The 1153433-nt window shown below is 39.7% G+C and overlaps 12 protein-coding genes and 2 non-coding genes across 38 annotated transcripts; 8 read left to right on the top strand and 6 right to left on the bottom strand.

Annotated features, from left to right (window-relative positions):
* Window positions 1-435: 435 nt before the first annotated feature.
* Trnar-ccu lies at window positions 436-508 on the bottom strand. Its single transcript has one exon. It is a non-coding gene; the product is annotated as a tRNA-Arg (tRNA).
* Window positions 509-11740: 11232 nt separating this feature from the next.
* Window positions 11741-11813, top strand: Trnak-cuu. The gene has a single exon. It is a non-coding gene; the product is annotated as a tRNA-Lys (tRNA).
* A 340843-nt stretch (window positions 11814-352656) lies between these two features.
* Window positions 352657-884483, top strand: LOC124166372 (transducin-like enhancer protein 4). 6 transcript variants are annotated; one of them, XM_046543868.1, is made up of 19 exons: window positions 352657-355022; window positions 665330-665427; window positions 686535-686598; window positions 704778-704822; window positions 775531-775593; window positions 777225-777299; window positions 801535-801817; window positions 817684-817728; window positions 848290-848315; window positions 872779-872874; window positions 873128-873181; window positions 873630-873721; window positions 874275-874462; window positions 874912-875027; window positions 875918-876009; window positions 877286-877535; window positions 878030-878209; window positions 881018-881461; window positions 882035-884483. In XM_046543868.1, exons 1-19 carry the CDS (start codon window positions 354963-354965, stop codon window positions 882140-882142), a joined length of 2379 nt encoding a protein of 792 aa, XP_046399824.1. In that variant the 5' UTR covers window positions 352657-354962; the 3' UTR covers window positions 882143-884483. The 6 variants fall into 6 exon arrangements, with proteins under 6 accessions (XP_046399824.1, XP_046399823.1, XP_046399827.1 ...); XM_046543867.1 differs by lacking the exon at window positions 686535-686598 and adding an exon at window positions 677292-677355; XM_046543870.1 differs by lacking the exon at window positions 686535-686598 and adding an exon at window positions 677292-677355 and having other exon boundaries at window positions 352658-355022; window positions 875936-876009.
* A 4674-nt stretch (window positions 884484-889157) lies between these two features.
* Window positions 889158-908362, top strand: LOC124166937 (centrosomal protein of 120 kDa-like). Of its 2 annotated transcripts, none has more exons than XM_046544650.1 (12): window positions 889158-889423; window positions 889516-889669; window positions 889764-889890; window positions 890184-890297; window positions 892051-892209; window positions 896892-897438; window positions 898691-898797; window positions 901252-901434; window positions 901523-901621; window positions 905231-905398; window positions 905485-905645; window positions 907977-908362. In XM_046544650.1, exons 1-12 carry the CDS (start codon window positions 889384-889386, stop codon window positions 908293-908295), a joined length of 2178 nt encoding a protein of 725 aa, XP_046400606.1. In that variant the 5' UTR covers window positions 889158-889383; the 3' UTR covers window positions 908296-908362. The 2 variants fall into 2 exon arrangements, with proteins under 2 accessions (XP_046400606.1, XP_046400607.1); XM_046544651.1 differs by having other exon boundaries at window positions 889159-889413.
* Window positions 908363-914340: 5978 nt separating this feature from the next.
* LOC124167004 lies at window positions 914341-918566 on the top strand. Its single transcript, XM_046544763.1, has 3 exons — window positions 914341-914716; window positions 915715-915910; window positions 917397-918566. The coding sequence occupies exons 2-3, from the start codon at window positions 915752-915754 to the stop codon at window positions 918411-918413; spliced, it is 1176 nt and encodes a 391-aa protein (XP_046400719.1). The 5' UTR covers window positions 914341-914716; window positions 915715-915751; the 3' UTR covers window positions 918414-918566.
* Window positions 918567-923455: 4889 nt separating this feature from the next.
* On the bottom strand, window positions 923456-924373 carry LOC124167022 (microsomal glutathione S-transferase 1-like). The gene is made up of 3 exons (XM_046544788.1): window positions 924087-924373; window positions 923925-924007; window positions 923456-923739 (listed from the first exon to the last, which is right to left on the bottom strand). Exons 1-3 carry the CDS (start codon window positions 924204-924206, stop codon window positions 923496-923498), a joined length of 447 nt encoding a protein of 148 aa, XP_046400744.1. The 5' UTR covers window positions 924207-924373; the 3' UTR covers window positions 923456-923495.
* A 36050-nt stretch (window positions 924374-960423) lies between these two features.
* On the bottom strand, window positions 960424-966372 carry LOC124166656 (microsomal glutathione S-transferase 1-like). The gene is made up of 3 exons (XM_046544279.1): window positions 966095-966372; window positions 965928-966010; window positions 960424-960768 (listed from the first exon to the last, which is right to left on the bottom strand). The coding sequence occupies exons 1-3, from the start codon at window positions 966212-966214 to the stop codon at window positions 960525-960527; spliced, it is 447 nt and encodes a 148-aa protein (XP_046400235.1). The 5' UTR covers window positions 966215-966372; the 3' UTR covers window positions 960424-960524.
* Window positions 966373-976602: 10230 nt separating this feature from the next.
* LOC124166617 (transcription termination factor 5, mitochondrial) lies at window positions 976603-983990 on the bottom strand. 2 transcript variants are annotated; one of them, XM_046544225.1, is made up of 5 exons: window positions 983725-983990; window positions 983553-983650; window positions 983331-983464; window positions 982656-982995; window positions 976603-977717 (listed from the first exon to the last, which is right to left on the bottom strand). In XM_046544225.1, the coding sequence occupies exons 1-5, from the start codon at window positions 983867-983869 to the stop codon at window positions 976743-976745; spliced, it is 1692 nt and encodes a 563-aa protein (XP_046400181.1). In that variant the 5' UTR covers window positions 983870-983990; the 3' UTR covers window positions 976603-976742. The 2 variants fall into 2 exon arrangements, with proteins under 2 accessions (XP_046400181.1, XP_046400182.1); XM_046544226.1 differs by having other exon boundaries at window positions 982926-982995.
* A 100-nt stretch (window positions 983991-984090) lies between these two features.
* Window positions 984091-1005396, top strand: LOC124166618 (interleukin-1 receptor-associated kinase 4-like). Of its 2 annotated transcripts, XR_006866467.1 has the most exons (11): window positions 984091-984430; window positions 987529-987698; window positions 988948-989076; window positions 990083-990252; window positions 992342-992529; window positions 993452-993566; window positions 998679-998834; window positions 1000852-1001046; window positions 1001903-1001965; window positions 1004635-1004707; window positions 1004854-1004885. XR_006866467.1 is itself a non-coding variant. In XM_046544227.1 (10 exons), the coding sequence occupies exons 1-10, from the start codon at window positions 984276-984278 to the stop codon at window positions 1005064-1005066; spliced, it is 1554 nt and encodes a 517-aa protein (XP_046400183.1). In that variant the 5' UTR covers window positions 984091-984275; the 3' UTR covers window positions 1005067-1005396. The 2 variants fall into 2 exon arrangements, 1 of the variants encoding a protein (XP_046400183.1); XM_046544227.1 differs by lacking the exon at window positions 1004635-1004707 and having other exon boundaries at window positions 1004854-1005396.
* Window positions 1005397-1007593: 2197 nt separating this feature from the next.
* LOC124167365 (very-long-chain (3R)-3-hydroxyacyl-CoA dehydratase) lies at window positions 1007594-1030495 on the top strand. Its single transcript, XM_046545373.1, has 11 exons — window positions 1007594-1007709; window positions 1007875-1007967; window positions 1008087-1008203; window positions 1013373-1013483; window positions 1017186-1017309; window positions 1025048-1025152; window positions 1025801-1025928; window positions 1026010-1026122; window positions 1026503-1026625; window positions 1029561-1029679; window positions 1029782-1030495. Exons 2-11 carry the CDS (start codon window positions 1007893-1007895, stop codon window positions 1029862-1029864), a joined length of 1098 nt encoding a protein of 365 aa, XP_046401329.1. The 5' UTR covers window positions 1007594-1007709; window positions 1007875-1007892; the 3' UTR covers window positions 1029865-1030495.
* Window positions 1029911-1042075, bottom strand: LOC124167368. Of its 6 annotated transcripts, XR_006866673.1 has the most exons (7): window positions 1040944-1041228; window positions 1040699-1040798; window positions 1040440-1040568; window positions 1040195-1040311; window positions 1037618-1037759; window positions 1035557-1035809; window positions 1029911-1035412 (listed from the first exon to the last, which is right to left on the bottom strand). XR_006866673.1 is itself a non-coding variant. In XM_046545381.1 (6 exons), the coding sequence occupies exons 1-5, from the start codon at window positions 1041970-1041972 to the stop codon at window positions 1035606-1035608; spliced, it is 942 nt and encodes a 313-aa protein (XP_046401337.1). In that variant the 5' UTR covers window positions 1041973-1042075; the 3' UTR covers window positions 1029911-1035412; window positions 1035557-1035605. The 6 variants fall into 6 exon arrangements, 3 of the variants coding, with proteins under 3 accessions (XP_046401337.1, XP_046401336.1, XP_046401338.1); XR_006866672.1 differs by having other exon boundaries at window positions 1040155-1040311; window positions 1040440-1040798; XR_006866671.1 differs by having other exon boundaries at window positions 1040440-1040798.
* LOC124167366 (transcriptional activator protein Pur-beta) lies at window positions 1041491-1111304 on the top strand. Of its 6 annotated transcripts, none has more exons than XM_046545375.1 (7): window positions 1041491-1041591; window positions 1042715-1042768; window positions 1092408-1092526; window positions 1096716-1096818; window positions 1098039-1098157; window positions 1103875-1104102; window positions 1104788-1111304. In XM_046545375.1, exons 1-7 carry the CDS (start codon window positions 1041492-1041494, stop codon window positions 1105097-1105099), a joined length of 1035 nt encoding a protein of 344 aa, XP_046401331.1. In that variant the 5' UTR covers window position 1041491; the 3' UTR covers window positions 1105100-1111304. The 6 variants fall into 6 exon arrangements, with proteins under 6 accessions (XP_046401331.1, XP_046401330.1, XP_046401334.1 ...); XM_046545374.1 differs by having other exon boundaries at window positions 1103866-1104102; XM_046545378.1 differs by lacking the exon at window positions 1041491-1041591 and adding an exon at window positions 1041697-1041876 and having other exon boundaries at window positions 1103866-1104102.
* Window positions 1111305-1114285: 2981 nt separating this feature from the next.
* Window positions 1114286-1120054, bottom strand: LOC124166659. Of its 7 annotated transcripts, none has more exons than XM_046544283.1 (4): window positions 1119972-1120054; window positions 1119616-1119720; window positions 1118703-1119537; window positions 1114286-1114628 (listed from the first exon to the last, which is right to left on the bottom strand). In XM_046544283.1, the coding sequence occupies exons 1-4, from the start codon at window positions 1120041-1120043 to the stop codon at window positions 1114354-1114356; spliced, it is 1287 nt and encodes a 428-aa protein (XP_046400239.1). In that variant the 5' UTR covers window positions 1120044-1120054; the 3' UTR covers window positions 1114286-1114353. The 7 variants fall into 7 exon arrangements, with proteins under 7 accessions (XP_046400239.1, XP_046400242.1, XP_046400243.1 ...); XM_046544286.1 differs by having other exon boundaries at window positions 1119801-1119998; XM_046544287.1 differs by having other exon boundaries at window positions 1119616-1119717; window positions 1119801-1119998.
* A 171-nt stretch (window positions 1120055-1120225) lies between these two features.
* LOC124166658 (tRNA pseudouridine(38/39) synthase) lies at window positions 1120226-1150892 on the top strand. Its single transcript, XM_046544281.1, has 8 exons — window positions 1120226-1120307; window positions 1120411-1120538; window positions 1125302-1125503; window positions 1125599-1125862; window positions 1127810-1128309; window positions 1141126-1141272; window positions 1145923-1146059; window positions 1149732-1150892. The coding sequence occupies exons 1-8, from the start codon at window positions 1120245-1120247 to the stop codon at window positions 1149785-1149787; spliced, it is 1497 nt and encodes a 498-aa protein (XP_046400237.1). The 5' UTR covers window positions 1120226-1120244; the 3' UTR covers window positions 1149788-1150892.
* Window positions 1150893-1153433: the final 2541 nt, after the last annotated feature.

The raw sequence follows: 1153433 nt of genomic DNA, 5'->3' as shown, positions 1-1153433 counted from the left end.
AACCAACTGCAAATGGTGATAATCCAAATTCATATTTATTGCAAACATTAAATGTAACCTTAAACGTTTTTTCGTCTTGGTCGTAATGATTGTCATAAGGTATGTCACCATTTGAGTGACAATTCATATCGAGACTTAGATATGGACAGAGAAATTTATTTTCTTCTTTTTAGTTGGCAAGAAAAACGTTGTTTTTAAATTTTTAAACTTATAATATTATATTATTTTGTAGTCATCAACCGTTCTTTATTCACAGTATTGAATCCTACGATTGGTGTACTGCCGCCCTCCATTGTACCTTGCCGTTCTATCCAGGTACTTTAGTGTCCTTCTTTACCTGTCTCAGGAATATCTTTAGGTAAGAAACATTGCCATAAAATTGAAGGTTAGATAAACTCACGCGCATCAGAGGCGGCTGGGAGTATAAAAAATTTTTACCCCTGGGGGGACTCGAACCCCCAATCCCCGGTTTAGGAGACCGATGCCTTATCCATTAGGCCACAGGGGCGCTGATGTCGGTTCTCGATTGTATAAAAACTCGTTTCGTTGGTCTTCCTCAGTGGTTCGTTTCGTGGCGTGGAGTGCCAGGAACTCTCCTCCCACGCCGTCCACCTTGGATAGAAGTTCGCGGTTGTTATCCTGCATAACCGACTTTTGCTTCGAATACGCGTGACGCCGCATATTTAGCCAATGCGAGCAGTGCTTGGCTTATTTTGTGACCGCCTACGGCGAGCGAGCGATGGTTCTCAGAAATTGCTCACTTCCACGGTAACGGTTCATTTCCATCGTGCCATCAGTCATGCCTCGAGCCATGAATGACTCATTGAACGATTCAGTTGAAGATCCAACAGCTCTCCGAATATACACACTTTCATTCGGAAAAAAACATTACAACCCCCAGTATACTTTAAGCCTCCTGTGTGGATCATCATGTATCAATTTAACAGTTCACCATATGCTTGACTTACTCAGTGCTTATGATTCTCAATTACTATTGAAAACGTTCGTCCAACTTTCCTTATCATTTATTCATCAAATGTTAATAGTGTAAATTACTTTTTACATATATTCATCCCGCGATCTTTGTCATCCTGGCTTCTCGATTTTTCATCGGTAAATATATCAATCAAACAAAAATAATCCGTATTTACTTCTTTCCTTCCCACACTACATCAATAACGCTCTCAAATCGTCACGTTTGGGTGACTGCTCAGGTCTACATCTTCATAATTCCCTGCGAACCACCTCTTGAGTGTTTGGTAGGGGGTGATCAATCACCAGCATGCAGTACGCAATAGGATTCCTTCATGCTCACCACACGGTCCAAAAAACGTTACGCATACTAACAAATTATACTACCACATACATGCAAAGGCAAAACTTGCGAACTACTCATTGAGAGACCATGCTTATGAGGGTAGAATATAAAAAACATGCTGTTAGAAATAATAAGAAAATTCAGAAACATGCATTGAGGAATACATAAGTTAGTAGGCTACACTACAAGCCATCTAATACATTTGTGAGTTCTAAAGCTGCCGTTATAGTTTCTGATTGATCGTGGAAAAAGCGACATTCTGATCCATCACTTTACAGTCTATCTCTCTCATTTTATTTATATTATCTGATCTACCATAGAATGTTTGCGTTCGTAGTCTAATTTCCACTGAGAGGTAATTGTAAAATCTCTTCTGCTAAATGGTAATTTTTTTCTTCCTAAGTTTTAATCAAGTGGTGTAAGCACATTAGCTAACTCCGGCCCGTTGTCTACCATTTTATTCGTACTAAACGCGCTGGATTAATAAGGGCGACGGACATCCGGCGGTAAAGCATTCATCGTTCTTTTTATCTGTCCCTGCTATCCTGCTTAATTTGCATGCCCTAATAAAAACCGTGCTGTGCCTACCTTTATGCCGCTTCAAGTTAAGGCTCCCAGTTGGAAGAGGGGGCTGGGAGGGAGTTGACGTATTTCATACTCAGAGATTATTTTCGCATGACGGGGAATGGCTGAGGAAGGGGGGGTGGGGCTCTAGTTTTCTTGATAAACATGGAAATTATGCACCTGGTACCCACGCGCTTGGAGGGTTGACGGAAGCATTTTCGCATGGGAAGAAGAAATTACCTCCTTAGAAACTTAATCTCACCGCAGAGGGAGTTCTTTATTAAGCAGTCTAGAATTTTATCTCGAATCCAGCAATTTTAGCACGTAGTGTAGTCTTGAGGCGTAGACTCAAATAAATTTTAGATGGTGTCTCCTGGGTAATGTTCCATCTACTACGTGAGGTTCGTTGGATGTAGAGACGTCTTTAATTTTAATCATCTCTCAACCGTCATCCGTGCTCCATTTTCAACTTGATATTGACTCATCGAACTTTTCAAGATATCATCTCATTTTGCAGTTCATGTCAAATGCTTGAGATAAATTACTTCCTTTATGTAAAATTTTTCACCCCCGCAAGCTGATTCATATGAATCGTATGGTAAGAAAATTCAGGCATTTAAAAATAGCCCATTGACTACCTCAAAGGAAAGCTGTATATAGGAATGATTCGCCGTAATGGAATCCAGAAGTTTTCCTAAATCCCAGCTATCATCTTTGAAGAATCCTAACCTATTGAAAACATTTTTATAATATTTTTTAGGCGAGGGCGTCGTTTCTCGTAAATTCCGTGACTAAATTGAAGAGCGACCCAGGAGTTGAATTATCCCATTGTTTTACTTACTCTATTCTTCCAATTCGTACTTTTTTCTGTTGCTTCATTACCTTGCATTAAGAAGAACTAATATAGTTGCATAGGAGTGATTTCCTCGTTTATATATTTAATTATTTTCATCTTTTGTTTTTGGTCATAGCCTATTTCAAAAGATTGATTGTAATTTAGGCAAAATACACTTTTTTGAGGGTTGCGTTAACGCAGAAATTGCTTCCATAGAGTAAATTTGTGTGTACTGTGTATCAGCGTCGAAAAAGACCTCACATCGATAAACTTACAATTAGAGTTAGCTATTTACTAATTATCTAATAAATTTACTTTCCCTAGGGACAAATTAAATATTTTTTCATGAAATGGAAGGCTATGACAAAGGTTAAGGTTTATTTGAATCTTTTTTAATTCAAACTGTCATTATTTTTTAAATATTTCATTTGAGGTTTTATATAAATTTTACGTAGCTGATTTCTTTGGCATGGGCAAAAATATGTTTTTTAAGCCAACCCGTAATAGTTTGCGTCGATTATAATAATTAAGTCACGATTTATCAAGCGATATAAGGACTAAGATATGCTCTCATACATTTAACTCTTGGACATACAAGTATTTTTCCAAACCGTGGGTGATGTAAAACCCACCAATACGAACTCGAGACCTCAGGATTAGAAGGCGGAGACTTTGTCCCACTGCAGTTAAGGTAGGGAGTAACACATAACATGTTAGATGTTCATTAAAATCGATCATATATATTGCTTGTCAAATTTTGCCATGATACGGTTTCATCGTATTACTTCATCCTCAAAGGAATGAGTTTTTACGGAGACATTTTTCAATGCCAAAATTTTCGCGGAAGTTGGTTCATCTTTGGTTTTTTTTTTAGAACTGCAAGTTTATATAGGCTAAAATTATGATAACGTAGGAGCGCCAATCATTTTACGACCGGTTTTTTAAACACTGGTCCCCCAGTCGTAGAGAATGGAGCTATTTTCCCTTGATATAGGCCTATACAAGAGTTGGGATATCTATCACCTAACTCCCTGGTGTTTCCTACGACAATTAAGTCCATAAAATGCAATGTAATTAATCTCTTCGATTCAATTTTAAAGTGAAAGGATACTTCGATGAAAATAAACAATTGATGTGCTAATTAACCCGCCGTTGGTGTGGAAAGGGACTGGAAATAGAAATGTGACGAGATAAGATAGGATGGGAGGTGAAGAGCGAAGATAAGTGGTCTTAATTGAGACGCCGAAGAGTTTTGGCTGAGAAGATATCTTTAGGGGATGAAATGGCGAGCGAATACGGAAGAGGGAGAAGAATGGGAATTAGCTAAAACTGATTTCTTCCTCCTGCCGGAAATAGTCTCGGTTGGCTCAATAGAAAATCATCCTAGGACAAAGTATGAGAATTTATGTTTTTAATAACGAAAGTCGAGGCGCTAGTAAAAGGCCGCGGAACAATGGATATTAATTCACTATGGTAGTATTTTTTGGAAAAGGGCTAACTATATGATGACTTGGAAAGGGTATGTATCGTATGTAGAGGATTAAGGTAGATGTGGGCTATCGATAGGTGTGGAGTTGGGTAGGACGGTTAGCGGTTTTCACCATTCCGTGAAGTTTAGAGAGACTTGTAGGAGGGGGGAAAATTCTTTCAAAAAGGATGTCATTGAGTAATTGACATTTTCCCATATTCTTCCTTATTTTCAGTTCTTATTTTTTATCCATCTCTCTTCCTTTTGTTTCGAAGTGCAGTACCTCCGGTATGAAGTCACATTCGTGTTTCTCTTCCCAGAGATGATTGCCGAAGTCGGACTACGATATATTGCAGTTCCGGTAACATCGTTTGCGTACTTCGATTCTTTTCTAGAATGCGCATCCTATCCAACATATGCAGCACCACAGTCGTTGCACTTTAGTTTATAAATACCACTTCTTTCAAAAGGCTGCACTTGGTCTTTAGTATTAACTAGGAATTTTTTAAAGGTTAACTCCATTATAAAAAGATTATGAGTACAATTTGCTAATAGTTTTTTATTAATTAAGTGATTGATTAATTAATGTTAATTTTAAACACTTAAGCCAGAACGATTCATTTGGTGGTTTTAATAGTCATCGTCAAAATAATGACTTTGTACCACCCTTGTGAAGGAGGTTATGTGAGTGTAAGGGTTGAGGTTGGATGCACCTCGAGAAAGAAAGATGGCTGTGAGATTACGGTCGTGGGGGCGGTATATGGAGAGAGTGAGAGAAGGAGAGGTAGAAGTTCTTAGAGCCGTCGGAGTTTGGCTTAAGGAGGGAGGGAGAGACGTAGCTTGTGGGAGGAGGTTTTCGGTGTAAGGCGGAAAAGACTCAAGTCTCTGGCTTGTATATGGTGGCGTGATATTGTTGAAGGTTTCCACGGAGGCGATAAAATGGAAGAGCCACTGGGAGTTAGTTGCGAAGGAAATGTGATGGTGTCTTGGGGGAAGGCGAGGTGGGGTGGAAAAGCACTTCCCACCCCTTCGTCTTGGAGTATAAGGGGGGGTTTATAAGGCTGTCTGATGAGGGAAGGTTTTTAAATGGAGGGGTTAAGAGGAGGGAGAGATACGTGTGGAAATTCTTGCGGAAGGGAACAGCGAGCACTCAAAATGGGGAAGATTGGGCCGTGAGAGGAAGTGTTAGTCTGCTATAGTAAGAGAAGAGTATGAGGAGGCTGTACAGGAGGGGTGAGGGATGCAAAAACTCGAGGAAACAGTGGAAAAGACTTAAAGGAGAGATTGGTGGAACTCGGCAGCGTCGCTAAGCAACCCTCCTTCGCGAAATTAAACGGTCCATCGTGCCCCACCCCCAGTTTGCAGCGTAACTCAACCCCTTTCTTTTTGGTATCTCCCTGCGTGGTGGTCTGTGTGCGGGTCGTCGTCTTCTTCTTCCTCTATTCGTCCCAAAACAACTCCCTCAGAAAGACCAAGTATCTCCCAGCCCCGGAGGAGAGTAACGTGAGGAAATGGTCCGTGAAGTAGTGAGGGGGGGTAGGCTTCGAAACGACTCGAGTCTAATGTGAGCGGGTGAGTGTTCCACCGGTGGTGTGTTTCAGTCTCGCTAAAGTAGTCCGCGGGAGGGTGGGTTAGTGGCGCCTCCTCGAAGCCGAGGGCCCTCATAAACCAGGCACTATACTACTCCACAGGCAATGGGGAACACACGCGCGTCACAAAACTCACACGGTCGATCAGGGCACTATGTCTTCCCTCTCTATCCACACCATGTCTCCTTCAATGTGAGGGATGCGTTCATAAACCTCTGTGAGAGAATCCATCTCCCACCAGTGCTGTTCCCTCTTCTTTTCAAGGGAAGGTGTAGATTAAAAAGGGGAGATGTGGTGAGCACCCTCGCGAATGACCTCAATACTTTTTGCGTCATCATAATTAAAATATATGGCTGATTTCAAAATAAACTTTTGCTCACGATTTTCACTAAAATTTATCTTTTCATAGATGACCGTTTTCGTCCGTCGTCAGGCATCAACAGGAATAATCCACAGTGGTATTTTGCCGGTCATCCGTTAATGAAAAATTATTTTGAAAATATTGAGTTTTTTTCTCTTGACCTCTTGTGTTTAACGTTGATTATTGTCTTGGAATACAGGTATTGAAGGATTTAAATGCAAAATTTTCCAACGTTTCGGTAAGTGTTTGTACAAATACATTCATCAGGGCTTTTCTCGCAATGATTTGGCTTTGTTTTTGGCAGAAGTTTATTCAATAGAGCTCCGGTTTGAAGGAATACCTACACAACCAAATAGAAGGAAATAAAAATAAAATTAAAGATGAAATACCATAAGTTTTCCAAAAACCGTACAAAATACAGTACAAAGCTATAATTGCAAACAAAATTGCAAGCCAAAATTGCAAACAAAAAGCCCTGATGATGGGAGTGTATTTGTGTATACATTTACCGTAGTATAAAATCGTTTCCGGCTTAATTTTGTGGAATGATGATACATCCATGATTAAAGCACAAATGGTAATATCCACACTATTTTATTATCAATTAACCGACCGTGGTTTCGACACCTGCTCACCTTGAAAATGACACCAAGTGTCGAAACCATGGTCGGTTAAGTGATAATAAAATAGTGTGGATATTACCATTTGTCCTTAAATCATGGATTTACCGTAGCGTTGGCAAAAATTTGTATTTAAATTATTAAAGTCGTTCTCTCCAAGGCATTGTTCAACGTTGAAAAATTGCTATAACGTTTATTTTTTAAATCAACCCTTCGCATTCTCGATGGAACAAGAAGTAAGTCGGCAGTTGAAGGGGAGGTGAACGCTAGTTCTACTCTTTCACTGTTTTATATCCTGTAGACACCGAACAAAAGCGAAGTTATCTATGCATTTTTTTAAACGAGTATTAAAATAAGATTACATTTATGCATCAAATGATTGAGGACTGGGCAAGGAAAAGCGCAATTGTGCCGAAAGGATCAAGCCGCAGATAACATAAACTATGTCACATTACCACAATTAAGTAAATATCAGAAATTATATATTTTATTATAATTTAAGACAGAAATTATAGATTTTCGTGGAAGGACAAAAAGGGACTTAACGCTGTTTATACTTACGATTGCTAATTTGTTAATAATTCTAAGAGTATTATCGTGATGCAATTATAGTAAAGATTTTCACCGTAATATGAAGGATATTTGGTGACAATCCGCATTGATGATGTTTTATGCATCATATCCTATGGAAAATATAAATTACCTCCTAATAAGTCAAAGTATTTTCCATGTCAGCTTTAAAGTGAATCAATCATTATTACAGATCTCGGAAAAAAATTAAATCACCTTTGATGAAGTACCGAACTGAGTTTCTTACGGTTAATATACCTCACACATGCTCCCAAGGAGTCTTGAGGCCCCCCTCTTTGAGGCTAGGATCTTAATCTGCCCATGTCTGAGGTCCCTCTTATGGAGGACTCGTGAAATGATGCTGGAATGTCTTGACGTCTCATATTTCCGCTGTTCCCGACTCAAGCGCCGCATTACCCCTACTGATAAATTGTTGTGATTCTAAGAGTATTTTTTAATGTAACTATAGAAAAAAAATATCCCGTAATATGAAAGATATTTGTTGACGCTTCATGCGCAGTGGCAATGCTTCATGCATAACATTCAATGGAAAATGTAATATTCTCGAAATCATGCGCACTATTTTCCGTGTCAGCTATGTAGTGAATCAAATCTCTAAAGCAGCGCTAGAAAAAAAATGTAATCGCCTTTCATGAGGTATCAAACTGAGTTCCAAGCGGTTCATATACTCACATATGCGCTCAAGAAGTATTGAGGACGCCCTCTTTGAGGCCATGGTCTTAATCCGCCACTGTTTGAGGTCCCTCTTACGGAGAACTCATGAAATGACGCTGGAATGTCTTAACCGTCTCACATTTCCGCAGTTCCCTGCTTGAGCGCCTACATTACCCCCTTACCCCTTTTGCCTCAAGGAGAAGTTGGTCCTCTTTTCTTAATTGTTACTCCTCTCTTGCGTTTATAAGGGGAGAATTTATGCCCAAGGCCCTCTCCCAAAATGCTGAATGCTCAACCGCGGTGGTGTATGTGTAACACCAAAAAAAAGGACTGTGTCGCCGCGGTGCGCTGTGCTTTTATTTTCCTCGACTTCGACTCTCTTCCCGCTGGAATAAGGCGGCGCGTTTATAATTGAAAAGGGTTTTTCAGGAGAGAAGGTAAAGTTGCGAGCGGCAAGGGTGTGGAAATGAGTTTCACGGAACCAAATGTTTCCCTCGCGCTGTTTCTAGGTTCTGGCGGGATTGTCGTCTGGGGACACTTGCGAGACGCTGAAATTTTCCTTTGCCGTTTTAATCCCCGGCGGGAATTATGGCTCTGCAAAATTTATAGTTAAACTTTCATGTTTTCGGGGGGTTTCCTCGGTGGTAGAGTGTTTTTAATCTGTCTTTTAAGTAAAACATAGGTCATTACTTACAATAAGCTTCCGGAAGCTGTCGGGAAGGTTGAGGAAATGATTCCCCACTTGGTGGATTGAAGAAAAGTAAAATGTCCCCTTTTCCGTAAAGTAGGAATAACTTTTATTGAATAATATATTATTCCATAATATTCATATTTCCCTGTACCTATTATCAGCCTAGAATGCAGCAGTGGAATGGTGTTTTTTCTCAGTTAGATATTTTATCGTTTCGAATTTTCCTTTCAGGCACAGTTGGAAACTTATTTGCACGTCGTTAAATACACAGAAATCGCAGGTGTGCCCATTGAAAAGATTCAGCGTCCTACCCAATTTTCTCGTAAAAACTGTGTGTATATTCTGAAAAAATATCGGTAATTACATCTTAAAGCCAAGTCCTACTTACCAATTGGCATTGTGTTTATCCGTCTAATTCCATATTATTTTTGAAGTTATAACTTCTTATGGCGCGTTGAGTACTTTTGTAGATGGGTAAAAGACATTAGAATCGCGTCACCGTCACCGCTACTACATGTACCTATGTATAATTGTGTATATTCTACCGAGGATTCTCCTCTCTGATTCTACATGTACACAGTATACTCGCTATATACAGAGTACTTGTGGAGGGATACAAACCATGAGACCTACTCGTGAGTCCATACTCGTGCAGGAGAGTGTACTCGAGACAAGAATAGTGAAGGTTAGTACAATATAACTCAATTTCTCTTTATATGTTCAATTTGAGCAGCTTATTCGAAAGTCGTGCCATAAAATTAATTTATAAATGTGAAGTGTTTACAATTATGCATCGTAGAAATATAAAAAAGGAAACACGTGGAGAAAAAATTTTGAAGTGAAAACTTCTTAGGTACTTAACGGTTAGGCACTTTTTTCAGATTGGTAAAAAAAAACTCAGAACTCGCGTGACCGTCACCTCAAAATCGTCACCGCCTCGCTGTTAACGAAGGAGAAGGAAAGAGTGACAGAGGAAAGAGTTTTGAATTTGCTCGTTCCTCCTGTATGAAAGTATATTCTGAAGCAGAAAGGATCGCTACGTTTAGTGTTGGCAATAGTTAGTCGATTTTGTTCAAAGCAGTAGATATAAAAATTATTTATTGAATTTCGGCAAGTAACTTGGCTTTTCCGAGTTTATATTCCTACTCCAGTTGGTAGCATAGGCTTCTTGTACATTTTTTTAACATCAATCAACGTCCAAAACTTTTGAAATAAAAAGTTTTCCCTTCCCAAGGCAGTCCCACGACTGCCATGTTTTTTTTATCCCATAAATCTTCTTGTAATTTTTAACTTTGCCTTCTTTTGACCTCCTTCATGATTTCACAAAGTGAACTCTCGAACCATTGATTTCATTCGATCTTGATACACATTCTACACCTATTTATTTCTCGGCCTTCCTCTTCCATTTTTATGCTGGCGTCCTTTTACAGACCTTATCTGTTACCCTTTATGCCATCAATATTTAGTTTCCAAAGTTGTTTTTTGTGCATTCTTTAAATTCATTTTTGGTGTTAAAATATTTCAGAGACGCTATTGTTTGTTTCATATTCCTGAAGGGTTATTTGCAGCATCATCCCCAGGACGACATATCATGTAATGTATATCTCCGACACATATTCTGGTCTGTTACCTATTTCTCTATTCCTACGATTCTCATTTAATTTTCTTAAAATAAGTCTTTGTGCTTGGACTTAAATAACTAAATCTACTTTGTATGCAATCAGAAACATTGTTATTGGGTTAATAAAAACGTCTTTGAAACCACGGTCAGTGTTGAGTAAATATCAGTGGATTGTAAAAATATGTACATATTCAATATGACATATTTTCAGCAAGTGTCGCCTGGATTCTTTTAAGGCCTGAATACACAATGCATTAACACGTACAATTTAATGTCTAAATATATGAACGTGTGAATGAACACGAAAATGCACGGTGTAACTACCCAACTTTTGCGAACGCATGAACGCTAAGTAGAACCTGTTCTAATCTGGTTCCTGCAATCGTACATGTTCCGTTCCGGTCCACAAAAGTCATCCATGCACACAAACATTAATTCTTGCATGTTAAGTACCGTAAAACCAGGCCTCTACATTCAGAAGGAGATTGATTACTGTTGAGGAAAAAACGTGCTTGTTAATGTTCTGTGTAACCAGGCTTATACAATCCGAAGGAGTTTAGAGTTAAGAAAAAAAACTACTGATTCTCCTGAAAACTGCCAATGAGGCATCTGTTTCCATGCGTATGAAAAATATGGGACCGGATTCCGTCGTTGCCTAATATTCGCATACTAAACCTACATTAGATTGACTCGCGTAACGGAATAGTGGGCTACTTATCACTTTTACTTCCATTGTGTCCACATGCTGTTCTTAAAATAGTTCGATGGAGCCAGCTTATTCCCATTAATTATTAAGCGAATTGATTCACTTGGCTCTACCATGTATACCAGAATAATATCCGCTCCTGCTGCGGAGACTTCATTGTTCCTCCGCGATCATCACAATCGTCTTCATCTTTCACTTCTACATACACGTAAGCATACATGATCCCATTATTTCATTGAATTTCATTCAATTCAGTTACTTCATGAATTGTTTAAAGTAATATTGATGGAACGGAAATTGTTATCTTCATGCTAGTATAAAGTAGGAATTGATATTATTTTCGTAGAACAAAAGTGTGTTGCTCACTTAGGGGACGCAACGTACTTCATCTTTCATAGAATAGTATCTAACACACACCAACAACAATTGTTGCATCGTTTGTACTCAAGACTGGGATAACACACCGTAGTTGTTGTGATTTAAAAAAGGCAAATAACAGCTTCGTTATTGTCGATTTCCAGGTTTAGTGTTCATTTCAAGTTGAAGGAAGTGGGAATGCAACTGTATGCTTGAATATCAATGGCTGCATATTGTAAGTAGAAGCTTATTTCTTATGTTTTTCTAAAAAACCTTAATTTACCGTGTGACTACGAACATTCTCTTGTACGGAGAAAGTTACGTAATAGATACTTATACGTAATTTTTCGCCGTCCTCCTCAACCGCCCGGCTAGCTCAGTCGGTAGAGCATGAGACTCTTAATCTCAGGGTCGTGGGTTCGAGCCCCACGTTGGGCGAACTTTTTTTCATCTTCCTTGCTAAGGTTTTTTTATGTGTTTTTCAAAATGCATATTGTAAATTTTCCCCAGCGATCGTTTTTTTTTTTTAATTAAATAATAACCTTGTTGCTTTCCCTCCGTCTCCCTTTTTTCATACTTGTGTGGAATGCCTTTTGAGTTATTTTCAGCGCGAGTATGTGAATCATGCGTGTTGTAACCCAAACGTTCGGTGACTTTTAAGAGCATTTAGAATCATAGTTATCGATAAAACAGGAAAAAGAAACTAAATTTATATTCGCTTTGAATATTAAGGCATATGTTAAAATGTTAGTATAAATTAAAGTTATCATATTGTTCTGTTAAGCATAACAATGCGTATGCACTCTAAGATTGCCGCACGGAATATGGGAAAATACTTGCCAATTTATATACTGAACCTCTTGGTGGATCCATCTATCCGACCTGAAATATTATCAATAATTGCTGATATAGGTATTAAAAATTACTACTAGAAACATCTTCAATACCGTCAGATGAAACGTGATAGAACTCCTTCTTGATAGCATACCTCTTGTTAGCAGACCTATATCTGGAGAACAGCGGATAAACATGGCAACATGGGCGGATTTAGGGGGGGGGGGCACAGGGGCACGTGCCCCCCCAGACGCTTTAAAAATAGATAAGAATTTGAATATGGTTATTCATGACGTTCGTTTTGTTGTGTATTGCGGTGCATCAATCATTAAATTTCATATTAAGTCATACATTTCATATTAAAACAAAGACAATATTTCGTACTTACACTAATTGTTGTATGCCATTTTTAACCTCAATGAGAATACCATTTGCGTGTCAGACCCTTGTTCCTCCTTCAGAAAAAAATCTTGGAGCCACCCCTGGTGGGCAACCCATTAATTTTTTAATTCAACCATTTTTTGATGTAAAACAGCATTTAAAATAATTAACAGTAGCGGGCGTAACTTGGTGGAAATCCATAATCGCAGGAATAGAAGGAACAACAACTTTGCTATTTCCACATGGTAATTTATTGAGACCGGCCATGGTTTCGTTACAGCGTAGCATTCGTAACAGGCCAGATAAATTACCACGTGGATAGAGCAAAGTTGTTGTTCCTTCTATTCCAGTATTTAAAATAATTTTTTGAACCGTTTTCGTTATTAGCCCACAGAGCGGCCCTTGGCGGTCAACAGATGCATAGCTACCGTAATCAGAAGATATACCGCGTGTTTTAAATTAGCCATAAAATTATTCCTGGAATGGCGGCGACAGTAGGTAATTTAGTTTCAACCGAATAATCCATCGTGTGCGTAGCCGGCTAAACCAATTTCCATTAGACCAATCCAGGCCAATAGAGGGTGTGCAATCGGAACGAATTTTAAATATGTAGTTTGATTTTGAAATTACAAAATTCTTCTCAAATGTGTTTTTGTAGAAAAATACGAAATACTTTTGAAAACCGTAATTTCGACTCAAATTAAAAATTATTAAATTATCGAAAATACAGCATTCCGATACATTTGGGTGCATGCGATAAGAATGTAATTGGGGATAACTGTTACTTCGGTATGATGTCTTTGATCTTATCTCCTCTTCAAGTTCATTGAAAGGGAAAAATCTTATTCACTAAGCTCAGGATCAATAGGCTATACCTTCCGGCCGTCTCGTCATAACCAGACTCCAATTCAAGTTATTACGGCGAGATTCGATACGCTTTGTGGTGACTTGAAGAGACCTCTTTCCCTGTCACAAGCAACGTCGTCTCGTGCCAGCTCTTAGTCACATGAGTCAATTAACTTGTAATTGAATTCCACCAGAAAAAATTGAAAACAATTAGGTACTAATTATGGATACCAGGTTTTCATGAGCATCTGAATTATTATGATAAATCTAGCAGGCTGGGAGTGTTAGATATCATCATATTAATATTGTGATACATTGGAGATATTTTTTTTTCATTGAATCCTAGAATTACAATCCGAAAATGAAATTCAGAGGGATCTCAGTGTTATCAAGACATTTTAACAATTTCTGCTTGAAGTTATTGCCCTATAGAATCTATATCCATTTATTCATACCCTGGGCACTTTATACTAGGTTAGTGTAGTTATGCCAAAAATCGCAATTTTTAACGAATTGTTTAACATCCTGTTGTCATATCCCTTTCAGGTGGCGGTTTGTAACAGTTAATATCAGTCTTTTTGTAAGTTGTACATTCTTGTTTAAAGCATGTATAAAATTTCTGACCCTTGCAATAGGGAAAAAGTAAAGCCAATGGTAATCATTATCAGATTTTCGGAATTCTGAGCTCTGAACTGGTAGGCAGGTAGGTGACTGCTGGAATAAGAAAACAGTTTTGTCTTCTATGTTACACACGCACGTTTAGAGTACTATATGGTTTCAATCATGTTTTACTTCACATGTTATGCAATAATACGTGAAAGCAACGTGATGATGACCAGACAATCCTTCAACACTCTGCCACCAGTTATCTCACAGCTCGTATTGGAAAATGCGAATTTGGCTACTGCGCTTGTGGGTATAATAAAAAAAAACATCCTTGTTTCTAACTTTACCTGACCTTAATGTTACATCTTTATCTTCTAGATTGATTCTGTAATTTATATTATTTTCAATGCAGGACGTTTGTTAATTTCAAGTGAAGATATTATTGACGTGAAATGCCGGTTTTTATGAATTGGTTTGGCGGCTTTAAAATGAAGTATTTTTTGAGGTTTTTATTTTCAATATGTTGTGTTTTCTTTCGTGTATCAACATTTTACACTTTTCATGGTGCATAATTGCAGCACTGTCCCAAAGTCACGTGTTTGCCTCTGCTTGTGGTTAAAGAGCAGCAGCATCTTATGTTTATATTGTTCCTCTGACATAAAAGAAACCAAAAGGACGAAATTCGTCTTTTTGGTAGAGTGCATTGCCACGGGAAGAATTTCGTCTTCTTGTTTTATTTTATGTCAGAGGCACAATATAAACATTTTCTTACATGAAAAGTTTAGAAATATTTTTCTTACATATGGCAGGCGTAACTGCGATATTCATTTTCTTTTCTACACCTCGGAAATTGAAATCTTCCTTTCGTCCATTTAAAAAAATCAAAGAATGGGTAAAATGTAATTCTGAAAAGCTATTTTTAATTCGAAAAGCTATTTTTAATTCATCGTTCTCTCTATAAAAAATACAATAAAATGCACTAATTAAATATTTTGCCCGTGACGAGATGAAGAAAACGACCGTTTCGCCGTTCTCGTAGTTTTTCGCGTGTTCTTCTCCACTCTTTCGACCGTAGAAGAAAAAAAAATTACCTTTAAACAATTTTTGATGATCCATTGCTGTAGTCGAATAAGCATTAAGTAAAACGATATATGACACGACCCTAAGGAGCTTCGGCAGGATTTTATACAAATGCTTTAAGTCCAGCGTTCTACCTTTTTTTCGCCAATAGTAAGCAGTTTTTTCTGCTACTCAAATGCTCACTTTGAGTGTTTTTCGAACGAACAAAGTGAAATGAAAAATTTAGGATCTATTTCGATTGTTGTAGAAAATTCGATCTTTTCATTTCGATTAAAAAATCGATTGCTGGAAAAATCAACATGGATATTTTTCCATCATCATATCGTTAAACCCGTATGCCGTTTCATCACGTATCGAGGCGGCTGACACGGTATCACTTCAGCTGGTTTCATTGCTGGGTTGAAAATGCTCCCGTCGTGTTTGCCTGCCGGCGCCGCCGTCTTTAGACTCGCTCTAGGAGCGGTGGTAGGATTTCACGGATCCGGAGCGGGTGACGAGTTAATGCATTGATATTTAGAGCAGCCAAGTGTGTCTGGGCTGGATGAGGGGAAATACGGGCTGTGGAGTCTCAGATAGCGCGGAACCTTCCGTAGACAAAGAGGGTGAGATAGTGGGAGGAAAACTAGATGGAGTTTTAAAAGGGGCTCTTTTTATTTTTTGTTAGAACAAAATCATTGGTCTTCTTTTTGCTGCTAAAAATATTAGAAGAAGTATAAATGTAATAAATGAAACGTTTCATCATAATTACTGGTCAATAATCCTAAAATTTGTTTTACGTAGCTCTCCACTCATTTCCCCTATCAGCTAATCTTTTCACACCGAAGTATTTCTTCTCCTTCACATCTTTCTTTACCTGTTCCCCATATATTTTGTTCCAGGTCTTCCTTTTCCGCTCTTGCTACCTACTTGTCCCTCAACAATAGGGTGGTTTCCTATTAATTTTTTATTGCCTATATCGAAAGATTATTACTCCTGGAGTAAATATTTCGCGCTTTTGGATTTTTAAATGACGATATATATTTTTTACGATTAAATGAAAAGTGAAAATGTTCAAGCGCGCGAAAACGCGACGGTTAAATATGAATGCTGGGAAAAGTCCGTGTGACGTCTGGCTGCTGCTGTGTGAGGCCACTTAGGTGCGAGGCTATGAACGCCGCTGCGATGTAGGCTGCTTGCTGCCGAGCATGGCGGTAGCGTAGAGTACCCTGCTAGCAGATAGCGATTGGCGTAAATAAGGATAATACCCTATCAAACGAAGGAAACTTTCCTACCATAAGCAATTTTTGTCCGTTAATAGGTGATTATTTAGAAATGTTTCCCTGAGCTCTGTGCCTCATGCATGCATTGGTAATCTCAGACGATTTAAAACTCCTGATTACTCGTATTGCATCTAGGTCCCTGAGACGTCACGTGGAGTGGCATCGCATGGGCGCCAATCTGACCTTTTTCAAATGAGGTTAAAATTGACCATTAACATTCTAAACTGGGATTTCTAAAACCAAATAATTTGTATATTATGAATACTCTTTTGGTGGGTAAAGAATCGCCATCAATGCCTTTCGTTTTCTTTGATGAAGGAAACTACCCTATTGTCTTCATTGTGTAGTAATTGCTGTTTAGGGTAGTAGTATGAAAACTTGGTCAAAACTGCAAAATATCCTCTAAGTAGATAAAATGGTGTAGTTTTTTTCTACTTGGTATTTTTTCTTGCACGACGCGTCCTCTGGCATCGTCAGTTAATTATTAGGTTACTATCAAGTCAACTGCTGGTCGTAATCAGGTTATATCAGCTTTTGAGATATTCACCCAGTCATGTATACTTTACTTTATTGGAAATGGGACAGTGTCTAGATAAAGATGAAGGTGTCTTTCTGGGGTGAGAAAGAAAAGCAGTCGGACGCTTGGGGCTGTTTTATAAAAGATCTGTCGCTAAGTCTGTGTAAACAATTCCACTGCATGCTGACATTTTGTTTGATTTCGTGTCACTAAGAAAACTAGTTTGTCCCCATGCAGTTTTATTAGATTTTTCGCAAATTATGTAGTATTTAATATTTTATGTAGCTTAGTGGTCGCGGTGGAGGGTGAGGATGGGATTGAGTGATGGAGGATCGTGGGGTGATTTGTGCTTGAGGGTCTTGTCATGAGATCTAAACTGTGGATAAGACTGCAAAACACGTTAAGTATTCATTAAATTTTGTTTCATTCTTAGTATAATAATTGATATTTTTATTTTCTGCTTTATTTTTTTATGCTTTCACGACGTGTTTCACCATCGTCTTGCACTCTCAGGTTACTTCAGGTCAATTTCCGGTCGCTGTCAGGTGTCTTGAGGTTAAGGTTATTAACCTTATGTTCAATTATTTTTTACGAGTTGTTTCCGGAAAGGGAAAGAGTTGTTGAATGGAAACGTGAATCTTTCCGGATTAAATAATTGAAGGCAGTCATTCGTTTGTGGATTTATTTGGCGTGAAGGAAGATGAGGATTTGACTGAGTTGGGAGGTCGCAGGATGATTGTGATTGAGGGTCATGGGTTGAGAGTTGAAGAGCACGTACCTGCGAAAGACCTTAGATTTTCTCGTACACGTAGCTTATTTAATTGGTATATTTATTTTATGTTCTAATTTTTATGCTTGCCCGACGCGTTTTGCTGTCTTCTTGCCCCCTCGGGTTACTTTCAGGTTATCATCAGGTCAACTTCAGGTTATTGTCCGGTGTTTTCAGGTTCCGATTTTTATCCAGTGAGCCTTATTGTGAATTGAAGAGTAAAACCCAGGAAGAATGCCGGAATACTTCTTAAATATTTCATAGATACCTAACATAATCGGTCGAATACTTAAATGAATGTTCAATTACTTTTCTCTCGAGCGTCCTGAAAGAGATGGAGGAGTTGGATGAAGACGTCAATCTTTCCGGGTTAAGGAACTGAAAGCAGTCAGTCGTTTTGGGTCTTTCTTGGCGTGGAGGAAGATGAGGATGTGACTGAGGGTCGTGAGGAAGGAGAAGGGGTTGTCAAGGGGTGAGAAATAGGAACGGTGGGAAGTTTGGGGAGGGTATTATGAGGACGGGAGGAGATGATTCCGCGGATGCATGGAGCCGTCTTCGCTCCGTCGCCGCGAGCTTAGCAACGACTGCGAGGCGGAGATAACAGGGGATGGAATGGGTTGGGAGGTGTGGGAGTTGAGGGATGCTGGGCGGAGTGGGAGGAGGTTGATTCAAGCGAGAGAGATGAGGAGGAGTTGTCTTGGGGGTGGTGGAGAATTAAGGACGCCCGAATCAGTGGGGTGAGAGGGAAGGGTTGGCTTTATAAATGGGAGTGTTTGAAAGGGGTTGAATCTCTTGAGGAGCTGATTAAGGGGTAAGGGTAGCGAGGCACGGAGGATGAGGATGTACAGACTTGAGCCCCGTTTACGACAACTTAACTTACCGTAACTTGAATATTTCATTACCCAGGCCTATCAATGAAATATTCTACCAGTCTAGGTTCAGGCTATTAATCGCGATTAAAATCCGAAGAATTAAGTATGGTGGAGTAGAATTTGTTTTCCATATTGAAATATTCTTAAAATGAACTTGAGTGTAGTGCCATGGAAGTTAGTTTTGTCTATAGAGGCATAAAATCTATCGTATGTTCTTTAAAATCGATTTCTCGGTGTAAGCAATAGTTGAATGAATATGACTCCATTTCACCTTAGTTTCACCGTGTCCGAAGTAATATCGCGGCAGTTTCAGACTCACTCGACTTGAAGACGCTGCTTGCGAAACCTGCGGAACTGTTGTCGCGAAATAAATTTAGGCTTGTACAAAAAGTTATATAGTATAAGACACGATGAAGCTTAGAAGAATTGGAGTCATCTCAACTACGCCGCGAAAAACTATGGTTGAGTGAATATGTCATTAACTGGTCTGCTTCACATAATGGAATATTACGCCGAGCTACGTTGTAGAGAACGGTGCTTCAACATTATAGTTACTTTATTTATTCAGTACACTATCGAAAGCAGCATTGTATTGTCATTTTACTCCGGGATTTTTTAACAAGCTAACAATTAAACATATACGAATATCCTTGCCCTAGATACGGGCAAAGAACCCAGGCGGGACACAAACCCACCACTTTTTGCTTGACAGCTGAGGACTTACATCTTCATGCATCTACATAATACTCTGCGAGCCACCTCTAGGGTGTTTGGCAGGGGGTGATCCATCACCAGCATGCAATTGGACTCCCACATGCACACCACACGGTCCAAAAAGCGTCACGTATACTAACAAATTATACTACCCTATGCTGTTAGAAATAATAATAAAATTAAGAAACATGCATTAAGTTTTACATAGGTTAGTAGGCTACACTGCAAGTCATGCAATCTATTTATGAGTTCTATCGCTGCCGTTATAATCTCTTATTGATCGTGGAGAAAAAGACATTCTGAATCTGTCTGTTCTACAGTCTATCTCTCTTATTTTATTTATATGATCTGATCTTCCGTAGTATGTTGGCGTCCGTGGAGGACTTAGGCGACCTCGGTGCGTAAACACAGAGGTCGGCTAAGTTATGCGACGTTAAGTCATGTTAAGTTGTTATAAACCTATGGTTAAGTTAAGTTGTCGTGAAGGAAGATTTGGATGGAAGGGATTGGAGAATTGATGCGATGGGGTTTCCCGCAGTGCGAGGAGACAGTGGATGAGTGGGAAGAAGGAGAAGAGGGTAAGCTAAATTTACTTTATTCATCCGCCCGACGTTTTGAACCAGATTATTTCACCATCCTGTTTGACGAGAGCGAAATCGGAGGAAACGGCGTTTCAAAGGGTTTTAAAACCAGTTAGCGTTCGTTAGGATACCGTTTCAGTGCGGAAGGAAGTCATTCCTGTTCTTAAAGGAGATGAAATAAGTAAAGAGTCTGCGTTGGAGCAAATTTTATTCCTTTGATTTTATAGCAAAAAACGCGTAAAATGTGAAAATATTGCAGGCTTTTAGATGAATATTTTTAGGTACACTGCTGAATATTTTGCAATTTTATCCTCAATTGTTGCATCCATTTCTCTTATTTTTCATCATTACCTCTGTAATTAATTAACTGATCATCTTACCTTTTGATTCATTCTGTTTCTATATCGAAAAAAATACTTGCAGTTTTCCTAGATTATAATTTTTCCATAGTCGAGGAAAATTTAAATTATTTCAATATGGAAAATTTCCACTGCATCTCGCTTGAATCATCGGTTTTCGTTCGATCCATTTCAATTTTTACCGAAGTAAGGAGTTTTTGGCAGGAATACTTAGCCAGCCATTTCTATAGAGGAGTGAGTAGGGAAACTTTACAGCGATTTCTTATGTTTATTTACTATCGGTAATTACAGTTCTTTATGAATCAGGTGAATTGCTTAATCATTTGTTTGGATTTTTGCGTTCCCTATTTTCTAGCTTTCCTCATGTTAATTTATTTTTATTTTATCTCCCTAACAAACCCACTAGTTGTAATGAGCATTCTAGCTAAGCCACTACTAACAGGTAATTATTACCAAACGGCGGCATGCGACGATTCTCGCTTGTCGACGATCTTCATCTTTTTAAGGGTACAGACGACTTTATTTTTCACATTAGATTTTTCGGTGCCCGCAGCCAATCGTGGAAGGAAATCTTTCCACAATGCAAGTCACTTTATACGCATAAAGGTGCATATATGTGTGTATTTGCTGCTAACGATTTAATACCACTGTAAAAGTCATTTGAAATACGTGACGGTGGTTGGTAAAGTCGTGGTATTATATTTTACTTGAATTTTGGGTTTTGATTACCGGTTCGGGTAAGGCTTTTCACGCGGTGTCCATGAATTATTTATTTAACCTGAAAATAGCCATCGAAAACCAAACGAACCTTTACGCTTCTATGGAAGCGTTTACACAAAAAAAGGCCAATATATTTCCCCTTTCTAGTTATTTTATCTTATTTGTGACGGAGTGGCAAAATAAATTATGCCAAATCCTCTCCTTAATTTTCCCTTGTTATGTACGTTCTTATGAAGTGAAGAATGATCTCAGCATCGAACCCAAAAAAATGATAGCGTTCCTCTTTAATTTCAAATCAACGCATTGTCTGCCGAGGAATGCCATATTTTACTGTAGGGTGTGGTGAGAACTTCACGTAATTATCATCATACCATTTTAGCTAAGTATTAAAATTAGATTTTAGTACCGAATCCGACCTCTGGATTGCCTTTAATAAGAATGTTCTTATGAAGTAGACAGTGGCCCCAATACTATATTGATCCAGAGCAGGTAATAACGTCCCTCTATGAATCCAAGGCAACGTGGTGTTTGCCGATTCTTATTGTGATAGTTGATCAGAAATTAACTTCATCGTTCATTTAATTTTCCCTCCATAGCATATTATTGCCCTTTTTTCGAAATGACGAAATAGTTTTCGCCAAATCCCCTCTCAGATTTCTCCTTCTTATGAAGCATACAATGGTCTGAGTATCGACTCCGAACAAGCAATAGCGCTCCTTTATAAACGCAAATGAAAGCGTTGATTGTCAACGTAATGTTTACTGATTCATGTATACCGGGACAAGCCACGGATATAACATTACGGAGTTACCCTCAATGCACATATGTGCCAAATTTCACAGAGTAATAATCATTCGTCTTGAACGGGATACGAACTCACATTCTTCGATTTCCGGTGGAGTGCTTCAGCCAGTTCAGCTATCGAGGCGTCAATGTCCTTTGTGGAAATTAGTGGACTTTACCGGCCTTGGCGAAGGATTTTTCCTCGGAGGAATTGCTCACAGTAATACTTACTATTAAAATCCATTTTTATTTTTGTGTGTGGTCAGAAAAATTGTCATCATCATTATCATGCCCTTTTAACTGAGAGGCAAAATATACAAAGAGTTCAGGGCGAAACCTTCTAGAATACAACGCACCGGGGCCGGGAACCAAGCCAGTGGCTCATACGCCCGATCACCCGGGGAGGGGCTGGAGAGGAAGGGAAAAGGAAAGAGGCGCCGCCGCGATAGGAGCCCGACGACGCCTCTGGGAAAGGATAGGAGCGGAAGGAACGGGACGGGGAAAACACCTCAGCGCTATAGAAGCGAAGAGGGCCCTACTAAAAAGCGAAACCTAGCAAAGCTATTAATGTTCTAACGACTTTGGAGAATCATTCTATGTGGAAGAATGATCCAACGATCAAATCGTTAGATAGGCAAAATATACAATGGTATATATGGCAGTGTACTATACAACAAGTAATAATATTCCTGTATAAACTCAAGGCAAAACTTGGTGTTTTAGGTGAAATGCCATATTTATTGTTATATTTGATCCGAAATTAACATCATTATCCGTTTGATTTACCCTCTCTATAATTTCCTCTCCATTCTTGATTGAGTGGCAAATCATTTCCCCTGGATCCGCTCCGTAATTTTCCCTCCAGCGCCATAAATTTCCTTCTCTCCATCTCCGTATTCCTTGCCCGTTTTGACCTTCCTGCCGACACGGAGACCTCGAGGATAGTTAAGATGCGTAGCTTCTCCCTCAAGTCGGATTTCGTTCGTGGGGAGACGAGGAGAAGGGGTGCGGAGAAGGGTTTCTGAGGGGGGTGCAGGGGGGGTTGTAAGGGGGTTGGAAAGCGGTAGAGGAGCGGAGAAGGTGGGCCTGCTAGTGGATAGGTGCGGTGAAGCGTGCGGCTCTTGCGAGAGGAGAGAAGTGGAAGCCGAAGGAAAAGGGGTTTTGGGGATGCCGGCGGAAAGGCTTTCTGAGACGCTGCCATGGGAGTGAGAGAGTGTTACACAGTTAAGGGAGGAAATGGCAACTTCAAAGAGGAAGGAAAGGGAACGGAGTGGGGAGGGAGGAATCTTATAAGGAGAAATGGGCGGGGTAGGCTTGGGGTGGGAGGTACTGGGATTTCTCGGGGGGATATCTTTTGAAGGTCCTTAGGATGTGAAGGAATTGACTCGTGTGGCAGCTTTTATAAGGGATACCGAGGAGGAGAGAGGTATTGCCGAGTTTAGGGGGGTTCGGGAGGGGAGGATGGCTTCGAGGGACCGTATCTGCACGTCCCCCTTCCACCCCCCCAGAAACTTTGGGTGTGAGCTAGATTTCCATTTGCTCGGCATTCCTTTTATGTTTCCTTATTACGCATTCCGGATTCCTTCCACCGCTTCCCTCTTATATTCCGTACAGAAGAAGATTTCCTTTCCAACCCCACTACCCTCTCCCAAAAAACCTTTCCCTCCTCGAGTGGTGGTGCCTCTTGTTTGTTTATCTTCCGTCTTGTATTTTTTTTCGCTTTTTTATGTATCCATCCCCCTTCCTCTACCTTCTCTCTTCTCCATCCATAGCCTTCCTTTCCAATTCCTCCTCCTGATTTCACATCGCTGCCTCCTTTTGCTCGATAAGGGATTTAAGGCAGTGGGGCTTTTTGAGGCATCTAGTCGAGTTTTTCCTTTTTGAGCTAAAGCGATTTAGTGCGGAATGGTTCCTTTCGGCTCTGATCCTCGGAATCTTTTCCTTTCAGGGATTCATTTAATATGAATTTTCTTCGCCCCGCGGTCACTTATCATTTCTTCGTGAATCTTGGTCTCAAGTGATTCGTTTGTTGGTGAATAATTCGGGTGGGAAATGACTTGGTAAGATGAATTCATGTTTGACTGAAGGTATATTTTAAGGTCATTTTACACGGGGCACGTACTTGCACAATCTGATGTACGCACGAAGGCGCAATCAAAATTGCGTCGTGTAAAGCGGTGAATTGCCGGAACACATGCGAGAATGCGTGGACGCGTGAGATGGCAAAATAATCCCTGAAGTAAAATCCTATACTCTTCCGGCGAATATATTAGAAAAAGGTTATAAGGCTATTCAGAATGGAGGGAGACCACCCAGCTGGAAGCCCGAATAGCCTTTTTCGAAAATAGTCCCTGTTCTAATTTCCTTCATGCATTTGCGCAATTCCACGCCATTTTAGAAATTAATGCAGTTCTTACCTGCGCAATGCCGTGCCCCGTGTAAAACGGCCTTTACGGTATATCTGATAACAGTATTGCGATGAACGTGAAGAAATTCGCAGTTTTCCTCTCTGTTTAAAATATATTACACCAGAAGTTTCGTCCTACTACATCTTCATCTAAGTCGACATCCAATGTTAAAGGCGAATATTTTTGCGAATTGGATTGGGTTTGGTCAATTTAGGAGTGATAAATTGAAGTTTTCTAAGCAGTATTTTACTGTTAAATAAAAAGTTAATAATTGACTTTTATGTAATCAATCCAAATTTATTTGTGGAAAACTGCAAGCCATTACTCCTATACGTCGTTAAATAATTGAATCACTTAACATTGCATTGTGTAACCATTCCTCCACCTGATTTCACATAGCTGCCTCCTTTTTTTCGATAAGTGATGCTTTTTGAGGCATCTGGTCTTTCCTTTTTGAGCTAAAGCGATTTAGTTCGGAATGGTTTCCTTCAGCTGTGTTCCTCAGAATCTCTCTCTCTCTCTCTCTCTCTCTCTCTGTTCCTCTCTCCCTATCAATTGAGGGATTCATTTACGAATTTTCCTCGCCCCGCGGTCAGTTATCATTTCTTCGTGAACCTTGGTATCAACTGATTCGTTTGTTGGTGAATGATTTGGGAGAAAAATGACTCGCGAAGTTGAATTTATATTTGACTCAAGCCTTGTGACTCAAGGTATATTTGTCGATTTATATGACAAAAACATAACTATTACAGTGGAAAACGTAATACTCAATGTTTTTGTATTACTTGTTCATCTAAATCATCACCTATTGTAAAAGCTGAGGTTTTTCGCGAATTGCAGTGGAATTTTTCCATTTTCGAATAATGAAGCGCAGTTTTCTAAAAAAAAAAAAAAACTTTTTTCAGTTGAATTCAAGTGAATAATGAACTTTTAGTAACTAAATTAAATTAAATTTTTGGAGTCAGTCTTTCCTCTAATGCTTCGTCAAATAATTTAAATGTAAAAAATTGTACGGTGTACCTATTCATCCACCTGATTTCACATAACGGACTACTCTTGATAAGGTATGAGGGCGGAGGGATTAAACACAGTGGGGCTTTTTGAGGCATCTAGGCGAAGTTTTTCCTTTTTGAGCTGAAGGAATTTAGTGCGGAATGGTTCCTTACGGCTCTGTTCCTCGGAATCTTTCTTTCTCTCCCTCCCATTTCAGGGATTCATTTAAAATAAATATCCTTCGCCCAGGATCACTTACCCTTGCTTTGTGAACGTTGGAATGAAGAGATTCGCTTTTTGGCGAATGATATGGGATGATCAAATAGAAAAATGACTTTCTAAGGTGAAATTATATTTGACTCAAGGTATATTTGTCGGTATATTTGACGAATAATATTCCTGTGAAACTGAAAAATTTCGCCCTCTTCCCCCCCGGTCTTTGGTACTCCAGGCCTCGTCATACCTCATCTTCATCGAATGTAAAAGCCGAGGATTTTTGCGAATTGAAGCGGATTTTTTCCATTTTGAAGTGATGAAGTGTAGGTTTCTAAAAATAATAACCTTTAATTATTGAACTGATAGTTAATAATTAATGTTTAGTAACTTATTTAAATTGGATTTGTGGAAAAATTGCATGTCATTGCTCCGATGCATTGTCTAATAATTGATTTTTTTAAATAGCATACTGTACCCATTTCTACACCTGATTTAACATAATTGCCTCTTCTGATTCAACAATGGACGGGGATGGGATGATTATGGACTGAGGTCTTTTCGAGGAATCTCTTCAAGTTTTCCTTTTTATTCTGAAGCCAAGGGCGCACCCAGGTTCATAATTAGGGGGGGGGGGCAAGCCATGATCTATGAGGGCAAGCCATGGTTTAGAGGGGAGGGCAAGGCAAGTTGTGAGATTTTTGCATGGAAAAGGTGAATGAAACCAACATTTTAAGAAAATTATGACAGCGCTTTATTAGTTAACGAGATTATTTCATTCGAGAAATAGTTTGTTTTAGTTACATATCTTATACTAATGCATATATTTTTCGTGGGTTTAAAGAAAGTTTGTCGGTTTACATGACAAAAACATAACTATTAATGTGAAAAACGTAATACTCAATGTTTTTTATTTTACTTGTTCATCTAAATCATCACCTATTGTAAAAAGCTTAGGTTTATCGCCAATTGCAGTGGAATTTTTAACACTTTTCTTTTTTGGAATACTTTTGGTTTCAATTCAATTCTGATTTTGCTGAAAGAGTTATTTTTGCTTCTGGGGGGGGGGGGGATTCCTTCCCCTCGCTGGGAACGCCCATGTCTGAAGCTATTAATTCGAAGTGGCTCTTTCCGGCTGTTTTTCTCGGAATCTCTTTCATTCTCCAACACAAGGGATCACTACAATATTAATTTCCTTAGTATCAGTTAGAATGAATGAATGAAATTATAATGAATTCGAATTCCTATTATCCTCATTATTATTATTTGTCCTTGACCTTCTTAAATATGATCGCATCTCCCGTCACCTCCACAATTTGTCATGCCTTAGAATCTCTTCACATAGAAAATATTTCTTTGGTTCATTTCTATTTACCCCTATTAAGAATGACTATCCAAAATATATTTTTTCCACGTTTAAATCAAAATCAGCCTCTCATTCTACAACCACTAGAATCGACCCTTATCACCTCCTAAGTCCTATTCCTTGGACAAACACTCATTTTCTCAAATATTTTTTCCTATCTAGGCAACATCGCTGGAATTTCATGCCGCCATGAATAAATATTCCTCTCCTCTCTCCATTTTTAAGAAAAAGATTTTTCATTATTACCTCCGCGGGAACTTGCGTCGGTAAATTATAATTTTTGTGGTGTGCTGTCGGAAGTTATCTGAAAGTTTTTATTTTCTGATATTTCTCTTCCTCTTGCTCGTTAAGGCTTGTTCTCATCGTTTAATTGGGGTGACTTTTGTTTCAGAGAATATTTTTTTTTGCTTTTTGTTGAAAATAGAACTGTAACGGGTTTATTTTTATTTTTTATCTGAAATTGATGTATGTATTTCTATTAATTCTTATGGGGAAATCTAGAGCATTAATAAACTTTCATTTGTTTTGTTCAAATGAAGAAGAATATCAAGGAACTGAATAGACTAGCTAGGGGAAATGAAACATGAAGGGCTGCGGTATACCCATCTAACGATTGTTTTAATGTAAATGAGAGCTTCGAAAAATGAGCATCGCTCTGCATCTCACCACACTGACGTCTCTGACCTCGTAACTGGAGTTCTCGAGTGCGTGCCCACTAGATCTGATACAATACATAAGCAGCGCTACCCTGCGGGGTGGATTTTGAGGATTGGTTCGCGGGAAGTCCGGGTGAAGGCGACCGACTGGCTTTTCGGGGGCACGAAATTGCGAACACAAAACCCCTCTTCCCTGACTCCCACCCACCGGAAAGGCTCGAGAAATTGACCCTTCGCCTTTCCTCTGTTCCGTAGGATCTCCCCCACCTTAACAATCCTTCCCGTTTTGGCGAGGGTAGGAGTAAGGCGGGTAAGTCTTGTCCGCCTCCCCTCTAATTACTGCAAGTGGATGAGGTCAGGAAGATCTCTCCCCAACACCCAAGCGAAGCATCCTTTTCCCTATCCCACGCCCACTTCCTTCGCTCCTGGATGTTCTCCACCCTCTAATCTCCTTCAGATTCCTCTTCCTTTCCCTCTCCTGTTTTCGATCTCGAACTCTTTGCCCGAGGGCGAAACCAGGAATATCATTTGTGGGGCCCTTGGCTTGAAGGGAGCTATTTAATAATATAGACCTTTATTTGGTATCACTTCATTAATTTCTCTTAATAAGATCAAATTCGATGCGCGATGTAGGCAATTCTTAGGTTTAAAAGAATAATTTTTATATCTCCTGAAACCAGGAATATATTTTGTAGGGTCCTTAGCTTGAAGGAAGCTATTTCGTAGTATAGACTTTTATTTGTTATCACTTCATTTATTTTTCTCGTCAAGATCAAATTCGATGCGCAATGCAGGCAATTCTTAGGTTTAAAATTGGGTTTCAGGAGATATAAAAAATTTCAATATCTCCTTAAACCCGGAATATCTTTTGTGGGGTTCATGCCTTGAAGGAAGCTATTCATTGTGTTATTTCATTATATAGACTTCACCTCATTTACTCATCTGACAAATCACATTTTAGGTGCGATATGGGTAATTCATAGCTTAAAAAATGCTATTCACATCTGCTTTTTCTCCTCAAACCTAGGGTTGGTGAGCATCCGAATTTCTTATCTCCATAGTCAGTCTCTTTGCATCATTTTCGATTATAATAGTTCAAAGATAATAAATTCGTGGACCTTATTTCTCCGTTCCTCGATTCGTTATCACAGTTTTGTTTATAAGTCCCTAAAGTTGAAGTTGGAACTTGTAATATACTTAGATGCTATGCTCTCAATGTGCCACATGTTGTATTGAATAAGTGGAACCTTCTGACAAGCCATATGGCTTAGAAGTACCAAGTTTGTACATGCAAATAAAGGCAATTATTAAAAAAAACTATTTCCCGAGCTATTTGACACGAAAAATCGACGGTCTAAACCTTTCGTAGATACGTTGATGGCGACACAAGCTCTAGATCATCGATTCCGGTCTTGAAGGAACGACCCGATTGTAATAACACATAAATAATGTGCAAGTTTTTGGCTTACTTATGCTAGTAGACATAAGCGTTGGTATACATTTATAGCCGTAGTGTAAAAGGACACCGATGGAGAGGTTACCTCTCTGGCTCAGGGAATCCACCAAGAAAATCCCCGCCCTCTATCGGTAAAGACTCGCATCTTCCTGCTCCTCAGTCGCTTCATCCGTCCTTCCTTAAAGGGGATTATGGAAAGCAGGCGACAGGGTGCAGTGGAGTCTACCAGAATCCCTCATTTGCCGCCGAAACCCCATCCCAGAGCATTTCCCCACCCTTAACACAACTTCCCTCTGAACAATCCACTGGGACTAAATGCTGTCTCTTCCCTGTGTGTATAACGGTGGGCTGGAAACGTTGGAGTGAGAAGGCCCGGAAGTGGGGCGGGGCAGGGGAGCACGTGCCCCGGGCGGGAGATTTTAGGGGGCCGGCAAAATTGAAAAGTTTTTTTAAAAATATTGCTTTAATTTTTCAAAATAGGGTAGTTACCTTCATCAAAGAAAACGAAATGCAATGATTGCGATTCCTCACCCACCATTAGTGTATTCATAATATACAAATTATTTGGTTTTAGAAATACCGGTTTAGACGAATGGCTATAATCAATTTTTATCCTCATTTGAATAAGGCCAGATTGGCGCCCATGCAATGCCACTCCACGTGACGTCACAGGGACCTAGTTTCTACACGAGTAGATAGGAGTATTACATCCTCTGAGATTACTAATGCATGCATGAGGCACAGAGCTCAGGGAAACATCTCATAATAATCACACATTAAAAATACCTAAGTTCACAGTGTTTCCTTCGTTTGATAGGGGAATAATAATCCTTACTTAAGCCCAGCGCTACCAGCTAGCAGGGTACTCAGCTACCTGCTAGCAGCCTGCGTCGTATCAGCGCTCAAGCCTCGCCCCAAGATCACCTCACAAGGCGGCAGGGGGAACCAGAAATACGTCACAAGGACTTTTTCCCATCATTCCTACTTAGCCGTCGCGTTTTCGCGCGCTTGAAATTTTTCTCTTTTCGTTTAATCGCGAAAAATAGATATCGTCATTTAAAAATCTGAAAGTGTGAAATTCGTACTTCAGGAGTAATAATCTTTTGATTTCGGCAATAAAAAAATTATAGGAAACCACCCTATTATAATGCCACAATCAATATTGAAGAATTATCGCAGGCTTCCCCGGGCTATTGCATCGGGGAAGGTTACGCGGAATTTCCACTGGATCAGGCTCTCCATCACGGCCGACGTTTCGATGAACGATTCATCCATCGTCATCAGGGCATGACTACTCGTTCGTTCAGGGACGACAGACTCGTGCGAAATGTTTCATTCATTTTCGCGTCGAAAAAATATTTCGGTCGTTAAATCCAATAGCTTGAATGCAATTAGAGAAATGCACGAAATGAACCACGGATTTTGCGTAAATATTCGCGTGAGTGTAATTTCAACTTGATTAGCTGGTTATTTTATCATATAAAGTTGTATAATTAAGAAAAAATACCGGAATATATCACCTTTTTCCTCTCTCTAAACATTACATTCCACCAAAGTGTCAATATACTACATCCTTTGTAGCTGCTAACGGTATAGTGCATTAATGATGTTAATAATCATAACGGGGATGAAATACACCAACAGATAATACTGTCTTAATCTTCCGCTGCTATAAATACCAAATCGAAGTTCATTTTGCTTAAATTCGAAGAATATCATGTATGATAATTATCTTTTAAATTATTAGCTCTTCTGTGATTTTACGCATCAGTTTCCCGCACCGAATTTCTTCTTGGATATGCAGGTACTATGTACTTTTCTGGTCAATAATTGGATATTAAATCCTCAAGCCAGGTTTTCACTTGAATTTTACCTAGGAAGGTGGAAAATGTTTTCACGTTCAGGAGCATACACCACACCAATAAGAAAAATGATTTTAAGGTGACTACCAGCCGCCTCTTAGAGCTTTCGTAGTAGGTACCTCCTATCCATGTACTGGAACTATCGAAATACATTTTTACTTTTAATTTTAAATATAAATGGCCATGGTGAGCCCTTAATTACACAACCGTTAACCTTATATCCATCCTCCCTTTGATGTTACCCATGTACGCTACAAGTCCTATTCAAATGTCGAGCCTAATTTACATCCACATTTACATATTACCCTGTAAACCACCTACAGTGGCGTTTGATAGGGGATTAACCATTATTAGCATGCGCCAGGGGATTTAAGTTTACCTCCACTAACATGCACCACGCAATATTTAAGCTATACTATTATTATGTAATATGACAAATGGACTATGGGATTCTCCTTCCCATGAAGCTGTTGCATTCAAACAATGCTGTTATAAATATTATGAAAGTTGAGAAACATGGATAAGTTAATTTTTGCTGTTACATTTATGTTGAATGCTGCGTGTAGACAATGTCTTCCTTTTTGCCCTTAAAGCCGAAGGACGTATTTAAGTGTTTCGCAGTATGCGGGAGTATCAGAGCAAAGTTTTAAAAAATCGTTTGATGCTGAAGCTTTCTAACGGGCGGGGCAAAGGTGGGGCTGTTAGAGAGAGGAGGACTTAGGCAGGAAGCTAGTGCCCTCCGGTGGGTGCTCGAAGAAGCTGTCTAGCTTTGTGGGGAAGCATTACCGCAGAGTTAGAACGTTTCCAGAAAGCTCACGGGAGGTCGGGATCGGCGGAACAGGGTGGGAGGAGTTGGGTATTCAAGAATCCTGACAAGTGAGCCGCCAACTATCGACCGAATTCGGAAGTAAAGCCTCGAGGTTACTCAGCAATTACCTTAGGAAACCACGCTGACAAATCATTGGCATTGTTGGGTATTTTCTGTTTTCTCTTTGTATTTACTTACTATCTTAAGGTCGTACGGAAAGAAGATATGGATGGTGGGAGTACGCTTGGTTAATTTTCCCAGGACTCTGGACGAGACAAAAAAAAAACAGATTTTTAAGATCACACGCCTAATTCCTCGAGTGTTGCAGGCTATCGAACACCTTGAAAAAAATCTTCAGAGTGGGTAGATTACCTCCAATTCTATAAAAATTCGAAGAAAATCAACTCGCAAAAGGAACGGATTACGGAGAACAAAAAACAGGGAAGGGAACTCAGTGGTAAGTGGCGGAAATGAAAGTCAGCCGCGACTAAGGGCATATGGGGAGCATATTAGCAACTTACTCCAGTAAATTAACGAACGCGTGCATTTTACGAGTCACCCTAGGCTAGACACCTCTAATAATGTCACAAAATGGGTCTCAGATTTCAATCAAACTTTGTAGTGATGTAGTCCATCGGAGCTGTCCACGAATCACTCCCCATATGGGGTTTTATGATGAATAGTTTAAACAAAAAATGTAGTTAAACATTTACAGGTCTATTATTTTTCCTTAGAAAAATATTTTCACAATTGGGAGCGGTAGACCGGTGGTTACGGTTCTATTATTACTCCCTGGAGATTGTAGGTTCGATACTTGGATGCGGAGTTTTTTTCATTACTTGTTTCTACCTTTCATTTTACAAAAGCCTGCTGTTCCTCGTTATTTCCATGATTTTCAATAGCAATATTATTTTTCTGTGTCTTATATCTTCTTCTGCAATCCGGAAGCGTCAGATTTTTTCTCATTTTTTTCACACGGAAACCAAGCACAGCCATACATGTTGCTTAATGAGGTAAGTTTATGGTATTCATTGAATTTATGCCGTTTTCTGTGGGCATTTATAAGGTATTCTCAAAGAGGCCTTTTTATAGTTCCAAAAGACTGCATAAAGGAGGTCCAATTCCATCCATCGAAGGCTGATTTCTGTTGCCACTTCGATCGTATTTTAATCTGTTTTCAAAAATGTCCGCGACGCGGTGATGAGTGCAATTCGATCCACCTTTTTCAATATTTTGTTGAGTAATGTTTTTAAATGCGAGAAATAGCATTGAAAAGTTATGCATATGATAGATCACATCAGCAGCACCCTCAAAATTTTCCCGGTTTAAATACCCGGAGATGGGACAGCTACCGGTGAATATCAGCATGTTCATAAATTTCGGTTAATACTCGTCATTATAGCTTATTTAATATAATAACATATAATAATATAATTTTATTCCACTCATATTCAAATACATTACATCGAGAAAAAAAAAACCTGTAATAATTGTGGAATATATAGGTACCCCTTTGTGGAAAAGTTTTGGGGCTACCATCATACACTATTTAGAACATGACTGGTGCTAACATGCGTAAAAAATACATTTATTTCGTTTAATTGGGTGATTTGTTTTTTGACAATTGCATTCGATTGTGAATTTACAGTCATTTACACTTGGATAACTTTTTTTAAAACACACACACTTTCATAACACACTTTCTCTCATAACGCATAAGAATTACATACAATATACCTTTACTTCCCGGTGAAACTCGGATCACTTTGTCCTTCAGCAACACGAGTGATGTCTTCTGTTACTCATTTAAATGCGCGGTGGGTGACAACACATTTAGAGGCCGACTTGAGGATCCTCTTTTGTAATATTTGTGATCACAACACTATCCTCGATGCGTCAGCCATGCTGGCAAATTACGTCAGCGCTTTCAGCGCCGCCATCGGCGATTCCTGAGTCTCGAATACGTTTTCAAGGATGCTTATCATAAGTCCTCTGCCCACAATGCTTGCTTCCTTTCCATGTCTATTCCCCAAGCTCCCATTTCCGCATTTAAACCTTCCAAAAACCACCCCTCATTTTATTACCTCCCTACCCTTCGTCATCCACTCCTCCAATGCTGTTCTCTTTCTCTTCTCTCGGAGAGCAAGTTGCTTTAAGTGTCCCATTAGGGTTGGCCTAATTTCTCGCCACGTAATTTTCTCCGGAGACTCAAGAACGAGAGGATAGCATCGCTCCCTCCCCTCCATCGCTCCCTTCCTGAAATCCTCAGTGGAAGAGGCATCGAAGAACTTGAAACGCAATTACTGTAAACAGTGATCATTTGCACCAACGGAAAATGCTTTTTTCCCTCCAGACTGTGACTTTTTGAGAAAAGAAGTTCTTTTTCCGAAAGAAAACATCAAGGTAATTTGAATTAGAGTTTTAGAAAATGGATTTAACGTGTTTTAGGTGTAGTCGAGAACGCTCCTAAGTTCTTATTGTTAGCGATAACGGTTAGGATATTGGTGTAGCCTGGGAGGTTTAGGTGAGGGAACGTAATGGGTTTTCATTCTCGATATTATGAAACTGAGGTTATAAAGCAGTAATTATGATAATATCAACAAACATTATTCTCAAAAAAAAAAATTTTTGTGAATATTTATCGTTCATTACTTGATGTTCTACATCATAGCTGACGAAAATAAGCTCCTAAAGAAGTTCAGTGATCATTAAAAATTAATTCTTTCAGATCCTTTCCTTATTATTTACTGCACTATTTTCTCTAATCTCTTCTCGAAATCCCCTAAGGAAGAGACATAGAAAAACTAGAAATCAATGACTGTACTCGGTGATATTTGACGCCAAGAGGAAATTTTTTTCCTGGTAGATTTTGTTTTTAAGAAAATAAATAGTCTCTCTGGAAGCCATCATTGGATAGAAATTCTTATAAATGGATTAAATGAAGGTGGGGTGTAACCAGTAACTAACGAAGTACTCTGCGAAAGGTACTGTGCACTTGGTGTAATCAGTGTGAAGTGAGCACGGCTTTATGTAAGTAGAATGCCTCCCAATAAAGTGTATAATTTTTCAATGGTAACATTTCATGGCATGGTATTCATTTGTCTAACTAAGCAATGTTTTGCTGTCCCCAAATTTATTTTCATTAAATATAAGGTATCGAATTTTTATGGATAGCCTTCATGTTTTTCGATGCTGTTTTCTATTGTGAAATAATGCACGGTCTATCATACGGATACGGATATTAGGGGTGTTGATGAAGGATGCATTTTCATATTCAAGTCTTGTTTTAAGACGATGATAGATGTGAAAATAATAGCTGATTGGAGAGCCATTTGACACCTTTTTAAGGATACGTGATCGATGATGATGGTAGAAACATTGATGTATACAAATTAGTACATGCAAGTGAAAATCCGCTCCCTGCTGAACATCCTCCTTCGCCTGCGTCAACCGCCGCGCCATCGCGGTTTGTTTGTTTGTTACCGTGTAGATGTGGATACGAGACCATTTTTGGCGCTAGTTCTTAATTTTTTATTTAACTCTGCGTTATGGCAAAGTATTAATCTTATTTTCTCAACCACAGTGACGTTAGGCACTGGGTGATCATTATTGACGCACCACCTATATTATGTTCATAAACGGTTATCTCCATGTCAGCCGTCGAAGCATATTTATCTTATGAAAAAATACGATATGACTACGATTGGAACGACTTTTGGCAGTTTTTATTTATAAATGTTTATGTTTTGAACATTTTACCTTTCATTTCATGTATACATTGCATATCATCAATATTATCACTTTGCAATAATTAGAATGCTTGGAAGATATCATTCCCTCCAAATCAAGGATGATTATTTTCAAGCATTTATGTTAATGAAAGGCTTATAAATAGCTTATGTAATTTGGATTAAGATATCATCGCACGATTGTGGGTGATAGTCTACTAACCCGGTGAGCTGTTAGACTTTCGCACTGCTTCAGTAGAGTTAGTGACTTTTAATTCCAATTAAAATATTTGATTTGCGCCTTTCTTTTGTTTTCTTTGCGGAATTAATAGCTTATCGACCCGGTGCCGTCGCCTTAGGGTTAAATTCGATAAATTTTACATACTTGGCTTAATTAAGTCCACTTAACTTTATCGCCGCCCATCATCTGAGACCAACCCCGCGCTCAAGCAAAACGATCCTCTCGAGTTTTCGAAAACAGAATTCCGATCTTCATTTGTCTACGATGATGATGATTGATGACGCGCGATCTCCATGGTGATAACCCTTCTTTCACAACTTCCGTAACCCTCTCCTTTTTAAGACCCTCAACACTTCCCCCGTCTTTAAATATTCCCTTCCATTTTCCCCACTCGAGACTATTCACCTGCTCCTTTATAAAGTGTTCCTTAAACCCCCCTTCCCCCAAATACATCCGTTACCTCTTCTCCTACCCCCCCCCCCTCGAAACTCTCCGTTTTCTTATGGATGCCGGCACACTCCATCTACACTGACTAGCCATAAACTCACCCGTAAACGCATTTATGTATTTACGTATATATATATACATATATATACGAAGAAGCCTGAAGTGCTTCGATAGCTTCGAGTTTATTTATTCAATGTGAGTGTTTCTTTTGTGTGTCTCTGTGTTTATCGATATTGACTTGAACTATTTATATATATATAATATATATAGGACATATATATGTCCTCGTACTTTTTCCATTATATGTTCCTATCCCTTTCTTTCGTTACCTCTGAATTTATTTGTATGCTTGCGCTTAAGGCGCCGTGTGAAGGAATGAATTAGTATATACATACACATACATAAATGTATGTATGTGTGTGTTGTATCCACGATCTTTACACCTTTTATGTGTGTAGAAGGTAACTCCCCTTTACCACCCTCTTTAAAAAATCCAAACAGCCCCTCTATCTTTTCCCATTCTTCCTTATGCCCGCCCCCAAGGCCCTACCTCCCCCTCAACCTGCTTGGCCTCTTATGTATGTAATTTCCTCCTCTCCGAAGCCGTCTCTCCCTTTCCCCAGTAGGTGGGGTAGGTACTCTCCGAGACTTGATAACACAAAAGCCCCGCTTCCAACTTCGGTGTTCGGTTTTACACCTGCCCCTTTTCTCACCCCAAACTGGATCCACTTCAAACATCTCCAGTCCCCCCATAGTCCTTACCTCACACTCCCGTTCCAGCCGAAGAATAGGGGTCGGAGAAGTTTCTAGAGAAGTGTAGGGGTGTGGGGGTTTTGATGGTGTAGGAAGGGTCTGGGAGGGTCTCTAAAAGGCCCTAACCTCTCCCTCCATTTCTCTCACACTCAGCGCAGCGATTATTTATGTCCCTCCGAAGCACTCTGTGGAGGTTCTTCGCGCCGTTCTTCCTCTCAAAAAAAGACTAGAAAATTATGCGCTCGATATGTTTCATTTCTTCCCTTCGCCTTTCCATCGTTCTTTTCTCCTACGTTGCTCTTCAATTTTAGATCTCTTTCGCCTTCAAAGTTGGCGTCTTGGCCTTCCCAATTCATTTCCCTACAGTTCAATGGCGGAGGGTGTTATTTGGAATGCCGATCGACTATGCGGGAGGTAAAATGTCGTCGCCTAGAAGACTAGACCATTTTCCAAGTACCACCTTTTTTACGAGGTTATAAAAGGCTCCACCTTTATTATCCTCATTTTAACAAATCATGGAAATAAGAAAAGTGAGGCTACCGTGAACGTTCTCTATCCATTCGTGTCATTTAGAAGAATATCTTTGATTGTTCAGACAGCATTATTTTTGTCTTTTATTACGTAATAAATTCCTTTCGATGTATTCATTATACCATTGTTTTTTATCCTATTGGGTGAAAAAAGCGAAGGCTGAAGACATTCCTGGGTAAAATTTTACCCCTCAACGGATTCCTGTGCACATATTCTGGGTATTATTAAGGGTCACTAACTCACTAGCGAAGAACTTTGCGTCCCTAGTTCTACTAGTTATAGCTCTAGTTGTTACATTATATTCTTAGGGCTGGCTGAAATTAGGTGTTCCTATGCGAACATAATTTTCCTCTGAGGTAATGGGAGGGTATTACTGCTTCATTTTTATGCATCGCTTTTTTTTTTAGCTCCGTTCATGGGCGGAAATAGATATTAGAAGGAATCAAGATAAAACAGAAGTCTAGTAAAACAGAAGTGAGTATACCTGAGTAAGATAGAGGAGAGTGTTAGATTTAATAATGCAATGAAGATTTTCATGACTCTGAAGTAAGAAGCTTAGGTAATAATAAAGGGGGTAAATAACAGGGTTAAGAGGGAGATATCGGAATAAAGAAATAGAAATGCAAAACATGGGCTTGAAGCCTTTGAGAAGCCTAAACCGATGGATTAGTTGCTATGATTTATTTCTTAGCGCTTTGGAAATATCCATTAGGCTTGGCGGAATAAATTATTATGTTCTAACCAGAAACTTTTATGAATCGTTAATTAACGAAAGATACAAATGATAGCAACAGAAATATCACAGAAAATTTTTTAAATTACGGAAATCATATAAACACTTAACCACAAACGAGATTTTAACGATAAATGAAATATTTCACAAGCGTAGAAGCGACACTTCAAATAGTGATATCATTTTCCATTGGACCTTATCAGGATGATGGTAATGATGACTTGATATTTGACGGTAAGGAATGCATTAATTAATTCAAGTGCTGGTAATTAGAATGAGTTGAAATTTATGTTTTGCGGGAATTAAGGAATTAGAATAGGAACGGGTGGACTTCAAGATAAGTAATTCACTTTTTTCGGGATGAATAGATCGCGCAGGTATGTAAGAGTCTGGTTTCCAAAGATGAATAAAGGATAGGACCCAAGGAAATATCAATTCCCTTCGGGAATAAATAGGTTACAGGTTGATATCAACATAATATGCGATTATCATAAAATAACGGTGCTGTTTTGAGCAGTGGCGGATACAGAAAACACTCAAGGGGGAGGCGCAAAAGATATATTGAGTTGCCTTTACTTTTATCGTGATAAAAAATAATCAAGTCACAGGCAGAGTAAAATAAAATTTTTATTTAACAAGTAATTATGCACATATATAAGACAATGCCATCTTATGATGTAAAAAAAGTCACAATTCTGGTTCTTCAATGTTTGGCAATACGGCCGGACCCGCAAGGGAGGGGCTCGCGCCCCCCATCTGTATCCGCCACTGGTTTTGAGCATGGTTTACGTGAAAACTAAATACACAATTTTCAGATTTTTTTGTTTTTTTTTCGAATTTGTTGCCTTAAGCATTTTTTGCATGCTTGATAAATTTCAATATGTGCGCCCTTGTCCCTATGCAGGAGAGAAATCCAGCGTCGATATTAACCGGCAGGGTTATCCTATGAGAATGGTGCTATTTCAGTAATTCATAGAAAGATAGTAGGGATAGAGTGACAGAAATTTTTTTTATCGGCTGCCTGATCCTAGGTTGAGTGGGGTACTTCAAGGGGAGCACTCCGTCCGTCAGATGAGACGTTAAGCCGTGGTCCCATTGGCACATTTCGAAAGGAGTAGGCTTATGTCGTGTTTCTCTGTTGCTGAGCGGCAGAGGGCGCACGTATTGAAATTTATAAATTATAAAGAGGAACTGTTGGGAAGAACCCTGTGTTTACGATCGGTTATTATTATCATCAAATATAGTTGGCCGAATTTGATTCCGGGGTGTCAATGCACAGGTAAGAAATTTTTGATCTCTTATTGACTATCTGTACCAAATTTAGTGGAATATTGTATCACTAATTACTCGTTAAATTATCCATCTCGAGGGATGTTTTAGTTGAAATCTTTTTTGTATTAATATTTTAATTTTTTCTTTAGGAATTATACTATACGAAGGCTATTTATATAAAAATCTGTGTATGTTGCGAATGCTACCCATAATGCATAAACCATGATCAAAACAGCACCATTATTTTACGTTAACCCTCGTTGTTGGACAAATTTTCATACCTTTATCAGAATTCAAATTCGAATAATAAAAATAGCATAAACTGTAAATAATTTTGTTTACATTTAAACCATGTTCAAAACCGCACCATACTTTTCTGTACTTTGACAAATGTTCATATCGGCCCAATTCAAAATGAGGAATGTAGAAGCAGGAGATGTCGTGTGATAAGGGAGGCGCAAGAGAGAAATTAAGGGTGGAAATCAAATAAGAAGACGGAACAACCTTATAGGACACTTCTTGAGACATGATGGTCTTACGAATACAATCGTCGAGGGACTATTGGATGGCAGTAACGGAAAAAGTTGACCTCGAACAAAATATATGGAACAGGTAAAGAAGGATGTGAAAGGGAAGAAATACGTAGGTGTGGAAAGATAAGCTGATGGGAGAATTAAGTGGAGAACTACTTCAAACCAATCTTAGGATTGTTGGCTGGTGATGATGAAATACAAAAACTGTTGGAGACGAAAAATTCGAAAAATGAAAAAAATATAAACTGTAAGTAATTCTGGGTACCTTTATACCATCGTTAAAATCGCACCATTCCTTAATGATAATCTTTTACTTGTTCGTAACCGCTCAAGTCATAAAGTATGTGGAGAAGCATGCGATAAAGTGTTATAAAGGAAGCGTAGGAGGAAAATCAGGAGAAAAATGAGAGGAAGCAGTCCTTTTCGAAAGAGGAAATGGGTAAAAATATCGGGGGTAGTTTGAGGAAGTGTGAGGGAGAACCTCTGAGACTAAATAAAATAAAGAAATGAAAATGTTATTGATAGGGCCCCGAACCAATTAATCTGATGATGTTCCAATTGAAATAACTCATTTTTGATTACGCTGATTGGGACTTCGGGGACGCCTTCTGACACTTAATTAAATCTGAACCTCCACAGGGATTCCGTGCAAAATACAAAAAAAATATTTATCGAGCACACCAATTTTTATGGCGGAGACTTGTTTGCGCCCGATACATCATTTTTCCTTGTTTGACGACTTGATTACCAGATTTTTAATTAAAATATCCGAGCACTCAAATATTTTGTCGAGGATGATATTCATATTTCACAAAGAGCGTAAAAGTATACCGGCCATGAATTTGGTGGAATTAAAAAAATTATACATACGAGGCTCGAGTGTTTGATTGAGGTGAATATATGGAATTTTTTGTGTCACATTTGGTTTATCGTCTCAATGCAAATTGGGAAAAATAACTGGCTTCAAAATTAAATTTCGATATTATCATGAAATTCATTGAACATCGATTTTAATCAACGAGTGTATTGCATATTTCTACCTAGACAGGCGAATAAAAAGATCTGTGGGAATATGCGGGGGAAATAAGCTGGTCCTAACAGATTGGCTTTCATGCCAACTTTTTCAAAGGGAATGCAAATGAAAGATATGAATCTACTTAATATACCGAGAGTGCATGAAATCGTGTGAGGTGCTCTTACATATTCCCGGAGTAATGAGTTAAGCTCTAAAATAATTATCTAAGCTCTTCACCACTTATATTTATCACGGATTCTCAAATGCCTTCATTTCTTCTGTTTCGTCCTTGCTACGCTGTAAATTACTTATGCTGTGCTTGCTTTCGCCGTAAATAGGCTTAAATGGTTGAAGCATGTCAAAGGTCCTTAAGTATGTAAAACAACGTGCAAATTTCACTCCATTAAGTAGGAAAAAATATGCACAATAGGAAACACTACTTGTTATTCATCAGTACCTCAAATTTTGAAATAATTCTGTGAATAAGTAAGTTCAGTTATAACTGTCATCGAGAATAGTTGGCCGAATTTAATGTTGAGAAGTGAATTATAGAACGCTAATTGACCATCTGTGCTACATTGTCTGGAAACTGGTATAATAAACCGCTTCAGAAATTATCCATCTGCAAGGATGTTTTTTAGCTGAAATATTTTTTGCATTTAACTGTTAATTTTATGTTTACAAAGTATCCTATGCGAGGGTTGTAGAGCTATGTATGTTGCTTATTAAGAAAACTTTATGGCAATCATTGACTTATTGCATTTTTTCTGTGGGCCTTCATAAGGTATTCTCAAAGAGGCCGTATTATAGCTCCAAGGGAACTGCATGGAAAAGGCCAATTATCAATTATTATACCCCCTAGAAGGCTGATTTTTTGTGCCACTTTGGTCGCATTTTAATCAGTTTTCAAAAATGTCCCGGGCGCGGTGATTATTGCCATGCGGTCCAATTTTTTCCAATATTTTGCCGTATAATATTAGTTAATTCGAGGAATAGCATTGAAAGGTATGCATTTGATAGATCACATCGTCATGTGTATAAATTTCGGTTAACACCCCTAATTATAAATTCCCCGTAAAACTCGGATCGCTTCACTCCACCGTACGCCCGTCTTAAAATAATCAGCGAGTGCTTTGTTGGTACGTTATAAAAGAGAAGTTATACCAGCGGTGTAGCCAGGAATTTCGTTCGGGGGGGGGATGCGGGGGAGTCCAAAATTAGGGAGGAATTTTTTTGAAAAACAAGGTACTAAGCAATGTATTTTAAACCTATTTTACCAATTTTCTTAATCGAAAAAAAAAACATCTTTTCTCAAAGAAATATTTTGTGAATTCATGTTCTTTCAATATTTTTTTTTCTTTCATGAGGGAAAATAATTGTGTTTTTATTTCGGGCGGGGGGGGGGGGGGGTCCGGACCCCCCCTGGCTACGCCACTGTTATATACCGTATTTTTGTGAAACCTTATCCCTCGGCGGTGTTTCAACCACAAGGAACTAACAAGCCGCATTGCATCCTCAAAGACCTGTTCTCGAAAATCTTCTCCTCACTCAACCCCCTTGAGAGAGACAAAACGCTTTCCGACCTCTCTCACTCACAAGATTTCGAAGAATGATTACCCTGGCTTCCCCCCGTGTACCTGTGCTACGCCTCTTGTCTGCTCCCATCCTTTGCACATGCCGTCCGATAATTTGTATCCACCTCTCTTTGACATCCTTTGCTGATGCTAGTATATGTCCCCTCCTCCGTCCACCCCTTCCTTTGAGGTACAATCGCGACTGAAAAACTAAAAGGGAAAACTTTTCACTACTTATTACTATAATAAAAGAATTTGATTTGGAGTGCAGCGCTTTACGGCGCGGAAACGAGGACACTAAGGAAGGAGGACGAGAGAAGACTGGAGGCTTTCGATATGTGGGTGTGCAGAAGAATGGAGAAGGTGAAGTGGACGAAGAGGATGAGGAACGACGAAGTGCTGGACATGGTGGGTGAGGAGACTATATTTGATAGAAGAATCTTCTTACCTCTGAGAATACAAGCATAAAAGTAAGGAAACAATTCATCAGATGCTACATATGGAGTATGTTTCTTTGTGGAAGCGAGGCTTGGACGTGGACAGCAGCAAAGAAGTCAAGAGTGGAAGCATTCGAAATGTGGTGCTACCGAAGGATGATGAAGATAAAATGGATTGACCGTGTAAGAAACAAGGAAGTTTTAAGAAGAGTGGGAGAGAAGAGAAGCCTCCTAACCTTAAGCAGAAGACGGGACAGCTTAGTTGACTACATTTTGAGGCACGTTGGCACGTTGGTAAAGACTATCGTTGAAGGACAGGTGGAAGGGAAAAAGGGCAAGGGACGGCCGCGAATGAGTTACATAGGACAGGTTATAAAGGATGTGAAAGGGAATAAATACGTCGCTATGAAAAGGCTAGCGGGTAGGAGAGAGAAATGGAGAGCTGCGTCAAACCAATCTTAGGATTGTTGACTAATGATGATGATGATTTCATAATACAGACTTCACTTCATTTATTCATCTCACCAATCAAATTTGAGGCATAATGTAGGTAATTCTTGGCTTTAAAAAAATACTATCCACATCTCTTTCTTTTTCTCCTCAAACTTAGGGTTGGTGGGCATCCGAATTTCTTCTTTCCATAGTCAGTCAGTTGACTAATTATGATGGTGATATTTGATAGTTCCGAAAACTTGATTCCCTAGTTTCGTTTCCGCTACACTTTTCCCCATTTTCAATCGCCACCCGAGCGTCTACGATGTCCTATATCACCCTCGCAACTTCCTGCTGCTTTTCCCTCTTTCTGCAACCACTCCTCTTTTAAGACCAACCCTTAGCGCGGTGTTCCCCCTTTGGCTACGCGTTCAATTTCTCTCCAGATCCGTCTTACCAAGAGGTCCTCTTCCCCCTCTATTTGTGATGGGTGCCATCTCTTCTCTGTGTTCTGCACCCCACACTTCCTTCCCCCAGAAATTTTGGCGGCTTGACCCCCTCCCCCGGAATTCTGCCGGCAGCTCAAAGCTCCCTTGCATCCCTCTACCCTCCGAAATCACTTTCTTATTCGGGGTTGTCTTCCATGGGAGAGACGGCTCTTTGAGACCAACCCCTCCGTTGCTGGTGCCCAGGCAACCAGACCCTGTCCTCCACCTTTCTCGTAACTGCCCCTCTTAGCTCTACCCCAAGTCTGTCTCTCCTCCACGCTCAAACCAGGCAGAACCACAGGGGTCCTCCAGTTTCCTTACATCCATCCTAACCACCTCTATACTCCCCCTATTCTATTCCTTCTAAGCTCCCCTTATGCCTTTTGTCCGCGCTTAACATTCCAGCTGCGTGTATTCCCTTCCCAGCATACCTAATTCTTAGTGGCTTAAGTTCCCAGAAAAGCTTCTGACGGAAGATCGGTTTTGTATTTCTCTGTTGAAGTGCTCATACAAAACATTCCTTGCCTCGGTACCGGAATACAAACAATGTCTGACTATGAGTAGAGTATCCGATTCAGTGAGGATAATTGGATTTAAAACTCGATTTCGCTTAATTTTAGCGGAAGCGTAGTTGGAGGTTGAATCTTCCATTAGTCCCGGTGATAGAGCGCATTAAATAAACGAGTGTACGTATAACCACGCTCGACAAATTAAAATCAAACAATTATTTAATATAAAGAATATCAATTAAAATGATAAGTAATTCCTGAATTAGTTTTGCGATTGCAGTAACTTACGAAATATTGATTTTAAAGTTGACGATGGGGTCACGTTTCGTCCTTCCAACCACCATGGTATCCAGGACGTGGATTTGCGAAAAGTTCGGCGGCATGGTCGAGTCTCTGTCATGGCCGAAGCCCCAAGATATTGGTCGCATCCTTTTGAATTCGATTCCAATGATTTCAAAACCAACCAAGCACCACATTTTACTCGGTGAGCATTGCCACTTGAGAAAATGTGGCATGTGTCGAATTCGCTGCAGGTCAAAAACGGATATTCGGATTTTCCGTGGTGAGATTACACCTCAGAGTCAGATTACCAATACATACCGTCCAAGTGAGGCCTTGCGTTCCCTGGACGGAATAGGGAGGTCAAGTATGGGAGGAATAAGGGAAAAGAATGGACTGTAAATAAATATAGCATGGAAAGCAAAATTACCAATTTTGAACTGGACTTCAGAGTATTGCAGTACGTACAATAAACTCGTGATTGAGATTATGGAGCATTTTCCTGGCTAATTCTTTCTCGATGTCTCTCCGCAGGTTACACTGGTCCCTTTACACTTGAATTGTCATTTTTGTCCCGATTACGCACTTTGCGTAAATTCATCACCGCTGAAGAGGTGGTATATATACTCACCGGCAGCTGGATCTGTGGGTATCTGTGGGTATATAAGCCCGTTGATTTTTGAGGTGGGCGGCGGCGGCCAGCTCTGTCAAGAGCAGGAAAACGCCAATTAATGGAAGCAATGGTGTAACCTGTACTTAGCTTTGTGGAGGGATAGATCAGATTGAATAGCACTCTTCACTGGGTTAAAATACTCAAATATTTTATACATATAGGGTATATTGCGTAAAAAAATCTATGAGGATTCGTTGGTTATGCAATTAAAATAAAGATTATAATAAAATACATTTGTCAAATTGAAACTAAAACATATAATTACTGTATTTAAAACAAGTAGGATTATTGTGATCGAATGTTTTTTTTTCTTGAGGTTCTGGAGAGAGAAAGTTCTGGTGGGGGCTACATCCCCCTTTTCGCCCCATATTTGCGCCATTGCATTGAAGGCAGATCGTAAATTTCACAATTGGCTTCAAAATTGCAACATTAACCCGCCTTTGCTACCTATCCAACAGTTACTTCTAAATATTAGAAATTACTTTTCCAATTCCAAAATCGTTTACTGCCTATCGCCAAAAGCATTCGCGGGACAGTCGACTTGGAAAACACTCTTTGAAACCAGTCGTAAACCTGCTTCACACCCATACCATTAGGTGGTCTAGGATTACCTAAGGTGGTCGGGGGTAGTTTCCATGTTATTTTATAAAATTCACGACCGAATATTTTCACAATTGGCAATCAAAATCGTAGGACTATCTCGCGTGTGCTACCTAAACAACTGTTACTAATAGATAAATTTTAGAAAATACTCTTCCAGTACCAAAATCATTTACTGCTCAACTCCATAAGTTTTCGGGTGGACAGTCCTTTAGGAACCAGTTGTAAACCGGCTTCACACCCCCACTACTAGATTCCAAGTTGGTCGGGGGATCGGTTGGCATTTTATTCCATAAAGTTTAAAGAATACCGGGACTAGCCGCGGTAATAACTTTTACGGGAGTCACCCGCAATGCACAATCGTGCGAAAGATCCACAGAGAAAAAATCATTCGCCTTGACCGGGATTCGAACCCGGATCCCCATCTTGTCCGGTAGTGTGCGAAAATATTCACAGGGAAGTATGACGCCTCGGTATCTTAACTGGCTAAAGCACTCGACCGGAAATCGGGGGGTCCCAGGTTCGAATCCCGGTCAAGGCGAATGATTTTTTTCTCTGTGGATCTTTATTCCATAAATTTCGCGATGGCAAATTTCAAAATTGGCAACCACAATCGTAGGCATTATCCCGCTTTTGCTACCTAACGAACAGTGACTACTAGATAAATTTTAGAAAATAATCTTCCAGTACCAAAATGGTTTACTGCCCAACGCCGTTACCTTTCGCGAGGACAGCTGACTTTGAATCACTCTTTGAAACCAGTCGTAAACCGGCTTTACACCCCTACCACTAGATTCCAAGGTGGTCGGGAAGGTCGTTTTCCATTTTATTCCATAAAATTCGCGACGGTATGGGCCACCGTCATGGCTTAAAAGTTTCTCGCGAGCCTTCACGCTCGGCACGTATAGAACGAAGGGATCGTTTAGGTCCCTCCAATTTCCCCGCCTGCCACACGAGGGTCGGAGGCTTTAGCGAGAAGAGAGAGTGGTTTTGGAGAATGCCGACCGAATGTTTCAGTGCCTCACATGCGCGAGCGATGCGTGGCGAATGGATTTTCCGGGCCGGAATGAACGTGGTTGCGGCTTCGACTCTTCACTTACACACACACACACAGTCCGCTCTCACAAAGACACCGCTCGGCCCGGTCGGCCGCGGTGGTCGAGTGGTGATGGCGCCACGCTAGGAGCGAGCAAACAAAGGATCGTGATCGGGTAAACAGCATGCTAATTGCTGCCGACGACGAAACGTCGTCAGACGGATTTCTCGTTGATCTAGCCGCGGCCGGGGGAAATGCGTGGAATAATTATCGCCATACATCGGCGTGATTTGTACCTCGTTCTGCTCCCCGAAGTGAACACAAGCACATTTCTAGTAGGTTCATCTAGGCGTTGTACTTACGCTGGGGCAAGTCTCTAGTCCTCTTTCGCTGGATAAAACCTTTACCTACCTTGACGATGGACGTTGTATCATAGAGCTTCCAACTACTCTTGTATGTACATACAGGGTGTCCCATTTATCTTGACTACCCGAAGTAACTTTATGTCCAGATGCAAATTCAAAAATGTGTCAAACAAATGTTCATTAGCCGTCAGGGGGATATTAATCAGCATGACTTCCTTCCTTGCAGCTTTGTTATTTACAAAGATATGAACAGCGGTATGTCTTTTTTAAATGGAGGAAATGAATTGCCGAATAAAAAATAAATGGTGCCATTTACGAAAGAAATATCGCTGTTCATATCTTCGTAAATAACAAAGCTACAAGGAAGGATATCATGCTAGTTAATGTCCCCCTGACGGCTAATGGATATTTGCTTGACACATTTTTGAATTTACATCTGGACAAAAAGTTATTTCGGGTGGCCAAGATAAATGGGACACCCTGTATACTCATTACTCCAGCCGCCTCATTGGGGTCGTAGTCTATTTTTTTAGACTTGTTGATTTTGATAAAGTTGGAAAAGTAAATAAACATGTAGTTTCCCGTTTGTGTAGTCCGTTAACCAATTTTTGGAGAGATTCACGGCTAAAAATTAAAATTGATGTGATACCATGATCTTCCGGTTTGCTAATTCCTACCTTCAATTTCCGGTTTGTTTAATGGTGTTCTCTGATTTCCTTACACTGATTCGATCATTGGTCACCCCTCAATTCTTAGTTGAGCCGCACCAACACAATTAGTTGCATAACACTTGGCTGTTCGTCATGCCTTTAGAACCGTGGTAAGAATGAAAGTCGATTACTTTTTGAGTTACGAGCGGATAAATGGTGAAATTGGATTTAAATCACTTTCATTATCATTTTCAGCAGTCAGCAATCCTAGGATTGGTTTGACGCAGTTCTCCATTCCGCTGTCCTATCCGCTAGCCCTTCCCTTGTTCTTCATCGATACATATTTTTTTCTCTTTCATATTCTTTATAACCAGTTACATATGGCCATCATGCGTCATAATGTGGCTAACAAAGTTGTCCCCTCTTCTTCTCAAACTGAGGAAAACTTCTCATTAGTTTCATAAAAATGGAGCCACTGCCGGCTCAAAGACTAGTAATAGTAAATAATAGTAATAACTAGTAAAGGCTCCATAATAGCTATATCGAAGAACAGGAGCCAGATTATACGTATTCCACGAGGTGGTGTCAGTTAGAAAACACTTTTGGAATGGATGTGATAAACTCTACCAACAATCTTATCCCTGAAAACATAGAGCAATTGCAATAAGTGTCTATTTTAAATCGCTGGAACCTACTTCCTCTTAGGGATTCAAGGGTATTGTATGGGCTGACTACTTTCACTTGTAGTGTCGTTTTCCGAATTTTGCTTTGTTTTTACTTTTTTGCTTTGAATAAGTTTCGGACTCAGTTGTTTGTCGTCTCTGATCGATGTATACATTCTTTAAGCCACTTTCTCCGACTGTATTTCCATTCATACTGCTAACCATGCACCTGTTCACGTTATTTGCATGCCGTACTTTCTACCTTGAATTTCCGGTTTGTTTAATGCTGTTCTCTGATTTTCGTAATCTGATTCGATCATTGGTAACCCCTCAATTCTTAGTTGAGCCGCGCCAACACAATTTGTTACATAACACTTGGATGAAATGGCTGGATAAATATTTACATAATATTTAAAATGTTTTTCACCTAGTTCTCTCACCTGTGCTCCCAATCCGATGGATTCTCTACAGTGGTCTGAATCATAACAATTGTTTATTTCTCAGACCAACACCATATGACGAACCTGTTTTCGTGATGTTTTTACTGGAAAATGGCAAAAGAGAAACGACGTCTTTTTCCCAATGCTTTGGACGATATATTTGGACGAACCTTTTTATAAGTTTCATGGGTTCCTGAATTTATTATTAACGCCTATGAGGAAATTATGCATTATTCCTTCGCAATCTAATGAAATGAGATTAAAATGCATACGTGTCTCACATGCTTACAGTCAGCAACGGGAGCAAAATATCTGGTTAAAATTGTAATTGCTTTTTTTGTGTGATTTTCCTACTTGAGAAAGAATTTCTATTCAGAAAAGGAGGATAGCCTTAAGAGTAGAGAATGCATTAGGTACTTTGAGTAGAATAAAATTTAATGTGTAGTTCATGCTCGTTCATGTGCGGATATCAATCCGTTAAGTACACGCCTTAATGACTGAAAAGAATCCAACGGCGATGCAATTCAATGCCCTCGGCCGCTCCACTCGTTCCAAAAATACCACCGCCGAACCGAAATCAGGTCATTCCATTTTCGCGGAGAGCCCTCCGGTATTTGCGCGAAGGATTTTCGCAAGCAACGAAATTAGCGCCGTGCCGGCTGAAAAAGTGACGGAAAGAATCGGAATCTGTAAATGGTTATTCGGGCCGCGTTCGAAATCTGGATTTTGACGGTGCGGTGAGTCGTGTTTTAATTACCACTCCCGCACCCGGCAGGAATATCAACCAGGTCCACTGACTCGGTGAAATAGTAGTCTCTCCAATTGAGCGCGAGCGGTGTTTGATTCCCGAACAAAAGCATTTGATTTCTCGCCGACTCCATTATTGCCCACCCCCCTTCACTCTTCCATGCCCACGGTTTATGCAGAATGGAACGGGAATGCGATAATCATCTGGCTCCATGGTTATCATTACGAATGCGCTCCTCTCGACGAATCTAATCACGGTAGAACTCGTTGTTTCGCCGTTGTGGGAATCTTTTTTTATGTATTCTCCACTCAAGATAAAATTTATTGGCAAGACAGCGTCCATGAAAATAACTGTCGTTAGAGATTTTCATGGTAGCCACCGAATATCTTGTATAATGTTAGGCACGATGTGGTGGAAGTTCGTAATATTGTTGAAATGACACATTGCAATATTTCCACTTATAGATTTATTTTACACTACGCGTTTCGTCGTTACAACGACATTTTCAAGTGTGACACAAGTCTTATTCAAGTACCAAGATATATAAGGAAAATCTTTAAGACTTGTGTCACACTTGAAAATGTCGTTGTAACGACGAAACGCGTAGTGTAAAATAAATCTAGAAGTGGAAATATTGCATTGTGTCATTTCTACAAAGTAGCCACCGAAAATTATTAGGTAGCTAATATTAGGTTTTATTCGAAACAAACTGAACAAATGATGAGTTAAGAGTTATGATTCCATCGTTTCAGACTAATTCTTTCGGAAAACACTTTCCTGAGCCTGCTTGCTTTCTATAATAGCATTAATTTTATTTAAATAATACATAGTTATTACTGAATAACCGTTGTTCAAAAGTATAAAAGGCTTTTACTAATTTTTTATCCGACTCCTTAAGCCTTATGAAGGAATAACACCTTATACAAATGAAAACGTTTCAGGTTTGACGTGGTGGAAATGCGATATGTCCAAGGTAAAATATAAACAAAAAATGGTTAATTTCCACAAATTAATGTATCTTTCCACTACCGACCATGGTTTTCACATTCAACACAAAGTCAATTTCAATTTTATATGCTTACAGTTAGCAACGGGTATATCATCATCACTGGTCAACAATCCTAGGATTGGTTTGACGCAGCTCTCCACTCAGTTCTCCTATCAGCAAATCTTTTCACACCTACGTATTTCTTCTCTTTCACATCTCTCTTTACTTGTTCCATATATTTTGTTCGAGGTCTTCCTTTTCCATTCTTGCCTTCCACTTGCCCTTCGACGATTGTCTTCATCAGGCCATCATGTCTCAAGATGTGGCCTATAAGGTTGTTCCGTCTTCTTATTAAGGTTTTCATGAGGCTTCTCTTCTCTCCTACCCTTCTTAGGACTTCGTCGTTACTAACTCGGTCGATCCATTTGATTTTCGTCATTCTTTTGTAGCACCACATTTCAAAGGCCTCTATCCTTGCTTTCTCCGCTGCGGTCATTGTCCATGCCTCACTTCCGTATAGGAGCATACTCCAGATGTAGGTTCTTAAACGGGTATATATAAATTGCAATTGACATAGAGTGTCAAAGCCATGGTCGGTAGCGGAGTTATATATTGAAGTGTGTAAATTACCATTTGATGTTTATATGTTATCATGGATATATCGCATTTTCACCGCTCTAGTCTGAAGCGATTCCATGAGAAATTTTTCTCGTAAGGTTTTGGGGGTTGGATGGAAAATGCGCAATAGATTTTTTTTTCGAATAATTATTATTCAATAATAACAATGTATAATTTAAATGAAAAAATTCGAAGGAAGAAAGCAAATTGGCTCAGGAAAGTGTTTTCCGAAGGAATAAGCCTGAAATTACGGTGGAATAACAGCTCATAAGTCATCGTTTTTTTTTCAGTTTTTTTTCGAATAAATCCTTAAGTTATTTAATATTTCTCCGTGGCTACCATGAAAATCTCTTTCGACAGTCATTTTTATGAATGCTGTACTATCAATAAATACATGGAAGTTTTTCGCTTCTACTTTCCGAGTTTCCATCAAAAAAGCAGGCCTTTTTTCTCGCTGTATTGTATTAATAATAATACGTTCTTCTCACGAAGCATCCGAAGCTAGTTACTAGGTAGATATTTAATACATGGATATACACACACTACCAATCCTACTTAATTTTATAATAAAATAAGAGAGATATACTGTCGAACAGATGGATTCAGAATTTTTTTTCGATCAATAAGAGACTATAACGGCAGCGCTGGGACTCAAAAATAGATTCGATGGCTTGTAGTGAGGTCTACTGCCATATGAATTCCTTAATACATGTTTCTAAATTTTCTTATTATTTCTAGCAGCATGTTTTGTGAGTTCTAGCTTTATTGGCGAAGTATTTGGCAAGTTTTGCCTTTGAATGAATGCTGTGGTATAATTTCTTAGTATGCGTAACATTTTATGACCTTGTGGTGTGCATGTGGGAATCCTATTGCAGGCTGGTATTTGATCACCCCCTGCCAACGCCCAAAAGATATCTCCCTGGGTATTTTGTAGATGTATAAGAAATCCCTCTTTAACACTATTAATTCCTGCCAGGAGTGGAAGGAGACTTTTATCAAAGCATCAGATCCACGATCACTTATCGTATTACGCCCCTCACAAATATCCGAACCCCATAAACGTACCTTTTTTTTCATATTCTTATACCCTTCTGTCCGTCCGGAGGGGGGGGGTGTCTCTCCCCCTTCCCTTGTCCCCTGATTTATGTGTACACTTGTCACTTTGTTTCTCTGTCCACCCCTTTTTTTCTTAATATCCAGCCGACCCGCCCCTTTTTTCATCTCAGAGGCGCTCTTATTTAGAATTCTTCCCTCGAAGCGCTCTTCTTCCCTTTGAAAGGACCGGGGTGATGCCTTATTTTTTGCTCTAATGTGTCTCCCCCCCTCTAAACACGTATTTTCTCGCTTTTGTCTCTCCTGCTCCTTTTGGTAGCGAGCATGTATATTTAAGCGGCGGGAAAAAACACATTTTTACTCTGCTTTCTCTTCTTTATTTACCAGGTTTCCTCGTTAACTACCTCCTTTCCTCCAAGCATTATTCCCTACGGCATTATCAAAGCTGACCTGAACTCGGCATTTTTTCCCTTCTTTTCTTTCTTCATTATCTCTTTCCCTTCCTTCTTTTATCCATTTACGCCCCATTGTGTTTTTTCAACTGTTCCTTTCTCTCCATTATTCTCAGTTTTCTTGTCTAGTCACCGGCATTTTTTAACTATTAATCCACTTGACTTCTGTATTATGACTTCCCCACACTTATCACCCACAAGCAGGGGAGCAGCTAGGAATTAAGGCTGGGGGGGTTTTAGGCGCTAAAAATTCTGGGGGGTTGTGGGGCTAAGAGTAAGGTAAGACTAAGGTAAGCAGAAGGTGCGGGGGCCCACCCCCAGAAATTTTTTACGATAAATGGTTCAAAATGGTGAGTTTTACCGCTTTGTAAGGGATATTTTATTAATCATTACAGTATGCTATTGAGTTCTGGGGGGGGAAGGTTTATCCCTCAAAACGCTTCCCTCCCTGCGCCACTGCCCTCAGGCATCTAGCCAATGGCGATGGATGCTACTGATTAAAACATCACCTGCATGAAAATGAATATCACGTTTGTCTTCATTATAGGAGACAATGGGATAGATGTCATTACAAGTGAGCAGGAATTGCTTCAAGTTTCCTCGTCACACTTGCTATGGATATGATCGCATACACCGAGCTCATTCTATCTTGTCAATATATATTTTGGGTGCGAGTACCTTAAATATTTTCCTTAAGCTCCACTCCCTGAAAAGTGAGCTTAAATCTTGGATAAAGTTTATGGTCCATTCAATTGGTAGTTAAGCCTCTATCAGCTGTAATTATGTCCACGTTTTCATTTAGCGCTGTACATAACATTTGGGCGTATGTGTTCAAAATGCATCACCTCCTACCGTACTTCGGTGACATGGTACACTTCTTAGTACATTTATTATGAAAATCGTCGTCTTATATCCTCTTTAGTACATAATTTACGACACAAGTCCTTGTCGTTAATTCATTTTGGACGGCGCCTACTTTGAAAATCTGTTTTTTTCCTAGTTATTCTCACCATTTCTACTTTCATCTTAAGTGAATTTGCTTGAAAAAGTTGGTCTTATGATGAAATAAGAGCAATTTTGCAATAAACTCTAAAAACCAGGAGCTATATCAATAAATACAGTGTTCATTGCAGCTTTTTAATTACTTCCAATAGCTAGCCACCTAACTAGCTGATACGAAGGTAATATTTTTGTACCTTCGTCGACTTGACCTATTTATTTGGCTAGTGTTCTTCCACTTCCACTTTTTTACATCTTTTTCATTATTTCTATCATATTTTTTTGTCTTTGCTTTCTTCCATTTCTTCGTCTTATTCCATGGATGTGATATTAGCTGTTTTTATGCACCCTAATTTTTTCTGGCTTTATTAAAAATCCAAGTCTTTTCTGGTCACTTTTTCGCTAAATTTTAAAATTTCGCCCATTAAAAATTTTATTATTTTATTCCAGTACTTTTTATATTTTTTTCAAGTCTTGATTTTCATTCTCAAGCCACTTCTAGTTGTGCGCTTACATACCAGCACGTCTTTGATTGTAGCTTGCCTACCCTGTTGATATTATTCAGCACAAAAATTCTCCGCATCTTTAAAAAAGATCTTACGCGTATTTAATCTGGCTCTAGAATTCTTATTCATTACTCCACGACCTCAAGAATGCTTTCTCGTAAGCACTCCTTCATCTCCCATAAAATATTTATTTTTTCTTAATTTGTGTCCCGAATGTGACATTTAGTATCGCATTTTTAAATTCTAATGGATTTCTTCTTTTATGGACGTTTACCATGCTCCTATGCTTAACGCTATGCAGCTTTCCATATAATTGAGGAATTCCTCTTCGTTCAGTGCCATGTGTCTATGAAGTACGTATTCTCTTAAGAATAGTAGGATTTTAGTTTTATTTCACCACATTTTTGACAAGGAAAATGAAACTATTATTGAATCAGATAATTTTCTCTTACAATTAGCCAAAATTTTCATGCTTTTCGTTACGGTATCCTTTTTTATCCTCAAATTTCTCGTCGTTTCTCTATTTTCGTTCATTTTCTGGTTTCACCGCCTTTCTTCCATTTATATTTACTCGAGTAAGCGTCTTAAATTCGTCACTGACCTCCCGCAGCGCTGGTTTTAGATGTGAAGTATTCCTGAAGTGCTAAAATTCTTGCCTTAATATCGCTTTTCCACTCCAAAAGAAGAAAAAAATCCGATTTCGTTTCCTTTTTGCATTGCGCTTCGGCGCCATGTTCTCCATCGTTAGGATTTTTTTCCTTGCCCGATAACCTTCGAGATATATTTCTCTCACTCCATATCTCTCCGCCCTCTGTCTCCTTAAAGCACCATTCTCGCATCAACTCCCCCTTCCTCACTCTCGCCTCTTTTCCGCCGATATTAAAAATTCCTCGACCTGGCCTTTCCTCACACACTTTTTCACTATCCCGCGTATCTCTATAGCGATTTCCATTTTTTTTAATGACGGAACTCCACAAACTTCCTCCCATCCCTATCTCTCTTCCTTGTCTTTATTTCGTCAGTTTTTCTCCAATCCCATCGTCGCTAGAAGGTTTTTCCAGTTAACTGTGGCTCCATTTTACCCTCTCCTGCGGTTGGTGAGAATTCCGCTTCCTTGAACTGTAAGCTCGGCGTCGTGTCTGTGTAAAATATCCATTTGCGCATTGAATTTCATCACGTTTCTCTTCCTCATTGCTAAAACTACATCGTCTGCGTGTTTTCTCTTGCGTGAGTAGCTAAGGATTTCCTTTGCCAAACGAATGATAGGTATTTCATTTTTTCTGGCTGTATGAAAACAGATATAAAGAAAGAGTCATCGCACTATGATTTTCTTAAGCCTTTTATGGGTTGATTTATATTTATTTGCATACTTAGAATCTTTTTCCACCTTTTGGTTCCTTATTAACGTAAAAATTATCGGTATTTTCGGTGCTTAAATTAGGTGCTATCTTTGTAAACGAAAACTTTACTTAGGTGTGTAGGTTTCCCTAGACTCTGTATTGGCGTAGGTTCTTTACAGTGGGCTTTATACGTTATTTGTTCTTCCACATCATTATTCAGTTTCTTTTTTCATTGCCTTTTATGCGGATTTACCACACGCCTTTCCAGTAATACATAAAATTGGTTATATTCAGTGAATGCTTCGATTAGCTTACGTGTTACGGTTTTAGGAATACGGATTACAAATTTTAAGCACAATAAAATTATTTGAATGTCTTAAGAATTATTCACCGAATTCCTCAAATACGACGGAAAATCTAGAATAAGGGTGGCCTGGTGTGATTTTATTTTGTGTAGGCGTGTTTCTACGTTTTTTTATTTTATTTATTTTTCGATTTCAACCATCATAGAATCAATTTCCTTAATATATTAATGGGAATTCAGTTTCCTCTAACATTGGGATTTTGTCTTCGTATTTTCTTGATGAAACCTTTCTAAGGATAAAAAGAAATTGTTCCCAGTATTTTTTGATGTGTGGAATTGTTTTTAAGTAGAATAAGCCGAGTTTTATACGAAAGAATTGAATTTTGAATAGCGTGAACGATATTTAAGCCTATCTAATTTTTTCTAATGGGAATCAGGGACTGCTTCATGATTTTTAGATAAAGAGTACCGACTACCTATTCTTAGAAGAGGCTCTTTTCCCCAATTATCTTTTCTTTTCACTTTTCCCGGGTTTATGCGTACCAAAAGCGAAAACTGGGTTCTGATTCTTCCTCCCTCAACCCTATGATTTGATCTCAACTTTTTAATGGCCCGGCACCTGAACCCTTTTCACGCCTAGGCTCCAGAATATATTTACCTTTCCACTCTTGATTGCTCTGAATAGTCTGGTGGGTTTTCTTGGAACTATCTCCGCGCATTATTATCTGCGGCGTATCTCTTCGAGTGCCTATCTCCCCTTCAGTCTAACAATGCTAAGGGGTTTATTTCATTTTTATTCTCGCCTATTTCCTCTCTAAATAAAATATAAAAAGAAAATCCTTTTTTTGTAATGCTTTTACACACTCACTTTGTTGTTTGTCATCTTTTGACTGTCAATGATGGATTCATAACAACAAATGTGTTTACATCAACGTCAATTAAAATGTAATTTATTTTATTTTATTCTCAAACCACTGGATACAGTTATTTTTGGCCATTTTATACTGGGGTATTCAACATATGTAACTAGTAAATGTACACGAACAATCCTGCCCTGGACCAGGGAAACCTACCCAGGCAGGACTCGAACCCGCGACCTCTTGTATTGCAGGCGAGGACGTTACCCCGCCGCCACCGAGACCGGTAAACTGTAGCTGTAATTAATTGTAGTTCACTGTATTTAGTAGACTCGTCATGTTATCATGGTAAGTATAAATTGAGTGTTATAGTGGAATATGAGCCCAACTCTTTTCATTATTTACTCTTGCCACTCAATTTTAACCCCGTTTCCGATTACATATATCAAGCTGAAAGTTTGAGGATAACTCGGAACCATATCACAATGAAATATTTTAATATTTTTATTATGAATTTAACTGTATCTCAATTGTTATTCAGATCCTAAAAGTAAATGTGGAGATTAGTTCAAACTATGGCCACCAAAATCCTATTGCAGCGCTGCGATCTTTTAAAGGAACGATGGTGATAAAGCCATGACAGCAAATTTGTTTACATCAACGTCAATTAAAATGCAATTAATTGTAGTTCACTGTATTTTGTAGAGTCTTTATTTTATCGTGTTAAGTGTACATTGAGTGATATAGCGGAACATGAGCCCTGTATATGAAGGAGTTTATTTAAACTCTCTGTCAGGCTCATAGAAAATGTATTGTATTCTTTTTAGTTCGCGACAAAAACGTTACATTATATAGAAATTTATTTTCATTTCAATTAAAATGTAATTAATTGCAGTTCACTAATTTGCCTGGAGTCTTTATTTTACCATGTTAAGTATAAATTTGGTGTTGTAAGTGGAACATAAGCCCAACGTATTTCGTTTTATATGAAGCAATTTATTTATACACACCGTCAGGATCATACACACAAACAGTCAATTTATACTTACCATGATAACATGACGAGTCTACTAAGTACAGTGAACTACAGTTAATTACATTTTAAGTGACGGTGATGTAAACACATTTGTTGTTATGAATCCATCATTGACAGTCAAAAGATGAAAATGTATTGTATTATTTTTTTGATCGCGATAATAACTTTATTTCTCATAAGAATTTATTTTTATTTCTACCCTTTCCATCCCGTGGGAGGAGTAGTAGCAGAGAGACTACACCCTTACTCTACCACAGTTGAACTCCCTTGATTTTTCCTCACCCCTCTATTTCTTTTTGAAACCCAAAAGGAGGGTGAAATGGAGGAATTTCACAATTCTTTCCTGGATTCTTTCTGGATCGATCTTTTTGGCGCACTTATTTTTTTACGTTTCAACCTCCCCCTCTCCCCATCTCCCTAAGGCCTTTTTTCGCCACTATTTCTTTCGCCTTCTCTCTCTTTTTCTCTTTAGCGAGGGAAGAGCATTTCCATTGTTTGCAGCGGAGAGCACTCTTAAAAAACTCCAACCCCCCTTTCCATTCTTGCAACTCCCTGCGTCTTCTCCGCCTTAATCTCTTCTCATCCTCTTCTGCATGGACTCATTCCAATTCTAACTTTTCCATTGCCTCTTTCTGCAGAGACGTGCCATATATATCGATATATTGGTGTAAAATATCTGTGAGCGTTAATTTAAGTAATAGAGAGTGAATATTGCCAGCTAGTCTGAGCCAAATATAACTCAAAAAGCATTATTTTTTAGCACTCTATAACTCAGTCATATATCAACTTTTCCAGGGTTCCTTTTTTGCAGAGACGTGCTGTATACATCGATACAGTAGAATTTTCTGTGTGCGTTGGTTGAAATAATAGACAGTGAATATGTCTTGATATTTTAAGCCAAGTATTACTAAAAAAAAGTTCTTTTTTGCATTTTATTTCTGTTAATATTTTTCGCTTGTTAGTAAATTAAAAGTTACTTAAGTCTTTTCCACAAAAACTTTGACCAGTAACAGTAACTTCCAATTTTGTAATATCTTAGAATTTCACCAGATTTAACCTGAAACAGTTATCAGAGTTCTCCCAAGTATTGTCCTGCGACTAAATTGCAACGTACGACGATGCTTAACGGAATATTGTTGAGATTAATTAGATGGGTTTTTCAATTGTGATTTTTGCGTTACGAAATTCTCGTAAAATTTTACTAAAAATTAGTAAAATGTCCCCTGACAGGTAGCTCCTGAATTTAAGTATACCGGGACTACACACGTTTAAAATTACACCATATTGTCTTGTATAGCCCATAAATTTACGCCTCGGTAGCTTACCAGGCTAAAGCACCCGACCTGAAATTGGGGAATCCGAGTTCGAATCCTAGTCAAGGCAAATGTTTTTTTCTCTGTAGAATTTTTGCACTCCTGAATTGTTGTCTCCCCTAACCCTGTCTCATTCCCATTCTAGAATCTCCGCCCACTGCTTCCCTCTCCCTCTTAATCCCATCTCGTCTTCTCCTCTTCTGCATGGATTCATTCCACTTTCCTCCCCACTTCCTCCAATCTCTCTCCTTCGTATCTCCCCCACCCACTTCGCACCTCCCCTCCTCTCTTCCTCGCCATCATCTCCATCATCTTTCTTCGCATTTTTTATTTTTCATTCTGAGCATCTTCTCCCTTCGAATTTGCTCTCCTTCCCGATAAAAATATCTTGCCATTATCTCGCGTGGCCTACCATCATATAGGTGTTTTCCATCTCTTCTTACATTCAGGTGTAATGTACTACCGTACGGGCAAGACCTCGGGTCCTAGTAAATACAAAATCGTCGGTGAGCAGTAAGTAAAGCAAATGTTTTCGTTTTCTTTTTCCAAGGTACCAAGATGGCGCTGTAGTGGAAATTAATGGATTTCATGGGAGTAGTTTTGCTGTCAAAGGTGTGAGATATTTTGTGTGCGATTTTTGCTATCAATTTTTCGGCAAGTATCTATCGATGGACTCGAATTCATTATGACTATCACAAATATAAAATGCAGAAATAGAGGCCATTATAGATTGTTGTTGGCCTTCGATTGTTACAGATTCACGTTCGCTGTGAATCAACAGTCATATTTAATTATCGGTTAATTATGATTATGGGGGATTGCATATTTTTGGTGATTGTTGGCAAAAATTCATGGTTGATAGTTATTATTTTCAAAGAAAACCAAGTACCACGGAAAGAACCGCTTCAAATTTTATTTGTTTAGATGTCAGGAAAATTACTCCTTAATGAGGATGAAAACGGCTGTTCATGCGTTTGGGCCCTAAAACTTATCAAATTGTGGACTTTTCTGGCGTATTATTTGAAATGATCTCTTCTGACTAAAGTTATTCCATTCCTGTGTCTCATTTTGGATACTTTTACCAACCCTGTAAAATTATCGGTTTTTCTAGATGGCGTTTGTGTAAAAACAACCAATACTTTGCTCTACCTTTTCAGATCATCTAGCAATACCACGTGTAATGAGATAGCATTTTTAGTAGTCATCGCATTATAATTTAGTTTATTCGTGTCAACTATCTTTGACTTAGATAGTGTTGTAGTTTTGATGCAATCCATGTATAATTATGTTTCGAGAAATTTAAATCATAACATAACACATTTATAACTGATAATTTCAGGTTTAATTTTGTGAAATCTGTCCATGATGGAAAATGAAAAAATAAACTATGTAAGGTTCATGGGTGTACCCAGTCGGGGCTACCCCCCGCTCCCCACCCAGAAAATAAAGTAAATTTATATCAAAACGTACTTTTGGATCAGATTATCTTTAAATGCAAAACTATTGATATTGGTAGAAAACATGCGATTAAAATAAAATATTTTTTCCGAGCAAATTATTTTCAAAACAAATGAAGCGCTGCTGTTATTTTCTTGAAATTTTGGTTTCATAACCTTTACTGTGTTACAACTTGAACGACCACGGCTGCCCCCCTCTAGTACGCCCTTGGTAAGGTTTACTAATATATATATATAAAAGCATGAGCTTCATGGCATAGGCACATCTAAGGTTCGCTAATATATTATTAAAAGGCAGGACACGAGTTTTATAGATCCACATCCATTACATTCACTGGTACCTGAAGATGTAACCTTGTCATGAAACCCGTGTCGTGCCTATTTGAATATATTAGTGAACCTTAGAAATTTTATTCTTTTATCTCCCATCTTGACCCATTAATTGGACATGGGAAACCCAATAAAATGCATAAATTGATGCGTACAATCTAAACGGAGCATGTCATGGATCTGATTCTGATGTAGGTATTTTTTAATTAAAGCTATTTACTCGGCGTCTCCCTTATATCTCATTCTATCAGCTGACCCCCCCCCCTCTTCAATATAGCTCCCTGAAGCACCCCGTTCCACCTTCCGGCTCCTTATCCACGTCCTCAATACTCCTCGGCAAATTCCCAGTCGGCGACGTCGAATTCTTTTTCCATCTCCTCCAGTACGTCTTACTATCTCGATCCCTTCGAGACGGAGAAAAGGAAGGAGCTCACCAACTCACTCACGTCTAATAAAAAAATGTACGATTTTCTCATTCCTTTTTTTCTTCACTTTGTTTCCTTTTTTGCCTCTCAACTCAAGATCTTTACCCAGGAAAGGCTCTCCCGCCTCTTCATGTAAGAGAGCACCGAGGTTTATGCATCGCTACTCGACCCACCCTCCGTCTTTAATTAGTCTCAAAAATTTCATCCCTCCGCTCCGAAGCACGGGGTTCTTGCAGGAGGAAAAAATAATTTTTTCGGCATAATGAAATAGCATGGGCAGGAAATGTTACCAAAGGGTTGCCGTATTCTCAGGCTACCGAACCCATTAGTTGGAATCATTTCCTCTCGTGAGTAGAGGCGATCCTATTTTTTTCCTAATAAATCTCTTGCAAATTTATTGCTCAAGTTTACCAGCTCGCAAATGATAGATTTTATTCTCTCTGCTTGGACGTTCTTTGAGGATCACCACGTGGAGGTCTTATGAAAACGACTCGTTGCGTGTTTTGATAAATTAAACTTAAGTATGTAAGATAGAAAGTAAAAAATCACACCTTAGGGTTCAATAAAGATGAGTGATGGTACTAATGCTTTATTCATTGAATTTTAAAAATCTTCAAACATTTAATATTTGATTGGTTATTTTTTTGCTGTAATATACTTTGCGCTCTTTAGATTAATTCACTATCACGTTGAAATATGTTTCTGGTGTCACTCTTTTTCAAGAGAATTGGAGCATCTCATGCGCTGTCTTGGCTTTGTGGTTAACTTTGCAGTAAAAACAAAAATTAGATATAAGTTGTTTGGTGATCATAGACTCTATTTTTACTGCTTGATTTTCCGTGATATTAATTTTAGGTTTTCTCAAATTGAATTACGTATTTAAATCCTTTTATAATTACCTTTCCGCAGTAAAAGGTATTTTTCAGCTGCGTAAATTGATAAGGACTGTTATTTTCACGATCAATGCCAACTCGATAAAATTTTATTTTTTTTATTTGAAACTTTCCTATTTGTTTTGAGTAAATATTATCACCCAATCGATTTACACGGAAAAAAATCCAGCTTGTAAAACTAGGATCATAGGTACATATTTCACTGCACAATGTAGTAAAATATGAACCAACTACATTCATGTTCATAATTACTATACCTTGCCGTAGAAAGTTAATCTGGTTAGATTTCCTACGCTTTCTGGTTGTTGATAATGGATAAATGTGCTTAAAAAGTGGATTCAGGACATTGGTTTTGCGTAATAAATGAATTAACCCTTAGCCATTGTTTGCTAAATTGAACCATGCAGCCGCTACTCAACTTATGACCCATAATACTGGACTGTGTTTGAACCACACAAGCTATGATTCTGGTAATATTTTACCATAATTCACGTCATTCTATGAAAAAAGTTTTCAATCACTATCATAATGGCAGTTTTAATTCCACTTTCTTCTCCGTGTTTGGGATATTCTCCAAGCGGGTGGACATTATTTTATTTTTGCCTACAAATATTGGCACATGTTCGTATTAGGATAATGAGTACTGTCTCTTCATTTCTCTCATCAAGAAAAAAAAGTAGCTTCCTATTTTTAGCCATGGAAAAGGCATAATATTGAAACAATTAATCAGTCATTAGATGGCGACGGGGTAAAGTCCTTGCCTGCCACGCGAGCGTTTACGGGTTCGAATCCCGTTGGAAGAGGTTGATTCTATCCATGGCGTTGATATTCGTGTACAATTAGTTGTTAAGTCAAGAAACGCGATGTGAAAGGCCAATTGTGCTGTTTCCGGAGTTACAGGAATAAATAAATAATAAAAATATAATTTAAGCAAAAAAATCATCTTCAACCCTAGGATTTTTTTGTTTCTGATTATAAATTATAATATCTTTTCCCTCTCATCCATCAAAATTCTGCCCTTCCGATTCCTTTGAAATTTAATCGCGGTTAGAGAGAAAAAAATGCATAACTTTTCGCAAACATATTTTTTTTTTAATCCACCCTCGCTGTTAGTATCAAGAAATTTTTTTCCGTCACCTCTCCCCATCCCACGCTCCCGCCTCGAGGACACTTTTGTTTCTCATTTACTTCCCCTAACTTTTTTCTCCCAACATCCTCAAGCATCCTTATACGTCGTCTTAACACTTTTCCGTCCTTCTCCGGCTCCGCGACCTTAAAAATTTTCTCTCTTCCCGCCAGCTACCGCGCCCCTCTAAGTCAGACCTCCTTTCGGCGTCAACTGTAACCTCCCCCCTCTCTTTTCTTACTCTCACAGGCTACCTCTCCGTCCCTTCCCCACCCTTCACCTCCTTTAGCACACTTCGTCTTCATTTTTCCTTATCAAGCACACTTACCCCACCCCCTTATACCAGCCGCCTCCCATCTCGGCCACGCACACATACACACAGGTAGACAACTCATCCAATCCTTTTTCCCCCCAACTCCTCCTCCACGGGCTCTTATTATAAAATTCTCTCCCCTTTCCATCAGACCCAACCTCCCACCGTCCCTGGTGGAGAGAGCTCGCCTGCTCCGGAATTTTTTATCTAATTTTCTTTAAAACCCTTAACTCTTTATGCCTCCACCCACTCCTATTCCTTCTCCTCACACTCCTCTTGCCTCCAGCATCCTTCTTCCCCCGAAAGAGGGAGCTCTTCTTCCACCTGCGCCCCCAACCCCTTCCCCCCACAACGCTCTCTCAATCTTCTCCCCCCCCCCCCCCCGAAAAAACCTTTTTCCTCACTTCCTTCTTCACGGAGAGCGACCGGCTCCCTCCCCTTCATCTCCAGGGGTCCATAAGACTCTCCCGAACGTAATTCCACCTCTCTCCTTCCTCTCCATCTTCTTCTTCTTCTCTTCTTCTTTCTTCTCCCACTCTCTTTTTTCAGGAAAGAACTCCGCCACCACTCCAACGTTCTCGCTAGAGGGAGAGAGAAGAAGGGAAAAAAGGAAAAGATAGTGGAGCCCACCACACCAGATCCAACTCACTTTCTTATACCTCACTCCCTTCCTCTCCTTACAACATAGCCCGACCTTCCTTCTCCATCTCCTCCTGCTCCAAGGAGTGAAGGAAGAAAAAAAGAATAAAAACACCCACCTCTCCGCCTCCTTATACTCTCCTGCTCAACCATTCTTTATCTCAAGCCCCTCTAACCCCTGGCTCTGCCTCCTTATTTCCCTCCTTCCCTTCTCCCGGGCAAGTCCGCCCCCCCATATCCCCTTAGTATCCGCGTCCTTACCCCACTCACCCTCCTCACTCCCCATCCAACCTTGTGACGACGACCGCCGAACCTTTTCGAGGCCATCCTTTCTTCCCATTGGCCCGCAAAACCAGGCCTGGCTGACGTGAAGACATCCGCTCCACGTGGACTGGTGGGTGCCTTGGTGTGGGAAGACCTTTTCACTCTCCCCCTCCCCGCCTCGCTCCCATACAATCTTCAAGACTCCACCAACCTATCTCCCTCCCTTCCCTCCCCAAGACTCCTCAGCGTTTTCTTCCATCTTATCCTCACCCCGACCCCTTCCATCTTCTCTCCCGCCCATATAACAGTCCTCGAGAACCATACTTCTCTTCTCCCTCCCCCCATACCTACGTTCCCCACACCCCAGCTAGGACCCTGAGGCGTTCGGTAAGAACCACCCCCTGCCACCCACCCTTTCCTCCTCCTCCCCGGGACCTTATTTCTTCACCCTCCCCCACTAGGTCTTCCTCTTCCCCCAATGCTTCCAGACACCACTCCCCATTTTTTTTCAGCCCGCGACACGAAACATAACCCCTTCCATCCTACACACCATCAAGGTTCCCCATCCCCCTCTGCGATGCCGGCGCGCTCACAAACTCCCCTCTAGTTTGCCGCTTATACCACCCTCCTCCCAGCCCCTCTAGTAGGTCTCCGCACGCACCACCAAGGCGAAGCCACCCGCCTACACGTTTCCCCCTTTTCAGGCCGTCAGTACTTCTTTCACGCCACCTCTTCTTCTATCTTATTTTTCGTCCTCTTTCCCATCCCAGCCGAGCCTCACAACACCCCTCCCATGTACTCAACATCGATGTATCGGACAACTCGATGTTATTTTGTCGGTCTCACAAAAAATCGAGATGCTTTCCGTATACTCCAAATCAACATCGATGTATCGGACTACTCGATGTTATTTTGTCCATGCACGCAAAAAATCGAGATTTTTTCCATGCAAACGATTTTTGTTCATGTTCCAATGATAATCAGAAAGTCGTGTACCGCACATCATGTACGTGACTCTGATGTTCAACATACGTAATAAGAGCATTTGTGTATTTCCACACTAGTGACGTCATGGAAAAATTAGCAGTGCCGGAACGCACTCTCCTTAACTTTTTTTAGAAATGAAATATTAATCTGTCTCTTTTTTATTACATGTTTTAATTTACATTTTATTTCATCTTTTTGTTTTGGTTACGAATGTGTATATTAGAAATGTGGAGGCAACAGAATTAATAAAAGTGTTATTTGACATTTATGTCTTTTGTTAACCACTGCCGGAACGGCGTTCGGGCGCGTTCCAGCACCATGACATGTATGTGCTGGCCTCGGTGGCGGCGGGGAGAGCCATCGCCCGCCAAACATAAGGTCGCGGGTTCGAGTAACGCCTAGATATTTTGCACCTATCCAGTGAATGGTTGTTCGTGCACATGTATTTGTTAACTTCTTGAAAAACTCCGATTTAAAATGTGCTGTGCTCGGTGGTATGAAAATGAATTTTTAAATCATGAAATTCGCTGGAGCACGAAGTTTTTGAAAAGCTCCACGTCTCTCTTGTGTTTTTAACAGAAACTGGGGGAAATAAATTACCTTTTCAGGTATAAATTCCCTTTTTTAGGGCTTCTTCAGTCTTTCTCTTCAACTTTTATTCCGTCTTAGTTTACACCCTTCTTCGCATCCCAGATCTCAAAGTAGTCTTCTCTCCTTCTCAAACTTCAAAATTGTTGTATCGAACTAATCGAATTTTTTGACCGATATATTCCCTTTTTCAAAAAAAAAAAAACCTTTCGCATGTATGCTTAGAAATAACGTCGATGATCACAAGTGTGGTTATGAATTCCGTTTGTTTTCTTTTCTTAAAAATATATTTAATTGAAAAATATTCGTGTTTTATGAACCAAATGAATTCTTTTTAGTCCCTCAGTACTTCTTCGCCTCAGCATCAATATATCGGACTTCCTACAGTTTTTCTGCGGGATACATCGAAAGCATCAATTGGCGGAGAAATAGATGGAACATCTCTATTCAATTCTTATATAGGCTTCCTCGGTAAATGGCTGATGCGATCATGTATTCTAGCCTTTCATCACTTTTTCTTCAGTCTGAGAACAACAGTTTTCAGGGCAATCCCGCCAATATCTTCAGATAAGAATTTTCTTTTGATTTTTCTGAAGAAAAAAAGGTATTAAAAGACAAAGCGATGAATGCCCGGGAAACATTATCTCATCTCTATTCAAAGATTTTTTAAAAACTCAGCACCGCCTTAAAGGGTTGAAATAAGATAAAGAAATGAGAAAACATGTGATCAAGACTTTTAACAATTCAGGCATAAAACTAAGCTGTAGATTATAAGTTTTATATTCAATTTATGGGCCATATCGGATGTCTTTGAATAATCAAATAACTAAATAAAGTTGGGAAGTTACAAATCATTACATGTATCGAAACATCGATGTTTTTGCCTATTTATATATTTACGTGCAGAAATACTGCCATGTTACACCTATGAATTGAGTTGTGAGTGAGTTAATATTTTTGTGATCATCGACAACTCGACGGTGTCCACACGAATGATTCGAACGTAACAGTGTACTAATATAGGCCTCAACTCATACGTGGAAAGCATGGCTTCTCAACAATTCAGACATGAAAGCAACGCGAGAAGTAAAAAATCATTCTATGTATCGAAACATGCATCGATTTTTTCTGCCCATTTATTTATTTGTTTACAGAAATAACGCCATTTAATCAGCAACTAAGAAAACAATCAATAATTAAAGAATTTTAATACAAAATGAAAGCACACTATAACTTTATTGTGAGTTAGTATTTTTATGTCGAAAACTGGATATTTTAACCGATATCCTATTTTTTTATTTGCATGCAGATATTTTACGGTGAGTTATTAAAGGATTAATAAAGAAAAATTTTTAAAAATGCAAACACAATAAGAGCACACATTGAATTTAATTTTGAGTGAGTTTGTATTTTTATAAAAATCGAACACTCGATATTTTTAACCTATATAGCACCCCTACTTCCCCTCATCCAATCTACCCTCCTAACTCTTGCCTTTTTTTTCATCCCCTTTTCCTAGAAAGTCCGATTCCTCGGCACCTTCCAGAATATTTTTTATTCTCTTTCTTCTTTTTTTTTTTCGTTCCATTCCCTCAGGCAGCCTTCCCTTATTTTATTTCTTTTCTCTCTTTCTACCCCGCCTCCTCCTTCCACATTTCTCTCTCCCCCTCCTTCTCGCCTGCCACCACTACGTCTACCACTACTTCTTCTTCTCCCTTTCAAAGTTTCCCACACTCCACCCCTACCCCCCCAACTCTCTTTGTAAGTCTCCTTCCCTTCCATCCACCCACACGTACAACTTCCATCCAATCCACTCTTCTCTCGGCCGGCCCCGTTCGGTTTTGTAAGTGTAAGTGTGGCTACCCGAGTCTTCTTGCGGTCGTGCGTGTATACGTATGTACCCCACACGCGAAGAGAGAGAGAGTGGGGAGGAGTTGTGATGTATAAATACATATAAATGTGTGTTCTTGCGTAACGTCAGCGTTTGCGTGTATGTGAGTGTCCGTGAATCTCTCCTCTCTTTTTCGGTGCGCCGCAGTCCGCGGTGGCCGTGGTTCGAACCCCTCTCGTCCCATCTAGAACGGGGGTCTTCAATCAGTGGTCCTCGAGCCGTATGCGGCCCGCCGACTTATATCTTGCTGCCCCGAGAGGCCAAAGAAAATTTTGTATTGCGCCACACCAGGGGCGGTCTGGGAAGATTGGGGGCCCTCCTTTGGGGGTCCTCCCCCGAAAATTTTGGAAATTATATTCCCGGAAATGGATTTTGACGCTATTCTGGGTCTTATAAACGATATAAAAGTTAATAAAAGTATCAGTTTCGCAAGAAAAAATACTTGGAAAAGTATGAATTTCAAAGCTTAAAATTATAATTCTGTATTATGGCTCTATTCTCTGTGTAGTGAATTTGTTACTTTGACTACTCTGAAATCTATAAGACTTCTAAAATAAACTGTTCGAATAACCATTTCTAAAAAGCATTAATAGGTTCTCTTTTAGCTTCTGAGAACTTTATTTGATTTATTTTTATAGGTATATATTTTTTTAAATTTATTATGTAGTAAAGAAAGCAACTAATGAAAGCTTCTCCTCACCTTTTTAATTTTTAACTATTTGTTGAAGTTTGCAAAGTTTTTATTTCTATCTGGTTCAACACGATTAATTGCTAATTTTTTGGCATTTTATTAATTCTGTGTACTTATCTTGGGCGATGCTTCAAGTGATTGAGGTTACTTATCTTAGTGAAAAGTGCTGTAAATAAGTACTGCTATTGTGGGCTCACGTCATGATTTAAATTTACAGATATTTAAAGTTAAATTATTGGTACGAACCAGACAAGTCCTCATTATTCTTATTTTCAAAAATAGATTAATTTTTGAGAAATTTCAGCCATGTTACTTGAATCTCCCCTTTTTTTCGGTGCGCCGCAGTTCGTGGTGGTCGTGGTTCGTACCCCCTCTCCTTCTCTTTTTTTTCTCTGTTATCTTTCACCCCCCTTGACCGCTCGCTTCACCGACTTCTTCTTCATCCACTTCGCACGGCTGCTATTCCAGAGAGAAACCGCCGCAGATCTCTTGCGGGGTGTCTGGCCTAGTAAGCTACAGGGAGGTCTTCTTGATGGAGGCGTTGCTCTTTTCTTCCTTTTTTCGCCTTCCTTTAAGGTCGGGAATGCACCAAAAAAGAGGGGCGAGTGGTAAGGTAGAAAAAAAAGAGAAAAGATTCACTCCCACGCCCCTTTACGCGCATGCTCGCTTGTTTTGAGGTCCTTCCTCTTCCCCTCCCCTTATCTATCTATTCCAGTTACTCTCTTTCTCTCTGACCTTCTTTTCTTGCCTCCATCACTATTTATTTCTCTCTAGGCCTGTTTACAAGGTACATTAACCCGTACGAGTTCATGTCTGAATTTATGAACGCGTGTATGAACGCAGAAATGCATCATGTAGCTCACAAGTTGTGCCAATTTACGTACAGAAAATTGAACAACAATAACAATAAGACTTAAGCAACCGCAAACAAACAAAACAACATTAAGCCCTGAGGATGAGCTCCAAGTCGGAGCTTGAAACGTTGGTCATTATGGAAAAAATAACCCGGTGGGAATCCCGAGAATAGAACCTGTTCTAATTTGGTTCGTGCATTCGTACATGTTCTGCTCCGGTCAACAAAAATCGTACATGTTAATGCATCATTTAAACAGGCCTTCTGTCATGGTTTGGTATGTTTTTCGGAGGAGGCGATCGATAATTAAGGTCATTTGCGTCATGCGGGAAGGTTAGGGTACGAAGGGTGGAGAGAAACCCGGCGTCAGCATTAGCCTACCTTTGTCGAAGTACGACAAGGGGACCACGGCTTTACGTTTCATCCGATGGACGTTGTATTGCGTTTGGTTGACTTTCTACCATTGAAATAACTGATGTACATTATTGATACAATAGCTGCACAATATCGATACTTTTCATCGATACTTGAAGTTTGTCGCATATTTAAGCAATCAAAAGTCAACGATTAATATCACCTGTCGTACCTTCATACGTTACGTTGTCCTATCCTCTCATAACTGTATTTATCGTTGCCTCATTCTTATTTCTTTATTCTCTCTTGTAATGCTTACTTACCAGTTTCGACTTTTTTTCATTTCCGTGAACGTACATACAATAACGGGCATATTCTCAGAGCCCGTTTATTTACATCTTTTATTTGTTGCTTTTTTGGGGGGGAAGTCGATTATTAGGCATCTGCATACCTCCACGAGTGTTTGCTGAGGACTTGGAGGGACTGTGAGAACGGTGGGGGATTTTCGCCTTGTTCGAGTTGGGAGTGGAAGGTAGGTAGACCCCTCGCAGTGACACCACACAAATTACTCTCTCTCTTCGATGGGGCTGATATTGCTTCGGCTGGATGCGTTATTGAAACGTAATCGGCTTTCTCCAGCTGCCGTCTGTCATTATCCCTTTCAGGGTTTATGGTCTCTCGATCAACGGCGACGAAAGATGAGTGGATTAGGTATGCTTCCAATTCTTTGATAGTTTGTCCGGTTATATCTATGTGATCATGCTTGTATGATGGACTCATTGTTAAAACAAATAAGGTGGTACGTGGCGTCACATTGTCTATAATTTGTGTGCGTTATGACAGTATGTGTGTTAAGAAAAGTTATCCATGTGTAAATTACCGTGAATTCACAATCGAATGCAATTGTCAAGTAAAAACATATCACTAAATTAAACGAAATAAATGTATTTTTATGTATGTTAGCTTCAGTCATGTTCTCAATAGTGTATGATGGTAGCCAAAACCTTTCCACAAAGGCGTACCTATATATTCCACAATTATAACAGGTTTTTTTTTCTCGAGGTAATGTATCGAATATGAGTGGAATAAATTATATTATTATTATTGTTATATTATCATTATTAATTTAAGTTGGATCAACAAGAAAAAACTTTGAAAAGTTCAACAGGATGATGGTTTTACACGCTTTAAACTAATAGCGTCAACTCTTCCAGGAAAAAAATTGCTCTAAATCGTCCGACACTTTTTTTTGATAATTTTCAAGAATTTGTGGAATTTTACAGAGTTTTTTCTTGGTGATTCAACATGACTCATTGCTAAATGGGTATTTTTATTAAATCTTTGTCTCTAGAGCGATGCTTCCATTAATTTAGGTTTCTTCTCTCACAATCAGTGAAAACTGCTGTGAATAAGTAGTAGTCGATTCCTCCACTCCACAAACGCTCAACAATTGCCCACCTAGTCAAATCAGTCAAAATCCGCTCATCTAGTAGCCCTGGTAGACTAGATCCGCCCATTTCGAGAGCGGATTTCATTCGGTGGGCGATTGTTTAGCGTTTGTGCGGTGGAGGTATCGCATTATTCTGGGTTCACGTCATGATATAAATTTAGAGGCATTTTAAATTAAATATACCATTAGTGGCGCATCCAGGATAGGGACAACGGGAGACATGGTGGGGAGTCTGGGGGGTAACATCCCAGCAGTAGTAGGGGTTCTAGAGGTTACGAAAATTTTGACAATCTCGAGGCTTGTGAGAACGATTTGAAGTTGTCTCATTACTAATTTTCCAAATAATTAAAATTTTTTAAAATAATTTCGTACTTTTTTTGTAATTTTACCTAATGTCAAGTTTCTGTAATGCATTACGTTTTTATTCCTTCGTGTGAAAGGTCCAAAGTTTTGAAATGCTTATGTCAGTTCTAGTTCATTTACTTTAGCCTACCTGGGTTTTAGGGGCTCTCCTTTCCTGTATATATTCGAAAACTGGGCAAAATTATTATTTTATCTATTTTAAATTGGGCACTCCACGGGGGTTCCCTCTAGCCCATCTCTCACTGTGTATCATGCAAGTCCTCATAATTTTTATTTTAAAAATATGTAGATGAATTTTTGAGAATTTTTCAAACATAGTACATGCCGTCATACCTTTGATATTCTTGGTTATTTTTTTAGGGAAGTAAAAGTAATGAACATATTATGGCAATGTGAAGTCATTGAGTGATGAATGATTGCAATCAGAACTTATTTATTATTATCCAACGTATTTTCAAAAGGTTTAATTAACTTAAGTAATGTTGTAAGCGGACGCTTCATTGTTTTCCTTTTGGGTAATTTCGGAACATAAACTTCCATTTGAAAATGACTGCAGCATTGCTCTCCGTCAACGAATATTGTCGATTTAAATTCATCTTTGAATATAGTTGTTCTGATTTTCGGTGAAATTAGGTAAATATAAAGCTAATAAAAGCTATTTGAACTTAGGTTAGTAGAAAGTGCTGTTTTACACCTTATTTTTCTCTATTTCCTCCTTATTTTGTAATTTTCCTGTCTCTTTTTATAGTTTTATCCTCTGTTTGGTTAAGACTATTTATGATGTTTTTCCACCTTCGGTGGCTTCCTTTACACCTTTGACTATTCAAAGCTACCTTTTCGCCTTTAAAATAAGGCGATAAAAATTCTTCCTTCTACGGTTTCAGCTCGTTTTTTCATAAATTAGGAATTCATTTCCTTTTGAACTTTACGTCAATAAAAATTCTGAAGATAGTATCATATGCGAATGAAATTTCCATGGGTTTTCTACCAGGTGAATGCGCTGATGAGAACTGACGCTTTGAGGGCACAGCGTACCATTTTAGTTATTTTGAATTCCCGTGAAGTTTCAGAGTAACGTTAGTGACATGGTGATGTTTTTTATGATATTTTGGTAACATGGCGATGAAAGTTTTTAGGTTGCCTCATACTGGTAATGCTTTAATATAAATGGCGCTGTAATTTGTTTTTTTTAATGTTTTTTGCGGTTTAATGTGAGCCAGAGAGGGATATTATTCGTACCAACTAATTAATGTGGTTCTGTATTTGCGTAAGGATTTTGTGGTCGTACTTCATATTTATATGGAGACATAGAAAATGTTAAACTATGCTGTTATGGTTTTCAAGTTTCCACCGCGATGATTCATGTTTGATGAGGTCAATATCATCGAAAATCTTGCCAGTATCTTCACTTCAGACGTTATGGAAGGATGATTCTGTCGATATTGCCAGCGAAACTGTCGTCGTCAAACATGAAACAAAGCGTGGGAACCCGGAAACCATGAGAGACTCTACTGCTCATCCTGGAAGCCTTCGCATATTAATCTTAAATATTTGAATTATACTTTCTTTAAGATTCAGGGTAATAGCAGTATTTATATGAACTGAAAACTCACTGCATTACCTAGGGCTTCAGAGAGAAGCCCCAGATAGTGTAGTGATTAATTTCAACCGCGGAAGCCTGTATTTTTGAAAATATAGCTGTCCTCGCCTATGACGATTTTCAGACGCATTCATTTTTTATTAAAATATTCTTCATTCTAATTTGTTTGGTCCTTTATGTGATGCTAAACTGACAGTATATATATTTTGAGCTGAAATCCATGCGTAATTTTTTCATATTTGCATTGGGAGTTCTTTTCCTAGTCATTGCATATGGTGCTTTTACGACCGTGCGGAGCTCAATCACTCTCACTCACCCGCATAGACTCATTTTATTTCTCATTGTTATTAAGTGTGATTATTTGTACTCAGCAATCTTCTCTGTTAATTGTATCTATTGTCGGTAAAAATCACCCCTTTTGCAAACATCTTTAAGTTGACGGAGAGGTTAATGTGTAAACGTGGTTACTTTTTGAAAATCCTCCTGATAAACATGACAGACCCTCCCGATAAGTTCTGCAATACAGCTCAGATCTCACCTGTCCAAAAATCCTAAATGCGAAGTTTCCTATACCACATGTTTTAGGGTTTGTGTTTCTCTTTTCTGATACTTTATTGTGAAAAAAATAATGTGGCCAATTGAAAATGTGGAGGGAAGGCTTTAAGTTGGCTGTAAGGAGGGAATTTTAAGGGTTGTGTGGGGGAGGGGGGTAGATTTAGATCCGTGTAAAATTTCTTCTTCCGGTTTCCGTGTCGGAAAAAAGCCTTCGGACGTCGGACGTGTTCATGGTAGTATCTGATGCTTCGGATTATAAGGGAGTGGGAACATTAAAACCTTCCTAGCCGAGCGATTAGACACCTGCTCCTTGTCGACTTGTGGTTCCGGCCCTATGGATTGGAATATTTCATTCTCTCATTTGTGAGTCTCGTCTTGGTCAGAAAAAACCCTGTTTGACCTATACTAGTTGCTGGGAAGCGTTTGCTTGCGTTCGAGGAAAATTCATCTTTTCTTTTCATTTACTCCTTACATTTTTTACCGCTTTTTTATAATTTTTGTGACGAGAAGGTTATTCATAATTATGCTGAGTAAAATTTTAGGCAGGTGATTAAATTTGATTCGATTTTAACTACCTACCTATCTAATTAAGGATAAATTTACGTCCATAGATATGTATCTTAAGCGTTCTCTTCACAGTGCCAATTTGGGTCGATTTTGGATAGATGAAAGCCTAGCTTTTTTTGTTGTTTTTTTTGCACGATAGATTTAAATCGAATAACAATGCAGATAAAATGGATCGACCGTATAAGTAACGAGGAAGTGCTAAGAAAAGTGGGAGAAAGGAGCAGTCTTTTAAAAACCTTTAGCAGAAGGTTGAAGCAGACTTAGTTGGCCGCATTGTGGGACATGATGGCCTGATGAAAACAATCGTTGAAGGGTAGGAAGAAGGGCAAGGGATGGCCCCGAATGATGGTTATGGTTATGGTATTTGGAGGAAGCGACCGACAGCTGAGGTCATTTGCGCCATGAGGGAAGGGTGGAGAGAAACCCGGCGTCGGCATTAGCCTGCTCTTGACGAAAGGCGCCAAGGGGACCACGGCTTAACGTCCCATCCGACGGACGGAGTGTTGCGCTTGAAATTTCCTCCACACAACACTCAAGCAGGGATCGGGTAGTCTCTGAAAATTCTCTGCCACTGCCGGGATTTGAACCCGAGCCCGCTGAGTGGGAAGCCAACACTCTAGCTGGCCCCGAATGATTTACATAGGACAGGTTATAAAGGATGTTGAAGAGAAGAAATACGTCGCTATGAAAAGGTTAGCGGATAGGAGAGATAAATGGAGAGCTGCGTCAAACCAATCCTAGGATTGTTGACTAATGATGATGAGTATTAAATGTGGAAGCAGCTAATGAAAAATTTGCCTTAAAGTGAGTTATTGTTATATTTTGTGAAACAAATATTTGGGAAAAACATTCATAGTGTGACGAGGATAGATATGTATGTAATTTATATTTTGTAAGCTTCTCAGTTCAATCGATTTCATTTGGTATGAATGTATATGACCTTATTTTCTGGTGTAGGATTTCCCGTGATTAAGTTCGGGCAATACATCACCAAAGAAGTCTTTTTCAACTGCTTATCTTATTGGTTTTCATCAAAAATTTTCCCGTCCTCCTTCTAGAGAACGTGTCGCAAAAAGTCAAAATGGTATTGCTGAAACATTTTTATAATGCTCGAGTCAATTTGGCTATCTTCCTAATTAAATATTTATAGCAATGAGTAAAGAATAGTGATGGGTCGGTTCGATTCCTCGATTCTCCGATTCCTCGATTCTCGACCAAGAACCGGAATCGAAAACGAGTACTTGCCAAGGTGAAAAATCGATTCCGATTCCAGTAGTACTTCAAACAACAAAATATACGACCGCGTTTCCAACAGTCATTCGAATTTTCGCGCCACGTAATCTTAATAACAAAACACATATCTTGGGATGTGCGAGTACACCTAAATTCGAATCGAGTCGAGTAGTTGGTACTCAACTCGAGCGTTTCGAGTAGCATTACGAATGTCGAGTCGAGCAGTTAAGGTTACAGAGCTTTCGAGGCTAGTGGGTCCAACAGTCTGGCGACAGGAAGAGCTATTATGAAACTCATGTAATAATGCTATTTTAAAAGCCGATAAGTCATTCTAATGCCTTGGCCTGGTAGTTTCAGCTTGCCGAATACACTATAGTTGTCGACATGGGCGCCTTTACGCCAGCCGCGGCGGCCGATCGTCTTCCTACCCGGCGCACACTGGTCCGAAATCGGAAAAAGCTGCATAAAGTCCAAAATGACCTTTTCGGGGATAGAGACATGAAACTTAGCGTAAATACTCATAAATCATTACCAGATATAGACTTATATGCTATTTTACATAAATACGACCCTTTAGTGAGATACAGTGGCCCAAACATGACCAATTTTTCAATGCCACGCGAGGTATCGTTTTTCCTCAAAAAATATTTGAATTTATCCAGGTGATTTTGCGTTGGTATGAGTTTTATGGCATAAAAACGCAATATTCCTTTGACCTGGTGCTTTGTCTATACTTTCAATGACTTTTTAAGATTTTGGCTCTCATCTGTCTGGTTTTACAACACAAAATGGCCGACCCGTTTTTCACGTGATATTTGACATAAAGTAGACATTATTTTTCGTTTACGAAAAATATAACTCGGAAAATTTGAATTACAATATAAAGTAGAGATTTCTAAAGAGTACTAATTAGAAATTTCGGAAAAAAAGTTTGCGACGAAGGAAATAAGAGCGATTTTTCAATCGCACGTCAAGGCTGAGCTACATGCCGCGGAACTCTGAGGCTCGGTAACTGAGGCCGAATTTTCAAGTTTTTTAAAACATTAGTCTTGAAAATCGTCATTTAAAAAACGGATAATCGTCTTCATTGACTTAAAACTCTAAACTGAGGATGATAAAAAGGATTATGTATAGATCGACTAGACCATTTAGCGCATTAGGTACTCCAGTGAAAATACTAAGGATTGGATATTTTTCGGAACCAACCCACGCATAAGAAATATGGCTCGGGTATTGAAGTAAAGTGAAGAGATTAAGTCAGCATGCTTAAAGAGAGAGAAAAATGAACAGTTTTCGTGAAGGGCAACAACCGATACCCTTTTTCGCCTTCCACCTTCACCGAGGTGAGACGCGCGGAAGGGGGAGTTTTCACACCACAAGGCTCTTTTAGCCTTTTTTATTACTGCGTCCGTCCGATGTGATATTCATTTGTAGCGTTTAGTTTCTTTCTTGAACTTAAAAAAAGCAAGAAATTTTAAGGTTGATTTAATGAAGTGAGAAGTATAGAATTTTTTTAGCTCTACAAAACTAAAGTTTAGTTCTATAGTTTGTTCGCTTCGTCCACTTAAATTCCAGGAAGATCCAAGATTTTTAAAAAATCGTTGATATATTTTTTAATAAAAATTCCAAAGTCTCCGAAGTCTTGCAATTTTGGTAGAAGTGTACTTGCCCAGTCACACAAGTGTGTAGCAAAAGGCAATTTTCTGCAGGCAGCAATACTGTAACATGGAGACGTCAAAACCTGCTGGCTGAGCATGTAGAATAATTGGTTTTTCTGCTTGAGAACTTGAAAGGGCCAAATTTTACATGATTCATATACGTAGTATGTAATCTTTATTATATCTGTGAAAATTACTAGACTACGGGCTCTCCCTTGTAGTTTTGATACATACATGACTTAAATGGTCGACATATTACTTGGGGTTAATTTCAACTGTGCCTATGGAACTATTGGAGGCACATTAATTTTCATTCATCTCCTACTTCTGACAATAACCATCAACCATCCTCACTATATTTTCCTTCTTACATTAGGATAGGCATTCATCATAGAAAATTGGAGTAGAATATATTGTAGTATGCATTGCTGTATATGCCTGGTTCAGAAATTATCATACTCGACTCGACTCGACTCCATACTCGCGAGTAATTTTCAACTCGACTCGAGATCAAAAAGTGCTACTTGGAAATCCCTATTATATTCCGAAGGAGCAAATGCAGACCAGGGAGCCTGTGACAGGTATATGGTTAAGATAGAGTGATGCATTTGGAAAAGTACCTAAAGTCACCATAGCAAACACTGTTGAAGCTGAAGTGGAAGCTTATTTATCAGAGATGAATGCACCACCAAATTCCTTCCCTGGGAATTACTGGAAGACTTGTATCTCCTACCCAAGGCTGAAAGTATTAGCGAAGAGGTTTCTTGCCATACCGCCATCCACTGTGTTCAGTGAAAGATATTTAGTTCTGCAGGAAAAATATGTGATGTAAAATGGAACAGGCTTTATCCTGACAGAGTGAAGATGCTTTGCTTTCTGAGCAAAAATTTAAAGTCTGTAAAAGGAGACTAAATTTGTGAGACATTATAAGTCATGTAACCATCTAAATATAAATCATATAAGTCATGGTTGAGCTTCCACGCGAGACAGACGTGGGCTGGTGCTTCGCTCGAGACAGGCAGGTGCCTCAGTGATGTGTTCAGTTGCGTCCAGAGTATAAGTGCATTCAATTACGAGGATAACTTCCTACTCAATTTAGAAGCTCGAGTTACTAATATTAAGTGGAAACCGCAGTTTAAAATGGCTAATTGCAGTGTATGTAATGTGAATGTTCTTAAGCGCCAGCTGAGGATTACCTGCAGTGAATGTCAAACTCAGTGTCACGCTACTTGTGTTCACTTGTCCAAAGAGGATATCGAGTATATTGGCGCTGAAAAGCAAAGTTGGCGTTGTCCTACCTGTGCTGCGGAAAAACGTAAGAGCATGTCAGTAGTTCCACTGGCGGATACGGACACTGCTAGTATCTCTCATATTATAAACCTTCTAGAAGAAGCTAAAGAGGACAGGAAACGCATGGAATTGGACTTGAACAAGGCTATTGAGTTTGTGCACAATAGATTAGATGAAAATACTAAAGTGCTTCAAGAAAACTCAGCGCAGATTGCTGAATATTTAGCGACAATAGACTTGCTTAGGCAAGAAAATGTTGGCTTAAAATCTCGAGTGAGTGAATTAGAAAAGAGGTTAGACGACCAAGAGCAATATTCTCGCGTTAATGACCTTGAAATACACGGCATTCCCCAGCAACCAAATGAAAATACCTTAGAAATCGTGAAAAGTGTGGGGGACGCCCTTGGTGTTAAAATAACCGACGATATGGTGAACACATGCCACCGATTGGGAAAGAAGGGACACGAAGGCGGAACGAGAGGTATCATAGTCAAATTCGTCCGTAGGTATACAAAAGAAGAAATTCTTCAAAAGAGGCGAGTGAAAAGGACCTTCTCCACACGGCACCTGGGCTTGGCGACCGATACTCCGGTGTACATAAACGAGAGCCTGAGTCCAGGTCGGAGGAGACTCTTCGCTGCTGCGCGTCTTGCGAAGAAAGAAAAGGGATACAAATATTTATGGCTAAGGCATGGGACAATACTCATGAGGAAGAAGGAGAATGATCAAGTAATCACTCTGAAATCCTCTGATGACCTGGAGAAACTGTAAGCATTCTGTGAGTGAGTTATGTATGTCTTCAACCTATCTTTACTAACAAAATGCAGAGTACTGTTAATGATAGTGGATTTAATGGTGGCAGGTTCCTTGTCTTGCATCAAAATATAAGAAGTCTAAGAGCTAATTTTGATAAATTTGTATTTCAACTAATTAATCTCGATATAAAACCCGCTGTAATTGTTTTGACAGAAATTTGGGTCAATGACACTGAAGTATCTATGTATCAAATAACTGGCTATCGGAGTTTTGATGTGTGTAATAATAACTATAGGGCTGGAGGAGTTATTGCATATGTAGCAGATACTTATGAGTGTTCTTCTATTGATCTGGGTGAATTGAAAACTGCTGATATGGTTAAAATATCAGTAGGGATAAATGATTCTTCTTGGATTAGCATTATTGGTGTATATAGACTTAATTTTAATCCTGTTGAACATTTTTTGAGTGAATTGGAGAATGTATTAACCATCTCTCGTGAGAGGAATTTAATTGTAATTGGTGATATTAATTTATGTATATTACAACCCAACGATATTTCCTTTGAATATCAAACCCTTATGGCTAGTCATGGACTGGAACAGCTTATTCGAGTACCAACTAGAATTAGCAAAACGGGTAGTACATGTATAGATCACATTTTTTGCAGAAGTAGAGATAACTATAAGTATGAGGGAAGAGCGGACGATTGGGGTTTAACAGACCATCATGCTGTATCATGTTCTTTAAATATTAATGTACCCATTAATATATACGAACGAGTTTATCGAAGCCATTGCCGGATAAACTTTAACCATCTAAATAATAGTTTGCTAAGATGTGACTGGAATGATGTTTATTCACAACAAAATGTCAATGAAGCCTATGAAATATTTATAAATAAATTGAAACGCTGCATTGAAAAAGCTGAATACGTGTCAGACAGTAACAGATCGGGAGGAATGAAGAGGCCATGGATGACTTACGGTTTGTGCGGGAGAATTTCTAGGCGAAATTTTCTGTATAAAAAAATGAGGAAACACCCTGAAAATGAAAAGCTAAATAGGTACTACGTATCGTACACGCAAAGATTAGAATATGATATTAAAAAGCGCAAAGAAAAGTATTACAGGGACCTATTTGATAGTAATGTCAATAATACCGCTGCTCAATGGCGCATTTTAGATTCACTCACGGGAGGAAAGCAAGGAAATGAGAATTGTGTAAAAATTAGAACTAGTAATGGTATCGTTGTCACTAAGTGCCAGGACATTGTAAACGAATTTAGTTCACATTATGGTAAAGTAATTAAAGAATTGACCCAGAACAATTATTTTGAAAGTAATACGAATAAATACAAAGAAATATTCCCAACCTCCAATTCAATTGACTCACTGTTTTTTGTTCCTACTGATGCGAAAGAAATTAGCAGCATTATTAAGGAATTAAAGTCTAAAAAATCTAAAGGTGTTGATAATATTTCCACACAAGTTATAAAAGAAGTAAATGCAAATATTTCGGAGGTCCTTGCCCATATTGCTAATCTAAGTATGTATACTGGAATATTTCCTAAACAATTAAAAACTGCAATAGTGATACCAATTTTTAAAAAAGGTGATAAAATGAACGTAAATAATTACAGACCAATATCCCTATTATCTGTATTTGCTAAAATAATAGAAAAAGTTGTTAAAGTCAGACTTCTTAAATTTCTAAATCAGCATAGTTTCTTCAATAAAAACCAATTTGGATTTATGAGTGGTAAGAGTACAGAGGATGCATTATTAAAATTCTGTTCAGAGCTGAACGACGGACTGAATAAGAACTGTAGAGTTGCTGGCTTATTTGTAGACATTACCAAAGCCTTCGACTCCATTAATCATAACATACTAATGAATCGATTATGGGAAGCGGGTATACGTGGAACCGCATATGATTGGTTTCAAAGTTATCTTTGTGATCGAGATCAATGTGTGCGTCTCAAAAATTGCTACAGTGAAAAGATTCGACTCACCTGTGGTGTCCCACAGGGTTCTGTGTTGGGACCCATACTGTTTTTAATATATGTAAACAATTTATGTGCTGGCAGGTTTAAAGGTCAATTAACGTCATTCGCAGATGACACTGCACTAAGTTACTCTGTTAATAGTGTTGATGATCTATATGAACACATACAAAGTGATCTATTAACACTCAATATGTGGTTTTCGGCTAATTATATGTTGTTAAGTGAAAAAACGAAATATATTATGTTTAGCATGAGTAAATCTACCTCAAACAAAAGTAAACTATACTATCAATGTGCAAATTGTATAAAAGATAATGTTACTTCCTGTGATAAATGTATTTTGATCGAACAGGTTAGTCACATAAAATATTTAGGTATATATTTTGACCAAAATTGTAAATGGAAGTCTCACATAAATAAATTAAAATCAGAAATGATTACTATTGTAAGAAAATTCTACTTCCTCAGATACATATGCCCTGAATCAGTGTTAAAAATGGTATATTATGCTCTCGTTAATTCAAGATTGCAATACGGAATAGCCTGCTGGGGTGGAGCATATTTTATCAACATTAAACCATTGATAGTGGCGCAAAAAAGGGTTATCAGGGTTATAACACGATCGTATAGGAAAAGCCACTCATTTCCTCTATTCAAAAAATTAGATGTCCTCCCACTAAGGCATTTATTCATTTATAAAGTCCTTAGAATATTCTATAACCGTAGTGGTGAAAAGGCCCGACCACAAAACTATGACATTAGAGCTTGGAGAAACTTCCATATACCTAGGCCGACGACCGAAATTTATCGACAGTCATACAATTACTTAGGGCCTAAATTGTTTAGCATGTTGCCGAGTAATGTAGCAAACTCGGAAAAAAGATGGGGATTTAAATCCGCAGTTAAAAAATGGCTTATGATGTGTGAGGAAGTAGAGTTTCTACTAAGAAAGGTGGGTTAAAAAGTTTACAATAAAAGGTATATTGTATATTCTATGTATGTAATTATGCGTTTATATAAGAAAAATAAGAAAAATAGTTATCCTTGTCCAAATATTTGAAATACGTTTTGTAATAATGAATGCAATCGGCAATAGAACAAATAACTGAATACAAAGAAATTTTACTTCTCATGTGTGCTAGCACCAGACCTATGTAAAAAGTTTAAGATGGTAGCCCCAAAACTACTCAAAGGGGTACCTATATATTCCAAAATATTTAAGTATGTTCTAAAATGTAATATTTGATTGTAAATGGAATAAATTATATATTATATATTATATTATATTATTGATAATGTTAAGATATTATCAATAAAAGATACATATTAAATGAGATACTTTTATTTTAAATTTAAACATGAGTGCTAATATTCTAAAGTAATATCTATCATGTAACAACACTTTTCAGGTATGTTCCGTTTTGAAATTCAGCTATTATTTTTTTAATTACATAGTGATGATATGAAAGATGCTTTTGTCAACTGACTCTTTCACATAGTAATATTTTTTAAAGTGGTTTTCATGTTGCCTGGAATTAAGTGATATTTTTCTTGGAGACTATGGCATCAGAATCGATGGAATCGGTATCGGTAGAATCGGAATCGAAATGTCAGAATCGGAATCGGGATCGGAATCGATAAAATTTTGGTATCGACCGATCACTAGTAAAGAAGCATTTATTTTATTCAAAGATTATTCAACAAATTCAGCAATGAAACGTACACTAACAACCTTTCCCTGGATAAGGGTAATTTACCCAGGCGGGATTCGAACCCGCGACCTCATGTTTGGCAGGCGAGGAATTCACCTCGCCGCCATAGAGGCCGGTAACGTATGAGCGATAATATGAAGTAAATGCATGGAACCGTAGTTCATGTAAAATAATACTTTAATATTCTGTTGTGTTGCTGATTTTATAATATTATTAACATAGCCATTGCTGATGTGATAAATCGTAGCGGGCGTAACTTGATGGAAATCCATAATCGCAGAAATAGAAGTATCAACAACTTTGCTTTTTCCACATAGTAATTTATTAACTCCGACCATGGTTTCGTTACAGAGTAACATTATCAAGGTGGCATTATCATTAACATTATCACCTTGATAATGTTACTCTATAACGAAACCATGGTCGGTGTTAATAAATTACTATGTGGAAAAAGCAAAGTTGTTGATCCTTCTATTTCTGCCATTGCTGATGTGATTTCTAAAATTGTTTCAAACAGGTAAATAATCAGGAGCTCATTCCGTCACGGCCAATTAAGTAATGATAGGTAGGTTCTCGCGTCGTGTCGCGGATATGATATCTGCCCATGCATTAATGAAGTGCGTTGGTCATCTGTTAAGCTCGAGAAAAGGCGGAGACAGAAAAGGCCGATCGTTGATGAGGTGTGGCGGATCACGTGGTTTAGAGCCATGATAAATCGTTAACCGAAGAATCGCCAGTGGTTATTTTTAGCCGACTGGAATAAAAGGAAATTCATGCATAGTCAAACCTCTCGACTTCCACCTGCTTGGGATGTAAATATTAGCGGTCATTATAAACCTCTTCCCATTCCCTTCGCGCACATAAATTACATCCACACACCTCCGCTGACGACGATGCCTCGTAAAAATTCGTATTCGATCGTCGACCGTCTGAAACTAATTCCCTTCGGTAACCTGAGTGAGCGTGAAAGTTTATTTCCCCGAATAGCTAGCATTACCTCGATCGTGGATGAAACGGATAGTGTGCTTTAACTGGGGGCATAGTAGTCCTAATCCTTATGCATGGAATTAGGAAACGTTAAGCAAGAAGTAGTTGAAAATGAATAACGTCTCGTAATATAGGTCTGAATATGAAGTGCAATTTTTTATCGATATATTTCTTATATGTATCTTCTTCAGGGCTTTGAATTATAGTGGTTACATGAAGACATGAAAGATTGTTACGAGTTTTTTTACCGTAATTAAATTAAAAAATATGAAAAGAATTCAATTCTACATAAATGAAAAAGAAGAGACTAGAATTTTGACATGCGTAAATTTGTCTACCGATTGTATTTAAGTAAGTAAAGATAATAGTTACCATCAATTTTGATTTATTAAATAAAAATAAATTTTGTCAATTTCTGATATTTTATTGCAGCTATTTTTTTATAGATATGAAACATTTCATTCATCATTATGATTCATAGCCCTGGAAAAGATGTAAAACATATATCGAAACGTTGGTAATTTAGCTTTTCATTCCCTGGCCTATACTCCAAGATGTTATTCATTAATACTAGGGATGGTTGTATTCATTACTACTAGGCCTTTTAGGCAGTGGAGTAGCCAGGAATTGATTGCAGAGCCCTGCAAAGAAATTAGGATTCGTCAAGCGTATTGTGGGAAGATTTTCGGATGAGAAAGTGAAAAAAGGTACCTACTATTTCGCACTCGTCCGACCACACCTTGAATATGCAGCGAGCATATGGGATCCGGTGCAGTAGGACTTAATAAAATGCTAAGGAAAGTTGCCAGATTTATCAGAAACAGCTACGGACGTTACCCAGATGTTAAGCAAATTAGGCTGAGAGCCGCTAGAGACTCGGAGGCTGCGCGTTAGGCTTTTATTGCTTAAACAATTGAGAATAGATATCTTTAGGAGCGACACGGATAACATCATCTAAAAGCCCCCATATGTCTAGGTCCGACAGAAGTGATAAATTAAGAGAGATATTTTGCCGAATGGTTTGATATGGGAATTCGTTTTTTTTCCTCGAATCATAAAGGACTTTCATGAATGCTAGTCGTAATTTTGTTTGAGATTTTGCTTTTCATGTGTAAACGGCTGGTGTCCTAACATCCCCTGCCACTCGCCTTTTAAGGCGTCTTTCGGGTTAGTATATAGATGTAGATAGGTATATCCTGGTGCAGCTCTCGATTAGTGTCGTAGGTTGGCCAGAAGTGCTGAAGGCATCTGTTAAATTTGAGAGAATACGGAGACCGAAATATCAGATAGCTGATGAGGGAGCTGATGGCGGATTGCGTGGTTTAGAGCCATGATATCACTAAATGAAAAATTGGCGGTGAATTTTCCATCAAAGCTCGCCATTTTTCTGTCGCTCAATCCTTATGTGTCGGCCTAATCTCTTCAGATACCCAGGCCTAATTGCATAGAGGGCCATTTCATCTCAAATCAGGCAGATAGTGCAAAATCATGTCAGGTGACCATCACCGATTTCTCTGAAATTTATATATGTGAAAGCAGTATCCTTATGATGAATAATGGTGCCTTTATCTCAGCTCAGAACCGAACCGTCATAAAGTTACCGTCCTTTGAGCATTGCAGTGTCAGGCCTCAGAGTAAAAAATGAAAAATCACATAAATGGTGATTACTAAGGAACCATGGCCTGTAATGCAGTGGTTATTCATGGTTAAATAAAAAACACAGTACTATTCCACAACTTTATAATTTTGGAGTCTACTAGTTTCAACGTTACAACGTCATTATCAAGACTAACTCTTGGAGTTAGTCTTGATAATGACGTTGTAACGTTGAAACTAGTAGACTCCAAAATTATAAAGTTGTGGAATAGTACTGTGTTTTTTATTTAACCATGAATATTTCATCGTTCCACCAAGTAACGCCTAAATCTGTTGATTTTATTCGCAGTGGTTATTGTTTCATTTTGAAGATAATTTATTTATCCACATCATGGCATAACTTGCAAGTCATTTGAAGCAATAATAAACAAATAGGACTTGTTTAAACAATAAAAATTAGTCATTATTTAACAATTTATTACTAAAAAAGGCCACCTTTTATTTTCTTTAAAATTTCTCAGGGGGTAGTTTAAATGTTCTACTTTCAATTATAAAAATAAGGGAAATAGAGAGAAACGTTGCCAGCTGACGGACGTCCGCCATTCTTCTTGATATGGGCCTCGCATCCATCTATCTCTTTGTTCCGTACAGCAAAGTCCTTTCCCTTTCATTGCTTTCCATTATGTTTTTTGGAAACTTTCCGGTCTTCGCATTGTGTGTCCTATCCATCTCACTTCGACGTCTTTCTCTTGCTTTCTGTCTCTTTTTCATTCTTCCCGAGCGTATTTTGTTCGATTTATGGCGATTCTTCTTTCTCTTAGACACCAAACTTCCCGTCGATCTCCACTCTTACATGAGCTCTAGTTAACAGAGTTCTTCGGAATTTTTTTTATTATAAAAAGTTTATTTGTTATAGTATTCTACCGATTAAGGTAGGTTTTCATGGAGTATTCAAGAAGTGAGCTGGGAGCCTCCCTTTCCTTCCATCACTTCCTTCTTTAATTCTCTGTAAGGTCTACTCTCTTTCAATCTATCTAAAAATCCTATTCCTTTCCTTCCCCTCCCTCGTTTCCCTAACATTCTACCCTCTAACACCATTTTCAACATCCCTTCACCGCTAAGCACTAACTCCATCCATACCTTCTGTCTCCTCCGTAACTCATCTAAAAGCTGCCTCTCCTCGCCAACCATATCCAGCACTTCGTCGTTCCTTTTCCTCTCCGTCCATTTCACCCTCTCCATTCTTCTCACCAGCGCTAAAATGAGGAAAAAAATGAAGATGGAAAGAGAAAGAAAATTATCAATGCAAGGCATAGTCTAAGTTGAATTGTACATTGCTGACTCTTTACTTTGTTGTGCACTTTTAAGTTTCCATTATGTCAGAGAATTCATCCCATCCCCGACCATCTTTCGTCCCCATCACGTCAACCAAATGCCTTTTCCGTCCCCGACCAGCACAGCTTTTATCACCTCCTCCGTGGCATTTTCTCCGTACCCTATTTTCGTCACACCCTCGCAACCCTAAACTCTTCCGCTGCACGTGAGTAGACTTCGAATCCGTCTTGTCGCCACAATTCCCAAAGTTATCCCCAAAACAACGGAACCTCTCTCTGACTTCCATTGCCTCCCTCAAATTATGGACCCCGTGCGCAGCGAGCGATGAAAGGGTTGGCACGAAAGCGAAATGCGGGGAGAGAGAAGAATGGACCGAGAAATTTCACGCGCAGAACGAATTTTTAGGAAAGAAGAAAAAGAAGTGTTTTTCCTTTCTCTCTCTCTCAATTCAGGAGGCAATGCATTGAGGAGTGGTCTCTCCCAGGATTGGGACACGCTCGCACTGAAATGGATCATTGCCATAAACCTGATGCAGTGTACCCAATCGTCCATCTTCATTCCCTTCGTCACACGCGTGTGGACACTTCCAATGATGACACTATGATAAATAAATAAGTGTATTCTAAAACGTAGAGACACAGAAAAAGGGACTCTCACCAAATATTTTGCCAGACGTATGAGTGGGATAACAAACTATACTCGATGTTGTCGTATGCATAAAAATAGTAAGTGTAATAAAATGGATAGTTAAGGCATGAATTCGTGAAATTGCTTAATATTGAATCGAAAAAACTTTCATTTAAAATTTTTAGATTTAAACTTTCTAGAAAAAACTTTGTAGATTTAAAAACTCTTCAGGGGTTGAATCATACAGTTAGCTATTTTTTTAAACTATGAGATAAGAATAAGTTCAACAGATTCAGGCTTCAATTGGTGGAAGTAAGACATATTTAAATAAATAACAGATCGTAGCACTTTTACACAAGAATTGTGGAAAAGTGCTACGACCATTGTGGAAAAGTGCTATACATTCTTGTGGAAAAGTGCTACGATCTTTTATTTATTTAAATATGAGATAAGATTTTATAAACTGATATCGCATTTTATTATGCCCCATTCTTTATCATTGAACTAATTTTATATTGAATAATTGAAGCCCTAAAGACGATGGCGGACTTACTCATCGAAACGTTGGGACCTGTGACTCAAATCTACACCCGATGGGAAACCCCGGAACTATTCCTGCAGAACATTGTCAGGCGTCGAAGATTTCGCACAGCGACGAACCTGGTTGGGATTAAAGCTATCTATGTGACATCTACCATGTTTCTTTTAGATTCAACAGTAAGTGTAATCATTTCGTCGTGAAGAAGGTTAACTTTACAATTACTCTACAGGTTTTCTCTACAATTTCTCCTTGGTTTTAGTTTGATCATTTTTTCAAAAATCATTTCACAGTTTTCTATATTTTTTTAAACTATGAGATAAGCTTTTATTTACTGATATCGCATTTTAGACACCCCATTATTTATCCTCACACTCATTTTATATTTATATTTACATAATTTTTACATTTTTTAAACAATAGAGTAGTCTATTACTCAAGAATAGCATTGTGCCTTGATACTTATACTTGTACTGTTATGTATAACTAAAATGAGCAAAAGAAAGAAATGGTTCAATGCTCAATTTTACTTAGCCCTTAGGTTCATACTATTCATCACTCATTTATGTTAACATCGTATGACCTAAACGCACTCACGAGAAAGGTGCGATTGGTTATCCCGAAAAATTAACTATGCGAAGTTGGCATAGAAATAAAACAAAACCCAAATTTTACGGAATATTTTTATTGCTCTTGAATTCTCCGATTGAGAAAAACAACATACAATCGAAACGTCACTTTATTTCACTCGGTGCCTCTTATTTTTACATAGTAAGAGTTAATAAGTACCTGTGAATGATATATCCACCCCTATCTCCTTTCTCCCCAATTGTGACGGTTGATTTCTCTATGAGGCAAATGCAAATCATTATTTATCCCTACCGCTGAATTAAGAGTTCGAAACCATGGTCGTCGTGACAAGTAAATAGTGAGGTAAAGAACCGAAGTATTTGAACTTTTAACGGATGCAAAGACAGTATTACCTTACGTCTGGAACACACAAGGTAGATCGTAAAGCGTGGTGAAGCACCACTGAGACGAGGGCGACGTTCGTCTGTTTTTTGTTCCGCGTAAATATTTAAATTACTAGGACCGCCGTCTGCTGTCACCGCAGCTTCTCCCATTTCGTCGGCGTGGATCTAAGGTAACCGTCGTCGAGTCTAATGGAACATGCCTAATTCCTAATGCCTTAAAGGAATTCGGACGCGGCTCGTACGGGGTTCCGTTTAATGACTGCTTTGATGAAGGAGGAGACGGGAAGGGGTGGTGCATCCCTCCATCACTGCTCGCGCCCTCTTCGAGTGGGATTAGTAAGCAACTGTGCCGCCCGCAACACGGCCTCCTTCCCCCTCCACCCCAAATAACCCCAACCCCACCCCCGTACCCTCCCCTCCGGCGGCGCCAAATGCTATTTCCTCCCGTGATGGATCGAGTAGTTGGTTAATGAGGAGGAGGGCAATCTGTGGTAATAGAGCAGTTTCTCTCTCCTCTCGCCACCCTCCTCCCCAAAACCACTCAGTGTTCGCAACTACCCCACGGGCCCAAACCCTCTCTATATCTCTCACACATTCACACGTACTGTGTTTCATTTCTCTCTCCCCTTCTCTTCATCTCTCTTTTAAACTACTTTGTCTTGATGATTCCCGTCCTTTATAATTTCTATGACATATAAGTATATTATAGATGTGCTAAAATTCCACAGAGAAAAAATAATTATTCACCTTGACCGGATGAAAGATCTAAGGTTTTCCCGGCGAATTGACTGGAGGAAGAGTTCTTGGGTTTCCAGCCGGGTCCAAGGGTTTTTCAGCACCGACGTTTCGAAGGCGAAGTCTGCCATCGTCTTCAGGGTGAAAAGACGTTCACCCTGAAGACGGTGGCAGACTTCGCCCTCGAAACGTCGGTGCTGAAAAACCCTTGGACCCGGCTGGAAACCCGAGAACTCTTCCTCCAGACCTTGACCGGGATTCGAACCCGGATACCCGGATTTCCGGTCGAGAACTATAGCCAGTTAAGTTACCTAGGCGTCATTTTCCTTGGTTCGAATTCCGGTCAAGGCGAATGATTTTTTTCTTCATGGAATTTTGCGCACAATTTGGTCATTATGAGTGACTCCCTAAAATGAATTAATATGATTTTACGAATATTACATAAATGAAAATTAAAAGCAGGTGCAATAATAATCAGGCATTAACAATATAAGTCAAATTTATTTTTATGCAATACATCCAAATGTTGTACTTGCGTAGTTACAATAAGTAAACTCACCTTTGCAAAAAAGGTAAGTATGTCAAAATTCTTTCTCTTCTTTTTTATGTACAGTTGAATTCTTTTTATTTATTTTTTATTTTTAAAAACCCTGAAATAATCGTCCGTACCTTCACGTATCAATTTAATATAATCACTTTCGTTCATAGCTCTGAATAAGATATAAAAAATATATCTAAACGCTAGAAAATAATTTTTCAAATAGTCACTTTAAATGTAAAACCTGATGAATCAAAATGTCATATGAATTACATTTCTATGCAATTAGTCGTAAAACCTCGTATTTCGTAAAATGCAACTGAATTAAATTAATAACCAAAATTAATTTAATAACCAAAACAGTTATTTAAATTTAGTATTACCAGAAAAATAAAGTTTTTTGATCATACCGTAAATTTTCATATTTTTGATTCACGAGGTGTTTTAAGGTGACGGTATCATTCTTAGACATATACTTCGAGGCGTTAATCAACATTGAAGCGTTTTTAAAATTATTTTCCCGTCTCTCTCTCTCTCTCTCTCACTCACTATGCCGCCAAAGTCTTCATTTCCTCTCCTCTTTGCTGATTAAAAGTCAGGGCCGCCCCTGCCTTAATCTCCGCTTTCCTCCTCTTTGCGTCGAGGGCTCCGCGTTCGAATAAGACCGTAGAAGCGTCTCCACCGAGGCACTTCGGCACTTCTCCAAAGGGGAAGAGGGAAAAGAGGGTTTTACGACTCGTCGAAGGAGGGCGCTGAGCTGCTGCTGCTGCTGGTGTGTAGAGGGAGAGGACGCGTGAGTGTGCGCGAGTCATTAAATGCATTAGCGGAGGGAGTGGGGAGGAGGATCGGGGGGAAATTGTCAGACGCGCCCGACTCTGCCGAACGGGGTTAAATTCCTGGGCGGGAGTCGAAAGATTCCCGTATAAGGTGTTTGGTTTTCCGGTCCATATAGCTGGATTACTACTTCTCCCTTTCCTACTCAAAATCGTTTTACGGTATAGCTTTCGTGGAACTGGATGAGGGCGTCGTAAATTTTAAGGTTGGGAATACGAATAGATGTATTTGACAAAGGCTTTTACACACAACCCGGAGTGTAAATACGTATTGATTCTGAAAAATAAATAAAGTGGTGCGTTTATTCAGTGTCTTGGAGTATAGGTCTATAAGAACAAAATTTTTGATCGAAGTTTCGGTATATTTTACACCTCCGTCAGGGAATAGTAATTTTACAATGAGCATTATTTGTAAATAATATTCATTGTAATAAAATAAAAATACATTCATTGTTATCGACTTTTGCCGGTCGGGCGAATAATGCGGCGGGCCGATATATCGGCTCTTACGTAGTACATTACTTAATTTGCTATAATTTATTACATCGATACATTTTATTTCAGTAAACGTAAAAATATTTTGTCAATATTAACCAATTTAACCTCAATAATTAAAAAACCGCCTATGGATATACAATAAAACAGCTTTGCATTGCTTTTTTTCCTAGTTGCTACATTTTAAGAAAATGCTCTCCGTATTTCTCGCCAGTACCCCAGGAAGATGGTTAAATAATATTATTTTTGTTACAATAAAATAATCATTAACATTGCAATAAAGCTCTGATGAAGGTATGAAAATATACCGAAACGTTGGCCAAAAATTTTGCATGTAATTATTTAAGACCAACACTCCGTTACACTAATCAACGTTAAAAATTGAGGAAGAGAAAGAAAAAAAAACAATGAAGGGATAGAAAAAATAGATGTGCTGAGGGGATGTTAGTATTGGGCCACTTAAAATTTCAAGGAACTTAATAATGCGATGCATTCATCTACATCTATATAATACCCCGCAAGCCGCCTAAAATGCGGGGGTTTTAGGACACCAGCCGTTTACAGCTATAAAAAAATGAAGTACTCTAACGAGGTTGGTACTAGAGTTTATTATAGTCCTTTATGGTTCGGGGGAAAAACGAATGCCCATATCTATCCGTTCGGCAAAAAATCTCTCTTAATTTATCGCTTCTATCGGACCTGGAAATATAGTGTGGCTCTAATATTATGTTCTCTGTGTCGCTCTTAAAGATATCCATTCTCAATTGTTCAAGCAATCTAAGCCTAGCGCGCAGCCTCCGAGTCTCCAATGGCTCCCAGCCTAATTCGCTTAACATCTGGGTTACGCTGTCTGTACGCCCGTAGCAGTTTTTGACGAAACGCGCAGCCAACCGCGCATTATGGTGGTTTTGCCGTGAACTGAACCTATCATTGCAAATATTTTTGTTGACTATTCTAGAAATGTTTTTTTTCATACATGGCTTCTATCGATGACAATTAGGATACACAGAATGTGGAAAACTCAACAGTCATATTTTTGAACTGATACAATCGAGCTATACGAGCCGACCGTGGCGCCTTTTCTTCGTTTCAAACCTTGTAATTTTACTTTGTTACTAGTTACGACCCTTCGCAAGATGTCATTTGCTCTCATGAAATTAAGTGACTCAAATTAAATATAAGCTTTTTCTTCCTAATATTTATTTTCCATGTACGACATGTTTCGACATGTCTATACGAGCCGACCGTGGCGCCTTTTCTTCGTTTCAAACCTTGTAATTTTACTTTGTTACGAGTTACGAGCGTTTGTGGACTTAGAGAAAGCATTTGACAACGTGGATTGGAGCACAATGCTTGGAATCCTAAAGGAAATCGGGGTTCTTTATAATGACAGAAGAATCATCCACAGTTTATACAAAAACCGGTGATAAAATCAGGGCCCAGCTGTGAAGAAGCAAGAATTAGGAAAGGAGTGCGACAAGGCTGTACATTGTCACCCGTAATTTTCAACGTTTACATTGAGAAAGCCATTAATGAAATCAAAGAAAAGGCATTGGGAGTGAATATCCATGGAGAAAAAATTAGCATGCTAAGATTTGCCTATGACATAGCCGTTATAGCAGAAACAGAGACGGATTTGAAAAATATTCTGGTTAGTATGGGTAGGGTAATGGGTAGATATCAACTGAAAATAAGCACAAAGAAAACCAAGATCTTAGTATGCAGCGGAAGAGAAGAAGTCAAGACTAACATTAAAATAGGGAAGCAAAAACTGATAGATGTGGATGAATTCTGTTATTTGGGAAGCAAGATAACTAGTGACGGGAGAAGTAAGAAAGAAATTATCAGCAGAATAGCCCAGGCGAAGAGAGCATTCCACCAAAAGAGAGACCTGCTTACAGCAGGAAACTTAAGTATGGAATTAAACAATTTATAAGAACCTACATCTGGAGTATGCTCCTATACGGAAGTGAGGCATGGACAATGACCGCAGCGGAGAAAGCAAGGATAGAGGCCTTCAAAATGTGGTGCTACAGAAGAATGATGAAAATCAAATGGATCGACAGAGTTAGTAACAAAGAAGTCCTAAGAAGAGTAGGAGAGAAGAGAAGCCTCATGAAAACCTTAATAAGAAGACGGAACAACCTTATAGGCCACATCCTGAGACATGACGGCCTGATGAAGACAATCGTCGAAGGACAAGTGGAAGGTAAGAATGGAAAAGGAAGACCTCGAACAAAATATATGGAACAAGTGAAGAGAGATGTGAAAGAGAAGAAATACGTAGGTGTGAAAAGATTAGCTGATCGGAGAATAGAGTGGAGAGCTGCGTCAAACCTATCCTAGGATTGTTGACCAATGATGATGATGATGATGACGAGTTACGACCCTTCGCAAGATGTCATTTGCTCTCATGAAATTAAGTGACTCAAATTGAATATAAGCTTTTTCTTCCTAATATTTATTTTCCATGTACGACATGTTTCGACATGTCTAAAAAGAAGAATCATATCGTAAGGCTGCTGCGGAAAATTACTCAAAAATTGTCGCGCCCATAGAATACATTTTAGGAATTTGTAGTTTCTGTTTGATTTTTGAAATTCAACTTCCACATAGATGAGCGTGATTGAATGCCTTGAATGCAATTGGCGTTGGAGGGAATGGGACTGGTATTATACGTTGCAATATCCTTGTAATGCTTCCGTGTTGAGTACCGTAAGAGCTCAGCTGGGGACACAACATCTCAAGAAGGACAGTGATATGTATGGCAATACTCCGAAATCTTTTCTGCGTCTCCATTTGAATTGTCCATTCGGAATCCCTTTTCAAACTCCCTCGAGTTGTCGATAAGCTGATTTCTTTGACAGACGTTCTCCGAAAGGGCACGGTGGAAAATTCCGAATTAGACCCGACCGATAAGCAAGATTGGCATTCCCAGGTTGTGACGGTAGCTGTCACACCGTGTCCGAGGGATGACTGAGCTTTTTTTTCGAATCCGAACACTCGCTTTAAATTAATGTTCGGGGAAACATCAAAAGAGGTAAACCGCTTCGATATTTTTCTCCTGTCATTCTTATCGGTTAGAGACAAGCCCTGTGATGTGAGTGGGAAATAAAAAAATATTGCTGCAAAAGAGGAACTTTGGAAAATATTTGGGAAAACGTCATTGGCAATTTTATATACATGACAGTTCTTGGGAATACGTTTATCTTTCGGCGTAGAATGTCTCTCCAGTCCTTTCGTATTCACGCCCCCAACGCCCTGCAGAAATAGTTCAAATTTCACCTCTCCGTCCAGCCTTTTGATATCAAGTACGCATTTAATATGAATTTAGTGTATCCACGTTTACACAGTCTTTATCTGCCTTGTGTCCTGCGAGTTATCTTAATGACTTTACCGGCAAAATTTGGTAAATGATACCGGGCCATAATTTGAATCTAAATATTTCGTTTGATTTACTTGTTCGGATTTTCAATTGTATGATTATGAAGTTATTTTTTGACTTCATTCGGTGCTTTTATCTATCTCACATTTTTCATTTCCGTGTTTCACCATTTACGATTTAAATACCAACGAAAATCGAAATTAATTTCCCAAGTATACTATCCACAACGACGTTTTATCATCACATCTTAGCGTCAATGGTAAAAAGTGTCGAATTTGATTCCAATTCAAGGAATTGCTGTACGACATATGTATATGAAACGGTGACTCTGTTTCCTTTCACATTTATTTATGTTCTTGGCACGATATGTGACGACACATCGGTGCCATCATCAGGTACAAATATTTCCAGGTATTATCCATGTATTTACGAGAGGAGTTCTACAAGTAATGCAACACTTTTTTCACGGCCAATTTTGGTTAATAAAACTTGGCATTTCTTGTGGAACATTTTCAAACATTCCCGCTTCGTTTCGTATAGTTGCATGACTTGCGATACGCGATCGCGCTATACTGAGCTGTGAAAATGGCGTCTCTAACGAAGGTGATTGAGTTTCTTTTGGTGGACAACCGGAGTGAAAAGTAGGCGCTTGCAGAATGTCTGCAGTGATCTGGTATCGGATAAAATCACGGTAAGTTAGTAAGCCAATTAGGCTGGGAGCCGCTGGAGACTCGGAGGCTGCGCGACAGGCTTAGATTTCTTGAAAAATTGAGAGTGGATATCTTTAAGAGCGACACGGAGAACGTAATATTAGAGCCGCACTATATTTCCAGGTCCGACAGAAGCGATAAATTAAGAGAGATGTTTGACCGAACGGATAGATGTGGGAATTCGTTTTTCCCCTGAACCAAAAAGGACTTTGATAAATGCTAGTCGTGATTTTGTTTGGGCTTTTGCTTTTCATATGTAAACGGCTCGTATCCTTACATCCCCTGCTATTAAGGTAATCTGCCAATGAACCAAGACATGACTTAGTCTGTCACTGTTGACGATACTATTGAACAAGCCTAACGTACGTTCCAAACAAGTCGAGTACTCTGGAATATCTTCTAGAATTGGTGAATCCTATCTCTGTTTCCTCCGGACGATTGATTTCATCTTTCCTGCTGTTCTTAACGCGCTTCTCATCTGACCGGCTTTTATTGTCTGCTCAGCCTTCACGCCTTTATCACAACCGAAACCACTCACCCCGACCCTCCCTCGTCAAACATGCTAAATCCTACCCCATACCCTGGCCTTCGTAAATCTCTCCCCACCCTTCACATGACCTGTCAATGTCTAAACTCCCCCCTCTTTACCCGCCGCTACATGGAATATCCCAACCCTTTCCACCTCTCTCGATGAAACAGCCGTCACAGCGACTGACGGCATAAGGGGTGGAAAAAGGGGAGCAGTATCAACCCCCACATCTGCACTCGTCAACCCCCTGGGCTATTTTCCAACCCCCTCCCGCGATAGCATGAACCACCCCCTCTCTACATCTTGCTCTCCGTCCATCATTCCTCCTTTTGGTCGTTTCACATCAACGGTGGCTTCCCCCAGCGTTCCGAAAACTGTCGGAGATTTCCTCTGTTTCGGAAGAACAACCTTCCATTCGCGCTCATTGACATCCAGAGCACTGGCCTCGCCAACATTCGCGTCTCCATCCGGTACACGTTTCAACACTTCGTCCCCCTTAGACCTTCCTCCCTTATTTTCTCTCCCCAGTTCTCATCACCCTTGTCTTTTAGCTAAATCTGGACCTGCGCCGAGGCTATACTTCTACTAACAGGGTATTATCTATATCCCTCAGAGAAAATAATTAACTACTTAACTATTAAATAATTATTACTATCAGATTCTGTGGGGTATCCAGGATAGGGACAAGTTTTCAGCACCCTTGTATTTTAGCTAAATCTGGCCCTGCGGCGAGACTGTACTTAACCCTTTCTAACCCAGAGCTGTTGCTGGGAGAAATGAAGTTTCAAGATTTTTCATTCTGAAAACTTGAAAATTTTACACTCAACTCAATGATAATTATCCTGGCAGCTAAATATTTCGTCATTACAATTCACACAACAAAATAACATTTAGTTTAGATATCTCCTAAATAGAGCTCAAAGTTTAAACATTTTTGATGTTGCTTAGAAGCAAAATTGGGTTATAAAGGGTTTAACTAACAGGATGTTATCTAAATATCTCAGGGAAAATAATTAACAATTATTACTATCGGATTCTATGGCGTATTCAGGAAAGGGAAACCGGGTGGCTTTACCTTTTTAAAATTAAAATTTTATCTAGTTTAAATTGGATAACCAAGGGGGGGGGGATTATAGCCTCAATAGCCTCTCTGGATCCGCTACTGATCGGGTTATTAATGACGTCTTTGATCATGACTCGAGGTGGAATTACTCCTTAAATATAGCTGCGATAAAAATTGCTATATGGTTTGTATAAATGAAGATAGGACTAATTGGGGGTCCTAGAACGAGGGAAGGGGATGGAAGAAAGGGTGAAGAGAAACCCGGCGTCGGCATTAGCCTGCTCTTGACGAAAGGCGCCTAGGGGACCTAGGCTAAACGTACCATCCGACGGATGAAGTGTTGCACTTGAAATATCCTCTACACAGCATTCAAGAAGGAATCGGGCAGTCTCTGAAAATTCTCAACCACCGCATGTATTTGAACCCGAGCCTACGGGGAGGGAAGCCGACACCTTAGACACCACACCAACCCGATCCCCTGTTAGCGTATTTCTTGCTTCTTCCGTCTCTAGTATTCTGCTTTCCAAATAACCAATTTCATTCCCCTCAACTTGGTATGGTATGGTATTTTGGTGGAGGCGACCGATAGCTGAGGTCATTTGCGCCATGAGGGAAGGGTATGGAATGAAGGGTGGAGAGAAACCCGGCGTCGGCATTAGCGTGCTCTTAACGAAAGGCGCAAAGGGGATCACGGCTTTACGCCCCATCCGACGGACAGAGTGCTGCGCTTGAAATGTCCTACACACAACATTCAAGCAGGGATCGGGCAGTCTCTGAAAATTCTCTGCCGCTTCCGGGATTTGAACCCGGGCCCGCCGGGTGGGAAGCCAACACTCTAGCCACCACACCAACCCGATCCCCCCCCCCCCCCTCAACTTATGCGTGATAATGTGTTGAGTGATAAGACCTCAAGACATCGGCCAAAATGCGACCATATCGTGGATGCGCGTATGTCGGGCCTCCCCTCGCCCCATTGGCCCTCCCGCGATCGCATCACTGCCAGAGGCCCGAGGCATTCAATCTTCCAAATAGGACCGAATCAGATTATACTCCCCGGGTGAGGCAGACATCAATTGGGGTGGGATCGAACGGGGGTGTAGTCGAAGACAGAATGGATCGGAGATGTGTCGTCTGAGGGGCTTGATCCGTTTGCGGGGGTGGAATTCGAGGGTGGAAGAGGGGCGAAAATCTCATTGGGACCTAGAAGAGGGTTATGTATGGTTTTGGAATAGGATGGATGAGTCCATTTGTGCTCAGGGGGTTGTAGGAAATGAAGGAAAGAAGGGAGCAAAGTAGTAAAAGCAGTATCATGGGAGTGGGGAGAAGGAATTGCAATTCCGTGGATGGGGAATTAGTCTGAGGATGGAAGGAGGATGACGAGGAGAAATGGGATTTGGAAGTGGGGAGGTAGGAGAGTTATTTATCGCATTCGCTGGGGAACAACGACATTTGTGGGCGTTGGGGTTCCTGAGACGTTTCCTGTGAAGGGACAAAAGATCGAGGAAAAATAAAACATTCAGATATTCAATCAAAGAAATGCATCTCTAGGTTCTACGAAAATCTAAAATGGGCAGATATATTCAGGATCTATTGTGTTTTACCTTTCCATTATAGGTGAACTCAATGGCGTAACTATGGCAGTGGATGAGGGGATAGACACCCCCCAAAGCCTCTGAGAAATAAAAATGTTATTTGAAACTAAGTTGTCTTGGATATTTTACTATTACTTATACCACTACTTTTTACATAATGCGACCTGGGTTTCGATGAGTTATCATCATCTTCAGGCGTACATTTGGATGTATTTATCTGATTATTGTTACCTAGTTGCCTAACGGAGGAAGGGATGAATTTTATAACGGACGCCAGAATAGGGGAAAAGGATGGGTAGAGATATTTGTTTATCAGAGTGTTGTTTTTTTAATTCATCTCTTCCTCCGTTAGGTAACTAGGTAATAATAATAAGATAAACACATCATAACTTACGCCTGAAGATGATGATAACACATTGAAACCCGGGTTGCGTTATGTAAAAAATTAGTTGTAAGTATAAGTAATTGTGAAATATCCAAGAAAATTTATGATGGAATACCACAAAGTTAATAATGAGTTAGTGATTTTGTTAAACTTGTTATTGTCTATTTTTGAACTTTAATAACTGCATCTGCTTAAAGTTAAATTTTTAGTGCCAAAATGATGTAAAATGTATATCTAGGCATGTCATTATTCAACATTTTTCCCGTAAAAGTTTCTTGGGGGGAGGTGACCACCCCAGTCCATCCCATACCCCCAAAGCATATTCATAGTTACGCCCCTGGGTAAAATAATAATAATTGACTAAATAATAAGTAAACTGATTCCTTTGTGATGGTACCATAACACCGATCCGTAGGCATTTCATGTTTAGGTATTTCAAGAAGCAACCGATATTTTTACCCCTAAAGATCATGGGGAAAGAGGAGAGTAGGAAAATAATGTACGAAAATATAAGAACCACACTTCATGAGGGTCAATTGCGATATAGCAAGTGAACGTTAAAAAAATAATTCGTATATTTTCTAACATGAGTATCTTTTACTAACTCTACTTTTCTTGCCGGTTGTGTTTTGTAGCTTCCTGCTAGCGAAGTATTTTAAGATATTGGAAGTATTTGCATAGGCTGAAGGTGGCAGTAAATTAATTATTTGAGTTGGTGAGGTTTTGAATCACAGATTTCCAATTTGTCATCGCTGCCAGTCAGGTGATCAATCAAAGATAATCACCTTTGGGTTCCTCACAAGATGGAATTAATATCCAGCGTGAAAATATGCATGAGTGTTCCTTAAATGTATCTACCACTGTCTTGCAAGATTATCCGACTGGCATTCATATGCAGGTTGCGCTAATATAAATACTCTGCTAGTAGTTGCGTATTAGATGCTGATGTTTGTTACTAGGGTGGGCGAGGTAATGAATAAACTGATGTCTGTAATGGTACCAAAAATACCGATAAGTTGTTAACTTCATGGTTAGATATTTCAAGAAGGCAGCTGATACCTCAACTCCTAAAGGTGCGTTTACACTGTGTAACATCTAATATAAACAAGTTGCATATAACATGTTTTACGAAAAAGTTACAAATCCGTGTGACAAGTTGCATGTAACATTATGTTACATCACAAAATCGTGTTATATAACAAGTTTTTTTTAGTTTCTCGCACGAAGTGGGAAAATGTGTAACATGTTAAGGCCTGTTGACATGATACATTAACACGTACGAGTTAATGTCTGTTTGCATGAATGATTTTTGTGGGCCGAAACGGGACATGTACGAATGCATGAACCAAATTAGATCAGGTTCTATTTTCTGTGCATGCATTCGCACAAGTTAGGTGGTTACATGGTGCATTTTGGCGTTTATTCTTGCGTTTATACATTTAGACATAAACTCGTACGTGTTAATGTACCGTGTAAACTGGCCTTTACAGAAAAGAGGTGAGGCGCATAGTGGAGACAGCCAGTTGACAGGTAGGCTAGGACTGAATCTGTAACATGTTATTTATGCATTTTAGCCTCCGCTGGCTCTTGTTTTAAAACAAATGTTACAAGTAACTTGTTACATATAACATGTTTATATAACATGCTACACAGTGTAAACGCACCTTAATGATCATAAGGAAGGAGTGGGGTAGGAACTGAGAAGAGAAACCCGGCGTTAGCCAGCTCTGTACAAAAGGCAGCTCGGAAACCACAGCGTATCATCTGATAGATTATATGGTCCACTCGATGTGCCATCAATTCAACACCGAACTAGGTTTCGAATTTTTCTTAAAATACCCACCCTACTCGGGATTTGAACCCGGCTCCTTGAAACAGGAAGCTTGTACACCAGCTACCATACCAACCCCATCCTAAATTCGTTCGTAGTTACCTTTCTGTAGTCCTAACGTCCCTTACATAGCGAGATCTTTCCACCACACACGCCTTCAATGGCACCCTTTATGATGGAAGAATGGAATTAGCAACTTAGAGGGTGGAATGACAAGGAGGAAAGTTAGCGTCGACAAAATGGATTTTTCATAGCCAACCTTGCATGACCAGCTCCGGTAATAATCCCTATTGGGGTTGGCTTATATGGGATCTGAAGAAGACGCCGGAGATTGAGGATTTTCGAATCAGACATGGCAGCATCCTTTTTCCTCCCTTGCGACCCCCGAAGATTCTATTGAATTTGCCCGTGGGCTATTGGGTAAGATCATAAGCCGTCCCCTTCCGAAACAGAGGGATGAGTGTAGCCATGGGGAAAGTATACATCAGCGGTCTGTTTCATTTCATATTGGAGCCCTCTGTGGGGCGGAGGAGAACTGAATTTTATTTCCGCGAACCGACCACCCTGATTTGTTTAGTCTCCTGCCTGTGAGTACCGCAAGGGGCTAGCCTTCAGAGTTTTATCTCCTAATGTTTTCCCAACACAACCGTTCGGCGGTGTACGCAATTTTGGTCTCTCTTTACATTCCTGTCTTATGTGTACACTATAGAAGGGTAGAAAATGAAGTGGCAAAGATGTTTAGAAAGATGGCTACTCAATGGGGTATTTTCCGACGTAGTCTCAGGCAAAGCTGCGCAGTGTGTATGCGTTTTGTTATCAGACTACCTCGCAGAATCCCTTGTATATAGAGATTTCCACCTCAAATGCCTTCAATGGCACCATTTATGATGGAAGAATGGAATTAGCAATGTAATAAGGGGAAAGATAGCGTCGAAAAAATTGATTTTTCATGACCAAGCTTGCATGACCAGTTATACTATAAGCTATCAATGTGTAGTAATAGAGGTAGGGGTATAGTATATTATGCTATAAACTAACTCTCAGAATCCCTAATTTATCAATTCTGTTTTAGATCAATTTCATCCGCGTTTGAATCATTGCTCGGCTACAATGCGTTCATAAAATCTCGAGCATGCCATAGTTTACATTAGTATCTGAGGTTTACTACTCTACTCTGGTAGAGGGAGTCCTCCTTTGCAAGGAACCGGAGCTTTTAATTTAATTATATTCCGAAGTAAAACATTTTATACTCTGTAGAAAATTTATAGTACAGTTTATCACATTGTGTCAAATATTTTTTTTAAGATCAACGGATCAAATTTTCATATACGAAGCCTCACAAGGTACCTAATTGATGCAAGGAACTGATTCTCGTCATACGTTGCGTAACTAAGTCATCATAGAGTAGAATGGCAGTTGATTGATTTCCGTTCTTAATTTCGAAGTGACCGTAAAATATAAGTTGCCGTGAAACATCGTGCAAAATAGGTATTTTATTGTAATGAAAGCTTTGCCCAATATGATCAACTTTAAGCTATATTGTTTATAAAATGCTACGTACTAGTAGATACTTTTAACTATGGTCAGCTCCCTCTAATCATTCAGTGCACATTTGCCACAAACCAAATCGAACTATTGAATTAGCTTATTTTTCATCATTCCAGATGTGCGATGATTATTCGTGAATCACCCCATTAGTACTGCTCAGCATGTTTATTGGTAATCAATGGAGATATTAACAGCTAAGCAGCTGCTCGGCTTGACCAAGGATATTTTGAAACATTGGTATTTTCTGTGTTCATTTAGCGTTCGGGGGATAAATTAATTATCAGATATAATTGCCCAAATAGTTGCGTTATTCTCCTAATGGTAATTATTATTTTTATAATAAAGTCGCAATGTTATATGTACAATTCAATTAGTGATGTAGACCTGTTTTTCTTCGATAATACGTCTCCTTTGCGGAGCCGGGGAGCCATGCATTTAAGCGAACAATCGTGACAATCTTTAGCGCTATTAGTTGCTCTTCTTTGCACACGCTTGGGCGTCAGACGGAGGTTGGCTTAATTAGTGATCGAATGATTATGCTTACCTCGTAAACGCCCCAAATATTGATAGGGCAATCCAAATGAGGGCTAACGAGGGAAAAGCTGTTTATATCTCGAATTTTTATCTTCACAACTTTTTTTTTCAGTGACACTCCCCATATAATCGGGGTCTTCACGCTTGTGTTGGTATATTCCTACCCTCTCACACAGGTTTAAATACGCTGATTAAGGCTGCATCGGGCCGCTATGTGAAGTGCCTTGTGCACAAAACGGCGTTAATTATGGGGTCGTCTGGAGGGGGGGGGGGTCGATATTTCATCTTCACTCTACCGAGTCCCCTCACCTCTCACTTCCTCTCACTCCCCGTACCCCCTCCATTGCCCCCCCCCCCCCCACCCCCCGATTTTCCGATGCGTCGACCCGTTTTACGTGATCTCCGTTCCGTTTGATAGATTGATGATTTGTAGGCCGCGCACGGAAAGCGGTCCATAAAATCAAAGCTTCAGGGCGGTAATGAGCGGGCACCGTCGCCGCAAAACCCGTTATTTATCGAGGAAGGGGGAGGGATCTGCCCGCAAAATATATTGCCCGTATTTTCGCGGGTGAATTATTATTTCAAAATTTTCACCTGTCCCCAGTTATCCAAAGGCTCTCTCCGCACATCATCGCCATCAGTTATCATTGGCGTGACTGGTTTCCTTTCGTTTCTCGGTCTCATGCGCTCTTTTTTTTTCGCTTATTTTCTCTGTCCCTAGCCTTTGCCTCTTTATTCCGTGCCCGTAACACAGTAGGCATGTTTTTAGTGTTCATATTAACAAGTCATATCGTCCACCCTATTCCTCTTCGTTCTGCTATTACCAATTTTTATTAATTATCACATCCTCGCTTTTCTACTAGGCATGTTTTTCTAGCCTTATCAACAGTTATCATTAGTATAACTCGTTTCCATTTGGTCTTCGGTCAAATCTGTTCTTTTTTGGGTTATTTCCACTGTCCGTAACCATTTCCTCTCTTTCTTTCTTGCTGTAAACACGGTGGGTATGCTTTGTAGTCTATATTTACAAGGCAAATCGTCCATCCAAATCCTTCTACTTCTGCTATAATCAATTTTTATTAATTATTACCTTCTCTTATTCCTAGAGGGTGTGTTTTCCCAGCCTTATCAACTAGAAGTATTCAAAGTTTAGCAATTGATAATAGACATAGGCGCATTGGGTATGGTTTTTGTGACCATATATACAAGTCTTACCGTTCATTCAATTCCTTGTCGTTCCGCTATTACCTATTTTATTAATTAGGTAATACATCCTCGTATTTTTAGTAGATATCTGTATGTTTTTTTAGCCTTAGAAACTAGAATTATTCACAGTTTATCAATTGATAAAGGCATAGGTGCTCTTAACACTTTGGGTATGTTTTTTGTGACCATATTTAAAGGTCTCATCGTCCATTCAATTCCTCTTCGTTCTGCTATTACCAACTCATATTAATTATTTTTATCCTTGTATACCTATTAGATATGTTTTCCTAGCCTTGGCAAAAGTTATCATTGGTGTGTCTGGTTTCGTTGCGGTTCTCGTTCTCATGCGTTATTTTTTTGGGTTCTTTTCACTGTCCCTAATCTTAGCCTCTTTTTTCGGTTCCCCTAACGCGGTAGGTATGTTATTTGTGTCCATATATACAGGACTCATCGTCCATTCTATTCCTTTTCGTACTGTTATTACCAATTTTTATTTATTATTACTTACTCCTATTTCTTATGGGTATGTTTTCTTAGCCTTAGCAATTGGAAGTATTAAAATTCCTTTTCGTTGTGCTATCACCAATTTCTATGAATTATTATATTCTCCTATTTCTAGTAGATATGTTTTCCTAGCCTTGACAACTGGAAGTATTCAAATTGTGGTGATTATACATTTATGCGCCTAATATATTACTCTTGTATTCATTTATATTCATTGGAAAAGAGTACGATTTAAAAGGCGTCGGAGCGCGCCCAATTTGAATGTAAGGTGGCTTATTTATTTTCCTTCGTAAAATTCAAAATTTCACCACAGAAGGTAATTGAATATCTTAGGTACCGAATAAAGATATAAGATCAGTCTATTTGTGTTAGTTCGATATTCTCCGTGCGAATGTGCTAGTGATATTGCTTCACATTTCATGCGAATAGCTACTTTACTTCCCAGAGGCATATTAATTGGCAATATATAAATAAACCTCTACGTACTGGAATAAATGCACAATTAAAAATTAACCTTCCATTTTATTGTTTAATTATAGTACTCTTGAGATACTTTCCACGCCGTGAGACAGTATATTACTATGTCTAATTTACTTAAAAACCATCTTTTCAAAAAAGTTCAAAAAGTGTTTCTCAAAGTGGACTTATATAAGGTTATCAGCCTATTTATATCAATCAACTAGTATTACTTTTCAAATAACTTATGTGGGACTTAGCAGCACGGGAATTTTAAGGGGACAAGTCGAAAAATTTCTGCTGATAATTCTTCTGTTTGATTGCTAATATGATGAAAGCTATTCAGAAAAGCTACGCAGTTGTGCATGTACTCTGAGAAAATGAGATTTGATAGGCGTTTCCTGCTCGATAGTTATCTATCTCCTCCTCTTTTTTATCTGATTGTATGAGCGGAGGCAAAATTCGCCCCTCGTCCCACTTTAATCGTTTTTGCACTCCACGGAGTATATACCTATCACTTTAGAAACCTTGGAAACCCTCTTATTTATTCGTCGCATGATTATTTTTCCACACCGTTGCGTATGAAATTTTGGCATCATGACCGAAAGAACTCTTAATATTCACTCGCATTGGCGTGTAATGAGACTCATTAATATCGCTATCTTTCCCACCTTTCCAATTATCGATGTCTCGAGGCACTGGGCATAATTGCGTTATTCACGTCATCGCAGAAATCCGATAAAAAATAACCTCTCGTGGAAAATCAAGTGGGTTCTGTCTCGGAACGTTGGCTGAAGATGCCAACACTTTGCTCGATTAAAATTAAATGCTTTGAAATTCAATGTAATTGCTTACTTCATGTAATCGTATGAAATCATTGCTTTTATTGTTTTTATAAACGGAGGTAACCAATCGACCACGGTAATTTGCAGGTGGAATAAATTTTCAATTCATGTTTGATGTCATAATGTTTTGCTTATTTTTTAAGCTGTGATACCTACGGCTGATTTACGTTTACATTGAGGGTAAAATTGGTGTTTTCTGGAGAGAATAGCTTTGCTTGCACCGTAAAATAGTCAATAATGCTGGTTTCATTTACGTATTTGGTAGATGGCGATTTCCATTATATTACATATTCATTTTATATTCTCTTCATGTATTTAGCGTGCATTCATTAATTTAGGCAGCAACCTAAAATTCTCGCTAGGAATGCGGGGTGAATATTTCAAACATCTTTTGGAATTCAAAGAGATGTTACTGTAGATCTCGTAGCATAAAACCATTGAATGACCCAGTTTTCAAACGAGAATAGAGAGTAAGTCATGTAAAATTATGTATTACCCACCGGACGTCAATATATTACTACCAACGCTTTTTTAATCGTGACAAGGCAAATGAGTTATAATCTCAAATATCAAAACATGTGGTGACGTGTGGTATTTTAGTGACTAAGCAATAATGATAAACTGGTATAAAATTATATGGGAGTCCTAGGGAGTTAACTCACCTTAATCCGATGTATTATTGATTTATATGGTTTTAAAACTAACTAATTTGACTTTTGTTCCGAGGTGACAATCCTTAAGTTTTTATTATCCACTTAAGTGGTAGGGTTAAAAACAACACCTCAGCCTCCTTGCCGGAAAAATTGGATTCTAATTGGATGCTAATAGTTTACTAGGAGGTACTTACCGTTGGGTTATCGGCTGAGGAATAAAAAATCAGAGCATTACATTTTTCGAGGTCTTTGCGTGAGCAAAATATTGCCCTACCTCGCGAATGAATTTTTACCACGCAAAAGTGACGTTCGTGATTTTTCCTGTTGGATGTTTCATCAGCCTCGAGCGTTATTTTTATTGAATGTCTTCCTGTTCGTCCCGGCTGGACAACATGACAGCGTACATTCATTAGCAGGCGTCATTCTTCTTTCGCGCAAAAGCAAGGCTGCCGGAGGAGAGGTGCATAGTCTATACCGTCAGCCGAGATGTAAATTTATTCAAAGGGGCCAATCCATGCAAGCATGTCGGTCTTAATTTTTGCATACACCTGTTGGGTGCTACACGAATTTCAGCTGTCTTTCTTCCTTTGCCTCCAGAATCTTTCTAGCATGTATCTTGTTGCGGTTGTATAGCAGGAAAGTATCAAAATATTCTCGTCGGACTCATTAACGAGTTATTTGCTTGTGTATTCAATGATTCTATTTTTAGACCTATACTTCGAGACTTTATTCATCATTAAATAATTGAGGCCAAGAAAAAGTAATCAACTTATCAAATGCCGAAGAGAGCCGAATCTCCTTATAATGATAATAATAGTTTACAACCTTTACTGTATTAGAGTCGTTAATCTGAAGTATGTAAGTACCTCATTCCAAAGGGTAAGTTTCTGAATCTTGGCTGTGTAATTTTCATTTTTCTATCCATAAATTTACTTCTCCATATTGCTATTAAATGATACTTAGATTTTAATAACTCGTATAATATACTTTATGTTCATGATATTTTTACTAATCTATTGCATTTTACTGCGTAAAAACCGTTTCACCGCATAGTGCCATATTCAGCTGCAATGCTATGCAATATGCATGGAATTTATTTTCTCTTCTTTGCTGCCTTAGTTACAGAGATTGATGTTGAAGATTTTGATTTTATAAAGCGATTTAAAAATATAAAATGAAACAAAAATTGAATTTAAAAATGAAATAAGATAATTTTTTAAAATATTTAATATGGTAGAAAAAAAGGATCTTATAAGTTGGGAAAGCCGAATTTGAGACTTGTGTTTAATTTTGTTTTTTTTTTTGCAGAAACTTAGATTGTAAAGGGCTGTCGAAAATTTGTTCCTTTATGACCAGAACAAAGGGCGGATCAAACTCTGCTCCAAGAAATTGGAGTGTGAAATTTGCACATCAAATCGTGGTAAGAGATCATTTTTCAGAACCACTTGCAATATTTAGCCTTGTTTTGGACGCCAGAAAGCCGTTTCACAAGAATTTAAAATACTAAAATGGACGTCTTCAAAGGCTTTCTCAAACTTTTCCACGCACTTTTCTGTCCATGAACAATCATTTTGTCACATCTTACGTACTCCCCAGGATAGTTGAAGAACATAAGCATATATTATTGCATATTTGTATGCATATATTTTCTCTTGATCTTATTAACTGCGATGACATTTTTTGGGCACCAAATGCAGCTGTGTTTATCATCACGAGTTTTTGTTTACATTTTGTTTGATAATTTCTTCACAAATTCAGCCTTCTCAACCTCCACTCTGGATTTCTTTCGTGAATCCTTTTTTTCCCAGCTCATTTGGAATTCAAAACAGCTGCGAAATAGTAAAAATCATCATAGCATTTGAGACTTGCGACTACTTCGTCCATTCTCCCGTATTTTGCGGCATTGTATAAGTTTTTTTGAGCAAATATGTACGTCTTCCGTGGGAATATAACGCGCCATGAGGTTGGACATGAAGCCTGGTGGGTGTTTAATCGTAAAAAGGCGTTTTTTCCATCACACACATGTATGTACTCGCCACCGCAGGAAAAGGTGACACCGAGAGAAAAGAGAATTTATTGCGCGAGAGCGTGAGTCCTTCATTAAGCAGCGAGCTCACGTCCACTTGCATGTGAGAACACGTCATCGAGTATGCAAAAGAGCAGTTGCACCGTCACAAAACACTGAACAGCTCCCTTTTTCACGGCTACTCCCGGTCGTAATTCAAAACGTTCTGACTTCAGGCTCCGCTCCCCAGCGAGCTCCTGTTTATTAATCAAAAGCATAAATTCACGTTTCAAAAAAATGATATTTTAGTGCATCTGCAAATGTTCTCTCAATGGAGGGTGATTTTTGTAAGTGAGCCTAAACCAAAGTTATCAGCACACACCAACCACCATGCTTGCGTTGCGCCCTATTCAGCATGGTTCTCGAATATACATCGGAAAAGAGTCAAAGAGAGGTTTTGTGTGCAACAACCTGCCTTCTTCGTTTCTCTGAAGCAAAATTTGGTTTGCTATCAAGATATTATGCATAGAGGTTGAACGAGTTAAATCATACTGCTTGGTCTTTTCCATGCACCTTTTTACTAACCCCAATCAAAAACAACAATGATGTTTTATTTTCAAGATCCAACGAACAAAAAGGATTTATTATATCCATGAGGACTGACGGAATTCTCAAAGCCGAGAGGGACAAAGCATTCAGGATAGTATCGAGGGAGTTGACGAGATGTAAAGCCCGTGTGACACTTTCCAATTTATTTGCCAATAAATCGGCGTGCGATATTGTATAAAATATTGGGCGTTACGTGACGTAGTACAACACGTATCAATATTTGCACCAATATTGGCCGAAATTGATTTGTCAGTCAGCGACGGGACTGCAGGCTCTAGTGGATGCATTAGACGAGCGGTGCGAGGAGTATGGGATGAGATTTAATCACAAAGAACTAAGGTAATGCGGTTTTGTAAAGCATCGCGAGCGAGGAATGTGAGACTGAAGATAAAAGTAGGTGGGGAAAAACTTGAGCAGGTAGAGCAATTCAACTATTTGGGCAGTACGTTAGAGGAAAACGGGCACAGTATTAAGGACATCAGTAAGCGAATTGTACTAGCAAAGGAGGCGTTCATGAACAGGAAGGAGCTTCCGAGAGGATCGTTATGTAAGAGTTATAAGAAAATTTTAGTGAGGTGTTTGATCTGGAGTGTAGCTCTCTACGGTGCGGAAACGTGGACACTGGGGAAAGGAGACGAGAGAAGATTGGAGGCATTCGAGATGTGGGTATGAAGAAGAATGGAGAAGTTAAAATGGACGGAGAGGAAAAGGAACAACGAAGTGCTGGATATGGTTGGCGAGGAGAGGCAGCTTTTAGATGAGATACGGAGGAGACAGAAGGTATGGATGGGAGGATTACTTAGCCGGGAGGGGATGTTGAAAGCGGTGTTAGAGGGTAGGATGTTAGGGAAACGAGGGAGGGGAAGGAAAGGAATAGGATTTTTAGATAAATTGAAAGGGATTAGGCCTTACAGTGAATTGAAGAAGGCAGTGCTGGCTGGAAATGGAGGCTCCCAGATCACTCCTTTAGTACTCCATGGAAACGTATGTTGATCGGTAGAATACTATAATATTAATTGGCCGAAATAGTGTTCTACTCTCCCGCTAGAGAACGCCATTGTATTTCGATGATTTTACGTTGCATAAGCATTCGTGTGATTTAACTCACGCTTCGATTAAAAGTGAAACAACTTCTTTCGTCCACATTTTAGAAACCTAAGCGAATTTTCGAAAAAAAATATTTTACAGCCTAACTGGATGTTTTGCAAAGACGTTCTTGTTTTGGCCACTAGGAGTCAACATAACTGACTTCTGATTGGAGATTGGCCACAAGAAAATAAAACCTGTTCTAAATTCCAAATTGGGCAAGAAATTGTGTCCAATATTGTGAAAAGGAAATTGGACTAGAAATTGGTGTGTGTCATTTGGACCACAGTCCAATATACAATAGATTGTCCAATAAATTCGGAAGTGTCTTAAGGGCTTAAGAATTGAGGAAGGGCAGGAGTTGTTTCCTTCGTGGACAGGAGTTCGGGCACAGTTGGAATTATGATACAAGTCAGATTTTTTTAAACAGTTAATAAAACTTTTGGTTGGAAAGTAGTTTCATTTAACATACGGCTGTTCCAGGAAGTGTTACCTCCTTGTGTTTACGTAACATTATACATGCAGGTTGAATCCATTAAAAATTAAAATTTAGGGTCAATGGCAGTTATCTTGGGCCCAGTAGAATACGACCCGAGTTATTAGTAGAGCTGCCAGTATGATGTCCCCCTCGCTGATACGGCAAGATGTAGTAGGTACAATTTTTAGATAAGTTATTCCAACTCTTAGCGGAAAATTAGGAGAAATATTCTGCTCTTAACAGAGGGAAGGTGAACCTCATTTCTTAATTGAAGTTCTGCGATGACAAGTAATGATTTTTGAAAACTTTTTAAATATTGGCCAATGGCTTCCAGAAAATTTGCCATTACCATGATCAATGAGAGTCCTTTCCATCACGAAATTAGTAATTAATGGGCCAAAATTAAGCTATTTAAAGAAATTTTGTGGCTAAAAGCAGTTTCTCGAAAGTTGTTTATTTTTAAATAAGCTCTCACAAGAAGTGCAGTAATCATGATTGAACAACGTTTTAACAACTTTTCTCCTCACCAACCCATCATAGGGTGAAGGAACTTCTTAACGCAAGTAAAATAAAAAAAATAAAAGCAAAAAAATTCCTTTTTCCAGTTTCCGAATAGAGTCATTCTGACTGCTACCTCGTCATTGTTTATTTATGCAGTTTAATATCTGCTTTTATTGAAACTTTGCTTAAGTTTACCATTTTTGCTCATAACTTCAATATTTCAGTCGTTGTTTCAACAAAAAATGATATTTTTTTAAATGCGATGTTCGAGAGTATTGCTTTGAAATTCTTTTTTCTTGCATGTTATATTGTTTTAATGGGATTATCAATGAGGAATTTGATGTAACAGTAAACATTAACTTTTCACTATGTTTTATTATCGTGTTTATATGATGAAAAATATTACGTAGGCAAAATAGAAAGTGGGGAAATAATTTAATAAAATAATAAATATTTTTATTACAGTTGGTACCTCCTCTCTTTGGTAGTTAACGGTAAATTATGAAAAATGTGTACTATTTTTTTCTTAAAGTATTTTAATCGCAAATCCTTATTATATGTCCAAAATGAATATAGGTCGCTGAATTTCAGGGCGAAATTCGTAAAATAATAGTCAGAGAAGGGAAATAAAATCTTAAGGAGTCAAAATGACTCCATCGGTAGTTCTAGTGCTAAATTTGGGAGGTGCAGGATTAAAATAGCTCCTTGTCTTCCAGATGCACGCATAATCTCCATTTTTTATAGAGTTATCTTATCCTAAAGCGCTTCCTTTCCCAGCGTGGTCTTCTAATCGGCTTTGGTCTCCCTGCGTTCCCCGAAGCAGCAATTAACGAAGCGAGCGACTTTCATTGGGTCTCGTTTATTTTGTGCGCGAGCCGCTAAACCTTTTCATGCAGGGACCCAGGCGCTTGTGGAGAATGCGAAGTACAGTCTCACCACCAGATAGGAATATTTCTTCTAATCTTTTTTCCGGTGAGAGCCTTCTGAAATAATAATAATAATAATAATAATATCGTTTATTTTCGTAGGCACTGGGGCCCATAAGAAAATATAAGTACTTACATCTTTCTACATTTCACATTGAGATAGATAAATAAAAGAAAAAGTAAATAAATATATATACATATGCAGTCAAATGTGAACAGTGCATATCGCCTAGTACATGAAAGAAACAATACAATATTTTCGACAATTTTTTCGAAATAGGCTCACTTTGGCCTTAATATTGTGGAGCCTTTGTGGTTTTTGTGCTCAAAATTTGAGATAAAACTGCTAATGGTATAGTATTTGGAAGAGGCGACTGTCAGCTTAGGTCATTTGCGCCATGAGGGAAGGGTAGGTGAGGAAGGGTGGAGAGAAACCCGGCGTCGGCATTAGCCTGCTCCCAGGGGCGCCGACTTATAAAAAATATTGGGGGGGCCCATATCGGGGGTCTTACCCCGGGAAGAGGTTGAATTCAAAGTGTGTCTCAGCACCGTAACTCTATCATAATTCACACCACTTTTTTCAGTTAATCTGCTTACTACCTTAAAATTATTTGTTTTAACACATTATTGAATGCATTTTAAAAGGTATCTATCGTCAAACATGGGAAAATACCAATATATTTTTGTGATTTCCCAAAGCATAATATAAGTTAATTATTTTCTTGAATTATTGAGGGGGCTCCGCCCCCCCTAACGAATCTTTGAGGGGGCTCGGGCCCCCTCAGGCCCCATGGAGTCGGCGCCACTGCCTGCTCCTAACGAAAGGCGCCAAGGGGACCACGGCTTTACGTCCCATCTGACGGACGGAGTGTTGCGCTTGAAATGCCCTCCACACAACACTCAAGCAGGGATCAGGCAGTCTCTGAAAATTCTCTGCCGCTGCCGGGATTTGAACCCGGGCCCACGGTGTGAGAAGCCAACATTCTAGCCACCACACCAACCCGATCCCCAATTGCTAATAGCGTGAATTTAATTCAGATAGCAAGATCACTCATCTAATTCTACATGCTAAACCGCAAGCCGCCCAAGCAAGTGATAGGCGGGTGGTGCCGGTGCTTTGACCCCAGCCATCAACCTGTAAATAAATAAATAAATAAACATATGCGTTGGGATTTGAAAGCCTAAGGGTAGCCTTAAATTTAATAATTCACTACTTCTCGAGGAAAAAACTAACTCCCATACATCGTTTTTTTGGTACTGGAATTATGGTGTGGTTCTAATCGCTACATTTCTCCGAGTAACTCAGTAAAAAAATTAGTTTTTAGCTTAAAGAATTTTCTTTAGTGTTTTTTCGCGTGTATATCCGTTCCTAATTACTCAAGCAGTCTAAGCCCATAAGGTAGCCTCGAAATGTCCAGCGGCTCCCGGCCTAATTTTTATAAAATCCGTTCAACCCATTCTGTTAGCTTTTAGCAGTTGATAACTCTTACCTTTTTGTTTTGTATTTTATTTAGCTCGCAGATTAAAGTTTTCTGTGACGGATTTTGTTCGCATGTCACGCCTTAGATATGCGACCTTTACATTGTGAAGCATCACTTCTCTCTTACTTTTACGCCCGATGAATTTTCCTTGGTACGCTTAACGAATAGTTTCTTAAGTTGTCTGCCGCAAATATTTCTTATTTCTATTCCCCACGTTAGGTTGGTCAACTCCATAGTAAGACGTAATGCGCATGAAATATTCTGCCGTACACTCACTTATATTTAGTTCTAGTACCTTCTCAGTGCTGGTCTTTTAAGGTTCCTTGGCGACTCGGTATGCTTTCATGTTTTTGGGCAGAGGCATCGCCTTGTCCTGTCAGTCGCTTGCGCTCGGGAAAACCCTCGTCAGCCACCTTCATCCCATTTGCAGCACTTCACGGATAATTCAGTCTGGCCTTCCACATATTCCCTTTCCCTCACCTTCTGCACCTGCAAACTTTCACGATCCCTTATTACTCCCCACACACTGCTTCGTGTTTCACAGCCTTAAATCTCTCGAGTCAAAATGTATTCATTTCACGTTTGTACTCACGTGTACAGGTAGAAACTTGAAATATATAGTGTACCATTTTAAGCACGACGCAAACCAGTTGAATTGATCTTCTACTTTATGGAAGAAATCCCGTTACGAAGGGACGCTGAATGGGCGTTAAATATCGATATAAGTTTGTTTTTTACCGCGCAATTTTTCTTTCGCCCCACCAAAAGTCGAAAATCGACTCGAATAACGCTTGAATTCTTCAAGTGGTTGTGTAATTGGTGAAGAGGGATGTTTTTGTCACGTATGTTCGATTATTGTATCCAAAAGCTGTTTAAATAGTGAAAAAGTCAGTGGAAGTTTTTTTTTATGGAAGGAATAGACACAGAGAGTACGTTCATTCGCCGTGGACAATAATTTTATGTAGCGTCAGTAACCGCTTCGAATACAATGATAGAAACGTCGAAAGATCACATTCCCGAAATCGATTGATTCGGCTTTCACTTATTCTGAATGTAGATACACAAATAATCTTTGTAAATTTTCACATATTCATTTATTTCATAAGACCCGTTTCGACTCTAGGGCGTACTCGGAAATGACGCCTTAACATAGGAGCGCGCCGTGCCAAATAAATAAATATGTGAAACTTTATCAAGGTGTATATCTTCATTCATCACTGGTCCGGTTTAGTGTGTATCTCGTCCTGAGAAAGGAGCCATATAAAGGAGGTCCCAGTCCTTCTCATAGAAGTTTGATTTATGCTTCCGCTTTGCACGATTTTCAATTAGTTAACAAAAAGGTTCACACAGCGGCGATGAGCGAAGAGCGACACATTTATTTCCTCTTTTTTGCGTTCGAGAAGTTTTCGCTCGCGATAAAAAGGGATGAAGGTTTGCGTTCGATGAATTACACCATCGCATGTGAAAACTTTGGTTAAAACTATAATTATAGATCAATTCTCGGTGAAATTCGCTGGATCGTTGCAGTGACAAAGGCGTATGGCAAAGGTGTCCTGAAGACTGGGATGGCAATCGAAACCAAACGAAAGGCAAAACCGGTAAGTTTAAACATTTTCCTTCCCGGGAGCGAAATGAATAAAGAAAACGAAATGGATTTAAACCCAAGAACCTAAACTTAGGGTCGAAACGAAATCGGAGTCAAATCTACTTCGGATCGAAACAAAACTAAAACTCAGGGACGAATCGAAACGCAGATGATGCTTCGCACCGGAGGGGCCACGTGCTTTACCTTCGAACAGATTAGTTTCGACCCACACACTGAGTACGAAGTATGGTTGAATGAAGTACAGGTTCGGCCTACCGTCATTAGATGCATGGGGTACTCATATTTTGACCATAAACGGGAGACGGTGAATGCAAACAGGCCATTCGATTTTTAATCTCAATGTTTTAACCTCTCCACACGTATGTCAAGGGCAATGGGTCGAAACTATTCCCTTTCATACCCCCTCCCTCAACTTCTGGCATCAAAACTTAGCTATGAGTAGCGGTATTTCGAATAATTTAGTTTCGTTCCCGGGAATAAAGTTTCGTCCCGGGCCGAAACTAAACTCCTTGGTGATTTTAATTTCGTGCGCGAACGAAACCAAACCCAGGCCTCGTATTTTTTATAATTAATCGTAGAGGGCGTAACTTGGTGGAAATCCATAATACTTAGCACGAATACAAGGATCAAGAACTTTGCTATTTCCACATAATATTTTATTAGCACCGACCATGGTTTCGTTACAGAGTAATATTATCAAGGTGGTCCACCTTGATAATGATACACCATCACCTTGATAATGTTACTCTGTAACGAAACCATGGTCGGTGCTAATAAAATATTATGTGGAAATAGCAAAGTTCTTGATCCTTGTATTCGTGCTCGTATTTTTGCTTCCCTCCCGGTTGAAACGAAACATTTTCGTTTCGTTTCACTTGCCATGCCTGCCTGAATATGCATCACGTCTAATCGCCACAAGAGAAAAAAATTCGGGGTTGGGGGTTGGGGATGAAATCCTGAAATAGATACGTGTCTGAGATAGATTTTGAATTACACCACGAGGAAGATCATCAAAGAAATGATCGAATTAGCTTGGATAAGAGAGAAATGGAGGGATTAGGAGTCTATGGAAGCGAGGCTTGGACGTTGACAGCAGCAGAGAAGTCAAGAGTGGAAGCATTCGAAATGTGGTGCTACCGAAGAATGATGAAGATAAAATGGATTGACCGTGTGAGTAACCAGGAAGTGCTAAGGAGAGTAGGAGAAAAGAGAAGCCTCCTAAAAACATTAAGCAGAAGAAGGGACAACTTAGTTGGCCACATTTTGAGGCACGATGGTCTGATGAAGACAATCGTTGAAGGACAAGTGGAAGGGAAAAAGGGCAAGGGACGGCCCCGAATGAGTTATATAGGACAGGTTATGAAGGATGTAAAAGAGAATAAATATGTAGCTATGAAGAGATTAGCGGATAGGAGAGAGAAATGGAGAGCTGCGTCAAACCAATCTTAGGATTGTTGACTAATGATGATGAGGAGTAAATCAATCTTTGAATTGCAGCACTATGAGCAGCGACTATGAACGAAAATCCTTGGTAGTTCTCGAGGAGAACGGCTCATATGTATCCCGTTCATCGTTCTACATGAACTCGCATTCATTCATAAAGGATTTGAGCACCAAAGTAAGTCCAAAGGCTATCCATTAGCTTGCTAACTTTACGTGTTAATTCAAAAACTGTACTCTTTGATAGTTATTAATTCATCTCAAAATTTCATATCGTGTTGAAATCTAATTAAGCATTTCGGTCGTTCGCAGACATGGCAGAATTAATATACATCAAAGTCCAGCAGTAATTGCATCCGTGAGATGTGGGGACAATTAAGTCAACGTAATTGTATTTCCAGTCTTGCATGAAAATTTCTGCTGAAAGCCAATGGAATAGTCATATTTGATTGCTGTTTCTCATTCGCCAAAAATATGCCACGGATGCAAGAGATTGGTTTAATTTATTGCTTTCTGTTTGTGTTTCGTAAATAGAATAAGTAGTACGCATACTATAGTAAAATATGATTTGAGCATGAGGAGGGGTAATTTGAGGGTGTATCAGGAGAGCAAGTGGATTGTAGTTTCTAGGTAATCAGGGAAACATTTTATCACTGAAATTATTTTTCCTCCCATTGTTTGAGGTCACCTGCATCAATCAAATACATCATACCAAAATGTTTTCATTCATTTCAATGTAGTATTGAAATTTTGTGTTTCACACTCGTTGTCACCTTAACTAGATTAGTAGTCCTGTCGACTCTCAGCTATTGTATAAATATATATAAATATTGTATAAATGTTTTACGTTATTCTCCGATTTTGTCCACTAATTCCAAAAATAAAACTTTTTAAAAGATGAATAGGTGCCATTTTCGTTTCTCTAAAGGGTGATGTGCCTGAAGATTAAGGTGTGTTATTTTTAGAAGTTGATATACTCGTTTATTTACTAATACCTTCCCAGCATTTCTTGCGATTTAAAACAATGTTGTGCAGATTACAATATAATGATGGCAACTTAAACACAGGTCAGCCTTCTAGGCTACGTCTGGGTCTAATATTTTGTTTACCTCTTTTTTGTAAATAATATGGAATATTAAACATTATTATTAATTATTATTTCCTAAGAATTTTGATTTAAAATATCCTCCAAAACCCGATGAATTATTCTCCAATTTCCGTGTATTCAAGCGTTACAGTGTTGAAGGTGAATAGTAACATCGCGTCGTTGGTGTAGCTGTATAACTACAGGGACTAGCAATATTGTATGTACATGTTCGTTTTCCGAATATAAAAATGATCACATGCCCATTACCTTGCCTGTGATTTTGATCTTTGGAAAAATGTATTTCCTGCGAAACGCCTTCCTCAAGCAAGCACATTCTAAAAACCTTTCCGCTTCAAAGCCACTAGGATTTGTATATACGTGATGGGAAGTTTCAGAAAAAACTTCTCTCCAATGTAGCAATTTATAATGAAAAATAATAGGCAAAAATTAGCCATTATCACTCGCTGAGAATCATACAGATGGTTAAGGGTGATTCACGTGAATGCCTCCTTTGCCACCCATATTTTTGGGTAAGGTTGTTGCGCATGACCGCCTTTCCAAATATGCCCATTTTCATTGATATTTACTATTATATTCATATTTTTTACCTGAAAGAAATATTGAGTCAAGACTACGGTTTTCAGTATAGAAGATATTTTTAATGCTTGACGATATAATATTTTTTTGGGTCCTTAAAGCATAGAGTTCACCAATTTTAAGATAATAATGCAATAATGTGTGAAATATCATTTTTATGAATTCCTCTTTTATTCTCAGGCAATTTAACTGGCCATCGGACTGCTGCCTCTCCAATGGAAGTTGTGTGAAGAGGTTCCCATGAAGAGCACGCTGAAGAGATGATGTCTTCGCCGGGATATGAGTCCTTACCTGCCTGGTCCATTGGCCTGTCAAGATGGATCAACAGGTAAATTTAAGCTATGATTATAAAGCTACCTTTTTGTCACCCCTCTGGATATGACGTGGACTGTTATTTGGCCACTAGGTGGGCCAAAGGTAAAGGCCCGGTACAGAATTTGCTTGAAATTAATATAACACGCTGCACAAACCATATGATACCACGCTAAGCTTTCATATACTCTAAACGCCCGATAAACAGTATTTTCTACCTGGATGACCCTGACTGTACACCAGGAACAGATATTTTGAACTGTTCTTTTTATTGAACAGGTTTAAAGTGAACGGTTCATCAAAATGAACTGTTTAACCCACCTGTCTTTCATATACTCCGAAAAGCAGTATTTTCTAGCTGAGTAACTCTTACTGTTCGCCAGGATCAGATATTTTTAACTGTTCTTTACTGAATGGGATCAAAGTGAACGGTTTAGCAAAATGAACTGTTTAACCCACCTTTAGTCTTCAGGCTTGAAGTGTCGCATGCAAGTTTTTTTCCCGTCTTCACCTTGGTTTTGGGCAGGTGCCTCCTGATTGGTCGGCTAAATTTATTTGGATTTTTTCGTGTTTTTTTCTATTTTCATTTAAAATCGCTACTGAAATTGCTTAGATATATTATAATTCTTCTTCATTTATAGACACTTTATTTCATATTTTAGCATTGAAAACAATACCATTACTAATTTCAAACCTATGATTAGAGGGAGTTAAAGCGTACCAAATACTCATAGAAGAGTAACTTATTGAGGAAGCGTATATGTTGTTGGGATAATTGGATCGTAATCCTAAATTTCTGAAAGAAATGAGTGATTGTTTTATTTCTCTTAATTAAGGGGGGAATTTGGAGCATGTCGCCGCCTGTTTCTTGGGTAACTACTTCGCCTCCGTGTAATAGGAATACATTTTCCTCGCGGACGACATTGTTATTATAGTATTCTACCGATTAAGGTAGGTTTCAATGGAGTATTCAAGAAGTGAGCTGGGAGCCTCCCTTTCCTTCCAGCACTGCCTTCTTTAATTCACTGTTAGGCCTACTCTCTTTCAATCTATCTAAATATCCTATTCTTTTCTTTCCCCTCCCTCGTTTCCCTAACATTCTACCCTCTAACACCATTTTCAACATCCCCTCCCCGCTAAGTACTCGCTCCATCCATACCTTCTGTCTCCTCCGTATCTCATCTAAAAGCTGCCTCTCCTCGCCAACCATATCCAGCACGTCGTTCCTTTTACTCTCCGTCCATTTCACCCTCTCCATTCTTCTCCATACCCACATCTCGAATGCCACCAACCTTCTTTCGTCTTCTTTCCTCAGTGCCCACGTTTCCGCACCGTAGAGAGCTACACTCCAGATCACTCTTACAAGGCGCGGACGGCATAAGACTTCGAAAACTATTAGGTTATAATCAAATCACTCACAACGCAGCTACATCCTGTACCTAAATCTGTCTGCCAGATTAACAACTAGCGTCCTAAAACCCCTTCCCCGCCACACGCTTTATTTGGCAACTTGCGGAGCTGTGTGTAGATACAGATGGATGCAGTTTTTCCCTGTGATTCATCTGCATTAATTTCTTTCCACATGTCTCCCATACTATCCCATTACCAACATAGCCCTCGGTTGTGAAAGGAGAGAAAAATGTATCTCGCATTAAATACTTCCTGTGATTGATGGCAGAGAACACGGCGGTCCATTGAGAGCATTGCGCGAATATCCCAGCAACTACGGGGGAAGCATTTAATTGGAATTCTGGACTGGCGACCTCTTTATCTTTTTCAACGAACGCACTATAATTCACGTTCACATCATGCGTAACTGTCAATTATACGGAGGCTTTTTTTGCAAAACGTGCGTTCATTTTATATCGCAATGGTAATTAAATAGGTGGAGATAGACCTTGGAAGGAGCAAAACGAGACACGGGTAAAAATGATACATATCTATTCAGTGAATCGGCAGTTTGTGGAAAAAAAAGGTCTCTCAAACTGCTTTCTACTACAACACCGCTAAAACCTGCTTGAGCTGAGAGCCTACTCTTTTTCCTCAGATCGCAATCTTAAAAATTTATGGGGCGACAAGGAGTTTCTTTTAAAAGGAGAGCGGGACGTCGATAAAAATATTTCTTGCTCTCTCGAATGAATTAACACGCTTGATAATGAAAACGGGACGACGAATCACTTAGGAGATACAAGAGAAATAAAGCCAATGGTTTGCGAGGAGGAGAAAGATGTCCTCTATGAACGGAACAAGGCAGGACTTGCCAGCAAGCTTGCCTGATCGTTTCATTTGTCGAAGCTCTCAAAGGGAGTTCTGAAAATGTTAATAACACTCCAACCTAAATAATGTAAACAGTTTACTGTAATGTGCGTCACATAAAACCGTCTTTCAAACTAATTTACTTATTTAATTCAACACAAGGGAATAATTTTCCGAATAAGTGGCCCCTCATATTCCTTAATAATCCCCTCTTCTCATTTAACAACCCCTTAGTTACCCAATGTACAGAAGTAGCAGTCAGACGATACAACAACTTTTTCATGAGGAGAAGCATGGACCACTATCGCCACATGCTCATGAGTAGGTTTGCGCATGTGCAACACAATACAAATGTGCTGACGGAGGCTTCCACAGAGTGGTTCAGTAGACGGAAGGACCACCGCACAAGGTGGACTCCGAGAATGCTACAATCATCGCTAGAGAGAAGTATTACTATCCACGACTCAATCGAGAATCTATCGAAAAAGCCATCTCACCTAATTTCAACTAGGAGTACGACTATTCGCTCTCTAATTTGTTCACATTACGATTGTCCGAGCGATCGTCGTAACGATAGTTGGCCGAATTAGCCGTGTGAATGCATGTCTCTCTTCGCTCTATTTTTTTCATGGATTTGTCCTCGGAAGGAAGAATATGGGCGGATGAAAACTTGTTCGGTAAGTACACGTTGAGCACAGTAATATGGGGATCGGGTTGGTGCGGTGGCTAGAGTGTTGGCTTCCCACCCGGCGGGCTCGGATTCAAATCCCGGCAGTGGCAGAGAATTTTCAGAGACTGCCCGATTCCTGCTTGAGTGTTGTTTGGAGGACATTTCAAGCGCAACACTTCGTCCGTCGGATGGGACGTTAAGCCGTGGTCCCCTTGGCGCCTTTCGTTAAGAGCAGGCTAATGCCGATGCCGGGTTTCTCTCCACCCTTCCTTCCATACCCTTCCTTCATGGCGCGAATGACCTCAGCTGTCGGTCGCCTCATCCAAATACCATACCACAATAATGTCCTGACCCTGCATACCTCAACGTCAACAGCCTTGCTAACCGTCAATTTCTCGTTCACTTTAGATGTCAACACTAGAGGGCAGCACAGGTTTTAACCATCGTTGTGTGAATGCACGATAGTTCCTACGATTGCTGGAACAATCGTAATCTGAACGAGACATAACGCCTGGAAGAAATTCCTCCACCAACCAACTGAGTCTTGGACTCAACGGAAGAGCATCCTGAAACGCGCCTTTGCACAGTGGTCCGAAATCGGAAAAACCGGGCTGAAGTCCAAAATAGCGTTTTATGAGGTAGAGTCTTGAAACTTAACGTATATATTAACGTATCACAGCGATTAAAATCAATGTAAATATCACTTGACACTGTTTTATTCTCATTCCTATTTTACATCCACTTCAATATGGCTCTCTCCTTAACAATTCATTATATATCTTTTATCACTATAGCATCGTCTCAAACAAAGAAATAAAAGAAATCAAAATAAAAACAAAGATGCTCACAAATAAACAAAACAAACAGCAAATGAACTTAAAAACAGAAAATAAACTAAACATATACAAAAGTGATATTGGTCATAAAGACACATGCATCAGTACTCAAAAAATAATTGAAGATCATGAAACAATAAGTCATTTTTCATAGATCTCATCCATTGCTAATATACAGAGGATCAAACACGACCAAATTTCCAAAAACAAGACCGATGTAAATAAAGTGTCATATTACTGTAATATAATGTTTTTACTTAATTAAAATCCTTCCAAAACTCTCCCAGCAGCTTAACTCCTAAGTTTTTCGAAGAAAAACGAGATCGGGTGTGTTTTTGGAAGGTTGGTCGTGTTTGTTCGTCGGTATCTTAGCAACGGGCGAGATCTATGAAAAATTACTCATTGTTTCATGATCATCAGTTATTTTTGAGCATATACGTCAAGCTTCATGTCTCTACCCAAATAAAACGCTATTTTGGACTTTTATCCGGCTTTTTCCGATTTCTGTGCTTCGGAGTGAACATTGAAGAGAGAACAGAACAATTATCAACGTGAGTGCTTCGTAAGGATTCAAGCTAAACAGTTCATTATAATATTTTTTGGCAAAAGTGTTTTCGGGCCTTTTATTCGGCGTGTCCACAATTTTTTCCTTGTCCACCTACTTCATAGCCAACATGTAAAATTTCTTAAAATATTTCTGAAACAAGTATAGGTATAGACAACTCCGAAGAGAGTGTGTTGATTTTGTAAGCACAATTGCATTTTGCAGGTACAAACACTGGGACTTATCAGGCCCGGGGGCTCTGGCAGGTGTTACCGCCCGTCCACCCTGGCCAGTGCCCCTATTATATCCCTACGTGTGGCTAATTGCCAGAAGATTTCCCATTCATTTCCACTTCTCACACCTTGTCGATTTTCATTATTCATTTCAAGTTTTTTTTTTAGTTTATATTAGAGAGTTGGTCTTTAAGAACTAAATGCAAAAATTTTGGCCAACGTTCCGGTACATTTTCATACCTTCATCATGGCTTTTTTACAATTAATATGATTTGTAATTATAAAAAAAATCATGATCATTGAAAAAAGCCCTAATAAAGGTATATAAATGCATCGTAACGTTGACCAAAATGTTTGCAATTAATTCTTAAAGACCAAGTCTCCAAGATTCTAATCAACACTGCACTTATTCACACAACCATCCCATTCGCACCTCTCCACTACTGTCAAACGACAACTCGTCATAAGGACCATTTTTCATTGGAACAGTTGTTGCTTGCTACAGTTTTCACAGTACTAATTGTAAGCACTAATTCTACGTACCTAAAATTTCTTTGAAATAAAAGTTTCATTCGTTTATTTTCAATATGGAGAGGTTTCACAGAGTCAAGCCTGAAGTTATCAGTTATATTTCTTTGAAAGTCAGTTTCATGGTCAAGTCTTAGAAGAAACTTAAGTTCCTATCCTTTTAGGAATGCCGACCACTGTGCGTCGGGGGCGAAGATGAAGGTTGGAAAATGAGTGGTTGTCGTAAGTCAGGGGTGAATGAGGGTGGTTTTCAGGAAGGGAAGGGGCGTGGGCGCATTCAAACAACCCCCCAGGGGTCGCTACGGAGGCGGATCTGTCGGGGAAGAGGGGCTAAGGGTGAAAGCCGCTGACACCGGAGGGGTTGATGGAAGACCTCGGTGTTAAACATAACACGTTCTCCTCCTCTCTTGCTCCCTAACTTGCCCCTTCCTCAGCCCCTGTCGTGCCCCTGCCAGGGGGAGTGACTGAAAGTCACGCCAATCCCCTCAATTACCCTCTAGGGTACCTTGTGACATCACTTTTTCACGGATAGAATTGGCTCGTTCACCAGTTTTTCTTTATTGCAGATTATGTTAATAATTATAGTATTCTATCGATTAAGGCAGGTTTCTATGGAGACTCTACTAGGTTTCCTGGCAGTCTCCCCTTCCTACACGGACTTCCCTCTTCAATTCGCATTAAGGCCTACTCCTTTTCATTCTAACTAAAAATTCTATTCTCTTCCTTCCTTTCCCTCGTTTACCTAACATTCTACCCTCTAACAATTTTTCTAACTTCACCTCCTCGCTTAGTACTCGCTCCAACCATGCCTATTGTCTCCTCCGTATCTCATCAAGAAGCTGCCTCTCTTCGTTCACCATGTTCAGCACTTAGTCGTTTCTCCTCCTCCACGTTCTCTTAATGTTTTCCATTTTTTCCACACCCACATCTCGAACATCTCCAGTCTTCTCTCGTCCTTCCTAAGTGTCTACGTTTCCACTCTGTGCTACATTCCTGGTTAGACTCTTCATTAACCTTTTCTTTAAACTCATACATAACGATCCTACCATAATCTCCTTTATATTCATGAACGCTTTCTCTGCAAACGATATTTTTTAATGGTGCCCTTACTGCTGCATACGTTTTTCTCTAATGGACTGCCCAAATAGTTGAATTGCTCTAGCTGCTCAAGTTTTTCCCCGCTTACTTTTTATGCGAGACTCACTTATGAGTCTCGCATCCCGAGATCAGACTCTACACTAGCCTATTCTTTAAACTCTTACATAACGATCCCCACATTTAGAGTTTGAAAAATAATTTTATCCTTAAATTTTCATCAATCGATCCGTTGCATACTTTTCAAGTTACTCGCGACGAAAAATCCGACGGCAATAACCCTTTCGCCGACGTCAAAAACTTTTGCCATTCAGCGCCCCGCTTCTCCGCTAGACCTCGACCTCACGCATCCACCTCACGTACTTCGTTGTTAATAACACTCTAGTGAGCGATTATTTCCGTCAAGGATCGGATCTTTCTGTTTATGCGCCAAAATTCCAATGATATCACTAACTTATCGAGTACAGCGCAGGGCGGCCAGATTTGTGGTGAGTTGTTACGACAAATAGTGCAGAGCTTCAAGTATGTTACACGAGTTAAGATGGGAATTTTTACAGGAGCGTAGATCGAAGTATAGGCTTAACTTACTTAGGTAATTTGAAGAAGATATTTTCTCAGACGACGTGAATCATATCCTTCGTTTACCATCGTACTATAGTTGACGCGATCATGAGAATAAAATAAAATAAATAGACTGAAAAACAGAGAGCTTTAAATTGTCATTCTTCCCTCGTACTATTAAGGATAGCAACGTTGTCTCAATTGATAGGATGGAGTCGCTCGCTAGGATCACTCATAGCATGTTTTTTTCATAGTTCTAACCTTGCATGTATTTGCTCTATGAATTACTAACCATTAGCAATTTTTTTATGAATAAGCAAGTCTATTTTGCTAGTGTGCGTAATATTTCTATGACCGTGCGATGTGCATGTGGCGGTCCTCTTGCATGCTGCATGTTGGTGATTTGTCACCCCCTGCCAAACACCCTAGAGGTGGCTCGCAGGGTATTATGTAGATGTAGATGAAACTCTCTAAAAATGGGTTGCTACTTTGGAAGCAATTCAATTTAAAGCTGCGTGGAAATAGCTTGATGAGGGAAAACTTTTCTTGGGTCCTGGTCACAAACTCTACTTCTGCTGACGTTTCCAACTCCGACTCGGTGTTCATCCTCATGGCTGCTGAATGTTGTTTCATTTGTGACAAAAATGTTTAAAAAAACAAATGAAACGGCATTCCGCAGCCCTGAAGAAGAGGAGAATTTTACCTGCATAATTCGCCGGGAAAGCAGCAACTCTTATTTAAGCTTAATTTCGGAATTTTTTTTCGTCGCCGCTTATATGTCCCTACCAAGATCCAAATTATTAGTATGAATCTACTTAAGGTTATTGCGAATCACCAGACCTATGGTGTAATCTCGCATTTTATCTTTTCAGCTGCATGGGTAGAAGCCGACTCCTATAGCTTATAGTTAATATGATAAGTCTTGAATTTGCCGTAATCTTTTTTGACCTTATAGCTACCTTATACCGCTACTACGTACCTTTTTGAACGAATATTCATTCACTGAAAAGCTTTAGCTTGGAGGAATGATTTGTTTGAGTACGTAATCTCATAGGAATTTATGTATTTACTTTCTGAGTTCTCTAAGGTGACCTAACCGGCCCGTAATTTGCTAGTCAAGTATCAATTAATTATCTGAATTCCCTTTAGGTAGTGCTGACGATTCATGTTTGCGCGCTCCTTTCATTCTGTGTCATCTTGACTCTTATTCACCGACTTCCGTAAAACTTCACCGACCCCTGATGATGAGCTTCTCGTTACACTCAAAATATAATGCCTCTAAATATGGGACAGATAAGAACCGATGGGACTCCTCTTTATTTTCTCCGTGTCTTCAAAATTTTTTCTTCATTTTTTATAATTGATTTCCTTTGTACTCATTTATACATTATTCCGATTTTTTCTAATAATACGATGGATCGTCCCAATATGTTCAATTTTGTCTCATATTCGCGTCAGCAGTAAAATCCTAACATGCCCACGTTTTCAGAACTCTACTTGCCGAATGCAATGGGTACTTTCGAGTTACTTCAAAAGAAATTCTCCAAGAAACTATAAGATCGGCTTCTTTTCGCAGAATATTTCGTGCCTTATCTCATCCGAGCCTGAAGTTAGCTCCTATTCATGTTTTTGTTTTTTACCAGCTATGGTTTTGGTATTTTTGGTCTCAGTTCTCACTGTAAGTCAAACCATCCGTCTCTAATTTAAATTCGCTCTCGAAAATGAAAAGTATACTTCGTTGATTTCCACTGATTCATTTCGTCCGTATGACATGTTTCGAGCCATAGATGTCATTATCAAGTACTTGAGATGTAAAAGTCTGAAGAGAACGAATTTATTCGTTCAATTGTATTAGGCTCAACCAGAGGCGCAGCCAGGAATTATGGCTGGGGGGGTTTTAGGTGCAACTAATACCGGGGTGTGTGGGGGTATGGAATACCCCCCAGGATAAGCGGTAGGTGCGAGATTAATCAATAAATTGCGAAATTTTAAGATAAATGGTTCAAAATGGTGAGTTTTACGGCTTTCCGAGGGATATCTTATTAATCCTTACGCTATTCTATTAGTAATATCAATCCAATTAAGTAAAATGGATTAAGCTTAAAAATTTCTCTGAGCTCTGGGGGGGGGGGGAGTTTATCCCCAAACCCCCCCGCCCCCTCGCTGCGCCACTGGGCTCAACTATGTGGAATTTAATGCTCGAAAATGAAAAGGAGACTTCGTTGATTTCCACTGATTTATTTCATCCGTACGACATGTTTCGAACCATAGAGATCATTATCAAGTACTTGATAGTGACCTCTATGGTTCGAAACATGTCGTACGGACTAAATAAATCAGTGGAAATCAACGAAGTCTCCTTTTCATTTTCGAGCATTAAATTCCACATAGTTGAGCCTAATACAATTGAACGAATAAATTCGCTCTCTTTAGACTTTTACATCTCAAGTATCATACCATTTTTATTTCCTCTTATGAAATTTCTGTGTTCAATGACTCCCTACTCGCAATTACGCACTCATTATTCATCCCATTGAGTCTCCAAATATGCTGTGACTACAGGGATGAGGGAGCTTGTTAGCGGTTAGAGTTCTTAGCTTCTCAATTCAATAACTCTTGCTTTACTTTGTGGTATTCCATTATGAGTTTCCTGGATATCAGACAATTACTTAAACCACTTATTTTTATCAGAGCGCGACCCGGGTTCCAAATAACTATCATCATCTTCAGGCGCAAATTAAAATAATCATAATTTGCGCCTGAAGATGATGATAATTCATTGAAACCCGGGTCGCGCTCTGATAAAAATAAGTGGTTTAATTAATTGTTTGACATCCAGGAAACTTCTTAGCTTCTGATTGAGGGGTCTGGGGTTCGGAGCCCAGGGGAGCCATTCAACTCCCAAAAAATAAATGCTCTAAGAGCGATGTGGCACAGGATAAGAAAAGGGTTAGCTGTACCCTCATCAACCTTCGGGTGGAATTACTGGGTGAGTACAGATTCGATTACATGTTTATTTAAACCTGCTCTAACTGGCTTACTCAACTGTTCTTTCATTTGCTATTGGTCACAAGGGCTCGAATCAAAATGAATTTCCAAATATTTCATGACAAATACGAGATTAGATCAGACGTTGCATTTGAATTCGAGTTGAGAATAAGTAAATACCCATTGATAGGTCATTATCACACGCGAAAAAGTGAATTATTCAAGAAAAATCCGAAGTTTTCCCGGTTTAAGATGTTGATCAATTTCAGTCAGTTTTGCAGCCGGGTATGGCTTTCCATTGTTAGGCAACAATGGAGAGCCTAACTCGGCTGAAAACCCAACAGCAATTTATCAAGTGCAAAATAGTGTTTGCATGCATGTTCACGTGAGGGTGAGTGAAAATCCCTGATCATTATCAAATCGGTTTATTTTATTTCAAAAAAGTAAATACCTTCAATTAAGTATTTGGCAAATGCCGCCAATGTGTGACTCTCTTGTATGATGTTGGGCACGATATGGTGGAAGTTCTTAATATTATTAAAATGAGACATTACAATATTTCCACTGGGTTTTTTTATTACAAAACGCGTTTCGTCGTTACAAAAAACATTATCAAGTTGACAACATAAACAAACACTTGATAATGTTGTTTGTAACGACGAAACGCGTTGTGTAATAATAAAACCCAGTGGAAATATTGCAATGTCTCATTTTAATAATGCGTGACTCATTTAAACGGCTTCCTGGTGCGGTAAACTGGAAATAAGTAAGCATTTTATTCATCATCTGTTCTTGGAGAATTTTTCCGCATAATCGCCCACCCTGATTATCTAGTTGCACAAGTAACGGGAAGAATGTACTGAAATTTGGGGTCAGTACGGATATCCGAGCTCGTAGTTTATTTCCGCCTCGTGATAGTGTATCAATGGTGGACGTCACATCGATATTTATCCGACCCTACTCCCAGATAAAAAAAGGAGCGATCCCTGCTTCAATAATGTTGCATTGGCTTCTTCTTTGGGAGAATGCTCTTCAGCCAATGGTCATCCATCCTACCAGTGCCGCCCCTACTCGTCGCAAACTCGACCCAAGTGGAGTTCCCCCTTAGTGTGTGCTGCCCTCTCGTCCATAAAATCGGTCTCCGGCCTTCTTCCCTCTCTCTTTCCGCTAGAAAACTCTCAAAAGGAACCTTTCGTGGACCTCATTCTCTCCCCTCCAACTCCAACCGTTCCACCCACGCTACGCCAAGATTGGCGGATCTGGATACGCTACTTCAGCGGGATATCGTCATCTTTAATAATAAAAATAATATTATGATTTATTGTTCTTTAACATTGTCCATTAAGAACATTGTGGTTATAACGTACAAAAGAGCTCATAATTCACGAATTACAAATTTTATAATTGGAAAAAATATAAATTTATAAAGTAGGTATATGTAATGTATGTCCTATGATGTCTACCTGATCATGCTTGTGTGCTAATAATAATATTAATAATATGATTTATTGTATTGGACATTGTCCATTTAGAACATGTTATGGGTATAACAAACAGAAGAGCTCTTTAATGCACGAAACAAAAATTTAATAATTAAAAAATATAGGCAAAGGCGGATACATTATAGTGAAAAATGAAATAATAATATAAGGAGTAGTATCATAAGAAGTTAGGTATATACTTTCAAGGGTTTGAATAAATGCAAAACCTCTTTGCTTGAAAACAGACAGGGAGACAGAATCTTTCACATTCTTTGGAACACCGTTCCATAACCGGGCACCGACAACAGAGAAGGATTTTTCATTAGTGGTAGTTTTGTGTTGGAGGGACTTCTTTGACTTTTGTTGGATAGATTCAATCGATTGATTCCATTTTCAATTTCAGGAGCTAGAAATAATGTATATTATTGGACAGAATGCTTACCTAGGATAACTTTAGATACTTACCTGAGCAATTCCACGTAAATGTCATACTGCCTGGTTAAATAAAAAAAAGTGGTTAGAGGATCGGATCAAAATTTGTGCTATGAAGTCAAGACTTTCGTTATTAAGTCCTGACACTAGCATGAGTTACGTGTCTCTCTGATAAGAGAATTTTTTTTATGTGCTCACCACAGTTTTTAGCCACATACTAAATTTAATGAGTCATCTACGCGCAAAAAACATCTGTTTTGCTAATTGATTTTTATGGCCACTGTATTTATAACTTTTTTCTATTTTGAGGTTCGTTCATTATTTTGAATGATTTTTGTTTACTTTGAATTAAAGAGGTTATTTTGTAATTTTTTTGGCAGTGAATAAATTTATACCAGAAGGGAATCGCAAAAGTCAGTCCGTGACATTTTTGGTCAGTCCGTGACAATGCTTTTCAAGAGGAATTACTCCTCTGTCAAATCAGTTATTGTAATGGGCTTAGCAGCATTATGAAATTTGCATTTGGTGTTCTGAGATATATTTTACTGAAACTCTGATCACTCTTTGTTTCAGAGCGAACCTTAGAGGTTTTACTCTGAGCTGAAAGTTTGTTTCATTTTTGTCAGTCCGTGACAGTGAATTTTAAGTCACGTAAGTCCTGTATTTTTCAAGACAAAGTAGTGTATCAACCAAAGTTAAACTTCACACCATTTTGCAGCAATTGGGAAGTTGAAAAAGTTTTGTATGTCAGTCCGTTCGCGTTACGTGTGTTCTTAAAAGTTCAAAAACGCAATGTGACGGTCAGTCCGTGACGCGTGGAATCGCCCACCTAGGATTTCTTTAGCTATACCTAAGTCTACGATGCATTAAGCTTTTATTTTTAGTAAATTCATTAGTAACGTGAAAAAAGTGAGTTAATGAGTATCGCATATCTATTATTCATAGCACAGAACTCCTTGCAGCGGATGGGCGATAACCTTACTCTTGACGAAGAAAAAAAATAATACATGACGAAGCTATATGACGAAGTATGTATAATATTCTTTGGTTCATAATTTTTTATGTGCCTCAGTTTCTTAACATTATCGGTAGCCGTCTATTGTCTTTGACCACCAATCATCGATAGTCATCGATTGCTTATAATTTTTACTATATCATTCTGGTATACTGTCAATTTCCATGCATCGTAATTGAACGTCATTTGGTAGTGATCGTAGCGGTGAATTCCAGTGGAGATCCAGTAGGTATAGTACGCTCCACATTTAGTTAATGGTACGGGTCTTATGGAGAACAACAGCAGTTGTCATTGCCTGCCATCAACTTTGAGAGTCACTGTCGCATTGTTAAGGGTTTTTCAATTGATTGAAAAATGGAACAAGACAAGATGAACATGTACCGAACAACAATTAATTGTCAACAACCGGTGCTCTGTCGAACATCTATTGGTCATCGCCCATTGTTGACAGGTATTGGATTACTTGAACAGTATGCTCTGTGTTTTTTTACCGGATAATAGTTCAATTGATAGAAATTTCAGAAAATAATAGACCCAAGTGCACAAGCCAGCAGGCACTCAGGTGTACGAAAAATGCTCCATGGCTCCGAATCCCTCCGGATTTCACGTACTTTCTTTTGCACAATTCACCTGACCCAAAAAGGACCCGGACAAAAGAAGAACGGAGGAAAAAAAATCCCCGAACGTCTTCCATTCAACTGTCCCTCTTCATCCCTCTCCTGTGGCACCTGTCCCAACCCCGTTATCGTCCCCTTTTCTTCCTCTTTTCCTTGTCCTTTCCTCTTCTTATCTCGCTCGACCATCTTACCCACTCCTCCTTACATGCTGCTCATGCCGACCTCACCCGCCCAACAGATTCATCGTCGTTTGTTCAAAAAGTCATGGCGGTTCCTCTGCCGCGCTCTATGCAGTTGTTTCATCTGTGAAGTTAGGTTCGCAATAGGGTGATTTCCCATTTTTTATTGCCTACATCGAACGATTATTACCCATGGAGTACGCTTTTAGATTTTGAAATGACGATATCTATATTTCGCGATTAAATGAAAAGTGACAAATTTCCAGCGCGAAAACGCGACGGCTAAGTATGAATGCTGGGAAATTCCCGTGTGACGTCATTCTGGTTCAGGCTGCCGCCGTGTGAGGCCACCTTGGTGCGAGGATATGAGCACCACTACGATGTAGGCTGCTAGCAGGTAGCAGAATACTCTGCTAGCAGGTAGCGCTTGGCCTAAATAAGGATTATTAATACCCTATCAAACGAAGGAAACTTTCCGACCTTAGGCAATTATAATAATTGATTATTAAGAGACGTTTCCCTGAGCTATGTGCCACATGTATACAGTGGTAATCTCAGACGATGTAAAACTCCTGACTACTCGCGTAGCATCTAGGTCACTGTGACGTCACGTAGACTGGAATCGCATGGGCGCCAATCTGACCTTTTTCGAATGAGGTTATAATTGACCACTAACATTCGTCTAAACTATATAATCAACCAAATATGTAGTTTGTATATGATGAATGCACTAATGGTGGGTAACGAATCGCAATCAATGCCTTTCGTTTACTTTGATGATGGAAACTACCCTCTTGTTGCAGCTGTGAAGTTAGATTCTCGATCGTTCGCTCAAAGCTTCAACTTCTCGCGAATTTAGTTGAAAAAAGGTTTTACCAGAGAAGATGAAAGCAATGAATACAAAATAAATTGAAAAAATACAAAATAACAAACCGTACCACTGACGCCACAATGTCTATATTTCCACCAGATGAGCCCGTTTTGAAAATGATTTTTAGCTTTTTCAGTTTGTTGGCTCGGGTTGTGCGTGTACAATACAAAACAAGAGGCGAGTGACCCATAGTGATATTTCGAAAGCTCCTCAATATTACACATTATGCTAGAACCAACATTAAGACAAATCAACGAATCTTATTTTGTGTAATAGATGGTCTACTCTATGTACCGTGTATATTTCAAGATAATTGGCTCAGTGTTAACGAATCACATTCGCTGTTAGTGATCCATCCTCTAAACGACACTAGATTACTGTAGATAGGCTAAACACAAGATAAAACATAATTCGACGGTTGAACTAATCACGACAGCTTTTCTGACTGGAACAGAAGCAATTAACAAAGTCGCTTGGCAATTTTTAAAGAAAAGAACGTGGTAAAGAGGCAAACACGATTGCGGGATTTCTGTTTCTTCGCCTCCCGGAGAAAAAACTCTCCATCACGTACTCCTTGCGAGCGTTTCAAACGAAAAGAGTGAGTTTTTATAGGCACGCGATGAGGGGGCGTGATTGCACGGCATTTAAGCGTCTCATTCTCCGGAGCCGAGACGAACGGTGCGAGTTCTCCGCCTTGGCCAACATGGCGGCATCGCGTGACCAGTTTCAGCTTCAAGAGCGCGCCTGTCCTTTTTTTTATTTTTCTCTTGCTTATTTATGCCCTTGGCGGAAAGGATCGCACTCCCTTTTTACGGTCTCTCTCCCACTGTGCCTATACACGAGTCAGGCGTCCCTTTTTTCCGCGAGCATCGTGCGATATTACGATAAATCTACCGCGTTTTAGCGATGCTCGCCAGATATACGATTCTGATACGATTCCCCGAAGAATAAGATCGTGCCTTGAATAGAATATGATAAGATGCCTTTGTTACCGTAAGGTATACTTCTGCATTTACATCTGCATCATTGCCTGCGATTCACTTCTAAGGTGTTTGGCAGGGGTTGAGTGTTTCTCCTCACACGTACTGAGCTTTTTACAGTTGCTGCTATATGACACGTGCACATGTTTGGACAAAGTTATTTCCCATCACGTGTGCACTACATTATGTTATGGTAGCATTTAGACTCAAATCTGTTTGCGTCAAATCTTATGTACCTAATGCAAAAGAATCTACCTACACGTTTACCGCATTAATACTGCCATGAATACAATTCATGAGTACTGATTAAGAAATTATCTGAATAGAGAGGTCACTGTGGTAACTAGCGTGTTGGATTCCCAACCCGTGGGCCTGGGTTCTAATCTTGGTGGTGGCAGAAATTTTCCAGACTGCACGATCCCTGCTTGAGTGCTATATAGAGGGCGCTGTCCAAGTACATCACTCCGTCCGTCAGTGGGGACGTTAAGCCGTGGTCCCCTTGACGCCTCTCGTCAACAGCAAGCTAATGCCGACGCCGGGTTTCTCTCCACCCTTCCTTACATACCTTTCCCTATGCCGCAAATGACCGTATCTGTCGGTCGCCTCCTTAAAAGACCATAATATTCCATCAACTGAATAACTAAACTTTCTAGCGGAAAAGTAGGTTGAAGTCGCGGCGTAATCTGTTGTGGTATTTTAAAATGAGAAAAAAGCTATAATGTAAATATGCCATACTGCTAATAAATCTAGTTTTATTATCGCATAAAACTATTTATTAGTTAGAAATATTTTCTCATGGTCGTATTTTAATTTATGAAGATTAGAAAAAGTATTCTTGATCACATTAGTTGTATAAAATCAGTTTAACCGATTCCTGCGCGTTATAGTGGAAGTTTGGCGTATTTTAATGAAAGTTAGTTGTACCTTTTTTAGTTGTCAGCAGTTTTAAGCAGTTATGCGTTAAATAATTGTGGAAAAGTTCAACTACCTTTTATTTCAATAAATATAAAACCAGTCAATAGAACTGAGAACGAAAAGCAATAAATAAACTATCAATTTCAGTAAGTATACTTCGAGCCAATTGCTTCATCATTTTTTTTAATTAAAAATCGTGTTAAAGATATCAAAATAAGAAATCGTAACTAATGTCGCAGTTGCTTCTACTCAGATGCTCAATATCACTGGCAGCACTAATTAATAAAAAATAAAAGGCTATAATTAAGAATTATAAAGCAATCGCGGCACCGTTGTTGATGACATGAAATGGACGTGTGGAGCGGTGAGTCAATTAATAGCTTCGCGATAGGACGCGATCCGACCGAAATCGTTTCCGTTTACAAAAGAAATCAATTTTGTCATCGGTTTGGAATCGAGAAGCCGAACAAGTTGGTGGGAATTGAAAACGAAAAAAAAGAAGTGTTGGTATAATATTACGGAAGAAGGATTGATGAGGAGGAAAACACACGTTAACGTAATCGACGTGTTCGTAAGCCATGGAAAAAGGGTAACCGATAACCTCATGAGGTCACTAAGCTCAGACTCCCATCATGATATAAACCCCTCACCAATTTTCTCTCCCTGTTTCTTGGGAACAAATAATAAAAAATACAGCTGAAGGATAAAAATAAGGTTAAATTCACGAAAGAAAGCGGAAGGAATCAATAAAACGAAAAGGGAAAAAGGTTCCGAACATCTAATCCCTTTCATCCGAAAACTCAGTTAAGTTTCGTGATTGCCAACAACCGTAGTAACACGCGAGGGAGAGGAAGTTAAAACAGCCGAGTGAAAAGAATATTGAGCAGGGTTAAATACCGCGGAAGAGGTTTGGGTAAAATAGATATCATCATAATTTATATTGTCCTGTTTTCAGAGGATACGCCTTCAATCCCCTATGACTCAAAATTGACGGTAAGGCATCCAAGTAATGGGTGAAATACGGTGACGTCGTGGCAAAATTAGCAGTGTCGGATCGCAGTTTCCTTAATTTTTTTAGAAATAAAATAGTACTCTGCGTGTTCTTTTTGTTACAAGTTGTTATTTACATTTTATTACATAATTTTGTTTTTGGTTACAAACGTATATATTAGAAATTTTGAGGCAGCAAAATTGATTTGACTATTATGCCTTTTGTTAACCAGTGACGAAACGGCATTCCGGCGCGTTCCGGCGCCATGACACCACTAAAAGAGATATTGAAATGAAAAATATCATTTAACTCTTCTGAACTGATCTTGTGGTGGTTTTCGCATATCAATATTTTTAATACAATTCTTTTGATGAATTCTTAAAATTATTTTCCTCCTAAGTTTTTGTGTCACGATCCATAAAAGCTTATTGATTATAATAAAAGGTTATTAGAAAAAATGTTAAATGAAAATTACTATTCTTCATTAGGTGCTCTGCTGTTTGGTATACCACTGTGGTAAGGGTATATTGACCGTGCTATCAAAGATGCAGGAGTATATATAATAAAATTCCACATGGTCAAGTGTTTCATTCATGATAGCAAAAATATATCCATTTTGTAGCAAGTTATTGCTGACTAAAATAGACTTTAATACACCGAACCATGAGACACCGTAAAATACACAAAACTATAGTAAAAATTATATTTGTTAAAATTAATGTCTTCGTCAGACAGCGCTAGTTATCTCCTCAATGAGTATGTCAATTTGCCCACTCTTTCCACCAGAACCTTTTTTCAATTATTTCTATCATTTTTTTACTTTATGCATGCGTTTATTTTGCATCGTTTATCTAATTTTCTCGCAAAAACATTGCCAGTTGATTTGTGAGAGCTTGACTCATTCATTTATTAGCATATCTACTTTTAAGCTATACTACCACGCTTTATAGCCCTTTCATAAAACAATAAGGTAAAAAACAATTACCAATAGTATAGTGCTCGCTTAGAGGAAATACTCATACTGAGCACCTAGGAGCATATTTTTCTAGCAAACCCATATTAATCCTCTTCAGCATACCGGAAAATCATCGAAGGACCATCTGGTTACAAAAGAGAATGACCGATTCCGTGTAGAATAGGTAGAACTTTTCATGCTATTATTTCAATCCAATTTCCCCGATATACCTATACCTAAAACTAAGGTTCCTTTTATGTTGGATTGTAAAACTTTTCAACAAAATGCCGTTAATATTGCGGCTCCAGGGGCTAAATAGATCCCATTTTTCCATGGAGCTTGGAAGTTTCTCAGACCATTTGGGTGAGGAATATTGAAAAGGAATAATTTATCAATGTTACTCGTCACGGTAAGCCGGAAGGTTTCGAATGAGGAGTTGGGAGAGGTGTTAGAGGTTAAAAAGCGGATAAAAGGTTTCGGCGAGGCGGAGAGCGTGGAGAGGAGTTTTCTTTTTATAAATTGGTGAGGTCCACTTCTTCATTCCCTTAAAAAGTGTAATTTTCGTCCATTCCGGCCGTCACTTCTCTCCTCTTGCAAGCAGAAAAGGAGTTGGTCTTGAAATGCTCTCTTTGCATCCCACTTGTCCCTCAAGGGTAAAAAACGAGTTGCCTCCAATCTAACCAAAAATATTTTATCTACATAAATACATCGCTATGAAAAGGCCTAGCGGATAGGAGAGAGGAATGGAGAGCTGCGTCAAACCAATCTTAGGACTGATGACTATGATGATAATGATATACTTGCCCAAAATGCATTTCAAATGGCGTGTGGCAGTAGGTGCAAGGACACCAACCGTTTAAAAGAATACAATAGAATTTAGATGTGTATCGTGATTTGACTGCCTGAGTTCGACCTAGTGTCTATTGAGGTTCAATACTTTTTTTGGGAGACTCTATTTCCTATATCCATCCATTCGGCGAATATCTCTCTAATTTTGTTTGCCTTTATTTGCATATACAAACTTGGTCCGTTTAAGCCATATGGCTTGTCAGAAGGTTCCAGTTATTCAATACAGCGTGTGGCACATTGAAAGGATAGCATTAATATTACAAGTTTCAACTTCAACTTTAGGGGCTTTTAAACAAAACTATGATAATTTAATATATTTTGAACATTTCAGATTAAAATAAAGAAATTACAAGTTTACAATCTCACTTATTAACCAATCTTTCACTTTTGTTTTAATGTCGGCCAAAGATTTGAGATTACATAAAGCCTTTGGCATACAATTAAAGGTATGAGGTACAGCATACTTCAGCAACCTTTTACCGTACATGTTATTATAAAGATAAGTTTTCAACAAAGGACTGTTGCGTTTGCCCATAGAATGTGTATTATTACATTTAATTTTGCATTATTATTTATATTATTTATATCGTTTATATTGGACTAGAAATCCAGTGTGTTTATGAGATGATGTTTTTCGTGTCACTCCGGAGATAGCTGCACGTAATTGCTCGAGCGATCTGAGCCCAGCAGGTAGCCTCCAGGTCTCAAGAAGTCCCCAGCCTAGCTCGTGTAAAAGGTGTGTTGCTCTCATTGTTCGCTATACAGAAGCAGTATTGACCGTCCTAAAAAATATCTATACTGACTCCAGTATCGAATATCGCGGTCACATTTAAAATATATATTTTTAAATTAAAATAAAATTATTAGCCACATGTTTTTGTTTTAATTCTTCTGCTGACCATCAATAACTTTTTATGCTAATTTTTTCAAGTTTACATTCCTTCATATTTTTTATGCAGGTTTTTAGTTTTTAACCTCACAATTACCTATAAACCTATAACTATGATGCAGGCCACTTTTCATGAGAAATTCCTTTATGAAAGCCATGCTTCGTATGGCGATAAAACAGTTTCTCATTCATCAGTTTTTAATACGTGTTAAAGTGCTTTTATAACTTTTTTCATGACTATTGGTAAAGCATATTTAGTAATGCCCCCGAGGATTGATGAGACAGGTAAAAACTCATAGCAAGTATTATTTATTTTTTTCCAATGATCTCAATATTTTCTCAATAATTGTATCACATTCCGTTGGCACAATGCAATATAATAAGGAATTCGTTGTTTGACAAGGTTATAAAAGTGCAGAAAGCTAATAGGGCTGCACTTAATCAATGCATTTGCGACGAAGTACATCGAAACCTTGGTTGTACAGTATTAAATTTACGTGGCATTACAAAGAGTTTTTTTTACATTTCATCACTTAAATTTATAATATTTTATCGAAGTTTTTAATAAATCGCCTGTATCGTCCCCGTGAAATCGACGCTTCGGTACTCCCAATCATCGTAGGTAACCCATATTTCCACTCAACCCACCAATTGAAGCCTGAATCTGTTGAAATTATTGATGAATATGATGGTAATGATATAGGTGGCAGTAGGTGTAAGGACACCAGCCCTTAACGACAGCCGTTTAAAAGAATAAAATAGAATTTATATGTTTGTCGTGATTTGACTGCCTGAGTTCGACCTAGTGTCTATTGAGGTTCTATACTTTTTTGGGAGACTCTATTTCCTATATCCACCCGCTCGACGAATATCTCTCTAATTTTATCGTATATATTGGACTAGAAAGCTAATAGGGCTGCACTTAATCAATGCATTTGCGACGAAGTACATCAAAACCTAGGTTGTACAGTATTAAATTTATGTGGCATTACAAAGAGTTTTTTTACATTTCATCACTCAAATTTATAATATTTTATCGAAGTTTTTAATAAATCGCCGGTATCGTCCCCGTGAAATCGACGCTTCGGTACTCCCAATTAACGTAGGTCACCCATATTTCCACTCAACCCATTTTACATTTCCCCTTCCACCCCCACAAGCGCAGCCCCCATAATCGCGAAGCCGTTCCCCAACACCGCCAGCCACCACCGCCCTTCCAGGAAAACTCCCAACCCCAACTCCCTTCACCCCTGTACCCCCGCATTACTCTTGATACACTTAATTGGTTCGTATTTATCCGGGATTTTCGTCCGCCGTCACGCGATCCAAAGCGGGTGAGTTTGTCGGAGGTAGGGGTGAGTTAAAAGGGAATGTGTAGAGAACTAACTCCCTCACCCTCCACCCTCAATCACCGCGTTCCTTTGTGAGAGCAAATATTGCCCTTTCCTTCGCCTTCGTTCCCATTGAGATTAATGAGATATGGGTCGGGACGGGGCCGTAAAGAAAAGGAATTGGACGGTTGGAGATCAACTTTATTTTTTCCCCTCTTTGCTTGATGTGAATTTGAAGTTCTTCATACGTGTGTAATCAGTAAATTAGCCCCTACGCCAATACTAGCCACAACTGGTGTATTTGAAATGGAGATTTCTCACTACTATTGTCAATAGAAGTGAACTGTATTTTTCTATATCTACCATTTTTTCTAAAAATGCGATCTTGTGCTTGCAGTATTCTTCTATTGAAAATATTTCTGTGAAGCGGAACTAATTTTTCAATTCCGCAAAAATGAATCCCATTCAAAAGGTAAATCGAGTAAGTTTTTTCCGAAAAAAATGTATAAATTTAAGTTCCTTGAATCCTATTCTACTTAATACTATTAATCACCAGTTATTACCAATACTCTACCACCAATTGTAATATAACCATGGCTTTTCCCTTTTTGAAGGTAGGCATTTGTATATGACAATTACTATACATTAAACGGATTGAAATGGACGTAATCCGTGCGTATTATAGCTTTTGAAAGTATCGTAAAATTACTTATCTTTAACGCTGGATGAAATTTTTCAAATAGTTACCGATTTGTAAAATGAAATTCAGTACTCTCAGTAACCTGCTCGTTGATTAGCCTTAAAATGGCAACTTACACTACAGTAATGGCGTACAATTAACATTAAAAGATGATTTGGCGATAGATCAGACCACAGGAACAGCTCTTTTATTTGTTGTATTTTGTGATTATAAATTCAAGTAAATTCAATTTGTTTAGCAAGGAATTTGGGACAAAGTAGAATAATGGAGGCGTGGGAAAGTGTGCTTAAGGTAGGAGACATTAACGGAGGAGTGGGGATGGGACCGGCGATTTGTGCGGGAGTCGAGAATTTTCGAAATGGTTGTGTCTCACGGAGTCGAGTCACTTAAGGTCGAGGATAACGTCCGAATGGCTTCCTTGGGAGCAGTTTGGGATGAACAGCCGGGCCTCTTCACGACACGTGATCCGCGCCGCCATGCTTTCTGCTTCTTTTATGCCTCTTTCGTGACCCCTTTATATCCCATCCGCACGTGAACTATACCTGCAGGCATCTCATGGGTCATTATTGGCCTTTTTGTTGGATTGAGTGAATTTAAAAAAAATGAGAGCTCTTATATATATTTTATTGGTTTCTCCGCTGGAAAAATACGAATATTGATTGAAGTAAATAGCTGTACATCGAAATAATAAACAACGCATATTCATTCACTAAAGTATTTGAATTTTCAATAAAACCTAACGTAATAGAAATAATAATAATAAATAATTTTATTACTCCACACACAAATTACATGACAATAGCAAAATTGAGTAATTTTAGGTAACCACGAAGGATAACCTGTTTGAGGCTACCATCCAAAATAATAATACATTATGCTTTACATATAGTGTAGCTCATTTTGTGTTACCTTGATAATCTATACTAACAAAGCTTAAGTGCGTACATGAAGAAAAACAACTTAAGTAGTGTTTATAATTCATTTACATCAATATTTTATAACAATATTTGTTCTACACTTTTTTTAGTGATAAGCCAACAATGTGCATTTTGCGAAAACTTTTTCAAAAACTTTGAAATAATGCATGACTGGGGTAACAAATTATAAACCTTTGGCCCTACGTACAAAAAACATCTTTTAAACAAAGTCAAATTTGGTTGTGGTAAGGGCACACTTATTTTACGCAGGGTAAAGGGAGAAGGCAGGGACTGAAATATTTCAGAGTTACCACTTCTAGCATAAACACATCGTAGGTCTTTATATAGATGCCTCAACGGAAGCAAACGCAAATGAAGAAAAAGTGGGAAGGATCTTTCAAATCAGTCCTTTTTCAATATAATACGTAAAATTTAAAAAAAAACGGCAGGTTTCAAGGAGTTCAAGTATGCGCCACCCCAACAAAAAATTCCATAAAAAATGACATATAAAAAGTATGTATTTTAGGGAAATGGGGTCCCAGAAGTTTAAACATATTCGAAATTTACAATATAATATTTTCTATGTCCCATCCATACGTGAACTATTCCAAAAGGCATCATGGGTCATTGTTGGCCTTTCCGTTGGATGCACACCCTTGTCTCACCCCTTTTCTTATTCTTGCTTCTGCACCTTTGGGTCCACATTTGATCACAACTACTTCGTTTTTAATCAAACTATGAACAATTCTACGATAGTTGTAGAGCACTCCGATCTCTTTCAGAATTCTAAGGATTGAATTCCATTCCACGTTATCAAATTTCTTCTCTAAATCGGCAAATGTCGGTCGGTTTGTTTTTCTCCAATCCCTTCTCTACGAGTAGCCTAAGAGCAAAAATTGCTTCTCTTGTGCCCCTGCTTGTCAGTCTTCGCACTTCCCTGCTCTCTTCTTTTAGTGTATGGGAATGATGCTGTTCTCCTCGAAGTTACTAGGTGAATCTCCTGTTGAGTTCATATCGCAGATAGTTTTATACAGTTGAGTTAAGACCTTTTCTCATGCATATTTTATTAGCTCTGTTGAAATGTCATCTATTCCTGGGGCCTTATTTTTTCGCAGGTCACTTATTGCAGCGTCAAATTCCTATCTTAAGTTGCTCGATCCAGTGTCATCCTTTTCAACTTCACTTTCCTCTTCGGTAATTTTTTAGCGAAGTTTGCTTCCGTTGTATAATTCTTCCAGGCATTCCTTCCATCTCTCAGCTTTGTCTTCGTTTTCAATTAGAATATTTCCCTTCTTGTCCCTTATGGTATTACATCTTGTGCTTCGTTCCTTGAAATGGTTCCTCACTATTCTATAGGCTGCTTCCACTTTCCCTAGCACGAAGTTATTTTGCACGTCCTCGCATATGTTCCTTATCCACGCTTCTCTGGCTTTCCTCGCTTTGCGGCAAATCTCGTTCTTTATTCTCTTGTAGCCAGACTGTCCTTCTTCAGTATTAGTATTCTTACACTTTCTCCGTTCTTCAATGAGGTCTTTGACTTCATTCGTGATCCATGGCTTTTTCTTAACACACTTTCTTCTCCCTAGAACTTCTCCAGCGGCCTCCTGAAGCCTACTTTTAATATTTGTCCAGCAATTCTCCACTGATTTTTCAGTCTGATCTAATCCTATCTTGCTTTCCACTACTTCTTGAAAGAACTGTTGATTTCTTAGCTCCTTCAGTTTCTCTAATTTCCATGCGTTCGTCGCTGATTTCTTTCATTTCTTGAATTTTAGATGGCATTTCATCATCACTAGATTATGATCACTGTCGATATCTGCCCTCGGGTAGCTTTAACAGTCCTTCATCTGGTTCCTAAACCTCTGCTTCACTAAAATATAGTCTAGTTGAAATCTTCTTTTGTCTCCTGGTATTTTCCATTTATATCTTCTTCGCATGTGCTTCTTAAATAGCGTGTTAGCAACCACTAATTTCTATTCTGTGCACAATTCCAGGAGTCTTTCTCATCTTTCATTTCGATTTCCTAAACCATATTTTCCGGTTATTCTTCCATCCTGACCTTCGCCGACGACAGCGTTCCAATCACCTAAAACAATAAGGTTTTATTCACCCCTTACCTGTTTGATTACTTCCCTGATATCATCGTAGACGTCTTTAACTTCTTCATCCTCGTAGTCTGTCGTAGGCATGTAAACCTGTACCACTACGGCATCTACCGGCTTAGTCTCTATCTTTACCATAACTATCCTTTCATCGTATAGTAGGAAGCTTTTCACACGCATTCCGGCGCTCTTTCTTAGCATTATCTAAACCCCAGCATTACCGTTTAGGGATCCTGTGTGTATAATCCTATAGCTTCCACTCCAAAAGTCTCCCTCCTCAGGCCACTTCATTTTGCTGATTCCTAGCACGTCGATATTCAGTGTTTCCATTTCCACTTTAAGGTCTTCTAGCTTACCGCAAGTCTTAAGTGGTCTCACGATCCACGTACATGGAGCCCGGAGATCCAAATGGGGGACAAGTTTACCTTCGGAAATTTTTACCTGAGAGAATTCAATCATGTCAGATAATTTAAAGTTGGAGTAGCTGCCACTCCTCGGGATAATAATGTGGTGGTTTCCCCTTGCCTTCCACATCGCAGTACTCGAACCGTAAAAGTAGATGTGCCTAAAGTGAAATAAATGTCGCTGTACTAACCACCGTGGTCCCCACCTTCACTCATATGAAGAAGAGCTGCAGCCCTCTCCTCCGGGTGATGTGAGGCATTATTGTTGGCGGCCTCCCATCGCCGAGTCACGGCATCTTCACAGGTTTAATGTATCATTTAGATGGGCTATCTTACCCAGGGATAGACCCATACCAACTCAGAATGCCGCCGCTTTTTGTCCACGACTGCTTATTCGACAAGTAAACTCGCTTATATCGCAGCTAACCTCTATATCTAGAGGTGGACCCACTCGGTGGCTTAAAGCTCAGCCGCGAGGACATACTGTTAGTAATTCTTCATCAGCATTATTTCATCCCCGTGGGATTTGAATCCGAGACCCTTTCATCAGTAGTTTAGTGCTTTTCCCGCCAGGCAACCCCACTTTTCTACTAACTGCTGCATCTAATGCAATAAAGCAGCACGTATCAGTGGTATTTATTTGCACCTAGCGTTTGAGCATGACACCAAAAATACGTTTTCCTGATTGACCTAATTCCTCTACCTAAAGTGGAGCGTATTTATTGGTATATTTTTTGACACTAGTAAATGAGAATGTAAATTAAAGTTTTTTGTGTGCATTCTCCATACATCAATTACCGTTTATTAAATTTTCTTTCTTCTCCGACTGGCAAAAATGGCCTGACATTGGGTCTTTGAAAGTTTACATTCACTGTGCCCAGTTTCGTTTTAGGTTTTCCTCTGTTTCGCTTCGTCTTGTTATAGGACAGTCCCTTTCCGAGACTTTCAGCTTGCATCTTATGCTCTGAGATGATGAGGCTCCTTAAGCTTCCAAGCTAACCAAAACAATGGAGCTGTGCTGAAAAATCCCAGAAATTGCCTTTACGTATTTATTATGCCTCTTTTGATGCGATTCATAAACTCCTATAAATCGGTTTTGAACCGGGTCATCTGTTCATGAATCGTGGAGAAGGAAGTTATCTTTATTGAAATGGTGTCCACTTGGGTATTTTTTATCGATTTCTCTGAGCAAAACGGGGATAGAAAATTGATCTTTGAATTTACATTCAATAAAATCTTCTATCCTAAGATCATTATGAGGCTCAGTGGTATTTTTGACCCGTGTTACCTTTATTCACCTCCAAAGAGACCAGAAGAAAGTCTATTCATTGAATGAAATCCATTTTCATCCACAATAGAGCAATGGATATTCGTGATCACAATCTGTTACTCAAGGGAACCTGAATACCCATAAATGGTTGCATACTTAAGAAATACGAATAAAGGGTTCAGAGAAAAATCCTCTGGGGTACTATAGGGGAAAAGATAATTCCCTTTTCGTACGCGAGAATATATTTTTTTCTCCTTCCTTTGTCTGATCGACGTTTGACTCCATTTTTGCAAGATCTCCGCCTTCTGTGAAAGAGTTTTAGTCTGATGTTTGTCGGAGAACTACGCAGAAACACGCGATGTGGCCATTTCTCTTAATCTCTGCTCGAAAACGCCAGGATTCTTTAATCTTTTCCCTTTATCCCCGCTCTAAGCTCATCAATCCTTTCCCACAGTGGCCATTCCCTTCTCCTCCGTTTCTCTCTCTCTCTCTTACCTACCCATTTTTATACCCTACCTTTTAATTTCCTGGTTTTCCCCTTTAGTTGCCATTAGTAGCCCTTACTGAAGGGGGCAGCAACTTATGGCCCTATTTGGATAAAATGCTCTTCGTTCGTTCATTCAATCCTATATCACTTTAGCAAGATGGATCTCTTCCATTGTAGCGTTTACGAGCATGAATCCGTTGGAGCAGTCTCTAAACATTATAGGGAGGCATATATCATGCGTTGTTCCATAGTTTTCTAAATACTTTTAAGGAAAAAGTTAATTTTGCCAAAAAAATGCAATAGAAGAATAAAATGATTTGCGCGTCAATGAACCTGAGGGAACTGAGGAATAAGTGACCGCAGGTAGAGACCTGTAATATAATAATTAAAACTGATGTAATAAATTGTCGAATTACTCATCTCCAAGCTTGGGTTAGCTCCTTGAATTTCATTGTTGTTTTACAGTTTTTGGCCTCCATCGTAAGTGGCTGACGTAAAAGCATATTCGGCATTTTTGAAGTGTTTTGCGTGTTGTAATCCATTAAGGTATTCATTTTCTTGATAGGAAGACTAATATTTTCCATGAAATTAATAATTGTTTTAATTTTCCTGGTTGTCCCATTAATTACATTTCAAGGGTTTTTTGTCATACTATTGCTTGTTTCTAGCAAAAGGAAGATAGAAGAGAAGCCTTGTGAAAACCTTAATATTAAAACATTTTTATTATATAGTGAAAAATCTAGCATTGAGGTAGCACTTACTTGTAGCATTATGGTTACGAAAAAATGCGCATGTATGGAAAAGGAAAGAAAGATTCAAGTGCTTGAAAAATCAAAGACCGCCGGGTCCAATAAAAAACAAACCCAGAAAATGAAGAGGTTATTATTTCATTTCTTACGTTGTACCTCGCCAAGCATGAGGAACATCATATTCGGTTGCTTCGGACAAGAGTAACACCACCACCCACCAAGGGCATTTGCAGTGAATGTGAAGAGCTCCGAAGGCGAAGGAAAAAATATGAGACGGCATTGAGAGGAAGAAGAAAAAAAGGACGAACCTTATCTTCGGGTCTCACAAGTTGGAACGAATTCTGTCGGCCCTGAGGGCGCCGCGCCGCTGTACGAGAAAGTCGATTAGAAGACCGGCTACTCCACGCGAATAATAGCCATGAGACACACGAAAGTGTGGGTGGGTGGGCACACACTGCCTTTCCTCAACCACTACTACCGCTCCGAAGAATCTCCGGAAAAAAAAGAAAAAAAAATAAGTAAGTACCGACCCATAATGGAGGGAGGTTAAGAAATAAAAAAGGAGCATGAGCATTAAAAACCGGGGAGAAGGCAGAAGGGCACCACGTTGGTAGTGTGGGGGAAAGGGATGTGTTTTTGGAGGACGTTCATTATGGATGGGTTTAACGATTCTCATATTTTTTATGGTTGGAAGCATTACGAGCATGAATAGGTTTTTCTTTTTCCTCCCTCACCGAAGGCAGGAGGCGTGTATTAAGAGGAAGGAGGGCGATGAGGGAGAGGTCAATCGATGATGAATTGAAGTGAGAAGGGATGAGCGGGAGGCGACGGTGAAAAGGAGATGGTTTCTTTGAGTGGAATAGCTTGAAAGGATATATTGTTAGCAGAAATTATGTAAAGGCCGTTTTACACGGTACACGGAATTGCGCAATCTGATGTACGTGCGAAGGCACAATCAAAATTGCGTTGTGTAAAGCGGTGAATTGCTAGAACACATGCGAGAATGCGTGGATGCGAGACGGCAAAATAGCCCCTGTTCTAATTTCGTTCATGCATTCGCGCAATTCCACGCCATTTTAGAAATCAATGCAGCTCTAACCTGCGCAATTCCGTGCCCCGTGTAAAACGGCCTTAATAAAGTGTGCACGTTACATTTTGGGGGCACAATATATGAGTGATAAGCGAAGGGGTACAAATGATTTCTTTTTTTCTACACACAGTTATGTGCAGAAATTAGCTATAGAAAACAAACGAGATCAATTAGATTCTTAGTAGTGCATCTGATTTTCCACTGGATGTCAGCATAGAACAGAGACTCAGTGGTATCTATTGGAAACCTATTTTATATTTCTTCAAACAATTAACTTTGACTAACTCTGTCGAGAAAATAATCGCTTTTATCCCTTGACCTCACAACCCCTCGTATGTATTTAGAATAGAATAGAATGTTTTTATTATGCTCTAGGTAAAACATATAAGAGGAAAAAATAGAAAATACAGGAAATGTTCAACTCTTAATAAAAGGCATTTTGACAAAAATAAGGCATTATGGAGATTATTGTTCGGCTAACAAGTAGTAGATATTTCTACAAAAAATGTAAAATATTCAATACTAATAACACAAAAATATAAGTTTTAACTTAGACAGTAATGAACACACATACATATACACATTTATGTAGAGAGTTTTGATAACATAACAACTTTAAGATGATAACTCTAATGTGTTGACATTTATGTACATATAGATGGATAGGGGAGGAAAACAAGGCTGGGAGCCCCTGCTGTAGAATGCCTAAGGGGCACTCTGTGAAGATAAGAAAATGAGGGAATTTAACATCCCTTCTCAACACGATTAAGCGGGAGGAGGAGGAGTGAGGAGTCTTAGGGAGGCAGGAGAGAGGTCAGGGAGCTAGGTTGTGCGCCGCCTGGTGAATGTGACGGCAGGGTTGGTGGTTAGAGTGTCAGCGGTGATTTCTAGGGTTAGGGCGGCGCGAGGTGAAGCATACATGGGCTCCAGTCTGGCTCACCCTTCCCCCTGCCACCCCTAGGATGTCGAGATAAGGAGTGTTTAAGGGGGCAGGTATGTGTACGGAAGGCCCTCGGGATACTTCTGTTGATGGTAGGAAAGGAAGGGAAGATTCAAGGAAGGGTTTGTGAGGTAGACTGGGCGGCAAGATATTTCACGCCTAACACTAACCCAACTCATTGGACACCAGCTCATGCGCGACAACTTCCTAGAGGATATTCGTCTTCACAATCGCCACTGGTCAGCAATCCTAAGACTGGTTTGACGCAGCTCTCCACTCAATTCTCCGGTCGGCTAATCTTTCCTCATAAACGTATTTATTCTCTTTCTCCCCCCCCCCTTTGTAAAGATATTGGGTGACCATCATCATGGGTGGGCTAGGGAACAAAAACAAAGTCCAACTGCCCTAAAAGTGTGAAATTCACTCGCCAAGACCTTTTCAAGGGCAACCTATAACCTCGACTATCAATCCAGTGGGAGGAATGGAATGTCGAGGCAAAGAAAAAAGCGATGATATTGTGAAACAATTACCTTGAAATTAGCTGTAATTTACCAGGTTCAGGAGTACTAATAGTTCTCTAGTAGTTTCTTATTTAGTTAGAGCCCGTATCAGCAATATGGCCTCTTATACTAACGGAACTAACCATTTGCAACATCTTTCTCAAGCTTAGCCCTCGAGGAAGATTGCCGTTTAATTTATGGAAATTTTACGGATCATACATAAACACGTAATTTGTTGAGAATTCGTAACTTGTCTCAATAGTAATTACTGTGTCATTAAGTAGAAAAAGAAGCCTTGGTAAAGTATTTAGATAGGAGCTCTTTATTGCTATTTAACACGCTATATGTCAATGCGGACCTATTCTCCCTCCAATGAGAATAAACTCTTTTGATAATGAGACTAAGAGGAGTACTTTAGAATTATAGGGTCATCAAAAACTATCTTAACAAAGAATAGCAAAAATAGTGACATTAAATAAAATCTTTTGATAAATATCTTCTGATTCGGAAACTTATCTTAAAGAGTACTTTTTCTAGTGGTAGGTAAAAAAAAACAAATTTGGTGTGCCGGAGCAAAACACAAAAATGAAGAATTCTGGTCTTTGAGTGTAAGTTAGAATAAAATATAAACCTTAGGTGTTTTGGTGTCAATAGTTAAGGGTCTCTTCAATATTCATGAGTACGGGGTTCAATAACGAAATAGGAAATCGAATCAGCAACACAAATGGCACAATTGCCAGATTAAACTAACATTCAGTGGTATCAGGCACGAAAGAAAAAAAATATTATCTGAGGGAGCTCCAAGAGGATTCTAGAGATAATAGCACTCCCATTACCAACGCGCATTCGTGAATCATGAAGCAATTAATTACAGACCTCTTCTTATTAATGCTCTTAGACTTCTCACCTCCTTTTTTTTTCAAAGTTATTTACAACGCGTCACGCGAAGCATCTTTCATTATTTCCAGGCTATTTAACACGCAATAACTCAATGTGTACCTGTCCCTTCTCCTAAGAGAACAGACTCTTTTCATTATGAGAGAATGAGGAATCACATTGGAATTCTAGAGTCTTTATCTATCATAAGAACTAAGAAGAGTAATAAAGATGGCATTAGGTAAAATCGGAAGATGATTAAACTCTAATTGAGAGAACATAAGACACTGGATACAAGGGCGATTCAAATGGAAGAAAATTACTCCGACATTTGTTTCTACGGGAATCAATTAGTTTTCAGTACACCGGGATTAGCCACGGTGATTACTTTATGGGAGTCACCCGCAATACATAAATAGGGTATTGTCCTTCATCAAAGAAAACGAAAGGCATTGATTGCGATTCGTTACCCACCATTAGTGTATTCATAATATACAAATTATTTGGCTATAGAAATCCCAGTTTAGACGAATGTTAATGGTCAATTTTAACCGCATTTGAAACAGGCCAGATTGGCGCCCATGCGATGCCACTCCACGTGACGTCACAGGGACCTAGTTTCTATACGAGTAGATAGGAGTTTTACATCGTCTGAGATTACCAATGCATGGATGAGGCATAGAGCTCAGGGTAACATGTCTTTATAATCACCTATTAAAACTGGCTAAGGTCGGAAAGTTTTCTTCGTTTGATAAGGTATTAATAATCCTTATTTAAGCCAAGCGCTACCTGCTAGCAGGGCGCTCTGCTACTTGCTAGAAGCCTGCATCGCAGCGGCGCACATGTCCTAGCCCCAAGGTCACCTCACTTTGCGACAGCGGGAACCAGGTTGACGTCACACGGGCTTTTCCCAGCATTCATACTTACCCGTCGCGTTTTCGCGCGCTTGAAAATTTTCACTTTTCATTTAATCGCGAAAAATAGATATCGTCATTTAAAAATCTAAAAGCGTGAAAAACGTACTCCAGGAGTAATAATCTGTCGATTTAGGCAATAAAAAATAATAGGAAACCACCCTATTGTGCGAAAGATCCACAGAGAAAAAAATCATCCATCTTGACCAAGATAGGAACCTGGATTCCCCGATTTCCGGTCGTTACCAATGCTACCGAGACCTAAACCACACTGTCCACAGTAGTGTCCACGGATATTCACAGGGAGGAATGACGCCTTGTTAGCTTAACTGGCTAAATCACTCGACGGGAAATCGGGGGATCCGTGTTTGAATCCTTGTCGAGGTGAATGTTTTTTTCTGTGAATTTTTCGGACAGCTTCGGGAATATGTCTATGCCGATGATAATAATGCGCAGTCACTTCAGGACAGTTTTCTTGACATTTTGTGCTCTAATTTTAATTAAATGTGATATTCAATGGATTTGTTTAGAATTTTTTTTCAATCGGTTCTTATAAATAATAAAAAGGCATAAGCACCTAGCCTTTACTTAATGTAAGCCAGAAATACTATACGTATGTCCCAAGCTGCAACATAACTTGATATATCTCTCTTTTACTGCTAGAGGCTTTGATGACCTGAAAAACCCTGATATATATGAATCGCTAACTTCAGTGCCATGCTAATATCACCGAGCCGATGTTTCCTTTTTATCAGGAAACGTTGAGTCTTGCACCGAGCAAAAACTTAAAGGAATAAAAGAAAAATCGTCCAACTTGGACATGATACCTTTCTGCAGTTAGTGATATATTTCTGGGAGAGGTAGGTGGGCTACCTCTCCTTTTAGGGCTGGAAATTTTTAGGGCTAGATACATTGAGGGCCAGAAATTTGAGTTAAGGCACGGGACTCATTTTAGTGGAGGTGGTTTAACGTTAAAGGGGATGGGGGAAGAGAATCTCAAAAAGTTGTGTTCGTGGTCGGCAGAATCTCACTATCCAGATTTTCTCCTTGCAAAATTAATACACAACTATATCAAAATTTTCTATAAAATCGGGTTCGGTACCTTTGCCGAATACATGTAAATTATCAAAGTTAAAATCAAGCCCGCTAGAATAGTAACTTAATGTAATTTTCTTAGTTGATCGAAAGATAAGGAATCAAATAAATAGATACACATGTTAATGAAAACCACCTTAGCTGCGTTCACTTCTGCGGTCTATTATTGCAGGCAATTATTTTCAATATTATGTTATTACAATGCATTTCCTCAATTTTGCGATATCTCTCAGGTTAGCCTGTTTTACTGAGGAGGTAATCGTTGATGGGCTAAAAGAATATATGTAGCAGAATAGAGTTAAAATGTATTTTTCTAATTCAGTATTTCCCTCAGAATATACAATTGATTGCAGACAAAGAACTCTGTGGCTCCTACATCAAGGACCTCATTGGCCTTGTTCACAAAAAATGAAGAAAGTAACTAATCACGGGATGAAAAATATACTAAATATATTAAGAATAGGAACGGAAATTCATGTTTCGAGCAAACTAATATTAAGAGATTCTTACACCTCTGTGTGGAATTTTAGCGTACAAAACGGCAATTCTTATTTGATTATAATTTTATTAGTATGCATGTGTTTCTCTATGGGAGCGAAGCTTGGACGTTGAGAGCAGCAGAGAAGTCAAGAGTAGCATTCGAAATATGGTGCTACTGAAGAATGATGAAGATAAAATGGACCGACCGTGTAAATAACGAGGTATAGGAAAGTGCTAAGAGTGAGAGAAAAAAGAGGTCTTCTAAAAACCTTAAGCAGAAGACGGGACAACTTAGTTGGCCACATTATGAGACATGATGGCCTACTGAAAACAATCGTTGAAGGACAAGTGGAAGGGAAGGTATAGGGATAGCCCCGAATGAGTTACATGAGGTTATAAAGGATGTGAAAGAGAAGATATACTTCGCTATAAAAAGGTTAGCGGGCAGGAGAGTGAAATGGGGAGCTGCGTCAAACCAATCTTAGCATTTTCGACTATTGATGATGAGTGTGTATTATTATTATAGTATTCTACCGATTAAGGTAGGTTTCCCTGGAGTACTAAAGAGGTGATCTGGGAGCCTCCCTTTCCTTCCAGCACTGCCTTCTTTAATTCACTGTAAGGCCTACTCTCTTTCAATATATCTAAAAATCCTATTCTTTTCCTTCCCCTCCCTCGTTTCCCCAACATTCTACCCTCCAACACCATTTTCAACATCCCCTCACCGCTAAGCACTAACTCCATCCAAACCTTGTCTCCTGCGTATCTCATCTAAAAGCTGCCTCTCCTCACCAACCATATCCAGCACTTTGTCTTTCCTTTTCCTCTCCGTCCATTTCACCCTCTCCATTCTTCTCCATACCCACATCTCGAATGCCTCCAATCTTCTCTCGTCTTCTTTCCTCAGTGTCCACGTTTCCGCGCCGTAGAGAGCTACACTCCAAATCAAACTCTTCACTAACCTTTTCTTTAAACTCTTACACAACGATCCTCTCAGAAGCTCCTTCCTGTTCATGAACGCCTCCTTCGCTAATGCTATTCTCTTCCTGATATCCTTACTGCTGTATCCGTTTTCCTCTAACGTACTGCCTAAATAGTTGAAATGTTCGATAAAATATTAAAAATGAATGCTAACTTATAAAGGCCTGTTTACATGATACATTAACACGAAGGAATTAATGTCTGTTTGCATGAATGATTTTTGTGCAGCGGAACGGAACATGTACGAATGCATGAAACAAATTAGAACAGGTTCTATTTTCTGTGCATGCATTCGCACAAGTTGGGTGGTTACACGGTGCATTTTGGCGTTCATTCTCGCGTTCATACATTTAGACGTTAACCCGTACGTGTTAATGTATCGTGAAACCAGGCCTTAATGTTCGAGTGGGACTAGAAAAATGAAAAATATTGGCACAGATGAGAGAAATCAAGGTACCTACTTCTAAGTTTTTGTTACCGCACCCAACTTCCTCGGAGGAGTAGGAGGTGTGAATTAAATGAATACTTTGATCTTAAAATCGAGGTAGCTCATTCGGCATAAGGTAATTAGTTTCATCGTAATTGGTCAATAGTCCTAATATTGGTTTGACGCAGTTCTCTACTCATTTCTCATATCAGCTAATATTTTCACGCCTACGTATTTCTTCTCTTTCACATTCATCTATAACTGTTTTATATATTCCATTCGAGGTCTTCCTATTTCCATTCTTGCCATTTACTTGTCCCTCAACAATTTTCTTCATCAGGCCATCATGACTCAAGATATGGCCTATAAGGTTGTTCCGTCTCTTGTAAAAGTTTTCATGAGGCTTATCTTCTTTCGTACGCTTCATAGGACTTCCTCATTACTTAGTCGGTCAATCCATTTGATCCTCATCATTCGTCTGTGGCACCACATTTCGAAGGCCTCTACCCTTGATTCATCCGCGGCTGCCATTGTCCATGCCTCACATCCGTAGAGAAGCATACTCCAGATGCAAGTTCTGATAAACTGTTTCCTTACTCCTATATTTGAATTTCCCGCAGTAAGTCGGTTTTTCTTTTGTCAATATTCTCACGGTAATTAGTGTGTGTTAATTAGTTTGTAATTATTAATGGTAATTAGTTTATTTTTAATGACTAGAAACAAGGGATTTTGAAATAGTTTACTGCTCTTTAATTGTTTTGCATGTTGCAAGTTATTTGATTCCAGATTAGTGTTTTATGGTGAGGTAAAGGCTTTTGCCTTGATGGAATATGTTCTAGGGAAGGTAGCTGCTCCTTCTCACCCCACACCCCTTACCTTCCTACTTCCCCTTTCCTTTAGCATGTTCTCAGTCAGCCCAACCGGCTGTGAGGGGCTTTCTGGTCCATGAAAGAAGAGTATTTTGTGTGAAAGGGGGGGTGAGATTTTTTAAGGTGCCTCCATTCTTCCTCGCTTTGTGTCATGGGAGAGTGGGGGAGACTTTGTGAAGGAGGGTTGTAGGGCTGTGGGGCCTTTTCGGGGTTGGGCCTTGTCGAAGGGAATCGCTTTCTGGCCAGACAAGATTCCAAGACTTGATAGGATGAAGTAAGCGAGTAACAAGGGTGGGGGAGAATGAAGGTAAGGAGGATGGGGTTGATGTGGGAAAACGGGAGGCTGCGGAATGGCCGAGGGAGGAAGGGGTTTGAGGTGGACTTTGTGTGCTCGTGCGTTGAGGTGACGGGAGTGGGGGTTGGGGGGGAGGGGTAAGAGGCTCTCTTTTGGTAGCGTGCGTGAGATCAGCTGGTGCGTGCGTAAGGCGACACACGCACACTAAAGCATACGAAATATTTGATGGCCCAGGCCTCAGTGTTAGGACAGCCTATTTTTATGTACCGGGAGCGACATTTATACTCTTTTCAGCTGAACGTTATGGTTTAAAATATTTATATTTTTAGGAATTTTGTGTGATTTACTTTGCGTACATGGAGTAACTACGGTAATTGATTTACTTTGTACATGTGGTAACTATGGAGCGTGATTTACTTTGTGCACATGTGGTAACTACGGAGCGTTAATTACCTTGTGTACATGTGGTAACTATGGAACGTTATTTACTTTGTGTACATGTGGCAACTATGGTGATTTACTTTGTCTACCTGTGGCGACTATGGTAACTTCTAAAAGGTATGTGCCGGATGTGACATAAACAAAATCCATTTCCTGGAACGTCGATACACCTGTATGAATGCTACTTAATTGAGTTAAGTGAAGCGTGTAAAAAATTACAGTAAACTCCTACGATGATATCATATTTGTCCAAATTTCGCGGCAATTTTCCCGTTGATCGAAGACCAAACCCCATCACTAGTCCTAATTTTTTCAGGTGAATTTTATCAATTTTTTTCATGAACTTCACGCCTTTACAGTAATGGTGATAAAATCTTACGCTTGCAAGTTGTCCCAAAGGACAATTTATTGCTAATTTCTGGTATAAACCCTGATATCCGTGCAGGTGGAGGTAAAAGGAGCAATTTTGTCGGAACGGTGGCGAAGATTCGGTGTGACTGTTTTGTGGGAGCGGTGTCCCGGCGTGGCAGGCGGCAGTGAAACCCAGCAGGCTGTTTGTACACGAAACTGTCAGCTCGGCTTAAATCGGTTGCGAGTGATCTTCCTAGCGAGTTGGGCTCAAAGGATCGGTATTTAAGTTCCCTTCCTCTCACCTCCTAACCTGTCATGCCGTGTCGCCACCGTACCGTAATCAAATAACCGTTTACGTCCTAGCATGCTATCCTGGTAATCTACCTATATTGACATTTTTCTATCATTCATTTATATTTAGATATAGTATCATTTATAGCCGTTCATGAATAGAAAGGAGCTTATCTTTGAGAGGATTGTTATGCTAGAGATTAAAGTAAAGGTTATTGAAGAGGCTGATCAGGAGTGTAGCGCTTTACGGTGAGGAAACGTGGACACTTAGGAAAGTGGACGATAGAAGACTGGAGGCGTTATAGGTGTGGAGAGGAATGGAGAAGGTGAAGTGGACGGATAGGATGAGGAACGATGAAGTGCGGGACATGGCGAGTGAGGAGAGGCATCTTCAAGATGAGATACGGAGGAGACAGAAGATATGGATGAAGTGCCGAGATGCCGAGTGCTGAGCGGAAGGGGATGTTGAAAAAAGTGTTAGAGGGTAGAATGTTAGGTAAACGAGGGAGAGAAAGGAGGGGAATAGAATTTTAGATTGAATGGAAAGAAGTAGGCCTAATTCTGAATTCAAGAGGCAAGTACACTATGGAAGGGGATGCTGCAAGAGGGCCTCTGAAGTACTCCATGGAAACCTACTATAATCAGCGTAATACTTTAATAATTTATTATTTTACCGGCTTAGTTAGGTTTACATGGAGCGTTTTTTTAGTTATCCTATCGCGTTTCATCTTCCAGATCAGACCTCTCTATTCAATATACAATAAGGCCAATATACTATAGGCTGGGAGCCGCTGGAGACTCGGAGGCTGAGCGCTAGGCTTAGATTGCTTGAACAATTAAGAATAGATATCTTTAAGAGCGACACAGAGAACATAATATTAGAGCCACACTATATTTCCAGGTCCGATAGAAGCGATAAATTTAGAGAGACGTTTTGTCGAACGGTTAGATATGGGTATTCGTTTTTCCCATGAACCATAAAGGACTTTAATAAACGCTAGTCCCAACTTCGTTAGAGCACTTCATTTTTGGCTTGCGGGGTATTATGTAGATGTAGATGAAGGCCTATTCCCTTGCATTATAGCAGTAGACCCTATTCTCCTCCTACCCCTTCCCAGCTTACATCTACAGGGTAACGAGCAAACCACCACTATAGTCTGTTCACTCTATGTCTGCGGGTGAGCTTTCGTGAGAGCCCGAACACTCTCGGATGGCTTCGCTGATAGGGGAGGGGCAGTACCGAGAGGGGGTACCGAGAGAGAGAGAGAGGAGGAGCGAACGCAGCGTTGCCAAATGTATATAGCCGCGCTACTTTGTCACGGAAAACGTGTGAGTCATGGGTGGCCATAGGTCTTTTGTCTCTGGCGCCGAGACAATGTACCTACTCATTTGGAAGGCATTGGGGATTATCCTTTCTCAGAAGCCCATGACATTGTCAGCTGCCGCACTGCATGAGGCACCGTTGGTGGAAGGCATACTTAGTCACATACGTCACATACAAGGAGAACGTGTGAGGTTTGGCAACACTGCTCCACGATGTTCACTCGGCGGAGGTCTGAGAGCGACTCACTGAGGCCACGCCTACTGGTTGCTGATTGGCAAAGGCAAAGTCACATGTAGAGAAACTTTTTCTCCCCTCATTTCCACTGACTTTGGCCAAACCAGCTCACCCGCAGAGATAAAATGAACAGAGTATAGGGTTTGTGGCACGGGATGATTCCACACAGGTATGCAGTAATGTCCTAGCCTTAATCAGAAACAAGCTCGTTCCCCGGACTCAGGGTTAGGACACAGGGCACCTCCACGCGGTATTACCAGAAACCAGGAGAGTGCCTAGGACACGAACATGCTACCTTGCGAATAAAACTACTTGACGTTCTGCCTTCCTACTCGCATTTTACCATCCCATCACCGCTCAATAATACCTCCATCTTAACAATCTGTATTCGATATAATATCTTCTCTCCAACTTTCCTCTTCTCTCGCACCGCGTCTAGTTATACGTTATTCCCTTTCCTATTCGTCCATTTCACCTCTTCCAATACCCTCAAAACCCCTGTCTCTAAGGCCTTCAGTCTTTCCTCGTCCTTTTCTCTAGTATATCTAATTAATTAAATGCTTTTTATCGTGATTTACTATTTATATTAGGTTTAGATGAAAAAAAGCACCCCGATTTTACTTATCACCCACTTTTTACTTGTCCCAATATCATGCTAATTTTTTCCTTTCAGATAGGTATATGTCTCATTGTCCATGATTCTAATTTAAAATTTAGAAGCCCTGAATTCTTCCACTTCTTTTCCCGATTTACAAACATTTTCTCTCTGTCGCAGTTTTCATCAGAATTCCATATAGTATTTCATTAGCATTTGCTCCATTCACGCTTTCTCTCTCCTATCTAACTCCAGTTGAAGTTCCTTCTTACCATCCTCATTTTCACTCCCTCATTTTACCACTTACTAGTTATTTTTCTATTGGCTATATATTTTATTACTGGTAGAAATCAGTGGAAATTTGTTTGAACAAAAATTATATTATTATTTTTTTCGTAGCATTTTTGCTGGTTTTAGGAGAGGCACGGGCATCAAGCACTCTCGTCTTTTTACTCTGTGATGAAAATGTTTCTGACAGTCCGAAATGTATTTAAAATTGCTGCTTTTTGTATTGTAATGAACAAGTTTTCCGCCAATAACGAAAATAATTGACATTCTAGATTCTGGCCATTTAACTAAGGATAAAATCTAAACCACTCTTAGCCATGTGGAGCAGTAATTTTAAAGGTTTCTCATGTCGTATGTCCTCGACCGGAGGAAAATTTATTCTGCACGGGTCAGGTTGCGTTAGAATGGAAATGTTTTGGGTTGTAGACCATGTTCAGCATGGAGCAATGTATGTATACGTTGCCGGTTGGATACATCACGCAGGGGCAGCCCGTTGTCTCAGTGAATGAGTAACATCAACCGGTGATGTTTGTGAAAGAAGGGCGTATCCAGGTGTTCATGAACCGGGTCTTTGCGGTACCAGCTCCTCTTGTTGTCAAAGTCTCGCTGAAAGAGAAGTTACAAGGGCTGGTGCATTCTTTCAATGTGGTCCCTATTCGCGTGGGTACAGCGAAGGTACGGTAGATGTTTCGACTTACATTGTTTCGGGAGGTGGGGATATTCAAACTCCCAGCTTCGTTCTCTCTCCTACTCACACTTGGACGGAAAACAATAATAAAAAAATCCACGCCCATTTATTTTCGTTATTCTTCTTTTTTTATATCGTGCTCTTCGTCGAAGTTTTCCTTCCATTAGTTTTTTTTTCTTTGCCGCAAGGTTCAGTTCGCGAACACTTCATTATTATTATTTTTTTCGTTCCGCGAAGAAGTTTACTCCAGGGGATGGATAATGGATAGGGATTTAATTCGTTTACTTGCCGTCGCGGAGGTATAAGGCGCTGCTCTCTTTTTTTCTTGCGGGGATGTTCGGAAGAGTGTAATGGATGGATCTGCCTGGGTTGTTATTTTTAGAGCCTCGCCTTCGTATATTCCTCGCTTGCTTTTTACGTCCATAAGTCATGATTGTTTTCCTACGAAACATCCATGCGTCCTCTGAGATGATTGATTCTCTCCTAAATTGATGAACGGCGATAAAAGTTTTTCTGTGGTCTAAGCCTAGTGTCTAGGTAAGTTAAGAATAAAATGGATATGATCTGTCCTTGTTGTGATCTAGAGCCAAGCCATGGTACCAGCCTCTGCGTCTTTCATTTTTTAACATTGATTATTTACGAGATCATTGGCTCTTACTTAAGTCACAAAGCTATTTTTTTACCTAGCCTGACCTAGGAATCTCGTCTTGATTATAGAATGTGTACGCTGTTTTTTGTTTTATATAATCTAAGTAGCTCACGGAAAGTATTTTTGGTATGTATACTCAAATCAGTGGTAATATTATTGGACTTAATACCTACTACTGAAGAACTTGAAACTTGAAATTAACTACACGATAACAGATTTACAGCCGCGATATGCGATCCGTTTTCCGATGCCATTTACATGATACAAATAAGTATGAAAGGTTATAATTATGTTTTACAACAATAAATTAAAAAATATTCCGCATTAAATTGATAAAAAATAAGATACTAGAATTTTGACATGACTGAATCCTGCCTGAAAGTGTAACTAAAATTTAATGCATGCCTGAAAGGGTAACTGAAATTTAATTTTTCCCAAAATTCTAGTATCTTAATTTTGATTAATTTACAAACTAGTTATTTTTTATTTTACTATTGTAACAAACATTGTTACAATCTTTAATCCTCTTCATGTGTGAAAATTATCTACTCATCTTCATTCAAAACCCTGATGAAGGTGAATAAATATACCTAAACTTTGGCAAAATTTTGCATTAAAAAAATATAATATTTCATCACCTATGCTCCAAGATACTGAATTAGCATTAAATATAGAGGTCAGGAGAAAGGAAAAAAAGTAGCCATTCCAATGGTCACGCAAGAAGTGTAGATTCCACGAAATCTTTCGTGCAAATTACCCAAAATTACCATTTTCGCAATATCATCCGCAATTCAGCATTATCATTCTGGCTCTGATAATTCTCCATAACTGCCGGGAATTGAACCCGTGCCCGCGGGTTTTAAAGGCTACTTATGCTACCACACCAGCCCAATTCCCTTTTTATTATATCCAGTTATTTCCGCCGCTTCTTCCCTGCTGTCCGTGCCAGCATCATCCTCCTTGTCATTCGTTACCGCGAGTCGAAACGAATGTAATTTGCTTGTTATCCGCGTCGTAGATTGCTGTATGACCCTCTTGTGTAATGAAGTCGTCTCCTTTTATCTCACCTCGCTGTTTCCGTGGCTCGTGATCGTCCCTTCTCACCCTCGTATAACTCGGACCTTATCAACCACTTTTCATCTTTCCGCTCCGATGATGCCCTATCCTCTGCTCTCCTCAAGCTTTTTTTTCCTTTCTTCGTTTCTTCTCATATGTCTCTCTTTCTCATAGAACTTGCTTTCCCTTTTCCATCGCACTCACTCTGTTAGTTTTCCCTGCATGCCATGGTGCAGCTAAAAAAATAATAATAACCAAATTATGTGCATCGATATGAATTTTGTTAGAATTTGAAATTTGGATAAAATAAACAGTTTCCGCCGTTATTTTGTCGAAATCGTTGATATTCATCATGAGTGCCGGAATTTCTTGTCTATTTCTACTCGTTTTTATTAATACCGACCCAGGTTTCGGCTCATGATATCATTTTAAAGGAAATGAAAAAAATCATTTTCTTGTGAATGGCATGTTTAATTTGAAATGTAAGTTGTGGAATCGTCGTCAGGGTAAAAATTGAGAGATTTGTTTAATGCATTTCTTTTATCAACTCTCCATTTTGAACGTAATGTTTTCATATTTTGGTAGGTTGGTACTTTTTATGTGCTACATACTACGTACTTGAATACTTTGCAAATACCTTGAATACTTCCTGGAATAAATTGCATGCTAATTAGTTTTTGTTACTTGCCAAAAACCAATGTTCACATATAATTTAAATAGTTTGACCATTGGAAGCTGTAGGTAGTCGTGAGGAAAATCCGTAGAGTTGCTGACTTCCCTGAATTCATAGCTGCTTATTTTTATGAGAACAACAAAGTAATATTTTTAAAAGTCATTTTGCGATAATCAAATGAAAAATACTTTGTTTTATTCCCCCAATTTGCAGTTTTACAATGAATTAGAACTCTTTGCGATAAATGAAAAAAATCTTCTTAAAATAACATTAAAAAATTATCTAAACTTGGATGAGTTTGTTGCTATTCCGCAGTCAATTGGAGAAATTTATTTTTAACATTCTATTCACATGATTTTTAATATTAAAATATTCACATACAATCAACACGTGAGCCTAATACCATGAGGATAATATTGTTAGGAATTTCGAAGGCAACCCTTTTTCATTCAATAAAATTCCATTATTTTTACGGTGGTTGGCCAGGGTAACGGATCATTAATCACCGGTATAATTCCATTAGCTATACTAAATATTTATTGACCTATGCGATGTGTTTATGTAAGTATATTTATTGAATTTTTATTTTTTATGTACACTGCTTTCATATCTTCTTTTACCTTCACTATTTTGAAAAACTTCTAGTATCCCTATAATTAGTTCATCTATTTGCGGATCTCGGTGGCGACGGGGTAACGTGCTCGCCTGACATACAAGAGGTCGCGGGTTCGAGTCGCGCCTCGGTATGTTTCCCCTGTCCAGGGCATGGTTGTTCGTGCACGTTTACTGGTTAAATTTGTTGAATACCCCGATGTAAAATGGCCAATGTGAGATGTATTCGGTGGTTTTCGGAATTTCTCAAATCATCCGAACCTTTCTCATGCGAATTAATGCACTAGCTTTCATATATTTTTAAGCATTTTTTTGAAATCTCAGTACATATCTACATTCATCTTATGTTCTTCTGTTATTTGTTGCTTTGAAACGGAAGCTTTGGCTTTATGACTTCTATTGAGAGTATCGATTAACCTTACGTAACGATGCATATTTTCGATATGCGTATCGTTAACCTGCCCTCATTTCATTCCAAACAGCTCTTCCTCAAAGCTTCCTCTCTCACTCTATCCATTTTCCACAGTCCCTTTGCGCGCACATCCATTCATCACGGCGCTAACAATCTTTTGTTTCCTGGCATCCATCGAGTGTTCCCTTTCCCTCTCAGAGCCAGGCGAAAAATCCCCTCCCCCAAACTAACACGTACACGATCACATCCCCCGCCCCAAACTCTCTGCTCCCTCCTCTTGCCCCTTTGCCTCACCCTGCCCCCACGGACGTCGTTTTCCCACCCCCAGATACGAATATCCGCCCCCTCAGTCCTCCAAACTCTTCCTTTAAGACGAATAGGATTCGCTCCCGTTCCTGACATGAGAAATATGCTATCCCGGGAACAAGGCAGGCCCCCAAAACTACTCATAGTACCCCCTCCTGCCTCATCCCTCCCGGCTGCCAGCGTCTAGGATTGTTCGATGAGCCGATTAATGGTAACCGTGGTCGCTCTCTTTTATCATCGAGGATCTGCGGTGGTTATTCCGATGTCGATGGAGGTTATCGACCACCTTGATTTCGATTTTTTCCGTGGTTGTCGTCTGTCAAGATTCGTGGGTATAAAAATGTTTATGTTGGTGAACTGCTCGTGTTTTACACCGGGTCAGAGGGGAATGTACACAGAGATAAGTGTTCCACTGATCATCAGGGGGATGTAGAATTATTTTGATCCTCATTCTAGCCGTAGATGAAATGTTTCAGCCTTTCCGGACGGATTACTTGTGATAAGTCCTCTCGGGTTTAACAGTGGTTTTCAATAGGAAAGAAGAGAGGATGAAAAAGGAATCTGAGAGGAATTTATCCAAGCTATTACGTGGGAAATCCAGAGGTATTTCATGAAAGGCTAGTTTTTAATGCAATGCAATGAATGCAATGTGATCATACGTTCTGATGATCGTGAACACTAGTAACTTACTAAGGGTCCGTGACAGCTAAGTAAAACAACAAATTATCATCCTAAATAGTAGGTAATCGACGTCTCTTAAATTTTAAATGTTCGTTATGTTTCACATCTCTCGGGAATTGGTGTTTATCTACTACTGATTTAACTATGTCACTCCTACACAGGTATGCGCAATTGAAGATTATCCTCCATCAAAATCATCAAGAATAAACAAGATCGGAAACTAAGAAGCTTCAAAAATCGATATTCATCTACAACTGCCAGTTAATTTTGTATAAAAAAATATTAAATGATAATTAATAATAATAATAATAAATAAATGATAATAATGATAAATTTATTACTCCAAATTTCTAAAATTTAACTTTGGTAACAAACATAAAGGAAGTTCAGGTAGCATCAGTCAGTGGTTAAAACACCAGCTTGGAAGCTACCATCCCTAAATTTAATGCATTTTGGATCAATATCAAATTTAATTGACTGTCGATGACACAATTCGTTCGTGAAACTAGCCGACTGCCTCCGTTTCCCATCGCCTATTTCTTTCCAAAGAACTTTTTTCTATTTGTCTTGTCTCCGCTTGCAAAACATACGGAGTACCTCGGTTGTTGGGTGATGTTGGTTGTCTCTGCTCACTCTGTACTTACCCTTTCATCCTTTCCGTCAATTTCCCCCTACACTTCCTCCCCCCGGCCTCAAGGAACGGATACATCTCGGCCACTTGGCGTCAACTCCTCCCACTTGCCTCTCGAGAACCGGCTCCACAAGAGAGCTGACTTCTCCCTCAGCCCATCTTTCATATATCTACACCTTCTTCTCCCCCTATTAGTCGCCGAGTCTTTTTATTGCCCTCCGAGGATAATTTATTTGTTCTTTTTTCGCCATTGCCCGAAGTCCTCGTATTTTATCCGTGCTCAGTTTGAAGAAGTCGCCGTCAATTGACCGCACCATCCGCTAATCCCACTTATTAATTTGAGTCGGATATTGGACCCCTTTTTTTAACGTTTTGAAGGTCTAGAAACGCCGCGCTAGAATTTCAGAAAACACCTAATTATCCTTTGACCTGAATGTAATTCTGATAGTTTCAGAATTGCTAATGGAAGTGGTTTCACTGAAATCTTTGTTGGATATAATGCAATTATAACCTTATTATGAAGTAAAGTAGCTCGAATTTTCCATTGTAAAGTTTTATATCGAAACAATTACCGACCAATGGAATGAGTTAACTTTTCGTGTCATTGAGATCGTTTATTTTTTTGATGACCTATTGACTACCTCACGTCAAATTAAATTAAATTTTGTAAATTTATATTTTTATTTTATTTATTTTTTGTTCCTGTTCCTCCAAAAACAGCACCACTAGCCTTTTTCTTCGGCGTATTTAATTGAAAAATTAAATTTACACTAACATCCATGCTCTCCATTCCAGGGTGGAGCTGCATTACAGATATTTGTTGTCAAACAGCGATTCTAAACTATGTATTCACCTCAAAGTTGTTTATTTCAATGCCTATTTACTCCAACTTTATTCAGTATTATGGTTGTTGGAAAGGGTTAAAGTCACTGAAATTTGTTTTTTTTTATTTAATGTTCTATTAGGTCTAAGCTGAGGCCAAGTTTGAAACCAAAATCTTCTTTTTCTGGCTAATCCAAAAATAAAGTGAATTATGGAATTCTCTTTTTCACCCAAATGCTCGACAGCTTAATGGCATTCGCTTCTCGGAGTCAATTTTCAGGGTGATAACGCTCTTAATTACTTTCACTCCGAAGGCAAGAAAAGCATGGAGTACTCCTCGCGAAGATCCAAGCGCGACGAGAGATATGCGGATAACTCAAATCCATAACGACTTAATTACCATAATTAACACCGTAGAATATATTAAAAGCGATCTGTAAATTATTATTTTTTCACCCCCAACTTTCACCCCTTTTGTTGAGGGAACTCGAGGCAAAAATTCAATGCCTGGTCACTTGTGAGAGTGAGGAAAAGTCCATGCATAATTACGTGCTGGTATTAAGGAAGCATTAGCGGTTACCACGAACGAGAGAGAGAGAATTTATATTTTTATTTTTTTCATTTTTTATTAGCCTTTCCTTCCTCCTGAGGCGTGATCGTCGACGTGTTCCTCACTCCCTTCACGACTGGCTCAAAGCCTTCTCATAACTTCCTACCCCTTTCTCTCCCGACCTTATCTCACTCTCGTGGCCGTCTCGGGAACCACTCCACCCTTTTCACCTACGGTACACTTTATATCTATCCATCTCCCTTCCTCCCTCCTATCGAAAAACACCGGGGAGAACTATTAATAAATTGAAGCTTTTTTTATTTTTTTACAATATTCCCGATTTTTATCGCCCTCACCCCTTTTGTTCCCCCAGTACACTTTTTTTATGTCGTAATATGGATGAGGAAGGGTGGAAGGTGGGCGTGTTGTTTCTTCTCACCGACGTAATGATTTATTTCACCCGACCTCTCTCCCTTCTACCCATGCCTACTATTTTATCTCCTCTTCCCCTCCATTTTTAAAACCCCTACTCTTTCCTGCCTACTGTCCCCCTCCTTCCATTATATAAAAAAAAATTCAATCTGATTCCCGAGCATTTTCGTCGTAATTCCAACAGCGGAGAAACTTTATTATTATTTTTTTTTTTAATTTGACGCTCTCGCACCATCTCCCTAACCTATCTGGCTGCTCTTATATTTTCCCCGTTCCCTCTGTCCTTCATCGTATTCCTCTTCCCTCTGTCGATCAATTATTCTTCGTTCCTCCCCTTTTTTTCCTCCTCGTCCCCCGAAGCAGCGGTAGTAGTAGTGGGTCGTCACTCTTTCCCTTCGCTTCCTCTCCTCCCCTCCCCCCATTTGACGCCTTATCCTCCCACTTCTCCTCCCCCTCTTCGTGTGTTGGATTTTGCGTTGATGTACGCCCATAACCTTTTCATCCTTTCCAGAGGAAATTCGCTTGATTCTGCTCCATCATATTTCTTTCTCTCTCTTCCATCCTTCCGATTTTTTCGTCTTCTCGTTCCCTTTTCCAACCTCTTCTTCCAATCCCTTTAAATTCTTTCTTCTCTTCGTCTTCCTTCCAGGATTAGGCTACTAAGCCTGTTCCGGCTCCACATTATCATCTCTTTCTTGGACTTCCTATACTTCTCTTGCCAAGTGGTTGATATTCCTTTGCTTGTTTCAAAATTCTTTCTTTTGGCATTCGAAGTATATGCTCCTTCCATCTATGTTTATAGCCTTTTAGTTTGTCAGTGACTGCCTGGACACCCAATATTGCATGGTCACCCAGCATATATTAAATAAATATATTCTGGGTGACCACACAATGAAAATAAATATAAATAAAACATTTCACCCAGCATTTATTTAGTCAATATAATGCCGTGATAGCCGGCCTAGGTTGCAGCGGGGTAGTCCTCGCCTGCCAAACAGGAGGTTGCAGGTTCGAGTTCCACCTGGGTAAGTTACCCATATCCAGGGCATGGTTGTTTATGTACGGTAAATTATTAATATGGTAATAACCCCGATGTAAAAGGCTGTATACAACTGTTTTGGTGGTAAGGAAATAATGATCATAAATAAAATTACATTAGGAAGAGGTTGAATATTTACAGTCAGAATATATAAATATATATAGACATTCAAGTCTACTTTACCTCGGCAAAAATTGCTCTTCCCACAGGAATTATTGCTGAGGTCCATTAAGTTGGCTTACACATTACGGTAGCCCATAATTATGATGAGAATTAGGATTTGCATTTTTATTTTCTATAGTAGGTTCAGCTTGAATAGTTTTATCACAACCATCAATCGGAATTATAGTACTTTGAACTTACTTTCATCCTCTTATCATACTTAGAAAGTAAATTCGCTTTATTTTCTGTGTCCTCTTTTTCTCTCTTTTAACCTTTCGATTTTTCTACCTTCTATTCTTCTCATTTTCTCCCTTTTCCAATAAGTTTTCCTTCTTATTTGATATTCCTTTTCCATACTACTTTTGGATCTGCATTTATTTTGATTTTACGGTCACCCAGAAGTGTTATATGCTAATGGAATAGAAATAAAAAGATAATTGTAGCAGTGAGGCTCGGCAATGTCTCCTGTATGCCGGCTTCCATGTGAAGCATGCTATGTTTAATAAGTATAAATTTAATGGCGCACTAAGTAGTTTTGCCATATTTTATCAGAGTAAGTAAAGGGCACAGTCCCAAGCTAGTAATTATCATCTGCCATGTCATAACTTTTGGGTACTCCCCATCTTTCTTCTTACCCCTCTTGTCTTTACTTCTGTTATCATCTGAAATTTCATCTTTTCTTTCCACGTCCTTATTTTCTTTCATTAATTGCATTTCGACCTTTTTTCCGAAGCTGGCCGCTTTACCTTTGCTCTTTTCTAGCCAGTTCCGAAATGTCTTCACGAGGTCTTTTTCAAGTAATCGGTAGTCATAATCCTTTCAAGCCCTCGTTATGAATGCAAGTTTTTTTAGATAAGTTACCCTGGAAGTTACCGACATTAGATTGAGTTAAGGTTGGTTTCGTGTTTGGGATCATAAATATCGGTCCGCTCTTGTGTTTCATTTGTATATTAAAGTGTCCTTTGCGAAATTGTCATATTTTTCGGAAAAAATATGCATATTGGTATATCCGTTTGTATTCGCGCAGTGGCGTATGCGTTCTATTTTTTCGTTTTGTTTGTATGTATAGTATCCGGGGAGACCGGGGAGATCAGGGGGCTATTAATTGGCCCTGACAAGTCGTATCCAAAGTGTCTCTCTTCTCGTAACAGGCTCTAGCTTGAGTGCTTTAATTGGAAGCTTGCGTCGAATTAAATCTATCGAACATCGTATACATCAATTACCTCCCTAACACCAGTTTCAGTGTTCATTAGGTACAATCGTTTAGATATAATCGACTGTTTTTTATTTTGAGGTGAAAGGGTAAACGTGAGACACATAATTTAAGTATACCGGGACTATTCACGGTGAAAACTTTACGCATTAGTAATACTCACGGGATACTTAATCGATACAAAAAACTTGTACCTACCCCATGGGGGTAAGGATCTCTGCCAATCTATGATACCATAGAAAACAGTGATATCAAAAACAGTGATGCTTAGAGAAATCTATTAATTGCCCTATATATTGATTTCCGTTTTATGTATCTTGCAATAGCAATTATAGAATTAAAGTAGCAGTGAAATGTCCCGTAAAATATATAATTATACGATCATGGCTCAGGGAAGAAATTTTTTTTCCAAATAACTTATCTTTACCATCCTTCCTTTCAAACGATTGGGATATCGAGTCTGTGTGACGGGCCCCGATCTCGATAAAATCTTCTGTGATGAGAATATTCTTCCCTCTTTTCCCTATTGATACCATGAAATAATGGGGAAGACATTTTGCTCGTGCAGCCAATACGTCCTGTCCTACGTGTCTGAGATTGGTGTGAGATAGTGGCGCAAAATTATTACAGCAATGTGGAATCGCCGCCTCACGTTGATGCCGTAGAATACGTTTCATTGTGTGGAAATCATATGTCACTGCGTTAAATAATCGGCCACTGAGTGCCAAGAGTTGAGAAAACAATAGAAATCTCTTTGAGGAATACGAACGAAAGCAACCGTGTTGATCTTGTGGCGGACAGGAGCATGATTGTACACGGATGTCATATTAAGTAGCCCGTTTGAGAATAGCTAAGTGATGGAAAGGTCAAAGTAATGGAATGGTTTGGAATGAAGTCATGTCTGACGTTCCTATAATTACTGTCATAGAGCACGAGTAACGAGGAATTTTCTCTTCCGCACTCTATTCATTAGGCCGTCGCAAAGGTCTGTCGGAGGCAGTAATGCATGGCCAGCAGTAAGGTACTAAATGAGTTAAAAGATACCTCTGATATTTTATCGCCGTGCCTGCCTGAGTAATAAACTTAAATGAGACTATATTTCATTAAACTCTCATCAAGGTTACGATCGTTTCCAGTGGTTGATATTTTATCAAATCATGAAAAATATGACCTAAATGCTTGTAAAAATTATGGTATTGATAACTCTTTCATAAAATTGGCCACGAATATTTGTAAAAAAGGACCCATCATTCACTATTTTGAACAATTTTGTAATGAGTTTTCTCGGATATTACACTATTACTTATAAGTATGGAATACCACAAAGTTAGTAATGAGTTAGTGAATTTTATTTTATTTTGTAATAATCAATAGGGTGGAGTAGGCTTCTGAGCAATACGTTTATTTATTCTCAGAATAAGTTTATGGAGTGGTTTTCTGAGGAATGAAATAGAATAACCGCATTATCCCCTCTAATTCTGCAACGTTTTTTCATTTACTGCAAAAATTCATTTACTTTAAACTTTATTTTCGAGCACCGATTTCCACGAATGTGAGAGTAAATAATGAGTTGATAAACGATTTACCTTTCTAATAAATATGGCCTTTTTAAACAATTTTTTGCACTTTCTGCGTTGAGTTTACTGGTGAAAATCATAAAAGAGCAAACATTTCACGATCTGCGAAAGAGTAAAATTAATGATGCTGTAATATTACATTTAAAAATCCGAAGATAAATGATATTACCTGTCGGCAGCAATTTGATTGTTAACTTTATCCAAAATTGTTGGCCGCGCTTGAAATTGTGAAATAATGGAGAAAACATTTTGCTTGTGTAGCCAATACGTCCTATCAAGTAAAAATTTCGTGTTGCATAAAATATTATTATGGCCAAAATAACTCCAACAGTGTGAAATTACCATAAAAAACAAAGGGAATTAAATGCGACCTCAGGAAAAGGAAAAAATATACCGATTAGAAACGAGATGTAATTGAAATTATAATAACTTCAAAATGCTTCACTCAACTTTTTATTGGCCGGAACGATTTGGCATTTAGTGCATCATTATTATGGGCATATTTTCGATATTAATCTAGCTCCTAAAACAACTACGGTAATATCTATCGCAGTGTCTCTTTTGGGCGCGATTCCATTAAGACTAAATTCACTATCCAGTATCCTTCACCTATACCTACCAATAAAAAATATTCTCCTCGGGTCAACGGGGAATGAAACCCCAGTCTCCCGCTTGAAATGCGAGAATACGGACCTCTATACTACGTTTTAATTATGATTAATTCTAAGAAAATTTTAACATGGTTATTTCAAATGGCTTATATCGTAATTTCATGGATAAGATCACCACATTATTAAGCTAAATCAAAATGAAAGAGATATCAAAGCATTACATTTTCATCAGAGCATGTAAAAGAAAGCTGATACATTAGGGTGGTCTGTTGGAAAATCTCCTAAGTACGTCGAGCCGTCACTCGTCCTCATCACGAGCGAGTCAAGCAGTCTCTCCGAGGAATCGGAAGCGGTGGAGAAATTTAGCAGAATGAAAGAAGAAATTGCTTAAATATCAGGAAATCTAGTTTTAAGTATACCGGGACAGGCCACGGTGATAACTTATGCGGGAGTCACCCGCAATGCACAATCGTGCGAAATATCCGCAGAGAAAAAAATCATCCGCCTTGACCGGGATTCGAACCCGGATCCCGGTCCCGGTATACTTAAAACTAGTCGGAGAGAACACCTCTATGTGTTCTATGTCTGGCTCTGCTCTCCGGCTGTGGCGCTGTGCGCACAATTTGGACTGCTTGTGGCATCATATGCTCAGCAGTCCAACAACACCTTGTGCGGTAGTGTCCAAAAATATTCACAGGGAATAATGACCCCTCGGTAGCTTAACTGACTAAAGCACTCGACCGGAAATCGAGGGATCCGGGTTCGAATCCCGGTCAAGGCGAATGATTTTTTTCTCTGTGGATATTTCGCACAATATTAGGAAATCGATCAGTTAGACGATCGTTTAGACGTAGTATATAGATGAAATACACCGAAATCGATCAACTATGACGCAAAGAAGAGGTGTACGGGAAACGCTTAGCGTGAGTCCATCTTCTTAGACGACAGATAAAAAGGTGAGCTCTGCGGCCTCAAGGTCAAGTGGGAAATGAAAAAACTCCTATGGCCGTAATAGGGGACCTCGTCGCAGGTATAAACAAAACACTGTGTTGGTATGCTGTAACGGGAAGATTCGCAGGAGTGACCAACCCCTCTACCTCTCTACCGGAAACCCTTCACAAACACTCGTTCAACTATGAAGAAACCTTCGCCAGGGTTTTGCGGGGCCTCGCTAAGGCTGCTTCAGTTAAGAAATCACACTTATACACAATCAATCACAGACACACAATACTTACTCTGTGGGTTATACTCCGAGAGAATTTGCTCGAAAACGAGCGATAGAACTGCCACCTGGACGGGAGAAGCGTACCGGTTTCGGAATCCAAGATTCCCTTCTCGACGCAACTGAGAATTTCAAGCTTCACTCCAACAAAGTTGAGTGATGTGGCATTCTAGTGTGTGATAGTTCTTAGACGACAGTTTCGCCGGCATTGTTGCTGGGTTCTTCAGGTCGGCAATAAGACAACTTATCGACCTGAAGAAGTCGGCGAAACTGTCATATACGAAAATGAACACACGAAGTGCACATCCCGTAAAAATCGGCGCTGAAACTCCACCACGCCGCAAAAGCCTATACAAGGAACTATGATACAAAATAAGTATAATAATGGCATGTTTATGTACTTATTTCCAAATCTCGTGTAATTTTCGGCTTTGGTGGTGATGGGGATAAGCCCTCGCCTACCCTACCATTCCATATCGAAGGTCGCGGGTTCGAGTACCGCCTGGGAAGGTTACCCCTTCCAGGACACGGGTGTGTGTGATCGCCTGTTGTTGATAATTTAAACTCCCGATTTTAATGCGTCATATCGCTGTTTGCGGGTTAATTGAAATAAATAAATAAGAAAAGAAATAATTTTGCCATATGTATATGATAAGTAGTAATACGAAATAAAAGGGACAAATAAAATAAGTGGAAAGAATAGGAGGGATGAAGTCCCTTGCCGGTAGGAGAAACGTGTCTAAAAAGGCAGGCGGTATGGGTGGATGGTGGCAGAGATCGCAGATAGAGGAAGAAGGAATACTAAAAAAAATATATGCAGAGGGTGGCGCGAGACAGGAGTGTGGGGAGAAACAAATGAATGCACAGATAACAGTTTTTTTATTAGCTTACCCATGTCCACCCTTTCACCCCCCCCCCCCCATGACATTCTCTCATACTTCCGCACCCTCCTCCTTCAACCCTTCCCTCGTTCCCACTTACTACCGGTTTATAGAAACTATTTGCAGTAAATTATCCATAGGGAGGGCTTATCGTGAGGTTTCATGACGCACGTGTCAATGGCAACCCTCCATGGCGCATATTAGCGTATAGTTTAGCCGATTTGGTATGGGGTAGTTTCCTTCATCAAAGAAAACTGGCAATTTTCCATTAATACTTTAATATTGTTAGCTCAACCGGTTTCAATATAAATTTATATGCTTGACGATAAGGCAAAATGCATTGAAACCAGTGATGTAAAGAAAATTAAAATACATGCGGAAAATTGCCAGTAAGTTTCAATTTAGAACACGAGAAGACATCTATGCGACAATTACCCAACTCAACTTCAACATCTTGAGTATAACAGTCTGCTGTTGTATTTATACAATGGAATGATGGACTCCTTCGGATATTCTTTAATTTTTTTCTCAAGAGGCTTCAAAGTTGTTAAGCTAATTTTTCGTCAATTGCTTTATTCAAAGATATTGCTATTCTTTTCTACGAACCGGCCATTACCGCCACGGCCTCACGCTTTTCCACACCTCCACGACACGACTCCCTGGCGAGCGCTGCCAAGGCCCTGACACCTCCGGGAGCGCATGCATATTCAACGAGGACCGCTATGCGTGAAAAAAGGCTGGGGGAAATAAAGAGAAGGGGGAGAGGAAATATAAAAAAAAAACTCAAACACTGTCGGTTGAGGGGCAGTGTGCGGTTAAAGGATTAAAAAATCAGTAGGGTGTGCGAGCGAAGGAAAGAAGAGGAATACATCTACATCTACATAATACCCTGCGAGCCACATCTAGGGTGTTTGGCAGGGGGTGATCAATCACCAGCATGCAGCATGCAATTGGACTCCAACATGCATACCACACAGTACAAAAAACGTCACGCATACTAACAAATTATACTGTTATATATGCTGCTAGAAATAATAATAAAGTTAAGAAACATGCATTAAGTTTTACATAGGTTAGTTGGCTACACCAAAAGTCATGCATTCTATTTATGAGTTCTATCGCTGCCGTTATTACCTGTTATCGATCGTGGAAAAAATCACATTCTGAATCTGTCTGTTCTACAATCTATCTCTCCTATTTTATTTATATGATCTGATCTTCCGTAGTATGTTGGCGTCCGTAAGATATGGTTAACTTCGTCAGAAAAGACACTGCTCTTGAATTTATCTAAAAGGTTTAGTCTATTTTTCAATCTACGGTACGACAGAGATTCCCATCCGAGTTTATCTAAGAGGTCAGTTACACTAACAAGACTATCGTAACGACCTTTCACATACCTGGCAGCTCTTCTTTGCACGCGTTCTAACTCTGTTATTAAGCCTTTTTCATGAGGGTCCCAAACACTGGCAGCGTATAAGATAGAGAGAGAGACGCAAGGAGGCGGGGGACGTAATGAGTTCGTGTTTTGCGTAGAGTTGACTTTCCTTTTATGGTGTGGTATCGTACGTTCAGTGATTAAACCCAGAGGTTAGTCTGAATAGGTGACGATAGAGTTCGCCACAGATTAAGCTTCAATGGGATCGGAATTGTGTGATACAGTGTTATTATTTTGGCTTCCCATCCAGTGGGTCCTGGTTCAAATCTCAGTGTTAGAAGAGATTTTTCAGGTACTCATGCAGAAAAGTAACGTAGAAACTGGTGAACATAGCACGAATATTAGCGTACAGTTTGGTCGATTTGGAATAGGGTAGTTTCATTCATCAAAGAAAACGAAAGGCATTGATTGCGATTCGTTAGATAACATAGAAAAGGCAGTAGTCCGTCCGTCGGACGGGACGTTAAGCCGTTGTCCTCTTGGCGCCTTTCGTTAAGAGCAGGCTAATGCCGACGCCGGGTTTCTCTCCGCCCTTCCTTTCGCTAAGTTTTCTAATGCCTACCTTCCTACCTCTGGTGCAATGCAGAATTGGAGAATTTATTTGGATTTTAATCAAAATTTTTGAAAAGGAAAGCGATTAGGTGGAATTTTTAAATTGTAGCTGCAGAAAAATGTTTTCCAATTTCGTCTCATCAGACGAAAGGAGTGCCCTGTCTCTCCGGATAAACTTTGATTTTAAACTTTCCCACCAATCCTGTTTAGTAGCTTCTCTTCTGCCACACGTTTTGGGCATCACAACGTTTTACATTTCCTTCCTAACTTAAAATTTCACTTTATTATTCAGTCCTGTGTGTTTTACTACACGATGTAGGGTGTGAAAAATATATTCTAGTCGAACGTCGGATTTTTGTGTAAAATGTATCTTTCTGCCCTTTAAGTTTGTTTGCTTAGTAAAATAATTCAATGAACATCAATAGGGTGGTTTCCTATTATTTTTTTATTGCCTAAATCGAAAGATTATTACTCCTGGAGTACGTATTTCACGCTTTTAGATTTTTAAATGACGATATCTATTTTTCGCGATCAAATGAAAAGTGAAAAATTTCAAGCGCGCGAAAACGCGACGCGTAAGTAGGAATGAAGGGAAAAAGTCCGTACGACGCATTTCTGGTACCCCCTCCCGCCTGGTAGGTGACCTTGATCGAGGCTCTGAGCGCTGATAGGACGCAGGATGCTAACAGGTAGCTGAGTACCTTCCTGTCTGGTAGCGCATGGCTTAAAAAAGGTTTATTAATACCTTATCAATCGAAGAAAACTTTCCGACCTTAGCCAGTTTTAATAGGTGATTATTAAGACATGTTTCCCTGAGCTCTGTGACTCATGCATGCATTGGTAGCCTCTGACGGTGCATAACTCCTAACCTCTCGTGTAGAAACTAGGTCCCTGTGACGTCACGTGGAGTGGAATCGCATGGGCGCCAATCTGGCCTTTTTCAAATGAGGATAAAATTTGACCCTTGCCATTCGTCTAAACCGGTATTTCAAAAACCAAATAATTTGTTTATTATGAATACACTAATGGTGGGTAACGAATCGCCATCAATGCCTTTGGTTTCTTTGATGAAGGAAACTACCCTATTTGGACGAAATTGGAGTAGCACCGTTGATTTGAAGTTCGTTACAAAATATTAGGGTCCTGTAACACAATTGTAGAACATTATACGTCAACGGGGGAAGATAATATCAATAAGTCCTTTACCTTTCAATAATACCTTTGCGTAAGGTGAGCAATGAATTTAAAGTACCTGATTATATGTAATAAGGTCATGAGTTAGGTAATCTTATCGCATTTTTATGTTTATTTATTCCTTCTATTTTAATGCTAAATACGGCAAAATGTTATCTTCGTTTTTACGATCTTGATAACGTATCGCGAAGTTCATAACTTCATTGCAATTCTTTGCTCCTTTATTGCCTTTCATTATGCCTGTTCCTTTATACGACCAGGACTTCCGTGAAACGTGACCTCGTCTGCATTATATAATTAAACCCAAGTATTGAGACGAAGTCCGAATAATGACTTCCTGAGCAGCACAAATAAGGATAATAAATATTCTTTAGAGATATCTATTTCCCCGAAGCTCGGATATTTATGCCATAAATCTTCCTTGTCGGCACATCGCTTTGTTGATCTTTTTGTGAGAAAACTGCGCACTCCTGAAAAACTTCGTCTCAGAATTTGAATAATTCGGAGGTGTATCATGTTTATCGCTTAGTTACACCAGTGTCATTTTATTCACAGGCATGTGATGGATTAAAAATAAATTTAGATCTTTCAGCTTACAAGAGCAAAAAATCTCGTGACACTTTTCATAGCATTTAACCAGAATGCAGAGACCAATATATTCGTGTGCGGCGTGGTAAGAATGGCCTACAGAGTTTTTAAAAATCTGTTAAAGAGGTATATTTCTGTAGTTTCGTAAAATGTTTTAAATTCTGTTTTGATGTATATTCGTATGTTGATGTTCCCACCAGGTCAATGCCCTACTTATTACGATTTAATAATTATGATAATAATAATTACGTAGAGTTTTCTCATATTGCAAGTTTAAAATGCTCCCAGTGAGCTTCTGCACCTCTAAATTTAATTATCTCTGTGAACAATAAAGTATATTGATAATAATTATTTCAATTAGCTCTCTTGAGAACTTTTATCGTACGAAACATTTCAACATAATTCTGCCCTCTCAAATTACAAATATACTGCTAACCTTAAATGGATTTTTAGAGATTAGCGGTAGATTTCCCGGGGTTTGAAAGACAAGGGAATAATGCGCGTGATACAGCTACTCCTTTGATAAGAAAGAAAATCGCTGCCATTGATGAATATATTAGAACCGGATGATAAGAAATACAGGCTTGAATTGGGGTTAATGGTGTGTTACCATTTTATGGGGCCATTAAGAGGCTTTTGAGGGAAAAGAATACTTAGGTCAACAACACTCCTTGTCTGAGATAAAACATTGATTTTCTTTGTCTCAGGTTTTTATTTTCTTCGGTCAATATAGCCCATACTTCAGTCAAAAGAATATCATACACTGTTAACACTTGTGTCCGATTACATTATCAGTTTTGGAGTAATGAGTATAGTTCATCTTTACTTTTCTTGATATTTTCCTTTGTACTAGGATTTAAATGGAGTTAAGTAGTTTATTAAGCTGTTGTTTGTGCGACATCATTATTCTTATGATTTCATTCCTTGAGGGACCGACAGATGAAATAGCAATTGTAACTGCATTATCTATTTTGCAGATTTTATCATAATATCTTGAATGAGAATTTATAAGAATTTTATCCTCAATGAAAGCCTTTTTTGCTTGCGATTTTCTACTTGTAACTTCCACTGAGAAGTAGCGGATACAGAAAAAACTCTAGGGGTAGGCGCAAAAGATATCTTGAGTTACCTTTACTCTTATCGAAATAAAAAATAATTAAGGCGCATGAAAAGTTTATGAAAGTTTTAATGAAAGTAATTATACACGTATACAAGACAATACGTCTTATGAAATAAAAAGTGAAAATTGTGGTTCTGCAATGTTTGGCATTTGCGGTCGGCCCCCCATATGTATCCGCCACTGCCGCAGAGTACCTATCATCATATTTCACACTGCTAGTCATGTATTTAAATGCCGTGTATTATGAAAGTTATTAGCACTATTTGACTTAATTACACACAGGCTTCCTCTAGTCCCTCTTTGACGAATAAAATTTCTTTAAGTTTTATTTATGTTAATTTTCAAGCCCCGATTATTTTTAAAATTTGGTCTATTTCGTGCGATTTCTCTCTCACCGTGCAACTATTTTTCGTACCGGTTAACGGCTGGTACCCCAACAGATCCCACCTATCGAGGGGGCTTGCTGAGATTTGTAGAAATGTGGGTGTGGGGTGTTTGACAGGGAGGTAGTTTTCCATGCTTACTACCGAATTCTATTTACAAATAGCATACATGTTGATTAAGTTCGTTTTCAATAAACTTTTCCTATTCATACCAATAACAGAGTGGTCGAGCTGTGGAATTTGGATGTAAAGATTTCAAAACTGATTAAATGCAGCTGTTTCAAGTAATTAATGGTGTTGGCGGTGCTGATTACGCATTCATAGTAATAGAAAATCAATGGTTAATAAATGAGACGATTTGAAACCTAAATATGCTTTTATTCTGCGCTATGGTTATATCATCGTCTTTCATCACATCGCGCGAAAAAAAACTCGTAAGACATCCTTTCTGGAATTAATGCCCCTTATATTTTGAAAATGAATGAGTTATGTCTTTAGACACGTGCCATGTAGGCCTATGTTGAGTTGTTGGTTGTTGTAAATTAAACGTGTGAGTCACACTTCGCCTGTACAACCGATGATAATGATGTAAATGAAGTGGCCTACAGAAATGATGGCGAGTTGAAGGTAGTTAGCTGGAGTAGTACAGCTCCGAGACATAAAACAATGGAAATTTCATGACTTTAGATGGAAATGAAGGTGCCAAGGACGTTATGAGCGTCTGAAAATTATTCCATCGCGACACGCGAGCAGTCTCTTGTTTTAGCTGGTTAGCCAAGGGGAGAGAGAAGAGTGATATTGTGGAAAAACTCCTGACGTGCGTACGATCCTCAGGTTCGGTTAGCGGCCTCATTCTCCAGTCTATCGTGCATTCTGCCTCTTCCGCTGTCTTTATATCCTACCTATATTCCTTTCAATTTTTTTCATAATGCTTGCGTATGTAAGGGAAATATGTTCGTAGATATTGCGGGGTGATGTGTGCGATTTTGACCTCGTGTTTTTATTTATCCCGAGAGGCGATACAAATCCTTTTTGGCGAGAATTTATGCTCTCCGACCGAGCGTTTTCCAGCAATATTACTCCAGAAGTTTCGTCTTTTTTTGCCTTCGCGTCATGATTTATTGGAGGGATAATTTGCGGAATTCGATCGCCTTTTGTTCTTCTGACGTTAGTGCTTTGTTCCTTATTATGCAGTCATGGCCAGATGCATCGTGGAGGGCAATGCCCCAAAATGCGTCCGTCCCCATTTTGGTGAAGGAAAATGTATATTCCGTTCCTGAAATAAAAATAACGGTGGAAAAATATTCGCGCTACAGTCCTGGTGATGATTGTCTAGTATCATTGAATGTGACCATGGCAAATAGATTTTTAAATGGATGGTTCGCATTGAAGTACTTACTCTTTGAGATTCACTGAGCCATAGTGGCGTTTAATTATCGAATTTAAGTATACCGGGACTAGCCACGGTGATAACTTTTACGGGAGTCACCCGCAATGCACAATTGTGCGAAAAATTTTCTCTGTGGATTTTTCGCATGCGTTTAATTATATTCCATGTGTAAATAATAATACTTTAGGCAAAGGTGAGTTAGTTTGGAAATCATTAACCTACTGCTTTATAGCTTTCCTCGCGAAAATCCCCAGTGCTTATATTTTACGTATTTACGGCCGGTAACAATACATTTTTCTATTCCACGGCTTGGGCGCATCTAAACCATGTATCTAGTTAACTCTCCATTTTCCCAGTTTTTCGAGAAAAATTATGCATCATGTAAAACATTAGTCTTAGAAATTTCATTTTGTCGTTCCTACCACTATTTTGTTGTTAATTGAGATTCTTTGTGACTTTTAGTGAATCAAGCTGCTGAATCTTTCTTTGTAATTGGCTTACTCTTAACATTTTTTGATTCCCTCTTGAAACCAAAGGTGCACACTTTTAATGTGCTGAGTTTTACAATATTGCCCTCTTAGAATTCTAATGGGTTCCTTTGTAACTTTTCTTAAATTTATCAACAAAATTGGACGATTACAGCTCGGTTAAAAATAGTAATAAGCGTGATTCAAAACTTGGCCATTCGTCGGACATCATAAGTATCGAACTCTCTAATTTACTGATTACCCTAATAAAATTGAGTGGCCAACCGGCTGAATTTAAATTTCAACCTTAACCTGTCCGAGGACGTGGTTAGAGTGTTTCCGTGATGGTGAGTGAGTTAATCAGGCTTGAACGAATTTAGTCGAAAATAGAACCTTTAGTGAGGGATAAACCCAAAAATGTAATTTCTTCCACTATCACAGGAGCAGTACCTGAAGAATTGAATAGATAGCTTCATGCATTTTGGGGTAAACACCCCATACCAAGATTACCACAGATAACTTGGAGGTTATAAACACCAGTATAACTATGAATGAGTGGCTGTGTAAAATATTTTTATTTTCCCTCTTACCCCCCCAGTGAATGTTTATTACTTAGCCATTTGATAAAGTAACTTAAATAACAATAAATTGATCTTTCCTTTGTTCGGGAAAAATTATGACACCACAGTCTCCTCTTCCATTTCAGCGGAAGTATATTAAAAAAGACAGAACAAGTTGCACGGTTGGACTCTCTTCCGAGAAGTGTAAACTTCCCAGGACAACTTTAACCCACTGATGTCTTAAGAGATAGGACCTAACTTCACGGATAAAAATGTATGGAATATGCCAAAATCGCCCTACGTGAGAAAAATAGGCGAGAAATGATGAGTACTTGATAGCATTGTTGGCTTGGCTGTTAAGGAAAGGCTACCGTGAGATTGTTTCGAGGAAATTATCAATTATGGTGGAGACAATGCTACCTTCCATTCAGGAATTGGCTGGAAAATCTAGAAATAAATGGGTTATGGGAGGAAGTCAAAAATTCCCACTTCCCTTCCCCTTGGCGCTCTCATGAATTATGAGGCAAGGGTTACAATACAGCCACCATCACTAAAACTGGGAACTAAGTTTTATCTCCGCTATAAGTCTCATCTAGCCCTCATTTCACACCTTCTTGGAGCTGTAAAAATAAATGAAAAAAAAACATTTTTTTCTCACACTTAACGCCTGGCCGAAAAAATTGAGCCGTTGACCTTCTGCGGGTCTTATCTGCCGCTTTTTAAGGGAAAATACTTTAAGGAAAATATAATTATTAAATTTATGAAATATCCACGCTGCTGTTTACACTTTTAGCGCTGAGAATTTTTTTTAAGAAAGAAGAGCATTTTGCGTTTATGATATAAATCTGCTCTTTTATCGGCAAAGAAAGAAACAAGATATACAGCTCTGATAAAATACTGCCCATTGTTTCTTTTTACAAGTTTAATGATGAATAATAACACATTTGCTCGTTCTCATAGTTATTTTTTTTTAATTAGAAGACTAATTCATGCATATTCTTTTCCCATGTTCCCAACTTTTTCTCGTTCCTGCATATATTTTTCATTTCATTTCAATTCCTCTATTATTATATATAATAATATTTCATTAATTAATGTAGGGTATTTTGGTATAACAATGGATCATCTTCTAAAATTATTACAGTAATTAATAATTTATCACATGAATTCAGTTTCCATGTTTAAATTTACTGTGTACTTAAGTGGAGAAAACTTACTATTATTATTAGAAATGATGGCGCATTTGAGATATGTTTTAATAGAAGCAATGTGTCTTTTCGCACCATCCAGTTTTTTTGTTTATCACACGCACTCTTGCTTGTCAACCTATCTTTAAGCCCATTTTTTCTCCCTTTTCCCGTCTTCTTAGTGGTCGATCACAATGTTCTTCTTAATTCCACCGACATCTCTTTCTCCACTAACTTTGTCTCCTCCTAATCTTTACGTTCACTTGAATCGAACCGTTTACCCGTCTATTCATCAATTGCATGTACTCTCCGTACTTCTTGTATTTATATACATTATTCAGTAAAGAGCCGGCATAAAATTCTTTTCTTCAAGTACGCTGGCACAGTGAATATAGTTTGAGTGTATATTTTGCTTGTTTGCGTCTTCAAATCATTGAATATCAACTATGCAGGAAACATTTCTTATTCTTTAGCGACAATTGAAGAGGATTAAACTGTCATGGGACGTCAATCTGGTGACTAGTGCGTGATAAGCAACGTTTCAAAGCCAAACCCCCTCTTCATGATAAAGGTGAACTTCGAAGAGTTGGTGATAAGGGCAACGTAACGAGGTTGACTATCCGAGAGAGAGCTATCTAATTTTTTAAAGTAATGAATTGCATGCATATGCACATATATTTTTTGGTGTTTAGAAACTAAACACCAAAAAATATATATACATAAATCGAGTGAAATCTTGTGCACAGCAAAAATATTAGGGAAAATACAAAAGTAATCATTGGCACTACAATTGCCCATGACCATTATCATATTGATCAAATAAAATGTTAACATAAAGTAGCATTGGATTAAAAATATTTTTGGATTAATGTGACAAAATTCATTGTCAATTATAGTGCCAACGATTAATTTCCTATTTCTTCAAAAGCCTTTTATACAGTGTATTTTGACACATAACCTTTTTTCTCGTTTATAAATTTAGGCTTCCAACGCAGCAAATGAAAACATTCTATCCTTACGCAAGGATTCCAAGAGAATACAGGGGTTAAGAAAAATCCTTAAATCGTTATTGGATGTCTACATGATGAATCATTTCCCTGCCAAAGACTCTTGCATGCATACACGGAGACGTTTTGGCGTCCCTAAAACTGGAGACCATTTCCTTTCCCTAACATAATTTTCAGCCCTAAAAGGTCGAAATCATTCCACCTCTGCGTTGCGTGACGATGGTATTTTTTTACGACAAATTAATGAGGGTGCTTTTTTTCCCTTCTACCGCAACATTTACCCAAGGTAGCGTGACTCTCTTACCACATTCTGCGGAGCGGAAAATAATACTCATTTCTAAACAGTTGTTTGTCTTTCCTTTATGTTTATTTAAATCTATAAGCACAGAAGAATGTGAGTTTTGATTAATGCCCCATCCAGATAGCCATTACTTGAAATGAAAGCCTTGGTTCTCTCGGCTGGAGGAAACTTAAAAAGGGCTGAAATTTTTCCGCTGAATAAATTCATCACTTATCCCAGTATCTTGTTTCCATCTTGAAGGCACGGAACGCAAATCGGGTGAAAAACCTTTGTCTCTGCTGTACAAAAAAAAGAAAACAGCAACTCGGCGTTTGGAAATGAGTGGCGAAGGAAATAATATAAAAATGCTTTTGCGCCACTTTGAGGGTACGGAAAATTATGGCCGTTAATGCATGCTGGCGCCATCATGACCCGCTCGTTTCCAAGCACGCAGTCATCCGGGCTATCGAGGTAACAATTGACGTGTGCCTCGCGATTCTTCGATTCTTTTTCGCGCAACGCGACGGATATTAATCTTAAGAATGACAAGCATGGAAAACACGTAAGTACATATTATTTCGACGACCTCTTTTTTTGCCTTTCTTCTCGTTTCGAAATGAAAATCTCAAGCACACAAAGGAGGGGGTTTTTTGTGGTGTTTATTGCCTTCATTTCGCTATCGGCCGACCGTGTCATTTTCAGAACATGCGAGAGTCGGCATTTATTTCGTGTTTGCTGAATTTCGTTCTATATTGCGAAATGGTTTAATATTGAGCGATGTACACGAGATATTTCGTGGAATCTTCGCTTCTTGCGTGAGCGTTGAAATAATTATGACGTCATAAATGAAATAAATTAAATTATTGTTAGAATTATGCTTCCATTGCTAAACCATAGAAACAGAATTCAAAGAGAATCGCATTGATGTAGTGCCTAGTATTTTGGCTTTACACCCCGTAGACCGGGTTTCAAAACCCAGCGGCCGCAGAGATTTTTCAGAAACTGCCCGATCCCTGCTTTAATGTTATGTGGAGGTCACTTCAAGCGCAAAACTCCGTCCGCCAGATGGGATGTTAAGCCGTGGTCCCTTTGGTGCCTTTCTTTAAGAGCAGGCTAATCCCGACGCCGAGATTCTCTATACCTTTCCTTCTTAACCCTTCTTAACCCTTTCATAATGTGGGATTTATTTTTCTCGGCGACCTCCGAAGCCGGATACGAGAAATTTTCGTGCATTTTCAAAACTTAACATGACTCCGTTACTCCCTCAACTTAAATTGACCAACATATTCCCATTACTTTGTCTGATGTGCTATACGTTATCTACAAGTGGTAATTCAGACTCAATAGTTGTTACATTTTAATGGCTTCGATTTCAAGTATGTCATTTCTACTCATTTTGCCACCTGCTCAAAGATTCAGAGGAAATCTTCCTTTCAGGAGCGGATCCAGGGTTTTTTCTGGGGGGGGGGTCAAAAGGGTTTGATAGGTCTTCTCATATTTGAGATTAAAAAAGAAATATAACTATTGCTGTATAAAATATTCTCTTTGTTTTGATGTGAGAGTTAATAATATTAAATTAAGTTATTGAGGCTTCGTAATAGACAAAATAAAACGAAATTAATGATAACCGTTTTTTGCCCCTGTGCCCCCCCCCTAAAGTGGAGTTAAGTGGAGCCGAATGGTTCCTGGAGGCATTCCCAAAAATTTACATTGCGTGTATTTTCAAGTTTTTACTACTAATAATTAATTAATCAAATGTATTCTAAGTAGATTTTTTGGTATTTTTATGCACCACAATGTGTATTTTGAGTGTTTTTCCTCTAATAAATAATTTTTGTACCAACTGTATTTTAAAAAGGACCCTTCGATTTTTTCGAATAATCGATCTTTCGGTTCAGTTTTCGATTTTTGTCGAAAAGGCTAGTGCCCCGTTTACACCACGATCGTACCGACGTTGATCGCGACTACTGCACGTTTACACGTCTAAAAGTTACCATCGTAACTCAGTGCTGCCCTCGTTGTGGAATTGTGTCAGATAACAACTGACGACGACACTGCGTGAGAAAATTGAAATCCTGGAAATTAAGAAGCAAAAGAATATTAATGTTTTCATGTGCTAAAACTGAAGCTAGACCGAACTGTCGGTAAAACGTTAAAGAATGTAGGTTTCTTTATGGGAATCTGTCCAAAGTTTAGCAATATTCATGCGGTTAAGACAGTAGATATGTCTCCTTGCTACGTTCCAAATTGTAATATTTTGCTAACTGGTCACTTTATTATAATATCGACTCAATCCGGATTTAACGTGTCCAAAATAATTTTTTCAAATTAAATAATTACGATTTATTAATCTCTTTGTCTGATTACAACACTTCATATATTCTTTCCCTAGTTAATTTGAAAATTCTTGCACGACCAAGGATCCTCCAACAAAGGCATATTCCTCTACAAAATTATCAATTAATATTTAGATTGTTCCTATCTCTTTATAAGTAACTTTTAATGGATCCCGTCATAGCTATATAAATCCCCACCTGCTTGTTTTTAATTACCATAGAGCAAATTATGCCTTCAACTCCCAGCTATGATGAGATAAAACTAAAACTAGTCAAAACAGTCCGTGAAGTCTTTAAGAAACTAGATTCTTCGAGAGAATATGTCAAAACATTCAAGAATATTCACGCATTAAAGACAGTACATATTTCTGTTATAATTTAACTAGAAAAGGCTTAGATTTCGGCTTGATTCGGCACAAGTATTGATATCTCCACGTCCTCATCTAAATGTTATGGTTATTTCTGGCGAATTTTATTGTGAAATCCTTTATATAATCATTTGATTGGTTAACATTTTGTGCATGTTTGTTATTTTCCATCATCTGTGAAGTTTAATGTAAGGATACATGGGTATGGGTTAACCTGTAAATAAAGAAATACATAAAACTGGTATAGTATAGAATATCCGATATCATTTGGTAAATAGAACATCAGAAAAAACTTTCCCATCACGTCCTTCCATTACCTGCTCAATAATGTCTTCATTCGTTGCCATATATCTTTGATATATTAGAGTTATTTATGAAATATCAATTACTGTATCAAGATTGCAACGGCGCGAAAGAATCGTATATGCATCGATCTTCATTTCGATCTCTTTTTTCTTGGCACACTAGCGCTAACCATCGTAAGTTCGGCAGTGTTAGGTACTAAGGCCTACGATGGTAACTCTGCGCGTCTACACGACGTTTTGAGGTTACGATCGTACGGATCAACGTCCCGACGATCGTTGTGTAAACGGGGCTTTTAATTTCGATTAAAAATTGCTCGAAAATCGATTAAAAATTGATTGCTAAAAAAATCGATTTTTCCCGACATTTTTTCATCGTTTCGCCCTCCTTGGCCAGTCCACCCTTGCCTTTCGGTATCGAGTCGTTGCGATTCCATCGCAAATATAATTGAATTATATCCAGGAAAAGTCTGCAGTAGCGGAGCATAGCATCAGTGAGGACCATGCCATACAATAGGGCGGATCGGAAAATTCGATTTTTTTCAAATCCATCTGGCCCAATGAAAAAAAGTTGTGGGACCGATCAAAAATAAGGCCTGAAAAATTTGAGACCTCTAGGTGAACCCCTGACCCTCGCTCAAATGCGATTTAGGGGGGGAAGGTCGAAATTCAAAAAATATAATATTTTATGGTCATTCACTATTGATTTAGCCGAGTTACTGCCCTTCTTGGGCAAGTATTTCGTGCATTTTGACGTATCTGCCACCGCTTAGCCACAAAATGCCTATTTTGAGTCCGCGTCCGCGAAGAAAATATTCCAACGCCCACGCAGCGTCGCGGAAACAAGAGCGGCTGGCCGATCCCTTCCCCTCCCCGCTCGCTTCTCCCCCTCCCACGCCTCGAGTGCAGCAACATTCATCCCGCGTGTGCTTCTCGCAGGGCGTTCATCTTGGATAATGTAAATCGGAAGATGGTGGAAAATAAAAAAGGATGCGTCGTGAGACGACTTGTTCCTTATTTGGCGCCTTTTGGAAGGAGACGAAACTGCTATGCCGGGCACATGGCTACTGGGACCGCCTTGTCCAGGAAGCCATTCAGATCCGCATCAACCGCAACAACTTCAACAGGGACACGGGCTTCCAAATCAGCAATGTTTGGAGACCAATATTGAAGTCCATTATATAAAAAAATGGCGGTAAAACCACAACACGCCTGAACCAATCAGGTTACACCTGACCTCGGATGGAGTGTGTATATACTGAAAAAAAATATTTTCGTAGAACGGCATTCGGAATATCCCCTGAGGATGATCAGCAAGTCGCGGATCGAAACGTCGGGAGACATGGACGACATCAACCGGTGGAAAACCCGAGAAACTTTTCTGCAACTGATACGCCGGGAAAACCTAAGATCATGCATAATTGAATTATGCGTGATTCGAGTTGAGTTGGTGCTCATTCATGCCAATCAAAGTACTCTTTTTCGGTCGTTCAAACCTTTTAAATGAGATCATGGAAGCCTATTGGGTAGAGAACTTGGCTGCTGATCGAGAGTACCCGGGTTAATATTCCGTGGGAAGCCTTCAGAAAACTCAAATCAAAATCCACGAAGTGCGAGGTGGCCCAGGGAAAGGAGCTGTTCCCCCTACCATGGATGTGTGTAGTACACAATCCTGTGACCTAGTCCGGGGTGAGTTCTACCCTAGCCTAACCAAACCAACTTCCGGGTTGAATCACTGAATGATATCTTTTAAATATTCTCCAATCAAGATATTAAAGGATCCATCAAACCATATAATTGAGTGTAATAGCTTCGCAGTGTGTGTGAAAGTGTTTCAAAATGATGCCGAGATCAAATATTCTCTTGAAGCAACGAAGTTCATCCCGACAAAAGGTGTCCGTGTAGTAATAACAGCTACTTCGAATAGATTTGTGAGATAAATATATCGCGAGCACATTCTCGCAAATTCCTAGGAATCCGTGTCTCCCATTCTTCAGTGATAGGAGACGGTCGCCGCAAAGTTTATGAAAACTTCAATACCATACATTTGTGCTTGAATCAAAACGCTTCAAGCGAAAGTCTTTGCTATTTCGTATGATACCTGGAGAATATTTCTAGTTTTTTTTCACATACGAGAGAAATTAAAACTAGCCTTTTTAACTACATGCTACAGTTCACTTCCCATGCAGTCAGAAGTCTGACTGCGAACATGATGCAATGGGTTGGTCAAATGAAATAATTCTATAGAATATGTAGGATTAAAATTCGTTCCATTTGGAATTTCTGGAAGTAATTTCCTAGTGCGTTATGAAAAATTGTTGTAACTCTTGTTTTGATCGTTTATCTTATTAAATTTTTTATTATTGTGAACTAATTACTCTTCAAGAATTTCGAATATACGATAATAAAATCGGTATAGTTATTGATATCTCACCAGAAGTTCTCCAACTTATCCCCATCCATTTTCATCCTCTTCATCGTGCCATCTCATTCACCCGTTGATCATCTCCCATCCGCTTTTCCTCATTCACAAGAAAGTCTAACGACTGAGATTTGCTGTGTCTAATGATTGAGAATGAAAGAGGCCGTGACGGGACCTAGTTGAGTGGGCTTAGAGTAGATGAGGGAAGATGCTCGGAGTGTTAAGAGTGGGTATCTACGGGGTGGGAAGGGTGGATGGTGCACGAAAAGGTTTTGGAGGATGGATAGCACGGGGTTGGTGGACTGGAAAAAAAAAGCCCATTGCATCCCTCGTGCGACCTAATTAGCTCCTACGACTTTGGCAAGTTTCCCCTACCCTCTTAAGTGGAGTGGGGGTCCTTGTGCATACCTGCCTCGTGCTGCCGCCTACGGTCCCTCCCAGCAAACTCCACTCCCCCACCCCTCCAAACTCTTCACTCACTCCTCTCGTCCCTCTCACAAGGATTTTCTCCATCATCTTCAAAAACTTCGCCTACAATGTGAATCCTACTCTCACCTTCTCCAGACTGCCTACTGCTCTTCAACGTGTCAAGCCTGTCTGAAAACAGAGATTTTATCGATTTCGATTCGCCAAAGAACTCGCGATACATGCAATGTCGTGTCCCTCTACGTTGATGATACCGTATAAGTGTTGGAAATGAAAAAAAATTGGATATTATTTTTTTTATTTTACTTTTAACTCAATGCTCATTAATATTACGTAGATTCACATGTGTCTATTCTTAGCCTCAGGATCGAATTTTGGATAATTTGAGCAGAAAAAAATGGCAGTAATAGTTAGTATTATGATCAACATTATGAAATAAAATACGCAAGGTCTCTCATTTGTACAATTAAATAGTTTCAAACGATAACACCTGATGATTCGTACATATGAAGATATAGCAACAGTAGTTATGGTTGTCTTGATTTTTTCGGTATCGATACGTCACATATTTACATTGGTAACGGCTTTTGGGTGTCCACGTATTTTTGTCGAAAGGTGAAGACAGTTTCTCCAGCCATTCTGCTGTCGTCTTCATGTCCGAAGTCTTGCCTTGTATTGTTTATTGTTTAACCTGGGAGTGTCGATGCGTTGAAATTGGTTGACTCCCTAGTGGCTAATTTCCTGAAAAAAAACTTTTTTAATTGCTTATTGCTACCGAAATGTGCGGAGTAATAGCAAGCAGGGGAGTAAATAATTTTATGGTTCGTAAAAATTTTGTTACAAAAATTTATAAATATTTATTTTTGGCCTTTTGAGTTACATTGCTAGCTGCAAACGTATCATATGTATTTGCTTATGTATGAAAATCGAGTTCCTTATTATACCCTGCGGAATCAGCGCCTATATTGTGAATGATGATATGAAAGCAAATGTTCTCATTCCTGTTTTCTTTATTATCACAGCCCATTTTAGTGAGCATTCTGGTTGAATATCGAAGTACTTATGAGGAATGCATATTATATCACCAATGGATTTCTTCAAAACGGAATTCTTAGGGTTTATCCACTAAGTCTACTGGTATTAGCCACGGTGATAACTTTACGGAGTCACCCGCAATGCACAAATTGTACGAAAGATCCACAGATAAAAAAATCATTCGCCTTGACTGAGATTCGAACTCCCGGATCCTCCGATTTCCGATCGATTACTTTAGCCAGTTAAGCCACCGAGGTGTTATTCTCCTCTGTGGAAATGTTAATTGCGTGAGGCAATTAACATTTCCACAGTGGCAAAAAAGGTAGGGGGTGAAGATGATTCTCCACCAATATCACATGGGGGATGGGAGGGGTCCTGGCAAGTACCACGTAATTTTTTGTCCGCAAGAAGCAGTTTAAAATGCGATGTTAGTAGTCTTAAATACTAGTGTAGTATCCAGCAGCCATTGCTACGCGTGAGCCGTCACGTAGGCATGCTAGTCCAAAGTGCAAGTCTATGAGATGACCCGCTCGTGATCGGCGGATGTCGGTCCAGGGGTAGATAAGAGGGTTTTTTGGACCTTCCCTGGGGGAAGATTAAAAGGGTATGCCTAGCTTGGCTCGTGGCTGAGTTGTGGCGTGGCGACTGGCTGAGCTGGATCGGCCCAGAGCTGGAGACATATTTGTTCATTCGTAAAGGGAAAAAAGTCACTGCTTTTTTTATTCAGAGTGACTCCTTTTATTTCCGGCACCAGATCCTTCCATTCGAGAGACGTTCGTATTGTCACTAATATCTCGTTCGAAGACGAGCGGGATACGACACTAGTCTTCATTAATTTTAAATTAAATTTAATAAAATTATTTGTTCTTTTATAAATCCAACGTAATGAAGGTTAGATTAACTCAGGGGAAGGTTGCCTAAATCACACCAATTTTGGGAAAAAAAAATTAACTCAAAAATAAGGAACGCATTTTAAGTTTTTAATGCTGCTTATTTTGAGGAGGAATGTCTACTTCCCTCACCCTTTTTGGTGCAATCAGTTCCAAGTTGAACAGATGTATAAAAATTCAATTCCAAACCTCAGCGATCAGTGCGATTTAGGCAACCGGTTTCACAAATCGCACCACTGGAGGCCAAAATTAGGAAATGATGTTTCAACGACAATGAGAGGCTGAGAGGGAAGTTATTTGAGGTAAATTTTTATATCCCTTAACAGAGCAAACATGTGCATCAAAATACCCTTAACACAAGGCACAATAAAAATTAAAATAATTCATATATTTGACATTAATAATAGATGTAGTTTTTTTGCTCGAAAAAAAAATCTGCAATAATGAAAATTAAATTTAAGAGTCTTTTGTAGAAGTTTTTATGCTTTGGAATAGTCTTTTCAAGGCATTTATTTTAAGGCTTCTTTCAATGCACAGGTATAGAGACGCGGTGCGATTTTGGAGCGACCCCCATTTTATATGAAATCATTTCCACTGCCTAAACATTTTATCATACCACGCTGTTGATAGCACTAAATGAAATACAATAGACTTCAAAAATGTGATATGTGGCTAAAATTATGTGAATACAACTTTCTTTTTCAATTTTCTTGTAAAAAGACGAAATAAATGGCAGAAGAGACACTAAATGTCTTAATTCCTACGCACCTGATTTGTCACTACACTGGTGGCCACAATAGGGTAATTTCCTTCATCAAAGAAAATGAAAGACATTGATTGCGATTCGTTACCCGCCATTAGTGTATTCATAATAAACAAATTATTTGGTTTCAGAAATGCCGGTTTAGGCGAATGGCAATGGACAATTTTATCCTCATTTGAAAAAGGCCAGATTGGCGCCCATGCGATGTCACTCCACGTGACGTCACAGGGATCTAGTTTCTTTACGAGTAGATAGGAGTTTTACATCGTCTGAGGTTACCAATGCATGCATGAGGCACAGAGCTCAGGGAAACATGCCTTAATAATCACCTATTAAAACTGGCTAAGATCGGAAAGTTTTCTTCGTTTGATAAGGTATTAATAATCCTTATTTAAGCCAAGCGCTACCAGCTAGCAGGGTACTCTGCTACCTGCTAGCATCCTGCGTCGTATCAGCGCTCAGAGCCTCGCCCCAAGGTCACCTCACTTGCGGCAGCGGGAACCAGAACGACGTCACAAGGAGTTTTCCCGACATTCCTACTTACGCGTCGCGTTTTCGCGCGCTTGAAAATTTTCACTTTTCATTTAATCGCGAAAAATAGATATCGTCATTTAAAAATCCAAAAGCGTGGAATACGCACTCCAGGAGTAATAACCTTTCGATTTAGGCAATAAAAAAACAGTAGGAGACCACCCTATTGAAGCGTGTTTTGGTTGGGGATGCAGGAAGTTCCAAATGTAGCCATTAAAATGTATATATTTACTATACATTGTTTTCTAGGATGATGGTGCGATTCGGGAAGCTGTGCGATTTAGGCAACTCTCCCCTGTTCAACTGAAAATACACATTTTGAACAATCTTACGTGAAAATAGGGAGAGGCATATAGGGTCGAGCTAAATCTCATGATGTCTCACCAAGGGAGGAAAGGGAGAGTCGAACAGACGCCAAAATCACTTCAGGTAATTAATAGGCGCCCCCTTTCTTTAGCCTCTACGCAATCAATATTTCGGGAAACCAAGTCTATTCCTTTCCATTATTGCCACAGCCCCGAAGGACTATATTTCTCATTTTTCTTCCGTCCCCTCCACCTCGCAGCATCTTATGATGGTCCACCTCCGTTTTTCTTTCCTACTTTCCTCCTCGTATCGAAACCACCCTTCCTTCGGTCCAACTCATGGGGAAATCTCTTCCTCCCCTATCCAGCATCCACCCATCACCATTAATCCTCCCTTCAGACGAAGACCAATTCCTTCCTCCAACTTCTCAAGAATCTATTTAACGTAATGAAAAGTTAAATTTGCATGATCACCAGATAATGACGTGCCACGTCTAAACCTAGGTTGTCCTTAAATTGAATAAATTTTTCAATTCATTCATAAAATTCAATAAAATTATGTGTAACTAGTCGGCCACCCGGCGTTGCCCGAGAAGGATAGTACCCGGAGAAGTGGGAAATTTGGAACTTGGAATTCATGGCCACATGGCAGGATTTTTAGGCAAAGGAATAAAGCAGGTATAATGATGGTAAAGATATGTAACAGGAAAGAATAAGTTATGTTTACTCATTGAGCGTGTCAAGAGGTGTGCTTAACCGTCAGGATGTCCAACCACAGGAGCTGTATGGCGTGATATAACTAACTGTAATGAGAAAACGACGCAAAGAACGCATTGGACACAACCAGAAGCAGCACTGCCGTCTTAAGGAGCATGAGATGCACACACGTACTAACTTTGTTCGCAATTCCTGCTGCCGTATGGAAACGCATAGCGGACAAACAAACAGACAGCCTCTTTTAGATATATTAGTAGATTACAAATTTTTAAATTTCACAAAGCATTTTCTTGTTGAATATCGAAGTATCATAAAGTATCTATATATTTCATCAAGGGATGTCATCAAAACGGAGTTCTTCTTTAGCCTCTACTGAATAAACATATTAAGAAACCAGGTCTACCCCTCTCCATTATTATCTTAGCCCCGCAAGACTATATTTCTCTCTTCACCCGTCTCCAAAATCTGGCAGAATCTTATCATCGTCCACCTCAGCTTCTTGTGTTCCTTTCCTACTTTTCTCATCGTATCGAACCCAACTCATCGGGAAATCTCTTCCTCCCCTATTCCTCTCCAGCGCCCATAATCCTCCCTTCAGACGAAGACCAACTCCTTCCTCCACCTCCTCAAGTCACACTACCCCTTCCTACTCCTCATCATCAAAATCCTCCCGATTCTCCGCAAGCGTCGCGGGGTCTTTTGAAAGACGCCTCCCCAATTAAGTGCGCTCCGGCGAGCAGCCGAAGGGGGAGGAGTGGTCATTAAGCGAAGCAGAGACGTGGAATAGGGTGGGTAGGGCGGCATTTGACTGAGGTGGAGATGGAGGGAATTGGGAGGCAGTACTCACATACATCCGTGCGAAAGGATGAAGAAAAAAATATTTGGGAGGAGGTGGAGATTTGAGAAATCGCTCTTTGGAATGAGTAGGGGGAATGAAAAATTGAATGAGAAAGAGGGAGGAGTAATGAATGAATGACTGGCTCTTTTCGGTGACGGGGGATGAGAATTCAAAAGATTAGAACTGCAAGGGAGATAACGGATTTATCGTAGATGGAATTTAGACCACGGTCGGGACTTTCACTGCTGCTGGAATAAAATCTGGTAGACAGTTGATCAGAGCGTTCTGAACAAATTCTCTTGAAGACGGTATCCATCACACAAGAAAACACTTTTTCAGATAGAGGTGTTGTGTTTTAGATTTCCGTTGTAACATGAACGGAGAAGAAGATTAAGTGCAAAGTTTTATTTTGTGAGCGAGGACGCGAAACTTCTGTCTTTAGAGAAGAGTTAGTATATACAGTAAGAAAAGTTACTGTATATATAACCAAATATACTGTCGGGGTGATTCGCGAAATGGTTAATTTAAGCCTACTTAAACCGAAAGGATCCTTCTAACAATATTAATGACATGTTTGCAGTTGGTAAAGATATATTGACCATTATACACATAGGTGAACTATGATAAAAATTACCAGGAATTTCCTGTATAAAAATTTACGTCACTGCGTATTTTTCAATGTACTTTGTATAAGATCATTGTCGAGCATTTTCAATGTTTTTGTCAAATGTCACTGTCAAATTTCTTTGTTCTTTTTTCCCCCTTTATTTAACGTTATATCTGCGTCTCTGGAGTATAGGTCTAATAATGATATGCAAAATTGTTTCCTAACGTATCGATATATTTTTTATATCTTCTTCAGGGTTATGAATGGGTATGATTGCATTCAACTGATACATAAAGCCATGAAATATTATTAATTTTTTTACAATTATAAAATTAATAATAAACAGAGCAAAATAACAAAGCAAAGCAAATCAATAATAAAAAATAAATAGGATTCAATTTTAGATAAAAAGAAGAAGATATTAAAAATATATCGAAACTTTGGAACAAAAATTTTGTATATCATTCTTAGACCTATACTCCAAGACGTTAATACAACATTTTCAATGAATGTATAATATATATGTGTTCACTGGCCTAATGTGAGCGGTTTGCAAAGTTTTACATGAAATTTTGCATTATTTATTTTGCGACTTGGTTGATGATAATAACAAGTGACTTAAATATCATCCCAGCATGTTAGAATTCTATAGTAATGTGATAAACGCGTTGTGTAATAACTGTGTGCCATGCAATCTCTCTTTGAAATTTTATACAACTATGAAATGTGGAAAATCGGTTAAATTTACGCTTTAGGAGTTCAGAGAGCTGTATTAATTAATCTGTCGTTGCATGGAATCCATTGTAGATATTAGCAGGTGTGGAATATTACAGGTTTTTGCGCGTGATCTCAATCTCTCGATTTATGTTGTGCTTAATATTTGCTCGTCGTTCTACCATTCATAAACCCTTGAAATGAATCTTCTGCGGTCATTAATTTTTCATTTATTTCCAATTTACAATAACTTCTACGTTCCCTGATAGTCAGTTCATATTTTTCAACATTTTCTTCATTTAGAGATCGTTTGCTTGTCGCCCTCTTTAGAGCTAATGCAACCTTCTGAGTTTTCAAGGCTCTCATTTAATTAATGTTGCTAATTTAGCATTAATGCCTCGTTTTCCGCTCGATTTCACAAAATTACTGTGATACCGTCGTATTTACACCCTTTCCAAGTTTTCTAGACTATTTCATTTCTTTTTCGCTTGATTAGCCGCTTTTAATATTCTTCTACCAAGTATTATCTTTGATAAAATACTATTTATTTTATATTTTTCCACGAAAATAGGTTTCGCTCTATTTATTATTTTATGCCTTTGTAATGATTTTTAAAGTTAAATTACGCAGAAATTGTTTATTAATCCTTTTATCATCACCTTAATTAAACACTATTTATTTTATATTTTTCATCAGTATAGTTATTGTTGTGATTATTTTATGCTTTTGGCTTATTGGCTATATGCTTATTGGAATGGCTTTTCAAGTTAAATTTTCCAGAAAATCTTTAGTAATCATTTTATCATCATTACATGGCATATCTTCTCTTGGCAGCCATGACCAGGCATTACACTTATAGCTCGGTAACTTAGAACCACTTAACTTATCACTTGTTAGTGGTTTTCCATTTCGATTATGCAGCTTTTATAAACTAAAAGAAAACTAATAAAAAATCACTCGACCCGGTGTAAATACTCAGCATCGTCATCAGTTGATCAAAGACACCAAACACTTGGAAAGCGAAGCAGGAGTAAATTAAAAAGGGGAATAAAGGATTGTTGTGATATGGGTGACGTTTTAATAAACGATTGCCGAGAGAATTGGGCTTAGAGGGAAACAGACATTCATGTGAGAGGTTTACTCTGGTATCGCGATTTATTTTTAAAATATTCAGATCCTCCAAAACGTTAACTTCACATCGATAATCAGTAAAATGCTACACTTTCATATAAAAATGCCTGTTGTGGTTACAATTTAGCAATAAGTTATGCTAAGCTGCTCTGTTCTTAAAAATTATACCCAAGTGCACTCGAATATTTCTTTTCCAGGACTTTAGAGAGTTCTGGAAGCTTAAAAAGCAATTTTAAACATTCTCAGTTTAATTATTTTTTGGGCTTCTTAGTTTTACCGAGTTTTTTTATTATTTCATCAAATTTGTCTTCCTCGTCATTAGTATATTTTAAAATATTCTTCGGCATGTTCACATTTGCGTGATTTCTTCCATTAATGATTCATATCTTGCCCACTTCTCTTTCCTTCATAGTCCAATATTGCATTCCGCGCAGAAATATGATAATGCGTAGTAATAAACAACCTAATAACAACCTTTAGACTAAGATCTAATGACCCTGAGGCATTTTTTCATTTGTGAATGCGATTTATTTTTATTTCGAGATACACAAAAACATCAACATCATGTCGATCACTAGTAAATTGCTATACATTCCCATTAAAATAATTACTTTGGTAACAATTTAGCTAAGAGTAAAATAGCTGTGCATTTTGCATTACATGTGGAAAAAAGAGTTGTTTTTAATTGTTAACGTAATATTTCATTTTTTTAAAGGTCCTGTTGGCCTGATCTTTTCTTGCTTTTATCTCAATAAAACTGTCGTCAAAATAGTCCAAATATTCCTATTTCTGGACCTGTTTAACTATCTCTTTACCGATTACAAGATGTACTTTTGACACAAACTTTCATATGACACCATAAACTTAGTCCTGCTCACAATTAGAGTCCACACCTCTTCACTTTTTTCCACCGCCATATTTAGAAGCTGTAAGTAAGTCTACAAAATATATCGGGTAAGAGTGCGGTTTCACAAGCAAAACTAGAATTATTCGCGGTCTATCGAATTTAATTTTACATTTTTACGTAAATACTAGCTCTTTTATCTGATGCGTCTTACGCAATTGTGCCAGAGAGTCCATTTTTATAAATGAAATGGAAAGAACGAGGGTTAAGATACGGCAATTCCGACAAGAAAAGCTATACCACACTCTTCTTCATTAATGAGGTTTTTTTATTTTCTTGAGGAATCATGGTCTATTCTGGAACTTGGAATGTCTGTCAAAACTGCCTTAAGAGCTGGCTGGACCTTTTTCTGAAGGAGAGGCGAATAACAATAGACCGGAGCCTTTGAACGACTTTTTTCTGGCTGCCATGGTGCAGACTGCCGCGGCGCGACTTTTAGAATCATTCTTAATGACCGTGGTAATATCCGTTCCACTCTTGACTCTTGTCGGCTCTGTGGAAGGAAAGGGACGGAGAGTGGTGTTGTAAATGAAATTTTAGATCCTCCAGAGAGGGAAGGAGAGAAGGGAAAAAGATACACATGTGTGCACACAGGAATGAGTGAGTCGAGACCTAGAGGAAAAAAAAATAAATATGGCATCCGTAATGGGAACTGGGGTTTCGGATTGAAAAAAATTGTGTCCCGTTCTAAAAAAAAAATTCACAAGGACGAAAAACAGAAGGAAAAGGAGGAATGGGCGCTAATTACCGTGGCAAGAACAATTGGAACAAAAGCGTGGCGAAGAAGTTATACTCGGCTGCCGGTAGGGGGTGGAGAAGTGTCAAAGAGGTTGCCATGGAGGATCTTATGAAGCAGAGGAAGGAAGGAGGAAATTATATGGTGGAAAGAGGGATGAGTTGTTGAAAAAAAAGGGTGAAAATCCGAGATAACTCATGTCTTATGAGTGTTTAAATTAGCTAAAATGCAAATCTATTTTGCTTGGAGCTTTCTCGTTTCGTGATTATTTTAATAAGAACAGGGCTGCACCGTCACTTCTCACATCTCCTCAAGACCGTTTTAATTTAGATTCTAGCCTTCACTATCTTTCCGTTGCTTAGAGCTAATAATGCAATGGGAACATGTGGTCACTAATAAATAGATAGAAAAATATTTATTATTCAGGAAAAATCCATAAGGACAAAAATAATAATGAAGTACATAAATAAATGAGTTTTCTAGCGCATTAAATACAAGATAGATGATTTCAATTATGATAAACTGAAATTTTTTAAATTTCTATGTATAATGTTATTCCATTTCCTGACATAATCATACATTGTAAATGCATGTAATCTAAGTAAAAAACGGCAAATGGAGGTATGCACCCAACTGGACTCCATAAAAACACAAGCAAAAGTCACGTATTCTTAACTAAACAAGTAAAAAAATGCTAAATAAAAAAATGAACCCTTTAGAACCAGAACATAAATTTGAAAAAAATAAGAGGAAATTATACTATTGCCGAGAGAGAGAATGATCATAAGATTTTAGTTATAAAGTTTTAACAAATATGAAAATTTTAACATCAGTTTATTCCAAATACGAAGCAGTAACAAGAAAAGATTTACTATTAACAGTAGTGCGATGCTAACTAATAGCTCATTGGTTAATGAAACTACATGGGAGGCAGTCGACAAATTTAATTATTTTTTTGGATACCATGTGTACTATTGGTTTTAAGGTTAATGAAAGTATACTAATTATCCCGTGATTGATTTTAGGTTTAAAATATCCTTTCGAAGTGTCAAGTACTTAAGCCTTGAAAATTGGTTTCATAGCAACGTTTTCTCTTGCGCTGCCTAAGCCTTCCATATCTTTAGCATTATCTCATTTTCTTTTCCATTTCAGCGTAGTCACATTATCTATTACGGTGAAGTATCTACTGAGTTGTCCCTAACGGTAATTATGGGTGGGATGAGGGCATAGATCCCCCCCTCCCAGAGCCTCAGAGAAATTTTTAAAAAAATATTTAAAACTACTGTCTAGTTTTACGTGTACAACTGCAACTGCCTCAAGTTAAATTTATGTGCAAAAATTATGTAAAATGTATTTCCAAGTACCTATGTCATTTTTCAAAATTTTTCCTGGGCCCCCGTTACCAGGGGATTTGGGGGGGGGGTCGCCCCTTAGGCCTCCCCCAGAGCATATTCCTAGTTACGCCACTGGTCCCTGATATGTATCACGAAAAATATTTTTTTTATTTTCTTGGAAACCTAGTTTCAACTAGTCAAAATACTTCGAATTCAAAATTATGAGGAGCATTCTCAATAGGTGCATCGTAAAAATGCTTGAAAATGTATTTTATTTGGTGCGAGAAGCAAGAATCTTTCCTTGCGGACTGTACCAAGGATAGTATCCCGTGTTATGGGTCCGTTTGAAGAATCAATGGAACCCAGCATTTTGGCTGCCGACTCATACACCGTTATCTGGTAATGAATACGCTTTCTTTCGCTTTTAGTCTTTCGGTCTAATTGGAAATATTCTTAGTGCAGAATTACTACAGGGGCGCTAAATGTGGCTGCACGGTAACCGAACGCCAACGTTGAAACCCCAACTTCATCTACATCTACATAATACCCCAAGAGCCGCCTAAAAGGCTTTTGGCCGGGGGTGTTGCGACACCAGCCGTTTTTACATATAAAGGAAGTGCTCTTAGGAAATTACGACTCGCATTTATTAAAGTCCTATATGGTTCGGGGAAAAACGAATTCCCATATCTATCCGTTCGGCAAAACATCTCTCTTAATTTATCGCTTCTGTCGGATCTGGAAATATAGTGCGGCTCTAATATTACGTTCTCCATGTCGCTCTTAAGGATATCCATTCTCAATTGTTCAAGCAATCTAAGCCTAACTTCAGAGTTATTATTATCAATTGAAAAAATCTATCAACTGAAAGACTTCAGAGTAGATTTAGTATGATTCCCTCTTCTTCAGTCTTAAATTTAGTGGAAATAAAACTTCCAACCGAGAAAAGGTAAATTTAAATAAATGCTAGTTTCGTAGTCAGGCAATCAAACCTATCGCGTGAACTCGGAATTTACCATTTACGTCTTAGATGCACGCGTTGGAAATATCTCTTGTTTGTATTAACTTTGCAGGAATTACTGCAGGATTTCATTAACTAGTATTTAATATTTGCGTGAAAGTAAAGTTTTTCACGACACATATGGTATGATGTAGAGACTATTCTCGATAATCTAGCTCTTAGTTCAATTGTAATTTTCTTCGTGACGAGACGTCGAGGGAACACATCACTTAGCTGATGATTAAGCAGCCACAGAGCTCTAAATCCATAAAATATCGGAGTAACTACGTATGCCATATAACTAGGGGGACTCCAATGATTGCAGAATAATTACATACCAGCATAGTGCTCATAAGGTCTGGAAAATAATTTAATGCTAATGGTTGGTATATGTGTCGTGGCTGCCCATTTAGATGGTGACTGATGCTTTGGCTGTTGGCTTTTCGCCGACAACTTTTTTTGTTAGCCGGGAGATTCCCTGCGTTATTAATCGTAACGAGCAAATACGCCTCCTATGTTCCGAGTGAAAACAGAAGCAATAAGCATCGGCATTAACGCATGCGTCCATCAGACCGCTGCGGTAATCAGCGGTTTTACGACCGAGCCAGCGTCCCCTTGTCTTCCTACGTAGCCGATTAAAGCCAATCAAGTAGATGCCTTGCCAGGGGTGCAAGGGATGGCAAAAAATGGCATATATTGTAATAGGCGTCAATAATCATAAAGTCCTAGGAAATTGACACCTAAATTAATAAAATCGTTTGCATGCTAATAGTTTTTACATCTACATCGTTGTGTGCCATTAGATGAAAAACCAATATTTTTATCGCAAGACGAATGAAATTCTTTGAGAAAAGTTATGTCTCTTTACATCCACTAGGGTGAATGGTTTATTCACCTATCACGAAGAAAATATATTCAACACTTGTTTCGATCATCAATAATTCATTTTCGGTTGAAGCAACCAATGCGGTTAACTGGTCTCATAGTTATTAATACCAACTATCCTGGGATTTGTGTGAAGCAGCTCTGAACTCAATTTTCTTTTAATCGACAATCTTTTCGCAGTTGGTAAGAACTGGAAAATTAACACTTATTACTCCAAAAACAAAGTTTGGGGTTATTTTGAAGCATGAAATGTCTGCATTCCTCTACTTACCGCAGTATAAATTACTCTTGATAAAATCTGTTCGTTAGAATATCTCCCTTTTCTTTCGGGTATAGAGTTAAAGCTCTATTCATGAATTATATTATTTTTGAAAAAAATTAAATACATCCCATTTCTAAGACCTCAAGTATGGTAAACCTTGCGCGTTGCGAGCTAGTTCCGATCCAGCTCCGCTACGCATAGTTTCTAGTTTCTTCCAATAGTCCAATTTGTGTGACACATTTTATTTGTGTTTAGCGAATCGCGCTACCAGGCTTGGTTTTTCAATTATTATGTGAAGAGTTTGATCTGGAGTGTAGCTGTCTACGGTGCGGAAATGTGGCCATTAAGGAAGGAGGACGAGAGAAGATTGGAGGTATTCGAGATGTGGGTGTGGAGAAGAATGGAGAAGGTGAAATGGACAGAGAGGAGGAACGACGACGTGCTGAACATGGTGGGTGAGGAGAGGCAACTTTTAGATGAGATACGGAGGAGACAGAAGGTTTGGATGGAGCGAGTACTTAGCGGAGAGGGGATGTTGAAATCGGTGTTAGAGGGTAGAAAGGTAGGTAAACGAGGGAGGGGAAGGAAGAGAATAGGATTTTTAGATAGATTGGAAGGGAGTAAGCCTTACAGTGAATTGAAGAAGGCAGTGCTGGAAGGAAAGGGAGGCTCTCAGATTACTTATTTAGTACTCCATGGAAACCTACCTTGATCGTTAGAATACTATAATAATAATGTGTTATTATGGACTAAATCTTTCTTCGAGAGACTCAAAGCTTATTAAAGGTATGGTCTAGTAAGCGTAAAGTAGTATTTTACAATTAATTTTTAATCCATAGACCTTTATTAAGGTAGCATCATGGGCAGATGGCCTTTATAAGTAAGATATAAATTAATCCCATAGATAAATGACATATATATATTTTATATATATCGTATATTTTGCATAGTGCATGTTCGTGGAGGTGAAGCAATTCTCTGGTGCATGGTAGTGATGGTTCACCCCTGCCAAACACCTCTCCAGGTATCTTGCAGGGTAATATGAAAATGAAGGACTGGAATGTGTTTTTGTGAGGCGAGTAGCGACGAGCATAATATGCAGTATCTGAGCGGAGGTACTGCATTGTTAGGAGGTGGGGGAAAATAGTGTTGGAAACTTTAATGACCGCAAGATGATGAGGCAATGAAATACTATATTTCTCCCGTGCGCGCGCGAGAGTAGGGGACGTTAAAAATGATGGTTTAGCCTTAATGCGTTAAAAGACTCGAGTCTCCAGAAGGTATGAGGGGGGTTTGTTCTTTTCCACCCTCTGTTTTTACTGCCGACTCTTTGCCTCCGAGGGCCTAACACGCTCAACAACGGTCATACTTAATGTCGTCCCGGCTCCCTGAGCGTCGGAGAACCATCACGGAACCCATTTAAACGGCAGTTTCGACTCTCCAAGAACCTATCGCCAACCCCTGCCGTTTTCCCGTCCCGCAAAAACCCCTCTCCCCTCCTCTTCCCCCTCCCAAATGTATCGTCCTCCAGCTTATAGTGATGGCTTCCCGTCGATGAGTGGTAATAATTCCATCCGCTCGCCTCTCTCAAAACGAGCTCGCGAAACACGTTTACCGCCTTTATCGTTCTCGAGATCTCAACTCCCGGAGGAGGTGGCCATTTGCTCCTTCGCGGCTACCTGCAGCCGGTGGCGAGGTTGATATGAGGAGGGGTTCGGGGTGGTTGGAGGATGTCGAGACTTGTCCCATGCGAGCTCTCCCAGTTTACAATTCAAATTCTTCCTTTCAGAGTACGGTGGCGTGAATGCGGCAAGTTTATTAGTGCCACTTTGTTGGTAATTCGTTTTTCCCGGAAAATTTGGCGGTGCAAATAGGTTATGCGCTGCGTTTAAGAATGTTAAATTCACGCGCACGATTATTATAATAGAGGATTCTTCATTTGGCTTCTGGATGTACTACAGCGATGACGATCCTCAATTTTTGCCCCTGCTTATATATAGCCGGGAACATCAACCTCGCCACCGGCTGCGTACTATTAAGGGTAGCAACGTTGTCTCAATTGATAGAGTTAATGGCGTCGCTCGCTAGGATCACTCATTGCATGTTTTCTTTTTTCATAGTTCTAACCTTGCATGTGTTTTCTCTAGGAATTACTAACCATTAGCAAGTTCTTTTTATGAATAAGCATGTATATTTTGCTAGTATGCGTAAGATTCTATGACCGTGAAGTGCGCATCTGGCGGTCCTCTTGCATGCTGCATGTTGGTGATTTTTCACCCCCTGCCAAGCACCCTAAAGGTGACTCACAGGGTATTATGTAGATGTAGAACAGAGCCAGCTGCCCGTGTGTATTTCACCCACCTCTTCAGCGTGATTTACTGTGCCACTAAAACGCATGAAGGGGACATATTGCACAAGTGTAAAGGGACCCAGGGGTGCAGCTAGGAATTAATACTAGGAGGGGTTTTAGGCTCAACTAATGCTGGGATGTCTGGGTGTATGGAATACCCGCCAGGGTAATAGGGAGGTGCGAGAGGTGCGGAGCTAATCGCTATACCCAGTAAATTAAGATTCAAACGAGTGAATTGTTCAAGTGACATACTTTATGCATGCATTCTCCGACACTTTATGAAAACTGAAAGGTATAAAGTTGATATTAAACTCACAGTTGACCACGATAACATGGTCTGCAAAAGCCGATTTTTACGGTGTATAGAAAAGCCTTATTTAACTTGGTTTGAATGAAATTTTAATTTAATTTTATTTTATTTTAATAAAGAGATACACATACAGCAATACTGCCAATTTAAAGTGCACTTATAACAACAAATATTAAACAATTAAAGAATAATTATTGGTTACAAATTTAAATAGAATAAAAAAGAAAAACAAACATTTATCCGGCTATCTAGTCATTTATGCGATAAATATGTTAATGCCCGATGAGTGAAATTTTCAAAAAAGTGTCAGACCAAACGGATCAATATCACCGGGTAGAGTATTTATTAAAAGGGAAAGCCTATGGAAAAGTGAGCGCTTAATTACAGATAGCCTGGGTGTAGGAATGCGGAGTAAAGAAGTAGATCGGGTGTTGCGGGAAGGTACTCTAATGTTGAGGAAGGAAACAAATGTCAGGACTGTCGAAGTGGGAGTTAAGGGTATTATAAATGAATTTGATGTCTGATTGAAGTCGGAGAAGGGATAGACTAGGGACGGATAAAGAGGATAAAACTGCACTAGTAGGTGATTCGCGAAGATTTGGGTTTCTAAATTTTACAATTTTTGCAAAAAAAGTTGTAACACTGTTAAGGGTGGCAAAATGAAAACTGAAACTGAATGATACAACCATAGTTTCCTTTAATGATCTACGTTTTATATGCGATCCTTTCTTAGCTTCACTTATATCTACTTTACTTTTTGCATTATCTTTTGCGGAAATACGAGTCAGTTTTGCTACATTTACGAAACGCATCATCATTGCAATAATTACTATTCTCCTTCATTGCATTTTCCATTTCATTTATTCTTTCAGCATTTATTGAAATAATCTAATTCTGATAGAACGATGTTTATTCTTAACTTCAACATAACAGGAAAGCTTAATGAGTTATCGTTCAGCTTGAATATTCATGGCGTTAACGCGGAAATTTAAGGCGTGAAACGTTCTCCTGAAAGATCATAATTACTTAAACATTATTTCACACGCATACGCCTGTTTTTTTAGTCCATAATATGCGACTTTCACCGCCTCAGGCACATGTGTTCGTCTCGCTCAGTTAAGCCTAGCAACGCACCGTTTTTCATACTTTGACTACTTACCGTGAAAAAGTGTGTGCATCAACTAATTTAAAAAAGTCGAAGTGAGCTGGATTTACACACATTTTGTCCATTGAATCCAGGAAGCTATGAGACAAATTGACGAAAAACTCATGACAGCAATCCCAAAGTGGACGAGAATAGAACGTTTCTGAGAAGAAATTTTCATTGTGTACGGCGTTTATTCGATTATTCGCTTCGTATCGTGGCCTATCTGCATCTCCGAAAATCATTAACGGTCGTTTTTCGCTTTTCCGACAGCCAGTCTTTATTGCGCGTCATTTGTTTTCGTTCTTTTTTTTTATACATCTAGCGGGATTAGCATATTGCGGCGCATGATTTGATGCTTCCGCTGTTGTAGCATACGCACCCCGGATTTTGAACGAGCGTATAAATGCAGCCTCAAATCCGGTACACCCGTTACTACTAGTATCCGCGAAATTAATATTGCGTCCATTACTCATTGCATTACTCACTCGATAATAAGTAATTGCCATCGATTGCGACGAATTTCGACCGTGAGTCTGGGCTGGGATGAATAAAAGAATGGGGGGGAATGAAGCAACGCGATGGGGAAAACGCGCGATGTAAATTCATTTGTTTTTGTTTTTTTTTAAACTCCATCTCTCTCGCTTGGTCCAAAAGTTCTCCCACCCCCCTGGTCCTGTCCTACCTCTCATCCCACACTCCCCTTTCTCAGTAGTCGTCACCCCCAACCCTAGTCTTTCCCCGCCCAAAAAGCATGGCGAAATTAGATTAACTCTGTCCGAAAAATAGCCGGACTCCGCGCCGAGTAGGTGTTACATAACAATCCGCCCCGGGGACGTGAGGGGGTGGGGGTTAAAAAAGAAAGGGTAAAAAAATAATATTGCTTGCGAGGAGAGAGAGAGAGGTTGGGATGTGTGTAGCAAATAAAAAAGGCGTAACATTCCCACATTTCGCCATCCCCCACCACGTACATTTATTTATATCTTCGGTGTTTTTTTCTGTAATTTCTATCGTTTTTTTTTCCCTTTTTTTCGGTCACCTCATTGCATATCTCTCTTTTACCATCGCGTATTTTTTTTCTCAACCCTCTCCATCTCTCTCCCCTCTAAAAACCGACCTGCCACCCCAACCCCCCCCAGTTTTGATTACAAATTTTTATTCCACCCCTTCTCCCGACTCAACGTTTTTTTTTATCTTGTTCTTTTTTTTATTTTTTGCTTTGCTTCCTCCCTTTTGCGAAAGAGGGCTGGCTGGCTCCCTCCTAAAAATTGGGTTAAACTTGTTTTTCGGAGCGTAAATGGGGTTCGCCTTCCTCTCCCCCTCTCTTCCTTCCCCCACCACCCCCCCCTGAACGTATCCCAGCCCCACGTTCCCCCGCAAGCCCGAGGCAATGCTAATGGGTGTAATATTATGGGCCGCCATGCTCCCGAAAAAAGCGTTGCTTTTTATATTTATACTCCCTCCCCTCCCCGTCTGACTACCTACCACTCATCTTCCTCCACCATGGGGTTTTCCCTTACACGCCCCTCACACTGCCCGTGTCTTTCTGTTCCTCATCCCTCTTTAAAAAAATGAAACGAATTATAAAAAAAGATATAGTCTCCCACCCCTCTATATATCCTTCCTCTCCCCACCTACCTCCCTAACAGGGCGGAAGCGACTGATGAGCGAACTGGGTAAAGATATTGGGTGGGAGGTTACCTTTTTTATTCATTTAATTTTTGCAGAGAACATGGGAGGACTATTTTATTTCCTCTCTGGCACATACACACACAGGCGACGCCGGGAGTGAAGTTGAAAGGATGGAAAGAGAGCGATTTTCAAATGGAATATTAAATGCTTTCCTTGGTTCCTTCCCACCCTTCGTGTATTCCAGCACGCTACCCCTCCTCCCCGCCTGTAATTCACTCTAACTTCATCATCTAATAATTGAAACGACGGCAAATCCCGCCTACGGGGGACCACCCTCGACTACTTTTTTTTCCATTAGGATAAAAAAGAGTAACGTATACGTATGGGATGTGTTCCTGTTTGTATGTATCCTGCCGCCCTCGTTTTCGTCTGAATATGCAAGTTTGTGTGTTTGCGCCGTAGATGTGTGTTCAAGCTCCTTGTGAAACTTCGTAAATATGTTATCCGCTGGAAAAAATCCGAATCCTAACAGATATGCATCCGTGGTTAATACAAGAGGGAGTCTACAGCATACTGTATGTTTGTATTCGCATATTCTTACTACCAATGACATTAGCATTCATATCTGGAGGCCCCTGATCTCTGGTAGACTTTCTGTATGCATTATCATTCACCATTTAGTTTTCTTCATCCTATCTTTCAACACTGATCTCTTGGTACCGTACGAGGTGCATTCAAGTTCTAAAGTCGCCAATTTTTTTTCTCCAGACTGGAAACAAATAGAAACATGTCTATTGTTTTTCTAAGGAGTGCGCACTTTTTGTCAATACCTGAAAGAGATGGCTGAACTGTAAGACAGATAGAATTCTTTCGGCAGCATCTAGAATGAAAACTGTTTTAGATACTGGAAATGACGACGTTTTTCTCACACGAACTGCGTGCAATCATTCTTTTCTGCGCTCGGGTGGTGTGACATCAATTGAAGTTCATAGACAACTGAAGGATGTGTGATGATACGGTAATGGATACGTCAAAATAGCGTCAATGGGTGCTATAATTTCATAAAGGTAGAACATCGAGTGACAACAAACCAGAACAATGAAGGCAATTTTTTAGTGGTCAAAACAGACTGCTAAAGAAGCCTTCGCCACGGCCATGGAACCTCGGTGTCGACATTGTAAAAAACGTGTAGGAATATTACGTCGTCAGGAATATTACGTCGAGATTTAAAACCAGTTTTATAGTTTTCGGGTGATTAGCAGGTTAGAAAAAAATCGGAGGCCTTAGAACTAGAATACACCTCGTACTTGCTTAACTTTTCCTCTGTTGTAGATGTCAAGATTATTTCTTTCTACACGCCTACTATTTTGGCCATATCCTTCTCTTCACTCTTCTAAAGAGCCATCTTTTCTTACTTACTATTAGTCCATATTTCTTTCCTTTTTTCCTTCTTTCTTAACAGGGAATCGGTCGTTATAGTGACTCAAGGACTGTTTTGACGTAAGCGTTAATGCTTGGCCGATTTTGGTGGAACGGAACATGTACGAATCCATTAACCAAATTAGAACAGGTTCTAATTGTAACAACCCTAATTTAATTTCAGCCACAGTTTTCTGTTCAAGCCTTGTCACAAGTTGGGTGGTTACACGGTGCATTGTTATGTTCATTCACGCGTTCATAAATTTATACATTTACTCGTGCGGGTTAATGTACCGTGTAACCCGGCTTTAAGAGAGTTGATTTCCTACCTTGTGGGTACCGGTTCAAATTCCGGTGAAGTAGATTTTCCACAGATTGTCCGATGTCTGCTTGAGTGCTTTATCGAGGGTACTATAAGCGCAGCACTCCATCCCCCTGGTCACTATATTCCGACTATATCGCAAAATATTGGTAAAATGTGGATCACACTGTACTCTTCGCCGCGATGCAGACACAATTGAAAACCCATTAAAATACGAGAGAGGTGGCAGCAGCAAATAATCTTCTATGGAATCGAATAGGACTTACTCTATTAATTCTCATTTTTCGAAATTAATTATTACGAAAGAATTAGATGGAATAGATTTTTTGGTTTTCCGGCTTAATTTTGTGGAACCACGATATAGAGAGATAAAATTCACTTTTACATTCCAGACGAACATAAATTAAAAACGATCATAAAATTCACCACTGTTAAATCAATATCAAGACATTGATATAAAAGTATCGACATCATAAGACCTTGATAATGATGTAACACTATCGATTGCATGGTCGGTGTTAACTAACATTCAGCGTGGAACTTAAAAAATGAATTTTATTTTCCTAGAATGGATTGATCGCGCGAATATTGTGGAAGTTTTACACAAGTATGTGAGAAAAAAAGTCTTTTGAAAAACTGAACGTAAAGAAAGAATAACCCAATCGGCCACTTCATTAGACTTCATGGTTTAAGAAAAACAATCATTGAAGGAGAAGTGAAAGAGAAAACAACTAAAGAAGGCCTAGGATAAGATATATGATGTATTTGGTGAATCATGTAAAATAGAAGAATTATGGGTATAAGTTTCCTGGATATCAGACAATTACTTATGCCACTTATCTTTTATCAGAGCGCGACCCGGGTTTCAATGAATTATCATCATCTTCAGGAGCAAATTATGATTTGTTAACAAATTCCCGTGTCGCGCTCCGATAAAAAATAAGTAGCATAAGTGACCGTCTCATATCCAGGAAACTAATGATGGAATACCACAAAGTAAAGCAAGAGTTAGTGAAGTTTCAAATAACTATGAAATAGGAGAATTGGCAGAGCTGCGTCAAATCCATCTTCAGATTGTACACTATTGATGTACCCTAATTTCCCAGTATGGAATACTCGTTTCATTCATTCGATTTCAGAGGAGTTCGTACATCCGGGCGCAAAGTTACCTGTGTCCCTACAATGTAGCTTAAATGAACTCCCCTGGTTTTAGAGCACTCGTAGGTGTCCTTCACAGCCCGAGTGCTGAGACCACGCTCCTTCGAATCGCATTACTTACTCGGAAGTTACTTGGTTGTTTTAGACCGCTCACCTGCTTTAAAGACGGAGCCTGTAGTTGCCGGAGAATTTGTTGAGAGGGGCAAACTTTTACAATTAGAAGTGAACCGCAGCTTCATGAGGAAGCTCCATTAGTGTCTTCCCAGCAACGAACCAATGTCAAGGGACACTTTGGACTCTCTCTCGAACGAAGCAAATCTTTGCAATTCTCTCGCCCAATATGACCATCGTTAATTGTCTCTAAATTTAACTCGCTTGATTGTTTATCCCTATCAAAATAACTGAAATAATCTTTTTTTACTGTAGTCTCTGTGTTTCGTACGACTCAACGTAATATCGCACGATAACAATACTCATATCGAATTCAGAATTTTAATTGTGAAAATTGTATTAATTTTTTTTTTTCACTGAATTTGTTTCAAATTGTCGTTTTTTCTATTTATGTTGCTGAAAAATGTATATTTTTATTTGTTCTGAAGGGATCCCCAGGACATTTAATAAATTATTCATTCATGCCATACCATCCGTACGAGATTGTTATTGCTAATCACTCATAGGTTCCTAAACCTTTCAATATTTTCATTGACATAGACACATATACCTCATTTCTTTTCCTGTCTTGCCCTCTATCTTTTAAATTTATTTTATTTTCGATTTCTCTAAATTTTCATCTTAATGCTTACATATATATTTCTTAAACATGAGATATTCCACACTGTTCCACTGTGTCCATCGAAACACTTTTTATACCCTTTTATCTCGCGAAGGGGACTTCACATTACTTTAAGTATTAAAGAGCAGAGTCCTCTGAAAGGCAGTTCTCTACACTACTCCCCCATAGGGTCATAACTATGTAGTGTATTATCAACAATACAGAGTACTCTGTTATAGAGGGACTTTAAGAGCCATCTATAGCCTTTTCTATATCCTACACTTTGATTGGCTCATCCTGTAATTCTAATAAATGTTCTAAATTAAATAAATTTTATAAATTAAATGAAATAAATTCTTTTAAATTATTTCTAACCCGGATATAATGTGATAAAATGATCGGTGGCCTAACACCACTCATGGATTTCTCATGCAAATTCGTGTCTTCTATTCACCGGTAACAGACAACGGCTGACATACTGGGTGAGTAGCTCTCGTACATATATCTATGATTACATTTATCTAATTTTCTATTTTACTAACGACGTTTACATTGGGGGAAGTGAAAATAAACACGAAAAAAAAATATTTTTTTCTAGGCGGCTGGCTACTTCTTGAGGCCATGATGCTAAAAAGAGGTTTTTTCAAACACTTTAGGTCATTGATACTTTCAATTTACTTATAGTAAGTAATCAAAATTGTAACTTTTTACTTATATATCAATTGATCAGTTTAGTAATCAGATCAGTAATACTCGTGAATTCCTCATATAAATTCCTGCCTTACATCCAACGGTTGGACCAAAGGTTGACTAGCCAGCTCACGTACATATAACTATGATTACATTTATATAATGGGCTATTTTAATAATGACGTTTACATTGAGAGAGGAGGGGAAAATAAAGACGAAAAGAAATATTTTTTGTGTGGCGGCCTCCTACTTCTTGAGCCCTAGATGCTCGAAAGGGATTCGGTGCGGTGCCCTAGGAAGAAGATGGATTAAAACCGTTTCGTCTGGCCACCGCGGAGGAAAAAAGATGATCTCCATCCTTTCGCTCGGAAGAATACGCCCCCGACATTTCCCGGCAGTCTTCCCAACCCATCCCATCATGCTTTGCGCTCAAAAGAGCCCCACTCACACACTCCGCGCGCAAACCACTCACGCCGAAAAGGGTCTTCTCGACGCCACCTTGAGACGCGCAGCTACCTCAAGGCACTCCTCATCATCATCCTTGGGAAGTATAAGGGCGAGGAGCAGGCAAGGAAGTTTCTCTCCCACAAGAGGAGCTGCAAGAGGGAAAGAGACGCACCTTCTTCCTTTGGTCGAACAGAAGAGGTGGCTTACCTGCGGCCCCCCTTGAGCATTTTTCCCTTAGACTCAACGCAGTTTTGTAAAATGTGTTGACGTCTAATTTAATTTTTTCCCGTCGTATGATCTACAGGGATAGTTCTCGGGTTTCCAAACAGGTATTGTACCCGGTGTAAACCCGAAAAATATTCCTGAAAAATATAATAATAATAACGATAATAATAATAATAAGGAAACAGAGGGGACAATAGTAGCTATTCAGGACAGAGTAATTGGTACGAAGAATTATAGGAAATATGTAATCAAAGACGGAAGCATATTAAATGACCTATGCCGTAAATGTAATGCAAAGAGTGAGACGATAAAACACATAAGTAGCGAATTTGCGAATTTAGTTGGTAATGAATACACCAAAAGACACAATAATATATGCAAAATTATTTATTTAGAAATAGCCTATGTTACCGGATTAAAAATGGATCATGAACCATATTACCTGTTCACCCCTGCTACAGTGCTGGAAAATGAAAATTACAAATTATACTGCGACAACACAATTTACACAGACAAACCTGTTCAGCATAACAGATCGGACATAATCTGGATTTTAAAAAAAGAAAAGCAGGCCTTTATAATTGAAATAGCAATAGTTCCGGCTGACCACAACCTTAAGAAGAAATACGAGGAAAAGAAACAAAAATATCAAGACCTCGCAAGGCAAATAAAAACTATCTGGAAACAGGACGTGATCACCATCATCCCCATAGTAATATCATCAACAGGAATAATACATTCATCACTTAATTTTGGAATTGAACAATTAAAAATTAAAAGAAACACAATATATAACATTCAAAAATCTTTAATACTGGATACATGTAGAACAGTTAGACTGTTTTTAAATGAATTGTAACTTGAGGCAGCGTCTTGGCAAGGCCCGACACTGGCAGACCTCCAAGTAAATCTTGTGGAAAAATAAATAATAATAATAATATCTTTATTAATAATCTTTATTGGGCGAGATTGGTAGTAGAGAGTCCCATCTTCCATCTAACCCCTATATTTTTTTAACCCATTATGACCCAATGTTGCTTCAAAGCAACATCAAAAACGTATAAATTTTCTGCTCTATTTAGGAAATATCTAAACTACGTATTATTTTGTGGTGTAAATTTTGATGACGAAATATTTATCTACCTCGATAATTATGATTGAGTGCAAAATTTTCATCTTTTCAGAATGGAAAATCTTGAAATTTGATTTCTCCCTTAAGCAGCTCTGGGTTATGAAGGGTTAAGACGCAGCCCGCTTTGAACATTTCCCCTGCCCGTCAGATTCAACACAGTTTTACAAAAAATATGTGTACGTAGAATTTAAGTTTTTTCCTTCGTATGATCTGGTATTGTACCTGGTAGGAAATCCGAGAACTATTCCTGCAAAATATGTTTAGTTTGTGAACTGAAGAGGAAGGAAATCGATGAGGTACACGGGGCAGGTGATGTGACCAAACTCTTTATTCAAACCTGAAGATGATTATTTCCTCGAAACTCACGAGGTCGGTAAATAAACTCTTTTAGTAAAGTTTATCGTACCACCATGAAACAATTCCTCAATTCCCATAGTTTTCATTTTATTGTTGAAATAAATAGAACAATTGTCTATATTTTGATGTATGCTCGTCTCGATGGTGGTGAGATTGACGCAAATTTTAAGCCAATTAAAATTTGAGGCAATTATTGGGAAAGGTAATTTTTATCACCAGAAGTTCATTATGTTGATGATAACCTTAATCCCTGCCGTAGTACCGGTAAAAAGATTAGTATCCCTATTGGAATCGAGACATCTTCTTCCGCTGGGAAGCGTTAAAAGATGCCTGATTAAAAAAAAAAGTCTTGGTGCTATAAGTGGTGGAACACTCGATACGGATTAGGGAGATTTGAGTTCGAGTCCCAAACAAGGCAAAAGATTTTTTTCTCTGTGGAATCCTTAACCCTTTATAACCCAATTTTGCTTCTAAGCAACATTTAAAATGTTTAAAATTTCACCTCTATTTAGGAGATATCTAAAAAATATCATTTTGTAGTGTAAATTTTAATGACAAAATATTAAGCTGCCAGGATAATTATCATTGAGTGTAAAATTTTCAACTCTTCAAAATGAAAAATCTTGAAATTTGATTTCTCCCAGGAACAGCTCTTGGTTGGAAAGGGTTAAAGGAACATTTTCGGGTAACCTCTTAAAGGTTCATCGATTTCTAGCCCGCGGTTAATTACTTGAATTAGGTTGATGGTTATTGCGGCCCTAGGGCTGAAAATTTTGGAGACCCCTCCTCTATGGGAAGGATAAAGGTCCAAAGAACTCAAGGTACAGTCCTTCAATCTAGCAATGTATCTATCTCTTGTGTGAGATCTTCCATACGTTTCTCCTTACCGGGGAAACCAACCACCTTCATCTTTTGAAGGAATCTCTCCTTTCCTTGGCCAGGGAACCACTCTCTTGCCACCTTCTTAGGCCTTCGTAATCGCACGAACCAAGCCCTTTATTTTTACCTGAAGATGGCATTATTTAGCGAAAACCGGATCGTTGATAAATCTTAAGTGAAACTGAATTTTCAGAAATGAATCAATTCTATCTTTATGAGTTAGTACAAAATAACCCCTAATTTCATTCGTTTTTGTAAATTAACAATCAAAAACTCATATGTTTTGATAATTTGTCTCTTGGACCTCAAGTACTTGGTTGGCCCTTGGAGTTTAAATTTGGAGACCCCTAGTCTAACAAAACGGATGAGGGGACAGTCCGACGTGAAGGGGGAAAATAAACCTTTTCTTACCACCCCTAACTACCCCCCTAAATCTCACCCCTTAATTTTGGGCAATATTCTGTGATCGAACTCTTTATCCGAAACTGACGATGAATTTTTTCTCGAAACTCTCGTAGTCGATATTTTTATAGTAAAATGTATCGTATCATCATGAAATAATTCCTCCGTTTCCTTTATGTTCAAATGCGATGGTGGGTGGCGTAACATGGTGGAACTCCTTAATGGTGCACAAAGGGTAAGAAAAAAAGACTGCTGTTCCACAAAATAAAAAATATATTTGCGACCGGTTTCGATACAGCGTATCATCATCTGGCAATTTCACTTACCATCTTCTTAGGCCTTCGTAATCGCACCAAACAAGCCCTTTATTTTTACCTGAAGATGGCATTATTTAGCGAAAACCGGATCGTTAATAAATCTTAAGTGAAACGGAGTTTTCAGAAATGTATCAATCTCCAACATACATACATTTTGTACATAAAATTTAAACCCTGGAAGAAGTTAGAGGGTCGGTGGAGTGGAGGTGGGGAAAGGGGGGGGGAGAGAGTGGGTGAAGGGAGTTTTTTTAAGAGGGCAGTGGGCAGAGGGTGGGAAGAAGGGAAGGTCGGTTTGGAAAGTACGTCGCTGATGGGTCACTGCACGGGGTAGCCGAGGGTTGGTGTGGGATGACGAAACTAGGGTGGGGCCTAACCTCACCCAACATCACATTAGTTATTGAGCAATTGTATTCTCACCATACACCACTGTTCAATGTATTTTCCGCGAAACTAATACGGATACCACTCACCACTCCTTAACACCCCTCCCTCTACCCTCTTCTTTCCACCCTCTGCCCACTACCCTCTCCAAATAACCCCTCCAACCACTCCCTCCCTTTCCCCACCTCCACTCTTCCGCCCCTCTAACTTTCTTTAGGGTATAATAATTCTATGCACAAATATGTGAAATTTCCGGATGATGATACGCCGTTAAGAAACCGGTCGCAAATATATATTTTATTATGTGGAATAGCAAAGTCTTTTTTTCTTACCCTTTGTGCATCCCTAATGGTCATTCGTTTTTTTTTAAATAAATAGTACAAAAGTCAATATTTTGATGCCTACTTGTCTCAAATGTGTAGTTGGCTTCCAAAATTTGATATCTAATGCGGGCCCTTTGAGCTCGAAATTTTGGAGACCCATGATCCAAGGGAAGGGTACCAAAGTACCCAAAGGTGCAGTCCCACACTCTAGAATTCTATCTCTCCCCCTTGCGTGAGATCTTCCGACCCTTTCTCCTTACCGGGGCAACCAACCACCGTCATCTTTTGAAGGAATCTCTCTCTTCCTCTCTTTGGCCCTCTCTTCTCCGCTCGGGCCCTCGAAAACCGCCTCGCAGCTCCTCTGACCTCTTGTGCGTGGAGAGGAGATAGTTGGAGGAATTCCTCGAGCACCTGTGGTGGTGCTTTGGTGCTCCTTAAAGGAGGAGAAGAGGTCGAAGGTGGTGTTGGTGGTGGTGTGTGCGGGGATGAAAGGAAATTCTGGTTGAGTGGACGGCCAGCATGAGAGATGAAGGGAAGTAAGGCTTTCGGCCGGGAAGCTAGCAAGGGTCTTCCTCCTTGCCATTCTGCTCTCGACCCTTCAAGATGGAGAAGGGTTTTTGTGAGGGTACGGGAGAGGAAAGAAGTTCCCCGGGAGGCTGCGGTGTTTGACGTGGGGGGCGAGGAGATGGAAATCTGCTTAATCATACGATTTTGGCATCCGTCGGTTGAAGGAGGCGGCCTCCTTCATGCGGTAGCGTGCAACACGAAAGGTGATGTTTAAAAAAAACCACTAGGCATCCATGCTTTGTATACGTTAAATTGAATTTAAATTCTAGGATTGCATGTCACCAGATTTGAATGTGATAATTTGTAGGTTTGTTAAAATCTTTTAACGGCTAAGGTAGGTTAATCTATATTCTGATTAAATTCTGTTTAGTATAACGGGACTGACTATCCATGGGGATAACTTTGCTAAGTCAACCGCAATGCGCAATAGGGTGGTTTCCTATTATTTTTTTATTGTCTAAATCGAAAGATTATTACTCCTGGAGTACGTATTTCACGCTTTTAGATTTTTAAATGACGATATTTATTTTTCGCGATTAAATGAAAAGTGAAAATTTTCAAGCGCGCGAAAACGCGACGGGTAAGTATGAATGCCGGGAAAAACTCCGTGTGACGTCGTTCTGGTTCCCGCTACTGCAACTGAGGTGACCTTGGGGCGAGGGTTGAGCGCTGATACGACGCAGGCTGCGAGTAGGTAGCAGAGTACCCTGCTAGCAGATAGCGCTTGGCTTAAATAAGGATTATTAATACCTTTATTGTGTATTTATTAATAATTGCATATTTCTGTTTTAAAATTAAAATTTATATTTATTGATAGAAGCATGTTCTGAAGATCATGTCAAAACGTCAGCATCCTATTTCAAGAAATAAATTTGCAACACTATATTTTAAAAAATGAAAGATCTGGATTGAGATACCTTGTAGTGAATGTGGAAATTGCCGAGAGAGCGAAAGGATTAATCATATAATTTAGAATAGTATTTACATCAAGACCCCAGTATAACTTGACTTAGCCTTCAGAACATTATTCTGTTTAAATAAGTATAAATTTGAATTTTAACACTATGAAGCAGGTATGCTGCGGCTCTACACTCTTTCATACTGGAGCTAGATTAACTCTGACGGGTTAAGCAAAGCCCGTGTTTGAAAGTCCAATTTCCTTGAAGATGGGAGACAATAGGGTGGTTGCCTATTGTTTTTTTATCACCTAAATCGAAAGATTATTACTCCTGGAGTACGCATTTCACGCTCTTAGATTTTCGAATGACGATATCTATTTCTCGCAATTAAATGAAAAGTGTAAAATCTGCAGCGCGAAAACGCGATGGATATGTATGAATGCTGGGAAAAGTCCGTGTGACGTATTTCTGTTTCCCGCTGCCGCCCTGTGAGGTGACCTTGAGGTGAGGCTTGAGCGCTGATACGACGCAGGCTGCTAGCAGGTAGCAGAGTACCCTGCTAGCAGGTAGCGCTTGGCTCAAATATGGATTATTACTACCTTATCAAACGAAGGAAACTTTACGACCTTAGGAAGTTTTAATTGGTGATAATTAAGGCATGTTTCCCTGAGCTCTGTGCCTCATACATGCATTGGTAATCTCAGACGATGTAAAACTCCTATCTACTCGTGTAGAAACTAGGTCCCTGTGACGTCACGTGGAGTGGAATCGCATGGGCGCCAATCTGGCCTTTTTCAAATGAGGAACACGTTCCGTGCTGATGACGTAGCGTCTACGTCATGGCAGCCACTACCCAGTGACTGATGACGTAGACGCTACGTCATGATTCCCTTTTGCGTTATATTCCGCCCTGAGCGCCAGCCACCGCTGTTAGGGTATGGGAGAGGGTCAGTCACCACTCTTCGCCTTATTGCCGTGCGGAAAGATCCGAAAAAAAATTTTTTTCGATTTTTTCTGTGTTTTTCTATTTTACCCGGTTTTGCTCTGCAAGGACGTCTTTGCGGGTGGCTTTTTACAATGTATTTTTTATTACTTTCATTTTATAATGCAGAAAACAGTTATATATTCTCACAATTTTTCTTATACCTTAAAAAAAAAAAACTTTTACAAATATTCAAAGCAAATTAATAAAAAGATACTTTTACATTTGACGAGGATAGGTAATTACTTTATTACAAGGTATTTTATCCTTCTTTATGACTTTTAACGCAATGATTAGATTGTGTTTATTTAATTGGTTTTTACAAGAAGGAATACAGTTATTTTTCCCTTGTTGTTATTTTCATTTTTAACGTCAATTAACGCTATCGTAGAAAATTGCTTAGCTGGTTGCCTAATTTCGGACATACTCAAGGTATGTGTATTTTTATCCTTACGATAACAATAAATGCTTCCGTTCCTATACTTTTAAAGTTTCAGAGTGAATTTTATTTGCTATGATTTCATCATGGCAAAATTTGTTGTTATCCCTATGTTTATTTGCTGCTATGCATGAAATAATACATTTGCATAAATTTTACAATAACTTCAGTAAATTCCTGGTTCCACATTGCAATTTATTTTTACTATTTACATTTCATGCACAATAGCTAGACTTCCCCATCCTTATGTTCACTAGCATTTGAATTAGAGACTCATTACTTGATTTTTTCCATAATATCCGAAATACTTACAAGCATTCTATTTGGCATCCTCCCCAACAAAAAAATGCCTAAGAGAACAATTTCCACTAACCCAGTCACATGCCGCCGAACTCGGAGAAACTGATCCGGCCCGAGGATATATACATTGAGGATATAAAACGGGCAATACGTGTCCTGAAGGAAATTTACTTGATGGAAATACTTAATCATAGAAGAATTTACCCACTTTTTGGCCTTATTTTTCGTGCTAGAATTATCCAAATCTCCCGTATCTCCAATAATTGAAAAGCTTGATCTTTATATGACTTGCATTGTTTCAGGAGAGAGAAGTCGCTTGATCAATTCATGTCGATTCTCCAAGCCCTTCAAATCAACAAGAACCTATCTACGTTCTCTGACTCTAACACTCCTCTGGCCCACTGATTATTCAAAATTAGCCCTATATAGACGCATTCAAGGAAACAATGGAAAAAGTAGTGACCCGCTCACGTGACCTAAGTTTGGAAGAGTCTATGATTCCATGGAGAGCTAGGCTGGGATATAGTGAATATATGAGGGGAAAGCGCTACAGGTACGCAGTAAAGTTGTACATGTTGACGGAAGCAAAGGGTTTGGCGCTGCAGGTCCTCCAACTCAGAAGTGTCTGGAAAAGGGCATTCGGAGAAGATGGTAAAGAAATGATGGAGGATCATTTAGACTGAGGCTAATCCTTTTATATTGATAACTTTTATAACAGTGTAGCCAGTTCTAGATTCCATCCAAATGGGAAACCTAACTTGACGGGGACACTGAGGAGAGGCAAGAAAGTTATTCCTCTTTTGGTGCTCTGCTACGAATTAAAGAAAGGTGAGGTGATTGAGGCCTTTCATGAGTATAAAATCGGTATCCTAAGGTGGACGGATAAGAGGGAAGTGCGGATGATCATCGCGGAATTCAGTGCAAAAAATGAACGAATCTACGAAAAGGCGAGGGTGCACGCCAAGAAAGCCACAGGCGGTGGTTGAATACAGCAATTAAAATTGTGGCATCGATCATTGGGATCAAATGATGTCTGACTTTCCCATTGAAAGAAAATTCATCAAATGGTACTAAAAATTGGGAATCCACCTACTGAAATCACTGTTTCTGAAACGTATTTTTTATGCAAAGAAAATTTTTGAAAAATTCCTCTCATCGACTTTCTAATTTCAGTTATAGAATCTCTTATGACAATATCTATACCTTCGATCCCTTTGAGGAGAAAGTCATCCTAGTCATCCTCAACCAAAACCAAGGGCTTGTCAGGACATTTCCCCGATTATATGAAAAACACGATAGACAGAAAAGACGAAAACAGAAGAGATGTAGGCAGTGCTTCAAGAAGAATGTCCACCAGGATACATCATATTATAGCCCCACCTGCCCATCTGATCCTCGATTGTGTCTTGACTGTTTCCAGAAGTATCACAAGAATTTGTGATGCAGAAAATTATTTATCCAGCGGGAAAAAATTATTTTTTAATGTTTACCTTTTATATTTTCTATTTTAATATTTATTTAAAAAGGTATTATTTTATGCGAAGTATTTAGTAACTGAAAAATTATTCTAAAAATGCTGGTCAATTTTTAATTTGTAAAACAATATGTTTCATTGCAACAATTCTTCGTTTATACACATTTTCCCTTTCTTTTATAAACCAATGTATATCATTATAAAATCTTATCCAGAGGATATCATATCGTTCATATTAATTTTTCCACCATAGGGAGCAAGACTTTTGCTGGAAATATTGGTAATACTCGCTATATTTTCTTTTGAGCTGTAAAACATTTAAAATCGCATTTGTATGTATCATTTCCAGATTATAAAAATAATGTTTGCTGCATTACTATTTCCATTAGTTTTTTTCCAGAAAGTGATAAAGTATGAACGGGTTTTCGCTACAGTACTGACAAAGAGCAAAGAAATGTGGGAAACATGTAGGTGTGTTGCGGGAAGGTATCAAAAGTTTGACAGGATACTTAGAAAATTTAAATTTCAACTTTTTAACAAATGAAGGGTTATTTTTTAAAAAAAAAGTGTGAAAACATGTAGCAGGCATCACAAATTATAAGATCACGTCATTAAAATAATTATAATAAAATACAAATTTTTGCCAAAAAGTCAGCCACAGGGCATTTTCTTCAAAAAACGGTCAGCACGGAATGTGTTAAAATTCACCATTACCATTCGTCTAGACTGGGATTTCTAAAACCAAATAATTTGTATATTATGAAAACCCTAATGGTGGGTAACGTATAGAAATCAATGCATTTCGTTTTCTTTGGTGAAGGAAACTACCCAATTCCTCTCTCGAAACGTCGACTTATACGAAAGAATTACCTGGCTGAGAACCCGAGAAGAATTCATCAATAGTATTAACGAGGAGAAATTAAAAACTTGAGTTATGTTTCATGTTCATAATTTTCTCCTGTTCTTTTCGTTCCCAGCGTCACTCTTTAGCCCCACACACCATTCCCTGATTGTCATTTTATAACGCCCGCCCATCGATTGTTAGATTCCCGCTTTCTGGCACCGCAGGTAAAATCCAATTGGCCCTTCGGATTCTCTCAAAAGCCAATTACGCGGAGCGCGGTGCCCCCCAGCCAACGCTGTTCGCAATGGTTTCCCAGGTAGGTACATCGAGATAGGCAAATGAATTTTGCATTTTGTTTCCCGCTGTTATTTTTACCAATTTTTTCCGATAGCTTTTTTTATGCCTTGTTCCTCCCATTTTATTATTCTTTTGTTTCCGAAAATATTGCGCTCCACACAGCTTCCACACGATTTGCCTCTTTATTTCCTCATTCTAACGATCCGCGTAGTCTCTTTTTTTTTCGCGGAAAAACGTCCGATAAACTCATCGCGATTGGTTGATTCGAAAAATCGAACCAAATTGAACTGCAGGGGTCATTATTGTTGGTTGAATACATGGCGGATAGCCCGAGAGATATTTTTTTACGCCTCGCTCAGTTTAAAAATTAAAAAAAAAATGCATAAACTTTGGCAGTTTGTTTTCAAGAAGCAAAGGGTCCCTCGCTTGGAATAGCCTCGCCATTTACGCAACCGCTCAACAAAGCTGATTATCCCGAGATGCACGAATTTCCCGTCGAACGAGAGGTTTTGGGCACGGCAATTTTGTTTCCGCCGTGGGAAGAGTTATTTTATTCGTCAATTTTCATCCGAAGGGCTCGGTTAATATTCTCGCTCGCAGCCTCACTCTGCACAAAAAGGATTTTACGGCAATCATCGGCTTTATCCCCGCGTTACTGTAATCTTCAAGCCATTCCCTCTGTCACCTCGTTGTTCATTTAAATGGTTGTCCTCAACCTCACTATATCCCAACTCGTTTATCGGGCGAAAAAATCGCACTATAAACGATATTTGTCCTCATTTGTTTGGCAAATTATTCTTTGACCATATCGTGGGGACTTTTGCATTGGAAACTGACCAATTTATTGTGCCCTTGCTGATAGCGGACCTTTGTATGTGCAGAAAGTTACCAACAGAAGTCGTCACCCGCGGTATCTCCGTTACCTATTCGTCAATTCAACCTCAATGGTTAATACTCAGTAAGCGACACCATTGTTGCCACCATGTCTGCCCTTGTTATCAAAAATTATGAAATTTTTTTCCAATCCCCGATCATATCGTAATTTCAAGGTATCGGTTCTAAATGTTTCAGGGATGCTTAAGACACCACCGATGCTTTTACTTTCTTGTTAAATTTTGAATATTTTTTGAAGCGATGATTATGCAGGAGAGTTCGCTATACCATTTTTCCGAGCTGATGGCGGCTGGGTGGAAAATAGCAAGTAGCCAATCAGAAGCACTGCCCCTTCCACCTCTCCGTTCCCCTCCATCCCCTTCCCTTTTCTCCTCCGCTCCCCTCCATCCGGCTGACCGGCGTTGCCAGCCTTGGTAATAACGGTACTTTCGGGGGCGGCGGAAGATTCTCGGATGAACGCTGAGCGATTCGATTTGGCAACACTGCTAGCTGGAGAGCGATCTGCACTGCACGGAGGTCGGAGAGAGACTGCGGGCTCCTACACACTTTCTCCTTTCGCTCTTCTGTGATTGGCTAGAAGAGTGGGTGAGTTTCGAACACGCTCAAGGTCAGCCGCCATCAGTTCAGAAAAATGGTATAGGAGGTTGAGATAATGAAAAACACTCGTCAAACTCGCTCTTAGCACATGGTTAAATGGTTTCGGTATACTACACCATCTTGTGTTACATGTCCTATATGTGCCTATGCATCATGAAGTGGGTTTTGGGAATCAGGGACGTAGAAATATAATTCAATTGAATTTCAGCTTTGTATATTGTTGTCTATTAAACTTATATTCCAACTTATGATTACTAATATTTTTTGAGCTTTTCAATTCACTGTCAGTTCCTTCCTCAATACCTATCTCCCCAATTCAAATCAAGTTGGAAAGTTCATGTGGGCATAAATTGTTACAGAGATGATCTATATTGGTTCAAGTTTTCACACAATTTGATTGCCTATTACAAATCGAGGTGCATTTATGGAATGGAATGCTAGGGCTTAGCCTAGCTAAGAGTACAAATACCGAATATATTACAATAAAGGCTTAAAAAAGCAGAGCTCATCGGAGCCAATCAGATTACACCTGACCCATAGACCTATAGATAGTATTTGTATCGGACCACCTTTAGAAACGGCAGTCAGAAGATCCCCTGAGTATGAAAAGCTAGTAATTCTTCAAAACGTCGAGAGATGTGAAGCCAATTACTCGGTAGAGAACCCGAAAATCCATAATGTAAATGCTCCGATTTTGTAATAGAAAGAATGAATGAATGTATTTCTTTGGTGAGACTCCCTGCTTATGTGAACTGTGGTAGAACATTCAAGTATGTGCATTAAATTTGGTGAATATTATTCTGTAAATTGTGTGTTGCATCGATGACTCTGCTTTAACTAACGATATAGGCTCTCTCCAAAAAATAGATTAACCACTTCTCTCAGGCTACAATCACATGATTGGTTGGTAGTAATCTTCCAACTTGTTTATTCTGTTTAGAATATTGTTAGCTAATAAAAGTCTGCCACCCAAAAATTCCAAATTTTTATCGTATCGATGACGTTTTTATGATAAACAATATGCTGATTCAGTCCCTTGTATCATGGGTCTTAAAGAATTTTAAATCCAATTATTTTCCAACCTTTCGGTATATTTATAGAATAATACAATAACAGAATTGACAAGTTGGAAGATTACTACCAACAAATCCTGTAATTGTAACCTGAGAGAAGTGGTTTATATATTCGGATAACTTTTTTGGAGAGCCCATATTGTTAGTCATAGCAGCGTCATCGATACAATTAACAATTTACAGAACATACAACTACAACATACATACAACCTCATCTGGGCAATTTTTTTTTAATGAATTGGATTTGTTTTGATTGGAATGAAGACAAATCCAATTCATTGCAAAAGAAGCCTTGATGAATACCTATAAATAAACAAAAACATTTTTAAAAATTTCGTTTAAAATTCTTCAAGACCTTCAATACTCCAAAGACACTGAATCAGCATTTAGCATAGAGTTAAAGAGGAAGAAAAAACTCTGCTAACAATATGGGATTCCAAAAAAAGTAGCTGGCAAAATAGGTATACCACCTCTTCTGTGCTTACAGTCGCATGATTGGTTCGTTGTAGTCTTCCAAGTTGTCCATTCTGCTGAGAACCTTGTCTGCTAAGAAAAGTTTGCGATTCAAAAATTCCAAATTTGCATTTTTATGAACACCCTAGTGGCGGTTCGTACTTCACACATCCCTTCCTTCTAAAATCTAATTAAGTATTCCTCCATAAAACCACAACGGATATTTTGCTACCTACCGCAAGCATTGAGAAATCGGCAGGGACATTCGGGGAACACAGTGCCACACATTGCGATTGGATTCTGAGGAAATCCAGCGATTGTAAAGCGTCGGCGGTTCGCCTTGGCGGAATTCCACCGGCACGTTGAGCATGCATGCCGCTCCTCGGAGCGTAAACCTGTTCGGAATGATTGGTCTCGAAAAAAAGTTCTCGCAATCCCATCACGGCGGATGAACCACCATTATTGAATATTTCACAAGTTCGCGCGGCGCATTAAGAGCCGGGGGACGCCAGCGGAAAGAGGGAGGGGGAGGGTGGGATTATTATCGGACAAAGGGATCTGCTTGTCGTTTCCGATCGTGGCGCCACGCCGCGGCACTCTATGACCCTCCTCATCTTGTGTCTCGCCAGCAGGAACCTCCCCCGCGGGTGGAATGCTGAAAAGAGTGGCGATGACCATCTCCACGCGACCTTTGGAATGCAATACGAAGAAAGGAGCTCCCAGAGAAATAAAATCCGCTGCGTAGGTTTCATTGTTATTTATGTATTCTACTTACTGAGGTAAGTTTCCATAGAATACTTAGAAGCATTTTGGCAGCCTCCCCTTCCTTCATTTACTTCCCTCTTCAATTCGCAATAAGGTCGTTCGTGAAAGGTCGTTACGATAGTCTTGTTAGTGTAACTGACCTCTTAGATAAACTCGGATGGGAATCTCTGTCGGGCCGTAGATTGAAAAATAGACTAAACCTTTTAGATAAATTCAAGAGCAGCGTCTTTTCTAACGAAGTTAACCATATCTTACGGACGCCAACATACTACGGAAGATCAGATCATATAAATAAAATAAGAGAGATAGATTGTAGAACAGACAGGTTCAGAATGCCTTTTTTTCCACGATCAATAAGAGGTTGTAACGGCAGCGATAGAACTCATAAATAGATTGCATGACTTGTAGTGTAGCCTACTAACCCATGTAAAACTTAATGCATGCTTTTTAATTTTATTATTATTTCTAACAGCATATGGTCGTATAATTTGTTAGTATACGTGACGCTTCTTGGACTGTGTGGTGTGCATGTGGGAGCCCAATTGCATCATGCTGGTGATTGATCACCCCCTGCCAAACACCCTAGAGGAGCTCGCAGGGTATTATATAGATGTAGATGTAAAGCCTAATTTTTATACAGTCAATAATTAAAATATTTGGAAGATTCTGGAAAGAGGCATTTTTAATTGCATCCTGGGGTGCCTTTGACTCGCTTTTGCTAACGATATTTTTCCAATCAAAGTGAATTTTCACTTGCTTGGTTTTAAAATGGTGATTGATGTAACTATTTCATACGTAGGACTACTATCTCTTAAAAAAACTAAGACACCCAGGTTTGAGGAGCTCTATTATCTAAACGAAACATTCAATTTCAATGCAACAAAAAAAATACGAAAGAGAATTTATTTCTACGCTGGATCATTTACTTTAAAAAAGTTTGGCACTACATTTTTTCCTGCACATCATTTTTTCTGATAAAAGTACCGGTTTTTCTGCGCGTAAAATCAAGTTGCCCAACTTTGAGCGCTTCGTATTCCCGTAGTTTTCGTTCCAATAACTTGGAATTTTGACATATGAAAGCCAGATCTAATGCAAGCAGTTTGAAGAGAACAAATTTTTTGTGCCACGAAAATTAATGGATTTGTTGTAAATAAAGCAAATATCTGCTAATTTCGAAACCAATGGATCAATTGAAAATTGTTTTTTTTAGCCATTAAAGAACCTATCGTAATGTACAGTGTCCGTTGAACACTAAATATGGAGTTGAAGTTGTTTCGGGTTTCCCAACGGGTGAGTTTCCCCATCTGTGCCAACGTTTCGATGGCAGTGTCGTCCATCGTCATCAGGGCATCGCCATGACTTAGCCCTGGTGGCGATGGATGACACGGCCATCGAATCGTCGGCACAGATGGAGAACCTCACCCGTTGGGAAACCCGAAACAACTTCAACATCATCATACGCCGGGAAAACCTAAGATCTTTCTTCACTAAATATGGAGTTAACCTAATTACTTTCCTAACCAAAAATTAAGGGTGGATCGTACGATGAGACGATTTTACCCCCTGCTTTAATACCATTAGACTTATTAAATATATAAAAATTTAATTGTAAATAGAATTTTTTTGCTACATATCTTGCGATGGAAAATTATGTTAAATATAAGAGAATATAATTTAATGCTTGTTTGAGTATGTTTTTGTATGATTACATCCAAAATGTAGGCAAAGTAAACCCAGTTGACGGTATGGAAACTATCGACGGTGCTAAAAAATATTCATTGTGAAACATAATGAGCCAATTTAATTTCCCCACATCGTGGATGCGCACAATTATGCCGAAAACGTTGACCAGTGTCAGTCGCCCATCACGTCGACACGATGCGTGAGATGACTGTAAAGAAAATGAATTTGAATAGATGATAATTTTCGTTGTTAACGGCTTTCGGGAGCAGTTGCGTGTTACGCTTTGTCGTGTGAGCTTTCGCGTCCATTTCATCATCAGGCGATGAAAGGCGATGATGCTGATGATGAATACTGACGGAAAAATGCAGGATAAATCCCGAGGGTATCTTTAACTGAAACACCCGTATTATTCCGCCAGAATGGAAACGAAAGTAAAGAGGTATTTTCCACTGAACTTTGCTCCTATGGGTTAAGGTTTTATATGTTATCATTTTTCTAAGTCAATGGAGAAACTAACTGAGGGAAAAATAAGAATCTTGAAATGAGTGTCAGCACAACACAGCGTAACTGACGCACAAAGGTTAAGAAAAGACTTCGCTGTTTCACAAAATAAAATATATTTGCGACCGGTTTCGATACAGCGTATCATCATCTGGCCAGGTGATGATACGCTGTATCGAAACTGGTCGCAAATATATTTTATTTTGTGAAACAGCGAAGTCTTTTCTTAACCTATGTGCATCATGAAGGAGTTTCACCATGTTACGCCAACCACCATCGCACAGCGTAACTGTATTTTACTAGTACCGCAAAGACGTTTATTACGATACTTTTTCGCATACAAATATTAGTTTGGATAATATTTCGCGTACTAGAAACCTATCTCTGTATTTAAATAAATAAAAGACCGTAGCACTTTTCCACAAGAATTTTTAAGAATTTTTAAACGCGTTGTACGCATTAAAATTCTTCTAGAAAGTGCTACGATCTTTTATTTATTTAAATATGTCTAACTTCCACCAATTGAAGCCTGAATCTGTTGAACTTATACGCATCTCTGTAGTTATAACTTAACTAATTTTCGTTATCGCCATTCAATGTGACATTTTAAATTCAATTTTGTGGCTTAAGCGCGCTGTTTAGCACATTGTTCTTCGAGGCATGTGCTGGTATGTCTCTATCATTCAATCTATCCCTCAGGGAGGGCTGCAACCTCACTGCTTTTTATAGATGACAATCCTGTGTGAGAGAATGCCTCTCCCTCGGCATCCCCATGAAGACGTTGTTTTTCGTTCACCGAGCTCAAACCCTTCTCTACTCCTCAATCGTCTCCCTAATCTATATTCTTTGAAAATCCGAGCGGCGACGATAGTTCCGACATCATCACCAGGTGGGATTATCATACCAACCGGGATGGATCCGCCAACAGTGCGACACGCTGAAACCAAGGAGGTTGTAAATATCTGGAGGGTGCAGCACTGATTTCGAGCGTGGAGGGAAGTGTGGCCGGAATAGGTGCTTGGGTAGGACAAGCCACGCCCACTTCGACCAAAACATTGACAATCCTATAAGGGTCAATGCTTTCTATTTGGTGAAATGTTTGGTCAAACTCGTTAATACATTAAAATAACCTATGGGACGCGCAATGTAAACCTTTTTTTTCTAACTTCATTGGTAGGCTCCACGAAGTTATGACTCTAACATCTTTTCCCAGGGAAAAATTATTATCAATCACCATGGTTACGTTCTTCAACCAGCTCGGCTGAAAATAAAATTTACGAGAGTGAACTAGTCTTTTACCTGCACTTATGGTGGTATTAAGTTTTATTATAGCCTACGGAAATCTAACTACAGTAATAAAGTATATTTTCAAGGATATTCCCAATAGTAAAGTGGCTAACGGACAGTGTTTTTACGGAAGAAGTGTTAATACAGTGTCAAGATGTATCACGAATGATGGGAAAAATCAAGTAACAATTACCGGCGAAATACTTATGATTATGGTAGCATTTTTCACTTACTGTAGTTCATTTTCAAAACACAACTTACAACCACGAAACTTGGTCCGCCTTTTTCATTGCCGTATTTTTTATGGCCTTCGGAATGGTGAACACATCCCTGAACTAGTAGTGGTTCCGTTGAATGGGCCTTAGTTTGGCTGTAATTAATTGATTTACATGAGGTCCTTTTCACAAGCCGCGTATAGTTTCATAATATCGCCACATTCAGCAGATGGGTCAGGTGGGGTATTAGTAGCGTTCAAGGCTGCCATCCAGGGGACCAGGGTACGGGGCTTGGTGATGGCTATTCATTTTGTTGTATTCATTGTGATCATACTGCGTCAACTTTTTCGTTAATTTTAATTGGGACAAGCATAGACATGAGACTATTTTTTTGTCATCATAATGGCGTTTATTGTTAGCCACATCAAAATATCAGTATGGGAGAAGTCCAAAAATTGTCCAACCAAGATGGCGGAACTTTGACCACGTTAAAAACTCGGAAACAGCCCCCCCCCCCCAGATATTTACAACCTCCTTGGCTGTAACCAACTCCGCCTCTATACATTGTTCCCTCATCCTATACCCGCATCGTACCTTCCTTAAGCATTCAGACGGAGAACATGAGCAAGGCGACTCCGCCTACTCCTTCCCAACCCACCGGATAGACATGCAGCCGGCCAATCTCCCCTCCCGCGGCGCTCCGAGTTCATACTTATTCCCGACATGCACCGGGGGTGAAAGTAGTGGGTGGGGGTCTTTGAAGAGAGGTGGGCGTCTCGCGACCTCATCCCTAGGCCCATGCAAGGACTCTGCGACGTCCGGAGCATCCAGGGGGAATCGGAGAAACCGGATTCCGGAAGGAGAGGGGGAGAAGGAGGCATAAAATACTCTTGTGTGTGCAGGAGAGTCGTGTACTGGATGTTGGCCTTTCGATACATTTCAGTGATTCAATTCATGCGATTTGCTTCATTCCGTGAATCGTTCTTTCACCATCATCATCTGAAGATGAGTTTGCCGCAGCTCTCCAATTCGCTGTTATATTCCAGGTCCGACAGAAGCGATAAATTAAGAGAGATACTCGAATGCCGAATGGAGAGAATGGAGATTCGTTTTCCCAGCGAACCATAAAGGACTTAAATAAATGTTAATCACAATTTTGCTTGAGCATTTTCTTTTTAAATAAAACGGCTGGTGTCTTAACATCCCCTGTCACACGCCTTTGTAGGCGGCTTACGGGGCAGTACGTAAATATATATCTACTTACCATTTCATATTTAATTATTAATTCTGTTTACCATCCTTAACAACCTGCCCAATGTAGCTTCATTCCCCCCTCAATGGTGCATTATGTTCTCCGTCTTCATGCTATCCCGCAAGCCGTCTCAACAGGCGTGTGGCGGGGGGTGTTAGAACACCAGCCATTCACAAATAGAAAATAAATGTTCCAACGAAATTATGACTAGTATTTGTTTAAGTAATTTATTGTTAGGGGTATCACGAATTCCCATACATTCCTTTTGGAAAAATATATCTCCAATTGTATCGTTGTGTACATTTCTACATTACCAGTGAAAGTGTAATGTGGTAAGCCAGTATTTTTTTCTTGTAGCTCTGAGAAAGCAGGGCATGAATCTGATGAAAAATTCTCATCCTCTTGTTTTAAACTCACAGCGAGAAGTGTATAAGAAAAGCTCGGCTTGTCATGGGGAGAATTGTGCAGAATCTTCAAAAGGCGGATAGCGTAATATTACGATGATAGCGCGGAAAGTGGTAATATATTATTTGAAACGAATTATGTGATTCATCGTCATCGTCATTCATACGTCATTCGGTTCATGAAAATGATTCGTTCATACTGAACGACTCGCTCATAGTGAACCACAAAGCCCTCATTGTGCAGGTTCTTTCTGAAGGAGGGGAAAGTCTGAAGAGTTTTCCTCTCGGGGAGGGTGAGAGGTGGGGGGGTATTCCAAAGGTCGGACGGGGGGGTGAGTTAAATCGCAAGGATTGAATGGAGGGGGCCAGAGGGTAGTGGTGTACAGGGGAGAGGGAAGTTATACGAGCAGGTGTGTGTAGTAAATTGTTGGATGTGGTGGTCATGAGGAGGTTTTCGGTGTCGTCGGCCAATGTTGGAAGCGTGGAGGAATTAGTAGCGACTGCTACCACTCAAGGCCTCCCCCTTCCACCCTTCCATACCCTTCCATACATCGTAAGCATCCCATCCCCTTACATCATCACCCTCCCACGCATAAGTTCTCTCTCCCGTTTATACAGGTGTGGCAACTTTGAGTCCAAGACCGACATTCATTCACCGCCCACGAATGCTCATTGCTATTCTCCGTCAAACCACTCCATACAATCCTCCTTCCTCTTGTGTTGTCCGCATTGAATCTTTATTTCTCCTCCTTACATTTCATCTTCGACGAGAATTCCTCCGGAAGAATTTTTCTTTTATAGGCTTCATTATAAATTGATTTCGTGATTGTAATCATTGATGGGTGGTAATACTAACCAATGATTGATTTTCTCCAGTTTTACGCTCTGCCCACTATGCTCTCATGCCAATTCCTCTCCCTCCTTACGGTTCTTTTACTTCAAACACTTTTCCCCTCGTTCTTAGTAGGTGATTACCTCGCTATTACCTTGGAGAACTTAGGGGGCATCGATTAATTACGTGAGGAGTTTGGTGGGTGGGAGGCGGTCAAGGCGATTCTCACCCAACCTCACGTGGGAGAGACGGGGGTTCCTGGCGAGTAGGTGTCACGTAATTTTTTTCCGCAAGAAACAGTATAAAATTAAGAGTAAACCGGGTTTAATTGAACAAAACGTGTTTCTTTGTAATCTAAAATACTAGTCTTAAATAACTAAGCTTTGGTAAAAATAATTAAACTTTTTTTCTATATAATAGGGAAGTGCACTAATTGAATAACTAAGTGAATACATACTGTGGCATCCCACCCCCGACTCGCCCGGATACCACAATAGAACCGGGGGGAGACGTCGCACAAAAATAAAAAAAATACAAATCCGCGAAGATCCCTCCCGCATGGGACCTACGGGACAAAACTATGCCACTCACTTCTCGTAATTCACATAAAATAAAAAAATATTCCCCTTCTGTGAAGATGATTGCGGGTGTGGGGTTCCCGATTCAAACTGATGGGTGACGTTCGGGCGCTGATGCACTCGTCCAACACGCATTTACGGGAAGGAAATCAGACGGGGCGAAAGGAAGGACGAAGGATATTTTCAATGGGGTGACCCGTGGAGGAATCAGAACAAAAACACTCTCTCAAACACTTTCAATTAAACAAAATATAATTCACACAAATAAGGTTGCATATGACAAAAAAAAACAAAAGGAACCCTCTTATACGCTAATGAAATATGAATTGGTGAAAGCCACTTATGAAACATCGATGATAAATTAAAATAAAAAACAACAATATAACTTGGTTTCTAGGTGAAAATCAATATAGAAAATGATGATAACAAAGTAAAGTTCGGTGGTGAACACGTAAATATGATACAAATTCAATGATTTCTTGACTGGGGAGGTAAATGATAGTCCATCCCGTCGAATGTAGATTTCGGGTGCGAACGTTAATTGTACTTGGTGACTGATTTCACTTTCACTAATGTAACGGGTGCGTTCCGTGACTGTTTGTCTTAACTTGGCTTGGCAGGAGACACAAGGGGGCTTTGGGGGGGGATAGCTGCAATCTTACTTTGTCGTAGTCCGAGTCTCGACCAGGTTCGATCCAACACTCTCTCGTTCCAATTTACTGCACTCCTTTCTCCCTTGTTGGAGGAAGCTGCATCCGGAACGGAGATAATGCGTCCTCTTCAGCTGGTCCTTTACTCCTTCGGACGGGGGGGGGGGATTCTTCTTCCAGATCAATCTTTCTGAAAATACTTGGGCCCCTTGTCTCCTCCTGCCGTGCGTCGCACTGATTTTGGGCTCCGCCCGACAGTCACTTAGGAATTCTCTTGGTTCTCTTACGCGCACCACCTTTTATCATACCTCAACTTGGGGTGGGGGGTAATGCACAATGAAGGGAGGGAGGAGTAATACGCCACTCACTCAGGGAAAACCCGAGCTCCCCTCCTCCCGCACACACACACTCACACACAACCATACAAAAATCGGCGAAAACACATTCATCCCCTGTTACTCATCCACGCCTTCCTCCACGGGCCATGGTTTGGGGGTGGGGTTTTGGGAAAGGTCGTGGAACGAGCAGGTAAACTGGTAGGGAAGAAATGCGCCGACTAGAAATGCACTGTAATGGGGCTTGAACCATTACAATACGCAACAAATAATTCTTGCAGCAAACGTCTGAAATAGGTTTATTAGTTTGACTCAGTTCTTACAAAAAAAGTTTTGGCATGATAAACGGATTTGTGCCAAAATATACCCAGCGAAAAATAAATACCATCATCAATTTATTAAAGATTCAATGTGCTATTCGCACTACTCTTTCCAAACTTGAAGTTGACACGTAAATGAATATTAATGTATTACGTAATGTTGAAGTCATTTACTCAAAAGAGAAGCAGCCACATATATATTCTGAATATATTTTATGACAGCAAAAAACAGATACCCTCAAATTCAGTTATTTTTCTATGCAATAATAGTGGTAGAACTAAACGGCGTAGAAGCTGCCTTCTGCTATTGCCTTGTGACGTCACGGCCAATATTCAACATGGACACCCGTTTTAGCGGCCTTTGAATTTTTCCAATTTCGGACGGTCATCTCGAATCAAGTATTCACTATTGGGATTTTAACTGTGGTTTTACGACACTATGTTATTCTGAACTCTAATTTTAAAAATGTGTTTGGTTCATTTGAAACACTAGTGTACTTCCCTATTCCAACGAAATGAAGCATAGATTACCGTATGGACAATGAAAATACGCATTTTGAACAATCTCCCGTGAGATTAAAGGGAAGGGGGTCGATTCAAATCTCACGATATCTTTTTAAAATAGGTGGGGGGGTCCAAAAATCGCCATAGTCACCTCAAGTAATTAATGGGTGCACCCTAATATCTTCGTCTTCAATAATATTCTCAGTATGAAATATTTTTCCTTGTTACCTTCGTCATCAGTAGTTTCTAGCCCTAATTAACGTTGGATATTGTAAACATAGACACCTTATTTACTGCCCACGATTGCTATTTGCTAATCTATATCAAACTACTCTATATATTAAGTCTGAATTGAAATTGTTATATTGAATATTTTGACAACTAACTTCATAGGTTTGACTGGTAATCAGTTATGAAATACATATAAAATGATGAAAATATTAGATAAATAAGAGTGCGACAGTCATAAAATAAAAAACTGGAACAATGGGAGTGGGAATTCAAGGGTAATTTTTCAAGAAACTTCAAATATGCATAGGAATAAGGATTGTGCCCGAATTAAAATTTATTCAGTGATTTTTTAACCGATATCAACCATTTATCGACATCTATTTCCCACATTTTATTCACTTTTATGCTCTAGTTTTTTCTCTGCGCCGTAGGTGAATATGATCGCATTTATCTGGATCGAGCATGCGTCACAGGAGGCATCATTGCATTTCCATTGGCTGATATAAAGCTTCTCCGACTGATGACGCAGGAGACCCTCCCTCCTATCGTATTGTCTGCATTTAATCTTTATTTCTTCTCTTAACATTTCATCTTCGGTTTCAATTCCTCCGTAAACATTTTTCTCGTTTTTATTTCATTATAAATTGCTTTCATGACTAATTTTTAACGGGTGGGTATCCAAACCGATATTTGATTTAGTCCATTGCCCATCGGAGCGAAATAGCAATGAATTAGCCAAGTTAAAAAAATGTTTTCCTTGTGTAGGCTTTCGCGGTGTGGTGAGGATTCAGCAGACTGTTTTTCGGGATTACTACCGCGTAGATTCATCTCTGCAGACGACAGTTTCGCCGGCATTGCAGCAGGCTTCTTCAAGTCAATGAAGTTCATTGACTTCTGCAGTGCCGGCGAAACTGTCGTCTGCAGAGATGACTCTACGCGGTAGTAACCCCGAAAACCAGTCTGCTGAAGCAAAAAAATGTTTTATTTATCTTGATGCTGTTGAGTTTTGAGTAGTATGATTCTAACCTATAACAGCATTTTCAAAATTTAACTACCTAACCTTCGCGAAGGATGGTCTGGATAGGTGAAGCTAGATCTCAGCCCAGACTTAGCCACAGTCGAGTGAAATTTTCAGTCTGGTTAGGGAGAGTTGTTTCTTTCCGTGGACCTCTTCACATTTTAGGGATTTTTTGGAGTGCCAGAAAACTTCACCCGCAAATTGAACTGGAAGCCCTTGGCTCAGTCGCCCAACGCTCTGACCAATATGCTCTCATGCTAATTCTTTTACTTCCCTACGGTAATTTTTCTCTGTATACTTCTTCACTCGTTCGTAGTACTTACCACGTTGTGGCCTCGGAGGTCTAACCGTTAATGTCCTACGTTCTCACTCTGAAAAATCGGGTGTTATCATTCGGTCACTCTTTATCTTTCACAAAAATACGAGCGTCTGTCGCATAAATTGCCATGAGAAAAATTACCTGGACCGGCAATCGAACTACGAACGTTTTACTTTCCGGGACTCTGCGCAGACGCTGTCCTATTTCCATATTTCTAATGGCAATTGTACCGGGGGAAATAGGATCCTGGAAAACCAAAGGTCGATGGTTCGATTCCCGGTCCAGGGGCATTTTTTTACCATGGAAACATATGCTAATTTCACCGCCGTTTGCGAGGCAGAATGGAAAAATACACGATTGTCTCTGTCTTCAACTAAGAGTAACTCATCCAAATGTTGACTTTAGTGACAGTTGTAGTTTGGATGTCATAAACACCTGTCTAGTAAAGTTATACTTCGTTTTTCCTGGGTTCCATGTTGGAAAGGAATATCAAGGGGGTTGAAATAAAACGAAATTTGACGAATTTCGTCGCTGCTTTTTTGCACGGTTCTTCTAAGTGAAGAACTAAACTTTTGAGCACTTCATTTTCGGTGCGACACACTTGCCGTTCGAGGCAAATCGGCCATTTTTCGAGATAAATTTTTGCTTCCTGTCGATGATTAACCGTTAGCACCAATGTGGGCCTACTAAATGCTTTCACGGGAAAACAATGATTTCAGAAAACTGGTTTCGGGAGCATTTCAATTTTGGGGTAGCAATAAAAAAGAAAGAAAGAGCGTGAGGGGAGAAAGAGGACGAGAAACGTTATATCGGGCAAAAAAAAACAAAAGAAATGAACGACGCGCTCCCTGGTCGAATAACTTGTTCCGCGGAAGCGGAATCAACTCCTCCGTCACGGGGTTCTAGTATTTTTGCGTTCTCCGAGCTGTTAATTATTTCGCGCGTACACCTACCTGCCTACCACTGCGACTACCGGTTCGTCGGCCGTGTGCCTCCAATTTTCTTTCCATCCCCAATAACAACAACCCCGACACCATTTCCCCCCGTAACTGAACATTTCAGACCGCATTCAGGGAGTCCCTTGCGAGTACAGCTACATCGAACTTCATCTGTTCCTCACGCAGTACTAACTCCCCCTCTTTAGTTTTCACTCAGCAGGTTTTTCGCAGGTTTTTCACGCCCCCCCCCCTCTTGTGTGGGCATTCTCCTGCAGTGGGTTTGATTCGCTGAAAGACATCACGCCCTTGTCCTCATGTTTTTTCCCCCAGAAACTTTCTTTCTTCTCTTTTTATTCTTCTTACACCATTTGTTTCACACAAAATTTCAACATATGCTTTTTTATCTCATTTGACATTTCACTAATATTGTATATTTTTATGTCATTTTATATGTATTGTAAATGCTTATTTACCTTCAATATATGTTTGCATTGACGCTAACGAGGTGTTGGGTGGAAGAGGGTACTTTTTAATGTCAACCTCGCCCGTGTTAAAGTATCTATTGCTTTTATTATCTCCACCCTTCACTCCACACATTGGTCATCTACCCACACCTTTTGATGAGTCAGACTAAAAACGGAAAAATCGATTTCGATTAAAATCGAAAATCGAGTTTTAATAGTCATAGATTCTTGAAAAATATGATGGTATCAGCCATTTACTGCGGAAGCATTCACAAGAATTGAACAGAGATGTTTCATCGATTTCTCCATCATTCAATTTTTTCGATGTATCAACAGGAAAATCATGAGTAATCCGATACATCGATGTTGAGTTGAAGAAGTACAGACGGATTGAAAAGGGATCATTTGATTCATAATAAACGAATATTTTTATATAATATATTTTTAAGAAAAGAAAAAAAAAGAATCTATAACGTCACTTGTTTTCCTCGACGCTATCTTACTGCGAAAGGTTTGTTTGAAATCGGGAACTTATCGATAAAAAAATTTGATTAGTTCAATGCATCCAAGTCGAGGTTTTAGAGGAGGAGTATATTGTTTTGAGTCCCGTCTTGGATGTGAAGAAGGATGAAAATTAAGGCGGTGTAAGAGCTGACGCAGAAGACAAAGACTTAAATAGTGAGTGAAAGAAAGTAATTTATTGCTCCTGTTAAAAACATCAGAGATTTTGGTGGAAGTCGTTGAGTTTCAATCCAAATTCGAATTTTCAATTTCGATCTTTTTCCATTTTGTTTCATCTCAATAGAGTCACTACCGGCCTACGATAGCACGATAGCGTTATCCGCCCCGAGTGAAAGAATTTTATCTAAGCCCGGTAAATTTGAAATGCACGCCCTCGTTTATGTAAAAAGTATCTCAGTCATTTCATCTTTCTTAAAAAAATTTTAGAGCCGAAAGCTTCCAAGCGGTGATCCTAGAACTTTAATTTGCGTGAATTTATAAATGTTTGCTACTCATAATTCAATCGTGTTTTATTTGTAGGTTCTCACAATTTTTCGTTCCTCACTCGCCTCGTATTTTGCCCATTTTTTAATTTAAATATAACGTAATATACTCAAATATCTGTCTTTTATTGAAAAATTTACAAATTTGAGATAATGACTATGACTGAACGCCATAGTTTCCAGCTTCTAATATATTCGGAGAAAGACCAATCGCAGTTTATTCCCTCGTTGATACTTCTTTATATTGACTTTACCCTATTGCAGTGGGGTTGCCAGGTATTTGGATCGGGGGGGAGCTCCAGAACCAGGAGTGAAAATTTTTTAAAACTTCATTTTTCAAAGAAGTCTTTTGTAAACGCATTATTTGTCAGTGTTTCGTTCTCTTTCATGAAGAAAAGTAATTACGTTTTCATATTTCGGGGAGGTGGGTCCCCTCGGACCTCCCTCCTCGCTACGCCACTGCCTTATTATTTTATTTCATTTTCACGACTTTATCCTTAATTTCATTTAACTCACATTTATTTACTCTTCATTCAATGACCCTTATTAACTGTTGATGTCGTATGCGCATCGGCCACTGTACCATTGTTTTACTCAGATAATTGAAATGAAGAGTAATTTAAAAATACTTGCTTAGTTGTGGTTATTAATAAAATACTGAGACTCCTCGTTAGTATGTGATAGTTAAATCCTCTTTTACAAATTCTATGTTAGATTTTTTTGTGGAAAGAGAGTAATAAACGCACATTAGGCATGAGAATGTAGAGTGTATTAAATCAACTTTTTCGTACTCCTTCAGTACTTTCGTGCTTGCATCGCGGCCATGACAGGTTCCCCATAGGTTTTTATATCCTCCTCTACGAGATTCAGAGAGAGAGAATGAGTACCATCACCTTCCGGAACGACACAGAACGGAGAGAAAAAAAACTAAACAACGCAAAGGCTGTGACGAAGTTGGGTGAGTGGGCGAAAAATAAAAAAAATAAAAACAAACAAGTGAAACGAGAAATTCGCGCGCGGAAGGGAAAAGAATTAGGTGGCGACACAAAGGGGGGAGAGGGAGAGAGTTTTGCATTGGATGGTTGTTTGGCTGGACTGCGGGGAAGGAGAAGAGGTTGGCACAAATTGGTGCGCCAGGAAATCGCGCACCATGGCAACGGGAGTAAACAACGGCGAGGGAGATGGAGGGAGGCTTTACTGGGAAACTGGGGGAGAATGTAGAGATGCGAGGCTGCAGAGGGTAGTTATAGAAGAGCGGTCAGACAGTTCGTACATCCGCGACCGGCCGAGTTGACAATTTGATGGAATGAGAGAGGTTGGACGAACACTTCGGGGGGAATTCCCTGGGAAACAGTGCCGGGATTTTAGGGGAGCGAAATACCAAACCCCCCTTTTCCCAGGGGTACGAGGAGAGTGGTATTTTTTTTCCTTTTGCGAGAAGGAAAGCCTAGTGGGAGTGGAAAGAACTGACGCGCTCAAAGGTGCAGATGGACAAATGACGAACGCCGCGGGCACCTATGACGGACGAAAAAAAATGGCCGTCGACTCTTGCTCTAATTGTATATGTGTGCGAGCTTGTGTACGTATTCGGTTTGACTTTTTGTGCGGACGCGTGTGGACACAAGGCAGTGGAAAAAGAGCTGGTTGGAGGGGTACGCACCGTTGAGGACCGAATAAAGAGCCAGATACATATGCACGGACTCACATTCCCGTTTCGTCGTGATGAAGGAGTCGAAAAAAATGAGGGAACTCGAAAAAAGATTTCCCATGCAGGTTCGAGAAATAATTGGACTTTTGAAAATGGGGATGGCTGAAATAAATAATATGGCTCTGCGGATAGGCGGATAGCACGGCGCGAGTTTTAAAAAATGTTTACGTCCGAGTTTCAAGCACGATCGTTGCCGGGAAGATGCAACGCGACAGGTATGATCATTTTTGAAGAATTTTTTAAATTGGAACCGGTACTCTGTGGGTCAAAATCCAAAATAAAATTGGAAAAAAGGCGAATGGTGAAGCTAACTCAAACCAAACAAAAACAGCTGATTAATAAAAGTATAGTATTAAGATATTCCACACGCGTGGCAACTGCAATAGGATTTGACTACCTACATTGCAGGATTTTAGGTGCTTCTTTGGAGAAACTCCATGTTGGCGTCAATAATTTGTTCTCATACGGATACATTCTTCTTGTGTGTCGCAACACAACCAAACAACAATTTTAGCCCTGGCTGAGCCACAAAAAAAACTTACATTTTCTGGGAAACAAACCAATGCCGACTCCTATATTCATAAAAAATGACTGTAAAGCTTATGAACTATAAGATAGGGTGCCATTCAAGGCATATAATTCACCAGGATAATTAATACAGCTGGTAAAATTAGTACCTGTTTGGGTAATTTTGCCGAATGAAATTTTACATGAATAATAGGGTATCATACAGCATTTTTTTAAACTTTTATTCAAATTTTTGATTTCTAGTATTTTAATCCGAAAAATTTGTCCCTATTGCACATATGAGAAAAATATGTGCACCACCTAACATTTTATATTTATCTATTCTTTTCAGTAGTTCTTGTGTTAAATTTCATGAAATTCGTCGTAGCCGAAAATTAGTAGAATGAATGAAATGAAATAATTTTGAACGTATTTTCTATGTATTAGAATTCGCTTGGAAAATTTCCTAAGGATATTTTTCCTGGAGTTATTTTCCTACTAGTGTTATTATATAGCAGAATGTTTGGGAAATTTACACCTAAACTAGACAGCACGGCCATCTAAAGCCTTTTAGTATATTTAAAAATTGTATGCAAAAAAATTGTATAAAATTGTATGCGGTAAAAATATGAGATATGTTTTAAAGTTAATAATGATATCGCATTTATCATCCCAAAATACCTAAGAGATGCACCTTGTGTTGAATATGGTCAAGATATTATAGAGGTTAATGAGCCTTTTTTCAGTTTGTAAGATTGTACAGCGAGCTACGTGTTCACTTGATTTCCAAGCCACATTGGTAAAATTTTCATGCAACCCCTAGTGACAGATCGTGACTTTTTGCCTCTTGTCCACTTGAAACTCGAGTTATCCGAAAAAAATACGCTGCATCGCAACGGGATTTCGTGTGATAGGAAAATAACAAAAATGAAATGAATGGAGCAACACCTCGGTGAAATTTGGAGCGACGGAACTTGAGCGTCGATAAGTGGAGGTATCGCACTGAGTTTCGTGTGCGTATCAATATTTTCCCGAAGAGAGGCGCCGATGCTTTCGGTAAATTAATTTTGTGATATTCATTCTCCCATGTCGATATATCCTCCTCAGTCCCGGGATATATCCTCCTCAGTGCCGTTATTTTTCGTCTGAATTTAATTTTTGTGGTTAATTAGATGTTTGCAAACAACATTAGTGCTTTATGTACAAGGAAAATCATTGAGCTTTTATGAATTTTTATAGATCATATCATCATGTATATAAATTTTGGGTAAAACCGCTGATTATACCTTATTTCCCCGTGAAACCCGGATCTATTTGTCCGTCAGCGACGCGAGAGGCGACATTAGCCCTTAACCGGTGACGTGCGGTCTGAGAGACCTCTGTGTTTTTAAAATTATGAATATTTTCAAATTGGCTGTTTATAAGTATCTAAATACATCGTTAGCTTCAAATTTTTGTATAATAAGGATATAACACTATTAAAATTAAACGATTTTATTATTTAATTCTGTAAATTTACAAAATAATTAAATTGGCGACCTCACTTCACGCCTGTAGAATGCGTCAAGAAAAGGAATAAATACGATAAATTCAATTGTTTCCTTATTATTTACCCATTTTTATTTGACATTTAAGACGTTATTTTGAATAATGGCGAGTTATTGACGCTTAAAAACGATAAAAATAATTCAAGAGTGTTTGATAGCAGTTGTTGGATGCTGTTTTAAATTGCTTTCTTTACTGAAAAATTAGGTTCTAATTGGGAATGCATAATATTAAATATAAGTTTTATCATAGTTTAGGAGATAAAGAAATAAACTAAAAGCAATAAAAATGTCGTCGCAACATTTTATGATTATTTGATTTATTGCGGTCTCACAGACCGCACGCCACGGGTTGTGTAACAAATATTTCACGTCACTGATTAAGGGCTAGAACGCCCATTTAAATACGCGGTGGGTGACAATACGTTTCGTGGCCGACTTGACGATCCTCTTTTGTAATGGACATATTTGCCGTTATTTTTGGCCTGAATTTCATGTTTTCCGGTTAATTATATCCTGACTAACAACATTAGTGATTTCTGTGAACCATGCTTCTGTATGATGCTGTCATCTGTAAGGAAGTATTGAACAATATGCAATAACGGCATTTCACTCAGCCTAGCGGTAAAAAAAAATTAAACGTCGTTGTATTTTATAAAATACTCCAGGACCGAGAAGGTTATTCATTTCGTCATTTCTTTCGCCATGCATTGAGCTATTTATACGAAAGATTTATTTGGAAAATAAATATTCATTTCATACGCACTAGAAATCACAATTTTGACATTCATATCCCCCACCATAGAACACTCACCTCAATAAATCACTCATGGTTATAGAAGCCAGAATATGGAACTCACATGGATATGGATGCCGATAGAAATAAGAAAGTTGCCATTAATTCAGACTAAATTGATTTAAGACTATTGTATTTAAGACTAAAGTATATAAGTTATTTCATGATATTTCATGGCAATTCTCAGTGTAACTAACCATGATGACGTGATTGAGTACTGATGTGATGAGGGTAGAGTACTTTTTATTCATGATATATTTTTCTATTGGTCCTACGTTTGTTGCGTGGCTATATACCCGGGTATCCACGTTCAAGATGCAATCGCATGAATATGCTTGTATAGGTATATTTTATTTTTTCCTTTTTTCTCCATTTTTTGCATTTACTGAGTCTTGCTGTAGTAGTGTTTTTTTATTTGTACCTCTGTCAAATGAATTTTACTGAATTGTTAGGCACTTGTAAATTGGACATTGAAACATGGATCAAATGGCCCACGATAATAAGTTAATTGAATCAATTCATTGAATTTGACAGGAAGTAGCTATCACAGATCAGTTTCATACCGAGATTTTTCTACATTACTACATATTCCTGACGTTAAAAACGTACCTAATAGAAGTAATTGCATATTCTGTCATATTTACGGGATTCATTAATGAATAAAATTCGTTAAAATAATTCTCTTAAAGCATATTCCGTTTTCCTTAATTATAAGGGGTATTTTAATGTGAAAATTTTATAGTTTAAGTAGTTGGTATATGTGGAAGGATTCATAGGATTCAAAGATTTGAAGGAAAAAATAAAAATGTTTACCGATCTCATACACCTTGAAGATATTGGATAACGTTGATATGTAGTTGCGCTTAAAGCATTTGGTATAACTTGTCTGCGAGTCTATTTTGTTGAAGTTTGCCATGATTCACGTGTCATATTCTACATATATGTAGTAAAAAATGCCATTTTTCAGCTTCTTCAGGTAATTTTCAGGAGAAAAGTTTTGTTCTCTTGTTTTCTTTTATTTGGCTTTAAAATATGATGAATTTTTCTCTTGATTCTTCATGGAAAATAACAATGATATGTTTATTGAAATCATTTCTTTTCAGGTTTATTTTCTTTCAAAAAATATGTTTTCAAATTTAAATCGAAATTTGTGTTGGATAAAACTACCAACTTCGACTCAAATTCATTTTGCAATTATCTGACAACTAATATATTTATAAGTAGATATTTTCTACGAACTTTGCAAAAATGAAAGTTCCAATGAATATCATATACAATGCCTACTTTACTAATTTCATCAAAACTTTAAATGATCTATGAAATATGCCATTGACATCGAGATTTATGCAAAGGAATTGAATTTATCGCCCAAATTCCCTCTCAATGACTTTATTCGCATTATATGACTTGAGTTATTTTTTTCTTCCAAAACATGCGGTTTGGTAGAAAAAGTTGAATGTTTAAAGCTTCAAATCTGTTTCGCCAACATTAAATATTGAAAATATAGTTTAGAAGCAAAATAAAAGAACAAATTCCCATGCATGAAAACAGTCACATCACCAAAAATTTATAATATTTAGTTATTGAAATAAATGGTACTATTTGTACTTTTTCATCCTTATTTTAATGCGTCATCTGGTACAAGACGACTTGTACGAAGAACCATCTTCTGGTACAAGATCTCTTGTACCTTGGCTCAGGGAGCCAAAGTTCGCTGGACGTATTTAAATAATTGTGGAAAATTGCGACTACATTTTGTTTCGATATGCCCAAACTTTTCTATTCCTTAAAGTATACGATTTTCACATAAAGTTACATTTATGAATAAAGAAAGAAGTTAAAAGTATAAGCTGACATTTCAAAATATTTTCTTTCTTAATGTGGAACTTCCATTGTATCACGCCCGAATCGGTTGATTTTATAATATTTAGTTATCTTTTGCGTACTCCTCGGCTAAAAGCTGTAGCAAAGCTAATAGCTGTAGCACCCTTCACCACCGGAGCTCGCTGATGTGTTTTCGTCTGGTAGGGCCGTGAGGATAGTGGTAGCGTTGCATTGTTGAGTGACGACCGTGTCGCTAGCTCGGAGAGGTCCTCAGTGCGTTGCAAACAAGGTGTGCAAGCATTGCCCACGCTGGGGAAACGATCGCGTGCGAAATGATTGGGCTATAATTTTGGGGCGGTTATAGGATTTTGGAGGGCGCTTCTGAGCAGCGGGAACGGTGGCAGAGGGCGTTCTCGAGTGCGGAGACGAGAGAACAGGGGTCTGATGTTAACACGGTCGGCGCCAGGAGTGGCCAGGTCCGGGAGATGGGTGTTTAGCATGCGTGTTCGACACAAGTGGCCACTTCCTCTCGGACTGATGGCCCGTGTCCGTTGCTCCAAAACGACAGATCTCACTCATACCGGGAGTGAATGCGTTTCTCACTTTAGGGGCTTTCGTGGTGACTCATTTGTTTCAGAATAAGGCGCGGTATGGTATTAAGAGGAGGCGATCTACAGCTAAGGTCATATGCGCTATGTGGGAATAAAGTCAACTTGTTGCGCAGAGATAACGTGGAAGAACATCTAAAATGAAAAAAAATGATTGCCCTGCCCACTTATTTATGAAAAACAGTCACATCACCAAAAAGTTATATTTAGTTATTGAAATAAATGGTACTACTTGTACTTTTTCACAACTTTTTTAATGCGTCTTCTGGTACTAGACGACTTGTACGAATAACCATCTTCTTGTACAAGACCTCTCGTACCATGGCTCAGTGAGCCAAAGTTCGCCGTACGTATTTAAATAATTGTGAAAAATTGCACCTACATTTTGTTTCGATATGCCCCAAAAATTTGATATTTCGAAAAAAAAGAAAGAACTGCCCGCTTATTTTATTTTAACAGCTTAAAACCCGTGTTTCAATTGCTACACAATCATCATCAGGTATCATACGATCACGTAAAAAAATCAATGATGCATATAGATTTTTTCCTCATCATCATCATCATTATCAAACAATCCTAAGATTACTCTGACGTAGCTCTCCATTCCTATCTCCTATCCGCTAGCCTTTTCATACGATATCTGATTATGATGTTGAAGAATAGAATCTACATGTATCATTGCTTTGCCCGTCAAGTAAGGCGTAAATCAGAGACATTCGCTTAAGGTTAAAAAAGAAACAGATTAAATATTTACATTAGAGGCTGCTAATGAGGTAGTATGAAGGTGTATATTTATTTATTTATTTAAGTAATTTTCACATACAGCCGTGACGCCAATTTACAGTGAAATTTTTAACAATGACAAGAATTAGACATAATACAATAACAAAATAAAAACAAACAAAGAATTAACCAGCAGGGAAAGTATAACATTCAATTGGCTGACATATGGGAAAAAGCTTGTGCGGTGAATTCTTTGCATGATAGGTAAAAAGGATGTATGGAAGGAGGGAGCGAATTTAGAAGGTAGGAGAGGCGATATAAAGGCGAGCGCTTGGTCAGGGAGATTCTGGGAATAGGAAGGTGGAGTAGGGAGAGCGTGCGGGTGGAACGAGTCGGTATTCTAAAATTCAAAAGAGAGAGGAGTTCAGGGCAGTCAAAAATCTAGTTTAAGATAATGTGTAGAAAGTTGAAGTCCGTTTTAAGTCCGAGATTCTGCATATGAAACTTTCTACATTTGTAATGCATGAAATCGGTAGTTTTAAAACTGATTTAGATCGTCTTACACGCTGATTACCAATGTCAATAGCTCCACAGACACCAAATCCAAAAAAAAAATTCTTGATTGGGGGATCCTTGAAGTTTAGGTGTTTCTCCTTTATAAAGCTAGAGAATTTTAAGGTGATACTGTACGAGTAATGAGTCACGACGGAAGACCGTCCGAGCGGATTTGATGAGTCCTCAATTACGATTCAATGATAATTAGAGCGCGATAAATAAAATACATATGTGAATAGCGCCGTTTTTCGGCTATTCATTGAATTCTTCCACTATAATTTTTAGCAGTTGACCATTTTCAGCATTATGTATATATTTAATCTGTTTTGCCGAGGGGTGTTTTTGAAGTAAGGGCCGATTTTTTATAAAATAAAGAAAAATTATTTTTTTCAAAATTCATTAATTTTCAGAATTTTAGTAATTTTATTTATTTTTACATAGTCTCCTTGTTTGTTTTGGCGCTTACCATACCTTAAAACTAAGTTTTGAAACCCCTCTTCAAAGAAGTTTGCCATCTGACCACGGCCGTCTTCACGTCTTCGTCGTCAATGCAGCGCTTCCCGCGGCGGGAATCCCGCCAAGATGATTTTTAAAGTACCGAAAAAGGTGGAAATCGAATAAGCGAATGTCTCTGGGTTGCGCCTTACTTGACGGACAAAGCAATAGTATATGTAGATTCTGTTCCTCATTAAGTATACCAGGACCAGCCACGGTGATAGCTTTTACGGAGTCACTCGCAATGCACAAATTGTGTGAACAATCCACAGTGGAAAAATCATTCGCCGTAACCGGGACCGTAACCGTGACCGACCGTAACCGGGACAAGGCGAATGATTTTTCCTTTGTGAATTTTTCGCACAATTTGTTCCTCATCATCACCGTCATCATCACAAGTCAGAAATCGTAAGATTATTTTGACGCAGCTCTCCATTTATCTCACCTATCCGCTAGCCTTTTCACAGCGACGTATTTCTTCTCTTCAACATCCTTTATAACCTCTCCTATGTAACTCATTCGGGGGCCGTCCCTTGCCCATATTACCTTCCACCTATCTTTCGACGATTATTTTCCTGAGGCCATCATGTCCCACAATGCGGCCAGCTAAGTCTGCTTCAACCTTCTGCTAAAGGATTTTAAAAGACTGATCCTTTTTCCCATTTTTCTTAGCACTTCCTCGTTACTTATACGGTCGATTCATTTTATCTTTATTGTTATTCGATTTAAATCTATCGTGCAAAAAAAAACTAGGCTTTCATCTATCCAAAATAGACCCAAATTGGCACTGTGAAGAGAACGCTTAAGACACATATCTAGGGACATCTACATAATACCCCGCAAGCCGCCTAAAAGGCGTGTGGCAGGGGGTGTTAGGACACCAGCCGTTTACAGCTATTAAAAAAAAAAAAAAGAAGTGCTCTAACGAGGTTGGGACAAGCGTTTATTAAAGTCCTTTATTGTTCGGGGGAAAAACGAATTCGCATATCTATCCGTTCGGCAAAAAATCTCTCTTAATTTATCGCTTCTATCGGACCTGGAAATATAGTGTGGCTCTAATATTATGTTCTCTGTGTCGCTCTTAAAGATATCCATTCTTAATTGTTCAAGCAATCTAAGCCTAGCGCGCAGCCTCCGAATCTCCGACGGCTCCCAGCCTAATTCGCTTAACATGTGGGTAACATTGTCTGTACGCCCGTAGCGGTTTTTGACGAAACGCGCAGCCTAACTAAAGGACGGCCTAACTAACAGGACGTGGCCAACTAAGTTGTTCCGTCTTCTACTTAAGGTTTTCAGAAGACTTTTCTTTTCTCCCACTCTTCTTAGCTCTTCCTCGTCACTTACACGGTCGATCACGTTAGCACCACACCGCGAATGCTTCCACTCATGACTTCTCTGCAGCTGTCAGCGTCCTAGCCTCGCTTCCATAGAGAAACATGATCCATATGTAGCATCTGATGATTGTTCTATTGCTATGAAACATAATATAAATACCCTGCTACGTCCTTATGCCTTTTTTATAATTTTTTTCGTGCTATGTTTTGCCAGAATTTACCTTTTTTGTTTTTACCTTGTACATTTCTATTTTTCTTCTTCTAGATTTCTTATTTTTTCTTCCTAGTAATTTAAGTGCTTTCCTCTCTCAAATCAGTTCTTTCCTCCCTAAAACCTTGCTCTAGTTCTCTTTTCCTTTTTGCAATGAACCTGAATAATTTTAGCATTATTTCAAACCTGAATTTTTGGTAACTTTTATCTCTTAAAAATTTGAGGAGCTGCTGAATATGCTATTTGGTTGTCTTCTCGTTCAATCTCCAATCCGAATTATTCAGCTTATTTTTCCACGCCTAATTGAAAGCTAAAAAAAGAAGGATGGTCATTCTGCTCTTCGAAGCTTGAATGAGTGAAAGCCGAAGTTAGCGGTGATTGGTGGAGCCATTTGCGCTCTCGACGCTTGATTCGCTACCGCGCCATCTTACTCATCTTCGAGTCCGTCCAAATCCGTCCGGGTGAGTGCGACCAATCCAATTTCGTAGCGGTTGCACGTACGCGAAATTTCGTATCGCCATACATTTTTCTCAACAATCACAGTTGTTTACACCCGAATGTGACGACTTTTGTTTCGTCAGCACAATATGTCTGAGTGTCGACGGAAATGATTATACGAGGGCCGTATTTTTTTTCAATCTCCGAAGGGTTATGACCACAAGGCGAAGCGAAATTATTTCTATGCTAAATGTTGAGCTCACTTGTGAAGTCCTTTCTGCATAATCGCCTCAGCGACTGAGGAATTGGTCGTGTCGGTGGACGAACTTCACTATATCTTCTTCATTGAATGACTTCCAATGAATTATGCTTTTGTCCTGAAGCTGATCGCCCGTTTGAAAACGCTTGCCATCTAGCCACATCTTCAAATTGGAAGTCCCCCGACACTAGGTCGGTATTGCGCGGAGTATATTATTGTAGATATTTGGAGTGATTTCTTCCCTAAGTGACAGGTTTGAACGAATAAATGAACCATAAATCTAAGAAGCATCACAAAATGATTATGATGGTCGAAATTTTCCGCGATTTTAAATGTAAATATGGCAGCATGGAGAATTTATTTTCGCCTTAACTTAGAGTTTTCCTTTCCATCTATTGATTTCTGAATTGAGGTATGGGTTCGAAGTCAACGACCCCATTTTCTGGACAGCGGGTTCTTTAAATAGCGAACACCTCTCATAAGCGAACTCCTCTCATTAGCGAATGCTTCACATTAGCGGGAGTCTCTCATTAACGGACAAATTTTTCCGGTCACATGCATGTCTGCGACATGTAGGTTTGACTACAATAATGGGCGATTTTTCGTTAAACGTCTGCATTTCCCTCCCTCTCCTGCTTTCTTTTTTTTAGCCCCTATCACCGAATCCCTCGGAATGGTTAGCGATTGTTACTCATGTAATGGCGGAGCATCGCAAAAAAAATTGTGCGCCAGGAATAAAGAAAGGAAAGGCAGAGGAAAAAAACAAACGAATCGACTTTTCCGTCGACTTTATTTATCTTTCCGCGAGACAAAGAGATGGCTCTGGTCAGCGCAGTACAAAAGGGCTCCAAATGATAAAAAAAAGAGACGATCGTGCATTTTTTCCTCCCCTTCTCCTCTTGCGCGCTCTGACGTCGGCAGATTTAGAGCACGTTTAATTTGTGTCCCGTGTTTTCTTTCCCTTTGCCGGAAAAAGAAGCCGGTCGTGCCAGCATGATGGAAAAAAATATAATTCAGAGGAGTACAGTAGCTGTGTACACACTCACAAACACAGACACACACATATGCTCCAGAATTTCGTCATTTCGAACGACAAATATTGACCTATGCGCTCCTGACTCTCCGGCGAGCAGATTTCAAATTCACGTACTACACAGCATGGTCGGGAAAAGGAAATTAAAAACGAGGGAATGCAATGGAGAAAAATAAAATCTCTCTCTCTTTCTCACTCGCGCCGAGGATAAGATAACATGAAATGTGCTTGGGAGAGGAAAATTTTGTTTTTTTTTTAGGGTTAAGCTAAATAGAGAAAATTGCCGCGTTTCCATTATTGAATGTAAATATGACGGGACGTTGGAAAATTATCCGACAGCGGCGTAGCAGTCACCAGTTGGGGTCTCACTTCTTCCGAAATCAAGTTAATTGTCATCTTTGCCCCCCCCCCTACTATTCCAGTCGCGTTCACAATTGGATGGGGAGAATGTCATGTTTATATCGTGCTCGGCAGTTCTTTTATTTTTGCGAATGCTGGCGTTGAATTCTCAAGCTAGATATTCGGAGTCGCACAATTCAGCACAAAGTCCAGCGGTAGCTCAAACAATGTGAAAACTCCGGAATAAAATTGCTGGCCCGCAGGCCATGTGAACCGATGGCAGTCCAATATGTAACGTCATAAAATTGCTTGCCTGTATTGATACATGCTCAATAATCTAACAGGTCCATGCTGGAGACTTACACAGAATAACTGCCCTCATTTTTTGCGCTTTGGTACTTCTAAACCTTCTAGCTGAGCTCATGTCATCATATGGAATATCTTATTCTCCATCGTACCTTATGTTTACTGGTTAAATCCCATGATAATAATAATAGTAATAATAATAATGTCGTATTTATTTCACAAGCGAATTTAGGACTATATAGTCCTCTCTTACAATTGACTTGTTTGACAATCACATACATCCATGCCCCTGGATGGTGATCAAGCCACCCAGGCGGGATTCGAACCCGCGACCTCTAGGTTAGCAGTCGGGCGCCGGCACCGAGGCCGGCGCCACATGATATGGATATTCTAAAACGGTAGCGTAAGTATTTATACTTAATTGCATAAATTATTTTGTAAAAATATAATGAATAATATAAAAAAATCTTATTTTAAATATTTTTATTTGGGGGTTGTTTATATTGTAGCAGTTAAAAACAACATAAACATTTATGACCCCAACGGTCAATCAATTGTGAAATTTAAATGTAATGAGGCAAATGATCTGGCATTTGGCCTAGCCTCTGGCCATCTGGGCTTTTTAAAAATTGAGTAAAGAGGAGTGTAAGTTCAAGTTAGTTTCTCTGATAACATTTTCTTTATTCCTAGGGTCAACTCAGCGTTGCAATGTCGATCAGAAAATCTACAATCAATGCTGCCGCACAGTTTTTTCTTACGCTATACTTAAGATGGTGTGAGAGAGATGAAAGTCATATCTCAAAGAATTCCCGCGGTGATGGTGAGTGGTGATTATTTTGTGATATAATGATTACGTTTTCAATGCAAGCAAATCGAACGAATTAAAAATTCTATTGTGTTTTGTGTCGAATTTTTTCTCATTACTGTTCCAAGAATCATGAAGGAGTATTGTTTTAATTACACTCAAAAAGAAATAATCCAATGGAGCCATAAATTAGCGTTACTTTGTCTTTCCTTGGCAAAGTTCAGAGTGGGTGTTATTGTATCCTAGTTCTTCCAATAATTTTTGAGGAACACTGGTATGGCTAGATTGAACACTTAAGCCTTATGAATCATGCAGCATAATCGTACTCTAAAATCACTAAAATCGTTTACAGAACAGGGTGGACAGTCAAGGAGACGATTACAGGTTTCAGGTTTTCTGTCAATATTTATTCCATCGTATTAAGAATAGAACTTTGTGGAAGTTGTATCTCACGTTCGTCATTTTATTGCAGATTGGTATCCTCTTTTTAATGACAGCCAAATGCGGCGAAACAACCGATTTGCATAAATATTTCTCTTTGCTGATACTTAATTATTTAAATAACTGATCGTGACTATATCCCTGGGCTACAATGTCCCAGACCCCCAATCCAATTTGTCTCTCTTCTCCCACTCCTCATAGCTTTGCCAGTGGGAAAACGAGAACGAAAAATAGAATCTGATCTACAAACCTAATATCCTTTTAATTGCATGATTGCTGTTGTGAGAGAGTCACGCTCCTTGATGGAAGTCTTTCGCTCTCTGAACGTTTTGAATCGCATTATATGCGCCTCAGCTTTCCACCGCATTAATCGTCACAAGCACGTCATCATCCCCGACAGAGAGATTGAGAAAGTCGGAAATGGTACGAGTCACGCGGGGTGAATACACATGTTTTTTTGCCAATTCCAGGAGCCAGCTTGAATTAATTAATGCCTGACAGCTTCCGAGAAGGGAAGTCATTCCCCAACCCTCTCTCCCATTGTTGCGGTCGCGAGGCGAGAATAACATCATTCTCTCGAGATGGCGATACGTTCTCTTCTCGTCGTAGGAAAGAAAAGAAAAAGATCGCGATGAGATCCTTCGCTGTGAATGCGTAGGTTTTTCCGTGATTCCAACGCTGCAGATCTCATCATCCAGCCATCGTTTAACTTCGTCTACTGGACGGTTCGCATACTAGATTGAGATGGTTGATTAATGGCCTACAGACGCGCAGACTGGTGGGAGATAAGAAATCATATGGGTTTGCGACCCAATAGCTCCCACAGCTCTGAATACCAGACGTCTGTAATTTCCAAGGGAAGAGAGGACACGTTATATTAATATTGATTGTAGTGATCTACCGATTTGTAGGGTTTCGACGTAAACCATAATACCTCCCCCATCTGGAAGCCTTCATGGTATGATACTTGGAGGAGGCGACTGACAGCTGAGGTCACTTGCTCCATGAGGGAAGGGTGTCGAAGGAGGAGTGGAGGGAAACCCGGCGTCGGCGTCGGCGTCGGCGTTAGCCTGCAAGGCGCCAAGGTGACCACGGCTCAACGTCCCATCCGACGGACGGAGTGTTGCGATTGAAATGTCCTCCACACAACATTCAAGCAGGGATCGGGCAGTCTCTGAAAATTCTCTGCCACTGCCGGGATTTGAACCCGAGCCCGCCGGGTGGGAAGCCAACACTCTATCCACCACACCAACCCGATCCCCCGGAAGCGTTCATCTTTGAACAGTATTTGATTCTACAGTTGGGATAGTTTTCTTTTGTATCGCCTCCGTTACGCTGAGGTAAGTTCACGATCGTAATAAAGCCCTTCCTCGATAGTCGTGTGTTATATTCATTCCATTTTTAATGTATTAGGCCCTTTCATTGGTCCTTGATAGACAGATTTGGAAGGAAGTATCAAAGTCAATGCCATCCTCATCATCACTGGTAAACAATCCAAATATTGGTTTGGCGCAGCTCTCCACTCAATAGGGTAGTTTCCTTCATCAAAGAAAACGAAAGGCATTGATTGCGATTCGTTACCCACCATTAGTGTATTCATAATATACAAATAATTTCGTTTTAGAAATACCGGTTTAGACGAATGGCAATGGTCCATTTTTATCCTCATTTGAAAAGGGCCAGATTGGCGCCCATGCGATGCCACTCCACGTGACGTCACAGGGACCTAGTTTCTATAGGAGAAGATAGGAGTTATACATCGTCTGAGGTTACCAATGGATGCATGAGGCGCAGAGCTCAGGGAAACATGTAGTCAACATGTAACATCAATAATCACTTATTAAAACTGGCTAAGGTCGTAAAGTTTTCTTCGTTTGATAAGGTATTAATAATCCTTATTTAAGCCAAGCGCTACCAGTCAGCAGGGTACTCAACTACCCGCTAGCAGCCTGCGTCGTATCAGCGCTAAGCCTCGCCTCAAGGTCACCTCACAGGGCGGCAGCGGGAACCAGAAATACGTCGTACGGAGAGATTTCCCGGCATTCATATTTACGCGTCGCGTTTTCGCGCGCTTGAAAATTTTCACTTTTCATTTAATCGCGAAAAATTGATATCGTCATTTAAAAATCTAAAAGCGTGAAATACGTACTCCAGGAGTAATAATTTTTCGATTTAGGCAATAAAAAAATAAAAGGAAACCACCCTATTCTCCGACCAGCTAATCTTTTCACACCTACGTACTTCTTCTCTTACACATCCTTCTTTACCTGTTCCAATATTTTGCTTGAAGTCTTTCTTTTCCGTTCTTGCCATCTATTTGTCCCTCAACGATTGTTTTCACCAGGCCATTATGTCTCAAGATGTGCCCTTTAAGGTTGTTCCGCCTTCTTATGATAGTTATCTTGAGACTTCTCTTATCTCCTACTCTTCTTACGACTTCCTCATTACTTACTCGGTCGATCCGTTTGATCCTCATCATTATTTTCATGTTGCACCACATTTCGAAGTACAATACCTCTAGCCTTTTTCTCATAACCTTCATAGACCAAACTAACTTACCAACTGGTTGTTATTATTTTTTGCGTATCCTATTTATTTAACAACTAATTATAGACATATCATGAAAGAAGACCCGAACAAAAATTTTTAAATGCGTTTTCAAGCATGTTCCCAAATCGGAACACGCCACAAAATTTTGCCTTTGCTTGAATAATAAATGTACACTTGACGAAAAAGTTAATTTTAACAATGTACACATATATATAATACATATTGATCTTCTGAATAAAAGAGAATTCGTTACTGGAGAGCAAGTGTAGGGAAAAAAACGAATAAACTGCATACTCACTACAGAGGTGATGAAAATAACCAATTTTTAAAAGGTATAATTAACGACCAGTGTTTACGCAAGACATTTTATTCGCCTCAAGGGATGCCTCCATACTATATTTACCTAACAAAAGCTATAAAAGTAATCACAGATACGAAATACAATTTTCATGAATTTTATAAGGCTGTTCCCAAATGGAAAAATTGGACTGCAAGATGTCAAAATCAAAATCGTCACCATAATGAGTCAAGAATCCAAAGATTGGTTTGACACTACTCCCTATTCCTCTCCCCTATCTGCTATACTTTTCATAGTGGCGTATTTCTTCTCTTTTACTTCCTTTATAACCTCTCCTATGTAACTAATTCGAGGCCATCTCCTGCCCTTCTTCCCATTCACCTGTCCTACAACGATTATTTTCATCTGCCCATCATGTCTCATAATGTGGCCAATAAAGTTGTCCCGTCGTCTGCTTTAGGTTTTTACAAGACTTTTATTTTCTCCCACTCATGTTAGCACTCCGTCATCACTTTCTCGGTATCTCCCTTTTATCTCCAACATTTTTCGGTAGCACCACATTTTGAATGCTTCCACTCTTGACTTGTGGGCATATATTAACGTCGAAGCTTACCTTTCTGACAGAAACATGTTCCATGTGTATGATCTGATGCATTTTTTCCTTACTTCCATGCTTGTATTCATAGGTATAATATTCCTCCCTTTCTTCAGAATGTTCTCATATGTACTTGTTCCAAATGCTTGCACAAATTCCATTACATGAAGAATACTTCATTTGATAAGATATTAAAATATTGGCAATTCTTTGCGAAGGAGTAGAATATCTGTCAGTGAGTAACGTATAGTTCATCGATTCCTTTGCTCCATGTTAAGTTTTTTGGGGTTGACAACGATTTTTTTGATGAAGAATATTTGATCCACATCGGTAGACCATAAGTCGAAACTTACACTCAGTGAAATCGAAAATTTTGAAGGCATCTACTTCATACAAATGTTAAGTCATACTTAACAGCAAATTTACCTTCTATAAATAATATAAAATCATATAAGTTTTGAACTTAAAATTAGCTGCGATTTCTCACGCTTTTAAAAAGAATTACATTAAATTTTAATCAATTTCTGTCACATATCGTTATTTAATGCTGTAAACTTATTTTCAAAGCTATTTTTTCCTTTGTGCTATTAAGTTACCATTTATTTTCACACTTAAAATATCTCTTATTAATCCTGCAAAAATATTTTCAAAGCTATTTTATTGAAGTCTCTCTCGGTGATTTTCTCAGTTGGTCGCTGCCCAAGAAATCCGATAAATTGAGTATTCTGGCCTTCGTCACTTGCTCCTCACATTTCATTTCTGTATTGCACATCTGTACATCTATACTTGGTTTAGCATCGCCATGAGCAGTGCCCTTGTTATAAATTACTGCCACATTATTAGAAGTCTATATGGAAAATTGAAAATTAATAGCAAATCAATCACTGAGAAAAAATTACTTAAAATATTTAAACTTTTCTCGGAATTCCGCGCGGGTAAGATTTTTGAAGAGCGCCGAAGTTTCGGGTTCCGACTCGTCACCCATTCTCACGGCTACTGAATGAATACTTGTAGTGACCGTCAAAGCTCACCATCAGGAGGGAAAAATCTCTCTTAAAGTAGCTATGAATATAAGTGTTCACTAATAGGTGCTGTGTGGAGCGAAAATAAATAGAAAATCAATGGTACTGAGAAAAGCTTTGTTAAAATTGCTTTGAAAATAATTTATACAATGTAAAGAAGATTTGTTTTGCAGAAATTGATGACAAATTAAGGTTAATATTTTATTACAACTTTCTACTTAAATGGTGCTTTTTCGCACCTCGGCAGTGAATGGGTTAAATGAGCCGTGTCACACCTCGTTGATTGCAGGTAAATGCCAGCATTGCACGCGCGTCTAATATAATAAGAAATTGCGGCGGCGATGATAATGATGAACGACACAGGAGGGTGTTGGTCTATTTGGACTTGTTCGCGTGTGTGTTTGTGAGTAGCGTATCCTCGAACACAGCGGACAAAGAGAGAGAGAGATGACATAGCGGCTAAAGGGAGTTGGGCGACTCGTGGTCTCCCATTAATTACTGCCATACTTCTCGGCTGTCTGCACACCCCACCCCACCCTGTGTGGACAAGTCTTTCCTCCCCCAACTTCTACCTCCCCTTCTCTTAACTCTTCGACACGCAACACCCTGGCCGAGTCGTGTGGGAGGAGGGAGATGACTCTGAGTCCGGGGCGGCAAGGGAGCCGAAGCCGCGCGCACAACAAGAAAACACGCCACTGCACCCAGAGTCTAGTATCCGCTAATTACTTCTAGACGGGAGCCGCCACCGCCTCCGCGACGTTGTGTGTATGTTCCCACATGCGCACAGCACACGTAACACGCCCGCTCGCTATACGGTGCTTCCGATTCGGAGCTACTTTCTTCGTCTCTACTACAAGTCTGGACACACGTGCCTTTGTCCTCGCCATATAGGTGTCGGCTCAAGAAAGTATGCTCACGACTGCGCAATAGAAACGGAATATTTGGAAGATTTAATTGAGAAAAAAACTTTTGCCGTTGTAAACGACATCCATCGGGATTGAAAAGATCACAATAAGGGCACAAAGATTGTGAATAATTCACTTATTGTATTTTTGCCACAATGTTAAAATCTTAGTGTTATGTTAGTGAATAATGTTTTAGTGTTAATACCAAAGAGTAAAAAAATATTTATTTATTGTGTTTGGTTATTGCTATTTACGGTTTTTTGCCGATATTATCATTTAACTAACGTGATGTGATTAAAGTATTCATTAACTCATGCATCTCATGGTAAAGCGGACATAATAACAGTACCCTCTAGTTATGAACTTCTAGACGGTAGCCGCTACCGCTGCGACGTTTTGTGAATGTTCCCACATGCGCCCAGCACACGTAGCACGCCCGATCGCTATACGGTGCTTCCGTATCAGAGCTGCTTTCTTCGTCTGTGCTACAAATCTGGACACACGTGCATTCTTCCTCGCCTCTTCACGCAGGCGTGGGCTTAAGCAAGTAGTCTTGTATGATATGCGGCACAATGTGGTGGAAGTTCTTAATATTAGTTAAATCAGGCATTTCAATATTTCCACAGCACTGGAAAGATTTCAATGTCTCATCTAACTATTATTAAGAAAGTAGATTTGCGACTCCGCGATACAAATGGAATAAGTGGAGGATAAGAGGAGGAACAACGTCCATCGATGTTGAAAAGATCATAATAAGGACAAAAAGAATGTGAATAATTCATTCCTTATTTTTTACGTAAATAACAAAGGGGATAAAACTTTTTCCTTATTTATTTTTGGCAAAACCTTTTTCGCCGACCGTAGCGTCATTATCACGTAACTAACGTGATACAGGGGTGCCGACTTACAAAAAATATTGGGGGGGGCCCAAACCGGGGATCTTGCCCCGGGAAATTTTATAAGTAGTGAGTTTTAAGATTTTTAAGCATTTTAGAAGAGTCATATGATCAACATTAGAACCCTGATAACTCGAATCTCGACATCTGGACACTCCGGGGAAAATCGACAAGCCTGACACATTTTTTCCTCACATCCATAAATAATTTTTGAGGGGGCTCGGGCCCCCTCAGGCCCCATGGAGTCGGCGCCACTGACGTGATATGAGTGCAAATTAGGTATTCATTAAATCGTGATTCTTTTAGCAAAATAGACATAACATCAGTACCCTCAAGTAATGAGATTCCAGGCGGTAGACTCTCCCTAGATGTTGTGTATGTACCCACATGTGTCACGTACCCCGCCTGCTTGCTATTCGGTGTTTTCGATTCGTAGCTACTTTCTTCATCTCTGCTACAAGTCCGTGGACACACGTTCTCTTAGCCTTTGTCCTCGTTACGTAGGTGTCGGCTCAAGAAAATAGCATCGAGACTACGCGATACAAAAGGCATATTTTTGGTGTTTTTTATAGATTTATTAAGATAGATTTTTTGGTAATTTATCTTAATTATTGGCAAAATCATTCTAGATTATCAATTCAAAATAGAAACACATGGATTGGGGATAATTCTATCCGTATACAGGGTGTCCCATTTATCTTGACCACCCGAAATAACTTTTTGTCTAGATGCAAATTCCAAAATGTTTCAAGCAAATGTTTATTAGCCGTCAGGGGGACACTAATCAGCATGACTGCCTTCCTTGTAGCTTTGTTATGTACAAAGATATTAATAGCGGTATGTCTTTTTTAAATGGCACCCTATAGTTTTTATTCGGCAATTCAAACGGACGATGGTTGACTGAATGACTGCTGTGCATATTACTGTTTTCATTTGTTCACTGTCAACGTCAGCAAGTCGAGTAGTTCCAATACCCGCGTACCTGCACTAAGCACTAGTGAGTCAGTCATTTTTCATAACACTGTCTTTATGTTAACGGTCCACTGTGCTACATTTTTGAATAAGTCTTTAAGTGGTCAAGATAAATGGGACACCCTGTATGTGTGATCAAATGCTCTAATGAAGAAGTGCAAGGAACGGCCCTGAATGAATTAAACAGGACAGGTTATTCCTGACATAAGAGAAATGAAATGCCATACTATGAAAAGCCTAGAAAATAGGAGAGTGGAATGGAGGGCTACGTCGAACCAATTTCATGATTTTTGACTTATGATGATGATGCAACATTTCTTGCTGAAAGTCCTGCACTGGAGTCCGCTGGACTCTTGTTATAAAACAAATGTTATATAAAACAAATGTTACAAGTAATTTTTTACATATAACATGTTTATATAACATGTTAAGCACTTTAAACGCACCTTTATACCGCAAGTATGGGACAATACTGCTGATAAAAGACGCATTTTAATATTCCCCCGAAGCTTTCGCGTACCTACTCGTATTCGATGCGGGAAAAAGACGAGGAAGGGTGGATAGGCCCTACATAGCTAGTGATCTCACAGGATTGCGGGCAGGTATGAGAGACGGTGGTCATAAATGGTGGTTTCCCGTGCGTAGGATCGTGACTGCACACGCTGCAAGGAAAATAATGCCCGCGAATTTCAAGCGGGAAGGGGGAAACGATTTAAGACATCGAGATCTCATAGTCAACCAGGAACAGGTACCGTGATTTGTCAGTCGTCCTTTACTTTTCCTCCCTTCTATTGTTTTTACACGATTTTTTTAACTTGCGTCGTCTGTTTGTTTCATCGATGGAATTTTGTAATCCATTTTTAACTTAAGTTCCACCGTCGGACCTGCTTGAAATTTTTCGCAATTTCTTGCTTACGATAAAAATACAACATTTAGTAAAATCAGACATTTGAAATATTTTTCCATTGTGTTATAATTTATTAACATTTCCATGTGGAAAAAATAGGTACATTTTTCTCAATAGATGGCGTTTAGTTCTTAATTTTTGTATAAATGTATTTAACAGCTCTGGTTTAATCGATTGCATGATTCATCGCTTTAAAGTATGAAATAAAAATTAAATTATAAATATTTAAAAAAACGCGCGTTTTCCAAAACCAGTAAAATAAAAATGCTCTAAAAAGTAAAAGAAAATAGCTTTTCATCACTCGAAGAATATATCATGTGTGCCAACACTTAGTCACCAAAATTACCAATGTGTTCGAGTTTAAAAAATAATCAAAATCCAACCATCTTATCTCGACCTTTTTTTAACATACAATTAGTCTCAAACAGTGTACTTATATAATAAAGTATTCTAATCCTTCTATCGCCTCTGATTTACAAAATGAAAATGCAACAATTACTTCATTGTCGTCGGAGTTTTCCGATCGTTCGTCATACTACTGTGTATATTGAACTGCCCACATAGTCATATCGTGGTGATGCTTAATACATCGTCTTGAACATACTTTCGTACTATTATTGCGACCGGTCCGCTATCGTGAGATTACCATTGGCTGTAATCTTATTAATTATCGGTAGAAGTCCATGGGAATGGATATTTTACACTTTTAAAATGTTATTTTCGGCTAAGCTACTTGCGCAGCGAAACCGTGATGATTGACAATAATTTTTCCTTGGGGAAAGTTATTCAAGGCATATTTTCACGAAGCTTTCCCATAGTGATCGAAAAAAGGTTTACTGTGTTCGTGTGCGATAGTTTATTTTAGCGTAACAACGATCATGACCGAATATTTCACCAAATAGTTAGCATTGAATCTTATGGGATTATCAATGTTTTGGTCAAAGTAGGTAAGTAGGCGTGGCTATCCTACTCAAGCACCCCCATTCCTGCCACACTGCGCTCAACGCTCGGAACCAGTGGTGCCCCCTCCAGTATATTTACAGCCTACTTAGGTACAAGTGATTACTTTTTTCTGTATTCTGTTAGGCACAGAAATTAGGTATAGAAAACAAACTAGATGAATTCGATATTTGATATAGTGCATTTGATTTTCCACTCGACGTTTGCAAAGAACAGAGACTCTCTCGTATCCCTTGGCAACCAATTTTTGTGTATTTCTTCAAACTATTTCGGGATTCAGCAGCTGCTGAATCCCGAGCGATGTTTACCCTCATAATTTGCCAGGAAAAAATTAGATTCTCGTAGGTTTAATATTTCATTCTGTAATCATAGGGACACTTGCTTTATAGTTATTGATAAGAGACTAAATTTATCGGAGTAAACGTTCTTCAGCACTCCTTAAACTCGCGAGAAAAAATCTGCAACACTTGTACCTATTATTTCGGGAAAAAAGTGTGTCCCTAAGGAACATACATGATTTTACATATCTTAGACTGAACAAGTAGTAGTTACAATTGGAGGATTTACATGAATCATCAATATCACAGAATCCCACATATAATTTAGCAAAATATTTAACAGTAAGGCAAATTTATGATACACAATACATAAATACACAATAGGATTTTTAGGTAGAACGAAAAAGGGTAGACCTCATTGTGAATTGAAGCGGAAAGTACATGAAGGAAGGGTAGGCTGCCGGAATGCTTCTTAAGTACTCCATCATCTGATTTTGTACATTGTAGCACAATATTTAGTCACTTCTAATGTTTAGATTACTTGTAGTAATAATTCATGGTATTTTTTGGATTGGATTGCATTTTCAGGTTTTTTTTACTTCGCCTGACGATTCCATACTTTTGGTCATGGAGGTGGGAGGAATGTTGAGTATGAGCAGCAACATTTCGCCTTCAAGCCAAATAGTGTTTTTTCTTCCATTCCCCTCCAACCCTCTCCTCTCGACCCACTCCTCCCTTGGAGTCCTACGTAAGCAAGTGGAGTTGGCCACGTATGTTATTGTTCGCGGCCCTTGGGAAAGGGAAACAGAGGAGGGCTGCAGGAGCTGCTGGTAATTAGTTTGCGCGGCGGGCCACGCCATCAGCGAGGCGAATTCTGCGGCCTAAGCATCTGTCGACGCGCGGAGGCACACTACGAGTAAATAATGACTCGGAATGTCTCATTTGAACGTCCGCACAGGGATTCATTCGCGGTGGAGAACAATTTTCTGTTTTCGAGTCGACCCGAGAGGAAAAAAAAAATATAAATCAGTGGATAGGTCGAATGTTTTCTCTCGCTTAATCATGGAGTGCTGACGGCTGTCCCAATCATTCGGGGGAAACAGTGATGTGGGTGCATTTAAAAATGTCAAAATTCAGTGTATGGGCGATGTGCAATATGAATTACACAGGCCAACAAAAACATTTTGTTTGAAAACTTTTTTATTTTAGTAGCTGATCTTTATAGATTTTGATGTGCCGAATCCAAACCTGGCCTTAGTTTTTTTTTGTATCACCCATAGTTTCCAAGCAATATGTATTTTAATATTTAGTCTAATACCCCTATAAGGTATTAAGGGAAATCAATGAAACACTGTGTTACATCATAAAATTGTTTGTATTTACTACAGCGTGATAATACAGGGTTCACTTGTCAACTTGAATAGGGAAATTGCATAATTTTTATAAACAGAATGCTCATATACTAAAGTAAACACTTAGTACCGCAATATACTTTTTTCCGTTTAATATTCAGTTTTTACCCTGGAAAATGACTCCCAAAAGTCTCCCGAGTTTCGTGGGCTAAAAAATACCGCCCCCACTAATCTTTGGCCGTGACGTCATAGTTCAGTAGGAGTCCAATATCCAAGCCCAGTAACTGCAGGTTTGGAAGAGCCACGTTGCATTTAAAGGAGAACATGGCTGAAATAAGGAAAAATTACAAGTGGTGCATTGTTCCTCTGTGCAATAACACCCCAGAAAAAATTTTCGTCTGCATTCCCACGTAGGAAATAAGAAGAAAAGCCTCGATGCATGCCGTCTGTCGGGATGAGCGTTACGGAAAAATAAGAGTATAATAAACGGAATGATAAACCCGTGTTCTATGTGAGCGAAGATAACTTTAATATAAATAATATTTCCATATTTCATCGACTGAATAACTTGAAACTGAGATTTTTCGATAATTCAATATGAAAATATAGAGTAACGTTGATCCTCATGCATTCGAGTGCCACCCAAGAAGACAGCGTTTTCTTCTACTGTCGGCGTAAAAATGTTGTGCCGCTGTACTTTGCAAATTTATATCCTGGCTTCACTGCATGCTATAATAATGAACTATACGTCATTTTAAAGGAAATTTTATCCTAAATTCTGATTTATTTTATTACAAAAAAATTCAAAAATGTAGACACGGCCAGTGCAATAAATGACTCCGCGCACCGAAAAATTAGCCGTTTTGTCAACTTCATGAACTTTGCAACTCAACCTAGGGAAAACTACTACGTCTACAGCATTCATCTTCCACATTAATTTACACTCATCAGTGCGGATTAATAAAATGGCTTTTTGGTATTTTTAGAACTTATATTTTGTTATAAATTAATGAAAATATTTAAACATTATTTTGTCCCATAGTTTACCCCCAAAGATAAAGGAAGTTGTAGATGGAAAAAGAATGGAATCCAGAGGTGATCACAAAAAATGAATCGCAGCATTCTTTGATTTTATTCTACGCCGGCTTGCTTTTCAGAAAAAGTTGAGTTACAAATGAGGAATGTTCCGCGGCCCTTGATTTGGAAACTGTGGAGATAGAGGAATACGTGTGGATCAGCAATTTCCATTTAGTTGGTTGTCAAGATAAACCAAGGATCCATTTAAAGGTTGTCAGGCCATCGTATAAAGATAGGACTGATGTGCACCACAGGGGAAATGGGATGTTTGAGGGAAAGTCAAACCCAAGGTTGCCCAAAGAATGTGCAGTTCTATGTTGCTCTTTCCCAGTTAAAACCAAATAGAAATTGGATTGATATTTTCACCACGGGTTCCAGTGATAGTGAGAGTGCAGGTGATCATGGTCATCGTCGAAGGTCATCCCTCTAGGATTTCCGATACGGAATTTTAAGTGACAACCGATCGCAATGAGAATGAGCTCGCCTTAGGAATAGGTTTCAGATATATCGTGAGAAAAGCTCCCAAAATGTATTAAAGACTCTGGTTGGAAAATATTCAAATTTTAATGTTACTTTAGGAAGGCCTTCTAATTACAAAAGTAACTTATTAACACCTGAAGACGTTGTATTTATTATATTAATCGAAATGCGATTGACCAATTCTTTCTGCAGAATAGGAAGTGGTTTCGGGGTTTTGAGTTACAAGATGGTAGATTGTGTTGGAAGTTCGTCTATATTATCGCTACTAAATTGAAACATTAATAGTCTGGCTTCCGCTCAGAGCCTCCTGTCGCCCTCCAGGCAAGTTCACCATAAGACTCTACCGGACTGCCAAAAGAATACACACATCACATGAGTATACGCTTTCGCCAATATTATACGCAAGTCTCACTTTGTTATGAACTATAAAACATTTCAGATGCACATCAGCTACCTTTCCATTTCTCGGCATCGACTTTCCGCGCCGACGAAGTCTACAGTTTCACTAAAATACCCTGTTATCATGATGGAATCAGGAACAGGAAGCTTGCTTGTATCGGCCTAAGAATAACCATATTCCTTCATCTTTACGCAATCTATCGCTTTCAATGGAGGAGAAATAGATCAAATAATAACCCTGAAGTCACAATGAACAACTCCGATACGTCTGCACTTCAATAAATGAATCATAACCACGCCGTCGCATGTATTCAAGTATGCAACCTCTACTATGGCCGTGCCGCCGTCCGCCGTGCCTCCTCGTACTGAACTATGACGTCACTTTTCTGCCAGCCAATCATCGGGCGTTTTCGCTTCTCACTTGCATTTGAAAATTCTCGTGAACTTTGATGCATTAAATATCGCAAACCACGTCATAAAATAATAAAAAAAACTTTCACCGAGGTATGCAAACATATATTTTTATATAATTTTGGGGCTATTGATTATATCTGAAATATATGCAAGTTCCCTATTGGTATACATTTTCTCTCCTTTTTTTCCTTGAAGCTTCTTGTGTACCTTGTTCTGCGAATAAGCGCTTGCTGAACTTCTTGGTGAATAACCAACAGTAATCCCCGATTATCTTCGTTCATTAGACCTACTTTTTCAATTTTATTATAACTACAAAAAAGCTATTAAATTATAAAAATATTGCTTGATTTCATAAATTTAACTGTAAAATGTGAATAAATGGTGGGTGATACAACTTTAAAACCATCATATTTGGATTCAGCAACTTAAAAAACATAAGAATAAGGTATTTTCAGTAAAATAGTTATTTCATTGTTGGCCTGTGTTATTCGTCCAAGAGTGGGCTAGTGTTGTGGTTTTCCTAAACATGCGCTGCAATAGAGGAAAATACCAAAAATAAGGTCTTTTTTATATTAAGAAGTATGAATATCCGATTTTCATTGAAAAATTTGCTAATCATTCCTTTTTTATTTCTGAAATGATGAGAGATGAAATTTTTGAATTCATTAAAAAACAAATGGAAAATATTGGTGGGAGACTTTGCATATTTTTTATTCTAAGCATAAGCGTATATAAGTAGGTAAGGATTCTAATTAATTGTCACGGTGACTGCTTTAGTTTTCATTTTTGGTCATTATTATTGGTGAAGATATGTTCAAATTTTGTTATAACTCTCAATTACTAAGTTAAACAATTAGGTATTGTCCATGGGAATCAATTTCATTTCACCATTTCGTCCTAATCGACGGAACATGAAGCTAATGGAAATCATAATCATAATTCTACAAATCGATAAATTATCTCTTGAGGTTGGTTAATGTGGAAGCACGTAACAAAATTATTACCAATGATCATCTTTCATTCATTGCATCACTTTAACTAATCCTCCCGCTCCCGCTTATATAGCAATGGTTTATGCTCACCCAGTGGTTTGTAAGAAATGTCATTCATCCTGAGTTCAGCATTCTTTCGGGCTGCATCCGCGTCCGTTGAACCTGCAGCCCGAAAGAATGCTGAACTCAAGTAATCACCGCGGAAACCTACGTACGAACATGTCATTCATCCTCTTCGTCTTTACCGGCCGTGTATGAAGCTAACGAAAATTGTCATAATAATTCTACTAATCGATAAATTATCTCTTTGGATATGTTAACGTGGAAGCAGATTTTACAATTTTTATTATTACAATTGTTCATCACTTTGCCTAATTTTCCATTTCATGAATATCCTTTATCAATATTTAATTATACCCAGTGGTTTAGCGTGGTTTTGAAATTATACCTGAGTAATGAAAGAGTAAAGCCTCGTTGCCTATTATTCTTTGACTTTATTTTTGGTTGAATTAAAAAAAAACTTGGCACCCCATCAAGCCAAGGATAAGGTACGTGGGTGTGAATCTGAGTAGAATGGGATTTGAGATGAGAAAAAAAATTCACGCTCCATGCCTCTGAGGTGGGGATGGATGAAGTTGGAAGCTAAAAGGTGGGGATGAGAGTGAAGGCAATCCGATTACGTAGAGATGAGATACGCCCCTCCGCTTCCTGCCCGGGTTTCTCCTCTTCACATGACTGGAAGAACACCCACCACTCTTTATCCTTCCTCCTCCTTCTTCATCTCACTCCCTTTTACCCCTACGTTCACTCCGGTCTGACTACTTTTTTCCCGACCTAATTCTTCCTTCATTCGCAGAAATACTGAATTCATAGGGTTTTTAGACCTTCATTGTCTCGGGAATTCAGTTTTGTAGGCAGTACATAAGAGGAAAATGGATACAGTATTAAGGATATCAGGAGAAGAATTGTATTAGCAAAGTAGGCGTTAATGAACAGGAAGGAGCTTGTGAGAGGATCGCTATGTAAGAGTTTAAAGAAAAGGCTAGTGAAAAGTTTGATCTGCAGTGTAGCTCTCTAGAGTGCGGAAACGTGGACACTTAGGAAGGAGGACGGGAGAAGACTGGAGGCATTCGAAATGTGGGTGTGGCGGAGAATGGAGAAGGTGAAGTGGACGGAGAGAAGAAGGAACAACGAAGTGCTGGACATGGAGGGTGAGGAGAGGCAGCTTTTAGATGAGAAACGGAGTAAATCAGAAAGTATGGATGGAGCAAGTACTTAGCGGGGAGGGTATGTTGAAAACTGTGTTAAAGGGTAGAATGTTAGGTAAACGAGGGAGGGGAAGGAAGAGAATAAGATTTTTGATAGAGTGAAAGACAGTTATTCTTATTGTGAATTGATGGGAGTGCTTGAAGGAAGGGGAGGCTCCCAGAATGCTTTTTAAGTACTTCATGGAAACCCAACCTAAACCGTAGAATATTATAATAATAATTGTCTCGGGCGTGGCTTCATTGAATTGACTTAACATAATGGAATGTAAAAAGCTTTATAATTCCACGTACATTCAATACTTTACGTTTCACGTCGAAACCTAGGTCGTACAGTATTAAAATTATGTGGAATAATATAGTTTTGTACATTTCACTATTTGGGCCTTCCAAAGAATCTCAGGATTTCAAGATAAGTTTGCGATGTCCGAGCACAGCTTCGAGTTGGTACATAAACTCTCAAGAGACGGCCATTCGCTGGAAAGGGAAAAATTACCGGCATCGAGTAGTGAAAGTAGTCGTGGAAAACACTTTGTAAGTCGTAAGCCTCGACAGAGACACGGGTTTTCAACTGATCACCACCTGGCAACCAACATGGAATCAAAAAACTCGTTGGGAAGAGAAAATGAACCTCCGAACAAGTTCAACAGATTCAGGCTTCGATTGGTGGAAGTAAGACATATTTAAATAAATAAATGATCGTAGCACTTTTCCACAAAAATGTTTACTGCGTACAACGCGTTTCGGCTCACTGAGTCATCATCTGGTACAAGAACATCTGGTCTTGTACCAGATGTTTTATTATTATGGCGCGTTGTACGCAGTAAAAATTTTGTGGAAAAGTGCTACGATCTTTTCTTTATTTAAATTAAAAATGAACCTGCTTGAAAACTAATCAATCAGAGCCCCGTGATAATGGATCATCTCTGTAATACCCGGAGAATTTTCTAGCCGCTCCATCACCCTGAAAACGATGGCAAACTACGTCTTCGAAACGTGGGAAGTTATCATCCATGGATCCTTTAGCGGGAAACCCGAGAAGAAGTCAAGAACCGTGAGTGAAAGCGTAAAAGTAGATGGACACTAACTTCAGCAGGGAGGACATTATTAAGAATGAATAACTAAACAGACTGTATGAGCAATTTCTGCATTGCATGCATAGAACCAGTGGCGCCGACTCCATGGGGCTTGAGGGGGCCCGAGCCCCCTCAATAATTCGTTATGGATGTGAGGAAAAAAGTGTCAGGCTTGTCGATTTTCCCCGGAGAGTCCAGATATCGAGATTAGAGTTCTCAGTGTTCTAATGTTGATCATATGACTCTTCGAAAATGCTTAAAAAACTTAAAATTCACTACTTATAAAATTTCCCGGGGAAAGATCCCCGGTTTGGGCCCCCCCAATATTTTTTGTAAGTCGGCGTCCCTGCATAGAACAGTCATGTAGCCGCAGTCAACAAGGCTAGGTGGCATTCCATGCACAGGTGCGCTTGTGCTGTAAGCTCTGCTTACTGGACAATGTGAATGGGTGAGGAGTTGTGCTCGATGTTGCTGTGGTAGTTTGCGAAGTTTCTCGATTGGTCGTCGCCTGGGGTCACCCGTTGCCGGCGCAGAACTCAACGAGGAACATCTGCCGAGTTTCGTGTGATGAGCTTTGTCTTCAGAGAATGACACCCTCTGCCAACTTCCTCCCGTCATCCCCTGGATGGAATCCCCCAACAGTGTCCCCTTACAGCAGTGGCGTGTATGGATGCTCAATTCGTGGGAGGTGGCACATATCGGGTCACTTCAGGAATGTTCGTCTAATTCAGTTCGGTAGTTTCAACTTTTTGGGATTACCTCACTCAATTCCTCGATTTTACCCTGCTTAAGATGATTGATCTATCATAGGAGAGTGAAAGTTCAGTTTAAGTTTAAGTTAGCTCATTTTAAAACAGGGAATTGCATGATGTGTAATATTAAAATATATAAGGGTCATTCTACCTCAATTCAACAAACTTTTGTAACTTAAGGTCTCAGATTTCGAGGAGAATTTTTTATGGTTCAATATCCATCTTAAAGTACATACTCCAAGACTGTTATGTACATAAAGTACATACTCCAAATCTAAGACTATGAGTAAGACAATTAATAATTATAAAATTTCCTTTTCTATTGTTGTTCTATCTAAATTTTCAAAAGATTTCTACTTATTATTATCTAATACTCCCAATGAGAACTGATCCAAACTGTATTTTACAATCTAAATATATCTATCGTAGCATTTCAATAATAAAATTTAGTGGAAACTCAAATGGATTTTTAGGAAATATTTAAACATTTACATTTGTCTTCCGCGTGGCGTTCCTGCTCCTGTATTGGAAATACATACCATAATGTTATAATTCAACTCTCTTGATATGATAACTGCTTCAGAATATACTAATATGACCTCCAAATTTTAATAAAATACAGCTTCAGTAATAAAGAATCAACGCCGCTAATGGTCGTTATCTAAATAAGTAACAAATGCTTTTGACGAACCTTATGCGAGAGCTGTACTAAAGATCATTGATCATCATCATAAAGAATTGTATCATAAAGAAGCCAGTACGACTTCGTTTTCAATTTTATTAATGCCATTATGGTTAAGTAAGCTTTTATGAATTGTTTTTAATGATGACAAATTATTCAAACAATTTTTTTGCATCTTAAAATACTCATTTTATCTCTACATATGAACGGATTTGTTTCAATGAGAATTTTACTTTTTTCCAACGGTATAAATCCTTCTTTTGTTAAATTCCATTTAAAATAAGCCATATATAATTTGTAATAAACAATATGACATTGAAGGTTATGTTTTCCCCTGCTCTGTAGTCATAAAACTCTTTTTCCTCTACCCTTTAAATGGTTCCAATATCAATTTTAGGTCAGGTTAATTCATTTTAGACGGTGGAACCCTATGATATTTTTTATTAAAATATGTTTTAACGAGCGTGATGCGCCCGCTCCCAGCGGGCTTCCCCCGCTCTTTTCAATGCAGGTCCACAGAGGGATAGGCGAGTTTCTAATTTTAAAATGTAGAAAAAAAGGCAGTGTCTCATGTACAAATTTAATTGTAATATTCATGTACAAATTGAGGTCAGAGGACCTCTTTAAACAAAACATTGGAAGTAATTACACTATCCTCTGTTAAACGCACATGATGACTCATACTTACGTATCAACAGGAGACTTGAATGTGGAATCAGCCGCATTTTAATAAAAGTTATTTAAAGAATGCGAGATATTATTGCAAATGAAGAAATGTATCAGTTTGTGCGCCGTTAACGTCAGGAATATTTACCGGTTTTTGTTTTTTTATTTTTTTATTATTATTTAAAAACCAATTTTAGGAAACAATAGCAATATTTAGGAAGTAAGGTATGCCGTCGCGTGTTCTCTGATAAATTCTGTGCATTTTGGTACCTCATTTGTAGAGTTTGGTTGCGTATAAGTTGAGAAAAAGGTATCTATACAGTAGAAATAATATAGAAGATAAAGCACACTGGCTCGTCATATGAGTCAGACGAAAGTGCTAAAACTTTTTTATTTACTTTTTTTCAATTTCAGGGGGGGGGGGCGGACCCCCTCGCCCCAACCCCTTACTTATGCCCCTGCCTTGCAGTCCAGTCTTCTCACCCCTTTTACCCCTACCCTATTACACGGCCGCTAACTTGCTCACGTGACGGCAGGCAATTATGACGACTACTCCCCGAGATAGCCTCCCCTGGGTGTGCAAGGGGGGAAGGAGGAAGACACGACCGTGTCACGGAACAGGTCACGAAAGCGCTTGTCCGTGTGTTCTTTCCCTCCCCTAACGTGGCTCTCTGTCTCAGTATGCATGTGTGCGTGTGCGGAAGGGAAAGATAAATGTAGTCTTGCGGAGTTGGAGACCTCGCATGCGGTAAAGGGTCGGTCGGTGTTGGAAGGAAGGACGCGATAACATAGCGGGTGGGAAGTTGGTCGGTTAGTTTGGCCGCGGGAATCCATTGCGAGAGACAGAGGGGTTGATGGAAGACATACATATCTGCCACCACCGCAAGGGGCCCGCGATGTTCTCGGCGTCATGCCTCGCATCCCTTGATATCGTGTCGTATCGCGTATGAATGAATATCGTTGGGAACTGCATCATACTGCGTTTTAGATAGAATGTGATAATGTCGAAGTAGGTACATATTATTTATTTTAATAATTGAATAAACCTCTTTAATAATTGAATAGATTTAATTGATTAAATAAACCTCATGGGTCACCTAGAGCTTCAAAATTTGTTTTGTATCTATGATATTTAATTGTTCAAATTTTTTAAGGAGCAATATTATGTATTAAAGTATATTCAAATTTATGACATGATGTATTTTAAAATTTTTATTCTGGAAAGAATGTTCAAGATAACAGAGGGTAAAATTTTAAAATCTCACGAATAATGCATAGGGCAAACAAATATTACAATGCCTGGGCTTGGTCCGAAGCCTATTGCGTTTTATCGCGATGACCAAACTAATAACGATTTAAAATTATGCCCCAACTGATTTGTCCCAGCTGCTAGCAATATTGACTTGTCGGCCTCGGTGGCGGGGGGGTTAAATCTTCGCCTGCAAAACCGAAGGTCGCGTATACGAGTTCAGCCTGGGTAGGTTGCCTCTATCTAGGACATTGGTGTTCCTAAATATCGGCCAATCTGAAGTATGAGTAAATTGCCTAAAGTAACATCCTCTGGTAAGTACCTACAATAACCAAATACGGAAAATCCGTTTGTATCTTTACATGAAGTAGATACCCACTAATTTTCCTCCGATGCCCCTTTTTCCATTTATTTTGGCGGCAAATTTGAAATTTCTATTATATTTCCATCAAAGCAACTCTTTATGGTTGAATAACTTTTTCTTGCTCAAAGAAAATTTTAAAAAATGTAGCCGTATGTTTGACGGTGCTAAATATTTAAATTTTATACCAATAAATTGATCAACAAAATGTCACTTTACCAAGTATACATTGTGAACTGAGGACTCTAGAGGCCTATGGGTATAAGCGCAATTTTTGATAAATGCAGATATAAGATAGATATGAAGTGAAACACGTTGCACTCATAATGGATCTCCACAAAGTATCTGCCTCACTCATCTAACTCAACAGGTATAAGATACTCGTACATTTATATACAAAGTTATTAAATTTTATCCCTTTGGCATAAGAATATTGTGTACCACACCAAAAATAATCTAAACTTATCCCCAAAAATTATAAAAGTTGCACTTTTACCCCTTTCCTTCTAGGGTTCTCAAATCGTGTCGTCGGAAAGCGGCGTTCCGTAAGCAGACACCATGGTTACACAGCACTAGGGAAGGTTATATGTATACGCTTGGAGTGGAGTGGTTCAGAAGCGTTAATAGGGAAAGTTTAAAAATGGAAGGGAAGGAGGAGGAAGGCTATGACGATGTGGGGAAGGAGAGTGGATAGTGAGCATTAAAGGGTTTTTAGCACGCGAGCCGGAGGGTGTGAGGTGTTCACTCGCTGCTCTGTGTCCCGCAGCGCTTGGCTGTTGGTTGAGCGTTGCAACCCCGCATATGCATATATGTATTCGTCTCCCCCTTAACATCTCCGTGAGACGGTTCCTTTCCGGTGGAATAAGGCCTTGTGGTGTTTTGCATGTTGACAGGAAGCGAATTGAGGGAACAAAAGAAAGGGGAACATTAGGGAAAAACTTGAAAGTGAATATATCATTACCATACATTTCACTCGGGTTTAGCGACTTCGTTTCTCGTGCAGTTGCACACTTGGAATTAATTGTCTGGTTTCTTTTTTGGTCTCAGGTATTAATTTAATCAGCTGTTCTTAAATTTCTTCGCATTTATATTTTTAAGACGTAAAAAAATATTTAATTTCCAAGAATTTTTTGTTAAAATATTGTCTCTGAAAAGTAATTGACACATTCAGGTCTCTATTATTAAAAGATAATGAGCAAAACGGTTTTGTGTCCAGTGTGATTCCATCGCACTCTAATTCCGAATTACAAATAAACTCAGGGTTGAGTGGATAATGAACTGGGGTTTGTACATTTTTTAAAGTTTTATATACCTTCTATTGCGACTTATAGTAGCACTAATACAGCTAACAATAAGTAATAATAATATCATTTATTTTCGTAGGCACTGGGGCCCATGAGAAAATATAAGTACAGCTTTCTACATTTCACATTGAGATAGATAAATAAAAGACAAAAAGTAAGTAAATAGTAGATAGTACTAGTATAGCGATACGCTTCATTGCTGGATGTCCACAGCTAACTCCGACGAATGTGTATTCTCTGTAAAATCCCATCTCAGAGAGAAAATACACAATGAAGCAGTAGAGTCCTGAACAAATGTATGCAGACTCAAGTCAGATGTAAGTTGACGCAGTTTGCCTCCAAATTAGAATTTTTCTATGCTTTCATATTCCAAATATTGAATTGCAAGATTCGTGTTTTCGCGATCAATCGACTAGAAAGAGTCAAGGTTGTATGTACGAAGGATTTTGGTGGACCGGAACGAACATATACGAATGCATGAAAGAAATTTAAACAGGTTCTATATTCTGTGCATCCACTCGTACAATTTGAGTGTTACTAGAGAGATTATTCAACGATGTATACGGCAATGTTGTATCAACGATATTCAGCAATGAGTCTTTTCAATTATTTCATCTATCAAATATATATTTCCTCTCCCTATCAAACATATTTTTTACTTCTTACTCTTTCCTTTCTAAACATCCCCATCGGCAAGAGGGCATTGAGTATGCAAAAGATGTGAGGTATTTGGAAGTGATTTTTCACTCCTCAAAAGCATCCCCTCCCCTTTGACCTTAATGTGAAACTGATGATTGGAATCGGACCGGTATGTTTATCCAGAAAAATTAGATCAAAATTCCTCCCTTTTTCGATAAATAAGCAGCTGCCTCATTTGATATTTGAACACGCGGAACTTTGTTGACCGATGTATCCAATCTAAATGAAGAGCAAATATCACGATTTTGATTTTCTCGGATAAAACCCATTCCGAAGATTGCATCTGTTCCGGCGTAAATAACTTCTGGTCTTTTATTTTCTGAAATTCGTGTCATTTTTTAACTTCGATTATATTGCAAATTAAGTCCCGTGTACTTAGTACGGATCATTAGCGCACGTGCGTGTCATGGAAAATTAATTTACCCTTCATTGATTCCGGATGGACGCATTCAGCCGTGAAATCTCTTCGATAGGCTTCATTTTTAATGTTTCCAATGTTTGATTTAATATCTGCATATTTAAATGCGGCGTTTTGTCCATAATTATTATGGTGAGGTACAGGAAGCAGCTGAATGTGCTAGGTAGATAGTTCTACTAACTGGCTAACCAATGGTAACGTAATGATATCTCTACTTACGAAGTACAAAAAAATTATATCTCCACTCTTTCAATCATCAGTATAGAAATAACTTGATCGAGGATAGTAAATACGGGCAGAGCAGTCGGTAAAGATAGTAGCGATGCGAGAGAAAGTCTACGGCGTTTAATATACCCCCAAAATCGGAATAGGTTTTCTCACGAGGTCTCCTAACTTTAAGGTTTGCGTTTAAATATGCCTTAAGCGGCCACCATATAGACAACTTTGAAATCTTAGAACGTGCAAGGATGTGCACGCATAAACCATTTTGTGTTACTGGGTATCTTATTCGGTTGTACCCACAAAAAATAGTGAAGTTACTAAACTGTCAAACGGAAGAGCATTTTCATTTCGCGGCGGATTCTTTTATGATATCAAATCAATGGTTCGCGAGTTTTCTTCCTGGAAATGTGACTTGATAGATTCAAAACTAAACTTTGTTATGTTCCGCATAGTATTTATTAAAAACTCTACCGGTTTCGAACTTTTCAGTTCGTTATCAAGACGTAACAGAAAATTTACACGATGTGCTTTATGATACCTCATGATAATGATCTGAAAAGGTCGAAACCGGTAGAGTTAAAAAAATGCTCTGTGGAATATAACAAAGTATATTTTTGAATGTATATTTTATGGTATTTTATCATTCTTAGAAAGGTTAGTGAAGAGTCTGATCTGAAGTGTAGCGCTTTACGTTGAAGAAACATGGGAACTGAGGAAGGAGGACGAGAGAAGACTTGAGGCGCTCGAGATGTGGGTGTGGAGAAGAATGGAAAAGGTGAAGTTGACGGTTGAGGAACGACAAAGTGATGGATATGGTGGGTGAGGATAGGCAGCTTTTAGATGTTATACGGAGGAGATAGTATAGATGGAGGGAATACTTAGCGGGGAGGGGATGTTGAAAACAGCGTTAGAGGGTAGAATGTTATGTAAACGAGGGAGAGGAAGGAAGAGAATAGGATTTTTAGATAGAATGAAGGGGATGGGCCTTATAGTGATACGAAGAGGCAAGCACTTAAAGGGGAGGCTCCCAGAAATCTTCTTAGGTACTCCATGGAAACCTATCTTAATCGATAGACCTACTTTAATAATAATATATGGTGGTATTTTATCATTCTCGGGTAAAATGCTGTTTTCTGGCTACGCTAGAGGTAGAAAGATTTTTTTAAAACGTTAGCTTCGTCGACAGCACATTGTCTCCAAGTTTTTTTTTTTTCTTTCGGAAGAGTATCCAACCAATCCTTTACCACCATTACATCAGGCTTGACCGTTGCTACCAACGGATTTAACTTTACACAATCATCCGAGCGGGTGAACTGCCACCTTGAATGCAAATTAACCACGGGCAAACCACCGGAAAGATTAGGTCCATGGACGAAGGGGAAAGAAAGAAAGAAAGTAATGTCCCGTCGTGGGATGAGGGAGCTTGGATGCCACTCCTGCAGCCCATTGGTGGCGAAAACTTGTACCCATGTCTGCACACTCGGACACTGAATTGAAAAAGGATGGGGTGGGTTGAGTAGTTGTGGCTGGTCCTTGAAAACAGGTATTGTTGGAGGGAGGTTTTGGAGGGAGGGATGTTGAGTTTCTGTAGCGGCATGTGCATCACGCACACGGGTGGAGAATGTTCGGGTCCAAGAACTGCATTCAATCGACAAGGAGAAGCAAAAAGACTATAAGTAGCACGAAGGAAGGATGCAACACTTGCTGGGCGTCGCTACCCCTATACCGTTTGGGATACTATTATTATTTTAGTATCCTAACAGGCAACGTATATTTACATGGAGCATTTTTAAGATAATCCCGTCCTGTCTCCCCTCCCAGCTTGAACTCCCCTCTTCAATTCTCAAGGAGGCTTAATCCCTTTGGATGGATAAAGAGTGCCATATCAACTATATGCCATATGACTTGTAGTGTAGCTTACTAACTTATGTAAAACTTTATGCATACTACTGAATTTTATTATTATTTCTTGCAGCGTGTGCTAGTATAATTTGTTAGTATGCGTGACGTTTTTTGGACCGTGTGGTGTGAATGTGGGAGTCCAATTGCATGCTGCATGCTGGTGATTGATCATCCCCTGTCAAACACCCTAGAGGTGGCTCGCAGGGTATTTTGTAGATGTAGATGAACTACATCTTGTTACAAACAGCTTCGCTAGCTCGAAAAAACCGTATTCATCTGTAAGAACCCATGTTGAATTATCCGTATCAGAATAATGCCATCAAATATCTCAAAAATGGTACATGGGAACCCCTTTTCCTTAGGATCATTTAAAATGCGTCTTTTTTTTTTTAAAAAGTGACTAAATTTTATCAAAATTCTTGCTACTTTTACCGAGGCGTTCTAACTACCTTATGTGGCTAATTTTCCCTCGAATTGTGGAAGAAAGGTTTCACTGTAAGCTTGAATGTAAAAACACCTTTTTTGGCTCTTGGGGCGGCTATAATGCGTTAGCCTTCCCCCTCGTTTCACAACTAACTTTACCTATGGCTTTGGCTGCATTGACTATCCTTATGACCTAATTTTAAGATATATTATTGGTAAAATATACTAAATTCCTCCCGGTAAGTAACGTCGACAAGCTAACCCATTTCCGCTCACCGTAGCCATACGACTAAATTCTACCATTTTATATGAGGCTCTTGAAGAAAACCCGCACTCCTTTTTGCTGTCACATTGTCTCAAATATGCTGTTGAAGCTTGCAATAACTTAATCCACATATTAGTTTACTTTTGAAGGCGGTCGGGATAAGACCAATGATGGAAAGGGACAGGTGCGAATGGGAAATTCAATATGCACGCTTGCTATCTGTATGGACGCTTACAGTGTCTAAAATACATGCGAGTGTCACAAAAGTAAACAGGAAATAGCATTATGTAGATTATTTTAACTTTGCTTCGTTCAAAATTTTGCTTCCCCTGAAGACTCATCCTTTCTTTCACGGTCAGCCGTGGAAATTGATCAACATTACATTCTGACCTCATTAACACCCAGTGTAGTTATATGTATTGCTACGGCTCAGTCTGAAGAAACAAGTTGATATATCAACAAAATATATCACTAGATAGCCAAAGGCGATCACAGGAGCAAGGTTCATAACTATCTTGAATGTCGCAAGCATTAAGTAAATGGGTGAAGCTCTTTGATAGATAACAAAATGCTTCAAGTATGCACATCTGCCGTAAATAATTTCTGCGTCGTTTCTTTTTGTCAAAATTACAGCTCTGAAGATAACGGGAAATGGCAAAGGAAACATTCTGCACTGCACATCCCTTAAGCAGCTGCAAATTTAAGCAAATCCTTTGGGGTATTTTTTCGATTGACATGTTTAGTAAATTGAAGTGTTGCTTTGTATGGTGAGCTGGATCGGAAAGCTGTTAAGAAAGGAAACATGCCGGTACTGGCAGTTTTATTCCCCTATCCGGCGGTGAGATGGGTATCGATGGCGAAATTTCATCGCGAACGTGAAACCCAGCGAGGCTTGAATGATGACTTACGACACGGGCTCGCTTAATTATCAGCGCTCGGGACGAGTGAAGCGTACTCAATGGCCGTTTAAGGCCCACACTGGGCAAGGTGAGCTTCCTTCAGCAGTTCACCTGCCATGTCGATTTTATATTTCTTTTTTTTCCCATATTCCGTTCGCACTGTCCTTGATTCTTTGTCATTCTTTCTTCATTATTGTAAACCATATCTACACAATACCCTGCGACCTACCCCTAGGGCAGTGCTTCCCAAACTTTTTGGAGCCACCGCCCCCTTAGATCCGTAAGCCTATACTCAACCGGTATTAATTAATCGGTATCTTTAAAATAATAATCATAATCATATACTAATTAACCAAATGAGGAACATTGTAATAATTAAATAAAAAACAATGACTAATAAATAATTAAGTTCTCTGTGTCGTGAAGTTGTACCAACGATTGACCAAATGAGACTAAACCCCTTCAAACGTTTCCCTTGCGCAAGAAAGACTTGGAAATATTTTTCAACCGTTCTTACTTTAAAATGTAAGAAAACACATGGTTTAAGTTACTTCTATTTGCGGGAAATAAAGTAAACTTTAGAAACGAACCTTCGCATTTCACACATTGTCAGGACCCACCGGCGCCCCCTGCCGCACCCTTGGCACTTTTCGTACCCACAGGCTACAGCAGCGCCCCGCAGGGGGCGGTAGCGCCCACTTTGGGAACCACTGATCTACATTATCAAATTATCTATACCTACATACGACCTCGAAAGCAGCCTCAATAGGAGTGTGGCAGGGAGTGTCAGAAAAAGCGTTAATAAAATAAATCCCTTGTATGATGTTAGGCACGATGTGGTGGAAGTTCGTAATATTGTTGAAATGACACATTGCAATATTTCCACTTATAGATTTATTTTACACTACGCGTTTCGTCGTTACAGCGACATTTTCAAGTGTGAAAAAAGTCTTAAAGATTTTCCTTATATATCATAGTGCTTGAGGGGAGGGTGGGAGTAAGATGGAGAATGGGGTTTGGGTGACGAGAAGCGAGCATATTGAAGGCTGTGGGGGGGGGGGGTTGGAGGGTCGTTTTAGGGTCTCGAACTGAGGCAGGGTGAGGGGGAGCCCCTCACCCTGCCTCAGTTCGAGACCCTAAAACGACCCTCCAACCCCCCCCCCCCCCCCACAGCCTTCAATATGCTCGCTTCTCGTCACCCAAACCCCATTCTCCATCTTACTCCCACCCTCCCCTCAAGCACTATGATATATAAGGAAAATCTTTAAGACTTTTTTCACACTTGAAAATGTCGCTGTAACGACGAAACGCGTAGTGTAAAATAAATCTATAAGTGGAAATATTGCAATGTGTCATTTCAACAAAATAAATCCCGTTGTAGTGATGTGATAGCTGACTTAGAATTCATCCTAGAAATTATTAAAATCCTTTCGCGAGAAATCCGAATACCATACCGTCTCAGATTCGAATTCATGCAAGATGCAAATCCAAATGTAGAGTGTCGAAATTGTATTAAATCACCTGGAAAGCATTAAATATTTCTGTTAAAATATTATAGTAAGCTATCTACATCCACGCACTACCCCGCAAGCAGCCTTAATTGGAATGTGGCAGTGATCGTCAGAAAACCAACCCAAACGAAATAAATCCACTACATGGAATGGCCGTAAGTAGATACAGATAATTTGATAATGTAGATCAGTGGTTCCCAAAGTGGGCGCTACCGCCCCTGGGGGACGCTGCTGTAGCCTATGTAGCAAACTCCACGGTATGGAATTCAGTTTTATCGCGAATGTATTTTAATAATTTCTGAATGAATTCTTAGTCAGCCATCAAATCACTCCAACTGTTTTTATATTGTCAACGGTTGGTTTTCTGACACTCCCTGCCACACTTCCACTGAGGCTCCTTGCGGGATAGCATGTAGATGTAGACGATGATGCTCTGGCCCCTCTCTCTTATCTTCCCCCGTCCGACTAACACACTAGTCCGCGTTCTACCTGCCCACATCGCACGACCTGCGCTATCCTCATTTTTTACATGCAGCATACTCGAGTCCCTCACCCGCATTTCTGCTTATCTCCATTTTTCAACCCCCTTTCCTTTCCACGCCTCCCCTTCCTCTCCTCTCCAAGTGGGCTCATCCACTTCGGTCCCGAACCAACACCTCCCGAGTCCTCCACATCCAGCTGCAATGCTTCTCATTCCCAAATGTGCCCCACACTCTCGCGTCGCACTCACCATCTCTTGGAAAGGGGAACATCTTGCAAGTCCTCATCACTCCAATGAATTGGCTGGCATCAAGAATTTTCAACTCAAACAATAGAGAAAGGATAGGCAGTGAAGAAGGTGTGGAAAAGGAGAGTCATGATAAAAAAGATCGTATGCTTTCCCGGCGTATGCTGGTAGTGAAGGCTATTCGAGTTCTCCACCGGGTTATCTCCTTCATGGCTGCCGACGTTTCGGGTTACAAGTCATGCTCCATCTTCAGGGCTGAGTGTCAGTTCTCGGAAGGTGTTCGCCTTATATAGCGTGCCGGGATATCAAATCATCAATCAGAGGGAACCTGATATCCCGGCACGCTATGTAAGGTGAACACCTTCCGAGAAATGACACTCAGCCCTGAAGATGGAGTATGACTTGTAACCCGAAACGTCGGGAGCCATGATGGAGATTACCCGGTGGAGAACTCGAATAGCCTTCACTAAGAGTCATGATAAATAACTATTTCGGGAGCAGTGGTGTCATGGTGCCGTAAGGTGCCGGAACGCCGTTCGGGCACTGGCCAAGAAGAGACAAAATGGTTAAGTGACACTTATCGAATTTTGGTGCCTCAAAATTTCTATTATATACATTCGTAACCAAAACAAAATTTATTTAAAAATATGCAGACGTAACTTATAATAAAAAGCATACAGAGTAATATTTCACTAGTAAATAAAGTTAAGGAAAGTGCGTTCCGGCACTGCTAATTTTGTCATAACACCACTGTTCATGCTTATTTTTAATATGAAAGTTTGCAATCATGAAGTTTAAATAATCATGTTGATAGAGGCTGCAGATGGGAGGTGCAGAAGGCGCAGCTAGGTTTCCGAGTTGTCCGCATCGATTCATCTTAACGAGGCAGTCTGTAGATGTTCACGATACCCTATGAGCCACCTTTTTTAGGATATAAGGCAGGGGGATGAAAACAATTCTCTCCAACATACACTCAGCTACAGGTAGGTGTTATCACAATTGCACGTGGAAATCGTGGCAGTGGTTAGCTCTCAGCGTTTATACACCAATCATTTCTCTACCTACGACAGCACTTTGGCCCATATAGGCATACACTAACCCATGTTATACGGTATACGAGAAAAGCTACATGTTTATTGCCCATTTTGTAATATTGGGCATATTTTTCAGTACTAGTTAGTAAAAAAACAAATAACCAAGAACTGAAATGTTGTGTGTTGGTGTGTAATCACCCCCTGCGAAACATACTTGAGGGGGCTCGTAGGGTATGGTGTAGATGTAGATTCCAATTGGAATTTTACATGTGTCCACGGAAGCGTGGTCCGAGAAGTCGAAGATCCGTTATTCGATTCCGGGTCCAGGAGATTCTTTTTCCCATAGCAAATAATACGTAACTAAGGTAGTCAATTAATGCCATACATATCAAAAGTCGCCATTGCATTGTCGGTTGTCATTGAATAAAACATCGGAGAAGACATCGACGAAAACATCTATGAAGACATCGACCGATCGAATAAGCTTCGTGCACCGTCGGTAGTCATCGACGAGAGCATCGGAGAAAATATCGATGAAGTCATCTTTGAAGATATCGACCTATCGAGTTGTCGGGAAAGTTGAAGATCCATGTTTCGATTCCGAGTCCAGGAGATTTTTTTGCCTCGTATGAATCAATGTGTTACGATGGTTATGAATGCCAACCATAAATTCCGAAAGTCACCTTCGCATTGTCGGTTGTCATCGACGAAAACATCGGAGAAAATATCGATAAAACATTTATGAAGATATCGATCAATCGAACAATTTACTTGCACCATCAGTTGTCATCGACAGAAACATCAAAGAAAATATCGACAAAAACATCAAAGAAAATATCGATAAAAACATCAATGGAGATGTCGACGTATAGAACAAGCTTCGTGCACCATTTGTAGTCATCGACGAGAACATCGGAGGGACAATCGATAAAAACATCTATGAAGATATCGACCTATCGAACAACCTTCGTACACCGTTCCCTCTCTTTTTCTCTACCCCTTTCTTTCGTTCTTTTTCTCACTCAAACCCCTCCACTACCTCCCTTATCTCATTCAACTCGGAAAAATAAAGAAGGTGCACATATGTATTGCATGAGCACAGGGATCCCATCTGCGCCTACCAGCAGTCTTCTGTCTCCCGCTATCTTTAAAAAAAAATATTTTTTTTCAAACTTAACACTCTCCCGCATGGCGTCGCTGGCGTCCATCTGATCCACTCCACTCCGCCCGACGCGCTGCTGTCTGCCTCTTTTTCCCTCGCTCTTTTTTTTCAATTTGAGAGCTTGTGATCCACTCATGCCTCTCTCCTCGCCTGCTTCTCTCTTTATCCCACCTCTCCACATCCATCCCTCGCGAGAAAGTTCTCCTTCTGCCGACACTCTTCGCTCTCTTTCCCACGACTCTTGTTCCACCCTACCCATGCTTACTCTCCTCTCCTGCCTGCATATCCATATTGTACATTTCTCCAAAGCAAATATACTGTGTCGTTTTTTCCACGATCAATAACATCGGCATCGTTAGAACTCACATATAGATTAGATGACTTGTAGTGTAGCCTAATGACTTTTGATTTCCTTAGTGTATGATTCTGAATTTTCTTATTATTCCTAGTCAGTTGCGCAGCTAGGAATTAAGGGTAGGGGGTGTTTTAGGCGCACTTGATACTGGGGGGGCTTAGAATGTGGAATACCCACCAGGGTAAATGGGAGGTGCGGGGGCCCTCCCCCAGAAAATTTTTAAGATAAATGGTTCAAAATGGTGAGTTTTACGGCTTTCTCAGGGCTATTTTATTAATCCTTTCTCTATTCTATAAGTACTATTAATCCAATTAAGTGAAATGGAATAGACTTAAAAATTTTCTGATCTCTGGGGAGGGTTTTATCCTGCAAAACCCCCTTGGTTCCTCACTGTTCCTAACGGCATGTTTTGTATGTACTAGCTTCATAGGCAAATTGATTTCATGAGTAGTTAGCAAGTTTTATCTTTGCATGAATGTGGTAGTATTTTATATGGTGGTAGTATATTTGTGGTAGGTAGTAATTTGGTAATATGCGAAACGTTTGTTCGACCGTGTGCATGTGGGAAGCCTAGTGCATGTTGCATGCTGGTGATTGATCACCCCCTCCCAAACACCCTGGAGGTGGCTCGCAGGGTATTATGTAAATGTAGATATTGAAACAGATAATTACTCTGTAAAGTCGACGCTAATGCAATTCCAAAGATATTTGTTGGTGTTGCGGAAAAATTATATTCAAATAATGTTAGAAACATTGTGGTCTAATTTTACATAATACTCTACGATCCACCTCTAAGGTGTTTGGCATGGGTTAACAAATCACCAGCATGCAGTTTATGTTTTTTTTCGAATTCGTCGTCTAAAACAGTTTTTACACAATTAATACATGTCAATAAGTGCGCCCTTAGTCGCTCAACTCAAGAAATAAGTCGTCGACCTACAGAATGCTAGCTACATGATAGCCGCATGCATACCTGCATGAAGTCCTATTTGTACCCAATAATTGTTTAATAAGAGGAACAAAAAATATGACTGGGCGAACGCTTAAATTGCAGACTATTTTTGTCCTCTTCGGTTTTTATAGCAATAAAAATCTTGCAGATATTATATTTTTCCCCACTGTTTAGCTTCAACGGTTAGCCATATTTCCGAGGATCTCAGCTCAAGCCGAATTTTCTGCAGGGACCGATGAAAAGATAGCATACTAAAAAGGGAGTGTATTTATCTTGGCGTCCGAAATAATCCTCATACCCGCCTAGCTTTCCCATGAAAGAGATTTGGCAACCCTGGAGCAATTTTCCTCATTTCCCATTTTTTCCGCTCTTCCCGCTGAAATCTCTTTCCCCCCTCCCTCCTCGCCTGTACACCTCTCTTCTCGCAACCTTCTTATCTTCCCCCCTCACACCAAACCGCACAGTACCCCACACAAGTTCGCAGAATGGACTTAGCTCAACGCCAGGGCATTTAATCCTTCTTTCCCCAGCCCGCCCAAAACCACCAACCCACCCCCAGGCACATTTCCACGACCCTCTTAACCAATTCCAGCGCTTCAAGACCCTCTCCTCCCTCCACGGCTAACTCCACCGAGATCCCCCGGTCCCTTTTTGCGCTAATCCTCCCCAGGATCTCGCGCCCCTGTTCCCCTCTCTGCCCCGGCCCTGTCGACTTATCCCTTCCCTTCCTAGCCGCAAGCTCTACACCAAATCCGATGGGCCGCAGTAGAGCCCACTGGAGGTCTTCGACTGCAGACCAGACTGTGGTGAGAGGTTCTCCTTGTATCACCCTTCGCCCTATCCTTCCTCGCTTCCACTAAAGGTCCAGTGTAGCCCTCGAGTCCTTTTGCCCTTCATCGTGCACCTCGCCTTCCCCTCGCCTCACGGCTCTTGTTCCGAACGAATTCACAGAACTGGATTTTTTCCAGCATAAGCTGCTCACTGTGAGTTTCCAAAAGAATGCGCGAAGTGCAGGGGTCTCCAAACTTTTCAACGTATGGGTCACATTATATATTTCCCACATTTATGCGAGCCGAAGGAATTATTAATTAAGTATTCTACCGATTAAGGTAGGCTTCTATGGAGTACTTAAGAAGCGTTCTGGAATCCCCCTCCCCATCAACAACACCTCCAAACAGAGACATTTTTAGATTATTATTATTATAAAAGTATTCTACCGATTAAGGTAGGTTTCCATAGAGTGCTTAAGGAGTGTTTCGGGAGCCTACCCTTCCATCATGCACTTCCCTCTTCAATTCTCGATAAGGCGTACTCCCTTTCATTCTATCTGAAATTCAATTCTTTTCCTAACTCTCCCTCGTTTACCTAACATTCTATCCTCTGAACTATTTGATTTTCACGGAGCGGTGAAAAACTTTTCATTGACATGAACTTAAGTTGATCATTTATTTTATTTTATTTTATTCTCAAACCACCGGATACAGCTGTTATTGGCCATTTTATACCAGGGTATTCAACAAATGTAACAATAAACGTACACGAACAACCATGCCCTGGACCAGGAAAACCTACCCAGGCGGGACTCGAACCCGCGACCTCTTGTTTAGTAGGCGAGGACGCTCGTTACCCCACCGCCGCCGAGTTAGATGAAACTCAAAAATTTTGGCAGTATCTCTTTTGTCGAATATAATTGCTAAAATATTTGTAAGAGAATTTTTTAGATTATTATTATTATTAAAGTATTCTACCGATTAAGGTGGGTTTCCATGGAGTACTTAGGAAGATTTCTGTGAGCCTCCCCATCTATCAAGCACTTCCCTCTTCAATTCACAATACGGTCTACTCCCTTTCATTCTATCTAAAAATCCTATTTGTTTCCTTCCTCTCCCTCGTTTACCTAAAATTCTACCCTCTAACACTGTTTTCATCATCGCCTCCCCGTTAAGCACTCGCTCCATCCATACCTTCTGTCTCCTCCGTATATCATCTAAAAGCTGCCTCTCTCACTTCGTCGTTCCTCCTCCTCTCCGTCCACTTCACCTCCTCCATTCTTCGTCACACCTACATCTCGAATGCCTCTAGTCTTTTCTCGTCCTCCTTCCTAAGTGTACTCGTTTCTGCACCGCAAATCGCTACACTCTAGATCAGACTCTTCACTTACCTTTACTTAAAATTCTTATATACTTAGCGAATATCTCAGAAGCTGCTTCCTGTTCATGATCGAAAAAATAAAAGGCTAATCACTTTCAGTAATTTAATTTCATCAAAAATTAGATTGTAAGCATGGAAAAATTAAAAATTATCTTGTTGGAAAAAACAGGGTAGAGCAAATAGATTCCGGCCTTTAGTTTTATGTAACAAAATCAGTACGACGAATGATACCGTCTTTTTCACTTCAAAATTTCACTAAAATCAGGGACCAGATTAGATGAGCCAACTTTAAGAATTGTAAGAAATCATAGGGCAATAATGAAGTCAAAACGATAAAAACTAAACTATATACATAATTTTCTGGAGGCAGCGTTCATCTTCCGGGCATACGTCGCGTCGATTGACTTTTTGGGACAACGAATTAGGACGCCATACTTCTGTCAGAATGTTCCTCTCCGTTGACTCCTATGTAAGGTGTACCTATCCCTTCCAGCGGTCTCAACCCGGAGATGTGGTTTAGGGAATCGTCTTCCAAAATTATAATACTATATCTCCTTGAAGTTTTAAAAATAAAACTTAAAAAAAAATTTCTGGAGGCAGCGTTCATCCTCCGGGTATACATCTCGTCGGTTGACTTTTCGTGACAATTTTTTCGTTTCCTGCCTTAAGGCCGCTTTACACGGGGCACGTACTTGCATATACTGACGTGTTAACGAAGGCGCAGTCAAAATAGCGTCGTGCAAAGCGGTGAATTGCTAGAACACATGCGAGAATGCGTGGACGTGAGGTGGCAAAAAAGCCCGTTCTAATTTCATTCATGCATGCGCGCAATTCACGCCATTTTAGAAATTAATGCAGTTCTAACCTGCGCCTTTCCGTGCCCCGCGTAAAATGGCCTTTACAGTCCTCCTCAGGTCGAGTCGATCGTCATTGCATTCTGGCCGATGTATATACTGGTGCCTGCCCTTGCTTCTGATTGTTGCTGGTGGCTTCAGCGCACGTTTCCACACTGAAAGAAGGATACATACGTCTTCCATATTGAAGTTATGGGGATTCTTGGTTATCTCGATTGCTTCTCTTATCAATATCGGGAAGTAGCGCTTCTCTTTAGCCAACACTTCTACGTCATCAAAGAGTATCTTATGGCTTGGCTCTGACAATGCATGTTCTGCAATGGGCGATTGTGGGAATTGCTTGGATTTTCGGAATTGATCTGGATTTTCTGAATCCCGGAAGATGAACGCTGATACTAGACGTTGCAGAAGGCGGCAGTATTATTTTCTGGAGGCTCCACCATTTGAACTACAGTCCTTTTGAGTAGGGATTCAAGCAAGCTAGATCCTTTTCACCCGCAGATTTTTTCCACAAGTGCTCGAGTAGAGGTGAGGAGCTTAGAACTTCACGGTTCCCATGATGAGGTTCCACGGTTTCCGATAGTCAGAATTGCTCGCATTGTCGGAATTTCTCTGGATTGTTGGCATCCCGGAAGATGAACGCTGATACTAGGTGTCGCGGAGGACTGCAGTATAATTTTCTGGAAGCTCCAGGATTTGAACTGCAGTCCTTTTGAGTAGGGATTCAAGCACGCTAGACCCTTTTCACCCGCAGATTTTTTTCCACTAGTGCTCCAGTAGAGATGAGGAGCTGAGAACTTCACGGCTTCAACGATGAGCATTGCGAGGTGGGTGATGGTGAATAGTGGTGTCGGAGAGGGGTTGGGAAAGCGAGGGAGGGTGGGGTGTAGGAGAGGCTGCATGCTTCCCCAATTATCCGCCGCGGAGGCCTTAACCTCTTCCCTACGCAGGGCGTGATTTCACGGCCTGTATTTTTCGAAGCAAATGGCCAAAGGCCGTGTTTTCACGGTTTCGCGGTCAAGAATGCCAAGTGGGTCCCAACCGTCATTAGGGTCCCTCGGCGCGAGAGGTCCGACCCTCTCCTATTGTCCGTGTGGGGATTACCTCGGCCCATTTCGGCTCTCAGTGTCCCACTCAAGGAAGGTGCTCATGGTCACTTATTTGTTAATAAGGTGGAATAACTAAAAACGTTCATGTTGCATTTATTGAAAATCAATGCGAGGAATAACATTCTGTATGTTCTGCTGATTGGTTCCAAATTTTAAACGGAATTCTAGCGTTCATATTAACGGAGTTTATCATCACCTAGAACAATTTTTGGAGATGCTAAGGTTAGATGTTTAATTGTTATTTTTATAACTTACCAGCAAGTTTATAGGAGCGATATTGTAATGATTTACATCTAAAAATATACGTTACTCTTTAATTACATTCTAAGTGTACATTTGTGGTGAAATTCGACAGAATATCCTATTTAACTTCTATGAAAAAAAGCCCTCGTAATGTAATAAAATTTGATTCTCTCAGTTCTTTGTCGTGAGCCAAAATTACAGCGGCTATTTTTAATAACCTCTTACCAACCTTTAAATACAAAGGTATTATAAACGAATTTTGCTATAAATACTGATTAATGAATATCCTAAAAATTCGTAAATTTAATGTGCCAATAGGGAATGTTATACGTAGACACATGTTGTGAGAAGCATTCCATACCATTGCAGGAATAAGAACTGCTCTACCCAGGTAATTACTCTCATATTGTAAGTACTCTCATTGGTGTAAGTATTGTCCTACTTAAATATGTACGTGGAAGATGATAACCTCACTCTTCTTGGAAAAGCTCATTTGGCAATGATATAGTGCCGTTTTGCTGAAAACCCTAAAAATAACCGTAGAACTTCGTTTAAAAGTTCTACAGGCATTGCAAAATGAAAGGAATACATTGATGAACTGACATATAATGCAACAGTAACAATTAAAAAAATTAAAATTGCACTGGCAATAATAAACTGACAGCAAAAGTACGCCGGGATTAACTGCCTTCGGGGAAAAGGGTCGAGGATTATATTTGCCCAGTTGCCGAGGAAAGGGTACCTGGTCAGTCCCAAGCCGAAAAAAAACTCCGTACAGGGCGAAAGCAACTTCCCGCGAAAGAGCTCGGCGCGAAAAGGTTAAAAGTGTTTCTGAGTGGGAGGGAGAGATTGTTGAGGGATGGTACGTGGTGTTGAGTGGCTGCGCAGGGGGGTGAAAAGCGACGCAAGTGGAGATTTTCGGAGTGCGCACTCTAAGGGCGCACTTGAAGTGGCCGAGGTGGCGAGATGGACGCGCGAGAGTTGGTCGGAATGATTCCATCGCGTACAAGTGCATTGCCAGTCCTGAATAATTCGCGGTTTCATGCGGAGCAGCCCTTGCACACTTCAGTACATTCTCGCTCCCTGCTAGTAGGAGGCAGCGGCTGTCTCTGCTGTTTCTTGTGCATACGCAGCAATGCCTCGTTCAGATTACGATTGTCAGAGCGATCGCCCTAACGATAGTTGTCCGAACTGGCAGTGTGAATTCATGTCCTGACAATAGTTACTGTAGTTCCGAACGTTGCACTTTACGATAGTTAGGCGCTGGGAGACAGGAAAAAGGAAGCGACAAGAGAAAGACGAAAAGTTCACAAAGCTCCCTTCGCTCTGTTTTTTCATGAATTTGTCCAAGCAAGAAAGAATATGGGCGGAAGAAGAATAAATCGTAAAATACACGTTGAACACAGTAATACCTTGACCCTGCATAACTCAACAGCTTTACTAACCGTCAATTTCTTGTTCACCTTTGATGTCAGCACTATAGGGCAGCACAGATTTTAACAATCGTTGTGTGAATGCACGATAGTTCCAACGATTGCTGGAACAATAGTTATCTGAACGATGTACAACCACTAAGTCGATCAAGTTCGGTAAAGGTACAATATATTTTAGGATCTCCGTGTTCATTGTAAAAAATTCATTTCAAGGCCTAAATACATATCTTGTATGGTGTTAGGTACGATATGGTGGAAGTTCGTAATATTATTAAAATGAGACATTGCAATATTTCCACCTATAGTCAGAAAAAGGGTTGCAATGATGTCTGCTAATTGATGCTTATAAAAGGGACTATAAGTGGAAATATTGCAATGTCTCATTTTTATAACACTTATTAAATACATAGGTACGAGCTTATGGGACAGTATTACGCCACGCCTCGCCTCGCTGGAATATCTTGTGTATTTACTGCACTAGGCCCAGCCGTCTTGGCTGTCTCCAGTGCATTTCATGAAGATTTGTTGCAGTTATTTTGTTGATATATGTGTACACAGTATGACAGGAGATTTGCATTATAAGGGCAAGGGCTTGGGACGAATGCGGAATTGGGGGTTCTGTGTTTTGCTGTTGGATCGGGATTGTAATTCCAGAGGTCGATGAAATCGATATTTTCTGTTCGGAGGAGTGATTTTCTGAAGATGTTGAGGTATGCTTTTAGTTATTGCAGTATCGGGGTGATGCGCCGGTCTAAGCGGATGTCTTTATTTCTCGTGAACGAGGGTGCGGCTGCTATCTTCCTGATGAGTATGTTTTCGGCTGTTTGAATTTCCAGGGGATGCGAATTGGAAGCCATAAGCCTAACAGGTGAGGCGTAGCTGAGTAGCGGTTTTAGCATTGTTTCATATAGGATTATTTTAGTTTTGAGGGACAGCTTTGATCGTTTCTACAGCGGTGGTGCAAGGGCAGCGGCTGCGGCTTGGCTTTTGCTGCGGAGCTGGTGATATGGTGGTTCCAAATTAATTTCTTGTCCATAACTAAGGTATCACGTCAACCTACTTCTTCACAAAACCCTGTGAGACACCTTTAGGGTGTTTGTGTCAATACGTAAACGGCTCTTTCGTAACCAACGTCTCTTAACCGGACAGTTTGTAAACGCAACATTTGGTAACCATACAATTCGTAACTGACTATTTCGTAAAAATGAAAGTTGATATAAAGACTTTCCGTAACTGGAAGTGATGACATCAACTCAAGGAGGGTGTGAGAAATATTAATACTTAAACTACCAAGAATGTTTTCCATTCTCTCAGCACGTTTACATGGTGCTTTAAGTTTATCCTTTTCAGAAATGTTTGTTTATGATGTTTATTTGATCCGTTAAAGCCGAATACGCAATTATTTTTTCATTATCTTTGACAACTACTTTAATGATATTAATTATTTAAACAATTTAATGGGAAATAAGCAGTCCCGCAGTGAAACGAAATAGGTCCACTTCTATAGTATTTTCTGTCATTTTCCCGGCAAATAATATCTTGGAAGGCTATTCGGGTTTCCCGCCGGGGATTCGTTAACATGGCTGCAGACTTTTTGGAAACCGAGTAACTTATATAATATTTATCGCCCATTGTAGCTGTAGCGGGTTTAGAGTAGCTCTCCTTTTCTCGGAAAAAAATTGTATTATCTGATTTATTTCAAATCTGTTGTGTAAGTAGGTAGGTACCTATCATCCTTCTCCAAATGTGATCAGTAAATTCAACTTGCACAAAGGAAGTTAAACTTTGCAAAAATCTACAGCTCCTGATTTCAACCATTTCAAATTGTGCTTGAAAATTACCTCACGGTCGAAGCGCGTCTTGGAATATTAAGTAAATTTGTGGAAAATATCCATCTCTCTTTTTCATTAAATCAAGATGCCATTCCACTACATCTCACATGCCTCAGTTACTTCTACTGTTCTTTCTCCCATTAACTCGAACTTGTATGTCTTAATCAGCCTTCATTGTTCTCTTGTAGAGATCGCCTGGCTGCAAACTTTAAAAATTAGATAACGCCGGATGCAGAGACGTAACTAGGAATATGCTTTGGGGGCGGGTAGGATGGCCTGGGATGGCTACCCTCCCCCCCCCCCCCTCCCAGGTAACAGTGGTTCCGTGAAAAATTTTGAAAAACGACATACCTTAAAATACATTTTACATCATTTTGGCGCTTAATATTTAACTTTAAGCAGATGCAGTTATTATACGTCAAAAGTAGACAATAGATGCGAATATTGTTTAATTTGTCTGAGGGTTTGGGTGGGGATCTATCCCCTTATCCCCCCCATAGTTACGCCATTGGCCGGATGAAGAGCTTTTCGGCGGGAATGTAAATGAGAAATATAAACGCCTCGTGATAAAATTAATGACCGCTGCTGGCGTCATCCTTTCGCTTCCTGAGTCATGGGTGGAGCTGATAAAGAAATACACCCAATTAGTCAATTTCTAAGCGTCCGGAGGTACGTGAAACGAGTTTTCCGTCGGGCAGATGTTGCCAAAATTTGGACGTGGCGACGCATTCATGGAAGAGAGGGAAGGCGCTGACTTACAGAAATCGTTGGTTGGCGTGTTTACTGGTTTCGTGACACATTCCACCGGTTGTTTGCCTCCGGGTTTAGGCTATTAAAAATTGGAAAAGCTTCGGTTAAATCAACACACAATTGCGAAAACCTTTACAGAAGAAGAAAGCTACCGTTTCAAAGAGAGGTTCCCTCGGTTTATTTTACGCACATGCTCCCTCTGCGGGATTTCTAAACAAACATTGAGACGAGTGGGTCTGGCCGCGGTAAAGGAATCTCTCTAGCCGCTGAGTTTGTATCTGATCTCTTCTTTGTAGCCACTTGTTCTCTTGTCCACTTTTGACGATTACTGTGCGTCATTACTTTCCCGGATTTTTTCTATATCTGGCATAGTCCGGGGGATGGAAGGAGAGGTTTTTGAGCGTTAAAATTCCTGGATAATTCCTTTATGATTCGGTTTAGGATACATATTGAAATTTTTCATAAAATTCTTTTTTTAAATAATTAAATCGCCGTTCCTCAACTGATCTAATTGGTTGGCTTTCGTCTTGGCGCTAGCCTCAGATTGCTTGAGCAAATGAGAATAGATATCTTTAAGAGCTACACGGAGAACATCGTATCAGAGCCCCACACTATTTCCAGATACGACGGAGGCGATAAATCAAGAGAGATACTTTGCCGAACCGATTGGTATAGGATTTCGTTTTCCCCCGAAGTCTTAATGACTTTAATGACTTCTAGTTGTAATTTCGTTAGAGCATTAGCTTTTTACACGTAAATGGCTGGTGTCCTGAATCCCCCCGCTAAACGCCTTTTTAAGCGGCTAGCAGAATAGTATGTAGATATAAATTTTTAGGTACAATATGTGAATAAGAGTTATATCAGCCATTCCTAATAATATCCTAGCCTCACAGTCTTTTTCTGGCTATACACTTGCTTCCTCGTCAATTGATGCTTTTTTCTTATGTAGAAATAAAATTTCTCTAAAATTATTTTTCTAACTAAGTATACTAAGCGTCATTATAGAAAGCGGCGAAAGTAGGGTAGCGTGACAAAAGCTGTTATTGCAACAGGACCCTCGATTCTGCCGTGCAGCTCGTAGAGAACTCAACTTGTCTGCAGAATCCCGTAGCAGATGAAAGAAAAAGTGGAAAAATTGCAGGATTAGATTTATCTGTGCAACATATTAAGGGATGAGAATAGAGTGGAAACTGCGGCAATGGTAACCGATAATGATTATAATTGATGAACTGTAATACTAGCCATGTTAAATGTGTTCAATTTATCAGTGAAAATTAAGCTTGCTGTGTACCAATACGTTTACGACGATAGATACAATGATTCCGGAAATAGTTAAGTTGACCGTAGGGCCTAATTGCTAAAAAGGTGTAAGTTACACACTGCATATTTTAAAAACAATTTAAGGGGTCAAAAGCGTTTGGTATGATGCTTATATCGAACGGATAGCAAAAGTTGTAAAGAGCCATATACAGATATTTTATGTGCAAAATATCAAGGCATGGGAATAGAGTGGGTAGCTGTACCAATCATAAACCCTAATGATGCTAAATAATGAACTATGTTACTTTCGGTGTCGAATACGCATCCGCTAACATTGATACTCAGTGAACCTAGTGCCTGATTTACTGTAACAGCTGTCACATGACTTGCATATTCATGAATCATAGGCCTTGTAGTCATAGGTATTTTCCTTCAAATGTTTTTTTTTGCTTGAAAACCAATGGATTAAAATACGGAGCCGTAACTGAGGAGGGGAAAAGCATGCACGGTGAGATAAAAGTTAAAATTGTACCAAGACTGTCAACTCGAGCGAAGCTCCGAGAGAACTCAATTTGTTTGCGGAATCCCCTTGCAGAGAGTAGCAAAGATGGTAAAATTGCAGAAATAGATTTACGTGTGCTATCTATTAAGGGTGTAAACGGTGTCTAACATAACCAATGATGAGGGTGATTTAGACTACTAACGATCTAACCGTACTACTAACGATGTTTACTTTACCATCGATACACCTTAAACTTATTGCTCTATCATGTCGTTCACTATGTATCAATAGGTTTGAGGAACCAGTTATAATGGCGACGAAAATGTATCAACGATATTGAGGCATTTTTTTTAGAGTGCATACCGCAAATTTAGGAAAAAGTGACAATTTATTAAAAAGACCTCGTGTGGCAATTTATCGAACAGCTGAAAGGCAGCTTTAGTGTTAGTATCGAATGAATATTAACTGTCACAAAAATGCATAAATAGGTTTTTATATGCTATATTGGGATGAGGAAATAGCGTAAAGCTGTATCATGCTCACTTCATGATTATAGCTGTTGGACTTCTTTTCTTACAATGTTAAATGTGTATATTTTCCACCTCCAAAAAACCTATATCGGTGGTGGGAGGGTTATATGTGCATTTAAATATTTTTTTCATTGAGACACCATCCATCCTGCGGGTTGAATAAAGTAACAGCAATCACTTACCTTCTGTTTGCATGAGTAATAGGCGTTGCATTCATGGATAGTTTCCTCCAATGTTTCCTGTTAATTTATCAAATGAAAAGTAATGATCGTAAAAATGCATAAATAGGTTTTTATATGCAATAATGGGATTAAAAAATTCTGCGTCGTGATTACCTCATGATTATTGCTGATGAACTGATGTTCCGATAATGTTAAATGCGTATATTTTATCTTTGATACACCATGCACCCGACGCATTAATTAAAGCAACGCCTATCACATGCCTTCTATTTTCACGAGTCATAGGCGTTGCATTCATAGACAGTTTCCTCTCAATGTTTTTTTTATATTACGATATGAGGAAAATAAGGAAGCCTTATTTGAAGACGACCAAAGCATGCGTGGCGAGATAAAAGTTAAAATTGCGCCTGCACTCGCAATTCAGTCGTGCTCTGCTCAGAGAGAGAGAACTCGAGTTGTTTGCGGAATCCCCTTGCGGAGATGCGAAGTGAGGAGGGAAGAGGGGGGTTGCTTACCGGATAGTGCTAGCGGCTAATAAACTTTCCTTGTGGCAACACGGCTTTACCGAGTGCCTAATGCGCTGAAAAGCAACGCACCCAGAGGGGGAGATATCTACCTACGTACCCTACTACATCGGTGTACACTCCGTCGAAATGCTAACGTGAAAACCGAGTCTGGCCGGCGTTTGTGAGTGCGTGAGCGAAATCACTTACTCCTCTTATTGTAAAAACATGAGCCGTCTGTTCCTTAATTTGAACGGGGAACTTTGTAGGTGGGTGTTTCCTATTTTTTTCTGTTATATCATCCCCGCCGGAGCGGCTACGACGAGCTCTCTGTGTGCGGTGAGCAAAGTAGGTCAGTGTTGTACCGCATCGGCTTGCGGCAAGGTAGGAAAATGATACTGGATGCAGAAAAAAAAGAAGGCGAGAAGGAGACATTAAATGATGCAGGAGGCTTTAAAAAAAAGAAAGAAAAGAGGAGCGTTCAAAATGAGTTTCGGAGGAGGGATATGGAAATGTATGAAATGGCGAAACCATTTCTCGGTGGTGAATATTTCTTTTCAATTTTGTGGTGAATATAAAATGTTTGCTTAAGAAGACATGGTGAATGGTTATTGCGGCTCCTCCATTGAGTACTCCCATCATATTAGCGTATATTTTAATGTTTAACAGTTAATATATATCCTACTGTCTCGCTAGCTGTTTCAATATGGTGAAATTTATTACAAGTTGTGCTTTCTATCATGACATTTCTGCTACATCTGTAGTCCCTTGACCATTGATTCCAACCGTAAGCTGCTATATTATATGGTGAGGGCGTGGTTCCCAAGAATTTATCACGGGCGTGTGAAAGCCACATTCGTTTCTCAGCGAGGACTCTCGTCATGTACACGTATATTTCATTTCTTCAGCTCAATGTCCCCTGTCTCGCTAGGCTTTTCAATATAGAAAATTTTTTGCAAGTTGTGATTTCTTCTACGACATTTCTGCTGCATCTGTAGTCCCTTGGCAGCAGCAGAGAAGTCAAGAGTAGAAGCAATCGAAATGTGGTGTTACCGAAGAATCATGAAGATAAAACGGATCGACCGTGTGAGTACCGAGGGAGTTCTGAGGAGAGTGGGAGAAAAGAGAAGTCTTCTAAAAACCTTAAGCAGAATACTGTACAATTTAGTTGGCCACATTATGAGACCTTACGGCCTGATGAAAAGAATATTAGAAGGGCAGGTGGAAGGGAAGAAGGGCAAGGGACGACCCCGAATTGAGATTTTTCTGTATCCGCCTCTGACCCTCTGTCTCCTCAGTATCTTATTTTCAAGCTGCCCTGCTTTACCCACCATGTCCAGCACTTCGTCGTTCCTTCTCCTCTCCGTTCACTTCACCTTCTCCATTCATCTCCATACCCACATCTCTAATACCTCCAATCTTCTCTCGCCCTCCTTCCTTAGTGTCCACGTTTCTGCACCGTAAAGCGTTATATTCCAGGTAAGACTCTTCACTAACCTTTTCTTTAAACTCCTACATAGCTAGCCCCTCAATAGATCCTTCCTGTTCATGAACACCACCTTTGATAATTCTATTCTTTTCCTGATGTTCTTTCTACTGTATACGTTCTCTACTAACGTGCTGCCTTAATAGTTGAACTGCTCAGCCTGCTCAAGTTTTTCCCCACCAACTTCTTCAGTTTTCTTCAGTCTCACATTCCTCGCTCTCGATGATTTACAGAACCGCATAAGCGCCTTCCTGTTCGTGAACTGAGTATCGGAAAATATAGCCAAACTTTCAGGGGGGTACCGAGTCGGTGAGGTGGCTAGAGTAGGGATTTATTGGTAAAATCTGTTCGATTACTTATTTGTACTAATGATGACGTTTTAAAATCATAACTTTAAGAAAAAAGACTAGTGAAAAATATAGAGCGTTGGTCTTAAAATATTGTCGAATATTCATGCTAAAATATTTCTTGGAGTGTAGGTCAACGTATGTTACGCAAATAAGTTATTGCCAAGGTTTCTGTTTATTTTAAATTATCATCAGGGCTATGAAATAAAAACATAAGAACAATATAAAATAAAAAATAACAAAGATATACAATATATTCACATAAATAAATGTTACGATTGCGTTTTTTTACAATAATATAATTTAAAAAATATATATTTTTTTTAATTAAATTTTTTAAATATTTATATTTTTTAATCATATTATTGTATAACTTATTTGCATAACATACGTTGACCTACACTCCAAGAAATATTTTAACATGAATTATACGAGTTCAAGATATGGGGAAAAAATAATTGTCGAATATTGAAATAAATTTTTTTACCATCTCCTCGTTCAACCCGAAGGAAGGTGGGAAAAGTATGTACATGCAAGGGCGAGGCCCACCAACCCACGGGTTGAGAACAGAAAAAAAAGGGAGTGTAAACTTGATGGAAAGGGCGGAGGAAGGAATAAAGATGGGTGTTTGAATCGTGGGTGGCGGAGGCGGTGAATATGGCATGGAGAGAGGGGTGTAAATAAAGGGGTGGGCGAAGTGGGGAGACGAGGGAAGTGCGAGAAAGAAACGGCTATCCAGTATTTATAAGCTAGCGGAATGCCAGAGGGAGGCAAAGAAAGGCTGCTTTGAAGTATTCACGAGAGGTGGCTCCGGAGTCGGGTAGGCGGGCGGAGGAGGAGGGGTGGGTCGGGCACGCGTGGGTGGGGGTCAGAGAGGTTACGCAGGGAAGGAGGATGATATATCATGACGTAGAGGTTTAACCCAAAAGATACGGAAGCCTTCACGTCTAGCGGAAAAAAAATTATATGCATAAAAAATATATGAGCATGAAAACCGAAAAATATGCAACGTATTCATATTTTTAAACCTTTCTCATTGTTTAGCACACCCATCACTCCCGCTCGAACTCTCGAATTTCATTTGTTTAATCTAATTATATTCATCACATCAATGGCTCGCGAGTTCCTTTCGTGGAATGGTGACGTGATAGATTCAAAAATACACTTAGTTATACTCCACACAGTCAATTATTATTAAAGTATTCTACCAATTAATGTAGGTTTCCATGGAGTGCTTAAGAAGGATTCCGGGGGCCTCCCCTTCTATCATGCACTTCGCTCTTCAATTCACAACAAGACCTGCTCCCTTTCATTCTGTCAAAAATCCTATTCTTTTCCTTCCTCTCCCTCGCTTACCTAACATTCTTCCCTCTAACACTGTTTTCAACATCCCCTCCACGCTAAGTAATCGCTCCATCCATTACTTCTGTATCCTCCGCATCTCATCTAAAAGCTACCTCTCCTCACCCACCATGTCCAGCACTTCGTTGTTCCTCGTCCTCTCCGTCCACTTCACCTTCTCCACTCTATACACACCTACATCTCGAATGCCTCCAGTTTTTTCTCGTCCTCCTTCCTAAGTGTCCACGTTTCTGCCCTGTAAAGCGCTACTCTCCAAATCAGACTCTTCGCTAACCTTTTCTTTAAAATCTTGTATACTTATTAAAAAAACTACCGGTTTCTGTATTTTCAGGTCATGAAGAGGTAACATAATCAAAAGTTTATTTCAATCATATACATCCATGCCCTGGATGGTGGTCAAACCAACCAGGCGGGATTGGAACCCACGACCTCTAGGTTAACAGTCGGGGACTTTACCCCGGCGCCACCGAGGCCGGCAGGGTAGATATTGGAGGGCTGTAGTATACCATTCTTATCATGGAAATAGGCACTATGTATTCATGGTAAGAGTGTGCACTTCGTCTGAATAGGGGATTTTAAAATTTACACCAGAGAAAATCCTTATGTTCACATCTAAATTTCAGATATTGGAAAACATTTAAACCGGTCTATTATACAGGATGAAAAAAACGTGTTACGAAATTTTAATCATGGATAGGTGATACCAATAGGAACCAAAATTACCAATGATGTTGAGGCCGAAAATGCAACATTTTTAAATTTCGAGCCAAGCGCTCTGATTGGCCACGAGTTTGCCCTGTTGCCGGATGCTTCAGATACATCGCGATTTCCGGTAGTCAAAGCATTAACAGTCATGAGTTGCACAGAGTTTCTGTTGTTTAAAAATGATCGTTTTTGACATAAGCATCATTAGTAATTTCGGTTCCTATTGGCATCCAGGGTTAGAATTCCGCTACGCAATTTTTCTCCATCCTGTAGATATACACCTTGAAAATTTCAAGACGATAGCACGAAGAGCTTCGATCAAGATAAATCAAGTAGTACGTCACAAATATGGCCAGTCAAGTGGGAGTAATGTGTCCTCTTAAGATTTATTTATTCATTACCAACTTCCCCGTAAAAGCACATAACAGCCTTTTACAACGAGGGTTTCCAGCATTAACAAAGTCCAACACATAGACCCATGCCCTGGATAGCGATCGACTACCCAGGCGGGATTCGAACCCACGACCTACGGTTTGGCAGGCGAGGACTTAACCCCACCGCCAACGAGGCCGACTGAAGATAATGAAAAAGAAACCAGGGCATGGCGAATAACGGCTATTTTGATTTGAGTAATTCAGGGAAAGGGCGAATGGAAGGGTAGACGGAAACTCAGCTCAGTTTGAATCTGCTACAAACAAAAAGAGGCACAAGGTCATCAGTGTACTAATGCCTTATTTTCGTTACGAATATCTACGTAGGTTGAAGGTGGTTGGTAAATATTCCAGCCTTCCAAGGATTTTCAAGCTGGTGATGATTTAGCCGATGTTTCTAGGTTCAAAATATTCCTCTCCATATATTTTACCTTTGATCATCAAATGATTTTATATTGTGACATGGAGAAAACATTGATATGAAATATGACAATAATTAAACAACATCTTTGCCATAGTGGCCACTAAGCCAAAGGCTAAGTGGCCACCTTCTTAGGTGCTACTACAGTACAGTAAAGTATAAAGTTAGTTAAAATTCAGGATAGAGCAACGAAAGCAAGTTGGAACTGCTACGCTAATGCTTCGTTTGAAACAGCAATAACTACTATCATATAATAAAGACATTGCAATATTCCCCCTGAATTTATTTAGCACAATGCTTTTTCGTAGTTACAACAACAGATATCATACATGATAACAATGATTACAATTAAAAATAGGAATTAAAATAAGAAGAAGGTATCCATTTTTACATTTGTGACTCTGAGTGCCCTCAAATTATCCCTCTTACAATACGTATCCCAGTTCTCTCTTGAGATTCCTTCCTGACTCGTTTGCCGCTTCCACTCCTTCCGCTTCCATCTCTTTTCCTCCAGCGAGTCCCAGCCGCTCCCACGGCGCGTACCACCACCTACCTACTCCTCGACGAAACTCAATCTTACCCTCCGCCCCGGATCTCATCCTTTCCGCTCCATATTAAATTAACCAGGCCAGACTGGAATAAGGAGTCGGAGATGGTAAAAGGAGAAAAAAAAATGAAAGGCTGCAAGCGTGTCGTGCAGGGAGGAAATGGAAGGGGTTGGGTTGGGAATGGAGAAATGAGGCAAAGTGGAAAATGCCTGGACCCATTTTGTTTACTTATTTATCGTCCTCCCTCAAGGATTTCAAATTGCCCGAGCTCATCTACCCTCGCCCTCGCCTTCTCCGTCTCGACTCTAATTTTATTTTTTCTCCTCCTCCCGTCCCAACTCCTTCATTTCAGCATCCCCCACCCATTTCGCTTTCTTCATTTAAGTTCGCATGCTCTGCTAATCAGATTTGACGCAATTTCTTCTGATTTCGTCTTAAATTCCATCTTGCGAGCCCTCATGCAGTTAGTGGGGTTTTTGGGCTTCAATCACGTTTATCAACTGTCGTTGAAAGAAAGATTATTCTATTAGCATTGTAGCGTGATGTGTTTTACTTTGCATATGCGATAGTTTCCTATACCACCGAAGGAAGAACCGGGGGTTGATTTTACATAAGGGTTTTTAACATGTCAATCAAACGTGCAAGAACATTCATGTCCTGGATCGGGGAAACCCTCCCCGGCGGGACTCGAACCCGCGACCACTTGCGTGGCAGGGAAGTACTTCACAACGACACCACCGAGGCCGATTTTGTTTAAAAATAAAATGCATTTTCGCTAAAAGTTAATCCCTTCAAATACCTCAAGGGTAGCTGGCATGTATAACGTCAATTTTGATGTAGTTTTTTTCTAAATAATCAGTTAAAAAATACACACATACGGTTTTGGTCAGCGGATTTGGTTGGACAATAAATAACCCATTATAGTATTCAAAATAACATAGACTCATAGGTGGATTCAGAGGGGGCACGGGGGCGCGTGCCCCCAAGACGCTTAAAAAATAGACAAGATTTTAAATTTGTTTATCATTACGTTCGTTTTGTTTTGTATATTACGGATTTTTTATATACGGATATATTACGGATAATCATTTAATTTAATATAAATAACTTTCAATCAAAATTAATAGAATATTTTCTACAGTAACTGCTGTAATTTGTTTTTAATCTCAAATATGAGAAGACATGTCAGACCCTTTTGCCCCCCGGGAAAAAAAATCCTGGATCCGCCCCTGCATGGACGGCCTGGATCCAGTCGTTTAAAGTTGCCTATGTTGATAGCGTAAACGACTAGTCCGCAGGGGTGTATTCAGCATCAAATTTGTGTGGGTGGGATCATGACATGGGTCCGGGGAGTATGCAATAACCCCCCCATACAGAGGGGCGTTTATACAGTAGGGAAAGCTACGCTCTCTGATAAATACAACTAAAATTTCTTTCACGTTTGGGACTTAAAGCCATGCATTTGCATATTAATCCCTTTACTCCTTTACAAGGATGCAAAAACCATTAAATTAATAAAACTTTGCAAAATTCTGGGGGCACACGACCCCTTTCCCCACCCCTAAATCCTCCCCTACAGTAGTCCCTTAATTTTAACAATTGCTTTGAGGAAAGCTGAATGTTTTCTTTGCATGCGATCAACATACACTCCTTCATTCCGCTTCAAGGAATTGGACCGGTATTTTATCAAGTATCTTATGACTTCCTGACTCACAACAATTGCTCCAATCCCAGTATTCTCACCAGTTCTGTCATGTGCGAAATAACAAGTTTTGTCAAACAGTCAGCCGCCTTGAATTATTACCCTTTTCTTACCCAAAGCTGCTTCTGGAAGGGATTAAAATTCAAGACTTCTGATTTTTAAAATGTGAAAATTTTTTACTCAATCACAATTATTTTGGAAGCTACATATTTCACCATTAAACTTTACAGCACAAAAGGACACGTGGTTTAAACCTTTCCTGAATGGAGCAGAATATGTATACATTTTTTATGTTACTTATAGAAGCAACAATGGGTTGTAATTGGTTAATAGAGTTATCGAAGAGATTTGTGTGCATTGAAGTTGTAAACGTTCTACCGTTCAAATAAGCTAAGAATTTAATCAAATAAATACACTTTCAAATGTTGTAGTCGCTGACGTTTATCATACGTACAAACAGTTGCGGTCTTCGGTGATTGGGTCAATTGGCTGAGGATCATAATAGGGCCCCCCATTACCAGGGATTTCGGTGCATACAATATCACTGAAAGGCAGGCATGGCAACGATGCATATTTAGAATACAACAGGTTTAGTTATACTTCAACAAGATATTCATTTTCAGCATGACAGAGAAACAAAACAGCAAGTAAATTTATGAAAAATTGAATGCACTCGGTTATTCCAGGGCAAAGGTAATTTTCGAAAAAATCGTTACAAGGAATATCTCCGGAGCACATTACACAATTAAAATTTATGGGGGTAATAACTAAAATGATATGCATAGTAATAAAAATTAATAAAATCTCTAAGCATGTGTGGGGTGATTTAGCTCATCAGTCCTGGAATTGGTTGGAAGCAACTCTGCATACAGTTTTCCTCTCTATATTTATTTATTTTTATTTCACAACCTTCATAACCTCAGCTTTGTGTCTCTTACGTCTCTCTTTTGTCACTTCATCCTCTGTCGTTATTGATGCCCAGCAGTGGCTGATATTCAAAATCTTGTCCAATTAAGAATTACACCAGATGACACAGTTGAAGGCATTGAGTTCTTTAAGTTTCTTGAGAGCCGTGTTCCCAATATTATTGCCACTTCAGTCAAGAAAAACAGATTGTGATGGTAGCCCTGAATCAAGTTTATCAGGTTTTCTAAGGAGATCGAAAAAGGTCGTGCATTTTAAACATTTTCCGAAAAAGATGTTAATGAAAGTGTATCTTGGTTGTCGCTATCCAACTCATACAGTAGACGAGTAAATAATTTTAAACGACATACGTGTTATAAGGGTATTAAAAGAATGATTACTGATCGATATTTTGAATGCTTAAGTGGTGATTTAGGAGATTATGATAATCCTAATTATGCTGTAATTGTACAACTTAGATATAGAAAAATTGTATGTACACGTTGCTCTTTAAGTGGTATTATATGGAATAATCCTGTTCCTGTAAAACCTTCAGGTGCAAATTAAATAATTCGAGGTTAAATGTTGCACGTAATTTGTCAGTGTGTGATCATCCCGTCATTTTCAAAAGGTGTTTAAACCACTTTCTTTTTTCTCTCTATTCCAAAGAATTCTCCGCCACTCACCTGGTCAATGTATTTATCCTATCATATCTTCTAATATACTATGTTACTCTGTCCAATCTACATGATAAACTTGTCTCACACCCGAATTTCATTTTTTTCACAGATCTATTTGTATCAATTCTTATATCCGCGGTGACTCGGCGACATTAAGCGAAAATTCACTGCTCGCTTCAATTCTTCCTTCCTTTCAATTCAATCCTTCCTTTGTCAAATAAAGAAATAATTTTAATCAAGAAATTAATAACAGGAAATGCTTCAAATGGTTGGATGTGTGCCAGACTATTGTTCCATCTTTAGCAAAAAATTTGAATTGACTCGGCGTAAACAATGGACAAGAAAATACCATGACTAGTGAAGAATTTTACGGGCAGCTTCATAAGTAATTTAACCGGCTCTCCTCTCTTGGAACACGAAAAAAAAGAAGGAACCTTCGCAAAGTCAACATGATAGCGAGCAAGCACTGAACTTCCCCGGTGGGGAACATTCGTTTTGCAATGTCATATATTCTTCCTCTATTTCCACTCTGGGAAAATGTGATCATCGCGCATTTATTGTCTCTGCAAACACGACTTTCTCCTCAACTATTCATTTCCTTCTCGACCCTTAGAGTCCACCACTCTTAGCTGGAAGGCATACAGTACATTCCTCCCCCCACCCTAAAGCTTTCTTGCGAACAAATTGCTTCAAATATTCATCGAGGAAATATTATGTCCGACGACACAATCATGTGTGCCTTTCTCTTGCTGAGAAACGGCGCGGTGGTAGCAGGTCGTCAGGGGCGGAAGTTGATTTAAACGACTTCAGGGTCGATATGTGGCCGATATATTCATTATTTCGTGAGCGCCCTTTTAAACCCATAATCTTACTCAACAGCATTATAGTTATGGCTAACAATGTTGTCATTATTATTATTTGCGCAGTTTCCAAATTGTATTCACCGAGAAACAAATTCTCCTACGTAGAGAGTGTGTTAAGAATAAAATTTTTGCGTTTTGATGAAAGTCGTTGAGACCATTTTTTCTGTGCTAAAGCAAAATATATTCTTCTATACATATATAACTGAAGTCAACTGCGTTATAGTTATGGCTAAGAATGTCGATATTATTTGCGCAGAGTTTCCAATTCATATTCACAGAGAGACAAATTCTCCTATGTAGACTGTGTGTTAAGAATAAAATTTTTGCGTTTTGATGAAAGTCGTTAAGACCGTTTTTCCTGTGCGAATGCAAACTATAAACTTCTATACTGAAGTTTATGTTGTTGGACGGGCTCTTATTGTTAATAAGGAAAGAAAAATTTTCACATCCAATGCCTGTTGCTTTTGATATTTTTTCTGTTAAAACACATTCATAAAAATAACGTGAACATTTTTATTTATTTCTGGTAAAATTTCTTACTTGCATTTGAAATAAAATATTTTTTAACGCTTGGCTTACATTAAGAGCAACTTATATAGTGGAGAAAACTGGGCTTATCCAACCTATTACTGAGATTTTATGATATAGCTCAGGCCAACGAAAAGGCATCGGTTTATTTTGGAATGACGTCTACCCTTCATAATTGATTGCAAATGGCGCATAGTTTACTGAATTGATAGGTTTTAGTCCGAGAGGGGGTGTGCTATTCATGGATGGGTTGTGCCCAATGCTTTTCGAGATGCTTGTCACCCCACCGATTCCCTTCTCCGACCGGATGACACATTCTGACCTCTTGACTCGGAATGTTTCATTCATTCCCAGCGGAAACCAACTCCTCTTCCCACTTCATCACCATTATAACCTCCCGTCTCCATCAGATCCGTGGACGCTCCTTAAGGGTAAAGAAAAAAGCATGATGTGAGGAAGCAGAATAAAAAAATAGAATCCAACCAAATGCACCTCTTACTTCTTTTTTTTCAACCCTCGTGTTATCCCCACCCTACCGCTCGTCTTCACCCCACAACCACCCCCTCTATACGACCACCCGTCAACCCTCTCCAGACTTTTCCCACCCCACCGCAACTCCCAGGACCAATCTCTATATAATAACATCCCCTAATAACTGGAATGAGGGATGACTTCTGGGTTTGGGGGAAGCTGAAGAGGGTGGGTTTCCCGTGGGGAGCGAAGGGTTTGCATTAAGAATTTTTCGTGTGGGATACGGCCGGATAGGGGGGTCTAGTGGGGGGAGGAAGGGGTTTTTAAGGGATGGGGGAGGGGAGTGATGGGTAAGGAGGGGAGAAAGAAGGGAGAAGGTTTTCAAAAATGCACACCGGGCATCATATATTCGTGTGTCCCCCTCCTACTCATTTCTGCCAGACTCCCACCCCTCTTGTTACATCGGCAGTAGTATTTTCCATTCCCTTTTATATATACATGTGTGGGTTGAGGATTTCTGAGATTGGGGATGGATTTTTTTTATATTTTTGGAAAGCTTAACCCCGCTCACAATATTTGAATCGTCCTAACTTGGATTTTTATGACCGAGAACTAGGAATGAAATAAATACCCATTACATTTATCATCTATCTTTGCGAATGTTCGGTCGAGTATTTAATTCTAATTTTCGAGTATAGTCAACGTTTCTAAAATTTATTTTCCATCTGTAAGGTTAGCAATTCAGACACCATGGGATAATAAAAGAAAAAGTGATGATGCAACCGAATTATATCATGGATAAATTCAAAATAAACACAACTACTTACCCACTTTTTATTAATGCAGCTGAAAATATAAACAATTACCCTTAAATTACTCCAAACAATTAGTCTGTTATCAATTTAGTTTTCAAACTAAATTGATAACTGCCTCTCAATTTAATAGCACTTTGTACAATTAGGAGGTCATATTGGAAGCATTTCATTGCCTTAAGACAGACAAACATAAATTAAAATACTTAAAATATACATAAAATTCGCTACTAGAGGCAAGCACATAAATAGTAGGTAGTATTATCCTGCCAAACCTAATCAGGTTTTTCGGCAGTTTCCATATTTAATGCTTTAATTTAAGATTAAATATAAAAACTTCCATTAAATTCAGATAACATAGTATGTACGTAGATCACATCACATTTAGTATGTTCCTTCACTACCTACATTAGAAAAGAATTTCCATTAAATTTTTTCTATAAACACTACCATTGACGTATTAGTATTGGAGGCTCCCTCTGAGTACTCCGTCCGGATAATTTATTGCTAATTTTACCGTCAACTGACCTTAAGTTACACCAAGTTAAGTCACTTTGAACAATGCGGAAGGGAATGTGGACAGCTTCGGTGGCTGAATGAGGAGAAGGGGGTAGGGGAATGGGGGTTTGACGTTTGAGTGGTGGCCAGGGTGGAATAGTGGGGGTGGAAAAGAGTGGATATTCAACCCCTCTCGACCGGGGGAAATTCTCCGCAGACTCCAGGAAAAAAAGGGTGGGTGGAGGGAACTGTTATGGGTCCCTCCTCCCTCATTTATTCATTTGCTCTTTTTTTTTGTTTCATTTTTATCCGCCTCCCTATTTCTCACCCTCTCGCACTCCTGGTCCTCGCTTTTCGATTCTTTCCAGAGGACTCGCGGTGGAATTCAGGGAGGCTTGGTGCGAGGGACAGAGAGAATAGGAAGAGGGGTGATATCGCCAACTCTCTATGTGAACAGGAAGGGTGGCTAAGAGGAGCGAACAGTCAAAAAGATACCTCTTTTTATTCGACCCATTCGCGTGGTACTCATTACTATCTCATCTTCTGGGGCCCTGTAGCGTTTTTTTCTCATCCCTACGATTCCATCTCCCCCTTCATGTCTGCTTCTTTCGTGCCAATTTTTTTACATTTGCAGTAGTAATGGTATTTGATGTTATATTGGTATTTCATGCCTTATTTTTTTAAAATTCAATCTCATATAAAATTTGATTACATCCAAAGTCGTGCTACGCTTACGCGTGTCAATGGCTGTTATTTTTATATAGTGCATCATAAAAAATTATTTCAACCTTGAATGACACCATTGATTTCACTTCCGTGAAAAATTTCCTTTGAGATCACCACCTGCCATACGCTAATGAGGTGGCTCGTATGGTATGGTATTTGAAGGAGTTGACCGACATCTTAGCTCATTTGAGTCATGAGGGAAGGGCAGGAAGGTCCGGCTGGGGGGAGCAATTAGGTTATTAAGATAGGATAACCCTATTAATGGTATGCCTATAAAACGTGGATATATACCAACCCGGAATTTAATACTAACACTCGAAGACCTCGGCCTCGTCTCCTCCCATTAAATGACGGTCAATTCATTCGAAAAGGCGATTTTGGGGAAATTTATTGTTTCCAATTTTAATTTAAATCAATTTTCCTATCCTAGGACATTTTCATTTGAGGAAATCTTTATCTAAACCTAATTAATCTGACACAGACGTTACCACAGTAAGAAGCCGCTCAATAAATTTGCACTTCATATCGACCAATTGATTACATCCACTAATAGTACATTTATCAAAATATTAATTATTTATTTCATAGAAGTATTCTGCATTTTAGGTCTAATCAATTTTGTATAGGATGGCTGTCAGTCCATGATAGGTTCCCTCCTCTGATGATATTTAGAGATGTTGCTTTTATGTCTACCGGAAATTGATATCTATCCAATTTAAACTTACTTGTTTGCAAATGGTTACGCATGAGATTTAAGTATTCATATCACGTGTATTAAACAATAAGTTTTAATACTTCCCAAAAAAATTAATTTTCGTAGATACTTTTCCTTTGGAAGCTTCTAAGAAAAATCTGTGGAAATGCTTCCCTGTGTATTCCCTGAATTCGTAATCACTTTTCCTTTACATGAGAGCGGTACATAAAATATAAATAAAAATACATATAATAAAAAGTTTACAACAGATCTGCTGTAAGGTCACTTCAGTTACAGCACAATAATAGAACTTGGATCAAACGGTAGATGTCTTCTATTAACAAATCAGGTCTGCCAAAAAATATTTTTAGTACTTAAAGTTTAGGTAAAATATTTTATTACTATTTTTAATAATAATAAATTAATATTTTTCGCACAAAAATACAATAATTATAACTAACGATATAATTTTTCATCACATCTGCAGGTAGGTGACTTCGGTTTGAGTCAATTATTATTGATCTTGGATGAAGCGGTAGGCCTAGTAATAACGCAGGTCTACCACAAAAAATATTTAGTGCCCTTTAGATTTAGCATTACGATATTTAATAATAATAATAATTTATTTCACCGATTGGCAAGAGTACAATTACATGGCTACGTCATAAAAAAGCTAATACAAATATCAAATAAAAATACAATGATGATGTGTCATCAAGATTTACAATTTACATGGAAACAATAAAAATAATTTTTCTAAATACATAAGAATTGATGAAAATAATAAGTACAATACAATAGTATGGACAAAATAAGATGTCACAACTAGCATCGTGGAGATTATCATATTTACAAATTATCTTCCATATATTCGGAAATGCTGTAATAGCACTTTTTAGAGAGAAGGAGTTTCAGCTTGTTCTTAAATACATAAATTGAGGTGCAATCTTTTATTTCGTCAGGGATTTTGTTAAATATAGCAGAGGCTGAATGCCTGGGACCCTTTAAACAGAGGGAGCTGGAGTACTGCTTGTGGTGTATATTATTACTTGATCTTGTGTGGTGATGGTGGAAGGTGGCATTAGAAGGAAATTTATCAAGGTTTGCTTTAATAAAGTTGGCACATGTCAGGATATAGAGAGAAGGGAGGCGGAGGTTCTTCATATTAAACCCTTTAAAGACCGAACTAATTTACCAACTGGTTTTTATTATTTTTTTGCGTATCCTATTTATTTTACAATTAATTAAGAAATATTATGAAAGAAAACCCGAACAAAAAATTTTAAATGCTTTTTCAAGAATGTTCCCAATAGGGCAGTTTCCTCCATCAAAGAAACCGAAAGGCATTGATTGCGATTCGTTACCCACCATTACTGTATTCATAATATACAAATTATTTCGTTTTAGAAATACCGGTTTAGACGAATGGCAATGGTCCATTTTTATCCTCATTTGAAAAGGGCCAGATTGGCGCCCATGCGATGCCACTCCACGTGACGTCACAGGGACCTAGTTTCTATACGAGAAGATAGGAGTTATACATCGTCTGAGATTACCAATGCATGCATGAGGCGCAGAGCTCAGGGAAACATGTCTTAATAATCACCTATTAAAACTGGCTAAGGTCGGAAAGTTTCCTTCGTTTGATAAGGTATTAATAAACCTTTTTTAAGCCAGGCGCTACCAGCCAGCAAGGTACTCAGCTACCCTCTAGCATCCTGCGTCCTATCAGCGCTCAGAGCCTCGATCAAGGTCACCTCACAAGGCGAAAGGGGGAAGCAGAAATACGTCACACGGAGAGATTTCCTTACCCGTCGCGTTTTCGCGCGCTTGAAAATTTTCACTTTTCATTTAATCGCGAAAAATAGATATCGTCATTTAAAAATCTAAAAGCGTGAAATACGTACTCCAGGAGTAATAATCTTCCGATATAGGCAATAAAAAAATAATAGGAAACCACCCTATTGGGGACACGCCACAAAATTTTGCTATTGCTTGAAAAATAAATATACACTTAGCCAAAATAATAACGTGAGCAACATAATATATATATTGATCTTTTTGAATAAATGAACATATGTTGCTGAAGAGTGAGTGAAGGGAAAAATATCGGATAAACCATTGTCACTTTGTAGGTGGTGAAAGTAACCAATTTAAAAAAAGCATAATTAACGACAAATCTATACACAAGTCATGCGATTCACTTAAAGGATACTTCCATACTTTATTTACATGAAAAAGCTATAAATATAATCACATATACTAAATATTATTTTTCGTGATTTTTTTTTTATTTTATTTTTTTTATTTTAAAGAAATATAACCACATACAGCATATGCCATTTTATAGTGGACAGGTAACAATACATAAATTAGAGGACGAAGACGCAATATAACATGTAGAAAACAATAATTTCATTTACAAAAACAAAAGGACAACAAGAAACTGCAGTAACAGACTACTTCGGTGACAGATAGGATAGGGAAAGGCTTATGAAGGATTTCAATGGAAGTGCAAAGGGGTCGATGTGTGGAGGGAGTGAGTTCAACACAGAAGTAATGCGGTAGAAAAACGAACGTTTAGTGAGTGAAAGTCTAGGAATGGGCATGTAGATTAGGGGATGAGAACGGGTAGGGCGGGGTGGAACTCTAAAATTGATAAAAGAGAGCAATGCTGGGCAGTCGATGGTGGAATTGAGAATCTTATAAATAAGTTTTAAATCAGCTGTGAGCCTATGGGTAGTGAGATTAGGGATGAAGAGGGAGGAGAGAATAGCATTAGTGGACATGTTGCGTAAATGCGGTATTCTATTTTTTACTATATTGGCAAAGAAATTGCTGACACAGTCCAGGGATGAGAGGTTGGTTTGTGAAGAGATAGACCAAATGGGACAAGAGTAGGTAAGAATTGGAAGAATGATAGATGAAAAAAAAGTTCGAAGTGCCTGGGGGTCTTTAATTTCAGTGAAACGGAACAGGAGTCCTAAGAGGGACATTGCTTTAGACTTGATGGATTGTATGTGTGGAGAAAAATTTAATTTATCATCAGTGATAATGCCTAGGTCCTTAGATGTTGATACACGTTTCAGCGAGTGATTAAAAATACTGTAGTCAAATTGATGAGTTATCTTCTTTAGGGAAATGGACATCACACTACATTTATCTGGGTTTAATGCAAGATTCCAGACATTACACCAATTCGATGTCTGACGTAAGGCATCTTGTTGGTCTTGGCAATCAGATGGTTTTTGAATTTCCTTGAACAATTTACAATCGTCAGCATAAAGGAGAGTTTGAGCTTGGGAAGAAGGTAGCAAAGAGGCAAGATCATCAATATACAAGTTAAACAGATAAGGACCAAGGACACTCCCCTGAGGAACCTCTCCTCTCCTTATCTGTTGCCAAATGCGAAAATTGGACTTTAAACGGTTAATCAGACTACTTTTTTTTAATAAATAGCATCTTCATCCCTCAATTATGGACTTTATGGATATTAAGGTATTGATAGCATGCACGCTCACAACACAATATCGATGGCTAAGGTCTAACAACACGTATCTCAAAATTTGGCCGGTCTGAGTTAATACTGCTACAAAACAGTATTATTGCTACAAAACTATAAAATTCAAGCAGAAAACAACTCTTTGTTTGGAAATGTTTGCTTTTTTCAGTTTTATGTATCTTTTGTTTTATACTAGCTGACCCGGCGAACTTCGTACCGCCTAACAATCAATGAACTTACAGTTTACTTACACCATTTATAAATCAAGAGCGGCTGTATCGTTTTTAATCATGTTTATTATAATAAAATAAGGATACAAATTCAATAAAACTACGTAAATGAGTACCAAAATTGCTTGTCAGAAAGACATTTTCTTTATTGAATCTACATAGGGTGGATCGGAGCACGTTTACGCGGATTTTTTTCAACAAATTTTCTTACATTTTAGGTTAAGAAATTTTGGGCATTGTGGTTTAATAAAGCAGTTCATGAAATAAAAATTATACGCATTCAGTTGTTGGCTATTATTAGCTGTGGTTGGTTATTAGCTGTAAAAAAATGTTTTTAGGTCCAAGTCTGTTGCATACACTTGGCCCATTCAGGGGGGAGGTTGACACAACCCCAGACCGACGCTTGACTGATGCTCAATATCGTGCAAAAAAAGCCCCTATGAGGCAGCATTCGCATTAAATGACCTAAGGCGCGCCAGTTTCAGTATCTCTGTTTGGAAAAAATGCTCTGCTTAAACGTACTGCATGCGTAAACGCATCACGGTGAGCCCTACACATTCGGGTTTAATATCTTGCGTCAAACACCTTCTGATAAACAACAGTTTTTGTTTTGTTATCAGGCGCAAGATGAAGCTAAATAAATATAGCGAAGCAAAGCAGTGGCGCAGCGAGGGGAGGTTTTGGGAGATAAACTCCCCCCCACCCCAAGAGCTTAGAGAATTTTTTTATGAAAGATTTTGTCATTAATATTAGGGGGACGGATGACTAACAAATAAAACATATTTAACTATTCACACAGTCGCAAAACCCACTATTTTGAACCATTTATCTTAAAAAATGTCTGAAGGAAGTGCCCCCACACTTCCCGCTTACCTTAGCGAGTTTTCTATGCCCTACAGACCCGTGGTATTAGCTGCGCCCAAAACCCCCTATCCTAGCTACGCACTTGAAGCGAAGGAAGAAATACAGAGGATGGTTTATCGACTCGTGAACATGCACGTTAAATTGACCATGAGAAAATCATGGGTTTTCATTAGTACATGAGCACAAACAACACAAAAACTGAAAGACTGACCATGCGATTTTTTAATCGTTATCACGAATGCAACACGAATTGGAAATTTAATACGTTTAAGCTCAAAAGGGCATATGAGTTGAGATCATGGAATCTACGGAATAAGGACTTCCTCACCTTTGAATTTTCCTTTGAGTAAAGTTGCGTGAATCACATTCATTAGCAATTATTTTAATCACCAAACACGTTCCGTTGGATAGTTATGGTTGGTTTAGGCTTCGAAAGATCATGAACTCAGAAATTATACTTTGCTGTAAACCGTGCCTTGGTAAGCCGGGTACGTCCAAGGACTTAAAATATTCAGATAGATAGATGGTGATTTCGTCTTCGTTTGTTACACATTTAAAAGATTCGAATTCATGCAGAGTACGAACTATTTGAATTTACCTCGTTTTGGTCATCCACATCTTCGTTCTTGCTCGCTAAATCAACCATCTTTGATTCTTTTGGTGATCAATCATATTCTGGAACTCTTTGTTAATGAGCTCACCTTTCGCTGAAACTAATTTGTATTCATTCCTAGGAAATGAGTTAAAACTACTCGATTCCTCGACAGGAACACGGACATTACGTTTGTAAACAATTGCTTGGAGATTTGTTTACAAACACGGTAGTGAAGTGTCAACTCGAGCTGGGCCACGGCTGGGCTTACAATTAGCTCGAATTAAATTTTTTAAATGTAATTTCAATTTAATTAATATTTTGAATATATTTAGTAATTAAAATGTTATATTGTTACTAAATTCAGTTATTAAAGTGGTAAAAACAAAACAAATTATTTAATTTGTAGTTTTGACCGACTTATCAATTGTTGTGTTACTATAACTCCTAAAAGCATGTCCATAGGAAAGAGATGAATTTTTTTTGTGAAATTACCCTTTTTGTAATAGCCTATATGTTAACCCCGCCTGAGGCGAATCTAAAGAACCAAATCTCATTGAAATCGGTGCAGCCGTTCTCGAGTTATAAGTGTTCTAACTAACACGATTTTCGACTTTCTTTTATATATATAGATTTCAATTAAAGTTATATATAATTTAAAAAAATTAATCTTTTTTTTTCTCTCCTGAAAAGTTGCTATTTTTGAGATACGTGTTGCTAGAACTTAGTCATCGATATATTTGTAATATTTTAGCATCGATTAATAAGCATTTAGCATTGTATTGACTCGGACGCTCGATCTATTCTGTCGTCGTAATCCACCTTCCCCCACTGTCATTTCCTACTCTTCCAGATCTTTTCCCTCTTGGTCCCTCTCTCTCTTTTTCCCTCTATTTCATTATTCTCTGTCGTCCTCCTCTCATCCGAAACCAACTCCGCTCCCTCTCCTCCTCACCCTCGCCATCCATTTTATTTTTTCCTCTTGCCTCCATCTCAGTCTCTGCACCCCCGCGCTTTCAGCGCCGCACCCCACCTTCAGCCCACATTTTTCCCCTACCCTCATCCCACGGCGGATAAACTCCCTTCGCCTCTTTTTCTCTTCTTTCCGTCATCCAATCTTCCCTTTCCCTCACTCCTCCTTCCCCTCCTCCGCCACCAGACCATCCTTGTCCCCATTCTCTCCCCCCATCCCTCCTACGTACCTCCCCCCCTCCTGTCCCCCACCCTCTTTTTCCTTTTCAGCAGAATGGAAGACAATTTTTTTTCCTCCCTTTCCTCTGCTCTGTGTCTCTCTCATTTCGACCACCTCGCCCGTCCAAAACCATCTTCTTCCCCTTTTTCATTCTCCTCTCTCCACATTCCCTTCCTATTTCGTTTTACTTCTTTCTGGGGGAGGTTTTTCGCTGGACATGCATGATTATTGGCCATATGGAGAGCTGATTCGCGCTTTATCTGGTGGAAGTGTATAAATTATTGTAAATTTAAACATACCAGCAAGTTTCCGAAAAGAATCAGGGTGAACTTACTTGCAATTTTCTGCAAACTTTAGGGTGGATAAAAATTTTTGAGGAAATTTGAGTTTTAATTTACAATTATTTCTTCACAAAAGAAATGTTTACCAAAACATTAGTGTCATGCTAATGCATAGGAACTTTAGGTAGCATCTAAGAAAAAACTGTGGTGAGACTACGTTCCCTAAATTCATGCATACTTATCTTTTTTGCGCGAAAAATATAATAAATATAACTCTTTTTCTTTTTCAATTCCTTTCTCTCTTCTTCTTTCTGAGGGAGGTTTTCCGCTGGACATTGGCCATGTGGAGGTTTGATTCCAGCTTTATTTGATGGAATTTTCTAAATTAAAACTTATAATTTTTCGCAAACATTAGTGTGAATAAAAATAGTGTAGGAAAGTTGCTAGCAAGTTTTAATTTACAATTATTGCTTCCCAAAGAAATTTTTGCGAAAAAATTATAGTTTCGTACTAATCTATGGGAAGCTTAAGGTAGCCTCTATTATGACTAGACCCAGATGACTATTCACCATATAGAGTTGATTCAGGCTTGTAAGTGTGACATATTGTGAGTTAAAATTTATAAGCAATTTTCCGCAAACATTATGGTGTAAAAAGCATGAGGAAATTTGGTACCTAGTAAGTTTTAATTTACAATTATTACTTCCTAAAAAAATATTATTACAGTTTCGTCAAATCTATGGGTAACTTAAGGTACCTCTTCAAAAAATCTTCTCCGAATTCATAGCTTTTTGATACGAAAAATACATTAAATATAGCAAAATATCCCATAAACAGTCACATCCTCCATTTTCCCGTATTCTCTTTCGTTTTTCTTTCGTTTTATCTCCTTTCATTCTGTTTATGACTGTTATTATTTGAAGATATTTATATCCGTTATATTTTTCATTTTGTTTCGTTTGATTTAATAGCTGCTACTTTATCGTCAAACACCCCATCTTTTTAGATTGCCTCCTTTCTTTTACCATATTCGCTTTTATTCTTCTTTCCTGTTCTCTCCTTTTTAATTTTCTTTTATAGTGTTATCATTTATCATAATAATAAATGGTAGCGTGGTAGACCAGTGAGTAGGGCGCTTGGTTCCTGATAAAGAGAAAAGATATTCAAATCCCGGTTGAATTCTTCGGTCATTCCGGCACAAAAAAATCCTAGAAATCCAAGTTGGCGTGGGGATAGGAACTAGCCTAACTATCTTAGTTGTGTGAAAAGCACACGCATGTTGCTTATCCATTTAAACCAACATACGAATTGAATCACCGAATGAGTTGATATCACTATTATATTGACCATTCACTATAACTGTTATATTGACCATTCATTATTACAATCATATTTAATAATCATTATTGTTATTCTATTCACTATCATTTATATGCGTAGTTTTATTCATATAATATTTACCATTAATTATACCTGTTATATTTACCATCCATTATCATCATCACTGGTCAACAATCCTAGGATTGGTTTGACGCAGCTCTCCACTCAGTTCTCCTATCAGCTAATCTTTTCACACCTACGTATTTCTTCTCTTTCACATCTTTCTTTACTTGTTCCATGTATTTTTTTCGAGACCATACATCATATCTGTTATATTTAAATTCATTATTACTATTTTATTTTTCCATTCGTCATTATTATTTTATTTACTATTATTTATCTGCGTATTTTTATTCATTCCTTACGTAACTCCCTCTCTATCATCCCCTATATCGTTCTACCGCTGTGTTCTATTGTCAGTTCATCCTCTCTCTTTTCCCATATTCTCTTTCTTTTTATCTTTCATCCGCCGTTACCTTCTCTCCTCCACACTCTCGTGTCCCTCGTTGTCATGTCGGAGAGTGGAGTGCAGGTAATACGTAGGTGTGAAAAGATTAGCCGAAAGTAGAATTGAGTGGAGAGTTGCGTCAAACCAATCTTAGGATTGTTGTTGACCAGTGATGATAATTATTATGCGGTATTAATATCGTTTATCTCCGTATTTTTATTCTATTCGCACGTACCTACGCAATGTTATTATTAATATTCTTTATCTCGGAATTTTAATTCATTTCGTGCATACTTCCCTAGCATTAATTCATTATTAATATTCTTAATATCCGTGTATTTATTCATTCACGGTATGGATGGGAGGAGTACTTAGCGGGGAGGGGATGTTGAAAGTGGTGTTAGAGGGTAGAATATTAGGGAAACGAGGGAGGGGAAGGAAAGGAATAGGATTTTTAGATAGAATGAAAGAGAGTAGGCCTTACAGTGAATTGAAATGGTAGTGCTGGAAGAAAAAGGGAGGCTCCCAGATCACTTCTTTAGTACTCCATGGAAACCAATCTTAATCGGTAGAATACAATAATAATAATAATAATTTATTCATTCCATACATATCTCCATCTCTGCTTTCCCCTTTATCGTACCATTGCTTCGTTCTCTTTCGTTCATCGTCTCTGTGTTCTAATTTTCTCTTCCTTTTTGTCTTTCATCCTCCGTTACCTTCTCTCCTTCCCACCCTCGTCTCCCTCGTTGTCATGTCGGAGAGAGGAGAGTAGGAGAGCGGGGGAGGAGAGGGGGGAGGAGAGGGGGAGTTGCCATAGGTACACTCAGTGTGTGTGTATGTGAGTGGGTGGGTGGGCCCGTTGGTTTTTTTCATCCTCCCACATCCATTCCATTTTCCTTCCCTCTCTCTCCCTTTTTACCCTCTTTCTCTCTCACTTCCATTCCTCTTCATCCTTCCCTCCCTCCCCCCCCCCCCACGCCCATCATCTCCTGTTTCCCCTCCTCCTTATTCACACCCCTCTGTCCCTTATACGCGTTTCGTAAACCCTACCTTCCCTTCTCTTTACCTTGTCCTGAACCTCATCGACTAAAGTTGCCCTTTCTCATGGCCTGCTTTTTTCTTTCTACTTTTCTCTATCTCTAGTCTTCTTCTATCTACGAATATGTAATACCACTCTTCTCTTCATATTTTCTTACAACTGGTTTTGCTTGATTTAGGCGTTTACACAGCTATTAATAATAATAATTCGTCTTTATTGGGCGAGATTGGGACTAGAAAGTCCAATCTCCCATTCAACCCCTCGACATGCATACATATTCCAGGTCCGATGGAAGCGATAAATTAAGATTGATGCTTTACCGAACGGATAGATATGGCAATTCGTTTATCCCCCGAACCGTAAAGGACTTTAATAAATACTAGCCGTAATTTTGTCAGAGCATTTCCTTTTTATGTGTAAATGGCTGGTGTCCTAACATCCCCAGCCACACGCCTTTTAGGTTGCTTGCGGGGTAGTACGTAGATGTAGATTTAAGGGTTCATACAATTATTCATGCATGACAATCAACGGTGCAAGTGGAAAATAAATCAATTCATCCAGAAACAAAGGGATTAAAGACACAATAATGAGGTTTTACCTCAATTTCAATTGATTCAGGCGCGATATTGAGGAAGTTCGACGAATTAACAGGTAGTTGCGCTTTTACGCAATTATTTTTATGCGTACGACGCGTTTCGGTACATAGAGTCATCATCTGGTTCAGTATCGTTCGCATTAAAATAATTGTGTAAAAGTACCGCTAATTTTTATTTCAATAAGTTTTCCTTTATTGCAGAGATGAATTAATAATTGGGAAAAAATGCTGAAACAATTTGTCTTCACCGAGTATTGGAGTCGGTCCGGTTCGTGTCCTAATCTAAAGGTATTGTAAGGCTCCATTGGCCAAGTATTAATCCATTGAAAACCAAGCTGTTAAGTTCCTTTTTTATGAATCTTACTCATCTATTTGCTTCTCCTCCTGAGCGAAAATATTTGTTTAAATAGCGGAAAATTTTTCAACGTGTATGTATTTGATGTATGCTCTCATTAATGAAAGATGATTATCCGCCAAAATTAAAAATTTGTAATATAAACGCCCTCTTTGCAGCTAAGAATTATTTAATTTTCTCAAACACGGTCAAAAACCTGTGCCCTCAAAGATCATTCCGCTGTAAAAAGTATTTAAATTCGTCAAAACGACTGCAATGCTCTTCAAACAGAGCACAATTAGCGGAAGAATTTCTGGAATAACAACTTTTCCCTGTATGAAATGATTTTGTTCTTGGTATCCAAACTCAAGTAATCGATTTCATATAATTTTCTCAAACACCGTCAAAAATTAGCCCATTTTACGTTCGCAAGATAAATGAGTGAAAAAATTGGATTTCTCTTAAAAGAGAGCAGAATCAGCTAGATAAACTCTTGAATCACAAAATTTCCCTGCATGTTGTCATTTAGCTCTTGGTACCCAAATTCAAGTAATCGAGTTCGCATTATTTTCTCAAACCTCGTCAAAAATATGCACCTTTTTACGTTCATAATAAAAATCATTTAAATCCGTGAAAACAATTGCAATAGGAGGGAACACTCAAAATTAAAAATTGGTTTTCGTTATTTAAAACCAAAAAGATATGAATGAAAAACACACACGCCAAATTTTAGAGCTCAAATTCGATTTTTAACTGAGATAAGTAGCTTTGAAAGTCCGCTAGGAGCTTCGGCCACGCCCACGGCGCGAAACGTATTTCCATTGGCTGACGCCGCGTGACGTATGAACCTCATGAATCTCGCGAGAGTAATGCTTGTAGAAGCCGTAAACACACTGCGTTCGTGGAAATAGTGGCCAAAATTTTATCGTCATGGCGAAACACAATGTTAATTTTGTTCTGGAAGATACCGGAAGTGTACTGACATTATTAACACGGACTCTGAACAATTTTTTGTCTCAAGGATAATCATTTCATTGAAATGAAACTTCTTAAGATGAAATGTTTACACTTTTGAAAGAGACAGTAATCACGGAAATTATCGTGGATGTTTTAATTTGTGGACTCACCATCATAAAATCCTTTACTTATTACTGGTTTTTAGTTTCTGGATGTAAATTGTGAAATAAATGAACAAATATAAGTACTATAGTTATAGCTGTTTTCTTGCCCTCTGAAGGGAGGAAATTCGGGGTTCTCTCCCTTTCTTTTATGATTAGCATTCAGATTTCGTTGGAACAACATTTTTTTTAAATAAGAGGTCTCGCTTTGGTCCACCTATGTTCCTGATAAATGTTCCAGTCAGTTTTGTACTATGAAAAATGGTAAACAATTGTCATCAAAATGAAAGAGTAACTCAGAGATGGGGATTTTTACATGAAAATATCCGTAAGTTCACTTATATTTACTTCAGAGTCACACGTACAGTCGCTTTCAAAAGTTTTAGGACAAAGTTTGTTGCACCACTTCTGCATCTCAAGGAAATTTAGTATCATATACTCCTTTCGTAGTTATCTGCTGCACTCCGCTGACATTCCGCTTGTGATTATATCCATGCACACAAAGGGACAAATTATTTTATACTGCAAATTTATCATTCCGCTTCTTTTTATGTAGGGTGTAATTATTATTTCGTGAGCACTTGCTGCATACTTGCACCGGCTTTTACCCTTAGCGGTTAAATTAATTATTATATGATTTTGTCATACGACGGGTAGACGCGGCGGTGACCCAGTGAGCAACGCTTTGAGCTCGGGTAGTAAAGATTGAGGGGTCGGGACTGTCTCTCATAATTTATTCAGCTACTTTTCCTACTTATTAACAGGTTTTTTATAATCGTTATTTCGCTGTATTTGATATTATGCTTTTATTATTGCCGATACGAATTTTTAAAATTAAGAGAAAATTGGTGGATAAAATCCTGGCGTTGGCATTAACGTGCAGTTTGAAGTCTGGCGAAAGGAGTCACACATTATAATTTATTATTTGTCAATTATACTTTTTCAATTAATGATAGTTCAAACTATTTGCTAGTATTCATTCAATAAGTATTTGCCTCCGGTTTCTCTGTTTTGTTGTAAGATTTGCAAAGTTATCCGTGTTTATTATTTACTATTTGACAGGGACGCCGACTTACAAAAAATATTGGGGGGGCCCAAACCGGGGATCTTGCCTTGGGAAATTTTATAAGTAACGAGTTCTAAGTTCTTTAAGCATTTTAGAAGAGTCATATGATCAACATTAGAACCCTGATAACTCGAATCTCGAAATCTGTACACTCCAGGGAAAATCGACAAGCCTGACACATTTTTCCCCACACCCACAACGAATTTTTTAGGGGGCTCGGGCCCCCTCAGTCCCCATGGAGTCGGCGCCACTGCTATTTGTTCTTCTATTTATAGCCCTGGCGGCACCTGGAGTCAAATGTGCTTATTTATGTTTATCGTGAGTAATTCGATATCATAGTGTTCCTGTAGTACAAATTTGAGATAATCAAAAATTATTTTTTACTATTTGACACATAATCAGGTTAGCGTCGAAGAACTTTTCCGTTGCAGTGGTTGGCTTTTAATGCGCAAGATAGAAACAAAGAGTGAAAACATGCAGTAAATGAACACGAAATAATCATTATATCCAACATAAATTGAAGCAGAATGATATATTTGTGATTAAAAAGTAAAATTTCCCGTTGAGTGCGTATATCTTTAAGCACCTACGAAATTTTTGCGTGTGTGGTCAAAGACAACAAAAGGAGCAATGGAAACTAAATCTCTTTGAGAAGCAGAAGAGATTTACATTAAAATGGCTCTCACACATTCTATAACAGCCTATTTCTGAAGGAATATGCAGTCTCATTGCAGCGTCGCTCCTCCGCCTTCCCCGGCCTGGGTCGTTTGGCACCACAAAAAATACTTTTCTGGCGTTTAACGAGAGGTAAATTCACATCTCGGCACATAACAATATACATAAGGTTTCCTACCGCTCATTGAAAATTCTCCGTTCTATCTAGTATTTGCTTATACTCGAAATAACGTATACGACAATGCACTCCTTATGCAAGCGATGCGGACATCATGAGGTTCTCACGTCATCAACATGGCGTCGACCGAGAAATACGTTTTTGGCGCGGAATTCAAGTAGAAACTTCAAACTGCTCTAGGGGCGAAATTATTCTGCGCTCAATGGTAAAATTTGGTGAGAGCCTTTCTTACACCCATAGCTTTATAAATCAGACAAAATATTTGGTAGTGTAATCCCTTCTATTCTCATATAACAGAGCAGAATTAGCTAAAGGAACTCTAGAATCACAATATTTTCCTGTATGATATCATTTAGTTCTTGGTAACCAAACTCAAGTATTCGAGTCCACATAATTTTCTCAAACACTGTCAAAAATCAGTGCCTTTTACGTTCACAATAAAAATAATTGAAATGCGTGAAAACAATAGAATTAGCAAGAGAAACTCTTTGAATCACAACATTTTCATGAATTATGTGATTTAGTTCTCAGTATCCAAACTCTCAAGCAATCGAGTGCACATAATTTCTACGTCAACAGTGTTGAAGTTGCTCTCACTATCTCTTCTCCGTCCTGCTCAGCCATTATCATTCTTTCCTTCACTTTCTCCCTCTCTCTACCCATGTTTATATTTTGCTCTCTTTCTTCTGTCTCTCCTTTGTCAGAGGATCGCGTTTGTTTTTTCCGTGGTTCACCGTTTCTTTTAATAGCTTGCCTCTCCGTATCTACCCTTTTGTTGGTACATCCGTCTCCTTTTTCTTGCTCCTTTTCTTCCTTTCCTTCAAAGCCTCAAATTTGGGGAGAGCCACGCTCTGAGTCCGAGGGGTATGGAATACCCCCCTCAAGATAGGGGCGTTCTCTTATGTAACATTTTTTAAATACTTACACATTTTTATGCATTTTAGGAGCCTAATTTTTTTATTCTTAAAAATATATGAAATAGGGTGGTTTCCTATTATTTTTTTAATTGCCTAAATCGAAAGATTATTATTCCTGGAGTACGTATTTCACGCTTTTGGATTTTTAAATGACGATATCTATTTTTCGCGATTAAATGAAAAGTGAAAATTTTCAAGCGCGCGAAAACGCGACGCATAAGTATGAATGCCGGGAAAACTCCGTGTGACGTCGTTCTGGTTCCCGCTGCCGCCCTGTGAGGTGACCTTGGGGCGAGGCTTTGAGCGCTGATACGACGCAGGATGCTAGCAGGTAGCAGAGTACCCTGCTAGCTGGTAGCGCTTGGCTTAAATAAGGATTATTAATACCTTATCAAACTAAGGAAACTTTCCGACCATAGGCATTTTAATGTGTGATTATTAAGAGATGTTTCCCTGAGCTCTGTGCCTCATGCATGCATTGGTCTCAGACGATGTAAAACTCCTATCTACTCGTATAGAAACTAGGTCCCTGTGACGTCACGTGGAGTGGCATCGCATGGGCGCCTATCTGGCCTTTTTCAAATGAGGATAAAATTGACCATTGCCATTCGTCTAAACCGGTATTTCTAAAACCAAATAATTTGCATATTATGAATTATGAAACTAATGGTGGGTAAAGAATCGCAATCAAAGCCTTTCGTTTTCTTTGATGAAGGAAACTACCCTATTGGACAATTTTAGACATTCAAGTATACAAAATCTATTAAAATTAAAGGTTAAAACTTAAAAGTTAAACATTTTTGATAAATTTAGGGTAGGTCATTACCCCTGTGACCTACACACAGAATGCGTCACTGGTTCTCTTCCTCCTCTTTCTTGCATTCCTCCTGCTTGCTATGGCAAAAATGTAATTTTTGTGATTATGTTGTAATTTTATTGACCATCAAGTTTCGTTTTTCGTAGGTGCCTTCGATGTCATCTTTGTGAGTCGTCCATTGAGGAAATAATCCATGCATCCTTTTTGGGAGAGAATCCTCCTGGGCCATTAAAAATCAAGGTATTGTTTCTTTTCCAATCTTCAAGGCTAAAATTAATCTTTGGACTTACGTGTTAACAGTGGGCGTTACTGCTAAAAATATTAAATCAATAATCGTTCCATGAATTCGTCTGCACCGCGGATTTTATCACACGGCAATCATAGCGTCTTCCACCACCACTCACATGGCATGATTGGATTAAAGAATAGAAAGTATTATTGGGTTTTCCACCGGGTAATTGGTTGCATGTCTCCCGACGTTACGAAGAGCAAGAGGAGCAAGAAGGAGCAAGTCATTCTTCAGAAAATACCCTGAGTTTGAGAGCAAGTCCTTCTTCGAATCGTCGAGAAACATATAGCCATTTACGCGGTAGAAAACACTCGAGAATCCTTTCTGCATTTGATAGGCTGGGAAAATCTAAGATCTTACATGGAATAAAGCACGTTTACCGTCTATTAATTTCTTATTATCTCTCCCTCTACCCAGGTTTAACTTTTACTCTTTTTTCTCTGCGTCTTCTTTCTGTCGGGTTCGCGTTTCTACATCTACATAATACCATGCAAGCCAACGCTAGGGTGTTTGGCAGGGGGTGGTCAATCATCAGCATGCAATAGAATTTCCACATACACACCAGACGGGCATAAACATATGCATACTTACGTTCAAATTATACCCCCACATCCATGCAAAACTCGCCTACTATTCATGAAGGAAATCTGCCAATTAATTTAGAACACACAAAAAATGCTGTTAGAAATACTATGAAAATTGAAAAACATGCATTTGGAAGTAAGTAGGTAGGTAGGTAGTACATAAGTAAGTAGGCAAACTACTATTCAACTAACCTATTTGTAAGTTCTGACGCTGCCGTTATAGTCTCTTATTCATCGTGGAAAAAACGACATTGTGAAACTATCCTTCCTACAGTCTATCTCTCTTATTTTATTTATATGACCCGATCTACTGCATTATGTTGACATTCATGGGATATGGTTTACTTCGTCGGAAAATACACTGCTCTTGAATTTACATTGTAGTTTTAGTTTATTTTTCAATCTACGGTCTGAAAGAGATTCCCATCCGAGTTTATCTAAGAAATCAGTGATACTAACTAGACTATCGTGATGACTTTTCACGTTACTGGCAGCTCTTCTCTTCTCTAAGGCAGCTTTATTCTAACTCTGTTTTTGAGCCTATTTCATGAGTACCCTAAACACTGACAGCTTATTCTAAATAGGATCTAACGAGGAAGAAATAGCTAATTTCTCTACGTGCTTCCCTACGACCCTTCTTTCATGTTGGTGGGGCGGCTAGTATATTGGCCACACACTTCATGGGCCCGGGTTCAAAGGCAATGTTCTAACGCTGCCGTTATAGTCTCTTATTGATCGTGGAAAAAACGGCATTCTGAATTCGTTTTTTTCCGTTCAACTGTTTCTTTTCATTCTCCTCTTTACCTCCCCTCTGTCCTTACTTGTTTCCCTTCCCACGTCACTACCCTTTTACTCGCTCCTCCGTCTCCCCTTTCTTCTTGTCTTTTTTCACCTCTCTTCCATCCCCCTTCTCTCACGCATATCCACCACCCCCTCTATCCTTCTTCCACCCCATCGGTACATCCGTACGCGAGTATGTATAACATGCAGAGCACCGTCTGTCTCCCCGTAACTCACACACACCTCCCTTTGTCATCAACATCGTCTCTTCCCTTTTCTCTTTTAATTCTGTCGTCTTCTTTCCTCTCTGATGGTTCCACATTTTCCGCTTCTCCGACCTCTCTTTAATTTTTTTCCTCACTCTACCTCCTGCTTCTCCACATGAAAAATGTTATTTGTTGTTGTTGTGTTTCAAGCTTTTTGGACTAGGCCTGTTTATTGGATCGATACGTCTAGTATACAGTGGCACAGCCGGGGGTTTGGGGGATAAAACTCCACCCCAGAGCTCAGAGAAATTATTAAGTTTAATCCATTTTACTGAATGGATTAGTATTACTTATAGAATAGTGTTAGGATTAATCAAATATCTCTCATAAAGCGGTAAAACTAGTCATCTTGAACCATTAGTCTTAAAATTTTCTGGAGGAGGGCCCCCGCAACTCCCACTTACCCTGGTGGGTATGCAATACCCCCACACCCTTAAGTATTAGTTGCGCCTAAACCCCCCCCCCCCCCAGCCTTGATTCCTAGCTGCGCCCCTGCTAGTATGCTTAGTACATGTCATGCGCTTTGTTTGTCGAATTCAGGTATGTTTTTCCTACCATTTGCGTGGAATTTTGTTTCATATATTGTTATAGTTCCTGTTAAACGGTATATTATTCCTTATTATGTTGAGCATCAAAAGTGCAATATTATAATGAAGGAATCCTAAAAAGCACTTTAAAAAATCATTGTTTTAGCCGAAAATTACACTTTTTTGCCGATGTTTTACGCGTGGTTGGCGTTCACCTCAATTTTCAATCACTCATTTTTAATCTATAAATTCTATAGAATCGTGTGCTGGAGAATAAATTTACGGGAGATTGGAGTGTAGTGCTCGTGTATTGGTTGCCCGTTTCATGGATTCATTACGTGAATATAATCAATTACTTTATTCTGCGGTGAGTTTGGGCGAATTAGATTATTAGAAAGGTAATTAAATGGAGTAATGCAATATGGAAAATGAAGATGCAGACTGAAAATTAAACGGCCGTTCCATTCTTGTGGCTTATCAACTTATCCTGGATATATTAAACCTTTATAAGCGGAAAATCGCTAAATTTGGTGTTAATGCATGGAGCTGAGGCGGCACTCTCGATTTATACCTATCATGGAATATTCGCATAATCCATAAATTGTACCTACCATCACTGGCAGGAAGAGCCAAAAAGTATGCGTCGATTTATACTCTAATCTTTGAAAATCGGGCTAGAGTTCATGTACACGAATTAGGATGGACAGTGGCGTTACCAGGAATATGCTTTGAGGGGAGATGTGATGGCCTGCATTGGCGACCCCCCCCCCTCAGGCAACGGGGGTCTGGGAAAATTTTTGAAAAATGACATGCCTGGAAATACCTACATTTTACATGATTTTGATACTGTAAATTTAACTTAAGGCAGTTGCAGTTATTATGCATCAAAACTAGACAATAATTTAAATATTTTTTTATTTCTCTGAGGCTTTTGGGGGATCTATCCCCTCATTTCCCCCCATAGTTACGCCACTTAGTATGGAAGTAGCTATGATGAGAAGGAGAAGAAACGATCGTGTTATTCTCGCCTATAGATGTGCCTTAAGCTAACCTTTTCTCCATGATTGGTCCTATTAACATTTTTCGCTTCGAGAGGGCACAAGATTTCTTCCATTATGACCAACTCATTCCTTAAAGGACTTTTTGTGAAAACTATTGTTATACTCGAAGCATATCTGTTGATTTCATACTAAACTGTGTGAAATCTTTCTATTATGGGAAAAGAAAGAATATACTTTGTTAGGATCACTAATATATTTGAGTAAGCACGACCCGGGTTTCACAACGCAGTAGAGGTTCCATAACATAGTCAATTTTCACCTAACGATGAATTTCTCGAATAATTGATTGATAACTGAATAATTTCTCGTACGTTATGAAACCCGGGTCGTGCTTTTTTTAAATAAATTAGTGAACTTAACAAAGCTTATTCTTTCATTCTCTATATACTCGAAGTGTTTAATAATAAATTAAATTATTCAAATTAAAAACTGTTATTATAAAAATACTGCTTCAATATTTTTCTTTCCAAATTTACCGATTGGGCAATACACCGGTTAATATCGTGGATGAGTAATTATTACCGTAGATTGTCTACTGATAGGTTAAGAAGAAATAAGATTTATCATTGCAATCTCGGTGGCATACTTTAGGGAGGGAGATTTTTTATAAACCCTCTGGTATTTGTATTGATTAGGTTTCTTTAACTCTATAATTAACAAATATTTGTAAACGATAAATATATATATATGTGTATATATTTGTAAAAAATATTTTTTACGGTTGTTCCTGGCCACGTCACCCGCCAGGGGCGGAATAAAGTCGTTGTTTTTGGGGTAGATGGCGATATATTACGTCGTCTTTGAAAAATCTCTAAGTAATACTTCTTCAGAGTTCTGATATGTATGGACTGGCTCATACATATTCATCAATTAGTTTCCAAATCCGTTCGTTGGGTTGGTGAAATGAAAAGTTTCATTGATGGCCCACCTAAAAGAGAAACTTTTTTTCCCATTTTTTAATCCTACTAAATTGGCATCTATTTGTTTATCAAACACTTAGAAGTGAAAATGCCGTATCTTTAAGTTATCCTTCCAGATTCAAAAAAGAATTCTATATTTCTTCGCCAAAGAACGAAGCATCCCGTGGGTCATATAGATATTTGGGACTTAAATTGTTTCATTTGCTACCTACCGAATGAAGTGGATTGAATAAAAAAATTCCTTCACGAGAGCCGTTAAAAAAAATCGCTTTCTTGCTGCATGTGTACAATTTTCTTTAAAATATAATAAAAAATAAAAATGTAATATGGAAAGTACACTCCATCTCTCTCATGATAAATGATGATGGTAGCACAAAACAAATTATCCTCTTGGGAACCTATATTCCCATTTATATCCTGTAAATTAAATATAATCAAGGCTTATGCAGGAATAAAAATATTAATATTTACTGTTATTTTTCCAGAAATTACAGGAGGGGCGCTTCGCCCCTTTTTTCCTCCCATAATCGCACCTTCACTGGCATTGTATTGATATTTCCCATTGATATCTCTTTGTTATTTCAATAATCTCTCCCTCAGCCACCAGCAAGCAGCGTGACTAACCGTTCCTTCGTCGCGCTCATGAATGAGAGGGCTTTCAGGCTCTCTCTCGTCTTCATACTCGACGCAATACCATCTTGAGCACAATATTGGGTATCGCAGCGGAGGTTTCCGTCCAATGTGACGCCTCTCCACCATTCATATATATTGCTCTCCCCCGCCCGTCCCTGTTTTCTAACTCCATGTTTCTCTTCTTTTTTTATTCCTCCCGGGAGCGAAGGAAAACTCGTTCTTTTGTGCACGCTTGTTTCGCCATAGTCGTTCCCCAGGGGACTTTATTGCTCAGAGGAGGCCCAATTCTATCTCATAGAAGGCTGATTTCGGTCGCATTTTAATCGGTTTTCAAAAATGTCCGCGGCCTGGTGAAGAGTTCACAGTGGCGCAGACTCCATGGGGCTTGAGGGGGCCCGAGCCTCCTCACAAATTCGTTATGGGTGTGAGGAAAAAATGTGTCAGGGTAGTCGATTTTCCCCCAGTGTGTCCAGATATCGAGGTTCGAGTTCTAATGTTGGTTCTATTGATGATCGTATGACTCTTCTAAAATGCTTTCAAAAAATTAAAACTCACTTCTCATACAATTTCCCGGGGCAAGATCCCCGGTTTGGGCCCCCCAATATTTTTTGTAAGTTGGCATCCCTGAGAGTGCAATGTGATCCACTTTATTCCAATATTTTGCAGTATAATGTTTGTAATTGCGAGGAATAGCATTGAATGGTAAAGAATTTGATAGGTCACAGCATTATATATATTTCGGCTAACAAGCCTCTTATATCTTATTTCCCCGTGAAACTCGGATCAATTTGTCCGTTAGCGACACGAGTGGCGACTTTTGCAAACCCATTTAAATGCGCGGTGGGTGACAACACATATGGAGGCCGACTTGAGGATCCTCTTTTGTAATATTCGTGGTCGTTCCAACCGGTACGTCCCTTTTTCCGTCGCCGTATCCATCGTTTACCATCGATAGCACCGTCCTGCCAATCAGAATGTACGGCCGCTAACAGCGATTAAAACGCCACGCTTGGTATTTCGTTGAATGAAAGTTGTAAGTAGGGAAAGAAACGGAATGAGATATGGAAAAAGGTACTGTGGGAATGACTGTGTGATTCAGAAAATTATGTGTCAACGAGCGATCATTCCTTTGGTCGCTGAAAACCTATCGCTGAAGCTATCATTCTGACCAGTGGCGTAACTATAGGGGGGGGGGCTGAAGGGATATTTGCCCCCCCTCAAAGTATCAGAGAAATAAACAAGTTATTTAAAACCATTGTCTAGTTATGAACTTTAAATAATAACTGCATCTGTTTAAAGTCAAATTTTTAGTTCTAAAAAATGGTTCTTGGTGTAAAATGCATATTCATGCATGTCATTTTTCAAAAATTTTCGCGGTCATCCGTTACCTGGGGGCGGGGTCGCCACTCCAGACCATCCCATCCCCCCAAAGCAGATTCCAGTTACGCCACTGAATCTGTGGGACGGAAAGAAATGATGTGTGATTCTGGCTGTAAAAAGGTACTTAAGGCTAATATTTTCCCCATGATTGGTCCTATTAACATTTTTCGCCACAAAAATTTTCGTAGTGCCTAAAAATACGAATTAATTGAAGTAATATTTATCTCTTTTTAAAGGTATTCTCAATCTCTCTGCAAAAGATTTACAGATGACCCGGGAGAAGTTCTAGAACTGGGAAAGCAAAGGGTCATATTTGACAATGCAGTATGAGTAGAGTAGACTACAGTATGAGTAGTTTGCAAGTTTTGCCTTTGCATGAATGTAGTAGTATATTTTTTAGAATGCGTAACGTTTTTTGGACCGTGTGGTGTGCATGTGGGAATCCAATTTCATGCTGCATGCTGGTGATTGATCACCCCCTGCCAAACACCCTACAGGTGGCTCCCAGGGTGTTATGTAGATGAATGCTATATTTCCGCGTGATCACATTAGCACGATTACTATTCTAATAGATATAAGTGTTCTTCTCCCAATCTTCTTCTTGTCTCATTCTTACAATTGCCCAATTGTAAGAATGAGACAAGAAAGAACTTCTTTCGTTCTGTAAAAATTATCGTGTTCACCAACATAAATCGATTATATTCTATTTTCTTTAAGCTGTGTTTCGTTTGGCTACCACGTATGCTATTTTCATATTATTTTACATAAACATATAGGAATCTACCTTTTGGGTCTAGTTTCATGTTAGTTTCCATTGATAATAAAAAGTGAAAATGAAATGAAAAATAAACAACCTTGGTGACGTTTCACTTGAAATCATTTATTGGTACAAGGCGTTTTAAACTGGGTAGGTAAATGTTTTCCAAGTTAATGAGGTATAAACATTGCTCATAACTCATACATTTTTAATTTTCGTTGACATATTCCCAATAATTTTTCGTGTTCATTGGTTCACAATAGTATTTTCCTCTACTCAAGTTGTCATTTCGTGATAGGCAAACGCTTTAAACCTAAAATACAACACAATTTAATAATATTGGCGCTAAAATAATTCTGAAAGCTTCAATCATGTTTTCCTCCAGTCAGTCCTAACCCTACGCCGTATATTGAACTTGACTTTCGCTCTAGAGAAAGGTTGGTGGGCACTATCATCATTAATTAAGTATTCAAATTTATTTATGTTACTTCACGTTTGAGTACACCATATTATTGTAATTATGTAGGAAACTTGTTATATCTACTCAGTGTTAATGTCCATAAATAATTGTAAACCAACGTGTAGATAGTTGTTCATAATAATTTCAATGGCTGTGTTTATTAGTAATATAATCTTCTTCATTTATTTGTAATTAAATGTCAATGAAGAAGTTTATGCTCGCCTTGGGATGAAAATATTCTCTTTATTAATCAGTGGAAGACGATATATATTTACAGATTACTTCCCTTTGATGTCCTTTCATCGTTTAACAAAAAAATTTTATATCATTATCTGTTACAAGCTTGAAAGGAGGAACTAGTATTATAACCTGCAAACACGAAATATTACCGGAAAGTTATGGACGCAAATCAAAAATCTATGAGTTACAAGCTCTGTCTATATCGCATTAAGTAATTCGGAAAATATTTGCGTCCCCACTTGAATGCTAACTTCTGACATAAGATAATATTTTTAATCATTTATATACTTAATGCCTCAATTATGATACGAGCAGGCAAATTATTATACTTATAATAATTGTAATATTTGTTGATTTTTAATTCTTATGAGTTAAAGTTATTATTAATTATTAAGTATAATAATTGTAAATGAATTCAATCGGAAATCCTTCAGACAAGTTATTTTCATTACCGATAAAGATTTCAATGCCAACCTCAGTGCAGGCCCTTGCCTGCCTAACCGGAGGTCATGGGTTCGTGTCCCTCCTCGATTAGTTTCTCCTTTGCAAGGCATGGATAATGGTGAACGTTGTTGTTAACAATTACAAAACTCCGATGGAAAAGGCTAATCTGGTCATTTTTTCGAAGGTAGGAAAATAAATAAAAAGGAAAATAAATAAAATAGGTAAATTAATCTTTACAAATTATAATTCATTATCAAGATGATAATATCTTACCATCAACCGTACTCATTATGATATTAGGCTTAGTATGCACAATGGAAGGTCGCGGGTTCGAGTCCCGCCTCGGTTAAGTTGTGCCTATGCAGGGCATTGATAGTCATGAACTTTGTAATTATTAACTTGTGATGAAATTCCGATGTAAATGGCTAACATGGAACTGTTTTTGGAGGTATGAAAATAAAGAAAAAATAATATAAATAAAGAATTATTTACAAATTAGAAGTCATTATCAAGATGATAATTTGTCACTCAGACCCGTACTCATTATTATATTACCGGCTATCATTCATTTGCCTTTCCTCAATCCACTGCTGCCCTCTTTCCCCGGCTCCTTCAAGAACTTCCTTATCCCTCAGCCTCAACTCTTTTCCTAGCCTTCCTAACAACCGAGCGAGATCCTCCTTACCTCCCCTCCAGTCCCCCACCCCCCTTCCGTCGTTTTCCCACCTCCCCTCCTCCGCCTCGTGGTGTAGTAGTTCTCTGTCTCCTTTTTCCTTTCCTCTTCGCCAACACTCAAAACCTCCTTCCCCCAGCCAACAGCTCCTACGTCCTCTCTCTCTCTGTCTCGCTATCCCTCTAGCCTCTTTAGAAAACCTCCTCCCACTCCTTTGCTCTTCGGGGGTCTGTTCTTCTCGCTCTCTTCCCCCCCCCCCCACACTCCCCCTTCCCGGCATGCCCCACGGTCTCTCTCTCCACCCCACCCCCTTCCCCCATTTCCTCCTCTCCGCTTGGAAGGCTTTCCACTCCGACAAGCATTTCCACCCTTCCCTCATACTTCCCCATTTACCCTCCTAACACCACCACTTCTTCTTTTTTCCCCATCCCCTTTTTACCCGTCCTCCCTCACACCACAGTCCCCTCACCCCACTCTAACCAGCCCACCCCACCCCACTCCCAACCTTCCATCCTTTTACCACTCTCCAAGCCCTCATTCTCCTTCAGCCTCTCCCTTCCTACCAAATACCCCAACCTCCTACTCCTCCACCTCCTCCCCAAGCCTTGAACACATAGGCAGACACACTACTTCCCTTTCCTCTCCTTCCTCCCCCCACAATCCTCCTCCTCTTCACAAACCGAGTCGCCTCCACCTCCTCCTTCCCATACAACTTCCACCACCCCACCCTCTCCCCCCTGGTTCAATCCCGCATAGCACCTTCATTCGTACCCCACGTGGAGTCGACGTCCTCCCGTCTCCCGCGCCCGTTACCAAGGCAACCGCGGGAGGGGAAGCGGCCGCGGGATTGGCCGAGACCCGCTTTGATTGGCATTCCTCCCCTCGGACCCCGCCCACAATCGACGAAATGATTACACGGAGGCGTGTCCCGGACCCTCGACGCTCTCCCATTGGCTAAGTGGTGCCGGATGCGCCTCGCCATTGGCCGAGGGGATCTCTCCGGAGCCCTCCGTCGACCGGGGACTCCACGTGGAGTGCTTGTCTACAGCTTGTGCGCCGCGCAGAAAACGTTGTAGGGTTGATACTGGCAATCAGACCCCCGACTCCGGGAGGAGAACCCGAAGATGTGCCCTTGCCAACCATATTCGGGTGGGGGTGAGAGGGTGGAGGTTTGGGTGAAATGTTTGGGGGGGGGGACAGGGGAGCAGAGAGGAAATGTTGGGTGCGTAGTGAGACAGACATCGGGATAGATATAGAGAGAGGAATAGTGTGTGTACGAATGCGGCTGTGGAGGTCGACATCGGCGTTGAAGAGGACTGAGAGGAAAGGGGAAGAGAGGGCGCTGACGTTGAGAAAGAGAGGAAAGATCTACTAGACGCCTTTTCTCTCTCTCTCTCAGAAGACTGCGGGAAGGCGGTGGAAGAAAAGAGAATGCCACACAGATATAGAGATGTGGCGGGGGATTAATAAGTTGGGACGGAGCTTTAATTTCTCCCTCATAGCTTGGCGAGGCGAAATACCTATACCCACACGTTTATATACATACAGTCGTCCCTCGCTTTACGATATTAAATAGTTCCGAAGAAATGAACGTTAGGTGAATTCCATCGTATGTTGATTCGGCTCCATTTCTGGACGTGGTATCAGTATAATTAGGATTACCGCCTATCCATACAATGTAGGCAACACAGCTAATACTTATGATTTGTTATTTTCTAATTTTAATCATTTGATAATGCCAACGTACACAATGTTGCCTACTTAGGATGGCCTGATAACAACAAATCGTGAATAATAATTTATATATTGTGCGGCGGCTTTAAGTCCTTGGCTGCCACGCAAGAGTTAGCGGGCTCGAGTCCCGCCTAGGTAGGTTGATCATATCCAGGGCATGAATGTTCATGTACGCTTAATTTTAAATTTTCAAAAACCCGATGTAAAAGGCCAATGGTGCTTTTTTCGGTGGTACAGGATCAAATATTTTTAAAAATATTTATCTTTAGCGAAAAAAGCTTAGATTTGCGAAGTTATTTTACTACACAGTGGACGAAAAATCGGGAGAATTATTAAAAAAAGGGAGCTGACTCAGCTCAGTTCGTATGCCGATTCGATCGTAAGTCTAATTCTTCCTTAAGCAAGGGTCTACCGTGTATGAAAGACGAAGAAATTCATCGAGCCAGGTTGGAGTCATGGGAAAAGGAAATATCTCGCATTGCACGGTGGTTGCGTTCCACTTGAAGAGCGGCGAGTTAGGGGAGGTGGCAGAGTCAGGTGGGAGGGGGGAATCGACGCAAATCGAGATCTAATTTTCGCAAAGGCGTTGCGGTATGCGGAGAGAGAGGGAAGGGTAAAGGGATACACACCCACACACAGTGGGGAAAGACGGTGGTTCTGCCAATGGGAACGGTTTTGACGGATTAAATCGTCTCGCGAGACTCTGTAGAGGGTAAACAATCTCGTTATGACCGCGCGATCAATAGAGTAATCGCCGGGCTTCTAGAACTAAAACAAGAGTAGGAAATCATTGAAAAAATACCTGAGCATGTATTCCTATCGACGATATAGGACTAATTGATCTTAATTTCTCGGAAATATTGTTTTCTTACAAATATACTCATCTCCATTCTTTTTTTATGCCTTTTAGTTGATTATTGGCAAAAAAAGGGTTGAAATTTGCTACTACTTGTCAGACGCCATTTCATTTGTCTTTTTTTGGATGTGAAAGAAAAATTATAAATGCAGTGCACTGCATTGAGATTAAAGACATGATATCACGACATTCAGTGTAGTCATTTAGCTCTGATCGTATGCCCTAAAACTCAGTGTATATTAAACATAATGGAAGATGATTACTATGAGGTTTGTTAAGTCGTTTCACTGCGGTACCCAACCTAATTATGACTGCTAGCCAAGAGCCAATCCCAATCACAGAGATTTCCCTTGTAAGTGTACGACTATTTTTACAAATTCTGTAAACACCCCAGTGAATGTTGGTGTAAGTTCAGCTTCTGCAAATGCTAGTTAGATGGCTGGCAGCACGATACTAATGTACTATCAGATAGTACTATTAAGTAGTATATATTTATATAATTACACTCTTTATAAATAGGTTATGAGTGGATACGAACGTGTAGAAGCCAATGCCTTCAGGGTGCCATGAAAATGAACCACCACGATCGGCACGTGGGAATTTCAACCACGCAGGTATGTGTCCTCGTGGAAGCCATTCAATCGTTTCCGCGTGTCGTGCTTCATTTTTTTTCCTCCCGGCAGCGTTTCCCACACACGGCCCCGTCTTCCCTGCATACTCTTCGGGATATCCGCCCCGCCACTTTGAACGCGAGAAAAGCTCTGGGCCCCATTGCAAGCGAGCCCAAAGCTATTTCTCCTCCTCCTTCATCTCGCGCCCGTTTTTCGCGCGCGCCCGAGATAATTCTCCACTTCCCCGCCAGTGACCGCTGCCGTCTTTTTCTCCCCTAGCCTTTTCATGTGTCGAGGCGGCGGAGGCCGGATAGTTTGGCCAGCTTGCGCGCGCTGTTTAGAGGCAGGGGGACGTGGGTAGGGGTGGGTAAGAGGAAGCTTGAGGTGAGGGGGAAAGGGAGGCGAGTCTGCTGGCCTTGTGTATGTGAGCGAGCGAGGGGTTAAAACTGCTATAAGGTTCGGTGGTGGTGTGGGCTGGAGAGTGTCTGTGTGTGCTGGTTAAGAAGGTATGGTCTAGCGGGATACCGGAGGCTCTGGGGTTTTCCTGGCGTCCAGCGGTGCCGAGGTTTGCGCTTTGCGGGCTCGAATCTCCCCTCTTTAGCCTCTCTCTCTCTCACACCCGCCACCACAGGCCAAACTGCTCAACACACGCTCACAAATCCAACGCCACACCTCTTCTCTCGCTACTTGTCGTTCGCTCTCACTCTAGCCCATTTTCCCGCCATACACACGCTGGCCGTCCTACCTCAAGGAGTTGCCACCGCAGGGCAAAATAAAGGCTTATCTTTTTTATCCCATGCAGCTATCTAGGAATTAAAGTTTTTCATCCTTTGGTGTTGGTGAAAAATCTCCCCTACTTTGAAATTCAGTAACCCCACTGGAAAAACCAGGAAAAATAATTATAATCGAATATATATTATTCATTATATCTGATCGGCATTTATTACAGAGATTTGTGATGCCTAGACATATACTTGCAATCTCTACAACAATTTAAATTGAAGTCATTTAAGGCAAGAAGAAATCTTTTTTAATGAGCCTTATATTTTCCCGCTTGCAATGCATTCCCGTAGAGTAATTTCATCAATATTCGCTTCCATTTTTCCTTGATATAATTATTTTTCACTTCTAATTTCCCGCCGTTATCTTTCGCATTGAAGACGTCCGACCTAAAGGCGTTGAAGATGCAAGATGACGTAAATGCAATATTTTTTCCCATTACAACAACTGGTTGGGATAGGAATGAAATATATTTTTTTTAGTATTTAATGCTCAAGGGTCGATGAAAAATTCAGCGTTGCTCAAAATATTAACACCGCCTTCACGATAAATATTTGACCATGGAAATCAGGAAAAAGGAAAATTCTCAACTCTATGAATGCTTAATGTCAGTTATAGACATAAATACCTGATCGACATGTTAATTTTTAGTATTTTATGCTGCAAAATAATGTTTATCAGGCCTTTTTTTAGTTTATTTGTGTGGAAAGGTTGATTTTTTTTTCAGTTTAGAGAATGAAAGCTGGTGGATGTTGAAAGGATTCCAAGTATTTCTTCCCACCTTTTACCCAAGGACCCATTGTGGATGACCTTCAGATTTGTGGGCTTCGAAAATAACTTGATTTTGTCTTCAGTTCCGCGAAATTTTCAAATTAAAGCACTGACGAGCTTGTGATCTGTCGAAGGTTATATGTGCCCCAATTCCAGGATCCGAGAGATTCAGAGGAATGTCGAGTTTTCTTCCCATTAAGATAAATTTTCTTAAGTATTCATTTGTTTTATATCGTTCCACTAATAAGTCAATGTCTCCTTGCTTGTGTATGGCCAATGGCTTTGAGTGACTTTGCTCTTATTTTATTGGTCAAGTTTCGTGTTTTATTAGTGCCTTCGAAGTCGTCCTAGTGAGTTGTCCATTGAGGGAATCATACATTTAGGTATCCCTGTTGGGATAGACTCTTCATTGGCCATTAAAATCAAGATATTGTTTTTTTCCGAAGTTTCATGGTTGAAATTAATCATTGGTCTCTCATGTAAATATTGGGCATCATTGTCTAAAACATTAAATCAATGGCGATGTCGCCTCTATCAGCCCTGAGGATGTTGGGTAAGTCTCTCAACGGAACGTCGGCCTACACCAAGCAGACCCTTACCCGGGTGAAAACCCGATAAGCTTTCTTCAATGATATTCACCGGGGAAAGCTCAGATTCTTCATCAAATCAATAATGTTCCTTGGACTTGCGTAAATTCCCGTGTTCCGCGAGCTTTATATCAACGCAATTAGGGGGAATTACACCACTGTTCTAATGGCGTGACTGGAATAAAGCACGTATATCGTCATTTAAGTTCGATTTTTACGGATTTTTGAGAATCCGTGATTGTAATTACTTACCGTCAATTTTCAGTCTAGGGTAGTTTTTATTGTTGCTCGTTACTAAGCCAAAGGACCTCATGTTAATATAATCTGTGGGTAGCCTTTTGGTCTCAACGATTACCTACTGTGTCCACGACCAAGGAGGATCGATTGTACTGCAGCAATCGAAAACAGAGCCGTCGATGACTGCTATCTACGTCGAATGTCTGCGTGGCATCGTCGATGGACGAGGTGTAAAAAAAACCAGGTGATTTTATGTTTGGTTGTTCCGTGAGTCGAGCGTGTCAGAGGTGTAAAAAGGCTTTTCACGAGGGAAGGTGGAAGCAGGTTGATGGTAGCTGCGTTCAGTGCGATGTATGGCAAACACAGACTTAGCGAGTACCCAGCGCATGCTCGTTAGCCGTGTATACATATATTGTTGCACAGCACATCGTGAGGGATCCACTGGTAGCGGAGATATTGTGAGATAACCCGCGGTTGTTCCTCGAACCTTCTCTTTGTTTATTTTTTCGTGAAGCCTAGCGAGTGGTTGGGTTCAATAGTTTTTTTATTTAGGACCCGTTAACTTTTTTATTTCCATTTTTTTACCACATGGGAGAGGGTGCGAAAAAGTGGGACTCTAAAAAGAAACACCACCGTGGCCGACTGATGATTTTACTCCAATAAAAAATGTTTGCCAATCCTGAGTGAACCTCAGGTACACGGGCTATACATCTACCCCTCTTTCAGTGCTGGGCAGGAATGTTGGTCCTCTACGACACGAAAATTTCGCAAAAAGTCTTTCACACGTGCATTATGTACATACACATCTACATATATGCCTGATAGCCACGTACAGAGGTGTTTGGTGGCAGAGGGTGAACCATCACAAACATGCAACCATTACGAGTACCACCATGCAAAACACCATCCATGGGGATTAAAGTTTATTTCCACGAACATGCATAGTTGCACATGCACAATATGCACGTTACATTGGACAGGTAAGCTTTGGGATAAATCTGTATCCTACTTATGAAGGCAAACCTATGAAGCTATAACATGTTGTTAGAAATACTAGCAAATTAAGAAACATGCATTAAAGAACAGCGGCGTAACTAGGAATAAGCTTTTGGGGGGTTAGATGGCTTGGGGAGGCGACCACGACAATTTTTCCGAGAAAATTTTTGAAAAATGACATGCCTGTAAACATATTTTACGTAATTTTGGCACCAAAGATTTAACTTTAAGCATATGCCGCTATTACATGACAAAAGTATATAATAGTTTTAAATAATTTTTAAATTTCTCTGAGGCTTTGGAGGGGGGGACATATCCCTTCATCCCTCCATAGAAATGCCATAGGAATACTTAAGTTAGTAAGCTACACTGCCAGTCAACTAAGTTATTTCTGAGTCCTAACCCATGTATACAGAATGTTAAAGAGGTGTGTAGGTGTGCCTTTCGTAGGTATGCAGTAGGCGTCCTAATGGAAAAGGCGAAGGGATTAAATACATGTATGAAATGACGGAAATATTATGCATTAAAATACCGAAAAATGCCGAACGGAAATATTATGTATGAAAGTATAAAAAATATAAAAAATAAATATAAAAATGTATAAAAAACACATAACATTTCCGTCCGGCAGTTGAACGATAAAAAGAAAGACTATCATGCCGACCTGTGATATTACTCCCAAAAAAATTAGACAATCCTGAGTGAACCTCAGATACATGTGCCGTACTTCCACCCCTCTATTTTGCTCAGTGCTGGTCAGGTAGGTCGGTTCCGTACGGCGCACAAAGCTCGCAAAAATTTGCTTTGTTACTCTGCATTTTGCTCGCCATGTTTTATCCTCTTTATAGTTTTTTATAGTCTCTATTTGTTAAGGCCGCTATACACGGTGAAAAATCATGCTGAATGATCATGCGAATTATTTATTTTAATTTTATTTATTTCACACACCACCGAAAACAGCACTGTTCGGCCTTTACATCGGGGTTGATAACATTTAACAATCACAAACATTCATGCTCTGGATAAGGGTAACTTACCCAGGCGGGACTTGAACCCGCGACCTTCGGTTTGGAAGGCGAGGACTTAACTCCGCCGCCACCGAGGCCGGCCAATGAAATCATTCGCCGTGTATGACGGAAAAAATCGCGAATGCATTGTCATGCGCATGATCATTCACTGAAAATTAGAACATGTTCCATTTTGCTCGCATGATTCCGTGAATGATGGCATGATCATTCGCATAGTCATTCACCGTATATAGCGGCCTTTAAAGCTTCAGGTTATATGTTTTCTATTCAATGTAATAGCCGTATCGGCTTTTGTTGAATTATTAAATAAAAATCATAATAATAAACATAGTCTTGCATGTGGACAGAATGCATATAGAATGTTAAGGAGGGTAGTTGTGGCTTTGGAAGGCAGGCACCAGGCGTCCTAATGGAGAAGTCGAAGGGATTAATGCATGAAAATATAATTTTACCGTTCGGCAGTTTTTCAAGGGTTTTTTTTTGCCGGGAGGAAAAGGGGTTGAAAACGGACTGGAGCTGTATGTGTACGGTGCGTGGAATATCTTCCCTTTTGCCTTGCATCCATCGAGGCCTCGGGGAGTGTGTGGGATATGGGGGAGAGGGGAATAGCCATTTGCCGCGGAATGAGGAGCCGGAATGAAATAGCGACTTGGACGATTGTGGGGGAGAAGACGGAGAGAGGCATGAGGGTTAGACTGGTTGGTTAGAGCGGGGTTGGTTGGAGAGGCAAAGTCGTGGGATGAGCCCTGGGATGTTATAAAAAGGGGGAGGGTTACGGAGACGTAGGGAGAGGGAGGTCCCGAAACCCTACCTCCCCTGTAACGTCAGGGTTCTGGAGGGTGTGTTTTGTGTGCGTGTGTAGGGATTGAGAGTCTAGGGTTTGAGGGTACAGGGGGAGGGTAAAGTGGTGATGTTATGGGAGGGGTGGGAAAGAAGGGAAAGCGGCAATGGGGGTAAAAATCCTCTCCCCTCCTTTTATTTTCGGTTTGGCTTGTATTTACGGGAGGGATGTGAGTTGCGTTGGTAGCGGTACGGGGAAAGGCAAAGCTGGAGGGCTGTGTTGGGTGGCAGGACTTCCCCCTACCACCCCTGCCGTACCTCAGACGACGACCGTCATAAGAGCCCTAGCAGGGGAGAGGGAATGCAAGTATTAGTTAGGGACCCCTCCGGGACGGTTTTGTGAGGCTGGAAGAGACGACGGAGGAGGAACAGCAGAATATATTTTTTTTCCAAGGGTCGCCGTGTAAATGTGCTGGGGCTTGGTTCTGTGCCACGGTCGAGCCGGATCCTGGTCTGGATTTTCTGACCGCGCGGTTTACCCTATGGGGTGGGGGCTAGGGGTATGGGGGAAGCTTGTAGGCTCTGGAGGTTTTTGGGGAAGACTAAAGGCTGTTAAAGGAGGCTGTTTTGTGTGCGCTCTGAGCTTGGGGTGACAAAGGGTGAGGTGGTCTCGGAAGAGGGAGGTTCCCTATCCTTGGCTACCCAGGCGTGGCTGAGCATGGGGTGGTTGTTGAGGGCGTTATATGTATGTGTGGTGGAGGATTTGTAGAGGCAAGTGCGGCGGCGGAGAGGTTGATATTAGAACTCGAAAGAGCTTGCCTCCTCTGGGTGTGGGGTGCAGGTTGAGACGTGAAGAGGCCGGGTCGTGGTGTGGGTGCGGAATTCTCGCCATTGACGAGACTCTTGCGGGGAGGAATTTGCGTGGCGTGTGAAGAGTGTTGAAAGAAGCGCTACCGTTCTGCCGTAAACTCGGGTGAGTTTGCAGGACCCAGAAACGAAAACAGCTCGAGCGATGGAAATTATTCAGTGGTCACTCAGGTTTCTATAAGGGATGTATGATGTATGAAAAGCTAGCTCATATGTGCTTAACTGTTCATCCGATGATAATAACTGCCACACGAAATGGAAAGCAATCGACTTCTATAGACAGAAGAATATCATCAAAGGTTCAATTATGTTGGCAATTATAACCGTCAGCAGTCGACAACCATTGATAATGGAAAGTTTGTCTTCGCCTGTCGATTTCCTACGTCTATCATTGACCTCTGTTAATAATCCACTATTGATTCAGTCTTTTGTCGATTTTCGATGCTCATCATCGACTTGGGATAATTGTTTTTGTTAGTTTTTTCAAGTCGTTCCTGGGGCTCCAGTGAGTATGAAGTTGTGGGTAGCATAGGCATCAACTTAACAGAGAGTGCAAAGATGATATTGAAATATTCTCTTGTGTCCTTCCGACGTCTAGCGTCGTGGAAGGCTATTGGTGTTTTACTCCAGGTCAAACAAGACATGGCTTCCAACGCGGCGTTTCAGAAACCAAATCGTACTCCTTCAACAGGGTTAAGACATCAGTCCGAAACGAATATTCGGGATTTTCACCGAGTTATTGACGACATGAGGCTTCCGACGCTTCGAAAACCGAGTTTCCATTCGAAGGAGTTTTATACCTATCCCAGCACGAGATACTGTTTTTCAACTAGGTATTCGAAACGCCCGCAGCCATGTCACCGTTCAGACTTGCTATTGAAATATTTTCTCGTGTTTTCTCAACGTCTAGCGTTTAGGACGGTTATTCGGGTTGTCCACCGAGATGATGAGATGACTTCCGAAGAGGCGTTTCGAAAAGCGAGTCGTTGCCAATCATCAGAGATGCGAGATAGTGCTGATAAAACAGCCCCAGACCTCAGTTTTCGAAATTTCGTCTGCCATGTCGTTGTTAACCAGGTGGAATACCCCATCATCCCTCAAATATAGACATGCTCATGTATGCGGCGTCCGGATAAGTGGCATTGAGGGATTATGGTTTATAGATTATGGTTTAGTTGGAAGGGTGGGATGGGAGCATAACAAGGAATCGTGAGGACAAGGAGGATTACAGGTAAAGGATTGGGCGAAACGAGATCACCATTCACCATTCACTTGAGTGAGTCAATCGCGAATAGTCAATTATCGTTCACTACTTACCTGAATCACGACCGATGTCGGTCACTTTCTATTTCAATAATGACCAATGTCAATGGCAACCGATATCATTCGAGGTTTTCCACCGAGTTGATGGCAACACGACTGTCGACGCGACGTTTCGAAAAGCGGGTCGGTTTCCATCATAAATGTTGATAGTGCTGCTAAACCGCCCGAGACGTCAGTTTTCGACTCGCTTTCCGAAACTTCTGCAACCACGTCATCGTTCACCCGGTGGAAAACCCGCCCGATTATCCCTCTAATATAAATAAAATACGAAGATCCAAGCTCGATGGAGTGGAATTTTTCGATGTTGAAACAAACACTTGCAAAATTCCACGATTATAAATTTTATTCCGACCTTGGTTTCGAAACTCGATGTAGTAATATCGAAACTTAGGTCGGAATAAATTATATAATCGTGGAAAATTACAAGTTTTTATTTCAATACGCTCGAATATCGACACGTTCATGTTTGCGGCATCCGGATAAGGAGCATTGAGGGATTTCGGCTTAGTTGGAAGGGTGGGATTGGACCATAACAAGGAGTCGTGAGGACAAGGAGGATTAAAGATAAAGGATTGAGCGAAAGGAAGAGAAGGGGGTGGCGTGCTTATAAAACCGGGAGCCCTCTCCGGACGACAGGGGGTGGGAGGGGAAGGAAACACTCCAACCCCTCTGGTGTATGGAGGGGGGTGCGTTCGTTATAGAGCTTTAATCGGCATAATCGAGTGGCAAGGTTATTAAATTCGCGAGGGCAATGGGAGCCGGGGCTCGCTTTAAGTTATAGCCGAGGACGGGAGAAGAACGGGGAGTCGCGAATAAGCACTGGATGCTGCTTCGTTAAGGGAGAGGAGGAATGTGCCTTATAAACGCTGCTCAAGGGGGTAGTCAGACGAAGAAAAAAAATCAGGCACAAAATTAACGTTCGGATAAGGAAGTCCCTTTTAGAGGATAACATATTTTTCTTTCGACTCAATTTAAAATGTTGAATATAGGGCGGGCGGAAAAATAAATTGGGCCGGCTTTTAAAGTAGTATTAATAGAAATATCATGATCTTCTAAATTGAGATTATCATTTATGCTCACCATGATAGATATGCGATTTAATGAAAAATAGAAATCCTTAGTTATTGAATTGTGGTAATATTTTTTATTTTGATTAAACCTCATTTTTAAAAGGCCTAAAGCGCCAATGTATTACCTATATTTTTTTAGTGCTATGATTTTCAAAAGGCCTAAAATCTATCAGTGTCACTGCCATTGGTTGACTCAAAGCGAATGAGAAATATAAGCGAAGCGATATAATAAAGCGAAGAAGAAATATTAAACCCTCTAGCATTGTACAGTTATAGGTTCTGCAAAGAAAAATTAGAGGGTAGGACTTTGGTGTTGTTCACTTCAAAATTTAATAGTAGGTGGAGTCCAATTTTAACACTTTCAAAGAAACAAACAGAAAATTATGATCAGTGAATTCAAACGAAGCAAAAATATTTCTCCGTGAAAATTTATAATTTACTTAATTAAAATCTATTTTGGTTTTTATATGGCTCATTTCCGGGATCGAGAGTCATGAGGTAATTATTTAGCTAAATGGAATTATATTTAATCTAATAGATTTTGATTGTTTGAGGCGTAACTTGGTGAAAGGGATTCATAATTAAATTAAAAAGAAGAACTTTGTGCTTTCACATTAATATTTATTCACAGTGAATAAATATTAATGTGAAAACACAAAGTTCTTCTTTTTAATTTTACTAATAGATTTTCTTAGAGTACACTCTTTGATCACTCGTTACTCAGTAGCATTCCCGGGTTCCCGCGTTGCTAGCTGATCAATATTTAAGCATATATTCGTCGTTATTGCGCGGTACTATTTGTCTTAGTAGCCTTGTGATGAAATAATTCCACTACTTAGGGATAAGAAAAATGTTCCACTACAAATAAGGCTTTGATGGAAGAAAATTTAGGATAAACAGCTACAAAAAAAAGCTGTCTCTAAAAATTATTGCGAAGAAAGAGGAAGATAACGCAGGGGTTGGGAAGGAGCATAAGAGGCACGAGGAAAAAAAGTGGGGCATTATTCAAACAGGATTTTGGTTATCAATCTTTCCTTCGCACCCCACAGCGAAATGATGGATGAAAACGGGAGTATGAAAATATAAACGGCACGGCGCGTCAAAATAAAAAAAGAGCAAGGAAAAAGAGAGCGCGGAGAAGGCTGGGAATAAGCATAAAAAAACGCATGACTCGCGAAAATAAGTTTGGGGGTGATAAGCGTGAATGGCGGACGTGTATATATATATAAAAATATAAAAAGGAAGGGAACTCAGACTAATAAAAAAATAAATACTGCGTAGTACGACTGTAGTGATTCGAGTGGTGACTGTCGAGGTAGGAGGAGTAGGAGAAGACTAAAATAAAAAAAAACAATATTACGTAAGAGAGGGTTATGGTGGGAAAATATCGCGTAAGTGAAGTCGAGAGGACAGGAAGGGTAGGATGAGGGATGTGTATAAATGTACGTGGTATGCAGAGAGATGAAAAAATGGCTCTCTCGAACAGAAATAATGATTTTTAAAAACCCTTCCGAAAAAGGGGACACCACAAATCCTCCGTGGAAAACGAAGGAACTGGAAAGAGAGTTGGGTCGAATGAAAAAAACAAATGAGAGACGAACAGAATGGTATCGAATGTAGAATAGAGATTTATTCTTCTAGGATGGCATGTCCTGTATAACATGAAATTAATCACAGAAAAATACCTCATTGGTTTTATACAACATGGAACAAATGAATATTCTAAGTCAGTGGCGTAACTATGGGGGGAATGAGGGGATGTATCCCCCCCTAAAGCCTCAGAGAAATCAAAAACGTATATTAAAATCTTGTCTGAATTTGATATATGATAACTGCGTCTGCTTAAAGTTGAATCTTTAGGGCCAAAATTATGTAAAATGCACTTTCAGGCATGTTATTTTCCAAAAATGTTCATGAAATTCCATCTGGGGGGGTAGCCCGCATCAACTCTTTAATCCATCACGAAGCCCCCTCTTCCCCCCCAAAGCATATTCATAGTCACGCCCCTGTTCTAAGTCATTGTTTCAAAGCAGAAATAATAGTGTCAAAGAAATATTATTTTAGTGGCTGATCTGACCAAGTGAATTTTGAAGTTTTATTGTAAGATATAATTGTTAAAATATGCACTGAAATTTTAAATAAATTTGAATTGCATTGTTTAAGAAAAATGTAGAGGTAAAAAAAATAACAAAGCCATTTTTCAGCATTTGATCTTAGTAGATCAACTGGCATGGGATTTGAGGCTCAATCGGAAGGTTCTGAGTTCAAGTCCAGGTCACAATGTTACACTCTGATTTATTGCTTCTACCATCGTCCTCCTCACTGACATCTATGTTCATTTTGTGTAATTGGCTCTTGTCCCTTTCTTTCGTCTTATGTGACTTTATGTCTATTTGATTATGTGCCTTAGGAGTTGCGTGTATCGGTAAATGATATCTTTTAAGAGAATTTTACGTAGCTGGTAATTTATTTTTTATTCCGAAGTTACGTCCTAAAACAAAAGTGAGCAAAGCTCAATGTGTGTATGGGGCAAAATACATATTTTTTTGCATTTTATTTTTTAAATATAAATTTATTGTATAAAATGCTGAATAGGGTAGTTTCCTTCATCAAAGAAAACGAAAGGCATTGATTGCGATTCGTTACCCACCATTAGTGTATTCATAATACACAAATTATTTGGTTTTTGAAATACCGGTTTAGACGAATGGCAAGGGTCAAATTTTATCCTCATTTGAAAAAGGCCAGATTGGCGCCCATGCGATTCCACTCCACGTGACGTCACAGGGACCTAGTTTCTACACGAGAGGATAGGAGTTATGCATCGTCTGAGGTTACCAATGCAAGCATGAGGCACAGAGCTCAGGGAAACATGTCTTAATAATCACCTATTAAAACTGGCTAATGTCGGAAAGTTTTCTTCGTTTGATAAGGTATTAATAAACCTTTTTTAAGCCAAGCGCTACCGTTCAGGAAGGTACTCAGCTATCCGCTAGCATCCTGCGACGTATCAGAGCTAAGCCTCGCCTCAAGGTCACCTCACCGGGCGGGAGGGGGAACCAGAAATACGACGTACGGAGATATTTCCCGACATTCATACTTAAGCGTCTCGTTTTCGCGCGCTTGAAAATTTTCACTTTTCATTTAATCGCGAAAAATAGATGTTGTCATTTAAAAATCTAAAAGCGCGAAATACGTACTCCAGGAGTAATAATCTTTCGATTAAGGCAATAAAAAAATAATAGGAAACCACCCTATTTTATTGTACAAGAACTAGTGTCCTATGGAACAGGATTACAGTTTTATTCTTTAGGATTTGGTGCGACATGACAACAATGTTTAAAATATTTGAATTACATAGATGCATATTAGTTGCCAATAGTGACATGCGTAGGTATTCGTACAAGAGTATACATATCTAAACATAGACATAATATAAATAATGCGAATATTTTGAAACTATACAAGTATGCACACGTGAAAAAAATATTTATATAAATAAAGAGTAGGTAGGCATGTAAACATAGATGTGTAAATTATACACATATTCTGAATCTACGTAAAAAATATGTATAAAAAATATATTTAGATTATATAAAGATAAATAAAGAGTGGGTAGACATGGATGGATATAGGAGAGTGGGATAGCGGGAGAGGAGAAAAAGATGGATGACTGGGTATTCTGGAGGGAAGAAAAAAATAATAAAAAAAGTAAAATAGGAGCGCGTGAGAATTCCGAAGCGAACGGGTAGCGAGCGACCCTCCTTTTCGCGAGGAATCGGGAGACGGAGAACGATATATAGATGGGCAAAAATATAAAAAAAAGAGGGAGAGAAAAATGATCAATAAACGTTGGGACAGACACAGACATCATGGAGGAACTCATCGCGATATATGGCCCGGAGGGTGGAAGGCGGAGGAGGGGGGGGGGGAGTGGGGAGGAAGAGAATAAATGAAAAAGGGAAGAGAGAGAAAAGAATTCCTTGCAAAAGGTACCAAGCAAAAGGGGGGGGGGATGGGTTGGGGATGAGATGGAAGGGAGGAGCCTTTTGTCTCGAATACCAAGTCACCGCCAAAAAGTGAGCCGAGATGAGAACAATGGGAATGCGTGCAGTGAGAGATGGTGCAAAAAATATAGGCAAGAGGAGAGAGTTGGAAGAGAGTCATGGGGATGAACGAAAGAGGATATGGGAGCAGAACAAAAGTGGAGGACCGACGTTTGGGGACCACATATGTAGTAGCATTGAGGAAAGAATACGAATGGAGGAAACGAGGTCGCAATGCTTATCAAAATGTTAACAACAATCAACAAAATAATATTAAACAGTATCATAAAACAAAACAAATAATATTAAACAGTAACATATCAAATAAAAAACAGAGAATGGTATTACTAATGGTAATGCTCGCAAATGCTGAAATAGATATTTCATTGATATATTCCCAGAATCAAAGACTTGTTTATCTATTTGTTTCATGAAGTCCAAAAAAAAGCTCAAGACCAATAACAAAGGGCTCGTAATTGGGAAAAGGAAATGAGTAGGTAAAGGAAATGAGGTCGCAATCCTTATCAACAAAAATTTCAACCCAAAGCAAATGCACTATACTAGATATAATTCGTTGTCTTTGGCGTGACTTCATGGAATCGACTTAAAAGTAATGAGTTGAAATAAAAATTATATTACTTATTATAATTCCACATACTTAATATAATTTATGTGGAATTATATAGTTTTATTTTTATACTTAAGTATAAGGTACACGTTTCATTATCCAGTATCTACTAGATATTTAATTGAAATACTCCCAGGAACGGAGTCTCCTCAGGAACTACGCTTTGTGTTCAAAATTTTCTAGAAAACTCTTTGCAAGATCCCTAAGACCGATTTCGCAAACTATATTCTAATGCGTATCAAACTTTTTGTTAATATACTTACTTAAAGTATAATTTTATACATTCAAATACATTTGCTATCGGAATCCTTAGGAAATAAGTTTAATACCCAGTAAAACAGTGCTTATATTATTTATAATATTACTTCATACATTCACACGACGCCTTAAGCGCAAGCATAGGTACATATAAATGCACTGGCAAGGAAAGAAAGGGATTATCATCATTACTGGTCGACAATCCTAAGATTGGTTTAACGCAGCTCTCCATTCAGTTCTCTTATCAGCTAATCATTTCACGCTTACTTCTTCTCTTTCACATCCTTCTTTATTTGTTCCAAATATATTTTTCGAGGTCTTCCTTTTCCGTTCTTGCCTTCCGCTTGTCCCTCGACGATTGTCTTCATCAGGCCATCATGTCTAGTAACACATAATAGAAAATATTTATAATATTTGCTCGTTCATTATCATTGAATGTGTCCTTATAGCCTAATAGATTTCTGGGATAACTAACTGTCGATTTAAAAAAATGAATTATTGCACTCATGTGGTTTCCATGGTAGAATATTTTATCATTATTCATCATTTAAAATATACTGTTGGGAATACAGGCGTGGCGAGTCGGGAGCGAAAAATGTTCGAGATAGGAAAAAAAGGAGAGGAAGAGAATGGGATATCGGAGCAATTACGTCCACCGAGGGAAGAGTATATAGGAAGAGGAACGAAGTGGAAGAGCTGTGGGTGGGAAAAAAGGAATTACGCCGAGCGGGAGGATAAAAAAAAAGAAGGGAGGAACACGCAAGACACATAAACGAGAGAAGGAAGAGGGAGCCCCCCCGATAGCAGCCGAGCAAGCTGTATGAGCTTAGATGTGAGGGCCACATCCACAGCGCCACCCCTGTACTTCCCGCCCCCCACACCCCCTTGCGGCACCTCTCATCCCGCTCCCCCCGCCTCAAGGCACACACCAATCCTTTAACACCCCTCGCCAACCCCCACCCCACCCCCCAACTGCGAATACCCTCTTTTTCTCCCTCGCCGTAGCAGGCAGCCATGCTCCTCCTAACCGGTGGTGGGAGTTTCGGTTCATTTTTGAGGATCCGGTTCGTGTGATTCGATTCATGGCGATGATTCGAACCTTCAAATCGTTCTCCATGAGCAATATCATTGATATAGCATTTTTTTATTGAATACAGTCCAAAAATGGCATAATGCGTCATAATTGTTAAATAAAATAATTAACAAATAATAAAAAACCGTGGATAGCAATGAACAAAACATTAATCAACTGTGTTTTCAAATACTGGTAGTATTTATAAGTTGAAGATAGAAGTAAAGGGTTAGTTACGATGAAGATGGTTGTTAAATGTAAAAAATAGTTGAGGGATGAAAAAGATCAGAATTGGGAATACGTAGGAGTTAATAGAAGAAGGGAATGTGATTGGAAAAGAATGTTTTGAGACATAAAGGCGTGGAGTGAAAAATATCGTAAAGAGTTGATTCACGCTTAATCTGGTGGAATTCTAATACATTGTTGAATAAAACTTTCTATCAATTTTCCACAGGTAATGTTGTTCTCAGAAAATTGCTTGTATTTTTAACTTTCAGAAATCATGGGAATACATAATTCTTTCGATTGAACTAAACACACGAATCCATGCAGCAATGTTAGCGGATCCAAGCAAGGGTGGAAAAATTTTATTTTCGGCGGGGATTTTATATTCCATCACGGATGAAATATTGAGAAAATTGGTACATTTTATTTCTATCAAAGTCGAATATGTATCGAAACTAATAACAGTTCACGGCGATTGGTTCAATTGATTCCTCTCGGCAACCAACCTGCATTTCCAATATACAACCCGCCTTCCAAAGATGGCTCGCAAAGAAAAATCTCCAGTAATTACTTGTTCAAGGTTTGTTCAAAATCCAAATCTGCTATCATTTGCATATATGCATATTGTTCATTAAGAACGATTCATGCGCGGCGATTTTGTCAAGCTTCTGTAGTGCTCCATTCTATAGCAACGCAACCAAACAACAACCAACTCCAGTGTGTTTGGACTCGTCGTTTTTTGTGAACATCTTCACTAGAGAATCAAGTTTCAACTCATACCATACAATCAAACGAACCGTTCATTTTGCACGATGCGTTCATGAACGACAAAGCTCTAGCAAGCAGCCATACTCCCCACCAACACCACTGCTTCCCTCGTTTCTTCAACACCATCCCATTCCTTTTTTCCTTCCCCCAAAGAATATATAAAAAAAAAATCTTCTTTCCCCCATACCATACCCTCTCTCTCTGACGCCCATTTAGGGTGGAGGTGGGGGAGACCTCACAACACCCCACCCTTCCGAGCATGCCTCACACACACACACATTCCCCTTCGGACCTCCTTCTCCCCCACCCCTTCCCGCCACTTTCCTGCGGCCGCAGGGAACTAACTGTCGAGAGGAGGCGGAGGAGAGAGTAGTACGAGGAGGGGTAGGGTTTATAGAAGGGTGTCATGGGGTGGGTGGAGAGGTGAAAAAGAGATTGGAAGCTTTTTTGAAGGGGCGCGCACGGCGTAGAAAGGAGTGGGTGGCGAGCGGGAAGTTGGATTGTACGTGAGGAGTAGGTGGGGGAAGAGCAGGAGGATTTTTTATTCACGTGAGGGGTGTGGGGGAGATGTTTTTTTCTCTCTACTCTCGTGTGTCTGTGTGTGTTGGGTTAGAGGGTGGTATGGGGGTTTATAGGGAAAAGAAGGAGGACTTTTTATTTCTTTTTATATAACATCCCGTTTTTTTTCGCTCCGGGGTGAGGTTGGCGGCACTGAAAATGGTATGGGGGGGGTGTGTGGGGGCGGAGAGGGGTGGGGGGCTTAGGCGAGCGCGAAGCACAATGCACCGCGCGCTCTGGCTCGTAAGAGCGGGAACTTTGGCTGTGTGGGGTGAGGAAGGTGGTGTGGGTAATGTTAAGGTTTGGGGGAAAGAGGGAGGAGCGGTTTGAGAAGATATGGCGGGTTAGATGGGACCGAGAGAGGAGGTGGGGGAGAGCGGTTTGGGGAAGGGGGGCGATGGGATGAGGAAGCAGAGTAGGGGAGAGGAAACGGCGGAGGGGAATGGAAGTGTTCAGGCGGCGCTGACTCTCTCTCTCTCTCTCTCTACCTCGCTATCTGTCGCACCCTCCCCTACCTTCCCCTCCCTTCGCGGCGAACTTCCCCTCCATTCAGTGGCAGAAAGAGCGGCGAGGAAGCAGGACGTGGCGTTTGCGTGCCTCCCGTCGAATTGGTCTCAAACTCGGTGTGTGTTCCGTCTTCTTCTTTTTCGCACAGCCCTTCGTGGCACAGTGGTAGTGGGGGAGTTTTACACAAGAAAAAACAGGATAGCCTCGTCGACCAGACAACGTGAACCCATAATAATATTATATACTTGCGTGTGTCCATTGTTTTCTGTTTCGGAGTGTATTTGAACTACGAGGGCGAGTAACCGTTGGAATAACTAGCCCCGTTGGTTTGAAGAGAAACTCCAGACTGTTCGGATACTTGCACAGTTCGTTCCTTGAGGATATTGTGAGTGTGTTTCGCCAACCCTTGTGTGGATTGAGAATCGAAAACTTCTACGAGATTGGTCTGGATTTGTGCTTTTCGCCGCGTTCATTTTGGATTGTTCGCCCTGTGAAAGCCTTGAAGGATATTACGCCGGTCAAACGGAGCAGCGCTGTCTGAAAGAGAGATTTATCTACAACAGAGTGGGTGGACGTGGAAAAGTCTCCTGCTTTAACCCGGCGTGGAAGTTATTGTTTCGTCGCCTCATTGCTTTCCAGAGCTCTCCCGCAGTGATTCGGTTTAACGGACTGACCTTAAAGGACCCAAGAGGGAAGTGTGAGAAAAAAAAGTGTGCGGGCAGATCCAGGCAGGAAGCTTCCCTCAAAGTTCTTTTCTTTTCCTGCGGCGTCTTAGGTTCTGCGGTCCACTCCGACCGTCTACTTCATTTTTTCCACTCCGGCTTTCCTTCCCCGTCCTTGTGTGTTGAGGGAAGTCTTCCCCCCTTCTGGTCGGTAGAAAAAAGTGCGCCATTTTCTCTAGCATAACCAGAAATTCGTCGCCTCTTCGAAGTGTTCACCCAGTCCCGACATCATATATATTGACCGTTTCGTCTCAGCACGAGTCCGGTGAAACTTGACCGCTTTCTCGACGACGCCACGTGGATTATTTCTCGAAAGGCGTTTCGGAATAAAAAAAACCGTGAGTTGTGGGGAGACAGAAATTGGATTTCGTCAGCGAGTGTGTTTGGTTTCATCGAAAAGTTGCCGGTTTTCCCGAGGATTTACGATATATGTTACCGGCCCATCGAACCCAAGGATATATAACTGCCTTTGGATTCCATTTCAGCAGCCAAAATAAGTTGAAAAAACACCCTCACCCCGTGTAAACTAACCCGTGACCCATTGTTGCTATTACTTTTGATATAGGAAAGCCATTTACCGTCTCGGCACCGATATCGTTGTGCATGACCGCAGTGGTGAAGTTCTGATGCTTCCGGTTTCGTCGGAAGGGCGGAGGAAGTGACGCGTCGACAAGGATAGCCCCTCTTCGGTGCAATTCGAGGTGGAAACCGGCGGCGCGTGGTAAAGTGAAGTTGGCCCTCTTCCCAAGTGTCTGTCTCATCGCTCCAGTCATTTTTTTTATTCACGTACGATCTGGTGACATCCTGCTCACACATTCTAAAACCCCATATTTATTCTTGGGCGAGCTTCACATGAAGTGTTCTCTCACCACCCTCTCAAGAGGATCTCCCTCATTGTGATTATACGTGCGAATGTATCGGTGTTGATTTGTTTTCTCGTGTGCGCCTGGGATTTCTCTGGATTATTTAGAGAGGCAGTGAAAGAGTTGGTTGGTTGGTGTCAGGTCGTACTTTATAGAGAGAGGAATCTTGCTTCGTTTTACATGAGTGGATTATTATCATATTTGTACAGGCAGTAAGTATTTCTTGGTGTCCCTGCCTTTATACATTTTTTGCGAGGCACCTTTATTATCTGGATTCTTCGAGATCCAGTAGCTTTCTTCGTCACCCGTTTTATATCCCCATAAACCCGTGGATTAAAACCGCCCCCTAAGGTTTAACCGGCCGCTACTGAGCTGGAGGAAGATCCACAGAGCGCTTGGAGGAGGTGGTGGTGGCAGAGGCTCCATTGGTTGACCGGCGGGAGTGACCAACAACAGCCCGGAGCGGCGGATCTCCAGCAGCAAGCGTCGTCGAGCGGTGTCGGCGAGAACCCGCCGGCGGTGAGCTCGGGGGGCGAAGGCCGCGGAAGCGTCGGACCGGCAGGCCGGTCGAACCCGCCGTCGGGCGTCGGTGGTGCGGCGTCGCGTCGTCGGCGGAGGAGGCGACGCCACAGCAGCGGTGGGACGGACGCTTCTTCTGAGGGTTCCTCTTCGCTTGGAATCGGATCTGAGGGTGCTCCGGAGTGGCGGCGAGGGCAACCGGGCGGAGGCTGTGTCGGTAGAATGCGCTGCTGACATAAGATGTACCCTACTGGAATGAACGCAGCAGCGGCAGCTGCGGCCGCGGCGGCTAGGCATCCCGTAAGTCTTCAGTTTACTTTCATGGAATCGGCAAGCATTTCGTGTCTGCGAACTGCACGCTCGCCTTGATGCGGCTTCGTGTTATTAATTATATGGGGAGGAGCATGTGGAAGAGTTAAACAAGCATCATCACAAAACGTTTTGAATTTTCACCGTTAGTTTTACTAAAACCTCGGATTCAGTAAATTGTAGCCTATGCAGAATCCTCTTAGATTTCACAGGGCTTTTAAATTTTTACACAAATATGTAATGAACTGCCCTTAATGTTTAAGAAAGCCTTAATAATGGCTATGATTCATCGAAATCTCGGTCACTTTTATTTTATTTTCGGTAGAAATTTTCTAGCTGTATTGTGATACTTTTATGACCGCCTGTGACCGACTCTCCATTATTTAGACAGTGTTCTCTTAAGAGTACGTTATTCATTCTCTAATAATTATAAACTCATTTCCTTCCTAAGAACAGTCACATTTTGAAGTACTGAAACAAGAAATTGCTAATGGTATTATGCATGCCAGCCGGGTTAGCCGATCCTTTTCATATGAGGTGTTAAATGTTTGTTACCTATTAAGTTCTCTTGCGATGAAAGAGTCAAGCCATAGGTTCACAAAACGTTTGTGATTAGGCTTCATGCTTCTAGAGTTTGTATGTAAAAAATGTGTTTATTAGGCTGTGCTTGATAGTACAATTCCCAGGCGTTGCGGTGGGTGATTAGACATTCTTGGTTGATGATGGAATGGTTTGATGTAATCATTTAATTTTTCTTTATTCCATTCTGAAATGTTTCTTAAACTTACAACCGAACATCCGTTATTGTTTGGCCGTGTTTTGTCTCCTCAAAGTGGTCTGCATAATCATTGACATAGATGTTGTTTACTCCTCTCTGCTTAGTATAAATGTAGCCTCCTTGCTATGTGCATGCGGAAGTTGTTTTGTTTGCATATTTCTGCTCTTTTAGAGTATGTAACAATCATGCTGGATTCCAAGCGCACTACCTTGATGAACGGATGAAGGCGTCTTGTTGACATATGGCTCTTAAAAATTTTCTGATACCCACTTCATATTGTACTCGCGGTAGAAATGTTTTCCAGTCGCCATGCAATACTCATTGCCGACTAGACTGTACCTATATTATTTCTTCTCATATTGTAAATTCTCCCTTTGTTAGTGTCAATTTTATAAAATTTCATAACCTCATGTGGTTCAAATGGACACTGTTGGGCATAATTAGTTCCTTTATGAGAACTTGCAGCGAGGATCCAATTTGTTAGAGCTAGTCTGAATCTTAAAAAGTTGTCTCAATAATTCGGTATTTGGTATTCAACTGAGTATAAGGATTGTTGGTTGAGAAAAACCTTAATTCTTACATTCAAGTTTCGGGGGAAGGAATGAATGCGTTCAATAAGAAGGCCAGGACTTTTGTGACTAATTTGTATGTTTACGTTGCAAGTTCGGGTGGATCATATGTGTGCTATGCTACCACATATTCGTTGACGAATGTTTTATTTTTACGGTGAGCATTGTAGCAGTTTTTAGTTCATTTTTGTGAACATTTCTGCTGTCACTATCTTTTATACACCATAGTGTTTACTGTGAGCTTTGCGTATTGTTTTGTTGTGTTGCTTTATTTGGTGGTCGTGTTTTTCATAGTCATAGTCACACACCTAATGCTAGGTTTTTTTCCGTGGTACTTCTCCATTGCCATCAATACCTTGTAATCTGTGTGTATAAGGTGGAAGGTAAAAATTCAGTCTCTTCTTAATAGTGCCTACCGCGTTCGGTCTACTTCCTCGTTCGGGTGATGGTACCGCGGGGTCCCGAACCACTAGGGGCAGCGCTGCACAGTCTAGCTCTGTCGACCCGTGCGAAGAATGGATACCATTTACTCTACCGTCTCACGTAGCATATATTCGTGGATTTTTTGAAAGATAAAATACCCGACAACGGTGGAAAGGTTTGCTCTTTTTTGCCTTTTACTTTCGTGTCCTATCATTATTATTTTTTCGTGGCGTTTCTGTGTCGAATACCAAATTGACATGTTCGGCTCTCGAGAAAAGCTAGTCTTTACCTAATCTCTCGAAGATATCATTCGCGTGTCCCAGAACCTCCCTCACCACCTTCTTTCTTATTCTTTTGAGTCCTTCACGAACACGCCTAGTTCCTTTTTGGCCAGTTCTTGCTGCCGCCTCAGGGTGAGGCAGGGGTTGGGCGAATTTTGAAACCGACTGCGGTATCTTTGGTTTGACTTCTACCAATATTTGACGTATGAGGTCTGGGGTGGTGTGCATTTTTGTTGGACAATTTATTGCAATCCCCTGCGTCAGAAATATAACGAAAGTGGTTGAAATCCGGTTAAATAATTGAAAACTGCCTTCTTCGTCATTTAGGCATCTGAAGATTATTCTTAGTTTATGTTCGCAATGTTGTGTGGCGTAAGATTGATTGTCCGTTCAAGCGAGAGAGGTAATAACTTTTACCCAGGGATTGATTGTTGATCTTCGCTTGCGGGTACGGGTGCCAAATATTAGGATAGCCTCTTGAAATATGCAATGGTTATGCATCAATTGCGAGCATTTCATGATTTGACTAAGATCTGCGAAACTGTTTTTTTTCTAATGAGACCCAATTTCTCATTTGTGGTTTCTCTCAATTTAGTGTTTGAAGGTAATGCTGTTAGTCGGCAGAATAAATTATTTTCCAAAATGTTGTATGTTAGTATCTATTATAATGCGTCTGACATCCATAATGCTAAGGAAAGATAAAAAAGAATTCTCTAATGTGTAATTGAATCCGTAATGTTTCTGCCTGTGCTCAAATGTGAGTTGTAATTGCCTTTATTATCGTGATAGTGATGTTTGTACTGCGTTAAATCAGTGGCTAGTATAGAGTACAGGAAACTTTGAACCATATTTGTATATTTTCTTTCTATTTTTGATAATTGAAAAAAGTAACTAAAGCAGATCGGATTAAAAGCTAAAAACCTCTCTTTAACTTGGTAAAAATCTATAAACTTGGAGGTGAAGAGTGGTTTCTGTACTTCAGGTGAGAAAACGAAAAGCTTTCACGTGTTCATGCATAATGATGGTAAATTTATTTTCGTTTATTATAAGGCGTGAGCTGGAGCTGCAGTTCAGTCGTGTCATAGTGTGGTATAAGTTAGGAAGGTGGTTCCTTGGAGGGGGAGAGAGATATTGCGTGAACTTGCATCGTTTTCGTCCGTAACGGTTCTCCTTTCCGCGCGGCCGGACGCCGGCAGGTTGCCTTCCCGGCCCTCCCCTGCCCGCCCTCCGCGCAAATTGCCTCTATCCCTCCGGGCGAACAGATTCGTGCCCAAGATATTTCGTGCTGGGGGGAAGGGTGTTTATGGGGTGCCTTTTGTGGATTATCAAGAGGTCGAGGGGGCGTGCAATTGAGCGAAGAAGATGGGTTGTTCATGTCTGCTTCGCCGCTGCCCTCACAGCGTGCTCGTCAGGGAGCTTGAGGTGATAGTTATCGTGCTGCAGCTATACTTATTATTGCCACCACCGAAGTGTGCTATTGGATCTGTTATAATTTTTTTTAGTTTAGTTTATGAGAGCTAGGCTTTGTTCCGTCTCTTCATGTTGCTCGTGATCTATCATACACGAAAAAGATATAGCTTTTACTATTAACAAAAAGTGTATTCTTATGATATTTGAGACGTTGTGGGTCCTGGTCTATTTGGTCGCGGATCTACGATTAAGATGTTTATCTGTTTTTCTTTGACATGTTTTCTTCGTACATGGTCGCTCTCGTGTTGGGTAAATTACTCTAAGGGATTTTATCTACAGGGCACTCATAATTTTCCGGAACACAAACTGAAAGTGTATATTTCTTACGATAGGATATTGGCCTAATTATTTTAAGGGATTTGGTTTTTCAATAATTCTATCAGTGTGAATCATAATGTATAATAAGGTCAAAATATTCCACACACTGCCCTAATGCAAAAAGTGCATCATTCTCTAATGTGACGCGTTTGCTTAGCAGCTTATTTAATGTATTTCAACCTCACGAAGGGTTTATGATTTTCTATTTTACTAGTTATAGCATTATGAGTTACCTTGGAGTCTGAAATCGCGCCTATTCATCTTAGATCATAAGTGGGTACTAGCTGTGAATACCAATTATATAGTGTAAATTTTCGCTGGGAAAAATTATTAAATCCATTTACGATGGACAGGTGGTTCCTGCCTTCAGATTTCATGCGTTAAAAAGTATGAGAGGGCCGCGCGCCAATTGTTGGGTTGTGTCGTATTGTCATGTTGGTTGTCGAACTAGTACTAACATGGTCAATGGTTACGTCGACAGGCGGGTGACAAGCCCGGGCCAAGGACCTAACTCACTGGCCAATTTGGTGGATTAGAGCGAAGATGTCACTTTGGTATAGTATAAGGGGGGGGGGGGTGAAATCCGGCGTGCTCTAAGCAGGTGCTCAATGGAAGCTAAGGATAAGATGTATCCGCCGGTGTTTATGCCTCTGGGAGTGTGTTTACCCCCGCAAGGAGCGGCTCGCGGATATGTACACAGTGGATTTCCTGCGGGCTCACACGACGTGATCACCCGCAGCGGCGCCACTGTCCACTGGCGCATGGCGCCGCCTTAGTCTTCGCCCGGCGGGAAGGCTTAGTGGCCCCCGCGGGTAACAGACTGGGTTATATATACTCGATAATTGCTGGGGATTAATTTTCATACTGCAGTTTGTGTGACAGTCGGGGAATCGGGTGGTTGTCATTGGTTGATTTGGCTTCCTACGAATTGGGCCCGGGTTCAAGTCCCGGCATTGGCGGAGATTTTTGTAGGACTGCCTGGTCCCATCGTTTTTTGGGCGTATTATGCAAACCTTTGTCAACGTTTTCTTCATCTAAAGCGCATATCTTTTACGGATTTAGAAATTCTGTCGGAAAAATTAACAAATTTCAGATGTTGACACGTTTCTACTCCATACAGCTTGGAGGTTTCAATTCCGTGGTGAACTTTTAATGGACAAAATACGTGACTATAAAATGTTCGTTTGAGTGGCGTAGATTTATTCTATCAAGTTCTATAGTATGTGAAGGATTTGAAGCTTATAAGATAAAATGTTGTTGGATGGATTTTTGCTCAAAATTATTTCTATTGGATGTTCCAAGACTCGGGAAACGTTTATTGTTCTTTAGCGAAGGCAAATCATTTTTCCAAGCATTTATTGCACCATGCACTTTCATATTTATGTCCTATCTCATGATAGAGTTAAGTGTAACAAAATAAAAGCTGATCTCTTGGCCATTTTCGTTTTTTCCCTTTGAATGTGTTGGTTTGCGGTGCTAATATTGTGTATGTACCAGCTAAAAATTATCGCATCAAGATTATCATTGTTTTTTTTAGTAATTGAGCTATTGTCTCCATCTATCCTTCAGATAATGCATCTCCCGATTCTTGTTGCCGAGTTAAGACCTGTAAGCTTTCTATTACTGTAGAAGTAATCATCCATGCCACACAGGAAAACCTGTTCGGAATCAATTCTTGCAATCCTAAGGTAACAAAGAGCTCGAAGGGACCTGTGTTACGATGTCAGTCGTATTATACTTCTTGCTGTTTGAATTAGAATTGACGTTTCTTATAATTTTTATCAACTCGTTAAGTAGTTCAGTGAACATATAGTTAGGTGTGGGCACCTGCGAAGAAAACGTTTTATAGTCAGCATCATATGAAAAATATGGAACAATGATTTTATTTATTTGGCAATCGATATGACCGAGATGCTTCGTCAAGTGTCGTTGGCTAAACTTGTTGTCGATAAGATTTCATCGTTTGATAGCGTTATCAAAGGTCTTTGAATGAGGCATGTAATATCAACTCAGGCATTGCTTGCTTCATATCTAGCGGCACTTAACTCTTTCCGCCTGGTATGAGAGCGCTATTATAAATTTTCTGCGATGATAGCGTGAGCAATTGATGCCACGCTGAATGATTTTCGAAGTCAATCGTTCCACCCCATTCTTTGAGGTAAACTTGCATCTTCCAGGCCTTGGATTTAAAGTATGTTTATTGTTCAAGGTATTCTTCCGATTTTGTATGTTTTTATGGGGTATTTTGCAAATTACTCTCCTGAAATCCCTGCCCAAGTTTAACATTCCGCGTTATTTCCAATCTAGGCTTTATCCTCTCATCTTACTCCTTACTTGCTTGCTTAACATTCTTCCCTGTGGCATGGTTAGTTGCGTCCATCTACCCACGTACAGCTTGCAACATCCATTGAAGTCCTGTAGGAAAAGATTGCGCATGACAAAAATGTTGGCACATTTATCCTCTATATAGGAAGAAGGTTTCATGTCCATTGGGAAATTTTAATACAAATAATGCGTGACTAAATAAAAGACCGTTTGAGTGGTCGTGATGCATTCTATCAAGTTATACAGGCTATGAATAATTTGAAGTTTTAGTTAAAAATGTCATTGGACGGAATTTTCGCTCAAAATAAAAACTTTTTATTAATAAAACAAAGTTGATCTATGAAAACCGAGGTTTTGGAAGGTAATCGTTGACGAGTCATCTATAAATCATGGTATATCATTTATGGGTATGCCGTTGCATAAGATTAAATCATAGCCTCATTTCCAGGTAGTTTGAGAACAATGTTGCTTGGTATGAGAGCGTTTTATTTATAAGTAATGTCGGTGTTCTTTTGTCAAGAAAATAAGGTTGGTTTGAGAAGATCCGACTTCCGTTTATTTATTTGTAATTAATGCCTCTTAATTTCTCAAGGAGTCAGCCTCTTGAGACGGAACGAGTGGGTAATTAAATGAAATGTGCTTTCGTGCGTTAATTTATTTTTTTCCTCGGGTTTCGTTAGGGCCTTCCCTGTAGCCACTACGCAGACCAGGCCACTATTCCGTTTTTTGTCGTCTGCCATTAAGAGGAGTTGGATATCTCCAGTGAAAACGCTCTTCATAATAATGGTCTTTTTCTACGGAGCATGAAAAGCTTGAACGTCTAATGCAATTTTTCAGCCCTACGGGTTTGTGACCATCCAAATGTCACCAAAGTATTTAATTGTCCTTAACCATGGAACCACTCAGTACAGCACATTCTTCCTAGTTGTAGGGGCAAGTAAATGGAATTGTAATCCAGATTTTATTGAAACATTTTAATCCGAGATGGCTATAAAAACCAATTTTTTAAATGGAATGCATGGAATATGCTTGTTTTCTTCTGTCTTCTTTTTCTTATTTTATGACGCTTAATACATGTACTTCCTTTGTTATTTAATATTTTTTCTTACTATGCGAGCTCTCATTTTAAGTTTTTTTATTTTGAGTATGCTCTGTGTATCAAGCAATTTAGAACGATAAACTTCCTGTGATGCTGTTTTATTTTTATGAAGTTTTTTTTTACTTTTGGGATGAGATAGTTGTAATTATTTATGATTTAATTTTATAATTGAATCTCCAGGAAAATTGTATAACATAGCATTTCATATTTAAGTATGGAGATGATTTTAGGTGGCCAAATATTTGATGTCCCTAAAAGAACTCTCAGGTACTTGGCGGTTGTGCTGATGTTAGTGTGGTATTGACGCAAAGAAAAACGATGGTAGAAGTGCGTGACTTAGCACTTAGAGATGATTGGTAAACGGAATCTGTGGTCGTAAAAGTTACTGAGAAGCGTGGGGATATTGAGATGTACAATAAGGGTTGGATGAAGTATTTCAGGAAAGAGAGGCGGGAAGAGAATTCATTCGATGAATGTAACGAAGTTATTTAGCCTTTAGTGGCGATGATGTTTTCAAGGGAAATTTAATGCCAGAAAACCCATTGTAGCAAATATGTAAAGATTTTTGGCTTGTTCCACCTAATTTTGTACACCATAGACTCAAACGGTTTCATCAATATATGGTTTTCTCTTTGGTCTCTAATACTAATTTAATAAATAAAAATATTGTTTGTACATTGCCCCAGGTTTCCTCATGATCATGGAGATCATGAATAGTTTGCATAAGGAATAAAAAATTGTGTTACTATTTTTGTGTTGTGCTTCTGTCCATCTGCACATGTATTTTGATCAGTCAAAATAGACGGTAGGCCTTGGTACGGAAGTGCAGCTACATTTGCCATTTTTGTGGTAATAATAATGGTTGAATATTCTCTCTCCCAAGAAGGGAGTAAATTAGTGATTTACTCATTTAACTCTCCCCTTTATAGTGTGGTGGTCGAGTCTGTGGAGTTCTAATTTTAGGCTCCCTCTAACTTTCCACCGCACCGCGTCGTGCTTTTGTTTTTAGCGCTCTTCTCCCCGCTCCCTTCTCCTCCACTCCCTCATCCGTCCTTCACCGGCCCCCAACCTTTTCGTCCAGCAGCGTTAAATGTTTCCAGTGACACGTTTCAAACACGCGCGTACCAGCCGGATGATCATCCGTGGTACGAGGGGCCTAATTACCCATGCCCGACCACCGCTCATGTGCTCGCGTACTGTTCCTGTCTTAAAATACGAGGGTTGGTTTGTTCGACGACTCGATTAATCGAAATAACTATCAACATTGTCGTCTGTCGTACGCGCTAAGGGGGTTTTGATGTGTATAGTGAATCCATCGAGGAAAATTGTGAATCGACTATCGAGAATTGTATACATATTTTGAATCGAAATGTATCGACCATGTAATTCAATCCCCTTACCTACCATTTTTGGTTCTGTGATAAAATCTCTCGGAGTCATTTACCTGCATTATGTATTCCTCTTTTTTCAATTCTTGATATCAACTTAATGCGGGGTGGAAAGATAAGGTCGAAAATGCACCATTTTTAAGCTACCTACTGAAATTTTTAGCCGAGCGCTCCGATTAGCCGTGAGTTTGCCCTGTTGCGGGATGCCTTTGATACCTCGCAATACTTTTGCAGGCAAAGCAGTCGAAGTAATGACATGTCCAGAGCACCTGGCAAACTCGCGACCAGTCTGAGCGTCACAGTTTCTGTAGTTTAAAAATGGTGTTTTTTCTACTTAAACAGCATTCGTAACGTTGGTTCTTGCCGCCATCAGCTATTCAGGGTTTAGAGTTAGAGACACAGTTGAAGGGCTCGGGTTAAAAGGTGCCGGCCGTCATTTTTGGCCCAATTAGATTGGCAAATAAAATTCAGTAGCCATATCAGTTTAGCTAACAATAAGATTAAACTTATTATGTGATATCACGTGTAAATATGTATATGGACTTAACACTAATGTGATGAATTTGGCTGTTAAATAATTATAAGGATTCATTGATTTAACCGAACTTTAACATGTGAAGTTCTCAAAACGCTAGAAATTATGGTTGGCACTCTTTTAACCATACCCCTTAAATTTTTTATCCGCCTTGCATAATCGGAATCGCTCCAGCATTCCAGCTTAGCGAAGCCCCATAGTGTATCGTAAGGGCTTCTAACGATTTTATCGTTGGATCATTCTTCCACATAGAATGATTCTCCAAAGTCGTTCGAACATTAATAGATTTGCTTGCTTTCGCTTTTTAGTAGGGCCCTCTACGCTTCTATAGCGTTGAGGTGTTTTTCCCTGTCCCGTTCCTTCCGCTCCTATCCTTTCCCAGAGGCGTCGACGGGCTCCTATCGCGGCGGCGCCTCTACCCTTTTCCCTTTTCTCTCCTATCCCTCCCCCGGTGATCGGGCGTATAAGCCACTGGCTTGGTTCCCGGCACCGGTGCGTTGTATCCTCGACAGGCTCCCCTGAGCCCTCATTGGTTCGTATCGTAAGGGCCGTTTCCGGACGTAGGAAGGAAAGAGAAGTTGTGGGCTGGTGGAAACGCAAGAAATAGCGGAAACAACGCCTCATCCCCTCTCTTTTGACCTGCGGACTCATCCCATTCCTCCTCTCCGCGGAGGGAGGCCGCGCACCGCTTTGTGCAATATCGCGGCGTCAATTAACCCTCTGCTGTTTTCCTACGCCCCGCGTTAATTGGCGCAGAAATTTTCGGTCACACAACGCCCGCGCCTATTACAGTCTTCCACGCGAGGGCCTGTGTGCCTACGCTATGTGTTTGTATTGTGCGTGCGGGGGTGCTTCACGTGTATGTTTTCGTGGGTGGTAGGTTGAGCTTTTTGAGCTTAGGCCGCCCAGTACGGTGCTAGTAGGGTTAGGCTCTAATGATTGTGTGCAGCGTTAGTAATCAAGTGTTGGTAAGAAATCGAGTAAAAGTTATCAGATTATTTCTAATGGTTACTTTTGCAGTAAGTTTTAATTGTAACGGTCACATTTACCAAATATAATTTTTACAAGTAATTATTTCTTTACGGTTTAAGAGGAGTCATTACCTTCGTTGTAATCTTTACTAGTTCGTGATCGACTATTGCTTTACTGATAACACTGATTTACCTTTTCCTACAGATAACTTCGAGTAGCATAATTTGCTCATTTAGGTTCAGCCACTTGTTCAAAATATGTCACCCCTTGTGCTGTTATACCAGTTATAATTTAAGCAGTCTGCTGAAAACCTATCACTCTGAATTAGGGGCGGTCTTAGCTGGTCGACAATCGCCTAGGGCTCCTAGCTCAAGGGGTCACCAACGCTCGCGTGTATCGTAAGGCATATCGTGAACTCGATGCTTTTTTGAAAGGTTTTTTCGAAAAGGTCATTGTAGAGGTTCTAAACATTTCAGTGCAGTTTCGAGGAGCGAGTTCGCTAAATATATCGTAGAACCATGATACATCATAACATCTTATAATCTGCGAAATTCTCACTTTTCATAGCATTATTTTACCAAATTGTTATTTTTTATTAAATTTTGTCTAGTTTTTAAGGGCCAGAATTGCGTCAAAATACACCATAAAGTAATATATCATTAAATTTTATAATATTCGAAATTCTCACTTTTTAAAGTAGATATTTTTTCAAATCAAATTGCTATTTTTTATTAACTTTTGTCTAAGTAGTTTTTAAGAGCTAGAATAGTGTCAAAATCCATTTCCGGGTATGCAATTTCCCAAAATTTTCCGGTGAAGGACCCCCGAATCCCCCCGTATGATGGGCCCCGGCTGAGGGGCCCTTGGGACTGCTCTGAAGGATGGAAAATATGATCGTGTGATTCAGGCTTAGGGCTCAAATAATTGTGAGGGTGTAGTGGTGAGCAAGGCATAAGTGGGTAGTGTATGTATGTGTGTGTGTTTGTGAGCTGGCCAGAGAGTGAGTGTGGAGGTGAGGCTACTCCGTTGCCATTCAGTGTCTGCGGTTGAGCTTAATGAGCCGAGCGGTCAATTAATGACGTCATGCAGGTGGGGAAGTGTGGAGGGTGGGTGGGAAGGGGGTGGAGCGGCGGTCGGTGGTGTTAGTATGAGGGGGGAATCTCCGCCAATTGCCCCGCTACGCCAATCCACCCCTCTTCAACTCCCACTCCACTTCCCTCTCCTATGTCTCCTCAATAGAGGAGCGTGTAGAATCAACGTTGACGCTTAAGGTCGCTCCGCTGCGAATACGCGGTTCGCTACAATCATGTCAAATTTTCGCATGTACCCCTCGATTATCGACCCTCTAAGGAAATATATATTATAAAATCCGAGTGCAATGGATATGGGGTGTAAAGGAGCAGGTGTATGAATATTTATCAAAGTGCAAAAATGATAAGATTATACTAAAATATTACGTTCAATCACAATAAAAACATCGAAATGAAATCCCATTCCCATGGCCGGTGTCTGCAGAAGATTGGGATGTGTGAAAGGAGTATGGATAGGCTGCGCAAGGCTGCTCTGAAATTCAGTGAATGTATCAACAAAATATAAACCAAACCTTTCCTCATTCTTAGTAAGTCAATGGAAATTTATCAGTGTTATCCTTATATTTGGGAATAGTTCCGTGCTTGAAGAAAGCGGATAACGCTTCTAATTTTAGTTGATTAAGTTGGTATTGACTCACTATATGCTTCTAATCAGTTCAAACTTACTAAGGGTCTCTGTTTCTAATTGTTTTCTATCTTATCTTTCCGATCCATGTACCCCGTGCTTAATTTCGCTCCCACCGAAAACTTTAAATTAAAAAAAAACTTTTAATAAAAGTTACAATGAGGAGGCATGTTAACCAAATTTTAAAAAACCGTGAAATATATTAGCAATTATGCCTGAGAGGTTCTGGCCAAAATTCAATTTCTATCGTAGTATGAAATTCACGTTTACCAGAAACTGTCGTTTTTAAGAGTTAGCCGTTAGTCCTACGTAAATCCAGCGAATAACATATTCAATTATGGACCCGTTAGAACGGAAAATGCTCTTCTTGTTTGTAATTTTCAAATGTGCTACGTGATATGCGGTGAATTGTACCGCAATTTATTTTTTGTAATATTATCGCACTGATTTTCACCTATTTTTGAGTGTGAATCATTTACGCTATCTATTACTGATTAAATGATTCCTGGAGTATAGGTCGTGTAATGCAAAAAGTTATTTGATAACTTTCAGTTTATTTTAAAACCTTCATCCGGGCTATGAATGAAAAAAATGAGAGTACAATGAAGAACAATAATATACAATATTGATACATAAATAAAGGTTACAAATCAGTTTTTTACAATAGTATAAATTAATAAATGAAAAGATTAAAAAATGATAAAATAAACCGAAACGTTGGCAAACAGCTTTTTGCATTATATGATCTGTACTCCAGGAATTATTTAATCATAAATTAAAAGAGGTCAAGACAAGAGAAAAAAGAAAATCTTTAATTACCTGTGGGGGGCTCTTCAGGTTATTGAATGGGTATTTACTACTTCATCTACCAGATTATTTTGCTAAATTGCGATACAGGGTCTACCCCATTCTAAAGGCTGAGTGCGAGCTTTTTCTCTCCTCTTCCTCCTCTCGTTCGTAAATTCCTCGCGAGTCTCCGCTTGTGTTCGTCCTGCCCGCCAACGTGGCTGCCTTGAGGCCTTGGAACAAGAGACGGCGTCTAGTTGGCCGATAAGATCTCGTCTCGCACTTTCCGAAGTGTGGAGTGGGCGGAAGGCTTCTCCTCTCTCTTATACCGAATATAAGCGCGCGGTGTGAAAATCTCGGCGCTCGCATTAGTAGGTCCGGGGCTTGTTTCTTTCACAGCCGGATCTTTCCGTTGTTAGGAAAGCATTTAATGTCGCTTATCCCGCGAAGATCGACGCCGCCACCTTGTTGTTATTAATAGTGATGAGGTGTTTTCCTCTCGTGGATTAACTGTCGATGCCAGGAGGACCGCAGTGGGACGATTCTTGGAATACGAACCTTTTCTGAATGGGGCGACCTTTTCTATCTGATTGTGTGTTTTCTGAAGCGGCATTTCTTTTCGATTCATTTTTATCGAGCTTTTTTATGTTGGCATTCCACCCAAACAATGTTGGTGACTCAGGCGTCAACGTTTCAGTGGTTCGTGAGTTCACTTCGTGGAATGGTGATGTGATGGAGTCAAGAATAAACTTTGTTGTATCCCACACGGTATTTACTAAAAACTCCACCGGTTACGATCTTTTCAGATGTTTATCAAGAAGTAACAGAGCAGAAGAGGTAACAGATAAAATATTATAATCTGAGGTTTCAGGTGAAATGGAGTGGAAACGGAACATAACTAAGAAACAGGAGCAATATCCACAATTTTTTATTTATTATACTGTATTATAATACATACTATATATTTATTATACTATATGTACGGCATACTAAAGATAAATGGTTATTATACCTCTTGTTAATGACCTAAAATTGATTCAATCGTTCAGAAAGGTGCCTCATATACCTTCCATTTGGCGGCTTCAAGTCTATGTTGGTGTTATGGATTTCCCTATTACGAATTTTTTTTACGATTTGGGATTGTTTATACGATTTTACACGAATTTTGTATCGCAAATAACAATTCATAATTTCATCAACAAGGGATTCCATGAGAATTTTGTTATCCAATAATATTTGGGAATCGCTCCGTGCTCGTAGGAAACAAATGCCACTTCTAATTTTAGTTAATCAAGATGGTAATTTCTCACCTTGTGTTTAGCTTTAGTTAAACTTTATTAATGGTTGGAGTTTCTAATTTTTTTTCAAAGACAAATCAGAATGATCTACCTTTTACATTTTTGCGATGGGTTCCACGTGTGTTTATGTCAGATATTTGATATTTTTCAATTTGTATCGTGTTATGAAATTCACATTTACCACAAACAGTGTTTTTTGAATAGTAAGCCGTTAGTACAACGAATATCAAACGAATAATATATTCAGTGATGGTCCTTTAGGAACGGAGAATGCTTTTACTGTTGGGAATTCTCAAGTGTGCTACGTTATACACGGTGAAATGACCGCAATATATACCTGGGTCTTCCTTTTTTGAAATATCATCGTCCTGATTTCCGCCTATATTCAAGTATGAACCATTTACGCTATCTTTAATTACCCGTGGGACTCTCCACGCGATTCAATAGGGATTAATCCCGCCGTACGCGATTTGATTGCTTTGGTGGCTCATCGAAAATGCGAAACGCTCAAATCTACACGTTCCGCTTGCGGCCCGGAGTTGTGACGTCGTAATGGGCTACTCTGGGTGGAGGCAAACATGTAATCAAGAGCTAATTTCTATCCGTATTTGTCTCTATATATTCTGGGCGACCGTCCAGGTAGAATTGAGGCAAATATATCTATCACTTGAATGAGATTCGGAAATTATTCTGCTCCCGTGCGGGGCCGTATCTTTCTGTTGATATCATATAGGGAATCAGTTGCATTTAACAGTATCATAAATTATTACATCTAAAAGTTTGGGACTGAGCAGCAGTTGAAATCGTTTTCGTGTGTTGGCAGTTCGTTTTTCTGACTTCATATTTGTTATTGCTTGGTCACCGGTTCCTTGGAAAATTAGTCTAGCAACCTATTTGTTATCTTATAATTAGGGATGGCGACAATTGGGGATAGCATGAAAGGAAACTCCCCTAAAATCTAGGCTACGGGTTCCTCGCTTTTCAAAATTTACATACGTTCCTTGTCATGCACTGGCTGAATGAAAAGGCTATGGTAATACGAGGATATTTTCATTTTGCCACTGTGCTTTAGAAATTTGCAATAAAAATATAAGATTTATTGGACGTGCGAATCTACTTTGTATTAGCACTTTTTTGGCAACCAGTTTACTCGTGACGTGTAGATCCGCTCTTGAATTCCTCTTCAGCGGCTGTTATCAGTCGCGAAAATTTCCAGTTGCTATGCACCTACTTTTGAAGTATTCGGTTCCTCCTGTCCGTCGTGTTTGGTCCTCTATCGAGTCACGCACGATCCAGTTTGTTCCTTGTCTTTTCTGCCTAAAGTTTGCCCTCGTTGCAATTGCAGTAATACGCCGTGCCCAAACGTGTGTACACCCGAGTGTAGCGGGATTACCTCTCCCGTGTTTACTCTCTTGTGAGCGTCGTCTCCCAGGTTCGTCTGTTCCCGGAAGGATCCCTCGGCTGTTTGCCCAGCGATAAAGGAGAGACTGCGAAATCAACATTGCCCAAAGATGCCTGTGTAGTTTGAAGAGTCGGCTATGCCCGTTCGCCAATAAATATGTACTTGCTTTCAGGAATGTGGTTTGAATCGGGATATGTGTGCGTTTGCGTCGACGTCCCACGTTTGTAATTGCCCGAATGTAGGGAGGGATCCCATTGCGTTCTATTTGCGTCCGTGACGATGTGTATGTATTCCCTGTCAAACCCAACTGAGGGGGAAGGGGAGAGTGTTGTTATAAGAGACCTTCTATCGTTTTTAGTCCGTGGTGTTTGGTCCGAGCTGTGTCGAAATTTTCGACTCGCCCCATATCGTTGTGTGGGCATTCGTTTTGATTTCATAGCGAAAGCTTTTGGACGCGATTGTGACCGTTTTTGGACATTTCCTGTTTTCTTTTCCGAATCTATCGCTCTCTGATATCTTTGGGATTCCAACCCCAATTCATTCTTTTTCGCCTCGTCCATTGTGCGTGCTGCTGGAAATTCCTCCGCCTGTTGATCTAGCTAGTTTGCCCAGTTTAGATAACGCTTAGTTGCCTATATTCCAATGCACTGAAAACATCAGAAACTTAATTGTGGTATAGGGCCCGTCGATCTCTTTGTATTGGATTTTGTAAGAATACATTTGTGCTTCAATATTTTGCTTATCAGCGCCGTTGTACCGAGTGGTCGTAGTTGATATGCTCCGGATAGTAAGCGTTGTGAAGATACGATGCGACTCCTCCAATGCATTTCTTCTGCATAGTTCTTCAATTGTTTTTATGCCTTTATCTCGTGAGAAATGTTCAAGTCCTCCTCCTCTCGTATCCATCGTCGTCTCTTTCACAACCCTATCATGACCTACCATGTCTAGATGTTATTCATCTTTCTCTGTGCTTCTCTAGAATATTTGCGTTCTAGCTGCAACCTATACGTACTATTAAGCAGAAAATATAATTTTCATTAGTGTTAACTTATGCTACGATAAGAATTTTGTAAAATCTCATTAGTTTTATTTATCGTTCGCAATCTGATATGTTTATCGCAATTTGATATGTTATTGAAATTTTTGAAAAATAACACGCCTTAAAATGGATCTTACATCATTTTCATTTGACTTTTAGAAGATGCAGTTATTATGTATCGAGTTTTTGATTTCTTTGAGGCTTTGGGGGGGATGCATCACCCCACCCCTTAGTTATGCCACTGCTTTCCATTGATATCGTTTGCTTCACTTTCTCGAAGAAAGCTTGCTTTGAATCGCAGCTATCTTCTTATTGAGATGTTAGCTCGTCTCGCTTACTCTGCTGTCTGGTTTAATCTTTTGCTGACACTGTGCTTCGCTTTTCGCCTGCGTCATGATTCCGGCATTAACGCCTAATTGTAAGAACAGCATGCTGTGATGGCGTTGTCATTATAAACCACGTGCCACCACCGCAATGGTGTTCAGATAAGAAAAAGACCTTCCCTCGCACGTGGAGAATGATTATGTTGGGTAACAGTGACGTAACAATGGGAGGATGATGGGATATATTCCCCACCAAAGCCTCAGAGGAATCAAAAAAATTTAAAATCTTGTCTGGATTTGATACATAATAACTGCATCTGCCTTGAGTTAAATTTTAAGTGCTAAAAAGGAATTTTCAGGCGTTATTTTTTTTTCAAATTTTTTCCTGAACCTTATAACCCTGTATCTTGGGGGGGGGGGGTTAGCCTCCACTAACCCCCTTATCCACTACAAAGCCCCTCATACCCCCAAAGCATATTCCTAGTTACGCCACTGGTATTCCTGGGGCCTGAGTGCGGCTGACCTCGATATTCAGTCTCAGTTCATATTGATTGCTAAAAAAAACTCTAGAAACAGCCTGCAAGCGTCATTGGCAGTTTATTGAAGTCGTGCCAGTAAATGACCAAGCTTTTACCGTCTCATACTAGTATTTTTTCCATTGATTAGGGTGATGTTTTGCCGCTTTTAGTCACTGCGATTTCCTCCGTTGCGTGATGATATTCCATTCCCGATTCGTGTCACGCGTGTTAGGTAATTGGTTAAACATGATTGTCGGGTTGAAGAGAAGTTGTGACAGGTTGTTCATGCAATCGAAAATTTCCGATTCCGTCGAATCTATATGAGTAAGATGGATGGCTTCCCTCATATTCCTGTGATCAAGATGCGAAGGGTAGATAAAATTTTATTACGTGTTGTAACTCCCTTAACCGTCTGGCTGTGGCTAGGGCTGCCTCTCTTTTTAGAGTGGTATAATCTCATCCGGTAGCTGGTAATAAGTTCACGATTGTTATATTGGCTTAGGAGGGCATTTAAATGGTTTCTCCGAGTGCCCTTAACGATGGATCTGGATGTCTGTTCATCGACGGCCATTGGACTAGATTTAAGTGTTCACCGTTCAGATAAGTCGTGTAATCCTATCCTCATGGATTGAAAAAGCTTATGCTCCAAAAAATCGAAAACCTTTATTTTGCAGTCGGTTATATCTCTCCATCTAAGCCCAAATTACTCTTGTGACGAGGTATCGCAAAGAAATGTGACAAAAGGTGTTCGAGTCTTATTATTGGTGTTCGTGCAATACCTCTTGAGAAATTAAACATATACGCTACTGTAGTTGTTTACGCTACTGAAAGTTTTGATCAGTATAAATATACATGCCGAGGCACCCACAAGAAATATCCATATTTTTACACCCTATACCTTTAGTTTACCAACATATTTTGTCGATCTCCCACCCCTGGCCACCATGGGGTCAAATCCTGGCGGTGGCAGAGTTTTTTCGAAGATTGCACGATACTTGAATGAGTGCTTTGCGGAGGGTAATTCAAGTACATTACTCCGTCCGTCCGATGGGCCGTTAAGTCGTTGTCCCCTTGGTGCCATTATATAGAACATTATGGTAGTTTAGTTGTTGAGAGATGAGAATTAAGACTTGCCTTTCGTTAAGAGAAGGCTTATATTGACGCCGGGTTTCTCTCCGTCTTCCTTCCATAGTCTTCCCTCATACCGAAAATGAAGTTATCTGTCGGTCGCCTCCATCAATTTCCAATTAATTAACCCATGAGGTAACCAGGGGAGGTGAGGGAACAATGTTGGAGTCGGTGGATATCAAGGCAAGAGGGGGTAGCGGTATTTTTATTCTCAGACCAGCGGCGAGTCGAAATGGGATTGAAGATGGGATAATCGGTGATGAGGGGTGTTTGGGATGCGCGTTGGGAAAAAAATAAAAGAGATCGAAGCGGGCCCCGTCTTCCTGCGGTCTGTGTGCATCCGTACAAATTCAACCCCACTCTCCCCCTTTACACCCTGACAATACCCTTTCACATTCGAGCCCTCTTCCCTCTCTCAGTGCATACCGGCCCCTCATACCCCTCTACCCCTTTTTCTCCCCACCCCTGAACCGAAATATACCCCCGCTAAGTTGCTTCAATTTGGACCCGCGTTCATGCGCTTCATTATTCCTCCAAAGCTCGGATTTTTATCACCTATCCACCCCTCCTCCCCTTTCCCTCGGCCCCTTACCCTTATTTTCCCCCGACCTTATCCCTCCCCATATCCTGCGTGCCCATTATTTCTTCTCCAACCCCTCCCCCGAACACCAAAGCGAGGCTCCTAACTCTCTCCGCGGGACGCCAGACCCTCCTCCTCATCCTTCAGCTTCCAGTGGCTTTGTTCCATACCCCCCTTCTCTCTTCCAGGCAGCAGTGAGCGACGCCTCATTCTTTGGGTCCCTGGAAAAAATCCAGTTATCCCCCATGTATATACCACCATCCTTCCCCCCCCCCCCCCTGCTCTTTCCCGCCGCGGTCTTCTGTTGCAGAAGGGCGAGTTGGAGAGGTGGCTCTATGGAGAGAGGAGGATAGGTGGGTAGTTTTCGGTGTAGGGGGCTGGGGAAATGGGATGGAATTTTTTTCTTTCTTCGCCGGAGACGGTCGGTGGATTGAGTTTTGTGTGTGCTCCAGTGATGGGAGATTTGTGGATGGTTTTTGCAGGTGTTGGTGGGGAGAGAATGTGGCGGCAGATGTGTACCACAGCGTCTATGAAAGGTTCATAGACGCTTCTGCATTCATAGACAGTATGGGCTTTTCGCCCTATTGTTGCGTGGGAGGGTATGTTTGGAGACAAATCAAGTAGATGAGAGAGGGAGCTGATAAATTCGAAGTGTGTCTCAGGAGTATCTTTGGTGGAATTGAAAGAAATTTATGTGCACTTACTTTTTCGACGATCAAATGAATTTATCTGAAACTTCTGTTTTGAATTGTTCTGGAAATCAATGTATGTTATATAGTCTTCTATATCTGGAGCAGCTACTAGGCTAATCACTCCAAAAAAACTTTGTGTTGACGTAAGTTCTATCGTTTGTTCTCCGTGGTAAAGAGTCATAATCAGCTTAATTTTCCTCTGCCAAATGCCCTAGAGGTGATTCGTAGGGTATTGTATTGATGTAGATGAGAATGAAGGGAAAAATTTAGCGAGTAAGAGATGAATTTGAAAGATTCAATGTAACCTTTTGAAGGAAATTCTGCATCAGTGTGGGATGTTTTGGAGTCAGGCTGATGCAGAACACGAGGCTTTTTCTGTAAAATTTAAAATATATAATGATTTTTTAAAAGTGTCAGTCAAGTGGCAGTGCCGTGTTTTCATTAAGAAACGAACACCTTGACGTTAGAAGATGGTTATCTTGATTATATACGACTCTTATGTTCGAGGTGACGGTTCTGAGATGATGAAATAATAATAACGCCTTTAATTATCACAGGTTACCCCAATTACAATCATTTCACACATTTAAAAACTCCCTAGCCCAGGCAGGACTCGAACCTGCGAACATCAGTTTGGTAGACGAGGACCCTGCGTCACCGAGGCCGGCAAATTATAGGAAGAAGACCTATGAAGTATGTCTTTTCGAATGTTGGTCTTCAGATATTTATGCTTGGATTGGAATTGTTACTTCTTCTGACTATCTCAGATGATTAGACCGCTCAGCTAATGCCCTTTCCTTATCCAGTACTTATCATTATGTGCCTCTTGTGTTCGGTAATAGCCAAATTACTTTATCCCGAGTGTAGGTAAGGCGGTTACGCCGATTTAATGAACTCAATTCAGTAACCTTGCGTCTCAATTTGCCCCTTGAACCGTATCTGTGCACGCACCTCACAGCTATATCATCTCAACCCTAATTCCGTTTTGACCGTATCGTCAGAGTAGATCTTCCGAAAACGTGGGGCAGGAGAGTATGTCGGCTTATCCGTGAGTACCCTGGTTTTTGTTGAGGTCAGAGCGTTAATGAACGTGGGTCAATTAATGGAAGAAATGTCGCCGATAAGATCCAATGTAAATAACGAAATTTGTTTCATTTTTTTACGTTTTGAAGTTGTGAGCATTATCTATAAGTAGTATGAGGCGGAATATTTTTGAATTAGTTTAACATTTTGCGTGCTATATATATATATGCTATATAACCGTCTTTTGAAAAACGTAGCTTGCCATTGTATAAAAAAGAGGTACCAACCTCTAAATAAACAAATGCTAAAAACAAAAGCAAAGGTTAATAAGGTTGTCTATTGAATTATAAATGTTGCTATGTTTTGCGTGTTGAATATGCATATGCTGTGTGTATACTACGGCTTTAAAATTAATGTTAGGCCCGAGGCATAAATGGAGTCCTCTCCAAATTTCTAGATACTGAAGTGATTTTCCGTTTTGAAGGGGAATGGTCAAAAATTGCCGACCGTCCATCGGGGAAATTTTGCGCCCGCGATGGAGCTCCAGCTCGCCGGCGAAGAGGTACGCGAACGGTCGGGCATATTTTCTCAAGAAGCGTGAAACATATTAGTAACACAATTATAATTGGTAGTTCATTTTTGCTTAAATGGGTTTTATGTGCAATATATGACTCGCCAATGAATCAAAAATATATTCTGAATTATCTCCGCTGTTAGTAGCTGTTTGTGTGCCTAACATATCCTTTGTAGCTTTAGTGTATGAAATCGGTAAGATGTTGTCCTGCTTCATATACGCGTCCAAAGGTTCCTTCGTCGAGGTTTAGCTGAGTTTTCTCAGTTCGGTCATGTTATATTTATTGCTGTGAAAATATGCGACATTGTAGTCAGAAGTCTGCAGTGCAGTGACCAAGATTTTGGCTTTGGGGGGATGGACAAGATTGAATAGAACACCTCAATGTGCAATGTGCAAAATATGAAAGTATTTTTTTAAATAATCATAGATATATTTAATGTACGTTGCAGAAAGTTACTAGTCTTTTAGTATTTTTCGATAAAATGAAGGCGGACTATCATAATAGGTAGATAAGCGAGACGAGAATTTTGGGGGAGGAGATTTTATCCCCCTATAGGTAGGCTACTGGTAGTCAAAATACATAGGATTCGTGGAGTCGTTAGCTTGGATAGAAATGCGAAATTCTCTGCAATTCTGTGCGGGAACTGAGAAATAATTCGTCCCATTTTGGCCGGGTCCAACAATTGGCTCTTGATCGGGTTGCCAACGGAACAATTTAGCCCTCTATCCTTATTTAATATTTCCTTGTCAGCCTTGAAACCAATGCGGAAGTGTTGCCCGACCTTACTGACACTCAGTATGCAGAGCTTTGAAAACATGGTAATGGGGTAAGGAATTTCCGGTGTCATGCATATTCCCGTGCCCTAAATGAGGGACTCGTTGAAAGGGTGAAGTGCCTGAGGGGTTATCAGCCCTTGGAAGTCGTTCCATCCAACCCTTCGTGCCAAACATTATGCTTTTCGCAGCGGAAGACAATGACTTTGGGAATTCCTGTGCTTATCATGGAAGGGGAGAAACTCAGGAGCTGATAACTCCGAAGTAAATGCGTATAGCACACATTTATCTTCAATTTCAGTTACATATTTATCGCATTTTATTCTTTTAGCTTAAGATTTTATGGTATTTGCGCCTATAATTCCTCTATGTTTCATTATATTATTATTATCTAGTTAATATATTCATCTTATGGATTGCCTATGTTATTTTGTACCGATTTCTAAGAAGCATTACAACATTAATGAAATTTAATCGTCATCGGTAATTCTTTGGTCAATTTTTAATGCGTGGCTGTTCTGAGGCTCGCATAAATTTATTTCAAAATTTATTTATTTCAAAAAGCCCACATACAGCAATTATTGCCAATTTACAGTGGCGCAATAATAAGATAATAAATAATATGATTAGTGTAATTCCTTGGTTAGTGTAATTAAATTAATTTGGCAATTCTTATTCTATGGATAAATAGATATGCTAATTGATAACTATCCAACTATTTTTATTTTATCAGTTTCAATTCTTGTACGTTTCTAAATGTGTGATGAATATCCCGTCGTTTGCAGTGCAGGTATCAGTTTGGGAAATGGGGTTGACTCAGTTAAAATTTAGAATATGCAATGTTGAAAGCATTGAATTGAATTCTTTGGACGTGATTCGTTATTTTTTTCTTCGCATCAGTCGTTTCTGAAGGTGTTATGAGTAAATAATCTGTTGAAGTGGCCTCATTCTGAACTCATCAATAAGATGAGAGTCATTGTGGTTCCTGAAATGAGAAATTCCAAGTAAAAAAGTGCGTGGAGTTCATTTTGTTGTCCTAGGCATCTGACCCACTTGTCTCATCCTTGGTACGGTGTATAGGGGCATTAGTTGCTGCTTGATGTTGTCAGTTGAATAAAAGGTGACTTTATTAAGTCAGATTTAATCCTTATAAAAAGCATGTTGGTCCTTAAAATCCTTAACCGAACTTATTACCGCATTCAGGCTTTAAGCATTGTCTCGTGTATCCATCGCAGGCAATATCATAATTTTCTTGGTTTATATTATCTTCAATTCAATCCCTTACCGAAAATAATTTTAATGTTCCTTGGTTATATTTATTGACTAGAATACAACTGCCTACTTAAATTGGCGTCAGGTGTAACCCTGATGCTTGACGCCTTCCATGTGAGCATGAAGAAAGTTTTTATTCCACCATTTTTATTATTTTAAAATTTAAAGAATGATGTTTACGACGTTTTGCTAACTTTAAGTTATTTAAAGAATTCAAATACCCTTCGGTCAGGTAAGTCAGTTGAAATCATTGCTGAAATTTCTAATTTATTTTGTATGCCTGTTTTTTATTAAGTTATCACTGAATAATTGGTACTTGATGATAATTTTCGATTTTTTTGTTCGAGGACTTGTAGTTGTTATAGTAATTATTCTTTCTCCGAAGTCGATCTGGTCTTCGCAATGCCTAGCAACCAATTGGATAGCCTTTTCCAATCCATATCTTTCGTCCCAAGCAGTGCCATCGTTATGGCAACAAGAAGTGTTGTTGAGCCTCCCACTTGAATGCGTGGGCTATATGGGCCCATGAGAAATCATTGCGAACCACTCATTTCTCCGTCTTTTATCTCTTTCATTGAGAAGCAAGGCTGCAAACTCGTCCGGAAAAGACACTATACTAAGCTTCGCTGCAAAATGTGGGTGTTCGGTCATGTGTGTGGGTCGCAAGAGACACTTGGTCTCGCTTCCCTGAATCCCTGCGGGAAAAGTTGTGGGGATGAGTTTTTGGTGTGGTCCCGGACCATCTTGTACGTGTGTGTAGGTAGCCTTATCTTCTTCGTCTTATTTTATTTTTTGTAAGACCTTCCACCATTATGTGGTTAGCGTGGGCATTGAGCCACTTTCGTGTCAAACTTGCCGGGCTCGAAAAGTGAAGTAAAAAGAGATAGAAGTCCTCCATTCATATTCGTATAATCCCGACCACATTTTTATTCTGTCTTATTCCCCCCATCTCCTCGCTCGCTAGCCGCTTAATGACTGCTTCCGGTGTCTTCGTTTTTTTTTACAAGTCCACTCTTTCGGGAAGGATCAGTATATTTTTTTTCTACAAACCATCCTTCTTTCCCCCACCTCCCTACCTTTACGCCATCCTACCTCATTCTCGCGGAGGATGAAAAAAAATTGAATGCGGGCAAGCGGAAAACTCGACGAAGGGGACGAAGTCACCTTAGCTTCGCTAGAACTTCTCGGTCTTTTGTGGGGAACGTTAATTTTATTATTTTTTTCTATTTTTTCTTCCCTTTCTGGCTTCCTTGATGTCTCACCGTTCTTTCCTCTCCAAAAAGGCTCTTACCACCCTGAGAGTAAGTCTCGTTGTTTTCTCGCGTCCGGAAAGAATACTGCCGATTCTTTATAAACCCCCGAGAGTAGCATGGGATTTTATGCTCTAGTAACCATGATCAATAAATCTTTGGTGAAATCTAAATGACGAATGGTAATTTCTGCATGTTAATGTATAACTCTACTACCGACCATGGTTTCAACACTAGGTATGTCATTTTCAAAGTGACATAAAGTGTCGAAACCATGGTTGATAGTGGAGTTATATATTAAAATGCAGAAATTACCATTCGTCATTTGAATTTTACCATAGATTTATTGATGATGGTTTCTAGAGCATAAAATCTAGAGCTAATCTCGGTGGTTTATAAAGAATCAGCAGCAGTTACTGTTTTTTGTTTATTTTTTATCATATGTATATCGAATTTCCACCTCGTCAAACCTAAAGCGATTTCATATGATCAATAATTTAACATATAGGATTGATAATATACAACAAATAAGAAAAATCAACGATTCTGGACGAAGGGCGATAGTTGAAGAATAACGAAAAATTTTAATTGGAATAACCATCGACAGTCGCTGATTCAGAAGTATTCTTCGAAGTCCATCTTCAAGAGAAATGTATAAACCTCTATCGCATGAGAAAAAAAGATAATATTGTTTAGGTTTTCTACTCAAATGCTCCCTCGAGCTTGGGTTGAGTCGTTACACTTCGGTGGTCCTCAATGGAAAAAAATTTCACCTTTCAGAGTGAAAATGTTTTTTTTTTCAAACTCTCTCCTCTTCCTCCCTCTTGCCCCACGTTAATGGCAGAGATGCTCGTATCCGATACGTAATTACGTGGCGGTTTCGCTGCTACTAGACCCGTGAAACACGTCCTTCGACTTAGGTATGTGTTTTCTTCGCCTTAGGAATTGGCATCAAGATATCACTTGGAACCAAAAACGTTGGTGGGAACCGTCCGCGCACTTATCTGAAGCTTTATATCTTCAGCGGCGTGAGGTAAAATATGTCGTAACTTCGCTTCTCCGGGGCTTAATTCGATTTCTCTGCCCTCGAGGAAAGCGGCGTTTAAACGAAATTGAGGAAGTCGCTGATGAGCTTAGGTACGTGTGTGAATACACACAGTCAATTGATTAATTCGACGATGATGGAAGGCTTTGTCGCGGTGGGGGTATTAATTTGATGTGATGGAATTAGCGACAGGGGGTGGATGATGGCAGAGGGTGTTAAACGCGCGGAATGCTCGAGGCAATTGTTTAAGTGTATTGTCCCAGGGGTCGGTACGTTGGGAAAAGGGATTTTGCAACTAGTCTTAGGAAGGTAAAAAGTGTTTGTCGGTATATTTAGCCTTATGAGCCTTTCCATATCAGGGTCGATGGACTTTATAATCCGACATAAATTCTGATTGGTCAGGTAATTATAATGTTTTGCCTCAGCTCGTATGCAGTGGTTGCGCTTTACTTTCTACATAATTTTTCAGTCAAGCGATGGACATCTATGTCGAAGGTGGGATCTTAGTAATTGAAGTTCCAAGTTCCAAGAAAATTCCTTGTCGGAATTTCAACCGAATCGTACGAGCTGAGAAAAACATTTTCAATTTGTTTGATATCCCTTGTCCCGAAATGGAGTCCATTTTTAAGAGGTTCTTATCAAGATGGCCAGATGCGCAATTTTTTCGCTTCGCCTGGGGAGGTGATGTCAGAACTCCATTATTTAGAGCTCAGTGCCCGATGCTTGTCATCGACAATATGATTGCCGGCTATGTCGAGTTATTATTTAGTATTTTAGCGTCAGTGGCCTAACTCATCGATGATAATTTCGATTAATCGAACCATCGAACAGTGCGTCAGCCAATGTGCTTGTGGCTGTCCGTATCTATCTATCGAGCCCCGTGTGTTGCGTCGCAATCGCTTGGCTGGCAAGCGACAAGCGCTTGATCGTAGTCGATCACTCATGGTCGGTTCAATCCTGTGGACACAATGAAGCCAGAGAGGCGTAGATTGGCGTGGTTGACGTGGAATCGTTCTATTGGGGTGGGGAATAGGTAGGGTGCGGTTGAACGGAAAGTACGGTGCGTTTGACGAGCGGTCGATTTTTTAAGTGGACTAGGTGTATTTGTGGAGGGGCTGTGAAAGAAAAGCGTGCTTAGGCCCTAATGAAGGGCCCCCGTCCCAAGGGGAGGAGGCGGCTTTAGAGTGTGTGAGGAATTAACGTGGAGTAGGGCGACACGTGCAGTCTCGTTCCCCCATAATGAGGTTTCACATCTGCGCATCGAGTCTTGAGGTTTTGTTTTCCTCCTTTTGTTAAGAATCCGTACTTATTTTTCATCGCCTGGACACTTCTCTACTTGCATGTGAAGAAAGTTTAGTTCATGAAGGAATGATTTCAACAGCTCAAGAGCCTTAACCAAGGGGGCTACATAGAGGAGGCCCAAACCAATCCCATATAAGGCTGATTTCTGTTGCTCCATCGGGCGCATTTTAATCGGTTTTCAAAAATGTCCGCGGCCCGGTGAAGAGTGCACAGTGCACTCCATAGGGCCCGAGGCCCCCACAAAATAGTTATGGGTATAATAGTTTCCTCTTTCATAACATAACAAATGCAGGCACAAAGTAAAAAAAGGCAAATAGCGTTATACACCCAGCCGGATTCGATACTACACAAAAAAATCTTGTGTTCTTTACTTAAAAAACAACATAATGGTACAGTAAAAATGGAACCGTTATTAAAAGAATACAAATTTAAAAAATAAGAGTAACTTTTGGTATTGGCGAGAAGTTTAATGGTCATAATATTTTTATTTTAATATAAATGCAATTTTTACCTTCAGTTAGGGTCTTATTCCATCGATGACAAGCTGTTATGAGAAATGATTTACTTTGAACAGTGGTGCGATGCTTTGGGAGATGCAATAGATTAGGATCAGACCTAGAGTTTTTTTTTTTACTCTCAAACCACCGAATATAGCTCATATTGGCCATTTTACATTGGGGTATTTAAAAATTTTTAACAAGTAAACGTGCACGAACAACCATGCCCTAGATAGGGGAAACCTACCCAGGCGGGACTCGAACCCGCGACCTCTTGTTTGGCAGGGGAGGACGTTACCCCGCCGCCACCAAGTCCGGCTGTGTAGAAAAGGCGAAAAGAGAGCACGGTGGGCGTGAAGACTGCACCTGTACACGGTCAGGAACGTAGGAATGGATGCCGCTGGATGGCTGAAAGGCTCTTTTTTTCGGGAGAAGTCTTACGACCCGATCGTGTGGGAGAAATTCATCTTTTTTATCATTCTTTTCTTACTTCCTTTTTAATGCGCTGGGGAGTAGGGAGGTAAGTTCCGGCTGACGAGTGGATCGGGTTAGTGAGCGTGTGTGGAGAAGAAGAGGAAGGAGGAGAAGAACCGTTGAGGGTTTGAATGAGTGTTATTTTAAGAGTTCGATCGTGCCGGCGCGGTTTAGGATCGGGAGAAGCGGAGGGTGTGACCTCATTGAAAGATCTTTTCAGCCGAGCGGGCGGTCTTCCCCACCTTCCACCAACCTCTCCCGCTTGAAGTGCTCCGTCTTTCGTTTTATCATCATTACTTTTATTATTTTTTTTTTCCTCCTCCGCCGAGTCTCATCCCTCCGGCCACTTTAGGTTCCCCGGTATAGCGGCGGAGAGAGGTGGGAAATAAGAAGAAATGAAGAGCTTTAGCCCCACCCACTCACATACAAACTCACGTGCTGTTTTAACCTCCTCTTCCCCATCGGCGATATCTCTTTCCTTGCATCGTCCTCTCTTTCTCTCTGCAGCGGTCTCATTATTTCCCTGCCGTGCTCTTTTATTTTCTTCGTCGTCTTTTGTTTCGTTTTTTTTTTAACTCCTTCAGTTCCTCCTCCCCTATCATCCCTTTCCCCTCCCCTTAGCCTCGTCTCTCATTCGCGAGTCATCGAGTCTTCCCCGCGCTGGTCCATTACCCATTGTTCTTTCCTCTTTCACGAGATCCTTTCTCTCCCTCTAATTTCCACGGTGTCACTCGGGGAAGGTGCGAGTTCTTGCAAGAGTGCCTTAATAAAAAAGGTGATCTAAGGTTTTCAGCGCCCGAGTATGTGTGCATGTTACTTCTACTCCATATATCTGACCCACGTGTTCTCAAATCTCGAACGACTGTTTTTTTTATTTGATACGTTTCTGTGAGTGTAATGAGTCGTGCCTGCCTTAATAATATGTATGGTTTTTAGCGTTTGGGATGTGTGTGTTACTTCTACTATATCATCTCTACCAGTGGCGTTACTATGGGGGGATAAGGGGATAGATCCCCCCCCCCAAAGCCTGAGAAAAGTTTATATTAAACATGCTAATGTTTTCCCTGCTGTGATTATTTACCGCAGAATTACTAGTGAAACGAAAATTTCAAGTGCCAAAATGATGTAAAATGGTTTTCCTGGCATACATCTCCTCATCCCCCCCCCCCCCCATAGTTACGCCACTGGTTTTTAGCTCAGTATTCCTAATATTTTGTCCTCCTCATGGAGAATTAAACGTTGAAATATATTTACTATTATAGCATTTCCTTTGAAGAACTTGGGGAAGGCTTTTACTTTACTGCAAATGTCTCCGTAGTTTGTAGCTATCGATTGAGATGTATTGGCAAAACACGCTTCCAGCTGAAGTCTTGATTATTTCTGCAATTTACACCGGATAACACTTTCAGAATATAACTAGCTCGAAAAAGTTGTAGGGGAAGCCTTTGCACCTATGATGATTTTTTTTTAAGATCACGATACCCTTCCAAATTTCCATGGTAGAGTAAACCTTTTTAGCAGCATCCTAATTATATCGATTCTTTTGTATCGATATCTTATTCGTGTAAATCGGTCAGCATCGATGCTCCCTTCCGCAGAGCCCTTTTTCAACACCATTTCAAGGCGTCGTTTTTTATAATCCTCTCTCTCTCTCTTCTCGCCTCTCCCACCCCCTCTGGACCGCCCTCTCAGCATCCCATCTCACAAGAGCGCGCTATCTCCCTCTGCCGAGTGCTCTTTAGCCTTCTCTCTTCTCTCGCCTCTCTCCTATCTGTCCGCCCACCACTCCCCAAACCCCATCCGCACTCGAGACGCCTGACGCCAAAAGGGGTTCTCTATGCCTCCATCTCAACAGCCTTTGCAATCTGGTCCACTCCCTTGATAAAAAAAACTCCCTTTCTCTCCCTCCCTTTCCTGCTATCTACCGGAACCATTTATTTTTTTGTTTTACCTCGTATGTATATTACGTATATCAGTGGCGTAACTATGGAGGGGATGAGGGGATGTATACCCCCCCCCCCCCCCAATGCGTCAGAGAAATCAAAAAAATATTTAAAAATCTTATCTGGATTTGATGTATAATAACTGTATCTGTTTAAAGTTAAATTTTTAGTGCCAAAATGATATAAAATGAATTTCAGGCATGATGCTTTTCAAAATTTGTCCTGAAGTCCCCGTTTTCTGGGGGGGGGGGGGGGAAATGGCCCCCCAAAGCATATTCCTAGTTACACCACTGACGTATATGTTCAATTTTTTTTGCGGGCTTACCCTGTGGTATGTATAGTATCTATATTTTGAATTGTTTGCGATCAAACTTAGTGGACATTGCTCAAGGTAAAACATATATAATGATAACTTTGCCTATTTCACTCAGCTTTATTTGGTGCAGCTTCAGCAGAGGTTGTACCGAATGAAGCTGTGTGGAATAGACAGAGTCATCATTGTATGTATTATATACATTTTTGTGCGTACATTATTCATGCAAGATTTCGGAGAAGGGCGTATTCCCTGGTGGCCACCCATCCCCCTTGTAGAGTCACTGTATTTGTTGTGATACATATCTTATTATTTTCTTTGGTGATTGTCGATTTTTTGTGTGATTTTTCTATTAAGATGCATTGAGGGACACCCAAGAGCTTTATTTCATGCCTGTATTTTGTTTATATTGTTGGAGAGTTAATTTATTTATTTTTAACCCCCTAGCTTTATCACATCGCAGTGAATTCTGTGTAGAGCCTGTGAAATGTTTGGTGACAACTCTCCATTCGATAGGTAATCTCCTCGTATTTGATTCAGTTTGTTACACGTAACTTGGTCAAACCTATGGATGCATAGGGTCATACGAGGAAGTGTTAGGACGCCAGCTGAAACATAAGAAGGAAGAATGTGATGGGCATTTGGGAAATCGAAGGGTATTTTGGGTTTTGTATTGTATGTAGTCGAATATCGTATGCGAAAGGAAATAAGCCTTGTAGTATACATTTGAGAACTATTCTTGTTCGGTCATGTAGTCCCCTTTATCGTTTCTCTGAAACCAGTTATTTATTGCTTCGTCGAACTAAAGTCTTCTCGTATATCACCTTAGAAAGCCATCGGGATTATTGTAATATTTCAAGTGTATTGCATAGTCCTCTTGCTTCATAACGGCTCCAATCCAACGCTATGATCGTCCCCGTCTCAAATTCATGGTCATTTTCAACGAAATCATTCTCATCCCTCGCTTTCTCTCTCCGAAGAGTCCTTTCATTCCCACCACTCGCATCGGTTCCGATTTTCGTGGGCGCATTATTGTTTTTTTTCGTGTTCATTTTTAATGTTATGTAAGTTTCGTTGTCCTGCTGGCGGTTCTTTGACGTGTGATCCTTCCCTTCATCTTTTTATTTTTATTTCGTTTCTCGTTGCTCGCTGTCTCCCCTTTCAATCTCTCGGGGAAGGAGACCTCCGTATCTTAATCTCGCCTCCTTCCTCCTCGCGTCCTTTCTCCTTCATCTCCACCCGTGCCCTTCACCAACTCCTCCTTATCATCGTCTTCTCCCAACCTTCTCATTTTTTTCCTCTTTTTTTTTTATTGCGCCTCTGGCTAAAGGCCGCTCTCTCACACCCTCCGCCATTACGCCCTGTTCTTTTTTTCTCTTTCTTTCGCCAGACCCCTTCTTTCTGATCATCCTTCCTCACAACACACTCCTCATTCCCTATCTCTCTCTCTCTTCTTTGGAGGCCTCTCCTCCAAAAGACATTTCTCTCTCCAGCCCTTCATTTCATTCCTCCCAACCTTTCTTCTCTAGCTATCACCGCCCACCCACGTACACCCGCCTCCCTATCTTGGCTATTCAACTTACCGTCTGAAACACTGGTGCTGGGCTGATTCAGACGGTCAATTCAGCGACGCCGATCACCGTTCAACATTCGTTATGGTGAGTCGATCGCAAATGTACGACCGTCGATCGCGACCGATGTCGGTCTCGACGATATCTATCACCACTGGAATTTATGTAGAGATATCGGTGTTGAATTTTTTAATTCCAGATCATTAGATATTCGGGCTTTTATTCAGTCATTAAGTAGCTATTGTTGACTATTTAAAATGTCTTAAACCATCGCTAGAAGAACATCGGCCGTTGTTGACAATAGATTCGATTGCTCGATTTCCGTCATCGGGTCGTAATATATCGATTATTTTATTTTCGTCTTGATCGAAATTATTCAACAAGAGAATTCATGCATAGATATCAGTATCGATGTTTTACTTCCACCTGATTAGATATTCCGACCTTTTTTTATTTATTCGGTAATATTCGGTGGGATGGGATAAAGATCTGGAAAAGTCTGCGACCATAAGATCGGGTTGGGAAGAATAGCCTGGGGTGTATGTAAGTGGTGGGGAGGTGGGCTGGATGAAATGTCTCGAGAAGATGAGAACAGATGGAGATCTGTGAGCTGCGCTGCTGCCCCCAGGTGGTGGTAGGGGGAAGGAAGGGGGGCGGAACGAGCGGTAATCTGGGGGATGGGAGGCGTGAAGATCAACACGGGGGTGGGGGAGAGTGGTATGAGGGATAAGGGTAGGGGGAGGTACGCAGAAAGGAGCAGCAGAAAGCGAAGGAGGGAAATTATCTGTATGAGTGAGAGAGGGAATCGAAAGAAAGAGGCAAAAGCTGTGATGGGAAACTATCTAAATAGTTATTAATATATCCATTGTTATACATGGTAAAAAATATACAACAAATAGTAATTCCCGCACTTTGATTTATAATTCCACTACCGATCATGGTTTCGACACACGATGGTACCGATTTTGGTTTCGTCATTTTCAAGGTCGGCTTTGAAAATATCATTGAGTGTCGAAATCTTGGTCGGTAGTGGAGTTGTACAAAGTATGTTAAAGTTTGGAAATTACCATTTATTCTTTATATTTTTATAATGCAGCGGCGTAACTAGGAATATGCTTTGGGGGAGGAGGGGGGGACGGGGAAGGGCAATCTCCAACCCCTCATCTCCCTCCCCCCCCCCCTGTTTGGGAAAGCCATGTTTATATTTGTCCATCTCAAAGACGATCATCGGCTGAATCCATTTTTCCCCTCGTTTTCTCTTTTTCCTTTTATTATTGATTATTTCCTCCCCCTTGGGACTTCCTTTTTTTACTCTTTCTCTTCCTTCCATTTGCCTTCCGTTCCCGTCCAAAACCATCCGTTTTCCTAATGACGCGTTTTTTGCCTCGCTTGTTCGACGCATAGTTAGTTCGTGTTTCTTTGTTTTTTTTTTGTTTTTTTTTACCTTCCTGGCTCTCCTTCTCTTTTTCCCCTCCACGCCTCACCTTGTAACTACTTGCGTTCCTACTCTTTCGTGTAGCGGAGGAGTTGCTTTCGTGGTGCTGACGGCCAACTTCTTATTTTTATTTTTCCTACCTCACCTTAACCCTTTCCCTTCGTCCTATGTTTTGTGTTGCTGTGGTTACCTTCTCCATGTTGGAGTTTCCGGCTCGGGTCGTGTTTTAAGGTCCCCGGTCGTTTGTACGAGGATTCCTATGATTAATTGACTTGTTTTCCACCTAGACCTCCCGCTGGACTTTTCGTTTGATGATTTTTCCTTCCTTTGTTTTTCCAATTAAGCTGTGAAGGTGTCCCCTTGGCGAAAAGTTTCCTTTTTGTTAGCGTTTAGACAAGTCCCATCCCATCTCCCTCCATCCCTAGCGTATCTGGCTAATAAAAATTCTCTAAACGAGCTTTTGGCTTCAACGGCATTCTTACGTATATTCTCTTTCCCCTGCATGGCTTTGTAATGGTTTGATTATGCCCTTATTCATAAATTGAGTGGATGCCAAATACATACATTTGGCATCCACTTCCTATTTTGTATATTTCATGGCTACACTAATGCGTAGTGGATAACTTAATAGGAATTTGGTACCTAATATTCGGATAGCAAGAAGTTATTTAGCTGCATCTGTCCTTTCTATTCCACTCTTGAAGTCAATTTAATAGTATAAGTGAATGTTTCTGGGTAATAGAAGGATTTTATGAATGTTTGTGCCTTAGAGTAGTTATTGTTGGCTGTAATAATTTACATTTTATGTATGCCTTGACTAAATCAAGATTTTTTTCAGCAACAAGGGAGTGTATTCTTTGGATTTTAGATTTTTCTTTGCAGATCAGCGTCTGTGTGTATTCATGTTCTCCATAAATCTTTTTTAATGCCCTCTGCTACATCCCTTCGCTAATTGGTTCTTTCTGTTACGGATTTCTGCGTCCCTGCTCCCCCCCAACTCCTTTCGCATGCATACGAATGTATTCATTACTACTCCTTTTCATTTATTTTCTCGTATGGGCCTATCATCTTTTGCTTGTGACTATCTTTTTTTATTAAACGTGTCGAAAAAAATGAAATAAACTTACTACCCTACAATTTAATTCGTCCGCCGCGTGTGCTAGGGCTCTCTGTGTCCAAAATCTTTCACTGTCCGTCCTTAATAAAGGGATGAACATGACTCGTATTTTTTTTTTATTATTTTCGAAAATATTTTCCATCTGGTTGCCCCATTAATGCCATCAGTAGCTCCCTCGTTTCGTGTTTTAAAAATTTGCCTTGGTTATATCGAGCGTGTGGACTGACCAGTGGCCGGAGCGTGTAGCTTATATCCCCCCCTCCTGCTACTACCCTCGTCTCATCTTCCTCCCGGCTTTGGCGGGCGAAATTGAGGAGCCAGCCGAGCAGTGGAAATTGTCTGTGGCGTCCTGCTGGATATATGCCGGCCCATTGCTTTCATTCGTTGCGACAGCTTGAATTGGGAATGACAGTTCTTCCGCGTGCTGTTTTTTTTGTTGGAGTGTTTCACAGTGGACTGGGATGTGTTTTTTTTTCCTTTACTTGAAGGGTCGACAGGAAGGGAAGGGGGAATTTGGGATGGTGTAGTCAGTCGGAAGGGTTGTGAGTCAGGGGAATTCTCGGAGGGTGGTGAAGCCCACAGAAAAGCGGCTTGTTTGATAGTTTTATTGCTAGAATGCATCATTTTTGTTTTGAGTGTCGTGGGTGGTGACTGTCTATGAGTATTTCTCCCATCGACTGTTTTATTTTTGGTCTGCGAGTAGTTTTAGATTGTTGAGGTCGAATTCTTCAAGGGCTCGTCTCAGTAATGGCGGATTAGTCGTATTTGTGATTCGGAACAATGAAAATTGGCGAGAAAGAGCAAAAATCACCTGGCAGCAACAATATAAAACGATTTCAAATCGACGTTTCTCATCAATCGGCGATCTTAAATGGTTGACCCATATCGACCAAAGTCAATTAATTGTAACCATCGGAATCGATGAAATGAACCTTATTGATATAAAATTTTCATTTTTTTTCTACGGAGTGAGTAAAATTTACCTTGACTTAGACTCAAAACAGGATCTTCTGATCTTGTGAGACGATTTTATCCAGTTCTATACTACTTCAGCCTATGAAGCCACCAAAATTTCCCGGAGGAATATGGCAATGAGGCAGCCCAATAGGTGAACACTTTGCGTGCTATGGGCGTAGTATTACAACACGTGCAATCCTTAGATTTTTGCTACGGGCGTAATATTGCGTATTCCGTCTTTAAAAAAAATGTAGTTTGTCATTTTTAAGAAAATAGTACCAACATATTTTAGCAAAATGGTACCTACCACAAATAAAAAAAACAAAAGCAAAATTAATTTTTTTAAATGGTACCACGCACCTATTCCTCGCAACAAATGTTGGTTGTTAAGAAATGTACGATATTTTCTATTTTATTAAGAAATAGTGTTGAAAATTGTCAGCTGGTCAGCACTGGGGTACAGATCTACAGTGCTAAGGTCAGCACGGGAAGTGTTAAAGCTCTCGATGCGTATTGGGGGGATCCTTGTTCGAGCTCAGGTGAAGGCGAATTATTTCCGCCATGTGGAACATTCGCAGAGGCAGCTGTGGGAGTGTCTAGTCTTGTGTGCCGGATGTAGAACCGGCTTTCCCTGTCACCCAACCTCCCATCTCCACCTCGCCTCTCCCAGACCTCTCCTCCCTGATGTGATTTTTCGGATTCCAATTCCTTTTCCTCTCTTTTCAAAACGCACCGTGGCATATACCGTGTTCCACCATGGCAATCCTCACTCGCCGACAAACTCGCCCGTTAGAAAAAATAAAAACAAACCTTGTCTCTTTCTCTCTTTGTCATCTGCCGCTGCTCCCTGGATATAATTCCCACCCCCGCGCTACTGCCCCGACCTCTGCCACCCGCTTTGGTACACAGTGTTCTCGCCTTTTCGCCAACCCTCTCCTCTATAACACACCTTGTAGGCTGTACCGCTCCCTCTGGCCCCGTTTCAGCGTTCTTTAGCCGCTAAAAAAATAAACCTGGCGAAAGAGTGGGTGAGAGGGTGGTGCTGGTTGTGCGGAAAAGGTGTGTTTTGTAGACCTACGCGCCGTCAAAAAAAAATAAATAAAAATAAAACTTGGGCGTGAGGGAGTGCCGAAAAGAATGTGAAAAACGACTCGAGAGGTCGTTGGTCGGCAGTCTTTGACGCGCGCGCTCCGGTTGCGAAATAGGTTGAAGTTTTTTTTCCTAATTCATATTGCTCTTTGCACGCTAGCAGTGGTTAAGCCGGATTTTAGGATTAATTAGGTTTAGGAAAGAGAACTCTTTTCTGTACATGTCATTTCCTCGTAACGTCTCTGAGATGGGAATATTTCGCCTTGTGTTGACACTTTTGAAAGGCGTTTTCTGTTTATTTTTTGTTGTTCAATCAGGGCCTTGCTTCATCCCCGTCGTTTATTTTTCGCGTTGGTCAATGTGTCTTACGAATTGCTTTCGGCCCATTTATCCGCTTTACTTTTTTTAAATTGTCTCTCCGTGTTAGAGTTATCTGGGGTTAGAATGAATCAAATCTCTCAACAGTGGGAGTTTTTTTGAGATGGTTAGAGGTAACGTAGACTTTTAAAATAATGCAGAGACTTCGTGTAGCTCACATTCCTAACGTAGTTATAGACCCTAGTCTTGACTATTCTTCTTAAGGTATTTTTCAGTGAGTAAATTCAACTAAGTGCAGTTCTTGGTTCTTTGAAAAAATGATTTAATTCACTGAAGATAATATTTTTTGTCAAGCTTCCCACTTTGGGAAGATTTCTCTAGCTTTCAGCCTAGTGATTAGCTCGATTTCCGACGTGTTGGGAGCTCGATGGAAGATCGTATTCAGACGTGTGAAGGTAGTCTCTTCACACCGGAATGATGGCACTAGGGTAAGCAACGGACGTGGAGTATGCCACCCGGTTTTAAACTTAAGAGGGCTTTCAACCAGGGGTATTGTGTGGAAATCTGACATTTTATGTCTATCGTATCAGGTAGGCAAATAGGTTTTCGCGCTCCGTACATTTTTTTGACACATCTGTCTACCTATGGATGGACTTCCTGCTGTCTTCTCACATTATGTGTAATTCACCTTTTTCCCATGCATTCTGAAAATCTCTATGTTTTCCTGCGGGCCATTTCGCGGAAATTTGTGGCGGTATATATGGTAGCCGAGCGATTGGGGTCCTGCATATTTTCTAGCTCCCCTATTGTGAATGCTGTTGTGGGCCGCGGTCGTAGCTTCTGCCCTGGGGTACATACATACATCCTAGGGTCGTCATGGTCCCCAAAATGGTCAGGAGGACCCAGGGAGTGATCTTTGTCACTTCTACCATACTTTATCGACGCCTCCCATCCTTGAGGTGAAGCTACTGTTGGCTAGAATGGATTTTGTGAGCGCTATATCAGGAAAAAGAATCTCCCCCCAGTAATCTCAGTTCTTTTCGCCTCGTGACCCTGCCCCCCGCCGTGTTTCCGGCCACTTCTCCCCCATGTAAATGCTTGATGCCGGGGCGTTCTTGACTGTGCTCGCGTCCGGACTGAGCCGGGGTCGGAAAATCTTTCCCTATCTGTTGCCGATCTATCCCGCCCCTTTATATCTTTCCGCGCCCATCTCCCTTCCCGCCGTTGCCACACGTGCACGTTTCATCGTCAGAATCGACGCATGAAAAAGCGCTCAGAGTGGCTGCGCAGTGACCTAAAGACGAGGCCATCATTTGAAACCCCAACTTCAGCCCTAATATGAGAGATGGACCAAGATTTTATTAAAATTGTAATACTCTCCTTCTCTGAGTGTTTTAAGTTTAATGGAGCTAAATTTCCATTGGAAATTATCACCTAGAAAATAAAGGCTATCGTCTTTGTCACCCAATCAGATCCATCGCTTAATCTGGGATTTTGCCCCTTCAACTCGAGCGCATGCGCAGTGGCTGGAAAGTGCTGTTATGAGTATTTATATAAGATCGGTCGCTCATGTAACGTCTCAGCACACCTTGACGTGGCGTCATGTTGACGTCACCTGATGTTCTCGGCGCGGATATTAAACCAAGAGAATACTGTTTTTAGCATTAAAGTTTCGCTTCATTAATTTTACTTACCATGGATACACATTCTTTTATAGTGAACTAAATTGCTGCTACTTTTATTTTACTGGACATTCAACGTGCAAAACTTATGAACCGAGTGACCGGCGGCCATGTTGGTTTTTGAGTTGTGTAGTGTTCAGCCGCTTCAACCATAATAAGCACCAGTTAACGTGCAATGACCTAACTTATGTACTAATGTTATGCCAACATTCTTCAGAGGTTTTAGCGCCATTAGCTCTATACTTGCCTTATCCATCCCCCACATATTTACTTCCGCAGGAATCGCTTGCCCATTTTATTTACTCCTCAATCACGCGTGGTATTTTTGTAAGGTCGTGAGTGATTGATCGTTTTAAATTGCTTATCATTTTTATGGTATTTTTTTATTCTTAATATTTTACATGCATTAAATTGTTACTAAGCAGCTTCGTGATTTCTAGGGCACTAGGATACATACATATTGGCAAATGGATTAGGAATGCAAAAATTAGGTTGAAGTGACTGGGAACTTCACATTTTCCGAGAACTGTCGCTGACATTTGCCGAGAACCATAGCAGTGTGTAGGAGTGAAATATTCCGTTACAACTTCTCCACCCCACGTATTAATGCATTGGTACGAACTTCGACACTCTATTAGCCTCCCTTCTCCATGTTTCGTGTGTTCCCGGATGTCATTTGTAAGTTTATAGGGTTATTATCCGTTAATTTTTTCTCCTTTCAACCCTTCCTCTCTTTCTCTCCCTCTCTCTGATTGTGAGATGTGTGGTTTTCCCCCCATGTGAGTTGCAACTCCCCTTGAGTTGCGCTCCCGCTACACCACCCTTCCCTTGAGCTCCTATGTCCTTGTTTTATCCCCGTCCGTAATGTATAGCGAATGAAAAGGATGGCTCTTCAAGTCACGTCCTCCAGTCCGTACGCGCATAACCCGTGCTTTTTAATTTTTTGCTACCCGTACCTCCTCATTTTTCCCGCTCTCGCCCCCATCCTCCCCTTAACGTGGTGAGCTTTCTTCTCTCCCATTTTCCCTCGACGCGTTATAAAAAAAGTATGAATGCTGTTTAATCAAGCTGCTCTTTTTCCAAGCTCGCTGCTACTCGCTGCCCCTGCGATTTGTCTTCTGTTTCATTTGTTTTTTATCCTCCTACCCTATCGCTTCCTCCTCTCCTTCTTTCTCTGCGTGGATATCACTCTAAACGTATCTTTCCCTTCTCTCTCTCTGTCTCCCTCAAGGTTTGCTTCTTCAACGGTGGCTTTCAAGTCTATTATTTTCTTTCTTTTTCTACTCTCGGCTCCTGTGTTGTGTGCAGTAAAAGCTCCTCCTCCCTTGATGGAAGAGATAGTATCTTTTTGCGCCAGGCCTCATCTTGGAAATGCAGTTGTGGCGCGCGGTGATTTTTTTTATATTGTGGCAATGCGTGAAATTATCAGTGTCACGTCACGTGGGCCTTTAGGAAGGATGGATGAGGATAGATGACTTCTACATGCTGGTGTTTGGGTTGATGGAGAAAGGCAGATGCGACTCAATCCAAATTTATGTACCATATCGAGATTTCTTTCAAACTCATACCTTTACGTTTTCTTTGTTTTACTCCTCTGTAAAGTATAGAATGTAAGAATCGCCGTGGAATCCGATAGATATAAACGGAGTCCGTTGGGTAGATGAACTTGTGTATCGGGGCGCGGCTGCAAGTTGGATAAATAGCAGTTGTATATAAGAGGAATAAATGTTTTGTATGGGTACTGCAAGGTATATGGAGAAGATCAATGGACCAAACCTGGACTTGGCTGATTCTTATGGATTTCTTATGGATATTCTTATGGCATATACGTGTATTTGGGAGGGAGGAGTACGGTTTGGTTGCGGTAAGATGGTGAAAAGTTTGATAGAGCTTCCTTAGGAAGTTTTCTTTTGTAATAATAGTAATCTGATGTATGGGTTGTGGTGGAAATTAGATTCTTAATGTAAAACTCATTCATATATTGTGGCTTTCAGCTGAGGTGAAGTCGCTTGGGGAAGGAAATTCGAACTATTTTTCGAGCCAGGTGCTTCCACTCTTTCAACGTCATTTTTTCCATCATGCCTTTAGCGGACCAACCGGAATATTGTGCGTTCGTCTTATTACATCCCTTCCCTCGCTACCCCTTCTCGATAGAAGCCTGATTGTGTTACTCCTTGCCGCGGCCACCCGGAGGTTAATCGATTCCAATGGGCGATTATGTCTGCTCTGGGAAGGACAGCCGGTCGGCAGCGTACAGGAATTGTCAGCGGGGTTCCTGGCCAAAGGTCGGGCTGTTTTTTATTATCATCATCATCGATACGGGCGGAGTATTTCAGTGCCCGGTGGCGGAGTGGGAGGGGGGGTTGTAAGGGGGGACACACGCCCCCGGGGTTTGAGGCCTCTTAAATCGTCCCGCTGAATACCACGTACAACGAACGGTCTATTAAATTGGCAACAGCGCGCGCGCCGCACATCCAAGCCCGTAGCGTAACATCGTGTGTCGCCTACCCTTCCTGTATCGCCTCGGGACTCATAAATGTGCCTCCCCATCTGTTACGCGAACACCTCAAGGGGTGGTGAAACCTATTTCCGTCCATCTTGTATACCCCCTCCTGGCTACCTACTACCCTTAGTCGATCATGGGTTTCCCTCGCCTTTTCACGTACACACCAATGTGACCTCTATATTGTGGACCCACCCTATATAACCGTAGGACCCCTCAACTTTTCCATCAACGGCTCACCCTCTCATTCGATACCTTTGAATTCGACTTCTGTCGTAGGGTGGCCGTGAGCAATAGACACGAAAAGGTTGAATTCAAAACTTATTTCTATGAGTCGCACCCCTACGGCTTGAGGCGGGTACACGATCCGTGGCTTTTAGCGCCTTATCTTTTTTCTGCGGGATGAAAGGGTGAATAGAAGTATGCTAACTCAAGTATCCAGTCATTGATGCGGGTCAAGCTTCATCATGTTTATACTTTCTGGCTAATCGATTCAGGTTAGATATGCCTGCTTAGTGGCCGAAAAGACTATTTGCTGTCATATATAGTTTAGATTGAGTAAAATTACATTTTCATGGGTAATTCCATTAGTTTTTTGCATTCACTCCGCTCTATGATGAGAATGAACATTAATTCAATCGATTCTTGTGCACGAAATTTGACTTAAAAATCGTTAATTACGGAACCGAAATTAACAATCAAGGACAATAATTGACGACCATGCTCTGTAAGACTGTAAGAATCATCATTTGCGAATTTTGATATCGTCGATAGTTATTAAATCTCTGTATCTACGTCAATCGATAGCTGTCGACAATCGATTAATGTCGGCAATCGATAAATTTCGACAATCGATAACGGTCGAAAATCGAATTCCATCGAATAGTGATCACTTACAAGGATTGACGGCCACCGTTCCTGTTCTTATGCTCGATGTTTATCTTCCACAGAGGTCATATCGAATGAGTCCACCACGGAAAGCCGATGGCAAAATTCTATCGTCACACAGAAGCTTCCCTCATCTCTTCACGCACTTATGCGCTTACAGGGGGCGATGCTTACCCCTCCCCATCCCCTTAAACCTCCTTCCTCCCCTTCCCCCAGTGGTCGTTATGGGGTATTATTCGGTCCCCTCCCTGGTTCGTGACCCTCCCTCACACCCCTCTGCGCTCATGTCATGCCCCAATCCTCAAGCCATCTGCTCTATCCCTCTCTCTCTCTCTCTCTCTCCCTCGCACACACGAACGCATAACATGCGCCCCCGTCTCACCCCACACCCGGTTAAGTTTTCCACCCTTTTTCCGTTGACTGCATCCACACAACCAGCACATCACATTCACCTCATCCCCCAAAGCCTCCTCTCTGGCTACCCCTCCTAGTTCAACCCGTCTCGCCCATCAGGCACTCTCCCTCGTGTATTCCTGTCTTTTCTGCATGGTTGCAACGTTCCAGGGTTGATAAAAATCATGATTTAAAAAAATCATTTTTGTTGATTTTTTTTATTTAAATCGGATTTTATTGATTTAAATCGGATTTTATTGATTTAAACGAGATTTTTATGATTCTCCATTCATCAAAAATTCAGTTATTTGCAAAACTAACTATTTGGGCGGCATATTGGAGAATGATCGTTTGCAGAAACAATAAGAGGCAACAAACTCTAAACTCAATACAGCATTTAGTCAATCCGGGGAGAGAACTATGGAAATGCCAATGGTATCAAATGTACTGCATTATGCGGTTCTAAAGCATATGAAGTTTAGAAAAATTCTGTAATTGCAACTTTGTATGGTGCTTACGCTTAGAAGTTAAATCAGAAAATAATTATTTTTCAACGGATACACTAGTATTCTAACCAAAGCCATTTTTTTTTTTTCATGTTACATGCATTCCTACAGTATCATTTCTATTTAAGAGCCACCATTGTGCTGATAACTGTCGATTCATTGTATTAATTAAGAAATAAAAATCAAAATTATACACTTACAGCTTCCTTTTCTTGACTCTTTAAAAATCAAACATATAGATTAAATTGTGATGTAAATCACCTGATTTTTTAAAATAAAAATCAATCAACCCTGCAACGTTCGTTTGGGTATGTCGACGATGAGCATCGAAATAAACATATCTGGGTTAAAAAAAGGAAAGAGATCGCTGTGATAGTGGCTGAAGGACGATATCTCGCCCTATTATCTACTACATTCTAACTCGGACTGCGTCAGCCTCGATGATAGATCGAATCACCTTCGATTCGTGGTCTCTTCGCTGTGCATCGCATTCACTGCCTACGCTTCCAATTCGATTCTAACAGACGATTGCTGAAGCAGGCAATTTCGTAATTTCATTTCAATAGCCTGTTTGCGACCACCTGTTAGCTGTTAATGGTTTTTGATTGTCATAATTTTTATATCGTGTTGATCTTCATCGATTGTAAGGAAGGTTCGTGAGTCCTTAATATTCATCCATTGTTGTTAGTTGTCAATTTTCAACTTAAGTAGATTTTTGGTGACTGTGGTTAGACTTTTTGATTGTTGGAGATCTTGGATTGTTGTTCGTTGTCAATTTTCGATAATGGGTTGTCATTATGGCTCTATTTAACTAGAAAATAAGGGCGGATGCTGTGTGCAACTTAGCTTGTCTCAAAAACTTTTCTTACCCGACCATTTCACTAACGAAATTACGTGGTGTAAGCTTGCTGTAAATGTGCGTGAATAGTCACCATCTCCTTGACCGATGGTAAAAACTGACATGGTTCTCATGATCTCGAGCCAACAAGCTACACTCCGTAGTGTCCGCATGCTTGTACTCTTTTCTAAAAAAAAACGAACCTCCGCCTTCTTCCGGCCCTCTTAGCATAAGAATCCGCAAACAGACGCATGTATCTCCTCTACCCGTGCAGTACCTCCCTACGGGGACTATTGTGGTTAGGACCCCCTCGCGTGGCAATCCTGTCCGTCTGCCTTCCAAGGATCCACGAGCCTGCCTTTTTTGTGGCCATTTTGGTTGCATGCGGTATCCGGCAGCTGGCGGTGGAAAATACTGTGTGCCATATGCGATTTGGACCGGTATCGCATCGCGATGGTCACCCGTTCTATTGTTGCATAGCGATGTTGTGCTTCCTCATTCGACGTTACCGTGCCTAAGCATTGCGATGTTACGGGTCCATTCCTAAGTGTGGATTTTTTATTGATTAGGCATTTCTATTTTGTGTGCGGTTTAAACTATGTGAATTTTCCCAATTTATTCCGTATTAAAATTTTTGAGACATGTGAAAATGTTTTTATGATTTGGGATATTAATTATATCCTGCGATTGTGATTTTGGAAGTGTTGATGGAGTTTGAATCCAGTTTTTTTCTACTTAGTTTGTGAATAGTTACTGTTTGCGGTGTTTAAATTTATTGAGAACTAAAATATGAAAAAATATAATATTTCTCAGAACGGAAATTGGTGTTACTTTCTACTTATTTGTTTTAGATCCCCTATTGAAATCGGTTAGAAACATCAAAATGATCTCCTTGATCCCCTGGTACATATTATGCTTCTCGCAAATAGCGTAATTCAACGAGTTACCAGCCTAGCAAGGCTTGGGGAATTCTGTATCAGAATGCTGGAGAGTAAATGTCTGAAATTCACCTCAGTGTTTCAGCTGATAAAATGTCTTAAGCATGAGAAGAATTTTTATTGCTTTCGTTTACATTAAAGGCTTGATTTTTCCGAGTAATAACTTTCTCTTCAGACCATTTCGTGACTCTTCGTCTTTGAAATCGATCTTCGCCCGATCTCTCAAAGAGTCGACCTTTTGCCCTCTGCTGGACCGAGTAGTCATATCATGTCCATTAATAAAAGACACCCGACCCCTCTTTTTGCCGAGTTATTGAAACCGCCATAAAACTTATCTTCACTCTCCCCCTTTCTCGTCCTCGATAAGGAAACAGCCCATCGTTTCTGGGGCGAGGCGCGTAAGATGCAACAGAAGCAACATCTCCCGCTTATATTGGTTCTCTACGCCTTCCTGTCCTTTGAATGGTTTGAATACTCCTCTGATTCAGTTTACTTTCGCCTCTTAAGGGGTCTCATTACGTCGGCGAGTCGCTATAGACAATTAAGATTCCCCATTTCGTCTCATGATATTGGCCAAGGATCACTTTGAGATAGTTTTTCCAAAATTGCATCGGAATATGACCCAAACTGGTCATTATTTCTTAAAACCATATACTTGTACAGTTCCAGCACACACAGGCCTAAAAATCATCGAAGTAATGATGATGCCCAAGTACGGGAAGCCAACGTATAAAGATGAACATTGAACAGCTTATACACACTCAGACACCAGCAGTCAACCAAGGATAGCTTTTTCCGAATTTTGTTTGGCGAGGATACGTTTTTTCAGGCATCACGAAATATTGTTCATTTTGGCGTTGGAGTTGAGGAAAAATTTGGCTTTAAAATAACGTTTTCCCTAGTTTTCCCTGCATTCATGAAGTTTCGACTTCAAAAATGAAGATATCACATCGTATTTGCTGCAAAAATTAGTCCCTTATCCGACTATGTAAACCTCATCCATTAATTAATTTATGAATGGACAGCAGGATACTTAAGTCTTCATTACAATGTTTTCATACAAAAAGGGAGGACAATCGCTGCTTTTATTTTTCGAGGTAGTGTGCCCCCTAGACCTCGCGATGGCGGTAAGAATCGCCCGCGGATGCGTCCACAGATATTTTTTGACATAATTGTCTGTAAATAATGTTCTTATCATAACTGTAACGCTTATCATCGCATTTCCGTGTCGTTAACTTACGTTTTCGTTTAAATTTTCCTTGTAATTCATTTTTGGACAACCGTAATTCCCACTCAATGAAGATAAATAAATTAATTGTCGTTGTTTATTTTTTAACAATTGCGATGTTTAAAACTGTCTTTAAGCTTAATTAACCTATGTATGGGAAAGAGTGAGGACTTATATTTTTAAACGTGAGAATGTTGCTAATTTTATGACGGAGGTAACGTGGTAGTCGCACATTGGTTTCAAATAAAAAAAAGGGGCTAGAAGGAATTTTATCGCGTTTTTGCAAGAATCTTTTGAATCACGTACTCGGATTCTACTCCGTATGGTATAAACTTCAGGCACTACGTTGTTATTACGTCGATCAGTGCAGTCACTGAAGCCCATCTAGTGTATGCAACGTTACAGTCAATATAAAACATGTTAATACTTGCTAATCGGCGCGCCAATGAGAAGACACGCCGGCGCCAAAAAAAGTCGGCATGGCGGCGCACAGTTCAACTCTCAACGCGATCTTGTCCCGAAAGAGGGCGTCCGATCTTTTTTTTCGCAACCTTCCCCTACTTTTTAAATATTCCCTCTTCCCCTATCACCCCTCCTCTTTCTTCTTTTATCCTCCCCCTTCCTTCTTTTCACGGGTTGATGGGAAAATTATGCTCAAGTCTCCTTATCCAGCCTTCGAAGACGATGACGGTTAAGACGTCGTCGCCGGGGTCGCCCTCATTCGGGGTCAGACGTTAGCGATCCCGATGCGTTGACCTTAAAGTCTCTTTCATAAATTGAAATCATCATCTTCGAGTCGTCTGCTTCTATAGCTTCTCCTTTTTTTCTTCTTCGTTTTATATCTCCCCCCCTCCTTTCCATGTCCCAGTCATCGTGACCGGGGGCGCCTTTAATAGCTGCGTTTTATCTCCGCGTCCTCGAAGCATGTTAAGGACACGCACATGCAAATATGATGGATCGCATTTTTTTTTATTATTCGCTTCGGGCGCTTATTGCTTTGGTGGAAATCTGTTTTATTCACGCGCCGTTTGTGAGATAATCGCCGTTTTTCTTGCTGATGTTGGCCGTGTCTGTGGGTGTGTATAAATGCTCTTCATTCTCTTTCCGTTGGCTTCCCGTATTCGGGCTTCGTCTTTGCTTTGATGGCCTTTTACGCCTGTCTTCTGGAACTGTTAATGGTTATGAGGGATAATGACCCGTTAAGGTCATATTCCGATCATAGTTTTGGAAAGATTGGTCCAAAGGCAAGGTCTCCTACAGTAAAATTTATATTTGCTGTTATTCGGTCGCTTTATTTGTCCTGCTATCGGAATCCCTTTTGAGAAGAGTAATGATGCGTAGGAAAATTTTTATTCTCATATATATTTTAAAGACCCTGCCCCTTAATGAGTACCTATTTCTTCTAACTTTATAATAGTTTCTTTAGAGCTTTCAGGGTTGAAGGAATTGTAGCATCTAAAAAATAAATAGGTGGAATACAGGGATGAATCAAATGTGAACGTAGAGGTCATTTTCTCTTGGGGTTTGGTGATTAAGAAAATTTTTATTATATTTCGTCCTTTAACCTAATGATTTGCGAGTGATTTTAGACGGAGAAAATCGTCATCATTTATTATGAGTATTATGGTATGTAATGCGTATGATTTTCCATCTTTGTGATTGGTGAATGTATTTATATTTATTATGTATTTTGGCAAAGGCTCGAAATTATTAATTGTGAAGCTTTTTTCCCGAATATCCCAGAGAATGAACGCTTCTTAGGTAGGAATATAAGTGTAGCCTAGAATAATTCGATAAAATTCCATTTTTTTATCCGATCGGTGATCTTCCCTCTAAATGATTTTTTCTCTGTTCTTATTATTAAAAAAATCCGGTGCAGTCTCGAGTCCCCATCTCATCACAAGCTACGTAATAAAAAGGGAAGGACTTGGATCTCTTTCCTCTCGGACGGTTCTCGCGGCTTTTGGCTGGATATCCTCCCCTTTTTATCGTTGCTCTTTTGTTACTCTGCTCTCTACCGTTCCGCCTTTACGATTTGCAGCCTCGGAGCGAAAGAGAGAGAGAGAGAGAGAGAGGAAAAAAGAAGTCAAACCCGGGCGAATATGAATGACCCAGGCGAGTGTATGGGTGGAAAGAGTGGGAGGGGTGGTATATAAGAATGTCTATATCACAATCTCCCCCTCTTTCCCCCCTCCTTTTCCCTTCCTCCCCTCCCCACCCACCCTTTCCCATCGTCCTCCTCCCCATTTCTCGATGTCTTATATGCCCTCCTCCCCCTTAAGAGTCGACGACCCTTGACTGAAAAACCTCATCGACCGTGAAGACAGAGGCCTTTCGCCGACCCGAGGAGGAAGTGGGGAGGGGGTGGAGATATGGTCGTCATCACATTCTCCTCCCCCCTCCCGTTTCTCCTCCTCCCATCCCCATAGCGATCTGCCACCCCCACCCACTGGTCCTCAACAATCTCTACATTTTTTCACCGTTCACTCCATCCCATCTCTTTTGCAATAGACCACACCATGATATTTTTTTCTCAGTGAGGAGGAAAAGTATTTTTTATTTTCCGAGGAATTATTGCCGGGTGACCGAGCTTCTGCGTGTTTCTTAGAAAGAGTTGAGCTAATCCACTCATCTTGCAGTGATCTCTGATCATTGTCCCCAAATTGTGTTATGTGAGAGATTTTTCCAATAAGCAGGCAGGATAATTGTTTTTAGCCTGGACTTCATTGGTTTACTGGTCGTCCATTAAGTTATTCAGAGGCATTATGAAGATTAAGAAACACATTCATGCTAATTATTATGGATATTTTCAACGCAGTTATCTGTACTCTCCAATTCCTCTCCCAATGGTTATCAACATTTTCCTCTATTCAACTCTTCCCCTCTTTGTTGCATTAGACCGCCATGTTTTTTTCTGATTGGTGAGTGTTTTTTTGGATAAAATATTTTTATGGATAATAAACACTCAAGTAATAATGGTGTAAGTGTGTGACAAAATTTCTCGTCTTCATTTCTTTAAAATTATTACTCTCTGGTCGCTATTTGGTATCCTAGGATCTCTTTTAATTTTACTCAATATATTAAGTCGAAATTGGAAACTGTGCCGTGGTGGATGGGCTCCATAATAGCAATTAATTCACTAATTGTAAGTCTCTTCATTGCTATTAAACTCGAGACATTTCCGTCTATAGTTCGTTGTTAAAATCTGGTTAATTTTGGCTGTTAGTATGTTGCCATACGTTATTTAGTCACTTAAATACGACTCAAACTATGATGGTGAATTATTATTTCATGGAAATATTCCTCATCAGATCGTGAAATTACAGTAGAAAGAATTAACCTGGCTGACTGAGCTTCGCTCATTATGTCACACGACGTTGAAAAAAAAGACTGATGAAGAGACTCGCCTAGAATAGTCATTTTTCTCAACATTGGATGGGTGAAACAGGTCTGAATAAGGTAGGTAAATTACTTTAAACCTCGAATTTTAGACATTTATTTCCTTCCGTTTGGCAGGTTATTCATGATAAACATTTAGAGGTGTTGTAAAAGCGAGGAAAAAATATCTAGATGCTTATTGATATTTTCAATTAATCTAGAGTTCAGCTCAGTTATTTGAATAAGTCTGAAAAGAATCAATCTTTATTTTTTCAATCGAAATTGTTTAGCATAAAATTGAATTATGAAGACCTCGTCGCATAATGTAAATTCTACGTCATTCCCTGGGACAAGCCGCCTATCATGCATAAATATAAAAAAGGTACTGTTTTTTAAAATGAGAGACAATCGGTTGTTATAGATTTTTGGAACGTATAAAAAAAGGATGTAAATTAAGAGAGTAATATTAAAATTCACTAACTCTAGCTTTACTTTGTGGTATTCCATTATAAGTTTCCCGGATATCAGAAAATTACTTATACCACATATTAAAAAAAAGTGGTATAAGTAATTTTCTGATATACCTCTTATTTTTTTAAAAATAAGTGGTAAAAAATTAGAGGTATAAGTAATTGTCTTTAAAAAAATAAGTGGTATAAGTAATTGTCTGATATCCAGGAAACTTATAGTAATATTAATTTGCGAATTAAAAAAAAATGTCAGTTCTCTCGTTACACAGACATTTTTAAAATCTAATTTCACGCAAATAAATAATGTGATAGAGATCTTCCAATCTTCTTTCGTTTTGCCTGTGTTTGCTTGGTCCATCACCTAGACCTCAAGACACATTTCGCTACTTTCATCCTTTGGTAACGGATATCCTCGTTGTCGACGAGTGAAAGGTGGAGTTTTCCGTATAAAATCTTTGAGAAGGATGTTGGCTCTTTAAGTAGGCACCTAAAGGTCGCGTCCGGAGGCTTGTTTCCTTCCCTGGAAGAGAGTCCGGCCGGAATTTTTCGTGGCTCATTAAGCTCGGTTTGGTCCAGATTTTAATTCACTTATCTCGCTACGAGGAGTGGCCCGTCTGGATAATTTTTTTTACACAGTCTCCCCCCCCCCCCCCATATTTCACTTTAGTAAAAGAAAGCTCTCTCTGGCGCAGTGCCATTTCTTTTTGTTGTTAGCTCAGAGCGAGAGATCTTTTTATCCTGCGAACTCGCGTTCGTGAGCAGTGTTTCGGCTTCCGTCCAAAAGAGGGAACCGCATTATCGTCTTCGGTGATGTTGGCGAAGGGGGAGGCGGAGAAAAAAAATGAAGGGAATTCTCGGGAGTGATCAAATGATTTCGAAGGAAGAAGGGTAGGGGTAAAAAAAAGCGCTCTTTATCCCCCTAATTACGGTAATTGCATCGCTCGCTGGATGGATCCACGGATCTCTCTAAAAACCCCCTCCACTACCTCGGTGTTTGAAATGCGTGTCTTGACGCCTTCCTCCGCATCCTCTTCCAGTCTTACCTTTCCTTTTTCTCAGGCCGTGACGTGCTTCCTTTCAACGCTATTCACCTCCCCTGTCTCGCGATGCTCATTCAATTCTTTCCCCCACGCTATTATAAAACAAAAACTCAACCATCCGTTGGTTGGAGTTCGTCATCGTCACCTTCAATTTATTTTTGCATCAATTTGGGCCGTATTGAGTCGGGAATTTTCGAGAGGAAGGCTCGAACTTATGGTGAGGGTGAATTATCAATTTCGTCGATTCTCAGGTCGTTGGTTAATACGGTTAAAATTTTTCAGGGTTTTGGAGCGGAAATAGATCCACTTTATAGCTCAAAAATGTTGAGACCCTTCTGAGTAAGCTACAGGAGTTGCTATAAGCATGCACTGAAGAACGTGAGAAAACAAAATTATGCATAATGAACACTTGGATAAGGTGTTGAGAAAAATTGGCTTGCTTTTTCATTGCTAGTAAACGACTTTAACGATTGTCTCGATCATTTGAACATGATACGGCGACTAATCGAAACGCTTTCTCATTTCGGTCAATCAAAATTTTCCCGCGATTCGAAGCAGTAATTAAGCTCGGACTAAATGATGAATATTCAATCAACTGCAGCGTTTTTTCTATCAATCGATACAAATAAGTCGATTAATCGAAACACATTCTTCCTTCGACCAATCTAAGTTATCCTTCGGATCGAAACTGTGAGTTAGCTCGGACAAAATAATCTATAAAAAATCAACTTTAACGATTTTTTGTAATAATCGAACAAAATACGTCGACTAATCGAATCACTTTTTTATTTCGATGAATTTAAGTTTTCCCATGAGTCTAAGCAGTGAGTTAGCTCGGACAAAATGATGCATTAAAAATCAACTTCAACGATTTTTATTACAAGAATTTAACCAAATGCGTCGATTAATCGAATCATTTTCTTTTTTCAATAAATCTAACCACTTTCATCTTCCGATTAATCGCATCACTTTCTTCTTTCTATTTATCTAAGTTTTCCTTCGTTTCGAAACAATGATTCAGCTCCTGGATTTCATTTTACCATCATTTTTTTTTCACATCGGCTCCATCAGCTAGGTTACCACCCCCCACTCCATCCATTTCCCGTCTCCAGTCCTTCCTCACCCCTTTCCAAGACTCGCTTCCTCCAACCTCGTCTCCTCCCCCAATTCACTAACAGAAGAACCTCTTCCCCTCACAGCCTCATCCCCGAGGCCCGAAACCGCACGGCCTCCCTCATACCCCCTCCATCTCTCTACACGTTAATGGTTCCCACAGCCTCGCTCTCCCGACACCGTGTAATTTGAATTAGTCCAAAGGGAGGTGCTGTGGGGGAAGAGGGGTGGGGGATGCAGTTGGAAGGGTATGGGGTGGAAGTTGGGGAAGGAGAGGCAAAAAAAGCCGACGAAATGAGAAGGCTCCGAGATGGTCGGAGCAAAAAAAAAAAAGAATACATACATATATGTCTTCTCTTCCACGACACGCCCCGTGATCTTGCTTAACCCACTCCAAGTCCCTTCAGTTCTCGCTTTTATTTTTCTTTTACCATCCTCGCTCCACCTCTTTATTTTTTTATTCCTATTCTTCCCTCCTTCCTTTCTTATGCCCACATATCTCGTATCTGCTTCAGTGAGAGCCTTGGTGTGAGTGTGTGACAAAATTTCGCGTCTTCATTTCTTTAAAATTATTACTCTCTGTTCACTATTTGGTATCCTAGGATCTCTTTCAAGTTAACTCAATATATTAAGTCGAAATTGGAAAGTATGCCGTGGTGGATGGGCTCCGTAATAGCAATTAATTCACTAAGTCTCTTCATTGCTATTAAACTCGAGACATTTCCGTCTATAGTTCGTTGTTGCAATCTTGTTGATTTTGGCTGTTAGTATGTTGCCATACGTTATTTAGTCACTTAAATGTGACTCAAACTATGATGGTGAATTATTATTTCATGGAAAAATTCCTCATCAGATCGTGAAATTTACAGTAGAAAGAATAATCCTCCTCTCGTTCTTTCGACTTTTTCTACTTGGTCTCTTTTGACTGTTTGTCTCTGTGTGGTGTGAATCTTGACACTTAAAATCGGCGCCTCAGCCCTAGTTTATGAGTGTTATGATAGTTGTCGAAGATCAGACAGAAGGCAAGCGAAGGGTGTTTGGGGAACGCATTGCTCAATGTCTCAATTACCGGTTTGGGTACTGTACTGAGTGCTCTCCTGGACCAACCTTTTCTTTTAATCCCTATTATTCTGTCCATCCTTTCTTATGTCTACCTCTCTCCTGCAATTTTCAGTGAAAGGATAACTTTCCTCTCGTTCCTCTAACTTTTCTGTTCCGCATTTTCTCGCTGTAAGACTGAACTTGCTTTGCTTTGACTGTTTGTCTCAATGTTATTTTTATCCTTCCACTTAAGAATCAGCGTCTCAGCCCTAGTTTACAAGTGTTACGATAGGTGTAGAAGGCCACAAAGAAGACCCCGTTTGCGGCTTGGAGGAAATAGCTTAACGTCCCATCCACCGGTCTGGGTACTGTACTCAAGTGCTCTATGGAGCCCACCCTAGCAGGGTTCGGCTATTCCTGGGAACATTTTATATGCAATTTTATCTAAGGCAGACTGAGAGTTGGAGCATATTGTGCCTAAGAGAAAAAAGACTCACTTAACGCATACACTAAGAAATAGTTCTGATGTATTTCATAAAGGAAATTTAGTCCATGCTATTCTATAATTGTGCACCGAGAACTCAATGCCATTTTCTAGGTGCTTCCTTATTTTTGCCATTTGCTATTACTACCGAGGTTATGCTTTTGTTTTGGTTACTCAAGTGAGAGTTTCCTTCTGTATTACTTACGGAAAGTTAGATAGTAACGTTATATTGTTTGAACTAAAACTACTCAATCACTCATTAAAGCTCCCAGTATCCCAGCCTTTTTTATTCAGTGATAAAGTAAATGAAGTCTAAGTCGATAGATAATTTTTTACCTAGTCTCTCCAAGTATTATAATTTTTTGGGGGGGATTTAGTTTCACCTGGTGAAACGTGAGAATATACTATGTGTTCGTGAGGCTATATTTTTTTATATCTTCGAAAGGCCTTGTACTTTCAGCTTAGGAATGTAGATTGTCATAATCTGAATGATAGATTTATGGCCTCGCGTAAAAACAGAGCCGCACGTTAATTTTTATGACGCGTATTTTCCTTTCCTCCTGTTTTTATTTCGTGTTAGTTTTTCTGTAGCCTAGCGTCGAGCCCCGCGAGCAAGACATGTTCCGCTCGCTCTTCCTCTCGGCAGCGTCGCTCTAGTTAGTGGCTGTCGCCGTAAGAGCAGCAGCTGCCACTTCTCGTCAAGAGGATGGGTGTACCCCAAGGGTTGAGCCTGGGCCCACTCCACTTTTCCCGCTGTTCGGTGCGCGCGGATGTTTGCTCAATGGGGCGTCGAGACGGATGGCCAGATTTTTTAAGAGGACGTGTTAAGCCATCCAAGACCTTTATGGAATGGAGTCATAACCACGAGAGGGTCCTCCTCTCGTAATCGCAGAATAAATATCTCTTTGGAAAAGGGTTGGAGACGGTGGGAAGGAAAGAGTAGCCCCCTTTCTCGCTGGAAAGGAGTGGAGGATTTTCACGAGGTGAATAGCCACTCGTCAGTACCCCGGTCCTTCTCTCTTGTCCATTCTTTTCGTGTCTTTTGCGAGAAGAGGGGGGACTTACTGGTCCGGTTTACGTCCCAGAAAAAAATTAGGATACTCAAGCGTCACTGATACTCATCGCTGGTGCCGAAACATACCATGCAAGCTTCCGTGGAAGTATTGTCAACAAAAATACTGGCGTGTAATTTTTGTTTTGCATGGTATCTTGGATGAGGCTGGTTTAGTAAGAGTATTATCTATGATAATAGTTTTAAGTTATTTTATTTTTTATCTCACTTAATTGTTTTTCTAGTTTTACTAGATGTTTTTATTCTTATAATAATTTTCGCACTAAAGGAATATGATCAATGTTGTTGTAGATGAATTCGTAAGTAATGACTTGTTATTGAGTTAGTCAGTAATTTGATGAATATTGTTTTAAAATTCCATTTTTATACAGTTTGATCTTAGAACTTGGGTTTCAACCCTTAGACATTTATGTTTCCTGTTCCTGAATTGTTCTTGCAATGCTGCAAGTACTTCTAAGAATTGTTGTTGTGTTTTAACTATAACTGATAGCTTACCCAGTTGATATAATCAATTAATTACGACGTAGGAATAAATATGTTGGGAATTTTTTTCGCATAATTTGCATGTTTTTTCTGAAAATATTTTGTTGTGATGCTTTTTCTCGACATTAATTAGTGTTTCTTTCTCTTTTTAGGTAAGTATCCTGATGTACTTCTCAGACTTTCCCTCTTTGATTAGATCTTCACAGCACCATATTAGTGGCAGCATTAGTGAGTACATTTTAATTTCTAGCATTATTTTATTTTCATAATTTTGTAACCCGTGATGGATGGAACCGAGTTAAATAGGTTGGGTAATGTTTGTTAAATGAATGGGATTCCTATCGAACTGGAAAAGAGTAGAATTCATGAAAGTTTAGGGTCGAATAGGAAGCCTATTTATAAACCATTGCCGATTATTTTCTTACACGGCACAAACTACTTAATAGATCCATGGCTTACTAGTAGTACTAGTAAGTACTACTCATGGCAAACTACTAGTAAGTACTAGTACTTACTAGTAGTTTGCCATGAGTTTGTGAAGATGGTACGGATTGGACGCGAAAGGTCAAACGCTTACATTTTGTGGCGAAGAAGATATCTCTGAATGTACCTCATTGCCGCAGGTTCAACTTGGTGGGAGTTTGCTGTCATTGGTAGAGAGTAATTTGAAGCATTCACTGTAATTATTTTATTCATGTCCTATTTCATCGCCGGATCAAGGTATTTATAGTCTATCGCATTCCATCGCTTTCACAGAGTGCAGAAGACGTACTTGCTGCTTGCGTGGGTTAATGCTTTTGTACGATCCCAGGACGAATTGGGAATGCTACATTATCTCTAAAGGTAGCTTTACACGGGGCACGTACTAGCACAATCTGAAGTGTGTACAAAGGCGCAGTCAAAATTGCGTCGTTTAAAGCGGTGAATTGCTAGAACACATGCGAGAATGCGTGGACGTGAGATGGCAAAATAGCCCTTGTTCTAATCTTGTTCATGCATTCGCGCAATTCCACGCCATTTTAGAAATTAATGCAGTTCTTACCTGCGCAATTCCGTGCCCCGTGTAAAACGGCCTTAATATCACCTTATTCGCTCTCCCCTCCATCCATATCACCTCCTTTTATATGCATATACGTTTGTGAATTCGCAGTCTCTCTGAAGTAGACTCTTTTTGTTTATGCAGTATTTTGTTATGCAGTTCTAACCTGCGCAATTCCGTGCCCCGTGTAAAACGGTCTTAATGACATAAGTTCTGTTGTCGAAAGTAAATTCTGCATCTTAGCCGACGACAGGTGAAGGTTATCTGCAGTGGTGTTGAATGGTCGAGGTTCCTCCGGGATAGCATGTCGGAGATCAAAGGAAATGTAAGCGAACAATTAGGTGCGTTCATCGTTATTAATGTTGCTATAAGTGTGTCGCTGTGACATCTTTATTAATGTTGATAGTCATGCGATGTTGTCCCAGGAAAACTTGTGTTCCGCGCCGGGAAGAAAAATCACTGGGAGACGGTCCGAGTCACCGCGTCCCATTCTTCGTTGCCGGGGGAACACAAAGGCAGCGGATGGCCCTGTCAAGGGACTCGGTGTGTTCTCTCAGCCTCCAACATTCTTTTTTTCCTTCTTCTCATTTTATATATCTTTCATATACATATATATTCTTTCGTTCTTCTTCCCGCTCCACCCGAATTCACATTTTCCCGCCTTCCATTTACCTGTCCTTTTACAACTTCGTGGGTCCCAGCTACCGCCCAGAGAGCCGAAAAAAATGAAAGAAAAATCCGATAACACGGGAAGGTGCGAGATTTTATTGTGTTTGGAATAAAATAATAATAAAATCATCGCTATCATCGTTTTTTCTACCTGACAAGTCCTCTTTGCCGTACACTCCCAGCTCCATCCAGACTTGTCCTGCCAGAAAAATTGAGTGGGTCCTTCCATGTATTTTTTCTTTTACATTTTTTTACTTTCTGTTTCTATCTTACGAGATGTTAAGACTGAATATTTTTTCCTTCTCCCTTTTTCCCTCTCTCTCTCAAGAGTGGAACGAGATGTCCGATATTTTTATCTTGTGCGAGTAGTAGGAAGGAGGAGGAGAGAGTGTTTAGGTTATGATGCTTGGGGGGCCGTTGTAAAGATGGGTTGGTCCAGGAGACGACTTTTATATTCTTTATTTTTTTCCGTTACAGGAGAAATAATATTTTATTTCCCTCTGCGACCAGGCGGGTGGGCCCCAAGGGAGGGGACCCACACACGAGGTAGTGGGAGGAGGAATGGGGATGTAACATGGAGAAAATGAAAAAATAAAATGGCTTTGCGAGGGCGGTCGAAAGGTATAGAAAGGGTTATAAAAAATACGTGTGTGTCTTGTCGTTTTGGGTGTGGGGCGGTACGGGGAATGTTAGTGGAAGTGTGCGTGTTGGAAGGAGAAGGCTGGGAGCAGTTTTCCGAGAAGTATCAGGGTGTGGGGAAGGTCGAGAGTGGGTGGGGGAAGACCTTTTTTTATTTTATCCATGTCGCTCATTTATTTATTATTTTTCCCTCTCGAAGCCGGGCGCAGGTTAGGCGAGGTGGCTTACAAGGTGATAGGAATGGAAAGGGTGGGTCGAGACTCGTGGCGAGGATCTGGGTGGACATGATTAAGCACATATTTACATTCATATGTGTTTCTCGTATGTAATGATGTAATGGCCTAGTTCGCCAAATATTTTACTGTGGATGGTGATATAGATTTTGAAAAATGATGAGACGAGTGTTGTTCATTCTTTTCAATATGTTGCCTGCTTCTCGCTGTGAAAAATCGACGACACATTCGCAGATAATGAGTTAGGTGAGGTTCACGAGCTCCTTCCTCCCATTATTCGGAAAATAAAGAATAAGTTAATCCTGTACCAAAGTCTAAAGTAGTAATAGGAATCATCCCCTAAGGTATCGCTATGGCATGCATACTTAACGTATTATTCGCGGCGAAAAATTGACGGCCGTTACCCATCCGAAAATAAGTTGGTGACGTTACGAGATAATTCGGAAACTAGAGAAAAGTTTGAAGTAGATCAAGGAATCATGCCTAAGGGCATCGCCGTGACATAGATACGCCTTCATGAGTAATGCTATTCAATGGATTGAAAAATGAAATACCAGGGTGTGTTAATAAGAGAGGGGTCCTAGAGGGCTCAGACTCCCTTCAAGTGAGCATCTAAATCCGCCACTGCTATATTATATTTGATCAATATGGTGAACGAGCTGGATATTCCATTGTCTGGAAAGTCTTGGGGATTCAAGTAATTTTAATTTTACATTTGAGCGGCGACCCGAATTTACAAGTAAATAAATATATATGCGAGTGAGTTACGGTGGCTTCGTACGAAAAAGATGGAGCGCGTGTTGGGAGTTGAACGGTGAGAATGTAATGGGATAGGGATTTGGGGGTGGAAAAGAAAAAAGGCCCCCGTGGCGGAGAGTTCGTTATTTTTTCTCCTCTTTTCGGGTCGAGAGTGTGGTCTGCCTTGTGAGAGGGATCGTTGTTGTATATGGCGCTAGAGAGGGAGGCAGTGGATTGGAGGTATACCTTTAACAACGCCGGCCAGTCCTCTCTTCTTCGGAGATAAGTAAAAACAACAAGGACTTCTCCTCTTACCAGCCCCCCGCCGCCTCTTGTCCCCTCCTGCAGTCTAAACATGGTCCTCCCGACCTATCTCTTCTTCTAGCCCCCAAAAAGGTTTATTTTTTGTTTCTCCTTACTCTATCTGGTGAGCAGACGGGTTCGTTTCCTTCCGTCATCGTTTCTTGCTGGGGAAGACTCCCCTTACCCTTGAGAAACACGTCGCCAGACTCTCTACGTTGTGTCTGGATGAGCTTGCTTCTTCTAGATCCTTCATCTCTTACCTTTTTGTTTTGGTTGCGCTTTCTAATTCAGTTGTATTTATGCGTGGATTGGTCGCAAGATATCCTTGTCAGAATCGCGCGAAAAATTGCTGTCGAGGTTCGATTTGCGCAAATTCTTCAGGAAGAAGATGAAAGGCTTCAGTGGGAGATTTTCTCAGAAAAAAATCTCTTCAATCTAGTGCTTGTATACTGACTAGTGTTGGAATAAAATATAACTGATTAATTTTTATTCTTTCTTTAACCTCTTCTACTGACTTTTGCACATTTCTCCTAAAGCGAAGACTAACCTTTTTCACTGCCAGTTGTATGAATATTAGTTAGTTATAAAAGCTTTATTATAAATTCTCAGATCCTGTGGATGAAAATAATCTACAAGTGGGAGGTAGACGTTAGCCTTACTACCTCATAATGTCATTTCCAGCGAAAAAAATTATTTTCCGGCGTGCAATGTGCTGAATATTGTCGGCAAGTCCTGGGCAAAGACAATTTTCTTAGGAAACTTTGGAAAGTAGTTTTGAGAAAGTTCGGTTTGTGGAATTCTGCTGTTTCTTACGGAAAAGGGGAAAATAATAGAGTATTCTGAATGCATCGGACTTTAAGGCTGGAGTGGCATTCCAATTCTTTATGGCTTCAAATAATCTTCAGACGTTGTCGAGTTTCGTTCATCACATCTTCCTTGTCGAGGAAAGTATAATGTTTTCTTGAATCGAATAATAAATAAGCGTGTAAACTTGTGAGTTATGGTCGTTTTCTTTCCTCGGGAGATGTTTAGTCTTCCGCCACTGGTGGTAGAACATCTTTACAGCTTGCTCAGCCTTACTTTGATCATCTTATAATTTTAGGCAACTTTTTATTTCACGAAGTTTTTCATTTCGATTTTTATCTTCAATCCTGCCCAGTCCCCTCGTTCCTGTATCGTCTCTCTAGCTATATGTGTGTATTTCCCCTTCGCATTCCCTACCGAACTTTCCACTTAGTTTATTTTCCTCTTTCAACATCTCCATCTCAATTCCTACGCCGTAGTTGTTCCTTTTCTTTTTTTATTTCAGCATTTCCATCTTAAACATCAGCTTCATTATTTGACTATATTTTTCTCAGCTCACTAAACGTATACGGACGATTCTCCGCTCAGTATTTCTATTTCCTACCAGCCAATCTAGACTCTAAGGCTCAAGAGAACACGCAAATAAATGTCAATATTGTTAGTTTTCATCCCACGTAATGTTTTTTTTCCAAATTAAGACTCATCTTTGGATTTTAAAGCTATCGTTATAGATATTGACTCTAAAGAATTCTTTATACGAACCTTTGAATTGTGCACCTATTTTCCAAATACCACTCAAATTGTGTTTTATCCTATTTCCCACACTTATTCATGCGATGCATTAGTTTGAGATCGATTCAAATGATCAAAATATCTATTTTCTCATTTAGTTTTTGTTGAATCTGATACAAAGTCAGGCTTCTGTTTTTGTTGCATATTGACATAATATAACCTATATTTTTTTAGGTGTTTGCAGTCCTCAACTCCTCTGTGGTTTTATGCGTCTTGGGTTTACCCTCATCATTTCTACTTGCTCTAATTCTGAATTCTTATTAAGTATAATAGTAGGTAAATAATGTTGCTCGGTTAAAAATAGGGAAAGAAATTGGTTATTGAGGGTGGAGTGTAATGTGGTGGGTGACGGTAATATAACATCGGTCATGGGATTACACTTTCTCTCTGCGCTCTCTGATTTATGAAACGTGTTTTCCCCCCCTGAAGAAGTAAGTGGTGGCGTTAAATTCTCCTCTCCGCCGTCAGCTCCTTTCCTCAGCTGCTTTATTTTCCTCGTCCCCTCAACTTTTCACCGTTTCCCAGCGCAGTTGTTCTTGTTCCGTTTGTTTTGACAGCATCTTTCTCCCTCTTCTCTCCCGCTTTTCTTTCTTTTATTTTTTCGAGAAGTCTTCGCCCCTTATCCCTCCCCCCTTGTCTATGATGTTCCCCCACAATCCCTCCTCTTTGCCCACGAAAAATCGCCCCAGTCTCCACTTTGGTTGTTTTCCCACACCCGGCCTAATTCCGTCTCGCACCGCACTTCAAAAACTATCCTTCTCCATTTGTGCGCCTGCCGCCGTTCTATTTTATCTCCCGCGTGGGATTGCTCTCGCGTCGGGGAATTCGAGTTTGGTTTCGCTCGAAAAATCCCTGGTCCCGATTTCTCTTCGAGTTCATGCTCCTCTCGAGGCTTCTCATCTTTACTAGAGAGTACTGTAGCGATTACTCGATTTGAAAGAAGACATACTTATGAAATCAAACTGATTTCTTATGTATATATGATATTGTTGATTTGTGTCATTTCATTTTATTGTGAAAATTTCTTAGATCGCCACGATTATTTTCGCAAATTTTGATGAAGAGATATAGCTTGAAAACTAAAGGCACGGCTGTGGAAATCAAATATGTGCAAACAGCCGTAACTCAGGTTATAATCATTTTTTCACAATTGATTGGGAATCGTTGCTTAGGAACTAATGGTAGTATAGCTCCTGTATTTATCTTCTTAGGCAGGTTTTCCTCGTGAAATGACTCAAAGGCATTCTAATTGATAAATATTTCTTATGTATGTTCTTCGACCCTTGTGGAGGGTAAATCTTCAACAAATATGTGTTTTGCACTGGAAAGCACGGAAAGAATGTGTACTGTAAATATAGAAACTCATTCATAACGACGCAAGTCTCAATAGTTTTCGTTATTTTCAGGTGGCATTGAAACCTGCTTCATTAATAAACAACTTGTTCAGTATAATTTGCATATTTTTTTCTCCATGGTGAGGTAATTACACGTCGTTAGTCCGAAAATTTGACAAATTATGAAAGTTAGTGTAAAAAAAATGCGGATAACTCAGGGAATTTTTTAAATTTAGAATTTGTTCAGTGTCTCGAGTGGCCCTTTTGGTCAGTATTTTGTCAAAATATTTGTTTATTTCGTAGAATTCTGTCAAGACGGACAAACTATTATTAACTGTAAATGTGTAAATAATAAAAAGCGTGGGCAATACCTAGATAGTGTCCAATAAGATAGAGTGGGTCTAAAAACTTTTTTCTTTCATATTACGACCCGCTTTTCTGATTTAGAAGTTGGCTCGTCGCAATATGCCTCCGGTCGTGAATTTCGGGGAAAGTTAGATCGCTTAACGCGTTTCCCAGCTCGGAATGAAATAACGCTTAAGCATCGATAACATCGTGATAAAGCTACGAATCCGCCTCGTAAATAAAACGAGAAGTGGAGAGACGGAAAAAGAAGTATGGAAGGAAGGCGGCTCGGCGTGTCAAAATGTTCCTCCTCGCTAATACCCTGCGAAATAGATCCTTTGGATCTTTCTCGCCGAGGGACAAGGTGGGGGGGGGGGTGGTAAGGAGGAGACGGGGGCTCTCCTGTCAAGTATTAATTAGGATCATTATGTATTCTCCCGAGAGGAAAGTTTTTGGAGCCCCGCAGTTAATTACATTTCTGCCCCTTCCTACTACAACCCACCCCTTCTTCCATTCCTTTTTTTTTCACGTTTTTTTCTTTGATATTTCCTCGTCGCAAGGCCTTCATCTACTCCTTCCATCTTTCTCCCTCGCCCTCACGCCTTTCAAAACATGTATTTTTCTTCGGAATCTTCTTTTTTTACAAAAAATAATAATAAAAGAAGTCTCCCCTCTCTCTATTCTCGTCCTTATGTGAGTTTCTTAGTTTTTTTTAAAGTTTTTTTTTACCCTTCTCCCCTTTGCCGTGTTCCCAAGTCGTGCGCTCATCCACTCCCACTACCCCCTCTTTCGCGTTCCCGGCATTCCACGGGTCCAAACAGATTCCCTCTTGGAATTCCTTCGGAAACCTTTCCCCCTTCTCCTTCTCTCCAGTCTTCCCCCTTCCCTTCACCTTCCCATCTTCCCCCTCTTTCCTTCGTCTTGTCTCTCACTCATCCACAATCCTCTTCGTCTCTGGTTTTTCTCCCTTTTCTTTTCCTATTTATCGTCCTACGCGCCATTGTTTGCCCACTTCCTTTTATCACTTTGTCTGTGGTTTGTGCGCCCCAGTGTTGTAAGCAATCTACGCCCCACTAGGCACGGTTGGGGAGTCTAATTTCATTTCCACGGTTGCTGTAAAATATGTACATTCCTCCAGTAATATATTGAGCTTTTATGTGTAAAAATATGCGGCTCTTTTTTTCCTATAGTCACACATTTATAATACGGACTTAAAATTTAATGTGTCTTCGGAAAAATATGTCTCTCATTTCAGGAGACTTAAAAATAGTCACACTTAAATATACGACTCACCACGTAATTCATGTATTTCATAATAGGTATGCAGTGCGAATATTTTTGTTCCGGTACCTCGATATCCTCATTTACTTTTATAGTAATTTTACATTTACTAATGTTCTCCTATCATATTTAGCATATTCTTGTGTATTTACTGTTACCTCTGTTTATTCATGAATTATTTTTAGTTTGCAAATTAGAAACACTTTCCTGCGTTGTTTTGAATCATCTCGCTTATCGTTCGGTTAGGACAAACTTTCTGTTAAGTCAAAGTTATATGGTTAACTGGAAACTCAAAGCCACTAAGTTACTGATCATTCATTTTTGATTTATTATATTATTGCAACCTTAATACAGTATAATACTAGGTTATCAGTAATAAAGCCACACTTTATTAATTTTAATACGTTTATGAATGAGAAACAAATAGCCTTCAACGACCCATTACTAATCACATCGTTCTGTGTGTATGGCATTAGTCTATTTCCTACGAAATCGCGGTGGATCCTTAAGACCTGAACCGGTTCAGCTACCTCATCCCTCTTAGGATATTTTATTGAGTAGTAGCCCCATTGTAGTGTGTTATGTTTTAAAGACCATTCAGAGTTTTGAAAGCTTCCCGTGTAACGTGAGCCTCTTATCCGATGTTCTCGCTGGATGAAGAGTGCTTAATATGTTTCTTTCTTCCTTTCCTGTCATGGACTTGGCTCACGATTCTCAGTCCACCAACCGTAATGTGTTTTCCTTTCTTCTTTTTTTACACACACGCACACACACGGCTATTCACTCGCCGGCGAGAGAGTACATGTGGCTGCGATAATTTCCCTCGATGAGTTTAATTCACGTTGAATAAAATACATAACGATAATGGTCTCCCCAACCATTTTATCTCCCATCGCCTCCGGAGATAATTATCTTCTCCTTGGCTGCTCACATTTCCTGCCACTTCCCCCATCCCCAGCGCCTTCTTTTTTAATTTCTCCCGTCTACCCCACCCCCCAATTCAAACCCCCTTCCCTCTCCCCCCTCCATCACCCACCCCGTTCACACAACGTCGATCCTTACGGGCGGGAGGAAAAATAGTTGTTTGAACGCAATAGTTTAGATGGGCACATTATGTTAAGCTTCTTCCCATGTGTCTTGGAGTGGCTGTGAATGTCTCACGGGCTTTCCACCGGGTTACGCACTCCATTTCTGCCGAGGTTTCGATGATCCGTGGCGGCGGTGATAAGTCCTCGCCTACCATACTGAAGGTCGCGGGTTCGAGCCCCGCCTGGGTAGGTTGCCCCTTCCAGGACTTGGTTGGTTGTGTGTTTAATCGTCTGTTGTTTATTGTTAAGACTCCCAGTATAAAAGGCCTCACTGTGCTCTTTTCGGGGTAATTGAGATGCATAAAAAATTATAAAAAATTTTCCATGGTCCTCAGGGCTGGTTGATACCGGGTGCTAAGGTCGCGGGCTTATATTATACCCATCTTGTCTTGGAGTAATCACAAGTCTTCAGGCTACGATGCACGTAATCCCTATGTATTTAGGGGTTAGGTGATTGCCACTTCACGCTGTGTGCCTTCCTTCAAATCCTGAGAATACAAACACTTTGTATTCTTCTTAGCCTTCTAGGTTTGTTTGAGGTGAATATAAAAGTTAAGAAACCAAGTTAAGTGGATGGTGTCCTAAATCGCTCATCTCAAAGTCAATTTGGATACTAAACCATTTTATATACTTTTTTCTTTCTACTGAAGTTGATATTGGCCACCTGACATCGCAACCCTCGCTTGTGGGACTCACTGCATCACGCACCTAGTTCAGAGGTTGATCAAATGCTCCTAGGAGCGATGTGCGCGTGACTATATGAGGTATCCATCTTTAGTACCCTTTCCCTTACAAGTTTTCTTAGCAATGGCGTAACTAGGAATAAGCTTTGGGGGGGAATGAGGGGGATGGAAAGGTGACCCCCTATAGGTAACGGGGGATCCGGGGAAATTTTTGAAAGATTTCTTACCTGGAATTACATTTTACTTCATTGATAAATGATCTTTAACTTTAAGCAGACGCAGATAAAATATGTCAGAATTATACAATAGTATCAAACAATTTTGTTATATTTTTCTGAGGCTTTGGGGGGGATGAGGTTCCATCCCTTCATCCCCCCCATAGTTACGCCTCTGTATCTTATTATTATAAATGCATGAACTTTTACAAATGTATATTTTTCTTTCAACTGGAGTTGCTATTCGCCATGTGTCTTCGTAACTTCTCCGTTGGTGACAGTACTTCTTACTGCGGACGACGTCTGGACGGTACGTGCGTAACTACCATCGTTGTCTAAACGGGGCATCCCTCTTATCTTCCCCCCTCCAGCCATTTCACCCCTCCCCTCCCCTTCCCCCTCGCCTCAACACTCCGGTTCCACTTTTGGTTCCATGCCAGAGGCTCTGCCGGATGAGTGGTTTGTCACGGGTTTGGGAGCGAGTAATGGGAGATGAAGTAATCAGGCTGGGAGAGAGAGAAGTGGGTGGGGTGGGGGGTTGGAGACCCCGCCTAGGGAAGATGGCCAAGGAGGTGATCGCTCGGGAAGGGGTGGGGGAGCTGAGTGGGGTTCCTTTTTTAAGGGGAAGGGAAGTTTCGCCAACCGCTTCGCAGTGTGGAAAGGCGAGATCTGCTTGCGGTATGGGCGTTCTTGCATCGAATTTCGATAGCTGCAATTAATCGATTGGCTCGACTGCTCATGGGTTACTGTTAATGGAATTGTTTGGTGGTCGATGTTCATCGTTATTTGGATGTCCACCGAAGTAATTGTAACGGAGAGACTTTGTGACTTCCACAGTTTATTTAACACAAGAACGTCCGGTTTCGGCTGTCAAGCCAGAAAAAACCATATTTAACATAGAACAGATCATATGCAACGTATTATAATTAAAGTTATTATTATCTCCTCCTAAGTCTTCTCCTGCTTTATCCAACATTTCCCGCCCCTCCCTTCCAATCTCTTCATCTTCACCCGTCGTTTTTCTTTCTCTCTCCTTATTTCTCTTCCGTCTCCCTTGCTTCTCCCCCTCCTATCCACCACGTTCCATCCTCTCCTCTATCATCTTAATGCCTCATCTTCTCCTGCATGATTATTATGATAGCATTATACCGATGGTGGTATGCTTCCATGGAGTGCTTAAGAAGAATTCCGTGAGCCTCAACTTCCATCATGCACTTCCCTCTTCAATTCACAATAAGGCCTACTCCATTAACAGAACATATTTTAGATAAAACAGAATATACATAACAAAGAACAGTAGAAAACGGTTTTTCTTTGTTATATAAAATGTGGAAGTCACTAGGTATCTTCTATGCTATTATGGAGCCCTTACACCACGATTTTATTTAGGGCCACCAATTGTAGATGTTAATAAATTATTGGTAAAATTTATCACACTCTATATGCCTTGTTGTATAAGTGGTGCAAATATCTCGAGGTAACTCGGTGATCCTTTTTTTAATATCCTACATGAACACAAAATTTCGACGAAAAACAGGGTCCGCCATTTTGTATTGTATTGGCCACAAATACTACAACTTATTGTTAGTCGTAAAAGTTGACAAAAATTAACAATAATAAACCGCTTAACAATATTGTAAATTTTAGTTTCTATTGAATGACCACAGAAGGTGTAGTACTTGACTCACAACATGCTGATACAATACATTACTTTTAACATGCTGAATTACGAAAAAAAAATCGATGCGGGTAATTTTTACGAAATTTGTTCAACTTTGAGGCCAAGTTTTTTGTTTAAAAAGTAACCTATTGTACTTACAATATGCTGATACAATACATTACTTTTAACATGCTGAATTACGAAAAAAAATCGATGCGGGTAATTTTTACGAAATTTGTTCAACTTTGAGGCCAAGTTTTTTGTTTAAAAAGGTAACCTAAGAAAAACGGTTTGCGTCAAAAAATGCACTAATGTATTGACAACAACTGTGCAAAGTTTCAAAAAATCGTTTTTGGGGTTTTGTCCAGCTTTTTTCGATTTCAGCCCACTGTGCGTCGGAGGGAAAGAGAGCTATGAATTGGAGCGTGTGGGCTCTTTTAATTTATTCTGTTTGTTTATTAAGGATTTACGTCCGCTCGGCGAAGGCGTGGGCATAATCGGCCGACGACGGGTTGGGGGCTGGACAACCGGTTTCCAGACGCTCGCTTGATGTATGTCACGGGGGTGGCGTTGTCGGGAGGGAAGCTCCGATGAATCGATTAAGTTACGGTGTCGATATAGACGAGTGTGGAAATCAATCTTTACCGTGGGTACGATTTGTTTTCCGATAAAATTTCCCATGCTTAATTCATTCGCATTAATTTTCTTCTTCGTCGTCCTTTTCACGAACCCACAGTTTTTTTTACGCTGTCGAAGATACGTCTCGAGTAGCTGGTTTAAGTGATGCAGTGTTTCTTTAAAAAAAAATAGAAGTGGGGATCCAAGTTAATTTTTCTTAACTTGATCTGCAAATCTCAATCTGACGGTAGCACTTTGTCTGTCTACAGCACCACTTAGTTTCTCGACTGTGCTGCAAAAATATTGCTTGCCATGTTGAGGGTTTTTTTACTTTTTCGTTGGAGGTAAAGATGAAGTTTTCCGTCGCTGGTTCTCTGGACTTGGTATAAAACATTCTATCGGGCAGTACCACTCAGTGTATCGGCAGTAGCACATAGTTTGTTAACGGTAGTAGCTGTGAAAAAAGTAGCGTTGCGAGCTTGCTTGAGGAAAATTGAATGCTGTGTTTAAAGACAGGAGTTTTCTTCAAGAAACTTAAAGGATGTAACCGGCTTCTGTGATGAATTGGGCTGGCTTAAAATGGAGCTTATAATTCATCTGGCGTTTGATTCTAAATCTCTGAAAAGTATTTACCAGGTAGGCAGTTGTTTTCTTCCTCTGTGAATTTTCTATTCGCTAATGAGGAGTTAGACGCCTTTATAAGGTATCTTTCATCTAATCCCAAATAGTGACTACCCACATTAGAAGGCAAAGCTCCTCTGACCATATGAGGCCGAAAATGCTTTACTGTATGATTCTTGACTTATTAAATAAAAAAAGGTTAAGTTAACTTCCAAGTTACCAACCTCGAAAAAATAAGACACTATGTCTAATTAGATAAAATCTTTTTTTTATGTACGAGACCAGTATCTCACAGTCTCCGCTGTCAAAATTAATGAACGGGCATAATTGGCATTATTTCATTATCGAAATGAGTCGGCAGTTAATTCTCCAACTGGAGTGATATACTTAACCGAGCCTTTCACATTTCACTTCTCACGTACACATGGAAGGATTTACCCCCGTTCTCATTCGGCGTTTCACGGCACGAATATCTCGAATAGGCACGCGTGTCGCGGATCAAAACCCACCGGCTCCCTCCTTCGTCTTTGAAATGGAAATCCAGGGAATTTCGAACGAGCTATCTTCATGTAACCCAAGCCCTCAGAGTGCCAGCCTTTCGGCCACGGGGTGCGAACATTTTTGCGAAGCCATGTTGTACGGTTTTGTCCGATGGATGGGGCTGCAGCTGGAGATTAATGCGCAGGAATATACGTATATCCCGATACAGAGGCGTGGATAAGGGTCTGCCCACCGTGGTCTGTGCGGTCGTCCTTGGATCGCGAGACGAGGTTCATAATTGTCTTGGGTTGAAAGTGCACTCGTAAAGGGTCCATGTATGGAGGTGCGGTGGTGAAGGAAGCTGTTGGGAGTGGGAAGCTGGCATAACGCTCCTCGCGGCCTTCTATCTCCCTGGGGTAAATTCCAAGGTGGTAGCATCTTTACTTCTTTTCCGGAGCTATTTGTGAAACTTGGTGGTCAATTGGGAGTGAGCAGGTTAGTTAAAAAGAGCTCTCTAAATTTTTTGTAAAAGACTGCATTCATAGAGTTAAAACAACAATCACAAAGTCAATGCTGTTAACAACCCGTTGCCATATGACTTGTGGGCGACATTTCTACACAATCCAATGGTGGTGAGTGAAATTTTAACCCTCAAATTAAAACCAATTATTTGATTTAATCAATAGGTTTTGGTTCTTTCCAAATGGGAAATGAATTCGCTAAAAAACCCGAAGCATACTTCGGTGGTGGCGGGGTGAAGTCCTCGCCCGCTAAACAGGAGGTCGCGGGTTCGAGTCCCGTCTGGCTAAGTTACCCCTATCCAGGGCATGGTTGTTTGTGTACGTAAAATTGTTAACATGTTAATAACCCCGATGTAAAAGGCCGCATAGAGCTGTTTTCGGTGGTATGGAAATAAATAAATAAATAAATTAAATATTTTATGGAAACCTATCTTAATGGGTAGAATACTTTCATGATAATAGTGATTCTTGTGTTGTGGACGCGAGGATCCAGAATCGCTTGAGGGTCTTAAGAAAAGGACGGGAGATGATGATGAAAAGTAGGAGGAGGAGAAGGTGGGAAAGGCGTTGAGGCTTTTGGTCTGCTGTGAGTGTGTAAGTCTGTCTGTCTGTCTGTGTGTTGGTGCGGCGAGGAAGAGAGCCTCGGTTTCAGTAAGCCGTGTGCTCCGCTGGGAAAGGGGGAAGACTCGGATGAGAGGCTGGTTGGTGTGTGTATGCATTCGCGTGGGTCTGATGGAGAAATTTCCCTGCGGTCGGCGATGCGAGGCTGTTTTCGAAGGCTTTTCCAGGGCGCGGGAAAGAGGGTAGGGTTTATTTATTTTTTTGGGTTGGAATGAGGATGGAGATGTGCCTGTGGTTGGGGGTTTGGAGGAGGAGAGGTAGTAGTTGGAGGAAGAAGGGGGTTTCAAACGCGGTGCATGAACCCCTAGAGAGAGAGAGAAAAAGAGCGCGGTCTCCAGCTTCCCTTGCCGCCGTTATTACACATATAAAAGGGAGGTGGTGGTGGTGGAGGGAAATATCATGGAGAGCGGAATGCCGCTTGCGTTTGTACATGCGGTGGAGATGAGTTGTTTTTAGATGAACGCATAATTTTGAGCGAATGATAGAGGCAAATGACTCATTCTATAGTTGACGTCATTGAAGATTTGTTCGTTTCAACCTCATCGGTTAGCCTTTGGCCCAATCCGTGGCCAAAATGTAAGTTTGTGGGTGAACGAATATTTTGTAAAGGCCGTTTTACACGGTACACGGAATTACGCAATCTGACGTACATGCGAAGGCGCAATCAAAATTGCGTCGTGTAAAGCGGTAAATTGCTAGAACACATGCGAGAATGCGTGGATGCGAGACAGCAAAATAGCCCCTGTTCTAATTTCGTTCATGCGTTCGCGCAATTCCACGCCATTTTAGAAATTAATGCAGCTCTAACCTGCGCCATTCCGTGCCCCGTGTAAAACGGCCTTGGCGATAACTTCAGGCTTGACTATGTGAAACCTCTCTATATTGGAAATAAAACAATAAAACTTTGTAAGGTTCACTTGTGGATTTAATTAGGCACGACCCAGGTCTCGTACATCTTCTCTAACTACGTTACTACGCCCGGGTCGTGCCTATTTAAATACACAAGTGAACCTTACAAAGTTTTATTCTTTTATTTCCAATTTTGTAAAGAGTTATTGAGTTGACTATCTCCAGCGATGAAAGGTACCAACTATCCGCCAAATGTAACTGTTCGTCAAAAATTCATGATGATTGACGATAATTGGCCATTAAATATTATCGATATGCGACAAAGATAGGTCGAATGACTCTCCCAATAGTTTATGTAAATTAAAATTTGTTTATTTTAACCTCATTGATAAATCTTTGGCCAAAGCAGCTTTCCAACAGAAATTCCGAGAGGGATTGTAGTTCGAAGAGAGGGTACTTTTCTTAAGAGTTTGAACCCCACGTCTCCCACAGTCACCATGGCCTTTGGCTACTAATATTCTCCTGAAGTTCATATGTTGAGTTTTTTGGCGTAAAGTTAGCATTTGAAAGAAATTTGATTGGAATGTGGACTACTCTTTATCATCACTCTATGGGAGGGTTTTACCAACCAAAATGAAGTTTTGGGACGATGAGGAACGTTGATTGATAATTTTCTCAGAGTTATGAGATGAATGAAAATTGATGCGTCTTGAGCTGTTCTTATAGGATAATTGAAATGTATAAACAAAAGTAATTTGTCGACAATATAATTTAATTATGTGTCCAACTCTTTAAAATTATATCGATTGGGAAATGAATTTTTTTTATTAAAATACTGATACTTCTCTTTCATCGTGAGATGTAAATTTTGTTACAATTAAATTTGCAATCGAAATGAAATACGTTTAAGCAAACTATATCGTCGTGGTCACCCTACTAGGTGCATCACGTTGCCTAGGTGTTTGCATTTTCAATCTTGGTCCTATGCGCATATAATCGCTCTTTTTTATGCATACTTTGAGATTTTGTCAGTCTATTCACATTGTTTTTCTCCTCAGCCTATAATTAAGGCAGCGTTAGCTATTAAAATAGGTCTGTATGTTTCAAAGGCAATAATGATCGTACAATCAAATGTACTATTAATTTTTGTCATCTATCGATTATATTATATTGCTAAGTGCCATCGTTCATCTGGAATTTTCGACGAACGGTTACTTTTGACGGATAGCACTACCTTTCATCGCAGGAGATTGTCCGTATGTTTGTCATTAATTGATTGTTTTTATCAGCGTGGAAAGATCGTATATATATGCTACACGATTTTCAAAGATCCTCAATATGTTATTGACGGTTGTCGCCTGTTTTATATTCCCTCTGCGATCCTTCCTCGTGTTATCTTCCTCTTTTTTTCTTCCACTGACCATCCCATCTTTTTCACGTCCATCCCGAAACTATTCCTCTCTTTCATATGTGCTTTCGTGGTTTATTTTTTCCTGTTCAATCTTCCCTCTCACACCATCATCCACATGGAATGCCACGCCCTGTTTTCTTCACCTTCCTCCCTACACCTCCCCCGTACGAAATCCTCACACCCTCTTATCTCGGTCGAAAGAATTTTTTATTTCGTCTCGTTTTTTTTACGCCTTTGGAGCGGTCGTGTTTTATTTTTTTCCCTCTTTCAGCCTGTGTGTCTATAGGTGTGCTTTGCCTCTATGTCCCTTCGCACGGGCCTTTGATCATCGTCCCTCGAGAGTGTAAGAACTCTCACTACCTCTTTTTCTTTCACGCCGTTCCCATGGCTGCCGGGGCATCTTTTTATCTTCCGAATTTATACTGAATGCTCATATATATCCCACTCGATATTACCGAGCACTCAAACTCTCCAATTTTTCTTTCTTCCTTTTTTTAAGAGCCAACGTACGCCGAAGCCTCTTCAGTGATATCGCCGTACCCCTCCACTTTCTATACCGTGGCACCTTAGTAAGGATCACCCATCCATTTTTGAGGCTTTTTTTACTACAACCTGGGATTTTCCCTGCCTGCTATGGCTCAATCTTGATGTATGGCTCCTGATCTTTCCAAATCCTCTTTCGAGATCACGGTATTGATCGTTTAGGGTCTGGAACGTCCTCTTAGAGTTAAGGTTCGTCTCCCTCGATCAATCTTGTAGCGGTGAAGATATGAAAAATAAAACTAATTTCGAGTCTCAAAACGGAAGTTACATGCTCATTGCGTGTTCAGTCGTATGCTGAGGGGTGAAGTCTTCTTTTTAGAAGACCAAAGCTGATTAAATCATTAAATTAATGTCGCATCTCGAATCGTGATCCTTCTAAATATATTTTTATTATTTTCCGTCACACCACTCATCACGAAAATCCATTTTGTCCGTCGAAACTATAGGTCTATGGGCGATGGAATTGTGATGTCCCTTAATATTTTAAGATGAGTTATTTAAATAATAATTAAGTTAATCTTCGTCGTGCTTGGTCATAGGCAAGTTGTCACACTCCTTGAGGTTGATGACATTCGTTCCTATCAAAATCACGGAAATAACACGATAATTTCATCACTATTGTTTTGAAAAATTTCTTTCTGATGTAGTTAGATGTCTTTCCAGGACGAACAGTTCATAGGCAGAGCCTGGTGATTCTTGTGAAGGTCATTACTTTGTTTTTTTACGGAAATTCGGTTGATGCATTAGAATTTTGTTTATTGCAGCATATCTATCGTTATAGTAATAGAAAAAATCGTAAAAACAGCAGTGATTGAGTTTTAGGGGAAATAATCCCTTTTTTTACACTAATGGCTGTGATACAATTACAGAATTTCTTTTCAACGTGGAAAGAATTAGATGGATATCTATGTCAGTTTTTCTCGTATTATTAAATTTATATATTTATTTACGATAACGCTTCGATTTGGAGTAAATAGAAAGTATTATATTAAGGGCAAAGATCGATGTTTGTTTGCTCCTTAATGTCACCTCAGGTGTGGTACAATTACATAATTTCATTTAATTGCTTTTTAATTTTGAAATCAGTGGCGTGGCGAGGGGGGAGGTCCGGGGAGTCCGGACCCCCCCGAATTATAAGGACACAATTACTTTTATTCATGAGGGAAAACAAAATATTGAGAAATCATGGATTTCCGAAAGATTTCTTTTACAATGAAGTTTTTCCGAGTATTAATAGGGGTATAATTAAATTAGTTAAAAAACCCTATACTTAGACCCCATTTTTAAAAAAAATTCTCCCTGGTTTTGCACCCCCCCTGAACGATATTCCTGACTACCCCACTGTTTGAAATAGTTGAATTAGTTGGTACGTCAGTTTAATCCGTATTAGCCGTCCAAGGTGTTCCTTACGGACTGCTGAGGTCCAGGAATTCGAGGTGGTATGACGTGGATTAGACTTGGCACGGAGCCTCCGCCACCGAATATTAGTGTTTAGAGGCTTTGCTCTCCGTGCAGTTTATACGTCTGCTTCCCCTCCTCTTAATCCCTTGGCGAGAGCCTCTCTTATCCGCCCGAGGATATAGTTCACGTGGTTTTCTTCCTGTCACTCAAAACGTCTCCACCACCTCTTTAAAGCTCTCCCCGTCTCTTTCTCAATGGGTTTATTTTCGGTTCTCAAGGAGCGTGTTTTCAGCGCTCAGGCGTGAGTGTGCGATCCGCGGTTGTTTTCCAAAGCTTTCTAAAATTGGAGCACCCCGCGAGATATACTCAAGTTAAACCGTCCTGTGAGGGGTTTGTGCTATCGGGAAAGCAGGGAAATTGGGAATATTTCGAGGCTTTGTACAAAAACCGGGAATGAACCACGGAATGAGGCGAAAATTTGCTGGAAAATTATTTATTTTGGTGAGAATTTCTAAAATCGTCTAAACAATAAAAAAATACTTTAAAAATCTTTTTTTTTGTGCTGGGCTGCTGTCTGTCTGGGCTGCAGTCTTTATAGGTTTTGTGTGCTTTATGACAATTTTGGAAAATAGGTAAAGTTTCTAGGCTAGGCAAAATTCGGGAAAATATTGCATAAAAATTGGGGAATATGATGGAAAATATCTTGAATTCTGAATAAAACGGAAGATGAAATTTTGAATTTTTTAAGGCTTGATATTTACCTACGTTAGAGGGATGAGAAAGTTCGGTTATGACTAAAAATATTCTTCAGTATGTAGCTATTTTCTCATTTCTTTAAAGTGAAAAAGTTGCCTCCCATTTTTCGCCAGTTAGTGACGTCATTAAAGTTGTGGTTCATTAACTGGTTGTTAGAGATCCGATCGTGAACGTAAATAATCACTCACTAGATTGTTAAAAAAAACGAACCGATCGAAACGGATTATCCTGGCCGAGGAGTAGCGACGAAGTGGTGATCCGCTGGGAAATAGTCGGTGACGTCACGAATCTTTTCAGCGAAAGGGGTGAGTCGATTTTTAGTCTCGAATTTCTCGAGAATTTTGCGGCGGATCGAAAGACGGAAAAATACGTAAAAAATTTGTATTTTGTAAACTATCATAAGCGACAACGGTAAAAAAAAAGGTGATAGCCCACCGTACCTAATGAAGGCATAAAACACTCTCCTTATCAATGATTTGCGCTTTTGGACCGGAAGTTGAATTCATATCTTTCAGTAATCTTGCGTTTGTTGGGTGGCGAAATACTTTTCCACGTGCGTTGGTGGACACCGCACGTGTTGCTCGACGATTTGGCCGCGGAGTCGTGCACACGGTCGTTTTCTCCGGCGTCCACTCCGCGTGACAGATTCCTTTCACACCGCGCTTCTTCGTGCTCACTGTCCCGTTGAAAATTTCATGCCATCCGTTGCGTGTCTAATGGCCCCCTCGTGTGGGCGATCAAAGGCCCGAGCACCGTGCCATCTCCCGCCATAGTGCCTAATTAATATACAAATATATATTCGCTTCCGTCCCCGCAGGTACGTATATAGTACCCTCCCAATCCGTTTAAAAGCGGGCAGTTTGGGGTAAATGCGTCCGTTTTTACGTTTTAATTTGGGATGAGTCGATTCCACTTTTATCGATTCCGATTGTAATTCCGATTCTTTCAAATCGGATCCCGGTTCCGATTGTAATTCCGATTATTTCAAATCCATTCGCGATTCCGATGCTATCGATTCTAGTTCAAACTAAAAGACGGGATATTGATTTGTCGGTAGCATTTCTGTCATTGAATTTTAAAATTGAATGGAATCGAACATTTAATGGCAAATAAAGTATGTTTATTAAAAATAGTGAAGTAGTATTATAGTAGTACATACTCAGCTTTAATAAAATAATAAACACTGAAATTGTTTCAGACACAATGTTTAACTTAATAATGTTCATTGCACATTATTAAGTTAAACTTTGTGCATGATTCAGGTGCGTGGCGGCCTTTATGCCCCGTCTATTTAAAAAATATTTCTTCCTGGATTAGATGGAATCGGAATCGACTTTATACGATCCGATTCCGTGTCCGACAATCGATGAAATCGAGAATCGACTCATCCCTAGTTTTAATGCGAAAACGCGGACCCGTATAACATTTATTTTTGAGTCATTTTAAATGGGCCGTATCGCTCTTGCCTGCTCTGTTCAGCCTCTGTGAGTGAGGGACTTGTCGCTCGCTTTTCTTAGACTTTTTGCAGTTTTCGTCGTCTCGGTTCGTAAATTATTCTTCCCCTGAATTAGCCATGGCGTCGGACCCGCATCGTGTGGCTGTCTTCCGAGCGTGATTTAAGAATTCAAGCTCCTGCATTTAATTTGATGCTCAAGCGACCTAGATAGAGTTCGCCTGTCGTGCTGCGTAGGTACAGTTGCCAGGGCTATCTCAATGTTAAGCGATATCTGCTTCGGTCTCCACGCAGTCTGTGTACATCTCTCCGGAGCGATATCGCCTGCGAATGGTACATTGCTCGTGTGGCATATAGTACTGCTTGCCTCCACATATTTAGTATGAAATCAGTTTCTTCTTCTATTTGCTCCTCCTCTATCTCTATGTTTATACTTTTATTCATAGTCAAATTAAATTATCACTGTGGCATCCTCACTTCAGATAAGTACTTAACTTACTCTTCATATATCTCGTTTGCCCAATAATTTGCCCTTCCTATCTCTTCTGGAAGCTTTGTGTTCTTTGGTGTGACGGAAGAATCGTCTATTTCTCTAGTTCTATAAGTTCTGTTTATCATATTTTTTCTCGGTGTTATGTAAGAGATCATTCCGTAGCTCCTACAGTTCATTTTAATGGAGTTTTACTGGCTATCAAATGGAGAGTGAAATATTCTTAGTTATTTGTCCCATTATTTACTAATGTAAAATTTTGGAGAAAGTATGCGCGTATGTGTTCCACTATGGAACCGCATTGCATTTCACTGAGTTTTTCTTACTCAATTCTATTTGCTATTTAATATTAAAGTGGGGGATCAGGTTGGTGTGCCGCAACTTCTTCCGTATCTTACGTAGAAGCTACCTTTCCTTACCCACCATGTTCAGCACTTCGTCATTTCTCCTACTCCACTTCACGTTCTCCATTCTTCTCCATCTCCTACATCTCGAATGCCTCCAGTCTTCTCTCTTCCTCCTTCCTAAATGCCCACGTTTCCGTTCCGTGAAGTGTTACGCTTCAAATCAGACTCTTCGCCATCCTTTTTTACAGAACGATCCTCTCATAAGATCCTTCCTGTTCATGAACGCCTCCTTTGCAAAATATATAAATAAACTTGATACAAAAGATATGCTGGTTTAAGGTGAATATATTTATAGATGTTTTTTTTGCGACTTTTCAACGAGAGTTAAAAGCTGATAGGTAGAATATGCAGAGCAGTGGTAGACATGTGTTGCATAGTGGTGTAATTTTTGCGTTGTACCTGCTGATGAGATTAAAGAGTTCGAATCTTTGGCTGTCAGATTAGGTACGAAACGAATTTTGAAATGTAAATCGATATTTGATTACTTGAAAATAACTTTACCATTTTAGTAGAAAGGAAAAGGTTATTTTTTAAATTTTTTTGGAAAGTACACAATCCGTTGTTGTGTGAGTTTTGCCCCTATTTTTTGCCTATATATTTTGCAATTCTCTTCATGATGCAAATGCTGCTGTATCCGTTTTTTTCTAATGTGCTGTTCAAATAGTTGAGTCGCTACCTGCTCAAGGTTTTCCCAACCAACTTTTGCCTTGTGTCTCATAGGGAATATCATATCATAGCAGTATTATAATAAGGAAGATAGAATTCCCTCCCTTCGTTGGTGTCTTTGTGAACAAATCTGTGTTCGGTGGGTGATGACGCCACAATATTGGAGAGCGCTTTGCACCCCTCTTGAAAGTTCAGCCGCAAACTAATGACTGTTTGGGTTCATGAGTCTACTCGGCGTGGGGATCATTTTTCACTCCACGCTCTTACCTTCCACAAATGCGACTCCGAAGTCAATTTCCTTCCATCTGTATTTTCTTTCCCCCTTCTCATTGGAGTGGTCTTCTCTTTCGGCCAAGTGCGTTCGTCACCCCGTCCTCACGCTCCCGTTGCGGTTTCTCTCTCGAGGAAGGAAAATCCCTTTCTCCGGAAGAAGCTTCACACTCACTTGTTTTGCTTTCTCCAGACAGAGACCGCCATCCTCTCATTTCGGGGATGATGCTTTTTGTGTCATCTTCCTCTACTGCTCTTCTCTCCCAAGCCTTTTGAGAGATTAGTTCGCCCTCTACCTCTTTGGGGTCGCTAGTGGGTTGAGGGGGGGTTTTGGAAGTGGGCAACTTATGGCTTTTTTGGCTGATGGTCTTGTACATATTCTTCTTCTCTAGTCTACACCCTCCTTCTTTTCTTTTAGAAGGATGAAAGATGGAGTTGTCTTCGTCTAGGATCAGCGGGTAGGAAATCAGGGGGACTCTTGGTTTCAGTTTTTGATCATTTTTCTCTCCCAGATGTTTACTTTGTTTCTTCTCTCAACACTGTTTGTTTAACGGGGGAGCGGAAGTCATTATGGTGCTCTTTGATGAAGGGTTGACGGTCCTTACCTCTTCCCTGGATCTCACCAGAAATAAAAGCGTATTTTTCACTCCGCTTCTTTCCTCCACTCTCCCTGAGTAACCACTGATGTTTTTATTGCATCCTTACTACCTATTTTGGCTTCTTTTAGTGGAGCATATCGACGCAATTGTTTTTGTCTGTATTTTGTACAACGGCGTTTTTTCAACGCCTTTCTTGTATTTTTATAGAAAAAATACTTGTTAATTAATTTGTTGAAAAAGTTTATTCAAAAGTTCGTCTTACCGATAACCTTATTTTTGAAGAAAATGAATATTCAAATAATTGGTGTCCATTTCTTCTGAAGCCGTTAATCCGGTTCCGAAACCCGAAAATCTGAATTAAATCCTAAATTTATTTTTTTTATCGCAAATTTGTGATCGGAGGAATATATCTTTCCAACGCTTTTTGAGTGTAGGGTGTCTGAATAATCGTAATATTTTTTTCTGATTTTTTACGGAAGAGATAAGCAAATACTTACTAAATGCAAGTTTCCTCATCGGTATGAGTTCCTCCTTCCGTGGAGTCGTTCAGAAAATTCTTTGTATATACTTCACTCGCTAGTCTCTCTGGAGTAATAATGGTCGCCTCAGTAGCACTAAGTCGCCACTGGGGGAACTGTTGGTCTACGCTTCGTTGCCAAGGGAGGCGTTTTTAGTTTTCTTCTTCTTCGAAGAGGACTGCGAAGTTTGTGAAGAAGCGGTGTCGACACCGTTGCTAATTGCATCGCTCGTCTAATAACTACTCCGCGTGAAGTTCCAACTTGGCGTTCATTCCTATCTATTATCTTGTCATATTTCTCACACAATCATGTGTGTGTGTTTTTTCTCTTCCGAGAGTCCGTGAGACACGTAAACGCTGTTTTTCCCGCTGTATCTCCACTAAGAATCCTACGTCTCATCTCCTTTACCTCTCTGTAACTACAGAATTTATATTTCGGAACCATGCTGTTGCGCATTGTTTAGTGTTAGAATTGTATCATTTTAACAAGTTTTTCGGAATGTGCTTGTTCTTGTGCAACGAAGATATTGTTTTCGAGATATCGTTCGAATATTTTTGGCATTATACCGTACTCATAATTATTATCGGAGCTATTTGAGTTCGCTATCAAATTAAATAACTTTATTTAATTTATTCACTTTGAGTAAACGGAGTCAATAGGAATGAAAGGCTACGTTTTAGGATTAACACGCTCTCAATCTCATTTCAAGGCAAAGTTATGGACTTCCTGCAGAATTCTGTTCTTCAAGAAGATTATACATGAGAACTGCATCCTAATCTTCGCTTTTAATTTTTTTCCTAATTGGCAGTCTCGTTCCCCTTTCTATGCCGTAGAGTAGAAATTTACATGCCATCTATCACAGTTTATGACCAATGGCCATGAATTTATGTCGGTTAGGTGATCTAATGGTAAACGAACAGACTCCCTTGGTGCATCATTAGTGCATGTCAGCATCAGCTAAATGAATGGGTATGAGTCGCCAGTGATGGGAATCTCTGTCATTATGGTTTGAAAGGAAAAGTGAACGATGTGGAAGAAGAAATAAAGGTCAGTTATAGCTACTGCGATGTAGTCACACTTAATGGTATAAAGCTCAATTTCAGATGATTATAAAGGGTGCTGTCTTAAATGCCAATGTAACCCCTTCTTTCTACGCAACTTTCTTTTCGTTGGTTTTCTTATTTTTTTAATTCTTGGAGTTATTTGTTTCAAAACGTGCGTAATATATTCCATGTGCTGCGAAAGAATCAATTTGTCCTCGGAAACACTTTCTACAAACGTCACATTCCTCGGGGACAGAGTAATGACTAATGATTTTTGCGCGCGCTGCAAACTCGGCGGAGCTATTCATCTTTTATGTGGCCGGTCAAGATTATTGCCCCGTCCCCACTTGGCTCTGGTAAGGTGGCGTCGGGAATCAGGTTTTTAATCCTCTTAAAAAACCGGTTCGTTGTCGCGCACAAATCCACTTTCATTTCTTCAGCTCATAAACGTATCGGTGAAATCCTGTTTTGCATCCTTGGGGAGCTATCAACTTTACTGTGGCAGTAATTGCTCCTCCACTTCCACCATTGGTACCATTCATTCCTTTTCGAAACAACCCGTGTCGGGTAAGCCGTCATCGTCTGAGGCGTGTGTGTATGTTTATTTCCTTCTATTTTTTTATTTGTTGGGGCGGGTAATTAAATTGGACGCTCGGCGTATCAGGCCGCATTACCACCCCTTGTAAGTTTGTTCACGGAGCCCTAAATAGTTTTAGAACACTTGTCGTTGCCGGTTGCTTTACTACTTCCTTGAGGGAGCTCGTTGAGGAGGCTGGGAGTGGTCGTGTAGGTACATTCATCGCTTCTTGTCCATTGTCCAGCGTGACATGATGTGGGGAACATATACCCGCCTTCGTTGACCAAGCGGGATGCTAAGCGATACAAATATTATTTCAGTGAAAGCAAGGGCGTACCCAGGATCATAACTAGGGGAGGGGGGGGACAAGCCATTGTCTAGGGGAGGGCAAGCAATGGTCTAGGGGGGGCAAACCAAGTTGTGACATTAGTTTATGAGATTATTTCCTAGAAAAAATAGTTATAATTTAGTTACATGTCTTATACTAATACATATCATCTGTCGTGGGTTTAAAGAATATTCGTTGAATGCTTTCGTTTCAATTCAGTACTGATTTTGCTTTAAGACTTTTGCGATTTTTCTTCTGGGGAGGCAGCTGCCCCCCCCCCCCCCCCCGCCCCTCGCTGGGTACGCCCATGAGTGAAAGTCTGTTAAGTGGGCACTGTTACCTCTATCGAACCCTTCATATTGATGCTCAAATTATATCCGTCTTCGTTGACCGAGCGAATTACTAGGCGATACAAGTATTCGTAGAATGGAGTATTATTTCAGTGAACGTCTACTTATTGGGGGATCACGATAGGGTATAAAGAGAGTAAGATTTTTCGATTAATGGGAGTAGGCCATATTGTGAATTGAAGAGGAAGGTCCAAGAAGGGATGAGATACTGCCAGCATTCTTCTTAAGCATCCCATGGAAGCCTACCTTAATCGTTTGTATACTTTAAATTAAAATGTCTATTTAAATTTATTTCATGTAAAATTCTTCAAATTAAACTTCCTATCTATAACATGCTTCGCTGTCTTTTTCGATGAAGATGCAAGAAAGCGCCTGCAGTATACACTTCGCCCGTGCGATTTTCCCCAGCTATTCCTCCATCCAGGTAGCGTTGATTGGGCACTTCCCCCTCTCCTCCATTACGCTTGGTGAGATTCGCTCCTCCGTTCTATTTTCGTGATCGGGAATTCCCTTTGAGGAGAGAGAGAGGAGTAAGAATAGCATCGCGGTGCGCTGCGCTTCACCCTCCCCCTTCCCCGTGGGAGGATGGAGGGTGTGTTTGGTGATGGATGCCCTCAGACGCATGCCGGCCTGATACACGGTGCTGCCCCCCTTTCTCGTCGCGGCATCCGACAGCACTTCACACCTCTAAATCTCCCCTCTTTCCGCCCAATCTGCAAACGCCGTTGGCTCGACTCCCCTTCTGCCTCACTGCCCTGATTAATACATTCTCACCCTCCTTCTTCTGGCGGTGGATCGCGAAGAAAAAATATCATATACACCTCTCCTTTTCTACTTTCGCCTTCCTTGGCCCCTCTCCCGTTACTTTGTACGTTTTACCGCCCGTTCCGGTTGGGTCTCTTTTATCCTGTCTTTCCTTTTCGTAGTTTCCTATTTCTTTTGATATGATTGTTGCTTTTCATAAGTGAGCCATATGGAATTTCTTGAGTTTTTCCATCTTAAAGAAACAACGTATCCAATATGAAAGAACGCTAAAGGTAATTTCCATACATTCATTTTTTATTTTATTCATTTTATTATATTCTCAAACCACCGGATACAGCTCTTATTGGCCATTTTATACCGGGGTATTCAGCAAATGTAACAAACAAGTAAACGTAAACAAACAACAATGCCCTGGACCGGGGAACCCTACCCACGCGGGACTGGAACCCGCGACCTCTTCTTTTGCAGGCGAGAACGTTACCCCGCCGCCACCGAGGCCGGCATATTTAAAACTTTACAACCGATCCAGGTTTCAATACAATGTGCCATTTTCAAGGTGTAAATGACACAGTGAAACATAGGCCGGTTTTCAAGTTTTGAAATTGAAAAAAATGGAAATTACATCTTGTATTCTTTCTTCTTGGATTTATCGAACTTCCACCACATCAAGTCTGCAACTATTTTAAACAACGTATTGTTTTCCGTGAAGTAAAATTTGTTTTTGACTGGAGTTTCAGTGGTGACAAATCGTCAGTAAGTTCGCTTAATTTGTATAACCATTAATTCATACTGTATCCGTTTTTTGCTTTGTGGTTTGTGGTTTTCGCGGTTTTGTTTTACTTTTTTTTTAGCAATAACATTCTTGAAATATTTTTAGGATGATAAATAAAAACTGCGTGTAATTTACAGAGCTAATCTGCGTCGGAATCACATTATAACGGTAAACAGAGTTTACCACAACCAGTTAAGAATAAAATAATAATTTTCCGCATAAGTTCGTGTGTTAATGGTAGTGTGTTGTTTGTTTTAGCCGCAACTTAATTTCAAAATTATATTTTTTTAAATATATTAATACTTAGAATTACTTAGTAAAATTCCAATTTATCCTTTTTCATTTAAAGTAATTTTTGAAGTTATTTTCTATGCAATAAGCAAATAACATTTCAGAAATACATTAATACATAGAATAAGTAAATTTATTGTAATATTTCCTTTTTTCATTTCAAGTATTTTAAAAATTATTTCTATTGCAATAAGCAAGTAACATTGTATGTATACATTAATGCATAGAATAAGCAAAATTATTGCAAGTTGTCCTTTTTTCATTTCAAATATTTTTTTTATTTTTTTCTTACGCAACTTAATTTTTTCTTAACATCGTTTTGTAATATCAGTCGCCTCAAAACCATTTTATCCTAGATTTTGGACTGTAGTTGATTTGTCACATGTACATTAATGCCATTCCCGCCTTACGAACAAGTATTCGGGAAAGTTTACGGTTCGTTATTCAGGGAGTATTCGTATTTGAAAAGGACTGTAGTAGGCTCTGTTTGTGGTGCTGCTTCACCATCCAATTCGGTGCGTCCCAAGGTTTCAGCGAGACTCCTTGGTTTCGCCAGCGTCGCAAGGTCCTCCCACCCACCTCCCCCCCCCCAAGTCAGTCAGACGCGCGTTCTCGTTTTCGTCCGTTAAATGAAGGCAATTATCTCTCCCTCCATCCACTCACCGCCTTCTCCTTTGCTCTTCTTCCCCTCATTCCTCGTCCTCTTTCCAAACAGCCGCGCCCTCTTCTGCAGCCGGCCAAATAATCTTCCCTCTCTCCTTCTCGCCTCTTGAATTTCTCGCCTTCTCAGATCCTTTGTCTCCTCTCTCCGCCCGTCTCCTCCTCTCACAATTCCTCCTGTTCCATTCCGACGGGCGTGTTGCGGTGTCTCTTGGCCGGGGATCAAGCGGACAAAGTGCGGTAGCTGGCTGCGTCCACTCAGCTTCCGTCGAAGCCAGATGTTACATCGTACATTCCGTGATTGCCGAATATCTCGAAAAATAGTATTCTTAAATCATTCATTCCTGAACATTCGGGTTGCTGACTCAAATAAGATAAAGATAAGCCGTTTAAAGTAGCGATTCACTTCAATATTTAGGATAAAACGGCATGTTATTGATTTCCTTTCATCTTTGACGCAATCTGGAGTATTTCACTTCTTGTCGAAATTCGATCTGGCAATAGGTATATTCGTCGACTTAAGTACCTTAGGAAAACTCATGTTTCTTTCTTGTTTGAAATACTTCTTGAATCACGTTTTTCCGTAATGTATCCCAGATCACTCAAGATGGGGCTACTGTACGATGAGGAGTGGAAAAGAATGGATTTGCAAGCGTGGTGCTCGGAAGTCCACTGCTGGCTTGCCCGTTGGACGAAATATATCATCCTCTGCGATTGTAAACTTTAAGCGGGTAATCATAGGTAATGAGCATTCAAATAATTGAAAATAAGACGATTTTCATGTATTGCTGTCGATTGTTCTCGATTGTTGACGATCCTGATCCTCGATTGTCGTAGACTTTTGATAATTTAGGATATTATATTGTTTAAAGTCGTTGACATTCGTCCTTAGTTCTCTATGTTTTCTCGGTGATGGCGGACGTGACGTATGGCAAGTGCAGATTCTCAAGTTATAGTTTTTACAGAGTCTTTCTGAACTCGCTTTTTTGTTCGTTTGTCATCTTGTCAGAGTCAAATCTCTATGTTCAATTTTAACCTACTTTCCAATTAGCTGTCAAGCTGAAATATTCAGGATAACTCAAAAAGAGTTGACAATGCAATATTCTAACACTTAAATTATGTTTGGAACTTCATCTAATTTTTTTTATTGCATACAATATGGTCTCGTTCGAGTATCTTGTTTTCTTTCTGGGTAATCAGCAAAAATCGACAATCGAAAATAAAGTTGACGATGAGTTCTCGTGAAATGTACTACACTAGTGTATACTGTAGTGAGTGGTGGAAAAATTCTGGGCTAGAGTGTAGGGCATGGATGCGAAGTGGAGGTCTTTGGGCTAGGAGTGAGTTGGGAAACGGGATTTTCGTAGTCCAAGAGCCGTCGTCAGCCCTCGTTTCCTTGCCCCAACCCCCACCTCTAGTACTCCGCCCCTCTTTCATCTCCTCCATCTTCGATTCCCACGCGCGCGGCTTTGCCGCCACCCACCTCCCCCGTCAACTTAGCCAACGTCTGCTACTACTTCCCACCAACCAGATATTTATCGCCTCCCCGTCCACCGTTTTACCACCTCCCACATTTTATGAAGGAATGGTATGCGCTGCGATTATTTTAACCTGAACTTTTCTTAATCGTGTCAACCGCCTATTTTTTCCCAACCAGTATGGTTATATATCTAAATAAATAAAAGATCGTAGCACTTTTCCACACATTTTTTTTACTGCGTACAACGCGTTTCGGCTCACTGAGCCATCCTTTGGTACAAGTCTGGTACGCAGAAAAAAAAAATTGTGGAAAACTGCTACTAACTTTTATTTATTTAAATATGTCTAACTTCCAGCAATTGAAGCCTGCATCAGTTGAACATATTCAGTATAGTTAGTATTATCTACCTGTGGGGCTCATATTTAACCAATAATTAAGCTTTAATCGTTCTTTGTAATCTTGATGTTCCCTACAGTAATGAATTTTGACGAATAATCTGAGAAGTAACTTGATATGAAATTTTCACTTTCATGGCTCTAGTTTTGAGCAGGTGTTTTGACATGGATGATAATTTGGTCACGCTTTGTTTTTTTGATAATGTGCATGGCAATTAACAGGGCGCGCACCATTAGGGCATGTTTTATAATTTTTGTCAGTGATCCATACACGGTAAAAGCAAAGATAATGTTAATACCACGGATGATATGTTTTATGGTGTCACAAATGAGTAACCAAGAGAAAACACTCCTGTTAAGAGTATCAACATCTGCTAGTAGTACTTCCAATGGCCTACGGCGCTGTTGCTATATTTTACCGCATGCTTTTCTCTTTTAAGACGAGCCTAACTTGAGAGTAATAACCTAAATTGTCACTTAGAAAAAAATCTTCAGGTCAAATGAACTTAGCTTGTATTAAGATTCGATTTGTTTAATTTCACCAAACTCGAGAAACTTCTAGGAATGTAGTACAGTAGTGTCTTAGCGATACCTATGCATCAGATAGTTTACATTTTTCAATTATTTGATCATTAAAGGTCGTTGTTCCTATGGAACATATGTAAAAGGAGACCTTTCTTGTTTCAGGAATGAGCTTTTCTGGATTGTAACTTGGGCATGACTCTAATGATAATTATTATTTTTCCTCAGTAATTATGCGAATAAGTTCTATTTCTGTGCTATTGAAAGTCACTCAACAAACTTAAACAGATCAAAATCCTGCTCTGCTGTCTAAGTTTCCTGATTCGCTAGCTCTGTCATCGTTTCCTTCGCTCAGCTTTCCTTTATATTTTCTCGCACCGCTGACAATTTTCCTTTCCGTCGTCACCGTCTTTGCTTATAATCTCCGTCGGTCTCGCTCTCTAAAGACTTTGGCTCCTCTTCCCTAGTGGTGTGACGAAGGATGGAAGTGGGAGAGGGGAGCTTTTGAGATACAACCCTTGATGTGAAGGCTCCTTGCATCCGAGCCAATCCAAGCTTAGCTCGTGCAAATTATATCGACAAAATCAGTCGGCGGTCTGCTTGGCTCTTTGTAGGTGAGAGTTGGTGTGGCCGAGAAAGCATTTGGCAGCGGTCCCTGGGGGGGAAGGAGTTGATTGTATAATTTGTTTCACTCTTCCCGTGTGGTAGTCTTTCCCCATCGGTAGCGGATACAGAGAAAACTCAAGGGGGGCGCAAAAGATATCTTGAGTTACCTTTACTTTTATCGTAATAAAAAATAATCAAGTCATATGCAGAGCTTCAGAAATTTTGAATGAAAGTGATTACACACATAGTCAAGACAATGCCATCTTATAATATAAAAAGGTTACATTTGTGGTTATGCTATGTTTGGCAATACGGGTGGCCCCGCAAAAGGGGGGCGCGCGGCCCCTGCGCCTCCATCTGTATCTGCCACTGTTCCCCATGGAGGTTCACTTGGATATTTGTGACGTATTTCTCTGTCTTGTGAGTTTGATGAAAATAGTTTATTTTTTACCGTACTCAAGCAATGCTTCGTGAAGCTCCATTTAAACCTACCTTAATCGGTAGATTACTTAAATAAATAAATAAGAGATCTTTTCATTGGTCTTTTTCTATATATTCACTCGTGGCGGTTTGTCTTGTAAATATTTTAAATCAATCATCTCTACATTTCTAATCGTAAATTGTGCTTTCATGTGGATTTTAGCGATGGACGTATGTTTAGTAAAATAGATTTTTTGACAAATCCTAATATATTTTCTCAGTTCTATTATTATACGTATTCTTTGTAACGTTTTTTGTGAAAATTTGATATGAAGCCATACTTAAACTCGGTGAAAGGAAGGGGTCCTTAATATATTTTCCCGTTAGAGGACGACTACCATTAGCAGCTCTAAAAATTTGTATGGCCTCATTGCACGGCGTAACCTCGGTAACCTAAGTGAGGTCATGCCTAATCGTCAAATTCTTAGAGAGTATATAAACGGGTAAGATCACCCCTATTCGCCCTGGGGGGATTTGCGAGACTCAGAACGGAATTATTGTGATTGGTTTTCATTCCGAACGATTGATTCCGATTGGTTGATATGCGTTCAGAATTACTTGCTCGAAAATTTTGCTTTGAGCTCTCACTACAAACGATCATATCGTGTTCGGAATAAGCACTTCAAAACACAACAAATTCCGATAAGGTTTTTAGCCAATCAAAATCAACCCAAAGGAATAATTTCTATAATGTGTCAAACGCAACCCCTGGTTGAAATGGGGTTTTGACGATCCTAAGTTCATTTGTTTTTTATTGTCCATATCATGACCGCGCATGACATTTTTCTCATTAAATTTGTTGTTTCACTACGAGATAGGTTAAATATCCAATCAGTTTCTTTTTCCCAAAAGGTTTTTCATGGTGATTGGGTCACCGGGAGCTGGCACGTAGACATGTTATTCCTTGAAATAAAAATCGCTCGGGTGATGCGCTCGTCGGCTTCCCACCGAAATTGATTTCCATAACTTGAAATTAATGATATGGCGAATCTCGATCGAGAGCCCACAACATCCTGGTCGTGTTATTCTACCGACGATAAATTGAATTTGTCGTTGTAATTAATCTTGTCCAGATGTTGGTGCTTCCCAGACGGAAAATATTCTCGTAAATTGGGGTGCACTGGGTCCGTCATATGATAATATAGTTGCATTTTTTCCGTGTGAATGATTTGAGGCTTTCTATTGTAATAAACCATCTCACGAACTCTTACTTTTGCGCGATCTTTTCAGTCATCTTAAATTGTGAGGAGTTAGCTGTTTATTTATATCTGGATTATCCTGGCAGCTCAGCATAGCTATAATTTCTGGAAATTTTATTTAGTTCAAGTGTTTGGCTTCGTTAATTTGTTGATTATTTATCTCCGTTACTGATATGGGAATCAAGCTAACCGAGAAAACAATTGCATTATTGAATCGGTGGGTAGTATGTGAAATGATGACTGCATATAATTATGACGAATCTGCCTTAATTATTCCTAGAAGCAGAAAATTTTCGCGAGCAGAAATTGTAAGTACAGTTCATTTCAACGATGCCCGTATCCATTGTTGTTATAAAACGCAAAAACTAAGTCTATTTAGTATGTATTATACCCCTATATATTTAGTCTATATCACGTTCATTGAAGGAAAATTCGTTTAATTGAGCTCGGATATGCTTATTCGCGAAAATTGAGTGCCTCGTGAAAAGTGCCTCTCAGTATTGATTGTTTGTATTATCTGTTGATGATGTAAAAGCTATGCTAAGCAACGCTCTAAATTTCGGCCATGGCAGTTTTTTGACGCATATTGAATCTTTTCCTTGTACTTTTGATAATGATAATAATTTCCTTTAATTGCATATAGAACTAGGTCCTTCTGAGCCAAAAAGCTTGTCAGAAGGTTCCATTTATTTTACATAGTGACATATTGCAAGCATAACATTTGTATTACATTTAAAAATTTTATTTCATGATAAATTTCAACAACAATAATAATAGGATATAGGTTGTTATTGAATGAATGAATGAATGATATGATAACAAATGGTAAACTTTATTCGGTGAAAAAAATGATTCGACTTTACTGGAGGGACGTGTTCGTGCTCTTTCTCTCCATCGCACGCACGCGGTGAAAATAGTGTGATAGAGATAGGTGGATAGAGCGAGGGAGAGGTGAGCGTTGGTAGAACGTGTACACGTAGGTCGGCCGCCGCCGACTGCACACTCTCGCGCCGTTGCCTGGGAATTCATGTTGCGGTCTGGCCCGTCTGGCCATCACTCGACACCCGACCGCGGAAACAGGCCGACCGCTGTCTCCGGTTGTCGCCTGCGGGTGGGAGACTGGGCCGCTTGAGGTCGCTGGACCCGCCGAGATACCCACTCGCCTCCTCCATTCTCGTTCGCTCTCTCGCTGCCCCTCTCTTATCCACTACACCCTCCCGCAACAGGGCTGCCATGACCGTCTCCAGTCCTGCTGTGCTCTCGCGTGCGTCGTTATGTCATGAATTTGCGTTTACATTATATTTTTAATTGTATCTTATTATTTTTTGGAGAATGATAATCCTATTCAAAAAATAATAATATAAATAAAAAAGAATAAAAATAATTTCAATTCACTGTATTGTAGATATTATATCTGTTGTCAATGTTCCAATTAGTTTTTAAGTTTCTTCTTCACACAAACAACACTTCATACAACAACAGTACATATACGCACGACACCGTTTTTTATTGTAAATCTGTCTGACTGGTTGTGGTGAGGTTGGCTCACCGGTACAGTTTTTACTGACGCGACCAATTCATGTGGACGTCATTCCTCGACAGTCTTCTCTTATTTCTCTCAAAGATGAAAGTCATTTCTAATAACCCAGAGGTCGCGGGTTCGAATCCCGCTTGGGTGGATTGACCACCATCCAGGGCATGGATGTGTGCATTAATCAATTAAGTTAATTCTCAAAGAGGACTATCTAGTCCTAAATCGATTGAGAAATAAATACGACATTTCTGATTCTCCACTTCACTCTATAGGTTCCCGATTTTTGCATCGGATGTCCAAGTGGACAGCACAGGGTTCAGGAAACATTTTGAAAAATAACAAGCCTGAAAATGCTTTCTATATAATTTTGGCACTTAAAATTCAACTTTAAGCAGATGCCGTTATTATATATCAGACAAGATTTTTAAATATATTTATGATTTCTCTGAGGCTTTGCGGAGGGGATACATCCCCTCACCTCCCCCCCATAGTTACGCCACTGGTAGTTACCTCTTGACAAATTGTTAACGGAATCTTTTATATTCACCACAAAATGTTTTCTTTCCTAGTACGCCTATTTTCTTGCCCCTTATCCTGCTCCTTGTAATCTTTGAGATTTCGCTTTGCGTTTTTCTTTTGTTTTCCCTGCCAAAAGCGGTCGTTGATCATGCTCCCATCGGGACCGACCCCTTCACCGCCACCCTGCGTTGTTTATCGCCCGCTCCGGCGATGTGTGAGTCCATGTAATTGAGTCGTTATTCGTTTTCAATTAATTCGATGGAATTAATTGGCTATCATTTGCCGCATTTCGTGAATTTGATTTGATTGGTTAGCACATTTGATTTCGCGTATTCCGTAATTATTCGGGCGTGCACGCACGGTCGCTGGGGTGCTGGAGGGAGAGAGGGTAGGGGGAATGGATATGGATGTATGAGGCAAGGGGGCGAGGGGGGGGGGGGTTAGTAGAAAGATAAGGAGAATAGTTTGCAAGAGGGAAAAATAGTATCAGCGTGTTATCATTTTACATTTGAAGTATGCTCCAGTACGGAGGTAAGGCATGGAACATGACAGCAGCGGAGAAGCAAGGATAGAGGCCTACAGAAGAATGAGGAGGATAAAATGGATCGACCGAGTTGGTTATGAGGGAGTCCTAAGTTCAGATTACGATTGTCCGAGCGATCGTCCCAACGATAGTTGGCAGAACTAGCTGTGTGAATGCATGTCCAGACAATAGTTCACGTAGTTCCTAACATTGCCACTTTACGATGGTTAGCCGCTAGGATGCCGGAAGAGGAAGGGACAAGTGAAAGATGAAAAGTTCATGAAGCTCCCTTCGCTCTATTTTTTTTCCATGGATTTTCCAACCAAGGAAGAATATGGGCGGAAGAAAAATATCTTGACCCTGCGTACCTCAACAGCTTCGCTAACCGTCAATTTCTCGTTCACTTTAGATGTCAGCATTGGAGGGCAGCACAGGTTTTAACCATCGTTGTGTGAATGCACGATAGTTCCAACGATTGCTGGAACAATCGTATTCTAAATGAGGCATAGGAAGAGTAGGAGAGAAGAGAATGGAAACAATAAGAAGAAGCAACGACCTTATAGGCCACATCTTGAGACATGATAGCCTGATGAAAACAATCGTCGAGGGACAAGTGGACGGCAAGAACGGAAAAAGGCAGACCTCGAACAAAATATATGTAACAGGTAAAGAAGGATGTGAAAGAGAAGAAACACGTAAGGTTGAAAGGATTAGCTGATGGCAGAATTGAGTGGAGAGCCACCATTGTTGATGATAATGATGATCATTTTACATCCCATAAAATCAAAAGAACCGAACCATTTTGTACCTTGAAGGTGATGTAGTGACATCGAAACCTCGGTCGGAATAAAAGTTTAAAGTCGTGGAAAATGCGAATGTTTATTTCAATGTTATGCATCCTCATTCCGTATCTCTCCCTTCCAATATTCCCGAATCCCCTTTTTGTCCGATGCAAAAGGGTCCCTCTCCCAATTATCAACGTCAATACTGCGATATGCGTGGTGGGATGGGTAGGGCGAATTATTTATCTATGTCGTCGCTGGAAAAACCTTCACAAATAATGAATTTATAATGTTTGATCAGGCGGCTGGCTTCCCGTTTGCTCCTCCCACCCCGTTTGCATCGGCGATGGTGTTGGAGGGAGGGGGGGGGGAGAATGGATCGTTCGGCGATCCGCGTGTTTACAGAGATGTGTGTACGTCGATAAACATGTGTTGTATTTTAATCTGGGAAGCGGGCGTCCCTGCAATCAATAGTTTATCGCCATTCATCAGCGGGACTAAATAAACCATAAATCGGCTGCGTACGTTGTGTTTCGTGCTTTGGCATTGTCTCTCTATCTATCTATCTACCCCCACTCTTGTTTTTTCCCTAAATTTATTCCCGCGACGAAAAGTGCTCGATTGTAATTTCTGTTGAATTTTAGCTTCCCCTCCTCTCACGACGGAAGAGGTATAATGATCTGTCGGCCGCTTTTCCGCCTTCTTTTTTTTTATACTGTAATTGTGTCGACGAGAACTAGCAAGCTCTATTTCGGAGTGTATCGCTACCGCGTTGTTACGCTGCGCAATTTGCTTGTGTTTGTGTATTTTTGTGCTTTCCTAAACTAGATGGTTTGACGGTGTGTAACAAGTTTAAATTAAACTTGGTCGGGGTTCTTTCGTTGTGCTCCGTGCGTGTTGAGGCAATATCTTTTTTTTTCAATGCGGTTTGTCGGGACGGGCGCTTATAATTGGCGTTGCATTAGCAAGATTTTAGGCGTACATGTGTAATATTTAGTCCGCTTCTCGTTTCGCTGCCCGCATCAATTAGCTGCCCGAATTAAATAGTTAGGAGTTTCGTTTGTCGCCCGCATCTCGGTGGCCGGTTTAACAGTTCGGTAGGCCGTTGCGTCTACGAATTATGTCGATTTTGTGACTGACCGAAATTTTAGGATTGCCGCAAATTGTGATTTTCCGTGTTCAATATTAAGTGAATGGGCCGGCGTTCTTCCCAGAGTTAAGAGATGGGGCTGTTAACAGAAAACTGCTCACAATACCTTTCCAGACTTTTTTGTCCAAGCGCATTTACGATTCTATGTTAGTGCCTAAGATTGAAAAATTCATAGATCGTGCTGTGTGGCAAAGCAGTTTTAAATTATGGTTTATAAGAATAAGTGAAGTTTTTCGGAGTTAAGTTTTTATTATATTGGGTTTCTTTAGCATCGTGTCATCTGTTTGCTCCTTTTCATCGTGGAGTAATAGAAGTCCTAGATCAATTGACTGAATCTAGTGTTTGAAACAATTCGTTATTCTCCCTTTTTTATTTAGTTTCAACGAGGGCCGCAACCTTAGTGCCATAGCTGTAAACTAGATTATTCATGCTTGGAACACATATACGCAAAATTATTTTGTGAAATATAGTGTCAAGATTCTATAACAATGGTAGTGTATTGGTTTTGAAAAATATAGTATAATAGTAAAAATATTTTTGACGTATCTAATTTTTTCATCGTATCTTGTTGATATGGGTGGAGGTCAAACTTGAAAATGACAGATGAAATCGGCGAAAGAATCTTCTGAATGGAAAATATTTTCACTTTTCTGGAAATATCGTTTTATCGCTACCAAGATTGAATTCGTATACCGTCGGGCGTCGTTATAAATTTCTACATGGAATACCGCGTTTTCTTACATTTTCTCTTGAGATACTTATGGTGAAAGAGCTACCATTTTTGGTCGGTTGCAACACCTGAATGATGCTGTCTTAGTAATTCACCTTCTTCTGAGGATAGATCATTGGGACGCAACTTCTATTGTACCACTGATGTTGGCTGGGTGACTCCTGAGCAGCCACTGTGAATGTGGGCCCAAGACCCGCGACTATGAGCTTTCGCTTTTGCTTTCAATTCGTTGCGAGTCAGCCCAGGAGTCGTTTGTATCTTTGACTTGAGCAGCCTAGTGGCCAGTTAGAGTTGCGTTTCTCCATCCGAGCTCAATGCGCCCCTATCTGAAGTCATCTGACGGCCTCGAGTCAGGAGGACTGCTTTATCGTTGCCATTCATCGAATCCACTTCTCTCCTCTTCCGTGCCATCTTATACATCTCTTTTCCGGCGCATTGTGCCCCTCGTGTTAAAAGGTGTAACCGGATTATATTTGGGTAAAGCGGCTATCGACTTTTTAAGCTCTCACGCGTATAGGGATGTAGGAATCATTTTGACTTACTCTTCCTCTCTGAAAACACAGCCTTGTGTGAAAAGGGGAAAGGTTATCGATGAAAAGAAAGTGGAAGAATGAGGAGATCATGTAATCATCAAGAGTTGAGAATACTTGTTGATGTGGGTCAAAGTCAGACTTGGAACATAATTGACATCGGAGAAAGAATTTTCCAAATGGCAACGGTTTTTCTCTTTGTTGAAAAATCGTTTAATTGAAACTTGCCTTAGTATTGGTATTTATTAAGAACCTGTAATAAATTAATTTATTCCTACACGCAATTCGAAGTTTTTTCAATTTTTTTCCCTGAAAGAGATAAGCATGATGGATGAGTTTCCGTTTTTGGTCGGTTGCATCACCTGAAATATGTTGTCCTTTGGTTTTAGAAGTATAAAATATGTATAATATATTTGGTTGAATACGTGTTTTAAATGTTTCTATGTTATATTATGAATTAATATTCCGCGCACAATTGGTATCATACGCATTAACTTTAGTTCGGTAGCCTTTTAGCCCTTCGGGAGTTCGTGAATATTTAGAATTTGTTTCCAAATAAAGCTGCCTTGTTTAATTTCTGGGCTATTTTCTTTGAAGTATGAGTAACTGTGGTTTCCTCTTTTGTGCCAAAAAGCCTACTTTAACTGCCTGTAGTTACAACGAATGTCATTCATCGACCCACCTTGTGATATACTCCTTTCTATAAACTTCATTTCGTGCAAATATTGGTGATTCGGGCGTTTCTTGCGTTTCTTCTAACCATTCTTCAGTCTCGTGTATGCGGAAACATAGTGAAAAAAAATTTGACCATAGGTCTCTCCAGACGCGCAGAAAAATGAATGTCGGGAAAACCTGAGGGTGGACGTAGGCAAATTCGAATTTTCTGGAGGAATAAGCGTATGGGTGAAGAAAATGAATGACGTGGGGCGGAGAAGTTGGTAAGTGAGTGGAGTGGAAGGAGGGGGGAGAGGAGGTTGAGGATTTTTTTGAGCCATCTGCCGAGAATGGTATCGGCGAGCAATGTATAGTTCGCTGAGGAGTCGGCCGCGTGGGAAGTTAGGGTGTGGACAGACGGAGGTAAATAGCAAGGCCAGGGCTTACGAGGTGGAGAAGGAAGGCGTTGCCATAAGACGACAATGAAGGGAAGCCTCAGGGGTGGTGGTAGGAGGAGGACCAAGGAATACCAAGTAAGTCTTCCTCATTATGCACCAACGTTGGCGCGTGGGTTTTTAAGCTCTTTCCTACCCCCCACTATTGGATCTAATTATTTGCTACAATTAATCGCTTTACTGGCCTAACTTAATGGGATTTATTTATGAAAATTATATCGTGCCATTTTAGGGCCATACTATTACAATCCTGTGCTCCCACGTGCTAGCAGTCCTAAAATTTTCATTTTTGTTTCGAAGAAATAATTGGACATGCAAATAACATGCACCATCAAATGGAGGCATATGACTTCTTTTCTTCAACACGTGGTGGTATTTTCGGGTTTTAAGTAGTTATAATATGTGAATTTGAAGGAGCTCCTTCGTAGAATTGACACGCATGCTATGAAATGTTTCCATTTATATGTTTAGCACCTTCATTTTTTCAGATATTGTTGTTTTGAGTCCCCTTCGTCTATAATTACTGGTATCACAAGTGTAACAGTTTTACACTTCAGGATATTACAAAGTTTAAGATTTCCAACTTCAATTCTTCATACTTGGACCGTGTACGGCATCTTTTTGGCATTGCATTGGAGGTTTCTTCACGAGAAAGGTTTAATGTCCAATCTGTTGCAATTCGTGAAAGGGTGTTAATGGTGATCGAGTCACAAGGAGGCAACAAGTAGTCAGAAAATTCCAATTAATTCGTTCGCTTGATGTACTCTTCGGCTTCCTGCTGAAATAACTCCGATCAATGTCAAGCCCTTACGTAAATGTAGAAAATAATCTACCCTATATAACCTAGAAATTTAAAGGCGACAGCGTAAGATTTAATCGAAATTTGTCCGTCTCGGCGGTGGCGGGATAGATTCTTCGCCTGTCAAACAAGAAGTCGTGGGTTAGAGTCCCGCCTGGATAGATTTCCCCTATCGAAGGCATGGACGTTCGTGTAAGTGTGATTGTTAAGTTGTGTTGTTCATGTACTTCGTAATTAACATTGCCGGGGTTGCATTTGCAATGCTATCACAAATATCATTAGTGTTCGAGGGCATCCGTGGATGTTCTTGTACGTACAATTGTTAACCCAGGAGAGGGCGCGCGGAGAAATGCAACATTAGAAGACGCGTGGGGTGTCATCGACACCCCAAAGAATTTTTTTCTTTTTCCTTGGAATAATATGGTTATGCTGTGCTCTTTTTTGAATAGGGCCACCTAATTAAATTGATACTAATAATTATTATTATTAAATAAAGAAGAACCATGGTGTGATGTATACCCCGCGTGCCCTTTCCCGAAGTAAAAAGGCTAATGGTGATGCTTTCGGTGATGTAGGGATAAAAAAATATAATGTGCGAAAAAAATATGTCGATCCGGACTGATGCGTCGTATTGGGTCAAGTTGAACGGGGTATTTTAATACGCTTACTGTCGTGGAAGAGGAATAAGGGAAGGAGACTCAGTGGGAAGGAAAGGACGACAGTGAGTGTGTGTGTGTGTGTGTGTGTGTTGGTGTAATGGCATCGTCGTAGTGGGCGGGCGGAAGGAAGGAAGGCGTTGTCCCTAGTTTTCCCCGCTCTTCTCTCCGCGCTGCACTGCTTATTTGCCCCTCCAATGTTTGCCCCGTGAGTGAGTGTGTGTGCCGACTGTCTCGCATCCTCCTCCCCCCCCCCTCCTCTCGGACTCTACACCCAGCAATGCCGGAGTCGCAGTGTCAATATGTGGTTAGATAGCATTTTCGGGGGTGGGCGGTTTTTAGAGTGCGGTGCGGTTGGAATGGTCGGAACGGGGGAAAGGAAGAGCGATGGCCGCGGACGGACGGTTGGCTCCCGTGCTGAGTGAGATGTGTATGCACTATTTGGGCGATTTTGTTTTTGACGTGGGCGATGCGAAAACGTGGAGAAATATCGATGCCAAAGCGAAAGGCGAACGAGGTTACGTAATCGTGCTAGGCCGTACTATTATGAATGAGGAAATTTAAAATTATTGTCTAATACAAGGAGTTTATAAACTATTCCGCAGTGGCACGAATACCACGTTGCCCATACTAGATGCATCTTTTAATGCCTCGAAATTAGTTTTGACGTGCTTGAAACCTACGCATCTGAATGAAAAGCACATGTCAATTCTAAGATTATTTCAGCACATAAAGGCATTTTCGAGATATATTATGCCACTTAGTGCAATGGACTAAGATGTTGAATTAAAGGATGCTTTTTTCTAATAATTTTTTTGTGGTTAACTACCTTATTCATGCTAAATGAACGAAAAATACTGTAATATAATACCATATCTTGTACGTTTTCAGCTTATACAGTGCTCGGTCTTCTGCCATGTTGATTTGTCACGTATTATAGGATTTTTTCTCTTGTCTTCATTTTATCCTTTTAAGCCTGCACGTTGAATTAGATTAACCACGCAAAAGTTACTTTGGAATTGAAATACATGACTGGGATGTAGGAGATATCTAGTTTTCTTGGCGATTTTGTATGCATAACTGTTCTCTGATTTATACCTTTGTTTAATAACAAAACTTAAACGACTTTTCAAAAACGCATTCTTTTAATATCATCCTAAATATTGTGGTTTAATCTGCTATCGAAACTTTGATATGCAAAGGTGCTTTTCAATTATAATATCCGGTTGAAGACCTGAGATTTGCACCATTTTTTTCCCTCGTAATCGCCGTTGATGCTGTGATGGGGAGCTGTTGGTAAGGCCTTGGGGAAGTATAGCTTTTCCGCAGATTCATCGCAAAGAGACGAAGTAATATCAATAGAAAATCTGATTTATTTCGGCGATACACAGTTGAGAGATATGGGGTACGTAGGTACTTCCGTCATGCGGCAGCGTTAAATCTTTCGTCGAATGTTTGCCATCGCGCGATGCGGTACTCTTTTGTCGCGTTCCTTTTCAGAAAAGAGCAACGCAACGTATTGGTTACGTGATGCAATTACCCCGTCTCATTTTTTTCCGCTCCGTAATGGTGTTTATCGTGCTCCTTCCTCTCGCGGTGGAGCCCCGACGCATGTGGGTACGCTAAGTTTCATGATGTTTGCTCGCGCGCCGGTTTGGCCGATGATGGAAAAGTTTGTTGACGCTAGGAACCTGCAGCCTCTAGTTGAAGTCACCGTTATGAACGTTGGCACGCGATGACGTGATGGAAAAAAAGTTGAAAGAGTTTTGTTTGTCGATATTTTCGTCGCTCTTTCAAGTTCTTCCGGCAGAGTAGAAAATCCGCGACAACTTTAATCTTTCGCATCACATTTCAATCGAATAATCTTGACTTTTCCTAAATATTCCTTTTTTACTTTCCTATTTGGAACTAATTTAGAGGCATTAAAATAAATATTTAGGATGGACAATGTAGTGTTCGTACAGTTGAGGAATAGTTGATTTTCAACTCCTTGTGTTTGTTAATAGTTTTACACTTATTTTATTCAAAATTTTAATGTGTGTTTTACTCTTGGTGAATGTTTACTGACGTATTCCTTTCTTTTTTTCTAGGTAAGTACCAGTTTGGGGTTATGTGCTTCCCAATTTTGCTACCTCAGTCTAGGGAGTAACAATTCGTGAGTATTCAAGTATGTATGTACTACATCCACTTTCAGTGCAAGTATGTATCGATGATCCTTTCAATTGTTGCGATTACATGCCAAGAATCTTCTCTTGCTAATTGCCTCAAGTCATTATTATCTTGTGTCACTATAATTGGAGTAGTAAGTAATGTCTTGAGTTGCATTGAGTTATTAGTGAATATCTATCGGATTACCCTCCGGGTGAGGTTTTCCATAATCTCCTTCCTCAAACGATTCGGCAAGAGACACGCTCATCGTATTCATGAGTCCAAAAATCCAAGGTGTTATTTTTATCTTAATCTTGGATTCTTGAATTCCTGAAGAGCGTGTCTCTCGTCGATACTTTGGAGGAAAAAGAGAGATAAAAGTCACCTAGTATGAAAACCCGAAAGATCGTCACTAATATTATTCGCTGGGATTGTTTCAGGCATTACTTCGGCATTAAATTAGCTTGTCGTCTTGTCACGCTAAGGTCATTCTCAAAATCATTTCCATTGCCCACAGTGATTCATAATTTATGTGGACGTCTGTTCGTTAGCTTCCTCAATAAGGTTTTACTCTGCCTGTGCATCAGAATTCTAAGGTTAAAATCTGGATACGAATGCCGTCGATGTTTGCTTGCAGCGAAACAAATGGTATCGTCGTGGAAGCCAAAGCTGCTGTAAGGAAATTAGTGGTGTACCTTTTTAAGCCTGGAATGAAAATACGAAGACAATTAGCCTAGAAGGAACTTCTTGTTTCCACTCGTCCCTCGAAAACAAAAACATAATCCCCTCAATTGAGAGATGTTTCCCATTAATTCCTCTTGCAGGTCACACCCATCTCGCGATCATCAATCGTGGGCTTGTGTACAGATCCATTAAGTATGTTTACATTCAATTTTATGCCTCTCGAGCGATTTAGGGTGGCTGTTGGGAACGGTACTATGTGTAAGTGCGTACAACCCGACGTCGGAATCTAGAGTTCAATTTTTTTCTTTTTTTTTAAACTCTCAGATTTCATCAGGGGTGAAGTTCCACGGCGAGAATCGTGCTCGTGAAAATGTAACACTGTGTCGCAGAACCCCTTCTCACTCGTGTTGGATTCTTATTTGTCTTCTCGGGAAGTAAGATGCATGTTTGAAGTCTAAGGTACGAATTTCTCCACATTTAAATTAGACTTGAATGAAATTAGTTGTCGGACATGTTAGAGAATGTAATTATTTACCATTAACATTATACTTCAGTTTTACGGTATAGTGACCTAGTTCTGACGGATTTTCTAGTGCGTTTCAATTTTATGAGTTTTTAGCAATTATAAGAAATGGTATGAATGTGCTAGGTAATTTGAGCATGAATTGTGCCGTGGAATTGTGGAATTATTAAACTAGAATGCGCTTCAATAAGCGCTTTATGTGGGTATGAATATTTTTCTATTATCCTATTTTAGTGGCACGGATGGCTACTTGGAAAGTGACACATTATTACATTCCCTGATATATGAACGATATTAATTTTTAATAAATCTGTCTTATTTTGATCTATAAGTGTGAGTATTATGGTATGTTACAGCTTATTGTGACGAATGACCGTTGTGAACGTTACCATTTTACGAGTTTTAAGCGTTGATAAAAGTAATGCCTATTTGCTGATCGGTTTGAATATTAAATCATTATTAGGCTAGAAGGAGTCCCAGTGAAATCTCCGTTAAGTAATGCATTTGGTCCAGTAATTTTGAGGTTATATTTATTAAGCTATTATAGTAGACAAGCTAGATATTATGCATATATTTGACCAAATGGTAGCATATTTAACTCGTATTTTTGCTGCCGGGGCGGATGTTTTAAAACTGAAGCATTTCAAATTATTTGAGAATTTTCTTTGATGAATTCGTTCCCGTTGTTTAGAATGTTCTTCTTTGATGCATAATTTATTAGTGTCAATCAAGTTAAATGGGTAATAAATGAGTCATTTCTACATCCGATTATTACGTGTGCTCTCTGTTGAAGTTGTGCGTGCCCGTGTTGCGTACCTGTTATGTTTCGTGCTCCCTGAATTTCCCGGAGGGGTTTAGGGTGCAGTACTATTGAGGGTGAGAGAGGGGTGAATTTTTCGGTTAGGGTGTTCACCCAAGCGGAACTGGTTTCTCTCTCCCTCCCCCTTGGCCGGTTAGGGTTCGTGTTTTGTAGGCTTGGTGTGGGGCGCGGGGGGATTTGGGTGTTATTTTTTTGTATGCCAAGCACACCCCCTGCCATGCATAGGTGGCTGATGATCGTAGGCGAAAGGACTGCATATAGGAGACCCATTTCCTTCCCATAGGAGGCTGATATCTGATGCCATTTTAATCGGTTTTCAAAAATGCCCACGGCGCGGCGATGCATGCAATGCGATCCACTTTTTTTATTTTCAAATATTTTGCGGTAAAGTGTTCGTAATTGCTAGGAATTACAGTGAAAAGTAATGAATTTGATAGATTACACCATCGTGAGGATAAATTTCGGTTAATGCCCCTAATTATACCTTATTTACCCGTGAAACTCGGATCACATTGTCCGCCGGCGACACAAGTGGCGATTTTTGCAAACCCATTTAAATGCGTGGTGGGTGACAACTCATTCAGAGGTGTACTAGAGGATCCTCTTTTGTAATTTTTTGGTCGGAGGAAAAAAGTGGAGGAGTTTTGCCGGCACATATGGGAGTCATCGGTTTTCAGGGCCTCGCGTTAGGTTGGGAAGAAGAAGAGCGTCCGTGTTATCCCTTTTTTTCTCTTTACAGCACCCTAGCAAAAATCCTTCTGACTCCTGTTTCCCTCTTCCTCCCTGTGCTGTATGGGAGCATACTGCTCCCCTTATGTTGGCAGTATAATGGGGTCTGAGTAAGCGGGGGAGCTTCTGCAAGTCGTGAGGGGAAGGGTCAGTGAGTGCTTTCACCTCATTTTCCACCCTTCTTCTGCAAGCCTTGCTCATGCATTGGTGCATGGCTTGGTGAGGAAGGGTGGAGGGTGCATTAGCTGCATGCAGTGATGGAGACGGTGTGATATTGCGACAACCTCATTCGTTGAGCTGCAAGATGCCTTATTAAGACACTTACTGTGTCCTGATTTTTTTATTTAAATCTGTTATTCCGTAAAGCCTTGCAAACAATGCGTTACATCGGGGAAAAATATGCGTTTACTGCTCAAAACTATTATTTCACATATTATTATAGTTTAATTAATTTAATATTTTTGTCTCAGTTTTATGAACTATTTTTTACTAATTAGTTCTCGCGGAATTTTGATTTTTATTTGACTTTTTATGATTGAGAAGTTATTTGAAATCCATCTCACCCTTTAAAGTCATATTTTTTGTTTCTAATGGTGGTTTTTACCAGGCTGGCTGTGGGGTGTCCTGGAACAATTGCCGATGTGAGTATTAACGAAAATTTAAATTAACTTTTTTCTTGCTAATATAATGGAGAATATAAAAAATATTATAATTTTACGCCTTCATATGTTTCGTCTTGGTTAAATCCCATTATTTAGTGCTGCAAGGGTGCCTATTAGTTATCCCCATACCGCTTTGGAGAAAGATTTGATGAAATTATCCCTGCGTCCGTCAACTATATTTATCGAATGGAGCAAAATGGGATTAAGCACTGGCACTTTAATTCGTGTTCTGCGTTTGAAGGCAAGTGCATACCTCATCCGTGGCGACCTCATGCCATTCTCTGATAGGGGCGGCCCCTTCTGGACGCAAGTAGAACTGTCGACGCGAGGGGTAAACTGGGGGAAATTTGAGCTTTTGCCTTTCGATCAGTCTTCCCCCAACCCTTAGCGGAACTCCTTCCTCGCCCCTTCTGTTCAATTCAGGATCCTCCCCTAATTTCTGCAGCGAGTCTTTCCCCTCGTTATTCCGGCAGGACTTTACCAGCGACCGCTGTCGGCCCCTACTCTCGTTCGCTGCCATCTGATTCCTCGCATTATGCCCTCCTTCCCGTCATCGGCCACGCCGCAACGCTGTCCACTTATACCCTCAGGACCCCACGCATGTCGACCCGAAAGTAGCATGCAGAAAAAAATAGCTTCTCCTCTCTTCACTTGCTGTTATTTCTCGTGACTTCTCTCAGGGTTCCCCCTCAACCGTGAAAACCTTGAATAAGCCGTGAATTTCGTCTACCGTGAAAAAAACTGGAAATAGCCGTGAATTTCGTCATAAAACCTTAGAAATCTCTCAAACTTGATTGTAGAACTACGATAGACGGATTTAAAGAAAAAAAGGATATTTCGATCATGTTTCAAGGCCGAGTCACGTGCAGATACTGTCCACGCATTTACCTGCACACGTGTATTCGAAAGCGCAACTATTAATTGGTCCGTGTGTGCCATGACAGCACATTGACCTTAAGCCTGCGATTGGAAGACGTTAACCCTGGCAAAAAATCAGGCACTTCTTCACTTCCCTGCCACCCTGCTCTCTCCATTTTCCTACTCTCTCCATTTTCCCACTCACACCCTTTTAGCCGGACATGAATTTTGCTTACGATAGGTGACGTCATTGCAGCGTTTGCATTCAAGGCATCTGTTGCGTTTGTTACATTTTTAGTTAACGTGCGGCCGATGATAGTCACGTGATCAATATTTCTGCCTAAAATGCCTTATCTACAAACCGTGAATTTTATGACATTTAGACCGTGAAAACCTGGAAAAAAAACCGTGAATTTTATAATGTAGTAAGAGTGGGAACCCTGTCTCTAGCTCCACCCTCCTCTGGACCACTCTCGCTGTCTAGGGGTTGCAAACTTATCAGGCGCGCTCCTCTTATCTCCTCCACCAATTTTCCTTTCAATCGTATCTATCCATTGCCCCCTGTCGTCCACTTCCAGCCTACGTCTATTACGCCTATGCCATCTAGTGTTTATGGTACATACTTTCACGCCTCTGTTATTTTTTCCATTCGCTCTAGTCACCCAAGTTCCCTTAAGCCTCGTTTTACCCCAGCGTGGTGTCAAATTTTCGTTCGTCGAAAGGTTTTTTTTTCTGCCTTCTTGTACCACTTAAATTTTATATTGTTAACCGCAGCAAAATATCTGATGCACTTCGTGAGTAGGAGATAAATGAGCAGACAAAAGAAATAAATAAATTGTTGATAATGGTAAATAACTAATAGGTATAACTAAGAATGATGTGCAACAATAATATCATTTTACAATTAATTATCTGGAGTGGGCGTATGTTATATTATCATGATAGCATCCGTAGTTTTTATTCAAGAAAAAAAAACTTCGTACGATTTTCCCTTGCGAATTAATGTATGCTAAGTTTCCACTCATGTTGCATGTTACTCCTTTTCTATTAATAATTGATCCCTGCCTTCTTGATTATTTTTGCTAATGCGATTAAAAATCCGTCGAAAGGTATTTTCAATATTTATGCTATATAAAGTAGAGCACAGCTCCATGTGGTTTGCGTGACCTTTGAAGATAAATAGTCTTTCCAACCAGAAGGTAGAGATATCACTCTACACTGCTGTGTTGTGTCCCGCCGCCTCATCCCGACTCACATTACTTGGAGTCAGTCCCTTTTTTTTCAATAGGTCACGTTCCTTTGGAATGCATAATTCCTCCTCATATTTTTCCACGCGTCTTTCGCGTCACTTTTTTTTGCTTCCAGCGCAGTCGAGCCGTATCCTCCTGGACTTCACATCCCGCTTGCTCATCAGACCCCACAAGCGTTGCCCCCACACCCTTCGTCGGCCTCCCTAATTCATTGCACTCCACCCCTCAAGAAGAAAAAAGTATCCCTTCCAACCCCTTGTCATACCTCCCTCCCGGCGTTCCCATTACCCAGCATCCACTAAATATCTTCCCTTGCCATTCCGAGTGCCACCCTCAAAATGCTCTCTCACTCTAAAATGTAGTGGTTTTTGGGGGGGGGGAGAGGGGTGGAGTCCCCCCTGCCTTGCCTCGCCTTATGTTCCCCCAGACGTGCTAGTCCCCCCTCTCTGCTACTGCCTGTAGAAAAAAGCAAGAAACCCGAGACTTAGAGGAGTTCTATCGGTTAAATGAAACAATCAATTTCAATGCAACGAAAAGCATACTGAAGAGAGTTTATGTCTACGTTGGATCATTTACTTTACAAAATCTTCGGCCTCGTAGTATTTCCTGTACTCATTTTTTTATCAATAAAAGTACCCGTTTTTTTGCGCGTAAAACTTTCCGCTGTCTTCGAATTCATCCACTAATTGAGGACCTGAGAAGCCAAGGGTGGGCTAGGTGAAATTTCTTTATTATGAGATCAGTGTAGATAATGGTTGGTGGGGTACACAATATTGTTGTAACAAAGAGATACATGTAAATTACTGAATCTATAAGTATATATATTCTTATCAGTGATTCACTTGTTTCCCTTTGCCACAACAGTATTGTATATCCCACCTATCATTATCTGTGCTTATCTCCAAAAATTAATACTTTCACTTATCCCTCTTGTCTTCTAAGGTCCTTAATTGGTCTTATTATCCCAATACTTTTCCTCGATCCTTCGCACGTATTCCACATATTTTGACCCAAGCTCTGGTTTTTTCACTGATTTTAAAGCTTTCAAACACAATTGATGGGCGAAGTTCACACTATTCTCCTTCTCTCCCATTTCAGTAGTTTTCCATTCCGGAATACAGATCGCCCCCATGTTGTGCTGCCTCTACCCTCACCCTAGCCATTCTTCCCCTGCTCCCACCCCTAGAACCCTCTCACACCCTATATCCCCTCACCCTAGCTCGGATCACACCCTCAGCCGACTGCTCCGCTTTTAAAGCCTGTATGGTTGCCGAGGGTCTCTCTCTGAGACCGGAGGCTATGGGTGTGGAAGCCCCCTTTCCCTCCCTCGTGCCCTCTTTGAAACCAATTTCCGGTCCGCCAGTCCTCCCCCCACGTACTTCACCCCTCCTGTGACCGCCTCCCCCTCTTCTCCGCTCAAGTTCAAAACTCGAAACCGTCGTCAACAACTGTGGTAGCACAGGCCCCCGTCTGGGGTTCCAGGGAAACGAAGCGGTGAAATTTATTTTCAATCATGACCATCGTCTCGTAATTTGAATACTGATAAGTCTCTCGATTCACGGCCCTGTTCATTATTTTGTGACCCACAAATCCGTGAATGCCTACAAAGTCCATGGTTGAAATAAATATTGAGTACAAAAATGGATACTTGGCTGAAGTAATCCTCCTTAAAATGAAGAAGTAACCTGTAGCAAACTTCTATGAAAAAAATTATGTTAAAATATGTTGATTTCTGATGTTGTGTTCACTTCGTTATGGTACAGACGCACACACCATTCTTGCATTGGGAATGGTGAGGTAACATTGAAACGTAGGTCGTAATACATTTTATAATCGTGGTAACGAATTGAATGAGTATTTATTTCGATATGGAAAGATTCTACTCCATTCGGATTTTATACTTACCCTTCTTCCCTTCAGTGAATCCCAAGGATCTTCTACTTCCTCATCTCAGCTTCTACATCGTTATTCAATCTTCCCCATATCATCCCTGGCTGTCTCGGATTATGGAGAAAAACCCTCGAAAAAAAACTCCTCCCATCTACTGTGCCCCTTCCCCTATAGCCCATTTCCCTCACACCCTTGAGGCTTGAGGGTGCGCTGGTTCGAATTGGGTGGCCACCCCTACGGGCCATCCCTACTCCTGTCTATTAGCTCGCGTCCTTTTATGCATTTACTTTTTTCCCCGACAGAGGGCAGTAGCTGCGCGGTCGAGCCCTAAAGGGCACAACTCACCCCCAGTTCGCTTTCCCCCCCAGTGGCCTCTTCACCCCATTTCCTTTACCATCTCTCATTTTACTCAACCCCTAGTCGATGGGGTGGGTTGTTGGCCATGTCGTTCGGTTCCTCCCCCTTCTCATCAACCCCTACACCCCTGTTCACTTCCCGAACCAACTTCAAATCCACCCTCGACCCTTCTACCCCCCCTCACAGCCCTAGCCGTACCCAGTGAGCTTGATCAGCTAAACCAACCCTCATTTTTTTAACCTCCTTTCCCCGCTCAATGAAGGATACAATTTTTTTATTATGTATCCTTGTGAACCAGTTGAGTGATTTTTTTAATGTATATCGCTCAAACCCTCCAGCCACCCCCGATCAGTTAAGACCCTGGAGCAAAACGTGGCCGGAAGCGACGCGCGTGCTCTGCATAACGTGGCTATTGTCGAGGCGGGCGGCTTCTCTGTTGTTTATGTCGGTTGCAGGGGAGACCATTTTGTGGGAGGGGTCGTGGAAAGGGATTATTAGGATTGGTTACCATGGCTGATTTGGGATGGCTTTTCTTTATTCTTTCATCTATAGAGCCAGTTGAAAACATACTTTGAATAAGTGAGTAGGAGGAATGCATGTAACAATGTTAAAATGTAAACAACTTCTATTACATTTATCAGGGTCATAAAAATGCTCATAAAACAGCAATGAAAATATCCCTTCATTCGAATATCGATACGTATAAAAATAAAGTGACACCAGGCCCAACCTACCGTGATCAATTTTCATCGATCATATGTCCATCATTTATTATTATTATATACAAATAGCCGATCTCATGTCTAGTAAGAATGAGATCGCTCTACCAACTTCTTGGAAAAAACAATTGACGTTAAATCTTTCGGACATTGGAACGAATTTTCCATGCTAGTAAAGATTTTCTATCCGTCCTTGTTGATTATTTTTTGAGGAATATATTAGAGGTAAGTAGTTGGTTATGCATACATTTACGTACAGGTAAAATTACTGGGAAAACAATTACGGATATTTTAAGTTTCACTTCAAAAATTGTGTATGTTTCTTCCCTTTAATTGAAGCAATTTTCTAATCTTTTTCCAATCCTCTGCTTTTGAAGTGCAACATCGTTTTCATATACGTTCATTCCTTCATATTTATCAGTTTGAATCTTGGACTCTCACATCCGCCAGGGTTCCCTGGTGTTTCAAATAAGTGGAGTTGTTCGCTATATTTATCTTTGATTAAACGGCAGCAAATAATTTTCGAGGCTTAATTTGTGGGAATTAAAAAATGTGCGCAAATACTCGAAACGGTAATTACCCACTCTCCCTCCATACTTTCACGATTGGGAAACCAGATGAAGTGATAATTTCATAATGTTTCTTTAATGAGCGTCTTGTAACTGGCATATTTCCCCTTCATACATTTCCTCTTCATATATATTTTGCTATCAGCTTCTGTGGAATAATATATTTGGTTAAATCAAGTAAGGAAAATGATTAAACTATAATTGTAAGTCTTGAATAAACATTTAACACTCACTCACATAACTATAAAATGGTATTGATGTGATTGAATAACGCAAACAAAAGCACAGATTACAGCATTTTTCTTCTATTTCGATTCTCAATTTTGTTGGAAAATCGTTCTTAGTGGACCGCTTACTCGGCATACAATCGAATGGACGAGACATTCTAAATGTTTCGGAAAAAAAGAAGAAAGCTTACGTGAACGTATACTGATGCTTTTCCCCATTGTTATTTCTCCAGCACGTAAAGAAGGGTTCACGGTCACATCTTGTCTTCTAAAAGAGCCTCCTTTTCACTCAAGCCGTTTGAGCAAACGATAAGGATGGTACTACGAGCGCGGCCGGAGATGGCCAGGCACACGGGCAGTATCTGCAGTGAATAAATGCGAATTTGCATGTACGAGTTGAGTGGTTGAATTCTTCCGAGGCATGTCCGTCGGTATTCCCGCCCTTAGAGCTTTGGGTGGATGCATGTTCGATGCGGCCGCGAGATAAAAAAAAGACGGCGTCGAGGCGTGAGTGAAATGTGCTCGTCCGCGAGTTGTGTGAGCCTCTAGCAGGGCTCAAACAAGATTCTAGAGAGGCATGCAGTTCCACCCAACCTCCCGTGGCGCTTTGAAGGTGGGGAGTGTGTTTCCTCTTTACAACTTTTATCCCGTGGGGGAGTTGAAATCGTAGAGACGGAAAAGGGCTTTAGGAGAATGAATGTGCGAGTCACCAATATTACAAAAGAGAAAATTCAAAACTGACGAAGACTAAAATTTGATATGTCGCTAAGCAACCTCTAGTTCTGCCCAAATCAAAGCCAATTTGCAAATTTCGGTTGAGATTTCCGGTATAATTCTCTGTGGTTGTTTACAAAAATATTTTTATCGTGGAGTGCAGCTTAGTATTAAAATCGTTCGTCTTAATTTTCTTAAGTGTTCACTCTTAAATCAAAACTTAACTTGCGAACTGTTATTCTTCTTTTATTTTTCCACCTCAGGACGAAAGAATGCATTGATTACTTATGTCGGCTGGATGCAGTCATTCGCGTTGTGGAAATTTTCATTGCAAACAACTCAAGAGGAAAGACACGAATATCACAAAAGAGGAGGATTTTCTAGTCGGCCTCTAAATGTGCTGCCACGACACGCGATTAAATATGTTTACAAAAGTCGCCACTCGCGTCGCTGACGGACTAAGTGATCCGAGTTTCACGGAGAAATTAGGTATAATTAAGGGTTTTTAGCCATATTTTTACTCATGATTATTTGATCTATAAAATGCAGAAGTTTTCAGTGCAATTCCTCGCAATTACAAACACTTGCTGCAAAATATTGGAAAAAAAGTGGATCGCATTGGACTCATCACTGCGCTGCGGATATTTTTGGAAACCGATTAAAATGCGACCGAAGTGGCAACAGAAAACAGCCTTCTGTGGGATGGAATGGGACCTCCTCCATGCAGTCCCCAGGGGCGCGAGTGCAGGAAGAAATGTCGAGATATGAAGCATTTCGTTGATGGAGGAGGGAGGGAAAGCCTGATGGGAGAGGCCGAAAAAAAGTTGGAGAATAGGGTAAAGGAGGTAGAGATATCCAAGGTTCCATGCATACTAGGAGCGAGTCAAGAAAATAAAGTTCGTATAAAAAAAAGAGGCTGTCGGTTGGAGGTATAAATCGAGTGAGTGGTTTCTCATGTCTCCAGACCTGGTGTGTTAAATAAAGAGAAAAAGAGGAATTTTCATATCGTCACTCGCTCATAGTCTGTGGAGGTTTTATTTTTTTTATTGCCCTTTGTTTGAAAAGATAAAAAAGTGATAAATGGCCGGGCCCACGCACGCTGCCTTGGGGTACCCACTACCATAAGCCCGGAGCCATTAAAAAAAAAAATAAATAAAGCCGCCGGCCGACGAGCGGCTTCGCCTTGTAGTTCTCCTCCGTCTTCTGGTAGCATGTGCTTCTTGCTTCCCGTGTAAGTTTCCCCAGGGGTTGTGTCGTAGTCTGCCGCGGCTGCCGGCAAAAGGGCTCCCTCCTCTCCGCCAGCCGTGGATTTAATTGCCGCGATTAGCTCACGAAACCGCAAGAGGCATCGCTCCTTCCCCTCAAGCCAACCTGGCGTCTCCTTGCTGGGAAATCGTTATTTTTCGGATTAATTGAATGCATCAACCACCTGCTACCCGTAGACACGTCTGCGTTCCGTCTCGCACGTGCTATAGTTGCATACTGGATGGCTGGCGGTGAACATGTATATATATTTCATGAGCGACCCGATCTTGCACTTTCAGAGGAGTGCTGAAACGTTTTGATGGCTGGAGAGGAAGTCGTTAAAAAGTTTTCGTTCTTCCCGCGGTGGTGGGTGAATAAACTCCCACTAGAGTGGTAGGGACGTACTTCTGCTTCATCACCTGCCGCCGACTTATTCTTGCGGTTTTAGCCTCGCGCCATACACCGTCCTGTTGTTTTTTTAATGGCTCGATAATTCTTGGTGATTATCTCACGAAGTTTAATATCGTGCGGTTGAGTATGGAAGGCTGGGGAAGATCTTGAGGGGATGTTGAAGTCAGTAATGAAAGGAAGGATGTTGCACAGTCTCAATGGGAGAGATGGGCAATGTGGTTGGCTTATGGAGGGTTGAACGTATGGAACGTATGAAAAACGTAATTATGTGCCATTAGTGTCATCGTAGTGTGTGCGACTTTCTTTCAAACAACACTAAAAAAATTATTTCATTGATATGCGAGTAGCTGATTTAAATGAATCTTTAGAGTTCAATGTATTCGTTACGCTCACCATCATGACTTCGTTACCTCGGGAATTTTCTCCTACTAACAAAGTTGTGTATTTGCTTAATTTATTTCTGCTTTTATTCATTCACTTGCTTAGTGCTACAAACTGATCCTTTAGGTGAAGGAAGAGCTCACTCTAGACTACACCACGTTGTGATTTGAAATATTTAGGGTGACCAAGGGTCCAGTTCCTTTAAGATTTTTCGTTTTTCCTCTTGATAAGAGGCAGAATTTTTTTTGCACGCTGATTTCATTCTGGTACGTTGATAATTGCGTACCTACTCACGAACCTTGCGGTACCATACAAGTTTTACTAACTTTTCGTTTTCTCTAACTATCGTATTTACTCGTGTAAGGCGCGCACTCGAGTATACCGCGCACCCCCATTTTTGTGCCGGCTCGTGAGGAAAAAAATACTTCATTGTGCTTTTTGGGTGCGGTCTTGAATAGGAATTCGTGATTCGTTGCTAAATCGATGAATTTACGTTACCATGTTTAGTAAGGCTAAACAATGTTAGAAATGTAATTCATGCGAAGTTTTCCTAGTCTCAATGGTAAACTCTGGAGAAATAAACGTTAAAGGCCGTTTTACACGGGGCACGGAATTGCGCAGGTTAGAGCTGCATTAATTTCTAAAATGGCGTGGAATTGCGCGAATGCATGAACAAAATTAGAACAGGGGCTATTTTGCCGTCTTGCATCCGCGCATTCTCGCATATGTTCTAGCAATTCACCGATTTACACGACGCAATTTTGATTGCGCCTTCGCACGTACGTCAGATTGCGCAATTCCGTGTACCGTGTAGAACGGCCTTAAGAATTTGAGGGAAAATGGTACGCGGCTTAATTAAAAATTTGGAGGATTCGTGTAAACCGCGCACCCCCCTTTTTCACGAAAAATAAAATAATAATAAAAATAAATAATAACAATAATGAAAACACAAAATAGTAGTTTTATTTGCATGGTGGCATGTTCGTTCCCTTAATACTCTCTTAGTTAATGGTTTGACCTCATGTCGCTGTCCTATGTGCTTGGCCATTGTCCGGTTAGCGGAACGCGTTCCTGATTAACCGTGCCACACCCCCTGGTGGTAACTTGCACGGTACCTCATAGGTGTAGATGTACAGGTTCAGGTTGGGCGTGATGGTCCACACACAAGTCCTCTCTCTATCTGTTTCTGCATCGATATCGATTTTATTTCTTTTGCGTCATTTCTTGGTGTTAGGCGGGAACAGAGTAGAGAGGCGGACCGTGTAACGTCGTTGTTTGGCTATGGAAGGTTGAGTGGGCGGATGATGTTTGACTGCGAACGTTGGAGGCTGAGTTGTTGGGTGGTTGAGTTTGCACCGGGCGAGGAGAGGAAGAGATTAAGGAAAGCTAGATCAAGGAACTCCGAGCGTTATCATGTTAAGTCCATCCTATCCCTGGTTATATCGACCTGAATGAGTGTTGCGCTACATCAATGGTTGAGAGCCATAAAATAAAAACTGGATTGAAAATGCTGTCTAAATGATGGATTCAAATATTATAATTTTGGGAAATCAGTGAAGTTTTATGTATGCTTAATTTATAATTACAATAAGAAGCTCAGAGCGTATTTTTCTTTACCAAACGCATTACCAGTTTTGATGAATAAGATTGGAAAGCAAAACAAAAGGAGAAGTTCTTTGGGAAATCCATATTATTTGTACGTGGTGCAGATTATGAAATTCGAAGATATTGAAAGCAGGCAAATATAAATATAATATGAAGATCAGAGCGTATTTTTCTTTACCAAACGCGTTACCAGTTTTGATGAACAATTGATGCTTCAAGATTTATGCTGCAATTGCCCATTGTAGTGAATTGAAAAGCATATAGCCCTTTAAAGATGAAATTATGTTTTATTGAGAAATCCATTTTGTGTGTACGTGGTGTTAGATTATGGAATTCGAAGATATTAAAAGCAGGCTCAGAGGAAGATGATAGAGGCTATCCAAAGAAGCGTTGTGTGGTACCCACTTCATTAGTTTTATGCGTCACAGAAGGCGTGTCTTATTTTTTAGTGAATTTATTTTTGGGCATCTGTGCACTGCATGTATATCCGCCAAGTGGAATGATTGAAAAGGAAATAAAATTTGAAATGTAATCAATTGGGAAAGTATTTTTCGCGTACCTGGTAGAGGTTAGCAGAAGAACGACCGCAGAGATACTCATTGTCAGTTTCTGAGTATCTAGGCCTCAGGTACTCAGTATCTAGGTGGTCGTGGCATGAGACGATTGGACATGACGTGGTTGTTGGGAAACATGATAGAGTCAACTGCAAGAAGCGTTACGTCGTCCCTCCCCCATTAGTATTACGAATCGGAGAAAACGTGTCTTTTCTTTCTGCGCTCGTGGGTGGTTCGTTTTTTATATAGGTGCACACTCTCCTCTCCTCTTTATCCAATTTTTTACCCTTCGTTCCTCGGTCGTTTTTCCATTTAGGCCCGAGAGATGGAGACAGACGCACTTCCTTCTCCCTCTCTTTCTGGCACCCCCTGCCATTTCCCCGCCCTCTTCACTCCTTCCCTCAATCCACCCCCTCCTCTTCATTTCACAAGGCCCCTCGACACCTCCACCCCCCGCCCCCTTGTGTCCCCCTTCCCTTTTTTTCGCAGCTATGTCATTGACTCCCCGTGTGACGAGTACAAAGAAATCCACTCAAGGGCCCCGCCCATTCCCTTTCCTCCTCCTCCTAAGTCTTCTCCTGCTTTATCCAACATTTCCCGCCCCTCCCTTCCAATCTCTTCATCTCCACCCGTCGTTTTTCTTTCTCTCTCCTTATTTCTCTTCCGTCTCCCTTGCTTCTTCCCCTCCTATCCACCGCGTTCCATCCCCTCCTCTATCATCTGAATGCCTCATCTTCTCCTGCATGATTATTATGATAGCATTATACCGATATAGGTAGGTTTCCTTGATGTACTTTAGAAGAATTCTGGCAGCCTCTCCTTCCTTCATGCACTTCTCTCTTCAATCCACAGTAAGGCCAACTCACTTTCATTCTATCTAAAAATCCTATTCACCTTCCTTCCTCTCCCTCGTTTACATTACATTCTACCCTTTAACGCAGTTTTCAACAACCCCTTTCCGATAAGTACTCCCTCTATCCCTATCTTCTGTCGCCTCCGTATATCATCTAAAAGCTGCCTCTCCTCACCCATCATGTCCGGCACTTAGTCGTTTCTCCTCCTCTCCGTCCACTTCACCTTCTCCATTCTTCGGTACACCCACATCTCGAACGCCTCCATGTATTGTAAAACGGAATTGGTGTCTGAAAATGGGATTTTGAAATACCCTGAATGAATAGAAATCCTAGAAAGATATTTTTTCCTATTTGTAATGCCATCTGCGAAAGCATCTATGAATTACTGTATAATAATTTAAATACGAAGAAAATTAGTAACCCAGCCTCTTAATAATCGCAGCATACTGCTTTGAATTATACCCCATTGCAATAACTTTTATCGGCACTCCGCTCAATATGCTTTTTATTACGGTGTTCTTTGCAGTCGATTTGAACTCAGTTCGATTTTTTTGCTCATCGTATTCGTGCTAACTGTGATTTCCTATCACCATTCCCCTCCCCTGATTTTGCAGTGTCACCATTCATTCCGCTGATTATTATCGGGTGCTACTAAAGTGGAGAAGTGGATTTCATTCATGCGAGCGCGGGCGAGATAAGAATGTGCTTCGTTGGTTGGTTTGCGGGCAAGGCTTTCAGTTTTCATGCCAATGACTGATATACGAATGTTTGACGTTTGCTCTTCCCGAATCGTGCTGCTGCGTGTCTGCCTTGAATGATAACATTGCATAATTTCTGCATGGGATTGAAAAAATGTGATAATTCACTTCCGCCAAATTCTGTTGCGTTTCAGTTATTAGTTGGATGTATTGAGTTAATCGTGGTTCTCTGGAATTTATTTGTCTTCAATAGCGAGAGCATGCGGATCTAACAGGTATCGTGTCGTTCATTACTTCAACCAAATGCAGTGATATGGTGTTATTTATTTAATTTTAGAGTAACCGCCGAAAACGGCACATTATGGCCTTTACATCTGGGGTTAAAGCAAAGAACACGTCACAGTTTGTAGCATTTAACTTGGCGTAACTATGGAGTTGAAAACTCAAATAGATCGTATATTGGACCATGTTCCCTTAAAATTAAATTACTCATCTAGAAAAGCCCAAAACTCTATAAAATATCCAGCGGCAAGGAAGATAGATTTTTCCATCGAGAGTCATAGAAACTATCCTAACTTATCAAAAATCAATTTCTTTTTCTTTTATGTATCTGTTTCAGGTAATTAATCGTTTTCCGATCGCTTTCGGAATAAAATTTACCTCGGATATTTTTTCTTTGTGTAGGTATATCTTATTCCCAGTTTGTATTCATTGTTTTGTGGTGAAAATCACACATGAGGCAGAGAGGAACTTACAGGTTAGTAAGTCTTCCTCGCGTGCGAGATAATTTGTGAATGCATTTTCTGGTTGTCCTTTATGCTCTATCCTTTTTGTCGCATCTTTTTGTGGCGGGAAACATGTATGTGTGTATAATTCTTCCTCCCTCCTCTTTTGTGTAAGGCGTCGAAAGCTTTGAAAGGCATCATCCCGAAAGGTTGGAAGTCGTCATCGTGCTCATCTGGTTCGCGCTTGTCGAGTCCCTATTGCATCAGTGTAAAGAGGAATCCTTGCAGTTGGGTGCGAAGCCCGTCCGTACAACGCTGCATATTGGGATCGCAATCTCATTTATCTCCACCCCCTTTGGATTTTTTTTATTTTCTTATTTTTACCTCTTTCGTCATTTATGAGCGAACACTCGTAATTCACTTGCCTCTTATCCTTAAGTGAAACCTTCTTCGTTTCCCAACTCCATGTAAAGCTTACTGTGAAATGCCGGGTATAGATATTAAATTTTTTACGCAGCGGTTTTTTTTTCTTCGGTATTATTGGCCGTAATGAGAGTAACTTCCAAACAAAATGTATCTATGTGTGTGTCCTTATTGAAGCCTTAATGGCAGAGATTGTTGTGTTATTGGCGGGAAATCTGCGTCATATTTTATCAAATGAACCACGCTTTAACGATGCTTCTACGTTATTTTTATGTTGTGTTCTCTGTTCATATGGGATTTAATTTTATTCCTTTCGAGAAATTGAGTGATTATGTCTGCTCGGTTTCATTTGGGCTGTCTATTTTTGTGGCCTGTTAAATAATTCATTTTTTGCTACACATCTGGATTATCTCATAACCGATTCTTCGCGCTGCGCTGTGACATAGAAGTGTCCTTACACATCGCCTCTACTATTGTATGTTTTCTTTATTCCTCAGCTTATCTGCAGTCTGACATTTTTATCACTCCGATAGAAGCTCGTTTAGACCGGAAAACGCTTTACGACAAACGTGTTCGAGGATTTTTGCAGGAGAAGAAATGAATAAGCTTTAGATGGGATCATGAAAGGTTGGGCTTTCCCTGGAATGAGTATTGCTCATATATTGTTTTGAACATGTGCGTTCCGAATTTGGTGTATATGTATTTTTACGTTAATTCGTAAAAATCTAGAAGTAATGAGGGTTTTCTTTTCAAACAGCAAAGAAATTCTCGTATATTATCAAAAGAATTGAATACCCCAGACTGATAAACCACACCATCATTTTCTGTCATTCTGAAGTTCGCTCGGTTCCCATTTATCCCAACACTGTTATCGAGTTAAAAAAAAACCTTGACCTTCGTTGCATTCCAATCAAATTACAAATAAAGTTAGGGAAACTGTCGAGCTTAGTGGTGTGTCTTTCTCCGTTTTGGTTTACGGTTCAGGTATTTTTTCTCTTTGTAATTAGCTTATTACCGAGAAGAAACTGCTCCATTTGCTCTTAGTTAGTACCTACCAAAATCGCAAAAGTTAATAAACAAATAAAAATATATGCTTGCTGTTCACGTTATTAAAATACGTCTCGGGTATAATTACAGAGGTATTATTCCGTGAGTATTTAAGCCGAAACGCCTGTAAATTTCTTTCAAGTGATAAAGAGCCCCCTTGATCAGCGGCAGGGTGATAAAGTGTGTATTTTTTTATTGTTAGGAAAATGCCCCTGCGGTTTCGAGCGTCCAGTTGTATGGATTTCCGCCGTAACTATCTTTGGTTAGAGACTTGCTTGCGGGAAGTGTTGAGTGATAACACCACACCAAACATAATCCCAACGCCATGCTCACGATAAATCCCTCATACCCTTAACACCGCCGTGGAAGGTTCAGACACCCTTTCCATTTTTCTATACCCCTCAGCTTTCACCCCTCCCCCCCCAATTTTTCTCTCTTAATTCCCGCGGCAACCCTCACCTGACAACCCCAACTCGAACTTATTTCTTTTTTTTATATTCCCTTAAGCTGTTCTTATCTTATCAACCTGCTATCCCGTAAGCTCGCTCGCTTTTTAAGAGTTCTTCTCGCCAAACTACACGCCCGTGTATTTTTTTTATCGTTATTAATATTGATTGTCTCCTAAATTCTCACTCACCCTCTCACCGGCCTTAAGCCTGTAGATCATTCGGTTTATCTCGGCAAGATCTGGAATCGGGCTCTTGTGTTTTTTTGATGGCCTCCAAAGGACTGTCGCCAGAGATAAGCGAAGAATGGAGCTTGGTTGGTTCGGTTTGTGAGCCTGTGTAAGCTTTTTCTTGTTTCACTCGATAAATATTTTTTCCAAGCGAGGAGATCGTGTTCCTTTTTTTATACCGTTCCCCGAATTTTTTCTCACTCCGCTATTTATTTTAACATATTCATGTCTCGCGACGTTTTTTTATGGTCACTCCTTCCTTTTCCTCCCAGCTCCCTGCTTTTATCTGCTAATGACGACGCTTGGCCAACGCTGAATTCAGAAAATTGTGCTCACACTTGAGTCTTATCTTTCTCGTAACCTGTAGCCTAAGCGTTATCTACTTATCTTTTCCTCGCCTATTCTTTCTCCTGTTCTTTTATGTTCTTGCGTGCGTTCCGGTCGCTTATTAACCCTTATCATTCGCGGCCTCTTGCATTTGTAATCCTTTGCTCTAAACTGATTGTGGGTTCTTTTATTTTCTGGTCGGTACTTTTTTCCTCGGGTTCTGTTATTTTGGGTTGGTAGGTGCGATCTCAGCGAACATTGAATTCGTGTCCTAAGTGAGGAGTTGGAGCGAAAGATTTTTTTTTAACATTAGGAAATTGGGTAAATATTGGGCTGAGTACGTATGGTGATTAGAATGTTGGCTTCACCTGCCGTAATCCGAACGTAATCATCGTCATTGCTCATTCACAATCAGCTAATCCGAAGGAGTACGACTAGAAAAAGTCGTGCGACAGGTATTCTATTGTGTCGTACCAAATCCGGTCACATAAGGAGTCCAACCCCTTTGATTTGTTACTGTTATGAAGACATCAAGTACATTATTCCAAAAATTGCACATGACGGATTATCGTTGAATTTTGTTGAGAGCAGGATAATATTAATAATGTTGGATTTCTCCTTAGAATTTTTTCCTTATTTTGATCCATTATGACCCAAATAACTTAAGCCATCGGTCGCCGCCTGTTAATATCATTGAGAAACTAGATGAAAAGATGCATAAGAAATGAAGAATATCACTCACTCATACCTTAAATTTGCTTGAAGATGATAGGTACCAAACAAAGAATAAAAACCAATGTAATGGCTGTGTATTATATTGTGTATTTATTTTTTTGTGATGTGTACGACGAAGGGTCAGATTTGCATGGTATGTTATTGTCCCAAGGTGTGAGACGATCCTTTGAGCACATTTCTGTCGTCTTGTCACCATATTTGTCGAAGGCAAGGATTCCCGCTCATAAATTTGGCCCATCGGTCGTCGAGGCATATGTGGTCAGCGTCTCCTCGACCAGTCGTAAACGTCTAAATTTTCTGGACAAATGGTCATTGTCTCGCTGACGAAGATAAGTTGCTCACTTCATAGGATGGGCCGAGTCAAGCCACCCTTTCCCTGGAGGTGTTGACCTGTGCCCTGACGGCACGAGCGCGGGAATTTGGGGCACGCTTTGGGTATACACGAGAACGACGAGGTGTGCCTGCCCGTCGCAGTTACTTTTATGAAAGCATCACCAACCTCAGTCAATCACACTTCTCTGAGATCTAATTTACGTGGATTGCTATTCTTTGGTGCCCTAAACCCGATTCCGGGAGACGCAGCCACTCGAGTCTCCCTCCTTGATGGTGTCGATCACGACACCAATACGAATAAAGACAGTGAGACAGACTTTATTGGTAGTACACAAAGCACCTGAATCGCATATGAAAAATGTGTTGTATTTTTAAGATTTTTAATTTTGTATAATTCAGGAGAGAAACAGCCATCGTAGATTAACCCGTATCAAAAGGCTTGGCAATTGAAACTTGCTCTAATGCGTAGTTTCTTCTCTCCGCGATTTCTAAGATTGCGGTAAAAGATCTGACGCTTGTCTCGCTGAAGAATTAAAGAGATAGGTGCTCCTATCGGAAACCACTTGAGCGCATACGTTCACTTATCTTATCGCAATGAGAAGATGTTGCAAGTGCCTCTTGTCGCGTCATTATGTCCATTGCTTGCTGAAATTGGGAACCACTCTAGGTGGAGGCAGTTTTTGCGCAACTTTTTTTTATCTTAACTCCTCGGATTAATTCTTCCTATAAGAATGCAGCTGTTGGTGAAGTTTTGAGTACAATGTATTCGAAACATGTACGTCTTAAGATTTTCTTTGTGACAAGCGAATGTTTTCGAAACTCACGCTTCAAACCAGGAATCCAAATCAATCAATACTCATTTCATTAACCTCAAAAATCAAACGAAAGTTATTACATAGCTTGCGTTAGAGTATATGTGATGACTGATAGACGTTGCAGCCTTGTAAAATATGTTGGTAACGACAAACCGTATATGACAGTCTCACTTTTTTTCAGCGACTTGAGAATGAGCTCCGATTTTGGCTACATTCACGCATTATGCGAACTAGCAAAATGACTCAATTTAATTACCCCGAAAATGGCTCTAATTTGAGCCGGGATACTAAATTGTGTATGAGTTTTCAGAAAGAGTATTAAATTATGGAGCTTCTCTTCTAAAAGGCTTCCTCAATAGTCGTCAATTCCGTAAATTAATTGATGAAGCGAGAAATTTAATCATAGGATTTATGTAGTGGTATTACATTCTAGATGTTTTTATTCATGTAATTGGCGAGTCTAGCTTTCGCTGATGAATTTCGTGGAAATTGAATTTATATCTCATTACATGTTGGTGAAGCCCTTTTGGAAAAATCAGTTTGCATAAGTGCAGATTGTGACAGTATATCACTTTCCGTTAGATGAATAAATATTTTGTTTCGGAATAAATAAACATGCATGAGATAACTTCTTATCGAATCGGTGCACCCCTATGCGTTAAATAGTTTATCGTGGCCTTTGATTAGGAAATAAATGGAAATATTCTCAAACAACTTCAAAACCGGCTGATGAATGTTTCTTCCATGGCATCATCTTTTTTACATCAGCCCATTTTGGGTGAAAAAAATGTTGTGGTTTCAGCGAAACAAGCATTGCGTCGTCGAAATCATTCTCCGCTACTTTTCAATGAGGCATTCGTATCGACGAATCTTCCGCACAGATTACGTGCGCTTATACGTTTTTCTTATCTAAATGGGATCTCTGTTCGTGTATTTTTTGCTTCTTAATTTGTGCCAATTGCTAGCTTTCCCCCTTCGGCAGGTATCGATAGCATCGCACGGCATTTTAGGTAAAAGCTGTCCAACTTGAACATTCATCGTCCAAGTGTTTTTTTACGCGAAATTTCTTTTATTTATTTAAATGAAAATGTTCGATATCACATATGCCCTATCTCTCGCGTTGTCATGCTGATACGGTGATCGATGACCCTTTGTTTAGTGGAACCAAATTGTAACCGGGAAATTTCAGCAAGTTTACCCGTCTTCGATTGCTATCTGTCTTGAATGACTTGGAGAGTCGAGGTTATGTGAATGGAAAGTAGCAGCACAATAGTGGCATGGAAAAAGGGGGAATTTTATTTGATATTGCGTTTATGATACTGACAAATATTTTTGGTTGATGAATATAATCGTAATTTCCTTCCAGTATAATGAAAGCGAAATAATATTGTAATGGCTTGCTGTGCCTTACGATACCGAATTGCCGAGTTATGTCCCTAGGTCTGGGGGTGTGCGTAATGAGTGGCACCAATTTTTGACTTGTTTCTATTCAAAATTCATAAAGAAGAACATGAAAAAGATTATTATCATCAAAGAACTGATGGAGTTAGCACGGGCAATGGAGAGATCGAGGGTTGGAGGATATTTATCTTTGAATTGTATCACTATGAATAAAGTCATAATTATTGCCATTCAGAACAGAATATGTTTTTGCTCTTAACATGTTTTGTTCTGATTACCTCTGGATGGAACTGTAATATTTGTCTTTCGTTGATAGCTTGAAATGGTTTCTCATGATTACCTGTCAGTATTGTCGAAGATACAATTTGTTTACCTTAATACGATTCTGAGCGTTTAATCCCGAATTGCGAGTTTTTATCTGATTTTTGATTCACGAAAACGAATTTATGGAATGTAGGCCTTGTCATACCACATTGATTATGTGAGAAAAATTATATTTGAACAAAAAAAGGAAAATTCATCCTAGGAAGACACAAAAAAGGAGCTGAAACGGACGAAGAATTGTAAAAATGTGAATGAATCGTGAAATCTATGTAAATTTATCTATTTAAAATGTACTTTTCACAAGTAGGCGCTATGCTTAGTTTCCCTGGCGGGTGCTACTGCGTGTTCTATTATCTAACAGATTTTTCCAGCTTTTCCATTTACTATTCAATATCCATGGGGCAGGGAAAAGGTCATATTTTGCGATTCAAAGGGTTAAAACTGCACAGCGAGGACATGTACCTACGACGGAAATCCAACGTGCAGTGTGCGAGAGAGACATGCAGTCTCCCACGACGCGACGGTAGTGCAGAGGGTAAACCCCTTTCCTCAGCGTCAACCCCTGAATGCGAAAAAGAAAGGGCCAATCTCCCTCCTCATGCATGCAAGCCAATGTCTCCGTCACTTCCGGTCGAGCTGGAGAACGCCCCGCGCGCATTACGGACCCCTCTTCCCAACCAACATTCCCTCCTCCTCTTCCCGCCAATTCGTTCACAGGGTCGTCAACGCCCTCTCTGGCCAGATAGGGGGAGCCAGCGAAGCACGCGACCCGGTTGAACAAAAGACGGGGCTCAGCGCGTCGCGACGGAAGGAAGGGTGAGGTTTTTATTCGGAAGAGGGCGATGCTCAAGTGTCAGAAAGCGGGCACTGGAGGTCAGGGTGCAAGGCTAGGGACACGTGGTGTAAAGCGAATATATAGGATGACTGGGAGCCAATTCGTCGTTGAAAGCCTAATATTTTTTTTATTGCTGAAGGGATCAGCGGAAACTAGGAAGTTAAGTAACTCTCTAAAAAAAAACTAAAAAGTCAGCCATCGCAGAGCATTGGATGAAATGCAAAAATACGATTAAGTTTGACGGCACCAAGATGCTCTGCTGATCCAATGGCTTTTGGGATCGACTCATTGAAGAGTCTATTGAAATTAGACTTTCTAAGAATACCATCAATAGAGACTCCGGATATACTCTGAGCAGCACCTGGAAACCTGTGCTCAAGACTATACAAAAGGCTAGGCAAAACCACCAATCAGAGCATGCCGCTGACGACAGCCAATCAGCAGTCACCTGACCACCAGAGTGACTATATAACCAAGTCAAATTCTCACTCGACATTCACAGCCCTGAGGACGATGACCGAGTCGGACATCGAAACGTCGGCAGCTATGGAGTTCCTGACCCGGTGGCGATCCCCAGAACTCTTCACCAAGTCCGTTCGCCGGGAAAGCACGAAATCTTTCTTAACTCTTTGGTGTTAGAAATCGTCTTTGGTGCCGTGCCTTAAATTTATTTATTTAATTGCTCAAATACACCATTGCTGCCAATGACGTAGTGACAAACATGAAATATTACCGTAAACTATCAAAACAAAGAGTACAGGCAAAAAAGAAGTAAAGAACACAATAACAAGACCCTCGGAAAGGGAGGTAGAGAAAGAGGTTCATTTATTCGCTGGGGAATGGGACATGGCGAGATTGACAAATAGGTTTAAGAGTTCATCGCGTTGTTAAGGGTATGGAATTGAGAGACACGCACTTTAAAAAGAAAAGAGTACACTGCTCTATCAATGGGGTATTGAATGTAGTCCTCTTGTTAATTTAATATTAATTCTCTTGGTTGATTTATTGATAAATCTAGTTTTCATTCAACTTGTTAGAATAGAATTACATAGAGCCTTTTGTGAATCACCCCTCCCAAATCGTATTTCAATTTCCATTTATAGTAAGGTCCAGTTTCTGTCATTTTATGCATACAAATCTTATTTCTTCTTCCCCTTTTCCCGCTCAGACGCATTTTTACCTCTAACGCAGTACGAGTGTTCGTACCACTCAAAATGCGTTCATTGAAATCTATTTTATTATATATTGTTTGTTTACATTTACTGTAGAATCTTTTATTTTAATCCTAATTTAACTCCTTTTATTGCCTTAAATCTTTATTCCACTCCTTTTTTATTTTCTTCTTTTATTCTTGATTTTTTAAATAATTGCTTACTGGGTTTGCTATCTATTCGCAGACAATGTTCTTGTCGTCGTTTGATATTTTGCGTCTGATGCATTGCATTGTGAGAATTATAGACGAGTGTCAGTCATAATGTCTATTGTTCTTCCTAATTTAGACCTATTTAACTCAAAACTGGAATCTGGCTCATTTATGGTAGTATTTCCACTTCAAATATGTTTCCCTTATGCATAGTCATGTGTTCAGGTCTATGAATTATTCGTGAGCTTATGTTTCTTTGTTGTTTGCTGATTAGTTTTTTTAAGCATGGCAATTAATTTTTTGTCTCTCAAGGTGCGAGAACAGATAAGCATAATAGCTTTGTGTTGTCGTAGAAGTATGTATAGAGTATTACGCGATAAAATTAAAATCCCTTTTGTGGCTAAAACTCTTTATTTATCTACTTAGCTATAAGCTCAGCCATTAGTTTACATAGTACTGGATTATCTCCGTCCTTATGAGAAAGCGGACGCCTCGGTAAGTATGAACTTGGCATGTGGTGGAGGTATTTAAGTGAAAGTAGTTTTTTTTATTCTTTCTGATGTCGGGCTGTTTCGTAACCACGTTAGCGTGTGGCATTAGCGAGCGAAGCAGAGCTTATCGCTCCCAAGCACCGGGCGACCCCAATAGTCTTGAGGAACAAGTTTAAAAAGAATCCATTTCGCCAGTTCCAATTTTTGTGCTCGCCATACCATGTCCGCCTTATTTTTTTCCTGCTAGAAGAGGCAAGTAAGTGTATACTCGGTCGTTTACTAGAATTTCAAAGCGATTCGTCCAACAAAAGGTCGTTAAAAGGGGGCGTGTATTTTCCCACTCACCGAGTCTTCTCTTTCGAGGCTGTGAGGAAGTCGTTTTTAGTGTTCTCCGCTGGGAAATTCTGGGCTGTGGAGGCAGTCCCTGTGGGGGTAATCCGGCGCATTACTCGATTCGTTAGTGGTCAAAGCTATTTCAGCATGGTAATTGAACGTCGGGATTAAATGTGTGATTATCAACGCTTGTTTGAGCAAGGTAGGAATAATATTAATCGCCCTGTCATCAAATGCTCACGTCGCATTTCTCATGGTTTCTGGAAACACGTCAATATCGGTCGATAATCACTGGTATAGCGGATTGATTATGCTTTCAGCCCAGCGCTTGATCCCCTTCTCCTCACGCTTCATGTATTTTCCCGCTCGTTGAATTAATGTGACATGTTTTTATCGTATTTTAATACAAAAGTCTTGGTTTTATCGCGTTTTTATTAGTAAATATTTTTCGGTGCATGGTATGCCTTAAGTTTACTCGTACTTAATACCTTGTTAAAAACGAAATTGATATTTCCTAGTGTCTAAGATGAAGCGTTATAGATGGATATACTTATCAGTACCATTGACATTTACGAACGTGGTTGTCGAAAGGTATTAAGTAAATAATGAAAAAAACTGATTTTATGGAATGGTCGATACCTTTGATAGCGTAATAACTTCTCTGTTGATGACTCGGCGCTACTTGTTGTCCCAGATCGCCTTCTTCGGAACCAAGGAAATTTTCCGTCGTATTCTCAAGCATTGATTTTGTTGCTCAAACATAAGTTATGCTTGTAAGCACCTCTATTTATCAAACACAAAACCCAGAGTTTTTAACTGCGTATTTTATTTCGATTGCAAGGAATTTTCACTTCGTTGCGCCTGATTCTTATTACCAAGATGTTATCAAAACCTCTAATATTATGATAACTTTGCTTTTTCTTTTATAGATTCCTAGTTTTAGATTTTTTCATGGCTAGAAAACCGAGAATGTTTGTTTCACACTACCGTTGTGACAGGATTGGACTTATTGTTGCAGCGAATTATTTGTCCGTTATGAAACAGAACTGACCATACAGACGAATGAAAGCTCGCTTTTTATTATGCTTGGATATAAAATATTTCGTTGCTCATGCAGGTATCCACGGAGTGGTGCAGTTTTACGACTACAACGCCGGCGAAACTGTCGTCACGAAGATGAATCGACGTGAAGGACAACCCGGAAACCTAGCTTCACCTAAATATCTCGGATAACTTATGTTTGAGCAACAAAATTAATGTTTGAGAAACACAACTTAATGTTAGCGACTAAAAATGGCGCTATACCAATTCTTCAAAATTATTGAGAATACGACTGAAAATTTCCTTGGTTCATTGCCCATTACGTGTGTATGAGAGATCGCGGGCCAAGGGGTGATTTTTGAAAAAAATATAAAGAACCGCCCTCGTTGGGTATGGTAATTGTGGTGACAGCATTGATTTAACGGGATGAATCAATTCGCGAAGTGGGCGGCAATTTAAACTTGCAGCTCGCCGCGGGCGATTTTCCGTTTTTGGCGTCGTGCCAACGTGTTTCGAACCCCTCATGCGTGCGTCACTCAATTCGTGAGCCTCCTCTGTGGAGCGCCCTCGCCGTGGGAAGCGTGACTCAACGGTGATTACACCCGGCGGGGAGTTCTCATCGCCCTCTATGGAGTCGACGAATCTCGCGAACTTTCGACGCTTGGCCAACAGATGACAGGCTGCCGCTGCGTTTGTGAGCTCTATAGATTGCTTCTCGAGTCTAAATCAATCTAAACCGGGGGGCGGCAACGTTTCCTAGCTTTCGGATCCTATGTTTACGTAACCGTGGCTATTTTGGGCTTGTTTACCTTCATTTTCACTATTAATAATGGAATGCTGAATTTAGTTTACCGTTTAATTAATCATCGGCGGATAAAGTGGTGACTTCTGTTGTCATTGATAGATATTCAGTATGTTATTCCAAATTATTTGGATTGTCAATCGATTGAAAAACGGCATTTACTTCTTACTGTCGAAAAATTAGCGCAAAAACTCGCAATAAACGAGAATCCACGGTGTTAATCATCTATCGCGATTCGGCATTCAGTTGTTTGCATTTTAGTCAGTCGTAGCAGTTCATTGTTGTTGGCGAAAAAAAAACACCTCAAACTAGCGCATAAACCCGGGATCTTCCGGGTCACCGATAATATATAGTATGGACTACATGGCTCAAGGTGGCTGCGGAGTAGTAAACATAAAAGTGGCCAAATTTTTAATCCCAACTTCAAAATTATTTTCGGAAACCGGAAAGGTTAGCGAATGAAAATGTTTAAAAATATTTTTCAGTAAAATCCTGATACATATCCCTCTTTGTGAGTGTTAAATTTAGCGGGAGATTTCTAAAGAAATAAAAAACACGCAGACAAACGCTATCGTGAGAATCAACCAATCAAATCAATCAAATCCATCACACCCATCACGTGATTTCGGATTTTGGAATGTCAATCTCAGCCGAATGCGCAGTAGCTGAAAATCGTCTTGAATCCGCTGACTTGCCAATCTCGATCGTTCGAGGTTAGCACGCCGTCTCTATGCACGAGAACAGTTTTCGGATGGGCTGGGCGGCGATAGTGGACTATGGCTCGCACTGAGGTTTATAGAGGAAGTACGCGTTGGGTTGGAGAGGAGGGTTGCGAATACAAGAGAAGTGGCTGGGAGGAGAGGGGTGGATAAAGAGAAAGAGGATGGCTAAGTAGATGGGGGAGCGGTCAGCTGCCCTCTTTTTCCGAAGCTGCACGTGTGCCGCTGCTAACTCCAGCCATGCCCGCCTGTTGCCCCGGTCCCCAATCGCCAGCTCTGTTCTCTCGGTCTGTGTGTATCCCCATTCATTCCGACTCGCAGCGCGTCCTCGTGCTATCTCCCTCGCCGAGTCCCGCGTGTCGAACTAGCCGCCCTCTGACTACGCAGCCATTCATACCATACCCTCGTCATGCAAGACTGTTGGTGGTCCATTTTCGAGGACACTCTTATCACATAGCAGTGAGAGGATATGTGGAGAAGGGCTGGAAGGGAGGTGGGATCAAGTGGGCGCTCTTGTTTCGAGGCCACCTTGAAGTTAGGGGTAAAGTCTACTAACAGTTGCGTAACTAAGGGGATAGATCCCCCCCCCCCAAGGCCTCACAAAAATTTAAAAATATTATCTAGTTTTGTCATGCAATAACTGCGTCTGCTTAAAGTTAAGTATTAAGTGCCAAAATGATGTAAAATGTATTTCCAGGCATGTAATTTTTTTTTAATTTTCCCGGACCCCGTTGCCTGGGGGTGGGGTTTCGCCACCCCCGGCCATCCCATCCCCCCCCCCCCCAGAGCCTATCCCTAGTTACGTTACTGTATACTCATACTAACCTAAAAGGCGTACGTAGATTCTGAGAGTAAACCATGGGATAGTATTATTATTTTCCTGTTAATTATCATAAAATACGAATATTGAAAGTTCTTCGGCAGCGGCGGTATCATTTTATTTAACGGGATCCCAGTGCGGAATGTAGAATTTTCGTTGTTTTATTTGCACTTGCGGGTTGCTTCGCATTTGAACGTCGTAAGCTAATCCGCGTTAATTTTTTTGAATGATAAAATAACGTTAAAATTAAACATTAAGTTTAAATTTCATTAGGTGAATTTACCCAGAAATGGAAGGTGCTCCGTATTCGATTGTTTTCTATTTCTATCATCTAATGGATTTTATCAGACCCATGAATTCCTTGCTCAGCTGAAATTTCACTTTCTCTGAAAGAAAATGTTGTTTTTTTCAACCTTACCTAAATTGTGGTTCCAGCTGTGGTAATCGGTTTTATTAATTTTCTCTGTTATTGTTTACACAACTGACCATTGATGACAAAAAAAGCTTTGAAGCCGATCGGGAAAATATAAAAATTGGCAAATATTCAATCTGCAATCAATTTCGTCTACGAATTTGAATCAAGTGTTTTTTCTTCTTATTTATTTTTCGGTTTAACATTCTGAAATGAATGAATGAAAACAACATTTTATTCTCGGATGCGTGCCTATCACTTTATCCTGGCATTTGGTTCCCTTCAACTTTATTTATTTAATTATTCATAAACAGCCGATATGGCCTTTGGGGTCAATATCGACCTTATAATCTGCAGCTTTAACTAATATAAACTGTGAAAAAATTATAAAATATTAAAATTAGGGGAGAATATGGCTTTTCGATGCTGTCTTTAAAATTATCCGAATGGCGTTGAGTGGTTAAGGGAAGGGTAGTTAGACGAAATGGTAAACTTCTAAACTCGCAACTGCCCTTCAGCCTCTTTCCTGCCCCAGTTCTCCCCCACGGTTTGGTCAGGCCAAGCGGTCAACCCTCCGTCCAACCCCGTCCACCTATGATGCCGCAGCGCTTCACTCTCCCCCTCGTGTCCGACCAACCGCTCCCATTCCACGCTTAGACCCCTTTTCCGGCTCCGACTCACGCGTTTGCGAACCCTTCCAACCTTCCCCCGGTCATGTGTTCGCCTACGACCTCTAACCCCCTCCCCCATCTTCCTTCCTCCCACTCCCTCTACCCTTCAGCGTTCGATAGCGCTCTTGTGTCTTCTCAGCCATGAAGTAATTAACTCGATCTCCGCCGCTCTCCACGCTCTATCGTCCGCGCCCCCTTTTCATGCCCCTCCCCACCCCCTCTCAACCCTTTTACCCCCCGCTACCCACCCGCCTCCCTCGCCGTTCCGCCCCACACTCTCCCGCCTTGTCTAATTTGCGGCTTTCTTCCTACGGAGCGGAGGTGTGGGGGGAAGAAATTTTCGGTGGAGTGAACTGTATGGTTTTTTTAGTGGAGGATTTTTTAAAAATTAATTCCTTACGCGTATTAAGATTTTAATGCGTTTGTAGGGTTGAATTAACCCTATCAAGAAGTTAGGATTTCATTCATTGTGTGCTCAAATTTCGTTTGGTCCCGAGTTTAAAATTCAAAATGTAATTTTGTTGATCAAACGCGCTCAAGCAATGCTCGAAAATATAAATAGTTGCCAGTTAGTTCAACTATTATTACCTTGGGCCTAACGTTACTAACAAATAGAGGAGAGAGGTCTACGGGAGATTTATACCCACGGCCAGTGGCGGATCTATGGGTGTATAGCCCACCCTTGAATATCCAATTTACATTAGATAGATTGGTACTTTTGTTCAGATCCGCATTACTGCTGGGAGGTTACCCCCTACTTAGGTCTCCCCTTGTCCCTATCTTGGATCCGCCACTGCCCACGGCGAAATTCTACCCAGAGATTATTATATGAAATTTTAATGGCGATGGAATGTCAGAAGGTGACCGAGAGTAAGCTTATTCAGATAGAATTTTGGGAATGAATTGTGTGATTGATTGACAGGGAAGAAATTTTAGAACGCTTGATGTTTGGCGAATAAAGTCTATGTAGGCATGTTGGGCGATATGACAAAAATGACGGACAAAACCATCATATTTCTCTGTCTGTTTTATTTTACATTCAAACTAGCATTTCAATCCTTCTAAATCTTTTGCCCACTTCATTCTGCCGACACCGCAATGTGTCCTCTGAACCGATGACACTAGAGAACATGAAGCCTATATGGCCACTTGCGTTTCAGGATCTTGATTTTTTTCTCTTCCACGCGTAGCTTATTTTGACGTCCGAAAGTGGGAATCGGAAACCGTTCGAGCGAGAAGGAAGAATGTTTAAGAAAACCCATTGTGCCGCTACCCCCGCTTAGCGTGTTACTCTGGCAGATTGTATTCATGAGCTGTGATTATACCACGCTTCATTCCTGCATTCCCCCCCATACATCCAGTATTTCTACCCTCGCCCCATGTTCCCTTTTCTCTTCTTTTATTTGTCGTCCACTCGGGGGGGTTGAAAATCCATTTCACTCCCACCGGCCTGCACACAAACCCTTAACTCCGCGTCGAATGATAATCCTAGGGTCCTGATCGCACCCTGACTGCCGTGCAAGGAACTTCCTACCCTCTTTCGCTTTCATTTTTCGTTGCAGCTGTTTTCAAATTCACCCCTCATCCCCTCATACTTCCCTTGAACCCCAGAATAAGCCGCCTTGCTATTGTGGCCCCTCCCCTCTCTACCATTCACAGCCTGTTTTGTTATAACCCCCCTGAATTTCACTCCCCTGTTGGTTGGGGGGTGGTACGCGCCCTTCCAAGGTGGTGTTTATCTCCGTACGTGAAAGTGGGACGCCTAAAATACGTTACGATTCGTGCGAGAGTGCTCTTCCCATGCTCCTCTTTCGCGTCCCTCGGTGGTACGAAAAAATCGTCCCATATGTGTGTGTGGGCCACCTTCCTCCACCGAGTGAACCAATTCAAGTCGCTTGGCCTGCTGCGTTAGAGGGGGAGGTGGGGTGTAAATAAGCTAGTGCAGGGCTTTTAGCGTTCATTCGGCGAGATTCTCTATCTATATCTCCTGTGAAAATGGAGTTATTTCGCAAAATCGATTTATCCACCAACATTTTTTTTTATCGTTCCCGTGTGCTGAAAAAGAGAAGAAAAAAGCGCCTATACGAAATGAATAGCATAGTAAGCTTTGGTACACTTTTTTATTGTGAAAATCGTCAAATTTACACGCTTAGTATGGTTGTAGATGTTGCCATTTACCGAGCCATGAATAGTAATGATGGTAATGTAGCTATTACTGAAATAATAGAATTTCTTGCAAATTTAGGGTATTTCGTAGTGTATTTCTTCTCTACCACGTAATCATCGATACTTTCTTCAGTATACTTATCAAAATGCCAATATTTCAATTCAATAGACTCGTCATGATGATGCCAAGGGTGTGGGGCATCTTTTTTTGATTGAACATTGATCATTGGTTCTGATTAATCAGCTCATTGAAATGATAATAATAGAAAACTGAAAAGGGAACTTTTGAAACATTTTATTTTTAAAAAATTGTAATGATTGTGAAAGAAAGTATTCCTTTCGAGCGTGTAATAATAAGGCGGCGGTTCTCTTGTTTTCATTATTTTGCGTTTAAGAAAGTAAAATAAGTAATGCACGATTTGGAAGCTGCGAATTATCAGGTACTTATATTATCCCATCCCCTGGAAGATTTATTTCCCTCTCCCCTAATTTCCACCGTATGTGATTCGATTCGGGGAAGCTGTATCGCCTCTGCCATTGTTATTATTGCTTATGTATTTTTTCATTGAATCTCGCCATCGCCGAATCCTGTTGCTAATTCGGCGATCGGTTCATTTCACGCGTGATGTCGTCCCCTGCACATTCAATCCATCATGACTCGATTAGTAGTCGAAATGGGGTTGGGGTGGGGCCAACTTCCCTCGTCTGCCCACACCCCAACTCCCAACTCCTGTCGCAAGAATCAATAATTCGATGGGGGGAAGTTTCCGGATGGATCGGTTCCATTTGAGGCTCATCAGCGATGAGTCCGCTGATGTGAAAATTTCCAACTCGGCCACAGCCACAGCTACCATCTGTCGGACGAGAAAACCTTCGCCAACCGAGGGAGAGTGTATTTGCACCAGGCAGAGTGATGAATTAATATCAGGGCTGCTCCCTTCAGTTTTGTTATTTTAGGAACGGGTGTCGGAATTAACCTTTCATGCTAGAGGGCCTCAAAGGAGTCCTTATGGTATTTTGGTTTGATCCTGTAAAACTATTTGTTAATATTTTCAAACTTTGTATCTAATCTTGAATGAGTGAAACGATATAAAATTTTCAAATGCTTCAGTTATAAAATTGTGTGAGTGCATTGTTTTTTTGTCTACAAGCTGTTCACCTGGAAGTTTTCTGAAGCTAATGAGTTATGTATGATTTAAGCCTGTCGTAAAGTTTCTTACCCTTGCGCGTACCCGAGAGAAAATGATGGTTTGTTTAATCATCGGAATTTGAGGTACATGACCTGGGATAGTGTTTAAAACCCAATAATATCTTAGTTCATAGTCAGGACTAGATTGATTGGGACAAAATATTTCTAGTGAAATGTGTTAATGCAGTTATCCAACAACTGGCCGCCATAGTTTGTGCAAGTACCATTTTTTTGTCGTTAATTTTTGCCCCAATATGATATCTCAGTTTTTTCATTCGAGAAGCTCTCCATTGAATTGCACGGTGACCATTGATATGACCGACGATTAATCTATAACAGATCGGTTTATTTATGCCAAAGAAGTAGAGTATCAATTTGTCGATATGTCCATTCCCCAGTAGAATTTAGTGTCGTAATTCACTGATTGTGAGAATGAACACGTGCCTACGCAGTTTTTCTGTTTTCATTTCGGCCTTGTTAATTCAGGGTTCCCACTCACCCGTGAAAACCTTAAAACCGTGAATTTCGTCTACCGTAAAAAAACTGGAAATAGCCGTGAATTTCGCCATAAAACCTTAGAAATCTCTCAAACTTGATTGTAGAACTACGATAGACGGAATCAAAGAAAAATCGATATTTCGATCATGTTTCAATGCCGATTCGCGTGCACATACGATACTATCCACGCATTTACCTGCTCACGTGTATTCGAAAGCGCAACTCTTAATTGGTCCGTGTGCCATGACAGCACCTTGACCTTAAGCCTGCGATTGGAAGACGTTAACCCTGGCAAAAAATCAAGCACTTCTTTACTTCCCTGCTCTCTTCATTTTCCCACTCAAACCCTTTTAGCCAGACATGAATTTTGCTAACGATAGGTGACGTCATGATAGATAGCACTGTCATTGCTGCGTTTGCATTCGAGGCATCTGTTGTGTTTGTTACATTTGTAGTTAACGTACGGTCGATGATAGTCACCTGATCAATATTTTTACCTAAAAAGCCTTATCTACAAACCGTGAATTTGATGACATTTAGACCGTGAAAACCTGAAAAAAACGTGAAATTTATAGGGTAGTTGAAGTGGGAACCCTGTAATTCGAAAATTACTCATTTTGTGTGTTTCTGTTCCCCATAACATACATCTCCATTCGCACGTAGTACGTATCCGTCTTCTTCACCCTCGCAGCTTGTCCATTCGGTGTGCTCATCTCTCAGTCTGACGACGAACTAACCGACTCAGTCAGTCGTGTGTTCCTACTTACAACGGAGCATCCGCCAGCGGGGAGCAGCCAGTCCCTTATTCATTGCACAGGGACCTCCGCCGCCGGCTTATGTCGATCATCATCTCTGGACCTTTGTCCCCTCCTCCCCAGGACATCATCCAAACCCCCCTAACCCCTCTTTCACCACCCCTCCAACCGCGTCACCTCCATCATCAACCCTCCACCCAAGCAACCCTCTAGAGACGCAAACGATTGCACATCCACTGTTTAGGCTCAACCGCTCCGCCCGCATGGAGTGTACTCGACTATGTATACATACTTATGTAGGTGCAAGCGAGGATAGGGCGAACTCGGCGACCGCCCATTTACCCCGATGTAGAGGGAGAGTAGCTCGTCACAGATCGGAGCGGGAAGGGATCTCCGATTTGCATAGCTCGTGCGTGGAGTTTGGCAGAGGGTGTCGGAGCAACAACCACGCTCAGGAGGCAGGCACTGCATCAACACGGGGTGAATGTAGTGGAGAAGGAAGGATGAGTCGATATACCGTTGTCTTCTACAATTTTTTTCCAGTGCTCATCAGCATTGCGTTGGGGGAGGTAGGTAATACTTGGCAAAATTATCCTTTTGTCTCTCTCATCTCTTTCCCGCGAATTTTCATTTTGCAAACAGTACGTGGTATGCCACCTAGGCAAATATACGATTTTTTTACCCTGTTAAGCTGCTATTAGTGTGGTAATTTTCGTGGATATAATAATATTATTGATATAATTATATTTCCGTCGTTACAATTAATGAAACTTGTACCTAGTTAAACAGCGAACAAAATGAAACTTAATAATCTGATCATATTTTCATGTATGCATTTGATGGAGCATCAGTTGCGGATAAGTGGGGTTTGAATGAAAATGAAAAAAAAACTGTGGACAATTTATTTTTCTACAAAATATCGTTTTGTCTCCAGGAATTTTTGCTTCTCCGTAATCGCCAGCAACAATTGTGGCAATGCGGACACTCAGGTTTGTGAAAATAAAATTTTTGTGTAATCTTTAAGTTGATTTTGTTTCATTTTAGTTATCAATGTCTAAATCCCATGAAGTTGGTGAAAAAAATCACCTGTTCACAAGGATCGGTTTTAGAGTTAAGAGTATTTTTAAGCAGTTATTTTTACCATACGCGTTCATTTGAGATGAAGGATGGACTTCAGAGAGAGTTTAATTAAGCCCCTTAGAAGAGTTAGCGCTCAGTCTTTTTGGCGTCATTGCCTCTTGCTTTTAATGTCGTTTTTAGTATGTCTCGCGCGCGGCGGGTAAACTCCGTGGCGGCTGGCGACCGTGTCCTATCAATAGCCGTGTTCCACTCCCCCCTGGCGGGAATGTGTTGAGTTGGGGGTGTCGTTCAATGATGGGAGGGGGTGAGGCAGGCCGCCAGCCTCTCCCCACCCCCCAACCCCACTCTTGTGGTCGGTCACACTTCCCCCTAATTGGATTATTACGGCCATCGTTTGCCACAGCGCCGTCCAGAGGCGCTCCGGTCGCGCGCCCTCTCTCCGTCGGCGATCAGAGGCTACTTCCAATGCATCCACTCACACACACACCGACTCACTTGCATACGGTGTGCGACCCTACCAAGCCCATCGCATACTACATGCGTACATATATTCTCGCATGCATAGACTCCCCCCCCCCTCCAGGTTCGGGCATGCGCCTCGCTTCCTCCCCCTCTCTTCAAACGTGGTGCGTATTGGAGCTGTGTCCTTCATGAGTGAATCGTTCATATTAGTATTTTGTGATAGGGTGTCTCGACAACTAAGGTTTTCATTTTATTGTATTTTATTTTATTTACCCACGTTCATTTATTTCCCAACCAACGGTACTTCCAAGAAAGTCAATAATTTAATCGTGTGCATATTATAAGGAGATGAACCAACCATTCCTATAGCTGATGTGCAATTTATAGTGATAGAGTAATAACATCAATAGTATCAGGCATATGTGAACAAGTCGAATGAAACCTTAAAAAAAGTGGCCCCTTTGTTAAATAAATGCTTGAATTAGTCCTTAGTAAAATACATCTGGTTTTCCCATGACTTCATCAATTGAACAACTTCAGTAGCCCTAAGAGTGGCTGTAAAATAATAAGAAGATATACCATAATACTTTAAACAAATGTTTTCCATTTGTACACTTAAGCTAATCATAATTCAATACGAGTAGTGGTTTTAATTTTTCATTGAATGTATTTCCTAATCCGACGTGAATCGTAATTATAAGACCGATATTCTCTTTAGGCTTAAAAGTATTTGTGTTTGTATTTTAATGGTACATTTTTGGATGAACACCATTGAATAAGTGTGTACGACCTAAGTATTGTTGCTTTTCTTTTGCAAAACCGTGGATGTTCAAAATACAGTTTTTGGCCATATTTCGACTGATGTCTCCGCAAATTCGTAATAAATTTTCGATTCCATTGGGAATATAGGAATGATTTTTTTTTCGTGCGGATGCGCCTCATTTTTCGTTTTCCATTTATTTTTTATGGGTTGAGGGATTATTAGGCCATGTCCAAAACTGAGTATCGTACGGTGTTGAGATAAAACGCCGACCACCATCGATATTATTTACGTTGTTTTTGTTGTAGGTACTTCGTTAGTTTCATTTGTTTCCATTGTTCTGGTTACAATCTATTTTTCAGCTTGTTTGCGGTATTCTTCGCCCGTTGAGGGATTTTAGGTTTTTTATTCGGAATTCGTCTTTTTTGCACGTGTGTTTGGGGATTCTGTCCAATATTCGGTGATTTGTTTTCCGCGGAAATTAAATTCGTTGCATAATTGTATTCAAATTGGTCTGATGTTAATTATTTTCGCCGATTGGGAAAATGAGTTCCGGTGAGTTTATTTCCGCCGTATACATATTTCTCCGTAATTCGGTGCCATCAGGGATTTGTGTAAGCTTTATGTGCATGCATACGCATTAGAATTTTTCGTACACTTATTTGTTTTGTGTAGTCATTACCCATTTTAAATACGTGGTTACGAGAAGTAGTTTGCCCTTGGATTCATAACGATATTTAAATCAAACCGCGCTCTTGTGCATGAGTTTATTATTTAAATGAAGCGGACGTGTTTAAGCAAAATGGAATTATTGGTGATGATGGTTCAATTGGAAGCTTAGGAATTGTTTTATCATCGGAAATTTTTATTTAGAAGCAAGATAATTACAAGTTTTTTAATTCGCCTGTTTTGCTAGACCTTTTGGGGAATAGTTCGTTCTAGTGATGAAATTAAGCCTCTTTCTCGGCCTTATTTAATTGGATTTTATTTTGCTACCCTCGGGGGCAACCGAGGGGATAATGTGATTTAAAAAAAACTCTGAAAGATCTGGTAATTGATCAAATTGTTAGCTCATGAATCGTTTCGCTTCCCTGCTGAAGTCTTCCCTTTCCCGTCTGTTCTCGATGAGGGGTTATTTTACGGCAATTCCTTGACAATGCAGGAGCAAAGTGGCCGAAATTAGTGCGAGGGTTGGCGATGCCAGAAGCGGTAGCCGTATCATCGTGAAAATTCCTCGCTCTCTCATCCGTGAAATCCGAAGTACGGTTGGCGTAAGCGGTGAACTGACTCACTGACTGTGCTCTACCCTTGGTCAGCCGTGTGGAGAATTCTGCTGCAGCGTATTTTACTGTGCCCGCTTCTTTAATGCCTCGTAAAAGCTAAGCTGTGCGCTTCATTGTAAGTTTCTATGCCTAGCTATGTAAGTTTAAAAGGCGCTATCCTTTTGATAAAATGTTTCTGAAATGTTGTTGATCATATGGTATGACTTTCTTTTGGCCCCCTGCAGAGATTGAAATTTTTGTTGTTTCGACGTAATTTTCTCTCTTATTTTCAAATTATTTTATCATATTTTTCTTGGTAGAGCTAGGTTTGAATATCTGTGATCCTTCGGAACTTTAAAGTGTGTCTTTCCTTGTCCTTTTTTTTGGAAATTTTTGTTTCTGGAAATTACGTTTCTTGCTCATCCGCTATTGTCGCTTGAGATCAATTCAACCCTCAAAATGCTTGGCACTAACCTCAGTAATTCCTATGAATTTTTAAGACTGATTTGATGATTTAAAGTGGTTCCTTGATATTCGTCAGCCTCATTAGGTTCTTTGAGAATGGTATGTGTTTATGTTAGGCCTAGTACTTTTGAGTCCCGAGAATTACGTATTTTTTAACCTAATTTTTCTTTTTTGTTCGGTAATATTTTTAATTTTCGCACATTTACGTATATTTCTGGAATGCTGTTGTTCATGGCGGTTGTGGTATTATTTTTCATGAACGTTGTATGTGCTGTAAATTTATTTAGACGAGGGTTGCTGATTTCCTGTTTATCTTGAGTAACTGCTAATAATAATTGGAATAAACACCAGGGTTTTTATGCCACCGAACTCCGTGCCTTTTGGCTGAAAGGCTGCACGGCAATTTTAAGGGGGATTTTCATGGTGGACCCTGGGACGGCTCGGATAATTGAGCGGGAGGAGTCGGAGCCAGTGTTTGCGAGGTCAGTCATCAGGAGTTTGGCGAGGGATGCACGGGAGGCGGGGGTTGACCCCGTTTGCATTACGCCTGTACCGACGAAGGTGTCAACCAACACACACCGTCGTGACTCGGTACTTTCCTCAGCATCCCGATTGTATACAAATGAGAGGCTAGATATTGGATAGAGAGATGGTAGATATTTGCTTCCGTCGTAATTACTGCTGTAGCCGATTTAAGTAATTTTAATTTTGATATTTATTCGCGTATTTTACGAAATAACATATGTGATATTACGCAATTATGTTATTACGATTCTTAAGTTCTTTGTTGCTAGGGGAAAAACGAATTCTTTCGGTAAAATATCTCTCTTTCACCATTTCTATCAGACCAAGAAACATATTGATATTCTAAGATCATGTTCTCCGTGTTTTTCTAAAAGATATCTGTTCTGGATTGCACGAGCAATCCAAGCCTAGCTCGTTCACTCTCAGGGGATCGGGTTGGGGTGGTATCTTGAGTTTTGACTTCGCACGCTGAGGGCCCGGGTTCATCTCCGGGCAGTGAACTGAATACTACTCGATCCCATCTGGAGTGCTTTGTGGAGTGCTCTTCAAGCACAGCACACCGTCCGTCGGGTAGGAAGTTAAGCCGTGGGTCCCTATGGTGCCTTTCGTTGAGAGCAGGCTTACGCCGACACCGGGTTTCTTTCCGCTGGGCTGAATTTACTCCCCCATTCCCTCCTACTCTGCGGAAGGGGTTGGGGGCGCCCTTACTTCCCTAAACTTACCTACTTAAAAGTATTAGATATTGATACGTTAATACTATTGTTTAGAAATGGTGCTACCTCAGCTGTAGGTCGCTTCCTATAAATATCATAGCTTACCATCAAGGGGGGTCCGGAATTTTTTTCTTGGGGGGGGTGTCTGACTGGCAAACGGTCTTCTCATATTTGAAATTAATAACAGCATGCAACAATTTATTTACGAAATATTCCCATTATTTTAATTTTAAAGTTATTAATATGAAATTAAATGATTGAGGATCCGTAATACAGAAAACAAAATGAAGGTAATGATAAGAGTATTAAAAATCTTGTCCATTTTTTGAGCGCCTAGGGGGGGGGGGGACCCGTGCGCCTACCATAAATCCGAATATGAATTGAGTCTCTATTTGGGCCTAGCCTAATCATTGTAACATCAAACCTTTGGTGCAGTCCTCTTCGTAGGGACATTCGTAATGTAAGCGGGGTGTATAGGTGTTGGAATGGAGTGAATTTACTCTCCCATTCCCTCGCACTCTGCCGAAGAGGGGCGCGGTTTGGAGCGCGGAGGGAAAGGGAGACAAGCCGGGAGTGATTGATGTCGGAACACTTTCCGGAGTGTTTGGCGCCCGAGGCCTCCCTCTCTGTGTTTGTGGGAGAGGGTTGGCGAAGGGGGCGGTGGATTTTGAGCCCGCGGCCGCCGCCGGACCCGACTCCGGTGTGCGGTCGAGAAAGCTCCCCAATTCGACTCCCCCATCCCATATCCAGGGGAATTTTTGTCTCCTCATCTCCCCCCCCCTCCCCCTTGCTACAAAGCGCGAGTTGGCCCGGAGGCGCTGAGGCTTCGTGTAGTGTGACATGTCCAACACGCCGCTGCCTGTTTACATGGGACCGCCTCCTCCTCCACTCTGCCTGCTCTCATGCCCAGTGGTGTAGGGTGCGGTAGGTGAGGAGGAGGAGGGATGGTTTTCGGGACACACTCTCTCATGTGCCCTCGACACGACCCTGTGTCCCTCCACCCCCATGCGTCATCCGTTCCCCCATCTCCCGGCATCTTTTGAACTCATCCTCCGAACCCAGTCTCCTGGGCAGTTATTCCGGTAATTCTTAGCAGTCGCAAATTATGAATCGAAAAAATAGTGGATATCGCTGCTATTGTTGTATTATATTCTTGTGGCTAGCTAATGTTAGCACTTAGACTGTTAGTATCGAAATCCCCCCCCCTTTTTTCACTCTTCTCAACCCCCCCCCCCCCTCCCGTTTTTCAATGGTTCTTCCCCACGTGTCGTCATTTTACAGTTATGACTATAGTCCTCCTTCCAACGTGGGTTCCCCACATCCCGTAGTTGTATCTTTTCCCACTGTCTCTACTCTGTGCGCCCGTTCCCACCCCCTTCCTCAAAGATGTCAACTCCTCCCCTACCTCCCTCCTTTCTCAAGGGTATGAAAGGGATTTTCAAATGTTTTGAAGTGTCTTGTACCGGATGATGGCTCAGTGAGCCGAAACGCGTTGTACGCATTGAAAAATCTTGTGGAAAAGTGCTACGATCTTTTATTTATTTAAATCGAAATATCTATTATTAGTCCAATTTCTCCATCGTCTGGCTACCACGAAGTCCGGTAGGGAATTCGGTTACTACTATGTGACAACGTAGGTTTCCGCGTTGATGAGATTATTATTTTTTCACACTCCAGCCACTACTGCTTCGGTTGCTATGTGACGACAATAGTTTCGTTGGCACTACTGCCAGCGTGGTCCACGATCTTAGCCCTCCGCCTTGGCCGCATATAAGGAGGGCCAAGATCGTGGACTGGCATCTTAGACCTGAACACGCTAGCGGTAGTGCCAACGAAACTGTTGTCGTCACATAGCAACCAACGCGGCAGTAACTGGGAAATGGAGAAACTGGAATCTCAACACAGCGGAAATCTTCGTCGTCATATCTACTGTAAGTGGTATTTTTTAGTTATGCGTTATTCAGTCGTGCGATCTCCCGCCTTAGCTCGTACAACTCTTATAGTTATTAACGGAACATAGTTTTATGTACAAGGGATGATACGAGAAATTGTTCAAAAACATTTATCAAGCAAAATGTCATTTCGTGTCTCCGTCCGAAAGGAGGATATATAGTTACAATTTTCGGCTTCCTAAATGGCTGGGAAGAGGTGGATAAATATGTTGTGGAGTCGCGTTGTAACCTTGATGCTTTGGAGCGTGGAATTAAGGCCTTTTACACGGGGCACGGAATTGCGCAGGTTAGAGCTGCATTAATTTCTAAAATGGCGTGGAATTGCGCGAATGCATGAACGAAATTAGAACAGGGGCTATTTTGCCGTCTCGCATCCACGCATTCTCGCATGTGTTTTAGCAATTCACCGCTTTACACGACGCAATTTTGATTGCGCCTTCGCACGTACGTCAGAATTCGCAATTCCGTATACCGTGTAAAACGGCCTTTAGAATTTTCCGATATGTTGTTTTATTTACCAGTAATGAAATAGCAGTACCTATACACGGAGACGTCATGTAAGAAATCGGTCGTAAACTGTCCTCTTTTTTTATTTAAAAAAATCACTAACTCATTCCTCATTCAAATTCATGAATAACTTTCTATCCTTCTCTACGTTTTCCCGTTGGTGTACTCAACGGTGTCAATAACCGTGTGATCACAATTTTCCGCAAAAAGCGCCCCGTTTTGGAGCGGGTGGTTTTGGAGGGAGCATGATATAGCTGTCGCTCCCCCCCCCCCTCACTCCCTTACACACCCCCTGGCGACCGCCACGCGAATCAACTTCCACCTCCATGTAGCGTGTGCATGTTTAGGTTGGTGAGGTCGGACGGAAGAGAGAGCAGCATGAGAGTGGAGGTTAGGGGTGGGGAGCGGAGATGCTGCTGTATTCGAGCGAATCCGCTCGGATGCCGCAAGAGCAATGGGAGGGGGACTGTCCGCTCCCGCGTTTGTGTTCTGTTTTGTTGTGTGTATGTGAGTGTACAACGCGAGAGCCGGCCTATAAGGGAATGTGGTTTTTGGCGGGAAGGGTCTGGCGGGAAACTCGTTTCGTATAGAGGGCGTAAAATTGCGCTGCGATTCCTGAGCATTGTTTGGACCCGACGGTATTTGTTTATTTAATGTATGTACGAATCCACCTCCTTTACCGCACTCTCCCTCTCTCTCTCTCTCTCTTACTGCACGGCTGGTATGCTTGCATTTACCGTTGGGAGCGATGTTTAATTTGCTACCTCTCTCTTCTTCCTCTCGCTATTATTACCCACCGTCCGTAAGATTGTTCCGTCCTGGGAAGGGATTTCAGGGGCAGAGAGCTAAGCCACAACTTTCGAATTCATCGGTGGCTTGAATTCTGCCGTTTCGAATCGTGTTACGGAGTTCCTGCACTCATATCCCCAGATACCTCGATGTTTGATCCCGACCTTGCGGCCAAATTCTCTACCAATCCGCGTTAAGTCAATAGATGGCGATCAATTAATCCGCGATTCTCATGAGCATGTGCTCAAAAGTGGCAAAACATTACTTGGACTTCCAGATTTAAAAATAAAATTTAATTTTCCTGATACCATGATAAGGGATAGTGGAGATAGGTTTGCTTTCCTCTTATTTTTACCGTTGACTACATGCAAGCGGGAAGTCCATGATTATTTACTCAATTAAATTGTGATGACATTGCAATGTGCTTGAAATTTCCTGGTGTGGCGTGGTAATTGTTCTTTATATATAAGAACTTTTCTGTTTACACGTTCCCTCTCGGAATAGCATGAGAAAATGAATGTCTGCTCCGTGGAACATTGCTGACATAACGGATTCACTTGGAATTATGTGCTCTCCTGTGATGTTCAACGCTGCTTGAATCTGCATGAATCTTCCCTTCTCTCGAATCAACTCGAGAGCGTTTAGCCGATGCGCGGAGTAAATGACAGCATGTATGGATTACCGCCTTTAGCCCGTGAGAAAATATAACACGAGCTTCAAGAGCTTTTGTAATATGCAAACGTTGGGTATTCTGTTTTTGCGATGAGATTGCATTTTTTCATCCCAAAAAACTCATCCTCGTATATTAAAGTTTTGATAGTTTCTAGCGGAGCTGTACAACAGGATTTGATACATTACGCGAGGTTTTTCGTAGCGCCAAAGGGAGGGGCAAAGTTTCTCTAAATTTATTTTTAAAATTAATTTATTGCTCTCTGGAGAAGCTGCTGGTATGGCAGTCAATTTTTTTAATATACTTATGAATATATATTAGAGCATCGGTAGGAAAAAAGTTAACGTGGAAAGTTACCCATTTTATTATCTCTGACTACCAGAAAGTTGAATTTTTCGCCTTGATAAAAGTTTATAAAATATTAGATGACATTGATTTCCAAGAGGTTTGGAGAGGTCTCTTAGAAATCAATGTCATCTAATATTTTATAAATTCCTTTTCCTCGTCTGTTTTGCTATGACTGAATCTGTTGGCAGCTAGACAGGGATAAAAGAATGGAGAACGTATAGATGTTACAGCCGTTATCCAATGTTGTGGAGCTCCATTGTTTCGGTAGCTGCAGGTATCTCAGGTAATAATTACTAATCTAAAGCATAAGCGGTTTAAATTTCCAATCGCTTCAATTATTAAATGTGGTCAAGTTTAATTGGTGTCGTACTAATGACGTTTTACCTCCCACTTCCGTTTGGAGCAGCGGTCAAATCCGCCGCCCCCGTGTTCGTAATTAATTCACATTTGAATACTTCACACGAATCGTTCGTCAGGAGGCGCTCACCTCGATATATACTCGTGTGCGGTGGCCTATACCACGTTCAAACTTCCGTCCATCTCTGTCCCATTCGACAATCTCGTCGCGGTGGATTTGGGGACGCGTTCGACCGTATTTCTTCGCTTAGCGGATCCGCGCGAAAACCCTAGCCGCGTCGCTGATTGGGCCGTTGCAAGGGCAGGAGTCGATTCCGAATCAGTTGATCGCCTCTCCGACCAGTTTATCATTTGGCCCGGTGGGAGGGCACACTTGACCGCTTAGTCGGGTAAGGTGAGGAAGAGAGTTGTGTCGGGTCTCGGTGCATCTTCATTTGTTTATCGCCTCGCAGTCAGCTCCGAATGTGCGTGAATGAGGAGGTGAACGAATTTGCCTCCAGATTAGGTTGTTGATGTCGGTGTCAACGGGGCGACGTAAAATTCGCGAATCCGTGCTTGCAAGCGCTAAAGCAGAATCACTTCCAATTCACCTCACTAGGAAGGTTTCTCCTCTCCTTTGGTTTGGTTATTCCTCGTCAAATCAGTATATAAAATGCGAAATCGAATGCATCAATTAATGTTTGTGTTTTTTTCTCTGAATGGATTAATTTGAAATTGTTAATTAAAATATCCACCTATTGAGGTATCTTGCATTCACTTCTGGGGACATTTTCATATGGTTTGATTAAAAGTGACCGTAGCTTTGACATCCTAGTAGCCCTCATTTAATTTTCATTGCTCCATTTGTAAGTCGCAACTCATCAAGAATGCGAAGAAGCATGTGTCACTAAGCTCATTTTATTTTCTTGTAGTACTTCAACCTTGAAAATTATCACTGTAGGTATCAAGTATCATCAATCTACTAATAACACATGATCATCGTATTCCTCTAGGGACACAGGTGTGTTTACCGATGGTCAAATAGGATTCGGATTGCAGCAAATATTATTGCCTACTCTCGGGATGGGCGCAATCGCATTTATATCCGCGGCTTCAAAGCGGGTACAAATCCCCTTTGGCTCTCCAGACTCGAAACTTATATTAATTATTTAATTATTATTGCCAGTTATTTTAAATCCCCGCACGATCCCCGTTTCAAATCCCAGCTGCATCTGTCCACTTGCGTAGGTCTGGAGGACGCTGTATTCGACGAGTTGCGGTTGAGTCTCGAAAGAGTTGAATTTCGGGAATGGAAACGTGTTAATTTCCTCTTACGTTGGTTCACGCCAAATAATTTCCAGTATCCGTCGTCGGCTGAGCTCAGGGATTTCATGATTAATGGCCGTGTGCGCATTTGATGTGGATTGTAGCCGTGAAATTATTAAGATAAGGGAGATGATGATTTTGGTATGAAATAGGGATTAATTTCGTGCGCATAAAATATATATTCCCACGGCTAATTTAGAATAGAGATGTATTTACATTACAGTTAATTGTGATGAATAAATAATATTTCTTATTTTGGTCTATTTTTTTGTCTAAATAGCACTTTGTGTTTCGCTTTGTTTTTTTTTCGCGAACTTCAGCGTTCTGAAGCACATCTTGTAATATATTTAACGTATTCATGGTTAAATAAAAACACAGTACTATTCCACAACTTTATATTTTTGCAGTCTACTAGTTTCAACGTTACAACGTCATTATCAAGACATATAAAGTTGTGGAATAGTACTGTGTTTTTATTTAACCATGAATATCTCATCGTTCCACCAAGTAACGCCTAAATCTGTTGATTTTATATTTAACGTATTGCCGGCTTTAATGAAGATTCATAGCAAAAATATATTAGATACTCTTTTAATTTTCTATATTGTGTTAATAGGGATGGAGAAATTTCAGCAGTTTATTGTATGAAGTTCTAATGCTAGAAACGCTATCCAATTATTTAAAAACAAATTTTAGTGGAGTATCTATTGTCTTGAAATGCAACGATCCTTATTTTCTGGACTAAAGAAATTTTTCTCTTATTTAGCAATTTCTAGGAAATTGCTATATAAGAGAATTTTTTTTATTGTACTGTAATTTTGTATGAAATTTTTACTTAATTATAATGTTAATTAATAATAATGTTAATAAAATTTTTTGCATCAAAGCAGGTTACGTAAACTTAATGCATCAGGCGCATAATTTTCAGTCTTTTTTTGTCCTTATTTTATCAGTGTGATTTGCCTTAGAATTGCCAGTTACAGTTTTTGTCCTCTGATATTGTCGGGAATGGGTTGTGTGGGTGTTATCGCTTTCATCCTAAGGGTAATTAGTCTTCAACCCTCAAAAAAATTCAGCTACTTTCGAAATAAAAAGTATGGGTTGATTTCCATGGGAACTTCAATGGGAATATCTTTCCCAATACTGCCCCTGTACTTTTGAGGAAGGAAAAGTCACGTTGCCTCAAATTCCACTTTAGGAGGCAACCCCGAATGCGAGCCGATGAAACGTGGGCGGCGCGGTTAGTCGCGGAAAGCCGTTGGATTCGCTGTTCACTCCGCGCCGATGTCATTACGGGCCCGGATTTAAACGTAGAAGTCAGTTCGGATCACGAGGGTCCACGCTATTCAGTTGTTCTTTAACCCCTTCACCCCGAAGGCTCTATGTGTGAGCACGAGCTGTGTCGTTTGCTTCCACGTGTCAGCATGTTCCACGATTCGGTCAGTCGAAACCACTCTAGAACTTTTTGATTGGCTATTTACTATTTGTTGGCGAAGTTACACGTCTTTGGCTAGCTTTGGCTCTTCTATTTTCTGTAGTGGATAATGGATGGTCGTGTAAGTCAAAATCGAAAGAATTTTTCGATAACCGCAGTATGGAGTGGCGTTTGCTCTTGTGGCTTTTATCATTAATAATGATAAATATCCTATGATTGAGCTGGAAAAATATATTTGGGGGCCTGTGGCAGTATCTTGTTATTGTTCTTTCTTCCATTACTCCACAATCCTATAAGACAACTGAAAAAGCTTTCTCTAAAAATACAGCGAAAGTGTTCTTGAATATTCTTGATCAAAAATTGAATGCACAAATAATAGTGACCTTCGATAGTAGGTGTTCTAGGGAATGAAAAACTTTGCCCACTATTTAATGCCGTCAGCAATAGAAGAGCATCGATAATATATGATAATCGAATATTGATATTCATCGATCATAATTGTCGAAAATCGATTGCAATATACAATAATCAATTGAGTCTTCGATGGCAATGGCAGGAATATATATGTACGTATATTTTATTCTTTTAGGATGCGAAAGTCGATTACTAATGTCCCCATTCAGGGACACAACCTCGTTTGTGGTTGGTACTTGTGTTTTTATTGTGTTCCCGCTCAAGACTCGTGCTCTTACATGCACAAGTATATATTTTTGTTTACTCTTTCCCCCACACTCCCTTGTTACTCTCACTGGGAAGCTTTTGTTCTGGGAAATATCCAGGGACGTGTTTGTTTCAGCCGGGCGGGCCCTTTCGCGTGGATATATATCCAGCTTGTGTGCTCGTGTGTGAGAGTCTGCGAATGTGTGTGTTTTGGCCGGATTGTAGGCGAGCCGGTACATACACATGCGAACATGCAGTGTCTGAGTGGGAAGTGGCGGTCTGGCGTATATAAAGGTGGGCTTTCGGTCGAGGCTCCACACTGCCTGGGGGAGGAGTGAGTTCCGTCCAACGGGCTTTGCGGTGTGTGTGCCCTCGTGGGGAAGCCTCACCCCCCCCCCCCCATGGCGGGAGAGTTTTGCATCGCTGAGGGTGGGGATGGTTCGTTTCAACCCCTTAGCAATGTACCCGTTTCTCTTTTCGTGGTCCGCGTTTCTATTTCCCATCCCAACGTCCCACCGCGGAACTCATTCTCTCTAGTATGTTGGTATGTTTTCTGCATCCCAACACTGCTCTCTCGTGTAGATTCTTTTAGCTTCTCTTTCTCTGGATGGTTTTGCCGCGAATATTACAATGGATGATCTTCCAGTCGGCCTTAGGGTGAGTTTCCACCTTCCGTGCATTTAAATGGGTTTACAGTGGTCGTAACTTTCGTCGCTGATGGGTAGGGTGATCTGAATTTCATGGAGAAGTGAGAAATAATTACAGCTGTTTACCGAAATCTATATTTGAGATGATGTGATGTATCAAATGCATAACTTTTTACTGTTATTCCTCGCAATTTCAAATGCTATCCTGCAAAATATTGGAAAAAATGGATCGTTCTGCACCCATCGCCTAGCTGCGGACATTTTTGAAAACCGAATAAGAAGCCAGACAGATTTCAAGTATCAATTAGACCGACTAAGGGTCCTGTATGTATTCTTCTTGCGTTACACATTCTTTTCGTCCGTTTTTTATCATTTCTATCTAATGCCTTCCTTCCGTTCTCACCCTCGCTGTTTTTCGAAAAAAGTTTTTTTTAGCGAAATTAGTGTCACCCTTCAATCGTCTACTCTGCATTTATTTTGTTACCCTCATAGTTTTAAAAATTTCTTTCATAATATTCACCCGATCATTTTTATAAGTTTTTTCCCCAACTTTGTTTCAATCAGTTTTCAGCTCCCTTTACGGCAGTGTAAAGCCCAAACACAACAGTGACTGCGTTGCTAGGGTCAAAGAAGCTGGTGTGAATCAAGGTCCACGGAAGGAATTTCCAACAACCTTTTGTCGGCGCTTTTTGGACGTGCTTAGATGCGCGCTTGTAATGTGCTCTTCTTTTCTCTCCATTTCTCTTTAACCTCTGCTACACAAGTTTGCCAATCCCGCGTTGATGAAACGAAATGGTTTATAGTCCTACGAAATTTATCCGTGAGAGATGGAGTTACCTAATGAATAGGATGCAGGTCGCCTACTTAATTGAAGCCCTCCGTTTTGATGACCCGCTGAAGTACCTTCCGCGCTGGCGATTCACTCCCAGTCTTATTGGCTATCGTACGCACGCGTCGTTTGGGAAACCCTCTACATTTCCTCAGCCAATCATTTTTCGCATAATTTAACATTTCTCGCTTTGAAGTCTGGTGTTATTTCGATGTAGACTATGTGTTATCTGCTCGAATCGCATTGTATTTCGTATCCTACTATCGTGACAGAATTTCATTTCATCAGATTTGTTCCTTGCTTTGCTTACTATTTCTTAACCTATCCGATTCTTTGATTTTCGGTATAATTCTTCGCCTTCAGTTCTCAACGGATTCATTTGTTTTGTGACCATTGGTAAGATAAAATTACTGGTCATTGGAAAGCTTGCAGCAAATACGGTAGCAAATATTTATAGAGGCCATTAAGTAGTTCCTAATGGTTGGTTGGCACTAAATTCCTCTCTACTCGTTATTTTTATTTATGGAGGTAACTAAACCCGCGACGCTCTGCACCTGATCTTAAGTGATCTGCTGAATACCTCCAATTCCTCCAATTCTATGCATACGTTATGTTCGTCATCTTCCTGTCTCTTCGCCTCTCCACTGTAAGCTCTTACCTTCCCATTCCTTTCACATAAAACGAGCGCTCCTTCCTATTCAGAAAGCTTCCATTCCCTCAAACCTCCTCCTGTGTCTTTCGCACCAAGCGTTTAACACCTGTTTTCTAAGTGCATATTTTCCCACCGTGTGTTATGCTCCGGTCGCCAGAAACAGCGGCCATAATCTCCTACCGCAGCCGAGGAAACAATGTATTCATGGACTGACTGCCCGCCGCAGCGCCGCGCCGTGGCGTGCGCGCGAAGTTATTTTCACAAGACCTGCTTCCATGAATCGCACCGCGTTGAGGAAAGAGACGGGATATTTCGTTTGCTCATTTTTTTACCCGCGCAAAGAGCACGAGGCAAACACTGATGTCAGCATCCTTTTCAGACATGTACCCACGAGAGGAAAACCGTAACCGTGAAGGTTCGAGAGGAAAAAAATTCCTTTGTTTTTGGTGGCGCCACTGTCCGCGCTCGCGGTCTCGTTGGTTTAGTTACGCGTCGTCGTAATTTTGTGCTCGAACACTTGGTGAGTTTTCATGTTTATGAACGCCGGATTTCCCTTCATTTGTTTCCCGAGTGTTTTGCTTTGTGCGTTCTTCCGAGTATTTTTGCTATTTTTTTGTTGTGAGAAATTCCTATTATTGTTTACGTCAATGATTGTGATCTTGTCTATGCTATACTTATTAGGTAAGGACGGACTTGAAACGTACGTTTTTGTCAAAGAAATTATACATTGAAATTAACATAATTGATCTATTACAGAACGTTGGAAACAAAACAATAAATTTCATCAAGAATGATTCGATGACAAATAGATTTTGTGTTTTTGGTAAGATAATCCTATTGGCGATCGATTTTCAACTTGGGAGCTGCAAATATAAGTAATGATATAGTTATTAGTAGGATTTGGTTTATTTTAGGTTTATTTTCCCGTTTATTCTTGTGATAAGAGCAAATTTAGTAAATGTATAATATAAATGATTCCAAAAATTGTACTGTATCTCCTGAATATTTTCAAATTTTATGTGTAATTCTGCTTATGATGCTGAATAAAAAAGTTCCCTAATTTTCGCTGGTATGAGAACAAGGTTTTGGAATGATTATCTCTGATTAAATTTTGCGCTTGAAGAAAAGCTAGCCAACTGTGAAAATGAGCTCCACATGCATTTCTCAAGGGAACTGTTAGACTTCTCAACGGATATGGAAATTTATGTGGGGATATTCATTGGCATATAGAACGGAGCGCCAAATTTTCTGTGGAAATATATTTTATATGAATTGAAATTTGAATTATATGTTACCGTTGTTGTTCATGTCGAATGACTAGGCAGCTAAATATTCGTCCTTTCTCGTTAGCTTTTGTAGGCTCTTGTACAGAAGAGGGGAGACCAAGCTAATCGGGATTTTATTTATTTGCGAAATATTTTCATAGTTGAGAGTACCCTTAAAATTGCATATTTGCAAAGTAACGAATTTGCATTCCAAGAAAATACCCGGAACATTTGACCTTAAATTTGGTGAAAGGAATGCCACGCAAATATTGCATTCCCTGATAGGCGATTTTTGTGAAATCATTTCTCTTATCACTGTAGTAGAGAAAGGTCGTGGAAGACATAGTTTCGACGGTAGAAGGCACGTCATACAGAAAAAGGACTCTTTTCGTTGGAAGATTAAATTCTATTTTTAAGTTAAATTCACTTAATTACTTAAATATATCTATCCCTTCTAATCAGCAGCGTAACATTAGTATTGAATACCCATCCTTGTTATATATGCTACAAAATGTAATTTATCGTGAAAAAATCGATGTGTTAATGCTTGCATAATGAGAAGAATTTCCTTTTCTTGAAAATAGGGCCAAAAAATTGCTGACAAGAAAGCCCGTTTTTCTCATCAACTCCTTTGACATAAAGTGAGGTTCCCAGAATTCATGATAGTGTAATTGTGTGCTCGCAGTATTAGTTAAATTCTCTCCATATACCAGTTCCTTCACTAACGCTTTTCCGCGGAGATTGTTCAAGAGTGAAGGAGGGCTCGTGGTAACAGCTGGCAAGGCCTCTAGCCTGGCGAGCGGACTTGACACCTTGGAAGGGCAGAAAGATCATCAACTCTCGAACTGGTGGTGTTCTTGGAGTCCGGCGTGGACGGATTGCGTGAGTGTGGTTAGTTTAGGTCGGCCTCAACCGCGATACATATGTGTATATGCAGCCATGTGTCGGGTGACTGAATTGCTTAAGGGCGTGCGGGAGACTTAAGCGGTGACGTGGGGAGGGAAAGGTTTCATATGACGGTTGCCCCGTGTTCGCTCAACGTAGCATGCACGTTTATTTCCCTGCAGACTTTTTTTATTTTTTACATTTTTTTTGGAGGCTCAGACCGTGAAGGTATTTACGAAGGAAGCCGCTTGAAGTTTACTTTAAATTTAATTGCGTGCCCGCAGGATGTATGGTGTCACATTGTGGAACGAATGCTTTATATATACTGTAGTAAGGGGGAGTCCTCCGTTCGCCAGCTCAAGGCTTGTGTGATATCAGGCAACTGATGAACTTTGCTATCCAAAATACGTTCTGTAGAAAACAAAATGATTGGCTGAGGGTTTGTACCCATTCCTAAAACCTACCTTTTGTGAATTTTTACTGTCTGTCGATGCTGCCAAAATTTTTCTGTGAGGTTCTGCACCAGTAATTACTTTAATTATTTTCATTTTATCTTGCCCTAGTCTATAATTTACTGAGGCCTGCTCTCTGATTTTACTTATCCACCAGCTTAATAAATTGAAATACGAATGCCGGTTAAATCACTCGCGAATAATTCGTATTTTTACCCCATGTTGCCCATTTGTCGAGTCGATCTTGTAGCATCAATTTCCAATTTTTTTAAATTCTTCTACTCCATCATAAAAGAAGTTTCCCCGCCCCTTGCTAAATTGTCGTTTTTTTTACTAGTGAAAGGTTATTTAAATCCCTTTTTATGCTTGGAGAGGACTATTTTACATTGTGATATGCAATGAATCTTTTTTTTGGGATGAGCAGATTCAAATTTGTAAGCAATTTAAACATAATTATTTTTTCGATCAAAGCTGGTGGGGAACTAGGAATACTATTTATTGAATGGAACATTTATTTTTCCACTTACCCTAATTGTTAACTTATAAAACTTCATGATCAATTGGATAGGTGGGTAACAATTCATTCTTTTCCACCTCGGTTTTTTCTTAGCAAATATTTATGGTTGCCTTTCGCATTTATGTGGTCGTTAGCAACGCGATGAGCCCGTTTGATAAACATTTTCCCTGATTAATTGCGAATGGGGTCACATGTTATGATGGCTGCGCAGACAATGGTCGTTGCACGTGCGTTTTCGATAATCTGCGCGCAATCGGTCACGGACTTTCGCGCGTGTAATGCACGCGCGGTCGCCCGAGGGAAACTCGTTAGTTAGACCCTCCTTCCCATCCTCTGATATTAGCCGTCCACTCCGCTGCTTAGCGGGGATGAAAATCCTGCGGTATACACCCTCATCCCTTCCACCAACCCTTACACACAAAATGCGGGCACGCCGGGGCTATTGACGCAATTAGTTTTCCGCAAAAGTAACGATGGAAACAGATTCCGGCACCGCAAGCCTTCCCGCTGTTGCCAACTCATCGTTCCCATATTACCTCTGTTCCGCATCTCTTCATGCACGTTGAAGAGGACAATTTCGCATTTTCTCGTCTCATATCAGCGTTCAGTTATTTCTGTGATTACTCTTATAAACGCTATAAATTAGAACGAACAAACAGTTTATCCAAATGTGGAATACAAATGCAAGTGAAATGTTTCCTGAAAGTTTCGTATAGGTTAAGCTGTAAAAAAAATTAAGGTGAGTGAAATCGTATGGCCTCCATAAAATAATAGGGTGAAATAGGATTTAGTTTTTTTTAGAGAGATCACAGTTCTTAAGGGGATCATTGTGAAAATTCCCCTCATCAGAAAGTAACTAAAGTAAATTTGCCTTGGTTACTTTGGTTTTAGCTTCGATATAAATTCAACACACTATCATTTGTGGTCTCACTACTAATTCATATGACATATTATGTGACTGAGTTGGATTGGAAACTATATTTTACTTTTTATACAGCTCCTATAATTTTGATCACATCATTATTTGATGGAATCTGGATATGTTATGCGTAGCTAATAAGATCTGTTCGTTAATCAAACAATCGTGTGTAGATTTGCTAGGAGTTTTTCCCATTTATTCGACGCCTACAATTTCGTGTGTAGCAATATTTGAAAATATTTGGGTGTTTAACTTAGTTTGAGAGTTTTTCAAAACGATCTTGAATCAAGTATATTTTACGATGGACAGGTACTCATCTAGTTTATCATATTATCCGCCCTGCTTCCTGTCCTCCCGGCACGCCAGATGGAATATTCGAAATCGTCCAGACACTATTCGTGCCTCTACGTCGCGAAATTTTCTCCCGTCTTTCCTCTTCTATTCCTCTTCTCTATTCTCTCACCCCCTATCTTTCTCTCTCCTCCCTTTAACATCCTTCCAGTCCCCGTAGTACGCGCGAATTCCCCACTCCCCACCGATCCGACCTTACCCCCTGAGGGCAGGCAGGCAGGCGCTCACATGACGCGGTGTTCCATCGGGTGACCATGGCAGTTTCGGTTCGCGGTTTTCGCTAGGGGGCGGGGCTCTCGGTCGGCCTCCCCGCCCACCCACCCCCGTTCCGAAACTTCCTCTCTGTTCTCCCCCCATCCCCTCGCCAACCTCCGGGTGGGATGGGTGAGGAAAAGGCTAGAGGAGCGGTGAAAGAGAGAGAGAATGCTGAATATTGTGGCTTGCGGTTTAAAAGCTGGGGGGGTGGGGTGAGGGGGTTGTTGTGGGAGGGGGGAGGGGGTGCGGTGAGCTCGTAGTCGGTGTGGTGAAAGGACGGGGGAAGGGGTGGACTGGTCGGTTTCGGATATGGTGGGTGGAGGGGGGGGGTGGTTTGGTCACCGCTGACCCCTCGCAACTTGTATCCCCCAACTCTCCCATCAAACTTTACTACTCCCGTATCACAACGTTCCACCCCCTACCCATGTACCCTCATGTGTCCCTCTTTCGGATCGCGTTGCGATGTGTTCAAAGTTTAATATCGACACTTGACGTTGAAATTCGTATCGAGATTGACGCCGTGTGTCGTTCACCGCTTGATGCTTTGCTCCTTTTTTATTATTTTTTCCCCTAGATGTTTAAATAAGTATCGTCGCGATTTCTCACGAGGATATACCCTCGTGTCATTCTGGGATCGCTTTTCGTTGTGTATTTTAATTTTCTTGCCATAGTGCGGGTTTAAAATTGATTTGCGCTTACATAAATGTCGATGTGTACTCGTCGAATGGTGTTGCGCGTGTTTTTATTTTTAATTATTGTTATTGCATTGCCTCATATGTCGTTACGTTGATGTGTGTAAATTCGCTCGTAACCTAATGTGACTACATTAAAAGAACTGTTTGCACTGCATCCTGGTCTGTACATGATTTTTCTACGTATATCCAGTTCCTCGTATTTGCGTAAATATTCACATTTGATTCATCGATAAGATAAAAATATTCTTAATCGCCAGATAATTAATATTCTGCAAATCTTTGGGTATATTATGTTAACAAAATGTGTACAGGTGCTGTCATACCATTTTGGAGGTCTAAAATGCTGTAATATGTGCTTAAAAAGAATTTTATTTTTCCTGCACGTTTACGATAATGTGGTGGAATAGGTAAGAAAAAATGTATGTGAAGCATGGATCATATAAGGATTCATCGGCCAACTATCATTTGAAACTAATATTTATTATTGTTTTTATAACATTTGATTAAAAATTTGTATCTTGTTGGATTTTTAGTCGTTTTGTGCATGTCTGTTTTATTCGGCGCTAGATAATAATTTTGTTTTCTCGTCAATTCTCTCGGGAAAATTGGTATATAGTTAAGATGATTGTAAGACTTACAGTAAGTTCACATAAGTTCACAATATATAAATCGTATTGTGGAACTTGAAGGATTCGTTTTGTTGGATGATCTGATAGGCATATATCATATTCGAGCGATTCACTTCAGTGTTGTGAAGCAGGGCTCCACCTCCGCATTTACCTCGCTTCCTCTGTCAAAACCCTCGCGGCGTCATCCCGCAGAGCCATCATCGCTCCCGCATAATGTCCTTGGTTCGAACAGGCCAATGTTCCGTCGACATATATCCCTTTCGGATTACCGAAGGTGTTTGCACGGTTTTGCGTTCACTTTGGCGAGGGTGGGGAGGGTGTATTTTCGTTCGTACGGTTCCCTCGCGCCTGTTATCGTGAGGAGGGGGTGGGCTTCCCGCGGGTGGAATAAGGTTTTCTCGCGCGTTGTGGGTGGCTGCGGCGTAGTTTTTAGTTCGGTTGTTGTGCTGCAGAGGGGAGGAGCGTGTGAGTGTCTGTGTGTTTGCGAGGCTTGGTTTCCAGGAGTGGGATGGAATGGAGATTGGCCGGGCGAGATTTCTGGATTTGCCTCCCAACACGGATCCGGACGCCAATAAATGGGGTTTTCGCTAGGTGAGGATTGGGAAGCGGAGAAAAGCCCGTCGGCTGTTTTCCTTTCCGCGATATTTGCCCGTGTTTGCATTCGCTGTATCCCGTGGCTCGCGCGGTAACGGTCAACCGATGTTAATCTCCGCTTTCCATGCTCTCTGCCTGCACCCCGCACAACTCCTTCCTTTTCATCCGCGCCACATCCTGCTGCAAAACGCCCCCCACCCGCCACTCGAAAAAGCAGCCCACTTTTACCGCCGGTGCCCTATTCGACCACTCTCTTCCTGCCCCATTCTACCACCACCCCACGATTCCCATTCTACCACTCCCAACCTGCCCCATTCCAACGCCATAATCTGATCGTTCCTTTATTTTCCCGCACGTTCCGGCGTTCCGCTATCCTGTTCCCCTTGTTTTTGGATCCCGGGTGTCCATCCCATTCCGACCGCATTTCTCCCACTCTCTCTATCACTCTCGCACGCGTTAGCATCGAAATGTAATGGCTTCATGTGCCCGGGCGCCATATTATTATCGTTATCCGTCCCTCCCGCGGTATAGTGCAATCTCCTCGCTTTATGCCTATCGCAAATGTTTGCGGGATTTTGTTGGCTCTCACACGCGCCCGAGACCCATTTTGCCGCTGCGAGAGTGCCCATCGGAGCGGAAATCGATGTTTATTTGTTTCTTGTTTTTGTTTTCTGGAGGGAAGTTTCTTTTTTTTTTTTTTTTTTTTTTTTTTTTAGTGGGCAGGCGAATGGGAGAAATGGCGAAGGGAGTTAGCGAGAACAGGGGGATGCGTTTGCTCTCCGTCGCGTGTTCGTGTGTCGACATATTTTTGTAATTGTTTTTTATTTTTATCTTCATCCCCAATGTCAATTCCACGTGTGTCATTTTTTTGCTTCAGGGTTTAAGACGTGTTTGTGACATCTGCGGCTGTCGGGTTTCTCTCTACTTATTTCGAATTTGTGACCCGGCTGCGTACATGATGCGGAAATCGTATCTCTTTTTTTTATTGCGATCGCGTGCCATTTTTTAAAAGTAATGTATCAGCTCCTGGCCTCGAAAGTGTTTTGTTGCGTTGCGCGGTTGAAATATGATAAATTTCGTTTCTTTTCCTGTTGCGTTGCATTACTTTCCTTCGTGGCACTTCAAAGGTGTGAAGAAGGTGGATCATGGATAATTTCGGGTTTATTTGTAGGAACTTCCTTCTACCGTTAAATTACGCTTTCATTTCTTCCTTTCTCCGTTGTTACAAAAAATATGTCTGTGAAGGATTCCCTGTGGATATGTCTTCCAATTCAGGTGTTGCATACCATATTATGAAGCTCCTAATTAGCATTTTCAAAGGTTTCCCATATGAATCTAGAGCGAGAGCGTCTATGGCTGCCTTTTATTTTATGTTATTTGAACCATAGTGACTTACTCAATCTGAGTGCGGCTATTTAACTGTAAATTTACTTATAAAAAAGTTTCTGGCTTTATTTGGTAGAAGCTCGAAATATCCATGATGAGAGAACACAAATGGTAATTTCCACACTCGTTAATCCTTAAACTCAACAACCGACCATGGTTTCAAAACAGTGTTTTGACCATGGTTTGTGAAGGCCGTTTTACACGGTACACGGTATTGCGCAATCTGACGCACGTGTTAAGGCGCAATCAAAATTGCGTCGTGTAAAGCGGTGAATTGCTAGAACACATGCGAGAATGCGTGGATGCGAGACTGCAAAATAGCCCCTGTTCTAATTTCGTTCATGCATTCGCGCAATTCCACACCATTTTAGAAATTAATGCAGCTCTAACCTGCGCAATTCCGTGCTCCGTGTAAAAGGGTCTTAACACCTTGTGTTGGCCTTGAAACTGACTAAGTGTGTTGAAACCATGGTCTGTTGTTGAGTTTTGGAATTAAAAAGTGTGGAAATTATCATTTGTGTTCTTTCATCATGTAAATTTACAATTTATGTTTTCAATTTTGAAGTTGATACACGTCTAGTTTGTATGCGCACGCTACCAAGAATTGCCATTTCTCTTTTGTTGCCGAGTAAACTTGTCGTTTATCAGGTGGCGGTGGGGAGTCTTCTCCTGCCAAACCGTAGGTCGCGGGATGGAATCCCGCCATTGTAAGTTGCCCATGTCCAGGGAATGGATGCTTGTGTCGTGCTTTGGTAATTCTCCATTGTTAAGGCCCCAATGTGCTGTTTACGGGGAAGTTGGAAATAAATTAATAAATAAAATAGTGTAAATGCATTTTCGGATTTTCGCTCCAGAGTTGTCCTGTTGTGGTTATCCATTTATTTTTGTTTTTTGTTTTTTGTCTTTTATGGCTGACGAAAGTTTATGAAATGCTTCTAAAACTCAAGCTGGCCGAATATCAATCAACCAAGTGTGATATGGGTCTTAGCGCAAATTGACAATTTATTCTGCACAAAATACATTTTTGCGTTGACATTATCTATATATTATAGTAAAACCTTAATAAATTGATTGCAACGAAAATATCGGTGATATTTTTCCTCGATATTTCCAAGCAGTTGACCACCGGAGATAAATTAGGTAAACACAGGGTGCATGGTTTACTAGTAGGTATTGAAGAAGACGAATAAATTATTTATTAGCAGCATTAATTTATTGATATAAATGTATTACCTACATACAGAATTATATTAGAATATGTATTCATACTTTAAAATTCAATGTAAGCGCCTGTGGCATCTGAAGCGGCCAGATATAAATGTATATTTTATAATTCCTAGTTATATACCCACCCGGTATTACTGATGAACTTTTTTTAGTTTTCATGCTTTCGAGCGAATGTATTTTTTTTAGTCTCTAGTTATTCGTGTTCACTTGTTTTTTTCGGCACTCCCGATGTCGTTACCGATAGAGCCGATGTGCGAGTCAATTTAGGGGGTGAGCGAAGGGTCAAGAGTCGGGGGGAGGGTGGGAGGTGACACGCTGCACGATCTGTGCTCTCTGCTCGGCGTGAGTGTGTGTTTTCACCGAAAACGTGCAACTGTTACGTTCGCAGGAATTTGCGGGTTTGTGGGCTGGGCCGGGAGAGGTGGAAAGGGTATATATGAGTAGTATGGCGCGTGCTGTCCAATCCATTAGCCAGGGTCGAACCGTCAGATTCTGGTGTATGGTGGTGGGGTGGGAGAGGAATGGAAATCTGTACCCTCTCCCCCCCCCCCCTAGTCCCCTTGGAAAGTCCTGGGGTTGTCAAAAGCGGGGCCGTATCCCCCTGGATAATCCCTACCCTTCCCCTATCCATCCTATCCGGTGTCCACTCTATCCAACCTATCACTCCCTCGTATGCAGAAGTGGTACCCCCCTACTCCGTGTCGGTTGGATTGCCTGCATGCCTGGGGAAAGTGGGGGTGAGTTTTGGTAGGGTGCTATATATGTATATACGTATGTATGGATGGGCGGGAATTGAATAAGTGACCGAAGAGTGTTGTTGTTGTGTTTTCGAGAGGGACAGGGTAATTAATTCCTACGTCACACGCCCACTTTAACTCCCCCCCACAACCACCCTCACCCTCTCACCCCCGATTTTCCCCCCGTGGGAATCCGCGATTTAGCGATGATGAGGACGAGATACGTTGTCGAGAAAGAAATTTGTGAATTAATGCGGTCAAATCATGTGGTGGGTCGAACTCGATATTAAAAAGCGAGGCTCGAAAAGCGTGTGTGTCCGTTCTTATCAGGCTCGGTGAAATTCGTGTGAAAGTGTTTGGTTTTCGTGTGGAGTGGGATAGGGTGGTGGTTGGAGGGGGAAGGAATATACGGTTGTGCGGTCTGTTGGATAAATAATTCATTGAATCCAGCGCGGTGTGGTCTCACCCCACTATCGAAGCTTATTATCATACAGCGCGATTGGAATTATCATCATCATCATCGTCATTATTATTATGGTTGCGTTATTTTTTATATTTTGAAAGCCAAGCGCCACCGAGGAGTGAGTTATAAATGTAAAGGGAGAATGAATTTATGAATGCTTTTGAGTGATATAAAAGCGTGTTGGGCTACTTTGTTGCCTTGATAGACCTGTTCGCATTGATCGAAAGTAAATCCAATGGATAGGTGTATCTGCCGATGATGGCGCTTGTATATGAGTATATCAGTGGCTGTATAAATTAAACATTGTATTGGGAACTGCAATATTTTTCTCCATTCAAAACGTTATATTTCATAACCCGTCCTTAAGTGCATGCATGAATTTTCTATATAACATAGAATGACATTTCTTAGCTGAGGTAGTCATGAATTAAAGAGTTAAAATAATTCCGATAAGGAAAGTGTTAAAATACTGTAACAAAGGAAGAAAATACATTTTATAGTTGCGAATTAAACGGGATCAACTCATTTTAAAAAGTGGTTGTTTATATTTTTTACACAAATATTCCTCTCCAAAATATTCCCTCTTAAATTCCTTAATCTCATTGGGTATTCAAGCATTTAATTTGATTCCAGTCGTATCCATAAGTGGGAGCAAATAGCAATTTGACTTGCGGGCATTGGAGTGTAAATGACTGATTCACGAAAAAAATTGGATTTCCAAAAGAATAAAAGGTAAAGATGCAAATCATCTGCTCTCTGTTCAGGCTATCGCCGAATTTATAGCCTGATTCTTTTAATGCAGCGAAAAGAGGGAAAGCCATTGGCGCTGTGTGATTGTGTTTTTTTTCCTCGATGTGCATTGGTGCCCGGAATCGTTTGCCGGTTAGATTCTCATCACCTGACTATCAATCGATGCCCTGACTGCTTTCTGTAAACGTTTAATCATTGCGCTTTGCATTATTTTATCTTCAGGCCATTCCACCGTTCTACATGCATACTTTCCCGTGAGTCGCGTCAAGGGTGTGTGGGATGATAATAGGTGTCTGTGAAACAATGAATACATTCGTGAAAGAATAGCATCTTGATACCTACACTCAATATAATGGTAGATCATGGGCAAATGTTACTTAAAGTGTTTTTAAATGAGAAATATTGAAATAAATTTTAATACATATTTTAAAAACATGTTTTTTTCGAACTAAGAAGTAGAAAAGGACTAAATGAACCGTCCCTTGACCCAAGATCCCACGCTTAATTTTAAAGAAAAAAGACTAAATTTTTAAAACCAAAAACTCTATTTGAAAAATCAATTTCAGTTGAGTGACATTTTACATTTCACAATGGCTTATGAATTCATCATCACATATTTGAGGCTTTAGTTGTAGCGTTGTAATGAATTATATAGAGAATGAATTTGAAATTGATGACTGGGAGATTGTGTATTGAGAGATATTTATAGGTATAAATTATTAGTTGAAAATTTATTAAATAAATTTAATATAAATTGTTATTAAAAATTAGGTAAAAGTTATTTATAGGTAAAAATATTAAATTTATTTATTATATGTTCTAATTATTAATGAATTTTATTTCTTTCTTTTTAGGTAAGTTTCCTGATCTACCTATAATGTTTTTAATGATGATTTCGGCCTACCCTCTTCTCCCTTAAAAATGGCGCCGTCTGTGAGTATTTTGGTATGTCCTTCTTGTTCTGTTTGTTATAGAGTCAAGATTGTTATCGGAAGTGTAGGTACTTCTTAATGTGTCTTTAGAACTTAATATTTACTGCATCGACCGAGTCACTTCCTTGCAAGTGATAATAATGGCGATATATGGTGAGTGGTGAGATGAACTCGCTGGAATAGATCAGAATGAGTGAATTGGAAGGCCTAAAGCGAAATAGGCCAGCTTTATTGCAGTGGTATCGTTATTGCTAAGAACTCTTCTCAGGTGTGACTGATACGCTTAATGAATCGGCGGTGGAAATTTTGAATTTGGCCGAGGTGAAACTTTTTCAGTGTATATACATTGCCGTATGACATTATTATCTACGGTTATTCATCAGTCATCATTGGCTGAATTCCAACTCCATTAGGGGATGTCTGATTATCTGAAAATATTATGAATCTTTGATTTTATTCGGAAAGAAAAGCATTAAGACGGTTGAACGATAAATTAGCACTTAGGTGTTAATGGTTTGAATGCGTGGACGACATTTGTGGACGGAAACCGAAATAGCACGAATCCTTTAGCATAATTAGAGCAGATAATATTTTATGTTCATCCATTCGCACTATTTTGGTGATTATAAGGTGAATTTTTGAGTTCATTCCCATGCATATCTAGTATGCATAGCGCAAGATAAATTAACTTGCACGTGTTTATGTTTCGCGTTACCAGTCCTTAAGTATCTACTGATTCATATATTTTGATGAAAAATTGGCATTTTTTTGTGCATGATATGCTTTCCCGATGTCCGATTAGTAGCTCGCTTGGGGTTATTCGGATATCATCTCATTTAGTTAGTTGCTTTATCCAGTGACTGAGTAGGGTATGTTTACTGGACATTTAAAATCTTTATGATAAGCCCGTCCCATTACAATTTTGGTGCGATACCAGGGATTATTTTTGTAAATATCTATGTATATTTCTTGATTAAATCAATCCTTTAGCATAATTGAGTTAATTTATATCACCAATGGCTGTAAATATCTCTCACTGGATATTCGCTATTCATATCGTGGCTTAAGACTGGAATAACCAGCATTCATTCAAATTCTAAACATTTCATTCGATACCTATTGTGTGTATTTTTTCTCAAAACAATCGCCTTCGCGGAATTGTTCCTGATCCGTTGGCGGCGAATGAGTTTGGCTTCGGGCGACGTTTGGCTATTTTCGTTCCAACACTTGTGTTGTGATTATCCATCGCCTTGCTTTGATTTTGTCTTTTTCTCTTCGGAACGGGATAACTCCACCGCACGTGTGATTTCGGTGGGAAACTGGAATGTAACTCGTTCCCGTGAGGCTAAACTGTGGTTTTGTCTCCTCGATTTATAACCTCCCTCACAATCGGATTCTTCGGTCTTCGCGTCCCTGTTGGAGTTATTTTTGGCTCTACGAGTGGTTTGCTCTCACACCTATGGCTCCCGAATATCATTCTTTGGAGTTTCCAATCTATGCATTGGTCCAAAAGCCCTCAATGTTTATCTTTTTTTTCTATTCTTTTCTTGGTATTATAGAGAACGATGTGTTATTATTAGCATACCATTTTATCTTCGCAAGTTTTATTCCCTGCATTTTCAAATTAATTTATTTTTTCCAGAAATCCTCCATGTTTCTCTTTATTCCATCGTGTTCTTTGCATTGTATACAATGATGTACTGTTATTAGCGTGCTTTTTTCCTCGAAGATAGTATTCACCGTGATCAATTTCAGAAAAAAATGATAGTCGTATTAAATGGGCCTCCAATTTTGTTTGAACGATGAAAATAATATTGTAAATATCTTGTATGATGTTGGGCACGATATGGTGGAAGTTCTTAATATTATTATTAAAATTAGACATTGCAATATTCCCACTTAGTTCTCAGTGGAAACTCGGTGGAAATATTGCGATGTCTAATTATAATAATAAAATATTATTATAAGTTTATTTGGGTAAGCCATGGTTGAATTAGGTGGATGAGTGTTTATATTTAAATGGAGAAGGTAATATTCAAACAAAATTTCCCGGCGAAATTTTTTCGTGCTAATGAAATTATAGCGTATGTGTGTTCCCTCGCAAAAGATATGGAGATAATTTGGATGTGATGAGATGATTGTGGACAGAGGGCATCCAACGATTTGATCGCTGGGTTTTTCTCTTTAATAGGAAAATCCTCCAAAATCGTTTGGCACATTAATGGCTGATGCCGGGTGCCCCCCTAAACGCCTCAAGTAACACAGGCCAACAATGAAAAAACTTTTTTTACTGAAAATACCTTATTCTTATGATTTTTAAGTTGCTGAATCCAAATATGATGGTTTTAAAGTTGTATCACCCACCATTTATTCGCATTTTACAGTTAAATGTATGAAATCAAGCAATATTTTTAGAATTTAGCAGCTTTTTATAGTTATAATAAAATTGAAAAAGTGGGTCTAATGAACGAAGATAATGGGGGAATACTGTTGGTACTTCACCTAGAAGTCAGCAAGCGATTCATCGCAGAAAAAGCTACACAAGAAGCTTTAAGGAAAAGGAAAGAAAATGTAGACCAATTCCAGTTGAAAAGTGAACCCTGTATTGTCACGCTGTAGTAAATACAAACAATTGTATCACGATGTAGTGAACAGCAGATACAAACAATTTTATGATGTAACACAGTGTTTCATTGATTTCCATATGTACGTAATAGGGGTATTAGACTAAACATTAATATACATATTGCTTGGAAATTTTGGGAGATACAAAAAAACTAAGGCCAGGTTTGGATTCGGCACATAAAAATCTATAAAGATCAGCTATTATAATAAAAAAGTTTTCCAGCAAAATTTTTTTTTGGCCTGTGTAATTAATGGAGTCCCCCTTATCTGTTAGCTAGTCGTTCTCTCTCTTCCTCGACATCCGTGTCTTTTCTATCCTTTCTCATCCTTCTGTACTCATCCTTCTCTTTCCACGTTCCTTCTCATTCGTCGCCGTGATGACGTAGCGGAAGGCCTTAATCCCGTGAGCAGGCGAGGTGGCTCAATCCCTCGGGAGCGCAGAGCAAACAAGAATCGCAATGAGCACATAGAGGCGAAATCAGCGCGAGGGAATCGGGGCATTATCACGTTTGGAGTGGCGAGAGGAGCCAGCTAGCATTGCCCACACTTTACCCACTCGCTCACTCAAACACACCAACACACACACGCGCTCTCTCTCTCTCTCTTGGCGGGGCGAGTCACATGCAACGTGTAGGCAACGCCGACAGAAACGCAGGGATTGCTCGCGCCAGCTCTCTTCGTAATCTTTCCTCTCCTCGCGGCCAGCTGCGATGTCAGCAATCTCCTTTCCTGCTCGCCGTTCATTCATTCGTTTGGTCGATCCTGCGTTCTGGGAAGGAGTGACCGCCGTACTTGCTGCCATATCTTCAAAGCTGAATGCAGCATTTTTATTCCCGAGTAAATCAAAACATTGGGTGCTTTTTTTTAAATGAGATGCTCGAATAATCAGCATTAAACCTCTTGGACGTATATTTAACTAATTAAATTGGAAATAATGGTGTAACACTTTGTCAGGGTCACTATAATATCAATATGGGCACGACCCGGGTTTCGTAAAGGCCACTAAACACGGCTAATGATTTCATTCGCATGATTATGCTGATTCACGTGTGGTTCATTAGGAAAAAATTGAAATTACTCCGAACCATTTGTGTAAATTTAGCGATGTAAATTTAGCGAAGTAAATGTGGTACAAAGCCCATAATTGAAGGTGATTATGTTAAGTGGTGAGGCTTTCGAAAGTGTGTCCTCTGGGCCAAAACAATTCCCCACCCTATTACGGATGAAATGGTCAGTACGCATTGCTTCGCCGGATGCAGTTTTGTCTCTTTTAGACTTTTTTTTGGGGAACACTTAAATAGTAATCGAGACTCAAAAAAGTCATGAAAAGTTGGTGATAGCAAGAATTTTATTGTGATGGAACTAGTGTCAGCATGAGGATATTTCTGATTGTTGACGTTATGGAGAATACTACGTACTTCTAAAAAATATGTTCAAATACACGAACACGAATATTTTTTAAAAGGATCCTCAAGTCGTCCTCTAAATGTGTTGTCACCCACCGCGCAGTTAAGTGAGTTTACAAAAGTCGCCACTCGCGTCGCTGACGAACAAATGTATCCGAGTTTCACGGGGAAATAAGGTATAATTTGCGGTTTTGACTGAAATTTATGTACTTTATTACGTGGTCTATATAATTCATAACTTTTGTATGCTATTCATCGTATTGGAATCATTAGAATGTAAGATACTGGAAAAAAGTGGATCGCATTGCTCTCATCACCGTGCCGCGGACATTTAAAAAATCCGATTACATGCGACCGAAGTGACAACAGAAATAACCTTCTGTGGGATAGGAATTGGGCCTCCTCTATGCAGTCCCCTTGCGCATGAATTCCACCTCGTGAAACGAATTCGATGTGTGAATCTTACGGATCGCAGTCTTCAATTGTTTTCCTGCGTGACTCGTTCCCTGTCTCCGAGCACTGTATCCTTCCTCTCTCTCTCTCCACTGGCAACAGTCCTCCCGCCGCGCCGCTGCTGATACTTCAACCGAGAAGTTGCCTCCCTAGCCCAGAATCCGCATTATGTGCGACGAGAGGCCGAATTTGCGCGCCCCCCGTCTCCTCTCCCTCTCGCTCTATATGCCTCGTGCTGGGTTAGGCGTGCCGGAATCGGCGAGAGAAATTTCTGCCTCAAGCCCTGCGCTCTCTGTTCCCTTGTGTTCATCCGCCCGTGGCATTGTGTGTACGTTCCCATCTCTCTCTCCCCCCGTTCACCTTTGCCGCCGCCGTGGAGTTGTAAATATCGCGGTTTTCGTAGTGCTGGCGGGGGATTTGCACACGGTCGTGATTCGTGCTGCTCGCCGCACACACGCATTATCGTCTCGTCGTCGTTTTTTTTGTGTCCTCTGCGTGCACGTGTCGAGTCACGTCGATGATGGTCGCGTCGGATTGAGGGTTTTTAATCCCTCGAGGTGCGATAATCCTTGATCTGTGATTTTGAAATGCCCCCGTGATTGTCCGTATGTCATTGCTTAATTCAGCTCTAGGCAGCCCGAATATTCCGTTCCTTTGTTTCCGTTTCACTTCTGTTTAGAACTCAGGAAAGCGGAGAGGATTTTCTGCTGGGCTGCTATTAAAGCTGTTTATGTTTACAGAGGTATGTGGGTAAATTAAGTCTTGGGGACTCTCTTGTACACCTTGGCAGACTTTAAGGAATTCCTTGGAAAGTTTTTTTTCACGTTCAATGTATTCTCTGCGTTGATCATAAAGAAATAACCATGCCAGATTGTCAGATCCAATTCTTTGTATAACTGGTGATTATTATTATTATTATTATCATCATCATCGTCATCGATTTAAAAAGATAATGAGAATGCAAGTAAAAGTATTGCTTAGGAGCATTGAACGAATAACTTAGTCCTTCAATTTGAAATTTTTTCTTTTGTAATGGCTATTATTCTCATATGCTTTGTTTTTTATTTTTAACTTATTTCAGTTTCCATATTATAATGATTGTCGTTCTTTTAATGAGAGAGAGAGTCTGAATTAATATTTCGGAATTTTTAGCAATGCTATCGTCATTCAGACGATTGGATTTGCTCTCTTCAATTCTCTGTTAGTGATCTGGATTTTGATTTTCGCACGCACAGTGTCTCGATTCTTAAGTTCTCTCAATGATCCACTTCTTCGCTGAACGTCTAACAGGCACGTCTTCTCACCGTCTATTTTTTTTCATCCTTTAATTCCATCCTCTGGGATGAAGATAAAAGTCGCATCTATCTCTCTTCAACCACGACTGCCGCCTGCGGTGTTGGTGGTGGGTCTTAAAAACTCCGATCGTCTAACTAAGTCAATTACTGCCATTTCGCTCCTTCCTCTTTTCTTGCCACTCTTGCTGGGTAAAAATATATATAGATCTCTCTCTCTGCCGTGCCTTCTGCTTTCCGAGCTCCGATGAAAGGGACCGCAGTCAGGCATCGACCGCTAAATTCGTAATCCGCGAGGAGGCTTTTCGAAGCGGAGTGGAGACGCAGACGGATGGCTGTACGATCCGGCGTGTTATAGTCTGGCGTGAATTTTGATGTGATGTGTGGCGGTTTATGGTGCAAATCTTGTGGATGGAAACGAAATACATTCTTTATTAGGGAATTTGATGGATTTTAACTAAAATTGGTCATAAAAATATGAAATTAAAATTCTTGCGTACTTTTTGGAACTTATTTAATAATGTTTGTTAGCACTTGTGTAAGCTCAATAGATTCAGGCTTCAATTGGTGGAAGTTAGACATATTTAAATAAATAAAAGATCGTAGCACTTTTCCACAAGAATTTGTAATGCGTACAACGCGTTTCCGCTCACTGAGCCATCATTTGTTACAAGATGATGGCTCTGGTACAAGACGGTGGTCTTGTACCAAGTGAGCCGAAACGCGTTGTACGCATTACAAATTCTTGTGGAAAAGTGCTACGATCTTTTATTTATTGATTGTCCGTATGTCATTGCTTAATTCAGCTCTAGGCAGCCCGAATATTCCGTTCCTTTGTTTCCGTTTCACTTCTGTTTAGAACTCAGGAAAGCGGAGAGGATTTTCTGCTGGGCTGCTATTAAAGCTGTTTATGTTTACAGAGGTATGTGGGTAAATTAAGTCTTGGGGACTCTCTTGTACACCTTGGCAGACTTTAAGGAATTCCTTGGAAAGTTTTTTTTCACGTTCAATGTATTCTCTGCGTTGATCATAAAGAAATAACCATGCCAGATTGTCAGATCCAATTCTTTGTATAACTGGTGATTATTATTATTATTATTATCATCATCATCGTCATCGATTTAAAAAGATAATGAGAATGCAAGTAAAAGTATTGCTTAGGAGCATTGAACGAATAACTTAGTCCTTCAATTTGAAATTTTTTCTTTTGTAATGGCTATTATTCTCATATGCTTTGTTTTTTATTTTTAACTTATTTCAGTTTCCATATTATAATGATTGTCGTTCTTTTAATGAGAGAGAGAGTCTGAATTAATATTTCGGAATTTTTAGCAATGCTATCGTCATTCAGACGATTGGATTTGCTCTCTTCAATTCTCTGTTAGTGATCTGGATTTTGATTTTCGCACGCACAGTGTCTCGATTCTTAAGTTCTCTCAATGATCCACTTCTTCGCTGAACGTCTAACAGGCACGTCTTCTCACCGTCTATTTTTTTTCATCCTTTAATTCCATCCTCTGGGATGAAGATAAAAGTCGCATCTATCTCTCTTCAACCACGACTGCCGCCTGCGGTGTTGGTGGTGGGTCTTAAAAACTCCGATCGTCTAACTAAGTCAATTACTGCCATTTCGCTCCTTCCTCTTTTCTTGCCACTCTTGCTGGGTAAAAATATATATAGATCTCTCTCTCTGCCGTGCCTTCTGCTTTCCGAGCTCCGATGAAAGGGACCGCAGTCAGGCATCGACCGCTAAATTCGTAATCCGCGAGGAGGCTTTTCGAAGCGGAGTGGAGACGCAGACGGATGGCTGTACGATCCGGCGTGTTATAGTCTGGCGTGAATTTTGATGTGATGTGTGGCGGTTTATGGTGCAAATCTTGTGGATGGAAACGAAATACATTCTTTATTAGGGAATTTGATGGATTTTAACTAAAATTGGTCATAAAAATATGAAATTAAAATTCTTGCGTACTTTTTGGAACTTATTTAATAATGTTTGTTAGCACTTGTGTAAGCTCAATAGATTCAGGCTTCAATTGGTGGAAGTTAGACATATTTAAATAAATAAAAGATCGTAGCACTTTTCCACAAGAATTTGTAATGCGTACAACGCGTTTCGGCTCACTTGGTACAAGACCACCGTCTTGTACCAGAGCCATCATCTTGTAACAAATGATGGCTCAGTGAGCGGAAACGCGTTGTACGCATTACAAATTCTTGTGGAAAAGTGCTACGATCTTTTATTTATTTAAATAGCACTTGAGTGGTACTTTATCCAAAAGGCTTGATTTTAATGAAAATTTTAGAAAAAAATGCAAAGCTCACGCTCATTTTTGTTTAATGAGATTTTCCCCTGAGATTTTCGTCCCTCTCAAGTTCATTTAATGTTTATTTCATCCCGAATCGTCACTGGCCACTAGTCCACGTTTTTTTTTTCAATATTATAAAGGGTATTTATTTTAATATCATACAGTGTTTTTGGCTCAATAAGTGGGCAAAGTAGCCCGTGATTAGAGCCTGCCTCTGCCATACGGAAATTATTAAATGAACGAACTTGGTATGAATCTCTTTTATCTCTACAAATGAAAAGATATTCGCCTGAAATTAAATAGGTTGACGTGGTACTAATATTTTACCCATGGCTCTATCATAATTTATCATAAATCGCAAATCTATAGGTCATCTCAAGATATGAGTGCACTTGCAATGAGATTCGTTAAGTTTTCTGCTCCTCAAGCTTCGAACACTTATCCGTTGTTCAAGGCGCATTCTGCTACGCTAATACTTTGTACCTACATTCAGAATTCTTATAAATCTTTTTGAGGCAATAAATTAACGAACCTCAAATAAATAAAGCATTTTCACCATATGGGGACATATGTATGCTACCTTAAATCGAAGGGTCGATTTTGCCAGTGTACTTGACAATTATTGGGATTCGTTGAGTTTCCTATCTTTGATCCATTGTACGACATTCTGGTATACACTCCACTATGCCAATACTTGGTAAATTAAGAATTCTCGTGCTTCTTTTCGATTGAAAAGTTTTGAATGAAAATTAATGGTTAAATGTAGACACATCAAAACATTTATGCAGATATATAACGTAGGGTAACTTAAATTTCGCGTCGAAAGATAGGTACCTTTCGAGTTCACTCAGTGCGGTGGTATGAAAAGTTTTCTATCGCGCCCCCTAATGCCGACATGTGAGCATCGAGATGGCCTTGCAGAGCAAACTTCCACAAAACCGCCCCCCCACCCTCCTCCACTCCCATCAACACACCCCCACCACTATTAACCCCCCTTCCTCCCCCCACCCTCCCTCATTCCCTCCACACACTCGTGTCATTATCCTCCAGCCTTAATGCTGGGATTAATGAGCGTGAGGGAGGCGGCCGTTAGCGGAAAACCGTGGGGGCGCCACCGTATGTGGTTTACCTCGTCTCTCTCTCTCTCTCCTCCCATGGCTTTGCTTTCCCCCTTCCACCGCGCGCCGCCGCCACCTCATCCGGCACCGTTTCGACATTTTCGCGTGTACACTCGCGCCCCTCCCACTCCGTAAGTCTTCCGCCCCCAACCCCACACCCCCACCACACCTCAGCCCTCCTCTCCGGGTCGTCGTTTTCTGTTCTCTCCAGCACACAGTTCTACTCGGTGGCGTGAGGTTTGATGCTCTTCTCTTTGCGTCTCCGTACCATCGTCTCGTCAAGATTCTGTTCCAACATTTTGGGTTTTCACTCGCTCGTTCGATGGGTCTTCTCTTCAGCGTTGTGTTTCAATTTTTTGTACTGTTTTTCTCGGTCGAATTTAGATGATTTATGTTATTAGATTGGTTTATGTATAACGTGTACATATCCCTGCCTTTACCGTTTCATTATGTCCTCTTCAGCTAGTTTTTTCGCCGTTAGGGATTCGTTTTATGCGACGGTTGTTGTTCTTCGTCGAATTGAAATGGATTGAATTGATAGAAATTTTTGTATTAGGTATTAAATTAACTCGATGGTGCGAAAATTTCTCAGAGAAAAAATCATTCGCCTTGACCAGGATGATTTTTTCCTTCAGTAAAAATTATCACCGTGGCTAGTAATAAATAGTATACAATAGTATAAATGGTAAATAAATCGGTAGTATTTAGTGTATTATGTTTACTGTACTTGAGAAAATGTTATAACTATTTATTTGTAGCATTAATATTTAAATATAGTATCTGTGCTAGTTATTTCCATCACTCAGGGACTTTCGTGAATGCTTTAAACTAGCGGTTCCCAACCAGTGGTATGAGTACCCCTTGTGAGTAAGAGACGAACCAGTCGGGGATACGCCGAAAATAATCGGTATTGGCGGAAGCTACGTTCTCTCTATTTATACAACTATTTATAGATAAAAGTATCGCCAGCCCTTAGGGAAATCATGTAATGAAATGTGCAAGTTACATTTTTGGGGGTGCAATATTATTTATATACATACATGGGGTTGCGGGAGGAAAGAAAGGTTGGGAACCGCTGCTTTAGACTAATCGGAAAATCATTCATGCATCTTCGTTAGTGGAGAAAAGGAAAGCCCTCCCTTCCTATAACATCTCTCTTCGCCTCGTGCACTCTATTTCGCCTTTTGCTCTTCAACTATTCCAACGCGCCGAGTTCGGTCCTAAATCCTGCTTCCCCACATCCTCCCACACTCACTCTTCGCACAAAAGCTCATTCTGCGCTCCCTGAAATCTTCCCTTCGGAAACCGCATCCTAAACCCTTTCTCGCTTCGCTCCTATCAACCCGCGCGCAGACTTTTCAGCGTGGGAGGGAACCCCTTCCGTTGTGTGCGCGCAACGTGGAAGATGGTGACGTTTGTCCTCGATTTTCGACGACAATTACTTCTCCCATCTGGCCCTCAGTCACCTTCTCTCGTTCTCCATCTCTTCTTTGCTTCAGCATTTTGCTTCCGCTTTTATTTTGACATCTCCTCTTATCTCCGGGAAATCTTTATGAACAGATCAGTAACCACCCATTTGTCATCTCGCAAAAATGACTGTTTATGTTATCCTACTCCACGTACCTATCTATATCTACCAGAAATCATTTCTGGTAACGGAATCAAAATTTTGGAATTCTCTCCCTGAGGATCTTAGACAGAAGGGCTCCATCCATGCTTTTAAAATTAAATTATACATGGATTTACTCAGTGGAGAGCTAAAATAAACTCCCACGAAAAATACAGCCTACATATTCTGTCTGTCTATGATGTCAAATTTCAATCCTTGTTACGTGTTATTTCTTTTTTGCATGTGTGTATCAAACAACTTCACTTGACATTTTTCATGAACTTTTTGCTTTGATGAGCCATTTTATTGTAAATTGTGTTTTTGCTCCAAGGGTTTTTTTCCAGAGCATAATAAATATCTATTCTATTCTATCTCCTCCACCTCACCGTCGTTGATAAGAACGTGACATTATTAGAGTTCAGTGTGCTTTTATTATTTCCGCTGTGATTGCTTTTTTATAATGCGTGGTTTTGGTTAATGGATGGACTAGATTAACCTGTTTTATGGCACCAACATCTAATGCTGTGAAATCTGTAGGCCGAAGTATTAATTGATACTATTCTGGCGTGTAATTGAGTTTACCTTCCGCAGATATTATTATAATCAATCGACTTGTTAAACAGTAACTTCATCTTTTAAGAAAGTTCCGTATGATTTGCATTGAATCAAAGCGATGAAAACTAGGGACACAATTTTTGATAGTATTTTTTATTCATCACTCCTGCGTGATGATCAAGTTTATATATAATCACACCAGCATTATTTTTCATTTTTTTACCATCTGTTTTTCACTGATGCAGTTTCTGATTGCGTTAAGTGTCTGTGTGAGCCTAATTTAACGATGAAGGCGTTCAAAAAATTGAAAGATTATAATTCTTGTTTTAATTACTCACTTCGGAGTGAATAAAATGGTCTTTCGAGTAAGAACGTATGGTATTCTAATTATTACCATGAATTCGTATTCGTAAGTTAAAGTAGCCAATAAGGAAATACCCTATAATCTACGGAACGTTAATTATTCCATGTGTAACTTCCTGTTGTTGTCCAGGAGGTGCTAAGGAGAAGTTTTGAAATCAATGAGCGAGGAATTCAACCCAGATTCTGAATGGATTTCCTCCAAAAATTGGATCAATTTACTTGAAAACCCGGTGGGCCACATCCATGCCAGCCAGGCTCCCTCATTTCAACCCCTTTGCGCCTGCTTTACCTCCCAATTTCCTTCTTCACTCCCGTACTCACTTTGGTCGCGGGAAATGTTTGCGAAACAATCACGTTGATGACACAGCAGTCCTTACGACCGTTTTCTACCTCTGCTCCTGTTCTCCTGTCTCCTTCCTTCCTGTTCATCTCACCCTCAGCAATCTCCCTATGTCCTTCCGCGCTCGTATGACATTTTTATATTCAATCTAGAAAGGCTTCGACTGTCCCTTAGTGGTTTAAATAAATTCAGATCATTAATAGTATTCGAAATCGTTCTCGTTCGTAACATTTTACATGCTGTGTAACATTTTTATCGAAAAAGTTACAATTTTAAGATGAATTTTGTTCTACGCTATTTTATTTGCAGTAATAAGAAGCCATACTTCACAATAGAAAATCATTGCTTCTCCATATGTCCTCATTGTTTACAACTAGACGTGCTTTTTAAGCAATATTATTTTGAGTTACGACGGGATTTTTCATTTTTTGTTGGCATGACGAACTGTTTTCAGTAGTTCATTTTATGCAAAAAAAAACTTAAGGTTGCAGCGTTATTTGCAGATAGAAGGACAGGTTGTGAGGGGTGTTAGGAAGAAGAAATACGTCGCTATTAGAAGGCTAGCGGATAGGAGAGAGAAATGGAGAGCTGCACAAAACCAATCTTAGGATTGTTGAATAATGATGACGATGATGATGATGGTATGTCCGAAAAAAATTCAGAAAATTCATGTTTGGGTGGTGCCTTACATGACATGAGGGAGTATTCTAAAAATATTCTCTATTACTTGATTTTAGTACCTCGTATATTTTCGTTCGATTGGTCCTAGTTTCATTGAAAAGTCAGCCGAAGGCCTTCGCCACTTATTGTGTTACGCTCTCATCGCATTACGTCCCTCTGAATTCAACGGCAGTGTTTCACATACCTATCATCAGTTTTATCATTTGCTTCCTTTAGAGCTCTATCCCTACGTAAGCATATCGCACCACCTGTTCTGGGAATCAGTTCTTGATTCCCATTAATGAAACTGTTTTTGAATACACAAGCGTTTTATCGACAATGCTGTCAAAGCATCAGCGAGTTACCCGTTAACTTCTATCCTTCTTCAAGTGTTCTGTTAACTTGGCCGACTTTTAATGAATGAAATCGGCAAATTCTTTATCAGAATTCTGTCTTACCGGTTTACTTCTCTACTTATTGTCTCTTTTTTCTGTTCACTCGTATTTTCGGTAGCTCATTTTCGTTCCATACTTCCCCATTCGTACCAACATCAATTTTTTCCTCCCTCCCTTTTCGAGCACACATTTTCGCCTTGCGCTCTCCGTTCTTCCCTTGTTTCCCGTTGCTATGACCACCACCGTTGGTTGTCTGCATTGATCCCACCTCGTTTTCAAGTTTGACGCGCGGAACGTGTGTTTGTTTCTCTTCTCGGTTGGACCCACCTTTCCCATGTGTTTGTGAGGGATTTAATGGACTTAAAAGCAAGGATGTGCAACGTAACCGAACTTCCACTGTGGTGTGGCTACTTGTAACCAAAGGTTGTACCTGAACCAGTTTTACCAATCTTAGTCTTTTTGAGACAATTTTTCTGGTCAGAACATCTATACTGATGGCAGAAAAAGAGCACCTCCATAACTCAGTTTCGCGTTAACAAATGAAAGGCGAAAAGCTTCGGCGCATAGAGCTAGTAATGAAGGATTTGAAGCAGAAGAATAATTTAGGCGACAGAAGATCAGCCATTTAGGAGAATTGAGTGAAACCAATCGATGATGATGAGCCTCTATGCCATAGAAATTACTTTAAAGTCACTAATGTTTCTACATCATCATCAGGTTACAAAAACCTGAATTAGTGTTTTGCCACTTAGTCATCTTCCTCTACGGAGTTTTGTTCGTACCGTGAGTGAATGAAATTTATTTGAATAACCTAAAAGTGTTACTGTTGTTACGCGGTTATGAATGTGAAGTCATTTCAGATTTTTTCGATAATAAATATGAAATACTCATAAATAATTAATAAATCATATTTTTGGGAAGCATACAACATCTTATACCGATAGAATAACTTCATAATTATAGAATCAAACTCCAAGTAAGTCGCTCAATAACTAAATGTGTCAAAAACATTTCATCTCCAGGTTAAGTGTTCCCCATTTATGCACATTTTTGGGAAAACTAGGGGAAATTAGGGGTGAGAGTAAGTTAAGGGTAAAAGCAAAGGGAGTTTGAGGTGAGGACAGCGTTATGGATTTGCGGGGTAACATTGCCGCCACGTTTTGGGTGGAAATTGAATGTATGTGTGCGCGTTGAGTAGGAGAGGGGGTTGGAAATTAGCGACATCGGAATTTCATCTCACCTAACATACTCATCTCTCCACCCCTGCCTCTCACGCCTCGCCTCCCTCCTCCTCCCCCCGTGGACTCCTCTTTATTCCTCTCTTTTCATCCCTTGCCTTTTAATTTGCGAACTAGTCGCTGAACCTCTCGCTCCCGTCAGCGGAGCGCTCTCCTCGCCTTTGCATGTCTGCTGGCTCCCCGCTGAATTGTCGACGGTTTTGAACGGGAGCGTCGGCGGCTCCGCGAGTTCTCGTTTGCAAGAGTGTGCGGAGATGTGTTTTATTTTATTTTTTTACATTTTTGTTATTTTTACCCCAAAACTCGTGGGCGCCGGAAATTCTTTTCCCTCTTATTTTGTTTTTTTTCCTCCTTTTTTTTCAATTCGCTTTTATTACTCATTATTTTTTCAGAGCCACCTCCCGTTCGTTCCTCTTGCATCGCGTGTACGGTTTCGTCGACGTTGCTGCTGTTTTGTTTTTTTTTTCGCTTTTTTAATTTTTTTGTTTTCTTTTTTCTTTTTTTGACTCATACGCGGCGGCGAATGGAAGCTTTATTTTTCGGGTTAGGGAGGAGTGCTGGTTGGTGTCTGCATGGTGGTGTAGTTGCGGATTTGTTTTTTTTGTTTTATTTTTACATCTGCCGGCGATAGGAATTTAATCTTTCTACGACGGAGGCAATCGTAATATCCATGTTCATTCGATATTTATAGGGAGTTCGGGTGAGGGAGGTAGAGGGGGTATTGGTAGGTGGAGAACGGTAGGAATTTATTGGGGCGTTTTGCCCGGCGCTGGATTGCATTTCTTTTGTTTTTTTCCTCGTTGTTGTTATTTTTTTCGCGCGCGTGATGGCGCGGTTGTGCTAAAGGTTCTTTCCGTACCGCGCCGCCATTGCCTACCCCAACCCCCAATAGGACCTCCCTTCCCTCCGTTTCGCCGCTGTCGTTTCGTGCTCGTCTATCTATTTTCATAAGCCGTCGGGAGGACGAAGTATTCACGTTTTTTTTTTTCATCGTTCCTCTAGTATTGAAATGTTTGGGGAAGCCTCGCATCGCGATTTTACCCCGAATAATTTTCTCCTTTCCGTTAAAAAGTGCCTGCACGCCCTCGTTTTGAATTTCTGCCAGCAGAGAGGGAGAGATGATTGAATTTTGATCCAATACCGTGAAATCCTCGTGTATGTTTTGGAATTCCACCGTATTTGATTTTCAAATTGCTTCAGATTGCTCATTTGGAACGTTAACAAAATGGGTTGGGTAAAAGAGGCCCGTTTACTCTAGTTACGTTTACTTTTTCCATGCCGTCCTTTGCTCGGATGCTTCATATTAGTGAAAAAAATGCGTATGATATCTTTTGGGCGAATATTCCGTGCTTATATTGCCGTCGGTTTTGTGTGTATTTGTTTTTTTTTTGTGGCTTTTGAGGATCAGAAATGCATTTCGATGTATTTATGAATTTCGGAGAGGATTTGGTGCCTATTAAATTCGTTTGGCATTCCGAAAAAAATACGAAATGCCTGCCTTCGAATTTGTGTAAAATCGGATTCTGAAATAATTGCCCGAAAATCTTCACCAATATTGAAATGCACGTTATCATATTGGTCCGGCCGTTTTTCACTACTTCTACCCTTGTTTTCCCATAATATTTAGCCATGTGAAACTTAATGTGTGCAAAATTGATCACGAACATTCGTACAAAACATAATATTCCCGGGAAATCTTAGATTGAAAGCGCATATCCAGTGGCGGCCTCTAAATATAACCTTATACCAGAGATACTTAAATTTCAGGAAATTTATTTCTTCCGCTGACAATGAGTAATTACGAAGAATGACTAATGAGCCTTTCGACTACGACTCGGAAGCCCGAGCTGTGATAATATTATTGTCTCTATGTCGTATTTTTTTCGGGTGTTTAATGCAGTTTTTTGCTGGCAACAATGTCTAAAATGTAAGCCGCTGCGTCTAGAAAGTAGGCGATGGGAATGTGAACGGTAGAACGCGATGGCATCCTGTTTGAGTGCTGCACTCGTGGCTAATTTTGCTCGAATTAGCTTCAGGGCGCGTCAAACGGTGGGGGCGTGTTGATTCATTTGTTCTTGCGTCATGTTTAAGTCATTCCGTGCGACCTGAGGCTCCTCTGTGGCATATTTTTTCCCAGCAAACATCGTCAGCGGCGTTTCTCCCAGTTAGAATTTGCATGCAATTCGCCCGGAATGCTTTTGGGCGGAACTTGCCCGCAGGCGTAGACTTCGACTAAAACGAAGATTAGGACGAAAATCTTCCCGCAAGAGACAATTCGAGGCGTGCCTTAGAATCCGGCTGTGTCGGGAGGAATTTCTGAACTCTAGTTCCGGCTTCCGTTTGTTTTTTCCTAATTTCGTCCCTTGCTATGGCGCTTAGTCTGCGTTATTGTTAGTGAAGTTTTGCGATAAGTAATGGCGTATAGGGCCTTGTCTTAGTAATGGCTATTACTTTGTTGAGCTATTGATTTTATTTCTTTATTTTGGAAACCCCGCATGGTTTCGCTGTGTATTTTGCATCTTATTGTTATTTTTTTATGCAAAAGCTTGATGGTCCAATTTTTCCCACTCAGGATTCGTAATTTTCAATTAGGTGAGATACGGTTCTGTCTGTAGAAGTATTAAACTCTTTCGTTTTGCTACTACGATTGGATTAACTGTAGTTTCTTGTATGGATATTGATGTTTCCGTTTCGTCGTCTTTGACGTTATTCTTACGATGCGTTTCTCGCTTTCTTATGATTTTTCCTTTTTCTGGCTAATCATGAAACGTTTTTGTGAATTATTATTTGTAATTTACAGCACTATTTTAAGGTACTGAAATTTTCCTCCATATGGAAATTTTATTTCCTTTCCATGAAGTGATTATCGCATCGTTCCTGGACAGATAACATAGGCGAGGAAATTACTTCGTCTTTTCAAGCAACATCTCCAATTTTGGGTGACCCCTCTCCCTATCAGTATCAAAAGCACCCATCGAGTCATCATTATCTTTTTCTTTTCTCTTTAGAATGACCACCATTGCGGCTGTGCATCTGCATATTCTTTTGATTAAGAGGAGAGAGGGGTTGGTAAACCATATCAGAGGCTCGTGATTTGAATTAAAGTGTGCAGGGAATCTGATGAGATACATTTGAGTCCAGTTGCTGACACTAGAGTTGGGGAGCAATGCTTGGAAATGATGAAAAAGGAAAAGTACTGGTAGTGTTATTCCAATTCACTTCCCCATTTTCTTCCTCCTTCCCTGAATTCCAACCCCCCCTCGCTCTTCCCGCCTTGCTTGTGAATTATTCAAGGGGTTGAAGGAGTGCTGGAGTGCCTTCGGTGGGGCCTGGGGAATTTTACTTTTTCATCGCGAAGTCACAAGGCGATCGGCGTTTCTTTACGGGTGGGGTGGTAAGGCTTTCGGAGGGTTAAAAGTGGTGTGTGGATGCATAGTAACTTCTCTACCAGGATTTATAGGGATAGTAAGAATTGAAGAGAGAAAATTTTTCTTAAAAAGGTTGGGCCTTGGGCGTCTCGAGGGTCAAAGGAAACTGGAAACTGAAACTGTTGCGTTTAATAAGTGCTGCTGTCTATGGTTTCCTAGATCTGGCTATTGAAATAGCTTCTCTATACGCAATTGTCGAGTTGTTTGCTTAATTTTAACAAGTAATTTAAGTATCTGAGGTAGATATAGTTGGGCATGGGACTTGCAAGTTGTCTTTTATGGTATTTGAATAATTTTTTCGCCTGCAAATACTGGAATAAATTTTTAACCAAGTGGTTAATGAAACTGTGTATCATCTATTTTTTATGAGCTTAAGCCCTGAAGAAGTATTTGGGCAAAGTGAGTCTAAAGTAAATTAAGAAACTAGCACGGGATGGCAAGAATGAAGAGACGTTATGATCATTAAGAATCTCAATAATGTTTAAGGTCCATAAAATAAACGCGTATGGTAAGACAAGGCAGGAATAAACCTTCGGTGTTTCGGAAGTTTGCCGTATGCAAGTATCCAGGCAATGGCCGTACGAGTGCCTCTGGATATAACTTTTGTGGGGGTAAATTTGATTTTAAACCCTCTTCAATTTTTCAACCCTTCAGGGACCGATACTCATCCACATCTCCCCTCTATACATTCTCGTTTCGCTTTGTGCTTGATTCCATTCCCTTCGGGTTTTTTTTCGCCTCTTTCCTTCGACTTCCAATACCCTTGGCGTTTACGTATCCTCTTCCATTTCCTTCTCTCCATCTCCGAACAGGCTGCGTGGCGCTGCTTCCGTTAATCTGCCCCTTTATGTCGGAGCTCCGTTAATGCAATGGCTGGCTGCATTAATTATGACTCCGTCCCTCACCCCCGGCCCCCGTGCTACCGCATGCAAGGCTTCGCTACCTGTCTGTTACATATCCCCCCACTCTGTGTGCCCCCTACTCAAGGATCCTCGAGTTAAAGCCTTTTGTGTCCTCCCTACATTCTACCGACTCCTTTCTCTAATCCCATTCTTCACTCCTGCCTTGTTTTCCCTTCGTACGCTTGGTAGATCTTCTTTTTTCCTCCACCACCTTCTCCTTGTTGCCTTCCAAGTCCTTCTACGTGCGGGAATCATTCTGACTGGCGGAAATGATGGCCGGGAGTAGTTACTAACTATCATAACCGCCAATAAAATTTGTACAAATAAATGATATTTTGTGATCGGTATACAAAAAAAATAAACCTGCCATATGATTGTAATTTTTACGTTTTCCTGACCATTTTGTAGCCAAGTGCATACGAGAAGGTGATTCAATCAGAAAAGGTGAAGCATTTGTAAAGAAGAGATAATTAACTGCTAGTAACGCCAGGAAAATTCATTTAATGTAGACAAATAACAGATCAAAACTCTATTTCATTTAACCCTTTTATAAACTTGCTACTTCGTCAGAGTTCTTACGTTTTTCGTGTCGAATGTTAAATCTTATTGTTAGTGTTACATGCTATATTTCCTTTTTAAAAGTTATTGAGTTAAGAGTACCTTAGGGAAATCAGTAAAAATTCCAGTTATCGAGCAACCTTTGCAACTGAGTCGTTGCTCTGTTGCTGCATGATAAGATAGGGTAGTTTTCTTTTTATTTCGATCCGATTTTGTTTTTAATATCTTTTTGCTTTCATATTAGTTTTCTGCTCTTTTAATTTCTTCATATTTTTCTATCCCATTTCTTATTTTTTTATCTCCGTGGCGAGTAGGCGGTGAAGGTTAAGCGTGGATATATTCAGTATGTAATTAACATACTCTTAGTTGATGGTTGAGTCTACGTATACTCGTGGCGTGCTCTAATATTTGCCTGCTATTTGGGGAAATTGACAGGTAGTCCGCGTAGTTTTCGCTTCCACCAGTCTCTGGAGCTCTTCTGTACACGTTCTTTAGTGAGTACGGTTGGAGAGATATCACTGGAGTTACTCGAACCCGTGAGCATGCTTTCAGACTCTAGTTTTCCTTGCTTGTATCAAGGATGCAGCGTGAGGGGGGGGGGTTGAATCCCGCATGGAAGCGTTTTCGCGCGATCTGCCGCTGGGGGCGGTGGGAGTTGGTGTTTTGTCTAGCATCGCCCGACTCTTTACCCATGTACTTACGCTTCCAAACCTCCCCCACCTTTCCTTTTAGTATCTTGCCCGTGCGCGTTGTTATTTTCGTATCTTCGCATCTTAATTATCTGGATCCCAGATCGCGGCTTGTTCCTTCTGTGGGGGGCTTGGAGCATCTGTGGGTGGAGGTGATTAACCATCCGTTCGTCGTATTCACTTCCTGTGAAAGGAATCCCAAAAACTTGGGTACATGGAGAAGAAATGCTCTTTGACCTTACATACAGTCACCCTTCTTTTCGAGAAAATAAATTAATGCGTACACGAAAATTCCAATCATAGAATTTAGTTATTGCATCTTCCGATTTTCGTGGACCCTGATGAAAGCGGTAGAGGTGAGGGTGTTTGTGAAACCTCAGAGCCAATTTGAGTTTTCGATCGAGATCTTAACGAATTAAGGTTCATTAAAGGTAGCAGGTTATCATTAATGATTTTATAGCAAACGATTTTCAATATATTATACCTAATATTTTTTATATTACAGTTTTAGTCTGTACACATTGTAGTATGTATTAATCAGCATTCTTCGGACTGATGTTATTATCACAACAGTAGTTTTTTTTAACATTCCTCTTTTTATTCTTCAGCTTCATCGTCACTCGTATGTTCACCTTCTACGAGGAAGAATACTTTCAATGAAAGATTGGCGTTTTTGTTTTTACTATCTTATTAGCATATTATACGGCTTGCTATGAGATTGAGACATAGGTCGATATTTTTTAAGGGTCGTTAGAATTATAATTAGCTCAGTCTCGCAATCCTATGCCACACGGGGATACGGTTTTAATGCGATCGTTTCCTCAACCTCGAAAACGATCTTCCGTCTCTCTCAGGAGATGATGCTTTTAACCGGGGTCTCTCGCTCGTGATAGCGGAACCTCTTTCGTCGCCTCTATCCGTCTTCATCCTCCGTTTCCACACGGTGCATTCTGCAGCTTGATCATATTCCCACTCCCGCTATCTGCCGAACAACACTTCATATAGCCTCCCCCCCTGCTGGCAGCACGTCTCCTGCCACGAGGCACCTCTCATATTCCATTCATCGGTGAATTTCTCGATGAATGCCCTCTTCTCCACCTTGGCCTCATGAAGTTCCCCCAGCACCTCGCATCCCAATCTCCCCGACCCTCCATTTCTTCCCCCATCCAACTCTCTACCCCTCACTCCACCGTAAGACGTATCGCCTTCAGCCAGACAACACTTCCTGTCGGAACACGGCGTCCGCCTCCCCCATATTGTCTGTGCAGTGTGCTCCTTCCGTTCTTACCTCCAACTAACCTCCTTCTCCCCCTTACGACTGTCTCCCACGCTACAATACACCGACGCCCTCTCCTTTGCCAACGCCATGAAAGCGTCTTATATTCTCTCCTCCGCCTCCTCACATTGTGCCGGTCCCATTATCATCCTACCAATTGCAAATCCGAAGGTTTTTCAGCGTGCCAAAGCGCTCGTCTTGTAACGAACCATCGCACAAAAGCGTTTTGGTATTATTATTTTTTATTAATAAAAAGGGCGTGGCGAGGTGTTAATTCTTATTAGGAGGTGAAAGAATAAAAACTTTGCTTTTTCCAAATGGTGATTTTTATTTTGCCCGACCATGGTTTTTTTACAGCGCAGCATTTTCAAGGGTTTTAGAATCAATTATGGAGTGGATTATTTTTATGAGTTTTCTGAGAAAACTTTTTGCTGTTTATAAAATTTCTCTCCTCATCCAAAACCTTAAAACGGGGAAGGGTCGGGGCGCGAAGGTGTTTGTGAAAGGTATGACATTATCTTACCGGTTGCCACCCCGAAGATTTTAGAGGGTGCCAAAGCGTTACGAACAAAAAACGAACCGTCGTATGAAAGCATTTTGGTGTAAATGATGGAGTGGATTTTTTTTTAGTTTACAGAGTTTTTATAAATTTTGTTTCTATTTATGAAATTCCTCCGCTTATCCAAAATCTTAAGTCTGGGCTTAAAGAGGTTAGTGAATTGTGTGACGTATAATATGGGCCCTATATTGAATTAATCGAAAGGAAATATATTTAGTGTGGAAGGGGGGAAAGGGCGGGGAGATATGTGTGCATGTAATTCTACTTTAAAATGTATGTCAGTGGTGGTAATTTGGAGTTATTGAAACCCTCTAGTGGGTGGAAAGCCGTATTACCAGTATTGAAGAGGTATTATCTGCTATTTGACTAAACTTATCCTGTGGTTGCTCTATAAAAACTTCACTGCATTACGCGTTGTGTTAGAAAGACCTTTAGGACGAAGTAAAATCATAATAATTCTCTAAACTATTCCTTCCTTCCACGCAAGATTTCTTTCTTTTAAAATCATGATGAATCTTTATAAATGTTTTGGCCCTGAAGTCAACATTACGTAATTTTTAAACTCCAGAACTGACTGAGTGTGGTCCTTGGTGGACGTCACGCGGAAATTACGTCGAATCAGTTGGTCTAAGGAATCAGGAAATCCCCTGATCCTTCAATTCCAACGACCCCTTTTTGGACGTTCCCCCACCCTTCCTGCCTCCCCCTCTTCAAGGGGTACACGCCCTCTCTCGACATGACTCCACGAATGCATCCCAGCGTCTTAGATTCTCTCCGCTCGGCGCTTCCTCCCGTGCCAGGGCCCTCATTCCTCCGCCCACCCCCTGGTTCGCTTTCCTCCCAATCCTTCACCCCTATGGATTCTCCTATCTCTGGCCTCCCAGCTGGGTGCTTTGGGAAGCTTTTATCATCCCCTACCTTGTACTCCTCCAACTACTCTCTCTGGCATAGTATATATATGCATCCTTCTCTGGCCCATTATACCGAGGAAACCCTTCGCTGTCTTCCCCATCGTTTCACGCTGTGTTCAATCCTGCCATCGCGATACTGCCGCCCCCTCCCTTTTCCTTAACGTGCCTGCTCGGTTATATATCTCTCTTTCGCTCCAACCATCGTCTCTTTTGTGCCTTGCGTTTCATGAACGCCTAGCTCTGACACATCCTCTCCTTCAAAGGGTGCTGCTCTTCTTCGGAACACCAGCGGGTGGGCCCCCTTGGTGCGTGCTTGAGTGTCTTCCTCGCGACTTTGATTGGGTGCTTTCGATGTTGACCCCTTCCTCCTCCGTTTGTCACCCTGTCCATAGGCGGTGGCTTGGAAGTGGTGAGCTCCAGAAATGATCGTTGTTAAGGTCTTTTATTTTTATCGAGGTTCGATAAGCACCTGCCTCGCCTCCTTTTCCATCGTGAGGTGCATTTTGGAGTATCCTAATGGCGGTTGTTATATGATTGGCATCTTTTTTATGTTAATTGTTTCCATGAATGAATGAAGGAAGTGGTTTATATCGTGACTAGGAAATTTCATGCATTAATTCTTGCTATGGCTGAGCTATATATTTTTAATAGAATGTAAAATAAAACGGAAGTAATGCTTGCAGATGGTGAACTTGGGAGGGAAATTCCAAAATAAGTGATTGACTAAAGTCTTTTTGGCCGACATATTGCTCGCAACTTTGATGTGGTCTTTCGATGTTGATCCGTTCCTTAAAAAAATGCTCCCTAAGCGCAGTTTGGCAATTTAGCTGTTTATATTGTAAAATATATATTAGTTAAAGAGAATTAATGATTTCATGCAGCAATATGCATGGTTAAAAAATAATATAAATTATTTCGGTAATGAACTGTGAAAGATGAGATACGGTGGGGGAATAAGCTACAGATTGGCTCAGCTCTCAATGACGAGAAAATTCTGGGAAGAAAGAGTTTTTTTGTGGAAATGGAAGGAAGAGAACAGGCATTATGAAGGCTGTTTGTCGATTGCATGAGATAAGTGAAACTAGATGTAGTAACTTGTATCTATGACGAATCAATCGTCTGTTTAAAGATTCTCTTTTACATTAGATATAATTGAAAATGTTGCAGTTATTTAGGTTATGGTGGAGTAAACGATGGAGCTTTGGAATCTTTCTAGTCGTGGAGAATTGCATATAAGCTTACACTAATGTGGGGTCTCAGGTTTTCTCGGTTATTGTTTAGGATCGGTCAATTTTACTACCATGTTGTTAAGCATGGTAAGTAGCGTTATCATGGTTAACTATAGTGTAGTATAAATTTATCAGATATCCTTTTTTGCTGCTAACAATGGATGTTTGGTAAAAGGTGACTCTAGAGGTAGAAATTTAGTGGCAGTAATTTTTTTTCTTAGGAAATCAGTCTCTCAGAATTTAAATCGGAAGATTTACGGACTACTGGAGGTCTTCTACATTTTTCCGAGAAAAGCGGTGAAACCGTGAAATATTTGTCGACGCTAAGGACTGTGAATTATGGCCCGTTCTTCGGATATTTTTCGCTTCCAATTTGAAGTCATTCCCTTGACATGAACGGGCACGATTTCCTAGTTCTCAGGAATACCTTCCATTTTTATTAGCTCCCGTCTTTTTTTTTACTGCCCTACTTCATCGTTATTTACCTTTACGGCCCCAGCTCACCTCGTCTCCTGCAACTCCTAGTGGTAATTTAACTTCTCCTCGCCTCAAAGTCTCCCGGCTTCCGTCAGCGAGAGACTTGCCATTGTAACGCTTTCCGTTTAATGGATCGCCTTGCGAAATGCGAAAAACAATGACACCATCTTAGCGCCGAGGTTCCAGGTAGCATGTCAGTCCGACGCGTACGGAAGGGCAGTTGTGCCGCTGTAATTGGTAATCCCACGCTTGGAGTGCGGGGACCACCCAGTTGAATCCCTGCACTGATGTTCTAACTGGGAATTTCTAGCCCTGCGACGTAATTATCTTGAACTTACCGTAATTTTCGACGGCGGAAACGCTCATTTGAGAACTCATCGCGAAATTATCCATGGTGACGTTATTCTTCGAACTGCTTTAGGATTAGGGATGTCAAGTCAGTTGAATTAAGAGACGAGAGCGGTGTTTGCTATGCATCAGATGGAGAGGGGTGTTTTTTTGGCAAACGGAAGAAATAGTTCACAAAAAATTGGGCGTAAGGCTGAGAACTCAGTGCCGGATTCGATGCTTATCGTAATTATTTCAATGGTATTAGGCTCAACTATGTGGAATTTAATGCACAAAAGTGAAAAGGAGACTTCGTTGATTTCCACTGATTTATTTCGTCCGTATGACATGTTTCGAACCATAGAGGTCACTGTTGTACTTGATAATGACCTCTTTGGTTCTAAACATGTCGTACGGACGAAATAAATAAGTGGAAATCAACGAAGTCTCCTTTTCATTTTCGCTTTTCGTCGTGTAGAATGCCTCGAGCAGGAAAATAGTTTTTGACAGTGAAATAGTTTGTAGCTCTACGGCACCGTAATCAGTATTATAGTTATTAGCAGCTTATGAGGCCTCTTTGTTTGTCAATAACGTTCATGAGATGCGTTCTTGTATCCGATCAAAATTTACCGAGACACACCGTCATTATCATTTATTTGTTGCGTAATGAGTAGTGTTAATTGTTCATAGGGATAATACTATATAGTTTTGCTTAACTTAGTCAGGAATGCTTCACCATCGAAGTGCTTAAATACTGCTCATAATCATTTAAATTGTAAATTAAGACTGTTTTGAAAACTTTCTAGGTGATGAGGATGAAATATTACGGCATATTTTGTTGGGATATGAAATCGTTTCAGGCTTGAAGTGGTACAAATGCGTTATATCCATTATAAAATATGAACAACTTTCCACACTGTAATGTATTACTTCATTACCGACTGTGGTTCTGACACTTCGTCATGGATATATCTTGGATAACGCTTTCAATTTTTCAATGATTTTTGCTATCGTCTCTGACTTTTCGTTTGTACGCCATTATCTTCATGCCGTGATCTAAGCGATTTATATGGCTTGCAGCTTCAACAATTCAGTGTCATTGTGTCATCCCTTTGTTATAATGTTGCTTGGTTATCTTTTTATTTTCCCCCGTGCCGTAGAGAAGCAGGCGCTTGGTTGCGGCAGAGAGTCGCTTCTCAAGTTTTATCCTTTTCCGTTTTCCTCTCCCTCAGAAGTTTTTATTTTTTTATTTTATGCCTTCCCACCGCCACGGCTGCTTCCATTTCGCCGCAATCTTCCTTCGTGACTCCCCACGCTCCCTCCACGCACGCTTCCCGCATTCTTTTGCGGTCGAGCAAGATCACAAGACTCCTCTCCATCAGCTCTCTCTCCTTTCCCATCTCTCCCCTTTCTTTCCTGTTCGCTCTTTCTCCACCCACCCCAAGCTCTCCTCCCTCTCCCCTCGAGTAACCACATGTTGTTCGCCTCAATCCTTTCCTTCGTCATTCCCGTCTCTCTTGGCTTTCGTACACTTTGGGAATGCGGTTTTGGGAAACTCTGTCACCTTTTTACTCATCGGTTCTTTGCAAAGATATCAAAGTACTAAGTACGAAATATGGAGAAGAATGGAGAAGGTGAAATGGACGGAGAGGAAAAGGAACGACGAAGTGGTGGATGTGGTTGGCGAGGAGAGGCAGCTTTTAGATGAGATACAGAGGAGACAGAAGGTATGGATGGAGGGAGTAGTTAGAGGGGAGGGGATGTTGAAAATGGTGTTAGAGGGTAGAATGTTAGGGAAACGAGGGAGGGGAAGGAGAAGAATAGGATTTTTAGATAGATTGAAAGGGAGTAAGCCTTACAGTGAATTGAAGGAGGCAGTGCTGGAAGGAAAGGGAGGCTCCCATATCACTTCTTTTGTACTCCATGGAAACCTACCTTAATCGGTAGAATACTATAATAAGTAAAGTACGAAGCTTCCCAAACGCTTTAAATGAATAATTCAACCGATTCAGGCGTGGTAACGAGGAAGTTCAACATCTTAAAATAAAAGGTAGTTGCACTTTTCAACTGTGATATTGTTATGAAAACATATGTCATATAATAGTTCTGTTAACCGAAACGCGTCGTACGCATTAAATTTATCGTGAGCAAATGCTTGCTACCTTTTATTTCATACTGTAAATGGACTTGAACCTAAAGTTGTCGCAAATATCAAAGATTCAAGTTGGTAGGTACGTTACATCAAGTCACAAAATTCTGGGTATACTCATAACAGGGATACCAAAAATTTGTATGAATTATCTGCTGGTTTTCGGATAGGTATTGAAAGAAACTCCTTCATCGTTAATGTGGTCATATTATTGAGAAAATAGATTTTCTCTATATCTCAATCTCCTTCGGTCATTTTCAATTGTCTAAGTACGAATTTTCCTAACGCCGTAAACGAACTTAAACCTAAAGTTGTCATAAATATGAAAGATATAGGTACGAAACATTAAATCACAATCATGGGCATTATCCTAAAGGAGATACCAAAAATACGTAGCATATACCTGCCGGGTTTAGTATAGGTTGTGGAAGAAACTCCATTGTGATGGCTAAGTGGTCATATTATTGAGAAGATAGATTTTCTCTCTCTCTCACTTTCTCGTTCGCTCTTTCTCCCCCCATTACAGCTCCTCAACTCCCCCTCTGGTAACCGCATGTTGTTTTCCACAATCCTTTTCCTTCCCGACTTTTCTCGGGAGAGCAGTCTGTAATCTCGTCCCATTCCGTCCCGTCGTGTCTTCTGTCTCTACCCCGTATTCTACGAGCGAGAACTTCCCACCAACTGCGAGGATGCTCGATGATGAGTGGCTGATGTGGGTTCCCTAACCGTGATAGATTTCGAGAAACGACGTTGTCACGCTGATGGCGCCTGTTTTTAAGTTTACAGTTGCGTTGTTCCTTGCCTTTTGACTTATTGCTTGCGATGCCACGTATTGTCGCGTTTCGGTGGAGTTCGTTTAGGTGGCTAGTTTCAAAAATATTTTACTAAATTCTTACCTGATTTGTTTTATGAGGGATCAGCCATTATTGTCGACGAAAATGACTGTTATCCTGATTTTTATTGCTTTCATAAGTCGTATTGATTCATGATATTTCTCCAGAAATGACCAACCTCTCGATTTTTTAATGTGTCTGTTATTTTTTTAAATTATGAAGTATTATTATGTTTTCTTAAATATTATAACTAGAGAAATAGAGGCAGTGTGTACATAGTCAGTACAGAGGCCTGAAGGAGCGCTTATAAGTAAAATCCTTGTAAGAGGGATGGATGTTGAATGAGAGAGTAAGAGATCAAGGTTCATGGGTATAATAAAGAGTATTAAGCTGAATGATGGAGGAAGGAAATGACATTGAAGAAATTCCAATATTGAGGTAAATAAAAAAAACGCTCTGAAAGTAGTCAAAAGATAAATGTGTTGTTGTCAAATATAATGGGTAAGAAAACGTTGACTCTAGTGCAGGCAAAAACATTATCCTTTCGTGATATGTTTGAAAAACTCCTTTTTCAGCCAGCGCATTTTGGCGTGTAGCAGACTGTGACTAAGCGTTCAGGAGAGGAAGCCACGAGATCCTCTTGAAGCGTAACCTTAAGTTGGAGGGGTTTCTAAGGGGGGGGGGGGGTTATTAGATCACCCGTGACGCCATTCCTACGAAGGAGAATCCAATCAGGCACTGAGAAATCAGTGATATATTGCTAAGAGGTCCGTCTCAATCGAAAGAAAAACTTAAATTAGTTTCCGGGATTGAGCTTCATTATTGAAGATGTAAGTGTTTCCATGTTTATTCATTTCATTTGGAGAATGTGGTGGTGTGATTTACTCTCGCCCTGTGGATCCGGCCTCGAATTCTAGCGTTGGCGAAATGTTTCAGAGATCCATGACTGAGTGCTCCTTGACGGAATGCACTTCAAGCATAGCACTCCGTCCGTCGGATGGGTAAAGGAAGTCATGGGCCCTTAGACAACTCTCGTTAAGAGGCGACTACCCCAGGTTTCTCTCCTTCCTCCCTTTCCTACCCTTTTATCTTGGCGAAAATGACCTCAGCTGTCGGTCGCCTCCTCCAAATACCATTTACTCATTTGCAGTACCTGTTCATCAACGTTGCTGTGTTAATTGAAGCATTGTAATATCTCCCCTGGGAATATAGCAATTTTTCACTTTCACTCCGTATGTACTTGTATTAGATTCATGATAGCTATATTGATAGGAGGAGTATGTGACGTTCAGATGTGATACCAGCGTAGGTGAAGAGGGCAGATCATTTCTCTGAGTTAACTTGAACTTATAAGTAAGGTGTTGGTCGGTGTGTCCGAAAATGGCCCTGAGAAACTCAAAAAATAGTTTTGCTGGTCGTATACAGTCTTATGAACTCTTATTTTTGTTCTATTAGGGCAAGGGGACAGCATGGATGGGGCCAAATTCCATCCCATAGAAGGCTGATTTCTGTTGCCACTTCGGTCGCATTTTAATCGGTTTTCAACAATATCCGCGGCGCTGTGTTGAGTGCTGTGCGATCCACCTTTTTCCATTATTTTGCCATAAAATGTTTGCAATTTTGAGGAATAGCGTAGAGCTTTCGCGAGTTTTTGTAGATCACACCGTCATGTTATAAATTTCGGTTAACACCCCTAATTATACCTTATTTCCCCGTTAAAATCGGATCACTTTGTCCGTCAGCGACGTGAGTGGCGACTTTTGCAAACACATTTTAATGCGCGGTGGGTGACAACACATTTAGAGGCCGACTTGAGGATCCTCTCTCGTAATATTCGTGGTCGGTCTTATTCAGTCGCGTGAATTCCATTTTTGTTCCATGAGGGTGTCGAATTCGGCGCGAGTGTAGTATGGCACGAGTTCCATTTTCCAACATTACTCGGCGCGATCGAGGCATAACTTGGAAAGAAATGGTCGAAAGAAATGTTATCCAGATTGCGGTGGGAGTGGAGTTAACCACCGCAAAACTACGTGGCGGAAGTTTCATGGGGAAATGGGCTACGGTTGACTTGAGCGGGGCATTAACCGCTTTAAAACGCCGGCCATCTGTGAAAAATAAGTGGATTCCTGCCATGAAACGGGGCTGAAATTCGAAGAAATCCAGAAACGAGGCTGTTTTTCTCGCCGCATACAGTCTTCGCAAGCTATGACGAGTTTAAGGGATGACAATGAATAAATCATTAGTTAATTGAATGATCGTAACTCTGCAATGCCCTGGAGCTTATAAAGACTCTTGAGAAATATTATTTTTTACAGAATGTCATTAGCTTTAAAGTTCTGCGATTATGACTGTCAATTTTACTTATTGACCATCCATTGTTGATTGCCTCGTTTTTCTCTTTCATTGAGTAGTTTAAATGGAATTCACCTTCATGTTTTCATGTTTGTTCTTTTCTCCGGGTTATTATCTAAATGTATACTGAAATTAGCTGTTGAGCCTTATGTGTGTAATAGGGTGGTTTCCTATTATTTTTTTATTGCCTAAATCGAAATATTATTACTCCTGGAGTACGGATTTCACGCTTTTAGATTTTTAAATGACGATATCCTTTTTTCGCGATTAAATGAAGAGTGAAAAATTTCAAGCGCGCGAAAACGCGACGCGTAAGTAGGAATGATGGGAAAAAGTCCGTGCGACGCATTTCTGGTTCCCCCTCCTGCCTTGGGAGGTGACCTTGATCGAGGCTCTGAGCGCTGATAGGACGCAGGATGCTAGCGGGTAGCTGAGTACCTTGCTGGCTGGTAGCGTTTGGCTTAAAAAAGGTTTATTAATACCTTATCAAACGAAGAAAACTTTCCGACCTTAGCCAGTTTTAATAGGTGATTAGTAAGACATGTTTCCCTGAGCTCTGTGCCTCATGCATGCATTGGTAACCTCAGACGATGTATAACTCCTATCCTCTCGTGTAGAAACTAGGTCCCTGTGACGTCACGTGGAGTGGAATCGCATGGGCGCCAATCTGGCCTTTTTCAAATGAGGATAAAATTTGACCCTTGCCATTCGTCTAAACCGGTATTTCAAAAACCAAATAATTTGTGTATTATGAATACACTAATGGTGGGTAACGAATCGCAATCAATTCCGTTCGTTTTCTTTGATGAAGGAAACTACCCTATTATTCGGACTGAAAACGGCATTGCCGTAAGATATGTCATTCGAGTATGTTTGGCTTCAATTTATCTGGAGTAATTTGGTGAAATCGGCCGGTATCCTATAAATTTTTTCTCAAAAATACGTAAACCAAGGACTGGTGACTGATTTCCTATGCTGCTGCTAGCGTTTGGCGATAATGCTAATGATAATGGCATTTGGCGATTACTCCATTGAAAGCAGTCTTTTCTAAAGTAGTATTTTGATATTAAAGCATAAACTTTTGCTAGATGAATTTAAGAAAAATCCTCAGTCTTTATTACACCCCTGAGATAGCTGTCTGGGTGCCAAAAAGGTCTGTAACAATGATTTTTTCTCGTCCGCTAATAAAAGTGATTTAATGTCTGGTCAACTCGATTCAAGAAGCTGACGTTCTTTGTGTGTCGCGAACGTGTGAAGTAGATGAAGAATGTGAAAGGTGGAGCTGGGGTTCCTTTTAAATGATTTTTAGTGTGAATATGATTATACCGAGTCTCTCTTCTTTGGGGAGGCAACTATAAGAACATTATCCGTATTCGATCAAGCCATATTTTTTTTATCGTCAAGAGGTTGTTTATAATAAATAATATTAATGTAATAAACCGAATTAATCTTAGAAAATATTATATACATACAGTTGATATACTCGTAAATTCATAGGAGTTATGCAAATTATAATTCCTATGTGTATATGAGTGGATTCTCAACTGTATTTACTAGCGAAGGAATGGAAATTTTACTTACAGTTCACTTAACTAAGTGGGGAATGTGGTTAAATCATAACTGCTTCCTGTGAAGGTGCTGTGCAAGGAAAATTCTGTCGCCTTTTATTTCCCATGCCGAACAGGAAAAGAGATAGCTGCTTGAAAAGTTACATCTTTATGGAGATAATTCCTTGGAAACGGCGTTATAATTGCGGTTTAGTGAAGATATATTCCCAGGAAGCTCAACTATCTTGTTAGGATAAATAGCAAAGTCTCGCGGAAAAATGTAGCTGTTGAAGCTTTTTCTTGCTTGGAGAACTGAGAAGTCCATAATCATTTTTAAAGAAGCAAAGAGGTTTTGGTGAACATAAATCTACATGATAATACGCAACGGTCTCAAAAGAGGTGTGGCAGATAGTGTTCGACCATCACAGATATGGCACATGCGTATGTGATGGCACCAGTACTTCTTAAGTTACAAGAAATAGTTGGAGTTGTTTGGAATAGGTAAGTCAAGACAATAGGAAGGATATTTCGTGACTGTCAGAGTTTTTTCTGCGTCGTAAAAGCAGCTTGAAGGCCTTATACTATTTTTCATTTGCTGATGTGTAAAAATCGCTTTATTCTGACGCGGCATTTTATGGGCGAGAATCGTTTTTTTACATTGACTGCCCATTAAAAATTCGGCTTTCCTCCCTTTTTCCTTGGCCGTATCTTTTGCTCCGAATGAGTAGAAAAAGAATTGCACTTAGGTATGGTGTGCTGAATTTCTTTAAGCCTTATTACCTGTTTTTCATCACAAAGAGACATCTATTGGTGTGAAGACTCCTTTACTTTTCGATATTTGATGAAAACCGTATCATTACGGAGTGGTGCTCATATTTCCTTTGTCGAGAGGTTCGGAATGGTCAACCCTGAAAAAATTATTTATAGGGAGTTGTGTCACCTACCAACGGCGCCGTCGTTTAAGGTGGAAAGATATATGGATGGGTTGGAGAGCTGATGGAACTTTTCCTTTGTCTTGGCTGGGATTACGTGGGAAGCGGATGAAATGCATTGGTCATGCAACCATCGCGTTTCTCTGCGTCGCCACTGTGTTTACCATCGCATTTCCCTTTTAAATGCTCTCCGTCGTTTTCCGCGGTCAAACTGGGTTGCTTGGGACATCCGTCCACGTATGCAAAGTACCTTACCTTCAGGGTAATCAGTAAAGGAGCTCCCTGCTGATGCAATTTATTATATATTTGTCAGAGGTGTAGCATGGTTGTATGGGCAGAGCGTTTTGCTTTTAACCGAAAGCTCTGCTTCAAATACCGGGCGTCGCTCGAATGAAATCTTGAGCTGGGAGGTGGCTAAGTTAATTGATATGCCCCCTTCCTTGGATATATGATACACGACCGTGTAAGGGTGTCTGGGTCGAGCGCAAACTTAAACCAACTTTGAAGCACTCATTGACTAATTTTGATAGATTGCATCGAATGTGTTTAGGTCCTTAAGAGCTTCCCTTGAATAGTTCGATATTTGCAGCAGAGTTCTATGGAAAAAATGAGAACAGTTGGAGACGTTAATAGGATCTCTTCGGGACATGATTGTGAAATAGCTTAAAATACTTTTAAGACGTTTTTTAAGACAATAAAGAAATAATTTTGTGCGATATTCATATATATTTAAAAAAAATTATTGTGTGCGATGGAGCTGTACAAAGGCATTAAAGTATGTATAAAATTTCAGGTTATGATTATCTATCTGCAGAACGAAAACGTACGTACAGGCCTGTATGTGGCCGTCGTATCCAGCACGCATTTCCTGATAAACCTCCTCATTGCTTCGGTTTTCGGATTGTTTTGTACAAAATGTAACTTCACCTAAGATTCTTTTTGATTCCTCGAAAATAGCGTGGAGGTACATTCTTGAGTTGCCCCAATATCTTTTTGAAACTCACTTTATAAGGTTTGCTATTGTGTTGTTATAGGGGACCAACGCATGCGGTAGTCAATTCGGAAGAAATATCGAAAACCATCGTATTTCACGTTGGGTTGATAATGTTTGCGCAGATGTAGACCCGAATTTACATAGGCCACATTTCACACGTCTTGAGTCGTTGGATTGCGGAAAATTTGAAGCTATTTGTATATAAATCTACGCCAAATTTGTTTTTCCTTACATAATGCATTTAGGAGGCTGGCAATAATTGTATTTTGCCGTCATGAGGTGGAAGAGACACGACTGCCGTGCTTCCGAGGAATTCATTTTTCGGCCAAGGGAAAATTCTCTCGAATTAGCGCTAAGTGGCTAAAATAGGTGGATAACCCTGCGCGTAGCGAAAGAAAAGAAGGCAAACAGGTCGGATCTGTGAGGGAGACTGTGTTCTCTCTCTGCGCCTGTACCATTGTGTCGAATTGCTTAAGCAAACGACCCGGGGGAACGCTTCATAGGAACCAAGAATGTTGTGTGTTTAAGGAGAGTGTAAATAGTTTTTCTCCCCCGCCCTCTCTCATTTTCCTGTCCTGGTCAAACGTGTGGCTTTTCGGAGGACGCCCTTTGATTTGGAATGTTATTTTTAGCCCACCATGGCCTCCTCACCCGCTGCGAGATTTCCAGTTACTGGAACAGCTGGAAAAGGGACAGTAGTTAAACAAGTTTCGTTGTGACTGTATTTAATTGTGATGTAAACTAAAAATCGCCCAAATTTTACGTTGATTATCTAATATTTTGTTTTGTATAAGGTTGAAGCCATTATTGTGTATAGCGCTTATGTCAAGATACTCCATGATTATCATACCTTTATTCATCACAGTATGCATCAAGCCATGTGTTTTCCTGCAATACGTACCTTGAAGAATTTTGTTAAAGGTCATTATATCATTGTTTCCAACTGGAAGTAGGTGTGACACTTGAGGTTTGGTTGAGTTTAATTTTAGTTCTACCTTTATCTATAAAAGATGTTAATAATTTGACATTTCAATGTCGTATTGATTAATTTTATGGATTTTACCTAGAGTTGAAACGTTCATGGTATTGGCTGTTGGTCTTAATCCTTCCTAAATCATTAGCACTCAAATTTAAAGTTTTTCGGATAATAATGTACCTATTTACCTTTTTGATTATATAGAAATTTGCATGGGTAACAGGCATCTAAGGTCGAGTTCTGTAGTTTGCACCATCTTGATAGTGATGGTAGCATACTAATTGTTTTTCACGGATAAGTTTTCGCTAATGTCCGTCGGCTCTTTTTACATTGTGTATGTAGTTATGTTGCATTTATTTATTTTAAGTTTTGTCATATCTTAGCAATTATAAAGAATTACTCATTTAGTTCCTGAATCACATATTTTTTTCTTTGATGTAAACTCCACCGGATCTTGGCCGTGTTAGAAGACAGCTACTTGTCACGTTCTTTTAGCGAAGTGTGTTTGCTAATTCACTGTGTGTCTAAATTATAACTTGAATGTTTAGTTTCCCTTAGTAAACTCCCGTTTCCTTGCCCTGTAACCATGTGAATAAAAAAACGCCCTATTTGCGAGGAAATAATTTAGAATAGGGACATCTTCTTGTTCCAAAGAGTGTTCCCTTAAATTAAGTTACTTTGGGGAGTAAACATTCGCCGACGAAAAATTAGCGACGGCAAATGTAAGCGAGGAATTCAGTGCTGTTCTCGTCTCCCTCATCCGCTGACGTCATGCTAACAAAGGAAGCAAGCTCCCCGCAAGGAAAATAACTCTCGGGGGAAATAAAACAATAAAAGAATAGGGAGGAGGAAAACGGTTTGGGGCGGATGGGAACGTGTCTAAACATTAAGGTCTTAATTTTTGAGCTCGCTTTTATAAAGAGATTTCCGCTCCCTTTTACAAAATGGAAAAAAGAAGAATAACGCAAGCCGGATATCATGCGGCGACCTGGTTATTCACGGGAAGAAGTGTGTGGCATTGTGGGTAAGGGGTAAGTTAAGAATGAAAATAACTGGTGGTAGGCAGTTAAAAAAATTGTTTCAGGAAAGAGGGGAGCAGAAAATGTTTGAAGGAATCCAAAATAGAACAATGAATTCGCACAGTTGCCCTTTATTTATTCACAGCGGACTCCAACTCGTGTACTTCCCCGTAGTAATATTTCCCTAATCCAACATGACTTGCCCCAAGCACTTTTCTCTGGGTCATTGGGAATTGCCTTTATATTTCCCTCAATCATTTTCCCCGCGCAATTTCCGTCTAATAATGAGGCCAAGCCATCGGAAACAAAGTTTCATTCTTACTCCTTTTTTTTATCCTTCCTTTTGTCTCATCGTCTTTCAATTTAGATTTCAGTATTCTTCAACAGCACCAGGTTTTTATGGCCTCTCGTATTTCTTCTAATAATCTTTTCCACTTTTCTACATAGTCGAGTGACACAGACCACAGGAACGTTTTGGTATCATGTTTCCTTTTCCTTCATTCCTGTGTCATTTGCTTAAATTAGCGTATTTTTTCTCATGGATGCCGTCTTAACTTTGACTTTTCTTCGCATTTGAATGTTTTCCGTCTTCTGTCCTGATAACTTGGGACGTAAGTAAAACAATATGCACTGGAAGTTCTCTTTGTGGTTTAGATCTTGGGATAATAAAGTGAATACTTTCGGCCTCAACCTTTTAAAAATTCGTCACTGATTTATAAATAAACATTTTACAAAACTTAGAACTCAGTCGTTCGATCCATTATACCTTCATCTTTTTCGATAGCACCACATCTCGAATGCCTCCACTCTGGACTTCTCCGATGCTGTGTGCGAAATAAAATCTCCCCGCGAGGAAAAAAGTTGGACGAAAAATATTTTATGCCCCACGTGCAAGTTTATGCGTTTTAGGTGGCCTCACTTCATCCTCGTCTGCGGCCTCGGTGGGTAAGAACAGAGTTTTGGTGTAAAAGGGTGAAGTTGTTGCAGGTCCCGGGGGCGGGTGGGTGGAAAAGCGGTGGCTTTTTTCTACGGAGACTAAGCCATGAGACCTGTGTCGAGATGAAGGAGAGGGGATGGAATTGTGGAAAGTGGTTTGGAAAGAGCTCGCCCTCTTTTTATCTGCTCGTATACGTTTGTGTGCGGAGGTATTTTTTTGTATCCTTAGGGTGGCTTTGCGGTCCGCGGTTTCCGAAGCTCGCAGCTAAATCTCGACGAAGTTTTCATGCCTCGGGAGTCGCTCTTCCTTCCTTTGTCTATTTTCTTTCCGTTATCATCCTTTAGAGGTTTCTGCCTTATTCCCACAGTTAATATAGCATGACTCTCTCATAGTCAGTCGTCTACTTTGTTCTTTTTATTTTCTCTGGTGAGAAAATGGCATATTAGGTAGGGGGTGCCAAGTAGGGGCTGACAAATATGTGGTCCTGGGACTAATTCTTGTCATCCGCGGAACTATCTGCTGTACATACATAATTGGATGATATATGCAAGCCATAATTTGGATAAATGTTGTTGCATAACTTGAGTGCAAAAAATATTTTTGTAAATATGTTACCCAAGAAAATATATTCACGCGAAAGAAATATTTGCGAATTTGGCATTTTTTAAGTAGTACTTCACCATATCCTTGCTTATTTCTCGTATTGTACTTTGAAAGGTAATTATTTAGTGAATACATTACTTGATTGTCGTATTTCTGTATCGAAAGGCAATTTTCTTCCGCAAAAAACTTGTTGATTTATAATGTAAGAAGATTTCTTCGCTAACGGAAACCTCAATTCATATTCAATCTTCAACAAAAAAATGCGTCAGTTTGTATCAATATGGTTATTAATTGACAGCACCAAGATGTACACGAGTTTTACTCCCTGATAATTTTAATGGTTTATTGGTAGTTTAAACTCTCATTTTAGGCGAATATGTTAAGGTTTCCCTGGTTAAGTTTAAATAGTATTAATTTAGTATTATACTCTATTAACTCTCCTTGCACACTTTCTTTAGGTGATTTCTCACACGAAATAATTAATATCTTCGCAAATTCATGAAAGCAACGTGGGCAAGTGGAAGTAACGGTGTGCCCCCATGTTAAAAAATTGGCCTCCGACTTAGCTTTCAGCTGCCGCACTTAAAGCATTTAAAATCGAGGCCAATTTGTTTTTTTTGCCCTGGTCGTTTCGTATGTACGCCTTGAGGTTGTTGTGTGGTCTTAATTACCCAGCATGAGGCACTTGTTATCCACATCGTGTAATCCCCTCATAATTACTCGTTTTGCTTTGAGAGCGCTGGGAAGTCTTTAACCCTTTCACTGCTGTTCAATCTCCGGAAACCTTCTCCTCACATGCGGCGAAAATGTTAAAATGCGTTTCCTGGGCCCATGGAGCAGGTACTTCCAGGATGGGTGTGGTACACCCTCCGAAGGGTCGCTAATCCCTGACCCTATCCTCGACGAACTCACCCACGCAGGACCGTCTCATCGGCCCTACCAGCGGGGGCCCTACCTCCGGAAAAGTGACCGCTCTGACTGCAATTTGAAAATCAATCAATCAATCCGATCATCACAATATGATTGTTTTCATCGCACTCCTGCCAATCAAGCAATCAAGTACGTCTTTGAACCGTGTCTCTGCGATAAAAAATAACGATTTTGTTAACTTTGCAACAAAACGTGGCTGCGGACCACCGGAAAACGGCCATTATATCAAAGTTAACAAAATCATTATTTTTCATCGCAGAAACACGTTTCAAAGACGTACTTGATTGCTTGATTGGCAGGAGTGCGATGAAAACGATCATATTGTGATGATCGGATTGATTGATTGATTTTCAAATTGCAGTCAGAGCGGTCACTTTTCCGGAGGTAGGGCCCCCGCTGGTAGGGCCGATGAGACGGTCCTGCGTGGGTGAGTTCGTCGAGGAAAGGGTCCTTGATTAGTGGGTCCCTTCGAAGTGCTTCGGCGAAAGTGCTGACCGCATGGCGAGGAGGAAGAAAAAGTACGTCCACCGCAGTCTGCCGTGCGGACGTACTAGGTACGTCCACAGCAGTGAAAGGGTTAATGTGCGGATTGCGCCGAATTAAAGTCAATCCAATGCTTGCCTCCAAGGCTCAGGCCAAAATCCCTTTCCTAAACGACGATGTAGAAATAAGTCTGAAGTACCGTGAGGCAGTAACGACAAAAGTAACCTCCGGAAAGAAGTGTCTCAAACGGGCCTATTTGTTGCCTTTTTATTTGAAGAAAAGAATTCAAGCGTTGTCAAATAAAAAAAATGTAATCTTTACAAAGCTAATGCGCCATATTTTTTCGCATAATTGCTTCTTCGTTTGGGGTACAGTAGGTATGTTTAATTTTTAGTTTTTCGACCTTTAAAAGGATTGGTGGAGGAGATCAAATCATTTCCTTCCCCATTAACAATTTACACGTAGGTAGTCTTTTTTTTTTACTCGCCCTCTTTGTTTTTTTAGTTTATTTCCGCCCCACAAATCTCATTATTTTTTCTTCTTTTTATCCGTCTTCTGTTCTTATGTAACTGCCTGCTGGGACACCTGTGCCCGCTGCCCTTAATTCGTGGAAGCGGTTAAGGAAGGTCGGAAAGCGTACTCCCCACTCCTCTACTCAACTATTTTTCCACCTATATTCTCATTAAAGCATACTTCTTATCCGCCAAGGATAAAAAAAAAGTGTCGGTACTAATTATAATTTCAAGTTTATAGAGTGGATGCTGGAGTGAATTTTTCCCCATTTCTTAAGCAAAATAAGTACGAGGGTTTATTTCTTAGACTTCTTCCTCATCAGTGCGGATTTTTATCAGGGTAATTCATGGAAGATGAGAGTGTCATATTTAGGTTTTTGATACTTCTCGGACTAAATTATAATACTCTATGTTATGTGAAGAAACAGGCTACTTCTAGTTGAGTTGTATTCGTTAGGTTCTCAAGGAATTGTTTTGTTTGAGGCACTCCTTGGAATGGAAGTACTGCGTACGGAATACATTATCGTAAAACCTTCCTTTGCACTACAACTTGTGGTTACCAAATCGAAGGATTTTTTTCTTGAGGACTATATAATTACCTTATAAAATAGAAATACCTTATTTCTATCTCGGGGCACTTTAACTGTTATCATTGGAGCATGTGAGTCGTAAATTTAGGTGCTAATTCATTTTATTTTTCTTCCTTTTTCGACGCGGAACTGGGGAAGTCGGTATTTTCCTGGAATCCGATTCGAGACCCAATTCAATCCATTGTTTTCTGCGGCTTCCTCCTCCGTGCCGTATTAATTCACCATTTCCTTTTCTTCCCTTTTTCTCGCGAGTAGGTACTTCCCAATCTTTATAGTGCACCTTTTACCCCTCCATTCAGGGTACATATTCACCTCCCCCCCTTCCCCCCACAGAAGACCATTAACCCAACTTACCGTTTCCGTACCTCGGAAGCGGCGCGAGTACATACATATACGTACATATATAAATAAATGCAAGCCTTCTCCCACCGCTTTATAGCTTGCGCTCCGCGTGAACGTATTTTACAGGTTTCCCTGGGCACCATTTTTACTGCCTTCGCGGTCTCGGTCGGATAGCTACAGTAGCAGGAGCAGTAACGGCGAGGGGGCCATAATCTAGGGGGGAGTTGTGGCGTTACAGGGAGGGAGAAATGGTTATGGTTTGGGGTGGATAAAGATAGGGGGGAGTGAATGGAAGATACAGGAATAGGTGGGTGGAAAAAGAAAGTCATAATTTGAAGGATGGAAGTATTTAAAGGAGTTTAAAAAATTTAGTTTTTCTTTGAGAGGAATATCCATGGAATCATGTCCTTATCACCATTACTTTAAGTAGCATTATTAAATTTCACTATTTAGGTTCTTGGCTGTTATCTATCAGTCTCCTTTACACAGACCTCTTATTTATAAAAAAATAGAAAAAAATCTAATGCTTTCTCGGCGAATATAGTCCAAGAAGGCTATTCTCGACTCGGCTAGAGTTCCGAAGCGTCGCGACGCCGGGTGATTAATTACCCTACATTAAACGCGTCGGCAGAATGGAGAGAGATCACCCGGCTGGAAGCCCGAATAGCCTTCTTGGAATATATTTAAAAAAACTTTGACTAATTTGGCGGCGCGAAATGGTTTTAAGAGGAGGCGATCGACAGCTTGGGTCATTTGCGCCATGGGGATGGCTATTCCATCGGCTGGTAAAAACAAATCCATCGAAAGCCCTCTTGTACTTGTTGGTTTGTTTTCATTATTTTCTGTGTTTATTTGAAATATGCAGTTTGAAGTTCTTTTCATTGTGTCATTTCCACATGGGGACAAAATATTTTAATTTTGGAAAACAGGACTATAATTTGCCATACCTTGAGAAATGCTTAGCCTAAGGTCGATTTTCTGTTAACTTAACGTTGTCATTAGCTCTGGCTATGAGTAATGTTTCTGTCTGTAAATTCCTTATTCTTCTCAATGCCGAAGCTTTATTTATACTATGGACGAACTATTTTAGCATCATCGACGTTCGGGTGTCCTTTTTATATCTGACGCGTATAGATATATGTTCGGAGAGATGGAAATTTAGGTTGGTGATGGCTGAAAAAAAGAAAAAGGCGTCTTGGAAGAAAATGTATTCATCAATCCGCGGGCAAAGGAAGTCGAGAAACAGGTGTTGACGGTTTGCTTCTTCTTGCTTTGACGTCGAAACTTATTCAGATCTCTTGGCCAGTATTATTTCTCCCTTTCCCGCCCTATCCCATGTGCCTGAATGTTTCACGTCGTAAATGTACCATCGTGATACATCGCATACAACTGTAAAGAGTCAATAGGTGTATGTAAATATCTGGTACCTATATTTTTTTAAATTAACCGGAAAGGAAAAAGTTATTATATACGACCTGCACATCGGTTTCAAGCTGATATATAGCTAGCGAGCGGCAGAAAATTTCGCAAATTACTAGATTTTTTACAAAACACTTCATATACATTTGCTTCACGACGTTCGATAACGGAAAAAGAGAAGACGAAAACTACACTAAACCCTTGCGCAGAAAACTACGAAAAAGGCTGCAGAGAGAGCACTCGTTTTAGAGCTCAAATAAAAATAAAAATGTTTCATTAAAACGGTGGCTATAGGAGGGATTATGTGTATTTTTACGAAATGGATTGCTCGTTATCGACGATATCTTAGAAAGGGGGGCGGAATGACATTAGAAATAAGGGAACTCTTCATTCGCGGGGCAGCTAAGGACCCAAGATTGTGGTAACCAGCCGCTTTGGCGGGTCCATTCCTGCTTTTAAAAAAAATTGACAGATTGAAATGAAGTCTTAAAAGTGAACTAAGTGGGAAGAGGACCTTCCTTGAAGATTCAATAACCGCCCAAATAATAGCAACATTTACCATTCATTCAATCCCTATTCTCCTCTTTCTCATCCCTGTATGACTTGTAGGATGACGAAGGGACATTTGTAGGAGTAAACGGTATTTCCATTCTTCGCAGAACCATCTTCTTCTGTTATATAAGCGGCGCGATGGGATAATCGAGGCCCTCAGCCATTCCCCCTTTGCTTTCTCGTTCCTCTTTTGTTTTTTTTAAATAAATTTATTCCCGCACCTTTGTGTGTATGCGCTCCTTCTTGCAATTTTGTTTTTTTTTCTAATCTGTGAATCAAATCGCCAATAAAGCTTTCTCAAGTGTTTTTTTCTTCTTTCATTGTCTAGTCTTGGCACGATCTCTACTGTCTGTGTGTAAGCGGCGGCGCTGAGGAAAGAATAGAACAAGTGTGATTGTCGTGGGTTGCTTTTATTGCGGAAACCATGAATGTCGTGGGAGAATTTTATTGCACGGATTCCAGGAAAAGAGACTTCACACGTCTTTGGAATGAGTTCTTAGTTTCTCGTACTTTTTACATGATGCTGATTAAATGAGCCACTCAGATTGACCGTGATGAAGGTGAATATTATGTCCTTATCAGAATGATTTTTTTTGTCCCTACAATTGAACGTAAACTTTCAATTTCCTTTGGAGAGATTCCAGAGTGAAGAAGGAAAAGTTGTATTGATGTATTTTTTTATTTAGAGGGAAATTAAATGAAAATAATCGTATTGATGTTAAATGCACTATAATGTAGTTCATCGGTTTAGCTAATATCTTCGGTCATACTTTTCTTTTAAATTGGTTATATCAGGCGTTTGGCAGCTGGATCGACTTGGCCGTCATAATAATGGCATGCAGCAAAGACATCGTAGTAGGAGTCATCATTTTGTAATGCGCCCTTAACCTCTTGGTAATTCCCTTATTGCTGTCGTATCTCTGCCTGAATATTACGTTTTTTTCACTAATTGAATAGCTCTTTGCTAGGATATGCTATTCCAATTTGCATAATTTTTCAATTCCAATGCTAATGGCTCTTTCAATACTGGTTCTTTTACAACCCAGTCAGCGTTTCCCGTTTTTTGTTCGATCAAACACTCGTTGCTGTGGAAGGTGACCTAACCAGCGGATCTGAAAGAGCGTTTAGACGAACACAGTAGCGTTAGCCTGTAAATGATTCGTGGCGCAGGCAGAATCTTTGAGCGGCCCGAGACGGTTGTGAGACTTTATATGGAGTGCCCGTACAGTTCGTCGAACACTTAAGCATGGCGGTGCGCATTCGTCTACTCCTTTGTTTTCTTATTCGTGTGTTACGCACCTTGAATTTAATGCGGACCTGGGGTTTGCTCATGTTCCATACCAGTGTACCCTCCACAGGTGCGGCCCCGTCGTACCTAGCATCTCAACGAACACTTTCCTCTTCGTATTTTTTCATTCGCCTCATCGTTACTCTCCGTCCATCCCTTCCATTTTATTATTTTATTCAATACGAGCAAAACTCAGCTGGCGTAGTCCTACCTGTGAGGACCTCTTTAACTCAATATAAATGTTAAAAAAAACAATATAAGGCAGAGTAATGGAAGCTATTTATACACATTTCTGGGACGCAACGTATGGAACTTGCATAAGAATAGAATTGGCATTATATTTCACTCATTCAATAAATACTAATTGAAGTCACAATCTCTATTTATGGTAGAATTAGTTATTTTCTTGATGTGTATTTATAAATGTAGACTATTTCTTAGAGTTCGGGTCACTGTGTTATAAATTGAGTTCAAAGTTTCGGTTAGTAATTTTTCTGTTATCATGGTTTACATGCTATAAGTTTTTTTGTGGTTACGATTTACTTTATCATCGTCTGGTTGTCTTGGAAATCTGATATTTTTTGTAGAAAATATGATATTTAAACATGAAGTCTTTCTTTCGTGAAGGAAACTACCATATTGCTGATAAAAATTCTTGATGATGGGGATCAATGATTCCTTTTAGATATCAATCCCATAGTCACTGAACGCTGGAAGAAGAGTTGAGCTTTACGGGTGCGATGGCAAGCAATGTGAGCGATGGCCAGCGATAGTTCTTTTGGTTTTTCTACCGTGAGTTTGTGAGTAAAATCTTTAATTGGCTGTCGAGGGGCCTCACTGCCTCTGCCAGCAGTTTCCCCCTGTCTTCCATTCCCCTCCCCAACCCCTCCAACGCGTCTGTTACTCCGCGTATCGTGAAATATTTACGTGGTGGCTCCGGACTCGAGAACAATGGGCAAGGTTTGGAACGGCTCACGAAATAGGTGTCAGCGTATTGCAGTACTATATGCGCGTGGTGATGGGTTATGCATATGCGCTGTGGTGGCTTTTGCGGGGGAAGAACAAGGTGGTGGTTAACTCACTGCGGTGCAAGGGGCAATAAAACGTTTCAGAAGTCGTTGCCTTGGCCTTTTCCATCCTGGAAGAGGTATCACAATTGCCGCGTTGAATACAACGGCACCGGGTATTATTTTTTTGCACCGGGTTGTCAATTTCTTTTTGGCTCAATCTTGTCTTTTTGGGAGAAAAGTGAAGTGCTAAGTAATTTAGCGGTTCTTTTGTTTTACCTAATAATTGTGAATGCTCTCATTGAAATTCGAGATGTATCCGTTTTAAATGTTGAATTGTGGTATCCATGCCATATATTCCAAGAGAGTTAATAAAAAAAGAATATTCAATTTCTGTATGGTACTTTATAGTGTCATCTGCGATGCGGATGCATTTAAATTAACTTTATTATTAATTTATATGAAGAAACTAACAGTAATTGTGTCGAAAATAAAACTTGGCGGTGGTTGACATGATCTTAATTTTGATGACATTGTCATAGTAGAAAATGTCACTGCCAAGCCAAGCGTAGAAATACAAGTATATTGTGGTCATTTGCTGCCGCATTTTAATCCTCATAGTCACGTCATAGTTCTCTCCAACTGATGGGGCCATTATTTATGCGGTGTAGTGTCATTTATTTATGACCTTCGGGAGTTATTGCATTTTTTATATGATAGTAAAATAAAATGATTTTTCCCCATATCCTACGCAAGGTGCAGTGACCTGCAGTTTCATTACGAGGTCTCCATGTATTCTGTCGAAGTTTCTCTGCTCTCCTAATAGAAAATGACAGTGCGAAGCCAATCGTAGGAATTCTACGGAGCTCGTTTGATGTCGCGAATTAATCCTAATAGTCGCGTCATTGTGCTTCCCTGGCAGTAGGAAATTCAGAGTTAATCTTTTCGGTCGTTATTTGCGCGATGCCCCTACCCGTGTCATTTCTTCATGCCCGTCGGGAGTTGTTGATGGCGATACAAACACATCCGCCGATCGCCGCAAAACGTAACGAGGCTTTTGAAACACGGCCAAGTCGCCTCTGCTAATTCGCCGTGTCAATGAGTTATGGTCGCCTCCGAGATAATTTCATCACAACAACGAGTGCGGGTCGCGAATGTGTGTACGAGAGGCTCGTATCTGCGAGTGCTTTTAGCCGGCCGCATCGACACGAGGACCCTTTACCCGCGGCCTTTTTTGCGGTCTCCACTTTCCCGCCGCCAACGCCAAGGGGCGTGGCCACACATTACCTCGGCGCTAGGGGTTTTTGAGTCCGGAGTGGTGTACCTGACTGTTCGATTGTGCTATTTTAGTGCGAAAAGGTTGTTACGTACGGCATTGTTAGGCTTGTTAAATTATTCGATTAATCGAAAATGGCATCGATTGTTCAATTAATTGAAGCCTTAATCGATATTTCTATTGATCGAAACCGTGACCGATTATTATTGTTTTCGATACTTAGTGATTGTGACGTACCATGTTAGTTACCAGTGTATTAACTATTGCATTGGGGAAAAGGTGGTACGTATGGCTTTGTTAGGCTTTTTGGTGATTCGATTAGCGAAGATGTTATATCGATCGTTCGATTAATTGAAACCTTAATCGATATTTCTATAGATCGAATCCGTGACCTATAATTAATATCATCAATTCCTGGTGATTGTGACGTTCGATTTTAGTTGGCAGTGTATTAACTATTTTTTCCTAAGTAGACGCAATGAACGCGTATTTCTGGGACGATACATTAGGTTTAAAATCAGATAGTTGCGGAAAGTGCGGAAAATAGTAAGTGCCTACCCAGTTCCGAAATTTTTTTACTGAGTAGTAGTTTAGTCTATATCCAAACAGTTGCCAATAACTGCGGACATCAGCTTTAGCTGACTATGGCGGTTATCGATACCTCTGCTATCTATTACCGTCAAGGATCAGTTGCTGATTGTCGTTTCTCAAAAATATTTACCGTCGGTAATATTTTTTATAGTGATAACAGTCAACGATATTCGCATGGTGGTATTCGATTTTCGGTACTCTACATCGTTATAGGAGCGAATCGATTAATTTTTAGCCGCCGGCATTTAAAAAAAAACTATCATCGAACTAGCCGCTGAGCGTGGGAGGGGCCCTTCCAACAGTCCTCTTCGCCACAATTAGGTGCCGCGGGCGTAGGCCACCGTGCGCGATTTCATTTGATACCCTTCACCCTCGCTCCTCTTTCGCCCCCACTCACCACCCTCTCCCCACTACCCCCTCCCCAATACCCTCTTCCCACCCCACGCACCGTTCTCGTACATGTCCATCGTGCACCATCGCTCATTCAATCACTCCACACTCCGCATCAAGCTTTTAACAGTCGGGCGTCGGCGGCGCTGGTGTAGCGCGTGAGGGGGTGGGAGTATTGGGTTTTGTGCAAGTATGACTGGGGAGGGAGTAGTTAGCCCACCCCCCGTCAGGGCGCGGAGTGGGCGCCAGTTTTGTTATACGCGTTTGAATTCCAATTTGCCGGCTATCGCCCTCGAAAATACACATGCCTCTCTTTCTCCGTCTGCCTGTATGCATGTATGTCTCCGCCTCTCTCACCAATATCCCCTTTAATAATTTTTTCCATTGCCATCATCAATTCTTGCCCCCTCTATTGCCCTCTCTTTGACACTTCCAACTCTACCGCTTCCTCCTCTCTCTCTTTTACTTCTCTCTTCGTTTTCATCATCCGTTGTCGATTGTTGTTTGTGTTCTTGTGATGGTGTAGGTGTGTATGACCTCTCGGCCAAACCACCACTTGTTTCGTCTCTCAAAAGGTTCCAATTCCTCCCCTACAGCGTGCGTGTCAATGTTTTACTGCCGTCCGCGTTCCGGTCTTAATCGAGACTGATTGTCGAGTGATGATTGGCCGTTAACGCTGTTTAGCAAACGTTTTCCGTCCATGGAATCCACGGATGCACGCCCTGGGTTTTTTTTTTATTTCATTTCACTCCTTTATTTTGCGAAAGGGAAAGAGGGATTGTGTGTATGAAAGGGCCGCGGGCGCAGTATCCTTTTACTCTTCCCTCCTGTGATGTTGTCCGCGTGTTTTGAAGGGATAACGAACATATTTGGTCGTTTCTGTTGCAACTTCAGAGCCCCAAAAGGTTTGCACTGTTCAATTGTACCCGTCTTCGTTAGGCATTCGTTAATAGTTATTTCGGGCGGGATTTTTTAAATCGCCTTTTCCACGTAATCAATGTTTGATGACCCGTGTGGAGGAATTTAGTGAGTGTTTGGATAGAGGGATAGGGTGATTAGACTTATCCTCTCTCTCTCTCTGGTATTCATCTATGTTCCCTCAGTATATTTTTTCTCTTCATTTCCAATCAGCTATTGTGAAATACTAAGCATATTCTGAAAATTATGCCTAGCGATCTCTGGGATATTGCTCGGAATATGTACCTACCGTTTAGTGGCAGATATTGTACCAGAAGATGCATCAGTGAGGTGAAACTGGAAGAAAATGTTTGTGGAAAGGTATAGAATGTAAGAATGGATATTAATGTTGGCGAATAGTTTCATTAGATAACAGGCTGGTGGATACAATTTATTCCCAAGTGACAATTCTAGATTTAAGTCGCCTGATAGAAATATGTAGTTTTTCCTTTTCTATATATGCTCTGAAGTTTTTTATTTGCATACGTGTACACAAGTGAGGGAGTTACTCTTTGTAGAAGTCGGGAATGATTTTAATTTTAAGCCTTATTTAATTCTCTAGCTTTATTAAGGTTGGAAGGAAAATAAATGAATTTGAGAAGTTTTCCTTAGTGTTTTTCCTTTTGAATATGGTCAATGCGTTTTATATATCCTTAGTTTCGATTGAAGACCCGAGCGTAAATTACTATTAAGCATAATTGACCATTTTTGTGCTTTTTTTGCTTTTTTTGGTACCCGTTAACCGTATATTTCCTCATGAAATGGGGTGTTAATTTCCCATGAATAAATAGTGAACCATCCCCCATAATTTTATCTCGCTTTTGTTTCGATTTGCTTTTGTCTTCCTTCCATTTCTCCGCTACCATATAATGTTATTTTTTTTACTTCTAACCGCTTGCGTTTCTGCGGTCGAGTCTTCTCTCATACATCATGAGGGATGATACGCCATTTTGCGGTCGCATGGATACGGTGGTCGCCACAAGGGAGCAGAGGAAAAAAAAATGTGTGCCCTCAAAAATAGAATAAAAAATTAAGAATCGAGTTTCCCCCGCCTTTTTTTTTCTCTCTCCCTACAATGAATCTTTTATAGCTTCTCATCTGATTTCCACTTCATGGTGTTCTATCGAAAGCTTGAATTCTTCGTGGCAACCGGATGGTTTCTTTCAAACAACGCTTGCGTCTAGGATGATAGCCGAGCGTTCATAAAAAAGTAACCTTTCTTCCGTAGAATATTTTCTATTCAGAATTTACGATTTCTTTTTAATGACTTGAAGTCTGCGAACATCTCGGTTCATCTATGCCTCCCTCACTCCGTTGCCCTAACACCAAGAATCGAACCACCTGCTGGGTAATAACACCGCTGGCTTTCCTACTCTCTCGCTAGGTTTATGAGTCTAATTTCGCGGAACCGTTGGGTTTTGGCGCTGTATCGGTCTTTCAGTTCGAACTTCCTCCTAAAATTCTTCCTCTTCCGTTAAACCCGTAACATTAAAGTCGATTGTGAATAATGTAAGAGCCGACAGTTGCTCTCAGGGTGAGCTGATCAATGCGGAATTTTCGGACATAAACGCAGCTCTTTCTCATGAAACTATGTTTGCCAAGTGTTTTCCTTAAATTTGAGTGTGGAATTAAAAGTTGTAAGTGGTATCTAGAAGTTTCAAACTAAAGTTTTCACAAATTTTAATATTTAAACATACCAGTGTTGTAGCGGAAATCCTTAAGCGATCGATTAGTCGATTGTTATGTTTTTTTACAGGGTCAAATATTTGTGGGAACTGTCTCCATATTATTTTTCTAATGACAATTATAATTTTTCATTCATCCCGCGCTCTTTAATAAATGTATTTTAGTGATGAGATAGGACCTGAGTAAGAATTTATGTAACATGGGCAGGGTGTGTAAAATTCTTCAAATAGTTTTCCCTCAACCGTGTTAGTGTTATTGAACTCACATATTTTCGTTCGTTAGCAGATTCTAATCCTTTAAGTATTTTTGTTTCCCTATTAGCGTGCCTCACTCCGTTGTCCTCATTGCTATTTTTTCATGCTCAACTTTTTTATGCAGTTGCAATAATTTTTATTTCTCTTCCTCGTGTTGGTCGTGTTTTGTGTTCGATAAACATTTTAAAAAAACTGCGAAATGCATGTTCGAAAATACGGCGTTGACAAAGCTAAGAGCTCTTGGATTGCATTTCAGTACACTTGCTGCTCAAAAAAATAAAAGATTAACTACCGTTGGTAACAACCCAGAGTTCTATCTGAATGCTCTCGATTTCATGCCCTATCAGAACCAAATTAGAGTCTCATCTGGTCGCACACTTTTTTCGAGAATGCTCGAGGTGGAAGGCGGGTAATCTATTCCGGGACTTGCGGGGTCATTAATAAAAAAATATAAAGATCCGGCCTCGGGGTGCGCAGCTGGTGCGGGCATAAAAAACTCTCAACTCCCATCTTGTTCCGTTTGTCTTCCTTCATTTTTTTTCCGTTTCCCCCATCTACCGTTCAACACTCTTGGCGACCCCTGTTTATCAACCATTATTTCCTCCCCGATTGTTGCGTGGGAGGACGCGACTACAAATGAAGGCTTCCGTCCTCGCTCGTGGTAATTTTTTTGTGCTTCTCTTCAAATTCCCTCGCGATTAGCGCGCCGCTGGAAGTGCCCTCAAAGCGGTCTTCTTCTTGCCATTCCTCATACCCCTCCTTGTCTTTGTCCTATCGTGTTTCCCGCGAGCAAGGTGGACGGGAAGCCTTAGAGAGATAATAAGTGGACGCCCAACACCTTCTTCCTTCCTGCTGGAAATCCTGCTGAAGCCTGCGTTTTTTCTCTCTCAGTGCTGTGAGTTTTGCCTTTTCCATGCGTCGTTTTTTTCCTCGAAAGGCTACTGTGTAAAAATAGTCATTATTATTCTTCCTGCACTCTTGGGGCAATGATAATGCAATACTTGATCACTTGAGGAGTTAACAGCCATTTTTGGCCTAGATATGACGCTAATCACGGTTTTTGTGACCGCATAAGCATAGTGTTCACTCTTTTACGTAAGTATCGTCGCGTTCAAGTCGAGAACTTTCCTTGTGAGCTTCATTTGTTGTTCCTCTGGCATTATTTAATGTACAGATGATAGAATAATTTACGCTTAAGTTTTTTTAAATAAACAAATCAAATTCATAGCAGAAAATCCCTGATGAAGACGCAAAAATATACCGAAACGTTGGCAAAAATTTGCATTTAAAATTCTTCAAGACCTCTACTCCTAGACCTGAATCAGCATTAAGCAAAGAGGTCAAGAGGAGGAAAAAACGATCGGTTAATATTTTCCTGCCAACGCCCTAAGCAGGAAGATTTTTTTGGTCAAATTTTGGAAATTTGGGAATTTTTTTTGTAGTTACCGAATTTATATTTACTGTTAATCTATTCTTTAAACTGGCTGTTACTCACCTAGTCCCTTCTTAATCTAGAGCGGTGGTCAGGAGGGGAGGAAACCCAGGTCTCGAAGCCCGCCGCGCCGAGGAAACCGAATAGCCACGCGGTCGAGCAGTGGAGGCGTCACGTTCAATTATCCTCGCGTCTCCCGCAAGACGTGACCAGGGTGTCGCTGCATGCAAACTCGTTCCATAACCCTTCGCCATTCCACACACAACCGTATAACTCTGCCGATGGTTCGTTTTCACTAGGGATGGGTCGTTTCCACTTTTTTTTCGATTCCGATTCTTTCAAATCAATTCTCTAACCCGATTCCATCGATTCTCATTCATACTAACAGGTGGGTAGTGATTTGTCAGTAGCATTGCTGTCATTTAAATGTAAGAATCGAAAGGAATAAAATAACAAAGACGATTAATTGGCCCATAAATCTTACTTGTTAAAAATAGCGATTTAGTATTATATTGATATATACTTAACTTTAATAAAATAATAAACACTTTAATTGTTTCAAGCATAAATTGTTAACTTAATAATGTACATTGTACAATGGCTCAGTCGTGTGTGGCGGGCTTCATTCCCCAAGCTAATACTCTATTTTCAAAATATTTATCTTCCTGGAATCGATGGGAACGGAATCGACTTTAGGAGATCGATTCTCGATTTCGATTCCGTGCCCGAGAATCGGTAGAATAGGGAATTGACATTTGGAATCGACTCATCCCTAGTTTTCACTCAGTATTCCCACACGGGATTTTTCGTGTCGTAGTTTTTCCAGAAACGTAATTGCTCCCTGGACCGAACTTTTGCGGTCGGATTGCCATCCTCGTCCAAGGCCAGTTTTCGATATCAGTCGGGTGTTGGCCTCGTTCATTTTTTTCCCGTAACGTGTCTATGGTTATTTATTTATCAATCTTTTTTTCGTTCCATTCGGGCGTGAAAAGTTTCAGATTCCAAGTGGAGGTGTTTTCCGGAGGCTTTTCCAAGCGTTGTGGAATTGGATATCGGGATCGTTTTGTTGGTTTGATTTTTTTTTATAAAATAATTCTCTCGCCCGGTATTAACATTTTCACGAGGTTGTCGATGATAGGGAAAAGAATTAAGTTGGAAATTGAATGTTTTCCGCGGGGAAAGTTCGGGAGGAATTTTTGTGGCCACTTTGCAAAAAAAGTTTGTTCGTGAAGGCATGTAAACGCGTAATTACGGTGCGGTCCGGTTAAGGCTATTTTCCATCGCTACTTGGCCATTTGTGGGATTTTTTTTGGTGGTATGCCTTGTTGGAAGTCGACATTAGTATTCGCCAGCAGATGTTTACCGTGTGAAACCGTGCAGGTTTTTTTTCACTTGGAATGCTTGGGAATATTATCTAATGAAAAATTGAAGTAGCTAAGATAACTTACCATTTTTTTACATGCTGCCCTTTAGGCTTCCTTACTCACTCTTAAGGTATTCTGTTGAGCTACGAGGATGGTCGTAATTTTCATGTAAGCTTCAAAATTTACCCTTCTTAACATTTATTTAATTTTTCTGTTTCTAAAACATTTTCGTATTCCATTTTATCGGATTTTGGAAATTGCATTTCATAATTCGCATATTTAAGTCTCCTAATGCGTCTCACATGGTAAAAATAAAAGGTTGGCAACTTACCACACTAATTGACGTCTGTTCGTTGTGGAAGTGATAATATGCTTGCAATATGAAAAGACCGTTACACTTTCACACAGTTGGAAGATAGGTTGATGCAAGTATGTATTTATTTTTCTCAACCGTCACGCAATGAAAATGCTTTAAATTTTCCTATTTGTGCCTAGGGATGTGTTTTATGATATGCTTTTTTTATTCTAGGGTTTATTCCATTAGTACGAATGAAGTATTTCTTTTGAATCAAGTAGTCATTGCGGGACCCTCTTAACCAGTTCCACTGACATGACCACATTCCTGTCGCGGACATCATCGTCCGATAAACACGCTCAATACATACGCATAATCCTTTTCCTCCACACCTCTCCTCTTCCCCTCCACCACTCCTGGAATCCTCCAGGCCAGCAATCCTCCAGCGGAGACCCTTTTGCTTCCTTCCTATCCCACCCCCTTTCCCTCTGTGTGGCTATTGTATGCTAAGTCCTGAGGATACGGCGGTAGTCGCGCCCGTGGGAGAAGGCATGATATGAGTGGTGGGGGAGGAAGTGGTGGTGGATTGTGGGTAGGGAATGGGGAGGGGGACCATAGGAAGGACTTCCCCTCCTTAATATCGCGCTTCCCGCGCCCTCAAACCACAAGGAAAACTCTCGAGAGGAGGAGGCATGGAAACAGATGGTAACAATGCCAGTGTGGTCGTCACGGTTTCTCCTTCTGTCTCATCTTTTGGAAATTTTTATGGAGAATTTCCTATCAGAAAGATTTTCCTTAGGTTTCTTATGGTAATAGGATACTTTTTAATTGGAAAATTTCGTATCAGCGGTTGGCTTTTTTAATTTTCGGAAATAATCGTGCTTTTCGAAATCAAGTCAATAGGGTGAAAATTTCAAGTCATTGTTATTACTTCCGTCAATGTATTTCATTGGTATTTTTACCAGCATATCGTCATTCTACGTGATAACGTGGAAGGATTCAATATGAAGGAAAAATAGCTCACCCCACATTGAGCCAAAAGCTTGTAAATTTCTCTCATTTCTCACCTATTCCAGTGCCACCTCTAACTTCGATAATTTTTATCGGAAGGCCGTAGTGAGGAAGAAACTCCCTTTAAATTTTAGAGCGATATGATACATATATGATATTTGAGGAGGATTGAACTTCTAGGGGAAGAAACTGTCGTCACGAGAAATCAACAGACGCGGCGTATAACCGGAAGATGGTACTAGACTTCGGGGAAAACTTCAGTATACTTCCTAAAGCCTTTCTTCATCTTTTTTCCCCTCACGTAGCCACTCAGTATGCGGTCAACCTAAACTCGCTCCATGTTTGTCGTTAAGTCGGTGGGATATCGATCGCATAAATTTCCCTGTAAATTGGCGTCACGGCTGCATGAGAAATTTCTTAAATAAATAAATATGATGCTGAAAAGAAATCTCCTAAAGGAAAATACGTGAACATGACTTGCCTCAAAATGAAAACCCATGAATAGCTTCTCTTACCTAAAGGGACTCCATAAGTCTGTCCCCATAATCACTCGCAACGTGCCTTAACTTTGAAAGAAAATTGTTCGGATGCACGGTGACCTCATTTCGCCGTTTGATCCTCTTGTTCAGCGACCGTCGAGCGGATGTAATCTTACCTTCGATTCATGTGCGAGTCCAGTTGAGTGCCCGCGGTATGTGAAGGGCGGGCTTTATTTGACAAGCCTGGCCCGCTCCCGCTTCCCGCGCAATGACGTCAGGTCATATCATCCGCGTGCTGTTAATATATTTCCTCCCCTTCTTTTTGTTTCCCCTCTCTCGCCCTCCCTCCCCCCCCCCCATGCGACCGTCTGAGAGGATCTCCGGCCTAGCGAGTGAAAGACAAACACCGCCTCTTTTGTTTGATAATCTTCATCTGGACGTGTTTGTGGAAGCACCTATAGCTTTGAGCGGTAGGAGTGGATGATGTCATACTTGTTCTTTTCATCTTTTTCCGTTTCGTGTTTTCCCGGATCAAGATCGTATCGGGCGTTTTCTTCCCAGTCGAAAACGTGTTCGTAATCGGTTCGAAGCTGAAAAGGAATGCCTTTTCGGCAAATAAGTCGTGCTATCCATATCAGAATGAGTTTAATTTATGTTTGTTTTTAATTAACTATGAATAAACTTTAATTTAAAAGTTACTTTAACTTTGATCTATGAACTATTCAGAAGAGCAACTTTTAACTTCAATCCAGTTAAATAACAATTTTAACTTTAATCAGTTTATTGTTTATGGTAACTTTCCCAGCCTACGTTTTTATTTTGTCAGTCGTTCAACTCATCTAAAGGAATCTTATATTATTATAAGTACTCATAAATCCTGCTATACTTTTTATTGTTACACTATACGTTTTAAACTCGTGCCATTAACCTTTTTTTAAGATTTATTGATTTTATGGATTTATTAATTCGACCTATGTCACTAGTTTCACTCAATGGCTTCAAAAATCCCTTCCCTGGACCTCTGCCAATGTTCACAAATCCCCCTTAAAAATGCCATATGAACAATTCACCGCTGTCTAATCCATAATGATCCTTCTTATTTAAAAACAGTTGTTTTCTGTTAGTTTTTTTATTTATTGTGTTATCTTTTAGCTATTTTTTATGTACGTAAACAGCCAATTGAAAAGCGTTTGTGCCGTTTTTGGTGGTGATATAAATAAAAAATTAAAAAAATAGTTGCCTGTGCACGAAATTTGTGAATTTTACCTCTTTTTCTTTTGTCTAACTTCGTTTTATTTCGAAAACTGGAAAATGTCGAAAAATGTATACACTACATACCCTTAAGAGTTCAAGGTGAAAACGTTAGTCTTGGAATTTTATTACGTCATTAAGTAAAGACAATAAGACTGTACGACGTTATAACTTTTTGGACATCGGAGTCATTTTCCAACGTGAAATTGTGGGATGAATTGGTTTTAACATCCTTGGAATTTTTTCAAACTGTATTCATTGTTTTTACTCAAATCGTTTTATTCCTCTCTGTGCTTCGATATATCACCGCTCTTTGCATTCCCATTTTCTCTGCAGCGGTATCGGAGCCGTTAATGATTATCTACCTAATCGTTTGCGATTCTTTAACAGGAAAATGTATTTCTATGAAGTGCATCGCAAGTACTTCCAAGCTTGCGCCGCTGGATGTTCTTTTCGCTCTTGTTTGCACACTACACCGCTGGCAGCTGCCAAAGGTTTGCTTTCCCTGTTGATTTGCCAACGCATCACATCACCACTTCTCCATAATTTTTTTCACCTCTCTCCAGCATGCGGTGCATTGTCGATATCGATAAAAGTGTAAGTGGGGGACGAGGTGAGACCTTATCTCTCCATCCACTCAAATGATTAACGAATAACATACTATTTCGAGAGATTCCCCAACCCACTTCCCGTCGTCGTATCTTTCGTGCGTCAAAAAGGAGTGGCAGATGCCGTTCACTAGATTTTTGTGGTGGGAGTTTTTAAGTGTCAGATGTTACTCAAGTGTTTTTTTTTTACCCTCCCCTCTCTTTCTCTCTGAGAAAACACAGATAAAGTGAATCGTGAGGAAAAGAGAGAGTGGGGAAAATGAGGGAGGGGACACTTATCGGTGTTTTTATCGCCTTTAGCGGGGGTGGGAGATATCGCTTCCCTTTTTGACCCTCCCCCTCTCTCTCTCCCTTTGACTGTGTATGAGGGGATGAGGAGGAAAGCAAACAGTGGGAACGGTTGGAAATCTCTCTCTTTGGTTTTTGACCACATCCTGCTTCCTATAATCCCCACCTCCCCATATCAAGGCTATTTAAGGAGGTTGGCTTTGTATGGTGGTTCCCCTCTCGTGGACGCCTTTTTATAGAAAAAATTAGCAGGGCATTATACTAATTCAGAACTTCACGTTAAATTCCAGTGCTCATACGTCATTTGCGGCTCATGGAAAAAAATTAGCGTGGACTATTGTGAAATTAACGCGGAAATTTACTTTGTAGGTCGCTTTTGAACTGCCGGAAAATTAGCGTGAAATTTTTAAAACCACGAATATATATTTCATTAGAGGATTCTTAAGTCCGCCGCTACAAATGTTGTCGCTCCGCGCACATTAAAATCATATTTCAAAATCGCCTCTCGCGGAGCTGTCAAACATCTATCTACATTTACTTTTCACCAGGAAATGCACCACAGTAATACTAACTGAGCCAATTAATCTTGTAAACCACGCATTCAACGCACGCGAGACCTGTAATAAATCATCCAATGTAGGGTAAATAGATTATTTGTATTAAAGTAGATGCTTAATATTTAATTATTATTGTCAGCATTTAACATTAATTTTACTATGATATTTAATAAATACCTCAATTTTTTCTATATCGAATCGCGTTCAATATTGATCACATTGGCTAGGAGGAATGCGACAGTTACAAAACCAAATATTCCCATTGCATTTCTGGGAAACACCAAGGAATTGTGGTTATTTGTCTTCCAGTGTCATCAGCTCGAAGAAGAAGGGCTTAGCGGCTAAGTTTATTCTTCTTAGTTTTAATGGATATATGTAGCTTTGTTTACTTGGTGATATTGATCGACCCGATTTTTTTGTATTTTTCTCATCAATGGAGTCACATAACCCTACAAGTGATCATCGATACACTTTCTTTCCTTCTTCTTATCTTTTTAAGATGAAGGCGGAAGAGATGAAGAGATTCTGTTGATTATTTTGTGGTCGTTTGTTTTCTGGGCACTCTTAAGCCCTTTATCTCCGTAAGCTTTCCGCTTTATTTACGAAGGTGACTCAGGTGTCAAAGATTGAATTTTTCTCTCGTAGGTACTCACAAAATTTGAAAACAATAATCTTCTCTCTGGAGTTATTCTCTGCAATTCACTGTGTTATATCTTTTTTCTACAATGACGACTTTCTCATTGCTACTAAATGTCTGTTGTACATAGGTTTAAGGTCTCAATGTGTATTTGGCAATAATCAGAACAATTAGGTCATTACTTTCCTTTTCGTAGGCTTGTGAGGCACTCTCACAGATATTAATTCTTTGCTGCTCTTTCACCAAAATTCAAACTTTATTTTCGGTAGCTTTTTTATCAGGCATTTGTGGTGGAAGTCTCACATATTGATAAAAAACAGTTTGGAAATTTTCAACTGAATAATTAAGTTACACTTATTCAAATTTTCACCTAAAGGTTTTGATGTAGTTTTGCCATTACGATGATACAAAATTTAGTGAAACCGGTAGTGCTATTTAACTTATTGTGAAATATTGCCATTTTTTATCAATTAATTAAATATTGCTTAACTCATTTAGCTTATTGTTGTTTTTAATTTAATCTCCCTATCCATTTGGCGTTAAATATTTCTCACACTATTGCTACGCTACTCTCCAAACTTGTCGAGGAAATATGGTATTTTTAATCGATGTCACTACCCAGTATTCTGTTTATTCTATCTGTTTGTTCTAATTATTTATCGGATTGTTAACCTTTTACTCTCGACGGTTGAGCCTGTGAAATACTTTTTAAGGTTAGGTTAAAACTTATTATTAAAGGTTATTAAAACTTCTGTGGAACATACTAAAGTGTATCTTTATTATGTTTCCCGTGAAATGCGCTTAAATTCGCCTGACAAGTGCTGATAAAATATAATGTAGTTGGCCAAAATAAACCTTTATATTGAATTTTTTTCTTGTTTCAATTTCAATTATTTCTGAAAATTAATGCATATTTTTTTCTCTTTTTAGGTAAGTTTCCTGATCTACCTATAAGGTTTACCGCTTTGCTGAGATTGGCTCCCCTCTGTAAAAAATGGCGCCGTCAGTGAGTACATTCGGATGTCGGATTATGTGCAACCTTGTTGTCGTAGAATGGAATGCTGAAAGTAAACTTTGTTGTGAGAGTATTCGAAACCTGTAGTTGTTCATGTATTATTTTATATCTCTAGTGACGTTTAGTCACCTTCGTTATTTCCTCGGATAAACGAGGTCGTAAAAACGAATAGTTTAGTAAATGTCGGCTACGTATATGACGTAAATTGATGGTGGGGTTGCAAATGTAGAATATAATATGAAAAAATAAGCCGATAGTTATCTGTAAGCATAGTTAAGGTAGTTTTTCTTTCATGGTTTGTCTAATCATTAATAGTACGTATGCCGAAACTTTTAGTGAACTTCAATTTTTGTCGAATCATACTTCCAAGACAATGGTGCTTATTCTTAGTATAATAATGTTCTCTTTTGTATGTGTCTGACTTATGTAAGTAGTCCTAGGACACTAATATTTTCTCTTCAGTTGTACCAGCAGAATGTGGGAATAATTTGGCGTCATTAGGCTCATGAGGATTGGATTATTCCACTTCATTTCAAGCTTGTCGGTTTTCTTCATCAAGTCATTTATTTTGAAATCAAATCTAACTTTTTTATTTATATCCTGAGATTACCTCCTCATTGGAATTCAAGTAGTGGTTATTACAATTCATTTGAAGTATAAAAATTGCGGAGTATTTGTTGAGAATTTTATTACAATTCCTTAGCTATTTTCGTCATATGAACCATTCCTTTAGACGCATAAAGTTTTGAATGTGGTATATCTCTTATATTGCCTATTCACATAAAGAGATCCGAATATTTCGAGAGGTGCGACATTAGTCCTTTTCGGGAAATAATTGCCTCCAATATTAAATTTCTCGTTCTCTTTTTTCTGCATGAAGGTAGGCTTATATACCTCGAATTCAATTATCTCGCTATTTGAAATTCTGGAGATAACATTTGATGCGCTTTCCGATTTAAGTGGAGGAAATGTTTTTATCCCGCAAAAGTGAAGTAACCACTCTTATCTCTCAATGTGATATTTTGCCTCTCAACCGAAATTGATTCTTAACTTTTCGATATCTTCATACAGAACTTGTCATATGTGTAATGATTTGGCGATTATATAATTAAAAGATTGGGCATCGATGAGGAGATAATAGGATTCACGCTATCAGATCTATCAGAAATCTACTGATTATTTTTTTATCTGTTCGGACATTATTTTGGACATAAGGCTGCTGTTATTTGTTTCATCGGTAGTTCTCGAATGCCACTTCATCGTTTAAGATCGTCGAGGTATTGCAATCTCCTAAAAGCTGATAAGTATCATTGTTTGATGAGGTCGTGCATCAGCTGTCCGCTTGACTTTTGGTATCGTTTTTATGGATAAACTAATCCTACGTCCGTACTGCTGCATGAAAAAATAATCGTGTGGATAAGAATCTCAATATAACTTGGTTTCATGATATGGTTTTCAGGTCTATAACGTTGATTTTCAATCTTCGAGAGTAGGCTTATGTTTCCAAGAAAGATCTTTGGAGTTCATGCTTGCGGTCGCAGATAGATCTGACGATATGTAGGTTTTTCTTTGAGAAATCGACCTTGGGTAAACTACTTTTTATCGTAGCATCGCGGAAGCTGGTCTTGGGATTAAATCTCGTGCCCACAGAATGATTCACGATAGGCATGTTATTTTCAAATGAATGCTTTACTCGCTGCCAATGTCACGCTTTGTCAATCGTGAGTGACGAAACAATTGGGTAAACTACCTCCTACTTCACCCAGGCGGAGCGAACCTACTTCCTTTTGTATAACACTTTCCAACTCACTCAACTTACTTTGGTCTTATTTCATCAATTGCCATGATTCCCGTTCAAGCTCGAGTGATGTTTCGGCTGTTGGTATATTTGGATCTTCCTGCTTTCTCGAATTAAATATGTACATATCTTACAATTTTATGAGTTAAAGGACATATCGTTTGTATTGAAACCAATGTGTTGCCGATCTAAATCGGAACTATCGTTTCTAATTTCATCCTTTTCTGGCATTTATCTTCGGGTCAAACAAGGTAAACATAGTAATAAGTTAGGTTCATATAATTTTCAAACATAATGTCAGTAGGAAATGAGATGGAAATATCCTTCATGAAACAATAGACGATATATTGTATGTAGTCTAAATGTGTTGTTGGTGACCATTGAACGCCTGCCTACATTTGAGTATGTGGCTTGAACTGTAGTTTTTGCCGTTGGTGGTAGTGAACATTTTTGTGTCCATTTTTTGTTGTTCAATTCCAAATATGCAAAAAGTCACGTGAGAAATCATTTATCTCCCCTTTTCTTTGGGATTACTGTGCATGTTTATGGGATGACGTAGTTGTTTATGTTGGAAATTCATCCCGTTACTAGTATTTTATGTTAAAGTATGATGGTAGAAATATTTTTTACCCCCCGAAGATGTACAGTAAAAATACAAAAGAGAAAATATTATGTAAGATTAAAATATTATGCCAATAAGTCAACCCTGTGTTGAGGTTATAAAAATTAAATGGATTTGTCGAGAAATATTTAAGCTCAGACTGTCAGAGCCGAATAAGCGTGGCATTTCTCAGTGTAACCGAAAGAGAAAATATTCGTTTAAAACGTAACCGTCGAAAAATCTGCATTTTTTATCATAATTCCTTCATTCAGCGTCTTAGCCATAACAATGGTGAAAGCGATATAGTTAAGATAACGTAATAAATGCTTGAACTCTGCTCTTGAATTGATTACTGCCCTGTAAAACCTTCTTAAGCAGATGCAACAACCCCGCTCGACTGGCGCATTTTTCTTAGCATATTATAATTATTATAATTTTATACTATAAAAATGAAAATTTTCAGGATATGTTGAGTAGGTCTTTTTCAACATTTACATGTTTGTCACATTGTAATTTTTTTCCTCTGCGAAAATAGGGGGGTAAATTTTGATGATTGTCGGCTACATGTGCCCTGATAATTACCAAATGATATCTGAATATAATGTGAGACTATTTTAGAGGCAAGCGAAGCGTGACTTCACTTGAACGGTTTCGACTTTTTCTCGTGGCGGTGCTGTAAAAGCGAAACTGGTACTATTCAGTAATTATGAGTGGAAGTTGCAAAAAATTTTCACTTGCTTTCACAATGGCTTTTTCTAGTTCTAGGTAAATTAAAAAGTTGGAAATGAGTAGCCGATCGAGAATTGTGCGTTCTATAGTGGGCGACATTTGGTTCCGTACCTTGAGTGTACTTAACATCACTTGGCAACGGTGATTAGGTTAGCTGGGACATTTTTAATGAAATGAGTAGGCTGGTTGGTCTGTGGGCCATCAATGCTTTTCATCCCTTCAATTCTCTCTCTTGTGTCCTCCGTTCGCGAGTGCGTGCATGCACACACACTTACACACGATTCTATTTTCCCGTAGCAATTGCCCGCATCCTCTTTACATTCCCTCACTCTGTCTTCATCCGATCGCATTATCTGTCGTGCACTTATTAAATCGACCTCGTTTCGCATTCCACTCTTCGAATGTGTGTTGCACTGCTGCGCGCAAGGAGTTGACAGTGGAGACCGAACTATGTAGTATGTAAATCAAGAGGATATTTGACTTATTGCTTCACCTTTAAGGGGTCGAGATCTCCGTCAGACAAGGTGGCACTTCTTCAATTTTCTCAACCTATCCCGTAAGACTACACCAAAATCTTAATATTCAGGAGGCAAATCCCTGTCACTAGCGAGAATTCCGGCGCATACTTTCCTGACTGCATCTTCTGTTACATTCGACGTGACAGTGACGGAATATTTTTCCAAATTTATAGAACTGGAAAAAATGTTATATTTTGGGGCTTTTCCCTTGCGTTTCCTACGCTGCTGACTTAAAATAGCATGCCTATTTTCGTAAACCTACACATAAAATTTTGATACCGGCCTCCTAAAATTGATCAAGCAATACACCTGGATAATTGTGATAGTTTTACATTAAGTGGGTTGCAAAACTAGCAAGTTGTATTAGGTAAAATGCTCAAAAAAATTATATCCATTCATGAGTTATGTAGTCCAGGTGCTAGAAAAAATACCTTTTGAGCATGCAATAAGTTTCATAGTTGATCGTGAAAGATTGCAAGTTTTCGAATAATTAGTTCTTTTAAACTAGGAATTGGATATCGTACATATTTACATTTCATGTCGTTACGCGGCATGATATTGTGGTCATTTCGCGGTATTCATCCAAGCCCGTAACTCTTTGATTAAAATCTGAAGGACCAATATGGCCGCAAGCGAAGACGGCGCATATAAGTGTGGCGGGAGGGCTGTGGTCTGTTAAACGTCTTGCATTTGCCGCCAACTCTTTCTTACGGAGTCTCTTCCTTTTTCACATCAAAGGGCGCTTTCGTCTTTGTTGTGTTTCTCATGCATTGCGGCCGTTGACGTCGGCCGAGCAGAAAGGCAGAAATGCTCGTGGAATGTTGGCAAAGAGACGAGGACAAGAGCGTTGGAAACCGAATTCAACAGATATCTTCCTACCGTTGTCGTGGCTATAGCTTCTGTACAACGAGACCCATTGTTCTATCGCCCTTGGAAATAAAATACGCAACTTTGTGCCTAAAGTTGGTGTTCGAATTTTATAGAGTAAGTGTCGGGACTAAGTTTCTTATCTGGCTAAACGGAGGAAATCTGGTCTTATGATATATGAAAGGTTAATATATTTGAATATATAAGTAATATTAGAGAATGTTTAGGCACCTTTAGATTATAGAAATAATTCGAAAATCTTGTCAAGCTCTCACAATCATTCAATTTCCCAAAAAAATGCGTCAACAGCGGGAAACTTAAATATGGAAGTTAGGAAACAATTTATGAGAGCCTACGTTACGAGTATGCTCCTATATAGAAGTGAGACATGAGCAATGGCAGCAGCGGAGAAAGCAAGGATAGAGGCCTTCGAAATGTGGTGTTACAGAAGAATGATGAGGATCAAATGGATTGGCCGAGTTAGTAATGAGGAACTCCTAAGAAGATAGGAGAGAAGAGAAGCCTCATGAATACATGGAGACAATTTGGCATCCTCTATGCAGTCCTCTGGAGTAAAGACTCTCGTGGTACAAGTGGCATCCCGCAACCTTCCGCTCGCGATAAAGCTGTGTGCACTCCCTTTCACCTTTATAACGGCCTTGGGGCCAAGTTCAGGGCGTCGACCTTACCGTATGTTAATGAGCGGTGCGCTGGTAGTGACGCAACTCCGCAAATGGCAGCGGCTCTGCCGGGAGCGTTCGCCGGGTGATGGTCGAATATCGCGCGCATTTCCTATGCGCCGACTCGCCGTGTATTGTTTCCTCAGTGATCTAATGGGGGGCCTCTTATGCCAGTCGGCCTTATTTCCGGCTACGACGACAGAGTATGCCGCCCTTAACACTGCAGAGCACAATGGGGAATACCTTTGCGCGCTCAGTTTTTACGGCTTGTACCGCGACATTAAAATAGAGGTAAGGAACAGAAAGGAAACGGTGGCTGATGAAGAAGAGAAAACGTCTAAGGTAACACGGCTCCATTCTTTCTTAATTCCAACGGAAGAAACAGTAGCAAATCTTAACTTCAACTCATTCAGGCTTGATGTGGTGGAAGGTCGAAATGTTGAAATAAATCGTAATTGCACTTTTTCACAACAATTTCAATGCGCATGACGCGTTTCGGCAAATAGAGCATTTACCTGGCCTTGTACCAGCTTGTGGCTCTGTGAGCGGAAACGCGTCGTATGTAAATGTGCTATTACCTTTTGTTTCAAGTGTCAAGTCTTACGGAATTGGTAATTGAGTATCCAATCGCCTTAATTCTATACAAACGCAATTATTCATCTATTTATGATGGATAGTTATATGCGGAACCATATCAGCCGAAATATTGATGCTCGTTAAGACATTCCTCTCAAGAAATCTTGTTTACGAACATAAGTTTAATTAGGCAAATAATTTTCTATTTTAGCTATTTCAAGCTTTATGATCCAAATCAAATTCATATTTTATCGGCTCGGACAATTCTGATTGCCAAGGAACCCATGAAATGCAGATATGGCTCTGGCTTCCCATGTAAAGTCTACTTCGCTTTGTAAACTGGGTTTAGCTACGCTGTACTCCTCGCGAAGAAAAAATTGAATCTCGACTTCTCTGTAAGAGAATCGCCGACACAGTCTGCTGGCACATTCTCCCACGCGCCGCTGGCTGCCCCATCCTTCGGAAGCGGCGCTTCCTGCCGAAACAGCCGCTGCCTTCTGCTCCCTCGAGCCGCTTGGTTGGCTGCCAAATAGCCCGAGTCCAGACCCACACACGCCCCACGGCAATTCTCGCCAGCTTCCCATGAACAGCACTTCTCTGCCTCTCCCAGCCGAATCTCTCCCCACATCTGCAATATCAGACGTCCCCCATATCCTCCCGAGTCCCAGGAAATATGTATCTACCGTTATTTTTGGCCTGAATTCCATGTTTTCTGGTTATTTAGATGTTGACAAACAACATTAGTGATTTCTGTGCATTTGTATGATTCTGTTATCTCACGGAAGTACGTACTGAACTAGTTGTAATAACGACATTTTAGTTAGCCATGCGGTAAAAATTCAAATGTCGATGTATTGTATACAATACGCCAGAAGGTAGTAGGTCATGTCGTTCCGTCTCCTCTCCTCCGCTGAAAGGTTAATGAAATAAGGACACTATTAATTCATCCGAAACGAATGTTGTTTAGTTTTGTATTCATTAATTTTCTATTGGATGGAGTGATATCTTTGGGCTGTTATGAATTAAAAAATATTTTGTTAAATTTGATTCATTAAGTGTTATATGGCTAAGGTAAATTATTTTTTATTCGCTCTAAGTTTATTAATTTGTTTCCTAAATCTCTTGTGTCCGTATTTCATGTACGTAGAATGGAAGCCCAGCGAGTAGAACCTTAGGATGACGATCGTTGGGCACTCAAACGAAAATCCTTGGGGAAACGAGCTGCCCCCCATTACCTTGAATGCGTAGCAAACACACTCCGTGGCTTAGCCCATAACGAGCTCTTCCCTCGCCTACCATTTTTTGGGTTGAAAATCTGAGTGTGTCAGTATCATATTGATTGTTGGGGTACGCTTGAATTGTCTCTCTTAGTGACGGATATAAGGTTGTATGAATAATGTGCAAATATATCCCATCAATATTTTTATGTGGACTGAGGGAGCGTTACCACTAAAAGTCCTTGCTTATGGTTGGAGATGGTGAGAAAATATACATCATTCAAGTTTTAAAGTTCGTACCTCTTGCTCATGTGCAGTTAGCTGCCTGAGAACTCGCAGTGTTTTGAATTGCCACCCGAAAATTTCCACCGTGTACGTAAGTTCTTTGTGAAGGGTTGCAATCTTTTTCATGGCCAAAACAATGCAGCCTTTTGAGTGGGGAAGGGGTGAGGGCAGTTTTCAATGTCGTGATCTCCCACACCCATTCTCCTTTCTTCTCGTCGCTTCTTCCTCGAATTGGGGTGAAGGAACTCTGTGCGCGGTCCGTGCCCGCCAATCAAACTGGCAAGGTGTGGGTGGGGGGGCTACGGCTGGGATAACTTCACTCCCACCTATCTACCTCTCCTATTCTTCCATCTCTACTACCACCTCCCTTCTCGCACCCATACCTGAGATGTCCAGAAAAAAGATATCATTCCAGTGCTTGACTCTGGGATGCAGCCTACATTTCATTATACAGTAAAACTAACTTGTAACGAACTCAGGGGATCATCGTTCAATGTCTTCATAAACGTGATTTCGTTTATTAAATTATTTAAAAGATGAAAGATGATTTTAAGTTGGCACATACACTAAAGCTTCAACCACAGACACCCTTCGTTCGTCCTCTATTTTGATTTTCTTGATTCCATCGGGTAATCTGATCATCTCGTGCCGGTTTTCAATCCTTTAACTGTGTCCTCATCATCAGCGAAAAATTAAATTTCGTTGTGACCCGCTACCATTAATACTATATTATGATTAGTAAGTTAGCATGTTTGCATGAGTAATGCAAAGGATAGAAAAAAATCAGCTTGGTAATCTATAATTTCGCTCTTTTTATCTTGATCGCAATCGCAGTCGGCTAATCTGATCATCCCGGGCCCGTTTTCAATTATTTAATTCTCTCCTCATCTTCAGCGATAAATAAATTTCATTGTGACTCGCTACCAAAATCCGATCCCATCAAATATAAGCGATTATGAGGCCTGAAAATCGGAGAGATATCACCACGAGTGACTTCGCAAGATATAGGCTATTCCCCCACTAATAGAACAAGCATTTATCTTAAACATGCCATTAAATACTCCTCATTAGCATTATATTGTATGTGAAATTGGGTTAGCAAGTGGAATTCTGATACTTAAATTTAATCCAAATTCGGAAAAAAAATTTTCTTGGGTCATTCAATTTTGCTATTTTTTGCCGTGGCCTCAAAGTTAAAATAGCGTGACCAATTATAAGGGATAAGGTGAAAAAGTCAGGATCCAAATTTTGAGTCGTGTAACATTGTAAATAATGTAAGTATTAATTCTTGTTAAATAATTCTTATCTGCTTGTGCTTGCAAAAGGAGAGAGTTAAAAGGGAAGTGGTTAAATTATTTTTTTAATAAGGGTTTTTCCTTGAATAAGTAGTGGGAAAAGATTCTCATGCGGGTCGGAACGAGGAAATGGAGGCGGAGAGGTTACTCATCTGTGGGCGTGGGAGGCGCGAGGGATTTTCGTCTCTAATTGGAGTGTCAAATAGATTTCGTGGTCGTAAATCAAACCGCCGTTGGTGAAATATTCACCGCGTTATCGGGCGTGTGTAGTTCTGATCAGAGAGGATTGGTTCGCGTCTTTGCTAGTCCCTCTGTCTGAGTGATCGCGTTTCGCTAAGGCTACGGAGAAGGCAGGTGCCCGTCTTAGTTACATTTCAACGATTATAATACGTTAAAGTTATTATTAGGGGCATCCATCTGGTACACATTATTTCTCCACGAAGGGAACTCAAAATTTAATTGCTCAAATCATTGAATTATTTGACCGGTTTTTATTTTTATTTCGTAATACTTCTCTATAACATTCTGAAATTTTGTGTGCCCAATGATTATTATTATCTTTAGGTTCGTTAGGAATCCGGCCTCGGGTTAAATTGTTATTGCATTCATTACGTTGCATTTGATTTTCAAAGTTAATTTGTTCTCGTATTTTTAGGCTTAAGACCTTGCTCTTTTCTTTACATCTATCAATCCTTTTCATTTCAACCCCCTTTCCTATTTTATCTCCTACGCTTTTAACATTTCTAGCCTAGTTTCAGTCAAGTAATGTATTAAGGCTTCATTTCCAGCGATACTTTACGTATAACTCGGGAGCAGTGTACTGAGATGTCATATCACCTTTTAATCGTGAATTTAAATTATGGCTTACCTTGAATAAGGTTTATATCGAAATGACATTTCATGTTCTAGTTGCAGTGAATATTTTTTTGTTTTCACGAGAGGTAATCGCCGTTATAGACTCTAAAAACAGGTTTGTATAACTTGGTTCGAGAAAAGCGGCGAGGAAAGCCTAATTTTTTAAACCATTGCCATAATAATTATATAAGTACGCATATGCTTGTAAATTATGCCGGAATTTGTATAGCCTTTTTACGCGGTAGAAGTCCATGGAAGTATTTTATTATTTTTGTATATTACACGATTGAATTAGAAATCAACTTTTGAAACGTAAACATGCCTATAGATGTCAAAGTTGTGTTGGTACCGAATAAAACCTGTCATGGACCGAAGATAATAAATTTATAACCCTTTGACTTATGGACAATTGGTCGGTTCAAAACCACGATAACAATCAGTTCTTTCGCCTCAGATTGTCGGCTTTTAAAACAAAGACGTTGCAGCTGCAGTGTTGATGCCCCGTAGCGAAGGCGTGTTCGGCGAAAGGAAGATACTTTACGATTCGGCGCATTGTTTAGCGATTTTACGACTCTTAATATCACGTCATTACGCCCAGGTTTTAATTGGTTACCTCAAAAGCACACGCATCCCTTCATCTATTCGCATTTCAGTTATAAATAGTCGCTTTTGCGCCGCCAAATGGTGAATGCAACTCCACGATGACTTACTAGTGTGTCTTCATTGTTTTTGAACCGGTGTTTCGAAATCGTTGAATAATTTGCGTCCGCGTGGGTCGTGAACACGGCGAAGCCATCCAAGCTGGGTGAAAAATCACGCGAGACTAATTTTTTTTCTCCGCACGCTGAGGTGGTAGCTGAACCCGAAATAAGGTCAGCCTGAGTCATCGCAATGTCTTCGAATCTCTCAGGTGGCTTTTTTATTCAAAACTCCTTTCAAATCGGATTCTTTATTACCTTTTTATCTTTCAGAAGATGCTTCGTATGCTCTTCTCAAGTCGCATTTGTAAGTTGATGATGTTCCTTTATTGGTGTCAAGAATAATTTTGCGTTTGTATTTTTCATCGGTAATATTTTCCAAAAAACTGCAACTAAGAGGAAATCTTTTGACTTTTTTTATCTGCAAAAAGTTGATTTAATTAGTTGGTTCCCAAAAATCTGCTCTCCAAGAAGTTTTGACAGCAGTTTCCATTGGAATAACTAATTTTAATATCCCTTCATTCATATTATTTTGTAAATGAAGGAAATAAAGCTCGTTTGTAGATGTCGACAATTTATTCTACTTACAATGCTAGCAATGAAAACTTAATGGCAAACGTGAAAGTAACTTATTAGGCAGATAAATACCCAATTAGATGTTTTACTTTTGTATCTAAATTGTAATTTTAGTGCAGTTTTTTTGCTTTTAATCTAGAAAAATTTCATCGATATTGTCGCTTATGTCTCGTGTTCATATGCAGTTAGGAATGAATTTATCAAAATTAAAATATCAATCGATTTAAATGAAATGTTTTGAATATTCAAATGGATCGACCGAGTTAGTAACGAGGAAGTCCTAAGAAGAGTAGGAGAGAAGAGAAGCCTCATGAAAACCTTAACAAGAAGACGGAACAACCTTATAGGCCACATCTTGAGACATGATGGCCTGATGAAGACAATCGTCGAGGGACAAGTGGAAGGCAAGAACGGAAAAGGAAGACTTCGAACAAAATATATGGAACAAGTAAAGAAGGATGTGAAAGAGAAGAAATATGTAGGTGTGAAAAGATTAGCTGATAGGAGAACTGAGTGGAGAGCTGCGTCAAACCAATCCTAGGATTGTTGACCAGTGATGATGATATTTTTTTCCCAGTCAGAGGTGCTGGATACCGATACCCACGCAATGCGTTCTTAAATGCTGATGAATTTCTTTAATTTGCGGCAGTATCGTATCGGAATGGAATCTGTGAAATGAAATGGAGTCGGCCCTTTCCGGGAGTGGGGATATTAAGCATCGCGCGTGTGGGAAGTTGGTCGGGTCGCTGCGGTCCCCATAAGGAGATCCATCCGTGAGGAGGCGGTTGGGAAAAGGTGGACGTTTCTGCTCTCGCGCCATCTGTAATGGTCCCTCGTTTTTGCCTCTTCATTATTCTCTGCCTCCCTCCTCAATTCCCTCCCACTTCTCTCTCTATCGTGGTGAAATACTTGTTTGGGCCATTCCCCGAATCCGTCTCTGTCATCATTCCCACTCATTCGCCTTCCACCACATTTTTCAGCCTTTTGTTTTGTATATTTTCCGAGCACACTGTGTCATTTCCAGGTTATAAAAGAGGTGGAACGTGTAGAATTGACCATAAATGTCAATGTCGCCTCGAACTCGTTGTAAATTATAATTATCTCACCTTGTACCATAACTAAGAAACGACAAAGACGTATCCTTGCGAAAGTTAATGGGAGCAATAACTTCTTTATAATTTTTCTCTCAAGATAGGAGTGGATGAAATAAAAAAATTGCTATTTCCACATGGTAATGTATTGTAACCGACCACACAATACCCATACTCGGTCGTTCGGTCACAATAAACGTGGAAATAGCCAAGTCTTTATTTCTATATTTCCTACGATAGGTTTCCGCAAAGTTTCACCCGTAACTATTAATTTTCTCTCAACGTTTATTTAGCCTGTAGTGTAGTGCTCTGGAGAATTATGTTGTAAGGGTCGAAATCGTTTGTGTTAAATAATTTTTTATGGAAAACTACTCAGTATTTAAGACTCCAAATACATTACGATATACCTCAAAGTTAATTTTTCGACGATTGAATACTTTTCTTGCGAAACATCCGTGGTAAATCATTGACGCGGACGAGGTTTCTGGGCTTCCGCCGTGTCGTTTGTTAAGTGACTTCTAACTTGAAGATTCTGGCGGGAATTCCGGTGAAACTGTCGTCATGAGACAACACGCAGCGTTGTGGATGCCCGGGAAACATGATCGCGTCAACGATGTCAGAAATTTATTGTTTTACTGTGGAAAATATTTGTTCTCTGAAACTCGAGTTGGTCGTTGGACGACATTTTCAGTTATAAGCAAATGCTTGCTTAACATAAAAGCAAAATCGTATAAGTTACATGAAAATGGCGCGACGGTCAGCTAAAATAATTATGACTCCCCGGCTTCGGTGCGGGTGGTTGAAACCCTAACCTTTCAAACCGAAGGTCATAGGTTCGTGTCTCGTCTCGGACGATCACCTCTATCCAGGGCATGGATGCATATGCTGTATGTTGTTGGTTGTTTTTCCGGGTGACTTTAAGGATATAATGCTGTTTTCATGGTTGACTGTGAAAAAATGATGAAATTGTCCTCCTAGAAAATATAAATATTGAATAAATCCACATTTTCTGTACCATTATCTCGCTCTTTAACCTATATTGATTGAACCTTGTAGATATTGACATCGTCGTTGAGAAATAAACATTTTTTTGATGAAATATACGAAGAGCATTTGCTTTGAATGTAGCAGTCGCGAGCCATTCCTCTTTACTCACTTTTCTCTTCTTAAAGCCGCTGGAGGTCGTATCTCATTCGCCTGTCGCGCCTCCGTGTAGACATTCTCCCCACCCCCTCACTCATCCACCGTCCCTCATTCCCCCACCCCCTCTCCTCACAGAAACCGCCGGAACTTCTCCCACACGCCAAGGAAAACTTCTCGCGTATCCACTCACGCAACATCCATTCACGCTATGTTACGGCAACTCTTCCCCCTCCATTCCTCTCTCTTCACGTCTTGAAGCACCTACCTCCCCCATCTCTGACCACCCCCATTGTCACCATCGCCGGAACCGCTGACTCAACATTCTAAGTGACAGCATATGTTCCGAAAAATTTCCGAAGGTCACTGCATGTTCACGAGCTGTATTATCTTTTGCAAGACCTCCCAGGAAAAGGATGGTTATATCGTTAAATCATCTATGATGATAGTTAGGTAATCAGGGATGGGGGGAATGAGAATAGTATTTATAGATAGAATAAGTAAAATCATTAATTTAATGATGAAAGGTAGTCAGTCTTACTGTGAGTTAAAGAGATAGATCCAGTTTAGGGAGGGGGACTGGAGTGATGATTCGCGAATTGTTGCATTTCTTGGACCATAACAGGTAACTTCAATGAAATTTTTCACCATAGCCGCTTAACGAATGCACCGATTTTTATTCAAAATGTCTCGTTGGCTTTACTTCTGATCACAGTCTGCATACGTGTATAATTTTCCTGCCTGTTCTCACAGGAGGTGACAAAAGATTTAGTCCTCCTCAGTTACTTGAAGACTCACGAATTTTCGTTAAAAACTCTCTTATGAATATGTATGTTTTCACGATTTTTATGGGCTTTATGAAAATGTATTTTTCTTCCAATTCTGACTAGATGTATTTCTGCTGACTCTTGGTTCCGTCGGATCAACCGGTCATTCGAATTATTAAACGCGACTTATCGTTGCATTTATTACTTTCCCTCTAGTTTATCATACCATACCTAAATGGGGATTAGGGTGTTTATAAATCTTTTAAGAATTTTTAAATTTTTTTACAAAGCCTCAATTTTAATCAAATCGTTCCCTCGAGTATCAAATTTCATACCTGTGTATAAAATCAACTGATTTGGGCGTAACTTGGTGGAACGATGAAATGTTCATGGTGAAACAAAAACCAAGTACAGTTCCACAAACTTCTTTTTATAATTTACTGTCAGCTAGTTTTAACGTTTATACCGTCATTATAGAGACAAACTGTCTGTCTTGATAATGACGGTATAGACGTTGAAACTAGTTGAGAGTAAATTTAAAAAAGAAGTTAGTGGAACAGTACTTGGTTTTTGCTTCACCATGAATACCTGTGAATAGGTCAACCTCTTGAGTGAATCACTCTGTCACCTTTTAGTTCACGATTCTACAACCTCACCATTATGCGTGTGTATATATGTATACGTGTCTATGCATGAATTAGCACAGTTGCATATAGCGGGTAGTATCTCGTCCGGTAGCTCACACCACTTGACCCGTCCTACAACCCCGTCTTCCAAGCTTTGGCACGCACCCTCAATCACCCCCTACCCACTCCGCGACCCTCTGGCGTGACATCTGCGAGCTTTCGAAAAAAAAACACTCGCGCTCCCCGCCCACGCGATGAACAAGCGTGAAAGTTGCTACTTGAGTCTCTCGTGCCCAGCCCTCTTCCTCCGTTCGAGGAAGAACGCATTCCTTCGGCGACCTCCTGCACAGTCCTCTTCAAGCTCTCTCTCCTCCTCCACTTGTTCTACCCACTCGTCTCTTCTCTCTGCACTCGAGTCGTTTTCCTTGCATCTCCTCACTCCATCCCATCGTTCTTCTGGCCAAAAGCATCTCAACTTATAACCCCGCCCGTGTAACCCATTCCTCTCATCTTCATTCGTCATATTTCCTTCACAACTCCTCCCCGTTATTCATTTTCGCCTGCTCATTCTTTCTTTCACCAGGAACCGCAGCCTAATCTAGGCTTTTAGCATAATGAAAGCGCTTGTCTATCTCCACGCCTCTTTATTTCTACTTACCCAGGTTTTGGTGCATAATTATGAGCCGAAGCCAGGATCGGTAGAAGTGTAAAGAAGTGTGGAAATGTACAAGTGCTTTCACTACGTTAAATGTCAAAGTTTTCCACCGAATTACGGCAGAACCTTAATACTTTAATCTAAGCGTATTCAACTCATTATTTTCCCTAGCTTCGATTCCCTATCGCTGAATTTAATCGCGGGGATTTCATTTCGATGTTGAGCATAGAAACCGTACGAAAATACTGCGTACACATAATGCGCTAATGGCCAATCCTAGTGTTTTCGAACCAGGGTAGTTTTATGCATTATTTTGAAGGCTGCTATTGTATTTTAACGCTTTTATAAGCCAATGTCCTTAACAAAAAAGACATACCAGCAGATGATTCTAAAAGAGCGTTTGAAAAAAAATTGATAGCTTAAATTAGGTTGAGCTGATGTTTAGCATTCTGAGAGAAGCAGGGCCGATGAATGCGAGAAAAAAGAGACCAATAACAAGGTTACTTAGGTTACTGCGGAATTATTAACCAAATACGACCAAGCTATTTGACATTCATGGACAAGAGGCTATGTGCAACCTTAAGACATCGAAAATCGGAGACTAATGGCAAATCAAAGCCATAAAACTACAAACACAGCCTTGCATCATGCAAGTCATGCATGTTTACCACCGTAACTCACTATTCCACTGAAAAACATTCTGGCATTGGCCAGAAGATCATCATGTGTGCGCAGAATTTTTGTGTTTCCATGCTCAGGATCAACATCGATTTTATTTAAGTATGTAGAGCTGATATTTGACATTCTGAGAAAATCAGGGCCAATGACTGCGAGAAAAACAAGAATGAAGTCAAATTAATGCCATTATTATCCCGTCTTACCCTTTTCGGCTGGCACTTAGTTTTTCCTACCTCCGCGCCGACATTTCGCTGAGCTCGCCTCTCGTTGCTCCGCTGTTTTTCCACTCCTTTCCACCTCTCGTCTCCCGTCCTTAACCAGCCACTCCGGGATTCCAGAAAAGTCATTTTTTCTCGCCCCTCCTCCGGCGTCCGTTTGCATGCTCAACGGGAGAGTGGATAGGTGTTTTATTTATGGCTTCGCAGTGCAGCGTTTGAAGGTTTGTTGTTTTTATTTGCTAAATCTCTCCAGTCCCTCTCTCACTCTACCCAGTGAATTATGGATCGGATCCTTGAGCTCTCGCAGCTTCGTGTACTGCGGCCATAACCAGATGGTAATCTGCACGTTTCCTGTGTGCTTTTGAAAATAGTAAAAAAAAAAAATCCCAGCCGCGGGAGTTTATGTCGCGGCCGTACTTACAGAGGAGAAAAAAATAAGTATATATACTCATCCACAAGAGTGGAGGGAACGTGTTTGTAAGAGTCCCCTTTTCCGTGGAAGGCAGATAAATTAGCGTGCCCGATTGATCGGGTGCTGCTGTAATTTTTTTTCTCTCCCTCAAAGCGATGATTATACGTGCGTGCTTTTTGCAGTCGTTTAAGGGAGCATTAAGGAAAAAATTTATTTCGCCTCGCTCTGCCCTCGGCCTTTCGCGTATGAGTTGCGCCATTATTGATGGGGTAGTCGTGTCAAACGCTCAACAATGGACGATCATAGAGAGGAAAGGGAGAAAGACTTAGTGAGAATGCTGCGGTTGCGGGGAGCCTTTAAGACGCGTTGCCTGGTCACGCGTGATCTCGTCTTATCTCTTTCTGACGGAGAAAGGCCACTTAATCCGTTTGCCGCCTTTGTGCTCCCAGTCGTCTTATTTTTTTTTCTCGCACACTCCAACCGAGCGTAATTAAGCTCAATTAAAACTTGGTCGCGGGTACCGCTCGTTGGGGTGTATAAAGCTCTCATCCCCTTCCTTTCCATCGCTTTACCAGCACCTTTACCGCGTTCGTTTAACAAGGCTCCATTTTCCTCATTAGTCGCAGCAACTTATTCAGCGATTAGTGTCACCGCCTCGGCAGTTTACCCGGCGGAAATCATTTTCAATTTCCCCATCTCACTTTTCCCTTGCCCCGACCTCAAATACCTCTCCCCCAGCTCATTCCAATAAAAGGTTACATGGCAGTCGGCACCTATCCTAGCAACGGTGAATCGTCAGTTCATTACAATCGTTTGATCGGTATGTCTCTGTGAGATTTACATAATTATTTATTCATACATGATGTTCATCTTCCTATTTGAATACGTCCTTCCTCTTATCATCAACCCTGTTCAAACACTCCCCCTTCCACGCTTACCCAAGATCATTCACTCAATAACAGATTCTCATATCCCTTCGCCCTGTTACCTCCTCTAGCCACCCATTCTGTCACCTGATCTTTTGCAGTTTCCATCCAGTTGATGATGATGTGTCTACATCCTTTTCCCTCACATATCTCTGAGGACAGATACTTATACTCAACCTTCTTCATTATGGTCCACGCAATGCGTTCGATGCCCTTTTGGGCCATTTTATTCACATTTAGACGCGTCTCAAGCAGAGCCTCTTTCTTTATCACGCATCTTCCTGATTCCATCTTGCCCCCGAAAGCGTTTTTTCCCAGCATTTTACCCAAATAATGAAATTTTTACACTATAGGTATTATTTACTGTCCAAAATCATTTTCAATATTGTAAAAGAGTGAAATTATGTTGCAGTAATAACAAATTATTGAGCATTATCAAACCAAACCAAGAAAGGACGGTCTTTGGAGGACTGGTGCTCTATACATTCATTCTATGTTTAATAACTTCAAATTCCTTCATTTCTCGACTAGATTTTGTCCTAACTTCCATCTGTGCGTTTTTTCTTTACCGACGCACCAAAATTTTAATACGTTCTTCATAGTTCATCATTTGTACTAGGTAAATCCTAATTACTTAAGAGTCCAACGTTTTCATGCTTCGTGTTCGGCAACTCCTAATATCTTAAATATTATTCACGCCATTTCCTCCATCCTTCTCCATGACTCCCAGCTTAATTAAATTGATATCCACCTGCTCCCAATTTATTTCCCCCTTTCTATCTAAAGTTTAATCTCGGTCCGTTATTATACATAATAACGCCTCACCCTCATTCTGCTCGGAGCTCTTATCTCCTTTTATACATCTCCCGCTGCCCCACCCCAGTCACCGCTTAAATTCCTTCCCTCCCCACCCCCTCGTCTACAAGCCCTGACCACGCCCACCTACCACTTACTCGTCTCCCCCATTCCTCACCCCACACCACCCACCCGCCCTCCCAATCTCCTTTCGCTCCCTCCCCGAACGGGCATGACACTCGACCCGTGTTCATTGATGGTAATTAACATATTGTCGGCTCGCTTGAGGCTCCGATATAGGCTTCGGTTGCCGAAGGGAGATGTTATCTGCAGGCAGTCCGGTGTGGGAAGGGCTGAGCGATTAACACCACACACACTACACACTGGCTCTGTGCTTTAGTCGTTCGCACTCCATCCGCGCGGGCTGGTCTCCTGCTTCTCTCATGGTCTTTATTCCTTCCTCCTACACGCCTCGTCCCTTTATCCTCATTCCTCCATTTCCTTCCTCCTCTACCCCTGCCTTCCTCCCACTCAATTTCTACTCACACTCTCCGCAAGCCCTATCGCCCACACTTTACCGCTTTATTGCCCTCCACGCCCCTTTTCGTCCGGATAGTTTGATGATGAACATGATAATGATACCAAGTTCCCAGCAACTCCCTCGCGGGCCGTTCATCCGCCGCAAGCCATCCAGGGGAAAGCATCGATGGAGGTGATGAGGTATCGATGCTGTATCGGTGATTTTTTTCTTCAAGTTGACGAGATACTTTTGTGTGCGATAGTGGTTAGGTATTTCAATTTCAACGTTCGCAGTATTATATTGATTACCTATGATTCTGATTTTTTTCTCAAATCATTGAGGAGTAACCTTCGTGTGGGAAAGTGTGTAGGTATTTAAAGTTAAGCGTACATTTTATTGTATTCAATGCCCATTACTAAAGGCAAGTAATAGTCTTTTGGGCAACCTTTTGTCTGAAAAAGGATAGATAATTAATAATGTTAACGCCTAAGATTGTAAAAGTAGCTATGAAATGAGTTAATTGCTTAATATTTCTACCTTTACTCAATAATGAAAATATCAAGAGAAAATAATATCAAATACATTCCACCTAATTACAGCTATTTGAATATCTTATATAGTGTAATATATTTGAGGGACGGCCTCTCCTGATAAAGAGGAAATCTTTGACCACTCTAGATTACTCTCAGATATATCCTTATGAGCAATGATAACACTTCGTTAATACCACAGTGTTGTTTATGTACTTGATAATGGCATGATTGCCGAAATTGGTCGTATTTTTCAAATGAATTGTGGAAGTCACGAGGTGTTATCGTTGCTAATATAGACCTCTTTCTCCACGTTCAAGGTCCTAGTTTTGATTTAATCAGTTAGATCCATCAATAGATCATAGAAACTATTGATGTAGGCTCATGGGCTTTACTCACTCTTAATTTATCGATGGCGTAGGAATGGTGAGCTATTTCCTACGCAATCATGTGTCATTGTGAGCCTATTAAAAGATCATCGTTCGTCTCTTTGCCTCGTAGAGTCGTGTTCACTTCGCCTTGGGTGAATTTTTCCTCTCAATTTTATCTCCACCTCGTTCCTCGTCGCCGCTTTCGTCAACTTCCTTCTACGTCGGTCTCCGCGCCTGCTCTGCCACCTACCGGAGATTTGCCCCCACTCACGCGGCGCTAATTGGCAGGCTACGTGGTGGGAGGCGAGAGTGAGCCCTATTCCAAGGGGTGAAAGCTCGTATCTCCCTCAAGAGAAATTAACCCGTTCGTTTCGCGTATTTGTTTTAATGTTCTCGTTTCCTATCACGCCCAACAGTCGTCTTGAATCGGCTTATCTTCGTTTAATGATGAGGTATGCACGGTACATAAAAATATAAAGTTTGAAATATTGATAAGATAAATATAATCGATAAAATAAATATGTTATATTTATTTTAAGATGTCGACTTAACAGCAGATCATGCCACTAAACTTGCTTTATCATTCGTCCATTGTAGTTTTGTGTGCATCTATATTTTAGTCGATAACTTATTGACTTCCAGTTGTACCTAACCTTGTGGACACTAGAAACGTAATTAAGCGGTGCAAATTCTACCCTTAACCATGAAATAACAATTTTTTCAATGCATAGAAGTGTATGGTTTCCAGGGAGAACATATTGTCCAGCGATTGATTGCTTGTGTTTCATTCGTATTTTGTTGAGATTGGTATTACATGGCTAAACTTTAATGTGTGTTCACTTCGGTAGGCAATTGAGGGTAGTAAAAATCACTTTGCTCGTTGTATACTGAATATTTGAAGCACCGACCACTGACACTGTCATATCATTATCGAGGTGCCTATCTTCATATTCTTTATAAAACAGAATCTAGACCATGACCTACCCTGTAGTAGAAGAGTGAATGTTAGGTTAGCGAGGGAGGCAATTGAGGTTAGTAAGAATCACTTTTCACGTTGGATACTGAATATTTGAAACACCGACCACTGACACTGTCATATCAATATCACGTTGCCTGACTATCTTCATATTCTTCATAAAACAATATCTAAACCATGGCCTAGACAGTATGAGAAAAGTGAATGTTAGGTTAGCTAGGGAGGGGAAGGAAGAGAATGGGATTTATAGATTGAATGAAATGGAGTAGGCCTAATTGTTAATTGAATTGGGAAGTCCATGTTGAGAGGGGATATAGTCCGGGGTAATATTCGAATCTCTCCATGTAAACCGGTAGAATTCTTTAATAATCGTGAGAGGCGTGCTACTCTACTTTCATTAAACCTCCCACGGTCTTTATTGCCTTGACTTTTCCACCAACCTCGACGGGCACTTCACTTCTCTCGCTACGGTGACGAAGGCGCACTCGAGTACAAGGTCTCTCCGGGGCTCCCTCAGCTCGTGGAAGATGTGGAGCGTGCCGTCATCCAGTGTCACATTTGTGGGATTGACGACTCGACTAGGGTGTGACACGAAGCGGTGGAAGACATTCGATATCACATTACAATGACTCCATCCATTTGTCACCTTTGATTCTTTGTTTCCGTCGTAAAAGTGCCGCATAGGTTTTATGGGATCACTGAAGCGATAACTTCTGTTTTCATCTATGCACGCACTGATGATTGATCCAGTACCTTTATTGAATCAATGTCGTGGTATTCAAACACCATATTCAACTTTATAATGTGTCGTCGGAATTGACTGTTTGTCAAGAGTGATTGATTGGATCGATTCTTGTTTACATAATCCATCTAGGGTGTGTATATAATTTTCCAAGAATTCATTCAGTAAATGAGGTCGCGTCTATGTTTCTAGTCTTCGATCTGATGAAGGGCAGTTTGGCTAGGTAAAGGTATTTTTGGCTTGCTTCTTCGGCTGCAATGGTTCAATGAATTCCGTTAAAGTACTGTAGCTGTATTTGCCTCTACCTAGCAGTTTTTTGTAATGTAGGTCTATACATATATCAGCCTTCGAGGGGTGAAATATTTAAGAATCTTCTCCCTGTTGAGTGCATTTTTATGAATCGCTTGTTTTTTTTTAACTGCGCGAATTTTATCCATTTCATATTTATTTGAAAGTATTGTAAGGTTTCCCTTGCTCACACAATTTTTACCTTCGCGTCGCTCAATTGTGATAGCTTCTCCTGTTTTTGTTATAGAGTTGAAACTGTGACTGTTGCAGAGAGGAATTAGTGTATGTGTGAGGATGATTGGCGTGAATCATGATATTGAGTGTGCTTGTTGTGTTGTATTTCGTGAATTTTTTTCTACATTCTATCTCCATTGCATTTCCTGTGATATTGTAACACATTTAGAGATTGAGTTTTAATAAGGTAGATATTATTTAAATATGCTTTTCGTTAATGGTAGCTGCAAAGCATTCCTCAAGAACTCCGAAGTATTTCTCAAGAATGGTAGCCCATAGTCAATTAATCGTTACTTCTGTGATGTAATATATCACCCATTTGCTTTCTTATCGTGTATATTTATATCGGGTGAAATTCAATTTTACTCTACGCATTATTTTGCAAGCCTTGAACTAAAGTGGCGCTTAGTATAGAGTTCTGTTATGAATATCAGTCTTTCCGGTTTCATTTTTGCAATTAGAAAAATTACAGAGTTCAAATTTGACTTTCCCTGGATCTCTATACAAATACGGCATAAATGCTTGGTGTCATTAAATTACGCCTCCTGTGTTTTATTTCTTAAACATCCATCGCGACGCTCACTGCCTTTCTTGAATCCAATGCTTTCCGTTTGATTAAACGGTCTCACCTTGAACGGTTATTGTCTGGATCTTCTTATGGTCGACCGACGCGGTCATTTCTGTCGGAGAAAATTAACAGCAGTCTGTTGCGTTCGAAACGACGAGGCGGACATTTTCTGTATTAATCTCTCCATCACTTCACTCTTTCTTTTGCGTCAGCTTCCTCGACGTTCTCTCTATCATGAGTATGCGATGCTCATCGATACGTATTTCGTAGATACATCGTTTAATGGTTTGGAATCTAGGATTTGGTATGATTGGGTGTCATTTACCCAGCATCAATACCTGATATATTTCTCAAAACGGAAATTGTAGTGTCCGAGGTATGTGATGAGTTGTCTGTAAACAATAAGACAATTCCCTATCCGCCAAGAAATGTTTCGTGATTTTTATCGCTTCTATTTCAAATTTTCACCAGATATGATTGAATCAATCCTTGCATCTCAACGAATAGGAAGACAAGATAACAGATTTTTATTGCGGGTTAATTTTCCAGCAAGCAAATACTTTATTAACATCTCCTTCAGTAGATTACTGACTACTTGTAATTTTTCATAGTTAAGTCGTTAATATATTCTAGTATAAACTATTTCGGAAAATTGAATAGATATATCGAGCAGACCGTGGGTATACGCGCACTTGCTATCAGTGCAAACTCAATAAATATAAATATTATATTTGAATTTGCATAATTGAAAATATCGCTAGATATATTGGGTTAGTATTTTTTGGGATTTCTGTCACATTGGTGTTGAGATATATTTTTTATTTAATTCCAGCAGATTTTTGTAGTGTCATTTTTGTTCAGCAATTCCATTCTTTGTGCAATTCTGTCCCTGATTCTCTTCTACTTTCATCTAAAGTTTCGCACCTTTATCTCTTCCCACTCTTTCTGTTCCTCCAGCCACTTTCGTTCTCCTTGCTTATTCCCTCTTCCCCCTCTCTCGTCAACGTTTACGCCTGTTTCCGTCGCCAACTTAGGTGAGCGGCCGTCCCACTGCATTTCACCCCCTCAAAGCAAGTGCGCCAATTAGGACCAACTTCTGCCCCGTGTTTTATGCAACCGCGCACATCAGGTCTCGCCCCTTGTTGTCCTCCATCTCTTCTGTCGGAAACCATCACTGCGGTCTAACCTCGTCTTCTCGAAATAATCTTTCTTTAGCTCTTTACCGTGGTTATAGCGAGTCGTTTCTCTCTGTTAGTATATCTAGGGTGAGGCTGATAGAAGATAGAGGCTGCCGGGCTTCGGATTAGACGGTCCCATGTCCACTCGTCGTGATGATTATTCTCTCGAGTGATACACAGCATGCATCGAATTTAGAGAGCATAATTAGACACGGTCTCAGTTGTTACTTTGTGGAATTGCTTCATGTTAAATGAAATAAAATCACTATGTTTTATTCCACACTTTATTCCACACCTGATGATAACACTAGATGTTGAAACCCGGGTCGTACGATTTAAAATAAAGTGTGGAATAAAACATAGTGATTTTATTTCATTTAGCATAATTAGAGTACAGAGAATTTAGCTAACTCAATCCTCTCTCAATGAAACTAAGCACTCTTCCCAGATATTTGAGTCTACTACGGTGTCATTTTCATCTAAATAATGTCATTGAGGTTCAAGTGCAGCATTCTTTTCCGAAAAATTCAAAACGTCCAGTGTCGAGCCAAATTTTATTTTAACCATTTATGTTAAGGTATAACGAACATTATATCAGTTTAGAGTCAAAATGACGCTTATCTCTAACATTCATGATCCTTCTACATGCCGAGACACCTATCGCGGGAATAATCTGTGTGAACATGCGGATTAACAACTTATTTACGTAAAAATTTGGCTCGGAAAGCCTATTTTTGTGGCTAGCAGTCTGTGAGGTACAATAACAGGTGTAAGGTTGGAAATTTTCATAAAAATGCACAGTAATTTGTGTCTTGGGCTAGCCTCCTCCTAGGCTTAAACTTATAATGCATCGTGAAGTATGACCATTTGAATTCAGGGAGTACTGTGTCGTCTTAACGTTCCGCAGCGATCTTCCAGGCGAGGAGAAAAATGGCAACGTCGCAGCATACACCACCTCCTCAAACCACTTGCTCTTCGTGTTTCTCTTTTCTTCGCGCACGCTCTCGGCTTCTTGCCCCCTCCCACTTCGGGGGGGGGGGATAAGTTGTGCCCCACCATCCACGACCCACCACTTCAGACCTCCCCCCAACGTGTCCTTATATCACTCACTAAGTCACTCACTCTCCGCTCTCCTTCCTCCTCGGCGGTGGTAGACGTGGCGCAAAGCGTCTGTCATTTGTTTTCAGTTTCTCTCCCCCCCCCCCACCTCTTCGCGTTCGCAGCCTCAAAAGGTTGCGGGGTGGGCTTGGGAGTGGGTGGTGTGGGTTAACGTAATAAAGAGGTGCCGTTCTCCTCTAGCAGAGTAAATAGAATTGATCCGTGCCCGCGGCTCTTGTAAGCTCGTTGTGTTGCCGTTAGTGCTTCCTTCGCGCTCCTTATGAATTATACTTTCACTCCACACCCTCGCGGCTGTCGATACTAACAAATCATGCGTTGCCGTAGAATCTCGTTCTCTTCAATTTTTTAAATATGGTTTTAATAATATTACCAAAAAAATTCATTTTTACACTCAAAATGTTTTTTATGGCAACACTTTCTCCGCTTGTTAATTCACCTTCAGGTGTGTAGGTGGATTTTCTATTTTACTAGTAGGCCACCCGGCGCTGCTCGGTAAGGATAGTACCCAGAGAAGTGGGAAATTTTGAACTTTGAGTTCATGATCACATTGCAGAATTTTTGTTTTCTCTATGAGCTTGCCAAGAGGTGTGCCTGTTCGGCAGGATGTCCAACTGCAGAGACTGTATGACGTGACGTAACAAACAATAATGAGAAAACGACGCAAAGGACGCATCAGATGCAAGTAGCACTACGGGGTTCGATAGCATGATATGTACCACCTATGTACTAACTTTGGACAAAATCCGTGCAGCCGTTTGTAAATGCATAGCAGATAGGCAAACAGACATCCTCTTTTATATCCTCTTCATATATAGATATCATCCTAGCATTATCATAGGATTTGTTCAGGTATTCAGGAACATCTTGTGAAGAAAGAAGACAGTGAAGGCGTGCGTTGTTCCCTCACCTTAGAATGTTTATCCACCCCCAACTCCTCTCCCGGAAACCCTTAAGTAGTTTCTGAACATTATTCTCCGGAAAAGCCTCAAGTTGTATTTTATAGTTCAGGTACTTACTTAGATTTGCTCAACATATGATGCAACTGTGCTGGAAAATCCCTATTACCTATCTGATAATTGTTTTGGAACTGTGCAGAGGCCTTATTTCATTGGAAATTGCTACCAAGTCACGTCTAAGCCTCCTACATCTTTTAAGGTCATGTTTTTTTTCCTGGTTTTGTCTTGGATCAACTTCGTGTATATTTTTTCGCGACCCGATCTCCATCCATATTTAAAAAAATAATATATCCATTTTTAACATTTAACGAAAACTTGTTGAATACCATACTATTATTATTGTCGACTTGCGGTGCTGTGATATTCTGTAGTTTGGCAATGCTTCTGGTAATTCATTCCAATGTAATAATATATATATTTATTACATTTAAAACACGCTTACAAAAATATATTATAATTAGTATTGACTTGCAGTGTGGTGAAATTCTTTTTGTTAGGAGATACTTGAGAAGATTCATTCCATTAGTATAATTAGGCTTAATCCATGCTCGTTTCCCTTTCATTGGACGGCTTAATGGTAATTATTGCATAATCATTGGTAATTTTAATTTTGAGAACTTTTATTCCCTCTAGTTTCGTATTCATCTCGCATTTGCAAGTCAAACTGTTTTAGCCTTAGCCTTTTATGACCGTATTTTTTATTCGTCTGCGTTCACGCTATCGGTAATAACGTATCGCGTCCGCTATAATACGTTCGAGAACAATTGATGTCGGGGCGAAGAATCGAAAGCGGTGGAGTTCATTGTTTCGGCTCGATTTCTGTCTGCTTTGAAAATGTTGTCTTGTCATTTCCTCGGAGCCGACTCATTTCCTTTAGGTCGGCATAGCGATACCCACTCTGCCGAGCGTTAAAACGTCTTGATCCGTGATCTTTTTATTTTGGGGTCGCGGCGTCACCTCGTGTCGAGTCGGAATCTGAAAGCGAGGCGTTAATTCATGCGGTCGCCCTCCCAGGTTAACATGCAGGGCACAGGTGAAGGCGAGAAAGCCGTGTAATATAGGCAAAGAAGCCATGCTGGATCAGGGCGTGAAATGGAAAATCTCTGTCGGGATAAAATAAAGCTATTTCGTCATGCATGGTATTTTTTTTCTGCATAGATTGTAACCTTTTCGATTTATTCTTTATAATGTCATGAAGAAGTTCGACATGTTAGCTAGGCAAAGCCTTTTTTCTTCAAACACTTGGATCTGTTACAGAAAACCTATAGTTAATATTATAGAGGGCTTGAAGTGAGTACAAATTATTATATTTTCATCCTATTTTCGAAGCAATTTGACCAAATTCTCGTGCGTAATTCATAAGCTATAAATGTGGGAATCTTCCTGGAATTATTAATTAGTGTGATATTAGCGATCTTACATCTATAATGAAGTGAAAACATGGGTTTTATTCATGACATTGTTGCTTCAGTAGCTTCATCTGGCAGTTTTGTATCCCCAGAGTGAACAAAAATATCGAAAAATGTTCCTATTTTAAATCTATAGGTGTATTTAGGCTGTGAAGTTTCGTAACTTCCTCTTGAGGCGTCTTAAGCCTTTGCTTATTCTAGTGTAGGCATAATTTAAAAAATCAATTCCTGCGGAGATATTTTATTATTACACCCCAACCACCGCAGATTGACATTAGACATCAAATTTCTTTACCGCATCTTAAATGGGTCCTTCAGATCCAGTGATCTCCTATCCTTCTTTTCACTACGCATTCCTGCTCGCAAAACCCGCAATACTGAACTTCTACACCAGCCCAACTTCCGTCTGGCAATATCTCAACGATCCCTCTTTTCCCGCCTACCTTCTATTTTCAATTCAGTCTCCAATACTTCTTCCTCTCTTGACATCTTCGCCTCCCGCTCTAATTTTAATAACCAAGTGAAAAGGCTATCTTTCTGACACTGACCTTTTGTATCTGTTGTATAAGCTGAAAATGATTGTTACTTATGATATTAATTTTTTACATGTTCATTATTATATTTATATAATTTATTTTGTTTAGAAGCCCAATGTAAAGGCCTTAGTGCTGTTTTTGGTGTGACATAAATAAATAAATAAATATATTTGGGTATTACTTATGTTGTGTTGGCATTGGTATAAGTATCATCTACCAGTTGGGGATGCAGTCAAATAAAAATGAGCCAGAAATGATAGCTGAATTGATTGTGAGTGGGATTGGAGAAAGAAATCGTGAAACAGTGAGTGAGAACTGAGAATGTGTGTTGAAAAACGTCTCGACTCGATTGTGCTGTTTTAAGCCGCAGGCGAGGAGTAACAGTTGGTGATTTCCCTCGTGCTTTACAAAACCACGGGCCGTGGTTTCCTTCGAGGGAGGCTGGCGAGGAAAGAGCTTCAGATGATTCAGGAGGTGTGTGTGTGGCTCAGAGAGAGCAGGAGGAGTACGTGGTGGTCGCATTGAAGGGGAGTTGGAGTATAAAGGAGGCCGGAGGAGGAAGATTGTTGATTAATCGCGTTGGAGGGAGTTGAAAGATTTATGGACTGCTCACTGTGGATGTGAAAAGGAAGAGAAGGTTAAGATGAACTTAAAAGGCGAGCGTGGAATTATCCTCGTGCGTGGAAACTTGAGTGTGAAAAGTTTTGGATGGGAAAAAAACAAAAAATGACTATCTGTCTTAACGACGATCTAATCACGACTCCTTTGCCATTGTAGACTCATCGTCTGCTTACTTTGCTCTGCGTAAACAATGGTGTAATGTGCTGTAATGAAATAAATGCCGTTATTGAATAGAACAAATAACCTTTATCTTTTGCATTAGAGGTATAAAAACATGGTGAATAATTATCCACTGGGCCGTTTTCTTCAAACATTGATATTATGCAGTAGCCATCTTGAAATTTTCAATTTGATTTACCAAAAGTCAACAGCAGCCACTATGTAAATTTTAGTACTCGTAAAAAAATTGATAAAAATATTCTTATTAACCCTTTTACGCATGCGTGACGCAGTTGCCAATTTAATTTGCTATGGTTGAGACACACCGGAGATGGGCTTAGATTAGTTTTTATCCTCGGAGAGTCAATGCATGTAGGTGTCTTAGTTGTATGAGTAATTTATTTGCCCTTGTCGCTCATGATGGTATGATGGGATATGCCTACTGTTTTCCGTTTACAACGCCTTTCCTGTTCCTCTGTTTCTTGCCCTCTGCATTCACAGATTGCGCCAGCTGCCTCATTCCGTGTGAGACGACATTATCACCCCCACCTCCTCCTCATATGCCCGTGCTCATACTCCCACCCCCTATGAAATCCACCCCACTTGTTTATTCCTCGTCCTGTAACCCACTTTTCGTCTTCTGTCACATCTTGAAGACCTTAGCTGTCCTCTCTTCCTTTTTTCCCGTCACCTCACGAGATTATTAATTCGATATATGCCATCTTGATATCGCATCGATATCACATCTCGATATCGATATTTGGAATGGAGAAATTATCGAAGCGACATTGTCGTTGCAGTCACAGTGTTTGCCTCTAAAACCGTCTGGTCACAAATATTCACGTTAAAACCCTCTTCCGTCACCTTACGAAATCATTCATGCGATATTTACTACCTCGATATTGATGATGTATCGAATCGTTTGCCGCGAAATTTGGAGTCGAGAGATTGTCATAGCACTATATCGTTGCAGCAACAATATTTGCCCAAGATTATATGTGGAAACAATTATAAACCGGTTTTCAAGCTCATTATCTACAACTTATCGTAAAATCAGCATCGATAACTTCGAGATATCGAGAAAGGTACATTTACCGTATAGTTTCGAAGAACTCGGTCCAAAATTGTATCGTATTGCAAATGAATTTGTTTTTTCGTGCTTATTGCGTTGCATAATTACCTTAATTCATTCACATTTTTTTCCAATATTACTTTCTGAAATTAATGATTAATAAGCATGTTCAAATAGATGAGCTCAAAAGTTGATATCCTCGCAGTGGTCTTATTCCCCAAGGTATTTATTTCAGCCCAAGGTATCTCCTCTGAAGAAAATAAATTGTTTTTTCCTAGTTTTTTTCTGAGCACGGGTTCCAGTCTGCTACTGAGATTGTCGTGATAGAGAATTTATGGCTTTGGCATGCCGACTAAACATGCGTCTGCAACCCCACGCCTTTTCACCGGGTAATTATTTCTGTGCTTAGGTGCACTGACTGCTAGGTGGTTCAGAGAAACCGTTACAAATGGGCAATAAAACTCAACGTGTACACGAAAAGTTACTCACTCAAGGCTGTTATCGCAACGTCGACCTTCAGGTTGTCTGGTCAGAATGCCTTGGTCGCGAATATGGGTGACCTCACGGTAAGAGATGGAAGGAAATGAAAGGGAAAAACCAATGAAAATAAATCAGTGAACTCAGCCGTGCGTATTTATGGCATTGGCCTAGGTTTTCGTAGGTTATTGCCCTTGAAAATGATGTTTACTTGTCCATACTTCTTTATAACTGCTACTTTACGAAGTTTTTCTTTGATAAAAAAAATTATTCAGTTCCTCAAACGTGTGCTTTAAACCATGGACGCACTATTTTAAGTCACCTTATTGTTGTTGATCTGAAACATTTTCTTTACTTCACAGATCTCTGGTTGCTTCAATCGTAATAATCCCTTCGCTAACAGGATTATTGCAACATTCCATTTTGAAAAAAAAATGAAAAACTCTACAATACATAACATTAGAATGTTAAAGTTATTTTGAAGAAAAATGTTCTCACACTATTGTTATGCCTTGAGGTGACTAAAGATGAATGGTTGTAACTGTAATACCTCCTGTGTAATTATAATGGTCTAAATAAAGTCAATATACGTTATGTTTGATTTAATTTGAATTATAATGACGATATTGCCGGCGTAAATGCCAGGCAAAAAAGTTAGTGCAATGATCGATCAATATATTTTTTCTATTCTGGATGGATTTTAAAGTATTTTGCTCATGATAATGGCATTAGATTTGCCTTGTCCTGGGCCGGAAAAATAGTAAGTTTTTGGATATTCACCAAAGTTTTTTTACATTAAAATGAACTTCTTTATGTTAAAACGGAAGGATGTAAACAATAAAAAAAGGTTAATTTTTTCTCGTCACATAACAAAAGCTGGACCCAAGCAACTGTTTAGAATGATGTAGTGGTTCTGGTGCTTAACTGCTATGCGTGGTGTTATCATTCCCCTCAAGAGTAAACCGTCTCAAACTCTCCGTCTGCCCACTCTTGCGAGCTCTTCATTCATTCATGTGCGTGTGCGGTCCATTATTGGCGATTCCACTTCTCGCTCCTCCGTGGGCTTTTCCGGGTGGGTGGCGTGCTCCACCGTTGGCTTAGCGTGTAGTCGTGTCCGCAATTTCGCGACTCTTTTGAGAGCTTGAAGGTTGCCCATCCGTCCGCGTCCTTTCCGTGGCTATAGCTCTCGCCTAGATCACATTATACCTTACCCCTTATAAACTTCTCTCTTCTTTCCGCACCACCTGCCCAACCCCTGCCTTTCAGACGAGTAATGTTTCTCCGAGGCCCGTTTATATTAGTGTGCCCGGCGTGAGATTTTATCGGACAATGCTTTTAGCTTCCCTCCCACATATCTTGCGCGCCCATCCAGAACCGACTCCTCTTACCATTCTCCTTCTCACTTTCCTTCCATCCCTTGCCACATCTTCCTCAATTTTCCCTTCACCCTCTGCCGTTTTCTCCTTTAGTCCCTTCTCCATTTTAAGGGTTTACCTTCCTTACTCTCCTTTTCGTTTCCTTTTCCGATATTCAACCGCTTTCCCTTAACACCTATTCAGAGTTTCTGAGGTGGTGTAAGTTGGCTCGTCCGGTGGCTTATGTAATCGAAATCATTTTAGATGTTTGTGTTTGATGTATGCTTTTGTATCGGGAGCGGTAGTGGGATATGGGCTGGGCGCTGGGCTCCTAAGTGAAGGGTTATGAGTTCGAATGCGGGTGAAGTATTTGGATTGTTGGAAAGCCTCAAACAATATTACCTGAACTTTTTTTTAAAATGATAGATTTTTGATTCAGAAGTCGTGTTTAGAGTTAAAAATACTAATACACCTTTTGAGTTATCAGCATTTTACCCCTAAATTAGCATTTTGGTTCACTTTAGTTTTGATTTTCGGGCATTCATAATTACCCACGATTTGAATTTCAAGCATACACACGCAAAAATGTACATTTCTTCTCTCATCGTCGACGCACAAGTCCATCGAATGATAATTTTTACATCGAAAGGTCATGGCGAACATTGCATATCGAATCGATCTTATCGATAAAGCATATCTACCGGTGAATCACATCCCTTGATCATGAATTATTATTCTCTACTCCTCCTCTCCGTCACTGAATTCCTCTGTTCCCACGTTTGCACTCCGTTGACGTGGGCGAGCAGACGCATGTTCCTACGTCTAGCTTTCAATTCTTCCGTGGACAGACTGGCTGGCTATCGTGATGAAACACCCGAGTTCAACGCGACGCTGAAACGGAGATACTTGAAGTGCCTTAATGAGAAGATTCAACCACTATTTCTTCTGCTTTATATTCTGGTGTGCGTTATTTATTGCTTCGAAGGCACATTCGTGGATTGTTGCCTCAGGAAACGCGTGTCAGTGCTGATGGCAGACGTAAAAAAATTGCCAGGAAACACGATATTAATGATCAAAGAAATAAAACTTATTCCTCTATTAGAAACCTCAGGTAATGTAGTGTTGTCTGTCGTTTAATATTTTTTTAAAGTTTGCTGCTGATTGAAGGTATGATTTTTTAGAGTTTAAAGAGTTTAAAAGCCATTTTATCACGACCATCAACAGCTTCATCCTTACCCGCAAGCCGACTCAATAGCCGTGTGGCCGAAGGTGTTTATACACTATCCGTTAATCTGTACGAGAATGCTGAAATATTTAATCGTAATGTTTTGGTAAAATTAGCTTGTCACTAGACTCCAAAAGGAATTTTTCATAGAAACTACTGCATATGATGAAAATGAGTAGTTGAAATTTAAAAATTGATTTTTAACAAATTTATGTTTAAATCCCATTTGTATCAGGAAATGAGCATTTTTCTTTATCGAAAGTGGCTTGGTGCTCTTACAAGGAACTCCCACCTGCCCTAGGTACCGGTAAATCTACCTTATATGCCGTCCACATCATCGCCTAGCGCTGCCAAATGTGTACCGGCTTGTCAAGCGCTCTCTCGCGATTTTTTTAAAAGGCCTTTCCGTCACCCTCTGTCCCCCTGTAATCGGAATCCTGTTCCTGTTCTCGGTTCGTAAACGATGTCGCAGTAATTTCGCTCGACTTCGCCATCGTAATGGCTTGTACCGCCTCTCCCTCTCTCACTCTCTCTCATTGGTATGTGTGCTCCGTTGCATCCACTCCCAACTCTCGTGTCGACTTATATGCATGAGCGTTTGTCTTGTCTTGTCTTCGTGGCAGCGAGGAAGAGCCAGAGATCTCGACACCACCGGCCATGCCATCCGGGCCCTCCGCGAACTTGTCCTTACGTGTTATGTCCCCTGCCCTAACAGCTATCAAACTAGTTTGGCTCGCCAACACTGGCTGGAACACTCCGTTGATAGGGGGCAGCTCATATCATGGCAAGAATGCCGCTCGAGTACATATACATGGGTATATGAAATCGCCCTCGTTTCTCTCTTGCGTGAATGCGATGAAACTGGTTTTTATAACTATTTAATGAGACACGTACTGCCTGGATCACGCGACAGATTTCCGATTCTATGCTTCCCCTCAGGGAAAAATTTTTCCTGAATCGCAAGAATGGAATGAATAGATTGTCGCGCGGAAGGAGTAATTTTTTTATCATTCTGTCTTCTCGTTTGTCGTCGTGTTATTCACTGTGCCATTAGAGAACATGGATCGTTTCGTAAGCGATGAATGCCATTGGTTGGATATTCTATGCCCTACGTGTTTTATTGAGCTATTCCCTAATGGAAGTGGTGGTGAGCGTCAAAGGAATTTCTCATGTATGTAATGGCAGCCGTAAGAAGCGCCTTTTGGTACTTATTTCCTTTTGTCGGTTTTATTATGGATTATGTTCGTGTTCTCCTGGAGAATAGCCAATTTTATCCCTAAGTGTTATTAACTATAGTGTTGCATTTTTCTTATTATCATCATTTATTATCGTTGCAAGAGTTAGTATGTAATGTTATCTTTCTATAGGTGATAGGTCTGGGAAGCTTGCCAGATAAGTTTTATCTTGTTGGATAATTTGATTTTTTCTTTAAAAACCATTCGTTAAGATTTTTAATGTGAAGCCACAAAATTCGTGTTTCATGTTTCCGTCATCCTACTGTAAATTCCACTCCTACGTGATCCAACTTGTAGGCATGTCTTTAGTGAGTACCGTGGTATTATGTATATTACCCTAAAAATATAGTTTTATGTATTAAATTTAACCCTAAAAATCCAAGATAAGGAGTAAGCTATAGATTCACAGCTAGTTAAGTCACACACCGTTACTGCCTGCAAGTATTGCGTATTAATCACGGGGAATTTTGTTTGAATTCTTTTTAAACTTTTATTCATTACGAATAATGATGAATCTAATATGGATCGACCGAGAAAGCAATGCGGAAGTGCTAAGCAGAGTGGTAGAAAAGATAAGTCTTCTAAAAACCTTACAAAGGGACAATTTAGTTTAGCACATTATGAGACATGATGTCCTTGATGAAAGCAATCGTTGAAGGACAGGTGGAAGGGAAGAAGGGCAAGGGACGGCCCCTAATGAGTTACATAGGACAGTTAATGAAGGACTTATAAGAGAAGAAATATGTCGCCACGAAAATTACAAAAGAGGATCCTCAAGTCTGCCTCAGAATGTGTTGTCAACCCCCCGCGCATTTAAATCGGTTTACAAAAGTCCCCACTCGCGTCGCTAACGGACAAAATGATCCGAGTTTCACGGGGAAATTAGTTGAAATTAAAGGTATCTACCGAGATGTACATTCATGATGGTGTTATTTATCAAATTCGTTACTTAATAATGCTATTCCTCGCAGTTACAAACATTATTCTGCAAAATGTTAGAAAAAAGTGGATCGCGCTGTACTCATCACCGCGCCGCGGACAGTTTTGGAAACCGATTAAAATGCGACCGAAGTGTCAACAGAAATCTGCATTCTAGGGGATGGAATTGGGCCTCCGCTATGCATTCCCCTAGTACGTCTCTATGAAAAGGATAGCGGATAGGAGAGAGGAAGTGATAGCTGCATCAAACCAATTTTAGGATTTAGGATGATGGTTCATTAGGGCACTTGGTTCACAATCTTCCATATAATAGTTTAAATTTAGTTGAGGAAAAATGGAATACATTGGCGAATAAATTCTAAACACGCCTAGGCCAACGGATCGTTCCTTCTTCGGTGTTCTATTGCTGTCGGGTGGATTACGGTATCGTGTGGGTGTTGAGGAGGTAGCCGAGGTCGTGGTGTTCGGAGGGAAGTTGTTGGCGTGTGCTGAGGGGAGAAGCTGCAACTGACTCTCTCTTACTCGTGCTGTTGCCTTGGAGAGATTTTATCTGTGCGCATAAGTCCTCCCGCTCTCCATCTTCGCTAAGGGTCTCGACCGCCCTCCGCCCCTGTTATCTCCCACCCCTATCTGCCATTCGGGGCCGGGGGCAATTCTTCCCTTCCCCTCCCTTCGAAATTCCTGTCTCGCTCGTCCGATACCGAACTCGAACTACCCTTCACTTATTTTTTCCCCCTGCAGTCACTCAACTCTCCGTACCGTTAGCGCATCTCTCCCAATCGAACGGTCTTGTTTCCCGACCCATAACTTTATCTTTTAAACTAAACACGTGCAACTTGAAATTTTAAGGAATTGTTGGGTTGTTCTTGTGTTTATTTTGTATTTTCGAATGAAAATGACCTTATTGGGAGAGGTGTTGGGTATTCAAATGAATATTTTGTTGAGTCATTCATTGCTCGAGGCAAACAATACTTTACTGCGTAGTGAACTGCCGACGCGTCGCGACGTTACGGGGTACGTGTCGTCCTCCATCATCAGGGTTAAATGAGATTTCCGGTGCCGATTTATCTTATACAATTTTTCCTGTATTACAAATATGCAAGTTATGCCTCATTATTCGAGTTAAAATATTTCACGATTGAGGAGTCGGCTAATGTTAACTATACTCTATGTCCTGAAAAATTCAAGGTGATTCTATCCGTAGCAAACACTACTTTCTCTTGGTATAGCATTTACCAGCCTAAGAATTTTCGAAACTCTGACCAAAGGTATCAGCTTATTAAGACCACTTGTCTGTTTCCACAAGTGGTTTTAATAAGCTGAATATCAGAGATTTCCACCGTATCACGCCGGACACTGTATCTTTTATTCAAAGGTATCACTATGTAGGAGTAAAACCTAGTAGATAAATTTAGCAGCTATAATTAAGAATTATAGTGTGTGTTTGAAACCCCTTCGATTTTTTTCCCCGCAGTCACTCAACTCTCCGTACCGTTACCTCGGGTAACCAAGCGTACCAATCGAACGGCGATGAGATCTTTTCTGAAACACTTCCCATGGTTACTCCCTCACCGAGTGCTGGTTCTCCATCTCTTGCCTTTCGGTTTATTCCCTAGACTGGTTTTCCTTTTCGATCGATCACTTTTTTTTACCTTTTCTCGTCTTTCTATCCCTTCCAAAAGTGTCTTGCATTCGTGATGCCTCCCTAATTTATTGCCTCTTGTATTCTCTTCGCCGTGCTTCCCCTGAGCGAATTGTGGCCTTATTTTTTGCACACCAAGGCCCTTACCAAACCCCGCCCAGGAGTAACCTTATATTCGCCCGTCTAATTGTTGAAGCCTGGCGAGCTCTGAGGTAGGAATATCTAAAATTAGAATTTCTATGTTTCAGGGGCCATAAATGGCGAAATATAAAATTCCTATGGTTTTTTTCTCCGATAGTGGTAGCCTGGTTTCTGTAGGTATACATTCTCTTTTAGATTCGTTTAGCTACTAAAAATATTAAATTCCAAAGATTAAAGGGTGATGGAGTGGGATTTATCCATTTTGAAACAAATACTTACAATTCATATGTTTGTAAAATTTATTACTGTAAGCTATTTAAAAGAAATTATTTAATGTTATATACTAAAAATAATTTTGAATCAAAATATTTTGTTCAAATATTTTACAAATGGTATTATCATTATAATGAATTTATATATCCTTTCAAATTGGTAAAAGGTTGAACTCGCAAATTAAATATAAAAATAAAATTAACATTGCAAATAACCTCATTTTTAAATCAATTCCGTATCTTTCCATGCGGTAACTACAGTTTTTGGCCACTTTAAATTTAATAAAGTAGGTCTCAATAGGCGGCATAGCGTCGCATGTCTGGCAGAAGCGGAATTAGTTCTCTTCTGAAGCGAATTTCCCCTCATACGTCAACTTGCATTCCCCCTCGGATTTTTATGGAAAGGAACCAAGAATAGATGGGATTGAAGGGTGGTTTTGTGAAGCGTCACACGAGGCGATTCTGATACGTCATTCGTACAAGTATTCCGAAAACGTCGAGTGGAACAACAATAAAAAAGAGGAAACCTGAGTTTGGAATTTCAACGTGCCCGCGACGCACAATTACCGCGTTTGACGGATGGCATGGTCAGCCAAGTGCAACCGTCTCGCTGTCGGGCGGCGAGGAGCGGGCATGACAAAAAGCGTGACGTCGGAGAGCATGCGCAGATGAGCACGTAACTGAACGCCTCGACTCTTCCCGGCCGTTAAACGTTTAAGCGCTTATAATAAGACGCTACCGTCTCGCGGGCTGAGTCGAGACGACCGAGAAATCCAGTGGGCGTGCCGTAATCCAATAATATGGCGGTTAAATTCAGTGCGAGGGTATCGCATTACGGAAAACAAATGAAACTGTTATAGGCAGAACTAATCTTCCGCTTAAAGAAAAACAACTCTCTCTTTGTAACTTGTAAGCGCTCCATATTTTCACCATATTTAAAGGGAAAGCAATTAGCAATAGAGAAGAGAAAGAAAGCAATAGTTTTAACATTAGTACACCTAAAATATCAAATTAAATTTGGTTTTCATCGTTCGATTGCCCTTATTTGGTGTTTTTAAATTAATACATTTTAGCGAAAATCTTCTTTCTGACCCTAAGAAGAGATGGTTATTTTCTTTCCTAACTTCTTCAAATTAATGCAGGCATGTCGCAGAAGTGCAGAAAGAAATGCAGAAGTCGCATAATTTGAAAAGGAAATATATTTCTAGCTAAGACATTTATTTAGCTAGCATAGTAAAAATTAGTTATTTTTTTAATTCAATAGTTTGTACCATCGCGTATTAATCTTTCTTTGTTATGTCTGGGAGACTACTTGCCTACTTTATTAACACCATGATTATATCTTTATTAATGTCACCATTTTTTCATATGTCTACCACTAGTCATATGCTTTTTCCTACGTATCTTTGAACTTGATTCGCCCCAAAAGTTACTCAGAAGTATTTTCTTCTACATTATCTGCCCAGAATTACCGCAAAGCTGGAGCCGTAATTCTTTTACTGCTATGTAACAATATCATGACTTCTGTCCAAGCTGGTACTTCTTTGAAACTATCAGACGAAACATTTGGTAGATAACTCCATTTTTTTCTTCATCCAGCATATTAAGTGAAATAATTAAAGTTTGGTGGCCATAAATGTGTTTCCTTTTTTAGTTGTGCTAATTTGGCTCATGTACACGTTTAAATTAGTTGTGGGATAATATCATGTTTCCCCCAACTTTGCTATCGTGACATTCCGTTAAGTATCGGTCGAAAGAATGCATTCGAAGGCACTTTCGGACTCGTGGCTATATCAGTCTAGCAGCTGATACCATTCCGTAGTGATCCTACCGAGTCTAGGCTCCCACCCTTGCTGGACAGACTTAAAAATAAAGCATCTACGAGGATGATACTAGGATGGAAATAGTTTGAGGAGGGTGTGGATGGAATTTCTTGAATGGCGGAGGGAAATTGCCGTATAAGGAGGGTTCGGAATAAATGGAAGTCGAGAGGAGGAAGAGATCGTGTGCGGAAAATATGGTGGGGTTGCGTGCCTCCTGTGTTGGTGCGGTGAATGGAGAGGGGTGGGCGTGGAGGGGAAAGAAGGGGTGGGTGGTATATTCCGCCCCCTCTCGCGCTCGGAGATTGAACTTATCATCGCGGAGTCGAAGCACGTGCGAGGTCTCTTCCGAGACTGGTCTGTTTTTTTTTTCTTCTTCCATCCCATCTCCTCACTCTCTTTCTCCTTCCCTTTCCATCGGAGGAGTGACGGCCTATGCGTGTGAGGTTGAGGGTGGTGTACTCCTTCGCTTGGATTGGCAAAGGTTCCTGTGATGTAGATTGGCAGTGTCGAGTGGGTATTCATGTATCGTAATCTCCTGGTTAGGAATAGTTTCCAAGAAATCCGTGCAGTTCTATCATTCGCATCAAAGGATGATAGATAATGTTGGTACAGAGGTTTCCGCGGTGATTATGTGGATAAATATTATCCGGGTTAAGATCTCGTTAATAATAAGTATTAATGACTTGATAATAAATATTATCAATGGGCGAGAAGATTATATGTATTTGGCTAGATCTCTCGTATCATTTCACAAATTATGCATCCATCTAGCATATATGTATTGATTACTAAAAATCTATAACGTTGACATGGAATTACTCATTGGTGATCCACCGACCTACCATTGATTTTCGTTTTTATATTATTAATATTGTAAACTCAAGCTTGGTAGATCAAAAGGATACATCATGTTTGTAATGCGGAAGTTCCAAGGTGGGTAGGAGATAAGGGAAATATTTTGAAAACAAAACTTTGGGTGGAAGACGATACAATTAACTCATGAGACGCGAGGATCTTATGAAAATTATCGTCGAAGGGCAGGGGAAAGCGTAGAAAGGCAGTGGTTGACCTCGGATGAGATACATCGAGCTAGTAATGAAGGATGTAACGAAGAAAAATTATGCAAGTGTTAATGGGGTAGTTTCCTTCACCAAAGAAAACGTAAGGCATTGATTGCGATTCGTTACCCACCATTAGTGTACTCATAATATACAAATTATTTGGTTTTGGAAATCCCAGTTTAGACGAATGGCAATGGTCAATTTTAACCGCATTTGAAAAAATTTGCGCCCATACGATGCCACTCCACGTGACGTCACAGGGACCTAGTTTCTATACGAGTACTCAGGAGTTTTACATCGTCTGAGATTACCAATGCATGCATGAGGCACAGAGCTCAAGGAAACATGTCTTAATAATCACCTATTAAAGCTGCCTAAGGTCGGAAAGTTTTCTTCCTTTGATAGGGTATTAATAATCCTTATTTAAGCCAGGCGCTAACTGCTAGCATGGTACTCTGCTACCTGCTAGCAGCCTGCATTGGGTATCAGCGCTCAAAGCCTCGCCCTAAGGTCACCTCACACGGCGACAGCGGGAACCAGAATGACGTCACACAGTCTTTTCCCATCATTCATACTTAGCCGACGCGTTTTCGCGCGCTTGAAAATTTTAATTTTTCATTTCATCGCGAAAAATAGATAAATCGTGAAATACGTACTCCAGGAGTAATAAACTTTCGATTTGGGCAATAAAAAATTATAGGAAACCACCCCATTCATTGGGAGGAGAATGGTGTGGAGTGATGCTTCAAACCTATGTCAGGACTCGCTTTCGCGCCGTTGGGGGACTCTGCCCTCCCAGACCCTCCAGGAAATGGCCTGCGGCTTTTTGTGGTCACTCTACGACGCTCTCTGTGATGCAATACCGTACCTCCCTTCATTTTTGAGATATGCACAATTCACGATGTAGTGAAATTTCTCGATTTGGCTAAAATTTAAAGTTCGCCGACCGGTAACAATGATTCACGAAATTTCTCGATTTGGCTGAAATTAAAAGTTCGCCTATCGGTCGTAGAATCGGTTTCTCGGCGTATCACGTGGTGTGGATTCGAAAAATGACATTTTTGAAGAATTGATATTTTTGAACCCTATTTTGTTCACCCCCAATTCCTCCAAAAAGTAGAGGTATCAAGGCAGTTGGCAACTTGTCAGAGATAGAAAATAGAAAATACAGTTTTTCGACAAAATTTCACAGGGTTTCGGAATATTTAAGAGGGGATCGATTCTATGACTTTTTGTCTTATCTCGCCCCGTTCACCTCAAATATTTGTATGAGTCAGTGAGTGGTCAGAAGTGGGTTTTATAGTGTAGAGAAGGGTTAGTGTTAGTGATGATGAGCTTGGCTATGCGTGGGGATACTAGTTGGTTTGGTATCTCACAATCAGTTCGATGCATTTTAAAATTATTTTTATCTGAAATTGTTGCTTTGCTATGCGCTCGTTGTTTTTTGTCATCCATGGTCAATACTTCTTTTTTCGTATACATCGCATCTGGTGCTCTATCGCGGAGGCATTGCCGGTGGTCGTAGAGGATTGTGGGAAGACCCTATTGAGACGGTGGAAGAAAAAATACCGGGGTAGGAAATGGAATTGACTCTCCTCGGAGAGTTTGAAGATTGATGGTCCTCTTCATTTCTCTTTTTTTTCTTGAAGCATTCGCGCACCCTTATTCTCCCGTCCTGTTATCCAGAGCATTGCGGCTATTAATAAGACTGATTTACGTGCGGAGAATGTGAGTGGAGTTGAATGGAGAGGACGTGGGTGTTCTTAAGTAAGTCCGTCGTACTTTCCTGTTTCCGCTCTGGATGCTCGAGACGACTTAACCCTCCTCCACCGGCAGTGTTGAGGGGGTGAGTTGGGAATGCGCGTTGTGAGTTACGCGCTCCTTAAAGGGACTGTCGTCGGGGATTATGAAGGTCGATTAATTGTTGCCAGCGAAGAGAATAAAAGGGTAACAATACGTGTAGTTATTTAAGAGGACTCATCACTCTTAATCGACCATGATGATATCCTACGTATTACTTGTTAGGAACATTGGCTTTCAACTTAAAATTTTTATGCGAAAAACCCACAGAGAAAAAAATTATTGATGATATTTTCTCTGTGGATCTTTCGCACGATTGTGCATTGACTGCCGTAAAAGTCATCACCGTGGCTAGTCCCGGTATACTTTAAACTTAAACTTTTCACTATATAATTAGATTATTTTGTCAAAAATCACATTCATCGCATAGGAAACTTTAATGGATGTGTTAAATGCATGCTAAATTTGAATGGCCACAAAAATAAATAAAAAGGTGATGCAAGTGACCTTTTACACAGGTCTACCCTTAAATATTGGAAATTTTAAGGTGATGGCGTAATTATGAAGTAAGTCGTATGTCAGGAAATCGGGGCAACACGATCTATCGAACGGGAGTGATGTGTCATCTTAAGTTTCCCTGCTGTTATCAGTACCTATAAGCAATGCTTTGACCTAATAATGATTTACCTCTTACTTGTATAAAATGCGGTTGAAAAAAACTTCCCGAAGGAAACGTATGCATTTAATTTTAATAGTGTCCTGATCTTACTTGATATTAATGTTTTTTTCTTTTCTTTTCAGGTAAGTGTCCTGATCTACGCATAAGATAGCACTGATTTGCTGAAATTTGTACCTTTGCCTTCTTAAAATGGCAACGTCAGTGAGTATTTTTGTATGCAATTCGTATCTCTGAAGTTTCCCTTGAAATACTGGTGTAACAGTGATGGTAGGTGTGCGGTAGCTCTACCATTTCAAGCCTACACGAATATTCTGTTGCTTTAATGTGGCATGAGACATATACTCGTCCATACCAGTGACGTTTGTAATCTTGTCAGTAGCATTGTACTTATATTTTTCAGCAAAGGCGATGAGTAATTATGTGATATTATGAGTCAGTGTAATTCTATGTTGGCACCTTGTAATCAATTAAGGTGCTGGTTTAAAATCTTTCCAAGAGTTCTAAATTTATTTAAAAAAGCGAAAATCTTGCCGATGAGGGATTATTAGCCACTAAAATTCACTTCGTAAGTTTAGAAATCAACCTAAAGAAAATTTTTAACAACATATATATGTTTTCGTTCGCGTTAATTTCAAATGATTAGGCAAAATGTTTCCGCGAAAAGCCGAGGAATTTATGAAGCCCTGATTATTTATCAGTCCTTCCGAGACGGATGGATCGGAAAAGTGTGGAGGCGTGGGGGAGAAATAAAATTAGTGGCAGGAGAGTGGGAGGGAATCAGGGCCCGAGGAATTTTCTCGGCGGTGGCGGGACGAGTGTGGAGAGGCCGAAGGGTTGTGGAAGGAAACGGAGGATCTGGGAGGGTGGTTATGGAATGGATTGGGAGGCCGAAAGAGAGGGATGAGCGCGCGAGGCATGGAAAGGAATTGCCCCGAAGAACGCGGGGAAGAAGTTGGCAATTTGTAAGGGCCGCACGTCGCTTCCATCTTCGAGTTACGGCGGAGGTGGAATTTTCCATTTTTTCCACCCTTCCCTCCTTTCCCATTTCTCATCCTCTTTGGTTTTCATCTCGACCCTCTCCACGTCTCACTCACTCCTCCTTCCTTTTCTCCTCCGATCCATTCCCTCAGGTGGATGTTATGGACTTGGACATCTCCTTCCGACCTAATCCCAGGATAGTTCGATGAATCGATTGATCGAATAGTCATCTCCGGTTTCGATATATCGAATATTTCCACGTCCCTCAATCCATTCCGTCACGTGGATGTTATTGAGTTGAACGTCTCCTTCGACATAATCCAGGGATATTTCAATGAATCGATTGATCGAATAGTCATCTCCGTTTTCGATTTCTCCCTCAATGCATTTCCTTAAGTGGATGTTATGGAGTTGGACGCCTCCTTCCGACCTAATCCTAGGATATTTCGATGGCTCAATTGATCGAATCGTCATATCTGGATTCGAATATTGTTGACTAAGATTCGTATTTATAGATAGTTATGGATATATCGAAAGTGACAAGTGCTGATTTGTATATGCAGCAAATAATATGATTACAGTGATTTTATCAATCGATGATCAATTTATCGCTCGTTAGAGATCAATGGTTGATAGGCTGAAAAGTAATTTAATTTTCTTACAAAGAGAAGGGTTGAAATTATTTCTCCTTTACAACTGCCACTTCTTTTATTTTTATATGTATGCCATCACGAAGCGCATCGGTATTCTTGTAATACTTCTACCTTGATAATAGTGGCGAAACATCGTGTTGGAGCCACTGCTACAGCAGTTGACTTCGGCTTTAATCTTCATCGATATTGATTGGTCGATTTTTTAAATCGAAAGTCGATAGTTATAAAATAATCGCTCGTCGAGCAAACCTTGTCAAGCTCTCCTACAGTCTCTCCACACGAGCACTTCGACTCCTAAAGACGGGGCCTGCTCAATGTATTCCAGAAAGCTTCCATTCAGCTTCCAGCCTTCCACTCCTCCTTCCGCCATTCTCCCTTCGAGCTCTCCTCCGTGAATTTTCCTTCTTTTATTTTCTCTTTTCACTCTTTCCCCTTCGCCATCATTCAGTTTCCTCTCCCCATCACTTCCCAACATCCCCACTTCCTCGTTCAAACCGCGCACGCACGCCCTGAAATGATCGAATCGACTGATTGATTGCGCGTCCTTAAGTCTTCCAAGAGTTTTAGTGCTTTTTTCTCGTTTTGTTGTCTTTTTTTTTAACTTTCCCTTTTTCCTCTCATACAGCGAGCGGAAGAATTTCAGGAACTCGATAAATATATTTTTTTCCACGAGTGGATGTAAAAGGAAACGGGAAACTTGTCATGAGGATTTATGAATGGTCTTCGAGGAATTCCATTTCAGCTGCTTATTCTTTGAAAAATATGGCTGTCACTAATTACTCCTTGAAATAATTATTGCAAAACGTGTCACCGTCAAGATTTATGTTAAATGTCACTTTTGGTAAAAATGTAATTGCTTAAGAATCATGATTTCTCTGTGCTGATGTCAAATGAACTGGATCAATATCTAGGATTGTGCTCGTTTCTCATCTTTGAGCGTTAAAATTCAATGTGTAAGTCTATCTTCGCCGTGGTCTACTAGGAAAATTATTAAACATCAATTTTCGCTTGTATTATCATCTCACCTCCTCGTAAACTTACCTTTCAAATACATTTATCGCGTGAAAGGGTTTTCCAAAATAAATAAGCGACAGTAAACCATTCGTCATTTCAATCTTAGCTAGTTTGTGCTTAAACCTTTAGCTGTTCAAGTTAATATGTATTATAACTTTTAGTACTTTGCCGCACCGACTGATAGTGGAAGAAATGTATTTCTCACAATAACATTTTTTCACCGATTTGAGGATTGTATTTCACGGCGAAAATAGTGAAATCTGTCGAGAAATATTTGTAGAACTTAGAATTTCTATGTGAATCTAAGGGAAAGCACGAAGTTAATATTTTGTAATGAGGAAGGTGAAAAGGAATGAGGAGGTTAAAAGGAAAAGTGGAAAGAATTTTCATATTGACTATGAAACAAGAAGACATTAATGTTCCATAATGCTGTGGGAAAATGCCTGTCATGTTTAATTGTCACTAAATATATAAAAATTATGCATGTAAATCATTTATTTTGATCTAATAAATTGTGTTAGCGACACCTTACAGGCATCTTAGAGTCGATTGTTGTTCATTCAGTTGTGGCGAAGTGTTATCTTGGACTTGTTGTTAGCTGTGGTTGATATTGTGATCCTATTTCATTCATTGGCAACGTGTATTGGAAATGAATTTATTTCTCCGTCATCACGCGACGGGTGTCTGATGACATCCTGATATTGTCTTTTAAAGTAATCTTCATCCTCCCTTCCATTTTGTTTTTCCTCTCTTGGTTTCTTCAATTTCTTTCCTCTCATATTCGTTTCCGTCGCTCGTGGTCTCTTTACTTTTTTCGCTTTTCATTTGTTCCCTTTAAAAAAAAAAACTCCCCCCGCGAATCATATCCCGCAGGCGACGCGAACCACCAGACGGCGCTCTTGAATCTGCATCTGAATGGGCTTCTTCGTAACGAGGTTTTTGTGTCGCCGATGTTTTTTTGCCGAGCCGTTATCCGCAGATGGAAGTGAAGGAAAGGGAATAGGAAAGAAAGCAAGGGAGAGGAAATGACGAAGAGCATAGTGAAGAGGTGAAGCGAGGGAAAGAGGGTAAAATTTCCTGCCCCCTCCCCTGCGGCTATGAACGTGGTTCGAGCGTTAAATTTAAAGTAGATGGCAGCAGGATTGGTTCTTATTTAAGTGCGAAGACGGGTAGAAAGTCCATATTTAGAAGAATTGTGGTGGTGTGCTGTCATTGTTTTTCGGAATTGTGCTCAAATATTAATATATTATTTAAAATATTTGATGAAGTGAGTGTTACGATAAATCCGTAAATTATGCCTTCACGTAGGATTAGCGTTGTAGCGTTGGTGGGGAAAGTAAGAGATTATTTCCTTCCTTAACTGTTTGTGTTCAAAGGAGTCCGGAACGGGGAAAGTCATATAGATGGATGAGAAACAATGAATATGATTAAAAGAAGGGTTTACGTTAGGAGTTTTTTGTGAAAGATATAAATAATACTCACAGGGGTAAATGTAGCGGTTGTGGGTTTACTTATACCTAAGTAAGAATTGCGCTTCTTTCTTTGAATATTTGCGTTCAGAGGAGAACCGAGAAAGTGGGATTAAGGAATAGGAAGAAATAAGGTTCTATATAACGTGCAAAAGGAGATAAAGTAATGATGAAGTAGTGGTGTAACCACGAAGGGGTTTTCCGGTTTACACCCCGGATTTATATTTTATATATATTGCATACTTAATTTTAATAAATACTCATACAAAGTTACTGTTTTTGAGTCCAATAACTCACGTTTTCAATATCAAAAATCCCAATATTTTCCGGACCCCCCCTTGCCCTGGGGTGTTTGCAATACACCCGGGAAGGGAGACACGAAATCTTCGGCAACTATCCCCCCCCCCCCCCACCCATTTCAAAATCCTTGCTACGCTACTGTGGTGAAGATGAAGAGGAACCAAAGGGTGTGAATGGCCAAAGTAGTGACGGTAAAAGGGATTCCAAAATTTTTAAAAGAGATAGAAGAGTTGATGAACGCGGAATAGGACGGAAAAAGAATCACTGGATTAAGATAGGAAGCTTATGCGCTGGGTTTAGAATAGCTGGGCATAGATGCATTAGTTCCGGACAATTATTGACTTGCCAGCATTCATGTAAAACTATCCAAAGTGATAAATTACCTATACTTAAAATAAAATGGAAAAAAACTGGCTGAAAATAATGTCGGCATGTTATTACCGGGATCGTGATATGGTATACGAACCTTCAATTGCCACCGTACCTTCGCCACGCCCATGATAAATCTTGATTTACTCATTTCCTTCCAAAGGCGTGATAGATGTAAGCGATTATTATTGAGCGTATTTAATTTTAATTGGCATGCCTTCTGTAACCTTTAATGGTACACAATTTGTGAGGCTTACATACCCGTTAAAGAATGTAATTTTTATCCTGTCGCATGAAATACTTCCGCCTTTCAAAGCTTGTTTAATCTCTGGTCTTTTAATCGAACTTCAGCCGTTCCATCTAACGAATGTTATCTATCGATTAATTATTTAAATAATTTTTACTACCATGGCTACTATTTTTACTACCATTTTTAGGCCATGAATACATTAAGGCTCTCCTCTCAGGACCACAGATTTTCTTGCAAATCAAGTAAAGGTCATCTGGCTTAGAATAGGGTAAAGCGATAGAAGCTCCTCAATTGAAACAATATATTTCGTTAACACTCTCTAGATATAAATTCTTTGGTAAAGTTAGCCGTTACATTAGTCTCACCGAGAGAGCAAGGTGGACATCCTGTAGGAAATATATAAGGGTTTATCTTGTCGTTTTATCTGTCTCTCTGAGGATTACAATTCAGTTTTATACCGTAATGTATTCTTCATCTTTCCGCCCGTTTTATGAGGTTCATTTATTGTCCAAGCTCATCCATAACATGGGTGTAAGCTTTCTTCCTAAGGCTTCCACCTTCGTGTTACTAAATCCTTTTAGTTCTCTGGGCCTCTGGTAACATTCATGGGAAAACATCGTCTTAAGTGGTACCAGTCCTTTGTTAAAGCCTTATTCCTGTTAATTTTCAATTTCAATCGGTATTCCTTATATTTTTTCCCGTGATATACGCACCTAAGTGGTCTTCACTGTAAGTTAATTTGTGCCCCAGAGTTTAAATCATCGTTTTAAACATGACGATCTTGTCACATGCGTGTGAAGAATTGTCATTTTTATGTCTAGTGGACTTGTTTTTACCTATTCAGGCGATTATCCTTACAAACTTGCGTGTCCAGCCCAGGATGCTTGGGAAATGGAAAAAAAATCTTAATTCGTCACCAAGGATACTTGATCTGTATGCGGAGCGACAGTCTATGTGGTGAAACAGGTTTTACTCGCGAAGAAATCGTTAATATTGCGATAAAATATAGGAAAGTTCAGATTCACATTTCATGTTCGGTATTCTCATACGTCATTTCGTGATGTCGCCAGGCGTAGTCTACCTCACCCTCCCAAGTATCTACCTACCGGTTGATGTGTAATAGCTCCTGGTAATGAGCCATGCAGTTTCTTCCAACTTGTGTATGTACCTAGCGGACTACTAATCCTGTCATTTTTTATCGCGAGTGCTTTTTTCCTGATGTCCTGAGTTGACTCGTTTCGTTTTTCAACTCTTCCAATCACTTCCTTGTGGCACTAGATGGCAGTGCGCGTCGTTGAGTTAGCGCTTTAAAAAAGATAATTTAATCTCCCCGACTCGAAGATTTCAATTTCACGTCGTTAAATGCGAGACAGGCGTTAAAACTTCTAGAGAAGTTTCTCGGCTCCACCAAGGCTCTCATTTACGCCGGCGCGGTCAAGCGTTTCAACGCCAATTAAAAGCGATTACATAAAAATACTACCACGGTTGCGTAAGAATGATTTTATCGCTCTACTGAAATCCTCTGAGGAGATGCCTTGGCGAGACTAATTATGATAACTAGTGGCATTTATCTTCCCCTCCCCCCTCCTCATGCTTTTTGCTCCGTCTCGTCTTATCTCCGACATGTGAGGAATAACATACGCGTTTTCTTAATTCACTCTTGACACATTAGAAGACTTTCTAAGTTCGGCATGGCGTAACCGTCCTTGGATTTCTGTCCTCTGCTTGCTTTTCAGAACTTTTAAGCTACTCCATTGATGGTTGTATTAAAATGTAAATTAATGGGCAAAAATCTACGTATTCGTAGAGATGTTTTTATTTTCTCGTACCTCAATCGCACCCAAGTAGATCTGCGTATACAAAAACTTGGCGAATTTCGCACCGTAAAATCAACATATCCCAGTGTATGCGGTGATCAAAGTTAATTTACGGCAATCTCTCTTTTTTGTATGGCTTATAAATCATCTTCTTGTTTTCAAGGATGCACAAAATGTTCGCGACATATTTTACATTGTACTCGAAATTTTTTTCATATCCAAATCAGCATAAAAGGAAGATTGAAAAATTGGGAGAGAATTCCTTACGTGATAAGTAAATCAATTTACACCAATGTCTGTAACGTTAAAATCTTACGTCTGCGTATCACCTTTGCATTGCATAGTTACCCATGTTTGAAATAATTTGTTTAAATTCTTTTGCCGTGAGATGTCAGACGTTCGCCAAAAAATATCTTGTTCCTTACAGCACGTCATCTATATTCCAGTTTTTTTAATCGTTTCTTTGAGGCCCTGTGGAACTTTGTTTGATGGGCTCTGTCCGAGATCCTCTCTTCATAACCTTTGCGGGTTTTGACTGTCCTGCAGTCATGTCGAGCTGGCTTTTCTCAGAATAATTCTTTGTCTCGGACGTGACTTCATGGAGTCGACTTAACATAATGAAATATTTTAACATGATAATACATTTTAACGTAATTAGACTTTTTGCATTTCGCTGTCTCGGAAGTTAGTACCAGATCTATATTAAAGTGCACACAAGGTGAGGACTGTTCTACAAAAAAATCTCTCTTCATTTCGCTTGCATTTCGTGGTATTGATGCTTATCGTAACAACTGGCCGAGGCCTAGCAAATTCAAAGCTCTCAGTTTATTCATATGTACATATGTGCCTGTGTTTGCAGTTTTTTTTCCTCCGTGGGGATAACCCGACCGAAAGGCATTAGCATAACGCGTACCCGTTTTTAGTTTCCCTCACACACTACCTCTCCGCCCGCTTGTGTTTTCTTTCGCGCTTTAACATGAATTTTTTTGTGCAAACATCCTCCCTCTCCGCATCCCTGCTTTCGCGGACTCTCTACCCTTTCCTTAGCTTCCCTCCCTCTCCTCGCCCTACCATTACCTCGCTCACACGCTCAATCTCAAACTCACGCAATTTTCTGCCTCGCTCCGCCGCCGCGGCTGTAAATTCGCTCTCTCCCCTTCATCTTTTTTTCCCCCAATCGCCTCGTTCCCTCTCTCCACCTCCTCGCCTCCTTTCTCTTTCGTCTTTCTCCGCTTTTTCCCTCCATTTCCGCGCAGGGCAGCCACCTATCGTCACCTCTGCTTCTTCGCCTCCTTCTACCCAGTTTTTCTCCTTCTCCGCGCGAGTGTATAAGGGGAAACTCGCTCGTGGATTTGTGTACGCCGTTGTGTTGCTATGGGGAAACAAAACTGTTGCCAAAAGGATATAGTAACTCATTGTAAATGCAAATTGTCCCCGTATCAATATGGGGAATGGACACAGTAGAATAAACATTTATAAAGAGATTTTATTTAATTTATTGAAAATAAAACTTAAATGCGAAATAAATTATGAAAATAAGCTTTGTCATCGTAGTCAGTCTATCAGAATCATCAAATCCAACAAGTGATCTTGGTTTTTGTCATATAAATCTTGGTCCTGAGCGCAGAAGACGATGCAAGGTTTTGTATGCATTTCCCATCGGCTCTGTTGGATATTTCGCTCTTTGAGGGATGAAAATGTTCTTTCACATCTGTGCATTTCCGTATGCATTAAAATCAGCGTGAAGGTTTGGATTAATTTGACATTGTTATTCTGTACTTGACTCTCTTGAATTCGAATGCCGCATGGTGCAGATAAACAGACCAATTCGTGTCGATTTAGATTACAAATATAATAAAAGAAAAATAAATAAGACCAAAATCATGCGCTGAAAACTTTTGTGCGAGCAGTTGTTGAAGGTTTCTTAATGGTAAACGAATAAGTTCTAGCTCCTAACTTCCTTTTAGCCTCAAGTCATAGGTGTTGACAAATGAGTAACTTCCGGAGTTAGGTTCTTCTCTCACAGCTCTGAGCACAAGTCATCAATATACTACCTATGTGGGCATTTTATAAGGATTCTTTTGGCTATGATCGGTATAAACTAAATTATTATTTGGCAGAGGATCACAGCGACTGTGAACAAACTATCTTTATCTAATTTTTCTCGCATAACTTTTTGGTTTACATAAGTTATGTGTAGACGCTACCTTCGTGGGGCATAAATAGAGATAATATGTAAAAATCTCGCGGCCCTGGCCCGAGCTTAATTATTTGAATTAAAGAATATGTGACATTTTCTGTGCCCGTTAATCATGCCACTCAAAATGGGGTAGGTAAGCATTATAAACTTCTACAAGATGCACGAAGGTCATATAGTGTCGTGAGGCTGACCAAGGTATGCATTGCAACTCCTTGAGAGCGGACGCATCCAAGGCTTCTTTTTTTTACGTCCCATCTTTCCTCTCACTCTCCGCGACCGCAGCACAAGCGGAGGAGTGTCTGCATGAAGTATGGAAACAAATTTCTCTTCCTATCCCCGGTAATATTAACCCTCCGAGCGTCCGTGCGTTTTTGATGGATAATATCCGAGGAATCTCCGACCGCACGCGGCTGTGGCGCCTCTTGCGGTCGTGGGCAGCAACGGACGAGAACACCAACTCCTCGGTATCACCTCCGTCGACAATCCCAGCGGCCTCGGGTCTGCTTTCTTTCCAAGTGCCCTCCGCACTAAGCATTTCCTTTTTCCGAGCCTTTTCCTTCTACGTAGCGCTCCGCGGCCTGTCATTACGAGGCATTCCTCATCCCTTTCCCATCATAGGCTCGGATCCTCCCACATTTCTCGGGTTCCTTCCGTGTTGGAGGAGGTACCTTTCCGTTCTTCCTCTTACGGTGCTGAAATTGGAAGGTTCACTCTCCCGTTGAAGTCTCTTGCCTACCCCATCAGAGCCATCTACATGCAGCCGCAACAATTATCAAAGCAGTTGGTGTGGTGGTATGTAGATGGCGCTGACCCCGGCCGGCACCCGACCGGCAGCGGAAAATGGTTTTTCGACTCCAGAAGAAAGTAAAGCTGGAACAGGAGTTTATAGCCACGGGAATGAGTTGATAACAGGATCACCGTGCGAGATTCTTTAGATGAAAATGACAAGGGTTTGAAAGATTACATGGTGTAGCTGCATGGAACTCGAGAAAGGAATTTATTCAACAATTTTGATTGCAATGTCAAAATGACTTTGTTTCACTCTGCAACTTTGCATCATTCTGCTTAGTTCTTCGTAATTGAAATTGTTCCTGATTTCGATGATGATGTCTCCTATGTGCTGAAACCTGGGTCTATTTCTATTAATAACTTCGTAGTATTTTTAATCGTTAGCATAGGTGACCTCCACGAAGTCGTTTTTTAATCAGCAGTATTTTTTATGTTGATAATTAGACATGAAACCATGACCACATAAGGTACTCACCGCGGAAGTCTTTGAAGTATCTTTCTTGAATTCTCATTATTTCTGCCACTGTCGCCTCTGCCTTGACAGAAAGTGAATGCACGGCAGTGAATTTTCTTTAAATTTGAATGCATTCCATAATTCGTGCCGGTTTTCGTTCTTGTCTTGAAATCCTTTCCTTGAAATCTCTCTGCAGCCTTCTTGAAGTCAGAATTCACGTGTCATAGTCGACATAACAGGGGTTTCATTCGGTAAGCTTGATACGTAATATTCTTGTCCCTTCTTATGGCTTTAAGAGACTCGCATTCAAGAGCTCGGTTAGATTCACTAGCGGCGCTCATCAAAACAATTTCTTCGTGCAGTTTCCTCTGAAAATGCCGAACCTGGGTTGTTTTAACGTAGCAGAAATCGACCGTATCGCGTCCTAATCTTTGGCCGTGCCTCAATCTCACTTGCGTCCGCGGACGTTGAGAGAATAATTCCGTCCGTTATTACAGAATTTTTCTTGCGGTCTTGTTGGGCAAATCATTTTAATTCCTTCAACCCGCTCTCTCTTTCCGCACGCTCGGAAAATACCGCAGCTGTGTAATCCTAATAGTTGTCAAGCCTCTCGCGACCTTCTTTGGTAATGAAATGATTTTGCGCTTTTAAATTACCCGCTTGCTGACGTGGGCATTAAAATTTTATAGTTTATGCGCGTATGTCTACCTTTACCGCGTGTTTTTTTCTTGTCGCTCACGAATATCATTGCAATTACCTTCAGGGAAAGCTAATACGGGAAACAAATGGGTGGAAACTCATTTGCTCCATTGCCTCTTTTTCTTAGCGGCCTCTCCGCACCTCCTACCCCTCCATTCCCTTCTTGTTCTTCGCTTTCGCAACATCTCGCGGCAATTGTTTTTTTCTACTCCTTCCTTACCCCTCCTCCTTGCGCTTGTCTTACAAATCTCCCGGCATTCCCTCCACCACCGCCGCCACGGCCAGTATTTTCTCCCATTTCCGACCTACCGTCGTCAGCCAACACTTAAGGTCAGTCGGGGAAACCTGTTTGAGCCCGAGAGATATCTTTTGAAACGTTCCTTTTCCACCGTCTCTCTTTCTCTACCATCACCACTCTCTTCTCTCCAGCAGTATAAATAAGCGGGCATGTTGAGGTTTTTCTCCGCGCCGCCACCAGGAGGCGGAGTTTTCTCCCCATTCCCCCACCCGTCCTTGTCCACACGGCTTCTGCAGCCGCTGCAATTCCTCCTCCTCGCGAGCGGCGCGCTTCTTTTGTTTTTTCTCCTCGTTATTTTCTTTTTTTGTTCCTTCTGTAACCGATTTCCCCTTTCCTCCTTGTGTACATCCCCTCGTATCTTAGTCGTTGGACGTCTAGCCCCTTTCACTCGTGACTCTCTTGAATGCTTCTTCCAGTAATCACCCCTGCAAACATTTTTGCGTTTTTTTTTCTTCTGAAATCCTTTTTCTTTTTCTCCCTTTCCTTTGATGCTTAACCCGTGAATCACTGCCTTGCGTCCTGCATCTCCATTATTTTATTTTCATCCCCTCTTTTCCCCATCTCTTCTGTAGTCGATTGGAGGATTTTATATGAAATTTTATCAATTTTCTTTTTCATAATTGGCGTTACAACTCCGGGAGTGGGCCTGGATTATTGTCTATTGATGATTCCTTCTATTTAGGAGGTTCGTTGTCAATGGCGCTGTGCATTCGAAACCATTTTTCAGTGGGCGTTAAATAGATTCCCTCCTCTATGGCTATTCACGGAACGTTTAATTAACCTTCAATGCTTTCAATTATAATTATCTTCAAACTTAGAAGAAATCAGAGAGTGAGTACGTGAGTACAATTTTCCAGTGATGGGTGATCTTTCGGTAATGCATCTGTCCATGGGTGGATCCAGTATATTTACTGGGAGGGGGGACACAAGGGTCTGACAGGCAAACAATCTTCTCATACTTGAGATAAAAAACAAGAACCAACAATTACTGTACTAAATTTTCTCTTTATTTTAATATGAAAGTCATTAGTATGAAATTAAATGATTGATGTCCTGTAGTACACAAAACAAAACGAACGTATTGATAACCGTATTCAAAATATTGTCTAGTATTTAAGCGTCTGGGGGGCAGGGTACTCCCTCCCATCCGCTTATTTATTTTCATCCTCTCTTTGCCCCATCCCTTTTGTAGTCGATTGGAGGATTTTACATGAAATTTTATCAATTTTCTTTTTTTAAATTGGTGCTACAACTCCGGGAGTGGATTAATGCATCTCCAAGTTTCTCCCCTCCCTATACCAATAGTTTCATTTCTTATGATCCATTGCGCCAGGATCATTGCCTATTTTTGCGAGTTTTATTTGCTCATCTTTGCAAAATTTTAGCTTTTTTGTAGGTGCCCCTTTTTTTTGCAGGTGCCCCTCCCTCCCATCCGCTTATGCATCTGCCCTTGAAAGTAGTAAATCCTTCCGGGATGTAAGTTCAAGTTTGATGATCGATGGCCATCTTGTTTTAATTTTCTCCAATTCGATTTCCGTCTTCAATGCCTCGGGTTAGACACCGTTCATTTGAAGGAGTTTCCTTATCATTCTCGGGAGTTCTTCGGCTTTCCCTTAGCGATGAGGGATCTCCTTCGTGTCTGCACCCTCTCCCTCTCTCTCGACGTTTTATAGGGGGTAATGATGCGCCCTTTCTTTTATTCCCCTCTGCCCGCCTCTATGATCCTCCACTTCATCCCCTTAGCCGAGGTGGGTGGTTGGATTGGAGGGATTTAAGCGATCCCCTTCCCCCATTCTATTCGGAAAACGATCGAGACGCCAGATCGAAGGGGCAACCGAGGGCAGCCGCATGCGTTCGGCATTTGTTTTTTTCCCTTCTTCCTTTTCTTGCTCCGCCTTCGGTTCTTCTCATTTTATTCTCGTAATGTGCTCTTGAGTTTGGAGTGAGAGAGAAGTGGGAGGCAGAGGAAGGGTGTTCGCTTTGCGTTCGGGTCCGTGTAATGAGGATGTGTAATCGGCCGACCGTCATACGTTTTCTCCAGTGACCCAGACTTGACTCGCCCGGGTGGCTCCGTGTTCCTACCCCCTATAAATTTTGTTTCAGCAGCCACTGATTTGAGTTCTCATCTATTAATGGTTTTGCAGCTTAAACTCAAGTGTGCCTAATGCATTGGCCGAAACTGATAATGAGAATAATTTTGGATCGTAGAATTGTAGTTGTAGAACGATTTATTGGCTCATTGAATGTCAGCCAGTCCTAGTAACAATTAGACTCACCTATACTTGAACGCAGTTTTACTCATATTTTTTCAATTATTTAATCGAATACTTAAAGTGGAGAAAAGATTAATGCACTTTGGCATCATTGTGGGATGCAATCGCATGTATTGCTTTCCTGGAAGGAAGAATGTCATTTTATTTTTGTTTTTACTCTATCTTCTCTCGTTTTTATGTCGCGGCTACTTACAGAGATCTAAATAGATCGTTCTTTGAAACTGCTATCAGGTAAATCAGTATTACTTTTTTGTTTTAAGTTCTCCTTTCATCCTCAGAGGGATATCGGTTACAAAATTCTATGTCGTACCCGTTTGTACTGTATCTTTTCTCGTTTTTTCGTCGCGGCTACTTATAGAGATCTAAATACATCGTTCATCGAAGCTGTTATCAGGTAAATCAGTACTACTTTTTGTGTTTTAAGTTCTCCTTTCATCCTTAGAGGGATATCAGTTACAAAATTCTATGTCGTACCCGTCAGGGTTTGTACTTGGTAAAGTTAATGATTACCTCTTCTGGTCCTTTCATTTTTATTCCTGTATTTTGTCCCTCCTCCATTATTTAATTCCTTCTTTTCTATCTCTACTTCCCTCCACCTGCAAGTATCCACCTCCCCTCCCCCCCCCCCCCCCCCCCCGACACAGATTCCCCTAGCTTACTCCTTTGGTAGCTTTATTTCACCGCCTTTCCTCATATTTTTTTCTCGTACGCCCCACGTCTTTCAACTTTCTTTATGGATCTCGTGAAGGGGAGCAAGCGCACCGACTGCTTCACTTTTAAGCCGTTTCATTATCGTATTGAATGTGTTTCGAGAGGTTTATCCCGTCCTTCCCGGCAATATTTACGATGTCGGTTGGAAAAATAGGCGCTGCTTCGATCTTGGAAGTTCAAGGAACTAAAGCGCTCAGTGAGTTGTGAGATTTCGAGTTTCAAGAAGTAAAGTAAAGAGAGGAAAGCATTCAGAGAAATACATCTCATAGTTAAACTCGATTGTTTCAGGCTTAACTTTGTGAAAATCCATTGTACACAATAAAAAGTTATGGTTCTTTTTCGCACAATTTATTTAAGACGACCGGTTTCGTCGCAGAGGCGACATCTTCAGGTACGGAAATAGTTATTTTGTTGTTGTTTTTTTGTTTTGTTGTTTGTTGTTTTGTTGTCTGTTTTATTGCAACGAATAAACAACAAAATAACTATAAAAATAACGATTTTTGTACCTGAAGATGTCGCCTCTGCGACGAAACCGGTCGTCTTATATAAACTGTGTGAAAAGGTACCATAACTTTTTATTGCGTAGATCTCATAGTTTATCAGGGAGGGACAAGTAGCTGAATGCGTGTTGCGGAGAAATACTCACCCCCTGCCATACGCCTTAGAGGTGGCTGGCGCGGTTTCATATAGATATGGATGCAGTTGTGTATAGATCGTCATTTCAGCTGGTGGGGTGGGCCCTCTCTGTCCCTCCCTTATTTTCCCCTCATTATATTTTAATATTAAAATGTATGCTAATGCTGTATGCCGTAATCATACTCGAGTGAAAAATTCACAAAACTAATTCATACTGCGGGATTTCGTTCTATTTTCCTCATTTCCTGGGAGCTGGGCCCTTGAGCTCCGCTTTATATTCGCATTTGTGTCGATGAATGAACCACTGATGTAAAATTAGCATCATTCATCAACGGTTCAGTTTTTGTCAACCTATGACATTAAAAAAGAATAGCTACTCTTGTTTTGTGGACAAAGTATTTCAAAAATTATATGAGAAGTTACGGGGATGAGAAATTCTATATGGTTCCGCATCCTTTCAGGAAGTTTCCATGTGTCCGGTTCACACGTACAGACGCGGCGCGCCTCGCGCACGCCAAATATCGTGCGAACGCATGTATTAAAGCGCATAATCCGTTCTTCGTAATGCTGGCAATTTGCATTGGTAAAAGCGCTGAAGTTACCACCCAAAGAGTAGGGGGTGCGAAAAATTATACCTCCGGGACACTTAGCAAAAAGGTTAATGAACTCTTGAAACTCTTGTTAATGAACTTCAGCTCGTGGCATACACCTATTTCTGGTTGTTTAAGCATTGTCACTATCTTCAGGCTGGAGGATACTCACCGCTTGTCGTAGGTTCCTCTGGCGTATTGCGGGGTAATGTATTAGTCTCAATGTAATAATTGTGTTGCAGGTGAGGAAATCGTATTCTTTACGTGGAGTAAGGATGTTTTTTAAGAGGAGAACTGTAATTTTTAATTTTGTAACTCATTAGAATGGCGATATATTCTATTCAGACCGTAATCCTCTTGCAATACGCCCTAACCATCCGTTAATGCTCGTTTATGAATATGTATTGAATGGCTGATGACTCCCTAACGATGGTGGCGCCTCTCCCGGCGTAATTGCCAACGTGCCTGCCGTGTTGATATTTTTCTCCCCCTTTTCTTTCGCCATCCTTCGAGGATCGGAGTGCAGTTTCCGAGGCTCACTTTTATCATCGCACTCTTCCCATCGGCCACTTTTGCATCCATAAATCGACACTGTACCGCATTCACCGCAAGGCCGCCCGTCGGATGCTGCAATTTGGGGACTGCGGATAGCCCTTTATTTAATGCACCACCACCGCCACAGCCCCGCTCGTAAAAATATGAATTGATAAGTTGGACTGCGGTTTTCACTTTGAGGTCGACCACTTATCGCAATCGACTGTGTTCACGTTGGCGTCGAAAATTTAGCGTGCAGTTTTATCTTATGCGCGTGCAGTTTCGTAAAATAATGGCTGTGGCCGTTGAAAATGGAATTATTGTGTCCGGAAGAAGTATGTTTTAATATGGGTACATGAGAACTCCATGATACAAGTAACTATATACGCAGTCACGTGCATAGGTGCAAATTTATTTACCGCGAGGTCGAAATTCGACAAAGAACTATCATTTGGTATAACCTGTGATCGAAACTATCAGGTATGCTACCAGTTACACCTCCGTTGGTTTGTATTCCGGCTGAACCAAATGATATTTTCATGGCCAATAGTATTCTCGGTGTAAATATTTAAGAATGGAGTTTTTTATATTGGAATAGCGGTATGGAATAATACAAAGGTAGGACAAAAGAAAACCGTGGAGCGTATATTCCAGCTCTGCAAGTTTCTGAAGGATAAGTTAACAGATAGGTTAGTGAGATAAGTATTATTTGTTGAATAAAACTAGTGAAATCACTTTTAACTCGGTCAGAAATATGAGGTTTTCATGGATAACGTTCCATAATGAGAAGCAAATATGTTAGAAAAATAATAAAGGGGAAAGATAATAAAATCTGTACGAAAGCCTCGAGAAAAATACTTCGCCTTTTTCATTGGTGCACCAAAGGGAATATATAATGCTAATGCTTGGAGAGAATAAGCTGAGAAAAGCATCTAGTGAAGGGCTACATAGACAAGGGTGTGTACGGAAGAATAGGAAGACAAAACAATTGAATTGAAAACTCAAAGGCGCTATTGTCAGTAATGGGGAGTGATCCGAATACCCAATGACGAAGGTTTCATGCAATGATCGTTTATCTCAGTGAATGTTGTGATTTCCGTAAGAGTGGCGGTCTCTTTCACTCGTGTAATACCCGAAGAAGGTTCATCGTTATGGAACAGTGAAACCCCTATCCTCGTAATGTGACATTTGTATGCGCGTGTGTTTTTGGGCATAATTATTCCTTCTCATCGGGGCGAGGCATATCCTTCGCACCCTCTATTCTCAGTGTGGAATTTTCCTCTCCGAGCTGTTATACTTCCTTGCCTGTGTTCCATAACAGTGTCTTATTAGCTCAGGGAGGACTTCGTGGAACTGAAAGGGGTTTCGTGATCAACCGAGTGAACCCACCTTCCTCATGTTGGGTGTCTTTGAGACCCACTTCAGTAATCTTCCTTGCTCCCCCAGCCCCCCTGTTCGTTCTGGCTACCTCCCACGGCACCCCTATCTTGTCCCCCCACACCCTGGCCAATCAATAACCCTGTCCTTAGTGGAAACCTTACGGTAGAGGAAAAATCGTATCTCGCGTGGCTTCGCAAACCCGCCCTTTTAAACTTCTGGGGAATAAAAAACACCTCCGTTGTGTCTTCCCACCTTCTGTGGCTGTAGGTTCTCACATTTATCACACTGCCAACTGCCAACTTTACTGACCTTGGCACGTGCTATTAAATGTGCAAAACCTTCCAGAGGATTAATAAATAAATGAGCACTCCAAGTGGCTCTCCGATAGATTAAACTTAATACCATTATTGAAACATTCAACTTAAATAATACTCTGGAAAATGGAAACTTTATAAACTTAAATGCTTATAAATTGGCGGATAAAATACCGATATTTATATTATTCTTGACGGCGCAATGTAATGGGAATACAATTTTCAGCCGAAACAGAAAAAGGAACTGAAAAAAATGCAATATAGTTATCAACCAAACTGGCCTTTCACTTCACCCGGTATTTTATCACCTCAATTTTGGTGCTATGCGCTGTTGCCAAAATCGCTAGTGTTTTTAATTACCCTGAAATAAAACTTCTAATTTTTAACGCCGGCCGTAGCAATTTTGGTTTAAAACCCTGCCGATCTGCCAATGTAAGCGCTAGCGTCGTACACGGGAGGGGGCTGTGTTGATAAACCGTCTTATATCATCTACTTGGCTGACGGCGGAGCTCTAGAAAGACAGTGTAGTTGATGTCTCGGTTTCTTATAAACTCATTCGCCTTCATTATTTTCGTTCTTGTTTCTTTACTGTCGGGTGTGTTTTCCTCCTTTTAGCTACCCTCATCATTAAATGTTTCCACTAGTTCATTGTGTAGGTCACTAAATTTTATTCAAACTTTGCTCTCATTCTCTGAAATGTCTGGATAAAGGTCTGAATTAATACCTGGTCCCATGTACCTGCAACTATGAATGCCCCTTCCCTTTCGCACTCTGTTCTGTCGTAATTTTAGTTATTTGTGACCGAGGAAGTGGAAAATCATTGGTTATTATTTTTACGATCTCATTTGTCATGGGTGGGTTACAAGCGGAAGTGTACCGGAAATTATGCGGCAAGAATTTTCGGTGGAATAATGTGTTGGGAAAAGATCGGGACGAGAAAGAGGAGTCGAAAAGCTCAAAACCTCTGGCGTGTTTACTACAATTGTTGCGCAATTAGTGCCTCAGTTCACCTCTCATTCCCCCACCCCTTCGTCACGTGACTTCTCCCTTTGCGAATTTGTATTCCAGTTTTCGCGTGTGAATATTTTAATGACAGCCCATAGTTTAATTAGCAATCGCCATACCGGAGTAATTATCGAATAATTTATGTGCGGTTAAGACATATATTGCCGAAGCTTTGCAAAATTCTGTTACATAGATCGTAAAAAAGACCTGGGTAGATTTAACAACTCGCGTTGCTGTTTAAGCCCGCGAAGTCAAATTCAAAAGTCACGTTGGACTAGATAGCTATAGTAGCAGGCCACTTATATTCTATTCATATCGTTAAACGAGTTTTAAATTAAATGGAAGGTGAAAAAGTGCAATTTTCCTCTTTTTATGTACACAGGTGATATAGAATATGATTTATTCCCTGCGCAACTTATGCTATATGGGGTAAAAATCGTATGTTTTTACTTCTTTTAATTTAACTAAAACACGGGGAACCACCTCAATTAAATAAAAGACGAATACAAAGGGTTGTACTGAAATAAACTATGGGAAGTCATCTAAAACGCCGAGCCGTGTTCGTGTTATAATGCAAATTCTGTTAAGATCATTTAAAAATAAATAGTTCATTGGACTTCTATTTGCCCTCAAGTAACACTTGTTTGTAAATAGTTAGTCTGCAGGAATTAAAGTATTTTGTCATTAAATTTACACTGAATCACAGCGTTTGCCCTCATTGTTGTATTTATATCATCTTTGCTGTCATGTGTGTGTTCCTGCTCCCATAATTGAATATGTCCACTAGTCCATTTTGTAGCTGTCTATTCTGGGAGCATATGAATTTAGATGATATGACTTTAGTTAGTTATTTATTCAATGATAATGAAAGGTTTTTGTTGTTGCCGTTGCGGAGAACTTGACAGAAATTGTCTTTCCTCTTTATGACACAAGGGCGTACCCAGAATCATAACTAGGGGGGACAAGCCAAGTCGTGACATTAGTTTATGAGATTATTTCCTAGAAAAAATAGTTTTATTTTAATTACATATCTTTTACTAATACATAACATTTTTCGTGGGTTTAAAGAAAATTTGTTCACTACTTTCGTTCCAATTCAGTACTGATTTTTCGTAAAGACTTTTGCAATTTTTGCTTCTAAGGGGGGCAGCTGCAACCCCCCCTGCCCCTCGCTGAGAACGCCCATGGTATAACGGCATAGTTATGTTCTAGTTTTTCCGAGTAGCGTTAATGCAGGTATTTTCGGCCGCATAGGTATCTAGCAAGTTGAAGAGAAGTGAATACGATGGAATTGTTGCACGCGGGATGTTCTCGTGCGCCCGCTATATTCAGTGCCGACCTAACATCCGACACCATGTCATCCCTTCCAGGCGAGAGGGGCCCGGAGAGAGGTGATGTTAGCGCTGTTTCAGCGTTATTGTCGCGCCTTGTTGACACAGCCAAGCGCAGACTCGGCCTCTCTCTTTGCTTTACCCAGTTTACAGTTTGGGTTTGCGAGGTGAGTGGCGGACGGGGGGAGGAAACAGAGGATGGTTTTAAAAGGCGGGTGCCGCCCTTCTTTTGTCAATACACGCTCTCTCTCACTCCCCCACCCCCTAATTCTATCGCTCTCATTTCGTCCGGCCTGTGTCGACCACCCACCAGCGGGCCAAATTCTCTTCTCAGGCCCCAACGTCTCTCTATTCTCCGGCCTAATACGTCGGGCGCAGCGCGAAGGGAAGGGTTAAAGTTTAATTTGTTAATTAAGCTCCGTTTACCGGGTGATTTATAATGCAGGTGCGCGGTGTATGCTCTCTCTCCGGCCAAAAAGTGATGTTTCGCATTTGGCTGTCCGCTTTTAGCAGTCCCGCAGGCTGGTGATTGCTCGATTGTCGGCCTGTCGACTTTGCTTGGAGGACGTGGTACACACGCCCCCTGGCTCGTGAGGCTAAATGCATTGTTTTCTATCGACTTCATCGTACTACTTTGGGAGAGATCGCGAGAGGCGGATGGAAGAGGTGGTTGGCGGTAGTGAAAAACTAAAATTCGACGTTTTCCTCGGGGTACAATCAGTGTTGTCACGGTGCCGGAACGCACTGGTTAACAAAAGACATAATAGTGTAATAACACTGTTATCAATTTTACTGCCTCAAAATTTCTAATGTAAACGTTCGTAACTTAAACAAAAAATTTTGTAATTAAATGTAAATAATAACTTATAATAAAAAAAAAAGTAATATTTCATTTCTTAAAAAATGTTAATGAAGGCACTGCTAATTTTGCCATGACGTCAGTGGGTACAATGTGTGCTGCGAAATAATTTCCTTAACTCTCTGGTCTACCTCGAATTATTACGTTAACATTCGCGAATTGTAAAATGTTATATGCAATTTTCCTTTCTTTTTTCATGTTTTCTGACGGCAACTCACTTTATCATTATCCTTTCTTCATTATTTAAAATGGCTTGTCTGTAGGTTGCTATCAGTGGCGTAACTAGGAATGTGCTTTGGGGGGGATGAGGTGGCCTGGGGTGGCGACTCCCCCCCCCCCTTGGGTGGTTCGGGAAAACTTTTTAAAATGACAAGCAAGGAAATACATTTTACATCATTTTGGCTCTAAAAAATTAACTTAGAAATGGTTTTGAATATTTTTTGATATCTCTGAGGCTTTGGGGGGGATCTTCCCCCTTTCCCCCCATAGTTACATCACTGGTTGCTATGTTTATTTCGCGGTATCGAAAAAAGTGATGGTTTCCTTTGAAGGGCTTGCGCGGAAGAGTGAGTACAAAATATGGGTGAGCTCTTAAGCGAACTGAACCATTAGGTACGTATTATCCCACTTATAGTATCATTTTCTTTCTATACTAGTTAGAGAGAAAATATTAGGGAAAACCTCCTAGGAAGGCAAAGTATAGAATGATAAGTATTTGGGACAAGCAGAGGACTCAATGAAGAACCTAGGGAGAATAGGAATATATGAGCGTGTAAAACAAATTTCTTAGTAGTATCTCCTATGCATTTAAATGGAGCTCAATACTTAAGGTCCTTCCCAAAGTGGTCGGATGTGAAATATTTAGGCTTCAGCCTAGAAGGTGGTATTTTCGTTTCATTACAGTCTGTGAAAAATTTTTACATTATCTCAACGCGTGCGTCTCTAAATATGATGCGTCGATCTAGTAGTAGCATCGTAGCGCTCGTCACTCTCATCTCGATTCGTATACATCAAGTTATTTCGATCACTTTCACTTTAATCCTCTACATTTCTAAAAATGCTCCCTCTCCGTGTCTTTATTCCAGCGCGGAACCTTACTCTACTAATTAATCCATTGTCTAAAGCTTGAAGATAGGGGAAAAAGAGGGTTGTATTGGTTTGAGAGATGAGTTATCTTTTTTCGTTCTTTTGGGTAAAAGCCGCTGCGGCAGTAAGAACAAATAGAATGTTTGGGGGGTTTAAAAAAAACTGAATAAAATAAAAGATATTCGTGGCCGTGGACATCACTAAAGTCTTATCCGGGAATCGGACCCGGACCGGGGTTGTGAGAGGGAGAGTCGGCCCGCAATCGCGAAATTAAACGGGGAAAATGTGAAAGAGTGTGAAGACGAGAAAAATACGGTCGGAGTTTTGTATAGGATGGCCAATGCGGATTTTCTCTCATGTGTGTTTTCTCTCTCTTTGCATGAGGTTTTTGGGGCTGTATGGTCGGGGATTAAGGACCACCACCCCCGCCAACTTAATGCTGACTCGGCCGCCGCCTTTTCTCCCTTCGCTTGTTTCTGCGGTTTTCGTGTTTCTTTTGTTCGTTCGAAATTTTACTTCCCGCCGCCACCGTCCCACTACTCCCCAGCTCCCAGCACCTGTCGTGCACTCGGTAAATGATAAAAATGTCGAAAAATAATAATATTCCATCATTGGTTACTATATTTAAGTACAAACAACTCGGAGCTTTAGGCAGCCTCCGAGTTACAAGCACCTGTTTTGAGACTGCCTTCCGTAAATATTATTCATCACCACCGGTACTATCGCTTCGTCTATGTTTCATCTATGCTGTTTCTGTTATACTCTTAGAGGCTAACTACCCACGAGCACTCCCAATTGCTGGTGTTGTTGAACAATAACTGAAAATTTCCGAACATATTTGTATGCGCTCAAATAAGCGCCATTTCATTTATTCCATTTTGTGAACAAAGAAAGAATAGGTGCATACCTCTATTTTTACAGTACGTCAAGCTATATTATTTAAATACTTAATATGGTTAGTTACAACTTAATGTGAATTACAAATCTAATATAAAACATCGATTTCTTTTATGGATAGTAACCATTCCTTAGGCCGCTTTTTATTTTTTTTTCTGAAATTTTTAAATACTCTGGTGTATTATTTAGTAGTTTAGGTTCTGAAGTAAAGGAACGACCAATTAATTAATTTTAAGGTTGGTTTAGGAGTCATTACACATCGCTTCCTTCTGAAATAGTATTCATCACTACCATTACTAGCGTTTCGTGTAACAATCACGAAATACAAAATTCTCTCGTACACGCAACCATCACCGATTACGACACCGTTATGACTTCCACTGAGCTTTCACTATATGCAGGATAGTATCTTAGCCATCGCCAACAACATACATAACTATTTTAATAATGAAAGGTATAAAGAAGCCAAAAGGAGACTAGGCAATTTTCGCAACGTAAAACTACACGCAGGAATGCTAATTTATCTCCCATCAAATTAATTATTTATATCAAAACAAGTAATGCAGGTGGGAAATAAGAGCATAATAAAAAGTTAAACCGATATAATGAACAAAAACAAGGCAAAGATTTACGTACACATATTTTGTCTAAGTTTTTTTCTGTTATACTCATAGAGGCTATCTACCCAGGAGCGTTCCCACCCCCAAAAAGCTCACAGAAATTCCGTGGTTACCCTCCGCCAAAACTCCCAGACCTCTCATTTTAAAATATTTCTCGGATTCAGCTTCCGTGGTGGTTTCACCTCCAGCTCCAGCTTCCTGGAAATTTTTTTCCTCGCTGTGGTTGTAGTGGGTTCCATTTTTCCTTTTCCCATCTTTTGCTGTTGTTTTTTCATACCGCTTACTCGGGCTTTCGTAACATTTCCGTGATTATCGGACGCAAAGTAATTGCTTCACGTTTTTCCTCCGCCTAATTTTTTTATGGCACTGTTTTTGAGTTCAATTATATCGCCGACAATCCGCTTGGAGTAACTTTTATGCCATGTTTTCGTTCATTGGATTGGTTTAATTGTTTATTATGCTCTTTTTACCACCTACATCCCTTGTGTTGCAATAAATAATTTGATTGGAGATAAATTAGTCTTTCCGCGAGTAATTTTACGCTGCGGTAATTGTCTAATCTCCTTTTGGTTTCTGTACACGTTTCATTATTAAAATATTTATGCCTGTTGCAGCCGTAAGCTAATCTCCTGCAAATAGTAAAAGCACAGTGGAAGAATGTCTTGGAGGTCATATGTTCGGTTTTAGTTGTGTACGAAATAATTTTGTTCTGGTTCTATGTGTAAATAAATTGACAACGTAAAACGGTCTTGGAAAATGTAGAGGAAAATGCATCAATTATCTGCATGCCCTTACATGGGGAAAATGGTGGTAATCATTGTCAAAATTTGTTGGTATTGGAGACGTAATGGCGATGAATCAGACGAATTCAATGATTGGGTAAAATATGTAATTTTTAGCCTTTGTGGTGGGAATGTTTTTCGTCATGATTTTGGGATGTGCATAATCGGGATTCTAATTCATTGGTAGATACTTTCCAGTTAATGTTTCTCTCGTTTATGGCGACTTCGGTGGACAGGTTAAAGAGATGGTTTGACATTCGATTCAGATTACTATTAAAAAATTATATGTTTCATTGGCTATGGTTCGATCAATGCTGGCAGGCCTGGGTGGTAGCAGGTTAAAATCCTTGCCTACCACGCGAGAGGTCACGGGTTAGAGGGCCGCCTGGGTACGCTGCCCCTACCCAGGGAATGGATGTTTGTGTACTGTTAATTTTTAAGTTATAGACCCAGACGTAAAAGGTCAATTTTCGGTGTTTTTCTCTGTTTTCGGTGGTACAGTATTTAATAAAATAATAAGTACATAAAAAATGTTGCCCAAGGGTATCGTGTAATACGTCACTGTCTTACTGATATAGTTTGGTATCTGTGCAAATGATTTTGTAGAATCACTAGTTTTGTGGACAAACTTGTGCCTTTCCTATAAACTGTAGTCGAGTTAACGGATTGAATCTTTCCGTGCTCGGTGCAACCCCGTCTCGTCCTCACTACTTCTCCCGCCGACAAGCTCCTCTTCCCCCGTTTAAAATCCCACCCTCTCCCCTGTCTATTTCTCCCCCTCCTCGGGTTTTTTTCGAGGCAGTCGACGGATCAATACCAAATGGTTTTTGGGGGATGTTGGGTGGGGGAATTGTGGGAAAGGGGGTGCAGGATGAGGGGTGATCGTGGATGGAAAAAAAACGCTCTCTCTCCTTCCGACCCCGACGTTAATTTTTTTTATCCCTTTTCCGTAAAAGGGTGGGCGGATAGGGTTTTTTTTAAGTGGGGAAGGAGGAGGCATCGGAGATTCCGGTCTCAGTGCTGCTGCCGCTACTACTACTACTACTACTACTGGATTGAAGTTGGGGAGTAGATTGGGAAGGGGAATTTTTTCATTTATTTTCCACGTTCAGTTTTTTTCAATATTTTTATTTTTTCATCATCCCTTCCCCACTATCTCCACCTTCCTCTCTCCCTTTTATTTTTTTCGGACGACCAGGGAAAGGTTTTTTTTATTATTCTTCACCTTTTTTTGTATTTTCATTCCTGTGTTTGTTGGGTCGGGGTAGGTTGGGTGGGGTGGGGGATATATAGGGGTTTTGGGGGGAGTGGTGGTGCTCTTTGGTGGTGTAGTCGAAAAGATGGGATCTGGTGGTGTACGTTTTTTGTTTTATTTGAAGGGTGGGAGGTTTGGGGGGAGGGTTGTGTCGGGTGAATGTAGGGTGAGCGGTAAGGGAGCGAAAAGGGTTTAATGTGTCGGCGAGGGTTTCTACAAACTTCCCTGCCAGGCACGCCCGTGACATGTCTGCACGCGATCATTCGTGCCGGCTCTCATATTGCTTGCCCCTTCCTCCCCGCCCCTCTTATTCACTCTCTTTCACTGCATCTTCTTCTTCTTCCCTCTTCTCGTCTCCCTCTTCTCTTTCCAGTCCTCTTCGCTTAATATTTCCTCAGCTGGCGTACGAAAGGGAGATAGGCTAGTTTCAGCCCGTTAAGTTCAACAGATTCAGGCGTTACACCGGTGGAAGTTCGGCGTATTTAAATGAAAGATGGTGGCATTTTCTGTACGCTTTAAAAATATTGTGAAAAAGTTCTACCATCTTTTATTTAAATAGGGTCAGTCTACTTTACTCCACATTTTTTCCTCTGGCAGCTGTAAGGCGGCAGTTGTCGGCTTACTAAATGTATAAAAGTATTACATTAGTTAAGGATTTTTTACTATCATTTTCTTAGTTGTACTCGTATCAGATTTTGGTTAAATTAAGCGTTCATTATCTGTCAACCATTCCTCATTTGGCATGCTTAAGAGGTATTGTATAGCTTAAAACCTTTTTATAAATTATTTCTTCATTCAGCCTACGATTGGAGTAAATCTTGGGAAAATGTTTTTTAACGCCTTTGATAAGTCATCGGTTGGCAACAAGCCTAGTAATGCCATTATAAATTTATACGGAATCCCCATAGCAATCGCTCATTGAGTTATCACTCTGTTTCCTGAATCTTTTCCTGTGTTTTATTGTATTGTACCATGAGGAGCATCTTAAGCCTTTTTTATCTGTTACCCATTCCTAATTGGGCATGCTTAAGGGATATAGAATAGCTTAAAACTGTTTTATTAATTATTTCTTCGTTCAGCCTACGATTGGAGTAAATCTTGAGAAAATGCTTTTTTTTAACACCTTTGACAAGTCCTTGGATGGTAACAAGCGTAGTATTTCAATTATAATTGGATACAGAATCTTCATAACAATCGCTCATTGAGTTATTACTTACTCCGTTCCCTATTGTGTCTATTTGTATTGTACCATGAGGAGCATCTTTTTTCATGAGGCCGTGTTATTGTAATTTTCCTTCCCGAACTGACACACAGATAACTATTACGGAAATAAATCGTGGGTGATTACAATAACAAGTTCTCTAGTGCGATGTAGACTGTAGATCGTGCCATTGCGGCGTATTTATCAATTGACGTGTCGCGTGGGCTGCGGGAAATTGTTTAATTGTCAGTCTCTGTATTTTGAACTCGATTTCTCCATCGTTTCCAGTCTATCTGCGGATCTAGCGTTTCCAGTCTATGGACGCGTGTTTGAACCAGGGCGTCGGCCGGTGTACAATCGAGTGTGTAGTTGGTGATGGGAGCGGTCTATTAAAGCCTTTGTTCCCACTTTTAACTCGCCGAGCACCTCTCCAGCAGCGGCGGCGGCGAAAGTATTTGCGAGGCGGTCCGTGGGACGGGTGAGGAAGCTTATTGATTTGGAGGGCGCATTACCGCTTCCATTCAACCCGCCATGGCACGTCTATCAAATGCATGCGCTCCGCTTGAGCCTCTAGTGATCTCCTATGCAAGACCTAGTGATCCGTGCGCACTCCAGGGCGATGGGGTGGTGGTGTCCCTACAGCGTGTGGTGCTTAAGGGGTGTCCTGTGGGAGGGGGACTGGAGCACCAGAGCACTCGGGATCCGACTGGATACGGGAGGTTTTTGGGAAAAGTGGGATACGAAGGTTTTTTATTAATCAAAATGACATGTTTAATTTCTTAGATGTTTTGGTCGGTGAAATCCATCGTGCTGCACCGCCAATTCGCTTCTCGAGGATCTTAAAAGAGTGAACTAGAAGGATTAATACTATATATGCTCGCAAAAAGGTGATTGGCAAGAATATTTTGATCATTATTATTCTTTTTATTATCTTGAGAGCTAATCACACGATTATAACCAGATCACGTGGCATCAACTTGTTACGGGAGGTATTTGGACCGATTGTGAGCTAGGTCCGCGAGTGTTTAGTTGATAAAAAAGCTAGACTGAATAAGTTACGTTTAATTAGATTTTTTTGCTACTGAAACAGGTAATGCTGTCATTGTTATCGTCATTGGTCAACAATCCACTTGTCCATCGTCACTGATCAACAATCCATCCACTGGAATCCTATCCAATAAATAATAATATAATAATAATATAAATTTATTCCACTCATATTCAATACATTACATCGAGAAAAATAAAATAAAACCTGTAATAATTGTGGAATATATTGGTACCCCTTTGTGGAAAGGTTTTGGGGCTACCATCATACACTATTTAGAACATGACTGGTGCTAGCATACATAAATAATACCTTTATTTCGTTTAATTGAGTGATTTGTTTTCTTGACAATTGCATTCGATTGTGAATTTACTGTAATTTACACATGGATAACTTTTCTTAACGCACAAACTTTAATAACACACTTTCTCTCATAACGCATAAGAATTACATACAATATACGTTTATTTGAAAACGTTTATAACACTTTTCTTAGCAGAAACTCTACTTCCTCATATTGCATAAGCCATTTTTTAACTGCGGATATAAAATCCCATCTCTTCTCCTTCTTTGCCACATTTTTTGGCAACATCTATATAATTTTGGTCCCAAGTATCGATATGAATGTCTGTATATTTCAGTCGTCCCCGTCGTCGTCGTGCGATTGTCTTCATTGTGTCTCAAGATATGGCCGATTAGGTTGATCCGTCTTGTTATTAAGCTCTTCTCTCTTGCTCTTCTTAGGAGTTTCTCATTACTTGATCCATTTGATCCCCATCATAAATTTTCTGCAGCACCGCATTACGAAAGACTCTAGCATTGATTTCCCCGCTGCTGTTATTGTCCATATGTCACTTCCGTGGAGAAGCTTACTCCAAGTGTCCCCTTAAAATTTTCCCTGCTGGGACCCAGCTCAGAGCGTGTTGAAAATCGGCTAACATAAGTAGTTAGTGCTAATTATGTTAAAATATAACTGGGAGTAATACATAACCTCTTATTTTCACTATTTTTCAAAATCAATCAAGTCTATGCCTTAAACAAAACGTTGGATAAGTGCTGATGTGGATAATTTATTAGCTATCGGTCGCCAGTTGTTTCTTATATGCTCGTAACCGGTAAGTATCTCAGTTTAAGCGATGGTACTTGATTACGATTTAATATTTATTTATGAACAATAATTAACTCACGTTTTCTATAGCGGACATTTTGTCATCACGGGGCGTAAGTAGTTTGAAAGCGACGCAACTGCCAAAATCGATGGTAATACCAGTAAAATCAAGGGCTTCGGGAAATGGAAAATTTGATTTTTACGCGCTTTTTCTGAACTTGCTTCGTCTATTTGTCTGTTTCGTCGAAGTTATTTGCTATTCATTTTCAGCCCACTTTCTATTGTCGGATTGGCTTAACATTCTGCATACTTAATTGCTTATGATGGCAATGCAATGTTCAATAATCAAACATTTGAAAATTTGTTCCATTGTGCTCTAATTAATTAAATTTTTAAACCATATTTCGATTTAATATTATCTACCAGTACCCACTCACTCATCTGGCCTTTCTACAGTCATTTCTCACGTACCTATTCAGCATTCACACTTTATTCTGCGAGTGTTGAAAAGCTTATTTCATACATCCAGTGAATTTTATTCTGCTAGTGGAAAAATCATGTTTTTTTAAATATTTTATTATTATTATTATGCTTGTGTATGTGGTATCCAACGAGGTAATTTTCCCTAGCTTCGAATTCATCTTTAGCATTGATACGTCCCTCATTTTCCCATCCCAAACTTGCCTCCGTTGAAGCCACCTATCCTAACGCCCTCACCCACTCTCCACTTTATCAATATGAATATCTCCTCCTCCCCCTCTTTCCCACCCTCCCACACCCCTCCGTCGCGAACCTCGCCCGTGCTCCCGACACAGCCAAACCACGGCGAGCAGTCCGTGCAAAACCACAGGGATACGTGTCCACGGAACCAATATGGACCGCAGAATCGACGAATCAGTAGGATCGTTGGGCACTTTGGACGAAATGAATGGCATGGCGCGCGCGGTTGTCGCTTTGGTTTATTGTCGCCAAGGATTTTATCATCTTTATTATTAATTATCATTGTTCATTTTTTGTTTTAATCATTTTATTGCCTTTTTCCTCCTTCATTTGCTTTATTGCATAGCGCTTTTGCAAACTGAAAAGACCGTGAAATCTCAGGGATTTTTATTTTCACTGGAAATATGAGTTGAGTCTCAGGGTAATGTCGAATTAACTGTGGTGTCTTCAGTTGAAGTTTTATTATATTTAAAAATAGATTACTACATAAAGCAATATTGGCATTTTATAGTGGCCAGGTAACAAAACATAAATATGAGGACATACAAGCAATGTAAGAAGAAGAAACCAGAATAATCAGCCAACTACACATCAACGTCAATGTGCCTTTATCGGCATAGTGAAGCTGCGTGTTCGAATTTTCTTTGGACTGTCGAATTTTTTTAACATCCTTTCTTTGCCAGGAGTACAATGTTTATGTGATTCCTGGATTTTTTTCTTTTCCTTTTATTCATCATTTACGAATACCCTGAATTTCAGTCAATTTCTTCAATGTTTCAAGTTCTTCACTTTTTTATATCAATGATAGTAAAAGTATGTGATATTGCCTTGTTCCTGAGCACTAGCATGACTTTAATTAATACAAGGAAGGGTGGATATCTAGTTTTCTCTCCAATTATTGTACATTGTTGTATTATGCTGTTTTTATTTTATGCTCTTAACATTTTCCTCGAAATAAGCGAGATCAAAAATAATTAATTAACCTTGATTATCCAAAGAATATCTAGCATTTCATTTTGATTTTGAGAAAAAGTCTATTTCCTCCAGAGAAATTCATAGAATATCTGGAAAACTTGGAAATCTCTGGGAATGTTCAAATTACCAGCTTGTGGTCACCCTTTAATTGTCATCGAGGATTTAATGATTGTCATTAATTATGTTTTTTTCCGCTTGTTTTAATGGTTTATTTATTTGTCTGCTATTATTTCCCGCATCTCCGATAGTGAGTGGATAAGATTGACCGATGGTTATACTGTCGCACATGAATATACCATCACATATCGAGCTCACATATTCACATTGGATGTTCGGCGTTTTCGGCTGTTCGGTGTTTAATAATTTGTTGAGTCAATATTTCCTCCCCCGCCGGCCGTCCGGGTCTGTGTCACTCCACAACTATGCAAAGAGATTGTGTAAACAATGCGGAGGTGAACGAACGGGATCCCTAACTCTCGGCATAACTTCCTATTGGCGCCCGAAAATATAAAAGAAAAAAAAAAGCGGTCACCTTTAACGAACCATGAAGATTCGAATTTACTTAATAATTGTCGTGCAGGTTTTGGAGAAGTATTTTTTTTTACATTTTTGTTCGGGCAGTGCATGAGAATCGGTTCTGTATCACTGGCAGTGTTTGTGCGTATTGGGACTGAAAAGCCAGAATTCATTGGAAACATAACTGAGAAACCGATATTAACATCGTTTCCTTGGAAAATGCTGCTGGATTCAGTAGATGGCTTTTCGAAGTTGCCTCTTGAATAATCTTATGGGCATTGAAAGATCCAGGGAAGGGTGAGTACTCGAAATGGAATTGAAGGAGGTAGGGAGTCTGTAAAAAAGTGATCTCTGAGAGAGAGAAAGACGGAATTTAGGTTGGTGTAGTAGGTGGTTATTACGGACGGCGCGGGTGGGAATGTGGAGTGAAAAGAAAGGCAGCATATCTGAGGATCGGAACTTGCCATTTAAGGCATTGTAAATGAAGGAAAATTAGGGTGAAATTCGCAATATTATAAATACACCGAAGGATTAAGTTCCGTTGGTGTATTTAACTTTGCACCCGTGCGCGTGACTGCGTACAAACTCACTTGTTCCTGCTGTGCTTCGCAATATTATATCCGAATGATTTTCCAAGTATTCTTGAAAGCATTGGAAGTGATCCATGTGTCAATTTCGTATTTTATTTTCCAGTAATATTTACTCCTTGTATAAAACATGGCGTATAGTAATATTTTTGGCAATCAGAGCAATTTTTTCAAGGTCGATAATTATTTTCTTGGCCGTTAATTTTTCCAGCCTTTATATCAACTCACCAACCTGTCTGTTTGTCTGTTTGTTTGTCTGTTTGTCTGGTACAAATCTTGTAACTCAAATTTGACTCACTTCCTGTGAAGCAAAAACGCTGAAATTTTGCACACTTCTTCATTTCCGATGACAATACATGAAAATATAACTTTTTCTCTCCAACTTTTTCTCTCAACTCCCCCTTTAACCACCCCCCAGTCAACCTATAGCCCCCCAAAACATGTTTTTGATCTAAGAAGTTCCAAATGGTCGATTTTCGTGTTTTGCGACCACAGTAAAAGTTATCCACTTTAGGCATATCCACATAGTAGGCATTTAAAAGCATAGGGGTGGCATTTTGAAACATAGGGGGCTTACCATTCACTGAAAATTTAATGAATATAGTGACTTTTTTAATACGTCACTTTTGGTTTTTCGGGGTCACTGAGTTTTTTTGCTTTGTGTCATATATAAACGTTGCTCATCCCCTGTAATCTAAATATAAAGGCTGGTTTTTAAAAAAAAATTTTTTATAAGAGCTTATTTCTAGTCTCTTTTTGCGTTCATCGCCTCCGAATTGCATAGTTATTTCCTCCTTAGTGTTGCATTTTACACCCTTCGATTCTTAGCTCCCTGTCCCGTGGAGGTTATGCCCTCTCCATGATTTATCCCGTCCTCTCCAAGCCACCAACCTCCTTCACTAGATGGCGTGTTCGTATGTTGTTCCCTTGGCGGCGTGAACTCCTCGGTTGGTCATTCCTCGGTAGTCGTGACCGGCGAGTCGCGATTGCAACTCCCGGTTTCCAGTATCATGCTAACTCCACCTCTCTCTTTCTTTACATTCAGCATCGTCCGTAACTTGCGAAAGGAAAGGGAGCGTTACAGTCTTCTGTTGCTTGCTACCTTTCTTCTACCTTCTTATTTCTCTTCATCCTCATTTTTCTTATTGAAAGTACGCATCGTTCCCGCGAGTCTGCTGGTATTTGAATGGTCGTGTTTCGGACTAAGCCAATGATAATTTTTGTTCCGAATGATCGAAGTTGTTAATAACCTTCTTCTATGTGAGTTTGTCATATTAATTCCTTTTTTTAGTGCTTCGAGTACTTCCTTTTGATAGCATTTACGTATAATTTTTGACGCTTACCTCTTCGTAGGAGGTTATAGAGAACACACTCTTTTAAAATTATATTCCCTATGTCATTTGGAATGCATAGCCTTTTCGATGGACTGCTTCCCATTTGGATTTATGTGATACTATTTCTATCAAATTGTCAACTACTTTCTTTTGAGAACAGTTGTCTATGAGATCATAATCACCTCCTGAGGAAGTAGAGGCAGTGAAACAGTATGCTGTCTATAAACTCATATTCCTTGGGTCTTGTTGAATAAATATCCTTTCGTTTAACTCCTTTCCCTAATGATGAGTGCCTTGCATTCATAATAAGTTGCAGTCAATGTTAACATGCATATTATAGCATTTTTTAATATTTTTCCTTGATTACGCTTACCTATCTCGTCATTTCCTTTCCCTCCCATAAATAAATACAAATGCATCTTACATATGCCTGTGTCGTGAGTAAAGTTTCTTCTCTGTGGTGTTTGGCAATCGTAATATTTATTTCCGCATGAGCTGACGTTTGCTCAAGGGAGTAGTGACGAGCAAGTTTCTCTGCCAGTCCCTCGGTTTTGTGTCAACAAACCCCGTCTCCTAATCTCCAAATAGCGTCTTCTCAAGTGTTGTCTCGCCGTCCTCCCTCTCCAAATCGTAGAATATACATGAAGTTTTAAGAGTGGGTTGACATATCCGCCTTGAAGGAATATACCTTTTCATCCGTCGTGTCATCGTTCCATCGTGTTTGTTTTCATCCATCGATCGTAAGGAATGGTGAGAATGAACCGAATTTCGTTCCAGATGCATAAGTATACATTTTTGATATCGGTAGGTGCTTTGATGAGCGCACGTTCGATACTCGAGGGTTATATAGAGAAGACAGGATGCCCTAGCTAGCATTTTTTTGCGTTTCCTTAGTCGACCTTATCTAAACGGAATGTTTATTTAGGATACAACGCGTGACACCATATGGTGTTGCACTGTTTATCTATTTGGAATATATTAAGTGTGTGCCTATTTAAATAACTATTTTTTTATTACCTTCTGGACCAGTATTCAGCAAAATAGATCATTTTTGAAGTTATTTTTTTCGTTATTCTCGAAAGGTTCCGAGGCCTCATTCTTAGTAGAAGATGAGTCGATGCACAAGTCTCTCGGTAATTTTTATATTGTACCGTTATCATATGAAAAGGTGTCACCATTGATTGTAGTATCTAGGTAGTTTGGTAAATTTAATGTTCTACATTTATCAATTTACCATTGTGTCGAGTATAGATATTCTGAGTTTTCCTGGATCCTTTCCAGTGAATCTCTATTGTCTGTCGGATTTCCAATGCGAGAAGAGGAATTCCCCTTTCACTTTGCACCAAAAAATAGGGAATGAAAAATAGTACCTTTACTTAGTCACCTTATAGGGTGACGAATTTTGGAACCGGTACAGATTTTTCGATTTTCAGGTGATTTCGCCATACCAATGGCTATAGCTTAAGGCGCCATAAACTAATGAACTTCTTACACATCTCGATCTATTTCTATTTTGATTTTCAAGCATCATTTTTCATTTGAATTGGCTTTATCGATGGTGTTGATATCCAGATATTTTGGTAATTTTAATAGTTTTCATTTATCTTTTTAATTTAATCTCTGTTTGTCGTTATTTTCTGAACACGCTTCGTATGCGTGAACTTATCGTGGCATTTTATAGAAGAAATTTTAGGGATTTTTCAAACTCCTTTAAAAAAATAATATCGGTCGAAGTCGGACGGTCGTGAGTAGTTCGTTTTATTTTTATTGAATAGAATAAAATAACTTTGTTTTATTCCACACTTTATTTTAAAAAGCACGACCCAGGTTTCAACATCTATTGTTATCATCAGGTGTATTGTAACACTAGATGTTGAAACCCGGGTCGTGCTATTTAAAATAAAGTGTGGAATAAAACAAAGCTATTTTATTTTATTCAATAATGGAGCGATTCCACAAAATAACGCCTGAGACCGTGTCTTATATCGTTTTCTTTTATTGATGTACAGCGTTTGCTTGCGTTTCACGTCTTCGCTTGCTTTCTTTTCGTTTCCATCGATGGTGAGGGTGTCGAGCAGTAAAGGGTACGAAGTAAGGAAGGGGGAGAGGGTTATCTCTCGCGTCTCGTGGAGGTGGGGTTGGAGGAGGTAAGGGAGGGGCGTGGCACTTTGGTGGACGTGAATCGTGGGGTGGGTGGGCGGAGGGGATCTCAATCAGAGAGGTGGAGTTTCCCTCGCGCCTTCCCTTCCCTCCTCTCTCTCTCTCTCTCTCTCCCCGCGATGATGAAGATTATGTCGAGGACTGCGGTGCGGAGGAGTGATTACAGGGCGTGTGAGGAAGAGGTTGTTTGGGGGGGAGATTTTGGCGGGGGTGAGGGGAGGAGGGAATTGTGGGTTGGCGCGTCGAAGGCGGCGTGAAGGGGGCGTGTTATTAAGAGCGCGAGGGAGAAGAAAGGTCTATTACTACGTGCGGAGGAGAGGTTTTCAGGAAGAGTCTGGATACGTTGGGATGGAGTTGCCACTCCGGCCGCGGGTGTCGTGCGAGACTGCGACCCTTATACGTAGTACTAAGGTGGTAATGTAGTATGAGGTCTTAACTCTATTTTTCTAGGAAAAAATCACGAACCACGTCGTCTTTCGACCGTTCTATGTGCACAACAATCCCCCTACATTTTTATCAACAGTTCAAACAGCAACTACTAGGCAAAAACAGACCCTCAATACTGAAAATGGTTAGAAAACACTAAAAATACGTATTGCGTTATAGTGCCTAAACCCTTGATACTGCTTCATTAATTTAATATTTCTAGGAAGCTCTCGTTTGTAGGATGATGTTTTGGGAAAAGAGGCTCTGTCATCTCTCTTCCAACTCATCCACGTCGATTCTTAGTAATGAAAACACGATTACATTTATTGAGTTTGATGATGGTAGAAAGGTTGTATTTAATAGTTACTCCTTTATTTCTTTTGCGTTCTGAACTTTCCTTCCATTTTCGTGCAAAGTCATTTATTCGTTTATACCGTCGAAAAATACAAATATATACAAAGGAAATTTTCGCTCTTTCATACAAATAACTCTGATGTAATTTTGTATTTATCGAAGCAATTTATGTATTTTTCTATACTACACGACAGCATCTTAGGTATAATTTATTTTTATTCTCCCTATTTTTTTGCTGTAGTTATTGCTTCAGTTATTATATTTTGTTCTGTCAGCATTGAAAACTTATCATCTCAATATTTCTGACCTCTTAACGTGTGAAACACTCTTTTCTGGATGCAAAATTGTGTTTTCACTATGACTCTGAATGCTTTTATAATAAATAAAAGTCGCGGCCCTTCAAGAACGCCTTTCAATTTATTCCGCGACCCCCATAGCGGGTGTGGAGGGAGTAATTCGATCCGGTTTTATCTTTCTCCACGCCCTCATAACTCCTCTCCAAGTTTAGCCATTGTTGTCGTCTCGATGGTGATTATTCATTTTTTTTCATCCCATCTCCTCACTCGCTGGCTCTTGTGAGGCGGATCTCACCCTTTTCTTCCGTTCCGCCGACTTCGCTCGTGATGGACACTTCCAATCGATGGCCGCGTTTGTTTTCTCTCTTCCTCCCTCTGCTAGTGAGGTCTCACCCAGCCATCTCTCTTGTGTGCCCATCGATATTACTCGTATAAACAGCGTGAAGAGTCGGAAGGGTTAAGAGGCTGAGCTGAAGGAAGGGGTGGGTATGTTAGTGTGGAACGCATTATTATTATCGGCGCGGAAATTGTGCGTCCGAGTTCGGATACTGATGTATAACTAACGGAGTTGGACACCGTAAAACTAATTGGATTATTCTTTTTCTTGGTCAGTACTACGTTGTTTATTGTAGTTTTAGCGTTATTATTGCCATTTGGAGTGTTGGTCGAGAAAAACGTGGCGTAATGGCTCAAATAAGTGTTTATTTAGAACATTATTAGTAAAGTTTTAACTTAATCAACGAATTTTATTTGCAAAACTTTTGCTCAAACTGCGCTTTGAGTGACGCTCTTTAAAAGTGTGAGCGTTTCAAAAAACGAATTGTTCAAGGATTTATGAATTTCAGTAGTATTTATTTAATTATCTACGCTTGGAACGATTAAATTACTTGTTTTTAGGTTGTAGGAACGAAGGACGAACTTTGGTCACACCAAAATTTGGAAATTACTCCTTATCAGCCTGTAGTACTGGTGAGATACACATATTTCATCTAAATGCTGTGAGATTTAATTTAATATACTCGAACGCCGTTACGTTTCTCGTAACAGCAGTGGCAACTGTAATAAAAATTCGTGTATAAAGTAAAAATTCTGCTGCATGAAAATAAATTAATTCAAACGACGTAGATAATTCGAGGAAAGTATGTAATTAAAAGATGTAACTAAAAATTCGTGTATAAAATATAAATTAAACAACGTAAAAAGAAACTAAGCCATTTAAACAACGAAGATTTTACGAGGAAGTTAATGATATAACTATTTTTTCTGACTCTCTTTTTTCTTCATTCAATTCATCGTCCCGAGTATCGATTGCACATAATTCCTGCGCCGATAGTAGTTATAGGGAGGCCGTCGCGAAAGGAAGGTTAGAAGGCGATAAAATGTCTCCTCCTCCCGCTCCACCTCTTCAAGCTCACCCTGCTTTGGTAAACATGGTGTGGCATCTGATGGTTTTACGTCGATGAGAATGCGGGTGGAGTTGGGGGGGGGGTATGGATAGCTAGCGAGCCTGGGCTTGGGAAGACAGTGAGCAAAGAGTAGTGGGAGGGAATGGAAAGGGTGGAGATATTGTCGTGGCGGGAGAGAAGTAAGAAATTGCCGAGGACCGCGCGGCGCTCTGGGGTGTGTAAAGCTATCGATCTTTCGCACTCGTCGGTCCCCTTCCGCGACCGACGCACAAAAGGGTAGCCTAAGGGGATGAGGAGGAGGTGAGCTTTATTTTTTTCTGTAAGGGGGAGGAATGGGGAAAGAACAAGGGGTGAGGAATGGAGAGAGAGGAAAGGATGGGAAGCGGAGCGAAAAAAAGGCATACGAGAGAAGGGAGGAGAAAACAGAATGGGAGAGGTTGGGGGCGTGGAAAGGAAGGATGGTGAAGCTTGTTAGAAAGGTAATGGCACTCTCATTGCCTGATATACAAAGATAATTGAGGAAAAAATGTTTTGAATTAGTTGATTAAGGTTAGTTAGGTCTCTCAATGGGAGTATTATATATCGTCAAACCTAAATACTAGTTATAGTTTTCGAAAATAAAACCATGGGAATAGAAATAAATTTTATCTCGGGAGGCCAACAGCTTAAAAACTAACGTTAAAGCTAGGTATATATGGGTGGAACAAGCTGAAATGAAGTAAACTACTGGACGTTGATATTTTTAATTTTAAATAAAAAAATCTTTGTAAATTTAAAATGAAGCAATTTCACCAAGTCTCGCCTCAGACCATCAATTTTACTGGACGTTGTGGTTTCCCGATTGGGTCTTATTTTCGCGACCCGAAGAGTTAAAGGGCCTGGCTACTAAGTGCAGCGATATTGGGGGATTGTGCTAGAAAAGTATCCTCACATATTGAGAAAGATACTGTCGCAGCATGCCGAAACAAGGGTAGGGCTAAGGGCCTCGTATAGCATCTAGATTCCTGTGACGTCACGTGGAGTGGCATCGCATGGGCGCCAATCTGGCCTTTTTCAAATGAGGTTAAAATTGACCATTAATATTCGTCTAAATTTTGATTTCTAAAACCAAATAATTCGTATATTTTGAATACACTAATGGTGGGTAACGAATCGCAATCAGTGGCTTTCGTTTTCTTTGATGAAGGAAACTACCCTATTATTTTGGGAACGTAAAATCGAGCATTTTATGTAATTTAGCTGCGTAACATTTCTTTTCCGTTCTCATCATTATCAACACAAAATATGGTTCAACAATTTATGGATTAACCTCCCTTGAACCCTCTAATCAAGGCCTCCGTTTCTATGGCGACGGGTATTGTAGTAAGTGAGTGACTCGTGGCCAGAGTACCGGCAGTGTAGAGGAAGAAAATGAAAGAGATATCGGGTCTTGCGTGAGACCGCAGAGGGGGTTGGAAAGAGAAGAGGTCTGGGGGAGTTGGGTCGGGGGAGAAATCTTCTCCCCTTCTCGAGTGTTCGCAGATACTCCGCCCCCCGGGGGCGGTCGGGGGCCGACATAAGAAGGGAAGAGTGGTACGGTGAAGTGTAGAGTGAGAACGTTGTTGGAGTTTTTTTCTTCGTCATAAGAGGTCTGGAGTGGGGGCACGAGGCATAAAAAACCGATATATCGGAATCCCATATTTTAGAAATATAGTACCTATTTGCTCAAGTTATATCGTTAAAAAATACTCTCTCATACTTGTGGATGAGTTATTCATTTTACACGTTGAACGGTTGAAGGCGAGACATTCTTGAAACCCCTCAGACTGGATATAATTTATGAAGGTTTTTCTCATCTTATAATATTTTATAATGTCAAATAATTTCGCAGCCATATGCGGTCATTACTTATATCCTTCTGATCCTACATGATCTACACTATTCTTGAACTATCGGCTTGTGATAAGAGGAAGTTAATTTTTCTTACAGTCTACATTGCTATTCATTTCTATTGCACCGGGTATGTTTCTAATCATGCCACCATCTCTTTATCACTTGTATTGTATACTGATTTTGTTGCCGTCTGCTAGCTTCGTTTTACGGTGTAACGGTAATTGGTAATATTTTTAGCTACCGTGTGAAATTATTTTTTGATACATTAATTGGTTGATAACTTCTATCAAATGGCACTGATACTTTGTCTGAATCCAGCGACTGAACGTCATAATCATGGCCCTCGAAATTATAAACGCCCGTTCCGCGGTCGTTTTTGAGCAAAATTATGTGAAATATCTATAAAAGTATTACCTAATTCAGTATACAAAATTTTCCACCAAGTGACGCCTGAAGGGGTTTCTTTCATCTTTAGTTACGCCGATTATATCGCTATTAGCGATATTAGTTATCATCATCATGTAAAATATATTATTCGAGTACATATGTTTATATACAATTAATGTCCTGTATCAATATTAATTATCATCCCTGGCTAATGTTAAAGAAATACATCGTACTCCCCACTAATTTTATTTTACAGCTCACAGCACGTGTTTCGATTACATTGCCATCGTCATCAGTACCTTGAAAATGTTATGCTGTAACGAAACCATGGTCGGGTAAAATAAATCACCATCATCAGCAGCTGATGAGTATTGCAAGGCAATCGAAACACGTGTTGTGAGCTTTTAAAAAAAACTAGTGGGCGGTGCGATATCTTTGTTTATCGCCCGATATGCTGTTTCACGATATCTCTCCACCAAAAAGTTTACTCGTATCATCTCAAGCGTCTTTAACATTACGAAATATAATTATTTGAATCGATGCGTCGGGAACAATACACTGGACGTATATATCGACGCATATCGGAGAGCATCCCTGAAGAGCGTATGGCAGGAGGTGGAGCTGGGGTGGGTGGGTGGAGAGGGAGGGGAGGGAAGCGGTGTTGGAGTAGTTTTCGAGTGGTAAGAGGTCTGAGGATGGAGGAGCCTTTAAGTATGATGGAAGGAGGAGGAGTGCTCGGTGTTGGATGATGATGACGGGGCTGCAGGAGTGGGGAATGGAGCCGTGATGAGAGGGTCCTTGGCCATCTACTTCTTGCGGCTTCGCATCTTCCATCCATCCCTCCACTCTCGTCCAACCCACCACCACTACACACCCCCTTCTCTCCTCCCCCTATTCCGCCACGAGGTCCTTACTCGGCGAAGACACTCGACTGCTTCCCTCCCCCTCACAACGAGAGATATCTGGGCATTCTGTTCAAGTGAACCTCTCTCTCTCAACTCTTTTTCTCTCTGTCCCTCCCCCCTCTTCCTCTCCAGTCTGCCCAGACCTCCTCCGGATCGCATTCTATTTTTCTTCTCCTCCGTCTTCCTCTCTTCGCTTCCATCCCTCTTCACATTTTCTTCCCTTAGCTCCGCCACTCCAAGCTCCTTGCCCCTGTTCTCCATTCCTTATCTTTCTCCCTCCGTCTGTTTTCTGTCCCACTTGGACTGCCTATGTTGAGTGAAGAAAGAATGATGGCGTCGTTCTTCTACTTATGTGGCAACCGTCATTCTGCTGATGACATTGGCCCTTAGGATGGTAATTGGTGATGAAAGGACTTTGTAAATAATGAGGCAATAGTGTGTAGAGTGATTTTCGGCTTATGAGTATGTACCTCAAAATTTGTTCGTGTAAAAATTACCGTGTTGTCCGTAATAATTCCTACAGTGTATTCAGCGAATTAATAGGCCTTTCTTAGTTGATAGTGAAATATCAGCCTGCGTGGGACAAGTTGACATACACAGGTGCAATGGAAATATTTGCTAAAAAAATCAATGTAGGTACAAATATCTGAAAACATTAAACTTTCTCGCAATTTTAAGTGCATCAAAATGCGCATTTGAGTTAAAATACAACCCCGTAGGTGATAAAATTTCAAGAATGTATTTTTTAATTGCGGTAAGCATCGACGATGATCTTGACGATGTGAAGAGTATGTAGATTTTATTTTTTAATATTTCCGCATTTTTTTGCATGATTCGATATTTTATGCAAAGGCAATGAAATATTTTGAAAGGGAATATGGGAAAACTATGCGTTTCCGCTCTAGCTTATCCGCTATCTTTAATCCTTTCCTTAATGGATCACGACATGTCGGGGGCGAGTGGCTCCGCCCCCGACATGTCGTGATCCATTCGTCGGTTTTTCTACGGTTCTTTATCGTGTTACGAGTGCGCTACGGTCTTGTGGAACGCGTGAGCTTACTTGGAGTTGGTGTGAACACAAAGAGATGAAGCTGTTCATTACTGAGTATGCCGCGTTGCAATCGTGGGTTCATCGCCTCGAATAAATTGAGACGAATCGGGGAGGGGTAGCGAAGTTAAGTGATACCGTGCTTGCTACCACGTCTGAGCTGGTGCAACAAAAAATGTCTGCTTACCAACTCTTTATCCAACCAATCGGTAACTAATAGGAATCACTTGAAGGCTGGGAAAATGATCTTGAATGTGATGAAGAATGTTATGGAGGCGCTTGTTTTGGGTATCTTTGTACGAGAAATTGAGACGTGGACATTAAATGATGGAGAGGAATTAGTTTTGCTCGAGTGTTTTAGTTTGTGTTATTTTCGTAGTTGGAATATCGGGTGGATTTTTGAGATCCTGACACGGAACGGTAATGAGAAGATCTACAGAAGTCTGTATTCCTCTGAGAAGTCAAGAGAAACGTAAAGGAAGCCTACGTGGATACATGCAAAGTCACGAATACATAATTAGTATATAGAGTTGATGGATTTATATGGGATGGAAATGGGTATGCGAGGAAAATATTAATGGAGCTAATAATTATGAATGGAAAAATATAAACTGTTGGGGTAGTGGTGTAAACTAGGAATATGCTATGTGGGGATGGGATGGGCAGGAGTGGCTAACCCCCCCCCCCTCAGGCAACGGTGTGTGTGGAAATATTTTGAAAAATGACGTGCCTGGAAACACATTTTACATCATTTTGGCAATAAAAATATAACTTTAAGCAGATACAGTCATTATATGTCAAAAATAGTTTTTTTTAATTATAAATATTTTTTTTTAATTTCTCTTGAGGTTTTGGGGGGTGACCTATCCCCTCATCCCCCCATAGTTACGTCACTGCTTTTGGGTTGAAGTGACTTCCCGTAGAGTTAATTGCTTTTAATTGCCTACGATTCAAATGATAAGTCGATAATTATAACATTACGCATATTACTTGTTAAAACTCTAACTTGCTTGCATTATTAAAATATTCGCATTGATGTGTAAATTAACGCACTTGAAGTTTGAAATTCCTCCTTTTTATATAGAAAAAATGTGATTCCGTCATTATCAGGGTTTGAAAACCAGCGGTGCGTGTCGAGATTTTCTGCTGCAAATAAATCAAAGCCGGGTACATGAGGGCTGATTAATCCTCGGAAGAGGCGAAAGGAGAGGGTAATAAGATTGCGAGTATTTCCTCGAATGATTTTTTTGCATAGCATGCACTTTACCCGTCTCATCTGCTTCCTTACTCAATCTTAGTCGTACTTTTTTCTGTTGCCCTAGTCTTCCCTTTCTCCATCCAGTCTTTACTATCAACCATACTTGAGCATTCTGCGATCTCCCTTCCATCTCCGCCTCGTTTAAGGTAGCAATTAACTTCCATAAGACAGCGTGGACGGGCTTAAGTGGTAGCACCGATAACGCCCACTGTTTTAAAGTGCGTAAATAAAAAAATAATTTTAAGTATGAATATGTTCCATGGCTGGTCATAGAATGCGACTACCAGGAGGCTTTACATTATCAGATATGTAGAATGAAACTGCTGCAGGTAAAACAATATCTGGATTTAATGGTGAAAGTATTAGGTGAAGCTTTTTCCCCGTTAATTTCTGAGTTTTCATAAAACATTGTGACTAATGAAGTTGAAGGCTTTGACTAGTTTTCAATTGATTTTCCCAGCTGGTATCATGGGCGTACACGAACGTATTCATCAATCATACGAACGTCTTCCTAGCGTCTAATGTTGGAAACGGTGAATTTTTGTATGTTATTGACAAAAGTGATTCTTTTCTCATTTAATAATTGTCTCCGATTGAGTTAATGCACAAGGAGTGCCTTTTGTATTTCTGTAGCGTCGTAAAAGGGCAGAAGTAGGTAGTCATACTTCGTAAACTTTTCTGATAGAAACGTGGGAAAATAAACTTATGTGTTACGCGATTCACCTTCGAGTTATATGGTAAATTTGTAAATACAATCCTCTTTAGAAACAACGTCTTATTGCATAAACTTTTATGAAGATTTTTGCTGAATATGATGTTGAAGCAATTTATTAGGATTTTTTTGTGTAGAAATGTTGAATTTGTTAAATTTTGTTATGGTCATCGTCTACTATATGATAATATTTCTTTATTTTATTTTATTGAAAATGCCCACATGCAGCAATATTGCCAAGTTACTGTAGCCCCAATAACAAGAAAATACGTTGAAATAACGAGAATCAGATGTAAAAAATAGAAATATCGTAGAAATATGGAAATCGATTGTCATATAATATCGATGCATATTTTTCGCATCACTAGCTTCGAACCGCCCCCTTCTCTTTTTCACCCCTCCCTCGTACAATCTTGACAACTTCATAATTACAGCGTAAAAAGGGTTTTACTTTTCTCTTTCCCCTCCCTTTCAACTTCGCCCCTGCAAAGTCCCTCTTCGCGTATCTTTGCCGCTCCCCCCTTATGGGATTTATCTTCAAGGGAAGACCGCCTCTTGTGGGGTGGGTGGGGGGAGTGGTTCCCATGTCTCCCCCCACACCCCTCCTCCTCCTCCTCTTCACTCGAGTTTGATCTCTTCATCTCTTTTTTTATTCGCTCGCCCGTTTCCCCTTCAGTGCCTCTGATGAAACTCTTCTCTAGTCCTCTCTCATCTTCCCCACCCCAACTTCCCCACGCCTTTTTTGTCCCTATTTCTTCTGGTATCATCTCCTTGTCTGCAGTCCCCAGGATCTATATGCCCTGGAGTAGCCGCAAAACAACGGCGGGGAGGCGGAGCGGTGATATGTATTCTTTTTGTCAAAATCAGTGTTTTCATATGGAGTTAATTCATGAAGGCTTTGATGAATTAATGATAAAAAATGAGGTTGAGTAAAAAAGTTTTGAAAAATGCCAAGTATGTATGAACTATTACATTAATTTCTGGTGCATATTATTTTAAATGCTAGTTTTCACTGTGGAAAAGATTTTAAGGACAATCACTGCTCTCATTCTCCTGCTGAAGTGATAATCGCATAAGTTTGTTTGGATAAGTGAGGTTAAAGCTTACTCCACAGTGACCTACAGACGTCAGGTTTTATAAATTCAAGGATGGGAACCTTTTTCTGATCCATTCATTCCCTGATCCACCACGCAGTTCTATTATGTTTTTGTCACAATAAGTGTTTTCTTCTGGAGTTGATTCATGAAAGCTGTGATGAATTTATGATAAAAATGAGGTTGGGTAAAAAGTTTTTAAAAATAGCAAGTATGTAATTATTAAATTATTTGACGGTATATCTTATTTTCGATCTTAGTGTTGACTTTAGAAAAGTTTTAAATGGCCATAAATGCTATCATTCTCTCACTCAAGTGATCAACAAGAAAGTTAGTTTGGATTGGTGAGGGTAGAGACTGAGCTGCAGACTAGAGGTTTTAAAAAATTCAGACCCACAGATCAAAAGCCTTACGCTCTACCCATGGACCCACTCAAAACTGATGTATTATATGTTATTTGATGTTTGCAACTAAAATTTATGATCATTCTCTTCATTGAGGAAATGGAAAAAGGTGGTAGGGAAAAACCCAGCGTTGGTTCAAATCCGTTTTTAACGAAGGAAGTCTGGGGCGGCGTCTCAATCCTTGTAAGAACTGTTGTGCTCTATTGAGCCATCACTGCGATTAGTTTTCTTCTGGAAAGTCTTTGACGTCGCCGGGGTCAGAACTCGGGTCTTCGGGATCCATTGGATAAATAAAATGTACTATCTATCTTAGGGAGATAAACACAGAAATGTATAAAAATTGTTTGAATCGTGAGAACCATAGTTATTTAATCGACATGTCGAATGAAAATATTGGCTACCATTTGCTAGCGACCCTAACCTTGACGTTTATGTGTAGATCTGCTCATGTCTTAATTAGAAGGAATTTATGTCCATCTCAATTGAGTTTTGTTTTTTTGAATTCGACATTATCTCCGTTTATCTGGCACTCTTGCGGTTCAAGTTGTCTTGGCAGCGGTGATCATTTTGCCATTCAGCTGTGGGAAATATGAGAAATAGAGTTCGTTGCATATTGAGGGATAAAGTTAGGAAATATGCCAATATGTTTGTAAATAAAGAGTATCTTGCGTGCGGTTTAAAAAAATAACTGTAGGCGGAGGGAGTAATGTAATCTTCTCGCTCAATAAGTGCAATCGGTGCAATACTAATAAATGTCTACCTTATTTTACGGTCTTCTGGTCTAGGTACGCTTTTTATGGCCTACAAATCTCGTAAAAACGTCCGCGTGCGGATATTCATGCCTCATGTCACTGTGGAAATTACGCAGTAAATAAACGTAGTGGTTCATCGAAGATTTCAATCTTCATTCGACCGGAGTCGAGCGTCTCTGCGCTTAGATTAATTTGTGAATGCGTAGTTAAGAGCATTTTCTAAAACTTCCAATGGGATCCGAGAAGGTGGCTTCTGCGTTTTCTCAATCGATCCTCCACGCTGAGTAACAGTTTCGGTTAGTGATTTAACACGCTTGCTTTAAATTCCCTCCCATCGTGTTATTGATGCTAATGTCCTCCCATGCTCCATTACACAGCAGCCTCGGAGGCTATTCTGCCGGGGTGTCCATTTTGCGACCCTCTATGTGCACGCGAGCTTCTTGCGGTCAGAGTCACCCGGCGACTTCCCCTGGATTAGTTACCCGCCATTAATCGTCATACGTTCTTGCCAGAGTGGAGAGAGAGAATAAAAAAAGGACGATGCGGGCATCGCCCGTCCATTGTTTTTGTAATCCCCGGCGGCTCCGCAAGCCCCCGCATAATTTCGCCCGCTGATTTTCCGGTCACCGCTTTCCTTCATTACTGTTCCGTCTCGCGCAATTAGCGGCGAGGCGTTTCGTGAAAAAAACATCATGTAAACCCTCCCCTCTATTCCCAATGCCTCTTTTCTTTGCTACCATCCTCTGATCGTCCCTCTCCGCGTTCTTCCAATGTTTTTTATACATATTTTACGCAATCTCATCCTGCTATCTCCTCGCGACCGGCGCTATGGCAACAGCTCGTAAGTACACCCGAGGAATCATCCCGTGTTTTTCTCCCCTCCTTGATTTCCTGTTATTTGTAGAGAGGTGTGTATGTGATTTTCTTCCAAGGAAATGATAGCAAAGGGTCTAATTTAGCCATACAGAGTGGCATTTAGCCAATGAAGTCAAGTTAAAGCCGTTCCGCTTGCTGAAATTCAATAACGACACTAATGTAAAACTACGAGTGTTTAATGAAAAATACCACGATTATAAAATTAACTATTCTGCCAATCGATCTTATGATTTTTTAAATCACTTCTTTCAAAATTAACATTTGGATATACTGACATTTAATCACTCTGTTGCCTTTCAGTTATTACGATCGTTAAGTCTCGTGGCTCTTTATTACAATTCATTGTAAATATAATAATATATAATAGCAATAAATCCCCGATAGTGGTTCTAGATGCCGAGACCATGGTCAAACAGTTATGTACCGCGAGTAACATATTTGTGTGGGAAATAACCATTGCTTATTATTTCATTATGAATTCAAAAAACTTACACAAATTTTAGTATACCACGGTGATAACTTCACGGAGCCACCCGCATTACATAAATGGTGCGGAAATTCCTTAGAGAAAAAAATCATTCGCCTTGACCGGGATCACAAGTAAGTTTATCCTTAAGGGTGCTTTTTTTCTGTGTGGAATTTTCGCACTACTTCCACAAGTTTAGACAGCTACCGTTTTTACAATTTCGGGTCTCTTGTTCATGCCTTAGTTTGTCTTTCCATCCTATTGAAAAAGGTTATTTGCTACAAAAGTCTAATGGTATGACCCTAATGAAGTGGGTAAGGATGAATGAGTTGATTTGTGAGAAAATGATATCCCTCGGAGTGTTTTTGAGAGTGGGGTTTGGAGCAGAGCGGAATCGAGCACCTAAGGGTTCTTCTTGGCTTGGTGTGCTAGTTGGAAGTGAATGAGCGGGACGAAAAAGGTGATTTCTTACGTAGGAAGGCAGGACTTAGCACCGTGCGGTGAGAAGGAAACATTCCATTGGAATGTAGCCAATTCCCAACCGCTGTGAAGCACTGTGGGAAGTAATTTCAACTCCTCCTTTTTACGTTTTAACTTTGTCGGTACAACACCTGCCTTAATGATACACCTCTTCCATTGTTTCCTTTATCGTTTTCTCGAACTCTTCTTTTCGATTTCTCCCCAGTGTGTCCTTATCCGTATTCGTTCCTTATTTTCCACTCGTCTCACTTTTTTTTTTAATTCCAGCTGGTCGTCAACCCGATTGATCGAGGTGTAAAAAAAGGAAGTGTTCGTTCGGTTACACTCGAGTGGTCCTTTTGGTGGGATCTATTTTCTTTCGCCTTCCTCAGATTGTTTGAGTCACCCTCCTCACAGCCGCTCATGGGAAGATGAACTGCGGCCGTTGCCGGCGTGAGATTGGCCTTGTGGGAGGGTGGGTGGATATATGGATCGAAGTCCTTTGGCCTTAAACTTGTGAGGTGAAGAATTGGCCCGTAGATGTTGACGTCGGTGTCCTGAAAGGGAACGGATCATTTCATGAAATGGTTCAGGCTTGACTGAGGGATATACGTTATATACGTAGTATAAACATTCACAAATATTCGCCTGCCACCAGCTTTTTTATGTAGGTATTTTACATTTATCATGACATTTTATTCCACAATAATTTAAAATAACCTCCACTTAAAGGCTTGGTGTCCTGAAAGGGAACGGGTCATTTCATGAAATGGTTCAGGCTTGACCTGAGGGAAATACGTTATATACGTAGTATAAACTTTCACAAATTTTCGCGTGCCACCAGCCTTTTTATGTATTTTACATTTATTATGACATTTTATTCCGCAGTAATGTAAGATAACATCCACTTAGAGGCTTTAAGAAGTAAAAAAGGTTTCATTTTTGCGTAATATACATGGAAAAAATGATCCATTGTATTTTTTATGACTTTCCTAGTTGAAATATTTTCGGGAACACATATGGTAACGCACTTTCTATATGAACAATAAAAAGTTATGGTACCTTTTCACACGAAAATAACCGTTAATATAACGATTTCTGTACCTGATGCTGTCGCCTCTGCGACGAAACCGGTCGTATTGAATAAACTTTTTATTTTTCAGAATGGATTTTCACAAGGTAAAGCCAGAAACAATCGAGTTCACTTTTTATGTGGTCGGAAGTGGTTATGTGACTGAAATTATCAGTTGAACAGATGACTGAAGCCGCCAATCGATTTTTCTTTCATTAAGTATATGATGTAAAGCCTGTTTTCCCGATTTTTTTAGAATAACGTTGTTTTGCAGCCATGAAATTTTCATGACCTCTAATCTCATTTTTTTTCTCTTCTCAGGGTCCGCCACAGCCGGGACAGCCGTTCAAGTTCACTATCGGAGAATCATGTGACAGGATAAAGGAAGAGTTCAATTTCTTACAGGCGCAGTACCACAAGTAAGTTTCTCTCGGAGAGTACGTCCTGGCGCATTAGCGCCACGTTTATCCGAGAACTTGCTAACTGGCGCAAGGCAAGGGGTGGTCTGAACGGAGGCGACTTCTAGAAGTCTCCGTTCCCATCCCTGAATGCGCATTTCCTATCTATTTCATCTCATTTGGCGAGAGGTTATTCACAGGTTTATTTCACATTCGTTCGCTTAAGCATCGAGTTGAAACATTCCCAAGAATGAGAAGTCCTCAAATCAATGTAAGTTTTGATAAAAACTTTTAACGCCATTTCGATCAGCGACGCAACCATCTCCTGGGAAAAGACTTGTAAAGGCCTGTTTACACGATGCATTAACATGTAGGAGTTAATGTATGATTGCATGAACGATTTTTTTGGACTGGAACGGAGCATGTACGAATGCATGAATAAAATTAGAACAGGTTCTATTTTCTGTTCATGCGTTCGTACAAGTTAGGTGGTTGCACGTTGCCTCTTGGCGTTCATTCTCGCGTTCATGCGTGTAGAAATTAACTTGTACGAGCTACTGCACCGTGTAAATTGGCCTTAATAAATTAAAGGGTGTAAGGAGAATGCTGGGCTCGTCTGGCATTTGGTCTTTCTAGGGAGAGGGCTCATGACTATCCTCACATTTCTTCTCCCTGTTCATGGTCGTTCAATGTATCGAAATGTCGGATTGAGTTTCTATCTCCTAAGTCTTGACTTTCTTGGGAATATTGCTAATTAACCGTAGTTCCTCCCCTTCAATTATTTGAGAAGGACTGGACTCGTAAGTCGTAAGGTTTTTATGTTGTTCACTATTCATCTTGCAACCTTATCAATAAGTTTCATGCCTCATAGCTCTTATTTCAAAATTTGGGATACCTTTAAAGAATTTGATGAATTTTTGTATTTCAATATTTGAATGATTATGTACTTATTTTTTCAACCTCTCGCCAAAATCATCTCAAGGAAGTATCATTAAAACTTATCTTACGACTCACTTGCTGGTTTCACTATCGTAAATCAGTGATATTTGTCATGAACGGAAAATTCTTCGCTCAATAGTTCGTTAACCGTGCTATTTATTCGTTTTCTCTTATTCCAATAAAACTTGTAAATTCGGCTCCTTTTGCCTTCTTTACGTCAAATTCCTCTTTCTCACGTGAATTTAGTCGATTTCTCTATTGCAGTTAAATAGGGGTTAAAAATAAGTGAAAAGTCTTCAAAAACTCATTTGTTTCAGTCGATGGCCTGCAAATATATGTAAGTTAGTTAAAATAAGAGGTAATTTTTTCGTTCCCAGTCGCGAGAAAAATAAATCTTAATAAATCTTCTGAATTGGTTGTAAGGATGGGCTAGGTTTCGACGAGATCACAGGTCTTAAAAAGATGTTGTCATGCCGCAGCGAAACCTTGGTCATAAAAACCAGTTGATGTTAAACATTAAAGTTGTTCAAAAGTTTTTGAAGTAATTCCTATTTTTTTCTCTTACTTTATTCAGCAGTTATGATACTTCCTTGAGGTGCCTTCTATGTTTGATTTTTGTGTTCTGATTTATTCATTGGCGTTTTTGTGTAAACACCCTGGAATTCTGTTTGGACCACGTTTCCGAAATTTATTTTGAATTACGCTGTAGTTGATACGCTGAGAAATGTTGCAAACAAACATTCCGAAAGAAATTTCCTAGTCATTTGAATTCCAGTGTGTTTTCCCCTATGCTGTTAGTTTAATTGACCTAATTTAGCCTTGTTTCATAAAGTTGTAGTTTTAATTACCTAAAGCACTTATCAATTTTGAATATGAGATATTGGTAAATACTGTATTTAAATCTCCTGTTTAATTCATGAATTCAAATATTGTTTCAAATGGAGAGAATTTGTTATTTTAGCATATTTTAGCCAATATTAGCTTTGGAAACGCAATCTCAATAATATTTCTGCTATTTGTGATTAAAATATGCATTCAAATAAAATTAGCTGTACTTTCAATGGAAATATTATTCTAAAACTCTTTATCAAAGTTATCAATATATATTTGTTTTTAGAGAGGTGTTAAAATTATGTGGTTGTAACCCTTCATCAAGTTGTGATTGTTGTCTACAGTAATTATTTTTGTGTGACGTTGAATTAGAAGTGTGTTTACCCTATGGTGAGGTCCTACAAATGGCTATAATTCTTTCAAATACATATTTTCCTATTCTAAACTCATTAGTGTGACTGTGAATGCTTGTCGGTGTGTGTGTGTATTGAAGGTATGTTTTCTCTCCGACGTAAATTTAATAATTTGAATCCTGCTTGGTCAGTTTGTTGACATTTACTTCAGGGAGAGCTAATCTGTGTCAAAAGTTTACTTACGCTCTGGGGATGGCTATGACACAGCCGAAGTACATGCATTTTGTGAACAATACTCGGTTAAATTGAATTTTTTTACTTTTGAGTATTTCGATGCCTTTGCGTTACCTCATCTCTCTTGTTTTGATGAGGATAGCGAATATCCTTGGTTTAAGGGCATGTAGTGACTGATGCAGACAAAATATACGTTGCTGAACGGCTTGAAGAAATATTTGGAGAAATTTGTCTTTTTATTGTCAAGTGTTTTTCAATATGTACCGTATTTTATTTCGCGACGAGATTAGACGTACGCTTTTTTCTTATCATATTCTTTTTAAGGACACGTATTTGCATTTTCAGTCAAAGTGCCCAACGAATCATGCATCCAAGAGGTAAAGGATCGTTTTAGTGCGATCTTTATCGTATCGACCGGAAAATGGTCCTCGGATCCATCCCGTGTTCAGGAGAAATTTTTCTAGTGTAGGTTTTTATTTTACTTGCGTATTGCATTACAAAATAGAGTTGGTTTGCTGCTGCGCTCCATTTTTCTATATCTTTTGCCGCTTACTCTGGCTCCCCACAGTTCGTTGTCTCTTTATCCCTCTTTTTGATATAAAATGGATTCTTCTGTCTATTTACCAATCGGTATTTACCATTGTATACGTTTCTTTCGGACATTCATTGTTGTCCTTCTATCAATCTTTGAAATGAAAATTCCCGATTCGCTAATTTCGTCTTCACACTCAATGGGACAGATCTTCTGTATATTCCATCTCGCTGGTATTGGATTTCTTTCGTAATCTCCCAGTAAAAATGGGAGGATAAGTAGAATTATGGTCGTACCTTTACATCCATAAAGTTCATTGTTTCTGTATCCTTCTCGTGATTATTATTTGTATAAAAATTGACTATTCTCCCCATTTTTCCTAGAAATGAGTCAAATACCTTTGTTTCAGCGAGTCATGGTTGCCTTCAATCAATCTTGGGAATGAAAATTCCTATTTCCTCAATTGCGTTTTCTCACTCAAATTCACCTATGGGAGATAAGTAGGATAGTGGTCCATTTAAATCTTTATATTATTTACCTTTAAATCTCTATAGTTCATTTTTCCTATCTTCTTTTTGCCTTTATTGTTCGTATTAAATGGATTCTTGCGCCCATGCGATTGGTAATTAGTCGGTAACTATTTTCATCATCACTGTTCGAAAATCAAAGATTGTTTTTACGCAGCTCTGGACTAAAGTTATCTACTGGACTGGACTGAGCTAGTCTTTTCACGCGTACGAGTCCCTCTTTCTTCACATTCCCATCGTTTCCCTCGCGGAGTGCGTTTTAGAACCTCTATCCAGCATTTCTTTTGCCCTTTTCTCACTACTAGCTTTCTTTTCGTAGTCCCCCGGTGCAAATGGGAGGCAGGATTTCGTTCTTGCGTATGTGTGGGGAACACGGCCTCCCCGGTAGGGGAAGGGGGGAGCAGGACAGGTGCTGCCGCGTTGTGGGGGCCCTCTGCCCCTTTGTCCGCGCGCTAATTACGTTTTAACGACCTCTTCAGTTTTCCGTCCCGCCGTTCCCCGTGGTTTATTTTCGCTAGTTAACCGGTTTTCGCCACCTCCAGCGTCCATTAATTCTTCCATAAACTCGACACCTGTCCATCTGTCTTTTCAAAAGAGTAAGGGGAGTGGTGAATAGTCTTCACTGCCACTACCCCTTTTTCGAGTCCTTCGTGCTCTGTGGCGAGTTGATTAAAATAGGTGGGAAGCATCGGCGCTGTGTTAAAAGCCCCGCGGGTCCTTTTCAATGTTCGCGTGTTAGGAATGCATTAGTACCTCCGTAATGCCTCACATTTTCGTGAATGCATTCCTTGTGTGTGATGTGATGTGATCCCAAACACCCCTCCATTTAAAGTTTCCCGACGTGATAGATTATGAGGAGACTATCAAAGTAGTAATGGTATAAATGTTGAGAGACATGATGTGTATAGGCTCTTAAAATATCGGCTGTTCCTCCATGCTTCACTCATCAGCAAAGTGCGTTACTTTGCCCATAATTTCGGGTACATGGGGTATTCGTCATTAGAAAATACATTCCTAAATGGCTACTGTTACTCTGGAAAAATCTTGTTTTCTTCGAAAACGAAAATATCCTTTCCACCTAATAATAATAATTCTGATTTAGGTTTTTATTGGGAATGGGGAATTGATAAGAATCTAGGATTTCGAGTTGTGCAATGTATGTTGGTGGTGGTTTTCGGGTATTGCTGTGTAGAAAACATTTTTACTCGACGTTTCACTCCTCCTCCTGGGAGCGTTATCAAGAGAATGTATTCCATTCTCTTGATAACGCTCCCAGTAGGAGGAGTGAAACGTCGAGTAAAAATGTTTTCTACACAGCAATACCCGAAAACCACCACCAACATAGATAAAAGAAGCTGTGAAAATCTTCAGACGAAAAATTGTGCAATGTACATTCTATTTTTTTAAAAAAGTATAATTTACGTATGTTTATTAATTTAAAAATATTTTTTCAATCAAAAATATATGGTTGATCGTGAGGGTACGTGTCCTATTCACCAGTCCCTTTACGAATGTTAAGTCTTGGAAAAATTATCATGCGTTTATGGATTCTTTGAAGTGGTTTATGGATGTTTTTTTGAAGACATAGGGACATTTTAAAATTTAAATGTTTCTCATTTTGTCCGCGAGACTTTTGAGTGCAGGTACATTACGTGTTCTGTAAGATTTGCCCCATCGGCGTATCCCCCTCGCGATATATACCCCGTTCGGCAGCCCACCCAAGCGAAAAATTAGCGGTAGTCGAGCGGTTGATTTCCTGCTGCCGCCTAGTTCCTGATTCGGTCGATCGATTGTCGAAACAGCGATGCGATTCAATCTATTCCCTTTTCCAATCGCGTCCTCCGTCACTTCCTCTTCGTGATACTCTAGCGTAATCCTCTCCTCTTGTCAGGCGTCGCATAAAGTATCCTCATATGCATCCTAAGTGGTTCCCCGCGAGCTATCATTTGTTCGTTTCTCCAGGGATGTTTTCACCGTTTTGCTCTGCATTATATGCCTCGTTTATCAGAACCCGCAGAATTGGCGAATATTTTTGTGTTGGCCTAACTTTTCAATGCATAATATTGTGATTTAGTTCATGTTATTGTACTTTTATCTCGTGCTTCATTAATTAATTTCCTTGCTATTTCTTCATGCTGATCGCCGCCAATTTCAAAGTTCGTGCCATTATGTACTTTATAAATTTTCTCCATTTAAATGGACCATACTTAAATAACTGGTGTGTATTTCTTTATTGCGACCACCTCTGAGGAATGAAAGATTTCAAGATCTGAGTTAAACTACGTCCCTAGTCTGTGAGCTGTTCCTGGCACACGACAATATAAAATATCTCTAAATCTTTATTTGGAAATAGGTGGAAAATGTTGTCTGTAAATTGCTGCAGAATTTGTTGATCGTGAGAAAGCCTTTATGAATTACAAGCGAAGACTTAGTAACTGCGAGCATACCCCAGCTGTTTGTATGCACGTAATTTCAATTAGGTGTACTATAGTATGGAATCAATGCTTGAATAATCAAGTAAATATTACCACTCGTATTGCCCTTGTATGGAATGCTTTTATTAGAGCAATAACATATGAGGAACTTCTGTAGATGCTGATCCTGATTTTTTAAATATTTATTTTCATGATGTTGGTACAACGGAGATTAATGGAACCGGAATAGATTAATAGAGAGAGAAATTATAATTCATTAGGGGTGTACCATTTAAGTGTACGCACTCATAAAAATTTCCCTTCCAATCGGTCCTGTAGATTTAGCAGAATGGAGATGTGAGCTCAAAGTATTGGTTGCATTCCTTTAAGCGAAATTGAGGGAAGAATCATCTCGCGAGCAAGCAGATGGGATTTTTTCCGTGCGCATTGATGAGTATAGTGTGAGTGGAAGTCATCCTGTGGCGTCCCAACTTCCAAGCCCCGCATGGCTTCAGTGAATGGGAAGAGAGGGTATTGAGCTAAGTCGGAAAACATTTTCCCCCGTCCTCTCTTTTCCCCCATTCAGCGGAGCTCCTCTCCTCGCGAGCGCCGCTACACACCAGTCTTCCGACAAGGCCCTTTTGTGAAGCATTTTATTCGGCTTGAGTGATTCAATTTCCTTTGCTGCTGAGCAGGATGCCGACCATTTCTATCTCACGAGTTGAGTTGCACTACCTCTCCCCGCGGCTACTCCTCCCAGCATTTAACCTTTTCAGTCGATCAGGGTTTTGGGGGGGTGAGGATAAGGGGGTGAGGATGGTGACGAGGATGAGATAAAAGGGGTGTGGGTAACGTTTGGAGTGGACAGTAGTTTGTGCATAACTTTGCAATTCAATTCAATGGTCTCCAATGTGCCCTGCTCATATACTAAGGAGAAGGGGTAGCCGTTGTGTTATTATGGGTAGTAGAGACAAAGAGATATGCTCGTGATTACGTTTTTCCGCGTTTTTCCTCCACTCAACTCCCTTCTCTTTATTTAGGAATAATCAGAGTAATTTTAGGCAGAGGCAGCTTCGCAGTATCCAGAATCAGAGGCATACATATTAACTCACAATATTTATTTATTTATTTATTTATCAAATTGTCCACATACAGCATAGTTTGCCATTTTATATTGGCACAGTATAACAAACATAAAAAGCACAAACACAATCAAAGATAAGAAATTTAAATAAATAACAATGCATTGAAGTAAACTTATTGACCTTATGTGTTTCTATTAAGGTAGAAAAGAGCGTGGTTTGTAAAGGAGTTGTTTGAAAAGGAGAACGGGTCAATATGATCTGGAAGGGAATTTATGAGGGAAGAGAGGCGGGAGAGGATGGAACGTTTGGTTAGTGACAATCTGGGTATAGGCACATGGAGGAGCGAATCAATATCAACGAGGGAAATGGAAAGTAATTCCCAAATGAAATGCATATGTATAGATTATAGTGAAAACTGTTGTCTCCCCGTATCTCTGAGAATTGAATGTCTTGGTAATAAATTTTCCAAATGAATTTAATGACGTGAAAAGAAAGTCATCGTCGGAATCAGCCCATCACGGTTCGCTTGAATTGGGATTTCAATATTGGTCGCGTTCGTAAAAGGCGAAACTCTCTCTAGTATATATATTTTAAGTCCGTGGTCCAGAGCCTAACAATCCATTGCATTAACTTCCAATGCCCCCTATCAATTCTGCCCATTCTAGAGTTCAAAAATTCCGAGCAATTGTTTCTGGTACCCCTTGCTCATTATGGAGAGGCCGTTTTTCTGTGAGTATTCAGGGGAAAGAGGTCTATTATGCTTCTATTACCTTTCCGTCTCCTGTTCAACTAACCCAACTTCCTTTTCTACGTTTGAGGAGAAGTGGGACTAGGTGTTTGTCTTTTTTACTCGAGAATTCGTATCTTGTTTTTTATCAGGGACTCTTTTAGGCGAAGATCACCCCTCATCACCCTAGATGCAAAGCTGATTTTATTTAGGGAATTTAATTATATTTGAGCCCTTTCGCGTATTTTTTCAATGAATGAGCAGGGAAATATGCGAGGATCGTGTGAATTGGAGGCGGTTTCTTTAAATTACATTAACATTTTCGTCTCTTAATTTTGCTTAGACCATGCTCCTAGAAGTATTCTCGCTTCTTTTCTAAAAAAAAAAGAGTAATGTTTGTGTAGTGGTAGGACTTTTCGTACTCTGAAGGGAATAGGGTATGTGCACGCGGGAGGAATACGATTGAAATGCAGTTTATTCGATTAAGTGTATCATAAATACCATTACTTTCGATTAACAGCATTAATTGTAGCTTAGTTTGTGTAATACCCTAATTAATATTTATTATCCATTGTTTTCGCGACAATATAATGCACACGAAAACGCTCATCTATTGGCTCCTCGGTATGTGACGTCATTCTGCTCTATCTCATCAGCGTGCAAGGTGTTTATCGAGTAATGATCGTGTTTATGATACAAAGAACTACGTGTGCATTGGAAAACGTTGGTGTACTTGATCTGTGTAAAGGGAAATAAGTTTAAGTGCATATCGTGGAAACAGGTTTCGTGAAGGTTTCTTCAAATAATATTACGAAGATGGATGCTTCAATGATTGACCGTGCTGATCCCTATTACTATAATCACTCTCCTTCCTTTTAATACTGTCGGCGTCGAATCATGGTGGCAATTTTTGAAAACTAATATCCATATTTAATTTTAAATTCTGAATAACAATCGAGATACAGTTAAAACCATAATAAAAGTGTTTGAATATTGCATTGCCATCTGGTTCTGCGTTATTCTGAAAATATCAGCTTGATAGTTAATCGGAAAGTGGGTTAAAATTGAGATGGAAAAGTTGACAAACGACAAAGCGAGTTTAAGACAACGATATAAAAATGTAGGCTTATTTCCTTAAATGAAGAAAGTCGCTTCACGTTCACCGCCCGTGACGGCGTTAACTATCATCGTCCCTCTTCATCAAACTATCTCGGCACACGCGTGCGTTTTGGGCTAGTTGGTAAGTATCGTGCGCCGGCGATAGCAGTGTTCTTCACTGGAGGCGTCGGCGTAGAACGCGTTGTCGGATTGGCTTGGCGTCTGCGCACAAGCCACGCTCGGATTCCGTGCCCACTATATGGACTGATGTCTCTCTGGTGTGGCGTGTCGCGGTAGCTCACTTTCTTCCCCTCCTCTTCAACTAATCGCTTCCCTCTGTTTGGTGTTCGTGAGTTGCTTTTAATGGTCACGCGAGGGCTTAAAAGGTTTTCAAAGGCGTGGGATGGGAAGGACTGAAAGTCTCGGACATGACACGGTTGCTCCACTCCCCTTCATCCAGTCTCATGATGTGCCCCTATATTTCATTGAAAAGTGTGTCCATATGTAGATATGTTGCAGTGATTGTTGTTGTGTTGCCTTAAATATATTATTATTAGCTGGTGGATCATCGCGGTCGAAGTGAACGGGCAATGGGAGACAGTTAGGAATGATGAAGAACACGCTTTCTTCAAAAACGGCATAAAATGGTCTATAAAATAAAAATTTAGCTTTTCATCACTCGGAGAGTAAAACTTGTGTGCAGATTAAGTTTATTGGAAATGAGCGTAGAAGAAGATATAAGGATTGGCACTTAATGTTAACATTTAAATAAATGTTTTGTAGATGGTAAATAAACTGTACGTGAAACAAACTAGCATATGTCCTACTATGGAGCAGTTGGTATAGCTTTCACTTTGAAATTGACCCAAGTTGGCAGAAGTAACTATGAGGTAATGAGGAGGTTAATTTCCACCCCCCCCTCCCAAAAAAAGTCTCGGAGAAATTAAAAAAATATTTAGAAAAATTGCCCAGTTTTGAAATATTATAACTGCACTGCAAGTTAAATTTTTAGTGTCAAAATGATGTAAAACGTATTTCCAGGCTTGTCATTTTTCAAAAAATGTTCACGAACTAAAAATCCCCCCCCGAGTTATCTGGGAGGGGGGTCGCCACCCCAGGCTATCCCATCCCCCCAAAGCATATTCCAAGTTACGCCACTGCAAGGTAGAGCCATTTTGTTGAAAAAATTGTTTTTTTAATGTATTTGTTGGTGGATACTTTGCAATTATTAGTTGCCTGATAATGTACCATTTGTTCGCGTGGTCCCAGTTATTCCTTTCTTCATCTCCATCCACTCCGTGTCAATGTAATCGAATTTATTAGCGTCAGCGTAATCTAGAGCCCATATCCCGGGGAAATCTAATTGAATACCATTGTAAGTATTTTCCTAAATTCGGCCCTTGTTTCTTTATTTATCTCCACTCGTATCTATTCGTATTTCCGCAAGTTTCCTCCCATTTCGTGTCCTCGTGACCTTCCTCACGCAATTGGTGCGTTTAACAATCCCACAACTTCGACAACGGGTGTATTTTTCAGATTATCGAGAAAGAGAAAACAGCCGCGCTACATCGTTCTTTTGTTTCCTCAGTCATCAGATTATTTTGTTTCTTATTCCGAGGTATAGCGGAGCAAACGGAAATCACTCCCCTTCCTTGACCATGTGCGTGCACGAGGGATGATGTGAAAGACTTGATCCCTCTGCCCTCTTGCGGGCTGAATCGGAAATTTCAACGAAAGCGGTTTCGCTGGAGAAATCCTTTCTTTTTGATTTTTCTCGTGGACGCAATACCTTGGGCTCGTTCAAAGAAAAATATTTCCGTGTTGTGACTTCATGAAAATATTACCTTGACCTAGTATTAACGATCGGATATTTTAATTTCACCTATATTTCTATTCATTTATGATTGTTTACCTGTACCTTCATAGAGGTCATTACTTAGCGGACCTAGAGTAATAAATATTTCTTTCTAATAACTAGAATCTTGAGTTTGTGTGAACGTTAATGTTGTAAATTTTTCTATCACAGTAAACAAGGATAGGTCTTCTATATTTTTTCTTCTCCGTGTTTTCAATGATAAATAAAAAAGAGTTAGAGTAAAAGGGTGGAATATGCTATATAAGGGTGGTGGAGGTGAATGCTGACATTAACTGATCTTTTTGCTGTGTGAGAACATTGTTCCTTAGTTCTCCAAAATATTTCGCGGATAAATTTTGGAAAAAATAGATTAAGGTTCTTAGAGACTCGAAAATTAGTCGTGAAGATAAAGAATTATAATTAGCAGGAAGTTACTGATGCCTGTTTTGACTTCCGGTTGATGTAATTTTAGTCTTCCAATTAAACCGCGTAATGAACCATTTTTTGCTTCTCTGGCGACTCTGATATCAGTATAAAACGGAAGGGGTAGTGATAAGTACGGCTTTTAGTAAGTAATAAGAATCAGCGTCGTGGATTATTTGATTAATGCCGACTGTTGCAAAACTGTGCGCTGACGAACCACGCAAGACGTAGTCGTGAAAAATCCTCCAGCAGAAAAAGCCTCGTTAATCCAGTTAAATAACATAATTTTACAAAAGGTCACACGAGGAAATAAATTATTTTATAAAATGCATAAAGCTGGGATAAAAGAAATGGCAGCATACTTTTTAGTTAATGTTTTAGTAGTTTAATAAACCAAATTAATTGTAACAATGAGACATGAAATAATGAAACCAAAAACAAATAAAACGACATTCAGAGGCCCTGAGGATGAGCCCCAAGTCGGTGCTTGAAACGTTGTTTAAAATGTAGATTTTAACCCGGTGGGAATCCCGAGATGATTTTATCCCAAAAGACGCATTGTCCAGAGAGTTTTGGATAATTTGCGTTATTGCACACGCATCACTTTGGGCAAACTGTCATTTGAGCAGGGATTTCTTTATATTTGACTAGTAACTTACCTATTTTGGATGTATGAGATGTATGCTTGAGTTGTCTGAATGATCCATATGTAAACATCACTCTTTCTGCACAATACACACAACACACGCATATCCCAAAGTTTTTTTTTTGTTTCCTCCTTCGCATCCTGTTTATCACGACTTTCTCTTTAGCCCCTTTCCCGTCCTTTTTTCCGCCATCTGTATCTCTCTCTTTCTTTCTATTTAGCCTTAAACTGGAGTGTGAAAAGCTAGCCAGCGAGAAAATTGAGATTCAGAGGCATTATGTGATGGTGAGTATTTGGTGTGCGGGATTGGAAGGAAAGAACTTAACAAAACTGTATATTTGTAAAAAGAAATATCTCGACTGGTTTTGTTCGTTGTTTGAATGGGAAAAAAAGCTCTGGTGGACTCTTCTTTTTTTCTATCTTTTATTTTTTCGGTTTCGTGTGTTTTGTTTGAGTGTGTGTGGTTGACTGTGTGTGAGTTTTTGGAATGTGTTGTTTTGTGTGACTGTGAGAGTGTGGTTTGTTTGAAGTCTGGGGTGGTTTTTCGTCTTTAGGTGGTAATGGCTTATTTTCCTATGTCGTCCATTATACGAAATTTGGGAAAAGGTGGTTGGAAACGGTACGTGTATTATCATGTCATTCTTTAAATTAATCCTCTCGAAGGGGACTGGTGTAAAAAAATAAGAATCCTTAAGGTTTTTTTTTAGGACTCATCCAAGAAAACTTTGATAGTTTTATTTATCTATTGAGCGTTTTCTATCCTTACAAAGCCTCAAAAACCTTTTATGGCTGCTCGGATTCTGGTTCACTATTTTGGTTGGCTAGTAAATTAGGAGGCGTCGTAGATATTCATTTATTTCCACTTCAACTACTGACCTAAGTTTAATTTATCTTATGCGTATCAGTATTCAGAAGTCTATGTAATAGTTGCATAACAATTTACCATTTTTAGTGGTGGAATACTCAGTTAAATAATGACATTATTTTGTCTGAATTTCCAGGCTTTTTTCAAAATCATATTCGTTCCCTACGAATGTTGTCGTCATCTAAACGTAAATAAATAGATGTGGTTTTAGAGATTTTTATGGTTTTTCGCCAGAATTTCCTTCATTCTCTCCACTGCGATGTACATTATTTGCGTTCGATATTCCCACCACTACAACTTCAATCTTTAGTTCCGTTTTTCACGTATATTTCTTCTTAAAACAATGTTATAACTTAAAACCGTAATTTATCGTCTTTTTAAGTATTTCTTGAGTCGTTTAAAAATCACTTAAGCTAGCTATATGCGTAGCGTGCTATTTGAACGTGTTTTATTTCTTAATTGGTTTTCAATCGTGTTGCTGTTTTGATTTATCAGCTCTGAGGATACTTCAGTGAAGCATTGGACAGGATGTTTTTTTTAATCGTTCTACCAAACCCTCAAAAATTTTATTTAAAAGTTATCATCCACCATTAGATGTTTCAATTTTTGTGTGATAATTGGACTGATTGACACTAAAAATGAATCGCATAGATATTAGGACTGAAATTAGTGTCGTGACTATATTTATTCGTGGCTCATACTAAAAACATTTCTTCCCTGATTATTAATTTCGATGAGCTATTCGTAATTTTGTTGAGGCAGTGGAATGAAAAAGTATCCAGCCAATCAAACTTGATGAAATTCCTTTTGACCCATGATTGAGGAATATGGGTGCTGCTTAATTATAGGCCAATACATATTTCCTGGTAATTTTCCCAAGTGCCGCAAGAATGAGTACATCAGTTTCGTCGATTGCATTTTAATCCGTGGGAAGTGCATTGTGATGTCACTGCAAATCAGCAACGGGCCCGAAGATCGTTTAGATTTTTATCTTCCGTAGCCTCCACTGTTCCAGCCCTCAGCCAATCTACTCGAAATTCGTTTTCGTTTAGTATCATGTGCTCTTTTCATTAATCAAGGGTGGCCTTACTAAATGATGCATCGGAGTCGCTAGCAAATTTATTGCATAGCATACGCCGGTCAACAGATTAATTGGAGTTGATGAATCATTGCTTTTTAGCATTGTATCGCCACCATATGTATTCAGTAATGGCTGAGTGTGGGTCCTTTTCGAATGTGCGTTAATACTCGTTGCTTAATCAGTTTCCCCTGTCGACAATTTATCTCTGCCATGAAATGTCTGGGAAAGGGTCAAATATTGGAAAAGATAATTCCTTGTCAAAATCCTACTTCTTTCGTGTTAGTATCTAGTGACAGAAATTACCAAACGTTAAATAGATGATATAATAATAGCTAATATTAAATACCATTTCATTTAATACTATAATTGAATTGAATACTAAAAATACATTCTGATAATTAATTTCCGTTGACACACATGTTGTGTGTTTTACTTCGCACCTTTTCTAACGTAGAAGCATTTAGTTTCTTAGAGCCCCAATACGTTAATATCCCATTTTTTCCCCTCTGTCAATATCACTTTTTATTGGTCGGGAAAAATGGATTTTGCGAATACATTTAGGAACTGATCCAAGTAAATCCGAAATTACTGAGTTGGCTCCGCCTTTTAATGAAATCTTAACACATAAAACAGTATAATTAACCGTTGATTCTTTTATCTTAAGAATCTTAACAATTAATCTTTTATCTTAAGTGCTCCCCCTGGCTTTTTTTTTGGTAGACTTTAGTTTTTTTTATTAACCGAGGCTTATTCCGTTCAAATAATTCTTGTGCCGGAAACATATTTAGCTGAACTTTATTACAACGTATTTTGGAATGAATATTTATTCACTGTTTATTATCGTTTTTATCTTTATTTAGTCAGCAGAAAACCAAATTCACTCGTGGAAAAGTTCCTGTTTTTTCCTTGCGTGGTTAATGCGTGCTGCTATGTGGTGAAAGTAGTACAAGAACGCAATTAAAATTTGCTGCTTTATAAATTTCTCCTCTATAATACCTATGTTTTTAAATCTAGTTTCTTCAGAATAAATTTTCTTAATTGGCGTGGTTTATTGATAGTTATTATTTATTTTGGCTTTGTACAAATGCAGCTCAACTTTTTATTCTAAGTTTTTATTTACCTAGCTAAGAATATTATTGACATCTCCTTTCATTTGATTATTTTCTAGTTTTTTATTGTTTAAGTTCAAATAGAAAAAAAAATCATCTCTCCAATAAGTTCCTATATGTTCTCATATTTTTTTTAATAATTCAGTTTCTTGGTATTTACTATTAGGTTGAAAAACCTCGTCGTTAACATTATTTGTGCGACTTATTCGCCAAATATGGAGCCCAAAAAATACCTAGCATATGGCTGGTTCTTTCAGCTCACCGCATCTTAAAAAAAGTCGTGGAAAACCGAGCCTTGTGTCGCTGTTTTTGATCTAACGGGAAATTATCGCAAATTCATATTTGACCAAGCATTGTGCGTGCTTGTTAACGCTCTGACGAGCTCTCCTTGGCTAAATATTTGATCTGATCGGAATTAAAGTACGCAGGTAATCACCGTTTCAAAAGGTGGTGGGGAGGGAATTGTGAGAGGGGGAAAACTCTTATCGGGGAATTTCAAATTACCCCCCACCTCTGCGCTGTATATATATACATATATGCACGATAAAATTTCCTCAGTATTAAAATTTCCGAGCACGACCATCGCTTGAGCGCATATCGACGGAATTCCTACGCTAGATTCTATTTGCTCTCTCGGAAGAGATTACAATGCTAATTCGCGCGCATTCTCACCCCAAATGCGGCTCCGTTTTCAAGCGATCACTATCAGTTGTGCATCGAGCATATTTAAATCAAATCGTCACTCCGAAATAATAAATAGTGAGTTAATTTTCCGGCGCGCCGTGGATTTATTTTGCGTTTTCGCTTCACTCGTAATTAGCGATTCAATTACTGCCCTGATTTTACTGGTTGCAGTTTGCAGCGCGATTGGGGGTGGGGGAAGGGTGACGGAGAAGGGAGTATGTGTGCATACGTGCGCGCCCCGATAATTAATTGATGAAAGTAGCCCAAAGCAATTTGGAATTACCGAATGAATTTGCTCATATTCATTGGAAATAATATCCTAACATTCTCTCTCTTGTTTGCTCAAGAGCGTGTTATTAACCGTACCGCCAATTTCCACAAAGGTGGAATTATGTAATGCCTGCACTTGATGTTTTGGTTTTTTATGTAACACGTAAGCGTTTTGTTAACCGTTTCAGCGGCTCCCATAATGCAGGCGATTGGCTGATCGCGTTGCTCTTTGCTAATCAGCGGACGTTACATCGCCTGATGTGTGCTTTTCGATGTCCCGCGCAGTCGAACTCAAATGCTATAATCTACACGAGATGACCGAGATGCTCGCGTTTATTTTGTAACTTTTGCCCGTTTATCCAATAGTTCCCATCCGTCAGCTTCTGTTTATTGGAATACCCTATTAATTTTTGCAGTGTCCTCGTAATGTCTAATCAACTATTACACCGTCAAAGTTAGGTTTACTCGGATCATTTCACTAATCACTCTAGCCTGTCCTCTTATCATCAAATTTCATTCCTTATTGGCTGAAAGGGCTATTCCATTTCATTCTGTCCACGACCCCTATTCTCTTCCTTCTATTCCTTACCCTTCCCCGCTTGCATAACATCTTTTCTTCTTTCACGGTTTTTAACATCCCCTCTCGAATTAGTACTTGCTTCTCCCATATTCTCTGCGTCCTCCGATTTCCTCTATTAGATACCTCTCCTCGCCCACCATGCTGAGCACTTCGTTGTTCCTCTCCATCCATCCCACCTTCTCCATTCTCCTTCGTGCTCGTATCTCGAACTCATCCAGCCCAATCTCAAAAGGTAATCTAGAGTTAAACAAATATTTTGAAAACTGTCAAATCCGCAGAGTATTATTCATTACAGCCTCGACCGATTTCTACATCCCTGTGTCAACATGAAGAGAAATATTACGTCTTGATTACTACAAGGGAATGTTGAATCCGTTCGAGGTTATACAGAATAAGTCAAATTGCTAAAGGTTTCAATACATTTGTTTAGCCATAAGTAAATTCTAAGTTCAGCCCATTTGAAAAACTATTGAAGATTTACTCATCAGTTCATTGTTTCGTGATAAGAATTGAATACTTGTTATTATTGTACTCTAAAGCTCGATTATTGTGTTAGTTTTCAAAAGTATATTCAGTTGCTAATATTTTTTGTGTGTGATAAGTCACATAGTGTTGAATTTTAGACTCAATCAACTCGTCCAAAGCCTTCTGTGGTTATAACCAAATGCAGTAATAGGTCTCAAGCCTTTGTAAGGGACAAAAAATGCGTTGTTACCATATTTGGAAAAGGATTAAGAAACTATGGGAGTAAAACTTTGCGATATTAGAAGAATAATAAATAAGGGAGGGTAGCGAATGCAAAAAATAACAAATGAAACGTGGCAAGGGAAGCAATTAATTATGTAACGTTACCACTACCTGTTGGTGCCTCCTTTCCTCTGTTGATTTTATAAATTTTAATAAAGCGCTCGCCTTAAATATAACTACTACTTCTTCCTCTCCGACTAGTTTCACTTGTATCAGTACCAGTGTGCGTATTTCCCGTTCCCCTTTCCTTACCGTGCGAAGTGCTCAGCGGGCCACTCGAGCTGTCTCTTTGATCTTAAAGACATTCCTCTCGTCCTGCTCCTTAACCTCTTCCTCAGCACGTTCTGCGAGAATTATGACGGCGACGTCCGGGGTCGCGTATATCTTCCTCGCCCCCTGAGATTGCGTAGATAGATTGGCAGGGAAGCGTCGGTTGTTAATTCTTGCCTTCCTCTCTCGCATGTAGTCTGTCCCTTTCAACCGCTTCCGCGACCTTCCTGCCATCTACCGGTGCCGCCTTACGACGTAAATTCTCCCTGGAATCCGTACTTGACTCAGCTGGAGATGTTGTTTTGTGGCTCGAGTGCTGGTATTTAATCATAAAAATATCCAGTCCTATGCATGGTTGACTCTTTAGGGTTGCCATATCCCTATGCGCTATTATCCGAAGCAGAGGAAGAGGTCTCGGAGAACTGTGGTGGTCCCAAAATAAGCTTGGATGAAGGAGAAGTACATTTCAATTTCAGTAATAGATAGGGAGGTAGGCGTTCCAATAAGGGAGCCGTTAACTCAAATCGCTATTCTTTTGAAGGAATAAAATAGGCTGATGTGTGAAACATAAGTTGCAGAGAAAAAATACTCTCATTAAGCCATTCTCTTTTTTTAAATAAATTTTGTTGTGTATCTCTTGAAGCGAATTAAAATGATAATATAAAACAGGGATGCAATTAGTTGACAAACGGGTCTTAGCCGGCCTCGGTGGCGGCGGGGTAACGTTCTGGCCTGCCAAACAAGAGGTCGCGGGTTCGAGTCCCGCCTGGGTAGGTTTCCCCGGTCCAGGGCATGGTCGTTTGTGTACGTTTACTTGTTACATTTGTTGAACACCCCGGTGTAAAATGGCCAATAAGAGTTGTATTCGGTGGTTTGAGAATTAAAAAAAAAAATAAATTAAAAAATCCCCTTCTCGATCTGTCTCAGGTACTTATCTCTGGGAACTCTTCTAACAAATTATCCTTCCATTGCGTTTCCCATGTAACTGCTTTGTCTCCATAAGGCCAATGTGTCGTGTTCCTCTTCGGTCTCGAAGGCAGGGATGACAATAGAAACCAAACGAAAGTCAAAACCAGTAAAATTTCAATAGTTTTGTTCCCGGGAGCGAAATGTAGAAACGGAATGGATTTAAACCTGGGGAACTAAACTCAGGGTCGAAACGAAATCGGAAGCAAAACTATTTCGGGTCGAAATTAAACTAAAACTCTGCGACGAAACGAAACGCAGATAATTTTTCGCACTGGAGGGACCACGTGCTTCATCTCCGAACAATTTAGTTTCGACCCACACACCGAGCGCAAAGTATGGTTGAATGAAGTAGAGGTTCGGCCTACCGCCATTAGATGCATGGGGCACTCATATTTTTACCACTAACAGGAGAACGGTGAAAGAAAACTGGCTACTCGATTTTTAAGCTCAATATTTTAACATCTCTACACGAATGTCAAACGTAATGGGTCGAAACTCTCTTATCCCCCTCCACTCAACTTTTGGGATCGAAACTTAACTATGATCAGCGGAGTTTCGATTAATTTAGTTTCATTCCCGTGAGTAAAGTTTCGTCCCGGGTCGAAACTAAACTCCTTGCTGATTTTAATTTCGTGCAGGAACGAAACTAAGCCTAAGCCTCGTATTTTCGTTGACCTCCTGGTCGAAACAAAAAATTATCGTTTCTTTTCACTCGCCATCCCTACAGGAAATTTTTGTTAATAATAATGTCGCCTTTACTTCAAGCGGATTTAGGACTATTTAGTCCTTTCTTACAATATACTTGTTTTAACAATCACATAATCCATGCCCTGTGTGGAGATTAACCCACCCAGGTGGGATTGGAACCCGCGACCTCTAAGTTGGCAGTCGGGGACGTTACCCCGGCGCCTCCGAGGCCGGCAGTAGAGGGTTAGGATTAATGTGCGGAATACGGTCAGTCGCGGTCAAGGCAGCTTTGGGCACTGTGCGGAAAACAGACTTTCTTATCTACCGAGGCAGGTAAAATGTACGGATGAGCCGCTACCTTCAGCCCATCATTAGTATGGAGGGCGCAGAAAAAGATTTAAAAAATCGAGACGAGAGGCCGCGCGGCAAAAATCAACCTAAAACTCGCATTTCGGAGACAGATAAGGAGAACATGCCTCGCGACGCCGTAGTCCATCCCGAGCGAATTCATTCGTCCGACACCGTGCTGATTTTAATTTCGTGCAGGAATGAAACTAATCGTAGGCGTCGTACTTTCGTTTCCTTCCGGGTCAAAACGAAACATTTTCGTTGCCATCCCTGATCCAACGCCTCTGTTCTTTTCTGATCACTAAACCTACCGAGATTCTAACAACCTCCGGAATGCCTGTAATGATAATCATCATCTCGTAGTGTATATTTATTCTCATGTCCCCACCCCGAGGATGAGGTTGAACGATTATCTCAATCATATTTCTTTCTTTATTACCCTTTCGGTTGAGCGGTTTCGCGTTCCTCTCATTGTTTTCTTCTATATCTTATTTTTTTCGCCCTTCCCCCTCTGTGTTTTCTGGGGTAAGAATCATTAAGCTTTCCGGTGTTTGATTAAGCCCTCTCCTAATGGGTTTCTCGTCCGTTTTTTTTTATCCTTGCTTTTCCCTTTCGATGCGTGTTCAATTTTTTTCATGGCTCCCTCCACGTCTCATTCCTTCTCCTTCTCACGCAGCCGAGAGCGCTTTTATTTTCTCGAGGCGTTGAAGAATCTCGTTTTCGCCGACCTTTCTCCGCTACCTCTGCCATCATCGTTTGTCTTTATTTCTTTCCACTTCATCAGGGAATCAAAGATCTGCGAATTTATTTAACCTCCTCTTTTATTAGTCTTTATTAGTTTATTTATTAGTATCAATCCGTCGTAATGCCACGCGGGCACCGTTTACAAGAAACGGAAGTCTCGCGAAGTGTTTTCGTCGATTTGCGTTTTGTAATTTTCGTGTTGAATATAAATATTTCATCTCTTTAAGAAACCGTCATCTATGTCCGAGGATGATTTTAACTTAACTACAAAACCTAAATAATTTTCTGCAATAATAATTCAACGCCTTAATGCGTACTTTGACGTTTTCGTGTATGAGTTGTTTGAGGGATTAGATGTGTTACCGACTGAGGTGGTTAATGAATAAATTATGACCCCCATACCAGTATTTACCTCCTTATGTTTAAAAAAAGCCTTGTAATCGCCTCCTTAATTTAAATCACGTGATCTCTTAAGGTCATTTTTTTCTCGATAGGCTGTGGGTTTGTATGTACATGTGTTTGTGAATGATTGTATAAGTGCGTGTGTCCTTGTGTGTGTGTTGAACAGTTTGTTTGGGTGCCTTGTGAGTCTGATTGTTCCCCATACACGAGTTCTTATCTTCCCAATAGCCTCCATATGTTTTTATTCCAATCGTGGGCGTAAAACCCCGCTAACCCATCTTCCATATCAAGCAATCTTCCTTAAATTTCTTCTCCGCCTACGACCCACGTGTCGTCACACACAGCTATACCCGCCATGTTTAGCGTCATCGGCGTCACCAGGGAAACCGAATTTGTTTACGAAGCGTGAGGAGCACGTGCAAAAAACGTGATGTGAATGAGTATTATTCCTCACACAAATCAACACACCAGTCCTGTTCCGACAACAAATTTTAATCCTCTCTCTCTTATTTGTCCATTTCTCAATATTTCGATGATCTTTTTTAACTTTTATAACCATTCTTCCGCACTCTTTGTTATAGTTTTTTATTCCTTGTCTCTTTCTCTCTCTCTCTCACTCTCTTCCCCCACCCCCGTTCCTCTCCTCAATAAACCTTCCCCGAATGTTAACCCCCTCTACGCACCCATTTCCCACCACCCATAATACAGTTTGAAAATCGAGTGTGAAAAATTAGCGCAGGAGAAAACGGAAATGCAAAGGCACTACGTTATGGTGAGTAGAAGAGACTTAGAAAAAGATTTCAGGGTTGCATGCTGGTTTGAGCCACATCCGTTCCCGACCGTCCAGACTAATTCGACGCCGGGAACTGTGGTTTTTCTTATTAGTCCATCTTTCGTTTTTATTTCTTGCTCTTTCTCTCACCTCTTTCTTACGGAGTGAGAAGCTCTATCCTTCTCGAGCTTTGTTATGTTTTGCTAATTTAGTTATGGTGGTGGTTTTTTTTATTAGTTATGTTTTTTGCTTATCCATCATTTGGTGGACAAACAATGAATGATCGTTGGAGAATCTATGATATACTTTCTGATGTTTGAGCGGTTTGATAATTTTTTGGTAGTTTAAATGCTAGGGTCCTGAACGAGGACGAGTATGGGTGAGTTTAATTTCAAATTATTTGCTTTCCTCGGGTTTACTTTTGGCGAAAAAGCCGTATCCTTCGCCCATCGCAGTTACCCGTGATGAAAAGTTAGTGTCAGCTAAATAGCGATTTTTTTCGAAAATATATCAGGTTTTAGAAGGTATCTTACCGTTAACAAAATATTTTAGTGTAACGAATCGATAATATTCCGTAAATACATTACTTTCTCTTCCCAGCATAAGCTCAGTGTTTATTCCTGCATCGTCTTATCGACATGCATAAAATTAGTAGAACAATATAATATATTTACTTCTATCAAATATCTTGTTTCCCCAACTTTATGGGAAATTATCATATTTCTATTTAATTCGTGTTGCTGAATTCGTATCTGCTGTTATTCATTATTTCGATTCCTGAAAATAATGGAATTCAGGCATCCTTGGTCCATTTTGCGTTCAAGCGTTATAGCGCTAAAATTAGTTTCGTAATCCCTTGGACCGCAATACTTTGTGAAGATAAATTATATGCTGCGTCGCTGTCCATTAACTTTAATTCACTCTGAAAATATCCTGTTCATTTCATCGGGTATCCTGCGCCTACGAATGATTTCTTTACGCTAAAATTGTTTCGCGAGCGATCGCCGACTATTTACTCGTGGAAACGAACGTTGTATTGGCTTATTAATTAATTAAAGTCGTTCGCAAAACGATTCCAGGCACCCCTACCCTATTAAAATCCTATCTGTATGGTTTTTATTTTTTTTTTTGCCTCTGTCTCATATTTTGAAATTCGTGTCATTTCGCGTTTCGGAGTTGGGTATTTGGATGAAAATACACATTTCTCTTTGAAATTACGTCCGTCAATTCGCGGGAACGATTGAAGGGAGATGTCGTTCAATTTAATATCTGTTATTCAAATTTCATGTCTATGCGGCCCATAATGAAATCTTTCGCCGAGGCATTTACCCGTGCCCGTACAAAAAAATCTGGGGTTGGGAGAAGGGAACGCGCTACCGTTGTTTTAATCAACGCTGCTCATGATAGCACGCAAACTTGCCCACCCTTCTAATTAATTGAAATCCCAAAAACAGAATTCTATACGTCGCGATTGTATAAATAGCTTATATTTCCCACGAAGTATGGATTTTATTAATCAATGACTCCCGAGTATTTTATGTGAGTTATTTAATCATCTCGGTTAAGGTTTGGAAATAGTTTAGGGATTAATTCCGTTTCCATGAAATGTCACTATTAATTTGTACGATAGGGTACTCCTCAGTGGTCGCACCCAATGTTATTCAGGGAATTCTCTGTAATATTATCTTGCTCCCCCTTACGAATTATTAAATTATCCGGAAAGTTGTCGACCTCTATTATTAATACTATACGAGACGGGTATAAAATTATCTGTATCAATATTTTTCTTCCAACGCAGTGTAACTTCTCTTCCTGCGGTAAGATGGGTGTGGGCATAAATTTCTACTTGCTATCCAAGCTTGGGTATTATTATAGTAATCGTGGAAAGCAAATAGAATTCGTAGAAATAAGTTTGATTGAATCCTGATACGATCTTTCTTATTCCAAAGAATCTAATTTAATGGAAATAAAACTCCCAACCAATAAAAGGAAGATTAAAATAAACGCTAAATAGTATTTAGTCAGTCAGAGTTACCAATAGGGTCTTCGAAGAAACTGAACGTGGCACAGTTGACGAAACGTTAGCATTATTTATGCGAATCCATTGGAAAAATATCCTAAATAAATTTTTAGCTCGATGCGATTGTTTTTGTCTTTGCCAAAACACATTCGAAGGCCAGAAATTCATGCTCTTTTCAAGCATCTGTGTGGTCATCATCTTGGGTGTTTAAAAATATGCTGTTGACCTGTCAGAGTGAGGTATAAATTTTCCACTTCCAACTCTCAAAGTTCATCTTTCGTGACGCTTCAGCCAATTCTAAAACGCCAAATATGGCTGTGTAGGCGAGGGTAGGGAAAAAGTCATTTTCCAAGTGGCTATCATTTGGGCAATAATTAGGCTTGAATATTAAAAATTTCTTTATTTTGAGTGACAACTTATAATCTGGACCTAATAGTTTGTAATCATTTTAAGTTGTATATTTGGCGCTATATTAGTGTCATTGTTTCGCATAACTTCTGAGTCCAGACAAGCCACTTATTATTTAGGTAATTAACTACTTAGTAATTACTAGTTAAACAACTTAGAGACTGGGAATAGTTACAATATGATGAAAATCAGGGTATTATGGTGTTTTATTTTCATATTTTAAGTTTCATATACTTAATATAGGTATTAGTTTTCGAATGTTACTATTTTAATATTGGTCTCATGCGCAGATACCGAAAATCCCTCTTGTTTATATTGACGGAAGAACAACAATGCGTGGTGAATTTTCCGTGGTAACGCGTGCACGTCAGTCCACCTTCCCGTGTCGGGCAGACTCCCGGGACCTGCTGACCGCAAAAAGCCGAAAAGAATCATTTGGTTTGGGAGGTCGGCGCGCGGTCGTTTTTGGACGCGGGAAGGGGCCGCGGTTTCGCGTGGCGGGAACGGAGAGTCGAATAAAAAAAGGACGAGCGATGTCCGTGTGGCGTCATAACTCATTGCGCTCCGCGTGTTTCCCTCCCCCCGAACCGCTTTTCAATGGCCGTGCATGGGCGGTAATTCGTGCACACTTCTGCGTAAGCTCTCGCGATGTTGTTGTATTCTGTTCAAATCATGGGTACTCGCCACTTCCGACAGTTCCGGGACGTTTCTCATTCGGGCCAAAAGTGCAATGACGGATCGAGTCCGAGCTACTCGGTTTAAAAACTTCCGTGTCGCAAACTCATGTGTAACACATAGATGATATTAATGTCCTTTGGAAGAAGCATAGTGACTGAGAATCAGAATAAGTTTTTGGTTTGCCTAAAGGTAAAATTTCCCTAGACATGAAAATTCAAACCTACTTGAATGTGTTGTCATAGTCTATTGCCCATTATAGTTCGTTTTCGCGTAGTAACGTGTTGGGAGTCTTTCCTCGCCACAAATCACACTATGGCCTTTCAGTATCCAAGGTGTTTGACAATGATAATAATAATTATTATTATATTATATTTGATAAACTTTATGCTAAAAATCAAAAAAGATAATAGTATGAAACTGTTGTGGAGTTTTTAACGGGTTTGTTCTAACGTTATTCCCGACAATGGGGATTCATGGGAATTCTATCCTAATTAAACAGTCTTATCAATAGGAACCACTTTAGGCTCGCTACATCTATGCTAGAAAATTAAATGCTTTGAATGATACTAGCTATTTATTTGCGGGAAATTTCGTGCCTCCTGGAAAAGGACTTTATACCCTCCTCACACGTTTTTCCCACCCTAAACAACGTCCTATTTACTCGAAAAATTATTGTCATGGATCGTGGTATTTCTCCCCTCAAATTAAAATCTTATGAAAACTCACTTTGATGAATTGACGCGTTTGTTAACTTCTCGGCAATGCTCTTCTACCTCCACAAAGCGAGTTCTTATTATAAATTCATTGAAATAGTACCGATGAGCGTGGCTTTAATTATTTCTCTATTGTTTTACGCATTAAATAGCAAGCGAACAACTAGTATTGAACTGAAATTTAGGACATTAATGAACTGCAAAAGTGAGGAATAATTGCAATTCCATGACGTCATCACATTGACTTGGATAACCGTTTGGGTCTGTTTTGCGTGAGTTTATTAGGAAAATTGAGGCGTGTGACAACCTCGTTCCTGATGCTGTCTCTTTCGGCGTGTTCCCTTTACTTGTTTTTCTTCTTTTTTTTTGACTAATCATTACCCGACTCCCGCCCATTGGGCCGTGCCTCATAATGAGGTTGCGTTTGAGTGCTCGCGTGCGTGTTGTTTTTTTCCCCTGTGTGTGGTGATGTCCATATACTGCGAATATGTGTGGAAAGAAATGAGTGGTACAAGTGATCTTGTTGTGGTGGTGGTGGTGATTGTGTTGTGGCGGCCACGTCACCGCTTCCCGTGTGGCGTTGCTCGTTGTTGTTGTGTGCGTGTTTTGTGTGTAGTCGTTTGCATTGTGTTTGGGTGCGTTGCTTTGTAAGTAATCGCTGTCGTGCGCATTCGTTACTTCCTCTATTTTTTCCCGCCTTTTTCTCTCCAGTCCATTGTTGGACTCGTAGTTTGGTCGCTGCATGCGCGCTGGGAGTTAGTCCTGCATGATTCGCTCTCATTTGCGCGAATGATTCGCTGATGACATCCGATTGCATGCCGGGCCAGCGGCACGATGCTTTTTTTTTTTAATTCTCCCCTTCCGTGACTGTTCCTCCTCCCCCTGTTCCCCTATTTCCTTCCTTTGCAGGCCAGAGCAGTGTAACCTCATAGTTTCCTCTCCTCCTTCCGTACCAAAAGCGGTTTACGTCATATTATTCCCTCATTCCTGCCCTAAATAAATACTCCCTTCCTTCGTCAAACTCCGCGGGATCGCAGCAGCCCGGTAAGTAGCCAATATGATGTGTATCCTTTTTTATCCTCAGTATCACGATTGCATTTCTGAAGGTGATCCCTCCAGTAGGCAATAGCCTTTAGTGTCACCTAAAGCTCCAAAATCGGTTTTTTATGTATGATATTTAACAGTTTAAAGTCGTTATTTTGCAATCCGAGTATCGTCAAGTGATACGTTATTTCTGTCAGCCACTTGTGGGTCCATATGAAGCAAATTCTCGGGCTTCACCTCATTAAGGTATTTGGAAATTATTTCAAGTCCTGAAAGTGTTTCACTTCAGGTGTAGCTTTTAACTCTTTACAAGTTTTTATCTCGGTGGATTAGTGCTGAAGCCAAATTCATTACTGATACATGTTTTGTCACGACACATTATTCAGAGACCGTGGGCCCTCGGTCACATCCAAATATCCTAGGTTATTTTAGTGTGATGCATACATTTCCATGTAACCAGGCGGAAGTAAGGCAGTAACTGGACCAGAGAGGAATCTATCATATTAAAATGAGCTTGAGCATTAGAAGTTGCACTCGGTTTTCATCCATGTCTGTTAAATAAATACCTGGAGCATATGTAAGAATCAGACGAGAAACGTAAAAGCGTACAATTAGACGTCACAAATAATATCCGATTATATATTCCAGCGATAGTATGGGGATGCGTGCGAAGAATTATCAGTATTCCACATATTAGTAGCGTTGACAGACAGGCAGGTTGGCATAAATGTTATTCTGAGAATTCATAGTGAGTTGGGTGGCCCTCGCAAAATTCTGATAGGGTTGGTATTTCATTCGTACCGTATTATCGCCGCTTTATCAGCTTCGGCCGGCTTTAATCTCAGGCAAAACCCACGCTGGAAGAACGATTTGCGCAACTGATGACGCTGAACTAGTTCCGGTCACCGAGGGCTCGTAATGTCATAATGAGTTCGACATGGTCACTGTGTGACGGCAATACAAAAGAGGAAATGTGTATTCTTATTATGTACTGGTAACCATATTTTTTTAGAGTATTTTCAAAAGGCATTATTTTTTCTTCAGTGCAGTAGTGCCGTTTACACCCTCCATTTCGAGTTCATCGTAAGATGTTTTTTCCTTCCATCTTAACTTGTTGATCATTTGAATATAAACGCTAAAATCGTACCAGTGATGAAAAATGTCAAGCAAACTCCGTCTTACGACTTGCTTTCTCATCCATGTTTGCGAGAAACCTACGTCAACAATTCACGATTTATGTAAGTAAGTAACTACCTACCCAGTACGGCTGTTTTCGTTTTTATTAGGCAGGAATGTAAAGCCTCAATGTTAGGAAATGGTTATATTTTCAATCAGCGAAATTTTAGTTTCGAATATCGTCTTACATTTAGATTAGCCTGTTTCATTCTTGTGGCGAAGTTCATGAGGTGTTCATTTTCCCCTTCATAAATTCGTGGTAGTAAAAAAAAGCTATTTAATAGTGACCTAACTAACTACTTGTGACTGGTGGAAAATGTTACCCTCATTTGAGAACACTCAGCAGATAAACGAGTGGTTTACGTAATTAGGTGTAATGTTGCTCTTCCTGTGTATTCTGTGGATATAGCAATAATTATGGCGCGAGTAATAATTGTGGAATAATTATACCTCCGGTCGCGCAGAGATTGGTTAATTTGTCCCACTACGGAGCACAATAGCCTTTAACGAAGGCAATTTGGATAGATTGTGCCGTGGAAAGGATAAATGTTATCAGCTGCAATATTCCCACGCTAACTCGTCCAGTTAAATTTGGATTTTACTGAGGTGCCTTTAAATTGAAATTCAACTCAAACTTCGAATTATTCAATGTATACATTATTCTTACCAATAACTTCAGCTGCTAAAAGTGATCGAACACTGTGAGGATGCAAGATGAATCCTAAAGGGCGTAGCCGGATACGCCAGCCGAAAGGTATTAAAAAACGCCTCCAGAAAACGGTTTTTCTTTTTGGCCCTCTCAAACATATTTTATAAAAACATGCGTTAGAAATTTTCAAATCGACGCCATATCTTATTGTCCCGCTCAAAGTTCTTGAAAACAATCGGAAATCTGCTCCATTAAATAAGGTTTCAAATGCCGCAAACCGCATTACAAAATATGCCTTCTTGACCGAGATATTAAAAAAAGAGTGAAAATCGTATTGTCGATCTAGCCGGCCTTGGTGGGCCTCTAGCGGGCTGGAAATGTGGGGAGGTTTGTCCTATTTGATCCCAAATCGCATACCCCAAGTACGGAAAAAATCCCGGAGGGGGGACTTTTCACCCTCTTATTCGGCTGTGCCCTTTATGGGCCACAAGAGTTTTACATTTTTAATGGGTCAAAGAGATATAACTGTTGATAGCTGTGATTACATAAATGGAACACTTCATACTGGGTCTTATTTGGCGAATCCCTGCATTTTTTGACTTTCGTAACCTCTGGTAGGTGAAGCTTTTTGGTAAGTTCAACCGACTCTTAGATTTTTTTCAGGCATCTTTTTGCGATGTTTTATCGTAGATCGTCCATTTTAGCGGCTAAATGTTTTTCTTTGATGTCAGTTTTATAGCATTTGTAAATATCGACCGTAATTATTTGTGCTCAGGACCTACCACAGTATTCCACCAGAAAACTATCTAATCCTCGTTGTGCCGTTGGCCATGTGTTCCTCACCGAAAAGTTCCACCAACCGAAATATCAGCTTTGAGATAGGTAGTTGTCCAAATGAATAATTATGCAACGACTAAAATCTCGAGTAAAAAATCAAGATTAATTTTTTAGTTACAAATCACTATCGTAGCATTAAAATAAAAATAGCTTGTTGACATACCAAAAACCATAATAATAATAGTTTTTCCCGTAGGTGATACATTTTATTTAAATATTTACAGCATTTGTCACTCCAAATGGGTGGCACTGAGAGGGTCAATAAACCATTAGTTATAGTAATATCATCCTTATTATCGCGAGAGTAAACTAATCCTGATATTCGACGGGGACTGCTACTACTGCCTGGAATTTAAAAATAGTTGGTATTGGCTGACACTTTATTGCGCGTCGCATCATAGATGGCCAAAAATCTCGACGATGAATTCGATTAATAGTATGATGTAGTACGCCCGGCTATGCCTCTTACGTCATGTCACGGTTTTACGCCTTCCATCGGGTATTAACAGCCTTTGATTTGCGTCCGTATCGCTTGATATTTCGCCCTTGAGTGAAAAAGTGATGCGGAGGTAATTTATCGCCCTCATTCCGCTCCGTGGAAGGTTAATGCGGGTGGAATTTATTACATTCATCACGCTTCCTCTCGGAAAATTACTCGCCTCGGGGGACTGGCCGAGTAGACGCGGACGCTCCGAACGCTTTCCGATCTTCAATTTTTCCTCCCTCCTCCCCCACCAATCAAATACCATCCCACTCCCCTGTAAGGCAAGTTCACCTCACCCCACATGGGTTCCAGAACTGCTCGTATTGTTGGCCACCTACTTCTTCAAAGCGGATTTCCGTTCGATCCCCCTCGATCCGCGAGGCCTTATCGCGATTCGGCTAAGTCAGATCAAAATGAAAATTTGAAGTAAGCGTCAAAAAGAGAGGATTTAGTGCTATAAATATATGTTGGTAATTGCTAATTACACCTTCGGATAGCATCGCAGCAAATATTATGAGAACATATACGTTCAATTCTTTGTTTCTGTGAAGCATTTCAAACTGAGAAGTATGCTCATGAAGCGATCGTGAAAACAAGGTCATTAAGCGTGAAAACCGGCAAATAATTTATTGTCTGTTTTAGTTTCAGACGTTCGTATGTTTACATTATTGTAGTTGATATATTTTATGATATTCTTCGATAGCGGCTTGTTCTTTGTAGTCAATTTGCGCTCGTGGGTAATTATTATTCTTTATAGAAGCCGTGTAGCGCAGGGCTCTGTTCTTTGACCAACCTTTTTGTACAAAAATCTTGATTTCCTTACAGCTGACTAATCTTGAGTAAATGCATTACACGATTAATGCTTGTGAGAGAAAATCAAATCGGTACCAAGAAGCTGGCTTTGAGGAGTACGCATAGAAATCTGAAATCGGAGTGTCGATAGACCTGAGTATCGATGATGCCTTCAATTAATCGAATTATAGAACGATTTTCGCTGATCGATCTCGTGAGGGGGTAATTTTCAAAGTAGTCTACATATTTCTTTCTCAATCTGTGTGAGTGGGAGGTGTGTCAGGAAAGAAAGGCGTAAGGTGGCGTAATAAAAACAAGAGAACATCGCTGTAATGGCGGTGGGCGTGAGCCCCGTCGTGTATACACGCGGTCCTCGTCATCATCGCCTCGCGGTGCTTGCCGGGAAAGAGGGCGTGTTCAATTGGAGTGGGGTCCGACAAGTGCGTTTGGATATATACAAGCGCACCGGATTAACCGTGCGAGAAAGCTCAAGTCTGCGCTCGCAACCAGGAACTCAACTTTAAGTCGCGTCAAAAAGAAAAAATGGAAAAAAACAAAGCTGAAGCTTCGTTCGCAATAGCAATCTTCGCTCATCGAGTCCTACTCTGCTGTTGCCCGATCAATAGGTCTTCATACTTTTCACTATTGATTATAGCATTTTTTAAATTGAATTTATCGTTTTTTTAGTGTAGTGGCTTATTCTAAGCTATTTTAATGTCAGAAGTGGAGATGGATACATCGCTTCATTGGTATTATGTTCGATGTATAGGCCCGATTTATCTATAAAACCGTAAGATATGATTTTCAGTCAAATTTGGGATGCCTCACTAAATTTTTGTTTCATGAAATTTACCGTAACGTTTGTCATGAAATTCAGAATCGACTAATACGCACTTAATGAATATATATTTTGTTTTAAATGTGATGAATTTACCTCATAACGATGTAATAGTTAATTGCAGTGAAGTAAATCCAATATCCATCCTAGTTAAGATTGCGTATTTCAGGGCTTATTCTGGTTAAGGTTTCTGAGGCCTCAACTTTTAGGGATTGTTAAAATGGTCTCCGTAATAGAAGAGGTTTTGAAACCTAGCCTTAAACCATCAATGCTTCAAATATATGTCCCTATGATAATGTATCTATTTCTTGGATCATTTTTACATTATATGATATAGGATGGTGCATGGTGATACTCAATCGGTGTACATAAGCGGTGATGTTATTTTTTTGCGTCTTGGTTTTTTGTCAATTTTCTTATTGAGAATCGTCGTTCATGTACGATATTTCCTATTTTCTGACTGTACTCTAGATTTTGTCGTCAAACCCACTATGACAAGCTCCTTTGCCCTCTCCATGTATTTCTTTGTCATTCCTACCAATGGAAACGCGTGAAAATGTAGTAAGGCGTGTCATGGTGTTGGCTTTCGTAGAACTTTGGAGTAAAGAAGGATATTTATCCTGCGGTGTCAATGTTTTTTTATTCAGAGTCGTAAGTGTTTTTATTTGGTATTCGTTGTCTTCGAGTGAGTCGACTCAAAAAGCTTGGAAAATAGTGTGTGTTGTCAACCCTTTTAGATGACGCACGTACTCACGAAACGGATTATTTATGACAACGGATGCCTTAGTTACTCCGATCTTCTCGCTGTTTGCAGCTTGTCCCGCGAGCAGTCCCTTGTCCAAGAACCGCTTGTGCGAGTTATTTCTTCGTGTCGAGTGCAAAAGATTGGGTGAGTGGGTGTTTGTCGTTGAAGTAAGTCGAACTCGGACGACTAAGGGAGTTTCTCTCGTTTTATTCTCTCATCATACGAAATGTCGTTTTTGTTGGCCAGCACGAAGTTCTTTGTAAACCTCCTGTACGAAGACTAACGCAAATAAGCACCGTCCCCACTCTGAATTAAAAACATTGACACCACAGGATAAACATCCTTCTTTCCAGCCCGGTTCTACGAAAGCCGTCACCATGTCGACTTCCTGAATTTTCAAAAGTTTCCATGGGAAGAGTTACTTAAATAAATACACTTTCATGGTATCGAAAGTTCGGGGTGAGATATTGGGATTCACGGCAGTAGTATTAAAGGGAGGACAGCAAATGGGAAAGAAAATCCATAAGTAGTGTAACTTAGTATGCGACACCTGAAAGAAAACACGCATGTCACAAGCATATAGCATCGGATACGAATTTAAGAGGAAGCAGCACTCCTCCTCGACTGGTATTTTTTTCGTAATTATTGATAATTTTCGACTTTAGACGCTATCATCTTGAAACTTAGAGGTAGCTGTGTTACCCTTTATTAAAATTTGATTATTTTATCAAGTTTTTCGTTCTGTTGCAATGTGGTGCTCCTGAAGGTTAATACCTCAATAAAGCAAGGATAAGAATGGCCGCAGGGTCTCTTAGTTCGCCAGTTTAATTCGCTGTGTTACTTGTAAAAGTTTTGTTAGAATCATTAGGTTCAGTGGAGCTAAATCGATTGGCACTTTGGCCAGCAAATTTACGTAGCGATACGTTTATGGCAAATTAAATTATTTCCCGTGCCCATCATTCCAGCCGTGAGCCCCTTGGATTAAGTATATTCAAGAGCGCTCAGGTGCTTTGCTTAACCAAAAGCAGAGGGCAGCGTTATCTTCAATAAATAAAACGATGGAGGAAACTCGTTGAAGTAAATTTTTTATCTCGCTTAGTGCTTGACGAGGCATGTAGCGTAATGAAACGAAAAGATTTTACCGTGACCAGGAATTTAAGTTAGTTACTCGGTTTCAGTCATCCGATTTTTTAACTTTGAGTTTATCAGTCATTTGACTAACTCAGAACGATTAGGAAATGTATTATTTGTTGCTAAAAGGTATGCGGAATAAGGTGGTCTTTTTTGTACTATATCTACTTTTTTGTTACTTCTTCTGTTTTTTTATATTTGCATTGTAATGTATCCGCTCATCCTTATATTTATCATTTTTAATTCTTTAATTTGTGCATTATGAGATGTATTATACGGTAAAACCCCAATGCGCTCAAAATGGACTATACCCAAGAACAATAAACCATATTATTATCATTATTCCTTTGTATTGAGTTGTTTGTATTTTCTAACGTCGGCTGTATTTCTCAATAGGGCTTGGGATCATTTCATAATCCCATTTATGTGTTTTCTCTCGCGTCTACTCATATGTTCTCATTGGGGTGGATGTTCTGGGCGGCCGGATTATCTAATTGGCTCGTATCTCTTTGGACGCAATCAACTCCACGTCCCTGGACGCTAGCCGTCATTCCTCCCGAAAAAAAAGCTGTCGATTCCCTATTACTGCGATCACATTCCCTCCCGTGTCATAAGGGAAACGATTCTCGACGCTTCGAAAAACAAACAGAAAAAAATATGTGAACCCTGGCTTGAAAAATTGAAATTAACTTAATCCGCCGTGATATATGTCCGTCCGTGCTCTTCCATAAAAATGTCTTGGCGACAAATTTAATCCAGACGGATCGTGACACAAAAAAATAAACAAATGAACGAATAAATAGAAACATACATACACATACACGCTGCAGAACCACCGCTGGGTCGCTTTTAAATATTGACTTATCGACCAATGATAAAAAAAATTTAATAAAAAAGAGAGAGAGAAACATGGAAAGAATTATGCATCGTCGGTCGCGGATGGGATGTATGGAGGCTTTAATAATAAAAAAAAAGAAGAATTTATCTCCATATTTGTGTTCGTATGAATGATTTACGCTTGTTAGCGATGGGAGGGTTAAAAAAAATTAATAAAAACGTGTGGGGTATGTTTGTATGTGTGCGTGAGGAAAAAAAGTGGCGGACAAACATTTGGGAAAGAGGGAGGGGGAAAAAGCGATGTATTCATAATGCCAATCGGCGAGGAGTTGCTTGGTTTAAATCCCCTTTAGCGCGTTCACCCACCAATACACAAACAAGCGAGAGAGACTCACCGACACACACACGTGGAAACACATGGAGAAGCACGTTTCAATGCGACTGCCCCCGCTATATACAGTGAGTTAGGGAGTGCGACCCCGGTGGGAGGCGGCTATCACGCTGTTCACAGTCTGGCTTATTGGCCTCCATAACAGGGAGTGATTGGTTCGCGTGGAGGCGGGTATGGGGGTGAGGGAGGGGGTGTGGAGCGTTTGACCGGAAGCGTGGGGATGCTGGGGGCGGTGGGGGTGGGTGGTTTCTGTCGCCGCGGAGTGGGTGGTTGTCGTGTTGGTATTGTCGGTCCGCGGTGGGAGGGTTGGAGAACGTAGTGTTTTGAGCGCTGACGCCTCGCCATAAACCTACCCCATCCCCTCGCGTTGCTTGGGTGATTCTTGCTATCGGCTCTCGAACTCCAAATCAGTGGCTATTTCATTAGATTTCGATGGTGAGCATCGAAAATTCAAGTTGTAATGACGATGGTTGGAAACTGTTAAGGATTTTCTTGTAATCAATTTTCTTTTGTAGATAATTTTTTTGTACATCGTTTGAAATCAGACGCTATTTTATTCGATATCGATTGTGAGCATCGAAAACTCGAGTTAGGTAATGTCACTCGAGGACTGTTGTCCATTTTTTTACAATCAATTTTCTCTAACAAGTAATTTTTTGTGTATCGATTGGATAATGTGTATCGAAACTTGCTCTGTCGTAAATGTCTGAAATCAACTACAATGTGTATGCGAAAAATTGTGCTTAGTTTTTCGGTCGTGGTTGTCGTGTCTGGGCTGTAAGGTGTGGAGCGTGATGTTGAAGTGTTTGGATTTGCGCCTTGACGCTTCGTTACGTTGCGTAACGGTAGTTGAATGGGCGACTTTTGCCATCGCCTCTAGTACTGTATGGACAAAAATAATCTCTCTGTGCTTTCTATTTTAGGCATCGATAAATTGAATGTGGTTGATGGTTGCCAATTATCAAGGGTTTTTTCTTTTTAGCCATCAATTTTCTCTTGTAATTTTTTTTTCTTCGACGGTGTATCGAAACTATCAACCGTCGATAAGTATCGACAATATAATTCAATCGTAAATTGAAAATTTTTGACCATTTTGTCGTCGACATTGATTGTTGATGTATTTCATTGATTGGCCATCATCGAAATTCGGTCAGTCATTTTCAATCGAATACTCGTCGATAATTATAAATGGAAATGAACCACAATCAGTGGTCATTGCTTTCGGGAAGAGCTACTAATGCCTGCCACAGAAAACGTCAGCTCATCTTTGGTGGCCTGAGAAATAATTGACCTTTTCGATCTAGTGGACAATCGAAAAAACCCATCCTACGCTATTTGTCACTTGCATTCTATTAAACCCTTTCCTATTCGAGCAGATCGCCCCTTAAAATATTTTTTTTAATTCCCTAAATCCCATAGCTCCTACTCATCCCTCCTCAAGTCCAAGTATTCATGTACATATGAATGTGCACATGCTTGCCGCCGCAGATGCGGAATCCACAGGCGCCAGTTTGTCCAACGTTTGAAAGTTTCGACGCAGGGATTAATTTGTGCCCTCTCTTTTTCTCTGTGGGAATGTCGCTTGCCGCTGCTCTCCGTAACCCTTCGCTCTGAACGAATAAATGCGTGGGACGGAGGCAGAAAGGCGAGAAAAATAGCCCGCAATTTTTATTTTTAATCGTAACACCGTCCAACCGTACTAACTAGTTCAAATGAAATGGCTCCCGGAGTCCACGGATTGGCTACGTTGGGTCTAGCAGAATTATTTTTTCTCGATGCAGTCCGATGCATGTGTGCTTGATACATTTTTTTGTGTGGCCTCAGAAGTTGACCGTGGACTTTTTTTTTTCATTTTTTCGGAAGCGATGAGAAGTACCTACTCGTTAGTTGCTTTTGTAGTGAGTGCTATCTATCAATTGCAAGTGGGGATTTGCGCGGGTGAATGATACATACAATATATTTGTACTTATTTGTGCTTCACTACTTTTGTGAGGCATGGATGATAACTGCAGTAGATGCCTCAATCTGGGAAGCTTCCGATTTGCGGTGCGATGGTAGAATGGTGAAGATGAAATATATAAATCTTGTGACTAATGGGGAAGTTCTAAGAAAAATAGGAGATTTGAAAAGTGTTGCATAATAATTTCTGTAAATAATTTTGCAATAATATACTCTCCACATCTATCGTTCAAAAAGGCCATTGTGATAACTGAAACATATGCTTATAGTATTGTTTTTTTTTAGGTTTAGCGTTTGTGAAAGTACTGACCAGATTTTTGCTCCTTTATTTATGTCTTTAGGAAATAACTTTTGGCGTCTTTAATTGAAGCGTGGTAGATTCATGTTGAAACAAGCACTTATTATCGTACACTCACAAAATAAATACCGAACCGGATTTCGGCAACTCAGTGCCATTTTCTGGCCAATATTTACTGAGGAAATGGCTCTTCAGTGGTCGAAATCGAGGTTATTTTCTGTACAGATTTAGTGTGGAGTATATTCATTTGTTCCGCGTGAAAATGTGTGCATTGCTGGAAAAGATTACTCTTTCCTGTATGCTAGAGTGAGGAATAGCCTCGCATCTAATTTTTCCTTTCCCGCAATCGGCGTATCAGGGGCTAGGTATCCAAATACTTACTCTTGCGTGGTCCCACCTTCGTCTTCGTATCTTTCCCCATCCGCCCTTCCTCGCTAACCGGACCAATCACGCTCGTCACGGGCGTCCTGAGATCCCCCCCTGCCCTGACCAACAGCTGCACGATCACAGTGATGGGGGCCGGGTTGCGTCTCGCTGGTCCATCACGCCGCTCGTGCTCTCCACGTGCTCAAAAGTGACTCCAATACTTTCATACGAAACAGGGCGGTCCGAACGTCGCGACGCATTGGGTCGAACACGTGTTGGATTGTCTTTGTGTTTGGCGGACGGGTTTGCAGAGGGTGCTTCCTCCCTGCTACCAATTGGAACTCCATTAAGCCATCATCGCCCTTCTCAAGCCAGCGTGCTCCTGCTAAGCTGTCTCTCTATCAACTTGTTTGGTCATAGGAAACAGAATTCACGAAGGCGATCGACAGTCTCTTCATCCAATGTTTTCTTTTGACATTCAAACGTCGGAGAAGAAAAGAATTATCTTCAAGGAAGCGATAATCGAAAGCATTTTTAGTTTTTAAATCAAGAGAAAAGAAATAAATTAAGCATTGCGCTATATTGCAGGACTCATTTTCGTCCTGGTTGTACCGGATATTAACGTTATTCCGTTGAAACGCACAGTTTAAGTAAATAAATCAGGAAGTTTTATATTTTGCAGAGTTTTTCATGATGCTATAAAATATTTGGCTCCGATTACCCCATTTATTCGTTGTTGCCATTCCCAATGACAATCTATCATGGGGCTCAACGTAACCTTACTGATAATCTCAGTCGAGAACAATGCCTTTAGGTCAACAAAGGCTTTAAAAGCTCGATATGAGACCCGTATCTATCACTAAAGCTTGTTGGAAATCGTTTGCGGCGTCTTTTAATGGAAGAATTTCACACCAATGACGAGTCAAACAAATGTAATACTTCGCATTTTTATTACAAAATCGAAATAGGCAACGGCTTAGAGATACTATGTCGATAAAATTCTCTGATGAACTGAAGAGTAGGTAGCAGAGGAGTAGGTGCGTAGTGTTATCAGGAATACGAGATCCAAATAGGCAGGCCACAATTTACGACTTTTTTGTGAATTTGGTATTTAAAATACATGGTTACGGGAAAGCGCCGCTTAAATCCTACATACACCAGGTAAAACGAGAAATGAATATCGTAGCGGCAGGTTGTTGGAAGATTAAACTTTTCTTTCATGCATATTGTCATCCTGATGGGCCCCAGCCGGATTTTTTTTTTCGATTAATAATAACCATGGAATGAAAATCAACTTTTTTATTCGCGAATTATATCCCGTGGATTTTCGTGAAAGGGCGTGTCGGTTAATGCGGTCCAAATCTCGATGAGGGCTCATCTGCCCGCGACGAGGGAAAAAAATCTAAATACCTATTCATGTGATTCGTATATATTCAATGCATGCCACTCCCCGGTTTAATCATATTTTTAATGCCGGGCGCGTCAGATAAATGAATTCGAAAGTAGCTCATTTATTGAAATCCCTGCGACGCAGATTGATCAGGAGTGATGTTTTTTTTTTAAATTCGTCGCGCTCACCTCGTCCAACCCTTTCCATTCGTTTTAATTCTTTTCCATCATAATTTTTATACCTTCGCCCCAAAAAAAAATTTAATTATTTTTTATTATTATTTTTTTACCTACACCGCCTTAGTGACCGGTGCCACTTTTGTTGGGATGGAGGGAGTAGTAAAAAAGTAATATTTCAAGCGTGTAGCTTTTTTTTCATCTTCCCCCCTACCTCCTATGCCCTTGCATTCAATAGCAGTGATATCCTTTGATCGCTCTGGCCATTTTATCCTCCGCTGTTTGCCCTCAATTTGCATGTGTGCACCTTAGCATGAAAATCAATGAAAACCCATCCAGTATTCCCCACCCAGTCCCCTAATCCCTTTTGCCTGCCTTGCTCCTAGGCATGTTCGGCATATCTCCATTGCTAAAAGCACGGAATCGCTCGCCTTTTTTTTTGTGACCGGCACGAGAGATCTTTTCAGTGACCGTGTCTGCATGCGCTGCTCGGATGGTTGAATGTGTGTGCGTACAGTGTGTGCCTGCTGAAATGCGTTGTACTTGTGGTCGCCCCTGTCGCCGGAATGGCTTTATCGCGTCCGCGCAATAACTCGGCGGGTGTGCGATGATCGCCTTACTTCTCTCTCTCTGCCTGTCGCGGTGCATGTCGGGAGCAGACGTGGGAGAGAGGGATGCATGTCGCTACTGTATTTGGTGGGGTGATTGTTGTCGCCTCGTCACCTAGTTGTGCTTGCATGTTTTGGGTTGCCTTGACAAGTTAATTTAAATACGACTGAACGCAAGTATTTAGAAAAAAAGTAATTTTTGCTATATTTGGCGGTCGCTCTTCAAGCATTTAAAAAATATTTTTCTTTATTAGTGGTCTTAAGTTATTGATTTAAAAACATATTTTTTAATACTTCTGAATTCATTTAATTTTTCTGTTTTAAAAAACATTGAGTAGCTTTTCACGTAATAAAATTTTAGTAATGTAACAATGAGCACTTTTACAGAACTTTCATATTTGCATTTTCACTGCTTATGCTACTCAATGCCTTTGCAATTAAAATTCTTATAAGGCCACTATTTAATAATATATGGAAAAGGGAATCCGAATTATTGTTACAGATAACTTAAAAATCAATTGAATGGGTTGCTCTCCCATTTGTATGTTCAAAAATTCAAAATCTTGACAAAATGTTACTCTAGAAAATATATATTGGGAAACTGCATATCTAATAATTTCTTTTAATTTCTTTTCTCAGTACTACGAAATGTCTTACGGGCTCAACGTGGAGATGCACAAACAGGTAAGCTTTGAGAAGAATTTTATTCCTTATTTTTAGTAATATTTTTTTGAATTTCAGTTTTTTATAAGTGCAGTGTAATGTGTATTTGTCATGACGTGGACCGATCTCTTAGGGTGAATCGAGAATTTTTGATGCGATTAACACGTGTGAGCCACATAAATCTTTATTCCAACTTTGGCAACGTGATTATTTCGTATTTTTTCTGGAACATTTGTTCAACCCGGTTAATGGCCATTCTAGTTTTCAACATCATTTCTGCCTACACAGTGATTGTCCAATATCAATTGAGCTGGGAATTTTTTTCAGGCTACAGTACTGACAACTGTTTTCTGATACAGACTGACAAATTTCAGTCTATTTTAGAAAAGTTTTTAACGTATACCCTGGATCATTTTCTTGGAGATGATCGGGCGGCCCTTAAAAATCACTGCGGTTGTTAGGGTAGAGGCGATGTTTTATTTTGAGGGCGACTTCGTTTTCATGGTACCTAATGGAATCATCCTTCATTATGTTCTATCCTGCTTGTCCCTATTCTCCTCGTTAAACCGAGGTCTACTGCAAGGTGAAGCCAATGCTGACACTTTAACGTATTTGTGGGAGGGTATTAGGTGTGTTTTACTCGTATTAGAGTGCCAACTCGACTTATTGATAGCGTGACATCTCCCGTTTAGTGTGTGCAGGAGTTGTCACAAACAGCCATCGACTCGCAGTGTACTTCGCTCTCATGCGGATTATTTGCTCGCCGGTGCTTCGCGATATAGCAGTGGGAAGAGAGAGAGAGGTAGTTAGAAGGGTTTCGACGTCGAAAGATTACATCACGGGGCAAACAGTCAGTTCCCTGACTTCTCCCCCTTCACTAAAATGGGGAGATAAGGTGGGTGAATATGTCTTGTGAACACGGAATCGGTGAAACAGATGCACAGGCGCTGCCAAGTCAAACATACTTACTTTAGGGGTCGGGGGGGAATAAGCTTGTGTGTTTATTCGCTTTTATGGAGTTTATTGCTGTGTGTTTGATTGTGGGCCGTTATCTCCGGGCTGGAGAAGAGATTGTGTACTCTGGTATTGGTGGTTGAAAAGTGTGTGTGGTATATTTGATCAAATGACCCAATCTAACTTGCCTCCCTCTTCAGGTATTTCATCGTATATCTCTCTACTGTAATGCTCCTCTCCTGTTTTTTTCTTGTCTCATAAATCATCGGTTGGCGATCGTTGTTAAATTTTAAGGTGCGTTGATAAAGGCTCGTGTCCATATCGAGAATGCGAGCAATGTCAAGTGCGTTTTGTCAGTTTCTACCGAGCTTTACGTCCTATAGCCATTCACGAGTACCCATACTTATCGTCTGTCTTGTCGGCCGGCCTTGTCTCGCAGTTTGTTTGCCCAGCGTGCAGGTAATTGCGCCCAACTGCCTTTTGTCGTCAACCGAGAACATAATCTTCCGAGCAAATATGATAAGCCATTACAGAATTTCCTTTCTTCTGATGCATACCGGCGCAACGTAAAAATGAGAAACCATTCTCTCGGATAATCCTGGTTATTTCATTGAAATTGAATGGCTCTACGTCATTATATTATCACCATGAGTAATGCTTCGAAAATTCTCAAAGTACTACGTACTTTTATTAGTGTACCGACATTTATTATCGTTAATTCTAAGTGGACTTGCTACTAAAAAGAGTGAACGTACTACTTGCACCACAAGTGTATTGTTAACTTAGCCTATCCCCTGTTTAGGAACCCTCGAGATGTGGTAATTATTTTGATCTAAGGCAGTGTATACTTTTTAGTGGTAATATACACAATTCCACGAGTTCACAGTTTTCTATGAAATTCGTAAAATGGTTATAATCGTTCTTTGTTCACTAATTTATATCCAAATATCCCATTAAAAAGTGTATAATTCATATTTTTATAATTATAATGAAATACTAGACAATATCGTCATTTAGCCTAATATAAAGAAGCGGATTTTCAAATACCTTTTCAAAAAAAAGGCTTTTAATAAGTCTAAATTTTTGACTGCTTGTTGATAAGGCAAAATTATAATTGAATATTTCAAAATTGTCGCGAAAATGACGTGCACGTCGTTTTTCGGTCCATCTTCCTAAAGCACTCCATCCCTTTGTATGTGGGATGGTTCGGCGGAATGCAGGCCGCTCCCACGTCGTTTCCCGGGCGACCCCCCCTTCCCTTTCCCCCGTCTCCCCTCCTTCCTCTCCGCCCACCCACCCTCCGATCCTCCCAAGGAGGAAGGTACCCATTATGGCAATATCCACGTAATTGGATTGAGGCTATAAATGCGGGGGCCTCCAGGGGCGAGGGGGTGGGACATGGTTGGGAGGCAGGGCTGGTGGGAAATGAGGGGGTCTTGCCTCTCTGCCCCCCCTATGCCACGCATGGGTTTAGTTGCAGTGGATGGTCTGTTTTATAGAGGCTTGTACGACGTTCCGATCAATAAAAATCGGATGAACACATTATCCGATTTTGATTGATCGCAGTATATAACATATTAGCACGATTAGTGCACAAAAAATTTAATCATCATTTTACGAATTCAATACAAAATTGTCTACGCTTCACATTGTTTATATTCTTGCTGTAAACACTAAACACAACTTATGTGGACTGGCTGCATTTGGCTCATACAGCTTGAATAATTATGCATTTATTTACCTTCTTCAAAAGTACTCTCGTTTTACTTTTCAGCAAACATAATGACAGCTCTGAAGTCGGTGATATTTAAGAGTTACGAAGAATATGAAACACTGGTATTTTTTAAAAACTGCAGTAGGCAAAGTCCACCGACTAGCTAGCAGCGCACTTTTATGGAGTGACCCCCCAAGTCCATGTTAAGTGCGAAATTTTGCGTAAAAATCATTTTCCTAAACTGGGATTGCCTGTGTAGAGTTTTCCCACTTTACTAAAGCATGTCAGAAATCAACTTTTATGAGTTGTTATTCAATCCATCTTGTGATTACAGGTAGTTAAATTATTATAACCAAGCATTCGGCTGCCATGCATCGGATAACGTCAATGTAACTACAAGTGCACTTATTGACTTTTAAAGAATAGTTTTACTCTTCTCGAACGTAATTTTTTTTCTCTTTCAGAATGTCGTCAACGAAATTACTACTTTTAAGCAAACATCACGAAAAATCGGGGTGAAGTATATGTTTTCGAAGTCACACTGTGGAGACCCCTCGAGTGGTGTTCAAGAGTGGGAGTAGCATTCACTTTGTTGGTTGGCGGTGGGTGGCTGCGTCGGGAAGATTTTATTTTTTACATTTTCATCCAGAGGGCGGGCAGTAGGCGGGGATCGACGGGTAATTGAGGCATCGATAATGAAACCGGTCCACGGAGTTTATTTCGGTTTACAGCTTTTTGGACACACCCCTACTCTCGCCCAAGTCCCGCCCCTCGCTCAGGCGTTTCGCGTTTGTTTTTTTGCTCCCCTTGTTTCCTACCTTCCCCTCCCCCCGCTAAAGGGAATTCGGATTTTTTAAAATTTTGTTTTGCATCGTAATGTTTTTATCAATATGTGTGTGTGGTTTCGCACTTTCGTTCGGTCTCTCTCCCTCTCTCTTCTCTCACTCACTGAATCATTTCTACGGACGCTGATCGATGTGTTTTTGTTTTCCGTGTGCTGTTCACGATCGTATATACTCTCGTCGTATCAGGGTGTTAGTCCTCTCTTTGCAAACTATTGCCTTTTATCAGTTATGTCCGAGGAATTAGGGATTTACGTGAAAAACAAATTGCTGCATTTTACCCAGTAAGTGATGAGTATATTTGACCAAATTTGATGTTACGCTAACAGTTAATTTGTAGCAGTGGAGACTTTACTTAACGTTTGAAAGTAGAAATCTACTTCTGCTTAGTGCCTTTTAGGTCGTTTCCGTGGGGGTTTGACGGGAGGTGTTGAGGAATCGGCCGATAAGATGCAAGAGAATTCTAAAATATTTTTAGGTTGCACCTTGAGAGATATTTTACTTCAGGTGTTAGTCCTTCATTGTTCGAGGGAAAAACGAATTCCTCTACGAAACTGTTCGGAAACGATTTTTTTTACTTTAACGCTTCCGAATTCACGTATGAAAAACATCCTCTTTAAAAATAAATTTTAAAAAATCGTTTATTTTCGTGAGCACCGAGGACTATGAGAAAATCAATGTACTTACAACTTTTTAAATTTTCAGCATTGGTACATTCATAGAAGAAAAGAAATAAATAAATATAATTTCAGACCAGTGAATCCTGTGCAGATCACCAATAGCATGAAAACAAATCAGCAAAACAATGTTTTCAACAAAAGAAAAAGTCGCCCTTTAATATTACAGACTAATTACAAGAATCTAAGGTGATAATTCATTATGACAATAGTGTCAAAAACAATATTTTTTCCAAAAAAAAACATTAGGATAATACTGTGATTTAAAACAATTCTAAACTCAGTTAACCATTCATTTACATGTGTATCAGTAAAATAATAATAATAATAATAATTAGGCTACGCATGAATATAAACAAGAGGAATTCAACTTGAATTTAATGAGGCATTTTTCAGAAATCCGTATGTGGTATGTTTTAATTTATTGATTTTTGTATTGCTTCATATTTGGCCTGGAAGAGAGTTCTTTCTCCGTTATGTCGCAACTTTAATGTTTACTATCGTATTGACAGTCTGCAAGTACCTGAATCTGCAAGTACCTGAATTGTAAAATGGAATAATATGCGAGATCGGTGCTATTGTTGGATCTGATATTTCGTCGTGCCATTTTAAGTAAGTTTGTCGCAGATGCGATGACATGTGTTCGCGTGGTTGAGTCATCTTGTCGCATATCTTCCACCTCTCGTCTTCCTTAAGTGAATACTATTCGGCGCCGCTGACTTATTCTTCGAGTCGAGTAGCCCACCATCAAGCCGTTTATTCATTTGCCTCGAGTGGACCACTTTGCATATTAGTGGTCCCGCTCCGCTGTGTGTGAGTCATACAGCTTAAGCGTTGAAGTGGCTCTGAAGTCATGCGGCTATCAAAACTTGGAGTGGTGTGGCATTTTTGTGTATTTTTTTCTTCAAATTTTAACTTCTTAACCTTTGCATAAAAAATGGTTTATTGAGCTAAAAAAGGTAAATGGTTAAAAAGAGGTTAATTGAGAGCTTTTTTGGGCGCTTAAATATTATGAAAATTTACATTACGCCGTAAGACAAGTTACCGTAAAATATTGTTATTTATGTAACTATCGATTTATTGTCGATTGAGAATGTAATTTCATATTGTTAAATGTATCTCGGTTTTATGAATGATAATATTTATGATATCAGTAGCTTTTTGATAAAAAAGTACCCAATTTCTTGTTTCAAAAGCAAATATATGATAAAGAATAACTTGTTATTATAGAATGAGCATCTACTTTGACATGAATAATCAAAATAAAAATTTCTTTTTCATTTTTGATGTGACTTGGAACATTTTTTCATGAGCTTGGTTTTAATGATTTCACTAAGTGAATTGAAATGCCTTGATTTATCCGTAGGATTTACTATTCAATTTCTTTGCCACCAACAATCGTGGAAGACGTGCAAGTTTGGTGGTAGTGTTCGTGAGAAAGTATGAACTAGTGTTGATGTGGAGGAGCAAGAATGTAATCACTGAGAATCCAAATTGTGATGAAGCTAGTTCTGTTCTTGTCTGAAATAAATGTGTGCTCTCAGGCCACTGGGGAAGCCGGTTAATATTTCATTCGATTCAGAACAATGGAGTCGTTGGCCGTTTGTTGACGGGCCTTGAAAGATGAAAATTTGTTGGTGGAAAAAAAATGAAAAATAAACGCCGGGAAGAGTCAAGGGTCTGGCCTATTATCTCATCGGCGGTTGAGGTGCCCTTCTCCCGTCTCGGTTCACAGCCATGCGTCCGAGTCGTTTTTCTCAATCTAATTCCTCCGCGCGCCGTCCTTGCGTCATCTCTTTTTCTCGGAATGGTCCCTCTCTTTCCCTTACTCACAATTGACCACACGCATAGCATCGCTGCTGCAGCAGGCCCCTCTTGACTCGTGAGCCTATCCGCGCCATACAATGTTTCGTTCCCATCCGTTATCGGTATGGTAAGGTATTTGGAGGAGGCGACCGACAGCTGAGGTCATTTGCGCCATGAGGGTAGGGTATGGAAGGAAGGGTGGAGAGAAACCCGGCGTCGGCATTAGCCTGCTCTTAACGAAAGGCGCCAAGGGGACCACGGTTTAACGTCCCATCCGAGTGTTTCGCTTGAAATGTCCTCCACACAATACTCAAGCAGGGATCGGTCAGCCTCTGAAAATTCTCTACCACTGCCGGGATTTGAACCCGAGCCCGCCGGGTGGGAAGCCAACACTCTAGCCACCACACCAACCCGATCCCCTAAATCCGTTATCAATCGGCCTATCGTCGTAAAGAAAAGGTCCATTTCTCCATCCAATTTCTATCTGGCATGCAATGGAGACTGTTTGGACCGTACGGTTGGGGTGAGTGGAGGTTGTGATCATGGATGTATGAGTGGATGCTCGGGGTGGAAGCCTTCGGTGGGGCCTTGGGGGAAGCCCTTGGGTGAGGGCCGCACGCTCAGAGACAAATAAGGGGGACAGTGTTCGGCGTAGCATCAGCCGAGAAGCATCTATTCTGTGGTGTGAACCATTTCTATTTGTTAATACAATCCAACAAGTATCTTCACGCGTTTTTCATTTCATTGAAGTAACCACCATTGGACAAGTCGGTTGGAAGACGCGTATTTTGCATCGAACACAGACAACCTTGGGTGTTCATTGTAGTGGAAATATTGAAAATTATAAATAGAGATGAATAATGTTACAATATACGAGTAAAAATATTTTTTTAGAAACTTTTCTCGCGAACTAAAAAGACTTCAATAGCCGATGAGCCTGAGAGAGTCTCGAAATAAATTGCTTCACATCTACGAAAAACGTTAGACGCATGTTTCGCTTTCATTAAATTTTAATTCGTGTGCTGCTGCCATCGGATTTTGGTGGCAATTTTTTGAACTAATCCCATACAAAAATTTTTATTGTTATTAAAAATCGAGGTACAGTTACAATCATAATAAAAGTTTTAGAGTATTGCATGGCCATATGGTTCAGAGTTATCATGAAAATTTCAGCAAGATAGCTAATCAGGAAGTGAGTTAAAACGGATTGCGTTAAAGACGGAATCCTGTTGAGATGAAATTTATTTTTTTCAGCATTGTTCAGGCTTTGATAAAAAGGATTTTTTTTTCATTTGGAAGGCCCCCAAGGGTTGATGTTTGATGTCGATAGGAAGGGATACAGTATCTTTGATGCTCCGAACGACGGTTGAGAGTGGCATCGTATCTTCCGCTCCTTTGCCGTTTTTCGAGACCGTTGGTTTGGCCGACTGCCCGAGACCGAGCGTAAATCTCTCAATTTCTTGCGACTGTCGTAAATACGGAATGTATGCATTGGGACGCCCCCAAAAAACCGGTAGTGAAGTGCCAGGGCTATCTCAACCGATGAATTCTTCGTTGTCTCCTATTCAGTTGCAGAAGAAAGAGTGCCCGAGGTTTATGTCGAATTTGGTCGGATGATATTTCACTTCTGTTGTCGTCATCTGGCATAATATGTTGGCGTGTGCGTCATAAGGAGGTCGTGTGGAGAAATTTGGCTCGTAAGCATTGAGAGATCTCCGTCCTTTTCTGTGGAAAATGTATGAGACTTGTCTGTGGCTTGATAAAATCTTTATTTGAGCGGAAAATTCGCTGGGAAAGGCTCTCTAGTTCGTCATTCGGATTTCTGCGTATATAAGACTGTAAACTGCTTCTTAATTTCATGTTATATACTTTCACTTACGCTAAATGCGTGTTTAGTTTGAAATATATGCAGAAAATCTGAACCATAATGATAGTGAATGGTCAAACCGGGTTTGTTTCTGAAACGATGGGAACATTATAAATCTCCAACCGGTTCTCGATCCGAAGATTACTTGATTACTGGAAATTGACGGCCCAACTTAGCTATCATGCCAGCGATAAGTCATAAACTAAGATTTATTCTATCGTTTATAATCAAATGCATATTATTTGCTGGAATTTTTACGTCGTCGTACGAAGAAACACATCGATCAAAATAATTTTTATTTGCCATTTGCCTGTTTTTTCCCTTGTATACAACTATGCATCGATTGTTATTTGAAAGAAAAGTGACCCATGAATTTCCGTGCTAAAGGATATCATTGTTTATGCTTCTAAATCTCTGCCATTGGAATTCGAAGGAAGCGACGACAGTAATGGTAGGGGGGTGATAGGACACCAGCCGTTTACACATAAAAAGAATATGCTCAAATGAAATTACGACTTGTTATCATTGAAGTCCTTTATGGTTCTGGGGAAAAACGAAATTCCCATATCTATCCGTTCTGCAAAATATCTCTCTTCATTTATCGCTTCTGTCGGACCTGGAAGTATAGTGGGGCTCTAACATGATGTTCTCCGTGTCGCTCTTAAAGATATCCATTCTCAATTGCTCAAACAATGTAAGCCTAGCGCGCAGCCTCCGTGTGTAAAGCGGCTCCCGTCGTAATTCGCTCAACGTCTGCGTAATGCTGTCTGTGGTCGCGGGGGTGTTAGGACACCAGTCGTTTACACATAAAAGCAGTGCTAGTAGCCAAACGTCATTGACCTCCGCCATCAGAAAACCTTTGGAAGCGCATTTCCCGTAAGCGTCACGTCGAAATTAAAGCGGGGGATGTAGTGTTCCGGGCTGTAGATCTCGGAGGCTACGCATGAGAGATAGTGGGGAGGGTTCGGAGGGGGGTTTGACGTTGAGGTGAGGGCCGTGGGTGTGATGAAGAGAGGGAACACGAGGAGTCAAAGCGACCCCTTGGAATGGCGAACGACTCGCCCATCCTCTTAATCTTCATCTCTTCCACCCCGCCCCTCCGCGCCCTTCCTCGTCTCCTTCCCTTCCACTCTTGTCCACTCAATCTTCCCCTCTCCCCACAATGGGCCCGCTCCTCCCACGGCGGTGGTGGTGGTCGCATCTGCAGCTGACACCCTTTTAAAGAGGGTTTGGCCAGCAGCGTCGTCGCCGTAACGTAGTCTCGGACCGAGATGAGGAGTTTTGCGGGATGGGGTGAAAGTCTTCCCTACTAACTGGTCCCCTCCCCCCCAGCAAGCCTCTCCTCATCTCTGGAAGGGTCTCTGGGGCGTCCTACCCTTTTCGTGGAAAAGGGTAAGGACTGAATGAAGTGAAAGGGGTTGGGGGATGTTGAATGTGGCGGGATGGAAGGAACATAAGGGTGTACGTGTGGTGTTAGGAGTCGTGGGTTGTTGCGGAAAGGAAGGTAGGTGTGTGAAGAGGAGAGAAGGGAGTAAAGTTTTTGTTAAATGTGCGTGGGTTTTTTCTAGTAATTTATTTTTGTTGTTAGAACTCCTAATTTCCTTTGTTTGTTTATAATAATTTCCAAAGGTGTATACTCGCGTCATTAATCATGCGCTAAATATATATATTACCCTAGAAATTTGAAGGAAGATGTTTCTTTTATATTTTGAAATTCGATGCCTCAATTGAGTAGTAATGCTCGTATACTTAAGCTTGGCGAAGTCATGCTTAAAACTTAAAATTCATAAAAGTTATTCGATTCTCCTGCATTGGGTATAATTGTCCCGGTAAATAATTTTTAATTTTTCTGAAATCATGCGTGCAGTGAAAGCATAAAGAAATAAATAAAATATTCATGCAAATAAGCTGTTTGAAATCAACAGCATAGAGAGATACTTTCGAAGATCTCACAACTCTTTTTGGGTTAGTTTCGGGAATAGTCAGCTTTTTTAATGCTTCCAGAAACCTTCCATTAATTCTTTTTTATTTTGTGCATGCTTCCTCTGTCGCGCTATTTCAAGCTCTACCCTGTTGTTCATGCTTAGTATTCTCCAGTATCGTTATCATGAGACGGTCGATATGAGAAGTTCTTGGCTTAAGTCAACCTTAGCCGTTCTCCACGCTTTAGCTCTTCAGCATTTCTCTTCCGTGCCCTTTTCCGCTTCATTCAGCCCTTTCCCCCCTACATTCTCTCCCTCTCGACAACGCGTTATATTTCCTGCCCCATCCTCTCCCTGTCGTGGGCCCATCCTTGTCCCCAGACCACTTCTCCCTCGCAGAACTTGTCGTCGACTCAATACTCAACTCTCCAGCGACGCGCGGCCCGCCATCTCCCCTCCGCATGCAGTAGCAGTAATCTTTTGTCTCGCAGTGGTTCCCCTGCCGTCCGTCCGTGGCGCTCGCGGTTGTCGTCCTCTCGCCCGACGACACAACTGTCTGAGAGCGTCGTTCCTTGTTTGTTATTTGTGTTTGTGTCATTCTCTTAGTGTTTGTTCACGCGGTCAAGAGAACGATGTTGGCGCCTCTTTCGTCTTCAGCTCGCTTTCAAACAATCGAACTCCGAGCCAAAACGGAATTCTGCCGTTCTCTGCGAACAATCATTATCTCTAAATGATGTTATATCCCGTTTTTAACTTACAGCATTTCCTGCGTTAATCTATTCAGTGTAGGATTTTGTGAAACTTTATCATTCCATCGGTCAATTTGTAGTTTTCATCCACATGTCTTGGTTAAATGACGGCGTTCAGTATTAATTATCGAGGGTTATTTTGGAATTAAAGGCTGTGAATTGGTACAAATTTTAGTGTCTTGTTTGCCCTCTAATGGAAAAATAGAATTTTTAAAGCTTTTTAAATTTTCTTTGGTATGAAACATAGACTGCTGTCAGGTTAAAAAGCAGTTTTCAATAATTACAGCTACGCCAAATTCATCACTGTCTTTCACAATAAAAAAAAACTTATCCATCCTCTGTCTACAGAGAATTAGTCCCCTGGCCCTTGTTTTATCTTCACTCCGTGGGAAACATTTACTCCGCTCGCCAAATACTGACCCCTTTTATGTGTGTATACAATCTAGCCTCGAGGTGTATCGTACTCACACTGAAGTACCTAGGTGCCTACAAAAAGAAGGGAGAAAACGCAGAGAAGACAGGGGCCTACCGCTGCGGAATCCAGTGTTATCTTCTCCCCGAGACTCGACCAACCATTATTCCTGAGCAGACCCCGAGGAGGAGAAGGATGGGACAACGAGTCGTATTAATTAAAAGCGGCCGCGCACGCCGTAGCAGAGACATCTGGGGACGCATCTGGGAACCTTGGCGAGGTGGCTGGAATGAACCGTCCTCTTTTCCCTTCTGTTGTCTTCCTCCACTTCTCGCGAACCTCCCACGCCACCTCTGGCTATGCTCTCAACGACACTCATTTTTTTTCTTGTTCTCTCGCCTTCTTTTTAATATCTTTTTCACTTCCCCTAATATGTTTCCCTTTACTTATTCGTATTTCTCTTCCATCTTCTACGTCGCTTTCTCTCTCTCATTTTAAGTTTCCCTAAATATATTTTCCTGGTTTTTCTTTGTAATAATTATCTTTGCGATGCCCATTGATACCGCAGTCTAACAGTCTCGAGTTTTAGCAAATTTTTAATGAGTGGATGGCAGATATGTTGTGCGAGTTAAATTCTCCATGTTCGACTAATTAAATGAATTAATTTTAGCTCCAGGCTTCATAGTATTAATATTACGTAAATAATGATTTGTTGACCACAAATTTCATTACTATATTATCAACACGCGATCTTTTTTTGTTCAACATAAATAGTATGCGTAGTCACACATTGTCGTGAGACAGTATAAATAATTTATCTCGTGCATTAATACTAAGCTAGTGACGAATTACAGGAGAAGATGGTGAGTGCATTGTTTCCAAACGCCTCGCAAAGATACAGTAGTCGTATCGCAGGTGATCCACACCTTACGAAAATTTCGTTAAATCAAGAATCTATTTCCGGTCCTTTCGTGTGAATAAGCTTTTGTCATGTCGAGCGCCGCTCGAGAAAAAGCAAGTCCTATCGCATGCGACATACACCATGCGAGAATTATCGCTTAAATTCGAGAACCTTGTCCCTGCTCTCTGTCACGTGACGAACCCTTTATCCCACGTCATCTATCGTGCTCTTCATATCTCTCTCTCTCCTCTTACACTTCCCTCTTCCCTCATCAAATTGTCCACCCTCTCGACCCAAATCCTCAGTTTCGCCCAACAATGGGCCCATCCCCACTCGCTCCCAACTCACCTCGCTCGCGTTTCCGAGCGCGATTGTTGTCCCCCAAGGGTATATCTTGGACCCCTCCCCTTTTACAGTGGCGTAGCGCGGTCTTCTGCTGCCCGGGGCGGATAGCAAAAGTGTCACCCCGCCCACTTTCTATGTTTGATATCGCGGTAGGGGTGGAATTTTCTACTCCGAGGAGCATATAAAGCTGCCAATATTTTTCTTCAAAAAATTGATAGTTTTTAAAAACTAGTAAACACAATTCAATCGCAAAAAATATTTTAAATGAGAGGGATTACAATCTTATCTAAAACATAATAATTAATGCATTATAATTTATATTTTAATATTTTATTCAATATTTAAATTGCTTAAAAAAGATGATTGGTAATTTCAGTGCAGTTAAAAAAAAATTCCTGTAAATTTTCCCGTCGATTTTCGGGAAATCATGGTGTAGTTGGTTTAAAAGCGATGTTTTTCCTCCCGTTGTGGAAGCACCTTCAGATCGAATTCTTTTAACTAAAGATGTTTTGGTGACGACGGGAGAAACGTATAAACAACGCAATACATAGTTTTTTTCCAGTTTTCCCGCACACGGAACGGGATATTGAAGTTGAAATTTTTTTTAACTGATGGAAATAATTTTAAGCAGAAACTTTCTTGATAAAGAAAAAATGTGGTGTATGATAAAAATGTACATAAAACAGGGGATCATATTAGGGATTTTTTCGCGATTAGCAAATAGCCGCTCGAGACGGTGATCCTTTATGCCTTCCATATATGTATGTTACACTCTGTTCCTCCCCCTTCCAATAATCCCCTGCTCCCTCAATTCATCCCGCTGCGCCTCGCAACGACCTCCCATCCAATCAGCGTGATTCGAGCACTCACACAGAGAGGTCACCACGGGGGCATGCGCGTGGCCCGTCAATTTCTTGTCTCGCTCACGCTTGATTGAATGTAATGCTCCGTAGGGTTATTGCATTGAAGTATCGCTTCAGCCCCGATACGGTCGAACTGGCTGGCATTCGTTGAAGACGTAGCAAATTTTCCACTCGAGTGTTCCATTTTAACCAGTAAATTTTTCGGTGGGCCTGCAAAGCATTAAGTGTCCACTTGAGAATGTTGTTGTGAATTAAAAGCTTTTATAAATATACGCGTGAAATATGCTACTCCGTCATGGATAGTAAAATGTTTTCTTTCCATCATGTATATTCAGTTTATTGTTAGAATCTTCTTGAGTCTTCCACGAAAGAAGAAAGACACGGTTTAATAATAGCAAAGAGTAGCGTCATGATGCTGCTCTCCTGAAACCGTAAATGAGTCACCCATAGATCGACCAGAGAATTTCTTTATTTGTTCCTGTCAATAGTGTAGTCAACCGTTAATAAGCCCTCTTGAACGCGCTTTATTTATAATATTTATGAGAGTCCTATCATTAACATTGTCTTCAATTTTAAATTATATTACTTAAAAGTAAATATTTGAATTAACAATCAAGGTACTCAATATGAATACTTCAAACACGCCTATGAATAGGGAAGATATTTTTGTGTGGCTCCTTGCTTTTATTCCATTACCCTTCGGTAAAATTATTGTCTTAAGTTAAGGTTAGTTAAACTTATGTTTGGCGGAGATTGATTTTTGTATAAAACTTACGTAGTGATAGATGCTACTAAAAAGAAAATGTATGTAATATTCCAAGTCTCGTCCTCAAATATTCAAAGCGTGAGACAATGTGATGAGTGCTTAAAAATGGCAAAATGTAGCTCAGGTGGAATTCAGGGGAATGAATCGTTAAGGTGGAAGTAAGGGCATTGCAGGCAAAAAATACGAATTGGGTTAAGTCCTCTATTTGGTAATATATCAGTGATCTGAACTTCAAAGTCGTCGCTGATGGGTGTTAGAGTCTGCCTCCTCTTGTTCTTAATTCGCATGAGCTGTTTTCCTCTCAATATCTCCTTATTTTCCTCCCATGAAATATGCATTCGCTAGGTACTTCGCAAAATCCATTGTTAGGTTTCACCGTGCAGCTCTGATGAAATGATTTTTCGTCACGATCCTTTTGCTCGTACAGGATATTCGCGTATCACGCGAATGGAATTAGCTTAAATCGTTCCTTCGCTGGTCGTCATTCAAATATCTTCTCGGAGAATGGCGTGGGCAAGCTTAAAAACCCATTTATGCCTTCGCGGTCGTTCATCCCATTTTTTTTACCTCCATTCACGACTTCAATGCTTTAGCCTTGCCTGGATGAGGTCGTGCGGAGTCAGTTTCCGTGTTGTTTATCAATATGCTGGAGGTTTTTTTTTCGCTGAGACCTTTCTAGAATTGGCGCGTTTTCAACCTAACGGTGTCACTCCGCATTCCGATGATCTCCGAGTTCAAGTCGTGGGTGTTTTAGCCTCTGAACAATGCCTACGCTCCTGAAGTAGCTCAAGAAAGTCGTCGTATGAGACAACGTTCATTTTAATGATTTGTCAATCATCAAGTTGAAGGAAATAGTCGTACTGTTTTTTCCTCTGCTGTGATTCGTCGCATTTTTCAATGGTATTTTATAATGCTGACCTAGATGACACACTGTTTATATCTTAGACCATTCTTTCGATTTTCATAAACAGGTAATACCACTTTGACCTATCTGTATTCCCTTTTTACCACTCGATGACAGTGTAAAAGTTAATTTTTTTAAATGACCCGCGAATCATTCTGTTGTGTAGAATATTGAGTCCGTGTTTGTCAATGAAATGCCCCTCCATTTTTATTGCCTCTTCTACGGTGATGGAATTAAATAATACTTTATGCAGTAATGTGTTAACGATTAATCTTCAACTTATAATAATATTTTCAAAAATTTTTCATGACCAAATGGACCTTTAAACTCACAAATCTATTTCTTATTCAGGTTATATACTAATATTGAACTCTTACTCTGAAAAACTGAAACTTCCCAGAAAATTGAACTAAACTAAACTGAACTGAACTAAACTGGAAATTCCCAGGGCTTACAAAAGATAGTACTTTCAATTAAAATGGTACATTTAAGGTCGTGTCTGGAGCAGGGATTGCGATCGACGAGATCTTGTGTTCGGTTATGAATGGACCGTATTTTTATAGTGTGTGGACGATTGAGATTCGAGCTTGATGCACGAATCAAGATTTGGGGATCCTGAAGATCCTCGTTAGAGCCAGTTCCGTCTGACTTGTGTCGCCGTATTTTTTCTGAGCGTCGTTAAGATCGGAGATAAGTCGGCGGTCGGCATGTAACTTCACTCATCCCGTCATGGTTGTGGAGCTGAGTGAATCTTATTCATGCGGCCGGGAGCTCTCAAAAGATCTCAAGGAGTGTCTTCCAAGGTTTAAACGATCCTTCGAAGGAGAATGACATGCTTAATACGATACTCGTTTAATTTGTAATGCTCTTGTTAAGCTCATGCCTGGTACGTGGACTGGAGGGAGGTCGCAGCATGAGAAGTCTTTATAGGGACACACAAATAACTTGCATTGTCATTCTTAAGGATTTGACATCGTTATCGCTTCATATTTTCGGGTGTTATCTAGTTATCAAATCAAGTGAGAGATCTTATGCAGCATTGTAGCAAGTTTGTAGTTTACTTAGAGCCAGTTTTATAATTGTGATTAAAAACTTTTGGGCTATGTCGCCGCGTCAATTCTTGGTTGGCCCCAACGTTTCCCGACTGATGCTGGTCGCTTTTTCAAGGGATTATGAAGAGATGGGAATTAAGGATCTTTTATATAGGTATCTGCGTCAGGTGGTAGATACCTAAATAAAATTAATTTAATAAAATAATAAAATTTAAACATAGCCCAAAAGTTTTTAATCACAATGACGAGCACCCGCGAAAGTTTTAACGAACAGTTTTATAATGTCTGGGTACCCCTAACCATAAGATCTTCAACATCACTTGGCAGTGACTGGAAAGTTCTGCTAAGTTTTAAGACTGATCTAATACAGAAGCTAACCATAACATTCAACCACCCCTAGATAAAGTTAAAAGTTGTATCATGTTAAGGTTAGCGTTAAACAGGCATTATAAAACCGGCCCTTGTTGCTATTGCTATATCCGTTACCAACCAGTGAATTTACGGCAGCCAAGTGTACAAGAAGATCATTGTAATAGAGTCACTGGGTTGTTTTAGTTTGAAATATTTTTTGGCCTGGGTGTTAACTGATCACTTCGTGTTTCACGTATCCTCTGTAGTAGGAATTTATCTCTAGCATGATACATTGGCGCTTTTCGCGAGATTTGACGTTTGAGCTTATTTATTCATGGCGACTTCCCTTTGATCTTAGTGTCTAAGAATTTATCCCTCGCGACTGAAGTATTTCGCTCGGGCTTTGATCTGCAAGGACTTACATAACTGTTCCTTGTTTTCCTTTGTGCCAAAATGAGAATGTCCTTTTATCACTGTCGTCGATAAGCCGTCTCTCAAACGATTTGCGATTCAAATAAGTCGAGAGGCTGTCCCGTATCTGTTTCTCTTTTCCATATCCGTCCTGCCATTTTTCCGGAGCGCGCAAAAGGAAACAAAAAAAAAGCGAGGCAGGGCGCAAGATTGCTATCTGAACCGTTTCTTTTCGCTCTCGTCCTCCTCCCCTCCTCTCATCCGCGAATTGGGTGAGTAGCGGCTTGAATTCGTGCGGAGGTTGTTCGTCAGTTGTTTTTTTTTCATCCCCGAGTCTCTTTCATCTGTTTCCTCCCCCTCCACCAGCTCCCATGCATATCGATTCCATATCGAATCGTTTCCGCGTCTAGGGAGTCGCCCCATTCTTCCACATTCGAGCCAAACCGGCGAGATAGGGAAAAAGGAAGAGAAATTCGAAATGCATTTCTTTTCCTCTTTTTTTATTTTATTTTATTGTGTTTTACCCTTTTGACAGATGAAGGCTGGCAGAGTTTTCCTCTCTGTTCGTTTTTATCTCTCGCTGCTAGACTCGTGATTTATTTGAATGTCGACGGGAAAAGGAGTTTGAGGAGGCGATTCGGGTTTAATGAAAGAATTATCGGCCGTGCTAAAAGCCGTCGCGTAATATGGTGTAAAGAGTTGTTTACAGATTGTGTAAAATTAGGATGCCGCGTAGCTTGCGTGGATAATATTGGCATTATTCTCCCGTACTTTTTTTAATAATGGATATTCATTAGCATATTTATACCGCACTCTGCCTTGAGTCGTTTCATAAGTGATATTTTTCTAAGGATAGCAGCAATAATCGGAAAGCATGTGGAATTGTGTAAACGTACTGTTAACGGGTTAGCAATTTTATTTTCTACTTCTGAACGAATTCAGTTTTCACCATTCTTCTTTCAATTCTTTGGATCCATCTTATATAAAATTGTGTAAATTATTGTAATAGTTAAAGAGATTCGAGGCCCGTTGGTAATTCTGTTTTTAGTGTAGTGCACTAGGGCAGTGGCGTAACTACGGGGGGGGATGAGGGAATAGATCCCCCCAAAGCCTCAGAGAAATAAAAAAATATTTAAAACTATTGTATACTTTTGATATAATAACTGAATCTGCTTAGAGTTAAATTTATAGTTCAAAAATGAAGTAAAATTTATTTCCAGGCATGTCATTTTACAAAAATTTTTCCGGACCCCACGTTGACCAGGGGCGGGGAAGTTGCCACCCCAAGCGATCCCATCCCCCCAAGCACATTCCTAGTTAAGCCACTGTATTAGGGTAAACATCGCTAAGGTTTGTGCATTCACCTAATAGTTTACAAGGAGAACGAACTTGCTTTGTCTAGTATGATGTGCGGCACAATGTAGTGGAAGTTATTAGCATAAGTTAAATGAGAACTTGAAATATTTCCGCTGGATTTATTCGAACACTTCGCGTTTCGTTGTCACAACACGTGAGAATTTTGTTGCGACTATGGAACACGTCGAGCACAAATAAATTCAGTGGAAGTATTGCTATGTCTTATTCGACTAAAAATCTACAGAGAAAAAAAATCATTCGCCTGCACCGGGATTCGAACCCGGATCCCCCGGTTTCCGCTCAGGTGCTTTAGCCGGTTAGATTCAAATCATTTTGTTACTGTTTTTTTTTGTGTAATTCTCAAATACATTTTTTTCGTATAATTTTTCAGCAATTCCCCCTTTTTCAGTGAATGGAATGAATGAAATGAGATTTAATTTTAATATATAGTACTGCAAACGATTAAAAACATTAAAAGTAACAGTGAAAGTGATGTGGTAAACAATAACAATAGGATCTACCGGAGCATCATTCTCCTCTGTGGAAATATAAGGACTATATCGGGCTCTATTGCGGGTGACGCCGTAAAGTTATCACCGTGGCTAGTCCCGGTATACTTAAATTTTTTTACTATTATTGATTTGTCTGCAATTACGAATGTTTTTTTTTACCTTTTCATCATTACGTTGTACTTTTCTCTGCGCGCTTCGTATTTCAGTCACATGTATTTCAAAATCTCCTGCAGTGTGTGGAAATGGGTTAGAATACTCGTATGTCTATCTAGCGGGGGAACTCATACATTTTTGAGATTCGGCAATGAGCGAGAATGAGGCGTTGAATGAGGTTCGACGCAAGGGTGTTGCCTTTTTTTTCTTTTACAATGTCTCCGATCCTCCCCCCGCAAATAAATATGTATGCGCTCTCCAAGCAGGGATTACTTGTCGTGACGGAAGAGATTGGAGGAAGATTGAGGGGTGGAGTGTTGGTAGAACGTGTAGGGTGCGGGGGGGGGGGGGGGCGTGTTTTTCGAACTGTCAGCTCGGTCTTTCTCCCCGGAGCGCTTTCCTTTTAGCTTTCAGTTTTCCTTTTATTTCGACCCCGAGGGCGTTTTTTATCGGGATAGCGTGGGCTTTGGCCGGAGGTGCTCTCCCTTTAGCGAGGGCGTCGCTATGCCTCCGGAAAGAGAGAGAGATACTGTGGAAGTGACTTTATGGTCGGCTGGTGTGTGCTTGTATGTTGGTTTATAGGAGTGTTTGATTCGGGGTACGGAAGCTTTCAAATGTGGGGGGGGGGGGGAATATAGGCGTATAGGAGGTTTCATCTACACCTACATAATACCCCGCAAGCCGCCTAAAAGGCATGTGGCAGGGGGTGTTAGGACACTAGCCGTTTGCAGCTAAAAAAATTAAGTGATCTAACGAGGTTGGGACTAGCGTTTATTAAAGTCCTTTATGGTTCGGGGGAAAAACGAATTCCCATATCTATCCGTTCGGCAAAACATCTCTTAATTTATCGCTTCTATCGGACCTGAAAATATAGTGTGGCTCTAATATTATGTTCTCTGTGTCGCTCTTAAAGATATCCATTCTCAATTGTTCAAGCAATCTAAGCCTAGCGCGCAGCCTCCGAGTCTCCAACGGCTCCCAGCCTAATTCGCTTAACATCTGAGTAACACTGTCTGTACGCCCGTAGCAGTTTTTGACGAAACGCGCAGCCTTCCTTTGTATTTTATTCAGTTCGCGGATTAAGTCTTTCTGCACCGGATCCCATACGCTCGCTTCAGGTTTGCGTGGGTAAGGGTTAGGGGACTGGATCTTGTGAACGAGCAACGATTCCTTGGTTCATAACAGAGAACATTTTAACCACGTGGACTGCATAGAGGTGGCCCCAGTCGAAGAGGACTGCATAGAGGAGGCCCAATTCCATCCCATAGAGGGCTCATGTTTGTTGTCGCACAGGTCACATTTTAATCAGTTTTCAAAAATGTTCTTGGCGCTGTGATGAGTGAATGCAATGCGATCCACTTTTTTCCCATATTTGGCATTATAATGTTAGTTATTGCGAGGAATAGAGTTCAGCTTTTATGAATTTGATAGATCACATTTTCGTGCATATAGCTTTCGGTTGACACCCCCAAATTACACCTTATTTCCCCAACAAACGCGGATCGATTTGTCCGTCAGTACTCTAATCTAAATCTGAGTAGGTTTACATACCATGTGCCCACCAGTGACGCCATGGCAAAATAAGCATTGCCGGAACGAACTTTCCTTAACGTTTTTTAGAAGTGAAATATTATTGTGTGTTTTTTATTGCAATTTATTGTTTGCATTTATGGCATTTTTTTTGTTACGAATGTATATATTAGAAATGTGTGGCAGCAAAATTGGTTAAAATGTTATTGGCTATTACGTTTATTAAGGCGTTCCGGCACCATGACACCGTTGGTGCCCACACAATGTGAAGGGTTTTGGTTGAAAGACTAGCAGATCGCTGCATGTGGTGGCGCCGAGGGTGAAGAGAGCGAAGAGAAGTTGAGAAGTGTGGGCTTATGGGAAGGAGGGAAAGGAGTTGGCTGCGCTTAATGGGATGGTTTTTCGGGGGACTGTATGGGGGAAGGGGGAAAGAGAAGGAGAAATGAAAAAATGGCCACGGTATCGTGGTTCGGATTTTTTTATCCCGGCGCGGAGAGAGGAGGACGAGTATAGCGAGAATTTTCTGTTTCCTCCTCATCCGATTTTTTTTATCTCGCTTCTATTTTTTCCTTCCTCGGGAAGAAGAGGAGATTTGGGAAAGAGGAAAGCAAGGAGTGTTTTTTTTTATATTTTCTCTGGCGTGGAGGGAGCGAGTAAAGGGAAGTGGAGGGAGGAATGCTTGCCATATCGTGACTGCGGGAAATAATGGAACTGCGGTAGGGTTTGGGTGACGTTTTTGGGTGTGCGGGAATGAAAGATATGAATGCTTTCGGTCCGTGGCGGTGGGCCGAGTATCAGGGTAAGTGGGGAGAGGTATATTGAGGAACGGGGAAGTGTAGGGGTCGGGGGTTTTGTGATAAAAATGGCGATCCGATGGAAAAAAATGGGGGAGGACTACTGGGGGCGGAAAGGATCGTTGTTTTCCGTATTACCAGAGGGTAAAGGGGTGATTGACGAAGGTTTTAGGTGGTGGGAGGGGAGGTTTTTTTTTTTTTTTTTTTGAAGAGTTACGCCGGAGCTCCTAGCGCTTCGTCCGTTTCCCCGAAAAAAAAAAAAGAGTCTTCCTTCCCAGTCCGCAGGATAACTCCCCCTTTTTACTCTTCCCCCGTTACCCTCAATCCCTCGATTCATGCGGCATTTTCATTCCAGCCTAAAACCTCTTACCCCACCCTTCGAAAACCCTTAAATCTCTCCACCCTTCCTCTACCCTTTTTCCCTACGGGTCCCTCGAACCTTCCTGTCCTTCCTTATCGTCCTCATCTTTATTACCCATCATTTTCGTTACGTATTTCGATATTTCATTTGTTTTGCTCAGTTTTTTTCTCAGCCGGTGTGAATGACTTAATTTTTCCTTTTGCAACGTCTAGTATCCGCCGTGGCTGCAACTTTTTCGTGTCAAAATGTTTATCCTGTGATTTATGTTCCCCGCGGTTGTCATGTCATCGCCTGACTTTAAACGCATCGCGGCAGTGATATCGATCGATATCGCTATCGATGTGTCTTTGAGTTAGTAAATAAATCCGTAAAGACTGCAGATTATGTAAATTTTTCGATCTAATTACAGAATATAAGAAATTAACGATATCATATTAAATGAACGATAAATTTGAGTTTGAAACTTAATTATATTCAATTATATTCTTTTAAAGCTTCAATAAATTTGTTTTTTAATTGTTTTATTTAATTCAGTATTTTTATTTGCTGTTGTTAGGCTAGGTGGAATCATAACTGTTTTAGAGTCATTACTTTTTAGCATTATGTGATGCTTTACCGGTCATTGCTTGTATTTGTTTTTTATGGAACTATGGTCAACTTTGTGAGTGGGATGAATTATTACCAAACTATTTTTTTATTGCTACTACTAAGCATGATTGATTAATAGTCATGTAGGTAATGTATCACAGTCTTATCAATAATAATGACAAGTTTTTACACAGCTGGTGTAAAAACTTGTCATGCTCCTTTACTTCTTCCCAAAACGTGTCATCCTCCTTCACTTTACTCCCAATGCTCCCAATATATAGAAATTCCTTCGGTGAAAACAATTTTCAGATCAAATTACCTTTATCTTAACTCGACGGGGCGTTGTCTGGTGTATTTCGTTAAATTTTTTCTTCAAACAGTCCTCTAAGTGCCTCGAATTCGATGATGTATATATGCGTTTTGACAGAAGATAGTTTTGTAGTTATATATACACTTGCTTGGAAAGAACGCCTAACTCCAAAGCTATCTTTTGGCGGGAGATAGATATATTTATTATTTGTTCCTTCATCCCTATCGCATTTTTTGCTAGTTCGCTCGCATGCACTCCCGGACGTCTCTCCTCGTTCGGAAATTCGTTCGACGGCGATTGAGTCGTTTTTGTTCCCCCCTCGAGTGTGTGTGCTTGCGCGCACTTGCGTTCATTTTTTTCATTTCGACCTTGTTTTTTTTTCTCTTCCGTCTCGTGGCTGCTTGGCTGCCCCTCCCTTCCCGCCATGTCGTGTTCATTCGCTCAGCTGATATTGAGGAACCGCTTTTTCACGGCGGCCGGAGCTCAATCTCGACCGGGCAGAGGGAGGGGAGTCGTCCGCCGCCGACGGCCATAGTATTTCAACCGAAAAAACACACCCCCGTTCTCCGCCTCCTCCGATGCGCGATTTTTCGCTCTGCCTCCCGAACCCCCTTTGCCCCATATTTCCTCCTTCGCTAGTTGACTTTTTCCATTGTTCAATTAATCGAAATCATCACGAATGCCGCTGACTTCTTGAATTAAGTACTGTTTATTCTGATTTCTACTGTTTTGATGAGTGAATACAAACCGTTTCAGACTTGTAGAACATCGTGAGGTATAGTTATTACTGTTATTATGAGTAAGTACTGTTTTAAGTCACTTTTAGGAGCATATTGACTAAGTTAGGATTTATAATAAATTTCTTACAAGTTGCTTCTAAAAGCTTCTATCGATGATTTCGACTATTGAGTATGATTTAGCTTGATGTCGGATATTGAGAATCACAAATGACAAAGAAGAGAGCTCTTCAGTAATTAAAATTTCCCATTGCTATAATCTACTGTTAGTACAAGCTGAACAAGTCCGTGTGAGAAATAATAAAATTTGTATTTCCTCACGATTTCAATGATGAATTATAGTTATTCATCACTAGTTTGTGGAGTAGATATTGTGGTTTCAGGATCAAGTGATTATCTTGGGCTTCAGTTTATCAAGTAATACTTATTGACTGGACCCATCGGATACTTTTTGTTTTATCATTAGGATTATTCAATGATAGGGAATCTAATTCCTCATCTTATCAACTCGTAGCTTACCCCATGCTAGCTATCTTTCTCAATCCCTGCCACTTATCCTATCGTAATTTTAATCTCCCTCCTGTGGACGTGGAATATCTTTTCCCTTTCATAACCACCTTCCTCTTGTTCCCTATCGCAGCCGAATAGTAATGCGAACTGAAATGCAAACGTGCATTCACTCCATCTTTCTCTCGCCCGCGCAAAACTCATTGAAGGCTTTCCCGCCCCGACCGGAAATGACCCTCCCGGAAGCGCCCTCTCTGCGGCAACCTCCCGGACCACGGTCTTAGAATATGAGAAGGTCTGGACACTCTCCGTTCAGGCATGGTCATTTAATGAAGCCGTTTCCCGTTGAGGCCGGTAGGGGCGCCACCTATCCTGAAGGGCAAGTTTCCTACGTATCTGTATACGATACTTCAGTAATTATGAAGTAATTCATGGCAAAAATGAATATAAACACATCGACAGCGGTTACTAGTTAACAAGTTCATATGCACTTAACATCTTATAGCGAAAAATACCTAGAAATCGTTCTCATACGTGAGTATTAATCAAATGGAAGGCGTTGGATTTCAGCTTCGTCTGCTTCCATACCTTTGTATTACAATCAGTTGCAGCCATAACGAAAGATTGTCAGCAGTTAAAACCTTATGTAGTGAGGAAAGGTATTTTTAAGGAAATAATTATTTATAGCTATCTTGTGGTAAACGTTAATATAAGTTGTCATAGAAGCTACGTACGCACCATTGCCTCTGAGCCCATCGGCATGTTTCCACGGCCTTATAAGAATATAGATGTTATTCCTTGCTTTCAAACACTATTAACAAATATAATATCAGAAACGCAAACGGCTTCTTACCAAGGCCGAAGTGAAATACTTCTTATGAAGTGACGTATGTTAATGTTTTTAATCTCCTGAGTCTCGATCAAGTGATAATAATAATGGCAGGGCATAGCAAACCTAAAAAGATGATTCTATCCTAGGGACGTTTTGCGGGTATAGAATAAGCATATTTAATCGTTGAACAGGGTGAATAATTTCCGGAAGTACCATTATTACCGTTAAAGGCTATTTTATAACGATGCTTGCCTACTCACCAAAGGAATAATTTGAGATTTAAGGAAGTAAAATACCTTATGAAAGATAAGAACGAAAGAGATTTTGCAAATAATTTCCGAATAAACTTCCACGAAAACAGTACAATGGATATAATCCGAGGGATTTGCGGATGTCTGATCACTTTCAGGTGCTGGCAAATCTGAAATATTATCCCTCACCCAAAAATAAGATGAGTAGTTCGACAGAAACCACAGGCTAATACTGCTAATACGCGGTGAATGTACTTTTCATGAGAGTTGCACGCACCATCGATAACAGCTGCATTAAAAGAAATCATCGAAAGAGGTATTAAGAATGAAAACGATTCACATTTTTCCAACTTATATAATGTACACACGCATCAAATCTACATTTCCAGAATGATTACACAATGCTATTGAAACTGAGATTATTTATACAATCAATGCAAGGTAATGTCATGAAAAATAAATTTCAAGTACTCACAATTTAACATTTCAATTAATTCTTTCTATTACTAATTTCTATTTCTAATTACTAATCATTCCAAGAGATTCAATTTAGTAGGAGAGAATGATGAATAGTTGATGAAAGCCGTCGCACATCTTGCATTATCTCACAATCAGTGTTACTTCATTCCTCCACTGTGAATGACATTGACCACTGGAACAGCAGAACCTGTAATTTAAAATATGTATAAATTTTGGAGCTTTAGCACACCAAAAAAAGGAATCGTACAGCTATTTCATCGCTTCTCAGGATCCTTGGGGACTCTAAAAAGCGAAATCCCCGAAGTCTTGTGGCCATAACCAGTGGTGCAACGCAGTACCACACACGTCCACGGAATTTTCCTTTTTTCAGTAAATCTACAATATATATCCACGAAATATTAATGTAGAACAATAAGGAAATAATGCAGAAGACTAAAATTCGAAAATAAATGAAAACTAAATCTTAATTAATTACAAAAATGACTATTTCCACTCACCTGTAGTATGCGCTCAACAATACGGAAATTAACTTACCCGCTAATTCTTGCCCTCCAGAATACGTGGCGCCGCCCCAGCAAACGTGCGGCAGGTTGAGGAAACGACTTCAATAAAAGACCATGGGTTCCCAATGGAGTGGGATAGGAAGTGTCATGGGGCTGTCCCGGACTATCTCTCCGGAATTTCCTTTACTCTTCCACCCGTACAACTCTTCCTTTCCGACCCCGATTCTTCCTCACTTTCTCTGTGTACATATCCATCCACGTATATATTTCGTGATACCGCCCTCTCGTGTTTATCCTCAATGTCCCATTCCCATCAATCCTGCAACCACCAGCCCTCAACCGTTCGTGTACACCAACTGATCATTGTGGGCAGTGGTGCGACAAGCAATGTTTTATTGGTGACAAAAATGCCTGTCCTATCTCCTGTAAAAAGGTGCAACCCAAATGTTAAATTAATCGTAAAATAACGATACTTTGTTGTTCCACGTAAAATAAACTTAATGTAACATGTTTCGATGGTGAGAATTCTCGTCATTCTTTTCCGTAGATGACGTAGATACTCGTATTATGGGCGCGTCAACTTAACAATTTTAAAGCATACTATAGCTATTTGGTAGTACGTTATCAGTTGTTGTTCGTTACTTATTATGAATGGCCGTGTCGTAATTTTTCGCTTCGCTTTTGTCGCTTCATTTTAAATAAAAAACTTTGTAAATTTCACATGTATTTTTCATCTTTTTATTTAAAATGAAGCAATTTCACCAAGTCACGCCCTAAAACCATCAATTTTATTAGGTAAAATTCTATTTTAAACATTAGCTTTTAACTATGTTTAAACCAAAGGTAGTTCTCCCAAATTGCCACATATTTTCAATCTCAACACATCTACGTAGGTACGTCGTTATTCTTTATTTAAATTATTCAGTATGCAACGTGTAAAGCGGCTCGGGTTTCTAAGTCTCACTTCATGTACAGGCTCTCGTCCGTCAATTAAATTAATCAGTATGTTTTGACTGCCATAGGAGGCTTTTATCACCATTACATGCATGAATCCTTTGAGTCCATTGAATCCATGACATGTCAGTATTATGGGCAACGATTCCGCTACCCTATGACTTTTCATTCCAAACATAAATTTCGATTAGCATGTGATCGATTGCTAGAAAACGTTGGTTTCGAATAGTCGAACTAATATGGCATGCTTAATTGACAATCATTACCAATAGATATCCTCTCCACAATCAAAATCTACCTTATATAGCATTGTCGATTGATGATCAATATAAGCATCCAATCATTCAATCTTTTATATTCAATATTTTGCTTGTTTACTGCATGGAACTCCATCATAGTTAAATAAGTATAATTATGACTTTGTCCATTCCACATAGCTTCATTTGATGCAGCCACAACTAGTTTCAACGCTCCTGTGTCATTTTCGATAGGAAATACCAAATAAAGCTGTGTGAAATAGACAGAGTTATCATTATTTTTATATTATTTATTATAACAATCCCTTCCTATAAAGAAAACCTCAACCGTTTTACACTCTGAATCAAATGGCTCAATCGATGAGCAATAATATCGATAGTGGTTTTGATCAATCGAACAAGCCCCTCTCCCCATAGAAATCCTCTCCTCATCCGCGCTTGGCATCTCGCCTTCCTCGGCTGCGGTCAAACTCTCCTTCTCCTCAGCGAGACTGTGTGTGTGTTGTATCAAGGCCCTCGGCTCCCTTTCGCCCGCTACCAGCAGCAGCGGAGCTAAAGGCTCACCCGGACGACCGCAAAAGGGGTCCACCTTAGTGATATCCCTCACCCTTTCAAAGCCCTCCCACACTCCCTTTGACCCTTCGCAGGATCCCTCTCGGCTCGGCGGTGGTCGCACAAGGTGTCGACAGGAGCCTCCTCTCCTTGCTCGGACCTCGGCGGTGTATACATAAAGGGAAGGGAAACCACTTAGTGCCTTTTCTTCGTGTTAGTATGCGTGAGGCACCTGTGTGTGAGGTAGTGTCGTCATGCGTGGGAGTCTGTAGTTGTGGGGGGGGGGTGAATTTCCGGGGGGGGATGGGAGGGAATGGACCCTTTAACGCCCCCCGTACTTTTTGCTTCTAACCCCTTCTAATTCACGTACCCAAACAACCACCTTATTTCACTCCTCTCCAGCACCCATTTTTGCGGCCTTTAACAGCTCGCTTACTTCCTGCTCGATCGGGCTATTTAGGTGCATATGGAATAGACCCTGCTTAACAGTTACCCGACTCTCAAGTTTGAAATAAATTCTTGTCATTTTATTAATTTTTTTTAAATATTTGAGTTAGTCAAATATTTTGAGACTAGTCGACTCTATGTACTCCTAAAATTAAGAGGATTAGAGTATATGTTAAGCATAAATTCGCGCAAAGCCTGTGGTATCATCGTGAACATTTCAGTGTACATAGAATAGAGGCCGTGATGTACTTTTATCTCAAGTTTGAAAAAAAATATTCGTCACTTTTTTAGATTAAAAAAATATTTATAGATTCATAGTATAAATTTTTTTTAAAAATTCATAGTAAAAAATATTCATAGATATAGTCAAATGTCGAGAGTGGTCGACTCATTGTACTTCAAAATTTTCAAGAGTATAGAGTATCTATTAATTATAAAATCCTTCATCGAACAAAATAAAAAAATTTGACATGTAGAGAGGGTGGTATAGGAGGGGTAAAAGGGAATGGTATCTCTTAAAGGGAAACCGGCGCGAGAGGTTATCGGCTTCAGTTTGCGGCAAACTTATGTTAGTGGTCACACTAGAGGTAACTTTAAATTAAATAAATATTCTATCTTTGGTATGCCATTAACTTTTATTTTCTAATATGCTGGAAGACCACTAGCCATTTTTTGCTGAACTTAATATGCAGAAATAATAGCCTTTTGAGAAATCTTTCACAAAATAATTATTGTATTATTTACCAGTCCTCCTAAGATGGACAAGCAAGATGTGCTGACGGTGTTTCATATAATATAATAAAACAAAGAATCGTCTCCGGCGATCTTTTGTGGAAGTTTTTGATCTCCACTATAAAACACAGTTATTAACTCAGCACTAATTGAATGGTAGCGGAGTTTAAAATTGAATAGAATATTCTGAATATCATAAAAATCATTGCGTTAAATTTAAGGATGGTATATCCGCACTGGTGTTTACATTACCGAAATATCCTTCATTTTTTTTGTTGCTAAAGTTTTACATTTAAGAAATTTGGAGTATTAAATGTATTATTTATGATAGATCTATTATTCAAGGATCTTGTCCTATGTAACGTGAGTGATTTGCACTATGAGTCTCCGCAGTGAAAGCATAAAAAAGGATTGTAAAGGGAAGGGAATCCAATTCCGATTAGTCCTTTGCGTTATTATGCGATAGCCACTTATGTGTGAGCAAGTGTCACCTTGTATGGGTTTCGGTGGAGTTGTGTGGGTGAATTTCAGGGGGGGGAGAAAGGGTGGGAAGTGACCCCTTCAAGGCACTCACTCCTTTTCGCTTCCCTCCAGCACTCCTTTTTGCGGTCTTAAAAGGGGAAGCCGGCCGGCTTGAGTTAGTTCGTCCGAAAGGGGTGGGGGAGGGGAAGGGGTCTTCTGGTCAGTCGGGTCGAAAGTGGGCGTGGTCTCCTCCATGATGTTGGGGTCAATTTGTTCTCGCCAACCCCCCCTCCTCCCGCCGTCTCTATATCTCTTTAAGCTTGCGGGTCACCGCTGACCCCTCCTACCTTATGTGTTCCTTCCATCTCACTCGCTTACTTCCTCACTCCATTCCCAGAGGTCTCTGGTCCCTCACAGTTTCCCACACTTATGTCAGCGCCTTGCTCATCAAGGTTAAGCGCAACGGTCGGCCCACGCTGAGAAAACCCCCCGGAGATATTTAACGTTGTGTGCGTTGGTGTGGGTGTGCACTTAAATTTCCATGAATGGGAATGCAATCATGCGTGTGTGGATTGCTGTGTGTGGGCTTGTGAGGGAATTATTTGGGCGTGTGGAGAGAACGGGGAAGTGATGTCATTATATGTTTTTGGAGATTACGGGACGGAAGAAAGAGATAAATATCGCAACTTGAAGTTTTAACTACGCTAATCAGTCCGAGAATATAATATTAATACTTTATTGATACTAAACTTGGTTAAATCTATGCGTAAACAAAACTTGGGCTTGTTTTGTAAGATAACATGTGTCACGATCCTGTAGTGGATAGTATTCTTTGGTTAGCTCATTCAGTTTTGGTATTTATCCAGAGTTACGAAGTCATGGACCTTGTTTTGAGGCTCTCCTCTTAAACAAAGGCAATACTTTCCCCTTGCTGTTAAATCCACTTATTACCGATTCCTTCATATCTTAACTACTAGGAAAATGTGAGGTTTGAACTCCATAAATCGGGATGTATCTATGTGAACCTATCACGAAGCAAGAAATTAAACCAGGCTAGGGTAAAGATATTTATCCCCACAAACATAGGTTGCAATACTCTTAAGATTTTAATTCCACTTTTGCCTTGTTAATAACTCCTCTCAATATCAATGGTATCGCTCCATAATCAATATGTAGGTACTTATATCGGCCAGCATTGGTCATTTATCTAAACAATGAATCTACTTAAATGTTATGAGACATCGCTGAGGACGTGTTAGAAAGTACTCCAATTATTATCGTTCGATTCCTCTGATTATTTACTATTTGGGCCATTGAATTAACGATGAGAGTACTTTTTTACGTACTTATCCTATTCTTAACATAACTCTATTTAGTTGTAAGGCAGCTTCTTGTGAAAGCAGGCGCAACCTTGCGAGTACTAGTTACCACAAGTCAGATGCATTTATAATTACTGCTCTGAAATATTAGCGTTTTGATATTCTTGCCCTTTGTTTCACGGAACTAAGAATAACAGGAATAATGACTTATGTGGAAGAAAAAAAATTACTCGTTTCGCAAGGAAAAAAAGAGCGACTAAATTTTTCTAAGCACCGCAAACAGTGGCCGTATGCCTCTTTTTTTTCTTGTCCATCCGACTTCTATTTTCGTGAGCTTGTTAACTAATGGATTCCCCTAACGTATTTAACCGTCAGAGACCGCCGGTCGGACTTCATTTGTTCTGCCCGCGTGACGTTGGCGAGGCATCGCGTGACTCCCTCGCATCGAGCTCTCCACCAGCGCCGCCGCGGTGGGCGACTTTTGAGTTATTCATAACAAAAGTTTTGACTCCAATGTCATTCCTCTACGGAAGATAACGTGTTTGGTGCGTCGTATGGCGTCGCCTATGTTAAACTCTGCTGCATTCGTCAGAGACGAATACAAATGCGTGATATTTTTTGCAGCAAATTAGCGCTACCAGCTTCGTCCGAGATAATGTGATAGACGCCTTTTCTTAGTCCTCTCGCCGTTGCGCTTTTCAAATGTTGACATTAATTCCAAGCGGAGACGGGAGAGTTCGTCATGTCGTGTGCTTTCGCATATTGTAGTTTTCCTCTTCTAATAACACAGTGTTTCATTCCTACTTCGTGTCCCTATTGTTATACTGTGCTTATTTTGTTACAAAATGCTCGTTAATCCCAAATGATATCTGTCGCCACTATATTCCTAAACATTTAACTCTCCATCGAATTATAAACCATTTTTGTAACGCAGTCTTATGAAAATTTACCGTGCAAGTATCCACTGGATTTTTATGAATCTTTTTTCGCGTTATGTCATCTTTGCAGGGTTTGTGGTTCCAGCGCTTTTCTCATTCTCAGCGCTTAGCGCCTTTTTTCAGACTCAACAAAACCTGAAATATTTCTCAAATAAAAGTATTTGTTAACTATTTATTTTAAGTATTTAACCGCTCCCGTGGTAAAATGATGCATTTTACTTGTCTCAATCACTCCGTGATCACATTGAAAATAATTATGTCGCATTTTTCACTGATTATCGAGTTTCATTCGAGTGTTTTTGTGGATGTTTTTTCCCCCGTGGTAAGAGATACTGTTCGCCCGTTTTTATTTACGACTCACGGCAATATTTTCCTCGGCTTTCGAGACGCGACACCGGTCCCCTCTTAATTGGGAGTTAAATTCCCCCGTCGGGCCGACAATTTGCGATCTGTGTCGTTCGGGTAGAGGCTGGCCAGGTGTGTTATCATCCCCCGAGCGTGGCCCCATCCACCCACGGAGAGCCGGGGGGGGGGGGGGGGTCTCCTGGGAAAATAAACTTTTCGTTTGTCTTTTGCCCGAGCCATTAACGTTCCCGGCAGGGTATTTTACATTGCAAATCCGTCTTTAACTTGAGGAAGGAGAGAAAAAAAACATGCAACGCGCCATTACTCGAGGAAGGACTTGTGCCCTGGTTTTTATCTTTTCGCGGAAAATAAACCTTCTCCGCCCCCGAAGCAAGTCCGGGGTACAATCTTCGCCTGAATCCTTTTTCTCGTCCCCTCGTGTCTGGGGGTGGAGGCTGTCATCCCTTCAGTGAGAAGGGACGTGGGATCAGCTTTGACCCTCTTCAGGAGCCATTCCTCTCCGTCCCCTTGCTTCCAAACTTCCGAGCAACAAGAACCCCGTCTTAATCTCTCTCCTTCCTCTTGATTTTTCCTCTTTCGTCCGTCAGAGGACTCCTCCCTCCGGTATTTCTTCTCACTTTATTAATCGTTAAAAATGTACGCTATCATCTTCAAAATTCCAGATTTCACGAAGTAGATCCATGCCACTGTTTACCTGTGTATCAGTTGCTAAAACTTCACCTCGGTATACTCTCAAGAGTAAATGAAGAGCGGGGGATCGAGTTTGTGTGATGGCTACAGTGTTGGCTTCCCACCCCGTGGGCTTGGGATCAAATCCCGTCAACGGCAGAGAATTTTCAGAGACTGCCCGATCCCTGCTTGCATGCTATGTGGAGGAGATTACAAGCGCAATACTCTGTCCATCGGATGAAACGTTAAGCCGTGGTCCCCGTGGGTCCTTTCGTTGAGTGCAGGCTAATGCCGACGCCGGGTTTCTCTCCACCCTTCCTTCCATACCCTTCGCTCATGGCGCAAATGACCTCATCTGTCGGTCGCTTCCTCCAAATACCTTACATAAATGAAGAGCTCTGACTTCGTAATCCCTCATTATTTTATTTGATCGACCATGGTTTCACTTGGGACCTACTAATCGGGGACAAATTCCGGTAAAAATTCACATTTTTGCACTGGAAAAGCAAAAGCATTTCTAATTTATATTTTCAAGTTAGTTAGGCGACTATAAACACAATTAGTATCCGCTAGGCTTGCCAAATTTTTCTGGAAAAAAGTAGGAGAGCAGGGACTCGACGAAGGTTCACCCGAATTTTTTTCTCGCTGTTAACGGAATATAAATTATTCTGTATCCAATCCAAGACAACAAAGTACGTCATTTATTAAAATTTTCAATTGTTTAAATTTACACAAAGTTTATTGCATTCAATTTAAACTCTTGGCATAAAATGCGGTATTTTTTCGTAGTGAGCTAAAAAAGTTATTTGAAGAATACAGCGCGTGGAAAATACGGGAGGATTGACTACCATATATTCCGCATAAGGCTACCGTAATCGGAAGATTACCTGTATTAGTAATATTTCTTCATTTTAGCTTTCGTGGCTCATGTTGATGAAAAAGTGACATTGAGAAGTGACACCCGGGTGTATGCCGCGTGGAAAATCGGATTTTGTCCCGACGAATCCATTCTCTTGAAGAAGTGACCACCAGTCGGTCACGAAACATCGGGAAAAAAATCCGATATACCACACGGCGTACACCAATGTGTAACTCTTCCATGTATTAGTAATTTTTATAGAGAACAGAGCGGAGAAGAATGGAGAAGGTGAAGTGGACGGAGAGGAGGACGAACGAGAAAGTGCTGGATATGGTGGGTGAGGAGAGGCAGCTTCGAGATGATATACAGAGGAGACAGAGGGTATAGATGGAGCGAGTACTTAGCGGGTAGGGGATTTTGAAAACGACGTTGGAGGGTAGAATGTTGGGTAAACGAGGGAGAGGTAGGGAAAGAATAGGATTTTTGGAAATAATGAAGGGGAGTATGCCTTATTGTGAATTTAATAAGGATGTGCTTGAAGGAAGGGAAGGCTTCTAGAATGCTTCTACTCCATGGTAACCTAATTTTTTGGTATAATTTTTAATAATAATAAAAATAATATACAACATGTGTGGAGTCAGCGTGCACAGGTGTGAATCCTTCTCCCTCTTCAGGGAAACTCCCCTTTTCTTTCCATTGAGCAGGAACTTCACTCCGGTCCATCCGAGAGAGGCTCCTCTCTTCCAGTTTCCCTCTTCACCGTCCTCACACCTCCTTTCAGAGAGAGAGAGAGAGGCGGGCTGTGTAGGTCTCTCCGAGTAGGGTTGGTCGGACAGGAAGTTTCGAGTTCCTCTCTTCTGCTTCACCCCCCAGCGGTACAGCGCCCTCTTGTGATAGGGGAGACCGTGGCGACTTTCCCCTTTCCTTCCTCCTCGACGAGAGGGCTGCGTGTATCATGTTAAGAGGGTCGGAAGTGAAGAGGAAGAGTGGGCGAGAGGTTCGCTCCCGGGGAAAAAGTGGGTGTTACGTTTTTGGAGAAAAGGCGTGAATAAATTCGAGGAGAAATTTTCGGGGGACCTCGCGTGATTGTCATCATGCGGCGTGAATAATTTTATACGCTTTGTTTCATGCAAGTAGCAGAGGAATATTATGTACCAACCGGGAATAGAATCGCAGATTATTTAGCTCGCTATTGCCGTTCACGCGGTGCCATTGGAATGTATTACCTTAAATGTGGTTATTGATAATGTGCCCTGACTAATAGTATAAGCCTTGACTCACATGAGAGGCAGTTGGTAATGATACACCTAATCAGGACTACTAGATTTTTGGCTTACTATTGCCAATCACGTTTAAGCATTGCAATGTATTACCTTAGATGAGGTTATTGGTTCTCTCATTCATAGTATTGTTGTCTTGATATTGGTATAATGCAGTCCGTATAGTGTTATACTGCGGTCCTCATATTGGTATACTGCAGTCTTGATATCGGTGTTCTGCGTTCCAGATATTGGCATATTGCAGCCCTTCATTCATCCCTTCTTCATGTTTTTTCATCAGTTCTCTGATGTTGTTGTGCTCTTCTTAATCGGCTCCTAGTACTTGTCCTTTGGAATTCCTTGGGGGACTTTCTTTTCAGTTTTTCCTCCATCATATTTCTTACACAAATAATGTCTCTTATGTAGCCTTCTCCTTTTCTGCGGTATACGGTACAAATCAAGGAAAAAAAAGTTGAAAGCCTTTAAAAAGGACTCGTAGGTTATTTTAATCAGTCCAGTTTTTTTTAAGATAATTATTTATTTTATTACTATTATTTTTTCCTTTAATGGAAAACTTCATACGGTAAAGCCATAAGTTTTGTCTTTTATAAAATGCGGCACGACGTGGTTGAAGTTCTTAATATTAGTTAAATGAGACATTACAATATTTCCACAGGTTTTTTTAATACGACGCGTTTCTTTGTTACTACAACGTATTTTTTAGTTTCGTGGGTTATCAGTGTTTTTTATGTTGATCGCATGCGTAGAAGCCAGTTTTTTCTCAATTTAATACTGTATTAAATATCCACTTTACTCATATCCTTTCCGAATAGTATATGAATAATGGTGGGGAAAAGGGCATTATAGTATGGTCGTATACGTGCACATGTGTGTGGGTGAGAGAGGGAGTTGGTTCTTGGTGGTGGTGGTGTGGGATCCGAGGGTGCGGTCGCCGTGGTTTCGGGCGTGGGAGGCTGGCTGCAGAGTGGGCCTTGCGGCGGCGCGGCGTCCGTTGGGTGTGGGGGAAGGGCAGTGGCTGGACCCTCGGAGCGGATCCTATGGTCGCCTCTCCTCTTCCCCCCCGCTCCCTCGGCTGCTGCGGTCGGCGTTGCGGTTTGGACCTCGGACCCTGACCACTGCCGCCACCGGTCACACGGCCTCTGCACAGCCTCCCACTCCCATCTGCCCAAAATACTGTTGCAGCTCTTTTGACTTGCTGCCGCACTCACGTCTACTTTGCATGCCAGGGTGGCGGGGACAGTAGCCGAGCCAGAAAACGACTCTCGTGTGGGGGTTTCGCGAAGATTAATCCGGAGAGTTTTTGTGCTGTGGTGAATGAAATTTAAATGGACTTATTCATAGAAACACTAGAGTTTTCATGTTCATACCATGGGCGTACACAGCGAGGGGCAGCAGGGGGCAGCTGCCCCCACTAGAAGCAAAAGTATATTTAGTTCAAATCGGAAGTATTTTTTTATATCCAAGAAAAGTGATAGCAGTATATAATATGTAACAATAATAATAAAAGTATTTTTGTGCGAGAAAATCATTTAAAAAAATAATAATGCGCTGTTATAATTTTCTTGAAATTTTGGTTTCCTTAGACTTTCCTGTGTTACAACTTGAACGACCATGGCTTGCTACCCTCTATTTTTGATCCTGGCTTCATACTACCCCGCAAGCCTCCTCGATAGGCATGTGGCGGGAGTTGTTAGGACACAAGCCGTTGGCAGGTAAAAAGGAAATGCTCTATCGAAGTTTCGCCTTGCACTTATAAAATGCCTTTATTCTTACAGGGAAAAAAGAATTCCCTTACCTATCATTTGGGCAAAATATCACTCTGAATTTACCGTTTCTGTCGGACCTGGATTTTCAAACATAATTTTCCGAGGAGGTTTCAAAAAGTTCAACACGGCTGAGTTTTTTCTATTTCAATAAACGTACTTCTTTGTAGTATGGTTAAATATTATTTGTACCAACGCTCCCATGGCCTCCTGTGAATGATAAAGTTTCCTATGTTAGCATTATAACTAATCTTGCTCAGGTTGGAAGCAGTCTCGCCGGAATTATGATTCATTAATTATGACTTTATGATGTCGTTTGAAAGTATGTATGTCCGACCTGCAACAGAGAAATTCGTTATCAAATCCCGATGTAGTCTAGTCCAATGATTCTTTCTCAGAATATTTCTTCTTTTGAAATCTACATCATTCTGTTGCTCTAAGGCCGGGTGAGATGATTCTCTGGTTTGTTGATGGAAATTCTATACATAATCGATTGTAGGCTTTCCCGGCGAACCAGTAGCTGGAATTATTCTCGAGTTATCCATCGGGATATATTTTCTACGGCTGTCGTTTCGATGTTCGACCCGCGTATCGAAATCAGGGCAGATGAGAAACCTCGGTGATCCGGTGTACACCCAAGAAGAATTTGTGTATCTTTGAAACTCACTTGAAACCTCAAACTTGTACAAGGTCAAGATCGTGTGATACAGGCTGTAGGTGTACTAGGAATTAGGTTAGCAGGGCAAGTGGGTGGAAGTGTGGAGGTTTGTCGGAGTGAAGGGGGTATTTTAAGGGAATTCTTGTCGGAGGGAAACAGCAAGCGCTCTCATGTATTTATTAAGCGGGAGAGCGGGGTGCTTGGTTAGCAGCAGGGCGTGAAGGAGTTTCCGACTGAGAAATCCCGCAGCGGCAATTAGGGTCTCGTTCCTGGGCCGATTACCTGAAAGGGTTGGGCGGATCAAATCCCTTTATATACTTATGGGCGTTAGAGAAACAAGGAACATGTGAAGGAAGGATTTCATCCCTTTTTGCGCGGAGGCAGGACTTTAGCGAATGTGGTAAAGGATGTCATACTCGTTTCTTTGAGGTAGAGTGGATTTTTTATTATCTTGGGATGATCAATAAAGTCGAAACTACAGCTATGATTTATCCAAGGTGCATTAACGTATTTATAATTTAGTAAAGCGACCAAAATATCGCCGATGCGCGTAAATTCTTAATCTGTCGACACTTATATTACTGATTTATCAATATGTCGAAGGAATTACGATTCAGGGGTTTTGATATTTCCAACGCCTTAATCAAAATCATTTTTTATAAATATTTTAGTTTGCATTATAGCTTTATTTTAATTAATGGTTTTGGAAACTATTTTTAAATTAGATTTATTTTTGGATTATGATATTTGCTGAGACTGACACATGTTCGCATAAGACCGAGGTAAATGTGTAAGGAAGGTTGGTTTCTCCGAAGTGAAGATCCTATATATTGTGGCGGAGTCTATTATGCATGAAAAGTTAGAAAATATTACTTATTAGTTTGTTAGGATGGAGAAAACGATCGAAAGGTTAGTGAGAAATAATTTACTTAGGTAAAGGAAGGCTATTATTAAACTATTAGGAGGGGTTTTTGATGGAAACCTATCATATGAGGAAAGACCAGCGAGAGATGTATAGCAATTTATGGAATTTGAATTTTTACGTTCGATTAGGCGTATATGCATTTCTAGAAAAAATAGAACTTGTCACACTAATGCAGTCTAGAAAAGCATTCAGAAGAGTGCAATACGTTTCCCAAGACCGTCAGTAATTACGTGGCTGAGCTTCGAAATTGCTTTAAGCATGTCCTATCAGACTTATGAATCTCATTTTTTTCAGTGTTATTCTTTGAAATTATCGAATTTGTGATGTCCCAACCATGTCAATTTCTTGTGGCGTGAAAATTCGTTTGACTTGATGAATTTAAGATTACTGGTTTCCACGGAAGCTGATGGGGATTGAGTTGGTGTGATGGCTATAGTAAAAGCCTCCCACGCTGTGGATCCGGGTTCAAAGCTCGGCGGTGGCAGAGAATTTTCAGAGACTTCACGATCCCTGCTAGAGTGCTGTGGAAGGCACTTCAAGTACAGCACTCCGTCCGTCGGACAGGACGTTAAGCCGTTGTCCCTTTGGCGTCTTTCATTGAGAGCAGTCTAATGCCGACGCCGGGTTTCTCTCCACTCTCCTTCTCCATCTCTTCCCTCGTGGCCCAAATGACCTCAACTGTTGGCCACCTCTTCTAGATCCCATTCTATATGGTAGCAGATGTGAACATAGTTCCGCACTAATGGACGTGGCTTGCCAAAAAAAAATTTGGGTTTTATCTCATTCACATCTCGCCATTTTATGCACGTTTATCTTTTACTTTTATTAACGCCGTCCTCTACCGTTCTCCACGTTCTTTCCGCCCGGTGTTTTCTCGTAGTGCCACCCGAGGCAGGCGTAATTACGCCTCTTTGAGGAGCACGATATTCCACGCCGGGGAGACGGTGTTGAGATGAGGCATTTTGTGTGGAGCTGGCATGCGAGGATGAAGCCGGAGGTGTGAGCGTGGTCGTTTGTTTGTCTCGGCGGGGAGCCTTTTTTCCCGTCGTCAATTTCGTAGGCGAGGAAGGGAGGTAAAATAAAGGGGGCCGGGGGTCGGAGCCTCCCGCCTTGTATGTACTCCCCCGTACTCCACCCTCCCCACCCCCGTGCCTCCAGAGGAATACGTTGTTTAGCCGAGGACCTCAGTAAATTATTTGACTTCCAGGGGTCCTTCCTCCCGATGAGTCAACACGGCGTTTTGGCCGACGGAAGAGAGTGAGGCCTTCCCCTGTCTCGTGTTTGCACTGCTGTCCGTGGGGTTGGGATGGCGCCTCGAGCGGACCTTAGGCCGGCCTCCTCCTCCTCCTTCCCTACCTCACTCCACCTGTCTTCACCTCTGCCTCCTGTTTATTCCTTTTTGTCCCCATCCTTCCTCATCCTTGGGTCATCTCTTGTTTTCTTACGTTCGGGGTCCACATGTATATTGTGCCTTATGAGCCACCTCAAGGGTTTTTTGCTGGATATGAGTATCCCCCATTATGCTATGTCCCCTGCAAATTGTTAAAAAAATTATTGTATTATTATTAAGATTCATCAATCCCAATATTGGTTTCCGCAGCTATCCACTCGATTCTACTATCGGCTAATCATTAAACACATACAGAATTTACTATTGTGGGTACATGCTAAATGTAACAGCTTCATATAATTTAAAAAACCATTGTATTGTCATCATCATCAGTAACAACCGTCAATCATAAGATTTCTTAGACGCAGCTCTCCACTCCATTCTCCTATCGGCTAATCTTTTAACACCTACAGAATTCCCTTGCCTTATATCCGTCATCACCTGTACTATATATCTCATCCGTGACCTATATCTGCCTTTCTTCCCTTACACTTGTCCTTCAACGCTAATTTTTTATAAGACTCCAGAGTATCATAATTAAATTGTCCCGTTTTCTGCCCAGGGTTTTCAAAACACTTCCCATTTCTCTTACTCTTCATAGAACTTCCGTATTGCTATCCGACTATCCAATCGACGTTCATTCCGCATATGCGGCTTTGCGAGCTTCCGCCCAGCATACGAATCCCGTAATAACAACGTCTACAAATGCCCTCAGTCCTACCTCATATCTTTGATGAATACGATGCGCAAAAATAAAAAAATTTTGTTTTTTTTTGTTAAAAATAATAATAATTGATATCGGAGGTCTATGCCATCACGAATATAAATATCAGTGTGATTTCAGTGAGATTTATTCTCTGATTAAGCATTATCGCTGACGATCTCGTGATGATAATGATTAGAGGCGGTAGAACCCTTTCACGTAAAATGTGCTAATATATTTAATTTAAATTGTAATGGTATTCATTGTAATTTTTTTCGGTATTAAATTATTTTTTCTCTCTCTTTTCAGGTAAATTTCCCGGTCTACCTATAACGTCAGTACCACTGTGTGGTGAATCTCACTTTCTGTCTGCAACTTTTGATGCCAGATAAGTTACTCACTAGACGTTAAGTAATTAAATTAATCTGAAAAGTTGTTTCTCATTGTCATTTACGATTTTTTCTGCCAGTTAAACTAGGTATGTTTTTGTGACATTTCAATGCCTGTTACTGCTATATACCTCGTGGGTTTGATTTTTCCACCAGTTTCTGCCGTTTTCCTTACCATCAAGAGCCGTCTGAATCCAACCTGTAATGCAGAGACCGATCAGAAGGAACTTGATCCGTGTCTGAAAGAAATAAAGAGTTACGTCGAAAAGTCTTAGAGCTAAGAAATAAGCTTGTGGAATTCTTCTTAATTTGAGCAGGGCATGATGAGAACGTTGAGAGACGATTCATGTGTTGAAAATACTGTATTTATCTGCTGGTAGTATACATATGCCGGGAAAAAATTAGACCGTCCCTCTGACAGTGCAGCTAGGTATGGTATTTGGAGGAGGCAACCGGGAGCTTAGGTCATTGGCGCCATGAGGGAGGGGTGGCCTCTTTGGGAGAGGCCCAAAGAGGACACGGCTTAACACGTTGCGTACGGACGAATTCTCGTCATTTTTTTCCCGAACGTTCCGGACGGATGACGAAGATTATCGTCATTTAGGCGCGTCAACCTAAACAATTTTAAAGCGTACAATACGTATTCGTTACTACGTTTTCAGTTGTTGTTCGTTATACATAATGAATTGATTCATCATAACGTTTGATTGGGTAATGTTATATTCTAAACATTAGCTTTTTAACCATGTTTAAACCAAAGGCATTACGCCCTAATAGGCACATATTTCCAATCTCAACACCTCCACCCAGAATCGGCGTTCCTAGTAATTTAAATACCCCGATACGCAACGTTTAACATCCTATCCGACGCTGCGCTGTATTAGAGGTGCCGTCAACAGCACTCCAGCCGGGATTGGGGAATCTCTAAAAATTCTCCGCCTCCGCCGTGAATTGAACCTAGGCGTACGTGGTGGGAAGCCAGCTCTTCAGCCACCACCCAACCCGATCCCCTACAGTGATGCTGTTCATCTATGTTGAAGTTGGGGTTGGGGGGTGAGAAATCCCTTTTTTCCCTCTCTTCTGTTTGTTGGGGTTCATTGTTGCCCCATACCGCCCCTTTTGGGCCCTCCAGAATAACTCTTCATTAATCCTCCAGGGCCAATGTCGCGCGCCAATCCAAGCGTTAAGAAATCCATCCGCATCGGAGACTTGGGTAATTAAGAAGCCGGCCGCCCCTATCCCTCGCTTGGCTCATCATAACCCCTCTTCATCTCTTCGAGTGTACCCTTGCGATTTCTCCGGTCGTGTCCCTCCTCCCTGGGCCCCGACTAAGGTCTTGCCCTCCCCTATTCTGCACAGGATGCCGGGAAGAAAGCATGGGAAGAGGAGTTATGCCTGCGCCGGTGGGTTAGGAGACGAGGGGGATTTATTTTGGGGGCGAGTTCTCGATAGTCCCTCCCCCTTAGGGGGTGTTACTCTCCTCTCAAGGGTGTTAATTCGCTTTATAGGCAACGAGGGAAGGAAGAGGATTACTATAGTGAAAGTGACCTTTTGTGGGGAAGGAAATGATGATGGTCGCCTCGCTTGAAGTTGTTAGGGATGGACCGGCGAAGAGATTATTATGGAGTGTCAAATTTTATGGTGGAGAAACTCAGTTGGTGTGTAAGATGGATGATGTGAGGCTACTGATGTGATTTAGACATGTGGAATTATAGAGGTCTTATAAATTGTCACAGTGAAATTCAAATGAAGGAATACTCAACACGATCGGTGAAGACAGGAGATGTTAGGAAAATATGACAATGAAAAAAATTAATCTTTGGAAAAGAAAGGGAAGAGGGACAGCAGTGGAAGAGGAAGATTTGACTCCGACCTTGTCCTTGCGCGACGCGCTAGGAACTTATCTTCATGTTCAGTTTCTTTGCTAGTTACGTAGAGGCATTGTTCCCGTGAATTACATATCCCCCTACTGGTACGATGCTCTTCCTTATGGGTAAATGTTGTTCTCTTTTGCAATATATTTGTTTTGATGTGGGTGTTTTGGTAACGTGTGATATATCTTTCACTGCGCGCATGATTTAGGATTCCTGGTTATAGGGAGACGATTTTTCTTTGCACTATATTAAGTTTTTTTTCTCGTGGTAAGGAGTGTTATCACCGTCGTTCTTCAGTTCCTTTGTTTTATATTTCATATTTTATATTTGTTTTATATGAATCATGAAATTTTACGAACGAACTGAGTGGCGTCATTTATTCTCTTGGACAAAAATTGACTTTCTCTATTGTTTTTTATTTATGGCAGTGCGTATGAAGATCAGAATAATTTTCGGTGATCTTCTTCCCTGGGATGTCGTTACCTTCATGGAATGTTTTTTTTAGCAGCATTTAAGAATGAGTAATGAGAATAAAAACATTTTCCTACGAGTAATTTCTTTATTTTAGGGCGATGAAGCACGGCATTTGAACAGGAGTACTCTCTGTAATAATTTATTTTACAATTGAAAAATAATTGAATTTATTTGCGACTATGTTGCTCCTTTTCATAATCGTGGCCACAGAATAACGTAAACAATGGAGGAAGTCGAATTTCGTCCAGCAATATGTCAGGCGTCACTCTACTTTTCGGGAATCATTATTGAGACATAGTTCGTGATGGACGTAATATTTTGGGGAGTAAATTATTATCTCTTTGGGAAGCGTTGCGCTTTGTTGGATTTGTGAGCGCTCGTGAGTAAATTCGTCGGCCATGCCCTCCGTAATTGAGCGTTTTCCGCCACTCCCACATTAAGTTCGGCGGCGGACGGTTCATCCGCGCCTCGCATTCAGCAGGCGAGAGGAAGTACCTACCCTCGCGAGGAAGGGAGGGATATAAGAGATTAAACATGCGAAGAGAGAAAGAGGAAACATGAGACGGCTGCTGAGGAGAGTGGAAAAAAATGTACAAGGGCGCATCCTACCGGGGGGGATGGAAGCAGGAAAAGGGGAAGTTATTTTTTCTTTTCATTTCCATCCGAGTTTCCAGGCCAATGGAGAAAGGCTGCTCGTGTTTTAGCGTGGTTGCGTGTGTGCCGGGACGGGCGGGGAAAGAAGGGAGTGTCAGTCGGTCCTGATGGGAAAACCCCGGAGATGTTTGCTCTGTCAACAGAGGGCGAGTCCCTCTCTGGAATTGAGGGTGTTAGATGGTCTGGGAGCCGGAGGGGAAGGATATGGGGGTGGTATTGTTTGTTGGGGGTAAGGAGGTTCGAAGGGGCCGCGTACGGAACGAGCAGAGGAAGAGGGAACATTTAGCCGTGCGATTCTCCATATCGACATTCAATACGCGATAAATATCGTATCTACGATGCATCGACGCGGTAAATATCGATGGATCGAAGAGTTCTATCAAGTGAGGGAGCATTGGGCCGTGCGATTCTCCAAATTGGCTTTCAATACGCGATAAATATCGAATCCACGGTGCATCGACGTGATGCACGGTGGATAGATGGATCGAAGCGTTCTATCTAACGAACGGAATATAGGCTTTGCGATTCTCCACATGGACATTTATGCGCGAAGTATATCAGGTACACGATACATCGGAGGAATTGTAGGTATTGATGGACGTTGCTTACCGAATGGGGATGAGGGATCATTTGATCATGAAGTACTCCATATCGCAGCTAATCACTAATAATATCACGTCCTCGAAACATCAACTGGAAGTGTGGACGAAGTATATAAGAATTGATGAATTCGTTGTTCGGTCATAATGGGAAACATAATCACAGATACACAAATATCGTATGTTCCACAAAGTTTTTAACGCTCTGATCCAAGTTGTAGCACAATGCACTATGTCATTCTCAAAGATGAAAATTCACATTATGCGAGCTTATATATACCATTTTGGAAGGTGGAGAGGGGTAAAGACAAGTCTCGTTCCAAAACGATGAAAATAAGCTCGCAAAATGTGTATTTTCTCCTTTGAGAATGGCGTAGTGTATTGTGTCAAAAACTGTGTCAGACCATTACACACTTTCTGGAACATACAATATTAGCGCATCTGCGATTATTTTACTGTTACACAGTTCCATAACATATCGCCATCAACCTTAAGTTGGTTGGGTTATAATTATTACCAGGGATGTCCGAGGATTCGAAAAGTCGAGTCGAGTAGTTGGTACTCGACTCGAGTGATTCGAGTAGCATTACAAATGTCGAGTCGAGTAGTTTCGGTTACAGAGCTGTCGAGGCCTGTAAGTTCAGAAATCTGCCGGCAGATAGCATTATCTTGAAACATTATTGCAACGATGCAAATGTTTTTTACTCAGGGCTGTTTCCTGTAGTCTGGATACATATGTATGTATGTATGTATATATCAATTACATTGACCACATATTACTAGACGTTAATCCATTTAAATAGTGCTTATGGAGCTTGTCAATACACGTGAATTTTCATTCATCTACTAGTACTGACACAATTACCATCAACATTCGTCATTATCTTTTCCTTTTTACATCGAGCTAAGCATTCAGAAAAGAAAATTCACAAAAGGATTTGAAAATGAGAATAAGTTGTGGCATACATATTATAATATTGCCAGATCCAGAAATGACCAAACTCGACTTGACTCAATACTCGCGAGTAGTTTTCAACTCGACTCGAGATCAAAAAGCACTACTCGCACATCCCTAATTATTGATATCCAAAATTCGACAATTATTGATGGCTGAAACTTAATTTAACGAAATCTAAAACTCTCGATGATAGTTTCAATCACTCTATCCATCGAAGAAGCGTATATATATGTTGAGAGAGGGAGCACTTTTGTGGGAAAGAGGGAGGGAGGCTATGCACGCCAGGGGGGGCGGGTGTGGGGAGTTGAGGGGAGTGAGTTTGTTTGTGTTCTGCGGGATTACGCCAAAGTTGAGGAGAAATGAGGAGTGGGAGGGGGTTGCTGTGAGGTTGGCGCGTCTTCCAACATTTACTCGCGTGTTCTTGTGCGTGCGGTATTTCCCTCCACTCCTGCTCCTCTCATTCCCCCCCCCCCCCCCTCTACTCTGTTTCCGCGGAGCAGCGAACGTGTATGTGAAGTGTAATCGGCGAAAACCGGCTCCAGAATTCAAGTGAGAACGGTGGCATTGCAAAGGATTCCTTTTTAGTGTTCTTTCGTTCCATGGGCGTACCCAGCAAGGGGCAGGGGGGGCAGCTGCCCCCCCTGCCCCCCCCTCTATAAGCAAAATTCGCATAAGTCTTAATACAAAAATAAGAACAATTGAAACGAAATTATTCAGCAGATTTTATTTAAACCCACGAAAATGATATGTGTTAGTATAAAATATGTAACTAAAATAAAATTATTTTTCACGGAAATAATCTCATAAACTAATAAAGTAGTAAATAAAAAACTAGTCATAACCTCACCCGAATAAATGCAATTTATTATTATTTTTAGATATTGATTCCGTTTGCAGTTTTGGTGTGCGATATTCCGCGTCCCTAATGTAATATGCCTCTATTTTTCCTGTTCCTGGGTGGCGGGTGGTGGAAGTATTGTTTCAGACTTTCTTCGCTATCTCATCATCTAATAGGAAATTTGTAGATGTGGTTTCTTCTCGCCAGAATCCCCTTTTTAGATGTAAGAGAGAAGTTTTTTGTTGACGCTGATAAATAATTTAGCCACATGAAAGCGAAAATCATACAAATATTGCGCGATGGATTTACTCCCCGGTAGAGGCTCTCGATAAGGAGAAAATATGAAACAGCTTTTGAAATAATAGTATTTTCCTCCTACAGGTCACAAATTTTTTCGCTCTTTTTTGAAAATCGCCTAATCTCCCCGGAAGTCCCCAACAAAATTCATGTCTGGATCCGTTTCTGATGCCGTGCGATAATTTTCGCGTACGGAAAATACAGTCCGCGGAAATCATCGCTCGATTTTGAGAATGGAGGAGGAGGAGATCCTCTGGGCATGAATATTCCGTTTGCCCTAGCGGAAGGTGGAAGTCGGTGCGCTGCAGTGCAGAGGGAAGCGACGACGAAGGCGGAGGAGACGCACGGAGCAGTGGCAGTCAGCGGTCCGTGAGGCTGAGCATCCCATTCTCCCCAAAAGCACACACACGGGCTCATCCACGGCGCGGAAGCCGCTCTCTCTCTCTCTCTCTCTCTCAGCCGAGGTGTCGAAATGCTTTGCGGTTTGCCGGCGCGTCGGTGGGGGGGGAAGGCAATAGTAATCCGGGTGGCGGCCCCACCGGCTTTCCGAAGGTTCCCGCTGATACGGAGAGGCGGCGTCGGCGGCTTGCGACTCTTGAGCGGGATGAAGTGGGTGTTGGGATTGTCCCGGTTTTGCGGTGGCGGAGGATAGGATGAGGGAGAGATACCTAGTGGGGGATAAACTGAGGATACGGGAGGGATAGGAAAGGGATGTCGGAGAGATGAGAGAAAGATATATATGAGAGAAAGGGGTATAGGTGGAGTAGAAGGGAGTAGTGATGGAAAAATGGCGGTCGAAATCGATTATTCGAGCAATCGAGTTTTAATCGAAATGAAAAAGCTCGACTTTTCAATACAAATGGAATGTTTAGGTGGAGTAGTGATGGAAAATGTTGATCGAAATAGATTTTTCGAGCAATCGATTTTTAATCGAAATGAAAATGTTCCTTACTAGTCGCCTCCAAGTCACTCGATCCTGAGAATACTTTTCAGTCAAGCCTTTCTCCCTCAAATCATTCTATATACAGTCCCTCCACCTTGTCTTTGGTCTTCACCTAGTTCTCTTACCTTCTACCTGCAAATTTCGAATTCCACACATTCCTCGTCTCCTCTTAAAATATAATATAACAGGTTTTGTATTATTTTACTCGATATAAAAGCAAACTTTGTGTATTATTACCCGGTGAGGTGTTTTATTCGAACTCATCCATCATCGCCCCTCTTAACTCAAGTCCTAGTTACTCCACTGCCGCTCAGAATCATGATTTACCCCCTCTTTTTACTCCATGCCCTGGAGCCTTCTAGGTCTCGTTTCCGTTGAAGATTTCGTACACTCCTTCCTTGCTGACCTTTCAAAAATCCTTCTTTCCTCTCCCCCGTTGCCCTCCTGAACATGTTTTTGCCTTCATCCAGATGTCTCTGCTTCCGTTTTTTTTTTCAAAGATCGCCCTCTGTGGATGACAGATATCCCTTTCTTATCGGCTGCGGTACGATGTGGTTTTCACCACGAAAGAAGTCGTCGGCCTAATATTGGAGTCGGCAGCATTAAATTGGTATAAATATAATTGACTGACATTCGCAGATCAGTTGGTCAGTCATACTTTTCAAGCAGTCAAGCAATGGAATATGTTATTGACTTTTAATATTTGATTCGAATATTTAATAATTTTAAACAATTCTTGTTATTTTTGGAATTATCGCGTGGTTAAATTTAACTTCTAGGGGCGTGGGATGTTGATGCTGCGAACTTCAGTATTAGTCAAATCTAGTCAACCGTTTTTGGAAGGAGTACATGGAACACGATACGTTATATTGATCACCCTCATCTAGTCACATTTTTACATTTAATTACCTTCTTCTGATCCGTATAATTCCTAATTGTGATCATTCCTTTGATGGATTGTCTCTCTTCCTCCCCATTCCCTACTATTTAACTTTATTACTTCTGCCACTGTTTTGCAGTTTTTTTCTCTTTCTTTAATACACGCTCCCTCTCCACTCTCTGCTGCATCTTCAACCTCGTGCTACCCCGCAAGCCGTCTTAGGAGACGAGTGGCGGAGGTTGACACCTTTCGTTAACATAAAAAGGAAATTGCTCTTACGAAATTTCACCTAGCATTTATTGAAGTCCTTTGATGTTCGGGGAAAAACTAGTACCGATACCTATCCGTTTGGCCAAATATATCCGTTGATTTATCATCTATACACGACAGTGGAATTTGGTGAGGATCTATTGTGTGACGATCCCCGTGTCACTTTGAAAAATATCTATTCTTAACTGTTGAACTAAGTAAAGCGCGTAATCTTCCAGTCTGTAGCGCTACCAGTCTACTTCTTTTAAAAGTCGTGGAACGCTTCTGTGCGCTCGTAGCAGTTTAAAACGAATCGTGCAGCTTTTCTTTGTTTTATTAAGTTCACGAATGATATCTCTTGCGGTCCCTTGATCTCCTAGCTATAGTTTCCACTCCTCACCCACCAAGTCTGGGTCCTCTTCTTTTCTTTTCCTCTCCTACCTTCCCATTTTCTCATCCTCCTCCCACATTTTGGATCCTCTGTCTCTTCTACTTCGTGCTCTTTTTTCATCCAATTCCTCTCGTCGTCTCTCATTCCCTCTCGACCGCAAAACCATCAACATTTCCTCCGTGTCGCCGCCCACAGAATCCCTCCCTTATACACCACCCTCTACACGATTCGCATTCCTCCGCCCCCTTTGCTCCCTCCCGACTGACTCTCAGATTCCATTCCTGCAAGTCTTCTCCCCCTCCTCCACCCTCCTTCCGCAGTCGCCTTCCCAGTCGACACTTTCCGCCCTAATGCCCCGTTCACACTTACACTTCACGCCCGTGCCGACTCGAGCGCGTGGGAAAAAAGCGTTGTGTCACCGTCAGTCTTCACGCGTCTACCGCGTAGCTGCTACAGTGTGGTGTTCGAAGGAGGTGACCAACGGCTCGGATCACTTGCATCGTGAGGGAAGGGTGGAGAGAAACCCGGCGTCGTCGTTAGCCCATTCGTGACGAAAGTTGCTAAGGGGACCACGGCGTAACGTCCCTTACGATGGACGGAGTGTCGGGATGGACGGAGTGTGACACCTGGAGTGTCGGAAAGCCCGGTAGCGCTCCTCCTGCAATTCAATACTCATTTATTTTAACATCGTATGTTTTGTTAAAATTATTACTGTACTTATATTTTGTAAAAAAATCGTCAAAATTTAAATAAGTAACTACTCGCGAGTGCTATAATACTCGATCTTCAACTGAAGTTGTCGACCGAAATGAACAACCATGCGTTTCTATTTATAATGAGAGAGTTGGAAGAAAGATGTGGTGGAATAATAGAGAGGCACTGAGAAAAAGATCGTTCAGCGGAAAGAATTTCGATTAGACTAAATGTCTTTTTGTCTCGTATAATTACTGCGTTGCTTAATGATGCGAGATTCAAGTCTTGTATCTATGCATACATTCAAAGAATCACTGCTTTCCCTCTTTAAACCTTTCTAACCCAGAGCTGTATCTGGGAGATATTAAATTTCAAGATTTTTCAATTTGAAAATATGAAAATTTTTCTCTCAATCACAATTATCGTTGAAGCATAACATTTCGTCATTACAATTAACACCAAAAAATAATGCGTAAGTTAGGTATTTCGTAAATGGAGCAGAAAACTGATAGATTTTTGATGTTGCTTAAAAGTAACATAGTGTTGTAATGGGTTAAGGCGGTGATAAGAAGTTGATTGCCGCTGGTAATGATTTTTCTGAGGCAGAGCTCAATCAGAATATTGTATGCCTGTGGTGGTTTTGGGGGTTACAGCGATGGCACACTCCTCGTCTTTTGTCCTTTTTATTCTCTTGCCATGCCATCTCCACCCATCCGCCCGCCCTTTTCCTGCTCGTAACTTGCTCCTATCTCCGCAAATGTTTCGCCCTTGGCTGGATTAATGTTCGTTATCCCCATCTCTTCACCCTCAAGGGCATGCGGCGTTGATCCTAATCGTATAATCCGGAATTTTATCGTTGAAGTTTATTCACTTATATCGAGGATGAAGCTTGGAGATGAAGGGGAAACAGCTGGAAATGGCAGGGACTCAGCGGCACAGGTTTGATTATGTGCGATATTTGTGATTAACAGACTCTGGAAAGTGAGAGCTTAGTGAAAGGTTTCGTCCTCCATGAATGCTGCTGCCCAATAATACATTTTTCGGATGTTTTCCGCTTGTTTGGTTATTGGTGAAAATGTTGCCGAAGCTTTTCTTTTTGTGTCGGATAGATAAACTTCAATCTTCCGAGAAATGAATGTGCTCGTTTGCGTGGATAAGTTTCCCGTAACAGTTTTGCAGGAATATTCTTTGTTTGTTTGCTTGATTTTTATCATTTTTATGTTTGATTCACCCCCATATAGGTTCAAAATATCAATATAATAACGCTTCATAATTATTAGTGTTGGGATGATGGCAGAAAATATAGTAGGTTATTCCTAGAGACGAAATGAATTAATTTTCGGTATAATTTAAAAGTATTCCATTTTGCTTGTATTCTATTAATTTTATTTTTTTATTTATCTTCTGGCGTAATAAGTTTTTTAGAAATCGCGTTACAAAATCCAAAACTTTACTGGCATTTGCAGCAATGATTACTCTTGCGTACAGATAAAAGGTGATTTTAGTTAGGTTATCGTTATCGTTTTTTATTTGAAATTTTTTTACATAAGGTGCCTCATATCAAAAGACACAATGAAAATATAACGCAGGCAATAACTCTTGTTTACGTTCGTGTTTCATTATCCAGTCAGTGCGGTAATTGAGACCCTAATGCGCTAGTAAAGTATCACAACAGTCGGCTCAAAGAGTTATAAAAAGTGTTCGCGAAAGAATGTATTGTAAAATTCTTATTTTATGAACCCATATTGTCTTTATAAGCTATATGCCCTCCATTATTGGGTATGGTGTAAGTTGTTAGCCAGCTGTATATTGTGTGTAATGTTACCGTTTTTTTTACAGATTGATATTGACATGAATTTTTTTTAAATCCAGCCTAATACTTTTTAATAAACGTATGTTACCTAATGATGTCTTATGCGAGAGAAGCATGTTTTGTGTAGAGTATGTGCAATTTCGTTGTATTTGTCTTGAATCGCAAAATCGATTCGGAAGCTCCTTTAACAGTCTTGTTTCCCTCCACGTCAATTTCAGCTTCCCTTTTCCATCTCTCCATCTCTATTCCGCTGTATGGTCCTTTTCAGCCCTCCTCCCGACCCCCATGCTCTAACAATCCACCCGGCTCTCCTAATACCGCACCACTTACTCCAAGAGTAGCCTCTCCCCAATTCCTTAACCCCCTCTCCCCCTGTCCTCATCATCCCGCTCTATAACAACCCAATCTTGTGCCTCTTTATGGGCGCGGGTAGGAGTTTGGGGCGCTACGCTGGAGGGGTAGGTTGACTTCATTAGGCAAGAAGCCAGACGTAAATGGCGCCAGACTTGGTCCCTCCTCCTTTCTCCTTTACGCCCCCCACCCCCACACTTTAACTCCATCTCAGCGTGTGTCTCCGCTACTCAATTCCAATTAAAACTCTTTCCTCTTCTCCGTCTTTTCCTATCCACTTTCCTTCCTCCATTATCCTGTCTTTCTCTTTCTCTCCTTTCACCAGACCTCTCGTCGTCCTTGTGCCCGTCCCTAAGCGATCTCTTAAGCGCTCCTTCGTTTGTGTACTAAGATCGTATCGTCTTTCCTCATCTCAGACGCGAAGGTCTTTAGGGCCCAGGAGGGAAATCTTCGAGCCTCCCTTCCTTCCCGATACGCCGTTTTATCTTTTTTCTAGCGTCCTGATGCGATTTTCTTTCTAGAGCCGGTTCACTGGTGGTACCAGAGAAATAAGTTAAATGTTTATGAATCATGTTTGCGATAAAGTTTTTCTTATTGATATAATTAGTGGTTTTCTACTGTATATGAAAGGTTCACGCAGAAACCAGCGCATAGCAATTAATGGTCATAGCTACGCTACGTGTCTTCCTTGGATTACGTTCCTTTCTTCTGTTCAGTCAACGACCCTGTCTCTTAATCGCATCAACGAACTCATTTCTCTATATATCCTTTCCTCCTTCACCTAACCTCCTATCTTGCCGCAGTCTTCAATATCTTCTCGCTCAATATCGCCTGCCTTCTCTTAATTTTATCCAGAAGGTTCTCTCACTTCTCACCAAGTCTATTATCTCATTACGTTCTCCCATATTTTCAAGAGCTTCTTGTCAAACTCTCTTTTTGTTAATTTGACAAAGATGCGAGAATCGTCGCGAATTTTTTCGTGTCTAAGCCCAGGTTAATGATATTCTGTCGTGAGAATTATGTGGTTTTGTGTAGACAGCGGTAAATCTATGGTGGAATTTTTGGTTTATTTTCTTGTCTCTCATCGAATTTTGCAATACACCTTCCGTTGTAATAGATGAAGACAGATACAAGTAAAGGCAAGAGATCGACACCGATATAGTATCGGATTTCTATTTTATAAGTTTAGTGCAGGTTAATTTGTGTAAGTCTGTTTTCTTTCCCAATTTTATCTTAAATATGGTACTGGCTCTATTTGTTTTGTTTGTAATACATTTCCTTTGCCTTACGTGAAGGATGTTGTGAGCTAAAAGATGTTGTTATATGTCATTACTGCAATGCTTTACCATAATGAGCTGGTAGAAACTCGATTCTACTCTCAGGGGTATTAAATTCTATCGGCGAAAAATTCAACATGTAAGGATGTAGCGTGCGTAAAAAAAAGTGCTCTTAATCACATTAATGATATCCCATCCATACGCTTATGCTTCTCACATCACAGGATGTCAGAGTGCGCCTGAACATCGCTGCAATCCGCCGGACACGTAAGCCGTGAACGTAAAATATGGCCGTGTTTCCCAGGGGCGGAAATTTTGGAAAGTGTACGTTATGTGTTTACTTTATGACATGAGTTTCTTCATCCAGTCACCATTCAGGAAGGTGGTGTAAAAGAGTGGACAAATTGTTCTTCATGTCCTTCATTATTGCTCAAATGATTAAATATTTAGTGGAATAGTTTATTAACTGTTGTTACCGAGGATTTTATAAAACATTTTATCCCTATAGTGTAGAAATATTTATGTAAACTCGGTGGTATATGGGTGCCTTTAAAACAGATCGTGTGGTGTCACAGTATCTTGCTAAATCTGGAACTGTTTGGCTTTGATCGATGGTAACGTATTTATGAAGTCGTTGATCGAAGGATGATACTGATGAGTAAAGGGTAGGGAGATGAAATTTATAATGTTTCCTTGGAATATCTTTTTTTCTTTCCAACAGGGTTCGTTAACTGATTCTTCATTTTTTGGGATAGTGACAGTTTTCTCTCTTACATAATAACTATTTTTTGAAGACCCGGTGTGGTCGTGTATAGCTAGGATCGACGGTAACTTATCTTTGAAGGAGACAATGAAAGGATGAGACAAATGTACGTAGAAAGGGTGCGGAAATGTAGTGAAGAAGTATTCGAGGACCTCCGAACGAGACTTTAAGAGGAGTAATGGAATAGGGAATTGAATAAGGGGGCTTTTTCGGCTCGGGGCTGTATGAGACGAGGCGCTGTATTGGAGGGTGGGGTGGGAGAGAGATGCTGGTTTGGCGGTCTCGAAGAGAAGCACGTATGATTGAAAGCAGAGAATGGATGTCGGCTTGTGGCAAGGGAGAGAGAGATCCTCTCCCTTGAGGCAAGTGGGCGGTGGCGGCGGTCTGCTCAGCTCGAGCAGGCGAAGCTCGTTAGATGGGAGGGGATTAAGAGGAGTGGGGGATGATCTCGTGCAGTGCGAACAGCTTTAAGGAAGAGCTGAGGAAGATGCGAGGAGAATGAGCGGGGATCGCGTGTAAGGGTCTTGTTCAGCTCAATGAGGGCGTGGAAAAAAATCCTGAAATTTGTGGCCCAAACGTCTCGTCCTTTTTAAAACAGTCCAAGGAACCGCAGGTCTCAAAAGTGTGTAAGTGTGAAATTGTGATGGAGAGATGGTTTTTTTTGTACCTCTGTGTGTTTTTGGCTACTGTTGCTGCTGAACGCGAATTCTAGGATCTTCAACAATGTATCCGAACGGGAAATTATGTTATTTATCGAAAAAATTTATGTTTTTAATATGTATGCTATTGAATACTTTTTTGGCAGAAGCTACACGATCAATGATTCTTAATTTGAAGTCCAGATAAAATTTACTCCTCTAATATATTGAAGAAAATGGCAAGTTCCCTCAATACTTATCGTAGACGACTTACAGTTAGTTTTTTGCGTACCATCAATCTTTTACCGGTCACGATCATTTTATAGTTTCATTTATTAGGCATTTACTAGGACTGTGAGTTCGTTTTTAGTCGTGTTAATTTATGTCGCATCACGAAAAAGAAATAGTTTAATACGTGATTGACTCTATCGCTTCGCTGAGAATTTTATTTTTTATATATTTGCGATTAGTTTTTGGCTTTTATATGAGTTTAAAATGAAGCATATTGGCATACTCGCTAGAAGCGTTCCATTTTACGTAATATTGACAATGAATTGGTAATTTTCTTTCGCATTTGTAGTTGACAAATAGTGTCCACATTGGACTTGAAATAATTATGTCGAAACTAATTGCGTTTAATTGGAAGAGTGAAAAATTGTTTGTTCATTGTCCATCATATAATATTAAATCATTGTGTTTTTCCACGTTTTGGTAGATCCCATATCCCGCTGCCACTAGTAATTCTAACACCACGGTCGTTTTTGTAAAGCCTCTGTCTAGTTCCTTCGATACGTCCTTTATACCTTGGTCGGTTCGCTTCCGATGTGGAGTGGGTGGGATCATGGTGTCACGCGGGTTTCTCTGTTTTATAAAGGGTGTGGGGAAGCGTTGAGAGTGTGCGGGCGTTGTGGGAGCTGGGGTGTAACTTACCGCATCCGTCGAGCCACGCTACGCTTACTCGGTTCGGGCCATGAAGCACAGGAACAGCCGAGAGTGGATATGTGCGTGGAGAGTAGTGGGGACCCGGCGTGAGGGAGTGCCGGGGGGAGGGCGGCGGCAAGTTCCGGGGAATGGAACGCCGAGCCTCCCCCACTTTTGCGCCAGGAACATAAACCATATTTTCCCTCCCCATTCAACACGTTAAACTCCCGCCTCTCTCCCTCTCCATCTTCTCTCGCCGACTCCACCGCAAGCCTTCCTCGGCGATCCTCTCCCACGGTCCCCGAGAACTTCCCTCCTCTCCTCCCCCGCTCCCTCTCCCTGCATGCTCGGCAGACCCCGGCGGAATGTGGTGGTGCGATTCCGGGTAATTTGTTTCTTGGGCGCGCGATGCATATTAGCAGTGTGTATGAGTCGGTGTCTGCTCGGTTCCTCTGTGTTAGTCTGTGTGTCCGCCAGGTCTCGCTTCGCGGTTCTTCTTTGTTTCGTTACTTGCCCACCCCACCCCGCCTTGCATCAGCGCGTTGTATCTTTTTTTATCTTTTGGTTATTATCCATTTTTTATTTCTCCCTTTATCTTCATTACTATCAAGTTAAAACCAGCAGTTTGGACCTCGTAATGACTAGAGAAATAAATTTATTGGCGTAAAAAAATCGGAAGTAGTTATTGGTTCTACTCTTCGCTAGTAGTAACAAAAATGTACTATTTACTATCAGTAGCCAAAATCTACTCTTTACTAGCAGTAATTCGGTTCTGCTACCGTGTATACTGAGTTCATGAATATTTCCATTTTTTCCTAAATTTTCTTGGATAAATTAACTTGCACGAAAGGTTCATCGTAAATCGAGTCTTAGGAGGCAGTATTTTCGGGCTAATGTATGTTTGAAAGATTCGAAGAAGATTGGCATAACTGTCTTATTGGGAAAAAAGGAGGTTTGTCTTTCTAGATACATTTAATTCTTCTTACTGTAAAATATCCTCCTGAATAATAATTATAATTCTGCGTATGGTGGAATCCCATTTTTAATGCTCAAAACTTCACGGAAGATAAAATACTCACTTATCAGTACTTTTGAAATTTTCTTTGCCCCTCGACATTTTTAATATTTTAAATTAATTATTTAACTTGGATGAAATTTGATAAAGTCTTCCATGTGTCTTTCATCTAACCTATGGAAGGATATGGCTGCAATTTCTATTTTTATACTGTTTGGACTGATCCAATTTATCTTTCTTTGCTTTAATCCTCTCTCACTGCGATTCAACCCACAAATTTGCCCTGGACGTTCAAGTAAGCAATGAACATAAGCTATAATTTGATTATGTTCTTTTTTAATTGTTATTTTATAATTTACCAGAGACTTTGTCAATTTTGTATTTACCCATTGTATCAACCACTTATTGGTGGCATGTTCTTGAATTTTAGGACTTCATTCACGTTGCAGTAAAAGCCGTTTCTGTACATCTAAGCCTTCCCCCCCTTCTATAGTTGCCTTTTCTACCGAGCGCTGTACCGTGAGCGTTAATAACCTGTTTCCGCATCTGGCGAGCGTCATTTCGTGATCTTGTTTGCTGCCTATCTATTGTGCGGAGTAAATACTTAATGGTCGTCTGCCGGCGGTCGTGTTCATCGGCCCTCCATTGTTCAGCGTGCGATAGTCTTTTTTTTTTTAACTCTCCTCCGCGATGTCCTTTCCATGGTTTCCATCGCCTGTGAACTAACTAAAGCTCGGTGCGACACCCTTCCTCACTTTCCCGATAGGAACGGGCCTACATTGGCGGCTGCCGCACCTTTTCTGTCCAGTTGTACACGTTTGTGCTCCCATGCCCGTTGTTTTTTTTTTTGTACACGTCCTTTTTGCATCGCTAGTCCATAATGTCATTTTAGTGGTTTCTCGTTTCCGTGTCCTGTTCGACGATGTTGTTTGTGCCATTTTTTTCTGGATCGCTTTCGTTCTATTTTTCTCGTGTCTCTCGCGGCAATGGTCTTCCGTATCCGTCGTCGGTGGTGGTAATAATTTAGTGATTTGAAGGGAAATGTCCTCCGCGGCTGTTTTCGGCCTTGTGAACGCTGTTCTGCAGAATATTTGGCTCTGTTTGCATCGTTATTGCCTTGTAATGTGCTAGGTTTGTACTGGGGGAAATTACCGCCTTAAAATTATCTATCGCTCTCCCTTATGATGCTTCAGCGCTTTGTTGAGGAAACATAGACAAATCAGTAACGTTGATAAATCAATACTCCGTAGTTATTACGTGTAATTGGACTTAAAAAAGTAGTGGAGCTGATTTTTCTGTCGTCTGCTGTTATTAACACTTAGTTTCGTGAAGAATTTAGTTTCAATTAAAATTTGAATTAATATATTTACGTTAATTTTTTGTGTAATACTTTGTACATCGATTATATTACACTAAATTGAAATGGCTTCCGCAACGTAAAAATTATTCACTCCGTACTGTATTTTACTTTCAACATTTTAGTGCCTTATGTTTTTCTCAGTTTCTCCGGTTTTATTGAGCGTTTTCTAGTCTTCTTCTTACGTGCCGCTATTTTCTCAGTATTACTGATTAAGTTTTATCTCGCGGTCAAAATTCTGCTGTAGTAATCATACCATGATAGCGACCAAAGAGTTTATGTTGATATCCCAAGCCTCGCTTTCGCCCTGAGCTCAAGCCCATAAAGTATCGAAGGATAGTAGTCATCTATGGACTAACATACTAACATTTCATAGGCCTGCGTTTGTCAATGGAAGGTCCTTAATGAAGAGGTGCTCCGCAAAGTGTTATTTGAAATATTAAGAGTTTCGCTGAAATCATAAAAATAATTAACACAATAGCTCACCTACCGTTTGTGTCTCAAGAAGGTAATTTCTTAAACAATTGGAAATGTTTTGTTGCGTATTTTTTAAAATTAAATCTCATATTTTAAAAGTAAACGTTGGCCCCTAACTCCACAGAGCCCTTCAATATTGGGTGCTTTCCAATCACGTATCTGCGCTGATCTGTTTGAAACTGTTTAGCTCAGAGCGTGTTCCAATCGCACCTGTGACGTCATCTGCGCTAAACAGATGGGAACACATCCTGCACCGTTGTTCGTCTGCGCTAGCAGACAAAACTAATGATGGCGGGAAAATATATTGCTGACGGAAAATGAATTCCACCATCTCAAAGATAAGTATGATGATCATTTGAGAATAATAAACTATAATTTGATCTGTATATGTCTTACATAAGTTTAATTAAGCTCGTAATTTGGGAAATATAATATTATCTTCGTCAAACGTAATGATTGATATAACATGAGCAAAGGACGATAGCAAGAGGAGGCTAGTCGATTTTCTAGAGAAATTGTCCTTATCAAAAAAATTAGAAATGGAGAATGTAAGCTATTAAACTAAAATGTTATATTGCTTAGATTCTAAGCAGATTTATTTCATTAGCTTACATGGATAGCGGACGTATTATATACCAAATTTCCTTTAACGTTCATGTGGCGTTAATTCTATTCCATTAATTGTAATTCAGTACCGCAAAATAACTATAGAATCGGCAGATTTATAATGCAGTGTTAACATTTTTTACGGCTTTACCTGCGTGATATGGATTTAAGTTGTATATGTATCTCAATCCAGAAATGCGAAATGAAGTATAACTGGTATAACTGCCGGCACAGTAGCGGTTCGGGAGAGGTAATTATTAAGTAGCGATAGTTCCATAGTATTTTATTTCAATTAATACTTACTAGTGCTTATATAATTACAAAATGATATAGACGAACATTTATCATCCTTCTTGATTGATCATGTGGCGAAGGTCAGTTCAAAAGCTACAGGTCATTTGAACATTCAACTTTTGCCGCCGATCGGTCCACCATTTGTAAACACATCAGCGCAGATGCGTTCCAATCGTCTGTTTCTTTGTGCGCTAATGTGTTTCAATCTGTTGCGATGTGAGCTAATCTGCGCAAGGTGATTGGAAAGCACCCATTATTGACGGAACAAATATCCTTTAGCTTTTATTCTGACGCTTCTTTGATTTCTCGCAAACCTCCGTGATTTTTTCTTAAGTATGCAACTGAAAGCATAATAGTCATTAACATAGTAAACAAAAAAATTTCTCGATTCCCGTAGTATTTTTCGTATATATGTCTATAAGCCAGCTTTATTGATGCGCCGCCATTAGGTACCCTACAGCAATAGTATTGGAGAAGCCGTCGCGTATCGGATTCAAAGCCCTGGTCGCTTCTCCGCCTTGGATCATATTTTTCCTGGCCACGGCATTCTTATCCTACTCCAGACCATAAGTATGCCTTTCATAGTATGAGTCTTGTCGTCAGGGTTATATTTTCCCTTGTCGCCTGCGATGGGCGTAGTCACTCTTCTTCATTTGGTTTCGTACCTGCGAGGCAGCGGCGCGTCGTCATTCTTCTCTTTTTTAATGCATCTCCTGCCGACAGTCAATTGTTCTAACGCGTACTCCACCCTCTACTCTTCCACGCCTTCTTTATTTATTTCTTTGTTGCGAGCGGAAAAGGGAATAAAGCTCCCACACTCTGAACACATTATTCGCTCTCGGAGTGAATCTTCCTTCTAGGTTAGTCAAAGGACAATTTTACATGTATAATTGGCTAACACGCCTGTCCAGTAATCGGGATATTCGGGCTCGAATCCCGGTCAAGGCAAATATTTTTTTGAGGGCAAACTTTATCCTTGGTGTATATGATAGTATGATGAATTACCCTGTTAGCTGCACGCACTTACCAGCAGATTTTCTCGGCACATCTATTTATTAACTGAAGCACATAGAGTGTAAGGGAGGAGAATAAGGTTGAGATGATTGAAAAGGAGGTGATGATGGAAAAGATTGGAAGGTGGTTTTCGCTGAGGGTTTTGACGCGATGTGAGAAAGAAATTCGATATCAAAGAAGAGATGAGTCAACGAGGGGGCCTTTAGCGGCTGCGGTGGGGAAGTGTATTGATAAAGTTTGCGAAGGATCTGCCGAAAGATTTCGAGAAAGGGGAAACTTCTAAATTAGGAGATTATCACCGATAAAAATGGGATGACGAAAAGCGCGAGGTTCTCTGCGACAATATTCAACCGATTCCGATGAGATATAGTGGAAGTTCGACTTATTAAAAAAATGACGATTGCACTTTTTCACAATTATTTTGATGCGTACGGCTCACAGAGCCATCATATGGTACTCGGCATCATGGTAGATTCCTCAAAATGTATAAAGGTGATGTTATTATATATTATAATGTTTTGTACCTGATAATATCGCTGAGAGGATCCGAAACGGGTCGCACGAATTAAAATAATTATTTTGGTGATATGTACTATTTACTTCAAGAATAAGATTTAATGTTATTAGTATCTCACTAATTATTAGTGGCTAATTAATTCGATTTAGGTAGTTGCATTCCGACTAAAAGTGTTCATAGTCTAATCTAGCACGTTCTGTTTCATTCCTCAGTACGACCAAACGTCTTTTCATTTTAAACGGTTGCTTGTCATTTTTTTCTCCCCAAAACTTTCCATATGTAAACCTTCTATCATACCCGTCAAATTTGGCTTTAAGAGATAATAAATCCTAATGTTTCATGTTACGAATTTATGTGTATACTACAAACTTATTCGTCTCTGTTTATGTTTTGTAAGATTGCCCTTATTGCAGCAGTACTCTTGTACAAGTAAACAACTAAAATATGAGTTTTTGTATCTAAGCCCGTTTCGCGTCATGTCTCCCCTTAGGAAAGATGCCGTGCGGTGTTGTTTGCTCAATGAGGAGCACATACACCTAGTATTTCGAGGATCTGAGTAGGTCGGCCCAATGTTTTTCCGCTACTCTTGCTCCTGTGTGTTTAATCGTGATGAGGAGTGCGATCGTTTCTTCCGCCATCAACTCCGCTATCCCTTGGCTGTTTGTGCACTGTCTCTCCTAATTTATTTTGTCCATCAGAACGTGCTCTCGGAGTATTCAGACGATTTTTCTCCTCCCGAATCAAAAGAAAAAGGATGTTTGTTTTCTCTCGAGAACGGTTCGCAGGTCCATTTTCGAGTCGTCCCCTTAGCCGTGTTCCGAAAATAATTTAGAGGAACAAAAGGAAAACAGTCTTCGGATCGCTTTGGGTGAGCCGTGGCAATCTAAACCCCCCTGTATTCTCATCGAAGTGGGTAAATAGTCAAGAGTCTTATGTTTCTTGGCTTTGGGATTAGCGCCTTGTATTTATTTATCTTTGTGACTGCTTCGTATTTTGCTAACAAGGTGAATGTGTGTTTTTAATAAAGCCCGGGCCTTATTCGCAATGCCTTGTGAGCGTGGTGAAATTGCCGTGCTATTTCTCCGGTCGCTCAAGTAGTTCGTGTGGCTAAGCCGTGTTGGTTTACGCTAGTTTCTGAGGAAAACAAATATCTCCTTCTCCAAGTGTGCCCTTCAGGTATAGAATATATTTCCTCCTTCGCTTCTTTCATTTTTTTACCCGGGACGATCTGGCTACATTGTAGTTATTGAAAGCCCTGCTTTGAAACTCGCAGCTTAAATTGTGTAACGAATTTTGCTGTATCGCTGTAAGATTTTCCCTATGCATAGAAATAATTGTTGACTCGTGAGCTCTTTCTCGAGCGCTGGAACGGGTAATATTGAAATATACGTTTATTAAGCCTTAAGAACACAGTTTGTTTCCAGATAACTCGAATTGCCTACCTAAGCTGTGGTTTTTATCTATCGGCACCTATTTTTTTCATCTTGCTGAGTTATCAAAAATATGAATTATCATATAATTATAATGCGAAAATTACACAGAAGAAAAATATTAACGGTACTCTATATATTTTTCTAAATGTACTCCGCTATCTAGCCCGCATTTATCCCTTAGTTTATTGTGCATTTATGATTTTAATAATTTAATCTGTCCTGGAGAAATGGTCTAGTATTTGTAAGAGTAAGCATTTAGTTCCTAATGTAGGTATGTAAGTTCTTCAAAAGGCTAACAAGGTCCTGAACGTAGAGGGGCAGAAGTACCTGCAGGGTTGGTGATTCTTTATCATTTCTTCAGAAACTCTCGGATATAAATATTCTCCTCCAAATTCTCGATTTTTAGGATCGTATGATATGATATGATCTTTTTCTCGCGTCTTCTGCCAGTGCCATACCGTTTCCAAACTCTTCCGAGCAAATACCCCTAGCGATCCGTGCAAATACGCGCTCGCACGAAAGAATAAATAAAGTTATGAATGACGCGCATATGTAATATTTCCTTCCTTCGTGCAAACCCCCTCCTCCCCTCGCCCCTCTGAAAGGCCCCCTCCCCCGCGGCCGTTCAATTTCCTCGTGGTTTCCTCCTTCACCCTATTGTCGGCGAAAAATATAGCAGAGCCCCTCCCCCTATCGTCCCATTCCATCCACTCCCAACTTGGAGTATTCATCCGCGCCGTTGCTTCCTCTTTTGTTTGGTCAGGCAGCCGTGGCACCGTAGCCCTGTGCAAACGCTTGCTTTACTCCTCCCATCTCCCGCTCTGCCCTCACCTTCCGCCAAACCCTGCCATAATACCCCTTTCGGCTACCTCTCCTCCCTTTCCGCGCCCTTCCCCCTTTACCCTTACAGGGTGTGTGCATGTGGGATGGGGAAGTTCTTCTCCTAAGTCCCCCGCAAGTTTACTTCCTCCTCCTACCCTTGCTTCCCCCACCTCTTTAGCTATCATGCCTCCTCACCCCCTCCAATCTTTCTCCCGATCCATATCTTTCGGTACTTTTCCTTCCCAGGGTCTCTGACTCGTTTTCTATCCTCGCCGATTATCCGAGAATCCCTATTTTAAAAGTTTATTGGCTATATTTTGCCTCAGTGCCTCGTTTGGGTGATCGTTGATTCGTGAAATCAATTTTTTTTCTTGCCTAAATTCCATTTCTTGTGACAGTTTTCAAAAGATCGATTCATCTTTTGTTATCAACAAATGATATTAAAATTTCCAAGTATTTAGATCCCGACTCCAAAGATAATCTTACGTAGATAAAGGAATATTTCGCGAATTCCAAAAATAACGTTATTCAACACCTCAGGATTATTTACCTACTACTAGTGAGATGAAGTGATTTTAGTTGACTTTCGTCCATTAAAAATGGTATTTCCCGCAGTGGAGCCAAGTATTAGTAATATTTTAACAGCTTATGTCACCTCTTACCCTACGTATTTATCACCTAATCATTATAATCTTATGAGTGTCGCAGCCTTTTTTTTCTAAAACATCATTAACATGAAGCCACTGATGCCATCTCATTGAACTTCCAAAAAATATTGGACATTTTGTCTACGTTACGGAGCTTATCCATTATGGAAGACTTGAGTATCGTTTTAAAACGTCGTTCACGATTAATGAGACATCATTTATGGTGGTATAGGTAAAAATAATAATTATTTCAATGGTAATTTGTAGCATTTTACTAGTATAGCTCGTAGCTTCAAGTTTATTGATGTCTCGTCATTGCATAATCACAGAGCAGGGATAAAGAATTTATAAGATAAATTCAAATAGTTTAGTGAATTTTACTGTACTAATTTACTGTAGGTACTCAAGACTTCCAGTTTTTTCTATGCCGGAAAGGAAGTTATCTAATTTTCTTGATGGAATTTCTCAACACAGCAAGAAATTCTGCCGTATTCTATTCTTTTTTATCCCCAGCGTCTGATATTCCCTCCCTCCCGCCAGTTTCTTCTCCTTTACTTCCCCCTTGACCTCCCCCTCCTCCTACTCCTCCTCCCACTCCACCTCCTTCCCCACTCCACGTCTTCCCCTGTTTGCTCATCACGCGAGGCGGACATATTGCCTGCTTTTCAAGTTTTCAGATATCCTCAAATATTTACTCTCATTTTATGGGAACTGGGTTGGCTTTATTTGAAAGTATAAAAGTTGGGTGAGGACTATGAGTGGGTCGAGTGCACACTCTCTCACGCACACATGTACACTCACCCTCCCCTTCCCGTTTTTCCCCCTTCTCCCCCGCCCCCTTGCACCTCCCCTCCACCCCCCAGTTCCGTCTCGGCTCCGAGATCTCCTTTTCTTTTTCTTGGTGCGCTCCGGGGTTTCTTCTCCCTTTCTCGTCTCTTCTCTCTTTCTCGTCTCTTCTCGCCTTTCCCAGTGTGTCTCCGGCAAAGAAGACTGTACCTATGGATCGACACCTTTGTTGGTATGCCATTATTTTTGCCACCCCTATGACCTTGACGGTGACCTTACTGGGTCAACGGTTGAATTTTCGTGAATAAAAGTGTTATTATCGGATTTCTCGTGCCCGAAAACCTATGAATTGACATTTTGGTCAATGAAATTCAGACACTATCTCGATGTTTTTACATTGAAACCCCCCATAAGGCAAAATCAAAATTTTGGTTTGGACCCACATTGTGAGGTCAAAAGGGTCCTTACTGGGTCAACGGTTGAATTTTCGTGAATAAAAGTGTTATTATCGGATTTATCGTGTCCGAAAACCTATCAATTGACATTTTTGTCAATGAAATTCAGACTATCTCGATTTTTTAACATTGAAACCCCTCATAAGGCAAATTCAAAAAGTTTGGTTTGGACCCACATTGTGAGGTCAAAAGGTCAAAATTGTAAACTTTTGCTTGCACTCAACAAAACTTAGGACCTTTTCCCATAAGTATGCCATTTTTCATGAATATTGCTCTAGGCGAAGTTACTAAAATTGGAGGTCAAAAATGACACACAACATGTGGGACAGTCTGTGTAGAGGATGCCCAGTTAGTCTCTCGGAGGATTGATTTGTGCCGCCCCTTTTGGTGCATTTTAATCAGTTTACGAAAGCGCCCACATCGCGGCGATGGGTGCAGAGCGATCCGTTTATTCCCAAGACTTCATTTACATCGACATTCTACCCCGCGAGCCGCCTCAAAAGGCGTGTGGCAGGGGGTGTTAGGACATCAGCAGTTCACAAATAAATAAGTTATGCTCTAAGTTTCGCCTAGCTTTTATTAATTTTCTTTATTGTGAGAGGGAAAAACGAATTCCCATTCCTATCATAATTGCAGTAAAGAATTGGAAACGGCGAGGGATTGCACTGGAAATAAGGAAATTGTTAGATCAGTTTATCACTAATATAAGTTTAGGTTAACAAATCTAAGTATAGTTTATTTCTCCGTGAAATTCAGATCGCTTTTTTTGCGAGACATTTGCAGTGTAAGTAATCGTTGATTTTTTGCGCAAGGGAATATTTAAGATATAAGGATCTGTTTCCATGTACCAGTGGGGTAACTAGGAATACTCCTTGGGGGGATGACATAGCATGGATGGCGACATCTCCCCTCCGGGAAAAAATATGGTATAACTTTTGAAAAATAACATGCCTAGAAATAACTTTTACATCATTTTGGCACTAAAAATTGAACTGTAAGCGGATGCAGTTATTAAAATTCAAAACAAGACAATAGTTTAAATTTTATTTTATATCTCTGAAGCTTTGGGGGGATCTATCCCCTCATCCTTCCATAGTTACGTCACTGCTACACTGATGCGTCTTCGTGCATTGAGGTGTTGTGTTGAATATTTTCTCTGTAATGTGTGATTGGAATGTATGTTGGCGGGTTATGGAATTGTTTAATAATAATAATATTTATTGTTCTTGGACAAATGTCCAAATGGCCGGCCTCGGTGGCGGCTGGGTAACGTCTTCGCCTGCCAAACAAGAGGTCGCGGGTTCGAGTCCCGCCTGGGTAGGTTTCCCCGGTCCAGGGCATGGTTGTTTGTGTACGTTTACTGCTACATATGTTGAACACCCCGGTGTAAAATGGCCAAAGAGAGCTGTATCCGGTGGTTTTAGAAAAAAATAAAATAAAAATAAAATTAAGAACATAAGATGAATATTACATACGAAAGAGATCACAAAATAAACTTGTTCAAAATATATCAAATATTTCCGAATGGAATTCAGCACAACTAACACATCAGGGCATAGAAATGAAATCTTGAAGTTAACTCAATCAATCATAGCAAGAAAACCTATGTATGCACATATACCCATCACAAAATTTAGGGTAGAACATGAGATAATAATGAAATAACTAAATAAGTAGAACTAAGTAAGTTTACGGGTTTGCGTTTACTTGTGAATGTGCCAACGTCTTGTACCGCCTTGACGCGGAGGAAAATTCCAATGAGAAGAGCCGCGTACATCAGATAAGTCACCGCGTTCACCTTTGCGTAGGCAACGGGGTACGGGAGACTCCGTTGAAGAAAAGGGTGTGGACAATGGCTCGTTTTGCCGCCAACACCCTGATCTTCGAATGAAAGGTGGATGGTAGCCTCACCGAAGAGCGTGTCACATCATCCGTCTTCTTAGAAAATCATTTGACCGGCGCAAATGAGTATTGATGGCAGTTAGGGGTGCGTGACTAAAATTAATGAATTGTTGATGATACCGTTATACTACGAAACGCGCTAGGTCGCGGTGCGTACGAGTAAGTCGATCCAATGACATCATCTGCGTTAACTTTATGGCAGGCGCAATCTCGGTGAATGCAAGACTGTGCGAAAAATCCTCTTGTGCGGAAATTTCGCTGTGCGCGAAATAAAAGGAGTCACTCTGAATAAAAAAGCAGTGACTTTATTCCCTTTAAGAATGAACAAATATGTCCCCAGCCCCTTGGCCGATCCAGCCCAGCCAGTCGCCAAGCCACAACTCAACCCCGAGCAAAGCTAGGCATACCCTTTTAATCTTCCCCAAGGGAATGTCCCAAAAAAAAACCTCTTATCTACCCCTGGACCGACATCCGCCGATCACGAGCGGGTCATCTCGTAGAGTTGCACTTTGGACTAGCATGCCTAAGTGCCGGCTCACGCGTAGCAATGGCTGCTGGATGCTGCACATGGCTTAACGTCCTATCCGACGGACGGAGTGTTGTTCTTGAAATGCCAACCACCCAACATTCAGGAAGTCATTCCCTGAAAATTCTCTTCTGCCGCCTTACTTCATCTTTTTCTGCTGGACGATCTATTTCTGAAAACTTCAACGTACCGAAACGATGTTTGGCCTCGCGGGTCGCACTTCCCGAGGCTAGGAGAGGCGATCTTGAGGCCGGGAGTGTGAGATGAGTTGGGGAATGAGAGGTGAGGAAGCTGGGGGGCATAGTGTGAGGGGCGCTGAAAGCGTGTGCTCCAATGTCCTCGGGGGCTCGAAACCCAAATCCGACGACAACACAACGGCTCCGGAGAAGAAAAAGAAGGAGAAGGGAAAGCACATAATCATTTCGAAGACCAACTCACCACCCCTCCCTCCACCTCTCAAGAAACAAAACAAACGGCCCCCCTTTTTTTCGAGTTCATCCCCGACCCGACGCCGCACCAAGGCACCGGCGAGAGCTAAAAAAAAAAGCAAAACAAAGAAAACTCTCTCTCTGCGGAACGGCTCCGAGAAGAAGAGATGATGTGCAAATAAGTGACAAGGAGAGTGTGTGGAAAGGTGTGCTTGTCTTTGCCAGAGTGGGGGAGGGTAGGATGCAGGAAAGAATATAGCGAAGAATAAACCGAGAGGAGGGGAAAGAGAATGAGGAGAGGGGAAATTGAGTATGTTGCTACATATGGAGCATGTTTCTCTATGGAAGCGAGGCTTGGACGTTGACAGCAGCAGAGAAGTCAAGATTGGAAGCATTCGAAATGTGGTGACACCAAAGAATGATGAAGATAAAATGGATTGACCGCCTAAGTAACGAGGAAATGCTAGGAAGAGAGGGAAAAGGAGAAGTCTCCTAAAAACCTTAAGCAGAAGACGGGACAGCTTAGTTGGGCACATTTTGAGGCACGATGGCCTGATGAAGACTATCGTAGAAGGACAGGTGGAAGGGAAAAAGGGCAAGGGACGGCCCCGAATGAGTTACATAGGACAGGTTATAAAGGATGTAAAAGATACGTCGCTATGAAAAGGCTAGCGGATAGGAGAGAGAAGTGGAGAGTTGCGTAAAACCAATTTTTAGTATTATTGACTAATTATATCGATGATGAGGGGGAAGAGATAGATGGTTCACGGTGAAAAAGAGGTCAGGATTATGCGGTCAAAGAAGCAGATACAATATTCTATATATAAACAATGTAACCCGAAAGCTAACTCAATAGGTGCGTGGCGGGGGGTGTTATGACACCAGCCGTCAATAAAACAAGAAAGTAGGGAATGCGCGTACTTAGTTCCACCTAGCATTTATTTAAGTCCTTTAAGTGCTCGGGAGAAAAAGTAATACCTATACCCATCCATTTTCCAAAATATCTGTCTTAATTCATCGTTTCTGTGAGACTTAGAAATATAGTTTGAGGTTCTAAGATGATCTTATCCGAGTCATTCCGAAAGATATCTTTTCTAAATTGCTTAAGCAATCAAAAGCCTAGCACATAACCTCTGAGTCTCTAGTGGCTAGGAAGTGAATGACATAGATGATATAATAAAGAGAGAACATATTCGAGGAAAATAACGTAAGAAATGAGGAAACTATGTCAAAATCGTAGCTAATATGCCCAATCGGCGAAGGAAACTTTCTAGTAAAAACAAATGTCTGGTAAATGTATTAGGTGATCTCTCGTTCCATGAAAAATCACCTTAGACAATAAGTGCAAGTTTTCAAGATAAGACTAATGATCGTTATTTTAGTTATTAAGATAAAGTTCCTCGAAGAAGGCCACAGGAAAAACAACTTCTTCAGAATCGGATGATTATATTAGAGATAGGAAGGATTGATGATATGGAAGGATCGTCGCGCAAAGACAAACAAAAAAGCCAGATCCTCTTTACATTCGACGCTGGCATGCAATGTAAACGAGCACTGTTTGAGAGTAGAATTAAATAATTCAGCGAGAGGTACATACGATGTAATCCTGGCTCATGAACAGCTAAGAATGGTTTCCACTCGTGTTATGACGGAATATACATCACAGTTTGACCATAAAAAGTCAGTTTGTACCTTTTTCTTGAAAAACTAAGCTTCAGACATTCAACCTGACCTCTACTTCGTGACCGACTGCAGGTCACTTCTACAAGGGAATGGACGTAGCAAAGTCCGATATATCACGCTACATACACCTGTGTGTCAATTTTTAAACACATAGTAGTTACGAAAAAGTCTATTCGGGCTTCCAGCTGGGTGGTCTCCCCCCATTCTGCCGACGTTTCGGTACACGAGTCGGGTTCCATCATCAGGGCTAATGGTGAGTGGATGAAGTTTGCCAACTTATATACTCTTCAATTGGTGCTAAGGTCTTACGTGATTGGCCGGGAGGCAGCCAATCTTCTTTTCCTAAGTGCCGGTTTCCATACATTACTTAATAAATACCCGGCGTCACGATTGAGGGTGTTACTTGTCAGCTGGATCTCGATGGATTCCTTTACCAGTCTTTCCCAGAATTCAGTCTCACGGCATAGAATTTTCACGTGGACCCACTTCACCCTATGGTCGGATTCTATAGCGTCTTCTACAACCGCGGATTTTTCCGGTTGGCAGATCTTACGTAGTAGCTTCGTTTATCATATTTATTTCATATTTTATTGGCCCTCTTGATGTCAGTCTCTTTCTCTTTTTTCATAGTCTTCTCTCACCTCCCTCCTCTCCTCCTTTTTTTCCTTCTTCCCCTGTGGATGTGACCTTTCCCGAGCGGTCGCTCGAAACACAACACGGACGCCGAATCCAAATAGAAAATTCCTGAAGCACCTTTTGCGTTTGCTTCGGCTCTTAACAGTGCACACACTAAAACTCGGAGGAACGTAGCCGTCCCCCACCTCCAAAACTTTCTCTCCCTCTTCCCCTCCTGTATTCATTTCCTTGCGCTCTCGCCTCCCTCGTTTGTTACTACCGCCTCTCGCACGACTTTTGTTTGAATTTTATTTTTTCGTCAATTTTTTCGCACCGCACGTGTTTCATTTTGATATTTTTTATTTTATTTTTAATGATGTGATGTATATATATCTCACTCTCTTCATTCAGGAATGTTAGATGGTCGACATTTTTCCCAATTTTTACAGTATTACCCTGTAAAAATTTTTGAAAATGAAATAAAATACAACTATATTTTTCCAATTTTCCTCCCCAATCCTTTACTTCCCTCCAGCTCCCGCGAGGAGTGATATTTTTTCTTTTCCATTATCGTCTTTTCTTTCTTTCATTTTTCGTTCGGCTAGAATAAATTTTCGTCTCCTCATAGTTTTACACGTTTTCGCCGTATCATTATGTGACATTTCGACATCTCATGGCAGATTTTTTTGTAATGTGCGCCCATTTTTGGTGTAGGAGATGATTTGTGGGAAGTGCTGGCGATGAGGAGAATGGTAAAAGATAAATTATTCATCTTTTGAAAAAATTTTATGAAAAGATTTAAGCTCTGGTGAAAATCGGATAAGAAGGAATGCAGGGTATATTTTGAAAACTTCGTTATTAAAGTTTAGGTTTCGTGTCTCAGGATTGTGCGCGCTGGAATGGGAAGTTTTCATTTTTCAAAGCTGTACCTAAGCATTAAAACGAATAGATTTTCCGAATTAGGTCCTGAATTTTCTATAAGTGTGCTTATTTCGTAGCCCATATGTTGTTTTAAACCCTTTTTAACATGTCGCATTGAATCCACTTGGTCACTCTGAGACAACTGATTTCGCGAGTTTTACGATTACGAGGCTTGCATCTCTGCACATTTGAATTTCTGATTTGAGATACTTTTGCCTACAATAAACAGTAAGTTAGAATGAAATTTTCATGGAATATAATATTTGTTCTGTGTATTGAGTTATTTTTCAAATGATTCCATTCTTTATTATTGAGCCCATAACAAATTAATCTTCAGCTTTTTTTACATTTGATTGCTTAAATTAAGATAAAGAATGCAGAGTGAATATTTGTGTGTCACCGTTTTAAGGCCATTTCATTTCGTATTTAAAATTTGGTATGATTTATTATTGCTGTTTGTTACTATTTTGGAATATGCATTGATGTTTATTTTCTATCTTTACAGACGGAGATTGCGAAGAGATTAAATGCTATCGTCGCCCAGATCCTTCCTTTCTTGTCTCAAGAGGTAAGTACCCGAATGAGTTATTTTTTATTACCTTCAGTTACCTGCAGTAATTGTTTGAAATTTTAAGGTTTTAGGGCATTACAAGCGGCCTCACCCTCAGTTTGAAGCCTCTAATTAGCTTCTTAGCTATGAATAATGAATTTAATTGCCGTCATCTTGATCATCATTGAAAATTTCCTTTGATAAGATCATTTTATGATTGCCATTCATCATGATGATATTTTTATTAGTTTTCGCATCCAGTCATGTATCTCTCTCTGATCTTTTGCTGCTCTTTAGTTTTTGAAATTAATTTTTACTAGTTGACGTTGCATTTATCTTTACTACTTCGCGTCTCCTCTCATTCTTTGTGATCTTGTTTTTTGAAATCATAGTTTTAAGTTTTACTGTCCAGTCTATTTGCCGTGGAGCCTTCTGCTTTTAAATTGTGGCCGTTCCGATTTTTCTTTGGATTATTTGGGCGCTGTTTTCAAGTCCCCGTTCTTTTGTTTTACATCATAGATTATTTTTTCATGTTTTTTTAATATTCAATTCTGTCAATCCTTCTAATAACACAAATTGCACTATTAGTTTTAGAATCAGCCGTAACAATTATTCAATCTTACGTATTCGCTGTATTAAGAACACTATACTCTGGGGAAGTAAATTAATTTCAACGTGCTCAGTTAAACAGAAACTTTCTCATTTTACGAATAATTACTCTCCTTGTCCTTTTATTTTACAATTACTATTATGTTCTCATGTAAAACATACAGCCTCAGTTATTGGCGGCCAAAATATATGGTATGTAAAGTGTAAAGGCCGTTTTACACGGTACACGGAATTGCGCAGTCTGACGTACGTGTGAAGGCGCAATCAATTGCGTCGTGTAAAGCGGTGAATTTCTAGAACACATGCGAGAATGCGTGGATGCGAGACGGCAAAATAGCCCCTGTTCTAATTTCGTTCATGCATTCGCGCAATTCCACGCCATTTTAGAAATTAATGCAGCTCTAACCTGCGCAATTCCGTGTACCGTGTAAAACGGCCTTTTAATTCATAATAAAACTCAAAATTTTCAGAAAATATGGATTTCGGTCGTTTAGTATTGGGGTTAGTTTCTATCCTATATTTCGAAGGATTCGAAGTAAGAGTTCCATTTATATTTCGAATATCCATCGCGTATTACGAATCCTGTGTAACTAACATATTCGAAAAAAGCCACTTGACATGTTTGGCATGTGTGTTCCCCATCTTTTGTATCTTAATAAATATGTGTTCTTCTTATTAGATAATTATTTTTTTCCTTATCTTGACCTCGTTTAATTCATGTTTAAATATTTCTTGGAGTGTAGGCCAACGTATTTTATGAAAGCAAGTTATAGCCAACGTTTCTGTTTATTTTAAATTATCATCAGGGCAATGAAATAAAAAACATAAGAACAATACGAAATACAAAGATATACAATATATTTTCATAAATAAATGTTACGATAGCGTTTTTTTACAATAATATAATTTAAATAATAAAATTTATTTTACCAGGCCTCTATGTTTTTCTAATTCCCCTTGTGTTCTCTCTTTCCTGCCCCGTGCCCCCTCTTCCCGGGGGCATTTCCTGCCTCGTGTTACTTGTCCTCTTCCGTGTGCAGCACCAACAGCAAGTAGCGGCGGCGGTCGAGAGGGCTAAGCAGGTCACCATGACGGAGCTGAACGCCATTATTGGGGTGAGTACCAGAATAATTCAAACTTTTTCTATTGCGGTCGGGCTGGATAGTGTTTTTTCTTCCCGCTCCGTCCGATTGTCCGATTCCCACTGCGTGCATTTCTGAGGGCACCTCAAGCTCTCCATCCGTCGGATAGGAAGTTAAGCTTTGGTCCCCTTGGCGTCTTTCGTTAAGAGAAGGCTGATGCCGGACACCTGTCCTTCCCCTTCCTTACCTATCGTGTAAATCACCATATCTGTCGGTCACCTCCTCCAGATACCATATTATTCCCATTACATCTCGATTTCCGATATAGGGACCTATCTTTTCCCCTCGGTCTATCATTTGTGGCCAAATACCCGCTTAATTTTCGACTTAAGTGTTGATATTGGAGTATGTGTTTCAATCAATAGATAGCTTACCTATTTTCCTTCATTCTATGGTGCAATCCAAAGGCTGGTGGGAGTAGGTGAGGGTAAAGTTCATCCCTAATTGAACCAAAGACGCGCGAAATCATTTATTCGAGGAAAGGGAGCCAGTGCCTTTCCTCCTCGAAGATTATTTTGTTTTTGGGTGTCCTAAGGCTTTACCCGGAATATGAGGTGAGGAAATCGTTCTCGCCTAAATTATTAGCCTATAGTAATGATCAGTTTTAAATACTTGCTTCCAGAGCATGGGTTGCAGATCCCTGCCTTAGAGCTCTTCTTAGTGAACTATGTTAAAATATAAGTGTGTAATTAATGGTTACCTTATGGGCTCTGTCGAAGATTTTTGCAAAATTTTCCTTTTAAGGGTATTGAATGAGATAGTATCCCTTGAAAAGAACCAGTCCTACGACTTTAGAGATGGCACTAGAAGTTTTTATATAGAAAATATGCGAAATCGTTTCTTAAAGTAATACAATAAGCATTGTGTGTAGAAGAAACCGTGAGAGTTTTTTTTCGGTTTTGACGAATTACAGGATATATTTCCGTACCGATGCTTCACATAATTCCAAGAATTTCCTACAATTTCCGAATCTGCTTGTGGACGAGAGGATGACGATTTATTCCATACGAGCATTTATGTTCCTGCTTCCTTTCGTGTGATGGGTTCCGCCTAAGCTTACGTTTGAATTTTTCCAGTTAAAGAAAAAAGGCTGATAAGTGAGAGAGGTGGAGGACTTAACCTTTCGCAAAGGAAAATAATTCGATGATCGCAGAACGGAATCTACTTTCTCAGCAGGAAGAAAAAGATCCCTACCCCTTCCCATTTTTACACATCATACATATTTTTTATTTTACTTTCCTCGCTGAATATTCCGGAGGACGATATTTTTTTTTATCGCTCGCTCCATTACCCCGTTAATCCCCTTCCCTCAGCATTTCCCCCTCCCTCTTGGGCCAATACCCCCACCCCTGTTCCCCCCACCCACCCTCTCCCCTCATTTTCTCCTCCCCTTCTTTCCCGTCTGGCTTTCACCAAAGCGGTTTTGTTTGCTGCTGACTGTCCCTTGCAGCACAAGAGACTATTAGCAGGTTTTACCGGCAGAGAACTCGGTCAATATTTAACTTGGAGGCCGAGCATTAAAACGGAGGAGCCTCGCGTTTGGCGGGGGGCGAGTCTCGTCCACCCCTCCTCTTCGTGAGGGTTGGGGGTTGGAAAGGCGGACTGGGGGTGCTCTTTGGGGGCGGAGAGAGGGTGGAATGGGGGGGGGAGAAAGTTTCCCACCCCCTCCTAGTGAAGTGTGAGGACGGGATCAGAAAAAAAGTGGAGGCAAGAGTTTGATCCCGCGCCGTGCAAATCATTCACGAAATGCTTCGATAAATAAATTCGGTCGTCTTCGGTGATGTTGCGTGACATCAACATGAAACTGAAGTACGCATTGCGCGTAATATCTTTTCATTTCCTCTAAAAAATCTCTCTGAATCCTTTTACCATTTATTATTCCTTCAAATATCGTTATGAAGATAGCAGGGATAGATACAGCATGACGGGAACGCTTGTATATTGTATTTATTTTAATAATGAAAAACACTTTGTTACTTCATTAGTAATATGGAGCTCTTCCACCTCGTAAAAGCTTCAAGTTTCGATTGAATTTGTATTTATTTTATTTTAGCTGAGTCAACATATTTGCTACAATCTATTGTTCGCTAGATGTCTTTCTTTACGACGTATAGGATGAATTATTTTTTGACTAGAGGTCTTAATCATCTTAGAAATGTGTATCAAATATTCAATATATGTCCTGTAAGTACAAACCTTGATATGGTTTGGGTAGGTTTTTTTTTGTTAGAGCGTTGGCTTCCCATCCAGTAAGGCTGGATTCAAACCCCGGTGCTTTAGAAATACTTAACCAGCAAGGGATACAAAATTGGAAAGCTTCATCAAACCAATCTTACAATTGTAGACTCATGGTTATGAAGAGTTGATTTAGCGTTCAGGATAGGTTTCTCGCACTTCCTTGTCCTTTTCCGTCCCTACCTTTATTACTTATTTTTCCTTTCTTTCTCCTCCGCCATACTCTTCCTTTATACATTTACGACCCCTCTCCACTTCTCGACGCTCCGCGACCTTAGCGGGAGGGATAAGGAACGAAAATGCTCAAGGCAGGAGTAGGCAGGTTGATTTTGGAGTGGTCCACTCGAGGCAGCAGCAGCAGTTCGCGATCCTCTAGAGGGCGTGCTGCGGAGGAGGCCAAGGAGTTTCGCAGTCTCGGGAAGTGGCTCTTGAGAGAGGCTGTTGGCGAAGTGAATTGGGGGAGATATGAAGTGTGTTGGGAAGTAAGTCTGCTAAGAGAAGCCAGCCTAGCCGGGCTGTTTGCATCCGCTTCCTCTTGATAAATTGCCTCCTGTGAGATTTTCGTCCTTCTGTAACGTGTCGCTGGTCCCCATGAGAATGACTTACACTACCAGCGGATACGATCATGCTTCCCAATCTGATGCGAAGTATGAGGGTTTACGTCTCAGTAATTAGTCAAAATCTTGAGCCAATGCCCAAGAAAAATAACTGAAAATGTAATTACGACCTGGTTTTCGATGGTAATAGTATCGTGAGGCAATTACATTAAGTATATATACACAATACATGCCTGCGCTGACTAATTTTTTATGCAGAAGCTAGTTGGCAATGTTGGCATTCTAGGAGCTATTTTTATGTCAATATTATTTAGCTTATCAACGACTAAAATAAGATTTTTTGGGTAGATAATCGAGTGGTTATGTTCACTAAATTACTACTTTCAGAAACTGTAAATGTTTGCGTTCGAGGAGCTCTTTATATATATTTCAGTTTCTCCACCTTCCTAAAGAATAGAATCTGAGAAATAGTGCTCATCATTGGCGCAGCGAGGGGGGTTTTGGGGTTTTTTTTACCCCACCCCCCGAGCTCAGAGAAGCTCTTAAGTTTAATCCATTTTATTTAATTGGATTGATATTACTAATAGAATAGTGTAAGGATTAATAAAATATCCCGCAGAAAGCCGTAAAACTTACCATTTTGAATCGCTTATCTTAAAATTCCGCAATTCATAAATCTCGCACCTACCGTTTATCCTATTCCATACCCCCAAACACCCCGGTATTAGTTGCACCTAAACCCCCCCCCCCCCCCCCCCAGGCTCAATTCCTAGCTGCGCCCATACTGCTCATCCACATCTTTTTGCATATCTATCAATTTTCGATGGTTATTAATTGCCGATTGACAACGGAGGTCTTTTGTCCTTTGAATAAGTCTCGACATATACGTACTCCTGTCCTCAAACTACTGGAATCATTGATCAAAACTCGCAATTCAGACTTGCCAATTAGTGTCTACTTAAGTTAGTTATCGTTAATTTAAAAACCTCCGCCAATCCAAGTTCACTGAACATTGGCCGTGTATCATTTAATTTTTTTTCAAATAAATGCATAGAAATTCATTGAGCGTTGTTGAAAATCTGCAAATCGCAATTGTTACGTGGAACCGTGAAGTTTTGGAGAGGGAGTGACGTCGAAATTGATGCGCAGAATAAACGCGTGGCTGGGTACCCCTCCCGACTGTTCCTTGTGATGATTTCATCTCCTCCTAGTCGTCTCACCCACGCGCTAGATCGAGTCAACTGTTGCGCAATGGGGAGCTGATAGCTAGGGCAACTTCCCATACCCACGCAGGCACAAACTTACGAAGCCCCCTCCCTCGCCAAAGACCTCTTCGCCCACCCACTAAGCAATTCCGTGAGATGCCTCACACCACGTCCCCAATGAATACACCAAAGATTTCAACTCTTATTGTTTGGCCATCAGAGTCTGTTTATCTTTCGAGGGCTTAATTCTCCTCTCTGTTTTCTTCTATATCGCCGCCCTTTTTGATGTTTAACTTGCAAGTGGGTAGGGATTGGGAAAGGGCTTGTGTTTCGACGAATAAAGGAGGGAGGGCAGCGAATGTGGGAATGAGAGGATGTCGGTAGGTGGCACTAGTGTCTCGCAGCCCTCCCTAAATCTTTCGATCGATCGGATGATTTCTTTCCGAAGGATGGGTATCGCTCCTTTTATATCCCCTTTTACGCATCCATGTTGTGTAAGCCGAAAATCTTACAAGGAATATGATTTCTTTCCTCCATTACCGTTCACAAAGTTGTCGGAAGTTTCACAAATTCTTTCCCTTAACGAGAACTAAAACATAGGATTCTTATTTTACCCGTTGACAAGGTGCGCAATATGAATGCAAAATATCTCCTTGAGTGCAATCAGTCTACTACGTTTTATGTAAGAACTTAGTTATTGGCATACAATGTTTTAATTACCTGAGGATACTTACTACTTATTACTAGCGATACCCACTACGATATCTACCATACAGTAATGTACCGTAATGACGAAATAAGGGATGAAGATGAATGTGATTTTATAAGCCAGTTGGGAACAGTACCTGTATGCGTACACTTTAAAATTGCTCACAATTATTGTAACTACAATTCCAAACGGAAAATGGTATTCGGAAAAGGACCTTATTTTAATTAATGGTGGAGCGGAAAACATGGAGGAGAAGAGTTTAATTGCCATCCGTAAGGTGTATAATTACTGATCTTTTTAATTATTACCATTCGTATTTCGGTTGAATCAAGAGTCAGTGTCGTATGGAAGCGTAACTTAGATGATTTTGTTCTTAATTGCCTTCTTCCTTTCTTGTATCCCATCCATGAAGTTTATTTTCCTCCTCCCCATCTTTGTGTACCCACCATCGTCCCTTCCACTATGGCATTCAATAACCTTTCGCTCCCCAAGACCTCAAACCGCTTACGACTCCTCCTCATGCCTTCCAGTAGTTTCCCCTCTATCGAATGAGAGCACTTCCTCGTTCATTTTCCTATCCGTCCGTTGCATCTTCACCTACACAATGAGAGGATACATCACAGCCGCTATACCGATCTTTTTTCAGTACTTATTACTTGTTTTACACCTATCCTCATCAAGAAATTTTCATATTGTACAGAGAGAAGTTAGACTAGTAACATTTCAGAAAATAAATTTTTAAATGGGGATCGGGTTGTGACTAGAGTGTTGGCTTCCCATCCTGTGGGCTCGGGTTCAGATCCCGGCAGTGGCGGAGAATTTTCAGAGACTGCTTGAATGTTGTGTGGAGGACATTTAAAGCTCAACACTCCATCCGTCGGATGGGACGTTAAGCCGTGGTCCCCTTGGCGCCTTTCGTTGAGAGTAGGCTAATGCCGACGCCGGGTTTCTCTCCACCCTTACTTGCCTAGCCTTCCTTCATGGCGCAAATGATCTCAGCTGTCGGTCGCCTCCTTCAAATACCTTACCAAATTTGTAAATTCACAATAGGAAAACAAATTTTCTTAATTTTTTTATTCCTACCTTTTGCCTGTATCCTAAGTATGAAATGTTTCTACGGTATTTTCTCAAAATAAATTTCTCTTTCTGGTGACTTAGAAGGTATCTCGCAGGTTAGTCTACGGTCATTCCCTGGATAAAGAGAAATGTTAAACGGGTATAAGGGCTCGAAAAATACCGCAAACCTAGTGGCATACGGCGAGTAATGCGTCCGAATTTTTCAATCCAAGTTTGTATGCATAAAAATGATTTTGGTACACTTTCATCAAACTATTAAATTTGTTTTTAGTTTTCTCATTTGTGGTGCCACCTCTTAAACATTCTTTGGCGTGCACACTCATTATTCATTGTCCAATTCTTTTCCTTCTTACAGTTCTCCATTCCGCCTCCCCTACCTACCTACCCACCATCTCCCCTTAACCCTCCCCGCCATCGGGTCTGTTTGCTGGCCAAATAGAGGTGGCAGACACTGGTGTGTTTGTTTGTTATGTACAGACTTTTGTGTGTGTATAGGACGTGGAGGGAAAGATAGTGGAGGAGGTGAAGGGAGTTGCTATGGTGAGGGAGGGGAGGGGAAGGAGTTGCCGGGTTTGTCGATAGGTGGAGACGCGTCGTTGACGGAGCGGGTGTGACGTAGTGAGTAAATGTGTAAAGGAGAGTAGTGAATGCTGTGTACCTGTTTTGTGGGGTGGGATTGGGGGTTGGAGGAAGTAGATTGGGGGCATAAAGAAATTCATCGGAAGAAGTATCGCGACGAGGTAGATGGATATTCATTGAGGTTTTGAAAAGCTTGTGGAGAAAGACGCAATTTATCATTTAGCGTGATATGCGTGAGTGTTGTTACATTTCAGGCCTTCTGTATTGATGATTTTCTCCACCTAATTTTGAATTGTAAAACAATTTTCAAATTTTTGCAACAATTAGCCTGTTCAAATAAAATAAAAGACACGTTTTTCGTCAATAATGTTTGGTTAAAATATTTTGCAAACGCCAGAATTGTTCTTGTAGTGTCTGATTGAGTAGTATGCTTTAAATACTGACTCAGTGGCTATCTGAAGAAATTCGCATGGATTTGCACTTGGATTCAAATTTTATTCGCGAACTTTGTACTCAGGCATATCAACAGTCAAGGAATTTTAACTGGGGAAATTCAAAGGCTTTTGCGGATATTTGTCTAAACCAGGGGTCTCAAAAAATACGGCCCGCGGGCCGGATCCGGCCCACGCACTCGTTTCATCCGGCACACGCTCTCGTTTCAAGTAGCGCGCGATTCTCGCTCGTTTAACTATGTGAGACGCCGCTAGGAGCAATGCAGCGCTGTACTGCACGTCAAAGTCGCCTTCAAATGCTCGTAAATAAGAAATACGCCACCTGATACTTCAGTACACGTTGGTATCAAATACTTCAGTCATCGGCAAATTTGCTATCCGGCCCGCCCGCGGGGCGATTCGGAACTTGGAATGTGGCCCTCGTGTCCTAGTAAACTGGAGACCCCTGGTCTAAACTATGTTGTTTTTCTTAACAATTATGCTTAGTAAAAATGGGAAAAAGATATACTTAGCCAAAAACTTTTACTTAATCACACACATTTTCCATTTTTCCGTTCCTATGGGCCGTCAGCATGTATTTTTATATCTTTTACTCCCAAGAAGTAGAATTTATGTATTAGCATCACTGTTTTCGTGATCTTCGGTGCGGGAATATTTTATTGGCTGAGCACGTTGAATTTAAATATTTATAACTCCGCACATGCTCTTGACTTCGCTGACCATACTCAATCCAACTCTTCACTGCTGGAATTTTTTCCCCACAATGATGAAAATTTTAAGAGACCGCCTCGTCCATTTAGCGGAAGCAAGACTGTTCGCGCTCTTTTCCCCTCAGTGAATTTACAAGTTAATTTTCTGAACGTGAAGCCACGAAGTGGTTGTGCTTTGAGGGAAGGAGAAAGATTAGTCAGCGTTGAGTGAAGGAGGAAAGAGGAATAGTTTTGGGCAGTTAAATACGCATAGGAACCTTCATTTGTTTTTTTAATTTTATAGCCTTCCCTCATTTGCGATAGTGGGGTGTGTTTTGTCCAGTATCTTTTACTTTCATGGCGTTTTGTCGCGTCTATCTCCAGCTGGCATGGTAGTATCTTTTATGCGACGAAAATTATTAAAAATCATCGCTAAGTTTTCTTTGCAAGTCATATCATTTTGATATGAAATAGGTCCTACTTGGTGATAGGTTTTTTATATTAAACATTTTAACTTCCACTTGCCAAAGTGGTTCATAAATTATGATTATAAAATGCCAAAAAGAAGAAAAAATCATTTTGCCATCCATTTCTTATAACTACTTTGTTTCGTTGTTATACAATGAATGTGCTGATTTCTGGCCGATAAATATTAAATTTATTATTGATATCACTGTTCCATCAATAGCGCTAATATCAAATTTTGTTCCAATGTAATTCAATTGGTTTGACACCAGTTTTTCATAGTTTATTGTGTCAACAATGTTTTAAAAAGTGATGTTTAACAGATATCATTCTAATGTCATCAATTGAATGGAGACGTGAAAGTGATATTTATGATGAAAAATTGATATCTTTTAGATGCAAAAATGACATAAAATGTTGCGTGGGTCCTCTTTGCGTGCTTTTTAGATTCCGGGCGAGGACGAGTGTTGGTATGTATGCCGACTGGTCGAGGATCGTTGACACTCCTCGTTCCAGAATGTGGTCGCGACATCCTTCCCAAATAAAGCCCCTCCGCTGTCATTTTCACCCAACTTCCTCTTTCTCGTTAGTGCCCCTCCAGCCATCATCCTAACCTTCCGTTTCGTTCTTGGACGAGAGGAGGCAAACATTTTACCACGATTTCCAACTTTCGTATAAAATTCACGAGGGCACTGCCGTTCATTTGCGTGTAAATTCAAGGTGGCATACGTGCGGAAAAATTGAAAACCTGGTTACACGGTTACCAAGTGAGCGAGGGTTGTCTTACGCTGTTTTCTTTACATTTTCCACACAATTTTGGACGTTTTTGGGATCTGCGCTTTACTTTCCTATAACTAGCCAATCTTTTAACGTATACGTGATTCCTCTTCTTTACATCCTTCATCTTTTCCGGAGATGTGGATTTTGGGAAGGGATTTTAAGAAAAGGCTCCAGGTGATCCTAAAGTGGCGTTTTGGAGAGTGATGGAAATCATATGGGCAATTATAAACACTTACAAGGAGTCACTAGGCAAGGTGGACCCCTCTGAAGATGATAGATAATTTTGCATCCAAAGAAACCGACCATGGTCTCTAGATTACTACCAGAAATAAATAATAGGGTGGTTTCCTATTATTTTTTAATTGCCTAAATCGAAAGATTATTAATTCTGGAGTGCGCATTTCACGCTCTTAGATTTTCGAATGACGATATCTATTTTTCGCGATTAAATAAAAAGTGAAAAATTTCAAGCGCGCGAAAACGCGACGGCTAAGTAGGAATGATGGGGAAACACCGTGTGACGTATTTCTGGTTCCAGCTGTCGGTCTGTGGTGACCTTGGGGCGAGGTTTGAGCGCTGATACGACGCAGGCTGCTAGCAGGTAGCTGAGTACCCTGCTAGCAGGTAGCGCTTGGCTTTAATAAGGATTATTAATACCTTATCAAACTAAGGAAACTTTCCGACCATAGGCAGTTTTAATAGGTGATTATTAAGAGATGTTTCCCTGAGCTCTGAGCCTCATGCGTGCATTGGTAATCTCAGACGATGTAAAACTCCTATCTACTCGTATAGAAACTAGGTCCCTGTGACGTCACTTGGAGTGGCATCGCATGGGCGCCAACCAGGCCTTTTCGTATGCGGTTAAAATTGACCGTGGCCATTCGTCTAAACTGGGATTTCTAAAACCAAATAATTTGCATATTATGACTACACTAATGGTGGGTAAGGAATCGCAATTAATGCATTTCGTTTTCTTTGATGAAGGAAAATACCCTATTCTCAACATAAAGACGGGAGTTCTTTCTCTGCGCGAAAAGGGGCAACTTGTCTTCCCCTTTCGAATGGGTGGCAACGGATTTCCGTCTCTTGGGCGTATAGACCGTCGCTAAGGCCCGGAGTGCTCCTTTATCTCTTTCCCGGTCTAGTCTCATTAATGCCTCGTTTATAGTCTCTCGAATCAACTCCCGGAATGAAAAATTCAATTTGGATGTAGCGCAAAAAAAATCTTCTGCAGCCCTTAATATAATCCCATCCTTTCCTTCTATGTCCCGCTTAATGTATGTGAACGTGCGTCCTGGCGTCCAGATCCACTTTTTTTCTGTTCTCTCTCTCTCTCAAGGTTCCAAATTGATGTGGCAGCGCTGTCGCACGGCGAGGCGGAAAAACGCAAAATAATTCATTTAAGCATTCGCTCCTCCGTGACGGGGAAAAAATGTGGCATTCCTTAACCTCTTTACGGGAGAGTGCTAAGTAAATGCCTAGCTCTGTTATTTTAGCGCATGTCCCAAGTGCGACTTGACTCAAAAAATAACCTCCTCTAAAGAATTTCTCTCTCTCACACACACACACCTACACACTCTCTAAGCTAACAGATTTTTCATTCACAGTGCGGAGCTCGTCCTCATTTGTTTTTTTTTTTTAATCTTTTCAACCGGAGTGAGGAGTCGACTGGGTTTTTTAGTATATTTTTTTTGTTTTCACCTCTCTTCGTCACTTCCTTTGTCGATGCTAAAAATTATTCTTCCCTCGAACTCTTTAAATGTGTAGCGTTGAATTTTTCGTGAAGGTATGAGACTGGGAGCGAACGTTTCTCAGTTGCAGCGGTTCCTGGATGGGAAAATGTTGCATAGTCCGTGCTTATGTGATTTTTACGTATTTTCCATTTCTGATCTCTCGCCTAATGTGTCCGAAAATGTTTGAAACAGCTTATTTTCCGTGATCAAGTATGCTTTTTAAGAAAAGGCTCTCGAAATGTTAGCAGTGCCGTGTAGCGTTGTGATGTCCGAACGCTTGGACCTTGAGAAAGGTGGATATGACTGCAAGCTGTCGATTTATTTGGTACTTTATGAGCAAATAATGCAAAATGGATATGATGGTAATGAAGTACTTAGCCATACTGGACGAAGAAGGACCTGGAGGTGGAGTAAGCTGTTATAGGAGGTATTGTTGGCCTTGGGGATGTTGAAAACTGTGAACGAGGTAAGATTGTTAGGCGAGCAGAAAGAGAATTGGAAGAAATAAGGCTTTTATCATGTTATTATATGTAATCAGGGTTTGGGATGAAGGTGATAACCTGACGATGGAACTAGAATTGGAGATTATAACCCCTGCCTATATTAACAGTAGTTACGATGTGTCGCTCGTTAACTGCAGGGATAGGATAGCTGGTAGAATACCTTTAATAACTGTAATAGTCGTGTAGTATAATTATATTCATGACTGTGGTCAAATTGAGCAATAGCATTATATTTTCAGGAGGAGGATAAAAACCCATGTCCTATGTTTTGTATCTGTCTGAATTGTAGTTGAGTATGATATTTGAGTCCGTAAATCAAACTGAAGCAGTCAATGCTATTAGAAAAAAGATACTATCAGGCCTCATTTTAGTATGCCAGGTCTCGTACGAATATACTGTCCATTTCTCTTTTCCCGATTTTTTTTTTTTTAATCGCGGAGTACTCTGGCAACATTGATGAATTTGCCCAGTCGGGTTCTGCTCCTAGAAACGAAATGAAAATCCTTTCCCCCATAATTGATTCTTTTGTATCCCATTATACGGTACAATTAATTAAATGCTTGCTTCGCGTCGATATTGCACCACACGATAATTCCACCAAGTTTAAAGTATCGAGAGCATCGCCACAAGCCAATCACCAGCGCAGTCGTCCTGTTTGGCTTTCGTAATCGTTATAACCCGAGTTTTTCGTGCCGCGTCCGTCGCAGGAAAGGGATCCTCTTTCCCTCTGGAAGGCCATGCGTGGATTGGATGCGTATGATGTGAGTCGTCCGAAAGCACTGAAGCGTCTATTCTGTCCTCGTTTGACACGCTCTTTCGGCATTTTTTTTTCAACCGCCCCACGGGAAAACGTCCTCTGAAAAGGCTTGCGACGGGGAAACTCGATTGCGTCCTGCGTCGGTAATTGTTACCCCGATCATTGTCGCTGACTCTGTCTCCCCTATCTAACTCGACTGAAAAATTTCCTCATTCTCGCCCGGCTGGCTCCCCCTTAGTTTTAGCGATTGTTTCGCTTGTTTGTCCAGCCTCGCACCCCCTCCTCCTCCAATCGCTTTCGTCCACTTCGTTTTCCCGGCTCTGTCGCAAACTTGAGCGGATGGAACAATTCAATTATTTGGTGGATTGCGCCGGAGGAAAAACGGGCACGGTTGGAAGGATGTTGGATAAAGGATACTGTAGGCCCAGAGTGAGCCTTCATGCACACGGGTGAGATGGTGATTGGGACGTTGATAGTGAAACAAGAAGAGGCTGGATAGAGCAGCTTGAGAGTTTAGTGTTGTTCGGTGTGGAAACGTGGGTCCTGAGAGTTGGGTTGGTACATGGTCCAGGAGGGTTTTTCCCAGTATTTCCGAATTTGATCTCATTCGATCACTATTTGGAAGTTCAATACGTGACTGCCTACGGCGCGTGAGCTACAGATCACTTAAAACGGCTCACTCCCCTTGTAGTCCCATTGGTTGCAGCCTCGAGAAATGAATGACTCATTTGAAGATTCGTTTTAAGATCCAATAGCTCTCCGAATCCGGTCATTTTCATTCGGATATACAGAATTACCCCGCAGGTAGTCAACGTAGGGGTACATTAAAGGGCTGAGAATGCGATAGAGATGGGTAGGAAAGACAATTTTATTTATTTACTCCCACACACCCCGAAAATAGCTCGCAATGACCTTTACGTCGAGGATCCCAACAAATAAAAAAGGAAAAGGGTAAGGATAAGTACCAGCAAGTGATTATGAGACGATATGGAGGGAAATAGTGTTGATTAACCTTTGCGCAGGCAGTCTTAAATCCGTATCTATACGCAATGGAGGATGGATTACTGGGTAATCATGTAAAAGATGAAATGGCTTACGGAAAGGGTGGGGAATGATTGGCCGTAGATTTTAGAATTCAGGAATACAGAGACGTCGACTCACGACCTCTTGAAGATGGAGCCGCTTTTAAATGAGTATGGTAATAGACATTATGTTTTCAACGTCGATTAGTATTCGGAAATCTCTCCTGTAATATTGCGGATAACGTCAATTGTTACTGTCATCCACATCATCATTTTGGCATATTTATTGAACCTTTTGAATACATGATTCGAAAAAGAGGCCTCTCTTCTTTGTTTACCTCGTTGAAGTTTTTTTTTTCCATTTCGCTGCGAACTATTTTATTGGTTGGTTCCTACTGATTCCTCACTTACTTCCATCAATTTCTCTAGAACTAGCTTCCTGGACGTTACTTCCGTTTCTTATCTTCTCCTCGGCGTGAGGTTCATTAATGTTGCGTCTTCAACGCATAGCTCCTCGATTTTGCCAGGATTTCTCCTGAAGTACCCGCTCCCAGGAAGTAGGACCTTAAAATCCTTGTACATATCCGCGTGTTTATTTTCAAATTCCCACGTAATTTTGGGTACGTCAGCGTTAAAAAAAGGAAGTGAAGCCTCAATTCAATTATCGTGTTGCTTAGCTTCGCCCTTTTCCCCGGCTCTACTGTTTAAATAATCACCCCTTCCACATTCCCCTGTTGCGTCGTTATGCTCTCACCCTTCCATGCTGCAGGGGGCGTAAGGGGTCTCCTCGCCCACCCCCCAATTTCCCTCCTCTTTATTTCTCCCTCGCATAATACTCTTTCCCACTTCGCTTGTCGGATAGGGGTGTTGAGCCTCTTTCCAGAAGGCGTCATTCTTCGGGGATCAAACTTTTCCCAGGGAGACACCCCATTTCCTTCCGCCCTCTTATACATTAACATAAAGGGGAGTGAGTGTGTATGTTTACAAAATATGCAGCAGCGAATTATAATGCATTGTACAAAATCCAAAACAAATAAAAAACGAAATGTAACCAGATTGGTTCAAAAAATTATAAAAATTGGAAAAAGAATTTAAAATATATAATTTCTATCCTTTATTCATTGAATTATTGTATTGCTTCTAATTTGTGCAAAATGTCTTAGTTTTTAAGTCTCCTTTTTCACGCAAACACCACACAATACTGTCAACGACATGCGTGCGCCATTTTTTATGTGCTTTTATCAACTGGATAGTTGGGGAGAGTTTAAGTAGACACCGCTACAGCCCATGAGATGCGCCTTCGGCTCGGTCACAATATTGAAGGTGTATGTTTACTTCATCCTTGTGTCCTCGTCCAATTTTTCTGTAGGGGGTCCGATGCAAAATCTGAAGGCTCAGGGTTCGTGTTTCGGTGAGGCAAACATTTTTAATTCATATACTCAATCATTGGTACAGCATCCATGGCATTTTCTTATCCTTAATCCAATATACCTCAACTCTCGGTTTTAGCGTGTTTTGATCGATGGTGTCTCGTCCTTCGCCTTCCATTCTGCTTGAGAATTCCTCTCGACTTTTTTTTACCCTGTAATTTCTTCGTTAACCATCTGCCACAGCACCGTTGTCCTCGTCCTTTTTCTGTTTTGTGTTCCTATCCCTTTCTTTGCCTCCTATGAATTCATAGTGTATGTTTACGCTGATGGCGTTGTTTAAATGAATGAAAAAGTATATAAATTCTTCCGGTGTTTTACCCCTCTCCCAATCCCCTAACTCCTCCTTATCTCTTCACCCCCGCTCGCAGTTAGGCTCGGGAAAATTGGTTGTTTTCCCGCGTATTTTCTGAGAGACTTTGGATATATACTAGAATAGAATGTAGACAGAAGGGAGGAGCATTTTCTAAGTATTTATTGAGAAGGCTCGTGTGAGAAATTTCGTTTTGGCAGGAACACTAAACGGATGAGAAGCATCGATCATTGGAAAAGCTGATTAAAAAAATATTACAGATATGAAATATAATTTAAAAACACACATTTAATTTAAAAAAGGTATAAACTTAAGACCTCTCAATTACTTGTTGAAATTTTCAAATATGTTTGATGAGATAATATACCAATTTTGGATTAAACACTGTGATGAGATGGAATGAATGAGATGGCTTGGTTTTTGATTTAACCCGTATTATTTACCACTTCGATTGATTTTGATCCAGAAATTAAAAACACAATATCTCAGTGCGTTATAGTGATCTTCTTTTATAATTTAAAGTTCCTCGAACCCCTATGATGCAAATAAAATTGCTAAACGTCAGCGGAAAAGAGGGAAATTAATTTTCAAATTATTCTTTTTTACTAAATATGATAAAATTCAAATTTCTATTCATTCAGTTTTATTAATGCCCAATTCCATGAAAGCGCCATTGACCTTCCCTAGTTCCTAGACAGGTTCCTTCGGTTACCACAGATAAAGGCCATCAATCCTCCTCTCCACCGAAATCGCACTGCTCAATACTAACGAGTACATTCTGTCTTTCAGCCGTGGTTTGTGCGGGTTTAAAGAAGGTAGGACTCGGAGAGGTTCTTTTTTTCTCCGGAAACGGTCTTGAGAGGGCGTTAGGGGGGGTGTATCTAGGGTGGTGGTGGGTTGTACGACGGCGGAGGAAAAGAAGAGGTTAAGGGCGAAGGAATTCCTCTGCTAGGAGAGGTAAGGGCTTGGGAGAAGAAGGCCGAGTTTGAATTTGTAGTCGAGCGGAGGGAGGAAAGATCTTGTGGATTCTTAACACGAAAAGTTTGGAAGAATTCTAGCACGGATGGTTGGGTCTCGCATAAAAAGGGTATAGTAGGGGGAAAAGAGGGTAGACAAGGGTGGGGGAAGGGCTTTAGCGAGGAAAGTAGTGGAGAAGAGGGGTAGGTTGCTGGAGCAAAAATTTAAAGAACGCTGAGCCTGAAAATTCTGGTGGAGGCTGGGAGAGAGGTTTTTCAAGGGGTGGGATCGCAGAGAACTCTGGGAGGTTGGCGTGGCTGGTGTTCAACGGGGGAAAATCTGAAAAGCGGAGCGAAAAGGGGTGGGGGTTCGTGGGAATTCTGGGTATGGTGGGAGTGGGGAGTTTTCGAGGGAAGTGGATTGCCGTGAGTACCCAAGTTCATTCCTTCCTCGCAATGGAATCTGGGCGCTTTTCTCGCTTCATTTTTTTTGCTCGTTCTCTTCTTTCTACTCCGTGCGTGCTTCTTTTGTCTTCCTCTCTCTTCCTGTCTCCTCTTTTCTTCTTCGTCAACGCTTTTCTTCGTCTCCCTGGACTCTTTCAAAAAGGTTTGAGAGAGATAGGAAGTGATATCCGTTGCATTCACGCGTGAAATCTGCCCGTCATATTTGCAATTATTTATTTCTCTGCGGCTTTCATTACGCCAATTAAATTTTCCTAAGTCAGTTATGTGAACTGTTTTAGCGTTGATTTTGTACTATTTCCAATTACTTGGTTCCTATCCTACTCCATTCGGTGTTTGGGAAATGGTTTGCTACGAACATGGAGTAAATTACCCGTTCGAAACATTTTTATCATTTTTTTCTCTTGTTGTAGTAATATTGTTTTTAAAATCGTGGAATTGCGTGCGTGCATTCTATTATCTTCCTATTTTATATGTGTGTTGAAAGCTTTGATCTGGTATCTTTTCTTTTGCTAATAAAAGAAATCAATAACAAACGATAAATTAAGCACAAAGCGACTTCGTCAACGACTTGGTTAAGGTACTAAAATCCTTTTAAGCGTGATTAAGGAGCTTCAGTATGCGTCGCGATAAAATTGATTGCTATAGAAAATATATGTCATTAGAGCGGGCATACTTTTGACTAGAAGGTTTTGGCGTGTTAACAACAATGTCTTTTGGCATTCAAAGTGATTCTAAAATATGATTTTCAGGAACGGGAGACTCTAGTAAAGGCTCTAGAAATAATTTTCGAAGATAATTTCCCGGGCGGGTTATTTTTCAATCATAAACCGAAGAGACATGACGGCTGATCTCCATATTTTCCCGTTCATTTCTAATAAAATGGGAAACATGTCCCCAACCCCACCTCCTTGACTCTTCATCCCATTTCCCTCGCATACAATATGTTTTCCTCCCTCACTCCACTCAATACTCTTCTCCTGCCCCTCGTTGGCTCGTTCTTGAGCCAAATCCAATTTTCTCACTTCATCTTTTTTTTCCATTCCTCTTATTCCCCGCTCTTAAGGAATTCCACCCCCATCCCTGCAGAATTTCAGCCCTCCCCATCCCTTCTTGCAGGAATATTCAACCCCCAGTTTTCTTCCTCTTCATATTTTTTTTCTTCCAGCCACCCGGCGTCTACCACCTTCTACTCAGGGGTGTCTTCCCCCCCAGATTCTTTTATCCCCCTCTTCCCTGTCCCCCCCTGGGCGTCAATTAGGCTGGCTTGCTCAATATGCGGCGACTCCCAAGAGCGGAGGGTTAAAAATCCCGAAGACTTGCTGACTCTCCCCCCATTGCCATTCCTCGTCGCCATCAATTACACGGCTGTTAATGAATCAAATAACCCTCTCCAAAATGGAGGGGATTAGAGATAAATAATTCTTCCCCTTTTCATGGAGGGGTTTCTCCTTCCATTTTACCAAGCCCCGCGGCGGCCAACGTCACTGTTTGGCTTTTTTTTCCTCAATGTCCCCTGTACTTATCGGTCAACAGACACTCAAACAAAAAAGAACAAGTTTTTCCCCCAATTTGCTTGCCTCGCTTTATTTTACTCCTTGACGACAAATGTGCTCGACTTATTAGCCTTGTGTGCTTTCATTTTTCGGGCATGGAAAGATGCGAATGAAAATTTCGAATTCTTTTTTTTCCTTTATTATTTCCATAAATTTTTTTTCTTAAATTAAGTTGAAAGAGCGAGAAACTAGAAGACGCAAGGTTTAGGAGATAGTAAAAGGTAACGTTTATAAACGCCCTCGTTACGGCCGAAGAAATCTCCACTAATTACCGTTTATTAACAGTTGTGAAAGATATTTCAGGAATAATGTCAGCTTAAAAAGGCTGTATTGAAGTATTTTTGTATGAGCTTTTCGTCAATTTTAGATTTTTTGTTTCATTTTCGTTTCCCGTAGTCGAATACATTTGCAGTCAAAATTGAGGCACTCGATAGATAGTTTCTATCAATCTAGCCGTAAACCAACACAATACTACAGTAAAGGGATATGGATTGAGTCAGAAAAATGGCATTGTGTTGCAACGTTCCTTAATTCTCCTGGATCCCTCCTAGTCAATAGTCCCTTTGAAGTTTCTCCAGCGAGGTCCCTTGTTTCTTTTATAACGCAGCTGTTACATTTCCCTCTAAGGCGGTTTAACGACACTGGCTTTGGATATTTCCGACCCCAATTTTCCCAGCTCCTACCGTTGGCGTAAACAAGAAAAAAATATCCTCTCTGCCTATAATCTCTTATAGCGCCAGGCTTCTTAAACTCAGGGTCCGCGGTTTTATCGCTGGGGGGAAGTCGGCGTATTGCTGGTCTTTACTCGACGTAATTCCGCGGGCCTTTTCACAATGACCTTTGGTCTCACGCTTCTGCCTAACATCCATTTCTGACCCTTTTGTCTCTGCGCCCGTAACTTGTGGTGCAGTAATTTCCAGTTTCGTCCCTCATTGTTTTTTTGCTTCTTATTTTCCGTCCAACGTCACTTGCTGAGACCCATCTTGGGTGATGGGCTAAAGTTCTCCCCTTTTAACCCCCTGTTTTCCCTCTGGAATGGATGATACTAAAACATCTCCCCATGTGAAGGATGCTTGTTTCCGGTAAATCTTTTCTAGCACCCCTTCTTATCCTCATTAATCATTGAGACTGCCTTATTGCATTTTTTACATACTTCACCAACTGCCATGAGGAATTGCAGATACTCAGAGTGACTGAAAGCGTTAACCGTGAAGAAGCGTGAATGGCAACCTAAGATGCATTCTGTTCCCAAAATAACCGAAATGAATCATAATTGTTATAGGCTACAAATTAAATATAAAAACATTAGAATATTGTTCAAGTTCTTATAGAAGACTCCGAGTAAAGTATTGGAAATAATAGTATCAATAACCCTTGATAGCGCAATATCTTTACAAGAGTGATGAGTCGTTGGAATTAATAAATACCTAAAAATAACTTTTAGAAAAAAAATTATTTAAATTATACAGATATTCGATAGCAACGGATACGGAAGGGATGACATAATGTCACATAACGTCTCTAAAATTCCGCCTTGTTTACATCTTAACGTAATGTAAATCTTTAATTTCGATCATATTCTTAAATTGTCGATTCTAGTATAATTTTTTGATGATAAATTTGGGAGATGAAATGAATTCCTTTTACCGTGGGAGAATTTGATCGTGAGAAAGAGCACGTTAAATTTTATTCATGGGTAATGCAGCCTTATCTTTCGTTCCTTATTATTTCATATCCTATTTGTGTTTTCTTCTTCATTTAATAGCGGCTGCAATGGGAGGTGCTAAACTGCTGAGGTCTATTAAGGAGGATAGGTGGGGATTCGTTGTCAGGTACGCTCAAAGGAAGTGGCTCACGGAGGGAGTAAACCTATAACACCTACCATTTGCTCTGCTCACGCTCTGACCTGAACCGATTCCGATATGAGCATTCTAATAGTGAAAACGCAATGTACGTCTGACCTCCTTCGTGGGTGGTATCGTGTGCAAAACTTAGGAAAACGGGCGCGGCAATTGTAGCGTGTAAAATTTTCTTCGCGGAAGTCGTCCCGCAATTTTTGACCCTTCATTTTTAACGTACCGTACCGAATATTTAAAATTAAAGGAATCGGTTCATTTTGTATTTGATTATGGTTGGGGTATAAAATTGTTTTGAGATCCACCCAGCCTTAGGATCAGATTTATTAGTGAACGCAACCTGGGAAATGATCGTTGTAACCTGATTAGTTCCTTATACTTCGTATTTCGAACTCAAAGTTAGTGTTTTTTCATTCTTAGAATCATTCAGTATCCTCCTGTATTCTCTCCCCTCTCCTGTCTTTTTTTAAAGAAATTATTGAAGCAATAGCGAAAAATTGTATCGCCTTCGCTGATTTATTTATTAAATGCTGAATAGAGTATCTTGACGACTCTGAAAGAATGAGTGTATTTTTGCTTAGGTCATTGATCTAGGTCAACAAACCCTAGGACTCAGTTTTCTGCTATAATCTATTTCGCTTCATGTATTCACTTCTGAATATGTCTTATATTACTGCTCCAATTTCCTTCTTCTCTGGGCATATTTTTTAAGAGCCTCCTGTTTTCTTCTTCCAGAACCTCTCACATCGATGCCTTCTTTTTGTTCTTTTGTTTCAAAATTAACCCGATATCTCCCTGTTTTCTTCTAGATTCTGATGAGAACGCTCTGACTTATTTTTCCGTTTAAATGCTATGATGGCTGACCTTTTGTTCTCCCGCGTTTTAAGGCCTGGTTACACGGTACATTAACACGTACAAGTTAATGTACGTTTTCGTGAAATATTTCGGTGGACCGGAACGGAACATGTACGAATGCATGAAGCAAATTAGAACAGGTTCTATTTTCTGTGCTTGCATTCGCACAAGTTGGGTGGTTACGCGGCGCATTTTGGCGTTCATTCTCGCGTTCATACATTTAGACATTGACCCGTACGTGTTAATGTATCATGTAACCAGGCCATTACAGCATGTCCGCCCGCCAAACCGTAGGTCGCGGGTTCGAATCCCGCTTTGGTAGGTGGTCCCTATATTTGTGTCATGCTTTGTTAATTCCTCCGTTTGTAAAAGGCCTATATGTGCTGTTTACGGGGAATTTGAAAATAAATAAATGTGCTATGAGATGTTTTTTTTAAATAGTTCCTCCCGTCTCTAGGTAAAATGGACTCCCATTAATTTGGCCATTTCTTCCCCATATCCTCAATGTATACTTCCCTCGCACGTCTTCAGGATCTCCACCACTCTGGGCGTTTACTTTTATTCATCACCCCAACCTCGTCTTTTCCTTTTTTAGGTTCCTTTCAACCTCTCAGCTATTCCATCCTGAATCCGGCAACCCTCCCTCCCTCCAAGGGGCCTGAAATCGTTAACTCTCTCCAAAGTTCTCACCCCTTTCCTTTTTCCGAAAAATACCCTCTTATTCCCTACTTATATCCGTTGAGTCTACCTCCCTTGTGTTTCGTTCCCCGAGAAATTTTTCCCAGCTCCCTCTCCTCCCAGCTGAGGGTTCTTGCGAAATAATCTCCCCTCTTTGTACCGTCGAAGGCCCACCCCTAGTTTTTCGAAGATCCTCTTCCCCCCATCCTGTGCCCTGTATATATTCCCCCCCCTCCACCCTCATGATTTTCCATCTTTTCTTTCCGCCAGACCCTTCACCCCTTCTTCCTCGCCAACGCCCTTCCATTCTCCCCCTTCACAGATTCCCTACCGAAATTCTTCCGGCTAGGTAAATTAAGTCGCATTAGCAAAACTGGCAGGTCCCCCACACCCCACGCTTTTCCTTCGTTTTCGGGGGGTGGGGACTCTTAGCGTAGGGCAGGAGGAGGTGACGACGCGGACGGGAACTCAAGGGGTGGGGAATTGGTGGTGGGATGCTTCGGCTGGAAGGAGGGCCAAATCTTTGTTCTGTTTTTCGTGAAGAGTGACCTTCCCCGAAGTAGCGTTAGTGACGTGTACAGATAAAGAGAAAAGAGAGGATAGTGGATGGGGAAAAATCGTTAGCAAAGTTGTGGTAAAAAGCACATGTTGAAAGGTGGAGGTGGGTGAAAGAGAGTGGTGTAGTGGGTGGGTGAGTAATGTAGGTGGAGAAAGGTTTTGCAGTACCAGATCGAATTTTCAGTGAAAAATTTTCATGCCAAGATAATGTTTAACTGAGCGCAATTAAATGAGGTTTTCATTATTATGGTTGTGCCATTGAGGAAGGCGGATGTGCAAAACTGAGTTAGAAACGATAGTTACTGGATGTGTAAATGATACTATTATGCACAGTTCGTCATGCGTATGTAAGTCCGTCGATGGTTTCGATATCTGCATGGTTTGCTGGTGATCGTGATTTCTTTCTTTCCCAAAATAATGATATGAAACCATGCAACGGGTTTAAAAGCAATCCGTATTACAGTGGGGATATACATATAACGTTGCAGTTTGCTAAAATATAGCGCCCTCGGGCGAGGGAAGAGAAACCGGGACAGAGCAGTCGCAGAGAGGCTGGAGGGAGCCCTAAAGCTGCTCATGAGCATATTTGTAATTGCTGAGTAATTGAGCGGAAAATTTACGTTTCCCCTTCCTTTCTCAACTATCTGGAAGGATCGAAAAATATGCCAACAAGAAAAAAATAGTAGAAAAACTTTCAGCACCGTGCTGTCGACGCCCTTGGTTAGACATCATTAATTGATTTTTCTTCTTTTTTTATATTATTTCTCCTCGGGTGACCCCTTTTATCTCTTCATCGGCGTTTCACGCATAACTTAATCCGCCTCCCTAGGCTCACGTCCCTAGTTCCCTTTCTTTATCCCCATTCCTGAAAAAATACTCACTGTCATCCCGCTTTAAGTCCCGTGCTCTGCTCCAAAAAAAAGGGGGTCCTCTCTCAAGATATGGCAACCCTCCTACCCGCCACAACACCCCCTCCACCCTCCTATAAACCCTCTCAGCCCGGAATCCGTAACAAACACCCAATCCTAATCAACATTCCATAAACCTTCCCGACATAAGAGATCTCGCCTCTCCTTCATCCTCCGGTGGGAAGAGGGTGAAATGCCCATAAATTAGCTTAAATTCCTCGCATTCCCTCGTCTTTCTTCGCTCCGTTTCCTCACTCCGCGGTAATGGGAGGAAAAACAATTTTGTGGGAGGAGGGCGGTGGGTGGCTAGGTCTCTTTAGCCAGGGTGATGACCCAACCCTCCTCAATCCTTTACGGTCACGAAGAGGTTGAGCTTGAGGGAGTGATTTCATTCCGGCAACACTCAAAAGCATCCTGAATAAAAGGTTGAGATGAAGGATAGGCTCAGAGCGTCGGGTGTCCGATGAAGATTTTGAAACAGTTGACCGAATGGATGACTTTGTATTTCTACTCCCTCTTCCTTGCAGTTAGAAAGCTCTCTTTATTAAATTGTGAAATAAATATGTGAAGGATGCGTTAGATTATTAGATGACTTCTTAATGCTGGAACGTAAACTTTTCGCAAAGCACTACATTTATACAATGGCAATGTTAATTAGAATTTTTAATCGCTCGAAGGCGATCGCCTTAAATTATTGTTCATGATTATGGAGTAAATTATTTTAAATTTTACTTTTTCTGGTACTGGTAAACCTTGTTCTTTGCTTGGATTTATCTCTCTTTATAGTTATTTACTCCCTGCAAATATTTTTACTGTTAGTTTTTTTTACATTTCGTATCGTGTGGTGAGCTTACCAGTATTTGAAAACCATTCTTTACTTTCAAAGCGGTAAAAATACAATCTCTCGCATGATTTTCTTGGTTAGCTCGCCATAGCATAAGCTATCGGGATAAATCATAATTTTTTTAGATTGTTTCTCTGTATTCTGAAAATAATTCTGCTCGCTGTGGGAAATCGAGACCACGCATTTGTAGTTTTTCAGTGAACAAGGTTATTTTATTTTCCCTCGAACCGCAAATCCTGGGAACTTGTTCGTGTGGATATCGAATGGGTTCATTATTTTTACGATCCAGCGGGCGACACCGAGCAACTTGTCGACCCAGCAGTTGTAATTCGCTCGTGTGAATCGTGAATTTCCGCACCCAGTGCGGAATATCTGAATATACTAACCTCAAATGCTCGTTTATTCTTATTTTCATGTCAATATTCACATGTACGCTCCCTGCTTCCTGACTACTTTTTTCACCACATAATTAGGTTCACTTAATTATTTTCATCACGTGGCGAAATGTGGTCTTCACCATGTGTACAAGTTAACTACAGGTTCGGATGCTATAAATATGCCCCCATGCACGTACGATATCAATCTTGCCCCAAATGCTGCTGATAGGTATCAGTGAAATATCTTGCGGCTTAAACCGGCATTTCAAATTCATTTTCTCCATACATTCGCGCTGCCTAGTTTTTTTGGTAGACTTCGAAGTTTCATGAATTTCTTCTATTATTCTTCTAGTTGTCGCATTCCATCACGGATCTCAATCAGAGCACACGAGAAGCTCTAAATATGTTCATTGTGTCTATGTAACATAGTTACTTTATTCTTCTTCAATATCTTGCCTTCCTGACTTCGTAATGGGTCAATTTCTCGTCTCTTTCCCTCCACGAATAGATTTTTCGAAATCTAATGAAGTTGATTATGATAAATCTCAATTTCAGACGCCCGCGTAAGTCATATGCGTTCGCACGGTAGTGTATTTGTGTTCAAATCGACGTTTCATTCTCTAATCAATGTGTCTTCTCTCTTATCTCCCCGCAGCAACAGATGCACGCGCAGCAGTTGCCGCACGCGGCTGCAGCGGCCGCCGCGGCGCACGCCGCACCGCCGCTCCCCATGATGCCTCCGCACCCGGGCCTCCCCGGTGGGCCCCCCACCTCGGCCGCTTCGCTGCTCGGCCTCTCGGGGGCGCTGACGGGGCCGAGTGCGGCGGCGGCGGCGGCCGCTGCAGCCGCGGCAGCCGCCGCAGCGGCCAACCACCCGCTCAGCATGCTCGCCTCCACCAAGCCTGAGCTGCACCGCGACGACGTGAAACCACCATCCGGTGAGTACCTTCGATGCTACGCACTCTTTTTCATCCTCCGCTACTCTCCTCCGCCAGAGCACAGGGAGCATATGAGACTTGGTGGTTCCTTGACGTACGATGTGGATGAATTCTTCACGCGATTCCCTCAAGGTGAGCCGTTCAGTCAGAGCCGACGTTTAAATTGCTAACTCTGCCATCGTCCTCAGGGTTCAACGCCCTGTCCGTGAAAATTTTGGGAATCATATCTAATACACATGGATTGGTGGCTTTCGTGGATCAAATAATACCAGAAGCAAGTTAGGCTTGCCGATGACGACAGAATTTCACTCTATGGGTTCAACGCCCTGAGGACGATGGCAGATTTAGCCGTTGAAACGTCGGATCTGACCTAACAGCTCACCTGGTGGGGATCCCGCGATGTATATAACCACACAGGGATCATATCTTGAATTCGAGGCGTGCCCATCTTTGCATCCTAAATACTTGGGATAATATCCAGTCTACATGTACTAAACCATAAGGAGTTGATCTCTCTTATCGAGGCGTGCAAATTTCGGAAATCGTATTCAATGCACACTGGTTATTGGCTTTACTGGGTCTAATAATACCAGAAGCAAGTTGGGCTTGCGGACGTGATGACCGAATTTCACTCAGCGAGTGTTCACTGTCACTAAATTCTAGATAAATGGTGAAATTACGCCTTGCTAGGGAATCACGTAGGCAAAGATGTATCGAAATTTGGAATTGCCTAATTCAGTGGGAGTATCCTTGAGATATGCAACCCTATTACCTTGGTTGCCAATGTAGTTTCTTCAATGGGCAATCTTCGCCTCCACGGCGTGTATTAGATATTTAACTCTCTGCGCTCTGGTGTCATCTTCCTCTCATGCTCTAGAAAAATTCTCTACTTTTTACCGAAAGATTCGGGGTTTGTGTCTCCCATTTATTATCTTTTCATAATATCTTCGTCACTAACTCTAGGTGCGGGTTCGGAATTTGTCGAACATACCTACTCGTTTGGAGGTTAGAGACTCCTTTCCTTAGGGTCGGTCAATTTTGCAATATGGTAATGAGCAATATTTAAGACAACGGTCTGCAAGAAGAGGCAATGACCAGTCGATTTATGTAGCTGAAAAAAATTGTCGTGTATGTGGAAACGAATCATGGTCCGAGTTATGACTCTATTGTAACTATTAAGGATTATTTATAATTATGATTTATGTAAAATATCTCATTCACTGATCTTTATTTTGTGCTGGTAAATCATCGAATGCCTAATCTCGAAGGTATTTCTAAAAGAGACAGGGCTTATGTACCATTTCTTTCTGAATGGTTCCACGAAAACGATCATATTTTTCCGCACAGCTTCAGGAACGTAAGGCGAAGACTATTGAGGCCTACTACAAACGTATTAGTTGCAGAAAATCCTCGTGCTTTCCTTCTTTTCTTTTCCGTAACCCTCAAGTGACGAAGATATTTTTAAAAGGTAATGATTTTGTAAAAGTGGTCCAGAAGTTGTATGAATACGCTCTTGTAAACGAGACTGGTTCACTAGATCTCTTTTTCTATGATGACGCTGCTGAATAAGCTTGAAATTTGAAAGATCTTTCTTATAAGCCTCTCGTGTTAGAATTTGTTTGTATTACGATATTGGGGATGATAGCGAAAAGTAGCACTGGTTCTCCTTCAAAATCACACTAAAATATGCCATCTGCATTCAAGTTAATAATATTATCATTAACCCTGAATAATTTGTTCTTTTTAATTTGAGTTTTCATTTAGAATCTGAAACTGAATTAGAACAAAACGGAGAACAATCAGTGAAGCTTATCGAGCAATTATTATAGATTGATAGAAAAATGATGTTTCAAAATACAAAGGAGCGTTATCGGAATGATGTGAAGACCCTCAGCGATTTTTTTTCCCCTCGCAAGGCATAAATTGTAGGAAAAGTGATCTTGTGAACTAGTATCAGGTGGTGGTAAGCATGGGTATAGTCTGTAGTATAGCCTGTAGTTAGTTCCAATAAGTAAGACTGTGATATATTTTACCTTTCAGATTTTTAGCTGTCGATTGAGGAGTATTTTTTGTCAACATGTATTCTGTTGCTACAGCGTCGATTGATTATTTAATATCATTAATTAAGTTTAAGCCTACATTTCCGCTTGTAGCTTTGCCCCTGCTTTGGTGACAAAAATTACGAAAAAATTTAGGTCTAGAAAGGTAGTTTTTCTATTTCACCTCGGTCTTCGTCTTTAGTCCACCAAGAAGAAAAATTAAGCATCGTGGTTGACAAAGTCGTGACTCTTTGTTAGCTTAAGTTCTGTCCTAATGATCGAAAGTGTGTGTTTGATAAAATTTCTGAATCCGTTTGGTCTGACTGGCATCGTGGACTTCTTTGGTCCAGTATTTTCTTCATGGCTGATAAGTATTTTCCAAGCACCTAGCGCAGTCCTACTCTTATTGGTGTTCTGTAGGAGGGGCTCAAGTCGAAATTCCTCTTTAATTTTCATAATTAGCCTGTTTCAGTTCTGCATTGCGCGAGTCGGCGTAGGGAAATAGAATGGAAGTTAAGAAAAATACAGTGTTCAACTTTAAAGTATTGGATCTGCACGGCTTTCATTATAATTTAACTATTGAATATGTTTTAGTTGAGAACGGAATTTCGCAGTTGACTGATTTGGAAATAAAACCTGCGAATAGACGGATATCAAGGTAGTTTATCTCATACTTGGTAGTTTACAAAGTGGATTGAGTGGAAACCAATCTCAGGATTGTTGAACAGTGACGATGATGATACCGAGCTGCATTTTTTGCATAAAGTCGCCATACATGACTTCAATGGCGTTGACATAAAGTCAGGGAAGTCTCAGATGAAGAAAATTAAAATATTCGGATTGAAAATTAGGGAACAGTCAGATAAAGTAATGATGGAAACCCTACCCGTTTCAAAGCATAGTGAAAGCCTGAACCGTAACCACTCCATCATAATTTTATATTCGAGGAAGGGGTTTAAAGTCTACATGATGCCGATATCAGGACCGACCCGCTTTTCGTATATCCGCCATGTTGTTTTTTTTATTTTTTTCAACGTATGGACGCCTCCTTCAAATGCGGCCCTTGACAAGGAGAGACGAGAAGTTGACTGTGAAACACTAGTGGGGGAGAACTCGTCGGAGAGAGAGGAAGGGTTGAAAAAATTAAAAAGCACTATATATGCACCCGTTCGCACCGGGAGATGGGGGAAAGAGCTTTTCGAGAATGGCTTTTTAAAAATATGTCGCGCACAAAGAGATGAAAGGAGAGTGAGGCAGTCGCAAGAGCTGTATTTCCACTCTTTTTTCGTATTTTTTTCATTCCCTCGAAAGGGCGAGAAAAAGAGTCGAGTCGTATCTACTCAAAGGATTCGTAAAAGGTTGTTCTGGAGGCATATTAACAGGGTCAAGTGCTATTAGACGCGATACTCCCGGCTTGCATCTTTGTGTGTGTGTGTATGGTTTTTTTCGCGCCCGAATTTTTTTTATTCATTTTTTTAATGCCTCGCGGAGGACGTTTTGAAAAATATCGCGTTCCTTCAAAGTGTGGAGTATTTCGTCCTTTTTTTTACTCCTTTTTAACTCGTCGTCGCTTTAATTTTCTCGCGCGCCCTTAGATTTCCTCGTGCCGCGAGGACGCAACACGCTCACTTTTTAATGCGCGTTTCGTTTGTTAATTATTATTTTTCTCCTTCGTGGAAGTAGGGAGGAAGATGGGGTAAAAATTGAAGTGCGAAACAAAACAGGGCGAATCTTGGTGCGCTCTCGTTTCCCCAAGTTTTCGTTTTCCTTTTTCGTCCATTTTTTAAATTTAACTTCACCGGAAGCTTGGAGGTGCGGAGGACAGAGAAGGAAGGAAAGCAGCATATAACTGTGCTCATGGATTCTTTAGCTCCTCGCCCTTGGTTGAAGTGCCCGGGGTAGGTGTCGCCTCAAGTGTTGGAGGAGAGGGTCAGGGCGTAAGGACGTGGATGTCGAGATTGTTGAGGAAACGAGCTGCGTTGTGACTTAAAGGGGTCCCACCGCGGATTTATGGAATTTTGCGACTTGTGATTAATACTTGAGGTCCGCGAATAAATATCTGCCCTCTCTTTATACTTTTTAAATTACTGTAAATTATAAATTGTTAGGTAGTTGCATTTAGTTACTGACGCGTGGCAGTTATACGCACAATTGTAAATTCTAAATCACATGTGAGTTATCCCATATTAATTAGAATTGTTATTTTTGTCGTCATTAAAGTCTGTTTTTCATCTAGTTATTCCCTTTCAATTTTTTTGTTTCAATATTCGTCTCCCTCATTACATGCCTTTCTACAACCAATCGGTTAAGTGAAATAATGAATTTCCTCTTACTGGAAGAGGAGGTCTCTTTTTGATCTTTTTTCTTCCCCATTTCTTGTATTAGCTTTCCCGTACACGCGATTTTAGTATTATTAGCCAGTCTATGCCTTCTTTTGCAACCTTACATAACTTCACTTGGAAGAATTGCCCAATTTCCTCTTATCAATAATCATTTCGACTGCTTCCTTGATAGTCTTAACCTTCATTTTTACTCTTGCCTACTTAAGTCCTACGAAACCCCGCTAAGATAATACGCGAATATTCGTGTCACTTCTAACGGTTCTCGTTGATGCCTTAGCTGCGTATGGAGCGTGGAGGAAATTATTTCGACTTTGATGAGCCCAATCTCCATATCTTCGGGAAAAACTATAAAACCATTCCAACCCCTCATAATCTCAATGTGAGCGTATTATTATTATTCTGATGGGTGGATGCCATTTTCTCCGCAGCGTTTTCGTACATGCATTCATAATATGAAGTGGAGCGCTCTTTCAACGCCACAGTAAGGACGGTATGAAAAAAAATGATATCTCTTACGCAGAGAACGGGCCAAAAGTCGTTGAGTAGTGTGTGTACGCTCGAAAAGTCGCTTGTTCATTGGATCGGATGTTAATTTCCCATCGCCCCTCTGATTCCCATCAAGGTGTTCTCTTGGCACCACTAGAGATATCTGTCGAGTGTTTCACGTCGATGGTGCGATCGTGGGTGGTCGTCGCGGGCCCCCGCATAGGAGCCAACAGGGGTGCTTTGGTGCAACAAAATTGAACCCTCTACCCTTGCGCAGCCGGCCGTGCTTTTGAATACAAAGCGTTTGCCTAATCATTTATGTCATTATGAACGTGCTGCTACCTGTAACAATTCGATTATCATATATAAATCCAATTATTAGATTTAATTCTGCGATTTTAGGCCGTAGTTTATGATACTGGTCATCCACTTAAGCTCGCCGCTATTGTAATAACTCAGTTGTACTGTTAATTGGACTGCCAACTTGAAATAAAGCATGAGTAGGAAATGGTTTACTGTTTTTTTTCATATGAATACATGATTCTGAGAGTTAATAGAAGCATGGACAACATCATCATTAACTAGCAATTACCCGGATACGATAGGTATACTAAGTGGAAATCACACTATATTTTGCGATCAGTTATGTTAATTCGGAGAATTGAATGGAATCCGAAGTCGAGATTAGCTACATTTATATGTACACCGTGGCGAATAGAAGTTTCACCTTTGGATTCTAACCTGAGTAGATCATTTTTTGAACCCAATGTCGTTGTTTGTTGACCTTTTTTTCATGACTGTCGTTATTGTTAATGAATTTAAACGCGTTTATATCCGGAACAAAATTCAATTTATGCTACATTTGAAATATTTTGTTCGAGCTCTGGAAAAACCTCGTTATTTACCCTCTAATACCACTAATATTTTGAGGAGAGCGAAATGGCTAAGCTAGGTTTCAATTCGTGAAACTTTAGGTAGTTGTAGCACTTCCCCTCTGCGAGACCTCGTCTGCCCCATGTTGAGCATGTAGTAACCGCTCTCATATTCGGCGGTGGAACCCCCTTTTCGACCCCGAAACCGACGCGATCGTAGATATGATGATGGCCCACTCGAAGAGGCCAAATATTCGACCATCACCGGGCACTCATTCACTCTCTCTCTCTCTCGACTTTCCGGGCCTCCACTTGGGTCCTCTTGTCCAGATGGGCCGAGTGACGGGCTCGCCATCACCGCCTCTTCACCGCTCCGATACCCACTTTCAGAGCCGTACTCAAAGATTGCCCCTCCCGCTCCGAAAATAATTGCACCGAGTCTGTCATCGCGGAAAAAATTGGCATCTTCACTTTCCCTTCTGTTAACAACGGGCAGGAAGTACTCCGAAAAGAGGCTTGTTCGGAAATAGGGAGGGTCGCCTATTTGCGAAGAGTGCAGAGAACCGTAAAATAGGCTCCAAACCTGTGTATTCTGTATTTTAGAGGGTATTCCTCTGGTAGGGTGAGTAAGGGGAAAATTTCATGGTGAAAATATGATTTTGAATCAGCTCTAGTTCTCCGTGTTTGAAATAATAAGCTCTTATAAAAATTTTTTTTTTTAAACCAGCTTTTATATTTAGATTACAGGGGATGAGCAACGTTTATATATGACACAAAGCAAAAAAACTCAGTGACCCCGAAAAACCAAAAGTGACGTATTAAAAAAGTCACTATATTTATTAAATTTTCAGTGAATGGTAAGCCCCCTATGTTTCAAAATGCCACCCCTATGCTTTTAAATGCCTACCCCTATGTTAAAAATGCCACCCCCCTATGTTAAAAATGCCACCCCGTACGTTTTATGTAACGGTAAAACAATATTCAAACATTTACAACACCTTACAATTGTTAATAAATATATGAAGATCATAATTAGCTGTTGTACAGTTTTCACAAATTGAGGGGTTGGAGAGAAAAAGTTATATTTTCATGTATTGTCATCGGAAATGAAGAAGTGTGCAAAATTTCAGCGTTTTTGCTTCACAGGAAGTTAGTCAAATTTGAGTTACAAGATTTGTACCAGACAAACAGACAAACAAACAGGTTGGTGAGTTGATATAAAGGCTGGAATAAAGGCTGGAAAAATACCTCACTTTGCGGAGATCTCTGGATGTACTCAAACTTTGAATATGCTTTTGAAACGAGTATGTTTAAGACCCTCACAGAGGTGCTTGGGGGAATAATGGTATTGGAACATCAACCAAAAACCAAAATAGTGTATAGATTATGACGAAATAATAATTTTTCCGTATAATCGATGAAAATCACAAGTGATAGATGGCCATTATCAATAGGTACAGAGGTTCTCTTACCTCTTGATATTGACCTTAATAAGGTCGAAACCGGTAGATTTTTTTAAAAATGACACTATGTAGACTATAACAAAGTTCATTATTTAATCTATCATGATTATTTTATCTATTATATTTAATCCTATTCGTGTGATTACAACTACTTTTTAATTATCGAGATTAAATAGATCGCTCTGGTCTCGTCGCTGCCCTGTGGACATCTTTGAAAACCGACAAAAATGCGACCTAGGTGCTAAAATAAATCAAGCTTCTACGGGACTGACCGGTCACTCTTCCATGTAGTCTCCTTGCAACCACCCCTACCTAGATTGCATGCAGTCATACTCACCCTCGAATAATCCCACAGCTGGAGAGTTTCGTACTGGCGTTCTGGGTGGCGGTTGAGTGGGAGGGGATTTTGCACTGAGCCAGGCCACTCGAGACGGGGAATTGGAAGAGAGAGAGAGAGAAAGAATATAAAAAAGGCGTGTTTTTCGTGTGCGGTGGAGTGGGGTTTAGGAGTGCAGAGTTTTATCATCCTCAAACTCGACTGCCCGCCGCGTAGTTTTTTCCCGTGAGTGCGATATTTTTGGCTCGCAGCGGGTCGGATGGATAGAGGCGTTGCGCCGCGGCGCTTCGCTCTTGTCACGCCGGGGAAAAGGATCGAGTTGGCACACGCCGTGCGATGAACGGCCGACGAGAAACTAATTGCCGGCCGTCCGGAGGAGTTTGTTGGCCTGTTAGTTAACAACGACGGGATCCGCTTCCCGCCGGCCGGCTTCCCCAAAGCGCTCGTGCCAGCGAATAGTTTTAAACGGTCCCAAATGGATGTGAGCCCGGTTGGCGCGAGTCGCCGGATCGGTGCACACAAATCTGATCGAGTCCCATTTGTGGAAAAAAAAAAGAGATGGAGCTATCTGTTTTTCGGGTGAAATATTTCGTTTTAAAATACCTTATATATCGTGAAAGAAAGCTTCAGTCAAGTGCCAGATTTTTCTTTCAAAAGATGAATGGTCTTAGTCATTTGTCTTTGTGTTTTTGAAAGCACAATTTTGTCTCTTTTGTTATAATTTGACTTCTTTAAATTTCAAGAGTAACTTGAAAACGTATTCCTCTACAAATACTTCATGTATGATGAAGAGTTAGATGGAAGATGGGACTTTCTAGTCCCAATCTCGCCAAATAAAGACGAATTATTATTATTATTATATCATTATTATAATAGCTGTGTCATTTTATGTTTTTACCTGGAACTAGCTTGATTTTTATTGCATCGAGAACTAGGAAATACTCATTTTATACTATATTTGCGTATAGTGTTACTTAGGGTTTCTACGTACCTCATCTTGCTGTTTGCATTTTTATGATTATGAGGATTTTTTAGTGAGGAATGTATTTAAGAAATTTAGAGGAATAAGATGATATTATGAAAAAAATGCATCGGGATCAATTACTCTCGGATATACGTGTTCATAACGGTGATCTCCTATTCTCCTAAATTATTCATTCCTATATTTCGGCACTTATTTTATATCCTGTAATCCATCCATAAAAACGTTTCTTTTATTCTTTTCCCCGGCGTTAAAATTCCTTTTCCCAACACAGATTTAAGTGTCCTCACGGCTTTTGTTGCTTATCACACCATCTTTCTTCTCTATAGTCTTTGAAGAAAAGTTAATATCGTAATAATTGATTAATACCTTAAACTGCGGACATGTTGTCGGAACAACTCGCATACACTATCATGCCAAGCGGTACGAACAATCCAGTGTCCTTTTTTGTCCTTGCTTCCAAAGCTTTCTTAAAAAACGTAATTCATTTTATCCCGTGAAATGTCGAAAATTTATTTTGGACCTCGTTTTTTAATTTAAGCGTTGGAAATGAGATGTTAACACCTTAGGGTTTATTTTCAAGCTCGGCTCATGAATTGACCTTAATGAAGTTTGCTTCTCATCTCTTTCTGAAGATTGTTTTGGACTCGGCGTCAGGAAATGACCACAGTTGTTAGGCGCCCTGGAAAGTAAGTTTTCGAGCGGAAAGCGGCCGTTTTTCTAGGGGTTTCATCTAATTTTTCCTCCGTAAAATTAAGTTAACCACCTCTCTTTTTTTCACTCTGCCGTCATTTTTTCCTGAATCCACCCTTCTCATTGTTGACTTAGCTTGCATTTTTGAAAGGCCAAACTCTCGACCTGTCTTCAGTTTTAATTTATTTTTTTACATCCTCTCAGATTTGAGACGATTAATCTTATGGAAACCTCAAGAGCACACATCAAGGGCAGCTGTGCCTGTATTTAATGAACTATCCCTCGGGTTCCTCCGAAGCCTTCGCACGTATATCATTCAATTAGGATTACTTTTTGTGTTTCATATGTAGTTTTCACCTATTTGCCGTGCCAAGAAAAATTCCCTAGAGTCATCTTCTTATTTACTTACGTGCATTCGTTTCCTGAAAATGGATTAAGTACATTCACTCTAGTATTTATGTCAAATAATAGGCAATGATGCTTCCCTCTGAGTTCATTATTTTGTGCTGGACACATCGAATAATATAAAGTATACATAGATAATTAACCTTTGTGGTCATAGAAGGCCCTTAAATGGGAATTTCTGAATTAATTATTGGCTGTACTGATTTCATTTAGGGCCCAACGAACCTCATTGATATCTTCGTTAGAACAGTGACTACACATTTATAATTGCGGTAAATATTCTTTAGCCTTCTGTGTTATCCTGCTCATTTCCAGATACCTCTCATGGTAAATTTAGAAAATAGATTCCTATTTTATGGCAGTACAATGTGTAAATCTCATAGGCGCGAATTTAATCGGTAGGTAAATTATTAGTCATAAGAGATTTTTTGCGAAATTTTCCTCTCTTTCACCCTTGTTGGGCATATGTTTTCTCCACACATCCTTCAAAAAGATATCTTATTTTATATCATTACGTGGTATTTCTTCGGTATAAAATTTGCTGTCGGGGATTCTGCTTTGATGCAAAACGTTCTCTCGATAAATTTCGTGTCCATAGTGGTTCCTGCATATGAAATTTCCGAATAATTGCCTCGGACATTATCGTAGTTAATTGAAGGGCCCGTACTCTGAGATTGCTCGATGGGGTAAAAAAATGACAATAACGTAATGAAGAAACGCTTTAAGATTTAATTTTGCTCTCCAGAGTTAACGCTTCACTCTTTCGTTTTTTTGGGGAGGGATGGAGGAAAATTAGATGGAAAAAAAACTTCGTCGAAATTAATTTAAACCACCTTTTCTGGCGAGTGTTCTTCACTCTCTCCCTGCATATATTTCTCATCGTCCCCTTCCTTTTTTTCTGCACATATGTGTACGTACATATTTTCCCATCCCATTCACGTTTTTCTTCCTTCTGCTTTTTCCGTTTACTCCCGCACACTTTTTACTTACGAATTCGTCTTTTTCTCCTCTCCTCTTTTTCCTCTCTCCGGTTTGCCCTCCCAATCTCCTCTCCTCGCTCGTTTTTCGCTCGCGCTCATCTCCAAAATTAATGGAAATTCAGGGATCCACCCTCAAACCTCCGTAGTGGCATCGCTGCCTTCTCTTTCATCGAGATACCCTCTCTGCCCGTCCATCCCCGCAATTCAGTGGGCGGCTGGTGTCGCTCTGGTGCAGGCTTTTTTTCTCTCTCTCGAAAGAGCGACCCCTAGAGTCGGGAATGTGAAAAAAAAGAAAAGGGGTAGGGCGAAGGAAAATGTGTTAATAATGAAACATGGCCGCCGAGTTCTCTCTTTTCCGCCCTCCGCGTCTCCGACCCTCTTCTTTTCTCTATCACTCTCTTCTGTCCCCCCACCTACCCCTATCCAAGCCCTATCCCTATCGCGTTTACTTCCCTCTCCACCCTCCCTGCCAAACCCATTCGTTCACCTTCGTTTCCTGCTTTTTTTCTCGTATTTTTTTTCCAACTCGGAAGCCAACCCTTTTGCCGAAAATCTCCCCCGATTTTTTTTTCCCTCAGGTCCTGACCCTATCTCCCTGGATTCCCTTTTCAAAGGGTCTCTCCTCCCTCGCGGTCCGCAATTGTGCGCCCATAATCCTGATACGTGATTCCATACCATCCCGTTGATCCACCTCCTCCTCTTATGTCTTCTTTTATTTTTCGTGTCTGTTTGACCTCTCCTTCCATTGGCGTTCCGACCGGCTTCCTCCCCCCCTGCCTTCGCACCGGAGAAACTTCGTTTCATCCGCACTCGGTGAAGGCTTGTCCCTTATTCGATGTTTAAATTACTAAAAATAATTAACGATGTTGATGGAGGGAGTCGACTTCATCATTGCGAATGTCAGTCAGTGGTCGCTTTATGATCGATTTTCAAGGTCCGCTCTAGGTCAATGGTCGAGGAAATGTTGCAGAAGATGGCCTAGTTAATTGTTGTTCTACTACTGTTCTAACATTATGCAGAACGTTAACTATAATCTTTGTGTAGGCTCACGCGGTGTGGTGGAGATTCTGCGGAGAGGCTTACGGGATATGCACTGCATGTGTCCTTCTTCGTAGAGAACATTTTCGCCAGCAATGTTGCTGGCTCCTTCAGGCTGATGAAGTTCTGAGAGTGGTATCATGAGCCTTAATGTTCGTTGAAGTGAATTTTCGAAAGTTCCCGTATTGTGAACTTAATAATTAAGATTCTCAGTTGGTGTACTCGTGTTCGTTACGAAGTCACTTTTGAATTAATTTTACGTTACGAATTCGTTACGGAGTTCATTTTGCCGGCCGAACAAGGGATGGTGGGTTCTAGTCCCGCTTGGGTTAGTTTCCTCTATCCAGGGCATGGTTGTTCGTGCGTGTGCGATTGCTGAAATATTTTATAAACCTCGATTTAAAAGGTCAATATGTGCTGTCTGCGGTATGGAAATACATTTTAAGAAATAAATAACATGGATATTTTTAAGTTCATAAATCTCTTTTTTGTCGAATCACCGGTATTTAAGTTTACTGTGCTTTGCAAGTTTGGGCTCAGGTTTTTATTTCCTGAAAAAGTCGGTGCAACTGAATTGAATGCCTATATTTGTCACTTCTCTGAGTATCTACATCTACATAATACCCACCAAGCCGCCTATAAGGCGTGGGGCAGGGGGTGTGAGGACACTAGCCGTTTACAAATAAAAAGGAAGGGCTCTACGGAAATTACGACAAGCATTTATTAAAATCCTTTATGATACGGGGAAAAAACGAATTCCATACCTATCTGTACTGCAAAACATCTCTCTTAATTTATCGCTGCTGTCGGATCTGGAAATATAGTCGGGCTCTAATATTATGTTCTCCAAGTCGCTCTTTAAGATATTTATTCTCAATTGTTCAAGCTATTTAAGCCTAGCGAGTAGCCTCCGAGTCTCCAGCGGCTTCTCCCGGTATCGCATGAGCCACAGACCTTCCATTCCTTCTTGAGAACCATCTTTCCCGTATTCGCTCTCCTATCGCGCTGCCGCCAATATCCTTCCTGTAGAAAGGGTCGATTCCGCGAAACGGATTCGCTGTATCACATCTCGAGATTGGATATTGTGTGAATAACCCAGTTTTCCTAGTTGGCTGGTTTTCGAAATCTCCGGCCGGAATTTAATGGCGGTAAAATCCCTAGGCCGTCTCCTTTTATCGCACTCCTGGTACGTAGCGTACTTTATTTTGGGACTGGGATCGCAATATCCGCTAGCTGTCACAAACATCGCTCCGTTCTGTTATCGAGTTATTTATGTTCCTCCGATGAAAATTTTCGTAAAAGTTTCGTTACCCTAAGCCCTCTCCGTTATACATATATAGGGCTGGAGTGGCCCCCATATATCCCTCAATTTTCGTTTATGACTTCCAACAGATATAAAGCCCGCTTAAAGTTTTGTCCTTCCTGCTTTGGACTATGTATGATCAGTTTTAGTGCATAAAAATTGTAAAAATAAATCGATCAAATTAATTGGAAGATCTTGTATGATGTGAGGCATGATGTGGTGAAGTTCTTAGTATTAGTAAAATTCGACATTGCAATATTTCCACTTAGTTTTATTTTGACAATACGCGTTTTGTTGCTGCAAACATCATCAGATAATTTTTTGTTACAGCGAAACGCGCGTTGTCAAAATAAAACTCAGTGGAGATATTTCAATGTCCAATTTTACTAATATTAATTGGAAGAATTTTTTAATCCCTAGACCCTAGATACACTCATTGTTTTTTTTGTTTAATATAGCTCATATTTACGTCTCTGAGAGCATTAACAGTTTATTTTGTAATCATTAGAAGAGTAGGTACTAATTGGACTTTCTTAAATTATGGTGTCCAGTACCTGTACTAAGGCAAGGAAATACGTAGATAAGGGAAGGATGCTGATAGATTTTAATGAGGAACAGTGTGACGAGGGAAGAAGAGATTCTGAAATTGACTATGCATTCATAGAAAGAATTTGATAATTTTCAGATTATTCTTCATAACGATCCGAGGTTAATGAAATATTTCCAGTGGAAATGTTTTTTATTAGGTAGGTACCTGTTTTGATATGCTGAGGCATTAAATGAATGTAATTTTTGTCACATTCATCATCATTTTGATTCCTAAATGAATTTTTTTGTCTGTGAGAAGCCAAGAGATATCGTTCTTTCTTCGCGCGGTGAATGGCCATTTAATCAGTGCTGTTGACTTTTTTTCCACACCTTTTTTTAATTGACGTTTAAATCTATTCAAAATATTTCCGTCATGCTCTTGTCTTTTTTCTTTACCCCTTTGTCAGCTCTAGCGGCTCACTATCATAGGATATTGTGTTGATGCAATGATTGATAGTTATTTCCTCTGTAATTTCATATTTGAGAATCAAAAGTAGGGTCCGAGAGCTGTCGAACCATTAGTGTACACAGTAAAGTGGCATCGTCATTCTTCCTCTAAAATCTTCTCTTAGGTTGTCATAGTTTTTATTTTTTTCTCTAGGGCTACCCGTCATCTCCGTCCTTCATTTATGAGTTATTTTGTTTCCATGTGTGTTCGCTCATAGTCCATCCCACTTTCGACCCTAGTCTCATCCGAATTTCCGCGCACATCGCACGTGATGGCCTCTCCGCCCTATTTAAGCCGACTAAAAGAAGCTACGCTCTTGATGACGTTAGTATTTGCCGTCCCTTTGACAGGAGGCATGTGGGTTGCTCCCGACGGATAAAAGAACCCTCGAAGCCCGCGCCTGTGAAATTGCCTCCGCGTTCGTCATTTTTTTTCGCGCGTGTGTGTTGGCTTTTCATCTGATGAGAGTCAAGGCAATTCAGCCTCTGGGACGTCATTGACCCCCCTTCGATGAAATTGTGCAAATTTTCACTTGACCGACTTTCAGCGGGGTGATAGATCCGGGTGCGTTCCTGTACATAAACTTTTTTAAATTCTGCCTTATAACGAGTACTGGGAGTGACATTTACTCTGCTAGACTTCATAAACATCTTCTAAGAGAGATGTGGCCCAGGTAAAGAAACTGGCCTGCTACCTTGAATGCATGCAATTCACCCACCCGTGGCTTATTCCTGGGTGAGCTCTGCCCTTACCTACCCCAGCTTACCTTTGGGTTGAATCCCTGAGTTAGTGACTCCACAGGTACGGGACAAGCGATGGCTATTCTTCTCTTAAACGATGCATTAACTAGAATTCTTCCAAAATCTAGATTCAATTCTATTCAATGTCACTGATAATCTCTCTCTGAATTGTAGTTAAAATATTAGAAACATATCATAGTCCATCCCACTTTCGACCCTAGTCTCATCCGAATATCCGCGCCCACCTCACATGACACATGGTGGCCTCACCGCCCTATTTAAGCCGACTAAAAGAAGCCACGATCTTGATGATTTTAGTTAGTCTTTTGAATAAAATGGTGGACTAAGACTAGAGCGACCGAGGTGAAATCATAGGGTAGGGAAGTGTAGGCTTTTTTTTGTACGAATTTAGTGTATATTAGATTCATCAATGAATTTCTCTCCACTGCTATATGCAAAAGTATATATAATAATTTTGTTGCAGAGATGTTTATTTTTATGATAATAGCTCCATAAAATTATGGGGTTGCATTGATTTAGTCGTTGTTGGTAGGTAGTCTAGTTACAATATGTGCCGCTTGCTTTAGGTTTATCCAGGTATCAGTATACCCAATGTTTTGTTTTTATCGTGCGAATTTGAGCTCAAATGTCGTGGTATATCTAGCATATAAAGTGTTTTGTTTAAATGTAAGTGTAAGAGTGTAAGTGTTATTTTATTAACTTCGCTCTGACTGTTACTTAATAAGTGTGAGCCTTTTATAAATTATGAACAGAGAATATGGGTGTTGATTTTGTTCAATGGTAAGGTAGAAGTGAACCTAATATTAGTTTGTAAGCAATAACTATGGGTGTTGATCTTGTTCACTGATGTCAAATAAATTAAATGAAACACTCCTAAAGGAAACAAGAACAACAACCTTACAACATATGATCACAAATATTAGATAAATGCAAGAGTCAAAGTTGTGGAAGCTCTTTCATGTAACTAAGAATAGGATTTCATTGGGATGAGGTCATGCATACTTTGTTAGCCTCAAATTTACAATATAAATTTCCGTTGTCACTATAATGAGTTGTGTTATTTATTATGAGCGGGCAGGTTAAGAATGTCTGGCGAATATATATTTAGAAGACTCTTGCTTGCTTACAGGCGGCCATCATCTCAGCCTAAGGGAGCAGAAACACCGATTGGGAGGTACTTATACTCGATGATCATTTCTTTTCATATATTTTACTCGTCTCCCATGGAAAGTACCTGCAAAACCCAATTCACACCAGTTCACGCATTCTTATAACTTCTAACCCCTCCTCGTGTGTTGCCATCCCTGGTTCCCGGTGAATAAGCCACAACAGGGATATGCCACTTTTTATTGTGTCGAACGAAATCGATTCTGCCGTATAGTATGCTTAGTTTCTTCTTGATAACAAGTTTCTCTTGCCCAATTATTTTTTTTTATTCTTATTTTTTGGATATAAGAGAATAGATAATGGTTTATATACATTGAATGCTATATTGATCATTGCTGCGTTTTGTTTTCTGACTGGCATTTCTGGTAATATTCCTGATTAATATTGTAGCCCATTAATTATAATTGTTTATTATAACTATCCCCGAGCTGGATGAGGAGGTCTTAATTAATTGTTTCATCTCGTTTTTTTTTGCTCTACGAGGCTAGCCCAGTCGAGCTTAAACATATGACTGAATAAATCGTGCGTAGAAGCTATGATTGTTTTGAGTCTTACTTTTACCACCCTCAAATTAATTTATAAGTCTGTAAAGGCTCACTTAAAAGAATAGAAGAATAGCTATTCTCTTCGTCTTGAGGTGAAACTCCAGTCGTTTCTTGGTGTTGTGGCATTGTCTCAGTTGTGATTTACCTCTCACCGGGAACCGATTACCATTAACAACTGAATTAATACTAGCTTTTTCACATGTTATACGTATCGTGGTATTAGTGTTTTGAATGCTCTCTATATATACCCGCAGTCCATGCACTTTTGCCTGCACGGTCTTGCAGTATTTTTATTACGTGTTTGTACGTGTTTTGTTACATTCACCACATTTATACTCCACCCCACTCTCACTCTCTCCTCCTTGGTGCTTGGTGACTCCCGGTTGTCTTGTGTGTCCGTCCTGTCTTTGCGAGTGTCTGATGTGCTTTTGTTTTTTTTATTAATAATTAATTGGGGTCTTCGGGTCGATCCGGAAAATGTGTTGAATCACAACTGTTTCTTTCCGTGACCCGACGTCCCTCGAAAGCCTTAAATATAAGCTACATTACTCATAAGCAAGTCGAGTAGTGACGTACCGAACTATCTTTAATGATCGTTGTGATCGTTTAAGATCTTTGGGACGTAACTGAACTGAATGTCGTATATATTGTGTGTGTTATATTACGGATGTTTATATTTTGAAATTTTCTCTAGGTACCTGTATTTTTGATCTGATCTCCCGTCATGTGCACTGTTCTTTTTGCTAAACCGCGGGTAATTTTACAAATGAGTTTTTAGTGGCGTTTTAGGTTGCCTGATCTAGCGATACATTTTTCCTGTCTTGAGAGTGCGTCGACGGCTGTAATGTCATCCATGACAATCTGCTAATGACTACCGTTCTCTGGTTCCTGAATTACATGAGTTAAAGAAGACCTTTAAAGCAGGAGGTTTACAGCATTCACAGCGTTTACAGCATTACCTTACCTTTGACCCAGGAACCGAGTGCCCAATGTTAGGCTAATGCTTCCTCCTTTGCAGATTAGTGTGACACTAAGGTCACCGAACCTAAACTTCGCGTTCAAGAGAGTTTCAATGCTTAAAAAATATCTTCCTCTGCTTATCTCAGTCTGTTTCAATAGGGAAATCTCAATTTCAATACAGATCTTAAATAGTTTTTATAATTAGTTGTGGAAGCCACTCGGGCCCCGTATTTTGTATATTATTCTTTTTCATTTCGCGTCTCAATGGCGGATTCTGTCGCATTCCTCTTTTTATTTCGCACGCCTATCTTTTTATATTTTAAATCTCTCTCTCGTGTTGTATTTTCGTCCATTCCAGCTCCTTTTTTTTGCACATTCGTCCGTCCGTGTTCATGTCCGTTTTCCACGAATAAGTCGTCCATAATCGTATACTTTGCAAGGTTCTCTTTTTCTCTCTTGCTACCTCCTCTTCTGCCCACCTACGCTCCATATACCTTTTCGTCACTTCCTCTTTCCACGCCCAAAAAAAACCTATCTGCCCTCCTACCAGTGTATCCCTTGAGAAAAAAAGAAAAACTTGTACACACTGAAACGTGTATACATATATTTCACTCCGGGGAAAATCTCGCGTGCTGATATCCCTCGATGTTTTTTTTTACCTTTTCAGATCAAAACCCACGAAATAAATAAAAGATGAATTAGTTTTCCTATCCCTCTCCATCCATGCCTTTTTTTACGTGCGCGTGATCATGCTTTTCATGATCTCGGTACGATCCAACGTGTAATATGGGCTGAATTTTTGCTCCAAGGACATTTCTGGTGAAGAGGCACTTGTGGTGTTCAGTGAACTGCCAAGCTCTTCGATTCAGACGCGTTATATTCAATCCGAGTTTGGATCTGCACTTTTTGTTCCAGCCGACTTCAAAGTTTAATTTTATTCGCTGGGTAATTCTCTCACCATTCAAATCGTCTACGTCAGGTACCACCTCTCTAAGTGTATACCCGCTGATATATTTGGATTTCTCAAGTTAGAAATTGCCTATATGTACGGTCTTCTCTCAGATAGGTGTGGGTGTGAATTTTCAATGCTCTGCACTCTCCTTTTATGCTCGTCTTCTCCATGGATTTGTCCTCCCAGCGTTTCCGCGCGAATACTAGAACTTTTCGACGCTTCCAAGTTACTCGAAGGGTGCCTGTAGGTACCTACTCTTACACACGCTGGGATCCCTGCATTTTTTTGTCATTATTCCGATTCGCTCCGCTCGATTCATTTTGAGCGAGAAGTGTAGTGCTCCAAAGTGCGCTTTTTTTTCGAGAGCATTCACATCTAAATCGCAATCTTTGGGATTTTTCGCGTTATATTTTTTTGCACGAAGTTTCACTGAATTCGCGTATGTAATCTCGTGATAGAGGAAGCTGTGGGCGGGGGAGAATATTTTCCGCGGAGGTGATATCGTTCGGTAGCATCGTTGGATATGGCGGATCAACGGTATTTTTTTCCGTGGAAATCGTATGATTCTGATATTCCCTCACCCTTCACTCTAACTTCCACTTACTTACCTCCCACTCCCGAATATATTTTATCATATATATTTCTCCATCTCCGAGCCTTTTTCGTCGCATTTTTCAATTCGCTTCTCGCGTGGGGCTGTCTCTCCTCCATCCAGCGTATAGCTATTCTCAAATCCACTCAAGCAATCATTCCCTGCTTCTCACCCTCTTACCTTTCGCTACACAATATCCTCATGCTCGCATGCGTTTTTATTCCGAGCATTCATATTTTTTATCAAAAGTGATGCACGGGTAGGGCTCGATCTCTTAAGCTTCCCCTCCATCAAGGCAATGCGTATTTACACCAGGAGAGAACGCAGAATTTAAATTCCATGGTCGTTCACGGTAAGATCATTGCAGTTCCGTAAGCGTTCTTAATCCCCCTCGAGTATTATTTTTTCGTGCCAGTAATTTTCCTGGGAATTTCGGACTTTGTTTTGTTAAATTGAAGCCTCCCTTTCTAGCGAATCGGTCGAAAAATCGTGTTGCAGCGGACATAAGATACTTATGTCGATTTCGTAACCATTTCCTCCATCGAGGGTCCATCATTGACTTGGAAACTGCAGGAAGAATTATTATGCTAAGAGAAAAACGGGATGCTATTATGCCTTTTGCATCACTTATCCTCCCCTACGAAATTGAGTGATATAATTTCCTCAGAATCGGCAGTTACAAAGAAATCGGTGGACAATTTTATGACGAGCACTTTGATATTAACAGCCCTCTTCTTGTCTGCTTAGTACTGTGTTAGGAAATCCATATGAGGTCATTGTAGTGGGCGTTGAATTCCATTTAGCATATTTTTTTTCAATTTTTGCTCGTCTACTTGGCCGTATCCTACGGCTCAGTTCGACACCTTTTCGGGCAGTTATCTGATACCTCTTCTCAATAATTGATGCCTCGAAGTAGCCTTATTCAATATTCTCATGAACCGAAACTGTCCCCGATTTAGTGGTAGCTGTGGCATTGATGGTGTGCATAGATCATTTCATTTTCATGTTCGAAGTTCAATAAATAATCTGGAAATGTTCATCAGCCTATCACTTATTGATGAGCAACGTATGGTTGTTGAACCTTGTTTATAGGTAGTCCAGAAGATGGGCGCTGTTCGACCTATTGCCTTCCACCTATTAAATATGATTATTAATGAATTCTATGAGCAAAATCTTTCACAAGGACTATCATCAGTCCCCAACAGTCGGTAGTCTTTTATGGCCCATTCTGTTATTTAATATTTCTAAATTCAATTAAAATATCAAAAAGTATCGTCAACTGATTTTTGACTGACTTACGTGGAGGATAATTGGCTAAGACTTGGGAGGATAATTTTCTGTCAACTCTACGAGAGCCAGACTTATAAAAGACCAGAAATTCTTATTCATTGGGTGTGTGTAACGTCACATTCGACCAAGACTACCCCATCCATCGATATCGGAATCTTTCCATTACTATCACCCATCGGTATTCGATTTATAAAATCGCTCATATTGCGTACGCTTAGTCCGAGGTGGCTGCTCGCGGGAACCAGCTCATTTTTTTTTTATATATCCCCTTTCGTTTGATGCGGCACCATTTACCTGAGGAACAGAGGGCGTTGTGGCCTGTAGGATGGTGCGGGCATCCGGGATGATATGGGCTCTCGTTTGTACAATCACCGCAGCACCCCCTTCTTCTGTTTTTCGTGTGTGCGCGAGCATTCTTTTTTTTATTTTAAAGTGTGCTGCCGTGAGTTTTCGAGGTGTAACCTGGGTGGAGTCCGCCGTATCGCTAATTCACCGCCCTTATCGCGCGTACAAAAAGGTGGTGTGAGTTTATGCTTCGTCGCCCGAGTTCGCAGCATCCTTTTTTTTTACTTGGACCACCGCTCCATTAGGTTCCGAATCTCTTTTCCACTTCCTCCCGTTATCGTCCAAAGTGCTACCACCTCCGCCCTTTGAATAGGACTGCTCGCTGGAAGTGGTCGCGGCGAAAGGGTTGCTTGCCCTGACCCCCTTCGGCAAGTCCTGATCTCTGTAACACAGCGGCTGGATTCGTTCTTCCGCGTGATACCCTTTCTTTTCTTTCTCTCCGCCCTCCATTCTCATTGTAATGGGAGTGTTGTTCTCTTCTGGTGCCTTCTGCGCGCATGACGTAAAAAAAAGCCTTTCACGACGAGTAGTCGATCTCGTACTGACCGCAGAAAACCCTAGAGTACTTAAAATAATTTTTGTCCGTTTAATTCATACGATGCCTCCGTGAAATAAAAAATATTTTCGTATTGCCTCTTCATCGTGATTACCTTGATAAGATAATTACATTGGTGAAATGTAGACTTAAGTTTGCTTGCACGGGAGTGAAACGTTTTCAGCAAGTTTTAATGCATCGTCAAGACTTTATGTGAGTTTTTTTTTGCATAGTTTTGAGAAATTTTATTCATTTCGTCAGCATCATTTCATTTGGAAAGGTTTTTTTTACCCACGCTTTTGCAAGCAAAATGATAAATCTGAGCTAAAGTGTTAATTTCTAATAATTTTATGCTTTAGAGAATTCGATATTTCTTCGGATATTATCAATTAGAGTAATATTATTCACTGCACAATTTTGGAATATGCGAAATTCCTATTCGAGGTGTCGTCATCGGGGACTGTATCTATTGGTATTTGAATCCCATTGCGAATAGATAAATTGATCTGGCACAATTGTGTTTCCACCCCTAGGTCTTACCTAATGATCGGTTTGTTGTGAGCGATTGATATACGCGATCATTTGTATGATTGATGATGAACGGGATCAATCCGACGAACGGCACAATCTTTTTGGCCGTTCATTTGGCCAAAGTCATTCACGTTGAAATCCCTGAAATTCGCTCGCCTGAAGTTGGTCGTTCGTGATCGAAACAAGGTTGAGAGAAGATTTAAGACGATCAAAGAGTATTGTAGCCGTTTCTATATTTTTATTCTTCACCAGCTCCAAGATCTCGTGTGACCTCTTCCAGTATTGTCGGTAGCGATTGATATCGGTCATTACCGATCACTAGATATACGTGAAAATCGCACTTTCATTTTTATTTTATCGCACTTTGAATAACAGTTTATCACATTTTGTGGCGTCTATTTTTTATTTTCATAATGAGGTGGATGACGACAAAATGTAGTGAAACACAGTTATATGACAAAATACAGAATATTTTAAATAATTATGTTGTAGAACAATAATAAATTAAGGAATAAGACATATATTGGCGGAGGTGTAGCTTGCCCGCGCCCACTTTTAGTTCGCGGCCACGTAGAGTCCCAGCCAACTAGCAGCTGGCCAGTCGCTCACATGCTTTAAGCGGTGAGTGTCGACAGAGCATTAAAACTGCGCTCGGCACAAAATGTACGAATTTTGCCGTCGAAAAGGCAAATTTGCGTAAAAATATCATAGTAGTCCAGTCATCGCATATATGTCGCATTTATTTGCGCACATCGCATCTATATCGCAATTATCGCATTTGCGATTTTGACGCATCTCTACCGATCACACTCACTGGTTGAGATAAACATCGGTCGCGGCGTCGATTGGTCGTGACTGACAAAGGTCGGGACCGAAGATTGACCAGACGCGATTGAGTCACTCGAGTGGAATTTGAACGGTGGTCGACGTCAGTGAAACAACCGACAAGGCCCATCCCTGGTCTCATCCAACCACCCTCAAAGGAAGGGTATCTTCTTCCCTCGCTTTTCCCTCACCTCCATCTCCACCACAGCGGCGTCTGGCTATCTCATTCCGGGTGAATTTTTTTTTCTTCTCCCACGCGCACACACCCTTCTCTCTCCCGACGCGTATCACAACACCGTGCGCCCGTCCTCGGCAAGGAAAGGCGAACATTGTTTGGGCATTAAGCAAGTTAAACGAGATCCACGGAAATCCCTGAGCCGTCCCGCACTCCCTGGTTCACATTCGTTTCCTAAACCCCGGCCTGGAAATTAAATTCGCCTCCCCCATAGTCCCACGCCGCTGAAGGATGCGCGAGGTGTATTGAAAAAAAATGCGCGCGAAAAGAAAAGGGGGGGGGTCCTCATTTGGGCCGCCTACGTCCACGAGCTCATGTTTTTCGCGGGTTAATCCCCTCGAATCACATAGCTACGTACCCTGGGAGTTTCCTCTCCGCCAGGGTTTTGTATGTGTGCGTGTTCGAGTGGGGATGGGATACGGAAGCTTTTTTGGTGCGGTGTGGGGGGAGAGGAGGAATTGGGCTCCCCCATACTCTCAGGGAGACGGAGATGAGGTTGCTAACAGGGTTGGGATTTTGGAGTAGGCGGGCTGGGAGGTTTTTTGGTTGGGAGGGAAGATTTTTTTGCCTCTCCGGAAAAGGGGATCAGGAAATGTGGATTGATAAAGCTTGCGGGATGGGAGAGAGAGAGAAAGAGAAAGGGGTTGGTGGGGGATATATAAGCTCCTTTTTTGGGGTGGCGGTGCCGAAAGGGTTCTCCTCGGTGCGATGCCGGTGGGGAGAATAAGGGTTCAGGGTATTCGGTTGGGGGAAAGTCGATGGAATCCTTAAAGGGGTGGGATAGAGAGAGAGAAATGTTGGAATTGTGAGTGTGGGCTTTTTTTTCTCTTTTGTTTTTTTTTTCGGCCGACATCATCCACTCCTCCCCATTCCACAAAAGTGTATCTCTCGAACATTCCTCCTCGCGACCCCTCCTTCCCCCTGGCGTCCACGCGGGGAACTAACGAACTGGAGGAACTAATGGGTGTGGGGTGGTCTCATATCTGGTCAATCACTGGCGCCCCCAAAGCTTGCTTCTCTGCATCTCTTTATGCCCTCAGACATTCCCTCCAGGTATACGATCAACCTAATTAGACGTGATTTCCTGGGTTATCTCTTTTGTGTGCAATGCTTTTTTACACTTTTCCAAGGATATTCTTATTTATCATGTAACTATTTTGACCACATTGTAGTATCTATTTATCTTAGGGCAGCATTCATTGAAAAAAGATAACGTTATATTTTATTAATATAGCACGAGAAGGTGTCTAATATGCTATGAGGTAAAACTAATTGTACTTACATAATATGAAAAAAAAAATTATTCACGTAAAAAGTATCATGAATTATCTCCCAATATACTCAGGTTAGGTCGTCTCTTCGTATCCTCCTTTCTTCTTAGCCTCTCCTATTAGAGTGCTTTAAGCGATACTCATCTGCAGTTAGTGAGCTATGTTAGAATGCATGAAGTCACTTATCAGGGACTAGATTATTTCTTATTCGCTTAGGGATGTGAAAATAGAATAGCGGCTAGCATATGTATTGGTGATCAGTAATCATTTCAAAGTAAGGAATCGCTGTTGAATTAGGCTTCTAATTGTAAGAAAAGAAGATGTTTTAAAATGTAATAAATATAATAAAATTTTTGACATAAACTATCTAATTATGCCCCTCCGCTATCATGGTTACTACAAAAATCAACTGCTTGTTCTTTCGCGAGTTGCCGATCAATGTTCTTTATCTTTGGTTGGTATTTTCTTTTCTTCTTGAATCACTTGAGCTTGATCGTTTTCTTTACTTAGTTTAAGCTGTTGTGTATGTCGTGGTATGTGCATGCAAGTAACTTGGGTCGCTGAGTGAAATGCTGCTTCAATATTCGCTTTTGGGGCCTGGGATTTTAAGCTTGGCTCATACCCTCCCCCTTTCGTCACTCCAGCACGCGAAGGTACCTCCCTCCTGGCTCTTTTAATCTGTGCCCTCTGATCGAGGCTATAATTTAGCATCTACTCTCCACCCCCTTCCCGGGTATCGTCCCTCCTTACGCCATACCCCTCGGGGGTAGGGAAGAGAGGTAGAGATCTCTCTTTTTCGTCCCCCCTTCCCGTGTTTGCAATTTGTTTCATCCCCATAACCTCTCACCAAAACGAATACCCGGCGCCTCCACCATTCTCATCCGAACCCACCCGAAAAGTCTTTTCGCCCCTTTTAAGGGTGCTGTGCCCATATCCCCTATAAACCCACCCTTCCCCCGTTAGTTCCTCCTAATTGCCCCTCCGTACCGAGAGACCTTCGCCTCCCTTGCCACCACAACCCCTACCCCCCTTGTCTCATTCCATTTGGGGAAAAAATGAGCATCGGTCGCCTAAAAACGTGTTCCTCCTCGCGCTCCCCCCTACTCGCCCCCGCGCGCGCAATCAGAATGTTTGAAAAGTAAGGCTGGTTTGGAGGGCCCCCACTTTGGACCGCGTGTCGCGGGCCCATTGTTGGGTTTCCGGCCGAGATGGGAGTTCTTTTTACAGCCTACCTTTTTTCTGTGCACTCCCCTTTTCAAAAATCCGCGATGTCTAGATTCGCGGAAAACTTTGGGTACCGGCGCGGCGCCTTCTTCAAGTCAACCGCAGCATAGTACCTATATTTTTTCTCACACGCCACCTGAAATGAATTTTTATTCTTTTATTGTTATTTCTCGAATGAAATTTCGATTGCTCCACTTCAATAGAACATAATCTGCACGTTTTATGATCTTCAGCGTTCTGTAAATTGGAAATGATGAGTCAATCAAGACTCTGTTTATTTCGTTGTCTCTTGTCTAAGAGGTTGGAGCAAAAATTGGCTATTAGAGTATAGAGCGATATATAGCTAATAGAGTGATATATACCGCGTTTCTGTGAAAATGAATCCTTAGGAAAGACGGTGAGAGTGAGTACTTAGACGGTGTGAGTGAGAAAGACGGTGAGTACTTAGTCACTCATTCTGGTGCAAATATGCACGAAAAAAGGTTCATTAAGCCAATTTTTTTTCATTGCGAATTTCACTCTGGGTGTATGATTTAACGTTTTTGGCTAAGTCTGTTGGAAAATAAGGGATTGAGTGAAGTGTGTAGTGTTTAGCCGTTGGTGATAACGGGGCATGTTAGAGAAGACCAAGCCAGAACAGAATAGACGGACTGTATGAAGATATTTCCCTTGATGTATACCTATCCTTAGATTCAATTGAATTTTTCAGGAATGAAAATATATTTCGTGAAAATTAAAAAAAGGATAAATTAGTATCTTCAACCTGTATACTTTTGATTTGCATATTGAATCAGGAAATCATCATGCATGAATTTTTCCTTGGGATGACGACGAAGATTTTCATTTCCGAGATTTAATTTTCGCGTTCATTACAAAATGTTGGGCGTTTATTACTGTTTCCTTGTTCCATTTTCTCGATAAATGGGATCCGAGTGCGAAGATTTATTGAGAAGTCTTACTCGAGTCTTTAAGTGTTGCGGAACTAATTTCATTAAGCTGCTCCCAACGGAGGGTTTCCTGGGGACTTAACGGAATGCATTTTTTTACCCACTCAGACTTTTAATACGATAACTTCTTCTTGAGTTCAGGTATAATTTAAGTAGAGAGAAAAGTTGATCCAGAAATATTTTTGGGTGTGCCGGACTGTATTCTGTAGCCCCTTGCATTTCATAATAATAATAAGGCGGTATTGATTACGATGCGAATATTTTTCCGAAACGTAAACATTTTTAAATATTTTAATGGCCGATTTCATACGATGTCAGAAAAACAAAATTTTGCTTTCGTTTAAGTAAAAATACCAATAGAACTCAAGTTTTGATTTTCATTTTATATATGCTTATGCCGAATTAAGGTTAGTTTTAAAAGCCGAAGCAGCTTCCTGTTGTCATCTTATATCTTTTGTCATCCAACATTTTTCTATTTTAGTCGCCTTTTTCAGGTTTATTTTAAGACAATCTTAATTGCATCCGTAATTTCTCTTTTAATCGATATACATTCCTTTCTTTTAAGCATGTTTCGTCGGGAAGCTCCGCCATAATTCACCGTCCTCCTATTTTTTGCTCCGTTTTGTCAATAGATATTTTGTCCGGGATGTCCTAATTCCCGCAGTTTTCATAGCGCTTCGCGATCTTCTCTGTGATTGCTTTTCTTCGGTCGTTTTATATTCGCATCCGCCTCCTTGCTATATCCTCCTCTGTTTTCTCAACACGCTGCATCCCGAGTGTCGAAGTGTCTCCTTAGCTGTAGAGAAGGAAACGCTTACTTTATCCCTCGCCTCATGCAGTTGCCCATTCCCATTCTCTCATATTTTCCTCTCTTGAGGACTTGTCTTTCTCTCCCATCCAACTTCTTCCAAACAAAACAAGGGCAGAGTGGAAGAAATCAGTAGATTATTTCGCTCCTCGCGATTTATTTATGCATTTCTCTCTCTTTTCACTCATGTATACTCACATTTGTGCTGGCACATACGGTAGGGTAAAATGTGGGTGTGTGTATATATGTAAATGGCTCTTCTTTCGTATCCGTCATCATCTTCTCTCTCACCTGGGGGACTTCCGAGAATGTATGCTCCGGAATATTATCATATCTTTCGCATCCCCACTCGCACCTTCCCTCACTTTAGGAGAATGAAAAAGTCTGCCCGCCCATCCGAAATATTATTCCCTCTCTCGTCATTCAAGCTGCATATACTACGAATTTCTTTTTCCTCTCTCGTCATCATCTTCGCCCCTTTATTTTCATATATACACACACGTACACTATTCATATATACTTATATATGTATATGAAGTCTTGAGGAAAGCGCACTACGCGATAGTATAAGTATGTGGCCGATCGAGGAGAACGGACAAAATAAACACTAATAAAAACATAGAAATATTTATTTAATAAAAACAGTTCAACCCCTAGTATATTAGTCGTCTCCTGCTAGTTAAGGAAGAAACCATGAACTTAGAAAGCTCCATATCTTTTTTTCCTGTGTGAGTGTTTTTTTAGTGGTTTTCATTAAGTTCTATAGTTACTTAATTTTTTATTATAATCTGCTACACGCTTCGTAATCGGAAGATGCTGGGATCAACTCCCAATCAGGCCACATTTTTTCTCTTCTGATTTCTGTCTTTTACCACATGCCACAGCCCCGTTGTCCTTGTCCATTTTCTGTTATGTGTTCCTATCGCGTTCTTTACTATTTTATGAATTTAGATTGATGTATGTTTGCGCTTATGGCCTTGTGAGAGTTTATGAGGGAGTTCATTCATTAGGAGTTAGTAATCTCTCTCTCTATTTCATACATCACCTTCTCTGTCTATCATTCTTCTTTCTCCATCGCTCGCACCACCCCTTACTTCAGGAGAATGAAAACGTCTGTCCTTCCCTCCGAAATATTATTCCCTCTCCCACTCGAACTGTATACAGTATATAATGGACGAGGACAACGGTTTTTCGACACCAGCTTCCTGGCAGCGCATATGGTAGAGCATCCGACGCGTAATCGAAAGATAGTGGGTTCAACTCCCAGTCATTTTTTCACTCTGATTTCTGGCTTGTACTATCTGCCGCAGCCTCATTTTCTTTTGTGCGCTCCTAACCCTTTCTTTACCCTTTTATGAATATATATTGATGTATGTTTGCGCTTATGGCTTTGCGTGAGTGGATGAAGTAGTTCATATAATGTATGGGAGTAAGTAATACATCTTTTTTTCGTGCATTTCTTTCTCTGTCTCTTACTTTCCTCTTTTTCACATTTATCTGTCCTCCTCTTCCCCACAACGCTTCCTTCTCTTCCAACTCTGTCCGCGACCGAATAACTCCCTCCCCCTCCCCTGTGCCTCCTCAAAATTCCCATCTCCCCTTCATTTCCCCTTCCCCACCTTTTCCGCGCGATTTTTTCAGCCCCGTCTCCTTTATTTTTCTTCTCCTCTCCTCCCATTCCTTCCCCACTCTCCTGCCCCCCCTATGCCCCTTCCCACCTTTTCTCTATTTTTTTTAAATCCCCGGCTCTTTCCACCATCGCTGCCGGGGTAATGAGCGAGAAGGGACCCCTGGGTTTGAGATTACGTGGCGTCCTGGATCCGAGATTACGCCCCGCGAGGGAGGGAGTGTATGTGGGAGGGGGGTGGTGGTATGGGTCTGGGGATTAAGGGAGCCGGTGGGGTGGTGGCGAGTCGTTAAAAGGGGGTGGGGAGTGTGGAAGCTCTCTGAGGGTTGGGGAGGAAAAGGGTTCGTTTGGAAGGAGTGTAGGATCCCTGAAGGGTCGCGTCGGGAGGTGAGATGGGATTTTTTAATTTCTTTTTTTATTTTCATTATTTTCGCTCATTTTTTTCGCCTCGTCTTCTTTTTTTTATATTCCCGAGTACGGCTGCCAAGGGCGTTTTTCCGCCTTTCGTGGATATTCGAGGAAGGCTGACGGCGGATGGGGGCAGGCGGGATGATGGGAGAGAGAAAAGGGATTTTCTTCTCTTTTTTTCCTCTTATAGCTTCCCTCTTGTCTCTCTCTGCCTCGCCCATTCTCGCCCCCATCCCTTTCTCCTTTATGCATATATCTACGGAGATGATTAAAGCACCAAATAAAATGCAGCTGCCCTCGGTTTCAGGTACTTTTTTTAAAAAATTGTAATCAGTTACTTGTGCCAGTTACAATTTTCAAAAGTAACGAGCTACATTTACAAGTTTAGTTACTGTTTCTGTCATAAATTTGTTATCAGATACAATCTTAAGTATCGGGCTGACTTTACAAGTGTTGTTACAGTTGCAAGGGTAGTTAGTGTTATTGTCATAAATTTGTTATCAGATACAATTACCAGTTACAATTTTCAAAAGTAACTTGATATAATTGCTTGTTCAGTTACTTTGATAAATTTGAAATCAGTTACAAGTGCCAATTATAATTTTCAAAAGTAACGAGTTGCAGTTACAAGTCTAGTTACCGTTACTGTAGGAAAATTATCTTTTGAATGTCAACACGAGGCTTGTTTACCACAGTCAGATGAGTTTCGTTTACCTATCAACCTACTCGTAGATAAATATAGGCAGAGAACTGACAAAACGTACAACCATACAGAATTCTTTTTAATAGCGTGCTGCGGTAGGGTATTTGCCGAAAAGTAAGATTACTATCAAAAATCAATGGGAGATTACATTTAATATTTATTTTGTTAATGTAACGATGTCAAGTAAAAGGTTAATTATTTGTAATCGTTATCGGTAACTGAGTTACTTTTTTCTGAGACACTCCCCAACTCTGTCCATTTCTCTCTGTCTCTCTTTTCCGCCAACAATTCCCCCTCTTTTTCTCTCCCTCCCCACCACGCTCCCCTATCCCCGTTTTCCATCTCAGGGACTCATTTTTATTCACCCCATCGTGAGTGTGGGAGGCACCAGCGCAAGGTTCGCGGGGGAGACATAGTGTTGGGGCTTTGCCGGTGAGGTGGCGCTTTTTTCATGTTCGTTGGGGCGGGTTTGAATTTTCAAAAAAAAAGGAGAAGAAAATAAAAAAAGGGGAGACGGGAAGGAAGGCAAGCTTGGGTGGTGGTGGATGGGGAAAAAATGTGAAAAAAATCGAAGAAAAAACAAAAGAATTCCTCCTGAGCGTTACCCGTTCCATTATTTTGCCTTGCCCTATCTCTCCTCTTCAACCTCATCCCACTCCATCAACCTTCCTTGCCCCCTCCCCGCCCCCGTTTCTTTTGCCACCGCCTCCCGCGTTTCAATTTTTTTTCTCCTCCTTTTTATTTTGGTTCCCTCTCGCATTCATTCGTGTGCGCAGTCGAGCAGTACTTCCCGAAGCTTCGAGTTTTGTCATTCGTATTTTTTTTCTTCCATTCTCTTTTTCCCTCTTTATCTCCCGTTCTACTTCGCTCTTCTTCCTCTCTAACCCTTCCACCCCTGTTCTCTTTCGGTTTAATTTTAACTCCCCCCTACCCCGACGTAGCATCGAGGGCGTAATTGTTATCTTGGTAGAATAATGATGGATGATAAATTCCTTTGTATCGACCACGTCGATGTGTTTTTTTTTCTTTCTTTATTTTTCTCATCCCCGTTCGGTCTCGTCTTTTTATATATATTTTTCCCTCCTTCCCGCGGCTGAAGACGTAATTACTCCTGGTCGCCGTGTATTCTTTTTCTCATCTCTGACTCGTCCATTGTTGTTATATTTTTTTTTTTTTTTTTTTTTCCTTCGGGGTGGTCGGATTTACAAAAGCGGCCCTTGCATGTTATACCTGCCCCGTCTGATTTTTTATATTTTTTTTCAAATCCCCTCGTCGCAGCGACGTCTAAATTTTTTTTCGGGAACCTCCGTGATGGACTTGTGCCAGTTCTTTCGACGGCTTGTTAACGATAATCATCTGGCGAGAGTGCATCCACCTAGTGAGGGAGTGGGTTGCACGACTAGAATTTTGTTTTATTGGAAGCTGTAATTTTACCCATGATGTTTTTGGACTGGATGTGAATGAATAGATGGATGTACGGTATGTTGTATGGTTTATTTTAATTTCTTATATACCATCCGCCATGGCGCAGTCATCTTTACGTGTATAGAAATATCTATTCGTTCCCGGGTCTCTGACTCGTTCGATGTATTCTGATGGCTACCGATTCTGACTTGTCCTAATTCCTGTTAGTAAACATCCGATAAGTTGACGTAGTCGTCGTGAAAAATTAATAATAAGGAACTCAACCTTAAAACTCGGAAGTTATCACGAGTTATCATACTTTTGGTCAGTATCTGATATTGATTCATACTTGAGCAATTATTACTATTGAATTGATCGCTTCTTAATACACGTTTTTTTAATCGATATAGAAAAATGTTACCAGTATTGATTTTTATCATGGTAGAAGAGGCTTAAAATTTTAATTAATCATCTGAATTAATCACTCCATGACATGGAGTTTTTTCTCATTTCGGGTAAAATTTTGGTTTCAGTATTGCAAAATTATAGCGTAGAGAAGAAGAAATGTTGGTAACTTAGTTTGATATGGTGGCACTTTTCCATCGTTTATTGGTGGATTAACTGCAGTTTTTATAAAATCATGTAGTAGGGCGTTTTCGAAGATAGTGCATTTCGAAACAGGTCGTCTTAATAAATAATTATATAAAATCAGAGAGTTGCGTCCTTATCACGAATGAACGATAAGAAATATAGCTTTCAATTGCTCTCGCTGGCGTCATGTTTTTACTTGGAGGGTCGCATTAAATAATTAAAATTAAGTTAACGTCGCGCGAGGCGTGTCAAAAATCTCGTTTCCCCCCTTTCTCATTTGCGCGGTAAAGAAAAAGCGGGCTGGGAGCAACTCGTCCGCGCCCGCCGAGTGTGTAAAGTGCACCCTCTCTTGTACGAATGTGTTGGTGTGTTTCTTTCTCAAGCGAGTTCACGTGTGAATGAGCCCCCCCCCTTCCCCTCACCTCCCTCCCCTTCCTTAATTTCGAACCGTTTTAAAGGGTCGACCGCCTCCTCCCCTACCCCCTCCCGCGAGGTCCTTATAGTACCTCTTTTCACCGCACGCCAGACCCTGGCGCCACTGTCGCGCCTTACTTAATGTCTTTACTTCCTCAGAGTCCCCCCTCCTCCTTCACCTCCTAAGTCTTCTCCCACCCCTCTGTCCCCCCCTTAACCTCCCCCCCCTCCCCCCGAAGACGCCTTTCTTCCACCTCCTTCACCCCATCTCAACCTTCTCACCCACTTGCGGGAAGTGACGAGGTAGGGTTTGAGGAAATTAAGTTGGAGAAGCCATCTCGCTGGCTCTAATTATCCAGCCAGTACTTCAACTCCTCCCTCCCTCCACCTTCCTCTTCCAACCTTCCCCCACTCTCCCTTCCTCGTTTCCCGATATTCCTTTCCGTCCCGTCGCGGCACGGTTTCTTCGCCTCACATAGCAACTCCTCGAGGTCAGCATCTTCCGTCGGCATCCGATGAACGCGTCTCGAGTAGTCTTCTCTCTTTTTATTTTTTATTTATTTACCCTTTCAGGGCCCTTCCATGGTTCAATTTCAACCAAACTGTTAGGGTTTCGCCGGTGTGACAGCCTCCTTTTATTGGGAATAAATGTATTTTCACAGGTTCCTTTTTTTGTCGCGTGAAACTTTATGTGAGATAGTACATCTATATCTACGTTCTAACCTGCGAGCTGCGTCAATAGAGGTGTCACGGGGTGTGATAGGTTACCAGCTGTTAGTAAAAAAGTAAAGTAAAAAAATAGAAATACGTACTTAGTTCCACCTAGCATTCATTGAAGTCCTTTATAATTGGGAGGTAGAACGAATTCCTTCACCTATCCGTTCTGGAAGTTTATAAATGGTAGAAAATTGCTTTGTTCCATCAAAATCAAGCTTGGCTTCCGTTGTTTGATTTGTTAACAGTTCTCTCACTCCATCTTGTGTCCATAAAAAGCTAGGATTTATTGTTGAGGACAAGTATCGTAATGAATAATGTATGAAAGTCCATGCGCTATCAAACATTCATTATAAAAATATCAGCCCTTATGACTCCATTCTACTTCGTTTTCGTTATTGTTTTGAATCGAGTACGATGAATATTTTTCGCGTGTTTTTAGGAAATGTTTTTGCGTATGTTATTTAAGATTACTTATCAAACATTGTAATATTATAGCGGTAGAATGTTCGTTTTTGCAGTAATAATCGATGTGCGATAAAAAAATTTAATTCATGAGGCTTTTTACCCTAATACTTTTTTATCAAACTGCCAAAACTTTTTGACCATTCCCCAATTTGCAGCTTATGGCAGTGTTTGTTGACCATCTTCTTTAGTATTTTAATTCCACCGCTGAGCTAGCCTGCTGCTGTGGGTTTAACTGCCTTAGCAATTCACTCGCCTCCGTAAAACGTTACGGTGAAATATATTGGTAGACTTTCATTATTTCAGTGCTTTCGCTATGCTTTCTTGTTGAGACTAATCAGTAATTTTTCAGCATGAACTGTCCTTTCCAGAATCGCTTATTTCTTTAACAGTAGGCACTTTACAGTTTAACAGTTACGTGACTCGTACCGTGTGTATTTCTGTCGCTTGTAATATTTTGCATGTATTTTATGTCCATACCTAATCACTAGTTTGTTTTTGTATGTTAATAAAAATACTTTTAAGCACTAAAAATATTTATCATGTTAACTTGTTTAGAACATTGTGTTAGAATTATTTTTTTCCCTGTGGTGCTATCGTTTGTTTCCTTGATAAGACGGCAAACAGTTGTTTATTTTTTGATTTAATGTGGATAATTAATACTCATTCATAGTGATTATATATATTGCCTTATCAAACTGTTGAAGGCAAATAATTACATGACTTTTAAGTCGAAATAACTTTCACCTAACCGTACTGTATGCAGTAAACCACTGCTACATTGATTGTAAAATCTTGTTACAAGCTTCATTGCCCGTTGATTTTTCATAGGTTTCTCATTGCTAGTATATAATACATAATATTTACAATCGCCAGGAATAGCGATGAAAAGTTATGAATTCGATGAAACACCACCGTGAATGTAAATTTCGGTTAATAGCTCTTCTAATATCTTATTGTTTCGTGAAATTTGGTTCGATCTGCTCGTGACCGGCGTGATTAGTGACTTTGGATTACCCATTTAAATACGTGGCGGGTGACGATAGGTCTGGAGCTCGATTGGAGAATCCTCGACTGTAATATTCGTGGCTTGGGGAATACGTATAGAGGAGGTCCTAGTCCGTCTCGTAGAAGCTTGATTTATGTTGCCTCTTAGGGCGTATTTAAATCAAATTTAAATCGGCTATCAAAATGTCAGCAGCGCTGCAATTATTGTAGAGCTATCCGTTTATTCTCAAAAATTTCAATGTAGTATTTGCATTCGTGAGGAATTCATTTTATTTATCAAAGTTTTCTATCGATTAATTTAGGTTTCCATGGAGTACTTGAGAAGAATTCTGGGATCCTCCCTTCCCATCAACCATTTCCCTCTTTAATTCACAAAAAGGCTTACACCCTTTCATTCTATCTAAAAATCCTATTCTTTTCCTTCCTCTCCCACGTTTACCGAACATTCTTCCCTCTAACACTGTTCTCAACTCGTGAGGAATAGCGTTGAAAATTATGGATTTCATTGAGCACATCATCACGAATATAAATTTCGGAAAATTCGCAGGTAAATTAAACGATAGTTCTAATTATGCAGTGAAGTTTTGTCGGGTGTCGCACCGGGTCAGGTCCTCCATTTCTCCTTCCAACGTTTCGATGGACAGCTCGCCCATCGTCATGAGGGATTCAGGAATCCAATCGGACTCATCAAATCATTGGATTCCTGAATCCCTGATGACAACGGGCGAGTTGTCCATCGGAACGTTAGAAAGAGAAATGGAGGACCTAGCCCGGTGCGAAACCCGAGAAAACTTCACTGCAATTGCTCGCCGGGAAAAAAAAAACAAAAATTATATTGTTCTAATTATGGCTGTTTTTATCTGCGAAATTGGGATTGCTCCTCCCGACAGCGACGAAAATGACGACATTTTTTTCAGACCCATTTAATGTGCACCGTGGGTGACAGCCCAACTGGAGCCCGACTGGTGAATCTTCCATTGTGATTGATATTCGCGGTCTTCCTCGCGGATATCTCGGCTTCGCTGGTGCTGCTCTTGGCTCTTCCGGGAAGAGTGGATCGGAGTGACGAGAAGGAAAAAGGGATGTGAAAAAAATAGAAAATAGGCGAAAAAAACGCATTCCCGCGTTCGGAGTGCTCGCAGCCGCCGATCTGCCTTTTTCACTCTCTACTCTTGCCAGAGCACGGCGCGGCGCCCTGCTCCTCCCGCCCACTTCCTTTGCACCCACGTCCCCGCTGCACCCACTTGCTTTCCTTCTGTGTTAACGCCGTTCCCAATTCTACCCTTTCTTTTCGTGAGCCGCGCCTCTCTAATTCTACCTGCTATCCCATCTCATCCCGCCGCAATACCGCAATCGCCACCATCTTCTCGACCTACCTTAATTGTTATGCTCAATCACACCCTCTGTGGTTCAACGCGAAGGTTAGTTTGGATAGGTGAGGGTAGAGTTCGCCTCATACTAAGCCCCACCCCCAGTACTGCAATCGCTCACATCTTCTCCTCCTTCCTTGGTTTTTGTACTCACTTACACTCTCTCAGTGGTTACATCCGAAGGTTGGTTTGATAGGTGAGGGTAGAGATCGCCTCGAACTAAGCCATAGCCCCATTACTGCAATCGCCCCCATCTTCTCCTCCTACCTTAGTTATTATACTCATACTCTCTCAGAGGTTACACCCGAAGGTTGGTTTGGGTAGGTTAGGGTAGAGTTCGCCTCGAACTAAGCCACAGTCCCAATACCGCAATCGCCACCATCGCCTCGTATCTAAATCATTGTACTCACTATCTCTGTGAATCAACCCGAAGGTTTGTTTGCATAGGTAAGAATAGAGTTCGCCACGTACTAAGCAGGCGTGTGGATTTTACTCTTTCAGAGTAAGGGGGCCGCATTTCGTATATTTTTTGGGCGTTGTCCCGATGAAAAGTAAAGTAAAAATGAAGAAAAACATTTTTATCGGTGCAAGTAATCTGGAAAGATCTTTTTTGAATGATTACTTTATTGTCGAGTTGATAGGTATACAGTTATTTTGAGATCTCTATTTGTGAGGGCTTGACGATCATAATCGGTGATCCGATACGCCAGGAAACGCCAAAGCATCAGAATATTATAAATTCCTTCATGTTGGAAAGTTAAACATTAGAAACATGCGAGATGTTGTGTCTTAGCTCTCGCTGCAGAAGCCGACTGTTCAACCGAATCAATTTGTCCTTGCTTGCGAGCCTATAAGCCGCGGATTCGTCTCCCGCTTGAGTTCGTTTTTTGTTAGCAGCCTCTAAAGGTATGGATGCTTCAGATTGCCCAGTTGGTTAAATATTAGAAAAATGTCAATATCCCTCTGTACCCAAGTGTCAAAAAAGGAGCAAGTAAGAATGGAAAATTCAAGCAAACATTTTGCTGTGCTTCCATTTTTGATAGCGTAGTGCTTTCTGGGCTACATTCAGCGCGCTGCAGCGGTTTTATGTGGGAAAGCACGTGGTTTTCAGCCCGTATGGTTGGGAGAGAGATCTGCGAAAATTCAAGCGATAAAGAGAGGTGTGGTTTTTCTCCCAGGTCCTTATCTTTCCTCGACCTCCCTCGTCGCCATGTTCTCACACCGCCGTAAAAAATCGACCCCTAGTGGAGGAGATACACACATACTTGACGTGTTCTCCCGCCAAACCCGCTGCCTGGGAACCCTTCACTTTCCCCTCACTCACCTCTCGCAAACCATCTTTACTTCGTATCATCGTGGGGTCGTCCATACAGATCCGAAAGCGCAATTTAATAAGATGGATGGGTAAGAAATGTCATCTTTTGCACCCTATATAATTTTAAAGTCTACTTCACTCAGTTCACTTGTCAGAAAATGGTTCACTATAGTTCAGTTCACTATAGTTCAACCATGCCATGTTCTCACAACTTTAAAATAGAAAAAAAAATTAATGTGGCCGCCCTCTTTTCAAGAGTCAGTGACGTCATTAAATCTCTGGTTAACCGAATAGTTCAAAGATGCTCGATCGTTGACGGAAAGAATCGCTCATTAGGGTGTTGATGTCAACGAATCACGCAAGACGGAGACCGAGAAGTAGCAGAGAAGCGGCGAGCCGCTCGACAAAAGTCAGTGACGTCATCAAAGCGTCAAGAAATTGTGAAGCCCGTCGCTATTGGTTAAGCCCGCTAATAGGTGTAGATTTAGACGACGGTTTGAAAAACGGAAAAATACGGGTCTTTTGTCATTAATGCAATTGTTCTTAATTATTTAGCTGTGAGAATTTGTTCTAAGTTCATTGTTTAGTCCTCATCACAATCTATATAGTTAGTGAGCCTCAAGAAATCTTATAATACTGGTGCAGGATAGGGGGGGAGTATACTTACTTAACTTCTTTTATTTATTTACTTCAATAGATTAACTTCAAGCCGATTGTAAGTGGATAAAGCAATCATTCTTCTGGTAACCTTAGGTCAAAATATTAGCTTAATTTTTGTTGGCTACCTTTTTCTCTTGTTTTAAATTCTTCACTGTGCCGTATGGGTTTCTGAGTGACCCTCAAGGGCCTTACTCGTTGCATGTTCGCTTCACCGCACTTAAGAGCTCCTTCACCCTTCCAAGAGCCTTATTCCTGGAGTTTTTGGGGCCTCACTCGTTCGATTTCTCGCTCATAAAATGGTTATGTGGTCCGTAAAGTTGCATTCACAGGCGCCTAACGCCTTTACGTGACGGTGGGGTTGTCATAAATGGACTTGTGTGTGTGTAGACTTTGAAATGAAAGAGGAAAAGAAAGACCGTATATTCGATCACCCTTTGCGCCTTCGATCCATCAACGTCTCCACCAGCCCCTCGCCTCACGTGCGAAAGGATTAGGCTTGTTTCCTTTTGTCGCAATTTTATTTTCATTCTATTTTATCCGGTGTCGTGGCTTGGTTTGGAGGAAAATAAATGAGTAGTGACAGTAGGCTTAAAAACTCGGAAGTTTTGGTGGCTGTGGGTGAACGGTTATTTGAGAATTTAAGCGTGCCAGGTGGGCTGAGATAAAATAATATGGACGGAAATGCATCAGAGAGGAAAGTAAACAATGGGGGAAGAATAAAGGGTGCTAAAGTTACACTGAACTAAGCACACCCGTGAGATAGTCTGATCTGAGCTCTACCCTTACCTGAGCCCACTAAACTCGGGGTTGAATCGATCAGTGATTGGGAAAACTTGTGTGGTAAATACTTTTTGAAATATTCAGTTAAAATCCCAAATTTTCTCCTTCTTCTTCAGCCTTACTCGTTGATATTTTTACCCTTAATATTTTTGGGAAAATCGTCCAACCGTGATGAATAGGATGAAAACAATCGAATGAAATCTCTCGGATCGTCCATCGCGTAGAGATTTTCTTAAGGTTTAATCTGATGGAATTGTAATACATTAGTAAATTAGGTATTGCTGGAAATTTTCCGAAAAAACCATTTATTTGTGAGAGTAATATTTGTGGAAAATTTTCGGCCTATTTTGAGCGACTCGTTGGTCTAAACGTTGATATCAATGGAGAAGCTCCTCCGTTGGAATACCTGAGAGCATTTTATTCGATTGCCGGGAAAGCACAAGACAATTCTCCATTAAAGCAAACGTTATCGTTAATATGGAGAATGGAGAAGATGAAAAGGACAGAGAGGAAGAGAAACGACGAAGTGCTGGACATGGTGGGTGAGGAGAGGCAACTTTTTGATGAGATACGGAGGAGACGGAAGGAATGGATGGAGCGAGTACTTAGCGGGGAGGGGATATTGAAAACAGTGTTAGAGGGTAGAATGTTTGGTAAACGAGGGAGGGGAAGGAAGAGAATAGGATTTTTAGATAAATTGAAAGGGATTAGGCCTTACATTGAAATGAAAAAGGCAGTGTTGGAAGGAGTGGGATGCTCCCAGATTGCTTCTTTAGTACTCCATGGAAACCTACCGTAATCGGTAGAATACTGTTAAAAAATAATAATCGTTAATATTTTGTCATTGCAATCTTGGTCGCATGCGCAAAAGTCGCAAAAATCGCTCTTGTTTACATTTACTCTCTGCCTCATTCTTTCCTCTTCTCTTTTCCTCTACCATCTGTTTCTCTCCGTTTTCTCTTTTCCGCTTTCTTTCCTCTGTATCCCCGTTGCCCCTCCCGAGCACACCCCATCTCCCAAGCGCCTCCATTTCCTCTCCGCCTGCGAAGCTACACACTCACTCTTCTACTCCAATAACTTGAAAGGGTGTAGTGGTGCGGGCGTGTTGGCGAACTGGGTGTGGGAGCAATGTTGGAGCAGCAGCGAGAGACGGAGAAAGAGAGGTGGATTTTATTTTCCTCTTTCCTGAGCCGTGGTGGTGGTGGTGGTGCTTTGCACCGAGTGCTTCCTATCCTGCACCCCACCCCCTTCCTCTTCACATACCCTCAGTCCCTCCCTCCCTCCCACCACTGTTCCCTTTTCATCCCGAATAAAAAAAGACCCCTGCCCCTACCCGCGGAATCTTGGTCCCACGCCCTTAGATTCGCTCGCATTCGTACGTGCTGGGAGACTATAGCCCGGTTTGCCACGACTTAACTTGGAGGAACTTGACTTTTTATGAACCACGAAAATCATAGCCGAGTTAGTTGGTTGAACATTACAGGAAATTTAGCAAAAACACTGCCTCAAAAATAAATAGTTTTTGTGGAAAATGTATGGTAATTGAATGAAATAAAATAACTTTGTTTTATTCCGCACTTTATTCTAAATAGCACGACCCGGGTCGTGCTATTTAAAATAAAGTGTTGAATTTAAAAAATTATTTTTTTTCATTCAATAATGAAGCAATTCCACAAAATAACGCCTGAGACCGTGTCTTAAATTTATGGTAAGTTTTTATTAACAAGTATGGTAGAATTTCTCCAGATTAGGCATCAAGGAACTCTCCAAATCAATGTCCTATTCGTTCGGTCACAATGCACATCTTTTTTTTGTATCAGTTACTGAGCGTGTAGTGGTGGAATAAAAGAATTCCCCAAGGGCGCCCTCTCTTAAGTGGGCTTGGAAAGGAAACGATTATAGGAAAGTATTGGGTACGGAAAGGCAAAAAAGAGATAGGAATACGGACAACAAAAAGTTATGATAGAAGAATTTATGGGATTTTGCGGGATTACGATTTGTAGAGGATTTAACATTACCTCTCTAATATTAAAGTGTCTTCTTTGCTAGAGGTTGAATCCGAAGATACCATGAGTTTTTCTTAGTTAATAATAATCCTGAGTCGAGGTTGCTAATTTAAGCCTATGTAAACGAACAGACCATCTTTTTGAGTGTCTGTTGATTCACATCAACGGGCAAAATTGCAATAAATGTGGGAAAGTGCAACTAACTTTTATTTCAATATGTTGAACTCATACTTATTTCGCCTGAATCGGTTGAACTTAGTCTTTTTGACTAAAAAGTCCGAAGTTACGCCAAGTTAAGTCATGTTAAGTTGTCAACTCAATAGTTACGCCAAGTTAAGTCAAGATAAGTTGTTGTGAACAGGGTTTATCTCTTTTTCGACCCTTCCTCCCCCCCCCCCCATACTCTCTCACAGGCTCCTCCTCTCCCTTCAGGGATGCCTCGTTTATTCATGTGCTACACATTTCTTTCTCCCCATACCCCTCCTCTCTCTTTCCATTTCATTTCGCGCGACGTCCACCCCGCGGCGCCACTACTGCGGAACTCTCAACCGACTTCTCTCTCTCGCTCTCCTGTTCGTTTTTTATTTCTTTTTCTGCGCCTACCCCCGCCTCCTTGGCAGTTCCCACCCCCAACCTCCCCCGCCTCCTCTAATTTCTCCACCCCCACACATCCCCGGCCTGAACACTCGAGTGACGCCGTGGAATCCTGGGAACTCGGCGCGATGAGCAAATGTACTCAGCCCCCCACGCGATACCCTGAACCCTTTTTTTTCTCCCCATCTCCCCTTTAGGTCCTTTAACACCTCCCCCCCCCCACTCTCCTCCCTCTCTAACCACTTCCCATATCTTCTCTTTTCAGAATCTTCCTTCCTCCCCCCACACGCGGCGTATAAAAGTATGCCGATGCATCGGAAACCGATATTTTTAAAATATGCCGATAAATCGATGTATCGATCAAAAAATATTCCGATCTACATACATATATATATATATATTCACCGATTCGTTATCTATTCCCATCGCAGTTTAACGTACGTCCATCCCTTTTTTACGAGCGATTGCGTTCTGCTTGTGTCTTATAGGTGGTATCTCTCGTAAATCTTCGATTAGTCCCCCCCTGAAGTTGTGTAGCAAAGTAAAGCTAAGTCATCGATGAAAAATTTGTGTAAAAGAATAGATACATGATGATTTTTGGATAGTTAATTAAAGTAACCATGGCAAAAACTTAAAATGGAAACACTCTCCAGTGTTTTGTGAAAATCATTCATCATCATGGTGTCCCAATCATGATCCCATCATGATTATCATGGTGTCCCAATATCCTCCGTTTTATTCGATGGAATTACATTCTGAAAATAGTATATTTAGGAGTTAGTTATCCCTATCGGGTACCAGTACATGCGTACCACAACATTTCGTCATATCTTTGCTAAGAATTTTTCTTCTGAATCTGAAGAGAATTTTCGATTTATCGTATCTGAAAATATTTCCGTAAGTTTACCCGAAAAGTATACTGAGAATAGCAGTGTATCGATCACCATCATTAGTCAACAATCCTAAGATGGGTTGACGAAGCTCTCCATTTCTCTCTTCTATCCCCTAACCTTTTTATAGCGACGTATCTCTTCTCTTAGTGAATCGATATCGGAGTGATATGCTGAAAGTAGCGGTATGCCGATATCGGAGTATTATACCTGAAGTAGCGGGATATCGATGTGTGTATCGCACATCCCTCCTCTCCAAACTGCTCCGTTATTCGTTCCCATCCCTGTTCACGTGCAATACCCTGAATCCTTTCCCCCCTCCTTCGGGAGCATCCCCTCGCCCCTTGACACCTCCATCCAACTCCACCGACCACTTCGCGTCTTTCCATTCTGAAACTCTTTCCCCCACCCATCCTGCAAACATTCCCCACCCATTATGTACATATTTTCTCGCCCCCATTCCTTCGGATCTCTTCTCCACTTCACTCCATCTCTCGGCCAGAAAAAAAACCAGTCCAATTCTCTCCGACTTCGCTCCAACCAACCATTCTCTTTAACAAAAAAATGTCTTCCTGTCGCGTGCATTAAGGACGGTCTATGAAAAAAAATTAGCGGAAAATGAACTTTATTTATTTTTTTAAAGGCCTGGCATTTTATGGCCCGTTTATATAAAAAATTAGTAACAAATTTTAGTGAAGTACTTCACGAAAAATTAGCTTCACAGCTTTAGGACTCAATTGAAATAAAAGTGTGCGGCAGTTTGGCTAGGTTTTTAGGTCTGCGGAAGAGAAATAGATATTGTGGTGTATACCTTAATTGTTTTGCATAAACAGGGAGGGTGGAGAATCAGCTGCAAAGTCCGGTTCTCAGAAATCTTAAGCATTAAATAAATCTTAGGGAGCAGCTGAGGCCAGTGTATAGCAAGAATTAGCTATCAAAGCAGTGAAGATCATTTTTCGTCAAGTTTCAAGTATAAATGTTGAAAACTGGACTTGGGTGTTCCATGAGGTTAATTTAGCGGACCTCAGTGGCGGCGGGAATAAGTTCTCCCCTATTATGCCGAAGTTCGCGGGTTCGAATCCCGTCTGGATAGGTTGCACCTATCCAGAACATGGATTTGTGTGATATTCTACTCAGTGGCGTAACTAGAGATATGCTTTGGGGGGAATGAGGGGATTAGTGGGGTTAATTCCCCCCCAGGAAACCCTTTGGGGGGGGGATACATCACCTCATCCCCCCCATAGTTATACCAATGATTCTACTGACAATTGTTGTAACCTCCGTTATAAAGGCCTCATTGTGCTGGTTTCGGGGATAATGGAGATAGATGCTTAACCCTTAACCAGTGACGTGAAATATTTGATACAATAACAGTGACGCGCGGTCTGGGAGATCGCAATAAAACAAAAGTTCGTAAAACGTTCCAAAGTCATTTCTATTGCTTAGTTTACTGTTTCTTTGACTCCTCAACTGTTATAAAACTTATATTTAATATTATGCATTCCAAATACGAACCAACTTTTTCAATAAAAATTGAAACTGGATTGAAAAAAACTGATATCAAAAACACTTAAGTTATTATTTTAATTATGGTAATTTTTTAAATTAAGTGCTTAATTATCCACGTTATGCAAGTAGAAATGCTTCCTTATAAATTGTTAATTATTATTATTATTATTATCCTTGAAAAATCACTAGGAATTTTTTTAACAACTTTTTGAATCATTTCCACCAGCATTACGTCTATTGGATTTCCAATTTAGTGACGTGAGGTCTCACAGACCGCTACTCAAATTCAGTTGAAAATTTTCAGAAATAAATAATAAGAACGTTAAATTTTAAGAGTGCTATGTCCTTAATATATAAAATTAAGACGCTCATGAGGATTATAGATATTTTGATACAGCAATTTTGAAAATATTCATTATGTTAGAAACGCAGCGGTCTCTCAGACCGCACGTCACCGGTCAAGGGTTAAGGTAATGATGCTTAAAGTAATGCTTAAGATTTCTATGAATATGCCTTCACAGATGGTTCATCCAACTCGCCCTTCTCCCCTTGTCCACTTCGGTCAGGGAAATAGCAGGGCAGCTTTTACATCCTTCTCTCTTATCATCCTTCCCCTAAGGTGGTCTCTCGTCTCTCCCGCAATCCATTGCTGGCGCTTCTGTCCTCCTCTTCTCATCTCCATCCTCACTCACCTCCAAAACAACGGGTTTTCGTATCTCTTTACCTCCCCGAGCTCAGGAAGAGAACTAACAACACCTTTTCCTTTCCTCTTCTTCTCCAGTTCGTTTTTGTCCTGCCCTCCTATTCCCACATGAGCCCGGCACATAAAGGGGTTGCTCGCCGTATCTTTTTCACCGTCTGTCCTCATGGCATCTCAGAACCAGTGCCATCAACCTCTCCTCGTTTTATTCCCATTCTTTTTTCCTTATGTTTATGCTCTCCAATCCACTCGCTTGAACATTTATTTAATTATTTATTTGCATCAAATACAGAAACAGTTATAAAGACCGTTTACATTGGATTTCTAAACGGAGGGTTAAATAATAAAGTTCCACAAGGAAACAACAACATAAAAAACACTCATTAAATAAGCTTCTATTAAGGAATTCAAATGGTTTTCCATTCGTCCAAATATCTCTCTTAATTTATAGCTTCTGTCGGACTAATCTCAACTCGTACTTTTGGACAGCGAGTGCGAAGTTCTATCATAGCTTTATTGTCTTCGTAGTCGCTGTCCACCCGTACAAGTCGAGCATAATAGTCGACTGCTCTGGCAACCAACTTGGACAGGTGAACCAAGCTTTATTATACCGGTTTAGATCGGTTTTAATGGAGCATTTCCTGAATCACCCCGGTCTGTCCCGCTTCCCGAGTTGAACGTCTCTCTTTTGTTCACAATAAAGCACAAAAGGTTAACTTGACTTACTCTAACCCACACCTATGAGTGGAATATTTCACCAATCGCAGCCCAGGCATTTTCCATGTTACCGCCCGAATTGGACTTCCTTCTTCAAATAACCAGCATTTGGCCATTTTCTTATCAATATCGTCGCATTAAATTCTCCATTCGTATGTCGTTGCATCACATCAGGCTTAAAGCATAGAATGTTGATAAAACTTCACAGACCACCAACCATTCATTCATCTACCAGTCAACATGTATTCCACAGTTCGCGTGATCAGTGTTCACATTTTTGCTTGCATTCAGCGAACAACATTTATCAATTTGTTAATTCAAAAACGAGACAGAAAGCAGAATATTGCTGTTGATACGGTCTTTTCCTGGGTTCCGCTTACGTCCGCCTGTCATATCTTCTTTTCCATCTCTTCACAACTCGAGGGCAAAAATCGTTCTCTCACATATACATATATATGTGTATAAACATATATGTATTTATTTATTTATGTATTCATTTATCCATCTCTCCTCTTTCTCCTCCCCATTGCGTTTGTCCTGGCACAGCACATAAGAATAAATGCGATTTTTTCAAGTTCGGAAGTGTCATTTCACGCCCTTTCAATTATTCATGTTTTGTTTTCCGCTTCCACGGTATAAATCATTTCCTTAGAGATCCTTCTCCGTTCCGTTCATTCCCCAGCCCCCTTCCCCTTTCTCTCCTCCCCCATCTCGTTATTTTGCTTTTGTGTCGTCGTCATTATTTCGTCGAGAGCCTGCTTTGGGCCCGATCCCACCAGATCTAACCACCCCCACCCCTACTCGAACGTGTGTGTCTGTGCTTTGTTTTATTCTCTTTATTTTTTTATTATGTCCTACCCCGGGCATTCTGTCATTTTTCCAAGCCCGCCAAGCTTAGGACTGATACTACATTTCGCGTTTCGCGATATCTCTGGTCGTATTATTTGTTTTTTTTTCCAAGTCCGGGTCTTCCGATGGACGGCCATAAAATAAATAAGTGTGCGTATTTTTTCCTCTCGGCTTAACATCACTCCCGACTCGAGATGTAGAGAGAGTTATATATATATATATATATGTATATTTTTTGCGTCCGATTACTCTTTTTTTTGTTACCATTTTCGTGCTCTCGGTGCGACGTGCGGTGATCAGATTTTTGGTGTTTCTTTCGCAATATTTTTCTTTTCGTGCAGACACGTGCACAGACTAGGTTTTCGTACTTCTCTGTGTAAGTAGATATATCGGTGAAGGGTATTTCATATATATTTCTTTTTAAGTTCTTTTCGACGCATGACACTTTTCGAGTCTCCTCAGTGGCAACGTGGCCACATTCTCGCTCTTGGTAACGACAGCGTTTTGCCGTTTCCGTTCTCCGCTGCTTTCCCATTGTGGACTGTGATGAATTCGAGAGAAGTGAATATTAATGTAAAAAAAATTAATGATGAATCGTGTGTTTTTTTCTCCTTCGTTGTTTTTTATTAACTCGGTCTTTTCTTTTTTTCTCTCCCTCCCGACCCTTTCTGATCCTCTCATGCCATCTTCTCGCCTCTTCCACGGCCATCGCCAACCCTCGTCTCATCATCCTTGAATTCATCCATCGCCTCCTGCTTGGGCCCCCCTGCTTCGCCATCGCCAGGCCTCAACTCTGCGGAAGAGCGACATGTAAGTATCCCGATTTTTTTTATTTTCTCTCGCCTCCTGTGTATCTCTCTTCACTCCCCTGAAATAAGGTTTTGTTAATGGCGAATCATTGAAAGGTAATGTCGGTGATGTAACTTTATATAATGCGTGTAAAAACTCTTCTCGGGATACCGCGCGGGTAAGATTATATGAGAGCGCCGACGTTTCGGGTAACGACTCGCTACCCATTCTCACGTCTATTCGTGTAGCCGTGAGAATGGGTAGCGAGTCGGTACCCGAAACGTCGGCGCTATCATATAATCTTACCCGCGCGGTATCCCGAGAAGAGTTTTTACATGTTCTTCGCCGGGAAAGTGTAAAATTTTATATAATGCCTTGGAAGATATAAAAAAATGGTTTCTTTTTCAACACATAACCTGAGGGTATGTATTGAAAAACGGTCAAAGATGTGATAGAATTGTGAAGGGTATAATAGGTTTCCTTGTTGGTGAACTTCTCATTTTTCCCATCCAATCCGGGCTTTTTATCTCTATATCTTTATAATAATCTATAGCTTTACGTGGTAGAATGAGTAATCCCAGTTTTTCTCTGGAATATTGGTAATGCTGTTCATATTTAATGCCATAACATTAGCAAATGGTGGTAGCTTACCCCCTTCGTTTACTTAGAACCAAAATATTCTTTTAATAAATTTTTAATAAATCGGTGACTTGTGATTTTTCCATTTTTATTTTTCAATGATATCACAAAATAAGCAGTGATTCAATTTGAAGTTTGTTTTGGTTAGGTGAAGGTAGAGCTCACTCCAGGCTAATCCACAGGCGTGTGGATATCCCTTGGGCCACCTCACACTTCGAGGATTTTGTTTGGGGGGTGTGCAAAGGTTTCAATCGGGATTGTTGATCGGGACTTAGTGGAATTTTACATGTATTGGACAAAGATAAAAAAATTGAATTTTGTGGAAATTTTTGAAATACATAGATTGTATTCTAAGTTGTTTGGAGATTGCCTGGTTTATGAGGTGGTGCCGACGATGAACTCACTTTTCCTTTAGGTGAGAGTGCAATCATCTTCGTCTTTCTTTTAAAGGCCGAATTCATTTACCAACTGTTTTTATTATTTTTTTGCATAATCTATTTATTTTGCAATCAAATTTCAAGATTTCTCACTTTGAAAACTTGAAAATTATGCACTCAATCATAATCATCGTGGCAGATAAATATTTTTTCGTTAAAGTCGTCGTTAAAAGTTACACAATAAAATAATACGAAGTTTATATATTTCCTAATTTGAGCTGAAAATTTATACATTTGTCATGTTGCTTTGGTGCAGCATTGGGCTGTAATGGGTTAATAATAATAATAATTCACCGCCAAGAATCGGAACCTCCATCTCCTTCGCGTGGGATCCCAGTCCCTGGACCGCAGTCGCATCGCACGCATCTATGTGACTGAGAAGGGGGGCAGGATCCATCCCCCCTTTCCTCGCCAGACCGCTATCCCCTTGTTTTTCTCTCCTTGTGACGGCATATTGTCGCACCGCACCCCCCGCCCGCACCCGCGGAGCAGTCACCCCTACCGCGTCTTTCTGTGTCACCCTCACGACGGATCGATGCACGGAAGAGGAGCGGGAGGGCTTTTTTGTTTTTTTTTCAAGTGGAGGGGAGTTGGAATGGTGGGGGTGCAGAAAATGAAAAAAAAAAGTTTACAAACCCTTCGTCGAGGATACGTCTTCATCCCAGTGCATGGCCGTTGGAGCGTATTGAAATTTTGCTTCCAGCCCCGCAGATTTTCGGTCCAAACCGCATCCCGAATTTGAATTTTTTCCGTCCTTCTTTTTTCATATATCTCTCCCGTTCCCCTCCCATGGTTCTCCTTCGCGAGGAAGTTTGTTATCTCGTTGCCATGACAGGATTGTGAGGAGTATGTGTGTGGAAGAGATGTAAGCACTGAAGTCCTCTCTCTGTATGTGTGAAAAAAGCTGCACCCAGAAGGGTTGGATGAGTGATGGGTTCGCGCTTATTAGCCTGGTGATGTCAATTATTTCTTTCATATCGCGTTGTGCGTCCCTCCTGCCACCAGTTTTTCATGTCGACTTTCATTTATTTTCTCCGTTCCTTTTTTTCCGCTCGCATATTCGTGCACGTCCGCTTTTCGTCGTGTTTAAAGGATGTCTTGTCTGTGTGTTCCTCCTCGTCTGCTCAAAAGTGAGTGGGTGGGTGAAGAGGAATGCATGTTCCTCCGATCGAAAAAATAGTGCCGTTCGGTAATCGATGTGTCGGACATGGTTCGGGTGGGGAAGGGGAAATATTTGATTCGTTCGCGATGGAAGTGGGCACTCCATGGAAACCAATCTTTTTAAGTGTCCGTTCCGAACTTGTCTTTTTTCCCTGCTTGCGTTTGAGTTTTCCTTCGCGTATCTCTTTTGATTCTTCAATCCAACCTCCTGATTGTAGGAAACATTTACCAAGTGCTGCATGAACGTAGAGGTAGCAGAGAAAATGGCGAAAGAAGGAATTAAATATTTGTGTAAAATGGGGATGAATTGGCATTATTATAATATCATAGAATGGATGGGGGACTTATCTTTTTATCGGAGATGCATATGGCACGAATGATAACGCTACTAGAGATTAGTTAGGGCATTAAAAATTTTATATTGTCTGACCTGACTCCTTTGTCAATGTTTTGTACGTTTTCGATGTTAAATAAAATTAAATTTGTCGAAATCATATGTAAGTAACCAAGTTTTTCGCTGTTGAAAAATATTTTTTTCCGTTCTTCCCCTCGCACATGAAATGAAAAGGTTGCGGATTTGCCAGTGAAGGAATTCGAGCATTGACGTAAATTAAGGAGTGAAGCACTTGTACGAGTTGTTAAAAGCTGTGAAACGGCAGCAATAAGTAGGGCCCTCATAGTTACTTATATCTATAATGTTTTCCTAGATTATCATCATCGTAAGTCAACGATCATAAGATTTATTAGATATAGCCCACAATTTCGCTCTCTCTTATCTGCTAGCTTTATCATATTTCTTATCTTGTACCTCCTTAATAATTTTTCCAATTAATTCATTCGGGGCATTCATAATTGGTCCCGTCTTCTTCATAAGGTTTTTAGAAAACTAACCTTTTCTCCCACTCTACTTAGCACTTCTTCATTACTTATTTGATCGTTCCATTTTATCTTTATCATTCCTCGGTAGACATTTCGAATGTTTCTTTCTTGACTTCTCCGCAGCTGTCAACATCAAAGTCTCGCTGCTCTAGAGAAGCATTCTCCACATTTAGCATCTTATGAATTGTTTCCTTTGTAACTCGAAAACCCAATTTTTTTCTTAATTCTTTCACGATAGTCATTATCGCTGGTTAGACAGTTCATTTTTGCTGTGGTAAAACTTGTCTTAAAGCTTAAATCTTAATGGCTTGTCAACAAATCTTTTTTCAATTTTACCGAAGAAAATAAATTATTACAATTGCAAATGATTGTCCTTGTTGTACTAAATGAAACGAAATTACCCCCCTGAGAATCGCTGTCTTCGTTTTACGTGGCGAAATTTAAACTTCCTGTATGTTAGAAGCAATACCTCTTTTGGTAATGTGGTGCCGGCTCTGAGTTCTGAAAGTTTTGGTTAGTCAAATAATTTGACTTTTTTTGCTTGGTGTAACTACCGCGAGGGAAACATGTGCACTTTCTTTCACAAATATTTTCTCCTTGAAAAGTGTTTCAACAGTTCATGATTGGTGTGGGATATTTCGTGAGGGTTTTATTCCGTGTATTCCGTCCCTTGAGGTTGATTTTTCTCTGATGTCACTAGAAATGTCAGTGTTCATCGCCGTTCGCATTTCTCTTGAGCTCATGTTTGCTTTCTGTCTCCATCCATAGTTCCTCATCGCTTTCGTTCTCTTATTTCGTTTTGATTCGTGTATCATTTACCCTCTTTGAGCAGTAACGTTATTTGGTTTGCATTAACTCGAGTCAACAGCGTATTGCATCAAAGAGGGCCTCTCCGCAGGTCGAGGAAAAACGTAAATATTTAATTTAAGACTTGAGATTTTTCTTCTTATCCGTTCAATTCCTTTCCGCCGTTAAAATAAAACGGGATTCATCAGTTTCTGATGAAAATCGGGTTTAGTTGACTCAGCTTCTACTGATAGGAATGTCTCGTCGTTTTTTCAAAAGAATTTATATTGCCACTGATGTTTAACTTCAGAACCATTTTTCGATTCGTTCTTGTAGCCGTGGTTAAATGATTATTTTTAAATTGTCAAATTGCATCGTTATCACATGCTGAAAAGATACCTTCTTAGGACTTCATTTACTTTAAAATATATTGATTCAAAATATCTGTTGGTAATGTTTATGTACATCACTCTGGATCAAGTCCAATTTTACGGTCAATCTTGGAAGTCATAATGTAAGGTTTGTAAATGGCTCGGCAACCCCGGGTTGGCTGGCCTGGTCCTCAATGAAATGTCATGCGGCCAACGTAAAGGTCATTTCTTAGTTATTTTCAGTATAGTTAATTTGTTTATATCAGGATATTATTGCTTAGATTTTGGTTAGATATTTATTAGCGAAGGTATCCCATAAAAGTTGGCTATTTATGTGTGTGCCTCGTGCAGCTATAATAATTTGAATGTGGGGCTCACAGCGCCGAAAATGTTGAAAATTATACTACTCGACGATTGAAAAGAGTTCCAACCCAAAATGCTTCGCGTTTGATCCATTAATTTTCGTTTCCAATGAAATCTCTGTGCACCGTATCAAAATCGTGTTCGTGAGTACCGATTTTGGATAATAAATGTACCACCTAGTGACGACTCGAGAAAATCCTGCAGCTTTAAGTACAGATGTTAATTATTTCAGGAAAATATGGATGGAGACATTCTGGGAAAAGTTTTCAACTCCGATAAAATCTGCTCCCTGTTGCTCAGACCTTTTACTTGACTTTCGGCTTTGGCCTTAGAGCGAATTCCAATGAATTTCACGCGATGAAAAACTTGAATTTTATCGCCTGTGAGGTATGGATGGAATTCCATGTTTCCAGGTAAGAAAATCGATTTATTATTTCCCCTTCATTATTATCGGAATCTTGCTCCGGGTCGTTGGGCCATTAAATTTCACTTAAATCTTTGATTTCGCAAAAGATAGCGCCTAAGTTTGTTGCTGCAGTTTAATGTGGATGCCGAGTGATTCAATCTTCGCGATCCGGTATGATTAAATATAAAGAAACGAAAATATTGTTGATGTGTCTTTTGTGAGGAAGAAATTAATGCCTTATTATTGTGTGTATTAGTGCCTTATTAGTGTGTTTGTGTCTTATTTTCTTTAAGTTTCAGTTGCTCATCCGTCACCCTAAGAAGGTGAAATTTCGATAACTGGACTTAGCTTGGCGTGGCGCATATTTGGCGTGTTTATAGGGAGGAATATTTTTCTCTCTTCGTCGTTTATAATTGAGGAGATCAATCGTTAATGTATTATTCGAGGTGTAGTGGAACCATTCCGTTATGAAAGAAAGAGACTCGAGAAAATCCTATTTTAGAAAATATTTATGGTTAAATTTGGTGTAACATCTCTTATCTATAGTGGAATTATCATTTCGCCTTCATTTCCAACCCAGAATAATTTCTATCGACATTTTTTCAATGCATAAATGTTCCTCAACCTGAAGTTATTAATCTTTTTGAGTAAACTTGCATAAGTCAATATTTTGCGATAACATTATGGCGTTCGCCTTTAAGGCGTTTTCATGGTTGCTCATTGGTAATTTGGTCTGTGGTTGCATTCTCAGTTTAATTATTTTTTAACTTGTGGAAAAATTGACTTGTTCCAAAGGCGTTGATTATCGTCATACCCGCTCACAATACCTTTCGGTTCGACTCCATGTGAAGTGGCTCCGAGACTGGGTATTTCATGCTAGGTCTGGCAACCCTTGCCAGCTCTCAGGGGCATTAAAAGACTGAGCGAGGCTTTAAGATATGCATGGTGGAACAAAAAAGGCATTCACGGGTGCAGTTGGCCCGTTTTCTTTATATTCGGTGCGCAAATATATCGACACGATGGTTGGTGCGATGGAAAGACGTGGTAGCGAGTGGGAATGAGAATAAAAAGCTGATATTTTTTATTATTTCTCCGATCCGCTGCATTTTTATCGTGTGATCCGTCCCTCGTTAAGCTACCTCTTTAGAAGCAGGAGGCAGAGAAGCAAAATAATTGATTTCAGCGGTGAATTAAATGGGTGCAGTGAGTAATCGAACAAAGGGAGAATAATTTCTTTGCCAAGAAAGGGTTTCAGAAACGATGTATAACTTTTTCTTCGCCCGTAGCGAAGTTGAAAAAATGGAGGAAGTGAAGCAAAATAATTGATTTCAGTATTGAAGTAAAGGGGTGCAGTGGCTAATGGAATGAAGGGTGAATAATTTCTTTGTCAAGAAACGGTGTATAACTTTTTCTTCGCTCTCATTGAAGCTGGAAAAAAATTAGTCTCAATTTTTTCAGTCTATATCGTGGTTGGCTTTTCCTTATCTTCTGGTGAACCATGTTCTCGAAAAAAAGAGCATGATTTTCGTTGGTGTTTCCTCGAGTCTGTGATGTTTGAACGTTCTTTCCAAAAGTGGTGGACGTAGGGGTGGAATATTGGGACAAAAGGAAAGGCTCCGAAGGTTATTGAGCGAGAAAAATGAATGTGGCGAACTTTTCTTGTCCCCTTTAGATTTTTGCTCCCCGGTTAAATGATTTGAGTAATTTATGAGAAGGACCAATAGCGTGACGGCGGGCGTAATTAATTTTTCCTGCCCGCTGCTGTGCTTATGCATTATTAAGGCAAATGAAGCGTTTATTTTTTTACCCCGTCTGTTACGCTCCGTTTGAATTCAGGGTGTGCCTTCCGTCGCCCGTTGTTTTAATCGTAATCAATTGTTGTTCTAGAGAAGAGTCCGGAAATGGATTTTTTTTTATACGTCTAATGAATGTGTCGTGATTTGTAATAGCTGATTTTTTTCCACCCATTGGATATACACTAAAGACTCTGACAACTGCCCATTTCCATATTCGATTGATATAATTTACGTCTGCTTCAAGCATTACGACGTGGTTTTGAGGTAATGATGATAATAAATTTCCGATTAAAAATAATGATAATAGGTTTCCGAATCCGGTCACTCTTGCCAAAGATTTTCTTTGACCACGGAAGTTATAAGGAAGTTAAGGTGATGTCCATTACCGTCTGTAATTAAATACTGATTCACTCATGTGAGAATTGTTTTCTGCTTCATTTCACATTGTTATTTTTGATCCTTTTTATGATATTTCTGAAGGAGTCTTTTTTATGTAAAACGAGGAAACTTCGTGAAAACCTATTATTTTTTTGTGGCTTAAATATGTACTTTTCCCTCTTTTCAATAATGAGTGTACGATTATTAGATTTGCTGCTCTTTGTTGGTTAAATTCCTTTGTAGTATTTTTCCTAAAAGACACGCTTAGGTCTATCATCCGTGGTCCAAAAATATTTGTCATTAATGGGAACCGATTGATTTACCGGTAATGAAAATAATGCAAGGATGATATTTTCCCCTCTTACCATTATAGATGGTGCTGCTACCTGAGCTCGGTAAAAATATTTTTTTGTCGCGCTATGGACCCCTTACTCGTTTTTTGTCCGATAGAAATTATGGATGGATCTGTAGTTGTTGACTTATAATTTGTGCATGTGTTTTGCATTTTTCATTCTTTCGCAGTGCGCTACTTTATCCCAATTATTAGAAAAGCTTTTTGTTAACGGAATAAAGATAACACTAATATTTCAAAGAGCCTCTTTTCCTCTTGTTGTCAGTCCGATATTGTGCAACGAATATTTTGGAAACGTGCGACATGCAAACTACTGAGTTGAGCTTTGAAAGCGGTATCGTGGGATATGATTTAAAAGGCTCGGTACTCAATACCTTACATAAGGCTAAATAAGAGTTTAAATCCACGAAATGGAATGCGTGAAGAAGTGGCATATATTCAGTGGTATCAATTTTATTTCTAGATCTTGTTTGGATTAATAAGTCGGTTCACCAACCATTGTGTAGCCATTGGCATATTTTTATATGATTGCGAATTATTTTTTTAATATTGCTGTAAAGTTTCGGGTTCCTGCCTTGGTTAACATAATTTTATAAATTTGTCCCCTTTTTTTATGTCAGCCCACTATCGACGTTTCAGTGAAATATTTCTCCATCGTCATATGGGCTAATTTTTACTTAACTTGAGAGTATTACATTCATGAGTTATGTATGGAAGATATGCAAAGATAAAAAAATTATTTGAAAAGTCATTGGTGACACTCAGTGCCTTTTCATACTCAAAATTAAAGTCAAAGTTCTAAATAAGGGATCCGCAAAGAAGTGGCTTATTTCAGTGGTATCAATCTTATCTCTAAATCTTATCCGAGTAAAAATAATTCAGTCCAATATCTTCCATCCAAACCCTTCCCTCTGGGAGTAGCGCCAATAAATTCGCACTTCCCCCGCAAGGAGTCTCTCTCTTCTCTCCAATTTCCCGTAATGAAGGCGGGCGCGAGCAGTGTGGAGGTGTACATCGGCTGAAGGGAGCGGTCTGGCGCCTAGGAAATCATTCCGTCGCCTAGTCACGTTTACTCGTCAACGACCACGACGACGTTAGGAGGTACTTCCAGATCTCCCGCCACGCGGCGCTACTTACTCCCTCCCTCCTCCAGGACGGGAGTGGTGTGCGTGGGAGGCTTTGCGTAAGTAGGGAGGGGGGGAAAAAACTAGTGAAGCCTTAATTTTATCCCCCCACACTCCATCGCACCTGCCGCCTTGCCAACGCGTTCACCTATTACCCCCTTCTCCCAACCTCTCCCTCAATTTCCTCCTCAGAGCCCACCCCTCCTACTTCCATCTCCACCTCCCCTTAAACCTAATCTCTCTCCACATCACGTCGGGTAATATGCTCCTGTTCTTTGGGGCGCAGTGTAAATGCAATTGGCGAGGTGGGAGAGATTCCGAGGAAAATGGAGGCGTGGGAGAGTTGGGGTGGGTCGGGAAAGCTCGCCGTGTGTATATACTTGTGTGTGTAAGGGTCTGGTGGAAATGGGGAACTGCTTCCCACACTCTTACTCTGCCTCACCCGAGACGAAATCCTTACTAAAACCCCCGTACTTTCCCCGCCCAAGCTTCTTTGTCGATTCAGCTCCCCTTCTCCGCGAGGGAACTTATACCTACCCACCACCACCGCCCCAACCGTTAGACCTCCCAACTCCTCTTCTCCCCCGTAACTTTGAAGACTTTCCTGCTGCTCCCCCATGCCCGGAGAAAATCCCTCTCCCTTCGCCCCCGTCCCCCGCCTTCGCCCGTTCCTTTTACTCCGTGTACCGCAAGGGCACGATCCGGGCCCCGCCTACTTCTTCCACCGCCCGGGTCGCTCCCCCGTCTCTCCCCGCTTCACGGCCCCCAAAGCTCCTCGCCTAACCTTCTCATTTGCATCAATTCTCTGGCTTATTAGCCACTTCCCCCCCGCCAGCTCCCCCTGTCTTATCGACTCTCTACCCTACTTGCCTTCCTCGGTTATCTTTCCCCCAGGCCCCTCTCGCCTCATAGCCTGCCTCCTTTTTCCCCCGTGCCCATTACCGCTCCTGAGTCGCCCTTCCCGAGACTGCAATCTAGTTTCTTCATCCACTGCCTCCTCCTCCTCCTCACCTCACCAATTGATCGTCCCATTTTTTTCCTAAGGTCCTTCCTCTCCCCCTCTTCTTTGCTGTTTGGCGGCGGGAGAGGTGATTCAATCTGAGTTTCTTGCGACAAATAACGATCTAACAGCGATAATGTATTCATCGTTTTCGTTCGTGGATTCGGGGCGGTTCGTTTTCCAGCGAAATGTAGGAACTCATCCTTCACATCTTGTTAATGCCTGTGAGGCTTTTATTCATCCCTTTGTTTTTCGAGTGCAAATGGAGCTCAAGCATTTGTTCTGTGTGGGCCGACGTTGCTGGCCTTCTTGAGATTATTTCATTCATTTGGTTATAACAATGTTATTTATTTATAGTACTAGTTTAGGTTGTCGTTTATTTTTTTCGATGGATTTCAACGCATTACTTCCGTTTAATTTGCATTTTTTAGTGAAGAAAATAAAAATATGGAGTTCTCTTCCTTTTTTGTTGAACTAATTATAGAATTTGTCCAATCTTTTACCTTTAAAATATTCTCTCCGCTCCTTATCAGTGCAATTAAGAGACATTTCTTAGCGTGAACAGGGATTTAAAACTTATTCTCTGGAAACTAAGGCTATGAGATTCACTTGAATCGGTTGAAGCTATTTGTAATGTATGTAGTTGAGTGTGTTGGAAAGGATTTCAGATTGACGCTATATAGTATTAACAGGTCAGATGGAAAAAATAAAACTTGTTATATTAATTGCCTAATAGATAGATGCGAGAATTCGCATATTTTATGGCTTTTAAAAGTTATGAATGTCTTTTGAAATACTTCGCATCCTATTATTTATAATTTAACCTCGTATATTTTATAGTTGTTTGTGATAACTCACTTTCGCGATAATATTTAAAATAAAGCTTTTACTTTTTATCGTGTTCAGATGATATTTTCTGTGATTTATCATACTGTCCTTATTTTTCCCTTCAAGGATAAATAAAAATGAAATGCGCTATACGGAATGCATATGAAAATTTGCGGAAAATAATATAAAATAATGGTTTTTCAAGCTCTTTTGAAGTAGTAACATGAGGGTTTCTGTGTTATAGGTATTTTTATTTCTCTTCGTTTCTCCGGAAATCGTGATTTATGTTTTCGCCTCTTGCTTTTTGTTTTCTCTCGTCGTGAGAAATTCTTTCCCCTGCTCGGTCTCGACGTGAGTTTTCTCCAGGGGGCGTAAGTGGCAAAAATACCGCTCGAGATTGAAGTGGACATGTTTCTCGAGGGGGAGTGGGGGAAATCAGGGGCGGAGAGAACCCTTACATCGAGTGTTTCCTGCGGAGATCCTTTCCCCGCCGTCAGCGCGTCTTATCCTTTTTCTTCCCTCCTTTTCATCGTCTCCCCCCCTTACCCCCGCCGGCCCTGACCCCCGGGCGTTTCCCTATCTCCGCGTTCGTTCCTCGCTCTTTCTCCTCGTCTTACAACTCCACCTTGATACTTCCCCGGCGGCGGTTTACCCTACCCCCAAGCAGCCTCTCCGACCTCCCTAACCGTGGGACTATTTCTCCGTATCCAATTAAGGAGCCTCTTTCCTCATTCGGTTGGGATCGGACTTCTTTTTGTGTACCCCCTTCTCATCTCTCGACTGCCTCTCAGAGAAGCTGCATCCTCTGTCTGCACCATTAACTCAAACTGCTCCGACCGAGAGTCCCAGCGTCTATCTATTTTCCCACACAGTATCTATCAATCTCCTCGGGATTTTGAAACGTTTAGTCCCGCTATATGTTTTCCTCTATCCTCCAGCTCCACCCATCTGGTCACGCTTCTTGGTATGGCTTTGATGATAAAACTGAGGAGTAGCCCAAAGTGTACCATCTCAAAGTCACCCGAGAGGGGGCACTTCAATGTGGTATTTTTCTCGTATAATTTAATCCTTTTGATATTCACTAGTACTAGGTTTCCCCAAAATATAAGTGGTAACTTGATGCTTAGCTTGTGGAGGTTCTCTATTTCAGGTATGAAAGCCTGTAAGTTTCTCCTTGTGATGAAATTCTAGTAATAAAAAGTAAATCATTTTAGAAGACCGCGCTGAAGTTAAATTTTTATTTTCCAAGAAAATTACCCAATTCCATCTTCAGTGTTTTCTCCTCTTATCCATTGAAATAAATTTGCCAATATAACTTTACCATATGTAGCGTTAAGAGGGAAATGTAGATCTTGTTATGAGTCCAGATCATGGCGAATTCTCTCCAGTATTTTCATTCTTTGTTTTGTAGTATCAGTTCTTCTTTCCCACCGACTTTCCTTTCTGGCAACTAACAAGTTCATTTTCGCTACCCTGCGACTCCAAAGAAGCAAAATTAGGAGCTTTCTATGTTCTTGTATTTTTAGAGACTTCTCTACCCTTCCCTTCATCTCCTTCAGTTTTCTGGGAAAGCATCATTCGCTAAAAAAAGAGAAATCTTCATCCTTGAATGATTATTTCTGTCGTCAAGAACCACCTGAGGAAAGTGTATCATTTTTCCATCAAGCGTATCATCTGTAGTTATGCATTAAATGCTGAATGTTGCTAATTATTGTAGTCTGCAGTAAATTATGAATCCCCAAAATTCACAATGGCCTACGTTTCATCAATGCGTTATGTTTATCCTGGAAGTTATGTATGTGCGTGCTATCAAATCTTAGGAGTGTTGTGGGTTGCCTGAATTTGTTCATAGCTCATTCAATCTACGCATACCTCGGTGATTGCTCGCGTTCAGAAAGCAGAATTCGGTTATTATTAAATTTACATTGATTCGCATTATTACCGGGCCCGTGCTGGGCCGCCGGGACACCGGAACGTAACCCGGTACCAGCCTGGAAATCTTTTGCGCCCTCCTGTTCCGAAACTGACAAGTTTTACAGTCAGAATATCAACATATTGAGCAGTTGACTTGATTTCAATAATGTATCACTTAGCAGAATAGTTAACACCGTCTTCAGTAAAAAAACAATAATTTAAATTAATGAAATTCATTATAGATCATTCCGGTTGTCCTCCCCATGCATAGTGCTGGCGCCCTCTGGCCGTGGCCGTCCTTCGCTAACTATTGTCGTCCTGGGCAATATTAATGTAAGGAAACGAGTGAGTGATAACAGAAAATATTGCGCTTAATTCGTTCTAGGCTCCCTTTTATTGACAAGAAAATGTATTCCGGATTATCGTACCAAAATTCATTTCTGTGTATTATACATTTGAAGACGAATACCAAAAGGTTTTGAATCCTCCTTTTGTCGTGTTATTCCATTCGGTTAGCTGCCCGCCGGGTGGTAAATTTACTCCAGACTCGTCAAAATGGGTCCGCTCTCAGTTGTGTTCCCTCTGAGTGGAGAGTAATCAAGCAGACGTGTGGAAGTGAGAAATAAGAAAACAAAGGAAGTGAGAGTGGCACCATCACACCTCTATCCCTCTCGCGAGCACCTCTGGAAACTTCATCGGGCCGACGCGACGATGGGAAGGAGAGGAATTGAAGGCATCACCTGACAAGCCGGTACCTCCTCACCAGTGCTTCCACCCGAGTTTATTTTATACTTCCTTCGTGCCTTTCAAAGGTTTCCCTCGCTGTTTATACAAAATTTCCATCGAAATTTCGCCATCGTCTTGAAATTTTCAGGATATATGAGTAGACCCATTTCAATATTCGCCTTTCAATTTTTAAAAAATTACCTCAGTAACTTCTCTGGTGTTTTATTTTTATATTAGAGGTTTCGGCAAATATGGGCAAATGTCTTTTCTTAAACGCTGAAAATTTTAAGATGTTAAAATGTATTTTAAAAACAACGGAAGTTTTTAACGAGTAATTCGTTGTGAATAAAGAAACGAACTATAGGAAGTAGGTAATGCGTTTTCACAAGGACTATTGATTGCATTTTTAAACAGTCGATTTAAGATGTAATTAATTTTTGTTCCCGAAGAATCATACTTGAGTAATTTATCTAGGGCCTGTTCATTTACCAAGCTGAACGCATTCAACAGTTTCGAGTAAGAAATAGTGGAACATTATGATTACACTATTGAATAATTCGCAGAATTATTGAATAATAATTCGCCTTAGGTTGTTATTTTGTGTCGATCACTCACATTTTAGCGATGAGTGTTGAAAAGTGTGATATAATTATTGAACGGCGCAATACAATGTACAACGGCGATGTACAATTACTTTTATTAGCCCTTATAATGTGCCTTCGAAACTTGTGACGCAACAATTAAGAGAAGTGCCGGTGAAAAAAGTTGAATTCTTCGACTGTTGGAAGTGCTTAGCGGTGAGAGAGGCCCTTGTGCGAGTCTTCGTGGAAGTGAACATTAGACGCGCGCCTCCCCTCTTGGGCGGCCAAGGATTCCGAGTCGGGCAAGGATAGAATGTTGGCGCTTGGGTCGAGTGCGGCCGCGGGAGAGGTCAGTTCAGCGGTCTGAGAGGTGGTCAGCCGGAGTGAACGTCGTGTGTGTGTGCGGGAGCAGATCGCCGGGAGGGTGTGGGGTGAGATGAGGGGTCGGTTTGCCGCGACGGTACGGCTGCTCCACACCATGGTGACCCGGAAAGAGAGACTGTGGCGGGGATGGGAGGAAAGTTAGAGGAAGCCCTTCGGAGAGAGAGAGAGAGGGGGGGGGAGAGGGTGGAAGGAAGATTTTGAGCGTCGCTGGCGGAGGTTGAATGTGTGCGGCAAGGAGCGGGAAATGACCCAAGTCTCGGGTCCGAGAGTCGCTTCGCGTGAAAAAGGGGTGAGGCCGCTGTGGGGAATTCGAGAAAATCATATCGTGAGGACCCGTTTTGATAAAGTTTGCGCGCGGGATTTTCTAAGTTTTTATCCTCGCTGTCTGGAAAAGTTTCGAATCGGAAATGTTGTAGGGAAATATGGGGAATTTGAAGATTTGAATGGATCTCCTATTATAATAGATCGTAGGCTTTCCCAGCGAATACAATTGATAAAATATTTTCAGGTTTTGCATCGAGTAAGGCTATCTAATGTCTCTTTACCCGGTATCAAACCCGAGAAAACTTATTCAACAGATCTGCTATTGATGATCAAACTAAAATTTCAGTTTTTTTTTTATTTTAGCATTTTATTCTAGAATCAACTCCCTTGGTCAGTTTTTCACAGCTAAGAATCGGTTGGTAATAAAATTATTAAATTCATAATTGATAATGTTATGGCATAAAATAGATGCTCATTATACTTTTTGAAGTATTCTACTAGATAAGGTAGGATTGCATTGAGTATTTCGCGAAATACAACGTCCAGTCTTCCCTCCCAAATTGGTCTTCTGTTTTGAATTCACAATGAGACCTACTCCTTTTTATATATCCTATTTTCACTCTCCTTCTCCCCCCTAATCTATCATTCTTCCCTCTACGTACGTAGTACTTCATCGCTATGATTGGTGTACTGCAGCATTCCAGTTATCCATATAGCTTCTGCCCCCCTGAGGCTCTTCACCGAACCCTCTTCATCTGCGTTCTTACTTGTTCCTCGGTATTCATATGGGGATTTTGCCATTAACTTTTCCTTCTATTTTGTTTCCCACGTAAATTTTGTGTCTCATTATGGGGACAATCCGCCGTTTTTTCTTTGGGGTTCAGTGATCCAAAGCGTCCCTTCTCCTATTCTTCTATAAACCCCTCATTTCTCAACCTATCCGTTCATTTAATTTTAAATAAAAAACTTTGCAGATTCCATATGTAATTTTACTGACGACAAGTTTCGTTGCTGTGCGACATCATCAGGCTCAAATATAGGGTGGGTATTGCCTTACGTGCATGGAGTCATTAGGGGTAGCTAAGGTGGGGAAGCTAAGATATTATTGGTACTTAATTCATACAAAGTGCCAAATGGGAGGCACACAATAATAAAAAAATGGGAAGAAAACAATGTAACAAAATGGGTGGGGGATAAAGGTTGGCGTAGATCACCGTGAAGGGTGGGAAGTTATTTAGGAAGATGTGTTTGTCCTGAGTCAACAATGTCAGAAACTGGTGTTAGTAAAATCACATGTGAAATTTGCACTTTATTATTAAAAGGAAGCAATTTCACCAAGTCACCTGTCAAACCATTAATTTTCGTTCATTTAATCTTCAGCATTATTATCCAGTTCCAGGGCTCGAAGGTCTTTTTTTTTCTTGGCTTTAGCACTGTTTTAAACATCCCCTTCCAGATCAGTATTCACTCCATCCAAATCCTCTGTCATCGCCATAGCTCACGTTGAAGTTCCCTTTCTCATTCTCGTTATTCTATTATGAATTTCATAGATCTGCCGGAGTAAGCCGACTAAAATGGGATCAAATGACGTGCTTCCATTTACATTTTGTCTGCTAATTATTATATTATATAACGGTATTTATATAATTATTAACAGTATTTATATAAACGGAGCTATAGTATTATATCATAGCTCCGAATAAGTACCATCTACCCGAATGTTTACGGTGAGTTATTGGTCTATTGAAATCGTAATTTTCTACCACGGAATTTGATTAATGAGGAAGTTATTGAGTAACAATAAGGTGTGAGTTTCTTGTTTGTTGTGTGAGAAGGGGTAAAGCGGTCAGTCGAAGTTTTCGGATGCTCTGTTTGTAGCGCGACTTTGAATATGGCCTCGCCTTGTCCTGGAGAAGTTTGGCCACATTTCCGCGGCGACCTAATCGAGGAAACGTTTTTTTTTCTTCAACTTCCGCGCACATTAGGCTTCGGAGTTCCAAATCGTGCTGCAAACTGTTCTGTTGCGATTCGCCCATCTAATTGGAGTGCCTCTTTGCTGCTGTGTTTGCTTGGACGTGTCGTTAGAAGTCTTATATCTTCTTCCTTGAATATTTTCTTGTCAACTCCACTGTTCTCAAACTTTTACGACGCGGAATAATTGATATCTCTTCTATTTTTAGATATCCCCGTAGTCGTAATCCGTAGAAATTTCAAAATTCTTGCTCAAGGAATTGCTTACCATCTGTCTATAATAGGTGAAAAACTTTGATGGGAATCGATTATTAATTCGCTTGAATGAGCACAAATTTATAAAACTTAATCTTCTTCTACCCGCTTCATAATAGCCATTCATCTTGAAAAAAGTTTCTTTAGACGCTGTGATATTAGCGGTTCTACGTTTTTATTATGTATTTGCATAAAGGTTATGTTTCAGGACTCTTTTAGTGACCTACCTTGACTTATTAGTTTTGCGTGATAGGTTTCTTGTGCCATGAACTTAGTGCGGATAAAATTTAACATGAGCGCGAATTTAAAAACTAATGGGTTACGAATAATGGAATATGCATGAATCGAATCGATGCTTGTCGATTCTACTCAATATTTTCCTTGAATATTGTTATCATCGGTTTTCGGTGGTCGTTGCATGTTTTCGATTTTCATCGATCTTGTGACTTGGTTTTTTGAATATCGTCGATTGCCGTAATATTTCATTAGCTCTCGATCATTATCTTCCCCCAGTGAAATGTAAACGCCACTAAACGAAACAATGTCTTGGCTTCTATTAAGGCCGTTTTACATGAGACTCTTAATTGCACAATCTGATGTGTGTACGAAGACGCAGTCAAAATTGCGTCATGTGAAGTGGTGAATTGCTAGAACGCACGGGAGAATGCATGGAAGTGGAATGATGAGGAAATAGCCCCCGTTATAATTTCGTTCGTGCATTCGCGCAATTGCACGCCAAAATAAGAAATTAATGTGGTTCTAACCTGCGCAATTTCATGCCCCGTGTAAAACGGCCTTTGGGGGGGGGGGGGGGGGAGGTACTGGCATTCAATTGTTTACTGGCCAGTGGGTTCCGCCATCGACATTTGGAAATCGATTCCTGCAATCGGCGCCGAAATGCACTCTCGATTAGTCTATGGCTCTAATTATCGTGAAAGGTTTCTACGAATCGAAACATGTGTCGTAGTTTCATACTTCACACTCCTTGACTGCTTAACACCCCCCTTACGCCCGCACCCTTGGAGGTGCAGCGGCTGAAGGAGTGGGCGTGGGGTGGTGGCGTGGAATTGGGAAGCGGGAGGCAGTGGTGCAATGGGAGATGGAGATGTGGAGTGAGAGATAGCGATAGAGAGAGAAGTAAGGATTGTGTGGGTGTGGAGGAGGGTGGACCATATACTCCTCCCCCTCCTCCTCCTCCTTTAACCACTCCACGCATGCGCGTCGTAGGGTTATGGGGGTGGGGGCACTTAACTCTGTTTGCCCCCGCTCTTTTTCCTTCTGCGCCATGGTGGCGGTAGTAGTCTCTCCTCCTGCTCCCCGGGTGAGGAAATCGATGTTCTTTGGCAGCCATAACAACCCCACAATCCTCCTCGGATGCTTCCACCCCCTTCAACCCCCCCCCCCCCCACATCCCCCGAAAACCTCTCTCGCCACCACCCCCGCTCTGCTCCTCGTTCTGCGGTCTCTTCCCCACCTTCCCTCCCTCCCCTCGTCTCCCAACTCTTCCTTCCCCCGCGTTTAAACCTCTCCATGAACTCGTTCATTCGTCCCCTCGCACTACTCCGATTGGGATAGCTCAACGTCTTCCATTCTTGCTCTGTCTGTAGTATGTCTATACCATACCACATGTCTCATACCACATGTCTCTTTACCACATAGTAAATTCTCTAAGACCGTATCTTCTGTATAACACGCGCTCTTGTGTAAGACGCGTATTTTTTTCACATGCATTTTGGAAAATTATAATTTCTGAACAAAAATTAGCGTAATATAATAAATACGACAGTATTTACGCTACTGTAATGGAAATTTCTACCGTTTCTCAAGACACCAAGAACTTGCTTTTACAATCGAAACTCGTTCATCCGTCCCATAGCACTACTCCGATTAGCCTTGATAGCTCAAGCGTCTTCCATTATGCTCTATCTCTAGTATGTCTATATCATACCACATGCTCGTGTACCACGTAGTAAATTCTCTTAGACCGTATATATTCTGTATAACACGCGCTCTCGTGTAAGACGCGCATGTTATTTTTTTGGGATATGTATTTAGGAAAATGATAATTTCTAAAAAAAAATGAAACCTCTCCATGAACTCGCTCATCCGCCCCCTCGCAAAACTCCGATTGGGATGGCTCAAGCGTCTTCCATTCTTGCTCTATCTCTAGTATGTCTATATCATACTACATGTCTCGTATCCCCTATGCCACGCGGTCTCGTGTAAGATGCGCGTATTGTTTTTGTCACTATTTTATTTATCTTGTTTTATATTATCTTCACTTATATTATTATATTTGGACTCTTTCCCTATTGAAATATATATTTGCAACTATCCGCTATTATAAAATTTATTTATTATCACCTAGTTTCCAATGTTACTGCGTCATCTTCATCCAATTCGTAATAAAAAAATGACAGCATTTAGCCACAAGTGGTGGAGAATTTCCAAAGAGACGAAGCAATTGCCCTGACGAAGAATGCTGATTGCTTAGCCGTTTAGTGTCTTTCCAATGGATGCCGCTAAAAATGATAATACTCGGGTCTGACGCGCACCCCGTTTTATTAAGTAATAGATTCACTTTTTACTGAAACTCCTCTCCAATTCCAATTATAGGTCAAAAGTGAAATTCTCTACATTTTCTATCATTCGGAGCTTACTTCACTCAAGTCCGTGGATGTTACCGCACCAGTCAGCGTAAGCTGTGCACGTTAATTCGCGCCCCGATGTCAGTCTATCTTGCCCGTGTTACCCTCCCTCGGGCTTTCCACTGCTCCTCTTTCGACCTCCTATTCCGATCCGAGAAATTGCCGCTTCTAATGCTCCGCACCGCAGGGGTCCCTTGGGTCGTTTGGGGCCAACGACGGGCCCGGGGCTCGGCGTATCCTAGCCGCCCCATTTCTCCCTCCCCCTCTTTTGCCTGGAAACCCTCTTTAATCCCATGGATATACACCCTGCCCTCTCATTTTCCATTTGATCACCTCAATCACCGCTCCTTCAGGCCCTCCGAATAAGCGGGCGACCAGCCCTCCATGGCCACCCGACCTTCCCCCCGTCACCTCCCGGTCTTCACGTCCGTCCCCCCCCCCCCCTTCCATTCCGCCAACCCAATAATCAACAAGTGGCGTTAAGACAAGTACCTACATGCTTTTACTACCCCCGAACCCGATCTCTGATCCTACCCCACCTCGCCGTGCCCTGATAACCCCGCTCCTGAACCCTGCACCCTCCCACCCCCCTACAAACCCTTTTCCGTCCGCCCCACGAGCCAGCCTATCTCAGCGGCGGCTCTCCCTAATTACGAAAATTAGTCCAATTAACGGCCCTTGCGTCGGGTCGGGGGAGAGGGATCGTTTTAAAATGGCGGTCGCCTCACTGGTGGGGGGGCGGCGTTGTTAAAACGAGTTCCGTGGGTGCTGTCGGGTGTTTTTGATTGTGTAAACGAAGTATGTGCTCTGTTTGAAAGCGAGGTAGACGTGGGATGGGATTGGTGGGGAGGGCTAAGGCTTTAATGAGGAGCGGAACATATATATATATGTGTGTGTGTGCAGGTCTGGCAAAGGGGGCCGCGACTGTAGTCCGCCTTGTTTAATCGAGTGATTTATAAGGTCTTCCCGGGTCCCGCGCTTTCGCCTCTTCTCTCCATTCCGCCGCTCTTAAGGGTTCCATTTCAATTTACCGCGTCTTTCCTCCAGATTGAGTCGTCCCGTCTGATCTTGCGTTGCCATGGCGATGCCTGCCTTCTAGCGGAGATGAATATGATCATTCCTTGTGGAATTTAGACGAAAGTTTTTAGTATCAGAATCTCTTCCAATTTCTCTTTACTACATGGACGTATATTTAAAATTGTAAGGAAAGGTATTTATTTATTTATTCCAATATCACCGAAAACAGCATACATTGGCCTTTTATATCGTGGTTTTCGACAAGATAGTCAATTAAACGTGCACGAACAGCCATGCCCTGGATAGGGGCAATCTACCCAGGTGGAACTCGAACCCGCGATCTCTTATTTCGCAGGACATTAACCCGCTGCCACCGAGGCGAACAAATAAGTTGATATAAGGAAATTAAATAAGGAAATAAATTCTTAATACTTAACAATAATTTAACTTCGAATTGGTCAGAGAAAGTTAATCCATTTAAGCTGATGAAATGAAAATAGAATCTTCAGTGTAGGTATTTCGATTGAATGAAAGTGAAATATTATAGAGACGAAATATTAATATTATGGAGACGAAAGTGAAATATTATATAGACGAGAAAAATGTTAGCAAACCGAGGACTTACCACGCCTACCTTGTTTTTCTTCTAAGTATGATCAACGGATTTAACCACCATAGCAATAGAGATTTTGTTTAGGTGTATATTAAATTGGCTTTAAGGATTAGAAATTTATTTATTTCGACCTTTTTTTCTACTCTTCTTTCACAAATATTGTTTTCATTTACTATTTCAGACTGCTCATTCATTTTCATTTGAAGAACTGAATGCGATAACCCCATGATGTGCTCACTGTCCAGTCACTTGAAATTGGAAATATTTCGGAGGTGGTCGATTAAAACAAAATTTGACCTCATAAAAGCATCATTTCCAATCAATGATTTATTGAGCAATTCGAGCACAATCAATTTTTGCTTCTTTCGTCGAAAGATACAGAAATATTCAACGTATTATGTTATGTTGCTCATAAAATAGTACTAGGCCGACTCATTTGACGATGAAACACTTTTATTCGACCATTACTATTATCTTTGGGATGTATTGACGATATATAAGTACAGAAATCCAGCTTCCATTGTGAGCGGGACTCAATATCTCTCGATATTTTTCTTTTTTCGGAGAATATTTCTTGATCGGAAAATAAAAAGCAGTGGCAGAGGAAATTGTCCTGATAAATAATATCTTCTTTCGGCTATATTTTTCGGGCTGATATTTGAGAGCTGAATCCGTTTTTTCAATCGCGAATAATGATTGCTGGAATGCTTCCAAATCTACTTGCCGTTCCCCATCCTCATGGCTTAGCTTTGTGGTTTAAAAAAATCATTTCCTTAGAAATACAGGAAATGAAAACGTTCGATGTGGGAAATAAATCAGGAGCATAAAGTGGTCCTCTAAGTCACATAACATTATCTCTAATGATCATAAGCATACGCAAATGACTTCTTAAGACGTAAAGTCTAATAATATTCGACTACTTGACTTGATATTGTCAATGAGGTTACCTCTCTTGTTGAAAAAATAAATATTGTCTAGCATTCCGAGTGGGCTGTTCGTGCGAATAATATTTTCACTCTTGCACAAAACAACTGTTAAATCAATAAGGTACTGTTTAGTCATTTATAAATTAAGGTAGCTGTAACTTGAAGCTGGTACACTGATAAGCTCTTGAGTCAAACGTTTCGATTCGTCATACAATTTCTTTCTTCAGTTACCGTTTCAGTTCGGCGGGGTAAAAATCCTCGTCCGCCAAACGAGAGGTCGCGGGTTCGAGTCCCGCCTGGGTAGGTTATCTCTATCCGGGGAGTGGTTGTTCGTGCACGTGTAATTTTTAAATTTGTTGTAAGCCCTGAAGTAAAAGGTCAATATGTGTTGTCAGTAGTGTGGGAATGAATAACAATAAAATCGTTCCAAAATCCATCCAGGACTTTCAGGTTGGAAGGCTGGAATATATTCTTTCCTTGGGGCGCACGGAAACGAGATGTTTATCGGCGATCTGTCGATGAGGAATGCGGACAAACGTGGAAAGCGAAGACGATGCCTGCAAATGAAAGGGAATATTCCTGAAACCAGGGGAAAAAGACCCCTTCGAGGCCTGGAGGATGGGAGCATTCATAATTACTCGCAAAAGGTCGAGATGATTTCTTCCTTTTTTCGTTCTCTTCCCATTCCCCCGGGAAGAGAGGCGATTTCCGAGACGTATTGGGGGATTGATGGCGGGGGGCTGGGGGGGGGGGGGGTGAGTTGGGTGGGCCGGCGGTTTGTCGCTGGTGGGAAGATGGATTTTTGAATTTCGGATTTCAATCGTCGTCAATGCGGGAGGGAGAAATCTCTCTCGTCGGGGAAATAAATTTTCATAACATCCCCGTCGGATTTATCCGCGCTCATCTCCCTTGACGAATCCGTATACAGCCCCCCAGTTTCCCCACTCCCTCTTAACTCCTGCTGGCTTTGAAAAATCACCCGAACCTGTCTTTCCTTGAACCCCTGCGTCAATTCCACGGATCCGCTGGCTTCTGGGGAGGGTTTTTGGGGAGGAGGGGCGCGTATATTCGTAGGATGAATCCTCTTCTCCTTGGGAGGTGGGTGGGGAGGATGCCAGCGTCTTTCCATCACCCCTTTCGCAATCTCTCATCTCCGGTCCCTCGGCCTCGCATTTCCATCTCCGCCGAATCTTTTCCCCGCGGCCGAGGGGATGGGGCTGAGCCGCCCCCATCTCGGTAATGCCTCGTGACGTGATGTGACGGCCTCGACGAGGATGCCTCTTCCTCTCCATGCCTCCCTCCGTCACAGGACGGGCTCGATTTTCATTCGCAAAGAGGCCCAAAAAGCAATACTAACCCGTACCGTCCGCAATTTCGACGCAGTCGTGTCGTCATCAGGTAGCCATGATCTGATGATCTGTCATGAGCAGACCTGATGTTGACATGAAGCATTGAAGCACGTGAAATTTATTCAAGTATACCGGGACTAGCCACGGTGATAACTTTTACGGAGTCACCCGCTGTGCACGATTGTGCGAAAAATCCAGAGAGGAAAAATCATTCGCCTTGACCGGGATTCGAACCCGGATCCCTCGATTTCCGGCCGAGTGCTTTATCCAGTTAAGCTACCGAGGCGTCATTCTGGAGAGGCGTCATTCTCCCCTGCGGAAATCGCGGGATCCGGGTTCGAATCCCGGTCAAGGCGAATGGTATTTCCTCTGTGGATTTTTCGCACGTGAAGGTTCTTTGCAAATTGTGGGCAGTAACAAATTGTCAACTTTTAATTACTGTGTAAAATGCTGCTCCCAAACGATTTTGAAGGTTACCCTGCGGATTGAAGCTATTGTGTAATTTTTCACGCCATTTAGTTTTATTTTATTTCAGTGAATTGCAAACCCTTTGTAACAGTGTTTATTGTCGAAACCAGCTGCAATATTAAATTGACAACTTTATGCAGTACTCGCTTAAGTTTTACAGCCCCAAGGTCTTTTTAGATTGAAGAGGGTAGAGCTCATCCTAGCCTAAACCACTGGTATTTTAAAGTTGTTTTGGATCGGTGAGGGTAGAGCTCATCCAAAAAAGCCCCTCGTGTGCGATTAACATTTATTAAGGGTAGGAATTCCATATCTTTTCCTTGTGCCTCTTTCTCTCACACCTAAAAGGTTATTGTTTAGGAGTATCCAAAGGAACTCATATTATTTCTCATACCCAGTATTTGAACTGGAGACCCTTAGTTCAGGAGCTAAAGAATTACCCACTTGGCTGCCACGCTCTTACATACGTAAATATATTTTTCAAAATATTGCCGAAGACATCCAGCACCATCATTGATCAAAATGCTAAAGATTGGTTTGATATATTTTTAATTCCTTGGTTTTGATAACCTCCATTGAAATTGATTCTAATGATGGAAATTCCTTAATTACTTTGAGGTAACAAGTACTTATGGATTGAGGCTATTTTTGGTGCTAATAATGGGGTTCCTGAGAACAATAGGGCAGTTACCACTCTGTAGTGATTGTATTGTGACATTTCGATTATGTGAATTCATTGCATGATATCATTATAAATATTCTTATACTGTGATCATTTGTAGATTCCTAAGTGCTTCTGAGACGATCCGTTATGGCATTTTTTATATGATCTCCATTTTTATGTTTTTCAGAGGAATTCCATCTCCCCAGCAGAAAGGGAGAAATATCGCCCAAGAAGTCCCGATCCAGAACATAAAAAAATGAAGAAGGAGGAGAAAGACTGTCATGTAAGTAATCTGAAATATTGATTGGGAGAGTAACTTGAGACATTGCTTCTTGAAAAAAATAGATGTTTTTGTAAAATTTTTAATTTACTGCATAATCTGTTGTGTGGGAATCGTCATTATAGTTAAATTTTCTGGATCAAAGGTTATATTTTAAACATAAAAATTTCAAACTAAATGCATCTATTGTCTCAGCTTCGTAATCGTCTTTTTTCTGCTCTGTGACTGATAATATTTCTTGTTCTTTGTATTTCAGGCAAGTGATGGAGAAAAGAGTGATCAAGATCTGGTTGTAGATGATGCTAGTGAGGTGAGTTTGATGCCAAATCCTTTTCCTGAAGAACTATAAAAGTTAATATAAGATTTTTCATGGAATTTGGTCATAATTGCGATTTCAATTGTTTTTTCTATCGAAAACTGATTCAAAAAGTAAGGGTGCCAATAATGGATTTCTTTATGTGGTGCAATACTCCAGTGATTAAAATTTGAAGGCAGATACTGAATTAATCAGTATTTTCTTGATTTTATGGTTTTTAGGCCATGTGAATTTTATTTTTGAAACATTTAATTGAGAGATTAGAATTACCTGTACATATAGAGATATTTATATGAAAATGAAATTACTGAGTTAATTAGCATATTACTTATATTTCGGTGATTTACATCTTTACAAATCTTTCCCTATATCCAGTCATATTTAAATTTGAGAAGTATTCGAAATATTCCTCTTAAATATTCATTGTTGAATTTCTTTTCAGGACCCTGTCTCTCCCCCTAATGGAACTGCTTCTCCCCGAGAAAATGGCCTCGACAAAATGGTACCAAAGAAAGATCACGTTGGACCCCACAGGTTAGTTGAATGTTTGCATGTAAAAATTTCAGAGCTTGCTATTTTAAACTTCATAGCTAACAGTTATGGTGTTGGATTCCCATGGAAAAATTAATCAAAACTGATTTTCATAGAATTAACTTTTCCTTTTGCCTGATTGAACTTTTTTAATTTGTTTGTCAGAATTTTTATGATAAGGTTTCATCATCATTTCATATGCAAATTTTACAATGGCAAATTTAAAAAAAAAAAACAAGAAAATTGAAATATTATTTATGTCCAATGTTTTGTATGGAATCATAATACCATGCACATGTATAGTGCATATTTGTGATCCTATTTCAACTTGAAATGTTTATCAGTGTAAGAAATCTTTGTAAAATTATGGATGTTCCATTTTCCAAGTATATTTTTCAAATTTACCTTAACTTTGCAAACTTAAAAATAGGCATCATTGTTTCATACTTCAATTTGCATTTCTGCTGTGTATTGATTTTGAATATTGATTCATTAATATGTATCACTTTGAATTGTAGAGTGTTAATGGTGAACTGTTTTTTTCTTTCGTCAACAGTCCTCGAAGTGGGACATCCTCAAATGCTAGTACACCATCCACGAAAAAACTTGATGCCGATAAACCCACTACGCCAATCTCAAAGTCTGTGACACCAACTAGCGGTGGGAGTGGTGGTAGCAGTGGGGGTGGGGGAAGTGGCGCAGGGGGCAGCGGCCTGAAGCCAGTGGTGAAAGCCCCAGCCCTCGGTGAGTATCACATCCTTTTGAACCTATGTTCTACAGAGTACTACGACAGACTCAAGTCTATGGTGTATATGGAAATATAGTTGTCTCATGACAGGTAGATAAGTTATTCAAGTGTAGTGGGCTATGTTGCCTGGTCAGAAAAAGTCTCATGAAAAAGTCTTAAGAAAACTCTCATGGCTAGAGATAAACAAAAGGGTTCTGCTAAGTATGAACAGTCTGAACACATTCTGATTTTTTATGTTATAATTAATTGTACCATCATAACATGCAGCTCCTATAAGTAAATATCTTAGAACTGAAATTTTTCTCTTTTTAATATCATTAATAAAATTGAGAAGTTATTCCATGGACAAAAGTTTGTCCTTATACATTAATTAACAATTTGCCTTTTGTATATTTTTTCTTCATCATTCAACAATTATTCATTAACAATCATTCATGCTTTTCAGGTCAATACCCACATTACCTTGGTGGTGCAGCTGCCCATGAACTTCAAGCTGGAGCATATGGTGCTCTTCATAATAACCTACCACCTGCACTGAATAGTTACCCAAGGCCACCTCTAGTGAGTTTCAAACTATGTTGTTCACCTAAGTGGTCTCCATTTCACAGCCAATCCTAAATGTTTCCTTACATATAAATGCATGAATTAACTATTAAGGCTGTCATCTACGTAGTTTTCTAATTGTGCATTGGTTGAATCATTATGAATTATACTTGTGATTGTGGCTTTTTGATGTGATAATAGCAAAAAAATTGTTTAGCATGCAGTGCGAGATTAACTCACTTGTGGGTCTGTGTGTAGCACAAGATCCAGGGCCCTCTGAGAGTGGTATGGGGAATCATATTAGTCAAAAGGGTTCAAAACAATTGGAATTCCTCCAAGGTATCAGGTTCTAATGACATCAGCCCATTTCATCTTGTTGTTCATTTGGCACTGGAAGCAAATGATAATCAGCTTTAAATTTGTATTTAACCAATTTTCTTGAATGGATTTTTTTTATAAAATAATTAAACTTTCAAATTCCGAACTTTCCAAAGTTTTGGTCATGAGATTTCATTACCTGAATACAGCATATGAATGAAGCTGTAGGCATCGCAAAAGATTTCTTTCCTGGAGAAAATATATTTTTTATAATACTCAAGGACTTACAAGAGGAAATTCTCATGAATCTATTTTTAAAAGCTACCTAGCGCTGACAGATTTCACTCATCAATTTTACTTTTACAATTAAAATATTGATTTTTTTTTCTTTCGAAGTTGAAATGTGACTTAGGAAACCTTCAAAAAGCTTTTGAACATTTATTTTTGGCATGTGCATGCATGTAGGCTGCTCTAAATGAAACTTAAAATTGATGTGTCTTGAAAAAATGTGATAAAGAATGACTCACTACCATGATTGGCTGTTCAAGAGTATTTTCCCTGTTTGAATGGGGGAAACATTTCATGAGAAGATTTCCATACCTTTTCAGGTGGGATATGATCCTCACTCGCAGATGAGAGCACCACTTGGTCCTGGTTTGGGAGGAATTCCTGGAGGAAAGCCGTAAGTATTTTTTACTCCTTATGACATCTGATTGAATATATCTATATAGTCTCCCTTCCTCTTTTATGTGAATTGCTAGTGAAAAATACTCATTGAAATTCTCTGGGAGCAAGAGAAAGATGTAAAAATAATTAAGCATATAATACAGTACCTTTAATCCAGCTTTGAGGTAATCTGACACGTCCAATAATCTGGCATACTGGACTGCTGACCTATTATTGGCTAAAATAATTTTGTCAATTTTAAATGAAATACTTTTCGGTGTGTAGTTCTTTTTCATTGATTTTTGTGTATTTATGTTTGTGTCTTATACATTCATATATAATCCTTGTAAATGTTTGATTACTTGAACTACTTTATTCAAAAAAAGAAAATGAAGTTATTTTAGGTAATAAGATTGGGAGGGTGCTTGGTAAACGTATAATTTTGCCATAGGAGTTTGCTTCAAAGTTGATTTTTGGTTCCTAAATTAATGTTATGAAAAATATTTTGATGAATTATATTTGTTTCCTGTGCTTATTCAGTAATACAGGGTTATCAATATTCTGTCCTTGTTACAGTTGCGTGTTTTTTTTTGGATTACCAAGATCGAACTTTGTTAGCCTGTCCATTGATTCCTTTGACCATTCCTTGTCAATCAACTCCCTTTCTTTTGAAAACATTAGGCTTTGCCAATAACTTAGCATTTTAGAATAATGAGAAAAGTTTTATCATAGCTTCAATTATTTTTTTCTGAATGTCAATTCATGGCTTTAACTACTGATGATATTAAATTCTCTCAGTATTTTCTTGCATTGGTTTGTGTGATGCCATTTCTAAATCAATTGTATATATACTTGTATGCTATAAAAGAATTTCCTTTTTCCCGTTAGCCTTTTTCTTCCTCATTATTTAGGAGGAGAGTGATCTTTTTTGAATATTTCTTCTGAAATTGCTTGTTGAAGTGCTTGAGATTCATGACATCAGGTTTTTCCATGTTATGAATTTCTTGGGTTTCAGATTTAACCACATGATATAATTGAACTGGACCATTGTTTTGATGACACAACAGACTATCATTTTCATTCACTTTAAAGTTTACAGGCTGAGTGCATCAAAAGAAATTGTTTTTTCATTTTAAATATATCACCAGACTTGAAACTTATGAACAGTAAATCATCCTCACAAATGATTAATATTTTTATCTTCTTTGTTTATTATTCATATTTTTAAATTTAGCAACTAAGCATGCTCATATTTTAAATTGAACTAATGTTTGTTTTTATTTATCTTGCAGTGCATATTCATTCCATGTGAGTGCAGATGGGCAGATGCAGCCTGTTCCATTTCCCCCAGATGCCCTGATTGGTCCTGGGATTCCCCGGCACGCTAGGCAGATAAATACTCTTTCTCATGGTGAAGTTGTCTGTGCCGTGACAATCAGTAATCCCACCAAATATGTGTATACTGGTGGGAAAGGGTGTGTAAAAGTTTGGGACATTAGCCAACCAGGGAGCAAGAGTCCGGTTTCTCAGCTGGACTGCTTGGTGAGTTTTATTTGAATTGGAATAATTAAGTTGAGCTAAAGTGAATGTGTTGGAAGGCAGGAAAGGACACTTGGCCTAGTTCTCAGTTGGTTAATGCCTTCTCTCTGTAATTATTGGCCAAGACAATTTTTAAAAAACCGTTTTTGAGGTACTTAAATTGGCAATTGGATTTTTTGTCTTTGGACATTTTCACAATTATGGATATTCATGAAGATTAATTCAATTATGATTAGCCTCCAAAATCGAAGTCAATTAATTGTATTTATTGGATAGTACTACTCTTAACTTATTTTGCTTTAATATTTTATTGTTTATAATTATGAATATGTTAAATTAATTGAAGTCAATTAATTGTATTCATTCGATAGTACTACTCTTAACTTATTTTGCTTTAATATTTTATTGTTTATAATTATGAATATGTTAAATTAATGTTATCATTTTAATATAACTCTAATTAGTTTCTACAGCAAAAACTTACTTTCTTATTTCAGCAAAGGGACAATTACATTAGGTCAGTGAAATTGCTTCCTGATGGTCGTACCCTCATAGTTGGTGGTGAAGCTAGTAATCTCTCCATCTGGGATCTGGCATCACCCACACCACGAATTAAGGCAGAACTTACCTCCAGTGCTCCCGCCTGCTATGCCCTTGCTATATCTCCAGATTCCAAGGTAAATTTATTTATATACATATAGGTTTTCCATTTGGGACCAGAAAGTGCCATTTTTAAACCCATTCCATTGGCCATGCTTTGTGGCATTGTGGTCTCTATGTACTTATATTTTGCCCTTATGACTTCAGCTTCCAACGTGCTTTGTCTAACATACCTTCTATCTATTGAACCACAGATGTATGCCATCAGATTCAAAACCATGCTTATGTACAATAATTCATTTTTGTAGATATAAACCTTATGGCAGTTGTAGTATTAATGAATGAGAAATTTTTATGTGTTAGATTTATTCCATGGTTTTACTGTAATTTAGGCTGCATTTTATTTTCTTCACCAATGATTAATTATTTTATGTATTCATCGCTCATTTTTCTCTGTTCTGAATGAGGAACTTGCATGGGTCGTAGATTGCTCTAAAAACTATTTTGAATAAGTCAAATGGATACATTAGCTCGCAAAAATACCTTCAGTTTCTCCATTCAACATCAAAAGAAATAGAAAAATTGCATTTAAAATTGAGAAAAATTTCTCTGAGCCGACCACTGCGCGAAGACACCCGAGCGTTGCCGAGGCCAGGCGTGACGTCATAGGTGCCTAAACAACCGTAGGGAGTTGGGAAATACGCTGAGCGCATGGTGTAAAATTTGTTTTGAGGGAGTATTTAGCCGCTCATCGTCACTTTATTTTGTTCTGTTATTCTTGGGCAAGTTTTCCTATTGCTATTGTGCCTAGATTATTACTTGGGATATTAATAATGCGGCATCGGGATGATGAAGTACAAGCGTTTCACTTCGTGTGTTTTAGTTATCAGAATAATGGATGATAACGTTGCCACTCGTTCGAATAGTACACCTGAAATTCATCTACGTCTACATAATACCCCGCAAGCCGCCTAAAAGGCGTGTGGCATGGGGTGTTAGGACACCAGCCTTTTTTTAGGACACCGAAAATTGATGCCACGACCCTCATGGAATTTGTTAAGACAAATTATTGCTATACGTCGGCGGCAAATCGAGTTGTAAAAGAAGCTTGTAATACTGGAGGATAACGATCGGAAGCTGCGCTGTTGACATTAGAGTAAGCTGTGCTGTTGACTTTGGCAACGCCGGATTAACGGAGAAGGTAGTCCTATCCGTCCTACGGTACGAATTCATAGCAAAACAGTCTGCACACAATCCACATGTGAGATCGCGAATGGGTTCCGCTGCCAACACACACACAAGCTACAACCTATTTCAATAATATAGGTAAATCCATAAACAATATACTAGCATGTACCATAAAAATATAGTGGGAAATAGGCAAATACTCTTATCAAAAACTGGATGTCACTATCACATTCTTATATTCATCACGTACCTACAACTTGCAATAACATAACTCGTTATGATGAATACTATTTATTCACTGATTTAAACCCTTAAATTAGCCCACACAAGTGACACAGGTGACATTTCTCACTACTATTCGTTGAAATAATGGAATAACAAACTTCACACACAGTTTTTATTTCAATAGCGTGATCGTGAAATGTCATATCTACGGTAAACAACGGAGATTAGCACGCCACTGACAATTTTTACACTACTGTTAGACATTTATCGATAGTGTAATAGCACTTTTTACAATTCAATCACGATGGAACACTGATAACTCTTGGCCGATATTTTTCAACCTTGTCAAACTTTGTGCATTACAACCACTGGCACTGTGATTATTAGCAGTAGCTTAACGGGAGATGCCACATTGAAAATAACACTATTTTGGCACAAAAATGTTCCTAGATGTCTCCAATCAGCGACCAAAAGTTGCATTGACTGGAATTCACCCCATAATACAAGCACAGACAGTCCTAAACGACGAATTCTCCGGTACCTAAGAATAAACGGATGAAGTTATTGTATATAAAAGCTAAGCGGACATTAGTAAACATCAAAATTGTTCTAATTACATACTTAAATGAATGATATGCCGTCGATAACATCAACTTACAATTAACGTATCCCCCTTCCAATGGCCGTGGCTCAGACTCCTACAACGATGTTATTTAGGTATTATCAAATTTTTGGTTTAACTGCTCCAGTTTTATATTTTATGCCCTTACTCAGATATTAATATTATAAATAATGCAAAATACGAGGGCTTCCAAGCCTCTATCGTCGGATATTTATCTTTAAATATAAAATAATCAACACGTCTAACAAACGAAGCTCTCACAACTGCTGGCAACTATTACAAACAATCACAACAATAGCTTCGCGTGATGTTTAGGCACCTTTGACGTCATCGAGGCTTCGTCGGCAGCGGCTTGGGGGGTGAGGGAGTTTTTCCCGCGCTTTAAAATTCGTTATATTTATCATTAAATATCTCGCGAAGGAAAACTCAGATTTACATGCGGTTTTCTTTGTTGTATTCAGAAAATAATTTTCTGTCCGCCTATGAAATAAAAAAAATTCATGCAAGTTCCCCATTGTATCAGTATTTTATAGATAACAGTCTTGTATATAATATACTCATAATCTTGTTAGTATGGAATACTTTTTGTGCATTCAAATGTTTATTTGAAAATTTTTCTGCACGTTTTTGTGAACTCCTCATTCCTGTAATGTAATTAATGTCATATGTGACACATGCAGTTTATCAAAAGTAGTCATCTAATGAAATTGTTTTCATGGAGTCAAAAATTGCACATAAATCAGTAATACATGATGAGACAGTTGCGCCACATTGACCTTGGTACCTTTATTTACATTGATACAGCATTTAATGTCGCCATTACTCACCTCTATACGGATAATTTCTTCAGGTGTGCTTCAGCTGTTGCAGCGATGGCAACATAGCTGTTTGGGACCTGCACAATCAATCCCTCGTAAGACAATTCCAAGGACATACTGATGGTGCAAGCTGTATTGATATCTCTGCTGATGGTACCAAACTTTGGACCGGAGGTTTGGACAACACTGTCCGGTCATGGGATCTGCGGGAGGGAAGACAGCTTCAACAGCACGACTTCACGTCACAGATTTTCTCACTTGGATATTGCCCAACTGGAGAATGGCTTGCCGTTGGCATGGAAAACTCCAACGTAGAAGTCCTCCACTGTGCCAAACCAGACAAATATCAGCTGCATCTCCACGAGAGCTGCGTTCTCTCATTGAAATTTGCTGCCTGTGGCAAGTGGTTTGTGTCAACTGGGAAGGACAATTTGCTCAACGCATGGCGCACACCATATGGGGCATCAATATTCCAGGTCAGTACTAGCTAATTATTACCATAAGTTTCAAGGATTTTCATTGCAAAGCAGTCTCCATCAATTTTCCAGCAAATTTTAATCCCCTCACCTACTACAGTAGGGCTTTGATTATTATCTAGCCTAAAGAAGGGAAAGTCTCAAAGTGTTTTCTTGTTTTTAAATTATAGAACGGCTGAGTTGAAAGGGTTATTTATTTGGTTTTTTCCGTTTTTACATATCCTTCCCTTCCATTTATCTACATAATTCTTTCAATGGATTGTGATTTTTGGGTTTGTGTTGATGAAAATACAGAGGTTAGGGAGAAAAGATTGCTTGGGACACAACCTCATCGTATTTTTGGAATGCGTCTTTATTACAACGACATCTTGTCCAGAGAACAACAGAGTAGCAATATGGAGACAAACAAAATAACATCAACATGTGCATATTATTCTTAAAAATTTGCAGATGCTATATGTACTGCCCAAAATGTGTAAAAAATCGTATTTTTACCCAAGATTTGGATTATTCACCTTCTTCAATGGCTATAACTGGTGTTCTCTTACCATGCTCATTTTTCTTTTTTTCCAGTCCAAGGAATCCTCATCTGTTTTGAGTTGTGACATCTCAGCTGATGACAAGTACATAGTCACAGGATCAGGTGATAAGAAGGCAACAGTTTACGAGGTCATCTACTGACCCCCGGGACATAGAGGTGGCACCATCAGGGACCACAAAAAGTTGTAAATACATCGTTCACCATTTGCGACATCAAGTGGTTCATTTTTTGGTGATAGGGTTGTGCTTTTCAGACTGCCATGTGAAGACATCAACTTTGTTTCTCTTTGTATAATGATCCCCCAACAGTGTGTTTGTTGATGCAGTTCAGAAGTGAAATATAGTGGTTTTGCAAATTATTTAGTAAACTCTTTGGATAATGAGATAAAAAGCTAAAGAGAATGAGGGATTTGTGTACATTTCTGCACAGTGTGTGTTTCAGTGAGGTGTGTTACTTAGGAACAAGTGTGGTGGAAATTTCTTGGTGTTGAAAGTGCATTTACTGCAATGACTCGAGCACTTTTAACTGGAGTGAACTCCATCGCCACAATGGAACAGGGCTTGAATTTCAAGTCCTGCTCAAATGAACTTTACTCGAAAGCAGAGCATACAAAGTCTAATGGGAAGTGAATGAACAAACCATGACAGTAGTGCTTTGAGAACACTCCTTATGTCTTTTTGTAGACTTTTGAATGGAATTCTGATCTTCTTTGCGTGTGTAAATGACATATTCCATTTCGGACAAGCATTGGAGGGATTATAGATCGTTAGAGTTCATACTGTTCATGTTTGTTTCTCAGAGGTTAAATTATAATCCTCTAAGTATCTGTTCAAATTAGTCTTATTAGATTTCACTGGTTGCAAGAGAGTGAAAACTTAGTTTTTGTGCATTTTTATTATATCAAAGGTAAATTTATGTTATGTCATATACATGCAATCTTTTTACAATCAAAAGAAAACCTAATGATTAGTAAAACCTTTACATGTATGAAATAATTGATTTAAAGTCTTAAAAGATCTTTCAATGGAAGAGCATCTGTATAAGTGTGTGTCAGGGACAAACAACAGTCACTAAGTCTTATTTGCTTCCAATAAGAAATGGATTTAAACATACCTCATACCTATGGCCAATTGATATTAAATGGAGATTTCAAACCACATGTATATTGATGTTTTCAGTTTTCTACTTGCTTTGTGCTGTTAGTGATACAGGTATCATTTTCTCTTACTCTGAGGTAGAATTGAAACCAAATATTAAATTAATTCCAAATGTCTGTGGGTACATTTTTTGATCATTAATCTTCTTGTTCATCACGACTCGTAATGATGAGAGGAATATTGAAAAGAAGTCCATTTTTGTCAGTTCTAATTTGTATATACCTATTTATGCTTGATGTAAACCCATGCATTCATTCGTGCTGCGAAGTTAGTTTTTGATCCTGCCACGTAAAAAGTTTGATAATAAGCCAACATTGCAATACATCTAAGAAGCATATTTGATATGAGTTAAACACAATCTTTTCTCAAATCTCTTGATAAATACTTCATCATTTAGAAAATCTGCAAAGTGGAACACAATAATGTATAATAGTACCAGCAATGCATAGTGAAGTTCTTAAGGTCCACAAGCTTCACTGTTTTAGTTTTTGAGTTGTTCCTAGTCAGGTTCCAAATAAGTTTGATGTATGTATACAAAAATAACTAAAGCTTCTCTTGAGTGCGCTCAAAAGCTAAAACTGCGTTATGAATTATTTTCCTTGCCTAGAAACAAAGCGCGGCTTTTTTACGGAAAGTCTTATTTACCCCTGATTTTTCACTGAGCTCATCTAATGCATGCCTAAAGTTGTGGAAAATAATCTTATTTCATCAAGGCCACCTGGAGATTAATTTAATATTTTTCTACACAAGAATCTCTAAAGACATGATTTTGTCCCTCAACATGTAAATGGCATACTTGCAGGTAGTTTAGGGGAAGGCCTGTGATCATTTCTGCACTCGAGATTATAAGAGTGTTCTACCTCACAATCATTCACTTCTGCAACAACTGGGAATGAGAGATGAATATTGTCCTATCATGCCCAAATTATTTGAACCTGAATTGTTTTGTGGCAGTTGGTTTTAATGAGTCTTCAAGAATATTATGAGAAACATTTGTAATCATAGTGAATGATTCCCCGGTCATCAAAATTTATGGGTAAATCCAAAAAGCATTAAAATTCATCAATGCAAAAATGTGAGCATAGAGACCTATAAGTTATGTTTAATTTTTCCAAGACTAAAAAAATTTGAATCATTTTAATTTTTTCTCTATTCCTACATTTTGTGGTTTCGTATTCTTTTCACTCCAATCAGAAGGAAAAAACATTATTTTATTTCATTATCTATGATAAAAATTTTTGTACTATCTGTGTATACAGACTTTCTTTGCATGTGTATGACAGTCTTTGTGAATAAAAATATGAATACACATGAGCAAAAATTATTTTATTGAAATTTATTTTCTAACTATCATTATGTGCCAAGCATAATGTACATGTGTATCAACATGTTCAGAGCTAATGACCCTTCAAGCAACCCTCACATGTGCTCTCATTGACAGTGGAGGTAAGTAATCGAGTAAAAGTAATCGGATTACTTGTAATGATTAGTTTTGCAGTAATTTGTATGTGTAATGATAAGTTTTTACGGATTGTAATTTTTATTTGCGTGGAAACTTTGACACCAAGGAAGGAGGACGAGAGAAGACTGGAGGCATTCAAGGTGCGGGAATGGAAAAGGTGATGTGGACGGACAGGAGGAGGAACAATGAACTCTTTTGAGTGTAACTGCGTGAGTTTGAATTACTGGCCAACTGTTTCATTTCCGCTGTTGGAGGCCTCCTCAAGACTGATGTGTGTGTCTTTATGACCGGAATCACTTTTGTATATGTTTAGTTTGTTTTCTGTTTTTGAGTTCATTTGTTGTTTGTTTTATTTGTCTGTGAGAATGTTTGTTTTTATTTTGATTTTTTTTGTTGATTTGATGCTGTGGTGATAAGAGATACATAAGGGATTGTTAAGACTAGAGCCATCTTGAAGTGGATGTACAATAAGATTGAGATTAAAAATCAGTGTCAAGTGATATTTACCGTGAGTTTAATCGCTGTCATACGTTAAGACAATGATGCACATCTTGCCTGTCGATCTTTTAAGTATCGTCCAGGTGGTGGGGTGGGAGAAAAGTTAGGGTAGGTGTCAGGCTTTCTCAAAATTTCTTCGTTTCTTTGGACATCTGATGTTGCTTAGTGCTGGACATGTGATATGTTCCTATATCCCCTGAACTTCCCCGTATTCACCAGACTGTATATGTATCACCATAATTGTGTATTGTAACACATTCACCATGCACTAACACCAAAGAGCTATATGATGATGCCAAATTGAATCATTATGTTTCTCCCATTGCATAGGAAATGTCACAAATTTTTAGCTACAATGGACCAATTACAAAAATTGCAATTGAGATATCTTAAGTCGGGCAATACATTTGTGTTCACCCGCTGCACATTACATGGGTTCACAAAAGTGACCACTTGCACTGCTGATGACATACAGATCCAAATTTCACAGCTATTGTTAGGACTGTTGAACAAAATTAATATTTTTGATCAGGGCCGGACTTAGGGCGGGGCGACCGCCCCGGGCCCCGCGTTCGTGAAAAAAAAATTAAAATTCACGATAGTTTTGAAAACGCTATTGAAAAAGCGTGCTTTTTATGTTTATTTTACGTTATAATTTTATGAATAAATATAATTATAAATTTTATTTGTATTATACTATTTTGAACTCAACTGCGTGATGGTATCATAACGGCGTAATTACCAAGTCTGAATTTGGGAGGGGAACGCATACTTAGCCAGAGAGTGGTAGGGATTCAAAATGCTCGAGTTTGTAGATGGGGTATAGAGTTTAATATTTTAAGTGAAGGGCCCCGCACTGAAGGTTCGCCCCTAGCCCCGCACCTGCGAGGGCCGGCCCTGTTTTTGATGATGAGAAGCCAGTACCAAAACTCCATCACAAATATTTACAATAAATGGGTCCGAGTGTGGCAACATGAATCAAGCTTCTACGGGACAGACTAGGGCTTCCGTTATGTTGTCCTTTTATGATTAATGAACAGCTGGAACCCCCCACTGTGTTATTAACATTAGGAAGAGAGCATATCTTTACCAATACATGTTCATACTGAGAATATATTCTCCAGAAAAATCACTTACTCAATACTCTTTAAGGATAGTGAACATCCTCGTTTTCACTTTTAATGTAGTCTCATTTTATATTATTGATGGCTATAGTGGCAGTTTGCCCAACTCTCATCCTAAAAGTTACAAGTTCAATGCCAGGTGCAGCCAGAACATTATTTTCTAATATTTTTGTGAAACATGACAAATGAGACATCCATTATGATTTCCTGGATAAAAATAGGAGAAAACATCTATGTAACAACAAACTATGCACTCTGAACTACGTGGTTTCAAAATTAAGAGACACGATAAATTAACATGGAGCCTTGCATTGAAGTAAGTACATGACATGATGGCATCCATTGCAGAATGTATTATATTAAGGTAAAATAGTCTCCTGACAATAAGGTGAAACCAGTCAAAGGTGTCAGTTAGAAAGTTGATGGTACGGTATGAGATTACCGACCATGATCATGCTGGCAACAAGTCAAATCAATGCTAAGAAATCATGGATTAAGAAGCAAAAAATTACCCTTCTAAAATGAAGAAGAAAGAACAAGTATAAAAGAAATGAAACCATGGGAAGATTTTGGTCATAAATTTTGGAATACATAATCTCAAGCAGCAGACGATATCCATTGTATATTTAAATAAGGTTGATATGTATACATTCAAAATAGGTTGTCATTAGACGATGGATATTTTGACAACATTGCATAGATATATCCTATTTGTAACATCCACGATGAATTGAAAATAACGTTACATAGATATCCTAGTTTTAATATCTGTGATATTAAAAAAATGGTTATTCCAAACAGTATCCATAGGTATGTTCTGTACCTATATAATTGAAGAGCACAAATGTTTTGTTTGTATGACAGGGCATAACCAAATGAAGATATCTAAGATATGTAGTAACACGGACCTCCATGTCCACTATTGGACATCACTGGAACGTTGTTTAGCAACTCCTTTGAATATTCGACAGATATGCATACATCGTTAATTGGATTAAAATGGATAATGCATGGATATCCATGGTGTATGTCATATGTTAACACCGACAATGTTGTATGGATGTTAATAGGATATTGATTTTTGCTTGGGATGTATAGCCGAGAGAATTGAATTGAAGACTTATGTATGGGGATTGATGACAATGATTAAAGGTGAAGAATGGTAGTCTTATATTCAAGAAATATTCTGAAAAAAAGGTTAAAAAAAACTCAGAGATTGATTATTAAAGTTGCCTATACATAGTTGATTTTTTAAAACTGTATTAGTAGGCAATAGAATGTATATTTAAGCATTGTATTCAATTTAAGGTGCAACACCCCAAGCCGAATGATTTATAGGAGATAACAGGTAATTTGATGAGAATAAAAAATGTCGATATTTACATGACAAAAAATAATGAAAAATAGAAAAAGGATACTGTTCACTAGCAAGAATTATTTAACATTGCCAAAAACCTGTAGGTGGACAGGAGCACAACTGTTACTTTACCAATGATGGTAAGAGCTGAGAAATTTGAGGAGCATGAGAACTTTGACTAGAGTCAGACGCCTTAAAAATCCTTATTTGAATCATAGGCAGAAAAATCCAATCAAAAACACCCAGGAAAAACATTTTTCTGAACTGATATAGGTATTTAGAGTACCTAATATTGGAGCCAATACTCCAAATAAATCCTATAACCTTGCCACCTTACCTGAATCACAGACAAGTGGCAGATAGAGATGGGGGGCACACACCCCCCCTTGCGGAGCCGCCCCCCCATTGCCGAACATTGTAGAACCACAATTAAAACTTTGTTCAACTTCGCAACGTGGCTTGATTAATTTTTTATTACGATAAAAGTAAAGGTAGCTCAAGATATCCTTAGTGCCCCCGGCCCCTTGAGTTTTTCCTGTATTCACTACTGTCACAGACTACTGTTAAAAAAATGACATTCCAGCTCCTCCTTTTCAATTTTTATACCCTATTTCTGTCTCTCTCAGGCAGTTCTTTATGATGACACCTCATTTCATTTATCTCCAACATATCTAGGCTAAACCTGTACCTCTAAGTTCAAATTTAAAAACACTATGCGAGGCTCTGCTACAGGTGTATTGCATTAACTTGTGCAGGTTAGTGTAACTTTGCGTGGATAGTTTGATCATAATGGTGCAAGAATGATTACATACACCAACTAGAACAGATTCTATTTTCTGTTTATAAATACATTCTGGTTGAGTGAAAACATGGTCAACTTTTGCATTCAGATGAACTTCATTTTACTTCACCGTGTTTTGGACCTTTGAATAGCTACAGACAAAGCAATGTAAACCTACATTCTGTAATTACTTGTGTTATTACAATGTATGAAGTTTTACATGATATTATTAACGTTGCGGTTGCATTACCGACCTCATGCTTCAAAAAAGTAATTATCTGACGGGAGAGGAGTCAAAGGGGGAGCACTTGCACACCCTAACTCCATTAAATGATTATACCGACTAATTTTGTAATGTTAGTAGAAACAGTGTTTTTAGAAAAGAAAAATATTACCGATTGGAAAAACTAAAAAGATCCTTTTTAAAATAAATAATGTTCTTATAATGGTTTAACAAAAGCTTCATCGCCACATCTGGTAACATAACGCCTGAGGTGCAGCACTGATGCACCCCCTGACAATTTTTCTATTCCGGCGCCCATGACCAGAGGGTATATGAAAACTCGCGCAAAACAAACAGTAAATCATACCTCCTCTGTTTTCCATTACGTGAAACGCGTTTTCTTCAAACGATTCATACTTATTCCTTCCAGTTGAAATTGTTGCCGGATCTAGCCAAAACTTTACAAACAAAAATTGCGCTAATAGATATGACGAACGTAAGGCGCAAGGATGCGCTTTTCTCTGTGCAGTTGCTTCTGGCGATAGAATTCAAAAATATGATTTGTTTAAAAATGCCTTCGTGATTATCATCATGTTGACGGTTCTATTGTTATACCAAGTGTTGAAATGAATATTCTTTGAGGAAAATTAATTTGTGTCGAAGTGAAAGGCAAATTTTTCATCCAGTTTGTTGTCATGGTAAAGTTGTCAGTGGTGAAACGGATCGAACAATTGTATCATGTAAACGACATTGGAAAGTTATGACAGTTAAATTTAGTTATGGATGATACAAAAGCAATAGTTTTAGAGGTGAAGGAAGGTATTTATTGATCATTTAAACTAAAATTTTCACTAACCATCTGAAGTGTTTTTAATCCTGTGGATATTGACCGTTTTGTTTCTATGGTTCAGGCAAAGGTTTTGAAGTATTCCGACAAGACATCATTCTTCAAGCTGAACTTGATGGGGTGACATCAAAAACTTTGCCCTCCCGAGCCACGCGTGAAGGAATTGTGTATTTCAATAACGATCTCATTTGGGAATTGAAAAGAAAGTGTTTACGAAGGTAATGTAATTACGTTTTTCATTCAATTTCACTAGGACAAAAGCCATAAATTAGTACTCCTCCTCTGATTTTGGTATTATTATGTTTATTTTAGAATGAGAATCAGTACCACACCATTAAAAATTGAATGTTATTGCGTGACGAACGGTAAAAAGAAGACTCGAGTGGGATATCAGTCATTAAAATTGAAATCATTTAAAGAGGCAGGACAGTGTGGGGATGTAAGTATCGAGGAACTATTATGACCTAGTATGTATTTAAAATACCATATGCATAATTCATTTTATTATGCTTATCCTGAGGTAGGTGTTTGTACGCACTTGTGCACGCTTTTGTGACTATTTGCTCATTCAAAAAAGGTTTTGACAAAGATCCGAGATGAATATTCCTCAATGTTGTTATCAATTGCTCAAAATTTCAAGAACCGTTATTTTGCTGTCTGTAATCATGAGTCATTGCTGTCCTGTTATTATCGTGTAAACTTCATAAGTTTTTGAATCGCTTTATTACACAGGCACCAGGAGAATGGCTGAAATTGCTTGGAGTGCCGGAACAGGCAAAGAAAAGTGCTCCAAGTTTATTTTTGAAATATTATATTCAAGATAGTACGAGTGATAAGGAACTATTGGTAAGTTTCCATCGTTTATTTATTTACAGGAAAATTAACCCTGACATCAAAATTCTGTTTGGAATATGTCCAAAAATCCTGTGAAATATGTTTAGGATATTTAATAGTGAGATATTGAGAGAAGTGCATGGCGAGTAATTGCCATTGTAACCATAGACCTGCATGACATCCATGCTATTTTAACTTCTGGCGCGGAACATGATCTTATCTGTCTCCACTGGGATGTTGTTTTGGCCTTGTAATGTGATCCCAATGCAGTCAAGTGCTGCCACTTCCCATAGTCTCCTCCCTCTTGTACTAGCTTATATTAGTGGCATAATATTGGACGTAGTGGCGTAATATAGGGACTGATGAAGCTGGTGGTATTTCTTCTGAAAATCCTGGAGAATTGTCAGTGAATTGAGTTTTATGATTTTTGCTTTACTAGGACGCACATTTACCTTATTAATGACTTATGATCAATATGGCGTAATGACCTGTCTTTACTCCATGATGGGAGTTATCCAGACTTAGGTGGCAAATATCCTTATTTTAGTCATATCCTTGCTATTATTCCTCTTATAAATTTTACGTGCAGCAGTCCGCCATTCCTTCAGGCTACCAAATTCTTTCACTTGCATTTTCATTCTGCATTAGAATTTGAGATAAAACCTCCATGCTAGTCAAAATTGTAATCATGCACTCACTCACATGCACTGATCACTGTTCTCTGTAATCACAAGTTAGAAATTGCTTCAACTTTTTTCCTTAAAACTTCATATCATCTTCAATCAGGTTTTTCATACCATAGCTTAGAATTTGTTGTTCCTTCAAGAATAAAGTCACCAATCATAATTTATGAGAGGGAATAGTTTTATTTCAATAAACTTAGCTTCTACCATGGATTGGATTAATGATTCAAAAAATTAATGATTAAAATTAATTTTATTTATTTTATTCTGTCTTATTATTATTATTTTATTTGATATAGCCAATGTAATGCTGTAATTGTTGTCATTTGAAATATGAGCTATTTTCCTGTGAATTCTAACAAAAATAATGTAAACAATTCATTCAGCTAATGGAAAAAAATTCACAATTAAAACATTTCTTACTTAAGGATGTAACAAGAAATTTAGTTGTTGTTCCACTTCGTATTATTATGCCCCACGTCGTGAATAAACATGTTACATGAAAATCTATTTATTCTTTTACCTGCAAAGAAACCACGAGTTCGATATCTTGTCTTACCTTATATTTTAATTACTTTGCCCCAGATTGCTCGTTGGAAAAGAAAATACATGAAACATTGCAGGTTTAGAGATACGTTTGCAATTTAATTGACAAAATTATATAATAAATTTACAGACAATTAAAGTAATCAAAATAATTCCTTAAACCCTTAGGTCATGACCAACTGTATATTCTAATTTAGACACAAATTTGGTATATGAATAATTATTCCTTCTTTTAAGTATATTGTCTAATTAATTATTTGCCACATTTCATCACTTTAACTTTTCACAAACTCCAATTACTTGATACAAAGGGATACCAGTCACAAACTTTATTCTTGGCCAATTAAAACCTCTTGCACGATGGCTTCTTGTATCTTATACGAAAATAAAAGTTTATAGTTACAACACAATTATTCAATGACACAGGTTGGTTTGTCCCTCTGTGGTCTGGAAAATCCATTGTAGTGCATCATTATTTATTCAACTATGCAGAAAATGTAAGCTCTATATTCATCATGTATGCAATGCTATTTCAGAATAAGAGAGGCAGTGAAATGCTACCTGCTGAGGACCTCACAGAAATTAGGGCTATTTTGACGTCTGAGAAAGGAGTGATACAAATTGGGCCGGTGGATGATACTACGGATAGCTTTATTCTCGGCATTAAAGTAGCAGATATGAAGAATCTATCTGTGGTAAGTAAATTTTTCCAATTTGTGGTATGCATAGGAAAGGCTGGTTAGATGACATAGGGTAAGATGATGGACTCAGTTTTTCTATTATGAATTCATTGATAGCAGCATGAGTCCTAGTTCTTCCTAGGACTCTGGTGATTAGTAAAGAAGTTCACCACAAAATACGGTGGGCCAGATTGTTTTGTGAGCAGTAGCGAGCAAGATGTGTTTTCCTCCTGCGCAATTATGTATTATAATTCTTTTCAGTTCTCAGAGTAAGGAATTACTTGATTCTGCTAATTTGTTCTTATTCTTTCCTAAATAGTCTCAGAATATATCTCATCATGTAAAGAACCATGTCTGCTGTGGGTTTTTAAGAGGCTATGGTATGGTATATGGAGGAAGCGACCGACAGCTTTGGTCATTTGCACCATTTGGGAAGGGTAGGGAAGGAAGGGTGGAGAAAAATCCGGCGTCGGCATTAGCCTGCTCTTATCAAAAGGTGCCAAGGGGACCACGGCTCAATGTCCCATCCGACAGACGGAGTGTTGCGTGTGAAATGTCCTCTACATATCATTCAAGCAGGGATCAGGCAGTCTCTGAAAATTAATCTCAGATTAATAAGCTAAATGTTTCTCAGCATTTTCATAGTAAAAATTTTCTGTTTTAACTTGCTTTTTTTATCTGTGCACCATCTTACCCACCTCCCTTCGTCAAGTACCCCTCAGGTGGGGTGAGGTGCCAAAAACGTTTTTTGCCACTTTTTTATTTTGGTGAAATATTTTTCATAATTCAAGAGAGGAATACGTGGTATCAAATTTTTTAAATGAAATATCAAGGTTGATAGAATTGTCCTTTCGAATTTCAGGCCTTTAAACCTCTTGATAAACTAAGGGAAAAAATCTGAAGCTTAAGTTCATCATCTTACCCCACCTTCCCCCACTTTAACGGATTTGATATTGACTTATCTAGGTTTATCTTTAATCTCTCTCTCCTACCTCTGGAGGTGATACACTTTGACAGTGGTGATTACATGTTATTTTAAATGGTTAGATGTGTAACAGTTTTGGGTGATTTAGATCACTTTGATTTAAATCATGATATAAATCCTGATGTTGTTACTTCATTTTTAAAATCATAAGGAACAAATTATCGCTTAAACATTTACCTCAGAAGCCTTGGCTAGGGCAATAGCAATTGGTGGGATAACCTCTGACGGAATTCTTTGCTTGGCCTCTGATCTTGGGGCTTCATCTACGAATGTGTAATTCAATTAAAGTAACATTCCCTATACATATATGTATATCATTTTGCGACCATTCATTACATCATCAATGGTCAACAATTCTAACTCCACTCAGCTAATCTTTCTACGCCTTGTCATTCCCATCCTTCATTGATTGTTACATATACATATTTTATTTGTGGTCTTCCTTTACCTTTTATACTTGCTTTCAACTTGTCCCTTGATTGTCTTCATTCAGCCATCATGCCTCAAGATATGGCCTATTAAATTGTTCCTCCTTCTTATTAAGGTTTCCATAAGGCTTCTCTTCTCTCATACTCTTTATATGTAGTACTTCCTCATTGCTCAATCCATTTGATTTTACTCCTTATTTCATTGCACCATATTTCGAATGTCACCTCCCTTGATTTATCTGCTGCTGTCATCATCCATGTCCCATTGCCACAGTGAGGCATCCTCTATATGTAAGTTGCGATGAATTGTTTCCTTACTTCTTTGCTTATACTTAATGCACTGAGTAGGTCTTTCTTTTTGTGGAATTCCTTCTTAGAATGGGCTATTCTTGTAATTTTTCTTGCTTCTTCAATGGCTGGCTATTCTACCTCACAAATAACAGAATTTTATTCACCCCTTCCAGTTTTTTCCCTATTTTTATGTTAGTCTTGAATTATTCTCATCTGATGCAAACTAATAATGTAGTTTTCATCTCACTGCTTTCCAGCTAATACATATTTGCCCATTGTCCTTCCCATATTTACAATAATCTTCTTCAAATTCTTCTTTATCTCTCCTGTGACAGTTATATCATTGGCAAATTGTAGCTTGCTAATTCTTCTCCATGGGTAATCAGTCTTGAAGGCTTTGATTTCATTAATGGCTTTCTCAGTGTAATAGGGTAGTTTCCTTCATCTAAGGAAACGAAAGGCATTGATTGTGATTCGTTACCTACCATTAGTGTATTCATAATATACAAATTATTTGGTTTTAGAAACCCCAGTTTAGACGAAAGTTAATGGTCAATTTTAACCTCATTTGAAAAAGGCCAGATTGGTGCCCATGCGATGCCACTCCACATGACGTCACAGGGACCCAGTTTCTATACGAATAGATAGGAGTTTTACATTGCCTGAGGTTACCTATGCATGCGTGAGGCACAGAGCTCAGGGAAACATCTCTTAATAATCACCTATTAAAATTGCCTATGGTCTGAAAGTTTCCTTCATTTGATAGGGTATTAATAATCAGGTTATTTAAGCCAAGCACTACCTGCTAGCAGGGTACTCTGCTACATGCTAGCAGCCTGCATCGTATCGGTGCTCATAGCCTCTCACCAAGGTGGCCTCACACGGTGGCAGCCAGAACCAGAATGATGTCACACGGCGTTTTCCCAGCATTCATACTTAGCCATCTCATTTTCGTGCACTTGAAAATTTTCACTTTTCATTTAATCGCGAAAAATAGATATTGTCATTTAAAAATCTAAAAGCATGAAATATGTTCTCCAGGAGTAATAATCTTTCGATTTAGGCAAGGAAAAAAATAGGAAACCACCCTATTGTGGAAAATTATTGAAGACAGTACAGCTTTGTCTCACTTCATTCCTTATTCTTGATTCTCCTCAGCTAGATACTTTTTTTCACAACTTAGTTGGTTTTTGTACAAATTGTGGATAATTCAACTGTCATAGAAAAGCAATGAAAAATCTTGTTTTTTTTTCTTCTCCATTTTCCTCTTTGATATGTGTTAGGGCCAATATATATGTAGTACCATTCCTTTAACCCTTTCACTGCTGTTCAATCTCCGAAAACCTTCTCCTCACATGCGGCAAAAAGGTTAAAATGCATTTCGTGGGGCCATGGAGCAGGTACTTCCAGAATGGGCGTGGTACACCCTCCGAAGGGTCGCTAATCCGGGACCCTTTCCTCAACGAGCTCACCCTCGCTGGCCCCTCTCTTCGACCCTCCGAGTGGGGGGCCTCCCTCCCCAAAAGTGACCGCTCTGACTGCATTTTGAAAATCTGTCAATCAATCCGATCATCAAAAAATGATTGTTGGCACCGCTCTCCTGCCAATCAAGTACGTCTTTGAACCATGTGTTCTGTGATGAGAAATAACGATTTTGTGAACTTTGTGTGAAAAATCCACAGAGAAAAAATCATTCGCCTTGACCGGGATTCGAACCCGGATCCCTCGATTTCCGGCCGAGTGCTTTAGCCAGTTAAGCTACCGAGGCGTCATTCATCCCTGTGGAAATTTGTGGACTATACCGGACAAGGTGATATGGACTGCTGAGCATATTATGCGACGAGCAGACCCAATCGTGCGCACGGCGCCACAGCCGGAGAGTAAAGTCCGAACTTTGAACACATATAGGTGTTCTCTCTTTGACGAATTTAAGTATACCGGGACTAGCCACGGTGATAACTTTTACGGGAGTCACCCACAATGCACAATTGTGCGAAAAATCCACAGAGAAAAAATCACACAGAGAAGTCAAAGAGAGAACACCTATATGTGTTCAAAGTTCGGACTTTACTCTCCGGCTGTGGCGCCGTGCGCACGATTGGGTCTGCTCATCGCATAATATGCTCAGCAGTCTATACCACCTTGTCCGGTATAGTCCACAAATTTCCACAGGGATGAATGACGCCTCGGTAGCTTAACTGGCTAAAGCACTCGGCCGGAAATCGGGGGATCCAGGTTCGAATCCCGGTCAAGGCGAATGACTTTTTCTCTGTGGATTTTTCGCACAATTGTGCATTGCGGGTGACTCCCGTAAAAGTTATCACCGTGGCTAGTCCCGGTATACTTAAATTTGTGAACTTTGCTAAAATGGCCATTTTCCGGTGGTCTGCAGCCACGTTTTTAGCAAAGTTAACAAAATCGTTATTTTTCTTTGCAGAAACACGATTCAAAGACACACTTGATTGGCAGGAGTGCGATGCAAACAATAAATTTTCAAAATGCAGTCAGAGTGGTCACTTTGGGGAGGGAGGCCCCCTGCGTGGAGGGTTGAAGAGAGGGGCCAGCGAGGGTGAGCTCATCAAGGAAAGGGTCCCAGATTAGCGACCCTTCGAAGTGCTTCAGTGAAAGTGCTGAGCACATGGCAGGGAGGAAGAAAAAGCACATTCACATTAAGGGTTAATGTTAAATCGTGTCACACAGTGAATTCGATTTTTTTTACATCTCATTATAAATTGTTATTTCTGTTTAAATTATGAATGTAAAACTAATGAATATGTATTTAATTGTCCTGATGTATGTCCCCCATGACTTACTGTAAGTCATGGGGGATTTTAAGTGTTTCAATTTCATTACTTTGTGAGTATTATTTCCATGCTCTTAAAAGACCTGTCTGAGCTGTTTTTATTTATTCATGCTCCAAAGGGTGTTATTCTTAGAGCAAACTAAGCATTATTTCTTACTTTTCATGTACTAATTCTTAACATCTTTTTTAGCTCATCCCTGATGGTCCGGTGGTTGGTGGTGAATATGTGTTCCTTTATACTCTTCTTGGCTACGATGTACAAAGAGAGCCCTTTGGTGATCTACAAAATCCAGTTCCTCAAGAAAAAATGTTTATCAAGCTTAAAAGTGAGATGTCAGTTCTTAAACTCTACCTTGACTCCAATCCATATCTCATGGTGAGAGTTATGGACAAGGATGTAGTTTTGGGATGTGCTCATGTAGATTTGAGGCTGCTCTTGCCAGAAGATTCCATGAATTCCCTCCCAACTTCCCTCGAGCTGCACCTCGTCTTGAAATCACCCTTGAAAGCAGTAGTTACAGACAAAGAAAATGAGGCCTCTGTGTTTATATCATTAAGTTTTAATCTTGCCGCCGATGGCATTAGTAAGTCATCCACTGCTGTGGCTTCATCAAAATCAAAATTGCGAAACACAGTGGACTCGGAGCCTCAGAAAGAATCCTGTGAATCAAACGAAAGGAATAGTAATAGGTGTGAGAATGAAGTTACAAAGGATAAAGGATCTTGCAGCAGAATTGGTAAGTTTCCTTGCCTTGCTACTAAATGATATGCTTAAGTTTGGGATGATTAATTCCAGTTTATACATTGATGGCTATGTAATGCTTGCGGGTTCTTGCCCTTGGTGTCGGGAAGCGAATAATCACACACAAGTATTTAAAGTTTTTGATCCAAAGTTTATATCCATTCAAAGACCCAATATGCATATCAAGTAAAAAAAAGGCATGAAACAATGATGAATTTGTGCGTCCAGAATAGCCAAAAGTTAAGATATTACCAAGTCTCGGGAAGGAGAGGAGCTGCTGGTGATGGCACGGGTGGATAGCGATAGCGGGCCGTACTTCGACTCCAACTGTGAGTTACTGAGTGAGTCCCTGAGTGCGTCCGTCCCAATAGCATCTCCACCGTGCCATTATATAGGGAAGTGGAACCAGGATGTTTTCATCCAAGAGGAAGGGGAAAGGAAGGGGAAGAGGAAGGTTACGCATTCCAGAAAGTGAAAAGGTGCAAATCCCGAGGCATAGTTTGTAATAGCTGGCTATTCTGAGACGTCACGTAACAACATATTTATGCATATTTTGGAAATGGAAATCTTCCATTTCCGGATCACTACAGCTAAGTTCTAAGAACATGTATCTCAAAATTTGGCTGGTCTGAGTTAATACTGCTACTACTGTTAATTAAAAAATAAAATTCAAGCAAAAAACAACTCTTTGTTTGCAAACGTATGCTTCTTTCTCAGTTTTATTTATTTTTGGTTTTTATTTATTGATTTCTTTATTTCACACACCACCGAAAACAGCACTGTTCGGCCTTTACATCGGGGTTGATAACATTTAACAATCACAAACATCCATGCCCTGGACAAGGGTAACTTACCCAGGCGGGACTCGAACCCACGACCTTCGGTTTGGCAGGCGAGGACTTTACCCCGCCACCACCGATGCCGGCAATATTTAATTTCATTAACAATTATATACAATTATAAAAATAAATAGTTTTTTTCTCTCCTGAAAATTTTGCTATGTTAGAGATACGTGCTGTTAGAACTTAGCCAAAGATATACATATGTTCTTTTATTGGTCTTTATAAACATAGTTGTATTTTTTATTCCAAAATATTGGAGAAAATAAATTCTCCTGTTCTTTGCTATAATGAGTCTCTCACTGATATTTTTTTCCTTTGAAAATGTATCAAGACCATCAAGAAATGAAATTTTGTAATTTTTTTAACCTCACCTAATTATTTAACAATTTTTGGTAACTTTTGAAGGTGAAGACTCAAACTTACAGCCTGTTCTAAATGAGACTGTGGTCCAAAAAGCTGTTCAGGAGCTTGAAGACTGGAAAGATGCTCAGAAGGAAATATTCATTGAAAAAGTAAGAATTTGGATTTCGTCTGTTGATTTTTTTGTCTTATTTTTATTTTACTTGGAAGGTCGTCTGCTAGCAAATAGTCTTAAGTGAGGTCTCTTTTGATTTTCCAATTAAAATTAAAGTACGGGTTATGGACCCAGCATGCTTCCGCAGCCCTGTTGTTTATTTTTTTCTAGAACAGGGTGTCCTCTAATGGGGAAAATGTGGAGTACTCAAGGAATTTGGCTCTTCTGGAAATACTCAGGGAATTGGGAATTTGACAAGTGTCTTTTAAAAGTCAGTTTTTGACATGTGCAGTATCTGGCAGAAAATAGCCCAAGTTGAATTCTCACAACGAACTCATAGAGACACTCTGAGCAAAGCAGAAAATAACCGGCTCATTCAATAATTTTCCATTGCAAGAATTTTTGTTGGTAGAGATCCTTACTTGATATTCTTCACTTGTTGATGTACTTACTGCTCATATTTGGAAATTAACTGGTAGAAGTATTAGGGTACTTTATCTCGTAATGCTGTCATAATATGTTAGTGGAAGTTTTATGGAATATGTTGAAGGTATATTGAAACTCATCTTAATTGGTGAATTGCTTGTGTAGATAATAATCTCAAGATGTTGCGCATAGCTTTAAAATAACGAATCAACTATGCATTCCTGCTGTTAGTAATTCTACCATATGATTAATATTTACCCCAAAAATGCTAATGTTTGGGACTAGATATGTAGTACCATGGAAAATGAATCAGTTTGCATGGATAACCCTGAAATATTAGGAAATTATTTTAATTTTTTACTAGTAGACATCCTGATAGAAGGTTATGGGTTTAGGACCAACAGTACAGTGAATCAATAACGAGTTAATTTTACTCGATGCTGAGAAATTTTTAAAATGTTTGATTTGGACAAAGGTTCTCCATCTTAAAGGTGAGTGGCAAGACAAAGTAAAACACTTCATACGATAAATGTCATGAGCATTGGTAAGTAGGACTAGGGTGGCTGCGTGTCCCATTCAGGGCGTAAGGCACCAAAGAGTAGAAATTCATGCCAAGAGATTTAAGCCCTGGTTTCCCACATCCATGACTGGGTGATGCGGAGTGGCAGGATCATGGATCCAAAAAAAGTGGTTTCCAAGGATGTGTCGAAACTACGGTGCGACACTGGAACCCACATTGTCGGACACCTCTCCACAAAGTCATTTTGCATGCAAGTTGCCCAGGAAGCAACTGCTGCAGGATGGGGATACATGATCGTGGAGCGCATTCCTGCACCGCAATGTGCGAAAAGTCCACAGAGAAAAAAATCATTTGCCCCGCCTGGGATTCGAACCCATTTCCCCCCATCTCCATTTGAGTGCTTCATCCAGTTTGCTACCAAGAAATCATTCCCCTCTGTGGAAATTTGTGGGCTATACCGGGCAATGTCTGGACTGCTGAGCATATTATGCTACTAGCAGTCCAAGTCATGTGCACTGCACCACAGCAGCAATGTGCCACTGCCACCCCGCTCTGCAACTCGGACACAGTGGCACAATCTAAGGAGATGTTCCTAGTTGACACTTCACTATATATTTTCAAAATTAGAAATACAAGCATCAAGTGAGGTACAAGAATATAAATTTATGCAAGTGGGTTCCTTACTCAACGAGACTGAGGAATAACTTCCATATTTCATTAGTCAGGACGAGTAATGCTTCCCTTGGTCCTAGATCTATGAGGATTCACCTCTTCAATAAACTTCCAACAAAGTGCAAAGAAATTTTAAAAATTAATATTTTTAAGCAAAAAATCAAAGTTATGCTACAGGAAAAACTGTATTACTCACTTAATGAATACCTCCTAGATGAAGAATTATGATTGTATACTGTACAGCTTAAATGTTTATATGTTTAACTGACGTGTCTTATATCATGTAAAATGATCCTTGGACAGAAGTAAAAATGAAAATGAATTATTTACATGTAAATTAAAATATAGTTGGATATTAAAAAAGTCTGTTAAAGCAGGTGAACTTAGTGGTCTTGGTTTTTAGCCTGAGTCAGTCATCTGGTATCCTAGGTCAAAAACAAGCGGCAGGCAAGGGAGTTTCTCCCATAGTGACGTATTTTTACAATGCTCCTGTTAGCATTTCTTGCTCATAAGCCGTCTTCAGGATTGGATTTCAGTTCATCCAGCATTTGGCTTTGCTGAAGTTTCAATAGATTCATTAGTTGGGAGTTTAATAACCAATGCTCAGAAAGCAGTGCTCATAGGTGTAATAATTTACTAATTAAAAATCATTCTGTGATATTTGGTCCTTAATTTTTTGGTTAATATGACTTTTAGTGAGTTTTTATTTACCATTTAATATAGTATTAATATTATTTATAATATTATTAATAATTATTGCATGTAAAATATTTCTTTTTTTATATTTAATCATTAAGCAAGCCGGTCAACTTAAGTTCTGACTTCTCTTTGCAGTTGAAAAGTAAAGAAAAGCAGCATTTGGACCTTTTGTCCAGTGAATGGCAGGTGAAACGAGATAAGTTAGAGAGTAATCTGTCGGCTGTTATATCACAAAACAATATTCTTATGATCTCCTTGAGAGATGCCATCTCTGATCTTCGGGAGAGGAAGAGGCGTGTGTATGAGAAAGAGAAAAGGGTTGGTATTTTGCTATATGTAATATGAATTATAAAATTGTGTGTTGCTTTATTTTATATTTGCTGGAATATTATTGTTTTTATTTAAGATAAATGCCATCAAAGAAGATGTGGAAAGAAAGTTCCAAATGAAACTTCAAGAATTGCAGGCTGCATCTAAAAGGATGGAAGATGATTGCAACCATAAGGTAAATCACTAAAATAAATGTTACATTGATGAATGATTTAAAACATTCTTCTGGAATACACATCAATATGGCAGTCTCAGTCCAACTCATATTTATTTGGCTGGTCGAGTGATTTTTCCTAAGCGTGTAGCTCACTATCATCTTCCCATATGCCTCAGTGAATCAACCTGAAGTTTGGTTTGGATGGATGATAGTAGGGTTCACTTGGGATTAAGTCGCAGGTGTGTGTATTTCACTCTTACAGGGTTGGGGTCTAGTTCCTTACCCTGAGCCAATTTGAGGAGTTTGATGGTGTCCAAAGGCTTTCCTCCGTTTCCACTTTTCCCACATAAGTTCTATCTTTCTGCACTTCTCTAAACTACACTCCTTTCATCAAAGGCCAGTGAATGCCTCAATATAGGTTCTCTCTTTCTCTTTCGTACTGTTATCTCCATTTGTCTCCCCATAATCTTCAATAGATTCTTCTCCAAATAAGATAGCATCTGGCATAACTTCGTGAAATATATAATTCTGTTGATCCAGCCAGAAAAAACTTTTTATCTTTCACAGGATGTTTTATTACATGGCCATGTTTTAGTCAAACATTCAACATAATCAGATGAGTGTTTACGGAGCATATTCATTAAGTGCAAAGCAAGGGAGGGCATAAGTAAATACTAATGTGATGCCAATTCTAAAATCACACCCCAAAGATGCTGTTAAAAATTACCGATTTCGTTTCTACCCATAATATTCATAATTTTTTAGCGCACCATAATTTTTTAGTTCTCATTAGCACGGTCTCCTTCCTGGCAGGTGTCGTGTTTCTTTAACCTCGCTGAATTACACACCATCACTACCAAATATCTCAAGTACAACTTACAGCTCAATGTTTGCTCAATGCTAATTTTTTCACTTTGGATTTTCACTCCTGGTGCTTTCTCTTTGATTTCATCGATATCTTTCTCAATGAATGAATTGAAAATTATTGGGGACAGAGCTCACCCTTGCATCACTCCTTTCCTTCCTCTTGTTTCTTTGGACCTTGCTCTCAAGTTAATCACGACTACGTGATTTGTATACAAATTGTCAATAATGCTCTGGTCATTACAAAATACATTAATTTCTTACAGGATTGTGAGCGTTGCATTGTAATCCATTGAATTAATACCTTCTCTAACTTCACAAATGTGAGGAATTTAGACTTTTACCTCTTCATTCTCTTCCATACAAGCAGCCTAATGGCCAATATGACTTCCCTAATGCTCTTTTTTCCAATATGCTAATTGTTCTTTATCCATAAAATCCTCTTCTTTATGCTCTATTCTCCTGTAGCTGATTCTTGTTAATATATCAGACGTATGTGTCGTGAGGCTTATGGTCTGAAAATCTTCTCTTTTTTCTGCTCTCTTCCTTTTGGGAATTGGTATAATGATGTTCCTCTCAAAGCCCCTGGTGTTTTTCTGTTTAGTACATGTTGCAGATGGTTTTTTTAGAGCTGTGTTAATGTCTTTTCCCCTGCATTTTTAATAATCTCTACTGGAATTTTATACATTATTGGTGTATTGATTATGGTTCTTAAAATTGAAGCTCCCTCATTATCCTTTGACCTTCACTTTCTTCATCAATTATTTTCAGGGCAAGATATTTTCTATTTTATACCTCTTTCATATCTTCAATTTATCTTTATTTTCAATCAGGAGATCACTGTTTTTTCTCTTATATACATTGCCTGTAGTGTATCCTATTTGCAGCTTCCACTTTTCCATGTGAGATATTGTTCTGCTTATCTTTGCAGTTTTTATTCATCCTCATTTTGCTAGCTTTCCTTACTTTGCGACAAATTTTGTTCCTTAGGCCCGTATTCTTATTTGACCCAGTAGGGCCAACGGACCCTAGATACGTCATCAGCCCCTACATAAACCGATCTTGCCCTACATACGCCACATCAAGCCCTACATATGGCCGTTTTTTAAACGAAACAGGCTCTACTTGATGTAGGGTACCCGAACTAGCCCTACTCCCTACAAAACATGGCAGCCAAATATCATCTGCTGATCACTTCGATTAAAGAATCTACGTTGCAATGCATATTAAGCGAGACGAGCTCACACGAACTATTTTAAAATGTTCAGAAACACAGCAGAAAGGTAATAATACTACCACATTATAGCCGCCAAGTTAAATAAATTATAAAATTGACAGAACTAATAAGAACAACATAGCGGTATAAATGCACCTTGTTTCTACGAATATATAATAATATATTTCACGTTTGGCACTTGGGAAACCAATACTTCGTTTATGTATAACCTTAGAAAACGTAATTTGATGCCACTATTTGCCACGTAATAAACTTAACTACGAAAGGTGAAAGCAAATGATGAATCTTGATGATGCAACGTAAGTTCCCACGTCAATGATCATATTTGTTCCGTACTTATTACTATCTTCTACAGACCACTTTTGAAGGCATTTAAAGACAATAAGGTTCTACTTTTGGCTTGATATGAGAGTATTTCTAGCGATAATTAAGGTACCGACACAACCTGGCGGACGACACCGATTGTTTATTTACCTTGAGCCGTTGCATTAACAATATACCCTAAAATTATCGTATGTCTTTTCTTAGTTTCATAGTTAGGTCCCATTACGCCACCAGAGTGGAAAATTGGCACTGCGCTGTCATCTACGTCATCTCAGAGAACTTGATGACAGAATCACCCCCCACCACTTATTTAGGGTCGACTGAGAAACGCATATAGGGGCCTTTTGTTATGTAGGGACTGATATGTAGGGTCGACTAAGAATGTGGCCCTTATTTTCTTGTAGTTAAGTTGCCCTTTTTCAGTTTCTGCAGTTTTGTATATTCGTCTTTCTTCAATGAGTTATGTATAAGACTTCATCAGTGATCCACGTATTTTTCTTGACAGTTTTTCTTTTCCTAATTCCTTCCTTTGCAGCTTCCAGTTGTCCACTGTTAATTTTTGTTGTTGTATTCAGCTGATTTCTCAATAAGCTCCTCTTTTATTTTACTCTCTACTGCTACTGATGTTGAACCTCTTAAAATTTTTCTACATTCCTCACAGATCTCAGTTTCTTGAATTTAGGTGACGTTTCATCGTCAATAAATTATAGTCATGGTCAATATCTGTCCCGAGGTAGTAGGTATTTGCAGTAACCCATTCAAAAGGGTTAAGGTTTCATTTGCAAAAATGTTTTACGACTGGGAAAAGACTGAATATTAATGACAAAAATGTAATGTGTAAATGTAATATGTAAGATACCAGACAATTTGTTCAGTTATATTTTTATAAAAAATATTTTATGCAAACACTTCAATTCATAGAGTGTAAAAGGGTAATGTATCCCTCTGACTTATAATTAGTGAAAATTGATAAGACCACATAATTGCCCTCACTCAAAGAATTCATTCTGATGTCCAATGTAATTCTATTGCCTAGTTGTTGTTGGTTGTATTATTGACTTGTCAACAGGGAGATCTTTATTTGAATTGTGGTCAATTCAAAATATTCTTTCGTGCTGAATTTCAATATTTCTTGTGTATTATGTGCCTGTACTTTATAAAAATCTGATCTAACTTGCTTTTTTTCCACATAACCTTTCTAGGTTGAATCATTGGAGTCTCAGAAGCATGACCAAGAATATAAATATTTAGAACTACAAGGCGAAAACATTTCTTTGAAGGAAAAAGTAAAAGAATTGGAGGAAGCTCTTGAAAGACTGACCAAGGAATCATTAACCAAGCACCAAACAGCCTCTCTCCTCGCAGAAACTGTTGGTGTTATTGACCTTATATTGATGATTTTGTCTGTATTTAGCATTGCTTCATTTGTGATAAATGGCCACTTTTAATCTTTCAGAAATCTCTTCAAGAAAAGTTTGACATATCTGAGAAGTCAAAACTTTTCTTCAAGGAACAATGGGCGAAAGCAGTGAGAGAAATCCACAGGCTCAAATCTGAGCATAAAGAATCGCTTCAAATTCAAATTCGACACAATAAAGAAGATCTGAGGAAGATGGGGTATGTTCACATACCTTACTTATGAGTTATTTAAGTATACCGGGACTAGCCGCGGTGATAACTTTAAGGAGTCACCCCCAATGCACAAATTGTGCGAAAAATCCACAGAGGAAAAATCATTGGCCTTGACCGGGATTCGAACCCAGATCCCTCGATTTCCGGCAGAGTGCTTTAGCCAGTTAAGCTACCGAGGCATCAATCTCCTCTGTGGATATTTGTGGGCTATACCGGACAAGTTGGTGTGGACTGCTGAGCATATAATGCGACTAGCAGTCCAGGTCGTGCGCATGGCACCACAGCCGGGGAGCAACCAACTTGCCCGGTATAGCCCACAAATATCCACAGAGGAGATTGACGCCTCGGTAGGTTAACTGGCTAAAGCACTCGGCCAGATCCGGGTTCGAATTCCGTCAAGGTGAATGATTTTTCCTCTGTGGATTTTTCGCACAACTTACTTATGAGGTTTTTGTTGATTTTTTGTCATGGCTTTTCTTTTTTGAAGTGGCTTGGATGTCATCATGTACAGTAATAAATCTGAATACTGGTTTGATGCTGATCTCCGCTCAATTCTCCTTTCATCTACTATTTTAACACTTACATAATACAGTGAAACCTCGATATAACGACACCCCACGGTGCACTAATAAACACTCGCTATAGCGAATTATCGCTTTACCGGAGGTGGAGCAAATAATAGCCAATATACCTGTTTCGAACAGATATACAGGAACAGGGGTGGTGCGGTGACAGATAAACATCTATCTGATAAACGTAATCATAAATCCAGACGAAAGGCGATGGTTTTTTGCATCACTAAATTTCCTTACTCAAATAACGACTAACTATACAAACAATTTATAAGCGCCGCACTCAATAAAAATCATGCAAAGCATTGTTTCGTCAATCATTATATTTATCGAACGACAGTTTACCACGTAAATTTGAGACTGAGCACTCCATTAACTCCATTTCTAACAGATCGCTAGCAATTACAGAGGTTAAGGAGTCTTGATGAAAGTCTTCCGGCGGTGAAACCCTCGCTATGGCGAGAGCCAACACCGAAAGGGTCTCGTAAAAACGAATTTTTTAACACGCTTATTATAAGGTCAATTGACGGTGCATCGGCTATCTCTCGTTATAGCGGGGGTGTCGCTATAGTCCGTACTCGTTTTAACGAGGTTCCACTGTATATAGTATTCTGCTTTACATATTAGGGTGATTCAGATAAAAACCTTAAAAGTGTAATAATTTTTCATTGTTAAACCAGGGAAAATGCTTTATTACTCTAATGCTTATATTCCCAGCTGTAAAGTGAGTCCTCCCTTAACAGTTGGTAATGTGTACAGCATACTCCCAATTATCCGGCTGCGGTATATCCATGCATGATTTTCACTCCCGCTCAATATTTTCTGTAATCTTTATAAAAATATAAAATTGGATGCAAAATCACCAGAATTAATGCTAGTTAAATACGATTAATGCTAGGATATACTGGGCTAATTATTTCCGTTAGTTTCCCCTTCGTAAAATGGAAACGATCGCACGCTAGCTGCATTCACGGGAGCTCTGTGTTCCTGTTTTCCAAACCTCGCAGCACACGACCGTGCTCCGTGATCACGGATACAGTCCCGCAGCAGTTGCAACCTGGGCAACTTGTGCGGGAGGCGACTACATGACGTGGTGCCTGACAGCGTAGTTTCCGACGTCAAGCAGTGGTTTTGAAGCATTCATGCAAACCACTTTTCTGTATCCGTGACCGCACAGCCACCAATGTGTGGTTTTCGAAACCAGGCCTAGCATGGAGCATTCATAACACGAGTGCAAATTTGTTATCACCGCCAAAAAGATCGCGAACTGGCGGAGAAAGCTCTCAACGTATGCGGGAAGCACTCTAAAACAACAGATAAATAATAATATATTGTTTTACGTAAATTATGAATTATTACAAGACATTAAAGTGAAAGTATGGGTTATTTGTGTTTTTTGATTATTCGTGCAGTCTCTCCCTATCATTAGCCCATATAATTGGGAGTGTGCTGTATAAGCATTTTAGGAATGCTCTCTATTTTTTGGGCTATTCTATTCTAATATTCTACTACTCTATTTTTACTATTTCCATCCTGCTTCATCTATCACTGGTCACTCGGCTACCCAAGTATAAGAACTCCTTCACCTCCTCAAGTATATGGTGTCCTACTTTAGCATTCATCTTAGCCTCTTTTCTTCTACTGCAAACCAATATCACTTTTTCATGTTTATTCTAATGTTTAATTATAATCAAATTCTCATGGAGGTGGGCTGTGTGCTTATTTTTTTTCAATTTCCTACCAGCCTTTGCCCTGATGAAGAAGATGATGGTAACGAAGAGCCTAGACTGCCTCCACACGTGCAGAAGCTGATTGAAATGAGCAATGAGATGAATGAATCGGGTGACAATGTCAAAGCATGTTCGAGTAAAATGGGACTCCTTCATCGTTCTGGTGTAGCTAAAAGTAACAGCAGTAGGAATGTTGCTCAGAGTAAACTTCAGAGTTTGATTGAAGAAAGAAATGCATTGCTTCAGAAAGGCAGCTCTGTTGAAGATCCTGCGGTAAGGGATCTAAATCAACAAATTAGATCGCTAATGATGACCTTTGGCAGTGTGGGGTGATGTACGTGTAATTCCATTGCTGGGGGTGAGTGTACCAAAGTGAAATCATGAGTGCCTCTTTAAATTATTTCATTCCATATCATTGATGTACTGTATACTATTGATCTGTCTCAGCTTTATCACAAAACATATATCATTGTTTAAGCATATTTTATGCATCGATTTGTGCTTTTGTCCTCATTTTGCACCATAAAGAAAATTTTAACTCGTAATATTAAATTTATGATAATGTTGTCATAAATTGTTAATTTTTGTGATTGTCCATATTTTTTATATAAAAATTTGTGCTTATATTTATCTATTCCTCTTGCTAATTATTTGTGAAGAACTTAAATTATTTCATTATTTATTTATAAAAATGAAAGGAGATTTAAAAAAATGATGGAACAGGTAAGTATAATTTTTCATTATATTTACCTACTGAACTCTGTGAATCAGAGAATACTCTAAAGAGTATGATAACCAATGCAGTTGTTTGCCAGGTAGTTGCACAGAGAGCTTGAGTGATGCCTATTACTCCAACCGTCTGTCCTCATGCAAAAACAATATCATGAACCGAAGCATTTAACTTGGGAGCCTATATGAGTAGTTGGAACTCTAATTAGGAGGGATAGGGAAATCTGTTTCCTTTGTGTCGTAAGCAGGTAGCGATGCGCTAAGATATATGTGCGTCCCACACCACCTAGGTGATGAGTTAGTGAACTACTGTCCAGGTCATTCTTCGGCACATATTCGTCAGATTTTTCACTTGCCACCATTAGTTTAAATTGGGCTCTCGTGGGTGAGATTATGTAAACGGCCTAACTCCTTTTTCCCAAGACTTTTACAGTAGACTCTCGTTATTACTTGGGACCAAATTGGGACCAAAAAACCACAGGTTCTTGATAACGAAGTTCGTATGAACGTTTCTATTAGGAATCGCCGAAAAAAACCGCATATGATAAACGCTATTAAATTACGCTGAAATATATATAAACAGGAAAATTTGTTTCAATTTCTCAACAGAAGAATGCGGCATGACGTAGTCAAGGGTTGATATCTTCCCGAATACAGTAAGTCCGATATACGAACAATATGCGTTCCAAGACCTTGTTCCTAAGTTGATAAACCTACGGTCCGGCCGCCGATAGTTGTCCGATGACAAGCAGAATGATCTAGGTCGGGGCAGCGTTGCCAGGTAAGAAAAGGGAACGCCTACAAAGGGCTCCGTGAAGAAAGGAGCTGGACAGGACAACAAGCATGAAGGACCCAGAGGAAGAATCAATTGTTTTGGTGATACGAAGAAGGGCATGTTTTGGTGGATCAGGTTTATGTCGGTGCTCTCTACGCTTTTAACAACATTGTATGAATATGCGATGGTGTGAGGTACGTTTAGGAGACAGCGATTGGCTGTAAACTGTGCTAGCGTAGGGTTATCCGCTCCTCCTATGGTGCCATCATTGGACAACTGTCCCAGGCTGGACTGTATGCGAGGCATCGAGGAGTACGGTTATCCTGCAGATTGCAACACTCCATAACAATTGTGCGCTAACTCACGATTGTGACGAATTGATCTAGCTGGGCATGCAACGCAGCCGGAGCCGAAAAAAATCACTTTCCGCGGCAAGGAAGAACGGGTGAAACGCTGAACAGTTCCTGACTTCACAACGGATTCAATGATACCTTGTTCAGAGTATGCCCAGAGTGCGAGTTCCTCTACGCCGCACCGCATAGAAACAGCCTACTCAAAATTTTGCCAAATTCAAAATTTGAATTTTTTGAATGCTGGTATCTCTGAAAAATCGTACATGGAATGTGCGTTGGACAAGGACTAACTGCACATCAAATTTACGAGCTGTAATGAGTCGGTCGGAATAATGATTCCCCAGGAATGAAGATTATTATATGACGTTGCGTGTATGGTGAAGAAATAACCATAATTGATGCTCTTGGTCACACAGGGTTCCCACTCAACCGTGTAAACCTTAAAACCGTGAATGAGCCGTGAATTTCGTCTACCATGAAAAAACCTGGAAAAAAGCCGGGAATATTGCCATGAAACCTTAAAAATATCTCAATCTTGATAATAATACTACGATTAACTAATAAAATTCGATATGTTAATCATGTTTCAAGGTCAGGCATGCGCAGACTCTACGCTTTTATCTACACACGAATATTCGAAATGTAGTAATTGGTCCGTACTATATGACGACATATTGACCGATATTCTCCATTTTAATGGCGGAAGTATGTTTTTTCAGTTTTGGTGCATATTTTTTTTATTATTCTTGTAAAAATATCATTGGGAGAGCAAGACACATTAAGGCCATAATATAACTTCTTTCAGAAAGGTGAGAATATGTTGAAACATATTAGTCTGTGTTAAATCTGCCGGCCTTGGTGGTGGCAGGGTTAAGTCCTCACCTGCCAAACTGAAGGTCGCGGTTTCGAGTCCCGACTGGATAGGTTGCCCCTACCCAGGGAATGGCTGTGTGTGTTAGTCGTTGTTTCATGTTATTTCCTCCAATGTAAAAGGCCTTAAACGAGCTGTTTTCGGGGCAATGAAAATAAATAAATAATTTGTATTGAGGTGCTAAACATGTGTAGGATGCATTTCAAACTTTTGCCTTGAGTTCTCTTTGCACTATTGCTTTGTATGCAAATTTCCTGTCTGCTGTTGATATGAGCAGTTCATTTTCGGGCCCTGAGTTCTGACCCCTTGTTCAGGCTCCCCACATGTAACCGTGTGTGTACATTTACATGTTTGTGTTGCCACCAAGAAGTGAACTAAAAGTGTGAAAAAAATTTGTTCCAGAGTTCAATAACTTATTCTCAGAGGTATGAAACTATATTTTTTCAGAATACACTTGTGAAGAACAGAAAAAACTTTTTACTTAGTGTAGAAAAATTTCGATTCATTGGAAATATTGCAATGGAAATTATTTTTTTATTAGCTTACATTAAAGAATCGAAACAAAATGTTCAATTTACATCCCTCAAATTTTCTGAATATTTTGCTCTACATAATATAATGGCGGATAATACCATGACATTTAGGCCCCTATTAGCTGAGGCAACTAGACGTGCCACCGGTGGTGCATCTGGTGGAACTTGTCAGCCGTGGGGCATAGAATCAAATGAGTCCTATTAGCCGAGGCAACCAGATACGCCACCAGACTTTCCACCGAAACCAGTCGCCTGAGCCCCGCAACCGTGCCTTCCACTTTGGGTTGCTGATCATCGTTTCGGGGCATTGAAGTATATGTAGCCTATTAGCCGAGGTGACCAGACGCTTCACTGGTGACTGAATATTGCATGCGTGCGCATCATACTGCCCTGACCACAATGCTCGACACGGTAAAATGAATTTTAAAAATGATATAGTGTGTTTTTCATGTAACGAAAAGGGTCATATCAAAGCTAGATGTCCAAATAAGGCTGCTAAGTATGTAAACGAACTAATCATTCAGAAAACTGCTTTTTACGAGAAAATGTTGTAAAATATGTAAGAAAACGAATCATGACAAAAAAACTTTGCTTTTTAGAAATAAGGGATCGTCAAGTGAAAAAGGGTATTGGGACAGAAAGCCGAGAGAAAGTACAGTAGCATTTTTAGCTGAATCTGCATCTAATCTTAATAATGAGAATACATTTGAGTTTGTAATAGAGAGTGGAGCGACAAAACATATGGTTAATTCCAACGAAATAGTAGAAATTGCATGTAATGGTAAGGTTAAGGTTGCTAAGAAAGATGCGAGTATGTTAGTGACAAGAGTAGGAAGTCTAGAAATGAGTAAATGTAAACTAAAAGAGGTGGGATATGCACCTGAATTACATATCTAATATGTAGTTTAATTTCATTTTCTGAAATCACAGAAAATGATGGAAATTTATTACTTTTGAAGGATAGTGTTAAAATATTAATAGGTGAAATAAAATGCCAAAACAAAATATATGTAATAGAAGGAAAGAAAGGTTCAAATGGATAGTTTGTAGTTGATCTAAACGAAACCAAAGACATGTGAACTCAGGCAGTTAATTTAGCCGCTGCCCCCCCTAGAAGCAAAAGTCATTAAGCAACATCAGTACATATTGAATTGAAACGAAAGCATTCAACAATTATCTTTAAACCCACGAAAGATGATATGTATGTATTAGTATAAGGTATGTAACTAAAATATAGCTATTTTTTCAAGGAAATAATCTCATAAACTAATGAATACAAAAATGAAAAATCTCATAAATAATCAAATAATCACATAAAATGAGAAAAAAACTAATGTCACAATTTGGTTTGCCCCCCCCCCTCCTCCCTAGACCATGGCTTGCCCCCCCACCTAGTTATGATCCTGGGTACACCCTTGTTTACAGGAGATCTGTGTGATAGAAAAAGTACATCATGATATGTAATTCTGTTTGTTGATACGCCAATCCTCTAGTGCTCTATCAAACAAAGCATTGTGGCACTATCCTCAACTGAGGGAAAATTTATGGCAGCATCTGAGTGCTGTCAAGAAATAAAAAATGCTAAGGCTTTAATTGGGGAGTTGACAGGCAAACAAGTATGTATTTATAAATTTAAATATTGACAATAGGGGTACATACAATAAAAATGATACTATCTGGTCAGATAAGTAGGAGAACAAAACACATTGAGGTGAGGTATAATTTATAAGTAGGGAGTATTCAGAAGGATTATTTGATTTACAATTTTGTCCCATCAGAAAATTGAGTAGCTGATGTCCTAACGAAACCGTTAACGGTTAAACGCAGTGTTAAGTGTAAAGTTTGAAAGATTAAGGAATTGTATTCTCACGTGTAATCAACACAAGTATTTGATTAAAAAAATTCAGTGATTACTAGATTCAGTTTCTCCCCCAAAACCCCCCCTTGCTGCGCCACTGAGTCTAGACATCAATATAGGATGCTTCTGAAACCTCCTAGTCCTTCGCCTTCTTTTCTTTATGAGAAGAGCTAGCAATAGTACGTCCTCAAACCATTTTAACTACTGCTGTGTGCTGGGTAAGTTTTAGATCGATATTGGTGGCACCACCGGTGACCTGGGTGGAGTAAACCCAAGCAACCGGACATGCCACCGGTGGAAGGCTCGGTGGCGCGTCTGGTTGCCTCGGCCAATAGGGGCCTTAATGTGTTTGAATCATCTTTATTTTACATTGATTACATTGGAAACCTTTATGGATATGATATGTTAAAGATTTTCTGGAAAGAGGGTAGTTTCCTTCATCAAAGTAAACGAAAGGCATTGATTGCGATTCGTTACCCACCATTAGTGTATTCATAATATACAAATTATTTGGTTTTAGAAATCCCAGTTTAGGCGAATTTTAATGGTCAATTTTAACCTCATTTGAAAAAGGCCAGATTGGTGCCAATGTGATGCCACTCCACGTGACGTCACTGGGACCTAGATGCTATAAGAGTAGATAGGAGTTTTACATCGTCTGAGATTATCAATGCATGCATGAGGCACAGAGCTCAGGGAAACATGTCTTAATAATCACCTATTAAAATTGCCTAAGGTCAGAAAGTTTCCTTTGCTTGATAGGGTATTAATAATCCTTATTTAAGCCAAGCGCTACCAGCTAGCAGGGTACTCGGCTACCTGCTAGCATTCTGCGTCGTATCAGTGCTCAAAGCCTCGCTCCAAGGTCACCTCACTTGAGGCAGCGGGAACCAGAACGAATTCACGCGGAGTTTTCCGGGCATCCATACTTAGCCGTCACGTTTTCGTGTGCTTGAAAATTTTCACTTTTCATTAAATTGCGAAAAATAGATATCGTCATTTAAAAATATAAAAGCGTGAAATACCTACTCCAGGAGTAATAATCTTTCGATTTAGGCAATAAAAAAATAATAGGAAACCACCCTATTGTCTTTCGGGAACACTAAAATTCACAGATTTATAATGAAGTCTTGCTTTAAAAACTTGTCTTCTCTATGATTGTACTAACAATAATGGATATGAATAGCCTTTACTTCATTATGCTCAATACAGTTTTCGTTTACTTTGCAGGACTTTTTGTCGTTCGTAAATTAATATGCCAGTCTCGGATATTGTAGAGCAACGGCTTACATGGCATTATAGTTATGGTGTTATAGCTGGAGTTCTAACTTATCCTTTACATTGTTGTTACTTTCATTATAGGGATTTTTCCTTTACTCATTCCATTATCAATAGACATGTGAACATGACCTAATGCATTTATATGCCATACAGGCCAGTGTCATCCTGTTTCCTGAGGAAATGCAGGAAACAGGAAGTGTGGTTGATTAACTTCCTGGGAATCTCCCCTGAGAAAGCTTCCTCTCTAGTTTTGAGGCACTTGCTTATAGCCCCAGGTTATTATGGTGGCTCATTGTTCTCCATTTTTTTCACATGATATGAGTGTGAGCCCTGTTGAAAATCACATTTTAAGAGGTAAGTGTACTTTTTTAATCTAGAGAAAAATCCTAAGATAAAACTTAGATTCAAATTCATTGATCTTAAATATGGTATGGCACAAAGGGACCTTTGATGGTTAATTTTACTATTTAGGTCTTTTTTACCCATGAGCTGACAATCATTATTCCATGCAATTCTGAAATAATGAATAGTGAATGCCCTTGTCAAGTGGAAATTTTGAACTATTTGTTTGGAAATTGTTTCATGCTAATATCAATCCATTATATGTATGCTTAACTCTGTTGATAGCTAAATATTGAGGAGGAGAGTAGATAAGATTTTATGAGGATGTCTCATATTTTCAATTTGAGTCTGACTGATATCATTTATTGCAAAAAATCCACAGAGGAAAAATCATTCGCCTTGACCGGGATGGCGAATGATTTTTCCTCTGTGGATTTTTTGCACTATTTGTGCATTGCGGGTGACTCCGTAAAAAGTTATCACCGTGGCTAGTCCCGGTATACTTATATGATATTATTTATGTTTTCTTAGGTCCTAAATGTGTGACGAAAAGCAAGAGTTTTGAAAGAGCCTAGATGGCTTTTATCGTTCATAATGAGAATTGAGGTTTATAAAGACGAATGATAGGCCTCAATCTATTCTTTTGAATGTGAAATCTGCCATCTGTTATTGATTTATGAAACTAAGTTATTTGTCTGAAGCTTCTACACTAATGCATATTTGGAAACAGTTCATGTTGGTGATGGGAGGTAGAAATATCGGAGGAATTTTGACTCTAAAGCTTACCTTTTTTTGTTTTCATACACTACTCCATCATTATGAAGATTTATAGTCAAGAAAAGATCAAAAAATTTAATTCATCACTGACACTAGGTTTCATAGAGATTTTTGTGCCATTACCCTCTAAAATACATTTATTCTCTATAGCCTTTGTATTTCTAATTTTAAAATATTTCCATTGATATGTAAACTTTTGTTTAATCATATTCTTACTTTTTTTACTTGTGCAGCCATATACTACTTCCTTCAAGAAAATTATCAAAGGAGATGATGGCTGTTAAGCACAAGATCAGTACCTACATAATATGGTTAAAAGCCATTTTAATCTTTTCATTACTAAGCCTGGTTGCTGGATTATGTGAACAAATTAACAGAGATGAAAATGGATTTTATCACGTTAAATGCTCCTGCGTCAATCCTAATGAGGTAAATGATATAGAAACAATAACTTTATTAAGTACCTAATTTACTTTTACTAGCTGTTTTATTGTAAAAATAATGTTTGATATATGTTTCGGGGGGAGGGGGGGATGGCCTGTAATGGCAACCCCCTCCTCTCCCCAGGCAACAGGGGTCTGAGAAAATTTTTGAAAAATGACATGCCTGGAAATACATCTTACAACATTTAACATTTTGGTGCTAAAGTTTTAACTTTAATCAGATACAGTTATTACGTGTCATAACTAGACAATAGTTGTAAATTATTTTTATATTTCTCCGAGGCTTTTAGTTACGCCACTGCTGCTATATGTACCTCATTATTGGCATACCTTTGCTGTTCTTCACTTCCAACTGTCCTTCAACAATTATTTTCATCAGGATATTTTGCCTCATGATATAGCTGATAAAGGAGTCCTGTCTTCTTCCTAAGATTTTCAGTAGACTTCTCTTCCCTCCCACTCTTCAGAAAACTTCCTCATTACTTACATGATCCATTCAATAGATACCAAGCTGTAAATAAAAGTATTTTTTGTACTTTGCTCAGTGGTAAGTTAGTGCTGGTCAGGGTGGTAGGCTTAAGGGATTAGTTCCGAATAAGGCAAGGGTTCATAATGATCATATCTTTATTGCTGAAAGCTCTGTCAGAAATAAATTAAACTCCCTTAGAAAAATCTGTGCAATTTGGGATGGTTAGTACCACACTGTCTCGGAAAGACCCCTCAGTACTCTGTGGTTTATGGGTTGCCATAATGTGAACTACCCTGGCAGTAAAACCTCTAAGGAACCCTGCTCTAAGTGAGTGACCGATGGTCAAACATTCTTCTCACAGTGTGTTTAAAAACATTCCCACAACCAAAGGGTTAAGGAAGAAATGCAGTTGATGCATTTATGAGGTGCTAAAAGGGTGTTTCCACTCTTCTTCAGAACACGCTGTTTGGTATTATTCATATGAGAAAGGCAACTTAATTTTCTTGAAGACAAACAGTGTTGCATGAAATTTCACTTGAAAGAGATCCTAAAGACAGTGATGTAATCTTTCATATCTTTTTTGCTATTTTCTTGTCTTGTGCTACAGATAGAATGTGATGTGTGTGTGAAGGTAGTATGATATGTATACTGTTTTATTTATGGTTACCCAGTGAAAAAGTACCGGTGCTGAGATAGTAACTGGGCAGAGAACTATGTACCAGGTTTTTTTTATGACCTTCTTAAGTAGGCTTTAGCTGTCAATGCATGTTCATACGCGATTATCCTATATCTAACATTACATACAAATCTGAGAGCCAAAACCAGTAAAAACAGTGCTAATGCAAGACATAATTCTCCTGAAATGAAAAATATTTCATTTAAACAATTATTTTATGAGTTTGTTTATGAATTTTGTAGTATTTATGATGTAAAATTTTTTACTGGTCTGCTTAAAGTAAGCTGTGTTGCTGACTATCATTCTTCTCTTCTGAACTGCATACAGGACTTGGAGATCACTCCAGAACTAAGCTTGGGCTTTTTGAATACATCATCTTTGGAAATTACCAGATGCCGGAATGTTATCATGCATTCCAATCTCTTCCGAAGAGCTTATGAGTTGCACTCCATAAAAGTGTCTGAAATAGATAAATTATCATTGGAACCAGCTCTCTCCCTTCCATATTCCTTGCAGTCCCTCTCTTTATCAAAGATTGGATCTCTCGATCATTTCCCAGTTCCTGGGCCAACTTCAGCTGTACTGCATTCTGTGAGGTCTTTGGAGACCCTCAGCCTTGAAGACATCACTGTAACAGCACCACCCATGTCTTCTACATCATCTTTTGTAGATTTACCCATCGCCAAGATTTACATGAAAAATGTGAAATTTAGTGGAGCATTGCCTGCTGGAGCCTTGAAATTCAATGGAGCCTCTCTCATCCATTTTAGTGCGATAAAATGCCATTTCAGTGAAATGGTTGAAGGGTCATTTGACGTTCATGCCTCTGGGAATGTGACCTTTGACAGCTGTGAATTCAAAGCAATGGAGCGCGAGGCTATGAAGATTTATGGTGAATGTGTTTCACTCATCAACAATGTCTTTGACGATCTTAGTGGTGTTCACAGCATTTCAATCCAGGGAAAACTGCACGTTAAAGTTATAAATAATCATTTCAAAACTCTCAGAGCTCCGCATGCATTACAACTGAATGCCAATAGTAACTCTTTTGTTTACATCCAAGGCAATCAACTTCCGTGTGGATGTCATGCAGAGAATTTCATTCCTGCGGTATCAAAAGCATTCAGCCAAACAACATGCAGAGGTGATGACTCATTTGCATGTGCCTTGGAACAGAAGCAGGTCTGCCTTCTTCCAAATGGGAGGAATGAATCAATTCAGATATATAGACCTGGGTTGCCATCCTGTCCAGATCCTGAGGCTCTACCATTATCAGGATTTGCATTGAGAGGACAAAGTTTGATAATTTGCATCATTGTTGTAATGATCATGCGATTTGTGTGAAGAGAGACGTGAATGACTACTTGCGTAATTGCTGCTGCCCAAGTTATAGTTTATCATGAACACTCTGTATAATTTTTTTTATTTCTGTTTTACAATATTATATTAAAGAATTAGATGTTGTGGTCCCATCTGATTTCATGAAAATTTTAATAACTACATATTATCATTTATGGCTTCATCCTCGTATCAATTAACTCCCAATGAAAAACAACATTATTAATGGCTATTTTCACACACTTAGAAATACCATAGCTGTATCTAATTTCAGCCTACTTTAGACTCTCAGTGCACATAATATTAACTTGGTATTAGATGTTCACATGTGTCACCTCAAATGTCTCACAAATTCATGCATTATGATGGAATGAGCATACTTGGTCACCAGAAATAGTGCGCAATTCTGTTTTATTGACTAATTTTGGGAGTACTCAAGATAGTTATCTTTCGGTCAGAAAATCTTCTCCTTTGTTGCCTAGAAAGGAAAGCTATATTATAGATAATCTTGTTCCATAGTGTAGTATATATAGTTTTGCTCGTGTATGTGCATGCATAGCAGATGTCTCATGTGAGCATGTGTGTCATCCTTCAGAATTTTCATATGTACCCTAGGTTTCTTTTTGTGAGCACATGGCCCCAATGATGATGAGTGGCTTCAGGACGAAAGTGTTAAATTGAAATGTGTTAAACTTAAAATTGCGAACTTATTTAATGAGCACTCGCCCATTGATGTGCATAGCATCACTGCATGCTCTTACAGCCAAAACCTGATTCTCTGTGTGACAATGCAAATGCCTGCATGTTCTCTATGTCACCTACATGACCAGCTGAGGCTTCGAAATAAGGTCCCTTGTTCCGAGCTGATGGTGCCAGAGAATTAGTGCCCCTTGAAGGGCATCCAGGTGGCCGCTCAGTTAAATGCGCAGTGCAAAAGGAAAAAAACCCTGTGGTTGGCAGTGGGGGCTGTTTCACCCTTCTCCACACCATTGCGGCCCAAACACTAATAGCCTTAATGTTTTATACCAGTTTTTTTTTTGTTTCCATCTATGATACATCTCTTCCTTCTTTTTTTTCCTTAACCCTTTTGCTGCTGTGAAGGTACCTGGTTCGTTCGCATGGCTGGCTGCTGTGAATGTACTTTTACATCCTCCCTGCCATGCGCTCAGCGCTTTCGCTGCATGTGAGGGGTAGGTTTCCGGAGGGTGGGCCAAAGCGAAAGGGTTAAGTTGTGTCTCATTTGGTCCAACATTTCACACTTGCAACCTCAGCCATCTCCACCTTTATTTTCCTTTTTTCAGAACCCAAACCTTTCTCAGCAGTTTCTGTATCGTACTCTCCTCTTGTTTCTAGTCTTTCACCTATCTGTAAGACTTACGGGTTTCCAGGGACGCCGACTTACGAACAATATTGGGGGGTCCCAACCTGGGATCTTGGCCTGTGAAATTTTATAGGTAGTGAGTTATTAGTTTTTTAAGCATTTTAGAAGAGTCGTATGATCAACATTAGAACCCTGATAACTCGAATCTCGATATCTGGACACTGGACACTCTCGATATCTGGACACACTAGCCTGACACATTTTTTCCTCGCACCCATAACGAATTATTGAGGGGGCTCAGGCCCCCTCAAGCCCCATGGAGTCGGCGCCACTCCGGGTTTCCTATCTGTAAAATTCTTCTCTTTAGCACTAGAAATCAAGGGCATACCCAGGATCAAAACAAGGGGGGGGGACAAGCCATGGTTATTCAAGTTATAGGTAAGATTTAAGCATGGAAAAGGTGAATGAAACCAACATTTTAAGGGAACTGTAACAGCTCTTTATTTGTTTTAAAATTATTTGCTTGAAAAAATATTATTTTCTAAAAGACATTTGCGATTATTGTTTCTAGGAGGGGCCAGCTGCCCCCTCCTGCTCCTCGCTGGGTGTGTCCATGCTAGAAATTCCTAATTCACCCCACACCAAATATGTAGTGCATGTAGTTGTTTTGACGTAGTTTTAGCAGTAGTTTTCTTTTTTTGTGGTATATAATTAAATACATGCATGTTGCTAGTTTAAAAACTTACTTTATAATCGATTTTAATCCATTTTGATGTTATGTGCACGATGTCGAAATTACAAATGTTTATTTTACCTGTCGAATTTAGGATGCAAATATCTTTTTCCATTTTTGCAGAATATAAGTACAGATTGTCATGGGTTTCACTACTTGTAGTGCCATTTGAATAAGTTCAACCAATTCAGGTGTGATATGGTGGGAGTTCGACTAATTGAAATAAGAAGAATTTGCACTTTTCCATAAGTGCTATTCCTCTGGCATAGTAAACATAAACAAGGTATTTACAGTCAAGGAATTGTCGTATTATTTTAGAAACTGCATTTACTTTCTTCAGAAACAGCTTTTCTTCAGCAGTTCAACTTCACTACATTAGCATTTTAAAAATCCAAGGAAAGTGTGCTAGATTAGAGCTACATACAATGGTGCAACTCAATTTTGCTTGACTATTGTTTGATAAAAGCTCAACTTTCTTGAAAACTAATATAATTATAACAAAAATAGTGTTGGTAGAATTTATACTTCTCACATTGGTCTCATTCATTATAAAACAAATTAAGGCTATGTTGTTGAGGCACAGTGGCGCTGACTCCATGGGGCCTGAGGGGGCCCGAGCCCCCTCAGGCCCCAAGATTCGTTTGGGGGGCGGAGCCCCCTCAATAATTCAAGAAAATTATTAAGTTGTATTATGCCTTGTGAAATCACATAAATATTGGTAATTTTTATTTCCCATGTTTGACGATAGTTACCTTTTAAAATAAATTCAACAATGTGTGTTGAAACAAATAATTATAAGGTTAAGCCATGGAGGTTATGCAGGTTAACTGAATCAAGTGGTGTGAATCATGGTAGTGTTTCGGTGCTGCGACACACTTTGAATTTAACCTCTTCCCGGGGCAAGGCCTCCGATATGGGCCCCCCCAATATTTTTTATAAGTCGGCGCCCCTGTTGAGGCATCACTTACAACTTTGGAGCAATTTTGTTACTCCGAGTGCAGTCATATCTGGACAGGCAGTTAAGAGATTACCGTAGGAATAAATTAATTGTTTAAAAAATGCTAGCTCGCATGGAATAAAACAAAATGTTTGACTTATGTTATAGGTGTTTCATTAGTATTCCTTGAGGTGATGCAAAGAAAATCTCTTCAGAAGCGTGCAAAAAATATTAAAGTAGGTACGAACGCATGTTAAAATGCATAATATTTACTTTGCAATATTTATATATATTCACGAAAGCACGCACATGTGTAACAATAAACATTAGAAATAAATTGACTAGCTGGGCATGATTACCTTCGCCATGTGACATTTACACAAATATTCATGATAAACCAACAGCTTCATCTAGCATGAAGAAAAATATGGCTATTTCAAATGACATTTCAAGGCTGTAGCCAGAACTAATTTTAACTGGGGTTTATTGAAAGAAGGGGTACACTGACAAGGGATGTTTATTGTAGGAGATACAGTTGTGACCTCAACTCCCAAACATTTCGTAGGGGTACCTCCAGGTATCCCTCCCTCATCTGGTTGACTTGTCACCAATTCAAATTATGTTAAAGGCCATTTCATTTATAATATAAAATACATGAACTCCCGATTACCATATAAATTTATTTGTACCAGAAACATTACAAGGAATGTGTAGAACACATCATATTTAAAAATATATACACCCCTAAGAAGCTATATTGATTTGTTTTCTGTCAAGGAAGCTCTGTCACAATATGGTATAATCTTTTTTTGTTTATTTCCCAGCCATTCTCAAACTTCACCTTTTTATCACGATCCAACTTAGTGCTAAAAACATTTTTTTAACATTTCTTCACTTATTTACATTTATTGTTAGTATTTTCAGGCCCATCAATATAGAACTGCAAATTTTATGATAGGTAATTGATGACATGCATTGCAATCTCCGAGGTCCTAATATCAATGTTATCGAAGGAAATATGAGTTAGACATTAACATAAAAATATATCTTTCCTCTGTAGTATGAGGTCCGTGGTCATACTCACAAATTTTTAGGTCAGCGTTCATCATCATGTGTTACTTTCATGGATATCCATCAAAGTGATACATATGGCTAGCCTTTCTATGCCAAAAGGATGAGAAATGCTCAGTCTATGATTTTTTAAAATGTGAGGGAAATGCTGATACATCAAGGAAGTCCATGTTATTTAACTTTATTTATCAGTGTGCACTCACATGCAGTGGCGTAACTGTGGGGGGGATGGGGGGATAGATTCCCCCCCCCCCAAAGCATCAGAGAAATAAAAAAAGTTATAAAAAAATATTGCCTAGTTTTGAAATATAAAACTGCATCTGCTTAAAGTTAAATTTTTTGTGCCAAAATGATGTGAACTTTATATTCAGGCATGTCATTTTTCAAAGATTTTCCCGACACAAGCATAAAGCATATTCCTCTTCCCCCCCAAAGCATATTCCTAGTTACGCCACTGCTCACATGAGTAGATAGCAGATTGTTATCCTATAATTGGAAAGCCAGTTGACAACAGGATGTTATATCTGGTGAAAGCCTGACTTGACATGTTACTATAGACAAAGGGTCAATTTATTTTAGAGTTATGATTCATGTAAGGTAGCCAATCAGTCCTTATGGTAAAAAATTAACTAAGGGTCAAATATTCATCTGAGAAGTTAAGGATAATTTTAACAGGGAGCTTACACTTTTGTATGAAATAATTTCAAAGTTCAGAGCTTCTTCATAAATTTGGATCTATTGAAGGGTTTAATATGTCACTTGTTTACTATTGGGGCAGAGCCCTTTAAATTGGTAGACCAATGCCAGTAATAATACATGAATGAGTCACTCATCAGGCCCCAACTGACAGCTTCTCAACGAAGCACTAAGTTTTCATGAAAGCATAGCACGGGTAGAAGAGAAAATCTTGGTAATTTTGTTTGTATGTATAGTTAAGAGACTATAGTGTCAGTACTAACACATAATGAGTTAATAAAAACAATATATACGTATAAAAAGTTTATTATAAAGGTGCAATACAAAAATTTAGGCAAAGTGCAGTAAGATGTGGAGGATCATATATGCAGTCACACCGACTCCTACGAAGAAGGAAAGCCCTCGAGCAGGCTGTGGAAAAACGACAACAGCATACACGAATGTATGGATGGCTCGGGCGACAAAGAACAGTCGGAAAAGATTGATCGCGACAGTAGCTTGAGGATTAGTTAGAACGTACAGTAAACCAACTACCCAGAACATCGGGATATTTTCAAGATCATTTAAGTGTGCCCTGAAAACAAAATTTGGAGATGCATTACGACGTAGTGCTTATAAATTTAATTATTAAAAGTATGCTATCAATGCAAAATAATATCGCTAAATGCATTAGCATATAATAAGTGATGAGATGTTTCAAAGCAGGAAATACTGTCACAGCCACAAAAGTTAAAAACGAAAGTGTGAAAGCACACTTACCGTCTAATTCTTTCTATATCAGGATCATCGAACTTCACTTTGGCTTTATTGTGCAATTTAGCATCCTCAGGATTGGCAAATATCTAAAATCGTACGAAATAGGCCTGTTAGGAACCCATACAATGAAAAGACACAAGTAAATGTTTCCTAAAGAATACCAACCTGTTTCTTGATACGTTGTTTTGCTGTCAGTATCACAACTGCAAACATTTTGATAGCCAAGAGAGCTGAATACAAAGCGTAAGCAGCAAAAACGGGATTGTCTCGAGTTAATAACTCCATGTTGACCGACTAATACACGCTTCTTCCCTGCAACTACCGGCTCGCAGCACCGCGACTCGTGTTATAAACGATTGTGTAAGAGAGCAGCAGGGAGCCTTCGCCAACGCGTCTTCTACCGCATTCGCCACGAAAGTGCTCTCTCACGATCAAGAACAGAGTCAAGAGGGAGAGAGTCACGCCAGCCTATCAGCGAGAGACTATTGACATGACCACGCGTCCAACGCCTGACCTTGAAGCGACCTTACCGAAATTGTGACTCAACAGGTGCCGTGAGGTTCCTGTGTTCGAGATAGCCGATTTAAAAAAAATCTTCATTTCGTCCGCCAGCCTATGCCTTCTAATCGAATGGCTTATGCCTTGTAGGATTTCGTATAATATTAGTATATTAATGATGAAATAACGCGCTAATCCCTCATCCTCCTCGCGATAAAAAACTCAGTTTCGGCGGTCAATACGAAGGAGGACTCGATGGAGTAACATGCCTATATCAATTTCACAATGTGTGTGATTATGGAAGTGTAATGTCCTACGCATGCAATTTATATCTGGTTCTCTTCAAAACTTTAGGGCTGTTGGTAAACTCTCGTGGTTCTCAAGCTTACATGGAGTTTGAACTAGGATGCCGACTTACAAAAAATATTGGGGGGGGGGGGAAACCGGGGATCTTGCCCCGGGAAATTTTATAAGTAGTGAGTTTTAAGTTTTTTATGCATTTTAGAAGAGTCATATAACAAACATTAGAACCCTGATAACTCGAATCTCGATATCTGGACACTCCGGGCAAAGTCGACAAGCCTGACACACTTTTTCCGCACACTCATAACGAATTTTCTCGGGCCCCCGCAGGCCCCATGGAGTCGGCGCCACTAAGTTTGAACTAACGCAGTTTTTTTATCGTATTGGGAAGGATCGCCTCTTCGTTGTAGTTCACACTGACGTCTAACTTTCGCAGCAGTTGACTTCTTCTGGTTCCAATAATTTTTTTTTCGTTTTTTACAAGTCAAATTGGTGCTGGTAAATGCATTGCAAAATGAAAGTAGTTCTATTTTAGGCTTTTCATCGGCATATCATATGTAATCTTCATGGATTTTCGGAAAATGCGAGAAAGGAAATCATTCCACCTTCTCAAGGCCTCCTGCCGCGGAAGAGCTCTGGAGTCGGGAACGAAGGGGAATGTGCTGCATCCCAATAAAATGGACCACATGAGCGAATCCAGCGTGGGAACGCCCAGCCACGCCCGTGCGTGACGTATTTATTTCCTCTTGAGGTCATCACCAATGCGCTGGGTGCTCCTCAACCCGTCCCGTCTTGAGAATATCCACCTTGCCCCTTCCACCCTCAAGATTTTTCACCCTCATGTAAAAAAATGCGCCCCTGATACACCACATTTGTTTTAACCTATAAAGGAACTGAAAACATTCCATAAAACTGACTTACCAATAGTTTTACTGAGTTCTTGGCAGCTGGTTTTTTGGTTCCTCGCTTTTTTCACTCTAGGCTGCCCGTCTGTGAAGATCTTCCACGTAGAGACTTCAGCTAGCATTTATTCGAAGAGGTCTGTGAAGTGGTGTCTGAAGAAATTTGCCGTCAATGAAGTAACCAACGCGGGGGAAACCCGAAGGCCCGTCATCATCCCACTGCAGTTTGTACTCGCTGGTACTTCCGGGATTCTCCATGCATGTGAAGGTACGTTAATTTTTTATTATATTGGGTGTTGTTTGTAATTTTCACCAGATTTCAGCTCCTTTTGGTCCGCGATAAGGTCATAAGTTTTACATGGTCAAATATGTTTACCTAACAATTGTAACCAAATTGTATACAGGGGCGGATCGAGGATTTATTTCTGGGGGGCACAAGGATACCTCGTCATACAAATTGAACGTAATGATAATGGGACCGTATTAAAAATCTAGCATATTTTTAAGTGTCTGGGGGGGGGGGGGCACAAGCCCCACCCCCCCCCTGGATCCGCCTATGATTGTATACTTGACTGAATGGAATTCGGGTGCAAGTTTACACCTAGTTTCCTAGGAGCGGTGCTTGAATCGCCCTAAAAAAGGACTCATCCAAGAGATTTCATTACCATTTTGGATTAAGCTGTACCTGAATTCATAAGCTCTCGCCTATGGCCAATTTATGTTTCAACCCAGTGTGATAACTAAGAATATGCTTTGGGGGTGAGAGAGCTTTGGGGAGGTGGGGGATGAAGTGGGTTAGTGGGGGCTACCCCCCAGGAATCGGGGAGTTCAGGAAAATTTTGGAAAATAACATGCATGAAAATGAATTTTACATTATTTTGGCACTTAAAATTTAGCTTTGAGCAGATGGAGTTATTATAAATCAAATCCAGACAAGACTTTTAAATATTTTTTTGATTTTTCTGAAGCTTTGGGGGGAGGGGTACATCCCCTCACCTCCCCCATATTTATGCCACTGATTCAACCCCTTTACTGTACCCGTTACTGCCTCCTTATAGGAATAGACAGAAAAAAACCAAGAAAGGGGGGGGGGGGGCGCAAAAGATATTTTGAGCTACCCATGCTTTTATCGTGATGAAAAATAATCAAGTTATATGCAAAATTTAAGATAGTTTAATCTAAACTGATTATACGCATATACAAAACAATCGTATGATGTGAAAAAGTTACAGTTGTGATTCTGCAATGTTCAGCAATGCGGGCAGCCCTGCAGGGGGGGGGTGCCCCTTGCGCCCCCCATATATATCAGCCACTGTAAGGAGGTTAGAAGGGGAGAGATGATACCTACCCCATGTAATTCGGGTTTCAGGGCATATTTTTCCATGAATCTAATGCCCAGGCCCTGACGTAAGGCTGTTCGTGAGGGAGTTTTAAAGCTGATACTAGTTACGCCCTTGCTTCAGCTTTGAGCAGGTGCCACAGAAAATGTTCATTATAATATTGTTACGGTGTCGGATTCATGAGACACCTTGTCTTATTTAATATGCCGTAGTGACGATTGGAATTTAGGTCAACATTTACGTAGCTATGATAATATTTAATGGGGTGAGGGCACCAATTTTCCTAGGGAGTACATACTCCATACAACTGGAGGAGTAAAGTTGGGAAGTTGCTTACCCACTACAGGCATTTAAAAATTTCAGCCGCAAGTCCTGCCCTTCTTGCACTGGTGTAACCATAGGGGGGTTAGAGGAGGATAACCTTCCGCCCCAAAGACAGGCGTATCCAAGGAGTATCTTGTATGATGTTGGGCCCGATATGACGGAAGTTCTTAGACCTTGCAATATTTCCACTGAATTTTATTATGCCACTACGCGTTTCGTCGTTACAAAAAACATTATCTAATAATAATATAATCTTGTTTGTAACGACGAAACGCGTAGTGTCATAATAAAACTCAGTGGAAATATTGCAATGTCTAATTTTACTAGTATCCAAGGAGGTTTAGGGGTTATGCTTATCCGTTAATAAAATAACGTTATTTTTAAATTTGATGCAGAACATGATAATATTAAGAAAATTTTAAGCTTCACAGCACCTTCAAAACGTAATTTTAAGGCAAATGCTCTTCAAAATTCCTGGACCACCAGCAGGAAAGAAAATTTCCATACTCCTGGCTAGCGACTCCCTTTAAATTTTTCTAGATAAGCATGTGTCCATGGCACAAAAATATGCACTACGTACTAAATTGTAGGGTTATTCTATACCAATGAGCAAAACTTTCTTTGATAACTCGGTGGTATTCGTTTTTCATACAACGAAAAAAGCTTTATCAGAAAAATATTAATGCGAAGACATAGGCAGATTTAGGGGGCAGGGGTACCGGGGCTCGTGCTCCCCAGACGCGTAAATAATAGACAATTTTTTTATACTGTTATCATTACGTTCGTTTTCTTGCATTACGGAGCCTCAATCATGTAATTTCATATTAATCACTTCAATGTTAAAAGAAAGAGAATATTTCGTTCAGTAATTGTTGTATCTTGTTTTTAATCTCAAGTATGAGAAGATCGTTTGCCTATCATACCCTCCCCCCAGAAAATAATCCTGGTTCCGCCTCAGTGCGAAGACAAATAATCGCCTTCCGCGCACAACGATTGATCGCCAGTATTAGGTGATCATGCGTCAGCGCATTTATCTTAAATAAATTTCCTCTGTTAGAAAGGGAAGGAGGAGGACATCAATGTTGTGCGCCATGGATTGTTAAATAGTTGATGTTTTAGCTGGGTAAATTGCTGTAAGAGGCTTGAAGGAAGACGAATGGAAGAGGGAAGCGACTGAAGTTGCATAGTCTAGGTTAGGTTTGTGCGTTTTTTTAAATTTATTTCCACACTACCGAAAATAGCGCTATTTGGCCTACACTCCAGCCGGCGAGAGTTATCCTATGGCACTTTAAAAGAAGGGGCGGAGTACACTGCGCCAACACGGTTTGCAACCAATCGCTGTCCCCCAAATGCACCTCACACCCTTGCCTAGTCATACAACGTTGTCACATGCGCATGAAGCACTGAAACAAGCCTGAACCACCAAAACAAGCCCTTTTTGCGAATCGCCAAAACAAATGTTTCTTCCTTTGGATCCTTCACGCTCGTCGTCCCTTTTGGCTGCTTTCTTCACGGAACCCTTTTGTTTACATGTGATGTGGGCGTTTCCCTTTCTTACCTGGCAACCTTGCCCCCTACCCCTTCTAGCTGTCGACGGACAACTCGGCGGCCGGACTGTATACATCGGGGTTTTCATAAGATTAAACATTTTGAAGCCTAAGCCCGAGTATACCTCGGGATCAGTGACCTTATGGCATAATTAGCAGTGCCGGAACGCACTTTCCTCAACCTTTTTAGAAGTGAAATAATACTCTCTGTGTTTTTTATTACAATTTATTATTTACATTTTATTACAAAACTTTTGGTTTTGGTTACATTCGATGTATACATTAGAAATGTTGTGGTAACAATATTGATAAAAATGTTATTTGACTATTATGTCTTTTGTTAGCCAGTGCCGGACGGCGCGGCGTTCCGGCACCATGACGCCACTGCTCGGGATGTATATTTTCTGATAGAGACTCGAGCCCGAGTAGAGCTGGGGCTGTCGTATTTGATTCCGTGGAAATTTCATGCGTTTTTCTCGGACCCGAACTATTTAGCCTCATTCTTTAGCTATCTGGTCTTCTTGTATGAAAGGTGATGTCATTTAGCGACTCCCAAATATGCTTTTTCGCATTAGGAAATTATTTTATAAAAAAGGCAGAAGCCCTTGGTTTCTGGCAGCCCGAAAATGAAAATACCTCGGACCCAGTGTTAAAAATTAATCGTAAACAAGCACCCATGCCCTTCATAGGAGCAACCTACCCAGGTGGGGCTCGAACCTGCGACCTTTGGTCTAAAGTGCTGGTGTTTTCCTGTGGTCCGGTTCCGTGGTTCGGTTTTCTTTAGGACCGGTTGTTCGGTTCATCTTTGAGAAAACAAATCGGTTCCCCGGGTCGAACCGGCCAACGCTTTATTCCCATAGAGGTAATGAAAATTTACATTGGGGAAATATATAAGTTCTCATTTCTGTTTGCTATTTCACCTGCAGTGGAAATATTCTGATCAATGTAATTTGATTCTGTAACTAATTCATAGATCCTGCGAAAAAAGATTCATTAAAATATACCGTTTCAGTAGAAAACTTTATTCCAATATAAAAAACGGCGCAACAGGAAAAAAGCCGGTTCAGTAGACAACAGGTTTTTTCTCTAACGTCACCGATGTCGTAAACTTTTTTTTTACATGACCGTTAACCGATTCAGGGTGACGTGAACTCTCGGCTAGGTGGCTGGGAACAAACACTCATTGGTCATATTAACTCCTGGATCAAACCACTTCTAAAATTTTTAATATTTCCCAGAAGTTAAGACGACGCTTTACTACCCCTCAACCAGAGTTTTTTGCTGTCATATTACTTCTTACGAAGACAATCTTTGAAGGACAAGAGGATAGGGAGAAATGCCTCGAATAAGTATCGAAGGACAAGGTTTTAAGGATGTAGAAGGGAAGAAATACTCACCCATGTCAGTGTTTCCACCCGAAGGTTGGTGTGGATGAAAAGGTTAGCTGATAGGAAAGCAGAGTGGTATCCTGCGTCAAGCCAATTTTCGTATTGATGACGTATTGTGATAATTGCCGCGTATTAATCGCGAAAATATTCGCAAAAGTTGGGAATCGTCTTGTACGCCGGGTGCGGTTTCATAGTGCCAGTTTTCAAACCTCCCTGTTGAACCACAGAATCTGTCGTCATACTCTGCGGTCGCCCTATGCGGTTGGGGGAATCTCAAAAACTTTCGCTATTGTATCTCCTCCGTACGCAGTGTCTTAATGGAAGTTACAAGTGCAGTGTTGCTCAAGGAATAACGGTATGGTGACATTAGTCCGAAATTCATATTGTTTCTGGAAAAATTTGAGGTTCCTTTAATACGCTCAGTCGTATTATACTCTGGAATATTCGGTACTTGGCTAACGCTGTAATCTTGTACTTTTTAGGGTATATTGAGTGCACCTTTGCAAAAATTTAACTTTATCTTCAATATTAAACTTTACTTCTTTATCATCTACCTGTCCTTCTGCTCCCACTGGCATAGTGTATTTAAGAGCTGGTGTTTCCTGTAACTATATCGCATTGCGACGGAACCGGTCTTCCAAAATTATATATGTGGGAAATTAACAGTTTTTTATTTATGATGAAGCAATTTCACCTAGTGACGCCACAAACTATTAATTACGCCATCGTCTTGATCTTTTTGAGATACAGAGAGTCGACCCGTCCCAGTTTTACCCTGTATCTCAAATTTGAAAATATTTACTCATTGATGTGTAATATTTCAACCTTGACGCGTCTAAAAGGGCCCAGCATCTAGTACGATGAGCCTCGGTACAGTTGCCATGGATATTCGGAATATAGATAATGTAGTGGTTTGTGTATTGGTCTGGAAAGTTAAAGGTTCGTGGTTCGATTTCTGGTTCAGGGTAAAATTTTCTCGTGAAAGTACATGCTATTTTACTCAATATTTTCCCATCTGTAATTTTTTAAAATTGACGTTGGCTTGAGCTTAAACAAGTATTACGTCATAAAAAACGAAATATGTCCGATTAAGCGGGAGCGATGAGTCATTGCAAGCTCTCGGCCGTAATAAATATTCTCTGCGAGAGAAAGAGGTGTTTCATACTCCCAACCGCTAGCATGAGGTATTGGTAGTTATCAATGTTGGTAAGCTATCGAGAAAATGTAATCGGAATACTTGTAACGTTACTTATGCTGTAATTTTTACTTGTAATGATTACTTGTAATGATTAATTTATTCCTTACGGTGAAAAAGGAATCATTACATTCATTGTAATCGTTACTTCACGTAATCCTTAGCCACCCTTATGTTGTAGCATACTTACGATGGGTACAAAATATGACACCCTTTTTTTTATTGCAGCAGTTATAATTGTATGTATCGCAAGTGAAATTGAAACTTTAGCTATTTCTAAGACTCTATTATTCCACATTTTCCCTGCACTATTCGACAGTTGCGAGGTGGTCTCTCAAGTAATATATTACAAGAAGTAATACGTAATTATAACTGTAATTTTACCGATCAAGGGCGTACCCCGGATCAAAACAAAGGGGGGGTCGCAAGCCGTGGTCGTACAAGTTGTAACACAGAAAAGGTTACGAAACCAAAATTTCAAAAACTTTATAACAGCGCTTAATTGGTTTTTAAAATTATTTGCTCGAAAAAAAATATTTATTTTGATTACATACTTTATACTAGTGTCACTTTCCTCGGATTTAAAGGAAATTTGTTCAAAAGTTTCAATTTGAAATAAATTTAGTTTTGCTTCCAGGGGTGGGGGGGCAGATACCCCCTCCTGCGCCCCCCCCCATGTTACCTATTACTTTTTAAAATCAGTAATTTGTACTCGTAATTGAATATTTTTTACAAAGTAACTGTAATTGAGCCCAGTTACTCTTTCTCAGTACTTTTACCAACACGCAGTTGTACCCACCATTCCTTGATTTCCTCCCATCTGCTGGCAAAAGCCAATGGAAAATACGCCTCTTCCTTCTTGTACGTAGACTGTTTTAATATGCGTGGCGTTCTTATCTTTCCTCTCCCCATTATTTCAGACTCCCCTTCCTCTTTCCCCTTGTTTGACAACCTTCACTATATCACGGACATTTTGTTGTCCTTTTGTACCTGTTCCAACCACTTACTACTTTTTCTTCTTATCTCTTCTCGACCGTACCTCTCCTCACCGATCACTTCCTCTCAGAATCATTTTCTCCGTCCATCAGACCCTTTCATCTCACTGTCATGTCTACTACTAATAAGCACTAGTAGTATTACGAAAATGAAATTATGTTCTCAGTAATACCCGGCCTTTCGCATCTTTTAAAATCTGAACATTAAAAAAAAATCATTGGGAATGAACAGGAAAATCAATCATCTTTCGATGTATTTTCTCAATATTGGCATTCCTACGATTTCATACTATAATATTTCTATCGTCCCTAAGATGTGTCTACGCCTTATTTCATTCATGGCTGCAGTTTTTCTTGTCCGAAGATCTATTTTCTGTACACCAGTTTGCTATTCAATTTTTCGATTTCATTATACACAATTCTGTGCCTTATTGGGTGCGACTATTGTGAAAATAGGTCGATAAGATAATAGTGTATACAAATACACAATCTTATCTACTATATCTAAAGTAATCGGATGGGCAAACTTATCTCCTCTATCTGGAACTACTGCTAGCAGAAACGATAAACTACTCCTCGTAAACATCGAAATTGACATTCTTTCTTTCGAGAAATCTTAGCCATTTTGATGAAATAACTGACGGAAAGAGATTAAAGAGATAACACAACCACGGCACCTTTTTGAGGCACCCAATGTATTGATAATGTCATCACCTCGTTTAATCTTATCTTCTTTACTCTTACTAAAGCTCCATTCACAACAATGTCACTTAGAACGTTGTGACCCAGTGTATTATGTAATAAATCATTATTTTCATTATTACTTTGACGCACCCCGCGTCGTAATAATATCATCATCTCGTTTAAGCTGATCTTAATTTTTTCAAACCCTAAAGCCTGATGCATAACAACCCCACTTGGCTTATTATGACCCAGTTCACTTCGTAACATAATATTATTATTGCTATTACTGAGTTCATTAACCATAGCTCGGTCTTATTATTCCAGTGGGAAAATATCCTCTAGACAGAGAATTGAACTACGGGCATTTGGCTACCATATAACATGAATGAACTACGGTAAATTGCTATGGCTTGATTGCCGAAACTGGTTTTTAAATAAATTGTGGAAGTCTCGAAGTGTTACAATTGCTTATAGTTTCGATTTAATCCCAGGTAATACTGAGCAAAATTTCAAATTAGGCCATGGCTGATTCAACGCATTAGGTTATCACCGAAATTACTGTAAAATAAAATTTTAACTTTGTGTAATTTCAATTTTTGAATGTAACTGTTGCAGTCGTTTAGCAAGCAAATAGCCAATAGCGTGGAGGTATGAAGCCACCATGTTTTTTTTGAGGATATAAAGCTCCACTTTCAAGAAATGAATTAGTTTGAGGCAATCATCTATTTTTCTAAAGGATGATTTTTTTATTGGGTCTGTTGCTCAATTCTCAGAGATACATTGATAGTGTTAAAAAAAAACTCAGAAAGCACTAGTTTCGATAAAGATAATTTTTTTAATCTCCGTGATAGGACATATAAGCGAACGCGCTAATAGAAAATTATCAAAATGCAGGGAATGTACATGAATGATTGGTTGGGGTTGGAGAGGTGGCTAGAATACCCTAGATGGTGTAGAGTCTACGCAGCAGCCCGAAAAGCTAATTCCTGATTCAGAGATTTTTTTCCCATGGAAATTCATGTGAATTCCCACCGTTGACGCGGAAAGCTGGAGTTCAGACAAGGAGTCAATTCTATAATCGTTTTTGGAGAGCTTTCGACAGTATTATAGCTATTAATTGTAAACCCCTTTTTATTAGTTGCAACTGTAAAAAGTTGACCTCTTCTCAACTAATAGTTAAGCTCAAAATTTCGTCGTGTGAAGCGGTGAATTGCCTAAACGCATGCGAGAATGCATGGACGTGAGATTGTAAAATAGCCCCATTCTAATTTCGATCGTGCATTCGTCGTATTGCATGATATAATGTGAAGCTAATTTGGTTCCTACATGCGCAATTACATGCCCCGAGAAAACTGCCTTTGAAGATGCTTTCCTCCAAGTCTCAATAAATCCAAGTTTTGCCACATTCAGCTACCGTAAACTAGGCTTAAATCACTATTAATTTGAATGAATATGGTGGATATATTTTTGGAAAAGTCTTTTTCTTCAATAATATTATTCTGAATCATATAATTCATTCCTATGTTAAAAATAAAAAATTGCGAAGTACACCGTGCTCTCGAAAAGTCTGTGATTAAAACAGAATAGCGGTTCGGTATTAAATTCACTCGGTTGAATCCCAAGGCATGTGAATAAGGCGAAATAGCCATGGTGATTAGACGCCGAGTCTGATTAAATTAGCCGTGAGAACGTCGTTGGTTCGGTGGCGATAGATCGAAAATCCGGCAACCGACGTAAAAAAACGAAACTTACGGATCGTGACATTTTCAGGGTGTCCGATAATTACGTTTGTCATTCATCGTTATTTACGTACTTATTATTTTACTCTTCATTGATGCGCGCAAGGCATTGAGAGCGCCAGCGTAGCAGCTTATCTTCGGAACTGTTGTTACATATTTTAATTATTTTTGATATGCAGTTTTCCTAAATATTTTTATTAATTATCCATTATGTGTTTGATATAAATATAGGGTATATTGCCATCATTCTGGGATATTTGCGGGAGGAGAAAATGGAATAGAAGTCAAAATATGAAGAAAATAAGTGATCAAAATAGGGTGGTTTCCTATTATTTTTTATTGCCTAAATCGAAATATTATTAATCCTGGAGTACGTATTTCACGCTTTTAGATTTTTAAATGACGATATCTATTTTTCGCGATTAAATGAAAAGTGAAAAATTTCAAGCGCGCAAAAACACGACGGCTTAGTATGAATGCTGGGAAAAGCCCAAGTTACGTCTGGCTGCCGCTGTGTGAGGCCACCTGGGTGCGAGGCTATGAACGCCGCTGCGATGCAGGCTGCTTGCTGTCGATCATGGCGGTAGCGTAGAGTACCCTGCTATCAGTTTGCGCTTGGTTTAAATAAGGATTATTAACACCCTATCAAACGAAGGAAACTTACCGACCTTAGCCAGTTTTAATAGGTGATTATTAAGACATGTTTCCCTGAGCTCTGCGCCTCATGCATGCATTGGTAATCTCAGGCGATGTAACACTCCTGACTACTCGTATAGCATTTGTGTTTTTGTGACGTCACATGGAGTGGCATCGCATGGGCGCTAATATGGCCTTTTTCATGTGAGGTAAAAATTGACCATTGCCATTCGTCTAAACTGGGATTTGTTAAACAAAATAATTTGTATATTATGAATACACTAATGGTGGGTTACGAATCGCGATCGATGGCTTACGTTTTCTTTAATGAAGGAAACTACCCTATTGCGAACAAAAAAGGAAAATTTGATAAGTTTCAATACGTTTTTTCTACAATTTACGCTCATGAACCCCTTTAATATCTCAAAGTTAACGAAAAAAGATAAAAAAGAAGAGGGGGGCTCCCCCGAAAATGGTGGGTGATGGGGAAAAAAGGAGGTTATATTCACATTCAGTAGTTCATTTTACATCAGAATCAGCAGGAATGGTATCAGGGCTCGAAATAAAAAATTATTTTGCCTTCCAGTGTAATGTGGAAAACTTGGAATACGGAGGAAATTTTGGTCTTAGCTCACGACGCACGAAAAGCAATGCAAAAAAATAAAACCAAATATATTTTATTCCAGTCTCCTCAAATGTTTCACATGGCAGTTATAGTGTATTTCACCTCCGTTTACACGACAGGATGGGAATGTATTACAATCAACTTCAAGAGTTGCTGCATCTAATCGCTGCATACTTTGCTTTCGCCGCTGGAAGTGGCTTATTCAAAGAGAAGCCGGAGAAGAACAGGAATCATTTTGGCGAATAATATTTATGAAGTTTCTACCCAGCAATATCTAAATCTAAATATCTAAATAAATAAAATATATCAATAATATAAGTTTCACACAAACTTAAATTACTGACGGAAAGAAAAGTATAACAAAATAACAAAATCTGCTCAACTCTTCACTGGTCATTAAAGTGCTTGCGGTAGCTATATAGGTGTGCATGTTTTCCGGGCAAACCATAGTAAAATATAGGCATGTATAGGTGAGATTTTTTCCAAAAATATTTAGTATATTTTTCAATTTTCTTTTTCTTGCATTTATGTGCATACAGTTGCAAACTTGATCACTCATCGCCACTGTTGGTCCTTACTGTCGGAACATTAATACCACGCCATAGTCTTGATAAGGGCGGGAAGGGTAAAGGTGTTCGACTTAGATTTTGATGAATTAGTTACCTTTGAATGCAGTAAATATTTCGTTATATGTAAGAAAGTATAAATTTTATTCAATATTAACTTAACAAAAATTGATCATGACTTGGAAAATCATGTACATTATCACAAAACTTTCACTGACGGTCGCCAAATTTGCTTTTTCAGGCGGCGAAATGATCACAATTTCGTGCGCAAAAGTATGCATTACCCTTGCGATAAAAAACGCCCTGAAAAGATTGATCGCAATGGTAAAGTGAGGATTTGTGAGGACGTATAACAAGCCAAGGATCCAAAACACAGTGTTGTTTTTCACATCATTTAATTGAGCCCTGAAATGAAATTTGGACGCGCATTAAAGCAATGGAAATGAAATAGTATTGGTTACAGAGAATCCTAATCCTAATAATAAAATGTAAAAAATACGTTAACAATGAGATTTAATTTTACAAATAGGTAAGGAAAAGTATGCCTCCATGCATAAAAACTCGATGCTGGCAATAAGAATGGATACATATTTCTTACAAACAGATTGCTTCCACCATCGCTGTGCAAGAAGATTGTTTTCATTTCGTATTAAAATGTGAGAGCATTGTTAGTCCGCAGGAGGTATCATTAATTAGTAAAATCTATGAAATTGCAAATGGGCCGAAACACGTGACCCCGTTGATATTCCATACGTGACATCAACTTGCTCATATAACACAATAGGAATATAATTCGTTTCGAGCGCTCGTCTTGGCTGCGCAGTGGCCGAAGTTGTGAGCCAAAATAATATCACTCGATTATTTCAAAATGCCGCGGCGTGGCGACGCGCTATTTATTCTCTTTTACCCACCCTTCGTGGTAATACGGTGGTAATACACAGCTTTGTTTACATTATTTCACATACGAATATTCACGGTATTCGTGCACAAATGTGAATAGCAGGGAAATTTTGGATGTTAACATGTACATATATAACTTAATGGAACCGCGGATAGTCACCTTATAGTCACGTGGTCTACGATGGCTTGCTGCGATGTGAGACACGGAGTTTGGTATTTGTTTCTTTATTTTTTCTTGCTTGGTAACTGGAGAACTCAGGAGCGCAGCCAAGAATTAAGGCTAGGGGGTTTTAGGCGCAACTAATACTTTGGGGTGCGGAGGTATTGCATAATCACCAGGGTAAGCAGGAGTTGCGGGGGCCATCCTCCAGAATACTTTAAGATTAATGGTTCAAAATAACTAGTTTTACCGCTTTATGAGAGATATTTGATTAATCCTAACACTATTCTATAAGTAATACTACTCCATTGAGTAAATGGATTAAACTTTAAAATTTCTTTAGGCTCTGGGGGGGGGGGGGTTTATCCCTCAAAACCTCCCCCTCGCTGCGCCACTGGGAGAACTAACACTTTGATTATCTCCGGAATTCTCAAAGAATTGTTAATTTGAACGATTCAATCAAACCTGCGTGGAGCAAAGAAATTCCAGTCAAGAAAACCTATAGAGAGTACCGTTTTGTTCTGCGGTGCTCTAGTACGAGTATTTCTTCCCCCACAAAAGGGAAGAAGGTGGATGATTGCAACTTAAAGGGATTTGGATACGATGCCATCTACATTTTCGTATTTTCGCGACAGTGAGGATCGTTTCAAGGCAGGTGCAGTAATTTAACGTAAAAATCATTTGAGTGATATGCAAGTTGACGTCACGCTGCGAGGAAGCAATGGCTGGGCGATGCCGACGATGCGAAAACAATGCACATTAAAAGAAAAACCAAAACCAATGGGCAAAAATCCGCAATAATGATCTGGATATTTTCATTGAGACTTATTTTAGCCGCATACCACCCGTGGGAATAAATGTTTTGGAAATACTCGCGAACGCAAATTCTCTATTCTGGTATTTTTCCTTCTTCGCGAGTTTTAAATAAATTATCCAATCGAAATAAACACCATGGCAACCAACGCTATTTTCGTAGTCAGCCAATCATAACCTTCACATCCATCACGTGATGTAGGTTTTTGCAATTTCAATCTTGGACCCATGCGCTAAAACAAATGCGCGCTCAATTTTATAAATCGCTCTGAGATCATACCAATGTGATCGATGCTCTACACCGTACTCTTTACATGAATATAGCACTCGTAAATGCTAATTCAAAACTTATTTGTAATTTTTTTTAATCTTACGGGAACTCATTCACACTTACCGTCGAATTCTCTCTACGTCAGGGTCACTAAACTTCAACTTCAATTCGCTTTTTGGGTCAATGACCTCCGGATTGCAAGATACCTTAAACGAAAATAATTTAAACATCCCAGAGAACACAAAATGGGATAGTTCATGTGATCGTGAATGGGGAACTTACCTGCTTCTGGATGCTTGTAATTCCTTTTAATACTGCTAATCCAAACATTTTTAAGGCCAGTAGAGTAGAATACCAGGCATAAGCAGCAAAAACGGGGTTTTCAGGCGTTAATAGTTCCATGATGGGAGTTAATATATCCTGTCTCCGGGAACCAAAGAACAACCCTCCTTCCTTGATGACTAGTAACAGCTGAATGATTGCACTTCAAATTGCTGGTGAATGAAAGCAAACAGTTGAAATTCGCACTCACATAATATTCACGAAAATTGCCTTTATCACACAAGCGGGTATTGCCAGTCCATATCATCGGCGGACAGCCGACTACAATCGCCAGACAACCGACATAACACGCTGGAACAAATAGTGGAAGAACAGGTACCAAAAAGACCTTCCTGGTCAGCAAGATAGTGTAGTATAGATATCAATATCTATATAGAATTGGTGATTGGAGGCCTCGGCAGCAGTGGGTCAACGTCCTCGACTTTCCCCTTTCAAGATCCTGGGTTCTGATCTTGCCGGTGTAGATTTTTCCACTACCCAGGGCATGAATGTGTGAGGTTGTCCCATTGACTAGTTATTGGTTTTAGCAGTATAATGAAGGGCCATAAATAAAAAATCCATCCATGTATGATTATACATTTTAACGGCTCGCCAGAAGGGACATTTTCGTTGTTTTTTATGGCTCTAACTTCATCCAAAATTAACCTAGAGTAGATTAATTAAAAGTTGCCTATTTGTAAATCATTCACATAGGTCTACATCGTACATATTTTAGGAGTGTTCCTGATGGGGCCAAGATTGATGATGATAGTGAACTGCATGAATTTGAATATCCAGATCCAGTATGAGTAACTTGCCACCTTGCAAACATGACTTTGATCTATCTACCCTCACCTAATGACTTTTTGATATCAATCTTTTGATTTGCAATAGGTTATTGAAAATAAAATGAAAAGTTTTATGAAAATCAAATGCCTTGAGATAGTGAAACTATTAATGTTATTGTTCTAAATGCAATGGTAAATATACCATTATAAACATTTATGCTGGAGGAAGATTATTGGTGATGCCTTTTATCGAGTTGATGCCTCATTGCCGAGTCTGTTTCGAACGTTCCCAATGAAGATATCAGTCTTTTTATGCGGATTAAAGGTGAATATGTATAAAGTCAAGTATTTCCAGCTTCAGCGTTAGGACCAAGATTTAATTGGCCAATTGCGAGACCGCGCGATGAGTTTTATTGGCTGGGCACAACGACAGCGTTCTCCTGTTTTTCTTTTCGATTTGATTTTTCCTTTCCACAAACATTAATTCTCACGAAAAATGAGGAGAATTTAATGTAAAATATTTTTAAGTAATCCATTTACGATCTTTGCCTATTTCCCATGTTAATATTAAGTTGGGGTTTCAATATTTGTTTCCACTTTTGGTAAATGCGCCGCAGCCTTGAGCGCTCTTGTCTATATTTAATCTGAGTGCCTGGATTAAAAAAAAAAAAACTCGAATTACTGAAAACAACGCGTTTGGCGGGTTCGGTAACAGCCTTATTTGGTTTGTGAGAATATCCTTGACGAAATGATAGGGAGGCCGAGTAAGAAATTGGACTGCTTACTAATGCCGTAGAGGATGTAACATCCATATTTGGGAGAGGTGATTGTAAGACGGAGAAGTCGGAAGAGAAAAGCGTAAATGGATCTTGAGAAGGTTGTTTCTGTCGAACGGCGGCTGCTCGAGGTGATTGCCACACCCGAATTTCGTATAAGGTCACCTTTTAACTCCTCTTCTTGCGGAATCAGTAATGAGCGAATTTGAATGATAATAGGGTGGTTTCCTATTATTTTATTATTGCCTAAATCGTAAGATTATTACTCCTGGAGTACGCCTTTCACGCTTTTAGATTTTTAAATGACGATATCTATTTTTTGCGATTAAATGAAAAGTGATCATTTTCAAGCGCGCGAAAACGCGACGGGTGAGTATGAATGCTGGGAAAACTCCGTGCGACGTCGTTCTGGTTCCCGCTGCCGCAAGTGAGGTGACCTTGGGGCGAGGCTCTGAGCGCTGATACGACGCAGGATGCTAGCAGGTAACAGAGTACCCTGCTAGCTGGTAGCGCTTGGCTTAAATAAGGATTATTAATACCTTATCAAACGAAGAAAACTTTCCGACCTTAGCCAGATTTAATAGGTGATTATTAAGACATGTTTCCCTGAGCTCTGTGCCTCATGCATGCATTGGTAACCTCAGACGATGTAAAACTCCTATCTACCCGTATAGAAACTAGGTCCCTGTGACGTCTCGTGGAGTGGAATCGCAAGGGCGCCAATCTTGCCTTTTTCAAATGAGGATAAAATTGACCAATGCCATTCGTCTAAACCGGTATTTTTAAAACCAAATAATTTGTATATTATGAATACACTAATGGTGGGTAACGAATCGCAATCAATGTCTTTCGTTTCCTTTGATGAAGGAAACTACCCTATTATTTAAATTTAGAACTGACAAAAAAAATGTACTCCCTCTATCAGTATCTATGCGTGGCTTATATTCTTGTAGGTTGGACGAGTACACAGCGTTTGCTATATGCTCTTGTTAAATATTCGAGTTCTTTGTTTTCAGGTATCAACTTCACGATGGAAAAGAAATATGATCGGTACTCAGAATAACTTGGATGTCACCGTCTCTTCCAAAAATAATACGTACGTTACCTGTAGCTTTGCAAATTCCAGATAAATTATGTTTTCGTAGCAAGTGGTCCAATTAAACTCCTGTAAAAAAACAGCCGTCTTCTCACTCGATGGTCACAAGGCTATTGGAGCTCCAGTGTCCGATTTTGATTTTTAGACCCTTTCTGCGCCAGGAGACCATTTGACAAAACAGGTTTTCATACTGTTAAGCAGCGGTGATAACTTATCGTAGGGGCCGGCTGAATAATAATTCCAAAACAAAAACAAGTCAAATTTTATGACGCAAATAGTAGAAAATTTTGCTTATTTCCTCAAAAGATAAAATTGAAACTTGTATAAGAATCTGTTCTGTAAGTTGTAACGGAGTGGCTGTTATTCAGTATACCTAGGGAAAATGAGGTCATTCAGTGGCGTAACTAGGAATATGCTTTGGAAGGGTTAAGGGGGATTAGTGAGGGCTACCCACCCGGGAAACTGTAAACCCACCCAGGAAATTGAAAAAAAGGGGAGTTCGGGAAAATTTTTGAAAAATAACATGCCTGAAAATGCATTTTACATCATTTTGGCACTTAAAATTTAACTTTAAGCAGATGCAGTTATTATGCATCAAATACAGACAAGATTTTTAAATATTTTTTATGATTTCTCTGAGACTTTGGAGGTATGAGAGGATATATCCTCTCATACCTCCAAAGTTTCGCCTCTGAGGTATTCAAAGTGAGTAGGAACTTGAGCGATCTAAGCATTGGGTATCATTATCATCATCGTCACTGGTCAAAAATTCTAAGAATGGTTTAACGTAGCTCTCCTCTCAATTCTAGTATCAACTAATCTTTTTACACCTACGTATTTCTTCTCCTTTCACATCCTTCTTTACCTGTTCCATTCATTTCATCCGCGTTCTTCCTTTCCCGTTTTTGCCATCTACTTGTCCCTCAACGATTGTTTTCATCAGGCCATCATGTCCCAAGATATGGCCTTTATGGTCTTCTTATTAATGTTTTCACAAGGCTTCTCTCCAACTCTTCTTAGGATTTCCTCATTACTTACTCGGTCCATCCATTTCATCCTCATCATTCGTCTGTAGCACCACATTTCGAAGGACTCTATCCTTGATTTCTCCGCGGCTGCCATTCTCCATAGCACACTTCCGTAAAAATGCCATCTCCATATATAAGTTCTGATAAACTGTTTCCTTACTTCCAGGTAACGGTTATAGTCACTTAACATCGCGGCACAATCTCAATTAGTCAAACAGTTGTACGGGGCCTATCATTGTTACGCGGAGTTTGGTATCTTGGTGAGTATATCACTGAGCGTTTTGCGACTGATAGAAAAGTCACGGGATCAAATCTTGCCTGAAGCCTTCGTACAACTGGAAAAAAAGAGTCCTCAATTTGCGAGGTGGCTCAGGGTACGGAACTGGTCTTTTTGAAAGGTTGAAATTATATCCTGAAAGTTTGGAATTCACAATCTTGTGGTAAGTCCGGGGTCAGCTTTACCCTCACCTAACCAAAACTATCTTCAGCTTGAATCGTTGACTAAATGGAGCAATATTAATAGTTTGGTGTGAAAATGGGCTTAGAATACCAGGGAGCGGGACTCGACCTGTAATAACTACCAGAAATTATGAAGCATAAAAATAATTTCTCGGTGATTTATGATGTATTTCGTTGGTGTATCCTTGACAAAGGGGCGGATTTAGGGGGTGGGGTCACAGAGGTCATGATCCCCCAAATTTTATCAACATTTTTAAGTGTTTGTTAGTAAATAGATTTTGTCATCATCATCATCATCATCACTGGTCAACAATCCTAGGATTGGTTTGACGCAGCTCTCCACTCAGTTCTCCTATCTGCTAATCTTTTCACACCTATGTATTTCTTCTCTTTCACATCTCTCTTTACTTGTTCCATATATTTCGTTCGGGGTCTTCCTTTTCCATTCTTGCCTTCCACTTGTCCTTCGACGATTGTCTTCATCAGGCCATCATGTCTCAAGATGTGGCCTATATGGTTGTTCCGTCTTCTTATTAAGGTTTTCATGAGGCTTCTCTTTTCTCCTACCCTTCTTAGGACTTCCTCGTTACTAACTCGGTCGATCCATTTGATTTTCATCATTCTTCTGTAGCACCACATTTCAAAGGCCTCCATCCTTGCTTTCTCCGCTGCGGTCATTGTCCATGCCTCACTTCCGTATAGGAGCATACTCCAGATGTAGTTTCTTATAAATTGTTTCTTTACTTCCATATTTAAGTTTCCCGCTGTAAGCAGGTCTCTCTTTTGGTGGAATGCTCTCTTCGCCTGGGCTATTCTGCTGATAATTTCTTTCTTGCTTCTCCCGTCACTGCTTATCTTGCTTCCCAAATAACAGAATTATAGATTTTGTATTCTCGAAAAAGAGTAAGGGGAGTGTATATGCTAATGCATCGTTACAAGTCCCAAACGTGAGAGAAGTTTGAGTTGTATTTATCGTAGAGCATAGCACGCCCTACTATAAAAACGCCCCTCTCTCTCGCAGGGTATTCTGTACACCCCGGTTCATGAGCTCCCCCAATATTTGTTGCTGACCCCGTCCCTGTTCTTGACCATGCCTCATGAGAAAAGCTTGATTCCCGTTTCCCCAGCCGTCCCCTCCCCCATTCCCTCCATCGTTGACGTACTGCAACCTTGACAACCTGTATATAATTCTGCGTCTTCATTTTTCACCCAATGAAATCGCATCTTTGAAAAAACCGGTTGTCATAAAATGTATTTTTATCGAAAGATGGGAGTATATTAATGAAAATTTTTGTGAAATTTGATTAATTATTTATTTATCAATCAACGAGTTCGGAACGAAAAGCTATTCAAACGTTAGTTTTGGTTATTTTCTCAATCCATTCTTCCACTAAATTCAGTGGATTTTCCTATGCAACAGTACTTGACAATACTACTTCTTAAGACATTAAAACATACATATGGAGATGAAAGGGTTTATTAATAATGATTAAATCATTATATTTTAATTATAGTAATTTTAGTGCCATGAAATGTGCGATCAACAAAACCTTTCGCGGGGGCAGCTTTATTATTTACCCTACGAATCTATTACGGTATATTCATTAAAACCTGGAGAAAATCACTTGGATGTACACCAAATAAAATTTAACCTATCCTATCTGCGTAAAGTGTTACTATGATTGTGACAGGACCACCAATGTGTTTAGAAAAATTAATCCAGATTAATTTGAATGCTGCATTTGGGCAATGTCACCCAATATTTTCTAAAAAATATCTACATACTTCGTTTTCGATATCAAATATATTTTACATTAGTAATTAATGTGGATTTTACCGCCCTTAACGCGACAAGCTTGAAATATTCTACGCATATCATAAGCGCTAGAATGAGGTTCATATTTGGCAGTGCCCTCGCGGAAGCCCAAGAGATATTTCATTCGTTACGATCTGTGATGGACCGCTAGGGTCAAACATGTAGATAGCACCGTGAACCTCGGTAAAATTTTATTGGTAATAGGATGGCGGTGTGGTTCAGGAAGACGTCCGCGGTTTAAGTTCCGGTCCAGGGGATTTTCCCATGGCAGTATATGAGAATAAAATTAATATTAAGGAAAAATGTGATTTATTTATTTATATAAGTAGTTCTCACATACAGCATTTCTGCCAATTTATAGTGACGCAGTAACAAACATGAAATTTTTACAGAAAAAAAAACTTAACAAAGAGTACAGGCAAAAGATAGTAAAGAACAAAATAGAAGGCACAAGGAAAGGGAGGTGGAGAGGGAGGTTCATTTATTAGCCGAGGAATGGGACATGGCGAGTTTGACAAATGAGTTTAAGGGCAGAAAAAACGGATCAATATTGTCTGGTAATGAATTGAGCAGGGATCAAAGGCGGTATTGGAGTGAGCGCTTAGCGAGGGATGGTCTAGGGATAGGCGTATGGAGTAAGGAATGTGTACGTGAACGAGTGTATCGGCAAGGCACTCTGAAATTAATGGAAGAAAGCAAATCAGGACAATCAATTCGTGAATTTAGAATATTGTTAATAAGTTTTAAATCTGTTTTAATCGTTTGTTGGCAGAGATCAGTCATTGATAGAGAAGATAGTAGTGAGCTGGTGGACATGTCACGTAAGTGGGGAATTCTGCGTCTTACGATTCTGGCGAAGAAGCTCGTTATACTGTCAAGAGAGGTGAGGTTAGAGGGAGCTGCGATGGACCATATAAATATATAATAATTTTCTAAAATAAAGTATGAGGTTAAATATGCCATTTTTAACATCATCGCACGCATAAAAATGATTTCTATCTTTGAAATAGAAAAAAATTACTGAATTAAAATAAGTCTAAATTTCTTTAATCTAGAGTCATAGAGATTATGCTTCAACGCCATTATTTTATTTAGAGCGGGTCCTCCAAGCTGCTTGTTCTTTTCAAAGTTGGCTATTAACTCTGGTACTCGGATTGGAGGATGCGTATTTAAGGTGAGATCATAAAATATCACTCTCACTAATCATGCATAGGCACAAGTTGATGAAAATAGCAACTTAAATTTAGGAGCCGATAGCCAACTTATCCGATCATTTGCCCACTGTACTTTGGTATACATTTTGATGATATGTTTAGAAATAATACAAATATTTGATGTTGCAAATAAAGCTTTATTCACAGTTAAATTCATAAGAATCATATAATTATTCGAAGGGTCACATATGATGATGGGAATAGTCCACTGAAGCAAATCCTCGAAAAGGTTGTCCATTTACTCTCCATCCCAAGTTGGCCATTGGTCGCTAAATAGCCAATCAGTGAAAGCCTATTATGCCGGTTGAATGAGGTACCATGCGAAGCAAGTATGTCACCTTTTGTTAACATCGGGTGATGCCATCAGCATTTCTTCGTTTTATTGAGAAAATTATGTTTCGACAAAATATCGGAGTTTTATAGTTATACTGTAAGCTTGTTTGCATACTTAAGTCACCTTTATGTAGCCGCTAAAATTTATTTACGTGCGTGTAATGCAGAGCACTATATTTCAACTGACAGTATTACTTTTATTAACCCACACCTCCCTTTTTCACTATGATTGCTTGTTGGTTATTAATTATTTGGGCTAGAAATTGCGTGAATTTCCATTACTCTGGCTCATCTCCTCTACAGTGCCATCACAAAATACATAAATGGATGCTTCATATACTTCGGATGAAACTTAAATGAATCAGTAGTTTGAAAATGGTTTTTCTTAATTATCGAAGGAACTTTGATGGACGCACACTTTTAGGTTGATTTCGTCTTACATAAGAGGAATGACTGTATAACTTTTGCCGGAAATAACCTGTCATTAAAATGCATTAAGTTTCGTCTGAAATATATTTCACTGATGTCTCCCGCTCTTTGGAGACGATTATAGCAGATGTCCCGCGTAATCTTCATGCGTTCTTTTGTAATATTAGGTTTTTATATATTTCACCTGATGCTGCTTTGTTTTTCGATGTATTTCATCCTTCTCAAATATGGGTGATTTGACCGCTAATTACAATAATTTTTGAATTAAGCTTTCTTCGAGGACGATAATCAGTTTAATGCTATCAATCATTCGCATTTTAGTCGTAAAATGGCGTAGTATTATTATTAGTATAAAATGACTGATCGAGCTCTCTGCTTTACGATTTATTATAAAAAGGATAACAGTTTCCCTTGAAAAAGCGACCAACAACGGTCCGGAAACGCTGGAACCACCCGAAAATTGACGCAGCGACATGTCAATTCATACTCTATAAAGAATTACATTTTATTTTCATATTTAATCATAAATAAGGTTTGTCTGTACAATCAGCAGCGTTATAATTAGCCAGTTAATTAATTATAATTCCACAATATTTTATAAAATAATAGTTTTTTTCGTAAAAATAACTGTAGAAATGAAAATAGCTCGCCAAAAATAGATGGGGTGCAATTTTTAAAGAAATCTGACAAAAATCTGTTTCTTGCCCAACTTTTTCGCAATCCGGACCGCTATGTGACAAGGCCTAAGAAGGCTTATGGCTAACATAACGAGTACCTGCGAAAGGTTTAGTGACGAATGAACGAAGTCTGATTAAAATTTTTACGTTCCTATCCGGGTGAAAACGATAGTGAGAAGCGGTCAGAGTTTAATCAAAGAGATGTCTCGCGAGACGTTCACTATTTCGCTGGGAGTGTAATTTTACGTACATAATCATAATTTTGTGAGCATCTTTCGAGGAGCCTTGTTTGCAAGATTTTAGATTTTTCTTAGGACGACATATTTTTCCTTTCCAGAGCTAACTTCATAGGCTTTTTTTAGCTGCAGGCTCGTTCAGTTTTCAGCACGATTTCAACTTGTGTTAGGTTCAAGAATGGTATGATCATAAGTCACCCGCAATGTGATCGATGAATCGCGCATGACGACTAGGGTCGCGGTATATATGGAACTAAATCATTAAACCCTTCGTTACTCGAATTTTTTTAGTTTCAGAAATCGTTCGTTTTCTGCATCATGATTTTTCTGCATTCTTTATTTAAGATTTCTTATAAATGTTTTCCTCATAATAAACTTCAAAAAATTGCGTTTTACTATCTCGAATTATACCCTTTGGAAGGAATCAAATCGATATTTACTATCAACTCGCACATTTTTCTCGAAAAAAACATAGACGTAAAAAATAATATTGTTTACTCTAACTTTAATTTGTTTTCAGTTGAGGTACCGTAAATTGCGTGGCCAAAAAAATACTCCAAATATGAAGCACGTAGAATAATCATTTGTCGTAAAGGATGTACCTATTGTAGTCTAAAAGAGATAGCAAACCATCTACTACGTGATGAAATCATAAAAATATTCGGGAAATACTTTCATTGAAGCTATAGTAGATTGAACTCTATTTCTCCATACGGCGCGCCGCCCGCGGCTCCCGCGAGTGTTGACTGGTTAATCATATGTTTGGGCATGCAGTGCCCCAAGATGATATTCCATCCTCTCTAACCGGCTATCTTTTCCGATGAGGAATGACCTGCGACCCGTTTCTGTCACGGAAAGACGAAATTAGTACGCTTCTCTGTCATCTTCCGATCCCGTTCTAAGATCGATCTCTTAGATAACCTGGGTCACGCCATTACATCATTCGCAACCAACTCACTTTATGTAATCTCAAGGCCGTTTATGTTGACAATGCTGCTACGATGATTTCCTATTTTAAATGATCTTCGGTAATGAATGACAAAGTTTTTTTTGTGAAAATTAATACTTATTTCTCAATGCAGTATTTTGCGGTGTAGATCATGCGGTACTCGCGTTCGTGTATGTTCTTGCTGGAAAAACTGTAGTCAAGAGTATATAGCTCCAAGAGCGTGAGTTAATCTTTGTTAAAATTTCTAATTAGCTTTACACAGTCCACCGATGTAATTTTTTTATTAAGCAAAAAAATAAGCTAATTCGTCTTGATTTTTTGATTGGTTTCTTTTTGCTAAGGCCTCTAATAAGGCTGTCGCATCTAAAGTTGTCGTCTCGTTCATGAATCCAAATTGTTAGTCATCTAAATGCTCTTTAGCTTTTATTTGTAGTCCTTTTCTCACTATTTTACCCATGAGATATAAACCTAGTAGTGCGATTGTTTTTTAAGTATTTTACCGTTTACGGAAAGTTTGCATGTTGTGTTTTGTGAGTCAGCCGAGTCAGCCCAGATTGGACCTATCTCTTCAGTTCATTATGAGGCCTACTCCATTTCATTCTATCGATAAATCCTATTCTCTTCCTTCCCCTACCTCTCCAACTGAATATCCTTCCTCCTAACTCGGATGTTAACATCCTCTCCCTGATATCACTATCCAGTAACTTAGTCTCCTCGTTTTCAAGATTTCGGAATCGAACTTTACGTTTCCGTCACTCGGAAGCGCTTTTACGATATCCACTAGGCTAAATTTAGTGCATTGTTATAGAGCTTTCATGCGTTGCAGGGCCAGAATGCTTTCGCGTGTAACTTTATTTAATTCCTAACTCCGTACATAACCATCCATTTCCCATAATTTTCAGTACACATACCGTGCCAGAATTGTGAATTACTCGTAACTTTTACCAGCTTCTGCAGCACCACTGTCGCGGTAAAAATATTCAATAACTTACCAGCTGGCACATCACTTTCCGATTCAGAGAAACGGGAAGTCATTTTCCGAGAACCTCCGTCTTTTCGGCCGCTCTCGGACGAGTTTCCGTGACGGAAAGTTCGGATGGACCTTAGTGGATAGCTCATTCCGAAATTATGACGTCTTTCCGAGAATTAACCACGAACCATTCGAGAAATTGCCGTAGTGGATAGGGCTCCCTTCCCGCCAGAAGATTTATCTCGTCACCCACCATGTCCAGCACTTTGTTCACGAATATTGCAAAAGACGGTCCTCAAGTCGACCTCATAATGTGTAATCGCTCACCGCGCATTTAAACGGGTTTCAAAAGTCGCCACTCATGTCGCTGACGGACAAATTGATCCGAGTTTCACGGAGAAGTAAGTTAGAATTAGAGCTTTTACCGAAATATATGTACAACATGATGTGATTTATCAAATTCACATCTCTTCAATTCAATCCCAGGCAATTAAAAACATTAAACTGCAAAATATTGGAAAAAATTGATTGTATTACAATCATCACCGCGTTGCGGACATTTTTGAAAGCCGATTAAAATGCGACGAAGTGGCAACAGAAATGAACCGTCTATGGAATGGAATAGGGCCTTCTCGGTGCATTCCCCTTGACTTGGTCTCTCCTGGCCTCCATTATTTCCTTCTTTCCTCGTCCTCCTTCCTAAGTGTCCGTTTTCCGCAGCGTACAGCGCTACACTCTGTATCAAACTCTTCATTGCTCTTTTATTTAAACTCCAACATAACGCGCCTCTCGTCATTTATATCCTGCTCATGAACGTCACCTTTGTTGACCCAATTCTCTTCCTGATGTTTTTACTGCTATATCCGTTATGCCCACCTACTTTTATCTTGAGCATCAAATTCCTTGATTTCGATGCTTTACATAAGAAGCCATGGATAATTTTACGCTTTTACGAATCACCACGTATTCTAATCTCCTCCTCCGCTTACAGCATACCTGCTACTATATAAAATTCTGTGTACGTTTTCCCACAAAACTGTAAAAAAGCGTAAAAATGGGGGATCTGCATCCGTAAAAATTCGTTAGATTTTAGCACCTTCGCGTCTTCTCCTGGATTTCTATTCATGCACTGTCTTGTTCACTCAGCAGTTCTATTGGCTCCAAGGAGGTTGTAAAGAGATAGAATGGTAAGATATTTACAACCTCCTTGATTGGCTCCAACCGTGGGTATCTGAATCAGGGGCGCAGCTAAGAATTAAGGCTAGGGGGGGTTTTAGGAGCAAGTAATACTTAGGAGTGTGGGGGTATTGCATATCCGCCAGGGTAATCGGGATTTGCGGGGGCCGTCCTCCGCAAAATATTTAAGAACGAGCGTGATGCGCCCGCTCCCAGCGGACTTCCCCCGCTCTTTTCAATTCAGGTCCACAGAGGGATAGGCGCGTTTCTAATTTTAAAATGTAGAAAAAAAGGCAGGGTTTTATGTACAAATTTAATTGGAATGTTCATGTACAAATTGAGGCCAGAGGACCTCTTTAAACACAACATTGAAAGTAATTACTCTATCCTCTGTTAAACGCACATGATGACTCATACTTACGTATCACCAGGAGACTTGAATGTGGAATCAGCCGCATTTTGATAAAAGTTATTTAAAGAATGCGAAATATTGTTGCTTATGAACAAATGTATCAGTTTGTGCGCCGCTAACGTCAGGAATATTTACCGTTTTTTTATTATTATTTAAAAACCAATTTTAGGAAACAATAGCAATATTTAGGAAGTAAGATATGCCGTCGCATGTTCTCTGATAAATTCTGTGCATTTTGGTACCTCATTTGTAGAGTTTGGTTGCGTATAAGTTGAGAAAAAGGTATCTATACAGTAGAAATAATATAGAAGATAATGGTTCAAATGCGAGTTTTAGGCTTTCTGAGGGATATTTGATTAATCCTTACACTATGATATAAGTAATACCGATCCATTTAAGTAAAATGGATTCAAATTAAAAATTTCTCTGAGCTCTGGGGGGGTTATATCCCCCAAAATCCCCCCTCGCTGCGCCACTGATCTGAATACCTATCCTCAATAGCACGCCGTGCCACGGCCTGCGGGGGCGAACGACAGCGTAGGCCCTTTGCGCCATAGAGAAGGGTATGGAAGGATGGGTAGAGAGAAACCCGGCGACAGCTTTTGCTTACGAAAGGCTGCAAGGGGATCACGGCTTAACGTCCCATCGGACGGACGAAGTGGAGCTCTTGAAATGTCCTCCATGCTATCTAGCGATTTGATCGTTGGATTATTCTTCCTCATAGAATAATCCTCCAAAATCGCTGGCACAGTAATGGTTTTCCCGGTTTCGCTATTGGTAGGACCCGCCCGCCTTTGTGACGGTGCGGGATTCCTCGTCCCATCCCTTCCTTCCCTATCCCGTCCCAGGAGGCGTCGTAGGTTTCCTATCGCGGCGGCGCCTCCTTCCTTTATCCTTCCTGTCCTCCCCCTTCTGTGGTGCAGAGGTCATAAGCTAATAGCTTCATACTTCAGCCCAGGAGAGTAACCCCGCGAGCCCACCCTAGGGTTTCGAATCCACTGTCCTCCATGCTACAATCCAGCAGGGCTTGTCTCTGAAAAGCCGCAGCCATCACTGGAATTTGAACCCGGGCCCACTGGGTGTTGAGCCAACACTCTAGCCACCACACCAACTCCATCCCCTTGCTTGAAGTCTTGGGCATGAATTTTTATGAATTTACTTAAAAATGTAGAATACATGAATATGTTATTGGTTAAAAAAGTAAAATCTTTATTATTATTTACTTTCAATATAGCTGCAACATAACTTGAAGGATCATATACAGTGTTACAAGTCCACTGATGTAAGCGAGTCCTCTAGCTGGCGCTCTTATGATCACTATTGCGTAAAAAAAAGAATGGAGAACCCGGGAGACAAAATACATTCTGAAAAGATTTAGCGCTGTTGCTGGGTGAGGATTGGTGAGGACAAAAAACAAACCAATGATCCAAAACACTGTGTTGTTTTCCACATCATGAAGATGTGCCCTGAAATGGATTAAAACATGAATTAGTTCAATTTAAATAAAATTGCATTTAATGGTATGGTATAGTATTTGGAGGAGGCGACCGACAGCTAAGGTCATTTGCGGCATGAGGGAAGGGTAGGTAAGGAAGGGTGGAGAGAAACCCGGCGTCGGCATTAGCCTTCTCTTGTCGAAAGGCGCCAAGGGGACCACGGCTTAACGTCCCATTCGACGGACGGAGTGTTGCGCTTGAAATGCCCTCCACACAACACTCAAGCAGGGATCGGGAAGTCTCTGAAAATTCTCTGCCACTGCTGGGATTTGAACCCGAGCCCGCCGGGTGGGAAGCCAATACTCTATCCACCACACTGTTGTGCTGCATTGGAACATGGGCAAAACCCACTTGAAACACGCGCCCCCGGTGAAGAACGCGTCACCACGTGACCCTCCCCACTCCACCGGAACGCTCTCCTCATCTCCTCACCTTCCCCACTCCAGCCCGCTGCCTTCCCCTCACACCACGCGATTCCCCACTCCCGCTTTTAATTGAGCACCTGCCCTCACACCCCGACCGCACACCTGCACAGCGAACGCGTCACCTCGTGACCAAGCGGAGCACCCTCATTGGACGGAGGGAGGCCAGGGTTGGATATAAAAGACGCTGCCCGGACCATGGAAGGCACTCGGGTTGAGGAGGCCGAAGCTAGGATTAGCTCCTACCACATGCCCTCAATCAGCCGGATGCCCCGTAAACTGCGGGTGGACCGGCGCTGCCGTGGCTCGCTCTGTCCCCGAGAGGAGCGAGCACGCAGTCCCCGAGGGTCCTCTCCCCGGACACCGCCGCCCGCCTGAGGTCATCACCCGCGGAAGCAGACGGAGCACGAGGCCCACTAACCCGCCGTAGCGCCTGGAGCCGCCGCCAACGCCGGAACCCCCGCCAGAGCTGTTGCGGATCCACGCAGATCCCCAGAGAGGCAGTTCCGGACATAGCCGGACCCAGCCACGCGGAAGCAGCAGCCGCGGACCTCGCCCGACCTTACCGGCACCCCCTGTAACTTTCTGAACGCAATAAACACACCCCCCCGGGTGTTTTAACATTCCTATCCCGGCCTTTATTTTCCTCAGCGCCATGATTACCCGATCCCAGGTCTCCCTCGCAACCGAGAATGTCGCTGGAGCCACGACAATTGGCGCCCAACTTACGGGGACATCGACCGGCAGCGTGGATAGCAGCCGGGACCCACAGTATCCTCCGACTGACAACGCCTGGCAAATCAACGCCTCCACCATGGATGTACAACCCATCGATGGAGCGCCCGCTACACCTACCATAGCTCTTCCGAGAGAGCTTCAACAAAACTCGGTGGCGCCCAACCCATCTTGCACCCGCACAAGGGATCAATGCGAGGCTTCATCATGCACCAGAGTAGGGGAGCACCTGATTTCCTGTGCCAGCTGCCAACGATGGTTTCATCACCTCTGCCTTGGCTGGAGGGACGAAGCGAGGGACATTGAAGGGCTGCAGTTCATATGCGGAAGATGCAGTCAACGCCAACCGCAGAACAGCACTCCTCGGGCTGTGCCGGAGCCATCCTACCGTCCCCCGTGGCCGGAGTTCTTCGGAGGAGAAGCAGAAGATCCGGAGACGTTCCTGCGAGGCATGGAGACAAGGTTCCACGAGGACCAGATACCCACATCATGGTGGGTCTGGAGAGCGGAGCAACAACTCCAAGAGGATGCAAGAAGGTGGTGGACACCGTACCGGGAATTCGCTTTCACTTGGCACGAATTCAAGCAAAGGCTGAAGGGAAGGTTTGACACAGCAGCACGGAGGGCCCAGATACAGGCGAAATTATTTGGAAGCATGCAGACACCGAAGGAAAGCGCAGAGATTTTTATCCTTCGAAAGATCCAGTTGTTTCGGAGGCTGTTCCCAGATGGAGATAAGGAAACTTTCTTACCCACCTTGACGGAACAACTCCTCCCAAGGATCAAGCAGATGTTCCGAGCCTGCCCACCGCAGAGCACTGAAGAGCTCATACGGCTAGCCAGCGCCATTGAAGCCGACCAGGCCGAAGATGTCACCTACACACAACCTTCTAGGCCACCAAAATGCAAGCACTGTCCAGGATACCACCTGCACCGAGACTGTCACAGCAAACCAGGCGGAAATTCAGAAAATCTCTTCCGGCCCACCCACCCGTCTATAGGGGCCACACAACCTGATGGGGCAGCTATAAACACCCCCAGAATCCAGGTGGAACTTGCCGGCGAAGTACTCCACGCCCTCATCGATTCAGGAGCCGGGGTGAACCTAATAGCTGAACGTTGCCTGCCAGTGGAATTCCAGAAACGAGTCCAAGGAGAACCCACAACACTACGAACGGTAAAGGGAGATACGTTCCTAACAACGGGGGACCTGCAGACCATAGTCACCGTCCAAAAATTGCATCTACCAGTAACGTTGCACATTATACGGGACATGGAGGAGGATCTCATCCTGGGACACCCCTGGCTTCGAGGCGCCGACGCCGTCATAGACTACTCACAAGGTATAATCTCCTTCGGCACTACGGGCCGAGTCACTGCAGCCTGGACGCAACAATCAAAAGACGCTCTGACTCCGGATATGGACAGGATGGTCCCACCATCTATCCGTGTCGTGACACAGCACGCGGATTTATACGAAAGAGTCCAGCAAGCGCAACAAGATGATCCAGAGATCGCAGACATCAGGGAGAAACTACTGAATGCCCAGCAGACACCCTCAAGGACAAAAACACAGAAACGATTCCTTAAGAAATACAAGGACGACATCGATCATCTGTGGTCCCGGCCGGGCCAAAAAGGACCTTGGAGGCTATGGGTCCCGCTAGCTTTGCGAAAGGAAGTTCTCCAACGCTACCACGATACGCCATTTGAAGGACACTCTGGAATCAAGGCGACCTACACGGCCCTAACTCAAAAGTATCATTGGCGAGCAGCACTCTCCGACGTCCGCAAACACGTACAGAGCTGCTTGAATCGGGCCTGCAAGAAAGGAGGACAGCGAGGGAATACAAGCTCACTCCACGTCCACAACCCACAGAAGTCATTGGAGGATGTCGCTGAAGACCTCATGGATCCTTACCCACGCACTGCAGAAGGAAAAGTCAGCCCATTAGTGACTACAGGCCTCGTTCAACATGGACGGGAGCATTCCCCATGGGCGACGCCAAAGGTCCACACCGAAGACCTCCTAGCAGCATCCCCACGATCCCCACAGAGCCCACCACATCCACCCAGGAAGAAACCTTCCCCCGGCAGCAATGCCAAGTGCACAGTGCCAACCAAGGATATTCTATGGACCGACAACATACGGCCACAATGCCCCCACAGTGTTTCTTCTCGCGGGTTTTACGCCATCAGGGGAGGGGTGGATTGTTGTGCTGCATTGGAACATGGGCAAAACCCACTTGAAACACGCGCCCCCGGTGAAGAACGCGTCACCACGTGACCCTCCCCACTCCACCGGAACGCTCTCCTCATCTCCTCACCTTCCCCACTCCAGCCCGCTGCCTTCCCCTCACACCACGCGATTCCCCACTCCCGCTTTTAATTGCGCACCTGCCCTCACACCCCGACCGCACACCTGCACAGCGAACGCGTCACCTCGTGACCAAGCGGAGCACCCTCATTGGACGGAGGGAGGCCAGGGTTGGATATAAAAGACGCTGCCCGGACCATGGAAGGCACTCGGTGGCACTCGGGTTGAGGAGGCCGAAGCTAGGATTAGCTCCTACCACAGGCCCTCAATCAGCCGGATGCCCCGTAAACTGCGGGTGGACCGGCGCTGCCGTGGCTCGCTCTGTCCCCGAGAGGAGCGAGCACGCAGTCCCCGAGGGTCCTCTCCCCGGACACCGCCGCCCGCCTGAGGTCATCACCCGCCTGAGGTCATCACCCGCGGAAGCAGACGGAGCACGAGGCCCACTAACCCGCCGTAGCGCCTGGAGCCGCCGCCAACGCCGGAACCCCCGCCAGAGCTGTTGCGGATCCACGCAGATCCCCAGAGAGGCAGTTCCGGACAGAGCCGGACCCAGCCACGCGGAAGCAGCAGCCGCGGACCTCGCCCGACCTTACCGGCACCCCCTGTAACTTTCTGAACGCAATAAACACACCCCCCCGGGTGTTTTAACATTCCTATCCCGGCCTTTATTTTCCTCAGCGCCATGATTACCCGATCCCAGGTCTCCCTCGCAACCGAGAATGTCGCTGGAGCCGCGACAACACCAACCGCCATTTTTCCATTGATTCTTTTCCCTTGATTTAACTCATTACCTAACGTGAAGTTGTGCCTATATTCGAAACCATTATCTTCGATTTATATGCGACAGCTAAGCCACTTCTACCTACCCGAATTCTGTCACCTACTTGGATAATTAAAAGTAAGAGACAGTTGTAAAGCCTTCAAAAGCCTGGTCACACGATACATTAACATTTACGAGTTAATGTCTGTATGCATGAATGTTTTTTTGGACCAGGACGGAACATCTACCAGTGCATGAACCAAATTAGAATCGGTTCTATTTTCCGTTCATGCGCTCGCACAAGTTGAGTGGTTACACGGTGTATTTTCGTGTTCATTCACGCGTTCATACATTTAGACATTAACATGTACACGTTAATTCATTGTGTAACTAGGACTTAACTATCGGCAAATCCTAATTTTTATTATAAATATATGCTATCAGGAAGAAGAACCTGGTGAACGAATGTGGCGTGAATATTGCCGAAGAATATAGTATCCGCAGGCCAAAAAACAGCAAATGTATACCCGAAACTGGTTTTTCGATTGCCATATACAACCATCTGTAGGGAGGAGATGTGTGATAAGCTGTCTCCAAGCTGTCTCAAAGGAGGTTGTGTATAACCTCCTAGACTGTCTCAAAATCCCTCTTCCCACATGGCAACACAGGTTACTTAATTACGAAGCGCATACCACGATGGTCTGAAAACAACTGAATTTCCCGGAGGCTAAGCGCCGCCTATCATATTTTGGTTAATTTTCAGGAAGTTTCGTGTTCTTTGGCCTCAGCCCCCAAAACACTTGGGCCTGCCTCTCAGTCGCAAATATATTTGAAATGTACTCTGGGATATTATCTTCCTCGCAGATGACCGCCGGTTTCGTTAAATTTATTCACAACCTTTATATGCATTCGAATATTCTATTCCACAACAAATTAGCAGCTCACCTTACCAGTTTAGCGGCAGTTGCAGCTCTCCGTATGCTAAGAAACTTATTCTCCTCAACGTGTTTAATAGAAAGTTATCCCTGTACTTCTCGCACTTTTATTTTTGAATAACACTCGCAAATTAAGAAATCAAAATTTTTAAGTCTTAAGAGACTTATCATTCACACTTACCGTCGAACTCTGTCTACGTCGGGATCATTCAACTTTAAAATCTCTTTAGTATTTCCTTTGATGCCTTCCGGATTGCAAAATACCTTGAACGAACAGCATTTGAACAGCCCTGAGGAGACACAGTGGGATATTTCATGTGACGAAGAATTGGAATATACTTACTTTCTTCCCAAATCGTGTAATTCCTGTTAAAGCTGCTAATCCTAACATTTTTATGGCAAGTAGATTAGAATACCAGGCATGAGCAGCAAAAAAGGGGTTTTCAGGCGTTATTAGTTCCATTATGGGAGTTGAATAATCTTGTCTCCGGGAACAAAATGCCAACCAACCTTCCTTACTGACTCGTTGCAGCTAAATGATTGCACTTCAAATTGCTGGTGAATGAAAGCAAACAGTTGAAATTCGCACTCATATAAATATTCGCGAAAACTGCCTTTATCACACAAGTGGGTATCGTCAGTCCCTATCATCGGCGAACAACCGACTCCAAGCATCAGACGCCCATTATAATACGCTGGAACAAAGAGTAGAAGAACAAGTACCAAAAGTCCTTAATGGACAGCAAGATAGCATATCAATATCCATACGTACATTTCAGCCTCGCCAGAACGGTAATTTTTTGTGTGTTTTTATACCGCTAACTTCATTAAAAATTAATTTAGAAAATTAAAAATGGTCAAATTGTAAATTATTCATTTTTGTCAACATCATATATTTTTGGAGAAGTGTGCTTGATAATGACAACGTACTTTTTCGTAAAGAACTGAACCCACCTTATTTACTAACACCGATTAAATTTGCGTAGCTCAAGTCGATAATGCTTTTTAAGTGCGATTTTAAATGTGCATATAAAAAGTGCGCATTAAAAACCAACATCTTTGAATGTGAAATTATCTATATATTCGTAAAATTCCCCATTATCACTCAAGCTGGTTCCGCCTGTCCATTTTATCGACGGAAGATAGACTCCAAGCGTTAGACGTAATAGCATGCCGGAACGAAGAATGGAAAAACAAGTACCGAAAATGCCGTTTGGGAGAAGATAGCGTATTTTATATTTTAGCAAATATTTTCATTGAAATGGGCTTGCTCACCATATTTTCTATTTTCTATTATGATATAGTTTGAAAATTGAAGTTTCGACAAAACAGATAATTTTCCCTTTATTTTGCTCCTGGTGGCCGCCTGTATTGGTTAATAGACATATTTTATGATCGATAAAGGCATTCAAACTTTAATAAGCAAATTCAGTGTCTATATGAGTAGATGGCATAATCAGACGGACCATGAAAACATCTCTTTTCGTAGTAGGCAACCCCCTACGCATATTAATTTTTTTCTATATTCCGGTTGTCATTCATCCTAGAATGGGATTTTTTCCTCATGATGCCGAATAAGCCGAGTCAAGTTAGTTATCGAAAATAGGAGCCATAGTAATGCGAAGTTTTCTTCAAAACTCTTTGCTTGCGAATTCTCACTGATTTTCATATATTATTTAGAATTTAGGGAACCTACGCCGTAAGTCGAAAACTTATTCATCTCATTGACTTATGTCCGCAATATTTGATGATAATAATAAGCTTGAGTTCGGAAAAAAAACAACGGTTCATTACGGCTGATATAAGAGAATATGTGGTGTAGGTAACCTACGACCTATGGTATCTAAAAGGATGATCCCTAAAATTGGACAAATTACTGTTATTTTTATGAATCACAATTCATATATATACACCAAATTATATGGTCACACTGAATAATAATCATCGGATTTTTTTAATTTCCAAAATGTGTGGTGCAAATTCTGAGAGAAAATGTAAACTGATACTTATGAAAAATTCAAATTTTCAATATCGATTAAGTTAGGGAAGTAATATTGCTTGGTATTAAGATTCACGTTCGAAAATAGGTGGAATTACGAGGTACCTTGTTATGAACCCGACCGTCATCAATCGACCTTACCAATTGCTATTTTAGCATTGGTATATTATTTTTTTAAATTCCTGTGGCTGCAATATGTGGTTTCTTCTTCTTCTTTCTCTAATTCCCTTTTGCTATTAGGCGTCCACCAATGATCAACAATACTCCAACAATAATCTGCTGAATTTTTTATTAAATCTTTCATTATTTATTATTTTTAATTAATACATTTATAAGAATGATGTCAAAAACATGAGTTCATGCACTTATTAATTTACACAAAATATAAAAATACTTCAACAGTCATGTATACCGTTACTGCAAATCCTACAAAAAATGACAATGCTCTTGCTGGTTGGGGAAATACAACGAAAGCATAGACAAAAGTGTGTATTGCTCGTGCGAAGAAATATATTCTGAAAATATTCACCGCAATCAATGGTTCTGGCTTCGTCAGAGTGTAGAGGAGCCCAATGATCCAAAATATTGGAATGTTTTCCAAATCATTCAGTTGCGCCCTGTGGAAAAAAAATCATTCCATGAAATTTGTTTCAGTATTAAAAATTATATTAGCTGTAACTGAAATAAGTTATGCATTATTTTCATGAAATCGTTTTTTTACACCTGGTTAAAGTCTCGCCTTGTGTCTGTGATTCATGAAAAGATAAATTTGTTTCCATAAAATTTTAAAATGACCGTAAGATTGCAAAAGTCTTACTGAAGGAACATGCATAATCATCACTGTTCCCTGTTTTCTTGTCAGATTACGTTTGCAAAACTTCACCATATCCCTTACAAATTGCGTAATTGGAATTGAGTCATATTCGGAAAATAATTCATCACTTTCTGTAGATTGTAAGGTTTGTAGTTTAAATCATCTTAGAATTGTTTTATTTGACCTTGTCTATTTCTAGTTATGAGATAGGAATCAAGATATCGGAGAGCAAAATGTTTTCCATTTCAAAATACGACTTTTCACCTTGAATGGACGTTAAATAATATATTTTTTGTTTGTTCTTTCACTCAGTGATTCAACCCGAAGGTTGGTTTTTATAAGTGAGAGTAGAGCTCACCCCAGACTAAGCCACAGGCATGTGTAATTCACATTGTGAATATCACAAATTCAGGGTAGAAAGGCCATTTCTTTCTCCTGTGCCACCACGTACTTCGAGGACTTAGTTGGAGTGTGTAGTTGTGTACCTAGGCTTTTGCCGGGATTCCAACCCGGGACCTTTCGGCCAGCAGCCAAGCTCTCTACCCACTAAGCTCCCTCAATTCGCGTAACGTTTTTTATTTCAGTCGTATTTATCGCTAACATCTGGGACTGCTTTTCTGATGGTATTCATGCATTGAGAAATATGTTACCAATTTTTACCCCGCGCAGATTTTTTTACTTTTGATCCAGTTCTATTAGTCTATTTTTTTAGTTCAATTAAATAATTTTACTCCACCACTACAATTACTGCCCAAAAAGTGAAACTGAAGGCGCGGACGCAGATGTTGGCGCAGTTCTTTTCAGTTTTACAATGTGGTCTTCTAGCAAGAATTCCAAAACGGATGAACTCCCAAGATAATGTCCGAACTCTAGGGAAAATTTTGATTCCTTTTTACATCCTAACTGTCACTAAGCGGAAAGAGTGATTTTATTTAAAAAATCCCCCATATACAGGGAAGCCTTGACAAAGAGGCTCTTCGTGGAGAATAAGCATGTAGAACCATTGGCCTGGCCTTCCGATTCTCCAGACTTAACCCCAAACCTGTGACGTGCGGTCTGAGAGACCGCTGCGTTTCTAAAATAATGAATATTTTCAAAATTGCTCTTTCAAAATACCTATAATCCTCGTGAGCGCTATAACTTAGTATAATGAGGACATACCACTCTTAAAATTTAACGTTCTTATTATTTATTTCTGAAAATTTGCTACTGAATTTTAGTAGCGGTCTGTGAGACCTCACGTCACTGAATTTGAAAAACCGATAAACGCAATTATGGTAGAAGTAATTTAAAAATTTGTGAAAAATAATTCCTAGTGATTTTTCGAGAATAATAATAATAAAGAATTTGTAAGGAAGCATTTTTAGTTGCATAACGTGGATAATTAAGCACTTAATTAAAAAATGTACGATAATGATAACAACTCAAGTGTTTTTGATATCAGTTTTTTAAATCCCGTTTCAAATAACAATTTTTACTGAAAAAGTAGGTTCGTATTTGGAATGCATAATATTAAATATAAGTTTTACAATAGTTGAGAAGTCAAAGAAACATTAAATTAAGCAATATAAATGACTTTGCAACGTTTTATGAATTTTTGTTTTATTGCGGTCTCCCAGACCGCACGTCACCGGTAGTGTAACAAGAATTGCACGTCACTGGTTAAGGGTTAATCCCATTGAAAATAAATGGATATTCATTGTTAGGAAGAGGGACAATAGCGAGGAGAAAACGGAAGTAGACTTTGTGGCGCACGTGAAGGAAGTCTGGGCAGACTTATCCACGCGTCCTCTATCGCGATAACGCGGTCGGCTAGGACATTGCGAACTCAGATTACACAGGCCAGCAAGAAAATTTTGTTTGAAAACTTTTTTTATTTTAATAGTTGATATTTATAGATTTTTATGTGCCGAATCCAAACCTGGACTTAGTTTTTTTGTATCACCCATAGTTTCCAAGCAATATGTATTTTAATATTTAGTCTAATACCCTTATACGGTATATTGGAAAGTATATATACTAGTCTTGAAAATGGTACAGTGTAACCGAAACTAGTCGGCAATAAAGTGTGTGTTTTTGTAGAAAAGCTAAGAAATTTCCTACCAAACATTAAATATGGAATTCTACAAAGTAAAGGCCTCAACAATTCAGTGCATATTGGAAATCAATGAAACACTTTTACATCATAAAATTGTTTGTGTTTACTGTTCACAACATCGTGATAAAATTGCTTGTATTTACTACAGCGTCATAATACAGGGTTCAATTGCCAACTGGAATTGGTCTACATTTTCTTTCCCTTTTTTCCTTGAAGCTTCTCGTGTAGCTTTTTCTGCGATGAATCGCTTGCTGAACTTCTCGGTGAAGTACCAACAGATATCCCCCATTATCTTCGTTCATTAGACATACTTTTTCAATTTTATTATAACTATAAAAAGCTGTTTAGTTCTAAAAATGTTGCTTGATTTCATAAATTTAACTGTAAAACGTGAATAAATGGTGGGTGATACAACTTTAAAACCATCATATTTGGATTCAGCAACTTAAAAAACATAAGAATAAGGTATTTTCAGTAAAAAGTTTTTTCATTGTTGGCCTGTGTTATATGAGTTTTTTTGCGCGCTTTCTGAAAGTAGGGTAATAGAAAGAGAAAGCCAATTTACCAGCAGAAAATAAATATACTGATGTTTAGCTGCACTATCTATCTATCTATGCATGTAAAATATATTGTGTGTTTGTCTATCCACTGCTATACGGTTGTGCGGATTGCGACCAAAGTTAGTAAAGAGGTGCATCTCATGCTCCCAAACCCCGTATTGTTACTTTCGGTTGCGTCCGGCTCGTCCTTTGCGTCGATTTCCTATTACCGTTTGTTATGTCACGTCCTCCCGAGGCAATCCAAGGAAATCCGCATTACGAAAGAATAGGGTAGTTTCCTTCATCAAAGAAAACGAAAGGCATTGATTGCGATTCCTTACCCACCATTAGTGTATTCATAATATACAAATTATTTGGTTTTAGAAATCCCAGTTTAGACGAATGGCAAGGGTCAATTTTAACCTCATTTGAAAAAGGCCAGATTGGCGCCAATGCGATTCCACTCCACGTGACGTCACTGGGACCTAGTTTCTATACGAGTAGATAGGAGTTTTACATTGTCTGAGATTACTAATACATGCATGAGGCACAGGGCTCAGGGAAGCTGAGCTCTGTGCCTCAGAGTTGTTTCTGGGAGAAATCAAATTTCAAGATTTTTCATTTAGAAAACTTGAAAATTTTACACTCAATGATACTTATCCTGGCAGCTAAATATATCCTCATTAAAATTTACACTACAAAATAATATTTAGTATAGATATCTCCTATATAGAGCTGAGAGTTTAAACATTTTTGATGTTGCTTAGAAGCAACATTGGGTGATAAAGGGCTAAAGAATATTTGCGGCATAGCCCTGAAGAAATTAGGATTCGTCAAGCGTATTGTGGGAAGATTTTCGGATGAGGAAGTAAAAGAAAGGTGCTATTTCGCACTTGTCCGACCGCACCTTGAGTATGCAGCGAGCGTATGGGATCCGGTGCAGAAAGACTTAATCCGCGAACTGAATAAAATACAAAGGAAGGCTGCGCGTTTCGTCAAAAACTGCTACGGACGTACAGACAGTGTTACCCAGATGTTAAGCGAATTAGGATGGGAGCCGCTGGAGACTCGGAGGCTGCGCGCTAGGCTTAGATTGCTTGAACAATTGAGAATGGATATCTTTAATAGCGACACAGAGAACATAATATTAGAGCCACACTATATTTCCAGGTCCGATAGAAGCGATAAATTAAGAGAGATATTTTGCCGAATGGATAGATATAGGAATTCGTTTTTCCCCCGAGCCATAAAGGACTTTAATAAACGCTAGTCCCAACTTCGTTAGAGCACTTCATTTTTTTAGCTGTAAACGGCTGGTGTCCTAGCACCTCCTTCCACACGCCTTTTAGGCGGCTTGCGGGGTATTATGTAGATGTTGATGTCCTACAACTTCTGCGGTTGATCATCCTGCCGTATAGGCACACCTCTTGACACGCTCCAAGTATTTCAGCAACCATAAAGGCTGGGTATTTTTTCACCCTCGTTTATATTACTTATATCATTTATATTTCTAAAGCTCTTAGGCATCCCCTATATCTATTCTACTTATATTACCTTCTAACTATCGTATATTCCACCCTTGTGCCATTTAAATTGCCTTTTTGTTTTACCCAGGCGGGGATAGGAGTGGGTATATCACAAAATGTATAACCAATTAACCCGGCGTTGGTATTAACCTGGTCTTAACGAAAGGCGCCAAGGGGACTATGGCTTAACGTCTTATTCGGCGGACGGAGTGCTACAATTGAAGTGCCCTCCACAAGGCATTCGAGCAGGGATCGGGTAGCCTCTGCAAAATCTTTGCCACCGCCTGGATTCGAACCCGGACCGACTGGGTCGGAAACCAGCACTCTATCCACCACACCAACCCGATCCACAAAAAATAACGCAACACATTCTTGGATGAAGGGTATGGCTCTCTGAGGTCACATTCTGGGCGGTTTAATTTGAATCTATGATTTCGAATTTATATTTTGAACTGGAAATATTGGCACAAAATCTTTACGAAATCACTGTATCAATGGTTGAGATTTGCATCGTGGAAAAATGTAACATCAATGTGATTTTAACCATGTCCGAGCCAGGAAAAAATGTGAATTCTAGTCAATCGTAAAAAATATATTCATTAATAACGCGAAAACACGGAACACAATTAGAATACTCGTTGCTTTACGCGATGATTATAAATTCCACTCTAATAAAGTTCCTGCCGAAAACGCAGGAACATCAGAAACCAAGTTTTACAACAAAACTTATTTGGCGTATATACTACGGTATGTTTTCCATTAGCAATGATTGATATTTGCATTAAACTCGGGTACCTACCTGCGTGCTCTTTCGATATCTGGGTCGTCGTGTCTCACAGTGGAACCCAACTTCAAAGTGGTATCCTCAGGACTGATGAAAACCTGTGCATAAAATTTCCCGTTCTCAAGAATGAATTTGAGAAATTCACTAATTAGCACACGGAATAATTAACCATGAGTACCAACTTTTTTCTTGAAACGCAATCTTGCAATCAGGAAGAAGACAGCGTACATTTTAAAAGCCAGCAATACCGAGTACAAAGCGTAGGCAGAGAATACGGGGTCATCACGGTCAAGAACATCCATAATTGGGATGTATTAGCAGATCAATTATGTAGCCGCAACTTCGGAGAACCTGAAAGTTATTACTCCAATGACTGGGTGTTTTTTGCTCCTCGCGTGACGCCAGTCGACCGAGGCGTTATTCAGTCGTAACGCGAGAGCACCACCGAGTCTGCGGCCTTGAGACCGCGAGGAAAATTATCAGTGCGGCATCTGAGCGTGAGGAGCGTCATAAAGGATGCCATTTCGACTACGATGACACGCAGCAGTATATCAAGCCAACGCTTAGGGTTGCTTATTGTCCTTTTTACGGCGTGTGTGCCCACTATTTCAGTCCTACATCGGTCAATCGCAAACTATTTTGAAATATTGCACATTTTTCCGGAATATTTTGCAACAAAACCGATTTGTGCTTAGGAAATGGATAAAAACAGGACAATAATGGGACAATATGGCTGTACACTGTACAGCGAAAACTCCACGTTTATACAGCAATTTATTTGGATAAAAGATCCTTAATTATGGTAAATTAAAACAACAATCACATCATAATCCGTGCGCTACTGTACTAATTAAGTTAAATTAAGTCTAAGAAGTTTATGTAAGTTAAGAATACCACCTAATTACTCAGGGGTGTATATAAATAGGGAGCCCATTTTCCGCTAAGCGAAGAAAATTGAATAAAACATTAAGTACTGTCTTCTGAATTAGTTGAATGAGTCATGCATGACGGTATGGCGGCGGCATCCAATAATTCTCCGTCTTATATTTCAGTACTCGCACGCTCCGCGCGCTCGTTAAGGGGCTCCGCCCCTTAAAACCCCGGTTCCGGCTTCGCCGTCTACATTTGTGGTCGTTCGAAGACTTTTGAAGTTCGAATAATCTCAACACGGCTAGGGGCCGGCTTCGCCGGCCAGGGGGTAGGGAGGTGCCCCACTCATTCCTCGGAACGGCTTCGCCGTTCCTCGCTGAAGGGCGGCTTCGCCGCCTGGGGGTTTAGTGTGCCAGAGGGCGAGGGCATTTCGGAACTGTTTCACCGTCATTCGTTTAAGGGGCGGCTTCGCCGCCCAGAGGTGGGGGGAGTCCACAGCGGTTGCGCCGCTTGAACATCGGGGCGGCTACGCCGCCCGGGGGTTGCTGAAGCTCCCCCTCGCCTACGCCAGTTCCTCGTTGTGGGGCGGCTTCGCCGCCTTGGGGTTGAGGAGCCCCCCCGCGGCTGCTCCGCCTAGTCCTTATAAATGGTCTTCCCCACCGAGATGGGTGCCCAGGGGGATTCGGGGATTTTAATGTGTTATGCATGCGGTCACCAAAAGTCCACAGTGATCATGTAGCGATGATTGTAAAAGGTAGTGCAATGCGGATTAATAGTGGCGACAAGTACCCATTAAAGAAGACTTAATGGCAAGTTTTTCATTTTTTTTCGGGGGGTTCCTACGGAATACCGGGGGTTTTATACTTGTGTTAAACCAGTGGTCACTAAAAGCTCTCATAAATTCCGTGCCGATAAGTCCTAGGGGACCGGAAGAGTGGTCTTACGATTCTTTTCCCTGGAGAGGCTATTTATTAGAAAATTTTTGGGAGGTTTCACGGGGTTATCGGGGGTTTTAATAAGTGGTAGGGGCACCGGTTAAATTGTGTCGAAAACTATTCGGAAAGGCGAGTTTAAATTTGTTTTTTTTTTTTCGGCGATGTTCCAGGAGGTAATCGGGGGTGTTCTGGTATTTTTTCCCGTATGGTTTACGGTGGCTCGCCCTCACCAAATATTCCGGATCTAGAGCTCAGAGGGGACGGGTAGTGCGGCGTAATGTTTGCGAGAAGTTCCCAAATAGGAGACTAAATGACACATTTTACATTTGGGGGGGATTTCACGGGGATACCGGGGTTTAAATGTGTGTACTCCTGGCGGTCACCATCCATTCACATAAATTTCGGGGGGATGAGTCGTTGGGGGCGGTGGAATAGTCACGAAAAGTACCGAAAAAGTAGACTTATTTGAAAATTTTATTTTTTGGGGGGGGGTGTATGTGGGTGTACCGGGGGTTTATAGGTTTTTACTGCCAGCGGTCATCAATCGTCCACATCAATTCCGTAGCGATGAGTGGTAAGGATTGGAAAAGCGGCGGAATTGTGACGAAAGGTACCCGACAAGGCTACTTATATGCTGATTTTAATTTTTTAGGGGGTTTCGGGGGGTTAAAAGATGACGTTACTATATGGTCACATTCGTTTACTGTCATGTCTAAAAGAATTGTGCCCTATGACATCCATATTTCGAAAGTAATACAATAAAAAGCAAACCAGTCCCTGAAAAATGTTAGCAGTGCCCGCAATTTTTATTTTTTCGCGGTTAAATCCATTAAATTATTATTAAAATGTTTATGTTTTCTGAAAGACAATGCATAGCTGTATGTAACAACAAAGTTTGAAAGAAATCGGTTGAGTTAAAATTGACAAAACCTTGTGTTAATCTTTTGAAAATCGTAATTTTCGGTGATTTTCGGAATATTTTAATTTTATTCTCAGTAACCAAGGACGATGAAAGAAAAACGTTACCTACATTTCGTAGACTATGTTATGAGCATATATAATAATCATTTTCAATATCCTACACCTGTAATTACGACTAGGGGAGCGGAAGTTATGAAATATTTTTCGAAAAACCAATTTTTGGACGCCATTTTGGCAGCAAATTTCTTATAAAGAAACTTATAACATAACATAATTACGTTACTACATTTACCGGCTTTCAAAAAATGCATTAACGATCCGTGTGGCACGCACGGTTCGCGCGCAGTAAAATAAAAACCGGAAGACGGTCCCCGGAAAAAGCGCGATTTCGGCCATTTTGTCGTCCTAGCGACGACACGTGGCGGAAACTTCCGGTTTTCGGATTTTTCCTCCGAATCATTTCCGGTTCCCCGCACGCGTGCCAAATTTCAGCTCTCCAGCACTTCTAGAAGTGGTCGGGAATTTGTATCCATCAGTGAGTCAGTCACCACGAGGGCATTTTTATTTTTTCGCGGTTAAATCCATTAAATTATTATTAAAATGTTTATGTTTTCTGAAAGACAATGCATAGGTGTATGTAACAACAAAGTTTGAAAGAAATCGGTTGAGTTAAAATTGACAAAACCTTGTGTTAATCTTTTGAAAATCGTAATTTTCGGTGATTTTCGGAATATTTTAATTTTATTCTCAGTAACCAAGGACGATGAAAGAAAAACGTTACCTACATTTCGTAGACTATGTTATGAGCATATATAATAATCATTTTCAATATCCTACACCTGTAATTACGACTAGGGGAGCGGAAGTTATGAAATATTTTTCGAAAAACCAATTTTTGGACGCCATTTTGGCAGCAAATTTCTTATAAAGAAACTTATAACATAACATAATTACGTTACTACATTTACCGGCTTTCAAAAAATGCATTAACGATCCGAGTGGCACGCACGTTTCGCGCGCAGTAAAATAAAAACCGGAAGACGGTCCCCGGAAAAAGCGCGATTTCGGCCATTTTGTCGTCCTAGCGACGACACGTGGCGGAAACTTCCGGTTTTCGGATTTTTCCTCCGAATCATTTCCGGTTCCCCGCACGCGTGCCAAATTTCAGCTCTCCAGCACTTCTAGAAGTGGTCGGGAATTTGTATCCATCAGTGAGTCAGTCACCACGAGGGCTGTATATAGATAGGATTCTTATGGATTTAAATGTAAAATAACATGGGGTTCCGTATTCAAAATGAATTAACCGAAACTTAAATTGGTTTTGCTTACCATAAAATTATCTATCCATCATCTTAAGTTAATTCTAAGCACCATTAGCTCGAAGAAACGAAACCGTCAAACTAATTTTGACGACTTTGAAGCCGACTTACCGAAAAAATTGCAATAAACTATTTAATTTTTGTCCTTAATTCTGAAGTGTCCTGACTGGTGCGATCGTCTGTAATCACCGATGTTACGCTCTGCGTTTGGGCCGAACTAATCACTAGTTGCTAATGGTCATTGGGGAATCCTTAGGGGCGAATAAAAAGGAAGGGAAAGAGGGGGCGAGCCCCCCGCTGCCCCTTTCCACTCCCCCTAAATGAGCATCCACATACGCCAATGTAACAAGCAGTGGCTGTCGTAGTTTTGGAGGAGGGCGGGGTTTAATCTTGTATTGCGGCCCCTTTGTGATGTGCAATACCTCTTGGCGATAATGCGTATGAGTTCTGATATTCGTCGACGTGATTTTTTTATACATATTGTTGAATATTCATATTTGTATGTTCATCAATTATTTTTAAACATTGCTTTTTGAGCTCTTGAAATAAAAACTTTCATTGGAAAGCCACCTTGTAGATTGTCACCTTTTCAATTTTGCCAGAGATTACGGAAGTCGGCCGCTCCCAAATTTATCCGCAAATCGTAACAAGTCGAATATTGTAATTGCATATTAGAGAAGCAGGCATTGAAACTCCCTTCACTGAATTTTGTATCATATACAGGGGCGGATCCAGGATTTTTTTCTGGGAGGGGCACAAGCGAGGCCGTATCCAGGATTTTGTTCTGGGTGGGGCACAAGGATACCTCGTAATACAAAACGAACGCAATGATAATGGGACCGTATTAAAAATCTTGCATATTTTTGAGGCTCTGGGGGGGGCACGTGCCCCCGTGCCCCCCCCCCTGGATCCGCCTATGATCATATATGATACACTACAGTCAGTGCCGTTAATTTCTGAAGGGCTCTTTTCTTCCTCTCTAACGCATGGTGTATCAGATATGACACACCCCGCCGCTGCACTATTCCACATGACAACCTGAAGATTTTTCCAAGCCATCTCTAGAGTAATCATTATAATTATGTCATCATTATAAGAAAGTGATTAGTAAATGGTACGGGCGCCAATGAGAAGTTTTCAATGAGCATGTGTATCATATGTGATACATATGCACTCAATGTAAAATTTGGCTATAACTATTATGTATCATATGTGATACAATTCCAAATTTTCCTTAAAAATAAAAAAATAGCAGAAAAAGTTAATAAATGTAGTCATTGAAGCGTATCTCGATATATTTTTAAGGAATTTTTTGGACGTATTTAGAAATTCATGCAGTTAAGGGTAAAGCTGAAGTACGGTGAGAATTGCACAACATAAATAGATCCTCCTTAGGCTGTGAATGCGGCCTACAAAGCACAGTGTGGGAGTTCAAATCCCAATTTTCTAGCGACAACCCAACCTCTGCATGGGTGTTTTGGGGAGAGCCCTTCATTGCAGTACTTCGTCCGTTCGATTAGTCGTGAAGTGGGGTCCCTTGCCGTCTGTCGTTATTGGCATCTTAATCTTCTTTTTTATCGGCTTTATCTTCCCGTCAACTCTAATACTATGGGTCCAAGGTCATGGCTGTAGCTAGTATTTGGATTTAATTCTAGTTGGGAGGTGGATGAATTCTGTTATTTGGGAAGCAAGATAACTAGTAACGGGAGAAGCAAGAAAGAAATTATCAGCAGAATAGCCCAGGCGAAGAGAGCATTCCACCAAAAGAGAGACTTGCTTACAGCGGGAAACTTAAATATAGAAGTGAAGAAACAATTTATAAGAACCTACATCTGGAGTATGCTCCTATACGGAAGTGAGGCATGGACAATGACCGCAGCGGAGAAAGCAAGGATAGAGGCCTTTGAAATGTGGTGCTACAGAAGAATGATGAAAATCAAATGGATCGACCGAGTTAGTAACGAGGAAGTCCTAAGAAGGGTAGGAGAGAAGAGAAGCCTCATGAAAACCTTAATAAGAAGACGGAACAACCTTATAGGCCACATCTTGAGACATGATGGCCTGATGAAGACAATCGTCGAAGGACAGGTGGAAGGTGAGAATGGAAAAGGAAGACCTCGAACAAAATATATGGAACAAGTAAAGAGAGATGTGAAAGAGAAGAAATACGTAGGAAATTCCACCAAAAGAAAGACCTGCTTACAGCGGGAAACTTAAATATGGAAGTAAAGAAACAATTTATAAGAACCTACATCTGGAGTATGCTCCTATACGGAAGTGAGGTATGGACAATGACCGCAGCGGAGAAAGCAAGGATGGAGGCCTTTGAAATGTGGTGCTACAGAAGAATGATGAAAATCAAATGGATCGACCGAGTTAGTAACGAGGAAGTCCTAAGAAGAGTAGGAGAGAAGAGAAACCTCATGAAAACCTTAATAAGAAGACGGAACAACCTTATAGGCCACATCTTGAGACATGATGGCCTGATGAAGACAATCGTCGAAGGACAAGTGGAAGGCAAGAATGGAAAAGGAAGACCCCGAACAAAATATATGGAACAAGTAAAGAGAGATGTGAAAGAGAAGAAATACGTAGGTGTAAAAAGATTAGCTGATAGGAGAACTGAGTGGAGAGCTGCGTCAAACCAATCCTAGGATTGTTGACCACTGATGATGATGATTGGTACTCACCACTGACTTGTTTTAGGAGTAGGATTGAGAGTATGGGAGGTTTTAGTGTATTTTTAAAATGAAATATATATTGATGATTTTAATAAGTATTTTTAAATGCCTAATTGCATAAAACTGATGAAAATTTGGGGTACTTATCAACGGTTAAAAAATAATGACCACGTCATATTATTGGAGCAAATATTTATTTTTATTCGACTTCTATTACCTGCACGCATTACGTAACGTAAAAATAATTTTCAAAGTAATTGATTATTTTCAAGCCAGGACTAACCACAAATTAATTTTTGAAATAGTCTCTACGACTAAGTTGCGGTAGATGATGCTTCTGCAACCCAAACTACAGACATACAAAGCACATGTTTTGGGAGCTGCTATACCTAACCTCCAATGCCGGCCAGGCGGTAAAATATAGTGGTCTTTATTGGTGAAGATATTGATTTTTTACCTATTATTATTCAGAACGACGAAAAAAGTCCTATGCGATCAAAAATTTGCATTCTTAACTTTTTGTGGAAGATATAGTTGTTTAAATAGAGAAAGTATGTGTGATGTGGGTTGCGTGCGTTCAAGGATGTTCATTGTAGCTGATTACACAATATGTACACATGTTTTAGTAAATTGTGAGTTCTAGTGACTGTACATGCTCTAGTAAATAACTGAAATCGCTTTCGCTCCATGTGTTCTTTTCTGGTCACTCTGCCAGTTCTTGCAATTTTTGTCGATACCTATGACGCAACACCAGCGTTCTGCCATTTTTGAGGTAATAATTCACGAAATACTGAAATTGCACGATTTGACCAAAATTAAAACAGTTCAGAATAGGAACTAGTTTTATACCCAAACAATTAAGGACTAGTAAAAAAAATACTATAATCCATAAACTTCCAAACCCATGAATATAGTATAGGTAAGTAATACATTTTTGGTTAACAAATGCGGTCCTAACACCCCTCTCCAGTCTCCACACAATGATTACGTAGACTGGCAGAATAGCTATTAGATTTATCAATCAGAACTCTCAAAAATAATAGTTTTCCAATCTTTCCATCAACTTTGCCCTTAACAATTGCCATCAACAGCCCATCATGCCTCAAGACATGGCCGATTAAGTTGTTCTGCCTTCTTATTAAGGTTTTCATAAGGCTTCTCTTCTACTCTTCTTAGGACTTACTCATTTTTAATGAAATCAATCCATTGATTTTCATTATTCTTCCGTAGCACTCATTTCATTATTTTTTTCCTTTAGTGATTCCTTATCATCACAACATTGTTCTTTCTGTCCCTCTTCCTTGTGGGCAAGGCTGTCGCCAGATAATTTTTTCCAGGGGGTTTTGGAGAACTCATTTGGGGAATCCATCCGAGACTATTATACTATACATAGGAAAAGATATGTGACTATTGAGTCCCTGATGACATTAATCATATGGCAAAATGTTGGAAACTTTAAGGACAAAATTATACTATCTCAATTCATTATGTTGATGATCTCACTTATCAATAGGTATAAGATAATGTACGCAAGAATATGACTCTAAGAAAGAGAATTGCAAAAAAATATTTAAATTGCTGGTTCAGGTATGCATACTCTTCAATAGATTAATTTTTTTCTGACGATTCAGTTGATATGCATTTAAAGAACCCCATTAAGTCAAAATATTTGAAATTATACTTCACAAAAAAGAGCATATAATCTTCAAATGTAGGACATGTACTAGAGAATATTTCCTGGACGTTGGATTAAATGCAAGAAATGACCAGGAAAATGTGTGTAGTTTATCAGTAATATCTGTAAGAGTATGTCTGGGAGCTGTAATGATTAGGAGGAAAGGAAATGAGCTCGTTTATTCATCTCAATATGTTAAAAGAAAAAGGTAAATAGAATTGATATATGTATACAGAGAGTTACAACAAAATAAAAACAACGAAAGGTTGCTGCCCACTTTTCATGAGTTAGTGGCATCATTTGAGTTCTCGTTCATAAAATGTTTTCACAGAGATCTCCTCATTGAGGGAGGGAATGGCTCACTATAGTGTAAGCCAGGGGTCTCCATACTATTGCCTGCGGGCCACAACCGGCCCAACACATCTCCAGCTCACCAAATATCCTGGTGTGTTAGCCTTTAAAATATAATTACCATACAGCTGACATCAGGGGCGAGGCTAGGAATTAAGGCTGGGAGGGGGGGTTTAGACCGGGGTGTGTGGGGGTATGGTTACCACCCACCAGGATAAGCGGTAGATACGAGATTAATAAATTGAGGAATTTTAAAGATAAATGGTGCAAAATGGTGAGATTTACAGCTTTCCGAGGGATATCTTATTCATCCTTACACTTTTGTATTAGTAATATCAATCTAATTAAGTAAAACCGATTAAACTTAAAAATTTCTCCGAGCTCTGGGTGGGGTTTCATCCCCCAAAACCCCCCCTCGCTGCACCACTGGCTGGCATAGCTGAATTATTCAGAGCTATGTGAAATCTATCTATCAAGCACATTCGTCTGATGATAATTTGAAATCAATTCTTACCATTGGCTCATCTAATCTGTAACCTGATTTTAATGAAATTTTGAAGTCAAAATGACAGTAGCAATCTTAACACTATTTTGGTTGCATAAAACTACAGGCAGGAATGTACATATTTAGTGAACCCTGATTTTTTCCGACAAGATAATTTTTAATTTTTCCATATTTATATTCTAACTTTTGAGAAAATTAAATTCCGGCACTGATTTTTCATTTCTTCAGGCTGCATAAATGTGGTAAATATATAACGTGGCCCTTACATTAAAAAGTTTGGAGACCCCTGGTGTAAGCAATAGCAAAACCACATGATGCTGATCTGAAAGGAAGGAAAACAGTGAACCACTCTGTACAAGTTTGTGCTACCATTGACTAATCTGCAGAAGGATTAATCCGTCAGCGCCCTAAGTTTTTTTTTTAATCACACATTGTTCATTTCTATAAAATATGATACATATATATATCTGAGAGATCTGGTGGAACTTCCCCTGTGCCCATTATCCGACCAACTGCCCTAACCAGGTGTCATCCTGCCTAAATACCCACCCGGCCTCTGCCGAATAGGAGGCCGAGCAGGCATATGGTGGCAGGACGGTCCGGGAAGGACGGTCAGCCGGGTTTGTCAGCAGTGGGGATGTACCGCCAGGTCACATTGCATGACTTATCCTTTATTAGTTTTAGGTACAAGAAAACAACTTCCGAGACATAAAACACAATACCCTTGCCCTTGTCCAGGGCGAAAACAACAGACTGGTTATCACAATGAACAATTATCTCCGAAAATTTTGGGAAAACAGTGACGGAGTGGATCGCCACCATTAACGACCTTCAATCCAAACTGACTGAATAAGAGGAAACCTTCTACTAAGTATGTGCACCGAAATGTATGCTAAAATTCACATATTATAAGCATTGCTGGAGTATTGTCTCAGCACTGCATTGGGTGCCATATGGCACCTGTGGGCATTGTAGATTAAGGATGAAATATTTTTGGCTGAGTTGTCCGAGAAATAGGGAATAGAGTGAGAAACGGAAAAATATGGGTCTCTTTATTTTTAATCCCTATCGTTATATCCTATTCAAAAAATTAGTAAATGAGTCCATTAGGAGAAGTGAGGCATTGTAAACCTATTACATCTACATGTATAGTTAGTGAAACATTTTGATTTACAAAACACATTGAACCAACTTCCCCATTGAATTCTCACAAACAAATGTCTACTCATCACATTAACTTGCCTCCAGCAATTGACTCTTAACATCCTGCCATCGTTGCAGCTGACAATAGAAATTCCTGGCTATTTTGAGGTTTTCTACTGTGGCCCAAGACTCATTATATTCAAATTCATAAAAGCCTTTTCTACAAATTAAGGAAAACAGAACATCATGATAATTTCTATGAGATGTGATGCAGTTGATTTATGCACAAATTATTTTACAAGAGGGCAAATTCAATTTATTAAACATAACAGAAAAAATATTACTTCAAAAACTAGCATTCATACACTTACAGCATCCTGGTTAACAATCTCTGAACATGATTAGAAATATGGTACAGAAATTAATTACACTACAGTTCATCTGTAGCAACATTTTTCTTTCGAAACCAAATACCATCTCCTGAGAAGTGATAGTCTTTTTCAATATAGTACAAACAAAGCTGAAGTGCATGTTCACGGACTAGATCTACCCTCGTCTCATCACTTTTCATCTTGCCAATACTACCTTTTCCAACTTCTATTTCATCATCACTATCACCCAGAAAATCATCTCCTTCAAAGTTGTCCTCTTGGAAATACTCCAAAATTTCTGGTTGAACGGACAAATTTTTCAAGAGACCTTCTACAATCCTGGAAGGGTACAACACAATTGGCAAGGCAGACAGTATTTCATGAGGTTCAAATTCTTTCTCCAGCAACATTTCAAAACACTCTTTCACTTCTCCAATTGGCACATGGCGCCAGTGGGGATTTTTCTTAAGAATTGGTCTCAAGTTTTCGATGGAAACATTAAGAGTACCACCAGAATTATTTTTAAAAGCACCAACTAGATATTTCAACAAATCCCTCCCAATATTCAACCCAGAGGTGCCTGCTACGAATTCCTCAAAGTATTTGTGAGAACCAAGGATACGGTTTGAGCTTGGAATAATTGGAAGAGATAAGTTCTGGTGTTGATCACTCAGGTACATAGCACGTTGGATAAAATTCTCATAATTAATCAAAACCGGCAGAATCTTTTCATCATTCATGAACTCTTTAACTTCTGGAGAAATATTCATTGGATGTAAATTTGGCAACCTCTCTTTCACTCGTTCCCCAGTCAAATGAAATAAGCAGCCAGCATGCAGAAGTTTTTCTTCGGGTACTCCTGCTTCCTGTAGTGCTCTCAATATCTCGATGAAATTTTCGTAGGTAGCAGAAACCATTGTTGGGCAAGCTAAGAGAACATCTCTTATAGGCTTTCCACCCAACGATGGTACAGTATCAATTATCTTCCTTACCTCATCTGGATGAGCTTGAATAAGGAATCCATTCCTCATAACCTAAAGAATGAAAATAAAATGTATCATTGCAATGAAAATATACAAACTTAAAAAACTAACAATAAGGCAAAAAAAACATAAATTTTAAAACATAAACTATGCAAAACACATTCATCAATCAAACATAGTTAAAAACTCTACTGGATGAAAAAATATACAGTGGAGCCCCGCTAATCCGAAATAATTGGGACCGGACCCATTTAGGATTAACGAATATTTCGGATTAAGCGGACTGTTATTAATTTAACAATAAATTATTAAATACAACGTGCAACTACATAAATTAATCGCCGAAACGCCATTTCACATCCATACGGTATGAGAAACAACCAACTTCATTATGTACGCCGTACGGCAACGCTCTGCACAGCTACCGCTTGAGTTCGTAGTTGCAAAGAAATCCGATAGGTAACAGAAAACCTACGTTATAGAAGGAAAATGTTACGGACTTTTTTAAACCAATATAGTTTTGTTCTGTGACACTGTTTTATTTTGTTTATTACATTTTCCAACCTAAAAACATACTGTAATTTTCAAAAATAAATTTTACCATGCTTTTTCTAGATTTTATAAAGTTTTGTTTTTTCCTGATTTTGATTTCGGATTAATCGGATTTTCGGATTAGCGGGGCTCCACTGTATGTACATACGTATATGACTCATGATTCAGATGCCTAATTCCTCTCCTCGATTAACCCTTTTCCACCAAATGCTGGCTATAACTGATACAGTTTTCCCTATGCAAACAAATACTTGTAGGCTAAACCTGATGAGGTTTTTCCTGAGCAAGATCATGAATACTGGCTATAGCCAACAGCGGGAATCAGAAGTGATCGCTGCCCAAACATATAACTAATATGACCCTCCAGCCTCTGCAGTCGTGGCTTGTGCTGATGTGCTGTAATAATAAAAAAATAAGGCACTTAACAGCCTTATTCAATACACCTGGAGTGATTTTTCAGTATGCCTATCCAGTCTTGAGAATTCACCTCAGTAAGGAGATGGGTAGTATGCAACTCACTGTGGCATGTGCTGGCAAGTTCACAGCCAGCGAGTATTAACCCATTAATGCATAGCGTCCGATATATTGGACGTGTGTATTTTATTTTGTTATGGGCTCCAGTTGACTTGCGCTACATTTTAATACTGTATTAAGTTCAAATGGATGTCTGTCTTCACCCCCCCCTCCCCCCCCCCCCCGGTATTATTTTAGTTGACTCATTGAATTTATCGACAAGAGAAGTATTTATGTGAGACATGGCACACATCTGATGGAATTGTGCATTCTAACGTACGTGCGAAGGCGCAATCAAAATTGCGTCGTGTAAAGCGGTGAATTGCTTGAACACATGCGAGAATGCATGGATGCGAGATGGCAAAATAGCCCCTGTTCTAATTTCGTTCATGCATTTGCGCAATTCCACGCCATTTAAGAAATTAATGCAGCTCTAACCTGCGCAATTCCGTGCCCCGTGTAAAATGGCCTTTAGCATGAGTTCAGCTCACCCAGTGAAAAATTTGGTTTTGGAAATATTCGAGCTACTAAACTATGCGCTCAGCCTGGGGTAGTGCCAACCCTCCATAAAGTCCTAGAGGAGACAGTGCGTTAATTTTTAGCACAGGGCAACAGTGATTGTAATACATGACTTTTGGTAACACAGTAGGTTCTCAGCATGGCTTGTTACCCGTTCGATTGATTAGCCTGGTCTCTTGAGTACTTCTTTGGACAACAAAAGAACATAATTCCAAAAATTTTACAAGAAAACGTATCAGCATGATTGGGTGAGCGGATTGAATTTTAGGAATGGCCTTCTTTCATTTAAATTAAAATTCGAGGAATCAAGCGAGATGGAGTGGAATTGAATCATAATGAAAGATGATTTGCAATCTTCCACAAAAATAAATTTAATCCGATCCGAGTTTCGATGTAACTACATCATTTTCTAGGTACAAATGGTGGTAAGTGCAATTTATACATATTTAGTAGGCGGGAGTGGGAGAACTGAGGGGAGAGAGAGGAGAAATCCTCTTGGATTTTCAATCCCATTCCCATCCCCACTTCCGCCTCTTAAATATGTATAAATTAACTGCACTTACCACCATTTGTACCTTGAAAATGATGTAGTAACATCGAAACTCGGGTCGGATTAAATTTATTTTTGTTGAAAATTGCAAATCATCTTTCATTATTACTTCTTTCATTTTCCACATTAGCTCTATGACAATAGTGGCTACATTTCCACATATGTATTTCCTTGTCGGGGTGGGGGTGAGGGGGGGGGGGGTCAGAGGAGGGGGGATAACCGTAGGGGGCACTACCTTGTTGATCTTCTGTACAAGCTGCCACTGGCACCTACATCCACCTTGAACCTTTCCACTTTGTTTCATTACCACTCTGAGCCCCTATTTCCCTCCTCATGTCGCACCAAAATCTGCTGTCATTTCCCTCTACTAGCTTTTTCCCACTTCAGTGTATGCATTAGTGATGGGCACTGTGTAAGTGAGTCTGTTCAAATGTGCGACTCAGCAGATTGAGCTGTGAGGTGAGAGAGTCTTATTTGGTGAGACAGACTCCCTCCGCACACGACTCACTGGCGTGGTGCAAGGTGAAGTTAGACAGCCGGCACTCACGACTCTTTCCGTGCAAAATGTTCGTGTTGGAGTCATGTGCGGTGGAAGTCGGATTCTTTGCGCACACGACTCCTTCCACATACATTTTGTGTGAGGCTCATTGTATGTTTGGCGGGTCAAAGGGAGCACATGGGACTTTTCGTGGATGGCTCACAGCTCACCTTTTCACGTTGCTTGAAAGATTCTCCCGATGCATTTTCTGGCTATTACTCTCAAGAATCTCATATGAACCTCATCGTAATTCTCTCTCCTACATTTTCCATGCATCATGAAAGAAAAATGGTTGAAGATGCTCATGTAAAAGTTTTCGTGAATGGCAAATTTATGAAAATAATATGAGACAAAAATGAGTATTTGTTGTAACACGAACAACTAAGATTAATCGAGGAAATTAATTATGAGTTGTTAACATGATCATGTAGTTTCGGAGAGAATATTTTGTTACTACAGAATTTTTTAAATTGCCGTCATCTCTAAGCACGGGAGACGGAATGCATTCTCTGTCTTCCATGAAAGATATAACGTATCGGCAGAAACGGTTCCTAAGTCATATCACCTGCTAAGCATTGTGACTATTCAATATGTGATTCGAAATCAATTTTTCCAATTATGATCAAGGAAATGTTGCATTTTAAAAATGCTAGTTCAGAAATCCCCTCCTCACCACCTTCCCCTTCCTTCCACTCCCCTGTTTCCCCCCTCCCTTCAATCCAGAAACGCTTTGCTGAGTCACACTGTGCGAGCAGCTCTCTGGAGTGGGCTGTGATACGCTGAGGCAGCTCCACAAAAAGAATCATTTATGCCGTCACTAGTATTCATGCATTACCTCCCATTTTTTCCACTTAAATATATATATTTATCTTTCTGCTGTTAATCAATATTTATACTGCTTTTGTTATTCACATTTTAAATCTCTTTCAAATTTTTCCACCATAGTTTCCACAACCTTTCCCTCTTGTGTTCTATAATTATTTCCTAGCTCCTAGGATTCTCTTCTCTAGTAGCCCAACCACTTTTGGGAGTTAGATAGTAGAACTATTACAAAGAAGGAAGGAGGTGTGAAGATCATGTTTTTTTCCTAACCATAAAATGAGCTAACTTGACTTCACTCATACATTCAATCATACATACATAGGCATATTTATGTCCCATAGATGTTAAAGGTTGCAACCTAGAGTTTTCGGTGACAGTATAGTTTTATCGAATCTCCAATTTTCGTCGGATCTTCACCAAAATTAGTGTACATAACCTATTTTACATACTAAACAATCCTAGGGGTGGGCGAAAGCGGTTCGAGGACAAATAAAAATTTAATAATTCATTACTTATCTTGGTGTCAGATGGGTAACTTATACATTGCAGGAGCCATCATAGATGAGAAATGACGATCGAAAACTGCACATGTTTGGAATTGTAAACAAGAAAAAAATATCCCTTGAGCTGGTCCAATACATAACAAAGTGGGAAGTAGAAGTGGGTAAATCACTTTCCGGGCACATGTACGGGCTGGTCAACTAGAAAAAAATATTCCTCGAGCTGGTCCAGTTGGTAGGGTGGGAGACAATAGGAAAGTGAAGGTTTGAAGGCGAAATCCGGATTGTACCTCTTGTAAAGTAATACCCTAATTAGTTTGTATCAGAGGGTTTTGATGTAATTTTGAGGGACGAGTTAAAATAATCTCGCTTATGCCGTCATAAGTCCGTCTGTCGGAGTCAGTCAACAAATAAATAAGAAAGAATCCGCCGTACGCTACCCAACCCACCCCTCCGGTCCTACGACCGTACACTAGGAATAAGCCGTTCATTTGCTAGGATTTTACAAAATGTAGAGAGGAAAATTTGCATCCTTTACAAGACACATCATGCCCCGTCTATACTCAAACCCAAACCTTAGCAACAGTTTGTTTTCGATCGTCTTTTCTCAACTATGATAGCTCCTGCAATGTAAAAGTTACCCATCCGACACCAAGATAAGTAATGAATTATTAATTTTTTATTTGTACTCGAACCGCTTTCGCCCACCCCTAGGATTGTTTAGTATGTGAAATAAGTTATGTATACCAATTTTGGTGAAGATCCGACGAAAATTGGAGATTCGATAAAAGTATACCGTAGCCGAGTTTTCAAGTACATTCCATGAAAGAGGAGAATGCTATGAGCATACATAAAATTCGAACACTAGAACTTGGTACAACCTCCGAAATGAGACTTTGCTTCTGCATATGCTATAAAAACCACATCAACACATTAAACTTAAAATTAAGGTTTCAATACATTTTGGAAAATGATATAGGTAATTTAGTACTCACATGATCCTTTGGGAAATTAAGTTCTTCTAAGAGAATGGCCAATGTCCTACGCATTAATGTGACACTTTTATTTCGCAACCTCAAATAGATAGAAAACATTCGATCAATCTCTTCCTTTGAGGCATCTAAACGCCATTCTAAATAGCATTTTCGAACCGTATAGTGCACGACTAAAATATTATTATCATCAGAATTGATATCTATGCCAGACTCCACTCTTTGGATAACTTTTTTCGGGGCTTTCAAGGCATTAAGAACATTTCTGCTCACATTGGCATCATCGGGTAGAAGTCCGTGAGCTTTCAGCAAAGAAATTTTCTTCCTGATCAAATACTGGTACCTATAAGAGACATGAATAAGGTAATGAAACATATATGCATTGAATTAATTATTATTGAAGCATGTTATGACATGCCGTATTAGAGAACGATTGCCCGAATAATACTGATTGATCGTTTACATTATGATCAAGTCACACGATGTGATCAATGAGATGTTTCAAACCTATACCACGGATGCCCATGTTCATTACACTCATAAATTAAAAATCAACACCTGTGATGCAATTGCATTACTTAAGTTCGCACGTGTACTCTACTTAAATTAAGATCAGTTAATATAGGAATGGTAACGAGACGATCCAAAGCGTTGGATGCAACATGGACAAATACTCGCCTGAGTAGAAGGCTGGGAGAGACTGTTGTGAATCCACTTTCCTTCAAGATTAGTAAGTAATGTTCTATAGTTACGGGCAATATGGATAGCACCCAAGGGCACCTTCTTATATCTTTGCCTGTGATGTAATGCCCCTGTAAAGTGTGGATGTAGTTAATGAAAGAGGAAAAAATGCATTCTCGGTTCGACCTAAATTATGAACCTTATTGCAGGAATACCCACTTTCAATACAGAGGTAGCATCTTCTATACGCTTCTTACTGATTTCTTGAAGAAATGGATGCTGTTGTATCGCATCATAAGCTTGAAAGTAGCTGCAATCTTAAGTTAAAAAATAAGACAAAAATGCGCTAACAATTATGACATTAGCATGATGATTTGCATTTAATATTTACCAAATATATCCTGAAGGAAAATAGCTAATTGTTTCTTGCGGGGTCGAATATTGTAGCGAAAATTCAATTTAGGAACTTCAGGCTGAGTGATAGTACATAGCATACGATATGAGGTCACGAATCGTAATACACGCATACTATTCATAATACTTCATGTCGTACATAAAAATACCAGATTTATCCACACTAAATAATACCCAGAGTCGTACACCTATCTAAAAATTCTCATTATGCTCATAAACACATGGAGCGATTCCGGCCAAGATGTAAACAAGGCGAATATAGCACTTCAATTGTCAACATGCGCATTTTTCCCATGTTCGTTCTGATTCTGCGATGTTGCAGATCTGCAGATGCTGTTGCCGTGTTGCCAGATAGCCTCGTTCGTGCTGGAAAGGCCCTCCTACTTCATTGCATATGTAAATAAACAAAAGGAATGTATTGAAAGCGGATATTGAGCGTGCAATATGTAGTGTGCCGTGTTGTAACCATTTTCCTGATGAGATAACGTCATGGACTTTTAAAGTAGACGATTTGTTATGTCTTGAAAAATGGATAGGTCGCAGGAAATAAGGTTGCTACCACCTGTTGCCTTGTACCAGTTAGTGCAAATCCTGGAGCTCGGTCAAGCTTGGAAGCAACTTATGGCGATTATTCCTAAGAGTGATAATGATGGCTCACCTAAGTACAAAGTGGAGCATATGAGGTAAATATTGGTTGTAATTCCGAATACCTGTTGCAGTGCAAATGGCTCTGACAATATATAAGGGGTTAATGTGAATTAAGTTGGCTCGCACCAACCTCAAATTACGTCCCAATATATCCTATTTAGGGTTCATCTTTTTGTTCTCCAAGCAGTACTTGTGCGTGTTTGGGTTTTCTCACAGTGCGGTCAATATGCATGTTACGTGCTCAAAAATTTCAATAGTAATGCAGTTCACCAGGAAAAAAATATCCAATTGTGTTTTCCCAACTGTCCAAAAGTTTTTTCCATCTCTTAAAGGACGCTTAGTTATTTTCTTATCTTAAGGAAGTGTAGTACACTCCATTCAGTTTAATTTTTCAATGTTGAAATTTTTTTATTCCGTTGAAGGCTTTCTTACATGTGCGTGTAATGTTGCTTGCGTTTATATACACGCACATTCATCATTCTCTCCTCCTGACTATGACAGTGCATTACACGGAGTCTAGTCTGCCTGCTAACTTAGTCTTCGCATCAATTTAGCGTAGAAATAATTTAATCAGGCTACTCGATTCCCTCGTATTCGTAGCAATTATCAATCCTTTATATATATTAGTGTCCATACTCTAAAAACAGGCAATTATCTTCCCAAAATCATGTCCCTGAGATGTCCGTGGCACTCTAGTATTCCCTCCTTCATTTTTTTCATGATGAGAATACATTCCTTATTTATTTGGTCTTCGTATGGTATAATTGTATTGTTATTCGGCACCCTGAGAGGGATTACCAGGAATAACAATTTCTATGGCATAGGTCTTTTGGGGGCTTATAACCCAGAACGATCAGTTTCTGCTCTTAAGCGATTTTCAAGTACATTGAAAAACGTGGAGAGGATAGGTGCATTTATACTATAGGAAGTTGCATTGGGAGGAGTTTAAGAGGTGAGGTTGGTTGAGCAGGGAGGGTACAGTGGTGGGGAAAACAAAGTAAGTGATGTAGCCAATGTTAGTAAGAAATCGGTTAAAATTAATCCGATTACATGTAACGATTTGTTTTGCAGGAATTAGAACTTGTAATGACTACTTATTATGAAATGTAATTTTTCTTTGTAATTTACCTGATGGTGAAAGAGGAATTGTTACTTTTGTTGTAATCATTGATCGATGATTACTCTACCGATTTACCTAGGTCAGCTGATAACTCCAAGTTCTTATAAGTGCCAGAATTTCTTTGTTCAGGTTCAGCCACTCTTATATTGTAGCCTTCTTATGATGGGAACCAGTGGTGCAGCGAGGAAGGGTTTTGGGGGATAAATCCCCTCCCCCAGAGCTCAGAGAAAATTTTAATCTATTTGTCTTAATTGGATTTATATTACTTATAGAAAAGCGTACGGATTAATAAAATATCCACCAGAAAGCCGTAAAAATAACCATTTTCAGCCATTTATGTTAAAGAATTTCTGGGAGGGCCCCTGCACCTCCCGCTTACCCTGGCGAGTATTCCATACCCCCCAGTTGCCCTAAACCCCCCCCCCCCCTTGCCTTAATTCTTATTGTTAGCTGTGCCCGTGATGGGTACAAAATATGACACCTTGTCCATTGTTAGAGCAGTTATAATTGTATATTTGGCATGTGAAATTTCAATGTTAGCAATTTCTATGACTCAATTATTCCACATTTTTACTGCAACATTCAATTGTTACCAGGTGGTCTAAATATAGTGGACAGCCTTGCAAGAAGTAATTGTAACTGTAATTTTACTAATTACTTTTTAAAATCAGTAATTTGTACTCATAATTTTATTACTTTGTTAAGAAGAAATGGTAATTGAGCCCAGTTACTTTTTCTCAGTACTTTTACCAACACTTTATGCAACTCGGAGAGAAGGTTAGGCGTGTGCAGGTCTTTACTAAGTCTAATAATGGAACGGGTTGAGAATGGTTAAATTGAGAAGGTGGTTTCCCTTTTGAGTAATTCATGACTTTCTAGGATTTCGAGCCAGATACTTTCTCAGGATTTCCGGCTTGAAGTTGCTTTTGTTCCCCATCTCAGAAAGGTGTTGGGCGGAGGCCTACAAAACATCCTTATTCTTGTTAATGGGGTTGGGGTAGTACCGAGAGAGGAGGAGCAAACTTAATATTGCCAAATGTACATAGCCGGCCTTCTTTGTCACTGAATACATATGAGTCATGGGTGGTCACAGGTATTTTGGGCCCGGCACCGAGACAATGTACCCACTTATTTGGAAGATATTGAGGATAATCCTTTCACAGAAGCTTATGACATAGTCAGTTTCAGTACTGAATAGAGTGATTTACTATTATTTTTTAATTGTCTATATTGAAAGATTATGACTCCTGGAGTATGTATTTCACGTTTTTATATTTTTTAATGACGATACCTATCTTTCAAGATTAAATAAAAAGTGAAAATTTTTTAAGCTCGCAAAAACACGACGGCTAAGTATGAATGCTGGGAAAAGCCCATGCAAGGTCATCCTGGTTTCAGCTACCGCTGTGTGAGACCACCTTGGTGCGAGGCTATGAGTGCCGCTACGATGCAGGCTGCTAGCAGGTAGCACTTGGCTTAAATAAGGGTTATTACTACCCTCAGACGATGTAAAATTCCTGACTGCACGTATAGCATATGGGTCCCTGTGACGTCACGTGGAGTGGCATCGCATGGGCACCAATCTGACCTTTTTTTAAATGAGGTTAAAATTTACCGTTAACATTCATCTAAACTGGGCTTGCTAAAACCAAATAATTTGTATGTTATGAATACACTACGCAACGAATCGCAATCAATGCCTTTCGTTTTCCTTGATGAAGGAAACAACCCTATTGGGCATGGTTGGTAAAAGGCATACTTAAAGTCTTACAAGGAGAACATTTGATGTTTAGCAACTCTGCTCCACTGGGAGATTCACGGTATTAAATTGACGGAGGTGTGAGAGCAATTGACTGAGGCCACACCTGCTGTTTGCTGATTGGCGAAGGGAAAGTCATGTGTCGAGATACTTGCCCTCCTCTCATCCCCACTGGTTTTAGCCATACCAGCTCACCCGCAAAGATGAAATGAACGTAATTGTAACGCCATTTTTTTGTATTTGTTTTCTTTCAGAATTGTAGAATGTGCAAGTGGGAAGTACCGCAGGCCCTGCTCAGAAATCCTTTTGGATGAGTGGGGATGCAGTGGCCGTAAGCGTCCTACTCTTGCATTACTTCTGGATCTTTTGGTGAAAGCAAGTCTCTTTAGAGCTGCTGATTATGTTGCAGTAGAATTATTAAAAGGTAATTGGAAATTTTTATAATGCAAACTATCTTATCATTATGTGGCTATAACCAAGGGTGGATCTAAGGTATTATTTGTGGGGGGGGGGAACCAGGGTCTGGGTCATAGTTAGTATGAAAAATCTCATCACTTTTTTAAGCATCTGGGGGGGAGAGGGAGGAACGTGCCCCTGTGCTCCCCCTAAAGCCGCCTATGGCTATAACAGAGAAATATCCTGCTCTTAATGTGGGAGCTGCATATTGGCATGACGTGATGATGGTGATACTTCTGTTGATGATTATTGTTTGATTTAGAGCAAAGTGATAAAAATATCTTTCCTCTGAAAATATTATATCTGGATAATTATTTAGCACCCGAAGAGATATTAGAAAACCATTTATTTTATTATGTATTGGCTTTTCTAGAATAAACTTAATCACCTCCACAAGATTTAAAAAAATTACTGGTTTCAGCAGTGATGCCATTCTCACAAAAGGAAGTACAAGTACAATGTATATATATGTAATGGAGAGAGGAATGTGGGGGTGCTACTCCCCCCCCCCCCCCACCAACTGCTAACCGCCCCACCAATCCAGAAAAGGCCTATGTTCTTCTGGTCCGTCTGCCAGTTCTTACAATTTTCGAGGGACCCTGTGACGCGACACTGTATCTCCCTCATCTTTTGAGGTAATGATTTGGGAAATAGTAAAATGACGCGATTTGGCCAAAATTGAATGTTCTCCGCTCGGTCTGACAATAGATTTCTCAGCATATCACATGGTTTGGACTCGAACAATGACATTTATGAAAAATTGATATTTTGCCCCCAAAATGCCCCTCATAAGTTGAGGTACCTAAGAAACACTGTAATAGATGGAATATTTGTGTTTCGATAATTCTTCCTACGGTTTCAGACAATTTTAGGTGGGGGTTTACGTATGACATTTTATCCTACCCCATCACATTCACCCCAAACATTTGTATGAATCAGTAAGTGGTCGGAAGTAGATTTTATGCATGTATAAATGTGGATCCCTCTCCAACCCCATTCCCCTACCTCTACTTTAACTGGATATGCACAATATAAGCATGATGCAATATAATGCATGTACATATATCATTGTCACTTGAGATTAGCGTAAATGCCAAAACTGGTTGCTTTTAATGCAATCTTATGGAAGTGACTAATATTCTTTTATAAACCTCATGATAAACTCATACCACGTGAAAGCTTCGAACTTTGATTTTATTTTATTTTTCATTCAACAGAGTCACCTCCTAGCAGACCAAATGAGGGACCAGCAGCATTAGTGGATGTCTCCGATGATGCAATTGAAAAACTTTTGCCTAAAAGGCCTGAATGTGACTTTGGTGAACGGATCGATGTTGATAATCACAGTTAGTATTGCATGGAATTTATTTATTGGCCCTGATGTCTCCTTTATCCTCTTTTACCCTTTTACTGCCACCCCGCCGATATAACGGCCCTCGCTGGTTGAGCGAAAACTGCCAGGGGCCGATTTACCGGCCATACTTTGATTTTTTTTTTTTCGTGATTGTGGCCTTTTCAACGGCTGTAATTTAAGTAAACCCCCATAATGTATCTATGGTTATAAGATATAAATATATCTTAAGTATTGGGAAAAAATCTAGATGCATGAAATAAAATTAAGTACAGTGCAACCTCGATATAATGACACCCCACGGTGCACTAATAAACACTCGCTATAGCGAATTGTCGCTTTACCGGAGGTGGAGCAAATAATAGCCAATATAGCTGTTGCGAACAGATATACAGAAACAGGAGTGGTGCGGCGACAGATAAACATCTATCCGATAAACGTAAGCATAAATCCAGACGAAAGGCGATGTTTTTTTGCATCACTAAATTTCCTTACTCAAATAACGACCAACTATTCAAACAATTTATAAGCGCCGCACTGAATAAAAATCATGCAAAGCATTGTTTCGTGAATCATTATATTTATCGAACGACAGTTTACCACATAAATTTGAGACTGAGCACTCCATTTACTTCATTTCTAACAGATCGCTAGCAATTACAGAGGTTAAGGAGTCTTGATGAAAGTCTTCCGGCGGTGAAACCCTCGCTATGGCGAGAGCCAACACCGAAAGGGTCTCGTAAAAACGAATTTTTTAACACGCTTATTATAGGGTCAATTGACGGTGCATCGGCTATCTCTCGTAATAGCGGAGGTGTCGCTATAGCCGGTACTCGCTTTAACGAGGTTCCACTGTAGCTGAAAATTTTAAAAATCTGAAATGTTGCAAATTCCGGAAAATAGCCTTGGCAGTCTTCGCACATCCCACCCAAAATGGGCTGGTAGTAAAAGGGTTAAGATACAGTGTAAACTAAAATTGATTTTTTTATCTTTATTTCTAGATGTGAATGTACCTGGCACCACCAATGGTAGTGCAAGAATACTTCAAGTGAATAACTTGGATGCTCGCCAATTATCCACTCAACTGCCTCATTTTTCTTTCATTGACTTGAAAGAAGCCACATTGGGGTTTTCAGAAGAACCTTACATAAAAGTTCAAGGAGATTATGGGGTAAGTCGAATGTTTCAATGGCCTTGTAATTTACTCCTTTAAAATATTTCCAATTGGATTGGGTCAGTTCTTTTCCTCACTTGTCAGTTCTATTTGCTCTTGAACTGAGAATGAGAAATGGAATCAAAGTAAAAATGGATTCATTTCCAAATAATTACAGTAAAAATCAATTCTAAAACTTTTCGTGTGCATACTGTACAATGCCTTGTATGATATGAGGTACAATGTGGCGGAAGTTATTAATATTAGTTAAATAAGCTGTACAAAAGGTTGGAAATGAAAAGTTTCCACCCACTTTTCATTTGTACTCAACATCATTAGAGTTTTGGCTCATTAAATCATTTAAAGACATGAAACTTAATAGAAATAATCACTCACTTCAATATGAATATCAATGAGCCATGCCAGGCCAAGGATTAGTGAAGAAGTGGTGAGCCGCTTTTCAAGTGTCATGGATTCCATTATCTTATCTGCGAAAGGGTTAAGCCTGTAGGTTTTTCACTGCAAGTAGCTTGAGGAGTAGTAGACGGGTGGGAAAACAGACTAATATGGGTATCATTAGAACAGGTAAGGTGAGCTCTACTGTAGTGAAACAGAAATGTAGTCTTTGATGCCTGTAACTTTAGGGGTCATCACACAGTTATGAAACTAATTCTTGTGTTGGTTTGGTATAACAGGAGGATGCAGAGTGGCTACCTACCCCAGGCTCTCAATTGGAAATCCTTCTCAAGCACTCATTGAACTCAAAAGAAAATTTGCAAGGGTTTGAAGGGGCCTCATTCAGAAATTTGCTCCCCCGGATTGAAAATAGTAAAATCATCAATCTCTGGAACTACCAACCAAACCCTACATTAAAGCACGGAACCCCTGATTCTGCCTTCCTCCCAAATCATATCCCTTCCCCCTAAATCTTAATCTACCTGCCATACTGTAACCTGAAATCAATACATATGTACTGCAGAAACCTACTGGAGACAGCTTAAACGGATGGGACTAATGAAACAAAACAAACCAGATATTCTGGCGAGAGGCCTCATTAAGGTTGCCTTGGTTGACTCCGCTAGATATGTATTACATGTACTCTTTGTATATAAAATTCCACTCATTGTCAGTCACACACACACATGTACAAATTATATAAGCACAGCATTTTATAGTAATTTGTTACCTGTGACATGATCCATAATGTTAAGACCATTATGGGGACTAATTTTCTGTTTCATGTGTATCGTTATTATTCAAACTATCGCAATCAATATCATAAAATTTTGGTGAATAAGCCTATTGGAACCAGCAAAAAAGTGAGAGTGACCCATCCATAATTGCTTTAATATCCATTCCCTTTAGTTTTCAAATTATGTATAGAATTTGTTATAAGATTCAAGGCATGTATCATTAATTCATTATGATAAGTATGTACATATGTATTGTGCTTTTCTTGGTCTTTAATTTTTTGGTCTATTCACATTCTTTGCTATGAGAAAAAATTCGCATGGACCTGAAATTAAATAGATTTTTGGTACTCTCTGGAACTTAGTAGACCAGGATCCATGTTATCAAGGATCCTTTGCCCTTTTATTATCAGTGTATTTGACCTAGATCCCTCGTCCCTTTAGTTCCTTGAGTTTTGTTAGACCTGTGATCTTCTTGTTCTTTTATTTACTTTGTTAATGCCAACAGAGGTAGTGAAAAAAAGTAATTATGCTGTTTTCTTTTCTATTTAACTTTGAAGAAATCTCAAAGAATGTGAGTTTAATTCACCTTACATTTTGCATTTAGTGGAATAATTGAAACATTTGAAATTGCGCTGTGTTCATTACTCTATTGTTCTATAATTAATTGGATGTGCCTGCTTAGGTGAAGGTATTTTGCTAAGGCTACATACTGGAAATTAAAATATGTGCTCATCATTTATCCCTGACTTTTTTTTTGTTGACACTTTTATGATTGAATACATGAATAGATCACTTGTTTCATGATTATGAATATAGCTTTCTCTAATTTTTGTGTAGAATGATGAGTGATATTTTTTCTATTTTTAAAATTTATGTACATATTAACATTAATGTAAATGTGGTTGTGATTGTAGGGCCATGGTGGTTCTGCGTTCAATGGCCGGAAAATAGGAACTGGAGCCTTTGGAAGTGTTTATTTGGGCCATCTAAGAATTGAAGATACTCCAGCAGGTGATAATATGATGGTAGCCATTAAGAAGCTAAACCAAGATGCAATAAATTTGGAAATGCAGTTCCGTAATGAAGTGGAAATGTTGTCAAGGTTTGTGTTTCATTTTTGTAGATTTTTTAAATAAAGCCTGGAGGGTATTATTAGGCTCCTTCTGAGAGAAATGATTGAGCAAAAAGTGAATGTGAGGTCTTTTAGTATTCTTTAGTGTTTTCCCAGCATATAACATAATGGAGACCTATTCAGTTTTTCCTCTGGATCAATGATCAGAAGGCTGCCAATGTTTTGGAAACCGAGTCAGTTTCTATCCTCAGGGTTGAGCCATTCCTGAGAAGGTCTTTGGATGTAAAAGTGCAAGATAAATACTAATCAACACTTTTCATGCCACATATCACGATTCGTCGAAGTTGCAACAAGTGCAGCATTGGATCCAGCACAGAAAGATTTTATCCCCTAACTAAATGAATTAAGTGGCATAAGTCGTTAGATTGGAAGCCGCTAGAGACTCTTAGGTTACTACATAATAGGCTTACTTTAGATTGCTTGAGCTACATATTAAGAAAAGATACCTTTCAGAGTGACACTACGAACTTAATCTGACAACAGTTCTATATTCCAAAGTGCAATAGAAACAATAAAATGATAGAGAATTTTTCCAAAAGGGATAAGTTTAGAAATTCATTTTTCCCCTCTATATCAAAGGCCTTAAATCTTAAGTTGAACTCAAACAGTAGTATCTTTCACCATACACGCTAAAATTTTTAGGATTCTCATGCACAGGTTTATGGCTGATGTCCATACAACTTCTGTTGCGTGCATATCTTGTGCCTTGTGGGATAGTATTCAGGTGTTGATATACCTATATATTTTTTTAAATGTTTTCCATCATAGGTGGTTTTATAATTTTGAATGAACCTTATATACCTGAAATCTTAGACTAAATATACTATAATTTTGACCAGATTCCAGTTCTTCAGGTACTTATGTTAATGGTATTTATATTCTTATTTTTTAGGTTTAAACATCCTAATCTTCTTCCATTGCTTGGTTACTCCTGTGATGGCCCTTCATATTGTCTAGTGTATGAGTACATGAGTAATGGATCTTTACTGGAGAAATTGGCTTGCAAGGTTTGTTACAAGGATTCCTACTATGACTGCAAACTTGTCTTGGCCAAAATTTGCTCTTGAAGTCATATTGCATAATTTACTTGGTGTGGATCTTTTTATGATGAGGTACCACCACCCATATTATTACCAAGAATGAAAAAAAGCACAATCGTCATCAAGTATCATATAGTGCAAGCAAAAACTGTCTTCATGGCATAAAGGCCGCTCCAAGAACATAAGACTGGAGATAAGGAAATGCTGTGTGAAAACGTCCAAATGGGCAGTGGCACTCTACAGATTAAAAGCACAGCTATTTGAAAGACTGATCAGAAAAGCCTAGCTCTGGCAGCAGCTGCTGAAGATCCAAAGGATGAGAAGCAAGAAGGTTTGCTGAAAAATAGGAGAAAAGGGAACTTTATAGTAGGGATGAGTCGATTCCACTTTTTTTCGATTCCGATTCCAATTTCGATTCCTTCAAATCGATTCCCGATTCTCGATTCCGATTCCATCGATTCTTACTCCTTCTAACAGGTGGGATTTTGATTTATCTGTAGCATTGCTGTCATTTAAATTTAGGAATTGAATGGAATAAAATAACTAGGGATGGACGGATCTAGGATTTTTGGAGCCAGATCTTTCGAATCGGATATTTTCGAATCCAAATGCATTTTCAAATTCCTGCGATTTCACAAAGTCACTATTCAAGTTTATTGTGGGTACATACAATCAATAGAATGCTTTTTAGATTTTCGTACACAATTTAATATTTTTATAAATTAAAAATTTTTTAATTGGCTTTAAAGTTGTTTTTTAAAAACATCTTTACATACACAGGGCCTAAACTGTTACGCTTGGGTTTGGAAATGAAAATAGGAAAAATCTTAGGATGAACCACTGACCAGTGGCACAGCGAGAGGACCCCCCTAAATATAAAAATACGTTTACTTTCCTTCATAAAAGGGGAAAAAAATATTTAAAAATCATGAATTTACAAAAATGAAAAAAAATGAATATTTGAAAAAAGAAGTTTTTCTATTATGAAGGGCGTTAAAATTAGTTTGAAACCCTCTCCTTTGTACCCTGTTGTTTTAAAAATTTCCCCCTTGGTTTTGGACCCCCCCTTAACAAAATTCCTGGCTACCCCCCTGCCATCGACTATGGTGAGGTGGATTTAGCACATCCTCGCGATAATTTACGCCACAATGCATGCACACGGCATTCATTGGTTCTACTTATCTCAATGGAAATGTTTATGCACAATGAAAGACATTATTATCGATGTATCATTAAATTGAATTGCACTGCTCAATAAGCAACACAATTAACAGTATTTAAAACGGCATTATCGTCACGTGCGATGATGTGTTCAACCGCTCAGCATGAGGAAGGGGTGGGCAGCAGAAGCTCGTAAAGGAGAGGTGGAGGGGAAGCAGCAGTGGCGTAGCCAGGAATTTCTATCGGGGGGGGATCCAAAACCAGGGGGGAAATTTTTGAAAAACCGGGCACAAAATAATGGGTTTTAAACTAATTTTAACACTTTTTATAATCGAAAAACTTAATTTGTTAAAGAAAAATTTTGTAAATTCATGATTTTTCAATATTTTGTTTTCTTTTGTGAAGGACAATAACTGTGTTTTTATATTTCGGGGGGTGGGGTCCGGACCCTCCCCATGGCTCCGCCACTGGGAAGGAGCGCGTAATTGAGAGGTGGAGAGGAAAGAGCACGCTCCCTCCGTATTTCAAACAACAAGGCTACAAATGAGGGAGTCGGACGAAGAAGTCAGATCTTGCTTCAATGACGTCGTTGCCTTCAAAGCGAAGCCGGGCGCGCTACGTGATACATGTACATAGTTGGTGTTTCCGATCCGTCTCTAATTGTTTGAGGGGTTAATGCTGCGCTTGTTTCTTTGAAAATTGTGCTGTTTGGACAATGTTGCATATCAGGAAAGTGTAATTGTAGAATTGTAGATAGAAAACTGAGTGGCAATCAATTAGAGCTGAAAAGCTATCAAGATATCTTCGGGCCCAGAAAGTCACTCTCCTAACATTTGACGTCTAGAAACGGAGAATTGAAGCAGGTAGGCCAAAAAAGGTCAGTTGGTGAGACGAGTTAGGGATGAAACACGCGTCAATTGTTTTCGTGTGATTTGATATTTTCCATATAAGACAATGATTTTTGGTCCGTGTGATTTTGGATACGAAAAAAAAACAACAGAGGCACGGGCTGATGGACGGCCGAGGGTGGTTTTCTAAAATCTGCGACGTTGTTACTTTTGACGTGGTTATTATCCTACGGCGCTGAGATTCCTCCGATGATTGTTCAATCTCTTGGGAAGAGTCGCACTGTGTGCCAGTCGTATTTTGCCTTTTTTATTTTCTGGCTGAAAATCCTGGCCACAGCTGAAATTCTACTCGCAACCTCTGCGAGAGCTTTCAAACAAAACAGTTCATGAGTAGGACAAGAATCGCATGCGACGACGCATTCGAAGAGAGAATCGGAACTCTTTCCACCCTGATGAGGCGTTGTATTCACTGAAGCTATTATTTAAAATTTCGGATCCAGATCCGATGTCTTCCACGACTTCGGATCCGATGTATCCGATGAAGGGCAATATCCGCGGATATTTGGATCCGAGGTATCCGATCCGACCATCCCTAAAAATAACAGTAGCCGCGGTGGCTACATTCTCGTTTGGCCTCGGTGGCTAAACAATAATGTAGCGTTCATTGCGTCCATACATACCAGAGCAGCCTGGCGGGTGCGCGGTGGCGGCCGAACGCAACCTGTCGAGTCCGCCCGGAGGCCGCGGCGGCTTATGCCAAGCAAGTATCAACTTCCTCTAGGGTTGCATTGATGAAACTGGGCTATACAAATGCGAATGTGTTTAATTTTTTTATTATTGACGCAGACGCGTGTTAGTCTAAAAAAGTTACACATAAAAAAACCCGCTCTCAGCGCGTATTTGTAAGAAACTTTTTTTCACAGGAAAACTCGCTCTCTGAATGTTTTTATTATCATCAGACTTCAAATAAAAAAATATATTTCGATCTATTGTACTTTAAAATTGGTGGTCCAGATGAATTCTCCGAATGTGATTCATAATCGCAATAATTTGATTTGCCGTGACCAGCGGTTAATAAAAGAACGGAAAACGCATGCATTGCTTCCCGATCCCGAGCTTTCCAATTTTTTTTTCTCTAAGAGTTGCTCATGAACACGCGCCAATTCAGGGTTCGTCGGTTTGTCGCTCTTGCCGACATTTTCATGTTTCCGAGGCCGCTTAAATATGTTTATCGCAGCACCCGCGTGCCGGGCGTATCCTCCGCACGGGCAAGGCTGACACCGCGGCCGCTCAGGTATGTGGCAGCATTTATGCCCCAAAATTATAGTCTATGCTCAAAACATTTATCTTCCTGGAATCGATGGAATCGGAATCGACTTTAGGCGATCGATTCTCGATTCCGATTCCGCGCCCGAGAATCGGTGGAATCGAGAATCGACATTTGGAATCGACTCATCCCTACTTTATAGTATCATTTAGTGATGAGCGGAACTGTGATTTTCGGATCACTTCGTTACCTGTGACTGCTACTCATCAGTAACGGTGATTCTTAACTGTGATTGCGATCACCGAGGTGAATCACTCTCTAAACTCATCGGTGATTTGTGGCGCTGCTATTCCTGCTATTTTGTCCAATTCCAAGGAATGAGCTCTCCTCAATAGGAACAAATAAACTTATAGAAAATTATAAAATTAGGCAAAATATTTTTTTTGAGGGAATAGTTCTAATTCCGAGTTTATATTACAATAATTAAGTAAATTTGAAGTGGTAAAAGAATTGATAAGGGGCAATCATTTTTTATACATATTTATAATCAAACCATCATAATTCAAAGCTTTAGCTGTATATTTCGCACAGAATGTCTTATTTATCATACAAGATGAATAAGACATCCTTATTTTACTATTGGTAGCATCATGGTAGCTGCCGAAGCTAACTTCACCGTATTCACAGTCGCAGTGATTTAGAGTATTTGGTGATTTAGTCACCGGCAGTGATAGGCTACTTCTCTTCAATCACAGGTTGCGATATATCGCATATCACTTGGTAGCAGCTGGTAGCAGCCAGAGCTATCTTCACCGAATCCAGTGATAGAATCACCGATCACAGTGATTTCGAATATTGAATCACCGACAGTGACTGCTACTTTTCAGTAACAGTGATTCAATCACAGTTAGCGATATATCGCTCATCACTAGTATCATTTACTATTGAAGGGTATGGCAGACAGAACATTTGATAAGGCTCAGTGATTTTGTTAGAATTATATTGGAGGGACGAATAGAATAAGAATAAGAACTTTTATTTGTCCAGGTATCAAGTAGTAAATATGCACTGATTCCGGACACATCAGGTTAAAGAAGTAATAGTTGATATATTAGTAGTTAATAGTATATATAGGTTAGAAGGAATAGTTCTCCGAAGAATTTCAAGAAATGAGAACATGGGTCGGATAAAGAAAGGAAAAAGGTAGAACATCAGAGTGCTAAAGGAACGACCTAGGGAAAGGGAGAAATTTTCATTTCTAATATTTGTGGTGTGTGTACTTGCTAGAGTACTTGAGGCATGGGAGTTAGCCTTTGTATTTATGAGCAGGTGCATAGAGGTAAAAAATGAACAAAAATGATATTTTTGTGAATGATACGAATGAATCGAAAGACTAACGCAACTTATGAAACAAGTTAATTGTGAGTGAAGCACTCTGAGCTCAAGAAATTTGTCTGGTTCAAACGTGAAATGATTTGTTGAGTTTTCCATTTCATATTTAATTTGACATGTTAATGGTAATTTTCAGGAATAAACTGGAACTTTAACATGAAATTTATGTAAAATATTATCCATAGTATATTGGTTTTATGCAGCTTGACGCTTTCTGAGAGCCTTTATATTTCTTTTTGTTAACCACTATTATTTCAAAAATTCAGGTGGCTCAATTACTGCTGAGAATTTAATGTTATTTATGCCCAATGAAAAAATGCGTTATCTATGAAATATGCTGAAATACAGATTTTTTTACTCTCCCTGTATTTTGCCAGGAAGGATAATTGCCTAAACTTTTTTCTCTTTTAGGATGATGCAGCCATTCTCATGTGGTTGCCAAGATTAGATTTGGCATTTGGTATTGCTAAAGGCATTGTCTACCTTCATACTGCTCTACCTCAGCCTTTAGTGCATCGTGACATTAAAAGTGCCAACATTTTATTAGATGCTGATTTGCAGCCTAAGGTAAGACCTGGCAATCGAGATTTGTATTTTTATTGTTTATTTAAAGTTATTGTGCTAAATTATTCAGTAGGTCTGAGAATGATTCATTGGGATGGAACAAGAAGGAAAGAGTTCAACTTATCTTGACTCATATATGAATGTTCATTTAATTTCACTAATAAATCGAAGAAATTTTGATGAGTCTTTTATTGAAGGTTTTTTTATGGTAAATTTAAATGTAAACAATATTGGTTACATTGACTTATCCTTGGTGTTATTCCATCCAAACTTCTCTAGTAGCCGTACGTTTGACAAGTTGCTCCAATAAAATGTGCATGTAAATGATGACATAAATAAAAACATATTGTAAATGTAAAAATATGGGATGAAAATACTAGCTTAAAAATATTAAGTTTATTAAAAATGATGGATTAATATTCCCTTTCTAAAAGATAGAAGTGAAAGAGTCAATGTCATTACTGTATGTTTTCTAACTCAGCAAACCCTTGTTAATTTGAACCCTCTTAATTCGTAATACTGCTTAATTTGAAGTTACAGGCAGTCCCTGGTGAATAATTTGTAGAATTGTGTCCTATATGGTAAAGATAATTCAAAATACTGCTTATCATGTAATTTGAAATCAAATTTTGCCTTGCGATTCCTATTATTTTTGTTCAATTTGAAGTCATTCTTGGTAGTAGCACAACTTCATTAGTCAGCATTTACTTTCTGAAGTGATTTACATTTGCCTGATATTCTGAAATAGGCTATTGTCCCCTTATCAAATATCTTGTAACTAGAGTCTTCCGTTGCGAGCCATGTTTAAGTTAGAGAAAAGAGTGAAAAGAGGATGCCCTTTTAAGACCTTTCTGACATATATAAAAAACATTAATCTTGCTGTTCCAGTCTAAGGAAGTCCGTTTGAATAAAATGGGCTGGCACTAGGTATAAAAGGGAAGGTTGGACTGAATGAACTAGGAGGCTTTATCATGGGTGATCCCACGAAGGGAAGTTGTTCAATGCTCTATATCACAACACTGCTTTTGGTCTGCCTCATCAACACATGCGAAAGAATTTGGAATTTCTTCCATCCTTCTAACTTGTGCACCCTTGTTTTCCTGTGAGGCACAGTGTCGCACAGCAAGTCTTAAATCCTTGTTGTTCAAGTAAAACCAATTTAATAGTATTCTTGGTGTTGTCTTTCTTACGGCTGCCATCTTTGTATCACCCCTCAGTCAAGTGTAGGGCTGTGTGAGCAGGGATATTTTTAGTTGAGTTAACTTCGCATGACTCTACTGCAAGCACCTACCCTAAGCACTACTGAGAGAGTATTGTGAATATTAATTTGTGTATACGCCACTGTAGGTCAGTGTTGTTCCAGAGCAAAAAGTTTGATTTTGAGTTGAAGTTTTTTTTGTGTCATATAAAAAACTTTTGTTGTCAAAGCCGCTGAGAATGTAGGAGACTGCTGTTGGACTAAAGCATGATGTGCCGGAATCATGCATTAGAAGGTGCGACTGTGTGGAGTTACCAACTGAAAATAAATTGTAGTGAGGTGGGGTTTGTTTTGTGTTAAGGAATATCAATGACTACACTCATTCAAAATGGCAATTAACTGTTTAATTATTTTTAGGCTAAGACTACTGCTGAAAACTTTACTCTGTTGTCCATGTACGCGTATGAAATATCCAATTTAAGATTAAGAAAATATTACAAGTGGAAGGCTGTGATAATGGCCAATAGCTCAAAGAGCGGATAATTTAAATCTCAGTGGTTTGAAGTTAAGCCCGCACAACCTTGCAAAAGAGCCCAAATTTTTTCTTCAATTCAACAGTTAAATAGAGGGGTGCACCTCTTTTACTCATTATTAAGGTTATCTGAAAGTAATGAATAAATAATCAGTTGCAAATTTTGGTAACTTTGTTTACATTTTTGAAAATCTTATTTTTATGAGTAAAAATAAGGCATGTAATTTTTATCAGTAGATACCTCACTTACTTTCGCTAATTTGCGACTCCCCATCTCTGTTCATTTTCAGTTAGGTGACTTTGGACTGGTTCGTCTCGGTGGTTCGTCTTCAGGCACTGGGGCTCCATCCTTTATAAGGTCAGCTCAGCATGGTCAAAGCTCTGCATTACTCACCACCACTGTCCTTGGGACTTCTGCATACATGGCCCCAGAAGCATTCCGTGGTGATGTTTCTGTCAAACTAGACACTTTCAGCTTTGGAGTGGTGAGTTAGATCCTCTGTGAACCACACTTTTGGTATTATATAATATTTTGTTGCTACTTATGACTCTGTGAACAATTATTTGCTGAATAGGATAATAATTTGAATTGCAACCCTTGTGACAGACTGATAAAGCCTTCGGTATTATCCCAGAGGTGACATTCTGATCTTAGCTTTAGATTCAAAACAATCATTTCAAGAAAGCAACTTAAAATATAAGTAGTTGTTTTAGTAAAGAACTCTCTCTTAGAGTGAATTTGTAAAAGAGTGAATTCATGAATAAAAATTGAATTTATTTATTTTTGACATATTAAGTGGAAAGAAAGCTAATTTTCCAAGGTATTTTATAAATAAATGTGAATTCATAATGGTAAATGAAGAGCAAACTTAGTGCATGTCCACAGTAATTTTATTTGGTACGACGCGTTTCAGCGACCTTACTTCGCTACCATCAGGTACAAAAAAAAAAAAAATTTTTTTTTTCGTACCTGATGATAGCGAAGTAAGGTCGCTGAAACGCGTCGTACCAAATAAAATTACTGTGGACATGCACTAAGTTTGCTCTTCATTTACCATTGTATCATTATGTTCCACAACATCTCGCCGAACACCGTTGAATACATGTGAATTCATAAGTTTGGTGTATTGCATAGCCAGATCTTGAAAGCTTGAAGGTGCAGTGCTTTGTGTAAGATGAATACAAGCACAACACAAGAATGATTGTGGTGCAATTGGCCTATTTACTAATCTAAACTAATTCTTTTCAAATCCCAAAGATGCAAAGACGTCAAGATTTTTATACACATGACGTAAATGATTTTATTCGAGGTATCCTCTAATATTGTTCTTTTTTTTTTAGGTTTTGCTGGAGTTACTAACTAGTCTTCCTCCATATGATGGCAATCGAGAAGGGTGTGATTTGGTAAGTTTTTCACATTTTGATAAATATAAATTACGTAGGTACCTTCTCTTCTCAGTATTTTTTAATAGTGTAAAGAAAGAAGTGAAAGGAGACATTTATCTGATATCTGGGAGTGAATCAGTGAAATATTTAGTATAATTTTATGAAAATCCATCCAGTGTCCACCATCAGATATATGTATCTGGAATAAGTGTTCAAGTTTCCTTAAGTGTTATCTCTAATGCTATTTAGATATTTAGTGGGAAAATACGTATGGTGGACATTTAAGTTGTTATAGAATAAAATACAATGGAACTTTAATTTTTGACCCGTATGAAGGCAATAGCCCCTGCAACAGGCTCATAGCAAGAGCTTTGCGTGGTTTGCGTGTTGCCCAAACTGATGTTTTGGCCTTTTGGATGCATTGCGAAACCATACATTTCACCGAATTAGCTGTACATTTTGATTCCTTAGTGCTGAATGTTAAATTCATCATTGGTTATTGGCAGATATTATGAAAGGCATTTACTTAATGTTTCCTGAAAAATGGTGTGCCGGACAATAGGTACACCAGGACTAGTGGTCTCCTCAGAACATGCATTGTGGGTAGTTTCAACAAGGAGAACAGTTTCTGGGGGGTACTAGATCCTCAAAAGCTCCCTTTCCCTCCCTCCCTGGCTCTGCTCCTTTTTCCCCAAACCATAAAGGCCTTCAATAAAAACTAGTCATAATTTTGTTCGAGCATTTACATTTTGTGTGTAAACAGCTGGTGTCCTAACACCACCTGCCACGTGCCTTTTTAGGTGGCTTGCGGGCAAGTATGTAGATGGTACCTGCTTAGCAGGTGATTGAAAGAGACAGATTTTCTTTTAGTGGTCATTTTCTTAGCTATTTTGATTTTTTTTTTTGTCTCAGAGAGATTCTATCGAGTCCATTCCATTTAAGAATGCATTGTCTTGAGGGGAAAAGTAGAAGGGAGAATAGAGGAGAGTGAGAACAGCAGATTAGGAGAATGTGTGGGCTACTGCTTGTTTCTAGTACAGTAAACTCCCAATTATCTGTGCATGAGTTTCCCTCTGCATTGAATTTTCACCTTATGCAACCTTTATAAAAAATAGAATAGCAAAAACACCAGGATTATCGTATTTAAATGCAAGGATGCTCAAGGCTTAGTATTTCCGTTAGAAATTAGCGTAATTAGTCCTTTACTTGCAGACAAAGAATTTTTCAAGTTTAGTTGCACATCTGCTCTTTTATTGCAGATGATGAGAGGCAGAAAAAAATCTCTTAGTTAACTGTGGAAGATGGATAACTGATTGTGAATTTATAAAATGTTATCTATGCTCTTTAAGTGTATTTTTCACGTCATAAATGTCCAGTTACTGAAGTCTCATATTTGGTTGAATACAGCCCAAGGGAACTGGAGATTTTGTCACACATGCATGTTTTGTGCAGCGACCAGCCAAGGTGAAATTGGTGAGAAGGGGAGTAAGGGAAGTGAAGGTATTTGGGAAAGTGGGAGCAGAGACGAAGGGAGTAGATGATCACATGAGCACTTGCCTGCATAGACAGTTTATTGGTGTACATGGAGCAGTAGAAATATGAGTACAATGACATTATTGCTGCTGTAAAGATCCGCTGTGGAGTGAAAAAAGCTCTCAGTGAGTCCTTCAAGCAAACTAAAATAACAGGCTATTTCTATAAATAGTTACCATCATCATCATCAGTCAACAATCCTAGTATTCATTTGATTCAGCTCTTCATTCTTATCTCCTATCCTTTAGGCTGTTCATAGTGACGTTTTTTTTTCTCTTTTACATCCTTCAAACCTGGCCTATGTAACGCATTCGGGACCATCCCTTGCCCTTCTTCCTATTCACTTGTCCCTCTGAAATTGTTTTCATCGGGCCATCTTGCCTCATAATGTGGCCAACTAAGTTGTCCCATCTTCTGCTTAAGGGTTTTAGAAGACTTCTCTTTTATCTCTCTCTTATTAGCACACCCTCCTTACCTAAGAGGTCAATCCATTTTATCTTCATCATTCTTTGGTAGCACTACATTTTGAATGCTTCCACTCTTGACATCTCTGCTGCTGCCAAAGTCCAAGCCTTACTTCCACAAAGAAACATGCTCAATAAGTTGCATCTGATGAATTGTTTGTATATACATACAGTTGAGGACCTCAAATCCAGAAACCCAGAAAACCAGAAATCCGGAACGGCTCGCGGCTTACTTTGCTACATAAGTATGTACGTATATGTGTCATCAGTGACCGCATGCACATCCTATGCTATGTAAAAATACGAATGATGAAATAAGTCATCAGCTTCACTCTCCTTGATTATATGACTTAGAGAAATGGAGAATTCACCTGTCCTACTTTAAATCAAAGAGGAGTTAATAAAAATGGGAAATACCAGAAAAATCGGAAATCCAGAAACCCTTTGGTCCCAGGCTTTCCGGATTTGAGGTCCTCAACTGTAGTTACAATTCATAGTACATAATATTTGATTTACGTAAATTATGAGCATCATTAGAAAATAAAGTGATAGTTTGGATTATCTTTGTTTTCTAATCATTTGTGCCGTCCCTCCCCTTCATTAGACCAAATAATCAGGGGTTTACTGTGCATAGTTCCTGAATCTGTCAATGTCAGATGCCCTGATCTTTTCCTTAATTTCTTGCTCTAGTGAGAAAACTATGCATTATGTGTGGGTAAAATGGTGTTTAAGAAATAACTCTCTTCAAAGGAAGGTCTGAAAAGTAAGTACCTGGTCCTTAAAAATATTAAAAATTTATCCTGTGATATTTTACATGAGTTGCTGACTTCATATTTCTTTGCCTTGTCAAACTTTTAAGTTTATTCAGAGTTTGTTTGACAGAAAGACTCTTATTTTTTTTTCTTGCAGGTGACACATGTTGATGAAATATGTATTGAAGGCAAAATTAGCCCATTACTTGACTCAAGGGCTGGAAGTTGGGGAATTGATGAGTCTGCTGCTCAGAATTTATTTGAAATGGCCTTGAGCTGTCTTGAAGAGAAACGAAAAAGACCAAAAATGGTTGATGTCCTATCTCGTTTGGAGAGTGTTGTTTCGGAGAACCAGGACATAGAGCGGTGATAAACTTAAGTGACTGATTTTGAGTATGCTACACTGTGGTAATAATGGAATGCTGTTAAAGGTCCTAATCAACAATTCCCAGCATTAGGTTGGTAGTTGAGTATGCCTTAAATATTTTCATACAATGTAGGTTCATCAAATCACCAATAATTTTCCTACTTTATTTTTACAAAGATGTCAAATGGATTTGGAACAATTATTCATTCTCATTTATTTTATATTGCTTCTGCTTGCTATTTTAATGTGCAAGACTGAAGTCATACTGTTGTTTATTGAAAAAATATATGTATTTGTTATATTTGTACATAAATAAATGTTTTCTTGTAGTAATAGGGTGGTTTCCTATTATTTTTTTATTGCCTAAATAGAAAAATTATTACTCCTGGAGTATGCATTTCACGCTTTTAGATTTTTAAATGACGATATCTATTTTTTGCGAGTAAATGAAAAGTTAAAAATTTCAAGCGCACGAAAATGCAACGGCTATATATGAATGCTGGGAAAAGCCCGTGTGACATCATTCTGGTTCCCTCTGCCGCCGTGTGACGTGACCTTGGGGCGAGGATATATGCGCCGTTACGATGCAGGCTACTAGCAGGTGGCGGAGTACCCTGCTAGCAGGTAGCGCTTGACTTATGTAAGGACTATTAATACCTTATCAAACGAAGGAAACTTTCCAACGATAGGCAGTTGTAATAGGTGATTATTAAGAAATGTTTCCCTGAGCTCTGTGCCTCATGCGTGCATTGGTAATCTCAGACGATGTAAAACTCCTATCTTCTCTTATAGAAACTAGGTCCCTGTGACGTCACGTGGAGTTGCATCGTAAGGGCGCCAATCTGGCCTTTTTCAAATGCGGTTAAAATTGACCATTGCCATTTGTCTAAACTGGGATTTCTAAAATAAAATAATTTGTATATTATGAATACACAAGTGGTGGGTAATGAATCGCAATCAATGCCTTTCGTTTTCTTTGATAAAGGAAACTACCCTATTGCAGTATGATTTATTATGTGTGTGCTTCAAGGAAAAATATGTAAAAAGCAGCATAGCTGGAAAATTTTTTAGGGGAAGTTCATAAGGAGGGGAAAGACTCAAGACTGTCTTCTGGATGTCCGATGCCAAATGGATCTTGAAAAAATATCATAGGGTAGGGGGAAAGTTTCTACCCTCCATTGTCAAAAATAAATTTTTTGATTGTTCAATTTTTATTTGTCCTGAAATCTGAGCAATATATACCATATACATACAAATATAGTACACATCAAGGTATGCAGTATTTTGATTGAAATTATATTGATGGTTTTGAGTATTTCCTTAATCATTATGAATACATCTTTTTGCTCCTTTGTTCTCATTTTAAATTTTTGTTTAATTGGTCTGTTATACACTGTCATGGGCAGGGAAATTAGAACTTTTGAAATTCATGTTGGTTGCACTGTACAAGGCCATAGCCAGAAAATATTTTCGGGGAGGGTTTATGGAATAGTTGACAAACATAAAATTATATTTTAAGAGAAATTAAATAGCGTATACGGTTAAATATACACATTTATTATAAACCCTAAAGGAAAATATAAAAATATTATTATAAAATTGAATTTAGCATTCTAACTTTTTTTGCAGCGACCAAATGAATTAACTCCTTGGTGTCGATGTCAATTCTGTGGTCCCTCAGGAGGCTCATAAGTCACTCACCTCTCTACTAATTAACGGCACTTTTATTTCACACACTGCACTACAACTACACACACTGCACCTACAAATTTACTTAGATAATTATTGACTTAAGTCGCATTGGACTACTAGATGTCCCGGCGCCGCTATATAATATTGTCGTGTGAGCACCAAGCGAACATAAAGTATCTATTTCATTTCGGGGGGGATCAATCCCCCTCCTGGCTACGGCCTTGACACTGTATATTTGTTATAAAATGTGGAAAGGCACAAAACTATTACATTCAATTGGAAATTTAGTTTTAATTTAGGAGCAGTGAGGGGCATATTTTTGCAGTAAGAGTAAGTTGATGATAGTGTGGCATTCCATGAACTGTTTTGGTGCAGCTGCGAGATACTGTTTTACAGTCGTGGCTGGTCCATGATTCTTCTTAATACAGTAAGTTTTCTCAACTCTTTTCTAGCCATTACAAATGTACCCATTCAAATGGATTTGCAATTACAGTCGTCACTATGAATCATGAAACTATTTTTTTCTAATGTGAAGTTATCGTTTTTAATTTCCATAGTAATAGATATAGGTGTAGAAATGACGGTCAGTTGTCATAAAATGTGTATGAAAAGATGCAAACAGATACTTCATAATATTTTTAATTCTCTCAGAGCACAGGAATGGCATATTCACAGAAATTCGTCTTCATAGTCCCAATGTACTTACTATTAATTTATTATACTCAATTATACAACAGCACTGCCTTCAATCGAGTTTAAATGCGTCCTTAAGTTCTGAAATTACTTTGTCGTGCGTAGGTATAGCACTTGTAGCATTTTCAAATTACCCTCCTAAAATTGCCGATAATCAAAAGTGAACATCGTATTGCGAAGCACATGTGGCGTGTAGTGCAGCGTATGTAGAAATGCTGTTCATGTAATTATTTTGAATGCTGATTAGTGAAATTACGAGCGGTAAAATTATTATTTGTTTTGAAAAATAATACTGTGAAAAATTTTCAATCTTAGTAATACTTTTCAGACGATTTCTTCTAATATGTCATTCAAAAACATAGTGTATCGTTGTGATGTATTTGTCAAAATGCAGACGTTTTAAGTCAATTGAAAATCCTGTTTTAGGTCTATTAGAAGATAAAAATGCTGAGGCCATTTGTTTATTGGGCTCAAACTGAGAGCTGCATTACATTAAAAGTCGATCTCAAAGAAGTCAAGGTACTTCCTATTTCACTTACCCAAGAGTTCGCTGATCTTTGAAGTGTTGTGATTTTCTTATCTCATGGGATATCTCTATTTTATCACTAAGATATATTCCTGTCTTGCTAAAAACTTAGGATCCTCGTGTGTCCTTGGAGGAAAAGAAGCTTACATATTCATCCCATGGTATTGGTGCGAAGGGACCTCACAGTTATGAGTTTTCCCTTGATTTCTTCTTGCCAATAATTCCGGAGGTGAGTTTCCTCTGTTATTTACTCATACGTCCATAAATTTTGTTGCAATTTATTTAAAATATTTAGAGAATTCATGTCAAACTGAAGATAATGCGATACAGCTAGGCTTCATGCTCCTGTTGAGAATGGAGTCTGTAGTGCTTTTCGTCAATTTTGAGGGGCCTATGAGTACCTAATTCATGACAGAATTAATGTTTATATTGTATGCCAATTTTCTCTCTTATGAGGCTGGAATGCTGAAGTGGTAACAAGGGGCTCCTATGTGATAAACTCAGTGTCTGAAGTAAAAACTACTACTTGGTATCAAAAAAAGGGGTTTTGACCGTTTGGATTGAAGTTTGCGAATATGTCAATAGTTTTTGATGCATAAAGTAAATGTTTGAAGATTACCTCATCATAATCATAATTATGCTTTTCCTTCATTGCACAAGTTACTTATCATTCCTATTTTTTTGATCGATCCCTTAATTCATATCCTTGTGATTCATTACCATGATGCCGAAAATCCTCTTTTAGTGGGGAATTGCCTTCTCTAGAGTCATTTCCCGGCGATTTCCGTAACATTTTTTGTACCAATTATGTGGTTGAATTACTTGTGATTGGATTTGAGACAAATAGGATTTGGTGGGCAGTGTTTTGCGGCTTATTGTTGAAATCTTCTGAATAAAAACGAGTTTGCTGAAGAAATGGAGAGTGATGGTTGTAAGCTGTTTGAATTTAGAATTTAGGCTGTTAAAGGTATATTCAATTTAGCCTTGAACTGAATGGTGGTGGGAATCTTATGGTACACCGTGACAAAGTAATAGTATGGTCAGGGACGGTCAGGCCACAGGTCGGCTGGTTGGCGATCGCCAAGGGCCCAAGCTTACGGGGCCTCCACGACACACACGTCTATCGTGATGCACATATGAAAGGTGTAAAAAAAATTAGATGCGGATTACTTGAACCAAAGTATATTTGCAGTTATAAATTCTAAGTTTTCATTAATTTGCTTTTTTATAGCACAGTAAGTTTAAAAAGGTCATATAGAAATAAATAAAATAAAAGAGTCAGGAGACTGAAGAGAACCAGATTCTTTTTTGAAAGGGTTATTCGAAAAGCTTATTTTAGAGTTTTTTTTAGATTTGTAATATTAAATTTTTATAAGCTGCGAAATTCTCTGAAGTATTTTTTTCTCATGAAAATGCTAATTTTTAAGAGACAGAATAACATCAAGATCCATTTCCGGGCATGCAATTACCTTAACTTTACCGTCGGCCCCATCATGAGCCCCAGCCGAGGGCCCCCATTCACCCCTGACCACCCCTGAGTATGGTCTTTTTTAACTGAGACTGGAGTAGTATTTGAATGTGGAAGTTGCTTCTGGAGTGGGAGCTGTGATTGTCTAGGCTGGAGTTAACTGTGAAAAGATGATGATAGTTTCGAACAAGCAACACAGGTAAGTATACTTTGGATTAAGGGTAGACTTAAGATGCTGAGAGATACAAATAGTGGTCTGCCTGAGGTGTGGGTCGGGAGTTAGCAGATAGTTCTGACATACTGAACGGATCATTTGTTGTTTAAGTAGTATGGTTTATTTTTCAGTAAATTTAAGTGCCTTAGCTCAGTAGGGTATATATATATGGGGGGCCAAGATCAATAAAATGGTAGATTAAATAATTTAAATGTGAACATCCCGTGATATGTTGTTTTTTAGGTAAATATGGAATTAAAAAAAATGAAAGTGTGATAGTATTGGATGATGGATCAGTAGTGGATTCAGAAAAATCTCAAGTGGGTGGCCAAAAGTTATCTTTAGCTACCTTTACTTCAGTGGCATAGCCGGGGAGGGGGGGGATTCGGGGGGTCCGGACCCCCCCCCCCTCCCCCCCCCCCCCCCCCGAAATATTGAAACACAATATTTTTTCCCATGAAAGATAACAAAATATTGAAAAAATCATGAATTTAAAAAATATTTTTTAACAAATGAAGTTTTTTTTCGATTATGAAAAGCATCAAAATTAGTTTAAAACCCTCTAATTAGTACCCTGTTTTTCAAAAATTTTCCCCTCTGATTTCGGACCCCCACCCCCCAAGTGAAATTCCTGGCTATGCCACTGCTTTACTTGTATCATATTAAAAAAATAATCAAGTCTCATCCAAAGTTTATGAAAGTTTTATTCAAACTGATTACACGAGTATATAAGACAATGCCATCTTTTGATGTAAAAAAGTTACTATTTTGGTTCTGTGATGTTCGGCAATTTGGGCGGCCCCACAGGGGGTGGGGCATGTGTCCCCCGCACCCGCATATGTATCCGCTAGAAAGTGATGTCGCAGGTTTAAGTGGAAGGCAGTGGACAGCTTAAATGCTTGAAAATTTTCCTGCTTTGATAGATTGGGGGCTGGCCTCCTTGACTTTAAGTGGTAGCAAGTATTACTGTGCAGAGCACCTTGTGGTCCATAGGGGTCATCCAATGTTAAGAGGCCTGGTGGTCCCTGCACGACCATCACAATTTTCAAAGAAATTTGGTGCAAATAATTAAAACATTTCACTTGATTATTGGTGAAATTTATGATTGCTGATAATGCGATAGTTGCTGAGATCATTTATTTGGGCCTTTGTCGTGGCATCCAATGGCATGAGTCAGCATTTTTTGAAACTTAGTATCTCTGGAAAAATTTGGTGAAGAGAAATGAATTACTGTGTTGTACAACTATTGTTGTTCTTTATAATAAGATCTCATAATGCTTTTTAGATAAATTATCTGAAAAATGGCTTAGAAACTACCTCCTCTAAAAAAAAGTAAAAGTCTGGATCTCCTCTAAATAAATGTGTGCTAGTGGTAATACATTTTACATGAAAACATATGAACCATATGTACTTGAGCAAAGAAATTATCAAATATTCGGCTCTGCATTACTTTACGAATTGAATGTAAAGTCTCCAGTTTTTTTATTGACAATACAAAAGATGCATTTTCAGGCTGCTATTACAAATTAGACACCTATAATTTATTGTAAAATGTCATCAAAACTCAATATTGGTGGAGTTATTAAAAAATTTTAAACTAATTTTTCATCCCAGGGTTACAATCCCAGTAAAATTGGATAAAGGGTGAGGTGTTGCTATGGGTGTGGCCTATTATTTAATTTTTCACAGATTCTTCATTTTTCAAACTCTTTAAAATGTACTATGGGGAGTAGAATCAATGTACTAAAAAATCAGGACAACTTTTTGACGTTTTGAAGTTTCTGATGACCACTTTATGAAAAAAAATCATTCTATGGCTAAAATGTAAGGTTATAGTCCTTCAGGACCAAAATTCACTCCAATTTTAGATTCATCATATCATTTGCAGTTTATATCATGGTAAGACAGTTGCTCAGTATGTATTACTCTGAAATATTCAACTCTTCCCTTTGGAAGATGCTTATTCACACCACAACATGTTAGTAATAATTTGATGTAATGTAAGTTGGAAAAGGTGAAGAAAAAGCAGAAGGATTAGGAAGGGTAATGTAGAATATTTGAAGAGGTCAAAGAGAAGGGAATACCAGAATCTTATGGAGTATAGTGTACAGTATATTGAGATCATTGAGGAAGGGTGGGATAGGGTAGAAAGAGGAGTAGGTATAAATTGCTGTGGAGAAGAAAATTAGATTCATGAAGAGCTGAGTAAATCAGAGCAGTTTGGGCATGTATTGCCTTAGGAGTGTTGTTCCCTCAGTTCTTGCTAGGAGTACATAGGAGAATGTGGGGTTGGAGGCCAATCAGCTGGCTATGACTGCAGCATACGAGCACCCAGGCATAGTTTAAAGCTGGTATGGCTACTTGTACAAACATGTAGGATCCTAATGTATGGAAAAACCTTGTACTCTGAATTTACTGTTAATCCAAGAGGATTGCGAACAGAGAAAACTCATTTCCTACAGTATAAATATTATTTCAAACTATTTATTACTTATTAACTATTATTTCTATTATATATTAACTATTATTTCAAAATATTTATTCCTCTATATTAATGTTGCCATCTTCAAAATAGTCCCCATTAGATATTATGCACTTGTGCCAGTGCTTCTTTCAATCCTTGGAACACTTCTCAAACTTGACCTTTGGGATAGCCAATAGCTCTGTAATAGCGATTTCTTGTGATGTTATTCATGAAGTTTCAAATCTGGTTAATCGAAAAGACTAGTTGACACATTATTTCTAGATTTAAGCAAGCTTTCGACTTTTATAAACTTATATAAAACTTTTATACAAATTACAGTCATGTGGATTAAACTAAACAGTGGTAAGCTGGATATGCGACTTTCTGACTTTCTGAATGGTCGTAAACAAAAAGTAGTTCTTGATGGAATTAGCTCTGATGTAGTGACATCAGGTATTCCTCAAGGGAGCGTCATCAGCCCCCTTTTGTTCATTATATACATTAATGACCTCTGCTCCCAAATTAGCGGTAGAATACATTTATTTGCTGACGATGCTATCATCTATCACAAAATTAGTGATCACTCTTGACTATGAAATTCTATCATCGGATTTATGCAATGCTCATTTGTGGAGACAAGAGTGAGGACTCGAACTTACTCTGAGCAAATGCATGTTGGTACATATTTTGTGGAGTTCATCCAATCATAACCATGTTTATGCTGTGATGGTATTAACATAATGGCAGCAGATGAAGTGAAGTACCTGGGTAAGTGAAGTACCCTGGCCTTTTAGGCAGCTTGCGGGGTAGTATGTAGGTGTAGATGCTTGTAAAATGATGCCATTAAGGTTTACTTTATTTTTGGAAATCAGGAAAAGTCACATGAAGCCACATCTGGGGGATATGGAGGCTGGGGCATTGTTACAGATTTGGCCAATAGTATTATTGGCCAAATATTCACCAACTAGCTATGAAGTGTGAGCCGAAAATCGCCAAGTTCATAAAAACATGCCTAACCTTAGTGGCTGCCACAGACAAAATAAACAATGAATACAGCTTAAAATTCATAAGCTTATATCATACTTCATTGGGCATGTATACCAACATAATAAAAAAATGTTGGCTATCAGACTCTCCAAACCCACAAAATTTTAAAAATTCCCATTACATGTGAATACACATCATATACATTAGCCTGATAATTTGATTCGCAAGCTATATGTCAATTGTGTGCATGTTGAAAATATTTCAGGAAAGTCAGTACAGGGTGCTTGATCGACAAGTGGACTTCACCATTAAGAAAGAGACCAATAACTGGTGGCCGCGTTTGACTTGCCAACCCCAGAAAGCAGTTTGGCTGAAGGTGAGTTCTGCTTTGCAATTTTGGTAGTGATGTAGCTCCATGAATTGATATCCTTGGACTTATATCTTTTTGGATTGAATGATTTTTGCCTCATATTAAGGCCTAGGTTTAAATTGTAAGCAGCTCTCCAGTTAACTCTCGAGCGACGAAACTCATTACAAGCCGATTTAAAACAAAATGTGTCTCAGGGGTCCCTAAAGCAACCGCAAGGCTATTAACAAAAACATTATAATAATAATAATAATAATAATAATAATTTTTTATTCACCGGACTGGCAATATACATTGCATGGTTTCGTCACAAAAATCACTATGATACAAATTACATAAATACAATAATACAAATTACATAGAATCATTTAAATAATCGCTAATATCATAATAGGCTTTACCTGCTAAAAATTTACATAATTTAACTTTGAATAGGGAAGGGGGACAGTTTTTCAATTCAGATGGAAGTTTATTAAAAATGATGGCTGGAGTGTGATGAGGTCCCTTGAGAGCTAGAGATAGATGGTGACTTTTGAGGTGAACGTCACATTTTGAGCGAGTGTGGTAGTCATGCCATTCATGATTCCTTGGAAAATGCTCAGGATGCATTTTAAAAAAAGTGGCACAATTCAAGATAAAAATGGAGGGAAGTGTTAATATTTTTAGGTCCAAAAAGATCGGTTTACCAGGAGTCCTCTTAGGCACTTGAACCATAGCTTTCAATGCTTGCTTCTGTAGAGAAAATAATTTTTTTGCATGGTGTGAAATTCCCCAGAACATAATACCATAAGATATATGAGCATGAACATTAGCATGGTAGATAAGTTTGAGGGTAGAAAGAGATAGAAATGGGGCCAGCCTTCTAAGCATAAAAATACCAGTGCTAACTCGATTCATGATGGCTTCAATGTGTGGTGTCCATTTAAGGTCGTCTGAAACCAGAAGACCTAAAAATTTAACACAGTTACTTTGGGTAATGGGCTCATTCATCAGATTAAGTTGGTGATTAATTATAGGTGTGACACTCTTAGGGTGGAAATCCAAGAAAACAGTTTTGTTAATGTTAATTGATAAATGGTTGGTATTGCACCACTCAGCCATCCTGGAAATTGAAGTATTGACAGAATTTACCAGATCAGAAATATTTCTAGAATGTGACAGACATGAAGTATCATCAGCATATAACACAACATCCTGTTGAGGAAACAGGTTTGGTAGGTCATTAACAAAAATAATAAACAGGAGGGGGCCAAGTATGGAACCTTGGGGGACCCCAGTATTAATATCTGAAGGAGAAGAGAATGAGATATCATTACTATACTGTGACCGGCACGTATATTTCACAATTTGTTTTCTACCAGTTAAATATGATCTTATCCAGTCCAAGGTTTTTCCTCTCATTCCAATGTTGGCCAGCTTAAGTAAGAGAATATCATGATTGACTCTATCAAAAGCTTTTGACAAGTCATAAAACACTCCAAGTGAATGTAAATTTTTGTCTCGGGCATTATAGATGGAATTTAACAATTGATATGCGGCAGTAATTGTCGATCTTGCTTTCCTGAAGCCATGCTTTGAATCATGCAAGATATCTTTTGATTCAAGATAAGAAATGATACGGGAATAGAACACTTTTTCGAAAATTTTGGAAAAAGCAGTAAGGACAGAAATTGGTCTATAATTGTTGGGGTCTGAAGATGAGCCTTTTTTTGGGATAGGAGATACTATGGCTAGTTTCATGCGAGAGGGAAATTCACCACTTAGGAAAGAGGTGTTAATAATATCAACTAGTGGACTTGCTATATAATGGATTACAGTTTTAATGATCGGCATAGGGATGTCATCAATTCCAGAGGACCAATTGTTGGGGAAGGAGTTAACAAGCTTAATGACTTCATGTGCATCAGTGGGCTGTAAGTACATTGAGCAGGGAAAAGGGGTGCGAGATGTAAAGGCCGCAGAATTTATGGTGGTAGCAAAAACATTATTAACAAAACCGTTCTTGCGGTCCCTTTTGGTATCACAAGGACGATAAAGTTTAATGAAGGTTTGAATGTTACCCCTCATATCAACAGGGTTCTCACTCAACTGTGAAAACCTTGAAACCGGAAATTTCGTCTACCGTGATAAAACCTGGAAAAGCCGTGAATTTTGCCATGAAACCTTAAATATATCTCAATCTTGATAATGATACTACGATTGACTGATCAAATTCGATATGTTAATCATGTTTCAAGTTCAGGCACACGCAGACTCTTAGTCTAAGCATTTATCTACACCCGAATATTCGAAGTGTAGTAATTGGCCTGTACTATATGACGACTTATTGACTGATAGTTTCCATTTTTATGGCGGAAGTCTGTTATTTTGTCTAAGCGTTTCAATTTCAGTTATAGCTTGGGATGGACTTGCATTTGAAAAAGGATGAATGAAATAACTGGCATTTCTAATAGACCCAGAATGAACCATATACGAAAATTATCTGATTTGTAACGCGAAGTTTGCTTACCACACAAAATGAGGGCACATGCAATATGCTTCAGAATATGAGTTTGCCATCGGAATTTTACTGATGGAAACATTTCTGCCTCAAATAGGCTTTCAATTTATGGCTAAAGCCCCCAATAGACTGTGCTCACCTTGTTTGAGTTTATGTGAATAATAAAGTGAAAGTGAAAATAGTGTTTCAGCTGGTATTTATTTTGTCTTTGTATACTATTTCAAACCAAGTGTATTATAATTATATGAAATTGATTTATTACATTCTAGAAACAATTTTAATAAAATATTTTCCGCGATCTTAGAAAGACTGGGTAAGGGAAATTTGGTTACTGTGTGGTAATAGCAATGTGCGCAAAAAAAATCTCTTGGTGAGGAATTAAAAAAGGACTTCAAGTGTCCAGACGGAAGAAGGTCCTTAGGACATTAAAGGAGGCCATGGTATTTGGTGTCCGGGCAAGAGCGCAGTTGGGTTGGGCCTTTAGTCGGCCCTGAATTTTGCAAATAATAGGTGAAGTCATAACAGATATCACTTTTCATTGCTGCATTTACCTTCACGGCGTCTGTCGCGTGCGTTAATTTTTAGTTAATATTCGGCCGGTGATTGTATTATTGTTGGCTTATTAACAGACTGTGAATTTGTCGAAATTGAGACTGTGAAAACATGAAAAAAAAATGTGTAAACTTGGAAAAAAAAAAAAAAAACGTGAAAACCTGGAAAAAACCGTGAATTTCATTATTTAGGTGTAGTGGTATCCCTGATCAATTCATGTGACCAACAGCTAATATGCCTCTTTTACTGTGTGTTCACTTTGTTGTTGATATGTATGAGGAAATTATCTTATTTAAAAGCCACTTAAGTGAGAAATTTTTAATTATTTTAAATTTAATTAAAAAAAATTGACTGTAAATATTAAGAACGATTTCAATGTGTTTTTAAATATTACAAAATATAGTTATTTTGTGTTTTATTAAACTTTTATTTTTTTATTAGTTAGGAAATCATTAAGAAAAATTGCTGTCAAACTTAATGAATAATTTGAACAATGTATTATTTTTGATAAATAATTATTATGTATAAATGATTATGTATCGTGTATTATTATGTATTATGTATAAATTATTATTACGCATCGACTATCACCAAAAATGAAATTCTACCATGGTAGTGATAGTGCATGTTTTATTCATTGGAATAATGTGTACTTTCAGATTGACTTTGACCGTTGGAAGTCTGAAGATGATGTGGACGAAGAGCTTGAAAAAAGGAATGTAATGAATGATTATCCCAATATGTATAACTCCTTACGGAAAGAGGAATTGGGCTATAGAAAAGGTAATTTTATTTCTGGAAATCATCTGTCAGAATATGGTGCAATATCATTTGTAGTTCACAGTAATGCTACCTTTTTGGTATTTGATGCAGCCACATGGTATAATGTTGGGTCTTCGATAAAAATTTAAATTTTTTATCTACATATTTTAATCTAAATTGACATTATTTGTGTTTAAATTGACTATGATTTGTTAGCCTGGATGTTAGAGTTTTGGTTTTGGCAGTAGTGGATGGTTTACATTTTTCTCAACATGTTTTTACCAAATAACCAACATTATATCATGTAGCTGCATCAAATACCGACAAGGAAGCAACACTGTGAGCATATTTACATTTTAAATTTTTTCCCTACCTAATTATTTTCATTCTTGGGATTCACTGAAGTCAATAATCTTTACTTGCATAATAGTCCTGTATGCGACCAAATTCATTTTCATTATAAAGAGACTTCACCAAACTTAAGTTCGGGAATCAAATGACCCAGTCATTTTCTAAAGGCACCTATGAGGTGTGGAAAGAGTGATGTGGCATTCTTCGCTATAGGGTAAGGTTCATGAGAAAAATGCAAGTAAAGATTTGGTGTGGCATTACTCACCTTCAGCACTGATTGGTGGCGACTATTTTTTTTCTGTCATAAATTTTATGGAATCACTGTTAAGTGCTCAAACTCATAAATTAAAGTCAGTCAGTCATACATTAATATTTTTCAGTTTCAGCCTATTTCATGGGCCTCAGAATAGAGACTTAGAGACGCGATTGCAGGGATGTTTTTGGCTATCTTCTTGTTTGTGGTAATATCTTATATTCATTATAAAAAACTTTGCACTTTTCCCATTTTAGCTATGCAAAATTGATAAGTACAAGGTGTATGTGATGAATATGTAATAATAGTTGTCCAAGGTGGCGTGAGAGTTTTGCCAAACTAATTTCAGGCTTGACTTCGGGAAACCCTCCTTAACGGATATAAAAATTACACTATGTATGGTCCATTAATTGAGTTGTTTATTCAAAATCTGGATTTCATCACATAGTAGTACCACACCTGAAGTAAGTCACACCTCAGTATTTACTAGGTGATGGAATCCCTTGCCCTCTGATAGCAATACCAGATGTAAACACCTAGTTTTCCTCTTCTTTACTCTCTTATTTCTACATTCCTGGTTTTTTTTCTGGACAGAGTGTCTATTGCATTAAATCCTCCATGTAATGAATTCGATGGGACTGATAAAATGGCAAATTTGTTGTGAGGAGATTTGGTACACGTATGTGCATTGAGGGTTGCATCATTGAAGGATGATTAAAAACAGTTCATTAAGATTAAAGAGGAGAGCCTCAAATATAGCTGCTGCTGTGAACTCCTTTTGGATTTTTTTTCTAAGAAATGAGAAAATCTGACTGCCATTATGATAAAGGATTTTCATAATATATTAGTCCCCTGCATGTCTAAAATTATTAAGCAGTGAAACACGTACATCCCAATGCTTTTTCCTATATTTCTTTAACTATCCTTAGTTAATAACTCATTATTATGATTTCTGGTTGATGCAGTGATTACAGATTCTATTGGTAACTAAAACTAAAGATACTACGAAAAAAATATTCTAACTCTTGATCAGCAGCCTGGATTTGCCGCTTAATATGGATGCTTGGTTTAGTGATTACTCGTAATCCCTGAATATCGCTCTCTATATCAGGCTCTCTATATATCCAAGGGTGAAAACCCCTCAATTTCTGTACTCACCTTTAACTAATGATTTAATTTTGTATTGGTGTGATTTCACAGAGGAACAAGATCTGCATTTGCGTTAAAATGTATATTTTGTGTATAATTTTGCAAATGAAATATCAGAAAACTATTTTTGCCACTTGTTTCAAGGTGCATCTGTGGATGCACAGTGCATGATCTCTCTCCAGCTCTGGCATTAGCCTCGACAAGCTCTCAGCAGTGCCACAGATCGATGACAGGCTGCCCAGCATTATGGGACATTGTGGAATCTTCTCTCATGAAGCTATGCTGGCTATAATGCTGTGAATCTTTTGCAAAAACCCATGCCCGCAAGTTGGGTAGCAATTCAGTTGAGTTGTCTCTCTCTCCCAGAGCCCTCCCTCCCAGATTATAATGGTAGCATAGTACACTCCCGATTATCCAGGCTAATGATAGGGAGAGGTGGCACAAATAATTGGAAAACACAGATAATCTAAACTTCACTTTTATTTCATGTAATTTTCATAATTTATTCAAATCAAACGATCTATTATAACTTACGCACGTTTTCTATTATTTAAGATTGCTGTCCAAAATTGTTGAGAGCTTTCTTTTCACAACCGCAATCTCCTTTGCGGTGATAAATTTTTTGTACTAGTATTCCTACTGCTACATGTAATACCTGGTTTCCGGAAACCACCCACCTGTGGTTGTGAGGTCACGGATTCAGAAAATTGGTTTTCACGAATTCTTAGAAACCACTGCGCAACATCGAACCCTACACTGATAGGCATCATACCTAGCAGTTGCGTCTCGCACAAGTTGCCCGGGATGCAACTGCTGCAGGATGTGGATCCCTAATAACCGCGCCCGATCCTGCACCGCGATACTTGGAAAATAGGAGCACGGAACTCCCGTGAAAGCAACGGGCGCGCAATTACGCCATCGCATAGTAGTGGTACACAATAGGAAACCAGGACTTAAGGAATATTGTCTACGCAGGCGAGTGCCTGGCTGTGACGCATTCCATCTCTTCCACATCCCCTGCTGCTTTCACTTATACTATTTCATACCACTCCAGTTTGAGCTTGATTGGTAATGGCATAAACATGCCTGAGTGAGAAGAAATCTCTGGTTCCCTTGGGACGTATTCAACCACATGCGAGGCCACTGCAATATTTGTGCATTTGCGATATGAAATATGTAATTAAAAATTGTTATTAACATTTCCCTGAATTTACTAAAGATTAACTATTGAAGAAAATTCTAAAATTAATCAAGAGTTTTTTTCCCACCGCTGATTGTCATCTACAATGCTAGAGCAGATGTCCAAGTAAACTTGAAACATTCCTTGTCATCAACTAGATGAAATGATTCCATTTTAAGAAGGGAATTCTAATGGATATGAACAATTAGCCCGGTGTAGTATTGTATTTAAAATATACAAATATGTATCTTGGTGCTTTTAGTCCAATTTTATTTGTTTATAAAGATAGCAGAAAACTTCAAAAGACTGTGAACTCATGCATGGATAATCTGCAACCCAGATAAACCGCAGCTGGATAATTGGGAATCTAATGTAATTACCCCTCAGTGGGGTTGTGGTCTGGCTACATAGCCAATTTGGCATCGAGGTGGGATGAAAAAATTTTAAATTACCGGGTTGTAAATTTTTTTCTGTCCAGGACTGTATGCACATAAGACTGGTCAATTTTCATCATATTTAGTACTTGTGAAAATCCTATTATATTAGCTAATTGTTATTTTCCTGTCAAGCTAGCTAAACTTTTAGGTCTTGAAAAATAGTCATATAAAAGTCATCCTATGTTCTATTTCCATAGTGATACAGTGGGAAAATATTTCCTGCTTTATATCTATCTCCTTAATGGTTTGATTCTACTCAGCTCTGACTTCAAATCTGATGATAACCATTACAATATTATTTGTCTATAAAGGACATTTTTTGGGTCTCACATGGTCACTGTAACTTAGAGTGAGAGTTATTTTTTGTTCTGAAGAGACTTCTATGATACCTAAGCAGAAATTAGATGGAAGTTCATCTAAAGTCTACTCTAGCCTAAAGTTGTGACTGTGAATCACACGCAGTTTTGCTAAGCATTCTGAACATTTGCATATGTTATACCTCAAAGCATGGTGGACTTCATGCAATCCCACATAGCACAAAATATCTTCTAGATGTCTAGAAAATATCTAAAATGTCTTCAGCTAATGTCTAGAAAATATCTTGTAATATCTTCTTGACATCTTCTAGATATTTTGTAGATATCTGAATGCCCGCTTTTTTGATATCTACAAGATATCTTGAGAAGATATTTTCTAGACATTCAAATTCAATCCATTGGAAAAAAAATTCAGGATAAATGAGTAAAATATAATAATTTTCGGTGTAACAAGAGTTTGTTTTCAACTGACAGCCTATTGGTGGAGCAGGAGGTGATGGTTGGGTGCCTTCTGGGGATTCTTCCTGAATATTGGAACGTCTCTGGCATTCACTTCTTTCTTATGGGGGCTTCCTCCTCCTATTCCAAATTGGAAGTTACCAAAACAGCTTACAATCTCCTTTTAGATTTCTCCAAGAAGTCCGCAACATTATCAATGAATGTTGATTCAGTGTCTTGCAGTATAGGTCTTGAACAATTTTTAATGCAAGTTTTTGCCATCGTATTTAAACACCTTCATCAGAGCTATGAATGAATCGGAATGAATGACATTTATACGAATGAGTACATAGCTGTGATACGTAGAAGGTTATGGCAATATTTGTTACGATAATAAAAAAAATAAGTTGTAAATTAATTATAAGAACCAGAGACTAGAATTTTGAAATACATTTTATTCCATTGAATTGGATTTGTTTATTGATGGTAATTAAGCTGAGACAGTTCATAGTTACCTATCAATTTTGATTTCTCTGGACATATACAAAAAGAGTCCCCGCTCAAAAAGACATATGCTTAACATCTAGTAGATTTTTATAATATCCATGAAATTGAAGACATTTTCTAGACTTCTTGTAGATATTTAAAATATACAAGACAATGAAGATATTTTCTAGACATCTAGAAGATAATTAAGATATCCAAGACATTGAAGATATTTTCTAGATATCCAGAAGATATTTTGTGCTATGTGGGATGTTGCTTTTCATGGTATTTTTATGTTCTTAGATTACTCAAGTAAGAGAATAAGATTTCATTCCTTGGATATTTAATGTAGTTCCATGTACTTAATTAAATTTCAACTGCTGAATTACTTTTTCTGCTTTATATTTAATGCAATTTTATTGGATTGGAAAAAAGTATTTACTCTACTTGACCATTGAAAGTTACAGCAGTATTTTATACTTTTCTTGCTTTCTTTCTTCCTAAAATATGCCCAGAATTGTTTATTGTTCAAAACAGGTGCCATGGTTACAAAATAAATCATTCATGTAATTATTGTTTAGGATCTTAAAAAAAGATAATAAAATACTTGGTGGATGAATATTACAAACACCTGTTCAATATTAGAACTGAAGACTTGAGTAACTCAGTTATTCAATATCATTATGAAGTGCCGTAAGCATAAAAGACATGAAGAGCAAAACCGTGAGTTATTTCTTAATAATCCTTTGGTTAGTCACTATATTTGGTGTTCTAAGGAACTACGTATATTTTATTCAATCAATTTGCAGATTGATATACTGTTTTGGCATATTCATTGATCTTTGTGAATGCTTTTTCTTGTGTATTAATGAAGAGGTAACTTGTTATGAATGCCTTGGTATTAGTTAAAATGAAAGTTGCTGAAATTTGCTTTTAAAGGCAGGATGAGTTTAGATCAATTTTCCTGATTTTTCATGACTTTTATTCTCTGAATCTTTCTAAATGTAATTTTACAAGCCCTCAAAAATTTCAGTGCCAAACTGTACATTATTTCTCCCTAATCTTCTCCCTATCCTCATGGTTAGAAGGTTAGGGAGATGGGAAGGTTAAGTGTTAACTACCATAGGTTGGGTGTAGTTTGGTTCAAAGTAAAAATTACATGAGTAACTCAATTGGAAGGTCATGAATTTTATTGACAGTATTATACCTTTCTTAGTCTAATGCATTTTTCTTTGCTAACAAGGGAAGACCCATATGTCACCAATCATCATGTTCAAACTTAGCAGAATAACAAAATGTGGAATTTTAAGAGTTGCCCAATGGGCCTTTGTTTTTGAGATACATACATATTATCTAAAGAAAGTGCTAGTATAATGCCTAGATTTTTACAACCCATGATTCAACCATACCGCATTATAGGTAATGGCAATATTGACATTTCCACACTCCTACTTGAGCATAGAAACAGATTAGAATGTTCTCTCTTGGTTGAGTCTGTACATGTGAATGAGGGAGGGGTTTGGGAGATAATGTAAGTAAGGGTCTTTAAGGCCGACTGTGACTTTGGTGGGCTTTTACGGTCTGTATTGTTACCACTATGTGTTGTAACCACAAAGAATTTGCTGGAATAAGTTAGTGATTGTACTTCGTTTCAAAATACCTTTTTGTGAGCATAACTCTTGGCCATGATCAAAACACAATGGTAATTTTCACTCTCTAATTCAAAACTCAACTACCGGCCAAGGTTACAAAGTATTAAGTCATTTTCAAGGAAATATAATGTCCTTGAAAATGACATAATATGTTGAAACCACGATCGTTAGTTGAGTTTTCCATGAAAGTGTGGAAATTACCATTTGTGTTTTTATTATGGATATATCAAACTTCCACCAAGTCAAGCCTGAAATGATTTTATACATAACTACTGGCCCCAATACACCACACGAATGCAGTGCAAGCATAAAAAAATATTGTGTTCTCTCGTGGACAGCTGGAATAGGGGTGACTCAGACTAGGGATCTTGACTGCGAAGGTGGTCCTCTCGGAGGGACAGTATCGGTGAGAAATGAAAGATACGGAGTTTGCCGCAAGGAGTGTATCTGGAGACGGTTGTTGAACAAGAGTGATCTCCTCCCTCGGATACTCCGGGTCAATCGTATAGCTTCCCTTCCACGGCCCTGTGGGCGCCTGCTTCGCAGGCCCTGACTCTCGATGAAAATGACCTAGAGGGAATGAAGCGTGCAGTTTTTAAGGCATCGCGGCATCCGACCTCTCCCCTCCATGCGTTCTAGAACTTTCCTCTGGTGCGCCATTCTTTTCTGAAAAATGCAAACGCACTGGCAATCAAAAATGCGATTCCCACTCTCAACAAAACCAGCATAGTACGGGAATCATGGCTTTCCTTTCAGAAAAGTGCGCACGCACTGTCTATCAGAAATGCATTCCCCACTATCAGCACCGCACAGGCATAAAGGAAAGTTCCAGGGACTCACGATAAAGAGGATGCATAGACCGGAAATGAAATCGACCAAAAGAATAAACACGTATAAAAAAAAGTGTCAGAACTTAATCGATTGAAAAATGAAGTCGGGATGTAGCAATATAATGGGAACAGGGAATTTTAAAGAACTATTCAGTTTTGAACTGCTTCATTTCAGTAAACAGTTCATTTTTACAGTTAAGTTCCATTGGATCCTACTCTAGTTTAATAGCTGCATTGATACCTGCTAGAACCTATGATACTTTTATGTCACTCTCTCGTTATTGGTTAAACACCATCCTATCCTCTCTTCTGTATATTATTTAAAGTTATTGTAAGCTAATCTTTTTCGAGGAAGTGCTGCTGTGAATATTTTGTGCCACCAAAGCTGTGAAGAAATGGAGAGCCTCAAAAAAGTGGTGTTTGCTTAATAGTATTTTACATATACATAAACATTTTACATGCATACATTTTACCTATTAAACATAATGATAATTTTCTTAGCTTTGATAGATATATGTATTAAGATATGTAGGAAGTGATGTTAATGAATACACAATGAAACAATTTTTTGAACTTGGTCAGTAGAATTTTATCAGTTCATTTTTATTGACTTAAAAACATATTAAATTCAGAAAATATTTCTAATCAATTTTCTTTTGATTACAGAGGATTTCAAGAAAGTATACCTTGCCATCTACAACCTGTTTCAATTTGTAGGCTATCTATATATACTCACTGTTATGGGAATTAGATATTTCCGCGATGGACCAGGTAAAGTATCCATACTCCTTACTTATGATGGAGATATTTATACTTTGTTTCTTTTTAGTAATAATAACCTTCAATAGAAAATATTTTTTATTATCAATTATCACAAAAAATTGTTATTTTCAATATAAAATTATTATCATTATGAAGAAAAAGTTTTCAAATAAAAATTCCCTATATAGAACTTCAAAATATTTTTTAGTGGGGTTGAGAATCATTGCCGAATAACAGCAACACGATAAACTACTTCTAAAGAAATGAGCTGTGTGGGTATATGATTGGCAGTTACTCTCAGAAGGCATGTATATTTGAAGAAATTAAGTTGTAAATTGCCTCCTAGTCCTCACAGGAAAAAGCACTACAGTCTCATATTTGATGGGTGGGGTAAAGTCTCCGTGTAGCATAACAGTGGCAAAGGTCTCTGAGACCACAAGTCACCATCACACACAAGTTATACTCAATTACTAGCATACCATTTGACTGAAGTTACTTAGAAGGATATAGTAATGGATTGACATCCGGATGTGTAGCCTGCCAACAAATTTGTTGGGAGAAAACTAGGTTAAAACGTTTAAGGAAATAGTTTTCAATTTAATTCCTGAGGTGCCTGAAATAAGTTGGACATCATTTTGTTGTATTTTTTCTTTGCAGCATCAATGGAGGGAACTTATGAAGCTGTTGGTCCAGCTCTAAAATTTTGTCAGCTAATACAATTCCTGGAAATAATGCATCCACTTTTTGGATATACTAAAGGAGGAGTAATGGCACCACTGATTCAAGTGTGTAGAACATGACTTAAGTTCATTACTATCACTTTTGGAGTGCAGTGTGATTTAATCCAATGTATTCTTGTATTTTAGGTTGGAGGTAGAGGAATAATTTTATTTTGCTTGATTGAAATGGAGCCTAGAATGCATACCAAACCTGTAATATTTTATTTGTTTTTTATATGGAGTCTTGTGGAGGTGTTTAGGTGAGTGGAATAAGGAAATGACTCCTAATGATTTTCCCCAAAATATCTGACTTTATATTATCACTATCATAATTGGTTACGACTTGTTGGATTTAATTTATAGTTTCTTGGCTCTTTTGCTCTTACTAATATGAATACATTAGTTTTTCATAAATCCTCGTTGAAAATTATTGATGAGAAGCTGTAACAATTCTCTAAGTGCTTCTCAATGTCCTGGCTCTTAAAAGTTACTATTACTCAACTCTTAATGGGAAACTGCTTGATTTTTATTTGATTGCTCTTTAACCATTTATAATGTAATTAACTTATTCCTTTTCAAACATGTATTTTTGTGCTACTCCATGCTTGTTTACTTACAATTTTCTGTTTTTCTTAAATAGATATCCCTATTATGTGACTCAGGTGTACAACTACGACATAGGGTTGTTGACATGGCTCCGATATACCATATGGCTTCCCTTATATCCATTGGGATTCCTGTGTGAAGGAATCGTCATTTTGAGGTGAGCTTTTTGGCCTTAGTGATTAGATTTTATAGACCACTACCTGAAATTCAAGAGGATGAGAAGATATTCTAAAACTTTCTAGAGCCACAAATTTTTCTCAACATGGTTTTTTCTTAAATGATTGGAGGCATTTAGATTATTTTGGTTAATATACTTTCTTCTACATGAAAATCATATACGCCTGAGTTAACTGTGTTATTTACCATTTTGATTATAATTTATGAACAAATAATCCTGGATGAGTCTGCATTTGTGAAATATTTGTGGCTCTAAATATTACTTCCTTTAATAGAATATGTAGATTCTTCATAATTTTTACCTAAATGAGTACAAATTCATATCCCTTATGGCCATGAAACTACTGTCTTTACTTAGATTGGTGTTTGTCTGACCAGAAGATAAGTTGCCTTATTTTCATCAATTTAAAATTGAAAGTTCAGTTGATTATTTGAGAGGGTATTCTCTCCTCGTCCCCTCTGTGAATATTTTGTTAATACAAAGATGATTGAGCTCTATATTTGACTTATTTTTCCCATCATGTATTTAATTATTTCTTTGAGGAACAATGCATCAAACTCGATTTCCCAGCATTTTTAAAATCTTGCTGCTGTATTTTGTAGCTGTTTAATCTTGTCTTGACATTGACGAACAAAATTAAAATGTCATGAGCAATCAAAACCTGGAAATTTGTCACCTGCGAGGTACACGTGTGATGGCTAGATTTGACCACCACTCTTCATCACTGTTGTAGCAATGACAGTAATTTTCCCTTTCTTAAGATTTACATATGGTCAGTTGGACACATATAGAGTTGGTATGAGTAAGGTGATGATAGAATCCAAGAATTTTGAAAATGTTAACCAACTTTATTCCTTCTTGTTTCCTACTCAGTAAAAAATGAAGGATATAAAGTTGGGATAGCTCGGACAATGTTTGATAGTACTATTCAGGAATGTCATCATTCATATGAATGACAGAAATTTGAAATTCATTCATTGATCTGCTTCCTATTCTTGGCTGCCTCTCCTGGTGGCTCTTTTGGTCACCTCCTCTCACAGCCCTGTCAGATGTCCTCGTTAAGGCTCTCCTGTGCTTCCAAATATGTATTGCCTTTCTTCTCAACCCCTTTTGTATCATTTCTTTGGGTCAATTTCTCCCAATGCTGTCTTTTTTTCCTTTTCAACTATCTGGTTTAGTTTTTGGATCCTGAGTATAAATGCATTGGGTCTAAATGCCATAGGGTTGCAATTTGGGGGGTAGAAGGGATTTATTGGGTCCCCACAGTCCACCAGAGTACCACTGAAGCGTATTCTGAGAGTTCATTCTGGTAGGACTCCTCAACCTTGTAGCCGGTTTCACTCAAGTGCACTATACTGCTCATCATTTCTCACACATGAGGAAGGGATTTCCTTTAGGTCTGCTCACCCTCTGCTACATCATAGGCAGAAAAATGGTATCAGCCGTTGGTTGGTACAAAACGAACTTTAACATGAAGAAAACTTAACTAAAATAATAAGAAAACTGGGTGTTGTTGCTTCCCTTCACACCTATGTACTCGTATGTGGGAAGAGTGGCAGTTTCATCGCGAGATATGACTGTTTGAGGGTTAACTGCCCCATTTCCCTCCCCATGGTTCACTTAAACAGTATCACTACAAATCCCTCGGTGTTTTACTATAGCATCTCATTTATAAATGTTTCACATTTCTTTCTCAATAAATGAGCAATCTCTTATTCTTTCCTTGTCTCTGCTGATGTGGACTGTTGGACTTAACCTTCCTCATGATTCTATACATATATGCGTCTTAGCAGAGCTAGCGTTTCCCCTTTTGACTTAAGGCCCGCTTACACAATACATTAACTCATACAAGTTAATGTCTAAATGTATGAACACGTGAATGAGTATGAAAATGCACCATGTAACCCCCCAACTTATGGGAATGCATGAACGGAAAATAGAACCTGTTCTAATTCGATTCATGCATTCTTAAATGTTCGTACCGGTCCACCAAAATCATTCATGCATTCATACTTTAACTTGTACGTGTTAATGTACCATGCGACCAGGCCTTTATAGAACAACTGATCCTATCCTAATTGGATCTTGTTCAAGAAAATAACGTATCCAAGTATGTACCAAGACCATGGACCGTGGATGGCTAGGCTAATCATTGTGTAATTTTTCCTATGCGCAAGTTTTCTTTCCTAAGTACTTTTTTAAAGTGGTGGTCACTGCTTGCTAGGTTCCTGTACATTAAATACTGATTTTATCCCGAACAGTTCATTTCTGCGGAGGCAACATGTATTTGGTACCACTTTTAGCTGAGCGTTTAAAAATTTATCATAAAAATTCTGTTGAAAATTCTTTTGTCAGTATCTCTGTCGTGAAAATTGTTTAGTCATTATAACATATCCCTATGCTGCTGTCTCTTGCATCATATCACTGCAAGAACCATGTAAAATTGTCTCCTGTTTGGGACTATCTCATCCAACCAACATAGGTACCTTTGAAAAGTAGTCGAACAAGTTTTCCTACACCATGAAAATTGGTACATAGTTTACATAATTATGAAGCTAATGCATGGCTCCTAAATGTTATCTGATTAAGGCCAAATTATTTATGTTGTATATGTTGAACTGGATTGGAAACAAATGGAGTATAAGGTGATAGCTTTTCAATTTTTTAAAAACTTATATTCAATCAATATTGCCTTCTGCAGCCCTCCATTTCCCTTAGTATGTACGGTTCCAGTTCCCTATCTTTTCTGTTTCTCCTCCTTTGTAATCTTCTTGACATGTTCTTGTCTTTTTGTTTCCTCAGAGTATTTTTCTTTGATTTCTCCTTTCTTGATATTTTCCCTGTATTGTATTACCTAATTTATTTTAATTTTAGAGCTATACTAACCAAAAAAATTTTGATTTTTTTTCTGTAGAGACATTCCATATTTTGAAGAAACCCAGCGATTCACTGTTTCTTTGCCGAACTCTTGGAATTTTGCATTCCATTTTCCTTCAGTGATGAGAATTTATCTAATGATATTCTTTCTCCCAGGTAAGTTATTTATTAAATATCAATGGTATCTGTTGTGCAAAAAAATTTTTTGCTTAAGATGTAGTATCTGCACTTAATGTTATTTTTGTCTTCCCTTTCCAGCCATGTATGCCATGATGATGCACATGTACAGATCACGTGTGAAGAAGTTGGGTCCTCAAAGTTGGCGATCCAAGTTGGATTAATGTGTGCTGATAAGAGAATAGTTTTACCAAATTTTTCGATAAAATCAATGAAATCTTCAACGATATGGTATTGTGTGTGTCATAATCTTGATCTCAGTGTGAGGGTTGTTTGTCTTGAGTGCTTGCGTAAAACATGATCACATGCTTGTGTTGTTGCTACATTTTTCACATACATATTATCATAAGTGGTTATAGTCCATTATTTCAATAATGTGTGTTGTGTAGATAACCTTGAGAACCCACATTTAGGTTATAATGTGGAACATGTTGGGATGAGGTACAAATTTTTCGGGTTCATGAGGCTGCTAAGCATTTGTAATTGTGGCAATTTATTTTTATGATGCAAGCCTGCTGAAGGGCTTTTTCTGCTCAAAATATATACTTTTGAGAAAGGTGGCATCTGAAATGAGGCATTAAAAACCTACATAGGAATAATAAATTTAAAAAATTGTAAACAATTTCAATCCTTTATTTGCAAATTTTATTTCTACACAATTATTACGTGGTAGTTTATCTCTAGTCAATATGATCATGAAATATTTTGATAACAAAGTTGAGGGTTGAAATAACATCAAAATGGACTTGAGATATTTCATATGCAATAAATGTTTAAATAAACAAGTAAAGAAAAGGAATCAGTTTTATTAAACCACTTTTAAAAATGTAAAAAAATCTCTTCATTAGAATAGTGTGTGTTCTTTATTCATTGTAATGATTTGCTACCAACTAAATATCTATGTTATTGGGAAAAGTCAAGGCTGGTGTCATGTTGCTTGGGTTGGTGGATTGCTCACGATTTGTAAAGATGGGCTATTTGTGCACATCTGTAAAGTCATGGTAAGGTTCTCTTTAGAGAAAATGTTCCTCAAAGGGGAAAATACCTTGATTCATACTAGCGTGCCTTGATTTTGTCCTAGGTCAAATGTCAAGAATGCCTTTGTGGTTTAACGGGATTGTTCACAGGTACCCAAAGTTGCAAATCATTAAAAGAATTTGGTAGACGGAAGGAAGAGATACCTTAAAACAAAAAAGAAATGACCACCCCATTTATCCATTTGCTTTTGTGAAAAAAAATCAGGAAAGTAGATTCCCTTTTTTCGTTAGTTGATTATGTCATTAGCGATCTGAATCATTTACAAGGTCAGGGAAAACCTTTCATTGAGGGAAGGAATGGAACAAAAATGTAAACAACAATAAGTGGTGTGGTTCATTGAACAAGACCTCTAGAGCAGCAGAGAATCGGTAACCCGCTCAGCATGATTTCGTGACATCAACTTATATTTGAAAGGGTTTGGGCCATCGATCAGAATTTTTCACTGCAAATGGCACAAGTGGTAAGCAACTGCATAATAAAAAAATGGAAAAATAATGACCTCTTAATTTTTCGAAAACTATCAGAATTGAAATGAGATTGGTGTTCAAGATAATTGGTCAAAGCATTTGGTTCCACTTTGGGGGATCCCAGTTTAAAAATCATTAAAAATGAAGTGTTTCTCTAAAATTAATTTCATTGTATAATTCATTTTTATGCATTTAATTTTAGCAAAGGGATGAGACTATGTCCGAGGCTAATCTATAATGGATTTTAGGTATTCGTCTTCGTATGTGTTTTTTCCTCCTTGATGAAATTTTACATTTTGATTTTCAATATTATTCTTCTCAGCCCCTAATTTTAGTAATTCTTGCTGTATCTTTTGTTTAGGTCTTCTGTGATGAAAAAATACTTAGTATGCAAAGTCCTACTCCAAGTCAACCTCCAAATGCATCATAGGCACCTCCATCTCCAAATTGCGTTGCACAGTCATTCTGGAGGCCGCTTCCAGAACTCCGGAGAATGGTTAGGGATGTCATCCCGCGAGGAGTCAGTGGAGGGGACAAGCTGTTAACTTGCAACATGAACAACCCACTACTGAAGAAAATTGAATAAATTCAATGGCACTCAGAATATTAATTCCAAAAAAGGCAAGGCAAAATAACATGCGCTTGTAATGAAAAATAGGACAAACATGGACTTTATCAATTTCCCAGTGCCAATTTTGTGACAGCATTAAAATAAATTGAGATGTCAATGGGAAGTTTGCTGAGAAGGGCAAAATATTTCTTCCCTGAACTGCAGGCTATGAAGTATTCGTAACCTCATACCATTACTCAGCGTTATTTTGAACATGTTATTTTACTTGCTTGTTTTGGAATTATCATTTTAAGAGCTGTTGTGTTTTATTCAATTTTATGCCACAAGTTTGAGGTGAATACTAGACTTAAACATAAGCAAGTAACAGGTATGTAAGCAAGTGAATATGCTGCAAGCATAAGGGATTCAGTGCCGAAAGACTTAATCTGTGAACTTCATAAAATACAAACGAAAGCTGTGCAATTCATCAAACACTGCTACAGATGTACAGAAACTGTCACACAGATTTTAAACAAAGTAGGTTTGGAGCCTTTAGAGACTCAGGCTCTGCACTAGGATTAGATTGCTTGAGCAATTGAGAATAGATTTATGTATTGAAATTTAAGGTAGTTGCACTTTTCCACAGTAATTTAATGCTCATGACGAATTTCGGCTTACAAGACCATCATCTAGTACAAGACACTGTAGTACATCACATTTAAACCTTTGAAGATGGAATAGGGAGGGATTTGACAAGTTTGAGGAAGGGGTGGGGAAACTGTTGTGCTGTGGGGAGACAGTGAGAAAAAGAACAACTAAACATATGGGAAAATGGGGTGGAAGGAGGGCTCTAGTCATAAATGTAGAATAACAACGCAAGGGAAAGAACCACAGAAACGGCCAAGGGGATGGAGAAGAATAGAAGGGGGAGGGTGAAAAAGAGGCCGCAGGTCATTAGAAATGGAGAGGTGGGAGTTAGTAGGGAAGCAAGGAAGAGGTGGGGGAGAGAAGACCCCAACTTGATGGTCGAGACGAGACTCATTTCTTGGCATTGTCAGGACAAAACTCTCGGAGCGGCAAGAGTCTCGCCTGGGTTGAGAGTCTTGATGAGATTCGAGAAGTCTCGCCCCTTCGAAACTTTTCGACACCCGGCGAGACTCCTGGGAAAGGTGGAAGTTTCCGATGAAAACTGCAGTCAATCGATAAAAGAGTTTACTAAGGTATCTCTTACAACTTTTACAGATTTATTTACTCTGAAAAAATATTTTATTTGATGATTTACTCTCTGCATCCATTTTTTTAATGTTTGTGCATTATGCTAATAGAGTTCCCAACAAGAGATTTGGAAATTTTTTTAATTTCCTTTTCCTGACCTCTATATTTAATATTAAATTCGAATCTCGGAATGTAAGTCTTTAAATTGAAATGCAAATTTTGCCAACATTTCAGTTTGTTTATCAAACCATTATCAGGGCTTAAAATGAAAATGAGCATGTACTTTAATATCATAGACATGTTGAAGGGTTACATAAGTGTTTCTTATTAAAGTAATATAACAAAAAAAAACATTCAGTTGTAAATCAACAAAAAAGAAGATACAAATATAGTCTTTTATATAGTCAAATATATTCTTCAGGATTTATATACCTTTTTGCAATGTTTATTTACGATAACTAAGGTTTATGGTGACCTGCCAATTTTGGATAGTTAAATAAAAAAAATGCTTAAATTGTCAATGACGATCTTTTATTACAACTATTTTCGGTTTTGGAGTGATATACCATTCCTTCAAATAATCTTTTTGTTAAATTATTTTCAATGCCTGAATTAGAGTGCTAAAGTAGAAATTGTTTTATTTTTGCAAGTCTCAACGGGTGTCGAGAAGTCTCAAAGGGGCGAGACTTCCCAAGTCTCGTCAAGATTCTCAACCTAGGCGAGACTCTTGCCAAACTGATAGTCTCGTCCCGAAAATGCTGAGAAATGAAGGTCTCGCCTCGAATGTCGAGTCTTTCACACAGCCCTATTGAAGAAAGAATTCGACCTTTTGTTTTCAGTTAGGGAATCTTAAGAAGAGGAGAGTGCATGACAAACACTTGTTCATTCATGAGCATATTTGTATCACTTTGAACAATTTCAAATTGCTCTAAAATATCCAGCCTTGTGCCCTTATTTTCAAGGTGGAGAATTTCTGTTTGGAAATGACAAGTCTGTAGCAAGTGTTTGGCAAAAAGTGACTTTCATCCCCATTTTTGTAGCTCTTTCATTCTGGTTATGAAACTTCTGCCTCTGGGCTATGTAACACATGTTGTATGAATCACAATTAATTTTGTTAATGCTGGATTGTTGGATGCAGTGGGGAAACTAGGAGCATGCTTTGGAGGGGGATGGGGTACCTGAGGTGGTGCCCCCTCCACAGGCAACAGGGGTTCCAGGAAAAAATTTGAAAAATGACATGCCTAGAAATATATTTTACATCATTTTGACACTAAAAATTTAACTTAAACAAATGCAGTTGTTATAGATCATACCTGGACAAGTTTTAAATATTTTTTTTATTTCCCTGAGGCTTTGGGGGGAGAAGGGGGTCTATCCCCTCATAGCAATGCCACTGGATGGATGGGTTCTATTTTGTCTTTGTTACAATACAGAATTTTAGGGAGAGTAAAAGGGTTGTAAAAAGAAACATTGACTTTATTTTTGGGGAATTTCTCTCTCTCTTTCTAATTAAATATCTCTCTTAATTTATTGTTTCTGTCAGACCTAAAAATGTAGTGAGAACCTAGAAATATAGAGAAATCTTCATTAAATCTAATATGATGTTCTCTAAGTCATTCTGAAAGATATCTTTCCTTAATTGCTCAACCAATCGAAGCCTAGCATATATCCTCCAGGTCTTAAGGGGCTCCAAGCCTAATTTGTTAATATCAGTGTAATGCTCTCTGTATGCCCGTTGCAGTTGTTGACGAATCGTGCTGCTTTCCTTTGTATTATACAGATTAAGTTGAGAGGTGGAGTCTTCCTGCGCCAAATCCCATATTCTCACTGCATATTCAACATGTAGCTGGACGAATGTGAAGTAGAAATCTCTTTTACTTGTTCATCCGAGAATCTTCCCACGACCTGCTTGACAAATCCTATTTTCTTCAGGGCTCTGCCACAGATATTTCTTGTGCGTGTTCCCCACAATAGGTTCAAATTTGCAATAAGTTACAGCTGAAAAAAAGCTTCCTTATTCAGCATTTCTCTCAGAAGTTAAAAATACTTTAGTTGCTGCCCTAACTTCTTAAGTTGGTAATGTCATTAGAGTTCAGCTTCATTAACTCATTCATAAGAAACTTCCATTGATAGAAGAAATTGCTCAAATTGTGTACATGACTACGAACTTTACAAGGCCTGTGCACTAGGCCGAGGAGTAGCAGAGAAGGGAAACATGCTCAGCATGAGCTTGTGATATCATTAAATTATCTGTGAAAGGGTGGAGACCGTCAATTTTTCATCATGTATATCTCAAAAAGTAGGTGACATCGAAAAACAGAAAAATACAAGCCTTTGTTTTTTTTTTCAAACTCCATCATAGCAGTTAATAAATATTTTTCAAAAATAAAATAAAACAGGACCTCAGGGATGCAGCACTTAGTTAAAGGTCTGTGGCTTGTTCTTCAGTCCAAAGGAATTTTCCCCATGTAATAAATTTGAACATCATTAAAAGATCTGGAAATTTATATCTCTCTTTTTTCAATATAATATAATACCACATCACAACTCTAGTAACCATAGAAGGTAGAAATTGTTAAACACTACCTAAAATTTTAGCATTGATAAGTCAATTTTTAGAGTGACTGTACAGTTATCATCCAAAACTTGTTTTTACTTCATCTCCAGATGTTATTGCTACTTCATGAGAACATTTGCTTGATTCCAAAGTCAAGTGGTTGAAGTGAGCTCTTTTCACTCCTAGTTGGACACTAGATGGTTTTTTACGCTCATATACATCTTTGGACTCGTGGTATTTTAGACTCTCTTGGCGTGCTGATTTTAAACCCCTGTGGAAAGACTGCAGGAGCAGGGAAATAGATAAGAATGTTTTCCCTTCCTTATTGAATAGAATTCATGAATTAGTTTTACTGCAAGTATTGTGTAAACCCACTCGAACCCAACTTGGAACCCTTAATACTGTAACTGTTTTACATCATTTCCCGTGCTGTTGGATTTCATTTCATGTAATTTATCTATCTGGGAAAGCATAATACAGATGTGGCTATTTAATAAGCAGCGAAAAATATTAGAAATCTATTTAGATAAAATTGAAAAGATGAAAAGAATCCCTAAGGAAGGAGACAATTCTAAGTAAGTTTTTGAAGTTCAAATCTCCAACAGGCTATTAAATATTCATAATGCTTGTTTCTAACTAAATTCGGAATACATCTTTTCTGGTTTGCCATTACATTGGATGACGATTTTGATATGTAGTCTCAGTGATCTTACCTGAAGATATCCCTCATATGATTATGTATTATTAATATGTGGTAATACTGTACCTGGATAATGATACCTGATTTTATGATTTTTGACCCGCTCTTGATTTTTGATATCTGATTTTGTGAAACTTATTATGTACCTCATTAACATTTTTTGACAAATTTGTTGTATTTTTGTCATGTATGAATGCGTGGTGAATAGGGCCTAAGTGAATCTAGGGGTTGTGGGGGCAACCATAGAAGTTCGTGGAGTAAGTTAATGCACGAAAGTGTAGCCAGCTAAAGGGTGTTTACCGATTGCAGCTGATCAGTGGTGGTGCCAGGAAATTCATTCGGGGGGTCCAAAACTAGGGAGGAAAATTTTTGAAAATCAGGGTACTTAGTAGAGGGTTTTAAACTGATTTTAACACTTTTCATTATCGAAAAAACTTCATTAGTTGAAGAAATATTTTGTAAATTCATGATTTGTCAATATTTTATTTTCTTTTATGAAGGAAAATAATTGTGTTTTTATATCTCGGGGGGGGGGGGGGGGGGGGGGTCTGGACCTCCTGGACTGTACCCTGGCTACGCCACTGCAGCTGATAATGATTTCATGTAATTGTCATTTCCTGTGAGCATGTCAATACCTCCACTGCATAAACGCTCAACAATCGCCCACTGAATAGAATCCAGTCATCTAATACTATAAGTGCTATCTAGATGAGCGGATTTGAATCGGTGGGCGATTGTTGAGCATTTATGCAGTGTAGGTGTCGATGTATGTTGAATTAAAAAATGTTATAATCAGAGGTTGCCAAAGCTATCGACAGGTATGTATGATTTAGGAGGAAATGTTAAGTTTTCATTGCCATTATCATCATTAGGGCCTGCATTTTTCTCCCTCTCCAGAAACCTCTATGGGGAAACCACTCCTCAAAGAGATGTAAACAGTATAATTTGTGTTCCTACAACACAGGAGAATTCCACTCATCTAAACAAGTAGCATTGCATATTTCAATCAATATAATTCCCCCTCCCTCAATACTTGATGCTGAATCTACTACAGTACTAGGCAGTGACGTAGCGAGGGGGAGGTCTGGACCCTCCTCACCAAAATATAAAAACACAATAATTTTGCCTCCTTAAAGTAAACAAAATTTTGAAAAATCATGAATTTGCAAAAGACTGAAAAATTTGAAAGTTTTTTCACTCATGGAAAGTGTTAAAATTTGTTTAAAACCCTCTACTTAGTTCCCTGTTTTTTCAAAAATTTTTCCCCCTGATCTGGGACACCCCCGAATGAAATTCCTCAATATCCCACTGGTACTAGGGGCTGCTCTTGAAGTGGACATGCATTGAATTTTGAGAAAAAATGGTGGAGGCATTAGCCAGTTATACTTACAATGTTTACCACTTGAGCACAGGCCATTTGTGGCATTTCTAGTCGTGGTTCTATCACCACTGCTGGGACAGGTGTTTGCTTGTAGTTCGAAGACATAATTGCATTTTTAATGGCTACCTTATCCACTCGCCTCATATGCAACCTGGTCAAAATTTCAGTGCATGAAATACTTCTCCAATGTCCTTTACAATCATTAAAAGTACTAAATATGGGAAATAACTAATGTGAAATATTAATCTTGTTAGCAGCTTCAATCTGGATTTACTTAGAGCTCTGCTACAAAGTTCATAGTGAAGGGTATTGGTTAAATTTTACCATCCTTCTTGAATGTTAAATTTAAGGAACAGCTCGTCTCCCATTCATCTCCACTATATCCACGAAAATATTGAGGATTCTGGGGAAACATCTAATTTAAAAAATCAATAAGCCACTGCAGAAACTAAAGAGTCAAGGACAATCTTGGACCGAAGACCCCAGGATTATACCTAATCCTCTGTGAGCGTGGAGAGGTCTATATTAGAGAGACAGTTTGGACTATTGAGATCAGGATTAAGGAGCACAAGATGTACATTAGACTGGCCCACTCCCAGAAGTCGACCATTGTGGAACATAGTCTCAGCCGGGACCATCGAATCATTTTTGACGACTCCAAACTTTTTTTGCAGATCAAGTGGTTGACAAGGGAGGCTGATGTTGGCAGACAAAAACTTCAACCTAGATACCGGACCGGACACATTTGCCTTCATAAGGGGGAGGAAAGGGACAGGCAAACGGACCTGCCAGCTACCTTTGTCGGTCCCATACAGTTTTTTTGTCGGCCCTTTCCTCCCCTCCTTTGATCACAGCTCAGGTACTTTGCGAGCCCGTGCTCCAACTTACAATATACACACTTTAAAGGCCACTATACATGGTGAATGATCACGTGATCATTCACAGGATCATGCGAGCAAAATAGAACATGTTATAATTTTCACTGAATGATCATGCGCATGAAGGTTCATTCGCGAATTGTTCCGTTGTACACGGTGAATGATCATGCGAATGAAATCAGCGGCCTTAAGTCAAGCTATCCAGGTAGCACCACTCTCATTAATTTCAAACTTTTGAAATCAAACTCTATTATGAAGTGGCCTCGTCAAGTGGTATCACTTGACACATTGAATGCATGTTTGGTTTATAAAATAGCACACTGACAGGCTGAGTTGTGGATTTTCAATTATCTTACGCCGCTTGTTAAACATTGCCATCCTCCATAGGTGGATCTAGAGGGGGGCACGTGCCCCACCCAGACCCATAAAAAAATATGCAGAATTTTTAATACAGTCCCGTTATCATTGCGTTCGTTTTGTTTTATGAGGTATCCTTGTGACCCCCAGAACAAAATCCTGGATCCACCCCTGCCATCCTCTATGGCAAGAGTGTGACCTCCAAGAGGGTAATGCTGTGCCCATGGGGAACAAGTTTCAGTCTGGATGGAGACCCACTTTAATCCCACCTTACTTCGGGTTATGCACATTGGTTAATATACAGTGGCGCCGACTTCATGGGGCCTGAGGGGGCCCGAGACCCCCCAAAAATTCGTTACATATGTGAGGAAAAAATGTGTCAGTCTAGTCAACTTTCCCCGGAGTGTCCAGATATCGAGATTCAAGGGATCAGGGTTCTAATGTTGATCATATGACTCTTCTAAAATGCTTAAAAAACTTAAAATTCACTAGTTATAAAATATACCGGGGCAAGATCCCCAGTTTGGGCCCCCCCAATATTTTTTGTAAGTCGGCATCTCTGTTAATATACAAAGAAAAGAAACTTAATTTTTATGACCCTGACTTCTTATTTTGCTGAACACGGACACCCTTAATAAGCACTGAATAAAAGTACAAAATTCACCTCTATGTTGGGGTGAGAACTCACTGATTTTGGTCACTCCAAACTTGGTATTGATGGGCACAAAGGTGCACAATCCTGTACAATAGTGGCAGCTAGAAAAAAATCTTCTCTGAGGGAGAGGGAAAGAATTTTTGTTTGGAGTGAAGAGAGAATACCCTTTTGACAATCTCAAAATAGTTTTGGGGCAGGGTTTGGTTTCCTTGACTCTACTCAGGCTACAGTCCCGCTCCAGTCAGGCTCTTACTACTCGAGTGTAGCAGATAGCTCTATTGTCTGATGAATTCAGACCACCCATCCCATAACAGCAAGTTTTGATGGGTTCAAGAAATGGTACCAAGATTGGAGTAGCTGAAGGTAGAAGAAGTGAATGAGAGAGAGAGAATGGTCAGATAAAAGGAGGAAAAATAGAAGAAATTGAAGGATATGGGAATAATAGACTTACCCCAAAATTGTGTTAGAGTGAGAGGAGAAAAAGGAAAATGATTCAATATTTATCTAACTATTAGGGAGGCTTTAGATATGAAGTTATAGAGAACATGTGTTTTATCACCGAGCATTGCAATCCCATGATAGGTTTAAAGCCACAACACTGTGCATCTTCAGTTCATGGTCTGTTATATCACTGTAAAATAACAATAAACATGTACCTTACGTACAAACTAAGAGAGACTAACGAGAGGAGCTCACTTAGAATAAATATTCTCGTCTCTGTACACTTTGAGCATTTTTTCTACTGGAATGTTATGTACAAAATCTGAGGTTTTAGATGGTGCCACTTTGGGTCCGGAGGTTCTGACTTTCTTTCTGAAAAGAATTGATAACGTCCAGAAATTTTAGACTTGGATAACAGAAATATTTACCTTGAATAACATAAGTAATTGCAGCACCTAAAGACACCGGGGTAAGGGTCGAAAATGAAAATAAAAGCATACCGTACGTTTTCACAACCACCTTAGGATTTCCACCAATTTTCGGCTTCAACGCTGCTGGAGATTTTTTTTTACCTTCATGTGGAAGGCATCCCTTCTTCGAGAATGCGCTACTTAAACTTATCCATAAACCTTCAAAATGAAGAACGGGACAATAATCGTAAGGGGAAGCAGTGCCATCCTGCCCTTGCGTATAGGTGACAAGGCCTTTACCGCCAGAATCAGATATTGTTTTAACATTCTTAAAAGAACTCAAAAGCACCCTTTTATGCTCCTCAAGCTCCAGATTATTCCAGAATGAGTCTAGTTCTTTCAATCGGATGCACAGGCAAGATTCAGATTCGATGGGATGAGATGAGCATCTGTACAAGAATAAACGAAGGTACATACAGTAACCCAACCCTTCACACAAAACATCAGATAGTGTTGATTCAAGGTAATAAGAAATATGGTACAAATTCCAATATCCGTAACTAATATCCAAGTTAAAAGAAAATAAATGATTACTCATTTAAAGCACTAGAGGCGCAGGACTCTTTTTTAGGCTTGGATTTTTTCATTGTAAAAGATATACTTCCACGATGTAACAACCATCAACAATATAAAATAATTCACCCACAAAAACAATTCACTTAAATGATCTCATTTTAACTCGTAACAATGAGCCAGATTTATAATGTCGGTCAATATGTATCATTCATCCAGAGTTAAAAGTGGCACTATCATATATATATTTCAACATCAGAGATTGATAACTCAAATTTTTCGACATAACTATTTAATTCCTAGGTTTGTGTACCTACGGTATCCACCGGTGTCACCATTCGCAACTGTTCGCAACGCAGACGACAGACTCAGAACGTCACTTCCGCAACATCTGTGATTATCAATTTGTGCATTGAGTGTTTGATTTTTCTTTGTCTGGCTATAAAAATCACCAATTAGATTAAAAATAATAAAAAAATTCCCAATTTGCATTTTAGTAAGCCTAAAACAAGCTATTTCAGAAAAGATCTATATTTTGGGAATGGTAATGGCGGAAGTAGTTCCGGCGCATGAATAAATTCCGTGTACTGAATCTGAGCCTGAATATCGGTTGGAAGAGGGACATCATGTCGGACAGGGAGAGTGGTGATGACCAGCCTCAGGGTCAAAGTACGGGCGGTATTTCTGCAACCTTTTTATCAATATGGATTGTGTTGACCTTACATTATCATTAAGTGGAGTTGGAGGGAGTAATTGGGAGGATTGTGTTTGCAATTACTGTTAAAGCTGGTCAATGCTAAGTCAGACTAAACAAGATGGCGTGTCTTAAGTCTTCATTACACATGTATAACTTTAAAAAACTCTTGTAGTTTGCGGCTTATCACATAAATTTTTGTATATACACGTATCAGCATATTTGACATACCTGACTGGCCACCAGCTATTACCGAATAGGTGTGTGTTGTCATTGGTAGAGTGAGAACTTCGTGTGATCATTCCTTCTCCTCCCGGAATACGAGAACAGACAGCAGAAACTACCACACGTGTCATAGCTGGCAATGACTTCTATCGCATGGACTTCATTTTCCCGAGTATTAAGGATAATACACGTCAAAGTATTATGCTTGGACCGATTGCCAGGAATTACTGCTCTGTAAGATGTTGTTAGTTCAATCGGGAGAGAGTGAGTGAGTGCCCATCTGTGCTGAGTACTTTATGGGAGAAAAGCTCGAGCAAGTTACTTTCGATTATCAATTATGCCCTGCTGTGAAAACCTTGGTAACCTCAATAAATAGTCCAATTGTTGAGTGCAACAATCTTAATCACGGTGATCAGGCTCAATTGTTTCTGGGGTATACTTGAATGTGTAATCCTTGTTGTGACCCCAAAGACTGTTATAGTAAAACACTTTTTATGTGGTTGGAATGTGGGGATTGTAAAATTAAGCATTGCTTGGAAAATCTTGATAGATTGGTATTGGGAACAGTAAATTCTTTGGCAATGTAGATACCTAACCATGTCAATGAGAAGTTGAAGTTGTCTGCGACGATATGCCTGTTTGTGTTAGTGAGTAGCTTAAATAAGAATATCAGAAGTAAAGGTTACATATTTCTCCGCGATGTAGGTTTTGACGATATCTCGGTGACTTAGATTAGGAGTAATCCGATATTTTAAGCACTCATTATTTTTTTTATGGAGAATGTTACTTTTGGGATGGATTATGCCATTTCATTAGTCTAGTTTTGAGGAAAAAATCGACCAATAGTGAAAAATTTCTCCTTTTTCGTTCAAGGTAAATACCAGGTTGGCGTCATGGAAGGAGGCGGCGGCTCAGAATTTGACTCTGGTGAGATAGTTGTGATTTTTATTATATTTCTTAAACTCCTGTAGCCTCAGTACAAATATGCTGCTATTTATTCAATAGAGGGGACAATCCTGTACTTCTTAGTACAATCATTATTACTAGTGAGCATTTTTGGTGTTCCTAAGTACTTATAAGGAAATAAGTGAAATTACGGTGTCATTTCAAAGTCAGTGGTGTTTCACCTCAATTTATCCGAATGAGTTTTCGTACTGAAATTCCCAAAATATTTTATTTAAAACTTTTTAATATATTCCCAATATATTAAAAAGGTCTCTTGGCTTTCGTATCACTTGACTTAGTTATGGGTGACCGAAGTCAATGTCTTCAGACTACAGAAATGGTTACCTTGTGGGTAAATAATAAATTATATTGTTTGCTATTTTTTCACGAACTATGACAAATGTTTCGTTACTAGCTCGAAACAAAACTAAGGTCCCAGAAGACGGCACAAGCCATATTGTTAATAACTAAAGGACTTTTGTTTAGCTCTCATTGTGCATTGAGTTACGGAAGTGATAGGCCAAGTGATTGAAGTAGGCTGGGGTTAAAAGTATTTTTATAATTCTTTACTTTTGCATTTTCAAGTTTGTGATTTCCCACAGTGGAATGTCATAATTAGTCATATATTTCGAGATCGATTTAATGTAAACTGAATTGAGATTTAAGTACATTCATTCGTCTATTGTAGCGTGATGTACACTAATACCTGTTATTCGATGTTCACTCAATTTTTTATTCTTTTGATGCAAGTTAAAAAATGTAATTTACAGTGTAGGGGATATATTTCAAATGGGTGAACATCATAATAAATGATCCTTTGATGTGAATGTCTCCAAAGTCTCACTTAAGCTTTTAAAATTCTTCAAGCTCGTACATTGTAGGATGAGAGAATGTATATGAAGTAAGAATAAAAGAGTAATAACAGAACATATTGATAATGATAAAATATTTTTCTTAGCATTGATTGGAGTTTTCTAATTGTGTCGGCTACTGTTTATGTCAGTTTTGCTTTTTTATAATGTGGGTCATCATCCTTTGACATTACCTGTTTCTGGTGGAGATTTTATGTAAACTGATGGACTTGTTAGTATGTAAAGGCTGCTTGCTCCACCTTCTCAAATTATGTTTGTTTGCACATGCTAGGGCAGATGGATATCATTGTCTGTGCATTTGGTGGTGTACTCAATCGTCATAGGGATTATTTAATTTTAGGTCCTTGGCTTTTGTTAAAAAAACAACTTCTCTCATTCCTCTTTCATTGGCAAAATTTGTTTATGGTCTATCAGGTGCGTTTTTGCTAATGCTGAAGAAGCCGTGAAAAGAAGTTGTGTGCTATTATTTTCATTCTCATGTGCTAGGAATGTAAATGCATATTAGTATGATCCAGTAACTCAGGGGAAAAGGTATATCTGCATTCATACTTCTTGTTCTTAGTACTTCTTTTGTCTGTGCTTTTTGTTACTTCACTAAGTAATTGTTGACTGATGTCAATGGCACCAGACTCCATGGAAATGGATGGTTACCATTCAGTAAATTATAAAGCTTATGGTTGCTAATGGCTTTCGGGAGCAGCTGCGGGTTGCGCTTTGTCATGCAAGCTTTCGCGCCTAATACAGGGCACATCATCAGGGGATGAATGAAAATTCGGAAAAGGTGATGAATGAAAAATCGAAAATTCGGAATTATTTACTTTATGATTTGAACCCTTTCCGTGGAGGTGAAATAGGCTATCGTGCCCATTTACTCAGACCTTCCCTGACCCATAAAGGGTAGCATTCGGTCACCCTTACTCCATCTGGCTTGTCAAACAGTATGGAAAATCTTTGCTTTCTTGCCTATTTGCTCCTCCTAATTTGTTATGGATATCATTTCTGTGTGGTATCAAAATTATTAAATAGTTCTGATAAATCTCGTCATTATTGTTACTACACACGTAAAAAGTTTTGTCCTGCTAAGTCGCAGTTCCATTTATCTATAGCCAAGTGATCAGGGACCCACATAGAGGGGATAAGAGGGATCTTGACTTTCTCCACCTGTCTCTGTGGGGGATGATGACAGGCTTGATGAATATTTTTTACTTACAGTTAAAGACTTGATGATGGTGCTTCAGCAGAAGGGTTTAGCATATAAAATAGAAAATTTGCTCTTGACTACTACTTTGGAATAACTGGTATTTAATATATTATTAGTCAATGTGACCTGAGATATAATGGAAAGTTGTGGACTGAGAGGTGGAACCCTATTTCCAAATTGATGCATTGTTGCTCACTTGTTTGGAAGAAATTGCTCATATGAGGAAAAATGCAGCTTTGAATAAAATTTAATATGAATAATAAGGATTAGATATTTAGTGAACTCCCACTTGCCATGATATTTATTTGTTCCTCAAACCCATTTCTTCAATGAAATCAGTCATTCAAAGTGACTTCCTGATCACTGCTTAGGTGATGTGTGGAGGGCACAGCACTCCATCCGATAGACTGGTTGATACTTGGTATCTTTGGCTCATTTCATTAAGAGCAGAAGCTGGGTTTCTCTCCGTCCTTCCTTCCCTCATGGGCTAATTAACTTAGCTGTCGGTTGCCTCCTCTAAATACTGTACTGCACCTCAATCAGTCATACGGTGATCTATTTTTGGTTGGTTTGGTTGGCAAATGGCTTAACTCATCCTCTTCGGAAAACTTTTAGTGACAAATAATGGTTAAAAGCACCAACAATGGCAAAACATCGGCACATTAAATTTTAAATAGGTGATATTTTTAGGGCCACAGGCACATTTTTATTATTTAATTATAATTTCATTATTTTTAGGCATAAATCCTCACTTGGTAATCATGTCAATCCATTAATTAGTGGACCCATAATGAAGTAGAGCTTGCTTATCTGTACTGTGAAACCTCTCATATACAGAAACTTACAGTCCTCGAAAATGTAGCTTAAGTGATAGGTGTCCGTAATGTGGAGGTGACTGAAAGAAAACCTCATTTTTATGCTTAATATTACCCTGCGATTACTACTCAGCTGAATAAAATGCTTTTATGTTAAAAACTCTAAATTTTTGAGACATCAGTCGGAAAACCTTTGATGATGGTGTCCGTAATAGAGCAAAATTGTTCCTATGAAGTGTCCGTAATTTGGAGAGTAAGTATATTAGAGGTTCTATCCTTATACAAATGCGTAACATTCGGCTGGGGAATTGAATACTGTACTTAAGTCTGAGGTGTCCATGAACAGGGTTTCACTGTATGTACTTCATCCTTTTCAGATGTGGATGTAGTGGTATTACATGATTCATTTGTCTTTTGGAAGTTAATTCGTGCTCATTGAATTTTGTGTTTATCTCATTGATACAGATATATATTAGGCTAAAAAATTAAACATGAATTATTATTAATGAAAGCAATTGATACATGAAAATTATAATAATCTTGGTACATAATGCAGCAATATCTTGATTAATAAATTTGGTCAGTTATTTGTCTTTGTCGCTTATTGATTAGGAGTGATTGATATCGATCAGATGAAGTTTTTTTAACTGTGTCTCTCATCAGTCAAGTATAAATTGGCCTTAAATGTTGAACTTTAACATGTATGTTAATATGAATGCATCATAAATTTGGTCCAAAGTTTTCTTGGACGTTCAATTTTCAACGTTTAATTTTCATTTTGTAAAATAATTTTTTCATGTCCAGTTACATGGGTATTGTATTATTTGATTGGAATGAGAATTGATCTATCAGAATGCTAAAGATTCTCTGCGATAGAAAGTGAATAGGCTTCAAAATATTGTGCACCCCATGTTAGCAGCTGGTGATCAGTAAAACCGGTTGGTTGTGTAAGTTTACATTCAGCTGATAGGGGATATTTGTTTGATGGATTCAAATCTTTTCTTTTTTCAGATGGAGGTTACATGATTTAGCTATAATATTTTATTTTTGTAATAGTGATTGTCCTAAACTATCAAATTAAATTTATGTGCAGTATAGTATTTCTGTCTTTGAAACTTATGTTGTGGTTTCAAATTATTTATTGTAGCGGATTTATTTTAGAATTAGAGAGTTTTATGCCACCAGGTCCATCGTATTGTCTCGGTCTGAAAATGTAAAGAAAATACCATCAAGTAGTTTTCATTGAAGCTTTAGGATAGAAATTTCTTCTCAGCCCTTAACTAAGTATACCTGCCTTATGAGAAGTCAATGCATTATTTTTCATCTCTTTTGGTTTGATCTGGGGAAAATATGGTGCTGGAAGATTTAAGTGTGTATGGCAGGATTATCTTAGCTGCTTTTATTGGAAAATTGGAAATTCTCTCGGTCTTAAATGCTTAAGATCCATTGTTGTATTGTGGTAAAGCTTTTTTGGAAAACAGCTCCTCAATCTGTGATGGCAATTTTCTGCAACATTTTTCCTATTTAACATGTTAATGCTCTGTTAACCAAATCCATTCAAATTACTAGGAAATGATCTACATGTTGTAATTCAGTCTGCTGGTAGATCCATGAAATCACCTCAATTACGTAAAACCTGTTCTCAAATTTTGCTTCTTAGGATTTTCACAAAATCTGCTCAGTGTTCTTTAAAATTGAAAGGATTGCTTACACATAGAAATCTGTTCTTCAATATGAGCCTCATGCTCTGGCTAAGCTTCTTTATGGATTTTGTGCTGGAATAGCGTTGAGGAAAAAATATAGTTGTTACTCCTTCATTCCCTAAGAGCAAGGATCATGAAAAATATTTGCTCATATTTGACTTGACCCTTACAATCCTGAAGATATTAAGGAAAGTACTTAGGTCAGTATCTTTCAGTGGTTTGATGTCTTTTGTGCCTTTGAATTGCATTTTTTCACTATTTCTCTAAAAATTAATTTCACGTGTACAATGCTTTGTTATTGTTCATGTTTAGGTCACATTCATCAGCAGAATCCATTCACCTAAGCCAGGCAATTGTTTTTGTATCTTTCAATGATCTAGAAAACCACGAGTTATTCATGAGTCATAAACTCTTGCAAAATAATTTTTTTATAGTTGAATATACCTTGTTTCCCTTTTCTTGATTTTCTTGAATTTCGGTTTCCTCCTCTTCCCATGGATTGTTCATTTATAGAGGTATTGACTGTGCTGCTTACAGCTTTTTTGTGCTGAATTTATTACTTATCTGGTAATATCTTCACTCGCAGATTTGCATAGCGTGTATGCTATTTTCACTGGCACATGAGAGTTTACTGGGATATGGAGCCAAGTTTTCATGATAACATGATTTTTTCGGGAATACCTTCTCAAGTGCTTTACTTTTATTCTTTTACTTGCCAGCATTGAAACTTGGTCTTCGCATACCATCATTTTGTTGATGGAATTCTAGTGTAAAGGGAGATTATTTGTCAGTGATCCCTAATCTGAGTAATGTTATAGGTCCACACAATTGTTCACTTGTAAAGCATATTGCAAAGTTGTCCTTAGGCACCTTAATTTTCCTTTCTTTGGTGTTTTTTTCTTTTCTTGGCCAAATTTTAATCTTCATGTGGTATTATAGTGTGTGGAATGGAAATAGAAAATTTACAAATTTGAAGTCATCTTTGCACCAATACTTGTTGAAACACTTGAGGCTCAGAGAACTATGTTGTTCCAAATATTAGCTTGGCATTTTCTTATTCATTGTGTTCTTTTTCTATAAAACCTCCCTAGAATGGCCCAACTGGAGTTAGTGTCTTCTAATGTCATTTTTGGTTGAGCATATCTTTGGTAAATATGTCTGTGTTTGGAAAGGTTGACTGCCAGTTGGTTTACTGATCTCAGAGCTTAAATATTTGTACATACTGACTCAAGTGGCTTCTGGTCCTTTTAAAAGTGCCATTGTAATGTTGGGTAAAGTGTGCAGCGGGAATGTAATTGTTTAAAAGACTATGTACATATTTAGCAGAGCTGGATTTAGGACCCAGCTGTAATTAGTACGTTTGCATGTAGGCTCTTTTGAACTGTTCTCTTATCACTCTCTTGGATATAATTCACTTACAGACAATATTTTTTCCAATGAATGGCCTTTGAGTGCCTCAAGTTATGCATTCCTTTGAATACCCACTTTTTTCACTTCATCATCTGCATCCCTACCATGCTTCCTTTGTGGTTGTATTCTCAAATTCATTAGTTTCTTCATGTATTGAATGGAGAAAGGGTTGACAATCTTTGATGATTAGCATTTTTTACCATAAAGAATTTTTTATTATTTTGAACTTTTTAGTGAGGTTTATTCTATTAATTTGGAAGAAATTCACCCTTGGCTATTCTTTGTTTGGTCTATTCCCTTTTGTATTTTGTCCAAGGTCAATGAAATGAAATGAACTGAGGAACATCCGTTGCGTGCGGTGAATATTTGTGAAGGGAAGGGGGGAGAGGAATTTTTGACTCCACTGTGCGTTAAATAATACAAATTTATGGTTTCCTGCTGCACAGAAAATGGAGTGGATGTGGTTGCTAATGACCATTTATTTGGTGGCTTCATTAATTCAAGAATTGAGATGGCAAGTTAGGGAATTATGTTATTTAAATGGTGACTATATTGTAGTAGTTATGTATGTTAGTTTAGTAGTTCTGGATACCTATTCTGAAAATTTTACGCACACATGTAGTCTTTCTAAAATTTAGTATGTTCTCTCTCCTTAATTATTTAGTCCATATCTTATGATGACCAGGTCAGAGTTGTTAGTCACTTTGTCTACTTTATTTAAAAGTCTATGACAAAACTCAAGGATGATAAGCATTTCTGTGGTAAATAAAGGGGTGGATTAATATTTTTAATGTTCTAGGTGGTATTGAAGTATCTAGTATTATTTTCAGAAAGTATCACGGTTGTATGTATGTAGTTTAAAGTTGTAGTTATAAGTTTTTTTTTCAAAGGTTTTGCTGCACAGGAAGATTTTACTCATAAGCTTCCATCATTCCTGTATTCTCATCATTTAGAATTTCTTTTTATAAATTCCTTATGCAGGCTTCCGCGGGTCGATGAGTATGAAGATACGTCTCTTTCGGGTAATACACCGCGTGGGTCCATTGTTCTCGGTCCGAGAACAATGGACCCACGCGGTGTATTACCCAAAAGAGACGTATCTTCATTCTTTTTATAAAATCTTTCTATATTAAATATTAATCCCTAATGGCATCTTTTTGATAATATCTGGTGACATCTATCTTAAGACTAAATTAGGTAGGTAACTTGTTTGATGATATTTCATTTTGTGAATGGGTGCCAAAGTTCTAATTTCAGCCTTTCTGAAAATTCCTCTGCCTAGTGTTTTGACTTGCCACCTCGTGGCACCACTCTCGGAGCTTTGTTCTGGGACGAGTGGGAAGTTAGCACACGCTAACAACTAAAGTAACTTGTAGGGATCTCAAACATCAAGAACAAGAGCCTGAACACATTTATAAATGAATTCATTTGCAAAATATACCATGAAGATCAGAAATGCAGAAACCCTTTGGTCCCAAGCTTTCCGGATTTGAGGTCCTCTACTATATTTGAAATTTTTACGATGCCAACTTTTTTGATATATGATATGAATTGTTTATAAGGTGTTTAAGACTTTTATGGTAGCTTTGTATTTGCCTGAAGTGAGTATTGGGTGGAAATTTTTTGACATGGTGTTTGGTTTAGGCGACCAGCAGTGTAGGTCATGAGGGCAGGTTAGGAAGGGTTGAGAGAAACCTGGAATTGGGGTTTACCTGCTCTTGACAAAAGGCACTGAGGGGACCATGACGCAATGTCCCCTCTGATGGACAAAATGTTGCATTTGATATGCCACACGCACAACCCTCAAGCGGGGATTAGGCAACCTCTCAAAAGTCTGTCACCATCAAGATTTGAACCCAAGCCCCTCCGGATGAGAGTCAACTCACTAGCCAACACACCAACCCAATTCCCAGAAATTTTAAGTATCTACTGGAGTGTATATCAAGTATTCAGGCTTCATGTGGTGGATCTACATATCTTTAGTGTGAAATAACTCACTTTGAATTGTTCCACAAATCTTTATTACTCTGACCATGGGTTTCAACTACTAGATAGATACCTTGATAATGACCATCTATACTCTGTTCATTTTATCTCTGCGGGTGAGCTGGTGTGGCCAAAGCAAGTGGAGATGAGGGGAGGTAAAATTTCTCGACATGTGACTTTCCCTTTGCCAATCAGCAAACAGTAGGCGTGGCCTCAGTCAGTCGCTCTCAGACCTCTGCCGAGTGAACATCGTGAATCTGTTCGTGGAGTAGTGTTGCCAAACCTCATATGTTCTCCATGTATGTGACTAAGTATGTCTTCCACCAACAGTGCCTCATTCAGCCCGGTAGCTGACAATGTCATGGGCTTCTGTGGAAGGATTATCCCCAATGCCTTCTGAATGAGTAGGTATATTGTCTTGGTGCCGGGGCTAAAATTCCTGTAGCAGCCTATGACACTCACGTTTTCAGTGACTAAATAGGGCGGCTATGTACATTTGGCAACGTTATATTCGCTCCTCCTCTCTCTCTCTCGGTACTACCCCTCCCCTATCAGCGAAGCCATCCGAGAGTGTCCGGGCTCTCACGAAAGCACACCCGCAGACATAAAGTTAATAGACTATAGTTCGTCATTCTAACTCCACTCATCTAGACCATTAGTATCATTATAACTCAGGGTTCAATAATAAAGTTTTGTGGTACATTACAAAGTGGGTTATTTCGTACTACCTACCTACTGGAGATTTGTAGGGTGACCCTGGCAAAACTCATTATTTTCTGCCATGCATGAAAATATCTTTAGTTTTCCATTTCTCGGAGTCTCCTCCTTTCTCAGAGATTTTGTTGTGGAAGTGTACACTGTAATTTCTTCACTTCTTCAATTCCATTTTTACAGCTTTGATTGTTTGAAAAAAGATTTTAAAATTCAATTCTGTTCTCTTAATCCATTTGAAGATGTGATATATCTTCTAGTGGAAGGAAATGCCTAGTACACATCCGAATTTTAAATGATAATTATGCATTGGCATTTGATGGAAGTTGTGGTGATCTCCTTTTGGCATTTCAGATTTGTATATTTTTTTATTGCAGTTTATGGAAGTAATTTTCGTCTATAGTATCTTCCGTTTGCGCTGTTTTGGTATTTATTTCTTTTCTCTGTTACACAAGTATTTAATTTGTTGCACTTTTGAAGGACTTAGTTTTGACCTATTCCTTGTGGACCACTGGCTGCTAAAACTTTGTAGCCAAGCACTATGACGTCATATATAATTGCAATCCTCATCTCCTCAGAAATACCACATCTATCATTCATGTTGCTCAGAATTCTAAGAATTTATCAATATCTTTCATTGAAATTACATTTTTAGCCTGACTATGGAAAGCTTGTGATATAAATCTTTCATATTCATTTAGGATTCCTTATGGTGTTGACTGAGGTACAAATTAATTTTATGGTAGCTATTTTTTGTGATATATTTAACTGCATCCTTAAATGATAGCCTTCTCCAATAAGCTCCTTGTGGAATATGGTGGCTTGACATTTCTCTTTAGTTTGAGATTACTTTTTTCTCCTTAGTGAAGGGGTGCTGATAGAACCAATGTGTATTCACTGATACCATTCTACTGGCTGGGAAGCTTGTGAGAAGGTATTGGAGTGGCTGAATAGGTTTGACTTTATTGGTAAACATTATGTAAAGGATATCTTGAGACAGCCTACCTTTACTTTATATATTACATAAAATAATCAGAAATTTAATTCAAATTCAGGTAGTCCACATTGGAAAATATTTCTCCCAATGAAGACATTCCCCTAGTTTATAAGGTTTCAAATTTTGATAAAAAGAAGTCTTGCACTCAATGTCACTTTTCCCATGAAGATTTTAGGAAAGAAGGTTGGAATATTTTTAGGGCAATACAAGTCATTCGGCGATGTCCTGAAAAAGGCCAGACACCAATAGGTGGTACCTATGTTTGGAATTCATTTTTCTGCTGGTGATTTAATTGGCATAAAAGTTCTTTTTTGAATGAATATTTCTTCCGTCATTGCCACTTTCAAGTAAGGGCATTTTTTTCAAAATGGATTCACGCTTTTCATACTATTAATTTGTATCAAACTTCAGGGATGATAGTAAACTTTTCCAGGTCTGGGTTGACTCCTTTTGAAACTGCTTTGATTTTTGAGTAGTGAATATTTATCGTTTACAAAATCATTGAAAAAATGAATGAAGGTGCTGTCTACCAAACTTTGCTCATCTGATAAATTTGGAATGCAATGGGCACTTTTCATTCTCACCATTTTATTATTGCCAGAAACATAAATAGGAATGGGATAAACAGTGAGTGTACCATGGATCAATGTGTATCTCTCGCTTAGTTTGCCGTATTGGAGGTACTATCTTTAGTGCAGTATGCAGGTGCAAGAAATCCATTGTGAATGCCACTTGGGTAACCTTGATTCAATAACTTATGATATTAAGTGATGAATGGAAGGATGATAGGCATTGATTCATTTTAGGAATCTAAAATTATGTCTTATTTAGTTCATGAAATATACATTTAAAGTAGCTAGTTGAATATTTAGTTACTATTATGATTTCTCTGCTGTATCATGATTTGGCTGATTAAGTTGTTCCTTCTTTGTATTTAGATGTTCACTTAGCTTCTCTTTTCACTCATTCTTTTTAGCACATCTTAGCTTGTCTTCTTTATTCTCCTCTGTAGGAGTAGTCTTCTTATCAATATTGCTACTTTGTTCCTCTTTTCCTGCAATGCTGAATCCGATTAGGTGTGCACCCAGGATCTCTTCTACTGTCCGTTCTAATATCCTATAGATGATCCTTGTCTTTCATGCCTATGTTTCCATGAGTATGAAGACTCATATGATTCTAAATTTTTGAAACTTCTCCATACTTATATCTCCCTTTTTGGGAATAGGAATGAAGATGTATATTCTTCTCAAAGTCACTCCGTATCTCACAGGCATGGTGAATTTTTATGTGTTTTTTTATACAGCTGGATTGAAGTTTCATAATGTTGATGTCTGACGTTTTAGACTCCTTAACACTTGCGTCATTATCATTGCTTCCAAACCAAGCAAAAATTCAAATGGAATTTTCTTTACTATGAAAAGTTATGGAAAATTGATGTTATAGTACTTCTTGGTGGTACTATGCAATAAATGGTGGCATACTTGCCTTTGGCCTTTTATCCTAAGACTTAACGTATTCTTTGAATTTATTAGCACATTATTTTCATGGAATGTGGATATTCGTACTGCTTCAGTTGGGTGAACATATTTAATTGTATTTGGGTGCAGTTTCATATCTATCAGTTTAGTAGCTTTCGGTTATTGAAGCTCTTTTTGTGTGTGCTATCATGATCTCTCATGGTATTTCTGTGGCTTATGCATCTATTTTCTTATTCTAAGTTATCTCAAAACTGGCAGTCTCTCTTGTGTTGCCTTGCATTTTGAGTTTTTTTCTGGTTTTCTTCACCCAGGCTTTTCCCAGATTTGAAATTGATCAAATTGTTTACTTAACAAGAATTTGCGTATGCTTGTATGATTATAAAAAAGACAGGTTGCTGCATATGTCGGTTTTCATAAATTCATTTGTCTCCACGATTTATTGTCTTTAATTTCCATTGTAGTTGGTCAAGGTCGAAACAATTGGGAGGAAGGGGGGGTTCAAATCCCCCTGAAATATTAGGGAGATCAAGTGTTCAGGGTAAAGAACACTCTTGTCGAGCTAATTCGAACTTGCTGTCTGTAGGCACCAAAGTTTTTCGATCACTGGTCTACATTAGTATTTTCCTCCTTGGTTTTTTCCTTCTCCTTCCCTATTTCACGTCTTCTACTAGTCAGAAAACCTCCGATGTGATCTTGTAAGGTTTTTATCGTAACTTCACATGGTTTTGATTATCGAAGGGCCATCTCTTATCTTCAATTTGAATTTTGCCTCTTATCGCACGACATCATCCATCATTTCTTGTAGCTTGCTCTTGTCCATTGAGTGCCTACATACTAAAGGTCATAAAGTTTCCACGCGTTTTCCTGCTTCTAGGAATGGCGCTAATGATGCACCAGTTTTAGTATTGTTCGGTACTACCTCCTGTGATATCTGTTCGCCTTCGAAGAAATGTATCGTGAGTTTTACCATGCGTATCGTATTCGTTCGTTTGATCTTGGGTATCTCTGGAGTAGCGCCTCCGCTCCTTCGTCCCTTCCCACTCACAGAGCTGTGTTGTAATTAGGGAGAGGTTATGCCTAGATGACCCGCGCTGGGAAGTTTTTGTTCGACCTTGAGCGCTACGAGCGGCTCACATTCCCAGTGGGAGTGGACTACGAAAGTTGCTCTCTTTGCGTAATTAATAACGCCAACTGGGTTGCTGTCTGGAGTCCCGTTCTCGCCTGCTAATCCATTAACCGTGTAGTGAGCGCCGCCGAGAGCATTGGTTGGTTTCTTACGATGTGTAGTGCAGAACTGCGGCCGTAGTTGTCCTTCACTTAAATTTTACACTCGTACCTACGTTTTTTACTTTCTCAGTCGTTTTTCGTGGATGTTCGGGATTTAAGCATGAATATGGCCTCTGTTCGGCTCAGGTGTGGGTTCCTGAAGGAGTAACGGGCTGAGGTTGGGAGTAGGTTATATCCCAGAATGAGTCGTGAGGGGACGATGAAGTTTTTTTGTCACAAATATATGTTGTCTTCTCGTTTATTTCAGCGTATGGAAGTTGTTATTTAATCAGCCACATTCATACCAAGGGAATGGTCATTCTTTTCTTGTAATCTTTCTACATTCTTGTAATCAGTCATTTGTGGTATATTCATCATAATAAAGAAAAGGTATTCAAACTTCTTATCTATGCGTTTTGGACAGGAAGCAGGCCCCATGTTGATACGAATTTTCAAGCAGGAACCACTGAAATTCCTCTCGAAAAATGAGAAGTATTATTGATTTAATTTGAACTCCATCCGCGACGCTTTGTCAATGGCGAGTATCGTGTTGTTAGTATTTCTTAACGCCGAAAGAATGGCTTAAATTTTTGAATTATACTACTGATTATTCTTAAAGTTTAACGCAAAGGAAGCATCTGATGATAAAAACCTAGCTGAATATCGTAGGATTTCTTCGTGAACAGGTAATTTTGATAACCCTCCTTATTAAAAAGCCATTTACATATTACGGAGATTGGGCAAACGTCTGGGAAAGATATGGTGCTCAAAAGATAGCGGTAGATTTTTTATATTGTCGCGAATCGATAGAATGTGTTTTGACTGTTTAGTGGTGGTGGGGAAGCTACGTGAAGGTCACTCATTCTCGTAGTACTCTCCAGCTTCACGGATTTCCTCCGAGTCACCATATAATTTCTCAGTGTGCACATCGAAACATTGTATTACGCAGGTTTTTTTAGTTTAGGGACTAATGGAACGCAGAATATTTTTAAAAAATATCGATGTTTATTTCGACGTGAATGCACGTAAAGCTCTTTGTTTCTTCCTTGGACCAAATTTTGGAAGTTTGTGTATAAATGAGGTTGTTAGTAGCATGGGATTTAAAAGGGGGGTGTTATTCATGGACGCAAGTTGAAGCTATTTAGGATTAATTAATCACTTAAAAACTGGGTTTCAGTGGGTCGATAAAATTTCTCAAGAAAAAACTACTTCTATAGACTTGCATACGGTAATATAAATCATTCAGCATGTTCTGGAACACGTACTAAGTACATAAATAGCCCATAGATGTTGACATCGTTTACTTTCTAGGGTGCTATGACTGATGCACTCTAAAAATAATTTTACGAAAACAGGAGTTCCCAGAGAATAGGGGAGGGTTGGCCACCCAGTTTCCATGTGTTTCAAAGTTACCAGTCGACATGTGTCACAATTTTCCCTTTTTGTTATTATCGCAATCTGGCCAGATTTAGTTGACCCGGAGGCTCTCAGGCAATGGTTAATTATATTGAGTAAAGAGTAATCTACGTAAGAATCGCTGGAATGGGATGCAGCGAGTATGAAAGGATTGCCGTTATTGAGTTCCATACTTCCCCGGGTCGTGTCGTATGCGTCTGCCTCTTCATCGAGTGGTCTTGCAGCGAGCCGCGCCCGCGTACTCTCACCAGCGGAAAAGATGAAAGGCATCAGCGTAGTCGGGCACGTGTTGCGCCCCCCACTCCGACTCTCCCGGTTCGCATCTCGGGCGGAGCACACCCCGTGTCGGCAAAGGGGTCAGTGGCCCCGCAAGGGGAACCCGAGTGCGGTCGAAGGCGAGGGTGTGGGGAGTCCCGAAATTGGGATATCAAGGACTCGCCCCATGTACCTTTCCCCCCTTTCGTCTCTGTTCCCTTGTCCTAATACATTCCCCTCCATCCTACCCCCATGGATTCTCCCCCCCTTGCGGCCCATCGCGTCGCCATGCACCATCCATGACCTACCCCTCTCCAGCCTCCCTTGTCTCTTTCGATCCGTTCGCCTCCTCCCTCGTCCCCCAACACACCACTGCCATTCCCATTTCTGCACCCCCGGCCTTCCCATCGGTTACCTCTCTTTTCTCCCTCTTCTCTGCAACTTCCCCCGGAGCCTGAAAACCCCCGACCGAACCCCTTTTGCACGTCTGCCGAGGGGCGGCCGAGAAGAAAAAGCAGGAGCGAAGGAAAAAAGGGAAGCCGCCAGGTTTTGTGTGCGAGCTTATGCACTCGCCGCCGCTGATAGTTCGCCGTCTCGGCCGTTAGATGTCGCGCCCTGTTTGATGTCTCCCTCCCGGCGAGCCTATCCTTGTCTGCGCCCCTTCCCTCGCGGTCTCATGGCGTGACTGACGTTATGTGCGTGGGTGGGGCACTTCTGGGCTTGGGGCGGCAGAAGTTACTCCGGAAATAAGATGATTACGGCTTGATGTGGTATTTTTTCCTTTTTGACCCGGTTGCATGTTTTGCTGCCTCCCAGCGGTGGGATATGAGGATCGCTACTCGAGAGTCTGCCTGCCGCCGGGCTGGCATACCAGTCGGAGCAGACGAGGTGGGTCTCGTCGCATAGGCCTCCTCATAAAATTTGAATGAGTGCGTCTAATCGCGCAGTTTTTATAAATTAATATTTTCTGCTACTTCACCAGCGCGTGCCGAAAATAAGATAATTTTCTTTTCGTCGGGGCGATAATATCCCAGGGAAAAGATTTGGAAATTAAATCTGTTTTTATTACGTCTGAGTGATTTTCGCTTCATGTTTTCAGCTTATTTTCCCTGGAACTCGTTTAGAATTAAAAATAAAAATTTCTCAAAATCTTTGCGGATGCTTAGGAAAGACTTCTTGAACACGAAGAATTTATTTTGTGACACGTTTCAGAAAAACTTTCGCCTTCCTATTAATGCATCAGGGATATCGGAGCTCTTAGGGATATCATTGTCGTGTGAGGTCGCTTCTTGGTAAGACTTGATCAAGCCTTGTATCCGAGTTGCGTAAGTCAGAGGTAGTGCCGTACCGTTACTATCATTTCTCGCTTGACTGGCCCCCAGGTATTCTTTCACGAGGTAGAGTTGTCTTAGGGCAATATCAAGTCCTAGAAGTCAGGACGTAGTGATTCTTAGTCGATATTTATTTATTGATTTTATAGTTTTCCCAACATTACAGTTACAAGGAAAATTCAATTTGTACAAAGTATATAAACCTGCCCGTGTATATGCAGTCCCAGTCATTATGATACATGTAATGGATAACAAGGCATGCGATCGTTGAATCACTGCGCGGTTATGTTTTGGAAACTATATAAGTTCTTGGCACTTAAGAGTGAATTTCGCGTGCCGTTCATGCGATCGCTAGTCTTAGATAGCTGCCGTACTTCGGAAACTTGCGCATTAAGTTCTCAGAACCGAGAGATATTCTTCCATCTGACCACATCCTGCGCCGTTTTGTGTCCTTTTGAATTGGCATGGAGCCTTTATAAATTCCTCTATTGCCTATAGGTCCGTTGTCTTTTTTTATCATTTAAGATGTGAGATAGTTCTGATCTCACCTATTGCGTTACCCCTTTGAGGTTGTGTGAGTGACTTAAGCATTCAAGAGTGGTTTAGTTTTTTTTAAGATATCAACCCACAGCCGCGTTGGCGTTGTTGTTATGGACGTCGAGAAAAATTTACTGCGAAGATTGTCGATCAAATATGTGGAATGGAAGATGGAATAAGAGGAAGCGCACGATGTAAGATGTTTATGGAAGTCTTTTTGTGGAATCGGGCTGACCGAATGGAAAATATTAAGATAAAGAGGCAAGTGATGGACGAGTGAAAAAGAAAATAACTAGTCGTAAAAACAGGAAATGGAATGGAACTCAACTGCCTTTCGTTCGGAAAAATGTTTCGTAAAAGCATAAGGAATTTCCATAAGTACTTAAAAGATGTATGGTGGTTTTACGGGCCCGTTTAGGCCATCTAGAATGGACGTAAAATGCTTTGTGATTTCTTGGTTTTCCTTTAGGAGAAAGAATGGTAAACATCCCTTTTCTTGATTTTTTTAAAATTTATTTTTCGAGGAAGTATATATTTCACTGTGGAGAATTCCTTAGTTATTTGCTGCACGAATGATATCAGAGAATTGCGTGTCTGATTCTTATCTGTCTTCATTCATGGTGACACATTTAAACGACGGCGTATTTAATGTTTTACTCGGAATAAAAACAATTGTTTCAGTCAGGAATGAGTTTTTATCTTCTTGATCACTTAATTATTTCCGAGGTGTAGAATCGATATGCTACGTCTAAAATCCCGGAAATTTGATTTAACGCCCTACCCTAATTAGCTGCTAGAATTTGCGACCTCCGCCAATTCATTCGCAAAATTTCTCAAAACCTGAACAACTTCCCAAGCCCAAACACTACAAGCTTTCTCCTGACGTTGAATAATATCTTGAAGTCTATTTTTATTCTACCAACTGTATATAAATCCGTTCTCATAGTTATTCTGGCTACAGGTGACTACTCAGTTTGTGGCTGAAGTTCTTTCCAAAGCCATACTACTTTATTATTGTCATTGTCTTTCCAATATGATCTTTTGAAGGTATTCGCGTCGTTATTGCTATTATAAATGTATCATTGAATTTGTTGTGGTAGTTATCGTCTGAAGCATCGTCTTAAAGCGTTCTAGACTACCGTAGAAAAAATTATCATTGTGACTCTGGTATATTCAATTGGTACGATACTACTCGTACATATGATAATGATTTTTGTTTTTTTTTTACTATCGATGGGAATTTTCGCACTATTTTCCCTTTGCTGGGAAATTCTTTCAGTTTCGCTCTAATTGATATCCGATGTTTAGCTTCGCTTCCAGCCTCGACAGCTTACAACAGTATTTGGCCCAAATCGTTAATAAGTCTCCTTTGTATTATTAGGAGTTCACACTGTACTTCAGGATGTAGGTTTGCGAATGCGAGATTAGTTAAATTGAATTAGAAATTATTTTAACTTATGTTTGTTTGAAATGTTTTGTCGTTATCGACAATATTTATCGATTTTAAAGGCAAAATAAAGAGTTCGGACGATGTGGGTAATTCGAGACTTCAGCTTCAATTTTTGCTATTTGAGCCCACCGTAGCGACATTTTCATTTTAATAACGCGATTTGACTTCAATTACTTATTTCACGTACTCATGATCAGAGGACTATGATGATTGACCTAAATTTTATTTTTTTTTTACAAAATTCTTGAGGTGTAACGAATTTAATGTCTGTTATTTTGTCATGATGACTTGTCGTAGGATTAATCAATAGTTTTCTTATATTATCAATATCGCCGTAAGATTACGATTAGAAAAGCGGATTCATTAATGCCATTTCCAGATGTATAGGTAGCTAAATACAAATAAATCCCGCTAAAATAAATATGACTCGGAAACAATTTTTTTCCGTCAGACGATGAGATTCTTTTAGTGGAACATATTTTGAAACTATTGAAAGTATCATATCAGTATGTTTTCGTTTCTTGAATTAACCCCATTAAAAACAGACGTGGTGGTTCTGTACGGGAATCATTCAGGTAATCACAAGCGATGACATATGAATGGTGGAAGTGAGTTTGGCGGTGTCTCCATCGTCGCGTGCATATGCCATGTTCAGTAGGTCAGTTGTGTGGTTTCCCTGGGGTATCTATTTTTACCTTGGATTACTACGATTGCGTCGAGTATTTTTCTTGTTTTTCTCTGTTGAAATGGAATGAAATGAAGTAATTCGATCATAAGAAATTTGGTTTACGTCGAAGCTTATGTCATCTATACTGTCGTTTTTTTAAATTGTGAAATGCGAGTCAATGTGAGGTTCGATCCGTCATTTACGTGCTTGCATAACTAAATTATCCTTTCGATCCAACTTACCGTGAATCTAGGCGTTGAAGAAGATACCTTTGTATATTCGTGGGCTAAGTACGTCGTCTAAAGACATATTTTATTTCCTGGGTCACAAACAGTTTTCCTTTTCCAAAAGTTTTTGTAGTTTTTTGTTTGACTTTTGAAGTAAAGTACTTAAGATTAAACCAAAATACTCTTTGGATATATAGTTTTTAGAACAGCTGTCATAGCATCATTATATTATATAGCCTCATGAAATATGATTAATGTTAAAAGGTATTAGCATATGTAGGTTCGAAAGGTATTAGCATATATTCAAATTAGGTAAAGTTGTAGCAGCTAATTTTTATATTGCAGTGAATGAGATTGTCACTTTAAAATCTTATTAAAAAAACGAAGATTTTGCTAGCTCACACATGGTTTCGCATTCCTGGGAATCTTATGCCCCATGCAATAGGGGACGCCGCGGCTGGCTGGCTCATTTCTCAGCGACACCATTCCGATATTCGTCTTCTGTTAGAAATGCAGTTTTGACTCTGATGTGGTGTGAATCGCGTTGAAGACCTTGTAGCATATTGGTAGCCAGCTTCGATCATGAATGACTCATTTCTTTGTTAATGCGGTTGTGTAAATTTAAACATCTTGCTGTATGAATTAACATTAATTATTTTAATTATAACATGTAGGGCATTACAGTGCACCCTCCTGATATCGCTAAGAATTACTTGATTACCAATGGTGTGGAAAATCGGGTCCAAATGACTCCTAATTAAGCGTTGTGTGTGGAAAGAATTACATACTTGGTGATGCGATATTTCACACACGGATGCTGCTTATGAAAAGAAAGGTTTTTCCGTTGCGTATTGACTTTACCTTTCGCTTTAAAACAAGAAGTCCACCATGGCTTGTGTATGCCTTAGGAAATGCATTCGTTAGAGTACAAAATGAACCTCCTAGTACGTCACATTATTTTATCTTCTTTAGAGCTTGTGTGATTGCATTATTAATTCAGATGATCCATTTTAAATGTAGCAGGTCAAAGATCGAGGAATTTGCGAACAATGGGAGATACTGCTTCGGAATGGAGTGGTATTGTGCATCATAGTTGGGTGTCTGCTCTATTATTGAAGTGTTTTTACGTCTGGATGGATTTCCTTTGTCCATCGATGATTGGGAAAAGTCTACGAAAAGGTACTATTGAAATGTCCAATTTAGAAGCAAAATTCGTCGAAAACACGTAATTGGCTTTTCCGGAAATCTGCATTTACTCTTGAGTTGGTCTTTCATTATTAACGGTCGCTAATGATAGTAAAAATGCAAAAAAATTCGAGGTTTTTTAAGATGAAAATAGAAAGCTCTGTAAGTTATAAATTTGAAAAAATATTCAACAAGGATGGCCTAGCCGATTGATTTTTCATGACTAAGTTCGTCCTTGGTGTAAATAACTATGCACTTTGCGTATTATTGCGGACAGAGTAACTTGTTCCATTCAGAAAAATAATTTCGTTGTTCACCCACATTACATAACAAATACTTAAAGCTGTGAGTTAAATATTTTTTGCTGCCTTTCTTGGCATAAGTGTTCGGTTATGCGTAATTTATTAAACTTTGAATGATTTCGTTTTGCTTCAAACTGACAGGAATTAATAGTAGTGGTGCTCTTTAAATCAAAGAGCGTATGATGGAAGATACGTCTTCGTACGGCAAAGGACGCAAGGACTTTCTCACTTGGCATGAGATCAGAATATTCCTTTTTGGTTCCATTTTCCCATATTTGGCTATACCAGTCTCGAAATGTATGCAACAGTGAGCCGTTGAGCATACAATCACGTTCGCCCAGAGAGTAAAAATGATGAATTTTATCGGATGATACTACTACTTTTTCTGTGGCTACTCCCGAGCTATGATATAGGTATAAAGTAACAACGGAGGTTGCCATTGGTCCATATCTATACGAAAGCTTTTATACGCATTGTTCCGATTTGAACCCGGGACACATCACGGATAAGATGCTAGGATTGTCCAAAAAGACTGGGCATAAGTGTACCATGAAACGTACGATTGGTTGACGATATCTTACTCCTCCATTGGATGAGGTATTTACTTTCAATGACCATGCAGGCAACCAGAGGGAGGTTTCATGTTACTTTCAGTTCTTTTATTCATACTAACTATTTAATGACAGATTTGTTATTGGTTTAAACGTAAATCCCAGGGTGAGGCTATGCCCCCCTAATCTATATATTCAAAATCGTGTGGCTTAGTCAGGTATGATCTCTCCCTCACCTTTTGAAACTAACCCGTGAATTACTGAATTATTGATAATTGGCGTTTATTGATTACGATACCCTGTTCTTTATAAGGTTTAACGACTCCAAAGTTGAATTAACATGCCTAGTATCGATCACACGCCACAGAAAACCAAACTGTGTAAGTAAATAGCAACCTCAATTCATGGTATTTTTTTGAAGTCATTAATGTTAGCATTGGTTTGCTAGCTCTTATTGCAGCTCTTTAATGAAGCAAATCAGTTAAATGTGTCTAATTTTCTAATGCACTTTTCTATCCTTAATATTTTATCCTGTAAAATTCATCTGCAGCCTTGCTTTGCTCTTCCTCTTGTCCGCTTGTCAGCCGACGATTGTCTTAATCAACCATAATCTCATGTAATTAAATAAAATATACTAGCATTCCAAATGGGCATTAGTTAAATGAAAAATGGACTCTCTTTCTCTTCATGCGTATATAATAAACTAGTGAATGGTACACGCAAAATTGAAGGCTAAAATTTAGCGTTGCAATGATTCAAGTAGTTGTTAACTTAGGTGAAGTGTTCTCGGGATTTTCAACGATGTTTCCACGGACGACTCGTCCATCATCTTTAGGGTGAGTGACTTAGTTTGAGTTAATTAAAACCGCTGAGATGTGGTTAACTATTTACAGCAAGTTTAGCTTAAAGCGGGTTATCCCAACTCCTATTTTATGACTACATTTTGTATATGCAGTGTGTTCTTACACATTCCTCAAATAGGAAACTATTCTCCCTCTCTTTATTCCTTCATTTTCGTCTTCTCTTCCTCCTATCTCTCGTAAGTAGTATCTATCCTGGAATATGGGGAACCCCGGTCCTTAAATGCTGCTTCAACAAGTACCTCCACCAGTTTATTATCTCTTTCAAAAGTATCCTTTCCTGTGGGGACTTCAATGGTTCTCTCACGGGAGTCAAAATATTAACATTGTCGGTTGAAAAAAGCACGAAAACTTGTTTTTCGCAAAAATCCTTTCGTAGCGCGCCTACACATCATTCACTGGATGTATCCTTAACTTTTCGTGGCTATGTATTCAGTACATAGCGCTGTATGAGTGAGTGAATCTGTCAGGATACCTTAAGCCCGAATCAAACGATTAATTTTTGTCCCTTTCGAGGGACAGCTCCAATGATGGAGGAAAAATGACAGTTTCATGCTATGGGAAAAGGGTCTGTCCTTTTTTCTGTTGCTGAAGCCATCGCTAGCACAGTCCCTCAGCCAGTCAGAACGCACGGCCGCTAACAGCGATTGTAACGCCACGCTTGGCTTTTAATTGAATGACACTAGTAAATATTGAAAGTCATGGAATAAACGATGGAAAAAGGGACTGTGGGAATGACCGTGTGAATCAAAAATGTGATAGTACGAGCGATCACCATTTTGGTCCTTGAAAACCTATCGCTGGAGCTATCACTCAGAGGGATGGAAAAAATGATCGCGTGAAAATGATTCTTTTATATACGGAGTAGCAGGCCGCCCGGCGTTTCTCGGGAAGGATAGTAAACAGGGAAATGGGAAACTTGGAACTTGGAATTCATGGTCACATAGCAGGATTTTCATGTTTTCTCTTTGAGCTTGTCAAGAGGTGTGCCTATCCGGCAGGATGTTTAACCGCAGAAGTTATAAGACGTGACGTAACAAACTTATTAGAAACGACTCGAAGGACGCGTCGGACGCAACAGAAAGTAGCACTACGGGGTTCGATATCATGAGATGCACCTTTATACTAACTTTGGTGGCTATCCGTGCAGCCGTATGGAAACGCACAGTGGACAGACAAACAGATATCCTCTTTTATATATATGGATTAGGGGAAACGTTTCCACTTGCACACCTTACATACCAGGGACCAAATCTGTCCGAAGTCGCTTTATCCTAGTTCGCTGGCGGCATATCGCCGTGATTTGTCCCCACCGAGCGCAGTGGTTAGATCTTGACCGAATGGGGACGCGGGGTCCCTCTTTCTCTGCAGGTCCCCCGGAAAATGGGACCTTTATTTTTTAAGCGTCCCGCCGCCGGGGAGAATGACGGCGATGAGGCCCAGATGTGCCCTCGCGGCCCTCTCTCGCCTTCGCTCGCGATTCCTCGCTCTCTCCTCTCTTCCTCCTCCTCCTCTCTTTCCTCTTGTCTTCTCCTCTTCATACGTATTGATCTAAGCGGCCGGTTCGCTTCCTCCGTGAAGCGGCGTTGCCGATTTTCGGGCAGGCCGAAATTGTTGCGATTACCGCACCTCCTGCGTTAACTGCTAAGAGGGAAGGGGGTCTCCTCTCTCGGGTTTCGATATGTCCGGCCCGTGGTCGAGATTTAATTTTTTTCGGCTCAAACGCTTCGCCACCCCTCACCAGCCCCTGGCGGTCTCGCCTTCTTCGTCTTGCGGTGCCATCTTTGCGACGGCCCGCTACGATGGTGCTGTGCAGTCCAATCATCCGTGTCTACGTCTTCTGGTCGCCACTTGAATTGATGCGTTCCTCGGGCGCGGTTTCTTGGGGCCCCGCTCCGCCGTCGCGGGTGCAGGCGCTTGGGTCGCGGCGCCCAGGGTGGGGGTGCGGCTGGGAAGGGGAACCCTGACCTCGGCTCTCGCCGCTCGTGCCGTTTTCGCAAACTTGACCCCAATGCGGCGAGTGAAATTTATTCGGTAATAATCGCACGTGGATTGACATTTACCGCCGCCTGCTTGCCATTTCTAGTCAATGTGCCCTTTAGACGGGTTTAATTCCCGACAATGTGTCCGATACATCTCAAGCGAACTTCTAGTAATATTCGTCGCCAGCCTTGCAGTAATTTTTCTGGTTATCGTAAGAGACAATTTTGACATTTTTCGCAGGCATAATTTATTTCTAAAGTAGAATTATTTTTTTTATACTATTATTTCAGCCTGCAATATCATCATTATTTCAGCAGAGTAAAATGATACCACACGCACCAAAATATAATATCACCACGTATAAAGTATATGAATAGCACGTGCCAGTTTAAGAAGGACGAGCTACTGAATAAAGAGTAAATTTTATTTATTCAGAGAATTTGACGAATGAGAGATGAAAGACTCCAATCACCCACGGAAATTTGATGAGTAGTGGTGACGAACGCAATCAGGGTTATATTTTATGCAATACCGATTACGTCAAACAATTTCCGGTGGCAGCTATTGCGAAAGAGGAAGTAGTGTGGTTTTATCGGAAGTATTATAATCGTATTGTCTCTCTCGTATTAATGTGCTAATCATCCACCAGATAAAGCCTGTAAACACTTCCTGGTTTTTAGTCATCGTGATCTTATGAAGGCAGTGCGCACATTATCGTGCCCCCCCTACTCTTCTGTATTTCCGATACGTGTAATGTTTTCCTCAAATCATCATGCAGCCTCTCAATTGTCGTACATCCATAAAACCGTTTTCCCCCTCCAAATCCTCGTTTACTTACCTTTTTCTTCCAGGCTGTTTCTTCTCCTCCACTTATCTCGTCCTTCCTTAAGCCGGGCTGATGCTTAGACGAAAAATGAAAAAGGAGGATATGTTTTATCTATAGTTTTCGATATCTTTCTGCATTCTTCATTTTCTTTCTGCGGCATTGTCGCTTGATATTCTGCTTTGGGGGTCGCACTCATCTAATCTCGAACGTCCTTATTAAGTAAGCAACTCCAAATTAAGCTTTCAAATTTTTACTCCAATTATTCTGTCGCAGTGGATGGCGTCTTACTTCGTCGTTCTCCTCCTCAGCTCTTTTGTTCATTTTCTATATATTTTAACTTTAATTTAGGGATTGGAAAATACGATCCTTGGTCTTTATTCCACTTATTCTGCTCTTTCCTCGTTATTTAATTGATCTGATTTAATTAGTGGGATTTACTTTCATTCCAAAATGTTTTCAAATATTTCTTTCTTTCATCACTTCTTGTGAAACTGAGCCAATGCTGCCTCTGACATGAATTTTTATATTTGTCTCTTGGTTACTACTAGTGAAGCGAGCGTATTTCAGGGACATACTGTGCATCTTGCGGTGTTCTACGTTTATCTCCGCATTTATAGAGGGATCAATTTCTTAGGGAGGTATTGCGCACTTACGCTTGAGCTTGGGGTATATTCCAGTAAGTGCAGGAGAAGAGCTTAGTTAGAGTGAAGGACTCTACCGAGTAATTATATACACCTTCGTGTGACTTCTGCCCCCTGATTTTTTTTGCCGAGAATTGGGGTCATCACTCCATCGTATGTTTGGTTTGCTTTCTTGAGGTCTGCAAGTGAAGTATATACCTGTCTTCATTTGTCCAGCTATCACATGGTGTCGGTAAAATCTGAAATTAATTGCATTAAGTAGATACCAAAATTCATGTTCCTTTTTCACCTAATAATTTATCTTTTTTTCTCACATTTGAATCGGAGCTGGCGTGTCAGCAAATATCTTTTTCAGGCTACTCAACGATTTAAAATTTACTTCCTACATTTACTATCTACCAAAGTTTTCGCTGTGTCATTTTTCTTGTGGATTTCTTCTGTCAAATATGACAGATCCTGGAAAATTTTCTCTAATAAAATTTTACGATTTCATTTACGATCTAAAAACGATTGTATGCTTCCTTTGAAATTCGATAGGAATTTTTTTTAAGTAGTGAAGACAAAATGATTCAAGTAAATGCTGAACTAGTTACTTACGTATTCATATAAGACACGGACTCCGGCGTTACTTTTTGAAACTGCTTCATCATAAAATAAAAATACTTTGTTCTATTCCACACTTTATTTTAAATACAAATAGGGTTTTTCAAATAGAACAAAGTATTCTTATTTTATGACTTACGTATTCCTTAATTATTTCATTTTCATCCACATCTGTGCTTCTTCTGTCTACACGGAAAAATTTTTAGTTAGAACTATCGAATTCTGATGAAATTTATCAAACCTTTCGGTTTATATGGCACATTGAAAAATTCAGGAGCAATTACGAAACCAGTTTGATACGTTCTATCGAACTGGTTTGGTAATTGTTACCGAACTGGCCACAGCAGTTCGATAAAAACTACCAAAATCGAAAGGATAATAAAACCGACGTAGCGTGCACGTATGAAAGATTTTTCACCCAGAAAAACATTGTTCTGATTAAAAATCAGAAAATTAAGAGTATAACGTAAGTTTCTGCAAAAGAAATACAAAAAAGTGGAGAAAAAATACGCCTGCACGAAGCATTAAGCGTGGGCCCCCCGCGTGGTAGACACGAACTGTAACAACTTGGCTAAATCGGTTGTCATAATAGTTGCTCACACAAACGTCTTAATATAATATTATTGTAAATAATCAACCTTTGTTTTGAAATGTGATTAAGGTGTGACTAAAGTTTCCCTTTGTAAGCTTAAGAGGAATACTTGATGCACTCAATTGCAATACGTAGGTACTCCTTATCAATATCTAGTGCAGATGCGCATGAAAAATTTATTTGCAGGCTTTTTACATCGATGTAGAGACTATAACGTGCTGGGTGATATCCTTAGCATGGATTGGGTCTAGTATGACGACTTTTATCACATGTTATTAAACATGATCTCGAATGATTATACCTCAGGAAAACCTCTAATTAAAGTTTTAATGTGTCGAAATACACAAACGTCTCCTTACAGCTTAAATACCTATGAGAATACGCTATTCTATCATTGTCTTTGATGCACCAGCTTTCGGATAACATTGCAATTTAAAGCAGAAATAAACAGAAAAATGAACGTAAACAAAATTAAAACGTTATCGCCATCACAAATAATGAAAACAAAATCATTTCTACCAACCTATCTTTTATGTAAGGTCTGTTTAAGAATCTTTCAACTGCAAATGGGTATTGGTATAAACAAAAGAGAGTCGATAGATTACGAAACACTTAATAAATTCTATCAAACCAAATTTGCATAACAATGTAGAGTTTGATAATTTTTACCAAACAAGCAAGCACCTTCGTAAAATGAATCATAACTTCGATAAAAGTTACCAAACTCTGAATCGTATTGAATTAAATCAGTTATTTTACCAAACTCGTTCGTAAAATTGACCAAATTATGAAATATCAAAGTGTTCGATGAAATGTATCAAGAGCGTTTGGTAAAATAAATCAAGTGCTTAATAATTTACACCAAATTTGAAGTATATTTAACAAAAATACTCCCTGTCACACCAGTTTGATAGTTTTAATCAAAACTTTTTTTTCCGTGTACCCTGTGAGCCCCCACATAAGTGCTGACACGGGTGTGTTCAACATTTAAAGTTGACGTCACATGCTCTGCCTTTTTCTAATTATTTTTCTACCTAGATGTATTCATATCAATTGCGAAGAGAAAAAATTCCCATGGACCGGGAATTGAACCACAGACCTTAGGCTTTTCGGGGCACAGCGCAGACCTCTAAGCTATCCATGTTCCGTGATTCGCATGAATATTTTATATAGCTTCACGGTGTCTAGATCTTAGGCTCTTGTGTTCCATCAAGGATAGCAACGCAAGGAAAAATAGTCTTACAAAAAATTACGCGCGTTGTATTTATTTGATTACAGAGTTCCACCTAGATCCTTAAGTTATGGGAAAAAACGGAATCCTTTACGTATCGGTTCACCCAAGTATATCTTATTTTATCGGCTCTGTCGGACCTGGAAATATAGTTAAGTTTCTTATAGATGATCTCCGTTTCTCTCTGAAAGATAATTAGTTCTTAATCGCTTAAGCAATGTAAGCCTAGCACGTTACCTCCCGACTCGGTTTCGCAGTCGTGTAAAAATTGCGTGACGCCCTCGGTTCATTTGATGCAGATTTCGCAGAGTACGCTACTTTCCTATGTATTTTAAACAGTGCATGGAATAAATCTTTATGCGACGGCTCCCATTGGCTTGGCTAATGTTCAAGGTGCGGCTTGACGAGTTAGATATAGCCATCCTTCTTTCACTTCTGCATCCGGAGACCGTCCCACGAAAAGCTTGAGGAGTCCATTCCTCTTTAGGGTTCTACCACAAATATTTATTTTATGCTCCCCACGATGCTAGTGAAGTTATCGCGACATCCAGTCATTTGACGCCGTTCTGTTAACTCCATCCACAACATATTCTTGTGGTGGTGGAAGTGAGGATTGCGTCTATGGATGAAGCGTGCATGCGTTCATTCATGATCTCGCGACCGTTGGATGTTCCGCCGTGTGCGGGTCCGGTCTGCGACTGGTTTTAGTGCGATGGCATGTATGTAGACGGACCGCATTCCACGAATAGCGAGAATGGCTGGCGCTGGACATGCGGGTTGTCCACCATGCAGGCGCCCAGCCTCGCCCCATCCGCGCTACTGACCGTTATACGCCATTCAAACCTTACATAGGCTAATGCATCAAAAGAGACAGTTCTGATTTTTTTTGTATGCCTTTGGGACAAATACTGGCATTAAAAATACAGATTAGCAACTCCGAAAGACGTGTACGAACCTCTGAAAGGAAAACAAAATGAGCAATTCTCGCCGTTCTTTCGGCTTTCTTCCTGTGAAAATATGCATGCTTTGGATTGGACTCTATTATCTAATTTAAAATAATAAATTCTCTCCTACTTAAATTGAGCTCTTGAGATTTATTTGAAGCAGAAGCAAATGGAACCCCATTTACGTTGAAGTGTTTACTGGGCTATCATTCCCTGTAGGCCTAATTTATTTATTGACTGAATTGATCTCCCGCTTCATCGATAATTGTATCAAATCGACTTAAGTTTCACTAAATAACCCTCTCTTAAGTAAGGAGATTCCAGGTCGTATCGCGGATGCATGGAAGAATTTATTGCAGAATGAAGCTCTTATATGGCTAATGAGATGGTGACAATATTTTCGGTTCTTTCGTCGATTGAGTATGCGTTGTGACAAACTAATGGCTATCTATAACACAGCGGTGTGAATTACAGATTCGCTCGCGAGTAATCGTAATTACTCAAATCCTCAGGAGAAATTTATCCTCCTTAACCTCAGTGTTCGATGTGGTATTCCCCCTCGTCTCCAACGACGATGATTCAATTTTACTATGCTGTAAAAATTTGCACCAAATAGGCAAATAAAAACGAATGCTCTTAAAAAATCATATCCTGTGATATGAGAATCACTATTACAAGAGCCTTAATTTACTAATAGCAGTGGTGGGTTGGAAAGTCACAATGCGTTTGAGGTAAAGTGCAGAACGTTAGCTAGTCTGTGTTTATAAAGTCAAGGAATTCGTGTGTAGAATAAGGAAGTCTGTAAAAGTTGATATTAGGTTAACAGTCAAAGGTGTATAGTTAAAAAAAAGGTCGTCTTGCAAGATTCTGAAGAAGGAGTATTTTCAAGTCAAAGTAATAAAAGTGAAATTGTGTTTTTATGCGGTTATCATTATGTACGCTAGAAATTGTGGGGTATTGAAATAATGTTCATGTTTAAAAAATAATTACTTCATGATTGCCCTGATGGGAGTACCTGCATGTGTCGCTATTTTTTTTAAACATAATTATAGCATATGCTGTTGCCATTATTTAAATTGTTAATTAAAGTGCGTTCGAAATGTGCGTTGTTTTAAATAAATAGGAAGCAAGCAAATTTGGGACTTATCAAATCGAAACTTTTTCTTTTTTAAACTTAATTCAATTTCAAATTTAATTTCTTTTTACACTAAATAACCCTCTCGTCCAGGTCGTATCGAGGGTGCGTGGAAGAATTATGATGCAGAATAAAGCTCTTATCCGGCTGTAGAAATTTATGTATGTATCCAAATAATTTTTTAAGTTTTAAATTGAGGAATGTACATTCTTGCAAGATTTTTAAGTATTATTTACCGGGACAGGTTTATTTTCACGAATGGGTAGTTGTCACAATTGGGTTCATGTATAAAAGAGGAAAAATTGATGTAGCCATTCTAAGATGAATCCATCAGTTAAGTCTTTCGAAATTGTTGGTCTGGCAAAACGAGTGCATTTTTGCCTCGTTCGAGTTGTACATTCCCTTTAATATTGGAGATACTTAATCAAGTGAGTGAATGAAAATAGTGGAACTATTACGAAGTACTGTTATGGGCTTCAATGGTGCTTTATCCGTAAATAGTTCAATTATAGCCTTAAATATAATTTTCGGGATACTCAAAAAGTCGTTCACCATCGCATCGGCCCTTACATGAGGACGGTTAGGCAGCACGGTGAAATCGTCGTAACAGCGTAACACCCTGAATGTAGGCAACCTTGATTTACTCCTGTGTCAAGCTATTTGCGTCGAAATCATTTCTTGGCGAAACATATGATGTCATCGTATTTGCTTTCAATCCTTGTCGTAAACTATCTTCATTTAAGCTTGGCCTCTCATGCTTTAATAAAATCTTGACTTTCAATATATTTTGCAGGGATAAATAATTAGGCCATCCGCCGCTGGCATTTAGGCGGGTGCATACGAAGTACTGTAAACTTTTCACGAATTGCATTGGTATTCATCGAAGCTTTTGCGTAATAAGTATGGAACGGATTTTCTGCATGGTAGATGTCTTGTATCATATTCTATTTGAAGCAATTAACTCCACCATGGTGCTTTCTCGGCCGGCTGCATAAAAACTTTCTCTTTTCCGTTTTTTGTACCTAAACGAAAGCCTTGTAGTTATTACTTCATCTTGTTTTCCTCACTTTTATTTGAAAATATGGTTTTATTGTATTAGATTCCTTTCAGAGTCGTCTTGTTTAATTTTATCCGACTATGTTTAGTGTCGTCTTCCGCTGGAGATTGGAAACCCGGTATTCGCGTGGGCCAATTAATTGCTTAATGATGGAATATAACCTAGGAATACTTCAGTTCTTAATATTATTATTAGTTACTCAGTAATGCAATTAGTTTTTTTAGCTACCATTGCTCAAGTGTTAAATTAATCTAGAATTTTTGAAGTATTGCCAACCCAAATAGACTTCTGCGGGGAAGGATTGCCATGCGACCATTTTCTCGAAATGATGAATGGTCTCCCTGATATCGATAGTGAAATGGCCTTGGCGTTTTATTGAATACCATTACCATGATTGTTAATCCATTTCCTCGTAAGTGTACATTGCGGTAATGTGCACCAAATATCGCTATATTAATGCAAATGGTTACTTATTTGAGCTGCTTTAAATACACCGCTAATGCCAATTTCACTAGCGTTTTAAGTTACATGAGTAATAGTCCAAAATCAGTTGGACAATTTGTTGAGTAAATCGTAAAGATGAGTCCTCTTCAATGTTCATCAATAGAATTGAGGTTTTCATGCGTAATGAAGAAATTGCGTAATTCCGTTATGGAATTTCGTCGTGTGATATGTGATCCGTGTCACTCTTACGAGAAAATTTAGGCGTATGTATTTTATAGAAAAGCGGGTTACCTTACTAAAAGCCTCCTAGGGTGGGAATTCAAATCTAGTTTTTCTACCCTTCGGTGGAAGAAAATCTTCAACGATTCGCGAATGAAGTGAGTTTCTATGAGGCGTTTTCTGAAGTTAAGGATTTTATTACCTTGAGTGATGAGTTTGTGCAACATTTATGTGGCCACCACTGTAAGGAAAATCATATTTACCGCCTAAAATATTAATTTTATTCATTAATGCTCTCCAAGAAATGCGATTGGATCAACTCAATTCTGACTTCGCTTAGCTACGTTGGTGCGTAAATATGCTTTCTACACGATTTTCTTATCCGTAAATATGCTTTCTAGAAATTTTCTTATCGTACGGATTTTAGGACAATATATATTCCCGAAATTTATTTGTGCTAGGCGCATCGTTTTTGTATAAAAGTCGTAATTTTCTAACTAGAGTACCTCAATTTATAATTTCTTATCGTTTTTTAGCGTTTTTCAAATGAGTTTTCTTACTAGTTCTTACGTAAAAAGGAAATTTTAATTTAATTAAGCTATTCCATGCGTAATATATTAGTAATTTTTGTTTGGAAATATTTTACCCATGTATGTATCAATTGCTAAACAGTAATAATCTGGTTTATCGCTAGCCAGTGATAAATGCGAGCGTACGAAACAGGATTCTCTCCTACCGTTGTTTAGTGGAAACTATGTTTATGCTGACATTACACTTGGGTAACGCGTGCAAACACTGGAGAGTGAATGGGGAATCATGGGAACCCTGCAAATCGGAACATATGCAATTTTGTGCAAGATCGTGCTTGTCATTGTGGAAAAAACCGCGAAGCTATTCCATCTTCACCTTCGCGTGACCTAGCTACATTTTCACATGAACGATTGAGTAACCTCAAGCTTCACGTGCGCCAGCAATTTTCCATATTCCGTGGAATACGTAGTCGAGGAATCTTATCGCCCCCTTGCTAGTAAAAAAGTAGATTGATATTCGTTTCATGTTTTACGTATCCGGTCGTAGAAGGATGGCGCCCTGTGAGGACCTTTCTTTTCATTCTTTTACCTGTTACGTCAGTGGTTCGTGATTTTACTCAGGACTCCCGCCATCAATTTTCTTATCTGATTTTTTTATATGTATTCTGCTAAGTTTGTGTCGTTAAATCTTCCTCTTTCTCATGTCACTTCGGAAATAACTTCTCCTCAATGGTGTGGAGAGGTCGTAATGGCTTTTGCGCCACGGCTTAAACATATTTTGTCATACAACTCAAATTTTCGAGGAAGCTAACTTGTAGGATATCGCATAAGTGTTTCTTCCTTACATCCGTTGTGTGTGAGAGTAATGAAACATCTTCAACCGTTCAATGTGGCATGAATATCCGTCACGATTCTCGGGAACATTACGATGCATTACGTCATAGCGTTATTCCTTCGCTTGAAACATGTAATAAATTTACTTTCCGTGACTTGCTAGTCGTTGGAAATGGAAGGCGCTCGATTATAATGATCCTCGCTTGGTAGTTGAACGAATGCTTTACAAGGGTGGCCACCCGCAGTACACAAAATCTCGTAGTGTATTCTACCTGCATTCAGTTATTTTTGCAGCTAATGTGTGCTTTGGAACAGTGTATTCTTTTAATTTGTTAATCTAATTATTTATTCCCGACAATATCGTGTATCAACTGGTTGGTAATAAGACTGGTTCCTTTTACCATGGCAAGTAGAAAGTGCCACTCGCAAGCTTAAAGAGGTTAGAAACCCCTGCTTTCGTTTTTCATATTTGAACCGCCCCTAGAAATTAATTGCTGTCCCATATTTTCTGTAGTGCTCACTGTCAAGATCGTAAAACCAACGTCAAAATTATTTGACGTTGATTTATTAATAGTGGGTGGATATTTCGTTATATTTTGCAGTTTGCAGTACAAGTTCCCGTATATTCTCTTAGCCTAATGTTGAAATGTGTCTGCGTGAAACTGTAGGGGAAAGCTACTTCGCGGTTGCTTAGTATTTACTCAATCGTAAGAAATTGAAGAATTAGATTGTTATTTTTTATTGATTTGCCGCGTAGGCATTGATGCTCATTCCGTCGAGCTCGACCTATGTTGTGGATTTGTAGTCCGTGTTAGAAAAAAGGAAATTGAACTTTTGAAAGGCTTAGTATCTTAATTTCCGTCCGTTACTTGTGTTTCATCGATGGAATCTCTTTCTCGAGAGAGAGATGAGTAACATGGCAACTTTGCCGTTGGGTGGTGTTTCTGTAAAAGAATGTTAATCACTCATTAGAAGAGCTTGTGCAGTACTTATGTAGTCGAAACAAGTTCTATAAACGCGATTTTCACCATTTTTAATTCCTCGTATCGGGGAGAGAATAGTTTCCACGAAACGAAAGTTGTCCATCGACACGGCCACGTCCCTTGCTCCTCGTGATACTAATGAGTCTCCTTCAGCTCGTCACGATGCATGACTCGGAAAATAATTAATTAGCGTGTGTATTAGACTGTCGGTTTATGAAAGTAGCATGTTTCTGATGGGAAAGGCTCTTACAAAATCAGAGGGTCCAGGAATGGGAAATCCTGCTAAGTTAATAAACGCTCTTGTATCCGTTTCTCGTCAATTTCTTCAATTCCGTATTTTCTGTAATCATAGGTGTGAAAAGTGGATTACAGTTTTGCCCTTATTAGAGGAATTCAGTTTTCGAACTCTTTCCTTTATCATCTCCGCGAATACATCTGTGGTTTATGATAGTTTTTTAAAAAGCAATAGCAACCATCGACCAGGCACACTGCGGTAATTGATGATCGAAACCTTGAATAATAGCTTAAATACAAACTTAGTTTTCCTAATTTTTATAGAGTATAGGGTACACGCAGAGCCACTGGATTTAGGTATTGTTTCAAATTTATTGTCTATATACGATTGATGAAATAAAAGGCATGTGAGGAGTTCTGTGCAGTCGTAGGGGAAGGGATGATGCAATCCGTGTTGGAAGTGTGTTCGGTCGGTGTTGAAGAGGAACAGGCTAGGGATTGTGGATGGAGAAGAGATGTTTGCGGAACAGATAAAGAAAACTATCCGAAATCAGGACCGTGTAATCATCACCCCTAATGTATTTGCATCTGTTTCTAAATTATACTATTTCCAATATTTGCCTCATTACGTCATCTTTAATATTTGACTCGCCGTAACGAATCGCATGTTTGATGTCTTCCCTAGCTTCCATTAAGGCAGTCTTATGCATGACCTAGGCGGCTTACTCTTCTCATTTGTAACCAGATTCTCCTTGAGGACGGTAGCTGAGTAAATTACCGTGACGTTGATCATGGAATTACGAAGGTGGAAAATGGAGAAGGCATCTTGTACTCAGCTGAAGAGGGAAGCCTAAATCTTTGTCATAATTGAAAGGGCTTATCATTCTTTTACTCCTTATTGAAACGAAATCAGGGGGTCGGGTTTGTGTGGTTCTTAGAATGTTTATTTTCCACCCCGTGGGCCCGAGTTCAAATCCCGACATTGTCTGAGATTATCGTAGACTACCCGATCCCGCCTCGAGTGTTTTATGGGTAGCAAAACTTCGTCCGTCATATTGGACGTTAAGTCGTGGTCCCTATGGCACCTTCCGTTATGATCAGAATAAGGCCGTCGTCGGGTTTATTCCATCCCTTCCCACCGAAGCCTTCCTTATGGCGCAAATCACCCGAGGTGTCGGTCGCATCTTTAAATACCCAGCTACGATCCTATGGAACAATCATTTTTAGATCCCACGGAATGTTTTTTAACTCACTTGTCTGCGTCCCGTATCAATCCGTGTTCGAAATAATTATATTTCTTCAATATATCGCAGATATGAGGATTGGTAATCGCTATCGGCCGGGGTCAATACGGTTACTATGGTTTGGGCCCTACTAATTTACGTGGCCGACTTACTGCAACATCGTGAGATCGCCGTGAGTAGTGAGTACTCCATGGCTAGCGTATCGAACCCCGCCGTGCCGCTCCTCTCGCGGCGTCGCGCGGCAGTTGTCGCCGCTATCGGCGCTTGTTTCGGCGGCAGACGGGGGGCGGGGGCCGGCGCGTCTGCCTCCACCCCCCGTTACCCGGCTGCGATGGCAGGGGGGTGGGGACAGTCTCCCTTCCGTGTGTTTGCACGCTCTCTCCCTGCCTCAACACCGCTCGGCTGCGGCCGCCGCTCCTCCTCCCGCTCCCTCCTGCTCCCTCCCGACCGGGCCTGCGTCTTGCCGCGTCTGACGCGGCGGGGGAGCAGGGCCTCGGGATCTGCCAGTCGGTGGCTGAACGGCGGCGGGACGGATAGCGCGCTTCGGGATGTGCCCGCCGGGTGGTTGGATGGCGCACGGTGGCCGTGTCTCGTGAGAGGGAGTGCCTTGTCGGATGGTGCGTCGGACGTAGCGTCGGCGGGCGGAGGTCGCGGGGGCCAAGGATGTACCGGAGCCGCGTATTCCGGGCGGAGGAGGCGATGATGCTGTCTCACCACCCGAGCGACTCGCCCCCGCCGCCCACACTCCCCCCGCCCATGTCTCCCCCCGGTACGTGCACCCCCTATCGATCAAGCAGCCCTCGACGCTCTCCACGGGCCCCCGATGCTCTCGGTGGCCCCACGGGCCGTTTCATATTGTCGTACCCGCTGCCCGCCACCCTATCCATGAGCCGGAGGATATGTGGTCGTGCTGGGTGGAAAAACGTGCCCGGGTGCAGTGTCGAGTTCGATTTTTTTTAGTGTGTCGGCGCACGGCCGTGCCCCGCCCGTGAGGCACGAGAAGTGGCGTGTAGCCGGGCGTAGCTTCCCACCGGACCCAGCACAACATAGCGGCCGGTGGCGGCGGCGCTCGGGCCGGCATCCGCCACGCTCTCCCCCCGACAACAAGTTGCCCCCGACCGTCTGCCTCCCCGTCTCCCCTCCGCCGCCCCTCCCGGCGGATGTTGGCGGGGGAGGAGGGCGCTGGAGGAGGGGTTGTTGGTGGTGGGATGATGGCACGGCTGAAATATGCGAAGTGATGTAATGGACTGATTCTTCCTCCCATGTTGCCTCCGTGTCGGTTTTCAAGGACGCGCCTCTTTGCCAGCTGGGAATGCGATCGTCTCGTGTTCCGCCCCGCAGTGGATTTTAAATTGTGACCCCTCCCCTCCGTCCCTCCCCCTGTAGAGCGTGATAAGTTGATCTTTATGAGACGAGACTTATTTTTTCGGGGGTCTTTTGGGCGACTGTCGAAGTATCATCCCTCCTCTGTTACTCTGTACAAGTTCCCGTATATTCTCTTAGCCTAATGTTGAAATGTGTCTGCGTGAAATTTTCCCCGATAAGCTCTCTCTCTTCATTTACTATCTTGTTTATCTTTGTCATAGGATTTGTTTCAAGACTGTGCTTGTTCCTCGGTTTTAGAGCGATACGAAAACGACCAAAGCCTTTGCTTTTGCATGGCGGCCAATTGCTTTTCTTAGACTTGAAACCTATCAATCTAATTGCAGTGTTTCACAGGTGCCAAAGCTCGATTGGCATCTCAACCCTAGTTACAGTTTCAATGGTTTGGCATTGCTCGTTTTAATTTCTGTTGACTAATCCGGCGATGTGTACAATTTTTATTCGACTATTCACGTACTCACTGCACTCATTGCGATTGTGGGTATATCATTGATAACGGTGATCACACAAATGATAATTATTGGCAGTTAGTTTTTCATGAAATTATAGTGAGTGAGATAATTTAGTTCTTATGGTGGACAGAAAACGCCGTATTAATTCCTAGGTTTGTCACCGGCTTGCTGTGTTTACATCATGATTTTAGATTTCCCCAGTCGCGAGGGTGTACGATTGAATTTCTTATCTTGCAATAATTCAAGTTGTAACAATTTACTGGACCATAGGCCGTGACCTTTCTTGTCTCATTTATCCTTACGTAGATTTCGCCATAGTATTTGGGTTGTGTGTGCTAACCCTGGGCCCCTTCTTTCACCCACAAGAGGTCTACCCCGTTTAATTGATTCGGCCTCCCTACGGCCTTCCTCGCTTTCCAAAGGCTTATTTATTCTTCTTTGTCCGCCCTTCTGTCCGTCACTTGTGACTTCTGAGTTCGGGTTTGCTAAGGGGGCGACTGTAATCTCGAAATTTATTTCACGCTTAGTGGCCTGATCGTTTAGCTCGTGATAATTACTAGAGTGCTTCAAGTAAATAGGAGGAAAAAGGGCGTGGAGAGATCGAAAACCTTCCGTAGGACAGCTACAGTATTGCCTAGGGGTCATCAACCTGGCTGGTTCGATGCACCGCTAGTCTCCCGATAAATTCGCTTCAGGAGGATGCGATGGGGGCGCTAGTGTAAGCCTTCGAATGACTTTCTAGATTCCTGGGATTTGATTCCAGCAGCGTAAATCTGCTCTTTTGTTGGGGAGGTGAAAACAGTTTGATACACCAGAACGTTGTCGAACGAAGACATTAATTCCGAATGCTTATCCGTTATTCTACCCGTGAGGTTTCTGATTTGCAGGACTTTATCTATAATGGCTACCAGGGGAAAAATAGATATAACTTTGTATAATTCTTGTTTCACGGCACGTAGATGAAACCTCATCTGTATTATTTTGATGAAATCTGTTTTCATATAGCATACATCCCCGCAAGTTTCTCTCCATTTTTGAGATTTTATCGGTACCAATTTCAAATATTCCTCCCCATAAACAACGGTAAATTGATCAATTTTTTTTACGTGATTAGTCACTGATTTTTCAATTTTTTTTACGTGATTTGGGTGGTTTCCCTGCCTTTGAATTTGCGCCTGTGTTGAATATGAACAAAATGTTAAAGTTGGGTCAAATGTACTTAAATTTGACACAGAGTAAAAATTATAGCGTCATACATTCCTGGATCTGGTTGTAAAACCTGTCATTATTTTATGAATTCAGAATCAATCTTATTTTATGTATTATTAATTCATTACTTGAAGAATTTTCCGAATTCGGCGACGAATTTCACGGAATGCAAGGTTACAATTTCCATTCTCGACAATTATCTGGAACTCCTTTATCTTATTGCATTATCAGCTGACTATACTTATGACATTAATGTTGATTTTTTAGTTATTTTTTCGTGAAATATATTCTGGTGGTTTTTCGTTGGTCTTTGTTTTTATCTGAACAGGTAAATCATGCTCAGGAATTCAAATAACCTTCATTCATAGAGTTGGAGTATTATCTGAACCTTAATGATTTATGTTTCAAATCTTAATTGTGGCTTATTAACAATTTTTAATAATTCTGTGAAACGTATTACCATAAATACTGTGATAAAAACTATTTTGGGAATGCCTAAAGCCTAATTATATCGAAAACGCTACCTTTAGTACGTATTGCGTTATACGAGTGTAATACTGCTATTTACTTGGTTTTCAATGGTGATTTATCTCACAGAATTGTAAAGTTGGGGGTAATAGAGAATTTTGAGTCTAGCATTCAGTTGACTCGCAAGTGAAATCAATTTTTTTGCGATGGTTCCCAGCTAGGGCCAACGACCTCCCGGGAAAGGTTTTGTACCCTCTACCGATCCAGTCCCTAGTCGTATACTGGATTTTAACCATATGCCTACGTGAAGAGGATTAAACAGTATCTTCTACCTATGCCACTGTTTTATATTATTGCTATGGATTTGCGTACCCAGTGAAATCTAAAGTTGTGACTAATTTATGAGACTTACCCGTATTAAATTTTATCTTGTACCCTTATATTGTTATCCCTTTTTCTTTGCTCTTAATTTAGGTAAATTATTTACTTTGCAATGCCTTCGTGTTTACCATGCGTGATAGATTCGCTGGTGAAGACCGTATAACAATTGGAGATCACGAATGTAAGGACTCCAGGATTTAATACACAGTCACGTACTTCAATTGACGCAACTGAAGGAAGGGTGTATTATGATTCTTGTTCACCGTTACTGCTTTATTATCTCGTCAATCAAATTGTTCTCTCACAATACCTTTCATAAACTCATAATATGAGGGAAATTTATATCTTCGCTTTAGTTCAAGCTCATAATCCCACCGAGTTCATATTCCCACTTCATTCATTGAAGTACTGAATTCCATTATTCGGGCATTTTAATACTTTTCATGTTTCTATCTATCCTCGTTGTTCCTCTTTCCTTGTTAGGAATACGATTATGGGGTGATATTTTTTCTATCTAAATTAAATTACCATTTATCTTTAATAATTTGTTTTTCAATTAGTTGATATCTTTCATTGAAAGTTTCAGCCCTCAAATAAATTCGGCTGCGATATCTCGAGTCCGTAGCGAACGGCATTGATGTTGAAAGCTATGAAGTCGTTCAAAAATTGGTTCTACCGTTTCTATTTTTTCGCTTGCTAGCATGCGCTATAATTTACCATCAAATCCGAGTATTATGTCCGAAAAAGCGATAATATGAGGAGATTTCACCGCTGAACAACTTGATGCGATATAACTTTTCCGAGGGCAGGAAATAACCACATCAATGAGCTTCTTTGAAAACACCTCGAGCATCATTTTGTCTTTTCGGTTCCTATCTGACTGTTACAAACTCACTATGCGGATCGTGGGGTATTCCATCGTCATCACCTAGTTTTCTGCTCTTCAGCTGATTTTTGTAGTTCCGTTTTGACATCCATTTTTACGTGACGCAAACCCAAAGTTTTCCCCTCGTCTCCATTCTGCTCCTCAATTATCCTCTTCTTTACTGTTCTCTACTTTTTTTATTAAAAATTCCGATGTCTTAGAAAGTGACCAGCACTGTTTTTTTTGCGTTTTTGTGATCACAGATTGCCATTTTCTGACTTTTTCTCTCCAGAACATCATCATTTCCCCTTCTGTCCTTCCAACTCACTCGGTTTCTTCTTCACATATCAAGTATCTTTGCTGTATTTTTCCAGTTTTTTGTATCCAATTTTTCGAAACCTTATGAAAACACTCGACACGTAGAGATTCATTAGTATTTTCTTTAACTCCGTGTCCTTTTTGCCTATCAACTGCATTCCATACTCGGAAAGCAGTTTTGCAATTCCGATTATTTCTTTTATCTTACAATCGCATCTCTAGTAGTATTCCACCACACTTCCGTGATATCTGAATCTTGAAATTTTCAATTTTTAGTTCTCACGAGTAGAAGCAATATATCCTTTTGTAAGATTCTTTTTTTTTAGTTTTTTTGTGTGGATTTTTTAGGTTCTTTTTCTTGAGATATGTCTTTCTGTTTTTTTTACCCATTCTAATTCCTCTTTGGCCAAAATTAGTCCAATATTTTCCTCTGTTGCTTTCCTCATAATTTTAGTGTTGAAATTTATTCCTAGGGCTATCTATCAAGCTATCTATCTATCTATGAAGCTCAAGCTTCATTCACGACTTTCACCTCATCGTCACCAAACCAAGTAGTGGTTCGTCAAGACCTATGGCCCGCTGTGTATACATATTCGTTGGCGTTATCAAGAACCTGGTTCAGAGAATATTGGATTGAATTGCCTTTACTGTAGTAATTGTGGTATTCTTTAGACTAGTTGTATCAACCTGGCCTGACCACGATAAAAATTTATGTCATCGAAACGTCGAGAGAAATGGAGTGCCAAACCCGGTGGGAAGCCTGAGAGACATTCACTGCCAACATTGGCCTAGAAAGAATCAAATACTTGTAGTTGAATAAACCAGAACTCCTTGAAACGTTGAACGAAATTAATTTTCTTGCCATTGTGAAAAGAAAGCTGTAAATTAATAATTTCACGCATACATTGTTCTTCTATGAAATTTTACGCTTCAATGTAGTGTCGAATGTGCTACTATGAGGTCGTAGTAATTGAATTTCAACCGAACCAGTTTTCCCAGCCAGTGGCAACCCCTAGACTACGAGAGAATCGAATTGACACGGATGGTTGGGCGAGCGAAGGGAAGGAGTAGGGCGGTGGTGTAGCTGCAGGTCGTTTGTCATCGTCCGGGCTGAGAGGCGACTGCGAGGATGGACGATTCCATTCCCCGCCGATCTCCTTGGGTTTCCGCGAGCCAAAGGAGCGATTGATCGATCCGCATTGCTAATTATAATCCCGGTAGCTTCAATTTTTCTCTCGGTCGCCGGCTCGTGGGTGCTTTCGGAGGAAAATCTATACCCCGTACAGTTTACTTAAGTCGGCGTTTAGGTGTGAGGAATTCGGGAAACCTATTTTTTAACCTTATAAGGCGGAGGTGGCGTATGAGTTCGAGCATGTGAAAGTGGTCAGTAAGGCCTGTAGGAAATAAGTCTATTTTTAGCCTCACTTTCCTCGTTAGGTTTCGTCAGAGCTTGCCTGGAGTAAGTGTATTTTCGCACTGGTTTCTCCGCAGTAGGTCATTTGAGGTGACCTCTCGTCTAATAATTTTCTTCGCGTGCAGGCGTGGGGAATGTCGTAAGGCTTTTCCCCTATGCAACGCCGTTTTAATTCCACTAATTTCCCCTTCACCGGTAATTATCGTGCTTTTTTACGTTTCGTTTCTTATGCTTGTATGCTTACAACATTGCATATAATTTCAAGCTAATTTCATAAGTGATCATCGCTCATGATTTACTTCGCGTGAATAGTTATTACCCCGCAATTTGAAGTATTCCAGCTGAAGACTTTTAGTGATGTAGTCCATCATTCTCGCAATGACAATTATGGGGCAATTTTAAAAGTATCTTATCGCTCAGTAAAGAATACTTTCAAATTTTCTTCATGACTTAATTCTGAAATCAGGACGATAGTTACTCCTATCAGCTAAAGGTAAATAAAATAGATCTGCCCAATAAAGTTTATTTTACGTCTGCTCTACCCCTTTATTTTATCTTGGTTAACTGTAATTCTACATGCTAAACTTCAGGCTACTCTGAGGTCATTCAGTGACAAATATTAGGCTAATATTTGGCTGTGAGCTTGTTCTAAACGTATTTCATAATTCCACTTTTTGTCTTCTCAGGCGTCAAAACCTGAAGTATGTTTTAGGAGTATGTTGTCGTCGATCGTCCTCTCTCAATTCTGACGTACTGATATTTTTGCCATATTCACTTCTATCATGATGCAGCCGAGTGCATTCTGGACATACAATAGGCGCATGCTTTGTATAGAGTTTTTTCAAACACTATGGAATGTTACGGTATGAAACTGTTGTAGTTAAGCTTGTTTGACACGATTTAGATGCGCTTTTGTGTTAATTGTGTTTCAGGTCGATGGAAGTGAACTTGGGTGCTTACTACTTTTTTAGAATGAGATTTATCTCTGGTTTGTCTCCATAACTTGAGGTTGGAGACTTGCCAATGACAGATTAGTTTCGATTTAGTCAAAACTTATGGAATAATCACTTGGGAGGGTAATTTAATGTATACTGGCTTTTGAAAGAGTGCATCCAATATAGTGGATAGGTATACAAAAGCGGTATATAATAATTTTAGTGATAATTGTGTTGATAATGTGTATATAAAAAAATTGGACTTCAACAGAACTAACAGTTTTATGCTATCAAAACGGCTGCTTCGAAGATGTAGAAATAGTACTCGAAGCAATTGGATAAATTCTATAATATTCGCCATGTTTGAATATGATATGTTCCGGACGAATGGTACTATGGACTAAAATATTTACCAAATATAATTATTAGTTCAGCATAGTATGGTTGAAATTTTGCTGTGTAAGTATGCCGAAGGACATAGTTCCTTAAGTATTTTTTTATTTTGTAATGAATCCTCTCTTATATCAAATTTCCTAGTAATTTGTTGCTATTTTTTACATCAATACATATCTACGGCGTGAAGGCCTATTTGACTCCCTCATCTCCAAATCACCAATCACCCTTGCCAAACAACCTAAGATGGCTCGCAGGTCATACTGTAGATGTGTTTGTAGAGTACATTTGTTTCTATTTGTTCCTAAATTTCCCAATACAATGCGAATGGAAAGCGTCTTGCGTGACCCTTACCGGCAGGATTCTTAACTCTCTCCAGTGCTTTCATCCCCCACCCCTCCTCTCCGTCCTCTGAGAAAGCGATCAAGATGTGCCCACGAATCCCTCTGAGGAATTAGGAACGAGTGAGTTCAATTGTAATTGGGTTGTGTTAATCTCATGCGAACCTCTTCCCGTTGCGTATATTATTAAAGAAGCGACACAAATCAGCGTTTTTCCTATTATCTATTCATGCTCCTTCTTTGCACTTTCGACAATTTATATTCATTTTTTTCTTGTAGCGTATAGGTTGATGATTTTTATCATTCGTCTGATTCACATATGGCTGTGGAACAATTGTATCAGTCTTCTCATAGTGTTTTGGCTTTTTATTGGTGAATATTCGAGCTTTCTTGACTCTGGCAGCCAGGTCGAAACCGAGGAGATGATAATTGAAATGCTTTGTGTTGTTCAAGTAAGGCGTATCTAACTTCAAGGCGTATGTTGTGCTCTAAAAGGCGGCGGTATATAAATTCCTGGAGTACTATTATCAGTTAATAAGATCCTTTAAATTTTCCCGCCGGCCAGAGATTTTCACCATCCCTTTTGCTAGTTGACCCTGCTTATTCGGAGATCCTTTACTCTTTCCGTACTTGAAGGATTCAAATATGTGTAAAGGGTGGACTGAGGCATGTTGCTATTTTAGTGAGAAGTGAAAAGTTTATTTTTAGTGAACGAGAGTCATAATTTTGCGAGATTTAAGCAATATTCTCGCGATAAATGTTTGTCAAAATTAAGTTAAAGTTGAGTTTCGGAGCCGATCACCCCTTATCTGAGTTAGTCTCATTTCTAATTTCATGGGTGAATATTAACTGTGTGGATTAGATCTGATTTGGTTACTCTGGATAATGTACTTAGAAATAATCAACTAATTTATTATGCCTGTGGATTCTATTACTTGGTCGTCACGTATCAGTTGAGTGGGAATATACTTTAATCTCGCATGTGAATGGAATTCGTTCCAGCCTAGGGAAGCGTTTGCGAAAGGTTTATAGGAGAACTGAAACCACCTTGTTAAGTATAGTTTTCGTTTAGTCCTCGTTGCCGGGAGTAATCTCAATAACTAAGGGTGATAAACTGAACTTGCATCAGTCGAAGTATCTTCTTCGTAAAAGCAAGCAATTGCGCCTAGGGAATGAAAATCACTGTGCATATAAAGTTTGCCAAATTTTTAATTTTCGGAAATTTGCTGTAAGTCGTATGCTATAGGGAGAAACATTGAATTTTTACCCGAGCATCCTTACGCTTTCGAGGTAAAGGCGTTCCGAAGAGAAAGTGCAGAGGGACAGAACGTCAACGTATACGAAATCTTCTGCACCAGAAATTCGATTCATAAGGATTTAAGTTTTTTCGTGATAAACGTTGCAATCCTCCCTAAGTATCCATATACTTTCATGGCGAAGGTCTCCGAAGAGAAAGTACAGATGAATAAAACAGTCCTCGCAACCGAAGTATTTACCTGAAATTCATGGCTTAGGAATTAGATTCTTGAAAGTTATACGTAAGCTGTCGTGAGAAACATTTAATTCTTCCCCGTGCATCCTTATGCGTTCGAGGTTAAAGCGTTCAAAATTTTAAGTAGAGACGTTCCGAACGTCTACGCAACCAAATCACTTTTTATCGGTATGTCGATTCGTAAGAAGTTAGCCTTATGTTGTCGTGGGAAACATCGAATTCTTCTGTTGTAAGTTTACCCTTGCGCACATGCTTGGGAGGCAGAGACCATCCGGAGAGAAAGCACAGATGTACAGAACGTCAACGCAGCCGAATTCTCTGTTTATCGGAAATTCGATTTGTTGAAAGTTAGCCGTATGTTTTCGGAAGAACCGTCAAATTCTTTCCCCAAGAAGTCCATCCTTATGCTTTCGAGGTGAAGGCGTGAAAGTATGCGAAAGTGCCTTCGCGGGGGCGTCTCCCCCCCCTCCCACTCTCCCTTCACGCGACTTAGGATAGGGGAGTGAGGGGCGCTGGAGAGGGGGGAGGACGTGTTGGTCCCAGGGCTGCACACACGGTATTGATTGCTCTCCTGCCGTCTCCCTCTCCGTAGGGGTCATTCACCGTCTGGCCCACTCACACTAACTCCCTCGCCCCCTTCCGCAACCCTGCCTCACTTAACCGTCTTCGTCTCCTCCCCTCCCCGGCAAACATTTTCCTAATACCCCCCACCCCGCCACGCGTCCCCGTTCTTATCCTTTTTACTCACTGCCCCGCGACGAAGCCCCTCTTAGAGCGCCCCTCCCCTCGCCTGCCTTACTTTTTTACGTTACTCCCCGTAAGATCGCGGCTATCCATGGATGAATGAGTATCTTAGGCGTTCCTTCCGTTTTTAGTTATTAGTTTTGATCGGGGGCGGGGGAGGGTCTCTTCGCGGTTGGCGGCCGACGAGCTCCCCGCGCCCGCGGCGGCTTTCGGCCCGCGATCGTACTTCCCGCTCGTAGTACACCCGAGCGTTCGCGGAACTGACGGGAGAGTAGTACTCCTGATTTCTGAATGGAATGTTCTTCTCTTTTTTACTTTTCTGCCGCTGACGTCTGCTGCATTGTGGAGTCTGGCGGCAGGGTGGGAAGGAGTGCTTGAAATTAAGGGACATCTGGGTGTTGGTTGCCCTTAAACTCACTGTTGTCCCACCGAAAATGGTCCTTTGATGTAAAATTCGCATTCTTGCCCCAGTTTCGATATGAAGTTGAATCAATTGCCAAATTTTTAATCTACTCCTTAAAAAAATTTTCGCCATACCTTCTAATTCCTTTTAGAAAATCAGTCTGAAAATCAAATTTTTGTGGGTATTTTGTGTATTCATGCACAAAAATTGAAATGATCCAGAAATCTAGGAAGAGGCTTATTGCATTTCTTTGCATCGGAAATATTTGCTTTGGGTTGTTTGCTGTTTTATATGGAAATCTTTATTTTAGAAAAATAATGTAGCAGGCAAAACTAAGCGTAATATATATTGACTGTAGTTATTTTTAAAGAATTTATGTGAAATGGAAATGCTGTGGTCCTTACCAAGACTAGATTTTTACTGAACTCCTTTGTTACTACTTTGAACTGTTTTTCATTAAAAATAAAAAAATAAAATTACGATCATTACCATAGACTTTTGCAAAAAAGAAAATCTTTCATTTTTAATGCCAAAAATGTGGGAAAATAAAAAATTATGCCTAGGTTATTGTAAATTTATTTATTTGTAGAATATTTTCTCTGCTTATCAGCTCTCAGTTTTTGCGTTTGTTTGTAGTGGTTTGGGTCATTTTAGTGACCATATCTTCGTCCCTCCTAACGCTCAACTACAGGAATACTGTTGTCATAGATCGATAAAGGATATACACATCTCTGTTATGATTGAGGGGAAATGCTTTTTTCCTTTCTACTTTGTGGGACAAAATATACTTCAATTTCAGCTTATGATTACTCCCATAGGAATTGAAAATTTTAAAAAAATCAGCACCGAGTAAGTTGTAGTTACACTCGTATTCTACTTAGTTTAATTCATTCCTTAGGTTTAAATTTATTTTTGAGACTACATGGAGTAATTAGGTATTTCGGGGCTATTTGGTTTAAAGTGTCGACTCCTGGATTATTAAAAACTTGCCCATGTCATCATTTTATTTTTAATGCAAAAATCTCCAAACATCCAAATTCCTTGTTTACCAAGTGAATAAGCCATTGTTGAAATAAGAGAGAAATATGTTATTCGTTAAAGAGCAGCTACAGAGGAAATATTTATCATGGCCAAAGAAATGGATTGTAGAATGAGAAACTTCTTAAAGTCATCCATCCATTAACCCTTTCCTGCCGGTGCCTACAGTTGGAAAACGTTTTCTGTGCTATGAGTAGCATGAGAATATTTTAAACCTCTCTGTATGGAGCTCTTTTTTGGGGTGGAGTTACCCTGGTATTATCGTCGCTCAGATTTGGGATCCAGCTCAACCATGCCCCTTACCCCAGCCTCTGGACTACACCCTCTAACCCTATCATAGCACAAATCCAAGGTCAACTTATTGCGTTACCAGTGTTTTTTCAACCAAAAATTGTATTTGATTTTCAATAATTTCCTCTTATATAAGAATTACTAACATTTTTTAAGCATTGTGGAATTTTAAACGGATTTCTAGTGTTAGTAACAACAAATTTAGTAAATAAAAGGTAATAAGGCTATAAGTCCGGAAGTCCGTTATTTTTAATGCTAAAATTTCGTTCAAAAATTGCTTATGCATAGAACAAAACGAAGAATTCATTTCAAAGTATTTAAAATTGTAGTATGCAACAAAATATATCATTGAAAAAACTATTGACAATATAACCACTTCCTATCAGATCGCTTCGGTGAGGATGATCATAAACGAGTGGGAGGGTCGGGCTTTATTGCATGGGGAAGGACCCTAAGGGCTTGCTAAGCTGGGTCCCACGCCAGGCCTGAATGCATCAGACAATTGCTACCTCAGTGGTTACTTCCCTCGTGTCAACTGTAGCCGACGTCGGCTCGTTTGCGTTGAAAAATCCACGACAGCTATACCCGACCTCAGCTGTTATGGGTTTGAAAATTCCCATCAGCTCCACCCGACGTCTGGTGCGAAAGGGTCAAGACCAAGAAATTATTAATTTTACTCATGATAATGATGCAAAAATTTTTATATGTCCAGGAGAAGAGGTATGCAGTGTAAAATGAGAAGTCTGAACACTTACATAGGGGAACGGAATTATCGGTATTGTTTCCAGCCAGGTCAATATCTCCATGTCCTCCAACACTTCGGCTTCTGGCTCAGGCACTGTCTTCAAGGAAATGAGTTATTGTTATTTGTATAGTTTCATTTGTCTTTGGAAGTGATCGTATTGGTTGCATCATAGAATTTATGAAATTTATCATGGAAAACTACACCATTAAAGCTAGAAATTCTGCGCTTATTCTTATTATTCAGAAATTATTATTGAGAATGTTGGTTAGTTCGCTTTCCTTATTCATTTGGGAAGTTAATATCATATTAAAAATTAGATTATGCTATATTGCCTTTGTTATATTTACTTTGGAAATTGATTTAAGGAAAAAATTCTTTTGGAGCTATAGATATAAGAATGTTTGCTCCTTTTTCAATATTTCCTGATGTCTTACATCTTTTCAACGTTGATGGGAGCAAAATGGGGCATTTTTGTATGGATTCTGAAATTACGTTCAAACGGAATGGAAAACATGTGGAATAATCTGTGTATGTCCTAGCTACTCTTAGATATCTCAAGGAAGTCCCCTTGCTCTTTTTGACCTGTGGTTACTTTTTCTAAACATTCTAATGATGGTATCAATGCAATGAATCCGTGAATATTGTGTTGTTGAGGTATTAAAGAGGTTGCCATTTGAACAATAACAGGCCTTCTAATTTAGCATATTTGTTGTTAACTAGCTCATTATCTTTTTCCTTTTATTTGTATTGTATTAAACTGTCAATAATAGTTTAAGAAAAAAAGTTTTAGAATTAATAATGTTTGGCCCCTGCTATGCTGGAGGAAGAAATAAGGGAAGCTAATTAAGCTGATAGGTTCATATGATTTATATAGGAGTGTAGGTATTTCTTTTTCATCTTGCCATTGCCTTCAGTTTCATCAGTTCTTATTTTCTCTTTTATTATTAGTGTCATATCTTAGTGTCAAATTAAAATCAAAGGATAACTCTTGTAATTTGGTATAAATATGGGATTACTTTTTGTAATTAAAGATTACTCTAAAAGAAATGGCCATTAAATCAGAACTCTATCATCTGATTAAATCATAACTCAAAGCTCTCATTTCTAAACTGTGATTTATGCTTTTATTGAAAGAAACTTGAACATTGCGGTTAATTCATTCATCTTCATTTCCTCACTTCTGTGTCAAGCTTCCATTGTTGTAGTTAATTGCCTTGGTGACTGAGGAAAATCACCACTCTCTCCAATCCTAAAAATGATGCATAGCAGTAATGACATCAATTAGAGTTTCCAAATAATCCATGCAAATAGTGATAAAGATATGATGTTTACTACAGTAAATTAAATAAATTTTCCTAAAAATTACTTAAGAAAATTTTATGTCATACCTGAAAATAAAGTTTTTATCGTTAAAAATGTACCTCTGAAAGTTGAAATGTCAACGATTATTCTGAGTCCAATGTAAAAATAAGCTACTATTCTCTTTGAGGATAGAATAAATTGAATGAAGCATATCTCGAGCACAAACAGCACAAGTTTCAGATCCCTTACATCACTGCACATTACATACGCAGTTTTATCATGGTAACCACGAAGTCCATCGAAAAAGAGTTTGCATTGCTATAGCTCGTAACAAAGGATTTTCGACCCCATGTTTAAAGGACAAAAAAATGCTTAAAATTGTCTCCCCTATCACCTCCTGAAGTATTGCAGATTTATCCTGAAACACCCTATCTATGCTGTATACTGTTTGACGGAAGTCATTCATTCTCCCATCAAGGGGTAAGGTAGTGAATTCTGACTGTAGTCACCCATGAATGAGGCTGAGTGTATATTAATTGGGAAGTTAAGCAGTCTTGATGAATTCGTCAAGGATATAGTGCAGTACCCATAAATTATTTATCTTGTAAGAATTTTTACTCCCTTTTTTGTTTGTGACTTATCTATGGTAGAACTTTGCTTTTGAATATGTTTTGGAAGCATTAGAGTTTCTATACCTAATATCGTTGCCTATTCTTTATCTTTACAGGTCAGCAGCAGCAACAAGGGGAACAAGAGTTGGCAACAAAAATGCTCCAAATTCAGTCCAAGAGGTTTTATTTAGATGTGAAGCAAAATAGGAGAGGAAGGTTTATTAAAGTTGCTGAGGTAAGTTCATTTTGTAATATATACTTAATATATTCTCTTCTATTTTAGCTTTCTGATATTTCTCTTCTGAAAGTGGTGTTGAATGGACAACTTTAATGTTACCTTATTATTAGGGATATGTCTAGAACTGATGTGAATAATGCTGCTTAACAGAGCCATCTTGGAAATAGGACATTCATCATCACAGTGAATCTTCTCTCCTCTTTGTTAAATGCTTGAAATAGGTTCTGCAGAACTGAAATGTACAGAATATTTTATCTCTATTAGGATGGGGCAGATGTAAGTTGATAGTCCTCTCCTGTCCTCAGCCTCAATATATTGTTTCCCCTTTCTTGTACATATTTTCCCCATCTGTTACTCCCAACTTACAAATTCACAGAATTATCACAATATTTGCGGACAGTATCTTCAGAAACTATAAAAATTGATACACATTTCTACACCAGAGGTGTCTCTCTCCTTCCCTACTCCATTACTACAGTTCTTTCTCTGAACTCAATGGTAATCCTCCTATGTCTATCATATTACATGGGTATGATCATGGGGATAGGTTTCAGGAGAAAATTAGTTGCTCTTGTAACTGTGGTTGGAGGCACAGTTTTTTACACCATTTGATTTTCAATCAATCAAAAGAACAATAGGAAATCATTAAGCCCTAATGATCAATATATCAATGGCTAAGTTCTAACACCACGTATCTCAAAAATAGAAACTTTTCAGGAGAGGAAAAAAAAGGTTAATTTTTTCTAATTGTACGCTAAAATTAAAAACCAGAAATTCGTAAAACTGAAAAAGAATCATACATTTGCCTACAAAGAGTTGTTTTTTGCTTGAATTTTATTTTTTAAATGCTATTACAATTAGTTTAAGATACCTGTGTCGAACTGGCCAAATTTTGAGGTACGTGTTGTTAGAACTTAGCCATCAATATGATTCTGTATATCATACTTTACCTATGGGCATGCACCACTAAAAGAGTCCAGTCAGTTATGTGTTCCTATCCAGTTCTCTTCCTTCTAAGAAATAGGTTACCATCTCCTTACAACCATTTGCTACAGGTCCTCTTCCACATATTCCAGCCAATTTTGGTGGTTGCCCCAGTAGTCTGGCATCTGGCCGAATGTCCTCTGTACTGCTCTATTGTCATGCATTTAATCTGAATGACTGAGTCACCTCAGTGTGTCACACTTGATGTGACTGAGTCACCTCAGTGTGGCACAAAACTGATGTCAGTGTTTCCTTTCATCTTTCCATCAGATGAAATATAATGTCTACATAAAATGTCATGAATCAATCACTCAACACTGTGCGTAGGCAGGGAATTTGGCTTGGGGAGCATTGGACCACCCATTCTTCTGGGGATTCCCTCCTTTCAAAAGGAGAGTTTCTCCATAAGAAAATGTTTTCAATTTAGATTTTTCAGAATTTAATTAAGCCCAGTTGGTGGTGACATTTTAATTTAATTCGGAATTTTTTTTCTGGGAGTTGGAGAGGGACACAAGCCTTTGGTGGGGGCTCACTTTGGACCCCCCTCGCTGCTCTCACGTACATGATATGTGTCCTCGGCAGCATTTTGAATCATAAAGAGGTTGAGTTGACAAATAATCCTGTGGGATTAGTTGGAGTATGTTTCAAAAGTGACGAGGAATTGAAAGCAGCAGTCACCAACTGGACTAAGGAGGTGCCAGTAAGCTTCTACCAGGAGGGGTTTTCATAGTTTTTTTCTCGGTATACAAAGTATATTGAGAATGCTGAATGTAATGTGAAAAAGGAAAACATTTATTAAAATTAATGTAATTTTCAATTTTTCCCATATGAACTCGATTTAAAGAAAACAGAACTTATTTTATGGTTGACCCTTGTAGGCTTAAGGAAGGAAAGAGGAAAGGTTCTGAGTTTTTATTTAACGCACAAGAAAGGGAGGAGGAACATGAGCAAACTCACACAACACTCGTAATCTTACATAACCGACATTCATCCCCACTTACGCATACACACTTTCCTCCACGGGCTGTGGTCTGGAGGGGGGGGGGAAGTTTAGCGGAACGGAGCGGGTAGGGAAATGAATGCGCTGATTTGAATGGCACCTCGTAATGGTGTCTGAACCATTACAGGAGACTGGCTCAGACGCTTAACTGCCCCTTTTCTTACCTTGATTCGAATGGCAGAGAACACAATGATAGGAATATTTCTGTTTTTTATTTTATATCCATTATCATTCACTTAGGTATCAGTTAACCTCATCATTTACAAAGGCTTTGCTGTCCCTATTCATCTTAAAAATGTGAGGTGTTCTTCAGTAGTCTATTTCTGTAAATGAGATATTTATTTTTTGTCAATTAACCCTTTGTGGTCCAACGTTGAGGCTGGCTCGACAAGTCTAATGCTACGAGCACTAAGCTTGTTGTAGCATTAGGTCTAACTTCGAGTTGACGGCAAATCTGGTGTTCTCTTGAAACATTGCCCATGTATTAATCGCTTCGCCTTGATGTCGAGCTCAATTTGAAGTAAGACCTGATGCTACGACAAGCCAAGTGCTTGAGGCACTAAACTTGTCGAGCCAGCCCTGACGTTGGACCGCAAAGGGTTGAGAACTAGCAGGCCACCCAGCGTTGCTCAGGAAGGATAGTACCCAGAGAAGTGAGAAACTTAGAACTTTGATTTGAATCTGTTTTCACGTTTTCTCATTGAGCGTGTTAAGAGGTGTGCCTATGCGGCAGGATGTCCAGCCATAGAAGTTGTATGACATGGTGGAACAAACTGTAATGAGAAGATGGTGCAAAAGATGCATCATACACAACTAAAAGTAGAAATATTGGGTATGGGACCATGAGAAGCACCTATGTACTAACTTTGGTCGCAATCCTTGTCACTTTATGGAAACGCATAGTGGACAGACAAACAGACATCCTCTTATATATATATAGATAATTGTAATAACATTTTGCCTGCTTGCTGCCTTGCTGAATATATTTCCTTAAACTTTGAAGTTTATATGGTGATTTTCTCAGTAAATGAAAGGTTTCTTGTCCAAAAAATATTCACTTGTTCAATGTGAATCAATATGTGTGGGAAATAACTTTAAAGCACATTTTAGCCTTAATTGTTCACTTAACCTAATGTTGGATCAACCACCTTTCACTTGCCAGTTCCCTTAGGCTTTCTGCTTTCCTTCCCTTACCCAATTACATAAATACTACTATTTTTCTATGATATGGGTGTAAAAATGCAGAGAAATCATATTGTAGGATATAAAGTAAAATTACTAAGGTAATGACAATAAATGGACTTTCTACCCCTTTCAATTATTGTTCTGGCTTTCATCCCTATTGAGGACAAATAATCAAAGTTCTACTGTTTGTCATTATCCCTTAAGTTATGAATGAAATATTGAGTTGAGAAGCTAGTAGTTTCATATTTTAACTTAGAGTTTAATTGTAAGCAGTGGCTTTTGAGTGACACAATTATTCTGAATTGAGGTAAATTATAATGATCCCTTGTTTTATTATGTCAGGTCCTGTGTATGCATTTTGAATTAGTATTGCACTCTATATAAATGCTTTCTAATTTTATATAAGAGTGGTAGTGTTTTTTTTTTCCTTCTCTCTGTAATTGATTGTTATCAATTGATTATCCTTGCCAGGAATTTTGCTTTATTAACCATTGAATTTAGTCACATTAAATGAAAGGTATTATGTAATCCTTTGTAAAATTGTGGTTAACTGATTTGTGTTACAAGAATAAACTTCCTTACAGCCTTGAGCAGACATGCTAAATTGGAAACTGATACTGCTACCATCTCGAAAATTAAATTAAAATTTCTTAACCTTTGTGTTGCCATAATATTCTAATGTAGATTTCACTCCCTTTTATTGAATGGCCTGATGTACTGGTTTCTATTTTTTTAAATGCCTTCTTTTTAATGGGGATAAATAGTGATAATAATTTTGGGAAGAATGTTTCAGAAAATTAACCGAAAGGTTCACCCTTAAGGTGGACGTGCAAATATGTCTACTTTAATTCATGAATTTACAGAAAATAAAAATAGGCGTTTTAGTTTTAATTTAAAGTACTTTTTCATATTTTCTGTTGGTAAATTAATTAAATAATTGAAGTTAATAAATGTATGCATATTATTTATAGGTGATAATGATAATTCTAATGGACCTTTTTTTTTTTTTAAATCCAGATAGGTGCAGATGGCCGGCGTAGTCAAATATTCCTGGCTCTGTCGACGGCAGCAGAATTCCGGGACCATTTATCAGCGTTCAGTGATTTCTATGCATCATTAGGTGAGATGAGATTTTCAACAGTATTTAATTTGGTTGTTAAATTTTGTTGCTTTATTTTTGTTTTGTCCTTCACCACTTCAACCTAGATTATAATGGGAGTAGTGGCAGCAAGCCATTATTGTTTCCAATTAGTTATTGATGCACCTTGTATTAATGATTGGCAATACTTTTTGTGTGTACATTTTTATTTTAACCATCAACTTTTATTCAATTAGAAGGAGTATTTCTATTAATTCAAAATTAAACTAATTTTTGACTTGAAGTTTGAAGTAATTTGAAACTTTTTCACCAATTTTTACATTTTACCCATTATCTGTGCTAAGAACCGGGTACTGGAACGGACCCATCTCTAATTACAACCCAATTTTAATGAAATTAGGCATTTAAAACAATGAATGGTATTAAATCTTAAATTGAGACCAATAAGGATGATGTGATTGAGGCTTTTCAGGTAGTTTTTTGGAAATATCTTTCGTCATCATGAACTTGTACTTTCCCGTACATATTTAGATTCATCACAAAGCTTTGCTTCTAATGAATGCCATCTCAACATATCTTGTTACATACTCCTTTTCTAGCTCAAAATAACCGTATTTCTCCTTAATAGCCCATGTTAAATCGTCCTAAGTGTACCATTGAATGTCTTAAAAACGGCACATGGGAATCCCTTTTTCTTTGGATCATTGAAAGTGCATCTTTCAAAGAATTTGTGACCTAAGTTTCATCAAATTCATGTTACTTTTACCAAGGCACTCTTACTAAATTAACTTCACCACCTCAAAAACAGCACATTTAACCCATTCCCATCCGCAAGCGTACTGGTACGAGGCTGGCCACGAACACCATAAGCTTACTGGTACGCAGAATGCGTAGTGATATATATCAATTAATCTTGCTGCCAGCTCTTTTTCGTTTTTGGCCAGATAGTGTACAAGATAGTAGCTGCCATCTGGTGGCTATCTAGAAAAATATTTTTCCATTTTAAATCGCCTTAGAAATACTTTTCTTGTAGACTTTATTCACCTGAAAATGGATCGATGTAAAATGGATGGTCGATTGATATCCCAGGGGATGGATGCAAATTTTTTTAAAATTTCATTTTCTTTTTCTGCTCTGACAGTTAGTGCTGATGTTTCTTTTGTAAGAAGGTCTTTTTTCTGAGAATTAGTCATTTTTGATTCTCTTCTCCTCACATTAGATTTCATTTTCTTCTTTATCAGGTCCGCCCAATCCGGAAAATGTTCCTGAAGATGGAAAATTAAAATCAGAAATGATGATTAAAGATAACAGGCGGTATTACCTCGATTTAAAAGAAAATTCCCGTGGAAGATTCTTGAGGGTGAGTGTTTACGATCCGTTGACGTAATTTCTTATTCCAAGTGGCCTTATTTCAAGGTTATTCTAATGGTGTGACTTGTACCCTCCAACTATAAAATGTTATTTATTTAGATCTAAAATAAAATAATCTTTATTGGAGAAAATGGTTGTAAATGTTATGATTTTCATTCAAGGCCTTGAGTATGTGTATTAAACTCTCATTCATAATTGTTTGGAATAGCTAATGATTTGTAGAAGGTGAAATAATTGTGCAGTGTAATCTTCAGTTTGTTAAATTTATGTACTTCTTGTTGGTACTTGCCGTTTAATTTTATAATATTTGTTGCAATTGAAAGTGGGATGCTCATTGTGATGGAGTAAGCTTAAGGTGATACTCCCTTTTGCTTTGTATTTTTCTGTCAATGATGTTGGTGCTGTTTGGCTTGTGTTGGGTGGAAGGAAGGAATTACATCTTTGTAATTACATGCTTTGTAATTGCTTACCAAAAACATAATATATTTGTTATGTCCCCTTATGCTAACCAATGGGTGAAGGGCTTTGGCTAACATTTCAGTGTTTGATTCTGCCATTGTATGGTTTGGTGTTATGAGGAGGTGACCGACTGCCATGGTCATTTGTGCCATGAGGGAAGGGTAGGGAAGAAGGGCAAGAGAAACCTGGCTTAGGCCTGCTCTTAGGCAGATGTTAGTCAGTTGTGATAAGGGATTTACCGATCTGATACTGCAAAGCTGTCGTTCTTGGAGCAATTGCTCACTCATGGATTTTCAAAGAAAAATAAAATTCCGATTGGAAAAGGGTTGCTTTCACTTGGGAAAACATCATCTAAAGAAACTTGTTTTAAACAAAATGTTGATTCGTTGTGCTGCAAAATGAGTGCATTTAGATAAAAGACATTGGTAAAACTCCTCTTCATGATGGTTATATCTCAATGATTGAAAAAGTAGGCAGTTGTATTTCCAGGAGGAAAATAAACAATTATTGTTCATTTGCCACACACTTTTCATAAAACTGTAGATCTCCTCAGATTATTAGTAATTTTGGGCATGGGGCATGCTCAATGTTAATTAACTTCAACCTATTTCCATTCCTCTCTTAACCAAGCCCTGAAAGTTCAAGGAATAGACATAGTATGTTGATGCTGAGAAATCTGTTGTGCGAAATCTGGGTATCGTGAGTCACCTCATGAAATATTTTGCAGAAGAAAATGGCAAATAAGTCAACTAGCTCCTGCGGATTTAGAGTGAAGACAGTAAGGCTCTGAAACAGCTATTGAACCACTTAGATATCTGTATTTTCTTCAATGCAATTAAAAAAATAGAAATTTTTAAAAACTCCGGAAAACCTTCTGTTGCTTAGATCATTCTGTTATCTGGATATCTGGAGTATTGATCTTCTACTTTGTATCACTCCATGACTCTACTGGGTTATTCCCTATTATTAAGTTGGAGGGTATAATACAGATGACACCATAGTGTAACAATGGCTTTTATTTACTAGTCTTTTGAATTCAGGGTTGCCAACTGCCAAACTCAACGTGCAGCCATTAATTAAAGACTAATTATTTCAATTATTTTTCAACAGTTTGAACAGAATAATATTGCATTTGCATTGCATTTTTTCAGCTGCATATTTAGTTATACCTCTGAGTTAGTTCTATGTTCATCATCTTATGTTGGTTATGTTGTGTATGTTGATTCTTATATCAATGATGTGTAGTTGGTCTTTAACGAAATGCTCCTTTGTTTTATTTCGTGTTGTTTGCGGGCATTAACTTTTAATAATGCTTTTTTACTTGACTGCTAGATAATATCTTTGTTCAGAAGCAAATTGATTGAAGGTTTATTTGATCAAAAAGATTTTCTTTCTTGATGAATAGCTTAAGTGAAATGTGTAATGTTCATGTTATATGTTCTTTCCAAATTGGTTGAGGCTATTTTGAAGCATTTTTAAAGCTAAATATGTATCTATAAAATGTCTTGAGAGGAATTGGCAAATGTGACATCATCCAATTGAGAAAGGTAAAAGTCTCATGGATGTTATGTTCTCACTAATATGCAATTAATAGATTGAGCAAAAAATTACTATTGTAGTGATTGTACTTGTTTAAATTGTTGGTATTCAATCTGCGAGATTTTATGTGGTAGCTGGCTGTGGGGTCAGAAAATGTTTTTTTTTTATTTGTATATTGACTGACCGAGCTGAAGCTTTTTCAATTTTAGCATTATTTTCGCTACAATCAATTGACCTCTTTTACAATGTAGTATTTTTTGACAGCTATTATTCTGCAATTCAGCAAATATTTTCACAGAGCTTACTAAATGAGAAAAGCAGCATTAGATATTACCCTGAATATGTACTGCTAACTCTAGTGCAATCACAAGCAAAAAGAATTTTATTGATGGCTATTTTTTATGCTTAGTTTATATATAATCTTCAGGGTGACAATGTAAAAATTCCAGTTTTTGATGGCATATGATGTGTTGGAAGTAAATTTGTGTTTTCTGATGATATGAATATAAAATTTGCTGAGACTATTAAGAATTGGTAGGAAATCGCTTTGTTTATTTAAGCCTCTCTATATGTATTTATATTTTAATTTATAGTGAATATTGTAATTTTTAGTGAAATTGCTATTATTTTTCTCTTAATGTTGTGCATCAATCGTAAATGCATGGGATAGTTAACATCAAGTTTAAATATGAGACATGGTTATTAATGGTTTTTAAGATTTATCAGCCATTATTGTTTTGAAATATGAAACTTCCCAAAGCTTGGTCGGTGATAATTTAGAGGAATTAAATAAAATTCTTAATATTGTGGTGATGAATGTATCATTTATGGATTTTTGGTAATGTCTTATCTTGTCTAGAGCTGATTATACATGGAGATGTGTAAAGGCATCCAATGACCCCTATTGGTCTGAACAATTTTTTCTGGCTTTTCAAAATTTTTAGTCACCTTGTACTTCAAGTCATCATATTTTTTAATTTAAACAGCTCCATAAAAAGGAGTTTGACTAGATTATCTGTGGCCAATTTTTGAAGTTACTCATTTCTAGCTAATTTTTTGGACTTTACTTTTCCTAGGTTAATAATTCCTTACATGGTGAACATAAATACCAAAATAAATTCATTATTTACTTGGAATTACATTAGACTATGGTCTGGAAGATTCCTGCTGTATTTTTCGCCTTATTTAATGGATCAGAAATTCCTTATCGCTATATCATTTCGTAAGCAATTCCTAAACATTTAAATGGAAGTTAAAAAAGTGTGTGAGAAGCTTAGTGGAGTAGATTAGTCGAGAAATCACTAGTTCTGATTCCCTCTCTCCTCAGGTAAATTATATCTCTGTAAATATCAATATATTTCATCGCCATTACTCGTGCTGGCTTGTGGTTATCACATATCAAGAATGCTTAGAAGAAATGAGGATTGTAGAAGTATAGAAGCGTGATCTTCATGATTTTTTTCCTTTGGTTGTTCTATGTTCCTCATCAACCTGGATTGCATCTAGATTATTGATTAATTGTAATTATATCTTCATGGTGGAATATTTGCGTATTATTTTTGCTTTGTGGAATTTTGACAGCCTCCATTGAGGCATTAATTAAAACACTAATCAGACTTAGCAAATTACCAGGAAATTAATTGTGGCACCAAGATTTACATGAAAGGAGAGATATTTTTATTATTTAACAGGGCTCCCTTTCAACCGTGAATTTCGTCATAAAACCTTAAAAATCTCTCAAACTTGATTGTAGAACTACGATTGATTGATCAAAAGAAAAATCGATATGTTGATTTGTTTTGAGGTCAGTCACGAGCAGACACCGTCCATGCATTTATCTGCACGTGTATATTTGAAGGTCCGTGTGCCATGATGACACATTTACCTTAAGTGCGTGATCGGAAGACTGATAACCAAAGTGCTCATTAACCATAATGAAAAGTGTGACACTTCTGCACTTCCGTGCTACTCTGCTCCCTCCATTTCCTACTCACAACCTTTAGCCGGCCCTGAATTTTGCCAAGGATAGGGGACATCATCACTTTCAGTGCTGTAAGATTTACGACCGCTACTGGTCCGTCAGAGGAAGTACAGGGAACAGAATTGAAAGATTTTGAGAGATTACGACCATTCTTTTATTGATCCCCAAGTAGATGTTGCTCTCTCTATATCCTGCGATCGACTCCCAACCAACAACCAACGTCGTGTCTTCCTCCCACCGGCGCCAGCTTGCAGTTCCCACCGTTCTTCTCACCGGATGCAGGGAGGGGTGGGAGGCATTATGTATCTGCTTGCTCTACAGCTAACCATGGTGGGAATGCAAGTCAGCGTGACACTCACAGTGCTGCATTTGCACTCGCAGCATCTGTTGCATTTGTTTAATTTTTAGTTGAAGTGCAGACGTTGATTGTTATATGGTCGATATTTCTGACTAAAATGGCTTATCAACAGACCGTGAATTTGACGACATTGAGACCGTGAAAATCTGGAAAAAACCGTGAAATTTATAATTTTGTTAGAGTGGGAACCCTGTTTTTTTTTACTCATCTTGCAATGGAAGCAAATTTGAATATTTCTCCAGTTCTGTACAATACTAGCTTGTGCTGCATAGATTAATGCATGAAGTGTTCTTTTACTGACGTGTTTAATTGATGCAATGGTGCACTAAATGGTGTGGCAATGATAAGAAGGCCTTGATTGAAATAAGGAATAGGCTGGTTTATGTTCTTCGCTTCTCAGTTCGACTGGTTTTTGAGCTAAGAACTGCATTGGAATTGAAGTAAAAAAGAATTGGTACCAAAATTATTTGTTCACTTAAGAACGTCACTTAAGTATAAAGTAAATTACAAAAAATTGAATACAGTAATGTTATAGATCCAATCACATGAGTAACTAACTACCTGATGTGCTTGTTTTGGAAATATCAAAAATAACCTAACAAAAATCAGTAATAGTTGATGAAAATTAAGCAATGAAAATAAAACCTTGATTAAGAACCTGAACTGAGAACCGTAGCCAGGAATCGGAACCAACCTATCACTAATTTAAATATTGTATTTTGTTGTAATTTGTGGTCCCAATTTCATGGTAGCATCCAGTTTTTGTCGTAATGCATTAAAATGTAACCTAGTTGGAGAGGTACTAAATACTGAGTCATACAAAAACCTTTTTGCTTATGGAGTGTTTTCAGTTGATTTTTTTTATTAAGGGGATTACCACTACAAGAAATTTTGCTGTATCACTGTGGCAAACATGTGGCCTAAAGGCATTCTGTGTTGTCTGCCTCACTGGTTGTGTTTCCTCTGCTCCTTTTTTTTTGTCTTCTCTCCCCCCACCCCCACCCACTAATCATGTCCCATTGACCTACCACAAAATCCTCTCCGTCCACTTTAAAAACTGTCTCACATGCCGCCTCCTGTGTCCCTCCCTGTTAAACCCTTCACTTGGCAATGCATCTTCTGCTCTGTCCCCCTGTCTGCCCTCATTTCATGTCCACTTTCTGTTGCCTTGTTCACTCTTAAAAAACTTCTTCATTGATGAAATCCAATGTTTGGTCATTTCCCCACATCCTTGGTCACTTCTCTTTGGGTCTTGCCATTTGCCTTTGCACCTTCTTTGACCCGCCTGCCTGTCTCCTCTCTATCGCCAAAACCCTCAACCCCTACCCTCTCCAATGCAAATACCTCCTTGGGACTGTGGGTGGGACAGGTGTCGCAGACGATAACACGGGGAGGGCCCCGCTCGCAGATAGCCATCCCAGCCCAGGGAATGATTGAGTTCCGGGATGCCCTCACGGACCTTTTGGAGGAGTTTGGGACTGATGATGGTGGCTTCAAAGGAGACCTTCCTGAAGGGAGGCATATGCGTGTTGAAAACAAGAATTTCTATTTTGACATTGGACAGAATAATCGTGGTATCTACATGCGTATCTCGGAGGTGAGTTCTTGAAATAGTTAATGAAAATATTCACACTTGATAGTTGGTACTTTTAAATAATCATTATACCAAAACTTAAAGCAAATTGGTGTCCAAGATGTAAGTGCATTTCATAAATGTAGTTTCTGTTCTATTATTTGGATTTCATTTAAATTATCCTTAAATGCTGTGGAAGCTGGGTATTATTCATTGGAAATTCAATAAATAATTTTTAAAACACAGTATTATTGAATGAATATTTCTCTGGGTGCAAGGCTAACTGATGGGAGCAGATCTGATAATCCTCAACATTTCCCTTATCAATTTTGTATTTGTTGTAATCAATAGAATAACATGGTTAGTACAAGTATTTACATCAAAGAACCAGAAAATCTCAAGCAATAATTCATCTAATATTAAAAAAATTTTATTCTCATCCTAGAATTTTTTAAAGTAATAGTTTTTGTGACCTGTTAATTATATCATTGTATCATTTAGTCAATTCAGATTTTCTGATGAATCCCTTTTCAACTAAAGGAGATGTATATTTTTGAAACAGGTGTAGGAATGATTGCTTCGTAGAAGATACCGACAAGCTCCTTGATTACTTATTCATGCATTCTTGAATTTTTGTTCATAAACTAATTAGTTAATTGTGAAAGTTAATTGTTATTGAATGCTAATGGAAATACAATGCCATTTCCAGGTGAAGACAAACTTCCGAACGGCCATCACAATCCCGGAGAAGTCCTGGTCTCGGTTCCGTGACATATTTGCGGACTATGTGGATAAAATGAAGGAGGGGGGTGGTGGGATGGTTGGCGGAGGTGGTGGCATGGGCGTGGCGGGTGGGAGTGTGGGCGGTGGCAGTGGGTCAGGTGGAGGCGGAGGTGTGGGGCCGGACCACAGCAGTAAGCCCACAGTGTCCTCGTCCACTGGTGACGGGGGTGGTGGGGTGATGGGCGGGGGCACAGGGGTGATGGGCGGAGGGAGTGTAATGGGTGGCCCTGGAAAGTGAAAGCATAGGCACGGGCACGTGACGGTGGAGGCTTGGCCGTGCTGTCAAGATAGTGGAAGAGGGTGCTCTTGAGGAAAGAATAAGTGTTGACGTCACTTAATTATTTGGGAGGCTTTATCCCGAAGCCTAAGTGGAGCTGTCCTCCAGCGGAGCGATGATGTTGGTGAGGAAGGAGTGTTTGTTGTCCAGCGTTGCGGTTCACTTGGCAGTGGAATATGGGTGTGGTGGTACTGATCTGTGATCAACGTGTGAATGTGTGAATGAGTGGCGATGTTGGTTTGCGTGTTGTGAGTGTATCTCTCTCTCTCTATCTCTCTCTCGTGTGTCTCTCTCTATCAGAAAAAAGAGTAAAATGTTTTTGCCCCATCCCAGGTAGGCCAGGCCATTAGATCTGTGGTGCGGGCTTTTTTTTACGAGGGCCACAACGCAATGCATGCTCCACTTTCATTTTGAATGTCTTAAAACCTTCCTAAAGCTTCCTGTTCAAATCCTTGTGTTCCAACAAGTGGTTCTGGAACAAGCTGTTAAATGTCGTTAACTCTTATTGATGTTATTTTTTCTGTTAATTTTATGTTTCATCCACATTTAGAAGAAATTTACATTATGTTGTACCAATGCTTACCACATTTGACTTTCTGCTGAGCTCCTTCATGAACTGTCTTCTTTATTTATTCTTCTTTTTTCATTTAAAAGCTTATCCTTTTATGTTGAGTTGACTTAAGGAAATCAATTGGTAATTAAATTTTGTACGCTATGATATTCTGATGCCATTCTCCTTCCATCAAGACAATCTCTCTAAAGCCATCTTCCATCTCTAAGTTTTCTTTGGCTCCTCGATTGTTATTTTCATCCTTCCCTGAGCTTCCCGACATTGTCTGAAAAGTACACGAAAGATTGTGGCAATTCTGTTTTTTACCCAGAACCTTATTGGCGCTCTGAAGTACCTCTTAAATCCATTTGGTAGCTCCTAAGCAAGCCCCGTTGATTACAGACATTTTTAGGGAGTTTCTAAACCTGTTAGAATGAATGACAGCTCATTGCTGGGACAAATTAACTCTAATTAAAACAAAGAAACTTTGGATAGCTGGCAATCCTTAAAGGATTTGTGATGCTGACATATTTCCCCGGAGTAAGATGCTGTACATTTGTCTCGAGGAGGCTGGAGCCTGGTGATGTGTGTGGAGCAAATGGTGTTAGGAAGAGTGAGTTATCCAGCATCCTAGTTGCCCTCTGGGCCTCACAAAACCTCTTCAAAAAAGAGAAAACGAAATGCATAGCTCCACTTTAATGAAAGTAGAGGAACTGCTTCAATGTTGTGTGGGACATTTTTGGTAGAGGAAGAGGAGGTTGTGGATGAGGAAAAATTTGATTGTGTGTGCGTGTGTATGTGTGATAGAGTGTATGAAACAAATCTGTCATCAAATCCATTTGTAACAACATTTGGTCCTTGTTTTGCATTTGTTTTTAAGAGAGAAAATTTAAATTCAATGTTTTAAAAAATTGTCAAAGGCAAGTAAGTTGTGTAAACAGAATTGTTAAATGTGTGCTGTTAGAAGACCTCAAGATTTGCTGGGATGTTCATTAATGGCTTTAGAAAAAGTTTATCAACTGAGTATTTGTAAAGGTTAGCATTTGTTTGCTTTAATTTTGCCGTTTGGATTTATTCCTTAAATTGGTTCAAGAGAAAAGCCTACCAGCTGAAATGGCCTATTAATTGCTGTATGTTACCGAGGGGTTTTTGGACTTTTAATCTAAAATGTTGCTTCTACTCACTAAGAGTACAAAAGTGTTTAAAGTTTTGACTATTATTCCATGCCAATTAGTTGATTTTAAATGTGTTTGAATGTTTATGTTGGTTTATGATATGGTTATATGGAAGTAAGTTTGATAAATTGCTATGGAGAGTAATTAGTGGTGCATGCTTGAGGCTACTTAAAGAGGAAATAAGCAAGAGGAGCATGATTAAAAGATTTGTGAAATCTTCTCTTTGCCCAATTGCTACCTCACATTGTACCTTGTGGATACATCCTTGATTGTTTTTTTTAATGAGTAGTTTTGATCAATTGTACAAATTTCCCTCGGTAGCCATCTTGCTTCCTTCATCTTTCTCCCTTTTTCATCCTCTCGACCACTGCCTCCCCCTCCTCAAAGAGAATCCTTGTACATCATCATCGTTTGTCATCATCCCAACATCCATCCAAAGGACTCCTCTTCCTCGTCATACACCTTCCTTCTCATGTTGTGTTAGGATGCTTAAAAAATATAAAAAAAATGTGGTAGAAGAAAAAAATCCTTATGGTATTTGATTGATGATTATATGTTGTGTAAAAAGCAAACAGAGTTTAACAGTGTTGACCTCCTGCAAACTAATGAAAGTAAGACGAGAAGAATGGTGTGACAAGTAGTATGTTTTGCACACAAAAAAAGTCGCCACGGACAAGACAAGTGGACTCTGGGAAGCTTCAGCTTGCTCTAGCGTGTGCGAAAAAAATAATAAATAATAATAAACTAGATAGGAAAATGTGAAATGAAGATGGTGTGGGAAAAAGGACTAATGAGTGGACAGTGTTTGCAAACAAAATTTGGTCCTCCTCCATCTTTTCTCATCTTTATCTCCTGGATCAGTCTCTCCCGAGAAACACCCTTAGTTCATTGACCTGTAAATGTTTACTTATGCTCTATTCCTTATGTTGAAAGAAGCCCACTGGCTCTACAAGTGACAAATGTAATTAATAATCCCATGCCAGCTGATAGTCGACTCTGAACTGGATAAACATGACATCAGGGTGAAGTCTTTGTGAAATTAATGAGTGAAAGTAATCTCTCATCTCTGTGCAGTCTTTTATGAACTGGGTGAAAAAAATTGCTTTCGCGGTTGGGTGAAAGCAAAAATGACGACCAGGACATGGGAGAGGAATTAATTGGAGGGGCTCTTGTTTGAAATGATTCACTTGTCCCCCTTAAAAAAAGCTTTTATATAAAACTGTGACCTTTTTGGAAAAGGTCACTTGATTCCCCCAAGTAAATGCTCCTTTCATTGAAATAGGGCTAGAGAGAAGGGTAGTAGGTTTTGGAGTTTGGAAATTCAATGGGAAGAAATAAATATGCGTATATATATAAAAAGTAATGGAGGTGTGTGCATGAAAGCTTAGGTGTGACAGAGGGTGGGTAAAAGTTTGCAAAGAAAGTCAAGGAATTGTTGTTAAAAAGTCCTGTTTGGCTCTTAATTAGTGCAATGCCTGTAAGTTCCAGTTTGAGGAGATATGTTTTATTCTTCCATAGGTGTGCTCAAAAAATATTAGTTTTTTTGATAAAAATGTTGTTTAAGAAAAGTTTAGTTTTCTGTTATGCTACTGCCATTAATGGTTTTAAGCTATTGTTGATGAAAGTTTTGCAGAAGTTTGACAGTATTTCCTTCCTCTCCCTTCATTAATGCCTCAGAAAGTATATAAATGGGACATCTCATCCTCTGTCCATCTTCTGTCACTCAGAAGGAAGTGAAAAAGTTGATTTTTCATTTTTTTCCTTTGTGGCTTAGTAATACATATTGTTACAGCTTTATTTATGTATGTATAACTGAAAAATTGTTGAATCAGTTTTGTAATTATACAAATTTAAATGAGCCTGGTTGAGTAATTTTTTAATTTTTTGATATAGTTTTGTGATGAGGAGTTAAGATTCAAATATATGTACATATATACATATATGTTTATATTATGGTTTGTCATGGAAAGATTTCATCATGAAACTGCCATTGAAATAATTTGGTATGCTAACACTTTCCTGTTTTCTGCTTAAACTGAATATGATAATTATATTTTGGGGTGTGGTGAGTTGTTACTGCAACTGCCTTACATCTTAACAATATTGAAGTGCTATGAATAGGGTTAGATTGGCCTGCTTATAGAGAAGTTGCCATCTGGCAACTCCTGGCTTTCATGAAGCAGTCCATTGTTAATTGCTTAAATTTTTTTGTTTGTTACTAGGACATATCGAGCAGTTTTCCACTGTACCCCCTTCAAGTTAAAGAAGTTTTCCTTTGATAGGATGACTACAGAAATTTTAATAAGATGAATACATTTAAGAATGCCTGGGGGAGTGAATGCAGGAGTATACATGTGACAACACTTCTTTCTTTAGCAAATACACTGCCATTTCCACTTATGTGCAGGCAGGAAAAGCCCAAGCACCTAGATTTATTTCTCATATGAGAATTGCTGTGAAGTTTCAGATATGCCGTTATTTTTAATCACATCAAATTAACGGTTTTTAGCTCTTATGCATACGAAATTCTTTCTCGGTATCTGTTCCATCCCTACGGCATACCTGAATTGAGTCACAGAGAATGATGAGCTGCATAAAAAAATAAGGGGTTTTGGATTCATTGTGTGACTGTGTGTGCATGTGGCACTAAAGAGAAAATGACTTGAATGTGTGGTGATGATGTTAACTTGTTATCTTCTTGTTATTGCCATTGAAAAAAAGGAAAGGTTTTTTCCAGTTTTGTGTATTTTTTCTGTGGAGTGGCGGACCAGAGCTAATTCAAAATTGTCTTTGGAAATGAAACCAGGAAAGGAATATTGAGATATAATATCTCTTACTTAAAGATTCATTCCTTGTTTCATGTTTGAATGATACTGTATTTCGGGTTTAAGAGTAATTTAGAGTGGGATCCCCTTCGGAAGTAGTTAGAGAGAGTGTAATCATTATGAGAGAACTTGGAGGAAACTTAACTGTAAAGATAGTTGAATGTTGTGTTGTTATTATGATAATCTCAGTTTTGTTTTTAATATATGTTTTAAAACGAGGCAAATAGATTTATGTTATTAAAATTGAAATGAGAAAGTAATGGTTAGATGATTATTTCCGCATATAATATGAAAATTTTGACCATTTAAGTGTGTTGCTCATTTTTATATTTTAATGAGTTTGGAAAAACTAATGGGATTTTGGATAAGTTTTAGTGCTTATAACGAGTATAGACCTGTGACCAATCTTTGGTTTGTGAGTCCTCAATTTATCTTTTTTTTATTGGAATGAGAAACCATCCTCCCCTTTCTAAACTGTCAAGAGAAGCTCTCAAGTGAAAAGTGGTGCGTGTTATAGCTTCCTTCAAGTAACCATTCTGTGTTAGAGAAGTGGCCAAAATTTGTGTCAAATGAAATAAGCACAACAAATTGTAAATATGGTCTAAACCAGCTCAGTTGTAGACTGTGCAAAGTGGTGTTGGTGGAATATGAATACAGTAATTATTAATATATTTATTAAAAATAATTATCGTATTTATTTCCCATTTCTGTTAGCCTTATTCATTTACATGATGTTGTTTGATCGTCTTTTTGTTGGTATTTAAAATTACAAAACTATTTGGATGTTCAATTAGCCATAATCATAACCATGTTTGTTATTTTTTGTACACATAATTGATCCACCCTGCAAGTTTGGAATAGTTATCTTTAAAAAAGTACATTTCTTTATATTAGAAATAAAAATGGATTCCTGTTTTAAAGGAATGAATTCTACTATTGATTTCGATATTAACCTTTGCTTTTAAGGTCATACATATCACAAAGGTGTTTTGGCTGAAATCAGGGGTGGGATCAGTGATGTCAATTTGTTACCTCTAGATTGATGAAACTAAAATTGAACCAATTAGTAGTTCTAATTTTTATTCTTGAAAGTGTCCATGTTTTCTCAATTGCTCTTTAAAAAGCTCTGGGCCACTGTGAAATTTGTCTTTTGAGCCTCACTTCCAGGGGAGTGACTGGGTTGACTCATCCTCAACTGCCAAGATGAACTGCCACTTGAAATAAACTTGATATATGTATATGTTCCAATATACATATACAAATATATAATGAAGCCAAAGGAGATATACTGCTTATGTTTAAATATTTAAATTAATGAATTGATTGGTTGTGTAGTCATCCTAGTGGTTACATTTTTAACATTTATTCCAGATATGAGATTATTGTTCTTAGTTTTATGTCTAGTCATTTTTCTAACTTGATTTCACTTCTAAGGCGGGGTAATAAATGCTGATTTGGCATGTTGAAATACTTATTGCCAGCATGTGTTATTTCTGCCGCTTGTGAAATGCCACTTAATTTCATTTATTCATAGTTTCCTTGATGCAGGTTTTTCATGAATGGGGTATGGAAAAGGTAGCTCACCTTGGTTAAATGAAATAAATTAGCAAAAAGTACTCTTTCGTTCATCTTATTTAGATGCTATGATTGAATAAGTTAAGTTTGCCCCAAATATTTAGTTGAAATGTCACATAAATTAGTATGGAAAAAATGCTTCTCGAACATGTTAGGGTGTATAAAAACTTCATTGTACTGATTTTTGCCAGGTCAACTTTTATAAAACCATTTAACTACTTCTTGGACCTTTGCAGATGTACTGAATAAATCTTATTTGCTATTATTAACCATTATTGACACATTACCTTCAGTGGTACTGGAAACAAATTTAAGGGTGAATTCCATTGCATTTACTTGAAAAAGTTACCCATCTTGGTTACCAATGACATCATCTGTTGCTGGATTTTAAGAAGTCGAGCCTTTTCCAGTAATGTGTTAAAAGGTGACAATTAACTGCTGAAAAACTCAAGGTAAACAGCCAATGGTATCATATGTGCTTGTGAATAAATAAGAAAATAAACCCTGTTTAGGAAAAGATGTACATACGTGACTTATGGTAAGATTTTCAATGACTTGCTTGCTATCAGTGGTATCAAAGTCTTAAGCATTTGGTTTTTTATTTTGAGCTGAGTTATCATACTCTACCAGGTTCAATTAATGGTTGCAGCTGAGTGGGTGTGGTTAAAGCAAGTGGGGATGTGCTGAGGAAAAGTTCCTCGGCACATAACTTTCTCTTTGCCAATCTGTTGAAAGCTGGAGTGACTTTGTGCTTTGGACATTCTGTCACTTTCTGGCCTCTATTGTGTCAACATAGTAAATTAACTTGCAGTGTTGCTAAATCTGGTAGCTAACCATTTCCTGGGCCTATATGAAGGGATGATCCTCAATCCCCTATACATGAGTTATTATATTGAGTCTGCACTGGGCTAAAAATACCGATGAACATCCATGACCCACTCGTTCCCTTGGACAAGCAAGAGTGGATATGTTCATTTGGTTACTTTAAGTTTGCTCCTGTTCTCTCTCTTGTTATTCACCCTCCTCCGTCAGCAAAGCCCATCGAAGATGTCTTGTCTCTCATGAAAGTCACCCTTCCTGCTTAAGCCACATCTTCTCAGCTGTGAAGATAATTTGAACCGGTTATGGACGGTTGCGAAGACAGTAAAAGTTTGACAATGGTGGTGTACGGACTTCCTTTGCTGCGCAGAGTACACCTGCATCCATGCCGATGGTGTCTACAGTGTGTATTATTCACCAACAATGCAAGATTTAGCTTTGAGTATTAAAATTAAATCAGGGAAAAAGTATGATAAATTAGGATTGAATATAGTGTGCATTCTAGTGCTGACATATTGGAAGATACACTACATATCTCATTTTCAGTAGCCTCAGTGCTGTGGCATGGACAAGTTTTTGTTGCCCTCACCGCCATCTCTAGATGCACATATCTAACTTGATACTATTCCCAGTAAGCTATTTTAAGGGATAAAAATAATCTATATGCATGTGTGGCTCAAAGCCTTCCACGAATAGTAACTGAATTCCTGGATTGCTGAAAAGGCTAAGTCAGCACCTATCATTATTTTGTTCTAATGCTCCTTCAATCATCTGCCCAAGCCTTATCGACTTTGGTATTAGAGAAAAACTTGTATCTCCTTCCAACGTTACAATGGAAGGAACTCCTATGGCTCATTGGGAAGTATATGGAAATATGGCATCGTCCCTGAAGGGTTAACTCCCACGGCTGCCAGTCTTGAGCTTATCTTTTTATTGGAGCATGGCAAGTACCTATTATAAAAAAGGATAGGTAATCTCAATATGCTAGTCGTGTAATACTGGATGGGAATTGTGTATATTAATTGGGAATCATTCAGTGATGGATTCCCATGGAATGGATGCCTTTAATTGCCTGTCCATGTGTATAAAGTAGACTCACTGTTGTGTCAGGAAGACATTTTTCTGATGCTGTATGCATATTCAACCCTGTTAACACCATTGGTGTGTGAGGCTTAGTTTAGCTAGAAGTGTACCAATTAAAAATTCTATTCTTGTGGAAGTGTGTTGAGTACTGTTAGTATCCAGTTTAATTTCTTTTGTTCTTTGTGCCAGGTGAAATGAAATATTTACCCTGGAATTGAGGAAAGGAATAGGTTGAGTTTCTGTAAAACAATGATTTTGCGTCAGCGAATGCAAAATTAAAGGAAAAGATGTGCAGATGAAAATTCTATCGAAAAGAAACATCTACCATCAATACGTCACATGAAGTTGCTGATGAAATTCATACATTCATTACAATTAAAATGAAGTTATAAATTTTTGCTTCAGCTCTTACACCAATTTCCTATAATGATGATGTCGTTTTAAGGCCTCTTTCGCAAAATGAAATGTGGAATAGTTATTCCCCATGTACTGAAGTTGTTGCCTGTTTAGATCAAGTTTGTGTATTTATATTAAAAAAGTAGAGATGTAACATTTGGTGGGGGGCAAGGCCAGATACAGAATTTTCTGGAGGGGGGGGAGGGCCAGTCAAGCGAACTGTCTTCTCATATTTGAGCTTAAAAGATGATGCAAATAATTATGGCTCTGTAATACACAAAACAAGTAATGATAACCGTATTAAAAATCTTGTCTATTATTTTAGAGCATCTGGAGGGGCAAAAACGTGCTTGGGGGGGGGGGGTTACCAAAGCCTGAAATTTATGATAAATAGAACCTCAAGTGTACACCTTATAAAGACCCCATCTAAAATGTATGTATTTCTCAAAGTTTTGTTTCACTTGCCTTGCACATATTCATTTATTAATCCAAAATTTTCAGAACGATGTAACACACAAAATGGTCTTGATCATATTTTATGAGGAAAGATGATTCTAGTTAACATTCCTTACAATTACTGGGACAATTTTTTGGTTAATTATGCGGGTAGGTGGTAAGTATGCTCTTCACAATTATGTGTTAAGTTTTGATATTGCACGTGCTGTGGGGAACAATTTCAAGAATATTGAGAACTCCCCAGCATAAATAAAAGTGCTCTATCATATGCATTTCAAAATTTTATTTTTTCTATAATTACCATATTTCAGGATTGTTCAATATTTTATACTCTATTCAAAGTAATGATGCGAAGTTCAAGAATGGTAACCAACTGGGAAAATGAGATAAGACTGCAATCATGATCTCAGTAGGCAGATTCTTAAACATGTCCGTGATATGACTGGAGATAGTCTCTCCATAGCCATAGTTTGCCAAACCATTGGGATCTTCATTTAGCAAGAGGATAAGTGGCTGAATTTGCAATGGATAAAATTCTGCTCTTCCTTTAGCAGTTTCGTGAGCCAATGCCTTGCTTAGTGACAGCAACGGTGCCAAACTGCAGGAACATTCTGAAAAGTTGAAGTTCGTAGAGTTAAGCATTTGAAGAAATGTTAGGTGCTTTTTAGAATGTCGGACTCTATTTAAAGGGAATAATAAAATGTTAAATATTGCAAAGAAACATGGAAACTTAATTCAGATGAAGGAACTACGTGGCAAAACCTGTGTCATATAAGACTTGAGATATCATTCATGCTAGAAGAGGATAAACTATGGCTAATGTGTGACAGCATAGAGTAAGTATATTCTTACTCTATATATAAGTATATACTTACTCTATGGTGACAGTAAAAGTAACTGATACATATCCCAGTGCAAATTGGCACAAAAGTACTCAACAGACTAATCTTGGGAAAACCATTTTTATTTCATATGTCCAAGCAGTGAATGTGGGAAAAAGAAATGCTATGAGAGTGGGAAGGGGCAGAAGGATCAAATGGGGGTTAAAATTAAAAGAGAGTTAATATCATAGCATAGTACTCTGTGGTTACCAAATTCTGGCTGAGCACAGAAGGAGGATCAATGCAAACAGAGAGGTACATATCGGAAAACGCATATTCAAGCTCTGGATGGGAAAAAAACTCACCCAGGTTTGATTGGAAACCACAACCTCTGGGTTGGCAGGGGAAGACTTTACCCCACCACCAACAAGGCCAGTAACGGATATGGGGTGACTTATGAATGAAGATGAAAATTAATGGGTGCATTCAGCTGGTGAAATAGCTCGAGAACATTAAGACGCTAACAATGGGAGGTTAAGTTAACTCAGCGATTGGAATGCTGTAGTTTTTGTATGGTACAAAAGGCAACAAGAAATGATTATTTGGTTGATATTCCATCCAACTATTTATTTAAATGTAATTAATTATTAGGAATCATGAAATCAGCCTGCCACTGGTCATTGCACACCCACCATTGCTAGGTGAAAAGCCTAGTGGTTAGAGTACTACACTTTGGACACTAAGGTCATTAGTTCGAGGTCCAACAAATTTAATTTTTTTCCTTCACTAATAATAAATATTTTTAAACTCATTTGTATTTTATGAGTATTTGACTAATTTAAAATATTTATCTCATTTGGCTGACCTAAAAACCCTCATTCTTACTGTGGAGTTCCTCACCATAGAAAACTTAAATACAATGATGCATGAGAAACATGTAAATGAGACAAATACACTTAAAAAATGAGTTGAAAAATCTTTTGAAATAGGTATTCGTGGTTAGAGAGGAAAAAAATAACTTCATTCAGCCTTGAAGCAGCAAACCTTCGGATTCAGATATCTGCATGCTCACAAACAGGTTGATCGCCTAGCAATGGCAGCGGGAAATTACATTTGGTAGGCTGATTTCTTGATTAAAAATAATTGTAATGGAACAAGGAGCTTGACCAAATAGCTAATATATACCATTTTTATTTGTCTTCGGCAGCATACAAAAATATGACATTCAAATTGGAGAGTCAGCTTCTGTAACTTCCCCTTGTCAGTGAAAGATATTGTCCATTGAAATCCTTACACTGTGCTCATGGAGCGATAAAATATGGCAAACCCATTCCCATTGTAGAATCCAAGGTTCTTGTTCAGCAGAAAAAGAGAGTTCTCTCAGTGACCCAACAACTTCATCTAACTTTGGAGCGACTGAATGAACCCAATGAGCTACACTTCTGGTTTTGAATGGGAAACTAAGTAGAAAGCGTAGATCAGGCAATCATTAAGATTGTGGTGGTGGTAAAAGAAGCACATCCTACAATCTATGCTAATGTAGAAGTACATACTGATACCAACAACTAAAAAAATAGAAGGTATTACAGAATCTAAAAGAAATAATTAGGGTAACAATTAATATTAACATGCTCGCTACAGCATGAGCCACTGTCGGGTCAAACCCGACTTCTTCCCCAATCAACAGTAAATTGACTACTTTACCACATTTTACGGCTGTTGTCATTTAGCAAAGGAGTCATAAAACTTGGTTCCTCCATTTAAGAAATGGTAAACTATGTGGCGAGACTGAAAGTTGGATGTGATCAACCGGAGGGTCAAACACTTGCCAGACTGGATGGAGCCATTCAAACTGGCCGACTTTGCAACTTAGACCACTAATTATGATCAGAGCACACCTGAATGCAAGCTATTTTATTTGTAATACATGCATTCAGTGTGTTATACAACCTACTTGCTAATTACACTTCAGAATGGAGTACGACAACAGAAGTTGAATAAAATTGAGTTGACACAACCCGCATAGCACATCCCAGGTAGCTTAATCTAAAACTGGCCTCAGTCCAATGCCAAGGTTGCTATGGTTTCATTAAAAGTTAGAGAAAAAGGGAGATTCAGCACCTCAGTGAACATGTTAAATTTTATTACTAGTTAAGAATTATACTCTATTCTAAAAAGATTCTGCCGAAAACTAGAAAGGAGATTCAGCATCTCAGCAAACATGCTAATGTTATTGCAAATGCTCTACTTTTTATAGAAAGTAGTTTGTCTCTAAACTTTGCCCAACGAACTTGCACCATTTCAGATGTGTTTGCAAATAATTCTCGATAGCTAGCAATCACTAATAACAGGAAATCTACATTTTGAAAATTAAACTAAAAAAATTAATGACAAGGAGTTGACACTGAGTATGCCATGAAGCTTCCTGAATATTTAGATCACTGGTTCCAATTTGCGTAGTTTTCAATTAGATAACCTGCTTTGCCAAATGCAGCATAATGCTTCACTTCTGTAGTTTTCATAGAAGGAATAATGGAAATAAGAATAAAAGATAAAGTAAGTAAGCAGTATACTGCTCTTCACAGTTCCTCAATCATTGGAATCACAAAAAAGTTGTATCATTGAGGAATATAACCCCGCAAACGTCAAAGATTCACCACAACCCCACAATAAAGTGATGGGAACAGATATGGAGCCAGCCAATACTAACGAGTGATTCATATGCACTGGTAAAAAAAAAAAAAAAAAAAACACACATGCACAAACGCTCAACAATCGCCTACGTGAAGGTATCAACTATGTAATCTGAGCCCCCCATAAAGTAAACTTGTATTTAGATCTAGAAGGTAATATGAGCATGAGGTGAGCTGAGAAACGTAATCTGAGCCTCCAATTAAGTAATCTTGCATTTAGATCTAGAAGGCAATGCCAAACTACTACATAAGTACCCATAGTTAACTATAACGGGCAAAATATCTATAGATACTGTATTTTCCCTATATGGAAACTGGATGTAAGAAGTTATGGAACTTGTTCCTCGGACAGCTTGTAGATGGCATAAAAAGTGAAAAAATTTGCTCTTCCATGCATCATGGAAGATCTAAACGTAAAATATACATTATAATTTTTCTGAAACACAATTTGCTTCCTCTTTCACACCATGAGAAAGATTTTGCTGCACAAGGGTGACTTTTCATCTAGTGAGATATTAAATGGTTCAGTGGTGTAACTAGGAAGATGCTTTGGAGGGGATGAAGGGACCTGAGGCGGTCACCCCCAGTCAGCGGGGGTCCAGAAAAATTGTTGAAAAATGGCAAGCCTGGAAATACATTTTAGATTATTCTGACGGTTAAAATTTAACTTTAAGCAGATGATGTTGCTATATCTCAAAACTAGACAATAGTTAGAAATTCTTTTTTAATTTCTATGAGGCTTTGAGTGGGGATGTATCCCCTCATCACCCCCATAGTTACACCACTAAAATGGTGGCGCCCTCAGCATATCTCTACAGGAAGCAAACACTGAGTCCTAGCATTTACGATAAACATGAAATACAATCTAGGCCTTTCCAAATAACCTTTGTTTACAAATTGTAATGTATTACTCAGCTTTATGAGCTAATGGGTGCTTCTACTTCTCAAGCGCCTATTACTCGAGTATAAAAATCAAATTGAGAATGAAAATTTAATTAACGTCTGTTAATTAGATTTTCAAAACACAATATTCTATATCAAGGCCTTAAAAAATACTTCGTATGGACCAGAATTTCAAGACATGCATTAGCAACAAAGGGTATTCATAGCAGGATAAAGCATGCAAAGTTACATGTATTACATGATCTTATTCACCGGACAGCTATTTTACCTGAAGCTTGAATCAGTAACTGATTCAGAATGGATGATATTTGCTGGAAAAGTCTTGGCGAAGATGCAATTGCAGCTACAAGTATGGGAGACTCTTGCAAAATGCTAAGGGAATGGAGAATGTCATCATCACAGGGATTCACATCTCTGACCTCCACAGTTTTAGCAGACAGGCTATTGCTTAAATTACCACAAGTATTTCTTCTTCCACAGCTGCTAAGCTCCTCTCTGACCCAAGATATTACAACCTCTTCAATACATTCTGGCAAAAGCGAGAGAACATCACCCAATAAAACTACATCTAACTGGACGTGCCCATTTTTCACCCAAATCCAAACTTGCTTCAAGAAACGTAAGCTTTCATCTGTTTTCAGAAACTGGGGTTCTTCACTTTTTCTTCTCTTTTTAGATGGGCCGCAATAATTATCGTCTTCAATTAACCTTTTCAGAGGCACACAGCCCACACTTCTATCAAAACTAGGACACCCTGGAACTTCAAAGGTTTTCAAATCAGTCTTAAGTGAATTACTGCCACAATATGTCTCAGCACCTTTTCTTGAATCGCGTCCGTTTAACATCCAAGATGATTGTTGAGATTCCTCGATTTGCTTTGTTAACAAACATGTCACTGCTGCGACGAATGGGTTGAATTGAAGAGGATGATTTAAGATAAGTGGCAACGCTGATGTCATGGATGGATAGGCCGATTCAAGATTCTGATTTGCAAGGTCGCAATTTGAAAGAATGATTCTAGATGATTCAACTGCGCTTAATGACTCCATCCACGGTTCATGGTCACTGGTTGAAAATCCCATGGAAGCTTTCCGAAGAAACTTCTGAAAAGTAATCAAAGTAAAACGATGGCTTTCTCTATATCCAACGTTGTCAATTAAGTGTCCAAGTCATTTACGTACCAGAGCCCAAGCACGAACACTGTCATTGCTGGCGGACGTAAGTATTCGAATGATTTTCTTAGAAGCAACTTCTGCAAAATTTTCCTCCGTTATACTGATCTCCTGCTGTGGCAAAAAAAATATAGCTAATATCAGTAATCTAAGACAACTCGTATTCATGTACATACCTCTGATTGCAAACATACATTACAATTTGGCTCATCCATACCACTTTGAGTAACATTTACAACTGATACCCATCGACGTGAGTGAGTGCATATGATTATGATGTACTCTCACACGTATTTTTTGTAAAGACTTCAAGGGAAGTCCTAAAAATCAATAACACAATACATAATCATGTAAAATATGAATACTTCTCTACTAATGTTGTTTGAGTTTCGAAGGGTTCGCTCCCCCATCTTCCCGCTGAGAATTTCACATTTCATTTGTTCTAGTCCAATCTGCCGTATGCCATGCGTGTGTTTCGTCAGGTTCTGCTATTTCAAATCTCTTGTTTTTGTTAAGGGTTTCAATCGTTTCAATAGAGACCGAGAATTATATTAGTTATTTTACGCTTAGATTGATCGAGACAGTTAACCTACTGCTCATCTGGCGTTGAATTAATTGTGTTTTATCGGAGAACAGCCATGGCCCACCGAAAGAGAAAAGTAAAAGTTTACGAGGAAGATCTCACTTCACTGACTAAAGAGGTATCTGTGGTTGATAGTCATGCATCGCCAAGAGTATAATCTAGAATTTTTCTTCATTTTCCAAAGAACATATTCTGATCTCTTTCGTTGTTTGAACTTTCAGGAATTAATCGACCACATCCAACGGTTGATAGCTCATAACTTTCAATTGAAAAATGTTATAAATAAAAACGTTGATCACGGTCAACATTGGAGCGAAAACCCTGGCCAGAGAAAGTTCGATTTCAGCAAGTTAGTATATGATACCTTGAGATTTGTTTATTTAAATTTGAATGCACACATTTTGATGCCAAACCACTTGACAAGTCTTCGCTTCTAGATGTTACGGTCTGTAAATATTCATCAAGTGCATCAGCTTCGGAATTGAAGCTGCGGTGCTGTAGTTTTGATTCTCCATACGTATATACCTCATTGCACCCTTCGTGCCCTACCTGAAGCCTGCGTTGGGTACACATAAGTAAGCGGGGTCCAAACCGCCCGGTTAGTTATTAGTTAATGAGAGAGATAAAATAGCCGGAATGTTCAATGTTGCATTCACAAATATTTTCTAAGTGTTCCAACTTGCCCGGCCACTTCTTACTTGTGGGTGTGACACACAAACCCGAATTACTGGTGGGTGGCCGGGTGCAACTCAATCGATCCACACGCACTGGCTGTTCTACTGAAAAGTTTGTTTATTGTGTTGGTCACTCAACAGCATGATAAATACCTTCTATTAATTTCAATTCTGTGCCTCGGAGGTTAAGGACACTATGTCCGTTTTCCTATTTTTTCAGGAGAGCAATTTTAAGGCTTAAAAATTTTTTAACTGTAATTAGTGAAGGCTAGATAACAAGTTTACAACATTTTTATGTCACAATGTTAGTTGTATAGTAGCCTAACCTAGGAATTACTGGTTAAATTTTAAAAAATGTTAAAACTGCTATCCTGAATAATTAAGAAAACGGGCATAGTATATACTTTGGGACATAGATAACCTTTACTTCCGAGGTACAGTATTAAACTTTGATCTTTTCTTCTACTTTTCTGACCTAACTGCAGCTGATGATATCATTTATTCATGAAACGCACCGTGCATTTAAATGCATGTAAGAGTGTAGTAGTAAATTACAAAATATTTTTGAAATGTTATGATGAGATTCTACATAATAAAGTCGGAAACTGGATTTTGGATGCCTGGGATTTGGCTTTACCTTGCCGAAGATATTCACCAATAGGGTAGTTTCCTTCATCAAAGAAAACGAAAGGCATTAAATATGAATCGTTACCCACCATAAGTGTATTTATAAAATACAAACTATTTGGTTTTAAAAATCCCAGTTTAGACGAACGTTAATGGTCAATTTTAACCTCCTTTGAAAAAGGCCAGATTGGGGCCCTTGTGATATCACAGGAACCTAGATTCTATACGAGTAGTCAGGAGTTTTACATCGTCTGAGATTATCAATGCATGCATGTGGTGTAGAGCTCAGAGAAACATCTCTTAATAATCACGTATTAAAAATGCCTGTGGTCGGAAAGTTTCCTTCGTGTGATAGGGTATTAATAATCCTTATTTAAGCCTAGCACTACCTGCTAGCAGCTTGTATCGTATCGGCGCTCATAGTCTCGCACCAAGGTGGCCTCGCATGGCGACAGCTGGAACCAGAATGACATCACACAGGCTCTTCCCAGCATTCATGCTTAGCTGTCACATTTTTGCATCCTTGAAAATTTTCACTTTTCATGCTATCGCAAAAAATAGATATTGTCATTTAAAAATCTAAAAGCGTGGAATATGTACTCCAGGAGTAATAATCTTTCGATTAAGGCAATTTAAAAAAAATAGGAAACTACCCTATTCACTCCTTCATAGGCCTTCATCCACTCCCTCCTCCATGTGTCGCCCTCATTCAGATGTGCTTGAGGTTGATTAAGGCAGAAAGCCAATTGCTCCATGAATCACAAAGGCAATTCTCAGTGAATGGGCATGGGCTGGCACCACCTTAATCTTCAAATATGTGAAAATTCCCATCCCAGAGCAGAGTATCAAACTGGAGATGAGCTGGTTAAAAATACTGCTCTGTAGGTTTTTTTGTGTACCTGTTCCACTGGTGACCATTATGGTGTTTATAAGCAGAGCATGCAAATGGCTGATGTTTGTGTTTTGGAGAGGAATGAAGTTTTGAGCTGAGCAATGGGATTATTCACTCAGAATCAAAACCTCAGTGTATGAAAGCAATTCAGTTAATGGAAAGTAACTTAGATAAGTTATGGTTAAAAAATATCTTGTAGAATCTGAGTTTTTCCCGGCGTATGCTCTGCAGGAATATTTCTCGGGTTTCCCACCGGTTGTCGTATTGGGTTGTAGTTCCCAACGTTTCCATGACTAAGTCCGTCATCATCATCAGGGGTTAATGTTGAGCCAAGTTTTTTCTCCGGTATTTATACTCATGAGGGCTGTTTAAGTGGGCCCTGATTGGTCCTTTCTGAATTGGGGTGATTTATAGTGATTGATCACTGACTTCCACGAATTACTTAACTGGAAGCCTTTGTCTCTGTTTAGGTTCTTTTGGTGTATGTTGATTTGTATAGCTTCTTTGACAATTCGATCCCAGTAGTTGTCTGTGCGGCATAGCACTTTGGAGCTTTTAAAATCTACTCGGTGACCGAGGTCCAGGCAATGCTCTGCCACCGCTGATTTCAGTGGGTGGAACAAGCGTATGCATCGTTCGTGTTCCGTCAGCCTTTTTTCTATGGTGCGGCCTGTTTCCCCAATGTAAACGTGGCCACATTCACATGGGATGCTGTATACTCCCGACGTCTCGAGGCCCAGGTCATCTTTCGGTGTTCCGATGCAGGTCTTTATCTTGCTGGACGGTTTGTGTATCGCTTCTATGTTATGTCTCTTGAGTATTCGAGATATTTTGTTGCTGACTCTGGAGATGTAGGGGAGACAGGCTCTGGCTACCGGTTTCTCCTTTTCTTCTCTGTTGTTCCTTTCTAGGGAGGTCTAGGTTGTTGCCCTTTTTTCATGCCTTGGTGATGTAATTAGAGTGAAGGATGATTACTTGTTCAGGAGAAATTGATCATGGAGGGAAGGAATCATTCTCAAAATTGTGTACAATGCAGTACCTGAGGTCAAGAAGTCGGCCTCGGTGGCAGCGAGGTAAAGTCCTCACCTGCCAAACCCAAGGTCGCGGGTTCAAATCCCACTTGTGTAAGTTACACATATCCAGGGCAATGGCATTTGTCAATGTCCTTCTTTGTTGGTTGTTGATTCCCCAATGTAAAAGGCTGTAAATGTGCTGTTTTCAGGGAGATGAAAATAAACAGAAAAAATTGACCTAATGATGAGAAAAAAAATGCGTATAACAGCATGTCCACAAGTTACAGTTGATGCAAAATCTTTGGAGTCGAAAAGTGGCAAAAATTAACAGCTTTAACCCTTCATCAGATTAGCTAATGGCTTCACAAACTCCTGCTGTGATAAAATATCATTCCCTAATGACGATGGACAACTTGTTCATGGAAATGTCGGCCGAGATGGAGATGGAGAACCTGACCTGGTGGAAATCCTGAGTAACCTTCCATAATTTTGCTATAGCAATGGAGTAGTAAAACAAAACTCATATCTCCAAAGGAAACTCATATATGATGTGCCAGGATAGGTCAGTTGACCTACATAATAGGCACCAAGACATCAGGTTAAAAGATAGTTTGAAAAGTCTCTCTTCTTTCTTTGCCTGAAACCACCTGTAGAAGTGTTGGCAGAACTGTTGAAGTAGATTATGAGTAGAAATAGCTTTTTGAAATTATATTAATGTTTACATCCAAAAATTACCAATAAGTGATAATTACATGTTACTAAATTTTTTTTATTTAATTATATTTTATCACTGAAGAGTATAGAATGGCTTTAAACTCTGTATCATAAAATTAAGACCAATATTATCATAGTCACTACCGTTCAGTAGTATAGCCTAACTAAATTTTCTGCTATAATACCTTTGGATGGGAGAAATTGAAGTAGAAATGTTCCTAAATATGTTAATTTTGTAATTATGGCTCAATGTCTAATATGCTCCAACTGAGGGTAAAAATGTCCATAATGTTTATAGTGACAGTGAAACTCCTAGTAAATGCTCATATTTTATCAAGTTTTGGCTCTAATTGCTATAAAATGTAGAGGTTTTCTAATCTTAAGTCGGATGTTCTGAAAGAAACTCAAAAATTATGAGGATGGTGATGGCTAGATGTTAAAAAAAAAAAAAAAATTCTTGCTGTATGCCCCCTCATCTGGTTGAGTGGTTGAGTTTTGATATTTGTGTGACATTGGTCCCCATAAGTGCACTTATTTGAAGTAAAAATTGATTTTTCTTTTCTTTTAATATACACCAATTGATTTTCCCCAATGATGCATGCATCCTTTTACACTTAATACCGTCCGGGCACCGAGAGTTGTCTGATGACTGGCAGAAGGGACTAGTTTGGTGTAGGAAGCAAGGTTGCCTGGTAAGAAAGGGAAACACCTTCGTCACATGTGAGCAACAGGCTTCCGTGAAGAAAGGAGCCAGAAGGGACGACAAGCTGGAAGGGTCAAGGGAAGATTCCCTCGTTTTGGTGATTTGAAGAAAGGGCTTGTTTTGGAGGTTCAGGCTTGTTCCGTTGCTTCATGCGTGTGTGGCAAGGTTGTATGACTAGGCGAGGGTGTGAGCTGTGTTTGGGGAACAGAGATTGGATGCAAACCATGCTGGCTCAGGATTCTCCGCTCCTCCTTTTGCGCTGTCATCGGACAACTCTCGCTGGTGGGACTGTTAATCCATGTTTTGAGGGGAAAAGGTTTCCTGTCAAGGCCAATGCTTTTAGGTTTAATTTTTTACATTCTCTTGTTTTGTGCCCAAACCCCTTTCTCAAAATCAATTTGAATCGAGCAAATATCTACGTTACTTGCAATTTACGGTGTCTTAACTATAATTACTTAGACACTTATATGTATCGTTATTTTTTTTCAGATGCCCAAGACGTCATATTTTTATAAAGTTGTTATATTTAGGTTGGGATTACCAAGGTTATGCAACACAAGAGGAAACAAGCAAAACTATTGAGTGGGAACTCTTTAAGGCTCTGAAAAGATCCTGCTTGATAGAAGAGCGGGCTAGAAGTAATTACCACCGTTGTGGAAGGACAGACAAGGGAGTCAGTGCTTTTGGCCAGGTTTGTCTGAATGCAATTTGGATGCATATACATGTTATAGGTATATACATGCTATTGTCAGTATGTTTGAATCATAATCTTATTGAAATTTTCAGGTTATTTCAATTGATGTTCGAACTAAACTTGTTAAGAATAAGTGTTCAGGAAATGAAGTAGATGGTGAAATGCCGTCCTATGACGTGCATGTTGTCGAAGAGACTGAGGGGGAATTGGAATATTGCAAAATTCTTAATCGACTCCTACCTCCCTCTATTCGTGCCATTGCTTGGAGTCCTGCTCTGCCCAGGCAAAGTGCAAGGTTTAATTGTATAAAAAGAACATATAAATATTTTTTCCCTCGAGGGAACCTGGATATTCAGGTAAGATGGGTTATCTAGTTCATAAGCTCAAGATGTATGCTTGAAATTATGCGAACTCAGCTGATGTGGTTTTTGTCTTGTATGTACATATTGTTGTTTCTGAGCAGTTTGGTTTCAAAGTGGCATTTTGCATGCTTGAGACACAAGCAGATTCAATCAAAAGAGTTGGGGAAGTATATAATTGGTATGTGTGACAACAGTGAAAGAAAAACTTCAACCCATCACAACTGCTGTTTTCCCCAGATCTCTTAATTCTTCCCACATCCCCCTCAAGTTTCACAGTTTGTTTATATTCGTTGTAATTTGATAATTCGTTGTAATTTCGGTGGATGAATTCTGTTATTTGGGAAGCAAGATAACTAGTGATGGGAGAAGCAAGAAAGAAATTATCAGCAGAATAGTCCAAGCAAAGAGAGCATTCCACCAAAAGAGAGACCTGCTTACAGCAGGAAACTTAAATATGGAAGTAAAGAAACAATTTATAAGAACCTACATCTGGAGTATGCTCCTATACGGAAGTGAGGCATGGACAATGACCGCAGCGGAGAAAGCAAGGACAGAGGCCTTTGAAATGTGGTGCTACAGAAGAATGATGAAAATCAAATGGATCGACCGAGTTAGTAACGAGGAAGTCCTAAGAAGGGTAGGAGAGAAGAGAAGCCTCATGAAAACCTTAATAAGAAGACGGAACAACCTTATAGGCCACATCTTGAGGCATGATGGCCTGATGAAGACAATCGTCGAAGGACAGGTGGAAGGCAAGAATGGAAAAGGAAGACCTCGAACAAAATATATGGAACAAGCAAAGAGAGATGTGAAAGAGAAGAAATACGTAGGTGTGAAAAGATTAGCTGATAGGAGAACTGAGTGGAGAGCTGCGTCAAACCAATCCTAGGGTTGTTGACCAGAGATGATGATGATGTAATTTGATAATTAAGTTTTACAATCCAATATTGCCATAGTAAGGACAGAATTAGATAAGTGCATTGAAAAGATTAAGAAGAGCAGCAAGAAATTTATTTTTTGTTTGCTATGATGCGATGGAGCAGTAAAAAATTGACACTTTATGTATCCAGTTTATTTAAAAAAAGGAGAGTTTGAAATATGGATTTTAGAGTTCAGTCAAACGTCACAGATACACAGTCCTTTGGATGATGTCCATGAATCATACCATGTATGGCCATTAGTTTATATAGAAAAGGTTTTTAAAAATATTCAGCTTTAATGTATTTCCTTTGGGAATCCTCAGTAATTCAGTCATTAGCTGTGCAGTGGCGTAGGTGTGCAACTTTCGTGCAGAAAGCTTTTGTTCGAATGTCCTCCGCAGAAGATGTTTTTCTTGATGTATTACAGTAGACTCGTTAATACGAACAACCTTATTACGAAGTTCTCGTTATTACGAAGCAATTGGTTGGTCCCAATTCCAGATTCATTGGTCCAGATAGATTTTATATTTAACAATCATTTTAATTTTATTTATGTAAAACCTGGCGAGTCCTATTCTTATATTTTTTGTCAAACGTGACTACTTCTATGCCATGTTCATGCCCTCAGGACAATACAAATTATTACTGTTATGTAGTCTTTCAATCAAAGAATTGGTTAAAAAAAACATGTTATTATAGAAGATGTAATGCTATATTTTGCTGAGTTATTTAGTTTTACCTCCATTTTATTCTTAAAAAACAAATTCATTTGCCATTTGTTGAAGTGTTTCCTGACTGGTTTTCATTCTGCTCCCTTTCTCATTTGTGTGTCATGTTTACTAATTATTTGTAGGCTAGTTACAGGAGAATTTAAAATATTTATTAAATTCATATAAATATGCTAATTTTCTATTACATATCATCTTTTTAATTTTATTGGAGTATTTAACTATTTACGTTATAGGTTATGCTTGTTATTTGTTGGCCACAAATGCTGCATAAATCATTTTGTCTATTACAGAGAATGGTCACTGCTGCTGAGCATTTAGTGGGAGAGCATGACTTCCGCAACCTTTGCAAAATGGATGTTGGAAATGGGGTCATAAACTTTAGGCGTAGAATCTTAAGTGTTTCCATAAAAGTCTTATCTGAGGACCAGCTTGCTGAAAGCTCTGGTGGGAGTCACGGGAAAGATAAGATTTTTGCTGGTGAAATTGTGGAGCCTGTGAACTGTGAAGTTCTTGAGTCCATAGGAGACAGTGTCCAAAGCTGTGCAAATCCCTCTACGTCCTCATGCACAGAATCTTTGGAATGTGGTCCAAAAGAGCTTTCTAACAATGCAGTTTCTGATAGAAAACAATCATTAGAGAGGATCTATGACATGTGTGAACTGACGATTGTTGGCAAAGCATTTTTGTGGCACCAAATACGTAGTATCATGACTGTACTTTTTCTGATTGGGCAAGGGAAAGAAGAACCCGATGTTATACGGCGTTTGTTGGATGTGGATAATTTCCCCAGGTTAGTGAGTTTCAGGATATTTGAATTTTACTCATTAAGTTTAAGCATTTACAATTTGCTACCTTAGCTATGCAAGGTACTATGTTGTATTAGTTACTTCAATTTTACTCAAAGTAATGGAATTAAATGGGTAGAAAGTTGTTTTTTTCAATGATTTTTTTAATGTCTACATTCACTGCACTCAATGGTGTTCGCTGAACAGTCTTATAAGGCCTCTCAAAAAAAAAAAAAAAAAACAAAAACAGATACCATTCATTTATTCATTTCTTCGCAGAATACTGAGGCTCACTGTCAGATTTGTTGAAAGAAAGATGGTGGCAACCTTGACTAATAACTGGCGGTGATGTCACAATTAACCAATTCACCATGACATTGAGTTTCATTTGGGAAAGAAAAATATCCAATTACTATAATTAAATAGTTAAGGGGTATTTCTCAGTGTCTCTGTTTCAGTGGCTTATATGTTTCCCCACTAATGATTGTTGCTTTTTCTGGGGAATTCAAAAAGGCAGGGCATTTTTATTCATATTTTTCATGTTTTATGCATTGGTTAGTCCAGGAAGGAGAAGGTTAAGATCCTTTCTCTGATGATTGTCTATTCAAAACATTTTACTTTGGTTACAAATATTGTTTTTCATTAGATTTCCCTACAAAATGCAGTGGTGTTCTGTCCTAAAAGGTGTTTAGTAGATGTTGTACTTGCATGTGTGGTGAGAGAATTGTCTTATTGTGTAATTTCCAAAGGATATTTCCCGTTTCTTCCATTGTTCATTTTATGAATGGAATATAAGTTTTCTTCTGGTCCCTGAGGCCTTCTACTTAGGAATTAGCAGCTTCTGTGGTGTTACTTTCATCTTATTTTTTTTCTTTTGGACTTTCTTTGGCAATGCTCGGAAGCTGACTATGTTGTGGAACCAATTTCTTCATTGGGTAGCCTCTAATTTCTGCTTTTCTTGTGGAGAGTTAGTTTGGTTGCTGATTGTGCAAGAGCAGTGGATTTAGTTGTTCTTAACTCCATTGATTTGGGGTGGGTGGTGATTAGGCGTTGTGTGCAGGTACAGATTAGTTGCTGATGGTTTTCAGTTGACTGAGTACCCTTAGGTACCATTCTCCCCCTTTTTATTTATTTATTCATTTCCGAAGGATAGAATTATTTTACAATACTGTTCAAATGAAGAAAGCATCAGCAACTAAAATAATAAACACAAAATTTATGTTCAACAAGTAATTACTTCACAAAAATAAGTCTACAATAATCAAGTAACTCCATGCAATAGAAATGAGTGCATGATGGTTGTGATTAGATAGATAACATGAAGTATAACAGTTTTGAATCATAGATTACAATCTTCCTAATTTTCAGTATTGAGAATTAATACATGAATGTGAACCAGTTTTTGCAAATATCCCAACTTTTCTTCTTAATGAAGCTGCAGATTCATAGAAGAAATCCAGGTGCAAAGCACTACTTGTTCTGAAAGCCCACTGTAATAGATGTAGTTTGTAGAAGACAACCGTCGGCGAAAGATGGTCATAGATCGAAGACCCCTGGACACAGACAAGTCGCACTGTACAGGACTGTTGGCGAGGCCATTCTCCAATTAGAAATACATCAGCATGTTGGCACTGCAGTTGAAGTGTGAGGAGATCAAAAAAACTCTCCAAACTGCTTACTGGGGTAGTACGGAAGGTGTACCAAAGTTGGACACCAAGTATTTTTCTGAATCTATTTTGTAAACCTTGCAGCTGGTGAGTGTGGTTGAGCTGGTAGGAAGAATAGATGACAGACCCATACTCCAGTATTGGGCCTACCAAGGACTTGTACAGTTTGACCATGGGGAAAGGAGAGCTGAAGTTCATTGTAGATCTGAATACATATGAATCCCAGGAGAGAGTTGGTGTTTACAACAATATGAGAAAAGGTCAGAGGGACTGAGTGAAGGCTCCATGATGCTTAAACTTGTCAGCTCTTTTCGAAACAGTGGTGTACAGAGTATAGTCATGCTAGACAACTTCAAGACCTTGTTTGAAGACATCATTTGCATTTCTGAACATTGCATTGAGTTCCATTGCATTAATATGACACCAGTTGGCAATGTTTGTTAGGCAGTGTTGAAGATTACTGTGCTCTAAGGGCCAAGAGACATTACCAAAGATCATAATGTCATCAGCAAACATGAGGAAGCATGAGTTGATTGCTTTGTCAGTGTCATTAATGAATAAATTGAAAAGAAGAGGGCCCAGATGCGATCCCTGGGGCACACCAGATAACACCTGAAAAGGCTTAGATGTTGATCCATCATATTTAACAATCAGCATTCTGTCACTCAAGTAGCTATCCAGTCATGCCAGCAAGGAACCATGCAAACCACAGCCCACCAAATTAGCTATTAAAAGGCTACGATGAACCTTAACGAAGCCTTTGGAAAGATCTTAAGTGTATGTAGTCAACAGTGGTATTTATTCATCAGTAAAAATACAGTTGACTCTTTCTAGTAAATAATACCACCAGAAATACCTACAGTGTCATTACATTCATTCCTATGAGCTAGGAATAGGCCAAACCAAACAGGTCTACGGACAGTGGCACCAACTCCATGGGGCCTGAGGGTGCCCGAGCCCCCTCAAAAATTCGTTATGGGTGCGAGGAAAAATGTGTGAAGCTTGTCGATTTTCCCCAGAGTGTCCAGATATCGAGATTCGAGTTATCAGGGTTCTAATGTCGATCATATGACTCCTCTAAAATGCTTAAAAAACTTAAAACTCACTACTTATAAAATTTCTCTGGGAAAGATCACCGATTTGGGCCCCCCCAATATTTTTCGTAAGTCGGCGTCCCTGGCAGTCAACCTGGCCAGAATCACTGATAGCAGGTGAGGTTTACTCCAGGAACTCAAGTGGGTTTCAGATGGTTGAACAGTGTCAGAGGAAACCATGTTGAGATGGGGAGATGCACTTACGCAGGTTGAAGTAAAGATGGTCTAAAATGATGCTTTTGTAGACCTTAGCAATGGATGATTATATGACAATTGGTCTGTAGTTACATTGCCATGATTGCCGGACTTGAAGACAGGAATTACAAAGCCAATTTTGTGTGATGAAGGGAAGATTCCTCTAGAGAGAAGAGAATAAGACAGCAAGATGAGGAGCCAGGACAGGTACACAGTACTTTAGCACCACTGGAGGGATGTCATCAGGTCCAGGTCCTTTCTCGGAAGCAAGAGATTCTAGTCTACGTTGAGCATTTCCTGGAGTGACATTGTTGGAGATAGGCAATTTCCAGCCAAAATTGAATGTAGGACTTTTCTTCCTGAACATCCATAAACAAAAGTTTTCCATGTTCTACCACCTCTATTTTGAACTTGTTGCAGTCATTAATATGATTCAAGCAATTGTAAAATTCTCACTTTTTTTTCCGTCCCTCCTAGTAATAAATATCCCATCTATGTATTTCACCCAATTCTTCAGTTTGTAATTGCCATTATGCATTGCTGTGTTCTTTAGGCTTTCCATAAATATTTATTTCCACACTACCGAAAACAGCACTTATTGGCCTTATACATTGGGGTTTATTAAACATTTCAACAATTACGTGTGCATGAACCACCAATCTCTGGATAGGGGCAACCTACCCAGGCGGGACTGGAACCTTGTTTGGCATGCGACCCACTGCCACTGAGGCCTACGAATGAATGTTCTGTAATATGTTAGGTGGTCCTGAGGGGAAGAGAATACCCATCACTGCTCCTGAAGTCTGTTAATAAAAATTGTTTTCCACCAGAATAAGGTGGCCTTGGGCATATCTCTGAAACCTTTATTTCTCCAGACCGTGATGTTTCATGATAGATTGGAACTTAGATAATTCGAACATCAAGGGACCAGGTAAAATTAGAATTATTAAAAAATTCGAATTAAAGAAGTCCTTAATAAATAGGTCCAAAACAATAAAATTCATATTTCCAGCCAAAACTCTTTATTACATTGACACACTTGAAATATAAATATGTACCCTGATTAATGCCTATTAAAAAAATTAAAGTAACTTTAAAACAGGGATATTTATTTCAACAAACTACAAAGTAAAGTATAGTAACATTTTTATTCTAACCTTAAAATATCCTCCGTAACATCTGAACTGCTGTGCACTACCAACTTAACTTGTAATCTTATACGTTTCGAAAAGCTGTCGTATCATAATACTCTGCTATAGAATCATAATAGCCAAAGAGATTAAAAACATTGAATACTTACTTATTGTTTAACAGAATATTGAAAAATAAACATAAAGCTCCTGGGATGGCAACCATAAAACAAAACCTACTGTTTTACAAAAAAGGATAATATTTTTGCCTGTTTCTGCGAATTATTTCTCTCGGCTGTTATATAAGATTCTAACATATTCAAAGAGTTGAAGTATGAATCACCCACATTAATTCGTTTTTTTAATGTAAATTCGAGTTATCCAAAATAAAATTTGAATTATCCATGATTTTTTAGCATTGTTTGAGTACAAAATGCTAGGGGCGAAGAGAAATATTTGAATATTAGAATATTTCGAATGAAAGAAGTACGAATTATCCAGGTTCCAATGTATTTACTGCTTTGCCACAAGGCGTATTAGTAGAAAGTGATTACCCCTCTTCCCACCCTCCTCTCTACCTTTCTCTACCACCTAATGCAGAAAAAATTTAATTTGAATCAAAAAGCCCTGCCTTATGAAATTACCTTGAAGAAGTGACCAACATTGGTCAGGAAATCTTGGGGTCACCTGAACATAGGGTTCATTCTGGTCAGGGAAATAAAAATTGGAACTGGAAGTCATAGAAATGTCACCGAAAAATTCCAGTGGCATAGCAAAAAGACAATCATGGATGCACCGGGCATTGTTGCGTTGAAGCAGCAAAGTGGTTATTTGGTTGCTGTCCTGTGTTCCTTACCAGCTATCCAACTACACCAAAAACCTGGTTACTTACGAAGCAATGACTGATTGTAACTTATGTGTGATAACTTTGATTTTTTTCATTCTTCTTGCACAAGTTTTAAGAAATATCTACTTATTAATGTAACTAAAATAATAGAACAGAAAGTAGGCAAATTTCTTGTATGGACTTCTTATTGGTGCTACGAGGAATTGTTTCTCTTACAGTCTATACGAGAGCCACAAATAGTGTGGGCCAGTGAGGGAATTATGAGTGGCATCATTCAGTTATGTGTTAGTTGCTTATGAAACATTTCTTCCTGGAGGTGTAAGAATTTTGTGAATATGAATTTGAGATTTGATTCAAATCCCTGAAATATTTAATTTTGGATTTGCGTCAAGAAAATAAAAAGTGGAAAGTTGGTATGAATCCTGAAACAGTGAATTGGAGATGTATCACAAAATTATTTAACATCAATGACAAACATTGAGAAAATTTTTAATGAAGGATATGCAGTTAGTTACAGTGTGTCGTCGTTTAACGTCGTCCCGTTTAACGTTGTTTCACGATAACGTTGTCCAAAAATTGAAACCCTTGATCATTTAACGTCGTTATTGCTTCGCGATAACGTTGTTCAAATTATGCGCGGCGAAAAAAAAATGAATGGCGAATAGGACGCAAGCGCATCTGATGTATAGTAAATATTACTATATTAATGCGATTGGTAATTTTCGCTCGACAGAAAAGGTTGGTGTGGGTAGCGTATGTTAAATAGGCGTCTGAGCGAATAATTATCGCCTCATTTACCCATTATCCATTTATTTTTCTGATGCCAACCGAAAAAAATGTCCACGAAGAAGAGTGGCTATCCTGGCAGTTCTTCAGACGTGAAGAAAAAACGGCGATATTAGAACAAAAACTTGGTATTATTAAAAGAATTGAAGAAGGTGCAACTGCTGGAGAGATCGGTCGAGTTTTAGGTTTGCAGGTCGAGTTTTTACAATTAAAATTTCTTCTGTTACTGAAAATATCGATGTTTCGCCATTAAAATACTTTCTTTTTAGTTTTTATATTTCATTTAATAATGCCTTCTTCCCAACCTTTTCGTTATGAAAATTCGTTTCGTTTCGAATGAATCGTTATTGTTGGATATATGTGTGGTACATCTATATTGCGCAAAACTGTTGATGCGCATGCGCACGTTGGTGTGCGCACGTTGGTGTACGCACGTTGGTGGCGCACGTTGGTGTGCGCACGTTGGTTACGCACGTTAGTTGGCGGGAGAGCCAGTCTGGTCTAGTGATGGGCAAAGTCGATCATTTTAGTGATTCAATCATTTTGACTCGAGTCCCATAAGTGATTCAATCAATTGATTCAATCACTATGATCGAAAAGACTCAAATCAAGATTCAATCACTATGATCGAAAAGACTCAAAGGAGTCATGATTGAAAAGACTCAAAAGGAATCATGATCGAAAAGACTCAAAAGGAATCATGATCGAAAAGACTCAATCAATGGATGTAATAAATCACTTTGAATAATCGAATAAATACTGCCTCATCTGCGAAGAGCATTGGTAACGCTGATTGCTATCCATATTATCATTTCATATACTATTTTAATTGTGAATTCCTAGATGAGTAAATTAGATTGCAAAAATGAAGGAAGCAGTGTCATGAAAATATTTGGGAAGGCGAAACTGCCACAGTTTCTTAACACTAATAAAATAATTTCTAACTATAGTTGATCAAAATATAACACAAAATACACCACACACTATGCATGAATCTGATCTGCAGGATAATTTTATGAACGGCACAATAAAATATAACCAGCTTTAACTTCTACTTCTTAACGTTCTCCTACAGGAGTCATCTTAATATTTTCCTTTTACGTGTATTGGTGTTATTAATACTGATAACTGCTGGAAAACATTTAAGAAAAAGATTACACAAGTATTCAGTTCTTCATAACATAGTATTTAATTTTATCACAACTATTTCTGCCCTGACGAAAAGAGATTAAGCATCGGTCGTTCCAAATTTTGAATCAAACCGGAAACCGAGATGATTGATATGAAACCGGAAGTCGGAGTGATTGATGATTGATGATCGACTTGTTTAACGAAATGAATCATGAGTCATTTGATTCACCTAGTGATTCAATCTTTTTGATCGAATCGTTCATGATCGACCCATCACTAGTCTGGTCAGTCTCTCGCAGTCACTCTGTATGTGTTGGTATGTGAGCCTGGTGTGTTACCATGGGCCCAGGGGGCCATGGTGTGTAGCAAGGGAATGTATTTTCTTTGTTGGCAATAAAGCCCAATTACTTAATCAATTAAGTTTTACTCAAATCTGTTAACCCGAGAAACCTGAACATGGTAGCAGAAGTCCGTGGTTCACGTGGTGGTTTCTTGGTTATTGTACGAGTGACGGTAAAATGGTGAAGTACAGTGATTTGGTTATACCGGTGTTTGACGGAGAAGAATACGGTATGTGGAAGAAACGTGTGACATTATTTTTGAAACTTAAAAAGTGTGACAATGTCATAATGAGAGGAAAAGTTTCATCGGACAAAGAGGATTGGGATGAAAATGATTTAAAGGCAATGAACTATATATACGGCGCTATTTCAAATAAGCAATTGGAATTTGTATGTGATAAAACGACGGCGTACGATATAATTAAGAAGTTCGATAGTTTATATCTGAAAGAGTCAACAGCACTGCAGATTGTGTGTAGAAATAAATTGGAAAGACTGAGACTTAGAGATTACAGTGACTCGGCGAAATTTTTCAGTGACTTTGAAAAATTGGTAAATGAGTTGAAAACCGCTGGCGCGAGTGTTTCAGAGAAGGAAAAATTAAATTATATGTTGAACACGTTGCCTGACTCGTACAGTTATATTGGTGATTTAATTGACACGTTAAAAGAAGAGGATCAAACAGCTGACTATGTGAGGAATAAAATTCAAATGGCTGAGTTGAAAAATCAAAGATGCGAGACTTCGGCTAGGAAAAGCAACGCATTCGCGGCGGATAGAAATAGGCAAGAGCGAACATGCTTCCAATGTGGTGAAGTGGGACATATACGAAGAGATTGCAGAAGTAGTGGACAAATGACAAGTAGCAGAGGCACATGGCGTTCATCACGATGCAGACAAGGATCCGGAAGAAGAGGCTTTGTAAGGGGGCGTGGCAGCTTTCATCGCGGGCAGCGCGGAGTATGGCACGGAGCATGCGCAGACCAAGGACAGAAGAATGAAGAATACAGCGCATGGCTTACAACGGTTGCTCATCGTGCGGTGCATAACACTGAGATAAGTAATGTAGATCGTAATGAAATAAAGTGGCTTCTTGATAGTGGCTGTACAGACCACATCATTAATGATGATAGATATTTTGATAAATGTATTGTTCTGAAGCAACCCATAAATGTTCATTTGGGTAATAATGAAATTCTAAAAGCCACAAAAATCGGAAATGTGTTAAGTTATTTTGATGCATTTGGCAAGAAGAATTTAGTTAATATGAAGAATGTATTGTATGTTAAAGATATGCAATCAAACCTGATTAGCTACAGCAAAATAACTGTGGGTAATACAATTGTTTCTAAAGGCAAAATGACCAAAATTATTGATTTTAAAGGTAATGTTACAGCAGTAGCTTTGGAAGTGAATGGTTTATACATTATGAAAAGCAAAGTAAAATCAGGAACTTTGGTAAATGTTGCAAATAAAAGTGTTGATTCTATGACTCTAAAGGAAAAATGGCATCGTTTATTGGGACATGTAAATTTTAAATATTTAAATACTTTGGTGAAAAATCAGTTGCTGGACGGTATTCCGAGTGAACTTGAATCAGACTTTTTGAAATGTAAATTATGTATTGAAAACAAAATGAGTAATGTTCCATTTAAGAATAATAGGAACAGAGCAAAAGATATTTTAGAAATTGTTCATACTGATGTTTGTGGACCTTTCCAAACCACAGGTCTTAAAGGTGAAAAATATTTTGTTTCTTTCATTGATGATTATAGTAAGATTGCTAAAGTTTATACGATGAAATCTAAAACTGAAGTGTTTGATTGTCTTGTTGAATTTGTGAATGAATGTGAAAATCTTACGGGTAAAAGGGTAAAATTTTTGAGATGTGATAATGGGAAGGAGTATTTGAATGGTGACATTTATAATTTTACCAGAGAGAGAGGTATTGTAATTAACAATTGTCCATCATATGTACATGAACTGAATGGAACAGCGGAACGGTTTAACAGGACCATAATGAATATGGCACGTTGTTTGTTAGCAGAAGCAAATGTGCACAAGAGGTATTGGCCAGAAATTATATTTACTGCAACGTATTTGAAAAATCGTACATTAGCCAATACTATTGAAAGAAAAACTCCCTATGAGATATTTTTCGGTAAGAAACCAGATGTTTCCAATTTACGTTTGTACGGAAGTACTGTTTTTGTTAGAGTTCCAGAACAGAAAAGATCTTCAAAATGGGATAAAAAGGCAGATATGGGTATTTTAATTGGTTATAGTAATGTTGGATACAGGGTACTAATAAATGGTACAGTCATAGTAGCACGGCATGTAGATATTGTAGAAGAAAATGTTGTATGTATTGGATTAAATGAGAATGAATCTGATCATGAGGACAATGAAAACAGTGATTTGAAAGATGAAATTAACGATAGTTCTGAAAATGAATCATTAGAGTCAGACACTAAGAGGGAAGCTGAAATTCGTAGATCTCAACGAGACAGGAATCCTCCTAAGAAACTTGATGATTATTATGTGTACAATAGTGGTATATTTGTAAATATGTGCAGAACGGATGTACCAAATACATTTGAGGAGGCGATTGAGTCCAACGAGAGTCAATTATGGAAAAAGGCAATGGATAAAGAGATTGATTGTTTAATTAAAAATAACACTTGGAAATTGGTCAAAAATATTAAAAATAAAGTCTTAGATGTTAAATGGGTGTATACAAAAAAAACTGATGGTACTTATAAGGCCAGATTAGTTGTGAGAGGTTTCCAGCAAACCGATGAAATTGATGATATTTATTCTCCCGTAGCAAAAATGCAGACTTTAAAAATTCTTTTGTCATATTGTTGTCAGATGGGTTTAGAAGTCGACCAAATGGATGTGGAAACTGCTTTTTTAAATGGCAAGGTCACTTCTGAAGTTTATGTTAAACAACCAAAAGGCTATGAAGATGGTACAAAAAGAGTATGTAAATTGTTCAAAGCTTTATATGGTTTAAGAGAAAGTCCAAGAGCTTGGTATGAATGCCTTGATGAATTTTTGGCAAATTTAGGTTTTAAAAGAAGTGATATTGATTCCTGCTTATATTCTCTTAGAAATGGAAAAGATTCTATTTATTTATTAATTTTTGTTGATGATTTATTAATTTGTGGTGCAAATAAGAAAGAAATACAGAAAGTTAAAGTCTTACTATCTGAAAAATTTAAAATGAAAGATCTTGGGAAAGTTAAAGAGTATCTTGGGATTACCATTGAATATGAGTCCCACAAGCATGAATTGAAATTAAATCAAACCAAGTATATTGAATCATTGGTTAAGAAATATAATTTAGAAAATAGTAAATTGTACAATACACCAATGGAAGTAAACTTAAAAATTGAGAAGGCGGATATCTGTGACAAAAACATTAAATTCAGAAATTTAATTGGTGCCTTATTATACATAAGTTCAGCTACAAGACCTGACATAAGTTTCAGCGTTAATTACTTAAGTAGATATCAAAATTGTTATAATGAAATGCATTTTAAGTATGCTTTAAGAATTTTGAAATATTTAATTTTAACAAAGGATTTGAAATTATGTTACAAAATGAATGATTGTGTAAATATTATTGATTGTTATGTTGATGCTGATTGGGCAGGTGATTATTTGGATAGGAAATCCACAACAGGTTATGTTATAAGATTATTTGGGAATGTTGTATATTGGAAATCGAAAAAGCAAAAGTCTGTGACGAAAGCTTCAACTTTTGCAGAGTATGTAGCTTTGTCAGAAGCAGTGAGTGAATTAAAATTTATAAAAGAGTTATTGAGTACATTTGATGTACAATTAATAAAGCCAATGAAGGTTTATGAAGATAATTCAGGTGCAATTGATATTGCAAAGCATGGTAATTTTACTAAAAATTCAAAGCATATTGAGGTACACTACCATTATGTGCATGAATGTGTTAGGGATGGTATGATTGATATTGTCAAGGTAAATTCAGAGGATAATGTTGCTGATGTATTTACTAAATCCTTGTGTCGTCAAAAGTTTGAAAGTTTTCGAAATGTGTTGGGTTTGAATTAGTGTAAGTGCAATATAGATGTAAGGAGGTGTGTTGGATATATGTGTGGTACATCTATATTGCGCAAAACTGTTGATGCGCATGCGCACGTTGGTGTGCGCACGTTGGTGTACGCACGTTGGTGGCGCACGTTGGTGTGCGCACGTTGGTTACGCACGTTAGTTGGCGGGAGAGCCAGTCTGGTCAGTCTCTCGCAGTCACTCTGTATGTGTTGGTATGTGAGCCTGGTGTGTTACCATGGGCCCAGGGGGCCATGGTGTGTAGCAAGGGAATGTATTTTCTTTGTTGGCAATAAAGCCCAATTACTTAATCAATTAAGTTTTACTCAAATCTGTTAACCCGAGAAACCTGAACAGTTATCATGCTGAAGTGAATAATCGGTAATGAATGTTTCTCGCGATTTCCGCCGGGTTTAAGAATTCATATCATCACGAAAATTGACTCGCCCTTCATCCTCGTGCTTTTTTTTCGTTTTGGCCTGATTCAGGTGTCTCCCGATTGGTCACAAAGTCTGCTTAAAGTTACGGCTCCGATAATTGGCCTCCTTGGATCCTCGCCCGGGAAATTCTGGATTCTTCACGAAGAAATGGATTGTTAGGAACATGGCTAGGAACCAATTTAAATTTTTTACATTGTTTCTTATGGGAAACACTGCATCGTTTAACGTTGTTTCGCTTAACGTCGAGTTTTTCAGGAACGAATCAACAACGTTAAACGAGGACTCACTGTATTAGTATGTATGCACCTGAATTATCCTGATTTAAGTTATGAATGCTCTTCAATAACATTGCATTCTTTGTGTGCACACATTTTTCTAAGTTTTACATTCAGAAAATCTTTCATAATATTATTTTTATTTATTTATTTTTTTTTATTTTAATAAAGAGATACACATACAGCAATACTGCCAATTTAAAGTGCACTTATAACAACAAAATATTAAATAATTAAAGAATAATTATTTGTTACAAATTTAAATACAATAAAAAAGAAAAACAAACATTTATCCGGCTATACATATAGTCATTTATGCGATAAATATGTTAATGCCCGATCATACCTCATATGCTTTCCATGTTGTAAAACAAGGTTGTAGATATTTCTGTTCACATTACTGGGAAAAGTAAGTCCTTGTCTTGCATATATCCTAGAGCTTGGTGTAAGATTAATGGGATTAAGTATGTATTTGCTCAATGTTGAAGAGAGTACTTAAAAGTCTGCAGGACTTTTATTCCATTACATTTTTAAAGATTTGAATTGCTGTGCTTCAATTGATATGATACTTTTGGAATCAAGATCCAGTCAATGTCATGTAGATTTCATTGAATTAGTGTTTAGGTGATTTTAGCATGCTTATAATTTCTGAATATGAGTATATGTAGGCCTGTGTATGAAATGAGGATGCCTTAAGTTTTTTCAGACTCCGAACATTTTTTCAAAAATATCATCTAATTATTGTGTGAATTCTAGACTTCTTATTTACTATGATAGTTCAATGTATCTGCTGTGTTTAATCATTCATGGTATTTAACAAATTTTACAGGAAACCGCAGTACACAATGGCATCTGAAATACCTCTCAACCTTTTTGCCAGTGATTTTGAATCAACCCTGAACTGGGTGTATGACAGATCAACTATTTTATATATCATCAAGGATTTACAGAAAGAATGGACTATGCTGTCTGTAAGGTGTGTGTTAGTTAACTCTCTCTATTAAATGCAAATATCATTACATATCTATATTTTTGTAAATGCTTTTGATTGCTTTCTTAGGGTTGAATTTACACATACATACATAGTAATAATTTATTTAATTTTAATTTTTTTTAACTGTTTGAATCTAGGCATTTCATTATCCATGATTCTTAATGAATTAGAATTTGGTTTCTGCATTTTGAGGAAACTAACATTTGACCTATGTCATTTGGGCTGAAACCCTGTAATAAAATACCTATTGTTTTAAGTATCTCAGCAGTGCATGGACCCAGGTACGTCGCCAGGTACTTCGGGGCCTTCAGCTCCCCAAAATGTTTACCCCTTGCTGCAACTACCTGCAATGCATCTGCTGAGGAGACCACTAACCCAGGGAAAACTATCTTTTGGCACTCCATTTTTAAGTATTGATATAGTATCACCTCACTGTCTGCCATTAACACATTTAATGCAGAGCATATCAATTGACGTGGTCTGCCAGTCTGGCCGGGAGCCCTTTCTCCACCTCTGTACATTACTAAAATCCACTTCCGAGTCTTCTGAGCATGTGTATAACCTTCAGCAAGCTTCCCTTTGAACCGTGTGTGCTGTTTGTAAAAAGCAGTATTTGAACGGAAGTCATGGCGCGGAAACCTCCCTTTATTTTTCTTTCTTATTTTTACGGCCGATTTTGACGACTTTAATGAAAATCAGGCCCGAATTGAATGTTTTAATCAACAATGGATTTAACTTTTAGGGCTTTGAAAACAAAATACATGCATAGATTATTTAATGAAATGTATGCTTTTCCGATGCATGCAAATTGACAACAAAATATAAATATGCACAGGCAACCCGCATACCATATAAGTTCCCTTGAAACAAATTTCTGGCTGCATGCCTCCATAGACAGGGATGCCCACTTACAAAAAATATTGGGGGGGGCCCAAACCTGGGATCTTGCCACAGGAAATTTTATAAGTAGTGAGTTCTAATTTTTTTAAAGCATTTTAGAAGAGTCATATGATCAAAATTAGAACCCTGATAACTTGAATCTTGATATCTGGACACTCTAGGGAAACTAGACAAGCCTGGCACATTTTTTCCTCACACCCATAACGAATTTTTGAGGGGGCTCGGGCCCCCTCAGGTCCCATGGAGTCGGCGCCACTGGCTGTAGACCTGTTTGGTTTGGCCTATTCATGGCTCATAAGAATGAAAAAGGTATTTCTTTTGGTATTATTTTATAGAAAGATTCAACTGTATTCTTGCAAGAAATGGCAGAGCAACATAATGAATATAATAAAAATAGAACTTTTTGTACTGTCCGCTCCTTTTAATGGCAAAAGTTACTCACAGTGTCTCAAAATAAATATAAAAGGCATTTTTTATTTAAATTTACTTGTTAGAAATAAGATTAATTTATACATTTAGGTGGAAAATAATATAGTAATCCATGCATTGATAGTATTCACGTGAAAGCTTATGATCTTTAAATCCTTGAATTGCTTGATGAAGTTATGCAAAGAAACTCATATATTTAAGAAATAAATTATAATGCCCAAGAATACCTTATCAGGAATTTATTTTGGTAATTCAGTATAAGAGATAACTAGGCTTCCCAAAGAATCACTGCCAAAACAGGTGGTCACTGGATATTTTTTCTGTTTCTGAAAATTGTCAGATGTATAAATACATAATATGAACATACTTGAAGTCTAATCAGTGGCAGTTTACCATTGTAGTTGTATTATCACTGGCTGTCTCACCTTGTTCTTAAATATTATGCAAATTGTCTCTTTAGTTTACATGGGTCGTTCGATAAGTCTTCAGAATTTCCAAGAGATTGCTCTCTTAGTATTGAAAATTTAGTTTTCCCAGTAAGCAGCTCTCGTGGCGAGTCAGCTGTTAGAGTTGAAGCGAAAGAGTTGTTTCCGAAATCTGCCTGATTTTTTGAAAAAATCTACTTTAGGGCACTGGCAGATTATTATCCAATTTAAAATACATTTTTCATCTCAGACAATTATATCATTGCACATCTTTTAATAGCTGAGAGATATTCAGAGGGGCTCTGTATTCATTCTGAAGTTTCATTTTTGTTGCTGATTGAAGTTAGCAACTTTCATTTATCCTTAAAAATTGATTATTGTGTGGTAATGAAGTGGGAGAAGGTGGGGTAAGATGGTGAACCTAAGCTTCAGATTTTATCCCTTAGTTTATTAAGATCTTTAAATACCTGAAATTTGAAAGGACAAATTCTTTCAACCTTTATGTTCAATAAAAAATTTGATACTATGCATTTCTCTCTTGAATTACGAGAAATATCTCACCAAAATAAAAGGAAGAAATTCTATCACTTTACCCCACCAGTGGGGTAAGATGTCAAAAGGGTGGGTAAGGAAACAGTAGTGCATAGAAAATAGATAGCAGTAGTATGTTAAGATAGAAAAAATTATTTTAATAATGCAGAAAATCATTTAACATTTGTTTAATTTTTTGCTTTTTTTCCAATGAACAGGCCTTTAGTAATACAGATGGTTAGGTTGGTTTCAATCATTTATGGTAATCATCGGGAATACAGTCTTAAGGAGTGGGAAGAGTGTATGTGCTTTTAAAAAAATGTGGGGAAAGAGAGAGGAGGATTTGAGGAGTAAATAAAAATGATTGAACAAAGAAAGGATGTTCTGTAGATAACCAGGAATCCAGAAATTTACTTAGGGAGAATATGAGTTGCCTGTATTGGTAATTTTTTGTCAATTCCCACTCAACCATGAATTTCATTAGTAGTGAAGATTTCTTCGGTCGTGCACTGGATGAGGTCCTCCATATCTCCTTCCAACGTTTTGAAAAACAACTCACCTATCGTTTTCAGGGATTCAGGAATCCAAATCCTGAGATATGCAGGACTTTATCCGGTGCAAGACCCGAGAAATCTTCACTGCTATTGTTCGCCGGGGAAGAAGTAGACATTACATCATGTATTCAATTAAATAACGTACAATGTTTTTAAAATGATAGTGAAATTTATTGTCATATTTATGTAGTTGTTATTGAAATGACCATAGTAATTATGTATTAAGTGGTTTCCATAAGCATCTGTTTCCGCAATCTGCCTGAATTTTTTGAAAAATTTTCTTCAGAGCACTGGAGCAGTAGTTCCTATTATCCAATTTAAAATAAATTTTTCATCTCAGACCATTAAATCAGTCCACAACTTTTAATAGCTGAGAGATATTCAGAGGGGCTCTGTGCTAGTTTTCTCGTAAGGTTAGTAAAATTAGACATTGCGATATTACCACTGGATTTTATTTTAACACGACGTGTTTGTTGTTACAAACAACATCAAGTGCAGCATAAGTCTTAAGAGTTCTTCCTTATGTACGTCTTTGTGCTTAAAGGGAGGGGGTACGGTGGAATATGGCATTTGGTTGTCGAGAAGTAGGGATATTGAAGATTATGGGAGAAGGGTCATTTTTTTTAAGGTGTCGTAATGGGAGCAGAGTGAGGGAGGGAGAGAAAGGTTCCAGGGTGGGTTAGGGTACCACGCGCACCTTCACTGCCTTCTTTCGCGTTGTGGTCGTCTGGATGGAGTCCTCGTCCAGATGATCTTCTTCTCCTGGGTGGTTGTCCCTGTTTCATTCTTTTATTGCTCTTCAATGGTGTGAAGAGGGAGGTACAGCATTTGGGTGAGGTTACTTGTAAAGGGTTGTTAGGAAATTTAAAAACCTTTGGATTTCAACAATTTTTCGGGGTCAATGGGGATGGTAGGAAATCTCGGGTCCAAACTCACATCTATGGGTTGATGGAGAATTGTTTTTAACACTTCATGGATAAAATTGCTATTTTATGTGTGTCTCGTTTCTTGAAATTGTATTGTCAGTAATGGTGAGGGAGAATGAAATAGATTTTCATTCATCAGGGGAGTGTTCATATTTTTTAGTTTATTTTTGTATTTCCATGATTTTGAGGACGTCTAATTTTTTTGCTTTTGTTTCTAGGTGGAGAATTTCTAAGATTTCATGTGCCCTCCACAGGCATTTAAAAAAATAGGCAAAATTTTTAATACGTTACCATTACGTTTGTTTTATTCTGTTTATTACGGAGCCTCAATCATTTAGTTCCACATTAATATCTTTCATCTTAAAATAAAGAGAATATATCATGTAGTAATTTTTGTATGTTGTTTTTAATCTCAAATATGAGAAGACTACATATTTTCCTGTCATGCCTTTGTGACCCTTCCCCCATCTCCAAAAAAATCCTGTGTCCAGCCTTGAAGAAATGTATTGTTTAATGATTGATTGTATGAAATTTTTTCATAATCCATGGATAAAAATCCATTTTTTGGAGTGGGGTTTCCGGACCCTTCCCCCAAAATATAAAAACAGAACAACTTTCCTTCATAGAAGAAAGCAAAATATTGAAAAATCATGAATTGACAAAAGATTTCTTTGACAAATGAAGTTTTTTTCGAGTATGGAATGTATGAAATTAGTTAAAAACCCTCTACTTAGTACCCTGTTTTGCAAAAACTTTCCCCCCTGGTTTTGGACCCCCCTCCCGGAATAAATTCCTGGCTACCCCACTGATGTGTGCTGATGAGCTTTAAAGCTGACGTTTCTTTAACTGAAATGATTGTTTTCACAGGTCGGCCATGATTAAGCAGATGATCTCGGAGCTTGGCAGTGGATGTGACGATGTGGATGGTTCAGAGCTTACTAACTGCCTCCTGAAAGGTGTCAGGCCTCGATCTTATGTTCCCCTTCTGCAAAGAGAAAAATGTAGTAAGTATTTAGTCCAAACTCTTTATCATTATATGCAGGGGTGGATTATCACATTGCATACCGGGGTATTTAAATTCCTAGGAACGCCGATTCTGGAAATATGTGCCTGTTAGGGTGTAATGCCTTTGGTTTAGACATGGTTAAAAAGCTAATGTTTGGAATATAACTTTACCCAATCAAACGTTATGATGTATCAATTCATTATAAATAACGAACAACAAATGAAAACGTACTAACGAATACGTATTGTACGCTTTAAAATTGTTTAGGTTGACACGCCTAAATGACGAGAATCTTCGTCATCCGTCCGGAACGTTTGGGAAAAAAATGACGAGAATTCTTGCCATCCGTACGCAACGTGTTAAGATAGCTGTTTTTTGGGCAAGAGGTTTCATTGCTTACCGTGACACCTTGGTGGTGTGTAATACTTCTCGGTGATTATGTCTGAAGCCTGATATACATAGACAAGTGGCTTATATAATTCATTAATTATTTTTAAACATTGTTTGTTAAGCTGGTGAACTAAAAACTTTCATCGGAGATCTACCGTAAAGATTACCATATTTTTTTATTTTACTAGAAATTACAGGGGGGCAGGCTGGTTAACCCTTTCCTTACTAATGACAAAAATATGCAGCAGGAAGTTTCTTAACCCGGGAGACAAAAGTTGCAAATTTTCGTCGGAGATTTTTATATGCAGGCGATCGAATGCCGAAAATATAAGTTTCCTTGCCCTCCCCCTCTTATGATGATCACGGGTTTGCGAAGTCTTAGTTTCGGGACCCAACAAAGTAGGACTTAGGCCATACTCTCGAAATCTGGGAGCAGGTACCCGGACCCCTCGTCTTATATTACCCCATCTTTGTGGTAAGGGACTGTGGTCATTCAATTGTTCAGTCAGTCTTCGAAATAAATATTTGTTCCTTTCTCAAAAAATATAAGCTAAGAATTGAATTCTTTGTCTTTTGAGCAGTGTTCACAAATTTTACACAAAATTCTTTGATAAATATTAACTTATATGTATCTCGATTTCAGTATAAACATCAAAATGGAAATTGTTGCTTCATTAAATGCGCTAATATTGACGGTAGAGCTTCATTCAAAATTTGACAACTCTAGGAAAAAAAGAGGAATTCAATTTGAAGTCTGCAATTTAAGTTCGAGCGACAATTATCCATATTGCTAATTCATATAAACTAAGAATGATTGACTACAAACCATTGCCGCTGGTAGGGTTATAAGCCCTGAAAGGAGGGAGCCCTACTTCCCTCATAGTCCAAGATAGTGCGGAGTCCCTGTTAGGAAGGGTCGAGAAAGGTTCGTGCTTAGAGCATGTGATTATCCGCGACACCCTTCTTAACCTTTTCCCTACTGTACACGTATATATACGTGTGGACGTTTCCTAGCTCCCTCCCCTCGTGGGTTTACGACATCTTTGTCTCGGGACCCAATGCTTCGGGGTTTGGGATTAACCCTCGGAATCCGGGAGCAGGTACCTGGACTCTTCGTCTTTTAGAACCCCTCTCGGCGGTATGGGACAGCGGTCATTCAATTGTTTATACAGTCAATTTTCGAAATAAATATTTGTTCATTTCTCAAGAAATATGCACTAAGAATTGAATTATTTGTCTTTTGAGCAGCATTTACAATTTTTAAACGAAATTCTACGACAAATATTAACTTATATCTCGAGTTATGTATAAACATCAACATGGAAATTGTTGCTGCGTTAAATGCGTTAATAATGGCCTTAGAACTTCGTTTAAAATTTGACAATGCTCAGATAAAAATGAGGAATTCATTTCAAAGTCTGTAATTTACGTGCAAGCAACAATTATCAATTTGCTAAATACATATAAGCGATACATAAGTTGACCGCGAACCAATGCCGCAGGTATGGTCGTAAACCCGGAAAGGAGGGAGCACAACTACTCTCGGAGTCAGAGATAATGCGAAGTCCCTGCGTGGAGGGGTCGAAAAAGGTTCAGCGAGACCCTTCTTAACGAATGCCCTCCAAAAATGCTCCGTACCACGAGAAAGAAGAGTCTCTTGGGGCTCACTACAGCAGTCATACTAAGTCGAGAACTCCACCGTCTCGAAAGGGTAAAACTGTTTTCACGAAAACAGCAATTAGAATGGCATCCTGAGGAAAAGTCAAAGAAACTGATGAAATAACATTTGCGTATCGCTTTGTTCATGGTGACTGAAAGAAACATTATTATTAACACGTTGCGTACCGGGGTAAACTAATGTTTAGAATATAACTTTACCCAATCAAACGTTATGATGCATCAATTCATTATGAATAACGAACAACAACTGAAAACGTACTAACGAATACGTACTGTACGCTTTAAAATTGTGTAGGTTGACGCGCCTAAATGACGAGAATCTTCGTCATCCGTCCGGAACATTCGGGAAAAAAATGACGAGAATTCGCGCCATCCGTACGCAACGTGTTAAGATGGAATGTGAGTCATCATACCCACTGCTATTAGCAATGCTTGTTACATTTATGGAATTGACTTGCATTTGGCCTACACAATGTAGTAGCAAATTGACTTTTGCAACAAAATATTTGTTTGATCGTTATTGTCTTAAGTGTCCAGTGTTCTGAAACTGCTCACTCTTCCACTGTTAAATAACCTTTTTATCCCTTCATATATGATATTAGGAGTATTAAAAGATGGGGAAAACTGGGAAATATCTCTGTGAGTTATCAGGGAAAAATTTTAAGAGGACTTAGGTCTTTGCATTGGTCAGTGGCCAATTAACCCAAAATTTTCAATAAGCTATGTTTTTGCATATATTGTCTTTTCATACATTTGCTGATTAAATTTGAGTTAAAGAAATCCTATGTTGTTTTCTCAACTTTTGTATGTGCCCTTAAAATTTTCTCTGAACATTACACTACCTAATGAGAATATCTGGGGAAAAGAAAGAAAGACAGTTTTTGCCGGAGAAATAACTGGGAATTTCTTTTCTATAATCACGTAGCAGTAATGAAAATTCCATTAATACAACAACGATACATCCTCATAAAGTCTAAGTCATAAACTTTTCACCCTTATCAAATATTTTGTTTGTGTACCTTAGCTTGTGTGTGTGTGTGTAGCTAAAATATGCATGTGAGCAAAAATAAGAAATCTTAGTTGGGCTTGGGCTAGGGGGACTATACCCCCCCCCCCCCCTCTCCCTTGGGTATCTAATTTACGCTTGATAAAATGGTAAATTTGTCAAGTTGTCGGATATATACAGGAAAGGAGAGTACACTAGCACCTCCCCCTCATCCAAATCCTAAATCCATAGCTGCAGGGTTGCAATTTACCCAGCGATAAATTTAGCATAGAGGAAGTTGGGAGTAGGTCTCATTATGATAGGAACAACCTGATTTGAAACTGATAGTGTCATATAAAAGTCTATGTAATAAACCAATTCCTTTCATTTTGGATCAAGTATCTAAATTCAACAAATTTTACTCACCTGCCGTTGAATTTTAAGGTGTTTTTGTTATTTTTATGGATGAGTTCTCTTTTCATGATCTGCAAAAAATTTCTAACAAAATACAATTCTTGGTGCATATTTCTTAACTTGATTAGTTATTTGCTGTTTTAATTTGAATTTTTAGGCAAAGGATCCAGTTGTGATGCATTTTATTCCTTCTGTTTTCAGATAGTTTGGAATCCAAGATTGACCACTATGCAAAAAAGAGACGGATTGATGTGTAAGAAATGAGGTCAGGTCTCATTATGTTACTGAAAAGGATTATCATGTGGAATGGTAAAAATCAGTATGATCAGGTTTTAACAAAATGGCAGGAATTGAAAACAACTTTTTTTTTTAAAAGGAATGATCTAATGGTATGAATCAAGCTAATTTATTTTATTTGACTTGTAGCATTATTATTTTATTTTGACATCATTTATTACCATAAAGTAGAATGATTGCATAATTGTTGTGTCTAAGTGCTGTATGGTATTGAATTGATCTCTGTTAAAAACACCTATCTAAAATCAGTTTGCTGTTAATCAATTTTAATTTTATTCATGGCTCATCAAATTCTTAATACTTAAAGACCTTCAAAACATTCCTTGTTTATGATTTTGTGTGAAAATATTTTAAATGGGAACTTTTTCCCATTGTGGTTAACTTTAACCATATTCCTCCTTTTTTGGTGCTATTTCAGCTTGCAGTTGAAATTTGATACCGACATTTAAAAGGCATTTAATAAAATTTTGGTAATCACTTTTTTATCTCACTATTTGTACTTAACAACTTAAATGAACTTAGTATTCCTTCAACCCTCTCCAAAAATTTCTCATTGCTGATTCACCCACCACTATCCACTTAGAATATCCAACCCTTAAATGTGATGTCAGATGTTGTTGACCACAGATGTTGTTTCTCACATGTTGTGACTTGGATGTTGTTTTTTTTCCCTCCATTTACTCTTCTGTACACATTGGTAATACTTCAGCTAAGCTTTTCAAGAACTTTTCTCTTGATGTAGTCATTTCTGATTCTCCCTCTCTTTATTTTATTCAAAACAACTTTTCTTTCCTTCATTACATTGTGTGTAACTTTGTTCAAACTTTGATGTGTATGAAAAATTAACTATTGAGGTGTAGAGGTTGGAAGCTGTTTACTTGTGGCCAATCATGCTGTTGTCACTTACATGTTGTATGCTGTTTAATAACCTGTCAAAATCTCTTCTTTAAATGTTGAGCCACGTCTGATTGAAAAGCCTGATATTTCAGATATTGAATTATTAACGGATCATATTTTAGTTTATGGAATTGTGAACAGCAACATACAGGGGTGGATCCAGGATTTCTTTCTGGGGGGAAGGGGGCACAAACAAGGTCACTCCCAGGATTTCGTTCTGGGGGGGGGCACAAGTATACCCCGTAATACAAAACAAATGCAATGATAACGGGACCGTTTTAAAAATCTTGCATACTTTTTAAGGGTCTGGAGGGGCACGTGCCCCCGAGCCCCCCCCCCCCCCCCCCCAGATCCGCCTATGGTAACATGGCAGTTTCAGGATACTTTTTTCTCAGGGCTTTATAACATTTGCACCATGATCAAAGTTTGGTTTTGTTATGTACCATAGAGTAAAACTGTGGTACATATATCAAAGCTTCATTGGCATTATCTTTCATTTTACTACTTAAATTGGTGCTGTGGGTATGGTTACCTAGGGATCGTGAATGGAAGAAAATTCTTTAAGTTTTCTTCTGTGTCAGGTATTTAAACAAATGAACTTTTTCTGTCATCCATCTCCACAAATTTTTCATTTTTGGTTCCCCCACCACTATACACTCACTATGAACTTTTGAATGTGACGTCAGATGTTGTGGACCTCAGATGTTGTGGATCAGAGATGTTGTTTCTCAGATGTTGTTACACTGATGTTGTTCGTTTTACCCTTCTTTTACTCTTCTGTCCACATTGGTAATACTTCAGTTAATCTTTTCAAGAACTTTTAATTGCTGTAGTAATTTATTTTTCTCCCTCCCATCCATTTTTATTTAACACAGTCTTTCTTTCCTTCTTCACAATGCGTAAAACTTTGTTCAAACTTTGATATGTATCAAAAATTAACCCTTGAGGGGTAAAGGTTGAAAGCTGTTGTACATGTGGTCAATTATGCTGTTGTCAATTATATATTATGAAATTAAATAGTGTTTTATTTATGCAGTTGAATAACCTGTCAAATCTCCTCCTGAAATATTTAGTAATATCAGTTTGTAAAGCCTGATATTTCAGCTATTGAATCATTATATGATTCTATTAAATCATTTTGAATCATCTATCTGCAGAGGCAGTGGAGCTCATTCCCCCCCCCCCCCCATTATCTATTGAGTCATTAACAAATCATATTTTAGTTTATGAAATTGTGAGCACTTACATAGAAATTTCAGGGTACTACTTTTACAGGGCTTTAACATTTGTACCATGATCAAGTTTTGTTTATGGTATGTACCAGATGGTGAAATTGTGGTAGATCAAAGCTTTGTTGGCAGTATCTTCAAATTGTTCTGCTTTAGATGCTGCAGTCAAGGGATTGTCAATGGAAGGAACATCTTCAAGTTTTCTCCTGGATCAGATTTTTAGGAAGGTTCAAAATAGCTGGATCTCAAAAAAGTTTGGGGAGTTTTTCTCATCACATGCTCATATACAAGTCTTTCGAAAACTTACTTTATCCGACATGATCACCAAAAGGGTGTCTGCAAGGGACCAAAAGTAGGCATCTGGCAGAAACCTGGAGGATCATACACAGCTAAATATTTGTCTGGAAAAAATATTCCAGGGAACATAAGTTCTCAAGGACATCAATTAACATCAGATATCAACAAAAAATGAAAAATGTTTGGATTTGAAAAAATTCTCTCAATGATTGCACTTGCAAGAGAAAAGATTATTAACCTAGTGGATGCTGTTTGGGATGGAAACTGTTATTCATTGTGCGAAATATTAGTCTGAAAAAAATACATGCATTCATCGGACTGAAATAGTGAGGGAGGTCAAGTTATGTTAGGTAATGATGAAAGAATCAATTTTTCAATCTTAAACATTTTCATTATTTTCGAAGAGAGAACACCTTTGAGTTTTTTTCTGATGAAAATTGTTGTTTTTATGCATACTTTCCTTTGCTGCAATTCCCTATGTCAGTGAGTTAACCTCAAGGTTAGTTTTCAGAGGCGATGTTAGAGCTCACCTCAAACTAAGCCTTGGGCATATGATATTAAATATTATTTTATATTATTGGCCCAGTTTCTTTGTGTGCACTTTTTGGTATATATCTGAGGTAACTTCGTATTGCTGAGATATTTGGTTCTCTAGAATTTTTTTATGAGACCAATTGGCCACTTGACCTCGGATGTCTGGGACCTAGTGCTTTTTTGTATTGACGGGTTGCCTACTCTGGTTATTCAGTGAACACTCATTGGTGGTCAGATATGGTCGCATGAGGTGTCAAACAGCTTGTATCAGAATATCACTTGATGAGACACCCTCTTCTCAACTCTTTTGCCTTTTTTTTTTTAACCCTATATTCAGATGACATGACATGACTGAGAAGGTAACTTGGCATATGCGACCAATGTTATTGTTTAAAAAATTTTCACTGAATGAATTAAGAATTTAAATATAGCCCTGACCTTGTGAAATCTGAGGAAAAATGTCCTCTCACTGCTCTCCGGAAACTCTATGGGTCAAGAGTTATTAAGTGGGGATTATGTAGAAGATGTTTAGTACCAATCCATTGGTTATTCATATGCTCCCTTTTCTTTATGTTCCAAATTACTATCTCTTCCTTATTTTGGATTTTATTTGTAGAAATTTACTGGGAGCATAGATGAAAGGTGTGAC

The sequence above is a fragment of the Ischnura elegans genome, chromosome 10 (genome assembly GCF_921293095.1).
Source record: "Ischnura elegans chromosome 10, ioIscEleg1.1, whole genome shotgun sequence".
NCBI classification, from domain to species: domain Eukaryota; kingdom Metazoa; phylum Arthropoda; class Insecta; order Odonata; family Coenagrionidae; genus Ischnura; species Ischnura elegans.
This window is presented reverse-complemented; position numbering and strand designations above follow the sequence as displayed.

Excerpts from the sequence above, each read along its gene's own strand:
- LOC124166372 (XM_046543868.1), top strand. The coding sequence starts at position 354,963 with ATGTACCCTACTGGAATGAACGCAGCAGCGGCAGCTGCGGCCGCGGCG. Across the intron at positions 355,023-665,329 it reads CCGCGGCGGCTAGGCATCCC|GGTCCGCCACAGCCGGGACA; the intron begins GTAAGTCTTCAG and ends TTCTCTTCTCAG. Across the intron at positions 817,729-848,289 it reads GCAGAAACACCGATTGGGAG|GCCTCAACTCTGCGGAAGAG; the intron begins GTACTTATACTC and ends CGCCATCGCCAG.
- LOC124166937 (XM_046544650.1), top strand. The coding sequence starts at position 889,384 with ATGGATGATACAAAAGCAATAGTTTTAGAGGTGAAGGAAG. Across the intron at positions 892,210-896,891 it reads ATATGAAGAATCTATCTGTG|CTCATCCCTGATGGTCCGGT; the intron begins GTAAGTAAATTT and ends CATCTTTTTTAG. Across the intron at positions 905,399-905,484 it reads CCTCTCTCCTCGCAGAAACT|AAATCTCTTCAAGAAAAGTT; the intron begins GTTGGTGTTATT and ends TTAATCTTTCAG.
- LOC124167004 (XM_046544763.1), top strand. The coding sequence starts at position 915,752 with ATGATGGCTGTTAAGCACAAGATCAGTACCTACATAATATGGTTAAAA. Across the intron at positions 915,911-917,396 it reads CCTGCGTCAATCCTAATGAG|GACTTGGAGATCACTCCAGA; the intron begins GTAAATGATATA and ends AACTGCATACAG.
- LOC124167022 (XM_046544788.1), bottom strand. The coding sequence starts at position 924,206 with ATGGAGTTATTAACTCGAGACAATCCCGTTTTTGCTGCTTACGCTTTG. Across the intron at positions 924,008-924,086 it reads AACAACGTATCAAGAAACAG|ATATTTGCCAATCCTGAGGA; the intron begins GTTGGTATTCTT and ends GTACGATTTTAG. Across the intron at positions 923,740-923,924 it reads GATATAGAAAGAATTAGACG|GGCACACTTAAATGATCTTG; the intron begins GTAAGTGTGCTT and ends TTTTGTTTTCAG.
- LOC124166656 (XM_046544279.1), bottom strand. The coding sequence starts at position 966,214 with ATGGATGTTCTTGACCGTGATGACCCCGTATTCTCTGCCTACGCTTTG. Across the intron at positions 966,011-966,094 it reads GATTGCGTTTCAAGAAAAAA|GTTTTCATCAGTCCTGAGGA; the intron begins GTTGGTACTCAT and ends TTTTATGCACAG. Across the intron at positions 960,769-965,927 it reads GATATCGAAAGAGCACGCAG|GGCGCAACTGAATGATTTGG; the intron begins GTAGGTACCCGA and ends TTTTTTCCACAG.
- LOC124166617 (XM_046544225.1), bottom strand. The coding sequence starts at position 983,869 with ATGAATAGTATGCGTGTATTACGATTCGTGACCTCATATCGTATGCTA. Across the intron at positions 982,996-983,330 it reads TCTCCCAGCCTTCTACTCAG|GTACCAGTATTTGATCAGGA; the intron begins GCGAGTATTTGT and ends TGTCTCTTATAG. Across the intron at positions 977,718-982,655 it reads TTAATTTCCCAAAGGATCAT|GTTATGAGGAATGGATTCCT; the intron begins GTGAGTACTAAA and ends TTCATTCTTTAG.
- LOC124166618 (XM_046544227.1), top strand. The coding sequence starts at position 984,276 with ATGGATAGGTCGCAGGAAATAAGGTTGCTACCACCTGTTGCCTTGTAC. Across the intron at positions 987,699-988,947 it reads TGCAGTAGAATTATTAAAAG|AGTCACCTCCTAGCAGACCA; the intron begins GTAATTGGAAAT and ends TTCATTCAACAG. Across the intron at positions 1,001,047-1,001,902 it reads ACACTTTCAGCTTTGGAGTG|GTTTTGCTGGAGTTACTAAC; the intron begins GTGAGTTAGATC and ends TTTTTTTTTTAG.
- LOC124167365 (XM_046545373.1), top strand. The coding sequence starts at position 1,007,893 with ATGCTGAGGCCATTTGTTTATTGGGCTCAAACTGAGAGCTGCATTACA. Across the intron at positions 1,025,929-1,026,009 it reads TAATGGCACCACTGATTCAA|GTTGGAGGTAGAGGAATAAT; the intron begins GTGTGTAGAACA and ends CTTGTATTTTAG. Across the intron at positions 1,026,123-1,026,502 it reads AGTCTTGTGGAGGTGTTTAG|ATATCCCTATTATGTGACTC; the intron begins GTGAGTGGAATA and ends TTTCTTAAATAG.
- LOC124167368 (XM_046545380.1), bottom strand. The coding sequence starts at position 1,041,414 with ATGCAAATTGGGAATTTTTTTATTATTTTTAATCTAATTGGTGATTTT. Across the intron at positions 1,040,799-1,041,235 it reads GACACCGGTGGATACCGTAG|ATGCTCATCTCATCCCATCG; the intron begins GTACACAAACCT and ends ATTCTTGTACAG. Across the intron at positions 1,037,760-1,040,194 it reads GACGAGAATATTTATTCTAA|GTTGCATATGAGGCGAGTGG; the intron begins GTGAGCTCCTCT and ends AATTTTGACCAG.
- LOC124167366 (XM_046545374.1), top strand. The coding sequence starts at position 1,041,492 with ATGAATAAATTCCGTGTACTGAATCTGAGCCTGAATATCGGTTGGAAG. Across the intron at positions 1,092,527-1,096,715 it reads GGTTTATTAAAGTTGCTGAG|ATAGGTGCAGATGGCCGGCG; the intron begins GTAAGTTCATTT and ends TTTTAAATCCAG. Across the intron at positions 1,098,158-1,103,865 it reads CCCGTGGAAGATTCTTGAGG|GTGGGACAGGTGTCGCAGAC; the intron begins GTGAGTGTTTAC and ends TTGGGACTGTGG.
- LOC124166659 (XM_046544283.1), bottom strand. The coding sequence starts at position 1,120,043 with ATGAAATGTGAAATTCTCAGCGGGAAGATGGGGGAGCGAACCCTTCGA. Across the intron at positions 1,119,721-1,119,971 it reads CAAACAACATTAGTAGAGAA|CAGGAGATCAGTATAACGGA; the intron begins GTATTCATATTT and ends TTTTTGCCACAG. Across the intron at positions 1,114,629-1,118,702 it reads GTTACTGATTCAAGCTTCAG|AATGTTCCTGCAGTTTGGCA; the intron begins GTAAAATAGCTG and ends TCAACTTTTCAG.
- LOC124166658 (XM_046544281.1), top strand. The coding sequence starts at position 1,120,245 with ATGGCCCACCGAAAGAGAAAAGTAAAAGTTTACGAGGAAGATCTCACT. Across the intron at positions 1,128,310-1,141,125 it reads GATGTGGATAATTTCCCCAG|GAAACCGCAGTACACAATGG; the intron begins GTTAGTGAGTTT and ends CAAATTTTACAG. Across the intron at positions 1,146,060-1,149,731 it reads TCTGCAAAGAGAAAAATGTA|ATAGTTTGGAATCCAAGATT; the intron begins GTAAGTATTTAG and ends TTCTGTTTTCAG.